Source organism: Ambystoma mexicanum, chromosome 2q (assembly GCF_040938575.1).
Source record: "Ambystoma mexicanum isolate Mex_15411 chromosome 2q, UKY_AmexF1_1, whole genome shotgun sequence".
Classification (NCBI taxonomy): domain Eukaryota; kingdom Metazoa; phylum Chordata; class Amphibia; order Caudata; family Ambystomatidae; genus Ambystoma; species Ambystoma mexicanum.
In genome coordinates this window covers 689,970,173-691,123,605 of record NC_090924.1, presented here as the reverse complement: position 1 = coordinate 691,123,605, position 1,153,433 = coordinate 689,970,173, and the positions used below count along the sequence as shown (strand labels likewise).

The following is a 1,153,433-nucleotide window of genomic DNA, read 5'->3' as shown; positions in this document are numbered from 1 at the left end:
GGACAACATTTCATACCTATATTATGACGCCCTTCTTAAATTTGGAACCATTTATGACATACTGCACCATATACGAGCACCACATCCCAACGCCGACTTTTTGAAATATGCCTGTCTGGGGGTCATAGTTGCACTGTTGTTGAATGATGCTGTTGTTGGGACGACATGATCAGGGGATCATTTGCTTTGCATATGTATCCATCCTTTGAGCATCCTAGTTAATTTGATGCTTTGTTTTACGACTGGGTGTTATTTTAAACCCGTGTGTGCCCACAATACCTTTCTAAGCTGAGCATGTTATGAACGAATAAATACATTGTTGCAACAAAAAAAGAATGTCTCAGCTCCTCACTCTCATGCAAATAATGACAATGCAGTTAAGAACCAAGCTCACCAAATTCCACAACAAGCAGTATGTTGGCCAGGTGGTAATTTACACTTACGCACCCTTACCGCCTCCCACTTTGCCATGCATATGACAGCATAGATGAAATGACAAATTACATCAATTACGTCATCATCATCAATGGCATTAACACTGGCATCATCGATTACATCACTGACCACAAAACATATGAGAACCCAAATGCCATAGTTTTAACTCTAACTGCTACACAAAAGCTCATGCTAGACAAGGAAGACTCCACAAAAGGTGGTATAGACTCAATCCATGTAAAATGGGTGCCACATTCATGAATGGTAATTGTGTCCAAAATATCAATGAAAAAAATGTTACACATTAAATAGAGGTCAGACAGATCACTAAGGATCCTGAAGCAGGATAATGTCCATTGTTCCCATAATCCCTGAGGATTAACACCACAGTGTTTAAGGGGAGTTGCAGGCTGCAAATCTCCTCAATTCTAGACGCAATCTCCTTCCAATATATTTGTGTTTTAGCACAGAACACCAAACATGCCTCAGGGTTCCTAACTCTCTGCAACCCCTCCAACATACTGGAGAGCTTGATTAATGGAATCTTGAGATACGAAGGAGCGAGTGATGCCACCTGAGTAATATTTGTATGAAAATCCTTTAATCAGACTGCACCAAGAAGATGTCTGTCCCCTAACCCAGATATGAGATCAATCCCCGGGCCCAGGTCCTTCTCCGAAATCAAGCATATTTGGAGGTATATCACCTGGATCATCTTTTTCCTGAGGCTGATATAACCCAGAGACCAGTGTCTGAGTCATAATATCCACAAGAGAGAGTTCAATAAGGGAGGGTTGCCTACAGCCGCCTTCAGTGTAGTTTGGTTCTAAATCCAATGCTACAGTTGTATGTAGCAAACTTACTCAAGCTCCCCCAAAGCCAATTTCGTTTTCTCCTCTTCAAAGAAGACTGGGGATTTCAAAATATAGAGGTTTTATGAAGCGTTCAAACTCCCACGAACCCAAGCCTCAGAGCTATTCCCTTTTCAGCCTGGTGGGAAAACTGGATTTGTGATAACTGGGGAACACAGATCCTGCCCTGGAGCTTGCTGCCATATACCATCAAGAAAGAGAACTACAGATGGAAAATAATAGGCAACCTGCCCAAAGCCGACTCTGCCTATTCAAGAAGGGAAGTCCTGAGAGGAATTCTCATGACCTTTTGCTCCACAGCTACCCAGCTTGCATGATCTCAAACCGGCAGCTGCTTTAATATGTGAGAGAGCTGTGATCCTAACAGTTATTTCTTGAGGACTGGAACTCCCAGGCTCCGCAAGGTGGTAGAACGGAGGAGACTGTTCTTAGGGACCTGGGTTTTCCTGCCTGCCCAGATGAAGGAAAACACCTCTCCTTGGAGAGAATAAATAGGTCGGTTTGGGCCATTGCTGGGAAGGCTGGAGAATACATACAGCAGCCTTGGAAGTAAATTCATTTTTATGATTGCGACTCTCCCCAGCCATGATAGCTCACTATTCGTCCATTTGCGAAGGTCAGTTTTGAGTTCATGAAATAATGCCAGGATATTAGAATGAAAATGCTCAGTAATTAATGGAAACACCTTCAAAATTCTGCCAGAGCCGTCATCAGGGTGGCAAGGGAATCAACAGATTGTCTAGGATAGAGCAGGATGCCATCTGCATAAAGTGCAGTTTTATGTGGCCACCGCCTAATTTCAATCCTCTGTATTTCATATTATCATGTCTGTAGTGGTTGGAGATAAAACCTGCCTGGTCGAAGCCAACCAGAGAGGGGAGAATCTCCATTAGCTTTGATGCAACAGCTTTGTGTACATTCTGGCAGCCACATTGACCAGGGGGGGGATTGTTGGCTCAGACATTGATTGAGAAACAGAGCAGATCTCAAAAAAGGAATTGAAGAGTTCCACCAGTAGATTTAATTATTGGGATTTCAATATTTTGTAGAATATCACTGGGACCCCTTCACGGTCCGAGGCTTTATTTTTCTATGGAGTGGAAATTACTCTGTCAATCTCCTCGCCAGTGATGGGGCATTAAGTCAAGACTGATGCCCCTCCTACAATCTGGGCAGGATTATGTAATCAACATATTCCCACAGAGGCTTAATGGAGAGGGGTCTCCTGACATGAGCTCCAAATGGGTCAGAATGGTGGTTTTCCTGCTTTCCCTAAAATGAAGTGCACCCTCCTTGTGTGCTAAACAAGCAATATAATTCCTGGTGAGCTTCAACTTGTAAACAAACAGCCTGTTGGCCTTTTACCCCTGTGAGTAGTAATGTTGCATGGTCATAAGTAGGTAGTGAGCAGTGGGTTCTGCCATGTGACCCTCAAGTTTTGGTCTAGCTATGAACAATTCCCACAGAGATCGAAGACAACCTTTCATTTTATGGGCTGGTTCACACGACTGAATCTCCCCGCAAGCTGAAGCCATATGCTTTCCCTTGCTTAACAAAAGCAGTAACCTGACTAAAAACCTCTCCACTTAGTACATCCTTGAGTGTGCCCCACATAATGCTCAGAGTCCTCCTGGTGGTCCGATTATCAGTAATAAAGGAAATGATCATCTCAGACACCTGCTTCCTAACCACTGGTTTCCCTTATGCAACATGGTGGCCTCAGGGTGGCTTCAATCCTACAATTTACAATAACAGGTAAATGATCAGTGAGACCCTTAAGTGCGATTGAGGCTACACACATTCAAGAAATAAAGGGGGCCAATAATAAAACCAAATCAATTCTTGAATACCCCCAGTGAGGCAATATGAACGTTTGCTGTGGGCCGACCCTGTCGGTAATGGCCCGCGGCCCAAGTTAACAGCCTGAGTGAAGCAAGGGTACCTTAACGAGAGTGGTGGTGCCGTTAATGGCAGGGTCGGCCCACTGCTGAGGTTAATATCACCATAAGCATCTGTGTAGTTTCCTACACGGGTGCTAATGTTTTTTTTTTTTTTTTTTTTAATGGCCTCCCACCCAAGTTAAGGGGCAGAGCGAAGCCTTAACGAGAGCGGCGGTGCCGTTACCGACAGGGTTGGCCCGCCGCCGATGTTAATATCAGCATTAGCATCCATGTAGTTCCCTACAAGAGTGCTAAAGGGAGTTTTTTTCTTTTTTTAAAGAAAGAAAGTAGCGTACCTTTGATGCACGGCCCCGCGCCACCCAATGCTGCTATCAGTGTAGCACATTTTCCATGTTGATCAACATGGAAAAGGGAGTTTGCTGATAGCAGCACTGCATGGCGTGGGGCTGTGCAACAATGGTACGTTTCTGTTGTTTTCCTTTAAAAAAATAAGACACTGTTAGCATCCATGTAGGAATCATAGCGGGGAAGTGACGCGTGCGCTTGGAACATGGGCTTGTACCATACAGTAAAGCTTGCATTCCGAGCCTCCTGATTGGCCAGCACCCCCACCCAGGGTGCTAATGGACGTTAGAAAAGAAAGTGTAGTCTTACTCCCTAGGGTGTCCGCATCATCAAGCCCCGACCAGGACAAGCTCCCTAGTCCCTAGTCTCGCAAAGATAATTGCCATCTTAAAATTTCTTAAAGAAGGCGAAAGGTACTTATCTATGAGTGGATCGGGAACTGTGTTCCCCACAATGATCTTATGATTTGAGGAAAATGCAGTAATCCAGAGGAGATCCAAAATGCATTCCTCAGATTTTTTAGCAGGGAAATATATATAGAGATCACAGTCAGCTGATGATCAATTAGCAATCCTTTAACCACCAAAAATCTGCTGCTGGGATTTTTAAGGATCTGTTGTTTAATGAAAATTACGTATTTGTCAATTAAAATGGCTGCACCGTGTTTCTTCTCTCCATAGCAAGTGTTAGGGACATGTATTATGTTTATGCTTCATCCCCTCTCCTAGTGAGACCCCCAGCACTTTTTTCTGGACTTCTGGACCTTTTTCTTTTAATCCTGAATGAGTGGAGCCTTTTTCCACTCATTGATTCTTTGGGCTCTGTCTTTTGGAACTTTATTCTTTGTAATCTACCTGTACTATGAAGTCTGTCTGCTTCATAGTTCTTAAAGGCATCTGTGTATTACTGCTGCAACACACAGCTCTTTATGGGCAGTGTTGCTGGGGACCAGGGACGTCATTTCACCAAAATGCCAGGGTTAGTGGAAGTGACATCACAATGCCACGCCCCCAAGAGTGACATCACAGGAAGTGATGTAATTTGAGCCTCTCCTGTGTGACATCACAGGAATTGATGTCATTTGACCACTCCCCCATGTGACATAACAGGAAGTGCCATCATAAAGCATTATCCCTGAGTAAACTAAGAAAAATATGGTTACGATATCACTTTATTGTGACATTTCATACAAGAATGGATCATCATATGTAGCAGTGTGTCAAGTCCCATGTTGCCATGGGAAGTGTATGAACCCAAATCCCCTCTTTATGTGGATCTGCCCTGTTATTTCAACAGGACTACAGAGCAAAATCACGTTCTGGGGGGACAGGGGCGGATAGGGGGTTATAGGGATAGGGGAAAGCCAAGATAAAAGGGGAGAGGGAGACTATTTCACCAAAGAACATGTATTCTTCTAGTCGATGGCATCCACAGTCACACTCGGAGTGCTGTTGTCTGGACTGCAGTTGGGAGTGGGGGGCGGACTACAGTTCAGAGTCCCTAGTCATAAGCTGCCCCGTCAGACGATGAGTGCAAGTCACATGGAGTTCTGCATTGCTGGCCAGTGACTCTGCCCTGTGGGTGCGCACATCTGTATTAGGCCGTATGACTCATCTGCAGCCCTGAGTCACTGCTCTCACTGCCTCTTTCCCGTCCCTGCTCTGAAGTGCCCAGTGGCGCCTGCAAGGAGCTAAGTCGGCCACGTGCATCTTTAGCCCAGCCAGGCCATGCAAGATAATGGTGGAACCGCAGACGTATCAGTACTTCAGCTGGTAGATCTAAACCAATCCCAAAATAAACCTAGTTTATTCCAATCACTACTTCATCCCATCCCAGTACAGAACCACTACAAACCTCTCCCGGTTTCACCAAACCTGCCTATAGAACTAGTATCAAACACTGTTTACTGCTTTATCTAGTTCCGGGGTGCAACCAGTAAGGAACAAGTTACTTACCTGTAACTGTTGTTCTCCAGCATGGGTCTGGCATGGATTCACATGCTCATGAATATTCCCCGTCGTCAGGCTGGGAATCCTCGGTAAAGAAAAAACCAGTATCAGTTTCGTTTCTGATCTGTCTTTCGTAGTAATAACCAATCACTGGTCTCTGCATCATACTGGCCACAGCCAATGACTGCCCTCTACCTAAGCACCGCCTCTGGCAGCCATCTTCAGATTTGGAAGCACGTGAAGTGGCAGTATGACCAAGTGAAGAGCCGCAGAGGGGTAGGCGGGAGGGTTCGCATGTGAATCCATGCCAGACCCATGCTGGAGAACAACAGTTACAGGTAAGTAACTTGTTCCTTCTCCAGCATGGGGTCTGGCATGGATTCACATGCTCATGAATAAAGAATACATAGCAGTACACACATGCACAACCACGGGAGGTGGCAAAGGCTCAACATTAAGCATCACATCAACTCAACATTAAGCATCTTACCTCCTCACCAGGCTCACCTCAGGCGAACAGGTTGCGCAGCACTGCTTGGCCGACCCTGGACACCTCCCTGGAATCCCGGTCGACGCAGTAGAATTTCGTGAAGGTGTGCGTCGACCTCCACGTAGCAGCCCTGCATATGTCCAGCAGGGGCACACCAGATAGGAACGCCGTGGTAGCTGCGATCGCTCTGGTGGAATGGGCTCTCGGACGGCCAGGCAGCGGTCGGTTTGCCAACCGGTGACAGCACATGATACAGCCGGAGAGCCATCTGGAGATGGAAGCCTTCGAGAGAGCCTTCCCCTGATTGACAGGTCCAAAGTTCACAAAGAGTTGTGACGTCTTCCGAAAACCCTTCGTGCGGTCCACGTAGAACTTCAGCGCTCTAGCTACATCCAGCGAGTGCAAAGTCCTCTCAGCCGGCGACGAAGGCGACGGGAAGAACACAGGTAACACCAAGGGTTCGTTGAGATGGAAGTCCGACGGTACCTTGGGCATGAAGGAGGGGTGCGTCCTGAGCACTACCCTCGTGTCGTGGAAAGTCAAGTACGGGGCCTTGCAGGAAAGGGCCTGGATCTCTCCCACTCGTCGTGCGGAGGTGATGGCCACAAGAAAAGCTGTTTTCCACGATAGAAACTTCAACGGGGCCGAGTGCAGAGGCTCGAACGGAGGTCCCATGAGCTTGGTCAGCACCACGTTGAGCTCCCACGCCGGGGCCGGAGCCTTCACCGGCGGGAACGATCTGAACAGTCCCTTCATGAACTCTTTCACCAGACGATGAGACCACAAGGACGTCCGCCCCGTGGTTCTGGTGTATCGGGAGATCGCAGCAAGATGAATCTTGATGGACGCGTGTGCCAGACCAGCTTTGGCCAGCGTCAGCAGGTACGGCAGTACTTGGGGAGCCGTAATCCGTAGAGGGTTAATCTTCTGTGCGTGGCACCAGACAGAGAACCTCTTCCATTTGTGTCCGTAGCATTTAAGAGTCGAGGACGCCCTGGCCTTTGCAAGAACCTCTCTGCAATCGGCCGGTATGTCGTATCCTCCAAACTCTAGCGCTGCAGGAGCCAGGCCTGCAAGTTCAGCGACTTCGGGTCGTGGTGGAGGATGGCGCCTCCTTCCCTGGAGAGTAGATCCGCGTCCGCCGGCAGCTTGATCGGCGGGGACGCTGACAAGTCCAGCAAGTCCGGGAACCATATCTGCCTCGGCCACGCAGGTGCGACGAGGATCATCCTGCACCGTGACCTCTTGAGCTGGTTGACGAGCCGGATTAGCAGAGGCAAGGGAGGGAACGCGTAGAGGAACAGGCCCTCCCAGGGGAACGAGAAAGCATCGCCCATGCTCCTCGTCTGGGGAAACCTGCTGGCGAACCTCCGGCACTTGGTGTTCGTCGCCGTCGCGAACAGGTCGATCTGGGGTGTGCCCCACCGTCGGAAGAGGCGATCCACCAGATCCTGCCGTAGTTCCCACTCGTGGCACGAGCGCAGCTCCCTGCTGAGTGAGTCGGCGATGGTGTTTTTTATCCCTGCCAGATGAAACGGCACCAGAAAAATCCATTGGGCGACGGCCCAATGCCACAGGTCCTGCGCCTCCTTGGACAGCGCTGGGGACCTGGTTCCGCCCTGTTTCCTGATGTAAAACATGGTGGTGGTGTTGTCGGTGAAGATCCTCACCACCTTGCCCTTGAGGGACGGAAGGAAGGACCTGAGGGCCCAAAACACTGCACGGAGCTCCAGGACGTTGATATGCAGGGACTTCTCCGTCGGGAGCCAGAGTCCCCTTGCGTGCAGATTTTCGGTGTGCGCTCCCCACCCTTCCAGGGAGGCATCCGTGGTCACAGTCTCCTGGTGGGCTGGGGTCTGGAAGTCCATGCCCGCCGTCAGATGCGCGCGGGTGCCCCACCACCGTATCGCTCGTCGGAAGCTCTCGTCGAGCTTGATCCTTTCCTCGAAGCTGCCCGTCGTCTGGATCCAGCGCGCATCCAGGAATTCTTGCAACGGGCGCATCCGGAGCCTGCACATGGGAATGAGGTAGATGCAGGAAGACATCATCCCGAGGAGGGACTTGATGCACCTCACTTTGGCCGCGTCGGCCACCAACATCCGTTGCACCTTGCCCAAGATGGTCCTGGTCCTCTCCTCCGACGGGGAGGCCAGAAGGGACACTGTGTCGAGCCTCGCTCCCAGAAACAGTGCGACTTGCACGGGCACCAGGTGGGATTTGGCGTAGTTCACGGAGAATCCCAGGTCCGTGAGGAGTTGGACGGTCCTTGCCGTGTGGACCACGGCGAGCTCCCTCGTCTTGGCGCGGATGAGCCAGTCGTCCAGGTAGGGGTAGACGTGAATCCCCTCGCGGCGCAGCTGCGCCGCCACCGGTGCGAGGCACTTGGTGAATACCCTGGGTGCCGACCGTAGTCCGAAGGGAAGGGCTTTGAACTGGTAATGACGCCCTTGGACCACGAACCTGAGGAATTTTCGGTGCCCCTTTAGGATGGGAATGTGGAAGTAGGCATCCTCCAAATCCAACGACGATAGGAAGTCTCCTTCCTCCAGCTGACCCAGGACGTGCTGGAGGGTGACCATCCGGAACTTCTGCGCCTTGATGAACTTGTTCAGACGTCGCAGGTCTAGGATGGGGCGCCATCCTCCCGTCTTCTTCTTCACGAGGAAGTATCTCGAGTAGACTCCGGAGCCCCGAAGCCTCTTTGGGACGAGTTCGATGGCGCCCTTCCTGAGCATCGCCTTTACCTCCAGGAGAAGTTGAGGGACGTGAAGTTCTTTCCTGGCCACGGGGGGGACGCGCGGGCACCTTCTTTGAAACTCGAGCGCGTGGCCCCGGGCCAGGGCGTCCAGCACCCAACGGTCGGTGGAGATGGACTCCCACACGCTGACGAAGCCCGCCAGCCGGCCTCCCACCGGGGTGCTTCGGTGGGGGCCCGACCCCACGGCCGGTTCAATCCTGCTTGGACGCGGCCTTGCCGCCTTGACCTCCTTGGCGACGACGGCGGGGTCCGCTAGACTTGCCTCGTCCTCTGTAGGCCTCTTGCGACGACGAGCGGGCCGCTTGACGGTAGGAAGCGAAACCGCCGCCGGAACCTTTGGAGGCGCCCTTGCCTCCGCTGCTCCGAAAGGGCGTCCGTCGTTGCTGCAGAACTCCAAGGGCCCGGGCCGTCTCAGTATCCGCCTTGATGGCCTGAAGGGAATCGTCCACTGTCTTCCCAAACAGGTTGTTCCCGTCGAAGGGCATGTCCAGGACTCTGGTCTGGACGTCCTGCCGGAAGTCCGTAGCTTTGAGCCATCCACGACGTCGAAGGCAAACGCCGTTGCCCAGCTGGCGGAACCCAGTGTCGGCGATGTCCGTCGCCACGGTGATGGCGTGGTCCGAGGCCACCTCACCTTCCTGCAGGATCTCCAGGGCCTCCGCCCTCTTGTCGTCCGGCAGAAAATCCAGCAGGGGAGCTATCTTGTACCAGAGCTCCCTGTCGTAGCGAGCCACGATAGCCAAGGCGTTGGCCGCTTTAATTGTCGTCGCTGCCGACGAGATGACTCTACGTCCCATAGCATCCAATTTCTTTCCCTCGCCGTCCGGCGGGGAAGTCGATGTGGAGGCCGCACCCCCCCCCGCTTTCTTCCTGGCTGCCGCGGAGACGACGGAATCCGGGGTAGGCTGCGCCCGGAGGCACAGGGGGGCCGTGTCCGGGACCCGGTACTTTTTCTCGTACCGGTCTCTTCTAGCTGGCGTCGTGGAAGGGTTCTTGAGGAGGGAAAGGCCCTCATCCCAAATGTCGTCCAACAGAGGCACTGCGAGGACCGTCTTCCTCTTGGCCTCGCGCCGCTGATAAAGGAAGCCTTCCTTTTTCTTCTCCTCAGGGCAGAGTTGGAAAAGCTCGGAAGCCCTGGAGATCATGGAGTGGAAAGATCCGATCTCGTCGGGCGGAGAAGCCCTGGCGGGAGGCGACGACGGCATATCCTCGTCGTATGCCTCGTCGTCCGTACCCGTCGCTGCCGTGTCAGTCCCCGTATCATCCCCTCGGGTGGACGGGGAGGAGGGCTGGACGGGGCGCGACGGTTGAAAAGGAGGTGGTGGATGGATCCTTCTTTTCTTGGTAGGGGGAACACCAGAAGGTCCCGGTTCTGGATCCCCCGACGGGAGAGGTTCCTCCGTCGGTAACGGTAGCCTCGTCCTCATCTCGGAGCATAAGGACTGTATGGCCAACAAAATGGCCGCCGAGTTGTCTTGCGGCGCTGGCAGAGGGGAATCCGACGGGCGAGCAGGGGCCCCGTCGGTATCCTCGACGATGTCGTCGTCGTCACCTGCGTCGGGGTCCATTCCGACGGGCTGGCCTTTTTCCACGCCTAGGCCGTGGCTTAAGACCTCGATCAGCTCCTCTTCTGAGGTTGAGGCCGAATCTACGACGACGCCCTGCCCCCCCTTATTCTTCCCCACGGAGGGTTTCACGGGGGTCCTATCGATGGGCACAAAAGAAGACTCCCTCCGAGGAGGCAGGGAGATTCTGGGCCCCGAGGTCGCCACCACTGGTGCAGCCTCCACAGGCTGAGCCAGGGCCGCCGCGACCGTTTCGATAGAGGGCTTGGTCGGATGGATCAAGGCCTTCGCCACCTTAGGTGCGCTCACTGCCTTATCCTTGAGGGAGGGGGCACTGCCACGCTCCTCCTCTGCCTTAGAGCTCGACCGGGGCCTCTCCAGGAGCTTCGCCGGGTGCTCGGCCTTCCTCTTACCCGACCCAGAGCGTTGGCTCGTGGTTGATGGTGCCGGGGAGGGTGCGCCCTGCCTGGCGCCCGTAGAGCCCGACCGTTCGGCGCTCCCGGTGCCAGCGGACTCGCGGTGCTTAGCCTTATGTTGGGCCCCCGTCGCCGGGGCGCCCTCAAAGGTCTTAGAAGACCGCTCGGATTTCTTCTTCTTCTCGCCAGACGGGCTCTTACCCTCCAGCCAGTTGGCGAGACGTTGATGGCGGTCCTTCATGGTCCGTTCCGACATGTTGCCGCAAAACGCACAGTCCTTCTCCACGTGCGTCTTGTCCTCATGAAGGCAGTAAAGGCAGAAAGAGTGTTCGTCCTCCTTAAAGACGTTCTGCAGCTGGCATCCAGGGCAGACCCTGAACAGCTTTCCGGGCGTCGAGCTTCCCTTCTCCTGGGCCATCTCCGAGACCGGGCCTGAGAAGCTTCTGGAGTCCTCCGAAGTGTAGCTCGACGAATCTTCACCCTTGAGGGGCGCAGACGAATCCGACACGGGTCCCCGTTGATCGGATGTAGGATCGGTGGAGCTTGAGGCTCTTTTGACCGAAAGAATCGAAGTTTTTTGTGAAAAAGCACGAAAAATAGCACTAACGCTCGAGAGCAATAGCACGAGGATCCCAACACATGAACGTGCGGTAAAAATCTGAAGATGGCTGCCAGAGGCGGTGCTTAGGTAGAGGGCAGTCATTGGCTGTGGTCAGTATGACACAGAGACCAGTGATTGGTTATTACTACGAAAGACAGATCAGAAACGAAACTGATACTGGTTTTTTCTTTACCGAGGATTCCCAGCCTGACGACGGGGAATATTCATGAGCATGTGAATCCATGCCAGACCCCATGCTGGAGAAATATGTCATTTAAAAAATATATAAATATTATGAACATAGCATTCAAAATTAATCAGACAGCTGTAGGTTCGTACTAGCCTATAAGGCAACAGAACAATGATCTCTATAATACTCATAAAAGATCTGAGCAGTTGCTGCTGGAGTTCTCTAAGAGGTTGGTTGGTGTGCCATTTGCCGCAGTGCTTCTGAGTGCATTGCAAGGTGGAGGCCATATTGTTTGCTTGTTTCCCGTTTCCCATCGAGCTACTCTTAATCCTGCAGGTAATACTACAGGTGCATGCTTTATGTTGCTATGTAGGCACTCACAGGATTCCCTATCAGAGTACCGATTGCAGATGAGGTGAATCAGCGGAGTTCAACAAAAAAAATGTGAAACTTGAAATCCCAGAAAACCTGTTTACAGAGATGGACAGCCCAGCTGGCTCGACTCTAGTTTTGAGTGGCATGACCTCAAAGCCAGAGAAAGAAGTCATCTTCCTGATGTTCTGTCCTCCCCTCCCCTCCACCACGCTCCCAGCTCAATGCCGCCCACTTTCTTGCCCTGCAATCGGCTGAACCCTCGCTCACCTGAGGAATGCCAGCCAGCAGCATGAACTTATTGAAGGGTAACCCCTGGCAGAGCCTCCCAAGTACCTTTTTAAACATAATAATTGTTATTCGCTGCAGTTGGTATAAACGTGGACCTCGTTTGCAACTCACAGTGCAGGGACAAATATTCTTTGTATCCTTTGTATAATACCTAAAAACATGCTGTGGATGTCTGTTTAGTGCAATGGCTGCAGGCAGGTAACCTTGTCCGAATGTTTTCTTGCTGTATGTCTTTAGTCTCGAAAGTACACTTCTAAATCTAGAGATTGTGTAAACTGATATCACTTTGCAATCTGGTGTTATTGTCCACATGACTTGTTTGGCTCAAGGAGCCAAGGAAAACCCATGGGCTCTGTTATTTCTACCCATCAATTCTCTGGCACGGTTGCATCCCCTCCTCGACATGTTTGCATGTACAGACACCTCTGGAATAGTTGTATAAACATATTATTGTCTAGAAACACTTTCCGTTTGTTAGACTTTCACTATCACAGTTCCCTGGTTCAACGTTACATTTTCTGTTCTTTTATAGTTTTCTCTTGCTCTTTTTTTCTATACTGTTTGGTTGCCATCATACCTAGAATTGTACCAATTAATTAACTAAGTACAACGCTTTGGAGCAAAGCGCTATAGAATCTTATTAAAATACAAATAGTGAAATAAATCCGAAAACTGTTTGGTGTCACTGGTTTCTGTGACGAGTCCAGGTTCTTGGTATTTTGTTTGGGCTAATGAGTTTTAATGTAACATGCGATTTATGCTTTGTCCTTTTGGTTTACATTGATAATTGGCCTGTTATACCCTTTTTGAAAGTTCTGTGTTTTCAAAATCTTGGTTTCATTTGACATATTCCTTTGCTGCTCGGTGCTGTGTTTGGGAAAGTTTGTCGCAACTTGAGAAGGCGACAGATGGTCGGTGCATGCTATGTTTTCAGCACTGCCACAAGTGTAGTAATTTAAAAAAAGAAATGTAATCCGAAGTGAAAGAGAATCTTAACAAACATGGCACTGTGCTTGCTGTGGCCACGCCCCCTCAGAGGTCGCAAGAGATTGGCAGAGGTCGCCAGCCAATCGCCAGAGGTCGCTCTTGCGACCTCTGGCGACCCCTGAATGACGTTCCTGCTGGGGACCCTATGGTCCTGCTTTAAGATTATTTGAATGTATCCTCAAGTAACTACTGTTCTTAAAGGTAGATACTAAGTATCTCTCCAAAAACTCTATAGTCTGAGAGATTGGCACACACCACCTTCAGTGGAGTGTCAAAGGGATACTTAGTATCCTCCCTTCTCTCTGCTCCCATGACTTTTTCATCATATAGACAATCACCTAGTTATGGCTGGTGTCCATAGTCCCGGTAGTGCACAATAGGGGCACCCAAGTACCAGCTTTGGGCCTTCCTTCTTTGTTCGCCATTACTAGCGTGGTTGTTCTTTGTTAGCCCTTCTTCTACCATTCCGGGAGCGGGAGGTCTGTGTTTGTGTTTTGCCTTTGTGGGAATCAGTAGGTATCCCCATCTAGGCTCCAGAGTGTCTTGGCAGGCACGAAGTGGGTGCAGCCCCCCCCCTGTCCTCTGCCAGAGTGCCTGAAGAGGTCCCGCTCCCACAGGGGGTCTGGCTGTCCTGATTGGACAGTCAAACGCCCCTTTCTGTAAAATGCTGAGAGAGATTGCAGAGGAGTAGGTGCTGGAACTGTATAAAAGGTGAGGCTTCTGGGGTGTAAAGCAAGTTGACCACAGGAAACAGAAGTAACCGAAGAAGAAGACGACCAGAGACGCCTGCAGACCCTTTGCTAGAGCGTGAAGCAACCACTGCTGTCCTGACCCTGTTTACTATGTGACAGAGGAGCTCTGAAGAAGACAACTCCTTCCCTTTGGCTGGTGGGAACAACCAGTCCCAAGACGATCTTTGAAATGAGCCATTTCCCGAGGTCCTAGGAGCTTCCAGAGCTGTGGAACCCCAATACCAAGAGACCTGCTGCCCATTTCGAGAGCATTGTTGTGGAAAGGCCGAATCCATCCAAATCTTTGCTGAATCCATTAGGACACTCCAGTGATCCGATCCAACTCACCCAGACCCCCTCACCAGAGTGTGGGACTGCAGGAAGCGAAGAGGAGTGACCCAGTGATCTGTGTCCTTTGTTGGTGCTGTTGAAAAGTCGCCAAAACCGCACAGTGAACCAAGAAGTTGCTGAAAGTCGTGCTACAGGTCCTCCCTCAAGACAGCTGCTAAGAGACACCGTCCATTGTCCTGCCTTTCGTCACCAGACCAAGGAATCCGGAGGTCGGATCCAGAGCTGCCACATCACGTAGAAGCCAACACAAACACTTTCTTCAAACTAGAGTTAGTGTGGAGAAAAAGGTATTGGTTACCTGATTACGCAAAGTCGCTTCAGAGCATTGGAGTGCACATAGAGGTGCCCAGGGCAAACCCCCTCTTACCCTTCATCCAAGCCGCTGCATATGTCCTCTTCTCGAGTCTGTTTTAAGGTCTCCTTTGGTAGTTGCTAACTTGCTGCTTCGATTAGACACTGGAAGAAATCTGGGTTGTGTATTTGGACTTAAAAGACTTGTCAGTCGAAGAAACCGTCTCTAGAACCTTGAACTAAGCTCATGTTGCACTAACCACTTATTTTCCTTCCTTTAAGTGACTTTTCTATATGTGTTTGCAGAGTAAATGCATTACCGTATAACCCGTTGAGAACTGCATGAGTGCGCAATTACTGATAATATGATAACCGTGTCTTTTCCCTTTCTAATGTTGCTACAAATGTAACAGCAAACAAACACAAAAGTGAAAGTGCCTTTTGAAGTGTATTATCTAGTATTCTTAAGTGGTCAACCATAAATGTCTGAAGAATTTAAAGTGATTCTGGTGTAAATATAATAAATATATATCTTTTATATAAATATATGGAAGTGCTTCTTTTTAGTGCCTGTCTAGCTAACATTCAGTGTACTTACCTACAGCTCACATCATTCTCTTAAGATAAGCCTGCCTGCTCTGCCACTCTACCAAGGTCCTGAGCTAGTACAGACTGATATTAAGAGTTGGGGATCTACATACCACTGGGATAGCTTACTAATGTCTTACTGCCATTACGACTTTAGGAAAACTCCCCTAACAGCCAGCAAAAAAAAACGGAAGCAGGAAATATCTATTGTGAAGGCGCCGTTCATCCTGATTACACAGGTAAAGCTATATCATGGTGATTCTGGCATCCATGGTCTGTAGTTAAGAGATAATGCTGTGATGTTATAACAGGGAGTTTAGGCCCTCCACATTCACAGAGAAAGTGTTATTAGGACATCCACAGTCAATATGAAAGAAAAGACTTCTCAGTACCAATGGTGCAGCTATCCATGGAGAACCAGCATGCCTACCCTCACAGTCTGCATTGCCTCAACGACTGTGTTTAAAATAGGAAAGTGTAACAAAAAGAAAATGAAAACCATAACCCGGCCACAAATAACCATATGCGAACCAAACTACAGACAATATAAAATTTATCGAGCGTAAACCTCCTCTGATATGGCTAATCGGCCAAACCCAACCTCAACCCCAATCTGGCCCAAAACTGCAACGCTAAGTTTGGACAGGCATCTTGAGGGAGAATCATTATTAAATGAAAACAAAGGAGACTGCAGCTAGAAACTCTGAGATACTTTGGGAGTAGCCATTATGGTGAATCGCAGTGACGCGATCCCCACAAGAGACTTACTCACTGCTGCCTCACAGCAATAGTGGCGCTGCCCTCTGTAGAGGGGCGGCGATAGCAGTGGCGCAGCACACGGCACATGGATGAACAATGGGGCACCCAACCCTTCGCATGCCTCTGCTGGAACAGCAGGAGCCGAGATGATTGCATGACCTGCTCTGAGAAATGGAACTGGGTGTCATGCGAAGAAGTATTCGTTACTTGATAAATACCCTCCTCTTCCTCCTCACCTGTACTGGGTTCTTCTGAGGAACTGTCGGTGTCGATAGCTCTCCTTTCTCTCCAAAGGTCCAGTCCCTTCCTGATGAGTTTGGGACGAGCTCCACTGGAAGCCACCCTGTCCGCTGGCAGACAGCTAGGCAGAAGGGGCTCGCAGGGAGTCCGCCCCCAATTCCAGGGAAAAGCGTGGCTGAAAAACCCTGGTGTGCTTGGATGTAGTAGCACGATGGATGTTAGGCTGGAGGCTTTCCGTTGTAGTAGGCGAGAGGACTTCACTTCCCAGTAGGCAATGCTGGAGTCGGGCTAGCGTAAGTATCCGGAGCTCTGATTGGTAGGAGAGCGGAGGAAGAATACTTGAACTGAAGGCACAAGATCCACAAAGTATAAAGCAACAGAGGAGAGGAGGAGGCACCAAGAGGAATCAAGGGAATGTTGCTAAGAGCACAAACTGAAGACGGACAGAAGGAAGCAATGTAATACATAGGAGGAAGAAGAAGCACTAGCGTACGAACCTAACAAGAAAGCAAGGTTGCAACGCATCGAGTACCGTTTGTGACGCCTATTTATATGCGTCATGGCGTCATGACGGTAACGTGCTGTGCTCGGGAGACTAGACCGCTAATGTAGGAACGGAATCAGACCTTCCATTGGCTCCATAACTTCCATGGAGCGCGAGTCATGACAGTATAACCCCTTCGCCAAGGCCTTCCTCCAGGCTTGCCTGGATGGAGTTTGTGGAAGCTGCGTAGAAGTCTGGTGGCATGTAGATTCTTAGCCGGTTCCCAGGATCTTTCCGTCCAAGGATACCCTTTCCATAGTATGAGGTATTGTAAGACTCCGTGTTTGTAGCGAGAGTCCAAGATACGAGAAACCTCATACTCTTGTGTTTCATCATCCATCTTGGGTATCTTTCTTTTGGAAGTTCTCAAGAAAGGATCTGGTTTGTACTCCTTAAGAAGTGAGGTATGAAATACTGGATGAATTCTTCGAAGAGAGTGTGGAAGGTTTAACCGAAAAGCCACAGGATTGATCTGTTGTTTTATGGAAAACGGTCCTATATATCTTGGAGTGAGTTTACTTGGGTGAACTCTTCGGGGTAGATATTTAGTAGATAACCATACCTTATCTCCTTTCTTCCATTCAGGGTTAGGTCTTCTGTTCTTGTCACCCCATCTCTTGTAAGTCTGGCGACTGGCTAACAGAGTTTCCTGGGCCGACTTATGAGTTTGTCTAAGAGTGTCCAGTAGAAGATCTATGGTTGGAACATTGGTAGGTTGAACAGTAGGACACGGAATGTGTTTGGGTTCGTATCCATAGGTACATTTGAAAGGACTCATTCCTATTGCAGTGTGTTTGGTGTTGTTATAGGAGAATTCTGCAATTGATAATAGATGAGACCAGTTATCTTGAGCCTGATTGCAGTAACATCTTAAAAACTGTTCCAGTGTAGCGTTGAGACGTTCAGTCTGTCCGTTAGTTTCTGGGTGAAAGCCGGAAGACAACGCTCTCTGAATCTGCAACTGTTTGCACAAGATAGTCCAAAATTTGGAGGTGAACTGTGTTCCTCGGTCAGACACTATTGTAGATGGTATTCCATGAAGACGGACAATCTCTTTTAAGAATACTTCCGCGGTGGTAGTGGCAGAAGGAGTGCCTCTGAGAGGAACGAAGTGAGCCTGCTTACTGAAAGAGTCGACCACAACCATGATTGCAGAATATCCTTCCGATTTGGGTAACTCAACAATAAAATCCATAGATATATGTTGCCAGGGTCCGGCAGGTGGTTTCTCCTGTTGTAAAAGCCCCAAAGGTTTAGCCGAACTGTGTTTACTCTGGGCACATATAGGGCAGGAAGAGACGTACTCCACCACGTCCTTGTTCATCTTAGGCCACCAGAAATTCCTCTTAAGTAATTCTAGAGTAGCAGCACGTCCCTTGTGTCCAGCCATGGGCAGATCATGACACCAAGAAAGGGCTTGGTTCTTGAGATCTTGGGTTGGCAGATAAAGCAAGTCATCCTTAAACAGGAATTCTCCTTTGTAGGTTAAAGAGTGGTCTCTCGGAAGGGAGATGGTCTTTTGGGCTTCCAGAACTTGTTGTAAATAATTATTAACTGTTCCTATGAATCTCTTCCCCTTGAGTAGCCATTCCTGTTCAGGGTTATTCTCTGGTTCTTCTTGGTGGCTGCGGGAGAGAGCATCAGCTAAGTGATTTTCTTTACCAGGAAGGTATGTAATTATGAAATCAAATTGGGAGAAGTAGTATGCCCAACGAGCATGACGAGAGTTTCTGCATTCCATCTGTTGGAGAATACTCAGGTTTCTGTGATCCGTTCGAACCTGAAACGGGTATTTAGCTCCTTGCAACAAATGACGCCACTCCTCACAAGCTTGTTTAATGGCTAACAGTTCCTTTTCAATCACCGAATAGTTTCTTTCACTAGAGGTGAGTGTTCTGGAATAATAGGCTATAGGATGTTCGAGTTGATCCTCCTTCTTTTGTAGTAGAGCCGCTCCTATAGCTCCTTGAGAAGCGTCAGCTTCTACCACAAAGGGTTGAGACTGATCAGGTTGTCTGAGAATAGGTGCAGAGGTGAATGCTTGTTTAAGCCGATGGAAGGCTGAATCTGCTTCTAGAGTCCAATGGAACTTCACCCCTTTCTTTAATAAAGCTGTAATAGGTAGAACTGTGTTGGAGAAGCCTGTGATGAACTTTCGATAGAAATTTGTCAGTCCCAAAAATCTCTGGATGTCCTTGACAGAGCTGGGAACAGGCCAATTGTTTATAGAAGCAGTCTTGTTAGGATCCATCTCTATGCGGTCTTCTGACAGAATGAATCCCAGATACGGAACTGTAGAGACCTCAAAAAGACATTTCTCCGGCTTGACTAATAGATGGTGGTCTCGGAGTCTCTTGAGCACTTCCCTTACTTGTGTACGATGTTGTTCTAAAGTGTGAGAGTAAACCAAAATGTCATCCAAGTAGACGACAGTGGACCTAAACAGAAGATCACTGAAAACTTTGTCCATAAATCTTTGGAACTGAGCTGGCGCATTAACTAACCCAAAGGGCATTACCTTGTACTCGAAATGTCCTAATGGAGTACGAAAGGCGGTCTTCCATTCATCTCCTTGTTTGATTCGTAATAGATGATACGCTCCTCTGAGGTCTAGTTTGGTAAACCACTTAGCTCCTTGGACTGCTTCCATGATCTCTTTTATCAAAGGCATTGGGTATCTGTCTCGAATGGTTTGGCTATTTAAACCCCTGAAGTCAATACAAGGTCTGAGTTCCTTGGTTCCCCTCTTTGGTATAAAGAATAGAGACGCTCCAGCTGAAGAAGTTGATTCTTGGATCAGACCATTCTGTAAATTGCTGGCTAGGTATTCCCTTAATGCTTCCTTTTCCGGAAGGGATAAGGGATACATTCTCCCAAATGGAACCACAGCATTGGGTATAAGGTCGATACTACAATCTTCAGCTCGATGTGGAGGAAGAGGTCTAGGTAAAGTGTCTGCAAAGATGTCAGTAAAGTCTTGATAGACAACTGGAATGGAGTTGATACTCTTCGCTGGCACTGTGTTGCCTTGATGTGAATGTTGTCCTTCTCCTTTCAAACAGGACTGCATGCACAAGTCAGACCGGAATTCTATAATGTTAGTTACCCAGTCGATACCAGGATTGTGCCTTCTTAACCAGGGTATTCCGAGTATCACGGGGAAGTGAGCAGCTTTTATCAGATCAAATATTACCGTCTCATGGTGAGTCTTCATCTTAACCAAGACTTCTGTGGTTTCTTGTCGGATAAGACCTGAAGATAAGGGGGTACCATCCACTCCCTCGACCGGTATGGGTTGAAGTTTTTCTCTCCTAGGAATGGTGTGTCTGCTGGCCCATTGGTCATCCATAAAGTTTCCAGCTGCCCCACAGTCAAGCATTGCTAGACATTCCACGACTTGGTTTGGGGCCCATTCCAGAACTATCTTTAAGACCATGAGTTGGTTTGAAGGGATACATGGTAGAGGTGAACTTGTAACACAGGGATTAGCTAGAGAAGCCCCTTCCTTGTCCCTGCTCAGGGTCGGGGTTTGTCGTTTCCCGATCTTCGGGGAGGAACTTCCGGACAATCTCTTAGAAGGTGCTTTTCAGAACCGCAATACATGCATAGGCTTTGGTCCTTTCGTCTCTTTCTTTCTGCAGCGCTAAGGGGACCCCTTGCGGCACCTATCTGCATAGGCTCTTCAGTAAGGGGAAGAGATCTGTCGGATACTGTTGGCGAGTAGGAGGAAGGTGTAGAAGGCGGATTGGGTCTAGTCTTTCTCCTTTCCGCTCGTCTCTCCGAAATACGAAATTCCATCTGGAGGGCCAGAGCTACCAGTTCTTGGAAGGAGGAGGGTCTTGCTACTCGAGAGAGTTCATCTTTTAAATCTTCATGTAATCCTCTTCGAAAGAGAGTTTGTTTTGCTGAGTCAGGCCATCCCGTCTCCAAAGCTATCCTCTGAAAGTTCGAGGCATATGTTTGTACATCAGAAAGACCTTGTTTAAGATCTAGTATGTATTCATAAGACGAGTACAGAGTCTCAGTTCTTTCGAAGCGTTCTCTGAATCGTTGTACAAAGGCATTGTAATCATTCAGCACAGGGTCAGCTTCTGTAACCAACGGGGTGGCCCAAGCTAGAGCGTTTCCCCCAAGATTTGATACCAGGAAACCAACCTTTGCTTTGTCGAATTCAAACATCTTTGGGCGAAAGGTGAAGTATACTCTACAGGCGTCGAGGAATTCCTTAATCCTCTTGGGGTTACCTTCATACTTCCCACAAGGTAGAGACATAGGTGGGAGATCTCCCCTAACTTCTTCTCTCAGAAGTATTTGTTGTCTTAGAGCGGCATTGTCAGCCTTAAGGGCAGTGTTTTCTACCTTCATGGTTTGAAGCTCGGCTGTAATTCCCTGTATGGCATTAACTAGTTCTTGGTATTGCTCTAAGCTGGCCATCTTTTGGCGTTGCAAACTGTCATGCGAAGAAGTATTCGTTACTTGATAAATACCCTCCTCTTCCTCCTCACCTGTACTGGGTTCTTCTGAGGAACTGTCGGTGTCGATAGCTCTCCTTTCTCTCCAAAGGTCCAGTCCCTTCCTGATGAGTTTGGGACGAGCTCCACTGGAAGCCACCCTGTCCGCTGGCAGACAGCTAGGCAGAAGGGGCTCGCAGGGAGTCCGCCCCCAATTCCAGGGAAAAGCGTGGCTGAAAAACCCTGGTGTGCTTGGATGTAGTAGCACGATGGATGTTAGGCTGGAGGCTTTCCGTTGTAGTAGGCGAGAGGACTTCACTTCCCAGTAGGCAATGCTGGAGTCGGGCTAGCGTAAGTATCCGGAGCTCTGATTGGTAGGAGAGCGGAGGAAGAATACTTGAACTGAAGGCACAAGATCCACAAAGTATAAAGCAACAGAGGAGAGGAGGAGGCACCAAGAGGAATCAAGGGAATGTTGCTAAGAGCACAAACTGAAGACGGACAGAAGGAAGCAATGTAATACATAGGAGGAAGAAGAAGCACTAGCGTACGAACCTAACAAGAAAGCAAGGTTGCAACGCATCGAGTACCGTTTGTGACGTCTATTTATATGCGTCATGGCGTCATGACGGTAACGTGCTGTGCTCGGGAGACTAGACCGCTAATGTAGGAACGGAATCAGACCTTCCATTGGCTCCATAACTTCCATGGAGCGCGAGTCATGACACTGGGTGAGAGACGCTGGCAGAGAGGAGCTGCATGACCTCAGAGGAAAGGCCCTAGCCTTTTACTTCGGCAGCACTGGCCTGAGTACAAGATGTTCGCAACACCATAGAACTTGTGGGAGGACCCAAGTTTGAATCCCCAAAGAGGAACCTGGGGAAATGTAAAGGGTACTTAAATTAGTAAAATAAAAACCCTGAGTCCCATGAATCGGATAAATAATATTTAAAAAGAGGGCCAGGATAAAAGAAGAATGAATAAAGAAAGCCCAACTGGCCAATCAGGAGAAAGAGCCTAACAGAAGAGATCCAGAGTGGAAACACCCTGCGAGCCAATCCTGTAAGCAGGGTGTTCCTCCAATCACCAGCCAACAGGGTGAGGAGGAGTCTGGATATGAAAGCAGAGCCAGCTCACTCTGAACTTGTCTCAGTCAGGGACAGGTGCCCTGTATTTCTCTCCAGACGCTGGTGAATGGAAGAGGAGCTGTATCCTGAAAGAGGAGATGCTGCCTGGGTGAAGGAGTCTGGAGCACGTGCTTCCTGAAGAGCCTGGAGGAAACTGATTGACTCACGGGGAGACGGGAGACAGAGAGTACCCTTGCAGCCCACCTAAGTCTAAAAGGTAGAAGAGCTGACCTGCCCGAGAAGAGGCTGAGCAAACTTACTGATCCCGGGGGAAGGAGGGTACCCCTCCAGCCCACTTAAGCTTAAAAGGTGGGAGAACTGACCTGGTTGGGAAGCCTGGGAAGAGGCTAATGCAACCCTTCCATAAGGCCCTGGTAGAAAGACCAGGACAGTAGTGAGTCCCCCTGAAGAGAAGAGGGGCAATATTCAGGTTCCCTGAAGAGGAGAGGGGAAAACCTTTTGATAAGACCCTAGCAGAGAGACCAAGACAGAAGCAAGTCCCCTGAAGAGAAGGGGGTAAAAGCCAAGTCCCCTGAAGAGAGGGGCAAAGCAAAGGGAAAGAAAAAAGGACCACCAAGTAAGAGGTGAGAATACCCCACAGGGGGAGTGTTAGGGAGAATTCTCTGTTTAGGCTGAATGTCCTAACCTAGTGAGTCCCCCAGCAGCTTTGCTGGATTTTTGGGGTTTATTTTTTTCTCCTGCCAAGAGTGAGACTCTTTTACCCTCACTCTTGGACATGCTTTGAGTGTATTTCTTTGACTCTAGATGTGTTTAATGGGCTATGGGGTCTTTTACTCCATAGGGCTTCATGTGTTTTTGTGATGTGTGTTACACAGCACCCTCAGTGCAGTAACACAGGGGTGTCATAGTAACCACCCAGTATAGACTCCATACCCTGGGACTGACTACTGTCTCCCAGGGCATGTAAAGTCACCATTGACTTTACTAGTCTTGAATTCTGAACAGAACCAGGACAAACCATCATATTGTGGACGTACTGGCCGGGGCAATTCGATTGCCCCGGGGTCTGTTAGTCGAGGGGGCACATCTCCGTCCCCCCTGATCGAGTTTTGGCTGGTGGCAGTGGATACTACTTTTTATATTCAACCGCAAATATTTCTCTATGGGATTTCCCATTGTTCGAGGCTACTATCTTTATTTATTTAATTACGATAGCCTCGAACATACCGCCGGTTTATTTAATTATTATTAATTCTCCGGTTGGTATTTTTTGCCAAAACTCGGTTCTAAAATGGCGTTTGTGTTCTCTTCTGTGACTCCAAACCAAGTCGAGCCCTTTGTTCCACTTTTTGGCAGGCTTCTCCACAGAAGCCCTCCAAAGTGGTGCCACTCTGTCTGGGGTACTTAGGAGGGGTGGAAGGGTATTTAGGCACCCTGGACTGAGTTACCTAGGCAACTCAAGTTGCACTCCGCCCTGATTGGCCCAAGTGGTGAGCCGGCCGGCTCACCACTTAGCATGTTTGAGTGACAGCTAGGCTGAGTGAATGGGGTTTTCTGCATAAAAGCAGGGCTTTGGGGACTGGAACTTCAGAAGTCGCCACAGGACCTAAGAATCCGACGAGGGAGAAGCTGAGCCGACCTGCCACGACGACACCACCGGTGGAGCCCTGCTGGACCGTCTCACCACTTTTCCCAACGACAGAGGAGATCTCCCGCCGGAGAGTCTTCTTCCTTTGACTGGTGGGGATAACCAGTTTCACCGTCTTTTCGCCTTCCCGACGCATCTCGTGGCTGCCTTGCCTGTGCCAAGCACCCTGGTAACCGGAATACCACGTTTTACCACGACCGCGATATAAAGGGTAATACCTTTAACCGGAAAACTCTGCGGCTGGTTTCGTCCCTGGCAGTGCAACGACCTTCATCTTTCCTCCAAGTCGAGATCTTCTCTTCCTCTGGACGACGCCGAGACTTGAACCCGCTGCCAGGAACAACTGCCACCACTGGAGGATCCTTCCCACTTAAGGTACCGTGTTCCGCCTGGCTTCCCTTGCCACCGACTGTACGGGGTAGATTTAGCCCCCGGCTTTCGAACCTGGGTTAGCCTGGGACACCCTGGCTAAACTTTTCTGAGCCTCTCTAAACTCTTTTCGAACTCTCTGCAAGACTTTCAAAGCCTAGTGTAACTCTGTGATCTAGGGCGCATTTGTGCTCTGCTCTCTAGGCCTAGCCTATGGACTTTAGCTCCCCAGTGACTTTTGCTCTTCTGCCTTGCTAAAAGTGTTCCTAAATCTTAGAGTGGTGTATCTTCACATATTCTGTCTTTTTCCCTCCCTTTTTCATGAACTTATTGGAGTGCCATCTATAGTTAAGCGCTCACCTCTGTCTGGAAATAAGTGGTGTTAACTAAGACTTGTCTGATAAGGAATAAGGGATGTATATATCATAATAGTAACTGTGTTTAGAGTGTTTTACAATAAGAGTGCTGGAGTGTTCCAAACAGTGTGTTTTTAAATAAATAATTATATACTTTGATACCAAAGCTCTGGTCAGTGTTTGCTTGTGCTATTGTGTCTGAGTGCCTATTGTGTATACTTTGCATACTGCCTAACTCTTCTTGAGGGAAGTCTGACTGCTCAGCCATAGCTACCAGGTAAATCTGGGTGGTACAGACTGCTACCAAGTGGGTTTACTGCTAACACCTGTAGTCCTAAATCTTTTGCAGTGATCCCAAAGGGAACTGCACAGGTTTCTGCCTAACAGGGAGGGTAAGAGAGAGATACTCAGAAGCCCAACTGGACATACTTAGACACCAAGAGAGAGCAAGAGACTGTGAGAGGGATGAATCAACTAATAGATTAAGAAAAAGAACCAAAGCACAGCACCCAGCTGATCCCTCTCTAACAGGTCCTGCATCTGGAAGGCAACTACAGGTCCCAGTTTCAGTTCTCGCATAAGCAGCCCTGTTGCTTATCTACCCGAGGAGGCCAGGGAGAAGGCCTCCCTGAATTGATGAACGTTGTTACGTTAGGGTTACTTTAGGGAAGGACTTTAAGTTAGAGATGTTACCCTCCCTAACACTTTTCCACTTAAGGGAAGGGCTTTAAGTAATTTGCCTTATTTCACCATTTGATTTAGCCATTCTGACAACTATTTTAGGAACATTTTATTTAGGAAACCTTTATATTAAGTTTAGGATTAGTTGTGATAGGCAAATTTACTTAAGGGTTTTAGTACTTTGGGCACCATTTGGACTCCATAGGTGAAGTTCACCTTACGTTTGCCTTATTCACAAAGGGATGGACTTCTAAATTATTTGTGTTGGTACACTCCCCTTTATTCCTCAAACCCTGTTTTGTCTTACACTTCCTTAATAAAGAGTTTTCTTTGAAAAGACCCAAGTCTGAGATCCCTCTGTTCGCTATGTCATCACACTGAAATAAATTGCTTCACCACCAGCCAAAACAATCAACAGCTAGGATCTTCCAGTGTTCTAACTAAATGGAAATACCCAATTTGTTTGAAAACAATTGATCAAATGGTACATTTGACTGATATGGACCAATACCATTCGATCGCTGCCGAAAATACCGAACATACAGAGAGGGGGTGTCCCCTGTTCCCCATATTCAGTATTTTTGGCATCAGGGCTTGCAGGGGTGTTCCCCGCTTCCTTAACATCGGGAGTGGGGGACCCAAAAAGAAATCAAAAAAGAAAAAGGGACCCTGCAGCGAACTGATGCTGTGGGGTACAGGAGAGGCGGCAGGGGACTGAGAAAAGGTAAGTAGGGGGGGTTGTGGGGCTACTGGCGGTTTGTGGGGGACGGCTTTTTTTTAACCAAGGTAAAAACGTATTTTCGGCGAAATTGACTAAGGTCAATTCCACCGTGAATGTTTTTACCACTGTAAAGCAACCCAAATCCAACGAAATAGCAACTTTCACAGGAGAACAGCAAATGGCGCAGCAATCCAAGTCTAAAAGGTCATGTGGCAGTGAGCCCATTTTCTTTATGTCAGGACATCCTCTTCAGGAGCTTCTTGCTCTGTCGAAGTTTGGTTGCGTTGAGCATGTTGAGGTGCACCACCTGCAAACCAAGCTGTCAGTTGCGTGATCATCCAGATGGTCATTTTGATCAGGGTGCAGGACAGAGATGACATCCTTCATGCAGGAGACTGACAATGGCGATCTTTGCAGGTGAATAGAAGAACACATGGGGAGTCCCATTGGTATTTTACACCATTGTTTTGCTGCCAAGATCTTGCCTCCAGAAGAGCTCAGAGCTCTGTGCTTGAAAGGGTGGACGGAGAAAGATACTAGACTTGGGAGATGGAATTGTCTCTGAACTGTATGGTCTGATTGCTCCTTGTGACCCTCATAATGTTCTCCATGGCTTGGAAAAAATGCTCCAGGGTAAAAACATAAAGCACAAACTCGTTTGTCTGCTGGGTGGATGGGTACATTTGATGGGTTCTGCACAGAATTAGATTGGCGTCTTCTGGGAGTTTTAAGATCTTGCAACACAAAAGGGCTCCAAGTGTGGGTCTTGAACATTGTTTGGTATGCCTCTCACCATGATGTTTTTCCACTGAGAGCGGTTCTCTGTATCTTTCTGTTTGGCCATTATGGAACTGCACAGGGATTCAAGTGTGTGAACTCAGTTAGTCAATTCAGAAAAACCATAGCCCTGTTTGCAAACAACATACTCCACTTCATTAATGTGTCGCTCAGCCTCAGCACCTGCTTATCGAGAGAGGAAACCTTCCGGTACAATTTGGAGTTGATGCTCCGGATTGCTATCTTTCAAAAGCTGTTTCAAGTCCAGTTTTATGATGAACCCATCTATAGTTGAATCGTCTAATCTTGGCACATTTATTTGTGCCACTGCCACCACCTTTCTTTCCTACATTTTTCTACGGACCAAAGTATGGCCAGGACGTCTCCAATTTTGGATCCCTTGTTTTGTTTTGCCCTTGTCCTCACAGGTGGCCAGATGGAGGTTTCTCCAAAAGGTAAGCTATAACGGGGCAGGGCCCCTAACAGAGCATCAGCAGAATAAGGAGCAGATAGAATGCTTAGGGTTCAATGGAAATCCAATACCCCAGAAGGCGTTTCTCGTAGCCAGGCCCAGCACATCGTAGTAATGAACATTTATTTGTGAGCAATGTGAGAAACCTGGTGTTTTTCTCCCAGGTTATTCCCGTGGATCCTTTGTTCAGGTGGCCAGGGGAGGGCCATCGCTCTTGGATACCAACCCTGGGGACGGATGAGGGAGGGAGGATAACCTGGGCAGGGAGTGCTTGAGGGACTATGGGAGACACTCCCTTGGGCGAGACATGGTATTCCTCCCGTTCCGATACACCCCTAGCCGACATCCCCTCAGTTGTCATGGGATATTTTCAACAGAGCCCCATCATACCCCAGTACCCTTCTATAAGGAAAAGGCGAACCATCAGGGAAAACAAAGACCATCCCTAAATTCCAGCATGAGTGTTACCCCGATTTCCTCAAAACCCACTTTTCATCAACCCTACATTCAAACCCCTTTTCCTGACAAAAATCCACAACATCTTTATCCTTTTTTTTGTAGAACACCACAATTCCCATAATCCCATTCCCCTATTGAAATACACAAGGACTGGGACAAAGAAGAGGCAGATGGGAGTCATGAGGATTGCCCATAGGAATCTATGGGCAATGGATTCCTGTGGGCAGTCTTCATATTGTCCCGATAATGAGGTCAGACAGAGTCAGGCAGGGCGGGACAACTACTCACACCTGACTCCAATCAACTTTAGCTGGGAGTATAAAAGCAGCAGCCAGAAACAGCACTTAGAGCTGGGGATGCTGGAATGTGCCGAGAAGCCAGAGGAATACCAAGTGAGCTCAGGAGACCTGGAGGAGGAGGAAAACGCCCAGACACTGGACCTTTGAACACAGGGGAGGCTGCAGTGTGCAGAGGGAACTGTACCTCCAGGAGGCAAAAACCAGGGGCAGCTGGGGTCTCCTGGCGGTGCAACACCAAAGCTCCTCCCCTGGGCCAAGCAGGCCAGGTCTCTGAGGGGCAGGCGGTAAGACCCTGACCTCAATACACATCCCACTTGATACTCCTGCAGCTCCCAAAGCCATGGAATGCCGTTTTGGGGAGCTTTGAAGTGGGAGCAAAATACACCACAATGCATTCTGGGACTGGAAGTCCAAAACTGGTTCTTTGTGAAAACGGAGAGGGGTCCGAGCCCGGAGAGGGTCCCGGTATTAAGTGTGCAATAAACGATGCATTATTAATTATCCCCATATTGTGCCAGCTGAGCAAGTAACATTCATTGCAATGTTATATTTGAGTTTAATAAATCAAAGACAATAAACTATAACAGGTTTCCAGCTTTCCATAAAGATATGAAATGGCATTCAGAATAAAGGGCATTCTAATAGGAAGTTTCTATACAAAGATTTAAATGTTGTTAGTCCAGCCTTCAGCAAATAATGTTCCAGTTCCAAACCTGGATAACTTTGTCTATTGCCTCAAAAATGACATAACACAATTTAGATCTATAGGAATTAAAATAAGAACCAGCCCGATCTTTCTAAGTCATTTTGATTCTTTATTTGAAAAACCAAATGTGACTTTAAAAAAATTGAAACTAAAGATTACGTTTGATATGCAGTGAACCTTGTGACAATTGTGATTTTAGCCCAATTGATTTGCTGTTTCAGACCCTCCAAACTGTTTTACATAGTTCAATCCGGAACAGCACCTTTTTCACAGAAGAAGAAAAATGGTAGAATTAATGGTGATTGAAAGGTGATGGGAAAGGGAAATGGATTTATTTGAATTCATATCTTTCTTTTTTACTATGTATTAAAAGAAGGAAAAACATTTTTAAAGTAGGATGGGAATGTTCATACTTCAACCTCTGTGGGCAATCTTCCCTGCAATGCGCCAAAGAGAGGTACACCTATCAAGACTCTCCAAATAACGTTAACATGTACATTTTGGATGAAGTGTACTATTTGATGAGAGAAGTGCAGGGAGAATATATGTGATTGCTGCTTTAAACCACTGTCTGCAGTTGTCCACTTTGTACGCCAAAAGCTCACCTACCTTCTCAATTACAGCATCATGTAAAGAGGTCCACTTTACTATTTCTTCTGGTTCTGGGTATGAGTTTAGTTTGTTCTGTAGGGAGTCCTAAATATAGACAAAGACACAAATACAGGTGTTAACAGGGTCAGTCGGCTACTCATTTGTCATGCAGAGTTTATTAAACTGATATATCTGTTCCGATTTGTCAACACCCGGTTGTCAAAATCTCTATGACGACTTTCTGTTCAAGAAAACCACAGGATTTCCTAGAACCGCATATCATGTGTTTTAGCACCAGCTAGTGTCTCCCATCATATCTGCCCCGCTGCCTTAGTTCTTGGTACTTTGCCTGAGTTCCATTGCAATGACTGGGGTGGTAGGAGGGAATTTTGTAATTGGGGCATCCTACAGAATTAATTAGTCCCTCAAATCCCTGCCTTAGTTCCATTTGAATGACAGGACCCGGCTCACCCAGGGATGGTAGGAGGGGATGTGTTACTGGGGGAGTCAAGAGAATGCAAGGGAACATTTATTAATGCCTACCCCGATAGTCGGCTATTGGGTGTCCTTGTGTTCGCAGATCTCCTTTACTCACAACTGTTTCTTTCACAAACCCTTTCTAGAATCCACGCCTCCTTCCAGTGCCCCCTTTAAGTCATGCATATACAGAGAGGAAGCCTGACCACATCTCCTAAAATAACCTCCTCTTCCTTTGCCTTCTCATCATGATACTCTCTACCAGAGATGTTGCAAATAGGTCCTGCACCCATTCCTCCTGTCTGTTTGATTTCCATGTCCATGGTATTACTTTTGTTTTAGGTTCTTGCTGCCCTGAATAGCCAGCTTTTCAGTGGGTATGGCAGTTCATCTAGGTGCTATCATCCACAAATCGATCACTGCAAACTCAAAGTCTAAGTGTAGACCAAGTACTTAATTCAGTACTCTTGCCACCTCCCTCCAAAAGGTGCCAGCCTTGCTAAATTCCCACACCACATGCGCAGTGTCCCTCTCCTATAGGTACATGAAACAGGCATCCGTATCTCTCATTCCCCACCTGTGCATTGTCTCTCATGTGAGTATACTCTATTTAATCATTGTTTGGCCCTATCCCTCCAGGTTAGAGATGTCAATTTTATATTCTCACAGATAACGCTCCATGCTACCTGATTGGCCGTCATTCCCAGCCATTCTATTAGCAGATTTGAATTCTCCCTCCCAGATCTGTGTTTTAAAAAGAACACTACCCTAATTGCACCATTTGTTCAGGCTGCGGTATTTACAGAATCTGGGCATTTATTTTCAAATTAAATGGATTCTAGGAGTTGAGGTCTTACTTCAATTGAAGTGATGAGACCATTGCCACAGAAATATATGTACAAAGAAAGTCCGGGTCTACATTCTTGGCGACATGGAACCATCTGACAACCCGACTGGAGTGACATCTAACAATGTGACAGGGGGACCAAAAGCCATTGCTTGATCACACTACTGTACTGCTGAAGGAATGGATTGGTTGGGCATAACATACAAGTGATGGAAGGTTCGAGGATGGATAGGATGCCAAACAATAAATGAGTTGTATGACATCACTATTGAATAATGTCCAACAAAGACCTTTAATAATTCCAGCTGATCACCTTGCATGTAAACTGTAAAAGGCCTTTTTCATTGTGAGATTGGCATCTACCGCGAGTGTATGTATGGCACACCATGAGATGTCTTTGCATGTAGATGTTTGCCAACTCACCAGTCGGTCTCCATTTGATTGTATGCTTTGACTTTTCTCCTCTAGACTCCGAAGACGATCCTCAATGGCTCTGATGTCTATCTGTTAAAGAAAAATTGATTTGCAAGTTCAAAGGTTGAACACCTACATCAAATGTATTTTATTCATGTGCAATAAATGCTTATTTTCCAACATCAAACACACTGGGTAACAACCTGATCAACCCAACACCAAAAAGAGTCCTACTAGAGATTTGATCAACTACATAAAATTATCAATTGTCGTCAGAGAATGACTGTTAATTGACAATAATTGAGTTCTCTCTGGGGGCGTGGCCAACTGCGCAATGCAGTAGACGTGTGCCTTTGGAGCTCCCGCGGCTTAACATCCTGTTATAAACGACTACTTAAGGATATCTGGTGACCCCCAAAATACGCTCTCTGGTGCGTGATGCCCCAGGGCACATCTGGGGCGAATTTCAGCCTGAAACGCGCCGGGGCTGCAGAGGTGGGAGCGGGGGAAGGAGACGCCGGTGTGGCCAGACGACGAACCAAGATGGCCGCCTTAGCGCTGGGCGCGCTTTGAATGGGGACCGGACCATCCACACACCCTGCGGTGGTTGCCAGCTTGCATCGGGGACGGAGCTCTGGAGAACTGGTGGGGGCTGGGAGTGGAGGTGAGGCCGTGGGACCCCGACTGGAGGAATCGGTGTGCCGGGCTCTGAGCCGCCCCGCCCGGATGAGGAGAGACGGGCACGGCCAGTTGGTCGCCGCAGCGGAGACCCGTACACAGCGGAGGCAGCCCCGCCGGTGAGTGCCCGGCAACGGACATGGGGAAAGACAAAACTAGATGGCCCACCATGCAAAACAGAATCGACCAGTACATGATTGCTCCATCGCAACCCCCCGATTCTCAACCGTTACCATCGGTAGAGGAGGACTCTGCATCCGGACTCTCCTTGAGAGACGTCATGGCAGCTATAGCAGACTCCCGCACATCAATGGAGCAGAAGATGGACGGAATCAGCCTGGATGTGTCCCTCCTCCGACACGACTTGCAGAAATTGTCAGCACGAACGGGTGAGGCGGAACAGCGTATTTCCAACACGGAGGACAGGTTGCACGCGGTGCAACAACAGCTTCAAGGAGTCTACGCCAAACTCAAAACTCTGGAAGCCAGAGTCGAAGAAGGGGAGGGCAGGTCCAGGCGCAACAACATTCGAATTCTAGGTATTCCCGAGAAGGCTGAAGGCCCCTGTATGGAGCTTTTCTTGGAGCAGTGGCTGATGGACCTATTCGACCAGCAATCCTTTTCCAAATTCTTTTTTATAGAGAGGACACACCGAATGCCCACTGGTAGACCAGTGCCTGGTGCGCCTCCGCGAACGGTGATAGCAAGACTATTGAACTATCGGGATTGAGACGTGCTGCTGCACCCTGCACGAACCAAAGGCCCGATCACTTTTAACGGCTCCAAGATAGCCTTCTTCCCAGACTACACGCGGGAGGTCCAGAAGGCAAGGCAATCCTTTGAAAAACTAAAAAGACAGTTGCAAGCGATGGGAGTCAAATACGGCCTGCTCTTCCCGACTCAGCTGAAAATCTATCATAAGGGCACAACGGTCCACTTCAGCGACCCAAAGGAGGCCTGGCGATGGGCAGAGCAGCATATCGAGGACCAACAGGGACAGAAATCCCAGACCACAAGCGGGCCACCCTCCGGAGCTGGACCAGCCACCCTCACCGAACCAACCAGCGGAAGCTGGGGACTGACTCTGGCTGGCTCCCCGCTGGGGGGTCTGATCCCACAAGTAGGTGTAGGACCGAATTGATACTACTGACTATGCTGGGTGGTGCCACGAAACTGTAAGTCATTTACGTCATTAATACTGTGGCTAGCAGTGGCGTACCTCCATCGCACCTAGGAAAAGGCTACGGGCCCCCCCCAACTTCTTTAGTTTTAACATGAACAAGGGTTCGCAAGGTTGACACCCTACCTTTTTTGAGTGTCAGCGATGTTGGGGCTACAGGTACTTCGTGTTGGGGTGGAGTATGGGGAGGGGGAGGGAAGGGAAAGTTATAATGAGTTTTTTGTTACCCTTGGAACAGCGCGTCATTGCAAGCTCCAAGGTCTTTTGAGGTTCATGGTAAGACGAGGCTACAGATGGTCCAGACAGTATAATATTCATTACTCCAGGCACGCACCGCAATACATCACCATTAACGGGGATACCCTCCTCGTGAAACACCCGCCCAACCCTTTATCCCGATTTTTGGATGGCATCCATACAACCCCAGTCGATCCCGACTGAACGCCCCAAGTCTTTCAAGGTGCTCACCTGGAATGTAAATGGGATGGGCTCCCCGATTAAAAGGCGCTTGATTAAGCAAATACTCAGTAGACACTCCCCCGACGTGGCCCTGCTATCCGAAACACACCTAGCGGGATCAAACTGTGCTCATTTCCAACGCACAAACTACAGGGCTGCCTTCCATGCGGGATACACAATGGGATCCAGGGATACTCTCATTCTTATACACAAACGCATCCCTTTTGCCATTCAAAGCCTCGAACAAGACCCTAGGGGCCGCTATGTGCTGATCCTGGGAACACTTTGGAATGAGAGGGTCGCTTTTGCTTCAGTGTACTCCCCACCCGGACTGGAGGAATTGACTACCCTCATAGGTAAACCTACACATCTCAGACAACGCAACCCGGACACCCCTACGAAGCTGTTTAACTTTGCGTCTGCCTTGGGTTTGGGTGATGTATGGCGAGAGTTACACCCGGACACCAAGGGGTACTCCTTCCACTCTGGAGCACATGGCTCGCTCTCCAGGATTGACTATCTCTTTGTCCCACACACAGATCTCTACAGAGCACGGGCGGCCAATTTCCTTCCCCGGGGCATCTCAGACCACTCACCCCTACTTGTGGAAATTCGCACACAGGGTCCTTCCCCCCCCCTAGAACATGGCGATTAAACAATTACTATCTGGGTTTCCCCGAGCTAGTTGACCACCTTACGGAAGCCTCCACCGAGTACTTCGAAATTAATGATAACGGAGAACAGGACCCGGTGGTGGTCTGGGAGGCCTATAAAACAGTCATACGGGGCGCTTTAATCTCCTGGGTGGTGAACAGGAGCTGAGAGAGACTCCAAGACATATCGAAAGCGGAGGGCGAACTGACCCAACGCGAGAACGAACACATCCTTGACCCATCCCCACAGACCCAGCGCTCCCTTAAACGAGCCACTGAGCGGCTCCGAAACCTCTTATTGGACAACGCTAAACAAGCCCATTGGGACTCTCGAGCCAGAATCTATGAACATGGAGACAAAGCCCGGCAGAATGCTAGCTTGGCTGGAGAAAAGGGATGAGAGACAATGCTGCGTTCGCGAGATTGTCACCTCACGGGGTGAAAGGTGCACATCGAACGCAGAGAAAGCCGAGGCCTTTGCCCAATTCTATGAAACACTTTATAGGGTTCCGACATCGCGGCTGGACCCAACCCTCCTTAATGACATACTATTCCCAACTCTCTCAGTACAGCAAAGGGCGAGTCTGGACTCTGCCCTCTCGGAGACCGAGGTGGCCGAAGCACTAGCCCAACTGCAGACCGGGAAAACACCGGACCCGAATGGGTTCCCAGTTGAAACCTGGCAGAAACTGGGGGGGGGGGGGGGCAACATTACATCTTCCCTCCATAAAATGTTCTTGACTGCCCGGGAACAGGGCACCCTCCCGCAGGACCTCTGTAAGGCCACCATGGTGGTCATCCCTAAATCTGATAAGCCCCAGGTGCAGTGTGCCTCCTATAGGCCAATCTCGCTAATCAATGGCGAGGCTAAGGTTCTCGCCAAACTCCTAGCCAACAGGTTTCAACCGGTAGCTGGTGCCCTAATACACCCGGATCAATGTGGCTTTATGCCACACAAATCGACCCAAATGAATCTGCGTCGACTTCACTTGGTGCTAGAGAGGGCTTTAACAACCCGCTTGCTGTACTAGCAATCGACTTTGAGAAGGCTTTCGATTCGGTCAGATGGGATGGCCTCTGTGAGATCATGGAACGCATGGGCTTCGGGGAGGGGTTCCTGGGATAGGTGAAGCTGCTGTACACAAATATCCAGGCGGAGGTCAAGGTGAATGGGTGGACCTCTCGCTCTTTCCGATTGGGCAGGGGTACACGGCAGGGGTGCCCCCTCTCCCCCCTTCTCTTCACTCTAGCGATAGAGCCATTGGCCATATGGCTTCGCAAGAGCACATCCTGGATGGGATTCAGGTGGCCAGAGGGACATGAAGACTGGATATCCCTATACGCAGACAACCTCCTGATATACCTGGGAGAGCCTGTCCGAACCTGCCCCATAGTGACCCGGATGCTTGTCCAATACGGGGAATTTAGCAGTCTAAAGATCAATTGGAAGAAATCCGTTTTCTTCCCCGTGAAAGGAGGGGGTCAGCCCGACCCATCTGACTGTCCATACCACATAGAACAGTTTGGCTTTTAGGATACCTTGGGATCTGGATAACAACAGATCTTACCAGTTATAGCATGCACAATCTTAAACCGATCATGGACCGATTCTCTAATGATGTACAACATTGAAAGCTTCTCCCCCTGACCCTCATGGGTAGAGCCGCCCTTTTTAAAATGTTAGCTCTCCCGCGATTCCTTTATGTCCTTCAAAACGCCCCGTTGCAGATCCTGGGGGCTGATTTTGGCCAGGTGGAAACCCTCCTTAGGGAGCTCCTATGGGGCGGAGGACAAGCACGTATAGCCCTGGCCACACTTCAGAGGTTGGTCTGGGAGGGTGGGATCGGAGTGCTCCGCCTTCAGACCTACTATTGGGCCTCCCAACTGGTGGTGCTCAATGACCTACTGCACGGAGACCAGGAACTACCCCATATCAAAGTCAATGTGGGAGCACGACACCGATCCATTGCAGCTATTGTACCAAACCCCCCCTAGATCCTCCCCACTAACAATGAAGGCGCAGATTATTACCACTTGGAGGAATGTACACAAGTTTGTGGGGTGGAGGAACAAAACATCAGCGGCGCAACCCCTATGGCGAAACGCCAATCTGAGGGAAATTGCAAAACTCAAGCCTTGGCTGTGCTGGGTGAGGGCTGGGATTCAGAAAGTGGGGAATGTCTTGAAAAATGGGAATCTTGCCCCGTTTGCGGACCTACAACGCAGATTCCAGCTCCCAGACACTGAGAGATACCATCACATGCAAATGTCCCACGCCCTAAGAGTCCACATATCGACAGAGGACAATATCCCGGAATGCTCACGTATTGAACGCAACATTTTGCCTGAATATATCCCCTCCAAATGCACATCCATTCTTTATAATGCCATCACTTCCTTCGCGACTCCTGAGCTCCCAGTCTAAAGGCCAAGTGGGAAATAGATGTAGGGGATATCGACCTTGAGGACTGGATCCGGGTACTAATGCACCCACGGGAAGCCGCCATCTCCTCGAGACTCAGACTGGTGCAACTTAAAATACTGCATAGAGTGTACTATCCTAGAACTGCACTGTTTGGGTGGAAAAAAGCAACAAACCCGAACTGTCTCAGATGTGGGGATGAGGAGGGGACCTGCTTTCACATTCTGTGGTCTTGTTGCCGCATCCAAATTTTCTGGGAGGCCTGTTGTTGGGAACTGGCCCGGATACTCTCCAAAACAATAGAAATGGACCCGAAGGTCCTAATCATGGGAGTACCGGGGGAGCACGAATTGAATCAATGGGAAGAACTGCTACTGCATACGGCGGCCGCGCTAATCAAGCGCAATATTGCACAAAAATGGGGAGCCCCGGACTCTCCGACACTGGAGCAATGGGCACTGGACATGGACACATGTGCTAGGATCTATAACGCAAGAGGCTGTCCCAACAAAGCCTCTAAAATATGGGCAGCATGGGAGGAGGGAGGGCCCTGATGTATATGGACTCGGGGGATGTTACTCTGAACACTTACAATGTGAACTGTAATCGTATTCCATGAGAATGGTGATGCAAGACATACTACTACTGTAAGGCGGGCCGTGTCGGCCCCATTGGATGTAGCTGCCTCGCCTCTCTCTTGTTCCTCCCTTTTGGTTTTGGTTGTTTTGTCTATGTTATAACCAATTGATAATAAAAAATGTTTTATCAAAAAAAATAATTTGGTTCTCTAATTCTCTTTACTTTTCAGTGTTTCACTCAGTCAAAAGGCCAGTTGAGTGTCAATGCAGTTTAGGACCCAATATGTGCTGCTCAGCTTTACAGATCAAGCATAGAGCATTATTGATGCAATTCCAATCCATTGCAGAATGGGCTTGTATTATGATGCAAGAGAGTGAAATAAGAGAAAACCCAAAGTGCAGGAAAACAAACGACTTTGCATAACAAGACCTTCTCCTATATTGAATTGATTCTGTGTTAGTGGGTTGAGGGTCTCTTTACCCAAAAGTCCCCTGTCGGAGTTACACACTTTTTGGGACTGCAACCACCTTGTTGCAAGTTCATCATCTGAAAAAGGAATAATTTCTGATTCATGTTACAAATAAATATTCTCTGGTAAAAAGAATCATCTCTCATTAGATAGATCTTGGAGTCTGAGACAAGGGGCCTCATTACACGGAAGGCGGTAAGGGTTTACCGGTCCGCACCAGCCCTGAGGATTATTTAGGCTTTTTTCCTAGCTTCAGGTACCACTACAGCAACATCTTTTACCGTAGAAAAGTGGTTGATCATTGTAGAGCAGGATGCCAGAAGCAAATGTGAGGAACCATATATACTGGACTGGGGACCTACCCACATAAAAGGTTATTTAAGCCGCATTCATCCTCAGATCTTCAGCAAAGGGACTCTTACATTTTGGCTAACTGTGTCTAGGAGATCAAATATGCAAACATGACCACTTGGCCCAGCAGTGTACGTACACATGACACACAGTTGTATTTTACAGTCTGATCATTAGATGATATTTTTACAATAAGAAAGTGTGGCCCAGTGAACACTCGACGACAAGCAGTAGTGGGTAGGCCTGTGACTCACACTAAAAACATACTGTTGTTCTGTAAAGCAAACTCTCACTCGTGTTCAAAGAAGGACAGAAAACACTGGGCCAGAAGAAATTAACCCTTCTCTTGGTGCAAATAAGTTTCTAACTGGAGAATTACAAAGAAGTGCAGTTGATGACACCTTGTCAAGGACCAAAAGGTTGCCCGATATGTTGCATGTTAGTCCTGGCCACAGAGCACAGCACAGAGTAACTCGACTACGTGCAAAGGAGTGAGGTTGCCTCCATTACATCTCAGAACATCTCTTTGGTCATCTAAGCAAACTGCTAAACTTACTGCTATTATCCAATTAACAGTCTTTTTACTTGTGGGGTTCTTTGGTGGTGTGATTCAGATATGTATTCTTCTTGCCAATTATCAGGAGTGCATTGTGCCAGGCAAGTTCCTGAACTATTTAAAGTAGAATCATCATCACCTAAATGACTTCTTCACACCAGGTGCTACAGCTAGAGAAACATTTCTTCATGCTGAACTCCCCACTTCTGGACATGCCCTGATGGGGTTTTCTAATATCCACTGTAACTACCTGTATTCGTTCGTGGCAAGAAACTCTTGATTGGTCTTCCTGTATTTGATAACAAACTAAGATGGTGTCTTCCCTTCTGTGTGTATCCCTCAGGTTCTTCTCTGGGGCTCCCTGATATTTCACCCCAATTGCTGCTGGATTCTCTGATTTGTCCACATTTTTCTTAATGGCCTCTTTGGTTATTATCAGGGATTCCCAAGACCGACCTGATATATGTAATAGCTGATTCCAGCGATGATCCGGGTTTCAGGAGAATGTTGCCAGAGGACCAAAGCCACAAAAAGCATCCGTTTTCCCCTAATGGTAAATGGCAATAGGTGTATTCAATGGGTCATGCCCAAGGGAAAACCCATATAGGGAAAAACCATTTGTCCATGGCTACCGAATGAATGAAGTCGACGTGTAATAGCCAGCAAACTGCAGATAGGAAGTTGGTCCATGGCAGTGTTTGATGTACAAGGTAGATGATCAGAGCAATGTGAGGCAGCAGCAGTTGATGTATAAACGATGGTGAACAGTCAGAGGGAGGAACGGTGAGTGGAATAATTCCGGAACTGCAGGAAGGTAATAATGCTGAGAGCTGGGTTGGGCGCGAGGGAAGCAGGCAGAGATGCAGGACGTAGAGAGCAGTATCGGAGCCAGGAGGAAAATGCAGAAACAGGAAAAAGTGTAGCAAGGGGGCAATAAGCAGAGAGCGGAAAGCCACAGCCCTGATCAGTGCTGCAGCAGGTGAGAGCGAGAGGTAGGAGAGGAACAAATCAAGGAGCGAAGCAGGAGAATAGGAAAACAAACAACGTCAATGCTTGTGGGAAAATAAGCGACCTGGAGACGTTACCGTTGATCAGCGCTAAATGCTATTTGTCGAGTGGGTAAGTCCTGCGAGGCTGAGCGATTCGCGGTCTCCATCTTTACATCAACTGGAGCGCTACCTTGACTGTATAGTGCATACACAGGCCGCCATCTTGAAGGGGCGAAAACACTGTGCGGATGCCATTTTGTCCCATGCTGCCGAAGCGACCAGAAGCTGGTACGTTTCCTAACAGTATGTCCCCTCAGAGGGGGCATTGGACTGGGTTTCCAGGGATGGAGTCTGGTATTTTCTCAGGAGACTGGAAGCGTGGACTGCAGTGGCTGGCTCCCACATGCGGTCTGACGGTCTATAACCCTTCCAGTCGAGTAAGTATTGTAAATGCCCCTGGTGGTACCTGGAGTCACATATGGCCTTAACTTCCTACTCAGGTCCTGAGGTGGTATCTACAGGTGCAGGAGGTCTACGATCCCGTCTACGAAAGCATTCTGGTAAATGCTTTTTCAACTGAGATATATGAAAACCGGATGTACCCGAGACCATGAAGTGGGTAGCTGGAGCTTGAAGGCCACCATGCCAACGACTTGAAGGATCTTGAAGGGGCCCAAAAATCATTGCAACAACTGCAAGATACAAAAAAAAGGTACAAGATGTTTTGGTAGATAGCGGGAAGAGAGCCAAACAAGATCCCTGACTGTCAACATTGGTGACTGCAAGCGTTTCCAGTCCGCCTGTCTTTTGCTAGAAGCCCTGGAATGAGTTCAGGCCTGCAAAGCGATGGTATGACCAGTCTGTATCTTGTCGATGAGCTCATCTACAGATGGGTCCTTGGTGTTTGAAGGGAAGACAGCTGACACACATGTTGAATGAAAGCCATAAAAACAGTAAAATGGGCTGACTCCAATAGCCGTATAGATCGAGTTGTTGGAAGCGAACTCTGTGTAGGGATGTAAAGCAGTCCAATTGTCATGCGAGACTGAAGCAAAACACCGTAAATATAATTCAAGAGATTGATTTAGTCTTTCGGTTTGCCGGTTTGACTGTGGGTGGTAACCTGATGTTCGTGTCCTCTGGATTCCCAGTAGTTTACACAAATACATCAAGAAATTCGAAGTATATTGAGACCCTTGATCTGACAATATGGTGGTAGGTAGACCGTGAAGACGAAAGATAATTTGAAGGAACACCCTGGCCATATTTTGCGCTGATGGAACTTGTGGCAGAGTGATAGAATCCACAGTGACCATTATTGTGGTTTGATCGTCGGAGAGAGGCAAATCGACTATGAAGTCAGTGGTTATGTGCTGCCATGCGTGGGTTGGTAACGCAGGCTGTATCAAGGTGTCTTGCTTTGTTGACAAATTACGCAGGCTGCTACGTATTCTTGAACATCCCGCAACATGTTTGGCCAAGTGTCTGCTGATGTTTTACAGCGTAACGTGAACTCTACGATGTCTGGCCATTTTGGCGTCATGACACATAAACAAGACTTCTTTTTTTTATTTTTTATTGATTTAGTTGAATACATCAACTTTTCAATATATTACATTTAACATGCTTATGAAAACAAAATTACAATCATAAAATGCAATTCATAGTTGAGTAACACAGATTTAATTCAACAGATTTTTTGATTCATTTAAATCACAATAAAAACAACTATGTCAGCAGATGACAAAAACTGTATGGTTAAAATATAAAACGAAGATACTGTTAAGTCAACAATATTGTGGAGCTTCAGGTAAGGAGTAGTTTATCCGTAGATCTTATGTAACAAGACTTCTTGTTGTAAGGGAGAGGTAGGTATGTAGAGTAAATGATCATGAAACAAAAGTCCTTGCTCCTCATATAACCCAATGTTGTTCCAAGATTTTCTGCTCTGAGAGGTCTTGAGGGCTGGTGGCCTGATGAACTTGTTGAAGAAATGTGGAAACTACAAACAAAAAAGATGCTTTGGGAAGCAGCTTCTCCCACTGAGTGATCACACCAGAGTCTGGATCTATCCTGGATACAGCATTCGCCATTTGATTGTCTATTCCAGGCAGAAAGGTGAAAAGGATATTGTAGAGCGAAAAGAAATATACCCATCGGACCTGACAACTGTTTTGGCATTTGTGTTGTTGCAAGACATTCTAATTCCAGTGGTCAGTCCTCACTGTTACTTGGTACCTGGACCTGAGCAAAAGGTGATGTCATTCAGTACAGGCTCTTTTGATTGCCAAGAGCTCTTTCTCCAGGACGGTATAATTTAATTCCGAGGTGGATAAGGTAGTGGACATGTAGGCTAGCGGGTGTTCACAACCGTCTTCAAACATCTGTTTTGAGACAGCACCAATAGGAGAATTTGAAGCATCAGTATCCAAAATAAACAGCCTGTTCTGGTCCAGCAGTCATAAGGTGGGAGCTCTCGTGAAATGTTCCTTGAATTCTCAGAAAGCCTTACTGGTGGAATAATCCCAGAAGAAACCCACCCCTTTCTTTAGAGGGGCTGTCAGAGGTAAGATTCTCAGAAAAGTTTGGGATAAACTTTCTATAAAAGTTAGACAACTCTAAAAACCTTTGTATGTCCTTAACAGACTTGGGTTCCTTCCATTGCACAAGGCCGCTACCTTAGTAGGATCCATAGAAGCTCCTGCTAATGATAAGACAAAGCCCAAATAACTTATGGATGATTGATGGCATTTCTCCAACTCGGCATACAAGTTGCTGTTTAACTTTAACAGACGAGTAAGGACTTCCAACACATGGATACGATGTTCCTGAAGACTGCTGGCGAAGACCAGAATGTCGTCCAGATAAACAACTATGGAATGCAACATGAGGCCAGTAAAAAGATGGTCCATAAACTTCTGAAAACTGCGGGGCATTAGCCAGCCTGAAAGGCATCACACAGTATTCGTAGTGGCCAAAGGGGGTGCGAAACACAATTTTCCACTTGTCGGCACTATGAATCTGGAGGAGATGGTATGCATCTCTGAGATCTAATTTCGTAAAAGTGGATGCCCCTCGTACGGCTTCTACAATATCAGGTATCATTAGAAGAGGGTATTTATCCTTCCCTGCTATCTTGTTTAACCCACGATAATCGATACATGGACGCAGTTTGGAAGTATCCTTTTCGGGGATAAAAAAAATTGAAGCCGCAGCAGGTGACTTTGACTCAGTTATTAAACCATTCCGTAGATTGATTTGTAGATAGGACCTTAATGCTTCCTTTTCTTTTCTAATTTGGATAAGGTGTACATCCTTCCAAGTGGTACATGGGTGTTGGGCAAGAGATTGATGGAACAGTCCTCGGCTCTGTGAGGAGGTAGTTCCTTGAATCCCTCGTTGGAAAAAACATGTTGATAGGTTTGATATTCTTTGGGCAGCAATTGAAGCAAGGAAATAGACATTCCCTCGTTTGTGTCAACAGGCGTGTGGATTCCAATCGCTCCTTTGTCTAGGCAATGTGAAAGGCAGAATTCGGAGCCCAGGAATAAAGTTCCAGCTGTCCAATTTACAAAAGGGTTATGTCGCCGGAGACAGGGAAGGCCTAAGATGATTGAATAATGTGCCGCCTTTATCAAATCAAACCTAATGGTTTCGGTGTGAGACGAAAGGCACATTATAACCTGAGAGGTTTTCTCCTTTATGGGCCCCGAAGACATCTACTCCTTCCACGGGACTGAGCATTAACGTGGGATCCCGAGTAACTTGATGTTCCATTGCGCAGTGATCGTCAAGGAAATGTCCTGCTGCCCCACAATCGATGAGGGCAGGAACATCATGCATCACTATATCTTGCACATGCATGTCCACCTTGAGAAACATCATAATGGTGTCCTGAGGGTTGTAGGTGTGGGAACAAAAATCTTCCCCCCTGTCCATGGTTGTCCTGACAGACTGGGTGTGGCGTGTCCAGCCTGTCTGGGTGGAGCTATCGGACACTCCCTTACCAGGTGTTTATTAGACGAGTTCTGCTGCGGTTCCGTTCTTCAAGAGTTAAAGGGCCTCTGGCTGTGCCGATTTGCATAGGCTCCTCTTCGGGAAGATGTCTAGGACTAGCAAAAAAGTTGTCAGACGTTCTTTGGACATGACCTTTCCGTTTCTCTGAATGGCACTCCTGCAAATGGAAATCTATTTGTAACACCAAAGCTATCAGCTCCTTCAAATTCAGTGTTCTTGGCACTGTGGAAACTTCATCCTTCAGTTCTTCCGAAAGACCAAGATGAAAAAGCGTCACTAGGGCGTCATATGGCCAGGCTGTCTCAGAGGCCATTTGTTTAAAGGTGGTGATGTAGGAGAAGACGTCCAGTGTTCCCTGGGTTATGTCCAGGAGATTCTCCTGTGAACTTATTGTAAGTTCCTGGTGGCTGAACATAGCCTGGAGGCTATTAACAAAGACTGGATAGGAATCCAGGATTTGGTTGTTTGTGACATCTAAGGGAGTAGCCCAGGCCAGGGCACTTCCCGCAAAATTCAAAACCATGAAGCTGACCTTGGAACAGTTTGTTGGAAAAAAAGGAAGGCTTCAACGTGAACTGCACGACACAGGATTCCCAAAAATTCCTTTCATTTCTTTGATTTTCCCTCAAATTTCCCAGAGATCAAAGGATTAGGGGCTAGTTCGTTACGGGCAGGTCCAGCTGCTACCATTTGCCGCACTGTAGCATTTTCATTCTTCAAATGTTGTACCTCCTGGATGAGAGCCTGCAATGCAGCATTGACTTGCTGTATTTGATCCATTATAATGGTTTTGGAAGTCGCTTACTATCAGGGACTTCCAAGACTGACCTGATATATGTAGCAGCTGACGCCAGTGATGATCCGGGTTTCAGGAGAATGTTACCAGAGGACCAAAGCCACTAAAAGCATCAGTTTTCCCCTAATGGTACTGGGCAATACATGTGCTCAATGGGCAATGCCCAAGAGTAAACCCATAGAGGGAAAAACCCTTTGTCCATGGCTGCTGAGTTGAGGGAAGCTGACGCGTAATAGCCAGCAAACTGCAGATAGGAAGTTGGCCCTTAGCGATGTTTGATGAACAAGGTAAGTGATCAGAGCAGCGTGAGGCAGCAGCGGTCAATGTATAAACAATGGTGAACAGGCAGGGTGAGGAACGGTGAGTGGAATAATTCCAAAGCTGCAGGAAAGTAATAATGCTGAGAGCTTTACTTTACATAATTTTGACTGCGCTCCAGGGTACCCGAAGGGTTATGGGCGCACATATAACAATAACAGGTTGAACAACAGTAACTCCAGGGGGTCTTCCTTAGCTTTCACGTGTAAACAACAGATTCTCTTAGTTATTCTTGATGTCTAGTAGAATAATAGAGTTTTTAGTTTATTTTTAAAGGTGTCCATGGACTCTGTTTCTCTTCAATCCTGAGGGATATCTTTCCATGCTATAGGGGTTGCCATGCAATAGGCTCCCTTAAGGGTTTTGCTAGTTTTGTATCACTGCGTTTTCAATAGGTGGGTATTGTTGGGTCTCAGAGTCCTCTGGCTCTGTTTCTCCACCACTCCTTCCATGAGGTAGGTTGGCATATGGCCCACTCGGAATTTGTGGACGATCAAAATCAATCTGAACTGGATTCTTGCCTTCACCGGCAGCCATTGCAAGCTGCGCCTGTCAACCGACACGTGATCTCGCCATTTCAGGCCTTTCACTAACCTAACTGCACTGTTCTGAATTACTTGCAGACTATTAATTTCTGCTTGTGTGGCCCCAATGAGTAAGCTGCAGAAATAATCGATCTTAGCACTGATTATGGCTCTTGCAATTACTTCTGCATTATTTTGTGATATTAGTGGCCGCAGATGAGCCAATGACTTTAGATAGTAGTTGGATGATGAGATCAGGTTGCTCACTTGAGGTTTCAAGGTTAAATTCTGATCCAGGATTATGCCCAGATTTTTCGACTTTCCTTTGGGTCTCAATCTGACAGTCTGTGATGTTAAAACTATTAAAATATGGTCCTAGCTTGGCCAGTTTCTTATTTGTTCCTACCACCATGAGTTCTGTTTTTTCATGGTTCAATGCTAGGCCTTTATGTGCCATCCATATCTGGATGATGTTGTATATTTTATTAATTTCAATTGTGTCGATATTGTGTAGCCCTGTAAGTGTTAAAACACATTGTGTATCATCTGCGTAATTGGAAAAGATGTTGTCCTTGAGTTCCAACGTGTCGAAAAAGAGCACCATGAAGATGTACAGGCAGGGAGATATACATGCACCCTGTGGTACACCATGGGTTAGAGCTACTGGCTTAAACTCTGCCACCCCACTAGCTACACTGCCCTGCTATCACTTCAAAATGATGGTACCCACTGAGCTGCTTGCTCTCAGAGCTGGGCTGGGCGCGAGGGCAGCAAGTAGAGATGCAGGACGTAGTGTGCAGTATCTAAGCCAGGAGGAAAAAGCAGAAACAGGAAAAAGGGTAGCAAGGAGGCAATAAGCAGAGAGCAGAGAGCCACATTCCTGATCAGCGCTGTAGCAGGTGAGAGCGAGAGGCAGGGGAGGAACAGGTCAAGGAGTGAAGCAGGAGAATAGGAACACAAACAGTGTAAATGCTTGTGGGGAAAGAAGCAACAGCAAGACCTTACTGCTGAGCAGCCCTAAATGCCGTTGGTCGGGTCGGCAAGTCCTGCGAGGCTGAGCGATTCCTGGTCTCCATCTTGAGTTCAACTGGAGCGCTGCCTTGACTTCTGTATAGTGCATACACACGCTGCCATCTTGAAGGGGCGCAAACACTGTGGGGCTGCTGTTTTCTCCAATGCTGCCAAAGCGACCAGGAGCTGGTACGTCTCCTGACAGTTATGGACTAATTCAATCCCTAGCCCTGGTTGTTCTCTGGGTAGGTACTTTTGCACTGCAGATCAGGCCAGCTCCAGTTTAGGAGTTGAGACCTGCATGGGCATGTCCGTTTTTAAAGAGGCGCAATCAACCACAGCACAAGTATCTATTTAATTATCTCATTCTCACTCCTAGAAAGCAGGAACCACATTCAGCAATGGGAATCTTCATTCTTCTTTTGGGAGGCAGAATTCATCCCCTGTACCCTTCACTCTGGTTCCAGTTCCACCGCCAAACACCCTTGCACGTTTCATGTCCTCAATCTTTTGTTCCAGTGACTCTTCAAAAACATACCTCTACTTTCTAAGCCAGGAACTTCCAGTATATTCATTAGAAGCCATAATGAAAACCCATCACTGGCTGTAAGTGGTAATCTCGCCAGACTTAACTGAAACTGAGAGTTAAATGGTCCCTGGCCCATGATTTCATTGCTTCCTTATGGTATTTCCAACTCTGATATACTTCCTTGTTGTAGCCACGGTAATCCTTTCAGTCCCTCTCCCAAGCAGCAACTGATACATGTCGTTCCAAAGTGTCAGGGTTCCGTTCAACTCTTCCTCATCACGTCTTGGTCCAGGTACACATAAAAGGAAACATCCCCATGCCTCCAGCAAATCTACCTTAATTTCTGAGAATTTGGGACTCAACCGCCAATTACAAAGCCCTCAGAAAACACGTTCATCCAGAAGTTTGCGTTCCTTCAGAGAACGCTATGGGTTGCCGTGGAAACGCTGGCTTCCACTGCATAGACGTTTGCCTCCTGGATTACGGCGGTGCGTTGTGCGTGCAGTCAGCTGTTCCTAATATAAACTAAGCCCACTCTGCACGGTGCTGCTTCTGAATTTGTTCTGAAAGCTTTGTTACGTCTTTAGTTACCTTGATTCCTGGTCTTGAACTCCTGGTCTGTATTTCAGCTACCCTTGCTTGGTCTCCTGATTCTGCTCAATGTTGCTTACCTAGTCGACCCGGAATGCTTACTGGATTGTCACGGTTCTCCCTCTTGCACTTCCTTTACCTGTTGCCGACTCGGAATGCTTACTGGACTGTAAATGCTTATCCCAGCTACGCTTCACCTGCCTGTTGCCGACTCGAAACGCCTACTGGATTGTCACAGTTCTTTCTGCTGCATGTCCTTTACCTGTTGCCGACTCCGAACGCTTACTGGACTGTAAACACTTATCCCTGCTACGCTTCTCCTGTCTGTTGCCGACTCGGAACGCTTACTGGATTGTCACGGTTCTTCCTGCTGCACGTCTCCTGCCTGTTGCTGACTCGGAACGTTTCCTGGACTGTCACGCTTATCCCTGCTACGCTTCTCCTACCTGTTGCCGACTCAGAATGTTTACTGGATTGTCACAGATTTGGAACATTTCATCAGTTCATCACATGTAGTCTGATTTTTTCCGCCTGGGACCTTCAAAGAACCTTCAAAGAACACTGGGGTCATTGGCGCAATGATGCAAGGATCAAATACTTTTGTTTAGGCGTCCTCGTGCTGGCGGGAATAGATGAACATTGTTACTTCCGGAACTAACACTCCTATTGCTGCAATATCCCTTCAGGAACACCCCAAGGTGCATAACATTCTTCTATAGGTAAGCAGACTGTACTGAATCAGTGTTTGTTCTTCCTTAATTTGTTTTCCCTCAGTAATTGCTACTTCTATTTTCTCAGGTTTACTTATCATACTGGTTCGGAATACAGTAGTCAAACCACTCATTCCTTGATTGTGAGTAACAACTTCTATTTACTGTTTAGTTTCATTGTTGCTCTGAATAATACATTAATCCTTGGTTTTTCTTTTGCAGCCAGCTGTGTGGGTACCAGGGTGTGGCAAATATTTTCTTGCAATACTCACCTCAATCTGTCCTTTTGTACACTTGAGGGATATATTGTCAGAAAGACTCAATTGCTTCACGACGTGTCAAGCCACCACTTCTGAGTTTAGCCCTTGGGCCTAACACAAAGATGTGTTCCACAGGAGCTGGCATCACAAGTGTTAACCTATCTGCACGTCATGTGTTTAAACTGTTGAACACAAGACTGCTCCAACCTCTCGTTCTATAGTGTTCTACTGGAATAGAGTGTCTGACTTGTCCCAATAGCAGTCATGAAGAGCAGGGTATGTAACTCTGCACTTACTGAATTCACTTATAACTCGGGGACTGTTGCTCTAACAGGTGCTAAAAAGGTATCCCCAGACCTGAATTTTGACAAATGTAGTACTATGGCACCTCAGTATGGCAATAGTCCTTAAAGGTCTTTGATATTGGATTCAATATTGTTAAATCAATGTGTTATATTCAAGAAGAGTCATTCATGATGAATCACTTAGTGATTTTATTACAATCGAAAAAACATTTTTATCCTGTGTGCCTAATTGTTGACACATGTTTCAACCGTGCTTCGGTCTTTCTCAAGGCTGGGCTTATTAGCCAATCAGGGTTAAAAAGCATGTGGAACACCACTAAGGCACTTTGTCCTGCTGTAACACAGGGACAGGATTTAAACAAAAGCTGCAGAAGACTAGGTATGGCAGGACACTAACTCTCATATTCGCGCACATGAGAAGTCACTCATACAAGATGATTGGATAATAAGGCCAGTGTCTGTCATCTTGGCTTACTATGCTGACAGCTGAAGGTCTTCTTCAGTGTCCTGAACTGGATCTGTAGTTCTGCCCAGCTATCTAGGGCACCAAAGCTGCTCTGCATGGCTCCTCCCCGGGCAATCTCCAGGTTCCTATTGGCTATGTGCATAAAGCTTGTGTATTCTGGCTATCTAGGCAAAGCTAACACTTCCAAGTTCTGTGCACAATGCTCCCTGTCCACATGCCTCCCACATGCAACACTGCAGCATGTGTGTCCACAGTGGTGATCTCCTTTTCCTTCACTGGCAGCATCTGTGTCTTCTGTAGTAACTTGATGTACTATCGGTGTGCCAACTGGGGTGATCAGCCTACTCCATTACAGCTCTGAGCAGTATTTAGGCTTTTCTGTAGCAGCAAGCATCACCACTACAACACTTTATGTTAGCTCAGAGAAAAGAGTCCAGGATGCCAGAGGCAGAAGTGAGGCACTTGTAATATTGTAGTTCTACGCTCCCGTATATGTGGGGGTTAAAATAATCGTAAACTGTTCTCTACTGTGAAAAGAGGGCCACCTTGTAAGAATGACTTATTGAAGTACCTATGCACTGCACCCTCTGATAGTCCTACATTTCTAGGAATTATGACTGGAAGTATGACTGGAATACTGCTGATTAAAATAATCCATGCTCCAGTAATAAAGGCGCTCAAATGCTAATATTACCAACATTTATTCAATAGACTAAGACAGCTGACAAAGTTATAACCATCAAACACATGTATCGGCCCACAGCACTGTACCGCTTCACATTTATACACCCCGAAGTACACAATACAGATACTTACCTTTCCAACTTTGCTATTCAGCGCGTCCAATTCGGTCCGGATGGTACCCGTGCTGTTCTTCAAGTTGTTGAAAGTGCTGAGCAATTCCTGAAAAGCAGTAATGGCCTGGAGGGGAAAAGAAGGCACCTTAGGGCACAGGCAATAAGATACACGTGTGGTCCCCACAAACACTGGTCCCCACAGTAATAGAACGTGGCAACAGCTATCTCAATATTGCATTTAGAGTAAATTACTTCCAGCATCAAGAGGCCCATCATGGAACTCCCCGCAAATACAGGATAAATTCCCTAAAGTCCAGGTAAATTAGGCAGACACATAAGGAGAGGCTGGACACAGGTAATTAGCCTCCTGAAACAATACATGCACACATTATTCCGTATTGCAGGCGCAAAGGTGTCACGACCACCCTCAGCATTGAGTACAGAAGCCCCTCTAGAGGAATGGAGATGGAGTGGTGGCCATGGAGCTGCATTCGTCTAGGTCCTGGATGTAAAGCTTGCTGCGAACATGAAGCACCTAGAGTTCTTTGGCCATTGGCTTCTGAATCGCGCCACAGACGTGTTCAGATGGTTGTAGGCCATCAAGAAAAACCGCACAGACCAACTGAATAAACATTTTTATGGGAGCATGTCACAAAGGCTGATCCTGTCGAAAGAAATCCATTAAAAGCAACATTTAAATACGTTTTTTTTTTAAATAAATTGTGATCTCTACTCTTCATTTTAAAAATATACAGTTGCCGGACCCTGCCCCAGCCCTACTCTCGTTTTCATATTTTCTTTCACCGTGAGGCAGGTCACTGCTACACTGGAGTGTCATGTCAATGCCCAGATTGTGACCCAACACTCCTACTATGTTAAGCACTACAGGGCCCTACTTCATACAGTTTCGTTATTATAAACTCAGCAAGTTTACGTCTGCTACTTTCTTGTTGTATTTCTTAGGTTTTGGAGACATCATTATGCTTTCAGGTAACGCACTTTTACTCTTTAATCAGAGAAGGAGTATTCTCAGAAGTGGACATTCATTTTCATATGGAGAATCCCAGGAAGAATTCAGCTGGAAGCGGTATTGACAAAGGAAACTAGACCGTGCACCCAAGATGAGCAGGAAAGGTGGCAAAGTTCAATGCCAAAGAAGTAGGTGGGTACTTAGGAGCCCCGAAAGGTGATCAGCAGATGTCTAACCAAGAAGACTTTAGGAGAAGCACACTCAAGGGCTATACATTATGAATGCACACATTTTACTTAGTGCCCACGGTCATTTAGTAAATGAACCCTACAGCATGAACTGAGATTTAAAGCGCATCAATCCCTGTTATCATGGACACAATCTTATAAAACAAAGCACATATCTGGAAGATGGACTCGCCATAGAACGAGCGTTTTATAAGATGCCTATAACTTTGGTGCTGTTTGATGAATATTCAGTAAACATCCCCAACACAAATATACGGGGGGGAAAGTTGCCTCATGTTGTGTTTTAGGAGGGGGAAAAGATGACGCAGGACCCACATCATATATTTTACCATTCGTTTTCCTTAGGCGAAAGTCTGCTCTCCCCTACAGCCTGATCCCAGGGGTGAATTTGCGTGCTCTATATTTATTACAGCCTGGTTGAGAGCGACTCTATGGTTATGCTTAAGCTGAACTCCACATAGGAAGTGAACCTTTTGAGATGCTTATAACTTTGATGAATCTTCACAATGTTTTCCAAAAAAAACAGAATGCAGCCAATATGGAATTTGTTTGTAAGGTTTTTTTGACTTCATCGAGCTGGGCAAAGTTATAGTGGAACAGACAATTTCCCATTTATTCACCACAGGCAAAACGTTTGTTCTCACTTGCATCCCAAGCTGAAGGGCCGATTTGCACCAAACTTTCACAAGGAATAGTCTGGTTCTGAAAACGGTGGCTTTGCAAATCTGTCCAGTAGTATTTTTCAAAAGCACCCAAAAGTAGCAATGGAAAAATAAGCTATATCTGGGTTTGCCATGTTCAGTCCGCTGAGCCACATATATCCACATGGGCACGCACAGGCGGCGGCTGCAGGGACATCCAGAGACATTTCTGGGAGGCACCATGGGCAGTGGCCTCTCATGGTAATAAATACATCTAGGCTATGGGATCTGGTACAGGGGTAAAGGCCAGACGCCATGCTCCACCCACAGTGGCATCCCAAGCTGCTGGACGGATTGACACTACATTATGATGAATTGGGATCTGGTTCCAACTGTGTGGTCTTGCAAATCTGGTGCAAATCTGTCCAGCAGTTTATTTTTAAAAAGTCTCCAAAAGTATCCAAAAACCAGTTAGCTATTTCTGTGTTTTCCAGTTCAGTCCCCTGTTCTCATTGCACTAGCCAGAGCTGCGCTGCCCTGGCGGCACTTACTCAGAGCATTGCTGGCCTGTTTTCCCCTCCCGTCTCCCTTGCATTTCCCCCCTCCATTTCCCCTTGCACTTTTCGTTCTTGCACTTCGATTTGAATGACACAGGCAGGGTCGGACTGGGACAAGAAATAGGCCCGGACACCAAAAATAAAGTGGCCCACCCCTCGCCTCAAAAAAGTGGCCCACTCCTCGCCTCAAAAAAAGTGGCCCTCAAAACATCATCCGTGAATCGTGTCAATTCACGACTTTACAGAAAATGCACGTATGGAGGGTTCATGTGTCTGTTACATTACAACACAACTCATAAAATAACATTACTTTGCATGCAGTTCTGTGACAGGGTCCACAGCTTCCAGGTGCAGGAGTGCCATGAACCAACCACCCCCACTGCGGTTTTGGGACCTGTTGCAAGTCAATGCTTATACAGGGCTCTGCAACCCCAGCAGGGAAGGAGGGTTAGGATGATGACGGTTGGATAGGAAGGGGGGTTAGTTCAACCGGAAGGAGGTTTAGGGAGAGGTTATGGATAGGTTGGGGATGTGAGGGTAAGGTTTTCATCACTGCGCATGCTTCTAGCTAGCTGTTACACTCATACAAACACACGTCCCTGCTTCTGACTCTACACACATATACAATATCACTATAGCACTATGCAAAGGCACAGCAACATAATAAACACGCATTAGGTAGTGCAGTACTTAGCTTAGGTTAGTTGTCACCAGAGTGCCCTTTGTTGTCTCCTGCGATTTCGTTGTGCTACATTGCTGATAAGTCCTAGGATTCATCACGGAAAAATCAAACTAGACAGGGGAAAAAGTATAAAATACAGGGACATCAAATGCCTCAATGACCGAACAGGAGTTTAGTCCCACAAGCTGCCATTCGTGGGAACAAATACTCCAAATATTAATGCAATAGACTATGTTTCAGCACTTGAAACTACTATGGTGGTGATGGTGCAGTACCAAAACATAGTAACATAACATAACATGCTTAACCTCGGTAAAAGAAGGACTTAAACGAAGCGTATAGCCTCCAGGTAACTTGCTAATGTCAATATTTAATTTGCAATGACTGAGGTATTGCTACCACCACCTGCAGACTGGTCAACTCCCTTTCCATGTGTGCAGGGAACACTAGGGCGATGAAGGGGCCACATGCCACATAGATAAATGTGCCTACAATGTTCAAACACATATCTGCGTGCGTCAGGTGTGGCCTTTCTGCAGGCCAGAGTGTAGGTCCCGCTGATCTCTGTCGGTCTCTGGGTTTTGTGGCAACACACGTTGACGCCTGTGCATCTGTGTGTTTGCACTGGGTCCTATTGCATGGGGTGTGAGAGTGCAAACGGAGCGCTGTGTGCGTTCTTGCCGCACGTGTATCTTCCGCATTATTCATGAACGAGACCAACAGTGGTGTTGAGCAAGTGAGAAGTTGTAAGCGGCTCACGGTTTGCAGGCTGCATGTTGCGAGGAAGGTGATAATGTGTGATGCAGGATCTAGGGCACTCACTTCTTTGTTTCTGCAGGTGACAGACACAGACTACAAGATGAACACATTCCAAGAACATGCCAATCTCGCACCGCGTCTTGCAACCTGCCCTAGCACCCCACAAAATCCAAAGGTACCAGGTGGGCATCTGTTCCTTGCCTTGCACACAGTACACACAACCAAACATGGGCATGCGTCTGGCCCTTCCAACAGTTAAAGGAACAAAGGTGCTTGCCAGTGTGATTCTTAGCTCATCACCAAGCATACAGGCGTGCAATTTCACCAAATCTGAGGCTTTAATTAACAGAAAGCACAAGGCTTCAAAAATCACTGTTTATTTAAGGTGGCTCAGAAGCCCTAAAAAAATTTAAACCAAGTGAACGCGAAACACCAGGGACAGTCTCTCCCCAACCTCAATTGGCATAGATCATAATCATTCCTTATTAAATCTTTGCCTGAACCCACGGGCTGAGGTACTCACTGCTCTCCCTTGCTCTGACAAAGCAGAAGTAAATGTGGCTTTGAACGCAAATCTATCGGCTTTGCCTGATTTGCAGAGATGTGTCTCCTTATCATTGGAAGACTAAGACTCCAGGAACACTGCAAATGAAACCAGGAAAGTACGGTTCCAGCCCAGGAAGCAAGGTCAACCATCGGACCGAGTTTGGACATCATTGCAGCTACTGTGGATGCAATATTCGCACTTTGTTCCACAGTAGCAATTGAACAACGCAAAATGAAAGCGGTACTGGGGCGGGTGGTGGACATTATCTTGCTGCAAAGTGAGGACATTTGTAGTGCAGAGCGAATTAATATTGATAAGGAAGACATTTTGGAGCAAAATGAAATGGAGGATTGAGGAACACCACCATAGTTTCACTATACTTGTTTCAAGGTAAACAGCATCCAGCCCCTGAAGATCAGGTACAATCAGAGGTGGAGATATTGATATTAAACGACAGAGCCAACACTACAGAAATAGAAAAACCTATCGAGCAAAAACATAAACTGAGAGTGCAAGACAGGAAAAAGTGCCGAATTCAGCGCTAGCAGCTCAATTATGTGGAAAAATCCAAAGCCCATATATGGAGGAAAAATGGAGAAGCATTGGCAATGTCAAATCAGGTAGCCATTTTGTTTGTTGAAAAAGATGATTGCTATATTCTAACACAACAAAACCGGCCTGTCCTGTATCAGTTGCCTACAACATTACAGCCTATACCACCCTGGACAGTTGGTTGCAGGGCCAAGGTACAGGCCCTAGGCCCCAAACTTTGGGGACAGGACAAGTCTGGAGACGGACCAAAAATGCAGCTGTTCCTTTGAGACCGGTGGTATTAAGTACTGAGGCAAATGAGGAAAATGTACAAATTGGGGCAATTGAAAAAAATGAATTGGAATTGTGAAAACACCACTGGCACCAGGAGAAACACATAAATGAACCCACAGGGGCATGGTACAACAATTTACTGGAAATCCTAATTGTGCCCAGAATTTAGCTCACCCCATGACGTTGACACACAGCATTCGCTTTAGTGAGAAGAAGTGAGAAGAAAACGTCTAGTGGCAGTCCATTCATAAACTGAAAGCAACTATTGCACCTGCTTTATCTTGCCCCAGAACTGTGTGGACTTGCCCGAAGTAGTAGCAACTGGGTAATTGCAACTTGTGTGCCACTGGTCGTGGTGGAATGCATTTGCATATATGCTAATATGAAAGAAAATCTGGGCTTTGAAATACAACATAAGGAGCCGATCCACATAGCTGGTCTGGCATTTGAAGTTCCGCACACTGCAAGGGGAGTTGACTGCAGCCAAGCCTGGTACACACAAAACCTATATGTACGAAGCCGGCCACCCTCTCATGCTTCTCATAATACCGAAACTAAACAAAATGAATACTGCAACAATGGTACATAGTGGGTGACAATCATCATTGTGATTGGATATATAATGTTTATTTTTCACGCCTCTCACAGCCTCTGCCTCTATAAATCAAAACGATGGCAACTGCGCATTACTCCCCTTGCCATGATGTTAACTTTGCAACTCGTTTTAGGATAAATGAAGCGCAGCCAGGCGCAGTGCAGCCTCTGTGTCTTTTATATCAGCTCATTTTAAAACACAAGTCACAACAGTACAGCTGGCAATAGACTGACACCCAGTAGGTAATCACCAGGAGTGCTGCTTAGCCTGCAAGTCTAACCACCAGTCCACCACCACCACTACCAGTAGCCCCCGCATGAGGGGGGTCCTAAATTCCCAATACCCCATAGTACATTTTGGCCATTTCCAATCCTCCTTACCTGATTGTGCAGCACAGATCGAATTGTGACGTTGGCAGCCTGTGCACTGGCCTAGCCCTCTGGCACTGACAGCCTGCCCCTGGGCACTGGCGGCCGGCCTGCTTCATCCTCCAACTCGCCTCCTACCCGGCTGCTGTCCTCGTGTGGTCTCAGTCAGTGGGTGTTTGGGAAGGGCACTACTAGTGGGCACTAGACATGGGCTGGCTGGCGGCCTCGGCTCCGACGAGTTGTGTTGGGTGGTGGTCCACCAGTGCGGCTGCAGACGTGCTCAGGCTCAGTCAGGACTCAGGAGGATCTCTCATTCTCTGGACTAAACGGTCGTCAATGTGCCTACTATGCTGTGGCGGCCGAAATCATTGCCCGCCCAGGGTCAGAGAGGCCCAGCAAATATCCTCAGGAATCATCAAGTCACGTCGTGTGACGATTTCTTTGGACGACCTGGCGGCACAGAGTCTATGTCGGGCGGGTGGCGGATATGGCCCTGCACTGCAGCCGAATTTTCATTGGCCCCGACCCCCCCGCCTTGTTCCACAGCGGCCGCCACCAGCCCCAGGCACAACTTGCTGTTTCAACTTTGCAAGAAGTGCAACAAATTTGTTGTTACTTCCTGCGAAAATGAAGTGAAGCAATTTGTGTGTGACTTGAAATGTTAATATAGTATGTATCCCTGCCTCAGGCCTGGCTGCCTGCCATTATGCTGTGCCGAAGTGCCGGGAGGCGGGGCGGGCCCAAGCCCCAGGCCCAGCCAGCTCCCAGCCCAGCCCCAGGGTCAGGAGGACTCGGAGACCGTGGTGTTATTTCTTTTAGTTTGCAAATTGCAAATTGCAATGAATGAATTTACAACAACTCAGCCGGCCCCCACGGCCGCCGCCTGATCAAGCAGCCGAGCACACTGCATGGCGCGGCACCGCGCTGGCGGCCACTGGCAGTGGGTGGCCACCGAACTTGATGATGCATCTGCATGCATCATAAATTATGATGCATGCATGATGCAATCATCAAAGCAAGGCAACACAACATCTCACTCAGATCTGTAGTGTTACCTTCCTTTGATGTATTATTCACGCTGCTGCCTCTGTAGTGTGCCACACCGCCTTTTGTTGCCCAGCACAGCCGCCCCTGATGAGTCTTGACACAGGACCGCCCGCAGCAGCGCCGCGGGGCCGCACGCGGCCGCACACATAGACATAGTCTCATGTCAGACTCGGAGACAGACTGACTTAGTACTAGTACAATTGTGCTAATACAAAAAAAATTATTTAAAAAAAAAACGGCCCTGGGGTAGCTGCTGAAAAACCGGCCCCAGGGGTCCCAAAATTCGTTCGGCCACGGGCCGAACGACCGAAAGGGCCAGTCCGAGCCTGGACACAGGGCCATTTGTCGTGTCCTCCCTCTGTCATCCTTCCATTGTTTTGTCGCACCTAGAAACACTTGTGTACAGATGCGTTATAAATGACTTATCATATCAATCAAACGCACTTTGATAGCTCGACAAATCAAAAGTAGGCAGAGACAGATACAATTTTGAGCATGCAACTGTCAAACCAGAATTTTCCAAACAATTATATCTCGCAGCTCAGGTCTTTCGATCTTCACTGCGGGTTTGTCTTGCCATTGAGGTAAGATCTGAAACTCGATCGGTAATCCTTGGGCCAGGCAGCACGAGCCACCAGCTCTCTATAAGTGTCCTCTTGCTCATTACACCAAGTAAGGTCAACATTAGGAGTATGTTGCGCCCACCATGTCATGACATGGTGGGCGCAACATACTCCTAATGTTGACCTTACTTGGTGTAATGAGGTCAACGCTTTTCTATCAGCAGTGCAATACAGAAGGGGAAAGACTGCATGCAAATCTCCACAGTTCCAAAGAGGAAACAGTTTTCAGCTGAATATGGCATGGACGTATGGCACTGAAAAGCAACAAGGAAAAAATTAAGGCAGGATCAAAGCAGGGCAAGAAGGAAGGAACAGGAGACAGAGCGAAGAATCAAAGGCAACAGGAATGAGAAGGAAACACTAGTGCCAAGGCAACTCACAGAGCAGTTGCGACGTGGCGATCTGCTGGCGACATCCCAGGATTTCCGGAATAGAGGACGTCACTCTATGAGCGGAACCAAATCAGGACCACGTGCAAATCAGGCTTGGTCCCACCCCAAAAGGGGTAGTACAGCCCAAACTGCTAGGTCTTATCCTTTACGCACGAGACCACAAGCATCCCCAGACATGTTTCGGCCTTGTGGGGCGTCATCAGTGAGGAGTTGCTTGGATCTCTAGGCTCAGCAGGCTCGGGACCTACGTCTGGGCATACCCATCCCACTTGGGGGGACTAAAGCAAAACCAAAAGTTGATGGCTGGATGGTTTTGACCAAATCATAACCCTGGGCAACCCTCCAGACCATAGTTTGCGTGCCAAGCCATTGCAGAAGTAGAAAGACCATACGCAAATCAGGCTTGGTCCTACCGCATGGTAAAATACTGGTAAGTCCATTGCTGTCGACAATTTCCCTCACTGCTAAGTTTGGGAATCGAAAGAAACACCTACAGCACTTATTGGAGGATTTTCCTCCCACTTCCCTACAAAAAATGAAGGATTCACTGCTGTCGGAATTACCCCGAGCAGTAAATCCTCCAAATCCCCAAATGGAGTCAAAGATTGGAGATCAGCACTGCCATCTCCACCATTCGTAACCAGACAGAAACAGTAAACAAGTTTGACAGTATTTCTGTAGGAGAATTCCACCAGACCTGTAATGAGACCCCAAGTTCCCTCTCCCCTTCCCCCTACAGCAGCCTAAAAAGGAAAACAATTCCTTTCAGCGAAAATGTTGTGTCCCCCAGTTATGACGTCATAGCAACTGATTATGACTTGATAATCCTCGGCTATGATATCACAGCAGTAGGATCCAGCGTTTGGAAATGGAAATAGCTGCTAATGGTTTCTGAATGAAGTCAGGCACAATAGGTCCCTTCGGCTTCCCTGCTGGCTGTATAGGCATAGGTGCTCCTTTTTAGAGTACCGGCTCCGCTGTAGCAACCTACACAAGCAACTGTTTTGGCAACTCTGCGTGCAGCGACTACATTTCCCGTGACATGGGCGAGAAGGGCGACAGGCCACAACATGTTTCACTAGATGATGTCGCTCATGAGTCATCGATTCCCTCATTAACGCCCGGAGCTGAGCATTGGCCGCCGCCCTTTCCATCGCATACCTAAATGCTATCTCAGCGCAGCAGCGACCCTCCTGAATGAAACGTCACTCACCCAATTTCTTTAAATGATGACAATAATGAGCACTGTGTAATTCCCCAGACAGTGCAGAATCTGTTAATTCCCGTCCTTGAATACATGTATTCATGTACAAACCTTGCAAAGGTGTGCTACTACAAAAGCCGTGCACTGCCGTGTTGTTGCTTATGCTTTGCAAAAATATATTGTTGCATGCGCCCCGCATGGGTGTTTCATGACATGAGTGCACGTGTATATTTTTTCAGCCCATGAAATAGTGAATTATTGCATGGGACGTCCACATGAGTCGTTGACTTTGCAGCAGTGTGAGGGCCCTGCACTATTATTTTATTATTCTACATATGGTTTTCAAAGCGCACATGCTGTCTAACTACTGCTTCTAGGTGTTTTTGTTGTTGCAGGGTTACTGTTGCCGAGTTGGATATAAAGCCGTTGGTTTTGTTGAGAGGTTGTCATGGGTTAGTAACATGACTAGGTCAGATAGTCGGAAGCCTGGCCTCTTAGTCCAGCTCTACTGAGTAGCTATTCATATAATTATCGCAAGAGTCAGAGGCAGAGCCTGCAGGGACCTCTGCACTTTAGTTAACAATTCAATTGGTGAAGTTCCTCTGTCTTGTGTTAAATGGAATAGATATGCTTAGATTACAGAGCTTTCTAAGAAACTTTGTTTATCCGGCACCTTTTATGAGATAAGCACTTAGAGGTCATTATTGGCCTCCTTTCTAGAAATCACAATGATTACAATGCAGCCAATCATTACAGGTGCTGATGGCATTCCAAAGAAGAAGCAGAAGTGACAACAAGAGAAACCTTGTCTTTGCATTCAAGAAAAAGCAATGGCAGCTGGGGAGCAGGTGTAAGTGGATCTAGGTCACCTGGCCCAGGCCCCGCCCACCTGGTTGCCGCTCCTTTTCACCACTTAGTAAGCCCCGCCCACCCAGTGCCTTCCTGCTTGCCACTCCTTTTCACCACTTAGCAAGCCCCGCCCACCTGGTGCCTTCCTGCTTGCCGCTCCTTTTGACCACTTAGCAAGCCCCGCCCACCTGGTGCCTTCCTGCTTGCCGCTCTTTTCCCTACTTATGGAGCCCTCCAGCCTCTTTTCCTTTGCAGCTGGGGAGCAGCTGTAAGTGGATCTAGGTCACCTGGCCTAAGCCCCGCCCACCTGGTGCCTTCCTGGTTGCCGTTCCTTTTCACCACTTAGCAAGCCCCGCCCACCTTGTGCCTTCCTGCTTGCCACTCCTTTTCATCACTTAGCAAGCCCCGCCCACCTCGTGCCTTCCTGCTTGCAGCTCCTTTTCACCACTTAGCAAGCCCCGCCCACCTGGTGCCTTCCTGCTTGCTGCTCTTTTGCCTACTTAAGGAGCCCTCCAGCCTCTTTTCCATTGCATCTGGGGAGCAGGTGTAAGTGGATCTAGGTCACCTGGCCTAAGCCCCGCCCACCTGGTGCCTTCCTGCTTGCTGCTCCTTTTTATCACTTAGCAAGCCCTGCCCACCTGGTGTCTTCCTGCTTGCCGCTCTTTTCCCTACTTAAGGAGCCCTCCAGCCTCTTTTACTTTGCAGCTGGGGAGCAGCTGTAAGTGGATCTAGGTCACCTGGCCTAAGCCCCGCCCACCTGGTGCCTTCCTGGTTGCCACTCCTTTTCACCACTTAGCAAGCCCCGCCCACCTGGTGCCTTCCTGCTTGCCACTCCTTTTCACCACTTAGCAAGCCCCGCCCACCTAGTGCCTTCCTGCTTGCCGCTCCTTTTCACCACTTAGCAAGCCCCGCCCACCTGGTGCCTTCCTGCTTGCCACTCTTTTCCCTACTTAAGGAGCCCTCCAGCCTCTTTTCCTTTGCAGCTGGGGAGCAGCTGTAAGTGGATTTAGGTCACCTGGTCTAAGCCCCGCCCACCTGGTGCCTTCCTGCTTGCCGCTCCTTTTCACCACTTAGCAAGCCCCGCCCACCTGGTGCCTTCCTGCTTGCCTCTCCTTTTCACCACTTAGCAAGCACTGGCCACCTGGTTCCTTCCTGCTTGCCGCTCCTTTTCACCACTTAGCAAGCCCCACCCACCTGGTGCCTTCCTGCTTGCCGCTCTTTTCCCTACTTAAGGAGCCCTCCAGCCTCTTTTCCTTTGCATCTGTGGAGCAGGTGTAAGTGGATCTAGGTCACCTGGCCTAAGCCCCGCCCACCTGGTGCCTTCCTGGTTGCCGCTCCTTTTCGCCACTTAGCAAGCCCCGCCCACCTGGTGCCTTACTGCTTGCCACTCCTTTTCACCACTTAGCAAGCCCCGCCCACCTGGTGCCTTCCTGCTTGCCACTCCCTTTCACCACTTAGCAAGCCCCGCCCACCTGGTGCCTTCCTGCTTGCCGCTCTTTTCCCTACTTAAGGAGCCCTCCTGCCTCTTCCTTTGCAGCTGGGGAGCAGCAGTAAGTGGATCTAGGTCACCTGGCCTAAGCCCCGCCTACCTTCTTAGCCCTGCCTCTTCCTTCCTGCTCTTAATTCTTAGATGAAGGAGGTCTCTCGCCCGGGCGTCCAAAGTGAAGGGCAGTCAAAGAAAAGGGCTACTGCTGTTTGGACCTGTTCGGACCAGGAGGATCCAGGGTCCAACCCTCTGCTAAGACAGCAGGTAAGCTTGCACCAACATGTGTTTAGACCCTCTGTCCCAACAGGCCATCCGCGCCCTCTCTGGTCCCCCCGTGTTGTTCCCTGTGCACCCCGCCCTTCCTGCACACAGGAGTCTGTCCTGATACATTCTGGTTTCACCATCACCGTCTTGTGGCCAATGCTGGATTTTACTTTTATGGACTTCATTGATTCACGGTGCGTCACCCTTTCTCAACTTTCATGCTGGACTTCCTTTGCATCTTGTACTCATGGTGGCCCTGAATCATGTTGTTCTATCTTCATCTTGTATCCTGGCTTGCAACATTATGTGTTACTACTGACTTCTGCAATTGTATTCGCTCTCCTCTCTTGCTTCTCCACTATTTTTTATTGCTTACTCTCTGTTCTCTCCTCCCCTCCGCTCTCCCTTTTCCCATCTCCTCCCCTCCTCCCCTTACTTTCTTCTATGCACTTACTCTATGATAGCAACCTCGTCTGTCGCTCCCCTATCCCCTAACTTTTGCCTCCAGCACTATCTGAAACGTTGTCAGGCCTAGTACGATAGTCACTTGTTTTGTTCCTCCCCTCTCTTTCTGCACCCCTCTCCCTCACCTTTTGTTTTCCTCCGGCTCTACCAGAAATGTCGTCAGGCCTAGTACGGTAGTCGTTTGTCTATTTCCATTTCCTTCCCACTCTCCCCCTCCCTTCCTTATCTATGTCTTAGCACTTGCACTATCTGAAATGTCGTCAGGCCGAGTACGATAGTTAATTTCACATCCTTACTGTTCATGGCCTGTAAGAATGTCGTTGTATTTTCCCTTGTTCCCTTCCTTGCCTTGAAGCGCTTTGAAATACATTGTGTATATGCGCTATATAAATAAACTATCATATCATATCATATCATATCACAGCTAGATTTAGACACTCCTTCTCTGGGAGGATCTTTTCTGACTACACCTTCAGTGGGACAGGCAACATCCAGTTTATTGCACCAAAGTGACCAATCACTTCTGTTTAGCGAAACCATTCACTTTTAATACACCTAATAATAATAAAGCAGTTCCACTTGAACTAAGTTCATGATTAAAATCCATGCCTTATAAAGACAACTTTGTTGTTTAAATATTACCAAACTAAACCTTTATCTTAGACAGAAAGTCTAGAAATATCTCCTGGCAAGACCTCTGAAATCTGCTGGTTCCAAAACCTAGTGATTGCAACGTTGAAGAGCAAGAAACTGGGAGGCAGAAGGAAGGATGCTGCACGATTCCTCCTCTGGAGCAGCTTGCCAGATTCATCTAAGAAATGGAGGACCACTTCCATAGAAGACTGAAGACCTCCCTCTCCAGGAAATACTTTGGACTTGATTGGGGACATTCTCATAATTACGTAGCATGTACAAAACCTTCAGTCAAAGTTCTTTTGCTACATTTAGCATTTTTTCAAATGTCTTGACCCCCCCTCCCATTGCTTTTTGCACATGCAGTGAACCAGCTCTTCTCCCTCCTTCTCTGCCTTTGCAAATAACCAATCTAAATGTTTCCCAGAGACTGTGAAAGATTGGATTTCCCTTCTCTCTCCCTTTACTCTGCCAGTGCTATGATAAGTGCCTTGTAAAAGGGCAATATAATAATATATGTGTGCATTTATTTTATTTAGCATAATTTAACGTACATTCTACGACTTTTTATAAATGTATATATACATCTGTTGAAGTATGTGTATAAAACAATAATGATCCATACGTGCCACAATATAGCATAAATCACCCGACATACATTCATTTAAAAAAAGTCTAGAAGCAGCAACAAAGGTAAATTATAATACATTATAGTCTTTTCATAAGAGTCTCAATATTGTACCTTAGACTTGTCATATGACATATTAAGTTCCGATCATTTCCCTTCAAATATTTGCTCTACAATTTGTTACTATCTGTTATCACTCATATTTCGTAAATAAAACCACATTTTCTTTTCTAAAATCCTGTATCGCTGTTACCACAATGTGCTAATTGCCTTTGGTGAACAACCACTTGGGATACTGAATTTATGGATCTCGGGTTCTCCTAAAGCTACAACTTGCAGACAGGGCATTTTCCAATGATAATGACCCCCTGCTCCTGTCTGTAAGGCTGCATTAGTCAATGTTTACCTCTGTCCTGATTGAAGAGGTGTGCAGTTTACACAGACTTTGAATATAGAAAGAGATATATGCAAATGGAAACAAATATGCGGGCCCATTTTAATGCTAATTACTTGGGCGCCAATCTTGGTGAAGGAATTACAACTATTATTTGGAAAGACTGCATTCCTTATTATTACTCCATTGAATTCCGAGTTTCGATATTGAAACTTCTCTTCCAGCTGCTTTTGTGTGGAAGAAAGTTTTCTCCAAGCAAAGGTTTTCTCCAAACAAAAGCATTACTGCATGTGATACTATCACTTGTCTCCAATTAAGTTCTGTGAGCTCTAAAATGCAGAATAGCATAAGGGTCCGCATGATTCTAAGCATGCAAATCATTCTCATTACTGCATCCTTATCACAATGTTGATGGTGCTGCTTTGATTGCAGCTGCAAAGTGAAGTGTCTCCGGTTTTTAACTTTGCAGTTTTTACTTTGTTACAAGACTGGGCTTTGTCTGAGTCAGTGCCTGATCTTCTACAAATTAATAGCATTTAAGACAGCACCTGCACGGACATAGCAGGGCAAACATCCATCAAAATTAGGTACAACAGTGTATCAGGACAAGAACTAGAAGAAGTCCCTCTTCTCCATGACAACGAAAGGGGGCGTTTATATCACAAGGCCGTAGCAGTCCGGCAGTGAACATTCCCATTGTGTTCTCATGCCAAAGTGGCTTGACGTTGTGATCGAATCCTATCTGGGTGCCGGTAGTGGTTTACCCATATTAACACATTAAAATGTTAGGTCACACAGACCAATGAGCAGTCAGAACAGTAACTTCCTCTTTCTGTTTTCCCTTATTCATATCTTGCACAGATACTTGAACATTGACATTTAAAAACTAAAACCATCAAGAAAGTAAGACACTTGCCTTTGCTTCTCAACAAAATCACATACATGTACAACACAAGAATCATACAATGTTTTTTTATGCATTTACAGAAAATAGTTCAAATTAGAGGCTGGTAATATTTTAGGTTTTAATCAAGAAACTTCCTCCAATGCACAAGATAGCAAACAAGCTCCTGCTAAATTAATGTGGTACCAGGTGAATCAAGCATTCTCTAATGTAATTTAACACTATCTCATTACCTTTTGATTCTGTTCTATTTCAATTATTTTTGCATATGCGATTTGTGTGTGTATATTTTTTGCAGGCCAATAAGTATGTTCAAGCACTTACCTAGTCGTAAATAGAAAAATCAAGAATCAATGAAAGTGAGACCGGTAATTTACTGGTTATATTCAATTACACATTTATAACATTAATGAATATATCAAGTGCATCTTCAGCATTACTGACGAAGCCCCTCATGTAATCCATTTAATAGGGGGTGAGAACTTTCAAACTGAAGGAAGACAAGAAATCAATTAACAGCATGACAAATCATTAATCCCAGTTACCACTGTGACTCCCCTGAAGAAAGTTACAAGTGTGTGGGAACTGAAACATGTCGGGCTGTTTTGGTTGCCCAGAGATATCCAGTGGGACACCATTTTAGTGTTGTGGCAACTTGTGATGTATTAATAGGTTGTTGGTGTTGTGGAATTTGTAAAAGGACAAAGACATGTTATTGTCGCTTGTGTATTGTATCTTGTGTCATTTTTAAGTTATGTCTTTAATCACATCATATTTATGTTATCAACTACGTGTATACATGTCATCTTGGGATGGAAGATGTTATTGAATCATCCCAGTTTCTTTTATTTTTACATATCGCATGCAAACTGTCCCCCAATACTTTTATGGAATACATTTTGGCAAATATTTTAACAAATTAAACAGGGAAATTGAGTCACCAGAAGATGCACTACATGAAAGGGTTTCTTTGTTTTGTTAAATATCCATCCACTGCAAGTCTCAGATTCGGGGAACATTTCCAGTAAAACAACTGAAATGCCCTGAGTCGGGCAGCTTCTCTGATCCCTCTCTCTCTGCAGCACAGATCTCATTTCACCAGAAACCCTTAGTTCAGACAGGGCAATTGTAAGGGATTTTAGGGCACTGGCATAGCTAGATTTCCCCCCACAAAACAACGAAATGAAGGGATCCAAGAATGTTTGCATCCCCTCCCACTACTTTATGACAGTCACATCTAATAGCTTGATAGGCTGCTGCGGCTACAGTCAAAATTAGCATGGGCACTCCCTTGAAGTCAGCTGACCTCCTCCTCACTGCTGCATTCATATTTATTCTATTATAAAAATGAGAGCCAGGCAACCCAGATAAGGCAAGGTGTAGCCCAACAATTTAAGTAATTTGTCCATATATTTCTAGTGAAAAAACATTAGTTAAGAGAGAGTTAAGGTGATTAGATGTATCACAACAAAACCCTTGACATTCAGCTGGTATAGGAAGTGATGACCATCTTAGCTTGATGCCGCCCCACCCCCCGTTGATATCCTCATGATGTCATTTTAAATGCCATGGTGAATCCCTTTGGTGATATCATGTATGTGCGCATGGGCTTTGCAATGGGGGATGGACGGGGGCATCGAGTTAAGATGGTCAGCACTTCCTACATCAGCTGAATTTCAAGGTTTTTTTTGCCATAAATCTGAACAGCTTAGCTAAAGTTTTTTCACTGAATATATATACATATATGATGGACTTTTTTTGCTAAAATATTTTCAGACTATCCATTTTTTCTGTGCAATTAATTGAAAATAAATACAAAAACATCTGTTTAGGAAGACACTCAATGTGTATATATTATAGAGCTATGATCATCACCCTACAGGTAAGATCAAACCAATGTGCACTGCTTTTCCCCAAAATTCGATTGCTAATAACTATTGACTTGCTGCACGGATCTGCCTGAAATTTTCCATATACATTTTCTGGTGCAGGCCCTCTCCAAACAGGAAATGTGATGCATAAGGGGAGCCACTAGCTAAAAAAAAACGTTATATATCTCGCATGGTGCATTGCAGCCCATGAGGCTTTTCAGAAATAAAAAGCATATTTTTTCATCATTACAGGTCATTCTCAAGGTAATTTCATGACAAAGTCATGGTCATTTCACAGTAATTTTAAGTGACAACAAAGAGCTTATGTTCGTGAAATCCGTCACTTGGCGGTGGGAAGCCGTTTCATGTTGACATACACGTTGGCGGCTCATTGCTGACAAATGTTCGTTATTTTTACAGCAAAAGTACAGGTCAAAAGGTAGCGGTCACGTTTGTATGCCGCCTTTTGCCCTGCACGTTTGCAGTCTGCTGTGCAAAATGAGTAAAAGCTGCCTGGCAGAGGCGTGGCTAGGGGGGGTGGGGTTGCGGCTGAGTGGGCTACAGCCCCGGGTCTTTTGGTTGTAGCCCCGGATAGAAGCTCAGGTGCCACAACCAAAAGGCTAGCTAGCCCCGAGTCCCGCCAGTCCCGACATTAGCTTAGTCCCTGATCTTTTCCAGACCTAGCAACACCCCTGTTGCCTGGCATGCTCGCACTGCAGGCAGCATTTACTTTTAATTGTGAGCCCCACTTGCCATGCTCGCATACAATAAAATTCTGTCTGACATGCTCGCACGTCGGGCACCATGTAATTTTCATTGTGAACACTGCTTACCATGCTCGCATGTTGGGCTTAGTTTAATTGTAATTGTACAAGCTGCCTGCCGTGCAGCCATGGCAGGCAGCTTGTACATTGGATCCCTATGGAGTCTGCTTGCTTTATGCTGGTGCATAAATCTGGCAGACCCCATGAAGATCTCCAGCAGTTGCACCGGCATGAAAAACCATGCAGGTGCAAATGCTGGAGCATTTGTATAGCAGAGAGAAAGAAAGGCGGAATAAACGCAAGTTGTGTTCCGCCCCTCCTCTCCGCCACACAAATTAATGGAAATGGGGCACACCGTGAATTGAAAGTGTAAGGGGGTAATTCATGGATTATTTGCACCGAAAAAAACGGGATTTGTGTGCCATGCTGCCCGCAAATCCCTGTTTAACAAATGGGGATTTGCGGGCAGAATGGCGCACAAATCCCGTTTTTTTGGCGCAAATAATCCATGAATTATCCTATAAAAGTCCTAGGCAAGACTTTTATGCTTTCAACTCATGGAACGCTCCTGACGAAAAAATGAGCCCCAAAAGGTGTCGGGGTCCCAAAAACCTGTCATCAAAAGGTATGCTAAAAACCAAGTGGATCATTTTATGAAAAAATGTAAATGCACACAGAGGGCCATGAACGTTAGTTCACATGTGCTGCTGGGCTGACTGCTTTCCAGTTTAAACATGTACAAGATAGAGTTTTAAAGTGACCAGGAAAACCAGGGAAAATCACCTTTACTCCTAATTTTTATTTCCGTTATGTAAAAAAAAGGAAAATGCTGCCTGAAATTATGCTTTGCAGATGGCATTTACAATGTATTCCTATGGACTCTGCGTGCTTTTATCAGGTGCTAAAACAGGCCGGTTCCATAGGAATTCATTGGTCTATCACAGTAGTATCCAATATTTTTTTAAGATGAGTTCCCCTGGAGTCAAAACGTTTCCTGACCCCCAAATACAATAACTGCTTATATTTTCTAGTAAAAGCAATCACTTTTTAAAGAACCTTGCTTCCTTCTGGACATCTTTAGGGCAACCAGAAGGGGACCAGCCCCCCAGTTTGAAGACTACTGGTGCCTGCATGAAAATCCAATGTCACCCTAAATTAACATAAGATGAAACCTAAGCACCATCGATTTTTGTGCGCATTCTATCACAAATAACCTTTTGTTTTGGGGACAAATCAGGCTGAAATTTTCAAAAGCAATTGTCTGGTATGGGCCATCCCCAAACTGGACATTTTTTAGCAAATTCGTCACGCGATTCAAAAGTAATTAATTGTAGAAAAATAAACTCTTTGCCGCCTAAGCCTATTCACTTTCCCTTCGAGAAAAGGGTGCTTGTATTGAACGTGTGCACAGCAAAAACCGCTTGACAAATTTGCGCCAAATAATGAAAAAGTTGGACAAAAAGCTTTGCAGATATTCCTGTTTTTGGTTTGGTGTAAATCCGACCGGTATTTTTTTTAAAATTGACAGCAAAGGGGTACTGCAGTCCAAAACAAATGTCTATTCCTCCCCTAGTACATTGCAGCACTGAGGATTTTCAGAAATAAAATTGCGATTTGTTTGGGCTCGATATGAGCGATTCCTGCAATAATGCAGCAGAAAAACACAAAATAAAATGCTGACAATCATATTTGGAGAAGGGCAAAGGGGGGCTTCACATCAGGGAAGTTGTGAGGAGGGAAAGAGGGTCATCGGGAGTGTGGCACTTTGGAGAAGGCGGAAAGCGGTTTGGAATCGGATCATTTCCGTGTTATCACAGGAATGTCACAGAAAATCGCAAGACACGAATGGAAAAAAAGAACACCACTTGAACAAGAGTGGGACATAGGCTAATATAGGAGGAGGACTGCACATGTAGAGTGGAAATGGGGAAAGCAAAAGACCTTTTTAATTTTCAAGATTTTGCGGATTAGCGCGGTAATGGGAAAATGCTACCTTTCCACAGGAACCATTCTCGCAGTCACACTGATCATAGTTAAGTTTCCATGTGAAATGTTTTTGTGGAAACATTGCGTAATCAAAAACGGGGATTCAAGTTGCTTGTGGGGGCACTGGTCATCTGGGCCATGGGGTTTAAATGTAATGGCTAGGAAAGGGAAGCTTGGGGTGGATCACGTACTATGACCCAAAGTGTTGCCGAGTGGTGGGCGACACTGCTAAAGGCAAGACTGTGATACCAACCTGAGAAAAAGAAGGTCAATAATACAGCGGTTAAACATTGTTAGAGATGATGAGAAATAGCATCCTGTAAATAAAATAAAGGTGCTGAAACTTCATTAACTTTGTTTGATGTTTGTTCTGCTCATAACACTCTGCCACAGTGGCCAGGTGGCACCTCAGACAAGGGCAAGAAGACGGAGAAGGCCCTACCTTCTGTAATGGAATCCTGGCTGGACCCCAAACTGCTTTCCCCGTCTTCCCAAGCTGCATGGTACTTGTGCACAGCACACACATGGTCTACACATTTCTATTGGCTTACTTGTGTTGTCCTCATCCATGTTGTTGAACCAAAATGATTGTGTGTGGGTAATCCAATATGGAAATTATAAGGCTACCGTGCTGTCACTAATTAAGTTACCCCATCATCGCCTTTGCTTGTTAAAGGGAAGCCTGTATCCTTGTTAGTTGCTGTATTGCTTTATGTAGGCGTTGTCCAGGATTTGTATATTATGTATATTAGGACGTGTACATTAGTGATGGTTTTTAAAGTTGTAACACCTCTTTGCATGGCCACTAATACTGTTGAACCCCTTCACACATGTGTAGGGCATTCAAACTCTTAAAAGGTGTGTTATAGATGGCCTCCCTCTCTATTTCATTCACACCTGTAATGTTATGTGGATTCATGGCACACTGAGAACCTACTGTAATAATAAAGTACGTTGTTAGTCAGGCTTCCGGGCGCGGTTCATATGATGACGTCTTGAGTGGGCTCTGCAAGGGGGCAGCGCCGGGCAGAAGTAACACACCACATTTTTATTAACATATCATATCATCAGCAAACCAACAAATGTGACTTTTTCATAATACATATTAACCACAAGAACGCAAAGCATCATATTCTAAAACTGACAGGTGGTCCAGGCGGGCCACGACTCTCTGCCCCCAAGGGCGGTGTATGGTGGTGAGGCCCTGTCGCCTCCCTACCACACCCCTCTCCTGGTGGGGGGGGGGCATACCAGGAGGCAGACCACATGCCACCGACCCCAACTGCCTCCTGATCCCACCCTCCAGTCCTTCCCCGCCATGACCCCCTGCTGACTGTTCAAACATTATGAAGGGGGGCACCCTGAGCCCTCCTCTAAACACTATTCCAGCTCTGGAGACCCCCGGAAGGAGATCTCAGTATCCACCTGATTACCCCCCCCCCCACCCAAACACGTTAATTCATAGTGGATGGTTGGAAAAGGTAATACTGGGCAGCAGTCGACTGGAACGTCACAGTCAGCGGGACCACAGCGGCACGAACTTCCCAGGTAAGGCAGAGAACAATGTCCCTTCTCGCTCTGGCCTCCCTTTATGCTGGGCCTTCATGCCCTCCCGCCGCCAGGCCAAAGCCCATGAAGCTGAGCCTCCCCCCACAGCCCGCAATGACACCAGTTCTTGCCAGCACCCTCCGGTGCCAAATGCCACTTCTGACCCTTTGCCGCACCCCCGGCCTGCCCAACCCGGCATCCCGGCAATAGTCGGGTCTTTTACATACGGAAGGCTTGGGTCTTCTATGTTTTCCTGAAGACAAGCATGTTGATCTCCGGCTGATGGAGAGAGTCCACTTCCAGACAGATGTGGTTAGGGGGTACAATATATACACCAGTGGAGGGCTCGGAGAAGCAAGGTAGTTGAAGTACAGTAGCAACTTGGTTTTGGGTCACTGGTCCTTTTGCCAGAAGAGGATGTCAATTCTGTCCTTAGTGTAGTTTGTGGGGTTACCATATATATAATTGTTTATGGTACCTATGTAATACATTTCCATATTCAGTTATATGTAAGCAAATTAACAATTGGTTTGCCACATTAGCGCACGGCTGATGTGTGGAGCCTATCAGGGAACACAGAGTGAGGCTTTAGCTACTGATCCCTCCCTGCTGCGTAACTGGCACAGCACAGCTGTATACCCCACATTTTCTCCTCTGATGCCCTCCTTTAGCTCTGATCTTTCCCTACCTCCACCCATCTACATTGCCTACACCCCCTGTTAGGCAGAATTATATGCAGTATGACAATTAGGACTACAAGTGGCAGCACAAATTCGCCTTTGGTACAAGCCTGTACTACGCAGTAAAGTGGTAGCAATGGCTGAGCAGCCAGACTTATCTCAAGAGCAAGTTAGCAGTATCAGATAGTTACACAAAGAACAGCAGTAACTATAATTCAAAAAAACACTTACTCAAGGTTTCCAAGTAAAAGAATATACATTTATTTACTTTTTAGTTGTATAACATTTCACTAAAGTAAAGCAGTAACAAAATCACACACTTAATACACCACACCACTCCCAATAGTTTCCAGACAAGTTAAGCTCACAAAATGAAGTGGGAGCAAAATGGCACTCTGTTAATTTAAAAGGGAGGGAAAGACAAAGTTAGGCAGAAATTGAGCAGCACCAACAAGTAAGTAAGCAGGGCAATATAGAAAGAGGAACTCCAGTGATAGGATCAAATCAAATAGAATTAGGGCCAAAGTCAATAGGATAAAGGTCTTTCGCTCAAGATCACGCGGTTCAGGGGAGTTCACGATTAAGTCTTTGCCAAGAAGTTGGTCGGCATAAAAGTTAGTTCAAAGAGTAGAGAAGGATAAGCCCTCGGATTGGAGAAAGATTTCACTCACTTTCACCGCGTCTGAATGAAACGAACAACCTGATTTTGAACAGTATCTTAAATGGAAAAGAGGCTGTAGCTGAGGCAGACATTCCTGGTAGTTCCTGCCGGCTCACCGTTCCTGAAGTGACTGTGGGACTGACACAAAGTAGGAAGACTGGAGGGTCCTGCCCTACACAGGGAAGAAACCAGCCGCAGAGCAAAGCAACAAATAAAAGGTGTGCTCCTTAAAACCCAAGCAGGGTCTGACCTTCCTGGCTATCTGGCCCACTGTAGCTCCGCACAGTGAATTCGACCAAAGGAGGGAGTCCTGGCTTGCAGTGTGGGTGAACTGGTTGGTCCCACCAGCTCAGGGGAAGAAGATTCCGGGAGGATCATCTCTTGTCGTTGGAGTTGAAGATTCGGACCTGCAGCAGGGCTTCACCGGGCAGTTCAGTCCGTGTAGGGGTCCTCTTCCATGAGCTCCTCATCGGTTATTTCATTCCAGTGGCAGCTCCGCTCTTCCAGACCCAGAGACCTGCTTTTTATGCAGTTTTCCCCATTCACACAGCCTGGCTGTCAATCACACAGCAGGGTGGCTGTCCTGGCCGGACAGTCACCTAGCCAATCAAAAAGGAGTGTGACTTGGGTTACCAAGGGAACCCATGGCTGGGGTCCTAAACCCCCCTCCCCTCACATCCTGCCTACCCAGACTTTCAGGTGCCTAAAGGAGGGCTTCTGTGCAGAAGCCCGCAAAAAGACAGTGAACAAAGAAACCAAACCTGGTTTGGTGCTTAGAGACGAACATCAGAAAGACTTTACCAAAAAGAAATGGAGACTAAACCCAACCGGAACAATGTTAAAATCAATATGGTCAAGAGGGTTTAAGTTCGAGGCTACCAAGATAGCCTAAAACAATACCATGGTTATTTAAGATAACCGCGGTAGGAAGAATAGGGTAGTTACCACTGCCACCAGCCAAGTCTTAATGGAAAGGCAGCAAAACAGGGCTCCAAGAGAGACAGACAAAAAGGGTTAAGAATTAACCCTTTCCAATACTCCATGTAAGATGGGGTGTACTGGGTCTGTGGTTTAAAGAGACTAAGTAAAGTTAATGGTAACTTTACATGTTTCGGGGAGACAGTAGTCAGTCCCAGAAACTGGAGTCAGTGGGAAGTCTGAAAGACAACCCTGTGTCACTGCACATAAGAAATGCACACATAAGTGTGCTGTGTAACACACAAAAGAAATTGAGGTGTATGGAGTAGGTGAGGCTCCATAGCCCAAGATCACACAAAAAGGTAAAACACACACAGCAAAAAAAGGCTCACACTCTTACTAAGTGAAAAAAAAAATCCTAGAAATCCAGCAAAGCTGCTGAGGGACTCAGTAGGTAAGGGAAATTAGCCATTTTGGAGAATTCTCCCTAACACTCCCCTTTTTCTTCATACCGGACTGGCTCCGCGTCTCTGACACCCTATGTTAGCTGTCATGGAAAGAGAATCGGGGCTGTAGTAATGAGACGGGAGGCCAAGGTAAGTAACGGTGAGTGAAGATCCTTTCATTATAGAGTCAGTGCAGCACTGCCAAATATGCCACTGAATGTCGACTCTCGTGTAATTGACGCAAACACACACACACATTCCAATTCCAACACATTCCAATTCCATTCAGTCCACAAGCATACACAGTGCATTTGACAAGCATGCACCCCATTACGCCCATGCCCCTTTGCACTCACACGCCCACAATAGTTTAGGGGTTTGGGTTGATTTGGTCAAAAACATTTTGTTTTTTTGTCAGGTTCATTTTGCTGCATATATATGCAGGGGCAGACCCCCGCAGCCCTGCCCCTTAAACTCCTACCTGAATTATTCCCCTTAACCCACCCCTGACATATATATGCAGCAAAATGCATTGCAAAAAACACAACAGATTCTCCTGCGTGGAAATGTAATGCACAGTAATCCACCACTACCAGTTTAGGTCAAAACACCACCATTCTACTATATAGAAAAACTAAAACAAGAGTAATTAATACATGAATAATGCATGACATAGTCCTTATACTAAAACAACAGTAAAGGATACATTAATAATGCCTGCTGGCAGCCTCTGAATACCAGTTTCATTTGTCATGGCTGACAAACCCTCCGATGTTGAAGGAGGCATGGCTGACTCACTGTCAAATTTTGAAGAAGACTATTTCGGCCCTCCTTGCACACTTTATCCTAGGACGTCCTCTGGTTGGTGGCAAGTTACAGAAGCACACCCAGAGAGCGAGCCTTCCGGATCACCCAACCCTCAGTCTGCAGCATCTCTTAAATCGGAGTCACATTGAAAAGCAGTCACCCTGCTCACACGCTCAACATTCCAATACTGATCATCCTGTACTTTCATGCAATTGGTCCCTACATCAATTACCTCTGAACGGTGGCTACATTTTGACATCCCCTTGACAATATACCCCAACAAACTTATCTTAACCATGTTGCCTACCTTACAGTGGGGTTGCTATATAATCAAGCATTGGCAAAGCCAATAGTTTTGGAGTTTACTGCTGTTCTTTGCATTTTGCATCCATAGGCACCAGGGTGCAAAGAAGAGAGTGCAACGTTTCAAAGGAGGATGTGATGAGGGACGTGGGTGTATCTTATTTTATTGCGAACCATGCAATTTAAAATAATAGTCTATCCCCATAGATGATATGGGTTAATATTTCTTACTGTAGTTATTTAATTAATTGTTAGAACAAGAGTATCTCTCTCTACCGTGCCTCGATCCCACACATTTCTACAAAATGTTACCAGGTCAACCATTTGCAGACATGTGGTGCTATTTAAACACAAGCCTCTTTCTGGTATCCGTGCTATTTTGCATACAACGTAGTCGTATCATTCAGTATTTGTTTGAACTTACTGTCTTGTTTGAATGGATTTGTACTTAACCTGTGTTGGTTTACTTTATGTGTTTTAAATGTTGTTTATTGATTGATTTTAACATAGTTGTTGTTTTGTCACCAGGCATTCAGCTTATTGACATGATAGAGTTGAGATGGTTTTCTTCTATTGGCCTGCTGAACTTTATACGTGAGGCTAGACACAACCTCTGGGTTGACATATGGCCCATGCCAACTGGCCGGTAACTTATTCTGAGTGGTTGAGAGTTGGACCATGTTTCTGTCCTCTACTTGAAAGGTGATTACCTTGGTGTCTCCGTTGGTTGCTTTTTCTTAGTGGGCCTAAGCTCCCCAAGGTTTGTACCCTTTCCATGCATTATCTGGTTTCTGTACTATAGGGTGATCGCTGGTCTGTCGACTCCCGGGACCTTCCTCCTCTTCTCTCGTGATGTCCAACACATCTTTTGGGTTCCCAACATACACCAGTTCAAAAGCAGAGAACCCATGTATGATTTGGGTGTCGTTCTGACAGCAAACAGAGCCCATGGAATTAAGTCATCCCAATTCTTACCATCCTCAGTGACCAACCATCTCAAGATGCACTTCAGTGTCTGGCTAAACCTCTCCACCAGCCCATCAGTCTGAGGGTGGTACACCAATGTTCTCAGGATCTTAAACATGAAACTGCTCATTGGGCACATTGCGCAGAATTTTTTGAATTGGGCATACACGCCGGGCCAGGAGAATCAGCTGAGAATGTTTTTCTTTGTCTTCTCTAGGCCCAGATGCCCAGTGGTCAGGCTGGAGTGGGCAAACGCCATCATCGCCTTTCGGAATTGCTTCGGCACCAAGCCTTCATAATAATTGGAACCTTCCCCCTTTGGATGTACGTTTGCTCGGTATGAAGCCCCTTCCTGTCGATGAAATGGGGGAGTCTTCAATGGTAGTCTCTGAGCTTTGGAGACTAAGTTCCGAAAGATGATCCATTCCCTGAGCTTCAGCAACTTCACTGATGCAGAGACTGGACCTCCTAGAGGATGGGAATCTTTTGTCAGTGCCTCAGTTATTTGCCCAAACCCAGCTTTGGCTCACTCAGTGTCGTCAATAGCCTACACTTCTTCAATCTCTGGGATTAAGATCTTCTTGCACACCAGCATACTTTATGGGCTGGCCAGGTTTTTGACACTGATGAGATTTCCAAAATTAAAGAGGACTACCTTCAGCTCCCCTCAGTCGTCCCCATCGATGACTCCAGCACCCTCATCAATGGAGTGTTTATGGGCCAGTCCTGATTTGGGATCCCCAGATAGAGGGCTATGAAAAAATCAGTTTCTTGTTGTTTTAACTCCAAGAAAAGGTCATCATTTTCTTTTGTTACATGTTCATTAGTTGCCCCACTTGTGTATCGATCTCTAGTAAATCTGTATCTTTTCAAATCAAACTTCGGTGTCTGCCTCATATGGCATCCACTTGGCCTCATGACACATGTCAACCTAATATTTTGTTTCTCAACAACCCTTTTATTCTCTCTCCCGTCAGTTGCATTGTTGTATCCAGAGTGTGGCTTTATAGTATCACTTATATGCCAAAACCAAATATGCACAGAAAAGTCAGTAATGACCCTATGTGCATTCTGTTAACATGCACACAGTCCTGCTCCCTTTTTAGCACCCCTGCATCTTTATGGGCAACAGGTGAACGAGTAACACTTGGGCATTCCTCCACTTATGGGAAAATGGGTGTCAGGTGCAAAAGAAAAAAGTTTTTCCTCCAACTTATGTTTGGAGACAGAGTTAGGGGCCTTCATTGCAGGTTTTGCCTCATCCGTAAGAAATTAATGCATACTGCAATCACTGTGTTGGCACATGTGGTAATCTGTTGAGCACTGTTGGTTACGCAATTACTGCAACAAAAGCATAAACAGAATAGTACAGATGGGGAAAAACGTTAAAGGGTAGAGTTACTATGGGCCTCATTACGAGGTGGGCGGTAAGGGGCTAACAGCGCCAGTAATGGTGCCGGCGCCGTTAACCCCTTACCGCCCTATTACGAGGTCTCTGCGCAGGACCCGCAAAGGTCGCCTGGTAAAACCTGGCGTCCTTAGCGCGTCCCGCAAGGAGACCTGGAAGCTAACAACGTTGTTAGCTCCCTCCCCATTCCCATTGAGCCCTATGGGGGCTCGATTGGGAATGGGGATGTACCGGGTTCCTCGAATGAGGAATTACCGGGTCCTCCAAGGTTGGAATGGCACGGTAAGTCCTCATTTGAGGAACCCGGACCCGGTATGCGGTAAGGAGGTAACAATGCCGCAAATTGCGACATGGTTACCTCCAACCTCGTAATGAGGCCCTATGTGTGGTAATCAAAGTTATGTCATGTGTGCAGTACCAGAAATGGGCTTGTGGACATTTTAAATACTGGAAATAGCATCTATAGTAAATCTTCCAAGATGACAGCTATCCGACAACAATAGCAGACCCAAGTGGATACCAGTCAACGCGAGGTGATGTATACTTGTGCAGGAACTCACTCATTGTGCTTGTTGAGCAAGTTGCCAAAGAGGCTTCAGGCCTTCTCATAGCTACAACTGCCTCCCAGAGGATTTCAACCCTATGCACTGCATCTCTGACAAGGTCACTGCCATTTCGACCTAACCCAAGACATTTGATGAGGTAAGGAATTGGTAGAACAACTGAAAGCTGAAGGTCTTGAGTATCCTGGCTAAACATGGATGGAGACACCGACCATGGAATCTGGAAGTGTGGCTCCCCTAGTGTTGCGCCCCTTCCAGATGAAGGCAGCCTGCATCATGGACTATGGAAGCCTGCGAGGATTTGGCAGCCAGAGGGCTTGTGCTGGTCCCTCCACAGCAGGTGGTGACTCACTAAATAAAAAACGTATTAATAGTGCAAGTTGTTGCGCTGTGCTTGCACGTGTCTACAATATGTACACGGGACACTGAGTTCATGCGTCTTTCTTCTTTATTGATCATTCCCTGTCTAACGGTTCTTCCCTTGTCCCATCCCTTCCCCTCCCCCAGCTCCCTTCTTCCCATCGTGGCTCCTCCCTCTTAAAGGGGCCACGTCATTTCTTCCACAACACCCCGCTCCTTGTTTATCACAGGAATTTGTGGCCTACATCGGTTCGATGAGTTGGGGGGGTCTGCGTATAGTATGGTTCGTGAGCCTCCCTGTCCAGTACTATCAGCGGGGAATCTTCAGTCCATTCCGTCCCGGGGTCTTCTTCTTCTTCCATCACGTGTGTGTCATTGTCGGGGTCCTCTTGAAACAGCTTGTGGAAGAATGAGGTGTTTCTAGTTATCTCTCGGTCTTCTCCCAGGGCCGTGATCATTGGTCCTTTGACATCGGGGACTACGAGCGGCTCGGCCCGTATCTTGAGTCTGTCTTTCTTTGCTGTTTCCTCCTGACGAGCACAACCTAGCCCACTGGGAGTTGGTGTTCCTCCACCTTTCTCTTCTGATCTGTCCACTCCTTGGCCTTTCTTCTTTTCTCAGCCTCTCGTTCCCTGATCTCTATGCCTTCTGCTGGGGTATAGTCTTCAAGTTGCGGCAGTCGAGTCCTCGGTTTGTATTTTATCATGAGTTCTGTGGGTGTCCATCTGGTTGTCTCATGCCGCGTGTTCCGATAGCTCCTCAACATTTGAGAGATGGCTTGGGGCATAGACATCAAGTCTGCGGCTGCTTTCTGGCGTGTCCTTTTTTTGGTGGCCATAAATCGCTCCACCATGCCATAGGCCTGTGGCCACAGTGGCGTGATCCTTTGATGGTGAAATCCCAGGTGTAATGCAAACTTCCGGAATTCCTGACCCTGGAACAGTAGGCCCTTGTCTGTTTTTACTGTATTGGGGACTCCCCATTCACTAAAAAGTTCATCTATTACTGCTACTACGTGGTGGAATGCTGTGGACTGGAAATGCTTTACCAATGGAAAGTGAGGTTATTCGTCTATGGTTACTAACAGATGACCTCCTTCTTCTAGGGGCCCGTAGAAGTCCATCACCACCCTTTGCCAGGGTCCTTCTGGTAGCGGTACTGTTTGAAGCGGGAACAGGGGTCTGTTCGCCGCTGTCACTTGGTAATGTGGACAGTGCTTTAGCGTGTCCTCTACTATTATGTCCATGTACGGGAACAACACCTGGTTCTGCAGTATTTTATTTGTGTTGGCGACTCCCATGTGGCCTTCGTGTGTAATAATGACAAGGGCTTTGCTGAGGCTCTTGGGGGGCACTAGTTGGTTTCCTCACAGTAGTGTCCCTTAGTCTGTCGTGGCGAGTTCTCTTTGTACCTTTGCCATTCTCTGCAAGTCTCTTTTGTCCACCTCCCCGCTCGCAAAGTGTTCCATTGTCAGGTGCCGCCACCTGTTTGTGTTTGTGAGCAGCATAGCTGCCTGGATGGTGGGGTCAGTCCTACTCCTCTCGAAGAAGAGATCCTTCGTGATGGCGGAGGCAGGGCATTGAGGGATAGGTAAGCAATGTAGGCTTCTGCTTCATTTTCCATGACATTTTCTGGTGCACTTATGAGGTGCCTTGACAAGTAGTCCGCTGGGTTGGCCTAGCCTCCGGGCTTGTGAGCAATGGTGTAATCGTATTCTTGTAATCGAATCCACCACTGTTCTATGCCTGGTGGCATGTTGGTCTTGGGGTTCCGGAAGAGGGAGAGGAGCACCTGATGGTTCGTGATGAGGACGAATGTCCGTCCATTGACGAAGTGGTGGAACTTCTCGCACACCCAAATCGCGGCTAGGCTCTCGCGTTCAGCCTGGGAGTACAGTTGTTCGATGGCAGAGAGCACTCTGCTGGCGTAGGCCACTACTCGCACATCGGTCCTGTTGTTTGGGTCTGTTTGGACGAGTATGGCGCCTAGCCCGACAAGACTGGCATCAACAGTGATCTCGGTGTCCCAGTCCGGGTTGACGTATGTCAGTTAGCGGTTGTTGGTCAACTCTCGCTTGATGTTGCAGAATGCCTTTTGACAGTGTTCGTCCCATTCGAAGGGGAGGTTCTTCTTGAGGAGCTGCCTGAGTGGGTTGGTGAGTGTTGCATAGTGTGGCAGGTAGCGGGTGCGGTATCCTGCCATTCCTAGAAAGGACGGCAGTTCTGTCACATCATTTGGAGCCTCCAGATTCACAGTGGCGCGGATCTTGTCAGGGTCTACTCTGATCGCTTGAGCTGAGAATATGTGTCTGAAGAAACACAGGCTGCATTTGTTTATGGTGCATTTTGGTCCATTGAGGGTAAGGCTGGCTTTGTGTAGGATGGATCACACTTGCCTGAGGCATCATTGTGCTGGTCCTGGGTGATGCCGAAAACTAAAATGTTGGCACTATAATTGAAAACATTTGTGACAGGTGCAAGCAATAAGCATATTGTTTCCTGAAATATCTCAGCTGCCAAAGATATCCCAAAGTTGAGTTGCTTGTAGCGGAACAATCCTTTGTGTGTTGTGAAGGTGGTTATGGGTCTTGAGGTGGGGTTGATGACTAGCTGGTGGTAGCCTTGGTTTAGGTCCAGTTTAGAGAACTGGGTGGCCTGATTGAGTCTTACCAGCATATCCTCAATATTGGGTCTGGGGTGTCTCTCCCTCTGGAAGGCCTTGTTGGGGATCTGCATGTCTACGCGCATCCGGCAGATTTGGGCACCAACACCAAGGGAGACACCCATGGGGTGGGTCTGTCGACTCTCTCTATGATGTCATTTTTCAAGGAGGAGTTGTAGTTTGTGAGTCACTCAGGCCTGTAAGTGGAACCCTACTCTCTGAGCGTGTTGTGGTACCAGCCTGACTGTGGGGTCAATGTGGAGTTGGATGACTGTGTCTTTTAGCATGCCTACGTCCTTGAACAGTTCATGGAACATCACTTTCAGTTCATCTGTGTATAACTCTTGTTGGGATAATGTCTGCAGGGCCTGGGCACGTGGCGGGAGGCCCTGTATTGTCTTGGAGTGGTGGTATTGGATGTTAATAAGTTGTAAGGCATGGCTGTTCTGTAGCTGAGGAGGCATCTCCCCGTCACAGGGCTATGTATGACTTGAATAATTGTGGGAACACATCGTCCTCTATGCACCAGGTCACAGCAGAACTGGCCTTTGGATTGTAGCGGGGTCGTCGCTCCACACTGGAAGATGCAAGCCTGGGATGGCTGTAGCGGGTGGGTGCTTGCCATGGTCTTGTATGTGTTTTCATTCATGACGTTCACGGTGGCTCCCATATCAATGAGGAACGGTGTGTGACGTCCTCCCATCTGCACTATCACTTTCGGGGCGGTACTGTCGTCGGAAGTATCGTATATTAGCCGGACATATTCTCTGCTGTACCTGTCATACTCATAGTATGGCTCTGTGATTGACGCTTCTTCTGCTGGAGGGTTTTCATATCGGTCATCTGTGGGATATTGTCGCCCGAGTATTTGGTCTTCCACCTGATTTGATTGGGTGTGGAAGAGGTATTCTGGCGTCTCGAGGTGTCTGCTGGGTGTGTCGACCTGTAGATTTTCCAAAGCCCTTATGAACCCTGGAGGTGTTGCGTATGTCGCTGTGCTTCTGTTGAGGTTAGTTCTCCCACTATCCCTCTCTGGGTACGGACATGGGTTGGGTATCCTTGGTGAGTCATATCTCCTGTTGGGGTTTGGCTGTGGAGGTAATCTGTATGCCGGCAGCAGTGGTGTCTTTTCCCGGCACATTATCTGGAAATGGTTCTCCTGGCCGCACCTTATGCACATTTGCCCGATGGTTGGGCACTGACCCTTGTGGGGAAATTCAAAGCCGCACCTGTAGCATTGTTGTTCTGGCGGGGCTTGATGGTTGGTGTTCCACGTGTCTCGGTGGGTTGTTGTACCTGGATATCCGGTCTGCCCTTGCGGGGTGTTCCCTATGGCAGCCACTGTGTCTGTTTTCTTGGGATTTTCTATGTTGGCTGCTTGCACATCGACTCTCTAATACACCCTTGTGAGGTCTGCTATCTCCTTTACTGGGAGTGGCTTTTTGAATGGGTGTTTTCTGAACTGTGACGATATGCGTGCTTCTATTACTCGCAGCCTAATGGTTTTGTCATCATTAAAATTTGCGAAATCGCAGTATGTTATCTTCCTCTGTAGTCGTAGTATGAATTGTCCAATCGTCTCGTGGGGCGCTTCCGCGCACTGGTTGAAAGTATATCTTTCATAGTCTCTTTGAGTTGGTATGTTAACTTTTCCTGGGGAGGGATAGTTTTTATGATCCCTTTCATTTCCTTCCCCACAAGATTCGTGAAAATGCTTTGTTAGGCGCATCTTGGTTCCCTACTGCTCTCATTAACTATTCAAATTCCTCCTGCCATCTCTGGCCCTGATCTTCTTGTGGCTCTAGTGTGAACGGGTTGGGGCAACTTAGAAACGTCACTGGGTTTGTGTGGTTGACCCCTGCAGTGACCTATTCCCCTGCATCTCCTGAGGCACCTTTCAACATTTCTTTGGTTGGGTGGGTTCTGTTGGTGGGCGTGGCCAACCTCCACGAGGCCTTATCCTTGTATGCTTATTTTCACATGTGTTGCTTGTGGAGGGTATGTCTCCACTGGTGTTGCAGGTTGCTGCCTTCCTTTGGGTTGCTTTTCCTTTCCTTGGCTTGTGAGGCAGGCCTCCTCATGCCTCTGTGCGTGTATCCCCTAATGTGTGCAATTGGGCATGGGTTGCAGTCCTTTCCCAAGGGTTGTCAACCATGTGGTTTGCTCGAGGTAGCACCTCCCTGCTGCTTCAGGGCTCTTATTTAAAGTCCTGGCGTTCTAGTGGGTTTAATAATAGTGCCGCATGGTATCCACCATGGGGGTTTCTCATGTTAGCACCTTCGTGCTGCTCCAGGCCTTTTAATTAAAGTCCTTGCGTACGACTGGGTTTATGATGAAGGGCGTGAGTTAGCACCTTTGTGCTGCTTCAGGCCTTTTAATTAAAGTCCTTGTGTTCTAGTGGGTTTATGATGAAGGCCATGTGGCATGCGTGCTATGCAGCCTGCTGTTGGCAGGCGTGTTCCTTCTGTTCCCTCCCTGCACCTGTTTAACGGGTAGCTGCGGTCTTGCGCGTCTGCTATCTCCCGCTGGCTGGTCCTCCTTACCAGCGATGCGTCTGGTAGCTTTGCGCCTGTCCTCTCGCCTCGCTCTGGTTGTCATGTGACTCCTCTTCTTTACTCGGCCACGCCCTCCGTCGCGTGGTTGCCTCCAACCTTCCTCACAGCTGAATGTCTCATCCGGCATTCGCATACAGCCACCTCCCTGATGAGCAAATCTTCCTTTGCCTCATGTTGGCTGCCTCCGTCAGCCGCATCGCTTCGTGCTGGCTGCCTCCTTCAGCCTCTTTTCCTCGTCGCATGGTCCTCCTCACAACTGCTTTTGTGCCACACCGGCTTTGGCAAGGTGGGTCGTGGCGCCTCGTCGTCAGTTGTTGCGCTGTGCTTGCACATGTCTACAATAAGTACACGGGACACCGATTTCATGCATCTTTCCTCTTTATTAATCATTCCCTGTCTAACGGTTCTTCCCTTGTCCCCTCCTCTCCCTTTCCCTCCCCCAAGCTCCCTTATTCCCCTCGTGGATCCTCCTTCTTAAAGGGGCCACGTCCATTTCGTCTACAACACAAGTGTAACCAAAAAGTGCATTGTACTGAACTGAGCACAAGATGACCTGAAATGTAGAGCGCACTGTACCATCCCCACCAACATGTGCAATAATAGCAAAGCATTGTGACAAGGTCAAGCACATGACCCTTACAAGAGATCATGGGGACCCTCTCAACCCGAGGCAGGAGGCCTGCCAGATACCTTGCTGTAATTAATTGGTTCACACTCTGAGCGATCACCTTTCCTTGGGTGCATTTTGCCGCTCCGCAGAAAATAAAGACGGAGCCGCAATGCTCTGAACAACGTCTTTATTCTTCCAACAACTAGAATTTACTGCCCTGCCCCTTCCCCATCACATCCTGCCCCGCCTCCCTATCCCGCTCCATGCCCCGGAAGCCGAATGTCAATGTGACCCCCCCCCCACACCAAATTAAACAGTTGCCCCTTGGTGCCTTAACATGAACTGGAGTGTGGACTGATCAACCCATTTCTTAAATGAGTCTGCAAGATCTATTCCTCGCTCTCTGAGGTATGGAGTATAGGGTCACTGGTGAGCCCCTTTCCTCTGATCGTCCTCTATCTTCGGCACTTGACGCAGCAGAATCCTCCTGATGTACCTGGTAAGAGTCATCGGACAAGTAGTCGTCCATTCGCTCTTCTCGTCGCCTGGTTAATGGAAGTCTTTTGTAGTGCCAGAAGTTTTGCGTAGTGTGTCCGTGATCTCTTTGCGCAGTGATCATTGAGCCCTTTTTGCCCGTGATGATTAGGGGTTCATCCTTGAATGCTGTGGTGCTCTTGTGTGTCTGTGAACCTTCGTCAAACATCAGCATATTTCTTCATTCGCTGTTTGGCCATTTTGTCTCGTGTTCTCAACTTGGCGTCATCAGGCTGATCCCTTTCTTGAGGTCCCATCTGAGGTAAATGTGAATGCACATTTCGGCCAAACATCACTTCAGCGGGCTCTTGCCGGTGGAGCTGTGTGGGGTGTAGTCTCTTAACAATTGATGTAGAACTTGTTCACAAGGTTGACCGGTGAGCCCGTTTTAAATTGGCCATGAATCGTTCGATCATGCCATTGGCCTGCTGCCACAGTGGCGTGAGCTTTTGGTGATGGAAACCCATGTACTCACTGAAGCGAGCAAAGTCCTGACCAGTGAATGGCAGATCGTTGTTTGTTTTTAGTTTTCGGGGAATGCCATATGCCGTGAATATGAGGTTCAATACGGGTATGACATGACGAGCTGTTGAGGATACTGGCTGGGCTTCCGAGTATCGGGAGTACTCATCCATGATGTCTAAGACATATTTCCCTCCTTCGATAGGCTCAAAGAAGTTAGCTGACACTGCTTCCCACACCCCTTCAGGTAGTTCAGACATGTGCAGTCGCTCGGGATGCCGATTGGGCGAGATGAGGCAGCATTTGGGACATTCCCCCAAAATCTCTTCCACTAGGGAGTCCAGGAGCAGAAACCACATCTTTTGTCTGAGCATTCTTTTTGTGTAAACGATCCCCCTGTGCCCCTCGTGGGCTAGCTCCACTACTTTTCTTTTCAGCGATGTCAAGAGCACCATCTTGTACCCTTTTACTAGGATGTTGTCCTCTGATAGGGCTAGTTCCTCTATTACTTGTAATAGTCTCTCCACCTTCTTCCTAATGTCCTCGGGCTCGAGGTGACCCCTGTCTTTGGCTCTTCTCCACTGTCCAGATCAGAGTCCCTCGCACACTATCTGGCACGCAATGTCTGCCTCGACTTCCTGTGCCAGGTGGACAGGATTTATACCTTGTGGGATTGCTTGCTGAATGAGATAGCGAAGGGAGCGATCCACCACTGAAGGTTCTGGAGTGCTCCCATTCCTTGGATGACGGGATAGGAAGTCAGCCGGGTTCTCCTCTTTGCCCGGTCCGTGCACGGTTTCAAACGAATAGTCCTGCAACCTGAGACCCCACCTGGCAATGTGGGGTGGCATTTTCTATCTTTCTGTCTATGTTAGTTTTTATACAGCGCCGTTCGCCCAAAGGCCTCAGAGCACTCACAAGACAGAAACAGACATACGACCCAGGTGTTAACCATGGCGCGATTAGCGCCATGGTTGATGCCGGAATCCACCATGGTGAATGGCGGAATTACCGCCCCCATCACAAGGTTGGCGGGGCGGTAATTCCCCATTCACCATTGGCCCTTCCCCATTCCCATTTTTGCCCCATAGGGCTCAATGGGAATGGGGAAGGCGGTAATTACGGTAACGCAAATTGCGGTACCGTAATTGCCTCCAAGGTCCCTTTGCGGGCCAGTTCCTTAACGGCTGGTAACACCAGCCGTTAAGGTAGGGACCCGCAAAGGGACCTCGTAATTAGGCGGTAAGGGGTTAACGGCGCCGCCACCTTTTACGGCGCCGTTAACCCCTTACCGCCTGGGTCGTAATGAGGCCTGATTCAAAGAGAAGACGTAGAAATGGCAGGAGTCTAATCTACGTAAATCCGTCAGGAATGAAGGGAGATTTACTCTGTGCCTTCGTCGAACAACCAAGTCTTAAGTTGCTTCTTGAAAGTGTTAACATATTCACACTTTTTTAAGGCTATGGGAAGAAAATTCCAAATCTTGGGAGCCCAAAAGTTGAAATTAGTGCAGCCAATTCTTTCAGAACTTGGCATGGTTGAAATAGGTCAAGATTATCATTAGACCGCAGGTTTCTCTTAATAGGAGCTTTCTTTATATTATCAGATAGGTAATTAGGCGCGGTACCAGTTAAACATTTATAGACCATAACTGCGCCTTTGTATTTTATTCTTTGTCCATCTGGGAGCCAATGAAGGTTCCTCCTAGCAGTTGAAATCCTGGATCATCGGCTAAGCCCATTAATGGCCCTCACTGCTCCATTCTGCCTGGTTTGCATTTTAGTTATATTGGATTTTGTGGTACCCATTAGTAAGCTATTACAATAATCCAATTTGGAATTTATTATAGCCCCAGCAATCACTGCAAGGTTGGGTTTGGATAGATAAGGAAGATTTTGCCATATCATGTTGGTATAAAAAGCACATGAAGATTTTAAATATGAAGCATGCCTCTTGAAACAGAGGTGAGAATCCACAAAAACACCTAAAGTTTTTACATGTTCTGAGACTGAGATGTTGGTATTGTTGATTTTAAAGCTTTTGATTTTGGCTTGGGGATTGCCGAATATGAACAATAAGGCTTGGTGGTCTGTTTTAAATTTGAAGGGCTTGCTGTAAAGAAAAAGATGAAAGTGTTTGCACGCCCACACAACTGTTAAACGTTCCTTCTCAGCTTGAGAATATGCCTGTTCCGTGGCGGAGAGGCTCCGACTAGCATAGGCAACGATGTGGGTGCAACTGGGGTCCTCAGGCTCTATTTGGGCTAGAATTTCCCCCAGCCCGACTGGGCTTGCGTCAATGTTAGGCAGAATCCTATGCAATTCCATTAGGGAGCACTACAAATGATTAGGACTACAGGTATATGCAATAAATTCCCTTTGGTATCAGTCCATACCACACAGATTTAGTTGGTAGCTGTGGCTGAGCAGTCAGACTTATCTCAAGAGGGAGATGAGTAGTATTCAGGGTTTACACAATAGGACTACAATACTATGGACAAGGAAACACTAACCAAAGCTTTGTATCAAAAAGAATATATATTTATTTTACACACTTTTAACTCAACTCACAAATCACTATCATTAAACAAGTTAAAACAGTCAAGAAAAATATACACAACTCCCTATTTAAATTGTATACTAGTTTGAGCAAGAGTGAAAACTGAGCAAAACGGCACAGTGTAAACCGAGCAGAAATGGCACTCTAACAATTTCTTCAGAGGGAGGGAAAGATCAAGTTATACAGGGTTAGACTCCTTAACACACCAACAACACTTCCCAATAGGATTGTGAACAAGTTAGGCAAGGTAGTACTTTAGCATAAACAATACTTAGGTGAAAACCGAGCAAAATGGCACTTCAACAATATATAAGGGGGGAAGGAAGGGTGATTATGAGAGTTTAGGTGCACCAACACTTTTCTTGATGTAAAGCAATCTAGAGAAGGCAGTTGTAACAGAATTAGCCAGATTCAATAGGCTTGTGCCAGAGTCAGTGGTACAAGGCAAAGTGCCCAGGATCAAACGGTTCTAGTAGCTGCAGTCAAGTCTTTGTTTAACGGGTGAAAAGGACTGTGCAGAAGGTAAAAAGACAATGTTAGACGATAGGGGCGGCCAGCCCAGAAGGTAAGTAAAGGATTTAAAACACCTTTAGCAGTACCCAACGAAACGGGAGGCCTGGAGGGAAAATGTACCTTAAAAGTGGATGAGGCTCCTGCGGTGGCAGTAGGTCCTGGCAGTTCCTGCAGTTTGGGAGATCCAGCAGAGGAAGAGAGGCTCTCCTCATGGAGGAAGGTTTGAGTCACTGCACTGCCCAGGGAAGAAGCCTGCCGCAGTGATGCCAAAACGGAATAAAAGGTACGCTCCTTTAAATCGCGGTCGTGGTGGACGGGTGCCTAGCTATCCGTTCTCCTAGTGCTTGGCACTGGCGATTCGACCAAGGCAAGTCCTGGAAGGCGATTGGTGAACTGGTTGGCCCCACCAGCTCAGGGGAAGAAGGCTCTTGCAGGGAAGATCTTATTTCGTCGTTGGAGAAAAAGTGGTGAGGGTCTGCAGCAGGGCTTCACCGGTGGTTCAGTTGTTGCAGATGTCTTCAGCTTCTCTCCTCTTTGGATTTCTCGGTTCCAGTGGCGATGTCTTGTCCTCCAGTGCTCAGATCCTGCTTTTATGCAGAAAAAGCCCCATTCATACAGCCTAGCTGTCACTCACACAGCGGGGTGGTTATCCTGGCGGGATAACCCCCCAGCCTATCAGGGCATAGTGCGACTTGGGTTGCTTAGGCAACCCTGTCCAGGGTGCCTACTCCCCCTCCCACACATCCTGTCTACCCCAGACTCACTGGCGCCTGAAGGAGGGCTTCTGTCCAGAAGCCCGCCAAAAGGACAAACAAAGGGGCCCCGACCTGGGCTTGGATTACAGAGCAAGACACGAGAAAGAAATATTATTAAAGATCTAGCAAAAAAAACACACCGGAGTAAAGTTAATAAAAAGATAAACCGCGGTCGAATATGAATGGTAGTAACCACTGCCACCAGCCAGAAATTTTGGAGAGAGGGACTGGACAGTACCCTCTCGAAAATGAACACCAGGGAAAAACTATTAACCCTTTTCAGTACTTCAATAGTAAGATGGTTTGTACTGGTTTTGTTCATAACTATTAACTAGTAAAGTCAATGGTACCTTTACATTCCCTGGGAGACAGTAGTCAGTCCCAGGGTATGGAGTCTATGTTTGGGGGTGACTATGACACCCCTGTGTTACTGCACAGAGGGTGCTGTGCAACACACATGTAAAAAGATGATACCTATGAGGGTGAGAAAAAACCCCATAGACCATAAGCACAAAAATAGCCTAAACACACATCAGTAATATGCCTAATAGTGGGAAAAAGAGTCTCACTCTTAGCAGGAGAAAAAAAATAAACCCTTCAAACCCAGCAAAGCTGCTGGGGGACTCTATAGGTAAGCGAAATTAGCCTTTTAAGAGAATTCTCCCTAACAGTCCATAGTGAGTCCTGATTTGCGGTTGGCATCAAAATATGACATGTTCTCTGCGCTAGCCACTCGCGTATTGTAGTGAAGGCGCGTTGACAGTCTTCAGACCAGTTAAACGCAACATCCTGCTTGGTTAGGGCTCTCAAGGGTTCACTGACCGTGGCAAAATCCTTGATGTACCTCATATAATAACTGGCAAGGCCTAGAAATGACCGTACCTCAGAGACGTTTGTTGGTGGTGGTGTCTCATTTAGCGCCGTGACTTTTTCCACATCCAGTTTCATGCCCTTCTCCAAAAAAGATGTGAACGAAGAATTTCAATGTGCCTTTTTGAAATTCACATTTTTTTGGAGATGAGTGTGAGATTGGCTGCCTCCAAGGCCATGCACACTGTGGCCTGAGTCTCGTCGTGTTTACTTACATTGTCCCCAAATACCAAAATGTCATCGCTGTAGTTTATACAGTTGGGTATGTGCTTGATAACATTATGAATCTCTACCTGAAAGATCTCTGCGGTGGAGGATACGCCGAAGCTTAATCTTTTATACCTATAGAATCCCAAGTGAGTGACAAAGGTTGTGATGTTCCGGCTCTCTGGGCTTAGTTATAGTTGTGATAGCCCTTTTGTAAGTCCAGTTTTGAAAATACCTTTGCACCGTTGAGCAGGTGTTTCATATCGGTGATGCTTGGTGCCATGTGTCTCTTCTGATGGTTTGGTTGGGCCTTCGCATGTCTACGCACAGTCTAATCGCATCCGACCCTTTCTTGGGGACAGGGACGATGGGGGACACCCACGTGGTGGGTCCAGTGGCGGGCTCAATTATATCTTGTTCCAGTAACTTGTGTAATTTTTCTTCCACCTTCTGTTGAATATTCACTGGTATTCCTCTATAGTGCTGCGCTACTGGTGGCACGTCTTCATCTACGTATAACTTGATCTGTTTGTTGCACAGCTTTCCTATTCCTTTGAATAGAGAAGGATGTAGTTCTTTTATCATGTTCACCGGGTCAACGTACCTGTGTACCATCAGCTTGCACAGCAAGTGCATTAAGCCCATGTCGATAGCTGTTTGGAAGTTAATTATGCATCCACTTTCACTTTCTGTGGCCAATCCGTGTATAGGTATACTCTTCTCTTGTAGCTTATACCGACATGTGCCTTCGAACTGTCCTGGACACTTCAGGGGAGACGTCGCTCCATATGGGTAGATATCCACTGTGGCTGGCTTGAACTTCGGAGGATGCTGCAGGTCTTTGTAGGCCTGCTCACTTTTCACATTCACAGAGGCACCAGGAATTCTGTTGCACGTTTGTTCAGCTCCATCAGCAGTGTGGGGCTGTGTTCTGTCACGATGGGGTTGCCTAACGCATATACGCAGCCCTTCTTCCTCTGTTCACCCTCTGATGAGCTAACCTCCATATCGCATGGCGATTGTTCCACGAGGTATCTCACATGTCGCCTTGATCTCTGCTTTGGATGAGAGCGGGTGACGTACCTCCTTCTCTCTCTCCTCTCTTTCCGAGATTTGTCATCACCCGATTCATGCTCTCTGGGTTTGGGTTCTCTTGGTGTGTGCTGTGATGATGGTGTCACTAGCAGTGTCTGTGAAGTTGTGAGTGGCGGTCTTGGCCTGTATCGAGTCATGGGCTCTCTTCGTCTATCACGCCCTTTCTCTCTGGCCAAGCGGCGCACCACCTTGAAGTGTTCTTCCTCGCCGCAAGTAGAGCACCTGTGTCTATGGCTGGACAGGTTCCATCGTGTGGATACTCGTACCCACACTTATAACAGAAGGGCTCCTCCTGCCTTCTGTCGTACTGCAGGGGATTAATGGCCTCCGCCTGTGCACTTGTGTTGAAACTTTTGTCTTGCGACTCAACTGCTAGTTCAGCCCTGGCCAGTATCAAGATCTCGTCAAGGGTCCGGGATTTTGAGTAGTAGTTTCCGTCTGAACTTTTGAGACTCGCAACCTGCAATAATTTGAGAATGTAGGGCCTCTGTGTTTGAATAATTGGCAAAGTCACAGTGCTTCATTCTGATGCACAGACACGTAACTTATGCATCCATGGTTTCACCCTTGGCCTGTGTTGTGCTGTGAAAAAGATGCGTTCATAGTCCACTTTAGAACATGGGATGAAGTATGCTGACAATGCGCCTTTCAGATCTTGGATAGAGTCTAGGGAAGTAGCCAGCATTCCGTCTATAATATCCCTTGTTGCAGGCCCCACCGCTAGTTTAAGTAAGCATTTTTGTCGTTCTTTATCCACTGGTCCCGTGGCCCCTTTGTATAGATCAAAGATCCATGTGGCCCATATTGCTTGTATCAGATACATCAAACGCGTCCTGGCAGCTGCACTGCCAGAGATTCAGGGATCCTGTAGGAGGCAGCAGCCTGTTGGGGGTTCTGACCTTGCCCCTGTGTATCCTGGTTGATCACCTGGGGGCAATCCTTATTAGACATGTTTCCTTTCTGCTATAACCTTGCCCAAGCCCTTTAAATGACCCTTGTTTGCCCAGTCCAACTCACGGCCGCCTGCTGAGGCAAGAGCAACGTGGAAATATTCTAGTGTGGCCTGAGTGCTGCCTGGGAAAATATTCTAGTGTGGCCTGAGTGCTGCCTGGAAAATCTGTTGTGTGTGGAAGGCCTTGAGGCAAGAGCACCTTCTCCTACACACCTCCAGTCGTTCCCCCACTTACCGCCTCACATGATTGTTTTACTGATGCAGCCCGGGCTTTGAATTTCAGCCTCCTGCCGTCAGATGCATGGGTGGGGCATCACTCACTGCCGCGGCCCGGGCGGCTTCACTGCCGTCGGTCCTTCACACCCTGCGGTGCTTAGTAGTCGCGAGTATTTGTCCGCACCTCGTTTGTCATGTTGACGTATCCTGGACAACGGGGGCGGGAGGGACCCGGGCGGGAAGAGAGGGGAAGTGACGCGGGAGGGGCGGGGCTAGTTAGTTGATGTCGGAGCACGAATAAAGAAAGAAGCTTGCAGCACCGCTCTGTGTCGGCCTGTTATTGCCGCGACTTGCGCTCGCTCCCTTACCCCGGCCTGGGGATACCACAATGGCGACGAGGATGGGATTCTGAGAGGCAGAGTCCCCGGAAAGCGAGAGAGACGAGCGCCGTGCATCTGCACACAACAGCGACGAGAACGCTTGCCGACCGACGCCCACAGCAGCCCAGAAGCGCGGGGTGTCGCCGCAGCACCGGGGCGTCACGGAACCCGGCAGACAGGACGGGCAGAGAACGAGCCCGTCTAAGCTCCTCTCCGCTCAAGATTGAGCCACGGAGGGAAGATCCGGGCCGCGACGGTGAGCACGGAGAAGCAGGCGAGCGCACGTGCGCGCAGTGATACGCGGCTGGATACGTGGTGGGCCCAAACACAAGTGGCCAAGTCCTTAGCCACGATCAAGCCCTGACCCATGCCAAGAGAGGGAGAAGGCCCTCGCGCAGTCACAACCCAGGGCCTAGGACCAGGCCAGGCCCACGCCAGAGCGCTTCAACAGGCGTGGTGCTCCTCGATGGTGCTCGTGCCTTCTAAGGCGGCCATCACACCACGACAGCGGAATCCCGCATAGGGAAGCCACGCTCCCAGCACCATGTCTGATCAGGATGCAAACCAAGGTGCGGGAGCTGCAGGAAATGGGCCCCCAGCACCCCTAGATCAGATGCATGATCACGTGCCCTACCAACTGCCGGACACACTGGCTGCCCAGATGCCTGGACGGACACGAGCAACATGGGCCCCAGGTGGACCAAATGGATTCGGGACTTTGACCTGTACATGGGGGCCACGGGGCCAGTGGCGGATGCAAGGCAAGTGTGTCTACTAAAGCTAGCGGTCGGCTCCGCCACCCGAGACATCATAGACGAAATGCCCCAAGACTCCATAGACTCCATACAGAAACTAAAAGATGCCCTGGCAGCACACTTCGCGCCTCACACCAACGTTGATTACGAAAGGCACCTGTTCCACACCACAAAGCAGGCAAAGGGGGAGACCATGGACGCGTATGTAATGCGACTCCGCACAAAGCTCAAACACTGTGACTTTGCAAATTATTCGAACACTGAAGCCCTCAGGTCGCAAATAATATCAGGTTGCGAGTCCCAAACATTCCGCAGGAAATTGCTCCAGAAGTCCCGCATGCTAGAAGAAATACTGGCACTGGCCAGGGTCGAAAGAGCCATTGACTGTCAGGTGGAAAGTTTCGGGAGCACACCGGTGGGCGAAAATTTGAACAAATTACACCTAGAGAAAAGGACAGAAGAACTATTCTGCTACAAGTGTGGATTCGAATATCCCCATGAAGGGACATGCCCGGACCGTAGGACAACGCTGCACCTCGTGCGGTGAAGAAGGCCATTTCAAACCAGTATGCAAATTGTTCAGGGATCGAGGGAGAGAGAGGCCCCGAGACAGCACCACCCGCTCGAGGAATCGATATGGGGGAACACCGAGCACGCACTCAACCCCAAGTAACACCTCCAACCCTCCAAGTCAACACGGAAGTGACCAGAGAGACAAGCGGGGTCATTACGACCCAGGCGGTAATTACGCAAACTTTACCACCATGGTGTAAACTACGTTTACACCATGGTGGATGGCGGATTTACCGCCCCATTCCAAGGTGAGTGGGGCGGTAAATCCCCATTTCCCATTTTCCCTTCCCCATTCCCATTTTTGCCCCATAGGGCATAATGGGAGTGGGGAAGGCGCTAATTACGCCACCTTAAATTACGGTGGCGTAATTAGCATCATGGCGGGTTAGCGCCATGGATTTTAACGGCTGCTAAAAGCAGCCGTTAAAATCGGAATCAGGCGTTAAGGGTTAACGACGGCGTTAACCCTTAACACCTGAGTTGTAATGAGGCCCAAGGACTCCGGCGACGACCGCCAAAAGCGGAGAGAAAGGAGACGATTCGTGACAAGGGTCAAACCCGAAAGAAGATCAAGACGCCACGTCCGCTATCTGGTCGAACAATCCCCCACAGAATCAGACCCCAGTTCCTCCGGGAGTGATCACAAAAAGAAGGCGTACGTTTACGCTTTAGGAAATCCCACAGCCACCGCTCATAGCCCCACCCTCATCATCAAGCTGCAGGAAAGACCAACGGAATTCCTCATCGATACTGGCACCACCGTCAACGTGGTGAGTGAACAAGTGTATGCCGAACTAACCCCGACCCAAAGCTCCAGCCAGCCACCGTTGATATCTACGCATATGGTGCGAAAACTCCCCTCAAGTGCGTAGGAAGATTCAGTGGGCTATGCCGATACAAGGGGCAAGAGATGAAGGTCCCAATCCACGTCCTGGCCACCGAAACGGACAGCGGATGTGTCCTGAGTTTCAAGGTCGCCGCAGACATGGGCCTGATACACATCTTATATAACATCATGGTTCACAAGTACATCGACCCGATTGTCATGATCAACAACTTGTATCCAAAAATATTCAGAGGGATTGGGAAACTCAAGAACCAACAAGTGAAATTGCATATAGACGACTCCATATGCCCAGTCAGCCATACCGAGGGATCCCTGTCAACATCCAACAAAAGGTGGAGGATGAGTTAAAGAAATTGCTGGAACAGGACATCATTGAAAAGGCCTCGGGAGCAACCACTTGGGTTTCCCCCATCGTCCCCGTCCCGAAGAAGGGATCTGATACCATCAGGCTATGCGTCGACATGAGACGTCCCAACCAAGCAATCCGCAGGGAAAGATACCCTGCGCCACGTATAACAGACATGATACATCTGCTAAAGGGAGCCAAGGTTTTCTCAAAACTAGACCTCCAGAAGGGATACCATCAGCTGGTCTTACACCCCGAAAGTCGCAACATAACCACATTTGTCACCCACGTTGGGTTGTTCAGATATAAAAGACTGGGTTTTGGGGTGTCGTCAGCCGCAGAGATCTTTCAAGCCGAGGTCCATAACATCATAAAGCACATTCCCAACTGCCTCAACTACTCGGATGACATTCTGGTGTTTGGGACTGACGTAAAGAGCCATGACGAAACCCTCATGAGGGTGTGTAAAGCTCTACACGATGCAAACCTCACACTCAACAAGGACAAGTGTGAGTTCCGGAAGAGCACGCTAAAATTCTTTGGCCACGTGTTCTCAGAGGTGGGGATGACCCCAGATCCGGACAAAGTCTCAGCCCTGAATGACACAGCAGCGCCACTCAATGTGTCAGAACTTCGCTCGTTTCTAGGTCTAGCCAGCTACTGCAGCAGGTACATCAAGGACTTCGCCTTGGTCAGTGAACCTTTGCGGAAACTAACGCACCAGAACGAGAAACTCGAGTGGACCGGTGCATGTCAAGAAGCTTTCGAAACCATCAGGGAGAGGGTTGCGAAAGCGGAAAATATGGCCTACTACGACTCCAACCGGAGAACAGAACTAACAGTGGACGCCAGCCCAGTGGGATTAGGGGCCATCCTGGCTCAATTTGATCCCAAAGACCCACAACAGAGACACGTGGTAGCCTTTGCCAGCCGCAGCTTATCCGCCACTGAACAAGCCTACTCCCAGGCTGAAAAGGAAGGACTAGCGGTGGTGTGGGCATGCGAACACTTCCACTTATTCCTGTATGGAAAGCCGTTTCAGGTTGTCACCGATCACCAGGCGCTACTGTTTCTCTATGGAAATCCCCAAGCTAAGATGCCCCCTAGGATCGCCCGGTGGGGGTTACGTCTGCAAGACTACACTTTCAACATCATTCACAGACCAGGGAAGGGTGAAAACCCTGCTGACTTCCTGTCCAGGAGACCGAGGGACGAGAGCAGACCAGAACCGTCGGTGGCAGACCGCTACCTCAAATACCTGGTTCACAAAACCACGCCGGAAGGGGTTAACACAGAGGAACTGGCAAGTGAAACTGAAAACGACCCGGCATGCCGCATCATATGTGAAGGTCTCACATCTGGACAATGGAGGAGGGCTAAGGAGAGAGGAAAAGCGGCAGGAGGCCAAACATGGGAAGACGTGGAACGACTTCTCCTCGTGAAAGAAGAGCTAGCCGTATCAGAAGACCATCTCCTACTCAAGGACTGCAAGCTAGTGATCCCAGCAACCATGCGGGAGAAAGTCATCAACCTGGCACACGAGACCCACCGAGGCATTGTCTCCACACAGCGCATGATGCGCCAAAAGGTGTGGTTTCCACAAATGGATGCCCGAGTGGAGCCCGCCCTGAGAACATGCCCCACCTGTTGCATCATCACACCAAACCGACATCCGGAGCCACTACAAATGTCTGAACTTCCGCAGAACATATGGGAAGCGGTGGCCGCCGATTTCTTTGGACCCATCGAGGGGGGAAGATATGTCCTTGCAGTAATGGGCGAGTACTCCCGATATCCAGAAGTACAGATGATCTCGTCCACGGCCGTGCATCACGTCGTCCCAGCACTGGACCACATTTTCTCTGCCTATGGAGTTCCCAAAGTACTCAAGACCGATAATGGGGCCCCGTTCTGTGGACATCAGTTTGCCCGGTTTGCGGAATACTTGGGGTTCAGACATCGGAAGGTGACACCGCTGTGGCCGCAAGCCAACGGGATGATCGAACGGTTCATGGCCAATCTCAAGCGGGCCTTGCAGATTGCTCGCCTCACGGAACAACCATACGAACAGGTACTCAACCAACTACTGCGGGACTACCGGGGAACGCCCCATAGCACAACAGGGAACACCCCTGCCGAACTCATGTTAGGGCGCAACCCCCAAACCCGAATTCCCCAAGCAGAGGCAAGTGCACCACGCCCGGCGATGGATGCAGAAGTCCGAGAGCGGGATGAAGCCGCAAAGAATAAAATGAAAGAATACACCGACGCCCGCAGAAAAGCCCAGACATCCCAAATAACCATAGGAGATGTGGTGGCCGTCTGACAACCTTCGACCCATAAGCATACGCCTGCCTTCTTGGAAGAGCCCCTTCTCGTTACCCAGAGGAAGGGGTCGATGATCACTGCACAAGGCTCCACAGGAGCGATAACCTGGAACTCGTTCCACTTCAAGGAACTCCCACCGCCCGGAACAAGACGCCTGAGCGGCAGGGTACAGGCCCCACCAGAGGAAGAATACAGTGATCAACACGGAGAGGATCCGTGGGACGCCGACGAATCGGATCAAGATCCAGAAGCCGAGACGGCCGTGAGCAGACCGTCGCCAAGGGCTGAGATGACACGACCACAGCGAGTCCGGACCAGACCTCGCCGGTGGATCGAGGAGATGGACTAGAGACTTGCCAGATCATCGCCTGTTGCAAAGAGTGTGGTAACAGTTTAAAAAGGGGGGAGATGTCATGTTGACGTATCCTGGACAACTGGGGTGGGAGGGACCCGGGCGGGAAGAGAGGGGAAGTGACGCGGGAGGGGCGGGGCTAGTTAGTTGATGTCGGAGCACGAATAAAGAAAGACGTTTGCAGCACCGCTCTGTGTCGGCCTGTTATTGCCGCGACTTGCGCTCGCTCCCTTACCCCGGCCTGGGGATACCACATCGTTGCCACTGTAATTACTTGGTTTCCACTCTGAGGGATCACCTTTCCTTGGTGCGCCGCAGAACATAAATACAGAGCCGCAGTGCTCTGAACAACGTCTTTATTCTTCCAACATCTAGAACTTACTGCCCTGCTCCCACCCCACATCCTGTCATTACCCCCCCACCCACGCCTCCCCATCCCACTCCCATGCCCCAGAAACCGAATGTCAACATGACACTTGCTTGAGCCAGTCCTGCCCAAGAGGCGGAGTGTGGGAGTTGGGGGGGCCCCGAGTCTCTGTCCCTTTTCAATGCACTTGACTAAATGTAGGAATTGCCATTTCGTCTTGCCCCAGACCCATATTCCCGTTTTGTGCTGCACTAGTTCACCTACCAGAAGTCCTTGCAATAGAGACCCAACTATACAACTCATCAGTAGGAGAGATGACAGCGAGCGGGGAAGGAGAGGAGTGCTGTGCAAGTCAAACCAGCAATCCCTACGCTCCATTCAGCACAGGCACAAACTTTGAAAATGACTATAATTGTAGCGAGCCGCCATTACAGAGTGCCCCAGAACCAGTGGACAAAAAGGGGGCGGGCTTAAAGCCCATTTTATGTTCTCTCAATCCTGTAATCCGGCTCATAGGAAAAGCAAAGGCAGCCATTTGCCTGTGGATTTCAGCTGACATAGAGGACTAATCAAGGTGGAAGGGAGTGGATGAGAGTGGCAGAATGCATACAGCGGTGTTGGTTGTCCGAGTGAGGTTATGGAAGGAGAAGGCGGAATAAGAGACCAGGCAGAGGAAGGATGATGCAGTGGAGCGTGGAGGCAATTTAGAAAGTACAGTGTAAAGTGAGGTATTGGTTGATTAGAGAAAGTGGCACTTGGGTGTGTGCGCGTAAGGCAAGTGAGTAAAACTAAGGGAGAGTGTACGGGGTGTAAATAAGAGTGGGTGGGAAAGGTGACTGCGAGTGAAAGAGGGTTGGATGTGGACTGTAGTAGGAGGACAGGGTGGAGTAGTGGAGAGGGGAGTGGGCAGTAGTGGAGAGGAGAGTGGAGTAGCAGTGGAGAGGAGAATGGAGTATTTGTGGGGTGAGAGGTGTAGAGAGAGTGCTAGAAAGTGGATTGGAGTGTAAATGTGAGAAGAGAGAGAACCTCAGAGGGAGAGGAGAGGGAGAGACAATGGTAGGAAGAATAGGGAGTAGAGTAGGAGCAAAGGAAGAGAGACAGAGAGAAGATCAGGATGAAGCGTGCCAGGGCTTGAGAGGGAATGCAAAGTGGAACCTGTGTAATTGGAAGGCACCTATCCCATTTTTTAAGAGCATTGTTATTCTAGTGGGACCCCTGGATAGGACAGAGTCCGCTAGATAGGGGAGAACGCTAGATAGAGGGAGTCCGCTAGATAGAGGGAGTCCGCTAGATAGGGGGAGTCCGCTAGATGGGGGAGCCCACTAGATAGGGGGAGTCCGCTAGATAGGGTGAGCCTGCTAGATAGGGGAAGTCCGCTATATAGGGGGACTCCGCTACACAGGTGGAGTCCGCTATATAGGTGGAGTCCGCTAGATAGGGGGAGTCCGCTAGGTAGAGAGAGTCTGCTAGATAGGGGGAGTCTGCTAGATAGGGGAGTCCACTAGATAGGGGGAGTCCGATAGGTAGAGCAAGCCCGCTATATAGGGGTACTCCGCTAGATAGGGGGCGTCAGCTATCTAGAGGGAGTCTGTTAGATGTCTTATAGGCATGTACGCTCCTGGGACCATGCTTTGGGGCCATGAGTTTTGCACATTAGGAGTACAAACAGGGATCGCCCATGAGACTTGAAAAGAGAAGTCCAGGAACAGAAAACGCTTCAGTGTCTTCCATTTCACAGACTGCAATCAGCCCCCCCCCCACCCACACACGCACCCAGATCATTCAATGTTGATGCTCATGTAGTATTTAGCATGTGGACAGTGACCCCCCTCTACCTGGCTCAGTATCTGACTTGGAGTGTCATGGGGTTATAGACCCAAAATCAAAGGCAGATGTCTTTCACGCAGCCAGGGTTCGGGTTTCACCTGCCTTTAAGCAAAGGGATATGTTCATTCCAATTGGAGCTTAATTATTGCCATTACTTGAGCATGTCGAAACATGTTTTCATTGTTAATTCTGTAAATAACTTTAGTATACTGTACATTGTATGTTTACTCTTGAAAGAAATTGCCAAATAAATCTACTAACCTGTTCACTCCTCTAACAAAATAAATTAAGGTATAAAGCTCCACGGGCAGAGGGTTGAGGATTGGTTGCCGTAAGAAAACATTTCTTCCAACCAGATTTTTCAAGACAATGACAACGAAGAATTTCTATCAGGACTTTCCTGCAGTCAAAGGGGCAGATTCTGCATCACATTTTTAGGTCTGGCTAGAAACAGATTTCTCTCGAACAGACCTAAAGCATACACATCTCACATAGACTCTGCTGTCAACCAGCAGATTGAAAAAACATAAAGTCCCTCTGATTGGTCCAGCATCGTTGCCTTATGGATGGAGGTTACTACAATTATGTGTTTCCTTAAACCCAAATAGCGCTGCTGGTGAGGGCGAGCAATGCCAGCAGAGAGGTATTTCATTGCACTGCTCTACTCCATTCTGTTTCTAGACAGGGCCTCGAGTGGGGACGCCGGAAAGGCTGATAAGATCAGGTAAGATCAGGTATGGGGTTCACCGGAGGCGTAGGATGGGTCTAAGGGCGCTTTGTGTCCCATGTGCAGGCAAGGATGATCGACGGTTCCCTCGCATGCATAGCCCCAACTCACCTGCGTGATATGTAAGGAAACAGAGATGGCCATGTCCACACTGCACAGGAACACAAGCAAAGGGCGGGCAGGGATGCGCTCTACACACCTCGAATGTGGATCCAAACTCACTTGCGGGATCTGCAAGGCAACAAATATGTGTCCCCCCCGCACACGAATGCAGTGTACCAACCAATACATGAGTAACCAACTTCGGTTGGGTGACATTGTATGTAAATATGTTCAATGAAAAGTGCTTTGGCGAAAACACTATATAAATAACATATAATTATCCTAAAAAATAACATCAGAAATGTTTTGGACTTGCTGGGTCAAATCAATGAGCTGTAGCTGGATTCCCAAGGCACAGCGAGCAAGATACCCAAATCTGGGCATGGCTGGGACTGCTTGCTAGCTGGAACCTGCTTAGGGTCGATTGTGTTCTCATGCATATGTAAATCCCCTGGCAGTCTGGGTCAGAACCATCACTGTGGCCCAAGGTCAAGACTGATTTGCCTTTGGTGGGTTCCCTTGTAAAGATCCCTTTTTGGTATAACTCCCGACTTCCACATTTGGCCGCGTAATACAGTACCAGGCAAATCAGTGTCTATCACTACAACTTGGCACGTTCAAAATTGGAGAGGTCCATAGAAACAGACTATATATTGGCAGGAGGTTCCATCAAAAATCTAAACAGGACATAAAACAATATGGGCACTAATTTGTGTTGGGAAAGTCCTGGCTCGCTGCCAACCACACATGCATGTGTGGTCTAGTGCGTACGTTTTTGGCTTCTGTAGTTGGCCATATTGTGTGTTCTTGATCATATGATTATCTTCTAGGTTTGCCACTTAACCAATGTCTACTATCCTGGGCAATTTACTCTATGTAGGAAGAATTTAGCAAAGAAGCTTACTTAAGATAAAATGAAACAAGGGCATTTCACTGGGCATTGCCATACGGTACATATCCCTCATCAGCAAACACATGTCACACTTGTAACAAATGCACTACCTCTCTTTCAAAACACAAAATCAAAATAGTACTCACAGAATATTTTTGTATTTATTTATTGGGTTTTGGATTAAAAATAAACCTTTCACACATACATACATGACATACATTTTAGCAAACATTTACAATAAACACAACACAATTCTTCCCAACTAAATAATTCATAGTCAACCTATCCACAAAATTCACATTTCTTGTCAAATCTAACAGATAAATAAATAAAATAGGTAGCTTAAAATGAATAACTACAGTCATTAAAATAGAGTAATGTAGATATATCACTTTACATTTAAAATCTGATTTACAGAAGCTAAAAGTGCAATAATCAAAGAGATTTACTGAGCAAATAATGTTATGCTGGCACACAAAAGGTGTTTAGTATATTAAAATACAGATCCATTGGTTTTGTTTTGAACGGCGCGTGTAACTGATGTACTGGTAGAGTCCACCTCTTTATCTATGTGGTCAGAATGTCTCACAGTGCGCTTTTACTTTCTGATTTTGTAACAATTGTGCAGATTCAGCACCGGAACCAACCAATGGCAGACATCTTGAGAATCACAATGTTTCAAAGGCAGTGCAGGTGACAGTGTCTGAGGCTATAGCATCATCATCATCACCAGAATCAACCTTATACGAACGCAACTGAACTATGATGAAGTCATTTACATACAGAACTGTGCAATCGAGCAGTTTATTTGATATTTGGAGCTGAGAAATTGACAGTTTGTAAGGTTCACAAAAGTGTGGGAGCCCCTCTACCGAGAAGGAACGTGATTCAAATAACCTGTTCAATGGGATGTTTCCGACCCAGGAGAGTCTACAGCCACGTTTTAGCCACCGTACCCTTCGTAGAGGTGAAATATTATTCTGTAGCCACCCACAAGGGCAGTCCATCTGGCGCTGGCATAGTTGATCCCATGCTAGTCTCCATTTTCTTTTTAAAACACCCGTTTTACCTTGTTTTCAACATTCATTTTCAACACCCCTTATTCCTAAAATCAGGGAGTCAGTAAACAATTACATACTCTTATGCTTGATAATGTCTTAACTTCCAAGAGGCAACCAGACATCTCCATACACTGCCTTATTGTACTCACACACAGAAGTCCTTGGTCCACACAAGCAACTAGTGAATAAAATGTGAAAGCACGAAATGCATCGTTAGCACACAGTTAATATGTCAACAAATTAGACCATCACAGACTAGTCAGCACTGGTAAGCATGTGTCATGAATCGGCGATATCGACCCTTCTGGTCTGCCTGGTCCCTCAGTCAATAACTACTACTCTGTTCACCTTCAACATGGCCGACGCCATGTTTTCGGTGCGGTCTAGTCTTCTGTGTGGATCACATGCTCCCTTGAAAACAGGACACACCCCCGCGCCTCCGCGCGTCTCAATGCTTTGCTTGCCTGTGCCTCGCCCGGCAAGTTGTGTTCTAGTACCTAGCCCCCTTTTCTACGCGAATCCTGGTAACCTGCCATCCTTCCTTCCTGGTCCCCATTTCCTATTCCTTTAGCGTCCTCTATTCGGAACCTAGTTACCCTGTCTTCCTTATCCTGGTTCCGTCCCGGACCCTTCCTGGACCATTGAACGTCTCCCGAGCCCGTCACCGCCGGGACCGGGAGTCACGGACCTGCACGCTCACTGAAGCCCAGCAGACTGGATTCAGAGGACTCTAGAGCTTACCTTTATAAGGCATGCTCCTCCAGGAAAAAGAAACCCGCAAACTCCAAGAAGAAATCCACAAGTAGCAAACAGGTGAGTCACAAATCCGAGGACTCGGATTCTGACAGTTTGAGATGCCAACAGACTACAACTGTTTTCGCCATGGAGGCAGCTGTTCAAGACCTAATGAGAGGTATGCAGGAACTCACTACTGAAGTGCAGAACCTTAAGGCTGAAAATGCTGCCTTAAAACAGCTTGTTGTATCCAGGGACTCAGCATATCAGGAAAGTGCATCGGTGGGAGGCATTGTGGACAAGTATAATGGGAATCCAAAGACCCTGCGTTCCTTCCTGGTCTCTTGCTTGGTTCATTTCACCTTTACCCCATACTACTTCTCTACCCCCAGAGCCAAGGTGGGGTTCATGTTCTCTCATCTATCCGGCAACGCACTGGCCTGGGCTACTCCTTAGTCTCCGCTGGGCATTTGGTACTTGACAATTATGATAAATTCATTTCTGCCCTCAAGGCCATGTTCGACCGCCCCGAACAGGTGTATTCCCCCCAGGAAAAATTGTTAGAATTCCGGCAGGGAAATCAGGATATGTTGACATTTGTTACCTGTTTCAAACAATTGGCTAAGGATGCTAACTGGACCCCATAAGCCTGTTTTACCTTGTTCAGACTCAGATTAAGCAAAGAAGTCAAGGATGAATTAGCCAGAGTAGCCCGTCTGGCCTCCTATCAGGCCCTCTTAGATCTGTCCTTGCAGATAGATCTTAGGATACAAGAGAGCAAGGCAGAGAAAAAGAAGATATGGAACCTGCCACCCAAACCTCTGCCTGAATATAACAGTCCCGGGGAACAAGAAACCTCAATCCAAGGTCAATCTGAGCCTGAACCCATGCAGCTTGGGTCCTTGAGAGGCCCCATCTCTACCCAGGAAAGAACAAGAAGGATCAATAGCGGTCTTTGCATGTACTGTGCATTGGATAAACATTTAGTGCGTAATTGCCCGATATCCTTTTCACAACGCCCGGGAAACGCCAGCTCCCGATCCTGAATGGAGCCCAGTTTCGGGAAAAGGAATCCTGCTCCGACATTTCACCTTCACAAGACTTTCCTTTAAGCATTACCTTAGTGCTACTCCAAGTGAACCTTTCAATACACGCCAAAGAAATACACTCTATTCTACCCCTGGTGGATTGCGGTGACATGGGTCTTTTTTTGGAAGACGAATGGGCACAGAGAGATCATATTCCCCGAGAAGCCAAGGAAGTCTTCCAGGCAGTGGAAGGAATCGACGGAAAACCCTTATCCATCAGTCCCATAACGCAACAAACTTCTGAGCTTAAGCTCTCCATCCACAATCACCAAAAAATATTGCGTTTTGACATAATCAGAGCAGCTCACTATGCCATAGTGCTTGGCATGCCATGGTTGCGGAAAAATAATCCGTATATCAATTGGGCAGCTGGATCCTTGTTCTTGGGTTCTGAGTTCTGTCTCACTCATTGTCTATCTGGGGAAGCCAAACAGTCCGCCAAAGTGAAGCTTCCTCAACCACAACACCTCACGTCTCTGCCATCACCTAGGGACCCGAGGTGTACCGTCAATTTTCAGATGTATTTTCTTCTGCCATTGTTCAATCACTCCCTCCTCATTGTCCTGAATATTGTGCAATTGACAGAAAAGAGAATGCAGTTATTCCATTTGGAAGGATGTTTATTCTGTCAGAACCTGAGAAAGTTGCCTTGCACGAGTATCTAGACACCAACCTCTCCAACTGAACCATTCGTCCATCCAAGTCCCCAACCAGACCATCTCTATTTTTTGACCTAAAAAGAATACTAAGGAACTCCGTCGATGCCTGGACTACCAGGGTTTGAATAAATGTACCATGAAAGACAGATACCCCTTGCCACTCATTTCGGACATCCTGGAGGCCCAACGTGGAGCCGTGATCTTCACTAAGCTGGATTTAAGAGGGCCTTACCATCTGATTTGCATTAAGGAGGGCGACGAATGGAAGACGGCTTTCGGACCCCCTTTGGTCACTATATCTGGTGATGCCATTCGGCTTAGCAAATGCTCCTGCCGTATTCCACCGCTTCATGGACCAGGTTTTTTCTGACATGTTGTTTCTTTTCGTCATCGTCTACTTAGATGATATCTTGATTTATTCACATGACCCGGCCTTGCATCAGAAACACTTCTCTATGGTCCTAAAACGATTACGCGAACACCATCTGTTGGCCAAACCCGAGAAGTGTATTTTCCACGTATCCACAGTCAAATACTTAGGGTTTATATTAAGTCCTCAAGTGGTAGCCATGAATCCCTCTAAAGTGGAAGCAATCCTTTCTTGGCTGACCCCAACCACATTGAAACAGGTGCAGTCATTCTTAGGGCTTGCTAATTTCTACAGGAAATTCATCCCTTCATTCTCAGCTATTGTTCAACCCATTGTCCATCTGCTAAAGAAAGATACTCTCTTCCAATGGACTGCCAGCCAAGAAACTGCCTTTCAGAAACTGAAACATCTGTTTATTAGTGAACCCATCCTGGCCCAACCGGACACTACCAAACCTTTCCTGGTAGAAACTGATGCTTCCGAACATGCTATAGGGGCAGTCCTTAAGCAAGCAACCAAAGACGGACTGGAACACCCAATTGCTTATTTGTTGCGAACATTACAACCTAGCGAAACTCATTACTCAGTCCTGGAGAAAGAAATACTCGCCATCAGACAAGCCTTCACAGATTGGCATCACCTCCTTTTGGCGCAAGATATCCGGTCGTTGTCAGGACCGATCATCAGAATCTCCAGGTTTCATAGGCCATGCAATGCCGAAACAGTCACCAAGCAAGATGGGCCTTCTTTTTTGCCCGATATCAATTCAGCATTCAACCCGTTCCTGGTCCATCCAATGTAATAGCAGATGCTCTCTCCCGAAGATCGGATTACATGAAAGAGGATGTACCACTCCTTCCAAAGATGTTTCCCGACAAGGTGTTCATAGCACAGACTAACTCGCTCTTAGAAATGATACGTGAAGAGACTGCAACATCGGACATTTGGAAGGAGTATGTTACAGACAATCACTGGACTCTCTCTGTTAAGGATGGATACCTCTTTAAGGACAAGTGCTTGGTTGTTCCTATCCAGAAGGTTCAATCCAAGATTATGAGTCTCTGTCATGACACGTTTCATTTCGGGCACAGTGGCATCACGGCCACTTATCAGACAATCAGTAGAAACTTCTGGTGGCCTCAGATGTGCTCTGAAATATGCGCCTATATACAAGCCTGTTCAGTCTGCAACCAGCAAGATCGACAACAGGAAGCCAGTAGGTTTGCTTCATCAACCTGAATTACCATCTCGACCCAGGGAAATCATTGCCACAGATTTTATTGTGGACCTTCCTCCTTCCAGAGGATTTACCACCATAATGGTCACAAAAGACCTCTTTTCCCATATGGCTCATTTTACCCCTCTAACCAAACTACCTTCAGCGCCCGAGATGGCTGGGATCTTTGTCACTCACATATTCCGGTTGCATGGACTGCCCTCCAAAGTCATCTCTGATCGCGGACCACAATATATTTTCAGGTTCTGGAAGCATCTTTGTCGACAACTGGGTATTCAACGTGCATTGACATCAGGTTACCATCCACAAACAAATGGAATTACTGAAAGAGTAAAGCAAACCCTGGAACAGTATATAAGTTGTTTTGCATCTAAGGTATTACCCACACTCTTACCACCACCCATGTTGACTCCTTCAATAGACGCTTGGATTGCTCAACTAATCTCCATTCACAAACAAGTTAAGGAACACCTAGAAAAGGCCAGGATGGACATAATGGAAAGGTTATGGTCCACAAGAAAGGTCATGGGAACCAAGTGACAATATTCATGCACCTCGATTGGTGAAAAGGTTCCACCAGAATTTCCCAGACAAACCGGGACCAGTGAGGAGAACAGCCCTAGGAGGGGTCTTGTGGGGGAGGGCTGTCACGATGCCTGCCCCCAGACATCCGGAACAGTTCCATCTGTCCAGGGAACAGACACCCAACAAGACACAGGAATTCCCAAAACCCTGCTATATGGGTTCAGTCTAGGCGCCATAGGCGCCAGGCTCATATTGCCAACTTTACACTATGCAGGTCATCCTGCAAAGAACTCATATACAGGCCATCATGAGGCCATGAAGGGACTACTTTCCTTTAGGAACTATTTTGCTGCTTCGGTGTGGTACTGGAACTTCTTACCTGGGAACTACTTTTTTGATGCTATTTAAACCACGCCCGAAGAGCAGCACACGCTTCGCGTTATTTTGCATTTTAGCAGCGTAACGCTCACTGTGTCTGCAGTCCAGCATCCAGTCTACAGCCACACCCGTCTTGTGTCCGGAGCCGATCCTAGAGAAAAGGAAAGAAGAAGAGAAGGTTAGAACAAGGAGATTTACATTTGGTCATCATCTTTTCCTGGAGCAGCCGCACCTGTGGATAAAGGAAAAAGACATTAAATAAACCGCGTTGCATTGCCAGCTGCAGCGCCGCGCCATACTCACCTGTCTTTGGAGCATCTCCACGACCCGGCGCAGCACCCGTTGAATCGCCGCCCGAAACATCAGCATCTGAAAAGACAAGAACAAACAAAAGGTGAGCGGGGTTCCGCCAAAGACATTCTTTTACTTACCGCAAGATACTTACTCTGAATTTTACCGCTCGAGGCAGCGCTGGTCACCAGCCTACATTAGTCATTTTCGGCAAGGCGCTGCACCTGCAAACAAGATAGAGAACTATTGGTTAATTACATTTGGAACAATATTACTTGCTAGACAGTGCTTGGTACAAACTGACACTTACCTAAGCGCTACCTTCATCCATCAAAGCGAACTCACTCCTTGGATCACGCTGCAAGGGAAAAGGTATGAAAGGAGCAAGAGTGAATTAACAGACATTTAAACTCTAAAAGAACTATACATTCGGTTTACACACTACTTACCTCGGAGTCATTGTTGTCTGGAACTCTGCCAAATACCTTCGGATCAGTGAAGTAACTGAACTTCTACGCGGCCTTGCACTTCACGCAAGATGGAGAGTTCATCCTTCCAAACAATAAGGTGAGACTTTATGAAGGGGAATACTGGACGTTTTCAGGGAAAATAGTGTTAGTGTAACCTCTCTACCACGGTTGGCTAATCCCCCTTTACTGCTTTTAGGAAAATATTCTTGCGGGCCAGGCAGACAAAACTGAGTGGGCAAGTGCAGTCGATCATCACTTCGCTACAAGTCACACTGGTGGAGACTGCAGCAGTGCAGCTTCGTTCGACGCTCCTGTGGAATCCAGGTGAGCGTAACACATAAAAAGGTTTGCGGATACCAAAAGGCGTCCCGGGCCTCCTTACACTGTCGGAGATAAAGTTTGGCTCTCATCACATTATCTACCCAGACATCTGAGGCCCAACAAGTTGGCTCCTCGCTTCTACGGACCCTTTACAGTAATAGAGATTATCAATCCAGTCGCCTTTCGACTCCAATTACCCGCCACTTGAAAAAAGATCCACCCTGTTTTTCATACTTCACTGCTAAAACCCTTCCACCAGTCAACCAAGTCAAGTCATTGACCTCCTCTACTTCTTGTTGATAGCCAAATCGAGTTCGAAGTGTCCCGGATCTGCGATTCCAGATACAGAAGAGGTTGTCTCCAATATTTGGTGGAATGGAAGGGCTATCCTCCTAGCGAACGAACTTGGGAACCAGTCTCCAATATGAATGCACCACGCCTACTGCACCGTTTTCATCGGGCTCATCCATGCAAGCCGGTTGGACTGGAGTTTAGGAGGAGGCATGCTGTCATGAATCAGCGATATCGACCCTTCTGGTCTGCCTGGTCCCTCAGTCAATAACTACTACTCAGTTCACCTTCAAAATGGCCAACGCCATGTTCGGTGCGGTCTAGTCTTCTGTGTGGATCACATGCTCCCTTGAAAATAGACACGCCCCCGCACCTATGTGCGTCTCAATGCTTTGCTTGCCTGTGCCTCGCCCGGAAAGTTGTGTTCTAGTACCTAGCCCCCTTTTCTACGCGAATCCTGGTAATCTGCCATCCTTCCTTCCTGGTCCCCCTTTTCTATTCCTTTAGCATCCTCTATTCAGAACCTAGTTAGTCTGTCTTACTTATCCTGGTTCCGTCCCAGACCCTTCCTGGAACATTGAACGTCTCCTGAGCCCGGCACCGCCGCAACCGGGAGTCACTGACCTGCACGCTCACCGAAGCCCAGCAGACTAGATTCAGAGGACTCTAGAGCTTACCTTTATAAGGCACACTCGTCCAGGAAAAAGAAACCCGCGAACTTCAAGAAGAAATCCACAAGAAGCAAACAGGTGAGTCACGAATCCGAGGACTCGGATTCTGACAGCATGTAGGTTTATGTGCTGGAGGTATTCACTGTGGAGTATAAACAGGATGAGGGGCTTTGGAATGGCAATGGCTCCTTCCCAGTGAGCTGCGACTTCACAGAGAAGGGGGGCATTAGCGCTCTCCATTTAACATTAGTGTCTGCCCCAGCCCAATAATAAAAGACTTGAAAGAAAAAAACCTTGTGAATGACCTGTGGCCCGGCTATGACTTCAGCATCACATTATGTAAAAGCCCTTGATAGGTGTCACTCTGCTATACTAAAACACAACCCTTTAGTTGTGATTTCGGATTTTACACTTCAAAAAAACACAATTTTGTGTGGCTTTAAGGACGAGGATGCACACAGCCGTTTAAGTGTCGCCACTGAGGCAGTCCAGCACAGACATGCTAGGCAAATCTCATTTCAACAAGAGTACCATCAGCAACCCCAGACACATGTTTCGGCCATGTTGGGCTTCATCAGTGAGGTGAAGCTGAGCCTCTCTAGGGCAAAATGAGCTAGGGGTCCACGGCTGGATTTCCCTTAGTAACTTAAGGTAAAACCCCAAAATGTACAAGAGGTGTAGGAGACCCTCTACCAAGAAGGAACATGGTTCAAATAACCTGTTCTATGGGATGTATTCCACTCAGAGGGTCCACAATACAGCTTAAGCTCACTGTCAGAGGAGAGATATCCATTGGCATATCAGTCTGCTCCCACCCACAAGGCAGAACGGCTTCTCCCAGACAGTCTCTCAGGGGACATCATACTGCCATCTTTATTCCAGAATCTCTTAATGCAGTTCAGGATCACACAACCAATGGACAGTGAGAATTACATCACATCAGGACTTATTGAGCTGAGTGCTTAGCCCCTTTAGTCCCAGGCTGCCATGTTTATCTATTTCCTGGTCAGTAAAATAGAAAACCGCATTCTGAGCCCACAAAAGGATATTGGGGCTACACTAACACTGTGAACATGATCTCACATAAATTACAGCTTTATTTACTTTCACATTGTTAACGTACCAGGTGCAAGGAGTTGCCTCGAACTCGGGGCAATATGGCAGGAAAATAAACAAGTAAGTTGAGTGAGAGTTTCTTCAGAAAAAGCCAGGCTCTCAACTCTTTTTGGCTTTGGTAAATTTTTGTGGCACAACCCACAAATTTGCCAAAACAATAGTTACAAAAGAGAGGGAAATGGGGTTCTGAACACAGAATATCAGGTTGGCATAGCAACCAGTCATGCCACGGAATGAAATGGCGAACTCACTTTTCTGAACTCCTCTGCTGTATTACCCAATGAGGAGCTCCCTACCCAGATTTGCTGCAATCAGCAGCTTTGTAAGAAGCAAGTTGCCCGCGCTCCCATTTCCCAACTGTGTAGTAGTTTGCCTTTTTTTTAGACTATTTTGGCTATTTCATGTATAATTGGACAAATTTGGTTTACTTCGGGCAGCAGGACTCAGAATGCCCCTTCGGCTCACAAGGTATAAGAAAACAGACTTCTTTTCACACACAACTGTTTCTTGAGGCGGGCAAAGGGGGCAGCCAGCGCATTCAGGGCCGGTCTTACACCAGATTGCATCCTAGGCAGGAAGCAGCGTTAGCGCCCCCACCCTCAAAAATGACAACCAAAAACTGGTATGTTACGACTGTTGTAAATAAGGTGCTTGATAAAGGACTAGATGGAAATACCGACCATAGAGTACTGCCCCCCTAGTGACCCTGAACTACACACCCCAGGGTGCTCTTCCCCTCTCATGTCTGTGCATTACCAACCTTAGTGTTCTGCCCCCTTAGCAACCCTGCACTACACACCTTAGGGTGCCCTTCCCCTCTCATGTCCGTGCATTTCCAACCATAGCGCTCTGCCCCAAGAAACCCTGCACTACACACCTTAGGGTGCCCTTCCCCTCTCATGTCTATGCATTACCAACCTTAGCGCTCTGCCCCCTTAGCAAGTCTAGGTTGACACCTTACGGTGCTATTCCCCTCTCATTGATATTACCAACCTTAGCGCGCTGCCCCCTCACAAGCCCTGCACTACACACCCTACGGTGCTCTTCCCCTCTCATGTCTGCGTTACCAACCTTAGGGTGCTGCCCTCTTAGCATCCCTGCACTACAAACCTTAGTGTTAGGTTCCCCTCTCACAACCATGCACTAAATCCTAGGGTGCTGGCCCCGACCCACAATCTCTGCACTAGAAACTTAGGATGCCACAAACAAACAATTGTCAGTGTGCTGCAATTCCTATTTGCACCCCTGTACTACAACCCATAGGGTTTCACTCTTCCACTGTGTGCTCGAGACCCGGTCACTGCTGCTTCCCTGCCCAAGACCACTGTGGTTTCTCATAGTTATGGTGGTATCTCTATCTCCCCAAAACCCTCATGTGCGATTTACACTAAAACTAGTTAAAACAAATATTGGGCCTCATTACAACCCAGGCGTTAAGCGGTTATCGGCGCCGTCAAAGGTGTCGGCGCCGTTAAACCCTTAACGCCTGATTACGAGGTCCCTTTGCGGGTTGCACTTTAACACCTGCTTTTAGCAGGCGTTAAAAAACCAACCTGCAAAGGGACCTAGGAGCTAATTAGCGCCTTCCCCATTCCCATTGAGCCCTATGGGGCAAAAATGGGAATGGGGAAGGGCCATGGCGGCATGGGGAATTACCGCCCCGCCAACCTTCGGAATGGGGTGGTAATTCCCCATTCCGCCATTGGCGGACACCGGCATGGACCATGGTGCTAATAGCACCATGGTCCTCCGCCTGGGTCATAATGAGGCCCATTGTATTCAATAATAACGCACGCAAAATTGTTTAAAATAGAATAAAAATATTGCAGTACAATATAAGCTCCTGATCCTAATTCCAGTCCTGGTGTATGTGAGTGCAAAGTGAACACACGTTCTGCAGTATACATGCAACACATGTAGTACTTCGTCGTCCATTCCTTGCCTCCTTACAAAGGCTGGCATTGGGTGGCATATTTCACTGGCCCGATTTATCAAGATGCCAATTTGATGTTTGCTTTCACTAAGTTATTTTGATCGATGTGCCGCTATTGCGTATCAGCTACCATACAAGGCGCTATTTTTCAGAAGCTGCTGTTGATGCACAGCTCCAGGGTGCTGCCATTTTAAAGTTTCAGCCTTATGTACAAAACCCTGGGGTGTTGGTATATAATGCGCTTCCCTGCTCACGTCGCCTTGAACGAGCAGTGAAGTATGTCCCAGGAGCGCTGAGCCACCCACCATCCTCTTCAGACTCCCATTGCACTGCTCAGATCGCCTGGAGTCCCCTGCTGTCACCATGGGCGTAGGACATGGGGGGTCAAATCCCCCCCACAATTTTAAGTGGGGGGGATATAATGGCCTTTATCCCCCCCAGAATATTTAAGATGAATATGTAAGTGTTTTGAATGCACCGTGTTAAAATTTGCAGCGTGTAATTATACTTCTGCAGGCTGCAGCCGTTGGCGTGCAAAAGTACAAGCTCTGCAGACTGCAGGTTTGAAGATACATCCCTGAACATTACCAGGCCATGTGAAAGCCAGGCAAAGGGGCCCTCGCAGCCTTTAATGTCATTACTAGGATCCTCATACAGGATCCATATAAGGTGCTGAAAATTGAAAAAGTGAGCATTGCCTGTTCAGCCTAGCGCCAGGGTTTGGGTCTCAGGGCGCTACTGCATAGCACACTTTGCCTTAGTCCAGTTTTGCCTTACTCCGGTATTGTATACCCTGTGCCCATCAAATGATGGGCCCTTCCTCCTACTGTCATACAAGGCAACTCAATACGTCTGCATCACATGTCAGAAGCCACCAGATCCTCTGTGAGTTGCCCATCCAGTCCCAGTTTTCATCTGCATTCTGGGACTTGTGGTTTTGCTTTTCCCATTTTGAATAAGAGACTGCAATCCCATATTGCAAAGAGCTATACCCTCACAATGCCATGAACATCTACGAAATGTTCTGAAGTGTATAGCCCCTTGCCCCCCCGTTGATTTCCCTCCTTCCCTAAAAATGTTATCCCATCACTGACCTCAGCACTCTGTGCAGAAAAGCAATGCAAGCCAAGGGGACGTATCCTAGTGAAAGGACGCCCAGCACTTCTGTTTCCTGATTTAAAATGCTTTGGAAGACCCCAGAAGTTAATCAAATGCAAATGCCTGCATGTGTGCCAAAAGTAACCTGAAACATATTTGCAGGCTCATACTTTAAATGTGGCCTAGTGTAGGAGGAACGATTATTCACTACAACTCTAGGTGGATTGCCTACCCAGATCTCTGTATACACGTCTATGGCCCCCAGCCCCCTTTAACACCTGCACCCAACAACCTGTCATGTAAATTCCCAGAGTCGCATAAGGGAGACAATGCTGAGCACGGGGGTGCATGTGGGGGTTTGAAGCTTCCATGTTAGGGCCTGGTCAGCAGGGGGTGCATGTGGGGGGCTGAAGCTACCATGTTAGGGCCTTGTCGGCGGGGGGTGCATGTGGGGGGCTGAAGCTTCAATGTTAGGGCCTGGTCAGTGGGGGGTTCATGTGGTGGATTGAAGCTTTCATGTTAGGGCCTGGTTGGCAGGGGGTGCATGTGAGTGGCTGTAGCTTCCATGTTAGAGCCTGGTTGGTGGGGGGTGCATGTGGGGGGCTCAAGCTTCCATATTAGGGCCTGGTCAGCAGGGGGTGCATTTGGGGGGCTCAAGCTTCGTTAGGGACTGGTCAGCGGGGAGTGCATGTTTGGGGGGCTCAAGCTTCCATGTTAGGGCCTGGTCGGCTGGGGGTGCATGTAGGGGGGGCTCAAGGCTCAAGCTTCCATGTTAGGGCCTGGTCGATGGGGGGTGCATGTGGGGGGCTGAAGCTTCCATGTAAGGGCTTGGTTGGCGGGGGATGCATGTGGGTGGCTGAAGCTTCCATGTTAGAGCCTGGTTGGTGGGGGGTGCATGTGGGGGGCTCAAGCTTCCATGTTAGTGCCAGGTTAGCAGGGGGTGCATTTGGGGGGGCTCAAGCTTTGTTAGGGACTGGTCAGCGGGGAGTGCATGTGGGGGGCTCAAGCTTTCATGTTAGGGCCTGGTCGGCGGGGTTTGCATGTGGGGAGGCTCAAGTTTCCATGTTAGGGCCTGGTCGACTGACCTGCAGAAAATGACGTCATGTTATAACGCATAACTATATAATTGGGCGCGTTTTGTTGGTGGGCAGTTTGATTGTCCTACCATTCCATTATAAATGCACAGCTCTAGCTTAGTAGGAAGTAAGCCACTTTTCCTAAATGAATGGAAGCAGAGTCAGGGAAGCAGAGCAAATGCACCCTGTAGTTGGCGAACAGTGCCAGCAAACGAGAGAAGGCGCAAACTCTGAAGAGGCAGCCGTGTCTCACATATATGGCAATAGCCAGATGTCTACGTAATTAGGGGCTGCACAGTGCTTAAAAATGTATTTTAAGCACTAATGTAAATTAACTGCACACGTTTTGGGAGCTTTGTTATGAATGTAATACCGAAGCATCTTCTGACGAGTAAAGAGGAAACCACATGGCCAACATCACAGGCATCCCCCAAAAGGAGTTCCATGTTAGTGGCCCCAACCTTTAAAGCAGGAGTGCACAACTTGTTTAGCTCGGGCTGAAGGTTTGACCCTCCCACCGTGGTTAGCACGCGTTCCTGATGATAGAAATTACAGGTGACCAAGTGGCAGCCAGTGGGGGAAGGAGAGGTTGTGGATGGGTAGGGGGAAGTAGGGAAACCGGGAAGAGGGTTAGGGGAACAAAATTCGATAGGTAGAGGGATGTTAGGTGAAAAAACACACCTTGATACTCTGCATACCCACCTAGCAACCTGCCCTCACCTAATAGATACCAAACCTGCCTGAAAAAAATAGCCTACTGCCTTCCTAAATCACTACAAACATACATTCCTCTGACCCCCTTGTACCTGAACATTAGAAACAAAGCATTGGACCTGTAACACCCCCTTAATGGGAGTTGAGGTAGCAAAATGCACATGGCAACATAATGATGGCAACATAATGAAACAAAACAGCAGGGACCTTCTCCCCTCATGATTGACAAAACTCATGGAAAGGGCCCAAGGGTTCCGCGTGAGCGGCTGGGGGAAGAAGGGTACAGAGTAAGTGGGAACATGGTGCAACTTATGGCAAGGGCTTGAGGCTGGTACAAGTTAATGGCCAAGTGGGTAAAACGGGAAAAACAAGGTGGTCCCCCAGGGGCAGCATAAGGGCCTTTCAACCATTTCATTTAAAAGGGGCCTCAAACTTCCAGATTACATTGACCGTCCATTTTGCCAGTCAGCACCTACAACATGGCAATATATTCCTTTCTATATTGCATTCGTTCTGGTGCTTACAATACAATGTGCGCTTTGCTGGAGACCTTCTGAGCCGTCACTTCCCTAAGGCCCACCATGGGGACTTACTCATACACAATAGCAAAGTCCACAAGGTGCCCCCTGTCCCCCCGAGATTTTACGTGTCTCCTACGCCCCTGGCTGCCACTACACTCACCACAGCAGACAGTGATGTTGGATGACACAACTTCAGCGAGCACTGTGCTCCTCACTTAACACTTTCCAACACCGACAGGTGCATGCCCTGTAAACTCTGTGTATTCATCAAAGCAACAGCTCCAGAGAGAGGAGTCTATCAATGAAAGGTGGGAGTAGGTACTAGGGACTGTGCGCCTGTTCATGTGGAGAGGCATCTGCACAGGGAAGGGGTAATAATGGGCAGCATTTTAATTTATAAATAATACGCTTCATGCAAACAAAAGTTTTCTATTTTCAAATCAGTGCACGTGGATTGTGCAAGATCTTCAAAATTAATATAAACAAATGATTTGTAATTGCCTCTGATGGTCAAATACCTAAAGGAGATATTCAATAGAGATGTCAAACTCCGCATTTATCTCTTTCTTCCTCTCCCTCTCTGGATATCTTTGTCCTGTATGTCTATTTGTCTACGTGTCTGTCTCTCATACTTTTCTAACCATCTAAATTGCCAAACGTCTATTCCATCATCCATCCAACTAACCTCTGACCACCCATCCACCAGCACCCCAACACATCCATAATTCTACTTATCTGTCTCATTGTCTATCTTTCAATTATTCTGTAGTGGTGTAAACATTGTCAGTGAGGAATCAAAAATTGCATTGTTAGCTTTAAAGTAACTTGTAAAGCAGCAGATTTATTTTGAAGAGACAAGATAAACAGCAATCAAGAGAAACATGAACTCTATCGGATTAGGAAACTCAGTTGCAGCTTCTTAACTGCAGTAATTAATACAGGTCTGGTGTAGACTGATTTGCAAAAGAAGGCCGGATAGCTGAGAGGTAACGTGCTTGTCTTGGAAACTAGACAACGCATAACAACATAGATTTGATTCCAGGGTTTGTGCTCAGAAACCGGAAGCGCGTTATAAAAGAAATAACCAAAAATAAAAGAACCATTGTAATACTAGATATACATGACAAAATAATGGCAACATATTAAAAAAAACTGCAAATAAGGCACGGCGATGTTGGTAAAAATTAGGTAGAGAAAACAAATTGGGCCCTGCAGCTAAAACAAATATGGAGAAAGATACCCATTCAACAATAACAAGTACGTGAGCATGGTGCAAATAGTAAGTAGCCTGACCCACAAGCTCCTAGGTGCCAATTTGCGCCGTGGATAGCTTGATTAAGAAAGGGAGCACAGGCCTGTCCAATAACCGCATCGTAAAATGTCTTGCCAATTATAACGGTTAACACTGTTATGCCAATCTTGGCAGTGGCAGCCGGCACAAGGGTGGCTTATGGGATCTGGGCTCCTCCTGGCTGGACACCTGCCTACATCCTGCCTGGCTGGGCCTTGATCCCGATTCCTCTGACAATTCAGTGCCAACTGACACAGGGTCACAGCAGGGGAGACTGCCAACCCAATCAACCCCCTGTGTCACACTGCAGCACATTGCTGAAGGAGGGCCCCTGGGGACTGGCGCCACCCGGGGAAGTGAATGCAACACATGTTGCTGTTTGCTGCCTGAGGCTGCTTAGTGCTAGCATTATAAAAATGAACGTGCTGCGGTGCCTGGCTTTGCAGGTGCACCACGAGCACGAAATTGGAATGCAGAGACTCATATCATATGTATGCTTGCATGCGCTCAGTCAGACTGAGTCTTGCGCAGTAAAATGATGAATTAATAAAAATGTACACAAGTGACCACAAACAGTATGGTTATTTGTTCACTAACTTGTGCAGCCATCCATCTTGCGCGCATCTCCCGACAAGGGAATAATAATCGCTGCCTCAGTGCCCCGGTGGTCCAATGCTTTTCTTGTAAGGGCCCCTTCACCCCAGGGATCAGGCCATCCTCTGCCTTGAACCCAATGAAGGTCTGACAAACAACCGGCTCCCTCCCGCCAGCATTGCTCCGTGCAGTTTCCATGCACTCCATGATAAACTGAGGCGGTTTAGTACAGTTTATTTACACACCCAGAAGACTTGGAGTGGCTGGGCTTTCATCAAGCCAGCTCCTCTTTACTGCGGCGCGGCTCCACTTGCAGTCGAGTTGGCTGTTGAGCTGCATCATGAATTGAAACTCCTTCCTCTGAGAACGACACACGTCTGATTTCCTACTTTTTTGCAAATGTTAATTAATTCTGATTCCCTAAATGCTGAAAAGGTTATGTTCTCTACCCTCACACCTCTATAGTGCCAATATTTTCTAAGTATGCCATTTTGTTGGCAAAACCGATAATATTTTATCTGTTTTCGGAGACGCACACCACAGACCTACCCTCAGTGATTGGCCTGGACTATTTCGTGGATGTCATGCAACACATTTTATTAGTGTCAGTGCATAGAGAACTTTAAGGTGGTCCCAAAATGCCCTTTATTTTGAAAAGGGGAAGACCTTAAGCAAAACGCTGCGTAAACTGGACTGTTTGCACTAGCCTAACATGCATGTTCCAGGGATGTACTTCCAAGCCTGGTGAATATGGAATGTAGTGCAATAATTAATACACAGGTGTTCCAGGGCCAATGCCCCCCCCTTCATGAGATACTGGACGGACTCGGACTGCTGGTGCAGCGCCTCCTAGAGGCTAACACGTCAGCCGCCTGGCGCCTGCCTGACACAAAGACTGGCCCTGAGCACAGTTGCCCGTGGGGGCGCAGCGACAACAACTGATGCCTTTACCTCCTTTGGCCGACATTCAGTTGCACTCATGATGTGAGTCTGCACTCTGCCCTCACGTCTGCCAGCCTGCCACCACCACTTTCCGGGGCTTCGTGCTTGGATACATGAAAGGGGCAAAAATGGCAAGCTGTCCTCATACCGGCTACCTTTGAGGATCGTGCTGCAGCAGTCTGAACAAAGCGACCCCGAACAGATTGCCTCCCGGCTCACTGCTGTTATGTTGAGGGCGGCCACCCGTGCCTCGGGTGGCCCACACGCACTCACAGCAGGCATGCACACGCATACACCAACAGAGACACGGGAGGCGCTGTTGCTTGTTACGCGTCCCGGCGGCAACTGCCGTGGTACGCAGTTTATTTAACCTGCACATGCACAAACTAACTGGGATGTCACATCCCTTTTTTTCTTTAACGACAAACAGTATAACACTCAGGGTGCGCAGGCTCCCCTGAACTTGTAAACATGAACCCGTTGTCTCACCAAACTGGAACGGCCTGTCTTGCAATAGGCTCAGTCCCCTGAGTCCAGGACGTAGTCCTTGTGACGAACCGGTGGCTTGCGGTCCCGGCGGACGGGATACCGGGGCGTGACCGTCGGCAGGGGGCGGTCACCGTCTCCAGCGGGAGTGCTCTCGCTCGATGGCACGTCCTCTTGCGCTCTGGGGCTCCTTTCCGGACTTAATGTCTCACCCGGGGTCTGGGCTTCATCCGGCGTGTCTACTTTCTTGAAGAAGGACCGGTTGCGGGTGACGCTGCCACGCTCACATGCTGCCGTCACCATTGTCCCTTTCACATGCGTTACCTTCCAGGGGCGAGGTTCAAAAGGTAGAGACAATTTGCCTTCCGGGAGCCGGTTCCGAACCAGCACCGAATCTCCAACTTGCATTTCCGTTTCTCGCAAACCCCTCCTCTCACTTTGCTTCTTGTTGCGCAACACCCGTTCTTCTTGAACCTTCCCATCATCAATGACCCCGGGCCCTCGGCCCTCCACTTCCGGTAACATTCCCCTCGGGCACCGCCCAAACAGCGCCTCGGCGGGAGCAACCCCCGTGGACTGATGGGGCGTTGCTCGATATTCTCGCAGGAATTCCACAAGCTTCGTCAGCAGGTCTTCACCCCCACTGGCTGAAATCCTTAGTACCTTGTTGAGCATCCGCATCATTCTTTCGGCCTCTCCATTAGCTCGTGGCCATAGTGGAGACACCCGGCGGTGATGTATCCCTCTTTCTTGGAGGATTTGGGCAAACTGGCTGCCAGTGAATGGGGGTCCATTGTCTGAACACAGTATGTCCGGGAAGCCATGCGTTGCAAATATTTTGTCCAACGCTCTGGTGGTGAACTCCGTTGCAGTCGACTCCACCACCTCTACCTCAGGGTATCTCGACCACTGGTCGACGGCCACCAGGAAGTACATGCCTCGACCAGTCGAGCCAAAATCCACGTGAACAGTCCCCCATGGCTTTGTGCTGCGCTCCATCGAGCATATTGGTGGGGCCTTGTCTCCTGGGGTTGCCGCTTGGCAGGACAGGCATCTTCTCACGAAATTTTTAACCTCACCCTCCAGACCTTGGGCCTTAACGTCGCCTTGGTCTTGACGACCCCTTGATGACCAATGTGCGCCAGTTCCAACAGCCGTTTCCTTAGCGCCTGTGGTATAACAATTTGTCGCCCTCTGAGGAGTAGTCCATCATCAGAGATGGATAGCTCGTCTCTAACTCACCAGAGCGCTTGCAGGTCCCTCCGTGCCTCCTCGTGGCGCCGTGAGTTATTGCACAGCACTTCCCTCCAATCTCCGCTCTTCACCGCGGCTTTGATAATGCCAAAGACCTCATCGTTGGAGGACTCCGTCGCTATTGCCAGTCTCGAGAGAGCCATTGGCAGTGCTCCTTCCACTACTTGACAGAGCAAACAACTCCCGCCAATATGGGCAATAGCGGCTTGTGGTCTGTCACCACCACGACAGGCTTGCCCAAGATGTAAAGTCGGAAATGGCGACAGCCCCAAAGGATGGCCAGGGCCTCCCTCTCAATTTGCGAGTACCTCATTTCGGTACTGGAAAGGGCTTTACTCGCGTATGCAATTGGCCGCATGTCCCCCTTTCGTCAGGCTGTAGCAACACTGCCCCCACCCCTACAGGGCTAGCATCCACTACAATCTCGGACTCCACCGATGGATTGAAGTACGCCATCATGTCTTCATCGGACAGGGCATTTTTGAGAGCTTGAAATGCCTCTTGTTCTCGGGCTTCCCACTTCCATACAGCATCATTTCGCGTCAGTGCCCCGAGTGGTTCCGCCAGCGAAACCAAACTCTTAATGAATCGGTCGCAGTACGTCACCATACCCAGGAAACTCCTTACCTCCGTGGGGGACTGTGGTGCGGCGGCTTCCCGAATGTCTCTGATCTTTGCCGGGTCAGGCGACATGCCAGCGGCGTGAAAGATGAATCCAAAAAATCCAATTCGGTCTTTAAAGAACTCGCACTTTTGACGGTGTAGAGTGAGGCCCAGATCGTGCAGTGTCTTTAGTGTGTCCTCAAGCCTTTTCATATGTTCAGCTTCAGAGTTGGCGAACACCAAAATATCGTCACTCATGTTCAACACACCTTTTAGGCATGCCAAAGCTCCCCTGATGGTGTTTTGGAACACCTCGGCGGCCGACGAAATGCCAAAACTCAGGCGTTTCAATTGGTAGAGACCCTCGTGCGTCGTAAATGTGGTGATGAATCTCGAGTCCGAGTGGAGCTCAAGCTGGTGATAGCCCGCCCGCAGATCCAATTTAGAGAACACTTTTGCTCCCTACGATGTCATCCAGGGTTGGCGTCAAGTGTCTTTCCCTTTTGATTGCGGCATTAGGGAGGCGCATATCTACGCAGATTCTCACCGCGCCAGGCTGTTTCGGCTTGGGCGCGACCACTATTGGTGACACCCAGGGCGTAGGCCCTTCCAGCCTCTCAATGATGTCCATGTTGACAAGCAACCGCAGCTCCTCCTCCACCTTCTCTCTTAGGTGGAATGGGATCCGCCTATGCTTCAGGGCTGTTGGCCTAATTGAATCGTCAATGTGCAGATGCACAGGGGGCGCCTTCAACTTTCCGACCCCTTCGAAAATGCCCCCAAACTTGACAAGCAAAGATTCAATGTCCGTCAGATAAACCTCATATGCAAAATGAACCAGGTTCAGTGCTTCAGATGCTGCACAGCTGAGTAACGAATGGGGACTCACATCCGTGACAAAAAATCTTGCCTTAATCGTTTTTCCTCCCTTGGATACGGGAGTTATGAACACTCCCTTGATTGGCAGCAGAGTTTCCCCGCCGAACGTGAATATTTTCGCCGCTGACCTGTCCAGTGTGGGAGGACCTGGAATTTTCTGATAGTGTTCTTCCGCCAGTACACAGAGCGAGGCCCCGGTGTCAATTAGCACTTGTGTCGGTACTCCTTGTATGTCCACTACAAATTTGGGCTGTCTCTTTCTCTTGACTCCAGATGCAATGTTTGAAAAGAAGAACATTTCGTCCTCGTCTTCCTCTTCCTCCTCGGCCAACTGTAGTCTTTGCATTTCCTGCTCCAGGGCCGCAATACTCCGTTGTCTTCTTGACCCGCTCCCCCGAACTCTAGCCGGGCCTCTCGGTACAGAGACAGGAGCAGGGGCACGACACATTCTCGCATAGTGTCCCTGTCCATTGCACCGGCCACACGATCTTGATTTTACCGGACACTCCTCCGAATGAGGCAAATCATACCCACAGTCTTGACAAATCAAATTAGACCCATGTGGTGTTTGAGTCCCTTCCCTTCTCTGGCCCCACTTGTCTTTCGATCTGGCTCGCTTGCTGATGGCAAACGCATCCTCAGATGCGCCCGGTCGCACTGCTGCGTCCATCTTGGCACCTCTCGCTTCCGCCAGCTCATATGTTCTGCCACTGTCTAGTATTTGTTGTAGAGTCCACCCTGGCTCTCTCAGTATTTGTCTCCCTAGTTTCCCGGATCTACACCCTTGGATAACCTGATTACGTATCATCAACTCCTCATTGTCCCATCGACACGTGGTGGCCATCAGCCGCAGTCTAGCACAAAATCGATCCAGGGATTCCTCTTCCTTCTGTTTTTCCCCGCAGAACAGGAATCTTTCGTAATCAACATTGGAAAGTGGTATGAAGTGATTCTCCAATGCAGCCTTGACGGCATCATATGTGCCTACTTGCAGGTTAAGAGATTCATATATGCAAATGACGTCCAGACCTGCGGAATATAACAGGGTCGCCCTTTTTGTATCATCGTCAGTTATCCCTGGTGCTGTGAAATACATATCAAGTTTCTTGATCCATAGCAACCACTTTGGACCTAATTTCGACGGGGGACCTGATACATCAAATTCTTGCATTGGTAGCAACGACCCCTGCTGTGCTCTCGTCACTACTGCCACAGTTCCTCCTTCACCATCACTTTCTGCCATGTTCACAGGTCGCACAAGCACCTCTTAATGTCTCAGAGGCCGCAAACCTGACTGGGATGGATTTCACACGTACCTCAGATTGCTGCTTGCTAATCCACCACCTTGTCGTGTCTTCCAGCACTCCTCCACAGGGTGTCTGTGTTGAAAAAAAGTCGTCCTCCGGGCTCTGGGGCGACCAAAAGTTCCAAAAATTACTTGGTTGCACTTAAACAGCAGCGCACGAGCACCTTTTCAGGCCGCTACTGCTGTGTGCTTGCCTCTCGACATTACCGGAATGTTCGCGCCGGGTCCGTGCTTCCGTCCGACGTAGCGTCGCTGATTTTTTTTTTTCTCTGCTGTGTAGATGGGGCGAGCGCTACGGCAGTATCCCGCCTCGTCGCCAGTTGTTATGTTGAGGGCGGCCACCCGTGCCTCGGGTGGCCCACACGCACTCACAGCAGGCATGCACACGCATACACCAACAGAGACACGGGACGCGCTGTTGCTTTGTTACGCGTCCCCGGTGCCGTGGTACGCAGTTTATTTAACCTGCGCATGCGCGGGTCCCGAAACGAGGCTGGCGCATGCGCGCACAAACTAACTGCCAGTGAATCCTCCAGTCCTCTGGCTCCTGTATGGATCGGTGTGGAGAACGCTGTCAGCAGCACCACCACAGCAGCCAGTAACACCATCCCACACTGCAGCAACCCTCTTTGGCCGCCTTCTACCTGTCTTGCTGCATCCAGTGCAAGCTGCACTTGGTAAACAGCAGCCGTCCTGCCCGCATTAGGTAGGTAAAAGAAACATGCTCGCTATCCCTCTGTCTGTAAATACCCATGGGTTCGAGGAGAGGGGGGCAACTAGGCAAACATTTCAGAGGGGGGCTAACTCTTCAAATGTTGGGAAAGTGGCAAACCTACTTGTGTGGGGTCATCTAACTTTTTGGTTTTGGAGCTTTCTGGCATAAGCCACAAATATCGCCAAAATCATTATTACTGTAAAAGATAAAGGAGAAGGGCAGTTCGGGAGCAGTCTATGGCGCCGGCATAGCAACTTGCCGACGCTTGGTGATGAAATGACCAAAGCACCAGCTGGGTCTTGGTTTTTTTTCCATTTGCTTCTGCCATTTATGCTTTAATGAGTTCCTCCCACGTGTCTGTATGACTTTCTTTGGAACTGCAGAGTGATCTGAAAGGAGACTGAGGCAGGCCTCCATTTTCTTTACATTTTCCCAATCTGCACAAAGATGTACTTTGCTGGAGCCGAGAGACGGCAATGCTAAAGCATTTACTGTCTCTTTGCTCGCCACATATAAAGTGTTGGCGGAGGCGTGGCAGAGGGCCAGTAGAAGCAAACACTGAAGCTGCTCCGGAAAGGTCCCGTAGTCACCGGGCATCGAGTGCAAGCCAATCAGGGGGGCTGCTGTGCATACTACGTGCACCGGAGCAGCCTAGAGGAGACGAGCTGTGCATCATCCAAATTGGAGTGGCTCACACACTACACAGAGGGGCTATTTGTTTCGCCTGCACCTTAGAACGGGCTCACAGACCCAGGCACGGCAGCTAGTATGCCCAATAAAATGCATCTGGGTTTTCGGAAGAGTTGCCGGCCTAACAAGGTCCAGGCCCAGCCGGGTGCGGTTGCTAGCTTGCAGTGATGTGTCATTTGAATGCCTCTTGGTTGCGCAGTACGCTCAGCGAAGTTTAGGAGTAGGAATTACCAGCAGAGGCAATGCGGGAAAGGTGTCAGCGCAGCAGTGGTCCCGAGCGGACAGAAGAGGAGGAGTGGGAGGTGCAGGAAGGAAGAAAACAGCAAACGAAGAAGTGGGAAAAAGGACCCGAAAGGAAAGCTTGCACAGGCAGGGGAGCCGACTTATGAATTTCCAGGGGGGGGCCCAAATACAGGAAGTGACATCACTGGCAATTATAGGACCGCACATTTGCATGTAGTCGCCAACTTGGTGCAATGGCGCGGGGTGGAGGCGCGCACAGCGCAGAACAGTGGAAACATTGGCTAGCATGTACTGCATATACTAAAGTCAAGTAGGAAGGAGATTTAAGCCTTTGAGTTGCATTCCAGTAGGCCATCACTGCCCCTACTCCACTGCTCTATAATCATCCAGGTTGTAGTAGCCCTCAAAAGGCAGAGCAACACAACTAGGACGGGAGAACAAAATGCCGCCCCATCCTCTGAGTGTGTCAAACGTCAGAGCAAAGACTGTGCGTGTGCCTCCTAGCTTGGAGCACAATCTCACTAATTTGGTGCAAATCTCGCAAGTGGGAGCATGGGAATCCCCTACGTGTGTGTGGGCTGCAGACCCCGGATCACATGCTCACTTCTTCAGTGTGAAACTCTGGCCAAGGCTCTTTGGGCAAGCATTCAGGATGGGTCTCACACCTATAAACAGTGTGATATATTGAATGGGCACCTCACTCGTTCGAGCATAGTATCAACCATTGAACCATCAGGTTCCGCGTCAATATACACCATGGGGACTTCCATTTTGAGGTGTTTGGATTCTTGCTGATTCCCTGGAACATTTATGAGGGGAACAAATGTCACTAGAAATTGAAATTCAAATTGATATTTCATTTCTATTGCGCTCGTCCAGAGTTTTAGAGTGGCAAAGTGGCTGTGCCAGAGGGAGGCCCCAACCGAAGACAGAGATCTAGCCCCAGCTCATTTCTTTGAAAAACGACTGACCCTGAGGGAGTTAGAGGTAAAGGAGTGAAGAGCTCGAGAGGGGAGGTATTTGCAGAGGGATAGCTGAAGGTATTTTGGATCCAGGCCCCAGAAAGAAGGAAACACCTTTTTGATCTGCAATGCTCCCTGTTTCTCACACCCACACATGGGGGCCCGGTTTACATGCACATGTGGCAAACACTGCATGCCCTTTGAATCGCAGAGTTACCCATGTGTATGCCATTATGTGCATCGGCCCCATTCTGGATCATTCTGCATCTTGTGGGCTTGGTGTGGGCTGTCCTTCTCGTTTAACCGACAAAGCACTTTGAAACCACTCTCCGTCTGTTATCGTTTAGGGTGACCCCACGTCCAGCAGCATTTCAGGGGGTTTCCATTGACTTTCACACAGTCCCATAGTCATCTTCCTCTGGAGCCAACGGCAGTGAAATGGCATCTTCCTCAATATTGCCATATTCACATACAGTCCCGATTCTGGGCCATTAGCCCCTTTGACACATATGTACAAAGTGTCCTCCCCGCCCACATTTGAGACACTCTAGTTTGTATGCTGGTCATTTATGCTCCTCATTTGTGTGCCTTCCTACCCACAGCATCCAAGCTTTGGCCTATATTTGTTTTTTGTGTCTCTTGATACAACTTGTTAGGTTTATTCTTATCTCTTTCAGTTTAGTTGTCTGGTTAGTTGTCTGGTCTTCCTGTTTTTTTTTTTTTAGTAATGCCACTTCTTGACTCACTAGTTGAGACCTCTTCATTGCGCCCTATTAGCACCATTCGGACCTCAGTATCAGTCTTTTTATTTCTTTAAACTATTTTTATACATTTGCTTCCAATTTTGTGTGCCTGTGAAATGCAAATAGAGCCTCTTCGATTAGGATTCTTTGTCCTGCATAGCTTTTGTTGAATGTTGTTATCTGCAGCACACATCATTAGTTGATCCCGGAGCTATGTATCAGACATTAGCGCCGGGGACAGGGGTCGCAGCCAATCAGGTTCTGCGGATCGCGGGCTGAAACCTCTGATCTCAGCCTGCACACCACAGAACCCGTCGGCGGCCTCCCCGCCCTGTAGCGTCACCTTCGCCCCCTAATGTTCTTTTGTTTAACGATTTCCGAATCCCTCTCCCCTGCCGCATTTACCTAAGTGTTGCGGCGGTGAGCGTCACCGCCTCTTGCATTTCCAGGCCACCATTGTAATGGAAGAGGGTCTCCATCTGGAGCCCGCCTTCCATTACCATGGCGGCCAACTTAGCAAAGGATTTTCATTCATTGAAGGGACGCGCGTGGCTTCCCGTTCAATGCATGAACATCTTTTTTTGTAACACCCTGGGTTGCTGCTTTGGTAACCTGGGGTTCTAATGGCGTTAGCACCCCGTTCCAAGGCCTGGAACTGAGAGTAACGTCCCGGTGCCCTCGTTATAGGCCCTCGCTTTGCTCTGGCCCATAACTTGGTCTGCTGGGCCATACCCCCCCATTCCAGCCATTGGAGTGGGTCCTAACGCCATATTGCAAGTGGCTACAAGTCCTCTAAGTGCAGCAATATAATTATCCATATTTCCCTTTTCTTTGTTTCTATGCGAAAAAATGGTACATATCCAACACCACATTGGTTTTAGTTCAAAAGTGTTCTTTCTGATTCGTCACGGCTGTTTCATGTTTTTATGCCTGTGCTGGCTTTTCCATTTGACTCTTCTTGTCTTGTGGGCTCAAGGAGGATGTGGAAATGTGGATATGCTCTGTTCCAAGGTTGTGGAATAATGCAGCTTCCTTTTGGTCATCATTCCATTTTGTTCCTCCTTCCGCATGCATCTATACTTGGAATGCATCTTGCCATCATTTCCAGGTTACAGGTGGCTCCCTTGAATGCAAAAGAAATGAAGAAACAGAGGCTATATTCTACATGTTTTGGTTGTAGCCTTCTTCCTTGGTTGCGATGGTGTCACAGTCCCTATTGGAATGCAGAGGGAAGTCACTTTTCAGCTATTGACTCATAAAGGGGTGTTAATTCCGTACCCTGGTGAGAGTACATTGTTGCATCACAATTTGTCCTTCTTTCAATTTGACAACATGATGTTCATCACAATCGATGGAACACTTCTTTGCGTGTTCTGGCAAGTCTGTGCTGTGACAAGTCTCCATCGTCCATAGGCCATAATTGCACTGTGTCTCACAGCTGGCATAGAACGCTCTAGCCCCAGTGTTCTGTTCAGTGCTAGCCAAGTTCTCCTTTGAATGTCACAATCCCCTTAGGCTACAGTTTAGTCCAGACTATAATTCCCATGAGCATGTGGTTCCATGCCAGTAGTATTCACCTGCGATTGAAATAATGATATAATGGAAAGGAAAGCAGTGCTTTCACACAGTTATAAAAGGCTTATCAAATATTCTTTCAGAGTAATTTGTTGGCTCCGATTCCTTCTCCAGATGTCGTCCACCCTGCCCAATTTAGGTGGATCCTTTTTGGATTTTAGCCCTGATTAATTCCCACACATGTGGCCGGCAGGGTGCTTGTCTCTCTCCAATCTATGTAGTAAAGTACGCATTAGATGGTTTGAGTTTATCCTGTGGTTTTAATCAAAGTACCCTGCAGTTCTTGATACAACACCCAGCTCACAGGATCGGGCTTAAGAAAGGACTCCTCTTTGAAGAAATACATTCTACCTCGGGAGCTCTGGTGTCACCAAAGCTTCGGAATTCTGTAAGTCTGTGTGGCAAGATCAAGACAGTCTACCATGAATACGGCTGGGCATGGAAAGATTTGGGAAGAAGGTGCAGTTAATGTATTTTCTACTTCAATCAATTCTACACTAGACAATGGTTTTAACAGATTAAAGACTATGGAGAGGTTCAACCCAAACCATGTGTAGCAGATTTGGGTCGATTCTATTGGGGGATCTGCATAGTCCTGACGATTTAAACATATCATTGTCCACAGATTAAGAAAATTCACCTTGCAAAGACTGAAGAGTTATGCCGACCAAGGCCAATGTCAGTAGAACCTGGTGTTCTCTACATAATATAGTCAAAAGCGAAGAATCACTGCTGCCCTATACGCACTAAATTAAGACTATGGTTAGTTGCATGTCACGACTTCCACTGAAATACACTTTTGTAGGTTTTGTCAATTGGACCAAGGTTAAATAGGTCTATTATCTCTTTTTTTTCTTTAACGAAAACGAGGTCTTTCAGGTGAATTTCCATCTTTAAAGAAATCCCACGCCCTGAGAAAGGCCCTCTTTCAATTTGGTGCAGAACGTCTCAGGATGGACGTATCCGAAATGTGGGGCCAGAACAGTGTGTCCACCTGTTCTTGAAAAATGATTAGATCTTTGTTAGTCATCCCTGTGGAGGGATTCAACCCCTGAGTCACAACGAGCCCCCATTTTGTACAGTGAAATTATAATCTTCCTCTTTCAGAAGACTCTCAATAACTTTACATTCTGGACACAGCCCCATGTCTGTCGATGGTCTCCATTTCTCAACATACTCACGTTCAGTGTATGCTAGGTACAACAAGCAGTGGATTGTGTTACTCGTTACTCATTTGATAATACTTGTATTCTGTAGTAGTGTTTAAATCGCTATTGCACCGAGTACAGCGTACTAACCCCTTTTTCTGTGAGCACTGTTCTCTCACTTTGTATGTCACATTGACTGTCACACAGCATGAACTAAAAGAAAATGTTCAATGCTGCATTTTATGTTTTTCCACGTAATGTTTGACGCTTTTGTTTGTTGAGAAAATGGATCAATGCATTGTTTTCTAAAAGACATTATGATACAATAGCAGACATTGATTGAAACCTCTGACTGTTGTTGTGATCATCACAATTGAATGCGTTTAAGGAAGGGGTAGCATCGAGGAGTTACAGGAGAGCCCCTGCCATATGACTGTAATGAAACTATTCTCTGCAACCTATGCAGATACAGAGTGTGTGACGCTCCATCATTTCCTCCACACTGGTCTATAGTCACCAACTTTACTGTGTAGGGTCTGACCACTGGGGATATCATATCAGAGGCCCCTGTGGGGCAGCCAGTAAGTGGTGAGTTGCTGACTATGGAGGAAGCTGGTACTGAATGAAGGCATTTGTTGCTGGGTCCTGAGAAAGTATCCAAACTGACCATCATAATGTGCAGATACGTCAGCAGGCACACGGTCAAAACAGCCACGTCAAGCACTCTGGGAATGTGTTAGTAACTGGTACTACATGAGGACATCCGAAAGTCACTGCATCATTAGGGCGTTAACGCAGGGCCTGTAACTGGAAGTTGTGCATGAAATAAACTGGATCATCTGCATGCAGTTATGGAAAAAACACAATGAATTAACCAGGAATAACCAACTTGAAGGTGTCAAAAACACGCCTACTCGATGGAGTAATAACAATATATCAACAAACAAAGGCTAGCTTTCCTTATACCTAACCAGGGGTTACAAAATCAATTTACAAAATGAGCAAATAAAAACACATTATTTCATACAATACATCACAAGACATATGTTCAACAATACATGACAAAAACTTTGAATCAAACAAGAAGTGTCCAAACACGTAACACCATCGAACAAATGGATTTCCAATGCCCCAAACCTTCAGTAGCAATACACATATGCTATGTGTAAATGTGAAAAATTGAGTAAATACAAAGTTGTAACATCAACCCAAATGCTTGTGTATAGATTAATTATAACAACAACCCTGGTTGGGTATAAGCAAAACTAACCTTTGGTTATGGAAGAAAATCATTACCACATGTGAGAATACTGTTACAAAGGGACGCCATTCTAGAAATACAGTCCATTGGAAATTGCCCACTTATAGGTGACATCCCCTGAAAATGTCTGAAGCAAATGATGTGCGGAGTGATAGCGCTGACACAGAGAGCAATTGCTTTGGTACAGAGGGCAATGGATGCCAGAGAAAACACGAATTCTCTGGACAAGGAGCTAAGTGAGCTTGAGGAGGAGGAGGCCACTAAGGAAGCACCCAGGCTGTTTGCCCACCTCATATGGCATTTCCCACCAAGAAGCTGTCCAACCTCTGGGAGGGCATTCAGCACATTAATAGCAATCAGTTCCTCCAAACGCCTGGAGAGTGCGCTGAAGAGGAGGAATATGCCTCAAGTGGCACATCACCATAAGGAAGGCAATGCCACTGGTGGGGCTGTGTTTCACCACTGGTCCTCTTCCTCTGGGAAGACAAGGCCATCTCTGTCCTAATCATTTCAGACATGGAGGGAAATGGGAGCCAAGGGTGTGGGCCCAGAAATCTACTGAGCCAATGTTGAGCACATAGAGAAGTCATGCATGTTGGGTGTTACCAACTGTTTGGTGATTCCACCAGCATACAGAGTATGGCTCTGTCTACCCTTCAACTATTCTTCCATTTCTCTGCTTTCCTGTGATCCTATGGCTTTACCCCAACAGTCTGTGGGCCAAAGTCCACAAAGTTGTGATCTCTCCCAGTCCTAATACATTGGCTGCCTACCAGCAGTGGCGTATCCTCAAGCTTCTCAGACCCCTTCACAATCATTGGCCCTCTGGACTTGGGAAATACTGGTAACTTTCACTGGACTTCCCTGCTCACCTGCCCTCCTTCCCTCTTCTCCAACCATCCTCCGATGTCTTCCTCCTTCCCCTTAATCCTGCTCTCCACTGTCCACCTCCAATTGCCCCATTCTCCCCCTCTTTACGTCTTCCATTCTCCTGATCTTTCCCTCCTCAAATACCACCCTTTCCATTCTCTTTTCCTCATCCTCAACTCTCTTGATTTTTCCCTCCTTCAACACCTCCCTCTCCTTTCTCTCTCCTCCTTCGTCTGCCTTGTTCTCCCTGCACAACTCCTCGCTTACTCATCTCTACAAACTCCCACGCCCTTGCTTAACTCTTCACCCCTTTTATACCTCTTGCCTGCCAGTAACTGCGGCTTTAATGGGGACCGCAGACACGCCTATTATCATGATCAGCCCGGCCGTTGGAATAGGTGAGGGCTGCATATTTCACCTGCCCCCTACTTCTAGACACTAGTGCCTTCTTTTCTAATTGTCTCCCTGCAGCTCTGAAGCTGAAGGGCCGGGAGGATAGCTCAGGGCCAACGTGTTTGTCTTGGAAGCAAAACAACACAGAGCAACACAGGTTTGAACCTAGCCCCCACACTAAAGAGATTGGTCTCTGGTATTAGATGCATAATAACTGATACACTAATACATTTTGGAGTCAGGCAACAGTTTGACGCCTCTCTGGTGGATGTACTTCTCGCTTCCACTGGGTCCAAGATAGCGTTTGTTCACAATGCATTCTATCCCCCAGTCTTCTCGAAAACACATGTGAATGTGTTCTTGTGGTGCAGAGCATGACGGCTGTTCATTTACCTTCTTTCAGCTAGAAGCCAGGAGATGTGAGGGAGATCTCTGCCCAGGTTCCTTGGAATTATGGCACTTTGTCTCTTTCCACAAGTTTAGGTGGGTATATTTGAATCCATCACATGGTTGGGAATGGGGAAGAGGCCGCGGGGATCCGGCAAGTACCTCCTCTCGGGTTGGCAACACTTAGCAGGTGACCTCCCCAACCTCCGTGGAGCCACTTGCCACACGTCTCAGCCTCATCAATGGTTCTGTGCCAAAGGCAATATCAAAGCCTTGCTAGACATAGGCTTTGAACCACAGTCGTCGACTTTGTGCTCTTTACCAAGACACCAGACGCATATCCTTTGCAGATCTGTGTTCAACATCTTTGAGTCACAGTCCGCACACCTCTTGCAACCCTCCTTCCTGTAGACATTTTTTCAAAGAAGAAACGTACTATGCAATAGAAATTTGAATCGCTGAGGCGAGTCGGACCGTTTAGAAGCACGCAGTGAATGCTGGAAAAAGGAACTGAAACAACAGGCATAGTGTGTGCTATTTATATGAAAGTTGACGTCCTGTCCGAGCGCAGGGATGGAAGCCACTGAGGTACATTGACCGGACAATGAATGGTACCCTCTGCTGTCGAAATGGTTTCCAAACGGCAAGCAGGATATCAGTGATATCAAAGATGAGGAATCCATTGGAGGACACAATCCATTAGAAAATGTGAATATGTCTACAGGGTGTGGCTTGAGGGTGCTGCTATGTCTGTGCTGTGTTGGATCTGAGATAGATCCAGGGTGGGGAATAGCCTGTGGGGGAGTGGGCGGAACGTGCTAATGTATCTGGAAGGAGAGAGTGAGGAGATGTGATTGTGGGGCTGTTGAAAGAGGGTTGAGACATATCTGAGTGGGGATCAGGAGGAGGGAGGGTAATTCCCATCAGGCATGAAGGTGTCATAACATGTATTTGTCAAACATGACGACAGCAGCCAGTTACACTGCTAGGCCTTGAAAGAAATAGCTTACTAATTAGCAGCAAGGTGTGACCCTCAAGAAATGACCTCCAAATAACTGTTTCAAAGCCTCCAGGGTAACTAAAAGCACAAGCTGACTTTCTGCTTCGGACTGGTGAAGTTGCTTTCTCCGTGGCCATTACATCATTCTGGACAGCGAGTGAAGTACATGTCCTTGGAGTACATGGGGCTTACACAATATTGCACGTTAGTAAAGTTGCTTCTAGGACATGTACCAGATTTGTGTGCAATCTACCGTTCATTGATGTGTTCCAATCCCTTCTGTTTCCTTCATGCTGCAGAGATCAAAAGAGTCTTCACATCTTGGACTGGTAGTGTTAGGGAGAATTCTCATAAATGTCTGATTTCCCTTACCTAATGAGTCCCTCAGCAGCTTTGCTGGATTTCTAGGGTTTATTTTGTTTTCACCTAGTAAGAGTGTGAGCCTTTTTCCCACTCTTACATGTGTTTTTGCTGTGAGTGTTTCTACTTTTTGTGTGATCTTGGCCAATGGAGCCTCACCTACTCCATAGCCTATTTTGTCCATGTGTGTTCTACAGCACCTTCAGTGCAGTGACACAGGGTTGTCTTTGAAACTTCCCACTGACTCCATTTTCTGGGGCTGACTACTGTCCCCCAGAAAAGATAAAGTTGCCATTAACTTTATCTTAGTCACTTTTAACCACAGACCCAGTACACCCCATCTTTCATGGAGTATTGGAAAGGGTTAATTGTTATCCCTTTTTGTCTGTGTCTCTTGGAGCATTGTTTCACTCCCTTTACATCAAGACTTGGCTGGTGGCAGTGGTAACTACCCTATTTTTATATCGCAATTATCTTAAATAACCATGATATTGTTTTAGGCTATTATATTAGCCTCAAACATAACCCGCTTGACCATATATATTTTATTACGGTTCTGGCTGGGTTTATTCGACACTTCTTTTTGTAAATGTCTTTCTCGTGTTTTACTCTGCGCGCCAAACAAGGTTTGGTCCCTTTGTTAATCGCCTTTTCGCGGGTTTCTGCACAGAAGCCCTCCTTTAGGCACCTGAGAGTCTCGGTAGGCAGGATGTGAGGAAGAAAGTTTTAGGACCCCTGCCATGGGTTCCCTTGGTAACCCAAGTCATACTCCTGTTTGATTGGCTGGGTGACTGTCCTTGCCAGGACAGCCACCCTGCTGTGTGATTGACAGCCAGGCTGTATGAATGGGGGAAAACTGCATAAAAAGCAGGTCTCTGGGACTGGAAGAGCAGAGTCGCCACTGGAACAAAAGAACCAATGAGGAGCTGATGGAAGAGGACCCCTACAACGACTGAACCGCCCGGAGAAGCCCTGCTGCAGGTCAGAATCTTCATAATCCGACGACAGAGAAGATCCTCCAGGAAACTTCTGGTGGGCCCAACCAGTTCACCGAAACTTCAAGCCAGGACCCCTCCTCTGGTCGAATTTGCTGTACAGAGCTACAGTGGGCCGGATAGCCAGGAAGGTCGGACCCTGCTTCGGTTTTACGGAGCGCACCTTTTATTTGTTGCTTTGTTCTACTGCTGGTTTCTTCCCTGGGTAGTGTAAGACCCTCCAGTCTTCCTACTTCTTGTCAGTCCAACAGTCGCTTCAGGAACCGTGAGCCTGCAGGAACTACCAGGAACGTCTGCCTCACCTACAGCTTCCTCTCCGTTTTAAGGTACTGTGCAAATTCGGTTGTTCGTTCCGTTCAACCGCGGTGAAACTGTTTGAAATCTGTCTCCAACCCGAGGGCTTGTCCTTCTCTTCTCCTTGATCTAATTTTTTTGCCAACCAACCTCGTCCGGAATCCGTGGCACGAACCTCACCGCAAACTAGCCTGAACCGTGTGATCTTGAGCAAAAGACTTTTGACCTAGTGACTTTGGCCCTAAACCTTTTTACCTGATTGTATCATTGTAGTTCCTCTTGTTTAATTGCCCTGAGTACTTACCTGTTGTTGTGGTTCCATTTCTATTAACTTTGTCTTTCCCTCCCTTTTAAATTGCTGGAGTGCCCTCTTGCTCCCACTTCATTTTGTGAGCTTAACTTGTCTGGAACTTATTGGGAGTTGTGTGGTGTATTAAGAGTGTGATTTTTAAAATGCTTAGGATAGTGAAATGTTATACAACTGAAGAGTGAAATAAATATATATTATTTTACTTGAAAACCTTGAGTCAGTGTTTGCCTGAATCATAGTAATTGCTGTCCTTTGTGCAACTATTTTATACAGCTCACTTACTCTTGAGATAGGTCTGGCTGTTCAGCCACTGCTACCACTTTAACTGTGTAGAACAGGCTTGTACCAAAGGTGAATTTGTACTGTCATGTGTAGTCTTAATTGTGTGTGGTGTTCCCAAAGGATACTACATATAATTCTGCCTAACACTGGTGTACAGCGGTGAGGATCAAATATAGTAATTACACTTATAGTGCTGCTATTACCTCAGATCAACTAACCACAAGGCTAACATCACTAAAAAGCAATATTAATCATGCCTGATATGTAAAGCTACAGTCAGGAGACCCTCCTTAGCTACACTGCTGATTATCTAAGAAATCTGTGTAAAGAAAGGAAACTCTCTGCCAAAGGCAAAAAGTCTGAATTGATTGAAAAGTTGTGAAAGAATCCAAGTCTCTGGAGTGGGTCTGAAATGCCCGACTCTCTAGCAAATGTGGAAAGTATTGAGGATGATAATGTATCTGTTACTGATGAGTTGGAAGAGGTAGATGTGTCTCCTAATGTAGGTCTCTCTGCTCCCTTGCCTGCTCAGCAACCTCAACCCTTGTCCACTGGGACCCCCACAGGTCCCCCACAGGTCCTACACTCAGTCCTGAATTCATTGCTCTAGAGAAAATGAGGCTTGAGCTGGAATTTAAACGTGTAAATGCTCAAACTGAACACAAACACAAAGAACTTAAACTCAGAGAAATGGAGTTGAATCATGAACTAGAAATGAAAAGATTGTCTCTTGAAAATGCTTCTCTCCCAGAGTCTTCTAGGTCTTCCAGTCCTAAGAGACCCCGTATGCCTAAAGAAATTGTAGGTATGTATGAGGTTAAGCTTGATATTTTGGATTGGTTGGCAATGTTTGAATATAACCATGGTATTCAACGTCTTACAGGGAATCAATTGATTCCCTGGCTCTTGTCTAGGCTACCCACAGTTGCATCTGATGTTGTGATGGAGTTGGGGGAGCTGGATAGGATGGTTTATGAGTGTGTGAAGCTAGCTTTAATTGCTAGATTTGCGAAAACCCCTTCCCAGTACCTTAAGAGGTTTAAGACCCTCAATAAGCATGATGGGCTACCTGGGTATGTGAGTGTTTGAAAAACTTAGATGGTTGGAATAAGGTTTACAGAGTAAACACTTATGAATAAATGAGAAATCTTGTTATTTTGGAGTCTATTTTTGATGTCTGCTCTCCTGAGCTCAGACAGCACTTGGCTGATTCTAAGGAGATAGATCCAAAGAGGCTAGCTAAGGCTGCTGACTTGTGGGTTGCTAACAGGGCTACTCACGAGGATTCTAGGGCTACTAGGAAAAAGGATGAGGGGAAACAGCAAAGAAAGATAACAAAGAGAATTCTAATACCTCCAGTCCAAAAGAGGGCCACAAACAACAACATAAGGGTAAACCACCAGGGAAACCAAATCAGACTAGTGCACCATCTGGACCCGAACCAGATGGAGGTCAGAACAAACCCCCATTCATCAAGACATTTGGAAAATGTTATCCCAGCAAAGAAAGAAAGATATATGACGGAGTGGGAAAAGGATATGGGCTGGGAAATTGCAGTAGAGAGTTGGGAGCAAATTTGGACCAGACTACATAAAAGCTCGCAATGTGTCACGAACAAAGAAGGAGGCTATAAGCTGTGCTTCAGATACTACATCACCCCCACACAAATCAATAAAGCCAACCCGGATTTTCCCGCCTCATGCTGGCGAGGCTGCCAATCCCCCGGCTCCCTCTACCACTTAGTATGGACATGCCCAAAGGCAGAAATTTATTGGAAAGAGGTGCTGAAATACATAAAGGAAATAACCGGCCTCTCAATTCCATGGGACCCAGGCATCGTCCTTCTGGGCGAAACCGGCGATGGAACATTCCCAATCTCAGGCCATATCGCCCGCCTCTGCAACCATCTACTACTGGCCGCGAAGATCGCAATGGCTCGCCTATGGAAAGACAAAGGTGGCCCCTCAATTGCCCTATGGTGGGCCAAATGCTGGGAGATCGCAGTAGCGGAAAAAATCACTGCAATACGCTCTGACTCCTTACTTAGAACCCTTAACATATGGGACCCCTTCCTTGACTATGCGGCCAAATACCCAACCCTCACTAGAAGACCGCCTCTCAACAGATGGCTCCAATGCAGTCCCCTCTACTGATCCCTGACCGGTCCTCGAACACTCCAGAGCAGAGGGGAATAATCACCCAGATCTCCCCCGCCCAACCGCCGCATTCAGGATCCACCCAATCTCTCCTCCACCCTACAACTCGAAATAGACTATAAAAGCTCTAATTAACGCTCATATTGACCTGTACTGCGTTGTTGCATGTAATGTCCTACCTTGTAAAAATCAATAAAATGTTGTTGGAAAAAAAAAAATATAGCACAGCAATAAGACCTACCTGAAAGACTCAAGGCGGGCCGGCATCAGTCAAGTAACTCGATCGCAAACGCCCACCAAGCACAACGCGCCCCTGCCAAGAAGGCAGGACGGAGTACACACCTGCATTAAAAACAAGGTGAGGAGAGGTCCAGTGAGGCCGCGGGTATACGGGGTGGTGGGAGACCGTTTACCCCAGTTGCCCAGTCTTGAACATTGCCTACCTGTATTCCAGGCAGAACCCTCGAGCTGGTCACACCTGGGAACCGCAGAGAAGGATACCTGAGACCCAACTGCTGGGTGGCAACCCCGTGGAACCAGGTGAGCGTAACAGCAACCAAACGCCTCACCAAGTTAGCTGGAGGCCCTGGACAATGCTTCCCCAGTTACCAGCTCTCATCCAGTGTAATGATGTGACTGTCAAAATACCTGTTAGTGTTCAGAGTGAAGTGTCTGGGAGAGTCCTGTTGGGTAATGACCTGAAAACTCTTGGAGTTGTGTCAAGCACCTCCATGCCTCCCACTAAGAGGAAACAGGAGCTCACTAGGTCTGCAAGGGAGAGAACCTTGAGAGGCTCTCCAGAGGTGTTGATAGAGGAAACTATCACTCCCACTCCACAGGAGTTGCTCACTGCTATTTCTAGGAAAACAGAGGCAAAGGGGAAACCCAAGACCTACAGTAAAAAGACAGACAGCACCCCTGTGCTACCAACAAGGACATCAGTGAGATTGTTCAAAATCCCCCCTGTGATTCCTACACCTGCTGAGGCAGAGTGTGAGGTGCAACTTTGTGTGGTTGAGCCAGTATCTAAAGAGTCAGATCAGGAAGAAGACACTGGGCCTCATTACACGGTAGGCGGTGAGCCATGGCGCTATTAGCGCCATGGCTCATGCCGGTAAAATACCGGCACCGCCTTGGCCGGAAAGGTGATTTACCGCCCCATTCCAAGGTTGGAGGGGCGGTAAATCCCCTTTCCGCCATTGCCCTTCCCCATTCCCATTTCTGCCCCATAGGGCTCTATGGAAATGGGGAAGGCGCTAATTACGGCACCGCAATTTTGCGGTGCCGTAATTAGCTCCGAGGTCCCTTAGCGGGTTGGATTTTAACGCCTGCAAGAAGCAGGCGTTAAATCCTCCAACCCGCAAAGGGACCTCGTAGTACGGCGGTAAGGGTTAACGGTCACCGTTGCCATTAACGGTGACCGTTAACCCTTACCGCCGTCCGTGTAATGAGGCCCACTGTCTTAGTTGGATATCTTGACCCTGTTGACCATCCTAAACTGCAGTCTGTACTGGCAGAAGGTGGACCTAACAGGGCAGACTTCAGTAAAGGACAGAGAGAGTGTCCTACTCTTGAAGGTCTTGGACAACAGGCTGCTAACCAACTTGATGGGCAAGAAGTTGTGAAGCACAGGTTAAACTGGGAAGATGGCCTCTTCTACAGTGAACCAACTGAGTCTATCCCTGGGGACTGCAAAATAATTGTAGTGCCCCTTGCCAACAGACTCCAGTTCCTACAGTTAGCCCATGAGATACCTTTGGCTGGTCACTTGGGTTTCAAGACAACCAAGGAAAGGCTCTCTTTCTACTTCTACTGGCCTAAGATGGGTTCAGAAGTTGACAAATTCTGTAGGAGCTGTCACACTTGCCAAACCTCTGGCAAGAGTGGAGCCAAGAATGTGGGACCCCTGGTGCCTCTCCCAGTGGTGGGAGTTCCTTTTTAGAGGGTGGGCATTGACATTGTCGGTCCCCTTGACCCTCCCACGTCATCAGGGAACAGGTTTATCCTGGTTGCAGTAGACCATGCTACAAGATACCCAGAAGCCATACCTATGGGAACTGTTACAGCTCAGGCTGTGGCTAAGGCTCTACTTGGTATTTTTACCAGAGTAGGGTTTCCTAAGGAAGTGATTTCCGACAGGGGATGAAACTTTATGTCCCACTACATGCAAGCCATGTCGAAAAACGGTGGTGTCACTTACAAGTTCTCTACAGTCTACCATCCCCAAACAAATGGACTGGTAGAGAGGTTTAATCGAACTATGAAGAGCATGATAGGTGCTTTAAAAGAACCCCTTAAGAAAAAGTGGGACCTTCTACTGCCATGCCTTGTCTTTACATATACAGAAGTACCTCAGGAGGGAGTTGGTTACAGTCCCTTTGAACTTCTCTATGGCCATCCAGTCAGAGGTCCATTGGCCCTAATCAAGAAGGGGTTGGAGAGTGCTCCTACCCCAAGCCAGTCAGAGTGGCTGACTATGTGATAGGTCTCCAGAGGACAATGTCACACATGATGGCAGAAGCAAGTGATAACTTAAAAGCAGGTCAGGCTCTGGTCAAACATTGGCATGACCAGAAGGCCAGCATGGTGGAGTTTTCTCAAGACCAGCTTGATTAGTTATGGTGCCAACAAGGCAGAGGGCCTTGCAGGACAAATGGATAGGACCTTTCAAGGTTGTGGGCAAACTTGGAGAGGTGAACTATTTGGTGGACCTAGGCATACCTAAGGAGGCTCCCAGAGTCTTTCACACCAACTGTTTAAAGGCTTATGTCTCTAGACCAGAAGTAGGAGCTTTGCTTCTAGCTTCAGCTCAAGAGGAAGAGGAGAGTGAACCTCTATCTGACCTCCCCAGAGGCCAACCTTTAGATGAAAAAATTAAAGGAGTTAATCTCTCTTCTCAGCTGACTCTGAACAACAGGAGAGGTGCAAAGTTCTGTTGAATCAGGTTGCCTCCCTGTTTTCACTATCACCAGGCTTGACCCCTTGGGGTCAGTGTGATACGCTCACTGGTGACTGTTTACCTGTAAAATGCAGAGGTTACAGAATGTCAGAACATGTGAGATCCCACATCAAAGGAGAGGTCAACAAGATGCTTGATCTCGGGGTTATAGAGCCATATAAAAGTCCATGGTCTAGTCCAGTTATTCTAGTACCAAAGGCAGGATCCAAGGAGTTGAGATTCTGTGTGGACTATAGAGCTCTAAATGCAGTCACTAAGACTGATGCCCATCCTTTGCCAAGGACAGATGAACTGGTGGATAGACGTGGTTCAGCCAAGTACCTCAGTACATTTGACCTAACCTCATGCTATTGGCAAATAGCACTGACTGACCATGCCAAGGAGAAAACTGCATTCTCCACCTCAGCAGGCCTCTACCAATTTAGGGTTATGCCTTGTGGACTAAAGAATGCACCTGCTACATTTCAAAGGATGGTTAATCAAGTTCTGAATGGGATGGAGGACTTCTGCATGGCATACTAGGATGACATTGCAGTGTTCAACCCTACATGGAAAGAACATATTGATCACCTAGGCTATGTTTTGCAGGCTCTTGAGCAGGCCCATCTGACCATAAAGGCAAGCAAATGTCAAATTGGTCAGAGTAAAGTAGTCTACCTTGGTCATGAGGTAGGAGGAGGTGAAATAAGGCCATTGCCCAGCAAAGTACAAGCTGTGCACATCTGGGCCACCCCTGCTACTCAAACCCAAGTGGGAGCTTTCCTAGGTCTCACTGGGTACTACAGGAATTTCATAGAGAACTATGGGTCCATAGCTTCTCCCTAGAATGTGATCTTCTCTCAAAAATTCCCTTAAAAGGTTAAATGGAATGAGGAGTGCACTCAAGCCTTTGAAAACCTGAAGAAAGCCCTTTGTCAAGCTCCAGTCCTAAGAGCTCCTGATTATCACCAACCCTTCACTGTGCAGACAGATGCCTCCAATATAGATGTAGGTGCAGTCCTTGGTCAACTGGATGAGAAAGGTAGGGAGCACCCCATTTGCTTCATCAGTATGAAACTGAAGAAACCAGAAAGAAGGTGGGCAACCATAGAGAGTGAATGTTTATCCATTGTGTGGGCTCTGAAGAGGTTTAGACCAGACTTGTATGGATCTACCTTTGTGATTCAGACAGACCACCCACCCTTGAGATGGTTAATGCAAATGAAAGGGGGTAAACAAAAACTTCTAAGATGGTCAATCTGCCTGCAAGGGTTTGATTTCACCATTGAGCACAGAGCAGGATGTCACCACCAAAATGCTGATGTCTCTCTATGATGTTTTTAACTGACTAGAGGTAGAGATTCATCCTGGAGTGGATTAAATCATCCCATCCCTTAGTCTGGGGGGGGTGGTGGGGGGTGGAGGGGCGAGTGTTAGGGAGAACTCTCATAAATGGCTGATTTCCATTACCTAATGAGTCCCTCAGCAGCTTTTCTGGATTTCTAGGGTTTATTTTTTTTACCTGGTAAGAGTGTGAGCCTTTTTCCCACTCTTACATGTGTTTCTGCTGTGTGTGTTTCTACTTTTTGTGTGATCTTGGGCAATGGAACCTCACCTACTCCATAGCCTCATTTTTCCATGTGTGTTCCACAGCACCTTCAGTGCAGTGACACAGGATTGTCTTTGAAACTTCCCACTGGCTCCATTTTCTGGGGCTGACTACTGTCACCCAGAAAAGATAAAGTTGCCATTAACTTTGTTAGTCACTTTTAACCACAGACCCAGTACACCCCATTTTACATGGAGTATTGGAAAGGGTTAATTCTTATCCCGTTTTATCTGTGTCACTTGGAGCATTGTTTCTCTCCCTTTACATCAAGATGTGGCTGGTGGCAGTGCTCACTACCCTATTTTTATTTTTTATACGGAGGTTATTTTAAATAACCATGTTATTGTTTTAGGCTATTATATTAGCCTCAAACATAAACCCGCTTGACGAATATATATTTTATTATGGTTCGGGCTGGGTTTATTTGCCATTTCTTTTTGTAAATGTCTTTCTCGTGTTTTACTCTGCGCGCCAAACGAGGTTTGGTCCCTTTGTTCGCCGTCTTTTCGCGGGCTTCTGCACAGAAGCCCTCCTTAAGGCGCCTGAAAGTCTGGGTATGTGGACAAAAAGGGGCTGCTCGGGACAGGGGAGGACTGAAAGGGCTATAGTAACACTGTAACTGGGGGGTAGTCCTACCCTATAGACCTTGAATACTTACAAATTAATCTAAATGCAAGTCTTGGTTAAACCCTTGTGAAAACACATCTAAATAGGACATTCAGCTTTTTTCCCATTGGCAAGCTACTTGTGAAAACACATAGACATTCCAATGTAGTTATACAGCTATTTATTATTTAGCTGATACACTAATTTCAATGTTGTACACAGTTGTGCAATGAAAGAGACAACAGTATGTTCATTTCAAGGCATGATGAATGCACTCAAACATATGAAAAACAACTCATAAGGCAATCAGAGCATCATGAAAGCAAATTGAATGAACACAGAGTAATAACTGATTCAGTAAATTGGAGACCAAGATTGAGGATCTCCTGTGCCCGGCTAGAATATGACCCCATGTTTGGTCTACGTCTAGATGTTATGTTAGAAATATAAGTGCAGACATTGTTGTAGGCCCAGGGGGATGTGGGCAGAGTTGCTGCAGACGTTTCGGCTAGGAAGATGAAAGCCTTCTTCTAGGGCCATGAGAGTCAGGTCACTCTGTGTAAAGGGAAGGTAAAAAGAATGGCAGAGTAGTGTTAAAAAAGCAGCTAGGTGCTTGCAAGGGTAAGAAGTAAGTATATACACTTGAGGACAAATCCTGTTGGGTTCCAGAAACCAAAACAACTCACCTAAATCCGGGAGCACCATATAGTGCTCGTTGGTGCGGAGTGGCAGCATGGCGGGTGGTGACGTGAAGGGCCAAAAAGGGACTGCAGGCTAATCAGTAGACAGAGCCTGGTGGTGGAAGGGAGCCCCAGTGGGGGCAGGGTCCTCCGGACTGTCTTACAGTTTTAGAGCAGTAGCTGAGGGCTTGACCCATAAACAGATGAAAAGTCATGATCAATGCTAAAGAGTGCCCAAATTGCCAAATATGCAATAATAGAGGTATTATAGTCAAAGATGTGAAGGAAATCGACATTACCTTAGTGCCAAAATGTGGTTGTCAAGGAACAGAAGTAAGGACCAATGGTAGGCACTCGATGGGGGGACCTTCCGGATGAGTGAAGGAGGGTAGTGGATCGTGAGCAATCTGTTACATGAGAGAAGGGAAGCCAAGATAAACATTCTATCTAGGTATGTAGGGGAAAATTCTATACAGGTATTTGCAAGGCAGCCAAGCCTCTTTTTGGGTATGGACTGGAAAGAGGCAGCAAAGTTACCTGTAGGGTAATGGTCCTTCGGGTAGAGGCAAGCGTCCTCTGGCAGAGCTGGTGCTGTCTCTGCCAAGGAGCTGCGTCTATGCACAGAAATGGTCGAGCATCGTGCGCGCGCATGCACTCAGGGGTAGTGTCCCTGCGTGGGATGCATGCGCGCGGTTATGGTGTCGCACAAGATGTGCACGCATGTGCCCTGGGGAAGTGTCACTATCCCGGGCACATGCGTGCGTGGTTTGATCTGTGCGGACCCGCCGTCATGTCCTGTGTGCAGCAATCGGGCCACTAGTGCCAAATGGTGTGTGCTGCTGGTGTACCTGAGCGTGTTGACTAGACTGCCGGGAGTGCGAAAACCCATGATGTGGGGCAACAAGCATAGGAGTTAAAAGTGTAAGTCTCCCGAGCAGACCCTTTTTGTCCACATATTGTGATATAGTGATTGCTGTAATAGGGGCATAGAAATAAATTATTGTGTTTCTGTGTAGGTTTTCACTTGCCTTCCAAATTACCTTTGGATATTGACATCCTTCACCTTCTCTAGTTCCAGATCCATTCCCCTCACCTAACATGCTACACTCCACTCAACAGCAAGAGCAGTTCTCTCTACACCATGGAGCAGATCTTTAGTTTTTCGGAAGTAGAAATAAATGACATTATACAAGGCCCAACTATGTTCAAAATGGAAGGAGCGCAACAACATCTAGCATCCACAGCAACAGGAGAAGATCTTTTGAGTCTCAAAAAGAGATGTTTCAGAACAGAAGTTCATGGGCATTTTCTTAGAGAATACCTCAGAGTCAACATGATTCCCCTTGGACTCACAGTACGGAATGAACCGGCTCTCTTCCTAGATGACCAAGAATACCTGCAAGGGTTTAGTAAGATTGCCACCAAATGCAGCCGCGACCTAATGGCCTTGACCATCATCACCGCACAGAGGATCCATTCCAACATCCTTAAATATCTCAAAGTTGAGGAAACACAATTTTTCGATGATGATGCCTTAACTAGTGCATGGGAAAAAATGAACGGAATTGATAAATCACTGGACACGTTTATCCCTATCTTGCCGCAGACTACAAGGAAACAAAAGACAAAGAAAGGATGGCGAGACAAGGGGGTACTTCTAGAAACAGGCGTAGATGTGTCTCTTTTTCAGACACCACCAGCTCAGACTTTTCCATGGACGATCAACCTCTACCCAGATGCAGACAAACGAACTTTGGCCAATTCCCATTGTTTCAACAACCACCCATGATGCCTTTTTTAGGCCAAGGGGGTCCCAGAGGAGGGTACTGGGGCCCACCCCAACAACCCCAATACCCCTTCTACAATTACCCCCAGTGGGGACAGCCGAACAGACGGTGCAGAAACAACTGGAGGCGATAACAATAACCCCAATGTTCAATCTATCAGGGACCCCACTTACTAAAGATGAAACATCATCATTGGCCAAGGGACTTTCATTCGTTCCCACTAACAATACTGATTTGGACCTTGAACTATCCAACTTCTTCAAAACAATCAGAAGGAAGATCTACTTTCTTGACAAAGACCTTCCACCACAACCCGAAGACACAGGCCTTAGGCCCAAATCAGACTTTTTCCCAAGAGATTCTGAAACACCTGCTACAATCTTGTCCTTTGAAAAGTGCATTCGGCAAGAGATCCTTAAACTCCAGTCCACACCAGAACAGCATAGACAGAACCTAACCTCAGGAGAAAGGAAAGCTCTCAAAACCCTAGGGGACAATAAATCTCTGGTGATCAAACCAGCCGACAAAGGCAGAGGGATTGTGGTACAAAATGCCACCCAATACCACAAAATAGTGATGAGCCTGCTTAATGAAGAGGGGAATTATAAAAAACTCAAGAAAGACCCCACATTGGAGATTAAAACCCAAATCCAAGAAGTCACCAAATACGTGCTAGAACGGGATTGTGTCACTGACAAAAAGGAAGCCTTTCTGAATACTTCAGAAGGAAGAACCAGGCACTATATGCTCTCCCAAAAATACACAAGAACAGTATACTACCCCCGGCTAGACCCATAGTCTCAGGCTGCGGCTCCATTTTGGAACCCATTGGGAAATCTATTGACCATTTCCTTAAACCTCTAAGCCAGCGCATGCGCACCTATCTACGAGACACTATGGACACTATTTCCAAATTTGAAAATCAGCCATTCAACCCATTGGAAGACCTTCTTGTCACTCTTGACATCAAGAGCGTATACACCAGCACCAGGCAGTGGAATGTATAAGAAGCCACCTTACCCAGCACATGACACAAAGAAGGGTTCCCATCAACTTTATAGTTGAATTGCTTGAAATAGCACTGACCAACAACTTCTTTGTGTTCAACGACATATTTTACCTGCAAACATGCGGGACAGCAATGGGCGCGGTCTACTCACCCAGCATGGCCATTATGTTCATGGCGGAATATGAATTGGCACACGTACTTAATACTTCCAATTCGTTCCTTGACTCTGTCACCTTATGGTTCAGATACATCGATGATATCATCTTCCTTTGGAAAGGAGACAGCTTGACCCTGGACCAGTTTTTTGATTGGCTCAACACATGTAACCGGGAAATCCAATTCACCATCAGCAAAAGCCATCTGAAAATCAATTTTCTGGATCTCACAATTGCACCCAATGATAATAAACTTGAATGCACCATTTAACGCAGACAGGAACACGGTGCTTCATTACAGTAGTCACCATCCCAAAGGCTTACGGGACAACCTCCCCTATGGGCAGTTCCTCAGGATACACCGTAACTGTACCCAGCTTGAAGAATTCAAGAAGCACTCTAGCACTCTACAGCTTAAACTGGCATCCAAGGGATACCCCAAAAGACTCATCAAAAACACTCAAAGAAGAGCCTGTTTGCTTAACAAGAGGTTTTCCCTAGGTGTCAATCAACAGAACAACACAGCAGATAACATCATCACATGTGTCTCTACTTTTGGTCCGACCACTTCCAAACTTAAGTCACTCATTAGGAAGTTCTGCCGATTAGTCCAACTGAGCCTCCGAACCCAGACCCAAAATGGCACTAAAGAGACCCAAAAACCTCAAAGATCTTCTGACCAACACCAGAACTAGCAAAGACACTGCACGTTCTACTTTATGGAACATGAGGGAGATCAGCGGACATCGTCCCTGTGGACAATGCACAGCATGCAGACAAACACGCAAAATCAACTAATTCGCTATTGACGGCAAAGAGTGGCAACTACGCCACTTTTCCAATTGCAAATCAGCTAATGTCATCTATGTGATACAATTCCCCTGCAGACTACGATACGTAGGGCAAACCTCCAGACCCATTCACAAACGTATTGGGGAGCACAGATCTAGGATACGATGTAAAAACTCCACCGCTCCCCTGGTCAACCATTTCAATGAGTTCCAACATGGCCCTGACTCTTTCTCCTGGTGGATCATCGACAAAGTTCAAGACACGGTCAATACTGCCAATTCACTGAACTTCAAGGAAGCATGGTGGATGTTTAAACTCAAATCCACCACGAAAGGCCTCAACGAGGCCCAACCTGGTCAATTCGGCATCTAGCTTTCCCTGACTGGTCCAACCTTTGCCTTAGCGCAGCTTTGACTGTCCTTGGCTCGAGGACTGGGCCACACTAACCGAACGGAAGCCAGTCTTGCTCCATCTGCAAGATCTACACACCTACAGACTCTGGGTGCTGCACGTCTTCCATTTATTTCTTCCAGCTGACTCCAACTTCAGCTCTACATGCATCCAGCTGGCCATATTCCCATGGCCAACGGTTAGACTCAGCATTATTTGCTGCATCCTCATGTACCTATGACCTGCAGCACCCTGTGCCCTGGTTCTGCTAGACATTTAAAATGCGTGGCAACACCTTATGGCAACTTACAACTCATATGCATCTAGTTGTCTTTTGTATCCTTGACCCCCTAGGGTTCACTTAGTGACACCAATGATTCCTCATTCACATGGTACCTATATCTCCTAGGAACACGAATGGAGTGTCATGTACTTATCTAAACGTGTAAACGCACCTTTGTATACCTATTGCAATTTTATAAAAATGAGATTTATGTTTTTCCTGACTTAGATTATCACATTAGCCACTTTACATTGTGATAGTAGGTTGTATTCACTGTTGGGCTCTCAAAGCAGGACCTACACTCTTAACTCCCACGCTAGTTGCCCCACAGAGAGTGGATTCGCACTTATTTCCCTGCACTCTAGGGGTGACTCAGTGACATCGTCGTTTCCTCAGTCACATGGAAGCTATGTCCTCTAGGAACAGGATTTGAGTACCATGTACTTAACTAAACGTGATATGCACTTTTGTAGACCTGTTGTAATTTCACGCAAAAAACAATTATGGTTTTCCTTACTAAGATTATCACATGAGCCTGTTCACAGTGTTGTAGTAGGATGGATTCACCATGGGTATCTCTAAGCAGGACTTACACTTTTAACTCCTATGCTTGTTGCCCCACATCATGGGTTTTCACAGTTATCTCCCTGCAGTCTAGTCAACACGCTCAGGTACACCAGCAGCACACACTATCGGTACACACAGATCAAACCACGCACGCATGTGCCCAGGATAATGACACTTCCCCTGGGCACATGCGTGCGCATCTTGTGTGACACCATACCCGCGCGCATTCGTCCCACGCAGGGGCACTACACCTGAGCGCATGCGCGTGCACGATGCTCGACCATTTCTGTGCATAGACGCAGCTCCTTGGCAGAGACGGCACCAGCTCTGCCGGAGGACGCTTGCCTCTACCCGAAGCACCATTACTCTACAGGTAACTTTGCTGCCTCTTTCCAGTCCGTCCCCAAAAATAGGCTTGGCTGCCTTGCAGATACCTATATAGAATTTTCCCCTACATACCTAGATAGAATGTTTATCTTGGCTTCCTGTCTCTCATGTAACAGGGTGCTCACGCACCACTACTCTCATCCACTCATCCGGAAGGTCCCCCCATCGAGTGCCTACCATTGGTCCTTACTTCTGTTCCTTGCCAACTACATTTTGGCACCAAGGTAATGTCGATTTCCTTCACATCTTTGACTATAATACCTCTATTATTGCATAATTAGCAATTTGGGCACTCTTTAGCATTGATCATGACTTTTCATCTGTTTAGGGGTCAAGCCCTCAGCTACTGCTCTAAAACTGTGAGACAGTCCGGAGGACCCCGCCCCCACTGGGGCTCCCTTCCACCACCAGGCTCTGTCTACCGATTAGCCTGCAGTCCCTTTTTGGCCCTTCACGTCACCACCCGCCATGCTGCCACTCCGCACCAACGAGCACTATATGGTGCTCCCAGCTTTAGGTGAGTTGTTTTGGTTTCTGGAACCCAACAGGATTTGTCCTCAAGTGTATATACTTACTTCTTACCTTTGCAAGCACCTAGCTGCTTTTTTAACACTACTCTGCCATTCTTTTTACCTTCCCTTTACACAGAGTGACCTGACTCTCATGGCCCTAGAAGAAGGCTTTCATCTTCCTAGCCGAAACGTCTGCAGCAACTCTGCCCACATCCCCCTGGGCCTACAACAATGTCTGCACCTATATTTCTAACATAACATCTAGACGTAGACCAAACACAGGGTCATATTCTATCCGGGCACAGGAATCCTCAATCTTGGTCACCAATTTACTAAATCAGTTATTACCCTGTGTTGATTAAATTTGCTTTCATGATGCTCTGATTGTTTTATGAGTTGTTTTTCATATGTTTGAGTGCGTTCATCATGCCTTGAAATGAACATACTGTTGTTTCTTACATTGCACAACTGTGTACAACATTGATTGTTTTCTAAAAAAAGAAAAGAAAAAATTAGTGTATCAGCTATATAATAAAAAGCTGTATAACTACATTTGAATATCTATGTGTTTTCACAAGTAGCTTGCCAATGGGACAAAAGCTGAAAGTCCCATTTAGATGTGTTTTCACAAGGGTTTAAACAAGACTTGCATTTAAATTATTTTGCAAGTATTCAAAGTCTATAGGGTAGGACTACCCCCTAACCCCCAGTTAGAGACAGCCACCCTGCTGTGTGATGACAGCCAGGCTGTATGAATGGGGGTAAAACTGCATAAAAAGCAGGTCTCTGGGACTGGAAGAGCAGAGTCGCCAATGGAATGAAATAACAAATGAGGAGCTGATGGAAGAGAACCCCTACAATGACTGAACCGCCCGGTGAAGCCCTGCTGCAGGTCCGAATCTTCAGAATCCGACGACAGAGAAGATCCTCCAGGAAACTTCTTCCCTTGAGCTGGTGGGACCAACCAGTTCGCCCAAACATCAAGCCAGGGCCCCTCCTCTGGTTGAATTCGCTGTACAGAGCTACAGTGGGCCGGATAGCCAGGAAGGTCGGACCCTGCTTGGGTATTAAGGAGCGCACCTTTTATTTGTTGCTTTGCTCTGCTGCTGATTTCTTCCCTGGGTAGGACCCTCCAGTCTTCCTACTTCTTGTCAGTCCAACAGTCGCTTCAGGAACCGTGAGCCTGCAGGGACTACCAGGAACGTCCACCTCAGCTACAGCTTCTTCTCTGTTTTAAGGTACTGTGCAAATCCGGTTGTTCGTTCCGTTCAACCGCGGGGAAAGTGTTTGAAATCTTTCTCCAACCAGAGGGCTTATCCTTCTCTTCTCTTTCAACTAACTTTTCTGCCAACCAACCTCGTCCGGAATCCGTGGCATGAACTTTACTGCGAACTACCCTGAACCATGTGATCTTGAGCAAAAGACTTTTGACCTAGTGACTTTGGCCCTAAGCCTTTTTACCTGGTTCTATCATTGTAGTTCCTCTTGTTCAATTGCCCTGAGTACTTACCTGTTGGTGTAGTTCCATTTCTATTAACTTTGTCTTTCCCTCCCTTTTAAATTGCTGGAGTGCCATTTTGCTCCCACTTCATTTTGTCAGCTTAATTTGTCTGGAACTTATTGGGAGTTGTGTGGTGTATTAAAAGTGTGATTTTTAAACTGCTTAGAATAGTGAAATGTTATACAACTGAAGAGTGAAATAAATGTATATTCTTTTACTTGAAAACCTTGAGTCAGTGTTTGCCTGAATCATAGTAATTGCTGTCCTTTGTGTAACTATTTGGTACTGCTCAATTACTCTCGAGATAAGTTTGGCTGCTCGGCCACTGCTACCACTTTAACTGTGTAGAACAGGCTTGTACCAAAGGTGAAATTGTACTGTCACTGTAGTCTTAATTGAGTGTGGTGTTCCCAAAGGGTACTGCATATAATTCAGCCTATCAGGTAGTAGATTAAAAAATGTGATTAGTCCTTTCCTGCTTCAAAACAGCGAATAACTACGACAGTGTCCTTGCAATGAGATCTGCTGCCAGAAATATAAAAAATATGCACTGTGGCGCATGTTTCTTTATCTTTTATAATTGAGACTGTTTTCTCTCTTCTATCAGAAAGTTACCCAATATCCTGCAAATGGGTTGATATATTCACTGTTGATGAATTTAATGAAGATTTCCAGGATTGCAAGCAAATAATATTTCCTCTGACCTAATCAAATCTGATGGTCTTTATTGATAATACCATATAAAAAAAACCCTACCTGCACCCATTATTGCTAATCTACGAACAATTGAACATCAAAGCACATCCTCTACCTACGCATCAATATTACGAACCCTGCCTGCATGTCATTAGTGCTACACCCCCCAAAAGTCAATATTGCTAATCCCGGACTCAAGATGTTGCAGGGCTGGGATGGATCATCAGGGAGAGGTTGGTTTCTCCCCTGTTACTGCCTATTGGGCTCGGCTGGTGAGACTGCATGACATGGAGCAGCTGGTCCAAGGTCAGGTGGTGGTGTTTGGGGGCATCCAAAACACTGGATGGGAAGGAAGTTGTGCATTCAGAGGGCAGGGCTGTCATACTTCTGAGTCAGGATCAGGGGGCCACATGGGGGATGCCTCATGGGATCTCACTCCTCTCTGGGACCATGGCCAGACAGGAGCAGGCCCTCACTGCCAAAACCGCTTCCTTAACACCTTCCACCCCCGCTGAGGGCACTGACCCCAGATTGCCCGGGCTGCTGGTCTTTCACCCACCACCGCACTGGGCAGTGGACAACCAGGGGTGGAGGCAGTGAGGGGCATACAATCGGAGAAGGCGGCACAGACACAATGGGTGCTCTTCACTGATGCTCAGGTTTCTGGGGAGTCTGAGGGTGCTACATCTGCTCTTCCATGCATCTCTGAGCAGGCTGCTGTTCCACTGTCTTCTGCTGGGAATCTGGTTAGCGAGGGCGGACTATGCAGTGTCTGAAGTTGCCAGTGTCGTCAACGGCAGTGGTTGAGCTCTACAGCTGTGGCACTGCTGCTGGGTGTAAGGCGCCATGCTAAATGGACTGTGAGTCCCGGGGGTGAGGTGTGGGTTATGCAGTATTGGAGTTTGGTGGTATTGATGACAGCAGTGATGGAGGTCAAGAGCTGTGGCACCATTGCAGGATAGCAGTACATGTGGACATTATTCTCTGCTCAGCAAAGTGTGGGTTCTGGGCTGCACAGATCCTATTTCCTGGATGGACCACTGATCCCGACCATATTGCAGCCGACATGGATAGCAAGTTAAGAATAAGGCTTCCGGTTTCATGGTATTTATTTTTCTGCCATTTCCGTCTGTCCATATTTATTGTTGTGCCTTTTTTCTATATTTATCCACATTTATTTATTGTCATATAAAAAGATAATTCGCAACCAGTATTTTTCTGCATTTTTTCTAATTAAAAAATGCATTCATTAAAGCACACATGCAGCAATATACGGAAGAAACGCTAACAACATCGACAGATCTTCCATAACAACAAACGGCTGCTCCCGTGACAGCTGCTGCCTTCAGATATATGCTGTCAGCAATTTGAAGAACTTGTGTACAACTTTGCTGCCAATCTGCAATGTGATTGGCCTGCAATGTATTAGTATCATCATAGAGAACCAAGACAGAAAGACCTGTTTTTCTGTTTTTTTTCTCCATTTTTATAAATGAATACAGACAGAAAGCAGATTAATTTCCGTCTGTATTTATGTGTAAAAACGGAAAACTGGAAGCCTTGACTAGCTTGCCCTCCAGCTCTGGGTGTTTAGAAGCTTTCATGGGCATAGCATTATTTCTCTTTCTTTGTCCGTTGATTATCTTGGCTCTGTATGGTTTTTAATCGCCCGAGTGGGACCCTGTTACCCTGCCGCCGAATAAACACAACTCCTGCAGCACTTGCCAGCGGTGGCTCTCGTACAGCATCAATGCTGTTCCAATAGATATGACGCTGCATGGGGCGGGGATGCAGCACAGACTCACACACAGGGGCGTTGCTAGGGGGGGGCTAAGGGGGCTATAGCCCCTGATCTTTTGGTTGTAGCCCCGGATAGAATCTCAGGAGCTACAGCCAAAAGACTAGCTAGCCCCCAGTCCCAACAGTTCAGACATCAGCTTAGCCCCGGGTCTTTTCCAGACCTAGCAACTCCCCTGCTCACACACATGTTGTTTGCAGGGTGATAGCAGTCAAAGGAAGGATGGTCTCGTGGGCTTATGTCCCCCACTGTCCCTGCTTGCATCACGGGTTGACATTGGATTTGGGGTGCGCTAGCGTGAAGTTCCACTCTGATGGATAGGCTGCTATGTTTGTTTTAAAGCCCAGTTGCGTTCTCTCAACCTTTCCGCCATGGACGCTCACCTCCTTCCTCATTCCTAACATTTCTTATACGTTGTAATAGGAGTTTTGTTGGCGCTCTGGCGCTTCAATAGGCCAAATGCCCTCTCATTTGTGGAATGAGTCCTGACATGGCCTTTATTATACCGGTGTAGGCATCATCAGCCTGGAATGGGGTCATCCAGAGTCACATGCAAAATGCAGGATTGGGATTACGTGAGGGGGGTACACCGCCATGTGTTGCAATACTACGACGACGTCTGTCAGGTGTTAATTGGGGTGTGAACTTTGACTGTGAATGGCATCTCTGTGCACATGCTTTCCTGTTCACGCACCAGTGGATACCAGCGGGGCTTCATTTGTTAGAGGGAGGCTATTTCTGAGCCACCGCACTTATTGCTGAGTCCAGCTTGATTATGGTGGGGTGTTTTGGCAACTTCATGATTTTAGCTGGCAGTCAGTCATAGTAATATAACAACAACAGTGCAAGGTTCGCAATTGCTGGGAGCTATTTAGCTCCTACCTCTGCCCTGGGAGAGCCTGGTTACCTTGAAAACAACAGCTGCCAGGAACTACGTTTGGCTCCCCAGGCCAAGTGGTGCCAGACAAACATGCATATGTGACATTAACTTTGAGTGTTTTCAAATATGAATCAAGAACTAGGACACATCTAGGACACATGTAAACATAATGGATCATGTATAATAGACAAAAAGTTCAAATGTGCATCTAATGTGGAAGTTAAATTTGTGGCATGCTGTGTACCCGCCCCTGGTTACCGTGATGTAGGTGCATTTAACATTTTGAAGTGAGATGGATTTAATCACAGGAGTTGTGAGGGTTCCAAGCAACACAATTGGCCACTAAATGTATCAGACAAGCTCGACAGTGGGCTTGTGCTGCTTTTTGGTAATTCCTCTTCACGAAAAATTGTAAGCACAATACAAGTAGTGTATACTTTAATTGGGCTAATGAGTACCATTAAGTGGCTGAAGACTCTCAGAATATTAATAATTATAATGGCCATCTATATAGCACGTATTGAAACCAGTCAGGAACCGGTGAACGCTGACCCAGCCCTGCCAGTGTTTGGGCCTGTGCCCTGCCCTGTAGATTACACACATATCTGTAGAGCAAACGTGAACTCAACCTATTGAGCCATCTTAGAAAATAAAATAAAAACAAGAGTTGATGAACATCGTGTCACGCAGTAAGAAGCCAATAAGCAGGAGCCTGGCACCGTCTTTCGATAAAATATGTTACAGCACCGAGACAATGAATAGCGCGTCACTCCGGGTCCTGTAAGAAGGGGGGCCCGGGGGAACGCAAAGCATTTCCCCCGGGGGTGATTTTTGGCGCTGTACAGGCCAGCGAGCTGGCCTGCGCATAGAGCGCCCGCTGGGGTATTTAAGGGGGCAGGGAAGGTTCTGGAGCAGGTGAAGGTTAGGACTTGCGTTTGTCAGCAGTCCAGGCCGCCTGCTCCCGAGCATTCCCTGAGTTGGGCCTGCTTAGGGGTTTTTGTTTGAGGTGAGGAGAAGCGTAGCGAGAGGGTTGGGCAGGTAGTTAGCATTTGTTGTAATATAAAAAAAAAAGTTGTTTGGTCGGAGGTACCGTAAATAAGGTACCTCCTCTTACCTTTGGACGGGTCTGCGCCTTGGGTTTGCCCACTGTTGGGTAGCTTTCTGTGAGGACCGGGGGTTTAGCAGGTCCCAGGGGCTGTGTTTCCTTCCATTCGGGTGCGGCACCTTTTCTTCGTGACACAGGGGGATTTTGAGTGGGCGTGGGTGGTGAGGTCAGCTGGTGTCGGGCATTATCGGTAGTGAGAGTTTAGGGTTCGGCAGAGCGCTGCAGCCGGTGTCCCGCGGGCCTGCCCCCGCTCTCTGTAGGGTGCCGGTGGAACAGCAGGACAGGTCCTCGCTCGGTTTGAGTGCAGTGCCTTTCCGCAAGCATTAGGGGGCGGTGCTCCGTTTAAAGGGACAGTTCAGTTATAATCATTGCGGCAAACTAAGTTAGTTTCCGCTTTAAGTTTCATAAGCAGTGCATGCTTAGTATCTCCTGGGGGTAGTGCAATCGGCCCCCTTTTTTACAGCACGTGTTAAATTAAGGAAGTGCCCATATCAACAAAAAAAAATATATATATATAGGAGTTTATATTTAAACTAAGCAAGGTTTTCCAATTTAGTAAATGTTATATTTTTTAACAATATCTGGTTTCTTCGAGTGCTCCTGCAGGGAGCAGCTGGTTCTTGTTGGCAGGGAGCTATCTTCCTATTACAGTTGGTATCTTTTCCATTGGGTATGTGTTGTGGCTCGGGGGTTTAGTATTTAGGAGCAGTGCAGCAAAGCGCAATTCTTTGTAACCTGCTTATTATTGCGGGGGCAACAGGTGGGCCAGGGAGCCAAGAGGAAGGCATTGGTGGATGCCAAGGCCCTGAGGGAAGGATTGGAGATCATCAGTAGGGCATCCAAAGCCCAGCTTGAGGGAGCAGTGGGAGAGGTTATGGCAAAGGGGAGGACATTGTAGGAAGGCCACAGCAGAGAGCAGCGGCTGACGGGGCCCTCGCGGCAGTGGTGGCTTGTAGCCAGCTGCAGGAAGAGGAGAGGTTTGGGAATCCAGGGGCAGGAAGATGAGGAGGGCGATTGACAGGAGAGCGTCTGGGGGGGGGGAGAGTTCAGTTGGGAGAAGGGTTAGAAAGGGGTTTGGGGGACAATGAACAGGTGGATGAAGGGGAAGTTAGGTGTGTTCAGAAAGGTGTAGGTCGGGTGGGGCACGAAGGTGGAGGTGATGGGGTTCAGAGAGTGGCAACAGGGCAGAGGGGCAAGGGTGGGAAATACCTGCAGAAGAGTGCAGGTGGGAGGAGGAGAGAGCAGTCCCCATCAATTAGTGTTGTTAGGGAGGGGCGCGGAACGGCGCCCCAGGATAGGAGGATTTCGTGCGGCGGGCACAGAGCAGCCCCTGCAGTTGCAGAGGATGAATATGGACGTGTTTTGGAATGGCCCCTCCTTGAACGTCGCGAGAATAGTCTAGAAGGCACAGCACGGCCCCTAGCGAGGAAGACCACAGGGTGGAGGAGAGGACACCTCGCCCGAGAGAAGAGGACCAGGAAGGGGTTTCTGCGGCCCTGCCGAGAAGACGCCAAAGAAGTGGTGAGGCCGATGCCCGAGCTCACAAGAGGAGGATCTACATCGCAGCAGCAATGGTATTTCATGGGTAATGATGAAGCGATGGAAGAATATGTGGGGCAGTGGGAGGATGAAGGAGACAGGGAGGTAAGGAGGAGGGGGAGGGCGAGAAGGGGCCTTAGGTGGGTTTGTGAAAGACAGGAGAAAGGGGTTTGGGGGGCAAGAGGTCAGAGGAATAACTGGCTGGGTGAGACTGCTGACATGTTTTGTCCTCGCAGCAGGAGCCCATTAAGGAAGGAGACGAGAAGCGTCAGAGTGGAGGCCAGGCCGCAGACGGGCGATGGCAGGGCAGAAAGAGGTGAGCAGGAAGGGGACTGGGCAACTGCATGGCAGAGGGGGGACACGAGAACGGGGGCAATAAGGGAAGGGTCAGGATTGCAAGGGCTGAGGAGAGAGATTGGTGTACAGGCTATTGGAGCCTTGGTTGGAGAAAGGGAAAATTGCTCGGTGGAGGTGCAGACAGACAAGGTGATTGAGCCATTGGCGCTCGAGGTACAGGTTTCAAAAGAAAAAGAGGTAGAGGTGTAGGGCAAGGAGACAAAGCTACCATACATGGGCATCACGAAACCGTTTGGAGCACTTTTGATGACAACAACTAAGGATAAGATACAGGCAGGGGAATTTGTGGATGTGTTTAAGTTGCTTCATAGGGACGTGAGAGCAAAAGAGGGTTCTAAGGAGGAGGAGAGGGAGCTGGCCTCGCGCCCAAGGGTACCAGTGACGATCGAAAATTGGACATCATCATTTATTATCTACGCAAGTGTCTACTGTGAGAAATTTCCAGAGATGTGTGGCTCCGCTAAAATACATGGATGTGATTAGAAAGGCATTTACAAGTTTTGGGGGCTTCGCGTGGGTGCGTTATGACAAGGAGTTTAGAGCAAGGTTGGCGGAGGACAGTCAGGCGGTTTGGGGGGAAAAAGATATGGATCTCTGGTTGCAATGGATGGCGCTGACGAGCACAGAGTAAATACGGAGAGACTGACGGAGGTTAAGAGGATATTGCAGCTTCGAGCGTACAATAGTAGCTCCGGTTCGCAGGAGGGGCAGGAGACAGGGCACAGGATAGGGCAGAAATTGAGTATGCACAGCGCGGGAGGAACTTGGCCCATTTGAACTTTGGTGAACCTGGGTGAAAGGAAGAGAGGTGACTGCATGGACGTGGGTGCGGGAGCGCCCCTGGTGCAGCAGGGGGAAGTGATGAGATGGGACTGCATGGACAGGGGTGCACTAGGGCCCCTGGTGCAGGTGGGAAACATGGGATAATGGACGCAAGGAGCTGGAGGAGTAAGTTATATGGAGTGGACTGCATGGACGGGGCGCAGGATTGGCCCCTGGTGCAGTGGTGGAGAGGAGTAATGAGGAAAAGGGCCTGCATGGACAGGGGTGCACGTGGACCCCCGGTGCAGGGTGGGCAACACAGTGCCATAGTAGGAAGGTGAGGGAGGGTGGGGGTGTGGGGGTAAGGTTGAGCAGGATAGTAATAGGATAGAGGAGAAAGGGGGTCTAAGTGGGAGTAGGTGCATTGTTTGAAGGATGAGTGTTTAAGGTGCAATGTATAGGGGGACAGGTAGGAGAGGATCGGGGGTGTTTCCGTAGAGGGAATAAGGAGATGGCCAGGTGAGGATGGGTTGCCTGAGGAAGGTGTTAGTAGCAGTGGGGGAAAGGTGGAGGAGTGTGGAACTCATTGATTTAGGATGGGTAAGGCCTCTGAAGGTAGCTGGTTGGGCTTATCAGTTGATAAGGTAAAGACTTTAGGACGGTGGAGGGCTGAGAAGTACGAAGGGTATATTAGGGTTTGAGTAAAGGGGCTGTTTGAAATATGGTCATGGGTCTAGGGGAGGGCGGAATGTAGTGGGGTGGTCGTGACTGGAAAGTGACATTGTAATTTCTTTTACAGATGCTGCACGGAGGTCGGGGGAGATGCCGCAGATTTGGTTTGTGCGCCACTCTATTGTTAAGTGGGCAGGGAAGGAGGCGGAGGGATGGGTTTTTGTCAAGCTGTTGGGGTGCAGCTACAAAGTGGCTCTGGTAATGTGGTCAGATTTAGGGGGGCTTTGCTGGGATCAGCTGCTGCCTAGGTTGGCGGGCAGGGCTGAAGAAGTGCTGTGGGTCTCCAGAGGGGGCTATTATTGATGCAGGGGAGAACGACATAGTAAGAGACATGGGCATGCTCTGCTGAGAAAATGAAAAGGGATTTGATATGGGTCTGGGAAATGTGACCCAAAGCAATTGTAGTTTGAACTAAGCTGTTGCCGCGGAGAGTGGAGGGGAGCGAGAAGTGAGGGAGCAATAGAGCAGGCACGGAAGGGAATAATTAGAGAAATTTGGTGCATTGGCGGCGGTGAAGGTTTTGGCCCACAAATAAATAGTGTAGGAGATTCAAGATTTTCAGGGAGGATGGCGTTCACCTGTCAATTTACGGGAACAGTTATTACCTGTCGGAGTTGACGTTGCAGGTGCAAGAGTTAATAAGGGGTTTGAAAGAGAAGGATGTGGTAGGGGTGAGGCAGAAAGAACACCTCGGTGGAGGGTTTTTCTGTTGCCGGGGGCATGGCCCCTTTAGATGTGGGGGGAGTGAAGCACAATGGGGGAATAGCGCGGGAAAGGATGGGGGTGGTGCTGTTTGCACAAACGGGCTACCCCGGGGGAACAGGTATTGAAGATGGAGGGGCATGGCCCCGGGGAGAAAGCGGGACGTCTTGAGAAGACTGTAAGGAGACGGTAGGGACAAAGGGATAGGTAGGGGGGAACTGGAACGAATTAATTATTTATTTGTTGTGGGAAATGAAAGTGTTGAATTATTAAATTGGTTGTTAAAACATTTTGTTAATCTGCAATGCCAGGGAGCCAGGTCAGCGGTTATTTGTGAGTTTTGGCCTGTCACATTAAAGCGACCTTTTCCACTACAAGCAAGTCTGGGTGTTTTGTGCATTAAGCCAAAAGAGATTCTGGTTGTCGGTCAGTAGACGCAGCTCTTACCTTCGTCACTCCCTCCTCATTGGCCTCCACCTTCCGGCGGAGCTGCATGAGCTGCCACATCTCCTGCACGGGCTGCTTTCGGTCCTGGCTCTGCTCCAGCAGGCTGGTGGAGGTGGGCAATTCGTTGAGTCGCTGCAGCTGCGTCTCCAGGCTGGACATCCGCTCCTGCAGCCCGTGGAAGGGGGACATGGAGCCGTCTCTGGTGCCTCTGGTGGTGGCCTCGATCGGAGAGGGACTGATAAAGCCATGCTCTTCCTTGGGGATCTCCTGCCGGATTTCGCCCGCGTGGAGGTGCTCCAGTAGACCGTGCAGTAGGCAGTGCAGCGCGTTGAAGTTCACTGCACCCACCTCCGGGGAGCCTATGGCCAGGTTCACCAGCTCCTTGAAGGACACTGAGACGCTCATGGTTGCTGCCTTTGGAGTCTGGGTGGGGTGAGACTCACTTGGGATGGGGCAGGGTCAAGGCGCTGGTGCAATTTGTAGTCAAAGCAATACCAGGTCAATAAGGTGTTTTCATTCTCCGATTCTTAATGAGTGAGGGTGACAGTGCAGCTTCGAGCATTACTGTCTGGCTCCAGAAGCGGGTGCAGCCGGGCTACTTCCGGTCTGACATCAGGAGTTGCACTGGAACTGCATGGACAGGCGCTGGTGTGAACTCCTGGATGTGCAGTGAGGTCAGGAGTGCGTACTCGTTATGTTAATGTTAAAGTAGAGATGGGAGGTGTAGGTTGCAGGCTCGGTCAACCTTCAAAGGGGGGAATGGGTCGTGGTTTTCGTGTTGAACTCCTGTGGTGCTTCAGTCAACCACGAGGTGCTGGGGTGAATCCTGGAGTACTGGGCTAAAGCCAAAGCAACAAGTGTGGGCGCTGGGTGAGTTCCGAAGCTCAGGGGGTTTCCAGAGATGCTGGAAGGAGAGCAGCGGTCCCAGAGTGAGTATTGAGGTGCAGTGATTCCTGGGGTGCTGTACTGGTGTCAATCCTGGTGAACTGGCGTGAGGGAACCAGTGCCACTTGAAGTCCTGTTGTTTGTCCTGAGATAGCGGGAAAAGTCCAAACTCGCGGAATCTTGCCGGGATTTCTGAGGTCCTGGAGTGAGTCCAGTAGGAGCGGCTTGAGTCTTGGGGGGTGCCTGAGTGAGTCCCGGGATGCTGGTCTGTGCGCAGGTGTTCTGGGCAAGCCCTGCTGTTATGTTGTGAGTCCTGAGGTGCAGGGAGAGGTTAAGGACGTGTCCCGAATCTGCTAGGATGAGTTTCGGGCGCCCTGAGGGGTGTGTTCAGGACAGCTGTAGTTGATTCCTGAGGTAATAGCGCGTTTCCCCGGGAAATGTAAAGTGCTACAGACAGGCTCGTTCCCTGCCGTGAGTCTTGGCCCGACTGCCGCCGCTACCACGCCTGCACGAGTGGGAAAGTTTCTGTCCGTTGCCTGGACACCGGGAACTCCTGCACAGGCCGTCAGAGCACGGAGCACTTGTGCAATGTTTCTCCTGGTTACAGGGAGCCGGCTCTGCGCAGGACCTGCTCACAGGCTCTACGGGCCGGGCTGGACTGCTTCGACAGTGCCCGCCCTTTGGGCACCGTCAATCCCGGCCAGAGCAGGGGCCGCAGGGGTGTCGTGTTACACACAGACTGAAGATGACAGTCGGGCTTTGTCCGAGCAACAATGGGGCAGGTCACAGAAGAGCGGGGTTCCTGGGCCAGACTGCAGAGCCCTGTCATAGAAACACAAGCACAGGCGTGACAGCTGTGAAGAGCCCCCGCAGTGGCAATAGCGCACATTTAAACAACTACACACATTGATTGTGATACATCTACACGATTTCAAATTATAAACTGAAATAAAATAAAGTTGTTCACGTAAAAAATCCACACGTGCAGACGGCTATTCAAATTAACATAGCTTGAAATCTTTGTTTCGTTTATGTGGGCGATTTCAAACACAATTTACTTGGTAAGCGACTAACAAATGCATAATACATAAAATATATAAATAGGCGCATACATTACAATTGTTTCCCAAGATACTTGCCATTATATAGATATTAACCAATGAAACAAATCATATCAACGAAATGTAACATTCAGACGGGTACTTGTTCAGTGTGGCATGGTAGCAGGCGGCCAGGGCTATACCAGGGGTTATATCCGCACTTTATCTCCGAGGGATATGTTAGGCAGAAACCTGTGCAGTTCCCTCTGGGACCACTGCAAAAGATTTAAGACTACAGGTGTGTGGCAGTAAACCCAATTGGTAGCAGTCTGTACCACACAGATTCACTTGGTAGCTGTGGCTGAGCAGTCAGACGTCCCTCAAGAAGAGTTAGGCAGTATACAGAGTATTCACAATAGGTCAAGAGAACACAGTAGAACAAGTAAACGCTGACCAGGGCTTGGTGTAAAGGAGATATAATTATTTATTTAAAACCACATCTAGAAAAACACACAGGCACTAATAGTAAGCAATTCAAAAACACGGTCACTAAAAGATATACACTCCCTTAAAAGAATATTAGACAAGTCTTAAGTAAAGCCCCACTTATTTTCAGACAGCGGTGAGCGCTTAACGTAGATGGCACTCTAATAATTCGTTTTTTAAAAAGGGAGAGAAAAGCAGAGAATAAATTGAAACAGATCCCAACACTTTTACAAGAACATGACAAGAGAGGAAGGCAAAGTAAAACCGTGAATTCAGAGTCAGTAAGCCGGATCCGCTTTAAGAGGATCGAAACGAAATGTGTCCAAGGTCACACGGTTGTAGTGCACAAAAGTCTTGTAAAGGTTCAAAAAAGGAGTTGGACCAAAGAAAGGGACCAGTTAGAGGGTCAAGGCGGCCAGCCCAGTCCAGAAGGTTAAGGGGTTATTATTACCTTGTAGCAATCTTTAGAAAGGGAGGCCTGGCGCACAAGGTACTTTAAGTGGTGAGAATACTCCAGCGGGGGCAGTTGTTCCTGGCAGCTGATGCAAGTCGGTGCTTCGTCCGGGGGAAGAGAGGATCTCGTCGTGGAGGAAGACAGGAGTCCGTTGCACTGCCAGGGAAGAAACCAGCCGTAGAGTTTCTCAGGTACAAGGAGCGGTCTGTTGATGCCGGGGTGCTTGGCACGGGCAGTTTGACCACAAACCGGTCTGGGGTGCGAAGAAAGAAGGGAAAACTGGTTGTGCCCACCAGTCAGGGGAAGAAGCCTCTCCAGCCGGGAGATCTTCTCTGTCGTCGGGAAGTGGTGAGTCGGTTCCGCAGGGCTCCACCGGTGGTGTCGTCGTGGTAGGTTGGCTCAGCTTCTCCCTCGTCGGATTCTCAGGTCCTGTGGCGACTTCTGAAGTTCCAGTCCCCAAAGCCCTGCTTTTATGCAGCATACCCCCATTCACCCAGCCTAGCTGTCAATCAAACATGCTAAGTGGTGAGCCGGCCGGCTCACCACTTGGGCCAATCACACAAGAGTGCGACTTGAGTTACCAAGGTAACTCAGTCTAGGGTGCCTAAACCCCCTCCCACACCCCCTGTGGTACCCAGACAGAGTGGCACCACTTTTGGAGGCTTCTGTGGAGAAGCCCGCCAAAAAGTGGAACAAAGGGCTCGACTTGGGTTGGAGTCACAGAAGAGAACACAGACGCCATTTTAGAATCGAGTCCTGGAAAAAAATACCAACCGGCGAATTAATATTAATTAAATAAACCGGTGGTATATTCGAGGCTATGAGAATTAAATAATTAAAGTTGGTAGCCTCGAACAATGGAAAAATCCCATAGGAAAATATTTGCTGTCGAATATAAAAAGTAGTTTCCACTGCCACCAGACAAAACTCGATCAGGGAGGACAAAGACGTGCCCCCTCGACTAACAGACCCCGGGGCAATCGAATTTCCCCGACCAGTACGTCCACAATATGATGGTTTGTACTGGTTTCTGTTAATAATTTGGGACTAGTAAAGCCAATGGTGGCTTTACATGCCCTGGGAGACAGTAGTCAGTCCCAGGGTATGGAGTCTATGGAGGGGTGTCACTATGACACCCCTGTGTTACTGCACGGAGGGTGCTGTGTAACACACATAAGAAAAACACATGAGACCCTATGGAGTAAAGGACCCCATAGCCCATAAAACACATTAACTGTCAAAGGAACACCATAAATCATGTCCAAGAGTGGGAGAAAAAGAGTCTCACTCTTGGCAGGAGAAAAAAACAAACTCCAGAAATCCAGCAAAGCTGCTGGGGGACTCACTAGGTTAGGAAATTCAGCCTGAAGAGAGAATTCTCCCTAACACTCACCCCCCCAGATTAAGGGACAGGAGGATTTAATCCACTCCTGGATGAATCTCATACCTCTAGTCGATGACATACATCCTAGAGAGACCATCAGCATTTTGATGGTGACACCCTGACCTGTGCTCAATGGTGAAATCAAACCCTTGCAGGCAGATTGACCATCTCAATAGTTTTAGGTTTTCCCCTTTCATTTGCATTAACCATCTCAAGGGTTGGTGGTCAGTCTGAATGACAAAAGTAGAACCATACAAGTATGGCCTAAACTACTTCAGAGCCCACACAAAAGCAAAACACTCTCGTTCAATTGTTGCCCACCTTGTTTCAGGATCCTTCAGTTTTCTACTGATGAAGCAAATGGGGTGCTCCCTACCTTTCCCATCCAGTTGACTGAGGACTGCACCTATTCCTACATTTGAAGCATCTGTTTGCACAATGAAAGTTTGGTGATAGTCAGGAGCTCTGAGTACTGGGGCTTGGCAAAGAGCCTTTTTCAGGGTTTCAAAGGCCTGATTTCATTCCTCATTCCACCTAACCTTTTTAGGGAATTTAGTAGAGGAGATGACATTCAGTGGAGAAGCTATGGACCCATAGTTCTCAATGAAATTCCTGTAATACCCAGTGAGACCTAAGAAGGCTCTCACCTGGGTCTGAGTAGTAGGTGTTGTCCAATTTTGCACAGCTTCAATCTTACTGGGCAAAGGCCTTATTTCTCCACCTCCTACCTCATGTCCAAGGTAGGCCACTTTACTCTGTCCAATCTGGCATTTACTTGCCTTTATGGTCAGATTGGCCTTTCCAAGAGCCTGCAAAACATATCTCAGGTGGTCCACATGTTCTTCCCAGGAATTGCTGAACACTGCTATGTCATCCAAGTATGCCATGCAGAAGTCCTCCATCCCATTCAGAACCTGGTTTACAATCCTTTGAAACGTAGCAGGTGCATTTTTCAATCCAAAAGGCATAACCTTAAACTGGTATAAGCCAACTGGGGTAGAAAATGCAGTTTTCTCCTTGGCATGGTCTGTCAGGGCTATTTGCCAATAGCCTGACGTCAAGTCAAATGTGCTGAGGAACTTGGCTGCACCAAGTCTATCCACCAACTCATCTGTCCTTGGCAAAGGGTGGGTGGGCATCAGTCTTAGTGACTGCATTAAGAGCTCTGTAATCCACACAGAATCTAAGTTCTTTAGATCCTGCCTTTGGTACTAACACAACTGGGCTAGACCATGGACTAGTAGAGGGCTCTATTACCCCGAGATCAAGCATCTTGTTGACCTCACCTTTGATGTGGGTTCTTACATTTTCTGACATTCGATATCCTCTGCTTTTGACTGGCAGACAGTCACCAGTGAGTATGTCATGCTGTCCCCAAGGGGTCAAGCCTGGTGAAAGTGAGAACAGAGAGGCAAACTGATTTAACATAGATTTGCACTCTTCCTGTTGCTCAGGTGTCAGATTTGAAGAGAGATTTACTCCTTCAATCTTTTCGTCTAAAGGTAAGCCTCTGAGGAGATCAGGAAGAGCTTCACTCTCTTCTTCTTCCTCTGATGATGCTAGAAGCAAAGCTCCTACATCAGGTCTGGAGACATACGCTTTTAGTCTGTTGGTGTGGAAGACTGTTGGAGCCTCCTTGGGGTTGCCCAAGTCCACAGATAGTTGACCTCTCCAAGTTTACCCACAACTTTGAAGGGTCCCATCCATTTGTCTTGCAAGGCCCTCTGCCTTGTTGGAATCATAACGAGAACTAGCTGGTCCTGAGTAAACTCGACCATGTTAGCCTTTTGGTCATGCCAGTGCTTGACCAATGCTTGTCCAGCTTTCAAGTTATCACTTGCTTCTGCCATCATTTGTGACATTCTCCTTCGGAGACCTATCACATAGTCAGTCACTCTGACTGGCTTGGGGGAAGGAGCACTCTCAAACCCCTCCTTGATCAGGGCCAATGGACCTCTGACCGGATGACCATAAAGATGTTCAAAGGGAGAATAACCTACTCCCTCCTGAGGGACTTCTATATAAGTAAAGAGAGGCATGGCAGTAGAAGGTCCCACTTTCTTTTAAGGGGGTCCTCTAAAGCACCTATCATGCTCTTCATGGTTCTGTGAACCTTTCAACCAATCCATTTGTCTGAGGGTGGTATGCGGTTGAGAACTTGTAAGTAACTCCGCAGGTTTTCCACATGGCCTTCATGTAGTGGGACATAAATTTGACCCCCTGTCAGAGATTACTTCCTTAGGAAACCCAACCTTGGTAAAAATACCAAGGAGGGCCTTAGCCACAGCCGGAGCTGTAACAGTCCTCATAGGAATTGCCTCAGAGTATCTAGTAGCATGGTCTACTACAACAAGTATAAACCTGTTGCCTGACGAAGTTGGAGGATCAAGGGGACAAACAATGTCAATCCCTACTCTCTCAAATGGGACTACCACTACAGGGAGAGGCACTAAAGGTGCCACATTCTTGGAGCCAGCCTTACCAGAAGTCTGGCAGGTGTGGCAGCTCCTGCAGTATTTATCTACCTCAGCCCCCATTTTTGGCCAATAAAAGTAGAGTGAGAGCCTTTCCTTAGTCTTCTTGAAACTCAAGTAACCAGCCAAAGGAATCTCATGGGCTAATTGCAAGAACTGTGGTCTGTTCTCTTGGGGTACTACAAGTCGTTTGTTGTCCCCAGGTGCAGACTCGGTTGGTTCACTGTAGAAGAGGCCATCTTCCCAGTGTAACCTATATTTCCCAGGCTCTTGCCCTTCAGCCTGAGCATCTGCCTGGTGGCGAAGACCTTCCAGAGTTGGACATTCTCTCTGTCCCTTACTGAAGTCTGCCCTGTTGGGTCCACCTTCTGCCAGTAAAGACTGCAGCTCAGGATGGTCAACAGGATCCAGATCTCCAACGAGTTCCTGGCCTTCCACTAGCTCTTCTTCAGAGTCTAGTTCAACCACACAGGGTTGTACCTCCCTCTCAGCCTCAGCTGGAGGGGGAGTTACTGGTGTAACTTTGGACAACCTAGGGGAAGTCCTTGTTGGCTGCACTGGATTGCTGGCTGTGAGGTTCTTTTTAGAAGTTTTAGGTTTCCCTTTTTCTTCTAGTTTCTTAGAGACAGCAGCTGACATCTCCAGTGGAGCAGGAGTGATCTCTTTCTTCATCATCTCCTTGGGAGTACCTCTCTTGGTTCTTTCCCTTGCAGGTCTGGTGAGCTCCTGTAACCTTTTACTAGGAGGTCTGGGGGTGTGTGACACTACTCCAAGAGTTTTCAAGTCATTACCCAGCAGAACCCTTCCTGGCACCTCACTTTGTATGCTGACAGGTATCTTCACAGTCATGTCATTACACTGGATGAGAACTGGTAATTGGGGAAGCATCTGCACAGGCCCTCCAGCTAACTTGGTGAGGCGTTTGGGTGCCTTAGCAACATCCTCAGCCTGAAAAAAAGATTTGTCCACCACAGTTATGCTGGCCCCAGTGTCCCTAATGGCAGGAGTCTCCTGACCATTCACCTGGACATTGTCCTTATAATACTCTTTAGTATTATCTGGGATAGAATTATAGACATCTAAATTCTGTTGTTCCCACAGACCCAGAGACACTAAAGAAACACTGGCTGAGACTCCAATGGGTTCATCAGCCAGTAATAGAAAGTGTACACTTGCCATTTGTACTTCCTCCTCTGGAGCGAAGACTAAGGAGACAAGCTGGACCCCTGAAGGTTTACCCTTACACCTGGGATCTCCTTTCACATGGTCAGTAGAGCCACAAACAAAGCATTTACCAAATGCTTTCTGGAATGGTGGCTTGTTCTGACCTCCATCTGGTTTGGCACCAGGAGGTACACTAGCCTGATTTGGTTTCCCTGGTGGCTTACCCTTTTGGTTCTGTTTGGGGCCCTCTTTGGAATTGGAATTATTAGAATTCTCTTTGAAGTCCTTTTTTGACTGTTTTCCCTCATCCTTTTTCTGAGTAGCCCCAGAATCCTTGTGAGTGGCCCTGTTAGCAATCCACAAGTCAGCAGCCTTAGCTAACTTCCTGGAATCTAATTCCGTTGAATCAGCCAAGTGCTGTATGAGCTCAGGAGAGCAGGCATCATAAATTGACTCCAACATTACAATATTCTTCATTCCTTCATAAGTGTTAACTCTGTAACCCTTAATCCATCCCTCTAAGTTTTTCAAACTTTCACTCACCCAGGTAGCCCAAGGGGTACCATCATGCTTTTTGAGGGTCCTAAACCTCTTAAGGTACTGGGAAGGGGTCTTCCCAAATCTAGCTATCAAAGCTAGTTTCACACATTCATAATCCTTCTTATCCACCTCCCCCAACTCTAGGCTCCCCCCTGCAACAGAGGGAGCCTAGAGAACAACCAGGGAAACTCATTCCCTGTGATGTCCTGGAGCCCATGATTATACTCAAACATTTTCAGCCAATCCAACACATCCAATCTAGGTTCATACATACCCACTAATTCCTTAGGCATCCAGGGTCTTTGGGGACTGGAACTCCTAGAAGAACCAGAGGAGAGAGAAGCATTTTCCACAAACAACTTTTTCATTTCTAATTCATGATTAAGCTCTATTTCTCTGAGTCTTAACTCAGCTTGCTTCTGCTTATCCTGGGCATTCATTCTTCTGAACTCTAGCTCTTGGTTTCTTTCAGATTGAGCAATAAAACGTTTGTACTCTAATTCAAGCTTCATTATTTCAAGTTCAAAATAAGCAGGGTTACATGTAGGACCTGGTATAGGCCCAGGAGGTACAGTAGGTAAGGCAGACAGAGGCTCAGAGTGGCTAACTTCATTAGGTTCACTTTCCTCTTCTGACTCATTATCAAGACTTTGATTCAGATCAATACCATCACTGTTTTCTAAATTTGCTGGGGGGGTAGATTCCTCTGTACCACCCAGACTTTGGTTTTCTAACAATCTTTCTATAAGTTCCATTTTCTTGCCCTTCTCAGAGAGATTCTTATGTCTACACAACACTTTTAAGCAATCAGCAGTTTTAGCAGACAATGATTCTAGGGTATAACTCTCCATAGCAGACATAGTTAGAAAATCAGCTTTTTAGTGCTAAGCTCTGTGGTTAGTTGTACTAAAGTGTTCAACAAGCACTCTAAAGTGTATACCCAATACAAATCCCACCGCTGTACACCAGTGTTAGGCAGAAACCTGTGCAGTTCCCTCTGGGACCACTGCAAAAGATTTAAGACTACAGGTGTTTGGTAGTAAACCCACTTGGTAGCAGTCTGTACCACACAGATTCACTTGGTAGCTGTGGCTGAGCAGTCAGACTTCCCTCAAGAAGAGTTAGGCAGTATACAGAGTATTCACAATAGGTCAAGAGAACACAGTAGAACAAGTAAACGCTGACCAGGGCTTGGTGTAAAAGAGATATAATTATTTATTTAAAACCACATCTAGAAAACCACACAGGCACTAATAGTAAGCAATTCAAAAACACGGTCACTAAAAGATATACACTCCCTTAAAAGAATATTAGAAAAGTCTTAAGTAAAGCCCCACTTATTTTCAGACAGCGGTGAGCGCTTAACGTAGATGGCACTCTAATAATTCGTTTTTAAAAAGGGAGAGAAAAGCAGAGAATAAATTGAAACAGATCCCAACACTTTTACAAGAACATGACAAGAGAGGAAGGCAAAGTAAAACCGTGAATTCAGAGTCAGTAGGCCGGATCCGCTTTAAGAGGATCGAAACAAAATGTGTCCAAGGTCACACGGTTGTAGTGCACAAAAGTCTTGTAAAGGTTCAAAAAAGGAGTTGGACAAAAGAAAGGGACCAGTTAGAGGGTCAAGGCGCCCAGCCCAGTCCAGAAGGTTAAGGGGTGATTATTACCTTGTAGCAATCTTTAGAAAGGGAGGCCTGGCGGACACGATACCTTAAGTGGTGAGAATACTCCAGCGGGGGCAGTTGTTCCTGGCAGCGGATGCAAGTCGGTGCTTCGTCCGGGGGAAGAGAGGATCTCGTCGTGGAGGAAGACAGGTGTCCGTTGCACTGCCAGGAAATAAACCAGCCGCGGAGTTTCTCAGGTACAAGGAGCGGTCCGTTGATTCACGGTTCAGTGGTGAGTGGCTATCCGGCCGCCGGGGTGCTTGGCACGGGCAGTTCGACCACAAACCGGTCTGGGGTGCGAAGAAAGAAGGTAAAACTGGTTGTGCCCACCAGTCAGGGGAAGAAGCCTCTCCAGCCGGGAGATCTTCTCTGTCGTCGGGAAGTGATGAGTCGGTTCCGCAGGGCTCCACCGGTGGTGTCGTCGTGGTAGGTCGGCTCAGCTTCTCCCTTGTCGGATTCTCAGGTCCTGTGGCGACTTCTGAAGTTCCAGTCCCTAAAGCCCTGCTTTTAGGCAGCATACCCCCATTCACCCAGCCTAGCTGTCAATCAAACATGCTAAGTGGTGAGCCGGCCGGCTCACCACTTGGGCCAATCACACAAGAGTGCGACTTGAGTTACCAAGGTAACTCAGTCCAGGGTGCCTAAACGCCCTCCCACACCCCCTGTGGTACCCAGACAGAGTGGCACCACTTTTGGAGGCTTCTGTGGAGAAGCCCGCCAAAAAGTGGAACAAAGGGCTCGACTTGGGTTGGAGGCACAGAAGAGAACACAAACGCCATTTTAGAATAGAGTCCTGGCAAAAAATACCAACCGGCGAATTAATATTAATTAAATAAACCGGCGCTATGTTCGAGGCTATGAGAATTAAATAATTAAAGTTGGTAGCCTCGAACAATGGGAAAATCCCATAGAAAAATATTTGCGGTCGAATATAAAAAGTAGTTTCCACTGCCACCAGCCAAAACTCGATCAGGGGGGACGGAGACGTGCCCCCTCGACTAACAGACCCCGGGGCAATCGAATTGCCCTGACCAGTACGTCCACAATATGATGGTTTGTACTGGTTTATGTTAATAATTTGGGACTAGCAAAGCCAATGGTGACTTTACATGCCCTGGAAGACAGTAGTCATTCCCAGGGTATGGAGTCTATGGTGGGGTGTCACTATGACACCCCTGTGTTACTGCACGGAGGGTGCTGTGTAACACACATAAGAAAAACACATGAGACCCTATGGAGTAAAGGACCCCATAGCCCATAAAACACATTAACAGTCAAAGGAACACCATAAATCATGTCCAAGAGTGGGAGAAAAAGAGTCTCACTCTTGGCAGGAGAAAAAAACAAACTCCAGAAATCCAGCAAAGCTGCTGGGGGACTCACTAGGTTAGGAAATTCAGCCTAAAGAGAGAATTCTCCCTAACAGGATACAACCAGGATTGTGTGGCTTGGGTGTACTGTGGTGGAGGGAGGGGGGGCGGACGGACGAGGTGTCTGTCCACCTGAACTTTGGTGCCACTGACTGAAGATTGTTCCATATTATGCAGCATAGCTGCCAAATGACCTGCGACTTGCTGCACAAGTGTCAGAAAACACACAATCAGGGCAGGCTGAGGGAAAGGGTCATCAAAGTGATGATTATTTGGAAAGGCAGCCTTTCTTCAGCTTACAACAGCTTTAATGAGTTCAGCTTCTGTAAACAGTCACAAGGATTTAACTTCTTGTGACCCCCACAGCCTATGGGCTATCTGTGTGGCTGCCCAGGGCCTCGCACTCCTAGGGCCCTTCCAGCCCCACGCACCTCCAAACTGGGAATAGGACGCTGCTGTTCATGGTCCCAGCAAACCGGCATTAGGGCAGTTCTCTTCAAATGTTTTAATCCTGGGCCTCCCTGACCAAATTGTTTGTAAGTCCCAAATGACGTGAATTATTGCACAATGGCAAATGATGGCCCAATGGCAGTGCAGGGGCACACACTTACTAAATGTTGGCATTGTTCTGCACTATACCAGGGCTCCCTGCACCCCACTGCCACTCGCACAGTCTCAGGGCTCCCTCCACCTTGCTCCCCCCGCACAGGCCTAGGGCTCCCTCCACGCTGCTCCCTCGCACAGTCCCATGGCCAACTTCACTCCCTGAACAGTATCAGGACTACCTCCACCCGCTCCCCCTGCACAGTGATAGGGGTCCCTCCATCCCGCTCCAACCCGCACAGTCGCAAGAATCCTGCACCCCACTCCCCTGCACAGTACCAGGGTTCCCCTGCTTCTAGCACATTCACAGGGCTTCCCCACCTGACTCCCAGCACAGTCCGAGGGTTTCCCACACCCCAGTCCCTGGTAACCCCCCCACAGGGCTCCCCACCCCACTCTCAACACAGTACTTGGGCTCCCACCACCCCTTCCCCTGCACAGTCCCAGGGCTCCCACTCCTGCATAGGAGCAAGCTCCCGTCCCTCCTTACCTGGCGCCACATTTGGTCCCTACACCTTGCCCGCTCTGCATTCCTCTGCTGCAGATGGAAACAAACACACCGGGATGCACATTCTCTGGAACAGGACAGAGAGTGTGCTTCCAAGGTGTTTACTTCCTGGGTCCCAATAAAATGAGGGGGGACCCCGGGACGGGCCCATACACTTGTACATACAGCCCTGACCCAACCCGGAACCTAGAAACTGTAAAACAATTATAATAAGGTCTGGTTGTATATGAGGAATGGCAGTGTGGAAAAACCCTGAGAGGTAATAATTTATTCCGCTCATAGGGCTTAGAAAAGTGTAATTGAACCTCTTTAGTTATTTACATGGCACTAATGGCTATTTTTGTATTGTTTTTTTTTGCAGTGTAAGTTTTGGAAGCGCTTGAAAGACAGAAGAGTAGCCACTGCACTTTGGTATACACATTTTGGTACCAGGAAAAGCATTCCACAATTCAAGAGTTGATTCTCCTGAGGAATGTTCACCAATCACAGGATTTATGAACAGAAACATGATGAGCTAAGGCCACTGATATTACGCAGTGCCATTCTGAACAATTGTATTCAAGTGTGATTTGTCATGTGGTCACACTAAGAATTGTCTCTTTAGTTGTGTTTTGTCTTTGTATAGGTAACTTTTGGCAACTGACAGTCCCATTCTGTATAGTCATAGGCACATCAGCACTTTATAGGCTGCTATATCTTTGCACTTTATTTGTGTTACATATGTTTGATTAAAAATGGATGTGATGTATTATGTTTTTAGAGTGTATTTACTATTTTTGATGAAAAGTTTCATATTTATTATTTTGTTATTGTGTCGTTTTAGATTAGTTAGATCGGGCTGCTCATTTCTCCACACTGCCATTCTCCATATACGACCTGACCATATTATAATTGTTTTACTACTTCCTGGGTCAGTCGTACCCACTGATCCTAAGCCTGGCCCTCGTCACACTTTTATTTTCAGGGTGTGGGGCTGCGTGTTAAAGGAAGCGTCACATGAGCGCTGCGTACCTGATCTTCCTGGTGATTGACGTGAAGAAGTAGCCAGTCTGTCACCAAACGCTGAAGCGATGTTCTAGCAAAGGGGGCACCAACCCAACATCCTCCTGGTTAATTTAAACAGGTAGGGGCTCCCAACGCCACAGGACTGCACTTCCCTGATTGGCGTGGCGTCAGGACAGTGCAAGCACTGGCAGGGATGGCCACACAATGTCAGTAGGCTTGATCCAATAGAATTACAAGGATTCACAAAGGTGCAGAGCGCTGGTCTCAGGAGGCGGGCAGAGAAATTAAAAGAGGCAGCGAACCCCTGGTAACAGAAAAACAGGGCAAATTAGAGCCCAATATATCTAATGGACACAAGGAGGCTGAGTACCTGGGAAGGAGGTCAGAGAGCAAAAATTGGGATCCCAGACAGGAAGCAGCAAACCAAGGAGAACCCAAAACTCGGAACTGCACCCCATGGACCAACCAGGAGGCCAGGCAGAGAACCCAGGACAGGCAACCCAACCAGTTGACCAGACTGTCAACAAGAAGGCAGCACCACAGAGGGTAAAAGGCAGGAAATGGCTCAACAGAAGGACCAAGGAACAGAGAGGAGTTCTGAGCGGGAACGTGGTCATGGAACAGACCGTGTTGAGATTCAATGCGCCGTTGAAGGCGGGGCCCTGAAAAGGGTCCAGGACCCAAATGAGGCTTGTCCCACAAGCCCGCGATTTGTCACAGGGCCAGGCGGACAGCACATGCCCAGAAGTTCAGACACGGACGTCCGTGCATGTGCGGCAAGCAATCAGGCTGCACCCAGGATGCTGTTGACTGGAACTGAACGCACTCACAAAACGCACCATCAAGAATAAGTCCTCCATGTCGGGGTCCGCTGGACCCAGTAACCCCACCTCCCTACCCAGGTGAGTGGCTTGACACTGTGCCCCCTGGGAATTGGGCCACCAGTTTGAAGACCAATTAATTAGGGCCATATAAATCCCTTAACACGCCATTTAAAAGAGAGGCTCTTTATCAGCTGTGAATGGCAGCAACACCTCTAATTTAGCATTAACGTTCGGGTGTTAAGAGCTCATGGGAACTTTTGCACTTGAATCTCCCACACCCCCCCCCTGCTGCCACCTGGAAATCTGCATCTTCTGTCAAGATACTTAAATGGAGTCACGAAATAGCCCCTGTGCCCATCCATTTTTAAACGAATTAATGATGTTATGGACAAAAAGGGTTTTATTTTCCTTTTTGGAACTTCACATGTTCTTTATATTGAGCATAATTACAAGCTGCAGGTTGTTTTTAAGAACGGAATTATAAGTGTTACATGACTTGGCTAATCGCTTGCATAATTCTATTCCAAAAGGGGAATTTGAAGTTACAGTCAGACTCTTTTTTGCATAATGAATTTCTACAATCCTTTATACATTTCATGATTATTCAGTTTATAATATACACTTTTCAAAAAAAGCCATACCGACAGTTTAATAGACTGTACATGTTGCTCCATGTATAATATTAGTGACTAATCATATGCACTTCACAGACTTCTCCTGTACTGTAACGCTCAGGGATGTTCTGTATAGACCTACGGGGATGGCAAAACATATGCTAACTCTATCTCAATACCAGAGGTTTTTTATTATGCGTGACGTTTTTACTACTGTCAGCGGAGCATAATATAAGCTTTCCCAAATGTAAACAAACTTTTCTTACTCCAAAAAGAAATATAAAATATATAAAACCATATCCCAATCCAACATGGCGGCCTAGGTCATGCCATCATAACACCCACTGAAATTACATGAGAACGTATGTAACAGTCCTGCAGCTTAACTTCATCCTCTCCTTTGCTGTTCACGCCATCAAACTAAGTACCGTTCATTGTATGCACTAAACTAGTGTGATGTGGATTGTTACTAATATTTGTTCGCTCTTTCGTTCCCCCTCACTCTGACGGGAAAGCAAAATGAATACACGGCACTGCCTGCTTGTGCGTTGCTGGCGAGTGCATTTACTTTTACACAGTTCAATATCTGTTCGCTTTTTCGTTCCCCCTTACTCTGACAGGAGAGGAAAATTAATACACGGCACTGCCCGCTTGTGGATTGCTGGCGAGTGCGTTTACTTTTACACAGTTCAACATTTGTTTGCTCTTTCTTTCCCCCGCACTCTGACAGGAAAGGAAAAAGAATACATGGCACTACCTGCTTGCTCGCTGCTGGCGAATGCGTTTACTTTTACACAGTTCAATATTTGTTCGCTCCTCTCTCTCACTGTCCACCTCCTACCTCTGCGGCAAAGCAACACCTCCAGTCACTCGGGAACGGCACCCGGCTCTAGCAGAGCAGCATCAGCAGAATGGCGCCTCCTCTCGAACTTGATCCCTCGCCTCCAGTCAAGCCCAAACTCTCAACCCAGGATTGGGGAGAGAAAGACAGGCTAGACGGGACAAGGGCAGCTGGATAGACGTTCCCTCCAGCAGGAGAGAGCCGGACTGCTCTCGCTGGATCTTCCAGGAACTCTCTCTCTTTGCGCCTCACGGGATACAATATATATGCTTCCGACCTGCCCACAAGCTGCTGCATCGCAGGGGCCTCCTGACAGGAATCATTCCAAAACGTCCTCAGCCTACTACACCCTCCCCCTGTTGGTGGAGCATACCAAGTTCCCTGGGAGCTTCTCTTGGGCTCTTCGCTACAGGAAGAGAGAGCAGCCCAAATACTACAGAAAACATGAAACCTGGGCTCTCTATATGAAAAACACATGAAAATTATGGTTTACATATGCAACACCTTGATTTGTGCTATGATCAATCTTTAAGTGGAACTTTTCCTGCTCCATCACGCTAATAGAGAAGCAGCCTTTTTGGTCTCATGTACCTTCCCAGTGGCTTCCCTACCCCTAAAGTCTGAACACACAGAAAGTACTGTAAAAGTTACATTTGAGCAATTTGTAATTCCCAGGAATGAGGTTCCCTTTGTCCTCCCAATCATCTCCCCCCTCACTGTCCTTGACACGAGGCGTATCTATGCCCTGATTCAATCATCATCTGCACTTCTGTACCATTTATCATCACTCCAGCCATCGGGCTGTCACAGTCATCCTCCTAGGTTTGCCATATCACATGAACCTGTAAAACACCTGCATTTGCATAGTTCTCATCATCTGAAGACTGAACTACACTAGAGCACTCACTCACCACTATCACCCATTTGAGAGGAGGAAGCCAACTCAAATGTCCACAATAAATTGCAACGTGCCCCCATTGTTGCACTTTTTGCATGTCACTTTCCTCCCCGGGAACATGCCTGCTCTAGCTACATGTGTCTTACTACCCCACCTAAACCACAGTTTTTCAGATGCCGCTTGAGAGGGCACGTTGCATCTTGGCATTCTGTTAGGCAGAAACCTGTGCAGTTCCCTCTGGGACCAATGCAAAAGATTTAAGACTACAGGTGTTTGGCAGTAAACCAAGTTGGTAGCAGTCTGTACCACACAGATTCACTTGGTAGCTGTGGCTGAGCAGTCAGACTTCCCTCAAGAAGAGTTAGGCAGTATACAGAGTATTCACAATAGGTCAAGAGAACACAGTAGAACAAGTAAACGCTGACCAGGGCTTGGTGTAAAAGAGATATCATTATTTATTTAAAACCACATCTAGAAAAACACACATGCACTAATAGTAAGCAATTCAAAAACACGGTCACTAAAAGATATACACTCCCTTAAAAGAATATTAGACAAGTCTTAAGTAAAGCCCCACTTATTTTCAGACAGCGGTGAGCGCTTAACGTAGATGGCACTCTAATAATTCGTTTTAAAAAGGGAGAGAAAAGCAGAGAATAAATCGAAAAAGATCCCAACACTTTTACAAGAACATAAAAAGAGAGAAAGGCAAAGTAAAGCCGTGAATTCAGAGTCAGTAGGCCGGGTCCGCTTTAAGAGGATCGAAACGAAATGTGTCCAAGGTCACACGGTTGCAGTGCACCAAAGTCTTGTAAAGGTTCAAAAAGGAGTTGACCAAAGAAAGGGACCAGTTAGAGGGTCAAGGCGGCCAGCCCAGTGCAGAAGGTTAAGGGGTTATTATTACCTTGTAGCAATCTTTAGAAAGGGAGGCCTGGCGGACACGGTACCTTAAAGTGGTGAGAATACTCCAGCGGGGGCAGTTGTTCCTGGCAGCGGATGCAAGTCGGTGCTTCGTCCGGGGGAATAGAGGATCTCGTCATGGAGGAAGACAGGAGTCAGTTGCACTGCCAGGGAACAAACCAGCCACAGAGTTTCTCAGGTACATGGAGCGGTCCTTTGATTCGCAGTTCAGTGGTGAGTGGCTATCCGGCCGCTGGGGTGCTTGGCACGGGCAGTTCGACCACAAACCGATCTGGGGTGCGAAGAAAAGAAGGTAAACTGGTTGTGCCCACCAGTCAGGGGAAGAAGCCTCTCCAGCTGGGAGATCTTCTCTGTCGTCGGGAAGTGGTGAGTCGGTTCCGCAGGGCTCCACCGGTGGTGTCGTTGTGGTAGGTCAGCTCAGCTTCTCCCTCGTCGGATTCTCAGGTCCTGTGGTGACTTCTGACGTTCCAGTCCCCAAAGCCCTGCTTTTATGCAGCATACCCCCATTCACTCAGCCTAGCTGTCAATCAAATATGCTAAGTGGTGAGCCGGCCGGCTCACCACTTGGGCCAATCACACAAGAGTGTGACTTGAGTTACCAAGGTAACTCAGTCCAGGGTGCCTAAACCCCCTCCCACACCCCCTGTGGTACCCAGACAGAGTGTCATGCGCCGCCAGCATTGGGGGATTTGGTCGCGGTGGAGACTGCGCCGCCATTAGCAGCCCATCGCATCTCGCCGCGTACTGGGAGAGCGGTCTAGTTGTTTCCGCGACGTCAGCCGCGGAGCGCCTTATCTTCCCGTCTCACCCGGAAGCCTGCGCTTTGCAACCCTCTCTCGTCAGGCTTCGGGTGAGACGCTACGGTTTTCCTCCGTGTTTTTCTTCGCCTTCTCTCTCTCCCTGCTATTTTTGCAAACTCTGCCTTTGTCTATACTTCCTCAGCCGGCACTCCTGCTCCTGTAGTTTCGTTTTGTCCCCAGTTGGCTATCCTACCAGTCTGCTTGTTTTGACTCCGTTCCATCCTGCCTTCCTATTGTTTTCCCTTCCTTCACTCCGACGCTCAGTTCCCTTCTACTTCGGTTTATCTCAACCGCTCAACCTGCTTTTCCGGCTTCTACTCTACGACGGTACCCGCTCACACCAGCTTGGATTGGGGGTTTTTTATGACATTGGGCTTTTTCCCCCACTTTGTCTGCTCCGGCAGGGAAGTCCCCACTAGAACTCTTTGTACCAGGTCAGGGTGGCTTCTTTCCGGGGTAGGCCCTATCCTCCGACAAAAAAAACAGCTTGGTGGAAGAAAAGGTTGGAACAGCCAGAGGAGACCAGCTCTACAGGTGAGGAGGTGGTTGGAGGGCTGGAGTTAGGAGAGGAAGAGGACGATTTGGAGCTTGGCGGTGACAGTTTGCAACGCCTGAAAGACAACATGGCTACCCCTGAACAGCTTCAAGAGCTGATCCAAGCAGTGCAGGGAATGAACGTAGAACTGCAGAATGTTAAAGCTGAAAATGCCGCTCTGAGACAAATGGTTACGGCTCGTGAATCTAGGGAGACGGACCTCCCCCCCATGCCCCTGTCCTCTGGAAAATATGATGGATCGCCAAAACGCCTCAAGGAATTCCTTGAATCCTGTGCCATATATTTTGCCTTCCGCCCACATTCTTTTGCTAGCGCCCACACCAAGGTGGGGTTTATGATCTCGAACCTCACCGGTAATGCCTTGGCCTGGGCCTCCCCTTTGGTGACGAACAATAATCCGGTACTCCAGGACTACGGTGCCTTTGTCACCTTGTTGAAACAAACCTTCGAACAGGCCGAAATAACCCATATTGCCGCGGAAGAACTGCTAGACGTTCAACAAGGCAATAGTGATCTCAGAACCTACATCTCTTCTTTCAAACGCCTTGCTACGGAGGCTGGGTGGCCCGAACACACGCAATTTACAATCTTTCGTCGCGGCTTAAAAGAAGAATTGAAAGATGAATTGGCTCGCATTGCACTTCCTACTTCTTTGTCTGATTTGATGTCTATGGCGCTTCAGATCGAATTCCGTTTCAGTGAACGCCGGGCCGAAAGACGAAAATTCCGCCTCCCGGCCAACTCACCCTCCTTTGGAACCCCTCCTCCTCCATTGCCCTCAGGGTCAGGCAAAGAGGAACCCATGCAGATTGGAGCCACGAGAGCCCCATTAACTCCTGAAGAGAAACGACAGACCTCGGAACTGATGGGGGTCGGTTTCCGAGGTAAATCTCCTTGCCCCTATGTTACCTTAGCAGTCACTCCTCAAGATGATACCTTGGACTCTCGATTGATGGTGGTCCCTCTTCTTATACAAACTGCAACCAAAAGACTAACTACTCTCGCCCTCATAGATTGTGGCGCAGCGGGGGTGTTTATGGATACGGTTTGGGCTAATCGACAAGGACTCCGGTTAGTTCAACGCGAGGATTCCCAGAAGGTGGAAGGCGTAGATGGGACCCCACTTTCCTCTGGTCCTATTACTCACACAACAGAACTTCTCACAGTGGTTATCCAACATCATACTGAATGTTTGAAATTTGACCTCATTCGAGCAGCCCACTTCCCGGTCATACTGGGCATCCCATGGCTGAGAAGGCACAACCCCTCCATAGATTGGTACAGGAATACCATTACCTTCGAGTCTGGATTTTGTAAGGAGTCTTGCATACCTATTCGGTCACAGGAAATGGTAAATATTCCCTCTTCCGAATCTACCGCCGCTTGCGACATTTGCTGCATTCCATCAGAATTAGAGGAGTTCCACGAAGTCTTTGTTAACAGAACCATATTGGAGCTACCTCCGCACCGACCAGAGGACTGTGCCATAGAGCTTGCCCAAGATGCATTAGTCCCTTTTGGTCGGATGTTTCCGTTGTCTTTTACAGAGAAGGAAGCTCTACGACAGTACTTGGACGCCCACCTGGCTAATGGATTGATCCGACCTTCAAGATCTCCTGCTGGGGCCCCGTTGTTTTTCATCCCCAAGCGCGATTCTGCTGAATTGAGACCTTGCATTGACTATCGCGGCCTCAACAAGGTCACAATAAGAGACAGATATCCCATGCCTCTCATAGCTGACATCCTGGAGGCAGTGCAAGGTGCTACCATTTTTTCCAAGTTAGATCTCCGTAGCGCATACCATCTTCTCCGTATACGCGCGGGAGATGAATGGAAGACGGCATTCCGTACTCCTTTTGGGCTCTACGAGTATCGGGTTATGCCCTTTGGCTTGGTGAATGCCCCAGCAGTTTTTCAGCGCTTTATGGATCGTTTGTTTTCAGACGTCCTTTACATCTTTGCGGTTGTTTATTTAGATGATATTCTGATATTCTCCCGATCCCAACCAGAACATAACCGGCATCTTCAAAGCATATTAGAACGTCTTCGGACCAACTGCCTCATTGTGAATCCTGAGAAGTGTGTATTCAAAACCAACGCCATTTCCTATTTGGGATTCATTCTGTCTAAGGAAGGTATCTCTATGGATCCCCGTAAAGTGTCTGCCATACAGCAATGGCCCACTCCCACCTCTCTGAAGGAAGTACAACGGTTCCTTGGAATGACAAACTTTTATAGGAAGTTCATCAGTCATTTTTCCCTTATTGTATTGCCTATAACAGCTTTATTAAAGAAGGAAGCAGGTCCTTTTTTTTGGACTGATCAGGCCAACAATGCTTTTGAGCAGTTAAAGAATTTGTTTTGCTCTGCTCCAGTGCTTCGCCAACCAGACCAGACAAAACCATTTATAGTAGAGGGTGATGCCTCCGCCGAGGCTTTGGGGGCCGTATTACTGCAGGAACATCAGGGAATGGAACACCCAGTGGCCTACCTCTCAAAGACCTTGTCTGTCAGTCAGAAGAATTATTCAGTAATCGAGAAAGAACTGTTAGCACTCAAGACAGCTTGTGAGGAGTGGAGACACTTATTACAGGGTAGCTCATCACCCTTTATTCTACGTACAGATCATAAGAATTTGAAAGTCCTCCGGGGAATGGACTGTATCAATTCCCGACAAGCACGATGGGCTCACTTCTTTAGTCAATATGACTTTGTCATAACATACATCCCGGGCTCCCAAAATGGGCTGGCCGACGCTCTTTGTCATGATCTCTGCTTCCAAAAGGTCAGGGTTTTCCCAACTCCCTTGGAAGCAGATCCATAACCCAGGTTCCGAGTGCCAACCAGTCCCAATTGGGACCTTTTGGACCCAGTCCTGGTGCCAGTGGCACCAGGCTCATAAATATGCCCAGTCCCAGCACTGGAAGCGCCGGGCTCATAATGCTTGAGTGGACTTACCTGCAGCAGACCATGCTGCTTACTTGCCTGCCAGTTGAGCCTCTGATCCTCTTCTGTTTGGAACTACTTTTCCTGTTGGGTGGGGCAGGAGCCACTCCCTAGATTCAGAACACTGGAACTCTTCTGGAAAGCAGGAACTCTTTTCTTACCTAGGCGTGGCTGTGGAAGGAGAAACCTAAGCACTACAGGAGGCTATTTAAACCACACCCGATGGATGAATCTTGCTTTGCATTATTCTGCATCCTCTGCAGCAGAACGCTCATCGTGTCTTCTGCATCTGATCCTGGGCCTAAGGAAAAAGGCTTACCATCCTGAATCCAGTCTTCAGCAACACCTATAAAGACAAGAAAGAACAGGTTAGCATTACGGTCTTCAGTGACAGCTCTTCACTTACCTGGTCCATCGGCTGTCACCAACTCCTCGCGCTGCATTCCGGCATCTGAAAGACAAAGGCTTACCTACTCTTTGTGCGCTCCGGAGGTCTTCACACTGCATTCCGGCATCTGAAAGACAAAAGCTTACCAACTCTTCGCACGCTCCGGAGGCCTTCGGCGCTGCATCCCGCATCTGAAAGACAAAACAAGGTGCGTTTAAAGACATTGGGGAACTTTAATACTCACGTGCCATTACTCCTTTCCACATCTAACCCGGTGGGTATTCCGGCACCCTGCAGCCGCTCCGAACTTGTACCTGCAAAATAAAAAGACAGTTAGAGCGCGTCGTGAAGCAGGCAACAAGCGCTTACTTACGTGCTTCCAGGCGCTTCTATTCATCACACGGGCTCCATCTTCAACTCACTTCAGCCCGTCATCCGCCATCGCCGGAACCCTGCAAAACAAGAAACATCATTACTAAAGACTTTAAAGACATTAGAATTACTCGAAACTTACCGTTCGTGCAGTAAACGACGGACAGCAGTCCTCTGAAGTCAAGAGGCCTGCTCCCCTTATCCAGTGAAGAAACTGGTTACAGCACCCTGCCCCGAGGCAGATGGAGAGCACGGCGTTCACTTACCTAAGGTGAGAGCGTTAACCTTGGGGTTCTACAGGAGAAGAGAAAGGGAAGAAGAGAGAGACATTCAATAACCCAGTTCCTTAATCCCATATTTTCTATCTGCAGACATCTTACCCTTCAAGTCAGACATACAGTGCACAGAGGTCCAGCCCAAAGAGCCAGCCGTGTGTTACACATCACCTTTGCAGATACGGTATACGCCCAGTCAAGACCGGCGCCTCTACGGGAATCAGGTGAGCGTTACAGAATGCAAAGCCTACCACAAAACTCCCGTCCAGGCGCTATGGAAACCTCGGATACCGACCAGCTAGCCCAGTTACTTGGGGAACTAAGGGCAGAAGTGCATGCAGCCCGTCAGGAAACGAACGCTCTAAGAAGGGAACTGATTATTTCCAAGGAGCGAACAGATGATCTCGCTAGACAATTGCTACAGTCACAAGCCGGACAGACCCCGTTACCCGCATCGGGGGGAAATCTTCCTTCTACATCCTCTATGAATCCAGTGCAGATCAACCTACCTGGGAATGTACCTCTGGCTCCGCCCGAACTATTTTCTGGTGACCCAAAGAGGTTTGCAGTATTTATCAATCAGTGCAGGTTGCATTTCTTATGCCGGCCAGCAGCCTTTCCAACTGATCAAGCTAAAGTAGCTTTCGTGCTTTCGTACCTTAGTGGCAATGCGGCAGACTGGTCGATCCCTCTAGTAAATCAAGATGATCCGGTCCTCCATGATTTTCAAGCTTTTCAGCTCAGTATGGAAAAACTGTTCGCAAGACATTCACAGGGGCAGGCCTTGGACAATGAGCTTCTTTCGTTGCGACAAGGTAATCAAGACCTTTTGGCTTATATTGCGTCTTTCAACAGACTGATAGTGGAAACTCAATGGCCTGAGGACAAAAGGATTACGCTGTTTTATAGAGGTCTACGTGGAGAGCTCAAAGATGTGTTAGCCCAAGTAGTGAATCCCCCACAAGATTGTTCGGACTATATAGACTTAGTCGTTCAAATAGATCACAGACTGCAGAACAGGAAGGCCGATCGTTCCAAGTTTGATGCTCGAGTATTTTCCAAACCGCCAACTCCTTCCAAAGGAGTAGACTCCGGGGAACCCATGCAAATAGGGGGTCTGAAAGGTCCTCTAACACAAAAGGAGCGGGAAAGGAGAAAACAGTTGCAATTATGCCTCTATTGCGGAAACTCAGGGCACTTTCTTCGAGACTGTCCGGTGAAACCTGCCAAGAAGGCAGTAGGAGCTGCAGTTACCAAAGTTACAAACTCTGAGCAGGGAAACGACCTCGCCCGACAAGAATAGAGGTCCTCTTGCCGAGCGTGAAAACCAGTTCCGTGACCTCGCATTTCGTGATACCTATGGTCCTCATTAGCCCTGATAATCCGGATCGATTACATGCAATTGAAGCTTACGTCGACAGCGGTGCCATCGGCAATTATGTGGATCATGAAATGGTTTTGAGGATGAATCTAACTCTTTGTCCCAAGGCTGTAAAGGACGTCATTACTACGGTGGATGGTACGGAGATAGCCTCCGGGCCAGTAACGCATACCACTCAAGAGGTGACGCTAGTAAGTCAAGATGGACACCATGAGAAGATCGTGTTCGATGTGATCAAGGCCCCTCAGTTTCAGATTATTCTAGGAATACCTTGGTTAGAGAAACACAATCCTCTGATCGATTGGCGAGCAAGAACGGTCCAGTTTCCAGAATGTGTCTCTACTTGTCACCCTCCACCTGGTGTTGCACTGGCAGCAATTTCTTCAGAGACTCCCCAGTTACCTCCCGAATACCTAGAATACCAAGATGTTTTCCGGAAGGATCAGGCTAACTCTCTACCTCCTCATAGGTCTTATGACTGCCAGATAGACCTGATACCTGGATCTACTCCTCCTTGTAGTAGAATTTATGCCCTCACCGAGCCTGAGAACCGTCACCTTCGACAATACCTGGATCAATACCTGGCAAATGGGTTTATTCGTCCTTCCAAGTCCCCTGCTTCTTCAGCTTTGTTCTTCGTTCCAAAAAAGGAAGGAGACCTTAGAACTTGTATAGATTATCGCTCCCTGAACCAGATCACCGTTAAGAATAGATATCCGTTACCTTTGATCCCTGAACTCCTGGACCAAGTCAGAAAAGCATGCATATATACAAAGCTGGATCTTAGAGGAGCTTACCACTTGGTACGAGTAAAAGAGGGCGATGAATGGAAGACGGCCTTCCGCACCAAGTATGGGCTATTTGAATATCAGGTCATGCCCTTCGGACTTTGCAATGCCCCGGCCGCCTTTCAATATTTTATGAACGATGTCCTCAGAGAGCTCATAGATGTGTGTGTTGTTGTTTACATTGACGACATCCTCGTTTATTCTTCATCGGAATCTGAACATCGGAAACACGTGAAAATGGTCCTCGAAAGATTGCGTCAACACAAACTTTTCGCTAAGTTGGAAAAATGTGTTTTCAACGTGACTGAAGTTGAATTCTTGGGATTCATATTATCACCTGGCGGAGTGCGTATGGATTCAAAGAAGGTCGATGCAGTTCTCAAATGGCCATCACCATCCTCCGTAAAAGGTGTGCAAAGCATGTTAGGCTTTGCTAACTTTTACCGCAGGTTTATCCCCGAATTCTCTCGAATAGTCCAGCCCATCACTGCCTTGTTAAAGAAAAACAAACGTTTTGAATGGTCTACCGAGGCGGAACAAGCTTTCCAGGATTTGAAGACTAAATTTATCTCTGCACCAATCTTAAAACACCCTCGCCCCGAACTCCCCTACATCGTGGAAACTGATGCTTCAAGCCTTGCCCTGGGGGCAGTTCTATGACAAAAGGACCCGGTAACCAATCAGTTGCATCCCGTGGCATTTTGGTCCCGCAAATTCTCGCCTCCTGAAATCAATTACACGATTACTGACAAGGAACTTCTGGCTATCAAGTCTGCGTTTAAGGCTTGGCGGCATTATCTGCTGGGGGCCCGACGCACCGTTACTGTGATTACGGATCACCGAAACCTGCAATATTTGAAAACCGCAAAAGCCCAATCCTCTAGACATCTCCGTTGGGCATTATTCTTTGCCGAGTTTGACTTCATAATTACCTATCGACCTGGTACAAAGAATGGTAAAGCTGATGCCCTTTCTCGGATGGGAGTGGAAGAACACTTGATCAACCCTAAACCTGTACCAATCATTCCCGAACAAAGAATTCTGGGTGTAATCGCCACAGAATCCATAGAGGAAGTTAAGGATAAAGCCAGGCAACTTGTAACTCCAGCAGACATACAGAATTGGCATCTGCAGGGAAAGGACTTTGCAGTAAAGGACAACTTATTGTATTTCCAAGAACGATTATACCTACCCAGCACAGATTTACAGAAAAAAGTAATCTCTTGTTATCACGATTCTTTAATGGAAGGACATCCCGGTATGGCCAAGACCTCAGAAAAGATCAAGCGCTACTTCTGGTGGCCGTCTTGGAAAAAAGATATCAGAGACTTTATAATGTCCTGTGGAGTATGCGCCCAAAACAAGAGTCAAAAGGAAAGACCAGCAGGCCTCTTACGCCCTATTGACATCCCACCTGGCCCTTGGCATATGCTTTCTATGGACTTCATCACCAATCTACCTTCATGCTCCGGATACAATACGATTCTAGTAATCGTGGACTTATTCTCCAAGATGGCGCATTTCATTCCGCTCAAAGGCTTGCCAACAGCAGCAACTCTGGCCCGAGAATTTCTCGAAAACATCGTCCGACTGCACGGTTTTCCTTCGGTTCTAATTTCGGATCGAGGTAGTCAATTTATTTCTCATTTTTGGCGAAGTTGCTGTCGGTCGGCTCAAATTGATGTGAGACTATCGACCAGTCACCACCCTCAGACCGACGGACAAACCGAGAGGACCAATCAAACTCTGGAACAGTATTTACGCTGCATGCTGCAACAAACTGAAAAAACTTGGAAAGACATCCTTTGGATAGCCGAGTATGCCTACAATAACTCTGTCCATTCGGGAACTGGGAAAACCCCGTTTTTTCTTTTGTACGGCAGTCACCCTCGAACCTCGGAGTTGGATCCCCTCCAAGATCTTGAAACACCAGCAGTAGACTACCTGCATTCTACAATCACCCAAGCCTTTAAGGAAGCTGTTTCTCACCTTCAAAGGGCTAAAGAACAATACAAGAAAGGAGCAGATCAACATCGGAAGGAAGCCCCTCAATATCAAGTAGGGGATCAAGTCTGGTTATCCACCAAATATCTACCTCTAAAAGGGCCACGCACATTCAACCCAAGATACCTTGGTCCCTATTCCATCACTACCATAGTAAACCCAGTAGCGGTCAAGTTGGACTTGCCCCCGCACATGAAGATACATCCGGTCTTCCATGTCTCTCTATTAAAACCCGTGCAACCTCAAACCCGACTAACTAAATCTCCAAAACCTATCTTAGTTGATGGAGAACTCGAGTTTGAAGTCAAAAGCATTCTGGACTCCAGGATCTCCAAATCTAAACTATTTTACCTAATTGACTGGAAAGGCTACGGCCCCCAAGAGAGATCCTGGGAACCTGCTGAATACGTCCACGCTCCTCGCCTAATCAAAAGATTTCACCGAACATTTCCTGACAAGCCGAAACCCCCGGAGAAGCCCGGTTTGGGAGGGGCCTTGAGGGGGGGTACTGTCATGATCTCTGCTTCCAAAAGGTCAGGGTTTTCCCAACTCCCTTGGAAGCAGATCCATAACCCAGGTTCCGAGTGCCAACCAGTCCCAATTGGGACCTTTTGGACCCAGTCCTGGCGCCAGTGGCACCAGGCTCATAAATATGCCCAGTCCCAGCGCTGGAAGCGCCGGGCTCATAATGCTTGGGTGGACTTACCTGCAGCAGACCATGCTGCTTACTTGCCTGCCAGTTGAGCCTCTGATCCTCTTCTGTTTGGAACTACTTTTCCTGTTGGGTGGGGCAGGAGCCACTCCCTAGATTCAGAACACTGGAACTCTTCTGGAAAGCAGGAACTCTTTTCTTACCTAGGCGTGGCTGTGGAAGGAGACACCTAAGCACTACAGGAGGCTATTTAAACCACACCCGATGGATGAATCTTGCTTTGCATTATTCTGCATCCTCTGCAGCAGAACGCTCATCGTGTCTTCTGCATCTGATCCTGGGCCTAAGGAAAAAGGCTTACCATCCTGAATCCAGTCTTCAGCAACACCTATAAAGACAAGAAAGAACAGGTTAGCATTACGGTCTTCAGTGACAGCTCTTCACTTACCTGGTCCATCGGCTGTCACCAACTCCTCGCGCTGCATTCCGGCATCTGAAAGACAAAGGCTTACCTACTCTTTGTGCGCTCCGGAGGTCTTCACACTGCATTCCGGCATCTGAAAGACAAAAGCTTACCAACTCTTCGCACGCTCCGGAGGCCTTCGGCGCTGCATCCCGCATCTGAAAGACAAAACAAGGTGCGTTTAAAGACATTGGGGAACTTTAATACTCACGTGCCATTACTCCTTTCCACATCTAACCCGGTGGGTATTCCGGCACCCTGCAGCCGCTCCGAACTTGTACCTGCAAAATAAAAAGACAGTTAGAGCGCGTCGTGAAGCAGGCAACAAGCGCTTACTTACGTGCTTCCAGGCGCTTCTATTCATCACACGGGCTCCATCTTCAACTCACTTCAGCCCGTCATCCGCCATCGCCGGAACCCTGCAAAACAAGAAACATCATTACTAAAGACTTTAAAGACATTAGAATTACTCGAAACTTACCGTTCGTGCAGTAAACGACGGACAGCAGTCCTCTGAAGTCAAGAGGCCTGCTCCCCTTATCCAGTGAAGAAACTGGTTACAGCACCCTGCCCCGAGGCAGATGGAGAGCACGGCGTTCACTTACCTAAGGTGAGAGCGTTAACCTTGGGGTTCTACAGGAGAAGAGAAAGGGAAGAAGAGAGAGACATTCAATAACGAAGGGTTTAGATAGAAGCGCACACCTATAGTAAGTAAGATTAGTAAAGAGATTCGAGGATTATGTTGTATAAACTTTTAGGTGCGGGGGGGAAAACTGAGGTCATGGCACAAGACCCCGACAATAAACAGTAAACAGAAAGAGGATTCAACTTGGGAACCCTCCCGTCCCCTGCACACTTTCAAATGTTTGGATTAATCCAATACAGTTGTTTAAACTGCGTTATATGCATTGTACATACATTTGTTTCTAACACATATGGTCAGACACAGGAGTGTGAGATAAAAAAATATATATCTTTATAGTCAGGCTGTATTATTTTCAGTAAGAATTATAGTTCAGACAAAGATTATTTACAGTGCATAGAAACAGTATCAATAGATAAAGCTCAAATTGAAGAAAAATGGAGTCCAAATTGATTAGCGACGCGTTTCGAGGAAGTTCTCCTCTTCTTCATAAGGCCACACTTGGACTCTTAATGTAAAAGGAAAGCATAAATTCAGTAAAGAAAATTTAGTAAGCACAATGCATAGACTGTTCATGTCATATTAAATGTATACAGTTAAAAAACAAATGGCATTAATTGTATTTAGAACATTAATCTGTCCCTAAAAAATAGGGAATTGAAACAATGTAACATGTTCTAATATGCATTGTAATTCATGCAACATTATAAGATTAACTAGGTTGCCCCTGCTCGAGAGAGGGGCTGAAGGTCTACTGCATCTTTTCCTGCAAAATTAACTGTATAACGTCCATCATACTGTAATTTAGTAGAGTACTACCTCTAATGGGATCTATCACGTGGATGGTGAAACATAAGCTAAAGAAAATTAAATATGTAGGTAAAACAATACGCAGATAGTTCTTAGGCTATATCAATCTAATATGGAAGAAATACAAAAATCGTTACCTCTGTGAGTAGAAAGTGCCGGAAACAGAGAACCGGACGGAGCGGTAAAAATAGATAGACAGTCTTCGTACATCAGTTAGTTCCTTAAAACATGGCTAATTCCCAAAAAGATACCAGAAATCTAAAGAAAACAAAGCCTGATCAATGCCAAGCTCAATGTTCAAACGTAACAGTCATAGGTGTGAGATAAAAAAAATTGAGTAACATACCTAACCAAAATATGGAGGGCGGAAAATAATCAATACAGCGGCCCACATAAGGATGTAGAACTTAAGTATCCCTCCGTCACTACAGAGGTGCCTCAGTATGTGGGAATTCTGTCATACGAGTAGCCAAACTGAACAGGAATGAAGTCCTGATTAGTATAATATACCTAGCAATCTGATATGAAGTAATGGAAACATAATATGGTGTTTAATCAAGGCAAAAAATGTAAAGAATTACCGTGGTAAGAATGTGCAAATGGCACAATTCTCAAAGCTGATGTGCAACTGATGTCAAGATTGTGTGGCCGGTCAACAGCTGAAGAATCCGGCAGTAATAGGTCAGTTAGAGTATCAACTAAAGAAAGTGTAAGGAAAACAGAAAAAAAAGAATCATGAGACTAAGGAACTATTTCCCTGGTCCCTAGATAGATAAATGCACATGCATTCACGCTTACCTGGAGCATAGGGGGGCAATCCTGAACAGAGTCTGTTCAGCCGAGTGGCTTGTTGTTCACAAACCATGGAGACTACATGTGACCATGGAGATAAATAGAGGACTGAAGTAATAGGTGAAGAAAAAGGACTAAGAAGTAAATGGGCCTCAAGGTCGGCCATCTTGGAACGAGGTTATAGATAAATGCAAAGACGCTGAACCTTATACATCAACGGGGGCTTTTTTAGGCATAAGAGAAAGACCCGGAGAGGGAAGAAAGCCACAAACAAAAAAGAGAAACAAATAAAGGACAATAATCTACATCGCACAATAGGTTTCTGTACTGTATGAATTTTTTCCTTTTAATTTATTTAGTTACGCACCTTTACGCTTCCCGATTTAAGTTACTTCTTGTCATTGAATGCCTAGAGATCTACACCTTCATTACAATATAACCTCGTTCCAAGATGGCCGACCTTGAGGCCCATTTACTTCTTAGTCCTTTTTCTTCACCTATTACTTCAGTCCTCTATTTATCTCCATGGTCACATGTAGTCTCCATGGTTTGTGAACAACAAGCCACTCGGCTGAACAGACTCTGTTCAGGATTGCCCCCCTATGCTCCAGGTAAGCGTGAATGCATGTGCATTTATCTATCTAGGGACCAGGGAAATAGTTCCTTAGTCTCATGATTCTTTTTTTTCTGTTTTCCTTACACTTTCTTTAGTTGATACTCTAACTGACCTATTACTGCCGGATTCTTCAGCTGTTGACCGGCCACACAATCTTGACATCAGTTGCACATCAGCTTTGAGAATTGTGCCATTTGCACATTCTTACCACGGTAATTCTTTACATTTTTTGCCTTGATTAAACACCATATTATGTTTCCATTACTTCATATCAGATTGCTAGGTATATTATACTAATCAGGACTTCATTCCTGTTCAGTTTGGCTACTCGTATGACAGAATTCCCACATACTGAGGCACCTCTGTAGTGACGGAGGGATACTTAAGTTCTACATCCTTATGTGGGCCGCTGTATTGATTATTTTCCGCCCTCCATATTTTGGTTAGGTATGTTACTCAATTTTTTTTATCTCACACCTATGACTGTTACGTTTGAACATTGAGCTTGGCATTGATCAGGCTTTGTTTTCTTTAGATTTCTGGTATCTTTTTGGGAATTAGCCATGTTTTAAGGAACTAACTGATGTACGAAGACTGTCTATCTATTTTTACCGCTCCGTCCGGTTCTCTGTTTCCGGCACTTTCTACTCACAGAGGTAACGATTTTTGTATTTCTTCCATATTAGATTGATATAGCCTAAGAACTATCTGCGTATTGTTTTACCTACATATTTAATTTTCTTTAGCTTATGTTTCACCATCCACGTGATAGATCCCATTAGAGGTAGTACTCTACTAAATTACAGTATGATGGACGTTATACAGTTAATTTTGCAGGAAAAGATGCAGTAGACCTTCAGCCCCTCTCTCGAGCAGGGGCAACCTAGTTAATCTTATAATGTTGCATGAATTACAATGCATATTAGAACATGTTACATTGTTTCAATTCCCTATTTTTTAGGGACAGATTAATGTTCTAAATACAATTAATGCCATTTGTTTTTTAACTGTATACATTTAATATGACATGAACAGTCTATGCATTGTGCTTACTAAATTTTCTTTACTGAATTTATGCTTTCCTTTTACATTAAGAGTCCAAGTGTGGCCTTATGAAGAAGAGGAGAACTTCCTCGAAACGCGTCGCTAATCAATTTGGACTCCATTTTTCTTCAATTTGAGCTTTATCTATTGATACTGTTTCTATGCACTGTAAATAATCTTTGTCTGAACTATAATTCTTACTGAAAATAATACAGCCTGACTATAAAGATATATATTTTTTTATCTCACACTCCTGTGTCTGACCATATGTGTTAGAAACAAATGTATGTACAATGCATATAACGCAGTTTAAACAACTGTATTGGATTAATCCAAACATTTGAAAGTGTGCAGGGGACGGGAGGGTTCCCAAGTTGAATCCTCTTTCTGTTTACAGAGACATTCAATAACCCAGTTCCTTAATCCCATATTTTCTATCTGCAGACATCTTACCCTTCAAGTCAGACATACAGTGCACAGAGGTCCAGCCCAAAGAGCCAGCCGTGTGTTACACATCACCTTTGCAGATACGGTATACGCCCAGTCAAGACCGGCGCCTCTACGGGAATCAGGTGAGCGTTACACTCTTTCCCGGAGGAATTCCTCTGAGTCGAGTACCTCTCACCCAGCTGAGGCTCTCATTCCCTCTAACAAGATAGTGGGTGTAATAACAACCTTCTTGCAAGAATTGAGATCTGCAACTACGGAGGAAATGGAAGGTCTGTTGCCTCTGAATAAGAGGAAGGAGTTGAGAAGGACGGAGGGGCTCCTCTGGTACAAACAGAGGTTGGTTGTCCCCACACAAGCCTTGCGAGCGAAGGTGCTAGGTTGGTGTCACGATCATGAGACAGCCGGTCACCGAGGACAGAAGGGTACTTTGGAGCTAGTATCCCGTTCGTTCTATTGGCCCTCGATGTCTAAGGAAGTCAGGAGGTATTGTAAGGCCTGCCCAGTCTGCGCCCAAAGCAAGGGTTCAGTAAACAAACCGTTGGGGTTACTAGAACAACCAGAAACCCCATCGCGGCCTTGGTCCCTTATCTCAATGGATTTCATAGTCGAATTGCCGGTGTCCCAGGGTTGTACATGCCTCATGGTTACGGTAGACTCTTATACTAAGTTAGCTCATTTCTCCCCTTTGGTTGGTATACCTGCAGCTCCGAAACTAGCCGAGGTCTTTCTTAGGGACATATTTAGACTACATGGGCTCCCGGATAAGAAAATATCTGACAGAGGGAGTCAGTTCACTTCTCGTTTTTGGACTGCCTTGTGTCATCGCTTGAAGATCAACCGAGCTCTGTCTTCGGGGTTTCATCCCCAGACAAATGGCCAAACGGAACGGCTTAACGACACTTTGGAACAATATCTGAGGTGTTACATCAATTACCATCAAGACAACTGGGTTTCCCTTTTGCCCACCGCAGAATACGCCTATAACAATTCTGTACATTCGGCTACCAACCTAAGCCCTTTTTTCTGCACTTACGGGCTTCATCCCCGGGGAATACTGCCCCTACTCAGTACCCCGACCAACATACCCTCAATCGAGTCCACATTGGCGGACATCTCCACGGCCCATAAGAGCGCCCTGATCAGTTTGTCCTCAGCCAGGGATAGGTATAAATCTCAAGCCGACCGTCATCGTCAGCCCTGTCCCCTGTGGAAGGAAGGGGATTGGGTTTGGCTCTCCACTAAATACCTGCCTCGTTGGGTACATCCTACAAAGTTATCCCCCCGTTATGTGGGGCCGTTTAAGATTATTAAACGGATAAATCCAGTGACCTTTGAACTTAGGCTTCCCGAGGATATGCGTCGCATTCATCCAGTCTTCCATTCTTCTCTTTTACGCTCTGTGGACTCCAATAACCCCAGTAACAGAAATGTACATCTCCCTTCGGATCCCAACCCCGTTCCTGAAGAATACGAAGTGTCTCATATTAGGGATTCCAGATTCAGAAGGGGAAGATTGGAATATCTAGTGGCTTGGAAGGGATATCCCCGTTCTGAAGATTCCTGGGAACCAGAGTCCTATGTTCATGCCCCCCTCCATACCCAGAGGTTCCATCGCTTCCACCCAGGCGAGCCTGGGTGGTCCAGACATAGAAGGGGGCATACTGTCATGCGCCGCCAGCATTGGGGGATTTGGTCGCGGTGGAGACTGCGCCGCCATTAGCAGCCCATCGCGTCTCGCCGCGTACTGGGAGAGCGGTCTAGTTGTTTCCGCGACGTCAGCCGCAGAGCGCCTTATCTTCCCGTCTCACCCGGAAGCCTGCGCGTTGCAACCCTCTCGCGTCAGGCTTCGGGTGAGACGCTACGGTTTTCCTCCGTGTTTTTCTTCGCCTTCTCTCTCTCCCTGCTATTTTTGCAAACTCTGCCTTTGTCTATACTTCCTCAGCCGGCACTCCTGCTCCTGTAGTTTCGTTTTGTCCCCAGTTGGCTATCCTACCAGTCTGCTTGTTTTGACTCCGTTCCATCCTGCCTTCCTATTGTTTTCCCTTCCTTCACTCCGACGCTCAGTTCCCTTCTACTTCGGTTTATCTCAACCGCTCAACCTGCTTTTCCGGCTTCTACTCTACGACGGTACCCGCTCACACCAGCTTGGATTGGGGGTTTTTTATGACATTGGGCTTTTTCCCCCACTTTGTCTGCTCCAGCAGGGAAGTCCCCACTAGACCTCTTTGTACCAGGTCAGGGTGGCTTCTTTCCGGGGTAGGCCCTATCCTCCGACAAAAAAAACAGCTTGGTGGAAGAAAAGGTTGGAACAGCCAGAGGAGACCAGCTCTACAGGTGAGGAGGTGGTTGGAGGGCTGGAGTTAGGAGAGGAAGAGGACGATTTGGAGCTTGGCGGTGACACAGAGTGGCACCACTTTTGGAGGCTTCTGTGGAGAAGCCTGCCAAAAAGTGGAACAAAGGGCTCGACTTGGGTTGGAGTCACAGAAGAGAACACAAACACCATTTTTGAATCGAGTCTTGGCAAAAAATACCAACCGGAGATTTAATATTAATTAAATAAGCCGGCGGTATGTTCGAGGCTATGAAAATTAAATAATTAAGGTTGGGAGCCTCGAACAATGAGAAAATCCCATAGGGAAATATTTGCGGTTGAATATAAAAAGTAGTTTCCTCTGCCACCAGACAAAACTCGATCAGGGGCGACGGAGAGGTGCCCCCTCGACTAACAGACCCCGGGGCAATCGAATTGCCCCGACTAGTACGTCCACAATATGATGGTTTGTACGGGTTTCTGTTAATAATTTGGGACTAGTAAAGCCAATGGTGACTTTACATGCCCTGGGAGACAGTAGTCAGTCCCAGGGTATGGAGTCTATGGTGGGGTGTCACTATGACACCCCTGTGTTACTGCACAGAGGGTGCTGTGCAACACACATTGTAAAAACACGAGAGCCTATGGAGTAAAGGACCCCATAGCCCATAAAACACATTACCAGTCAAAGGAATACCATAAATCATGTCCAAGGGTGGGAGAAAAAAAAGAGTCTGACTCTTGGCAGGAGAAAAAACCAAACTCCAGAAATCCAGCAAAGCTGCTGGGGGACTCACTAGGTTAGGAAATTCAGCCTAAAGAGAGAATTCTCCCTAACACATTCCCCTGAGGGTCCGTATGGAGTCACTCGTGGGCATTTTGGCACAGTCCTCAACCTTTAGAAATTGCATGAAAGGGTAACATGTCTTAAGTCAATGATGTAGTCATCTACGGATTCACTTGCCTGAATTACAAAGTAGTATTTTTCAATGCTAGTGTTGGCTTTAATGTTTAAAATGAGGGCTTATTTTCATGAGTGCCGCCTCTAACTCATTAAGTGCTGCTTTTGCTTCTGTTCCTATTTCATCATCTGTGAGGTCGGGTAAAGTACGGCCCTTTTTCTGTCTGCTCAATATGCAGTGCCCCAGAATATCCTGATTTAACGCAAGAACCCTTTTTTCCATTGAGCCCATTTAACTTTGGTTGGACCTAGGGAGGGCATAAACACCACAGTCTTCATTGCGTCAATTTGCGAGGGGGGTGAGGGGAGTCTGTTATAACATCAGTACTTACTATGCAAGACAAGGCAACCTTTTTACAGCTCGCTCTTCACCAAAACCGATCTTAGCCCTTTTGCTTAGTGTGGTGAATTGCCTCAGAGTCCCTGTGAACCCCTTTTGGGTTATGCTCTCTTGTAGTAGCGGGTAGGGACCACTCATCCGATCATGGTCTTGCATCAAACCTGTTTGGTGAGTTCTTTTATTGACACTGCCAGTTCAGTGATTGCTAGGTGCTATTTGCAAAAGCGCTTGTTGCTCCAGGATTGCAAACACGGCTCTGTGATAAGAGCCCATGCAGACGATTACAACCTATACCCCACAGCCTCCCTTTACTTGCACAATTTAGTGTTGCCGTAGACTGAGCCTGGAGGTTAAGTTGATGAGTGTCAGCTCATACGCGCTATCTTCATGAGTGCAGCTTACGGCGAGAACAATTCAATTCTCCCCGATTCAGCGATCGATGGTGTTGCTGACAAGGGCCATGGGTGTAATTTTAAGGGGGGACAGGGGTGTTTGTCCCCCCCCAACTTTCATGGCACACCATTTTGTCCCCATTCATTTGGCTGGGGCACCTTTTCTTCAGATGTCATGTCCCCCCCAATATTTTCAGCAAAGTTATTCCACTGACGAGGGCTCGCCCACACTCAACACACGCTGGTCCTTCAGAATGGGAACTCATTGCTAACGTTTGTAGGTCAAGGACACGATTGTGGGTAAACTTTCATCTGAGTTTATTAAGATAAGGTACATTAAATCAAAGAGCCCATCCCAGGCAGCATATGTTCTGCTCCATCCAGCCCCTTGATCAGCGGCCACTCCTAGGTCCTCTAGCACACACCATTGCTAGTGACATCATTCACGTAGATGAAACACTTGTTACCTGTGGTGCAAGTACCCTCCCATTTTAACAGACCTCACTATAAGGGAAACCCAACACATAACAAACTTAGTGTTATGGTAACACGCTAGATTTTGTTTAAAGGTAAACTCACAAAACAAACACTCAAAGAAGAAAGTGCACCTTAATGTGTGATATGAATTGGGGGGAAAAAGTGGTCAAGTGCGAAATGACAGACTGGGCTCAAACTCCAGCATTGCCACTTAGCCATAAGGGTGTGATCTTGGACAAGTCCTTTAATCTCAGTGCCCAACCTGCCAAAATTGAAAGTCCCTTAGTATTTCAAAATTGTAATTGTCAATCCCCGAGGGAATATGGTCAAAGGGTATACTCTTCAAAAAATCCAAAATCACAATGCATGTGGCTTTCATGGAGCTTCATACATAATATTATTGACCATCCACATATAGCACACCAACAAGTCATTTGTTTCATAGCTCACTCAAGGCAACAGCATTTGAAAACCATGACCTTCTTATAATTGTAGTCAATGTTCGGGTACATACACCTTCCTGGTAACGTCTGATCCATGTTGTCTATCAGGGCTGTACTATGTGTACCTTCTTTGATGCTTCCAGCCTGTCTCCTCTATTCATGCTTGAGCACCTATTCATTCTGCGAGGGCAGCTGCTAATCTGAGTTCTTTATCTATGTTGAGCAGGTGTACCTTTTTCATATGGCTGCTGGTCTTTGTTTTAAATGTATACTGCAGTCTGTATACTTTCCTAAACCATCGAACCCAAAACCTCAGAACAAGCTTGGAAATCAACAACCAGACAAATATCCAGAAACAAGAAGAATCCATCACTGCTCCAATCACCCAACATCACAATATTCATCAACAAATACATCCCTCTTACCAACTTTCACTGGAGCCAAGAGGACGATCCTAAGAAAACCGCCTTGGTCTCTTCGACTGCAAATGCAAGGCACGCTAAATAGCCAAACAGCCCGACTACAGCAAGGAAGAGGCCTGAAAAAGTCCTAATGGACAAAATAAATCGACCTTTAACCCTTGTACCAACATTTTGCAGGAAATAACGATAACATGGAAACAAAATCCTTGTCTGCACATCTGAATGTTCACTTAAGCATCTAGTAAGGGGACCCATACACGAGCCGGACACACACTGAGCAGAGTTTACTGCAACACACATGTTTCCACTGTGGCATCTCTATTACTTGTACCATGGGGTGGCCACCTCACTGTCCTTTCCACCACATGTATCCCCGCTCCATCACGAGAAAAAAAAAGAATCCTGTGGAAGGACATTATGCTAGAGATGCTTCTCACAAAACTAAAAACTTCCAAACCCCAACCCTCCTCCCCGAACAAGAGAGACACATCAGAGGAACAACTTCAAAGAAACCCCTTATGTGGCATATACCTACATAGTACCCTTATTCTGGACCGCTCATGTTGCCCATATAAAGAGAGAAAGGGGGCCAGGGGACTCAAGTGAGTTCCCATGCTTTTTAGGTGTGGCTATTGGGTAGCGTTTAAGCGCCACCTAGAAGCGGAAACTATAGCACTAGAGCTCAGCTATGAGGAAGATGTCATGTGAGGAGGGACACACAGCTGATGGATGTTGTTTGGTCATTTATTCATCCTTTGACTGCCCCTGGCCATTCTAATTTCTACGACTATTCCCACCAACTACCTGGCCCTCCCCACCCAAAACATCCTCCTGGCATCTCTTTGTGCTAGCTCCATCAAGCAGGAAAATAAAAGTTTTACCTGCCAGTGTTATTTCTAAGCTGTCCGCTGAGAGGCAATGTCATAATTGCAGCTGTAAATGAGTTACTGGTGTAATAGAAAGGGCTTAATCAAGTGTGCCGCCTTCTACTTGATTTATGTCTGTTGTTTGCAATGAAGTCCTGTTAAAAACAAGCCATGACAAAGCCACCAGGGTTGGCTTGTTTATAGATATTAGGTATTTACCTGGCACTGCTATTATATGACCAGGTAATCACACCATTTCCAGCTGTTGCCATTTTATAGCCACACAGTACCATAATGGTAGTGCCTGGAAAACGCCTACCAGATGCTTAAACAAAAGCCAAATCTATTACCAGTCTTCACAAAGGAGTACCGCTAGAGAGAATATAATTCATGTTTTAACTGCCTATCGCTACAGAGTTTGCAAGGCAGGCCGGCACCTGGGCCGCTGATTAGATGCAGTTTCTGCTCGCCTTGAAGGACGTTGTGAGGGAGGAAAACAATGTATTTCTGTATCGTCTGACATTCCTGTCTGTGTTGGCCTTTCAACATTCAGGCCGTGGCCTCGCACCGTGCATGAGCTCGAAGTATAGAATACATTTAGCAAAGCGGTTTTACAGAAAAAGAAAAAGCAAATGGCGGATATTTCACAAAATGGACGACCTCTGGTTACATTGATGATTCCGTGCTGGCGATGTATGTCATATGATGCGATTGGTTTCTGGCCAACATAATCATATCATACATACCATAGGGTCGTTTCTGGACAAACATGACAATGCTTGTTTTGACAGTTGCTAGAGCAGCCTGACAAGAGTGGGTAAATGGACATTCTTATGTCCCTTCAAATCTTTGGTTTTGGAGGGCGGGGGAACATTCTGGCTGTAATCGAGGCCCCAAGAACCCTTAAAATTACCCTGACTGAGAGACTGTGGTTCAATCTGGTCTCGTCTGATGACATGCAGTGCTGCACTGCATAAAGAGGGATCAGGGTGGCCCTCATTAGGGCATTTCACTCTTTCTTAAATGTTGCACAGCTCTGTAGCTGGCTAGGAATGATAATTTGCCATGCACTTCCTAGTGCAGCCTTTACTGCTCTTAATTTCAAAGAGATCAGACGCTGACTCCGACGAAATCCACAGTCCTGCCATGGCAATAGCACTTTACTTTACAATCGCAATACAAGCAACAACACTGTGCAATGAGGGGAAATGAAGCTACGCATTACTGCACCCTTCACTGTTGGATAGACCCCCCCTCTCTGATTTAAATCAGATTCGGAAGTGTGTGTTTGGACATCCCCAGTTTACTTGTCACACAGCTCAGTCTTTGCTTCTGGCTGCCTTTTTTGCTGCAGGTCCTGTGAACCTTGTCACCCTCTCCACATCTAGGTCAATAAATTATACACGCCAAGTCATTTCTTGGTGTTGAGTTAAACTGTATGTTCTTCTACACATGACATTAGCACACCAAACTGACTTGGACAACTACTGCACATTAGTTGCGTTTAGCTACCAAGGGACTGGATAAGTGTTCTTGTATGTTGCTCACTGAGTGCTAAATAGCCTCTTGACGCTAGGTGGTTTTGGTGACGGGAACTGCATGGGGGAGTGGCCTGAAGTGTGAGCATCTAACAGCTATGTCTTTGAGAGTATCTTGTTTTGTTGACAAATACTTTACATAGATTAGCAAGCGTTACATAGCCTGAAATAGGAGGGCGAGGATCCAAGAGGTTGGGCAGGCATTAGGAACTGTCCATAGCTCAAACGTGCCCCACTGAGTCAGATGAAAGGTTGTATTTCATGCCCAGTTGCTTGGTCTCTAATGAGACTGGTAACAGAGGCCCATGTTGTGCTAATTATGGAAGTGTTTTGTAGCAAATTTAAACGGAAAAGGGCACACACTCCCCTGGCTTCTGGAGATGGTTGTCTCAGGTTTAAACTACCCCAACCAAGGCAAAGTGGTGTCTATCAAAAAGCAGTTCTACATTTTTAAGGCACCCCCTGTGCCTGGCTACCTCACCTGCTGTGTTTAGAATCAGCACTTGAGCACAGAGCGCGTGCAAATTGAAAGCACGTGGTGTTGGAGTGGGGAGCTGGGAGCAAAAACCGCAAGCACCATTCGATTTAGTGCCTGACTTTTGTGACTGTGCCCCTCTTCAATCTCAGGTCTGCACTTCACTTTCGCGTCATTCATACAGTTTGGCTTGTATTTAACAGCATGAAATCGAGAAGCCAATTATTGGCAAATGTTCAGGTGCCAGACCTACTACGAGAAAATCAAATGAATTGTTGGTTGGGGGCCGGAGGAGCTTTTGGTAAAAACAGTAATGGTTAGTGACTTTGAACAGGAGATTGAGATTGGTACTGGAAAACTGGCTTCCATCGCTGCAGCTAATGTGATTTGTTTTTTTTTTTTTGTATTTACCAAAACAATTTGGTTTTACAAAGACTCCTTCTGACTTTGCGCTCTATTTCGTCGTCATTTCAGGTTTAGTTTTCATTTTCCTGGACTCTTTCTGTTTCTGTTAGCGCTATTTGGGCTAAGGCAGTTTGTAAGATTTTTGCTGTAGCGATTGCCCATGAGGTTTTTTTTCCACTTATCAGGCGTGGCCACCATGTCTCCTCCTCGCGGACGGAAAAGCACTCTAAGACAGTTGACAGGTAGGTTTGTCTGATTTTTTGTAACGCCAGACACACCGTCAGTAAGTGACAAACTGATTCGACTGCCTCTGCCTCTTTGTACAACCTGCAGGTGTTTGTGTTTGCAATGCTTCTGATGTGTAGGATTTCATTTGTTGGTAGTACAGAGCGGTTGATTTTAGGTACCCAGAAAAAACTGAAGAAACTTGACACAAAATATGACAACTTTCTGATTGGTCAACATATAATTCCTGTATCTAAGTCTGTAAAGACCTTGGGAGTTAACTTTGACCCGCAGCTATCCTTCACACGTCAGGCCAATTACCTCAAATCCTCGTGTCATTATTATATTCAGCTTCTATGGCAGATTCATCCCTATCTGTCTAAAGAGAACCTTGCTGTGATTGCAGCCGTCATTGTAAACTGCAAGCTGGATTATTGTAACAGTCTAATGATCGGTACCTCCCAGGCCAACATTAAAACTTTGCAGATTATACAAAATAATGCAGCACGCGCTGTAATGGGCCTTAAGCGCAACATGCACGTCTCTGACGCCAGGCGCAGCCTTCATTGGCTTCCAGTGAAACAGCGCTTACACCACAAAGGCCTTACTACTGTGTTTAAATGCCTTCATGGTCAAGCTCCATCTTACCTCGCTACTAGGATCAAAAAGAAACCTGTCACCCGTTCCTTGCGCTCAAGTAGCAACACCGTCTTGGTTCAGCCCCCATCTATCCTGAAAAGATTTGGGGGTATTAGCTTTGACTCTTGGGCCCCGGCTCTCTGGAATGTACTCCCTAAATACCTTACTAATAGTGAGTCTCTGCCTATCTTCAAAAAGCAATTGAAGACCTTCCTGTTTGACAAAGGATAGGTCTCTTCTGTCTCTTTAGCATAGCTCTCTCGGTATTGAAATCAGTCTTCCGATATCTTTTCCTCATCCTGCTGGTCTTTGTGAGGTTTGGGTTCACCAAGTCTCCATGTCTCTTTGTTTTCCCTGTCTGACATTGTTTTTTGTTGTCTGTCTCCTTCTTCCTTTTGTGTGCGCCCTGAGGCCTATGGGTTAGTGGCACAATACAAGAATATAGATAGATAGATAGATAGATAGATAGATAGATAGATAGATAGATAGATAGATAGATAGATAGATAGATAGATAGATAAAAAATTTAGACTTGCTCTTAGGAAGATCTGTCTCAGTGGTCTGCTGGGAATTTCTTTGTATATTTCCGCTAAGTCGTTTAGTTTCCTTGGGAGTGCCAGTAGGTGGTTTAGGAGTTTGTTATCTTCTGCCTTCTCTAGAATACCTATCCAGTCCAATTCCTCTAGTTTTTTTTTTATTCTTAGGGTATTTTGGAGTAAATCCTCCTGTGTACAAGCAATTGACTTCAGTTGTTCACTTTTTTTGGCTGCCCATGATGGTATCATTTTGTATCCTACTGCCTTGATTTCTGTGCATATCAAGTTGTACAGGGGCGATGACTCTGGTAGCAAAATGTTCCTGTAGAGTGAGATGCTGCTGTTTTCCACTGTTGCTTTTAGGGAGATGAGCCACAGCTAATCTCCCGATAGCTGGTAATGAGGTTGATTTTGGAAACGACAGCACAGATCTCCAGAAGAAACCTTCAATCTCTTTCCAGATTGTCCCCGGTATCATTGGCATTGCCTCGGCACCATAGGTGAAATACGGGACAGCTTTCGCTTTGTAGTACTTGAGTACGGTTATTGGGAAAAAACGTCCAAATTTGTTGTCCAGCATGCGGGCCTATGTTGTCATTGTGCGAGCTTTGGTCCAGATGAATCTTTGCATGCTCATTTCTAATCGAGTGTTGTCCAGCATGACACCCAAGTATTTGAATTCGGAGACTGTTTCAATCATCGTGTTTTCTAATTGCCAAGATGTAGAAAAAGCTAGTTTCTTTTTTTTCTCCATGGTCATTATCTTTGTTTTTGTTTTGTTGATTTGCAACCTGTTGTTTTCAATATAATATGATAGATTTGCTAGTTGGCGTTTGAGACCGATCGGTGTCTGGTCCAGCAGAGTGATGTCGTCCGCGTAGAGAATTCTGGGGACTTCGGATCTCCCGATTTTTGGTGGAAATGCTTTCACTGCTTCAGTTGAGTCTTTGTAGTCTTCTATGAAAGCTGTGAACAAAGCCACAGCCAGGGGACAGCCCTGCTTTACCCCTATTTTTATCTCGATTTCGTCCGATAGAGTGCTGTTTCTGTTCAACTTCACCCGCATTGAGGTTCCTTAATAAAGGGCTCTAATGGGCTCCAAGATCTTTTTTGGACAGTTTCCTGCTGATAGTTTGGCCCATAGCAGCGGTCTATCTACCTTATCAAAAACCTGGGTGAGGTCTATGAACGTTAGGTATGTCTTTGTAGTACCCCTCATGAGCTTTACTTTTTAGAATGCTCAGGTTCGCGATGTTGACGGTAGTCCCTGAGTTTTTCTGAAAGTCGGCTTGGAAGGGGTCATCGAGGGGGGTTGTCATGATCTCTGCTTCCAAAAGATCAGGACTTGCCCGACTCCCTTGGAAGCAGACCCATAACCCCGGTTCCGAGTGCCAGCCAGTCCCAATTGGGACCTTTTGGACCCTGTCCTGGCGCCAGTGGCACCAGGCTCATAAAGATGCCCAGTCCCAGCGCTGGAAGCGCCGGGCTCATAATGCTTGGGTGGACTTACCTGCAGCAGACCATGCTGCTTACTTACCTGCCAGTTGAACCCCTGAACCTCTTCTGTTTGGGACTACTTTTCCTGTTGGGTGGGGCAGGAGCCACTCCCTACGTTCAGAACACTGGAACTCTTCTGGAAAGCAGGAACTCTTTTCTTACCTAGGCGTGGCTGTGGAAGGAGACACCTAAGCACTACAGGAGGCTATTTAAACCACACCCGATGGATGAATCTTGCTTTGCGTTATTCTGCATTCTCTGCAGCAGAACGCTCATCGTGTCTTCTGCTTCTGATCCTGGGCCTAAGGGAACAAAGGCTTACCATCCTGGAATCCAGTCTTCAGCAGCACCTGTAAAGACAAAGAAAGAACAGGTTAGCACTACGGTCTTCAGTGGCAGCGCATCTCTTACCTGGTCCATCGGCTGTCACCAACGCCTCGCGCTGCATTCCGGCATCTGAAAGACAAAGGCTTACCTACTCTTCGCATGCTCCGGAGGTCTTCGCACTGCATTCCGGCATCTGAAAGACAAAAGCTTACCAGCTCTTTGCACGCTCCGGAGGCCTTCGGCGCTGCATCCCGCATCTGAAAGACAAAAGAAGGTGCGTTTAAAGACATTGGGCAACTTTATTACTCACGTGCCATTACTCCTTCCCACGCCGAATCCAGTGGGTATTCCAGCACCCTTCAGCTTCTCTAAAGCTCCGAACTTGTACCTGCAAGATAAAAGGGACAGTTAGTGCGCATCGTGAAGCAGGCTACAAGCGCTTACTTACGTGCTTCCAGGCGCTTCTATTCCTCACGCGGGTTCGATCCTCAACTCTCATCAGCCCGCCATCCGCCATCGCCGGAACCCTGCAAAACAAGAGATATCATTACAAAAGACTTTTAAGACATTTGAAGTGCCCAGAACTTACCGTTCGTGCAGTTAACGACGGACAGCAGTCCTCTGAGGTCAAGAGGCCTGCACCCTTATCCAGTGAAGAAACTGGTTACGGCACCCTGCCCCGAGGCAGATGGAGAGCTCGGCGTTCACTTACCTAAGGTGAGGGTGTTAACCTTTGGGGTTCTATAGGAGAAGAGACAGGGAAGAGGAGAGAGGCACCCAATAACCCCAGTTCATTAATCCCATATTTTCTATCTGCAGACATCTTACTCTTCGAGTCAGACATACAGTGCACAGAGGTCCAGCCCAAAGAGCCAACCGTGTGTTACACATCACCTTTGAAGATACGGCATTCACCCAGTCAAGACCGGCGCCTCTGCGGGAATCAGGTGAGCGTTACAGAACGCAAAGCCTATCGCAAAACTCCCACCCAGGCGCTATGGAAACCTCGGATACCGACCAGCTAGCCCAGTTACTTGGGGAACTAAGAGCAGAAGTGCATGTAGCCCGTCAGGAAACAAATGCTCTAAGAAGGGAACTGATTATTTCCAAGGAGCGAACAGACGATCTCGCTAGACAATTGCTACAGTCACAAGCCGGACAAACTCCATTACCCGCATCAGGGGCAAATCTTCCTTCAACATCCTCTACGAACCCAGTTCAGATCAACCTACCTGGGAATGTACCTCTGGCTCCGCCCGAACGATTTTCTGGTGACCCAAAGAGGTTTGCAGTATTTATTAATCAGTGCCGGTTGCACTTCTTATGCCGGCCAGCAGCCTTTCCAACTGATCAAGCTAAGGTAGCTTTCGTGCTTTCGTACCTTAGTGGCAATGCGGCAGACTGGTCGATCCCTCTAGTTAATCAAGATGATCCGGTTCTCCATGATTTTCAAGCTTTTCAGCTCAGTATGGAAAAACTGTTTGCAAGACATTCACAGGGGCAGGCCTTGGACAATGAGCTCCTTTCAATGCGACAGGGTAATCAAGACCTTTTGGCTTATATTGCGTCTTTCAACAGACTGATAGTGGAAACTCGATGGCCTGAGGACAAAAGGATTACGCTGTTTTATAGAGGTCTACGTGGAGAGCTCAAAGATGTGTTAGCCCAAGTAGTGAATCCCCCGCAAGACTGTTCGGACTATATTGACTTAGTCGTTCAAATTGACCACAGACTGCAGAACAGGAAGGCCGATCGTTCCAAGTTTGATGCTCGAGTATTTTCCAAACCACCAACTCCTACCAAAGGAGTAGACTCCGGGGAACCCATGCAAATAGGGGGCCTGAAAGGACCACTAACACAGAAGGAGCGGGAAAGGAGAAAACAGCTGCAATTATGCCTCTATTGCAGAAACTCGGGGCACTTTCTTCGGGACTGTCCGGTGAAACCAGCCAAGAAGGCAGTAGGAGCTGCAGTTACCAGGGTCACAAACTCTGAGCAGGGAAACGACCTCGCCCCACAATAGAGGTCCTCTTGCCGAGCGTTAAAACCAGTTCCGTGACCTCGCATTTCGTGATACCTATGGTCCTCATTAGCCCTGAACATCCGGATCGATTACATGCGATTGAAGCTTACGTCGACAGTGGTGCCATCGGCAATTATGTGGATCATGAAATGGTTTTGAGGATGAATCTGACTCTTTGTCCAAAGGCTGTAAAGGACGTCATTACTACGGTGGGTGGTACGGAGATAGCCTCCGGACCAGTAACGCATACCACCCAAAAAGTGACGCTAGTAAGTCAAGATAGACACCATGAGAAGATCGTGTTCGATGTGATCAAGGCCCCTCAGTTCCAGATTATTCTAGGAATTCCTTGGTTAGAGAAGCACAAACCTCAGATCGATTGGCGAGCAAGAACGGTTCAGTTTCCAGAATGTGTCTCTACTTGTCATCCTCGACCTGGTGTTGCACTGGCAGCAATTTCCTCGGAGGCTCCCCAGTTACCTCCTGAATACCTAGAATTCCAAGATGTTTTCCGGAAGGATCAGGCTAACTCTCTACCTCCTCATAGGTCTTATGACTGCCAGATAGACCTTATACCTGGATCTACTCCTCCTTGTAGTAGAATTTATGCCCTCACCGAGCCTGAGAATCTTCACCTCCGACAATACCTGGATCAATACCTAGCGAATGGGTTTATTCGTCCTTCCAAGTCCCCTGCTTCCTCAGCTTTGTTCTTCGTTCCAAAAAAAGAAGGGGACCTTAGAACTTGTATAGATTATCGCGCCCTGAACCAGATCACCGTTAAGAATAGATATCCGTTACCTTTGATCCCTGAACTCCTGGACCAAGTCAGAAAAGCATGCATATATACAAAGCTGGATCTTAGAGGAGCCTACCACTTGGTACGAGTAAAAGAGGGCGATGAATGGAAGACGGCCTTCCGCACCAAGTATGGGCTATTTGAATATCAGGTCATGCCCTTCGGACTTTGCAATGCCCCGGCCGCCTTTCAATATTTTATGAACGATGTCCTCAGAGAGCTCATAGATGTGTGTGTTGTTGTTTACAGTGACGACGTCCTCGTTTATTCTTCATCGGAAACTGAACATCGGAAACAGGTGAAAATGGTCCTCGAGAGATTGCGTCAACACAAACTTCTCGCTAAATTGGAAAAATGTGTTTTCAACGTGACTGAAGTTGAATTCTTGGGATTCATATTATCACCTAGCGGAGTGCGTATGGATTCAAAGAAGGTCGATGCAATTCTCAAATGGCCATCGCCATCCTCCGTAAAAGGTGTTCAAAGCATGTTAGGCTTCGCTAACTTTTACCGCAGGTTTATCCCCGAATTCTCTCGAATAGTCCAGCCCATCACCGCCTTGTTAAAGAAAAACAAACGTTTTGAATGGTCTACCGAGGCGGAACAAGCTTTCCAGAATTTGAAGACTAGATTTATCTCTGCACCGATCTTAAAACATCCTCGCCCAGAACTTCCCTACATCGTTGAAACTGATGCTTCGAGCCTTGCCATGGGGGCAGTTCTATCACAAAAGGACCCAGTAACCAATCAGTTGCATCCCGTGGCATTTTGGTCCCGCAAATTCTCGCCTCCTGAAATCAATTACACTATTACTGATAAGGAACTTCTAGTTATCAAGTCCGCCTTTAAGGCTTGGCGGCATTATCTTCTGGGGGCCCGACACACCGTTACTGTGATTACAGATCACCGAAACCTGCAATATTTGAAAACCGCAAAAGCTCAATCCTCTAGGCAACTCCGTTGGGCACTATTCTTTGCCGAGTTTGACTTCATAATTACCTATCGACCTGGTACAAAAAACGGTAAAGCTGATGCCCTTTCTCGGATGGGAGTGGAAGAACATTTGATCAATCCTAAACCTGTACCTATCATTCCCGAACAAAGAATTCTAGGTGTAATCGCCACACAATCCATAGAGGAAGTTAAGGATAAAGCCAGGCTACTGGTAACTCCAGCAGACATACAGAATTGGCATCTGCAGGGAAAGGACTTTACGGTGAAGGACAACCTATTATATTTCCAAGAACGGTTATACCTGCCCAGCACAGATTTACAGAAAAAGGTAATCTCTTGTTATCACGATTCTTTAATGGAAGGACATCCCGGTATGACCAAGACCTCGGAAAAGATCAAGCGCTACTTCTGGTGGCCGTCTTGGAAAAGAGATATCAGAGACTTTATAATGTCCTGTGGAGTATGCGCCCAAAACAAGAGTCAAAAGGAAAAACCAGCCGGCCTCTTACGCCCTATTGACATCCCGCCTCGCCCTTGGCATACGCTTTCTATGGACTTCATCACCGATCTACCTCCATGCTCCGGATACAATACGATCCTAGTAATCGTGGACCTATTCTCCAAGATGGCGCATTTCATTCCACTCAAAGGCTTACCAACAGCAGCAACTCTGGCCCGAGAACTTCTCGAAAACATCGTCCGACTGCACGGTTTTCCTTCAGTTCTAATTTCGGATCGAGGTAGTCAATTTATTTCTCATTTTTGGCGAAGTTGCTGTCGGTCGGCTCAAATTGATGTGAGACTTTCGACCAGCCACCACCCTCAAACCGACGGACAAACCGAGAGGACCAATCAAACTCTGGAACAGTATTTGCGCTGCATGCTACAACAAACTGAAAAAACTTGGAAAGATATCCTTTGGATAGCCGAATATGCCTACAATAACTCTGTCCACTCGGGAACTGGGAAGACCCCGTTTTTTCTTTTATACGGTAGTCACCCTCGAACCTCGGAGTTGGATCCACTCCAAGATCTTGGAACAGCAGCAGTAGACCACCTGCATTCTACAATCACCCAAGCCTTTAAGGAAGCCGTTTCTCACCTTCAAAGGGATAAAGAACAATACAAGAAAGGAGCAGACCAACATCGGAAGGAAGCCCCCCAATATCAAGTAGGAGATCAAGTCTGGTTATCCACCAAATATCTACCTCTAAAAGGACCACGCACATTCAACCCAAGATACCTTGGTCCCTATTCCATCACTACCATAGTAAATCCAGTAGCGGTCAAGTTGGACTTGCCCCCTCACATGAAGATACATCCGGTCTTCCACGTCTCTCTATTAAAACCCGTGCAACCTCAAACCCAACTAACTACATCTCCAAAACCTATTCTAGTTGATGGAGAACTCGAGTTTGAAGTCAAAAGCATCCTGGATTCCAAGATCTCCAAATCTAAACTATTTTACCTGATTGACTGGAAAGGCTACGGTCCCCAAGAAAGATCCTGGGAACCTGCAGAATATGTCCACGCGCCTCGTCTAATCAAAAGATTTCATCGAACATTTCCTAACAAGCCCAAACCCCCGGAGAAGCCCGGTTTGGGAGGGGCCTTGAGGGGGGGTGCTGTCATGATCTCTGCTTCCAAAAGATCAGGACTTGCCCGACTCCCTTGGAAGCAGACCCATAACCCCGGTTCCGAGTGCCAGCCAGTCCCAATTGGGACCTTTTGGACCCTGTCCTGGCGCCAGTGGCACCAGGCTCATAAAGATGCCCAGTCCCAGCGCTGGAAGCGCCGGGCTCATAATGCTTGGGTGGACTTAGCTGCAGCAGACCATGCTGCTTACTTACCTGCCAGTTGAACCCCTGATCCTCTTCTGTTTGGGACTACTTTTCCTGTTGGGTGGGGCAGGAGCCACTCCCTACGTTCAGAACACTGGAACTCTTCTGGAAAGCAGGAACTCTTTTCTTACCTAGGCGTGGCTGTGGAAGGAGACACCTAAGCACTACAGGAGGCTATTTAAACCACACCCGATGGATGAATCTTGCTTTGCGTTATTCTGCATTCTCTGCAGCAGAACGCTCATCGTGTCTTCTGCTTCTGATCCTGGGCCTAAGGGAACAAAGGCTTACCATCCTGGAATCCAGTCTTCAGCAGCACCTGTAAAGACAAAGAAAGAACAGGTTAGCACTACGGTCTTCAGTGGCAGCGCATCTCTTACCTGGTCCATCGGCTGTCACCAATGCCTCGCGCTGCATTCCGGCATCTGAAAGACAAAGGCTTACCTACTCTTCGCATGCTCCGGAGGTCTTCGCACTGCATTCCGGCATCTGAAAGACAAAAGCTTACCAGCTCTTTGCACGCTCCGGAGGCCTTCGGCGCTGCATCCCGCATCTGAAAGACAAAAGAAGGTGCGTTTAAAGACATTGGGCAACTTTATTACTCACGTGCCATTACTCCTTCCCACGCCAAATCCAGTGGGTATTCCAGCACCCTTCAGCTTCTCTAAAGCTCCGAACTTGTACCTGCAAGATAAAAGGGACAGTTAGTGCGCATCGTGAAGCAGGCTACAAGCGCTTACTTACGTGCTTCCAGGCGCTTCTATTCCTCACGCGGGTTCGATCCTCAACTCTCATCAGCCCGCCATCCGCCATCGCCGGAACCCTGCAAAACAAGAGATATCATTACAAAAGACTTTTAAGACATTTGAAGTGCCCAGAACTTACCGTTCGTGCAGTTAATGACGGACAGCAGTCCTCTGAGGTCAAGAGGCCTGCACCCTTATCCAGTGAAGAAACTGGTTACGGCACCCTGCCCCGAGGCAGATGGAGAGCTCGGCGTTCACTTACCTAAGGTGAGGGTGTTAACCTTTGGGGTTCTACAGGAGAAGAGAAAGGGAAGAGGAGAGAGGCACCCAATAACCCCAGTTCATTAATCCCATATTTTCTATCTGCAGACATCTTACTCTTCGAGTCAGACATACAGTGCACAGAGGTCCACCCCAAAGAGCCAACCGTGTGTTACACATCGCCTTTGAAGATACGGCATTCACCCAGTAAAGACCGGCGCCTCTGCGGGAATCAGGTGAGCGTTACAGGGGTGGACTTGGCCCATGCTTGGAATTCCCAGAGTAGAAGCATACCAAACACTTTTCCAATGCAATCGAGGAGTGCGATTGGATGATAGTTGAGCGGGTCTGCTCTGTCACCCTTTTTGAAAATTGGCACCACCACAGATGAGGTCCATGATCTTGGGCGTGCTCTTGCAGTGGCGCATTTTTCGAAAACCTTGCTGTGAAACAGAGCCCACTCTTCAGGAAAGTTTTTGAGGTCAATGTTGGTCACTCCATCCGGCCCCGGGGCCCGTGTAGCTTTTAGTTTGCGGATGATTGATTGAATGTCCTCTTCGTTCGAGAGGTCAGTCCATAGTGCTTTACTCTCGATGACATTGTCCGGCACAGCCTCGACTGAACCGATGAAGAGGGTCTTAAAATTGGCTATCCAGCTCGCTTCGCTCACACAGTTCGACTGCGATGGTTCTGTGTGCGCTCCCGATGTTTTAATTAAAGTCCAGAAATCTCCAGTGTTTTTACTCCCTGGTTTTTTTTAACATTGCTTCGGAATCTCTTTGATAAAGGGAGATCCGGTGATTTCTCAGCCATGCTTTGTAGGACTTTGCTTCCTTGCTGTGTTCCATTTGAGCCGATGGTGAATTAGTTTTTTTTGCTTTTCTTCTTAGGCGTCTTAGAAAGGCTCTTTTTGCGACCAGCTGCATGTCATATTGATGCATGCTTGTGTCGCTCTCTGGTGTTTTTTTTCTTGTTCCTGTCTTGTATGGGCTCAGTAGCGGTTGATGATCTGGTTTTATTGGGGTGTTTGCTATGTTGCCCGCCCATTGCCTTTGGTAGTTGAGATGTGGTTATGTGATTATGTCAGCCAGAGGCGCCGACTACGTGGGTGCTGCAGGGCCAAGGCACCCGCCGGGAGACTGAATTCACAGTTCAGCCCCCTCCGGCACAGGGAGAAGACGCAGTATGGATGGCCCTTTGTGTTGGGCTCCATACTGTGTCTCTCTATCTCCGGGCCATGGCACACTGGGAGTGTCACCTAAGCCCTCTCCACCAGGCCCCCTATTGAGTGGGATGGCTTAGGGACAGGCCATTGGAATTTCTTGCACCTTCTGGGTCGCGCATGCATGGTGCAGCAGCAGGCAGTTCTGCCTCCAGTAGGCCCACGCAGATACAATGCCAGCCGGCCTGATAACTCGAGGAGGAAATACGTTTATATTTCTCTTGTCACTTTGGCCCACTCCTTCCTCCCCTACTTTCCTTTTCCCCGACTTTCCTTATCCCTCTACTATCTCCCCCCATGGACCGCCGCTCTCTATTGTTTGCCTTCCCACTGCCCCATTTTTTGATTTTCCCTGGTCCCTCGACGCCCCCGGGCCCGGCCTATTCACACTTAACTCACCCTGCCACCCCCCACCTGCTCCCTCAACATCGCCACTATCACCCCAGGGGGGTATCAAACATTGCAAGTGTAGGGAAGGGCGAGCCATGAACAAAGTCCTGCTACTCCCCCCCTCCCACCCAAGTGCAGTGTGCGTGATTCTATATGTCTCATTCTTGCCCCCTATCAACTTTTTTGGTAACATTAGTGACAGATTGCATTTTAACACATGCACATAACAAAAAAATAAAAAAAACTGCAGGACCATTACAGATGCAGGAAACACATCTATCACAGCTCTGTCCAGGCTCTGTGTGGCAAAATACATGCAAACCTCCTAATTTGCATATGCTTTACACTGCATACATCACCATAGAAATATGAGCAAGAAGAGTATGGCTTTAGTTTTATTCTCCCCATCCTGCATGCAAAGTCACAATAGCATCATGCAGATTAATGTGAGCATAACAAATCCCCCTTAAGTTTTAAATCCATAGTAATTATTTTGTAAATCATGCAGCATTATACACCCTTCTCACTTCTGATCACCCCCATTCACATTTCTTAAGAGAAAAAAGTACCTGCTATTAGTCCGTCCCCCCTTCACTCCCATCATTGTCTAATGGCTCTCTTTGTAGTGCTTTGATGAAACACGGTGTCCCAGCAGAGGGACACCTTCCCCGTTCTGCACCATCATTGACAATGAAGTTGATGAACGGGAAATGTGTCCTGCTGCCAGGACAATGAGAGTGCTGAGCAGGAACACTGTGCTGCTCGGCGCACTCATTGTCCTGCCGTGTGGCCGGCCAGAGGGGCTGAGCGGGAGTGGTATCCCGCTGCCAAATGCCCTGGTCTGGCTATTGAAAGAACGACTGGGGGGGGCAAGCTGCCCCACAACGACCTGCCTACATTTGGAAATCAAAAACCCTGACATGTATGTGGTCTGCTGTGGGTGCACTCCCCGCGGCACAATGCCCTTGCCTCCTCGCCATGAAGCTCTCTGGTAAACCTAACCATCATGCATATGGACAGCCTGTAATGGATCTATCTCTCTGTAATGGGATGACTTGCAGCAGTGACACGATAAGGCTAGTCTGTAAAATCTGGCAACAAATCCTGACTAAAACGGAACTGCATGCCCATACTCTATAACCATAAGTCTAGGAGTTAAATCGGAAAGTTCTGCTAAGGAATACCGACAGATGCACAGGGAAGGGGCGATGTGAGGGTTGGCTGAATTGTGGGGTGGAGCGGGTCTCCTTCATGATGGCGTACGGAGGACATTCCTAGAATTGGGGAACCAACATGACCTGTTTGTGGGACAATTCCCGATGTATGTAGGAATTATATGTAAAGCCATAGGACACTGGCAATTGCTGCCAGAGTGATTAACATTGGGCACTTTTCTGATGACACTGCCCAAAACAGCAGACAGAGCTAGGCCCATTCCCAGAATCTACCTTACACTGCGAGATCTCATGCACAACAGAGAGATAGAGGCTAAGGAAGGATAAGGACTGGGAGATAGATTTGGGCACACTGCTGACAGATACACGAGAGAGTACACTTTACAGTTACCTTAATGATATATTGTGTGACACACGGTTCAAATTGATACAGGATAACATACTGCACAGAAAAGAATGGGACTCCCAAAAATGTACCAGGCTGCCCCAGACCTAATTATTAGATGCAAGAATTAGGGTGCAGGCATACTACACATGTTATAGAATTTTTTGTCCTACATTTATGGCAGGGTGTGCTGATAAATGTATGTGATGTGGGAGCTACTGGAATTAAACAAAGCCCAATAGTATGACCTGTTGGAACTGTACACACTAAACTACACCACTCCCCCACAGACCTGCCTACATTTGGAAATCAAAAACCTGGGCATTTATGTGGCCCACTGTGCGTGCACAACTCGCTTCACCTTGTAAGTACTATAAACTATTCCCTCGCCTGCTCGCCACACCTTAGATTAAATTATAAAAGGGGGTAGCGATATATATATATCACAAAAAACAAAGTCAGACAACGCACCGAGCTCTGGAAACAACATTCAATTTATTCAAAAAAGCACACCGGAGGGGAGGCCCCCTACTGCCGGCACATTTCGCCGTACTGTGGCTTTGGCTAAATATATATATATATATATATATATATATATATATATATATATATATACACATACACATACTGACTTATGTCAAATGAACATTTTATATTAGGAATCTGAACATACTCAATTGCGACTTACTGTCAAAATCACTAATGCATTTTGACCTGCAAAAGATGAACCCCATTATATTTTTCAAAAGTATAGATGGGGAAGCGAGGCAAGATTGGGGGGCAGGGGCATATGCCAAACTCTGGTTTGAGGTTGGAGCCATTACCTGGTTTAAACACGGGCCGAACTGTGCTTGCTTGTGAAATAACCCATTTAAAAAAAAAAATGTAAACATACCTGTCCACCTGATACTACTAGACAGGGACTGGGATTGATCTTGGAGGCACTTACTGCAGAGTTTACAAATGACGTGAAAGTGTTTTTGACCTGACTGCTGGTCAGCTACATTTGCTGGGGAGGAGTGGGGGATGGGGGGGGTTGTGACCGAGAACAAAACGAGGCCCTGGAAAAGGAAATCATCATTTTCAAGCTTTCAAGTTGGCCCTATATCAACAAACCCAACCCTTTTGATATGGGATAATTTGGAAATAAAATAGGTTATCATACAAAAGAGGCCCAGGGTGCATAGGCCTACCGGGAAATCTCCTACAGGCCAGTCCACCCCTGAGTCTGCTGCCGTGGATTTCGGGGTCTTTTTCCTTCATAAGATTAGTGTGGTAAACGCATGGCAGTTGGCCACGTATTCTGGTGATGTGCTAAAGAGTGATTTACTGAAACCGTCGGGAAGAAACAGATAGCATCTAATGTTTATCATACACACAACACAAGCAAGGGTAATAAGAATAATACATATATTCACATAGAAGGTGGACCCAAAGCAAGGGTAATAAGAATAATACATATATTCACATAGAAGGTGGACCCAAAGCAAGGGTAATAAGAATAATACATATATTCACATAGAAGGTGGACCCAAAACAATATTGTTTTCCAATAGCACGTCTGCCCAGTTCTCAGGGGTAGTAGTTTATCTTGCACTAGAGCGCAGTGACCCAACTTTTTCCATAGCCTAGTGCAAAACCTGCCATAGCTTCAGGTACCCATTCAGACCTCCGTTGGGGTGAAGGTTATGTTCTGGTATGCAGGGTCTGATGCAGATCATGACAAAGCAACGTTGCCCTTTTCATCAAGAGATGCCTTTACTTGTTCCGGAATTCAAGGGAAAACAAGAGGTTTTTTTGGTGGTGGTGGTACTTCTTGCAGCTGAACCTTCTGTTTAGTGACCATGTTGTTGTCTCGTTCTCCCAGCCTAGTGGTGTTGCTCCACCTTTTGAGGACTACTACAACCTGGATGATTATAGAGGGGTGGAGTAGGGGCAGGGATAGCTTATTGCAATGCAACTGGAAGGCTTGCATCTCCTTCTTACTTGACTTTAGCATATGCAGAACAAGCTAGCCAATGTTTCCACTGTTCTGCGCCCCTCCCTTTCACCAAGTTGGCGATTAAATACAAATGTGGTGATATCATTGCCAGCGATGTCATTTCCTTCTATCTGGGCACCCCAGGGAAATTCATAAGTTGGCACCCCTGATGTTAGCTGCTAGTACCCGCGAACACACTCCGATTGAGGAAATTGTCTACTTGAGGACCGACGTACATACTATCGCAGGTGCCCTGGGAGAACCGTCAGCTCCCAGGATTACCAAACAGACCTCAGTCGGAGGAAATACATTTCGCGGGTACCCAGGCCGATGCAATTTCCATCCAACTATACTCGGCATCGAACTCTCGGCCTCATATGGGTGAACAGATGGCCTCTATAACTACGGATTCCCTTAAGCAATGCCAATTAGCCATTGACCCAGCCCTCTCACCAATGATAACTGTGAGAAATTACGAATTATACGATGGTGACCAGCACCCCAGTTAACCAATTAAAGAATGGAAATACAGTTTGTGATGAAAGCTATTGTGGGGTTTTTTGCTTGCACCAACTCAGTTAACTCACTCTGTGAAGGATTGGAATTACCAGCAATGTGTGAGGTTGCAATAGGCACTAACTCCATGTCTAATATGACCACCATAATCATGTACATCATAAACACCTCCCGACCCATGCCGGGTAGAGACAAAGCTACCCGGCCTGTCGGAGAAAACTTGTTTAAATAGGGGGGCCCGGCCGGCAGAGGCAGAGCATCAGATGGGCCTGTGGCAAACAATGTGGGGGCTTGGGTTTGCAAAACCAAACCAAACTAAGAAATAATTCTCTCACCATCGGCCCGCCAATCACAAGAGGGTATTGACATTACAGGCTCCATGGCTGTAGCCAGTATGGACTGTGCCAATAAAACAATGGTATTGGAAAAACGACCAGAAGTCAAGAACAGGAAAATTAAGAAAATGACGGAATACCCCCGGAAGCTGGGCCCTTTGACGAGTACAGAATTAAGGCATCAGGCTACTTTACAGATTGATGGGCTACATTTGACCCCAGTTCTATTTTTATTAGTGACCAAAGCCTATTAGATCTGGCTCCCGAGGTCGACTTCGCCCAAAGCCTAAAGGAGGGGAGATATTGCAGTAACTGGAATAGCAGCACTTGGTGGTGAGGAGGACCAGTACGCTTTCCTAACGGAAGACATTAATAGTAGTACGGAGCCTAATCCTGGAACACTGCAACAACATATTCATCATACACTGCAGGAATTGGACAACTAAATTAGGCTGTCCGTACCAGAGATCTCAGCCCTAAACATGGTGCCGAGTTCCCTCTCTTCTCCCTATAATATTCGTTTGGAACTCAACGTTCACACACTACAGCTCAGTGATGTCAAAGTCAACTTAGAAATGATACACTAGGCTGTCGTAGACCTGCCAGTAACTGTGGGCCAACTAGGGACAGCTATGAGTCCTCCTCCTCTTCCCGTGGAACGAGAACAGAGTATCCTTATGACCCCATCAGTCCAAGAATCACCAAAAAAATCCCTTGTGCAAATCTGTGAGGAAAAGAGGGAAGAAGGGTAAAAGAGGGAAGAAAATTAATTCAAGAACATTCCTTAGAAGGATTCACTTTATGGAGTAGACTGGTAGTGTTGCCCTGGAATTGGATACTCAAGCCACCCTCCCGGAGGGATATGATGCCCAGGAGACTCAGAGAAACATCATTATAATTATATACATACCTACAAGAGTGGACAAAGTGCAGGGCCACCCAACAGGAGGAAGCAGGGGGCCTACTGGATGCAGTGTCCAGTGAAACTTCACCTGCTACGCACAAGGCTCAATCAGATGGAGTCAAGTCTTTGCGCCCACATAAGATCTATCCTTTCTTTCAATCATTGCTTCACCTGACAATGAACCAGGAGATTTAGGCAGTAAGTGTTGAAAGCACCAGCAGTGTGGCTCAAGCTAAGGAAACTGGTAAGGCATTAACAGTCTGAGTTGGCCAAATTCAATGAGGACATTTCCAATTCCAAGACTAACAGAGACATCGGCCTGCAGTGTACTGTGAAAGACGGGAGGGTCTTTTCAAAATAGTTGCTACGGAACCTGTAAATATGGAAGAAATTTTGAAAAAGAACAGAAATGTCAACATTCTACCGTGACAGCCGCTAATGGAAGGAACGTTTGAAGGCAGGCGATGATATGGCTCTTTGGCAAAAAAAGTGGATTCCCTCACTTCGAGACCGGTGAAGTCAATAGAGAGACTAACGATCAACCCTGAGTCTGGCAAGCTAGTAATGAACCATGGCACAGTAGGCTTGCTCACGCAAGCATTGGAGCCTGTGATTCCTGTTGTGACTACTGGAAATCTGCAGAGAAGAGATATCGCCTCTCAATGTAACATCACCAATTGTGCTATTGGGAAGGACGACCTGCAAAGTGCTAATGGAGAATCAAAAGCTACGAGGAACAGGCTGTTATTGAACAAGTTGAGTTTGCATAAAGACCTTCAGCCCAAGATTCCAATAGTGACTATTGAAGAGGACCAAAATAGGGACATGGGCTCTCAATGTGATATTAGAAACAAAGGCATTGGCAAGGATGGTTCGAGCAGCTCTCAGGTGCCCAAGAGCTGCTTCCTGGATAAGGCTATAAATGTGCAACGAAGAGCCAAGGGGCTCTCAGATGAGGAACATGCCAATATCCCCTCTTCCATTCATCAAGGTGAAATGTCTAAAGTACATGTACACACTAGGAAGGAAAGGGGATACGATTACTCTTCACAAGACAGGAAGCAAAAACATAGCCAGTGAATAGCCTATGAAAGAAGCAGTGATTTTCCTGTCTTACCTTCATCCCCCAACAAAATTACTTGAGAGTCAAATTAAACGAGCATTGAATACATTGCTCCATCTACTAGATTCTGCTTGGAAAGGTTTGAAATTGATCGCAACGAGGTATAACTGAATAGATCAAACATTACAGGACTTTTTCATGAAATACCTACGCTGCAACTTCTAGACTCGAGATATCGAGAGGGTTTACTTTTCGGTTGATGAAAGAACAGATCTTGTCCAACTAGACTTTAAGTCAAACATCGCAGTGCAGATGATTCTCATTGAAATAGACTCACTGCGGGCCATGGGGATACGATCTTAGAAGCGACTGCTCCAGAGAGGTTATGGTGGTGGACAAAAAGGAGGTGAGCAGCGCAGGTCCATTCCAGTTGGAGTCAAGCCCTCCGGTGAAAATAACTTGTCTGGCCAATGACCAGGGCGGGAGAAGGGTGGAATTTATCCACCCAACAATGTCCAGAACTAAGCGTGATCAGCAAGACTGGTTATGGCTTCCAGGGTCGCTGGCAGGATCTTTTAAGAAGCTATGAGAAGGCGGGACAGGGCTTTGGTCCCTCCCAGAAAGCTGAGCAACTTGGAGATCCTGAGTTGGAACTCTTGTGGTTCCCACAGTTTGTTGGGTAACACATATAGGCAAAACGTTTTTCCATTTTATAATATTTTTTTACAGGAGGTTGGCTGTATGTCCCTTTAGTGGTCAATGTCTTCACAGTATTCCAACAAATGGCAACAGACATCTCAGTAGGAGGCCCTTCTGGGGGCCTAGTAATAATGGTGCAAAATTCTATTTGATTGGAGTCAGAGGTTATTGGTGTTACGCTCACCTGGTTCCCACAGGGGCGTCGATTGGACATGGACAGCTGCGTTCTCCACCAATGTGATGCGTAGTGAAGAGATGACAGTCTGGACTGGCCCGCCTAATCTTGTCTGCTGGACTCGTAGAAGTATTCTCCTGCAAGTGGAGGAAGGGATTTAGCCACCCGTGGACTTTAGTGATGGCCCCCCAACAGTTCTCGTTCTCCCCACTAATCACTTCCGATATTCCCTTTTGGTAACCTCACCTTATGTTTATAAATGATGAGCTCTCCATCCTGCATGGCATGCAGGGGCGCGTAGATACCAGTTACTTCACTGGGTTGAAGGTACTGGAGGAGTTCCGGAGGAATATTGACTCCAGTGTCTATAAAGTTCAAAGATTTCAATATGTCCGATGTTCACTCTTGTTCCATTCCCTCGTTAGATTGCAGCTGGGTCCAAAAGAATTTTGCCTGGAGGCAGCTGATGGCGTTCAGGTAAGAGTCTGTATAACCAAACACTGTCCGGTAAAAGTTGCATGAGTTTAACTTGCTGTTTTCTCTCCCTTGATAGGTGCGGCATAGGAAGATGCAGCAAATTAAAGAATAATACCTCCGGTGGTAAAGCAGGTAAGCCTATGGTGGCAAAGAGATTGTCCTTGTTGGTTTTCTCGGCTCACCGTGTTGTTCCTTTTGTTTTCCCCCCAGGTGCTGGGTTTCGACAAAGAAAATGAAGGAGGCAGCGCCGAGTCGAAAGATGCGGTGGACTGGTGAGTATAACGCGGCGCTGCTGCTGGTGACGCATGCTGAAATAATGTCCTTTCCAGGCTCGGAGATGTGCTGGGTCCGGAATCAGGTAAGGAATCAAATAATGTCTGTGATCTAACCTCTTCTCCTTTCTTTGCCTTTTGTCTAGGAGCTCCGGATTCGAGGTGGGCGTGGCAGAAGACTAGATGCTGACTTGCAGACATGGTGAGCGTCACGCTGCTGGATGCAGAATAATGCAAAGCATGGGCTGCTGTTCGGGCGTGGTTTAAATAGCCTGCAAAGTAGTCCCAGGTAAGAAGTTCCCCAGACCCACACCCGAGTGAAAAATAGTCCCTGTAATAAAATAGTCCCATCCAGGCCTCACGTTGGCTTGGACTCATTTGCAGCATGGTCTGCATAAGGTAAGTAAAGTCTATGAGCCTTGCGCCTATGGCGCCAGGACTGAATCCAAACAGCCCCCAGCCGGGGCTGTGGGGTTTTAATGAGTATCTGGATGCCTACTCCCGGGGCTGATGGACTCTATCTGGGGATGCCCGGGGGTAGGCATCATGACAATTGGTGGCACAATTTATGGCCTTCTAGCAATAAGGGTAACACTTAAGGGACGTTTGCAGCCACAGTATGTATTGTTTGTTAATATCTATAACAGTCCATGTTGCACTGAAATGAATAGCCTCTTGGACAAATGCAGAGATGCTTGTGAATCGTTTTTATGTGAAAGAGGGGGGGCACATTATGTTGGCTGGCGATTTAAATGCTGATTGTCTTACTGTTTGTGCAATGTCCACGAAAGGTCTGACTTAAATTCTACAGCACTGGCTACCGGTAAAAAATTGGCTGATTTCTCACAAACGTGGAACTTGAGGTTTGTGAACGGGACTATAAGGGGAGATGTTCCCCCTAGTCCAACTTGGAGATCGGGAGTGAAGTCTGCCCTCCTGGACTATGTCCCATTCTCACTGGTTTTGTTTGATCTTTGTGAGGGAATGAGGGTTATCAATACTGATCTGAGTGATCACTCACAGTTAAAAATCAGTATGAAATATGATGTGCCAGTCATAGGGAGGCCCTGGTTTAGCAAATTGACAGCTAATCCAAATGGTTATAGAATCTCAAGACACATAGGAAATATTACTAAATATAACAGCCAAATACAACACTTTATAAAAAATTCCTCATTGGAGCAAAACGTAGCTTGTATTACCCCACCCTCATTCCATGGCTTTCTTGATGATTTCAAACAGATACCTAAAGGTAACAAGAAAGATGCACATTCTAAATCTCACTCTTTCGATATAATAATTCAAAACAAAAAGAAGTAGTTGACAAGAGATATACGGGTATTACGAAGGTGAGGCTATAACAGGGAGCAATACCAGTCTTAATTTAGACAAATGAGACAAAGATTCAAAATTTTGATCAAGTGTTACAAATTTACTTTACGATATAATGAGGGCTCCAGGATGCTTGAGATTCTTACTAAGAAGGATTCCAGACATTTTTGGGACTTAATGAACATTTTGAATAAAAGCCAAAACTCACCGCAAAGTAATCCGATTGCTGTGGGTGATTGGGGGAGACATTCAGAATGTATATAGAGAATCGGACCGAGACATTCCTTGTGCCAAGGATGAAGCTGGGTGGGATCTGAATATGTGACTGGAATTTATTGACAGCCTTGTAGAGGAGCAGGTGGATACCTTCTCCCTGGTCTCGCCCCCCTTAGCACCGTCCTATTGGAATGACAGACAAAGAGCCACAATTGGGAAACCATGCATGAATCCTTGCAATATTCCTGTACCATGTTGAGTATATGAGAGACGAAATGCACTCAGGCAACCATTTAGAGTGTACTCACAAGCTGACATAATGGAGGAAAGTTACCAAGAAGGATGCTCATTGCCGAGCTGTCAAATGAGGCCATGAACAGAATGGATGTAAGTTAAAACAAATCTGACAACAGCAAAAGAATGTCATAAAGAAGATGTAAGAACCTATGCTGAAACAATATGAAAATACTTAAAGATGACGATGTAACGGAAGAACTAAGAGAAAAATGTATTCACTGATCCAGTAACCATGAACACGAAGAAGAATGAAGTGACTCACTGATCAATAACTGTAAATACGCAGAAACGCAAGTTAGAAAGAACATATAAAAGCTTGCTTATGAGAGGTATACAACATTTAGGACGACCATTAGTAGAAGATGGACAATGCCTTATGTCAATCAACCCAATTACCTCAAAATACGAGTCCAGGATCTCAAAGTAAAAAGATGATGAAGTATTTTTTTTTTCCCTTGGAAAATAGAGGAGTACATTGGCCATGACCAAGGATGCTATTTCGAGAGATGAAAGCAAAGTACGAAGGGAGTCCAATGAGCAGACCATATGCGAAGGACATATTTCCCAAGATTAGAAGGAACAAGAACATTTACGATGGCAAGTATTGGACAATTAAAAGTGCACAAAGTTTATATGGGATAGAGCGAGCAAGTCTCTAGAGGCCAAGAGTAGAAACTGCACCCAGTATAATTGAATCAAATAGTGTTGAATACACTGTGGAAATTGACATATTTGTGGTATTGTAACACGTGACGAAGAGCTTTCAAACAAGGGCTATTCATTAGGCTTGAAGCTAAGATAATGTTGTGCCTACATTCCCTTGAATGTTCAGACACAGTGCAGACTGGCAAGGTAAATCTTCAAACAGAGGACATTGGCATGAGGCCTACTGATGAGAGAGGGTAGACTGACTGGGAAAATAAGGGGAGAGAAAAACAAGGACAAAAAAAGAGTTGATGTATCCCCAAGCACCTGGGTTTTGTTTCTATGTACGTACTGCTAGCGAAACGAACGCCCAAGGTTGGATTTTTGTTGCCAACCAATCAGAAAAGCCTCCCATGCACCTTTCCATACAATCTTGCAAGTATTATTCCGCTATCATTCTTTGCTGTAATCAGTGTGCTATGTGTGTAGAAGTAGCTCAGGGCGTGTCCTACAGACAAGGGGTCACCAATGGGAGATTCATATTCATGTATTCTATATGTAGACATGTTCCCCTAATCCAATCCCACCCCTCAATAGGTTTTTGTAATATGCCATGTAGGATGACGTCATAGATGTTGCATCTAGCATTATATTAACTACATATAATCAAGAAGACATTGTGATCCTGCATGAATCAATTTGATGAATGATGATCCACCCTGCATTCCTTCATTGAGATAAAAAGCAGTGTTTAACCATCTTCGTTGAGTCTGTCCGGTTATTTGTTATAAGACATTTTATTGGCAATTCCATCTAGCACAAAGACACTTCAAGGTGTTAGAGCACATTTTGTAGCAGTGCAGATGGTTCAGGTCTAATCGACCTAGAGCCCAGACCCGGATTCTCAGACCATCAACAGCTCCTGCCATGAGCCAGACGATTGCTGAGCGTGGCACGCAATGAATAAACATACAGTCGACAGGTCCCCCTTTGATGAAATTCCTGTCCGGTCCCCGCAGGTGCCCCGCGGGCGAAAGGCAAACTGGTCGAATGATGGAGAGTCGATGCCGAGGTACTCAAGCTGAGCCACAGATGTAAGTAGACCATTGTAGCTAGTAAAAACATTGAGGAGAGGGATTGTAATTGTGTTATGTTGCGTATATATAAGAGACACAAAGAGTAAGTGGATTTTGGGGATTATAAAAGGAAGAGAGATAAGAATACCTCAAATTCACAGGGTCAAGAGAGACGGAAAGGGCACACGCTATAGTTGTATATCGGAGCATTAAGGATTCCTAAAGGCAGAGCCAATTAGAAGAGCGTGTGTCCAACTCCCAGAGGGAGTCATAAAAAGAGAGAAGTTACATTTACTGAGACAGTAAAAGAAGTCCACCTGAAGGGGAATGTACATATTTCTGAGGCTGGTGGATCTGCTTAGATCACATGCTATGCATAGGTCGACATCTAGTGGTAGTAGCAGAGTATTGCATTATTTGTTTTCGAAACTCTAAAAAGGGACATCAACTGGGCAGGCCAGTAATACTACCCTAGTGTGACGTCCACTGTATCCATGGTCCTTCATGCATCAAGGTCCCTCCGATGGTTTTCTTCCACCATCATAGTCGGACACAAGTTTCAGAGTTACTTCTTTCTGGCTAACGCCTTTGATTATACAAGTTTAAATTTAGACTTTTCTTTCTTTTCAACAGCCATATCTTGTACAGAAGATCTACAGCGACAGCTTTCCAGGACCAATTGATTGTCGACAACTACTTCACTGTATCAACAAACTGACTGTGGCTGACCTAGGCCTCGACGGGCCTCAGACCTTCACAGTAGGGAGTGTGGGGGGAGGTTCATAACTTTCTTCTCTTTAGAGAATGCCTGTTTCCCTATTCTTCCTTTTCCACCGCCGGGCTGCCATCTTTCTGTATTATGTAAAATACACCATTTAAATGTTGTCCTTCCTGTAATAGGAAGTTTCCCTGGAAGGACTCACAGAAGGTATGTGATCTCTGTCTCCCCAGGGACCACCCCGAAAAACATTGCAAGTATTGCAAACTATTTCCGCCCAAATCATTAAAGGACCATAAGACGAAGAGCCTGGCCCATCACACCATGCAGGCCAAACCAGCTATGGACGTGGAGTGAACGTCCAGCGATGTCAGCAATCGGCTTCCTAAGTGACATTGAGGGCGAATGGGACCATACAGTTTCCCACGTGTGAGCCCCCGACTCAATCATGCAGGCCGGCGGTCTTGCTACAGAGACGACACCCACTGGCTCAAGCACCCACACTGCACACCACACAAAGCACACCCCCATGGCCGACAGTCGACCGCTTCATTGACCATTGATGCACATGCTGTGTCGAAAGGAAGGTCCTCAAAGTCCTCACTGTGCACTCATTCAGCTCACGCTAACTGCATGACATCGAAGTCTGTTCCCGACACATCGAATAAACATTCGGTTGCCTGAGAATGTGCAACAAAAGATGCTTCCACTGCCTTTTCTGCTAGCTCCAAAATGAGAAAGCGTATTAACAAACATGTCCCAGACACATTCCTAAAGTCCAAGGTGTCAAAAAATTCAAAATCTTCGATGCCCCTATCCTCTGAATCCTCTACTTCGAAATCTAAGGACCCCTCTCTCTCCAGGGACACCCTTTCAGGGGTAATGCAACATAAACAACCCTCTACATCAGAGAGTACCTCTACCCCTGCTCCCTCAGGGTTTCCTAACTCCACCCAATGGACCCCAGAAAAGTTTGACAAAATAATGCGAAGAATGTCATGCTGTGTAGACTTCTTTGACCACCATCCTGTTCAACTTTCCAACCTTCAAGGACCCTCAAAAGGGGAGGCAGCTAAAGGCCAACCTGCTGCCAAAACAACACGCTTAGACATCATCCAGCCCAGCACCTTGCAGGACACTTCCCAGGAGGTTTACTATATTCACACTTCAGGCTCTCAAGATCCTGGTTCACAAACGGATCAAGGGGACCAGTATGACCCAGACCAGTATTATAATGACGACGATGACGTCTACATCATACAATCTCCAGACCATCATGATCAACCCGTGGTTGACTCCTCTGTGGATAATCAGCTACAGTACAATGAGCTCCTCCCTAAAGCTGCTGAACATTTCAAAATTGATACACAAGAGGCACAAGTGGATAAAGACTTTGTAGAAGACAGCCTTGGGGATAAAAAGATGCATGCACTGGGCAGGAACGTTGCTTCCTCTGCTGCATACCATAAGAATCGCAAATAACACCACTCTCTTGGCTAGTTACAACTGCCTCAAGTGGGATGAAATGCTACACAAATTGAAACTGTCCCAGAGCCATTTAAATCACAGCTCTGGAACACAGTGACTGAGGGTAAGCAGATGGCCAACTGCAGCCTGAAAAATAACCTGGATGCGGCAGATAATGCAGGCTGTATAACAGCGGAGGACACTCTTATTAAACGCGATGCCTGGTTAAGACAATCCAGTTTTAAACTGGAAACCCAAGCCACCGTACTCAATATGCCAATTGAACCAAATGCCTAATTTGGAAAAGCGGTCGAGGGTGCACTTAAAGGTGCTAAAGAAGGGTACAACACCCTTAAGTCCCTTGAACATATAACTAACAAGCCCTTTGTTCAAAGAGACACATTCAACACACGCCAATTTCGAGGACAAAATTCACAACGCTCCTCTATCTATAGTCAGGGTGGATTAAAGTCATCTTGGGGTTCCTTGTAGGGGCAGTCATCCCCTCAGCATTTTCAAAGAGGGCCACAGAAGGTCGAGGAGTAGAGGCAGAGCCTCCTCAACCAGAGGCTCCAATCCACCAAAACAATGACAACCCTCCCTGGGTCCCCTCCCATGCCTCTTCAGTAGGAGGTCGCTGTCAGGATCCATGCCCCTGCCACCCTCAGGGATAACAGCCTCCCAGTGGGAGTACAGCCCTTCACAGTGGCCCCACGGGCCTTTAAACTCCATAAGAATACATGGAGTCAGTGCGCCAGGCTCATTATCAGGAATAGGACAGTACCAGTTTTGGACCTTAATCCAACATGGAGGTCTGTTACACAGCTCAGTTCCTAGAACTGATCTATGCAGACTAGTGTTTTGGGTGCGGTTGGGCCTTCAGGTGTGGCTGGCTATATAAGCCCCGCCCAAACTGGAATACACACTTCGTGTTATTCTGCACTCCTGCAGCATAACGCTCACCGTGTCCAGCTCCTGCTCATCTGCTTCTTCCCGCGGCCCGATCCTGAAGCCATCGACCCGAACTCCATCACCAACCTGGAAGAACAAGAACAGCATTAGCAAGCAAGTACACTAACCTGTGAGTAGCAGGTTGTGAATTCATCCTGCGCTTCGTTTGCCTCGCCCATCTCCGGATTTCACCGCAAACTGTAAAGGTAAAGAAACAAGGACAGCATTAATAACAACTCTTACCTGGGCAAGCAGCGGATCCTAACATCGCTCTGCGCTTCGTTTACCTCGCCCATCTCCGGATTTCACAGCAACCTGAAAGGGGTGAAGAAACAAGGACCGCAGTAATGAAGCACTTACCTGGGCAAGCAGCACTTCGATCGCTCATCACTTCGGAGCATCACCGCAACCTGCACAAAGAAGGGAAGAGAACACAGGTTAGCAACGAACTATAAATAAACAGCACCGCGCTCCGCCCATCAACAATTTACCCGTAGTCTTCACCATCCAGCGCTGCAGCTCTGAAATCGCAACCATCCCTGTGAAAACAAAAGAGACATTATTAGAGAAAAGGCGTAGTGGAGCAAAGTAACGCAGAGAAGACAGAGAACACGAGGGGAGAAGAAAGAGACAGAATAAAGACTGAAAGACACTATAACTCACCTAAACGCAGCAAGCAGAGTCGGAGTCACAGCCGGTCTGGACCCGACATAAGGGCACACGGACAAGTGAAGGAAAACACAAGGGACCCACAGGGTTGTTTGTATTGGGGATCCAAAAAACCAAATGCGTAGTCTTGTTGTACTCGTGGGTCAGGTCATTTATGGCTATAAAATGAGCTGACCCACGAGTACAACAAGACTACCTGGAGTCAGCGCATTTGGTTTTTTCGATCCCCAATACAAACAACCCTGTGGATCCCTTGTGTTTTTAACAAAAATATTGAGAGAGAAAAATTGAGAAATTTAACAAAGAATTTTCCACCATTCTTCTTGTTCTTTATTGTAACATTTTGCACCCGCTTAATAGAGAAAATTAATAAAAATTCTGTTTCTGTTCATCTAACAAGCGGCAAACACTTGATCCAGCAGGATTCAACAAGTGTTTTTTAGCACGGCACAGTGCATTCACATATCACATTTAAAAGAACGCCATCTTAAAATGGATATTTAAATGCATACAGCTCTGCTATTCTCTATCAAAGTAAACCCTGCCTTTGATACCAAGATCTCACTCTTCCAGAGGGTCAGGAGCTACTTTGGTATTTATTGCAAATGTACCTCTAGACGCCATTTGCAAAGCAGCTACTGGAGTTCCATACATACCTTTACTCAGCATTACCGCATTGACACACATTCTAAAGCAGATTCACACGTGGGACAAGAAGTGCTAAAACATCTATTTGCCACTGTACCTTGTCACAGCCCACTTCCTTCTCCAGATACCACTTGCTAGTCTATGATTAGCATGTGATCTAAGCAGATCCACAAGCCTCAGAAGGGATACATTACTCGCGTTAATCGTATTTCTGATGCTTCCATCTGCTTAGATTCACATGCTACTTTATTACATCTGTACTCACGCTACACTTCATGCTACCTCATGTCGGAAACCAAACAATCTGAGGGACTGTGACTTATGAAGGACCATGGGTACAGTGTACATCACACTTGGGATAGTATTACTGACACGCACAGTCAACATCACTTTTTGAGTTTCGAAAACAAATAATGTAATACTCTGTGACTACCACTTTATGTCGGCCTATGCACAGAATGGGAATCTAAGCAGATACAAGCATCAGAAATACAATTACAGTGAGTAATGTATCCCATATATTGAAAGTGCACATATCTAAAAGGTATAATATGTTTGTATAAAGGATAACATGTTTAAAACGAACGACACACAAAATAATGAAAAAAAATTATAGAATGAATAAATAAATAACAATTTATTTCCTTACATTTTTTGGACAAAAGATTGACGTCAATCTAATAGCTAGAAACTGACAAAACCAAAATATAAATAAAGAAGACAGCTTAAAGACAGCTTAAAGATACTAAAAAACAAAGAACGAAATAAAAAGAATGAACGGAAAGTGTAAACGAAGGAGCAAGAAGAACAGTGTCAATACACTTTAAAAAAAAAAAAATCAATAATGATAGGGAAAATATTCTGATTTTCTGCATTACGAGCGGCGATTGATGGTGCCTGCTCAAATATATTAAAACAATATATTTAATAAACTTGGAAGGAAGGGGAAAATATTGGGTAAGTATTGGCAGTCTGAATTTACTTGTCATCAAGGAAAAAACACCTTTATGGAGAACATTACCAAGATATACAGCCAAAATTAGACAGTACCATTCCGAATGGATTGAAGGGCACGACCAGTAAAACATTCATGTCCTGGCCTCCAGGAGGTTCGTTGTCAAATACGGTATTACGTACACTGCCGACAAATTTCCCTTATGCCATACATAAGGGAAAGAAGCTAGAGAAAGGATTTGCAGAACTAGAATTTTGGAAAATGTACCAGAATGAGAAAGAAGAGCCAGTCTATAGGGCGTGGCTGCTTCGTCAGCTTAAAGGGTAAGATGTAACGCCATCAGCTCCTCTTTTCCTACTGAGAAACAAGACGTAGAGGATCAAGAGAAGGGATTTTACCCTCTAAAGGAAATGAAAGCAGCAGCAGTGTATGTTAATCCACCATACAAACCCCCTGCCCATACTAGTGAAGAAGAGAGTAAAAGTAGAGATCGTAAATATATACATACATCAGATGAAAGTAAACAGCGTGATGAGAAAAAGGATTGACAGAATAAACATATAAAGGCAGAGGAAGAGTCAGAGAAACAAAAAGGAATAAAGGATATCGCTTAAGGTATACAAATAGTACAGGAAGCATGGATGGGATGGCAAATATTGCTCAAACAGGATGATAAAGGTATTGATGGAGTTTGAGAAAGAAAATAAAGTTAAGAGCGAGATAAGAAAGTGAGAGAGGAGGAAGAAGAGAGGCTATACAAACAAGAAACTGACAATGAATGTAAGTGAAGGGAAGAACGAAGAAAGCATGAGGCAAAAAGGGAAAAGGAGAGGCTAGAAGAAGAGAAATGAGAAGAAGTAGAAGCTCAAAGATTTGAAAGCACGAAGGTTACAATGAAGGCAAGAGGAATTAAGGGAAATAAGGAGAAGAGAGGAAGAAATTAACAGAACTAGGGGATTTAAAGATGATGAGAATATTTAGGCCGCAGAAGCATGATACCATAGAAACGCAAGAACGAACTGAAGAAGAGAGAGGGTCACAACCATCCTGTGGAGGGTTGCAAGGATTATTAGACATACCAACATGAAGAGAAGAAGAGACAGAGACCATAGGAACAAGAATGGGGAAATAATATGGACAAACAAGGGATAAGGGAGGATATAAAAGTCAAGAAGGTGAACAAGAAACCTCCTTTAGAGAAATAGGATAAAAATAACATCTTTAACTAGGTTAGATTTTGATGATGTGAAAGTGGACAATACGAGTTGGGGCATAATAATGTCAGACGAGGAAAGGAAATGATAAGATGCGAAAAGAGGGCGCATACGTATTTTCAAAGAAATCAAGTATAGAAAAATGAGTAAAATGGTTAGATCTAGAGGACCCTCTAACACCAGAACCAATACCATATACTGAACAACCACAAGTACGATCGCACAATACAGGAGATGCGTCCCCGCCCTACATAAGCAGATTGAGGGCATTGCCAGGGAGAAAACAAGCAGGCAATGACAGTGCTACCTGGAGAACAAGGAGTGTGGGTAGGAATGACCAAGGACAAGGGTTTTCAGAGTTCCCAATATTAGAGAAAGGAGCGGATCGACCACAGTATATACCATGACCATAGATGAATAAGGAACATTTTAAATGCACACTGCCAAGCTTGACTCCCGGTGCGGGAAAATGGATTAAGCAATTAGAGAAAAGAATGTCAGGAATGACTTTAGCTATGGGTGACATAAAAGGCCTATTATCATCTATCTGGGAGAGAGCCGATGACATTTGGAAAAGAGCAGAGTATCCAAAAGTAACTGTGCACGATGGAGTGTCATGTATTAATTGTAGAGCAGACATGATGATGAAGACCCCATTGCTTTTATTCAGGATAGATGGAGTGTGGAGACGAGCGGACCATGGGATAAAACAGTAGCGTTATTTTACCACATATTATGTCAAGGACTGCCAGAGCCAGTACACAGGCAGTTAAAGAAACAGGTGGAAATGGAAGCAAAACCATGGGCAGAGATACAGTTGGCAATCGTGCATTATTGCAGAATGCTAAAAAAAAAAGACAAGAAGAAAGCCGAGAGTAGAAAGCAAGAAGAGGCAAAGTTGGTGCAGAAGAAATTATCAAAGTTAGGCATAGAGGGAGCAGTGTTGACAAGTAATGAGGAAAGCATGGTGCACGTGATGCAGTTCCCGCAGCAAAATAATATAGCCAATGCCCAAGATCAGAATGGGTATAATTATATACCCAGGGGCAGAGGGAATGTGCCTCAAGGAGGAGGACGAGGAGGATTTCAAAACCCTCAAGTAAGGGGTTGATCTAATGGCAGACAGCGCTTAACATGATGGAATTGTAAAGATAAAACATATGGATAGAGCATGTAGATGTAGAGGAGGCAAAAACAGATTGGCAATCTCCAAGAGGGGGACAGTATATGCTCCACAATACAATATAGACTCACAATTATATTATGCGCAAGATCACACACAAAATTAGGCATATGCGCCACAGCCACTGCAGTTTCAGCAAGTGCCAGTACAGACACAATCGCCACAACCCCAGCAATTTCAACAAGCACCAAAGTAGACACATTCATTACAGGGACAGCAACAGTAAACATCTTTGCAAATGCAACAGGCACCCACTCAACAAATACAATACATCCAAATGCAACAGACAGGTACATCACAATGGCAAATGGACACGGGAGCTACACGGGTAGTAAAAACCAAATTGGTGAGTGTGACTGTGGTGAGAGGGAATCCTTTCACAGGCACAGGGATTAATTTATACCCACAATAGGATAGCCCACAGGACGACCTGATGTGTTCAGTACTATCTGTAACATCAGGCCCCCAAGAGGAACCAAGGATCAATGTGACAATAGGAGGAAAGGCATTCTCATTTCTTGTAGATACCAGAGCGACTCGTTCATGTGTCCACGAGGGAAAATATCCAATGTCAGGCATTGCCATGAATGATCAGGGATTTTCTCGACAACGAATTTAGTGCCATTTACAGACAAGTTACCCATTTCTATAGGAGAACACAACATGTCTATGTCATTACTATACTCTAAACAGACACCAGTGAACATACTAGGACATGATTTGATGACAAAGCTTAACATGACGATATATTTTACTGACGAAGGCATAGTGTGTTCAACCCCAGGGGTACATTATATGAATGGGAGGGAATTTATATTAGCCTTTACATGAAAGAAAGCTTTAAGGGGAATCCTTCTAAACAAAGAAGTGTTTTATATGTAGTAGCCATTTTATTATTATGGTTACCTAAATTGGCAGGTAAAATAATAAGAATGCCAGATACATTTTTGTTCTGGCCAGAAATGTCTATGGATAATGAGGAAGGGCAAGTTATTACTCTGGAACTAGAAGCAGCAGTGGTAAGAGAAGAAAGGGTGATGCTTCATGGGACAGGCGATGAGGGAAGGGGATGGAGAAGAGTGATAGCCCTATATAAATTGACAGACTTGACAGATCAAGAACTGTTTAGGGATGACTATTCAGATGATGAGTTAATATTCTTTATAAGTCTTACTTATTGGATTAAAGTTGAGAACATAGAGGTACCACAGAGAATAACATTGGTAAAAACGAAACTGCTATTTTTTCAGGCAGATGTGGCAAGTATTTTAGGGACTACAAGTCCATAGGACGTGGGCCTATTGAAAGGAGTGGGAGAGCGAAAATCAAGTTTAACCCAGGAGCTATTTTGCCACGTGCAAAACAGTACCTGATGTCCAGAGAAGCAGACGAGGGGATATTCAAAACTATATCGGCCTTAATGAAACAAGATATTCTAGTACCATCAGATTCTCCAGGAAATAAGGCTGTGTACCCTGTTACAAAATCAAAGTGGGGGTCATGGAGATTCATACAAGATCTTCACCCCCTAAAAAATACAGTTGAAGCAGTGTTTCCTTTAGTTCTAAACCCTGCAACAATATTGTGCAATATCCCGTCAACAGCCAGGTATTTTTCTGTTGTCGATTTGAAAAATGCATTTATACTCAATTCCCCTACATGAAGACTCACAGGATTTGAATTCCTTTTCATATAGAACGATTCATCTGAAACATGGTTGTTTGCCTCAGGGGTACTGTGAGTCCCCTTGAATTTTTAATAGAGTCCTTCAGATGGACTTGGGAAATGTCCAGCTTGAAAGTGCCATAATTCAATATGTGGATGACATTTTACTGTGCAGTGAGACAGAAGACAAATGTAGAGAAGACTCTGTCAAACTTATGACAATACTTGCAGAAAAAGGGTACAAAGTAGACAAAGAAAAATGACAGTATTGTCAAGAAGAAGTGATATACATAGGACAGTTAATCTCTCATGAAGGACGAAAAGTGACACCTGAGAGAGCAGAAGCCATTAAGAGAACCGTACAGCCAAAAACATTGAGACAAATGCAGCAATGTTTAGGTCTACACAATTATTGTAGTGCCTGGGTCTTTGACGACAGTACATATATTCAACCACTTTTAAAAGCGCTTAGAGGCACATGTGGCTAAAACTAAATTAGTGCGGGCAGAAGACATGACTGAAGGATTTGATGAATTAAAAAATGTGAATAGTACAACTCCTGTATTAGGGATTCCAAATTACAGTGAAGAATGTAACTTATTCTCCCATTCAAATGGAGAAGTCATGACAGCAGTGCTTACACAGAAAACAGCATTAGGACATGCTCATAAACCATTAGCTTATTACAGTGGGATTTTATATCCAGTTATGAAAGGACACTATCCCTGTGAGCAATCTTTGGAGCTGCTGCATTTGCCATAGAAAAGGCTTCAAGTATAACTATAGGGTGTTCCTGTAACTATTTGTAGAGCATGCATTATTTGCAACTTTAGAAAAACCCAAAAGTACATTGACTACTCAAAGAGCATCGGGGAACAAAGTAATTATCTCAAACCCTGCAATCAAAATTATTAGGTATAGCACAGTGAATCCAGCAATGTTCATAGCTGAACTGGGGGGAGAAGATGACGATGTGAATGACTGTTTCATACACTGAATGTTATGATGATATTCCCCATATTAGAGAGAATGCTCTAGGAATAGGGAAAGTGGTTTTCATTGATGGGTCATCTAGAATCGATCAACAAACTTGGGTCAGACATTTGGGATCAGCAGTAGTAAAACTGACCAGAGGAGGTACACTTGAAATATTGATAAGTAGAGATTGCCGTCAACCTATTGAGCACAGTCTGCACAATTAGCCACGCGTATTGATACAGTACGAGGTTTTGAGGATGAGGAAGTGGCAGTGTACTCTGACTCCACCTACATGACGTCAACTGTACACAAAGGCTTGTCACATTGAAAGAGGAGGGGCTTCCTCCATGCAGACGGCACTCCAATGCAACATTTGGGACTATTAGACATGCTCATTGAAGCCTTAAGCTTTCCAGAACCCATAGCCATTGTGAAATGCGCAGTGCATTCAAAAAGAACAGATTTAATCTCTTGCAGGAACAAAGCCAGAGACTTAGAGGCCAAATGTGCCCCATATTATTCAACCATAGATGAAAATCAGATAAAGATACAACGGAAAGCGTCAGGGCAATGCATGTTGGTTAAATAAGGATTTAATATGATGTCCATTGTACAGTTAATTGAGATACAAGGACAAGCATCGCAAGAAGAAAAGGATCTATTGAGAAAGGGGTGGGGGGTGTTCATTATCCTCCACTGAGCCAATTTGGAGGCAGGACAGTACAGGAAAGCCAGTTATACCTCTAGCATTGATGAGAGTAGCATTGGAGCAGCTCCATTAACCAGCGCATGTGACTTGAGAGAGTCTAGCTGCTACTAAAGCAGAAGACTGGTTTGTACTGAACTTCAGTGAGCATGTGGCAGAGTTCATTGTAAACTGTATTGTGTGCCGGAATATAACAGCAGGACACACCCTGCAAATGGTGAGAGGAGTAATCCCTAGACCTAATGGCCCCTTGCAACATCTGCATATAGATTATGTGGCTATTTTGCAAACATGTAATGGTTATTGATACATGTTAGTTGTAGTATGTCCCTTTTCTAGATGGATCGAAGCCGGTCCAATGCTGCATGTGCTGCAAAGTTTTTAGTCTGCAAACAATTCTCAAGATGGGGGGGGGGTGCAAAGCTTTGCAATCCAATTGTCTCATCCTCAGGCATCAAGCATAAGTTTGCTTCGGTCTATCACCATCAATCCAAAAGAGATATGTGAGAAATTAAATGGCCTTCTGAAGGAGAGAATAGCAAAGCTTAAAATGACATTGAATAAGGGATGCCTGCATTGTATGCATTATGCAATCAACTTGGTTTAGATCACGATTTAACGCCCCATGAGTTGGCGACGGGACGCCAAATGAGAACTACTTTCACACCCCAACAAGGGCAAATACAGATACCCACAGTGTAGCAAAGGCATTAGGATACGAGATGCATGATTATTTGAAAACAATGATTCAAAGTATTTCTTTTATTTCTCAACAGATCAAAAATCAACAGGAGGGGTCAAAAGTAAACAAAGAGGAAAATGTGCCTATGAGTTTGGAAGACTCCTTAAAACCTCCAATATTGTACCCAAGCGTTAGGGCGAATTCTCATAAATGGCTAATTTCCTTTACCTGAGTCCCTCAGCAGCTTTGCTGGATTTCTAGGATTTTTTTTTCACCTGGTAAGAGTGTGAGCCTTTTTCCCACTCTTACATGTGTTTTGCTGTGTGTGTTTTCACTGTTTGTGTGTTCTTGGGCTCTGGAGCCTCCCCTATTCCATGAGCACCACTTTTGTGTGTGTTACACAGCACCTTCAGTGCAGTGACACAGGGTTGTCTTTTAGACTTCCCAACGACTCCATTTTTCTGGGGCTGACTACTGTCCCCAGAAAAGGGTAAAGTTGCCATTAACTTTACTTTAGTCACTATAAACCACAGACCCAGTACACCCCATCGTACTTGGTGTATTGGAAAGGGTTAACTCATCCCTTTTTGTCTGTGTCTCTTGGAGCCTTGTTTCGCTCCCTTTACATTAAGACTTGGCTGGTGGCAGTGGTATCTACTCTAACTTTTCTACCGCGATTATCTTATATAAACGTGGTATTGTTTAAGGCTATTATATTAGTCTCGAACATAAACCCGCTTGATCAAATACATTTTATTTTGACTCCAGATGGGTTTATTCGCCATTTCTTTTTGTTTCTCATGTTTTTCTCTGCGCGTCAAACCGGGGATGATTCCTTTGTTTGCTGTCTTTTCGAGGGCTTCTGCACAGAAGCCCTCCTTAAGGCGCCTGAAAGTCTAGGTAGGCAGGATGTGAGAGAGGGATTTTCGGACCCCTGCCATGGGTTCCCTTGGTAACCCAAGTCACACTCTTGTCTGATTGGCTAAGGGGACTGGCCTTGCCAGGCCAGCCACCCTGATGTGTGATTGACAGCCAGGCTGTATGAATGAGGGAAAACTGCATAAAAAGCAGGTCTCTGGTACTGGAAAGGCAGAGTCGCCACTGGAACAAAAGAACCAACAAGGAGCTGGAAGAAGAGGACCCCTACAGCGACTGAACCATCCTGTGAAGCCCTTCTGCAGGCCCAGGGCCATCACGAGGGGAGTGCAGGGGGGGCAAACTTCCCCAGGCCTTGCACTTGCGGGGGGCCTTGCGGCCCCCTCTCCTAAGTGCAAGGCAGCATAGTCTCCTGTGTCCTTTATTCACACGGGGGACTGTGCTGTCTGCTCTCAATGATTTTGCTGTTTGTTGCGTGGACATGCTGAATGACAAGAGAGGACTCCTCTCCTGTCAGTTAATGAGTTCACGTTGCTCAGCGTGACCACGCTGACTAATGGGAGAGGAGTTCTCTCTTATCAGTCAGTGTGTTCACGTTGCTCAGTGTGACCACACTGACTGATGGGATAGGAGTTCTCTCTTGGCAGACAATGCGTTCACGTTGCTCAGCATGACCACGCTGACTGACAGGCGAGGGCTCCTCTCCTGTCAGTCAGTGTGTTCATGTTGTCAGCGTGATCACGCTGACTGATGGGAGAGGAGTTCTCTCTTGTCAGTCAGTGTGTTCACGTTGCTCAGCGTGACCACGCTGACTGATGGGAGAGGAGTTCTCTCTTGTCAGTCAGTGTGTTCACATTGCTCAGCATGACCACGCTGACTGACAGGAGAGGACTCCTCTCCTGTCAGTCAGTGTGTTCATGTTGTCAGAGTGATCACGCTGACTGATTGGAGAGGAGTTCTCTCTTGTCAGTCAGTGTGTTCACGTTGCTCAGCGTGACCACGCTGACTGATAGGAGAGGACACCTCTCCTGTCAGCCAGTGTGTTCATGTTGTCAGCGTGATCAAGCTGACTGATGGGAGAGGAGTTCTCTCTTGTCAGGCAGCATGTCTACGTGTCGGCTGCGTGGATGCTTTTTAAGGGTGTGGACCAGGTGCTAGTAAGAAAATGTGTTTGTACCTGGAATACCCCTTGGCAATGGACCGTATGAAGTTGAGGAAGTAAGCCCTACCACCGCGAATCTCAAAGGCCGACGGGCATGGATCCATCTGCACGATATCAAGCTCTATAAAGTGAAGCATTGACCTCTCCTGCACCTACCCCAAGTGAAGCGAGAGAAGAGTGGCAATGAATGACAACGCAATCTATTGCAAAGAACACAGATAAAGAACGTGAACATTTTTTACGTTAGGGTAGTCTTATGAACTGATTAATTAAACAGTAATCATGGAACACTTTCCCTAGATTAAGCCCAAAGAGACAATGTGAGAAGAGTTTGAGTTTTGAAAGAAAAAAGAAGAAACTTTTTTTTTTATCTTCATCTATGATACCTATCATTACATTGGTAAATAAATTCATAGTTATTCTTTCATCTTACATTTCTGAAACATCCAGCTTTTACCCAAAGGGGAACAGTTGGATTGTTTGGGAAGTGATAATTCAAGCAGTACTCCAATTTCTGATATAGAATTGATTAAAAAAGGAGTTAATACATCTGCATATTTATACAATAAAGACGCTTCAATAGTTTAGAGATTCATTGTCTTCTAGGAAATTGACAGGCTTTCATGTGATATTAACAGTGATATCAATCAGTACTATGATTTGTGTTTCCCTCCTTATAATGGCTTTCTTAAATGTTATAAATGATGATAGCATAATGAATAATACAGAAACATCTACTGTTGTCTCTGCCACAACTATAATGGCCAGATTTCATTATATAACAATGCACCTGATTCGACATAAAAAGAGAGAGCGGGGAAGATCGTGAAGCTCTAAACACATATTTAGATGAGGTAGTACATTTAAAAAATAACCTATGGTACCAACACATGAAAGAAGTGGGAAGAAGACCGTCGGATGAAAGCTGTTATGTATGACTCCTACTACATGTCTCATGCACTTATCACTATCAGAAATGCTGTCGGGCACGTATGATGGATTCATTGCCCTGTTCGTCTTACCCTTCCCTCCCCCACCCCCTCTACTTTTTAATGTATAGCTCTTGGATTATTGAAATGACCGTCAGGTACGTACAATAATTATGAGTTATGTTGTAATCAGTCTGTATTCCTTTTTATTATATGTTATACCTGCAAATACCTAGCACTTGCCCATTCTGAATGTCCCAATTCCTTTAAGAATGTCAATTCTTTTTGCTTATCAGCACTTTGAAACGCATGTTAAGTGTATAGGCGCTATATAAATGAGCAATAAATACATAAATGAATAAATAAATAAATAAATGTGTTTATTGATACCCTATGCCTTGGGACATCCAAAATATTCATAGCTACATAAGTATCAATTAAAAAGGCACACTGTTTGACACACCTTGCACTTTGCTTAAGCAGAGGGCCATTCCAGGGGAAAACAGCATCAATAGTATGGGTGAATAAGAATAGAAATCAGAGAGAAGACAACTATGTACGGGATACAAAAGCAAGAGAAAACAATAGAATGATCAAATATGAATGAACCCGGATTTAATTGAGTAGATATCAAGAGGAAGGAGAACAACATTTTGAACTGCAAAGGCAAGAGTGAAGAAGAATTATGAATATGTTGGGAGAGAGGACAACTGCAAATAAAGGGGACAGTGCTTATTCCCAAAGGATGGGCTGAAGGATTGGTTGTGTGCAAAACACTGGCATTAACCAGACAATGGGAAGCAGTCATGATGAATGCAGAAAAGGAATGTAAAGACCAGTGGCCTAAAATTGTAAAATTACTGACTTGGGTCGATGATGACGGGAGACCACTACAGATATTGCCCCTAAAGAATGCAGCCTTCTGCTTCAGAAATAATGGCTAAATAAAAGTTGGAGAAAACATACAGTGTGGACAGATTTTCGATGTACCAGGCATGAAAGATGGAACCGCAGTCCTGATGGATCATTATTGGACCTGTTCAACAAGAGCATATATAAAGTTACCACCAGACTGTGGAGGACTTTGTTCATTAGTACTAGTAAGCATACCAGCCTTGGTAGTACCTTGGTACTACCACAGAGCGACCTACAAATAGTAGACTTCCCGAAGATGAATGCACATCTGAGGAAGAGAAGAAACCAACAAAAAAGAGAGAATTACTTCTCAGCAAAATCAATAGAGGCATATCATAAGATCCCAGATGAACACAAATTGTTCAGCCAGATGGCCGTGATATTTACATTCATATTCTTGCCAGGACTCCAGGCTAGAGTAAACACCAAGTTACTCCAGATCACTAGATGGGAATTGCTGCAGTCCATCAATACAACAACAAAGGGATTCAACTCGATCAGAAAAACATTAAGGGCAATAAGGCCTATGGCACTTCAGAACAGGTATGTCCTGGACTTGATTACAGCAATGGAAGGAGGCGTGTGTACCAAGGTCAGACCTTCTTGCTGTGCTTACCACCTGCCCATGATGAAGAAAATGGAACCTTAACTGAAGTGATAACTACATTGACTAACCTACACATGAAAATGGTGGAGGAAGTAGGTGAAATTGAAAATGATAATTGGTTCACAGCTCTGTTCTCATGGATTTCAACTTGGTTAGCAAATGCTTTCAAGATTCATGGAGAAATACTAGTGTTCGTATTGCTAGAATTCTGTCTCATAAGGATTATCGTGGCACAATGCAAAAAGACAGCCAAGAAAGCTATTGGAATGAAGATAATAATTGACATTGATGCTGGAACAATTGAGCAAACTGAAGCCAGTAAGCAAGAGTACATAAAGAAAAGTACTCTTGCACCTCCAGGATCTTAGTATCTTTATCTCAAGCATCAGAAGAAGTATGTGGGACGATGGATATTCTGTTCACCAACAGGGGATTGCCATTACATGACCTGTAGTGTGGACAAACACATAAAGAATGTCGGTCACTGGAGGGAGGTGACAAAACTATGGCTCCTGAAGAAAAGGAAATATGACGAAATGATAGAAGACAAAGCAGAAATTGCAGAAGAGGAGGTGAAGAGTTTGGTTGAGAACTCGACCAGAGGGGGGAATGTAGACGAGCTAGTGGACACTTTCCCCCTGGTCTCTGCCCCCTTAGCACCGTCCTATTGGAATGACTGACGAAGAGCCACAATTGGGAACCCATGCATGAATCCTTGCAATATTCCTGTACCACATCGAGTATATGAGAGAGGATATGCATTCAGGCAACCATTTAGAGTGTACCCACAAGCTGACATAATGGAGGAAAGTAACAGATAAGGTTGTTCATTGCCGAGCTGGTGAAATGCAGCCATGAACAGAATGGAGGTATTGTTTGTTTGTTTGTTTATTATTTATAATGCGCAAGCGTACCCGAGGGTATCAGGGCGCAGCCTTTACAAGGATTTGCGAAGCTTGGTTACAGAAGTCATAGGGTATACAAAGAGACAGTAAGGTACACCGATATTATATACATATCAACAATGAGGTACATGGATATTATATACATATAAACAAGTGGGCACACGTGGTTACATTGTGTGCGGGTAGCATGAAAAGGGGACAGCCTGGCACTGGAGTATCTTTGACGGCCTACGTTTTCAGCCATGAAACTACCTTGGATCGGAAGTTCTGGTAGGGCAAGTCCACTCTGAGATTGGGTGGTAAGGAGTTCCACAGTTTGGCTGCTTTCACTGGGAAGCTGTTGCCCCCTATGGTGGCACGTTTAAAGTTAGGGACAGAGAGGCAGTCTTTGTAGGCAGTTCTGGTGGGTCTCAGGGAGGACTGTCTATGGAATCTATTGATCAGGTAAGTAGGGGCAGCGTTATTGAGGGATTTGTGAGTGAGCAATGCAGTTTTTAAGAGAATTTTGTCGTCAATGGAGAGCCAGTTGTTCTGTTGACTAAGTCCTGAGATGTGCTCTCTTCTGGAGATGCCCAAGGCCCCTCTGAGAGCATTATTCTGAAGAGTTTGTAGTTTGCTAGTGGTGGCCTTGGAGGATCCCAGATAGAGGGCGTTACAATAGTCCAGGCGGGACAGTATAAGGGCTCTAGCGAGGGTAAGGCAACTAGTGTCAGACAGAAATGGTTTAGCTGTGCAGATTAATTTACACCTATAAGCCGTGGAGGAAGCCAGGGAGCTCACCTGTCTTCTGAAGGAGAAATTAGAGTCCAGGTAAAAGCCCAAAGTTTTGACCTCTTGTCCAACCTTGATGTTGTTACCATCAATCATGAACGAGTTGTAGGCAGGGCCAAGTTTCTTTAAACTGGACGTAGTGCCTAGGATGATAAGTTCCGTTTTATCATCATTCAGGCATAGTCCATGTATGGCCATCCATGCCTGGATGATGATGTACAACCTATTTAGCAAGGCCAAATCCTTTCCATAATCTCCATAAAGCAGATGGAGGATCTGGGTATCATCTGCATAGTTAGTGTAGGTGATACCGAGATGATCCAAATCATCGAAAAGGGGCTTGGTAAATATGTTGTACAATGTGGGGCAGACACAGGAGCCCTGTGGGACACCACTAGTGATGGGTATGGGGTCTGCCGCTGCAGTAGGTGAGAAGACCCTCATGGTTCTACCGTTGAGAAAAGAGGTAATCCAGGTGATGGCCTCAGCAGAGAAATGAGCTGATGTGTGGAGATGTGTGCTTAGGACAGAGTGATCGACCAGCTGCAGACAGATCGAGGAGGAGGAGTAGGGCAACTTGGCCGTTGTCTCTGAGTGTATCGATCTGAGCTTTCAAGTCAATGAGAGCAGTTCCAGTCCCATGTTGAGAGCGGAACCCTGATTGCTGGAACCTAGTAGATGGTGTTCTTCCAGGTACTACTGAATTTGTACATAGGCGACCTTGTCCAGGATTTTTAGTAGAAAGGGAACGGTCGTTATGGGTCTGTAGTTTGTGGGCGTGGCTGGGTCAAGTGTGGGTTTTTTTAATAGTGGAAGTACCCAGGATTGTTTCAGATTGGTGGGGATGGAGCCAGAGGTGAAGGAGGCATTAATCAGTTTTGTGATGAAGGGGGAGAGGTCACCGGCGGCATCCTTAATGAGCAGGTCTCCCTGACAGTTCGAGGGTTTCAGAGACAGGATGATTTTTTCTACTTCAAGAATCGTGACTTTAGAGAAGTTGAAGCGAGTGAGATCTGTAAGCATGGGTTTATCTGGTGTTTTTGAGGGGAGAGTGTCATTGAGGGATACTTTTTTACGGGCGATTTTACTTTTGAGGGTCGCAATTTTGTTTGCTAGGGCACTTTGGATTTCTGAGCACCAGTTTCTGTCTTTGGTACAGGTGTCAGGAGGTACTATGGGGGTTTCTACTTCTTTAAGGATGGAGAATAATTCCTTCATGTTTGATTTCGCATGGGATATGCGAGAGTCATTGGAGGTTCGTTTAGCCAGGTAGATTTCTTTTTTGTGAAGTGTAGCGAGTTTGGAGAGTTTGAGTTTATTTGCGGCTGAGGGGGATTTTTTCCAAGTGGCCTCACAGTTCCTTTTTTGCTGCCTTAAATTTTTGAGGAATGGTGTGTACCATTTGTTTAGGTGCGTATTCGGTTTGCTTGGTCTCAGTTTAAGGGGGCAATTAGGTCCAGTGAGGTGGCCATGATCTTATTATATTCTTCAACTAGGGTCTCTGGGTCCATGTTGTCTGGGAGTGTGTTGAGTGTCGGGAGTAGGTTCGGGATGAGTCTTTCAGCTGTCATATTCTTCTTGTTTCTTGTGAGGGTGGGCGGGGCCCTGATAATGGGTGGGGGTGGGGGTCTGTCAGTAGAGAGCAGGAATGAGACCAGGTGGTGGTCAGTCCAGGCTAGTGGTGAGATATGTGTAATGTTCGCTAGACAGTTGCAATCGGCCACCCAATCGAGTGTTCTACCTTTGGAGTGTGTAGGTGACATACTTCTTTGCGCGAAACCTAGTTCCGAGAGAGTGTTGACTATAGTGGTGGCGGAATGGTCTTCAGGATCATTGTAACCCATATTAAAGTCGCCCAGGGTGAGAACTTGGGTAGAGCTTGTAAGGTTGCTGGAGAGGATCGTGTTAATATCTTCATCAAACAATGGGGCCTGGCGGGCGGTAGATCAAATGGATGTTGAGAGTTTGGGTGTTGGTAAGTGGGACTTTAACAGAGAGTGTTTTGCATGATAGGACATTGGTAGGTGTTGCTAGTCTCATGGTGAGACTACATCTGTGAATGATGGCAACACCTCCTCCTCTGGATTTGGGACGGTCTTGTCTCAGGATAGAGTAATTATATGGGACTGCCAACATAAGCATGGGACCTGCTGCTGGGTGTAGCCAGGTCTCAGTAATGGCAAGGAGGTCAAGGTCTTCTTTGAGGATCAAGTCGGCGATTTCTGTAGCGTGAGCTACTAATGATCTGGCGTTGATCAAGGCTCCCTTTATTTTGGGGCTGGTTGTATTTTTAACGGTAGTAGTGTGGCACATGTCCTGTGTTGAAACAGGGGTAGCCTGGGTAAGGGAGCTGAGTGAAGGTCTAGGGTTGGAGTTTTGGGGCAGGTTGGATTTTTTAGTAGAAGATCTAGGTAGAGTTTTGGAGTTATGTGAGGTAGGCAGTGAGCGGGCGAGGGGCTCATAGATTTTGGCTAATCTGGCTCTTAGTCCTAGGTTCCTGTTGATAGTAGAACGTGGGAGACTGGTAAGTTGTAGTGGTTGATGGCCATTTATATCTGGGTATGAGGTCTTGGTATTAGGCATAGTTGAATATAGCATGTTAGGCAACTGAGGTAGCTGAGGAGCCATGCTAAGCCGTAATACAGTGTTGAAAAGGATCAAGATGCAGGTAAGCAAATTGGTAATTAATGGACACATGCTCGGTGGTAGTGGCAAAAGTATTGGGTGACCAGCGAGTTGGCTTGGTTAACACCGGTTAGACCGATGTACGTTGGTATGACACCTCGGTTGGAATAACACAATAGGCTAAGATACATTAAGGTAACACCTGAGTAGAGCTGAACGACTTAGCTACGAGGCATTGAGAAGCACCTATAATGTTGCTAACTGGTAACACCTAGATTTGAGATAGAACAGTATGGCTAGAGGCAAAGACTAACACCTAGATTTGACATCAAACAGTGTAAAGCAATATGGCTAGAGGCAAAGAGTAACACCTAGATTTGACATCAAACAGTGTAAAGCAATATGGCTAGAGGCAATTAGTAACACCTAGATTTGACATCAGACAATGTAAAGCAGTAAGGCTAGAGGCGATGAGTGACACCTAGATTTGACATCAAACAGTGTAAAGCAATATGTCTAGAGGCAATGAGTGACACCTAGATTAGGCATCAGACAGTGTAAAGCAATATGGCTAGAGGCAATGCGTAACACCTAGATTTGACATCAGACAATGTGGCAGAGATGCGCAGGTAACACCTAGATTTAAGATAATGGGGCAGCACCTAGAATCAGATGATGCACAATCTACAAAGCAATGGGGCAGCGCCTAGATTCAGGATAGTACATTTAACTAAAAAGCAATGGGGCGGCGCCTAGAATCAGATGATACACAAGCTACAAAGCAATGGGGCAGCGCCTAGAATCAGATGATACACAAGCTACAAAGCAATGGGGCAGCGCCTAGATTCAGAATAGTACATTTAGCTACAATGCAATGTGGCATTTACATTTACATGTACATTTACATTTCAGGCATGGCAAAGCATAGCTAAAGCATGTGACAGATAAGCAGTGTAAAAGTTCATTATGAGGAGTAAGCGTCAGTGCTGGTGTGCTGCAGACCGTGTCTGAGCTGTAGCTGGTGGCAAAGTTTAGTGGTAAAGTAGGAGCATAGAGTACAATGGTGGTTAGATGAAGGTTCAGAGCCCCGGCTGCAGGGAGGGCTGTATGGAAGATAAGAGCAGGGCGCTTACCCTTCTTGGTGAAAGCACGTCATGTGGTGGGCAGGGGTTGTGGCCCTGGGCTCGACGGTGTAGACAGGCTTGAGACAGGCAGAGATGCCTTTGTTGTGTGCCTTCTTGTTAGGGTGGAGGAGCCTCGTGGGTGTAAATGGAGTAAAGGTGCACTCCAGGTAGTAATAAGGGCGATTCCTGGTCAAAAAGGGGCCAATGAGGTATTACACTGCAGCGCGGATATTATTAATTAATTCCGCCGAGGGCTGCCGAAAAAGCACATTCGCGCTGCCCCTTTTATAATTACAGCTAAAGGGGGCTTAAGGCCTACCTTGAAACATGCAGGGCATCTTTGGCTGAGTACTGCTCCAGCAGTAGATGGAGGGAGCTCCTGCTCCTCCAGGCTCGAGGGTCCAGATGAAATCCAGGCTTGAGACAGGCAGAGATGCCTTTGTTGTGTGCCTTGGTGGTGGGCCGGCTCCAAGCCTGCCGGCTTGTGGTTGGCTTGGAAGTAGGGGCGAGAGGCCAATCAGATGGCTCGTGGTGCTGTGGGGCCGGATAGGCTGATGTGGATGTAGCGGTCGGCCATCTTGGAGGGTGGAGGAGTCTCGTGGGTGCAAATGGAGTAAAGGTGCACTCCAGGTATTAAAGAGGGTGATTCCTGGTCAAAAAGGGGCCAGTGAGGTATTACAATGCAGCGCAGATATTATTAATTAATTCCGCCGAGGGCTGCCGAAAAAGCGCATTCACGCCGCCGCTTTTATAATTACAGCTAAAGGGAGCTTAAGGCCTACCTTGAAACACGCAGGGCATCTTTGGCTGAGTACTGCTCCAGCAGTAGATGGAGGGAGCTCCTGCTCCTCCAGGCTCGAGGGTCCAGATGAAAAAAAATAATATATAATATATTAAAACAAAGTCTGACAACAGCAAAGGGATGTCATAAAGAAGATGTAAGAACCTATGTTGAAACAATATGAAAATACTTAAAGATGACGATGTAACTGAAGAACTAAGAGAAACATACATTCAATGATACAGTAATCATGGGTGCTGTGCTGCAGCTGAGAAGTCAGCCTGCTAGTAACCTGCACAAAAGGTAATGAAAAGTAACCACTGCCACCAACCCTTTAAGTTAGTCAGTTATAACAAAGAGTAACATGAGGAGTCGGAGAAAGAGATACAATGTAACCCCACAGAACCGCACATAGGGTGGTGTGTGCTGGACCCACAAAAGAAAAAAGGTAAGTAAGATAAAAGCTATCTTACTATTCTTGGGAACTGTAGTTCTCACAAGGAAATGTATTTAAACATAAAGAGAAGTCCAAGGGACTTTTCAGTGACACAACACATAGGGCACTCGCTGTCACAAAGCAAAAAGCAGATGCTTGTATTAAACATGTTCAGGAGTTTAAAATCAAAATAATCCAGAGTCCAGCAAAAGTGATGGGGGTCTCTCAGGTTAAAGGGAATTACCACAGAAATGGACAATTCACCCTAAAACTGGCCAGCTGTATTCATTCAGGCAAACGACATCTTGAGAGAAGCTACACCGCACACCCTACTTCTTCTGGTGATCCCCAGACTCTCCATGATCTTCTTCAGAGTACTTGTTTTCAACTCAGATGCAAGATACTAACAGGGTAATTCATAGAATTTCGCAGAAAAGTGTCGCAAGCGGCTGGCGCAGAGTGTCCGCGTGCGATTTCTGCGCCAGGCGCGTGCGCCAAAACCGATTTCCGCGCACAGCGTATTCATGGATTTTAGGCTCCCAAACCAGCCATGGCGCAGAGTATCGCAGCGACCCTGCAGCAGCGCCAGTAACGCCCCCAAGAAAGCCCTTGCGCAAGGAAAAGCCATCAAAATCGCTAAATCATCGCAAAGGGCTATGCTAACCGTGGACCAGTTTACAGGGCTGCCAAACAAAGAACGCAAAGCGGGTAACGTTCATATCAGGGGTACGCGGGAAGGTTTACATGCGATTAGCCAGGGTACGTGTATGACAGGGGTACGCGTGAAGTTTTACACGCGATTAGCCAGGGTACGTGTATTACAGGGGTACGCAGGAATTATCACACGCAATTTGTCTGAGTACGTGTATGACAGGGGTACGCGTGAAGTTTTACACACGATTAGCCAGGGTACGTGTATTACAGGGGTACGCGGGAATTGTCACACGCGATTTGGCTGGGTACGTGTATTACATGGATGCGCGAGAATAATCACACGCGATTTGGCTGGGTACGTGTATTACAGGGGTGCGCGGGAATTATCACACGCGATTTGGCTGGGTACGTGTATTACAGGGGTGCGCGGGAAGTTACACACGCGATTAGGCTGGGTGGGTCCTCACAAGTGTTCCCTGTACACCCTCCACGGCCCCTGCAGGCAGCCCACAAAACAGGGGACTACCCTGCACACCTGCTCATGTCTCCCACCCCCCACCCCCCCCAGCACTGTGGGGCAGCCTCCACCAGGCCCCCACTCATGTCCCCTATCACCCCCACCCCCCAGCCACCATGGGCAGCCCACACCAGGCTCCCACCCATGTCTACCACCACCCCCACCCCCCAGCCACCATGGGCAGCCCCCACCAGGCTCCCACCCATGTTTACCACCACCCCCACCCCCCAGCCACCATGGGCAGCCCCCACCAGGCCCCCACTCATGTCTCCCACCACCCCACCCCCAGCCACCATGGGCAGCCTCCACCAGGCCCCCACTCATGTCTCCCACCCACCCCCCCCCCAGCCACCATGGGCAGCCCCCACCAGGCTCCCACCCATGTCTACCACCACCCCCACCCCCCCAGCAGTGCAGGGGCAGCCTCCACCAGGCCCCCACTCATGTCTCCCACCCCCCAGCAGTGTGGGGCACCCTCCACCAGGCCCACACCCATGTATCCCACCACCCCCACCCCCCAGCCACCATGGGCAGTCTCCACCAGGCCCCCACTCATGTCTCTCACCCACCCCCACCCCCCAGCAGTGCAGGGGCAGCCTCCACCAGGCCCCCACTCATGTCTCCCACCCCCCACCCCCCCAGCAGTGTGGGGCACCCTCCATCAGGCCCCCACCCATGTGAACCCACCACCCCCAGCCACCATGGGCAGCCTCCGCCAGGCCCCCACTCATGTCTCCCACCCACCCCCCCCAGCAGTGTGGGGCACCCTCCACCAGGCTCCCACCCATGTCTACCACCACCCCCACCCCCCAGCCACCATGGGCAGCCTCCACCAGGCCCCCACTCATGTCTCCCACCCACCCCCACCCCCCAGCAGTGCAGGGGCCGCCTCCACCAGGCCCCCACTCATGTCGACCACCCCCCCCCCAGCAGTGTGGGGCACCCTCCACCAGGCCCCCACCCATGTCTCCCACCACCCCCACCCCCCAGCCACCATGGGCAGCCTCCGCCAGGCCCCCACTCATGTCTCCCACCCACCCCCCCAGCAGTGTGGGGCACCCTCCACCAGGCTCCCACCCATGTCTCCCACCCACCCCCCAGCCATCATGGGCAGCCCCCACCAGGCTCCCACCCATGTCTACCACCACCCCCACCCCCCAGCAGTGCAGGGGCAGCCTCCACCAGGCCCCCACGCATGTCTCCCACCACCCCCACCCCCCCAGCAGTGTGGGTCACCCTCCACCAGGCCCCCACCCATGTCTCCCACCACCCCCACCCCCCAGCCACCATGGGCAGCCTCCACCAGGCCCCCACTCATGTCTCCCAACCACCCCCACCCCCCAGCAGTGCAGGGGCAGCCTCCACCAGGCCCCCACTCATGTCTCCCACCCCCCACCCCTCCCAGCAGTGTGGGGCACCCTCCACCAGGCCCCCACCCATGTCTCCCACCACCCCCATCCCCCAGCCACCATGGGCAGCCTCCGCCAGGCCCCCACTCATGTCTACCACCCACCCCCCCCTGCAGTGTGGGGCACCCTCCACCAGGCATCCACCCATGTCTCCCACCACCCCCACCCCCCAGCCACCATGGGCAGCCTCCACCAGGCCCCCACTCATGTCTCCCACCCACCCCCACCCCCCAGCAGTGCAGGGGCAGCCTCCACCAGGCCCCCACTTATGTCTCCCACCCCCCAACCCCTCCAGCAGTGTGGGGCACCCTCCACCAGGCCCCCACCCATGTCTCCCACCACCCCCACCCCCCAGCCACCATGGGCAGCCCCCACCAGGCTCCCACCAATGTCTACCACCACCCCCACCCCCCAGCACTGTGGGGCAGCCTCCACCAGGCCCCCACTCATGCCAACCAACACCCCCACCCCCCAGCCACCATGGTCAGCCCCCACCAGGCTCCCACCCATGTCTACCACCACCCCACCCCCAGCAGTGCAGGGGCAGCCTCCACCAGGCCCCCACTCATGTCCCCTATCACCCCCACCCCCCAGCAGTGCAGGGGCAGCCTCCACCAGGCCCCCACTCATGTCTCCCACCCCCCACCCCTCCCAGCAGTGTGGGGCACCCTCCACCAGGCCCCCACCCATGTCTCCCACCACCCCCATCCCCCAGCCACCATGGGCAGCCTCCGCCAGGCCCCCACTCATGTCTACCACCCACCCCCCCAGCAGTGTGGGGCACCCTCCACCAGGCATCCACCCATGTCTCCCACCACCCCCACCCCCCAGCCACCATGGGCAGCCTCCACCAGGCCCCCACTCATGTCTCCCACCCACCCCCACACCCCAGCAGTGCAGGGGCAGCCTCCACCAGGCCCCCACTTATGTCTCCCACCCCCCACCCCCTCCAGCAGTGTGGGGCACCCTCCACCAGGCCCCCACCCATGTCTCCCACCACCCCCACCCCCCAGCCACCATGGGCAGCCCCCACCAGGCTCCCACCAATGTCTACCACCACCCCCACCCCCAAGCACTGTGGGGCAGCCTCCACCAGGCCCCCACTCATGCCTCCCACCACCCCCACCCCCCAGCCACCATGGTCAGCCCCCACCAGGCTCCCACCCATGTCTACCACCACCCCACCCCCAGCAGTGCAGGGGCAGCCTCCACCAGGCCCCCACTCATGTCCCCTATCACCCCCACCCCCCAGCACTGTGGGGCAGCCTCCACCAGGCCCCCACTCATGTCTCCCACCACCCCCACCCCCCCAGCCACCATGGGCAGCCCCCACCAGGCTCCCACCCATGTCTACCACCACCCCCACCCCGCAGCCACCATGGGCAGCCACCACCAGGCCCCCACTCATGTCTCCCACCGCCCCCACCCCCCCAGCCACCATGGGCAGCCCCCACCAGGCCCCCACTCATGTCTCCCACCCACCCCCACCCCCCAGCCACCATGGGCAGCCCCCACCAGGCTCCCACCCATGTCTACCACCACCCCCACCCCCCAGCAGTGCAGGGGCAGCCTCCACCAGGCCCCCACTCATGTCCCCCTGCCCACAGGCCCTGACAATCCTCAAGCATGGGCCTCATGGCCAGCCACCACGGCCCAAAGACACAACCAAGTATTACATGCGCCCATGATACTACTCCAATGGAAACAATGTAAATCAACACATGTGTCTCACACACACACAATGGTTGCAAGTGAACCTGAAAACCCATATCATGACATGCATGAAAACAATGAGATGAAACCACACATTGAAGAATGAAAAAATCCAAATAATGTATTAAAAACAACAGTAATGGCAATCAAAATTAAACAAAATACACAAGTAAAAAAATAACAAAATTAAGCTGGCTGTCCCTTTTCAAATTAAAATCAATAAATGATAATCCAAAAAAATGTCTTCCAAAGTTCCAGTCCATAAAAAGGAAATGAAGGGAAAAAAGAAATAGAAAACCATTGCTCCATGGGAAAAATATTCATAGTAAAAAAAATATCCAAATCCAAAGTCCAACTATGTACAAAGTATTCAGGGTCCATCATCCCAACAGAAGAAATGAAACCTACCAAAAAACCTATCTAAAATGGAACTATATACAAAAGGTGGAGCAGTGTCCGTCGACTCCAAATAAAAATAAACTATAAAGGAAACCTATCACTAAATAACTATATATAATGGCGGCGGGCCAGTCCAGCGGCTCACTTAGTGGTGTTCCGGGCCAGGGCATCATCGAACTCCTCGTCTATGTCACGGAGGCGGTCCTGTTCCATGGCCCCGAGGGTCCGCAGGGACGCCGACATGTTCACCTCCAACTCCCTGCGGATTGCCTCGAGGCACTCGGCCCGCCTCAGGGCCCTCCGCATAGATTTCTCCGCCCTGACCATCATGAGCCGCGCCTCTTCCGCCCGCCGCCGCTCCGCATCTATGGCGTGGCACAACCGCTGCCACACGGAAGACACTTCCCGTCCAGGGTCCTCCTGCCCTCCGGCCGATGCCTGCCCCTCCGATGTTGAAGGCCCCGAGCTATAGTGGCTCCCACCTACAGCCTCCTGCTGCTGCAGCTGCTACTGTCCATGTGCCCTGTCGATGGTGCCTGCACATCGTCCTCCAGCTGGGGTGCAGTCGTTGATGTGGCCACCCCTGCTGGACGTCCGACTCCCGACTGTGGCAGGGATCTGTTGTCCACCAGCCTGGCCGCACGGTCGGAGGCAGCTCCACAGGGCACCCAGGTGACACATGGGTGGGAAGATGGCATGGAGGACGACTGGGGCATAGGGGGTTCCGTGGAGGAGGGGGTCGGAACAAGGTCCAGGAAACGGAGGAATCCAGCCCTGGTGAGCTGTCCCAGTGGGTCAACGAGCCATGCGAGAAGACGTGCAGACTCATCATGAAAAGACTGCAGGTCAGCTTGCATGGCCCGTTGACGCAACGCCACCCCACCCTGGACAGGCTATACCTGGTGCAGGATAGCCACATCCGCAGGGAGAGGAAGGCCAGGTGTTGTAAGCCAATCCCCTCCCTGAGAACATGTCTGGAGGTAGGCATCCCCGCTAGTGCAAGATGATGCAGTGACAGGAGCAGGGACAGGATTGCACACAGGCACCTCCGCGGCGGCCTGTGCTGCCTCCTGTCCCTGATCCTGCACTGCACCACTAGCACCAGTGGAATCCCCACCTCCAGACCCCGCCTCTGTCGCTTGCACGGCCTCCTCCTCCTCCAAACCCCCCACCAACCTGGATGACTCCGTGCCATCTTCCTCCATTGGGCCCTGTGGGGTCCCAGCTGCCCCTTCTGCTGCCGAGGAGTCCAACTCCAACCTCCGCCTCTTGGACCTCCCCTCGGCAGCTGCGGCCTGGGACACGGCACCGGACTCCTCACTCCCCGACGAGATCAGAACCTGGGAGGGGATCCGGGCCTTGCGTCTCCGGCTGGTGGTGCGACCCCTGCCGCTGTGCTCCACAGCACCTTCTCCGCCCTCTTCATCAGTTGACCCTGCAGACAGGGAGAAAGAAAACACAGGCATCAGGGCACTGTACAATGGACTCATAGACACATGACAGTCATACATGAGTGGCATTGGTAAACCTCAGACATGGCATCACAATCCCCAACACACATGTCATTTCAACTTGCACACATGAGCCATACCACAGCCATATTGCACAGCCAGCACCATCCATTCACATACAACAGCATGAGCAGCCAAAGGTCATCCACACATCGCATGCAACATAGGGAGTACACTACACATGCACACACACCACCAAACTTGCACGCATGTGTACACCTCCGCCAACTGTCGCAGTGTTCCGATTGACATCCATGTCACACCTGACAATCATTCCTCCACATCCTGTGCCATGCAAGCCCACACACACAAGCACCATCCATGTGTCACACGAGACCCCTCGCATGTGTCACCCTCACTGCCCTGTACACCCCCCCCTACTTGCCCACATAAAAATACATGTTCAACCTGCACACTCCTGGCACACCACACGCACAGCTTACAATCAGTATGCATGTACACTTACCGCTCGACTCCAGACGGGTCTGCCTCTCAAGGACTTGGACGTGGAGCGCTGGGGATATGCGTTCCAGGACCCTCATCTGATCTTCCGACAAGTGGCCCCGGCGCCCCTTAGCATCCGCTGCCTTCAGGAGGCACCGGGCCTTGTTGAGGGTCCTGGACCTGAAGTCCTCCCAGCGCTTCCTGACACGTTCGTAGTCGCGGACTGCCACCTCCTCCACGTTGATGGCAGTCACGATGTCCATCCAGATCCGAGTCCGTCCTTCCTTGTCGGCGCGCAACCTTCCGAAGAGGGCATCATACTGTCACAGGACATGCTCCACCAGGAAACCAACTTCGGTGGCAGTGAAGCTGGTGCCCCTCTGCCTCCTTGGCCGGGGGTTGCCACTGGTGCCAGATGCTGCAGTGCCCGACATGGCAACCCCAGAGGCAGGAGTGGGTGGGCAACTGGGTCCTGAGGCTGGGCTGTGGGGCGATGGAAAAGCAGCAGGGGTGGTCACAGCAACAGCACCCCTGGCTGATGTGCAGGCAGCAAATGTCAGGGCACGTGGGCAGCAGGCAGTCAGGCAGCAGCAGATGGCAGGTGGGAGCGTGCTCAGGGCTCTGGGGGGCAGTAATTCGGCCTTCTGGGCAGGAGCGTGGTCTTCCGTGTGTGAACGCGTGGCCAGCTTGATACGGAGTGATTTTGCACGTGAAAATCCAGCACGTCTGCGTGTAATTCGAGGAAAGGCCCTTAGCGCGTAAGCGCGTCAGCACACGTCTGTACATTCATTGGCCCAAAGGCCACCAGCGTATGCGCGTCTATGAAGTCATGTGCACGTTGAATATGGCACACGTTTGAAATGTTGCGTGTTAAAAAAATGAAAGACACGTCCGAGTGTCAAAGCGTGTAATTGGTGGAAATGGCCCTAGCGCGTATACGCGGAATTGACAAAGCGTGTAATTGGTGGAAATGGCCCTAGCGCGTACACGCGGAAGTGACGCTGGACGTGTGGGCCTGCATAAAAGGTACGTGTAGAACACCATTTCCTTGTATGTGCTTTTCGTGGAGAGTGAGTGGGTGAAATCTGTACTTCTTGTCATTTCACACGCGATTTACTTCACGGCGTTTCAAGTTCATACTCCCTGTTACCTCTGACAGCTTTTTCTCTTTTTTCTCTTTTTCTGGTTTTCCTCGGCCTGTTCCCTCAAACAGCGTTCCCTTCTACTGTTGTCCTGTCTCCTCAGACAGCGTACAATTCTTCTTTTGGCGGGGGTGTTGCCAACGCGCATACGCGCTTCTTTTTCATGCTCTTTTTCCTGGCAGACGGTGAGTCACGCACGTATCTAACATATGTGCTTGCCCCGTGTGTAGCCTACCCCTTCAGAGGTCATTCTAGGTCATTCTAGGCTGCGTGTGACACGCATACGTTCATTCTTGTGTTACTGGGTGCCACAGCATAGTGCAGGTTTTTTTTTCCGCACACGTGGTCTAGGAGGGGTTGCGTGCACGTTATCTCCCTTTTTTAGGCTTCCTGTGCGTTGCGTGACCCGTCATCTCTCCCCAGGGGTCACATTCAGCCTTGCTAGAGCACTAGGGTACGATTACCATCTGGTACCCAACCCCTTTCACCCCCAATTGCCCAGGACAATAGTTTACAGCCACTCCCATACGCACATTAACATCAGTGACATGGTTGGGAGGCGAGGAATCCGTAAGGGTGGCAAAGGTGGACGAGCCACAAGTGATGGCCGTGGTGGATCCGGTAGGGGACGTGGTCGTTACTTGCAGGGTGACCCTGTCCCCCCATGTGTGGAGGACCAGTCAAGGGCACCCATAATCCCCCCCCGCCCCTCCCTGGTTGAGGCTGATGTGGCTGACACCATCCATGCTCAGCCCTTGTTGGACCAGCCCATTGTGGCACCAGACCTGGCTGACTCCATGGCTGACTTCCAGGTCAGCAGGCCTGTGACACGTGCGCTGGTGCACGTTGATGTCATCAGGCCACGTGGATCAGGGGCAGCAAGGTCATCTGCTCTCCCAAGTAGGCAGGGTGGAGAGGCTGCAGGGGCAGCTGCGGCTCCATCCACCCCAGCTCTCACACACCCAGCCAGGACAGTGTCGGTCCTAGTCCATCCTGCTGACATTCCCCCTGACACCATTACACTTGAGCCAATGCCTGCACCAACTCCCATGCTGAGTGTGCAATCCCACACTCCTGATACAGAGTCCACCAGGGCTCCTGCCCCTACTGTCCAAAGCGGCGTAGGACACCACCACCTTCCAAGCGGAAGAGGAAGAGTGCTTGTCCGGCACAGGCTGATGCCCCAGACACGGATACACAGTCCGGCCCGTCGAGGAAGCCCAGCTTCACGGATGCCGAACTGAATGCACTTGTCGAGTATGTGTCCGCACATGATAACGAAATGGTCATTGTTGCAGGATCCAAGACCACACCTGCACAACGCCAGGCACACTGGCAGACCGTTGTGGACATTGTAAGTGCCCTTGGAATCGTGAGGCGCACAGCCAATGATTGCTATAAGCTCTGGAATGACCTAAAGCGCAGGGCAAAGAATAAGCTGGCCTCAAGTTATGCCGCAACTCTAGTGACTGGAGGTGGGTCTCCAGTAGAAGACATGGAACTCACTCCACATGAGTCAGTTGCTGGGACCTACGTCACGGAGGAACAGATCCAAGGCGTGGGAGATCTGCCTGATTATGAGACATTGTCCGGTGAGTGCACATGCATGTGTGTGTCATCCATGTGCATGGTGTGTGTGTGAGGGCTTCTGTTTGTGTGCCAGGTGAGGGTGTGTGCGCCCGAGTCGTTTGGGTCACCCATGTGCTTCATGCAATACATTCTGCGCAGCAGCATTTGGCCATAGCAGTATCCCTTCTGCCAACAGTAGACATCTAGCCCAATAGCACGCCAGTTGCCCTTGAAGTGTCACCTTGCCACAACATTGTTGCTTATTTTTCTCTGTTCATTCAGGCAGATTGTTTGCATTCCACCACTTTTACTAGGCATTTCTCAGTCCTCTAGTCACATGTCTGACATGGCTATGGTAAAGTGGAGTGACTTTGTTACCTGGATATCATTTGTTTAGACATGTCCCTGTGCAATCGGACCATTTTGGACTGGCAGCTCCAGGTGAAAAATCAGGCCTGTTTGAATTAGAAAAGCTATTACATGAGGGAACTGGACTGAATGAATAAGTGCTGCCCTCCTCTCCATCTTCACTCAATAGCAATGGTACATGCCATCTGTGTGATGGCATGTGTATTTCACCTGGCAATCACAGGCCAATGTGTGATGCCACTGCTAGGCAGCATGCAGAAAATGTGTTCATCTTCCATCTTGGTGTCATCAGTGTGTGCCATTTGCCTACCCTTCATACGCAGTGAGGGTGCATGCATGGGAGGGTTTTAGTCATGTGGGACATGTGTCAATCAAGTACTGGTTCTGTTGCTTCTCAGCCCTCATTGTGTGCCATGGTGCTAATGCCTGTTTCCATTTGTTTGCTTTTATGTCTTTGCAGTCGAAGACGCACCTGATATTGCTGGGGTTGTGGAGATGGTGCAGACCCAGGAGGGGTCTGAGGGCCGACCGACCACCAGTGAGGGACGTGGTGTGGTGGTGGGTGAGAACCCACAACTGCTGCAGGTCGTGCTCTCAAGGGGTGTCTCTGGCTGCACCTCCCCCGAGCTGTACTCAGGTGTTGATTCGGATGATGAGACCTACGTGCCGTCGCAGGTGAGTGTTCCTGGGAGGGATTCTGTTCTGTCCGACCCACCTGCACCAGGGTCAGAACCCTCAATGGGGATGTCAGTGTTGGCAGCTACGCCTTTGGTGTTTACGGATGCAGGGTCACACTCCGCGACATCTGATCCTGTTCCTGGGCCAGCAGATCCGAGGGGGAATGCAGTCCTGCAGCCTCAGGCAGTGCCGGCACAGCAAGGCGCAGTTCGCCTTGCCCCAGACAGGTGTGGTGCCCGCCGACGTGGTGGCTGTACGCCACCTGGCAATACCGCATGGGAGCAATCCATTTACGGTATGGCAACCCAACAGGCAGCATCATCAGAGATGATGGCTCAGGCCATGGATAGGGTGGCCACTTCCATTGTCCTGATCATTGTCCCAAGGCTGATGGAGCGACTACAGCAGGCAACCGACTCCATCTGCCAGTCACACAGGGAGGACATGTTGGCGTCCAACTGGGACAGGCGGGCGGCACTGGCGACTCTGCAGGAAGCCATCTCCATAGAGTCCCAGGGCCACAGGGAAGCCCTGAGGCTGGAACTCCTTCACCTCAGGACGACTCTTGTTGAGCTTGAGGCTTCAACAAACTGAAGGACAGAACAGCAGCTGGAGCGTCTCTCCCATACGCTCTCAGCTGAGATGCAGGCAACTAGGGCGGAGGTCCGTGCATCCGGTGAGTTGTTGCATGGGGACCTCCGCACACTCATCCTCCAGAATGAGACCTACCACACCCGCATGCTTGCAGCCATGGAGGAACAGACTAGGACCTTGCGTGGGCTGCCTCCCATAGTGCCACCACCTCCGGATGCAGCTGCACAGGGTGAGAATAGCGACAGCAGTGATACTCCCACAATAGGGTAGCCGTGTGGGCCATGAGCCCATGGAGGTGTTTCTTTTCCGCAAGATCCACACAGGTGGGTTTGGTGTGCACCCTGTCCTCGGACCTCCTGGGTGGCCTCCCCAACCCTCCCGCCCCATTAATGGCCATTTTTGATTTTTTTTTTTTTTTTTTTGGGACAGTGTGTTGCCTTGTGTGGCTCCCGTGGGCATACGCTGCATTGTGGCTGGGCACATGCAGGCTTGTCATGTATTTGGTTAAGATGCTTGGGTTTTTGTCACACACACCCCTCCTGCTTCCCGTTTCCATGGGCTTGCAAAGGGTGTGCCCAAGTGACATTGACGTACATGGTGTCATTGGACTCCCACTACATGTGTGGGTAGTCTAGTCAATACTGTGTATACATTCCTAGTGCATATTGCTGTTGTGTTGTACACTGCATGTTGCATTGATGTGTAACTCATCATCCATGTCTACCTCCTAATTTGCAGGTAATTTCCTCATGTCTACAGAAGGCCCTCTACTTTGGAGATGTAGTCCATGTTGGCAGCAGTGCACCTACAACTCTACATGGCGGCAGCACTGTACAGTTGGAAGTGGTGGGAGTGCAGGCATTTCCAGGTGGTGAGACTACTAATTCCTTACATTCGTAATGTCATGTTAATGGTAGTTTTGAGGGTCAGTAGTTGATAAGTGTTATTGCTAAATACCTGCTCAAGTGTGTTGTTGGTCCTGCATTACTGTGAGCATTTCAGGTGTTGCGAGTTTCAATTAGGGACACTGTACTTTGTGACACTTGTGTCATGTTGTGGGGATTACTTTGTTTACCCGCACATAGCATGACATGGCATGGTGTGTCGTGTGGCGGTGCTGGGGATGGGTTGGGTGACATGGCACTGTCCTCATGTTGCATTTTGCAAGTGGGTATTCATTTTAGCTGCATGAATGTGTTTTATCACGAAACTGCATTGGTGGTGTCTGTGTAGGTAGGGATGCACACATTGTAACACTTCCAGGTGAACAATCTCAGGCTGATATGGTTTTGGCAGTTGATTCTCCAGACATTCAGGATCAGTGTCAGGTTGAGTCATCATTGATTGTCAGATGGTATGTGCCAGGGCAGTGTGCACTCCACAAGGGTGTGATTTCTATGTGAAGTAATTAGCCACTAGCTGTGTACGGGCTGCCTCCCCCGTGCCCTTTCCCCTCCCATGCGCAGCGGGCGTGCATGTGGTTGGGGATGTGGGGGCACCACCATGTCCACGGCCAGGCCCCGGCGTGTTGCAACGTTGTGCAGGACACATCCTGCCACTATGATCCTGCACACTACTGGGGGAGCGTATAACAGCTGCCCGCCAGAACCGTCAAGGGAGCGAAAGCATGACTTAAGCACTCCGAATGTGCGCTCCACTATGCCCCGGGTTGCAATGTGGGCTGTGTTATATCTTACCTCGGGTGGCATGGTGGGGTTCCGAATTGGCGTCATCATGTGGGGGCTGAGAGGGTAGGCACTGTCCCCTGTGGAGGTGGTGATGGGTATCATTGGTGGGGTTGTGACTTTGCTCAGTATCTGACATGCATGCATGTGCAGTGGCATTCATACTCACCAAGCAGCCATGTATCGCCATGCCGCCCAGCTTCTAGGTCCCGGCTTAGGATGGACATTCGGTAAATGAAGCTGTCGTGGGTGGACCCGGGATAGTTGGCATATACTGAGGTGATGATTCCCTTGGCATTACATACTACCTGCATGTTGATGGAATGCCAGTGCTTGCGGTTCCTATAGATGTGCTCAGATGCCCTGGGGGGACGTAGAGCCACCTGGGTGCAGTCGATGGCACCTAGCACTTTGGGGAATCGTGTCACACCGTAAAAATCCAGGGCGGCAGCATGCCTTTCTGCAGGTGTTCTGGGCAGGTATATGTGCCTGCGGACTGATGGGCGTGCAGTGATGATGTTCAAGACCTGGTGTAGGCAGCGTGACTGCGTGGCCTGTGACAACCCACCCACTATGGCACTTGTCCGCTGAAATGATCCAGTGGCTAAGAAGTGCAGTACATTGAGGACCTTCTCCAGGGGGCTGAGTGCTTGGGAGCACAGGGTGGGTGATGTGAGGTCATCCTCCCACTCACTCACCAGGTCCAGTATTATGTGTGGTGGAAACCTGTACCTCCCATTCACCTGGTCATCAGGCATCCCGAAAAGGCTGGTTCTGGGTGTGAAAATTCTGGCCCTGACTATCCTCCTCCTCCTCCTTTGGTAGCCCACGGCCACTGCTGCTAGGAACGGTATATTCATCCTGGCGTCTGAGCTTGTTAGTTTTTTGCGCGCAAATTTATGCGTCGCGGGTCGACGTATGCCTGCTTCCTACTGCCGTACGTGTTTCTTTGCGCTTGTTGTAGGCGAGCGTGTGAAACTTCCCGTGCACCCCTGAAATCCAGTACCCAGGCCAATAGCGTGTGGAAATTCCCGCGCACCCCGGAATACACGTGCGCTGATGTACTCGCGTGTGTAAGTGCCTGCGCATCCCTGAAATACACGTACATAGGCCAATCGCGTGTACACGCACTTTTGTCCAATTACACGCGATGACACTCTGACGTGCAGTCTTTCCACGTGTGCTCCGTCATCACTTGCTATGAGGGAAACACCCGTGCTGGTCACGTCACAGACGCGCTTACGCGCTAAGGGCCTTTGGTCCAATAGAATCGCGTATGCGTGCTGACGCGCTTACGCGCTAAGGGCCTTTCCTCGAATTTCACGCTGACGTGAAGGATTTTCACGTGCCAAATCACTCCGTATCAAGCTGGCCACGCGAAAACACACGGAAGACCACGCTCCTGCCCAGAAGGCCGAATTACTGCCCCCAGTGCCCTGAGCAGCCTCCCACGTGCCATCTGCTGCTGCCTGCCCGCCTGCCTGCTGCCACCGTGCCCTGCCATTTGGTGCCTGCACATCAGCCATCTGCAGGGGTCCAGTTGCTGTGTCCACCCCTGCTGGAACAGAAGACTCCCGACTGGGATAACATCGCTCCACAGCCCAGCCCCAGGACCCAGTTGCCCACCCACTCCTGCCTCTGGGTTTGCCATGTCGGGCACTTCGACATCTGGCACCAGTGGCAACCCCAGGCCAGAGGGGCAGAGGGGCACCAGCTTCACTGCCACCGAAGTTGGTGTCCTGGTGGAGCATGTCCTGGGGCAGTATGATGCCCTCTTTGGATCGTCCCGCGCCAGCAAGGAAGGACGGGAGAGGATCTGGGCCGACTGTGTGGTTGCCATCAACGCGGAGGGGGTGGCAACCCGCGACGTCCAGAAGATCAAGAAGCGCTGGGAGGACTTGAGGTCCAGGACCCTCGTGAAGGCCCGGCGCCTCGTGGAGGGGGGCCGGGGCCGCATGAGTTCCATCCAGATGAGGGTCCTGGAACGCGTACGCCCTGCGCTCCACGCCCAGATCCTTGAGAGGGAGACCCGTCTGGAGTTGAGCGGTAAGTGGCCAAGCATTGCTGTGTGAGACAGGGCATGTTGCGGTGTGCTGGTTGTCTGATACTTGCCTGTATGTGTGACATAGGCCATGTACGCATGTATGTGTGCAGGGACATCATGGTAATGCATGTGCGACCAGTGATGTGTGAACCACATGGTCGTTGCATGTGTTTAAATGCGACATGGGGAGCCCTATGCAGATTTTACACATGAGGTGGGGGTGCAGGGGGCCATGAGTGGGGGCCTGGTGGAGGGTGCCCCTGGATGCTGGGGGGTGGGGGTGCAGGGGGACATGATTCGGGGCCTGGTGGAGGGTGCCCCTGGATGCTGGGGGGTGGGGGTGATAGGGGACATGAGTGGGGGCCTGGTGGAGGGTGCCCCTGGATGCTGGAGGGTGGGGTGCAGGGGGACATGTGTGGGGGCCTGGTGGAGGGTGCCCTGCACTGCTGGGGGGTGGGGGTGGTGGGAGACATGAGTGGGGGCCTGGTGGAGGGTGCCCCTGGATGCTGGGGGGTGGGGGTGCAGGGGGACATGAGTTGGACATGAGTGGGTGCCTGGTGGAGGGTGCCCTGCACTGCTGGGGGGTGGGCGTGATGGGAGACATGAGTGGGGGCCTGGTGGAGGGTGCCCTGCAATGCTGGGGGGTGGGGGTGATGGGAAACATGAGTGGGGGCCTGGTGGAGGGTGCCCCTGGATGCTGGGGGGTGGGGGTGATGGGAGACATGAGTTGGACATCAGTGGGGGCCTGGTGGAGGGTGCCCTGCACTGCTGGGGGGTGGGGGTGCAGGGGCCATGAGTGGGGGCCTGGTGGAGGGTGCCCCTGGATGCTGGGGGGTGGGGGTGCAGGGGGGCATGAGTGGGGGCCTGGTGGAGGGTGCCCCTGACTGGTGGGGGGTGTGGGTGCAGGGAGATATGAGTATGGGCCTGGTGGAGGGTGCCCCTAGATGCTGGGGTGTGGGGGTGATGGGAGACATGAGTTGGACATGAGTGGGGGCCTGGTGGAGGGTACCCCTGGATGCTGGGGGTTGGGGGTGCAGGGGGACATGAGTGGGGGCCTGGTGGAGGGTGCCCCTGACTGGTGGGGGTGGGGGTGATGGGAGACATGAGTTGGACATGAGTGGGGGCCTGGTGGAGGGTGCCCTGCACTGCTGGGGGTGGGGGTGATGGGAGACATGAGTGGGGGCCTGGTGGAGGGCGCCCCTGACTGGTGGGGGTGGGGGTGCAGGGAGACATGAGTAGGGGCCTGGTGGAGGGTGCCCCTAGATGCTGGGGTGTGGGGGTGATGGGAGACATGAGTTGGACATGAGTGGGGGCCTGGTGGAGGGTGCCCTGCACTGCTGGGGGTGGGGGTGATGGGAGACATGAGTGGGGGCCTGGTGGAGGGCGCCCCTGGATGCTGGGGGGTGGGGGTGCATGGGGACATGTGTGGGGGCCTGGTGGAGGGTTCCCTGCACTGCTGGGGGGTGGGGGTGGTGGGAGACATGAGTGGGGGCCTGGTGGAGGGTGCCCCCGGATGCTGGGGGGTGGGGGTGCAGTGGGACATGAGTGGGGGCCTGGTGGAGGGTTCCCCTGACTGGTGGGGGGTGGGGGTGCAGGGAGACATGAGTAGGGGCCTGGTGGAGGGTGCCCCTAGATGCTGGGGGGTGGGGGTGATGGGAGACATGAGTTGTACATGAGTGGGGGCCTGGTGGAGGGTGCCCTGCACTGCTGGGGGGTGATGGGAGACATGAGTGGGGGCCTGGTGGAGGGTACCCCTGGATGCTAGGGGGTGGGGGTGCAGGGGGACATGTGTGGGGGCCTGGTGGAGGGTTCCCTGCACTGCTGGGGGGTGGGCGTGGTGGGAGACATGAGTGGGGGCCTGGTGGAGGGTGCCCCTGGATGCTGGTGGGTGGGGGTGCAGGGGGCCATGAGTGGGGGCCTGGTGGAGGGTGCCCTGCACTGCTGGGGGGTGGGGGTGATGGGAGACATTAGTGGGGGCCTGCTGGAGAGTGCCCCTGGATGGTGGGGGTGATGGGAGACATGAGTTGGACATGAGTGGGGGCCTGGTGGAGGCTGCCCCTGCACTGCTGGGGGGTGGGGGTGATAGGGGACATGAGTGGGGGCCTGGTGGAGGCTGCCCCCGGTGGCTTTGGGGTGGGGGTGGTGGGAGACATGAGTGGGGGCCTGTTGGAGGCTGCCCCTGCACTGCTGGGGGTGGGAGTGATAGGGGACATGAGTGGGGGCCTGGTGGTGCTGCCCCTGCACTGCTAGGGGGTGGGGGTGGTGGTAGACATGAGTGGGGGCCTGGTGGAGGCTGCCCCACAGTGCTGGGGGGTGGGGGTGCTGGGTGACATGAGCAGGTGTGCAGGGTAGTCCCCTGTGGTGTCGGCTGCCTGCAGGGGCTGTGGAGGGTGTACAGGGAATACCTGGGAGCACACAGCCAAATCGCGTGTAGAATTTCCCGCGTACCCCTGAAATACACGTACCCAGCCAAATCGCGTGTGGAAATTCCCGCGCACGTACCCGGCCAAATCGCGTGTGGGACTTCCCGCGCACCCCTGAAATCCACGTACCCTGCCAAATCGCGTGTGAAACTTCCCGCGCACCCCTGAGATCCACGTACCCAGCCAAATCGCGTGTGGAACTTCCCGCGCACCCCTGAAATCCACGTACCCTGCCAAATCGCGTGTGAGACTTCCCGCGCACCCCTGAGATCCACATACCCAGCCAAATCGCGTGTGGAAATTCCCGTGCACGTACCCGGCCAAATCGCGTGTGGAACTTCCCGCGGACCCCTGAAATCCACGTACCCTGCCAAATCGCGTGTGAAACTTCCCGCGCACCCCTGAAATCCACATACCCTGCCAAATCGCGTGTGAGACTTCCCGCGCACCCCTGAGATCCACGTACCCAGCCAAATCGCGTGTGGAAATTCCCGCGCACGTACCCGGCCAAATCGCGTGTGGAACTTCCCGCGCACCCCTGAAATCCACGTACCCTGCCAAATCGCGTGTGAAACTTCCCGCACACCCCGGAATACATGCACATGTTATTTTTCAGTCAGCGGGTGTCCGTGTTTGTGGGTACCCCTTTGCACGTCATTTGTCCTGGAGGGCCGCAGTATAGGACATTCATCATAGCTGTATATAGGTGCTATTTGTTGGCGCATCTTTTGGCGCACATTTATTACAGGCGCAGAGACGCTACCGCCTGCTTTCTTGTGGCGGTCGTGTTTGTGCCTGTGCGCTGGTTTGACCGTGCGCTTTTTTGCCCTATTCGATTCCATGAATACGTGTTGTAGGCGAGCGTGTGGGCGTTCCGCGCACTTGCACCCTGTACTTCCCCCGTGACGCCCACATTTTGGCAAGTTGTTCCCCATTCCGAGTGTTATGCCCCGTGTTCCGCCTACTTTTGTTGTGTGCGCCGCGCTATGTGCGATTTTCGCTGTGGCCTGTGCGATTTTCGCTGTGACCTGGCGCACGTCGTTAGATGGCCTGTGCGCCAACGTGCGCCGCGCGCTTTTTTGGCGCACATCCGATGGTTTTCTCGCGCACGGCCTTCCATGAATCGATGTGCGCTGCTTTTTGTGCGATTTTCGCACTTGCACTGCGATTTTCGCTATTCCACTGCGAATCACACGTTTTTGGCCACTTGCGCCGCGCTAATTATTCCATGAATCGGCCTGTAAGTATTCTCTTGTATTTTAGGATTGCTGGGTATATTAAAGGGACAGACCTTGTAACAGAGTACATTTTCTCTACCTATAGGGGGTATGAGGATTTGGTATTTGAGAAGGGATTGAATGTATCAAGGCGGGGGAATACTGCGTTCCCACAGAAAAGTCATCCACAATCCCATTGGGGGCTTCCCATCCCATGTGATCCTCAGTTTCTCTAAATGTAACTTTCCCTCTATATTTGTGGACCCTCAAAACTTTTTGTTTTTGTTATAGTATCCTGACCAGACTTTTTGCCAGTGGGGCATAGCCTTCAGCTGCACTCCACTGGGCTTTCACTCATTGTTACGGGGAAACTGATGCGTCCTTCAGGCTGTCAGTACTGAGAAACTTTGTTTCTTGTAGTCTTTCGATTTGTTTTCTACTTTTGGTAACATTTTATCATTGCACAAAATACATTACTGTACCACGCAATGGGGTCCTTGTGTTTTCTGGCCATAGTCATCCACTAAGGATTTTTTGGTGATTGTAAAGTGTGCCTAGGAACAGGCTGGTGGCAGCAGAAGTTTCTTCTTGTATTTTTACAACTTTTTAACGAGCCATACCGTACTTGGCTCATGACTGTCGCTGTCGCTAGTGTCCGTCATGGCCGTGCCACAATGTCTTTTGTCTGTTCTTCTTGCCATTTTGTCCTTTGGCCTTCCCCCTTAGTCTTCCTGACCTGGGACTACCTCATTTGGACATGCAGTTGCCTGTGAAGGCCGCTTCTTTTGCGGGCACCTGCAGGTCATGTGTGTGGGTACCCAGGAAGTGGGTTGGGACTGTCTGCTCCCAATCCACACTACTGGTGCCAGGATGGCTAGAGTGCACAAGGACATGAGAACCTCATTGGTCCCTGATTCGATCACTGCTGACGTGCCTGAGTGAGGCAGATCTTCTCATTGGCTGGCCAGGTGCAAGCACTCGACAGACTTGTGGATATGAGGATGGGTCCTCAATTCAGATCTGCATATCAGAAACAGGTCTGAATCGATGTGTGGATGGAGCCAAGTATCCAGAAGAGCCAAGCAGAGCAAAGGAAGATCCGGAGACCCCTAGAAGATGGTTGGCACCCAAAACACGTTGGTGTCCCGGTGGAGCCCAGCTTTGTGCTTGATCTCAAAAGACCTGCGAAGGTGCTTCAAACCCTTGGAGTAGTGGGACTAATCACTCTCAATGCCTCCTGGTTGCCCTGCAAAAGAGCTTCTTCAGAAGTGTTCCTGGGCCATCCAGTGGGCTGTCCAGTTCGAATATTGGCACCTTTGCAGGTGCGTCCCTGCATCGAGTTTTGACTTGAGACTTTGGGTACTCCTAGTTTGCACAACAGAGCACCCTTCACCTGTAATTCGTCGTCCCAGCTGGGGTCACAAGATCAAAGGATGCGTCAGATCCCAAAAGTTGGGAGTCACTGTGCAACATTGACAGTCGCTGAAGGCCGTTTCCTGCATTCCTTGCGGCCTGAGACCAGCTGAATCAGTGTTTTCTTTCTGCATCATCCACATCAAAAGTTACAGCTCCTGTACCATATCAGCCCTGCATCTGCACCCGCAGCGCCTGTGTACTTTGAAGCTGAACTGAGGGTGGGAAATCGAACCTCTGATGACCCCTTCCAGACTTGCCACATTTTTAACCAAAAATGAGCTAAGGGTGGTGAGTACTGTTGTCACTTACTGGTGACCACTTATTCATCCATACGCTTTTATGCATAGAAGATCCCTTGGAGTTTTTTTGGGCCTGGGTGGCCTCCACTTCATAAAGCCCTCCAAAAGGTGTGAACAGCTTTGTTCATCGCAGCAGATCCTCTCCTGACTTTTGATACCTGTGTTCACCCTTCAGAAAACTGTCCCTAACTGCCTAGAAAGGTAATTTGTGACTTCTATGCAAGGCCCCATTCATCGTAGGGCTGGACTGCTAAAGTATGGATTGGTACTTCTGGCGTTAGTCTGTGCTCAAAAGATGATTCCCCTTTTTCTCTTACAGGTATTGGTGGAGTTATTAACTTTATCGAATTGACTCTAGTGACATTGTACATAGTGTGTTGCTTGTGTGGTATTTTGCTATTATATTTTTCTATTGCTTTTCATTATTCATTTGTGTTGATTCTTGGGCCCTAAATAAATGGTATATTTTGTTATACTTTTGTCTAATGGTAATTCTTGGTGTTCCACTGTGTGCTTGTTAGGGAGAATTCTCACTTATGGCTAATTTACCTTACCTATAGAGTCCCCCAGCAGCTTTGCTGGATTTGAAGATTTTTTTTTTTTTTACCTGCTAAGAGTGAGACTCTTTTTCCCACTCTTAGGCATCTTTGCTATGTGTGTTTTAGGCTATTTTTGTGTTTAAAGCCTATGGGATCTTTTCTCTCACCCATAGGAACCATCTTGCACATGTGTTACACAGCACCCTCCGTGCAGTGACACAGGGGTGTCGTAGCGACCCCCAAACATAGACTCCATATCCTGGGACTGACTTTACTAGTCAATCTCTATGAACTAAACCAGTACACCCCATCTTAATATGGAAGTACTGGAAGGGGTTAATAGTGTTTCCCCTATGTTCATTTTCGAGAGGGTACCTTAAAGTCAGCCTCTACAAAGTTTCTGGCTGGTGGCAGTGGCTAATACTTTTACTGACAGCCTCTAACATACTGTCGGATTATTTTATTATTAACTTTACTCCGGTAGGTTTTATTTGCCAGAACTTTGATATAATTTCTTTCTCGTGTCTTACTCTAAACTTCTAACCCAGTTTGGGGATCCTTTGTTCGCTATTTTGGCGGGCTTCTGCCAAGAAGCCCTCCTTTCGGCGCCTCTGAGTCTGGGGTGGGTCTGTTGTCTGGGATGGGGAGTAGAACTCCTGGACAGAGTTGCCTCTAACCTGATAGGCTGGAGGGTCTCCCGCCAAGAAGACCACTCCACTGTGTGAGTGACAGCTAGGCTGTATGAATGGGTCTCTTTCTGCATAAAAGCAGGGTCCTGAGGACTGGAAGAGCAAGACGTCGCCACTGGAACTACGGAACCGAAGGGGAGAGATGCCACAGACATCTTCAGCATCTACACCACCGGTGAAGCGCTTCCGGATCGTCTCACCACTTTTCTTCCACACGACGAGAGGAGATCTTCAGCGAAAGAGCCTCCTTCCCTTGAGCTGGTGGGGTCAACCAGTTCACCTATCGCTTTCTCGGACCTGCCTTGGTCGAATCGACAGTGCCCAGCACTTGGAGACCGGATAGCCAGGCAGCTATCGACCCGGACCGCGATTAAAAAGAGCGTACCTTTTAAACTTCGTTTGGCAGCACCGTGGCTGGTTTCATCCCTGGGTAGTGCAGCGACTCGAACCTTCCTCTACGACGAGAGCCTCTCTTCCTCTGTTGTATCCCTCGACCTGCAGGAACTATCAGAAACAACCACCACCGCAGGAGCCACTTCTTCACATTTAAGGTACATTGTTCCGCCAGGCTGCCCTTTTTCCGTGGTAGCCCTAAAGGTGTTTTAAATCCTTTAACTACTTGTGGGGTCGGCCGCCCTCTCTCTCTTAACATTGTCTTTCACCTCGCATCTACCTCTTCAATATTATTCTACTAAAGACTTGACTGCAGCTACAAGAACATTTTTGCTCCTAAGCTCTTGGTCCTGTACCACTGACTCTGGCTCAGGCCTATTGACTCTGGCTGATTTGTGAGATCTGCTCTCACTAGATTGGTTTTCAATGAGAAATGTGTTGATGCACCTAAATCTTCTAAACCCCTGTTCCTTCCTACTTTTTTAACTTGTGGAGTGCCATTTTGCTCAGTTTTCATTCACTTATCTTTTGGCTAAAGTGTTACTGTGCATTAATTGTTCACAAAACTTCAGGGAAGTGTTGCTAGGGGGTGTCTGAAGATATTTTGGTTTGAATTGTGCTTTCCCTCCCTTTCGTTGAATTGCTAGAGTGCCATTTGTAGTTGGTTTTCACTGTGCCGTTTTGGCTCAGTTCTCACTCTACCGCAAACTTGTCTACAATTGAATAGGGAATTGTATTTACTTTTCCTTAACTGAATTTTTAACTTACTTTACCAATTGTGATTATGTGTTGACTTAGAAGTGTATAAAATACATATATATTCTCTTTTCAATACAAAGCTTTAGTCAGTGTTTCCTTGCTCCATAGTACTGTACTACCTATTGGGTAAACCCTGAATACTGCTCATCTCCCTCTTGAGATAAGTCTGACTGCTGAGCCACAGCTACCAACTAAATCTTTGTGGTACGGACTGATACCAAAGGGAATTTATTGCTCTCACCTGTAGTCCTAATCTGGTGTAGTGCTCCCTAAGGGAACTGCACTGGATTCTGCCTAGCAGTGCTCATTAAAGACCTCTAATCACCCTCACTCACCCTGAGACCTAGCCTCCTGACCTAGCCTTGACTGCTCTTCAAGTGACCTTGAATTGGTCTGCCTATCTTTCCAGAAGTTTCCCTTGTTTCACCAACCAGGGTGGCCTCCTAAACCTCGGTTCACCACAGCAGAGTTTAGAAATCCATTCTAACATTCTCCCTCTGTGCACCACCCCCAGGGGGACTATTGTACTGTGGACGCACTGCCCTGACCCCATGTGAAAGTTCTTCCCCTAGGGGAGAAGGGACGACATCCTCAGATTCATCACAATATGGTAATGCCCTCACAATACAATCAAGGGTCCCAGAATAGGAAATAACATTTAACAATGCCTATGAAACAGAAATTATGTTTTTGTTGTAACTTCCCCAACACAGGCTTTGGCTTGTCCCCCTCCACCACCACCAGGATTTCAGTGGTTCCTATGCCTCTGCATACAATGGCAGGTGTATCCAATGTGAAAGACTCAGTGGTACAATCCTATTAAAATATTCTTGCACCAAAGGAGAGTGCTCTAAGGTAAGCAGCTAGCGACCAAGGAAAATGGTGAATGTTGGTATTGAGGGTTTATACCAGCTGTTAGCAAACAGAATAGTGGTATCCTGGAAGCTAATCAAGATCCAGGGCTTCTGGGATATAATCGTAAGTGAAGTTATGGATCCTTTTGACTCACAGGGATACATCTGACCCACTAGCTGCTGCCGTTCTCTGCATCCCTTTGCCCCACTGTCCTGCCCCCGCCACTACCGCTGGTAGCCTTGCTCACTGACCATCTGAACCTGTGTTGGCATGTCCTGCACTCCCACCCTCTCTGGGCACCTACTACTGACTACTGACTACAAGTGTGTTGTTTGCATTATTATTATTAAGGCATTCTATCCATGGGAGAAGGCTGTAACACGTTTTATTAACCCACACCTGAGTGTAAGGGATATCACCAATTACAATCCTCTCGCCCAGGGCTGTGTTGCCATTACAAAATTGCTACTTCACAAAAACAGGTTAAAAAATTGGTGAAGGTGCTCAAAACCCTGCAGTGAGCATTATCCTGGTAGAGTGTTGGCTAAGGGAGACATGTGGGATAGAAACATCATGCTTTTAAACAGTGGCTAAGGCCCTCTGTAGAGCCATTGCTCACAAAGGCCACACCAACATTCTAATACCATAATTAGGATTCATAGACCTAGCCAAAGGGCCGTACTGGGAGTTATGGGTCCTGAGGATTAAGTTAAAGAACCAAGTGCAGCACAGGCATTTAAAAAGGTTTATGGGCCCATGACTCCTGGTATGGCCACAGGGCATAGTCTATAAAGATATGAGTATTTTTGAGATTCAAAAAAAGAAGGGTGAAAATCTGCCTGGGGTCATTGCAGGGAGTTGGCTGTGAGCCCATAGTAGATATGCGTCAATGAAGCAAGGGAGAACCAGGCCTTGGAATACTCTGCTGGGCCATGTATTTCCAGTGTAGAGGGGGTGCTAGACATGCTAGACCTGGCCCCCCTCACCCTCAAATGCAGATAACTTATCAGGCTGATCAATAGTTCTAGTATTGCAAAAATCAGAATTGTAGCGATTTTTAGGCCAAAAAAGAACATTTTAGGGTGACATATTTTGTAGGGTCAGAATGCCTTACGCAGTGGAGGGTATCTCAGGTAATACATATATATGATTAATATCAAAATAATACAAAACTAGTCTGAAAACTGAACAAAAACTGAGTTATGACCCCCATCTCCCCATTGGTAGCGCCCAGAACATTCACACTAGAGTAAAAGTCAATTAAAATTCAAAACGGATGTCAAAAAACAAGATGGTGGGAGGACAAATCCATAGTCAAAGATAATTAAATAATTATTTAACAACAGTTCATGGATAGTCCACTGCAGCTGGGGCATATATGTAGAACTCATTGGCAGCAATTCCGACATTGATGGGTCGAGGGAGGCCAGTTTACGGCCTGGGAAAGTACCAATTAGATAGAACAGCTGCTACACTAGCAACAAATGTGTTGAGTTCATGGGCAGTTCACTGCAGCTGATGTTTATATTTAGAATTTCTTGACAGGAAAGCATGGTATGGCATGCCAAAAAGACTCTGGTGATCTGAAAAACTGCTCCTTTCAAAGACATCAAAGGATTTATAATAAAGGTCAGTAGGATCTCACCCAAATTTAATTAGCCTATATGCCAGTCAAGTGAGGCATGCCAAGTTATGTCCTGTGGAGCTGGTGAGTGGCAGTTAAGCCAGCAAATTGCAGGCAAATAAGGGTTTGTCTTTCATTGAAAAAGCCAATCAAAATGTATTGTGCATTAAAATGAAATGTTGCACCAGCTGTAAAAACGTATATAAACCCGGTAATTTTGGGAGCTCATTGATTTTGTTTTCCTGCTATCCTGTGATGCATTAAATATGACTTTTGAAACCAGCCCAGGTACCTGTTCTGCCTCCTTGCCTTGTGTCCTGTCTCTGCTGCCCGATCCACAGGTGTAATGCCCTGGGAGGGCACTGGGCCCTCCTCTTCACTTGGCGACTGCACGAATGGACCCTGAAGATTTTCTTTCAGGGACAACAGACAGACATGAGGGGATGTGCCCTGGTAAGAGTGGAAGGGTAACCAGGGGATGTCTCCTATGGCTGTTAGCATATGATGATAGCATGGCGTTGTGGCACCTGTGGATTTGGGTATGTACTATGGGAAACTAGGGTAAAGAGGGAGAGAATAAAAGATATGTATTATTAAGGGGTCTTTAAAAAATTAATCTAAGAGTAATCGGGTGTCTTTAAAAAAGTCATCCAGAAGTAATCTAGAAATCATTTAGAAATAATCTAGAAATGATTTAGAAGTAATCTAGAAATAATTTAGAGGTGATCTAGAAGTAATTTAAAAGTAATGCAAAAGTAATTTAAAGGTAATCAATGGTTTAAAATGTAACGTGGTAGTTTAGAAGAGTAACGGGCGGTTGGGTGTTTTGTTAATGACTAAGAGCATCAAGTACAGATATATGGACGAGGAGCAATCCATAAAATACGCCCAAAATCCCACATCAAGAACTTCTAGAAGGATTCTTTTCAAAATCCAAGTGGATATATAGGCTACAAACAGATAGAACTGTTAAAGGAAACAATTCACACTCCCTATCAGGAGTCATTTTAGGGGCGAGAGTAGCCACGAGGAATGTTGGCAGAAATAGAAGTGAAGCCAGCTTGTGTGTCCATGTTTCTGTCTGTTTATCTGTTAGGTGTTATGTGTGCAATTAAAATATGTTGAGGAGCAAAAATGAGATGTAAATAATTGAAACAGGTCAAGAAATTGCATTATTTATTTAGGCAAGTTGATTTGCACCAATCCAAAAATAGACAGGAATTGTAAAAAAAGATAGGTAGGAGTAAGTCATTAATAAGGGCATTTATATGTGTTATTTTTCAAATGCTATGAAGAAAGAAACAGGCAAAACATGAGTTTTGTGGGAAATAAAAGTGTAAAGTGTGGTCAGTTTTAACCCTGTCAGCAGACAGGCACTGGGAGCCACAGGGTAATTATTTTTGTGTTTACATACTTGCCATCTTAAAGAAGCCAAACACCTTTGAACGATAGAAATTCTATTTCCCTTCATACAACGAAGGAGAGATAAAATATGACAGAAATGAAAAATCAAGATGAAACACAAATCTGCCATCACATTCCTTTCTTGCTCAGAAAAGCGGAGCTAATAAGACACAGTACATGTCTTAAAAGTAAAATTTTGCACAAATAGAGATATTTTCTTAAAGTGATGTGCATAGCTTGGCAAAAGGCCAGCGCAGGCGCACGCAGATAATAATGCGTGAAGCTGCTCTGAAAGCAATTATGATGCCCCCGTTTAAGGACTGAGAGATCAGTTGGCAAGTTCCAAAGGGTAATTTATGATCGCAGAAAAAAGCAGGGTTGTTGCACTTTTAAGTTAATATTGAGATAACTTGCGCAGGGGAAACAGCAATGTATGGTTATAAAAAAAACAGAATATTGACAGAAACGCTGGCTTCAAAGTGAAATGTTCTGCAATTTAACCCCTGGGTGGTTAAGTCAGGGTGTGTATTTTGAAGAGTTTTTGCTTTAGGCTGAAGAGCTACATGGTTGAAACCTTGTTTTGAAATATATTGTTTTTGTATTGAAGGCTATCCCTGGCTATTGAATATGTGTGAGCTGGGGGGTGAGGAAGGTGTTCATTTAATGTGGTAATGATGGATGCTTTATCATTGAGTACAACAATAACAAGCACCCCTAAGTTGTTGATTTTATATGTGACAAATAGCTGTCCCTTATTGAGAAGGGAATGAGACATTTTCGAAAGAACATAGATTATGGAACATGCACGGGTCAATTTTGCAAATAAGAAAGAGAGAGGAAAAAATATTCTTTGTTAAAATGGTCTTCAGTGCGCTATGGGAGAAAAAAGGACAGATTGCTAAATAGAAGCACACGAGGAGTGCTCTGGGTGGCCCCATTAGCAAGAATGTATGTAGTAAGGGACAGAAAAGCAGCAAGGGATAGGTATTGCAATGCAATAGAGAAGAATGGGGTGCTACGCATGGAAGTTTAAGATTTTCACCAAAAATGTGGAGCAAATTGGCGAGGTGCTAAGCAGGGGAACAATTTTTCTTCACCGTACATTATGTCTGTAAAGTATGGAGACATTTGGAGAAAAAAATTTGAAAAAATTGTGTTGAGGATCACAAGTTGGGAAAGCTGTTGCCGAGATTTAAAATGTAATTATGAGTGGACATTTCAGTAAAAAGCAAGTCAATGTATGAGCGGATGATATTGGACTAAGCATAAGTGAATATTTATGGGGAAAAGCAAAATAAATGAAATAAAAACACCTTTTTGAAAAAAGTAGGAATGCATGTAAAAATGCAAAAAAAATAAGTCATTATTAAGGGTTATTTAAATGGAAATGTAATTATGAAAAAATTGCAAACTGGCTGAGGCACTCACATGAAAGCATGAGAGAAGCTCAGTACAATTATTGGAGAAAGAAATAGAGACTGTTAAGGCTAGAATCTCTGTTACGATATGCTTGCAAAAAGAGAGTGACATAAAGGTATGCATCCACATGTATGCACATGAGAAGGCATGCATACACATGCATGCACATGAGAAGGCATGCCTACACCTGGATGCACATGAGAAGGCATGCATACACATGCATGCATATGAGAAGGCATTCATACACATGCATGCTCAGGTGAAGGCATGCATACACATGCATGCACATGAGAAGGCATTCATACACATGCATGCACATGTGATTTTATGGAAGTATAGGTGATTGATGAACTTTAGACTATGGGGCTCATTACGAGTCCGGCGGTAGCCGTGCCGGTGAAAACGGCAGGCTGCCGCTGGACTCGTAGGGATTTACCGGCTCTAGACTTGACGGACTTACCGGCACATTACAGCCCTAGTGGTCCGGTAATTCTGGAGCCAGCATTCCGTTACTCCCCATTCCAAGTGGGAGTGGAAAGCAAGATCATAGGACTCCACGGGAATGTGGGTAGTGGAAACACTGGCACCATGCAGTAATGGTGCTGGCGTTTCCACGTCCATGTGCGGCCGGTGGCATTACGCCCGCCAGGTCAGACCTGGCGGTGTAATACCACATGGCTTCATAACTCGGATTTAGCCAGTCTGGAAAATGGTGCCGGTGCGGTTTTACCGGCACCGTTAAATCCAGACCGGCTAACTCGTAATGAGGGCCAATGTATTTAAAAACACACACGCACCAGATGCTTTTATTTTCACATGAGGAAAATTAGTTAGGGATGTCAGGTTTTGTTTACAAACAATATAAAAGAAGTTAGATTTTGAAGACTATAAACAAAAAGAAAATAAGGATTTGCTTGTTTATATTCAGGAGCACTAAACCCTTGAAGAGTGCAAGCAGGGATGGGAGCATTGGCAGCATTTCACCACAGTTTATGTCAGACACTGAAGTAGGCGCTTGGGAAAGCAAGTGGGAGTGGAAAGCAAGGTCATGGACAACGATACAGTTGACTATTGCACATTTTTTGCAGGCTGCTGCCAGAGAGGATTAACAAGAAAAACTTGAGAAAGCCAAGTTAGTTCAAAAGGAAAGTGTAAAGAATTTACTGACGAATGAAGAAAGGGCTGGGTGTGTAGCAGCAAGCAGGGGGTGCATCACAGATGAATAATCAGTGCCAAGTAAATCAAACAAGGAACGAGTTTGTGCCAAAAGGCAAGGGAATGTGAAGTAGAGAAAGGGGTGGTTTGTAGAATAACCAAAGTGGATTCCAGAATATGCAGAATTGTAAATGTGCAAAGAGGATTTAATCAAAGGGAACTAGTCAGAAAAGCTCCTCCTCTACATTAAATATATGGGTTAACACAGCACATCGAGCGCACATATAAAAGCCAAGGAGATGTGCAAGATGGACAATTTTCAAGAGAGGGGACAGCCTGATAAGTTATCTGGATTCAATTTGAGGGGGGGGAGTGTCTATGCGTTCTAACACACATTGCAACAGAACCCTCATCATCCCCGATCTTCGGAAAGGCCCTTCTGCATTAATGCACTGGGTGTACGCCAAACAGGCATACTTGCACCTCCCACCATCATGGAGGGGCTATTGTACGCTTGCAACACTGCACTCTACACTGCTGGTAATACCTGAAGAGCACATAAAGGGGGGAGTGGTGCCTCTGGGATGGCAAGGGGCACCTCAGCCAACAGAAGCACAACCCTTCCATCTTTCGCATATTCCCTGAAGATGAGCAACAAGATCATTTAATCGTCGAAAGCATGCCTCTAACTACCTGTCTCAAGAATCCTCTGACCTTCTTGCACAGATCCCGATGAAAACAAACTTTTCAATTCAGAAGCGATATTTTTCGCATCACTTGTGCCCAGCGTTCAAACAAGAACAAATGTCAAATGGTTGCAGATCGTGCGGTGGGAGCTGATCCAGCTGGCGAACGACACGGAGGAGGTCTTCAACGTCATCAAACTGGAACTAAGAGCAATTCGACAGCTTTAAAAAACGTTGTATTTATGTTTGCGGTAGCTTTTGAAGCTATCGCAAACATAAATACATTATTGTGTTTGAAAATGCTGTGGTTTTTCTTTCCAAGTTTCTCAGGCTCCTCCGGCTCGGAGGAGCCTGAGAAACTTGGAAAGAAAAACCGCAGCGTTTTCAAACACAACCGCGCTGTGTTTCTGCTGCCGTGGCTTTCACTTTGGGTCTCCGGTGCTCCTTCACCCAATTCCTAGCCGTTTTGTTTTTGGGACATTCCTTTGTTGTGGGGACCCACGGGGCAGGCTTACAATGGCAGTTGTGCAAACATGTTAGATAAAGATCACCCTGGGCCCAGCACTGCACCCTCTAGTGTTTTGGGCTGGTTTTACAAGCTACTAGTCCTAAATAGACCTATTTATTGGGGGTGGACCTTGATATTTGCAGTGTTTGAGGCCAACCTGATTGGTTGGCTCCCAAAACATTTCTTTGGAGTGTCCCTGTGTGTGACTGGAAGGCTGGCTTGAGCCAGCCCATGAGTATGGATTTATTTAGGGAAGACCCTGACATTACCACAGTTCAACTGTGTTTTTGCTAGAGTTGTGCAGAAGTCTGCAGGTTTACATACCTACTGGAAAATGTTTTGCCAATAAGCTGCTGCAGCAATTTTGCTCTGAATGGTATCGATTCAGTATTAATTTGGTTAAAAGTTACGTTAAGAAAAAGCTACTGACGAACTTTCGCCACTACTGGGCTGAAAAACTGAAACATGTCGAGCATGAGAAAGGGGAGGACAATGTATTAATTTAAAGTTCCCCACCTATCACCCATGGGAACCTTTGTACTAAGGGTGTTTAGACTAGGGAATAGGTGACTTGTATATGTCTTTTGAAACTAAGCCTGCTTGCCCTCGAATGCCAAGAACCCCAGCTGACCTCTAACATCCGAGATCCCGATTCTCCAACCAGCTGATCAACAAACAGGCCGATGCCTGTATCCAAGAGGGTAACCCCGCCTGCATGCTTGGAGCGGCGTCATCTCACCTAGCAACGCTACTGGTCTACGATTGCGATTTAACTCCCAGCAACCCACCGGCAGGCGGACGCCAGCCGCATCCGGCAAGGCCTGCTTTGTTAAGGCCATGTTCAGCGCCTGTTATGCGCACTGGTGCACAGCACCAATCGCTACGCCCTGCTAAGAAAGGTACGATTCCCCTACCTACTTCCTACGCTTGCTCTATACATGATCCCATTTATCTGCACTCCCACTCAACTGAGATCTGAAAGTATCTAATAACTACATAATCACCCATAGAATACAGCGGAATCGCCACTACTAACTGATCGTTACGCCCATAAGTGGCCGTACATATTGATGGACTAACTACTTCTCCGTACAGACTGTTCCACAGGCGTCGCCAACGTTACTGAGTCTAACCTACTGAAATATAAACTCATGCCACTGACAACCCATCCCGCCATTTGTAGCTCTCGGCCTCCCCTGTTATCAGTATACATGGTTCCTGAATACCCGCACTGAAGAGCTGAACTGCGCTGCACGCATCTCATTATAGGCCTTCAGTTCGCAACAACTATGATGATATATGGAACGGCTGTATCACGGCATATTTGGGCTCATATAGATTAACTACCGCATTGTGAAGACATGCTCTTATGCGGGGGCCATGTATCCTATAGGTTCTATCCTGTAATATCTGTAATATCTGGTTTAGACTCGCCTAGCAGATACTCACTAATGCTAAAGTCAAATTAGCCTATTTTGCCAAATGCCTATTGCTGTTGCCTGCATTGTTAGCTATTTTGCCAAATGCCTATTGCTGTTGCCTGCATTGTTAGTATAACCTAGTACCCTAACTATTTTAGCCTGCATTATTTGACTCAGACTTGCCAAGTAGACACTTACCACTGTCTAAATTGAATCAGCCTATTCCGCCTAACAGCAATTGTGGATGCTTGCACTGCTGATCTACTTATTACCTTAACTGCTTTCGCCGGTACTATTGACCTATGCCTGCCTAGTTCTCTCTCTTGCCTCGACAAGGCCGCACTCGCCCACGTTGCCTAATACCAACGGCCCTAGCAACTACTAATATCCTTCCACAACATGCTCACCACAGTTCACTACCTTTGCATTATTAGGACCTCCTTCACCCTCAACTTACTACTATTGTGCATTACCAGGCTCTCTCCATTAGACGCACAAGCGGATATAAGTTCTACTAAAATGTCATTAGATGAACTACCCATAGCTGGACAATTCTGCCCATTCTTAAGCAACCCATGCACCTTAAGTTCCAGAAATTCCAGACTTGATCCAGACTCTCCAAACTCTTCGAACCACCTATCAGATCTCTACCCATGATAAACAAGAAAACTAATCTCCATACAGACCAGAATGGCCCCATTGCTAACCAGATTACCATCAAGTCATACCCTTACGCCACTACTAAGTTCCACACTGATATTAATGCCAAACAAAGAAATTTAGCAGGCACCAATAGCCCTGCTACAGCTACAACCTCCGCCCACTCACTCAAAGGATCCCTAATAAACGCTAGGTCACTGGTTGCCCATGCTACAGACATCTCAGACTTAATACAGTCAGACAACTTGGACTTTCTTGCCATCACTGAGACCTGGTTGCATGAAGCAGCATGACCCATACTTGCGCTAGCTGTCCCAGATGGCTACACTATCCTCAGACAGGATAGAGATAAAGCATGTGGGGGAGGCATTGCTATCATTGCCAAATCCAGCCTATCCATGAGACGAGCTACAGCCCAATCCATCCAATCTTGCGAGGTCCTTATAGTCAAACTTCCATTGATCAATTCCCAGACCTTGACCATTCACCTCATCTACAGGCCCCTTGGCCCTACTAGAACATTTGAGGAGGACATCTACAACATACTCTCCAACAACTTCAAAACGTCCTCCCAACTTCTACTTCAAGGTGACTTTAACATGGGCTTCAATGACCCTCTAGACCAGCGGTAATCAAACTGTGGGGCCGACCCCCCAGGGGTCCGTGGGTGCCTCCCTGGGGGGCCATGAGAGCTCAGCATGAAATATTTAAAAAAAAACAAAAACTTTTTTAAAATGTCATTTTAGATTGGAAGAAATGGGTAGAGGTGGCTCACATGGTCCGGCTGAAGCCTGAAACTGTCTCAGGCAACAATTAAAAAGTGGCCCGCAGTTGTAAATGGATATTCATTCCTTTAGACACAGACTGGGCCTCATTAAAACTATGGTGGTACGGTAACAACAGTGCCAGTAAGCTACCGGCACCGTTGCTACCGTACCGCCATAGTAAGAGTTGTGCTCGCGGGTGCCTGACAGCCTGCCAGGTCTGACCTGGCAGGCCATCCGGCTCTCGCGAGCACAGCTCGTCAGATGCGGTGCATCCGAGCTCCCCATTCCCATTGAGCCCTATGGGGCTCAAGTGTGAATGGGGATCTACCGGTACTGGCACCCGCGAAAGGGCAATTATCAGGTCCGCCTAACTCAGCATGACCAGGTAATTGCCCATTCGCAGATGCCGGACCCGGATGCACCTCCGGTGGCAGCCGTGACGGTTTTACTGGCACAGCTACCGCCAGGGTTATAATGAGGTCCACTGTTTCAATAGTACCCAAGGGGGTGCTTTCTGTTAAAATGTAAGTAAATTGTGATATATTCAGCAACAATGGTCAAAATTACTAACTGCATAGTTAAGTAACTCATCAAACTGGTCCACATTGGCCAAAATGGTGGCCCATTTTGACTGGCCCACACTAGCATTTTACATTTTTGGTACAGGCATTGCCCTATAGGCCAGTCCGAGCCTGGCGGCTCATTCATAATGGCGAGGGGGCACCCACCCAGTGGCCCCTCACCCATTATGGAGGGGCTAAGGAGCCAGTCCAGTGAAACAGTGAGCACTCCCTCAGCTGCTTTTCCCAGCTGATGGAGAGCTCCTGGGCTGGCTGAACTGTCAAAGGGAAACATTGTTTCCCTTTGACAGTTCAGTTTAGTTCCCCAGCTGCACATGCTCACTGAGCCATGCAAGTGCTGGGGCATTTTGCTTCGCCAGCATTGCATAGCTCATTGTGAATGCTGGCTGGGGCACTGCATGCCTGCATGTCCGAGGGGGAGCTCCTGAGCCTCCTCGCACATACTGTTACTCTCACCTGGCTCCCACAGGGGCGTCGATCTGAACTGGACAGCTGCGGTCTCCACCAATGTGACGCGTAGTGCCGAGATGACGGACTGGACTGGCCCACCTAGCTTCGTTTGCTTGGCCTGCAGGAATATTGTTCTGCAAATGGAGAAAGGGAATTAACCACCCGTGGAGTTGAGCGTTAACCCCCCCCCCATACTCCCGCTGTTCTCCCGACTGATCACCTTTGATGTTCCCTCTTAAATTCTCACCTGATGGTTTGGAAAGATGAGCTCTCCATCCTGAATTGAGCGCAGGGGCGTGTAGATAACCAGTTGCTTCACTGGCTCGAAGGAATTGGTGAGTTCCAGAACAATAATGACTCTGAGATTCCTGGCAAGACGCCGTAAGTATGCAGTTCGTAAGAGTTCAAATGTCTGACTTTCACTCTTGTCCAATTCCTTGCAGGTTGCAGCTTGACCCTAGCAAAGAGTTCCTCGTGGCAACCGGTAATGTTCAGGTAAGGATTTGTATTATCCAACACAGTTCGATAAAATAATGTCAATATGTAACCTGTAGCTTTCTCCGTTATTCAGGCGCTGAGAGAAAGTATGAAGTCTCGGGGAATAATGCCTCCGGCGGTGAAATCAGGTAAGTCTATTGTGGAGAGGAGGTTTCCCCTTGTTTGTCCCTTTGTTTCACCTTAGGGGCTGGGGTTCGGCGAAGATGCAGTGGAAGCTGCGCCGATCCGTGAAGAGGATTAGTACCCCCGGTGGTAAAATCAGTCTATGGGGGGTAACTAATATTGCCTCTGTGTATTCCCTTGGCTTACCTTGCTGTTCTTGTCTTCCCCTTAGGTGCCGAAGTGCGGCGGGAACATGCAGGAGGATGCGGTGGTATGTGAACATGCTGCGAAGGCCGGTGAGTTCAGCGCGGCGCTGCAGCAGGCGAGGCGACGCGCATAAAATAACTTCTTTCTTCCATCTCGAAGGTGCGATGGATCGGGAATTCAGTTAAGGATCAAAGGTATTGCTCTTGTTCTAACCTTTTGTCCTTCTTTCTCCCTTTTTCTAGGAGCTCCAGACTCGAGGCAGGCGTGGCAGAAGACCGAATGCAGACTTGCAGGCATGGTGAGCGTTACGCTGCTGGATGCAGAATAAAGCGAAGCGTGTGCTGCTCTTCGGGCGTGGTTTAAATAGCCTCTAAAATAGTCCCAGGTAAGTATTCCTCCCAGCCCCGCCTGAGTAAAAAAATAGTCCCTAGGTAAAGTAGTACCTTCCAAGCCTCTTTTGGCTTGGAACTCTAGCAGCATGGTCTGCATCAGGTAAGTTTGCAGCATGGTCTGCATCAGGTAAGTTTTAATCTATGAGCCTGGTGCCTACGGCGCCAGGACTGACTCTCCATATGAGCCTGGCGCCATAGACGCCAGGACTGCACCCAAATAGCCCCTAGCAGGGGTTGTTGGGCTTGCTTGGGATATCTTGATGCCTGCTTCCGGGGTTGCTGGACTTGGTCTGGGCCCCCGGGGGTAGGCATCATGACACATACGGACAGAGCAGCCTGGAGCAGGGCGTTTCAGCACCCACACGCAGGCCAATGCAGAAGGTACGTTTATGTTCATTGTTTTTATTTAAACATGTGTATGGATGCGTGTATGCTTATGTTATGAAGTGAGTGTATGGTGATGGATGCTGATGTGAATGATAGAGTGATTGCTGTATGAATGTGCAGCGCCTTGCATACACATATAATCATGTTGATTGTGTTAGGCCCAGTGGGGTCCAGGGGACAGGGATGGTATCTTTTCACTGGACATCTATCATAGATGTCCAGTAAAAAATGTCATGCCTGCCCTCTGGGCCCCCCAGCACCAATTGCAAACTGTTTGGCTATTTACCCATTATTTTGTTAAACGTATGCTCTACAATGCAACATTTGAACCCATTATTTTTTTTTAAAAACACAGGGGGAACCCCCCCCCCCGAACCCCTCTTTATTGGTTCAGGCTTCCTCACTATGCTCGGTCGATATGGCATTTTTGGGGGAAATAGTTATGCCCCTCCACTCAAAAAAATCACCAGCTGCCACTGGCCCTCAGACTGTGTTGGGAACGGGATGGGGGGAACCCAGGGACTATGGTCAGAGCACAATGGGCAGGAACCATGGGATAGTGGTGGGAGCAGAGTGCGGAGAGCCCAGGGTGTGTGATGGGGTGGGGAGAGACCAGGGACTGGGTAGGAGTGGGATGAGGGAGCTCAGCGACTGTGATGGGAGCAGGCGACGGTGCGCAATATATACTGTCCATTTGGCATTTCTGGGGGGTCCTGACCTGCCAAAACTTTGCCGAGAGGGGCCCCGGCCAAAAAAAAAATGTGAAGACCACTGCTCTAGACAATCATGCCATGGCCACTGCCAATTAGTAAACCTACTCATAACAAAGGGAGAACTCTCGAATGGGTGGCCGACTACAACTGTACCGCCAACATCACTTCTATCTCACCTCAACTCTAGACTGACCACTTCCTCCTATCATTCACCCTCTTAACCTCCAGACTCCTTCCCCTAGCTACCACTGTTGCCCCACCTTGCCTAACAAGGAACAAAAAGAACATTACAGTGGACAACATGATCCCTGCCATCCTCCCTACCCTCAACTCGCTTACAGACAATCTAGATCCAGAAACTCTGGTTAACAAATACAATAAAATCACACTAACCTCACTTGACACCCTCGCTCCACTCAAACCTAGACCTAGCAAGCCCAAAACCCACTTCAACAAGTGCTTTACCCCGCAGCTAAAGGATCTACGACAAGTAAAGAGGAGATGCGAAACCTCCTGGAGATTACTCCCTCCAGAAGCTAACAAAACCAAACTATCTGAAGTCTCATCCCAATATAAAAAGGAAATCTGCCTAGCCAAACGCAATTCCTATAATAAACGCATCTCTAATGCCAAGTCCAGTATGAAGGAACTATTTACTATCCTTAAGGAATTAGAGACTCCCATCCCCACACCTGACACCTGCATCAAGGATAAAACATGGTGCTCTGACATACAACAGACACTCTCTAATAAAGTATCCAACCTCCAAAACAAAATAGCCTTAAAAAAGATTCAATAAACCCTCCTTCTCACTTGCTTAAAGCCATTCCGGACCAATCCTCCAAAGAACCACCACCTGACCTCCCCGTCCATTTCAGCTTTACCAAAACATCCATATTGGAGGTAGAAAAAGTGATTTTCTCTCTCAAGCCTTCCAATTGCCAGCGAGACCTGTGCCCAGCCCAGTTGATAGAGGATGTGGCTAGAGACCTTGCCCCATTCATTTCCAAACTCATCAATGCCTCCTTTGCATCCGGCATTATCCCTACTAATCTCAAACAATCATGGGTGCTCCCACTGCTAAAAAAGCAAACCCTTGACCCACTTACACCTACTAATTACCGTCCCATCACAACAGGGCCTTTTCTCTTGAAATTTATTGATAAGATTGCCTATCTCCAAATCCAAAAACACCTGGAATACTACAAACTCTTTGGAGCACAACAATCTGGATTCCGGCCATTACACGGAACTGAGACCGCCCTCATCAACCTCAAGTCCCAAGTCGACGAGCTGAGAGACAAAGGGAAAACGGCCCTCCTTCTACTGCTCAACCTCTCAGCTACATTCAACCTTGTGGACCACAAGGTCCTATGCAGCCACCTAGATTCAGCTGCCCACTTCTCCAAAGACGCTATAACCTGGATTGAGTCATTCATGAGTGATAAGACTATGAGGGTCTCCTCCCCTTCAGCAGCGGAAGACCCTATCCCGATCACTTTCGGGGTAACCCAGGGGTCTTGCGTCTCCCCCACATTGTACAATATATTCATCAAGCCCCTTTTCAATGATCTGGACCATCTTGGTATCACCTACTCTAATTATGCAGATGATACTCAGATTCTCCTCCACTTTCAGGGGATTACGCTAAGGATTTGGCCTTGGTGAATAGTGTGTACCTGATCATTCAGGCATGGATGGGTACCCATGGTCTATGACTGAATGATGACAAAACAGAGCTCATCATCTTGGGTACCCACGCCAATCTCAAGAAACTAGACCAGGACTAATTGTCCTTTTTAATTGATGGCAACCTTATTAAGGTGGCCAAGGAGATCAAAACACTTGGCTTCTACCTCGATTCCACCCTCTCCTTCACCACACAAGTGAATGCCATGGCCTCCGCTACTGCCTACACTTGTAAGCTTATTCGAACAGGCAAACCCTTTCTCTCCCCAACGACAACTGCATCATCTTGCCCAGAGCCCTCATACTTTCGAGACTCGACTATTGCAATGCCCTTTACATCGGTGCCAACAAGTCGATTATCCAGAAGATACAAATCACCCAAAACAACGCCTTAAGAGCGGCTCTCTGTGTGGCGAGAAGATCATACATACCTATGATCAGGCGCCAAAATAACTGGCTCTCAACTTTTAATAAAATCCAGCTAAAAACTGCATCTCTTACCCACAAAGCACTCAAAAATGCTGCCCTAGCTAGCTCATGGATAGATTCCACAGGAGAACAGCCACCATACCTATGAGAATCTCTAACTCCAACTGCCTCACTATCCCCAGATTTAAGCTCTCAAAAGTTGGTGGTTGTAGCTTCCCCGTCAAAGCTGCCCAATTATGGAACTCTCTACCACACTCCATCAGAGAAGATCAACCCTACCTGAATTTCAGAAGTTAATGTTAATAACTACATAAACTGGCTCAAGTCTTCTGATCTTTAAGGCCCCTTCATGTGTGTTCTCCTTTTTCGCAACTCTGCTCTAACCCTAATGTATTTATTTGACTTTTTCTGCCTGCAACTTGTCCAATTTGTACAATGTATTTATCTGACTGTTCTCTGCCGTGTAACCTTTCTATTATGTAACCTGTTACTTAAGCTTTGCATATCCTGTAACTGCTGTGCCCTGATACCCCCGGGTCTGGTGCGCATTAGAAATGAATAAACAAAGTGCCTTTTTTTAGAAGGTCTATTCAATAAACATGATAAGAAATGTTATGTGTAAATTGATTTGAATTGTATTGTGTTTATTGATTCTGAATAAAATTGTGTATTTTTATTATTTTCTAATGTGGAATTGGTCATTGCCCAAGAAGTCAATGAAAATGGTATTGTAAATTGTGTATGGTCCCTTTAGATTAGAAAAAACAGGTGTAAATCCCACCTGTATTTGATTTCATTTTGCTGCAATTTTGGGACCATATTGTTTGGCCATATTGGCTGGGCTTGTTGCCTACAACCTAGGTTCTGGTTTTGATTTTTGGATGGTGGTGGTCTTTCCTGGTCTATCCTCATCCTCCCCCAGGTCCTCCTTGTTAGCTGGACTAGGGCTTCCATGCTAGGACCGACTCTAAGCTGTTTTAGTGCAGTTTTTCCATTTTGCCACCATGGTTGTGGTCTTGGTGAAGGAAGGTGACTTTGCCCAGAGGGCCTTTGGGATAACAGTACCCCACATTTCCTTTTTTTCTGGGCCATCCTGGGTCATCTGCACCATTGTTTCCTTTCTGGGACCATTTTATGCTGTTGGCTGCCTCTCTTTGCCCTTTGAGCTGCAGGAACATGCTTAAGTGGGCTCTTTCAAACTCCTGGATCCATGTTCGTTGTTGCTTTCACTTCTGACTGGCATGTCAGTGATGTTCTTTAGGGTTGTCTGGGCTGCCAAAGGTCCGAGGTTCAAATCCCTGCATGATCAGGTTCTGTAAACCTCCCTACAAAAGAAGATGCTGTACTTATTGGAGTTTTTCTCCATTCCAGAGCTATGTTTTCGGGAACCACTACAGTGAGTAAGATATTCCTCTATGACAAGTGTTCCAGAATGTCCTGTGCTGTATATATCCTGAATTTATTATTTTATCTTTCCTGCTATTAATTTGCAGTGAACATTGCACCTATTATGCATTAGAGACATAAAAATTAAATACTCCCGAGTGACCCCAGAGTGCTGTTAGATTAATTGATTCCAACAAACAGCCCCCAAAGTTAAATGAACAAAATACAAATTATGATCAATAATTTCCTATGGATTCGATATCCTTGGGGACATTGTAGATCCCCAGACTGCAATAGGTTTAATGTATTGCTCTGCTAAATATGTAAACACTGGTAAAGTACAATTGTCTAATTGTTATAAATCTTGCATAATTCTGCAAAGTCCAGCTATTGCATCCGACCTACACATTTTTCACACTGAAGTGGAAGTTATAACTCCACTGCACATGCTCCTTCAGGGCCTATGATAAAAAAAAGAATATAAAAAAGAGAAAACAGAATATTTTGGGAAATTCTATGTAGACATAAAATTAGTATTTGCGTATGGAATATTGCAAAATGCAATACCTTATAAATTGTAGAAGAATTGATGACTAATCTGAAAATCTTCACATGTTTCGTTGTAAGGTCCTGTTTGATTCTAGTGGTTCTGATTTTTGTGAGTTGACTATTGTCTGGAAGACAAAATGAATACCATGCAACACAATGAATTAATATATTGATTGTATGTATGTAATTATAACATTTGCCCCTTATATGCAAATTGAAATAATGAAATCTGAAATTCATTCAATTTTTCGATGATAATTTCACATTTTCCATATATATTGGTCTTTATAAAATGTGGCATTTCCCCTTTTTCTTGTATTCTCTTTTGACTCTTGATTTAAATGTTACCGTATTTACTAATTCCTCTATGTAGATGAAAGAGAAACAGTAATTTCATTCTATTGTATTGCATTAATTTCCATCTCTGATAACCACTATCACCCTACCTTATCTGCACTTTATAAGATTAGGCCCTAGGAGCCAGTGCTCCAAATAAGATTTGGAAGTGGAGTATTTTACTCCTTTTGCTGCTACAGCTGTACTTTTGCTTTGAAAACGAACGTGCGTTCGCATTGATAATTCTCCACCTGCACAGCACTGCGAGTCAGGAGACTCTTGCTGTTCTACGTCCGTTCCCTGGAGGGGGCGGAAACTGCTGCCGGTCACGTGGTCATCACGTGACTCTGAAACACCTCAAAGGCCAGACACAGTCTGCCGAGCTGTGTGCTTTTGCTGCTACAGCTGTACTTTTACTTTGAAAACGAACGTGCGTTCGCATTGATAATTCTCCACCTGCACAGCACTGCGAGTCAGGAGACTCTTGCTGTTCTACGTCCGTTCCCTGGAGGGGGCGGAGACTGCTGCCGGTCACGTGGTCATCACGTGACTCTGAAACACCTCAAAGGCCAGACACAGTCACCCTCGCGGCGTTAAGCCCGGTAGGAGACAAGGCCACTGGCTGTGCTGTTGTGCGGCTGTTTGGCGCGTCAACCACTGAGTCGCACTATTGAGTGTGGAGTAAAGGGTAAGACCGCCCGCATAATCAAGTTTCCTCCCTCTGCACAGTTTATGGGAGACTGTGGGAGATTACATTCTCCTTTGATCCCTTACGCAGAAGTAATAATTTTTCATACAGATTACTAACTTGTCTTGCATACAATTGAGTGCTGAGTGATTTGGTCTCGCCAAAGATACTAGCCCTTCTGACTACTTATTTTTATCTTCTCTCCTGTAATTTTACTGAGCCAAATGCCGCCTAAAACACGCGGGGCAAAAGCGCCCTATAATTTACGGAAGGGCAGGACAAATCATCCCTGCATGCCCAATAACAATCTAAGAGGTGGGGACAGTTTGAAATCGCCAGCCAACGCCGGAGGCACCATTCCGGAGTTATTTAAAAAGATCTTACCTACATGCACTGACGAACAAACTGAGGAGACACTTCCGGCTACACATAACGCAAGCCGACCACTAGATGTTACATCCCTAGACGACATTGACAACAATTCGCTATTGGACTTATGCCTATCTATACAGAAATCTATGGCTCCTCCACCTAATTCAGGAGAGCCGGGGATTAATGAGATGGGGACTAGTAAGAAAGTCGCAAGTATAACAGTGGAAGCCCAAGTGTTACAACCTGCTAATTCTACTCAGAGAACTTTATGCTCTGGTCGACTGTCTGAATCACCAAACTTACTGATTGACTTAGAAGAGTCAGGGCAAACTAAGGACGATCAACTTAGTGAGCTTTCACAGCTAAACTCTGCAGCCATTGCAGAGATGCAGGCGTCCTTAACCTCTCTCCAATTTGCCCTAAAAATTCTCCTCAAATTATGCGGAAGAATACATGTGAATACAATCCTACAGCTGAATCTTCCCGCTCCGGACCTAGAGTATGAAGTATGCCCTGAAGAGGTGAAGGAGCCTCAGATTCCACCTAGTCCAATTAACGTTGAGGAGAACGAACATCTGACAAATGAGGGAAACACTCATCTGACTAAGAAACAGCGTAGAATGGCGAAAAGAGCTGCCCTAAGAAATGTTCCGGTAGAGGTGGCCTCTCCACTCCCAAACACAGCAATCCCACAACAGAAATCCAAAAAGGCAAGAAAAAGGGCACTAAAAAGAAAGAAAAACCGAAATAAAGGTCCGGGCACACTCACTAGCTGGATATTGGTGGAAAAATCTAAAGAAATTTCAGCTGTGAGTAATGCTAGCCAAGACTCTATCCTTACAGAAAACCATTCTATTGATAATCAGTTTTCCACCCCTCAAAGGAACAGCCCGAATAGAACACTTGAAAGCATGGATGCTGAAAGTGATACACCGGTTCCAGCAAGGAAAGAGAATAGAGAAGAAAACAAGATTTGCATTGTGAAGAATCTGAACCAGCAATGCCATGGTAAATGGCTCTCACGTACAGGCATGCTTGAGAAACTTCATCTAATACCTCAATTAAGAGTTATTAGATCTGAGGATTTCTCATTTGTAGAGCCTCTATGTACCACTAACCCTAATGTGACAGCACTACATTGTACGGTCCTGGCCTCGGCTCAGCTGATTCGTAAACATAGAGTCAATTTAGCGCAAGTAGGCTTGGGGGTAGATGTGAATCCTGATGATGTAGACCCTCTGATTAAAGAAGCTCCCAAGCCTACTAATACTGACAATAATACTAAACTACCTCCTCTTACTGGGAACCGAGTGCAAATGAGCGACATTCAGAACACTCTGAAATGGCTTGCAGAGGCCTTGCCCTCGGTTATAAATAAACCCTGAACTTGCTCATTGCTATCCTGGAACACCAGGGGCTTCAAACATATTACTGTAACTAATGGCTCGCTACCTTTTATTATGAACTACTCCTTTTTCCTATTACAGGAAACCTGGCTAACTGCACCAATTATCATAGATGGGTATAAGTTGTACCATACTTTTGCTAAAAAAGGCCAAATGGGAAGACCTTTTGGGGGACTGATGATAGGTGTAAGTAAAACTATAATATCTAATGAAATCAATACTGATCTTGAGGATAACATTAATGCGGTGGAGGTGGTTATACCGATCAAAAATAATCAGATGAAACTCTTGCTGGTCAATGTTTATAATCCACACGATGCGTCAAAGAGTGATCTAATACAAGATAGACTACATGATTTGCTTACTGAGTGGACGAGCGAATGCCAAAATAACCTCTTGATCATTGCTGGGGATTTTAATTGTTCTATTAAAGGGGATGGTGGTACAACTAACTATAAGCACTTACATCCGTATCCCCTTATGTCTCAGGATTGTAATGATGAAGAAGGGGAGAAGTGGTTATGTTTTATGAAGAGCTGGGACTTGGAATGTCTAAACGGTCGAACTATGAGTGACCGTCCGGGACATTATACTTGGAAAGCAGGTGCCGCTCGTCGCACTCTAGATTATTGTTTTACTAGCCCGGAGGTGGCATCCCTGGTTAATGACATGGAAATAATAGACAACGATTGGAGTGATCACAGCGGCCTGAGTTTAAGCCTGAAATGTGATTCTCTATTTCCTTTAACAATAGCGACAGGAAGCCTGTTGGTTAATCATGCTGGTTCACGATTAGTATGGTCTGAGAAAAACATATCCAAAGCATGTCATGATTGCGGTGAATGGGACGCTGATTATCACACCATGTTTGTTAATCTATCAATAGAACATCTTGAAGGTTGGATTTATAATTTTACGGGTAAATATGCTACAAAAAAATCTTTACTTGTTATCAGAGAGCAGGGCTCGAGCAAGGGCTATGATAAGACAATTCGAGATGCTAAACGTACTCTGAGAAGGGAGATACGTAGAATCAGAGCCCATTCCCATTTAATTATGGATACACATACTAAGATCAGAGAGATAAAAAATAGGTATAGGGCATGGTTAAAATACTGGAACAGATCGAAGAAATTGGCAAACTGGCAAAAAACCGTGAAGACTATTTGCTCGAGAAATTCCCGAAATATCTGGGCACTTCTAGGAGAAGCTAGAGGGAGCAAGGTAACCCCCCAAATAAACCCGATTGATGCTGAGGAATGGGTTAATTTCCTGGAAACGCGTAATGGCATTCCAGCAGTTAACCCCGAAATTTTTTCAACCATCTCTCAAGTTCCTAAGCCGTTCCCTATCCACCTAGAAGACCTGATAGGTAAGATTGCTAAACTTAAATCCTCCAGAGCCCCAGGGCCTAACGGTCTCTCCAATCTACTTATGAAGAGTAACCCAGTTTTCTGGGCTAACTTTCTGAAAATCCTCTTTGAAAAAGTTTTAAAAGCAGGAATAATACCTGAGACCTGGCAGAGAGCAATCTTAGTGCCAATTTTCAAAAAAGGCAATAGATCTGATCCGGGCAATTACCGCTTGCTATCTATGCTAGACTGTTCTGGCAAATTATTTGCCTCCTTATTGTTACAGAAATTACAATCTTGGTCTGAAACGGAAGGGATTCTGGATCGCTTTCAAAGCGGATTCAGACCTGGATATTCTACTACTCACAATCTTTTCATCATGAATAGTCTTAGAGATAAAGCCCTACTTCCTAATAATCCGCCTCTGTATGCCTTATATATAGACTTTAAGGCAGCATTCGACACGGTTAATAGAGAGAAGCTATGGAGGAAGCTTAAGAGACTGGCATGCCCTGAAGACTTGCTCTATTATTTGCAACTTCTACATTATAACACCACAGTTCAGTTGAGGCTTGATGGAAGTGGATCCTCAACTAGGGTGATAAAGCAAACAAGAGGGGTGAAACAAGGCTGCGTCACTGCACCCATGTTATATAATCTGTTCGTTTCCGATATTCCAGAGTATATTAGAGAGGTGAGTAACTGCCCTCCCAAGGTTGGCTCTCAACACTGCTTAATCCTGGCGTATGCGGATGATGTGGTTATTTTTGACCACACATTTAGCGGCATTCTACGCTCGGCAGAGCGACTTTGGAAGTATGCGGAGGAGAACAAACTCACAATTAATCACATGAAAACAGAGTTGATCCTCTATAGCCATGGCAAAGTGAGCCGCCCTAGAATGGTTGTAAGAGGACATGAAATTCAATATACCCATAGTTACAAGTACTTGGGAGTGGAATTCGACTCTAAGGGAAATTCCCAATCATGTGTACAATCCCGCAAAATAAAAGCAGCGCAACTTACCTCTATGATACATCAGTTCTCCCGTAAGAAGAGTGGATATTCCATGTGGGCAGCTCGCCAACTTTACGTCCAATGCCTGATACCCATGGTAATCTATGGACTGGAAGCCCTGGTTGGCCTCAATTTAGATTGGCTACAGACATTGGAAGGCCGCTTTTGGCGAAAGCTGCTGGGACTGCCACCGGGAATACCAATGGCGATACTAAGATTGGAGCTGGGTTTACCCTCTTTAAAAGCTCTGGTCTTGAAGAAAAGAGACGAGATCTATATTAAGCTGCATACTAATCCGACTAATCCCCTTCTGATAACCGTGAAAGAAGACATTGTTAAGAATAAGCAGGCTCGTTTTGTTAGAGAAATGAATGCTCTATTTGAGACGATTGAATGGACCCCTAACTGGGAGGACAATTATATAAACCTAAAGTCCCAAATGGCTGAACGACTCAAAATTTGGGACTGGCAAGATAATTTTAGACATCTTGCGAGCCTCCACAGCTACGGGTTCATAACTCATGTTTTATACACCTTCAGAAGGGCACAAGGATATCTCAACCTTTGCCCCTCGGATAATCTAAGACGCTTTTTGTTACTCCTACGCATCAACCATTTACCTGTTCTAGCGGTGTTGGGCCCTGAAAGGGCCATCTCTAAAACAGAGCGTTTTTGCAGGATATGCAAGAATAAAGATTCATCAGAAACTGCAAGACATGCTCTTACACTATGTCCCAGTTTGGGTTCAACCTACATAAAACATTATAGCAGATATGTACATAATCTTGACCATATTAAGTCCAAAGATTTTTGGCTGACATGCATTAACACCTTGAATCCTAGCCTACATTTGGCCTTATATAGAGTTTGGTATACAGTTAAGGGAATACTTGAAATCTGAAGACTAGCCAATTTCTCTCAGCATCAATAAACAGTAAACGCGTGATTATATGAAATAATATGAAATTGCATGAAAGTTATCTCTAGGATAAGGCCTATGAAATTTGTAACAAAATTGAATATGATTTTAAGTGTTTTCCACTTTTAAATATTGAACAGTTGTTTAAATTATAAGAAGAAAATATTATTCTGTTGATTTATGTGTAAAGTTTTTTTTGTTTAAAAACTGTATCACATTAAAATAAAATAAAATAAATTTTACTCCCTATATTTTTAAAGTTGCGAGTAAAATGATTTTTGGGGGGTAAAAATGTAAATCCAATTGTCAATGGAGTATTTTATAAATGAATAAAAATAGGTTTTAACAGGAAAACAGATTTATTTTGTTGCAATAATTATTTCTTTGCACCTAGTTATTCATGCACATAAAATATATGTTTACTTCTTCTCATCAGGTAGATTAGGTGTGGCGTCCCTCAGAGCTCCAGCCTCTCGCAGTGGCTCTTCAAAATGTACCTTGCCCTTCTTGCCCACCTGATCTCCTTTAAGCTTCCCTCCTCTTCCTCCTCTCCTTCCTCTCTCATTTCAACTTTCTGCCACTGCTATTTAGGCATGGGGTGCTGCTAACGATCCCTGCCTTAACACCAGTAAGACTGAGATCCTTCTCATTGGGACTCCTGCCCCCTCCCTCCAACTCTCTGGCCGCCCTCCTTGGGCCCCCTCTCTTCACCCTCATGTGAAGCTAAAAACGTGGGTGTCATCTTCGACTCCTCTCTCTCCTTCTCACCTGATATTGCTGAACTTGCCAAGAAAGCCCACTATCAGCTTCACCTCCTCAGAGGCATTCTCCCTTCCCTCACATTCCCCCAGAACTCAATGTTTCCAGAGCTCTGGTTCTCTCCAGGATGGATTACTGCAACAGCCTCTTCCTTAATCTGCATCTCTCCAGCCTTCACATCTCTCCACTGGCTCTGGTGACTGCAAGGATCAAATTCAAAACTATTTGCATCATCCACAAGGCTGTCTGAGGCCTAGGACCTCCCTCCATCCAGCTTTATCTCCAAAATACCTCCCAGTCACAATTATTTGGTCTTCTGGCCCCAACTCTCTGCAGGCCAAACATTTCTGCAAGCAGACAGTGGGAGGTAGATCTCTCTCCTCGGCTGGCGCCTCCCTTTGGAACACTGCCGAGTCTTGCCAGGTGCTCCCTGAGTCTAAACCTCAGTTATCATATGGTACGTCCTATGTAAAGTTTCTGGCATACGCATATGATTGCATATACCACACAGGTGGTTTTGTAGTTGATGAAATCTTTTATAGTTATTTCTTCACCTTGCTTGATAGAGAATCTGTTACAGGTTTCATGTGCAAATTTGCACATGCTGCATGCACCACAGCGGTGGGAACATGATGGAGGCCACAGCTAGTTGGTGCTTGTGCCAGTAACACTGCTTTCACTACTCAGAAATGAGGGGCAGAGCAAGTTCCTAATTGTCGGTGCTCTGGTATACACAAATTATTTGGGCTTAGGATTGATGTGATGGGATAAATCCTTATCCATGCATAGAAGAGATCAATGCAGCTATACAATTCTGTACAGTGTGTGGGCATCCTTTGTGTACTGTGTAATGATATCCATGCTCGTTTTCTTGTTAGGCAAATCTAGAGTTCGTGGTTGCAGTAACTTGGCTCTTTTCTTTGTTGGATCTTGTCAAGGGATTTTTTGACAAGAGTAGGTGAATATTCCCTTTCCTGAAATCTTGTGGACATCAGTACACATTCTACTTCAAAGTATTTGTCCTCACTGCAGTTTTTACGGGCCCGATGGAACTCGTCCGCCAGAATGTTGTTCACAGTAGCTTTACAGTGGCAACAGGAAGCATGGAGAGTTGAATTAACTTCAGTGTCTTTTCGAAATGGTCGTGTGTGAATTCGGTTTTCTTCCATATAAATATGTAAGTCTAGGAAGTCTATTGCTTTATCATTGCAGTACCTGTTGAATGTTGCCGGTGTACCATTCCAAATGAGTAGAATGTCGTCAATATTACCTCTCCAAAGTATTACATGTGGTGTGAAGGCATATGCCAGAAACTTTACATAGGAAGTACCATACGACAACTGAGATTTAGAATCAGGGAGCACCTTGCAAGTCTCGGCAGCCAGAATCCCAGATTGCCCCTAGGACAGCACTGGCAGACCTGCCACCAACTGTCTCACAAGGGAGAAATCAAATTCATAGGCTTAACGAGAGCCACAAGCAATAAACGTGGGGGCAACCGTAACCTCCTCCTATGACAGATGAAATCCGAGTGCATTTGCAAATGCAGAGGCACCAAAGATGGCCTCAACGTCGAACATGAAATTAACGTATTCCTACAAACCATGTGTTCTAAATGATGGTCTTCATCTTCACGTTCATCACCTCCATCAGCTAATAGCATTAACTTTGTCGTATTGATAGCACAAGAAATATCAGATGTTATTCACCTGTTAATAATGCTTGTGCACCTGCAGCTACCAATTTCTGCGTTCATTACTGTTAGGCAGAATCCTGTGCAGTTCCCTTAGGGAGCACTACACAAGATTAGGACTACAGGTGAGAGCAATAAATCCCCTTTGGTATCAGTCTGTACCACAAAGATTTAGTTGGTAGCTGTGGCTGAGCAGTCAGACTTATCTCAAGAGGAAGATGAGCAGTATTCAGGGTTTACACAATAGGCCTACAGCACTGTGGCACAAGGACACACTGACCAAAGCTTTGTATTAAAAAGTAGATATATATTTATTTGTATACACTTCTAGATAAACACAGCTATCACGGTTCTTAAAGCAAGTTAAATAAGTCAAAGGAATAATATACACACTCCCAATTAAATTGTAGACCAAGTGAACCAAAGTGAAAACTGAGCAAAACGGCACAGTGAAGACCACACACAAGGGATACTCTCAATTTCTCACGAGGGAGGGAAAGCACAAGTTATATAGAAATAGTTTCTTACACACCCTAGCAACACTTCCCATACGTTTGTGAACCAGATTAAGCAAGACAGTGCATCAGTATAGGAAATACTTAAATGAAAACTGGGCAAAATGGCATTTCACAAGGTTTAGAAAGGGGAAGGAAAGGGTAGTTATAAGAGTTAGGTGCATCAACGCAGTTCTATTTGAGAATCAATCTAAGGAAGGCAGGTCTAACAAATGTAGCCAGAGTCAGTAGGCCTGCGCCAGAGTCAGTGGTACAGGGCAAGGATCCAGGAGCCAAATGTTCTTGTAGCTGCAGTCAAGTCTTTGGTTAACGATTTTGAAAAGGTGGATGCAGAAGTTGAAAGACAATGTTAAGAGAGAGGGGCGGCCAACCCAACAGGTAGGTAAAGGATTTAAAACACCTTTAGTGCGACTGCGAAGAAAGGGCGGCCTGGCGGAACAATGTACCTTTAAAATGAAGAAGTGGCTCCTGCGGTAGCGGTTGTTCCTGGTAGTTCCTACAGTTCGGGTGATCCGGCAGAGGAAGAGAGCTCTCGTCGTGGAAGAAGGTTCGAGTTACTGCACTACCCAGGGATGAAACCAGCCGCGGTGCTGCCCGACGAATAAAAGGTACGCTCCTTTAAATCTCGGTCCGGGTGGACTGGTGCCTGGCTATCCGGCCTCCGAGTACAGGGTATGGGAGATTCGACCAAGGCAGGTCTGGGAAGGTGATTGGCAAACTGGTTGGCCCCACCAGCACAAGAAAAGAAGGCTCTTGCAGGTGAAGATCTTCTCTCGTCGTGTGGAGAAAAGTGGTGAGACGCTGCAGCAGGGTTTCACCGGTGGTTCAGTCATTGCAGATGTCTTTGGCTTCTCTCCTCTTCGGCTCCTTAGTTCCAGTGGCGACGTCTTGCTCTTCCAGTCCTCAGGACCCTGCTTTTATGCAAAAAGATCCCCATTCATACGGCCTAGCTGTCACTCACACAGTGGAGTGGTCATCTTGGCGGGAGACCCTCCAGCCTATCAGGATAGAGTGCGACATGGGTTGCTAAGGCACCCTTGTCCAGGGGTCCTACTCCCCCTCCCACACAATGGACCCACCCCAGACTCAGTGGTGCCGAAAGGAGGGCTTCTTGGCAGAAACCCATCAAATGAACGAACAAAGGATCCCCGACCTGGGTTAGGAGTTTAGAGGAAGGCACGAGAAAGAAGTTATATTAAAGTTCTGGCAAATAAAACCTACCGGAGTAAAGTTAATATTAAAATACACTGGCAGTATGTTAAAGGCTATCGGGAAAAGTGGTAGCCTCGAACAATGGGAAAATCCCATAGGTAAATATTTGCGGTCGAATATTTACAGTAGTAACCACTGCCACCAGCAAGAAACTTTGGAGAGAGGAACTGTACGGTACCCTCTCGAAAATGAACATAAGTGAAAAACTATTAACCCTTTCCAGTACCTCCATAGTAAGATGGTTTGTATTTGTTTAGCATCAATTTCTACAGGGGTGGTGCCCCACACAACAGGTATTGACCCCTCCTACTCAGTGGGGATATAATATTATTCAATCTCAAACAAAGGAAGGGTGTTAATCCATAACCAACATTCACATCTCTACCTACAAACAAAGTCTGTACCTAGACATCACCACATAAACCAAACAATATCAGGTGTATGTCCTCAGACTGTTTCACATAACATATTTTATTGTTCAATACTCAAAGCAACAAAATCCTGACACAAAAATCTAAAACACATAAAAAGCATATGCACATGTTACAATACAATATACAAAACGCATAAAAAAATCGGTGTTAAAAAACCAGGAAACAATAATTAGAACCGGAAAAGGCACAGAGCCAAATTAATTGTTATTGCTCAACACTGTACCCCTCATAGCCCGACTTATATAGGTTTCTGTCCTGAATGTTATGTAATAACTGGACATTCCTCAGGGGCAATCATGTATCTTGTGCTTTGACGTGGCGTTGTTTTTCCACTCAAGATTCTAATTCTTAATTTCAATAATGGTACTCCAAAATCTGTAGGTACAACAAACATACATAAAACATATCAATATGTGGGCATCACAGGTTGAGAACATTTCACCTAGCCCTAACCCTCAATACCAAAAGGGTAAAAAAAGTAGGAAAATATTTCTGTATCTCTACCTGTAACACGTATCCCAAGGGTATAATTCTCTTAGGCCGTAGAAGGATAATACTCCTTAGTTCCGTACACAATGGTCATCACATCCAACAAGGTCCCCACGGTCAAACTGTACCAAATAAATGGGGCAAATGCCACCAAGCAGAATGTTAAAAAAGGTGCTGATATAACTAGCCACGAGTCTACATGTACCACCCTAAATCACAACACACACAAATCAATGTGTCACCTCACCTTTGCAGTCAAACTCCAGTCTCAGAGGATAGGTCCTGGAACAGCTCCAATGTATTCCAATAGTATCAAAAGGTTTCCAACGTATCCAAATTACGTGACCAGTAACACAGACAAAGGTAGTCTAATAGTCTTCACCAATGGCCAGGTCCTGTAAACCAGAAATGAGTGTCAACCGCTTAAGCTAAGCTAGAAGTACAACCTCCATATCCTTTAATAACTAAACAACCTGTTTCCCGTGCGAGACGAACTGTACTTGCTTACCTTGTATTCGCTCGGTACGAATGTGGCCAAACAATCTTCACTATGAACGCAAAACCGAAGCAACCTCGCTCCCAAACAACGCTCGGTATAAACACTGCCCAGTCACATGATACCAAAGCGTGATCACTAGCCAGCGTGAGTTGCTAAGCAACCACGTTACAACAATCGCTCGCGGTCATGTGATCCCTTCACGACCTAGCATAGCTAGGGAACCCCGTTGCTTACATTAATACCAGGAAACGTCATCCATCCCGCTGGGTACTGCGAGCAGCTGATCGAGTGAGAAAAAGGGTACATCCTGTATGAGCGCAGCTCGTCTGCCACAACACCATGTGTTGCTCAATCACCATCTCTACTAGTACGGGTAAAATTGAGCACGCTGCACATAAACAAGACCAAGACACATCATTAGGCCCCATCCTTGGAGAAACAGGTGTGTTTAACACAGAACGAATGTGTGTGTATAAGAAAACTACACAGTAGCCCGTAATGTCATATTCAACGATGTCTTTGTGTTATGGCATGGCTCTGTAGAGGAGGCAAAGAATTTCCTGACATGGTTGAACACACAAAATAGATATCTAAAATTCACGGCTACCTTTAGAGTGATTGAAGTCAATTATTTGGACCTCACAAATTTTCATAACAATTCGGAATTGTGTGTTAAATCCTATGTGAAGGAAACAGATAAAAATGCTCTGCTTCATTATAAAAGTCACCATGCTAAACATGTTCTTGAATATTTTACCTTTTGGTCAATTTTTGCGGATTAAATGCAATAGTAGTACCAAAGAAAATTATGAAGAAGGTGCCAATGTTCTGATTGAGAAATTGAACAATAGAGGCTACCCCCCTTGAGAGTGGTGAAACAAGCAGCCAGGTGAGCCTTTAATAATGACTGAGGCTCTTTGTTTGAGAAAAAGAACAAAGACACAGATAATCCACCTTTGGTACTGGTTAACACCTTTAGCAATTTATCCTACAAAGGTAAGGGGATTATCTGTAAGAATTGGAAAAAAATGTATGGGCTCTGCCCCACCAGTGGTAGAAAAGCACCAACATTAGCAATGTGGTAATGAAAAATGATGTGCAACGAATGGTAGCCTGTCCACGGACACAGAGTACTCTTTGGGACCTTCCTCAAGTTGTGGACCACCACCCGTGTGGTAACTGTGTAATGTGTCCCTTAACTAATAAAGTGTCTGTAGTGAACTTAGGTCTCAAACATGACTGGGTTCTAAAAGAACATACGAATTGCAATACGACCAATGTAATTTATATGATCAAATGTCCGTGTGCTCTTATATACATCGGCAAGACCAACAGGAAATGCAAGACGCGTATGATTGAACACAGGAGTTGCCTTAGGAATAATATCGAAACAGCACCTCTGGTGGCTCATTTTAGAAACATGGGTCATTCGGAAAATGATTTTGAGTGGTGCATTTTGAAAAAGATTACAGGCAAATGCCAAGAACTGATCAACAGAAAATTGGTTAATTTAGAACAAAAACTGATCTTTATGACTAAAAGCCATTTTACAGGACTCAATGAGAGTACTGCGTGGCATAATGTGAGATCATTTTTACCTGTTTAGATCTTATTCAGCGTCTATTGCGTTCCTGTTGGTAACACCCTATATACATTGTCAATGCCTATGTGAAGTCCGGTGAATATGACATTACAGGCTACTGTGTAGTTTTCTTATACACACACATTCGTTCTGTGTTAAACACACCTGTTTCTCCAAGGATGGGGCCTAATGATGTGTCTTGGTCTTGTATATGTGCAGCATGCTCAATTCTACCCGTACTAGTGGAGATGGTGATTGAGCCACACATGGTGTTGTGGCAGACGAGCTGCGCTCGTACAGGATTTACCCTTTTTCTCACTCGATCAGCTGCTCACAGTACCCAGCGGGATGGATGACGTTTCCTGGTATTAATGTAAGCAACGCGGTTCCCTAGCAATGCTAGGTCATGAAGGGATCACGTGGCCGCATGCGATTGTTGTAACGTGGTTGCTTAGCAACTCACGCTGGCTAGTGATCACGCTTTGGTATCATGTGACTGGTCACTGTTTATACCGAGCGTTGTTTGGTAGCGAGGTTGCTTCGGCTTTCCGTTCATAGTGAAGATTGTTTGGCCACATTCGTACCGAGCTAATACAAGGTAAGCACGTACAGTTCGTCTCGCACAGGAAACAGGTTGTTTAGTTATTAAAGGATATGGAGGTTGTACTTCTAGCTTAGCTTAAGTGGTTGACACTTGTTTCTGGTTCACAGGATCTGGCCATTGGTGAAGACTATTAGACTACCTTTGTCTGTGTTACTGGTCACGTAATTTGGATACGTTGGAAACCTTTTGATACTATTGGAATACATTGGAGCTGTTCCAGGACCTATCCTCTGAGACTGGAGTTTGACTGCAAAGGTGAGGTGACACATTGATTTTGTGTGTGTTGTGATTTAGGGTGGTACATTTAGACTCATGGCTAGTTATATCAGCACCTTTTTTAACATTCTGCTTGGGGGCATTTGCCCCATTTTTTTGGTACAGTTTGACCGTGGGGACCTTGTTGGATGTGATGACCATTGTGTACGGAACTAAGGAGTATTATCCTTATAAGGCCTAAGCGAATTATACCTTTGGGATACGTGTTACAGGTAGAGATACAGAAATATTTTCCTACTTTTTTTACCCTTTTGGTATTGAGGGTTAGGGCTAGGTGAAGTGTTCTCAACCTGTGATGCCCATATATTGATATGTTTTATGTATGTTTGTTGTACCTACAGATTTTGGAGTACCATTATTGAAATTAAGAATTAGAATCTTGAGTGGAAAAACAACACCACGTCAAAGCACAAGATACATGATTGCCCCTGAGGAATGTCCAGTTATTACATAACATTCAGGACAGAAACATAAGTCGGGCTATGATGGGTACAGTGTTGAGCAATAACAATTCATTTGGCTCATGCCTTTTCCGGTTCTAATTATTGTTTCCTGGTTTTTTAACACTCATTTTTTATGTGTTTTGTATATTGCATTGTAACATGTGCATATGCTTTTTATGTGTTTTAGATTTTTGTGTCAGGATTTTGTTGCTTTGAGTATTGAACAATAAAATATGTTATGTGAAACAGTCTGAGGACATACACCTGATATTGTTTGGTTTATGTGGTGATGTCTAGGTACAGACTTTGTTTGTAGGTAGAGATGTGAATGTTGGTTATGGATTAACACCTTTCCTTTGTTTGAGATTGAATTGTATTGGTTTAGTTCATAAAAATTGACTAGTAAAGTCAATTGGGACTTTACATGCCCTGGGAGACAGTAGCTGTTGGGGGACTCTATAGGTAAGGGAAATTAGCCATAAAATGAGAATTCTCCCTAACAATTACTAATAACTTAATCTAATTAGAATTGAAAATGTGCCTAATGATTATTCTTATTGACATTACACTTTTGTGGAAATAGAAACCAATACATGGAGCTAATCGAATAATGCACTTGGTCAGCAAATTTATGCTACCAAACCACAATATGCAACTGTAACAAGCAATGTATTGCGACTCACCATACGGTGATGGAAATTGTATTGCAATTCTGCTTTATGATCATGCACATTGACACTATCCCAATTGGCCATAGACTGAATAATGTCTTTGGACAGTAGGCTTATCCAACCTAACCAGCATGTGCAATCGTAATAAGCAATGTATTCCGACTCACTTTACTGAAATGTGTTTCTTTGATAAAATGTCTTGGTTGTAATAGATACAGCCGCAATTCAATGCATCTATAAGTCCATCCAATACAACACCAACCCCAGGCAGTAGAGGGGGAGCACCATGATTCCTCAAGTCAATGTTCTAATGAACATTGAGATTAATCTCCTTTATCTCTCTCCAGCACGAAACGCTCACCTATTCCAAATAGACCCAACCAGGACCTATTCTCACAATCTTTCCCAACCATATCTCGCAAGTCCACATCACACATGAAGTCATCACTCACCCATTGCAGACCAATTTCCATTCCCAATGCCACCCTCTTCATTTCCCAATGCAAAGCAGACACCTAACCACTCATTGTAACTTTTCACTAATATGCTTGCCACTTGACACCAAGCATTGCGGCTGAGATCTATGAGCGATTCAACTATTTAATGGAACCACGGTCTAAGGGCCCATGGCTTATGCAGGCTCGAGTGGAGTCAATGTTTACATTGATGTCAATATTGACATCAGCACATCATTACGCGTTGCGCACAATAGCGTGTGACGTCACGCGCTTCACTATGTGTGACACCACCACTAGCACAATAACATGGCACGAGGACGGCCTTGCGCTCGAGAATTATCGGAACACAAGGGCTTTTTCCTTACATGACAACGCCTTTCATTAGGTAAGCCCCACTTTCCTTCTCTGTGTATTGCCTTGCTAAACCCCGCTGGATGACAGGATGTCTCATACTGTCTACCCACTTAGTTGCAGTCCAACCTGAACACATAGACCAAAGACAATGTGTAGCGCTCTGCTATTGTTTTAAAAATGTAAAAAATATAAAAATGTAAAATCTGATGTAGAATTGTATTGATAATATCAATACTTAACTACTAAATGTAGGACTATATAACGGTCGATTGTATCCTGCATTTCGCAAACATTGTGTAGCGCTTTGCTATAATTTTATTCCTCTAAACACCAACCTGCCTTTGCAGGAATATATAACCGAGAACTTCCATTGTGATGAGACACCACACAACTTTCCTGTACCTTGTATCCCCAGGGGTAAGCTTAGTCCAACCTAACATCTACTCCACACTTGAAGCACTGTATCAAGCCCATTAATTAGGTCACGTTTTTCACCTCACAGCTTCCATTTAAGGAGAACTATTTTTCAGCCTCTTACCAATCCACTCTGAACGTACTCCGCAACCCATATGGTAAGTGCCCAGCATGGTCTTTAACACGTACCAACACGAAACACATGTTCCAAATTTGTCACAGGTTACTTACACCCTACCCTTCTATTATGTGATTTACAGGGCAATTCTATTCACCCCAAGTGGTAAGTCCTTTCCCTGCTTTTTAGACACCAGACCACTTAATAAATAACGCTACAATTCAGTGTTAAAGAACCAATCACGCCTATACTAACTGCAACTATCCTATACCTGATATCATTGGTATTATCACCCGGGCAATAGAACATCTCACATGCATTCGGAACACCACATTGATGTGGGAAATTTGGATGCTTTCTCCAATCCACCTTTCATATCACTGTGAATGATTGCCGTTCACACAAGGCACAAGCACAAATGTGCCGAAACACATCCTAGACTTTCAGAATAGGTTAACTTACGATTTTCAAATCCATTTGCAATTCATGATTTTCCCTACTTCTCTGTTTGACTTCCTCTCTCTCCCCATCCATAACCTTGATAATGGGATGTATCGTTTATATTTTTCTTGATTGCATGAATGTCATTGTTAAACATACCTATTTGCAATTGAATATTGTAGAACCATCAGCCTTGACAGTAGCTAGTATCATCATCTAGCATTAGGTTTGTGAACATATGTGATTTTCCAAACACGTGTGTTTGTATTGTATGTGTTTGTACTTTGATACGTGTGAAAAGGTTCTCAGTAAACTGTAACACACAAATTGAAAAAAGAAGTTACACTAGGGTGGGACATTTGACAGTAGGATTTGGCAACTCTTCTGTTGGCCACTCCTTTGATAAGTTTGGTGTTTTAGCTTAGGGCTATCCAGGAGGCTGTGGACTTGTTAAAATAAGGATGTGGAACTTTCTGTTGATCACAGATTTGGATGCTGTTGTGTATGCTAGGGTGTACCTGAAGGGACATGGACTCTTAAGGGTAGGTAGGATGTGGGTACTCGTTTTCGAGGTGTTGGGGCACCGGGAGAAAGCCACCCCTTACCCAGTTTTCATTACTAACATCCTTATTTATAGAAACGTCTCTAGTTCCTTCTGGCTTTTGGTCCAACCTCTTCCAAGACAGACAGAATACTGACCAAAGCCATCCATTTGGACAGTTATCTGGCGTCACATGTGTTGTTGTTCGCCATCACCACAAAGACATATAGCCACATGGGGGCTTCTCCACTGAGAGATGTAGGGTCAATTAGGGGCCTTCGTTCTCGGGTGGGCAGTTGTAACATGTAGTCCTGCCATCATTACGGAGATACAAAGTGCAATTTTAGACAGATAGTACTCTAGGGGCTCTGTATTGGGTTATGAGGAGTGCATTGTGGAACATGTATTCCTGTAGGGAAGTGTGCACTGAGTGAGTCATGTAGTCCTATCGGGTCCTCAGCACCCAGGGAGGCAGAATCCATTCTGATGTATGCAGTCCTATCACAGGTCTGTACCCAGTCCTCAGCGCTGGAAATGGAAAAAATGTACTGGGTAACCCTCTCCTCCTTGGTGGGGGCAGGGCCGTGTAGAGGAAGGGGCCGGCTGAGGGGCATGGCCCAAGGCCAGGTCACAAAACATAGTACCTCTTCACAGACCCCAAACCTGATCATTTGCATAAAAGCAAAGAGCATTATGGGAATATAACAATGCCCACAATTTCAAATTTGAAACAAATTCCGATAGTGATTCAGCAAGAAACTATCTTGAGCGAGTTTGGAAGTTGGACTCTGCTCTGTTGATTAGTCACAATCCTCACCCTAACAAAATTATGTTTGCAAATTGCAAGATATTTATACTCATTTGGACAGCTGCTAGCAGCATGTGAGACTTTGGCTGTTTCTGCATTCAGTCTCACACTCAGTCTTTTGGACCACAAGCTGTGAGAGTTTGGGGACGCAGCAGAGCATTGACAAGACAAGCTTTACAGGCGCTGAGCTCCGTCTTGTCCCGGCCCATTTCCTAACACGTACCCAGCGAAGGAGCTTGCACTCTGCATGTGCTTCAAGGTCCTGGGAATATGATGCCAACATATGGCATGTGATATAGGAGTACCTGGACATGCAAGGTTGCTCCTTGCACGGGGCATATGTGCTGTAACTGAGCTGCTAGTTGTACCTGCCCACACTGCTCGGCCATAAGACATATTCCTGTAAGAACGCCTGGATGCCACCGGTCTGTGTGAGCGTTTTAAAAAACGCTAATAATAAATGCATGGCTAAATGAATATTTTCGGACAGGAACAACTCCGTGTGCTCATGTTGCACCTGTCATATGATGGCAGTACCGAGACATCTGAGAGTGGAACTTAAATTTGATGACAATTTCTGCCCATACCAGGCTGATCCCTGGCATGTCATTGCAGTAGCTGGAAGTGGCATTTAATAACGAGAAGCCTATTGGCTTTTAAATTGTTTTTCGGCCGGCCTGATCTGGACAAAGGGACATGTTTGAGTTAAGTTTGTGAAGACACAAGAACTTACCTCTTACCACTGAGTATGGAAGCTATTCAACGTGGATTGAGAGGTGGGGAGGGGGGGCTCCACAGTCTTCATGCGACCCGTCACGCGTTCACCCTGGGGAAGCTTGAGAAAAAAGCTAGAGCAGGCTGCACACCCTTCTCGACAATACTTACTCAAAGACCAACAATGTCCGATGGCAAATACGGGGGTTCACCGCCAGGCCTCATAGAGAACTGATAACTCGGGTGAACAAAGTCTCTGGCCCTGGTTCACCTGGCACTCTGCTGCTTTAAAGCACGAGATGGGAGAAAGGAGTGCTGTGCATCGAGGAAAACAAAACAAAAATATCCATGGTTAGAATTTGAAAAACATTCTACGCATCTGTTCCGGGATTGGTTAGGCATCCTACCAATCAGGAGGGAGTTCTGGAATCATCCTGCAACAGAGTACTGGGTTGTGTTAGCCAGTAAATTAGATCATTGTGTTAAATGCTTATAGACACAGACTGAATCAGGCCAGATTGTAAAAGATATTTGTATCGAGCACACTGGTACAACATTACGAAATATTTCCAACTCACATCCGGCCAGATTAAAAGAATCAACATTTTCCTTACACAGTGTCCAAAATTGAAATATTAAAAAGGAATATTCACAGAGCTCAGAAGTTGTATGCATGTAGCAGTGTGGTTAGTAAGATTTCCATATTGGCATCATATTAATCCAACTAAAAATGACCAAGGTAAGTCAAGAGAGCTCAACATTCGATTGACCCAGGGCCGGTCTTTGCCAAGGCTGTGCCCTGGGTGAAACAATATTGGGCTGCCCTGTCCCGCAAAAAAAAGTCTTAACACACTTATATATATAACACTCGCTGTACTTCATGAGACCTGCAAGACAACTTCATTTGAAGAGTGAAAATAAGAAAAATGTATTAACAAAACTGCAACAAAACTGCAAAGGTGCTCGCAAAGAGCAAAGCGGTTAAATATAATGGTTCCAACTACCAGTTTGAGGAATTACGGCCCAATTTGGTTCCTGCCACTCTGTCCCACGTATTTCCTGTGGAACTACGCGTGGCAGTAACACAGTATTAGTCCCCCTGTTTGGAGTCCATAGGACGCCATGGGGATTTTGGTACATGTACTACAAGCGGTAATTGCGCTGTGGTAAATAAGCAGATGTTTGGCCTTACTGTAAAAGATTCACCTCCAATATCTTGCTGGAGGATTTACTTCTAGCGTCTTGCTGGATGTAGATCCTCCGCTTCAAGCCAAAAGTATAATTCGGCTGTTCAATAAAAGTGGCAGTCTTATCAAACACACCAGCGACCTTGTAATGAGGCCCAATGTCTTGTAAAAAGGATCTTGGAGGTGCATGGGAAGAGCACTTATGGTCCAATGTGTGCTCCGCGTTTAATGAACAAAGTGTGAATGTAACGCATTGCACAAAATTACTTTGTGACAGGCATTAAAATTATTCCTTTTTATTTTCTGTCGTTTGAACAGGTTACCTGGCTGTTAAATACACTACATGTGAGCAACTGGATTCAGTAGAAGTCAACTGAGCTATCCCCCTCTTGCTGTGATTCTCCACAGCCCTCATGCGTTTCACCTGATTGCAGAGTGCTCTGGGATGGCCTTCAGTTGACGATTTCTCAATCGTTTCTACTGGACCAGCTTGCTAACAGATGACTGTATATCTGCTTCATTTCTATCAGGATAGGTCCATGAGTGATTATATTTCATGAAGTGAATTCCATTAAAACCCATGTGTTACACATGAAACCAGTAGAAACCATAAGCTTTATTATGAGTAAACAGCAGTAAAGTGGTAGTAATTCTGTTATGGTCACAATACCGCACCACTATTCTATGATTTTCGGCGGTAAAGTGGGAGATGCACCTCCAGCAATACACTGGAGTTGCATCCAGACTTTTCAGCCAAAAATCATCAGAATTACTGTAGTGGAATTACCGCTGGTGGTAATCCTGAAAAAATGTCCATGAAGTCCAATGGACTGCAAAAATGTGGAATGACATTGCCCTGGTAAATCCACGAGACTGAGTGGCGTACCAATGTTCGAGTTTGGTGATAATTCCACAGATTTACTGTTGAATTACCCCCCAGACTCGCTGAAAGTCACTATCATGAACTACTCACAACTGAACTGGCATATTACCACTTGGGATACCCATTTCCACAGCCAGCTTTTGCCGTCTCATGATTTTCACTTGAAGATAGGTTGTCTTCGTGGCTATTCCACGTGGCTACAAGTGGTTTCTACTGGATCCAGTTGCTGACATATGTGATTTTGCACATTTCCTTAACTGCTATGAATAAACTTGCAGTACACTCCCTTCCATCTCCATTCATCTGCAAACAGTGCCACCAAAGCTCCTCTCTTTCACTTGATAACCGCCACCCTCTTTGCCTTGCACTTCTGCTCCTCACTCTCTCGCCACCCAACTTCTCCACTCACTCTCCTCAGACCGCCTTAGCAATGCGTAGACGATGCAAATCCTATTAGCTTTCCCAATTCTTGTTTGTCTTTATGCCCTTCTTACGGTGGTCACTGGTTTATGCACGTTCACTTTTGAGTGGACTGGGGTACAAAGAGAAGGTGATATGTCCAGAAACACATTGTTGGTAATGTATGGAATCTGGCCTCCCATGTTCAAATTATGCAATGGCACCTACAGCAATTTGACACATATATGTATTGTGAAAAGGTCATATCAAGAAAACTTGCCAGGCCGTTCCAAAATATTTATTGTGCTTTGGGTAGAAACATGTCAGCAGCTTAATCTAGTAGAGGCCAAGTGAGATAGCCCACCCTTGCTGTTATTATCCACTACTATTGCATGCCTTTTATCGGGAGCCAGTAGCTGTTACAAAGATCTGTTGATTATTTGCAAATGGTTTCTAATGGATCTAGTTGTTCACATATGAGTGCCTGTAAATTTCTATCAAGAAATGTACAGGATTTATATTATGTCATCGGGTGAATTCCATTATTAAAATCCATATGTTACATCTGGAGCCAGTAGAAACCATGTCTTAGATGTGAAATGGAATTTTCACCACCATGAGCTACTCACAGCTGCAATAGTACCACTTGGCATATCCCCTGTCACAACCAGCATCTGCTGTCTCAGGTTTTTCACTTGAAAGCATTGTGTTCATGTGGAGTTTCCACTTGACTATTTCCAAGCGGTTTATACTGGATCCAGTTGCTTACATATGCAGTTTTGAACATCTCCTGCACTGCTTTGAAGAAACATATAGGGATTTCTGTCCATACCCGTGCACTGCACCTTCCTCCACCTCCCTGTCTGTAAATCAGCAGATAGTGCTACACAAGTTCTCTTTCACTCACTAATCGACGCCCTCTTTCCCTTGATCATCTGCACCTCTTTTCCTCACATCTTTGCAATGCCTACACCAAAGCAACAACGATTGACTTTGTTAATGCTGTTTATGTTTTTATGGAGGACATCTTAAGTTGGCCAATGGTTTATGCACATTCAATGTTGACACTTAAGTGGACTGAGGTGCAAAGAGAAGGACATGTGCCCAAGAACACACAACTTTGGTTTAACATTATACAATTGAGCCTACAACAATTTGACACAAATATGAATTGTGAACATAAAGTCATATCAAGAACACTTGCCAGGCCTTCTTTGAAATGTAGCACAACTTTGATTGTTAAACCTGGGGAAAGCAACATATCTGCCATCTATGGGTAACATTCAGAGACCCATCCACGGGGAGTCTCCACACACATCAAACGTCACGTGACCCCTTAATCAAAGAACCTTGCTCATAAGGGATCCTGACAAAACACAATAAGTGATCATTGAGACTTGTCAGGCAAATGGATTATGTCTCACTGCTAGCAAAGAAACGAGGGCCACATATCTGCAAAAGGCAATGGGGTACAATTGTTGGATTAAAGCATTAGAAATGAAATGATACATACTTCCAGATTCCAATAGAGATGAACTGCTACATTTGACTATACAAGGGTGCCACTCTTGCAAAAATCCTGCTCCCAGCTTCTTTGACTGGACACAGCAATACGTGGCAGTGGAGCCCATCTTACAGGAGTTTAAACTCAAAAAAAGAATGGAGGGGAGGAATAAATTAGCAGCTTGGGGCATCCCCCTTTGTAATGTCGCCAAACAAAAGGCAGTCAATTAGGAAAAAGAAAACAAAATCAACACATGAGGGAGTATTTAGAGCTTTCGGTGCCCTAGGCAAGTGCCCAGCTGGCCCATGTCTAAGGATGGGCCTGGCCATGAGCTCGGAAAGGAGCGAACTGCAGTCCTTCTTCTGTCTCAGCCAGGTCTTGCATCTGAGTCCAAGGCACCAAATTGTTGAAGCAAATAAATTCTGCAGTGGAATGTAGCTATTGCAACAGGAACCACGTCAGTTTATTTTCATTGCAATGCAACAAACAATCTGACAAGAGTATACACATCTTTCTATCGAAACACCTGAGCAAGTAAAGCAGGCCCGTTTAAAAAATATATATATATTTTAATGTGGTCAGCTGATAAGGAACCTTTCACAAAGAAAAGAAAAAAAATCCAACAAAAGCCGATAAAATATACAATACACAATTCGTGAATATATACAAGGTCATCATAAAAAAGAACAGTGGCCATTAATCCAAGTTATGGCAAACCTTTTGAAATTATGGAGATTCATGATGTAAAAATGATTCCACTATTATCCAGATTCGCTATAATGCAATCTGCAAGTGAACTAATCCAGAATGTAAACAATAAAATCAGAATTTCTTGTTCTTGACCACATTGTAATCCCCAACATACACTGCCAAGTTACACAGATATACACTTCCAAGTTCTTTGCATTTTGTTATAACATGCCTCAGGGTTTCTAAAATGTGAGGTAATTTACAAATCCTGCAATGTCTATTTTTAACCAACAATCCCCGTCTTGGCCCAATAATTGACAATGCAGGTAGCTTGTTAGTGCAGAGTCTTAGCACTAGATTACACACTGCAGGATCCCGAGATTATATAAAATATATTTGGGGAATTAAGAACCAATAAAACATCCATGCCACCATTCGATAGGATGTTCATTTCTCTAAATGCGTGAAGCTCTGGTTCCAATCCCACAAAAGAATCATCTTATTGAAGGAGTATTTAAGCGTAGAATTATCGAGTTTAACCTCAATATTACAAATGGTAAGGGATCAGTTGATGGTTTCAAAAAGCCTTTGGTTGAGCAAGGCAAAGTGTTCCTCATAACACCCCACCAAGATATCTAATCGAGGACATCTGAGACAATTGACAGACTATAAGTACAACCCGCCTCTACTTCTCAGAGCCAGGGCTCTCAGAGATGTTAAACCCAATGCCAATCTTAAAATGTACATGGGCACTGCCTGCAGAAGATTTAACATACATTTCCAGAAACAGCCTTCAAGGACATTAAAACAGTCACAATCAGGTACCGCTAAGGCCTCCAATCCATAAAGAATTGCTGTGCAGAAGCACTGGATGTAAAGTTTCCTGAGACCAGCCAGACTATAACCTGTTTTAAGACTTTTTTGCGCAGCGGACTGTGCCGTCCGCTGCGCAAAACTGTGCATCAAGCCAGTCGGCTGTTCAGCCCTCCTAGAATTCATAGAGAGCGATTCGACATAGCCACCTTATATCTCTAATTTCAGTCCCAAATAAGTATAACTCGAGGCATATTCCATAACATTGCGGTCCAGAAACAAAGGTAACCTACATTTGGGGCCGAGGAGAGTAGAACATGGCTTTGAATTTGTCATAATTGATCTCAAGGTGGTTCTCCTGAACATATGAACCCAGAGCTTTTAGTGATCTTAACATACCTGTATATGTATGAACAAAAATGACCAAATTATCTGCGTACACGATTGTGGTCACATGGATCAGACCCAATTTAGGGTGGCAATGAGCAACGGCACTCAATCATAGCGGAATATAGGCCATGTACAGATTGAACAATAGAGGGGCAACAAGCAACCTTGTTTGACCCCCCTGATGGTAGTTATACAATCAGTACAATGGCCAACGCCATCCAATCGGACCTGCACCCTTGTGCATGCATGTAATAGTACCAAGATCCGGAGCAGATAAACTGGGCGACACATCCCCTTAAGCTTGCGCCAAAGTTGAGCCCGATTTACTTTGTGAAAGGCTGCACGAAAATCTATGTAAGTAACAGAGGCCCGTGCCACCTCTGACATTAGCTTTTCTTATGAGGCTATCAACCATGTGCAAATTATGGGAGGGGAACATCCTGGGCAAAAACGCGCTTGGAATTCGTCAAGAAGGTGAGAACCATCAAACCCACTTTTGAAGTTCACAGAGGATGAAAGATGTAAAGAGTCCCCGTCACATCCAACATGGATAAAAGGCGATAGTTTGAGGGGAGGATATGCAAGCCCTTCTTATAGACCGGGATCAACATCGCACTCCGCTTCTGCTATCCCTTCCGCCAGGACTCAGGGATAGTACATGACTGGCAAACTCTCCTAAACACTATCTCCAAAATTGAAGCCCAAATATCAGGATCTTGCTTGAGAACGATGTTTACCAGCCTCTTAGGGCCCGGGGCCTTAGATCTTTTTAACTTCCTGATAGCAGCCAAGATGCAATATAGATTGCTGCCCAATCCACTCTGCGTCCTCGTAATAAGAGGAGGGAATATGTTCAGACCAGCACTCTGCATAGAATTGGACTCATTAACTGCGAGTCCTTCTGCCCACTTGCTTCTCTGAGAGCCTGCCAGATAGTCCTAGTTGACCAACTCTTCAGTATCTTATACATGTGTTGCCACTGCGCCTTTTTTTCTGAGTGGCTCCATCATTTGACCCAATTTTTATAGCAGGACTTTATCGTGGCAATGATTTTAACCATCAAGATCTTATTTGATTCCTTACATGCTGCCTTCAAATCTCTCTACGTTTCTATATTTTGGAATCCCTAAATCCCTAATGTTTTTATCAAAGGACCTGCCCTTGAAATTCGCCCGGGGTGCGACATAATAGCTTGCAACTGAGCCAAATCTAGTAGACAGCTAGCAAAGCCAATTTTGTAACCCGTCCATGGTTAACTGGCTGAACTCGGACGTAAATATGATATGGCTATTCAACCAGAAATGAGAAAACGTAGCCAGATTTGCCTCCAACCATGACACACAGTTTCCTGCGAGATTTATGTCCAGATCTCCAATTTCTGTGAAAGGAGAAAGAATTAAACAGACGCTGGAATGATCAGTCCATCGCAAAGAGCTCACAGATTCTGTACTTTATTTAAAAGGCATTTGGATATGAATCAATAATCTAAAGTGGCAAAAGCTTTTCCATTAGACCATGTAGCCTCTCCAGGAATATCCCTGGAGGTTCTGCCATTTAGCATCGAAAGCTCCTAGTCCTTGGCAAAGGCCAGCCAATGACAACCCTGAGTATTAGAGTTTTTATAGAGTGTTTTAGGTCTCGCTGCAACATGGGAATGGGCTACAACAGTACTTCTGTCCACACATCTCGCATTAAATTCACCTCCCACCATGATCAGGTTGCTACCATTGACCTCATACCATTTAATTAATAGAAGCTCTTTCAAGGAGTCAGAATTACTCAAACAATGTCGATGGCCACGCATGTTCCAGGACATCAATCTAAAAGATCATTCCTCAGCAGTCGGTCTCACAGACAGAAAACTCAACAACCGCTCCCACCCTCGAGTGCTGTTGTTTCCTTCTGCCGAAAGGGGCCTTTGTGATGTTTTCTTAGTCAAATGTGAGCTTAAAGCTCTCCTGGTACAATTACAACAGAGTATAGGGGCACGCTCACCATCTAATTCAAACCCCAACATCTTTATGACAGATCGCGTTAGTGTGACAGTATCAGTCAAATAGCAGGGAATACGGTATCCAGTCTTTCCAACCAATTCCTTTCCATCAAATTATTATCCATCGAATTTCATTCATTGAAATGCTTTTCCATCATAAAGCATTGTCATTGAATTAAATTCGATGGATTTAGATGCATTTCCAACACAAACATACTCTTAAAGTAGATGCGTGGCTGTGTTGGAAATTGGGTTGTTGGGTTGAGATTTAGGGTTACATTTAGAAAATGGGGTGGTTGGGGAACCGTGGGGCTTGAGGGGGCTCCCCCCAAATAACAAAACATACCACAAGTTACAGGGAGCTGCCCAGTGTTAAAATTACAGTTTTCAGCACTGGACAGCTCCCTGTAAAGTTAAAACAGTATGCATGTTTCATCAAATTTCCATGCAAAAAAAAAGTAAAGTGTTTATATAAAGAAACCCAGTTCGATAAATGGGGTTCGATACTTAAACACTGTTGGATGCATTTCGATGCATGTAACGTTCAATGGTATATTTTCGAGGGAAAAACCATAAACCGGGAATACATGAGACGTTGTATTCCCCATATACTATCATACTATTCACCAGTATCTCTGTTGAAATACCCGGTCACTCCTCTTGAGATCTCAAAACCATCTCTTTCTTTGTTGTCAAAAACATATGTAATTTATTTTTTCAATCAAAGAAAAAGATTTTTTACATCAATTAATTGAAGAGTTCCTTCTCCTCACTGCTTAATTGTAACAGATTTCAAAATAGACAATAGAGTAATTTAACCAATTCATCAGTCCCCATGTTTACAGTGATCCATGTACTCTTTCCTGTTACAAACACATCACAGAAATGTTATTTTTCACATTTCTTATTATTATTCTCTCCATAATTATACATTCAATTAAACATGTACCACTTCAGTAACAACTCAATGCCAATGTGTTAGCTGAACCACACCTGCATAACTTCAACATTGATTTCAAAGATGTGGTATGCACATCAACGCCACTAGGCACTTTGGGGCTTCTAACCCCTTCTTCAGGTGAAGCTGCTACTGTTTAGGCGTCAACTGTCAAAACAAGCAAAAAGATGCCCATCAATCGCAAACAATCCTATTCTGTTCTACTCTTCACATTAAAAAATAAAAAAAAACCTGTTTGTGTTCTTGATTCAAATGTCTCCTTTGAATATTTGATTCTCATCACACCAGAATGTATGAGAGATAAAGAATTATCTCTTGCAGTACATTCCTTGTGCTAACATAATGAAAAAAGTAACTATGAAATGGCAAGTATGCAAAGTAAATAGTAAGCAACTACCTACTTGTTCCAGACGGTGTGATTAGATCACTGAGTGAGTCCTCCAAGTTCCGGATGTTCATTAGAGCTTAGCCCCCACGGTCTGTAATTGAATAATAAACACATCTAAATACGTGTGTTTTCTCAAAATGTAAAATCCTCCATAACCTATTCCCAAAGGAGGACCTTTCCTCTCCTAGACCTCCTCTAAGTCTAACCTCAAGCTGGTTTTCTCATACGCGAGATGGGAACAGAAAAATTGTATTCCCTACCCATAGGTTGTAATACCCCGGTGTTACCGGGAAGTCATGTGCCGGTCATTTTGTTCGAGTCTGGCGGCAAGGCGCCGGTATCACCGGCAGGCTTACCACCAGACTCGAAATGAGGCCCGTTAGCTCCTATCTAGAAGCTCATGAACACGGAAATCATGTACGGGTGTGTCGGAGCAGAGAAGACTGCCAAATCAGAAGGAGAAACGCTGCATGAGAAATAGAAGTGCCATGCAATCTCCATTACGAGACCTGAAGGGAAGCAGGGCTGTGACCACGTAGCCACGAAGGAAGCTGGAAGGGGATCTGCACATTTCAGTGTGGAATGCAGGTAACATGCCTCAGAAGCGCGAACCTGACAGGAGATGCTGGACAAAACCAGTGAGTCTGCCCAAAGCCAGTGGGGACCCGTGGCATTACGGCGCCCGCAGCAACAGGAATTTGAATGTGAAACCATTGTCAGAGTCAAACAAAGATTGTTTGAATGCAGAAAAGGCTAAGAACAACCCCCAATAAGCTATGGGTGCAGAAAATGCAAGCGTGGGGCAATTCTTGAACAAACTCTACCACAAACAGATATACCAAGCCAGGAGCAATACATACAATATTGGTGATAGACAGAAACTGTGAAATATATGAGGAGCCCTGGCAATGCAAAACACCAGGCAATTGAAACACGTAAGAAGGGAAAACCACAAGTGAAGTCCTAGCAGGAGAGTACACCAGGCAGTTGGAATAAAGAGTGTCCAGGCAGGGGAGTATACCAGGCAATATGCAAATCTTCCAGAAAAGTGAAAGAAATGCAGTATTTTCTAAGCCAAGAAGAAATTGATATTAAAGAAGGACAGTGGACCTCATTACAAGTTTGCAATGCTGCCAAACTCGTGAAAATACTGACACCCGGCAATGGGCAATTACCAGGGTATTCCGGCCCCTGCCAGACCCAGTAATTACCCATCGCTGGGTGCCGGTACCCATTACTCCCTATTCCCATTTGAGCCCAAGAGGGCTCAATGGGAATGTGGAGGTCGGATGCACCGGCACCATTCATGGTCAGACCTGGCGGATGGAAAGGAACCCGTGAGCACAACTCGTAGTTTGCCGGTCCGGCAAACTTCTAATGAGGCCCACTTTTTTAAACCAAGAAGAAATTGATCTTAGAGTGTTTTCTAATCCAAGGTGAAAGTTGTGTTAAAGAAAGTCTGTTACCGAACTTGTTGCCTAAAGAGGAATCTTGTGAATCAAGACGAGACACAGAGGAACTGTTGATAAAATAAATAATTGTCATCCTACTTAAGAATCCAGGGGGAAAGGTCCCCCTCTCGATCCAAAGTTTCCACTTTGGAGAATATTTTAGTTGGAGCTATTATGACTTGTAGCTGTGAACACTTTTTTTGCCAATACCAAGTTGAAGACATTTCCTTGCACATTTTATTGTTTTGCTTAGTGTGAGGGTCAATATAGGACGTTTCGGACACAGGGATGGCTTTTCAGTTATTGACAACTTGACACAGGCAGATCCTTAGTTTTGGTTTTAGGTAGGGAAATTCCTCTTTAGAATATGGTCAGAGATTATTTTTCCAACTCATTATTGTTAAATAAATATCTTCAAAGGAAAATATAACAACTTTGTGTCCAGCTTTCATTTCTGATCCCTCACATAACAAAGGAGTCTGAAGAAAGTAGGACAGTTGTACAACTTAGTCTCTAAAGAGTCATATTTCAGACGAATAAACCACTTTGTACCCGCTCCTCTCTCTCCGTCTCTGCATTGCCAGCACACTGTGCATGCAGCCACACAGTCCATGCCGTGCATAACAGGTTAGTGTGCAGGTTAAAAGGGCTGTGGTAAATGTGTTAGTACCTTGTGCATAGAACCATTAATACCCTCTACCCTAACTGTCCAGTTTCTTAAATGCACTGTGTTAGAAAGCAACTTTTCTTTTTCCCCCCTTCTTCCTTTTTTCAGCAGCTTGAATGTCTGCGCAATCCACTGGCATTAGTAGAGACCAGGCCCCTCTGGCATGTGCTAATAGCGTTGATTTGGCAAGGGCTTTCAGAGCCATAATTCCAGGTTTTGCTCATGATTATTACTGTTTAATTAAAAGTAGTGAAGTAAACATGGGTTATGAGTGTAATAATCAAAATACAAAGTAATGTAACTAATACCTTGTAGCTTCTTTGCATTTCATGATCTGTGATTCAAGCTCACAGAGAGGATTGAGGTACATAGCTCTCTTTTCATGAGGATATATAGCCTACAACATCCAAGACAGTTTCATTACATTCATTAATATGTTGTGCCTCTTTATAAATACTAACATACACACATGTATCATAAACCCCAATCGTTCCGATAGCCCTTTACTGTCATAATGAACTTCCATTGCATATTTGCCTGAACAAATGTTGTTTGCCCCATAGCATGTGTGCAACAATGCAATGTCAAAAGTGGAACAATAACCAGGATTGATATTTTATCATATCAAAATATTGACTTCCTCAATTTAAAAATAAAATAAAGATATATTTGCACATATAAACCGGCAATCATTGGGATACAGAGACTGCATTTACCAATCCAAAGTGAGGTATATAATAAAGATTGCCCACGCTGACAGCTCAGGAAGTCTTCATTCTATTAAAGACAAGGAGGCGAGCATTATGCTTTACTTTCTTTTATTGCTGCCATATCAGCACTTCAAAACATGAACATTTATGTTTTTTTTTTCCATACTTTCGAGAAAAATCAAAATCAGAGAAGTTTAAATTTCCAAATTAAAATTACAGTCTAACTCACAGAAACTACGAGCCCCATGGTCCTCTGGCGTCTGGTAGTCCTGAACTCTTCTCCTTCACCTATCAGTGGCTGGACTAGGGTATCAGAACCTATCATGCCAGGTCCATTCCTCTTTCTTTGCCATCAATTTCATTGCTCTGAACATGAACTGTCCTTTGCCAACAAACAATCCTTTTGATCGGAACTCAGAACTGCATCTTCAAAGTTGAGAACGTTTCGGTCCAACTGGAAAACTTGCAACTCTATCTTCCCGTCACCTTCCATGGAATGTATTCAGGCTGTCTTCTGGTCGTCTCCTGCGAGAAATGGAGAAGAAATCATGAGGGTGGGAATGTGCCAAAGCTTAACACGAAATACATCACATGTAAGGTCAAAATTTTGCCATTCTGGGTGGGATATAATGTTCGCCTCCTTGTGGTTAATAGAATGAAGACTTCCTAAGCTGTCAGCGTGGGCAATCTTTATTCTATGACAAGACAGGAGGCTTTCATTATGCTTATTCAAAGCTTGCTACCGCCCTATTTGTTATATGTGATACAGGCTTGAAATAGAACGTCTTTAAGGTCGACTCAGAGGACCAATCTGCTGACTTCATTATGTCCTGCAGTGAGACTCCTGCAGTGAAGGCTCTAGAAGCCATCGCACCCCTAGCTGAATGCACGCCAAAAACAGACAAGTCTATCACTGCCCACTGTTACTTATCTCACTCATCTAGCAATCGTCGCTGCTGTCACAGCATGATAGGGCTTCCAACGTGCTATAAGCAATTGGGTCACACCTCGCGATCTAAACTGCGCTGTTGCCTGCTCATAATGCGTAAATGCATTGCGCTACGCATAATTTATTATTTTCTGTAAAATAAGGGTATGAGATAACTCGTGAAGTTGTCTTTGTTCTTTTAGCAATGGTAAAAGCCACTCACTCCAGGTAGAAGATATTTCTATCTATTTCTAGTGCCTTGACGTCAGACACTCTTCGGCATGCTGTAAGGAATAATAACATTGCTAGTTTGCCTGATAACTGCGAACGGAAAAGAACCTCATTCCCCGGCCACCTAAGGAAAAGGCGAAAAACGTCCCCGACATCCCACAACACCACGTACTTGGGTTTCCGGTGGCCTTTTAAGCTTCATTCCTCTAAGAAGCCGCAGGACCGTAGGGTGTTCTCCTACAGAATTCCCATCTACTTTGTCTTGTCCTGCTGAAATTGCAGATCTGTATACACCCACCGTTCTAAAGGCACAGCCTTCCTGGAATCTAAACGCTAGGAAATTAAGGACCTGTACTACAGGGGCTGAAATTGGATCCAAATTATGTTTGAACACCATTGAGCCCAACCGTTCCATGCAACGCTATAGCCCCTAATGGCGGAAGGCGCCCAGGAATCTCTGATACAGTCTGCAGTGAGTTGCAAAATTCCTGGCAACTCCCATCTTCTCCTGAAACCCTGCAGGCTATCAACTGTAGCGTGCCTGAGGTTATCAGCGGGTGTGTCTGACCGGATGGTCTGAGCAGAAGGTCCTGCTATTGCGGAACTATCCTCTGAAAATCCAAAGAAAGTTCCATCGATACTGGAAACCAGGCTTGGGACCAGGCTAGAACCATCATGATTTCCGCTTGTTCTCTGCAGAACTTCGCCAGTGCTCTCGTGATCATGATGAATGGCGGGAAGGCATAATGAAGCGCTCGGTTCCACGACTGCAGAAAGGCATCTGTGCCAGCTGCACCCAGGTCTATCCTCCAACTGAAGTACCTCTTTGTCTGGGCATTCAGTCTGGACGCAAATAGATCTATGTCTAGGGGACCCCATCATTCCTGTAATCTTTTGAACACTTGTGGATGTAGTTTCCAATCGCTGGAGTCTACAAGATAGTGTGAGTTCCAGTCTGCCACATCGTTCAGATTCCCTGGAAAGTACTCTGCCGTCAGTTCAATCCTGTTCCGGAGGCAATAATGCAGGAAATCTTTCACCAAATCTGCTAGAATCTTGGACTTTGTTCCGCCTAGTTTGTTTATATATCGTATGGCTGAGATGTTGTCCATCTTGAGCAGCACACAACTTTTTATCCTGTCTTTCGTGAAAGCACGCACTGCGAAAGAACCTGCTAGAAGTTCGAGACAGTTTATGTGCAGACGCAATTCCTCTTCTGACCACTTCCCTCCTGTCTATATGTGCTTGCACCTGGCTCCCCAACCTGATCTGCTTGCATCCGACTATATGGGCAGGTTTGGAACGTCTCCGAAGATTGCTCGGCCGTTCCAGGCTTCCATATTCTGCAACCACAAGTGTAGTTCTGTGAGGCCTTTGTGATCCAGGGTCACCAGCTGATGGTAACCTACACCTCCCTGCAGGTGTTTGATCTTGAGCCGTTGGAGTGCTCGATAGTGGAGCGGTCCAAGAAATATCGCTTGAATGGAGCCTGCTAGAAGATCCACTACTCTGGTGAGATTCCAAAGCGAAATATCTCTCTTGACTATCCCTGCTCTGAGCTCTTTCTTTATTGCTCTCACTTTGTGACCCGGGACATCGAGGGTCGCTTTCCCAGTATCTATTGTGAAACCTAGGAATCCTATCCTCTGAACTGGTAGCAGCTGAGACTTGTCTAAATTTACTAGGAAACCGAGCGAGGACAGGAGTTTGAAAATTCACTGCACGTTCTTGGTGAGTGTTGCTTTGTCTGGCCCTAGCACAAGGATGTTGTCTAAGTATATAATAATCTATATTCCTCTCTCCCTTATGGCCACTGCCACAGGCTTCATCAGTTTGGTGAAAGCCCAGGGTGCGGATGCTAGGCCGAACGGAAGACGAGTGAAGCGCCATATCTCCTTGTTCCACCAGAAGCGCAGATACTTCCGAAATGCTGTTGCTAACGGAATTCTAAGGTAAGCATCCTTGAGATCCAGTCGTGCTAGCCAATCTCCCGTACGCAGGAGGCCTCAGAGCAGATGGATTCCTTCCATCTTGAAATGAATGTACACAAGCCACTCGTTCAAGCTCTTCAAGTTTATGACTGGTCTTATCTTTTCCCCCCTGTGAACCAGGAACATGTTGCTGAGGTAACACGGTCCTCCCTTGCAATCGCGCTCTATTGCGTTATTGTCCACTAGTTTCTGCAGTTCGCTCTGCAAGAGTGCCGCTTCTCCCTGCACCATGTGTATGGGGTGAGGTTCTGCTCTTTGAATGGGGTCTCCTATAAACTCTAATTGTAGTCCTACCACTGCTTGGAGCACCCATGCATCGCGCGACAAGGCTTGCCACTCGTTTAAAACTTGGAGAGTCCTCCCACCTACTTGCATGCATGCTGTACTCACCGCCTGAGGCACTGGGATGCCGGTAGGAACCTCTCCCACTGCGTCCCCTGGGGAATCTCGCTCTGGTCGGGAAGAAGGTGTCCTGCTGCTTCCCCTCTGAGTATTGGGAGCGCGACCCCTGGGGTCTGCGCTGGAAGTTGTAGCGACCGGAAGAGCGACCCCTGTGGCGTCCGGTCCCGGCAAAAACTCATCCAGGAAACATTTTTCTTATCGAGCTTTGGGCTTTCTCCAATGCGGAGTACGTTCCAATGAACTAGGACATCTCCTTTGCGAATGCGTCCGCAAATAACAGCCCTTTGGCACCTTCTCCTGACTCGTAGGAGGCCAGGTCGCTCAAGTTACTGTCTATCTTCAATAAGACACCTCTCTTCCTCTCCGAAAAGAGGAGACACACTGCTCGTTGAGCCCAGTTACCCAGTGTAAGGGCATCCATCAGTGTTCCTGTGTCTTTCGTTTTTTCCGCCAAGTCCATGATTTTGGCCAATGGCCCTGCTATATCAAGACATTTGTCCCGACATCCACTCCAGGCGCGGTTGACACCTTTTCTGATGTCCTGCGCTGCCTTTGCCACGAAGGTGACCATTTTGGGGTCGAGGTCCGGTGTCTCTGGCAGTTTTCCTGGAAACTCTGGCCTTAGGCATTCTGATCTCATCCGAGACAGTACCTCTCTATCTAGAGGCTTCCTAATATGTTGTGCCATGTACAACGCCACTCTGGGTGATGGCACCCACTCTGAAGACTTTGGGTGCCGATTGGCCTCAGGATCAAACATGTCTGTGGTGTTGTCCACATCTTGGGGGTCGACGCTCTCCTCGGTGTGCTTACAGGCATCTTCTTCTTCTCCCCTTCATCATCGGGTGAGTAGCCCTCATCGTGGTCCTCTGAATTATTCACCCCTGGCACAGGGGGTCTGTCCTGACACTCTACCTTTTTTGCAAGGAAGGCTCTTTTCAGCCTTGTGATAGGGTCGTCGTGTCTTGGGGAACAATGTTTTCCCTTTCCACAGTGCTCGGGGGGGTCAAAGAGTCTTAACTCTTCCGAGCTGCTTTACACCCCTTTCTCTCAACCCCCTTTTGGGGGTGTCCAGCTGACGTCCCCTCCTCAGGACTATCTGCCTGTCTTTTCCTGGCTGCCAGCTGCGCTTGCTGCTTAGCCATTATTGCCTCCACCATCTCTAGCCTTTGAGCTAGAGGCTGAACCCCTTGTGAGACCGCCTGTGTCAGGGAGTCTCCAAGCACTTTTTAGAAATGTAAGGATAACTCTGTATCCTGCTGAGCAGGGTACTCCTCTCACTCATCTTCCCTCTACTCTGGTGTAGTTGATGGTGATCCTCTGAGGCTTTTGTAATGAGCCATAATCCTTGTGTTGGCAGCGCCAACTTGTGGGAAGTCAGCTGAGACCGTGTACTTTTTTGTCAGTAACGCTCTGAAACAGTTAGCCGGAGCGTACATGTGAAACCAATCAGTCTCTTTCCTCGTTTAGTTTTTATTTATAAAATGTTATACGTCATAATCTGGAGACTTTAACTGGTCTCCGCTCGGCGTTCGCATCAAAAAAGCAGTGCACGAGTGTTGGAGAACTCCCAGGGGATGACGGGAAGCTGTGTTCGCCGGTGCATCTGACGCAGTCTGAAGCAGGAGCGGGGACTGGCCGCCAGAAGGGGGTGCGTTCGCTCGCGGCTCCGGCCCCAGCTCCTTACACAATATCCAAACCGAGCCCTAAATAAACGGAACTCCACCTCGGCGACCGCTGCGTTTAACTTTGCATTTTGGCAGGAAAGCTCGCAACAACTTCTGACACACGGTATCGTTTCTAGGCAATTCCTCAATTGTATGCTAGTGAAACATTGCCTTAATAATAGCTAACGCCCTAGCATTATACATTAAGCATACATCAAATACTATGTCAGGAGTCGGTGTCAACTACCACTCGACACGGCACCACTACCTACACAGGCATCAGGTACCCCACAGTGTTTTCCTCTCTGATTGTTTTACTCATGGGTCTGGAGCTCATACACTAGCTGACCTCCTTTCCCTACTTTGACACAGGGGACATTAGCATTACCTTGAACAGATTCTCCTCTCTCCACTCCCATAGAAAGCCCTGTTCTTAGATTTCCCTTTGGAACTCCAAATCCCGCTGGTATCCATGTGACAACCCATGCTGTCTGACACGAAGCCCCTGTGTGACCGCATCTGAGTACTTGGGATTTGCAGCACCGGCAGGTAAGAAACTTGACCGGTGCTGGAAGAATAGACTCACAATAATAGTACCCAGTAATTATTGGCACTTGGACTATAACTCCACTCACTAGATATCTCTGTAGCCCCCCAGGGTCCCAGACTAGGAGCACTGATAAAGGCGGACTTGTTAAACGCCACTCCCGCCGAAACGTGAAGAGCACAGGGAACACTCGAATAATTTGCTTCCCTGTCTACAGAGTTTGTTCAACTATCCTCTGCCACATTGGCAAAGATATCTTTTACCTCATGACCCTGGAACATTCATTGTTTATTTGAAACTACATTCAACTCCCAAGGGCAACTTTGAAATCCCTTCAGCTCAATAGTGCAGTGGACTCATCCAATCCATAGTCTGCACCTGAGCTAAAAATATCCAGAATAGTGATTTATTTAACAAGCACTTTTTTTTCCCTTAAATTCATGTCTTACCATTTTGTCAATGAAGCACAATTGACACTTGCACACCACTACATATACCAAGCATTGGGGGCCATTACGACCCAGGCGTTAACCATGGCGCTATTAGCGCCATGGTTGAGGCCGGTATTTCAACAATTGTGCCATGGTGAATGGCAGAATTACCGCCCCATTCCAAGGTTGGCGGAGCGGTAATTCCCCATTCACCATTGGCCCTTCCCCATTCCCATTTTTGCCCCCATAGGGCTCAATGGGAATGGGGAAGGCGGTAATTATGGTACTGCAAATTGCGGTACCGTAATTACCTCGAAAGTCCCTTCGCGGGTTCCTTCCTTAACGGCTGGTAAAACCAGATGCGGTCAGACAGGGGCTTCGTGTCAGACAGCATGGGTTGTCACATGGATACCAGCGGGATTTGGAGTTCCAAAGGGAAATCTAAGAACAGGGCTTTCTATGGGAGTGGAGAGAGGAGAATCTGTTCAAGGTAATGCTAATGTCCCCTGTGTCAAAGTAGGGAAAGGAGGTCAGCTATTGTATGAGGACCCGCAAAGGGACCTCGTAATTAGGCGGTAAGGGGTTAACGATGCTGCCACCTTTTACGACGCTGTTAACCCCTTACCGCCTGGGTCGCAATGAGGCCCATTGTTTTGTTGTTCTTTTCAAGAAATGATTGTAATTTGTTACAATTGTTAGTTTAGACCCCACTCATGTCACAACTGTTTGTATAAACATTATATATGATTTTTTGCTGAATATAATACATACATGTTTACCAGCACTCAGTATATTGATACAGTGGGTGAGTATTATTATGTTCTGATTTATTCTCAGGATCTCTAATTTAGGAGACCTACTTTCAAACCCTGCGGACAGACTTAATCTTTAGGATCTGTCCACCAAAACATATTTTTTTATTATTGTCAGCAAGGGTACACACATTTGTTCACACGTTCAATGTAGGGTACTTATCTTTGTCCAGGAAGCAAAAAGAAAGAGGAATGGACCTGGTGTGATAGGTTATTATACCCTAGTCCAGCCACTGATAGGTGGAGGAGGAGAGGTCAGGACTACCAGACCCCAGAGGACCACAGGGCTCGTAGTTCCTGGGATTTAGACTGTGATTTTAGTTTGGAACTTTAAACCGCTCCGATTTTGATTTTTCTCGAATGTATGGAAAAAACCCATACATGTTCAGTTTTAAAGTTCATGTTTTGAAGTGCTGATATGGCAGCAATAAAAGAAAGTAAAGCATAATGCGAGCCTCCTGTCTTGTCATAGAATGGTGAATTACTTACTCACCCTACTCCATCATCTGCTCTCTAAAAATAAATGGATTGAGTAGGCCTTGCAGAAAACACAGGGGTTTACCCGTGTAACTGTATCTCAGCTGATGGCTATAAGGAGATCAATACATATAAGCATACCTAAAACGGTGGTCCTATTTTCAAAACTATTTCTAGTGATTGTAAGGGTCTTGCAGTTAAAGACAAGATAATGAGAAAACATGGATGTTTTGATAAAATATATTAATATGTTAATGCACATCATACTTTGAAGAATCAACCTAGGGCAAAATGTAACATAAATCATACATTTGAGTAAATAATTCATGGAGAAAATGCAGGTCACGATTTTCAAATGCACGCTAAAATTATCCCAGAGATTGCAAAGAGTGAGCATTTGAAAAGGACAATATATGAATGTGGTAGCTGTATAAGGACAGAATATTTGTATTTACTCCGGCGCAGTGATGTCACATGCATCACTATTAGAGGGTTCTATTACATCCATGATAACAGAGGGTAACCTATAGAAGAACCTACAGGAGCACAACAACAAAGAGGTAGGACGCCTACAGTAGAAGCGGGATAACATGAAGGAGGAGGGGAGAGGACAAACTAAGATGGAGAAGGTGAAGAGCTTGCAAATGTGAACAGGTATTTTTGGAGAGAAAAACAGTAAAAGTTAGGTGAGTGGGTAGGCGGAGGTCCTTGGCGGCACGAGTTTAGCAACATCTAAGTCAGACAATGGCAGTCCATCCATTGTCGGGGAGAAGTAGGAAGGGGAACAATCTTAAGTCAAGACCAGAGAAGAGGTCAGTCGGCAGAAAACAGCCTTAGAGACAGACGTCAAGAGTGAGCATCGTATGGAAAGTAGGAAAATGATTTATCAACAGGATCAAGCCCGAGACAGACATGCACCCCAGGCCTAAAAGGTGCTGACCTACCCCACCTCTGGTAGGTGTTGTAAACCTTTTTATGGTAGAACTTGGAACTATAACAGCAGGAGTGATTTTTGGATCACAGATACAACCCATGTATACGAGGAGAAAACCACTGAGGACAACTATATTGCCCCACCATCAAGGCTGTTGTGCCTAAAGAGACATTACGGAGAGGCATGAACAGACTTTCCAAAAACATATCAGAAGTAATTATACTTTTCTTTTGTTTACCTTTCTGACCCCTATTTTTATGTTGCCAAATAAAATTATTTGCGCTTCAACCATGAGCTGCTTTCTTTGTGAAATCCATTTTGTTTCATGAGAACAATTAACAAAGGTTTTGAGTTGGCATATTAAATGTCTAACCTTCCTCATGACCGGTGGACTACCTTCCCAAATTGTGTTCATGGCAAAGCTGTCAATTGGGCATTCTTTATGGGCCGATCTGGTGTTGTGTTTTGTAACTTGGGAGAACAAGTAAGTGTCAATCACCTGCACAATAATGTGCTTCATAATGACACTTTTCCATACAAACATTTTCTTTGAAATTCATAGACTGTATATTAATAATCTATTCACTTGTCACGTATTTGCCATTTCAGCCATTTAATTGTACTGTGCATTGATAGCCTAATTATAGAAGACACATTTAATGCATCTGAATCTATGAAAGTTCCTCTGTTGTAAAAAAGTCAACCCACATACAAAATATAACCTGCTAAATAAGGTTTCGGCCAAAAAGACTGAGTTGAAAAGACCTACCCAATCAAAAGTCCTAAAGAAGGTACTACCAAATGTTCGACCTTCTAAAAGGTCAAACATTTGGTTGGGTAGGTCTTTTCAATTTGGTCTAGGGCTGCTATACTGTGAGTGGGGAGCTGTGGGGGTGTCCCCTGTGACCCCTGCTCACTATACTGTGAGCGGGGGTTGCAGGTGTGTCTCCCGCAGCTGTGCCACAGTCTCCCCCCAAAAAAAGAAAAAGGTTGCAGGGGTGTCCCCAGCAAACCCCCAAAGTGAGCAGGTGTTGCAGGGGGAAACCGCAGCAGCTGACCCGACAAAATAAAAAAAGGAAAGGACCCTGCAGCTCCAGTTCCCGATCACGGAAGTGAAAGGGAACAGGCGTCGCAGGGACAGAGCGAGACGGAATGCAAGGTAAGTAGGGGGGTGGGGATGGGTGTTTTTTGGGGGTGTGGATAGGGGTGTGGGTGGGGGTGTGAGTAGGGGTTTGGTTAAGTCAGTAATGTTCAGGGGAGAAAAGACCGAAGATTATTTTGAAAAATAATCTTCGTCATTTCTCCCTCGAACATTTCCGTTTCGGTAATTCAACCCCAAATCCTAAATAAACCTTTGTTCTTTTGAAGTAACGTATTAAAGAAAACAAGTTTTACATAACAGTAAGGACTTTTATTAAATGAGTCAAAAGTAAAACATTTAACACCGAATGGAATGACTTAAGATGTTCAGGACACAGCTTTGTTGCTCTGGTGCTCTAAAGGCTTAGTGTTATTTATTAGACAACTGTAAATATAAAATGCTTTTGTGATGTTCGAAAATACCCGACTACCCAGCTGCATGCCAGGTTTGAGGTATTGAAGGTCTGTGTCCCAAATTTTGTATGCCCCAATTCTTTAAATCAATATTTATTTTTTATTTTATTTATTGATTTGGCTGGAATAATACAACCTTTCAATTTAACATTACAAATGAAAATGTTTGCAATTCTTACAATTCTTAGAATTTATAATTGACAATGATTAAGAATGGATAAAAGGGTTCTAATCAGTTTCAAACAATTAATTCCTTGCTTTGACTAAAACATATTGCGTATCAAGGACACGTTAAAACAGGTCAATGGGGGACAGACAGATTATGAACTTTAGACAGTCATCAGGTTAGTTGCAATGCTGTAAGTAGATTTATTGTTGCAATTCTAACAGACATTTGACTGGGAGAAAAAATATATTGCCAAAGCTACTCTGTAGTGAGAATTTATACTGTTTAAAACACCTTTGTAAACAAAAAACTAGTTTTTCATTGAGCTTTGGACATCATGTAATTAAATGTTTTAAAGACTCAATCTGTGATTGATCATTACAGAAACAAATATTTTCTTTTTTTTTCAATTATTTTTCTTTTTTGCTAAAACTTCTCCCGTTGCCCACAAATTAAATCTGAGTCTTAGAAAAGCATTTCTCAGATGAGGTGACGGACATCTGATTACGCAAGTCTCTACACATCAGTATTTTTGATGACCAAAAGGATTATTCCTAAAGTCAGCGTACATTGAACATGCTTTGTGTATTAATTCAATCAAATTGATACAGTTTTTGTCTGGCTCGTGTTGGGTTGTGTATCAGAAGAGTAATAGGAATGTCTGCAGCTGTTAGTAGGTTTGTAATTGTTATCTTCCAATTTTTAATAAACTTGTTATATGATGTCATTATATACACAGTCAAATAACATGTCTGATTTGGGAGCCATCAAGCATTTTCCGTATAACATACACAATTCCCATACATATAGGATGTGAAGGGACAATAGCCCTAGCTCAAATCTAATCATGGCTGCTGGAACCGATTGAGGAATGGACAAAATACGTCTCCAAAATTTGGCTTCCATTTTATGCCAGAACATTTCTGGAATAATAACTTTTGATTCAGCACCATACAACACCTGAGCTGTTACCTTCTGATTGTAAAAGGTCAGGTCTGGCGTGAATGAGAACTTACCATACTTGGCATGAATTACTCTTGCTTGGTTAATAGCAGTTCGAATTTTTGTTTCAATTTCTGCCAAGTATGGATCGTCCTGCGGTTGGTTATTTACATTGATACCCAAGTAATACTCATTAACTAATCCAAGCTTGATATTACGCAAGGACCAAGTATAGGATTTACCATGATTACGTGGCTTGCTGCAGTGCATTACTTTTGTTTTTTCCAGATGTATTAGTAATTAATTTTCTTCTGCATAATTATTTAAAGCATTTAATAGGATTTGTAGTCTGCATGCTGTTTTAGATATTAAGATTAAATCATCTGTATATAGCAGCCACGGAATTGCATGGGATTCTAGTTTGGGGGCATCAGACATGATGTTTGTGAATCGTTTTTTTAAAATCAGAAATGAAAAAGTTAAAATGAACTGATGCAAGGGCGTACCCCTGTTTTACACCTCTGTGAGTGGAGATGGGAGCAGTAAGGGGGCCATCTAGAGTTAAACGAACCTGAATTGAGGTGTCCGTGTGCAGTTCTTCAATTAATGCACAAATGGTTGATGGACATTTGGCTTTGTGGAGTTTGTTCATCAAGAGTTGTCTGGAGATTGAATCGAAATCTGAACGGAAATCAAGAAAAGCCATATAGATTTGTTGTTTCTGGGACTTGCATTGGGCCTTTATGGCATTAATGGTCATTAGGTTAATAGACGTGACCAGACCCACTATACAGCCTGTCTGAAAGGGGTCACGGCACTGAAATTTCATAGTCCAATTCTAGAAGTCTCGTAGAATAAGGCAAGTAAATAATTTACCAGAGGCACCAAGGAGAGTGATCGGTCTGTAATTGGCAGAGACTTGGCAGTAACCTTTCTTGAAAATCGGTACAATGATTGATTTACGCCAAGACATCGGTATCACTTTAGTTTGAACATATTATAAAGGATGTTTGCCCAGGCATTTGGATGCTCTTTAAACATTGCATTATGTAGCCCATCAGGGCCAGGAGCTCTCGAATGACTGGATTTTTGGAAGTAATATGTCATCTTTAGTTACCTCAAGTTGATAGTTTATAGGTAAAGCTCTACTATTAACAGGAGCAGTTAGACTGGGCAAGGCATAAACAGCTGTAAAGTGATCAATCCATTGCTGTTCTGAGACTCTGTTGATCAGAATGGGTGCTTGTGTGATATGATTCACCCGGTTCAGCAGATCCCTAATTTGAGGTCAGTTTTTGGAAGCGATTGCAAGAAGCAATTTGCTCTTCATCTTTTTGATACATTAGGAGCTCTGCGAGCCCGTGTCCAGTTTTTGTGCCTCGTTTCTAATTGGTTGAGAACTAAGATCCTTTTCTTAGGAGCAAGCAAATTCGCAAAGCTTTTCTCTCACCGAAACCTAGTTTTTCTATTCTGCACTTCTTCTGGATCATAAATATGTTTCTTTTTGTAAATTCTTTTGCCTGAAATCGAAAGCTGTTGAGTAAACAGTGACAACACTGCAACATAATGCTCACCTGAATCGGTCAAACTGCCTTGAGCGGCTCGTTGATTGTTTATGATGCAGTCATTTATGTGTTTTCGAGATCGCTCCGTCCATCGAAAGTGGTTTCTGCCCCCTATTATTGTTAGTTGACCTCCATACTTTGTGACAGAGGTCTTAGTCACTCGAGAAGTCCATGACCAACTCAAGGACAGAAATTCATGATCACTATGTTTTTGTGATTTGATTTCAAAGTTTGTTGCTTGGGCAAAAAGATCCTTATCTTACATGTAATCAATAATTGCCTCTTGGGGGCCCCTTCTCCATGTACTTTGCGGAGGAATATCTCCCGGCAGTGCTCCATTAGTCATCATTAGGTGTCTTTCTTTCATGAGTGAGAACCATCTTTTCTGCAAAGCCTTCTCATGTGTGGTGCATTTAGAAAAGCAGTGGAGGTTCAAAATCCACTACTTGTTCGAGGTCTTGAAAGAACGTATTAGAATCAATTCCTGAGTGATTCCAGTAGATGTTGACTAGTGCAATGTCTGCGACAGCTGACTTGATTTTTGCTAGTTGGCTGTATTGATTTGGAACAGCCCATGTCTGCACCAAAAATCCTGAGTCTGTTTTGGTTTCTATGAGCAGACCAGCTGTAGGTCTTCCTTTGGAAGTGTCTTTGGCTGAAAGCAGGATGACATCATGGCCGTCCCAAGTGGGAGGTTCAGTATACCATGTTTCTTGCAGGGCTACTATGTCATACTCATTCAGCTGACTGTTCATGGCATCCATTAAATGCATGAAACTACAGGTATTCCAGCTAGCAAGATGCATGACATTGGTGGACTGGGGCTTGTATTGTTGTGCTTGCAAATGCGTCCATTTATTTTGTTGATTGATGATCAAAATCTGTGTTTATGTATTGGAAAATGTGCCGAGAATCAGAACAGCATGTAACTTTGAGGGACGATGGTGGATTGGAAACCGCTGATAGTTTTTCCATATGCCTCTGGGTAGAGGAATGTTCTTCTAATGAATCCTGCATGATTATAAACCCTAAGGCATATAGATCTATTCTGGCTTTCAAATTGCATATAAAACAACTCCTGACAGAATCCACCATTTAGCCTGCAAAAGGTCTTTTTTGTCAAGAAATTCTATCTGCTGTATATCTGTTGATGTTATGATCTCAAAGCTCGGTTGTCATTAAAGATGTTGAGGATACTAGATCTATTAAGATCATAGATCTTGTATGGAGCAGTTCGACACTTTATTATTAGATGATGGTAATAAGATTTTCGGAGTGTGTGTCAAACAGTCAACTGAGAACTTTTTTTTATTCTTTATAACTAATTTAGTTAATCTTGACATTAAGCTTTGCCCTGCTTGAGGACTCATGTACTTTTGCGATGTTAGGTCTGTACTAACAACAGTTGGAAGAGTGTGATCTATGGGGGTCTCACGTGAGCGTCCATTTAATAGGTTCATACTATTGCCAGTTACTTGTTACATCATTTTGATGCAAAAAAGAGAACCATGGATTTCTGAATTTTAGCTCTTCTTTGCTCTAATGTAAGAGGCTTGCAGCCGGGTAAACTAGTATCTAACTTCTGCATTTGCAAACCTGGATTTATGGGAACTACTCTCATTATTTGGTGCTCTGTGATGGCTAATACTAGGTCATCTAGAGGTTCATATGGTAAATTTGAAGCTTTATTAGTGCGTTGGCTCACTTTCTTGTTTTTAGTAATTTTTGCATATTTCTTTAGTACCGCTGTCCTGGCTAACTCACTTTGTTTGTTAGGGGGACCGAGAGAGCATACAAAATGTTTGGAGCTGGAGCTAGTTATCGAGCACTCTGATTTCATATTTATTGTTTTTTTCACATTTGATGGCTATTTTACGGTCTGCTTTCGATTCAAATTGGAGTTAAAGATGTTAAAATATTTTTTTGTTTTGTTAGATTCTGCTACTGGTACATCCTTGACAGTTAGTTCAAGAGCTATAGTTGAATCTACTTGAATTGCTTCTTCGCTATTGGTTTTGCTTGAATACATTATTTGTTGAAACGCTGCTAACGCGCTCTATATTGATTTAATTGGGTCAGCAATATTGATAATTGGCACGTTATTCGAGGCAACTAAGTGCATGGCGGTTTCATTTACCGCTGGCTCTTTCGGAGGCATGTTTGAAGTGATCTTTGTCAATGAATCTGAACAGGGAAACTCCTTACGTTGGAGACGTTGTGTTATAAGTAACGTTTGCTGATTAATTTTTGCGTCTAATGTTTCAAACAATTTTTTAAGCGAGCTAAGTGCTGTGTTCATAGTGCTTAACCTGATATCTAATAAGGGTGGGTATACTGCTTGATTTGAAATTGTTGGAAGGGTGAGCTTTTTCCATTTTGGGCAGAGTTGGATGAGTAAAAGATATTGATAAAGCTGATGAATTGTGTGCACAATGAGCAAACATAATAGGCGATTGTGAAAGATTGGGACTATCACTCGGTAATGATGAAGCTGGAGGACCATGTTCTTTGTGATTCTCAATAATTAATGATGGATTCATAATGGCTGTGTTCAAGTGATTTACTAATTGTTCTTGCATTGCATTTGGTAATGTTAATGTGTCAACCTGAAGATAAAGTTCTGCATTTGCCATAAGATTAAATGGCGGTATGATTGTGTCTTTTATCTAGTGCAGACTATCGTTCGCTTGAAGGGTATGAAGGGACTGAACTTGTAGCGAGATTTGAGTCATCACCACATCAATGGTTGGGGGCAATGCCTTTTCTAAAATAGAAGGGAGGTATGCAATGGGAATTCTACCCGAGGGTGAAATCGATGGCAGTATGTTAAAAATCTGCTGCCATTATTGAATCAGATGGAGAATTCTGGCTTCTGCAATTGGAATCTGAATTTAGCGAATGTGATGGGAGGGCCGCTGGAATTATTTCGATAATGCTGGCTTCTGGCAGAGACAATGAAGTGTTTTTCTCCACTTCTGAGGGATAAAAAAGGTGATTGTAACTTGTATGTATTTTTTTGTGTGCAGTGACTTCTATTGTGCACAATGCTTTCGCTAGCGTTGCTGCTCCGGGTGTTCTATTTGGTGTGCGTTTTAGTTGTAGCATTACTTTGTTTATTTGTTTGGGTGGCAGCATGGCTGATTTGAGAGTATAAACGACTCTTGGACATGGTTTTGCATTATACTTTTGGTGCCAGCTGTGTATTCAAAAGCAATAATAGTTTCAGTTAGATAAGCACAAGCTCCGCTCTGCAACTGGCGGCTACCACGGCATATGCTTTTGGTCTCTGCTGGGTGCAGATCAAAGGTTGCACCTTCTTAAAGGTCACAAAAGATCATTAGCTATTAACACAGGGGGTTAGTACTAGCAGACACATCTCGATTTCTGAGCCTTAACACTGCCACCGGTTAAAACCACATCAACACTTGTTAATTGTTTATAAACAAGTAGTAAAAGCAAAAGAAAATAGCATTCATTATCAAAAAAGCAATCGTTTTGAGACCTGGTTGCATGATTTTAGCGATTGTGAAGCAACGTGCATCAAAAAGAAGAAAGAAGCAAAGCAATAATTATAAAATATAGATTGCAGTGACCTTTCAAATTCAATGAAGGTAAAAAGGCTAGAGGCAGGTCACTGTACCTGCTAACTGCACTCACCAAGCACTCTATCAAATGCACGCACGCAAATGCGCACGGCCAGTGCTATATATAGTGAGGTCACAGGAGGTGGGGCTGGCAGCCGATAACCGTACAAATAGAAGAAATACTCCAGAGTGGAACTCCTCTAAGCTACTTGGCAATGGGTAAGAATCCACAAATAAAATCCTTTTTAAAATCCAAATTGTAATTCACAATGCCAAGTATTTGTCCATACACTGCAAGGTGAAAATAAGAGCATGAATAATGATGTTCATCAGTCACTAGATGCAATTAGGAAGGCACGAGTTCCAACATACCAGGAAATTCACTGAGCCTCTCCTGCTGCCAACTGCACTCACCAAGCACTCGATCAAATGCACGCGGCCAGTGCTTTATATAGTGAGGTCACAGGAGTTGGGGCTGGCAGCTGATAACAGTACAAATAGAAGAAATACTCCACAGTGAAACTCCTCTAAGCTACTTGGCAATGGGTAAGAATCCACAAATAAAATCCTTTTTAAAATCCAAATTGTAGTTCACAATGCCAAGTATTTGTACATACACAGGAAATTCACAGAGCCTCTCCTGCTGCCAACTGCACCCACCAAGCACTTGATCAATATTTGCCCCGTGACATCATTCCATGCATCATTGATACTTGTAAATTGTGATGAAATTATTTCGGTCCATGCCTAGTTTCTTGTCAATACCAATAACAATATAAAAAAACAACGTACTTTGAAATGGGGATGTGTCTGTCCCAGAGTCTGCATTTGGTAGTACCCTTTTATCGAGTTATACTGACTTTATGGGTGTCCCTTTAGATCATTCAGACTCTGGTTTACTGCTTGTGACCTGCGTTTCCCTTTGTTGTTCACTTTGATTTTCGCTGAGAACTGTTGTCACTTGAGTTGGATGAGTAAGTGTCACTATAAATTGGGTTCCAGTTTACCTTGTGGTGGTGCAATGAAGTATGAGGCTTGCATTACATGCTTTGGAATGTGTCAATTTTCCCCCTTGATTTTTAAATGTTTGGGTATCTGCTCTGTTAATTTTTAAAATTTCTGTAAGTGATCCAAATTCACTTTCTCCATTTTCTTTCCATTTTCATCTTGAAGATCAACTGACTTTCCTGAGCACTATAAATGGAACAAGGAGACTGGGGTCTTACTTGCCCCCTTTCCTTTGTTCCGAACATACATTTTGCCTCAAAACCTTAGCCCCAATCATAATCGGTGACAAGAATTTCTGATTGGTGGTTTCAGTTTTTTGCCTTAAATTTTTCGGCCCTTTTCTTTATGTTGTCCCGGACCAGATCAAATACTTTCTCATGGATTGGAGGCACTTCAAAATAGCTTCATCAGCTATTAAGTTTTCCACATCTACTTGGGTTACCTGTAATTGTAATATGAACAGGCATTATTATGTTTGATAGCACAAGTGTATATTTTAAAACCAATTTATGCATTTGAAAACATTATCGGAAAAAAGAATTAGAAAGACAAATTAATAACAAATATTATTCTTTTCCATTACAGTATTTTTAAAGTGTTTTTTTCAAAGTTTGTAGACATAGAAAAGAGCTGGAATATTGAATACACAGTCACGAGCAAACCAATGGAACGCCATTTCGGATTGTAGAATTTCCTATTTTGAATCATTAAAACACTAAAGGTTTAAGCCCATTTTCCAAAAAATCTACAATGCTGTAAGAAGTGGAATGACAGAAAGGTGAAGCAAGAAACCAAATGGGCCAACTACAAACCCACCCTCTAAAAACAATTTTCCACTCAGAGAAGGTCAGGTGTGCTTGGTCTGTGGCTCCGTGGACGAACGAGTCCACTATAGGAGTCTGTATTTGACCTTACTGTCACAAGTCCGAATCACACTAGGTCAACTCAGTCCTTCGTCATTCTGAGTTTGATAACATGAACATGAGTACCATTGAAATGGCTAACAATCAACATCAGATTTATAACATTAGTTATATATCTATAGCACCAAGATACCCTTGTGGGGTTGAACAAGTGATCCACAAATAAACATGTTATGCAAGTCCCAAGTCTTCACAGAATCTGGACACATCTTCAGACTGTTCAGAAGCCACACCCAAAGGCAGGTAAGGAACAAAAACAACCACAGTACGAGGCTACAAGCAATATATCTAATTCCAACCCATCTCCAAGACTCTCCATAAAAGAAAATGCAGCTTGAACATCTGTGAAAACATCAATGTTTCCTTTGTAAGCAACTTTCAACCTTGCCAGATATGGCACTATTGCACCCACCATCTCCTTAGCAAATTCCTTCCATCACCCATCATCTTCATTATTTTGCCCGTGGACCCCTGGCAAGGATCCTGAAACACCTGTATCCTCTTTTCACCATGATAGATTTCCTCCTTTTTAGCCACCAATTTGAGTCATGTCTCCCTCATCATTGGATCTTCAAGAATCAACATTATTATACATTCAGAGTCCTGGTTATCCCTTGCATCCATCTTCGCCCATCTCTAACATTTGTCAATAACCAATGGATAAGAAACCAAGTCACGAAGGACGTTGTTGCATAGAAGAACCTTTAGGAAAACACTGAGCTTCCCTATCCTGTCCTGAGGCAAGAACACAAGCAGACTTATGTCTGCTTCTCATGCCCAGGTTTCCTCCAAAACAAAATGATGATTGGCCTCCACATGAATTGTGGCACTGCAGTACAGAACATTTTGAGGTAGACTCTCAAAAGTCATTCATATCCAAATAGATTTCTCCGACCTTTGCATCATCTCCCCAACCTTCACTAGAGACCCTTCTGCTTGCGTCACCCACTCGGCAAGATCATTAAGGCCTATTCCAATCGTGGAGACCCGAGACTCCCACCGGTCCACTTTTTTGTGCAACTTGTTCATGGATAACAGAGTAGGGCTCTCCTCCTGGGGACACTTCACATGCTTGATGGGGCAGGCCGGTCACTGTCTGGGAGATCTCGGACCTCTTGAGATTGTCTGTGCATTAAGAAGTCAGATCTGAAACTAGTCGGCCCTTTTTGCAGTTTCTACAATGGATGGATATAAATAACCTATCATATCATGGCACAGACCCTCCATTGGGATTTCCCCTGGGACTCAAATGATGCCACTCCCCTGTAGTACAGCACATGACTGTCATCTCTTAGATCAGTAGGGGTGAGTGGGGAAGGGTCAGGTACCCTCAACCACCTACAGAATAGCTGGCCGTCCTCTACCAAGTTCAGGCTGCATCATTCATCACCTGCTAGACCGTATTGATTTATCCCAAAATAACTTCTTGTGGAAAGTTTAAGATTTCCATATTTGATGGTATCTGTAGTGATCCTCACTAGAATGCGTGAATAACACAAAGCATCTGGAGAATGATGCATTTCAGCAATGTTATAACATTTTAGTAAAAAGAAATATGTGTTCTTGAGATACATATAATCAGGCACTTCCAATGGGTATCTTGCCTCATGTCAAACATTAAGTATGAACTGTACTTTGTGGTCATCTGTTTTTTTGTTCTTAGTCCAAAAAGTACAGCCTCTAAGTATATATCCCAGGTTTCTGGTTTCTTCTTTACCAATTTACTCAGTGCTCTGGAAACATAACACATTGTGTTACTTTTTTGGAAGCTTTAATTAAAGGAAATCAAATCACAGGTTAAGCTACAAGACATACCAAATCCCTTGTTTAAGTCAAATATGTAGGACTGAAAATTAATTACATTCTTTAAATAACTGGTACTACAAATGAGCACTCTTATTTGTTTGAATCATTGCAGGATTTGGTCATCAAGAATTGGGTAATGTGTACAACCATGTATTTCAAATAGTTTAATTGTAAAGGTTTTTCCAACGAAACAATCTTTACCCGTGATTGCAGCCTGTGACAAACTTCTTGTATGCCCAGAAGCCAGATGTATTGTCTCAAAGATATTGATGGTCATTATGTAGGGTTAAAATCATGTAGGAGGCAGTACTTTGCAAGCCCTTATGAGGAATAACGCTAACACCAGCAAGCTACAAGACCATGCACTAAAATGAGCAATGCAAAGGTTAATAACTTTGAGATAACCAGGATCAATAAAAGTTGCTGACCATATACTGAGTAAATGGAGGATGAATTATGTGACTCCCACTTTGTATTTATTTTAGACATGGTGTTTCAACAAGATACATTTACATAGTTCATACAGTAGTCAGGGAATTACAGTAGAATATGTGTAATGGACAGTGAACCAAATGATGTAAGGGGGAAGGTAGAATTTGAGGCAGTGCGTACTGTGAGAAATCTCAGGGTGTCACCCTAGCTAGTCCCCGTGGATCTGTCATCCAGATGGCCAGGACACAGACATGGCTATTGATCCAGTTCCTGGGGGTGGAACAGTGAGAGGAGAGAAGTGATCTTGCCCTTTCCGAGCAAGGCCTGTGAAACCTCTGCAGAAGGAATTATAAGTCTGCGAACAATAGCCAGCATGTGTTGCATCAGATGTCTACGGTACCAGAGATCCTCCTCTGCTGATAACCAGGCCGGGGAGAGACACAGGTCTCTATGCTACCAACCTTGGCTCGAAGGAGAAGAAAGCCAAGCGGTTTCATCAGAGCCCGTGAGTCGAGGGAAGAGGCGATAAGAAACCGAACTGTGTTGAACGACACATAGCCAAAGGCTAAACTGGAACTTTTAAAGAGCTTAAGTATACTAGTTAGAAAGAGGGGGCAAACCAGCAGCAGAGGTATCCGACACCACGTGGGTGTTCGGGTAGGAAACACTGGGTGATTACGCGATGGTAGAAACTACCATAACCAGAAGCCCTTGGGAAGAGGCAAAATGAGGTCAAAGTGGTCATACAGGGGCCTGTAAAAATCCTCTGTACTGTCGAAAGACTTTGACCAACAGATGATTGCGAAGCTAAGGTAAATGAGTCCCATTTGGTGAAATGAGCATATGAACAGTATGTTATCAAAGTTGGTAAGAGTGAACCCGGCAGAGGGAAGACGACAAAAGGGGTGAAGCCCGAAGAACTATTTAAAAAGACATTAAGATTTGTGAAAGTAAGAAAAGCCACAGTGAACCCAAAGGAGGGAGGCAAATGTCTGAAAGGGGTCTGAGCCCAAAAGAGGGAGATCTGGGATAGAAAGTGGTCACCCAAAGTGCATTGAAAATGAATTGTTTATTCGATCGGTTGACCCACTGGTGAAGCCATCACTCAAGGTATACGTGAAGCAGAACTTTGTATTTGTTTGTTTGTTGGATACATCTGGCCTCGAAGGCAAGAGACGTTTTATTGAAAAGAGACTTGGCCATCAAAGAACCTGTCAGCTGATATGGAACGGTCAGCTCATACTGGGAAAGCTCAAGAGTGTACTGTGCTCAGGAGATCCACCGTGTACCGTACTCAAAATGTGGAGAAGGGAGACCCCCTGGAAATCACATCCTAACTTAATATTTGTGAACACTTCTTTCTTTATTGATACCCTACTCCACAATCTTTCTGTGATTAGCTGTAAGGATTTGACAATAGTTTTTTTTATTAGTACAGGCCTTTTTATTTGACACAATGCCAACAGGACTGCCTTATTTTTCATTTGATGGTCGATGCTTGCTCCCATCTTAGATTTAGGTTGGTTGTTTTTCCACCCTGCATTCATTGTTCAATAAACACCCTTGAACTGTGATCACTTATGTCTACTTTACTGTTGCCACCATGAGTACCTTACAGTACAGACAGGGGACCAGGTGGAGGTATATACAGAGACATGACTTTAAATTGTTCAAATGTTGTGCCAATATTCGTGATACATTACAAGAACTGTAATTGTTCAAAAGAGAACCAAATATCATAGTCCACATAGTACTTTAACTTACAATTGAATAGTTCCGTTCATTCTTTCAACAAGTCCATTTGCCTATGGGCCTCATCACGAGTTGGGCGGTAGCCCTTAAATGCAGTGGTAACAGGGTTACCCCCACATTTAACGGTTATCGCAATCATGAGTATGGCGTGTTTACCCCAGCTCAGAGCTGGGATAAACATAGCCTCTCCAGAACACCATGTCACCCTAAAGACCACTGTCTAGATACTAAAATAACTTACAGCAGTCCATCTATGTATACCTGCAACCTGCCCATTAGCGTGTCTGATCACTAAATGCTATTCTTCTCATGCTTTGAACCTCCTCCCTCTTAGAAGATGCAAGCCTCTGCAAAGATCTGCCTCTTCTAATCTAGCTAAAACATGTCATCCCCTTCTTCTGAACAAAATCCTACCAATCATACCCAGTGACAAAAAGCTGCTTAGTGATGGTTTTTTTGATCAATGCCTGCTTGGACTATGGCAATGGCCTTCATGCTGGAACGTCTAACCGCCTAACACAAAAAATAAACAAAGTGCAAAATGCTGCCATCTGTCTAATTTTGCCATTATACAAACACCATAATTTATCCCAGCTTCGTAAAACCCTTAATTTGGCTATAAAACACACCATTGAACAGTGCCAAAATATTTGCAATGGAACATTTCCTGCTACATCCCCATACACCCGCTGATATTTCAGGTCTCCAACCATCTTGTCATCCATCCTTTGAACTGCAAATACAGGGACGACAGATTTCTGTCAGAGGATCTCGACTAAACAACTCTTCTGTCATTCTTGAGATAGTATACAACTCTATTTCTATTCAGATCCAAATGTAAAACTCACCTTTGCATTACCCTTCCTTCTTCTTCTATTGTTCTCTATCTGCCTCCTTTAACCTTACATGGCATCCATCTATCTTGGAATTCAACCAGTTAGAGGCAATTTGGTTTGTAGTTTACGCTTAACAAATTAATAAACAAAAGTATGGAAGAGAGGAGACAGGACATAGGAGTAACGCCCATCCTAACACTGTAACTCTTCCCCACCCACTCAGACGGTTTGGGACAGCTGACAACACTTTAAAGGATATGGATAAGGGCAAAGGTTCATGCTTTACAGTAGCACCTCAGCCACTTATAGCTTACATTTTGAATGAAGTTGAAAGTGTTGCCAGTTATACTTTATTCAGTGATATCTTTTTAGATGTTTGTGTACGTTTATTTAAATGGACTGTCTACTATCCAGCACACTTACTCAGATAACTAGTGAAATTAAAAGAAGTTACTCACTGTAGACCACATTGTAACCTTTTCCACCGTCCCATTACCTCAGGCCGCGTCACCATAGGAAATAACCCACAAGTATGGAAGAAACTGGATGTGATGTAGAAGTACAAAAGATTTAAGCTTGATAAATTATCTGGATGGAGAGTCAAAAAAAATAATCACATACATTTAACAGTGACCTCAATAATAAACTTTTTCCATGATCTGTCAATATGCGCATTGGGCCACCGAAACAGTAAACCAGTTTTATAATACGCTGAGCGACCTCTGCTGCAGTCTTGAGCTTAAAGGATGTGTCTCTACCCATTTGGTTAAGTAATCAGTTTTTGTACATATATACTGATTTCCGTTTTTTTGTTGTAGCTGGTGGCCAATGAGGTCCATATCGGAAAGCTCCCATGATTCATTCACCTGTAGAAAACAAGGATCGAAATGTTGAATGAATGTATGGGAGGCCAAACGTTGAAGAAGCAAGACAATGCAAGTCTGGAGGTAGGGGGCAAAGATATTCCAAAACAAAAAGGTTTGGTGAGCCTTAACAAGTAGAAACATCTGTATCTGGCACTTGAAACAAGACGATGAAGAGGAAGGTTCAAGAGGAAAATGAAGTTGTTTTTACAAATTACCAGTGTTGATTTGTATTGGAGAGGTGATTTAATATAGATTTTTTCATTTGACACTCTGTGCATTGCGATACCTAAAACAGCGATACCACTCAAGCCTACTTCTGCAGGAGCCTGTCCCGATACATTCTGGTTTCACCATCACCGTCTTGTGGCCAATGCTGGATTTTACTTTTATGGACTTCATTCATCCACGGTGCGTCACCCTTTCTCAACTCTCATGCTGAACTTCTTTTGCATCTTGTACTCATGGTGGCCCTGAATCATGCTGTTCCCATCTTCATCTTGTATCCTGGCTTGCAACATTATGTGTGACTTCTGCAATTGTATTCACTCTCCCCTGTTGCTTCTCCACTCTTTTGACTGCTAACTCTCTGTTCTCTCCTCCTTTCCCTTCTCAGTTTTCCTATCTCCTCCCCTTACTTTCTTCTATGCACTTACTCTGTCAGAATTGTCCCTGGACCTAGTATGAGAGCAACCTTGTCTGTTTCCTCCTCCCTCCCCTTACTGTTTTTTTCCTCCCCAACCCCCCTCTAGCACTATCTGAAATGTCGTCAGGCCTAATATGATAGTCGCTTGTTTTGTTCCTCCCCTACCTTTCTGCATCCCTCTCCCTCACCTCTTGGTTTTTTTCCGGCTCTACCAGAAATGTCGTCAGGCCTAGTACAGTAGTCGCCTGTCTGTTTCCATTTCCTTCCCACTCTCCCCCTCCCTTCCTTATCTATGTTTTAGCTCTTGCATTATCTGAAATGTCGTCAGGCCGAGTACGATAGTTAATTTCACATCCTTACTGTTCATGGCCTGTAAGAATGTAATTGTTTTTTCCCTTGTTCCCTCCCTTGTCTTGAAGCACTTTGAAACACATTGTGTATAGGCGCTATATGAATAAACTATCATATCATATCATACCATTGATTTTAAATGTCAGTTATACACAAATTTTACCCGTACACTTTAAAATTCTTTCCTCTGAATCCAAGTATTTCAAGAAAAATAAAAAAATGAATATAATTTTCCATTCACACATCAAACCTTCAAATACTTTAAGAAATGAAACTAACCTGCAGTGTGAGACATCACCCAAAGAGTATCTCTGGATTGCAGGCAATAATGGTAGAGATTTCAAAGATCCTGATCACAGCTATTCATACTGATCAGCTAGATCCCTCTGTCTCCTTCCTGACTTAGCAACCCTGCACTGGTCTGATCTCACTTCTCACCTCTTATTTCTAGCAAGGTGCACCATGCACGCATGCCTTTCATCTCTTTGTGTCCATCCCCCATGTGCACGCCTGCTGCTCTGAACCGAGGGGCATATAAAAAAGAAAAATTACTTCTATTCCCGTTTGACTCCCGCCCTGTCATACATCAGCCTTATGTTAACTTTTTGAATCAGGGTTCGAAATCCAGTGGAGCTGGGAGCTATTTAGCTCCTGCTTGCAGCCTAGAAGAGCCTGGTTAACTAGACATCAACAACTAGTAGGAGCTACGTTTGGCTCCCCAAGCCAAATTATGCCAAACAAACATTCCTATTAGACATTAACTCTGTTTATTTCGGACAATATAAATAAGCATTAGCACACATCTGTACAACATTTAAAGCATAAGGCGTCATAAATAATGGAAAAATAGTTAAGTTGACCTTTAACGTAGAAGTTAGATTTGTGGAACGCTATGTACTAGCCCCTTATTCCTCAGTGCTAGCTCCTGCTCAATGGTTAATGCCGGATACCCAGGAGCTGCATTTAGCTCCTCCTTATCCAATCTTAATTTTGATCCTGGTGAATGAATATCAGTTATTATGTTGTGTTTATGAAAACGTAACCCAGTATACAAACTTATCTACAGGAACCCAACCTGGGGGTGCTTAATTTAAATTTCTTTTTTATTAAGTATGAATCACAGGAAACAGCTTGAAATCACTGAACACAGACAGTAAGGCAACAGTCAAAATTATCCAGCGTACAGAACGCTAATGGACACAGGTAAAAATACTTAATTGGTACATAGCATTAAGAAAGCAGAGTGGGCATTAGAAGACGTGGTGAGGATTTAATGAGGACAAAAGGAACCAGTGAGGACAAGAAGACACGTCAATCAGAAGTTTGATGAGATTGAATGAGGTTTGCCAAACACTTTCTGAAACAGGACCAGCAGCCTTTCAATTGGGAAGTCGGATTCCCAATATCTCAGAGATTGCCTTCCTGCTCCTTGCACCAAGTAATACTTCGTAGTGTCACAGATGGCCTCAAAAACACAACTCTCAAGGACAGTTAAAGGGTTTTTATTCAAATGTTCAAATAGGAACTTGTCAGTGGCCGTCCCTCTATCTTTTTTCTCCCTCCCTTGCCAAGGCTTCCCTAAATCCCAAAGCAGTCACCAGAGATTGGTAACCCCTACTATTGGTAACACCTACTATTTAGGATATGACTGGCTGCTAGTGAGTGCCCAAAGGCAATCGCCTTATCTATCTGGCTCACTCTGGGAATTTCTCGGTGGATCCTAACCAGGATTCTCACAAAAACAAAGATCTCATGAAGTAGTGACTTTCAACAATCTAGGTCTCACTTAGTAATTTCTTCTCATGCCATTGTACTCCTCGTCCTTCCTTTCCCTAACTTCTGCTCTCCTCCTCTATCGTCCTCCAGCTCTTTCTCCCTCTCTGTACCTCTGATGTACTTCCCACAGAAACAACACGTCAAGAGGTAGTGCCTTTTTTAACTACCTACAGCGCAGTAAGTCTTTTCGTGTTACACCCTTGTACTCCTCGTCTTTGTGTTCTCTCCGTTCCTTTTCCTTTCTCCTACTCTCCTCTTCTCCCTTGCTCCCACTATCCTCTGTCTCTCCGATGTTCTTCAATCTACTACTAATCTTCCATGTTCTCTACTACTGTCCCCTCTCCACTCTACTACTCTACACCCTCCTTCTCTCACAGTCACCCTTTTTCAACTCTTGCATTTATTAGATTCACTTACTCTCACATATACCCCCACTGTAATATGTAATCTCAATCACTCTCTTCACTTCCCATGCACACACTCTCACACCCAAGTACCACATCGGTCACCAAGCAATACCTTGCCTTGCACATGCCATGTATAATCCTCCATGCTCCACCGAGCCCTACTTCCTCTGTATTCTCCTCCCTTAACCTCACTCAAACAACCCTCCCTCAGTGCCCTTTTTCATGTGCCTCCTTTAGGCTCTTCTTCTTCCCTCACAATGGTCCTGGTGCCCGCATGGTTCCCCAGGTCTATTGCTAGCTTGTATTTTCACAGAGGTCGTGACATACAGGTACTAGGCTTGAAAATGCCTCTGAATTCTCACCCCCTCCTCAAACGTGAGTCTTCCAGAATTTGGCAATGGCAGCACGCAACAAATACAGTCCCTTTCAAAGTTCTATGTGCATGGTTTACAAATGCCGGTCCACTGGAGCTCTGCAGTGGCAATGCATTGCGAAATGCCATCAATTCCAAAGTTCATCTGAGCAGGCTTTGGAGCTTCCTGGTTGTCGGTATGTAGCACGTGCCACTCTGTGGCTATGCTGTTCATTTCTGGCTCTCTTGCTGTTGGGTAGCTCGTTCTGTGAGAGGTCAGAAATAAGGTCAGAAATGAGAGCCGGACACAAGGTTGTCATGTTTTTGTCAGATATTTATTAAAGGAAAAAGGGTTGGGAAAATGCCTCTCTGGCCCTATGCTAAAGAGGAGTTTCCCTGCCTATAAACCAAAACTAAGGAGCTGTCTGTGTCAGGGTGGCAATAACTGAAAAGCCGTCCCTGTGTCCAAAAAATCCTATCCTGACCCTCACATTACAAAACAAAACAATAAATATGTGTAAGGAAAATATCTTTAACTTTAAACTGGCAAAAGTGTTCACAACTGAAGTAAGAATAATTCCATGAAAAATGTTCTCCAAGGTGGAAGCCCTTGGTTCCCGAGGGTGGATCCCTTCTGCCTGGATTCTCAAGTAGAGCGAACCACGTTTCTTTTACTAGCAGTTCCTTTGTTTCCTACTTTGCTCCTCAAGGTTCACGTGTAAACAATAACGTCTGTGACTGTCTTTCTTTAATGCAACTTTCTTCTCGATTCAAGCAACGAACACCAAATTTTCCCTGTGTAAGGAAGTCATGCTATCAACAGCAGACACAATAGATGCAAGTTTCAGAAACCTGTATTTTGTATTTGATAAGGTTAGGAGAATTCCTAACTGACCCAAACTCTAAAATGGGAATAGTCTTGACCATTAAACGAATAATCAAACAAGTCCAAGTCAGTCTAGTCAAAATAATAAGGCCTATACTAAAGAAAACTATCCTTGCCCTCCTTCTCAAATGACAGATGTGTGAAAGGGATATAAAAATGAAAAATAGTGCCTCAAGAGCAATGTCAGAAAGGCTTAGGTAACAACTCCCTTCCCCACGTTCAGAGTCTTGGGGTCTCGAGAGTTTCTTTAAAGGATAGGTGGTTGGCACAATTCTATCAATCTGGCACACTTTGGCTTACTGGTACAATTTAACAGTTCAGGCTTGGGCTTCAAGCTTTTGACAGTTCAACAGGTTCTTTAGGCTTCATCCTCCTTGCCACAAATGAACAGTTCAACTCTTAACTTGTGCTTTACAACAGTTCAACACAGGCTTCCCTCTGCCGGGCTCCAGCCTGTCTCTTTTCACACAAAATTACTGAACCAAATCAATACTCAATGTAAAACATCCTTTTTCTTGAAAATCAAATCTAAAATACAACATAAAAGCAAAAGAAAAAAAAACAGACAAAAAAAACCTTCCAATTATATGATTCAACAATTTCTTAAACCCCCTCATGATTGACATGTTCTTGTTTCTCACTCAGTGAGAGCTTAATTCACATGGAGCACAATTCTTTTGTAATGCGTGGCCAACAAAGGTCAAGCTCTATGTCTTCTACATGCAAGGGGACAGTTATGTTCTTTATGGATTCCATGTGTTCTTTCAGGACACCTTATTCGTATTCTTTCCCCAAGAATACCAACTAATGAAGTGAATTTTCCTATTCAGTCAATAGCAGATTCATTTCTTCCAGGAAGAATGTCAGTGCTAATATCAGCTTTTTTTCTTCTCCTTACAACATTTTCTTACACCAAACATCTCCACTTCTAGTTGGATAAGCTTCTATCTCTTTGCCCAGACACTTTGTTCGTAGGGATCTTAGTTTTGGGAGGAAGATCACCAAGTGTTTCAGTGTCTCCTCATCCTTATTACAGAATCGGCAAGTTAAATCTTTGGGTTCCCCTTTCTTTTTTCCTCATATTCTGAACCTCTTTTGTTACAAACAGGTTCAGCCTGAACTTGAGAAAGATTTTGCTACGAATTTTACAGGGAAATATCATCAAGTATTTTGAAATCTCATTGCGTGCTTTAGTTTCGGTTGCATTTGTCTGCATACATACGTGTTGCGCCCTTTTCTTAAACTGTTTTAATCCAAACGAGTGCCCAAACATTATTCTTTACAGCCTCCTTGGCCCTATCTATGTAGTTTGGGCACTTTAAAAGTCACCTATGATAGAGAGCAAAGACACAAGATGATTGTTTGAGGTAAAGGGCAAACAACTAGACACTTGTGGAGAGGCAGAAGATCAGGAAATGAGGAGTAGGCATGGGCTGTGCCTCAATTGTGTGCAAGAGATCTGAATACCAAAATCTAAGCTATCAGAATCAGGCGGCAGGATGTAGAATACATTAATTGGCATGACAACTTTAAGATAACGGGAGCAGAAAGAAAGTGGGGGATTATCAATGTAACCAGAGCCTGCGCTGAAGCCAAAGCCATGATGACATTAATGATCTCCTTAAAAAAAAGATATGCACTGAGGGTCCCATCAAAGTAATCATGTTATTTATGCATCAGAGATTACCCATGCGAAGTGACGGGTAGGCAGAGTATCAGGGATAGGCACCAAAGTCCACGCATCGATGGAGCAGCCAAAAGGTTAGGTGCTATGTGAGGAGCATGGTTTTGGGTGCCATTTATTGACTAAACAGTATCCAGGAGATACCTGCTGGAAAATGAGGGGGATGGAAAATGACACCAATGGACAAGGAGATGGTTCAACATGGGCATAGTCAAGCCACTATCTGTATACCCAACATGTTTATACTGGGAACCTCTGGGAATGGGGAAATCCTGTGCAAATGATTTGCATGAAGTAGTTATAGCTATCTCCTGAAACAAACCGACCTGGAGGTGGTTGGTATACGAAAAAGTTGTGTAGGCTTGGTGCATGACACAGAGTTGCTGAGTGTGGTGAAACCACATGTTGAGAACTGCGAGTATCTGCTCTCCAACATTAGTCTGCAGTACAGAAATGCAGTGATGAACTTGTGTGGGGAGCCATGTGAAACGCTAAGTGGGCACCAAATGACAATACAGACTTCTGGTAAATCTGATGCCTCGTCGCCTGTAGCACTTTGAAATACGTTGTGGGGTGCAGCACATCTGAATTCCTTGCAGCGCTGGACATTTAGTGTCTTTTTATGTGTCTTTCATATGCCACAAAAGACCAACCAGGATACGCCTCATTTTGGGGAAGTGAGAGCAGGCAGAAAAACAAGTGTCTAACATGCTGCTGTTATGAGTACAGGTTTACAATGTAACAGCAGTATACAGCAGCTACTCGCAGTGGCAGTGTTGGAAGTCTTGGAAGCCTTAACTCACACACCAACTTTAGGCACAGGTGGTCTATTTGGATGGACCACACAGGAATACAGCTATGCCTGCGTAAAAATGAATATTTTACTTACTTGCTTATTAGGTGCTGGAAGGCGAAAGAGAAACAAATGACGCTTTAGCTGCACCTCGTCAGAGTGAAGCAAAACCATATCCAATAGAGTACACAAAGGTCAGGAGTGATCCGGCCAAAGCCCTCTGCGAAACAGACCAAATGGGTCCATGGTACTGAACAATCACCATCTTAACCTGTTTACAGGCCACTGAAGAAAAGTGTGTAAGAAATAAAAAGATTTTAAAAACTAGCAGTTTAGGCACAAGGCGACCAATGCCACCAGGTGTTCAATCCCCACTGATGTGAAAAAGGGATAGGCAGTCGGAGCCAGAAAGCTTGTGAGGGGGAAGTCCAACGCAAAAGGTGCATGTTGGTTGAGTTGACATTGGGTCTATATCTTTGCCTTTACTTCCTTTTCTACAGCAGTCTTTCCTTCGCTACATTTCCATTGCCACCATGACATCACTCTCGCCTGCAGCAGGTTGTAATGTTACGTTACGTTATTGGGCATTTGTATAGCACTTTTTTTACCATTGGTATGATCTCAAAGTGCTGTGGGATGAATGCCCTCGGGGACCGTAGGCTAGGTCAGTGGAGAGAGTATGGTAGTTAGTAGTGCATGGGTACACTCTGTATGTGTGCAGCCGGGCCGAATTTTCGAAATGAGTAGCTACATTCTAATGCTAGGACTGGTGTTGATGTTGTGTGGGGTCAGTAGTATGCGTGCAGCAAGGCAGATTGACTTGAGGGTAGCTGCATTCTGGCAGAGGTCGTGCTTGTATACAAGATTGTGTGCAGCTAAGCCAATTTTCGTGGGGGATAGCTGCGTTCTAAAGAATGTTGAGGTGCTCATGGTGGTGTATAATTATGTGTGCAGTTAGGCTGAATTATTAACCGGTATAACAGCAGTCTATTGTTTGTTGGTGCATAGGAAAGAGTCAGCATATTGGTATGTATAAGTATCTGTGCAAATGGAAGTGCTCTGCTCCCGATTACCCACCAGTGTCTGCCGAGGCAACCATTTCTCCCTATTTGAGACTTTTGGCGCTTTAGTTCTTCCGGAAGCATTCGCAGTCTGGTGTTGGGTTGGTTCCATTTACCAAGCTTGGATGTATCTTTCCCGGCCTTGCAGTATCACCAGTGTAGAATTTCCGATTTCAAACCTTTACTGGCCCAAGTGAATGATGGTCGATGGTCATTCCTGTGTCTCACTGAGTCTGCATTCCTTATCCGCTAACGCTTTCTCGATGTGCAATTACACCCAGTTCTGTTCTATCAGAGTTACTGGCACGTCTGAGATACAAGGACTGGTACTCAGTAAACCTGAGGGTCCGGCATCAAACCAGACCGTGTTGTTGGTGTTTTGCCTGTCTCACCATGTTAAGTGCAGTGTGAGTTTTCTAGGTCTAGTATATGGTTTAAGTAATGATAACAGTGCATTGTTGTCACTTGCAGGAGTTTGTTTTGCTAGAGGCCTCACCGGATTTAAGAGTGCAGTGCCCTTGACAGAGAAATAGAGTCAGTCCATTTCTGATGATAAGTGCTATGGGCCCATTTCCGAGTCCCCAGTATTTGTTTACAGTGAGTGGTTGGGTATTCCTGTGCTAGATTATGGTTTGAGTTGTGAGTTACAACGCTCATCATTGTCTCTTGTGACAGCTGGACATGCTAGTGAACTCACCTGATGAGCATTGTGCATACCTGGTAGAGGCCAAGAGTAGGCCCGATCATAGCTACAGAACATAAGTGCTGCTATGCCCTGGGTATTGGAGTTCTGGGCATAAGTTTGCAGACCAGTAAGGTAAGCATCAACTGATTAGAGGGTATAGTGCATATCCGGTGGGAGTCAAGATAAACCCCAATCAAAGTGTTGGAACATAAGTGCTACTAGGCCCCGGGTTATGGAGTTCTGACCATTGATTACAGATACGTTTAGGGTAGACACAGTGGACGCGTCGGTGCATGAGTGCAATTTGGCGTTCATTGTGGGCTTGTTTGGGGACAGCAGGTTCATAGCGTTAAACTTAATTGGTACTGGTTCCATGTCTCGGCAATTTATTGGCCCTGGGCGGTTGGTTAAGAGGACTGATTTCGTGCAGGGGGTGAAGGCCAGAATGGTCCTTTGCACAATGTTAGGGGAAAAGCCAGGTTTTGAGTGCTTTATGGAATGCCATGTAGTCTTGGATGTGCTGAATGAGGGAAAGCACTAAGTTCCACAATGTTGGTGCCAGGGTTGAGTAGGTGGCGCCTCCAATCCAGGCTAAATAGGAGGCGGGGACCACTAGGAGGGCAGTGCTTGACCTTAGAGTGCGGGATGGGTGTTAAAGCGAAATCATTTCCTGTAGGTATTTTGGGTCGACTTTGTGCACCACTCAGTGAGTAATGCACAGGATTCTGGTGGTCCTTTGTCCAATCAGGAGCCATTGTAGTGTCTGGGGTGCAGGTGAGTTGTTATCCCTTCATCCGAGTGCAAGAAGCGGTCTGGCAGACGAGTTTTGGACTCTTTGGAGTTTGTTTAGTTGGTAGGCCGGTGCATCCAGGTGAAGTGAGTTTGCATAGTCAAGTCTGGACATTACATTGGAAATAATTGCTGCCAGTCTATTGGGGTAAGGGAAGATGTGTTTCAGAAGCCTAAGGTGGAAGTGGCAGGATTTGGAGACATTGTTAACGTGGCGTGACAGAGTTAGGCCAGACTCCATTATGCAGCCAGGGGTTTTGACATTGGTGGAGGTTGGGGGATGAGAGGGCCGAGGAAGGGTGGCCAGGGAGACGGTTGCAGGAATAGATCTGTTTTGCCGCACACCATGAGCTCCGTTTTCCCTGAATCCAGAAGGAGATGGTTACTCGTCATCCAGTGGTCAATGTCTGTAAGACAAGCAGCTCGGTCAGGGTGAGGATCGAAGGTAGATTTGGGAATGTTTAGGATGATTTGTGTGTCATCTGCGTAGTTATAGTAGGTGAGGTTGTGAGAGCGGATGAGCCCGGGTAGTGGGGTCATGTAATGGTGAGAATGGATGAGAGGCAGGTGTCTTGGGGTACTCCAGCGCTCCCTGTGCGTGAGGTGGAGTGGAAAGGGGGGAGATAGGGGGATGTGCTGTCTGTTCGTGAAGAAGGAGGTGATCCAGTTGAGTGCTGCATTTTGGATTTCTAAGGAGGATCGAGTGGCTAACAGTGTCAAACGCTGCTGCAAGGTGAAGATGAACAAGCGCTGCACATCCTTCTGAGTCTGTAGCGACTTTGAGGTCGTCCCAGATAGAGATCACAGTGGTTTCTGTTCCGTGGCGAGGACAGAAACCTGATTGTGCAGGGTCTAAGAGGTTGTTTTCCACAAAACAGGTAAGCTAGGAGTAAGCAGTGTGAGCGATGAGTTTTGCCAAGAATCGGGTGTTGTAAATGGAGCTGTAGTTGGTCGGTTGGAGAGGGTCGATGGATGGTTTCTTTAGGAGGGGCTTCACAAATGCGATTTTGAAGGGTTCTGGGAATTTGCCAGAGGTGAAGGAATTATCGACGATGGACCTCGCCAATTCTCCTGCACATGCGGAGGTGAAGATCTCATTGCGGAGAGAGGCGGGACAAGAGTCAAGGGGGGAGCAGGAAGGTCAGCTGCCAGATAGTAGCTTAATGAACTCCTTGCTCGAAATGGGGTTGAAAGAGAAGAACAGAAGAGTCTCAGAGGGTAGGTTCTTGAGGAGCAGTTGTTGGTTAGCAGGTGAGGTTGGAGAGTTTAGCATTGACAGAGGACGTCCTGTCTGGTTGGTTTGTGGAAGTGTTCAGAGAGGGAGCTGCAGAGTGATTGAGAGGAGGAGGTCAAGCAGAGGTGCAAGAAGGGTTCAGGAATTATGTAATGATCCTGTGGAGCTCTATGCTGCTGCAAAGGTAGCTCAGGAATCTTTTATTGTAATAGGTTTTTTTGACCTTTCGGATCTCGGATTTATAGTTTTGGTGATGGTGGACTTACACTGATTTGATTTGAGTGGTTCTGGAGATTCGCCATTTGCACTCGAGGGAGCCGTTTTGAGTTTTTAAACGCCTGTAGGTAGGGGGTGAACCATTTGGGGGTCGTCCTTTGTGGAAGTGGGCGGAGCTGGAGGGGGTGAGAGGAAGGAGTGAGTCATTCAGCCAGGAGTCAAAGAGCTTGATGGGTTGGGATCTATCTGTGGCCGGGAGTGAGGGGAGCGCATGTAGCAGGGCTTCTGCCAGGTCAGGTATTATCTTGACCCTGTTCCAGCAAGTGAACTAAGACTGAGGAATGAGGAATGGAGAAGGCCTTGGTAGGTGGGGGGGATGCAGAGAGAGAAGGGTATGGCTGAGTGTTCAGTCCAGATGAACGATCTAGGGTTGGATGTGGAGAGGAGGTTGGATGAGCTGAAAATGTCATCCAGGGTGTGGCCAGCAGTGGTGGGTTAGTTCTGTGTGGATCAGGGGTTGCTGGGCATGTCAAACCAGATATTGAAATGCCCCAGTAGGGCGAGTGCTGGGTGGCTGACTAATGTGGCTGCTAGCGAGTCGCACAGTGTGTTGTCAAAGTGTCTGTCATATTGGGGGGGGCCTGTAGATGAGTAGGAAATTGTGGGAGAGAGTGGGCGGGAGAGAGAGTTTGACTAGTAGGGGTTACCTGTGCTAGGCTATGTTTCGGTGAAGGACATGTGTGGTTTTTGGAGGATGGCTACTCTGCCTCCTCTAGAGGGTCTGTGTGAATGATGAGCGAATAGTCAGTTGGGAATGCTTTGTTTGCGATCAGTTTGAAATCATCCGACAACCAAGTTTCAGTGATGAATATGAGATCAGGTTTTTTGGAGGTTAGGAGGTCATAGATGCTGTGTCTGTTTTTGGCCACAGAGCGGGCATTGCTAAGAAGGCAGGTGATTATGTGGGAAGTGGAAGGGGCCATACTTCCCCGGGTATCTGGGGCTGGCAGGACTGGGGTGGTCAGTGTGGGAGGTATTGGTCACTGTGAAGGGCGTTCGATTGGTAGGACTCAGTCAGTCGGTGTGACTGGAGGTATGGTGTTGGTCAGAGTGGCATTCTGTTGGAGCGGAGTGGGGTGTGGATCCGAGAACTGGAAGAGGATTAGGCAGTCGCAGGCCTTTGAGAGAGGACTGGCGTGGGGTGGGAGTTTGGGTTGGAAGTGACTGGCTCAGAGGTTGGGGTGAGGTAGAAAGAGGGGGAGGGGTATACACAGGTGGCGGGTGAGGTGCTGATTGGGTTTGGTGTTCAGAGGGTGGGTGAGGTGGTGATGTTGTGGGTGGTTGGAGATAGTGGGGGAAGAGCTGTGTTCAAAGAGGGAGGTGACAGAGCGGGTGGGAAAGGGTAGTAGGTAGACTGAGGTAGGGCTGGTGAGGCATGTAGAGCTGATGGCAAGGAGCGAAGCCTGCCTTTGTGTTTTCTGTGTTTGAGTGCGAGACGGGGGGAAGCAGGGAAGTAGTTTCAGGCGATGGTTCACGAAAGGGCAAGACGTGCCATACTGAGGGAGGGGAAAGAAGTTGCAAGTGGTGTTCTTGTGATCTGGTCGGGGGGTGGAGGGGTCAAGGGGTCATGTTTGTCGAGGGAGGTGTGGACAGGGCAGGGAAAAATTGATGCTCAGCCAGTCGTGTTGGTGGGGGCAGGGGTGGTGAGGAGTGGGAGTGGGCATTGGCTGTCACAGTGCTGCTGGAATTCTTTAGGTGGGGGATTGGAGAGGGTGTGGGACAGGTTGGAGTTGAACAGGAAAGAGGGTATGAAGTCGGTGGTTAAAAGTTAAAGGTATTTATATAGCGCACCGTCACCAACAGAGTTGGTCCCCAGGTGCTCTGGCGGATCTGCAAAACAGGAAGGTGGGTAGGGTTCTGGTTAGTCGAGAGGAAAGGGAATAGAAAAGTGAGAGCGGTGGTGTGCTGTTGCCTGCTTCAGTTCAGAATACACCATGCGCTGAGCTTTGGTGTAAGAATTGGACCGGGGGCGAGACCTAGTGTGCTGTTGATGCTGATTATGTGTTGTTGGTTTGTTGTTGATGCAGCGAGGTAAAGTGTGTGCGGTTTGCTGGCCGAGAGTGTGTGAATTTCCGGGTGAGTTAGGTATGGAGACATTTGAAAGCAGGGTTAGTGGGGTGAAAATCCTGGTAGTGGTACATCTGGTTTGATTTAACTATCCTTTCTTGACCGTCTGACTGTTATGGGTGTTGGCGCTGCACACTCCCTGCTGTGTTCTGATGAACTTTGTATAATATGGTTGGGTGTGTCTATTCTCCTCATTGGGTATGGGAGCAGGGGTTGATGGCCCCTATTCCTAGCTATTTATGTGAAATAGCTCTGTTGGAGCTTGGTTGTGGTACACGGCACGGATGCTATTGATGGGTCATCAAAGTGCTTCCGTCTTGGTCTGCCTATGTATTCAGTTTTTAGTCTCCTCCTCTCATGGCTATCTCTCATTATGTGGTTTGGTAGGTCGTGGAGAGTCTTCCTTATATTCTGTTTGTTGTTGATTGCTTGGTGGGAACCGGGATCAGTATCTTCATTCATCCTTGTTTTAGCTGCGTGTGTGTGTTCCTGTGGGTGGTCTTCTGGTTACGCAGTAAAGAACCAGGATTTGAGCAACTTCCTGAATAGTAGGTGGTTTCTTGTGTTCCATATGTTCTTTGTTAAGTCGTTCCAAATTTTCGGTGCCTGGTGAGAGAAAGAGGATCCTCCGAGTTTTCTTTTGTTGTAGGGTTTCGGTTCCAAGCGGATGTCGTTGCTTGATCTGAGCGTTCTTGTTGGTTGGTGTAGGTGTAATTTGTCTCTCAGGAATTCTGCGCATTGGTTGTGTATTGCTCTGTGCATGATGCACATTGATTTGAATTTTATTCGATGGTTTATTGGTAGCCAATGCAGTGTTTTTAGCGCAGGTGTGATGTGTTCTCTTCGGGGTCGTTTGAGAAGCAGTCTGGCTGATGCATTTTGTATGAGTTGTAGTTTTTTTTATTAGTCGTTCAGTGATACCCAGGTATAGGCTATTGGTGTAATCTACTCTGTACATGGCGAGAGCGATGATGGTAAGTGCTTTGTTGGCAAATGACATGAACGGTAGGATCCTTTTTGCCACTTGCGGAAGAAAGAAGCATTTCTTGAGTAGAGCGTTTACTTGTGGCTCTATAGTGAGATTGCAAAAAACCTTGGGGTCCTGATGGACAACAATCGATGATGGCGCTGGGGTTGTACCGAGTTTTCTTGGCCAAGGGATGTAGGTGTTGTCTCCTCTGTTTTTTGTGACGATCATTATCTCCGTTTTGCCTGGATTAATTTTGAGGTGGTTCGAGTTCATCCAGTTGAATACATCACGAAGGCAGTTCTCTAGTGTTGTGTTTTCTTCTTGGGTGTCTTGTATTTTGAAGAATATTTGTGTGTCGTCAGTGTATTTGTAGCAAGTGAGGCTGATGGTTTTGATTAATAGAGATAGGTAAATGTTGAATAATAGCGCGGATAAGGATGATCCTTGTGCTACTCCGCATGTGGAGTCTCTCGAGTTGGACTTGAAAAGGTTTCATGCATATGGTTTCCGTTCTATTTGTTAGGAAGGATTTGATCCATAGTAGGGTGGTGTCTGTTATTCCCGGTCCTTCTAATCTCGTTATGAGGATGTCATAATGCTGCAGATAGGTCTAGCAATATCAAGGCAGTACTGATGTCCGAGTGTGTGTTTGCTTTTAGGTTGTCCCATATTGAGGGGAGAGTTGATTCTGTTCCTCTCATTGGGCTGAAGCCAACTTGTGCCAGATCTAGTAGGCCGTGCTCTTCTATGAATTCCAGGGTTGTTTTGTATATGTGCGTTTCGAGCAGTTTGACTATGTACGGGATGTTGGAGATGGATCTGTAGTTGGAGGGATCTGCTATGTTTCCAGCTGTATCTTTGATTAGCGGCCTGATGTACGCAGATTTGAAGGAGTGTGGCACTTTATCTGTTGAGATTGAAAGGTTGAGGACTTTCCTGTCGTATTCCATGGGAGTTCCTTGCATGAGAATTGATTTGTATATGTCTGGGGGGAGGGTGTCCTAAGGAGAGCCTGATTTGTTGCTTTGATTTACCAGTTTAATGAAAGTCTGCACTGATATTTCAGGGAAAGTGCATGGGGTCTTTTGGAATTACGGGGTATTTCCCTCATATGGGAGTTTGACGATGTGTGATGCAAGGAGGTCCATGGAGTACTGGCTATGGAGTAGAGGGATGGGAGGGGGTGGGGGGGGGTTCGGATGTGAACGGTAGGTTACTGTAAAATGGCGCACAGAATGTGCTGGTGGCAGGCGGTTGTGTTTTTGGCGCGCCAGTTGGCTCTCCTCTAGTCTGAGAGATGGAAGCTGTGAGGTATGTGGCTGTCAGTGGGTGCAAGTATATTGGTCTGGTAGGAGGGAGGGGGTGGATGATGGAGAGGGTGTGGGCAGAAGTGGTTGAGGGGGGCAGGTTTGGGGTGATTCTTGGCACGCCAGAAGATTCCTATGGTCTGAGAGTTGGAAGCTTTGCGGTGTGTGGAGGTGGGTGGGTGTAAGTCTTCCGGTAGGGTCGGCAGGATGGGGGGGATGGAGAGGGTGTGGGCATAGGTGGTTGGTTAGGGGGCAGGTTTGGGGTGATTCTTAGCACGCCAGAGAGCTCCTCCAGTCTGAGAGTTGGAGGGTGTGTGGTCAGGGGAGGTGGCAGGGGCTCAGTCTAGGGTTGGGGTTGTGGTGGAGGGGTTGGAGATGAAACAGTATTGCAGCATGTCTGCAGAGTTCCCAAATGAGAATGTAAGGGTAAAGTAGGCAGAGCGGCTGGGGAGCCTATTGGACTGCCATAGAGCTCCTCTTGATTGCAAGATGGAGGGTGTGGCGTGGTGTGTGGCCGTGTGCAGTGGTGTGACTCTGGGCAAGTGTGGTTTTGATGGCTAAAAATTGTGTGTGGGGGGTGGATGTATAGGTTGTCAGTGTTCCCAGGTCGAGTGTGTTTTAGCCGAAATGCTTAGAATGGGGACACATTAGTAATGGGACAGAATCCTATATTCTAAACACAAATGTATTTGAAAACACCTAGAATTGAAGCACAGCGATAGTGGGAGAGGTGCCTACGGTGGAAACACAGTGCTTACGGGACAGATAGCTACATTTGAAGCACACAGTATTTGAAGGAACCCCTAGAAATGTGGAAACGCTTAGAGTGTAGGCAACAGTGGTAATGTGACAGAAGCCTAGATTTGGAACGCACAAGTATTTGAAACATCTAGGTTTGGTGCGCATAGGTATTAGAACGCCTAGATTTTGAACACACAAGTTTCGGAACAGCACCTAGGTTTTGAAACACACAAGTCTTTAAATACACCTAGATTTGGTACGCACAAGTATTTGAAAACACCTACATTTGGAGTGCACATGTTTTTGAAATACACCTAGATTTGGACTGCACCAGTATTAGAACACAGAGGTTTTTAACACACAGGTATTTGAAACCACTTAGATTTGGAATGCACAAGTATTGGACACCACCTAGATTTGGAACACAAGTATTAGAACAGTACCCAGATTTGGAGCGCACAAGTATTTGATGCTACATTTAAAAAGACTGTCCCACCTTGCCTCTCTCCAGCTTGCTCCCTGGTCCTCCCCCAATCCTCTCTCCCATCTGCTGATTTTAATGCAGTGTTTCCACCCACTTCACCCCCACTCTGTACTCAGCTCCAGTTGCACTGCCCAGTACTACATCTTACCTTTCCCCAGATTTATTCGCCCCAGCCAAACTTCTTTCCTGCGGCACTCTTCTTCCAGGCTTGCTTCCTGTCCACCTTCTAGTGACTTCTCTTGCCCGCTGTGATGAATCTGATGGGGTCATCACTTCTTTCACAGCAGTGACCTCCCCCCATGTGGCCAGGGGATGGCAGCCGCTACCGGATCCTGAGGGTGGCTATATGGGGGGAGGACCACATGGGGGAGACAGCCTCCGGGAGAGTGCCAGAACCCTATTGGATGAGACATGGTATTCTTCCTTTTATTCTGAGTCACCCCATCCATGACTGATGCCTCAATAGCATATTGCTACACCTCCCCTCATTCACCAAGGAAGGGTATGGAAGAAAATCTGACAAGGGCTGTGTGTGAACCATCAAGACTTGACTTACCCTCCAGAACTCATGAAAATGTCTTTGCAGACTTTGACCAAAAGTTATCAAGAGCTAACTCACCTTTAAACACTTCTAAAGACTCTTAAACAAATTCCACCTATGTGGACTTTCACCCGCATAACCGCAAGAAAACTGAGACGAGTAAAAGGAGCTGAGTAATACAGTTCAAAAAAGACCAAGAGTACAGGCTGCACTCTAGTTGTTGGGAGCCCAGTCCTGTAGCTGGGAGATTTAAACCGCAGCCACAGTTGACAAGGACGTGCTGCTGGAAGGAGAAAGCTACTTCTCTCGTGACGCACTGAGAGACTGTGGAGCTGCAGAGGCCATTGTGGAGTCATCTGGCTCAGGATGACAGAAGTGGGAAGTGGGCTGTGAGAGGAGACACATTGCGAGAATTCCAGAAGCCATCACAGGGCTCCTGAGCATTTGCACGGTCAGAGCGGCAGAATTTTCTTTGATGAAGCAGAACGGAAAACCAAAGAGCCCAGCAGGAGTCACGGGAAGTGTATCGGCCAAGGAACAAAAGCGGCGAAACGGAGAGAAAAGCAAAATGACGCCAGCAAGAGCTGTTGAGTTCCCTAAAGGGAAGCAGGGACACCTGGGTGTACGGGCAGATATGCCTAAAACGAATGAATGTAAAACATGAGAATGAAAGACTTGAAAGAGAAGGAAATACTGAACCCATTACAAAAAAGGAAAGCAAACAAGAAGTAAGAGACATTAAGTTTGGCAAGTGTATGCAATACACATTGAAGAAAAGCCCTGACAGGATAGTGTACCAGATCGGTGCTTGGTTAGATAAAGTAGACTCAAGAGAATATTACATTTAAAAGTGTGCGCAGAGCACACAGGAAGAAAAGACCTAACAGGGGAGTAAACACGGCAATTGCAAGAGTGTAAAGAAAGCCCTGGAAGATAGTATACCAGGTAATTGGAAGAGTGTAAAGAAAGCCCTGGCAAGACAGTACCTCAAGCAATTTCAAGGGAGTTAAAGAAAGCCCTGGAGGGAGAGTATACCGGGCAAGAACAAGCATGCCTACAAAGGAAATTCCTGGTAGATCAACACACAACAGACAAAGACAAAGTGAACAGTGTATAAAGAATACATCAGCAAAAAAGGGGTCATGAAAAGGATATTTCAGAACAACCCAAAAACTGTGTAAACTAAGGCAAGAGAATATTACCTTTGAAAGTGTGTACAGAGCAAATGAAAAGAAAGCCATGGCAGTGGAGAAAACCAGGCAAGTGCATACGGGAAAGTCCTGGTAGGGGAATACAACAAGTGAAGATAAGTTGAACAGTATACAAGAAATATATCAACAAAAAGGGGTTCTCAGAATGATATATCAGGACCAGCCAAAGGTTGCGTGAAACAAAGGAAACAAGAAGTGAAAACCTGGCAGGAGCGTACACCAGGGATTCTAATAAGATAAGCATGAAGAGCCAAGTTGTTTTTGTGGAACAGTTGCATTGTGAATTAAGAGCAATTCAAGGAACTGATTTTGATAAGCATACAACAGAAGGAAGGGAAATCCAGGGAAAGGGAACTAACCTCTGGAAGAAGGAAATCTGTCCCTCTGGAACTTTTGTGTTGGGAGTTACACATTCTTCTTTTGAACATTTATAAAACACTTAAAGCCAAAGACATTACCCCATTCAGCTTATATTTATTTTGTTAGAGTGTGAGGGCCAGAATAGAATTTTGAACACATGACGGTTTTTCTTTGGGCATCTTAACTCTGACAGACTCTTAGTTTTGTTTTTAGGTAGGGAAACACCTCTAGTGCAGGGACAGAAAGGCATTTCCCCACCCCCTTTTTCTTTGAATAAAAGTCTTTAACCAAAACTGTGAAACCCTTGTCTCCAAGTCTCATTCCTGGCTCCTCACACCGCCCTCTCTGTTGTATTCGCTGCACGGCCAGCTTTGTGCGCAGTACAGCGCCAGTAAGGTGTGCTATGCATGCAATACTATGCATGCAATTGAAATACCACAGTCAGCCAATAACTGGACTCATAAAATGGTATGCAAGAAAAGTCATATATTAAAGGCATGCATGAAGCTAAGCAAAACGTATTATGATGCTTGAAATTAAATAAATGCTAATTGTTGTATTACGACTGCTTCTAGAAACTTATTATGCAGAATACCCAACCTATAGTTACCCAGTTCCTAACGTCCATGTTTGGCCAGTGGTCATGCTGGGCAATTGCATCACAAGTCTTATTAATGCCACAGAGGGCACCTATCCCACTGCCATGGAAATGTTTAAATATTGCTTGTGCCTTTTCAGCACTAGACACCACTTTTTCTGAAGTTGCTGTGCCGTCCCTTTTAACAGTAACATGTAACATGACACAAATCTCCACCTGTAGAGAGGAATAATGGCAACATAGATGAGGATGAGACAGTATTGTGTACGTGCAGGATATATAATGTATATAAAATGCCATGTAGGTGGCTGCTTCACCATTTACAATCACAGAATTGATTTAAAGAATAATCTTTCTTTTTGTGATGTTTGTTCATCTATTGCTTTTATTCAGTATACATTTGAAAAATAATTGATCATTACTAAAGCGCACACACAAATCTACATATTTTAAAAATGATTGTGCATTGGTAGATGCATATATTTAAATGTGAACAAGGATGTTTTAGGACATGTCATGAATGGTTCCATGAAAGCTACTGAGCAATATGGTTGCGATTTACATGTCTGAGAGTTGGATTGTGAAATATTTAATGATTGATGTGTCAGAAATTAGAGTGGCAAAAGACAATGTTGTTAAGTACTGCAGTTGATTGAACTGGTGATTGCTCCTTGTTTTGAGCCTCAGTTTCATTGTCATTCAAATAAATATGAAAGAGCAGGTTTAAAATAGAAATATGGAAAAAAGATTTTACCTGATCATTCAGAATTTGAGGCTCTTCTTCGAATTGTGAGCTTTCCTGACTTTGTGGCACCTAATGGATAGGTCTTACTTGACTTGTAATCAATGATTTATTTTTTTGGGGCGGGGGGATCCATTATCTAAAAGAAAACATTGAAATTATGGTGCAGGTGGAATATGGGAAACATGAGCATATGCAACCAATAATGCATCCACCATGCAGGGTACAAAAACGTACTTAAATACAGGATTGAAAGCACGGAGCAGTCATGAATGCCCCCCACCATCGACTCCACCCCATTCCACGCCACCTGTGATTAATCCTATGGATCCCTCGGCCAGGGAAAGGCAGATGCTTCCTGATCGTGACCTTGGGGGTGGTGCTCTGCGGGAGGATCACCTGGGAGTTAAAGGGGCTCAGGGAGGTGAGAGGAGCCAATGGGGTGAGACACAGTATTTATCTTCCTCAGGCAGGTCCTGAGAGAGTCTTTGTGGTTGATTCTTCCTGTTGCAGAGGTCGCTTGCCTAGGAAAATGTAATTGTTCAGAGTGTGGGCAGCGGGAAGCAGCAGTAGGGAGGATGTGCTCCCTCTTTGGAGGTCCCAGCTGGCTGGGTTGCACCTGGCCCTCTCAGAAGCAGAGGAGGCTCCATTCCTCAGTGGCATGAGCGGAGGAGGACCAGAGGAGGCTGTCTACCTGACCACAAGGAGTCACTAGTACCGAAGACCTGTGAACACTGAACAAAGCGTAATTGAGCAACTTACCCGGCGAGTTCCCAGCTTGCACTCCGGAGCGCTCCAACACTCTCCGCGTGTTCATGGCAAACCGCTTCACTTGTGAGTGAGTGAAAGCAGCCGTAACAGTAATTTTGAATACCGAACTATACAAAACCAACAAAAGTGGCGACTGTTAAAACAAAGTGACTGTATAAAATAAGCACATGAACAGTCCAAAAGCCTATATACAATACCAATATAACAAACCATACTCAATGCAAGCGGGTAATACTGAGAGGCTTAATGATTGTGAGACTTACTGCTTATGTGCAATGACACATAGATCGTCAGGTGATAGAAACCTACATTGCAAAAGCCAAGACAGAGGAAAAGTGAGACTATCTGTTGATCATTATTTGGCTGTTGGTACAGAGAGGAAAGAAAAGTGGCAAACAGGCTGCCCTTCTGGAGAAGGTTATCCAGAGGGAGAGGAGCATAGTTGTCAAGAAGTCTTAACAAGCACTCATGTGGTGTCTTGCTTCTCTGCAACTCGTTTAAAGTTTGATGCTGAAGAAGCCGAATGAAGATGTTGTTATTCTAAGTCTGAAGTTACCACTGAAGCACTTTTCCGTTTTGCTGTTGAAGAAGTAGACGGACAGGCGAGTATACCCGTAGGGTAGAAGTTGTTGCCTACAAGAGCCTGGCAAAGGAATGAGCCAGGTAGTAGTTGGTGCACGTGCTGAACTGTGGTTCTAACAGAAACAACTCATGTTGATTAGTGACATTTGAAGAAGAATTGTAAGAGCTGGTTAAAGAAAAAATACAATTCTTTCTGAAACCAATATTGCAGTAAACCATTCTAACAAAGACATTTGTTGTTGCTACAAAGGTGAAACTTGTTCTTACTCCAGGAGGAGGTGGAATAGTTTATTTCTTTTTGAAACCAACCGCTTTGACAATTATCCTGGCAAAGACATTTGTTACTTGTTGCTTACTTGGAGAAGCCAAATGTGAAACAGTTCTTATCGTATGCATTGTTAAATTGCCATTTATTTCCTTTTGGCTTTATATGTTGTACAAGTGTGAGGGTCAGATATCCTTGTGTTAGAGTGTTTCCAGTTTATTTTAGGCAGGGAAATCCTCGTCAGGGTAGGGGTAGTGAGGCGTTTGTCCAACCTGTTCATTTAATAAAATGGCTAAAGTTGAAAACTCTTTACAAAGTTGTCCGCCTCACATTTCTGACTTGTCACACTACCCAGGGTCCTGTCAATCTTCCCCACTGGGCCCTATGCCTTAAATATAACACAGATCTTCAAGTGAAACAATTTGTAGCCCCCAAAGAGGATATGTAGAATTCCCATGCTAATTGGAATGTCGGAATGTAGCGATTCCCCCTCTGGCAATCTGTTACAAGATCTCAGAACCATGTGCAGTACTGCTCAGAAACAAGCAAACTTTGACCAAATATACCCCGCCACAAGTTTCCACTTTCATTGCCCCAGTTACAAAAATGGGGACATAATCCCCCTCTGATTGCCTCTCACTGCTACCTCTTAATCATGCCAAGCCTGCACGTACCCCAAAATTGAAAAAAGTGGCTATGGTTAGATTCTACAAAGTCTTAGGAATGCTGCCCCCCATGGTCCCCTGTCTGTGCACTCTGTCGGTAAGTTAGTGTGTTCCATTAAAAAATAAATTGCATTTAATTAAAGTAAATAAGCAGTCTCACTCCGCAGCGACAATCCCTACACATAGCTGTTGCCCAGGTGACTGCGGATTAGGCTGTTTTGAGTGCAGAAATGGGTGCCCACTTTCCGATTTCAGTACGGGGTGAGATTTTGTTCATTTTGCATATACTAACTCCTTAACACCAATCCCGTAAATGTATCAAGATTTGCACCAAAAAGTTAAGACTTTAAAGTAGTTAGTTAAAACATGGAATTATGTTATAAGGTGGCTAAAGGTGCATAGCATAGAAAACTGTAAATTCTCCTGCATAAATTGAACAAAAGTATCTCTGTGCCAGGGGTGGATTTAACAGTCGAACAAGGGACAAGGGACAAATGCCCACAGGCGTCGCTTGTTCTGCCTCTCTCACATCCAAGCCAAACAGCTAGGTGTACACATGGGCTTCCTGTGAGACCCTATTTTTTTAACATGTCTCATCATTAGGCTGTAAGGAATCGACCATTTGCATGGTGGGCGTGCGCTCACCTGGGCATTTTTGAAATGTTTAAATGGAATGATGGTAGACCAACCTCCGAAATAAATGAGGGGCTAATCAACACACATTTTCCTATGCTCACACCACGACAAAAGCAAAGCCCATTGTACTCTTGCATGGACTCAGCCTACAGGCACAGTCTGCCGCCGTCATAATTAGTTGGAATGTGATCCCAGTGCTCTTTATGTCAACATAGAGTTCAGCCATTTTAGTTCTGGGGCACACCTTGTTCTTGTTCTCATCCCTTTACCTTTCCTGTTCCAAAGCACTCTCGTTATGACCTCACGCATACCGAAGATTTTTGGCAGAGACCCCAGGATTGGTTCACTAAGGTAGGCTTAGCCTAGACCAATCACTGCGGCCCACCTGGATTTAAAAGAGGGTTGCGCTCCTCTTTTGGAAGATCATCTGAAGACTTCACAAGAAGTAAGAAAGAGGAACTCAACCTTGGACCCTTGCTGAAGCTACAGTCTGCCTTACATCTTTTGCCAGTGAAGGAAGACCAGGATATCCCTCCCCTAAACTTCTCCCACAGAACAGAGGGAGAAAAGAACTTAGGACCCTCCAGCCTCTCCAGAACCGGTATCAAGTGAGCACACAGTGTGCCCTGCTAGGCTCTGCAGCAAGCTACCTGGTTTAGGGAGTGCCAGAAGGTCGGTCTCTGAACAAACAACCAAGGACAAGACAGCTGCCTGCAACACACTCCACAGCTGTGGGCCATCTGCCTTAAAGGACGACACGACCCATTCAGGAAACTGGGAGGAGTGCCTCGACGAGCATCTAGTGCAGTCCGCCTTAAAGGACATGTTCGAGCCAGTCGAGTTCCTCGATCCACAACAGACTACAACGCTGACCGTTGTCAAGTTGCAGTCGCTTAAAGATATACGAGACATTTCGACCAGTGCTTCAGAACCACCGAACAGCCCTGAGTCGATGATTCCTGATCCCGAGTTAAAGTGTAGGCCAGCCTGCAGCTGTTCGGCCAGCTCGGCTCGCTGAACTGTCTTGCCCCCTGATGCCCACAGCTGACTCCCATCTCGAACTCTGTCACAGAAGCCTGCAAATCACTCTGAAGTCAACTCGACCCTGTTGCGCACCAACAACACCAACAGCAAAAGGTACACTGTGGTTCTGTCCCCGAGCACCTTCCCAGATAGTGCATAGAGATATTTTAAATCACATTTTCCCCTTTTGCTGAAGCCAAGAAACCCTTATCACATATTGTGGTTATTAACCATACCAACCACCCACCTGTCAGTATCCAGCGTGCATCCCTTTTCCTTCTTAGAACTGTCTGTCTTATGCATTCCTTTAAGTGTGAGTTGTATTTTGTAGGTTTGATAGATTCTCTGATGTGTAATAATAATGTAGACATCTATATACAACCTTGACTGGGCACTCCTTTTATCATTGGGCAATAATTGTATTTTTGCTGTGTTGCAACTAACCAACAATCAACGACCTTTAGAGGAGATAAGCCTGCCGTTCCGCTGACATTACCAAAATTGAAGAAAGAGCTTTATAATTTTAATTGTATGCTTGTTTAATCCAATCTGTTCAGATCCATTCTGGTGTATTAGAGGTGTGCGGCTGATTGATGGTTTTATAAACCGATATTCACCACTGGTACCCCATAATTTGATTAGTCACTCAGACCATTTACACCGGAAAGTGATTAGTGATGGAAACAGGTAACTGGCAGCGGCCATTGCTGTGGCACTTTTTACTTTGACTTATACAAGGCTTTACTAAGCAATTTAAGCGTGATAGTTGGATTGTTAGAAATGATGGGGCAAAGAACACGCTGCAAGCTTGCATTTCACTTTGTGTCTGCGGAAGAATTTTTTTGTAGCTTCTTATTAATTTTCAATCTGCTGGAGCCAGCCATATATGCTGACTGAATGTGTTGAGTGTGCACTCTACTTCTGGGTGAGTTCTGGTTCTACTCGGGAAGTGACTGAGTTCCGTTTCTCTTCGCCCAAGGAAAGACATGGTTAACCGGCTATAGACTGAAAAGGTTTTAAAATACCCAAAGAATCTGTGGTGCTCAATATGCCATGTAAAGCTACTAACTAAGTCATACAACTTAAGGAAGAATAAACTACCCTGCAAGGTAGGACACCCCCTAGAATCAATATTGAAGAACTCGGAGGGCGGAAAATAACTTCCACTCCCACCAGCGAGGTGAATGGCAATCAGCCGGTACTAACCAAGGTGATCAGAGGGTTGTATACGAATTGTTCGAACTACAATTGTTCGAATCACAATTGACCGAATTGTGAAGGTCAATTGTTACATGTTACATATATGCGGGGGAAACCCCCCACAATCCCTATATATATATATATATATATGGTCAATTGTGCAAAGGTCAGCTTTCAGTCAAATAGGTCATTCGAGCAATTGTGTTCGAACAATTTGGGTAATACCGGTCAGAGGGAAAATCATCTCTTTTTTCCAGCCTGAAGCTGGTAATTCAGCTGCAGAGATCTCAAGGGGTGGGCAGGAAGCAGCTAGGACCACCACTGTTGAAACATCAGAAGTTCAGAACAGCTGTAATGGCTCCTTTACAGATAACAACTTGCTATTCAAGCTTTTGTATTCTATGCAAAATAATGCAGCAGCCATTGCTACTAATGCTGCTTCAGTTGCGATTACGATCGTACCGACCTCTGAAGTTGTGATACCGTCAGTAACCTGTCAGAACACCATCCAACGCTTATCTACCACCGTGGAGCTATACGCAGATTCAGAGAATGCGGAAAGCTTGAGTGTGGATAGCGAAGAGTCCTCAGGCGCTGCCTCGAACATGGCAATGCTTCAATTTGCAGTTAAAATTCGACTTCGACTTTGCAGTAGAATTCATGAGGAGGTGAACCTGTATGGTGGGTCAGTGATGCAACTTGAGACTTATAGGTGTCAAAATCAGATACAATTTAGATGTTAAATTTGACATTGCTCTCAAATCCTGTTGTGATAAATGTGAAGGTGCTCCTGAAGCCAATTCTGTAAGGGGTAGAGGTTTGTTTGTTTTATTGATTTATAAAGGATGCCACACACTAGGGTATCTGGGCGCATTACAAGGCAGCTTGGATGCAAAAAATTAATACATAACAGTAAAGGTCATGGCAAGGAAGACTGGATACATACAATACAGAGATGAGACTAGATACATACAATAAAAACATGAGAACGAAGAAGGTGTAGTCAAGTCAGGTTGAGGGCAATTACAATGACAAAAGAGCATATGTGTAGGTGTAGTAAGCAGTGTTCCTGATTGAAATGAAAAATGTTCGAGGGTGGGAGCGGCTTATGGGATTACTGCCTGCAAGAGCAAATCCGGGAGAGTGAATTTGTAAAGTGATGTCATGGAATACACAGGGCCATAGACACTTTGAGTAAAAATGGCTCAGTAGGCGAAATAATATCTTTGTCCTGCAGGAGACTTGGCTGTAGGTACCTCTGTATATTGATGGCTTTCGAGTCTTCCAGATATTTGCCAAGAACGGCCCCCTGGAGGGTTAATAGCTGGGTGATATATACTCTTCCGGATGGGATAAAACACCAGTAAGACAGTTTTCAGATTTGAACAGATTTTTATTTGAAGCTCTAATAAAAATCCAATTTGTTAAACAGTTTTCTTTAATCAGATGGCGAGGTAGAGGACATTTTGAGTCTCTTCAAGTAATAGTTTGGCTTAATACTTGACTCTCTGTCGAAATCCCTTTTTTCTTTTCTCAAGAATTACCTCTTCACCCAACAGGTTCACTCTGTTTATTCTAGAGGCTCTGTTTTCACAGTCTTGAAACAGCCCGGCCTCTCCTTACTTATTTCATAAGTCTTTAAGGCTTGATACTCTCAACACTGTAGGATAAGAAAGTTCAAAAGAGAAGGATGCTCCCATTTTGCACTTTTCAACGCTTTCCAAACTCATTCTCTCTGGTGTGTTGTTTTATCTGTAAGCACTGGTTCCCTCTCCTGGATAAACGTAGACAGTCTCTCTCCCCAACGACAGGCTAGCGTGGCTCACACCCTTCGCTACGTTCCCCACTCACTTGCGCTACATTGCTGCAGATCAGATGGAAGTTCGGTGTCAGCTAGGCGACTCCTTCAGATCGATCCTCCTCTCCTTCTAACCCAGCGTCCTTCGGTGGGCTGTTTCTTCAGCCCCGCCTTCTCAGCCAATCATTTTTCGGCTTGCCTCCAACAGCTGTTCCATGGCACGTAACGACGTGTATTACAGCCTTCCCTCTTCGGCCCTCTTCTATGAGTTCCCGACGGAGAACTCCTCCCACACGTCGGTGGGGGTCAGAAGAGCGGCTGCTCGCTTTCTTCTCCCAATACAGTAGAAGCTAACTTTTCGCCCGTTCGTACCACATCTGATATGTTATGTATTTTTCTTCAATCTACCGGCTCCCCGCTCACAGCTGGGCTGCTTCTCCTTCCCTCAAGCACAACAGGTGCAAAAGCGTACGGGCACAACTGGCGCCAAGGATCATTCAGGCACAACAGGTGCAACAACTTCGTAGCAAGTCTTTTATCATAGTATTCTTTCAATAGGCCCACTCGTACGTTGGTCCATCTTCCGCCGCCAGCTCCTGAAACAACAACAACATATCCCCAACCGTCAGTATTAGAGAAATCGACCTCTCTTTTCCACCTCTCATTCCATTGGCTTAACCTCGCTGTCACTCAAGTGCCCACCCCCTCTATGACATCAGCCTAATGCTCTAGGATTGCTGTAATGCTGGGTCAGCCCGGAATTCCCTAGTGTCAGATCTCTCTCCTGTCTCTTCACTTCATCACAGACCTCTCCTTCTGGGCTCTTACGTTCGGGAAGAGCTGGAATTCTGGATAAAAAATCTGCTGTGCCATCTTCCGTCCAGGGCGATGAATAGTTTTAAATGAGTATGGCTGTAGGGACAAGAACCACCTTAAAATTCTAGGATTTGTATCCTTATTCCTGGAGAGCCAGACTGGGGGAGCATGATCTGTAACTAAAGTAAAAGGTCTTCCTAGCAAATAGTACCTTAAAGCTTCTACTGCCCATTTCACCGCCAGACACTCCTTCTCAATAGTAGCATAACCCAACTCATGAGGCAATAGCTTACGACTTATAAACAAAATGGGTCTTTCCTTTGCGACCTTATTCTGGAATAGTACAGCTCCTAGTCCAAACCCTGTGGCATCGGTATGTAAAAAAAAGGCATCTCAAAATCAGGACATTGTAACATTGCCTCGCTCGAGAGAGCATGTTGAAGCCCATTAAATGCTCTCTCCATCCCTTCAGTTCTCCAATTTATTTGGTGGATATTAGATTTCTTCAGTAGATCAGTCAAGGGAGCTGCAATCGTTGAGAAATGCAGAATGAAACGTCTGTAGTAACCCACAAAACCTAGAAAAGCTCTCACTTGTCTAGGATTGGCAGGAAACTGTAACCGTTGTATTGCTTCTAGTTTCTCCTGCTGTGGTTTAATTAGACCCTGTCCGACCACATAACCAAGATATTTAGTATGAAAATTCGCTATATGGGACTTCTTCAGATTAATGTGTAGTCCTGCTTTCTGTAGAGTACTCAGAACGGCCTCCAGATGACTATGATGACCTTTGCCAATTCGGACTGTACACAATGATGTCATCTAAATATGCCCCTACATAACCTTCATGTCGTTTGATTAGAAAATTCATCAAACGTTGGAATGTTGCAGGAGCTCCATGAAGGCCAAATGGTAATACCATAAACTGGTATAGGCCGGCAGGTGTGGCAAAGGCCGTTTTCTCTTTATCTGCCGGATTTAGTGGGATTTGCCAATATCCTTTGGTTAAATATATCGTCGTTAAAAACTTGGCCTTTCCTAACCTCTCTAATAGTTCCTCTATTCGCGGCATGGGGTATGCATCAAATTTTGATATTTCATTCAACCTCCTAAAGTCCATACAAAACCTTGACGTTCCATCCGGCTTGGGTACAAGCACCAGAGGAGAACACCATTCACTATATGACGGTTCAATCACCCCCAATTTAAGCATCTCCTGAACTTCTTGATTTACAGCCTGTACCCTAGCTTCTGGAATTCTGTATGGCCGAAGTCGCAACTTCTCTCCTGGAACTGTTTGTATATGATGACAGGTTAACTTTGTCCTCCCGGGTATGGATGAAAAGATCTCTCCATAATTTCCTATTAAGGCCGAAAGCTCAATCTTCTGACTTACACTCAATTCCGAATTGATATTCAATGCTTCTTTTCCAACCTTCTCTCTGGTGGGAGGGGAACAATCTTCCGTCGTTCCCTCCACATTTATCATGGCAATCATCGGTGCAGGGTCTATCCACTTCTTTAGCATGTTGATATGGTATGTCTGTAACAGAAACTTCCTTTCGGGCTGGCGTACCCTATACGTCACTGGGCCAAGGACTTCCTCGATGGTATAAGGCCCTCTCCATGAAGCGAGCATCTTGTTTTCCGAAGTAGGTAGAAGAACAAGAACCTGGTCACCCACTTGAAAGCTTCTCATACATGTTTTCTGGTTGCAATAATATTCTTGGTTAACCTGAGCTTGTTGGAGATGACTTTGTGCCACTGCTTGAAGCTTCTCAAATTTTTCCTTCAACTGCATGGCATACTCTGTAAGAGTGATTTCCGGGTGGGGTTGCTCTTCCCAACATTCTCTCAGGATATCTAAAAGCGTTCCGACTGGTCTGCCAAACAAAAGCTCGAACGGGGCAAACCCGGTGGAAGATTGTGGGGTATTTCTCAAGGTCATCAGGATCCACGGAATTAGTCTATCCCAATTACGCTCTCCAGGCACCATGGTTTTCCTTAGTATTTGTTTTATGGTCTGGTTGCACCTTTCTACCAGCCCATCGGTTTGTGGGTGATATACTGCTGTCTTAATCTGCTTTATGTGTAGAGTCTCACATACCTGTTTTTATACCATGGACATAAAATTGGTACCCCTGTCCGTTATAATTTCTTTGGGGATACCGACCCTTGCAATAAAGGGAACTAAAACGTCACATATTTGTTATGCATTAGTAGTGCGTAGGGGAAAAGCCTCAGGATATTGGGTAGCATAGTCCACGATCACCAGTAAATACTTATGACCCCTGCTTGTAGGGTCTAGTGGACCGACTATATCCATCCCGATCCTATGAAAAGGCTCCAATATCAGCGGCATAGTCTGCAGCGGTACTTTCTTGATATTAACCTTGTTTTTCTTTTGACATTCAGGACACTGTTGACAGAAACATGCTATTTGGCCGTACACTCCTGGCCAAAAGAACCTATCAAGGATCTTCTGAGTAGTCTTCTCTACTCCTAGATGACCCTCCCCTATCTGTAGATGTTCAACTTCCAGCACCGATCTAGTATACTTGCTGGGTACTAGGAGTTGTTGAATTAGTTCTTCGTCTTGCCCGATGACTACACGATAATACAGCCCCTGATTTTTAATGAGGTATGGGCCCTTCCCTCCTTGGTTTTTCCCCACAGACGTTCTAGCATTTCTTAATAACGGGTCCAGTTCTTGGGCTCTGCGGAAACTGTCACCTTCTTCTTCAATTTTCCAGTCTACAACAGCGGGACACATTTCTGGCTATCCATTCATGTTTCTCCTTCCTTTTCTTTAAGCGGCTCTTCCTACTTCTAGTGGAGCTCGGTTCGGGATTTTGGTCGTAGACGGGCGCCTCTTCTAACCACTGCTGTTCAAGCTTCTTTATGATGCATGATAAGCCAGGAACATTAGATCCTACGAGGAGGGGCTCCGGGAGCACCGGCATCACAGCTGCGCGTATCCCCATCTCTTCCCCTGCAATCTTTAACTGGATTTTTTTGATTGGGTAAGTCTTAACATCACCATGCACACAGCGAATAGGCATGGTATCATTCGTTTCGGGCACACCACCTACCAGTTCGGGGTTGACGGAGGTCTGCTAGCTGCTGGAATCAATCAGAGCCCTGGTTGGACGACCTTCTACTTCAGCGTCACACACATAAGGGTAAATTGGCTTTGCTTCGACGACCACCTCAACTTGATTGTTTTCCTTGGTTATCTCAAGTAACCCCACATCCATTGGCTCGGTCTTGCCCCTCTTTGGACACAAGCGAGCCAGATATCCCCATTCCGCACACTCAAAAATTGTGGATCTCGGGTGCTAAGACTAGGGGGTCTGGAGACAGATGTTGATGGGAAGCCTTCGCTGGGAGGATGTAGCTTTTGACCCTCCCACTCTGGTTTCCGGATTATTGAGTTTGGCCATCTTGAGCTACTAGGGGGTGTAGGGCCACTCACCGACGAACCGGATATCCCCTTCTGGTTTACTGGATAACTTAACAGCTTCCCCTGGCCGGCCTTTTGATAAGCGGAGGCGATATTCACTGCCTCGACCAGGGTGGGTCGATAATGTTGCCGGACCCATCGCTGTATTGGAAGGGGAAGTGCCTCGAGGAATTGCTCCAACACGATTCTCTCTGACATCTCATGGACTGTAGAAGTTGTCGTCTGCAACCATTTGTATCCTATTTCCTTCACCCGATAATATAGTTGTCTCCTCAGGTAGTAGCCGGATCTCTCGGAACTTGATTCTGTAGGCCTCCACGTCATGCCCAAGCCTTTCCAGGACAGCACGCTTCATATCTCCATACGGGGGGTCTCCAACTGGATTAGCTGCCTGGTATGCGCTCTGCATCTCCCCTGTCATTAGAGGGGCAATGAAATGGCACCATATTTCTGCAGGCCATTGGGCATTCCGAGCCACTCTCTCGAAGTTTACGAAAAAGTGTGCTGGATCTTCTCCTGGCGTGAACTTCTGTAGCACTGAAGTTGGTACCTGAGGATGGCTTTTCATGCTGGCAGTTTCCAACAATTGGGCCTGATGTAGTTGCATGGCCGGTTGGAACACTTGTCGGTCCGCCTGAACCTGTTGTGCCTGTAATTGGAGTGCCTGTTGGAGTAACTGTTGGCCTCCTCCATGGTGTTCTAAGTTTATCCCACCGCTGCCACCAAATGATATATACTCTTCCGGGCGGGATAAAACACCAGTAAGACAGTTTTCAGATTTGAACAGATTTTTATTTGAAGCTCTAATAAAAATCCAATTTGTTAAACAGTTTTCTTTAATCAGATGGCGAGGTAGAGGACATCTGGAGTCTCTTTAAGTAATAGTTTGGCTTAATACTTGACTCTCTGTCGAAATCCCTTTTTTCTTTTCTCCAGAATTACCTCTTCACCCAACAGTTTCACTCTGTTTATTCTAGAGGCTCTGTTTTCACAGTCTTGGAACAGTCCGGCCTCTTTTTACTTATTTCATAAGTCTTTAAGGCTTGATACTCTCAACACTGTATGATAAAGTTCAAAAGAGAAGGATGCTCCCCATTTGGCACTTTTCAACACCTTCCAAACTCATTCTCTCTGGCGTGTTGTTTTATCTGTAAGCACTGGTTTCCTCTCCTGGATAAACGTAGACAGTCTCTCTCCCCAACGACAGGCTAGCGTGGCTCACACCCTTCGCGACGTTTCCCACTCACTTGCGCTACATTGCTGCAGATCAGCTGGAAGTTCGGTGTCAGCTGGGCGACTCCTTTGGATCGATCCTCCTCTCCTTCTAACCCAGCGTCCTTCGGTGGGCTGTTTCTGCAGCCCCGCCTTCTCAGCCAATCACTTTTCGGCTTGCCTCCAACAGCTGTTCCATGACGCGTAACGACGCGTATTACAGCCTTCCCTCTTCGGCCCTCTTCTATGAGTTCCCGACAGAGAACTCCTCCCACACGTCGGTGGGGGTCAGAAGGAAGAGCGGCTGCTCGCTTTCTTCTCCCGACACAGTACAAGCTAACTTTTCCCCCGTTCGTACCTCATCTGATACGTTATGGATTTTTCTTCAATCTACCGGCTCCCCGCTCACAGCCGGGCTGCTTCTCCTTCCCTCAAGCACAACAGGTGCAAATGCGTACGGGCACAACAGGCGCCAAGAATCATTCAGGCACAACAGGTGCAACGACTTCGTAGCAAGTCTTTTATCATAGTATTCTTTCAATAGGCCCACTCGTACGTTGGTCCATCTTCCGCCGTCAGCTCCTGACACAACAACAACATATCCCCAACCGTCAGTATTAGATAAACTGACCTTTCTTTTCCACCTCTCATTCCATTGGCTTAACCTCGCTGTCACTGAAGTGCCCACCCCCTCTATGACATCAGCCTAATGCTCTAGGATTGCTGTGATGAGCCCGGAGTTCCCTAGTGTCAGATCTCTCTCCTGTCTCTTCACTTCATCACACTGGGGTAAAATATAATCGCAAATCTACACATTTTTATTTTATTTATTTACATTTATAAAGTGTGCAAACAGCCCGGGGGCATTGAGGGGCTCTTACAAGGAGATGACTTAGTTACGCGAGGCATAGATCATACATTTTACGTGATGCATAATCACACATTTTACAAATCAGGATGAGAGGCATTTTGACAGTCATAGAGCAGTTACAACCATATAGCTTTGGCATAGTAAAACATAGGTGAAAAGCTGTATTTTAATGGCTTTGCGGAAAGCTAGGTGGGATGTTTATGCTCTGAGGTGTGCAGGGAGAGAGTTACATTGCAAGGCAGCAATGAATGGGAAGCTTGAGCCACCTGCTCTGGATCTTTTGACTTTTAGTACTGTGATGAGGTTGGCGTAAGGTGTCGCGATTGGTCTGGCAGCGGCAGGTTTGTGTATTCTTTGTGTGAGGTATAGGGGGGCTGTGTGATTGAAGCATTTGTGGGTAAGAGCCAGGGTTTTAAAGAGGATATGCTCTTTAATGGGGAGCCAGTGGGCTTCTCTCCTGACAGCAGAGATATGATCCCTTCTGGGGGTACCTGTGGCTGAACGGAGCACATTATTTTGAATAGTCTGGAGCTTTTCCATGAGATGTCCCTACAAAAAGGGCATTGTAGTATTCGAGTCGGGATCCGGTTTTAGCTCTTGCTATGGTAAGGCAATTGCCCTTGGGTAGGAAAGGTTTGGCTGCATTAAACAGTTTGGTGCGGTATGCTGCGGCCGAGGCAATGGTGTTGACCGGTATACACCTAGAGCTTAATGGTGTGGATAATGTACTGGCTGTTGAGGTGTCTGAAAACTTGATTAAACGTTTATCAATTATAAATGTTTATGATCCCTGGGTGCAATGCAAACAGATTCAATTTTCAAGTGCATAAACTCGATAATGGCGACTTGGTGCTGTGGAATTAAAGATGATAGGATTCTGGTGGGTGGGGACATAAATGCCAAATGCAGGGACAGCAATTTATGTGTGCCATGCAGAAACGGGGCTAGAAAAAGCATACCTCCTCATAAAGGCTCTAATAACCAATGCAGATATTGGCTGGAATATCAGAGAGTGGGAGCTGATCATGCTAAATGGACGCACAGCAGGAGATTGCCCTGGGAACCATACTTGGAGTAATGGAAAGGCCAAGGCAACTCTAGACTACTTTTATGGCAGTAACGACCTGATCCAGCACGTTAAAAGTCTAGGCATTTTCCCCAATGAGTGGAGCAATCATGCTATTTTGTCTCTCAAGCTACAATTTACTCCCTAGGGCTTGGATGAACGTAAAATAGGGGATCTAGAAGTAAATAAGGCAGGCAGTCGAGTAAACTGGTCTGTGGCAAATCTGAGAAAGATTACTGTTTTCATCTTGCATGCTAAATATAATGAACTACCTAAACTGTGTGAAATAGGTACATTAAAATGAAAATTGGCTTAGAAATTTGACTACCAATTTTGGGATCTGCTCAGGTTATTATATTGTATCAAATCCCAAAGCATAGGGTAAAGTGTTTGATAACAAGATACGGGATGCAAAATGCCTAACGCACAGAGAAATTAGGAACGCCAGAAAATGACAAAAACTGAAAGGATTAGAAGAGTTCAAAATAAATATCAAAACTGGGTACAGTGGTGGAAACGTTCATGTTATAATGCCTAGTGGCAGCAGATGTTTACAATCTTAAAACGAGGTAACATGCGGTCCATGTAGCAAGTTCTGGGTGCAGCTAAGGAACAGAAAGATAGTTTAGTCAACAACCCTATCAATGAAGACTGCTGGAAGAACTACATTGTTAAAAACATGAACAAAGGCACTGATCCTTGCGTACTGGACATAGAACAAGAACGTATACAGGTGGCTGTTAATAAGCTAACAAAGATGTAGGGCACCAGGTCTTACTGGCCCGGCTAGCGTAGGCCTTAAAAACGACCCGGGCGTATGAGCCAAGTTATTGGAAATAACTATTCTGGATTCTTGGTGAAGAGCCTTGTTGATTCCCATTTACAAGAAATGATCCAAAATATCATCAGCAAATTAGAGACTACCCTCAATGTTAGATGTGACAGGGAAATTATTTTCTTCTTTCGTGTTAAGAAAAACTGCAGTCTTGGGTGGCGATGAACCACATTCTCGCTATATTTCAAACAAGCTTCAGATCTTGCTCGCTCACTGCCCATAACTTAATAACGATCGACAGGTCAATTGTGAAAGCTAAGTCCCAAGGCAGACCTGTCCTAGATGTCACCTTTGTTGACTTCTGGGCTGCCTGTGACATGGTTAATAGAAGAATACTATGGTGCAAACTTAAGAGGGGCTGCCTGGTTGACTTACTGCAGATCATGGAACGACTGCATTTTGACACCAAGGTTCAAGTAAGGGTGAGCAGTGAGGGGCATTTTATAGAACGGGTTATAACAAATAGTGGGGTCAAACAAGGATGTCTATTGGCCCCACTATTAATTTATACCTGGCGGAACTCCATGCTATACTCTATTCCGTAGCTAACTGTCCTGCCAGAATTGGAAACGCACACATAGTAGGTCTGTCGTACGCAGACGATCTTGCAGTCTTTGGTAACACATATGGGTTTGTCAAGGACTACTAGAGAACTGTTTTTGTATGCAGATGAAAACGGCCATGTGATCAAATGCGATAAAACAAAGATTATACAGTTATCTAATAGGCCAACAAAGAAGCCGGTATTGTCAACAGCACACAGTATTATCGATTATGTGGATAGCTACACATACCTAGGCTTTGATATCGGAAAGTCTCTGGACTATACTGAAATGGTACTGGTAAAATGCAGGAAACCGGCACAGCTTTGTGCGTTGTTCAATAATTTAGCAAAATAAACTGCTGGCTATTGCCTTAAAGGATTGCTGGTACTTTACAAGTTTTTGTTCCCCAATCCTTTACGGTCTGGAAGCTTTGACACTGAGTTACCAGAGCTGGTTAAATATTCTGGAAGGACAATTCTGGAGAAAAATATCAGTCCCCCTGGATTTTTTCAGACTTGAACTAGGTCTGATATTCCTCCAGGCACTGGCCTTATAAAGGAGAGGTGAATTGTATTTAAAGGCACCACACTCTCCCAGGTGCCTTTTATTGACAAACAGATAGGGGAAGATTTCGGTACTGAGGCCATTAATAAGTCTATTAATTGTGAGAAAATGGTTGTTTGAGCAAATTGGGTGGATGCTAGACGTTGACAGTGGCCATGATAACTATCGGCTTAAAGTTCTTTTCCAAAGAAAGTAGACATAAGGGAATCAAATCAGAATTATTCCTATCTATCTATATTGAATACTTACCAGGCCGTTTCCCAGGTGGTTCCTAAATACAAGAGCATGCAGCCATAACTGCTACAATGCCCTGGCCCAGCTGTTACGAAATTGATTTGACGCATTAATCAACTCCCTATCTCGTCTGTAACTGGACTCAGGATGAAGCTTAATTGAACAAGAGATACTGCTGCATTTGTAAATTAAAACACATACTTTAAACAGCTAAATGAATTCTTACTGAATGCAGCGTTCAGGGTAGCCTACATATGTGCAATATGGGTTCTTTTGTCAATGACTAGGATACGATACAGTGCCCAGAGTTTTGGAAATATTGCCTAAATTCTGGGCTCACTACTTTGTATATTGCACTGTATCATGTATGGCTACAGGTTTTTATACTGTTAAATTCTAATACTGTGTAGGTTCTCAGATATACATATGACATTTTGTAAATGTATTTTATTCTAAGTGTTTTTTATCAAATACTAGGCATTTTAAAAATAGTTGATTCATATATACAGGCCTCCAGATAAGGTGCGTAATAGGCCTTTTTACTCATGAAAATCTTGTAAGTACGACAGCTTTATTATTTTCCTGTGTACATTTGCACACACGTTTAGAGCAGAGGGCAGTGCAAAGGTCAGATTACTTGACAGAAACCAGAACCCTTCTTTTGATTTTTATCTACATGGTTGTAATTGCATGCCTTGGGTAAAAGCCTCTGAAACAGAATGTAACACTCGGAAGCCTTTAAAAAAAACAGCACACTGATAAAAGGAATGGTTTATTTCCATTCCGCTGTGTTGCTGCTTATGGAGCATATTTATTTTCCTAGCATGTTAGGAATGTAAAATTAATAAGATGGAAAACTAAGTTGCAATTGAGAATTCATATTTTGTAACAAATGATGCTTTTTTCCAGCAAAGGCAACCCAGTATTGCATATGTTTCAGTGTTCCTGTGCTGTGAGCATAATCATGCCAAAGCAGATAATTTCTACTTTCATAATTTAATTTACACTCCAATTATAAAAAACAGTGTGTAAAATGATGATTATGCATGATCTAGTTTACATCCATTCAACTTTGCAGTCAATGGGGTACATTACTATAAATGGTCATTGGCAGCAGAGTCTTTGCTCAAGGGTGAGTGATTGTCATTCCAACAATCACAGGTGTTCTAGCCTCTAGAATCTTCAAGACTACCAAAGCCTGACTCTCCAGGAATTGCAAGTGCAGTTCAAAAAAATACAAATGAAAGTTATATTTTGTAATTGAAATAGAAACCCAGCAAAACCTGTCCCTGTGATAATATAGATATGTAGCACTTTATACATGGTTCGTCCAATATCTAGGCACTGTGATTATTATACCTCAGTTGATAATAGGTTAACTGACATCTGAAGGATGTTAGCCAATAAGATAGCTCAGCTGGTTGAGCACTCGTTGCTGTGATATGTGCATGATCTGTAGGTTGCAGGTTTGAATCCCGGCAAGGCCAACTCAGCCTTTCATCCTTTCAAGGTCGATAAAAGGAGTACCAATTTCAGTTTGGTGATAATTGTGATAACATTTTTCTATGTACAGCACTTGCAGAAAACGCTATATAAATGGCAATTGACCATGAGATTAGATATAGAATGTACCCCTACCTCTCTGCACTGTTGTAGCATAGTATTGACATACCATTAGGTAGTAATAGCGTCAGGAAATGAGGACTTTCATTAAACATCAAAAGACAATTCTGCTATCGAACCTCAAAACACATAATACAATTAATGCTTGATTTACTATGTAATTGGCTAGGTTTTTGTGTTTTCAACATTTAAATATATACAGGAGAGATCAAATGGCCAGACCTTAGAGAAAAAAATGAAAGGTGTATTCTGTCACAATACAGAAAGATGCTGCATAGTAATGACGTCCATACAGTTTATGCACACGTCGGCTGGATGTCACATACATTTTACTCTCTTGCAAAGGAGAAATGTCATTATTACTCTTTTAAAATCACATTTACTCTCAAAGTTTAAAAATAGGGAGTACAATACTTCCACCTCAAAATCTTATCTGGAGCACTATATACATATAATTTTTTAATGTTTTTATTTTGGTATTAATTCTAAGATCTTACTTGACTGCATAATGTTTTATTGATTGATTTGAATGTTAAAGGTTCTATTGAACTAGATACATTAAAGATAAAATAAATACAACATAAAACAATGACGTAAAAGTAGACGTGGGAACCAAGAAGGCATTTAACTCCGATATATGAACAAAATTGAACTTTTAGAGGCCCCTTCTTCGTTAGCATTTGTGCTCTAAATTGCTGGTTGGTAAGGCGATCACGAAAGGGTGACGTGGGTGTCCAGTCAACTGGTCGAAAAAAAACTGGTCGACTGCAATTTGGTCGACGCAATTTGGTTGAAAACCAAATGGTCGAATTTTTTTTTTATTTATATATTTATTTTTCGGGTTTTCGTTTAGTAAAAAAAAGGGGTTTTTAGAGAAAAAAAAAGGGGGTGGGGGGGACCCCCCCCCCCCAAAAAAAGGGTTAAAATAAAAAAAAAAATTTCGACCATTTGGTTTTCGACCAAATTGGTTCGACCATTTGTCTGGTCGACCAATTTTTTTCGACCAAATGTCTGGCAACCGGTGACGTGCCATCGTCAGACCCATCGGTTCTGCTGAAGATCACAGAAGCCTGTGGGGCAGTCCGAGGAGACCTTTAGATCTCCCAAATAATCGCTGCCATTATCATTGAGCTGACAGCTCACGCAGTAACAAGGCTTTGAAGGCGGGGGTGAGCCACATTTCTTGTGACAGGCGGACCGGAGGCTGCCAGGGTAGCAGAGATTAAGCAGCTCAGGGGGTGGGGCGGAAGCAGGAAGGGGCCCACCCAGGATACTGCCACGGAGTACACCTTGAAAATAGATGAGCATTACAATGTTGATTCCGAACGTAGCCTCTGAAATGCTTTGGAGACACACCCTCCACCCACCGTCTCCAGCTTTGTGTTGACAGAGCCTTTAAAGTGGGGGCAATTTATAAGTCATGGCTCATTTAACAAGCCATTGTTTTTACACCACAATGATGAGAACTAAACATGGGGCATTTTGAATCTGAAGGCCAGCACAAAGCATCAGTTGGCTGACCAAATGTATGCATTCTTTCAAGAGAATGAATGTGCCACACAAACATTTGTAAACCATGTTCTTTATTTTCATGTCTTTGACACACCACTTTTTTTTTGTATAATACTTTTGAGTTACATATGGCGCATACCTGAGCATGTTAACTGACATAAGTGGTCGAGTGACTGCTTTGGGACATGGATTTAATGCATTTGCTCAGCATTTTCTTAACATGCCCAACCACTGCCTGGATGTTCCTCTATATGACTTGGCACTTCGATTAGAAAGCAGTGTTTATTGTGTCACTATGCAGACTGTAGTCTGTGGCAAATCAATGCAGTGATGTGTGCAGATATGAGTTGTGCGCTGCTCAAGTCACCACCCAGTTTGTTAAGGCGTACATATAATTCCAGACTGTACACCTTGGAATTATAACCTATCAGAAAATAATTCATATGGTTAGTCCAGTGTTAACCCTTGTGAAATTTAAGTGAGGAGGTTCGAACAGAATGCCTGCAACATAGGGCCAGTGGGCCCTCAGACTGTGGCAGGCGGGACACACCACAGTGCGCACGTAAGGGCAGTTTGAAACTGCATTCAGGCAAGGCCTTTGTTAAGAGCAGGTGCCTGAAAAACCATTCACTTGGGCAGCTACAGCTGTATTTTCACATTCGATGTATTCTGTAAAGTACTTGAATTACAATGCAATGAAACCAGCTTCATTTGTTAAGCAACAATGTATTGATATTGAGGAGGGTTTTGCTGCATGACACATAGGTGTTCTTTGGGAGTAACGTGTGCCAGTCAGGGGTGGTGCATACTTGTGTTTCACCCTGGGCACCAAGCTGGCTAACAAATACCCTAGTGGGGGTAGGTGCATGATCTTTCTAATGATCAATGCCCTGCTTTCGAATGACCAACACATGCAAATGCAGTACAACGTACATAGTTACAGTCATCAGGCTTCTGTTATGGGGGTGTTGTATGATATTCTACATCGCCATGGAAGAAGGATGGAGCTGGTTTTCGGAAGTCTTCAATAGAGCGATACGGTCAGGCCAACATTAACCTCTGACAACATCGGAAAACTAGAGAAGGTGCGATTCTTGCAGTAAGAATTTTATAACTCTGAGGGGGCGTGGCTAGCCGGAGATGCTGCAGGATGCAACTCCATTGAGCTCCTGGTTGCTGGTCCCGTCCTGGTGATCTAAATCCCCCTTCTGGAGACGTGCAAATTCTGGAAATACAGGGCTCGGTTCCGCAAGTGCTGGAGACATTGCGGAACAAAACGGTTGAGAATTTAACACCGGAGAAGGAGTAAACGGCGAGCTGAAGCCCTGCAGAGAAGCTGGGGAGACAAGATGGCGGGCGCGACCTCACACGCATGGGAGGCGCGCGACCACTGAGGACCGGGACAGATGCGGAGAAGAAATGGGTGCCAAGAGTTGGTGGTGCCTCCGGTGAGGAGCTGCGGGGGAGCATGAGTTGGGTGGAAGGTGTGTAACCCGCCCGCAGTGGATTCACCAGGCCCGATAGGACGCGGGACCTGCAGACACTGGAGTGCAAGCCTCAGCACTTCAGGAAGAACCCGGGGGAGCAACGGCAAACAGACTCATGGCGGGACACCACGAGAAAGCAGTTTGGAGAGGCAGCTGGAGTGCCACTCACCCTCCGATGAGTTGGAGGAACTTCTAGAGATGCGGCGGGGGAAAAGAAAAACCCATCATCATGATGCTCAGCAGGGGCCCACCCCCAGGCATAGGCACCAGCTATGGTGGTTCATTGAAACGTGAGAAGGGGAGGAACGCTGCTGCGACAGAGCCCTCACAGACTTAAAAGTCCACAGTAATAGGCCACATTGAAGCCTGGGGGAAACAGAATACCTTCTTCTGAGCTACGGACGGAGCGCGGGAGAGGGAGAGGAGCTTAAGAAAAGCTCAGGAGGCATGGAATCAAGGTGAGGTATGTAGGAAGGAAGGGGAGTGTGGCAGGGATGACCCCCTGACACCACCTGAGGAGGAAAAGGGGAAGGCCCCTAACTACTTACTGGAGCATGCGGCAAGAACACGAGGAGTTTAAAATCTTACCCAGACCCCCAGGCGTGAAAGGCAGTGATCTGTGGAGACACTCTCCCTCAGCCATAAGAAAACAAAAGGCGAAGAGGGAATGCCAACCCCTCCTCCACCCCGGTCCAGGAGGTTGAGAAGACAGGCGCAACACACAGGGGAAAGGACATGGAGGTGCCAGAGGAGAGGAGCCCGTGGTAAGGGCACGAATCATATGGGCATTTCCTATTGTCATCCCACTGAAGGGAGCCCGCAAGAACATTAAGCCTACACATGTGCCCAACAGAAGCAGAGGACACTAGGTGGATCTGGGAGTACCCTTTTTGCACTGCTAGGCCCACTGGGTGCCAAGGGAGAAAGTGAAGGCCACAACACACAGCCTGTCAACATGGGCAATAAAAACCAAGTGAAACTCAAGGGCCCACAATCGGGGGACATCAAAACACTTATGATGGGCACCGAATCTCCAAAACGGGCGCAATAGCAAACAAGCGTACAAATTCATACTCCTCCAGCACCCCTCCAAATGGAGGATGACCCCCCGCTCTGTAGATCAGATCTGCAAGATATGCTGAAGGAATTGAAAAAAGACATCCGGGTGAGTACAGTGGACTTGACAAAGGCTATCTCAGACATTAATAAAAATGTCATGGCAGTAGAAAGGAGAGCTGGCGACAGGTACATGTGAGCAAAGGCATGACCAAGAGATCCTGGTGCAATGGGTGGAGGCGGTGGAAAAACAGATGCAACATATCCTAGACAAACAGGAGGATACAGAAAACAGATTGGAGGAGCAATAATATAAGGATCAGGGGATCCCGAAAGCAATCGGGGACCGCGGCCTAGAGAAGAATGTGCGGGGCCTGTTCCAATCCATCTTGGGGGCAGAGAATGCGACAGGGAGTTAGTACTAGATCGCACCCATCGGGTGTATTCGTCATGGCAATTAAGTAGGAACCTGACACCGGATGTTCTGACAAGGGTACATTTGTACCAAGTGAAAGAAGTCATGAGGGAGGCACGTAAGCAGGAGCTGATGCAGTTTAGAAACACATCATTGACTCTGTTTCAGACGACGCTGATCAAACGGAAAAGGCTGAGAGTGGTTACAGACTGGCTTTGCTTCAATAAAGTCTGATACCGATGGAGTTTCCCCATGTGCTTTAAGATTCAAATGGCGAGGACGACAATTCATGATTTTCAAAGAAGAAGAAATGGCTTCTCTCATGGAGCAGGGAGAGAAGGGACTGCAGCAGGAACCAAACGGAGATCAGGAGGATGGCGGTGGGGTTCCACCATCAGGAAGAAAGGAAAGAGGGACAACTACGTGGCCCCAGCTGAACGGGAACGGGAAAAGCAAACAGAAGATAGTTGTGGGGCGGGAACCAACATGAATACGGTTGGGCATACAACTTGGCAGAGAGTTGGTAACAGGTTGTCACAGGGCAACGTGGGTTTGTAAAGTTGGGGTTTAATAATTTTGATAGAGGGGTAGAAGAAGAAGGGTGGGGGAGGCAGGTACCGAGGGATCAGACAAGCCCTCATCATCCTGGTTGGGGATATGACCCAGTGTGGTGATGAAGACATGGTTTTGCGGTTGTTGGGGGGGCGGGGTGAGGGATCTTCTCATAAGTAAGGGAAGGGAAGGGGGGTATAGGTGGTATACAGTGAACAGACTGGTAATCGAGGGATTGGGGTGAAGGAGGGATTCTCAAAAAGGTACCAAAAAGAGATAGGATGACAGCGGATATACATATGGTGTGCCAGAACATACAAGGAATTTACTCCTCAATCAAACAGAGCTCGATTCTGCGACGCCTGGTGGAGCTCCAAGCCTCAGTGGCTTGGTTACAAGAAACCCACCTACTGGAGAAAGATGAGATACGTCTCAAACACAAATTCTTTTCTAGTCAATTCTTTGCCTCCAGTGGTGATAAGAAAAGGGGCATGGCAATTTTAATAGCGAAACATGCAGCATTTGTCAAGCGGTTTGTTCATAAAGATCCAGAGGGGAGATACCTGGTGGTGGGGGGGTTAATAAGAAGCCAATTGGTGACTGAGCATCTACGGCCTGAATGAGCATCAGGACCAGTTCCTAAATTGGGTGTGCAGGAAAATCTCAGGTTAATGTGTTGGGAAGGTTGTAGTGGGAGATTTGAATTGCGTGATGGACCCACACATGGATAAAACTCTCCCACCAACACAGGCTGATGTCAGGAATAGATTGGCACTGGCACAATTACTTAGGGAATTACACTTGATAGAAACGTAGTGTTTTTTTCAACCCCAATCCAGGGAATACACACACTATTCAGTGGTTCACAGGGGGTTCTCTCGAATTGCCATTATTTTAGTCTTGGACACGCTTATACCCCAGGTAACGGAAAAAGAAATTGGGGGCAGTTCCTTTCAGACCATGCTCCGGTGGTGTTACATCTGGAACCTCTGAGGGGCGCACCAGAACGGCGGAAAGCATGGTGGCTAAACCCCTTTATTTTGAAAGATCCTGTGGTGAGGGCGAATATGGAGGACACGTTGAGCATTATTTTAAGGAGAATGTTACTGAGGGGGTGAACTGGGGAGTGGTGTGGGACGCAAGCAAGATGGTTATGAGGGGGAAATTTATAGCTCAAACGGCAGCATATATGAGAGGGAATGAAAGGGTAAGAGTGGCTCTGGAGAAGGAGGTCAAAGAGGCAGAGATTCTACATAAAGAAATGGGATTGAGGAGGGCATGGAGAGCTCTGATGAAGGTTAGGGCTAAACTGAAAGCACAATTGGCAGAAAATCGGCACAATTATTGATCCGCACCAAGCAATCATACTATACTAAAGGGGCTAAAGGCCAATAGATTCCTAGCAGCGAAACTTAGGCAACGACAGGCTGAAAAATACATCTCACAATTGAAGAATGGGGAGGGTCAACTAATATGGGGAGAGGAAGAAAAGCGATAGATTATGTATAAGTACTACTCAAAAACCTTAGCGGGTGAGAGACTGACATGCCAAAATTGACGGAGGAAGACATTGGAGGCATTGTTCACAGAGGAGGAGACAGAGAGGGCAATAAATATGCTGGCTGGGAATAAAGCTCAGGGCCCAGATGCGTCTGCTAATTAATACTATAAAGTATTACAACTGATTTTAATAGGCCCATTGACGAAACTCTTTAATCTCATAAGGGAAACTGGGAAGGTATTAGGGGATATGACCTTCTATGACTATCCTACTATTAAAACCTGACAGGTAAACTACCCAATGTTATAGTTATCGCCCAATTTCACTACTTAATGGCGATGCTAAAATATATTTGAAAATGATCGCTCTTAGACTGATGAGGCATCTGCCTAAAATCATTCACCCGGATCAAGCAGGATTTATAATGAGCAGGCACACTCAAAACAATACTCGCAGGGCAGTGAATGTGATAGAATGGGAGAAAAGGACTGGGCAGACATTTTTTGGTGGTGGCACTGGACTCCTCACGCGCATTTGATAGCATGGATAGGAACTATCTTAGCTTACCCTGACCCATTTGGGGTGTGGGGAAGTTTTTACACTTTTGATCTTGGCGAACTTTCAGACACATTTCATGAAACTCTATATGAACGGGAAGAAATCGGAGTCCATAGCTATACGCAGAGGCACAAGACCGGGGTGCCTGCTCTCCCAGCTAGTTTTTGCCATGGCCATGGAGCCGCTGGCACACGCAATACGAGCGGACCCAGGAATAAAGGGAGTGGTAGGGGAAGGGACATAGCATAAAGTGGCACTATATGCCGATGATATACTATTGTTTGTGAGGGACACGGGGGACACATTGCCGAAGGTGCTGGAACTTATGGGAAGATTTGTGGAGGCTTTGGCTTTACGGGTTAACTTTCGGAAATCAAGGACACTTAACATCTCAGAAGAGCAGGGGGTCCCGGGGTGGCGGCCAGCGGAGTCCATTAGTGTGGGAAAAGGAGCACCTCGAATGCCTGGGGGTAAAATGGACCCCCACGCAAAAAGGGAACTTTGATGCCAATATCCCGGGTCTTATGAGAAGCCTTAGGGAGGATTTTAAAAGATGGGATCTGCAGGAACTATCCTGGTTTTCAAGAATAACGGCGGTCAAGATGACGCTCCTCCCCAGATTCTTATATGTGGTGAGTGCGCTGCTGCTGTGCATTCCCCCCAAACTAATAACAAGGCTCCAGACTGAGATATCACAATTCATCAGGGGGGGCAAGAGACCACGGGTGGCCAGAAAGATTCTGTTCAGAACCCCGGGAATGGGGAGGCTGGGGGTCCCGGAGATAGCCCATTACCTCTCTGCAGCCCAGCGGACGCCCATGCTACATTGGTCCTCGCGGGAGATGGAGAGAGGGGGATGTGAGCTGGAACAACAGGTTACAAGCATTCCAATGGGGTATCTGGGCTTCTTAAAGGCTAAGGCAAGAGAATCAGGAGGAGGCCTGCTTGCGTCCGCCAAGAACACACTCCGGTACTGGGACAAAGCACTGGGTGCAAGCAAGGGGCCCCTTACCCCACTGAGTGACCGCACCAAATTCTCCCCGGGCTTAACTCCCGGATACTGGGCAAATTGGAAGGGAGGGACCAACTTAACACTAAGGGAATTTTTCAAGACGGGGGTCCCCATGCAGTTTGAGGCGTGTAAAACGAGATTTGCCCTTCCCGAAAGTGAAAGATTCCATTACACGCAAATCAGGCATTGGATTACCTCTAAAGAATGCCGAGAGGCGGCTAGTAGAGAACCGGTGGGTCTGGAACTTACAATGAAGGAGGGTGCTCCAAGGAAGGGCATTTCAAGATTATGCCATTTATTGGCTAGGGCTGTAACGGAACATAAATTATCGTTCATGAGAAGTTGGGAACAAGACCTGGGCATGTCTATATCAGAGGAGGAATGGGGGCAAATTTGGGGGAGGGCCCAGAAAAGCTTGAGGTGCTCTCCAATTAAAGAATCAGCATACAAGATATATATGAGATGGTACATGACTCCACAAGGCAAACCCGAACCACCCTGGAGAGCGTTGGAGGGGATGTGGGCAAGTGGGAGACATGGGACACATGTGGTGGACGTGTCCTAAAGTCCAAAGGTTTTGGAAAGAAATCTTGGGTCACATTAAAGAAATCCAGGGCATACAGTTACCAATGTGCCCAAAGGTGGTCCTCTTGGGGGCAAGAGCGGAAGGTCTATATGGGGCAACGGGAGCAAGAGCGATGTTGACCAGTCATATGTTAACGGCAGCGCGAATCACGCTGACACATAATTGGAAATCGGAACAAGGTCCAATACTGGCAATGTGGTGGGTCCGAATGTGGAACCTTATGGCAATGGAAAAAGAGTGTGCGTTAGCAATTAATAAATATCAGAACTATGTGATGGTATGGCTTCCGTTTCACAAATTCATGGCGGAAAGAGACAATCATTTCCATAAGCCAGCCATTCTCAAGAACGTTTCGGTGCTGTGACCCCATAGGGAACAGACTTTGGGCGCTGGATGGGACACATAGAACTCTTAATCATTAAGTTTAACCTTGAACTATATTGTTGGTCATTGTCGAGAGTAAAATTGGGCCCCGAATATACCACCATGGTTAAGTTGTGGGAGTTGGGGGGGGGGGAAGATACATTATCAACTAATTAATGCTTGTTGTGCTCTATTACATGTCTTAACTGATTGATGCTGAAAAATAATAAAATAAAGCTTGTTAAAAAATAGAATTTACTATCTCCAGACATGCTGCACCTGTTGACTTTCTTAAGCGCTTTATGATGCTTCTTGGATTTTCCCAATGCATATGGTATTCCATGTCCTCGCGATTTTAGGCAGCAATGAACTACATCACAATTTTCCCCTGTTAACTGCACCCACTCCATTTGTATTCATTGTTCCGCTAACATGGGGCCGAAAAGTAGGGGGCACATTCACTGTAGAACGTATTATACACAAACGCACATGTTATGCCAGGGTACATTATGTTGCAAAGGAAAGTAGCTTGCAACTCCTGCCTTGAACGTTTTCATTTCCCTAAAAAGGATGTGATTTCTTTAACACTTGGCAATGTCATGCGTACATATTTTGGGCTTGTTGAACTATTTAATGAGATATGGTGCGAGCATATGCACTGGGGTAAATGGGAGCTGAAACGATGCTCCGTAGGGTCCGTTGTATAACGTTTAATCCAAATTCAACATTAACTAACTGGTTGTTGTAATGTGTTAGAATAAAGCGACAGTTCCGATTCCTCCTTTGGATGAATTACATCTTGTGGACTGTATTAATATTATAAAAGGTGCGAGCAGGAAAGGTTATTTTTAAAAGTGAACAGAAATGTTAAAGTGCGTGTCGCACTGCTTTATGTTCACTCCTTGAAGATTAGAAAGTGCTGCCATGGCCCATGGGGGTGCAGAATATCATACAACACAGGTGCATCCACAGTCATTACGAAGCTAACGATTACCTTTATTACACAAAGCATTGCTTGCACATGCGTTTAATCATTTATGTTTCTTGTATCATCCCAAAATGGAGAAGTGCCTTTGAGGGAAGAAGCGCAGGGATTGTTATAGGGGCCGGCTATTGGCATCTAGCAAACCCCCATGGGGCTATGGGACACTAGCACCCTGGAGGCCCAGTGCCTCCGAAGATTGCTGGTGACACACGGTCTTAAGTGGGAGCATGGCGGGCCATACCCTGGCCATGCAGCCCCTTGCCACCTTACTGACATGAGGGCACGACGTGATCCAGGCCTGCAGGCGTGTGCTCACACTGTGTGGGCCTGCAGACCTAAATGAGACACGGACTCAGTCCTTCCCTTATAGAGTCTGCAGCCGGCCTGAGGCATGTGCCTGCAGTTGCTCCTTTTATTAGCTTGGGCCATGACAGAGTCATGGCCCATTTTAAAAGGGCAACACACTTGGGAGGGTCACACACCACACGCCTCCTTTTTCATAACAAACAAAACACATGTTTTGGACCCCCCACCCCCCAGTTACAGAACAATACTTAGGCCCCACAGAAATTAAAGCATAGACAAATTATGGAATGACCCAATGACACATTGACAATGATACATTGACTAACTGTTCCACTACCATTAGCACCTGCGCCAACCTCACGCTGGAAAGACCCAAGTCCAGCCCACCTAATACTACACCCAAACACAAAACTTACAACACAGCCACCATCCCCACCCCCACTAAGACTACTGCTGCACCCATAAAAGGCACCATTATTGACGCACGCTCTATAATAGCCCATGCTACAGATATAGCAGACCTCATTCTGGCAGAGGATCTAGACTTCTTAGCCATAACCGAGTCCTGGCTCCACGCAGCCGCAGGACCAGCCCTCTCGTTAGCCATCCCCGATGACTATATCATCCTCTGAGCGGATAGAACAGAATCTAGAGGTGGTGGCCTGGCCGTAATTGCCAAAACACATCTCAACATTAGACTTGACTCCTCTACCCACCTCCCATCTTGTGAATCACTCACTGCTAAGCTGCCCACTACTAACTCCCAAGCTATATCCATTCACTTACTCTACAGACCTCCCGGACCCTTAGGATCCTTCAAGGAAGACCGTAGCACCATCCTCACCAATAACCTAAAAAACACCTCCCAGAGCCTCCTCCTAGGGGACTTCAACCTAGGCTTTAAAGACCCCAAAGACCACCAGGCTACCCTCATCAACAATACTCTTTCTGAATTAGGCTTTACCCAAAGAGTATCTGGCCCCACCCATAACAAAGGGAGAACCCTCGACTGGGTAGTAGACTACAACTGCGCGGCCTCCATCACCGATAACTCCCCTCAACCATGGTCCGACCACCATCTCCTCTCCTTTGCTCTTGAAGCCTCGAGCCCCATCACCAACAAAGTGCTAGCCTCAGCCATCCCCACGAGAAGTAAAAAGAATATCACAGTGGAAAAACTGATCCCTCTCATACTCCCTACACTTAAGCAACTCCCTGCTTCTTCCAACCCCTACAACCTTGTAGAAGGCTATAACAAAACCATGCACACAGCCTTAGACGCCATTGTACCATTAAAACTAAGAAAATGTAAACCGAAAAAGCATCTCAACCATTGGTTCTCTAATCACCTTAAAACTCTTAAAATTAGAAAAACGCAAAAAGGAACAAGCCTGGAGACAATCTCCCACAGACCACAACAAAATATTGCTCAATAAAATAACGTCCAACTACAAAAAAGAAATCATAGCTGCCAAACAAGAGTCTTACAACCAGAGAATTGCACAATCCAACTCCAGCACCAAAGAGCTGTTTACGATCATTAAAGAACTGAAAACACCTGTGCTAACTCCAGACACTTGTGTGAAGGACAAACAATGGTGTACCAGAGTCCAAAATGCCCTAAACAATAAATTCACAGGCCTTCAAACTAAAATTAAAAATAAGTAAGACTCCATAGCCAAACCAACCCCATTAACACGACCCCACGCCCCAACACCCTCTGCCAAACCCAACTCGCTTTAGCTTCTCCAAAGTCTCCACTCTTGAAGTGGAAAAAATCATTCTAAGCCTAAAACCATCTAACTGTCAGGGCGAACTTTGCCCACCACAAACTATTAAAGATGCGGCAAGAGACCTCTCGCCATTCATCACAAGACTCATCAACGCCTCCTTCTCCTCAGCTATCGTCCCCAGCAACCTCAAAGAGTCCTGGGTCCTCCCCCTTCTCAAAAGGCCCTCTCTTGACCCCTCCATTCCCACCAACTACAAGCCTATTACCACTGTCCCCTTCCTGCTCAAGATATTAGACAAGACAGCCTACCAACATATCCAAAAATACCTTGAAATAAACCATCTCCTCGGTATCCGGCAATCAGGCTTCAGACCCCAACACGGGACGGAAACAGCCCTCATCGACCTGAAGGCTCAAATTGACACTCTTAGAGACAATGGGAAAACTGCTTTATTGCTGCTCCTTGACCTCTCCGCGGCATTTGATCTAGTTGATCACAAAGTCTTATGCAATCACCTGGATTCAGCTACCCACTTTTCCCAAGAAGCCATCGGCTGGATCGAGTCATTCCTCAGCAACAGATCCATGCGTGTCTTCACCACCACAGCTGCCGCCGACCCCATCCCCATCACATGCGGAGTCCCCCAGGGTTCATGTGTCTTCCCCACACTGTACAACGTGTTCACAAAGCCCCTGTTTGATGATCTAGATCAGGGGTCTCCAACCTTTACGTTAGCTAGAGCTACTTGTAGTGTAGGTCAACAGTGGAGAGCTACTAGCGGGCGATAACGGGGTGGGGATGTTTATAAACATCTGAATTTTTACCAATATTGTTTTGGCCCAATTATTTCCTCTCTATAAATAGAGAGAATAACATATGCCTTCACGATTATATTAAGAACTTCAAAAACCTCTTTGTTGCATTATTATTTATTAGTAGCTGTCTCAAAAAGACAGATATTTGTTGGACTACCACACAAATATCCTGTAATTTGTGTGCCCTTCCTTTGCGTTTTATGCAGGCTTTCTACATACTAGGCACACTACTGTTTTCCAAATGTGCATTTCACACTTCCATAAACCAAATAAAAAGTTCTTTCCAAATAGAAAAATGCGGCTTGCGTTCACTAGTTTTCGTTGAAATTTTTTTTGTCAGACACCCACATACTCTGTTATTTGTGTGCCCCTCGGTGTCTTAGCACAGGTTATATTTATAAAGATGTTATATGCTTGTCAAACTGGTTAATCACAAATAAATGCTTCTGTTGCGCTGACTGCAGTTTTTAGGAAATTAAACTGTGGGTTCATTGGTGCCAACTTTTGATTTTCACTACAGGGGCAGAAATATCCCCACCTCCGCCCTGAATATAAGCAAGCAACCAGCACAACCCATACCCTTGCCAAACACATTTTATAGCACTTTTCTATGCTTTCAGTGCTATGCGGACGACACTCTGCTCATTTTCGGCTTCCCTCAGCCACCTCTTCTCCCTCCCTCATCTCCGACTGCCTGTCCGCCACCCAGAAGTATTATGCCGCCAATGATCTCTGCCTTAATGCCAGTAAGACATAAATGCTCCTCATTGATACACCGGTACCCACCTTTCCTGTCACTCCCTGGCCGGCCTCCCTTGGCCCTCCTCCTGCTCCCACCTGTGAGGCTAAAAACCTCAGGGTCATCTTCGATTCCACACTCTCCTTCTCTCCTCACATCTCTGACATCTCTAAGAAGTCACACTACCAGCTGCACCTCCTCAGAGGCATTCTTCCTTTCCTCTCCTTCCCCCAGAAGCTCACTGTCTCCAGAGCTCTGGTTCTCTCTAGGCTGGACTATTGCAACAGCCTCTTTCTAAATCTGCCTGCTTCTACTCTCCGCCCTCTGCAACTCATCCAGAGCAGGACTGCAAGACTTGTCCTTGGCCTCAAGCCCAGGATCGTATCTCTCCAGGAAATCTCTGCACTGGCTCCCAGTGGCTGCGAGGATTAAGTTCAAAACCCTCTGTATTGTCCACAAGGCCTTCTAGGGCATGGGGCCTCAATACCTTCAGCTCTCTCTTCCAAAATATCTTCCTTCTCGAGCTCTTCGCTCATCCGCCTCCAACTCCCTAAGGGTCAGTCGGTTCTCCAAGCAACGAGTTGGTGGTAAATCTCTTTCCTCGGCTGGGGCCCTCTCTGGACAGCCTCCCTGTCTCCCTGAAACTTGAGGAGAATCATCTCTGGTTCCGGAAGCACCTCAAAACCTTTCTCTTTGCTTCTGCCTTTTCTCCTCCTCTCCCCTGCTGACTTCCTGGCCGATACTGAAACTGCACTGGTCACCTGCACTGGTCACCTGCACTGGTCACCTGACAACCCCCCCTGCTCTCAAGCCCCGGCCCCCACTCCAGTCTCACACCTGCACTGCCTTCCTGGCAACCCGCCGCACTTAGGGACTGTTCTTTACCCCTACAGTTCCAACACTAGCACTTGACACCTGATATCTGCACTTCCCTTGCACTTGCCACCAGCTGGCGGGAATGCTACTTATTATTTATTATCCCATGTACTGCACTGTCCCCTTCCTCTCGCCCCCGCACTTTCCTCCTTCCCCCTTCCCATGCACTTGCACAATCTGATTGACACCTGGCCTAGTAGGATCATTGTCTATCTTCTCTCTATGCCCCCTCCCTTGCCTCGTCGCACCTTGAAACACTTATGATATGATACAGCATTTAGTTTTGAATATATAACATCTCAGCATCGGTCTGTCAACCTGCTGAGCTACCCTGGTAGGCTTCTACTGTACAGCGTGTCTATGGATCGCATAATGTACTAAAAGTGGGTTTTGGAAAGAAGCCACATGAAAGAAATTGCACCATTTTTTAATTATTATTTTGAACATTTCCAGGCGAGCGGCAGTGCTACTGGGATATTTTCTTTGCTGGTCACAATGATCCTGATCCTGCCCCAGCCCCTCTGACATCTCTGGCAAACAAGAGAAGCTTGCTTAAGCATGACAATGTCGGGGGCGCACAAGGCCAACTCTGGTACTACAGGCGGCTTGCAGAAGCAGAACATGATATTGACATCTGTCAGGGAATTTACAAGCAGTCTCCATGTGGCACAGCAGCCAAGCTCCCTGCCCGCAAATGGGACGACCAGGGTTTGCATCCTGATTAAGGAAAATATCCGCAAAACACTGTATTGAATAATTTAACTTTAAAAAAGTGTTTCTTTTTCAGTATTTTCAGCGCGGGCGACTGAAGAGGCTCAGGCGAGCTACTAGTCGCCCGCGATCGACCGTTTGGCGACCTCTGATCTAGATGGTCTGGGTATCACCTACACTAATTATGCCGATGATACCCAGATCCTCATCCTTTTTGACGGGAGATTACAACCATGATTTGGCCTTGGTGAACAAGGTGTACCTCATCATCCAGGCATGGATGGCATCTCACAGTCTATGCCTGAATGATGACAAGACTGAACTCATCATTCTTGGTTCCACCGCAAACCTAACCAAATTGGACCACAACTACACCAGCTTCCTTATAGACAGGAACCGGAAAGTAGCTAAGGAAGTGAAAACCCTAGGAATATACATTGACTCCTCCCTCTCCTTCGATAAACAGGTTAGCTTTATGGCATCCTCCACGGCCTACAAATGTAAGCTTATAAGAGCAGTCAAACCCTTCTTATCCACCCAGAGGTGTATTACACTAGCCAGAGCCCTTGTATTATCAAAACTGGACTATTGAAATGCCCTCTACGTAGGAGCTAGCAAACAGGTTACTAACAAAATACAGACGCTACAAAACAATGCTATCAGAGCAGCGCTCAGCATCCCCAAGAGAGAACACATCTCCAACATTAGGAGAGCCCATAACTGGCTCAACACTACAGATAAAATCCTGCTCAAAGTAGCCTCACTAACACACAAATGCCTCAACAACGCTGCCCCCCACTACTTAGTCGATATAATAAGTAAACACACCTCCAACAGACCCATTAGAACCTCCAACGCCTATCTACTCACAGTTCCCTGGTTCAAACGCACCAAAATGGGTGGCAACAGCTTCCAGGTGAAAGCAGCCCAACATTGGAACTCCCTACCACCCTCTCTAAGGACACCCCAAACCTACACACACTTTAGACGCAACTACATACATTGGATAAAGAACAATGACCGCTAATACCATCCAACTCACCTCACCGCTATCTACTATGTAAATATGTATACTTGTAAATCCGTAAACTTTTGCCTTTATCGTGACTGCTTCAACCATCTATTATCCCATTGTAATTACTGTAATGTATTGTAACGTGTAACCAAGCTGTGAATAACATTGTTGCTCCTTCGCCCTCATACCATCTGGTCTGGTGCGCAATACAAATCAATAAACTAAACACATACAGAGGGGCCCCAGTAATTGCATACATATAACACATCCCACTGCCTCTACATGTAGTCAGCGAGTGACAGGGTTGTGGAACTGCTGGTGGCATATTGGCAGTTCTACCCCCATCTTACAAGACCCTTTATTAACCTGGGGTAAGTGGGACTTCAACCACTGAATGATGCCATTGTTAGCTGCTGGCATTATATAGAGCATGCCTACAAAACGCGGGAGCACCGCTTTGCATGCATTTTCACTTGGGCCATTTTACGCGTATATACCTTCCATGCAGGCTCACAGCATCAAAACACATGTTTAAGGAGTCCTCTTTGAGCACTTGCAGGACTGCAGGAGACCAGTTCACATCCGTGTCCGTTTGGGATAGTCACTACCACAGCCCAAAGTCCGTCGATGGCACAGTTCCAAAAAGCTGGCAAAGCCGCACCTGGGGTCACATCGGCTCGGTCCCCTGATGTTGGGTCAGGCAGCGAGATGTGGGTCGCAGGGCATCTAGGCTGCGCCACATGATGTTGACAGGGCATGGGGTGCCACCATGTTACTCACTCCTTGTTGGCCACGCACCCTCAGGCAGGAGTGTCTCTTTACTGTTGCAGCACAGGAGGACGCACAAGCACTCATACAGAGCTGGACCCCTCTCTTGTTTGTTACACTGTATCTTGGTGGCAGAGATCAGGCAGCAAGGCCTCGGTTGACTGGACACAGGTGACAGGGTGTCTGGGTCACTTCTTATAATGCTCCAGGTAGGGGCCACTACTCCTTCCCTTTTCCCCCCGACCAGTGTGGCAGGATGTCTGGGCCACTTCTTCTCCTCCGTCAGGAAGGAGTCACTGCTGTTGATGGGACAGCAATCCTGGCCAGTCCTCTCTTCCTTCTTTTCTGGCAGGATAAAGGGGCTGTAGGTGCCCCAGTTCATGGGCTGGCACAAACCTGCACCCGAGGCCAAATCAAGCTTGCCCATGGATGGTAGGGTAGGCAGGGTAACACTAGTGGCAGGGTGCTGGAGCCACTACATTCAACAGCTGATCGGCAGGTAACGGCTTTTGGCACCATGACTCAACCTATACTAAGCCTACTATTCCAACTCCTACGGTTATTGGCACAGGAACGTTGTTTCTTCTTTGCTGGGGCCAAGCACAGTCCATAACGGCAACAACAAAAACAGTCCACAGGAGGACAAGCTTGAGAAACTGTGTTGGGCCCCTTTTGCTGATATGGCGGGGCCTTGCCGAGTGCAGAGATCATCAGATGAGGCCAAAACGTGCTGGGCAGAAAACATCTTTGTCCCGTGAAGGCAGGAAGTGGCAAACTGACAAGTGTCTAATTGTGCTGTCTGCTGCTCTGCAGCCACTCTCTGTCTTGCAAAGAGCTGGCTGTCTCTCCAGGGTCCTCGGGAGCAGGGCCCTTTCACTTTCAAGTGCATGAATTGCATGAAATTTTTCCTTTTTCAGTCCACGTTGTTCATGCTGTACATTAGCGGGTAGCTGAAATTGCAACCCTGTTAATGTTACCAGAGTGCAGAGACTGGCGCGGGTCAGAAGACCTTAGCTGTCGTTGCGTGTTGTGCAGGGACAGGAGCATTAGCAGTTGTTGCCTGGTGTGCTGAGGTAGGATCCTCCTTCCTAGTGTACGATGGCATTTGACACTGGGGCTTCATCTTCAGAGTATGCACGTGTAAATCTGCTGTCACATGCACCACATAGCCCTCATCTTTTCTGTTGCCCGCTCCAGTCAGAGGGCTGGATTGCCATGGCAGTATCCTCATACCGTGCACACTCCGGCCAGCACCTTCTCTTATTTTCCCCATTCAAATACACTGGCGTTGGGCCCAGGATCTTTTAGGCATAAGGGCCTTTATGTGTTTGTGCTCCGACATGGAGCGATTGCCCATGCTCTTACTATCGAGACCCCGATCCTTGCGCACATGTACTTCACTTCTCCAGATGTAACCGCCTGTGGGGCCCGGGATCTTCCTTTCTTTGCCCTGACCGGAACACTGCATTTGTATTTTCCTATTGCGCTGTTTCTATAGGTGCTTCATGTCGTTCATCTGCTCCGATGTCAGGAGTGCAGACACGCAGCCAGAGACCCAGGATCGCACTGAGAGTCCTGAGCATATGATGTGGTGTCCCCTTTTCCAACTCTGAAAAGTGGAACACTCCGGTCATGGAGCCTTGTACACCCCCTATGAGCCCGGAAACGCTGCAGGGCTATTAATATCGCCTTGCACCAATATGAAGCTCTTAATTACTTTCACCACCAGGCAGCCCAGGATTACTGCCTCGGTCCTGTGCTTTGGGCACATAGGCTTAGCATTTACTGCACTGTCATGGAGCGTATCTTCTTTTCCCTGCAGGGCAGTCCGAGGATGCTTGGGGGTCCGGCAGCACAGCAAAGCTGTCCTACCACTGCTGTTGTCCTGGGGTCGGCCACTAACCACTTCCAAAGCCAGGCGAGGCATTTCACCCTTCTGGTGGCAGCGATGTTTGCCGCGTTCTCTCGTGTGGCCTGGCGCATCATGGGGAGGGGAAGGCGCTTTCCACCCCAGCGGCAAAACTAGGAGGGCCAATCACCCTCCAGCACTGCAACACCAAAGCCCATGTGAGGTTACCTTCACCGACAGGGGCCCAGGAGCTTCTAGGGAGCAGCGGGTGCTCTATATTCTTCACACCTCATTGTCTGGTGGTCAGGGATTCTTCCCAGGTTCTGGCGGTATGGCAGCCTGCTGGCTTTTACTGTAGCCCATGGCCATGGTCAGTGGGGCTGGGCCGCACCTCCCTTCCTTCACCTTTCCGGTAGGGGATTTATTTGTTGATTGCGGCAGCGCCGCCCACGCTGCAGCATTGTGCTCACTTCTTGGGGCACAATTAGTCCTCCTCTCATCAGCAGGGGGAAGCCCATCGGATAACGATGGACGCCACAGGGGCTGCAGCCCAGCCTTTTTCCTGGCTGCACGAGCACCCTCTTGGCTGAGGGCCGAGGTGAAAACACAGACAGGGTGCTGGGCCTTCACTTCTCCCTTCCCAGTTGGTGCAGTGCCACCCGCGCCACGCTCCCCCTTACCATCGCAGGAAGAGCTGCTACCGCCCCACAGCACTCGTGGCCCAGGATCATCCAAAGCGGACCGCCGAGGACACTGCTAAACAGCAGGGTCTCTCTGTCTCCCTCACCTCCATAGGAGAGCTGACTTCCAATAAATTTTCTCAGGGTGGGGGCATCAGCCGCTCCGCTCCTGCCTTCCTACAATTAAGTTTCACCTCAAACAAGGCACAGCAGGCAATTAGGCAGCCAAACATCTTTGCAGGGTCACATTCTTTGTCACCATTGTTATAGGGGCCGGCTATTGGCCTCCAACCGGCCCCCAGAGGGCTACGGGACACCAGCACCCTGGAGGCCCAGTGCCTCAGAGGGTTGCCGAGGGACACCCCATCTTAAGTGGGGGCAGGGTGGCCCATACCCTGACCATGTAGACCCTTGCCACCATGCTGGCACGAGGGCCCCAAGGCATCCTGGCCTGCAGGCCCGTGCTCACCTGGTGTGCGTCTGCAGGCTTAAATGAGACATGGACTCAGGCCTGAGCCACGTGCCTGCAGTTGTGCCTTTTATTAGCTTGGGCCATGACACAGTTGTTAGGCAGATTCACCTGCAGTAACCTTGTGGAACACTACAGGCAATTAGGACAAGTGTAAGCAGAATTTCACCTTTGGTACAAGCCTGTACTACACAGTAAAGTGGTAGCGATGGCTGAGCAGCCAGATTTATCTCAAGAGTTTAAGTGAGCAGTAGAACAAGTTACACAAAGGAGCAACCAATACAGAGATTCAAGTAAATACTTACTCAAGGTTTCTTGGTAAAAGAATATACATTTATTTACTCAGTCAGTTAGAAAACATTACACTAGCATAAGCAGCTCAATATCACACACTAATAAACCACAAAAATCCAACCGGTAAGTAAATGAACACGTTTAGCTCCAAAATGAAGTGGGAGCAAAATGGCACTTCAGATATTTAATAAAGGAGGGAAAAGACAAGGTTATAAGAATAGACAGCCCGAATACATTCATAGACAGGGCAAAGGGTTTCAGTTAAATACAACCAGCAATTCTTCTCAATAGGCCTGGCCCAAAGTCAATGGTTCAGTCTTTTGTATAGGATAGCACAGTTCTGGTAAGTAACGGTTAAGTCTTTGCCACGGAGATTAGAAGATTTTGGCTAGGCGAAAAGTTTGACAAATGTTTAGGGAAGGACAAGCCTTTGTAGTCGAGGAAAGTTTCACGCACTTTCTGGACCGTGTTTGCACAGTACCTTGTCAATGAAGAAAGCTGTAGCTGAGGCAGTTGTTCCTGGCAGTTCGAGCAGATCTCGCTGTTCCTGAGCTTCAGTCGTGGGGACAAGAAGGAGGACGTCAGGAGGTTCCTGCACTGCCCAGGGAAGAGGCCAAAAGCTGTAGCAAGATGTTGGTTTAAGGTGTGAGTGCGTTAAAGTCCACAAGCTGGTTTCCTTCCCTCTGGCTATGCGGTTTTCAACAGCACTCTGATGAAAATTTGACCAGATGGGGACAGTGTCCAGATGGCTTGCGAGTTGGTTGTTCCCACCAAACTCAAGGGAAAAAGTTAACCTTGAAGGGCTTCTCTGTCGTCGGAGTTTCAGGCAATTTGGACCTGCAGCAGGAGTTGCAGCAGTCCTCTTCCTTCCTCTTCTCTTCGGTTCTTTCGTTCCAGTGGTCGACTCTACTTTCCAAGTCCCAGAGACCTGCTTTTAAACAGTTTGCCCCCATTCATTCCAGCTCGGCTGTCACTCACACAGCAGGGTGTCTGTCCTTGCCGGACAGCCAGCCGGCCAATCACGCCAGAGTGCATTCAGGTCTCCTAGGAGACTAAGCACAGGGAGTTTCGGGCACCTCCCTCACATCCTGTCCACCCCAGACACTCATGTGCCAGAGGAGGGCTTCAGCACTGAAGCCTGCCAAAGGCCAAAGAAAAAAAGGGACCAAACCTTGTTTGGCGCGCAGAGACAATCACAAGAAGGACCTTTCCTAAAAGAAATGGCGAAAAAAGATGACCAGAGTGTGTTTTTACAGATAGGTCTTGGGCGCCATATTGAAAAACATGGCTGACCCAATTTTTAGCTACAATTGTTAGCGGTCGGGAAAAATCACGGTAGTTGATCTAAACTGCTGCCATCAGCTATTTAAAGGGATGGTCTAGTAAAAAATTTTATTTAAAAAATAGATGGGCCACATAAAAAAAAATACTAGCATCCTCTGTTTTAAAACTTCCTATGTAAAATTTTGAGCTATTCAAGCTCAAAATTCGAAAAAGCAAGCACAGGGGCGCAGCCATTTTGTGAAATGGAGGCCCTCCTGTGCTGGCTTTTGTGGCACTAATGAAGGAAAAGCCAGCCAGCTGTAGTAAACAAAGTCTACCTCTGGGTGGCTTTCCTTCCTTAGTGCCGGGACTCGGAGGACGCGGACCGGAGACCAGAGCAGGAAAGCTGCAGCTGAATCTCGGTAAGTGCTATTTATTTTTTTTACAAAAAATAAGCACTAGCTGCGTTTTTTTTTCTAAGTTTTCCGGGCTGGAGGAGCCCGGAAAACTTAGAAATAAAACCGCAGCTTTAAAAACGTATTTATGTTTGCGGTCGCTTTTGAAGCGACTGCAAACATAAGTACAATGTTATTGTGTCGGAAAACGCTGCGGTTTTTCTTTCCAAGTTTCTCAGGCTCCTCCGGCTCGGAGGAGCCTGAGAAACTTGGAAAGAAAAACCGCAGCGTTTTCCAACACAACCACGTGTGTTTCTGCCTGCTGTGGCTATCACTTTGGGTCTCCGGTGCTCGGAGCACCGGAGACCCAAAGTGAAAGCCACAGCAGGCAGAAACACACGCGGTTATGTTTACATGCCGCGTAGTGTTTCTACCTGCAGCTGATTTCCCATTTGGGGCTCTCGGGCTCCCCGTGGGGAGCCCGAGAGCCCCAAATGGGAAATGCTAAATGCTGCGTTGTCTGCCTAAATCTGCTTTCCCATTTGGGGCTCTCGGGCTCCCCGGGAGCCCGAGAGCCCCAAATGGAAAAGCAGATTCAGGCAGACACAACGCGGTTGTTTTCCGCAATGCCGCATTGTGTCTGCCTGAATCTGCTTTACCATTTGGGGCTCTCGGGCTCCCCGTGGGGAGCTCGAGAGCCCCAAATGGTAAAGCAGATTCAGGCAGACACAACGCGGTTGTGTTGGAAAACGCTGCGGTTTTTCTTTCCAAGTTTCTCAGGCTCCTCTGAGGAGCCTGAGAAACTTGGAAAGAAAAACCGCAGTGTTTTCCAACACAATAACGTTGTATTTATGTTTGCGGTCGCTTCAAAAGCGACTGCAAACATAAATACAACGTTTTTAAAGCTGCGGTTTTATTTCTAAGTTTTCCGGGCTCCTCCAGCCCGGAAAACTTAGAAAAAAAAACGCAGCTAGTGCTTATTTTTTGTAAAAAAAAATAAATAGCACTTACCGAGATTCAGCTGCAGCTTTCCTGCTCTGGTCTCCGGTCCGTGTCCTCCGAGTCCCGGCACTAATGAAGGGAAAGCCACCCAGCGGTAGACTTTTTTTACTACAGCTGGCTGGCTTTTCCTTCATTAGTGCCGCAAAAGCCAGCACAGGAGGGCCTCCATTTCACAAAATGGCTGCGCCCCTGTGCTTGCTTTTTCGAATTTTGAGCTTGAATAGCTCAAAATTTTACATAGGCAGTTTTAAAACGGAGGATGCTAGTATTTTTTTTTATGTGGCCTATCTATTTTTTAAATAACATTTTTTACTAGACCATCCCTTTAAAGTTGGAAAGGGTAACATTTTACTGTTACATTAGTGTTTTGACTCGGGCACCTAAGCAACCCCTCCAGCACTCACTCTATAGGAAGATAGTGTGTGCTGGATCAGTAAATTTAAAGAGACTAGTAAAGTCAATTTAACTTTACAGGCTCTGGGAGACAGTAGTCAGCCTCAGAGAAGGTGTTTAAATCTTGGGAAGTCTGAAAGACAACCCTGTGCCACTGCAATGAAGGTGCTGTGTGACACACAGAAAAAGATGATGCCTATGGAGTGGTTTTTAAACTCCATAACCAAAGAACACAAAAGTAAAACACACATCAAAATATATGAAAGAGTGGGAAAAAAGGCTCACACTCTTTCCAGGTAAAAAAAATAAAATCCTATAAATCCAGCAGAGTTGCTGGGCGTCTCAAAAGTTACGGGAAATTAGCACATATTGAGAATTCTCCCTAACAGCAGTCATAGCCAATCTTAAAAGGGCAATACACGGGAGGGTCACACATAACACTGCCCCTCTTAAAAGGGCACACACTTGGGAGGGTCACACACCACAGGCATGAAGGCAGGGTGCATCGAGAACCAAAAGGTAAGTCTGGGGGTAGGGGCGTGAAAATGCTTTGAGAGGAGTGGGAGGGAGTCAAGGCAGGGCTTTGAGGGAGGTTATGGGGTGTCACCACACAAAGAGCTGGATGGTGGAGGTAAGGAGTTGAGAAAGACCTAGGGTCCCTTGTGCAAACAGCAGCTCTTGTCAAGTCCAGGGGAGGGGTGGAGCTACCGACAGGGGAAGAACATGAAACAGTGCGTGAGCAGCGAATGGTAAGTATACAAATGAGGAGCAGAATATCATACGAGAGCAGATCAACCTTGCAGATCACGCATCTTACCTAGGAGCAGGAAACTACGGTGGTGGCTGTACACTTCGAAAAACTGCAAAAGAAGAAAAGACTGTAAGTTATGGGTGCGGGAGCTAGCTACAAAAGAAGAAAATAGGAGGACAACTGCATAAGTTATGCACAAGGCGCTCTAGGACAGGGATACGCAGGGGCGGAGCTAAGAAGTTCACTGGCCAATCCCAGGAACAGAGCTGTATGAGGGCGGGCTATCACTAGGGATCTGTGGGTGGTCGGGGTTACCAAGTAAGCATGTTGCCGAAGATTTCCGACCACCGCCTCCTTCATTGGGATGCAGAATATGGTACAACACCCGCCTTCTGTGAAGACCAACGACAATGACCCCATGTCCTACCAATGAGATCAGGACTAGAGTATATCATGGCTACATTCAAAGCAGAATGCGGCTAATGGCCAACGCGCATGCTAGAAGTTGTAGTCCTCGGGAAGCATGAATATATACTCGCGAGTGCGGCCAGTGAGATTCCAGCGACTACTGCGCCCGGGGTGCATCCGTGTATACATTAAGCGGCTGTGTTGTGATCCTTCGCGGCACCCTGGGAGTTGAAGGAACTTCGCCTCCGTTGGCTTGGCAATGCACCGAGATGGGCGGGGCTTGGACTCGGTTTCCCGGAGGGCACTGCGGCGGGTTCTGAAGAGGGTCTTCAGTATCAGTTCCGCTGTCTCTGCAGTGATTTTCGTCCGCAGACCCCACATATATGCGGGTAAGCAACTTGCGTGAGCGCTCGCTATTTGGTGAGCAAGTGATGTAGTGAAATGTTCGGAACTGGGACTGCGCCTACGCTGTTCGTGCCTGATTTCCATTTCATATTGGTTTCCCGGAGAGCTCTAATGTTTATCAGAGGAAGAGCACGTGCCCTGACACCGCCTTCCCATTGGTTGAGGGAGTGTGATGTGAACAACCAGCTGAATCTTTTTTTATAGCGGCTGTCATGGCATTGTGGGCTCTGCTTGGGATCGTGTCCGTGACGTCCTCGATTCTGTTCTAAACCTTGTTTATTATGGCACTGACTCTTTAGGGTTTTTCATTGTGACGTTATTGACTGCCTGCCTTCTCCATAAGGCGTCCGCGAGGGGCTCACCTTACTCATGGCTGGGGGGATCTGTCAGTTACTGCTCAGGGACGGTGTGGGGGTTCTGTCAGTTACTGCTCAGGGACGGTGTTATGTAACATTTAGTATCCCAAACTGGAAAGGTACCTCCTGGTTTTAAGGGATACCAAATATTGCATAACCACGGCAAGGATTAAGTTTCCATAATAAACCGAGCGTTATGTTTCCAAAGTATAAATTGGATGAAATATTTCTTTTGCTGGATTTTTGGCATTGTATACTAAAACACACCATGGCAAACACGCACGAGGGTGCCGCCTACCTGTCAACTTTGTCAAATGAAAAGACGGGTGAAACTAATGTTTTCCTTTTGCGGGTGTGAAGGGAATTGCGGGTGAGGGAAATGACTCATTCTTGGGACCACCCACCAAAAGCAGCTGAGTTCAGAGGTGTGGTATCCAGTAGACAGCACCTCATGCAGAGTATATTGTAGTGGGTGTTTGAGAGGCCCTACAGTTACACCCATGTAAATCCTCCACTCTCATTGCCCAATCAACTACACAATAAGGCAGTTTCGAGCCAACACTAGTATGCGCCCCTCCTGCGTCACCTACGCCCGGGCACATGTGACTCCCAAATTGCACCCCTGTACAGTGCTTTAAGTGGGCCTGGGCCTCCCAAATGTGGAGTTAAGCCGGGGCCCTGCCGGTGTAACGTCACTTTTTGCTATCTGTCAGAAAATCCTATCGGTAGGAAAAAGTGACGGGGTAGGAAAAACTGACAGCCTAGCCTGTCATTTTTTGCTACCCATCAGAAAATCCTACCGACAGCAGGCATTGGGCAACCCACCCAGGGGTAGGAAAAAGTGACGGGGTAGGAAAATCTGACAGCCCCACCTGTCATTTTTTCGGTATCCCTACATATTATCCCCACCAAAAATATTGCCGTATATATGGTTGTTGTCTTGCCATAGGCAATATTTTGGGGGGAGTAATTTGTGGGAGCGGGGGATGCGGGGGTGTCCCCCATACATTTAAAAATAATGCTGGGGTTGCGGGGGATGTCCCCCGCAGGGTCCATGGCTCAATATCGCCGCAAAAATACGGTGATATTTTTGTATCACAATATTTTTGCGTGGATATTAACACATGGAACCATTTTTTCCTACCCGCCAGAAAATCCTACCGAGAGCAGGCATTTGCCCGTGTACCGGGAAAGTGGGGTAAGTGGAGTAAGAGGTTATGGAAACAAATCCTCTTTTTTCAGTTTGATGACAAACCCAAGTGGATTGAAACTTTTTGGGTCACCGTACTGCCTCAAAGTGCATTTTTAAGGATGGCAGCTTGCGCAATCTCTATATGCCCCACCATTGCTTTACTATTTTGATCATTAGTATTGCAAACACACAATACAAGGACATGATTGTTGACGGCTATAAGCTCAAACATTATTCAACTTAGGGAGTTGCCAACAGGATGAGCTTTGTCTGCACCTTTTCTGGCAACATGTCACAACAGTACTTTACATATTGAAATGTCCATATCATTGGAAATGTTATGTTATGTTATGTTGAAGATACTTATATAGCGCACCGTCGCCAAAGGAATTGGTCCCCAGGCGCTCTGGTGGATCTGTAAACAGGATGAGGGTGGGTAGGGTTAGTCGAGGAGGAGGGGAGTAGAAGAGTGGGAGAAGTGGTGTACTGTTGGGAGCTTCAGCTCGGTATACACCGAGTGCTGGGCTTTGGTGCAAGTATCGGATCGGGCGAGGCCTCGTGTGTTGTAGGTTCGCTCTGTGTTGTTGATGTGGTGTGGTAAAGTGCGTGGGGATTGCTGGGATACAAATGGTTTTGTGAGTGGTTTGAGTATGCAGAAAATTGAGGGTTAGGTTAGTGTGGTCTGTATCCTGGTCCAGGTACTTCTGGTTCCGTTTGGAAAAATGCCACGACCTCCGCACACATAGGGTACATTTCTGCATGCAGGTGTACACTCACTTTTTTATAGCTTGCATGTAGCCGTCCAAGAGGTTGCAGTAATGGGGTACACTAATATGGATGAGAAGAGAATTCAGGGAAGGACATAGAGAGAGGGGTACAGGGAAGGAAAGCCGACCGCGGCTTCATTGATTTGTTGGTCGCGGCTTCATTGATTTGTTGGTGGCTCTGCAGCTGTGCTCCTGCTGAAGCCATGTTCCTGTGAGGGCACTGCCTCGCTGATGGCATGCTCCGCCCTCTTCTGCCGAGGTCAGCGCAAGGCAAAGCCTGTGGTCTGTGCAGCTCTCTGCACCCATGCACGGGGACCTCAGGTTTAGTTCTTCTCAGGCCTGCATGTCTCTGGGGTACAAGGTATGCACAGGCACAACTTTAGCCACCAGGGGCATCACGCATCAATTATGTATGGGTCGCAGTCTGCGTGCAAGCAGCGGAGAGGAGGCAGGGAGTGAGACAACAGCCATTGGAACTCTTCAACAACACACTCCAGGCCATCATTAACCAGCATTCACTCTTAAGAACATCCAGCCCCTCCACTCCATCTACACACAAACACGTCAATCCCATCCTCGATGGCCTCTCAAATTCACACACTGTACCACCACTCGCTGGCGTATTTTTAATGACACGAAAAACTCACTTTGAAACCCTTCCTTCTCGACACTGATAAACCCAGACCCTAACAACTATTATTCGAGGCACAAACGACAATATACAGAGGCAACGCATTTGCCTCCTAAAGACCCCGACACCATTGTACTCACCAGCGTTACATCAAGCACATAACCCCCTCTCACACAGAGACCTTCAATCTATCTAAGAAATGACCCACCCAGCAATCTCCTCTGCAAGCGTCCTAACATCTGACTCTAAAAACACAAACTATCCATCTCCTTCCGTACACAGCAACACCTCCAACGATACGGACCCGTCTATCCACCACCAAAACAATTCACTGCAGTTTCTTTCGCACGCACACAGCATACCCACTATTTTCTGTAAACTGTTTGCCAACATAAACACCTTATACACCAGACTGCCTCATTGTAACAAGCTCACAATCCGTCTGCATGCAAACCCCACCGCTGGTCTCACAAAAAAGCCGAACTCGGCCAAGTCACCTGATGTTTCCAGCAACTGAGCGCTAGTTACCCTCACTAATATAATTGTCACATGTCGAACACATCACAATTCCATACACCCGCCCTCCCCACATCTCTCCTCGTTAAGTTTAGCCACTTCGTGATCACCAGCTGCACAAATGCCATTTAATTTCCCCCAAAAGTCCCGTTCTCTCGTCCTTCACTATATGAACCCCCTCCAATACGAGATGCTACAATCGCCCTGGTCACACATACCCTGACCACCTAGTCCTTCCAAGTCACACCATAGCTATCTACACACCTTCATAACCCTCCAACATTTCCCTTGATTACTTGTGAACGGATTCACCCATTACCCACCTACTTGGTGCTGGCAGCACAGCGCCTCTAAGACAACCCCCATTTCTAGGAAGTTTCTCCTCTTCAAACCATTACTCCATCCAACCCTCTCGCTAGCAATCACAACCTACTACCATACATACAACCCAAGCTCTCCTCTTCCTTTCACCACCTCCTGCTGGTACTAACCTTCTTGAAATGCTTCCACCTGGCCCCTTGTTGTACAACGCCTCCCCCGCCAAGACTGTCACTAACGAAAGGAACATATAAGCCACCTCTGTTCGTCTATCCACCTATACCCTCGGTACATACTTCTACTTTCCATCTATTCCCTTCTTCCCTTCATTCACCCTTCGACTTACTCCTGCCAGCCAAGGTACGTAAGGCCTCACCCATTCCCTCTTCTCCCCCCTGCTGCCCTCTACTCTGTTGCGCCTCTCTCGTATTCTTAAGCCCACTATTCTAGCCTCCTCACTCCCTACCCCCTCCCTTGTCCCCGGTACGCACCGGCCTTCTTCTCTCTGGTCTTCAGAATGAGACAGTCGCCAGTGCAGATATCGTACTTTAAAAACAGGGAAAATAGAAGTAGCGTTTAATGAATGTAGTCATGGTCCTTTTTCGAATTTGTAACGTTTATGGTAAACATCGCATATCTACTTAAAATGATACATAAAAGAATAAACTGTCAAGCACCAGCACACACAGGGTCAGCGACGAGGTGGGCCCGATGCCACCAAGGTCAGGGCCAGCACCTGGCAGCCCTGTGAGGCCTTCGCCGAAGAGCCAGACGCTCTGCAGGTAGCCGGATTTACAGCCCCCACGCAGGTTTTTGTTATGAGCGGGGCGGGGGCTATCCAGAGGGCGCATTTAATGCAAAAGTTAGTGAGCAGACCAGACTTTTTGGAACACTTCCTTTAACTTTAATATTTCCAATATATCTTCTATCGCACGCGACGCAGAAGAGCACCACCTGACTGCTTTCACAGGCTTGCTTTCACAGGGGGAGCAGGAGCTGTGCTTTATTTGGCTTTCAAAAATGCATATACATAGCACATCTGATCGCTGCTTATTGAGGGGGCGAGCGGATGAGACTCTGCTATTTCGGCGCTCCTGCCTCCAATGCTTCACTACACACAAACATCACAGAGGCAATATGCCCTGGTCTTTCTACAACCATGGAAGTGACTTTTGAATAAGTTGCCATAAGTAAGCAAAACAGGAAACAAAAGCAAATGTAAGTTATTTAAGAACAAACTTACCTGGAAAGGCAACGGCAGTACTACTCAGGGATTCTACACCTTTCACTGTCCGAAATCAGCAAACAAAGAGGGCTACTAGTTCCCAAACCTGTGCATATAAACATTTCCCTGCCTCCCACTATCCAGCCTTGCCTCTGGACAGCCCCTCACACCATGCCCCAGTATTCGGCCAATGTCCTTCTGCCATCCTCTTCACCCCAGCATGCCCTCCCTTTTATCACACTCTCCCATTTGCCAGCCGCCCCTTCCCCTTGGAGCTGCCTGCATCCCTTCCCCCCCCCAAGCTGGTGAATCTCCATGGCTGGTGGGGGGCTCACCACTAGGTGTGGGGGCAACCAAGAGGCCAATGTGGACAGGTCTGCATACAGACTGGTGCAGCAGAGGTCCACTGCACACTTTACATACGCTACAAGCATCTGCATTTTGGAGCTCGTGGTATTTATTATATGTCAAATTTGGAGCGGAGTTGGTGAGGAGAGTTGAGTCTGCTGGAGTCTCTCTCCACTGTCTACTACAGCGTGTGGGAGGGCTTAAAAACCCTGCACCAAAGCGGAGCGGTGAGCGGAGTTGGTGAGGAGAGTTGAGTCTGCTGGAGTCTCTCTCCACTGTCTACTACAGCGTGTGGGAGGGCTTAAAAACCCTGCACCAAAGCGGAGCGGTGAGCGGAGTTGGTGAGGAGAGTTGAGTCTGCTGGAGTCTCTCTCCACTGTCTACTACAGCGTGTGGGAGGGCTTAAAAACCCTGCACCAGAGCGGAGCGGTGAGCGGAGTTGGTGAGGAGAGTTGAGTCTGCTGGAGTCTCTCTCCACTGTCTACTACAGCGTGTGGGAGGGCTTAAAAACCCTGCACCAGAGCGGAGCGGTGAGCGGAGTTGGTGAGGAGAGTTGAGTCTGCTGGAGTCCGCGGGAGCCCGCGAGGGCAGAGGCATAGGTAAACGTAATATGGAGGCCCAGAAATATGAGAGACCATCGTTACAGCAAGGACGAAAAAATAGTAAAAACGAAAAACCGGACGAGGTGGGAGTGGTTTCGGACACTGACAACACTGACAACAATAAACGGCGTCTAAGGAGTGTGAAATCGCCAGCCACTCGGCTGAAATTAAAGACGCTTCTCAACGAAGAAACCACCCACGAAGGGAAAAAAGAGCTATATACGCCGAGGTCTCGTCTCAACAGTCCGAATAACGAGCTCAGAGAGGTGGGCACGACGTCTACTTTGTGCGTCCATGAACCAAAGGAGAAGGACGCACAAGTAACAACAGAACCAGTAACAACAGAACCACAAGGCCCAGAAATAAATCTAAGTGGCGAAAGGAAACAAGACCTACCGGGATCTGAGGTGGCCAGCGCCCTGCACACCGCACCGAAGGCGAGTGGGTTTCCGGAAACGGCAGTCAGAGGGCAGCTGCTGACGGACCCTCAGCAGGAGCGCTGTGACGCCGAGGACCGGAGGGAACGAAGGGAGAAGAAATCATCGGAAAAGACAACAAACCGCGGAGCAGGACATCCAGCCCTGCCTGCCTCACCTGACTCGGGGTGGGCTAGGAGGAGGAGCCCCACGCGGATGGAGAACACGGCGAGGAGTGGTCTAGAGAAGCGCCGTGAGAAAGTTAGAGGCCAAATAGACAGCCCAAATGAAAACACCAAAGGGACACAGTTAGCGGAACTGGCAAAGAGCCAGGCTAACAAGCTGACCGCCACGCAAGAAAGGGAAAGAGTGGAGGTGGACAGTTTACCACAAGAATACGAAGAAGGAAGAAGGCTAGACTGGCCAAAAGAGAAGGTTCCCAAAACAGTCGTACAAGCAAATGTACACAGGGAACCAGAGTTTGCTGATACTGAAGAGGAACTAGGCATAAGTGAGAACGAAATAGAAGAAGAGATAAAACAAAGGGAAGAAAATCGGACGAAAGTGGCAAGTAGCAAATTCATCAGCAACGAGGGGAAAACAAGTAGCACGGAGGAAAGTTGGAACGAAAGTGAAACGGGGACGTCAGACTCAGATTCTGAAATAGAACAAGAAAAAAAAGCGTTAGAAGTAAAACAGAAAAAAAGGATACCTACCAATAAACCAACAACGCAAAGAAAAAATCAAGAAAAGATAAACGAAATGAAAACAACAAAGAATAATAAAGAAAGAGGCTGTGAACAGCTAGGAATTACGAAAACGGCATTAGAAAATCTAAAAAAAAAAACGCAAAAAACAAAAAAAAAAATGAGGGAACGCAAAAAGGACCACTGCCAGTATCCTTGTCAGGAACATTGAAAGCATTTTTCTTTAACCAGCAGAAACGAAAATTAGAATCGGAAAACGATCTATCGGACGCAGAACTGCTGGAAGCGGTTGAGATAAATTCAGGAGGAGATAGTCAACAGACCCCCGGGGTCTCACCGGGACCAGAAGGATCGCCAGCTATAGGCCTGCAGCAGCTCTTGCAAGAAAAAAGGAACGCGGCGAAAGCATCCGGCGACAAATAGAAGAAAGAGAGGAAAGACGGAAGCAAAGCGCTTTAAAAGAACATCAGGAGGAGCAGCCTGAAGGAGGGGGAAATACCTCAAGACCTGAAGATGACAACCAACGACAGGCCCTGGCCCGGGAGAGGGTGTCCCAACCTAAAGACCAACGACAAAACGTGGATGGCCCAGATGGGGCAAAAGCACACCCGAATTCAGACCAGTTACTTCGTACCCCGGAGAAAGTAAGAGAACTGCATGGAGAGACCCAACAAAGAGAAACACAGAAAGAAAAACCTAAGTGCATAAGGTTGGAGGAAAAAGCACACAGACCCAGGTTAAGCGATAGCCTATTCACAGAAATAATGGCTATGCCAGGGAAAATAGCCAGCACTCCAAAATCGCCGAAAAATAGAAGAATAAGTGAATTAGGCACGCCGACACAAAAGGAGTCCCCAAGCAAAAAATCAGATCTACTAACAATCATGTCTGCAATAACGATAGCATTGGCGCCATACTGCAAACTATACGAAACAATAAAAGAAGGAATACAAGACAACACATCAATTCTGGCTTCAATGTCCACAAAAATCACGCATATAGAAGGATACATCACAGCTGTAGAAGAAAGAACTGACACCTACAAGAAGGGGTGGGAAAAAGAGCTGGAGGACTTAAAGAAACAAATTGAGTGTCTAAAAAGAGGGACAGAGGAGGAGAACAAGAAAACCAAAAAATCAGAGCGGGAAAGTCAAAATGCAGCATTAACAGAGAGACATAAAGGAGACAATGAGATAAAGGTAGTGATGGAGAAAAGACCTAAACATACCCAATTAAATCAGGACTCCATAATCATCCCCAGAATAAAGTCCCAGTGATATTGAAACTAAAGAAAACTGACAGGACTGACAAAGACCTGACGACAGAGAAGGCGGAGCAGCAGGAAGCAGAAAAACTAAAAGGAAAAAAAAAGGAAGAGGAAATCAGAGAGGAAAGTTTTGAAAAAAGCCAGAAAGAAAGGAAAAGAGACAAAACGAGAAGTCCACCCCGGTCGGTCGAAGATTTTATGAGCGACACAAACCTGATGAATTTGTCCCAGCATTGGGAGACCGCCTCCGACAACTCAGTGATGGAGGTGAACACAGATCAGCAAATACAAAAGCGAAAAGAACCGGAGAAAGAAATAGAAATGAGAAAAAATATGAAACCCCAAACACCAAAAAGAAGCAGAGAGGCAAGTGAGATCCAAAAGGGAAGAGTAACAGAAATACAAAAAAAGAACAGAGAAGAAGAACGAAAGCCCTCGAAAGATCAAAGAATAAGTGAGTGGTCATCAAAGCACGGAAAACAGGAGATAAAAAGCCCAGAGAAAAACAGAAGAACTGGTACGTCGAAAGCGGAAAGACAGGAACGTATATTCAAACTTGAGCAATTAGATATAAAAAGTGGATACATGATCCTAAATAGGAAGACGATCTTGAAATTAATGAGCAAAATGAACGCGCTGAAAATGATAAAAACAGAAGATATCACGTTAGTAGAGCCTTACCATAGAGGAAAGATCGCCAAGGCATACATTCACGTGAAAGAACCAATCCGGCAAGAAACGGAAGCAAACGCAGCTACTGAAATGCTCCAAAATGGGTTTGGGCTGACAGAAATTAAAAGAGAAATACAAAAAGAAAAGAAAGACACTAAGTACGATGAAAAAGAAAGAAGATCATACCAGTTCACTTCACGGACAGAAGAGCGGTATCGATCTAATAGACTAGGAAAACAGAGAGAAGAAAGAGGTATCGATTGGCAAGTGAAGTATGGACGAACGGAAGAGAGAAAAGAGTACCGAAGATCCCATAAGGACGAAAAACAAAACACGCAATCAAGGAAGGAGCACCAGGACACGGGAGCAGAATATCAGAACCTACACAGGAGAGTGGAACCAAGGCGCGTTCAGAGCTATTTTAGCCCAGAGAGAACTGGCCGCCACAGTAGAAACGAGAGAGCAAAGAAATCACCTCCGAGACAAACAAAAGATACGTCAACGAACACGGGCCCGCTAGCATGGCTAAAAGCAGCCTTAATGGGTAAAACAGAAAATTAGCAATTAACACGGTCACCAGCACCTACGTGGGATGAACAAAGAAGTGGTGACCAAAAAGAAACCAAGAAATATTTCATCCTGGGGTCATGGAACACAAGAGGATACACGCATTTAACCAGACCGGGCGACGTGGACTTAGGCGCACTAGACATCATATGCCTACAAGAAACTTGGCTACAAGAAAAACCCGGCCTAGACGGCTATGTAGTGGAAATAGCACCTGCAAGCAAGGGATTGTTAGGCCGACCATCCTCAGGCCTGCTGACAGCAACGAAAATGGGAGTAGGCCTGGCAACACCGAAAAAATTACACGAATCATATGAGATGTTAGTAATACTGACTTCATGGACCAACAAAGGAAAATCAATTAGCAAGAGGATTGGCAACCAAATCATCATAATAAACACGTATTGGAACCCCCAAAAGATGACAAACAAAACGTACTGCGCAAAAATGGCAGAGGTGATAGACGAAATCAAAATAGAGCACACGAATGCGGACATCATCATATGTGGTGACTTAAACGCCGATTGCAGAGAGGGGAACAAAGAAATAAAGTTGGGAAAGTGTCAAGACTCAACCCGCGAGAGGGGTGTTGCATGGGAGACCCTGATTAAACCAAGAAATCTTCATAACATCGCAGCTCTATTTCCGAAACAAAAGAACATTCCAACTTGGGAGAGTTTGAATGCAAAAGCTACCCTAGATTACATCTTTGTGTCAACAGAATTTATACCCAGAATTGAAGAATACAAAGTTCAAAGAACCACATACAGTGATCACAATCTGCTAATATGCAAATGGACAGGATCACAAACTGAAAATCACGTGTATAAATACAATCTCGAAATAAACAACCAACAATCTAGAGCCTGTCTAACAGAAGAAGAGGTAAAAACGATAACAGCAAGTTATAGACTCTCTGAGGAGGCTCAAGAAAAAGCCCCACAAACTCGACCGAACTACATACCGTTGCTAATACCATACAAAAAACCAGCGAGGAGTCAACAGAAGAAACCATCAAACACATTACACACATATGACAAACTGGTGGTGGAAAGAAGAAAAGTGGTGAGGAGGTTAAGGAAAATTGCAACAAAAAGTCAACAGCAGGAAGACTGGGAAAACTGGCAGATGGAGGCTAAGAAATATAACCATTGGCTAAAGCAACATAGACTATGGATGTACCAACAAGATGCGGAAAAAATGTTGAAAAGTCTTGGTTCAAAGAAAACAAGCGATTTCTGGAGAATAATCAAAGAAACAAATAGATCGAAGCCTCCAGAACTGATAAACCAAGTCCCTGAGTCAAACTGGAAATCATACCTAATGGCACAATTTGAGCGACCAAAAACGCAAACAACCAAAGGATTACTAGACACGACAGCCACTTGGGTGAACGTGGCTAACATCACAGACATTGAAAAAATCATCAAAAACTTAAAAACATCAAGGGCCCCCGGACCGGACGGGTTGTCTAATATCGACCTAAAGCAATCTGCGAAGGCATGGGCAGTGCTAATCAGCAAGATTTTCTCACATTGCGCCCGGACTAAAATGGTGCCGGAAACTTGGCTAAATGCCATAATTGTGCCAGTGTATAAAAAAGGCGACAGAGAAGACCCAGAAAGCTACAGGCCCATAGCACTGTTAGACATTGTGGGCAAAATTTACGCAACCCAGTTGTTAATCCACTTTGGGACATGGGCAAAGACTGCACCCTGCTTCGATATCTTTCAGACAGGATTCCAGAAGAAGGGAGGCACGGCAATAAACATACTGATCCTTCAGATCTTGAAAGCGAAAGTAAAAGAAGGTGCCCCAAAAATCTACCTGGCATTCGTAGACTTATCAAAAGCCTTTGATAAAATTGATCGTGAAAAATTATGGCTGAAACTGAGCAAGTGGGAATGCCCAACATCGGTCCTGGCACCAATAAAAGCGCTTCATGAAAACACAAAAATCAGAGTAAAACTGAATAAGCAAGGCACCTTGTCGGAAGAGATCGAAATCCAGAGAGGTGTAAAGCAGGGCTGCCCACTAGCTCCAGCCCTGTTTATCGCTTTCTTGGGGGACTACCAGATCGAAGAAAAAAAAATAAGAGCTTTCCCACCAAAAATAGGAAAGGAAATCATACCACGATTATGGTACGCAGACGACGCCATCATTATTGACCAAACACCAATTGGGCTACAACGAAAACTAAACAACCTGGCAAATTATATGTCAACAAACCATCTGGAAATTAACACAACAAAAACTAAAGTGATGGTCTTCGAAAAAACCGCAAACAAAAATACAAAGCAGACAACCTGGCACTTGGAAAACGCCAAACTGGAAGTAGTTGACAAAATCAAATACCTAGGGGTAACCTTAGACGGATCAGCAGGTGACAACGCAATACAAGATCAGTTATGGGACAAAGTCAAAAGACTTACGGCACAAATGAGACTGGTGGACAAAAAATTTGGGAAATTTTCAATTATGCCGGCAATAAAATTTTACAAGGCAAAGGTTGTGCCGTCTATCATCTATGGTATGGAAGCCGCGCTCAACTTACCGAACCCAATATGGCAAAAATTGGAAGGACAGGTGTGGAAGGCAGTACTAGGCCTACCGAAATCAACCTCCATGCCCGCAATTAGAAGGGAGTTGGGCCTGGTCTCGTTAGCTACATCAGTCAAGCAAAGCAAGCTGAGACTTTATAGAAAAATCATAATGGCCGATTCATTGCCAATATGCGCGGTCATAGCAGAAGAATTGAAAACGGGCACTTGTAAAGCGCTCAACAATTGGGCAACAACAATACAAGAAACACTAAACGAAATATCATGCACAGAAGAGGATCTAAAAAAAAACCCAGACCGAGTAAAGATAAAAATCAAACTCATGGATTGGATCCACACTGTAGACACAGCGAGAGCAAATAAGCTACTCACCCACCTTCCACCGACGTTCAACAGGGTGAAAGAGCCACTGAACTACTGCAAAAAGTTCCCGAACAAAAAGATGAGGAGCACATTCTTGAATGCAAGACTAAACCTGCTGATGACAAATCAAATCCTAGCCATTAGATCATCAAAAATGGATAAAAGTTGCCGCCTATGCAAAAATAAAGAAGTGGAAACATTGCGACATCTAGTCCTAAGATGCCCAAAAACCAGCATAATTAGAGACGGATATATACAATCATGTCTGCAAGGGGCGACGACGCTAGATGAAGAGGCGGTCTGGAACAGGCTAATATCAGGAGAAACAACGAGATGGACCATAGCGGCAGTAAAATTGATAGACCTTGCCTTCGAAAAGATTTCCAACACACAGGCCCATATGAAAATAGCAGAGATGGCCGAAACAGTGAAATCGCCCACTGCAAGCCAAATCTAAGAAATAATCAAAAAACAGCGAAATTCCGGATAGAGAAGGCGGAAAGTAAACATTAACTCAGAAGCGTCAACATCAGAAAAATGACTGTCAAAAGCGCCTCGGCGCATCTGTAGAAGAAGAAGGGTTCTTGTAAAAATCGTTAATTCATTTCCGATTAAAAACAAGTAAATAAATAAAAAAAAATAAAAATTTAATATGGAACTCCAGTTCCAGGGTGCAACACGCAGTGGGCTAAAATTATAGCATCGTCCTACCATTTCATACACCATGATGAGAAACTACGATTTGGTCACAGAACAAGTGTGTTGATAATTCAGGGTATCTGCCAAAAAAGAAAGAGGGGACACCATTGTGTTACCTGACTGGCATACTTTTGTGTTTGTGTTCAGTGGTTTGTGAAAAATGGCGGTAATTCTGCTTCCGCCCAAAAAAGTGGCAGCAATGGAATTAATACTTTTTGCCGTGCCACTGAACCTGTAATGAGGCCCTTAAAAGCAGCACACTTTAGCTCAGTTGGGTGTGTGTTGTGCTCGGTCGAGCTAGGGGATGCGTGTGTGAGCTAGGGGATGCTTGTCTGAGCTAGGGGATGCTTGTGTGAGCTAGGGTTTGCTCAGTTGAAACAGTGGGCGGGCATCAAGAAGATGCAATTTAGGGTGGTGTTGATGTCTTGAGAGGACCCTGTACTGGGATGTAATTGTGTGCTTGGCTATACAGTTCGGGTGAGATTATGTGGGTGGGTGGGCTGCTGGTGTGAGCTAGGCTGGGTGGGTGCTGTGCTGTGCTGGGGTGAGTTACGGTGGGGTACTTGGATGAGCCACGGTGGTGTTTATTTGCTCTAGAGTCCTAGGGTGGGTTGGTGATGTGCTGTGATAAGCTATGTAAGCTTGTTCAGATGCAGGGTGGCTAGGTTAAGTGGCTGGGTGCTGGTATGAGTTTAGGTCCAGTGGGATGATGAGGTGAATTAGGGTAGGTGGGTGGGGTTGGTGGGAATAGCTCTGGTGGGTGTGGGGCTAGGGTGAACTAGGATGGATGGCTTGCTGGGGTGAATTAGGATCGGCGTGCTAGTCTGTGTCATGCTAGGCTGGGGCGTTTTGCTGGTGTGAGCTACGGTCGGTGGATGTTGTACCTGATGAGCTAGGTGGGTGGGTGCTGTGTTGTGGTGAGCTAGAGTGAGTGGCTAGGGGCTGAGATGAGTTAAAATGTGTGCAGTGTTGGGGGAGCCTATGGTGGATAGGATGCTTGGATGATGGGATGCTTTGGTGAGCTTGAGTTGACAGATGGGGTGCTATAGTGATCTTGTGCTGGCGTGATCTAGGGTGCAGGGGGTGTTGCTAAGAGGTAGAGGAGGGTGGTTGTACTGCACAGGTGAGCTAGGGTGGGTAGATTGTATGCTAGTAAGAGTTAGGGTGAGTGGAATGTTTTTTTTGTGGTGAGCTATGTTGTGAGCTAGGGTGGGTTGGTGGTGAGCTGGAGAGAGGAAAGGCCGGGAGTGTACTGATGCAAGCTAGCATTGGTGTGTGGATTGGTTTGCTGAGGCAGCTTATGGTGCCCTGGGTGAGCTACAATAAGTATTGTGCCAGGGCAAGTTAGGCCGGGAGGTTTATGTACAGGAGGGAGCTAGGGTGGATATGTATCGTGCAGGGATTAGTTGGGGTAGAAGGGTGGCGTGCTGCAGAGAGCTAGGGTGGATCGGTGTTATGCTGGGTAGCTAGGGCGGGGTGACGTTGGGTAAGCTTGTGTAGGATGCGGCAAAGTGGTTTGTTGCAGTTTGGTGGGGTGTGTGAGAGAGGTTGTGTGACTGGGGAGAATGGGGCGCTGGGCTGAGCTCATGTTTTCTGGGGTGCATTGGCAGTGGTTGGATAGGCGGGCTGCTGGGATGAGCTATGTTGAATGAGTTGGGCTTCTTTTTATTGCATTTGCATTGGGGGTGAATGCTTGGCTGTGCCAGGGTTCCTGGGTGTGGTAGGTTGTGGTTTGGTTTGGTTTATTCATTTGTATTGCACACCAGACCCGAGGGTATGAGGGTGCAGGAGCAACAAGGTTATTCACAGCTTGGTTACACATTACAATGCATGTGCTGGGGTGAGGTAGGTTTGCTGGGGCGAGCTAGGGTTTGTTAAGGTGCGCAAGGGTGGTTGGGGTGCTGGGGTGAGCCGCATGTGTTGCTGGGAGTGATCATGGTGTCATAAAGTATGGGGTGGGCTAGGGTATGTGAGTGAGCTTGGGTGGGTTCTTAGGGTGTGTGTGTTGGTGTGATGCTGCAACAAGCAGGGGGCATTCTAGGTGAGGAAGAGTGGGTAGAGGGTTAGGTGTGATCCTGGGGTAACAAGTGTGGGTGAGCTATTGAGATGCTTGGGTGGATGGACTCCTGGAGTGAGCTCTGGGTGGGTTGCTGGGGCACGCTGGGTTGGGTGGGTGGTGTTACTTTGAGATGACCTAGCATGTGTGAGTGGGGTGTTGGGGTGAGCTATGGTGTTCTGGGGCTAGTTATGAAAAATTGGTTGTTGTGCCTGGATGATCTAGGGTAGGTGGGTATTGTGCTAGGGTAAGCTAGGGTCCTCAAGTGTATGTGCTATTGTTAGCCTAGGTGGGAGGGGTCATGGGGTCAGTGAGGTGGTGGGGTGATATTATGTTGGATGAGGCGAGCTAATGTGATGAGGTTGCGTGAGCAGGTGACATGGTTGGTCGGGTGCTGGAGATGGGGTGATGTGAGTAGTGGGAGGCTGGTTTGGTTGAGGAGAGGTGGTGGTTGGGTGGAATTAGGTGTATTAGTGGGGTAATTGTGGCCAGTCTGAGATTTCTGGGTGAGCGTTTAGGGTGAGGTTAGGTCGTTGGGACAGGCAGGGTGGATGAAGTGAAGTGGGGGGTGGGGTTGGGTGTGGTGAGCTTTAGTCTGGGATGTGCTAGGGTACATGGATGGAGGAAGGGCAAAGCTGAGGCAGGTAAGTTGTTGACCAGAACTATGGTTCCCGAGAGCGTTCAACCTACCAGCGCTTTGAGATCATACCCTTGATATATAGAGCGCTATATAAATACCAAGTAACATAACATAACATAGGACTGGGGTGTGCTCGGATGGTTGGGATTCACTATTGGGGTGATCTAGAGTGAGTGGGTTTCAGTGCTAAGGTAAACTAGACACCGCCCTCCTTCATGCCACGTTCTTCATTCTGCCCAGCGCAACTAACGTTCTTCCGTTCTCAGCCTTCTTGACTTGTCGACACTGTTGATCACTCCACTCTCCTGTCTTCCCTTGCCTCACTTGCTCTCTCGTGCTGTCCTTCGTTGGTTCACCTCTTACCTTTCGTATCAATCTTTTTGGTACCCTGGCCTGGCTCTACACCTGACTCTCGTCCTCTCCAATTTGGTGTCCTGCAAGGTTCTGCGCTTGTCCCTCTTGTTGTCTCTCCTTATACACTCCCGCTCTCCCATCTCATATCTTCCTTTAATCTTTGCCTCATTTCTGTGCAGATGACACCCAACATTTTCTCCTCTCTTTCTAACTTTTCTGACTCCATTGAGGCCAATGTCTCTGCTTGCTTCTCAGCTATTAAAACTCTGAATCCACACCCACTTTCTTCACCTTAAAGCCAGTCAAAATCCGAGCTTCTATTTATTCCCCTCCTCCACTCTACCTCCCTCTCCCTACCCTTCTGGTATTTCCTTCCCACCTGCTTCAATCCGCTTTATTCTACAGTGAGAAATCTTGGTGTAATCTTTGAGTAATCTTTGAGTCTTCACTCTTTCACTACTCATATCTCTACTACTGCTTTTATTATTAATATAAATGTATCTATTGAGGTGGACCTAGCTTTGAGAAGCAACAGAGCACTTTACAAAAGTATATACAACAATACAAATACATAATGGAGCTCTTTAGAGAGGTATACAATGCATAACAGAGCTCTTTAGAGAGGTATACAACAGTACAGATTCATAACAGAGTTCTTTAGCGAGGTATAGCACAGATGCATAACCGAGCTCTTCGGAGAGGTATACAGCAGTACATATATATAATGGAGCTCTTTAGAGAGGTATACAAAAGTATAGATGCATAACGGAGTGCTTTTCAGAGCTAACAACAGAACAGATATACATCGGGGTGTAGGATACATGGGAGCACAGAGGAGGGGTACAGCCGTACCGGGTGGTGTTGAGGAGAGGGGCGGGCACCAACTAGTGAGTCAGGTGGTGCAAGGGGTGATGTGATGGCCTAGGTTTGAGTATGAGCGACTCCTTGAAGAGGTGGGTCTTGAGTTCCTTTCTGAATTGTAGGAGCGTGGGGGTGAGTCTGATGCTAACGAGGAGGAGGTTCCATAGTCTTGGGGCATAGACAGAGAATACTTTTTTCTGGCCCTTTCCTTTCTGCAGCAGTGGATTTCAAGTCTGCACATGTTCTGGCAACTGTTGGAGCCATGTCTGCTTGTGCGGCCGCTATCACCTTTATAACAGTTGTCGTGCCCGTCCCTTCTGGTCTCCTCCTGTCTCGTCGTCCCTTCCGCTCAGGTTGTCGTGCCCATCCCTTCTGGTCTCCTGTCTCGCCATCCCTTCCGCTCAGTCTTCAACTCCTCTATTCGTCTCATGTTTTCTCTTCCTGCTCGTGATTCCATTAGCAGTCACCGATGCTCCAATTTCCTTCTTCATTTGACAACCGACTTCTCTTTCACTTTCTCTGCACGGTCTTCAAGGCCTTAATGGTCCTGCTACTTCCTATCTTGCCCTCTTAACTCACTCTACCTTCCTGCACGTTCTCTTCGCTCTGAACCTCTTCTCCGTATCTCTGTCCGCAAATCCCCTGGGCTCCATCCCGGTTTTGCTCATTTTTGTTACTTGTTCCCATACTTTGGAACTCTCCCTCTCCCAATCTGCTATGCCCCCTCTTTTTCATCGCTCCTGTGCTGCACTGAAAAATCATTTGCTTTCACTATCATAATTCGTGATTTCCGTTTATTTTACTTGTCATATTATTATTTACTATGACATTTTATATTAAATTTTAAAATGTAACTATCCCAAACGGCATAAAGCTAGAATCTAACTACCTATCCTTTAGGAAGAAACTGAAGACACTGTTGTTCAAATAAAGGACCTGCATAAATACTAAAGACCATGTAAAGTTAATCTACTTAGGGCCAGTAATTCTGCTCTGCTGTCCCATCACTTTCCTGTTGTCCTTGTCTTTATATAATGCACCCTGGTGCCTGCGGGCTTCGGCGCTATAGTAATAAATAAATACAATTTTAAAAAAATTACTTTTTACCATCTTGTATCATAGTTCAGTAATTTGGCGAAAGTGCTATAAATAAATAAAATACAAATATACAAACTGACTGGCAGCCGTGCACATAAGGCAGGAATATTCCAATCAAATGCTCTGCGTTGTATTGCTCCATTAGCACCAGAACCTCTTTACAGCTTACCCACCCTATATTAATTAAGATGATGCCAAAACCCCTGTCCACTCAGAGTCAGCCAGTAGATGGGCAATTGTCAGCCTTGCATGTGCCATCCTTAGAAATGTGGGCTTGCAATGTGTCCCCACTGGGTGGCACTTCAAGAGGTGGCACAGGGCAGCCCTTTTTAGGAAGACAGCTCAGGTTCTAGGCGGATTCTCGTAGGCAAAGTGGCATTCCTCAATAGGAGGCACTAGTGCATACTCTAGAAAGGGGACAGCAAGAGAGCCTTCTCCGATAAAGATGACCATAAGCAGAAGACTATCCCTGTCTATGGAATCCAGGTGCCTGTGGTCCAGGACTGAACAAACCCGCATTCACTTCTGATAAGGCAGGTGTGAGCATGTCCACGCTGATCCAGAACATTCAACAGTTTCTAGTCAATAGTGAAGTCTCATTTATTGTGCGAGGCATTACAGCATCCAATGCATCTATCCAATTTCTTCACATTTCACAGAAGTTAGTCTCAGAATTGTCCTCACGGATTAGTACCCCACAATAATGAACTTTGTATCTGTTATTTGGACTGTCAGATGCCTGTAGAATGAAGAGGTCCACACAGGTGGAGGGGTGAACCCATCCTCAATGATAGGTAGAGGCTATTCTTATCTATAAATCTTCCCAGTGAAATGCCTTCCATCTCACGGAAGTACCAGGATAAAGTCATGTTTAGAACATCTTCAAATCATCTTGGCTGTAAAAGGTGGGATTTTCATCTCCATACTTCTCCCTAACATGCTCCGTAATTTGGCATTTGGGGAGGTTCTCCGTCTGTGCACTGCCCTTAAGAGTCTGCAGTGAAGTGTAAACATCCACAGCAATCACCATACAATTGTATTTTGAGGCTCCTTTGACATCAGAATGCTGGCCTACCTTTATCTTTGCACTGCACCACGCAGTGATGGGTGCATATTTTTGGGGTGTTGGCAGAATGACAGAGATGCAAACAGCTTCAAGCAACTCAAGTTTCATCCTGAAGACCTGAGTCTTACCCGTTCATATACAGTCCAATTCTGGACACTGCCAGTCCCTCCATTTTTTTCTGTAGTCTCCCACATAGTAATTTTCATTTATTTTACTAAAATGATATTTGTCCAAAATCATCCTACCTCGCAATTTACCTGGACGTGGCATGGCACAGCTGAACTGCCAACACACTTCTGTGCCATTCCAAAACCCATGCCCTGTGTACATGGTGGCAGGGGAGCCGACTTATGAATTTCCCGGGGGGGGGGGGCAAATACAGGAAGTAACATCACTGGCAGCTATAGGACCACAAATTTGCATGTAGTCGCCAACTTGGTGCAACGGCGCGCAGGGGGGGTGGAGTCGCGCGCAGAACAGTGGAAACATTGGCTAGCATGTACTGCACATACTAAAGTCAAGTAAGAAGGAGATTTAAGCCTTCAAGTTGCATTCCAGTAGGCCATCACTGCCCCTACTCCACCCCTCTATAACAAAAAGCAGAGCAACACAACTGTAGGATGGGAGAACAAAATGCCGTCCCATCCTGTGAGTGTGTCAAACGTCAGAGCAAAGACTGTGCGGGTGCCTCCTACCTTGGAGCACAATCTCACTAATTTGGTGCAAATCTCGCAAGTGTGAGCATGGGAATCCCCTGCGTGTGTGTGAGCTGCAGACCCCGGATCGCATGCTCACTACTTCAGTGTGAAACTCTGGCCAAGGCTCTTTGGGCAAGCATTCAGGATGGGTCTCACACCTATAAACGGTGTGATATATTGAGTGGGCACCTCACTCCTTGGAGCATAGTATCAACCGTTGCTGGTAATCTCACAACTGAATGTACAGTTTCACTCTTGGTCATCTCAGTGACCCCATTTATATTAATGGAGTCCGTCTCCCATCTGGGAAGACAATTATATTTCTGTTAAAACACTCTGCATTGTCACTACAGTTTTTTCGATCTATAGATCCATAACATATTCATTCAGTGTGTGCAGGTGTGATAACTTGTGTCTGAGAGAGCTCATTCTTTCATTCAGAAGAGATAAAGGGGTAACAACCCCCTGTATGTGGGATCAGGCTCATTTTGTCCCATGGCCCCTCCAGAAGGAGTGAGCAGATTTTAAGACTCTGCTGATTCTGCTATCCGACAGGCTCAAGCCTTCTATCCCTTGCCCCATCACGGCTCCCAACATCATGAGCGGCAGCTTATGGACAGCAGGCAGCTCCAGACATGCCTGTTGCCAATTGAATGTAGACAGATCTACTATTTAGACACTGAGAGAGAGCCATGAATCCACATTGGTGGTGAAGAAGCACTCAACATACAGAACACAATGGTATAGTGTTGCAGTCCTGCTGAGAAATGACAATTCTGAGCATGTGAGCAGTAGGCTGGATCAGTGCTGCCCCATAAAAGGTTTAGAAGCCTCTGTGAAAAATGGCAGTACTGGCCCAACGGTGAGAAGTGTAGTATTTTCACATTAACTATGCTTAAGAACTTTGGGTTATTGAATAGTGCTGCTACATTCTGAGTAATTACATCCCTTTCAAATATATGAGCTCTTGTATAACCATGACAGTGTTGAGTTATTCTGATGACGACAGACTTGCTCAATAGTTCTGGTTCTGTATCATTAAATGTACTTCAGATCTTTAGAGTATCGGAAGGATAGCTCAGGGGCAACGTGCTCGCCTTGGAAGCAAGACGGCACAGAGCAACACAGGTTCGATCCCTCGGTCCGCGCAATAAAGGTTCACTCCCTCAGTCCGCACAACACAGGTTCGCTCCCTCGGTCTGCGCAACACAGGCTCGCTCCCTCAGTCCGCACTTAGAAACCTCTGGGTAGTACACGCATTATAAATAACCAATTAAAATAAAAAGAAATACATCTTTTGAGAAGTGCTTGGGCCTTGTCAATAAGAGTGTTATTAGTAACATCGCTGTATTATCGCTGATATTCAACAATTACAGAAGCCCTGTTACAGCAGTACTATTCTATCAAGAGTATAGCCAGCTAACTTGTCCCATTTCAAATATGGCAGCTCTACTAGAAAGTGCTGGCTCATACTCCTCGGCTCCCCGCCCATAGCATTCACCCTCACCACGTGCACTCAGAGACATGAAAACAGTCTCATTTTCCCTCTTCTTGCCCCTGCTTCCTGCCCCCTCCCTCGCTTTGCATCTGTACCTTCATTTCTAAAAAGCCTTCTGGGTTGGGTGTACCTCTACATCTGTGCACCCCTCTTGCCATGAGGGGTGCACAGATGTACAAATGCACCCAACCCAAAAGGATTTTTAGAAATTGAGGGACAGACTTGTTTTGCATCTGTGCCTCCATTTCTAAAAATCCTTCTGGGTTGGGTGTACCTCATCATCTGTGTACCCGATCAGGGGTGCCTTTACTACGAAAATCATCAAAGACATGGCTTCCTTTAATGAAAGACCTATCATTTTTTCTCTCAGCAATCCAACCAGCAAAGCTGAGTGCACTGCAGAAGAGTGCTACACTCTGACCGAGGGTCGTGGCATATTTGTGAGTGGAAGTCCCTTTGACCCAGTTACACTCCCAAGCGGAATTACTTTGCATCCTGGACAGGGTAACAATGCTTATGTGTTTCCTGGAGTGGCCCTTGGTGTTGTTGCATGTAGAATGAGGCATATACGCGAGAAAGTATTCCTTATTACTGTTGAGCTCATAGCACAGCAGGTTTCTGATCAGCATCTGCATGAGGGCTGCTTGTAAACCATCAGTGACGTCTCCCTCAAGCTGGCTGTCAAGATTGTGGAACACGCCTACAGCACCAATGCAGCATCTGTCCAGCCTGAGCCCCAAGACAAGGAGGCATTCATCCGTGCCAAGATTTATAACAGTGATTATTACACATTTGTACTGGAATCCTATGTATGGCCCGAGAGCGCAATGGCAATACAGACAGGGAATATGCTTTAAAGGAAGAGTGAACAATCACACACGTGTGGCAATATCTAGCATAAGATAATATCGACTGTTCAAAAATACAAGTCTTCTAATGAATTTTATTTTACCAGGATATCGCTTTTGAATTAAAGCCACATTGTCACAAGATAACAGTAACACTGAGACATGAGATGCTGGAATTAAAATGAACCGAATTAAAAAAAAAATAGTCATGACTCAGCCGGATTTATCATGAATATGTACGTGTATGTGAAATAAAGTGCATTATTAACGTGATAATGATGCACTTACTTCACATACACGTACATATATATTTGTTATGGATACTTTAATAAGCACTAACTGTGCAAAACATATGAGAATCCTGGGACTTTATGAAACACAGTTTCCTCTGTGTTTATCTTCTGGAGTCCGTCGGGTTCGCACTGTTTGCAGTCATTTACGAGTAGCTCTTAACAGGGCTTCGCCGTGTTCTGTTACTTCAGTGAGCCTGGCTCACATCAAGTTACAGAAACGGCACCCCTGGAACCCCACAAACACAGGCACACCACATTCGTGCTGTCAAAAAATCCTATCCTTTGAGTACTGACTGAGCATGCGCACGCATGCTCAGTCAGCAAGATAGGATTTTCTGACAGATAGGAAAAAGTGACGTTACAACCGGCCCCCGGTCTCACCATCACATTGGCGGGATGCATTATCCTGTCGCAGAGATGCGCCCACCATTAGGTCAGGCAAGCTGACAGAAGCGTCTGCCAGCCACAACAACGTAGCTGGCTGGCACTTCTGTCTGTCACTGTAACTTACTCTGGTGACTTCTCACGCAAAGGTTCACCAGAGGAAGTTACCATGCCTTTGTTTCCCCAGGTCACTGAGGCGTCTTTAACCCTCGGCGAACCTGGGGTCTCTTCGACATATTTCGAGGTTTATAAAAGACGGCTTGAAAAGTGCACAATTCAAGCCATCTTTTATAAAGCTTTGCCGAAGGACAAAGACGCCTCAGGCTTTGTCTGTTGGAAATCTTTATAAATGATGGCTTGAATTGTGCCCTTTTAAAGCCATCTTTTATAAACGTAGAAATGTTTAACAAAGATGGCTTGGGAAGTACACAAACCATAGGGTACGTGCACAAATATATACATGCTATATATTTGTGTGCCTACCTTACTATGGTTTGTGTAGTATGCAAGCCATCTTTTATAAACATAAAACATACTACAAACCATAGTAAGGTACCCATACAAATATATAAAATGTTTGTGTACGTTTTTAAGGCCACGTCCACCCCACAAGCCATGCCCCAAAATGAGAGCCCCCCTCGATTTCTTACTCCACTTAAAGCCCTGCCCCTGTACCATGCAACACCCGCTTCTCAATATGAATACATCACTTCTTTACAAATTAAACTGGTATTATAGCATTGTAATTCCAGTACTTTACAGATGAAAGCACGCAAAGTAGACATCAGTGAATCAATCTCGACTCATTTCTCTAGGCTATTTCCTTCCGTTCCCAGTGCTGTTTTTCCCTGTCCACGCTTTAGGTTTTGTTCTTGATGCTTTTGAGTTCCCCTGCCATGTCTCAAAGCGGGTGATGGCTTGCGGTCTTCACCATGAAGAATAAAACCTCCTTATTTCATCAAGGATTGATGGTGACAAAGCAATTTTGCCAGAATTGCCAGTATCTAAACTCGATCCAAAAAATTCATATTTCATGTCACTGCCTGTTGATGGTTGGGACACCCAAATTTGATTATATCCTCATAATAGGCAGTAGTCTTCCTTGAGGTTGGCCATGCAAGTATTTTTCCACTACATGTTATTAGACCAAGCATTTTCTTCAGCTCTAGCTACAATTATGCAACTTCTCCTTCAGTGTCTAATGCCGTCCTTGCTCTCCCTTAGCAAGGAATGGAAGGCTCATCTTTTTAAACCTGCTTTTCCTGCACTTAGTGCTCTTTAAAATGGTTAGTCATGACCATGTCATGTCAAACAGGATGAGTTGTTGATTTTGATTATATTCCAAGATAATTTTTCTGAAAGCTATTTCTGTTCACAATTGTATTTCTTTTGTTTAGGTTTTTATTTTCATCCTTTTGTGGTTGCACACCCTATATTATTCTGTACATTTGTTGATTGTTGTCATTATTTTGTATACAGTGCCCAGTGACGTTTAGTGGATGAAGCGTTTTGGGAAATATTTTAAAATAAAGGGTACTTTATGCTGATCCAAGACATCTGGTTTGGGGCTAGGGGGGTATGTTCTTAGTACAATAGGATGACAAACTAGTTTGGCAACATTTGAACGTCTAGACAAACACTGTTTTCCTTTAACACTTTGAGCTAGTTTGTGTGGTTGCCATTTACTTGAGCTATGTAGTTGTAGCTGTTGAAGGCACGCCCCTAAACATTCACACCAGAAAAAATGCAACACAATAGGGAAAAAGGCCCAACAAACCCTTGCAAGGATAACTGTTTTTATTTCTACAAAAATTGGTGCGTCAGCAAAGAACTCTGCTGCCGAGAACGTTCTGACGAGAGGGGGTGAAAGCAGAAGCTTAAAGGGTGCATAGTGTCATACATATACAGTAAAAATCTGCGTGGATGGTTGGGGCGACCTTATACATGGGTGGCCTGTTCCATAGGGGATACCAGGCTGCTATTGGCCCCAGCCCAGTACGTCAGTTTTCTATCACAGGCGGTCTGCTTGGCTCATTACCTCCTGCGAACCAAGGCCAATGAAGCAATTAGTTGTATTTGCAAAATATTGCTACTCTATCATTAGACAGTACACCTGGAATGCTCAGAGGACTGGCACAGGGGCGTCTCGAGGTCACACCAATCCACACACACATTTCACCTATCCCGATCGTGTCCCCTGACTTCCAAGGCTTAAACCCTCTCTTTTGGACTATAATGTATCCCTCCCTGTACTTTGCATTACAAATCATGCCTTGTGAAATAAAGGTGGGGAAGCCATACTCTTAGATCTTTTATGGTTGATTTGTTTATAATCAGTGGTCTGGGGTCAACTGGTATCTAGGAATTCAGGGGTCTTGGGCAGAGGCAGGGGCTACAACTCGTGGTTAGCTGAGCTGGGTGGGGGTCGGAGGCCTGCTTCGGCCAGTCTGTGAAAACACCTACACCAAGGCGCCCATTGCTGTCTCGTGGCCCTGCGGGTCACATTCTTTCTTAGAACGAACATATTAGCAACAATTTTAGAATAAAGGGGATAGGGGGATCTCTGTGAAAGATAGCAGCAGCGTGGGTCTCTCTCATCGGCGCTTGGGCCTATTCTGATTTCCCCTTCCAGCTTGCAGCCTGTGTTTAGCACACTGAACACCACTTGGCCATGCAGGCCCGATTGTTTGACCATGGTTTATAAAAATTGCGTCTGTTTATATTCGCATCCTATGTCTAAATCACACATGTTATGATTGTGTGGGGACCTTTTGAGTCGCCGCCCTCCCCCTTGGCTATTAGAAATCTCTTAAGGGGGCTCGCCTCACCCTAAAGCGCCTATGGGGGTGGGATAGGTCCGTTCACTTCCCAACACTGTACTTTCCTTCCACCCCTCCCTCAATCAACCTAGGAGGTCCCTAGCCTTCTCACAGAAATACGCAGGTAACAACTATCTTTTTGTGTTAGGGATTCAAACCAATGTTTTTATCCCCGTATTTTAATTGCAGGAAACTGGATTATATTGATCACATTTGCCACTCTTGTGAAGAAACTGTTTTAGGAAGGAAATAAAGACTTTGTTTGTCTAGAACGTACTCTTCCCCACCTCGTGGGCTACCTCCTCCCACATCTGTTTTGAGCCACCTTGCTCTCGTGCTATGTCACTTGTGCCATGAAGTGTGCTGTGTGCATGAAAATAAATGAGCACTGGTGTGTTCTTGGGGCTGCTAGCTACAAAATAAAAACAAGCACCTTGTTGACTTAAGAAGATACGAGTATTTGAACCAAACGGTGGGTTTGTTAACTGACTGAAGAAATCCATGGTTCCCCAGCAGGCATCGGCACCCTTGGAGGGAGAACAGTCCTAAAGGTGGTGAGGGGGATAGTGGTATGGATCACGTACAAAGGGAAGAGGGAATGCTTTATTTAAAGGGTGGTGTGCTGGATTGGAACTTATCTACTGTGGGGGAGGGGAGGGTCTACTTCTTGAAGGGGGTGCGGAAGAAGTAAGCAATAACGCTCTATATGTGGAAAGAACAAAGCCTCTCCTTTCCGGCTTTTCAAACAGCACACTAACTTCTACATTAACCAAAAACGGGTATTCTTCTTATTAGTCTTGCTTTTCAGTGTAGAAAAGAACATTTGATGGGAGGATTCATCAACACAGGATTGAAGACGTTACTTTTGTGCCACATTGAAAGGTGTGTGAAGTTCGGACAAGTAGGCAGGCGTTCATCGAAACGAAATAGCAGCCAATGATAACCAAGAGAGAGAGAAGCGCAGGGCCTAGAAAGGGCAGTGATAATCAACACGAGGTTTTACCCAGGCTTGTAAACTCTTTTGAGAGCTTTCATTTTTTTAAAAGCATGAATCAAGCACTGATTTGTAGCACTGCATCTGTGATTATTACAAAGAGCCACATGCCAGCCAAAGCTAAAAAGAAAAAAATAGAAAAAGCTGAAGGAGGCCACCCTATCATTTTCGCAGCCATAGGGCATGATATGACTAATCATGAGTCCGGAGCCTGTGTGCGGTGAGATTGCAGTTTACATGCCATTTCCTTCACTTTTCAGGTAGACCGTGAAAGAATGTACGTTTTTTTTTTTTTTGCCACCGCAGCTGAAGAACACCTACTCCCAAATCCCTCTCTCAGTGGATTGCTCTGGGACTCCCCCACCATGCGATGCACAGAATCTTTCAGTGAAAATGGCCTAATAGCCCCAACTTTAATTGCTCTGTCAAAGCAAAGAGTGATCAATAAACAAGTATTCAGCTGGGCTGCTCTCTCTGCACTGTCAACCCAACACAGGAGCTGAACAACAGGATAGTGTACCGTTGTGCAGAAATAGTGAACAGAGGCTGTCATAAGTCTTCATAAGCACAATCAAAACAGTACAGTTCCCTGTGCAGCTAAGACCAGCCCCTCCAATCAGAATGTAGCGCACAAAACTGCTAATGATGGGCCATTAGTCACTGAATGGTTTTGTGCCTGTGTTCTGATGGGAGTGGAGGTGCAGTGGGTTGTGGGTAGTTGATGTGCACAAAAGCCTCTCTGCAGGAGTGCTTGTGACATCACACATTCCCTTTCATAGGCGGCCCCTCCATTTTTGTCTGTGCCCCCCTTACATTTGTCTTTGCCCCCCACAAATCTGATTCCTGGCGACGCCACTGGTTTGTGTGGCATATTCCCACGGCAGGGGCAAGGGAAGACAAAACTCCAGGATAAGTATTGTGTGTATTTCTTATTCTCTCTCTCTGTGAGCCTGCGGTCACGGCTGCTCACATCTCAGCCACCCATCAACTGTTTATTTCTTACATGTTCTATGTTCCATAGAACTTTTCTATTAACTAAACCAACACATAACACATTCCTCTGCCTACAGGATGAATATCCTTTAACCCTTTAAGTGCCATGGGTATTTCCCCCCAGTGCCAGGGCCTTTTTTGGTGATTTCGGTATGTGGCCATTCAATGCCTTGTAACATTTTTGTTACATGAGATATCTCGGCCAAATTTGGCTCTTTTTTCCCCCACATGTAGGCGGTCGTAACACCACACAGGAATCCTATGTTGCTGAAGGGGGGGTGAGAGAAAATAATCAAAAAGTGCGAACATTTTGGGTTTTTTAAATGCCAATAAAATGATGTACAAAGAAGCCTGTGGTTTTTTTCCTTGTAAGAGCTAGGAACAAATGGTTTGCTGTGCTGAATTCCCCCAATTTCCTGGCTTTCAAGAACAGGTTGAGTGGAAACAAAAAAAAAATATTTTGATGTGGTTATCCACTGTTTTGTGAGAAGTAGGCGATTTTGGCCATTTTGCCAATTGGACATGCATGGACGGAATGGAAGAAAAGGGTAGGCAAGCCGAATTGGAGGACAGAAAGGCATATATTTCTGAAAAGTAGACAAAATTCCAAGTTTAGGAAGGGGTGATTTGTGTAGGTCAGGCAACAACTAGGTAGGGGAAAATGCCATAGATTGGAGGGAAAAGCAGGAAAATGACCGAAGAAAAAGGTATGTGTTGGACATGGTTGGCTTGGTACGGCAATGGCTTCTATGAATTTTGAGAAAAGCAATGCTCCGCTACGTTCCCCCGACTCTTGCAGTTAGGAAAGCAGACATTTTTTGTAGTGTTTTACAAAAAACAAGCAATACCACAAGCCAAACACTGAGCCATGGTACACTGGAGTTTTCTGCTCACAGCCTGAACAGACGCACTTAACATGTGTAAATCTGGAAAACCAATGTGGTGAGGAACGGCAAGCATATATTCTTTGAAAGAGCACAGGCAGACCTTTTCAAGAGTAGGTGACTTGTGCAGGTTACAAAAGTGTATGGTGCCTAAAGCAGCGACTAAATGTAGGTCACATATGGGAAATGAAAGGGTTGTGTGATAAGGGCACCAGCAAATGGGTCAAAACGTTATGAAAACCACACAAACGCAACAAATCTTATACCTTCCTGCGTTTCCCCCAGGTGTCCCGATGAAAACGGTACCTCACATGTGTGGGTGCACCTACCTGGGCGCCAAGGGGAAAGCCTAAAACGCAAGCAACCCCAAGTCTATTTTCACACCTGAATTTCACACTCTCACATCGTACAGATATGGGCCTCGGGTGTCCAAGCCACCAAGGAAAACAGAGAACCCCAAAATATTTATGAAAAGAGGACACCCGTGGGAATCTGCAGAGGTATGATTTGCGCAAATCGGCCCAGAATGTATTACCCAGAAGCCCTGGCAGTCTGAAATGTGCTGAAAAACCCCACATTTTTCACTTTGTCGGGGGTTCTGGGTAAAACATTCTGGTCCGCTTCGCGCAAGTTGGACCTCTGTGGATTCCTACTGGTGCCCTCTTTTCAGAAATGCATGGGGTTCCCAGTTTTCCTTGGTGGCTTGGACACCTTATGCCCAAATCTGTACGTTATCTCCCCAAACCCTTTTGTTGTTATCAGTGGGTTAGCCTTTTCTCATTGCGGCTAGATTGTTGAACCCACACAGGTACCGTTTTCGTTGGGACACCTGTGGGAACGCGGGAAGGTATGACATCTGTTGTTGGTAGCGTGTTTCGGTGGTTGATCAGAGTGAAATGTCTGGAAATTGTGTTTTTTTTTTTACACCCAAATTTGGAATTTGCCAGGGGTTCTGGGCAGTAGATTCTGGGGCAATTTACGCAAGTCAGACCTCTGTGGATTCCCAAGGGTGTCCTCTTTTGGGAAATGCATGGGGTTCCCTCTTTTCCTTGCTGGCTTTGACACCCTAGGCCCAAATCTGTAGGTTGCCCCCATGAACAAAATGCAAGGGGGGGCATCTCATGCAGCCCTCCCTGGGGTCAGATGCCCCTTCCTAGGAGCAGATATCTGCCCCCAGGGAGGGCTACAAGGGGTGCCCCCATCTCCCCGTTGGGGTGAGGGGGAGAGGGCCACCCCCTTTTTCTGTAAAATATATCCCCGGTGGCCCCCCCACTCCCACCCGAAATTCCCCCCCTTTTTCTTTGTTTTTTTTTGTTTTCATTTTTTTTTTTATTTTGCCCCCTTCCCTGGGGGCAGATGATCAGCCATCTGCCCCAGGGGGGCCCTAACCTGCACGCCCCATCCTTTGGGGGGCCTGCACACTTATTCCTGGTGGCCCTCCACCGACCCCCAATTGGATGGGCGGGCCACCTCGTGTACTAAATCTGCCCCCAGGGAGGGCTACAAGGGGTGCCCCCCTTTCCACTTGGTGTGGGAGGTGGAGGGCCACCACCATTTCAGGGAGGCAAACAAATCCCAGTCCCCCATCTATTTCATAATTATCTTTTTTTTTTTTGCCCCCTTCCCTGGGGGCAGATGATCGGCCATCTGCCCCCGGGGTTGTGCACATATGTACCCCCATGCTTTGGGGGACAGGGGGGGAGAGGGCTGCTTACTGTAAGCAGCCTCCCCTCCCCCCCACGTCACAAACTTATCCCTGGTGATCCGTGGGTTGCTGGTCACGCATCGAGCGCTCTGTGCCGATCCGTGACCAGCAATGCCTCATATACATGTTGTCGTTGGAAAGGGGAGTATCTCCTCTTTCCAACAACACCACATTTGCCAAATTCCCTGGTGGCTAGTGGGCCCCAGGGCCCCAAACCCCCTCCCACCTCCCTCCTTTCCTTCGATTTTTATATATATATATATATATATATTATTTTTTTTTTCTATTTCACCCCCGGGGGCAGATGATCACTGCCCCCAGGGGTCTCCAGCGCTGTGCCCCCATGCTTTGGGGCCACGGGGGGGAGGGGTCCGCTTACCTAGTAAGCAACCCCCCTACCCCCGCGTCACAAACTGATCTCTATTGATCCTGTGACATTGCTACCCACGGATCGCGCGCCCTGTGTCCGATCTGTGAGCAGAAATGCCACACAAAGGGTATTGTTGGAAAGGGTAGAAATCTCCCCTTTCCAACGATACCTGCCTCGATCACTGGCTTGAAATACAGCTGGAGATCGAGGCGAGGGCACTCACCTTCTCTCTTCACTGCAGCAGCCGAAAATGGCTGCTGCAGTGAATTTACTTTCAGGTTCACACCGACGTGCTTTACGCACGCTGACGTGAAACTGAAGGTAATCCAGCCATCTGGCAGTGAGGGAGGACCTCCCCCTCACATAGCCCGGGGGTTGGATTACAGTTTTGAGCGATCCCTGCTTTGCAGGGATCGCTCAAAACAAGGTGCCAAAAAGGATGAGCTATCTCGTCCTTGGCACTGCACATGCACTTTCAAGGACGAGATAGCTCGTCCTTGGCACTTAAGGGGTTAAAGGAATAATATGAACTAGCTATTAAAAAAGAAATATATAATAAAAAATTTGAAATAAACAACACATTTTTTTAACCAATTAAATGTACATCTATCAAGTGATCCTAAAATGACAAATCCAACCAAATTCTCAACCCATAACATAATCAATCAGTTGACCAAGTAGGCAGTTTCTCTTAACCAAACATTATCCTCCATTCTCTCTCCTCGGCTGGTACCTCCCTACCTCTCTCAAACTTGAGCAAGACGACCCAAGTTTCCGGAAGCAACTGAAGACCTTCCTTTTCGCTTCTGCTTTCTCTTTCTCCCCTACTGATATACTTTTCTGCTGTGCTAACTGGTTACCTGGCCACCCTCTGAACCTAATGGACAGCGGGCTCCTTGACGACCAATAGCCCCATGCACTGCCTCAGGGCCTACCGCGCACTTGGGGACTGTATCTGCATCCCTACAGTCCCTTGCCTCCTTGTACTTACTTGGAGCCGGCCTCCCCGGCAGCTCTTAAAGCTTTGCTTACAGCATTCCTCCTCTCCCTCCCCCTGGCACTTGCACAATCTGAATGACACAAGGTCTAGTAAGATATTTGTTTTGTCTTCCCTTCCTTGTCTTGTGCCTAGAAACACTTGTGTACAAGTGAATAATCATATAATTCACCTCTTCCACCCTTCCTCTAATCACAGATTCACATTGAACATTCTGAACCATCTCTTCTCCATTATTAACAATGAGCTCATCTTCATCTACATCATTAAGCGTCACATCATCCCAAATTTCGTTCTTTTACTCTGTTATAGCTTTCCACCAAGCCATTTGTCTGTGGATGGTAATTTGTTGAAAACTTCCATTATACATACCTTTCGGCATACTCCATGTATCCATGCTTGAATTATACACCGTTATCACTTATCCTATCATGGAACAAAATCCTTTGGAAAATCTAATCCAACTCATCACTAGTTCACACATTCCTCGCAAACGTAACTTCTATCCATTTTGAGAAATAATCAACCATCACTATAACAAACCCTTAAACTCAAAACATGGTATGGTCCCACAATGTCAATTCCAACTTGTTTCCAGGACACTACTGGAGGAGAAATGGGAAGCATCTCTTGTTTTTGTATTTTGCAACTCTTATCCGAATTTTGATAAGGCCATCACCAGACTTTCTATTTTCACATCCATCCCTGGCCACCAACATTTCTCTCTGACCTTATGCTTGGGCATGGTTACACCAGGATGACGTTGATGTCCCTTTGTTATGAACTTCTCTCTTAGAGTATCAGGAGTTATCAAATTCTCCCCCATACCATTAATTCATTCTCTATAGCTATTTCTTCTATGACTCCCAAAAATGATAATGATTCATGCCTTGAACCCTACTTTTTGGGATACCCTGTAGTAGATTTCTTCATGTGCTGCGAAATAGTGTAATTTTTTAAACTATTCGTACCATCGTTCTCTAGAGAGCACATTTAAAAACTGTGGCTACCATTTCTTCTTCTTTATCCTATTTTAGTCAAACCTTCCTTGATACAATTGGCAAACATTACAAAAAAGTAGCGCTCTGTTGTTTGCTCCTGGCACATGTTTAACTTCATAATCCTGTAATTGTATGCTCAGTCTTGCTAACCTCGGTTTGGCCTTGTACATCCCCTTCACAGTCAGAAATTCCACCAACGGTTGATGGTCTGTGTAAATCACAAACCTACTACCCCACAAGTACTTTTGGAAGTAATTTACTCATTGAACACATGCTAATAATTCACTCTCCATCACCGAATACCTAGATTCATGTTCGGAAATTGCTCTGGATACATGCCATATCATCATCATCATTTTTTTTCCACACATTCTTTAGCCTGAGAAATCACTGCCCCAAAACTGTTTCCAATAGCATACACGGTAATATTGGCATCTTTTCCCACTTCAAATGCTCCAAAGCCCGTTGCATTACAAATTCCCTACTTTATCAATTTCATAGCTTCCATACTTCAATCCAAACAAATGTGTAATTTTTTAAATCAATTTCTGAATAGGCTCTGTGATACTGGCAACATGTCTTATAAACTTATTGTAATATTCAGCCAGTCCCAAAAAGGATCTGACGTCCTGCTTATTTGATGTTGTGGGGTGTGAGACAGGCATGGTATCAAGAGAGATGACACAGATGTGCAGTTCTAAACAAAACTTTATTAATGATCAGGATGGTGTAATGCCTAACCTGCCCTATAGCCTTGGTTGGGATTTCCTTACCCAAAGAAACCACAGGATTATATTGAGGGCCATTGCCATGACAATATTTCTTAAGTCAAGGCCAATACTCTTTGCTCTGAGGAAAAAAGTAAAAGGTGAATTGGACAGGGAAGATATTTTGAAAGGATTGATTCTGCAGAATGGGTGAGTGCCATGGTAGTAGCCACAAACTAGTGCGGAGAGATTCAGATTTGGGAGACATCAACAAAAACATTTGAGTTGACACATTTCCGTTGCAATCGTTTTCAGAAATGTTAAATTGTGTTCAAGGAGCTGATTTATTTACTACTTTGGACCTATCAAATACTTGACAGAAGATTGCAGAGATCATACGGCCTTCAGAATGCCTTTGGGAATGTATTGTTACTGCAGAATGCATTTTGGCTTGGCATCAGCAGCAGCCGTATTCCAGAGGGTCATGAAATCTATTTTAAAGGGATTATATGTGACTATGGTTTATCAAGATGATATTTACATTTTTGGAAAAGGAAAGCAGGAGCATGATTATAGGTTAAATGTTGGAGAGATTGAGATAAAGGGGACAGAGCGGAGGTGAATAAGTGTACATTTGGAGAAAGAGAGGTTGAGTATTTGGGTCATTTGGTGAGTGTATCCGGGTATAGATACAAGGAAGATGCCACAGTGGCGATAAGAAATGCCCCATGTGAGAAACCTGAAGGCACTCTCACAACTACTCCCCAGGGATTTTAGGGCCATCGTTTTGGGATCCTGATCTTGGGTGTGGTCTAGTGAGGGAGGTTCACCTGGGCGGGGGGTCTTTGGTGATAGGGGAGAGGGTGACATAGGGCGAGACACTGTATTTCCCCCCCTTTCCCGACAATGATTTGCCCTACCCTCCCTCAGCCTTTGTAGGATATTGCTGTCCATTTCCTAATTTACCCCTGAAACTAAAGTACAGAGAAGAGGAAGATGCCTCAAAGAGTAATGCAGACTACCTGGAAACACCACTATGGTACTGGGATGAAGAAGAGGCATCCTGAAGACTACAGAGCTGAAGGTCAGGCATATCCCAGTAATTGTCCCTAATTGGAATTAGGGGAACCAGGCAAGTGAAGCACATCTGAAACCCTTTGGTGGGACGTAAGTGTATAAATGTGTGGCAGCAGCAGGGAGAAAGCAGTAGGGAAGCCGAGACAAATGTTAGGAACCGGAAGAGAGCGAAACACGAGAATGCTGGAAATGTGCAGAGGAGGGCACTCTGCGAAATGTGGCAAGGGACCCGTGTCCCCAGGGAGCCGGTGAGGTCGGAGGAAGCAACCTGTGTGAAGTGGTGGTCCTTCCCATTTGGTTCTGCAGTGTTTGTTCCCCTGGGTGACGGAGCCGGCCCAGGAGTGTCAGAGGGGCAGGTGATGAGACCCTGACCTCCTTCCGTGAGAAGCCATGAGAGCGGAGGAGCCGCAGCATCCAGTAGCGGGACCACTGTGTTTCTGTGTATGAAGAAACCCGGTACACGAGTGAAAGAAGGGAATAGATTGTGATAGAGCGGACGTGTGCGCCGGTACATTTGTGAGCACTTTGGAACTGAAGTAAGAATAGGCACAATCGAATGCTACGTTAACAATGCAGTACTTTGAAACTGTGTATCAGAGTGATCGCGTATATAAGACGTTCATTTTTTTGAGCAACTAAGAAAGACTGATATGTTAATAACACTTTGAAGCTGGGTATCAAAGTGGTCAGGTGCAGGAGATTTGCACCATTTCAAAAATCTCTGGAAATCCGAAGAATGAAAAGTATCTAAAACACGTAGTATTTAAAAGCTGTCGGGCGTGCTAAAAGAAGTGGGAGCATTGAAGTGGAAGCGAAAAGAGATCCTAAAATATGCAAATCCGGGTGACGGAAGAGACAGATTGAATATAAACTTGGCAAGTGAAAAGAGTGAAGCACTACCAAGGAGGAAGCTTGGACAAGGCCTCAAACCAAAAATATAAAGCCAAGGGCCCATGATGGTGTGACCTGTAATGGGTGGCCCGTGCAGTCTGACAACTGTGCCCAAACCTGAGAGCCCCAACCAAGTATATGGAGTTGCTGAAGAAAACAAGAGTTTGTTGAACTCTTGCTGAACCAGTGTTTGAAGCTCGGGGAAGGGAAACTTGAGCTCCTTTGAAACATTGTTTTGTGAACCAGTGCTTGAAACTTGGGGAAGACAAACCCAAGTCCTGGAGGAACATTTGAAGCCTGAACTTGGGGAAGGGAGCTAGAGACTGCTCCAGACCTTCTGTTGAACACTATTGAGTTAGAATAACCCTACGCTACATTTTTTGTATTAGATGTAAGGGCAAGCATAGGTTTTGACATAGATGGACTTTTGATTTCAATTTACGGACATAGACTTTCCTTAGGAATCTCCTTTCAACAGCCTCATCCACTACTCTTCCACCTCTGATCCTACTTGTTTTGTTACAGTCAAAACTGGTTCTGCTCTACAAGGGTCAAGTTTTATTTTTAGATCTGCTTGGTCCTTCCATCCCCACACGTTTATGCCCTTTCTTGCAATGTAGGTCCAGGGGTTGAAATTAGGATTTGTTGACCAGGAGCAAATGCAGCTCCTAGGTATCGGCGTCACCCATTAGGGAGGAGCTACGCCAGGGGAACTTTTGTCTAAGATGCAAACTCTAACTTTGTGTCCATTTATATAGTATCCAAAAAGCTTGAATTGTTTCTTAAGTGTGCCCTTTAATCTCTTTTATACACATACCCAAACCTACACAGTTAATATTACGTAGTTATGCTTGTATGGAACCACTCTCCTGGGGAGTCTGAAGTAGCTCCTGGTAGCTCTTGGTTTCAAGGTAACCAAGCTCTCCTTGGCTATAGCCTGGAACTAAATAGCTCCCAGTCACTGGCAATTTCGTACCCTGGATGTCTTAATGTGTGCCATCTATTTCTGAATTCGACATTTGAACTAAACCAGGCCATAATATATTTGTTTTAACCTTCAAAGCCTCCCTGGCTGTATATGGCCGATTCGTGCAATCTTGACGTGAGACCACTACTTCTTAGTTCCTCACGTGTCTGCTTTATGATTGTGAGGGAGAACAGCTATCAAAATCTTGTTTCTTTTTTAAACAAATTGTTATTGTTTTTCTTTAACATGGTATTTACAGACTTGCTTAACAATGTACAACTTAGCAACAGAAATTACCATCTGTTTGTACCCCCCAACACCTCCCTCCTTCCACAGCCTACCTTGCATCCATTAACATACACACTTTGCAACTGAGTTACTCTATATCCTCTTTTCTCTATACCTTATTCTCTACTTGCGTACCCTCTTGACTTGTATCCTCATAACCAGCGGCAGTTATATCCATTACTATCTGTCTCCAGCGGCAGTTATATCCTTTACTATCTGTCTCCAAGCCTCCAGTCCCATGTTACTCTGTTCCGAGTCCCGACTGGCTGCTTCTTGCCGGGCCGCCGACTCTGTATTCATCCATTTCTGGAGATCTGCCCACCACACTTCTATTGCAGGCCCCCTAGGTGCTTTCAACCCCAACCCTATCCTGCGTTTTGCCAGTATATATGCCAGATCTTTCAATTTACTCACAAGTCTAGCTTTCTTGGGTCTTGCAAGGCCGCCCAGCAGACATGCCTTGGGGGATTGTATGTCTAAGGTGATTTCTGCCTGTGCTAACACTCGTGCTATCTCATCGCAGAAGTGCCTAATCTTTGCACAGGCCCGAGCATATGCACCAGATCTGCATTAATTAATCCACATTTCGGGCAGGATTGTACTGCTGAATGGCAGAACTTCCCTATCCTTCCAGGGTTCAGGTAAGCTATCAAAACCATCTTTACTATCCAGTTCTCTATAATTAGTTCACAACTGCGGCATCTCAATTTAATTTCTCCTGAATCCACCAGATTTTGTATTGTCATCCCCCTTTCAGATTCACTGGTCTTGCACCACCAACACCCTTTGCTTTTTCTACACATAACGGTTAAGTGCCCTTTCATATTGCATGAGGCACATGTCTGGTTAATTGCTGGCAATATCTTGAGCTTGCGTAATGTTCAATTTGCTGCATCTAATACATTTATTTTCTTCTTTTTCATTTTTATAATTTCCTCTTTCAATCTGTCTTCGGTGGCCTTTTTCTGACTCTCCGCTTGTCTATATTTTCTCTTCCCTCTCTTCTCGGTCCTTGAAGGTTTTATTTGATCCGGAGCCTCTCTTTACCACATGTACCCTCCCATGAGCACCTTCTTCTATATCCTTACCATTGTCACTTCTCTCTAGGAGCACTTCTTATTTTTTATTTTGTTGGAGCATAGCTGAGTGTGTTCAGTTTTCTTTGTGGTTGTGATTGTTTCCTGTAATGTTGGATCTCCACACCTGCACAATCTTTCTTGTACTGCTTGATCCTTTGTGTGAATTATAATTGCATCTCAGATTAGCTCTTCTGTAGTTATTCCTGCTCCTAATCTGCAAGTCAAGGCTACATTTTTTAAAACTGATAGATATGCCTCTGGTCTTTGAACCCTTGAGTAAAAGTTGAACCTAGTAATGGCCTTATTTGTTATGGGAGCATAATATATTCTTAATGCTCACTTATGCTCATCCATATCGACAGCCTCTGCATCTGTGTGTAGGGCAGTTCTCTGTATTGCGCTATCCCTCTGGGCCAAAAGCCTGGAGAAGTAAGGATTTCCTTTTCTCTGCAGTAAGGTTTTCCTGTTCCACTGCTTCAAATATGTTTTCTAGTATTACTTCCATTCTGTCCATTGAATTGAAGGTTGTCCTGGATTGGATAACAAAAACGTTCTGGGGGGGTGAACTGGTTTTGTTTGCATTTGTTAATCACTGTTTTGTGAACCAGTCTTTATAGTTTTTGTAAAATGTTCCCTTGTTCTTCTTATTACGTTAGCCTCTTACACCGTAGTGTGTCTCTTTAGCTTTGTGTAATTACTTTGCTCCCTTCAGTAGGGCATGTTCTGCTTAGTACATTGAGCTTCCCTGATTGCCTAGGTAACAGTTGTCCAATACCTTTTTTCCTTGTCTGAATGTTCTTTCTTCAAATATCACTGCACTAAACTATTTCTTTGCATGGTGCTGGTGCCCGCTCCGGCCTCCCATCTCGCACCACACTTTAGCTTCCAAATGCACTGTGTTCTTCACTTACCCCCTCTGGGACAACGTCTCACCTATGTTTTTCTCTGATACTTCGCCTCCTCGCCAGTTGCTTATGTTCCTTACTTCATTTTCCCACCAGGCCTAAATGTGAGACTTGTTCATCGACCTCCTTGTGGGTTTGCACCGCAGGCTCACTTTTCACCATAATTGTTGCATGTCCCCCTCGACGGGGGAAAAGAAGGACAAAACTCCTGGGAAAGTTACGTTTATTTCTTAATCTCCCTCTCTCTCTCTCTCTCTCTCTCTCTCTGAGCCTGCTGTCATGGCTGCTCAAATCTGCGCCATTCACCAGCTGTTTATTTCTTAGATGTTTTATGTTCCAGAGCTGGAACATAGAACCTTTCTGTTAACTTAACCAAAACATAACAGTTTGATAATTAAATTGACACTTGCATAGCACAGGTGGCAATTTTAAATTACCCTGTTCAATGAAAAAATAGCTCACCCTGCATTTTTCTCTTGCCCTCAGTGCTTTCTCGACCTTCTTTTCTCTGACTGCTAGCTTAAAGGGGCTAATAGAGAGAATGTGCAGCGTAATCATCTCCACTCTTAAACATGCCAAAGGCCTGTGTGGGAGAGCTAGCCAAATAAAGGGATTCCTTTTTCAAATAAATCCAAACCAGAGTTAATCTGGATGATTTTAATGATCCAACTATATTTTGTTTGACAACGACCAGTGTTTGTTAACTTTAAAAAAGATTTCAAAGGACGGTTTTGCAATTATTTCCTGAAAATGTAAGTTGTTACATAATGCATAATTACAGCATTGCTTCTGTAAAACACTGCATTTTCTCCATGCTTTCAGTAAAGATTAGGTTGGTGTACTTCTCATTTTATCAACTATATTTTAATTTGGTAGGGGAATGTAAGGGTTCAGAAATGAGAGGTGGAAACAAAGGTATAGTTTTCTCAGTTTCAGGCATGTCTATTAAACCGAAATGGGTTGGATAAACACCTCTCTGTCCTTACCTTATGGAGAGTTTCCCTACCTAGGAAACTAAAACTAAAGATCAGTCTGTGTTGAGGCCTTAAGTATGAAACTGCCCTTCTGACCAAAACATTCTAATCCGGCCCTCACACTAGAAATGAACAACTAAGAGTATAAGGAAATGTCTCATGACTTAGAGTTCGCAGAGTAAATGTTCATTAAAAAAAGGAAATGAGTAAATCTAACAGAAAAATCTTTTCCAAAGAGAAACCCTTCGAACCAGAGGGTGGTTCCCTTCCCATGGTTTTTTAGGCGGAATGACAAAAGTGTTTCTTTCAAATAACAGTTTCTTGATGTTAGGTAGGATGGCAAAGGGTCTCTTTCAAACAACAGTTTCTTTGGCTCTTTAACTTAGGTTCAGAAAGTTCTTGTGAAAACAATACATACCAATACATTCAACTCTTTCTTGGTTCCTTTGTACTGCATTCACAAAAGGGTTTTATAAAATTCAGCGTCTCCTTGGTTTCTTCATACAGAAGTTAGATGAGTTCTTATTCAGATGAGACATTCCACACAAGAGTTTATTTAACTTCTTCTGTACTTTGGCGGATTACCTGATGTGCTTCTTCATCGGGAATCCTCTTGTGAGCTTTTCAGATTTCCTGGTGTAATCCCCTGCCAGTTATGTTGTCCCAAGAAGTATTTATCAACTTCACAACTTCAAACGCTCTGTGCCTATACTTAAAGAGACCTCCTTCATGTGCTTTCTAGATTGCCTGGTTTACTTCTGTGCCAGGTATTTTGCAACATGGGTGCATTTCCTTTTTGCATCTTGAATGGACCTCATGGTATATTCCCCGGCCAGCAATCCTTTGGTGGGCTCTTCAGATCCCCTGGTGTACTCTCCTGCTAGGTATCTTCCCACAATGTCTTACATCCTTCTGTGCATTTGGTGGATTGCTTGGTAGACTCCCCTGCCAGGAATCCTTCTCTGGGGTCTTGCAGATCCCCCGGTATACTTCTCTGCCGGGTATCTTCCACCCCACCCAAATGTCAATTGCCTGGTGTACTTCTTTCACCAGAACCTTTTCCATGTCACTGTCTTTTCAGTATGCCACAGTTGTATTACTTCACTGTTTCTATTTTCTTGCTTAAGTTAATACTTGTTCCAACTTTCCCCACATTTACATTTCTTACATGGGTGACCTGTCAGTTTTGTCATTGCACTTTATCTGGTCGGTATTCAAATGTTCTTAATTCATTTACTTGTGTACATGCCTGTCGGTCTGCCTCGGGGGACCCAATGCCTCTGGGCAGACACACTGCTACTTTGCAGCATTCCCAATCTGTGGCGTGTCTCTGCAAGGAAGCATCCTTTCCTCCTGTGCACTGCAGACCTTCCTCCAGCGTTCCTTTCAGCTCCACGCTCTCCCGCCGGCTTCTCACCGTGACCTGGACTGGAGAATGCTACTTTTCGGCATGGCTGCATCTGCGAGAGCTCCTCTGCTGCTCCCGGTACTCAGACGGTCCTCCAAAGATGCCTATTGCATCTGTCCTTCCTTCTCACCACGCCGTTATGTGATTCGATGCAGCAGCTCGCAAACGCGAGATGTGCCTGTTCTCTTGACTTCTTCCTGCATGGTCCTCCCCCGTTCTTTGTTTACTTGGAGTGCAAATGGCATTCTTAGATGTCCCGCGCACTTGTGATTTAATCAAACTAGTCTGCATATTGAACTTTTTGGTTTCTTTCAATCTGCATCAGCTCCTCCCTCCTCTTCCTCATCTTAGTACTTGAGGCTTTATGGTAGTTGAAGTCAGTTTAGGTGATTTCTAAAATAATGTTGTTTAGGAGTTGTACTTAGAAAAATACCAGAAACAGGAGACGTTATGCATGTTGGAGGTAGCAATGGGATTTTGACTATAATGGCAGTATGCCATAAGAGGTTTAGGTGTCATAGGGTTTTCATGAGAAAGGGGGAATACTGTATCCTTTCCAGTGAAGTCACCACATCCCTCCCACCCCCAGCAGTTGTCTCTTCCCATATGGTCCTCCCTTACATTGCCACCCCAAGGGGCAGTATCAGCTAACGGCTGCCGTCCCCTGGCCACATGGGAGAAGGCCACAGCCGGGGAACTGCCACATGGTAGGAGGCCACAGCCAGGGAATTAGTCCATCACAGGAAGGAGCATCATGTTGACAAGTGAACACTTTTTAAAATGTACAAGATCATAGGGCCAAATGCTTTTGATGGAAAACCTAATTCTGTGACCTGCTGGAAGGTGTGGTGTCTGCAAACTACAATATTCCACGTAGTTTGATCAGACTTCTGCCTGCTACATCATCCACTGTGATTAGTAGCTTTCCTTCCACATATACACAAAGCGCAGACTTGCGTTAATACCATACACTGTAGTTAGCCTCCCGAGCTCGCTTTGCTTTATGATTATGCTTGCATTACATATGAGCACGTGCGGGAGAGAGCTAGCGAATCCGGAGGCCAGGAAAGCAAGCGGAATCTGCAAGTAGCTGCCCGCAATCGTGGCGCCCTGCTGTGCTTCTACCCAGCCTTAACCATGTCCTAGGAGATGGTGCGCTAGGCCGAGTCTCCACTGGAGTGCCACACCTCGACCCCTATGCCCCTCACCTGCGCACCTCCTGCCCCACCTGTAGGTCCTAGAAATTTAACATGTGTCCTTTTGGTTTTGGTGACTTGTGGCACTTGGGCCACAAAATTTCAGAAACCATTGTTACAGAAGAGGGAGAGCGAGGGAATGGGGGTGGTTCTGAACTGAGAATATCTGGTTGTCATAGTGTTAGGAAAGATTTCTTTTTTTAGCAACTTTCCCTCCATTTCTATGGACCCCAAACTTTTTGCATTTTTTTTTTTTAACTCTCAGTGAAGTGAAGCCTTTAGCTTCACTCCACAGCACTTTTGCTCATTGTTATTGTATTGTATTTGTCATTTATATAGCACCCTTTCCCCATTTGTATGGTGTCAATGCGCTTTGTGGTTAGAACGTCGCTCGGTGACCGCAGTCCATGTGTAGGATGTTCTAAGAGTTTAAATTAAAGATGCCTGTGTGTATTTTTTCCGGGCTAGGACTTGGGTGGGCTGGCTACGCTCCAGTAAGTAGCCCAGAGAACAGGCACGTGGGTGGGTGCAGTTGGTGATTTAGGAAAGAGTTCTGGTGCTGGAGATTCAATGTGCCCAGCTAAACCAAATTGTTTTGCGTGGGTCGTAGCTTTATACTAGTGGCAGCAGTGTTGAGGTACGTCGGGGGTTTCAGTGTGGACAGATGTGTGCTGCTAGACCGGAATAGCATAGCCATAGCTGCTTTCTATTGTGCATGTATGATATGATATGAAATGATATGATTGGTTATTTATAACGCGCTTAATACCCAGAGGTTTCTAAGCGCGGACCCGGGGATCGAACCTGTGCTGCTCTGTGTTGTCTTGCTTCCAAGGCGAGCATGTTGCCGCTGAGCTATCCTCCCGAGACTATGGGTGGCCGTGCCTATGGCCTGTGTTCATAGATGTGGTGTAAGTTATACATACTGTAGGCTTGGCTGGGGTTCGACTGCAGTGTTATTTTTCTTGGTCCAGTGTAATTGGCTGGTCTTGCTATTCGTGGTCTCACTGGAATGAACGTCTGAGCAGAGGGAGAGAGCCTGGAGGGCTGATGGGGCGGTGGGTGACGGTGTGGGATTACCTGGCCTTGGCCAACTGGTCAGAGTATTAGGAGCAGGTTTTGGGGCACTTGGATACAGGGGGGAGGTGGGGTGTGCCTAAAAGGGGTTACCAAATTAGACAGTAAAGTACAGTAGCACCTGGATGTGGGACAACTGGATAGAGGTCCAAACGGACGTACAGCAGCGGATTTCAAATGCTGTTGCACCCAGACTTGGGACACCTGGATAGAGGGAGAGATGCCTAAATCGACATACAACATTAGACCATAAAATAAAGTAGCACCTAGATTTGAGACACCTGGATAGCAGGAGAAACACCTAAATGGGGATATAACAGTCAACATTAAAATATAGTAGGGCCTGAGTTTGGGACACCTGGATAGAGGGAGAGAGGCCCACATTGGCATACAACAGTGGACAGTAAAATGCAGTAGCACCTATATTTGGGACAACTGGATAATGGGGGAGATGCCTAAATGGGGATACAACCGTAGACAGTAAAATACAGTAGTGCATTGTTTTGGGAAAACTGTATAGCGCCGAAACGGGCATACAACAGTAAACCGTGAAATACAGTAGCACCTAGATTTGGAACACCTTGACAGCAGGAGAAATTGGGAAACTGACAAGTCCTTAAGGCGGTGGGTATTGGGAAACTGTTTCCCTTTTTTTGTTTTTCTAATTTTTGGGCAATTTTCTGTCATTGCACAATACATTTTACAATGCAGTGCAATGGGGTTTTTTTTGTATGACCCTAGACTACACTCAAAGGGATTTTTTGTTTACTTTTGGATGTGCCTAAAGACAAGCTGGTGGCAGCAGTTGCATTTTGACTATTTTTGCAATACTTTTTGTTCGCCCTACTGCCTTTACTACGTTTGACTACTAACTGTGACTAGCATGTCCGTGTCGCAACGTTTTTGCTTTTTCTTTTGGCCAACTTGTCCTGTGGTCTTCTTCCTGCCCTGCCAGGTCAGGAAAATCATTTTATGGTCATGCATTGCCTAGGAAAGCCTAGGTTTGCCTGGCATTTCGTTTCCTAGCTGTGCAGTGATTTCACCTTGGCTGTTTTGTGCTATTTTTGGAGACAACTGGGCTAATTTTGATGACAGATCTCTTTTTTTTGGTCCTACTGTGGCTGCCTTTCTACAAACACACACCCGCTGTCTCCACGCCCTCCCACTTTTACTCCCCAGCCCACTCTAATTATGTGAGCTGGTTGGGTTTTGTTTGGGCTATTTTGGGCTACTTTTTACAAGTCCTCCGGGGACTGATTTTTTTTTTTTTCTTCATGTTTTTTGTCCCCAACCAACTTCCATCACCCACCCCCACTCTCTCTAACCTCAACCTCTCTTCCACCATCTCTACCCTGACTTTCTCTAACCCCACCAACCAACCCTACCGCCACTCTCCCTACCCTATCTCTACACCCCCACTGTCTCTACCCTGAGCCCCCCTATCCCACACTCTCTCTAGCCCCATCTAACTCCACCCACCATACCCCCACCTCTTTGCCCAACCCACCCTCTGCCCATACCCCCATGCTACCCCCACCCTTTCTGCCCCTAACCCCACTCTCTACCCCTACCCACCCTACCCTCACTCTCTACCCCACCCAGCATGCCCCACTCTCTGTACCCCCATGACTCCTCTCTCCACCCCCCTACCACCACACTCCCTACCCACACTCCACTTTCTCTACTGATAGCCCACTCTCTCCACCTACCCTACCCTCTCTGCCTACTCTACCCTCTCTGCCTACCCACCCACCCACCCTACCCTCACCCTCTTCCCCACCACCAAACTCCCACTCTCCCTACCCCACCCACATAACCTACTTCCCTTAAGCCACCTCTGCCCACCCACCCTATCCCACTCTCTCTACCCCCACACCCAGTCTCTCTACCCGCATCCACGCACCCTACCCCCACTCTCTACCGACACCTCACTCGCCCTGTCTATTTAAATCAGTTGTAAATATATTCTCTAGAAAGAAATTGTGATTTCAAATGTAGACTTTACATACAGATACTAGTAAACAAACCTGGGAATGGTAATAAAAAAAAATCTCTGGCAGGACTGGATAGATACGCAAGAAAAAAGAAATCGTTATAAATTGTCACAAAATCTAACATATGAAGGAGAGCTATTAACAAACTCCTGACATATCTATCCAGGTTTCCCTGTCCTTACTATCGGGATCAATTCTTGCATTTGAATCTACAATTAACCAGGGAAGTACTCAGTAGTCGCAACCAGATTGTATATTTTGCCAAGAGTTAGGACTGATTGAATCAACCAAACATTTAGTGGTGTTATGTAGGGTGGCAAATAACCCTGCAAACTCGTTATTTTGGTGCTTTTGTTTGGAATATTGAAACCTTGTTGGCTGAAGACTGGTGGAACATGTTTCTAATTGGACAACATCTTTGTATGATATTTGCAGTTATGAAATTCTTAGAGGGGGTTTTAACTTAACTTTGCAATAGATATATGAATGCAATTTTTTTTAAAAAGTTGTATTCTGGTCTGGTGTATTTTGCAAGTGGTAAAGATTGGAAATATGTAAGATTTCACGAACCACAAACCCTCTATGGATGCATCGATCAAATACCAGTCTCCAAGAAACTTTCCCCATGCATGGCAAGGGTTGTTTTCAAATTACAAGAACACACATTTGAAGTGAAACACTTGGCTGCATGGGGAGTGGAATTAAAAAAGAAATCTACTTGTGCAAGGGACAAGATGTTAGACACATTGTTCTGTTGAAAAATCTACTTGGAATCACTCTCTTGCCTAATTTGAGTAGATCACATTAGACAACATGCTTTTTCAGGGGTAAAAATTAAAGTTGCAAGCTCTAAAAAGTTACGTGCCACATCACTTCTACACATAAAGCAAAGAATGTCTTACTTGCCAAGAGTCAATTATTACTAGTCAATGGCTAGTGGCAAGTGCATTAAACCCTGTTCTATTGTAAATTTGACAACTGTCAAATATACCAGACATGTACCTGAAATTAAGACAACACAGCATGTTCAGCTGTAACTAAAACGTAGTATATTGAAGTGTTTGGCTTTATACTTAGCAATAAAAAAGTAGGACCCACCGGGGCAACATAAATGTATGTATGACTTGGTCAGCATACAAAAATTGAGTACTTTATGCTGAGGCAAACAGGAAAGAATTATTTTATTTTTTACGAATACCATCAACACAAAAATATCAAGTTTCCAGCCCACGCTTTCTAGCCCATCCATGCAGTCATCTGCAGCTGGACGATATTGGGCGATTTCATTCTGACTTCACTTTGGTGGGTGCGGGTGGAGTGAAGAAGGGATGCAATGAGCTTTACAATCAAGTTGGTAGATTTGGTCTGTAGTGCTAAACCTAAGAACATGGTACTCTGGTCTTGCAACTGAAAAGAGTTATAGTATGGCATCTGCACAAAGATGAAAAGGGTTTTATAATATTACCACTATTCTGTCACAGCATTTTAGCAGGACCACTACTTCAGATTACCTGAGGTTTTGCGTGAACGCTCTTTTTTATGCACTAAAATATAATTGCATAATGTCATGTCCGGAATAATCTACCCACTGCCAACAAGCTGTGATAATTCTAGACCCCTTCTTTATGGCTTTGTCACTATAAACCTGCGTTCATCCTACGTCATTCACCTGCTGAGCTAGAGCCACTTCTCCCAGTATTAAACACGCCACCCCTGAAAGCTGTTTTGCATTGACCAGATCGTTGCACTCATTCTCAGTACAAAAACAGGCCTTTTTATACTGTGGCTGTCCAAGATCTGATTTCAGTCCAATGTATGAGCAACTGCAGGTGGAACAGAATTTCACCGTTTGCAAGATGCTGAACTTTGACAATCTACTGCCACAAGTTGTAATAAATGACACAAGAATATTCAAGTTTATGCTTTGTATGTAAGGGGTCGGGATAGTTTTGGTTTGTTATAGTGTTCCCCCCGACACTTCACAAGGCCACTTATTTCCTGGATTAGTCCCCAAAGGACAGTTTTACTTTCTTTTGCCTCTTCCTAGTCATTTTGTCTGTCTCCTAGGCCAGTGTTTCTACTCTTCCATTCTCTGGCACTTTTGGGCACTTTCTTGTTCTCTATTTAGGGCCTCTGCCTTAACTTTCATTTGTCAGGTCCTCTGCCCTTTCCTGCTCTGCCTTCTCCTTGGTCAGAGCCTTTAGTCTTCAACTTCCTGTCTTTCCCTCATCATAGGCCTCCACCTTTACTTCCTGTGCCCTTTTCCTGACTGGGGCTGTGGCCAGGTCTCTATTCACCTGCCTTTTGGTCTCCTACTCTCCTCTCTCTACACTCCTATTCCACCCACCTTCACTACTACTCCCTGCATCTTTCTCCTCTGTCCCTCCAATGTCTTTCACACCTTCTACTACTTCCTCCACTCTTTGATGTTACTACTCCATCCTTCTTTCTACAGCTCCCTCCTCGACACTCCTTTGCACTGGTACCTCAACTCCAACCCAACACCTTTCAACTCCAACCCAACACCTTTTCAGCCGCCCTCTTTCCACTCTTACTTCACACTCACTCTTTACACTAATCACACTTGCTAGTCTTACACGCACCCCTTTGCACTCGCTAACCAATACCTCACCTGCTTTAGAATTTTCCTCCAAGCTCTTGCCCACTGTCCTTCTACCTGCTGGTCTCTTGGTCGGCAACCCCCTCCTCCCCCCACATCCTTTGACTTCACCCAAACAACCCAAAACTTCCTGATTGCTAGGGGTTTTATGTATCCCCTTCCCATCTTCTGGTTGGTTGTCTGCCTCTGACCAGTCTGGCCCATCTTTCCCACTCGGGGAAATGTCACACATAGAGAAACCTTTCTTGGTGCGAGGCTGCCGTGATGTAGCAATGGCAGCCTGCCTTGCTCGGTATACAGTCTTTATAACGAGAATGTTACATATAATTAATATATAACGAAAATTATATAACGAAAAACATAACGGAAATGTATGTGGGGGTGGGGTAAAGGGTTACATCTTGTGGGGAAACGGTTGGGGTGCATTTTTAGGGGTGGGAATCTAGGGTTTGGGGAGGACCCCCCAAAAGATAAAGGGGGAAAATGTGTTATGTTTCTGTTATTATATAATTTTCATTATATGTGCATTCGTTATAAAATGATTTGTTTTAAAGACATGTAAACCGCCTTGCTCAAGGTCCAATTTGTGTTCCGGGCACCTGGCGTGGCTTCCCCCAAGGTAAGTACAGTTCTTTTTGCTGGTTGAAATCCCTAGGGGTCAGGGTGTCCACAGCACTTTTGTTGCTGCTGGCAATGTGGAGTGGGCGTGGTGTATCCGGCGGCCGCTTAGGTTCTATGCTGCATCCTCTGTTGGATCTCTCTCTTTGTTGGTTCGTCGTTTGATCACAGACCGCATGGGGCACCAGTGAATTGTGCTGCTTCTACTGGTCTTTTCCTCCATCTTCAGCTGTGACATCTGGGCTGAAACGAAGAGAAAACCTGGCGCGCATTTGCAGAAAGAGGCGTGGGATGACGCCAACGGGTACTACCCAAATAAAGATTGGAACTCTGGGAGGGGACTGGAAATTGGACCCTCTTAACTGCCACCATCCTTCTGTAGGGTAGGACTGTCTTTGACTTAAACTCAGGTAGGTCTCCACCCCAGGCTACAAGGAGTTCCTATCCCCTCATGAAGTGTTGAGGATTGGTTTAAGTGTCTTTTGGTGTGGCTGAGCAAACGGTCATTGATGCATCTTGCAGAGGCCACAGAACAGCACTTGGGTATGGTTAATGGTTTCCAGAGGCGTCGCTAGAGGGGGTGTAGGGGGATATAGCCCCAGGTCTTTTGGTCGTAGCCCCGGATAGAATCTCAGGGGCTACAACCAAAAGGCTACGTAGCCCCGAGTCCCGACAGTCCCAACATTAGCGTAGCCCTGGATCTTTTCCAGACCTAGCAACACCCCTGATGGTTTCATTAGTGAGGGTGGCCCACGCTTAGTCAACCTAGGATTTTTCATGGCCGTTCCACTAAGTATAGAACCAACTGTTGTTGGTAGGTGACCTGGTAATCGGAGCTTACGTTGCAATTCCCTAGAGCCCCTAAGACCAAATTCGTAAACCCGGCTGACCAGGGTCGCATGGGAACGTCAGCCACAAAGAAGACTGCTCAGAAGCAATTGCTGGTGGCCGGGTATGGAGAGGGTGGATGATTAAGTAGTCAGACGATGCCAGCCATGTGGACTGACCAATAAAACATTAGCACCATGATTACACCCATGCAACCCTTGCAGGTACCAAGAACATGGAACAAGATGGCCATGATCATTGGCCACGTGTGGAAATTAACCACACATAAGCAATAGGCAGTTGTGGCCATTGACTACGTCAGCAAACAGCCTGGGGCCTGTTTCCTTGATATTTCCACCACTACTAAATTCGTATGCGTGCTCCAAGTAGTATTCAGGAAATCACACTTACCATGACATCTAGTTTTGTTCTAGAGAAATGCACACATTTTTTTTAGTTTTTTTAATTGTGATTCTGGTTTACAACAAACCTTACACAAACACAATTTGTATACTACAATTTAAAACGAGTAAATAATTAAATTGAAAGAGAAAGGAAATGCATATATTTCTTCACACATAGAATGCACACATTCCTTCATAGCTGTGGCGGTACACATCGCATAGTGCCCCTGTATCAGCCCAATGGCACGAGCCTGGTAGAAAGGCTCTAGCGTGTTGTTACCACATCTATACAGGACGGTCTTCCCTGGGCGAAAGGCTTGCAGGAGATGATGTGGGCAGACTGCACCGTGGCATACTCGCAGACGCCAGTGTCTCCTTTTCAAGTGATGCAGGGCTGCATGGCAGGCACCAAGCTATGTACCTGGTGCTTTTTATTTACATGTCTTTATTCGCCTTTCACTTATAACAGTGCACTTACAGCACAATGCAAATGTAATTGCGCATGAGTATAGTATGTAAATCTGAGACATATGGCAACTTCAATATCTGGCACTCCCACACATGGTATACACACTTTTCCCGCCTAGGAGACATATCTTAGAACATATATGCCAATTAAACTCTTTTCCACACCAGTTGTTACCTACACCCCGCCGCTCACACGTTGCCACGCACCACCCTGTCTTTTTAAATCGGTTGTAAATATATTCTTTAGAAAGAAATTGGAATTTCAAGTGCAGACTTTATAGATACTTATAAACAAACCAAGACAAACGGAAAAACTCTAAAACAGCTCTGCAGTGCCTATGGCACTTGCGCCGCCCTGTCTTCCAAAGGAATGGCCTGAAAGATTTGCATGGGGAATTCACCTCCTGAGTTCTTAAAGATGCCGATTTGTACCTGTGTGGTTTTCGTTGGAGAACCCGTAGCGTGTGTGGACAGTGGAGAAGTTCTGGCAGTTTATATGGGGAAGCTAATTTCTTCTGTGCACCAACCACAAACCTTCAGTGGATGCCAGTCTCCAAGAAACGTTCCCCGTGCATGCCAAGGCTTGTTCTCAGTTACAAGAACACACATTTGAATTTAAACACTTGGCTGCAGAGCAGTGTAATTTAAATAATAAATCTACTTGTGCAAGGGATAAGATGTTGGACAAAATCTACCTGGAATCACTCTGTTGCCTAATTTGATTAACTGTTAAGCAGTTAAACTAATGCCTTCGGGGAGGCACATTCAACAGGTCCCACATTTCATGCCGAGCATTGAATTGATCCCCCTCTACCCCAGGTGTCCGAGTATGATCCAATACGTCTATCCCCACCTTGACCCACTTGTGAACCCCCGCAACCAAGACCCAAAAACAGAGCCCATTGGACTCTTCCATGGCATCATGGCGTGCTTTGCTAAAATTAACCCCAAGGACAATGCTTTGGTGATGTACTTGGTGGTCGAATTATTACTCCGGGAAAAAATAAGTGGCAGTAACCTTGCTTCTGGTGGGTGGCTACATGACCGTGAAACCCTGTGGTCTGAGAACTGGAGGGTATTCCAAGTCTTCAGCAGTACTGCCACCCAGGGGTGGTGTTAGATCTGTAAAAGGTCCTAGGTTACGCTAATTTTAGGACTGGGGGCTAGATAGCCTTTTTGGTTGTAACCCCTGAGCTTCTATCCGGGGCTGCAACCAAAAGACCCAGGGCTATAGCCCCCTAAGCCCCGCCTAGCAACGCCTCTGCTGCCACCAATGAGGATGGGAGCAGACAGAGTCTGACGATGTTGGTGAAAGTGTGTAGTACTGGAGGTGCTAGTGCTCCCCAATTCCACAGCTTTGGGGGGTCAGCATTAAATTCCACAGTCCGCTGACTTAGTGTTGCTCTATGGGCAGCTGGGTAAGTACTTCCAGGACGGAAGTACAAAAGCCTGTTATATTTTGCTAGCCTCTGCACTTCCCTTGCCCTGTTGAAAGAAGGGAGGGGTGGCAGGATTCATATTTGGAATTGTACATTGAAGTTTTTATATAATACCTTTTGGAATGTATGCCAGATCCACCTTCTAGAGTGTGAATACTTGGCAGATAGTGGAGATTTAGCTGGATGCAAGCTGCTTCCCGAAGGTCCTCTTTTGTGTGTGTAACAAAGTAGGTTTTCCTTCATCTCGCCCCTTGCCTCTTCTGGCAATTATAGGAAGATGGCCTCTTCCAAGTAATTAAATTAAAGGGATATTATACAAGTTGCAGATGTTGCCTGGGCGTTGGCATCCAGGGAAGTTGAAGGATGGTGGGAAGCCTACACAGTTTTCAGTGGGGCGAACAGAGTGCTACTAACTTTCATTGTTGCATCGATTATCTTGCAGGTCAGTGGCTGGGCAGAATATTTTTCCTTGGCTATTCCAGGAGTAGAGGTCGTTTAATTTTCCCTTTCCAGATGCCCTAGTATTGAACCCAACAAAATCAAAGCGGGTGGGTCACGCTCTGAGCCATTGGAGGTAAGACGACATGGAGCACCACATGTTCGGTCCCCGGGCCCGTGCTTAGAAACCTCCTGGGTATTAAGCGTGTTATAAATAATCTATCATATCATATATCTCCCAAAGTAGGCTAGAAAAAAGCCCAAAGTAAAGTGCAGGAAGCTCCAGTACAATGATGAAACCCAGTGTACATTGTAAGGAACTCATGGTGGCAAAAGTAGACAGACGCAAGTGATCACAGTTTAAGGGTGTTTATTAAACTGCATAGGTAGGTTGGAAAAATGCCTAATCTAAGATGGGAGTAAGCTACAACCATCAAATAATAATAAGGCAGTCCTAGAGGTGTCTTGTAAAATAAAAGGGCCTATACCAAGAAAAATCTATTGTCAATCCTTACAATTAATGTCAAAAAGAGTGTGGGATAGTGTTCACAAGAAAGAAAGAAGCGTTCCCAAATGATAAGTCAGGATGTGGTAGCCGGGGGTCTCCCTTCCCCACGTTTTCAGCACGGGACAAGGCAGGACTCCATAGCATAGAACACGCTCAAGCTTTCCTTAGCACAAGACTACAGTTCCGCTCTCAAGTATCAGGATCTTTGGTGGTTGTCTCTTTTCTACAAAAAGTCTCTTGCCTCCGAGGACCTTCTACAAAAGGTCTCTTACCTCCGAGGACCTTCTACAAAAAGTCTCTTACCTCCGAGGACCTGACATGTTAAAATAATAAACCAAAAGGTTCCTTTCCTTATGTATGTCATGGGTATCAGGCAGGTAGTTGGGGCAAGCTGGGTAGAGGCTCTGCATGCCTGGCATAGGCCCACAAAGAACTAGTGTTTGGCAACAAGAAGTGGTAACCAGGAAGTTGCTACAAACAGGAAGTGCATGATAACTCATGAGCTCTCTATTGTTTGGGTGTGGCTGGCTATATAAGCCACACCCAAGATTCTTCCAGTGCTTCGTGTTGCTGACTGTGAGCTGTATCAGCAACACACTTGCAGTGCTCTGGATCATCCTGCTTCTGCTTACCTGCTCAGGATCATCCTGCTTCTGCTTACCTGCTCAGGATCATCCTGCTTCTGCTTACCTGCTCCGGATCATCCTATTTCTTCTTACCCGCTCCGGATGATTAAGCTTAAGCTTCAGTTTACCTGGTTCTTACTCCACACCACAGCTATCTCCAGTCCAGAGGGGACTTCTACACCGGCACCTGTAAGAGCAAAGAAGAACAGCGTTAACACGCGCACATCAGTAACGCTGCGCATACTCACCGAATCTTCCTGCGGCGCTGGAATCCAGGTTAGTTGCACGAGCGCACAAACCCCCGTAAGAAAGAAGAGACATTATTCATTGCGCTCGCTCCAATAACGCGGACACTTATTTCACTGCGCTCTCTCTCTCTACGCGGTGCATACTTGCCAAAAGCCTCCGTGCAAACTAACCAAACCACCAAGTCTCCAGTAGCGCTCAACCCAGACTCGAGGCGCTAATACCGCATAATTTCTCCTGCAAGGGAAAGGGAGAGACATTACCAGGCGGTACTTGAATTGAAGGCGCTGCACATACCTACCAGCAGCTAGCTTCTACATGCAGCACTACTCACCCACAAAAACACCGGCAAACAAAGACATTACAGACAATTTTGGACACTCAGCATTCTCCGCGCAATGTTCACTTGTGGGAAGGACTTTCTGGTCAGTGAAGAAACTGGTGCCTTGAACACTCGGCCTTGCTGTGAAGGCATAAAACAGCGTGTGGCAACTCAACTCAGCCTACAGATCACATGAGTGAATTGCGCCCCTGCGAATGCAGGATGGAGTGCACACCCTACTAAAGATCAAGGTAATTCCTTAGGGGACATCACAGCACACAGTAAAGAGAAGGGAAGGGCCCAGGGGAATCGGGTGAATTCAGGTCTGAGTGTACATCTTGTATTTGACAAGTATTCCTCCGAGTGAAACGGGGGAAGTGAAGACTCGGGGTCAAGGGAGGCTCGTCCATCGCTCCTGCAGAGACACAGGTGAGTGTGACAGTATGTTGGATGATGACTTTTCACCCCTGGAACCTGTCTTCCAGGCTCAGACCCTTCTCGAATGTTGGCTTCCCTCTGTCGGGTTCACTATGGCCTTTTCTTGTACAATTTCACCTGTTGCATTCACAAGTCTTAATGCCCTTTTAAACAATCCACTGTGGACATCCCTCTGTCAGGTTCACTCTTTGTCAACACAATGTTCATTGGGGCATCATGCTTTGCCCCGTTCAGCAGGCATCCCTCCGCCGGGTTGTTTGCCAGCCTCACAGTTCCTTCTACTTGCTTCTGCTTTCTCACTACGCGGGATTCGCTTCCTTTCGTTTTCCAATGGTTAGCCGGTCAAATACTTTCAACTGTACAGGGGATTTTTCTAGACCCCTGTATGATCACTTTGATCATTTCCTGCCGGCTCTCCTAAGGCCCTCCGGTATCGGTAATTTCAACGAAAAAAGGAGAATCAACCAAAGTCTCTTGAGTAAGCACCCACGTGGTGCCAAAACCCTCTGCAGCAGGTCTTCCTGAAAAATGTTAACAGTTCTTTGAACTTCCCTTAATTTGTCATTTGCCACTTTTATTCAACACGGTTCGGCTTCTTATCGGTTCTCCCCTCGACTTATCGGCTGTGATGAACCGCTTGGCTTTTCCTGTCTCTGGAATCAAAGATGGTACCACGGTAGCAAGCGTCTCTCCCTGTCCTGCTTATCAGTGTAGGAGGGCTTTGTGTAGCGTTGATATTTGCTGCAACACACGCTGGCTATTGTTCGCAGTCTTTTGATCCCTTCCACTGAGGCTTTGTGGGTCTGGGTCGGAAAGTGCAAAGTTGCTTCTCTCCTTGTCACCCCTTCGGTTCTCGGCACCTTTCTACTCCTCTTGAACTGCTGTACTTGGATAGCTCTCTCGTCGTGCTTGTATTGTGATCTCGTGCTCCGTGTGATTCTGGTCAATTGCCTGACTGTGCCTGACCCTTGTGTTGGGACATGTCGGGTAAACGGCTCTGGTGTTAGTCCGTTGTCTTTCGTGGTGTGTGAAAGTGTTCATGCCGGAAAAGGGGGACTGTCTGAGTATCCTACATGATAGGATGGGGAAAAGGTGTTAAAGAAGGGGGGATGCCGCGTCTCACCTGTCGATGTCCTACTTCCACTCCCCAAGGACCCCTATCCAGGTGATCTTCCCGCACTGGTCCACCCCCAAGAACTAGATCCAATAGCTGTGTCCTGCCCACCTGGATGACAGATCCCTGGGGACTAGTCAGGGGGATTCTCACAATATGCTACCAACATATCGTGGCTATCGGGTTGTTAGCCAAAAGACCCTACTAATTAAGGCTGTCTGGTTTTCGAACTGAGGTTCAACTTGTTGCTCTGCCCTTTGATGACTGGTAACTCGAATCCCTGAAGGTATTCCTGATGCCTATAGTCGCTATGCCTCGGTCCCCAACTCTGGCCTGTCCGTTTAACAGAGTATCTGAAACATCAATACTAGAGACTGGAAGGAGCCTGAACAGGCATCCATCCCAAAGGGGAGGCTGAAGATTTACCCCTTTCAGGGATATAGCCAGGAGTTCCCTGATGGTCTCAAGGTTGATTCAATTATTTCGTTCTTTGCCGGGCATACCTCCTCAGCCACCGAGGTCACTGCGCCTTTTGACCCTGTAAATAATCGGGTTGGCACTGCACTAAAGAGGGCTCAGCACATTTAGCACTCTGGCAGGGGATTACTTTGGGTATGCCACTCAGTCTCTGCGTAAGGGTTTTCATGCACTGATTCTCACCCAGGAAAAAGAGCAGGACTGCGAAGACTGGATTTACATTATGGAAAAGGGGATGATGCTGGCCTCAGACATGAGCGTTGTGCCCATGGGTGCTGTCTCCATAAAGTCTGCTGTAAGGCAATGTTGGCTTAGATGGTGGAATGGAAAAACCTTGCAGAAGGCCATCTTGATGCAGCTTCCCTTCCTGGGCCAGAAGATCATTCGCTCCAAGATTAATGAATTGGTCAAGCAACCCAGGGAAGAAAACGCTCTGTCTCACCCCAAACCTAGCTGTGTCCAGCCTAAGGCACCATATGGGTACCATCAAGAGCTACCTTTCAGGCCCCGAGAGGCCAGGTTTTGTGGTAGAGAAAGCTCCAACCTAACCCCATGACTGCTGCTGGTGCTTCCTGTCTCTGGAGGTTCATGGGAGGCTACCTTTCAACTCCAGTTGAGCACCGCCTCTGGCTGTTCAACTTTCTCTGGGAAGAAGACATCAGAGCTGCCTGGGTCCTGGACACTGTTTGCAGGGGTTATTCCATCGTGTTCTGCTCCTATCTCTCAGTTTAAGGCGTGATCTTGACCCCTTGGCTCAGGGACCCTCTGAAGAAAGATGCCCCTTTGTGCGCAGATGGTATAATGGAACTGTGCAAGGGTCAGTGAAACGGTGAGTTGGTTTCCTGTGCGAGGTGCGGAGTGCTTCTGAGGAACCCTCCTCTCATTTGCATGCAGGCCACTTTGGATCTAATATTAGCCATGAAACATGAACAAGAAAATAACCCTTCCCGTTTGTCAGGGGTTTTCCAATCTGGCCCTTTCCACAGTGGGGGCAAGTGGTCATGGACAGAGCCGTCCCAAAGGATGGGCAGTCTGTGCGGTGGCACAGGTCCCTGCAGTCAAGAAGCTGTCGGAGAGGCCCTGCAAGGCACCAGTGTCTGCCTCTACTGCAGTGTCGCCTCCCAATCTCCTGTGGCTCTCTAGAGACACTGAAACACAATGATTTAACCTTTTCACACATTACATGCTATACATCTAAAATACATTTTTTAAACCCAAAGGCCATTTTTTTAGCATGTGGCTGAATTGCATTCTGGTATTTGTAGTCTCCCAGTCAAGATGGGGGAATAATGCCACCATTGTACCATTTTTGCTTAACGTATTTCTGTAATTATTTATATATTTGAGTGGGTACCTTACTATGTATGGTATGTGCACTTTTAAGTTAACTTTATAAAGCAGAGTTTTGTTGAACGCCAGACTGGGAATGATGAGAGGTCAAGCGAGTCCTGAATATCTGCCCAGGATGTGGCAAGAGAGGTTGCAATCCTGGAGACTGGTGCAGTTATGTTTCCCTGATTGTGGCTATGTGCTGCTTTTCAGGGCACAATTAATGGATACATGTGGGTGGAGAGCTTAACTTTTTTCAGAGGGCGGACGCAACTGTTTTTTTAGGTGCAAGCTTGTTCAAGCATTTGGCTGCCAGGATTTCCCCCATGTTGTCATGTTTCCAGTGCAGACACTTACCCACAAGATGCTTAAAATGATTATCAAAGCACATGCGCGTATTGGGATTTTGTTTTCTAGGGACTATTTCACTACATAGTGCTGGGTGAAAAAGGTGAGAACCATTTATAATTGGCCAGCGTATTTAATGAAAAATGTCCTCTATGGTTATTTTTCTGTTGTTGATTACTATTTTTGAAAGGCCATTGCTCTTTTGTCTGGAGCACTTGTTTCTAAGGGGAAAGGTCAAGTGAACTAAATTTGAATCTTTCACTTTAAGACATGTTCACTTACTGTGCGTATATTCTTGGGTGCCAGCTTTTGATTTTTGCAATGGGGGAAGTTCCCACACCGAGTGAAGCGCGGGAGCCATACTCCTCCCCATATCAAATCACCACATTTAACAGCAAAATTATGTATTTGCTTTTACCTTTGTAAAAAGCGCATAAAGCCCTTGGGCATCTAGGCGCTGTTGCTGCAGGAATAAGAAAAAGACCTACGATTTACAGGAGGTTCTAAACGTACAACATCTCAGCATCAGTCTCCCAACCTGTTCATTTGCTTTTGCACCTTTCTGCTAAAGGATGCCCTGCTAGTCTACACCCGGAAAAACGGTTTTGGCCTGCTCAACCCCTCCAATCAAGACTCACGCGGTACATTAAAGAGGCTACCTTCTCGTTTTGAAGTGAGCTGCACTTGATAAACCTAGATATTGCTATTTTTTTTAACAGTCGAAATAATCCCTTCTGAAATAAAAGTATATTGCTAATTTGAACAATATGCCCAAACACACAATAAAAATAAAACTATTGTGAAACTTCTGCTAAAATATAAGTTGGTATCAGTTACCAAGCACAATGACCATATTCGTGCAATGCCTTCCACAGATAGAAATACCGTTTGCAAAAGGTCTTTTGAAACTATCAATGACCTCTAGTGAGTGCTGCAGCAACTTTTATCACACTGTGCCTTATCTGCCCCAATTAGAAGCCTGTACAAGTTATTCTGCTGTCGGCTACTTCAAAAAAATGCCTCACTCCTGCTATTGCCACATAGGTAAATGTGAATATTGACAAAATTCATATACTGGACGTCAGTGTATTTGTTTACTACCTTACACATAGCAACATCATTTAACTTCCCTTTGCCTAAGCCTCATTCTGTGATACCACTAATGTCACTTTATGCAAATTAGGGGACGTCCCTGGTCGTGGAGGTTATATTTTGACAAATCCGAGTGCTGGATTCTCTTCCAGTGTACCCGCTCCACGCCGTCGCATTGTTTGTGAGATGTTTTGGTTATCAAGGTGGAACCAGTTTTAGCTGCGAGGGGCCAGCGGGAAGCTGCCGCTTCATTCTGAGAACCGGGTGTCTTCTGTTAGGGTACAGACAAAACGTAAACTCGTCAGGTTGCAAATGAGACTCGGAGGCGTCGGGTACACAGAAGAGCGTCGTGCGACGGACCTGTGCACTGCTTGTGTGTAACTTGGTGGCGGTCTTCATAGCCACTGCGGCGCTCTGTGTTGATTATCCGTGAATTAAAGCTGCATGACAGGTGAGTGTGTGCGAAAAACAGACTGTCTTGTTTTTTCTTTCTTAATCGTATGATGTACATTATTTTAGATTTGTACATTAACCAACAAAAGGCGCGGCAGAAGGTTGTGATGGCAAATCACTTGCGTCTGGTTCCCATTGTTGAAGGCACAAGATCCTGTAACTGGGTGCTGGAAGGTGTAGATGGTGGGCCTATTTAACCTTTCATCCTTAAGCTTGGGCATCCTTTATATGGTGTAATCGTAACACCTGGCAATTGGAGTGCTTTGAAGCGGGATGGACACGACATGAAGCACTATATAAGAATACAAATTATTATTACAGGTAATGTTTGGATTACTTACTGGTAATTTTGATTACCACCTCTTCCCTCCAACCCTAGAGGGGGTACAAAATGGCTGCCATACCTCAGGCACTCCAGTTTTCATACCCAAGGAGACTGGTGATCCAGTAGTACCTAGGGGAGGGAGAGGGGATGAACTAGCTGTAATGAAAATTATTGCTATGTAAGCCAAATATGACCCTCCCCCACACACCACCATTCTTTCTCGTGCCATTCCTAACATTTCCTTGAAGGGTGGGGACGGCACTGGCGAGATGGTGTCCTTCAGCCAACGATTCGTGGATGAAGCAGAAGAGCTGGACTCCATGTACTTAGTTTTCTCAAATGCTTGTGAGGTCCCGGTATTAAGCACAACACATTGATACCAGGTCACCCGGACTTCCTCCATGATCATAGTCTAGAAATACTGAAACGCACTGCGTGGGGCACGCTTACACAGCCATGTATCGCACGTCGTCTTCCCTGTGTTGCACGGGAGCACCGTCCTGTCGTGCCAGCTGGCAGGTCCCGCCCAGGCTGGCCCTGCACAGACCTTCTAGAGCAGTGGTCTTCAAACTTTTTTGGCCAGGGCCCCCCTGAGCAAAATTTGGGCAGGTCGGGACCCCCCAGAAATGCCAAATGGACAGTATATATTGCGCGCCGTCACCTGCTCCCATCAAAGTCGCTGGGCTCCCTCATCCCACTCCTACCCAGTCGCTGGTCTCTCCCCACCCCATCACACACCCAGGGCTCTCCCCACTCTGCTCCCATCACTATCCCATGGTTCCCGCCCTTTGTGCTCCCACCATAGTCCCTCGGTTCCCCCATCCCGTTCCCAACACAGTCTGAGGGCCAGTGGCGGCTGGTGAATCTTTTTTAAGTGGAGGGGCATTAAGGGGAGGTTCGGGGGGGTTTCCCCCTGTGAATTTTTTTTTAAATAATAGGTTAAAATGTTGCATTGTAGAGCATACTTTTAACAAAAAATGGGTAAATAGCCAAACAGTTTGCAATTGTTGCTGGGAGTCCAGGGGGCAGGCATTGATATTTTATTTCTATCGCGCTCGTACACAAGTGTTTCAGAGCGTGACAAGGCAAGGGAGGGGAACAGAGGAGAATAAAACAGCGATCTTACTAGGCCCAGTGACATTGAGAACGCGCAAGTGTGAGGGGAAAAGTGCATGGAAGGGGGGAGAAGTGGAAAGTGCGAAGCAGAGGAGAAACAGATAAATAACAATAAATAAATAATAAAGGCAACAAACAGTGGTAGTGCAGCCAGCAATTTGCAAGTGCTACGTTTAAGGCAGCAGACAGGGTAGGTCTGATAAGTGCAGGAAGAAAGATGGTTCTCCTCAAGTTTTAGAGTGGCAGGGCGCTGTTCCAGAGGGAGGCCCCAGCCGAAGACGGAGATCTACCCCCAGCTCGTTTCTTTGATAAACGACTGACCCTGAGGGAGTTGGAGGTAGAGGAGTGAAGAGCTCGAGAGGGGAGGTATTTGCGGAGGAATAGCTGAAGGTATTTTGGACCCAGGCCCCAGAAAGCCTTGTGGACAAGGCAGAGGGTTTTGAATGATAGATGTCCGGTAAAAAGATACCATCCCTGTCCCCTGGGCCCCACTGGTCCTAACACAATGAACATGATTATGTGTATATGCAAGGCGCTGCACATTCATACAGCAATCACTCTATCATTCACATGAGCATCCATCACCATACACTCACTCATAACGCATCCATACACATGTTTAAATAAAAACAATGAACATAAACGTACCTTCTGCATTGGCCTGTGTGTGGGTGCTGAAACGGCCTGCTCCAGCTGCTCTGTCCGTATGTGCGAGGAGGCGCAGGAGCTCCCCCTCGGACATACAGACATGCAGTGCCCCAGCCAGCATTTCCAATGAGCTATGCAATGCTGGTGAAGCAAAACGCCCCAGCACTTGCATGGCTCAGTGAGCATGTGCGGCTGGGGAACTAAACTGAACTGTCAAAGGGAAACAGTGTTTCCCTTTGACAGTTCAGCCAGCCCAGGAGCACTCCATTAGCTGGATAAAGCAGCTGAGGGAGTGCTCACTGTTTCACTGGGCTGGCTCCTTAGCTCCTTCATAATGGGTGAGGGGCCACTGGGTGGGCGCCTCTTGCCATTATGGATGAGCCGCCAGGCTCGGACAGGCCTATAGGGCAATGCCTGTACCAAAAATGTAAAATGCTAGTTTGGGCCAATCAAAATGGGCCACCATTTTGGCCAATGTGGACCATTTTGATGAGTTACTTAACTATGCAGTTAGTAATGTTGACCATTGTTGCTGAATATATCACAATTTACTTACATTTTAACACAAAGCACCCCTTTGGGTACTATTGTAACAGTGGGCTTCATAACTACTCTGGCGGTAGCTGTGCCGGTAAAACCGGCACGGCTGCCACTGGAGTTGCATCCGGGTCTGGCACCCGCGAATGGGCAATTACTAGGTCATGCCGAGTTAGGCGGACATGATAATTGCCCTTTAGAAGGTGCCGGTAGATCCCCATTCCCATTTGAGCCCCATATGGCTCAAATGGGAATGGGGAGCTCGGATGCACCGGCACCGTTAATAACGGTGCCGGTGCATCCGACGAGCTGAGGTCAGACCTGGCGGGGGCTGTCAAGCACCCACGAGCACAACTCTTACTATGGCGGAACGGTAGCAACGGTGCCGGTAGCTTACCAGCACCGTTGTTACTGGTCCGCCATAGTAGTAATGAGGCCCAGTCTGTGACTAAAGGAATGAATATCCATTTACAACTGTGGGCCACTTTTTCATTGTTGCCTGAGACAGTTTCATGCTTCAGCCCGCCCATGTGGGCCACCCCTGCCCATTTCTTCCAATCTAAAAAAAAAAAAAAAAAAATCTTTTTTCATGCTGAGCTCTCAGGGCCCCCCTGGGATGCACCCGCGGACCCCTAGGGGGTCGCGACCCACAGTTTGAATACCACTGTTCTAGAGTGTCCATGTGGGAGCCTGGTCCTGCGGCCCAGCTCGATGTCGACCCCAGCTGCTCAGCAAGCCAGTGCCGGCCCTAGGATTTGCCGCAAAAGGTGTGGGGCCACCTTATTTGAATCGCAGAAAATGATATCACAAAATGAGTTTTTTACTATCTGTGGGAATCAAATAAACTGCCGATTGGTGTATGCATTGTAATTGTTAATATAACTTAAAGAAGCAACACATATTTACTGGGAACTTATTGAAGCAGTCAGAGTAAGGAATTCCACAGGTCTTCAAATAGTGCTCTAGTCCCCAAAAAAACGGGAGTGGCGCTCATTAACATACACACATGAACTGAATGTATCTAAAAATGAAATACGCACATTTAATTCAACCGGCCTTCCCCAATAGAAGAAAATGTACAATAGAAAGGAGCATTGTCGTTCGAAAATTGAATCATAAATAACCAGAGATGTTCCCTTGACCCTGCTGGCAAAGTATAAAAGGCGCAACTCTTTTAAACCCAAACCTCTATATTGAAATATTCCATTAAAAGCAAAGTACCAATGCAAGACGTGTGCTTTGAAGCCACTTTCATGTGGTCTTGTGGGTAAGTGCGTGGCCAGAGAACTTGAGTCAAATCCTGGTGGACGAACACTTGAGCAAACAAGCTTTTTTTTGTTGCATTCTGGCCTCAAAAACACCCATGGGGGGGATGGTGTCCACACTGAAAGTGGGGATGGGGGGTGCTGTCAACCCACATGTTCCCTCAACTTGTACCCTGAAAATTAGCAAAGGACCCGGGAGAACAACCTCTTCATTGGCTTCATTGATGAACCTGGTAAATCATCACAACCAGTTTGCCCTCTGATACTTTCCCCTCCTCAGCCTAGTGTTTGGCTTTCAACAATGTGCTTAGTTTTTTAAAGAGGACTTGGAAAAGGACACACACCACATGTTGTCGCTGCGCCATATTAGGCCCTCGCTCTCTGTAACTATGAGCAAGGCCTCTTAACTGTAACTAAGACATTTTCATGAAACGGCGCCTTGATACATGTGGGCTGTAGTACGCTTTACAAATCCAAATAAATAAATAAATCATCATTAAAGTACTCCAGAAACATAGGAATCCTTATAGAAATGTTAAACAGAAAGAGTACAACTGTTGCGTTATTTTCTCCATCTTGAAGACAACATATACCAGAATGCAATTCAGCAAAATGATTAAAATGCCTTTTAGGCTTTCTTTCAAGACTAAAAAAGATAATGTGAAAAGGTAACCTCAGTGTTTTACATGGTTTGACAATGCCACGCTTCATATGTTGCGAGGGAAATGTGACATTCTACAAAAAAAGAAACGTATTTGGCACACCAAAAAGCGTACACCTGAAAACTAGCTAGAGATAGTTTACACGTTTTTTGTTAACATATTTTAATTGTCTTCAAAGAAGATAGATTTGGGCAGCACATTTTTGTGTGTCTTCTTTCAAAATAAAATACCCCTTTTGAACGCCTTGTCCAAAACAATGGTGGTTAAATCGAACGTAACTTATAAAAAGCTTCCACTTTAAATGCTTTGCTGAAACAAAGAGCGTGATCAATCCTAACTGTGGGGCCTGATGGGCTGCTGGGGAGGTGGACGGAGTATTTGTGGATGGAGTATTTGACTCTAGAAGAGAGTCTCAGGGGTGTGGGAGCTGAAAGCATGGCCTCACTAAGACGGGAGCCCTGTGCCTGCAGGAGCCGCGTATACCTGGAAGGTATATGCGCAGCCCCCGTTTAAAGCAATTCACATTATGTCATATACTCTCTGCAGTTGGTGGGTGTAGGCCTCCATGAACGCAGGGCCCAGGGCGACAGCACACACTGCCCATGCGTTGGGCCGGCCCTGCACCAAGGGGTGCTGCGGACGTCATGCGCTCTGCCGCGCCCAAGCCCAGCCAAGGCATTCGGAGCATGAGCCAGTTCCCACACTGACTCTAAATAGTAGCAAGGCGAGGAAGTCGAGCCCAGCTCGCTCCCTTCTTTCTGAGTGTGAAACGGCTGCGGGGGGTACGGCAGTGGAACAAACTGGTGTGTGGTCTGCCTGCGTTTTTCTGCCTTCCGTTGGTGGGTTGTGGGGTGATATAAAAAAGCCAACCGTTTGGGCTTTTGTGTAAGCATTACAAAGGCCCTTTCCGGGCACTGCCCTAGTGGTATTTACTAGCTATTGATGGTAGCAGGTGTAAAATGGTGCGAGTACCTGGGCATCTGATAGCAGTACCTGGGCATACCTAATACTTAAACACAAGTCCAAACTGATGGCTTTGCCAGTGTTTGTTTTTAACGGGACTTCAGTGAAGGAGACGCGTGTGGAGGTGCAGGAACTGGGTAGCAATGGCCATAGGCAGTGAATGGGTGTGCAAATAACCGAAGACCTACACGCTGCGTGTGCCACCTCATACGCCGTTGCTCCCTATCTGTACTCTAATGCAATCGTTTCTGCAATAGCGCAAACTAAAAAGGACACATTTCAGCAGTGCTCACCAGGGGTGGACTGGCCTACAGGGAACTCTCCTGGTAGGCCCCTGCACTCTGGGCCTCTTCTGTGTGGTAACCTAATAAAATGTGCTTCCCAGACCACACCTGGTGCTCGCTCAACCCACTAATCTATTTGCCTGCCCCACCCACAGTGTTGCTAGGCCCAATACGATCTTCAGTCCAGTTCTGGGTTGGCAAAATATGTAAAGGGCAGGAACAGGCATAGCTGGCACTATTCATTCAACGGGCGAACGCAAGCAGGGCCCCACAGGGAACGTTGGCTCAGCAGGAGAGCATCCACTGTTCTCTAGGTGGACGCATTGCGGATGTCGTGGCAGTCTGAGCCCCTCGGCAGTGGGCCCTTCACGTGGCTTTTGGCCGCTTTGCTAGGTGCAGCACCCAGAGGGACCCAGTCCACTTAACACACGGGTGCCATGCAGCACTGGAATACATGTGTCTGGCACAATCGGAGCTAGATGTATCTTCCCGGGAGTGGCAGTTAACTGCCGAGGTTATGACTGTTTGGCTTTATTTATTTATTTATTGGACATTTGTATGGCGCATATACACGGGCGTTTCCAGGCGCCACAAGACACATTTGGGGGCAGGGGGGCATAGGAAAGAATACAAACACCCCCCCACAATATCGATTATATTAGCCGTGTGACAATCTTACAGTGCAAGATAAAGAGGACCTAAGTGCGAGGAGAGGGAGAAGGGCAGGAGGGGGAGCCCCAAAAAGAAAAGGGGGGGCAGGGTGAGCAAGTGCTGGACAGGCGAAGGCGGCAAGCGCCAGGGGAAGGAAAGGGGGAGGGGAGGATAAGAACGATGGACAGGTTGGGCTAGTTCTGGGGCGTGGGGGGACGAGGCAAGTGCTGGCAAGGGATGCTGGGAGGACTGCTAGTGGGGTGGTCTGGCCCCTTTAAGAAAGCTTTAATAAGGGAAAGATTAACTTCATGTACAAATGTTGTAAAAGATGCAAAAATAGTTCACCTACCAGTGGTCTTTATCTCTGGGGCTTGCCCCCTATGGCATCTTGAAGGATGTGTGGGGGGGGGGGAGCACAAATGTGTAAAAAGGGATTGTGGGGCTGCTTTTAATAGAAAATATAAGCACTTAATATAAGCAGTTGAACCTTGTGGGGAGGGGCTGGACTGGAAACAATATTTTTATTCCAGAGAGGACAGAGTATAAAAAGTTAGAATACCACCGAGTTGACACTTTGCCTACTCCAATCAGGGTGGGTCACATGACCAGAGGGCATCACGCTAAACATCCAGCCAATAAGGCACTTGACGATGATGCTAGTTCAGCACACCTGCAAACAGCCATGGTTATTTTGCCTCCACCAGATATAGTGTATATTGCCCCGTTCACTTCATGAGTGAAGTGCAAAGCAGTGCCTTCTTGGGACAGCCAGTCCCTCCAAATGGCGCATCAGCCCATTGTGGCAGTGAAAAAGCTGCACCTTGGTCTCCTCGGAAAGTTCATGCTCACCTGCACATACCATGTTTGGATACTCCCAGGTGGGGTTGTATTGTACACTGTGCACATATCCCGAGGGGTCTTGGTATCGCATACAGGTACGTGGAGCATTTACTGACATGCAGAGGCCTTTGGGGTTCCACAAACATCTACACAATGAGATCATTGCTTCAGCGTTTCTCCCTTAGTCCGGAAATAAGCTCTGTAAGGGCTGACTAACATCTCTGACCGAGTCGAGTTCCTATATCACGCTGCTGCTCATCTACCCACGACAGGTGCCTGGAAACCGAGCGCTATTTCTGAGCCTGCCCACAATTTTGAAAAAGTCGGCCATACGCTCCTTCTGTCCTGTTTGTCATCAGTGTGTAAGGCCTTGTTGGTGCAAATCATTTGTGTCTACAAGAACCACCTCGGTGTAGTTGGGCAAGTTTCCATCCACGTCCTACGTCTTTAATGCCAGGGTTCCACAAAGATCATGGCTTTACCCCACACTCGTTAAAATGATTGACTCTCCTGTTGATAACACTGAATAGGAAGCCATGGTTTAGATTTCCTATACAGTACACAGCACAACTATAGTGGACGGTAGAAGAATCGCAGGGTAAGTCCAGCTGTTGGTAACTTACCTTAATGATATCCAAATGTGGACATGTGCGTGCTGGCTATGGACAATCAGGCTAAAACAGGCCATTGCACATAAATCCCCCTATTTTCGGAAACATGTTTACAACAGAGCACAATATGAAGTAGTGGTTCTTGGCAGAACACTGACCCTAGTCCCTGTGCTAACCAGGTGATAAAGAACTGCTTCTTTGTTCCCTGGACGCCAAGAAGGACACTCCCCCTGCCCCCCCACCCCTTTGACATCCACGGATCAACACGGTATCCCTGTGTGGGCAGTTCCTTGAAATCTTTGCCTTTACAATTTACGAAAGTGCATCATTATAATCACTGGCAAAGCCAACATTTTTGGCTCTTCTGTAAGCAGGCATAACTACCCTCCCTCCCCGCCCCTTCTTATTGTTTCAACAATTAACTCTGGATACATTTATACTAAATCTTAACATGGGCAGCCAGAATAAGTATACATTGCAGGCCCAATCATGACAGCCCAAGTAATCCTATCAGAACTAACATGCCAGCCAGAATCTCATGGCTACCAGCCAGGATCTCTGGCATGTCTTCCAGAACAGCCGGGAACATCTCGATGGCCACAGTAGCTAAGGTGCTGCGCAGGCTTCCATGTGGTGGCTAGTTTACTTGTGGGCAGCTGGGTGCTGCAAAAACAGAAGAGACAATGCCAGGCTTTGGGCAACTTGATCCTTTTGGATTCTTGGCCTTTGTAGCATGCTATATTCTACAGCCTGTCATAGGGCCAAGCGGGCACACTGGCCGGCTCTGAAATACTTGAGGGCAGCCAGTTATGGAGCTAATCCCACAGAGTAGATCAGACACAAGCAACCCCTGCATACAGTCTGAATTAGTCAAGGCAGTTTGGCCATTTGCGGGGAAGCTAGCATGCTGTGTACCCAGGCTTAGGGCCAGGGTTTGAAGCTAGGATAAAGCCGGTGGGCTGAATAGGGCATCCTGCACAACCTAAGCCTGAGCGCTTCCATGTAGGATCCCAATATGGAATTTTTCTTCGTTATTTTGTTGATTTTGTTTTTTAGTTAATTCATTTGTTTGATTTTTACATTTTTTTCAAAAAAATCTTATGAAATGCAGCTCTGGGCCAAGGGCAGCATGCGCTGCACAGAAAGGTAGGTTATAAAAACAATTGTAAATGCTGATGAATCAGTATACCATTTTTAAAAACCCCACCAGATTCCGATACAAAAAACGATGCGAGTAAGATTAGGAATTGGCAAACTGAAACAGAAGCATCGTGAGGGCCTTCTGAAACTCAAAGTAGGGAGTAAACGAATGCCGCAAGAGCAGCCCATGAGCAAGCTTGGGCGGAAAAGAGGGACTGCTTCAAGGAAGGAGTAACTAACCACAGAATATTGGTGCTCGGAGTCGGCCTTGATCCACTGGAGATGCTGAACTAATGGAACAAGAAACCTTTCATGAAATAACATCTTTACTCATTTGAGTTTTCTTTGAAAAATAAGCAGTAAAAAGACTGACCCGAGCAGTAATGTGCTGGGAGAGGGAGACGGGGCTGGTAAACTGCATTGATGATTTGGGTCTGTTAATGGGTAGACTTGGTCTCAATCGTATGCATTCTACATGCAACAAGAAGGGAGTATCGCAGTAGCAGATGCATTCCGCCCCCGTTTTTGGTGCAGCAGATAAGTTGGTTTTCAGCCCTAAATTGAGGAGCGTAGGAAGGGACAGGCGGGCAGGACTTCATTTTCATTAGTCAATGTGGGGACCAAGTTGGCCAAGGAGTGGTATTCCAGAATTAAACAATTAACATCAGTGGAAACTGAAGGAAAACCATCCTTTTGAGTATTCGATGATGTTTCAGGCATCTTGCACCCGCAGGCTTTGAGTAGTAAGATTGTCATACATTGAATGTGAATGTGGGATGGGCGTGATGGTCCTAAGAATGTCCGCTGTGGGAGATGGGATAACATGTAAGATCCAGTGGTTGCTTCCTTCAGTCTCCTGCCTTTACCTGTCATTACTAAAAAGACTCCTTTGATAAACCTGCGGATCCCTGCCTCGCTCCTGCCTGGGCCCCTTGGATGACCTGCAGCCTAGCAAGTTGCATAACTTGTGGCTGGGAAGACGATCCTCGTGCGTTTCAGACTTGCTCAATTCCAAGCTTGACTCTTTATCACGTGGACTGATCACATTTTCCTCTTCAGGTGTATTTGGAAAGGTGACTGTTTTGGTTCACTTACTGCAATGCACATCATTGGGTGCATATTTCCTGGATGTTTGCGGCACTATGTTTAACCTTCAGGTTGGACCTTTGTACTTGGTGCCCTCTTTACACTTATTTAACTTAGTAAGCTCACTTGCTTCCATTAGCAAGCTAGTACAGTATTAGCAGAAGTTTAAACTTCACTTTCTTTCCTAGGGTTATTTTCTGTCTATGCCATGGTTTCCACTGATGAATCCTTTATGCATTTTCCGTGAGATGTACTTGCCCTTGTTTGCACAATGCTTATTTCTCTGTGCTATTTTATACTTGGTGTGGGCAGCATATTGGTCCGTCGAATCTTAGGGAATTGTTTATTTCTGGTTTACATCAGTTTATTGCCTTAGAAACATTACCATTATCCATTGCCCCGATGTTTGGCTTTGTCGCTCCATGGTTTCTGTGTGCTCGGTTCCAATCTATCCTGTGCTGCTTTTCGTTACTGTACATTTCCTCTTTGCGTTTTGAGTCCATGTTGTATTTTCACATAGCGTGTGTTTATGCTCGCTTCAAGTATTGGCTTACCTTTTGTGGTTGCCATTTTTGTTTGCATTTTATTAAGCAATGTATATGTGCATTTTTATCGCTTTTCCTGCTTGCAATGTTTTGTATCAGGGCTTGCAAAAGCCCTGGGAAATATGTTGTCCCCCGCCACCAGGGGGCGAGAACATTTCTGTTAGGTCGAGTATGTAAACTAAGGAATTCGCCCTGCAGACCTAGTGGAATCATTTTTAGGATCAGGGTTTTCTAAACGTTTTTGTGCTCTTATTTAGGAATGCAGACGGGTGATTTTTATCCACTTGATAACTGTTATGTTTTTTTTCCCTACTGATTCCACCATGAAATTATTGGTCCCATGCCTGTTTGTCTTTCATGTGACTGCTCCCTTGCGCTACACATTTGAACTGTCTGCGCACTTGGCCCGTGTCCGTCCCTTTCCTGTCCTGTGTTTCGGAGGTAGATCTTGTAGTCTTGTTGCATGCAGTACGTTTTGCTGCGTTTCCTGGTATAGTTGATTTCTGGCACCGCCTTCTTTTCGGAAGTGTATCCCTCGGTTGCTGTGCCAGTATGTGCAATGTATGTTTGTTCCTTGCTGGTATTGATGGGTTTGTATATGTCCTTCCATAAATCTGGACCATACGAATGAACTGTCATCGCAGTCAATTGCACTATTCTATGGTTTCATATGATTAGATCCAATCTTGGTCAGACCTATGCAATCAACCAATTTGTGTTCTAATGTTTCCAATGCATTTTCTCCCCACAGTTGACACATGCGGTTGGATCTATCAATACCAATTTTTGCACCTCTACACTCCAGCACTTCACAAATGTTAAATTTGAGTAGTAAATATTGTCTAATGAAACCACTGTTTGGGTATGCTGAGATGTAATTCGGTTTGGAGGCCCCGAACATTCTATGTTGTACGTATGGGCCACTTTTTACATTCGTTGATAATCAAATCCAATTATTATCCGTGCTAATGGTATGAAGTTTCTGTTTAAGCCAACATTTACGCGACCTACATTAAGAGCCACTATTTGTCTGCCTATTCCCTTCAAAACATTTGTTGTGTATGCTCAATATCTTTCTCGGGCTACCTATGCTTTCGCATCAATCTAGTTTGGCGAAAGCCTGACAATAGCTAACCATAATTGTTGCGTTCTCCAGATGTAAACATCTTTCATAACATACCGCCACTCTGAATGTGAAGGCTGCGAAACTACACTTCAAATCAAATTCCAATTGTATGTACTCAACTGATAGTGTGTTTGGCATTCTAAACAATTTCCGCAGCATTTTTCCTTCATATTTCCGTATTTCACCACACAGATTATGACCCCATACTTCAGGACTGACGCAATCTTGGTGTTCTATAAAAGTAAAATCGTCTCTATTGAAGAGCCTCCATTTCTAGCAATAAATGCACTGATGGTATTTACCATCTTTGTACATTTCTTTTTTGTTTCCTCCCACTGTGTGTGCCATTTAAGCTCATCATCAACAACCACTCCTACATATTTATAGTACCTTAACCGTTCCATGACATCACCATCAACCTTCCACACCAATTTATTACTTGCTTTCTTTTTGCTTGTGAACACCATGATCTTACTTTATGAGATGTTAACATGTAGGCCATTGTTTTTAGCATATGTCCAAAAAGCATCTAACATGTTTTGTAGGCCCTTGGGGGTGTGCTCAAGGAGGAGTAGATAATCTGCATAGCCTAACCAGCCAATTCTCTGTTTCCTCACTTTGACGGGATAGTGGTCTATATTAACAAAGGCATTAACCAGATCAACTAGGTACAAGTTAAAGAGTGTAGCTGTCACTATATATCCTTGTTTAACCCCTCTACCTGTACAGATGTTCTCAGAGAGGGTACCTTGGCCATCTAGTCGTACTTTTATACTTGTGTCTTTGTTTATACTTGTGTCTTTGTATAATAGCATTACCATCTTTAATAAGCCTTGGGGGGGATATTCCATCCTGCTAGCTTCCTCCACAACCTATTCCGCATAACTGCATTGAATACAGCGCTGAAATCGATGTAAGCGCTATAGACAGCGGCATTACTTCTAGTCCACGCATACTCAACCGTAGAAACCAGGATCAGCAAATGATGTGTATTGCTTGAGTTGTCCCTAAATCGAGTCTGATTATGAGGGAGAATACTATTGTCCTTAAATCACTGGTGCAGTTCTATCAATAGTACCTTTTGTGAATAGCTTCCCAGCTATATTTAACATAGCCAACAGCCTATAATTAGAGGGTTCCAACCATGAGCCCTTCTTAGGCACCGGGAGAATGTGGCTCACCCTCCAGGATTCTGGTAGGGTACCACAGTCACCAATATGCACAAAGAGAATACACAACGCTCGGGCCCACATTGTTGGTGAAATCTTTTAACAGACTATTACAGGTGCCGTCTGGGCCAGCTGCCTGGGAATTGTGGAGCCTCTCTACAATCTTAGTTATTTTGCTCACTGATACTTTGCATACCCATTTCCCTGGTGGCAAGGCTAGCTCCTCATCTATCGGTGTGCGTGCACCCAATGTTGACTCTGTCGGTGCACCAATCTTTCTCTAAGACATTATAGATAGGCAGATCTCTCTTGACTGTCCCCCTTAGCACTGTCCATATTAGAGTGTGGTTTCCAGTATTGGCAAAGTCTGCTATCTGCCGCCATTCTTCCATCTCGCATTGCCTATGGTGGTTTCTCAGCCACCTGCGATACTCAAGCTTTAACCCGCCTGATCTCTGCTGTGCTTTCCACTGGCGTATACAGGCCCTTCACCCAGCAGAGAACTGCAGCAATATGTATGTGCAGTTGTTTTTTCCCAGCTATTATTGGACTATCATAATGTTGTCCCTTTTTGTGGTCCTTATTCCGTCTCTTTTGTATGCTCTTATAGTTTCTTTTCTGTTTTTAGCATGCTTGACACACGTCGTGAGTTTCAGAAAGTCTGCAATTATATCTGATCCTCTGTTCCGACATTTACCATCATACTGATCTATAAATACAGTTAATGGCTCAGCTAAAACCTCCTGTGCCTTGTGTAGATCAGCCACATTCCACGGGATGCGGTTCTGGCCCTTATTAATATATATATATCCACATTCTGCACACATTTTTTACACACCATTTTTCAATGTGGATTTTGTTAATACACATAGTGGCATGTGGTCACTTTCATCTCGTGTGGCGACTGCCCTATCTTCCACCAGCGCTAGTGCTGCTACATTTGCATACACATAGTCGATAGTTGATGCACTGCTTTGACTCACTCGTGTAAATGCTTTATGGGCGTCTGCTGGGAAAAGTCTATTTAACCTATTAAAGCCATAGGAATATATAGCAGGTTAGCCCATGCTTTGCCTTGTCGATTTAGATTTAAGGGTTTAATCGGTGCTGATTCGCCCATGTTAGCTCGATCTATATTATTAGCCTCTGTTTGTATTGAAATCACCAATTATCCATACTGGTTTAAGGCAGTTAATCTTATCAATAATCTTCTTTACTGTAGCAACATTGTTTTTTGTTGCTATAATGTTGGGTGGATCATATACATTCACCAAGAACATCTCAGTCCAACTAGTAGCAGTTTTTACCATCTGTATCATTGTAGATGACCCTATAACTTAACTCAGAACCAATGGGGAACGGGTCGTAACCAATAGCCCCCCGTTTGGGACGACCAATAGGTCCCTTAGTAGCTGGGACCTGTAAGGTACTCCTACCGTCAATGTGACATGTCGCGATCATCCATGTTTCTTGTAACACTATAATACTGAAGAGATCCGTAGATTTTAAAAGACCATCCTCAGCCGTGAGATGGGAGAACCTTCTAGTGTTACAAGAGAATATGATTGTGCTGTTATTGAGAGATCGGTGAGAAATGCGTTTTAAAGACGGCAGGCAGCCATTGCCAATCGCCCTCGCCTGTGTTGCACTCGCCATCTCTGGCAACTTCCACACTCTGTTGTCTGTTACTATTCTGATAGTTTACTCTGAAATCAGTTTCTAGCCTCACATTATTATTCACTACTGCCTCTCTGGTTTCTTTACTGCTTCTCTTGGGGTCACTTCTTGCTACCACATCCTCTCGTTCCTGAGTTCGCAATCTAATCTTAGAGAGTTACAAGTTTGTGTCACATTTTCTATTACCATAATCAATATTCCTATCTTTTTGTGCTCTCATCTTTACAATCTTACAAGTATACCCCATGCGATGTATCTCTTTTTTGTATTGCATGACATATTCTAGAATTGTATCAGTAGCAAACCAAACATTAGATATGGGAATTTTTAGATGTTCCAGTTGGTCAACAATCTTAATCTCATTAGAGGTAATCACCCGCAAGACAACTACAGTGTGTAAGATGCATAGAATAACCTCTCTATTAAGGGGAGGTAAATGTTCAACATTAGACACTGGTGTAATTTGGAGTGCACTATATTTCTCACTCAGATCAACATAAGCATTTCGATCTCATGTTGTCTGTTGTATTTGGGGCTGTTTAATCCAGCACTCGGGAAGTTTAGATTGACCAAATATGCACGTTTCAGTGGCAGTGCTCATTGCTATTTTCCCATTTATCTCTTTATTTACTTATGGCATGGTCGTCTTGTCATTTGTCCTGGCTGCTTCCTCATCTTCACTAGCAGATAGGCATTCTATATCATTCAATGCCTCTTCATTCATTTCAGAATGTATATTATTTTGATTTTTCTCAGCTTCTTCGCACGTTCCCTTTTCCCTTTCTTATTTCCATGTATATGCGGTCGATCAACAATTTCACAGTCTGCCTCACTATCACTTTCTATATGTGCTTTTTTGCTCGTTTTGGGTCAACTACCATACATAAAGGCTAGCGACGAAAAATCTTTTTCAGTTTACCACGTGTTTCTGTGCTCGGTACAACTCCATCATTCTCTATCAAATATGCATGTGAGGTCTGTCTCTCTACTGGTTTGGAGCTTAGTGGCGTTTGGTTAGATGTTTGTGCTTTCTTCTCTAAATGTTTTCCTATTCAGGTTAATAGATTTGTGTAATAATATGGATTGCACATCTAATTTATTTTCTAACTTGTCACATTTTTCTACCAAAGTAGTCAGTAGATTTCCAACTATTCTGAACATCACGCTTGATGTAATGACGTCATTGCTGTTGTCACTAGTGAGATTGTCCTGCGTGAAATTTAAATCCTTCTCTGCTTCCTCGAACCTGCTACACTTGCTTTTTAATGGCACGTTATCTTGTTTCTCGCTATATTGTTGTGTCTGAGGTTGTGGGTCGGCCCAAACAGCCATATCACCCAGTTAAGCTGCAAACGGTACTGTTAGGTCGATACTGTCATGACAAGGTGTGGATACAGAATGGAGTAATGATTCAACTGGTTTATTTGTTATTGCAACTACCGATTCCAGTACTCTAGCCGGTATATTATTATTCGGGGAAGGCTCCGGTCTGTTCGCAAGGGTGTTCCTAACCACAGTCGCAGCATCAATCATATCTCCACTCTTAGTAACTTTAACATGTACACCATCCATAACGCTCACATCTCTTTCTTTGCTACTATTGTACTCGTGTGGACGGGGCTCAAGTCCATCTCCATTATTGACCATGTTTACATTTGTTACAGGCCTTATAACATGTTCAATGAACTTGGTCCCCAGGCAGCACAGAGATCTTTTTAAATCTGCCTCAATATCTTTGGCTGCATTTTCCTCGTCAATGGCAGTGAGTGCATTTACTTAGATGTCAATGTTCTGGTTTTCATTGTGGTCGAGGGTTTAACTATAATTTTTAGGGTGCAGATTTTGAGGCACACTGCTAAATCTTAGATTCTTGGCTCTGTATGGACTGTGTTACCATGTCAGGTACTAACATTCCAGTTGATGCCAGAGAAGAGGATACCCATCATTCATGACGCTATCAGCCACTATGTCGCAGCTGTTAGCAGCCATTGTAGCGATGTTCTTTTTACATGCTGTCACCTCAGTATACAGTCTGTTAAGGTTTGTATACCAACAGACGCTCAACCGTACTATGTGCCGCTTTTCAACATCGTATTTCAAACGTGCACAGTTTAGAAGACACTGCGCATAGAACAGGCATCACAAAAGAGGGGATTAATCCCCTAACGGTTACCAGACATTTGATCGAAAAAAATTGGTCCACTGGACAAATGGTCGAACCAATTTGGTCGAAAACCAAATGGTCGAATTATTTTATTTTTTATTTTTACCCTTTTTTTTAAAATGTATTTATTTTTCTAAAAAACCCTTTTTTTCCCTAAACTGCAACCTAAAAAATATATATATAAATAAAAAAAAAAATTCGACCATTTGGTTTTCGACGAAATTACGTCGACCAAATGTCCTGTCGACGAATTTTTTTCGATGAAATGTCCGGACACCCGCAATAACCACTATGCGGAACACAAGCAAACTAACAGCTGCACCAATTAGTAATAGTGCGACTCTCAATTGCTCACGATTGCGGTCGCTACTCAATAGTTTTTATATCTCCCAGGACCCTGATCTATCAACAGGGGAGGGGGTTGGATGTAAAACATATGATGGGGTCTTTGGGAGGGAAGTAAGATGCTGGAGCCAGCGTTTCTGGGGGAGAAATGTGAAAAGAGCGCTGGGCAGGGGAAATTATTTGTAATGGAGAGAAGGGAGGGGGACTCAAAATGTGTGAGGTGTGTTTAGGTGTGGGCAGGGGTTAACCGCTGAGGGGGAGGAAGTCAAAACGTAGTGGTGTCTGTGGGCTGCTTCCGGATGAGTGGTTGGGTTGGAAGGAGTGTGAGTGAAAATGGTTTTACTGCATGCAAGTGTGGGAGGAAGGGAGTCCACCCTGCCTAGAGTACGATGAGCAGCCAGAGAGCGAAAGAAAAGCCACATGCCATCCAATACATGGTGTGCCCCCATACTTTGTCTAGATAGTTATTGCACCCCACATGAGGCCAGATAGTTGATGACAAGTCTCATCCAGACCCGTGTACTGAGGCTGCCCTTGCCCACCCACCACCTTTTACAATGTACTGCTATCTAAGGAAACCTCACAACATTAAAGTGACATTGGTACACTGCTTTCACTGTTTTTGCATTTAGAATTAATATAAACCAGTGGAAGCCATTATTTGCGCAGTATTTAAAAGGAAAAAAATGTTTATCGAAAGATCTGGAAAAATGTAATTCTGAAATCTCTGTTTATCGCATGTGTCTGGGGGATCCAAATGGTGCTTTATGGAAATACCGTAAGCTTCCAGATCCTGTTGCCAAATTGTGAACCTATGCTCTGGTGTGTTGTCACATTTCCAAGTGTTTCTGTAGTGTCTGATTTCTTCCAGTAAGTAAAAACCAAGACAGTCTGGAGTAAGGTAAGTACCTTTATTTCCAGTGTACAGGATAACTCCAAGTATAGGACGATATATCGCTGGCATCCAGCACCCCCAGCCAGCTAGTGGGGTCCCCAGAATATTTTTTATAGGGGTGGCCTGATGAGGCCACAGGAAATCTTGGGATGGCACACAAACACGTAACTGCGCATAGGAGGGGGCGTGGCAATGATGTTTGTGAGCAGTGGGGGCAGGCCATCGGGGAACATAGTTCCACTACTTTTTTTGGTAGACTTCAACCACTGACTGCTAGCATCTGTACTCTATTACGCATCTAAGATAGTTGCAAAAAAGGCCCAAACTGTTGTTGACAAATGTGGTCCACTTTTTATTTTTTTTTTCAGGTTCCCTGGCCTTTTTTTTTTTTATCACAGTTTCACCATGCGTCAAATACTTAGAATTGGAAATCTGTTAGAAAAGAGTAACAGATATGATACTTTCTACCCCATCAGGTCTCTCAAGTACGGGTCCTTATATTTAAAAACAGAACTGCTAAGAAGAGGCTGGCCATCGAGAACTACCCACTTAGACTGGTGACTCTGGGTGAGTGGCTATCGGCCCCTAAGAAGTCTTTCCCTAATAGTGTATTGCAACACTTTGCGATGGGTCCCCTTTTGAAAGTATGGTGGAACAAAAAAGAGATGGAAGGTCTTACAACCTGGCCCTCCCCGTTGAGCTGTATCTGGGCTCCAACCATCAGAGACAGAATTCATGAACAGAACTGTTATCAGGAATGGTATGAGATGGAACTAGAAAGAGTGGGGCAAATCCTAAAGCGAGATGGATGCATGTCAATCCAGGACCTGGAGGCAGGATTGCACATGAGATTCCTTGACGTGTTCAAATACCTTCAACTGAAAGGTGTGCTCACAAACCCAGAGTGGATAGATGAGCTTCAGAGAGACCTCACCAATTTTGAACGGATACTTAGCAACACCCACTCAAGTAAAGGCCTCACCTCCCGTCTATACGGATCCCTGATAGTGGAACGGGAACACAATCTGGAGAATCTAAAAAGAGATTTGAAAAAGATCTAGGCCCGCCATTATCAGACCAACTGTGGTCAAAGATGTCTGAAACTGTGCAAAAAATATCTATCTCAGCGCAATATAAACTGCATGGTCTGAAGCTATTGCACAGGTGGCAGTATGACCCCCTCAGACTCACCAAGATGTTCAGTCATGCTAGCCCCTTGTGCTGGAGGGAGTGTGGAAGCCCCGCCGATTACTGGCATATGTGGTGGGTGTGTCCACAAATCCCAAACGTATTGGAGTGAAGTACTGGCCTGGATAAGGAACATAGAAGGGATTACCAGGGACAGGGACCCAAGGCTGGTGTTATTTGGACTTGAGGAACAAGAAGGCCGCTGGGTAAAGTCCTGCATATGACTCACTTCCTCCTGCTGGCCGCCATGGTCTGTATCACCGTAGGCTGGAAAGACAAGAACCTTCCGACAAAGAAAACATGGGCCAGAAAAGCCAGAGAACTCTACGTAATGGAAAACATTACGGGGGGCATCCACAATATATCTGTCTCCTAGCAGGGAAATGGAATGGGCTCCCTTCCTCGAAGCCTACAAAGGAATGAATGAATAACCCAAGCCCCAAGAACACCCATTGAACAACTTGCCCGCGACCCAAGGACCAAAACTCGCAGCCTGTCTCGTCTCCATTGCGGGGGGAAATATGGGGGGGGGGGGGTGGGAGTTAAAATCAAGTTAAATGTTACCCAAACTGATACTTTTGCGGAGATTCATGTTTGAGCGCTGTTCAAGAGAGGTGCAGTTACATTCGCTTTGAAAACAATCAATAAAAGTAATTTTGAAAAAAAAAACAGAACTGCTACAGCCTAGCTGCAAACATTATGGAAAATGACCTAGTCGTTTACACGGGAGCCACATTTCACATGCACATTCAAGAGGCACCTCGCCTGACAGCCAGGGCAGTTTCTAGCAAACTTGGTGTTCAGGGTGAAACATCAGAATGGGCCCTCCTCATCCCCGACTGACTGGCACACATCACTTTGTGGGATGTTTCAACACACTGGTCCAAGCCCTGCAACATTACTGTGCATTGCTGGCAGCAGAAACATCAGAATGTCCACTGGAAAGCATGCTGCTTGCTCAAAATCACCCAAAACTGTGCTGTAAAAATCTGAAAAATAGGCTGCCATCCACTTTTGTCCATCTCGGTGAGCACAGAAGATCACTGCCAACAGCCACCATTGGGCTACCCACAAAGTAGCCTGAAATCACTTGAAAAAGCAATGCTGATTGCCAAAAGAAACACACAGCTGTTTGGAAATCCGTTTTCTTGATTGTCAAAATGTGCTAAAATCATGACTCACAAACCACCTAAAAGATCCAACCTCCTTGTTGGGTGTTCCACATTATTCTACTGCAAGAATCCACATACAATGTCAGCCAGAATCATAGATTATTAGAACAAAATCCACTTTTAAAGATATTTGATGGAAAGAAAGCTGTCAAAAATGGGTGTAGTACCGTTACTCGCCTCTGTCAGGTGCTGGCGATCTCAAATTCTGACAGGAGAACTGGTGTTTCAGAAGTCAAATATGCCAAAGAAGAGAATTCCACCAAAATGCCATATAAGAGTGCCACACATTGATTTCATGTTGAAAAGGACTGGAATTAAAGAACATGTTTGCTTATTTTAAATTTATCAATGTATTTTTTCACAAGGAACTATGTTACAATTGAGCAGAAGGTAACCTGATTCAGTTAAAACTTCCAAGAGGCTTTCTTCCCCTGAGAAACTCGCACCTTGTTCGTTCCCACCAAAAGGAGAGCATTTTGCATTGGCATGTTAATCAGAGGGGAGGGGATTTCCTCTGCTGCCCTGAGCAAGAAACAATGGGTTCCTTGAACTGAATAGAAAATGCTAATTCAGGTGTAAATGACTACAACTGCTCTGGCAGGAAGGCAAGCCATGTCAAAGTTGCTGCGATTTCGCATTTGGCCCAATTTTACTTCATGTAAAAATAGCTATTTCTTGCCTTCAACTTCTGAATTCCGTTTTTCCATCTGCTAATCATTATACAATCATTGCTAGTGTTGACCTGAACCAATCCAAAGCCACTCTCACTAGTTCTGAATTCAATTTAGCGAATTAAAATCATTTTAGCATGTTCCCCATTCTATTCAACCACATTTAAAAGCAATTGACCTGTTTTAAAATCATACCTGGTCTCTCTAAGCTTGCTGGGGGAATCGGGATTGAAACTGCAATTGTTGATTGTTATTCCTGATACCTGTGTGCCCGCATTCCATCTCTTCATATTGCATAGTAGGGGGGAGTGAGTAATAACAAGTGGAAAGAGTGATCATATTGTCTTTTGATTGAAAGTGTATCAAGTTTTATTTCTGTTGCATTCTTTCCTATCTTGCATTTCCTTGAACACATATTAAGTATTGTCTGCTACATTATGTTTCCTATTTCTACTCCTAATTGATTAAAGAGATTGTTGATATTGTAATATTACCCATTGCTGATCATTGTTCATATTCATAAGTGTGATATTCAGATATTATTCATATTCATAAAAGTGTAATCTATCTATTGTTCAATTCTTCAAATAAATCTTTTTAATTTGCAAAACAAACCTATTTCTTGGTTCAGTGAGACCGGGGGAATTCAAAGAGAGGGGCGTTATATAAGGGTACATCATCCAGAATTAAAAGAACTTTGACATAAAAATATATAAATAAGGGTTTCCATTGGGCATCCCATACTAGGCATTGACTTAGTTGGAGTGCTGGATTGAAATCACTTACAGATCCCAAAATACACCTCTGCTGTGCGACAAAACCCCTCCTCAATATGAATAAATAATGCTATATAAATGAAGCTGGTTTCATTACATTGTAATTCAAGTACTTTACAGAAGAATTCTAATGTGAAAACACAGCTGTTGCTGTCCAAGTAAATGGTTTTTCTGTCACCTGCTCTTAGGGAAGGCGTTGCCTGAATGCAGTTTCAAACTGTCTGTACCGGAACACTGCGGTGTCAACAGCCTATCAGGGTTTGAGGGCCCACTGACCTGGGCCTGTGTTGCAGGTGTTGTGTTCGTACCACCTCACTTGTATTTCGCAAGGGATAATACTAGACTAACCATATGAATTATTTTCTGATAGAAGTTGATAACTCCAGGATGGACAGTCTGGTACACTCTTATTGTGCTCTTTCAAAATACCTCTCTGAGAGTGGGAAAGGGGACACAGCACCAATGGGGATTCCTGTATACTTTGCATTGAATCACAGAGCATTTCAGGACCATAACAGTGATCAGAGATCTCTACATTTGATAAACAAGTCTGTGATAAAAGGATTGTATGTGTAAATCTCTAAATGCATAACTGATGGATGGCTTGGTGCTCACATCATGGCTCACAATACTCACCCTAACAAAATGTTTGTACCTTGAACCATACATGATCATTTGGTCAGCTTACGTTTGTGTATGGGAGTATAAAATGGCTGCAACATTAGCCACTCAAATGGGGTACACCGTACAAGGGCTCTTTTGCTTCTTGTTTAAGTGTGGGCACAGTATGGCATGCTCATCAGAGTCACATACACAACGGTCCAGTGTGCTCGTTTGGACATTAGGCACATCAGACAAAAACAGGTATATGTACTGTTACATAAGGGAGCACCACATAGACACCATTAACCAAAAGGGTTAGGGTGGTGACTTGTGCAGCGCACAAATAATTGCTGCACACATCACTGCATTGTTTTGCCATGGACTACTGTCTGCATGGTGACACACAATGAACCCCACTTTCCTAATCAAGGTGCCAAGTGACATTGAGTTGCCATCTGGTCTGTTGTGCGCCCGGGCCAAGAAACGGGGCTGCTGACAGCCATACATTGAAAGATTCCCAACTGACTAAAGTTACGATTCTATTGTGGGAAAAGAAGGCTCTGGCAGTCTGGCTCAGTTGTACATATATCATCCAATAAAGCAACACCAGGTCATGGTGCCACACACAGACACACTCTGCTTACCTTAGCTCTGTGAAGTGTGGTGGAAATAAATCTCTCAGCGCCACAGGGCAGCCCAGGTCTCCATCTCCTTTTGCATTGCCACCAATCCAAAAATATTAGCAGCGTGTTTTTGCCCCCAAACTGGCACTGCGGGCAGTTGCTAATAGCTTTACTGCCATGGACCTGCATGGCTTCTGGGGTCATAATAGCCTGTGTAGCTCTGAGCAATAATGCTTAGTTATCAACAACTTGTGAAACAAAGCCTGGTCCTACCATCATTAAAGAAACACAATTTAGATCCATCCTGAGGGCCGATAAAACTTTACGCTCATATCAATGTTTGATTTCACAGCTGCAGTTATTGAATCAGATGTAATCTTTCTGTTATAAAATGACCTAGAATAATTGTCTGTTTTCTGATGTTTAGTCTGGCTGTTGCCCCTTTAGAAGAACTGAAGCTGACATCATGGATGTGTATGGGAAATGAGTATGCCTTAGGGGTAGAGGTCATCCACAAAGTAATTAGCATTTGACATAGTGGCATACATACAGTAGTCTCCTTGACTGGGCGATGGGGATTATTGAGGCGGCAATGCCCTGGATGCACTCCTTTATCATGAATAGAGATCAGGGTGCCAGCTAAGTAGTTCTCTTTCTGCTTCCATTGGTGACCGCACCTAAATCAGTATAGTTGGTTAGACATGGAGGGGTACTTTTTGATATGCTCCTGCCATTGCAACCACAGGTACAGAGATTGGTGAAATCCTCCCACTGTCTGTACACCATGTCTGATGTTAAGTAGGCAGCATCAAAAAGGCGGTCCCTTTATCTTGTGTTTTATACTGCTCTGCTATGTTCCTAAACATCTCCAAGGAGGCGAGCTTCCAGCTGTCCATAATAGGGCTGTTTGCATTATGCTTGACCTCGAGAAATACGGCAATGCGTCTATGCATCGAAAAGCACATGGCTAGTTACAATACCTGTGAGTTACCAGATGCAGCTTCCGGTTGCCAGCCTGGTCTTGGTGTGAAACAACACAGTATGTGCTGCGCAGACGGCACGACAACCTACATGCAGCCAGAACTTTGGAAACCCAGAAATAAATGTAGCCTGGGAAGCGCAAGCCAACTGCCAAAGGAGAAATGCGTGCCTCCAGGCTCGGGCTGTATTTATTTCCAGGTCCGTCCAGTCTGGGTGGCGGGCTGCGGCAAACTGTGGCAAAGAAGCAAAAGCAAAAAGAAAAATACTTTTTTTGTTCACACTGAACTACTGGGAATGCTATTTCCCATGCACATTTCAGAGCCGAAGAAATGTTTTTTTTTTCCCTTCAAATTTTGCAGGGTGGCCAATGGGGGGGGGCAGCATCTTTATAAGGGTGGCCGTGCCCCTCCCACCCACCCTTGTCCACCCACTGGGGGCGCCACTGCAGCTAGCTCCTTCCAACTGCCAGTAAGTGGAAACACTGGAGAACGTTCCACCCATGCAATGCATTCCACTAGCTGCACCATACATTCTAACCGCATGCACGCTGACTACCAGACTACTACACCTTCCTTCCGGCTTAAGTTGCCAAATACCCAGGTTGAGACATGTAATAGCTCATCAGGCCTAAGGTACATCCCTCCAATCGGCATCGCAATACTAGTTTTGAGCCTCTGCTCGAGGAATAGCCTGCTCCTGCAAAATTACACAAGGTACAGGCCGACTGTATGTGTTTAGAGTTCCCGCTTTATGGAACGTTCTGTCAACTGACCCACAGGTCACATTAGCTCACTAGAAATCCTGCAACCTATTGAAAACGGATTCAGTCAAACCAGTACTTTACATGGGAAAAAATAACTGCAGTCACTCGCCAATCCAGGCCTCAAGTGGCAGTTACAATGATATTTGGAAGGGGCCCATTCATAACCTCAGAAGTCGCAAACATTGTTACCAAATTGAGGAAGGAAAAAAAAACATGTTCCCTTCTCCAGGAGCTGTTCATGTATATATTTTTGTTCAGGGCATGAGGAGATGAGCACGCGCAGCAGCTTGAATGGTTGTGCACTGAAGAGAAGGGCTGCCGTGCAGGAGGTCCGGCCATATTTCTCTGTGTGAGTCGCCCATTGAAAGGGCACCCCATTAAGGTCTAATCTCGAATATGCACTTGGAAAGGGGCCAAGAGGGTGCCGTCTGTAGCCTGCTACGGCCAGGCTTTCATTTCAGCCCTTCCTGTCTTCCGCAGTGTTGTGGTGGTATCCGCTGCCTCAGCTCCTCGGGGAGATGTCTGCGGAGTGATTCAGTGTTCTGTGGTATGTGGCTTATCATTGGTTTGATCGCTCCTCGCCCACATCCTCGGTTATGGCCACAGAGAAGGTGAGATTATTCTCGCAGTGTAACCGAGCTCTTAAGTTTTCTCCCCGCCTCGTGTGATTTCCCCGTCGTGACTGCATGGCGCATCATTTCTCTGGAATATCTTTTGAGAGGAATTACCACAACAGTCAGAAAACCTCCCGACGCCATCTTGACGTAGACTCTTGTGTTTTGACCAACAACACGCTTAGTGAACTCGAGTACGTTTTACTGCTGATGTTTTTCCATATGTGTTGTCAAAATCTCAGAGTCCTGGTGTTGTGTATTATAAACGTCGACTTACCCAACCAGTAGGCCAGTGCTGAGGTGTCATATAGCCAACTGTGGCCAGTCAGCGTATCATCATAAACCTTTTGGTGTTAAAGAAGACAAGAGTTTATCGTGGGCTCCATGTCTCCTCAAAAGCGCAGGGGCCGGAGAGTATTCTTTTTATCAAATCCTTCATTGCGTTGGTCTTTTATGTAACTAGAAGAACACATGCTGTTGTCAGATTTCCTAGCAATGTATGAAAAGCGTTCTTTTAAAGTGCATAGGATTAATACTTTGTAGCAACATATAGGGGACGATGTTCTGACACTAGCTTGCACTTGACTGTTTTTAAAATAAACTTGGTCTAGTACAGTTTAAGCGCAATTTCGCCTGAGACTTTTCTCCACTCTAGTGGTCTGATCCTTGCGAGCCAGAACAACCTTGACACAACGCATTGGTCTCTTGCGTACTTCAGAATTTGTGATATTTTGGCCTCCCTTCGTGTATTGTTGTAACTTATCCAACCATAGACTATCAGAAAATGCATTAATCAGATAATGGGGCTTATGCAAGATTGCACTATACCTGCTATCCTTCTTCACAGTCTCTTGTACAAAGCTCTTACTAGTTTAGAGTAAGTCTGTGCTTCTCTCCAAAATCCTACCAATCTTCTAGGTGTAACATTGTCATCTCGTAAAGATCCCAACCTCTGTTTACAGAAGAGCCTTTGTTTCAACTGCTTGTTTCACATTAACCACTGGCAAAGCTGCATTGGGTTCTACCTCTCTTTAAAGACCTGCGCCCTACGTGGCCACTGCGAGCCCATCTAAGTACTCCTGGGAATCATAGATCCCAACGACAGAAACAGTTGGCTCAGCTATAAAAGAAGACTCAAATGCCATACAGCCCTTACTTGCTAATTGGGCCTACTTCTAGTATTGAGGAACAACAAAGTTGGACAATTTTGCAATTTGGGGCGCAGGGATAAAGATTTTGGTAGATCTTCGAACCTTTTAGCATCAGTTTGCCACATTGTATGTGTTGAAGGAGTGAAACCCCATATGTTTTACATATGCTATGCTCAAATCGGGTTCATAGCAGGATGAATGCACTCGTTGCACCCCTTTTCGACATGACAATATAGTTCCCAATCGATGTAGGGCAATTCAGGAAACTGATAACCAGAATGTACTCCTTTTAGCACCTTGGGTGGGGGAGGCAATCGGGTTTCTTGGATCGAGGGCTGAATCCCACAATCCAAGTCTGCGTTCCCCCGTCCCTCCATTTTACCCCACCCCTCCGGTCCCTGTTTTCTTCCCTCCCTGCACTCCTACCCCACTTACCTGATTTCTATTAGTTGGCTGCTGCGTCACCGCCGCTCCAGCCTCCTGGGCAGCCGTGGAAATGGAAGAGGGGTTCCGTATGGAGTCCTGCCTTCCAGCTCCATGGCAGCCATTTTAGGAGAGTATTTTGTTTCAATGAACGGGACACTGCCAGAAAAAAAGTACATTGCTGTCGGCACCCCAGGTTCAAAACCGGGTGCTAATAGAAATAACACTTCAGGCAGATCTGGTGGTAACGGCGTTGGGGCCCATCGTTAAGGCCCTCTTGCAATAACTTGAGCCTTGGGCCGTTACCACCCGATCTGCATTTCTGGATCAGGTGCTATTGCTATATTTGAAAATTGGAATGTTGGCATTTTCATTGTAAACCATGCAGTGTCCAGAGGGCAATATTGTGGCAATAAGACCCGAGGCAGCGGGCCAATACCGCCCCAGGTAATAGCCCGGGGGCCCTAGTTACAGGCTCCCAGGGCATTACCGTGGGCGGTATTTGCCCGCCGCTGAGGGTCTGATAGCCATTAGTACCCCATTCCGTTAGACCGGGGTACTAATGGAATTTTTTTCTGTTCTGAAACGCTGCCACGTTTTTAAACAGAAAAAAAAGTCAAATAATATATTCCGCAGGGAAAGGGAAAACGTAGCCCGTTTTTCCTTTCCATGGCGGGCATCGGGAGCAGACACGCTGGGAACAGAATTGTTCCCAGCGTGTTCACGCTCGAGGAAAAAGAAGGTAAGTGGGGTTGGGAGGGCGGGGAGGGTATAGTTTGCAGGGGAGGAGGGTGGAGGGGAAATAAAATTACCTGAGTCCCCGGCAGGGGATGAAGGCAGCCTTCAGTCTTGGGGAGGCTCTGAGCGGGGATTGCCCCGTTTCGAGCCTCCTCATTGGCTAAGGGGCTGCCACGCCCCCTACTGGGAACAAACGCAGGCGGCGTATGACCGTGAGAATCAGAGAGTACCTGGCACACGAGGGACTCTCGTACGTCCACGGAAATACCGTGTGGTATGGCTCAGAAAAGAGCCAATCCACGTGTAGTATTTTCCGTTGACAGCGCATGCCATGTACTAATGGCTGCTATAGTTTGTTGCAACTTTCTAATTTTTCTCCATTTCTTTCCTTGTTTTGGACAGAATGTTATAGATTCATTGAGTAAAATGTTATAAAAACAATCTCCCCCCACCCCCTTCTTGGGCCATTACCTGCTAAGTGTCCCTAGGCAGTCGTTGAGGCCCTCGCTTTGCTCGGGATTATTTGGGCTGATGACCTTTACTATATGGTAATAGCCTTGGAATACCTTTATTTACTGGCAGTAGCCCTCAGAGTGCCACATTGTTTAATTGCAGGAGGCATTATACCTCTCTTTAATTATGAGCCGTAATAAGTAGGCCAGGATATGGCTTGGAAGATCTTGGAAGGGCAGTGTCTGAGAGTGTGACTGCAAATGAGCAAAGTGTCATTGAGTCGCAAACTGATGCATAATGTACTTCCCTTTATGACTCAAGAAGCTCTCTGTTGCTTCCTGAAACTGGGCCCACGCTCAATAACTATCCTAATAATAATAAATATTGAACCCCGATGAGATGTCTTTTTATGCCCATGGAGCCCGTCGGATCTAGCGTTGCCCACCATCACATGTGCATTTCGTGGGCTTGTCTGCGGGTGTGCCAGCTTGGTACAATTTATTTAGAATAAAGTGGTGTGTGTGTGTGTGTGATCTATACTGTACTCGGTGCCTTAAGTGGCACAGGAAAATGAGCCGGGGCTCATCAAGGGGACGTAGCCTAATGGCAGGAGGTCACATGCTGGCTCGTTAGGTCATGCCCCCTTGACAAGCCTAGCTTAATTGGCTAGAGGCACCCCCGCCAGGCAGCCCTTTGTAGAGTTCAGCGGGGAGAGGGTGCTGATTTTTGCATTTATTACCTAAAGACATCCCTGGCGGCAGACAGCACCACACGTTTTCAGCCTTAATGGTGCCGCTGCCCCTCGCCAGGCATTTCTTTAGCTAAGAGATGCGGCGATCACCCCCAGGCTTTAGAAGAAAAAGGCCTTGGCTTCCAGCACCCTAACCTTTCTATTATGGTGGCACTGGCCCTCGGGCAGCTCCTGATTAAGGGGATGCCTCGCAGGTGCTGGCACCACCCTTATGGAGAAAAGGTATTTTTTTCTGAAGCCTGAAGTTCTCACGCATGAGCGACAGCTTCAAGCTTCAGAAAAAAAACATGTCCTCTAGCGGCCGGGGCTGCCAAGGGGCATTAGTGACCCCCGGCAGAACCCTAGCCTCAGCCCACTTAAAGCCCTGACTGTATTACAGTGTAGTCTTGCTCAAGCCCTCTTGGTAATCTTGTTGTTCAAAGTGTTGTGTGGCATTTGCAGGGATAACGGTAGTGGTTACGGATCTCTAGGATTGCTTTGAGGTGGACAAGAGCGACTGCAGCATGATTGAGTTTACTGAAAGAGAGCAGAGGGATTAGGTGTACCAGCTATTAAATCTCTTGCAGCAACCACACAAGGTCTGGGGTAAAGGTTCTACCTTTAAAATATCCAGTATTAACAGATTGGCCAATATAGGATTGGCATATTTATGTCACCAACAATAACCTTACCATAGAAAGAATATTCTGGAGCAAAATATAACCTACAAAATTGTTGTTAATAACAGCAAAAAACACTTTTCACACATTCAAGAATAGGGTCCGTTTTTAGTATTTGGAGTACAGGCCCAGTATATTCCTGTGTATGTGCTGGATGGCACCCTTTTCCAAAATATGGCTTAGGACGTTACTGGCATTGCAATATTACTGCTACTGACTGTATTGTGGCAAGAATATTATTAGATGCATTTTCCCAGGAATAGTTTCACGGGATATCAGAAGAGTACATGTGTCAAGTGGCTAAAATGACCGATGCAGAAGGGGCTGATATGCATGGAGAGGCGGGTGGAGCCATTGTTTGCTCTTGCTGTATGCTAGGATACAGATGCAGATTGGTCATGTTACTGCTGTAAATGTTTGGTTCAATACCGAGTGGCCGCTGGAATGTAGGTGTCCGCCAGTCACCGACCCACTGCTTCTTTGGGACCCTCTGGGACCCATAGAATATTAATTGCATTATGGAATGTGCGTCATTGACTCTTTACAGAATGCCAAAGTATTTTTTCAAAATTGCAGTGTTTCATTTTCTAAATCTAAAAATCTACTTATCAAGTGTAAAGGCAGGTGTCCCTGAGACCCTGCTGTACATTGTTGCCCATGAACAATGGCCATCACCTTCATAAACAATGTCTTGTGCAGCATGGTGGATGACTTTACTCTACCTCTGCCAGACCCTGCACCTTCACCAGATTCTGCCCATTCACCAAACTGTGTCCACGCTGGTTAAATAACGAATCCCACCTCCATTATGTCCCCCATTTTGGCACCATAACATAAGGACGTGTTTAAGGTTGCAGGGATTGCAAAGTTATTGCTTCCTCTCTATTAAGTTAAACTTGTCATCTTCCATGTTATGTTAACAGTGTTTTCTATTCTGTGCTGCCAAGATTTTGAGAGAGCAGTGTGTTCTACAGTGAGTGCTCTAGAGGTAATTGTTACGGCTAATTGTCTACTTTCGGTTAGGTCCGAAAACCATCTTGTAAAGGAAGCAGTAAGCACCTAAGCTGTCTGCCAACTGGACTCAAGTGACATAAGGTTGGAATGAGGATTTTTAGTTTCAATGCTAATATCTGCTTTCTCTCACGAATTGCCTGCTGTCACTCAATGAGAAGCACCAGTAGTATGAGACCCTTTTTGTCTCATGTTAAATTATGACGGGTGTACACGCCCCCTGTTTCCGGTCTTAGTCCCGCCCTCTTTTGATGTGCTTTAACTTAATATAAAGATACAAAAATCATATTTAAAAAATGTTTATCGATTTTCTATCAAATGTATATTTTATAGGAAGTGTTTTCTAATTTATATTAGTTTTGATATAAGTGAATATGCATTTTATATAAAATCTATATAAAGGTGGAAGCAGCGCTCCGTGATGTTGCTGAGTCGAGCACCGAGAGGGAAGTGTGCTCTGAAGACGGGGACTGTGAATCTGGATCTACGTGATCCGACCACGGCTGATTTTCCCGCGGCCGGAAAGTTTGCATGAGAAATGTGCGAACCACAAAAGGTTTGCACATTTCTCATGTGAACACACGTTAAAAACCCCTACATAATCACACCCACACACACAACACACCCACAACACACCGAGCACCCCACCCCCACCCCCAACATAAACAAACCCTACGTACCTTTTCCTTCACGCTGTGTCCCTGCGGTGCCAGTTCCCTTTCACTTCTGTCATCGGGAACAGGCGCTGCAGGGTTTTTAATTTGATTTTTTTTTTTTGTTTTTTTTTTTCGGGAGCTGCAGGGGATTCCCCTGCAACCCTGCTCACTATACTATAAAGTATAGTGAGCAGGGTGTTAAGGGGGACACCCGTGCAGCCCCCGCAGTCTTTTTAAAAAAATATATTTATTTATTTTATATATACTTACCTACATTGCCACCACCAAAGGTTCGAACTTTTGGTGTTCAAACCTTTTGTGGTAGCATTTTTCAGGTTTTTTTGTACATGTGAATCTTTAGATTCAGTAAAAACGTACAAACCCGTGAATCTAAGGTTTTGCAGAGTGACACGTTGCTGACGTTGGCGGGCCTTCGCCCCAGGTTGATGGGAAGCAGATATACATTTTATATCAAATTGATAGCAATTTTATTGAACCCAAATATTTTTTATATACATTTTAGATATTGTAAGAATCCCAAAAATGTTAGAAATGTTGATCTAAAGGTATGGCCTTAAGGCTATGATGGCTTAGGGAGAGGGGCTTACAACCCGGATATATAGCTGTTGTGGTAGGCCTGGCAAACGGGGGTGCTCTTACAGCTTTCCTGTGGCTATTCAGGAAATGATGATTATGAACAGCTACAGTTATGACGAGGGGAAAATACCTCCTGAAAGTACAGGGGGCTCCAAGGATAGTTATACCTCCTATTTGTCTATTGGAGGCGTGATGAGCTGGAAGATGTGCAGGACTTGATGGCAGAACGCGAGGCCGGGGATCTCTGTGAGAACATGTCTACACTCTGTTGGCAGCGATCTGTCACTCAGTGTTACGGTTATGGGGCGGTCTGTTGGAGATTATATTCAAAACATTCAGGAGCATGTGCCTGTAAAAGTTACTAATCTGGAAATGGTGACTTGGAATGGCAATAATGTGGTTCTGGAGCAGCCATTGGGTGTGGTACCGGGGGACCATATGCAACCGATGTGGGTTCTGAAGACCATGGATATGAATCTATGGTTCTACAGGCGGCCATGATGCCAGGGACTGACTTTGCCCCACTGGAGTAGTGGGAAAAACAGGGTCGAAGCGTTCCAGCTATCGGACAGCCTGTTACCGGTGGGTATATTTTAAAGTGAGCGTTTGTATTTTGTAGGACATAAGAACTAGCTATAGTTCAAACCATGCGTCTCTGTTTTGTTTACAGCCTCTAAAGTGGACAGCGTTGAGAAGAACCAAGCTGTAGCAGAAACGATCAATATTTATTATGTTTGCTGCTCAAAGCAAATTGAAAACCTGGGGGACCGCGATAATAGCTTGTTTTTTGCTAATGGAGACTGGTAGCATTAAGGATGATACGTCACATCGGCTGTGACCTGGATTGATATTATGGCCATACGGGGTTTTACGCCATTGTGGTGAAAACATATTTAAAACGACACTTTCACAGATGGTGCTCAGGACATAAAATTGATGATCACCGACCGGATGCTCACGAGGGTTTGGAAATATCTTATACGGATAATTTGCTGTGTAAAATGTCAAATGTTGTGCTCTAAACGCCTTGTGGAAATAATGCTAGTGATAGAGTTGATAACACATCTAAGGGTTGGCATAGGGACTGAACGATGCATATCTAAAACATTGTGGGCTCTACAATTGGTGAATAACCCCCTTCTGAAAATGAAGCTTTTTAAACAGGGGTGTCCAATTTGCGTTCTAAGTATCTTTGAGGAAAAAGTTTGCAAGTGGGGGGATAAATTATATCAAAGACAGAATGGTAGAGCATAAACCGACCTACGAGGATTGAGACTGTAGATGGTTTCTATATGTATTGGCGCTTATTTGCAAGAAATAAAAAATCAACACCTATTGGAAAGCTATCAGTTTAATGTGAACCCTGCCGTTGGATGTGTACAATGATTATTGATGGATTTACTTAAAGAGCATCTGAGTAGTACAGGTGGACGGCTGCTGTGCTATCCGGAAACACTAACCGAGATACACAGAAGGGAATGTAACAAATCTTTATGTATCACAAACATGTGTCAACACCAGCCACCCGCTAATGAACAACTACTGGCAAAAGCACCACAAAGGTTTTTTTGGCGATGTAAGGTCGCTGGCGGGCCCCTCATTGCGATTGAAGGCAGCCAACCTGCAACAGTTTTTGCTGCGTTAAAGGACAGTGGCTGTTTGACAGGGAATTTTATTAATTTTTATCAACCGTTTCTCTATTATGTATGTTTGTGAAGTAATTGCTGATACATCGGAATTTGTAGCCGATAGGATCGCTGTGCAGAATCTGATAACCCATACTATTGTGAATCAAATTTGAATGAAAATCACTGTTTTAAATGTTAATAAAAATGTGTTGTTTATAATGCATAATTGTGTCTTTATGTTCAATGGTTATGGGGGCGAACATGCCCGGGCATTAAGTTTTTGGAAATATATTAAGACAAAGGGAAGTTGACAGGAAGTATGTTAGGAACTTGTAGCTTCATCTGTGAAAATAAAAAAGCCAGCATCTGGAAAAACCACAGAGTTCTAAACGATGTCTTTAACTTACAACGTGCAATTAAAAACATATAAACAGTTTCTCTAAAAATTGTTGACCCTGTCAAAATCAAGCATTACACTTCTGAATAAAATAATATTTTTTAAAAATCAACCAGCTGTGTGTGTTATACATAATAAACAGGACCATGTAATGAGAAACAGACCGTTTACAGCAAACCGTTTTAAGCGAGTGTGAGTGGTTGTGAACGCAGCAATAAATGTTTGTGTTGTCCGAAGTTGTTGGATCTTCCGTGGCATAGCGACAGCACAGACAAGCCATTTCATCGTCTATGAACACAAAGCTCCTCACGCTGTAAGAATTATCAAATAGATCGGCGTGGAGCACATCTGGGTCTGTGCAGGGTCGGATTGGGACAAGAAATAGGCCTGGTCACCCAAAAAAAGTGGCCCACCCCTTGCCTCATGACCCTTTACCTCTGACATCACCGGAAGTGATGTCATTTGACCCCACCCCGAAGTGACATCCCAGGAAGCGATGAAACACAAACTTTCACCCCTTGACAAAACTGGAAGTGGCATCAAATAGCATTGTTCCTAAGTACACTACATTACTGTGAATCCAAGCAGACGTCCAAGGCCAAATTGTAATGTTATTGTATAGCACTTACGCTAAGCTCTTTGTTATAGAACACATATGTATACAATATCACCCAACCTGTGTTGGTACTCCTTTATTGACCTAAGAAGGATGAAAAGTTTTTGGAAACAACAAAAACCAAATCGAAGAAAAAAAAAAAACATTTTTTTTTCTTCCATACTGGCTCAGGCATGGCCAGAAACCGGCCCCCACTCCTCAGGGAGGATTTCGGACCGGCCACGGGCCGAAAGGCAGAGGGGCCAATCCGACCCTGGGTCTGTGCCGTTGGTTGTGCTGGGCAAATTAACTCTTGGCCCAAACGTATCTCGCAACTAATTAAGGCTTAGTTTTGCCAACAACCGCCGAGCGGAGTTGTCCTCGATGTGGTCCATACGCAAGCATATGCCCTGATGTTAAAAATAATCATCTATGTAGACCTGTTCAGCAGCATTGTCCATACAAACCGACCGCAAAGCCAGAGACTTTCTGCTGTAGGACCATGCGGACATGATCACAGAAGAGATTGATTGTTTTAAAATGCCATATTTCGTGTGTGCGCCCCAGGCGATATCCCTGTTTCACAGCATTATGTAGCTCGATCCTACATCAAGTCCCTGTCAACCTTCGCACTTCATCCATGTGCCTGCACCCTGTCTGTTTTAGCTCGAGGCAAGTCCGGCAGAGTGGAAACATTAGTTTACTGTCGCATCTATAGGGTAACACAGATATGTAAAGACCTCGGGCGGGTAGACCTTCCACCTGATTAGACCAAAATTCTGGTCTATATTGCCACAATTCCTGCAGATCATCTTGGGGTGTCCCACAGAATAGGGTTTGTCATTAATCATAGGGCCATAGGCTGGTACAATCTAGCTAGTGTGTTTGCTCATCCTCTGTGATGCAATGATGCAACTTTAAAGCATTTGTGCGGCCGCCGTATAACGCATCTCAGGAGTTTACGTTGTCGGGTAGATCCCTCTCCTTAAGAAAACAGCACACATCAAGATTGTTCTGCATCATTGCATGCCACTCGTGTTCCCAGATACTGATGACGCGAACATCACAGCTGGTTAGGAAAGTCTGTTTCTACAGGGTAGGTCTATACAGTAGTGCCCATCAAAGTATTGAAACCCCTGGCGGGGTAACAATCGGAAGAACGTGATAAAAGCAGCCATTGAATTAGCCATCCAACTAATATTTCCTGAAGCGTTTCTCACCGCTGCCGGTTAGGGCGTGTTATATAGAGATGTTTTCGGTCTCTGAGGTGTCTAAGAGACATTGAATTGATAGTGTGGAATAGCATTTCTGTCGCCCATAAAATAAATCCTGGGGGTGCACTGCAATTGTTTCAGGTTTTAGATCTAGCTGTCTGTAGATCTGCTTGTAGCAACTAGCCAACGTAGTGCTTTGAAAAGGATCGATGTATGACATGTATAGCCCACCCTTTATAGGTGTTTCATGACGGATCCCGTCCCTGAACAAATTACAATCCTATCTTAAAATGTTGACATCATTTGGATAGTAGGCTCTTAACTCCTGCCGAAAGTTAAACATGCTGTGTTACTTAGCCATGTACCACGCCATGAACTGATCTTTTTCACTAGGCATCATGTATTGACCGCCGTACTGGTCCGGGGGTGGAATCGAACCTATGTAGTTCTGGCTAGCCACTGTGTTGAAAAGATGGGGAAAGCTACCCAAAACTAAAACCTCTTGGGAGTTTGCTGAGTTTCATGGGTAAAAAGCATATCTGTATATGTACCACAAAGACAGCCATAAGTTTAGCACACTGGGTGATAAGTTTTACTTCAATGTTTCCCGAACCAATTTTCCCAACACAAAGTATCCATCATAGGATTTGGCATTATGTGCTAGAAAGGTATAACCCGTAAATTTGCTTGTTATTAAAGTGCTGACAAAGGCTGTCACACACGAGTCACCTGTAAATTCCCAACAGCTGTCACTGTTTAGATGTCTGGCATAGATATAGTTTGGTTGGTGGGTTACATTCTCTTGGCAGGCCTCAATGTCATACACTATGTACTCCTTGGTTTTGTTTTGCAGTCTACCGGCCATCATGTAACACATTTGTTAGCCGTGTTGTGTTAACAATGGAAACTCTGCACACCCTACAGATTAGTCTGTTACAGTTATGACTTTCGAGGAGCAATATTTTGCAGGCAGGGCAGTCAACACGCAGCTACGGCTTTCTGAATTTGCGTGTCTACACAGGTCTGATTCCTCGCGAATGCTGAAACCGGGGACATTTTGCAGGTTCTTCCTTAAGCATTTGACATTCCTGTCTTAAACACATGCTACAGTGATACTGGCAACTTTTTGTTTGTTGGAAATGTGGTGGCAGTGCTGACAGATTTTTAGCCCCCATAAAACCTTAGACATGGTTGTTGTGGTGTAAAACATACAAAGTATTTTTTGCTGATTTAGCTGTTAACAGAAAATACTGCCACACCCTATTTTTAAAGTAGAGTATCTTGATGGGTCTAACAAAATACTTTTAAAAAAGATTTAGCTGTCCAAACCCTATCGGATTGTCTGTCGGGAGCCCCAGCTTTTTGTGTACTTGCAGAGCTTTTGCGTGTATATCTGCATCTGTCATGCTCCCCGGTTCGATTAAACCTATGAACTAGACGCCAAGCAGAGCTTTAAGGGGCCGTGATCAAAATTTAACAACCATCTTTCATAATGTGGCTATGCACACTTTTGCTTAAAGGTTTATAAGCACCGCCAGAACAAGGTCTGACAACTAGCTACACTATTCTTAGTGGCACAAAACACCGGATCTCGGTCTTGCTCTTTAGAATTATCCACAAATTCTCCAGAAATTGCAAAACGCAGTAACTATCACGAGGGGTTCACCTTGTAAACAAGGTTCAATTAAACTCTCAACCTCCATTCTTATTTGAACAAAATCATTGGGCCCGACAGTTTCCAAAATCTGGCGAACCAATGTTTCCACAGCTGCAGCTGGTCCAAGTTCATGAATCTGAACTCCACATAATGCTCCATGGTTGAGAATGTTTTATAACTTCTTTGATAGGTCTGCACACTCTCCAAATAAATCGGTGCCTGCGGTGTCTGGGGGGGGGTGTTGGTGTCGGCAGTGTGCTAGGTCGATTGTGTCTGGATATAACCAAACGGGCCTTTTTAAAGATTTAAAATATCCGACGCCTCTGAGCTCGGGACCGGACCCATTTTAAGTTTTGAGTGGATTCTTTGGGGCTACGCTGGAACGAATATCCGACCCCACGCAGAACAATCACTTTGTGACAATGGTTATGCTTTTAATTTCACCAGCACCCATGTTTACTAATAATGCTGGTTTGAGGGCTGTTGTTAGTTACTAGTCATAACTTTGTGCTCGTCTGATATGTTTGGCATTTGGGATATTCCCTGAGCGGGTATTGACGTAGGAGGAGCTGAGTTAGGACCCACCATCACTGTACTAGGAATAGGGGGTAGCTGGGGGTTATCAGTTACGGTATGATTTTCAGAATTTGTGGGTTCCTCAGGGGGCTAGTGTGTTGTTGTCAACCTGTGGAGATGTTTCTAGTGCAGTGGCAGGCTGCACCCCTGTGGATGTTTCATAAAATGCATTACAAGACAAACCTGTGACTGGTGTGTTGGGCTCAACAACTTCCCTGTTGGCTAGCGGGGTATTGGGCAACAGCACTATGGCTGTCCCACAAGTTCCTGCTGATAAGGCGATATTATCACCCCTCAAATGTTTTATTAGCATAAAAGCGGCCCCCTTCCATATCTTCAAAAGCGCCTCGAACAATAGATTGTACAATCTTCTTCTTTTTGCAGTATGGTTTTAAACTTTTGACACAGGCTTGCATTTTCTTGTAACTTAAAGTGCTTCCTTTTTTTCTTTTTCTTTTGAATAACCTATTGTTAGGCAGACTCCTATGCAGTTCTCTTAAGGAGCACTACAGAATATTAGGACTACAGTTATATGCAATAAATCCCCTTTGGTATACCACACAGATTTAGTTGGTAACTGTGGCTGAGCAGTCAGACATATCTCAAGAGGGAGATGAGCAGTATTCAGGGTTTACACAATAGGATTACAATACTATGTAACAAGGAAACACTGACCAAAGCTTTGTATCAAAAAGAATATATATATATTTATTTTACACACTCTTAAGTTCCACACACAATTCACTATCATAAAAGCAAGTTAAAACAGTCAAGAACAGTATACACAACTCCCTATTTAAATTGTAGAAAAGTTTGAGCAAGAGTGAAAACTGAGCAAAACGGCACAGTGTGAATCAAGCAGAAATGGCACTAACGATTTCTTCAGAGGGAGGGAAAGGACAAGTCGTACAGGTTTAGACTCCTAAACACACCAGCAACACTTCCCAATTGGATTGTGAACCAGTTAGGCAAGGCAGTACTTTAGCATAAGCAATACTTAGGTGAAAACCGAGCAAAATGGCACTTCAGCAATATTTAAAAAGGGAAGGAAAGGTGGTTATAAGAGTTTAGGTGCACCAACACATTTCTTGATGAAAAGCAATCTAGAGAAGGCAGTTGTAACAGATTTAGCCAGAGTCAATAGGCCTGTGCCAGAGTCAGTGGTACAAGGCAAGTGCCCAGGATCAAACGGTTCTAGTAGCTGAAGTTTTTGTTTAACGATTTGAAAAGGCGGTTGCAGAATGTAAAAAGACAATGTTAGACGATAGGGGTGGCCAACCCAGAAGGTAAGTAAAGGATTTAAAACACCTTTAGCAGTACCCAACGAAACGGGAGGCCTGGCAGAACAAAGTACCTTAAAAGATGAAGAGGCTCCTGCGGTGGCGGTAGTTCCTGTAGTTCAGGAGATCCAGCAGAGGAAGAGAGGCTCTCGTCATGGAGGAAGGTTCGAGTTACTGCACTGCCCAGGGATGAAGCCAGCCGCGGTGATGCCAAAACGGAATAAAATCTACGCTCCTTTAAATCGCGGTTGTGGTGGACGGGTGCCTGGCTATCCGGTCTCCGAATGCTGGGCACTGGTGATTCGACCAAGGCAGGTCCTGGAAGGCGATTGGCGAACTGGTTGGCCCCACCAGCTCAAGGGAAGAAGACTCTTGCAGGTGAAGATTTTCTCGAGTCGTTGGAGAAAAGTGGTGAGGATCTGCAGCAGTGGTTCAGTCGTTGCAGATGTCTTCAGCTTCTCTCCTCTTTGGGTTTCTTAGTTCCAGTGGCGATGTCTTGTCCTCCAGTCCTCAGAGCCCTGCTTTTTTGCAGAAGAACCCCCATTCAGACAGCCTAGCTGTCACTCACACAGCAGGGTGGTTATCCTGGCGGGATAACCACCCAGCCTATCAGGGCAGAGTGTGACTTAGGTTGACTAGGTAACCCTGTCCAGGGTGCCTATTCCCCCTCCCACACATCCTGTCTACCCCAGACTCGGTGGCGCAGAGAGGAGGGCTTCTGTGCAGAAGCCCGCCAAAAGGACGAACAAAGGATCCCCGACCTGGGTTAGGATTACAGAGAAAGACACGAGAAAGACATATTATTAAAGTTCTGGCCAAAACAAACCACTGGTTTATAATAAAATAAACCCTTGGTATGTTAGAGGCTGTCAGTAAAAGTGGTAGCCTCGAACAATGGGAAAATCCCATAGGAAAATATTCACGGTCGAATATTTACGGTAGTAACACTGCATCCAGCCAGAAACGTTGTAGAGAGGGACTGGACAGTACCCTCTCGAAAATGAACACCAGGGAAAAACTATTAACTCTTCCCAGTACTTCCATAATAAGATGGGTTGTAGTGGTTTTGTTCATAACTGTTGTTCATAACTGTTGACTAGTAAAGTCAATGGGGACTTTACATGCTAAAAAAAAAAAAAGAACTGAATCTGCAACTGGGCCACTTACTGTTCTCGGTCCTTGGCCCAGCCATTCTCCCCTGCGCTGCCTCCAGGGCAACCCCTGCACTGCAGGACTGTGTCTGTATCCCTACAGCCCCCCTTCCCAGCACTTGTCTGCACTTACCTCGCACTTGCCACCAGCTGGCCCTTGTTGTTTATCCTGTATGCTAAAACCCTGTACTGCACTTTCCCCTCTCCCTCTCCCCCTTGCACTTTTCCCTTCCCCTCTACCCTTGCGTGATCTGAATGACACCTGGCCTAGTAGGATCGTTGTCTGTCTCCCCTTGCCACCCCCCGCCTCGTTTCTCCTTGAAACACTTGTGTATAGGCACGTTACAAATGCCATATCATATCATGCCCTGTGAGACAGTAGTCAGTCCCAGGGTATGGAGTCTGTTTGGGGGTCCCTAGGACACCCCTGTGTTACTGTACTGAGGGTGCTGTGTAGCACACATGTAAAAAGATGATACCTATGAGGGTGAGAAAAATCCCATAGAGCACAAACATACAAATAGCCTAAAACACACATCAGCAACATGTCTAAGAGTGGGAAAAAGAGTCTCACTCTTAGCAGGAGAAAAATATAAACCCTTCAAATCCAGCAAAGCTGCTGGGGTACTCTATATGTAAGGGAAATTAGCCTTAGAAGAGAATTCTCCCTAACACCTATACACGCCTACATGTAACCGTAGTAATGTTATCTGGCTTGACAGCATTCAACATGTTTGCCTTCAAGACTACCAGCAGCTACACTCTCAGAAATGGTTAATGGTGCAATGCCATCATAATCGCTAATCACAACCATGCTGCTCGTGACCCCTCCCCAGCTGTGCAAAGTTGCTTGCAGTGAACACCTGCTTTTTGCTCAGGTGTAACACCCCAGCCTCCTCCCTTGGGACAATTTTTCCTTGAGCCGCAGCCGGGACTTCCAACCCCGTGGCTGTTTTACGACATCAGGCTTGTTCACTTTTTTTAAAGCAGGATTTCACCCCAAAACCAGCAGGGTGGGTGGGTGCTTGAAGCCTCTGATAATACAGGAACCCTGACCCTCTCCCTAGCCAAAGATGTTTTGGGGGTTTAAGGATCTGGTAATATCCACCGATCGTGCCGGGGGTGGAGGGGCAACTCCATGGACAGGGTTTGAAACCAGTCTGCCCCCTATGCTGCTCCAGGGTTGTCAACGTGTTAAATGTGGTACCCCCATTGTCTGGCCCTTGGTTGCTGGTTGACCAAATAGGGGCGTCTTGTCCCGACAGAACCCCTGTTAGGCTTACATTTTCCAGGCCATTTCCAAAATATTGGCTGTCACAGCCAATGCGGGTGCAGCACAGAAATCAGAATAGCCCACTTGGGTCACGGATAATCTTCTCCCACTCGTTGGGGCCCCCAATCCAGCCACCCTAATTGCAGCATGTGAAGAAAAACCTTGCTGCATTGACCCCGCCAATCCGGCGGGCCTTGCAAGAGGTGGCAACCCATCACTCCCTGTTGCTGATTCAGTGAGTAGATGCGCCCCATCCTCGGATCCCCAGAACACCTGGGGCATGATGCATCAACCGGAGAAAGCTCCATGAATCCAATGGGTGATGCTTGTTGGTTGTCACAGGTCCTTTTTTCTGAAGCTACCGGCTGTGCCATCCAGTTGTTGGAAGATATGGCGGTTCTAACTAGAAATAACATTGAATCGGATTAGAACATTGTTTTACACAAAACAGTCTTCCATCAATACATGGCACAACCCCAAACCTCTCAAGCCTGGTGTAACACCTTATGTCACCTTAAAAAATATATGTCATGCCGGCAGTTTGTACAAAATAACTTGCGCAACATGTGTGAGCTCTGGCAGATACAATACAAAAGTAACAACCATATTTTAAATTGCTAGCACACAGTTAGCAAGGCGCTGCTTTAAAAGATGTAAAGATGTGGGTCAATACTCTGTGCTTCCCTTGAAGAAAGAATACAGACACATTTTGTTTTGTGCTGCTCTGCACGCAAAATAAAATAAAATCTAGCGCCTTTCTGGAAGTACCAAATGAATCCGCCATAATCTAAAACATGCACTGGCACAGAAGCCAACTTTTACACATCCCCAAACATATCAAGTAAGATGTAGTACCCTGGCACTTGCCACCCTTAAAAATGTCATTGACTCTAGTACTTTGTCCCAGTAAATGGCAGCTTTAACCATTGCGCAACATGTATGATATTTGGCGAAAACTCAAATAGTAGCGTCAAATTGCACACTAAGAATATTTCATCAACTTTATCGGCGCTGTGAAGCTAAAACGATGCATTGTGCGCATGCAAATACGCAGTATCACAAAAAGACAAGTGCCCCAAAAGTGCAGTCAGGGTTTATTTAATGTTTAATGTAATGTTTGGAACGGCTATAAGGGCGGGGTCCAAGCTTTAATATTGAAGTGTCTGATTGATTGTATGAGTGTCTGATTGGTTTTGTGAGTGTGATTGGTTGTAGGAGTGTCTGATTGATTGTGTAGCGGCGCTATAAACACTAAACACATACAAAACCCTTTACACATTTTCAATTTCTTCCAAAGCATTGTAGTCAAAATTTCAAAAACAACACACACGGAAATAGAATCCGGCCCTACCAACATCTATGCGCTATCCTAGCCGACCTGCATAATGACAGAGCATTCTAAGTAAACTATACATTTTCAAACATGTCATTAAAATCACACACCTGTTTAGTTAAAAATGCACAGCATGTCTCAGAAAAGGCCTGCTCATGGCACGAGTCAGAAAGGTTAGAAAAATACAAAAGAAATACATGAAATTATTAAAATGCCCCCTAAACTCACCTTTTTGCTGCTGTTGAAATAAAACTCTGAATAAACAGCGGGTCCAGCTTCCAATTAAAAGCCTTTGCAGGGGTCTCCCAGTGTCTGTAGGCCCACAATCAAATACAGCCGAGAAGCACGGTACCCTGCAGAGTTGCAATCAGGTGCCCCAGATTAATTAGCCAGTGTCCACAGGGGTGCATCAATCGAGGGCTCTGAAACTGTTGTAGACAGTACCACATGCTGGTTCAGAAGGGTCCTTTTAAAGGGGTGAAAGCACATACCTTTTCCTGTCCACGTTTTTTAACAAATCTAATTGTAGCTGTTTCTGGTGTCCAGGATGTTTCCTGGGGGCCAGTGCCAATTTTCTTTATCAACAGAAGGACAGCCTTCTATTTCCTGCAAACTCATCAAGAGTAGCGAGTGCCACCGTAGCTTGCAAATAGTTAACTTCCTGTATCCTTATACCAACATCTAAAACTAAGTGGAGCTTGCAGCTGCTTCCTGTGCCGACCTTCAGTCATGAGTTTAAAAATAGCTTTGCTAACTACCATTTGTTTTAGTTGGTAAACATTGTTCATGTGTATTTGCATGAGTGGTTTGTTTATACAGCTTGCACAGATGACCTGTATTCCGGCGAGCTAAATATAAAGCCAATCTGTGCTTTCTGCTGATGTGGCTAGAATGCCGTGGGGTGTGTCGGCACATTTCTAGGTTTCTCCATGCCTTGTCGTAGATATAAAACCCCTGCAGTGTTGATTCACAGCTCTTTGGTGGGTCGCAGAGGACCACATGTATGCCACGCAAGAGATGCTGAAAACGCCTTAGAAACAATAGTTTGACTTTTGTGCAGGCTTTGGGAAGAACACTTTACTTATAAAGTAAACTGCTTTTCATTATTTACACTCTGTATCAAAGCCAGTTGATATAAGATGTGTATACATTTTTAGATCAACATTTTTATTATCAAAGTTTTCATGGAAGTTTATATAAAAAAAGAAATGAATATTCTAGATCAAAAAAGTAATTTTTATATACATTTCTATATAAAAAAATGCCTTTTCATAATGTTTATATTAATATCTCTATCAAAAATGATTTAATATTTTATATACATTTTTGTATCAAAAAGATTAAAATTGTTTGATATTTTCCACCTCCTATAAACCTAATCTAAAAAGTATTGGGGTTCAATAAAATAGTTATAAAAAACTTTGGGGGCTTATCAGTTTGATATTAAATGTATATCTGCTTCCTATCAACCCGCGGCAGAACCCCTCTGTGACGTCAGCAATACGTCACTCTGTAAAACCCCACGTTCACAGTCCCTGTCTTCAGAGCTCACTTTGCTCTCGTGCATGACTGAGCAACATCGTCGATCGCGGGTCACATCTTTATATAGATTTGATATAAAACCTATATTGACTTATATCAAAACTATTTTAAATTGGAAAACACTTACTATAAAATATGCATTTGGTATAAAATTGATATCAATCTTTTTTATATCATTTTTATATCAAATGTATATTAAACTTGCATCAAAGCACATCGCAAGGGGGCGGGTCTAAAACTGGAAGCAGGGGGCGTGTTCACCTGTCAAAATTTAACATGAGACAAAAGGGGGCTCATTCTACTACTCACCTAGACTGCTCTTTTAATATTAATATTAATTATTTAGTACAGGGGGGTGGTCCTGACCTCATACATTTAAGCTACAGTAGTTTGCTGTAGTGAAAAATTCTAACACATCTCCATATTATGTTTAATCCATCTTCATAAGTATGCATCATAGTTAATGTTAAAGGACATTTGTACCGCGCACTATCACCACTGTAGTGGTCCCTTGGCGCTCTGGCGGCTCTGAAAAGGGAGAGGGGGGTTGAGTTAGTGGGAGGAAGCAGGAAAAATGCAAGAGAGCAGTGATGTGCTGTTGGCGGCCTTAGCCCGGTGGGTCCGTTGGCTGGGCCTGGGGTGTTTGTGGCCGGTAGTCGTCATGTACTGTTGTGCAAGGCTATGTCTGTTTTTGTTTTGTTGTTGCAATGTAGTGAAGTTTATGCGGTTTGTTGTGCTGTAGGTTTTGGTTGCGTTTGGTTTGGAGTTTGAGAGGTGTATGCAGAAAGGGAAGTTGTTAGTAGGGTTGGTTAGTTTGCATCTCTATCCTGAATTGAAGCGCTCGGCTTACATAGTCTCCCCTGTTGTGGCTCTGTCCTGATCAAGGTCTGACTGGCCTACAGGTTCCTTACTCCTCTGGCCCCCACCTCTAACATGCTCTCTCATGGCTCCCCTTATCCTCCATTTAGACTCTAGTGGCCAGTGCATCTGCTAATGACAACCTCTCAGGTAGAGGGGGGATTGTCAATGTCTCGATAATTCCACACCAAACGTGGTACCTGGCGGTAATTAAATTACGGGGCGGGCGAAAGAGTTGGTGGGATTGTCTGGGCTAGTTGACTCAGTCTCCGTGTGTGCCGCCTGTGTCCCTGTCTATCCGATGTCACCCGTCCAGCTGCCGTGGGTTTTACTCTCCCCGGTCAGGGATGTCCGTGTCTTTTCGGTTTAGATATCCTTTTTACCTGTTTTGTTTTTCAGGTTTAGTCTGTGGTGTTGTAGAGCCAGGTTTTTAGTGGTTTCCTGAATTTTAGGTGATCTTCAGTGTTTCTTATTTCCTTTGGGATGATGATCCAGGTTTTTGCGGCTAAGTGGTAGAAGGAGGTGCCTCCAAGTTTTTTCTTGAGGTATGGTTTGAGTTCCAGGCGGATTTCGTTGCTCGATCGGAGGGGTCTCGCTGGTGACTGTTTGTAGACTGTTATTTTCTTTTGTAGGAATTCTGCTCCTTGTCCACTGATTGCCCTGTGCGGTATGCGCATTGTTTTGAAGGTGATGCGATGTTTAACTGGGAGCCAGTGTAGGGTTTTTAGGGCTGGAGTGATGCAATCTCTTCTGGATAGTTTGAGGAGTAGTCTTGCTGCTGCATTTTGGATCCGTTGTATTTTCTTCAGGAGGTATTCAGGTATTTCGAGGCTGTTTGCATAGTTTATTTTAGACATGATTAGGGCGACGATAGTGAGTGTTTTGTGCGCAAAGGAAAGGTAGAATTCTTCTTGCCGTCCGTAGGAGGAAAAAGCATTTCTTCACTGTTGCATTTATTTGTGGCTCCAGGGTTAGTTTGTTGTCCATTAGGACTCTCAGATTTTTTACTACCTTCGATGGTGTTGGTGCGTTTCCCATTTCCGTAGGCCATGGGATGGTGGTTTCGTTCTCTTGGTCTTTGGATACAATCATGATTTCTGTCTTTCCTGGGTTGATTTTCAGGTTGTTGGCATCCATCCATTCGAAGACTTCTTTTAGACAGTCGGTAAGGGTTGAATGGTCGGCATCAGTGTCTTTGATTCTGTATATGATCTGAGTGTCATCTGCGTAGTTGTAACATGTAATGTTGTGTTTTTTGAAGATTCTGATGACCGGAGTCTGGTAGATGTTGAAATATAGTGGAGATAGTGAGGATCCTTGCGGTACTCCACAGTCGTTAACTCGTGGAGTGGATTTGAAAGGTTTTATCCATACGGTTTCTGTTCTGTCTGTGTTATGTCTATGTTTTCTAGTCTTTTGGTCAGGGTGTCGTGGCTAACTGTGTCAAAGGCTGCGGAGAGGTCGAGCAGAATAAGGGCTGAAGTAGTGTTTGAGTCTGCGTTAGTTTTGAGGTCGTCCCAGATGGATAGTAGTGCTGTTTCCGTTCCTCTCGCTGGTCTGAAACCGACCACCTGCTGGACCAAACGCCACACAGTGCAGTTTGGTCCAGCAGGTGGTGTTTTTCTACGTGCTCTTGGGTTAGTTTATATATGTAGGTTTCTAGAGGTTTCGCTGGGTAGGGGATGTTAGAGATCGGCCTGTAGTTGGAAAGGTCATCTACGTCACCACTTGTGTTTTTTAAGAGTGGCTTGATGTATGCTGATTTGAAGATATTCGGTACAGTCCCTGTTGATAGTGATAGATTTGGAAGGTTTCTTTAGTGTTCTGCTGGCGATCCTTGCGCGAGGATTGATTTGTAGATGTCTGCGGGACATGGGTCCATGGGTGATCCCGCTTTCTTGCTTCGTTTAACCAGCATTGCGAATGCTTCTGCTGATATTTCAGGAAAGCTTTGGAGTTTGTGTTGTGGTTCCGAGTTGGGTTCGCTGGGTTGTATGTTGTGGTTGGTTGGTCGCTTTTGTATGGTTTGGCGGATGTCTTTGATTTTTATTTTTTTTTTAAGTGATCTGCCAGGTCGTTGCTTAGTTTTTCTGAGTGGGTTGGGGTGTTATCACAGCCTGGTGGGTTTCTTATTTCTTTAATGATGCTAAACATTTCTTTTTGTGTGTTGGTGGCATTGTTGATTCTGTCATCGTAATGTCTTTTCTTTGCCTTTTGAATTTCATTCTTGTATGCACAGATTTGTTTCTGGTACAGTGTTTTTTTCCCTCGGTTGTATTCTTTCCTCCATTCCAATTCCATCTTTCTGTTTTCCTTTTTCATGTCGTTTAATAGTGGGGTGAACCATTTTGCCATTTTTTTTTTTTTGATGGGGTGAACGATTTTTCCGGGGCGATCTTGTCTATCGTATCTGTGATCCATTTGTGCAGTATTTCTGCTTTGCCGTCTAGGTCAGCTAGTCCCAGTTCTGTAGTTGAGGGTTTCATTAATTCCAGTTGTTTGAATAGGTTGCTTTCTTTGACGCGTTTCCAGTTTCTTTTGGTGGTGGTTGTGAGTTTCAGATGTTGTATGTAGGCTTGGGTAGGCAGAGTGATCACGAATGGGATGATGAGATGGTCGCTCCACAGTATTTGTATCGGAGGTGCCGTGGTGATGAGTATTTCTTTGGCAAAAATTGCATCCAGGGTGTGACCGGCCGAGTGCGTTGCTCCTTTGACTAGTTGTTGTAGTTTCATAGTGCTGAGTTGTTCAATTAGTGAGTTTTGGGAGTTGGCGTGGCTGTCTTCAAACCAGATGTTGAAGTCCCCCAGGATGATTAGGTGTTCGTGGTTGATGGCTAAATTGGTGATGGCTTCTATGAAGTTATCGACGAATGTTGCATCATATGTTGGTGGTCTGTATACCAGGATGAATGTGATGTTGGTTTTTGGGCTCGCTGTTAGGTGAATTACCATGGTTTCGCAGTTGAGGATGTTGAGTGGTTTGTCAGTTTTTATTTTCAGGTGTTCTTTGAATGCTATAGCGATGCCTCCTCCTTTTTTGTTTTTTCTGTTTATTTGTAGGCATTTGAAGTCTGTCGGAAGGCAGCTTTGGAGTGTGATTTTGTAGTTGTCGTCCAGCCATGTTTCTGTGATGAACAGGATGTCAATGCCGTTGTTGTCGAGTAGGTCGAAGATCTCTGAGTGTTTTGACATGGATCTTGCGTTTATTAGATTGCAGTGAAGTTTGGAGGTGTTGTTTGGTTTGGGTTTTGTCGAGGTCGTCTTCTGCTCAGTGTTGAGGTTTCCTTCTTGGTCGGTCACTTGTTGGGCTGCGGGGTTTGGGGTCTCAGCGTCTTCGAAGAGTTCTTCTAGGTTTTGTCTTGGGTTTTTTGTGTTTTCATCGGGTTCGTCTTCCGGGGGGTTGTGGTTGTTGATTGGAAGTTCCTCTTGCTTTGGTGATGTAGGGGGTTATTGGGTCTGTCGTCTGTATGTTGTTTGTTTTGGTCATCCTTCATCTACTTGCTTGTGTTAGGTTGATTGATATTGCTGCTTCTAATGCTGGGTTGGATTGGCGTGGTGGCCAGTTGTCTGCGAGGTATGGAGTTAGGTAGAGGGATTTTTCTCTTCTCTCAGAGTTCCTTTGGTTTGTGTTCCTGCCTGTGGGGGTCCAGTCTACGGTTGTTCTAGGTTGCTGTTCTGGCGTGTTTGTTCTTTCCTCTCTTCGTCTTTTTCTCGGAATTGGTCGTTTGCGCGGCATTGTAGGGTTGAGAGTTGTTTAGTCTTTTCCTTCTCTGGATACGCTGGGGTGTTCTCTGGCTCAGTGTTGTTTCCTGTCGGTGGGGGTGGGGGAGTTAGGGTGTTAACGGTCTACTGGTATGGGATTTAGTTGGGTTGGGTAGTGGGGGTGGTGGGTTTCAGGGATTGGTAGAGTATTGGACTAAGCGCAGTTAGATTATTTGAGAGATCTGTATATTGGGTGAGAATCCTATCAGTGCAATCTAAACATCACACAGTGCCGTTCGGAGACAAGGCCCCTGCTAAATTTGAGAGACCTGCACAGTGGGAGAGACGTCCACCAGCGCAGTCTAAACGCCACACAGTGCAGTTTGGAGACAGAGCCCCTGTTAAGCTTGAGAGACCCGCGCAGTGGGAGAGAGGCCTGTCAGTGCAATCTAAACATCCTACACAGCAATTTGGGGAGAGAGCCCCTGCTAAATTTGAGAGACCTGTATAGTGGGAGAGAGGCCTATCAGTGCAACCTAAACATCATACAATGCAATTAGGAGACAGAACCCCTGCTAATTTTGAGGAACCTGTATAGTGGGAGAGAGGCCTATCCGTGCAGCCTAGACATCATACAATGCAATTAGGAGACAGAACCCCTGCTAAATTTGAGGAACCTGTATATTGGGAGAGAGGCCTATCAGTGCAATCTAAACATCATACAATGCAGTTTGGGGACGGAGTCCCTGCTAAATTTGAGGGACCTGTATAGTGGGAGAGAGGCCTATCGGTGCAATCTAAACATCATACAGTGCAATCATTTTTTACTTTTGGGTTTGGTAAGTGGCTCTAGTCCTGACCCAGGCCACTCCTACCTTACTGGTCCTTGCAGACACCGGCTGACACTTCTTGGATCTGCTTCTGTTGGAGCCGCCCTTGGCCTTAGGGCCCTTAGCCGCAGGGGGCTGCCGGGCAGAGGGAGTAGAGGACCCGGGAGGAGGGAGGGAGGGAGAGAAGGAGCTGGGGAAATGGAGCAGCGCGGGTCGCAAGCCTCCGACGGATGAGCTGGGCTAGCAGACCAGGCCCAGAGGGGTCACTGGCCTGGGGGCACTCACCTGCAACGCTCTGGGTCTCAAAGATGTAATGGAGGCTCACCTGTGGGGCGCCAGGCGTTGCTGCGCTCCTCTGCAGATGGGCCGCTGATACGCTAGCAGTGGGGCTAGGTTCCCCTCACACGGCCCTAAGGACCAATGGGAGCGGGGATGGGCAGGTCGGGAGGCGGGAAGCCGGGAAAGCAGGAACTGGGCGCGGGGTGGGAGCAGGCTGCTGGGGGCTCACAGAGGGCCTTGCGGATGTAATGGAGGCTCACCTGTGGGGGTCCAGGCGTTGCTCCTCGGGTGAAGCATCACCAAGGCAAGCCGAAGGATTTTGGCCTTTCCTTTCCTTTCTTCGACGAAGTTGACAACAATGTCTTTCTTGCAGAGTCTTTAGAAGAGTCCTTAGAAGAGTGACTTCGTGGAACGTCCTTTTCCACAGGTCGTGACTTCTTAGCCGGAGGTTCCGACGAAGTTGGGCGTCGAGGGGCTCCTGATGTTTTCGCAGAGGCCACGCTGCGCACAGAGCCCGCTTCTGACTGAGGGTACGCTCCCGCACCGTCATTTAACCAGGATACCAGCCGGCGATTTCGATCCTTCAGGGTTTTCTGGGAAAAACCTTTACATATTTCACACTGGTCTGCCGAGTGGTGAGGGTGGAGGCAATAAATACAGTCTAAATGGCCGTCCCCCTCGTAAACCTTCTTCAATCCGCATGTGGCACACGGGCGAAATAGAGGTTTTCCCGACATTCCGAAAAAATTAATAAACTCACAGGAGTACGACAATTCGAAAAATCTAGCAGTAGAGACTACGCGAGGAGATCCCACTATCTTTGGAGACGGTTGAAATCTGACGGGACCCGCGGGGGCGGGGCCTTTTGTACCATTACGTCCAACGGGGCTTGCGTGGACGGCCCCGGAGAGGACGTAGATGTGGATAGGACACACAAGTGTCGGAAGTTTTTCCTATAGGAAACGACTATATATGTGTACCGAGGGTTCCCAGTCTGATGACGGGGAATATTCTAAGCATGTGAATCCATGAAAGATCCAATGCTGGAGAATATTTGGTAACACTGCACACAGGCAATATAACACAGTACTAGTATAGGAGTGTGGAGGTAACACCCTATACTAATCCTACAAACGTGCTGTTTTGGAAACGTAGGCACATTGTTAAAAGTCACTTTTTGAATTCTGCACTGTAAGGACTACAACAGGCTTAATTTAGTGACCTCCTGTCACCAGTGGACATGTAATGCTATGCAAAGATGCACTATACATTGTTAACATATATGTCCAGTATTGTTTACAAAACTCACCGAGCTGGTGATCAGGTTAATTGTTGATTGATTATTCTTTCTATGTGTAATTTTTTCAGCCATCAATATTGAATTATCTATGCTGAAATATGCGACCTAAGTAAATAAAGGTCTCAACAACGTTTTTTTTCAGTTTTTCCAGAATTTGGATTTATACTTTGCTCCTATGATGCATACTTATGAAGATGGATTAAACATAATATGGAGATGTGTTATACATTTAAGCTACAGTAGTTTGCTGTAGTGAAAAATTCTGAGGTCAGGACTATAACCCCCTGTACTAAATATCATTCCAGCCTTTACGTCCTGCCCGACCACAGGCTATCCCTAAGGTTACAAAACTTTAATATTAATGCAACATAACTTCTACATCCGATCTTGTCAAATGTAAAGTTTACATATGAAATATATGCAAGTGGTACAGGCACATCTTATTAAAATGTTGAATAAAAAGAACTTTACCCCCTTTTCATGGTTACAGCTTTGGTGTTCGCAGGGGACAAAATGGAAATGAAGGCCATTTGCCATTAAAATATGGAAAAAATCACAAGTGAAGTTTGTAAACTATGCCTGGACATAAACATCTCAGTAGAGTAAAGACAGTTGGAGAAGGTTCTTGGAATCTTTGGCTGTGCATTCTCATGGTGGAGTAATGGATAAGGGCGACCCTGAACATTCATGTGTGGGAAGCATCAGCATTCCTCGCAGCTGCCCAATGCAGGTACCTTTTTATAACAAATTAAGTGGTAAATACTGTTCACATCATTACTGTTTGTGCAATTGGTCAAAATACCCAACACTCCAAGAGTAAAATTGAGAAATTGTTGGGAGGTCCAGCACAATATTACCTTTGTGTTTGTTTGTTTTATTTATTTATATAGCGCTACAGACCCAGAGGTAGAAGGGTGCTTAAGGAAACTGTTACATAGTGTGATAAATACATTTTCATTATACAGTGTGATTATATACATTTTCGTTATACAGCAATTTACACAATTTACAGGCATAGTTAAGGAAGCGGCAAAGTTCACAGAGGTTAGATGAGGTATGCGCTACTCTTTGTTCAGTAGCCAAACAATAACATGTTTCCTGAAGTTCTGAAAGGACTCAGTAGTTTTTATGTTGAGTGGTAGGGTGTTCCAGAGTTGGGAGGCAGGCACTGTGAAGCTAGCACCTCTGGCTCTTTTTAAGGTAAATCTAGGCACTGTCCGGCATAAGGTATTGGATGATCTGGTAGTTCTGTTGGCGGGTTTCATGGTAAATTTATTTGTGAGATATGGTGGAGCCAGGTGGTTTAAGGCCTTGTATGTGAGACAGATGGTTTTCAAGTCCATTTTTTTGGTTGTTGTATGGAGAGCCATTTGCACAATTTCCTAGTAGTGGAGATGTGCTCTCGCCTGGGGATGTTGAGTGCTGCACGTAGTGCATTATTTTGGAGAACCTGTAGTTTGTTAATTATAGATTGGTTGGCACCAAGGTACAGACTATTGCAGTAGTCCAGTCTTGACTGTATGAGGGCTCTGGCGAGTGTGAGGCAGCTGCTAGATGAAAGGAAGTGTCTGCTGGCCCTGATCAGCTTGCCCATGTATGCAGAGGCTGAGGCGGTCATGTTAGTTTGTTTGGAGAGGTTGGTGTTGGCATCAAGATAAAAACCCAGTGTTTTCACACTTTTAGCAATGGGGATGGTGTGACCATCGATGATGATGTTATTGTATTTAGGGCTAAGTTTTGATAGGTTATTGGGGGAGTCGACAAGGAGAATCTCTGTCTTCTCATCGTTCAGGCATAGGCCGTGTAGGGCCATCCTTGCCTGAATGATAGAGAAGATTTCATTAATCCGGGTGACGTCCGCATTGTAGTTGCCTCAGATGGTGAGGAGTATCTGGGTGTCGTCTGCATAGTTGGTGTAGGTGACACCCAGACGGTCCAGTTTATCGAATAGAGGCTTTGTAAATATGTTCTACAAAGTAGGGGAGACACAAGAGCCTTGTGGGACTCTGCATGTGATGGGGATGGGGTCTGCAGCAGCTATTGTAGAGAAAACCCTCATGGTTCTATTCACCAAAAAGGATTGTATCCATGTGATGGAGAAGGAGAAGTGAGCTGCGGTGGATAGGCGTCTGCAGAGGATTTTGTGATCGACCAGGTCGAAGGCCGATGAGAGGTCTAATAGGAGCAGGATGGCGGCATTGGCTTTGTCTTTGATTTCATCAATCTGGCTTTTGAGGTCAACATGGGCAGTTTCTGTTGCATGTTGAGGTCTGAAGCCAGATTGACGTATTCCTAGCAGTTGGTTGGATTCCAGATACTCCTGAATTTGGAGGTAAGCGACTCTGTCCAGGATTTTTAACAGGAATGGGACAGTGGTAATGGGTCTATAATTGGTGGGTATGGCTGGGTCTAGTGATTGTTTTTTTAAGAGTGGGGGAACCCAGGATTGTTTTAGGTTGCTGGGGCAAAGGGGGAAAGATCTCTAACTGCGTCTTTTATGATTGGGGCTGGGCAGCTGTCCCCTTTGCAATTAGATGGTTTTAAGGAGGTGATGATTTTTTGATCTTCAAGAGTAGTTACCTTCTTGAATGTGAAACCAACCTTGGCATCGATGGGCATTGGTGAGCTAGGGCTGGTAGCCTTGTTGACATTTGTCCTCAATTTTATTTTGGAGTCCTGTGATTTTGTTGTTAAGGGCGCTCTGGATGCTGGTGCACCAAGGTTTGTCTTTCATGCAGGTGTCTATAGGTGGATTGGGATTTTCTAGTTCCTTTAGAATTTTAAATAGTTCTTTAGTGCAGGACCCTGCCTGATCTATCCTAACGTTCTAGGCATCCTTTTTAGTGCGAATTATCTCCCTTTTATATAATGAAGATAAATTTGTAAGATTAGATTTATTTTCCATTGATGGGTTGGTTTTCCATAGGAGTTCTGCCTTAGCTTTCCTTTTTCTGAGTAGTTTAAGTTCTGGGGTGTACCATGAGTTCAGGTGAGCTCTTGGTTTACCTTTGCGCAGTTTCAGTGGAGCAACGGTATCGATGGCATTGGCCATGGAGTTGGTGAAGGTGTCAATCAGTAGGTTTAGATCAACATTGGACGGTAGTGCGTTGAGGGTGGCTAGGTGGGTGGGTGTTTAGGCTATAGGTCTTGCCAGCTTGCGTTCAAGGTAATTTTTAAATGTTTTTTTATTTCGTACAGTTGGTTGGACTGTAAAATACACAGGAACATTTTGCAATTTGTGGTTTTAGATATAGATTTCTTGCTCTCGTTTGAAGTACTGTTTCACAGTAAAAGTCCTGTAAAGATGACTTATAAACATCGCAGTTATGCATTGTTTGCCAATTTTTGCAGTTGATTCTCCTGGTAGTACCGAGCATGCAGCAGAATGTCATCAAAGGCACATGATAAACCCAGCAGGGATGCCATTTGCCTGCTTAGCATTGACCAGCTTCTGTAAAGATGGCTGAATGGATATCTTTACGGGACACCTTTGGCACACAGTTTTTGTTCTCACCCTTCTATTGCTGGGTGTATCCTTTCACAGGTTTCTTGATGCACTTGTGCATTCAGATTTAGACTTCGCCATTTTGACTTCTCTATGATCTATTTCGTGCTTGCATCTTGTGGGCGGCCGCAGACCTCTGAAATTTGCGGGCGAAGGAAGGCAATTGGTGCTCTCTCCTGAACCTAATTTTAATGCCACCTGGGGGAACTCTGTCCTCGACTTAATCATAGGCGTGTGCTTATTATTGTAAAATGATGCATCATTTTTAACTATTCTGAAGGGGAAACTCTAATTTTTTCAACAGTTAAAAATATGTGTGTCGCGTGTTTCAATATTAAAGTGATTGCTTAATACAGTGTATGTGTGTATTGATGTGAAGTGGCACCAATAAAACCAGTGAAGTTGTGACTGTTTTACATATTCAATATTTTGCCACAATAAGAATGACCAAAGAGCTTTAAATCTGTCATTATGTCTGTGAGAGTTGTATGACTGAATCACTAAATACCTAAAGCACGCTAGGGGTTTGGTACACATTTCCTTTTTTTTTTCTTTTTTTTTTTGTTTTTAAGCAAAAGTTACCCTAACAAAGCTTTTGTAAATATCAAGCATTTATACAGGTTTGGCCCTCAAAGACTTTAACGGTCAGAGAGGAATGACTGCTAACAACTTAAAATTACACTGTGTTGTGGATCAGCCAGACTTGGAGAAACAAAACTGGCTTTATGTTTAAAAAGTGAAAACCAGTAAATTGAAAAAAAACGGTTTAAAATGCCGCTCCTCTGGCAACCTGCTGCCTTATGCCTATGCCTGGGCTTAGTCGGCCTTGTTGGAAATGGATCTATGTCTTCAAGTAAGAAACCTGCTCTCATGAGGGTATAGAACCCTACAAGTATGCTCTAAAATCTTCCTGGCTGGAAAGTGCACAAGAAATGACTTACCTTTTCCATGGAGACCCACAATGCATCCTGCAGACACCAAGATTTCAAACACCTCTGGACACTGTTTTCCATCATGTTTTTTTAACACTCTTTATTGACATTTTGTAATAACAATCGGAGAACTTCCAACTCACCCCCCAACCCCCCTGATATCCGTCTCCCCATACACATTTAGAAAACTTGAATTCGACAATTCAACAAATGTACAATCCCGCCCACCCCCCTCCACCCCATCTCCCACATCCAGGTATCCCATCTGATTCCTCCCCTCTCCATCGGTCACAGCACGCAGATCTGTTTTTGAGCTGGCTCAACTGATGAGATGGTTTCCGAGCCGCTGCATGCATTCTCGGGCTCCTATTGACACGCCACGATTTTTGATCTGGTGTTCAGACGATGACTCCAATCATCGCCTGCCTGCTCGCCAGACTTTTTCGAGCTGATTGCCAATGAAGAACCGCATCACATTGTTCGACCTCTTTGACTCGACCTATGCCAGACGCTTAATCGACCTATTGCCTGCCTGGTTACGTCACCCGATTCAAGCCGATTGCCACTACAGGACTGCACCACGTTGCTGGACCTTCTTGTGCAGACTTGAATGTCTCAACACCCACGATCCATTGGTAACAACTGACTTTAAATATCTACACGCAGACCATAAGAACATGCAGTATCCACAGATAGCTAGCCAGCTTTTACACAACTAGGCCGTGGGGAAAGCCCCAGTATACATCCTGTACATCTGTATTAAATTCAATAGTAGTACAATAGGTCAGTCAAATACATATATAATTTTTATTGAGATACCATTATAAAAAACACATTGATAAAATATATAAAAAAGAAGGTAAACAAATACGTCAACATGGTTATCCAATCACAAATCCAGCCCAATTGCTATTTCCGACATTTACTTTCATCGTCATATGTTGGATATTTTTCTTCACGAACATCTTAAGTGGGGTTAGTAACAAGGGTGAGCGGCTAGTGCCAAATAGCTCTATGGGCATTCGCCCTCATGTTTTCGTGTCTGCACAAGTTCGATTTTCTAGTTTCAAACAGAGCACCAATACGACCCAATCTTTTTTCTGGGCTCTTTCGAAGCCGTCTTCCGGACACTCAAGATGCTTTCGCCGTACACTTATAACACGCTTCTTCACACGTTTCTTCATTTACACGGGATCGTGTATGTAAAAAGTTCTAAAAGATGAGTCATATATTAAAAAACTGACTATTATAGACTGTGCTATACTTGAATAACCCTGGATGGTTGGGGCGACAAGGGGAAAGGTGGTAAAATAACTGTATCAAGGTGTGTATTTATCATTCCTTTTTTATTTTTAGTTTTGACTCATTTAGGTGGTACTCTAGTGTTGGCTAACCACATATATTTGCCAAAATTAATGTAGTGTTTGCCTTCACTGCCTTGTTTCATTCATTAGCAGCCTTCTCAGGCACTTATGTTTCGTATTGGCCTACGGTTTTTTTAAGGTTATGGTAGTGAAAAGCACTTTTGTAAGCTTCATTGAAAAGCACTGCCGACAATCCTCTGCAATAGTTAACCAGCACCAGCCATAGTTAACCATTGCCAACAAGTGTCAACCACAGTAGACGATTGCTGGCCATAAGCGACGATCATTGAACATTGGCTGGAAACAGTTGTTGTTTATCGCCAACTAGGGGTGTCACGGTATTAGTTTTATGACGGTACAATAACCTTCTTGCTAAATGACGGTATATCATGGTTATCGCGGTGTAGCAGGTGGAGTTAGCTAATCTTAACAAATACTTTCTAAAAGGTCATAAATTGACAGATTTATCATCGCAAACAAAACTAGGCACCCAGGGCCAGAATTGGGCTTTTCAACATACTTTCCACTGAAATGTCCTGCTTCCACCAAACACAAACACACGTGTGGAGAGGGGGGGGCCGGCTGCAACTGACAAAGCAAACTGAATAGCTTTTCTTAAGTGGTCATTTAGGCTTTTTGCTCCCCCACTGGCTACTGGTGAAGATGAACATGTTGCCATCTTGATAACCTGCATGCCACAGATCAATGGAACACACACACACACACACACACACCACACACCACACCACACACACACCGGTATACCGTTACATCCCTATCGCCAACCGCATCCAACTTAAGTCCTTTCTTGCCATAGTTGCTCATTGGCATTGGTCCACTATGGTCCGCAATTATTATGCACAATTTCCCACCATTGCTAATTATAGTTTACCATACCGACTATTGCCAATCATCGTCGACCATTGCTGACAATTGTCAACCATAATTCACCATGGTGAACAATAGTTTACCACCAGCAACCATAGTCCACCAGCAACCATAGTTGACTATTGTCAAACAGTCACCCATAACAATCATCACTGATCATAGGTAACCATCGTCAACCAAGCCTAGCATTTGGGATGAGACCTGCTCAACCAAAGCGATTCCCCTTTAGCGAAGCAAGACTGTTAGCTTTGGCAATTCTTGTTCCCATTCTTTATTCTGAGTCAGAATAATTCTATCTAAATTATGATTAATGATATACATGCCCAAACGTATGTGTGGATGTCTTTGTGAGTAGTTAGATAAACCTTGTAATTCATTCAGAAAAGGCTGGGGAATGGCTCTGATATTCAAGGTCTTGCGATTCGATATCAAGAAAGCGAATTAATAGCAAGCCCCTGGGTTTTCGTCTGAGGTTCTTGGGTTTTAATCCCAACAGGGCTGACTCAGCCCCTTTGTTTATTTTTATTTTATATATTTATATAGCGCCAACTGCCCACGGGCATCGGGCACTTACAAAAGGACTTGTAAAAGCTCAAGATGGAGCCAGAAGAGGCGACGGGACGGCAGACAGATTTATACCAGTTAGCTGATTCAGAGTGGCATAGACGAGGGATTACTTGAAGAGCTCTGTTTTGAGTTTTTTGCGAAAGACCAGAAGGTTGGACTCCAATCTAAGGTGCTTAGATAATTTGTTCCAGTTGGAGGCTGCTCGGTTCGGGAAAGCTCTACCCAAGCCGAGTTCTTTCTTGAATTTCAAGGGTGTTATGAATCCATTTGCCTCTGATCTTAATGCCCTATGGTAAATTAAGATGGTAAAACGTGAGTTTGGACTTCATGTAGGCAGGTGCATTGCCATATAAGCACTTGTGAGTAAGGCACATAGACTTGAATTGAATACGTACCTCTATTCTCATCCAGTGAAGGTCTCGTCTAGCTTCACTTATATGTTCACTTCTTGATTTCTTTTTGACCATTCTGATCACGTTGTTCTGGACCAGTTGGAATTTTTTGACCCTTGTGTTCCCAGGGTTGGTAGACCGACGACCAATAGGGTGGATAATAGCAACTATTACTCTAGTGCTGAGAAGCTGGGGGAATTCAACATGAAGCGCTATATAAAAATGTGATATATTTTTATTTCTTTTTTTTACTTTTGGCATAAGAAATTGACTGTAGGTGGCGCACGCATGTGAATAAAAGTAATGCGTAAAATAACGTATCTAGATTTTTAGCGCAGTTTTTTTTTTTTTGTGTGCATTTGTTTTGCACAGCGAGGCACTTGATTTCTGAACCCATCACCCCATCCTTTACATCAAACGGATCCGACAGCCCTTCCGCCCTGATGCGATCTGAAAAACCAGTCCAATAAATGTGAATGCTATCAGCAGTAGACGGATGCGGCAGACGGCATGGACTGTTCGCTTTGGCAAATACCACAGTGACTGATTGAATTTAAGTGCCCACTGCGTGCTGTTTTTGGGCTCATTTAAAATGTGCTCCATAGTGTTTTCTTGTGCATTACCAATATCATTTTACTGTGCTATGTTTGAATGTCCTAGGGCTGTCTTATCGACACTGGCGTTGGAAGAGATAGGAAACGGAAGATGTCCTGGCACAGACATTGTCATAACTAAAAAAGTAAATGGGTGGAAGGTTTTGAATACATCTGATCCACTGGCATTCCTCTGGCCAACCTTCCACATCAACGCTGTTTAGCCCATTTGCGCCATTGCAAAAGGGGCCCAGCCATATGCAAGTCAGGTACTGCCACCAATTGGAGCAATGTTTGTCTCTTGGATTGGAGACAAAGTCAGGCCTAGCACTATTGTCAGGCTCCAAAACCTGCCCATGCCCGACATCACACTGGCGACGAGGAGCAGCAAAAGAGCCCCACACGCTCTCAACGCGAGCCACGTCCTGCCAGCGAGGGGAGAGAGAGGCCTACCAACATCCCGCAGAGCCGCGTATCAACGCGCGCGGAAGCAGAGCCTCAGTCTCACACCCCCAATGTTCCAACACGTGGACGATTAACATACCAGGAAGCGGAGCCTTAGTTCCACACCCCCAACGTTCTAAAAATGTCACGCTGAACAAAATAAGGAATGGAAACTCATTCTTACATCCCAACCTTCCATATGAAGCACAGACACGCTGGCAGAGTCAAGCCACGGCAAATAACAAGGATTTTCAAGCACCACAGGCCAGGAGGACGATGCTGCGGATAGCAAATGACATTGCAAGCACCCAAAACATCAGCCCAGGACATTGGTGAGTGAAATCATAAAGACAGAAACCAGCCTGGGGCCAAGCAGAGCCCCTCTCACCCAAGGGAGGGCACAGCTCCACTACCACACGCAGCCGCTCCCACTACATACCTCCCATCTCTCACGGGAAGAAACACCCCAGTGTCAACCATGTCCAGCGCCGAGACAAGCCCCTCGAGAACTAGCGCGAGCCCGTCAGCAGGGAGGAGTGCCAACCCAGATCACCCCGACCCAGCGTTAACCACCTTCATGCCGCCTTTTAACCCCTTCACCATGGGAGCAGCCATTTGCTGGGAGATCTGGCTGCAGCAGTTTGAAATGCACCTTGACGCAAGGGAGATCACAATAGCGAAGAAGTAACGCACATTCCTCCTGCTCAACATCGGAGCAGCAGTGCTATGCCTATTCAACTCCATCCCAGACCGCGGAGACGCAAACAACTATGACGCTGCAAAGAACGCACTCACCAACATGTTCAGGCCCGACCTCAATCCCGGCTATGAACGCTTCCATTTCTGCATGGCCAGACAGCATGAAAATGAGACAGTGGACAAATTCCACGCACGCTTACACGAAATGGCAGTCGGGTGTGAATTTCCCAACGAAGAGTTCGCCATCAGTCTCCAAATCATAAACGGAATTTCATACGAAAAACTGAGCGCCACCCTATCAGAGGAATGTACGCCTATCCCAAATCCTGGAAATGGCGCGCCTTTGTGAACAAACAGAAGACCAGGTAGCAGTAATCGAAGCAGCAATCCAAAGACTCCCGCTCGACAATCCGAAGCCAATGGAAGACGTTGCAGCCATATCGAAGCACCAGAACACCTGAGAACAAAGCGAGCAAAGAGGAAACCCCTCCAAACCCCAAACGCCGCAAGGGACAGATAATGCATGCAAATGGTGTGGCGTCCCATGGCACAGGGAGAGTCTTGCCCCGCATGGGGATCAACATATCGAAAATGCAACCACCTTAACCACTACGCAGCAGTCTGCCTAAATCCACCAAACAGAAGTGACCGAGAGCAAACACCGCGGCAGACACAAGAACGCCGAAAGAAATTTGCCCCCCGAGAATCACCTCGCCAACCAAGCAAGAAGGGAAGGGCGAGACCAGTAGATCACACCCAGAGGTCACCGGACACAAGCGAAAGCGAGGACAGTGAGGACAGCGCATCCCCCGACAGAAGGGACAGAGACAAACGGAGGAAAACCAGCAAGCGGGTGCACCGCGTACACCTCATCTCGGTCGTAGAACCTCAACGGTCCAGACAACGAAATAGGCCATCATGCACGGTCATGTCTGACAGAGAACCACTGCGCGTGGTCATAGACACTGGCGCTACCGTCGATTTAATGCCAGTAACAGCGTTCAACAAACTCCACCCAAGGCACAAACTCCAAGAAAGGAAAGTTAGACTACATGCATATGGCTGCAAGAAACCCCTGCCGGTGCACAGGTCATTCAAATCCGATTTCTCCCACAGCAACACCATGTGCCGAGCACGAGTCTACGTCATCGACGCTGGCTGCGAAACACTACTAAGCTGTAGAACCGCACAGAAGCTAAAACTAATTCATTTTGCCTTCAGCATTCAACGCAAGGAGATCGACGACCTGCTAGAACAACATCACAAGGTATTCCAAGGCATCGGGTGCCTGAGGGGCAGATCCATCAAACTCCACATCGACCCCACCATCGAACCAAAAGCCGTACACCATCGCCGAGTACCATTCCACATGAGAGAAGCTGTGGAAAAGGAACTCGACAAACTGGAAAAAGCTGGCATAATGGAGAAGACCTCAGGGCCAACCCGTGAGTATCCCCCATGGTAGTCGGAAAAAACCAAACAACCCAACGCAGTACGAATCTGCATCGACATGAAACTCCCCAACGCAGCCATCGGGAGGGAACGCCACATTACCCCAACCATAGACAAATTCATCATCGACCTAACAGGGGGAACAATATTCAGCAAGCTTGACCTTAGGTCTGGCTACCATCCACTCAAACTAGCCAAGGAGTCGAGATACATCACCACGATCTCCTCCCACCTCGGACTGAGACGATACAAACAGCTAAACTTCGGAATATCGTCAGCCGCCGAAGTATTCCAGCACGAAATTCGGAAGGTCCTCACTGGCCTAGAAGGGACAAAGAACATTAGCGATGACATCATCGTATATGCATCCAATGAAAATGAACACCTCAAGCGCCTCGCGGCGGTCCTACGCAGGCTAGAGGAAGCCGGACTGACCCTAAACGCCGAAAAGTGTGAATTTGGAAAGGGAGAACTATGCTTCTTTGGATACATCTTCAACGCAAGAGGAGTGTCGCCAGATCCTGCTAAAGTCAATGACATCAAAAGCACCAAGGCCCCGCAATCAGCCACAGAAATAAGGAGCTTCATGGGAAGGGCAACGGACTGTGCGAGATTCATTCCAGACCTCGCCACCATTGCAAGTCCCCTCCGTGACCTAACAAAAAAGGACCAAAAGTGGGAATGGTCGCCTACCCACCAACAAGCTTTCCAGCGAATCAAAGACACTCTATCTTCATCCACAACAATGGCATTTTTCGACAAAGAGAGACGCACAGAACTCCTAGTCGACGCCAGCCCGGTCGGTCTAGGAGATGTACTTCCCCAAACTGACAACGACAGAAACATCCACCCAATTGCTGTTGCCAGTCATGCGCTAACCAAAACAGAACAAAATTATGCGCACGTAGAGAAGGAGGCCCTCGCAATCCTGTGGGGGTGCAGGCACTTCAAAGTATACATGCTGGGCAAACAAGCAAAAGTGTTCTCTGACCACAAACCACTTATCCCAATCTTGAGAGGATCAGCGCCCCATCCCCCAGCACGCATTGAAAAGTGGATGCTACAACTCCAGCCCTACAACATAGAGGTGGAATACTGACCGGGGACAGATAACCCAGCCGACTACCTGTCTCGCCACCCGCGGCCTGCCTCAGATCAGGAAGAACGCCACGCGACAGAGACAGATGAACATGCATGTCATGTGGTGGCCTGCGCCCGACCGCGGGCACTGACCCTGCAAGAAATAGCCGACGAGACCGGGGCTGACACCATCTTAACCCACACCACTGCCGCTATCCAATCAGGGAATTGGAAGAACTTCCTTACCTCCATGGCTCAGCGCACAGCATCCGCCCAAGTGAAACTTCAAACACTCTTCGGAATTCGCCACAAACTTACAGTAGCCCCTGAAGGGGTAATACTCAAAGGCCAACGTATCGTGTTGCCCGCGTTGCTAGAAGAAAGGGCTCTCAAACTAGCCCACAGCGGGCATCAAGGCATCGTGAAAACAGCATACCTAAAATCCAGGATGTGAATGCCCAACATGCAACAGCGAGTGATGGAGCTCGTGGGGTGCTGCGCAGCCTGCTAAGCCACCCGGAGAGCCGAGAACCCATCAACAGTGCCAGAGAAGCAGCAAGTGGTGGGAAGCCGTCATCATGGACTACTGCACCATTGTGGGAGAAGGCTACCTACTTGTCCTGGTCGACGAATTCAGCAGATATCCTGAAGTCGAACACGTGGCATCCACCAATGCCGAGACCATGACTCTTGCACTGGAGAAAATATTTGCGATACACGGAATCCCATCAAAAATCAAGAGCGACAACGGGCCACCCTTCACCAGCCAAGAACTACACCAATTCTTCCAGAATCTCAACATACGACACAAGCGGATCACCCCAGGGTGGCCACAGGCAAACGGCGATGCCGAACGATTCATGGGGTCGCTCAACAAAGTCATCGCATTGCAAAGGAACGAGGAAATTCCTGGCTGAAAGCAGAGTATCATTTCCTGAGGACCCACAGGCAGACCCCGCATTCCTCAACAGGAATCAGCCCGGCGGCACTCATGTTAGGGGTACCAATACAGGCGCAGCTCCCCGTACACCCTAGGTGGGTAGCGCCTGAGCCAGACCTCCCAACCATAAATGCCAAAAGGCGAAACAAAACCAACAGGAGAGTATCACTCGAAGGGACAGCCACTGGGAGCTAGCACCCGGAGACACAGTCATCGTCAAGAACCGAGCCACCCCCAAGAAGATGTCCATCAACTTCGAATTTCAGCCATGGACAACCAGTGCCGCGAATCACAGCATGATCACTGCCAACAGGGGGAGTCAGACAATGACAAGAAACCTCTCTCACTTCAGAAAAGTACTGCCCGAGCTATGGGAAGAAAGCCCGAGAGCCACAAGGGAAGGCACTGGATCGCCCTGTAGACCGCAAGGCCAAATGACACCCAGACCCTATGAAGCACCACGAGAACCAAGGACACCCAACCGACAAGAAGATGAAGTCCGACCTGAGAGCCCTCTGGCAGATGATCCGGAGAGAAGCCACACCCGATACCACCTGAGGGAAAGGACAAAACCTTCGTCCCACCTCCAAGGATACATGGTAGATGGGATCTACCAGCAGGTGAGCCTGCCCAGATGGAATCCGAGAGACTAGAATAGACTATACCTGTTGTGACGTATTGTTAAGTGTTGTGAAAAACATTCCCAGTTGGGGAGGAATGCGGTGTCAAGTGCCAGAGAATGGCGACATCACAGAAGGGATTCGTGCGTCTCAGCCTGCATTCAATGTGAGCGGATTTCATGCTGAAGGAGTGGATTCTCCGCTCCATGCCACCCACCACTGCTTGCAATAAATCGAATGACAATGCCTTTGAGAAGACTGAAATGTATAGTGCTAGTCTCCACCATTTAGTTGTGCTCGGGGCCTTTAACTGCCCTGACTGGAGGTGACGCGTAGAAGCTTGTTTTAATGTGGAAACGGACAGAAAAGTTTGCTTGCAAGTCGTCAGTGAGCATTGTAGTGTGACTGATGTGGGCAGTGTTAGGCAAGGTGCACGGTTAGGGAGCGGAGCCAGGTGGATGTAGAACATTTTTTCAGGCTTAAACGCTCCACTAACGATATTAGCAATACCATGTCGCTGTATTACACAACTGTGCCACACCAATGTGACCTCACTGCTGTTTAGCACTGCAGTGGTCTCTCCTTTATGTAATACAGCAGCTGCATGGTCACAGTGTGGGTACAGCAGTAATAGCACTATTATCTTTAGCATACCCGTGCTATACGTTCTGCATTTGGTTCAGCAGGGTTCTGAGACTTGTTTGGCTGTTGCAGCAGCGGAATCTCTATTTCCCACAATTTCTCTTACACATTATTTAGTGTCGGTTTGGGTTTGCTACGGATATTCTGTCGCTCCGTCCCCTCTTTGGTAACTGACTTTTGGTAGAGCAGTGCTGCATCTCCTATTATTCCTACGTCCCATCCCCTTTCTTTCCTCCATACCTTTAGGATATCGGCCCCACTGGGATGGAACTCGAGCATTCTGGGACTCGAGGACGCTTGTCCACAGGCCCATATCCTCAGTGCGCTCCTGGATCTCCTGTACTTTCTCCATGGTATTATTTCTCTTGCACATTGCCCCGTGTGCTTCTGTGTTTGGTACTGCAGTGGTATTTCTGCTGTACAGTACTCAATCTCACCTTGTTTTTGGTATGGTGTTGCTGTTGTTTTTGATATGAAAGCATCATCACTCCTGGTTGTTCCCCAGTGTTTGTTTGGTGCAGCAGTTTTGTGTCTCCTGCAAATCTCTTGTTGTTTCTCTGACACATTTCTTTGTCTCCATTGGTGGAGGATCTTGGTTTTTCGACAGCGCATGCCTGTTTGGCGGGGCCCTGTTCCGAGAAGTTCTGGACCCATTCCACTGAGGGTCACCCGAATAATGATCTTATGGGTGACTTTTTAAGCCTACACCTGCGCCTGACAAAGCACACCTCACACCTCCTTTGGTCAGGATCATAGCATTGGCGGAACTAAGGTGGGGGACAGGTGAGGCAGCAGCCCCCCCCTTGGGCCTTGGCTCCCCTCTGCTGCCCAGTGCGCCCTCAGCCTCCCACTGACACCCGATTATCCGGCCCCCCTATCGCCCCCACCAAGAGCTGCCTCTGCTACTGGCTCGCAGCATTGCTCACTGCAGTTTGTTCTCGAGTAGTCAGTGGGGGCAGGAATGCATCGAGTGCGTGACAGGGGCCGTGGAACAGAGCTGGGGGCAGGTGCATGTAATCTAACCCTTCTCGGTGAATGTAGACGCCGCCACCTGCGTCCACGTGGCTTGGAGAGAGCTAGGATCTCTTTCGACAGCTCAGCCTGTTTCTATCAAGATGTTTTGCTGTGCCTGTCAACAGGTTTTGTTGACACCTCCTGGACCGGTTTATTAAGAGCTCGTTTCCAGGCCTTTTGCCAGCTGAATCCAACAAGCCCATTGCAGATGGAGCAGGTAAAGGCTTGTGCTGATGTCATTAAGTACAACAAAGGCGCTCAGGTGCGTCCAAGAGCACTGTGTTTTTGTTGTTGTTGCATTATGCAAATTACTCCCTATGTCTGCACTTCTCTCATGTCTTTTTATAAATCTGACCATTTCTTTCATACAGTTAATCGTCTATCGCTCCCTCTTTCAGCCACTCGTCTACAGGAGTGAAAATGTTTTTTTTTTAAAGTAGTGGACCCATGTTTCCCCCTACTCCACCCGCTTCTTCTCCGCCACCCTTCTAATCCACCTTCCTCCAGTCCCCCTGCCCATCACCAACCCATACTTGCCCCCCCCAATTCAAAGCCCGTACCTGCGTCCTTTCCTCCACTCCACCCCACCCCACCCCACCCACTGTGTTTTATAACAGTCGGATTAAGATTGACGAAAACACAATGAAATAAAAAATGCATTTAAATGACAACCATTCGATTTTAATTGTCCTAAACATAACTAATCTTTAAGCAGCCTCCTCTTCCATCAGCCACCATTCTCATCTGTAGACTATAGCCACAAACACACAGCCGCGCCCATTACCAGTAAAGACATTGTGTCTGCAGTAATAATGCTTAATTGCAGAAGACAAACAGATCACTGCCAAGAGGAGCTTTATGGCAACTCGACAACGGGTGTTCTGTCCCACGCAGTCTATACAAATAAACAAAAGTAGTCCAGCACCTGCGAGGTAGCGCACTATAATGTGACCAAGGAGGTAACCAGGTTCGAAGCTCCAGTAGGGGAGAAGAAAAAATATGAAAGGTGCCCATTCCTGCCATCCTGGAACGGTGCTCCAGGTCCCATAAAGTAAGGGAAGGATTGCGGATTTTCATGAAAAGTAAGGCAACCTTGCTCCCTTTAGTTCCCATGCACCTTGACCCCTGGTTGTCTGGATCATTTGCAAAAGTAGCTTTTAATTATAATCAAGTGAAAGAAAAATGTATGATCTAGCGTGCTTCCTTTCTTCTGCCTACGCTTGAATAGCAGAAGTGATCAATATAGGAAGAGTGATGCCCCTGATCGTTCGTTCTCTCTGCCTTTCATTGGATTACCTTATTAAGAGTGATTATGAGCACTTGCGACTTTAACAACAGTGTTTTAAAAAAATGACAGCTCAGCTCTAGTAGTGTACCTTTCAGCGTTCAGAAGACACAAATTAGAAGAGGCATACAGGACAACCACCTTTTCCCGGCCTTCTGCATCACTCAGCAACCTTCAGAACGGTTGGCCACTCCTCTATCCTCCATATGCCTTCCAACCTCAGCATCCAGAAATCTACACTTACCTGGACGAGCTGTGTAAGGAAGGCATGGTATCAACAGTAAGACAGACACAAGTGACCACAGTCAAGGGTGTTTATTGAAATTCAAAAAGGGTTTGAAAAACGCATATCTAATGCTAAATCTAAAGATGGGCGCAAGCTACGACCATCAAATAATAAGGCAGTCCTAGTGGTGTCCTGTCCAAAATAAAAGGGCCTATACTATAACACCTATTTCCAATCCTTACCTCAAATTACAAATAGTGTGGGAAACAATGTTCTGTAAAAGAAAAGTGTTCAAGAAATGATATGTCAGGATATTCAGGCTATTGGCCTCCCTGCCACAACTTTTCAGCACGGGACCAGGTGGCGCAGTAATTTTCGAGGTTGGCACAGTCTCTGGCTTCTCAAGCATGAGGGTGCAGTTCAAGCATTAGCATCAGGGCCTTCCATTCCCAAGTCTCTTTGCATTTCAAAGTCTCTTCTTTCGGAGGGCCTGATGCGACATGAAACAATGTTATTTTCCTCTGGGATTTCACATATACTCAATTGCTCATGTGATGCACTATTCACCTCAGATCCCCATCAGCTGGGTTCAGATCCCCTTTAACACAATGCTTGTAGGATTTTCATGTATCACATTTCTCGGGTGATTCAAGGTTCACCCCTGATCCCCCCCCACCCCCTCAGCCAGGCTCAGATCAGTTCTAACACAATGTACCATCAGTCTCCCTCCGCTGGGCTTGGACCAATATAATTCACTTGAACACAAACTTGCTTTATCCCAAAAATCTTCCCGTTGATCTCCCCCATTCGTGCTCGGACCAACTTTATCTATTTTGTCATCTACTTGCTTGGCAGTATAAACATCGAAGACTTTACATTGTGCACAGGATTCTGCTTGACCCATCGCAGGACCACTTGGATGCACAGTTCTCTGCCCCTCTTTCACCTTTTTCAATTCTCAGTTGGATACCTTACAGAGACCTTGGAATGAGCACCCACGAGGTGCCGGACCACTCTGTCAAAGGTATTGCATCTTGATTTCAAAGTTCAATCACTCATCCGTTGTTAAATTTTACTTGTGTTGGTTATCACATGCGTTTCATTCACTGTTTGCTTCAGTGCTCACCCTACAATGTTGCTGCTTGCAACCTTGGCTTCAACACAAACTGGTTTCTTATCAGTCTCCCCAACTCACCGGCTATGTTAATTTCACTGGCACTGCTTTGTTTTAGGAACCAGCAACAGTACCATGGCAGCAGGCGATTCTCCCTGCCTTGATTATCGATGCATGAGGGCTCCGGGTACCTCAGATGCAGAATACAGGATTCTTCAGCCTGGTTTCCTGGTCTTAAGCTTTCTATTCTCAAGGTTTCGTGAAAGTAACCGTTCCTCATTGAAAAGGTCAAGGGCACTTCCCTCCTTGCCATCCCCTTGTGTTTTGCCGTCTTTCTCCTCGTGTTCAACTGCCATCTTGGAACTGCTGCTTCCTCGTGTGCTTTGCCTCACTCAGAGTGTGCTATCGTGCTTGCTTTTATCCATGTGGGGAAGTGTAATGTAAGTCAGGTGTGTATGTGATGGTCAGTAATTGCCTGACCCTGCCTGACCATTGTATTGGGACACGTCAGGTATACGGCTCTGGTGTTAGTCCGTTTTCTCTCATAGCAAGCTGGCAGTGAGAAAGTTTGTGTTGTGAAGGGTGGGGGTTGAGTTCCTAATACTCCTATGCCCCGTACCTTTTCACCCATAGTTTTGGGGCATGCCATTCATCGGGATGGGACCAGAGCACTTTTAAAGCATAAAAAAATGAACTTTTTTGTACTCCTTTCATTTTTACGTGAAGCCACAGCATGTGACTGCAGCCCCGCCTTCCTGAGCTCTGCCCCGCACATCTTCCAGTCCTTTTCTCTGCGCAGTTTGTGTTGGACGAGCTTGCATCTCAGGCAATATTTTACTTTTTGTTCCCCTGTCCTTCATTTACCTGCTTGGGTTCCACAGTCTTCTTTCTTCCGTCTATGCCGGAGGGTCTGGGATTCGTGTCCTCTTCTTCGTGCAAACGTCATTTCGCGAGGGCAGATACCCACTCTCTCTGCCTGGAGTGCTTGGGCCCGGACGATGGGACTTGTGCTTCTACTGTGACTCCCTCTCCATCCGGGCACTCCAACGTCGACTTGTCAGGTGGGAGGAGGTGTTTCAGCAGATTATTCCTCCACATTTACAGCAGTTTATTGAAGAAAAAAAGAAGCGGACGGTAAGTTTGTTCCTTTTTAGGGCACCCTGGCCAGGGGACTCCATCCCAGGGTCTTCTGGTTCTGGGAGGGGCCCAAGTGGCTCTGGTACCAGGGATCGCCCGAGGTGTCCCGAAAGGGATCTAACCGGCACTCCAGAGTTTCCTCTGAGGTTCCCTGTAATGGGGCTGCCATGATGGATCTTCATCCGAGGTTCCCCTTTTGGGGGCTGTTGTCACTGGGGTAATTCCTGAGGTTTCCAAATCTTGCACTAAGTGTACCGAGTCTCGTCTCGAGGTTCCCGTTAAGGTGACTAAATGTACTGGGGTTAACCCCGAGGATCCTCGTCTTGGGGCTATATCTAAGACCGGCAAGATTGAGGGGCCCCCTCCGAGGGCTCCATCTACAGGGGTGACCCTAAACCTTCCCACACTCAGGCCTGTGGTCGAACCAATTCTGCTGAGGGGGCAAAGAAGCTGGTTAAACACCTTAAGTCTTTGAGTACCGGGGAGAAGGAATGGGACACGAAGAGCCGCTGCATGCTTACCGTAGGAGAACCAAGGCATGCTACAGAGAACCGTTGAGTCCACAAGAGGCAACCTGGGACACACAGGCACTTCAGCAACCCTCCCGAAGGCAAAAAGAATAAAGCATATACGACAGAATAAGAATGTGAGACTCGATATTTCCAAAAGAGAACTAATGGAATGAATGCAAGATATTGTCAAGATTGACAAGTGAAGCACATGAAAAAGCCCTGGCAGGAGAGTATACCAGGCAGATTTAACTTTGCAAGTGTCAAGTAAAGTATACCAGAAAGCCCTGGCAGGAGAGTATACCAGGTAAAGTCAATATTGCAAGTGTGTAAAGTAGAACACACGAGAAAGTCCTGATATGAGGATACATCAGGTATAGCCAAATACTGTGTTGAAATTACCTTAAAGAAGAGAAGAAACCTGAGAAGGACTACATCAGGTATCCTAGGAAATGAATACTAGCAGCCACGTTGTTTAACATACAAACCATTTTTGGTGAACAGAGAAGTCTAAGGAAGGCTTCTATCCTTGGGTGCTTGTAAGAGGAAAACCTGGGGAATGGAACAATCCCCAGGAACTGAAGTTTGTCAATTGGGAACCTTTGTGTTGGAATTGCATATTCCTTTTGAGTTTGAACATTTGGGCACTTTCAACCCAAAGGCAACACCTTAGAGTTACTTTTAGAATGTGAGGGCCAGAATAGGATTTTGGACACAAGGCATTTTGCTTTGGACATCTTGACATTGAGCAAGGCATTTTCCAACCCCTTTTTATTTGAAATAAAAGTCGATAGCCAAACCTATGACCTTTTTGTAGAACTCAAAACGTGCACTTGCTACTAGCAATTGGCTAGTTATAATTGACTTTTGACGAGTAAGAAATGGTGTGCTGTGCATATTTGGAGAACTGAGGAGGTGAGTGACTTTGTATGTCTGGCTAGTAGCTTTCAATTTTAAATGTCTGACTTTTTTGTAAGGTGTTTCTTGTTAAAGCACCGTCTCTTTCACAAATGAATAGACTTACAAGTAGTTTCCACAAAGACCTGGGTTTGGGAGAACATCTTGTGTTCATATCTGAAAAATAGTATTTTGGCGCTTTAACCCCCAATATTGAGTACTTCATATGGGCAATTGTGAAGTTGAACATCATGGTTTCTATTTGGAGGATTTGGGTTTCTTTCACAATGGATGGATTTAGTTAAAGTGAAATTGTACTTTCTCCCAGAGCTCTTAAATGTATACAGAGTCTTGTGCCATTTAACTGCTATGCAATTTGTTTATTATTGATATTTATAGAGCGTTTTCAACAAGTGTTGTACAAGGATCTTAAAACCGGTACATAAATGATGTGCGAGAATATAAGCACAATATTGATGGTGGAACAATAAATCAAATGTCAGAAAGGAGGAGAAAATAAAGGCTTTCAGCCCAGTGATGAAAATATACAGTTGGGGATGAATGAATGTCTAATGGTAGGGCATTCCAGTGTTTCATTGCTAGACGGGGAAAGGATCAAAAACGAGAGGGAGAACGCACAGGTTTGGGCACTGAGCAGGTAAAGCTACTGAGTGAGGGGGATATAGAAAGAGACCAGAGGAGAAAGTTAGCGAGGGGCAAGACAATGGATGCATTTGAGTAAAATACAAAGCGTGGCCAGCTCCTCCATAATGGTTGCCCACCCCCATTATGGAGGATCCCAGCCAGAGCCCACTGAAAAACCCAATCGCTCCCTCAAGCTACACGTTATAGCTGAGGCGGTGTTCCTGGGTTGGCTTGTTGGGGGGGGGGGGAGGTGTATACAAGATATACCCTTGGGTGCAGTAACACAGCTACGCATGGGCAATGAGCCATGCAATGGTGGGGTGTTTTGCTTTTCCAGCCTTTCATGGCTCCCTGACCATGCTGGCTGGGGTGCTGCACCTTGAACAGGCCTAGAGGGCGCTCCTGTGCCTCTCTGTGCATTAGTAGAGCCTGGGGCAGCCCGTCCATGGCGCTCACCCTTGCTCTCCAGCACCAGGAAGCAGAGAGATTTGTTTGACACCTCTCCCTGGCCCTGCCTGGAGGGTTTGCAGGGAGTGCCTGGCCCTTCTGGGCAGAGCAGCTGAGCGGGACCCTGAAGACGAGCCTATACCCAGGTGAGCATTTTATTTTATTCAAACAATTTTTTGTAAGTGTGTTTTTCTGTATGCGTGCTTGCAGTTTAGTGATTGTGTATATGCGTGAGTGAGGATGTAATGTTTTTGAATGTGCGCGTGAATGAATGTAGGTGATTGACAAATGTGTGAGTGAATGAATACTGTTGATTAATGTGAGTGTATGAATGGGAAATGTGTGAGTGAATGAGCGAAAGGAATGCTGATGATTGCTCGAGTGTATGAATGGGGAATATAAGCGAGAAAAGTTTATTTTTTTTAAATCTGAATGAATGTTTGAATGTGTGCATGGAAGGGGCGGTATGCGTACGTGGTTGCTTGTGTGATCCCTGACTCTCACATTTACATACTGCACTAAAGGGTAGCATGTATATGTGTGAGTGACCATGTAATGCTTTTGAATGTCAGGGGAATGAATGCAGATGATTGCTGAATGTGCAAGTGAATGAGTGAATGGATGCTGCTGATTGTGTGAGTTTATGAATGGGGAATGCGCAAGTTAATGGATGGATTACACTTACTGGTAGTCATCATTAGTCCTAGTCCTATTTTTCCCTGTCACAGTACTTGGGCAAGGTCACCCACCTCAAATAAGTACTGGGACACGGAAGTAGTGAATGCTGTTGATTCCATGATTGTATGAAATGGCAATGTGCAAGTGAATGCTGGTGAATATGAGTGAATGAATGCTGCTGATTGTGTGAGTGATTGAATAGGGAATGTATGCAAGTGAATTTTCTTTTTAAAAAATCAGAATGTTGGAATGCGTGCATGCAAGGGCAATATGGGTGCATGGGTGCTTGTGTAATGAATCGGTATGAATGCAGAGGCGGCTCATCCATAATGGGCGAGGGGGTGCAGATCTATCAATGCCCTTCATCATTATGGAGCAGCATGTTCTTATGCTGAACGGCTGTTTACTGCTGTTTTAACACTGTGCTGCTCCCCGCACTGTCTGAAGGCTTGTAAGCACGTAGTTTTCACAATTGACATTTTCTGATTGATTCAACAAATTCTTCAATTCTCTAATTGGCAATTTTTATTTCATGTTATGTGCTATCCATTGCTTCCATTTGACCTTTTTTCATGTTGAAACAATTACCCTTGAATGCACAAATAGCCTAGACAAAGACCCAGAGGGCCAAAACACGTGTTGGCTGTTTTTTCATCAATGTTTCTGGGGGATCCTTACCTGTAATATTTTCTACTAGCTAATAAATCTATCTCAACAAAACGCAGTGAGACAGTATTTGTTTTAGCTCTCCCATTATGGAAGAGCCTCAGCTTAAACTGTCAATGGGAAATCTGGTTTCCCTTTGACAGTTTGTGTTTCCCAGCGCGCATGTCGAATAGACCATGGCCCATTGGGGGTTGTAGGTTGGGGAACTGCACGTCTCAATGTGCAAGGGGGAGGTCTTGCGCCTCCCAGCACATTCCTATTGTCTGGGGCCATGCTTAAGGGTGCTCTGGCTCCTTTGCATCTGGTTCCTGTTCATGGTTTTGCAGCTGGAGGGCTTTCAGGGAGGCCCTGGCAATGTGGAGCAGCTGAACGGGGGCAGAAGGTAAGATGAGTTTAAAGTTTAATGTGTGTATGTTTGCATGCGAGTGTATAATGTGTGTGTGTGTGTGTGTGTGTGTGTGTGTGTGTGTGTGTGTGTTTTACTGTAAGGATATGTGAGTAGGTTGGCATTTTGGGGCAGCCATTGTAGCCATTTCTTAGTGTACATCTATGATAAAGCATACAGAAGTGTTATTACGTGTATAGACTTGCTTACATTGCTGGAGCCAATTTTGAGAGGTTTTCTTCTTATTGTGGCATGGCATTTTTAATGGCAAAACCAACAGGAGTATGTTCTGTGGTTGTACTGGCATATATTGGCCGAGCCAGCTAGGATATGTTTTCTTATAGTATAATTACTGTGCATTCTGTGCAAGGTAAACATGAGTATGTTCTTATATAGGCACACAAACAAATATTGGTGCAGCCAGCATGGAAATTATACTGGCATATATTGTGAAAGGCATCATGAACATGTGTTTAGAAATGCTCCTGTGCACTGTTCGTGACTTGCATCTATTAGATATGTTTCAGGAGTTCTTCTACAAGGCAGATTTCAAACTGTCTGGATTTTCATCTAATTTTCCAAATAAAGTGTGATATCTAATACACCATTTTAACCCATTATTCAAAAAATGCTCTCGAACAAAGAAAGGAGAAGAAAGAGGAACAGGAAGAGAGAGGGAGAATAGAACGCAAATGGAGGAGTGAAATACAGACTGAAAGGGTTAAGATGGGATGAGGAAGTCCAAATAGATGTGCAGAAAACAACAAGGAGGTCATAAGGTCATAATCTCCATCACTCCCTTCCTGGGCAAGCTCCTGGAGAAACTGGCCATCTCCCAGCTCCACCTCCATGCTGAATCTGTTGGTAGTCTTCATGACCATCAATCTGGCTTCAGAGCTGCCAGAAGCACGGAAGCTGCTCTCCTGAACATCCGTGAGGACCTGCTCTCGAACCTCGACTCCAACACTCCGTGTGTTCTCATTCTGCTCGATCTCTCTTCTGCCTTTGACACTGTCAACCATGCCATCCTGCTCAACCGTCTCCGTGATAACCTGGGTATCACTGGTCAGGCTCTGGCGTGGCTGACCTCTTTCCTTTCCAATCGACCCTCCCAGGTCCAACTGGGGTCCTTCCTCTCTGACATCTTCTTCTCTACCTGTGGTGTCCCCCAGGGATCTAATCTCTCTCCCTGTCTGTTCAACCAGTATCTGGCACTCCTTGCCCACCGCATCGCCACTCTCTGCCCCAACTTTCAGTGCTATGCGGACGATACCCAGCTCATTTTTAGGCTACCCTCGGCCTCTTCCTCTCCTTCCCTCATCTCAATGGTGTGCCGCCAATGACCTCTGCCTTAATGCCAGTAAGACTGAGATTCTACTCATCGGCACGCCCACTTCCTCCTTCCCTGCGGCGCTCTGGCCAGCCTCTCTTGGCCCGCTTCCTGCTCCTACTTGCAAGGCAAAAAACCTCTGGGTCATCTTCGACTCCACACTCTCCTTCTCTCCTCATATAACTGACGTCTCTAAGAAGTCTCACTACCAGCTGCACCTCCTCAGAGGTATTCTTCCCTTCCTCTCCTTCCCCCAGAAGCTCACGGTCTCCAGAGCCCTGGTTCTCTTGAAGCTGGACTACTGTAACAGCCTCTATCTTAATCTGCCTGCCTCTACTCTCCGCCCTCTGCAACTCATCCAGAACAGGACTGCGAGACTTGTCCTTGGCCTCAAGCCCAGGGACCGTATCTCTCCAGGACTGAAATCTCTACACTGGCTCCCTGTGGCTGCGAGGATTAAGTTCAAAACCCTCTGCATTGTCCACAAGGCCTTCTGGGGCCTTGGGCCTAAATACCTTCAACTCTCTCTTCCTAAATATCTTCCTTCCCGAGCCCTTCGCTCATCTGTCTCCAACTCCCTCAGGGTCAGCCGCTTCTCGAAGCAACGAGCTGGGGGTAGATCTCTCTCTGCGGCAGGGGCCTCCCTCTGGAACAGCCTTCCTGCCTCCCTGAAACTTGAGGAGAACCATCATCGGTTCCAGAAGCACCTCAAAACCTTCCTCTTTGCTTCTGCTTTCTCTCTCCCTCTCCCCTGCTAATTCTTCATTGAAACTGCACTGAACCTGCACCTGGGCCACTCTAACCGACCTCGGTCCTTGGCCCAGCCACTCTCCACTTGCACTGCCTCCCTGGCAACCCCTGCACTGTGGGACTGTCTCTGCATCCCTTACAGCCCCCCCCCCCCCAGCACTTGTCTGCACTTACCTTGCACTTGCCACCAGCTGGCCCTATTTATTATTTATTTTTTATTCTACTTACCCTGTTCAGCACTTCCCCCTCTCCCCTTCCCCTTGCACTTTTTCCCTTCCCCCTACCCCTGCACTTGCGCGATCTGAATGACACCTGGCCTAGTAGGATCGTTGTCGGTCTTTCCACCTGTTCCTCCCTCCCTGCCTCGTCACGCCTTGAAACGCTTGTGTATAGGCGCGTTACAAATGCCATATCATATCATATCATAAGAGGTTTAGTGGCCTGAAATGACAGAAAAGGATGTTGAATATAAAAAATGTGGAAGTGACCGATGCGGACAGTAGAGGAAATATGGTGAGAAAAAGGTAGAGCAGGATTATAGGAGACCCAAAGATTGCATGCATTCGATGAGAAAGTGAGAAGTGTAGTGGGAAAAAAGAGACCAGCAGGCAGAGACTTAGTGGAGGGAAAAGAGGTAGGGAAAAACTGAATTTCAGTTTCAAGAAGTTCAGGTGTAGAAAGTGGGAAGACATCCATGATTGGAAGATAAACTGTGTGAGACAGTAGAAGGAAGATGGAAAGAGGGGAAAATGAAAGGGGGAAAAAAGAAAGCGAAATCTGAGAGTAGAAATGAGGAAAGATTAAAGGAATCACTAAGTGTAGGGGGAAAAGTGGTGCCAGCCCATGAGACAGAGTATGTATGGTTAGAGGGATAAGATTGAAACCAATAAAAGTAGTCGCAGAAACCTAGTGAGGTAAGGGGGGGAAGTAAAGGAGGGTGGTCGACTGTTAGGAGAGAATTCACGTTGTGGAGAAACACTGTTTTATCTCGCATTAGTAGGACAAAATTCAGATTGATCAGATGGGAGCAGTGATTGAAAATTGAGAAAAGTTGACACACCAGAGTAGACAAATCTCTTGAGGGTTGGGAAGAAGATAAATGGGGTGAACGTCAGAAGTGGATGATGGGTCTAGTGAACTTGGTGAGCTGAATTTATATCACTGTTACATCTGTTCAATCCCGAAAGTTGGAGGGGATGCAATCCAATTCGACTGGTCAGCAACTTCGTGAGCAGCTCATCATGAACGAGCAACATTAGGTGTTATGCTCTTTATTTGCTGATTACTTGCTGGCTTTGTAGCCGATGTTAACCACCTGCTGCTATATAATCTCCTCCAACTACCAGCAACAATATTCCTGGAACGTTTTTTCTTTTATATTTTCTTTTTTTTTTTTTTTTTTTTGAGGGTTCAAAGTAAGCTAAGCAAGAAACTAATGGGAAACTAATCTTTTGATATTTTGATAATCGATCTCTCCGTAAACTTTGTTTTCTTTTTTCATTTGTTGCATTTTATTCAGGACTCTCCTACACAGTGTTGCATTGCATTCACTGATCACTTGTTTGGTATTAGTAATCTACTAGGACCCATGGTTCCAACGCCATGTGAAGCTGAAGCTTTTCCTCATCGGCATGGTTACCGTTGTGGGCATTTGCTCTGGATTCACGTTTTTACTAATCCTGCCCACATTTTGCAAACTGCCTAAGAGTTACTCTGTTGTCACACATCTGCTAATCGGCAGGTGGGCCAGTGAATTTCGGGCAACAAAGCAGTTGGTGGAGGGGGGAGCGAGGGAGAGGATGGGTGTTGGACTATGGCTCCCTCTTAAGCCAGTCGGGCATGTCCTGAGTTTGCAAAGTTCTGAACTTGTAAGGCTGTTCTCTGGCACAACTGAGACTTTGCTGTTCGCCCCTCCAGTTGATGATATATGGATGTGGATTTGAAGAAGGCAGTATTGGCCAAGCCTATTGTTTTGGGAGAGATGGGGGCAATCCAGATCAAAGTGATTGGTTTTGTAATTTATCTGACCAGGAGCTTTGTACACGACTGTAACAATTATTGTGACATTGGAAAGAGAAAGGCAGTATTGCCTCCTTTGCGGGAGGGGTGTTGAGTAGGTTACAAACTGGCTCTATAGACATTTGTGTATAAAAAAGTAGTAGGTGACGTAGTATCTCCCAGTGAGAATGCCCTGAGAGAGGGTAGTGCTATTTTCCATCATTCCTCAATAGCTCTGTCTGACCTCCCACCCCTAGTGCAAGTGAGCATTTGTTTTGCAGTGGCTGCAAGACAAGAGACCCAGTAATACCCCCAAACACGCAAGGTCCTGTTGAATTAATTGACCAGGACTTACTTCCTAAAGATGATATAGCGGCACTGAGTGCTATTCTCCTTGCTACAAATAGTGATGAGTGTTTTATTCCTCTCCCACCAGTATGGCAAGCAACATATAGACTCCCCTTGATAAGGGAAATAGTGATTTCAAACATGATGCAAAGACCAAAGCTTTTAAGGGGGAAAAAACTTGCAGGATTCTGTAAACAAACACTGATTAAGGATTTCGGCCCATTAGAGTCCTTGCAAAACTGCTTAACTGCTTTGCAAATTCATGCTACTGCTGCGCCCTGTTACGTTAGGGTATTCTGGCGCATTACAAATAATAAACAAACAAACAAATCTGGCCCTTTTAGAGAGTTCCATCATTAGAAAATAATACGTATAAAAGTCATGCCCTAACTTGGTCTAAAGTATCTGACATATCTGATTAAATGAGCTACTGGTGCATTTGCAGACAAAATACAAACCACTGGCAAACTTCGTTTTGATCTTAAGTATTGGTTGTCGCTGTCCTGCTGCTCCAGATATTGTGGCTGCCCAATACTAATTTGAAAATAGATTTTGGAAAGTAGAGCAACACTTTTCGCGCCAAATCTTTTTGTCCATGTGTTGGTAGTTGGATGGGATGAATACAATCCTTGAGTCACTTGTTTTTCGTGAAAAGGCATTTATTAAAGTGTGCTGGCATTAAAAAGTGTTTTTGAAAAAATATTTTGTTATGAGTAGTCCTAAATTTGAATGCTGGTTCACCATTTTTAATGCTGGTTCACCAGGAAGAGTTTTAAAGACAGTTTTTCAAGTTTTGAATAGAATAGTAGTTGTACTTAATTGCAGATTTCAATTTTGGCTCCAGAGAATTAGTTCCTTTAATAGGGATAAAGTTGTAATCATTGGCGAGGAGACCCATATACAGGTTTGTCTTCCATTGGCGAAGAATGCTCCTTCTTACTTTGACGTAGGGGCCTTTAAACAAGGAGCTGTGCAATGTGCAGCTACCTATGTTGTGTCCTCGCCGTGAACGCTAGGTGTATTGTTGATGCTGTGTCAGTCAATGGAAGACATAGCCGTACATGGTTCTCCTCGCCAATGATTACAACTTTATTCCTATCAAAGGAACTAATTCTATAGAGTCTAGGGGACAGCAGTGGAGGGGAGGTTCCTTTTTGTTACTACCCCTCTTTTGGTAGGACGCGAGGAGCCGCCAGTCAAAGGGGTCAACGTAAAAGTGCCCGTGGTGGTCGGGGAAATAGAGGTGCCAAAGCCGCTCAGGCAGCCGCCACTTTGCCTTCAGGCGCTGCCGCAGACACTCCAAAACAACTATGAGGCCATGTTGCATTGTTCGCCAATTTGTTAAGGATTTCAATCAGGCGACACACCTTGGTCTCGGCCTAGTATGCGGCGCACGACTGAAATGCTTATCTTTTTATATTGATTCAATATTGAGATGGTACACAACTCCTATCGCACCCCCTTTTCAAATACCCTGGGTCACAATGGACCATGAACCAGGTTGGTTGGTAAAATACAATATTTATTTATTTTAAAATTCAAAAGAAATCAGACACTTTTAATATGGGTCAGCAATCGCCAATGGGGTGATAATTACAGTGAGAATGTGAGCAATGCACTGGGTTTACCTGCTAGTGGAGCATGGGCACAGCACAGCGGAATAGGAGCACTTTTTGATTTAGGAAAGATAGCACCCAAGTTAGAATTTCCCCCTGCAATGTTCCCTCAACCCACATATAATCATATCTGAGTGGATAACACACACAGCAGGTAATCAGGAATAAGAGGCAAGAAACAGACTCCAAACCTGAACTTCCCTCCCCAAATAAAAGAGAAAAACGGATTTTAAACCCCTTTCAATGTTATAAAATGACACTCAGAAATGGACAAATAAATAATGAATGTGTGTTAAAAACCTTGAAGCAAATATAATTCCTCACTAAAGCAACAATGCAAAGACATTAATAATCACAAAGAATGGATTACCAAAAGCATACAGTTCGAAAATGAGTGGCAAGTTTAAAACAAGTTGCAGCAAAATGACATGTGTGAAAGTTGCACTTTTTCCATTCACGCCTAAGATTAACCAAACAGTTTTTAATAAAAACAGGAGAAATACACTGATTTGGAGTGCAGAGATTTGGTTGGGGAATAGCTATGTATCACAGGTACAATATGGAAAGGAAAGTAAGTCTCTAGCTGGTAAATTGAAAGAGATATGGAAGGTAGAGTGAGGTTCGTTTTTAGGAAAATAGAGCAGTGAAAAGTGGAATCGGCTTTAAAATTGAAAGGCAAATCTCACTTAAACTAGATTTAATGGCTAAGAAAAGAGGAACGCCACCCATGAATATCAAATGTTACGCTGCAGTTGTAACCCTTCAAGCAGTGTACCCCTTTTCTTAAAGGAAAGTGAATTATTTAAACACAGTATCGCTGATGACTTGGTATCTATGCAAGACAGAAATGAAGAGAAACGGCACTAACACTAGAAATCAAGGACAAAGTTGCAAGAATGATTCTGACAGTTTTAACAAATTATCAGGAAAACTATAGGATGACTTGGAGAGTGGGATAAGGACCAAGGCAAAACAAGATATACTATGGGTTCAGATGGGGTAGCAATACATAAAGTACACTTTTAGTGTGGGATTTTGGACCGTCAAGGGATCTGGTTACTACACGGCAGGGCGCCTGGCAAACAGCTGGGCAGTTCTGGTCACCGGATGGCACTTCTGGAATGGCAATCCCGGTCACTGGATACTAAAGGTCAAGTTGATGGCAGGATGCATGCAGTTAGTGGTATCGGGATGCTTCCCAAAAACACCAAAGCTTTCCCCTTTGGTTATTTGGGAATTTTAGTGGGATTTCAGATTTGCGGCCTTGCTGGAGCAGGATCAGCAATGCTTGGGTTTTGCAGTGGGCCCTGGAGTAGGGTCAGCAATGTTTTGGCCTTTCACTTGGGATCAGGAATCTGGAAGAATGGGACAGGACGCTGGCGCAGGAAAATTAGGAAGAGTTTGTGTCTGGAGTCTTGTCAGGGACTCTTATTTATAATGCGTAGTGACATCATCAAAGTATATGACTGGGGCAGGCTTAACTAAACACGCCTCTAAAAACGGAATTGGACAAAGGGTGATAGTCTCCACTTCGCTCTCAGCTGGTTGGATTTCAGGAAAATGATGTCTGATTTATGAGGTGAGTTTTACAATGTCCAAAAACCTCCCATAGTTACTTTAACTAAACTTCGATTTTGCCACAAGCATACATTTAAACAATTGCAATCTATTAGCAAATTATATACACAGGTTACATATTTTGTGCAGCACATTGCAGTCCAATCCTCCAGTCCATGAGACCTTGTTTCGCCCTTCTACCAGTTTTTCACACTTTTCAAGGGGATTTATATTACTCAGAAATGTATAACTTTATACATGGGTGTGGATTATCATAAGGGATGGATGTACAAAAATTTGCCTTCGCAACCTGGATGCTTTTCTCGTGATCTGCCATATTTTGCCATTTCTGTCCCCAAGGTGTCAATGAATTCAACCAAGTCTTAAAACAAAGCCCAAAAAGACACTGCAAACATTTTACATTTTTACAAATTCTTGCTGCAGCGATAAAAAGCCTTCCTTTAAAGTTTATTTATAAAATACTCTTTGGAAGCAAATGGCAGTCCATGTTAATGGATCATTTTTTTTCCTTCCTTCAACTGTTAACAACTGTCATTTCCTTCAAAGCCAGGTGGGGGGTTCTCAGCTTAATTGAAGGTTTTATTGCCCCCTTCACTTGACAGGTTAGTGTCCCAGGACTTCTATTGTCCCAGCCTGGAGCACAGACGAATGTCTGACGAGCGTGTGAACTTTCTTTGTCGTGGCCCATTCAAGGTTTTTCAAGCTGGCAATTATCACTTTCGTGTCCTGGAAGTTTATGGTGTGTCTCCCTTCTTAGGGGGAAGTTTCAGGGCTGGCAACTGGAATAACTGTTTTTTTGGGAGCTTGCAAATTCTGACCATGTGTTTTTAAATCTTTATTTTCTTATTTTGGGTCCTGACTTAAAACAAACCTGTGGAATAAAAATAACCCCTGTGTGTATTATCACCAACCACAAACCCCTTCACATTGCTAGGTAATGGCAGGCTTTCCTTCAACAGTTTACTTTTTAAATGGGCATTTTTCTCCTTTTAGTTTTGCAAAAGCCCCTTTTACACATGTGTTGAACTGCTAGCATTTCTTTTCAAATTCAATTTTGCCATCTTACTTCCCCAATATTGCTTTGCAGCCATAGTTAGTTTCTTGTACACAACAGTCTGTACAATGCAAAAGTCTCCTGGAATGGACATGTGCACAGAGCTATGATTTATTTTGCAGGGTTCATTCCTTTGACTCTTTATAGCACAGAATAAAGCGTTTCCCATGCACAGCAGAAAGTGAAGTTTCTTGTTGATTTCTCTCAGAGTTGGTTTGAAAGGTCCTGCCATTCAGTGATTATGCCTGGTTTTGGTGAGGCACAATGAAATATCCTGGGCATGGCAGGGCTTTTTTAATCACCATAGTTTAAGACAGAACAGATAGAATTAATGGTGAAAATTCTGAAGGGGAATTTTGGGATTTCAGCATAGCAGTGCTGCCTTTTCACTTTATTCCCTTTATATGTTTCAGAACACACTGGCACACTCCTTCAGTGTGTCCCCTTGTTCCATCCTGCCTGAAGGGTGCTTGACAGGATGGTGCAGCCATCTTTGTTTTGCTGAAAAAACACAGTTTTGAGGTTCTGGTTTGCACAGGAGCCAGCGCAGCCATTTGCTGTTTCTTGCGCACATGCAGCTTGGTGATGTGGTGAAAACCTGTTGAGTGGGTCAATATATTCCACAGATTGGGGGCAGACTGTCTCATCATCTCGAAGAATGGTGAGCTGCTACTTCTGATGCGTGGGTTCTGGATACAAAAGCCCACGGCTACTGCCTTCCTTTCCTTAAGCGGCCTCACAACAATCCACCAGGGACTGTCTCTTTGAAGCTTACGGATCCGCTCCTTGTGCAGGAAATCTTGACCCTGTTGGAGAAAGGCGCTATAGAACTGGTGCCTGTACGGGAGAGGAACAAGGGATGGTATTCCCCCATATTTTTTGAGCCCAAAGAAAGACTGGGGATTGAGACACATCTTGGACTTGCGTTGGTTGAACAAACTCCTCAGGAAGGATTAAGTTCAAGATGGTCACTCTTTCTCAGGTCCTCCAGGCCCTTCCACTTCAGTATTGGTTGGTGTCCCTGGGCCTACAGGATGCTTACTTTCATGTGCCGATTCATCCAAAGCACAGAAAGTACCTGAGGTTTGCGGCTGGCAGCTCGCACTTTCAGTTTCGGGTCCTGCCATTCGGATTGACCTCCGCTCGAGTGTCTTCACCAAGCTAATGGTGGTAGTGGCAGCATATCTCGGACGAGGGGGGATTTACGTCTAGCCCTACCTGGACGATGGGCTGATCCGTGCATGTTCTCCCGAGCAAGCGATGGATCATCTCAGTCTCACCTGCCACTCTCTCCACAAGCTGGGCTTCTCCCTCAATTTTAAGAAGTTGCATCTGACACCTTCCCAACAGCTCCAGTACACCGAGGCTGTGTTTGACATGTCCTTGGGGAAGTGCTCACCTCCCAAGGTGAGGGATCACCACATTGTGCAGATGGTGGACAAATTTCAACATGCCCAGCGTCTTCCGGCTTTCGAATTCGAATCCTTAAGGTTGCTCGGCCTCATGGCATCCTGCATTTTTCTGGTGCCAGAGGCCAGGCTGACAATGAGATCCCTGCAATGGGTCCTCATGATGCAGTGGTCACAATTCTCAGGCAAAATGTCGGATCCAGTTCAGATTCCATTCTCGGTCTCACAGGATCTTCTGTGGTGGGCCAGCGATGGGAATCTGAAGGGGGAGCCGTTTTGGCAACCGTGGCTGGAGGTGACAGTAGTGATGGACGCTTCCATCACAGGATGGGGAGCTAATGCCGATGATCTGACTGCCAGCGGTCGTTGGCCTCCATCGGAGTCCAAACTCCACATCAACCTGTTAGAGCTGAGGGCCATCAGTCTGGCCCTGAAAGCTTTTCTGCCGTCTGTACGGGGCAGAAGTGTCCTGATCATGCCGGACAACACAGTGGCCATTGATTACCTCAACAAAAAAGTGGGGTAGGGTCACTCCTGTTGTGCAGAGAGGCGATGCAGCTCTGGTTCTGGGCAATCCAGCAAGGAATATCACTCTCAGCAGTACAACTGGCCGGAGAGGAGAATGTGGCTGCGGACGCTCGGAGCAGGCAGAGCACTGTCTCTTGCGAGTGGGAGTTGGCTCAGGAAGTCCTTCTGGAGATCTTCGCCCTTTGGGGAACCCCACAAGTGGATCTCTTTGCGACCAGTGCCAACCGGAAGTGCGAGAGATTCTGCTCAAGGGAATTTCCTCAGAGAGGAGCCTTAGACGCATTTGTCGTGGATTAGTAATTCCCACTTCTGTACGCGTTTCCTCTGGTCCCCGTCATTCCTCATGTGTTAAGGAGGTTGCAGAGGTTCAGATCCCACATTATCCTCATTGCTCCAGGAGAGTGTGGTACCCGGGCCTTCTAGAAATGTCCATCTGCCCTCCACGCCGCCTTCCCTACTGAGAGGATCTTCTCTCGGCTAAGGGGGGTTGGGTTCTCCATCCAGAGGTCAAGACTCTCAACCTTCACGCTTGGTATCTGAAAGTTTGAGATATAAGGATTGGGGCCTCCCGGATGACGTGAAAGGTGTTGCTTTCGGCCAGGCGGCCGGCAACCAAATCACTGTACCAATGGTGTAAGATTTGCAACTGGTGCAGAGGACACGATGTAGATCCTTTTCAATGTTCCATTCCCATGGTTCTGTCTTTCTTGCTTTCTTTGGCCCACAGGGGCCTTCAAGTGGGTACCATTAAAGGTTACCTGGCGGCGCTGTCTATCTTAAAGGGCTCGTCTGAAGAATGTTTTATTTTAAGATTCCTTTGATTTCCCAATTTCTAAAAGGGCTCAATAATGTGTTCCCGCTGTCCCCGTTTCAGGTGCCGGTATGAGATCTGAATATGGTCTTGAAATTCCTGATGGGTGCTCCATTTGAACCTTTGCACTCTTGTCCTTTGAGACTGTTGTCTTTCAAGATGGTTTTCTTGGTTGCGGTTACATCCGCTCGCAGAGTGAGTGAATTGCAGGCACCTTCATCTAAGCCACCCTTTACTGTGTTCCACAAGGATAGGGTTGTACTGAGGGTACTTCCTTCCTTTGCGCCTAAGGTAGTGTCTGAGTTTCATTTAAGCCAGAAAGTGGTACTTCCTGCTTTCTATCCTCCTCCTCATCTTGGTAAGGAAGAGGAGCGGCTCCATAGGTTGGACCCTAGGAGAGCTCTGAGCTTTTACATTTCTAGGATGTCCAGGGTCAGAGTGGACGATCAACTCTTTGTGGGGTATGCTGGACACTGATTGGGCTAGGCCGTTACCAAACAGACCTTGTCCAGGTGGATTATCCTCACCATTACTGAATGTTACTGATTGGCGGGCAACGGACCCTCCTGAAGAGTTCCGAGCTCACTCCACTAGAGGCGTGGCTACTTCCACAGCCCTGCAGCTGGGAGTTCTTATTAGGAATATTTGTGACGCAGCAACATGTATTTGTATTTATTTGCATTTATTTTATTTGTATTGCGCTCCTGGCCCTGGGGCATCCGGGCGCATGTCTTACAGATATAAATAGCATTACATTGGCAATCTTTGTTCGTAGGTTACATCATAATGAGAAAACAAATGCACAGTATTGAGCTGAAGCACAGGTTGACAAAGAATACAGAAGAATATTCATCAGGTGCACAGAATAGTACATGCAGGTACATTACATAGGTAAGAGCAAATGAATGTAACAGTGCTGGTTACATTGGAGGAACAAGGTAAATTACACATTACAGGGAAAGGTAATAGTAGGGGCAGGGTGGACTGGAGAGCCCTCCAGATCACTGAGTCAAAAAGTAGCTAAGCTTATGAGTGATGCCCATCATGGTCCAACACCTGAAGCCAACGTTTGGGTTTGCTCTTAAATAGTTGGAAGGAGGGTTCGGATCTGAGAGAGGAGGGTAGAGTGTTCCGTAGCTTGGCCACTAAGACAGGGAAACTAGATCCTCCAGCTTTTTGGAGCTTAAATCTAGGAATGGATAGGGTGTATGCTTGAGCAGAGCTAAGGGGTCTTGTGGATGTATGGGCAGAGAGCCGGTTTCTAGCCATACCTTTGTCAAACATTACTCCCTGGATAGGCTCCAAGGTCAAGATATGGCCTTTGGTAAAGCGGTTCTGTATTCTGCCATCTGATTGGGTATTCTAAATTCTTCTCCCTCCTCCATTTTCTGGTACTGCTTTGGGATTCTGTCAAAGATGTGGAATACGTTGGAGGACACAATCCATTAGAAGAACAAGTTATTTACCAACTGGTAACGTTCTTTCGACTGGATGTTCCTCCAACGTATTCCACATCGCCTTCCGAGCCTGCCCCTCTGGAGAATTTCTTATGCTATTGCAGCTTGCGTTCCCTCAAGACTACGTGCAGTCAAGCAGACATTGTGTACGAGCATGTAACATGTTATTGAGGAAAAAACATAAATTGAGGCTACGGGCGCCGTGCGTCCTATTTACAACATCCGGTGACGTCGCCCTCAACGGAGGCCTTTGAGGGACATTGACCCGACGCCATCTCAGCAGGACGCCCTCTGCCGAAAAATTTCCAAAGTGGCACAGCTGTGGACATTACATGTCAAAGATGTGGAATACGTTGGAGGAACATCCAGTCAAAAGAATGTTACCAGTTGGTAAGTAACTTGTTCTTCTTATATAGCGCTAAACACCCATGGGTCTCAGAGAGCTGCAATAACAGATGACATTATTATCCCACAGAGTGGTGCTCAATTTATCGATCCTGGAAGGATGAAAGAATGAGTTGACCTTACTGGGATTTGAACCTGCCGCAGCAGGCTGCGCACAGATATCAAGAGTGAGCGTTCAACTTGCTGTGCTATCTGACCGGCAGGCTGGTGATGTTGCACTAGAAGAGGGTACCTCCTCAGATGAGGGTCCCAAGCAATCCATGATCCTGGCTGCGCCTGGCTCCTGCCGAATTGCAGCCTGGCAGACAGCTCTGATGTTTGTTGAAGACTACTCCTTCCACAAGGCGTATCCGGCTCTATCATCCGGCTGAGCATGAGGCCTCCGAGAGAGGGCATCAGCATCTATGTTAGTGAGCCCAGGAACCATCAGTGTCAGGTAGCATTCAGCTTCACCGACTTCAACACATATGTAAGGGGGTTGTTGTGCATCCTCACCATGAAGGTGGCACTGTAGAGCATACATGCCAACCCTGCCGATTTAGGGGGGGAAACTCCCGATTCTTCTGTGAAAAATGTTGCAATATGTCACATTATCCTGCCTAAAATAATTTTAGCCCCATTTTATTTCTATGGGAAAGTTTGTCTCCAATTTCCTGGACGGAATCTTCCTCCCAGGTGCCTCAGAATGTTGCCATGTGTGGTAGATGTAATCCTGGAACTTGTCTGTAACGGGCCACTTCAATGCCAAAAACTCGCAACTTGTGGACTGGGTAGTCCGTCTCCTCTGCGTGCAGGCCTCGGCTGGGGAAAGCGACCAACCTCATCTCACCATTGGTCTCCTGGTAGAGAACAGTTCCCAATCCTTCTAGACTCTCCTCCACATGCAGGATGTAAGGTGCTGTGGGGAGGGCCCGCTTGAGCTCTTTGAAGGCCTGCTGGCATTGGCCAGTCCATTGCTCACCAAAGGGCTCCCGTGGATGATATATAGATGATCCGCAGAGTTGACAGTATTCCTCCAGCTCATCTGGATAGGTGGGTATCCATTGTCCACAAGTGTTTGGGTGATGTTGGCATATCACGCACCTCTAGCAGTTACAGAATCCCACGAAACTAACATCTTGAGGGCCTGAGGTCTTGGCCAGGTGAGGAGGGAATCAATCTTTGCCGGATCCCCAGCGATGACATCCACGGAGACGGTGTCCAATTTACTTGACGCTCGTCTGGCAAAATTGGCACTTAGTCCACACTGACCATTAGCCCTTGCTCCGCAGTCGTTCCGACACCTTCATGAGCCACTTGTTGTGTTCTTCAAGGGTCCTCTGTTAGGCAGAATCCTGGGCAGTGCCCTTAGGGACCGCTACACAAGATTAAGACTACAGGTGGTAGTACAATTTCACCTTTGGTACAAGCCTGTACTGCACAGTTAGAGTGGTAGCAGTAGCGGAGCAGCCAGACTTATCTCAAGCGCAAATGAGCAGTAGTAGAGATTACACAAAGGACTACAATTACTGTGACAGAAGCAAACACTGACTCAAGGTTTTTGCTTAAAAAGTAAAAGTACATTTATTCTTATACCATCTGTCCACAAAACACTTCACTTCTATTAAATTAAAACCACACGTAAAATACACTACACACAACCAATTCACTTTGTACAGAACAATTCAAGGTAAGTACCTTTGGTTTTGACAGACCGGTGTTGTAAAACAAAGACGTTATCGGGGGTTGTTACGCGATCACTTTTTGACAGTAATGACAGTTCGGTCTTACGAAAGAGACGCGTACCCGCGAGAAGAAATGTTACCGTAGTCGAACACACTTAGCACATGAATTAACACAAGAGAGTTGGGGTCAAAAATCATAGGCAATACTTTTGTCAAGGCAGATAGAATCAAGAGAGACTTTCTAACACGTAGATAAAAGGCAATAGGCCAGCGCCAGTGTCAATGGGACAGGGGACCTGTTGTCGAGGATCACAAGGTTAGAACAGTTCACGATTCGAGAGTACTTAGATATTGACAAAAGGGAAGCAAAAGTTATAAGAGGGAAGGAAGATAAGGACACGGCAGAAAATCATTAACACAGGCTATATCAACACATAGCCTCAATACCCATGGGTCTCCCTATCACGATCCCCTTGATCATCGCTCCTTGCTCCCCACAGGGCCACAGGGAAGCCACTAGCTTCCCATAATAAACACATACAACTCAAACACCGTAGTGTCCCCCACTGATCCGCGACGCATGCGCGGTCTTTAATTCTGACGCGCATGCGCTGGGATCAGCCCAGAGACACTACGCAATCGCGCATGCGGGATCAGCGACCATACGTGACTCAACGTTAACGCGGACCATTCTTAATGGCGGCTCCCTGCGCGGTACGGTAGAGCAGCACAGCACCGCCCAGGACGCCGGACAGAGCACACAGGTAAGCCCCACCGCCCCCCCGTATTGATAGCATGCGGCCGCATTCCACAGGAACTGGCAGCTAATAACAGCTCTCTACTTCGCTATCCTTTAAACCCGGCGGAGAAACACACACGAGCCCTGCAAAATTGCTGTGGTGTGATTTAAATGCCGCATTAGCAACAGCAGACACTGTAACGGCTGGGAACACACAAGAGCTCTTCAAGAAAAGCTCTTGATGTATTTTCCACACCGCCAATGGGACTTGGCCCCAGCAAGCAACACCAGACTGGGGCACCCTTTATACACGCTACAATCACGTTAAGGGAGAGCCACTTGGGCACACCGACTTAGTGCCCAGCCATGCCTCTAAATGGAACTCCTCAACCCATTCCTCAACTTTTCTTTTCACCTCTCCCTCCAGGGCCCAACAGGAGCCAAGACTGCCTTAAGGACAGTCCATAATACAACAGAACCCCACTGAGGGCACACAGCAATTAGTACATGGTAAGAGGCATTCCACCTCATCCCTATTACCAAATACTTGAACCGAAAAGTTTGCTGACTTTTCTCTCTTCTTCCTCCCCGTTTTTCTTTCAAATTGAAAACAAATTTCCTCAATTTCAACACATCAATGTGTTTTGATGTTATGTACTTAACCTGACACTATTTTTCCACATCACTTAAACACCACAAATGAATGTACTACTACTTGTCACCTAATAGTCACGAACCAAATATCACTTGGCACTCTTGAACATTGCTCAGCCTTGAGAAAGACCCTATGGGTCGAAACACGTGTCGGCTGACCAATCTTGCACAGCAAGTCTCAAACAGTGTTTCTTAAAACACAAATGTTTCTTTTGAATGAACTACTCAAGAAAACACCAATAAAAAACGAAATTTTTTCGTACTAACCATAGTGTTACAAATAATTATTTCGGATAATCCAAACAAGATAGCCGGGAGTAAAAAGACCTTTTTTTCTACCTACCAAACTGGGGCTTAGGCTAAACCCCAAAACCACTCCTGTGATCTTGCTAAAACTCACAATCACAATGCAAATGGAACTCAGCACAGGCAGGTTCCATTCCTAGAGCCTAAACTTACCTCGACTATATAAAGTTAATGGCAACTTTACATGTTTCTGGGGGACAGTAGTCGGCCCCAGAAAAATTGAGTCAGTGGGAAGTCTCAAAGACAACCCTGTGTCACTGCACTGAAGGTGCTGTGTAACACACACAAAAAGTGGGGCTCATGGAGTGGTGTGCTACAGAGCCCAAGATCACACAAACAGTAGAAATATGCATGGCAAAACGCATGTAAGAGTGGGAAAAAGGCTCACACTTTTACCAGGTGGAAAAAATAAACCCCAGAAATCCAGCAAAGCTGCTGAGGGACTCACTAGGTGAGGGAAATTAGCCATAAATGAGAACTATCCCTAACATCCTCCCAAACACAATGTCATCCAGGTACACAAGTGACTCATGGAGGTTCATGTCGCCAACAGTCTTTTCCAGGAGTCCCTGGAAAGTCGCATGCACACTGGAGACACCCTAAGGCATCCTGACTCGTAGAATCCTATGGTATAGATGAAAGCCGTCTTCTCGCGATCCGCTGGATGCATCAGGATCTGGTAATAGCCACTCTGCAAGTCCAAGGTCGAAAACCATTCAGGCAGTCCAATGCCTCGTCCACCCGGGGCGTAGTGCATTGGTCCAGAATTGTGCAGATGTTTAGTCAACAGCAGTAGATGCACATACGGACATCCACGTCATTCTTCTGTGCAACGACGATGGGAGAAGTGTAGGCGCTCCTGGATAATCTCTGCCTGCAGAAGATTATTAAAAGAGCTCACTGTGTTACTGCAATACTGCGCCAACCTATTGTGTGTGTGTGTATATAAATAGCTGTCAAGTTTAATTATAAAGTATTTTATACTGACTCAACTGGCAGCACCCAATGTGGGGTGACTATAACACATGAGAACAGCTTATCAAAGTGCTTAAAAAACTGCTATCTGGGTGCGCTCAGTGTAAGGCATTAACATAGATGTTCACCAAGAAAATCTGTTTCATACCTTTTTAATGTCATTGTGAATAACAGAAACATAATACATGAGGACTACTCGTCCTTATATTGTCTTGTGCCTACATTCACCTGTTGGCATACCAGTCTGGGGTGTACTAGCGCTAGTGAAATTTGACCAACCCCACCCATGCCTTCTGCACAGGGTTGGAGCAGGGTCCGGCCCTGTGCTATCAGTACAGATGATTTCAGTAGATTGACAATTTGGCGAATTTTCTTTTTTTTTTCTTCAAAATAGGAAGTTATGACACAAAACATACACTAGGCTATAGCAGACTCCCACATGTATGTCGGCTACAGACCGGGCATTGCTGGGTGGTACCACTAGTTATATACTAGTGTACATCCTTTCCCAATGAATGCCATAAAGAAAAGCTTGTAATTGGGGGAAAATGTGATGTCGTCTCTAGGACGTGAAGAAATCTAAACCTGTGTTATTCTTAATCGCGGGTGCAACTTCTCCAATTGGTTATGTACTGAATTTCACTATTTCCAAATCTGAGTAACCGCAGGGAATCCTCTTATCTACTCCCCTTGAATACTCCTCTCAGGTGGCCAGGGAAGGGCCATCCCTTTTGGATCCCGACCCTGGGGTTGGATATGCGAGGGAGGGTCACCTGGGTGGAGGGTCCTTGAGGAGTTGAGGAAAGGTGCCTTTAGGTGAGGCATGGTATTCCCATTTCCTGTTTCAAAACACATTATACCCTCCCCGACCTTCATAGGTGTTTACCAACTTCCCCACTGTCATATACTCCCACTGTATCCGAATCGGGTCCCTTTGAAACAGGGATGATCAAGAGGCGACTAGGAGCAATGCACTCTTCATCTGTGTACACCACTCTAGTACTGGGACGAGAAAAAGGACTGTAGAACATCTCTCTAAAAGTCAGAAATGTCCTATTGACAGAGTTAATTGTAGTCCGGCAAAGGACTTGCACCTGCAGCCACTTGAGAGGCTACCAGTGCATATAAAATGGAGAGACCCACATGGAGGCGGAGAACCGCCTGGGAATCCAGGACTAGGCTGGAGAGGGCCCGGTGAAAAGGACACTGACGGCTGCAGGAGAACGGGAAGGACGCCGAGTCGGGAGTCATCTGCTAGAGAGTCAAGATCCCTGCAGAGCCCCGAGCAGTGTGTGCCCCGCTGGAGCTGGGGAACACAGAAATCTCCACTACGCTGCAGGAGGCAGAAAGACTGTTAAGAAGAGGTGAGTGTGGTTCCCTGGTGCCCACTGTTGTGTGAGAGGGGAGCAAGCAAAGGCAGAAGAGGAATGCGCAAGCACAATGACGAGCTGCCAAACCGGTGAGTAAAAGGGAGAGAACACTTGTACCAGGCCGCTCCACGTGCTTAACATCGGCCAAGGAAGTTGCTGAACAAGTAAATGCATATAATAAATGGGTCTGGAGACCAGATGGACATTATTGAATACCGAACTAAAGAAAAGCTATGCACAATACATGAAAATACAGCACGAATGGAGAGAAAGTGATGTGTATTTACGAGCGGAATGAAAATAAGGAAAACGCATTTATGAGCAATATGAAAGTTCAAAGCCAAGTGAAAACCAGCAATGAGAATTGGTGAAGCACGTGAGAGGCAAATGATAAGCACTATCGGATAGTGTGAAAGCAAGGTGGTGACAAGGAATAAAACACCACGAAGTGAATTGTATGATGGGCACGTATTGGCAGACTCAAGAGGCTGCCAAGGAGAAACAGGAGTACAGATGGACTAATGTCACAGATGCAGAGAGGAAACCTAAGGTGGCAGAGTAGTCCAATGAGAATCGCTGAACATAATAAAGTGCCAAGGGTTATCGGTTGCGTGACCTGTGATGGGTGGACCGTGTGATCTGTCAACTGCGCCAGGCCGAGGAACTCCAACTTGAAGTAAGCCAGGGAAAATAAAAAAGTTGAAGTTGCGTTTAACAAGGGTTAAAGTGACTAAGGAGAAGAAGAAGCCAAGTGAATGCTTGGATAGCCTGAAAGGTTACAGAGTGGATGTTGACTTCATATTGCAAAATTTGCAAAGTTTAAGTAGCTGTGAACTGTGAATTTAGAGAAGGGAAACCCAAGGCTGTTTGGAATCGTGTTGAACTTGGGGAGGGGATCCTCAAGGTCTTTTTGTGGAACTGTTGTGAACTTGGGGACGAGAAAGCTGAAAGCCAGCTGGAAGCTGGAAGAAGCTCAGAGCTTTATTTATACACTGTTTCTTTGGTTGCTGACATCCCTACACATTGCTTAGATTTAGATGTGAGGGCAAGCATAGGTTTTGGACACAGACAGATGTTTGAGTTGAACTTTGACACAGACTATCCTTAGTTTCTGTTGGTAGGGAAATCCCACCTTGGTATAGGGCAAGTTAGGCCTTACTCCATCCTGACATTTGAGAAATAAAAGCTTTATTTTAGAAAAGTGAATCTGTTGTCTGGATCTTACTTCATGATGCCTTCACAAATCATTCCTATAAAGAGAAGGACAATACTCTATTGATGGGTTTGTCACAATGTGCGAACATTGGCCGTCATTGTTACTATGGCGTGATGACGTCCACCTATGTACTTTTAAGGGCTTCTCTGTTATTACGTTGGTTGGTCCAGAATGAATGTTCCTAGAAACCCTGGGAGATATTTTTCCAGTACTGTATTCTGTTACTTTTGTTATGACTATTCATGGTTTTGATACCCATCGTCCTTGAATATTTTTATTTCCACATACCTTGATGCTGCTTGCCCGTGGTCCTAGAAACAGTCTTTCACTGATAGTTTCATGATATAAACTACTATCATTCAGCATTTGAAGTGAACATGTTTTTGAAGAACTGAACTCTTGGGTGACCCATACCTTTTTTGTTGTTAAATAAAGTAGTTATGTGTAGTTGTACCTAGTGGGTGTGTCTCACCATAGGAATACGATCAGGCACAAATATTTTGTTCTCCTTACAAATATTTACAAATATTTACAGCGAAACATTCCACTATTGATATAAATAATACATCCGAGCAGTCACCTGATTATAAGGGTTCCATATTTACCCCTGTACAAAGCTACATGGCGAGCCCTATCACATTCTGCAAACATCCAATAATTGCAAAAGAAGTTCTGCTTTCACCACTTGAATCTTTCCACATAATTTGCGACAAGGTGTTGGTGTGTTCATGCGCCTGGTAGTGCACTTTCATCTAGTATAAAAGTTACACTTTGCTTGGTCCAAACATTTGACATCCTTTGGCTCAATTCACTAATTCCTGAAACAATTGCTTGAACAATAATGACGTTTTCATTACAATTTGTCGACTTCGATCATTCCTTCATGTATAAACATTTTCCAATGGATTGCAGCAATAATTCTGCTTTCACCCGTTAAATCTTTCTACATCATTTGTAATAAGGTGAAGATTATTTAGATGCTGGTGTACATACTCCAAGTATCCCGCGTCCAGGTGTTACAACCTCTTCCTGAAGGGAGTGTCATCAGACGCCCCGATCTGGTGTCCTACTCCATGGGCTTTGCTTATGTCCCAAGGCCTTGTGGAGAATGTCTTGACACGCAGGGTGAGCTGCTCCCTAAAATGGTAATTGTTCCTCTTCCAAGATTGGAGAGTCTCCAAGTGTTCGGATCCAGCACCATCTTGGATGAGCCAGTGGCAACACTCACTGGGTTTACAGAAGCGGTCAGGTGGAACTCTAGGATGATGGTGCATCCTGGTAAGCGCATTGGTACTTTAGTTCACATTAATGACTGGTACCTTGATGGCTTCAGATCTGAGCCTTCTGTTGTCACCAGGTTGCGCTGTACCAGTAAACCCCCTGGGAGCTCGGTACGTTCGGTTGCTTCCATAACCAGACGTATTGGTTGTTGCTCCCAGCTGAGTCGCACGCTGTCAGGAACCATCACTGATGGTCACCTGTGAGCCGCTATCCAGGAGCGCTTGTGCCTGTCGTCCAGCGCTCACAGTTTTCACAGTGGCTGCTGGTCCTATGATCCTGTCTGGTATTGCCCATGATTGATTTGTTATTTTATTATGCACCTATACACAAGTGTTTCAAGGTGCACCAAGGCTAAGGGAGGGGGAACAAAGGGAGGATAAGACAACGATATTACTAGGTCTTGTGTCATTGATATCGTGCAAGTGTGCTGGGGGGAGGATACAGGGAGAAGTGCGCCCAGAGCAGCAGGGCCCTAGTTAAGTGCATGGAATATTGGGACTACAGGAGGCAATCCCAGCCTGGTAGTGTAAGGTTAGCCAGGCGGCAGTGCAAGTTGGGTCAGGCGGCATTGCAGGGGGGTGGAGGGGCTGGTGCACTGTAAGACTCGGAGGACACCAAGCAGCCAGTCAGCAGACGGAGCAAGGGAAGGTTAGCAGGGGAGAGGGAGCGAGAAAGAGGCGAAAAGGGAGGTCTTGAGAAGTTTCCGGAACTTAAGGATATCCGGCTCAAGGCAGAGAGAGGCTGGGAGGCCATTCCAGAGGGAGGCACCTGCAGAAGAGAGATCTCTACCTCCCATTCTCTGCTTGGAAAAGTGACTTACCCGCAGAGAGTTAGAAGTAGACGAGCAAAGGGATCTAGAACGAAGGTACTTGGGAAGAGAGAGTTGAAGGTAGTGAGGGCCACGGCCCCACAAAGCCTTGTGGACGATGCAGAGGGTCTTAAACTTGATCCTTGAAGCCACCGGGAGCCAGTGGAGGGATTTCAGGGCCAGAGAGATGCAGTCCCTGGGCTTGGGGCGAAGGATAAGTCTTGTGGTCCTGTTCTGGATGAGTTGAAGAGGGCAAAGCGTAGGGGTATGCAGATTGAGAAAGAGACAGTTGCAGTAGTCTAGACAGTGAGCTTCTGGGGGAAGGTGAGAAAAGGGAGAATACTTCTGAGGAGGAACAGCTGGAAATGGGCCATCTTGGCAAGGTCTGTGATGTGTGGAGAGAAGGAGAGAGTGGAGTCAAAGAGGACCCCAAGGTTTTTTGCCTCTCAAGAGGGTGACGGCAGGGGGCCCAAGGAGGGCGGCCAGAGATGGAGGAAAAGTGGGAGCAGGGGTCCCAATGAGAAGAATTTCAGTCTTACTGGTGTTAAGGCAGAGATCGTTTGAGGCGCACCACGCCTGAATAGCGGATGGACAGTCGGGGATGAGTGTGTAGGAGGAGGAGGCCGACGGTAGCCTGAAAGAGAGCTGCATGTAATCCACAGAATGCTGAAAGTTAGAGGAAAAAGGTAGGAATCAGGAGGGCCAAAGGAGGCAGATAGACATTGAAGAGCCAGGGGGAGAGGATGGAGCGCTGGGGAACACCACATGTGGAGTGAGAGGTGGTAGAGTAAAAGGACCAAAGCTAAACCTGGGAAGGTCGGTCCAAGAGGAAGGAGGTCAGCCACGCCAGAGCCTGATCTATGAAGACATGGGCCTCGCGGAGACGAGTAATCAGGATGTTGTGGTTGACCGTGTCAAATGCAAAGGAAAGGTCGAGGAGAATGAGGACAGAGGGGGAGCTAGAGTCCAGATTAGAGAGCAGATCCTCACGGGTGTTCAGGAGAGCAATTTCCGTGCCTCTGGCTGCTCTGAAGCCAGACTGATGGTCATGGAGACCACCAACAGATTCAGTGTGGCGGGTTAGCTGAGAGATAACCAACATCTCCAGGAGTTTGCCCAGGAAAGGAGTGATGGAGGTCGGGCGATAGTTTGCACGAATGGAGGGGTTGGCAGAAGGCTTTTTTGTAGGGGGTAAACAAGGGAGTGCTTGAGAAGAGAGGGGAAAGATCCAGTGGCAAATTGGGGATTTCAGAAATTGGCTAAGGCTGGAGCGAGAGAACCAATGTTGTCCTTAATGGTTTTGGAGGAACAGGGGGGGGTCACCTGTTTGTATGAGACTTTTATAGACCGGACTTGTCTGGAAATCTTAATGTGTTACAGGACAGAGGGAGGAGCGGGGAGGGGTGGCCAAGGAGGGCCTGCAAGAGGTGGAGGGAGAGAGAGGAGAAGAGGAGGAGAGTGCAGACAGGATGTCCTGGGTTTTAGTGGTGAGATGAGAAGCCAGAGCCATGCAGAGGGCCTGGTTAGGTGTAGAAGAGGTAGATGCTGCTGTAGTATTGGCCAGCTCCTTGCAGATTTTGAAAAGTTTGGCCATGTTGAAGGCTGCAGAGTTGCGTTTCTTGAGACAGTTTTTGGGTATAGTAGAGCTCTAGACAACTCTGCTTCTGTCAACCCCTTGCCCGTGTCTGATTCTCATGCTCCATTCCCTTTGGTCAGCCCCTGCTGATCTGGCTTCTAGTAAACCCTGATGTAGCCTTGACACCTCATGTCCTCCTTCTGACACATCATATAGGAGCTCCAGCACTTTGTCCTCCTTTGTGAGGTTTGGGGAGTCTGGCCATTTTGTTTGTACTTCGTGCGTAGTGTGGAGTATGTCAGGAACTGTCCCTGATGCATCCAAACTACTCCACTATCTTCCGAAATCCACGAACTCTACCCTGGGCCAGCAACTCTCCCACTGTTACTAACCCTTTGCTTTCCCAGTATTTTTTGAGCTATGCCAGGTCTTTGACTGTGTTCCCGTAGATGGCCACTATCGATATCTGGTGTGAAAAGGGTTCCCCCAGTGAGAACCGTCTTGGTTCTAGTCCAGATATTCTTACCTAGTCTTAAATTGCTGTTAGGATCAGGAATCCTACTGTTGTCTAACCAGAGTGCCTCTTTTAGTAAGAATGGGGCTATTGTTTGTGCAGACAGGGTGTGTTCTCTAGTTTCATGATCTGCCAGCCGTCCCGCTACATGTTGTAGTTGTCCCGCCAAATAATAAAGTTTGAAATTTGGTAGTCTTAGTCCCCCCTTCTTCATATTCTCTCTGTAGGGTGCCCAGGGTGATTCTCTTTCTACCTCCTCCCATAGATGAACCCTCCTATTACCGTGTTTAATTCCTTGAAGGGTCGAGGTATGAGGTAATCGACATTCACAAAGTGGTATACAAGTTGGGGGAGAGACATTATTTTAAGGAGTGTGACTCTTCCTGTCAGTGAGAGAGGCAGTTTTGCCCAGAATTTAATCGAGGCTTCCAGCCCCGTTCGGGGTCTTGCGGTATTCTGCTGTTGGGTCACCGCTACGTCATGGTGGATGTCTATAACTCGGTACCTAAAGGTTTTAGGTTTCCACTGCAGACTCAGATAAGGGAGCCGTGACTCATCCACTCCTACCCAACCGCCCATGGGGAATATACAGGACTTTTCTTTACTAGCGGATATGCCGGACAAGTCGGCAAAGTTTGTTAACACTTCCAGGTATGCCTCTAGCGTGTCTTCCGGATTCTGCACATATAGTAGCATGTCATCTGCATATAATGATACAACACGGTGTACCCCATTTACCTGCATCCCTTGCAATTCTTTTCGCAAGAAAACCGGAAGGGTCTGTGAAGCTACGATGTATAGCATGGGAGACAGTGGTCACCCCTGCTTTGTGCCGCTCTGTATAAGTAACGGTTCCGCGATATGGTTACCCGTCTTCACCCTGACCACAGGTGAGTGTAGCAGATCTGGATCTGTCATATAAACCGTTCGCCGAACCCAAAACTTCTCAGGGAGGCAAACCGCCATTCCCATCGGATGGAGTCAAAGGCCTTGATAGTGTCTAGGGCTATCACTGCCTCGCCCTCTGACCAGTCTCGTGTGCCTTCAATGATTGCATGCAACCTTCGCAGGTTATCTGTTGCGTTCTTCCCGGGACATACCCTGTCTAGTCCTGGAGTATCAGTGTTCCTATCACTCCTTTAAGTCTCTCTGCCAGGACCGCCGTAAGGATCTTGGTGTCCTGATTAATTAATGATATTGGGCAATACGATTTGCAGTGTTTTCCATATTTCCTGGGCTTAAGTATTGGGACCATGATGGATTCTTCCATACTCTGAAGCAGTTTCCCTGTCTCTTACGCCTTCTCATACGTACATCAGTCTACAGCGAACTACGGACTACGTGCTGTTTTCCTCCCTAGCTGAGTGTGTCTTCACTGCCTACACTGTGACACAGGCTCCGCCTGCATCATTGTGCCTAAAGACTTGCCCACACGTGAAGCGGATCGCGAAGTGGGGCTCTAAGTGTTACAGCCTTCAGACTGAAGGCTGCGGGCTACAAGGCGGTAAGTTTGCTCTGCCATTCCTTCATCTTTGGCAAGCTTGGGCACGAGAAAGGCATAACGCGATAATAGCGTGTGGCAAACGGCTCCAGTGGCTCCTCCTTCCCTTATATCGACTTCATATGTCTGTAACTGTTTGTACTGTTTGCACCTGTTAAAAACTGGAGTACAGTACAAGTGGCGGTGCAACCCAATTGGCAAGCAGCTATTTGTCTTTTCTCGACTGCACACTTCCTTTTTTTTTCTTTCATATTGCAGAGCGTTATTCATGGTAATTGTTGGGGGCGGGTCAGAGCCCCCACGCGATGCCGCTAACCCCCGACACATGAAGGAACCACCAGACACCAGTCCTTCGTGTTCGGGCTTCCCGGTCGCTCTGATGCGGCCGGGAACGCCCCCTTTATTTATACTTAGCGCGGCGGCGTGAAACGTCACGCCGCCGCGTAGGCCCGTCATCGGGCAGCGCCACACTCCTCCTTTTCCGGGAGGAACACGAACATGGATTAACAGTAACTTTATTAACCAGGAAAACCACACATCTAACATAAACACTACTGCACACCCAAAACAAAAACCCCTTTAATGTCATCCACCCAGATCTTATCACCCCAGTTCGCGAATCAATCGTCCCACAACATATTCGCTGAGGTAGGCAGGTTTCCCTCGCCCAGCCCTCTGGGGGTACCTCCGGCCTACCTCCGGCACGTGATGTCCTTCTGCCGCGTCTCCCCGGACTGGGGATTCGGGTCCTTCGCCCCATAGACCTCCGTCAGCAGGCATGTCTGGTGGATCAGGTTCGGGCGGGGTCTCAGTTCGTGAATCACCCAGTTTCTTGAAGAAACTCACGTTTCGGGTGACAGCCGACCGTCCATCCGAGGCCGTCACCATGGATCCTTTCACTGCCACTACATCCAAAGGCTCCGGTTCATAGGAGAGCGATAGCTTCCCGTAAGGGTGTCGATTCCGGATCAGGACCTCATCTCCCGGTTCAAGTCTTTGAGATCGGAGACCCCTGCGCAGGTTCTCCTGTTCAGTTCGGACTCGTCTTTCCGCCTCCACCCGCGGACTATCGATGACCCCTGGTTCTTTCTCCCCCACTTCCGGCAGCAGTCCCCTGGGGCACCTCTTGAATAATGCCTCGGCGGGTGCCACTCCCGTGGCGGCATGTGGGGTGGTGCGGTACACCCGCAGAAACTGATAGAGGGCGTGTTGTAGGGATTGCCCCTGCCCCTGAGCAATTCGGAACGTTTTATTCAGGGTCCTCATCAGTCTCTCGGCGTCCCCGTTTGCACGGGGCCACAGGGGGGAGATCTTCCTGTGTTGTATTCCGCAGCTCTCCATCAACTCGGAGAACCGCTCACTTTGGAAGGGCGATCCATTATCAGAGCATAGAGTGTGGGGGAAACCATGGGCCGCAAATATCTTCTCCATGGCCACCACCACATGCTCAAAAGCCACCGACTCGACGAACTCAACCTCCGGGTATCTCGAGTGTTCATCTACTATCACCAGGAAGTGAGTGCCCACTGATGTTGAACCAAAGTCAGCGTGGACGATCTCCCAGGGCCTCGTGCCACGGGGCATTGCCTCAATTGCAGGTTCTCGTTGCAGCGGAGAGGCCGCCTGACACCATACACAGGCCGCCACGAAATCGTCCACCCTTTTTTCCAACTCCGGAAACCAGACTTTCGAGCGGAGCCGCGCCTTGGTCTTAGCGGCGCCCTGATGTCCATGATGGGCGAGACGGATCACGTCGCTCACCTTCGACCGTCGGATGACGATCCGGTCACCCCGGAGTAACAGCCCTGAGTCGGAGAACGACAACTCCTCCTTCACCTTCCACAACTGCTCCAGCGCTGTTCTGGCTTCCTGGGTGCACCCGGACACGGCTCCGAGGACAGACTTCCAGGACCCACTGTGCATTGTGTCCTTCAAGATCCGAAAACACTCGTCCTCAGCCGCAGCAGCCTCCAACTCCTCTAGGGACATCGCATTTGGCGTTGCCGCCTCCACCACCATTCGTACATAACTGTCCGCCTCTTCTCCGCAAGTGTCATGTCCATCTCCCCCACCTACTCCCGGATGACGAGACAGGTAGTCCGCGGCATTGTTGGCCCCCGGCCGATATACCAGGGTGACTGAATACTCGAGGAGGGCGAGCATCCACCTCTCAATTCTAGCTGGTGGCTTTGACGATGATCCCACTAGAATCGGAAGCAGCGGTTTGTGATCAGTCACCACCGTTACTGGACGTCCCAAGACATAGAGCCGGAAATGCTTGCAGCCCCACAGCACTGCCAGGGCCTCCCGCTCGATCTGGGAGTACCTCTGTTCCGTTTCGGTGAGCGCTTTGCTTGCATATGCCACAGGTCGAATAGCCCCGCTGCGGTCCACTTGAGTCAACACTGCCCCCAGCCCGAAAGGACTCGCATCCACCACAATCTCCGATTCCAAGGCGGGGTCGAAAAACGCCATAGTATCTCCCGCTGTGAGGGCACCCTTAATGTCCTCAAAGGCGGCCTGTTCGAGAGGGCCCCAATGCCATGGTGTCTCCTTCTTGGTCAGCGCCCGGAGTGGTTCGGATCTTGAGGCTAAGTTCGGGATGAACCGCCCGCAATACATTACCATCCCCAGGAAGCTCCTCACGTCCGTCACAGACTCGGGGGCCTTTGCCGCTTTGATGTCCTGCACCTTCTTCGGGTCTGGCGACACCCCCCCCTCCTTGAATATGAAGCCAAAAAATTCAATCGAGGGGCACATGAACTCACACTTCTCCCTGTGCAGGGTGAGGCCCAACGATTGAAGTCGTCTTAGAGTGTCCTCGAGCCTCTTCATGTGATCCACTTCGGTTTTGGCAAACACCAGAATATCATCGCTGATGTTGAGGACGCCCTCTAGATCTGCTAGGGCGCCCCTGATGATGTTTTGGAACACTTCAGCGGCAGACGACACTCCAAAACTCAGCCGCTTGTACCGATATAGTCCCCGGTGGGTGGTAAACGTTGTTATGTACCGGGACTCTGGATGAAGGACGACCTGGTGATATCCGGCTCGGAGGTCCAGCTTCGAGAACACTTGAGCCCCTTGAACATCAGCAATGATATCATCGATCGTTGGAGTAAGATGGCGTTCCCTTTTGATCGCTTTGTTGGGGAGCCTCATGTCCACGCAAATGCGTACCGAGTCGGGTTGCTTGGGCTTTCTGGCCACCACGATCGGGGACACCCAGGGGGTCGGGCCCTCAACCTTTTCGATGATGTCCAAGCTCACCAAATTGTCCAGCTCCTTATTGACCTGCTCCCTTAAATGAAAAGGTACTCGTCGGTGTTTCAATGCGATGGGCTGTACTGACTCATCGATGTGTAATCGAACTGGTTCCCCGATCATCTTTCCGATCCCACTGAAGAGTGCAGCATATTTGTCGGGGAGATCGTTAATGTCCTCCAGGTGGACGGAGTATGCAAAGCTGACGATACCTAAGGCCTCCGCAGCTGCGCAACTGAGCAGGGTATTGTTGCTCACCGGGGTCACATAAAATCGGGCCCTGATTTGCGAGCCATCATGTTCCACGTCTGCCACGAAGGCACCGTCGAGCGGTAGCGGTTCCTGACCCCCAAACGCAAATATGCGGGCCTTCGGTGCGACCAGACCCGGGAGGGGTTTGAGGGAGTCATAGTGCCCTCTGGCCATCACATTGACAGAGGCGCCGGTGTCAACGAGCACTGGGACTGGGGAGTGATTGATCTCGACCATACATCTCGGCTGTCTCCGGCTTCTTCCTTTAAGCACTCCCACGCTTGAGACGAAAAAGATGTTTTCCTCGTCTTCCTCCTCGGCTCCTTCCGGATGGGACTCAACTTCCCCTTGTTCCACCTGGGCAATACTGGTCTGTTGGCTCTGGCGCGGAGCCCATGTCCGTGCCTGAACTCTCGGCACCATCACCGGCGTGGCTGCCCGACACACTCTCGAGAAATGATCGGCCAGTCCACACCTCCCACAGGTTTTTCCAGCCGCTGGGCATTCTGCCACATGAGGGAGGTCGTATCCGCATTTCTGGCACGACTCCCCGGCTCTCCCAGCCCTGTCTCGGGGTCCTCCACCCGGGCGTCTCACTCCTCGGCCACCCCGCCACACGACACACACCTCCTCCGACCTCACCGACCGAGACCCAGCTTCCATCTTGTTGGCTCGCGCCTCTGCTACCTCGTGGCACCTGCCCAGCTCCAAAATACGGGGCAGCGTGAGGCCCGGCTCTCTCAGGACTTGCCTCCTGAGCTTGCCGGAGGAGCATGCCTGGATTAGCATGTTGCGAATCATGTCGTCTGCATCCCCCCATGCACAACCGAGGGAGAGGCGGCGTAAGCGACCATAAAAAGTGTCCAGCGTCTCCTCCTCCTTCTGCTTCGCCGAGAGCATGACGAACCTCTCATAGTCCACGTTCGCCAGGGGAAGGAAGTGTGCTAGGAGGGCCGCCTTGGCCGCATCATAAGAGTTGTTGACAGGAGCAAGCGATTCAAATATCTCCTGGACTGTCGGCCCTGCCGAATACAGCATGGTAGCAATTCTGCTGTCATCATCTGTCACCTGAGCAGCCCTGAAATACATGTCGAGGCGACTCACCCATCTTCTCCATCGGGGCCCCATGCTCGAGGGTGGGCCTGACGCATCGAATTCCGGAATCGGCTGCAGGGCGGCATGGGCCGCGGGTGCTCTTGCTTGGGCCATAATGGGAAAACCCGGTTGTCCAGGTGGCGGTCCTTCAAGGCCTTGGATCACGGGAGGTAGGGCGGCCTGTTGTTGAGCCGCTGCCTGGCCACGATCGCGGGGGAGGGACGCTGCTGCACCACCACTGTCCGAATCCTCAGAGTCGCCCATGGGCTTGAGCGCACAGGCACCCCCACCTACTGTCCTGAGGGCCGCAACTCAGACACCCACCGACACAGTGCACCTCACCCCTCCTTCCCGGGTACACAGCAGTCCCAACACGGGGAGGAATCCGGATAAAGCACCAGTGGATGTCCAAAAACACAGTTATCCAGAGCAGCCAGGCTTGATGATGAAGGGGACAAAGAATACCGTGGATCCACGTTGCCACTTTCCAAATGGACTTAGAAGTTCCAAAAATTGAGCCAAAGATGGTGGATTGGCCCTGTCACATCAGTCCTCTCCTGGCTTTCACACGACGTAAAAGACCCAAAAACAGGTTAAAATCCACAAATTAGACATGGGCGTGCAGGGTAGGCCTCCTGGTACTAAAGTGTCCAAAAATTAGGCCAGTTGTAACCCCACGCTCCAAACCGGAGCCTCGTGAAGTTTCACGGCCTCTGAACAAAATGGCCGCCGGCCGCGTGTGCGTCCCGCGACCCGGCATGAGATGAAACGAAAATCCGATCCGCTTTGTTTAGAAAAATGTATCTGCCAGATATTTCACCACCGGGCCCGGGTCTCCCTCACCGCTTCGTCGCCACTGTTGGGGGCGGGTCAGAGCCCCCACGCGATGCCGCAAACCCCCGACACATGAAGGAACCACCAGACACCAGTCCTTCGTGTTCGGGCTTCCCGGTCGCTCTGATGCGGCCGGGAACGCCCCCTTTATTTATACTTAGCGCGGCGGCGTGAAACGTCACGCCGCCGCGTAGGCCCGTCATCGGGCAGCGCCACAGTAATAAACAAGCCTAGGCAACACGTTCTGTAGATTGTGTGGGCTTCTGATTTGCCGCATTGGAGCCTGCGATCTGGCTAAGCCTGACATTCTAACCTGCTGATGCAAACAATTAAAACATTTCTATTAAGAGCCTTCCCCAGAGACTGTTGAAACTGGGTTCCTTTTGATCTGGGAAGTTTCTTTTTTGTGCGCAACGAAGCTCCTGTAGGAGCGAGTGCTGCCTCCCGACTAGAGACTGTTGGGATTTAGATCACTTTGATCTGGATTAGTGGTTTCCAGTGTGCAGTAAGCAGTCCCGCCTGTTTGAACATGGTGGCTTCCACCGGCCCACGCACGAGACATTGAGCAAAGACTTTTGCTGCAATTGACTCCCCCGCCACTCCCGCCCCCGCCCTCCTTGAACCACTATTGTCACAATACAAACGGATGCGAGTAAAGGGTGTCTCGACTCTAGAGTAACACCCGATTCTACAGGTTAGTGCACTGCCGCAGCTTAAAAGCGAACCGCGGCGCGAGCAGATACTGATCCTAGTGGAGGAGGATGGAGGGTTAACAGAAAACATTGAAAAAGCCCAGTCAGACAAAAGCCAGTCCAGCCACCCCTCCGACACGCAACAGGCCGATTTCAACGAGCCCACAGCCGCCAAGGTGGCTGAAAAGAATATTAACGATGAGAGAGCGCAACATCAATACAAGCGGGAAGAAATTATCAGGGAGAAAGCCGCGGATTGGATTTATACCCAACGGAGTAAGGAAGACGGTTCAGGCGATAGGCAAGCTTCGGTTGACACCACAAAGAGCGACCTTCAGATGGCGAGCCTGAAACAGGAGCTGGCACAACATATTGACAATGAGGAGAGGAAGATCTCCAATAAAGAGACATGATGCCATTTTATGGAGCGCAATACAACGCCAGTAATGAGCCAAAAAAAACAGAGCCATTCAAGAAAAAACGCTTATGGCAACACAAATTTGACCAAAAGAATAAAACATTTGTCTCTGCATTACCACCGATCATATATAATAGGCGCATGGCGCGCCCATCGCTGGACATTAGAGATAGAAGCTTTAATGAGGAATCATGAAAAACGTAAGGAGGTTTTTGGCATGCCACTACCAACGAAAATAAATCTGCTGGAATCCGCTATGACTTCCACACCCATACATCCTATATCTAATCCCACGACACGAACAACGCCATGTAGGCAGCCGACAGCTTGGAACTCGGACTGATAAAAGAAGAAATAGACATTGTGGATGCGTGGAATGGCAGCAGCTTAATGGAAAGAGATTGACAAAATACTACGAGAACGAAGTGTCAAAACGCCCAGCCGTGTGAAGTGCATCAGGAAGTCATCCACACCACAATGATCGAATTAAAAAATATGCTGATGGCAGCGTCGCGTCATGCACTTGTGACATTTCTCAAACTCTGTGAAACTATTGGAGATTCGATTAAAGATGAAAGATAAAACATTATTGGCTCTAAATTCACACCAAACAAATATATCTAGAATCATTTGCTACTAAAATTCAGACCAGACTAGACACGGAAGCCGAAATATCAAACCAATGGCAATGCAGACTGTTTGACATTGCCAGGAATGATCGGCCAGACAAGGCGCTTATGACCACAGCATTGTTGGAGATGCTCTTAAACAAACAATCCAGAAATAGAGACACATACCTAAAGCAAAGCCCTCCCCCACAACAGCTCAACAAACAGGAAAAAGAGAGCCAAATTGCCATACCTCATTCAATGAAACCACAAACAGATCTAGAGGATAAACTTATAACTGAGAAAATAGGTTCGACACTAGAAAAACAAAGAGAATTAGTACAGAAACAACAAGATAACGTACCACGATCACAGCAAGCTCCATGGAAAAGTGATCCGAAGCCAAGAGTTCCGGAAACTGCACAGAAAAAATTTGAAATTGAGCGCATATCCTATAGCACAAGGACCTGCATATTTTCCTATTTTTGACCGGTTTAAGACCAACCAGAATAACATCCACCCGAAGAGCGAGAGTAATCAAGCAAAAAGAGGGCCCACATCCTCAAAGAAAACGAAAACAATGAAAAGAGGCTCGAGAGCCTTTCTGAGAAATTTAACAATACCTGCTACGAAGGGGATAACATCGACAACAACGGGGAAAAAACTGTGATACAGAAAAAAGAACAATTGTTAACAAAGGAACAAGATGCAGCTTCCAAAGATCGTAGGAAAACCTTAACTACCGAGGTAAAAGCTCAACATGAAATTTTGATGAACCTTTCAGTTTATATAGAAGTGGATATACAATCTTCCAGCAAAGAAACATTTAAAGAAGAAGAAGCCTCATTACGTATCTTAGATAAATGTGAAGGTCAAACTTTTCATAATGAAGCAGTTGATCTATCCTGTGAGATTATCTCAGATAAAGACTTGGATATCTCACAGGGAGAATCCAGCAGTCAATCGGAGGTAACCCAAGAAGACCAGTCGGGTATGGACACGAACCAATAATATGCCTGACCCATGCTGGAGAACAATAGTTACAGGTAAGTAACTTAAATCTACTTTGATGTACCTGACACATGGACATGGGATGGCAAGGTAAGGGAGGGTTAGGTCAGTGGTATTGATGGGAAGCATACCGCGCTCTCCCTGGATAGTTGTCCTTAGACCCATAGGGTGAGGTTGATCCCTCCCAATGATATCCTAGAGGTGAGTATCTCTCTCAGGGGGCCTATTGGGTAGCAGTCTCACCTCCCTAGCTTCATAGAATGGGGCTCCCCCTAAGGGTGAAGTGATGACACCCAAGCAGTCGTTGCACCCCTTTTACTTTTGAACCTTGTAAGGTGCTCTAAGACTCTCTGGATAGGGTACGCACTAAAACAGAATAAAAATAAATGTTAGTGCAGATGAGCTAAGCTTTACTACATAGTTGAAGGGATCTCCTTTTTTGATCACATTTAGGAGGCATTGGTACCCATGAATTGAAAATACAGGCATACACCAAATCAGTAGAGGTTCTGAGAAACGCCGGTTTCAAAACTTTTTTAAAAAGTGGCAAACAAGCAGACCTCCACCAGCTTACAAAATGGTTTGATGAAGAGTGCAGGATCGCTTTCCTTAATCTTTTAGCACAAATTAAAAACATACCAATTCAACAAACAAGTGTGGCCAATGTAGGGAACGCAAGGCACAAACAGGAAACTATTCATTGGTGAAGAAGAAAACTTTCAACAAGTTGATTTGGTTTAGTCTCTCTTTTTATAGCCCTAGAAAATGAATCGCACAAATTATGGAAAATTGTGATTTTACAGTATTTGAGAAACTTTACATCGATTGGGTCATTAAAAAAGCCAAAGCCCCGGGGCTCAATACGATTCCACCCGATCTGATAAACAAACGCCTTATTTGGGCAGAGATTCTAACGGTGTTCTTACAAATGATCAAGAATAGTGCGAGCATCCTGAGCTCAGGGACAAAGGTGGAGATATATTCCACTTTTTAAAAAGGCAGATGTATCTGCACCACATAGTTACAGGCCTATTTCATTTTTGGATGTACGTGCCAGAAACTGTCAAGTTGGTCCACAATAGACACTGGGAATGGCTGCAATCCAGTACTATCAAGTAATGTGCAATGGTTTTCAACACAACAAAAGCATTGCCCCCTCCCCCTTCTCCTGGCACTTTTCCCCTCCCACCTTCCCTGCACTTGTGCGATCTCAATGTCACTTGGCCTGGTAAGATCTTTGTCTCTGTCATCCCTCTGTTCCCCCTTCCTTGCCTCGTTGCGCCTTGAAACACTTGTGTATAGGCTTGTTACAAATGCCATATCATATCATAGATGAGCACTATCTGATTTCACATCTCCTGTTCTTGAAGGCCAAAGAAAATCAGGAAAGAGAAGGTTTTTTTGGGATGCATTGCTCTAAGAACAGCCTTCAGTTTCGTTTTGGGGTAAAAATCTTGCTCCATGGCACGATTCCTTATGCACAAATTGAGTGAGAGAATTTGATTTCTAATTTTTTGAGCAAGATTATCTGGTTGCAGGATATTAAGTGCATAAGCAAATTGGGAAGGGAAGAGAGCATATACCTAGTAACACAAAATTGCTTCTCTAGCAAACTTGCAATTGATCTTATGAACAGGGACATTGACCTTCCAGTACAGACGAAACCCGAGTCCTTGTTTTGGGGGAATCTCAACCCTCCTACCTAAATCTAATTTCGAGAACAGAAGACCCCATATTTTACACTAGGTTAAGATTGACCTCCTTCCATTAAAATAAAATTAAAATGGGGAAAGTAGTATGCAACTGCAAATTGGCACACATTGACGATAGAAGGCATTTTCTTTTCTTTTGCTCATGTGCTCTGCCACTTTTTGACAATCTCGCTCTCGGTTGCAGAGGTGAACTTCTTTTTATGAACCCTTGACAATTCTACGGTTCTGCAAGATAAAACGAGCACTTTTAGAGGGTGTCAAAATGGAACCTTACATTTATCTGTACAGTACAAGTCCTCATTCTATCAAATGTACTTAAGTACTTGCAATTAAGCCAATTTGAGTCTCCAAATGTATCTGTTGCATTTGGATAATAAAGATTGCTATTAGGATGAGTTCAGTGTATAGTAGTTATTCAAGTTTTTGATATGAGGGTCATGTAGGAGACGTTTTAACTAGCGTTATAAGGATAGGGAAAATGAATTTATGTTAATTATGAATCTCAATTTCATGCATTTGCAGGTGTGTTATTGTAATGCGATTTTTGTCTTGATTTAGTTTATGCATGATGCAGCTATTTTTGTTATGTTATTTGTATAGCGCATACTGCCATTGTTGTGGCTTCGAAGCGCTGCAGTGGATGAACGCCCTTTGGAAGACAATACTCTGTGCAAACATGTAAAATGGAGCAATACAATGCGTACAAACAGTAATTGGAATTCAGTGATGAGCAGAGATGACTAGGGAAAAACATTCGCAATCATGCAGCGCTTATTGCTCTTAGGCGCAGCGAAGACTGCTATGTCAGTGACTGTGTGACAGCCGGATCACATTTTTAGTGGGACTTCGCTGTATAATACAGCCTATATTCTATGGATGGCGGTGCAAGAGGGGGCATGGGTATTATAAATAGTCTATCAATCCCCGGGGCAACTGTCTACAGTTGAGGGCTCTGCTTTACTTTACATGCAGAGCACATGCACAATGACTAACATGCAGTTACATGCACAATTGCCAGATAAGACACAGATACATTCAGCTCATGTCCTCTTGTCTGTACCATCTCGTTATTGCAGTATGCAAGTGTTTTATATTGGAATCAAACGTGATGGTGGTAAATCATAGTTGCCTATAGAGATAAATACAGACCTCGTCGTCTGTGCCATCATGAGTCTCCGGGACACCCAGTTCTCTAGAGAAAAAACTGTTGCTAGCTCCACCCACCTGAGTACCCTGAAAGTCAATTTTCCTCCCTGCAGGAGTCCTGAGTGCCTGCTTCTTGGAAAGTGAGAATTCCAACAAAGTATTCTGCTCCTCTTTGGACCTAGCAATACCACTTGCAGCACCCTAATCCTAACGCTAAGCAGCTTGAACAAAGACAAAACACAATCAGCTTGCAAACTTGGCAGTCACATCCATTACCTATTGTAATGCATGTCCATCCATCAGGTGGACCCTCGGGTGTGCTCAATTGACAAATCACTGTTTCAAATGCGGCTACGTATAAATGGCAATGTAGATGAACCAAGAGTCAAATAAATGTCTGCTGGTGATAGATGTTGGGTGACAGATTGATGGGAGTGTTGGTTCTGGGAGTGGAGGGCCTGAAGCGCAGTCAAGCAGGAGAGAAGCTGGTCAGTTGGGGACAAGTGTCGGCTAGGGACCTCCGTGAATCACAGAGTATGATGTGAAGGGAAACCTGAAGTTTCTTAGATTAATTTCAATCTGAATGTTGGTGTGTGTTAATGCAGTGCATGCTGATGGATAATTTAGGGTACGGAGTCTCCTGAGCGGAGAGGAAACTGCTTATAACAATTGGCCATTACAGTGGAAGGCGTAATTGACATGGTCCCTCCTTCTTGATCCATCATAATGTGTTACACTTTATGACCGTCTTGAGCAGGATCTGTAGCGAAGTGATCAGGAGGACGATTGATACTAACTGCTGTCTCTGGAGCCCTTGGGTTATTCGCCTTCTAATTCAGTAGATCCGGTAGTGCCATGGTGGAGCAGGATCTAATTGTGGCTGTTCTGTGTCATTGTTATTTTACTGAAGAAACTTGTCCGAAGTAGAAAGAATTGATACAGCTAGCACTATTTCCTGAAATAAACGAGAAACGTCTGTAAAAATAAAGCAAGCCTTTCAGAATTTACCTCACGGTTCAGAAAAACTAAAGTTTTCTATACAAGTATAAAGAGCACAAGTTATATTACATAATTGCATGCATCATCTTTCCCTGTTTTAACCTATTTTATCTCCAAACATATAACTATAATTGCTCAAGATTGACTTTTATCCTTAATTCTACCAAGACGTCAGCAATTTGCCTGTTATGGGCCTCCCTTCTTTTTGGTGGAATAGAAATTAGTTGCGATATAAACACAAATCGATTTGGTAAACTGTTCTCTCTTTTACGTTGCCATCCTTCTCTGGAATGCTACAAAGTCCTAGTTACACTACAGAATTGTTTTCATTTTATCACCATGCTTTGCAAGCGTATGGTGTGGACTTGGTAACATGTGACTGTTTACATACAGACTACCTTTCCACATATCCTGAAGGCAGAAGGTACTACGTTTCACATAGTTTGTGAGTGCAACATAATGGTAATGGCTTTCATGCAAAAGGTGTCAATTGTAGTACAGGAGGTTGAAATCAAATAACGGCACTGGCATTTCCTTTTGTTAGTAGATGCTCATCTATTACTATCTGACTAAGGATTTTTAGAATCTTACAGCCGAAAAGTGACATTTGTTTGAAGTTTGAGGAGGTACATATGAAAATAAGCCAAGTAAAGCTCTTGAATCCATAAACTTGAGTGTTTTATGTGTAGTAGTGTTTTTATTTCAATTTCACATCTTTCACTTTCATTTGTAATTTGTGCTACCAGTGACGCCATCGATGATGACGTAAGTGATGCCATAAGTGTGGTAGGATATGTGATGCCATTTGTGATGTCATCAGTGTGCTCTAGTTTCCAGTGATGTAATCAATGATGTCATCAGTGTGCTCTAGTTTCCAGTGATGTAATCAATGTGCTCTTGTGCTGCTTAATTTGGCGTCTAAATATTTTCACTATATATTCTATAACTTGTGATAACTGACTCTTTATTATAAGTAGGAAACTATGTGTTCTGTGCATGTGCAGAAGTGAAGGGGGTGGGCGACTTTTTATGCCTGGCTAGTAGCTTGCGACTTGACATTTTTACCCCTGTAGCAGATGCATGGAGACGATATTTTTAGTATATTATATGCATTTGCATGTGTGTATGTGTATGAATCTATGCATCTGTGTGGTTTCCTAACGTGTGAAAAGGGAGCGCTGAGCTGTGTCAAATAGAATGCATTATAGGGTATGAATATCTGCATTCCATTACATGGGGAACATTTTGGCTTCCAAATGAGTGTTGTTGCAAGTTGGTGTATTCCTGTCCATGAAGTTTATCACTTGCATCGCTTTTGTTGAAGCAGCTTTTAAAATGGCCTCCCATTATCATTGTACTGAAGAAACCTTACCAAAGTAGGACGGATTGGTAGAGATGGCATTATTTCTGAATACATCTCAGAGTTCGGGTGTTAGAAGAAGTCACATTAGCCCATCCTTGCGTCCTTGTGTCCCATGTTGTCATACTCCGTGAGATCACGAGTAGATCTTGTACACTCCTTCCCTTGCAGCCACGAGGCAGGGAGGAGAAAGAAGAATGGCCCTTTGGCCTGAAGGCTGCTCACGAACTCGAGCAATCCTTCATGCCATCAATCCCACTATTCTACATGAACGGCAGGCACAGAGAAACATGCCAGTGTGTCGGAGAAAGCTTATTGCAGCTCGACCATAAAGCTCTCCAGCTGCAGTCGTGTTCTGGCAACATCGAGGGATGGACCGCCGTGTACAAACGTAGACGTTCTGGCTTTGCTATTGCATGGCTCTATTTGTAACAGAGAGCAGGCAGGTGGAGCCTCTGCTTTTCGATGCGCGTAGAGCATGAATTGAGTGTGGGCTGAGATTTATTTTATTCTTTTGATAAGTTCATCAAATAATGCACGTGTAGATGAGCCATTCAAATTTGAACTATGGTCATATAGCCCGATAATGAAATAACACCATCAGTGACTCCAATCCAGTGTGAAGGTGAAACCTTCCCTACATGTTAGTTTGTGTTATCCGATGTGTGCAGAACCTCTCTCCTGGGCCCTTTACGATACAGTTTGCAATCAGTGGAGTAACTTTGCTGAAAATGTTGGGGGGAGGTGGGGTGTGACTTGGCATGTGAAGAAAAGGTGCCCCAGCCAAATTAATGGGGACAAAATGGTATGCCATGAAAGTTGGGGGGGACAAACACCCCTACCCCCCCATAAAATTACGCTCATGTTTGCAATTACAAAAAACCCTCTCTAGCGTAAGTGGGTAAACACTAGCACACAGGAGTGGCCAGCGTCACTGGGAAGGGTCATTCCAAGCTTTGCCTTTCGGAATGCATCGCATGCAGGCAGGGGTGTTGCTAGGCCTGGAAAAGACCCGGGGCTATGCTGATGCCGGAACTATTGGGACTGGGAGCTAGCTAGCCTTTTGGTTGTAACTCCTGAGATTCTATCCAGGGCTACAACCAAAAGATCAGGAGCTATAGCCCCCTTAGCCCCACCCTAGCAACGCCTCTGCATGCAGGGCTTTCTGTTACTTCTCAGCAACGTTTATACTTCAGCCACAGCAACATTTTGTGTACAGTCCTGACTCCATAAATAACTTCAATGTGTATATCGAGAACTGCTGCAGGTGCTCTCTTACAATAGATAATTCTTAATAGTAGTATGCGATGTACAGGAAATAGCGTGAGTGACACAAGAACTCCGTCATAATAAACCTTTGATAGGGGTTGAAACTAAGATTTGATAAGCAGGAGCTAAAAGCAGCTCCTGGGTATCCTGCATTAACCATTGAGCAGGAGCTACCAACGGGAAACCAGGAGCTAGTACATGGCGATCCGTAACTTTAACTTCAACATAAGATTTAAACGCAACATTTTGCTTATTTTTTAATGCCTTTTTATTTATTTGTTATATAGATAAATCCTAATTCGTATTAATAGATTGTCCCAAATGCACAGAGTTAAATTCCCATAGGTGCGTTTGTTTAGCTTCATTTGGCTCGGGGACCCAATAGTAGCTCCTGGCAGCTGTTGGTGCCAAGCAAACAAGGCTCTTCTAGGCTACAAGCAGGAGCTAGATAGCTCCCAACTCCCCGCAATTTCGAACCCTGTTTGAAAGTGTTGAACTATCGTGTCAATACCTCCCACATTCTCCCATAAAGTGTGAGCTGGGCTTGACCGTTACATGTAGTTTGAAATCAGTTTGTACTAAGATTACGAGGGCCATACGTTGGAGAAGGGCTGTTGCTAAGTGGTCTTTCCACGTATGACCAGGAGCCGCAGGAAGAAAAGGAAAGCTTCTTCATTAATGGTTACAGTACAGTATAGGTACGCCCACAGGTTGCAGGGGACGTGCCTCCAGTACATTGGGGGAACATCCACTGGCACACCCTCTCAAACAGCCAGCTTCTCTCCAGCTGTCCTCCAAAGAACACCCAGCGGGCAGCACTCGCACCTCATTCCACTCTCTGAACTATCATGACATCACATTGATGCAAGGCAGGAAGAAAGAACATTACAATATTATCCCAAGCAATAATGGCCGCTCCCAAGGTCTATCAATCTATTAGCACATACTGCTAATGGCAATATAGGTTTTGGAGTGGTGATGGTGAGGTATATAATGCTAGTTTAATAGCTGGTAAAGTAAAGGGAATAAACGTGTTTGTAAATTAACTGTATTCTTGTTTTGTAGTATTTAAATAACAAGGTTGTCTTTCTAAATGAAGCATTTTAGTTGCACACTTGATTTAACTATGTGTAATGTAAAAGTAAACCGTTTCTTTAGATGATCATTAAATCAATTTTGCATGTTTTAGCTTTTAATATAGTTTATTCCATTGGATGTTGCTTGTCATGTCGAAAGGCTCTGTGCAAATGAAGGTTCTGGCAGAGATGGAGTGTCTTGTTGAAAACATATTGCTGGGAAATTGCATAGCTATTTCTTGATTTCAGAGAAATGCTTTCTGCTGTTTCCCAGTCTGCTTCTGTGATCATAATACTTCAAATGCAGTAAGTATCAGTAGTTTTTGACCAAATACTGAGGATTCTGATTCGATAAAATTTCCATGTGCTAATAATATAAGGGAGGAATTAAAAATTCAACTTGCATGCCACTGGCCATCCTTAAAATGTCACTCGCCACCTCAATTCTATACATACATACAGCACACCTTTTCTTACTCGCCAAGAGTCAAATATCACTAGCCAGTGGCGAGTGCAAAGCTTGCACCATGATCTAAGGTATACAAGGAGGGCCGTGGGATATTTTGCCCAGGCTGGAACGGGCTACAATGCTTTTTGCACCCGAGGTGGTTCAATCCATTCTGTTAAAAAACCAAAGCAAAATTAAAAAAACATTCCAACGTGGCTGCAAAGCCTCTGCCACGCCACCGCCGAACAACTGAGTCCTTCCTCAATACCTGCGAGCGAAAAGGGATGTTGGCTATACTACTGATTGTTGCCCTTAAGGTCCTGATCCCGATGGACTTGCAGGAATATTAAATTTGAATCCTAGACCTTATTCAACACGTATATACCTGGAGAAAGGGCAGTACCATGTGTTACGGCTCTGAAAGACCAAGCTAAAGCATAGTGAGAGCATTTTAAAAGGACCATATGAAATGATTGACCCTCAAAACGTAAGTGTGAAGAGAGGGTTTTATTGTTACTTCGTGGGCCCCACGGCTCCTTCCAGCTAACAATCTTTCCCTGTAGGACATGGAACCACATAGAATTCATGTTCCCAAAGATGCACATCAATTAAGAATGCGTTGCATCTCCCTTCTTTACCTAAAACACAAACATTGTTGCCAATAGCCTACAGAAAATCAAATACATAGACTACTACTAAGATTTACAATTAAAACTGCAACTGTTACTATGTGCAGTTAGAAAACAGTGCTTTGATACAGTTGGAACAGACAAACAGGCCATTACTATCTGCAGTTGCGTTGTTTGCGGAAGCAGCCGTTGGTGTGCATGCGCGTTATTGCAGCAGCGCGCACCCTTCGTGCAGCTTGTTGGCTGTGTATACCTGACGTTACCTCTCTCTGTGTTCCGTGCTGTTCCGGCTGTTGTGGCCGCAATCTCTTGGTTTCCCAGCCCTTGTGCCCCTCTGCACTGCCTCCCGGTGTCGTGCTGAAGGTTGATTGTCGCACAATGGATTTTGGGTGTTGTGGTGAGGTGGCACGGAAACGTGGAGATACGAAGAGCCTAGTCCTGCTGACCTAAAGGTATCCAGAGGATTAGGCATGCCTTATTTGTCATGTTTCTCCCAAACTGTTAACCTGTGGCATATTAGTGCCATATCATTCAGGTGGCACACTGCATCTGTTTTTTTTTGTCAGATTGCAGATTTGTGTTTCCTGTCTGAGTTTCTTATAGATTTTGCAGCCTGGGCATTTTGGGCACCCTGTGTATTCTTTGACATAGTCCTGTTTGCTACCGGGGTGCTTAGCCCTACCTCTTCGTGGTCTGGTTGTTGTTGTCTCCTTTGCTTGGCTGGTGCTGGGACAGGCTGGTTAGGTGATGCAGAGTTCTGAGGTGGCCTCCCTATTCCACATTCTATATGCCCACCATATCTTAGGCTGTGGAAGTGTCCATCCTAAACTGTGAATTGATTGCATCGTTGTATTGAGCATCGTGGGAATGCTTTTGGAAAGTTGACTTCCAACTCTCAATACGCCCATTACGAGAGCCCACACCTCTAAAATGACATCTATGCCTTTAGTGGAACCACTTTCCCTTAAAACCCTTCCTATACTCCCTGCCTTGGGCACATCAAAAGGGCCCTAACAAGAAGGCTCTGTATCTGGGATGTTTGATTTGGGTCTTGCTGAGCATGGTGTGACTTTTGCATCATCAATACCAAGTAGGAATCGGCTGGCTGAGGTTTTGGCACCAAGTACTCGAAGGAAGCAGAGGTTTTATTATGTGGGAACAGGTACCTCTTCCTCCTCCTCCTCCTCTGCTTATGATGATGCCCTTGACTTGTGTTTGGGCACACACACGACAAGTGTCGAAATGGAAATAGCAGGCCTTGCTTGTCAGGCAAACCATAGGTGCTTCTCAGGGTGTGTTATCACGTGTGGTCAATCAGAAAGCACCAATGGATTAATATCCTCTCTGGTTATACAATCTCTTGTGGATAAAACAGGGAAGTTTACAGTGGAATTACATTCAAAACCTCCTTTTTGGTCTGGTGCGATCTGATGATGAGCATAGTGTTCATGTGTTCATGTTGAGCAGATTACTCCTGCACACTGGCATCAAGTTAAGGAAAACGTCTCATACAAGCTCAATCCGTGCAATAACTTTGCAAACTTCTACCTATGGATGGAATCTCTGGACAAGTGTGTTTCACAGTATCATCTCAACAAGATAGACCAGTCTTGTCAAACTGTCCAAAAGGAAACCAGTCGTCTAGTGTCAAGGCATGTAGAGCTTCAAACATCAGAATCGGCAGCGGTCCTTTTAAACACGAGCGACTACCACAAGTTCACTTATAACCTTCTCAATTGATGTCTATTTAGCTTAACCACACAACGTTTAAGAAAAGAGTCGCATACAACGGGGGAGTGGATAACAAATAGGACTCAATACTCGTGGACCTATGGGCGATCTGGTCCTAATCCAAGTTCTTTTCATGCTTTTGTCACACTTTAGCATGTCGAGCAGTGATCCTTAGATCATGTACTCTCGTTTTTTACGCACACACTGTTTTTCAAGGTAAAGGGTTTAGTGTTCTTTATAATGGGTTTAAAGGGTAAAAAACAGGGGGCCCGCGGGGGACCCAAAATTATGCATTTTTTTTTCATTCGATGCTAAAAATTCGATGGAATGACCCTAAACTTGGTCTGGTTTGCAAATAGGAGTACATTTTTTTAAAATCTGCGTAGAAAGGCAGGGCATTCCAAATTTTTTTTAAAAATCTAAACAAATAAAATCCTCCCTGCGCCATAAACAAAACTATACTTATTGGTTTTGCCAGTGCATTTTCTTTTAATGCAACCATCCCGGTGGCCAAACATTCACTTTTGCTCCCTCAAAACTGGCAAATACTCCACAAATAAATAAGGGAGTAAACATACTCCCAACAGATCTCCGTGGATCTGTTTTGGCTCTTTGGTACCAAGGCACTGTACCACATGAAGAGACTCTAATAGTATTACTGCCGGAGCCAAAGAAGAACTTTAAGGTAAAAAATGCACCCTTTAATTCAGCTGACCAGATGCAATGATTACAGTTTGAGTCAAAATATGTATCTACTATGCTACAAAATGGCCCCCATTGGGAATAGTAATTACTTTTTAACTCCCAAAAAAATCTTTTTACTCTACATTTCTTTTTTATTTTGTATACAGTATGTTCTTGGCAATCCTATCTGGAGCCCTGAATTACAGCTGATTCAAAGATGTATTTGCAATTCAGCAGTTGTCCATTGGAAATACAGCCCATGCCTTTTATGCAGCGACATGCTGGCTGTACACGTATCTGCATTACCTGTTTTAGAGTTATGATGCCATCAATATTTGTTTTGCGGTAATAGTATATTTATATTTAAGTATTTATTAGTGATGGGTGTTAGAGAGAATTCTCATAAATGGCTGATTTCCCTTACTTAAGAGTCCCCCAGCAGCTTTGCTGGATTTCTAGGATTTATATTTTCACCTGGTAAGAGTGTGAGCCTTTTTCCCACTCTTACATGTGATTTTGCTGTGTGTATTTTTACTGTTTGTGTGATCTTGGGCCCTGGAGCCTCACCTACTCCATGTGCACCACGTTTTGTGTGTGTTACACAGCAACTTCAGTGCAGTGACACAAGGTTGTCTTTGAGACTTCCCACTGACTCCATTTTTCTGGGGCTGACTACTGTCCCCCAGAAAACAGGTAAAGTTGCCATTAACTTTATATAGTTACTTTAGACCACAGACCCAGTACACCCCATCTTACATGGAGTATTGGAAAGGGTTAGCTCTTATCCCTTTTTCTCTGTGCCTCCTTGGAGCCTTGTTTCGCTCCCTTAACATTAAGACTTGGCTGGTGGCAGTGGTCACTACCCTAACTTTCCTACTGCGATTATCTTATATAAACGTGGTATTGTTCCAGGCTATTTTAGTAGCCTTAAACATAAACCCGCTTGACCAAATACATTTTATTTTGGTTTCGGCTGGGTTTATTCGCCATTTCTTTTTGTTAAAGTCTTTCTCGTGTTTTTCTCTGCGCGCCAAACCAGGGATGATTCCTTTGTTTGCTGTCTTTTTGCGGGCTTCTGCACAGAAGCCCTCCTTAAGGCGTCTGATAGTCTAGAGGGGCAGGATGTGAGGGAGGGATCTTTGGACCCCTGCCATGGGTTGCCTTAGTAACCCAAGTTGCACTCTTGTCTGATTGGCTAAGGGAACTGGCCAGGCCAGCGACCCTGCTGTGTGATTGACAGCCAGGCTGTATGAATGGGGGGAAAACTGCATAAAAAGCAGGTCTCTGGGACTGGAAGAGCAGAGTTGCCACTGGAAAGAAAGAACCAACGAGGAACTGGAAGAAGAGGACCCCTACCACGACTGAACCTCCCGGTGAAGCCCTGCTGCAGGTCTGAATCTCCAAATCCAACGACAGAGAAGATCTTCGAGGAAATGTCTTCCCTTGAGCTGGTGGGACCAACCAGTTCATCCAAACAAAAAGCTAGGACCCGTCCTCTGGTCGAATTCACTTTACAGAGCTACAGTGGGCCGGATAGCCAGGAAGGTCGGACCCTGCTTGGGTTTTAAGGAGCGCACCTTTTATTAGTGGATTTGCTCTGCTGCTGGTTTCTTCCCTGGGTGGCGCAGGACCCTCCAGTCTTCCTACTTCGTGTCAGTCCGACAGTTGCTTCAGGAACCGTGAGCCTGCAGGAACCACCATTAACGTCTGCCTCAGCTATAGCTCCCTCTCCGTTTCAAGGTACTGTGCAAATCCGGTTGTCCATTTCGGTCAGCCGCGGTGAAAGTGTTTGAAATCTTTCTCCAATCCGAGGGCTTGTCCTTCTCTTCTCTTTGAACTAACTTTTCTACCAACCAACTTCGCATGGAATCTGTGCCATGAACTTTACCGCGAACTACCCTGAACTGTGTGATCTTGAGCAAAAGGCCTTTTTCCTATTGACTTTGGCCCTAAGCCTTTTCTATCTGATCTCCTCACTGTAGTCTCTCTTGTTCTATTGCCCTGATTACTTACCTGTTGGTTTTGCCTAATTTCTAATAAATTTGTCGTTCCCTCCCTTTTAAATTGCTGGAGTGCCATTTTGCTCCCACTTCATTTTGTGAGCTTAGCTTGTCTGGAATTTAAGGGAAGTGTTGTGGTGTATTTATGATTGTGATTTTTAACTTGCTCAGAATAGTGAAATGTTATACAACTGTTGAGTAAATAAATATATATTCTTTTACTTAGAACCCTTGAGTAAGTGTTTGCCCGAGCCATAGTAAATGCTGCCCTTTTTGTAACTCTTGTACTGCTCACTTACTCTTGAGATAAGTCTGGCTGCTCCGCTACTGCTACCACTATAATTGTGTAGTACAAGCTTGTACCAAAGGTGAAATGCTACTGTCACTTGTAGTCTTAATTGTGTATAGTGTTCCCAAAGGGTACTGTATATAATTCTGCCTAACAATGGGTAAGGTGCCACAAGCTCCTTCGCGTCTGCTCAGACTGGTGGGAAGAAATGGGGGTTTCGGATGGGGGATGGGGAAGCGATGAAGCCCACCACTTCCACATGCAGTAACAAAGTTAAAAAAGGTTAGGAAGCCTTTTAGAAGGAACTGTCAAAGGCCGCATTTCATTTCGACAGCGGGGCTGGGGCTAGGAAAACAAGAGAATAACAGTTGCCCACTCAGACGCTTGGAGCATGCCGCGTAGAGAAGTGATTCGGTGGTATCAGAGGTCCTAACATCGAGGACATATGAACACAGTCCACACATTCTAGCTGGGATGGAGGGGCAAAAGAAGAAAGTCTTCGTTTTTTGGACATTTCAAGTGACCTTATTGCAGTCTTGGCATATTATCCAGTGTGTAGCATATTATCCGGTGTATTCCAAAAACTTAAAATGATTGCACATGTGTACTTGACGCATATAGCACACACGAATCCCACACTGTGTACCATCTAAACTCTTGCAAACTGCATACCAGGCATAACATTAAGCATCTCTGATCCCTTTTGCTGTCAACTTCGAACATGTGGTTAGTGAACGGAGCAGAGAAGCTTTCTGTTACTGTAGCATTTCCGATGGAGCAGGATGGGCTGTTAATGCCTTTATATGTAGGTATCAAGGGCTTAGAATGGTAGGCAGTGAGTGTAGGAGTAGTTTGCTTTCAGAGCCAGCATGCGGCGTGTCTCGTGCAAAATGACCTGGCAGAGAATCCTTCTTTCACAGGGAGCTAGTAGGGCATGTTTAGAGTGGGTGTGCTGTGTGGGAACGTGCTCAGCCCTGGATTGATCTGGCCACACATTTGTGAAAAGCTGCTCTAAACTCTTTTTTTTTTTTTTTTTTTTTTGGCAAGCCATTGCAAACGCGATTGCAAAAATCCAGGTGTAATGGGCCCTGGCACTTGCATGTGAATGTGAACGCTTTTTGCTATCACGTTGACCTGTGCCTGATGGAGAATGATGCATTGTAAACGTCCTTCAAGTTCCTTATTTTCAGTACAACTCTGGAAAGGTTCCTAATAATTATGGTCCGTGTTAGGGGAGTCCTGCTTGGCAGGCTCCATATCGGTGCATCCATCTTGGAGCAGTGACCCCTTAGCTGGCGCACCTCACATATACCTGGATTTGGACAGGGTAAGACGCGATATTCCCTTGCGATTCATTTCCATTGCTTGTGCAGAATTGGAGATGTGAGTTAACCGCATATATTTGTAACCGCATCTCACAGTGGTCCAACAACTTGTCAGACCGGCAGACCAATGCTAAAGGATCCATTGGAAACACTGCCTTATGCAGTGCCATCTGATAAGAACTCTGTTCCCTAGTTATGTCCCACTATATCTCTGGTACCACTTTTGGCCAGATCCGGTCCTCGCACCTGCTGCCCAACATCACTCGGTGAACCTTGTCTCACAACTGGTGGCCCCACCAAAAAAGGAAGGCACTACATTAAATAGGAAGACGAAGGCTTTCATAAACCATTCATCTTACCGTTTCTGGTAAGGGTTTTAGGAGTTTACAATCAACCTGCACCCATGTCTACCAGGTGTTGGGGGTTGCCAGTGGTATGGAGTAAACTGTTCTTTTACTTTCCATCTGTTATGCTCTGTTCCAGATTCTGTTTCCTCAAGACCCTCCCTAACCCTCTTCACCAGGACCCTGTCTGCCCTCCTTGTCCACTGCTGTTTGATGAGGAGGAAAAGTCTGCTGCTTGCATAGGTTCCTTAACGATTGTGTTCCTCGCTTCAACCGAGGAAAGGGGGGCTTGGGTATGCCCCAATCCCTCTGATCCAAGCTAAGGCACTCCTCCCCCATGTTCTGCATCCCAGGAGACTGGAGCATCTCTCTTCACTCAGAAGAGCGCAAATCTATAATGCTGCACAAATGTGTGCTCCACATACTCTAGCAGCATCACATGCTCGGATTCAAAAAGGTCCCGCTGCGTTCTTCTTTACAGCACCAACAGCAGGAGCACATCCGACTTCTGCTCCTGGAGATCCGGTCTATCTTGCAGAAAGGGGCTGCAAGGGAGTTGCACAAAATTCATCCCCCAGGTATTGGTGAATGCCTGGTGACACTGGTCACTGGGAATCCTTAAATCAAGCAACACAAGTAATTCAAAGATGCAGGAAAAATGGAAAACACGATATATAATAATTCAGTCCCACGTTTATGTCTGTCACTAGAGACCGAATGGAATGCTGTGACGAGTTGACAGGTTTTATTTCTGAAATTCACAGACGTACGCAAGGGGATCAGTCTTCTAAACAAAGGACCCTTAGGCTAGTCATCCATCTGTTACCAGATTCCTTTTAACCATCTTCTGTAACTGGATTAATAATGAATGAAAATTTAGTGTAGGAGAGCCACTCCCTGCAGCACTACTCTGCTGGTACCACTGATCCAAACATGTGCATGGAGCTCTCGTCACTACTTTTTGTTGGGAGTATTTTCCTGTTTTAAGGAGTATAAGTGGCAGGTGCGCCGAAATCTGTAGGGCTGGTCTCCCCAATGGGGGCTACAAGATGGTGAGCTGGATCCCATCTGTTGCTGGGGGAAGTATGGAGGCATTTTTTGGGAAGTCGCCCAACACCAAATGCTGTCACAAGGGGCGTGTTGGGAGAAGCATTCTCCCTGGAACACAAGAGGCTTGTTCTCTGCATTTCATACCGGCCCCCATATTCATCCAGTCTGTTCCAGATTCCATTCTGCGATGAGCACATGATGGGTGCGATAAGTTCATGTTCCGACTATTCCTGGCTCTCTCCAGAGAACAGATTATTATACTCCAAGGGCACCCAGGCTTCGTAGCGCGGCAAGGGACTGGCTCACAACCCAAGTCCTCTCCACCTGTGTGCCTGGGACTTGAACGCTTTCCCTATGGCCAGTTAAATATGTCGCAGAGTTTTGATGTTCTTCCGGAGATGGGATCATTATCGAATGAAATGTCAGTGTGGCTGCTTCTGGAGCTGCACTGGTCCCCGACCATGCGTTCACACCAGAGGTTGTCGTTTTTTCAGCAATGGGCCAATTCCACACTATTCCATGGCTCACTTAAAGTTCACCTTTCGACCATCAGCTATTATGCCTCCATGAATGCATCTTTGTCTTTCTTCTCTAACAGCCTAATGAAACCCTTCCAGAAGGGACTTCTATGTAAATCACTCTGTGGCCCTAGGTTCTTGCCACCGTGGGAGCTCAACGCAGTCTTCACAATATTCATGAAGGCAGCCTTTGGAGCTTTGCATAAGGGTGATCTAAATCCGATTTCCAGGAAATCGGCCTTATTTCCATCACCTGCGCCCAAAACGTTTTCCAGCCTTAAGCATCTGTTATGCTTGAGCTAAAACATGGCGCTGGTGCGCAGTGTATTCTGGGAGCACTCAGAGCCATGATGGATATTTACTTCATGCTGCAGTGAAAAGCTGTACTCATTTTGCTGAGAGCTAGATTCACGATGCTGAAGAAAACATGCTTTCCAAACCTGGTATGCAGTCAAGGACATTTCTGCTGGGAAAGCTAGCTTTGTTATGTCTTGTTATGAGTTACGGGACTGTTTTCCATGGTGCTTGTTTTTAGAGGACGGTAGCACTTTGCTCCTTGAGGTTACTGTCGGTTGACCCAGCTGGCAACCAATGGCTGCTCATCAATGCGCAAGTGCGTTGCCAGAAGGTTCGAGAAATTGCCACCCCTTTTTGAGGAGTGCATATATGCGGAACCCCTTAGCGGTCCGGTGAGACCTCAGCCGGAGGGAGGACGCTTTCGTCCGGCATACCTGTGGGCTGTTGTGCTCTCGGCCTGGCTGTCATTGGGGTCTTCCAGCCGCTTCTGGCGAGATGAGGGATCCAGTTACGCCCACGGTGATGTATTTTCTTTTGAACTCTCCGTTTCTTCTGTGATTTATTTCTATGTTATCACTTGTTGCTTCCAAGCTTTGAATAAATAGCCGTATAAGTGCTCATTATTTTCTAAGAGTGTGTGTTGTTGCAAGTTATTGCGTATACCTGCAAGTATTGACTCTGAAATTGCACTGGTGATTAATGACTGTCCGTGCACCCTGGGCGAGCAATACATTTTGGCGCTGTGAGCAGGGTATTTGTGATGAATTGTTCCAAATACGAAAGAATCTGTTTGAACGTAGATGGGCTTTGTTTACCTTGCAAGCGAAAGTAATTTGGCAGTGAGTGTTGAACTGTGTTAAGCTGTATTTTTTTTTCCTCTCTCTTTGCTGGTGTGTGCATGCTTGCGTGAGTGATTGCAGTGTGGAAAGAAAAAAAAATATAGATATAAAGTGGTTTTGTACCATTTTGCAGTAATGAATAGTTTGTTCAGGAAAAAGAGTGTTCCTGCTGGTGGTGAATGTTCTCATGTTATCATTCCAGGCTGGACTAACAGCCCATATGATAAATTTGCCCAGGTGTGGGCCTGCAGGCGCGGGGCTAAGTGAAACATGGGATCAGGGATTGGGAGATGCTCATCCATCTGATGTAATGTTGTGCTTGCAACAAGTTCCAGTGGAACGGGGCAGAGAATGCGCTGCACTAGGTAGGCGAGGTTGTGTCCTCTTGCATGCCTATAGGAAAATACATCAAAGGAATTTGGAAATGAAAAATGAGGTTTTGCAATTGGAAAGAGAGCTGGCTGCAGAAAGGCAGACTGCGTTAATGCAGCAGATTCAAATGAAACTTTTTAAAGATAAGGCTGACGCATACCAGGCTGTGGCCGAGAGGGCAGCAGTCAGAGTAGCCCGGTATAAGTATAGGAAAAGACGGGGAGGGGTCAACCAAAGAAAGGTGGCAGCTGTAATCGCTACCGCTGATGTGGACTGGGACCCGGATAATTGGGATGGTGATATTTTTGACTCAACCAGTCCAGAGAGCAGTTCCGCAAATGAGTCGGACCCCAAAATGGAAATTAAGCAGAAGACAGTGGCTGCTAAGCCAGTTAGAAGACGGAAAGCCGGGCCCCACCTGCAGAATCCTGCAGGCGGGGTTGTGGATTTAACTACGCTGGAGGATTACACCCAGCAGGAGGTTGGGGAAATTATTACCTGTTTGAGGCAAAAATCAGGGGAACCTTTATTGACATGGATGGTGAGGTTGCTAGATGGGGCGCTGCAGGGTTGTTGGTAGATTCCACAGACTCACTGCATTTTCTACCCTTGTCAACTGACACCAATGTACAGGAGGTCTTAAGGGCAGGGCCGCCCCCGGATGAGAATGGTCACAATTCACAGGTGTCTTTGTTGCACCTAGCAGCCCAAGCATGTAACCATAAATACCCCATTACCACAGACTGGCCTAGTGAGGAAACAAAGTGGTATACTTTGAAAGAGGCAATTCAAAAGGTCAGAGAGCATGCTATGAAATAAGCAATTCACGTAGATGCTCCAGGACACATGGGGGCCGTGCCGCTCTCAGTTTCAACTAGAAACATGGTGATCAGAACTGCACCACCCACATACAAAAGTGTCATTATGACTTTGCTCGTAGGTATGACGGGCAAACCCACTGATGAGGTAGTGGATGCCATTCGGCAACTGGCAGATTAAGGGGAGTTGGACAAGAGTGATGACAAGCCACGGGAGAGAGAGGGGTGTAATGAGAGAAGAACTGAAGGCAGGAGGCAAGATAGTAGAGACTCCCGAGTGTCCAGAAAGGACATGTTTCTGGCTTTGTTAAAAGATGGTGTGCCACGAGAAGAAATTGATGGCATTGAAACTAGGGTAATGTATGAATTATACAAAAAAAAGAGGACTTGCAGCCAAAGAGCGCTATAAAAAGGTTAAGAAACAGGTAGTAACCAAGCCACAGGGGGACACCTCACCTTCAGTTCCTCCTGAGGAAGAACAAGAAGGGTCTATGGGGACACCTTCCCCATACCAGCCAACATATGCTGATTTGAGGAAGGTGGTGAGTGCAATGCTATAGGCAGAGTCAAGTCACACTCATTCGAAATTTGACTAGGGCTAGGGCCAAGTTCCGGCAGCGCCTGCTCGCATAAAAGTTGATAGGCGGCCCCATAAGATTTTTTGGGGGCCAGGAAATACGCAAGGGGTGCGAGCATTGAACCGGGGCGGAGGCCTCTCTGATTCATGGCAATCCAGCACGATTCAAAGGCAGACAATTTACTATTGCAGGTCTCGGGGGGGGGGGGGGAGGAGACCCCCGAAGTACAAATGAAAGTGGAGATGAAAATAGGCAATTTGAATAGGCAGAAATACCAAGTGTTGTTTGTTCCGATACCTGAGTATATAATTGGCTTTGACATTCTGGAAGGGTTGACTTTGGGACTTGGAGGTAAAACGTACCAGTTTGGGGTGAGTGCATTGACCTGCACACCCATTACCATAGGCAAATTGCAGATGCCCCCAGTGCAAGTGCCTGTGGCAACCAAGCGGGTAGCAATGAAGCAATACCGCATTCCTGGGGGGCACAAGGAAATTTCAGACACCATCAAAGAGTATGTGGAGGCGGGTGTGTTACGCCCTATCACCACCACATGGAACAATCCTCTCTGGCCTATTAAAAAGGGGGATGGGTCTTGGAGGATGACGGTGGATTACCGTGAGTTGAATAAACGCACTCGTCCCTTAGTGCCCGCGGTCCCAGGTGCCATTACCTTGATTGAGAATGTCCAAAAGTTTGAGGGGACTTGGTATGCAGTGGTAGATTTAGCCAATGCATTTTTCTCTGTGCCAATTGCTGAAGAGTGTCAAGAGCAGTTTGCATTTTATTGGAGCGGGCCTCACCTATGGGGTATATACATAGCCTGACTATCTGTCACGGCTGGTGGCAGAGCACTTAGACAAGATACTGTGTAAACCTGACATACAAATCTCTTACTACATTGATGATATTTTGATTCAGGGCAAGGATGAGCACAGTGTGCAAAACCAGTTAGATGTCATTATGGAAGGATTGAAGAAGGAAGGGTGGGAGATTAACACGAATAAAATTCAAGGCCCAGCTGAAACAGTGATATTCCTAGGGATTCAGTGGCATAATGGGCATCGAGAAATGGTGCCGAAGGCCCGACAGAAAATACTTGAGTTCACCACTCCAATGAACAAAAGCAAGCTTGGCAGTTTATAGGGCTGTTTGGGCTTTGGAGACAGCACATTCCCCATTTAGGGAAGATATTGGCCCCCCTCTACAAAGTGACACGAAAGAAATATGAGTTTCAGTGGGGGGAAGAGCAGCAGAAAGCATTTGATTTGGCGAAAGACACCGTGCAGCAGGTGCTTGATTTATGGCCGTTGAAGGAAGGTGAAGTGGAATTGAATGTGTCTGTACAAGACAATTATGCTAACTGGAGTGTGTGGCAGAAACAGGACAGGAAACGTGTGCCATTGGGGTTCTGGAGTCGTAAGTTACCCGATGCTGGTAACTCATACACTCCGTTTGAGAAGCAGTTTCTAGCATGTTATTGGGCCCTTGTTGATACCGAGCAGATGACGGTGGGCCATGATGTATTGATGAGGCCAGAAATACCAATTATGCAATGGGTACTGAGCTCTCCTAAAACACATAGAATAGGACATGCTCAAGAAGCCAGCATAATTAAATGGAAATGGTACATTCAAGACAGAGCCAAATCAGGGAAGGGTGGAGTTGCGAAATTACATGAGCAAGTAGCCAACATACCGCCCTCAGATTACGTACCACCGGAAGCGCCTGAAAAACGTGAGTCTCCTGTGAAATGGGGAGTACCGTACAGCGATTTGACCACGGAGCAGACAGAGCATGCCTGGTTCACGGATGGCTCAGCCCGATATGTGGGAACTGAGCGATAGTGGAAAGCAGTGTCGTACAATCCCAAGACTAAAAAGATTTTGACAACGTCAGGGAAAGGGAAGAGCAGTCAGTTTGCAGAGCTTTACGCAGTTTACCAGGCATTGAAACAAGAGACCCCTGGTCGATGTCATGTGTTCACGGATTCATGGTCCGTGGCGAATGGGTTGGCGGTGTGGTTGACAACCTGGCAAAAGAATGGGTGGAAGATTCATTCAAAAGAGTTGTGGGGAAAGGAACTGTGGCAAGATATTGCAGAAATGTTATCACAAAGTGAAGTCACTGTGGATCATGTGGACGCGCATTGTGCCACAGACTCATTAGAACGTTGGATTAATTCTGTTGCAGATGAACACACCAAGATTTCATCTGTGGATGCCGAGGCTCAGGAAGACGATTTGGAGGGTTTGGCCAAGTGTGCTCACCAGAAATGTGGGCACCATGGAGAAAAGGCTACTATCAGGTGGGCACAAGCTTGAGGAATCAGTATTCCTGTAGAGGTAGTGAAAACAATAATTTTGCAATGTCCAGTGTACCAACATTGCGAAGAGGAAAACTACCAGGTCAAATTTGGCAGATTGATTATATCGGTCCCCTGCCAATCAGTAAAGGTTATCAGTATGAATGCACTATTGTGGATACATACTCGGGATATATGATGGTTTTTCCGTGCAAGCGGGTCACACAACTGAACACCATTAGGTTGTTTAGATCAGATCATATTGCACTACGGAGTGCCTTTGCAGATTCAAAGTGACAATGGGTCACACTTCAAAGGCATATTAATACAGGAATATTGTCAGGAAAAGAGCATTGAGTGGCTCTACCATGTGCCTTATTACCCTGCCGCTTTAGGGCTGATTGAACGAATGAATGGGTTGTTGAAAGAACAGCTGCGCAAATCTGGAGATGGCAATTTGGCAGGGTGGCGTGATCGTGTTTGATGCGGTGCAAGTGCTAAACAATAGGCCTGTGAATGAGCATGAAACTCCTTTGATGCGGCTAATGACTCCTGCTTTACAGATTCAACCCAATTCAGTCAGAGAAATCCTATTCTACTGGGAAATTACCCCGGGTTCTTTAGCTCCCTATCGGTCGACTCAAGAGTCAGCAGGGGTAGACTTGCATTCCCATGAGGAAATCAGATTAGACCCAAGAGGGATTGTTGTAATTGAAACAGGGATTGGAGTACAAATTCCCCCAGAGCATATGGGATGGATTGCCCCTATATCTGGCCTAGCATTGAAGGGAGTTCAAGTGTTGGGGGGGTAATTGATGCCGATTACCAAGGCGAGATAAAAGTCATCCTGATGAATAGTGGGGACCAATTGTTACCGATCCACAAGGGTGATCGGGTGGCCCAATTGATTATCATTCCCGTTAGGTTGTCCATGATTAAGAAGGGGGAACCTCCTACAGTGTTAACTACCCGTGGGGATCGTGGTTTTGGCTCTTCAGACAATATGATACCGGGTGCGAAGGTGTGGGTGGAAAGGCCAGTGGCCCACCAGTGCCCGCAGATGTCATTGCATCAGGCAAAGGCCAAGTAGTTTTAGTAATGGAGCCCGGTAGAAAGAAATGGCAATATGTGCCTGCAGACAAATGTTACCTGAGAGAGTGATGTACAACACTGATATCTCTTTTCTGGGTTTGCCTTGTAGATCCTGTGTCTGGCTGGTGTAATTGTGGGACTAAATGGACTCCGTTTGGGAGAGTTAAACGGCATGCTGCTACCAACGAAAAATGTCACATCTGTGCCAGCGATCAAGGGGAAACTGATAATGATGAGTAATGATGTCCAAAAGCAGCCTTATGCCGATAAGACAGCCAGACCGAAGACATGGATTCGTGAAATGCGGCAAACACGTCAGGCGCAAATGAAAACAACATTGATGCCAGTCATGCGAGAGGCATCTTCAGGACGGCGAAAACATTCTCCCATAATCACCCAAACGGAGAATATGTGGATATACCTGACACAACAGGTGCTCAACATTACGCACTTTTGCCTTACTGACGTGCCCAATGCTGAAGCCTTATTGACTATGTGCTTAGTAGCAGTGCCGACGCCAGTTCCGGTTCTAAAGCATATTTTCGGCGTCGCGCACAATGATTCTTTGGTTCAAGATTCCGATATCAGGCAATCTTTTTCCGTCTGAGTACTGCAGGTTTTGCCAGGAAACAGATCGCAAATGGAGAAATTTGACACGTATTCTAACCTATAATATAACCCAAGGCTATGTGTGCTACCTTATGACCTGCAATGCAAAAGAAATTGGCAAATGCCAACAGCGCAATTTAACCAAACAGCAAAATCACACGGTGTTCGAGCAACAATTGTGTTCGCGAGTTCCACACATGTACCAGCGTGAATAACACTATGTCTTGTAATCATACAGTGGTAGCTGCCAGTCATCTGAATCATGTGAAACTTCCAACAGGATGGCTCTTTTCATGTGGCAACATCACATACACTTTCCAGCTAACATTTCCGGTGGTCCATGTGCCTTAACCCGATTAAGACTAATGATCCCTTTATACCCAGCGATATCTCAAGGCAAAAGGTCAACTTTTGAGTCTGTGGGTCTATCCCCCGATTGTGATTCACATGTGCATTTGCTATCAGAAGCTGAGGTTCTAGCATTAACCCTTTCATTAGTGGGAGTTTGGAGTTTAGCTGCTGGGGGTTACAAATCTTTGATCAAATTAGCATGTTTAGTAGTCAAAGGACTTAATCATACTTCTCAAGCATTAGAAGAGTTACTCCTTGATGGCAAAGTTATTAGAAAAGCAACTTTGCAAAACAGAGCTGCTGTTGATTATCTATTGCTAAAGCATAATTTAGGTTGTAACGCAGTTGAAGGTATGTGTTGTTTCAATCTAGGTGACCATTCATGATCCAGTCATATTCGAGGTTTGAGGGATCTCATTTCTCAAGTGTCCCAAGATCATACTGGGAATTGGTGGGATTGGTTATTTTCATGGATTCCTGATGTTGGGGGTACACTGCGTTATGCTTTTGCTTGTATTTGCATTATATTAGCTATCATAATAGCTTGTTGTTGTTGTATTCAGTGCATTCCCAACTTAGTTTTAATATTTCGTCAGTTTCAGAGACCAGCTCCTCTGCCACTGGGCTATGGAAGATAAATATCCAAGGGTGGAATTGTTATGCTTGAGATAAAGTGCGCAGTGTATTCTGGGAGAACTCAGAGCCATGATGGATATCTACTTCATGCCGCAGTGAAAAGCTGTACTCATTTTGCTGAGAGCTAGATTCACGATGCTGAAGAAAGCATGCTTTCCAAACCTGGCATGCAGTCAAGGACATTTCTGCTGGGAAAGCTAGCTTTGTTATGTCTTGTTATGAGTTACGGGACTGTTTTCCGTGGTGCTTGTTTTTAGAGGAGGGAAGTACTTTGCTCCTTGAGGTTACTGTCGGTTGACCCAGCTGGCAACCAACGGCTGCTCATCTATGCGCAAGTGCATTGCCAGAAGGTTCGAGAATTTGCCACCCCTTTTTGAGGAGTGCATATATGCGGAACCCCTTAGCGGTCAGGTGAGACCTCAGCCGGAGGGAGGACGCTTTCGTCCAACATACCTGTGGGCTGTTGTGCTCTCGGCCTGGATGTCATTGTGGTCTTCCAGCTGCTTCTGGCGAGATGAGTGATCCAGTTACGCCCACTGTGATGTATTTTCTTTTGAACTCTGTTTCTTCTGTGATTTATTTCTATGTTATCACTTGTTGCTTCCAAGCTTTGAATAAATAGCTGTATAAGTGCTCATTATTTTCTAAGAGTGTGTGTGGTTGCAAGTTATTGCGTCTACCTGCGTTTAAAGTATTGGCTCCGTAATTGCACTGGTGATTATTGACTGTCCGTGCACTCTGGGCGAGCAATACAGCATCACCAGACAGCAGGGCCTTTACAAAGTTCCTTAGCAATAAAGTGGTACTAATGGCTCATGTGCGGTTTCTGTGTGAGCTGCTCTGGCTTCTCTGGCATAGCCTCTGCTGTGACGGGTCTTCAGATGCAGTGTCCCCTGTGGTTCTCAGGGACACTGAGAAAATGGTCTTTTCTTTGGTGATTTCTCTGTCTTTGCTCCTATGCAAGGAGGCTTTAAGGAACCCAACTCCATCCACGGAGAGTTCTTTCCCTCCCTACATATTTACAATTCTAGGTTTACTGGATACATCTGTATCCTGGGGTATTCTCCATTTCTGCAGCATGCCTCAGGGTTCCATGCTTCTGGTAGAATTGCTTCTGTGTCAGATGCTGAGATCTCCACAATTCTAGAATTGATCCATACTGTCCCTGGGCTCCTAATCTGCATTAGTCCTCCCAACTCTTGCCTCACCCTTGCTAACCCATGCTATAATCGCCCAATCCTGTGGAGGCTCCAAACATTCAGCTTAACCTTTGGAAGTACCCCTTTCATACATAGATGAAGTGTGAATTATACTTGGCAGGACATAGGCCCTTTCTGGGTTGGGCTTAAGCTAGCTTGTCAGTTCTGAGGGAGTGCTTGCTAGTTTAGCCAATACGCTTTATCTCGGACCCAATAACTGAATTGCACGTTTAGCACATTTTGTTAGGTTAACACGGATATGTCCATACCACGAGATGCAACTGCCACCCAGTTTGTATATGGATAGTGCATTGCCACCATATCTGGCAGAACATTGAAAATACCAATGGAGTTCTAACATCAAGCTTGATTATTAGCAATGAAATCTCACTGCTGCCAAGCTCAGCTTCGGGCAAAACGGTCTTCCCGATTGCTGCCACACTTTCTCTGGCAAGTCCTGTTCTGTCAGGGTTGCCAGTAGATATCTGTATAATACTAAAGCATCTCCATAATGCCAATGGTTTCTCAAAGGAAGTTTTCATGATAACATTTTAGGCTGCATGTAACCTTGTTTCTGGTACAGAGGCAGTTCAATCCTCGGCTGCTTGTGTCTTTGGACTGCGCATAGCAGAATGTTGTATGTATCCAGTGATCTGGATGTCGGTGGTTTAATTACTCATCTCGCGGCAGAATCCAGCCCAGGGTTAACCATTGACACCACTTTTTTATCTACAGGATATATGAGCAAAGTGGGCTTAAGCACAGTTTCTTGCAGAATTCACCTTCACTCTGTTTCTTCAAAAGAGAGTACACATTGCAGGTGGCATTCTATCAAAGCTGCATCGTCTTTGCAGTAATGCTCTGAATCAACCGGAGTGCAGAACCAGTCTGAAAGAAATGAGCAAATCTGCTGTATTGCATTGCAAACTGCAATGTAGTTGCAGTGTCAACTAATGTTGGGGAACCCCCATGCGTTATAGCATATAGCATTTTCGGAAGCATGTTTACTGTTGGGCCGTTGTCAGCAACGGTATGGAAGACACTCATAGGAAAATGGGATGTAGTAGTGCATGGGATTGGATAACCAAGCCCCACTTGCACAGAAGAAGCATGCTAACATCCAAGACACAAATGGTGGGTCAGTTTGCGATTTTGATTTGATCTCCAAGCCATCCGCGTTTTCAGCAATTGGCATTGGCATTTGATTTCCAATATTACAGTAATGATTTGTTGTGCAGAGGTAGAACTATTCTCATCTTCATGGGCTAGCAGAGATCATTCAAACTCGCTATGCAGACACCCTGAAAAAATGTGAACCTCTCTTCCGCCTTTCTCTTTTCCTCGTTTGCAGCAACTGCTTCTGAAGACCTGTCTGAACTGCAATGCCTCACTTAGGAACGTGGTGTACACACTCACTTTGGCCGCCAACTTGATTTGAATTAGGAGTTATTTGTCTCTTGATGTGAAATGTAAGTGGCAGATGCACAGAACGAGCCAAACGATAGGTGATTCTAGTATCTATGACTAGCCTGGCTTCATGTGACTATTAGCACCACCATTACGTCTTTGAGACTTGCGTTATTAGATGCTATCTAACATTTTAATCAATATGAACTAACCCAATTTGCAAGTCTTGTCTTTACTGTGTGTTTAATATTGTGACACAATTTGGGTTTGTGCCTCATTTCTTTGTGCTGGCACCACATGGACACGTTTTAAGCCGTGGCATCGGCTTTCTTGCTACAGCGGTCGGTCCAAATGTACCTATCCGAATGACTGCCAGACTGCAAACCGAGATGCAATGCGCATAGGGCAATGCAGGCAGTGTTTGGGAGTCGCATGACTAAACTCACTCTTCAGCTCCTTGTTAGGGAGAATTCTCAAGAATGGTTAATTTCCCTTAGCTACTGAGTCCCTCAGCAGGTTTGCTGTATTTCTATGATTTTTTTTTTCACCTGGTAAGAGTGTGAGCCTTTTTTTCCACTCTTACATGTGTTTTGCTGTGTGTGTTTAACATTTTCTTGTGTTCATAGAATGTGGAGCCTCACCTACTCCATAGGCATCAACTTTTTATTGTGTGTTACACAGCACCTTCAGTGCAGTGACACAGGGTTGTCTTTTAGACTTCCCAAGTCAGACTCCATTTTCTGGGACTGACTACTGTCTCCCAGAACATATAAAGTTGCCATTAAATTTATTAGTCTTTTAAAATCCACAGACCCAGCACACCCTATCTTAGAGTACTGGAAAGGGTTAATACTTATCCCTTTTTGTCTGTTTCTCTTGGAGCATTGTTTCGCTCCCTTTTCATCAAGACTTGACTGGTGGCAGTGGTAACTACCCTATTTTTCCTACCGCGATTATCTTAAATATCCTTGGTATTGTTTTAGGCTATCTTGGTAGCCTTGAACTTAAACCCGCTGGACCATATACGTTTTTATACGGTTCCGGCTGGGTTTATTTACCATTTCTTTTTGAAAATGTCTTTTATCGTGTTTTACTCCACACGCCAAACCAGGTTTGGTTCCTTTGTTCACCGTCTTTTCGCGGGCATCTCCATAGAAGTCCTCCTTGGTCGTCTGAAAGTCTGGGTAGGCAGGATGTGAGGGAGGGGTTTTAGGACCCCTGTCATTGGTTCCCTTGGCAACCCAAGTCGCACTCCTGTTTGATTGGCTAGGTGACTGTCCTGGCGGGACAGCCACCCTGCTGTGTGATTGACAGCCAGGCTGTGTGAATGGGGAAACTGCATAAAAAGCAGATCTCTGGGATTGGAAAGGCAGAGTTGCCACTGGAACGAAAGCACAGACCAGGAGCTGATAGAAGAGGACAACTACAACGACTGAACCACCCGGTGAAGCCCTGCTGCAGTTCCGAATCTTCAAACTCCAACGACAGAGAAGATCTACCAGGAATCTTCTTCCCCTGAGCTGGTGGGACCAACCAGTTCACCCAAACTGCAAGCCAGGACTCCCTCCTCTGGTCGAATTTGCTGTACAGAGCTGCAGTGAACCGGATAGCCAGGAAGGTCGGACCCTGCTTGGGTTTTAAGGAGCACATCTGTTATTTGTTGCTTTGCTCTGCTCCTGGTTTCTTCCCTGGGCAGTGCAGGACCCTCCAGTCTTCCTACTTCATGTCAGTCTGACAGTCGCTTCAGGAACTGTGAGCCTGCAGGAACTGCCAGGAACGTCCGCCTCAGCTACAGCTTCTCCATTTAAAAGTACTGTGCAAATCCGGTTGTTCGTTTCGTCCAGCCGTGGTGAAGGTGTGTTTAACCTTTTGCCAATCCGAGAGCTTGTCCTTCTCTACTCTTTAAACTAACTTTTCTGCCGACCAACTTCGTCTGGCACTCTTGGCAAAGACTTAACCACGAACTACCCTGAACTGTGTGATCTTGAGCAAAAGACTTTTGTCCTGTTGACTTTGGCCCTAAACCTTTTTGATTTGATTCCATCACTATAGTTCCTCTTTCTAGATTGCCCTGCTTACTTACCTGTTGGTGCTGCTCAATTTTTACCTAACTTTGTCTTCCCCTCCCTTTTTAAATTACTGGAGTGCCATTTTGCTCATACTTCATTTTGAGTTTAACTTGTCCAGAATCTATTGGGAGTGGTGTGGTGTATTAAGAGTGTGATTTTTCAGCTGCTTTACTTTAGTGAGATGTTATAAAACGGATGTGTAAATAAATGTATATTCTTTTACTCAGAAACCTTGAGTCAGTGTTTGTTTGAATCATAGTAATTGCTGTCCTTTGTGTAACTATTGATACTGCTCACTTGCTCTTGAGATAAATCTGGCTGCTCAGCCATTGCTACTACTTTACTGTGTAGTACAGGCTTGTACCAAAGGTGAATTTGTGCTGTCACTTGTCTTAATTGTGTGTGGTGTTCCCAAAGGGTACTGCATATAATTCCGCCTAACACTCCTGAGGTAGTCCTGACTCTGGATGTCTCAGGCATCCAAAAGAGTTGGTAAACGATGAGGGTTTACTGGAATAAGTGTAGTAAAGTTACGGTGCTAGGTGAGTAATGTATCCTTATTAAAATAGATAGAATTCGAGAGAACAGTAATAATTTCACTTCATTGCACATCACTAAACCCATGTTTAGAATGAAAAACAAAACTCCTAGACAGACCTAGGGAAGTGGAAGTGTGTCATCCATGTTTAAAATGTTTTGACAGTTTATTATGGGAAGAAACCCCAGAAGAGATTAATGTGTTTAGTCCTCCAAAAAGGAACCTCAGAGAGGATGATGATGGCACTATATAAATATTTAAAGAGCAGAAATCCGCAGGCAGGGAATTACTTATTTAAGGTAACAGATACTAATACAGGTGTAAATGGTTGAAAGCTAGAAGAGAAAATTAATAATTCATGTTGTATTGCAAAAACCTTTTCAACCATTGGAGCAGTGATTCATTCCCCCCCCCCTGCTCATCTGTGCTGCTCATTGATGGGTTCTGATTGCACGGTTTCATATGCTGTTTTATTATGAATGTAAAATGGGTATGACATTCTGTTACCCTCTGGCCAGGTTGTCACTCTAGAACATTTCAAACTAAATAATCCAATTGAATAGGAATTGGACTACTGGTTAGACTGGGCTCCTTGTTATGGTATGGGATGGTATTGTCTATTTATAAAGAACCTAGACACAGGCAAGTGTTTCAAAGCGCCCAAGGAGGGTCGATTCTGCAGATTATACCAGTGCAATTGAGTGTGGAGACAAGGGAGGACAGACAGACATCTTCGGCACAGAGTTTACGGAACATATAAGTAAACTGACGATAACTGGGAGAAGGAGGTCCAAGTGCACCCGGTCGATGGCGACTGGGGTAAGTGCTGAGAGAGCCACTCTCTAGGATTAGTTCCCAATGCATTGATTGTGGGTGGGGGTGTAGGGACCTGGGGCAAGTGCGAAAGAGGACTGGTGGGGTGCCGGGGACCTGTGAGACTCTGAGGTACACCGGCGGCCAGTCAGAAAGCTGTGATGGATGAGGAGGGAGCGAGGGAAAGAGAAGAGGGCTGGGTTAGCGGATAGAGGGAGATAGAAGGAACAGGCAAAGAGGAATGTCTTGAGGGGTTTCCGGATCTTAAGAAGATCAGGCTCAAAACGGATAGCTAGTCCAGAGGGAGGCACCTGCTGAGGTTAAGGATCTCCCTCCAAATTTCTGCTTGGTAACCGGCTCACTCCCAGATGGTTGGAGGTAGATGAGCAGAGGGCTCGGGATGGACAGCATTTAGATAGCCAGTGTTTCAGGTAGGTAGGTCCCATGCCCCAGAAGGCCTTGTGAACAATACAGAGGGTCTTGAACTCGATCCTTGCAGTCACGGGTATCCACCAGCACCAGAGAGATGTTGTCCCTGGGCTTGAGGCCAAGGATAAGTCTTGCAGGTCTGTTCGGGATGAGCTGCAGAGGAAAGACGCAGGGCTGAAGAAGGGAGGTTGAGGACGAGGCTGTTGCAATAGTCTAGTCTAGCCTAGAGAGAACCAGGGCTCTGAAGCCGCTGGGGGAAGGTGAGAAAAGGAAGGGTACCTCTGAGGAGGTGTAGCTGCTAGTTAGACTTTTTAGAGATATCTGAACTGTGAGCAGAGAAGGAGAGAGTGGAGTCAAAAATGACCCTAAGGTTTCTTGCCTTGCAGGTGAGTGCAGGCGCAGGGCCGAGGGAGGCCGGCCAGAGTGAAAGTGGGAAAGCGGGAGCAGCGGTCCCAATGCAAACAATCTGTCTTACTGGTGTTGAGGCAGAGGATATTTGCAGACAATCAGATATGAGGGAGGAGGAGACGGCTGAGGGTAGCCTGAAAGATAGTTGTGCATCATCCGCGTAACACTGGAAGTTAGAGGTGAAGTGGCAATTGCATGTGCCAGGGCAGCCTTGTAGACGTTGAAGAACCAGGGGCTAGGTTAGATCCCTTGAGAACCCCACAGGTTGAGAGAGCAATAGTCGAGAGAAAGGCTCCAAGTTCCACCTGGGATGGGCAGTCTGAGAGAAAGGTGGTTAACCACGCCAGAGCCTGACCAGTGATTCCCAGGGTATCACTGAGCCGTGCGATCAGGATATTGTGGTTGACCGTGTGGAAGGCAGAGGAGAGGTCAAGGAAAATGAGGAGAGAAGGTGTCTTAGTGTCAAGATGTAATAGCAGGTTTTCACAGGTGTTCAGAAGAGCAGTTTCTGTGCCTCTGGACGCTCTAAAGCCAGACTGATAGTCATGGAAGCAACCAATAGATTCAGTGTGAAGGGTCAACTGTGAGATAGCCAACTTCTCAAGGAGTTTGCCCAGGAAAGGAGTGATGTAGATAGGGCGGTTGTTTTCCGGAATGGATGGGTCGGCAGAGGGTTTTTTGAGCAGACGGTGCACAACGGAGTGCTTAAGACCAGTTGGAAAAACTCCAGTGGAAAAGGAGAGATCGAGGTCAGCCAAGGCTGGGGTTAGGGAGTCAATATTGTCTTTGTTGGTTTTAGTGGGGTGAGGGTCCACCTGTTTGGATGAAGCCTTCATGGATCAGACTTGTCTGGAGACCTCATCAGGTGGGAGGGGTGAAAGAGAAGAGAGGGTAAGTGAAGGGGGGCGGGCAAGGGAGGCTCCGGTGTTGGTGTATGCTGTGGTGTGGTGGCGAGGCTGGAAAGGATGTCTTGTGTTTTGGTGATGAAGTGTGCAGCCAGGGCCGAGCAAAGGTCCTGGGTGGGTGCGACGGAAGAAGAGACTGCTGCAGGATTGGCCAGTTCCTTGCAGACTTTGAAAAGTTTGGCCTTGTTGTTCGGTGCTGCGTAGATGCGGGCTTCAATAAAGACTCTTTTTCTTGGAGCGGATGCAAAGTCGATATTGCCTTTGAAGGAGGCAGCAGGCCAGTTTGTCAGATTGATCACCCGACGCATTTCATTTCCGCTAAACTGCCTTACACTTACCTTTAAGGGCATCTAGGTCAGAGTCATACTAAGAGTTTCACTTTTTGGAAGGCTTCAGTCGGACCCTCATGGCAGGGACAAGAGTGTCAGGAGTGTTGGAGATAGAGAGATTGAGGTTAGCGAGGGCTGTGTCAGGGTGGGAGTCAGCCGAAGGAATGGGTGGAGGGGAGTAGGTGGGGGCAAAACCAATAGTCTCCCCCAAACCTCAAGATTTCCTTTTAAACAATTTATTGAACTGGTGTATTCTTCAGCACACAATTCATAAAAATTGGCTGAAAGAAGATGCACAAGTAATCTGTTCTGTAGGGATCACATGAACACTCTGGTAAATGCTAGGTCACCAAGAGTGCAAATGAGCATGTTGACACAAGACTATGTATCCTGTCGCATTATTTACCAGCACTGCATTGTAAAACCTATCTTCATCTGGCCCATCAAAATATACTGATATTCGTAATACGCGTTTTTAAATTTTCATTTGAAAGTCAGCATTTCCTTTGTGGACTTTTGGTCGATCAATTGTATATATGTATGTGTATGTAGGGGGATGCAGGAGGCTGTTGGGAGAGGGAGGTACGGTGTGTGGCATAGGGTGAATCCCCATAAAGAATTAAAAACGGGTTAAATTCAGGTTGACCAAAAGTGTACGTACCAATTGCAGACTTTCAAATGAAGGTGTTCAAAACACATAGAACCATCGCTATTGTCCTCTAAAGCATACGTTCATGCTGCCTGCACCCACTATATGCCATTATAGCCACTGTGAAAACAAGGTCATCCTGCCTATGTCAAAGAAATGCTACCATGCTATTGTAAAACATATCTTCTTGCTGACTATGCCTAATACATACCAATATGGCCACTGTATTAACATGTGTATGTTGTCTATGGTCATATGCCAGCATTCAATTAGGAAACACATTATCATGCCTTCTGTGCCCAGTATATGCTAGTAATACCACTCTGGAAAAAAGTATTGCTGCCTATGTGTAACATATGCCTGCACACCTCTGTAAAAACATATATTCATACTGACTGTGCCCAGTATATGTCATCACCCAGGGATCGAAGTAAGATTGCATTAGGAGGAGCTGAAAGTAGCTCCTGGGTATCCAGCATTAACCAGTGACCAGGCGCTACCAATGGCAAATGAGGGGCTAGTACATAGCGTTCCACAATTCTAACTTCCACATAAAATGCAAACCTATTATTTATTTCATTATTTATTACCTTATACTTTAAATGTCATATAGATGTGTCCTAATGTTTATTTATAGATTGTCCAAAATGCACAGAGTTAAATTTGCATAGATGTTTTTTCAATATCAGTTGGCCTGTGGAGCCCAAAGTAGCTCCTGGTAGCTGTTGAGTTATAAGGCTCTTTTATTTATGTATTTATTTATTGAACATTTGTATGGTGCCTATACAGCAAAATGTGTTTCCAGGCCATACAAGACAAAAAGGGGCCGGGCGGGAGAAAACAACAATAACAGTCCTAGTAGGCCTTGAAGTGCAGGGAGAGGGTACAGATCAGGCGGAATGGATGGAATAGGGTGAGGGGGGAGGGGGCCCTCAGAGCTGGGCAGCAAGGGTGGGGGTCAACTAGTGTGAGATGGGGTTGAACCAGACTCAGTAGGCTAGTCTGGGAAGGCTGCTCAAGGGCAAGTGCTGGAAAAAGGGGCGGGGGTGAAGACTGGTCGAAGGAGGGCCTGACCCCAGTAAGACTCGTAAGGGACGCAGGAAACCAGTCACAGCGGCAGATGGAGACTAGTAAGGGAGGGGGAGATGGAAGGAAGAGACAAGGAAGGTCTTGAGAAGCTTCCAGAACTGTAGGAGATCCGGCTCAAGTCAGAGGGGGGCAGGGAGGCCGTTCCAGAGGGAGGTTCCTGCCGAAGAAAAAGATCTACCCCCCACTTTCTGCTTGGTGAAACATCTGGTCTGCAGAGAGTTGGAGCTAGAGGACCGAAGGTCTATAGCAGGGAGGTATTTAGGGAGAGAGAGTTGGATGTAGCGAGGTGCCAGGCCCTAGAAAGCCTTGTGGATGATGCAGATGGTCTTGAATTTGATCCTTGCCACCGCTGGGAGGCAATGGAGAGATTTTAAGGATGGAGAGGTGCGGTCCCTGTGTTTGAGGCCAAGGATACGTCTTGTCCTATTCTGGATTAGTTGAAGAGGGCGAAGGGAGGAAAGGGGCAGATTAGGGAAGAGAATGTTGCAATAATCCAGCCACGAGAGAACCAGAGCTCTGGAGACATTGAGTTTCTGGGGTAAGGTGAGGAAAGGGAGAATGCCCCTGAGGAGGTGATGCTGAAAGTGATCCTTCTTGGGAAGGTCAGCCATATGAGGTGAGAAGGAGAGAGCAGAGTCAAAGATGACGCCCAGGTTTTTAGCCTCACACAAGCGTGAGGGGAGTGGGCTCAAGGAGGGCGGCCAGAGAGTAGGAGGAAAGGAGGGGGCAGAACTCTCAATGAGAAGAATCTCAGTTTTACTGACGTTGAGGCAGAGAGAGTTAGTCACACACTATGCCTGAAGAGCCTTCAGACAGTCGGAAATGAGAGAGGAAGGAGGGGAGGAAGAGGAGGAAAGCTTGAAGGAGAGCTGACGTTGAGGCAGAGAGAGTTAGTAGCACACTATGCCTGAATAGCGTTCAGACAGTCGGGAATGAGAGAGGAAAGAGGGGAGGAAGAGGAGGAAAGCTTGAAGGAGAGCTGTGTGTCGTCAGCATAAAACTTGAAATGTTGAGAGAAGGTGGAGATCAAGTGGGGCAAGGTAAATGTTGAAAAGCCACGGCGAGGGGATAGAGACCTGAAGGACACTGCAAGTAGAGAGTGAGGTAGAAGAGAGTAAAGGGCCCGTTTGCATTTGCCACAGACGATTTGAAAGGAAAGATGTCAGCCAACCCAGTGCCCGGTCTGTGATGCCCACGGTATCTCAGAGTCGATTTATGAGGATGGAATGATTGACTGTGTCAAAGGCAGAGGACAGATCAAGGAGGATGAGATCGGAAAGGAGAGTTGGAATCGAGGTTTGAGAGCAAGTATTCACGGGTGTTCAGGAGAGCAGTTTCTGTGCCTCTAGCAGTTCTGAAACCAGACTGGTGGTAGTGGAGACAGCCAACAGATTCAGTGTGATGGATTAGTTGGGAGATCACCAGCTTCTCCAAGAGTTTGCCCAAGAAGGGGGTAGTGGAGATAAGGCTGTAGTTAGCCGGGCAGGAGGGGGTGCACAAGGGAGTGTTTGAGAGGTCAAGGGAAGGAGCCAGTGGCAAAAGGGTGGTTACAGCACTCAGCCAAGGAGGGAGCAAGAGAGGCAATGTTGTCCTTGATGGGTCTAGAGGAGCAGGGAAGCACCTGTTTGGAGGAGACTTTCATAGAGTAAACTGTCTTGGTGACCTCATCTGGTGCTATGGGCGAGGAGGAGGAGAGTCGGAGAGAAGGAGAGAGGAGGGCCAAGGGAGGCCTCTGTGCAAGCAGAGGAGGGGAGGGGAGAAGAGGACAGAGAGGACCGGATGGCCTGAGTTTTGGTTGTGAAAAGGGAGGCCAATGCTGGGCAGAGAGCCTGGGAAGGAAAAGGGGAGGTGGAGACTGCAGTAGGATTGGCAAGTTCCTTACAGATTTTGAAAAGTTCAGCCATGATGTTTGTGGCCCCAGAGATGTAGGCTTGAATATGGGCCTGTTTCTTGGAGCGGATGGAGACTCTATATTGCCTTTGGAAAAGGCAACATGCCAGTTTGTCAGAGAATATGCTAGAAGCCAGTCATTTCCAATCCGTGACTATTCACTTGCGTTTCAGCAAGGCTAGGTCAGAGTCATACGAACTATTGCACTTTGGAAACAGGCTTCAGGCAGATCCTCATGGCCAGGGCAAGGGTGTCAAGGGTGTTGGAGAAAGAGAGGTGAGGGTTAGCAAGGGTTGAGTCAATGTGAGAATCCATAGCATTATACTACAAGCAGGAGCTAAATAGCTCCCAGTTCTCCTCAATGTAGAACTGTGTGTCACACTTCTGTAAGAACACGTGTTTATGCTGGATGTGCCCATTGTATGCCTGCATTGCCTTGTAAAGCATGTTGTTGTGTGGCTAGTGCCAATATTTGTCAGCATTGTCCCTCCAAAACAGTTGACTTGCATCCAGTGTCCAATTTATACTAGCACTGTCCTTTAAAACACATTGGGGGTCATGTTATACAGTGAATGGAGGTGTAAAAGCAAGGTGTATTGATTTCACGTTTCAATTTTAAGACTGTGCCCCATTTTGCTGCTCACTTAAGCCATAAGAGGGGAGCAAAGTGGATTGTGCATCACTGATTAGCTTCCCTCCTCCGTCTTGAAAGAGAACACTGTTTTATGCCTGCTTCAGATTTTCATGCAGGTGTAAAACTGATGGATTACAGTGGAATATGCCTTGCAATTGCACCTGCTTGATGGCAGACGGATTCCATTGCAATCCATTATAAAATGCTACCTGCAAAATGTAATTTGGAGACTGTTGTATTTCTCTCAAAGCTGAGAGTAAACATAGGCTATTTTGCCTCCTTGCACACCTCACTTTTCCCCCTCTGCTTTGAACATGACAACATTTGCATGCAGGGGCACAACAGCACGTAAGTGCAAACCTTGTTGCTCCCCTGCCTGCAATTAACATTTATTTGTAAAATAACCTCCATTGTCATGCAGCCAGTGCCCAATACATGTCAGCATTGCCCTGTAAAATATGTTGCTGTGCAGAGCTCCTTTAATAACAGCATTACCCTGTAAAACAGGTCCTGCAACCAGGGGCCAAAGTATTCCTTCATTGCACTGTAACACAAATCCTCACTGTGCATGCCCTTCTCTGCACTCCCTTAGACTTTGACAGCTCCTATAGTGGACCTTAGCCCTTAGCTGGGAAGACCTTTGCCAAAAGCTCTCAGAAAATCCTGAATCTGTGTGCCTTTTATCACTAGCTACCAGAGCAGGACCCACGCCTTTAAGATCCTCTCTGCTCCCAAAGTCTCACCTGAAACCGAAAGATGCCCTCTGTCACCAACCTCGCATCCAGATAAGAGACTGTTTTCTTTTCTGTTACTTACCCCCATACATAAACCAGTCTGAGCGCATAGTAGGCACTTTGCCACTATTTATTGGCAGTAAGCCACCATGATTCTCTCTGCCACCAGACCCCCAATGGGGACTTTAGCCCGCAGCATGCGACAGGTCACCGGCTCCCACAGAAAAACGAAATCCCAAGTGGTGTCTTCTTTCACAAGCCCACTCGCCGCTCACTTTGTGGTGGGCATGATTTTGTTTGTGTTGTCTAGGGTGGGGAGGATGGACATCCGGCATGGATTCTGTTTTGTAGGGACGCAGGATGTCAGGTATGGCTTTCATTTTGGCCCAGCGTTGGCTCCGAGATGCAAGCCCAGGCCCTTTTGCTCGTCTCTACCCATGAATGGCCGTGTCCAATGGCTTTGGCCACTTTTACTTGGACGGCCCAGCATGAACCGCATTAGAAGTGCTCTACGTACTATGATTGCAATTGTTTAACCAGGGGACACCCTATAGACTGGCAAGTCTCAAGCACCCTGCAGGCCTTATAATGTTTATTGCTGAAGTATGTTTTATCAAGATATTTTTTTCCATTGTTTAACTGTTCCATTTTTGCTTCAGTTTTAGGGTTGGCGAGCTGTAGAAGTTGGACGTTGGGAACTGGACCCTGTGTGCTTCTGGCTGATACCAGCTTTCATTGGGTTCTCTAAAACAGAAAAGGTAATTTCATCTAGAATGTAGTCATATAAGGACACAAATACAACACTCTTTTTAGCGGTTTGTTCCTGGGAGCAGGTAACTCCTACATGGTCCCCCTTGCTCCACACTTTTGAGTGTTCTTGATAACGGGTGTGGGACCGGAGCATTTAGGTTCCCTCAAATATGATTGCTCGCATACATGCAGCCACATCTCTCTTAGCCCCGCCATTACTTTTTTCTGCACCAGACGGTACAAATCTTGGATGCTGCGCGCTCTCTGCGCCTTTTTGTCTCCTTAGTTTTTTTATCTGAGTTTGTTATGCCTTCCTCCAGCCAGCAGTGGTGCTTCGGGATCCCTCACCTGCGCCGGGTAAAGCTGGTTTTGCTGCTTGCATGTGCTGCCAGTAGCAGCTACCTGCCGCAGATCCTTATTCACTCTGCCTTGGGTGATTGGGCCCGGAACATCAGTGGGTCTGCTGCTGGTGATATGACATTTTGTCAGTTCCCTCACCACCTTCAATGTTGGGAGATGTAAAGTACCTCCTAAACTTCTTTGTGAGTTCCTGGAGGTGAAGAAGCAGTAATAGATAAGTGAACTTCCTTCAATTAAGGCGCACTGGTCCGGGAACTCCTTCCTGTGAGTCTCTGCATCTGGGAGGGGTCTGAGTGATCATTTGCTTACTGGAGACTTTTCCGAGCTCCTCTACTCTGGGGTTTAGCCTCGACAGGTCCCCAAGGATTCCCCCAAGAGAGCTTAGGCTAAAACCAAATCCCCTGGGGGGTAATGGCAGATGTCAGTGCTAAAGGGGCTAAGTAAAATGACTCCTCCTAGGGGAGCGTGGTGGGCTAACATTTCATCAAGGTACAGGGTCCGAGTGAAATGCAAAAGGGGGCTAAGTCTGTGGGCTCCTCCAAGGATTTGCGCAGTTAAACTTTCTAACACGGCCAAGATTCCCCATAAGGTGCACAAGCATCCCTTAACAGTTACACAAGTGGCAGAAGGCAGGAAAGGTCACAATGGCTGCTGCTATGATTTGAAGCTCCTCTGGCGCAAGAGATGCCTAGGCCTTGGGGCCCTTCAACAGCTGCCCCCACTTTTTCGAGTTCAGATGTGTTTGCCCCAAGAGTGCATTGGTCGACTCTGACAAGGATGTCTCTTCCTCCGACTGTTGACTTCCCCTCTTCATCTTTGACTCTGGTGTTCTCTGACCCATGGCTGTCGGGCAGTAGAAGCCCCTCATTGCTTCTGGCTTGTCAGACCTCTTGCTCCAGACCAACCAAGCCTCCTCAACCCCACCCTGATCCTATGTCATCAGCAAGATGTTGCCACTGCAATGATCAACTACAGGTGTTTCCCCCAGCTATCTCACCACATTGCCTCCAGGGCCACCTCCTCCATCGCTGTCTGCACCAGCCCCTCCTTGGACGCCCCACTCTTGACTACAGGAACTTGTGGGACACAGGTGATGAGCAGTAAGAGGAACTTGCCCTCTTCAGCAAGGGCCTTTCACAAGCCGATCATGGGGTTGCTTGAGTTGTTAGAAATCCTCACCTGGGTAAGCCTTCCAGTTGAGACTTGACTCGACTGGTGTGCTATTAGCACACATGAGCAACCAGTCTAGTGTGAGCCTTTCCAAAAGGATGACATGGCGGAGGCTCTTCAGGTATGGCTCAAGCTTCAATCGGCCTCAGCTGAGGTATCGTGCATTGCATCTCGTCCTCAGCCTCCCTTTTCGGTAGTGGATGTGCCACTCTGCAATCCAGATCCATAACGAGTTTTTCGGCATCATTGATCCAAGGGAAGGAGGAGAAGCTTCTGGACGCCTGTTTCCAGAAGGTGTATCACCACCTCCCAGGGCCAAAAGTCTGGAATTGCTGGCCGCAGCCATTCAACGACTGTGGCAGGAGCTCTCTGACTTCGACAAGTTCATACCATCGGACACGCTTGTGGCCTTCAATGCTGGTCTTTCTGAGGTCAAGCAGGGTTGCCCAAGACGTTCTACAGTCTGCAGCGGACAACATGGATACTTCTGTCAGATGCATGATAATGGGGGGTCGATGTGAGAAGGTGTCCTAGGCATCCGAGACCTCCCGTTCAAGGGCTCTGAGCTTCATTTGTCAACTGAGCTTCTTCATTTGTCAGCGGATGAGGAGCCGCAAAAAGAATCCAGCACATAGACTGCCAAGTCCCTGGTAGGGCTGGCCAAACTGTCCCAGAGGCCTTTTACTTCTCACAAGGCCTTGGTGAGAAGGTCACACTGCTTCTGGTTTTTCGATCCAGATGTGCTGCTTGCTCCCCCTCCCTGCTGTTGGATTTTCAAGGACTTTTTGGAGAGGGAGGCCAGACAGGCTGCTTGGTCCACCTCCCAATCCAAGAAGATGCAACAGGGGGTTCTCCAAATGTCCTTCCCCCCCTTCTCCACAGATCACAAAATAAAGCAATAACAGGCTTGTTCTCTCTCATTCCACTTGGGTGTGAAGGAGGATCTCCTTCCACCAGGAGAGGTGAAAGAGAATCTCCTTGGATTGTTGAGCCCTATTGGCTGTCAGGTGGGGGTGCCGCCTCCTCTACTCCAGCTCAGGACGCACTCTTTAGCTTCCGAGGTCCGGAAGCTCTTGGACACCAGAGCAGTGGAGGATGTTCCCCTATCACAGAAGAGGACAGGATTTCTCTCCAGGCTGTTCAAGGTTCTGAAGAACATCCAGACGAGCCTGAGCACCATTCTGGACCTTTTCTTCAACACCTTGTTCCCCTTGGAACGGTTCAAGATGAGCTCACTGGAGCAGATCTAGTCTGCCCTATTTCCCATGCCCTGCACATTGGATCTGAAGGTTTCCTATTTGCATGTCCTGATTTGGGAACCACATTGGTATTTCCTACGCTTTCCTCTTGGAAGGCGTCCGTATTAGTACAGGGTGCAGCCCTTTTTGCTGAAAGTGGTGCCAAGAGCGTTCACCCAAATTATGCCTGTGGTGGCAGCCTCCCCCAGGCAGGGAGGCATCCACATATACCCATACCTCTTTGACTAGCTGTTTATGGCCCCCAGTCTATTGCAGGTCAAGGCATCCCTTTGTTTCCTTCTGGATCTTCTGTTTCTACTTGGCCTGTTGATGAACATGCTCTTGAGTAGGCTGCTGATCACGTGACCAGGCCCTGCCACTCAGTTGCTCCGCCCACCACTTATTTGATTTGTCCTCCTTGGGTCTCCTCATTACTTGCTGTTAGACAGAATCCTGTGCAGTGCCCTTAGGGACCACTACACACAAATAAGACTACAGGTGGCAATACAAGTTTTACCTTTGGTACAAGCCTGTACTACTATGTTGAAGTGGTAGCAGTAGCAGAGCAGCCAGGCTTATCACAAGAGTACATGAGGGTGTCCAGTCAATTCGTCGAAAAAAAACTGGTCGACTGCAATTTGGTCGACGCAATTTGGTCGAAAACCAAATGGTCGAATTTTTTTATTTATTTATTTATTTATTTTTCGGGTTTTCGTTTAGTTAAAAAAGGGGTTTTTAGAGAAAAAAAGGGGGTTAGGGGGGACCCCCCCCAAAAAATAAAAAAAAGGGTTAAAATAAAAAAAATTTCGACCATTTGGTTTTCGACCAAATTGGTTCGACCATTTGTCTGGTCGACCAATTTTTTTCGACCAAATGTCTGGCAACCGTATATGAGCAGTAGCAGAGATTACACAAAGGGATCACCATTACTGTGACTCAAGCAAACACTGACTCAAGGTTTCAGGTACAAAAATATAAGTACATTTATTTTTAAACCATTTGTTACAAACACAACACTTATATTAAATTCAAAACCACACGTAAAATATACTACAACTAACCAATTCACTTTGGATGGTATGACTCAAGGTAAGTACCCTGTGTTTGAATGGACCGGTGTTAGAAAACAAGACATGTTACAGTGAATATGATTGCGATCACTTTTTGACAGTTCGGTCTACTAAATAAACGCGTATCCGTGACAAGAAATGCTACCGGGGCAAAAACACACTTAGCACCTGAGATACCCAGAAGGAGTTGGAGGCAGAAATCATAGGCAATATTATAGTTAGGCAGACAGAATCGAAGAACATTTATAAACAGGAATTCAAGCGTCAAAGGGCCGGAGCCAGGGTCAAGTGACACCGGGTGCCTGTTGTCGAGGATCACACAGTCGGACAGTTCACGATTCAACGTAGGCAAGAGTACATTGATATTGTCAATGTTCCGAAACAAAAGTTATAAGAAGGACGGAAAAGTAAGGACAAGCCTTAAGGAAGAGAAAGAGGGATTCATCCAAATTTCTCAAGCAGGACACAGTACCTTTCTCAAAGGATGAAGCTGGTGCCACGGCAGTTGTTCCTGTTGGTTTCCCGCAGACCCACGGTTCCTGGAGCTTCGATGTGAAGGAGGACGTCTGGAGGGGTCTGCACCACACAGGGATGAAGCCGGCAGCAGCGACGATGAATAAAAGGTGCGCTCCTTAAAAACAGCAGAGGCTCTTCAGGGGGATATCCGGACCACTACAGCAGTGTACAGCGATTTCAACCACAAAGGGATTCCTCTGGCTGAAGAAAACTAGCTGGTTATCCCCACCAGGCTCAAGGGAAGAAGACTCCGGACTGGATCTTCTCTTAGTCGTTGAAGGGTAGATGGCTCAGGACTGCAGCAGGGCTTCACCGGTACGGGGTAGTTGCAGCAGTCGACCTCTCCTCCGCTTCTCTTCGGTTCCTTGCAGTTCCAGTGGCGACTCTGTCTTCTAGACCAAGAGACCTGCCTTTTATGCGAAAATCCCCCATTCACACAGCCTGGCTGTCAATCACGCAGCAGGGGGGTTGTCCGGCCCGGACAACGGCCTCAGCCAATCATGGGAAAGTGCAACTTGGGTTTCTTAGGATACCCTGTACAGGGGGTGACTACACCCCTCCCTCACATTCAGCCCACCTAGACACCCAGGCACCTAGAGGAGGGCTTCTGGGCAGAAGCCCGCTAAAAGGGTAGTGAACAAAGGAGGCAAACCTGGTTTGCCGCGCAAAGGAAAACACAAGAAGGACTTTAACAAAAAGAAATGGCGAATAAACCCAACCGGATCCAAAAGAAAAAGCATTTGGTCAAGCGGGTTTAAGTTCGAGGCTAATATAATAGCCTAAAACAATGCCACGTTTATATAGTATAATCGTTGTAGAAAATTAGGGTAGATACCACTGCCACCAGCCATGTCTCAATGTTAAAAGAGCGAAACAATGCTCTAGGAGGTACAGATAAAAAGGGCTAAGGAGTAACCCTTTCCAGCACTCCATGTAAGATGGTGTGTACTGGATCTGTGGTTGATTTGACTAAGTAAAGTTAATGGTAACTTTACCCTTTTCTGGGGGACAGCAGTCGCCTCAGAAATGGAGTCGGTGGGAAGTCTGAACGACAACCCTGTGTCACACAGCACCGAAGGTGCTGTGTGACACACAGAAGAAGGGGGCTACTGAAGTGGTATACTCCAGAGTCCACAATCACAAAAACAGGTAAAAACACATAGCAAAATACAAGTAAGAGTGGTTCAAAAGCTCTCGCTCTTACTAAGTGGAAAAAAATAACTCCAGAGATCCAGCAAAGCTGCTGAGGGACTCACTAGGCAAGGGAAATTAGCCATGAAATGAGAATTCTCCCTAACACTTGCGTCCTCGGCAAAGGATGTGCAAAGACAAGGCCATCACCTGTTTGTGCTTGTTCGGGCATGATAGGGCCAAGGGCCTGACCAGCTATCTTGCATTTCACCTACAAACAAATTGCTACTACTGTTAGAAAGACATCACCATGGGCCTGCTCCATGCACAGCCCACCCCCAGTCTCACTAGGGTTTGAATTGCCAAGTGCCCTGGGCAGGTCCGGCAAGCTACCCTAGCGAACCTCATCCATTTTGCCCTTGCCCCCTTCCAACACCCACGGACCACATGCACACACCCTCTCATGGTGATCAGTGCTCGCTCAGCAGTCGCTCACGCTGCAGGGATCGCTGACCTCATCTTGTACAGCAACCTTGATGCCACTGAAACATGGTTTACCCCATCCTCCCCACCTGTTTTCAACGTTCGCATGCCCCAAGACTACGGCATCCAACATGCCGACCGGCCAGGAAGGGCAGGAGACGGAGTGGCAATCATCCACAGGAGCGATTGGCCATGCTCCATCATCCCTTCTCCCAGAACGTACTCCTTTGAATCACTTGCTTGCCAGTTCCCTCCATCGCACAAGGAATCCATCACCTTCCACCTCATCTACAGACCACCTCGTAGGACTGACTCTTTCACTGCAGACATCATCAATTTATACTCCTCTTCCAAATTAGCACATTCAAATAATGTTTTTTTCAGTGATTTTAACATCTGAGTCACAGTCTGAGAACCACACTCAAAGCAAGTTTTTTCGCACTGACTGCTTCCATGGACTTTTAACAAATTGTGCTCTTTCTGCATGCACAACAAAAGCAACACCCTAGTCCTGGTCTTCACATCATCCCCTTGCATCACCTCTGCAGACACTATCCCAATTGACTGGTCTGACCACGCCGCCATCCCATTATCAGTTACCCACTCAACTACGGCTTGCAAAGGTCAGGCTAAATGCCCTCCTCACTCAACACCGCTCATTCAAAACCTTCACAATCAATGAGCTAGAAGCAAAATTTGCAGACTTCCCCACCACAGGGATTGCCTCCTGGAATTATTCAGCAACTCTGCTATTTACCTGGTGATAAACTCTGCTAGGGAGAATTCTCATTCTATGGCTAATTTCCCTCACCTAGTGAGTCCACCAGCAGCTTTGCTGGATTTCTGGAGTTTACTTTTTCCACTTGGTAAGAGTGTGAGTCTTTTTCCCACTCTTATATGTGTTTTGCCATGTGTATTTCTATTGTTTGTGTGATCGTGGGCTCTGGAGTACACCACTCCATGAGCCCCACTTTTTATGTGTGTTACACAGCACCTTAAGTGCAGTGACACAGGGTTGTCTTTGAGCCTTCCCACTGACTCCATATTTCTGGGGCTGACTACTGTCCCCCAGAAAACAGGTAAAGTTGACATTTACTTTATGTAGTCATTTAAAACTACAGACCCAGTACACCCGATCTTACATTGAGTACTGGAAACGGTTAACTCCTATCCCTTTTTGTCTCTGCCTCTCTGAGCTTTGTTTTGCTCTTTTAACATTTAGACTTGGCTGGTGGCAGTGGTATCTACCCTAACTTTTGTACCGCGATTATACACTATAAATGTGGTACTGTTCCAGGCTATTATATTAGCCTCGAACATAAATCCGCTTGACCAAATCCTTTCTTTTGGCTCCGGTCGGGTTTTTTTAGCTATTTATTTTTGTTAAAGTCCTTCTTGTGTTTTACTTTGCGCGGCAAACCAGGTTTGCCTTCTTTGTTCAGTCTTTTGGCGGGCTTCTCCCAAGAAGCCCTCCTTTTGGCTTCTGGGTGTCTAGGTGGGCTGAATGTGAGGGAGGGGTGTAGCACAGGGTCTCCTTGGAAACCCAAGTCGTACTTTGCATCCATTGGCTGGAGGGGTTGTCCGGGCTGGACAGCCCCCCTGCTGTGCGATTGACAGCCAGGCTGTGTGAATGGGGGATTTTCGCATACAAGGCAGGACTCTTGGGCTGGAAGTCAGTCGCCACTGGAACTGCAAGGAACCAAAGAGAAGCGGAGAAGATGGCTGCTGCAACTACCGAGTCCCGGTGAAGCCCTGCTGCAGTCCTGAGCTATCTACCCTTCAATGACAAGAGAAGATCCAGTCCGGAGTCTTCTTCCCTTGAGCCTGCTGCGATCAACCAGCTCATCTTCCGCAGGCAGAGGATCCTATTCTTGGTCGAAATCGCTGCACACAGCTTTAGTGGTCCGGATAGCCACCTGAAGAGCCTCTCCTATTTTAAAGGAGCGCACCTTTTATTCACTGTTGCTTTTGCTGCTGCTGGCTTCATCCCTGGGTAGTGCAGATCGCTCCAGACGTCCTCCTTCTTGTCCCCACGACTGAAGGCACAGGAAGCGTGAGTCTGCAGGAACTACCAGGAACAACTGCTATAGCACCAGCTCTTCTTCACTTTGAATAAGGTACTGTGTCCAACTTCGAGGTACTGGGGAGAACCCCTTTCTCCTCACAAAAGGCTTATCCTTATCTTCCTTCCCTCTTATAACTTTTGCCTCCTCTTTTGACAATATCTAAGTACTCCTGGCAATCTCGAATCGTGAACTGTACTAACCGTGTGATCCTCAGCAAGAGGAACCCTTTTCCACTTGACACTGGCGCAGGCCTATTGACTTTTATTCACTTGTAGGAAAGTGACCTCTGATTATATCTGCCTTGATGAAAGTATTGCCTGTGATTTTTATCCACTACTCTCTTGTGTTGATTCATGTGCTAAGTGTGTTTTAACTCCGGTAACATTTCTTCTAGCGGGTACGCCTATCTAGTAAGACCGAACTGTCATTACTGTCAAAAAGTGATCGCATCTGTACCCCCGGTAACGTTGTTGTTTCACAACATCAGTCTGTCAAATTCAAAGGTACTTACCTTGAATTGTGCTGCACAAAGTGAATTGGTTGTGTGTAGTGTATTTTATGTGTGGTTTTAAATTAATATAAGTGAAGTGTTTTGTGAACAGATGGTCGAGAAATAAATGTACTTTTACTTTTTAGCCAAAAAACCTTGAGTCAGTGTTTGTTTGAGTCACAGTAATTGTAGTCCTTTGTGTAATCTCTACTACTGCTCATTTGCTCTTGAGATAAGTCTGGCTGCTCCGCTACTGCTACCACTTTAACAGTGTAGTACAGGTTTGTACCAAAGTTGAACTTGTATTACCACTTGTAGTCTTAATTGTGTGTAGTGGTCCCTAAGGGCACTGCACAGGATTTTGCCTAACACACTCATGCTCTCCTAAAATCCAACTGGGCTAAGACCAAACCATCCGCCCCATGGTACACCCCTGAACTAGCCTCCAACAAATGCTCAATCAGAACTCTAGTGAAACAGTGGCACAAAAACCATAACCTGAGAGACCTCACCAACCTCGAATCGCTGTACACAAACCGTAGGATTCTGATTACCGAGGCCAAAGCTGCTTACTACTCCACCACTTTTGCGGTAGCCTCTAACCGATGCAAAGCAATTTTTGAAGCAGGAAAGCACTGTACCAAACCCTCACCCACCCCAAAGGTACCAACAACTCTGGAAAAATGCGACAGAATCAACACATTTTCTATTGAAAAAATAGACAAAATCAGAGAGACCATCGAATAAACCTCTCACAGCATTAGCATCCTCTGCACCCTCGTACGCACACTCCACCTCTGGACCAAATTCTCTCCTCTTTCCCCAGGATCTACTCAAAATGATTACCTCCCTCAAACCTACTTTTTACTTCAGACTATATAATTCCGGCCTAATTGACGGGACCGGCACTCAGTGCGCTCCTTAGCATCATCAATACATCCCTCGTAGAAGGATCATACCCAGACACCCTCAAGACTGGTCTCATAAGGTCTCTTTCTGAAAACAATTAACCCTAGATCCAGACGACCTGGCCAACTACAGGCCCATTACGAACCTCCCATTTATAGGCAAAATCTTGGAAATAGTAGTTGCTACACAACTACTTGACAGAATCGAACAACTCCACCTCCTACATGACTATCAGTCGGGGTTCTGCCCAAAGTTTATCATCGAGACAGCCACCATCCAGGTGGTGGATGATGCTCTCCAAATCATGGATAAGAGCGACTCATGCCTCCTCATCCTCCTTGACCTCTCGGCTGCATTCGACACCGTCGACCACTGCATCCTTCTCTCCCTCCTTGCTGACAGGATGGGATTCTCTGGCACTGTCCTGAATTGGTTTACTACTTACCTCTTGGGCAGACACCAGGCTGTCCATATGTACTTGTTGTGTACTAAGCAACTCCAGGTCTCCTGCGGAGTCCCCCATTTTCCATCCTCTCGCCAATCCTTTTTAACCTTTACATGGAGCCTCTGGGCAATCTCCTCAAATATCCCTATATAGCCATCCACCAATACACAGACAATATTCAGTTGAGGGTAAATAGCATGCAAGACATAATTTGTCTCTGTGATTACCTAGCCTCCTGGATATCGACTGCTTACCTCAAACTAAACCCATCTAAGACTGAATTTGTCCTCATTGATCCGCCCGCTAAAAGCAACCCTTCCTACAATGGCTCAATGATATGCACCACAACTCTCAGACTCTGCAAAATCCTTAGGCTTCACCATTGACAGCAATCTGCCCTTTCAGAAACATATAGCTAAGAAGGCCCAAATAGCCTGGCTGAGAATCTCTACCCTTCGAAAAAATCAAGCCCTTCATTCTGGCGCAGGACCTCCAGACTGTAGTGCAGGCTCTTGTGGTCTTGCATATCCATCAGGGAAATGCTCTCCTGACCGGACTCCCAGCTGCCCACTAGGCTTCCCTAAAAGCAGTCCACTACGCTGCAGTAAGACTTATTATGGGAGCATGGAAATTTGACCGAATACCCCCATCCTGCGCAAACTACATTGGCTTTCACGCCAAGCCAGGACACTGTTCAAGACTGCATTTATCATCTACAAAGCAGTCACGAGTAGCACACCAGCATACCTGGCAGCTAAGTGTGCTCTAGCAACTTGAAGCGTCTCATGTGCTTGATGGAATTACCAATAGCTATCTTGGCCCCAAATAACCGGACTGACTCAAAGAATATGGCAAAGTACTACTTTACTATCAGCATAAAATAAAGTAGGGCAATCTGGCAAACCACAAGCTGTAGTCCACACACTCCCAGCCAAGTTTGATTATACAAAGGTTTTATACCTCGATATGCGTCATTTATGACGTCCTCCTACGTGGCAAACTGTAAAACCCATTGAAGGGAGTGATTGGTTCAGGGAACATAAGTACCTATAGTATGCACAAGTGTTAATAACATCATTGGCTGCCCCTTACCTGTTAAGCACACCTCAAACTACCTCTAAATACCTATAATATGATTATAGCGGAAGAAATGGCAGCGGGTTGGTCTTTGCAACATTGTATAGCATGTTGCTACATAGACCATCTGATTGGTTGGCATGTTTTCCCCACTTTGGACTTTCGGCTTGTTAGCAGCACGTAAGCAAAATAGATCCCAGATGCCGAGAATAACGTCCGAATACTCCCCACTTTCCCAATTAGACCATCATCTCTCATCGGTCCAGCCCTGAGCCAATGCTCCTCCATTGTAGTTGACCTTGCAGCCTGTCCTTTAATCTGGGACATTTGAGGGAGTGTAAGTACACCATTAGCTTCCTCTGGAGCTTAATAAATATCCCTTGTTTGCGACCTCTGAATCACATGTGAGGAGGCCACAAATGTGTCCATTTCATCCTTCGATTTACTGCTATTTATTCAATTATGCTAGGTGTCATTACTCCTCTCGGCCTCTAGAGACTTGCACACTCCACCTTGCATAGGCTTTCCACACTTTTAATTGTCCAACACTTGGCTCTTGCAAATGTGTTTCCCTTTACTTAATCTAAGAAAAATATGTTTTACCTACATGGCTTATCCTTTTGACTCCTGTGGGGCCTTGTAATTATTCCTTGAAGTAGCATCCTTGATCCCAGGCCAATAGACTCCACTTTATTCCTTGAACAACGCTGTTTTGCCAGCGTCTCCTGACTCGGCGGCCCTGATCTGTCTCTGGGGTAGCTTGATTGGTTTTAATACAAGTTTGGCGTCCATTTTACCATCATGGCGGCCCTAGCCACGTTATGTTTTCTTCTGCAGCAAGCTTCTATGTCTTTTCTTCCTTGCTTTTCTGCATGTATATACTTGTTAGTCAGCAACTTACCTTTTCTTCTTTGCATTTATGATTTCCTCATATGTGATTACATGTTTCTCTTGTTACTTCAGTTAAATCTTTATTCTTAAGTATTTTCATATAGTTTCAGTATGTCTCAGTAACTTTCCTTCATGTCGTCACTCTATTCACTTATAGCTCTATGATGTCCAATTGCATGTGCCGTCGTCCTTTCAGTGCAAGGGTACATTCAGTACGGTTGTTTGAGTGCACATTGTCTCTCATAGACTCAATGAGGTATTGGGATGATAGCTGGTGTCCTACATAGGGCTCTTCTCCTGCTGTTCCAGTATGACCCACCAACACTTCTTGTTTTTCAGGTGGGGCTAGTTTCGTCCACTTGTCTCCGTCCTGGTAGTGACCTCAATCTGCTTCCATAAGGCGGGGATCCATCCCCTGCACTGTTCAATCGTGCTGCTTATGGTCGCTCAGTATATGGTGTTGGTTCTGGTGTTTTTTTCTTTAGGGTCCTCTAATTCTGACCCTTTTACCCCCTTTTCTACACTTGCCTCTTTAGAAACAGTACCTTACGCCCTCTCTCGTTTTCTTCCCTTTCTTCCCCAGCTTGTATGGCTTTCATCCCTTTCCACATCAAGATCTAGTCTACTTAAAGAAAGTGTTCTATGCTCGTCTGTTATGACGTCATCTGACCTACCTCTTGCTTCCCTCGATTAAAGATCCTTCAACATACACACTGCGTATATACACACTTAAAAGTCAGGTTAGTTTATCTTCTTTGCAAATATGATTTCTTCGTATTTGATTACATGTTTCCCTTGTTACTTCAGTTACATCTTTATTCTTAAATATTTTCATATCGTTCCTGTACGACTCCGTATCTTTCCTTCATGACATCACTCCGCCCTCGTCATATTTCACTTAAAGCTCTAGGATGTCCAACGGTGTCTGCTGATATCCCTCCACCCTTTCAGTGCGAGGGTACATTCTTGTCTGAGTGCATATCATCTCTCATACACTCGATGTGGTATTGGGATGATACCTGGTGTCCCACATAAGGCTGTTCTCCTCCTGTTCCAGTATGACAGAGTTGAGGGGGCAGGAGCTAAGATTGACATGTCCACCTGCTCCTTTACATAAGTTCCACATACCTGGTGGCAGACGCTCCTCGTGCAGAAATCGATCAACAGGCTTGAATCACAACTGGTAGGCAAAGAGAGGACCTGCAAACAATCCTTCTCTTGTCATGCACCCGCCCTCAAACTCGAATCCGGTGTCGACTTGGAATGCCCCACAATTTTCCGAATTTGCAAATCTCTCAAAACATGGCTCTTTCAGCAACACCTGGACACACTAGCTAGGTCTGCGCTTTAAACAATAAAAATAAAATAAAAAAGTGTTCCTTGATGCCTACCCAGAGGATGACCTTCATTGACTTTTATCTGAGATACTTGTCTGGCCAGGGTCTTTCCCACAGAGAAGAGGATTCGGGACATTCTTTCAACTTTTTCTCTATTTTGACCTGTTCTTTGACTACGGACTGTTGGATTCAGAGGCTAGTGGGCCTGATGACCACCTGCACCTTGCTTGTGCCTTACGCCAGGCTCAAGATGAGGGGAATCCAGCGTTCTTTGGCTTCGGTATGGTCTTGGGCGGATCACATGCAGTCAGCTGTGCTTCAGACCCCCATGTCGTTACGGCCAGACTTAGTGTAGAAACGATTGCTCCTACTTCAAGGAGGGGGTGCAGTTTTTGGGTCTTATTGCCACTTGGACCATGAAAACCCACTTGTCCCTGGTGGGGAAGGGAGCCACCCAAGATGACCTCAGGGTGCATGATTTGTGGGACACAGAACAGACTTTACACATCAATGTGCTGGAACTACAACCCATATTCACTGCCCAGAAGACCTTTCTTCTGAGTAAGAACTCTTGTGTGCAGGTCTTGACAGCTACCACCAAGTTCTGTTTGAAAAAGCAGGGTGCTACCAGGTCCCTGCAACATTTTGCACTTGTAGTGTTATTGTGGGAATGGGCCCTTCAGCAGAATATCCATGTGCACTCACTCTGTTTTCTGGTAGAGGAGAACTCTGAAGAAGTGGAAACTCCGCAGAATGGAATCTTCGGTCCACTAGTGGTAACTCCCTTCAGAGTTGTTCAGGACCTGTTTGTGAGGTGTGATTTCCCCCCCTTGGGTGATGGCCTAGCAATCTTGTTGAGGGTGGGGGAGAGACAATCTAAGCTTTTCCTCCCTCTCCAGTCATTCAAAAGATGTTAATGAAGTTAGGGAAGCCAGGACCTACTCCATCATTCTAGTGGCGCCACGGTGGCCAGCCAGGTAGACTTCTTTTGAGACTCTATATTCTATCCCAGGTGAGGGGATGGGTGTGTGGGGGCGGGGGTTGGCATCCCTCCTTTCGGTTTCTTTAGTTATCAGTCTGGTTCCTGAGAAGATGACACCTGGGCATCTGGGCTTGTCCAGAGAGAACATGGACATCACCATGGTGGCTCATCACCATTCCACAATGGCCTAGTACAAGGACAAGTGGACAAAGAGGCAGGTGAATCCCTTAATTTGTCTGGATTAGACCCTGCCTTAGCCTTCATTTCAGATCAGTGGAGTAATTTCACACCATCTCTCAGAAATAGCAGCACTCAAGAAGGTGGAGGGGGAAATGCTTCATCTCCCTGTCTAACACAGTGGTGAAATGACACTGCACAAGCAGAAATACAAGTCTGATCTCCTTGGAGTCCTCATCCCATATGGGACCTCGACATGACACCAATGTCCCGTAAGCCGTTTGAATCAATGACCATGGTGGATCCAAGGTTGGTGGCCTATAACACTGCTTTCTTGGTGCCTGTCATGTCGGCCTGTTGTTGTAGAACTTCAGGTCCTTTCAGCAGTCAAACAGTTTACTACGTTCTACGAGGTCAAAGTTGTACTCTACACGTATTCTTGCGTTTTTGCCAATGATCATATCAGATTTCCACATTAACCAAGAGGTTTGTCTGCCTGTGTTTTTCCCCAACACTCCCTCGGAGGGAAGGCTGCTCCATAATCTTGACTTTCATTGAGCATTGAAATTTTACTGGGGACAGGACAAGAAAAATCAGATGTTCTGGTAAACTCTTTATGGGGACAATTCTCGCGGGTCAACGGCTTCCGGGGCCTCTTGCCTGCTGGGTAGTCTCATGCATTGTTGAGACTTGCAAGGTCCAGTGCTTGCAGCCCCCAAAGTGGCTCCACACTGATGCTGTATGCGAGAAAGCAGCCTCTGTTGCTTTTCAGAGACTTGTGCCTATCGAGATCATTACCACAGCCACCACCTGGACCATGCTTTTTACAACACTACTATTTGGATTCTAGTTCTCGAGCATCTGCTCAATTTACACTGGCAGTCCTACATATTCTGTTTGGCTAGTTCGAGTTGGGTCTACTGCCCCTTCTCTGTGTGAATGCTGGCTAGTATGGAGGGAGAGGGACTGTACTTAGGGGTAAGGGAAAGTGACTCACTGTAGTGACTGTACACTTTCCCACCTTAACTAGTGTGAAGAAGGCATGGTATCAACAGTAAGACAGACCCAAGTGACCACAATTCAAGGGTGTTTATTGAACTTCAACAAGGGTATGATAAACGCCTATCTAACCCTAAATCTATAGATGGGAGCAAGCTACGACCATCAAATAATAGAAAACGTTGTCCTAGTCGTTTTGTGTCAAAATAAATATGGCCTATACTAAAAAAAACTATTGCCAAGCCTTATGTAACAAAAGGTGTGTGGGATATTGGCATCCATAAATGATAAGTGTTCAAGAAATAATAAGTCAGAATGACTGAGTAAATGTGTTCCCATTCCCCACATTTTCAGTCATGGGACAAGGCATCTCATTAGAGCTCGGAACACACTTTTGAACCTCTGGATACAGTTCAAATTAAGGGGGCAATTTCTCAATGTTAACACAAGTCTCTTTGTCACACAATGCTGCTTACAACGGGTCTCCCTTTGTTGGTCTCGGACCTTCTTCAATTATTCACTTGCATCAAACACTTTCGATTGTGCGAGAGAGGTTTGACTCAGACCCTCGCATGACCACTTTGACTTTATTCCTGACTTTGTAATAGTTTCTGGTATCTGTAGTTCTCATACAAAGTTCACTTTCACTTTGGTTCCTCTCAACCGAGGCTACAATATTCAACTTTCACAATTTCTCTGGCTTGCTTCAGTCGGGCGCAAGCCATTTAACATTACTTCTCTCTCTCTTCAATCGCATCAGAGTTCGAAACACATCTTACCGAGACTTTCGACTGGGCGCTTTCCCTTCGCCTGACCACTTGATTGTTTTGTGCCCTTCTTTCTCTTTGCTGCTTGGCATTGCTCAGTCTTTCAGGGTCTCCCTCCACCGGGTTCGGACCCTCTCCCAAAGTTCACAAGAGTCTCCCTCTGCCGGGCTCTGACCCCTCTCAGGGTTCACAAAGGGCCTCCCTTTGCCGTATTCAGACCCTTCTTCCTAAAGTTCACAAGGGTCTCCCTCTGCTGGGCTCTGACCCCTCTCAGGGTTCACAAAGGGCCTCCCTTTGCCGTATTCGGACCCTTCTTCCTAAAGTTTACAAGGGGTCTCCCTCTGCCGGCTCGGATCCTTCTTCCCCTTCAAAATATCTAACCACAAAAGAATGTCTTTGGACTTCCAGTCCCATAATACAGTTCTTGGAATTTTTCTCAGATTTCCTCAGCCCCCAAAACGGCATTCCTGTGGATTTAGGAGCTGGCGGAGCACTAAGGGAAATTTACCTGGGGTCAGGGCCTCGCCACCTGCCCCCCAAAGGCCTGAGCTCACCGGTTTAGCCCAAGGGAGGAGCTTTGTTGTGAGTGCTACCAGGTAACCCCAGCTGCTCCTGGTTTAGGCTCCCTGCAGGAACAGCTTCCACTCCACAACGCAGCCGCTCCTGCACAGTCAGGCTCAGTGTCTGGGTAGTTCCTTCTCCTTCAGGCCTTCCAGGTTCCTCTGAGCTCATCAGGTCTCGCGGCGTCCTGGCACCCTCAGCCCACTTCCAAGAGTGCTCTCCTTCTCTGCCTTTTATACTTCCTCGGAGTGCCAAGTGGAGTCAGGTGTGAGTCGTTAGAAAGGGGGGCCTGACCTTGCCTGGGCTAATTAGTGGGACAGTCCATTCTTAATGTAGCATAGTCTTTCTTCTGTCTCTCAGTGGTGTTTTGAGAGATCTTCATTATCTCAGCTCCCCTCTTTCTCGTCTCAGTGTTGGTAGCAAAGCCCAGTGTGGAGGGATGGTGGGAGTTGTAGTTTTTCTGATTAATTAGGGAAACACTGTGGGGATTTGTCCAAATAAACGGGTGAGTGTGGTGGTAAATAAATGCATTTGTGTGGTTTCACAGAAATGTACTGGGGCATAATTGAACTGGTTTGACAATATTCTATTTCAACTGAAGGAATGTTGGGTAGGGGCATACCTAAGAAAGGGGATAGTCGTGCGGTTGTAATACACTGGATGGTAATTGCAATTTCTTTCTCCAAGTTCTCCCACGCCTCCTTTCTTAGTTGGTACTTGTTGGAATTAGGGAGGAGTTAACGGGACATGATTTAGAATAACCTATAAAGGTGGAGGAAATGTCGAAAAGGAGGTGGGGATACTGCATCTTGCCATTGGATGTCTAACCCGCATTCCCAGAGGATCCCTCACCCAGGTGATCCTTCCGCACTTGACCACCCCAGGGGTCTGGATCCAAAGGTGATGGCCGTGCCCTGGCCATCTGAGAAAGAGATCTCCAGGGTTCAGACAGTGAGACACCTTCAGGTTTCTTACACTAGTCATCAGTCGGGTACAGCTTAAACAACAGAAAGGAACTATTGGCATTGCCGGGGTGGCGCCTGGTGGGGTGTGCCCACACATGCTCTTATACAGGGCCAATTCCATTTGAAGGCATTTTTGCTATGCACTAAATGCTCTGGTCACCACAAATATGGACGAAGGGGGACTATTGACTAGGAGCGCAGTAGTCATTAAGATGAGTAACCTTTCCTTTTTGTACACCTCTTTTTCAAGCTTTATATATAGTTTTAATTTTTCTAAACAATCAAAACAGGATGATCATTGCAACATGTCCAAATTATAATGCTTAACATAGATCAAAATAAAAATAACCATACAAATGATCCAAATACTATCTAAATCCAAATATTGGTCTGAGCATCAGGTGGCAGGTAAAAGGTAAAAGAGCTTTCCTGTAAGACCATTGTGAGCCAAATTCTCATCATCTCCCCTCCAAGCATTTGCTTTGCCGAGGAGAGAACACATTTTGAGAAGCTGGGGTTTGTGATATACATGTTCCCTGTCTTTTACATGCTCTATAAATGAGGCCCATTTCGCTAGGTATAGGTATCAGACAAGATCGCTGAAATTTGTTCCATGGATAGTTTTCCATACCTTACCTTACAATAGGCCATGTGTGAACCTTCAGGGGCTTTCCAAAACGGTGCTATTGTCAAGTGGGCTGCATTCAGTAGTTGGGTAATTAGGGATGCCCGATGCCCTGATAGTGGATATAGCCCTTCCTCATCATTACTGCTTAGGACCAGCACGATTGGTTCCAATGGTAGCTGTATATTTAATATATCTTTAATCTTTGCCAGGATTTCTTTCCAGTAGTTTTGGATTACCGGACTGTATACAGGGGTCCTCTGATCATACCATATAAAAATTATAGTAAAAAAGGAGCACACACCGCGGACAAGAAGTAACGCTGTTTATTACAGCTGGGTAAGCACAAATCAAACGGGACAGTGGACAGGCACTGGTTGATGAGAGCTGACAAGAGGGCGCACAGCGAACATTAGTTTTATTGGATGAGTTCAATAGTCCAAGCATTTGAAACTGTTAGTTAGAATGTGCATGTTTTCCATCTTTCCAGGACAGCCATTGGTTGTGTTATGTCATATCCTTTGTGCTGTGTGTATACTAGTGAAACATGATTGGAGCAACCAAATAAACAATATCCCAAGACATCCCTCTCGTGTGGCGCCACACCGATTCTCACCCCTTCCTGGAACAATTTGTAATTAGTGATATAACATTGGTGCTGACCACTGGGGCTTTATTATTCTATCATTGGTCAGCACCCTTGCGACTGCGACACGAGACAGCCTGCTTCTGGTGGGATGGGAGACAGTCACACGGTACCTTCTGAACATTGGCCTTCGCAGTGTTTGTAGTTGATAGTCTGAAGGCTGGCCACCTCCCAGGGACACAAAACGTACTGCTTGATTGGTTCCTCCAGGAACGCCACTCCACTCGGCTTCCTTTCCCATACCCACCAGCCAATCGGCATTTAGAGCCCTGTGAATGAATTGCTGGCTCAGGTCCACCTCCTCGATCCCTGAGTGCCCGCTGGATTGGCTTGCTGCCCTGTTTGACATCACCCATCACCCAGGTTGCAGTTGGCTCAGTCTGCCAGTGATGCTTTGCGTGAGCTCTGCTCCCCCGCCATCGTCGCCCGTGGAAGGCTTATGTGCTTGAAGCTGGATTTCCCGGGCATGGGGGATTTTCCCTGTTAGTTGTGTTACAATGAGGATAGGCCATCTCTATTGAGTGCTAATTATATGTGGGCCCTTTGGGCTGTTAATATACGTAGGACATCTCCACTCGCCCATTTCCCCATATGGTCTCTTCCCATGCCATGACTGATATCTTGGTATGTCCCGAGTCTTCCTCACCCCCATTTAGGGAGCCCTTGTTCCCCCCCAGCTCACTTACGCAGGTTGTAGCTCTGACCCCCACAACATGGCGCTGGTTCAGCACCTTCAATACAGGACATTGCCACTGCATGTGACTCACACTGCCCATCTCCCTAGAACCTCTCCACCAAATGTTGGACCCTCCGGAAATATCTTGTGCAGTCTATGCAGTGTTTGGTACCATCTGCACCACACCTTGTATGAGCTCTCCTTTACGTTCGTGCATCTAGAGTTTTTGTTGCGATCACCCCCATATCTGACCCCATGTTTCATTCAGAATCGAGATTCCCAGTTTCTCCTCCCACTTAGGCATGCATGGGTAAATCAGGGATACCCCCCTCCCCCAATCCAAAAGTTTATAGCATTGGAAAATTCTTTAACTATCTGTCCCTTCAGCTGCCATTTTGGCTGTCTAGAGGCTGCATCTCTCACAACCCATGTGATACCCAGTGCCTTACTTGTGCATACCTAAATCACTCTACTTCAGCTAAATGAAACTTCTCTTTGGATTAGATAAATGTAAGGGAACCATCAATACAATATACTTCTCCAGAGTTAAGGGATCCTGTGTTTCCCAAGTGGCTTTATTCAGACCTGGGATAATTTTACACATTTCCAGGTTCATAGTTGGCTGGAATAGGGGGCCTAGTCCCGGTGGTAACTTTAGCCATCTGCACCCCTTATCACAATACTGAAGTGTGCATCGGTGGTGGGCAATAGATTCCCCACGCCTTTTCAGTCTCCCTGTAGGGGACATAAACGGTAGGTGTGATAAGGGTAGGAAACACTCCTCTTGTTCTAACTCCTTCGATTTCTTGGACTCTTGTGACCCTGGCCAGTCCAGGATATGACTAGTTTGTGCCGCTAAGAGGTATCCGTCTATATATGACACTCCAACTCCCATTGAACGGTCACCCTCTGCAAAATCGTTCACGGGACTCTGGGTAGCCTCTTAGCCCAAATGTATTTAAATATTGCTGCTTGCATTTGTTTCACCTCCTTGGGTGCTATCGGTACCTCTAATGCCTGAAATACATAGAGATGTTTTGGGACCAATGCCACTTTTAGCACCACTATCTTCGCTAGCAATGATGTTTTCTGAAGATTCCATTCCTCCAATAGGTATTGAGCCTTTGCTCATAACACATGGATATTTTCTTGATACAAGACCTCATATTTACTGTGATTCCGGATCCCCAAGTATTCCACAGATGATTCCGACCACTTAAGTGGGAATACATTGCGTAATATGTCGATTTGCTCCGGTGCTTCCGAAATGTTCAGTGCTGCGAATTTAGTCATATTAATCTTGAAGGCTGAAATTTCTTCAAAGTGTGTGTCTCAGCTAGGGTTGGGATCGAAGATCTAACTTCCCCCAGAGAATACTATCAAATTATCAGCATAAACTGCCAATTTGCAAGTCGTGCCATCGATGGTGACCCCTTTAATCTTTCCGTTAATATGAATGGATTGAGCCAAGGGCTCCATTGCCAGAGCGAAGATCAGGGGTGACAGTTGGAAGCCTTGACTTGTGCTTCTTTGTAGTAGAATTGGGTCTGAACATAAGCCATTGATCCTCAGCCTGGTCATCGGATTTGAAAGCTCACCATCACCAGTCGCAAACAATTCGGGCCAAGACAAATGTTTGCATTGTGCGTACCAAGTATATCCAGTTCATGCTATCAAACACCTTGTGTGCGTCCATCGCCAGGACTGTAAATCTGCAACGCAGTCGCGAGTCTGCATTTATCACCCTTCTAATATTATTGTGGGTTCTCCGACGCACGATTAATCAACTCTGGCAACTCTGACATCAATCTGGTGGCTAAGATCTTTGCTTACATGTTAGCATCCCCATTGATTAGATACGATGCGCATTACTCTGAGTCTTTATCCAGTTTTGGTAAATAGATTGTATATGATAAACAGTTTATTGAGGTGTGGCGCACGCTGTGAACAGAACCTTTTGTGGAATAGGTTGGAGAATGCATCAGATCTAGGAGTTTCCCCCCTGGGAGCTATTTAATGGCCAGCTTTACCTCTTCAAGCGTGATAGGCTGTTTCAATCTATCCTCATCAACCGGGGACCCGAAGAAGTTGAACAGATGACAAGAAGGCCTCTTTTCTTTCACGATCCAGAGGAATTTCAGATACCAGGGATTGATAGAACTTTCCCATGATGGATAGTCTATCTTCGTCCGCCAGTACCCTTTTCCCTGGGCATCCTTCAGACACTTGATGTGGGAGCGTGCAGTAATGTTCCTAAGTTTGGCAGCAAGTATCTTGTTCCCTTTGGAGTAATAATTGTTTGATGTAAAGAAGGGCTGTGGCTACTCGATCCATTAAGTGAGTCTCTAGTTGGCTAGTTTGAGTGCTCTCATACTCTTCAGGGATTGCCTGTGTTTGTGTTCAGTTTCCCTTAGCCCCACGCTAGTGAATGCTGCTGTTTTAACTTTGAATTAATCCCTGATAGCAGCCTTTGCTGCATCCCGTTGTGTTGCCTCATTTACTTCCCCGTTACCTTTTTCTTCAAAGAATCTTTCCATAGTTTCTTTAATGTGGAGTGTGACCGCTGTGTCTTGCAGGATCAGATCGTTAAGATGCCAAGGTCTTCACAAAAAAGGGTGGGGGAGATGAGGGATCCAAATCAATTATCACGAGGCATAATCAAACAGATTTCTTTGTTCTATCTCAATCATCATTTTGGGAATTAATGTGGTGGAGATCACCAGCACATCTATTCTAGAATATCCCTGGTGTACTGCCGAATAGTGAGTATAATCCTTCTCCCCTTGGAAGAACCTAAAGGCCTCAATCCAGGAAAAGTCTAAGCATTTTGACAATTACTTGAACATTCTGTCCATCTGCCCGTGACTAAGCTAGTATCTTGTCCATGAGAGGGTCAAAGACGCAATTGAAGTCTCCGCTCATAATGATCTCCCACTCACAGAACTGACCAATTTTGGGGATTAAGTCCCTGAAAAACACATCTTGGTTATCATTCAGTGCATGAAGAGATATATAAGTGTGTAGGTGCGACCCCATAAAGTCCCCTTGATCATCAATACCCTATCCTCTTGGTCTCTCCTAACTGCAAACTTCTGTAAGGGAGTACACCTCGTGAACAGAATGGCCACACCTCTTTTCTTGGTCCCGGATGATGCAAAATATTGGACATTAAATTGCTTATTGAGAAGCCTCTTTTTATCCCCCGGGAGTACATGCGTTTCCTGGAGAAAAGCAATGGAAGCCTTTGTCATGATTCCTGCCCCTCATGTCTCCAGCCCTCTAAGATGTCAGGCTGGAGCCAGGCCACGATCACCTGCATGGCCCTCCCTCAAGGGCCTCTCCATCCCTCCAAAGACCCACTTGCAGTCAGACTTGGCGCTTGTGGCACCAGACTCACTCACTCCCATAGGATAACATTGGGGATTGGACTTGTAGTGCATTGATGGGGACAAGATGGATGCCCCCACATATTTCGGTTCCCAGAACTGCATGTGCAGTCTAGTCTTTTGAGTGTGGTTCAGCCCAGAGACACCTGGGATACTCAGAGACTATTTAAGCCACGCCCAGGCTGAGAAACCTGCTTTGTGTTTTCTGCACCTGCAGCGTGACACTCACCGTGTTAGGATCGGTCTCCAGCAGGCCTGCATCTTTCTTCTGCACTCAGCTCCTGCAAGAACAAGAACACCGTTAGGAACAGCCTTACCTTGCAGTGCTTCTGCCCATCATTCATCCCTTCTTCTGTTCTGCGGGCATCTTCGGCGGTGTCATTCCCATCCCATCCTGGCACGCTGCTTCCTAAGGAAAAGGGAAAAGAACAGAAAAAAGGCATTATTAAGCATTCAGCAAATCTTTGCTTATTTTTAAAGACTGTACGAGCTTCAAATGCTTACCTGAACCCAACCGCTCTGGGGGAACTCTGTCTCCGGAACTTCTCATCCATCTGCAAGAGGGAAAAGACATTCCAGGTTAGCGTGGAAACATCTAGAGGCGCTGCATACCACGCTCACTCACTGCATTTCTTCTTCATAACCGGCATCCACGCTGAAAACGTCGCAGCACCTAAAAGACACAGAAAAAGAACTCAGTTCAATACAAATACGAAAGGGTCGCATCGCGCTCTCACTCACCTTCAGCACTACTCATCTCAGCAGCACGTCGCCATCCCCGGATGCCGGCCATCTTCTAAGGAAGGAAAGGAACGAAGTTAGAGAACTGTTCAAAAGACTTGTTATACTTACCTGTCGGACTCTTGCCAGTGAAGTAACTAGGCAGCAACGAGCCCGCATCAATCAATGCACCCCTGCTCTGAAAGCAGGACGGAGATCACACTTTCCAAGAAAACAAGGTGAGCTGTGGATCAAAGGGAAGGGTTGGACCCCGGGGAAGAAGGGGTTCAAGCACACAGAGACAATAGGGAGTTAAACTCTACCAATCCTGTGTTTCAGGCTAGTTTTCCAGTCGAGTAGACTCCAGGGAAGGGTTTGAGGTCGTAAGAGGTCAGAACAGGCTGAGTGACATCCCCGTGGATACCAGGTGAGCGTTACAGCCTTCAATGTTTGGTGCCTCAGAAGTAGCGCTTTGCGCTTAATCGGTGAATTAAGACCCCTGACATTAAGGGTCAAAATTCTCAGGCCCTTAGGTTCATCACCCAGAGGGGCGATCATTAGAGTACTCTGTGAGTCCACTTCCCTGTCCCTCCCCCACCCCAAGGAAATGCATTAGGCACTGAAATAAAGTAGTAAACTCAAAACTATCAATGCTCCTTAAAGAACAAAATAGACTTAAAACAAAATCAGATTGGTTAACCATGTAGTGAGGTACCATCCCTGCTAGACCACCCACCTGTGACTGGTCAGCACGTGGTGCCCTCCACCGCCTATCAGGTTTGCAATTTCATGATGCCCTCCACCACCTTTCAGGTTTGTAATCTCAAACTACCCCAGGGCCATTTGCTCCCACCCCCTCCCAATGCGACAACATTATGTCTATTGCCCACTGAAGTGGGTGCAAAGCAAACCGACATAATTGTACAGCAGGGTCAACCCCTGTCACAAGAGCAGAGTATTTTCTTTTCTTTTTTACCCCCTCCCTCATGATTCTATTCAGGTGACATTTCTGGAAGGGCCTCCATCGCTGCTTGCTTCTTCGGGCCTCTTTTCCCCTCGGCTGACTTTCCTCGTGTGGACTCTCCCCTCTGTTCTTCCATGGTTCACTAGCACTTTGGTTCTTTCGCATCAACTCCTCAGCTTTGGCTTCAGTGACTTTGCCATACTGGCGATTCTCAAACTTGGAGAATTGTTTACAAGGGTGACCCCATCTATATCTGATATTGTTCCGGAGCCATGCAGTAACCACATTCAGTCAACGTCTCTTGGCCAACGTTGTGCGAGAAAGGTCCTAGAATGTCTGAATTGTGGCATTGCAGAACCTTATGGAGCCTTGTGCCCTCGCACCGTTCATGATTTCCTCATTAGTTTGGAAGAAGTGGACTCTCGTTAACTCATCCGGGAGAAGAAGTCTCTTCTATTGAAATTAGTTGTATAACCTGTATGTTCTGTCCAACCTCATGTTGTTGTCTTGCGGAGTGTTCAAGATCTTGCGAAAAAGAGCCTGAACGTACACCTCCAGTCCTGATGTTGGATCTGTATCGGTATCCCCCTTAAGCAAACGTTACGTCTTGAGTGGTTCTCTGCATCTTCCTGGCATGTAATAAGGAATTCCACTTTCTCTTCAAGGGCCTCGACCCGTTGCATTGTTACAGACTTGACATTGGCTTGCTCGCAAAGGGCAGTGTCAACTTCACCCAAATGCCTCTGTCGCTAAGATGTGCTTGTTGAGCTCCGGTATTGATTTCACCAGACCTTCTGAGCTGCTCTTAACACCCTCTTTGAGGTCCTCTTTCAGCACTTTCAAGAGGAGTCTCAGGTCTTCCTTCATGGCCAGACCCTCTAGGTGTTGAACAGTTTAGTCTGCATAAACATGTGCTTCCACTATGTGTTGTTGTTTCGGCATCGTGCGTTGAGCCTGTAGGAGATTTTTTATATCACATTGCTTTGGGTTCTTTGAGGATGTGGACATTTCTTGACATCCCGGTGCCAGGGCAAGCCAAGCCGCAAGAGCATCAGTGCCACAGCTCCCAACTATAATAATAATAATAATTTAGCATTTATATAGCGCTACGAACCCTCAGGTATCCGAGCGCTGCTTATTACCCACAGGTGCTCATTTATCGACTTCGGAAGGATTAAAGGCTGAGTTTGGCCCTGCCAGGATTCAAACCTGCGTCAGCAGGCTCTGCAAAGATGTCAAAGCAAGAGCTCTACTCGCTGTGCTATCGACCGGATACTATGGTGTGTCATGCACATCTATTGGTCCTGCGCTGTTGCCACAGTCTTCTTGTGATGAGAATCGTTGCTGCTTTCCTGCACTAACGTGTTGTCAGCCATGTGAGTCGGTGGACCTTACGCATAGGCCGTGGCTGCTAGTGCACCTCCGTGTCTGTTCTGAGGATGATTTATATCGGCTTCTCGACCGTTTTACTGTGGGTTCGCCTCTCGGGACTCTGGCTTTCACCCTCCACTCTCCAGGCTATTTCACCACCATTTACCTGGATCGGGCACTCCAGCTGGGACTCTCTGCACCAGCCCTGCTGCTCCCTTGGCTCTGTGTCACTCCAAGCATGCCTCCCTTTCTGCTCTGCGGCCATGTCTTGGTCGGTCCTTTGCTTTCCTCTGGTTGAGGCTTCAGTCCAGGGGACCCCACTCCTCCGCTCCATCCTGAGGCCACCTCCGAGCCCTAATGTTCCTCTTGCTCTTCACCCTCGTGGCGGTAGACAGACCTCTACACGGATGTGCCTGCGATGCAACGCCCATTTGCCGCCATCTTGGCCGATGACCGTGCCATCAACGTGTTCAAAATAGAGTGGCCACACCGGGTCAGAGACTGGCGCGAAGATGACCCCCTTATCCACATAGGTCCCCGCTCATGCTTCGCTCCGTTTTGGAGTCAGGCAGCACCGTTAAGTGAGGATATTTCGGTCCGGGTTTGTACGGAGCTCACAGCAAGCACGACTTCATGCTCTGCCACTTGGTCACGCCCCCAACCGTGTACACCTTTCTAAGCACACAGAGCTAATGTTACATTACTATTTTTATTTGGCACCAGTTTGCCTTAGGAGTAAAAGTAGCTCCTGTTATCTGTTTGTTTCAAACAGAGCAACTGGCTATAACCTGGAGGCAAATAGCACCAATCAATTTTAAACCTTGCACTTCATGTTGAACACAATGAGATGAGAGAAATGAACTTGTCAGATTGACGTATACAATGATGTGGTTAAGGAGATGGGTTGTGTGGTGAACCAGAATAAGGGCTGTGGCTACATTGGGATAAAGATGTTTATTTAAATAACAAAACGCTTCACTATCCCTATCTCTATGAGGGAAGTTCCCTACCTGGCAAAACTAAAGTGAAGGGTGCATGTCCAGTCCAAAATAAAGTCTTCTGTTTGAAGCCTAACCAACTAACTGGCCCTACCACTTCAGAAAACACCTAGCTAAAAGGAAAAAGGGAGGCTTGCACACTAGCCTCGGTATGGGGTTCTGACTGGCCCAACATGTAATGGACTTGCCCTCAGTCTCAACGTTCCTTTAGAACATAACGGTATAGTGTTCACAATCTCCGTGTGGAGTCCTTGGGTAAATTATAATCATCTTCTGTATGGTTTCACTCTCCCCTTGAAAACGAAAACAGTTTTTCTTATTTATTTCAAATGTCCAAATCCCTCCAGGAAAAAGCGAAAGACACTTCTCCATCTTCCACCTTTGTGGCACTGGGACTGTGGCTTTTTGTTAGGTGACTTGCTTATTAATCGCAATGTTTAACTTGGGGTGTCTGCCCAATTGTGTATTGCAGTTTTTTTCGTGTCCTCATCCACTTTACGAGCTGTACTGCAGAACATTAACCTTTCCTTTGTTCTGTTCCGCTTAGGACATATGTTTGTCCTTATTAGACTTGTGTCCGTTTTCCAGGTTTAAAATAGAGCATGCATATCTATTTCACTCCGTTCTTCATATGGCATGTTCCCGTTCGCTTCTCTCAATTTCTCTGGTTTTTGGTAGCTATCCCAGCCTTGATATACAGTGTTCATAATTCTTTCATTTTGTTTTAGCAGGATTGTAAGTCAGTCCTATTCTCTCTGTTTCTTGTACCTGTGTCAGTTTCGGTACACCTACAAACCAAGTCCTAGGCTTCACTGGCCTCCACAAGTAGGTAGCGTCTGTTCTCCCCCCCACCCCCTCACACCCCCGTCTGTACTTTTCTCGGCAGAAAAGGTACCAGCTAGTTGGAGCTCGGGACCCGGGTTCGTTTCTGGTATCTGGTGGCCAAATCACGAGTTGGGCAGAAAATGGCATTTTTACCTCCAGCTTTTTGCTGGAGATATGACTATTTTTGCCAGCGATAATAGAGCTCCCCAACCGCATTGGGTCCTATGGACCCAATAGGGATTTACCGCCCCCCAGCAACTCATGATCCAGCAAAAATTGCGTTGGATTGAGTTGCGGTAGTGCTATTAGTGTTAGGGGGTATCCCAGCGGTATTACCGTCGGGATATCACCAACTCGTGATGAGGCCCTAAGGCTACATTTTTAGATTTACCTTTTAAGAAACTATCGACAACTAGAAGTGGGGTGGCACTGGCCTAAGCATTGGGGCACTCTAGCCAGGAAAGCAATTCATATATGATTTTCGGCTGCTTTGCGTGTTTCGTCAGATTCTGATCCATCCTGGAATGTTTAGCTGCTGGATGTTGGTGCATATTTGATGCAGATTATTTAGCAGCCTTGTGAAGGTGGAAGTTTGTGGAACCTCAAGCAACCTCAGCCCTGAACAAATACCTGTCCTTCCGCTGACTAACAGTAATAGGATCTACTGAATTTAAAGCTCAGACTATATGACTATAACAAGTCTATGTTCATTTGCTGTATTTGGAATGCCATTTGTCTTGTTCACATTTATTTTTTATAGGAGGACACCTCTTTACCTCCCTTCAACTCCCCACCATCTATACACTTTCTTGTTAACCCCTGTATGGGGTGGTAAACTGAAATAGCCCAGCATGTGCTTTTTCCACCAGCAATCTAATATACTGGAATAAAGACTTGGAACTGATTATGAAGACATATTGATGAGAAAGTGGAAGAGAAGTAAAGGGTTGTGTGAGGCACTCAGCCCCAACACCATCTGTCTGCCCTGTCCAACTGTATCATTTTCCTGATTTGAAATTGAAGCTCCCTTTTGATGCATTGGCCATTCTCAATAAGATGGAATGTGGAAGATTGTGGGGGCTAGCAGTCTGGTGATGGAACCAGCTGTTCTCTTTATGTGGTTTGCGGATACCAGGTAGGCATAAAGAGAGGACGGGAGAAGATGAAAGTATAGAGGGGCATCTGCAAGCCAAAAAGAAGCATCAGGACGTGCAACATAACGATTCGCAATACATTGCCATGAGCACAAGGGACAGAAGTGTGAAAGACATCCGCATGTAGCCAAATCTCAGTCTTCTGGACATAAATAAAATGAAATTACACTCTATGCAGTTCCCTGCTCTGAAATGAAACCCACATATTAAATCTTAAAGTCATTCATAATCGCCAACCAGGTATTCTATACCTAATTACAGACCCTTGTGGTCACCATATCGGAAGGGTAGCTTGAGGGAAGCCATAAACAAAGCATTCACTTGTGCCAGTGTTTGGAGGAAAGGAAGATTCTTAAGCAGTCCCTTTGTGGCGGCTTATGAGGTTGCCGGTACGCCTCTGGCTTCTGGCAACCTCGGCTTACTGTTCCGCTGCCCGATATCCTGGTAATACCGGGATATTACGGGTAGCGGAGGAACAGTAAGTTCCCATTCCCGTGGAGTCCCATAAGACTCCACGGGAATGGGAACACTCCAGCACCGGCATCGTTAATGGTGCCGGTGCTTCAGTGAACAAAATCCTTTGGTAGGGGTTTGAACTACCGGCAGGTCAGGCCTGCCGGTAGTTCTCTGTCCCTACCAGCAGACTTGTAGTTTGCCTGTCCAGGAAAGGTGCCGGAACATTGTTACCGGCACCTTATTTCCTTACTGACAAACTTATATAGAGGGTCATAGAGTTCGTTCTTGGTCCTAAATATCGAAATGGAAACAAATATGACCTCTTAAAGCAATTATGTTTCTTGCCACATAACAGAGTATTTCTATTTTTTAAATGAATGGCAAAGATTCCCAAGCAGCACTAAAATGGTGAATACATTTCCGTTTTGCCCATTGGTTTAATTCCTCTGAAAGGCACATCCAGCATTTCTAGTTTTTTCAGGTAGGTGGCAACCAGTGTCTCCACATCGCTCCTGAGCTGCATGAAGCTACTCCACTCTGGATTAATGTGGTTTAATGCAGGAGATTACTTTGACTTTACCCTTCATGGAATTGTGAAGGTTTTGTTTATGCAAAAGCCTTTGCTGTTAATTTGCTTGTTTGCATAATAAGGGATAAAAATAGTCATGTGTCATTAATTACATGTTCTTTCATGTTGCAATCCATGCCTATATGTCCTTGGGTGCCTACTTCATAGTCCTTATCCTAGAAACGGTGGTTAAGAACTTGCTGAAACGGCTCTCGAAACCGCATGCAGGGAAGCTGTGCTAGTTCCAGACTCAGAAATGGAAGTGAATCGCTGCCAAAGCACCTGCGCCTGTTTGTAACCCTTATTTCTTCATTTGCAGACAGTCGTCAAAAGAAAGAAAATCATGTCCAGTGATCGTGATCCACCTCCACCATACCCTGGTGGGCCATCTGCACCTTTATTAGAAGACAAAAATGGACCTCCTCATGCAGGTATTTGTTTGCTTAGTTGTAACACATATGGGCCTCATTACGAGTTCCGGCGGTAGCCCTGCTTGTGCTACCGGCGTGTTGCCGTCAGACATGTAATATTTTACTGGCACCTGACTTCCTGGTGCCACCGGACATTACAAGTCTGGCGGCCCGGGAAGTCGGGCGCCGGTAAAATGGTAGTCCACATTCCCATAGAGTCCCAGGACTCTATAGGAATGGGGACTAGGAAGCGCCGGCACCATTTCTAACGGTGCCGGCGCTTCCGTCAAGAGTCCACCTGCCAAGGCCGCAGCGCCCGGCAGGGTCAGACCTGACGGGTGCAGCGGCCCCGGCAGGCAAACTAGTAGTTTCCGGTACGGAAACAAGGGTGGCGGTGAGCTTACTGGCACCCTTGTTTCCGGATCGGCAAACTTGTAATGAGGCCCCATCTTAGACCGTTTCTTCCTCCAGAGTGCTTCCTCTTGACGGAGGTTGGGCACACAGGATGTTGCAAATTTAAGGTCTCGTACTGTGAATGGGCAGCCCCATCCAGACATTTGCTCCCCGCAGTCGAAAGAGATGGAACTTGAAAACTGGGAGCCATTAGATTTGCTTTAATGATCTGGCCGTTTAGCTTTTATTTAAAGGCTACATTCTGTGCAATTTGAAGTTTGTCACTCATAAATTGAGGGATGCTAATTTAGAATGCTTTAGCATAGTTCATTTTGGGGAGTATGATGGTTTGTATGAGGGATATGTTCTGTGCAATATTGAGGTGGTATTTGCAGGATTTGCCTACGTTGTTCACCTAGGCATGAAGAGTTTTTTTCAAATTGTACTGCAGCCTTTCAGATAGATATGACTTTAGCTGATGAAGCGTATGCTTCAGAAGTCCAAATAAAAGGTCAATGAGAAGGGTGTTCCGACTAGCAGGATACAACTTCTGTTGGCATTCAGAAAAGTTCTATATTCTTATATATATTTCTTTTTTTCACAATTTTTTGCTGAAAGTTTTCAACCGAAAAAAATTCATCAAATTTACTTTAAAATATGGGTGTGGGTTCCACCCCAAGCTCTCCTTGCCTGTCATCTAGTCCCTATTCTCCACAACCCTCTACCCCTTTTATCCCCTTAACCACCCACCCCCCATATTTTTCTAGTTTTTCAGCCGAACATTTTGGGCATAGAACTCTGTGGAAAAAAAAGCCTGGCGATGTAATGACAAGTTACCATTCAGAACAAGCTTGTTGAGGTTCTTCCTGGACTTGATGGCCTTTAAGCAGTCTAGGAGAGCTCCAAGGGAGTGGCTGGAGATCAGATTGTCCCGGATGGCCACAGAGGTGGTTGACTGCTCCTTGATCTCAGGCAGGCGTTCTAATTGCATATAGCAGGCATCCATCTTTGCCTCCCTCTGATCTCCCTGTATGTTCCGGCTTCAGAGAATGATCCCTCACCTAGGCTGCTCTGTGATTTCCAGAAGGTGTATAATGACACTTTATCTGCCTAGTTGTTATTTTTACAATAGAGGCTAACCTTCCAAGTGACACTCTCAGAATGAACGAAAATACTTATGGGGGGTTTAGAGGATGTGCATGACTACCCCTCAATTTAGGATGAACATATATGGCATAAGGGAAAAATATGGCCACTTCTTTGCTCATATATTTATGTACTAGCAGTACTGAAAGGGGCAACATATTGTTTAGAGCCTTGTATAGGTTTGCCTAACTGACCCTTTCGGAAATTGGTCTATGAATGGCAGCTGTCGTTTTTGAGTATTCTGAAAGAGTTTGTTTCCGGAGCCATAAGCTGATGTCTCCGTGTTGTCAGGCTTTTGCGAGGTGTGCATCATTGTTTCTCATTGTGTTTCCTCTCAATATTTCAGGGATGCTCTCCCCTGCAATGACTCAGCCCCAGGGAACGCCTATGATGCCTCCAGAATTTGGACCACCACCTTACGAAGCAAACCCACAACCTGGCTATATTCCCCCTCATCTGCCAACAGATGGCAGCGGGCCCTACATGCCACATGGTGAGTTTTTTTTAAATTGCATTATTCATTGCCTCCAAACTCAGTGAACATATTAGTTACAATTATAGCTAAATCTCTCAGATCAATATAATTTTAGTATCGATCATGTCTCCAGTTTTAGCACCAGCAGGCTGTGTAACATCGAACATAGGCCTCCCTAACCTATGTCCCTTCTATAGGCTACATGCCGATGTTACAGATTCCCTCTTCAGGTTTGTGGTTTGACGCACAATCAGTGAATGGGGGATTCTTCCCTAAACCACCATTCATATTTCTGATAATTAGTGCGCAAAATAAAAACATTCTACTGTCACATATTTTATATTTCCAAGAAATGGGGACTAAGACAATTCTGCAGCATAAGATTGTTATGAGGTTGGGAATCCTCGGTATAGATTTAACGTAAAGTAAAAGGAAGCTTGAGTGGCTTCGAGTGGTTTGCTTCCAGCGGTAGCCCCTTTTAGGGAGCGATAGAGCCCCGTCATGATTCCTTGCCCTCTAGGAAACCCTGTAGGTAATGACCCATATTAACCATTCTCTATTTTCCTCTTCTTCCTTAACCATGTGTGAGCCTTCTGATCAAGGAAAACCCCAAAACTCCCTGTTGAACCTTGCAAGACTTATGGTTTCAAAAGAATATTCCTGGAGGATAAGCCTCAAACACCCTTATCTCATAGTCCTTCTGAAAACCTGTGCCATAAATCCAGTACCATAACCAAGGCAGCAGTAACACTATTCTATGTCTATACAGCTGCAGAGAAATTCTCAAAGAAACTGGCAGAATATCCTGTCTGAAAAATGTGTTTCCTGGACACAGTTTGTACTGGGGTTTTATATACTTTTACACAATGCAGGCTGATCAGAAAAATAATAAAATACATTTAATCAGTTACATTAACAATAAGCTTCCTAACAGAACAGCCTGCAACCTTGAGGGGTATGACTTAACGGCACCTTGCTATGCCTCAACAATTCTGCTCTGCTTATCCACATGACACCATAACTGCACGCAGCGGATCACTCCATCATATGTAACAAGCTACGATCTGTTGACAAGAGCCCACATGACCCCTATTCCGGTTCTCAGGTGAGAATACCTTGCCCTGATGTTTGGCTTATAACATGCCCCTGGACATTTCTATGTTCATTGCAGAGTCTGACCTCAAGCAACACATCCAAATGGACTGTACCGTATCATCTCGCTAATTATAGCTTCGGTGCTGCTCTGCCCATTACATCTGCAGGGTCAGTGCTCATAAGAGAAAATAAAATATTGTGGCGTTCAGCCCCCTTTCCAGGGCCTGGAACATGGGATAACGGCCAAGCAGCCCAAGTTATCGGCCTGAGCAAAGCTTCTGAAACGGAGGATGAAGGCCATTAGCACCCCGGGTTACCAAAACGGTAATCCGGGGTGCTAAAAAAAAAGGGATTTTCCTGCTGTAGGAAGGAAAATCCTTTTCCAAGATGGCCACCATGTGAAGGGAAGGCGGGGCTCTGTACGAAACCCCTCTTCTCTTTCCTTTGCCGGCAGTGAGAAGCTGAGAGGAAGGTGCGGCTGCCGAAATAAGTGAAGTATGGGTTGCATAGTAAAGAAAAACAAACGGGGCCAGAAGGTGTGGGGAAGATGGCAGCGGAGGGAGCTGGACGTTAGGTAGCCTGTAATGCGGGCTTATACTGGCGGTTTAACCCCGCGTTCATAGCGACCTGATTGACTGGCTCCCCCCTGCCAGGTGCTAATGTCTGTTTCAACATCCTCCTCTGTATGATGAGGGCGAAGGACTGTGCTATGTAGTCTTTCAATTGCATGACCGAGGGATATGCATATGCACTTAATTCGTTGCTTAAATGATGGGGACTATTCAGGGTCTGAAACCGAATCCACCAACAGCTCAGACTTGGCCTTCATGATAAGAAAAGCCTCTTAAAGAGGACATCTGCCTTAAAAGGACTTGTCAGACAAAAGAATTCCCCACCCTCGAGGAAGATGAAGAGGGCTAAGAGCATTATACTCGCCCAGGCACGAGCATGCATTCCTTTTGGCCATCCACCATCATCAAGACAGCCATTGACAGCTACACCATGTATGAGACCAGTGTTCTCTGAACATCCACCAGTGGGCTCAGTCACCAAATTGAGTGGCAATGTGCAAGATGATCAACCAATCAGCAAGAAACCTATTTACGACTGCTTTGCCCACACCCGCCTTCTCTACACAAAGCCGGCATCAACGCCCGACACCAAGAGACTGAATATGTTGTCAAAACAACAGTTAGCGGAGGACCTGTCAGTGAGTATCCTGTCAACGTCAGTATCTCCTCATTCATCAACAACGTAAGCTACTTCGGGTCAGGGACGTCAATATGGGGTCACAATTTCTGCCTCCCCCGGCTTTTTATAGAGCCGACAATTTATTTCTTGTCAAGGGATCCCTCTTGTGGGACCCCACCTTTTGTAGGGAGCCTTGTAAATTAAGATGAAAGCGCATATAAATGTAACGATATTTTGGCCCTCAGAATCTTGTCACAGAGGACTGCATCTCCTTATATTTCCTCAGGTGTGCTTAGCTCCCTTTGTAGTTTATACAATGACATTCTCTGTATTGCTTTCACCATTTTACAATTTTCATTTTGTTGTACATCTTCACCGGGCTTTCCATCAATGTAAGTTTGTCTGAGTTCATTTCAGCAAGAATCAGGCCACAGCACTCCCCAAATATGCTCAATGCTTTGTTTTAATTATTGCTTAAAGATATATTCAAATCTTCAAATGGAGAGCCCGATGGTGGAACCAATATTGCCTCGGCCAATGTTGTACTATTGGTCTAACCCTATCAAATCATGACCACTTCCATGGCATATGAAGGCAGCAGTCTTGTTAAAATGTGGTTGGTATCTAATCGGTATGTATTTGGCATTTTAAAATGTTTACGTTTATGTACTTTTTGTTTTTACACCTGCAAGCGAACCACTTTGAGTAATGTCACCAGGGTTAAAGAGGAACTGATGCCATTTGGGTCAAAGGTCAAGTGATATCACTTCCGGTAATGTCATCAGGTTTTTGATGTCACTTCCCCTGGCATTTTGTTGAATCGACTTCCCTGTTTCTGGTCTCATTGATATCCGCTGCACCGTTGACATTGGCACTGTTGACAGCAACACAGTTCTTGGAATGAACCAAACTGCCTGATGGGCTAGTTAGACCCTGGATCTGTCATCCACATGGTAGCTAAAAGCTGTTTCATTGTTCCATCTGCTCAGTGCGTTGTGCATCTTGACAGAGGGAAAGCTGGGCGTCTTGGGCAAGAAGGTTCTGATCTGACACGTGGGTGACCAGAGTGAAGGAAGCATATTCACTGATGGCCCTCTACTGGTATGATAAGGAAACGTTAAGATGGTCTACCGACTACTAGCATTTCTTCCAGATGACAGAATGCAGCTGATACAGAGCCTCCTTAAGGAGTTTGATGGGGCATCTAACCATGCTATTAACATTGAATTGAACATGCAGAGTCCTTGTCTAAGGAGATGACTAATGGGACGGTCTGCAGATGACTGAGTTGTTAAAAAGGCCCCACCTCTATTTATTTGTATTTATTGGTTATTTGTAATGCGCCTATACTGAATTGTTTCAAGGCAAGGGGTGGGGGGGGGAACAAGAGGAAGTCAATACAACAAACATTCTTACTAGACCTTGAGACATTCAGAATGTGCAAGTGCTAAAGGGTAAAGAGGGGATCAGGGACATGGAAAAAGATTAAAATAGTGACACTAAAACAAACAAAAAGCGATCCAACTAGGCCTTGCTGAATTTCAGAATATGCAAGAGCTAAGACATACATTCAGGGGCTGAGGGGAAGGAGGGTAGTGAGGGTATGGGCCGAGCATAGGCGAGGAGACTAACAAAAGCGAACAAAAAACAATCTTACTAGGCCTTATGGCAATTCAGAATGTGTAAGTGCTATGACATGAAATACAGGGGGAGCGGAGGGGGAGTATGGATTTGAGCTATAAGCTAAAGTCTTAGACATGCCTTTCTATTGGGGACACCTATTTGTAAAAAAAAAGTGGACAGAGCCTTGTCAGCTATACAATAGACAGATACCATAGAATCCATAGGTACAGCGACCAGGCTCTAAGGGCAGATCCACCGCAGCACCCAGAATAATAACCGGGCCGTAACACTCTCAAGGGGTTCCAACCGGTGTTCCGGTGGTATCCAAAAGACCCAAACTTCTTCTTCTTGACTAAATACACAAAGACACTGTCTGTCAAAGTACTTTTCTCCAAGTAAGTCTGACTCTGAATGGCCCCACCCCTCTCCACTGTTCGACACCGCTGTGAGAGGGAGGATCACCCAATTTCAGCACCAATGGGTGATCAACACATCTGACAAATGGATACTATCCAACCTGGAGAACAGCCATGCTTTAGAGTTCTTTGCCAAGCCTCCTACTACACTCCTTCCAAGCACACAAACCACAACACTGTTACCCTGTGCTTAAAAAAAAGTCAAATATCTATTAACCAAATGTGCCAACGGTTCTATATGATCTGCTCGAAAACAGTTTATCATAGTAGATTTCATCCATTTTTTTAAAATTTACACTGATCAATTTTACCGCAAATATATCAGACCCCAGTAACCCCGCCCTTATCCCTCTTCACATTAGTTATTAGCCTAAACCCCCCCACACATATATTTGGGGCAAAATCCATTAAGAAAACTTCGATGAATTCTACTTTGATGAAATCTCCTGCAGCAAAAACTCCCTATCCCACCACAAGAAGCACATTTTCCAATCACGAAAAAAACAATGTGTTCCTGATATTTCTTGGTAAGAAAGAAAACAGAAGAATGAATTCTATACTCGTTGTGAGATCTATCAACAACGTTCTCAGAATTCAAACTTTCAGTATGGTTACCCTGTAGGAAGGGGATCTCCTGGAATCCATAGGCCTGAAAGACAGACATTTTCACATCCTCATACATGCAAAGCACAAGAGATGTTCGAGCTTCAGAGTTAGAGAATGATGTTACAATCTGTTCACAGTGTTAACATTCAGCCTACAATTAGGACTCGGGATCTACGACAAAACATCTGGCTCAGTAGCAAACCACCTTTGTTGTGGGAAGAACACAATGTTTATCCGTTTCTGGCGACTCCCCAATTGGCACCACATTAGCATTGCTGGCTTAAAGATCAATTCTAGACTCGACTCTTTTGACATCCTTGACGTTCTCAATAAACTCAAATCGGTGCTCAAGCCAACAACAAAGCTAGCATTCCTTGTTGTGGAGCCCCAAGTTGAAGAGTCCATGGTGAAGCCTTAGCAGGAGAGAGTTGGTTCTCTGCAATCCACGATACATTTAATAAACTCCAAGGAGCATGTCTCTGTGATTCAATACAAATCACTGATGAGGTTCCTTTCCTCTTGCACCTTTTGATATCCCATTGCAGGCTGCACATGAGTTAGGTTCAGTAATACCACAGCACAAGTTGACCGTAAGTCTCAGGTTTGTGAGGGTTGTCACAGCCAAAGGACTAAGAGAACAATTGAAGCTACAGTGTGTGATCACTTTCTTTGTTACATACAAAAGAAAAATAGATGGATTAGAACCAATTGAGACAATGGGGTGGGTTTCGGGAATATATGCAAGTGGGGTGGCTTTTCTTTAGAGCAAGGGTCCTCAGTCATTCCCTCGCTCTCCTGAACAAGTCCTCTTCAGCGGCAAAATTCATTGTCTATGAGGTTCTTTCTTGGCACCTTGTAAACCTTTCTTGACTGGTCCGGTCTTGTGAGAATGTCTCAGTGCTCGAACTGGACTTCTGGAATACCTGCCACCACCTGACCAGGTGCCTTGGGACAGCTTGGCGAGGCACCACCTCCCTTGGTGCCTTAGGTAATTTTGATGAGGCAGCCTGTCAAACTCTTCAGCTGGTGTTGGGCCCTTGGATTAACCGTCTTTTTCCCCTTACCAGTGGTTTAGACCTGGCATGCCCGTTTTCAATTCTAGGCCTTATACTGCCACCAGACCCTTCACCACCAGGCTTAGGGTTGGGACTCTAAGGACTTTCCTACTTTCCCCTATACACTTTCATTCACTTAATTCCTCCTCTTTTACTATCTTCTCCTTGTTGCTCTCTGTCTTATTCTCTCAATCAGCTGCTTTTTCTGCTCTCTCCCTTCTTCCCCTTCTCTGGCCTTCTTGCAGTTCTGCTGCATAGATGATCTGTTGCCTCAACTCTTATTTTCCTTAATTTGTGCCACCTCCCCTTGAAACAGTTTTCCTTCCTCTGCTCCTCTCTCTATTTCTCGCCTCCTCAATTCTCCCGTTTACTTTCCTAAGCCCCTCTGCCTTTCTCCCTGTCTTCTCCTTATTATGCACTCGGTCTCTCTTGGACACCCACTTTTCTGCCTCTTGCTGGTTCTTCTCTCCCTCATCTGTTCTAATTTGTCCCCTCCTTCACCCCCACACTTGTCTCCTTCTCTTCATGCTCTCAATATTTCTCTCTAGTCTTTTTGGGATAACCACTCCTCTTTCAGCCTCTCTGTTACTCTCTCTGCCCCTCCCCTTTCTACCACCTTTTGCTCTTCTGTCCACCTCCACTCTTGTTGCTCCCACCTCCTGTGCTCTATCTTTGTACTCCGATCTTTCCTGCCTTTGCTCTTTTTCCTCCCTCCTGTGATGACATCATGTATTTTAGCTAAGGGGTGGGACTAGGAAGACTTCAGGCACCAGGATCACCACACGCTCCATGAATAAGGCCCAGAAGAGCTTCCTGGGGGAAATCCACGCTCCCCATTCTGCTCCTAGCCTGCTCTGTTTGACCCCTTTAATGGCCCGGAAGAAACCCTTGCTAATTAGGGTGGCAGTTATACCTTGGGTTCAGTGTTCCCCTTAGTTTTTGAGAGGGAATGGAATGGACTTCAGAGAGAACAAATGCAGCATTGATTGTATGAAGCACAAGCCGTGTAGCTCTAAAGGTTTGGTCTTTTTGCATCAACAGACTATGGACTTCATTCCACAAGCATTCGTGAAGCTCTGGGCCATTACGCAGAGACATTGGGCCTCATTACAGGTCGGGCGGTTTGGAATTAACCGTGGCGGTAAACCCGCCGCCACGGTTAATTCCGGACCGCCCGATTCCGACTCCTGCAGTCGGGAGGTGATGTTCCCGCCAGGTCTGACCTGGCGGGTTTAACACCGCTCGCCTGCAGGCGGACGTGGAAACACCAGCACCATCACGAGATGGTGCCAGTGTTTCCACTTTCCCATTCCCATTGAGTCCTATGGGACTCAATTGGAATGTTGATTTACCGAATTCTGCCTCTGGAATTCCCTGGACACCAGGGTCGTAATGCCCTGGTATTTCCAGGAGTCATGGAGGCGGAATGGTAATACGAGTCCGGCGGTAACCAAGCGGTTTTACTGCCTCGGTTAGCGCCGGACTCGTAATGAGGCCCACTGTTTGTACGAAGCCAGAAGTCCTTAGTTATCATTTCTGCCCCTTTTTTCGTAAACCCTGCATACACCGGAGACATTCATGCTTACCAACCTGGGAAGAAACAACTAACTAAAATGTTGGGTACCAGCGGGTACAGGCTCTAGCCTTCTGAATCCAAGATGATGTACAGGCTTAATGAACCCTCGGCTCCTGTGTTAGAACAGAATTCCATTATGGGGGGTTCTCCTGTTCCATTTTATGGTGCCATTAAACCTTTTTTCTCTTTTGTTTTTTCTGGATCTTTTACTTATTTTGGTGGGTAGGGGATATTCTAATGAAGTCCCCCTGTACCCCTATTTACCATGCTAACCTATAGTAGCCCATATGAATCCTAGGACTATGGTGCTTTTGAAGCACCCCATTTTGACCGTAGGGGGGATTACATTGCACAATGCTTGTGTTGTGGAGTAGGTTGGTGGCGGCTGTAATTTAGTTTTGGCATTACCAGTGGTGCAGCCAATTTGAACGCATTAGTTGCACAATTTACCTTAATGGTAGCTATTGGGATACTAATGCATTTTTAAGTCCTACTCCCAACCATTCTGTTTTTGGCAATCCCTTTGTTTGGGGAAACCACAAGGCTGGACTAAAATGGCTGTTGTGCAAACATTGTCTCACTCTGAGCCGGGGCCTGCATCCTCTTTGAACATGGAAACGTGATTCCTGAGTTCCTAACATTCTGACATTTAAAGCTTACAGAGCACATGAGCACCCTGCATGCAGCAAGGGCTGGCTCTAGAGTGAAAATGGGAACAATTATGTGTCTGCAGTAAGAGAAGAGACAAAAGCCTGTTTAGGGTACTCTCAAATCATACCTGCTGCAGTTCGTTGTGCCATGCCTAATTGCATGTCCATCTTGCAGCAATTTCCAGGGTTAGCTAGGAACCTAGACCAAGCATCCCTGTTCTCGTGGAATATAGTCAAGGAATTAATAAAAGTGCTCTTCTGTAGCATCTGTTGGGAAGGGAACAGCCTCGTCCCACCCCCTAGGCGCTTTAAAGTGAGGTGAGATGCATTTGAGGCACTGTGATGGGCCAGGGAGGAGGGGGGCAGTGAGAGGGATGCGGTCCTGTCTAACAGAACTCCATTTTCATATATCCAACTATAGTCTGTGGGAAACCTGAGGGTATTCTCCCAAGTAGATCCCGGGAGTCCCTTATTCAGGTGCCCAGAGAAGATTTGGCCCTCTCATATCCAAACCCTAGGGGTAGATGAGCCTGGAAGGATCACTTGGATAGGGGAACCCGGCATTGTGATCAGGGAAATATCCTAGGTAAGACGCAGTATTGTACCGGGGAAGAATAAGAAGAGGACGAAGAGATCCCTAGGCCTTTTGTAGGCTGTTCTACATCTAACTCACTTCCTTCCATTATATCTCTCTGGCTCAGATCCAACTATCTCTCTGTATAAAAAAAATCCCCTAAGCTCCCAAACCCTGTTACACCAAGAAACTATCTCTCCCAGAATCCCCGTTTTCCTGTGCCTACCTGAATGCTCCCGATCATTCTTCTGCACGCCCCCCGTCATTATTTTCAGAATTGACAAAACACTACTGTTCCCATACCCCCTCCCCCTATTCAAGTCACAAACCCCACAATTTTCACTTTTCCGAGTTAACCAACCACCCCCTTCCTTCTAACACCTTTTCCCCAGCCTACCACTTAGGAAACTCAAACATTCTAACCCCCCCTTTTTGCGACACAAACACTTTCGCACACCACGAAAGATGACAGCCTAACAACAGAGCAGTTTACTTGACATCTCCCGACACAAGGTTCAGGCAATTGACCAGAACCTCACACACCTCATGGCCCTTTCCTTTCCACACAGAGATAAAAGGTGGAGCACGAGAGCACACTACGAGCAAGGCAGACCGCACGACGAAAGAGATATCCAAGCACAGCAGTTCAAGAGGAGGAGAAAAGGCACAGAGAACCGAAGGGGTGACAAGGAGAGAAGTGACCTTGCCCTTTCAGACCCAGACCCGCAAAACCTCCGGGGAAGGAATTGTAAGACTGCAAACAATAGCCACCCACAGTGTGTTTCAGAAGATGTCAACAGTAAATGGTGTATGCCTACATTGATAAGCATGACAGAGAAAGATGCCTGCTACCGTGGTACTGTCGTTGACTCCAGATACAAGGAAAGCCAAGCGGTTCATCACAGCCGGTGAGTCAAGGGGAGAACTGATAAAGAAACCCAACTGTGTTGAATGAAAGCCGCAAAGTGGCAAATTAAGAAAAGTTCAAGGAACTGTGAGCATTAAGGGAAAACCAGCTGCAGAGGGGTACGGCACCACGCGGATGCTCACGTTAGAGACTCTGGTTGATCCTGCGTTTGTTGAAACCGATACCAGAAGGCCCTAAGAGAGCCGCAAGGAAAAGTTCAAAGTGGTCATACAGAGGTCTAGTAAAATCCTCTGTACAGTAGTTTTTGGCCGACAAATCATTGGAAAGCTACGGGGAGCGAATCCTGCATAGTGAGAAAATAGACCTGTATGATTTGCAACAGTGAATCCGACAGAGGGATGCCTGCGGAACGGGGCAAAGCATGATGCCCAATGAACATTGTGTTGACAAAGAGTGAATCCGACAGAGGGATGTCCACAGAGAATTGTTTAAAAAGACATTGAGACTTGTGAAAGCGAAAGGTGAAATTATCATTGAATACAAGCCATATTGAACCCGAAGGGGAAGGCTGATATTCGAGAGGGGTCTGAGCCCGGAAGAGGGGCACCCAGGGGTGAGAGTCATTACCCTGCCAGGGAGGCAAACGGTTAAGAAGGGTCTGAGCCCTGAAGAGAGGGGCCCAGGGATCATCACCCAACGGCAATCCGAAGGGAACGTCGGTTTATTATTTTAAACCTATCAGGTCCTCGGAAACAAGAAACTTAAACACTGAAGGTCCTGATATCACTTAACTTTTGTGGATCTTAGCCCGGAAGAGGGGATCGAAAGGATGAAAAGGCATCACCCAATGTACATGCAGAAAGGAACTTTTGGTTTATTATTTTGAACACACCAGGTACCCGGAGGCAAGAGTCTTTTTGTAGAAAAGAGACTTAACCACCGAAGGTCCTGATAGCTGAAAGCGGAACTGTCGTCTCGTACTGGGAAAGCTCGAGTGTGTGCTATGCTCAGGAGTCCCACCTTGTCTGGTGCTCAAAACGTGGGGAAGGGAGACCCCGGCTAACACATTCTGACTTATTTATGAACAATTCTTTCTTTCTTGTGAACCCCACCCCACACTCTTTTTGTATTGGTTGTAAGGATTGGCAATAGGTTTTTCTTAGTATAGGCCCTTTTTATTTTGACAAGACACCACTAGGATGGCCTTATTATTTCATGGTCATAGCTTGCTCCCATCTTACATTTAGGTTTAGATTAGGCATTTTAGACCTACTTATACAGTAGACCTACTTAATAAACACCCTTGCACTGTGATCACTTGTGTCTGTCTTTACTGTTGCCACCATGAGTTCCTTACAAGTCTAACTAATATAGCCCAAGGCGAGAGCAGCAGTGCTATTTCTGCGTAGATATTATTAATCAAAGGTAGAAGGGAAGGCTGGCACGGTAAATGTGGCATTGCATGCACTATGCTCAAATTCACGAGACCACAGAAATCCCCAGCTATGCCCAAGCTCCCACAGCTCACACCCGCAACCTCCACAAGGTCTATTCATTGTTCTAACAGTGTTGCAAAGATGTGTTTTTTTTTACCTAAGAGGGTTGTGCCCTACAAGGCCGCGATCACTGGGGGGGCACTGGCCAAAGCATGCCCGGCCCGTTCCCATGTGACCACGAGTTATAGCCCATATAACTGACTAAACCTTAAGAACCTCGAATTCCATGGACCAGGTGCTCTTTGACCACCAAGCCCAAAGTAACAAGTCCTGAAACGTTCAAAGAGGACGGCAGGGCATATCGTTGAAGCGACACTTGTGTGACTTGTATTGCAAGATGCTGGGAAGGATGAATTGTAGTTCAAAACGAGGGTGGAGGCCTTGGAGCCGGATGGCGTGGAGGGGAGTGAGTGAAAAGTGTGTGTGAAGGTTAGAGTTCCCTAGAACCTCTTTGTGTCTGTCTTAAGGCCTGCCAAGTGCACAGTATGAGTGATAAAACAAGCTGATAGTAGGAGTATAATTAATTTGTTTACTGACCTTCGATGTGAAAAGATGAACCCTGCAGCACCCACGTGATGGAAGACGGACGGACTGGGCTGGGACCAAAAGACTGGCACCCCTTTTGGGCAAAGGTGGAATATGTATAGGGTCCATCCAATCGGCCGCACATGTCTTTACTGTCTGTTGTTGCGTCATTATGATGCTGTGTATCTTTAAAGTTTCTGCTTGTACCTTTTTTCAGCAGAACATTCTTAGCAGCAGAGTCCTTCGCTGTTACTCTCATCTGCGTGTGAGATTAAAACTTGTTATTAAAACTTGTTATCCTTACAAGATCAACTTGGGCCTTTCTTCCCTAGGGGGTTGTATTCTATGGTATGAGCGTTTAGGTGCGCGTCTTCAAATCCTGCAAGTGAGAAAGGCTGGAGCTAAACATAGCGGTAAAATTGTTAGACAGTCTCTCCAAACCTATGCAATGAGCATACGTTCAGTACGTTTCTTGGAAGACTGCTTTCCTTGTCACCATTCTATTAGTGAGAGTTAAGTGGGGAAATGCATGCTTTTGCAGTTAAGGAACCTTCCCTCACGTTTTGTACAGACAAGGTTGTCTTAATGTTATGTTATGTTAAAGATTTTTTAAAACCATGCAAAATCACCACCTGTGTGGCCCTTGGCGCTCTGGTAAATCTGTAAAGCAAGAGGGCAAGGTGGGTGGTTAAGTTAGTTGGAATGAGCTGGAGAAAAGAACAAGAGAGCTGTGATTTGCTGTTGGCAACTTCAGTTTGGTTTACACCGTTCTCCGAGTATGGTGTCAATTTTCGGTCTGTAGCCGTCATGTGCTGTTGTGCGAGGCGGTGTGTGGTTTATTTCGTTGTTGCGGTGTAGTGAAGTGCATGCAATTTGTTGTGCTGTCGAGGTATGGTTATGTTTACGTCAGAGTTTGAGAGGTGTATGCAGAAGGATGAGTTTTTTAGTGGGTTGGTTAGTTGCAACACCCTATCGTACCCCCTCAGCCTTGGCTGCCTGAGGCACAAATCCCTTCCAGTGTCACACACTGTGGCATGCTACAATCCCAACTCCCACTTTCTGTGCAGAGGTGTGGGTCGTCAATAGGGCTATGCAGTGGTGGTACCCTCTCCACCCCCTGTGTTCAGACTAATTGAAGTCCACATCTCTTTACCCACTGGCACATCCGAGTGCGCAGTAACCACCGCCTCCACAGACCATTCCAGGAGGGGGCACCTGTGCCCTTGAGCTCCCTGTGCCCTGTGGTCCATCTGCTCTGTGTGGGGCACCTCTTTCTCTCCTCCTTAATTCTACCCCCCTCTATCTTTGGTCCAACCTGGCGGTCCCATCTCTCCCCTGTTTCTGGTATGACCCTCCACTGGAACGGGCACACCCGGGTCTCCCTTCCATTCAGACACATCTCTATTTCCCTGCCCTTCGCGGTGGTCAGGTTTAGTCCCCTGTTTTTTCCAGTTGTGTGTTCATTCCATGGGACGTGGGTGTCGTCCCGTTCTGAGTTGAAGGGCCAGGTTTTTAGAAGTTTTCTGAATTTTAGATGGTCCTTTATGGTTCGTATTTCTCTGGGGAGGGAGTTCTAAAGTTTAACGGCTAGGCAATAGAAAGCTGATCCACCGATTATTACTTTTATTTCATTTAATTAAATGTTTTTTCTTGTGTACGGTTTAGGTTCTAGGCAGATGTTGTCGCTGGATCTGAGTGTTCTCGTTGGCTGGTAAATGGTGATTTTCTTTTATAAGAATTCTGCTCCAAGGCGGTGGATTGCTCTGTGTTACGCACATTGTTTTGTAAGGTAATTTTTTTTTTCACTGGTAGCCAGTGAAGCATATTTAGCGCTGGAGTGATGTGGTCCCTTTGTGAGAGTTTGAGGTGAAGTCTGGCAGCTGTGTTCTGTATACGTTGCAGATCCTTCAGTAAATAGTCTGGCATTATGAGGTATAGGCTGTTGGCGTAGTCTATCCTGGAATTGATGAGAGAGGTGATGGCCAGTGTTTTGTGCGTGAAGGAGAGGAATGGTAATCTTTTTGATCGTGTGTAGGTGGAAGAAGCATTTCTTGATTTTTGCGTTTACTTGAGGTTCAAGGGTTAGCTCCTTGTCCATTAGGATTCCAAGGTTTTTTGACAATTTAGTATGGTGTGCGTGCTGTTCCCAGTTCTGTGAGCCATGGGATGTATTGGTTGCTTCCTTGGTTTTGTGATGTGATCTTGATTTTCTTCTTTCCCGGGTTGACTTTGAGGCTGTTAGTGTTCATCCATTCATAGAGTTCAGTCTATTGGCGTTGTGTTCTCCTCTTGTTCATCGTCGATTTTTGTAGATTTGGGTGTCATCTGCAAAGCTGTAGGAAGTGAAGCTGTGGCTTTTGATGAAGTTGATTAGTGATGTCATGTAGATGTTGAAGAAGAGTGTGGATAGGGAGGATCCTTGGTGTCCCACTGTATGGATTTGAATGGTTTTATCCATACTGTTTCTGTTCTTTCAGACAAGAAAGATTTAATCCAGAGCAGTGCCATGTCTGCGATCCCTATTTCGTCCAGTCTCTTCATGAGGATGTTGTGGCTGACTTTGTCGAACACTGCGGAGAGGTCGAGTAGTATCCGTGCCGAGTTTGTGTTGGAATCTACACTGGTCCGTAGGTCGTCCCAAATAGAGCGAAGTGCCATCTCTCTCCCTCTCATGGGTCTGAAGACAATTTGTGCCTGGTCCAATAGTTGGTTATTTTCTGCGTGTTCCAGTGTTTGTTCATAAACACAGGTCTCTAATAGTTTTGCCAGATAGGGAATGTTTTATATTGGTCTTTAGTCAGAGACGCCTTCCACATCGCCCGTTGTATCCTTGAGGAGTGGTTTGATGTACGCAGATTTGAATGCTCGCGGTACTCTGTTGAAGAGGTTTATGTGGTATTCCAATGGTGTGCCCTGTGTAAGGAGAAATGTATAGATGTCCGGTGGGCAGGGGTCCATTTGTGAGCCTGCTTAGTTGCTTTGTTTCACCAGCTTGAGGAATTCCGCTCTTGACATTTGGGCAAAGATTTGCAGCTTGTTCTGTGGTCCCATTGTAAGTAGGGGGTGGTGCATTGTTTGGCCGATTGGACTACTTTGTATGATCTGATGTATGTTAGTGATTTTATTTTGAAGTGGTCTGCGAGATCATTGCATAGTTTTTGTGAAGGTACTGGTGTGTTATTGCATCCAGGTAGATTTGTCATCTCATTTATGATGTTGAATCATTCTTTCTGGGTGTTGGTGGCTTTTGTGATTCGCTCGCTGTAGTGTTTCTTTTTTGGCTTTGAGGGTTTCCTTTTTGTATGCTCGGATTTGGTTTTGATACATTATTCTTTTGGTTTGGTCGTAGTTTTTCCTCCATTCTAGATCAAGTTTCTGTTTTGTTTTTTTTCATTGTATTGATGTGGGGCGTAACCCATCTTGCCATTGCTTTCATTCTTGATAGGATGAAGGGTTTTTCCGGGGAGATGCTGTGTATTGTTTTGGCAATCCATATCTGGATTTGGTCTGCTTTTTCACCTAGGTCAGCTCCGTCCAGGGTTGTGCTCTATGGTTTTGAGGATTCCAGTTGTTCCTCTAAGTTATTGCTTTTGATGGTATTCCAGTTCCTTTTCCAGAGCGGTGGGATCTTTTGAGGCTGTTTGGATGCTTTAGATGGTAGTTGGATCACAAACGGAATGATCAGGTGGTCGCTCCATAGTGTTTGTATTGGTGGTCCAGTTGAGATCAGTTTTTTGTTGGCAAAGATTACGTCAAGAGTGTGTTCTGCTGTGTGTGTTGCTCCTTTCACAATTGGGAGTAGTTTCATTGTCTCAAGCTGCTTAATTGGTGATTCTTGTGCATTTGCATTCTCTTCTTCAAACCATATGTTGAAGTCCCTGAGGATTATTAGGTGATCATGTTTGATGGCCAGGTTTGTGATGCCTTCTATAAAGGTGTCTACAAAGGTTGCGCCATGGTCAGTGGTCTATAGACGAGTATGAATGGGAGGTTTATTTTTCAGTGCATTGTCAGGAGAAGGACGAGGGATTTGCAGTTTCTGATTTTCAGCGGGTCAGCTGTTATTTTCAAGTGTTCTTTGTAGGCTACTGCAAGTCATCGTTCTCTTCTTCCTTTTCTGTTTACCAGTGTGCATTCAAAGTTTCTGCTGTGTGGTGTGACTTTGTAGTTGTCATCTAACCTGGTTTCTGTGACGAATAGGATGTCGATTCCACTGTTGTAGAGTAGATCATAGATCTCTGTAGCGTGTTTGGACATTGATCTTGCGTTGATTAGATTGCAGTGTATCTTTCTATATAGTGCTTTGTTTTGTTCTTGGTTTCATCTTAGTGGTCTTGTCGGGTGAGTTTCCTTGTTACTCTTGGGATGCGGGGTGTGTTCAGGAGGGTCTGTTGAGTCATTAAATAGATTGGCTAGGCTTTGTTTTTGGTTCATGGCTTCTTTTGGTTCCTCTTCTGTACATCGTTGCTGTAGGTCCCCTTAAGTTTTGGTTATGTATGGAGTGAAGGTGTCGTTTTCCCTCTTCTTCCAGGTGTTTCTGCTCTTCTGTGCGATCATGGTATCTTGCTAGAGTGTCTAGCATTGTTGGTGGTTGTATGTTGCTCTGGTGGGTGGTCCGTCACGAGCTATGGTGTTAGGCACAATGATTTTTGTTTTGTTTTAGAGTTTGTTCTTTTTTCTGTCCGGCTTATGGATGGTGTGTTTCTGTTTTTGTTGGTGTGGTTCCATTTGGTTCATTCTTTCTCCAGGTTTTCTCTCGCATTGTCCTGTTCTGTATCATGGCATATTCTGGTCCCTTAAAATCATATAGTTTATGGAGTTTGTGTTATCGTGTTTCGGCCGCAGGGGCCCTTGCCTACCTACACTACTTTCTGAGTTTTGTTGGGCTCGTTTTTTTTTTTGTTTGGTTATTTCTTTCCAGTTTCTTTGTGGTATTTTTGCTCTGTGGTTATTGTTGGAGCAGGGGGCACGGTTAAGGGGGGGGGGGTTTGGGTTTGATGGCTAGCAGATTGGGTTGAGGGGGAGGTCCAAAAGGGGTAGAGCTATGCGTGGTTCCCGAGCGCGTGCCTTAGGTGGCCCTACCCTTTGGGCTGTCTGTGAAGTCTACACTCTTCTGGTTATTTGTTTGCTTTCTACTTTCTGCTGGGTACTCCTAGCGACCCCCAGATTCTAAGCTCAGTGGAGGTGGTGGAGCACCTACAGTTGGAGCCCTTTCTTATACAGAGACATAGTTCTGGAGCCTTTTGACCCTGAGCACAGCTCTAATGCTAGAGCGAGGCTGTAGCTGGACCCAGCAGTGGCGGTGGAGCACTCAGAACTGGAACACAGTGCTGGATGGAAAAATGCCTAAATTCCTAGATGGAGGGGAAAATGCCTAAATTGCAGATACAACAGCAGATGCAGAACACCAACCACTTAAATCTTGGTACACAGCAGTAATGGGGAAATACTAGGGTGTTTGCCAAGCCTGGTGTTCTATGCTCTGTAGGCAAGAAGAGTGGCAGGGCCTCTGGAATACAGAGATTGCTGTACTCCCCACCCAGACCACACTTACCTTAGGTAGTCGGTGCTGGTTGACAGCTGGCTTCCCAGGCGGACACTGGCAAACACGGGAGGAGCTGCTTCTGCAGGAGCTGCCCTTTGCTACCCTGGATGGTTTAGCTAAGTGGATATCAATCGTCAATCAGGTGTGGAATGGGAGGTGGGTCGGTTGAAGGTGGAAGCAGAGAAAAACTAACCGGGCAGCGCACGGAGCGCACAGAGCTTTGCTGCTGAAATTAATGGGCAGAAAGCAGGGCACAGAAGTTGGGGCAACAAAGGGCTTGCACGCTTACCTGGACACATGAGCCAAAGTGGTGTCTGGAAGCGTTGTGCTAGGCCCTGGACCCTCACACTAGCAAGTTCACTACAAGCAGCTAATCATGTGCGGGCGGGATGGGAGGAAGGTCGGTGGGGTGGAGGTGGAAGTGGGGGAAAACTAACCAGGCAGAGCACATAGAGCTTTGCTGCTGAAATTAAAGGTAGAAAGCGGGGCACAGGTCTTTGCCTAGGGTACCGCCAGACGTTCACATGAACAAACCACTTATATTAACATATATTACCAGTATTGGTTAATGGTGTATCTTTTAGGCAGAGAAGTCACTTTACGAGCTTCATGTGAATGCAGTGGTTGCACATTAGAAAAACATTGCAGTTATTCATCGCTTTGGGTTCAGCTTTGGCAGTTCACGCCATTTTGAAATAAGGCCTGGCTAGATGGGCCACACTTTGCATTAGGCTCAATAAGGCAAGTAACACAGTTCCCTGCATACGTACCCCAGCAGGAACTGGTGATAACATTTTATTGCATGGAAAGGTGCCAGAGGTAATTCAATAATTTCACCAAGAAGCCATGTCTCCAAAAAGAGCTAAAGGAGAGAAAAGGATCACACAGACTGGAAGTTTCTTAAAAAAAACATTTTGGGGGTTTTATTTTTAATAGATTTCTTTATCAATATATTGCACATTACCAGATTCATAAAAGCAGCTTGTGCTAGTGTTCTTTCAATTACACATTCAACATATGGCGCAATACAAAAATAAATTAAAGATTACAAGTAAGAAAAAGATGTGTTAATAGCAATCAATGCCAACATAACAAAACATTAAGACCTAATATTTTCCAAATCATTCATGTTTTTGTAAACCTAGGAATTTAATATTCATCTGATTCAGACAATAGTGTTGAGATATACCATTAGTCTACCAAAGGTTATTTTGCTTCAGTAGGACTTCCTTCTTCGTGACGAGAGCAAATATTTGTGAAGTATCAGGATAGGTTTATTAGATACTCGGCCTGTATATTAACAGGGCATATTTAATGTTTATTTATGAAACTGGATATAGATCAGATTTCTCATTAATGCAACAAAGGCTAGATTTTGGCTGTGCCCGTTAACTGAGAAAGGCAGCTGCCTCGTTTGGGGCTGAACCAAAGCACAAGAGCATTTGAAATGATGTTGGCAAATATGCCGCTCCGAGATATTTTTAGGGCAGCGATTTAGGCTGTAACACATACTTGCATGAACCAGTACTGGCTCGACGTGTGCCATAAGGAAAGTGAGTGCTGGATAAGATTTACCTAATATTTAGAAGGTTGAGGCGAACTACTGTTCCAGTTTTGGAGATGAAAGTAGAGAAGTGTGAGGGGTGAGAAATCTGAGGTGGACACAACGTTGCAATCTTTTGAACATTCACCATTTTAATTGAAACAAAAGGGGGTTTGGGTAAAGGCCTAACTATCCCTATCCTAATAGGTATCCCTGTCTATGAAACTAAGACTAAAGCAAGCCAACCTTGTGTCCAAACTATATCTGACCCTCACATTAACATACGCAATCAAAAGGTTGAAGGTAAATGTCTGTGTCCAACTCAACAAAACTGTGCACAAATCCAAACGTGTAATTTCAGCAAAGCAATCCCTGTGTCCAGGGGTGGATTCCCTTCTCCTGAACTATTTCAGGACAACCGCTGAAAGTGTTTTGTTCCAACAATGTTTTGTTAAAGTCAATGGAAATTATCTTTCACAAAATACTTTCCTCAGGGGGGGGGGTAAAACAAATGTCTTTTCAATAGAACACTTTTCCATTGTTACCTTTCGGGTCCACTTTGAAAGGTGATAAAGCGTGCATTGTTCAGAAAATTATTTCATGTTTAATTATTTATTTTCTGAACCTACAAGAAAGTGCTTTTAGGAAATACTGTTTGTATTTCCTATCAGATTTCTAATTCTTGTGTGCCTTAATCTTATTGGGCACTACTTTTACCTAAGCACTTAAAGGTTTGAGGTTCAATTAGGCAGTGGGATCCAGCTCTCTTGCTTGAGGCTAACTGCCTAGAGCAGGGTCTTTCGGGAAAGGGATCTGGGCATTCAGCTGGGGATTTGGTGTGAGGCAGTGTTTGTCCAGGCTTTAGTGATATTGAGCATTGACTATAGGAGCAGTTTTGGCTTGCATCCCAAAATCTTCACCGGCATATTTGAGGGGCAATACTGAAGGTACCCAAGCCACAAGCTGCAGTGCGGTCTGGACAGAATGTACACCTTAAACTCTTGGAACATCACTGCACTGGTCTCGTTTACAAGCTATATTTACAATAAATATCTTCTTTAATACTCCATTGGAGCCACCTACTGTTAACTAGATGGCAATGTAACTTTCTGGTGGACGGGTCAGTGTTAATCAGAGGGCTAGGTCAAGGTTGCCCTTCCTACTCTAGGCTGAAGTGCTGTTGAGCTGGGGATGGTCCACATTACTGTAACTCTCCCTTGCTGAATTACTGTGGATCTGGGGAGGGTCAGTTTTGCACTAACTGTCCCATACTGTCTTGCTACGGAGGGTCAGGGTCACCATGACTGACCAGTACTGTGCTGGGGAAGTTCAATGTTTGTGCCGAGGGAATGGTCAGTGTTCGCACATAGCAGAGGGTAAAGGTTTGTGCAGTGAGAAGTCTGCTTGGTACATCCTCTGCGCCTGCACCACTGAGACTGGGAGCAGATGATGCCCAAACTCTCTGAACCCCTTCCTTAGTAAGATGTTAAGGCACCCATGACTGTCCCTTGCCCTTAACCCTGGGCTCAGTGTGGGCGACATGGGGTTCCTTCCCATTCCACCCTCAGGCTGCTGCTCCTCTAGTTTGGGGCTGTACCCAGCCCCCTTGGCCACCCAACTAGGAAACCTTAAACAGGCAGGGGACTTTGGCACAAGAGGCAGCATGCATTGGTGCAATGTGACAAGTCCCTGTCACATTCCTTGGAAAGGGTAGGGTATACCTGGGGGAACCACCTTCCCCCCATTAACCCATATGCCACCCATGGCGCATGTCTCCCTGAGTGAATGGTTGAACCCGACATGCTTGATCACTCCATCCCTTAACCTCAAAGCCTGGCAGAGCACTTCTTCAGATGCTTCAGAAAACAGTAAGTGAAAGAGAGAAAGATAAATTTGCCATTGTGGCCCCAACAGACTGCAGACCTGCTCTGCAGGTATCTATTCAGTCCAGGATACTGACATGGCTGGTTTCAATAGAGGCACTGAGCAGGGATCCACACAACAAAGAAGTCCCTCACATATCCACCAGAACGAGCGTGGAATGTTAGGAACTGCAGCGTTTACTCATCTGTGACAAAAATGATCGTAAAACCAATATGGTGGTGTGCATAGAAATAAACACAAACCATGCACAGAGACTGTCATCCAAATCATTGCAGCTTGGGAGCATGTTGTCCTCTGGCGAGTGAGCCAACAACAGCTTTCGTTCCCTGTGTATACCCTGGTAAAATAATACAAAAAGTTAGCAACCCTGTGGGTACGCCCACTAGAGTACAAGAAAAATGAAGCAGAGAGAGGTGGAGGTTAGTGCATATTGGAGAAGCAAGGAGGAAAGGTATAACCCGGGGGAAGAAGTGCAGATGAGTAGAACAGAGGAAATGGCGGTCAAGGGGAAAGGAGGTGAGAAGTACAGTGTTATCGGAAAAGAGGAGGGAAGAATATCAGTGAAAGGGAGATAGGAGAAGAGGAAGGAAGTACGGTGTGTCAGGATTGGAGGCACAAAGAATGGAAATCGGAGAGATTGGAGAATTCATAAGGCATGGCCAGTGGGAGGAAGGCGCTGGTTTAATAGTTACGTTTCTGGAGCTTGTGAATCTACTTAGATGCACATTGTATGCATAGTCATCCATCTAGTGCTTGGCTCTGAGTGTTACATCTTCTTTTTTCAAATTCGAAAACCTGGGCGCTGACAGGTTTGTTCCTGTAACACTATCCCTATCCTATGTGTACAGGGACCCATGATCCTTCACGCGTCGATGTCCTCAGATTGTTTATTCTCCACCATCGGTTGGCAGCAACTTCGAGACAAAGAGACATTTTCAATGCCATTTTAGACGTGAGGCTGGAAAAATCCAAGTCCGAAGGATGGCAATGAACGGCGAGACAACGCGACAGCTAGCGCATCAAAGCGTGCAGTAGGGAGAGCGGGGGAAATGTTGATATGTACTATTAGCACATATTTTAGGCATTTCACATTAAGGGCGCATCGAAACCTCGATTCTCTAATGGAAAACACACCATTTAAGTTTTCCCGTGGTGAAATTTGAAATTTCCCTGGAGGCATACATACAAGGTGTGTAACCATTTGTTTCCCCGAGAACATGCTGAAGACCACTGCCAGGCGTGCCAGCAGTTCAAGCCAAAAAACACATCGTAGGCAAAAACATTGGGCGAAATACGCAATGCAGACGGAGTCGGCACAGGGCAAGACTGCAACAGATTGTTCGTACTTGTGGTTTAGGAGTCTTGCGCAGGGGTCGTGACCGACCCCCAGTGGCTGCACAAAGAGCCAGGGAAAGTATTGCAGCTGATACCCAGCTCCGATGGCTTGTCGAAATGAGTTGGGGAGAAATTCCCTGGTGATTGAGAGGCTGTAAAACACAAGCACAAACACGACGCCGGTCGAGAAAAGAGCTCCAAGAGGTCCTCTACTACACTAAAAAGGAGCAACATTAGCCACACGTCGAGCACTAGGAAATACAACACCGAAAAGGGAAAACGCATACACAAGGTCAAGAAGACCTCCAAAACATTGGCATCCACCACACAAAAGCAGACCTACTCAGGGTTCGGGCCCCATTTCAGAATAAATGAAAAACAAAGTTAGTCCACATCTCAGACTCAGAGGAGGTCTGGGATGATGAGGAAGTGGGAAGGCCTGAAGCCGACATTTCAGATGCTGAGAGTCAGGCTACATCCACTCTGGCGCCGAGGGACACCACTCTGGGTAGAAGAGTGGTCCATGAAAACATTTAGAGAGACTATGGCAAAAATGGTTTCCTTCATGGAGAGTCATTAACACCCTAAAAATAGGGCTTCACCATCTACCCAGGAAGAGCCCTCAGGAAAAAAGGCAAGGATTCAGGAACAGACCTGCCCAAAGAAGGAGCCCTACTCACCTCATGAGTCCCATGCATCCCCAGTAGGGGGATGCATAAAATCATTCACCAACACATGGGTGGGCCTAACGTCAGTTCAGTGGGTACTGATTCAAGCTTCTGAAGCCCCCCCCGTCATCTACCAACGCAGGAAAGCAAAATGACAAAGGAACACCAGGAACTACTACAGAAGGCGCTCGAGGCACTACTGCAGAAGGACGCCATCAAACCGGTACCACCTCACCAGGTAAATCGGGGCATTTATTCTCTTTGTTTTGTCCTTTTTGGGGACTAGAAAGTAGAGAGACCATTACTAGTCTTACGACCCCCAAACAAATACATAAAACCACAAAGGTTCGGGAGGATCACCCTACTGGAGGTCATCCCATTAATAAAGAAAGGAATATTCATGACCACACCTGACATGAAAGATGCATGCTTTCATATTTCCATGTTTCCCAGTCACAGAAGATTCCTAAGATTCAAAGTAGGGCAAAAGGATTTCCAGTTCAAGGTACTAGCTTTTGGAATAGCATCGGTACCACATGTCGTTACCAACGTTCTTGCAGTAGTGGCAGCCCACTTACACAGGAAGAACATACCAGTCTGTCCCTATTTAGACGAGTGACCCATAACAGGCTAGACTATGCAGTCATGCCTAGAAAACATGCAGAAAGCGGTAAACCTTTTCTACACACTAGGAGCCATGATCAGCATAAAAAAATCCAGCTTAGTTCCATCACAAAACAAACAATTCCTGGGTGCCATAATAGACTGCAAGCAAGCACATGCTTACCCATCGGAGAAAAGAGTCTAGACCATCCTAGCAAAAATCGCCAAATACCACCTAGGAATAAATGTAACAATACGGAAAGTAATGCTAGGCCTGATGGACCATTCATATACATTGTCCCACATGCAAGGCTAAACATGCGTACACTAAAGCAGTGGCTCTCAAGCCAGTGGTCTCGGATGGAAGGCATTTCAAATGATCTAGTGATTATAACGAAGGGAGTAAAAAAATCCCTGCAATGGCGGACAAGAACAAAATCTGTTAAAAGGAAGACCGTTCAGACAACCAGCAATCCAGATGAGACAGAGCACAGATGCCTCACTGCTGGGGTGGGGAGCACACTGCCAACAACTAACAGCCGAAGGGGCATGGTCAGAAAAGGAAAAGGACTACCACATAAACATACTGGAACTCCTGCCATCAGAACAGCGTTGCTATCTTTTCAGACAAGGATAATCAACAACGGTGTAATAGTCAACACCGAAATCACAGCTATGTCATACATAAACCAGCAAACGGGAACACTCCTTAGCTCTGTCCAAATTAGCACAAGAGGAATTGAACTGGTGCATCAAAAGGGGCATTTACCTCCAAGAACAACATGTTCCCGGAGAGAACAACTGTGTAGCAAACAACCTAAGCAAGGTGATGCAGCAAAATCACGAGTGGGAGTTAAACGCACACACACTCAGACAAATATTCGGTCAATGTGGCCACCCCACAGTAGACCTGTTGGCAACAGCACAGAACACGAAATGCCCCACCTTCGCCTCCAGGCACCCAGAGAAAGGGTCACTAGGGAATGCACTATTGATGAACTGGTCAGGCAGATTTGCATAGACATTTCCGCTGACCCCACTGCAACGCAAGGTAGTACACAAACTTGTACATCAGCAATCATGATTTTAATCGCACAAATATGGTACCCACATATCCTGAGGATGGCCATACAGCCCCCAATAAAGATGCATTGCAAACTCAACTTGCTAAGACAACATCGAGGACAACTAGCACAACCCTGCCCAGAGACTCTGAATTTAGCACATGGGCTCCTGAAGTCATAGAGTTTGGACACTTGCAACTCCCAAGCAGATACATGGCGATTCTAAGAGAGTCAGGAAAAACCAACACAAGATATTGCTACTCCAATAAATGGAACTGTTTTGTCATTTGGTTTAAAACAAAGCAAACTGACCCACTCAACTACACACCATCAGATACAGTAATAGATACCAATTACATTTGCTAGATTCAGGGTTGGTGGACAACTTCATCAAGGTACACCTCACAGCACTAGCAGGATATTTGACCTCACAGCGAAATACATCCTGGTGGAAAGTACCAGTGGTTAAAACATTCATGGAGAGGGTTAAACCTAAACACCCACTGGTGGCTTACCTGGCACCCCGGTGGGAGCTAAATACAGTACTTCAGACTCATGGGAACACCTTTCAAACCCATGCACAAGACTTCAATGAGAGATCTAACTTATAAAGTGGCCTTGCTAATATCAGTAACATCTATTATAAAAGTAAATGAGCTCCAAGCACTATCGGTTACAGAACCATTCGTAACCATACACAAATTCAAAGTAGTTTTAAGAACACATCCACGGTTCTCACCAAAATATATATCTTAATAAATTCCACGTAAACCAATCCATTGAACTTGCTTGTTTTTTCCCCAACCCACAGAGTAGGGGAGAAAAAACATTGCACACCCTAGATGTGCTTAGGACAGTAATGTTCTATCTGGACCAAAATAAATAAATAAGGAAGACAAGACAGTTATTTTTCTCTTTTGCAACAGGCCGAGAAGAGGGGCGGGGGGATCCCGTTTCCAAGGCCAGCATTTCCAGATGGATCGTAAAATGCATCCAGCTTTGCTGGCACATAAAACACTACCATTCCACCAAGAGCTCACTCTGCATGCAGCACAGGAGCAACCTTCGCCTTCATTGCTAAGGTGTAAAGCTGCTACATGGAGCTCAACACATATACACAATACTATTGTGAGAGACACGCTAGAGTGGATTCAAAAGTGGGACAAGCAATTCTAAAACATTTATTTTCTGCTTTTCCTACTTCTCACCTTCAGCATTCTTTAGGTACTGCTTGCGAATGTATGCATAGCATGTAAATCTTAGCAGACTTACAAGCTCCAGAAGACAAATCTCACCCAGAAATCGTCTTTCTGTATCTTTGTCTGCTTAGTCACATGCGCCCTCCCAACCTCCCTATCATGCCCAGCTGTTAAAATTAGAAAAAGATGTAAAACTCAGAGCCAACCACTAGATGGAGGACTATGCATAGCATGTGACTCTAAGCAGATACAAGCTACAGAAGATGGCTGCCTAGTTTGCAAAAACTACACCGGAAGCGGTACAACACTTGCTGGGTAGCAGGCATTTGGGAGATTATTAGTGCTCTCTGCACTGAAAATGGTGATTGGTAACATTTCTTTGTGATGTCTATTCTTGGTGTGATTTTGTTACTGTTTTTTCAAGTGGAGTTGGTATTTCTCATTTGTTCTTGCTCCCGCTAGCATGTCTTTGTGTTCATTGTGCTGTCTCACTTGCACTATGAATAGTTAATGCCTGCGGGTTGATTGTCTTGCCTGGCGCATAGTATCCCTATTCCAGTCCTCTCTGATCGCCTGTATGCAAGCTTTTTGTTAACCGCTCTTCTCTGTCCTAGTGAGCTTCCGCGTTCGTACTCCCCTGACTGTTGGACAAGGTGTCCTTCCACCCCTTTGTCCCTGGCATGTTATTAGGTCCAGTGGTTTGGTGTTCCTGGCATTTGGGTGTGCTTGCGTTCCTTCCTAGTTGTGCACCACTATGTGTTTCTCACTTCCGGTCTTTCCCTCAGGCTAGAGCATTATTTTTTCCTGTCGCCTCTTGTGCTAGGCTATATTTATCTCTGCAGCTATGTTTTTAATTTTATTTGACCACTTTGCACTTCAGCGGCATGCTCCAATCTGGGAATCCATAGAAGCTGCTGGAGCGACACAGAATGGGCAGGGAGCTTGTGTGTGGATTACCTCCGGGCTCAAAGGATAGCAGGAAAGGTGATCTCCCAGTTCTTATTTGTTTCAGGTGTCCAGCAAGTAATGGGTGCCAGACTCTTTAGTGGATGCAGGGCCTTCTTCCTGGCACATTGATTCTAACGCTAATAACCGTAGTCGGGCATGCTGAGCACCCAGCAGGCGGCTGTGGGTGGATTCCTCCTGTTCACGTGATCTTGAAGCCTGGCACAGAGTGGCAGAATGGAGGAGGAAAAAGCGCATCAGAGGGCAGAGGAGAGGAAAAAGAACAGAAGAGAAAGAAGGTTGAAGACTAAAATAGCAGAATGAGAGAGAGAGAATAAAAAGATGCAGAAGTGGAAGAGTGTAATAAGGAGGAGCACGGAAGGAGGAAAAACAGAATGGGTCGGCAGCCAGGAGAGGAGAGAGTATGGACAGTGTATTAACGAGAGACCGAGCAAGGCAAAAAGGCATGTAGGAGGAGCATACTGGACTATGGTGAAACATTTATTTAATTTTATTTTATTTATTTGCATTTGTAAAGCGCTCACACAGCCCGGGGAGAATCGAGGCGCTGTTACCGGAATATGTCTTAGTTGCGTATTTATAATGCGCTTAATACCCAGAGGATTCTAAGAGCGGACCCGGGGATTGCACCTGTTTCTTCGTGTCGTCTTCTTTCCAAGGCGAGCACATTGCCGCTGAGCTATCCTCCCGGGACAAACATAGAGGAGGAAACACAAGGAGGTGAAGGTCAGATAATGGGAAAAGAGAAGGGAATAAGGAAGAAATGGCGACCAAAGGGAGACATCAGTAGGGACCCAACCTCGTGGAGAGTAATGGAGGAGTGGAACCCAAAGAAGTCGGCCGCCGACTAGCAAGCGATTCAGCATGATGCCTCCATTGCCAAGCGCTGGAATTATCATGCGCCTATAAACACTTGTGTATATGTGTTATAAATGCCATATGATATCAAGCGTGATCCTGCAAAGGATCTCTCCGCTGGACACCTCTCCCACGTCTAGATGACCCAACGCACAAGCAGTGGTGTTCTTTCATCTGACATCCAGTGGGACATAGAAAGAACATCAACGAAGCCAAGAAAACGACTTCAACAGCCAATAAAGAAGTGTGGGGGTACCTAAAACACCACAGTATGAGAGTGAATTGTGCTTTTTCCTCCAGAGGGGAGGACTGGGGGCCACGGTCCTATAGATAAGCTTGTTTGTTTTCTTCACTTAAACCTAATGCCTTCATTTTCTGTTTTTATAATAAAAACCTTTAAACTTCGAGCCATCTTTGATTCCTCAGCCCGTGACACTGCCCATCACAAAGTTATACTGTGCCAAAAAGAGACTTGGTGGTTATGGCAATGCAACAAGAAGGCAAATGACTGCAAAGGTGTAATATTGTTCCTTTTGCAGGGGCCTCTGCACCCGATGAAATGCTGGTTAAGCCGTGTTAATGAGCCAGGCTCTCTAGACCTAGCGAGCGCCACGATGCCCAGACCAGTAGCTATGGTATCAAGATGCAAATGCCTGCAGTGAGAAAGCCCAGTGAGGGCGGCTGCACCCTCAATCAGCTGAAAAGCCTGTGCGTTCAGAAACTATGCTTTAAAAGCCTGTTGAGTTCTGCATGAGGGAGGAGAACAAAAGCTGACGTGTGACAGTTCTAGGAACATATATAATTAAGTCCAGAATAAGTCAGCAGTTTCATTTGCTTAGAGGGAGAAGGCGCCGGTACTTATAAAAAGAATCATTAGTCAGAGAGGCCTACTTGTCAATATACAGTAGCTTTGAGAGCCAGCAGATGCACACACGTAGTGCGCCTAGAAGCCTGGCCATTTGTTTAAAGGAACCAAATAACAAATATTTGCAGGTGAATATTAAGTGAACGCAAGTGTGTAGTGCAGTCGTTTTCACCCAGACTTGTTTTCTGCTCTTCTTAGGTCACCTCGTTGCACTGTTATGTTTTCCAGAACTGCCTTTCCCCTTGGGGTGGCCTTTGTGGGGATCAGGACTATCATTATAGAAGCCTATGCAACCAAAGCAGCACACTACAAAACACCAATTAATACATGTAACTAAATTAGCAGGTACTTGAAGCATAGTCACTGTACTAGGCAAGACGTCTAACGGGCAAAGCCGAGGGAGAAGAGTGCGAACTCACAAGCGTTGGCAAGGCAAGAGAGAAAAATGGCAAAACTGCATTTACCCTGGCAATTGACTCACAGAACGAATCTAAACGGGTACAAAACTGATTGCAAGTTATATTGTGCAATAAGAACACAAGCAGCATCACTCGAGAAGACCAAGAGGACGACTGCCTGGAACATGTGATTTTCTTTACAGAATGGCAAGCTTGCTGAAATAGGATTTCATAGCATAGAAACAAGCATGCAAGTGCAGATTTCAGGCTATGTATTTATTTGAGGTGCAGGCATAAAGCAAAAGGAGCATGCCGAGCTGAGCTGTACTATGCAAAGAATTCTATGCAGAGAGGTGTGGCCTAGGTTGCAGCAAGTGAAAAACACCAAGCTGACATATTTAGTAGAGAATGGACAATAAAGGCATTGCGACAGAAAATTCCAATATAGTCACCGCCAGTATTTGGTGATTTCATACAATGATACAGAGATGCCGTTTAGTGGATGGGCTGTTGTCTTTGCTGCAAGAGTGGAGAGTGCTAACATGATCATTTCCACTGGACCACATTTTACGGCTAGATCCATTTTATGCTCCTGGGGAAATCATTTCACGTCCTGTATCTGTCCCAAGTTGGGAGCACTTACATTTTTGCTCTTATCCAGGATTCAGCAATACATGAATAAGCTTTGGTAAAGCTTCTCTCTGGCCGTCCTTCATTGGTCCTCCCCTGCTCCCTCCTCAGAAGCCAGGAATCTCTGAGTCATCTTCGACTCCTCTCTCTCCTTCTCCCCTCATACTCAATACGTTATCAAGTCCCACTTTCAGCCCTTCCTTCTGAAAGGAATTCTACCTTTCCTCACCTTTCCCCAGAGACTGTTACCCTGGCTCTGGTTCTCTCCAGGCTTGACTATTGCAACAGCCTCCTCCTTAATCTACCTTCGTCCACTCAGCGATCCTTCCAGTTTATCCAGAATAGAGCAGCAAAACGTAGCCTTGGCCTCAATCCCATGGACCGCATCTCTCCTGCCCTACAAAGTCTCCACTGGATCCAGATCGTAGCGCAGATTAAATTCAAATCCCTCTGCATTATCCACAAGGTTGTCTGGGGCCAAGCACCACTCTATCTGCAACTCTTTCTGACCGAATAACCCCCTCTAGACACCTGCGTTCCTCTTGCACCAACTCCTTGCAAGTTAAGCGGTTTGCTAAAAAGAGAGCCAGGTGGTTGTTCGCTTTCCTCAGCGGGCTCCCTTCTTTGGAATAGCCTCCCTCTTCGTCTTGAGCAGGACCTTCTTAAGTTTGAGAAAAGCCTCAAGACCTTCCTATTCTCCTCTTCCTTCACTCCCTCTCTCCCTTGCTAATTGCACAGTAGTTTGACTGAAGTGCAAGACCCTTATGCATCCTCGGGGCCCTGTCCTACCACTTCTTACCTCAGCTGCTGTCCATCCTCTGCACTTGCTTCGACTCACCCTCCCCTTGGAGGCTGCACTTACCCTTTCTTCATAGCACTTCACCTGCTGCTCACCATGAGCACCACAGCACCTATCCCATACCACCCTCCCCTCTGCACTTGCACGGTCTGAACACTCACAAGGCATAGTGGGTTTGTCTTCCCCTCCCCATTATCTTCTTTGGTTTATTTAATGTATTAATTATTTATTATTGAAGTAATTACATTTTCTATCATCCCCTGTCCCCTCCCTGTTGCCCCGTGGGCCCTTTGAAACAGTATTTGCTTCCTGTATAAGCGCCTAACAAGTGAACAATAAATAAATAAAGAGCTCTGGCTTTTTTTTGACAAGTGTGAGAGGATATCCGATTGGGTGAATAGGGTTGTATTGGTGGTTAATATGGTTGAATAGGTGGGTGAATGAAAATGGTTGTAGATGTGCTAAATGGTCGTATGAGTTGTTAAATTAGTTGGATGAATGGCTAAATTTGTTTGGTTTTATGGGTGGTGGATCGATGGATGATTGGGTTAATATAGTTGCATTTGTGGATGGATGAGTGGGGGAACATGCCTATATCAGTGAATGGATATGTGGGTGAAGATGTGTGTGTTGCAAATGTAGGTTTATAGAAAACCCAGTCATCTTAAAACATGCAAAATCGTTTTCAGCATTCAACATATTCTCTTCAGACTTCTAGGCATTATTAACATTGAGCACAATAATACTGTTTGGGTCCCTCCATCTTTTATTCGGCCATTGGGACATGGCATGCACACTTTCAGTAGATTGTACACTTCAGTGGTTACCTATTAACGTATTTGTATTTGCAAGCGGGTCCGTGTGTCTGGTGTGGTATTAACTTGAATGTAGGGATGAATTATTTGTGTTTGTTTTTAAATGGCGTCTGTCTGTCAAGGCTCACTGTATTCTGACCTTCATGCCTTTGGCAGGGTTTGTGTGGTGTTGCCCTTAGTTGTGACATACAAACATTTGAATGTGTTTGTTCTTATGATGTGCTCTAGAGATGTCTGCGAGAAGGTGTTAGTATTGTTGTCATGGAGACCATTTTTGCACCTTCAGGATTACTGGCTCTGCTACGCACACGGAGGCCTGCTTTGTGTTTATTTTGTGTATACCTAAGTTATATTTGTATTTATAGTAGCCCGCACTTCTTTCTTGACCTTCTCTATGTCTTGCTTGGGAGTTTCTGAAGTAGTCAGGATCACATGTTGGCCTACATAATCTCCTAGTGGGTTCCCCTCTCCCCTTTGTTCCCTTAGGTCGTCTGGTTGGGTTTGGGTTTGGGTGTCGGAGGACTGGGTAGAAGGCTAGACCCCAGGGGACTATCAATCTTCCCCTCCGGATGACAAAAAGTAGCCTTGTCTTTCATCCTCCAAGATCTTGCTCAATCATTTTAGGTCTCTCCACCACTGTATGATGTTTCTTAAGGCAGAGTGATCACTGCAACTCATTCCTAACACCGCTCTTCTACCCCCCACTTGTTTCCTCCTCCTCTCCACTCGCTCTTGTTTATTTGATGTTTTCTCTACATCCCCTCCTCTCCTCTCTTCCTCCACAGCTCAGAGCTCTCCCGGTATACTCTCCTCTGTGTTCTTCCTGTCTCCTCCTCTCCTGTGTTCCCTTCCTTTCTCTCCTTCAGCTCCTCTCCTCTGCTCCATTCTTCCTCCTCTTTTGTGTTCCCCTTTTCTCCTTCACCTCCTCTGCTACATGCTCTTTCCCTCTTCTGTACTCTGTTCTCTCCCTTTCTCCTCTTCACCTCCTCGCTGATTTGCCATTCTCTCTTGCTACTTCTTTCCCCTTCTCCTCTCCACGTTCTTGTTGTTCTACCATGCTCTACCCTACACTTTGCATCTTGCTAACAGTCCCACACTCTGGGCTTCATTATGGTTTGGGTGGTGTGGCTCAAAACGGCGTAATCGCTACCGCCGCATTACCACGCAGCCCAACTATGATTGGAGGTAATTGCACCACCTTACTGCCAAGAAACGGCCATTTCGGTGGAATTACCGCTGGTAGTAATTCTGCCGAAATCCCCATGGAGTCCTTTGGATTCCATAAATAGGAATTGGCACTGCCAAGACCCCCGACCTCCACTCTCATTTCTTTCCTGGCACCGCCGCCTCTGTCATAGAAATGGAATAGAGCTCCACCTGGATCTGAATGACACCTGGCCTAGTAGGATCGTTGTCTGTTTTCCCCTCTGTCCCCCCTCCCTTGCCTTATCGCGCCTTGAAACACTTGTGTATAGGCACATATAAATGCCATATATCATATGACTACCGACAGAGAGCTGTTAACACCTCAGGACTGGGCTCTGGGGCGCTCATAGCAATAATATGCGCACTGGTGGGCTGGATCGCCTGGTAATGGCACCGGGCTCAGCTGATCCCACCCACCACCACGGGTATCATTGTTTAACTAGGTAAGTGGTCAAACAGCATTCATTCTAGAGGGTGTATTTCTAATACTCCTCAAATGACAGAGTAAATCAAATGTTCTCATGTTAATCATTTGACTTCCCACTGTTAGTTTCTCAACATAGAAAAAAAAGCCATTCATAATGTGAATTGGCTTTTCCTATGTCTGAGACTGCCAAATATCCTTTTTCTCAAAAAGAATTATATCCTGCTTTAAATTATTCTGTATAAAACTTATAGTTGGAGCTAAAACGATCTATTTTAGAAAACGCACTCTGAAGAGATATATTTCCATTGCTTCTGTCTTTCATTCTTTTGAAATTGATTGAGGCACATGCAAAGGCTGTGCAATGTACCCATTTCGAAGGGATTGTGTCCTCCGACGTATTCCTCATCTTAGATATATCCTTCCAGCTCTGCTGGCCTCGGAAAATTTTTTCAGTAGAGGGCGCTGCGCGTCGACGTCCCTCGAGTCGATGTCCCTCGACAGCCGCCGTATTGACGCTCGACGTCATCCTGCCCATAAAGGCCGCGCGCAGCGTCCGTTGCTTAGTTCCGTTTTTCCGCGCTACTCGGTGCCTCGGAATACCGTTGCTCAGTTATTAGTTTAATAAATACTATTTACCTCGAGTTATTCGATACCGTACTCGATGGCTTCCTCGTCGGAACCGACAACTCCTCGATCCGGCTTCAAAAAATGTCGAGATTGTGGAAAAAAGATGTCGTTGACCGATCCTCACAGAAATTGTCTGTGGTGCTTGGGAGTCGAACACCATTGTTCGGAGTGCGAGGACTGTATGTCCATGACAGCTAAGGCCCTGAAGGAGCGTAGGGGGAAGCTGGAGAAAGGTAAGACTTTTAAAGCTTCTTCTTCGTCGACGAAGTCGAGACATTCGTCTCCTCGTCACCATTCACGCTCCAGGTCTCGGAGTGGGTCTCTTCACTCCTCGAGATCGAAACACTCGAAGAGGAGACGTCGAAGATCTCCTTCTCCGTCTTCCTCTTCCTCTGTTTCGCCAAAAAGAATCCCTTGCCCCACGAAACATAGTTCCCGGGCTGAATGGGAGGAATTCAGAAAAAATATGATGAGCGTCTTCGAGAACGCGGCCTTGACCCCCTCGAAGACTGCCGAGAGCGATGCTCTGGTCGAAAGACCCGAAGGTCAAAAACGCCGCGAGTCGCAGTACCCGGCGAAAGAAACCTCTCGAGTGGTCTCGAACCCTCGAGTAGGACTATGACCTCCAAACCTTCCTCGAAGGTTCCGTCGACGCCGTCGACGACGGTTCCGTCGATGTCTTCGACGCCGTTGTCGAGGAGACCTTCGACACACGGGTCTGTCGACTCGACGCCGGCCTCGACACCGGCGTCGACGCCGAGAAAAGTCACGATGTCCACACATCCAGTGACGATCCCCAGGCCCTCGACGTCGATGGCGTCGATAGTGTCGAGTAGAATTCCAATTCTGTCGAGGTCCTCGAGGCCTCCACCTCTGTTCTCGACGCCACGCTCGAAGCCTTCGACGTCGGCGTCGACGACATCGACACTCTCGAGGCCAATTATGACAACGTCGGCACCCTCTGCCTTGGAAATGGGATTTACTCCCTTTATGAGTTCAGAACAATTGAGAACTATATCCTCAATTTTAGAAGAGGGTGATTTGTCTGAACAAGACACATTTGAGTTACAGGGACCTGTAACCCCGGTTAGAGAGGAATTTTCCTCTGAAGAGCGCAGATTAAAGGATCTTCATGATTCTTTAAATGAGGCAAGTGGGTTAGACACTTCCCCTGAGGTGGATTTTGCTAAACCAGACCCGGGGGAGCATGCTGAAAATCCCTACAGAGCCTTAATGGCCAGGATTACGGAGTTCATGGGGTGGTCTACACCTTCACAATCCTTTCAGCAAGATGACCTCACGGATATTCTTGATAAAGGCCCACAAGAAGATCCAGTGGTGCCCTTTCATAAAGCTCTTCAGAGAAAGATCATGACAAACTGGGAAACCCCAGATGTAATACCAGCAGTAAATAAAAAACTGTCTGCAAAATACAGGGTATCTTCCACAGACCCAGAGTTCTTGTCTAAACATCCATCCCCAGAAAGTCTGGTGGTACAAGCAGCATCCTCTACCGATGTCAAGACGGCTTATCCTACAGTCCCACAGGATAGGGACGATAAAAAGTATGATGCTATGGCAAAGAAAGTCTTTTCAGCATGTAGCATGGCGTTAAAGTCTGTTAATGCTACTTGCACCCTTGCTAGGTTCAGCCATACACTTTGGGAGTGTGCTTCTACAGCGGCTGACTGCATCCCGGAGGGAGAAGAAAGGGATGCGTTCCTGAATATTATACAGGACGGTAAAGACGCTATGTGCGAATCCCTCCAGACGGGCATTGATTCGGCTGACAGTATCAGCAGAGCAATGGCGGCAAGTACATCAACCAGGCGGTTCGCTTGGTTGAGAAAGTCGGGTTTTGCCCCAGATGTGCAAGCCAGGCTCTTGAACATGCCATTTGATGGCTCTTCTTTGTTCGGGAAAAAGGCGGATGACAGTTTAGAGAAACTGCAAACTTCAAAGGCAGCAGCAAAATCCCTAGGAGCTGCAATCCGTCAGACTCCTTTTCGTCCCACGGGAACCTCTGCGAGGGGCAAGTCCTTTCGCTTCTACTCCTCTTTCGGAAGAGGTAGAGGACGACCGACTCAAAGGGGTCAAAGAAGAACTACCCGAGGTGGACGGGGTAGATACTCTAAAGCCGCAGCAACAGCAGGTGCCTCTTTACCATCGGCATCTGCATCAGCCGCCCCAAAACCACTCTGAGGACTCCCCTCACAGGACACCTGTAGGAGGCAGGTTGACTCAACATCTGACGGTATGGCAGGCTATCACGTCAGATGCTTGGGCATTGGAAACAGTCGGCCAAGGTTACTGCCTACCTTTCCTACGTACACCTCAGAGTCATCCACCGGGGATCAGCTCTCAGAAAGTTCCAGATCCGCTCCTCTTGCAGGAAATTTCAGACCTGCTAGAGAAAGGTGCCATAGAACCGGTACCTGTAGCGGAGAGGAACAAGGGCTGGTATTCCCCTTACTTTCTCATTCCGAAGAAAGACGGAGGACTGAGACCCATCTTGGACTTGCGAGAATTGAACAAATTCCTCAGAAAAGACAAATTCAAGATGGTCACTCTTTCTCAGATCCTCCAGGCCCTTCAGTTCCAGGACTGGTTGGTATCTCTGGACCTTCAGGACGCTTATTTCCATGTGCCTATCCATCTCAAACACAGGAAATACCTGAGGTTCGCAATTGGCAACTCTCACTATCAATTTCGAGTACTGCCATTTGGGCTGACCTCCGCCCCGAGGGTTTTCACCAAGTTAATGTCGGTAGTGGCTGCAAGTCTAAGGAGGGAAGGGATTCACGTCTACCCCTACCTGGACGATTGGCTGATCAGGGCTGTTTCTCCGGAGCAAGCTCAGATCCAGCTAAATCACGTGTGCTACTCCCTTCACAAACTGGGCTTCTCCCTCAATTTAAAGAAGTCTCAAATGATACCATCGCAGAGACTCCAGTTCATAGGAGCGATCCTGGACACTTCCCTGGGAAAAGCCTCGCCACCAGAGGTGAGGGCTCAAGATATTCTACAGATGGTTACCAAGTTCCAACATGCCCAACATCTCCCAGCCTTCGACTTTTTGAGGTTGCTGGGCCTCATGGCATCCTGCATTTTCCTTGTGCCAGAGGCTCGCCTGAGAATGAGATCCCTCCAGTGGGCACTGAGGACTCAGTGGTCACAATTCTCAGGGAGAATGACAGATCTTCTTCAGGTTCCCGGCAGGGTGGCTCGAGACCTTCAGTGGTGGGCCTGTCAGGAGAACATTCTGAAAGGAGAACAGTTTTTGGCAACCCTGGCCGGAGATAACAGTAGTCACGGATGCCTCACTCACGGGGTGGGGAGCCCACGCCAACGACTTGACCATCAGCGGTCGTTGGTCTCCATCGGAGTCCAGACTACACATCAACCTGTTAGAGCTGAGAGCCATCAGACTTGCGTTGAAGGCTTTCCTGCCGGTTGTACAGGGGAAAAACGTCCTGATAATGACGGACAACACGGTGGCCATGCACTACCTCAACAAAAGAGGAGGCGTAGGATCACTACCCCTGTGCAGAGAGGCGATGCAGCTCTGGTTTTGGGCAATCCAAGAAGGAATCTCTCTATCAGCAGTTCACCTAGCCGGAGAGAAGAACTTGACAGCGGACGCTCTGAGCAGGCAGAACACAGTCTCCCACGAGTGGGAACTAGCTCAGGAAGTCCTTCAAGAGATCTTCCCCCTTTGGGGAACCCCTCAGGTAGACCTGTTCGCCACCAGCCTAAACAGGAAATGCGACCTGTTCTGCTCAAGGGAATTTCCTCCGAGAGGAGCTCTGGGAGACGCATTCATAGTGGACTGGGAGTTTCCGCTTCTGTACGCGTTCCCACCGGTCCCTGTCATTCCTCAAATGATCAGGAGGTTGAGAAGATTCCGGCGAACCATGATCTTAATTGCCCCGGATTGGGCCAGGAGAACGTGGTACCCGGACCTTCTAGACTTGTCCATCTGCCCTCCAATTCGACTTCCGCTCAGAGAGAATCTTCTCTCTCAGAAGGGAGGTCAGGTTCTCCATCCGGACATCAAAACCCTCAACCTACACGCTTGGCTTCTGAACGGCTGAGGTACAAGGATTGGGACCTCCCTGATGATGTTATGGAGGTGTTGCTTTCGGCAAGGAGGCCAGCAACTAAGTCTTTATACCGCTGCCGTTGGAACAGATTTTGCAGCTGGTGTAGAGAACAGAATATCGACCCATTTTCATGTGGTACTCCAATGGTTTTGTCCTTCTTACTATATTTGGCAAATTCAGGCCTTCAAGTTGGTACCATTAAGGGCTATCTCGCAGCGCTATCTATTTTTAAGCGGACTGCGGAGGAGCCATCCTATTTCAAATTACCCTTGGTAATACAGTTTCTAAAGGGGTTAACCAATGTTTATCCCCCAAGACCATTCCAAGTTCCCCTATGGGATTTAAACTTAGTACTAACTTTCCTGATGGGTACACCTTTCGAACCTCTCCATTCTTGTTCGTTAAGATTCCTTACCCTTAAGACTGTTTTATTAACAGCACTCACATCTGCTAGAAAAGTGAGCGAATTACAAGCTCTTTCTTGTAAACCCCCTCATACAATCTTTCACAAAGACAAGGTTGTCCTACAAGTGAAGCCTAATTTCCTCCCAAAGGTAGTTTCTGAGTTCCATATCTCTCAGAAGATTACCCTGCCATCTTTCTATCCTCCTCCTCACCCGGGGAAAGAGGAAGAGAGGTTACACAGACTAGACCCTAGGAGGGCTTTAAATTTTTACATTAGTAGACTATCCAGGATAAGACAGGCAGACCAGCTATTTGTAGGTTACGCAGGTCACAAGCTGGGGTTACCTATAACTAAACAGACCATTTCCAGATGGATCATTCTAGCCATTCTGGAATGTTATAAACTGGCAGGGAAAGAGCCCCCTCAAAACCTTAGGGCTCATTCGACCAGAGGTATTGCAGCTTCATCGGCCCTCAAAAGAGGCGTGCCGGTTAAAGACATCTGTGCGGCCGCCACATGGTCGTCTGTCCATACCTTTTCACGTTTTTACAATCTGGATTCCTCCTCTAGTCAAGAGACTAGGTTTGGAAGGGCTGTACTACATTCTATTCATCAATAGAAGACAGCGTGAAGTCTGTATTCCCTCCTCCGAATATAGAATACTGCTATGGGAGCCTATCTAAGATGAGGAATACGTCGGAGGACACAATCCCTTCGAAGAACAAGTTACTTCTTACCTTGTAACGTTCTTTCGACGGGATGTTCCTCTGACGTATTCCTCATCGACCCTCCCATCCATCCCTGCAGTTCTACTTCCCTTGTTGTTGCAGCTTACGCTCCTTCAGGGTGATTAGTCTAGTCCAAACAGTAATACTGTGGGCTTCAAAACGGAACTGAGCAACGGACGCTGCGCGCGGCCTTTATGGGCAGGATGACGTCGAGCGTCAATACGGCGGCTGTCGAGGGACATCGACTCGAGGGACGTCGACGCGCAGCGCCCTCTACTGAAAAATATTTCCGAGGCCAGCAGAGCTGGAAGGATATATCTAAGATGAGGAATACGTCGGAGGAACATCCCGTCGAAAGAACGTTACAAGGTAAGAAGTAACTTGTTCTTCTCTTTGGACCCTCTTGCGATCTGTTTTTTTTCTTAGACTTTTACTTTTGCTATGTTCTGTTACAAACAATAACATATAAAGATATAGAACATGCAAACCAACCGTGTTCGTACGTTGATTTTGCAATGCTTGTGTGACAATGAATGGATTTATCAGTAATTTTCATCCTTCTATCTCACTGGGGGATAAATGTCCTGAAAGCCTTTACTTTTGGAGATTGTCCAAGGTATGATATGCACGATCACCGATTGAGACATATGGTTCTCCAGCATGGGGTCTGGCATGGATTCACATGCTCATGAATATTCCCCGTCGTCAGGCTGGGAATCCTTGGTAAAGAAAAAATCAGTATCAGTTTCGTTTCTGATCTGTCTTTCTTAGTAGTAACCAATCACTGGTCTCTGGGTCATACTGCCCCCAGCCAATGACTGCCCTCTCCCTAAGCCCCGCCCCTGGCAGCCATCCTCAGATTTTTACCGCACGTTCAAGTGTTGGGAGTCCTCGTGCTATAGCTCTCGAGCTTTACTGGGGTTTGCGTTTTTTTTCAAAGAGTTTTATCTAATTTTTTCGGTCAATCGATCCTCAAGCTCCACCGTTTCTACTTCCGATCAACAGGGACCCGTTTTGGAATTTTCTACGCCCTTCAAGGGTGAAGTTTTCATCCAGTTACGCTTCTTGGAGGATTCCAGAAGTTTCTGAGGCCTACCCCGCGGACATGGCCCAGGAGAAAGGAAACTCGACACCCGGATCCAAGCTATTTAGGAACTGTCCTGCATGTGGATTACAGAATGTGTTCAAGGAGGACAAGCACTCGAGGTGCCTCTACTGTCTTCACAAGGACAAAACGCACGTGGAGAAGGACTGTGCGTTTTGCATGAACATGTCGGATCGAACTATGAGGGATCGTCGGACCCGTGTCGCCAATTGGCTGGAAGGCAAGAGCCCAGCAGGTGAGAAGAAGAAGTCCGAGCGGTCTTCTAAGTCCTGTGCGTTAGGGAGAATTCTCCTTCTACGGCTAATTTCCCTCACCTAGTGAGTCCCCCAGCAGCTTTGCTGGATTTCTGGAGTTTATTTTTTCCACCTTGTAACAGTGTACCTCCTTTTTCACTCTTACATGTGTTTTGGCCTATGCGTTTTTGCTCATTGTGTGATCTTGGGCACTGGAGCACACCACTCCAGATGCCCCTGTTCTTGCATGGGTTACACAGCACCCTCAGTGTAGTAACCCATGGTTGTCTTTTAGACTGCCCACTGACTCCATGTCGCTGGGGCTGACTACTGTCCCCCAGAGAAAGGTAAAGTTGCCATTTACTTTATACATAGTCACTTTTACCACAGACCCAGTACACCCCATCTTACATGGAGTACTGGAAAGGGCTAATCTGTAACCCTTTTCTGTCTGTACCTCCCTGAGCATTGTTTCGCTCTTTTAAAATTTAGACTTGGCTGGTGGCAGTGGTATCTACCCTAACTTTTCTACCGCGATTATATTAGATAAACGTGGTAATACTTTTGGCTATTTTAACAGCCTTAAGCATAAACCCACTTGACCAAATCGTCTTTCTTTTGGCTCCGGTTGGGTTTATTCGCCATTTCTTTATTGTGTTTTACTTTGCGTGGCAAACTAGGTTCGCCTTCTTTGTTCACCGTCTTTTGGCGGGCTTCTGCAGAGAAGCCCTCCTCTTGGCGCCTGGGTGTCTAGGTAGACTGAATGTGGGGAAGGGGTGTAGTCACCCCCTGCACAGGGTATCCTAGGAAACTCAAGTCGCTCTTTGCCATGATTGGCTGAGGTGGTTGTCCCGGCTGGGCAACCCCTCTGCTGCGTGATTGACAGCCAGGCTGTGTGAATGGGGGTTTTGCACATAAAAGGCAGGTCTCTTGGGCTAGAAGTCAGAGTCGCCTCTGGAACTACAAGGACCCGAAGAGAAGCGGAGAGAACGACGGCTGCTGCAACTACCCCGTCCTGGTGAAACCCTGCTGCAGTCCTGAGCTATCTACCCTTCGACGACTAAGAGAAGATCCAGTCCGGAGTCTTCTTCCCTTGAGCCTGGTGGGGATAACCAGCTCATCTTCTTCAGACAGAGGTCTCCGTCGTGGTCGAAATCGCTGCAAACTGCTGTAGTGGTCCGGATAGCCGCCTGCCGAGCCTCACCTGTTGTAAAGGAGCACACCTTTTATTCGTTGTCGCTGCTGCCGACGTCCTCCTTCACAACGAAGCTCCAGGAATCGTGGGTCTGCGGGAAACCAACAGGAACAACTGCCAGGGCACCAGATGCACCATTGGAATAAGGTACTGTGTTCTGCTCGAGGAAACTGGGTGAACCCCTTTTCTTCATCCTCAAGGCTCGTCCTTGTCTTCCCTCCTTCTTATAACTTTTGCTTCCGAACATTGACAATATCAAAGTACTTTTGGGCTACGCTGAATCGTGAACTGTCTAACGGTGTGATCTTCGGCAACAGGTCTCCAGTGTCACTTAACCCTGGCTCCGGCCCTTTGACTTTTGAACTCCTGTTTCTGAGTGTTTCTTGATGCTGCCTGCCTAACCTAAATATTGCCTGTGATTTTTGCCTCCAACTCCCTCTGGGTATCTAAGGTGCTAAATGTTTTTTTGCCCTGGTAGCATTTCATGTCACGGGGAAAGCTTTTATTTAGTAGACCGAACTGTCAAAAAGTGATCGCAACGGTATCCGCGGTATCGTGTTTTGTTCATAACACTGGTTCATTCAAACACAGGGTACTTACCTTGAGACATACTGTACAAAGTGAGTTGGTTAGTTGTAGTATATTTAACGTGTGGTTTTGTTTAAAGGTTAATAGAAGTGTTGTGTTTATAACTGATGGTTTAAAAATAAATGTACTTATATTTTTTACCTGAAACCTTGAGTCAGTGTTTGCTTGAGTCACAGTAATTGTGGTCCCTTTGTGTAATCTCTGCTACTGCTCATATACGCTTGAGATAAGCCTGGCTGCTCTGCTACTGCTACCACTATAACTTAGTAGTACGGGCTTGTACCAAAGGTAAAACTTGTATTACCACCTGTGGTCTTAATCATGTGTAGTGGTCCCTAAGAGCACTGCACAGGATTCTGCCTAACCCTGTGAGGGCGCCCTGGCAACGGTGGCCCAACAGAAGGCAAAGCACCGCAAGTCTGCGGGCACTGGGAGCGCCGAACGGTCGGGCTCCTCGGCTGCCAGGCAGGGCGCACCTTCACGGGCTCCATCAACCATGAGCCAACGTTCTGGCTCGGGGAAGAGAAAATCCGAGAACCCGGCTAAGCTTCTGGAGAGGCCCCGGTCGATCTCGAAGGAACGGGCCGAAGGGGAGCGGGGCGGTGACCCTCCCCCTAAGGTGAAGGCCTCAAGCACGCCCAAGGTGGTTAAGGCTTTGATTCAACCGGCCAAGGCCTCTATTGAGGGAGTCGCTGCAGCCCTGGCAAAGCCTGTGGAGGCTACCCCAGTGGAGGCAACCTCGGGGCCCAGAGTTTCCATGCCTCCGCGGAGGGAATCCTCTTTTAAGCCCATCGAGAAGACCCCCGTGAAGACCCTGGTGGAAAAAGAGGGGGGGCGGTGGCCGTTACAGACACGGACACAGCCTCCGAGGAGGAGCGGGTCGAAGTCGAAGAGGGACTCGACAAGAATTTGGAAGAGGCCCGGTCCCCTGGATTCGGTCGTCTCAGCAGCGGCCAAGAAGAAAGCTTCAACTTCCCCGCTGGACGGCGAGGGAAAGAAGCTAGATGCCATGGGACGACGAGTCATCTCGTCTGCGGCGACGACTTAAGGCAGCCAACGCCCTAGCGATTGTGGCCCGCTATGAAAGGGAGTTGTGGTACAAGATGTTCCCCCTGTTGGACTTCCTCCCGGACGACAAAGGGCAGAGGTCCTGGCTATCCTACAGGAGGGTGAGGTGGCGTTGGACCACGCCATAACGGTGGCCACGGACATTGCCGACACCGGTTTCCACCAGTTGGGCAACAGCGTTTGCCTTCGACGGCGGGGGTGGCTCAAGGCAACGGATTTCCGCCAAGACATGCAAGCCAAAGTTTTGGACATGCCCTTCGACAGGAACAATCTGTTTGGAAAGACGGTGGATGAGTCACTGCAGGCCATCAAGACCGACACGGAGGCGGCTCCTCGACATACCTTCAGGTGGCCCGCTCCTCGTCGCAAGAAGCTTACAGGGGACGAGGCAAGTCAGGTGGATCTCTCCATCGTCGCCAGGGAGGCCAAGGCGGCAAGGGTGCTGCCAAGCAAGACTGAACCGGCCGTTGCGTCGGGCCCCCACCGAAGCACCCCAGTGGGAGGCCGGCTGATGAAGTTAGTCAGCGTTTGGGTGCTGGATGCCCTGGCCCACGGGCACACTCTGGAATTTCTAAAGTGCCCCTGAATTCCTCCTGTGGCCAGGAAGGAAAACCACGTCCCTCAACTGCTGTTAGAGGTAAGGGCGATGCTCAAGAAAGGAGCCATCGAGCTCGTCCCAAAGAGGCTCTGGGGCTCCGGAGTATACTCAAGATACTTCCTCGTCAGAAAGAAGACAGGAGGATGGCATCCCATTCTGGACCTGCGTCAACTAAACAAATACATCAAGGCACAGAAGTTCCGCATGTACTGGGCCAGCTGGAGGAAGGCGACTTCCTATCGTCGTTGGATTTGAAGGATGCATACTTTCACATCCCCATCCTAAAAAGGGCACCGAAAGTTTCTCAGGTTCATGGTCCAAGGACGGCACTACCAGTTCAAGGCACTCCCATTTGGATTGAAGTCGGCGCCCAGGGTATTCACCAAGTGCCTAGCGCCAGTGGTGGCGCGGCTACATCTGCAGGGGATACACGTCTACCCCTACCTGGACGATTGGCTCATCCGAGTGGGAACAAGGGAACTCGCCGTCGAACACACGGCGAAGACCGTCCGGCTGCTCACGGACCTGGGATTCTCCATCAACTTCCCCAAATCCCAACTGGTTCCGTCGCAGGTCGCACTGTTTCTGGGAGCCAGGCTCGATACAGTAGCGCGATTGGCCTCGCCTTCGGAGGAAAGGACGAAGGCCATCCTGGGCAAGGTGCAGCGTCTGCTGGCCACGGACGTGGCCAGGGTGAGGTCCATCAAGTCCCTTCTCGGGATGATGTCCTCATGCATCTACCTGGTGCGCCTGTGCAGGCTTCGGATGCAACCTCTACAGGAGTTCCTCGACGCCCATTGAATGCAAGCGACGGGCAGCTTCGAGGACAAGATCTCGCTGAACGAGGTATTCCGCCAAGCAATTCGGTGGTGGGGCACCCGCACTCATCTCACGGCGGGCTTGGACTTTCAGACCCCAGCACACCAGGTGACGGTGACGACGGATGCCTCCCTTTAGGGGTGGGGAGCATACACCGGTGATCTTCACGCGAGAGGCCTTTGGCTCCCGGAGGAGAGAACACTCCACATCAACATACTGGAGCTCCGAGCAGTGTTCTGGGCCCTCAGGTCGTTCCTCCGGTCCCTCAAGGGCAAGGTGGTGAGGATCTTCACTGACAACACCACCACGATGTTCTACATCCGGAAGCAGGGAGGAACAAGATCCCCAGCCCTATCCAAAGAAGCCCAGGATCTGTGGCACTGGGCTGTTGCCCAGGGGATGTTTCTGGTACCCTTTCATCTGGCAAGGATAAAAACCATCGCCGACTCGCTCAGCAGGGAGCTGCGCTCGTGCCACGAGTGGGAACTGCGTCAGGATCAAGTGGATTGACTCTTTCAACAATGGTCTCCCCATCCGAGGAGCATGGCCGTTGCTTTCTCGTTCCCCTGGGACGGCCTGTTTCTGTATGCGTTCTCTCCGTTGCCGTTGCTACTGCGACTCGTCAACCAGCTCAAAAGGTCCCGGTGCAGGATGATCCACATCGCACCGGCGTGGCCGAGGCAGATCTGGTTCCCGGACCTTCTGGACTTGTCAGCGTCCCCACCAGTCAAACTGTCGACGGACGTAGATCTTCTCTCCAGAGAAGGAGGCGCCATCCTTCATCACGACCCGGAGTCGCTGAACTTGCTCGCCTGGCTCCTGCAGCACTAGAGTTTGGAGGGTACGATATCCCGGCGGACTGCAAAGAGGTTCTTGCAAAGGCCAGGGCGTCCTCAACTCTCAAGTGCTACGGACATAAGTGGAAGAGGTTCTCTGTCTGGTGCCGTGCACAGAAGATTAACCCTCTACAGATTACGGCCCCTCAAGTGCTAACATACTTACTGTCACTGGCCAAAGCTGGACTAGATCATGCTTCCATCAAGATACATCTGGCAGCGATTTCCCGATACACCAGAACTACAGGACGGTCATCCCTGTGGTCTCATCGCCTGGTGAAGGAGTTTATGAAAGGACTGTTCGATCCTTCCCGCCGGTGAAGGCTCCAGCCCCGGCGTGGGAGCTCAACGTGGTGCTGACCAGGCTCATGGGGCTGTCATTAGAGCCTTTGCATTCGGCTCCGTTGAAGTTCCTGTCGTGGAAGACAGCATTCCTTGTGGCCATCACCTCCGCACGACGCGTGGGAGAGATTCAGGCCCTATCCTGCAAGCCTCCATACTTGACTTTTCACGAGACGAGGGTGGTGCTAAGGACGCACCCCTTCTTCATGCCCAAGGTGCCGTCGGACTTCCATCTCAACGAGCCCTTGGTGTTGCCAGTTTTCTTCCCGTCGCCTTCGTCGCCGGCCGAGAGTACTTTGCACTCGCTGGATGTAGCTAGAGCGCTGAAGTTTTACGTGGACCGAACGAAGAGTTTTTGGAAGACATCACAGCTGTTTGTGAACTTTGGACCTGTGAACCAAGGGAAGGCCCTCTCGAAGGCTTCCATTTCCAGATGGCTCTCCAGCTGCATCATACACTGTCACCGGTTGGCAAACCGACCATTGCCCGGCCGTCCGAGAGCCCATTCGACCAGAGCGATCGCTGCTATCACGGCGTTCTTGTCTGGTGTGCCCCTGCTGGACATCTGCAGGGCTGCTACGTGGAGGTCGACGCACACCTTCACGAGATTCTACTGCGTCGACCGGGATTCCAGGGAGGAGTCCAGAGTCGGCCAAGCAGTGCTGCGCAACCTGTTCGCCTGAAGGTGGGCCTGGTGAGGAGGTAAGAGTTGCTTAATGTTGAGTCTATATAATGCTTAATGTTGAGCCTTTGCCACCTCCTGTGGTTGTGCATGTGTGTACTGCTATGTATTCTTATATTCATGAGCATGTGAATCCATGCCAGACCCCATGCTGGAGAAGAAACAAGTTACTTACCTGTAACTGTTGTTCTCCAGCATGGGTCTGGCATGGATTCACATGCGAACCCTCCCTCCTACCCCTCTGCGGCTCTTCACTTGGTCATACTGCCACTTAACGTGCTACCAAATCTGAGGTTGGCTGCCAGGGGTGGGGCTTAGGGAGAGGGTAGTCATTGGCTGGGGGCAGTATGACCCAGAGACCAGTGATTGGTTACTACTAAGAAAGACAGATCAGAAACGAAACTGATACTGATTTTTTTCTTTACCAAGGATTCCCAGCCTGACAACGGGGAATATTCATGAGCATGTGAATCCATGCCAGACCCATACTGGAGAACAACAGTTACAGGTAAGTAACTTGTTCCTTATGCTTGATCACTTCTGAAGCTTGTTCAGAGGAGAATTGCCTAGCATTTCGGTGCTGGACTGCCCAAGTGAGTGGGACCAGACCCATGTGCAAATATTTCTCCTCTGTGAAAGGTACAGTGAGCTTAAACGTGGTCGTAGACCCTCCCCAGAGAACAGGCTATTTGGCTGCGTTTGTTCTCAGTAGAGGAGCTCCCAGACGTTTTTGTGCACTTTAGAAACAGCATAGTGGAAAATGAGTGAATAAGCTATGATTGAATACATACTGGGGATTTTCTGGACAGTATGAGGTAAAGGCGGACCAAGTTTGGACATAATCAGTGGAGCAACAATGCTGTAATTTCCTCTAGGGCTATTGTTTCCCAGATCTTTGTCCTCTACGGAATTATAAAGGGGCCTCTCTGTTTCCAGTTTTGGGCTATTTGGCTGCTGTCAGCCGCGTGTGATCAGTTTGGATGCATTCCCTGACATTGGGTAGCTCCCTTCCACGACATGTCCAAATAACACCAGGGGGTCCATGCGTCATGTAATTCCTGTGATGTCTTTTATTTTCCATCTATGTTTATTTGTTTTATAAGGCACAACAAAGGCTATTGTTGGCATCAAGGCGCTAAATGATACTTTTTCAAGAAGCCCTTAAAGCAAAACTACCGAAGCCTAAGCTCTCTCTAGTCGGCAATATGGAACACATCAGGTTTTAAGGACTAATAAAACACCATAGCTCAGATATTCCTGCACAAATAATACTAAACAACCCCTTGTTATAATTCAGTGGGTACTGTGACAAAGTCCCCTGCCTGGTTCTGGGGACCACCAAGCTGGTGACTTGGGGACCCAGTACCACCACAAACCAGTGGATGTTGGGGGGTATGGGTTGGATCCTCTGGTCACTGTACCTTTGTCACATACAGGAATCACAGTGGCTCAGCACAGGTCAGTCTTGAGTGCCATACCTCCTCCCTAATTAACAGCCCATCGGAGCATGCTAGCCCTGAAAGCTCTTGTCCTGCCACAACCATTCTGTGCAATATGTGTGCAGCCTCTCCTGTATTGTGAGCCTTAAGTTCCCCCTGAATAGACGCAATGGTTTAACGGGGAAATGTACTGCTCTCCTTTTTAATAGAAGGAATTTCTCTTCACTCAACAATGATATCAGGTTTCCTGTTACAGGGTCACCTGGTACATCATAAGAGACCTTTCACAAGGTTTTCAGGCCCTGTACTGAACTCTCTGCCCCCACGAATACCATGTTGCCTGTATGCGATTTCTCTAATGCTGAAGATTCAGTGTGGCAAATAAAGTTAATGAAGCATTGTTCTCCAGCCACAGTTTCTCACTCTGAGAATAGGATTTTTCAATGTTCCTGCAAGTTCTATATTAAATTGAACATGGCATTCAGAAAGCTTACCCTGGGCTTTTCCAGCTTCTTATTTACACATTGGAAACACCAGGGTGGGCCATTGAAGGAAAACTACCATTCAAGGTAAAGGTGTGGGTCAGCCATTGGCCCGAAGCAGTCCAGGTGTCCTCAGGGAGAGCAACCAATTCCAGCCATGCCCCAATTACAAGTCGCAGGTTCAAACCCTCACTGAAACGCCCACCCAGGGGGAGGAGTGGGACACAGCATTGAAGAACCCAGCCCCAGTTGCTCGATGTGGGTTACAAGACCAAGAGTCTCATGTTTGTAATTGGCTGGAAACGTGACAGCGTTGGAAGAAGCAGAGGCTGGGTGGATGGAGGTGAGTACAGTGGTGATGGCAGTGAAAAACAGGAAGAGGTGGTGCGAGAAAAGAGTTGAGGCTTAGGGCGAGAGTGGACAATTGGAGGTGGTGCAAGATGTGGGGAAGGAGGAGGTGGAAATGTCAGAAAAGGCAGGAGCCGGTCATGAGAATTAAGAGAGCGACACAGGAGGTGGTAGTGTTAGTTAAGAGTAGGTGGTGGGGATCAATGTGCAGGATGAAGTGGTGAAACCTAAGGAATAGGTGGAAGCAGTAACATCACTGGTTGGAGGTGGCACAGAGGAGGTAATGTTAGATGGAGAGAGTGACCTAGAGGGGATGAAGGAAGGAAACCCAGAGGTGGCGGCAGTAGTGAACGTGGTGTGGAGATGAGATGGACGAGTTTGAACTATAACCTCAGAGGAAGAAGGGAATACCCTCGCAAAGCTGGCGCCCAGGCAAGAATGTGGTTTAGAGGTGACGGCATGCAAATGGGGAGCCCAAACAATACTTAAGGGAAGTATACTTACAGGTAGAAGCTGAGATAATAATATCTAGTGGCCAGGGAAAAACCACAGTGGAGAGAAAACCACAATACTTAAGGGAAGTATACTTACAGATAGATGCTGAGATAATAATATCTAGTGGCCAGGGAAAAACCACAGTGAAGTGAAAACCACACCTAGACAACCAGAACAGGCCGTTTTCGGTGGACCTGGTTGACTCTAGGCAGGACCAAAAAGGGAGAGGATGATCAAGTGGGATTCAGGGAGATTATTGTGAAACCAGAAAGGTGGGACAAGAGATACGAGGGGGAAGACCAAGCCCAGCCAGTCTCCATGGACATCACTCTAGCGCGCCCTGCTGGCTGCAATCACTGATTCATATATTCACAAGACTTAAAAACAGGGGGAGTAGTGGGGTACAGCTCTCTGGAAAGCTTACATCTAGGTCGATAAAAGAAGAATAGTTCCAGTCACTCTAAAGTCTGCAATGCCCGAAGAGGGGTGATGCAAGGAAGATGCATTGGACAAGAGGATGGACCCTGAGAAGAATGCAACCTGATACAATTCACAGAGAACTACCCTTAAGATTTTATTTTTTTGGGGGGGGGAGATCCCATTTTCCTTTCAGTTGCCCAATTCTTAAAACATATACCCTAATAAAATTAGCAAACTACAACATATGTTCTTGCCGTCCTTCTTGGTCCCATGCAGGACCCTGTGAAGATACACATTTCAATCTTGCCCCTTTCACTAGTTTGGGAGAGATGAACAATCTTGTGTCAAAAGAGTGGTCGGCTCTGCTGACAAAATCTTTCCTACAGTGCTGCATCTCCATTTTCTGTCCTAGCCTATGGAACTTCTTGCATCCCCCTCATAATAGCCATCAAATTCGTCATGCATTTTATCACAGCAATCAAAAACGTGCTCTGTTAACCTTCTCCTGCCCTCGACCACCACAACTGTTCTATGTTAATGTTAGGTAGTACGCATCACGTGCATCTTTCATATTGAGTTCATTGTGCACATCTGCATCATTGATACTTCCTGACTTGCTTGCATGCGTTCATACCCGATTCTGAACTCAACAATATTGGAAATGCTCATATCTGTACCTAGACAGTACCTGTTGGCATAATTGCTCCCGTCTATGTGTACTCTGCATTCTAGGCCACAGTGTAATTTTAATTCTTGATGGCCACGTCTGTTCTGTTACCAGCGCTCATGCCTTTTGGGTAGTGCATTTTAGCCTTCATTGGGAACTCTGACTCTCGAAGACTTAGCTGTTATAATTGCTCCTGTCTGTTTGTATACTGCATGCCTTATTGTCATCCTGAATTTAGATGGTCACTGCTGTTGCTGCCATTAGCATTATTGCCTCCTGTTCAGTGCACCCTAGCCCACACTGGGTCTTTTAAACCTAGAAGGACCCTGCTGCTATGTATCTCGCTTGACAATTCATTGCCCTCTGAAAGCTGTATTTTGCCTATTTGCACTTCCACTTGCCTCAGGTATGCTCTACCTGCTTCTATGCAGTTATTGCCCACGCTGCCACTTAACTAGATCACACTAAGGGATTTGTGACATTTCCCTGATGGCATGCTTCTATAATCCTGCCTATGACATACCCCTGTATTGTATTCCAGCCTATGATTGCGACTCCTGTTATCATAATATGATTGCCTGTTTGACTGTGTCTGACACGCTGCGTCACCTGCTCTAGCTGCCTCACCCATATCTAAGCCTCTATAATACTGAAACCTTCTCCTGTAAACCAGCCTATGCTCATCGCCCAAGCACATTAGCGCACTATTGGCCTGTACCCTTACTAGGCCTCACCACTCAAAATAATTGCATTGCCCTTTGCCACAGAGTTATCCCAACAACGTGGACATGCTGCCCCTGCCCCCGGCAGGCATTCTCTTATCCATCCTAGTTTTAGCTAAGGCCCATTGCGTAACGCCCATCCGACCCACTTGCAACATCTCTTGCGCATACTCTACCATAATGCATCACAGCACATCACCACTACCCAACATCTGCACAGACACACTTTCTTCTAACCCTTACCTTAACGATCCCACACTGTGGCTCAAACACTTCGCAACCAAGCCTACTCCTAACCAACCATGCACACTGCCACTCAGGAATGCTAGACTCAGATCCAGACTGCCTTGTATTCCCTGTGCCCAACGCCATCATACCAACACCCCCTGTGCCTCCACTCAGACCTCGCCTAAACCTCTCACGACCGCACCTAAAGAACTCAAAGGAGCTCTTATCAATGCCAGATCCCTTACTGCTCACGCCCTCGATATCTCTGACCTCATCACTACCCAGAACCTCTATTTCATTGCTATCACAGAAACATGGCTACATGATGCTTCTGGCCCGCTCCTATCCCTTGCTATTCCTGACGGATATTCTATCCTCAGAAATGACCGCTTATCCAACCTATCCAAAGGTGGTGGCGTCGCCTTCATACATAGGGACAATATCAACATGAGACCGATCCCTAACACTCACTGTAGTTCAGCTGAATCTCTATCAGTGAAACTCTCACTCTCACCCACCAATACCGCATCACTTCACCTTATCTACAGACCACCCGGTCCCCTCTCCTCCTTTGCAGAAGACATTACGACCATCCTGTCCAACAACACTAAGCCAAACTCACAAGTGTTGCTGCTAGGGGACCTGAATCTGGGACTGTCTGACCCAAAGGATCTTATGGCCACAGAAATTGCAAGCATTGTGTCTAACCTAGGCTTTCAACAACGCAACCTCGAACCCACACACAACAAAGGCAGAACGCTTGACTGGATCGTAGACCTGAATTGTAATACTACAATAAGCTCTAACTCAGCCTGTGCCTGGTCCGACCACCATGTCATTACTTTCCAGCTACCAGCCACCTCTCCCATCTCTAAACCTACCATAGCCCCTTCTATTCCCACTAGGAATAAAAAGGACATCACTAGGGACAAGCTACTCCCGCTTATCCTACCCATTTTAAACCACTGTGCCACAGCCTACAATGACCCTACGGTCTTAGTGGACTTGTTTAACCAAACTCTGCTTAAAGCTATTGACACCATAGCCCCACTTAAACTCAGAAAAGCTAAACAACGAGCTCACCTGAACTCGTGGTTCACTCCACACCTCAGAGCTCTGCGCAAAGAAAAACGTAAGGCGGAATCACTCTGGAAAAGTCTCCCTTGTGCCTCTAACAAAGATGACCTCTTCATCACATCCTTTAATTACAAGGAAGCGATTATACAGGCAAAAAAAGAAACTTACAACCTGCGTATCTCGCAAGTTCAATCCAATACGAAGGAGCTATTCAAAATTCTCAAAGAATTAGAATCCCCTTCACCCATACCAGATACCTGCAACAAAGATAGCAACTGGTGCAATAGTATCCAAAATGCTCTCCTCTCTAAAATAACCACCTTACAAGCTAAAAATCAATGCCAAACAAAACTCTCTCCTCTCCAAACCACTTGCACCTCAAACGTCCACCACTTTCTCCCAGCCTCCATTTAGCTTTCATCCTCTTACTGTCCCGGAGGTTGAAAAAATAATCAGTAATCTCAAACCTTCCAACTGCCAAGTGGACTCCTGCCTGGCACCTATCATCAAGGAATCCGCACACGACCTTGCTCCCTTCATTACCACATTTATCAACTCTACATTTCAATCTGGAACTGTTCCCAACAATCTGAAGGACGCATGGGTCATCCCACTGCTGAAGAAACCCACACTTGATCCATCCATACCGACCAACTTCAGACCGATCACCACGGTCCCCTTCCTCCTAAAAATCTTAGATAGAGCGGCCTACCTCCAGATACATATGTATCTGGAGACTAACAACTTACTTGGCACAAGACAATCTGGTTTCAGACCCAGGCATGGGACAGAAACAGCTCTATTAGATCTGAAAACTCAAATAGAGGACTTAAAAGATAATGGCAAACTAGCCTTGCTACTACTTTTGGACCACTCTGCAGCATTCGATCTGGTCAATCACCAGATCCTATGCCAACACTTGAAATCAGCTGCCCATTTTTCAGAAAATGCCACTAACTGGATCAGATCCTTCCTGGACAATAGACTAATGAGAGTATTCTTACCCACTGCATCTGCGACCCCATCGCCGGTCCCATGCGGAGTCCCTCAAGGGTCGTGCATATCTCCCACGCTCTACAATGTTTTCACCAAACCATTGTTCGATGTGCTTGACTATCTGGGTGTTACCTATACCAACTATGCGGACGACACCCAGATACTCATCCCCATCACTGGTGACTACATTGCAGATGCCAAAGCTCTGAACGACGTATACCAAGTTGTACAAGCTTGAAAGGCTCACCACGAGCTCTGTCTTAATGACGACAAGACAGAGCTCCTCATCCTTGGCACCCAACAAAAACTTAGCAAACTGGACCCATCTTTCAGCACCTTCAACATTGATGGTAACTCCATCCAAGTGGCTACAGAGACCAAAACCTTAGGTATCTACCTTGATTCCACACTATCCCTAAATCAACAAAGGAATGCAGTTGCCGCAGCCTCGGCTTACACTTGTAAGTTGATTACAGCCTGCCGCCCATTCCTCTCTACCCAGAACTGCATCACTCTTGCCAGAACGTTGGTGATGTCAAAACTCGACTATTGTAACGCACTTTATCAAGGCACCAACCAACGTAACCTTAACATTGTTTTGGGAGATCTGCAATTTGTTATCAGAGCAGCCCGCAATATTCCTAGGGCAGCGCACATATCCGACACTAGGAAGAGCTTACATTGGCTCTCGCTAGCCCAAAGAATCTCGCTCAAATCACTGACGCTCACCCACAAATGTGTCAACCATCAGGCCCCTATCTACTTAACTTCCCGCTTTTCTCGGTACATTCCTGCACGGACTCTAAGATCTGCCCAAGCACAATCACTCACTATTCCTAAATACAACTTACAGACTGCCAGAGGCGTTAGCTTCCCAGTCCTCTCCTCCAAACTTTGAAACTCCGTGCCACTGTCCATCAGAACTATCCCGTCCGCTACGCTCTTCAAACACAAAGCCAAGCTCTGGCTATCCTCTACTTCCCACCCACTACCAGCCTAGCCACCTGTTCCACTACCCTTGAACTACTGGCGTTGTATGCATAAATCGTTAACTCTGCCTGCACCTGCTTTTATGCTCTTATGCCTATTGTGTACCTAGTGACCTAAATTATGCTCCTGTCAATTTAATCTGTGCCTGTAACTGTATCAATGCCAGTATTGTACCCTGTGCCTCTAAGATATGCACCTGGTTGCCCTCGGGCCTAGCGCGCTCTACAAATAAATAAAATACAAATACTCCATCTTCTTGATGACTACACCTGTAATTTACTCTTCATCACCCTTTCTATTACACCTTTGCTTATGCCAATCCCCTCCTGGATCTTAATTATATCTCCTATCTCATATTTGGAAAAATGTCAGCCTGTTGAGAGGGACGGACATAGAGTGTCGAACACTTATTGTTTATTGAAAGTACATTGGTAAAAGCTGTGCACCAGCTAGATCGTTTACGCCCCGCCCAAAAGTCACTTTATTAACCAAATCCTCCTATGTAATATGGAACCTGGTGGGGACCACGTTCCATATTGCAACATATGCCCTTTACACACTTTTACTAATTTCTAGACCTAGACAGGCAAACATGACATAGATAGTATCTTCAATGAAATGCGTGCAATATATAACAAAATATAAATATATAACTGGTGCAACATATTAGATGATTTTTTCATTTTCGTTTAAGCCTACTACTAATTACTATCTTAACATTGTACTCTATTACTCCTAGTTTATACATTTCTTAACATTGGGCTATACTATTACTGATCAAAGATATAAACATTTCCCATGAATCATGCACCACGTCCCCACACTCATATTACACATCCAACACCAACATCTATTCCATTTCATAATCTTCCCACCTCTGGGATGTTTTCTGGCCTGCATACTGCACCGATTGCCACTGACGTCAGAACTTCCACTTGGGCTCTCTTCTCTGTCCATCTATAGTGTACCAAAGACTCTTCTCACCATCATCTCTTCCATTGCCTCCACACACCCTCTAATGTCTTCTCTGCCTGAAATCACCTTGCACATCTCTATCATCTTTCTCCTTCCTCTCCAATATACCCATCCTTCGCTAGTTCCACCTTCGACTATCATCCAACCCCACGTAAAGTGTTCAACTCCGCACTACCTTCTTTGGGTCGAAATATACCAAATCTCCTTTACGTACTGTCCGTCTGAAGATGGACATAGACGCTTTGCAGACATGATTTACGAGTTTTATTAAAATTAAGGATAAGGACCAATTTTCCCTGTCTCTATGGGTGGTCCCTGCCTATTTCTAACTAAGGTGATCATCTGCCAGTCATGAATGGCCAAAGAAATAGTCCACTGTCCCAAAACTACCCTAATCTGACCCTATAACTATGAAAACTAACCGATATTTGGAGAATTTCTCCCTTCTCCTTGAGGGTACTCTACTACCAGTCTATAAGCTTATTTACCAGTTTAAAATATTCAGAGAGTCTCTTGTGATTTCTTGGATCAGTCTCTGCAACTCTTTAATTGTATTCTGGGTTTTCCCCTTCCCCTTGGGATTCCCTTTTGGGGTTCTTTTACAAACTTTAAGCTCCTGGTTGTTATTTCCAGCATATCCTGCAACAATGCTATTCAGATGGTCTTTCCTTCCAGGTAAAGTATTGCTCGGCTTACTTGGTTTTAATTCTTTATTTGTTTCAATTGTGTTATTCCTCTGAAGTCTGGTTCCGAACACTCGGCCCTTTTGATATTCTCTTCCGCTTGTGAAAACTATCTAAGGACTCTCCCTGTATCTCAGGGTATTGTTATCTCTTGTTCTATTCTCTAAATGTTATTGTGTTCCCTTGTATCCCAGTCATTTAAGTTCATCTGCTTCAAGGATATATTTGTCTCATGACTTCTACTGAGATGAGGTCGCACTGTATAATGATTCTTGTTCGGCCTCCTGTGATCCGCGTTCTCCCGGTACCTTCTATAAAGAGGGGGAAGGTCCTTGGAAGTCTTGTCCTTCTGCGACCTTCTCTCAGGTGTCGGGGCATGGTTGCGTTGCCTGTGGAATATTTCCTGGTAGGTTTATTTGCACAGTGTTACTCGATAACACAGGAGCTGGGTTTCCCCCGGAACCAGGTAGGGGTGCTTGTCCAGCTTGAGTTTGCAGCAGTTGTCTAGCGAGATCATCTGTGCGCTCCTTCGATACAATTAGTTCTCTTCTGAGGGCATTAGTCTCTTGGTGAGCGGAGTGCACTTCCACCCTAAATTCCCCCAATAGTTGTGCCAGTTGGTCGGTTTCTGAGGTTTCCATAACGCCCGGGTGGGGATTTGTAGATGGGCTTCGCGTTCTGTTACGCTCACCTGGCTCCCACAGGGGCGTCGGTCGGACCTGGACTGCTGCGGCCTCCACCCACGTGATGCGTAGTGCAGCGATGACTGACTGGATCTGCCCTCCTAATCTTGTCTGCTTTGCCCGTAGAAATATTCTCCTACAAGTGGAGAGATTGATTTAGCCACTTCTGGATTCAAGCGATAGCACCCCCACTGTCCTCCCCACTAATCACCTCTGAAGCCCCCTTTCAGCAATCTCACCTTATATTCTTGAAGGATGAGCCCTCCATCCTGCGAAGCACGCAGGGGCGCGTAGATGACCAGTTACTTCACTGGCCTGAAGATCTTGGAAGAGTTGTAGACGAATCCTGACTCCAAAAGGTCCTGGCGAAGAGCCGTAAGTATATAGTTCGTAAGAGTTTAAAATGTCTGGAATTCACTCCTGTCCAATTCCTCTTTTATCTTACAGCTTTGACCCAATAAGAAGATGGACAGCTGAAAGCGCTCCGGTAAAAGTCTGTGTTACCCAAAACTGTCCGGTAAATATTGCCAAGGGTTAAAATTGCGGCTTTCTCCTTATCTTACAGGTGCGGCATTAGAAGATGTGGCGTGCTGATGAATTATACCTCCGGCAGTAAAATCAGGTAAGCGTATGGCGGCTAAAGAGATTGTCTCTGTCTGTTCTCTCTGCTCACCTTGTTGTTTCTTGTCCCCCTTAGGTGCCGGGATTCGGCGATGTAAAGATGGAGACAGAGCCGGATCGAAGGGATGCTGCGTGGAACGGTGAGTATGGTGCGGCGCTGCTGTTGGTGATGCGACGCGTTTAAAACAAAGTCTTTCCTCTGGTTTGAAGATGCGATGAGTCCGGAATCAGGTAAGAAATCAGGTAATACTCTTGTTCTAACCTTTGCTTCTTTCCTTCTTTCTAGGTGCTCCAGGTTCGAGGCGGGCGTGGCAGAAGGCTGGATGCTGCTGCTGGCACGGTGAGCGTTACGCTGCTGGATGCAGAATAATGCAAAGCGTGTGCAGCTCTTCGGGCGTGGTTTAAATAGCCTCCAAAGTAGTCCCAGGTAGGTATTCCTCCCGACCACACCCGAGTAACAAAATAGTCCCTAAGGTAAAGTAGTCCCTTCCAGGCCTCACACGGGCTTAGATCTTCTTGCAGCATGGTCTGCATCAGTAAGTGTGCACCTATGAGCCTGGCACCTATGGCGCCAGGACTGATGTCCCATATGAGCCTGGCACCATAGGCGCCAGGACTGAAACCAGACAGCCCCTAGCAGGGGTTGCTGGGTTTTCTCAAGGTGACATGATGCCTGCTATCGGGGCTGATGGACGTGGTCTGGATGGCCGGGGGTATGCATCATGATAAGAATCTGATGCTTGAACGGTGGATCTAAAGATATCCGGAGGGAGGAAGGGCTTTACATTTCGCAGGAGGGAGAACTGATACCAAGCTGTGTGAGTTTTCTTAGCTATGTGTCTTGAAGGAGAGGTGTTTGTCGATGTGGAACCCGAGGGACTTGGCGCAGGAGGGGAGCTCAGGTGTGACTCGCTCGGAGTTCATGGTTGATATCCAGATATGTATGTCTGGTTGTTCAGTGTTGTTGATGAGGAGCAGGAATTCGGTCTTGGAGGGGTTGAGCTTCAATTATGCACTGGACATCCAAGAATGGATTAGCGAGATGCAGGTTTTGAGCCTATGGATGTCCTTGATGGAGTCGATCTTGAGGTATAGCTGTGTGTCATTGGTGTATTGGTGGATGTGGCTCTTGTGTGTGGCTAGGAGGTCTCCGGGCAGCTCCATGTATAGATTGAACATCACTGGGGAAAGGATGGAACGCTGCAGGACTCTACAGGTGACGGGTAGTATTGGCAATCTAGGGGAGTCCATCTGAACAAACTGCTTGCGGTTGGCGAGGTAGGACTTTAACCAGGATTGGGCCTAGACCCTTCTCCAGTTACATTTAACTTGCACTTCTCCTTCTTTACTGTCAAACCTGCCTCTCACCATGTCTCGAGAGCCTGCTCTAACATTTCCTGAAAACAACGTATCCCCTTGATTTTCTTAAACTCATTCTCCATAATCCTCTGGGAAACATCACCAAATCGAACAGCATGTGCCTTTACTGGTATTCACCCATCGGTGTAATGAATGACGTAACATGTCTCAATTCGGGATTCAAATGCACCTTGTGATATGCGGACGACAAATCGGTCGTCGAAAACCACTACACCCTACCGATGGTAGCCAACATGTTGTTAATGTTGGGAAGTGGATACCGACCCACCCATATCGCCTTATTAAAATCGCACAAATCCACGCTTAGTCTTATCTTGCCCTCTGGCTTTTGAGCCACGACAATCGGAGACAGACACTCACTCGCCTCATTGGTTTCTATGATACCCTCTTCTATACAATCTTTTCAACTCCTGCTCCATTTCAGCTCTCATGCTAAGAGGAACCTGTCTCGCTTTGTGTACCACCGTAACAGTCCTCCACCTCAGTTTGATCTTGTGACAGTAACTGTTCAGCATACATATGTCATCTCTAAAGACTTCTGGAAATCTATCCACTACCTGCCCTCCATGATCACTCCCCGAGACCACGAGCTAAACTTGCTTTCTCCTGCCAGGTTTAAGTTCCTTTTTTAAATGTTCCTGGTGCCTCCACCCTAACAAATTGTTCCCCTTCCTGGCAACATACACCTTCCCCTTGATACTTCGATCCCCCCACTCCTATATCGCACCATTCATACCCTAGAATATGGATTGGCACCCCACCATATGCAGATGGATCAATGACCTTCTTCTTTAAATCCTCGACAGTTTTGATTCATACACACTTTGGACACCAATGTGTATGGTGATCCCTAATCTACCAGCATTTGAACCCTATTCTCGTCCACCTTAACGCTTGTCTTGGGTGGCCTGTATGGTCCTTGCTACCCCTCTTCTCCTTCCACCTCCGTTGAGTTGACTGCCTGGATTTGCACAAGTACTCGTGAAAAATCTCTTCCCTCCTCTGAGTTTACCACACTCGCACACAGTTTTGCTGATCTGTTTTCCCTTCTCCCTAGCTCGACATGTCTGCGCAAAATGTCCCTTCTTGCTGCACTTCACTATACTTGTATCCCCTTCACCGCCAGACATTCTGGATCTGGTGCCATATGCCCCATCAATCCAAATCTAAAACAAGCAATTCTAAACCACCACCCCCGCCCATGCACTCCCACGTGTATGTGGAGGCTCATTCCCATTTGCTGTATTGCCTTAACATCCCTGCTCCTTTCCTTACCTGCTTTCTTCATTTACACATACTGAGCACATGTCTTACTCAAGTCTATGCTCCTGGCTATCTCCAATGACTCCGTCAAGGTCTGGTTCTTTGCCTGCCACAGTTTCTTAGTATAGAGTCTTTTAATTTAAAAAATCAGTGAAAGATGTTTCATCAATAATTGAAAACATTTTTCAGCGAAAAAATCTTTAATTGAAACATTTTTCCTTATCTAAAATATCTGTATATATATGTATGTGTGGGTGGGGTAAAGGGTTACATTTGGAAAACAGGAGTTTGGGGGGGGACCCCCCAATTAAAAAATATTTAAATTTGATGTACACATTTTCGATGAAAAGTGTCATTAATATACATTCAATGAAAAATATTTCCATGAAACATTTTTCAATGAAAAGACATGTAACCAGTTTCTCTTGTACATCGCATCTAAAGTGCGCAGAACTAACTGATCTTGGATGTACTCATCATCTATACCCAAAAAATGTCATGACACTATCAATGTTCTCAGACCTGCTATGTATACATCCACACTCTGTCTGCATCTTTTTGCGTGAAAAAAATATACCTTTCCAATACAGTATTTGTCCGATGCCCATATTGTTCTTCCATCTTCTGTATAGCTTAATTATACTTATCTCCACTCGCTGGCCCATTCCCAACATCACCCTCTGGTGGTGGTAATGGATCTGGTACATGTTTTATGATCCTTACGGCCTGCTTACCCAGGCAATTGATCAGCGTTGCCTGGTTCCGTTCATCAGTGAACCTAACCCACCAAGGGCCAACAAATAAAATCTAAACTAATCCTTCCACTCCGGTGTGGGCTCCCCAGGAGTCTCCAAGAACTTTTCTGGCAGCGTTATTCCCGGACTCAGGTGGACCAGGCACAGTAATCCTGCTGAACACACTAGCTTCAGCTTCTGCTCTTATTTCCCCGTAGTAAGATCTACTTGGTAACTTCTACCAGAATTGGATGCGTGCGTCTGGTCATCCACACAACACTGAAATCTGCCTGGGGATCTCTGCCTGAACTGGCTGTGTGCTCCTGATTATACCTGTCTCTAGGTAACGCTTGCTCCTGGCTTAGCAGCCCTCTGCCTTACGCACAGTCCAGGGCCCTGCTCCACCCAATGGTAGGGCGTACCTGCTTCCTAGCCACTTCACGCCAGGTGGCTCCAACGAAAGTGCTTCACCGGAGGACATGGCCTGCACGTAGGACACAACCTGACTCAAGGCCCCACACTTCACACAGCCATAAAGAAAACTCTGCACACAGCCCCAACAGACGCTCTTTTCCTGTTCTGGCTTTGTGTACCTCAACGAAGGCTCTGATACTGCTCCGGCTCTGCTCCAGCACCGGACATGGCCTGACTCCTCCAGCACCGCACCGGAGGACACGTCCCGACACGGCTCTTTTCCCTGCAACTTCACACAGCTCACATAACGACTACTCCACTCCTCCGTACAGCAACCATTAGGGAGGCTCTGCTACGGCTGTCTCTGGTCAGGGCTCCCTCTCAATTGGTCCCACCTGGCCCCACTTGTCGCCATTGTTTAGAGGGAGGGAACGTGCACAACAGAGTGGTGATTACCTATTGCTTATTGTACGTACATTGATACAAGCAGCGCATAGGTTAGATCCTCTACTTCCAGCCCAACGGTCACTTGATTAACCAAATCCTCCGTCATAATATGGAACCTTGTGGCGACCACGTTCCATATTACAAAACATCCTTAGTGCTTGGTTACCAGCACGAAGAGGCAATTTAGTCTGCGATGTGTGGAATATAAATAAACACAAACATTACATTTTTGCAGTGTATATTATTCAGAAATTGAGCATTTGGCATATTTTGCAACAAAGCGATGCTTGGATAACTGTTTAGCAAATGTCATATTTCAAAATGCGTGGTTAGCAGCTTAATTGCATACAATTTAAAATCATCATTTTAATTATTGGGTATTTAGGGTCATTCCCTTTTTTTTTTTAAACTTATGTTTATTGATTTTACATAAATAACACAAAAGAGATAAACATTGCAACTTACAACATCCCTTCCCCCCTCCCCTTGGATCGGATGAAGTCATATTGTCCCGGGTTCCCATTATGCGTTGAAAATATCTGAAACTTTAATGTTGTGGGGGCACCACTGTTCCATAAAGTCTGACTGGAGATATTGTAGGGTCCCTTCCCACTCTTTTACAAACTTGTCTCCAGTTCCTTGGATTTTGTGGGTGATTTTCTCCATTGTTATATGGGACCATACTTTCTGTAGCCAAGTAAATGTCATTGGGGTATTCTTATTTTTCCAATTTTGTGCTATGGTGGTCCATGCTGCTATCAGTAGTCCCGTAAAGCTTCTCCATTGTGATGTACGATATTGTCTTGCTGTGTCATCTCTGATTCCGCAGAGCCACACCTCCTCCCCCATCAACCCCACATCTGGGAAAATTTTGCCCATTTCGTTTTTCACTTCTTCCCAGAATGGTTGTATACCCCTACAGTCCCACCATATGTGTCTCCACGTTCCCACTTCATCGCATCCTCTCCAGCATAGGTTAGGTGTGTTTGGGTACATCGAGTGAAGCTTCTCTGGGGTATAATGCCACTGTGTCATGATCTTGACCCACATCTCCCTGGTTTGTGCCGATCTGGTCATTCTGGGGATCTGTTTCCATAGGTCTGCCCATTGACTGTCCGATGGTTCATTCCCCAGTGTTCTGCCCCATTTTATTCTGTATGCCCATTTAATGTTTTCCCCCTGTGAGTTTATGTATTTGTACAGAGTTGATACCCATTTTTTCCCCCTGTGTTGGAAATGATATGTGTCTCGAACCCTGTAAGATCCCTGGTTGCTGCCTCTGTGATCATCGGGGAGTTCAGCCAATGTTTTAGCTGTTCGTATCTATATCTATCCCTTCTGGGTATATTCTTGCCTGCAAAGCAGGATTCAAGGGATATGATTTCTTTATCTGCAAACATCTCCCCTATTTTAGTGATACCCACCTTCTCCCAGCTATCATATGCCCCCTGTTCCATCCCTGGTGGAAATAGTGGATTTCTGCATATGGGTGTAAAGGGTCCTATCGCTTTGGACATTGCCTTTTCTTGTATGGGAATCCCATGCTTCCAGCGTGGTTTTCATAATTTCACTTATTCCTAAATTCACATGTCTGTGCTGCCTCTGTTTCCAGAGGAGTTCTACCAGTGGGGTCCTCGCGACTGCTCTGTCTTGTTTGACCCATATCTGCTGTGGGTTCTCCCACATCCACTCCCTCAGGACTTTCAGCTGTGCTGCCTGATAGAATTTTTTAAAATGGGGGAGCGCCAACCCTCCTTCTCTGGTTGGGGCTGTAAGGACCATCCTGGCTGTTCTAGGCGTTTTCCCCTTCCATACAAAGGACAATACCAGTTTTGTTAATGATTTAAAGAACGAGTCTGGGACACCCACAGGGAGAGCCTGAAAATAATACAGTACCCTTGGGAGGACGGTCATCTTGACGGCTTGTATTCTACCCCACCAGGAAATCTGTAGTGGGTTCCATCTACCTAGCTCCTTTCGGATGTTTGAGAAGCGGTGGGTAGTTTTCCCCATAGAATTGCTCTATTTTTTGAGGTACAATTATCCCCAGATATTTTATACCTTTCAGTACAATCTTAAGGTCCAGTAGTTTTGCTTCCCTTTGTATATTTGCTCTGTCCCCTGCCAGGATTAGTATCTCTGATTTTTTCCTATTTCTTTTTAGGCCAGAAATGGCGCCATCATTTTCTAGTTCTCTCACTGCAGCTGATAACGTGGATTCTGGGTCCTCTAGGGTTATTAACATGTCATCCGCATATGCGATCACTTTGTGTTGTTGACCTGCCATTTCTATCCCTTTTATGTGTACTGATTCCCGTATTTTAATTAGGAGGGGTTCTAAAAACAGAGCGTACAGCAGAGGTGAAAGGGGGCATCCCTGTTTCGTTCCTCTCGATATCCTCACCGTGTTCGTAACCTCGCCATTAATGACTATTCTACTGGATGGGGAATTGTAGTTCGCTCTAATGCTCGCAATATACTGTTCCCCAAACCCCATGCGCTCCAGTATTTTGAACAGTATTGACCACTCCACCCTATCAAAAGCCTTTTCGGCGTCCACCGACAGCAATATCGCTGGGGTGTGATTTATACATATTTTTCCACTAAATGGGCTAGCCTCCTTGTGTTGTCATGAGTTTGTCTGCCGGGGATAAAGCCTGATTGATCTTCACTTATCAGTTTAGGGAGAAGCGGGGATAGCCTCGTTGCTAGGATCTTCGTATAGATTTTTGCATCTAGATTAATTAGGGAGATTGGCCTATATGATGCTGGGTTTTTAGGATCTTTACCTTGTTTGTGAAATAGCAGAACCTTCGCGTCATTCATAGTGGAGGTCAGATTACCGCTGTCCTTAAAGGAGTTTAGGAGCCTCGTTAGGATCGGGGTCAATATGTCTGCATATTTTTTATAGAATGAGGCCGTAAACCCATCTGGGCCTGGGGCTTTGTTACTTGGGAGTCCTTTTATGGATTTACTGACTTCCTCCTCACTGATAGGTGTCTCTAGTGACTGCTTGTCCTCTTCTGATATTTTCGGGAAGTTTATGGCTTCTAAGTATGAATCTTGGGCGTTTGTGTCAGGGAATTCAGTGGAGTAGAGTTTGGTAGTAATGCCTCAATGATTCCCTCATGTCTTGTGTGCATGTTTGGGGGTCTCCGTTGGTGTCATATATGGCTTTAATCGTTGTTTCCTTCTGTTTTTCCCTCAGTTGTCTTGCCAGGAGTCGGTCTGCTTTGTTTGGTCTAATATAATATCTTTGCTTCAGATAGAGTAGGTTCTTCTCTGCGCCCTTCGTGCGGAGCATCTCTAGTTGGCCCTGTGTATGTTTCAGTGATTTTTTTAAAGACTTTGTGGGGTGTGTCTGAAGTTTCTCTTGGATATCTTCGATTGTTTTTTCCAGCTCTTTTTCCCACCAAAACCTTTGTTTATCTCTTGTGATTTTCAACGCAATTATTTTCCCCCTCAACACTGCTTTAAACGCATCCCAGACTGCTTGCAGCGCTACCTCCCCCGTGTCATTTTGTATAAAGTATTCCTCTATCATTTCCCTTATGGACTCCCCTGTAATTGGGTCCTGGATCAGCTCCTGCGGTAGTTTCCACCTCCATAGCCCATTCTTCCTCCCTGGGAGAGTCACATCTAGCCATAGCGGGGCATGGTCCGAGAGGGCTATTGTGCCCTTATCCAGCCCCTGGATATTTCCCAGTAGTCCCACTGAGACCCAGAAATAGTCAATTCTTGACATGGTGTTGTGGACATGTGAGAAGTAGGTGTACCCCCTCTGTTCACCCTTCAGTTCCCTCCAAACATCATTCAGGGCCATTTGATCCATTTGCTGCCTCAGACGTTTTGATGGTTCCCCATGGCCATGTGCGTTCCCCGTACTCCTATCTATATGTGGATTCCATGCCATATTGAAATCTCCCCCCATGATCACTTCCCCTTTAGCATAGTTTTCCAGTTTCGATAGAGCATCCCTAAAAAAGCCGTCCTGTCCTTGATTGGGCGCATATATTGAGGCGAGTGTAATGTGAAGTCCTTCAATTACCACATTGACGAAGGCAAACCTCCCTTCTTTATCTATGCTTGTATCTAGTAGTTTAGTGTCCATTCCTTCTTTTACTGCAATCAGTACCCCAGCTTTTTTCTCCGTTGTCGTTGCCTGAGCCCATATTTTGTAGCCTTTTATCCGCATTTTCTGCTTATCCCCCGTTCTGATATGGGTTTCCTGGAGAAGTAGTATGTCCGCTTTCTCCCTTTTAAACTGCTTTTCCAGTTTAGCCCTTTTTGTGGGGTGATTCATGCCCCTTATATTGTATGTCACAATGCGTAACATCCCCATTGTGTTATATTTGTTTGTCGTCGCCTCGGGTCCCCTTCTATTCTTGTTTCATTTCTTTGATTCCTCCGATCCCTTCCCCGCCCTTGAACTTCCCCGCCCCCCCAACATTGAACTTTAAACCAACCAAACTGTCCCCCGAGTTGGGCGAGGGTTCCTATTGACGCTAGAGCGTTGCGCCCATCGCTCCCTGCCCTCCTTACCCTCGGGGGGTATGTTATGGGGAGTCCTAAACCCCAATGAACCATTGGTCTTCGCCGAGTTCCAAGCCGTCGGTTCTTCCCCCGACCGCCATCTGTGTGTTGTCCGTTCCGTTCCGTTCTCCTCCCTCATCCCGACAGTGATTCCATAATTGCTGTTCCTTGTCCGTTCCCCTTGATTGCATGTTCCTGGGTTCTTCATGTGACTTTTCTCCGGGACTCCCTCCCTGTATTAGTCTTCTTTTGCGTGATTGTTTCCCAGCCCATTGGTCTTCTCATTCGATCCCTCCTGTTCGAGGACTCCCCCCGTTCCCCCTCATCTTCCTGTAGACTCAATGTGCTCATACCTTCCACCACCGCGGTTACTCTTCTCTGTTTCCCTTCCCACGTAAATAGCAGCCCAAATGGAAAGGTCCATTTATAGCGGATTTGCTTTTCTATCAGAACTTTCACCAGTGGGGCCATTGCTCTCCTTTTTTGGAGGGTTATCAGAGCGAGGTCTTGGATGTTTTGTCCGTTCATTTTAATGTGTTCCACTTCTCTGGCTCTCCTGAGGATCTGTTCTTTCTGTGGGTAGGAGGAGAGAGCCGCTAGGACATCGCGTGGTCTTTTCCCTGGGGCCCCCGATCTTTTTGGTCCTACTCTGTGGATTCTATCGATTCCGATTTCATCAGTGTCTCGGGACCCCAAAATGTCTCTAAACACCTCCTTTACCGCCTCTTTCAGATCTTTGTCTAGCACTGTTTCCGCCATGTTCTTGATGCAGATGTTGGAGCGTCTAGAGCGGTTCTCCAAGTCCTCACATTGTAGTTCTAGGTTGTGCGTAAGTGACACCAAGTGTTCTTGCGTTTCGCTTGCTTGTCTCGTGTCTTCTTCTAGTCCCTGCACCGTTTTTTCCACTATGTCCGTTCTTTCTTCTAGGTTGTTAATATCGGTTCTAATGTCTTGTACCACTTGTTTCATTTCGTTTTTCATAGTTGTAAATTGTTCTTGAACTGTGGACATGAATTTTTCTTGCAAGTCCATGAACCAGGTTTGCATATCTTCCCTGGTCAGTGGTTGTAGCTGTTGGGATGGTGACTCTGGCTCCCCCATGGATTCTCCCTGGGTTCTCCCCCTCGGTTGCGATGATCCCTCCGTTGACCACATTTGCAGAATATCTGCGCCTTGCTTCGCAAATTGGGATGTCTGTTGGATGGGGTTCCCCTTTCCTTTTGCTCTCGACATGGTGGAGTGATCCTTTAGAATGTCTATGGGGCTGCTGTGCCTTCTTGAAGCCCTCCGATGGCCCTTCTCCCGATCCTGTCCTCTAAAATGTCTCTGTGGGCGGGGGGGTTCTCGATTTAAGCAGACAAGTTGTCTGCGTTTCCTCTCCTTCCCCCGTCGCATCTCGATGTCTATCTGTTTGTGGCAGGGACTGTTTCCCCTTACTTGGTGCCCCCCCGCTCCTCGCCCCTGGTTAGTGGGGGAAGAGGATTCTCCGGCCCGCGTGGGGGGGGGGGTCCTGCGCAGTGGATTCCTTCAGGCCTGGGGGGGATCCCCGATCCAAATGATGCCGGAGCCCTCTCGCGTTGCGGGGATTATTCGTTATATAACTGTCTTGTTATATTAATCTCCCCAGCCTTCTTCCCGCGTTTTTTTTTTCTTTTCTTCCCTGGGTCCCCCCCCCCCCCCGGGGTGTAGATATGCGGGCGGGTGGTTTTCTTTCACCCCCCCTTGTTGGCCCACCTTTCTTCGTCCGCGCTATGCTTCAGGGCGGCCCCCGCTTCTCCACACCAGCGGTCCGCCCTGATCGCGCTGCTTTCTCCCTGCATTGCAGCTCTTCTCCGGCGCCGCAGCTGTCGCTGTGCCTCCCTCCTCCTCTGCGTTCTTCGTTTGACGGTTCCTTCCCTTGGGGTTCCGCCTTGCCCTCGATCCGGCCCCCACGCCAGCCGTCGCCTCCCGGTCTCCCCGTGCTGAATTGCGGGGTCCTCTATGGCGCTGGAGCGTCTCCTTCGGCTCCGATGGGGGAGGGGCCGGTCTGCTTTCTCCCCGGATTTCGTCCGCGATCAGCCGCGGCACCGGTTCCTCGCGGGGGGGGGGCACTATGTGGGTGGGGCCTCTAGCAGTCGGGGGGGGGTGAGTGACGGTCTGTCACGGCTTCGGTCGTGCTGTTTTTTGGCGGCCCGGGCGGAGCGCGGATTAGCTGCGACTCCTCACCCCGGCGGCCATCTTGGAATCTATCAGGGTCATTCCCTTTTGATGGGGTAATAGAGAGGGATTATCGGGGCAGGGGAAGACCCTCTACTTGATGAGCATTGGAGTTAGTATATGAAGGGTCTCACAGAGCTTATGCAGCCTCTTTTCCTGAGACCACTGCAGGGTCCTGCAGCCACCCCATAAGCTGGGGGGCAGAGATGGCAAACGTACATAGTCTACACATATACCTACCTCTGCTGGGGTCTGTACTAATAATGACTGAGACTTTGTTTTGGCAATAAAAAGGCTGTGGATTTTTGTTGCACCATAAAGAAGTAAATCTGGAAACCTATTTGTACGTTTTATTTGTAAGATTTACTCATGAATAAAAAAGTCTCATCTCTGTTGCCAGGGGGTGATAGTTGTTTGTTCTTATGTTTTTCCGCCCCCAAAAGCGTCATTAGACTGACGCTCTCCTGTGGCAGAAGGCAGTTTCCTCTTGGCCCATGCCGCCGCACCTGGATGGGTTCCTGACCATTCATTTTCCCCTCCAAAAGTTCTTAGCTTATCTATCCCCCTTTGCAGCTAATGCGATGAGGATCCCTAAATGGAGGAAAAAAACGTCCATTACCTTTTATTGATAGGTCGACCCTGTCCTTGTGGAGGAGTTCCGGGTCTGCCAACAATCGTGCTGCGTCTGATGAAGTGGGGGCCCCTGCTGATGAGAAACTTTCTACCCCTTTTTCCAGTTTCTACTTCTTAATTCTAAAAAGTCGTAGGGGCACCCAATAACCAGTGTAGTGTTTCGCTGTTTCCATTGCTATGGCTTTATTGGTGAGTTCCGTCCAAGCTCTTCGGGGTGGCAGAACTGATTTCTTGGCAGGGAGTGAGCTTATCCTGCCATCCTGTGCTGAGGTGCGTATTTCTGTTGACACATTCTTTGTACCCCCGGCCGTCTGTGCTGATTAAATAGCTGTTCTCTGCCAGGACCGCCAAGCTTTCGATGAGTTTTGCTTTTAATTTTGATATCAATACACTGCCTTTGGCCAAGTGCCCCCGCAGCAACTTTTCCCACTGTGTGACCGTAGCTTAGAGGCAACCTTGTGGGGAAGATTTCCCGCAGTGTGCATGCTTCTGTTCTACCAGTATTATAACCAATGCCTTTGGCCAAAGGTCAACACAGCAAATTTTACAACTGTGGAACCCATCGCTTCAAGATGGAAAATTGTGGGGAAATAATCTGCTTGTCGTGCGCCTGTGGCAAAGACGTTGGGATGCCAATCGTGGCCCTCCTATCTTTCCTTCCTCTGCTTCCATTTTCTTATTTTATTACTTATTGTACATCAGCTCCCTTACTAACTTCCCCTCTTGCAGTGTAGAGGTCTTTGGGTTGTCCCAGCCCTTTCCTACCCTGCTGTTCTTTTAAAGGCCGCTTAGGCTCCTCTTCTCCATACTTGGGGACCTAGTATACCATGTGTAGCGCCAAACGATTTGAAAACTAGCTAAGATTAGGCAAAACCGGGGCTACAGCATGGATTATCAATGGGCCCTGCTTGTGCATGCCGGTGTTGATAGCGCCATTCGGGACTGTGTGTCTGTGTTTTCATGAGTGGGTACTGCCAACTCACGCCCTGCTACGGGATCTCCGGCCTCCTTCTGTTGGACCCCGCTCATACGCACGCACTCAGGCCTACAAATGACACGGAGCCAAATTTGCGGTGAACCAACTTTATTCACCTCCAAACTCCAACTGCCGTCTCCTCCCTCCAGCCCCTCCCTTTCCGTCTTTCCTCCCGCTCTTTCTCCTTGGCTGCCCTTAAAGGGGCAGTGTATTTTTATTCATGTGTAACACCTCCCCCGTACTTATCATGACAGTCCAGTTACATCTGTTCGATGAGCCTCACCGGTTTCTTTATCGTCCTCGGGGGTCTCCCTGGTGATTCTCGGCTCTCGCCGCTTCACTCTATTGGGGGTTCCGTTTCCTCTTCCTCATTGAGGCTCTCGTCGGGTATCTCTGGTGTTTCAGGTTCTTCCAGATATAGCTTCTTGAAGAATGAGGAGTTACGGGTAATGTCCCCTAGTTCTCCAGTTGCCGTGACCATGGGCCCTTTGATAGCTGTGATTATTCTTGGCTCTGGATGGTAACGAGTATCCGTTTTCTTGCGCTGTGTTTGTCGGACCAGTACTGTTTGTACAACTTCCAGCTGTTGTTCCTTTGCTCTCCTTCTTGTGTCAGCCCATTGCTTGGCTTTCCGTCGTTGCTCAGCGTCGCGTTCCCTGATGGCTAGGTCTTCTTCCGGTGTGTAGTCCTCCCATCGTGGGATACGCGTCCTGGGTTGGTATCTCACCATGAGTTCAGCGGGTGGCTTTGCAGTTGCGTCATGTTGAGTGTTCCGGTAGCTTCGGAGCATGCTGCAGATGGCTTTCGGATGGGGTGTCTGTTCCGCTACTGCCTTTTGTCGGGTCAATTTGATCGTGGCCATAAACCGTTCGACCATCCCATTGGCTTGGGGCCAGAGTGGTGTGATTTTTTGATGGGAGAAGCCTAGGTGCTTTGCAAAGTTTGCAAATTCCCGTCCCTGGAAAGGGGACCCGTTGTCAGTCTTCACGACATTGGGGATGCCCCATTCGCTGAAAAGTTCATCCACTATGGGTGCATTGTCAGTGAAGGATGTCGAGGGTGTTTGCTTAACAAACGGGAATCTTGAGTACTCATCTATTGTTACTAATAGATACCCTCCCTCTTCTACGGGTCCATAAAAGTCCATTGCGACCTTTTGCCAGGGTCTCGTTGGGAGCGTGGTGAGTTGGAGGGGGTTTGGGTTTGGTCCTTGGGCTGCCAGTTGGCAGGGTCTGCAGTGTCTGAGCATGTCCTCCACTATCATGTCCATATATGGGAACCAGACATAGTTCCTGAGGAACCTTTTTGTGTTGTCTATTCCCCTGTGTCCTTCGTGTGCCAGCGTTGCTAGTGTCTTTCTTAGGTCTCTTGGTGCTACTAACCTCTTTCCTCGTAGTAGCAGCCCTTGGTCAGTTGCTATAAGTTCATCTTTTACTTTGGCTAGCCGGTCCAATTCTTTCTGGTCTACACCTCCTTCTTCAGTTCTGCTTGAGTGGCGTTCTCTCCATTTGTTGGAGCGAGTGAGTGTGATAGCGGCCCTGATCGTTGGGTCGGCTTTGCTCCTTTCCTCGAACGTCGTGGTCGAGATGGTGGGCGGCATGGCATTTGACGATAGATACAAGACATATTCAGTGGCCTCATGTGCCAAGGTGTCATCTTTGTCCTGTAGAGGGTGTCTGGATAAATAGTCCGCTGGGTTTGCATCTCCTCCTGGTTTATGGATAATGGTGTAATCGTATTCCTGTAGTCTTATCCCCCATCGCTCTATGCGGGGTGGCATCTTCGTCCTGGGGTTCCCAAAGATAGATAGGAGGGCTTGGTGGTCTGTCACTAGGGTAAATTTACGGCCAATGATGAAGTGGTGGTACTTTTCACACGCCCATGCCGCGGCCAGGCTTTCTCTCTCTGCTTGAGAGTAGGCTTTTTCCGTGTGTGACAGGGCTCGGCTGGCGTAGGCAACTATTGCATGGTGGCCTTTGTCTGCAGAGTCAGTTTGTGCTAGGATGGCTCCCAGTCCCACCGGGCTCGCATCAACTGTGATGGTGGTGTGCCAGTCTGGATGAAAATATGCCAGTTGTTTGTTGTTGGTAAGTCCCTCTTTTATCGCTATGAATGCCTCCTGGCAGGGTGTGTCCCATATGAACGGTTGGTTCTTCTTCAGGAGGTTGCGGAGCGGGTCAGTTGTTGTGGCGTAGTTCGGAAGGTATCGCGCACAATATCCCGCCATTCCCAATAGCGAGCGTAACTCTGCTGTGTTCGTCGGCGCTCGAAGATTAGTGATGGCCTTTATTTTGTCCGGGTCTGCAGATATTCCGTTGTTTGAGAATGTGTGGCCGAAAAATTTGAGACTTGTTCTGTTAATGACGCACTTGCACTCATTCAGTGTTAGCCCTGCATCTTGTAGGATGGAGCAGATGTTTCTGAGAGCCCTATCGTGCTGTTCTTGATCTTTCCCAAATATCAGGATGTCATCACTGTAGTTTAGTGCATTCGTCTCCCATGCTATGAGACGCCTGATGGTCTCTTGGAATATTTCCGCGGCAGATGAGATGCCGAAATTTAATCTTTTATAGCGGAACAGGCCGTCATGCGTCGCAAATGTGGTTATGGACCGTGATTCTGGATCCAGGACGAGTTGATGGTAGCCCTGGTTGAGGTCAAGTTTTGAGAAAAATCTCGCCTGGTTTAACCTGATTAGCATGTCCTCCAATCCTGGTCCTGGATGCCTTTCTCTCTGGATGGCGGTATTTGGGATGCGCATGTCTACGCATATGCGAAGGCGACCATTGTCCTTGGGGACAATTACTATTGGTGACACCCAGGGTGTTGGCCCTTCCGTTTTCTCTATGATGTCATTCCGGAGGAGAAGTTGTATTTCCTTTGATACTTGTTCCTGGAGGTGGAAACCCACTTTCCGTGGGTGTTGTGGAACTGGCCTGACATTTTTGTCTATGTGTAGTTTGATGCATGGCCCTTTTAACATTCCTACTCCTTCGAATAGTTTGGGGAAAGTGTTCTTGAGTTCCCTTTTTGCCAACGGTCTCTCTATCATTGCCCTGACAGATTCGCATGGTAGTGGTAGTCCTTCAATGACCTCCGACTGGTCATAATGTAGGTCAATCAGGGCAAGTGCGTTAGCTGTCCTGTAACTGAGAAGGCAGCGGCCAATAGCTGGGCTTCTTATCACATGTATCGTGGCGGTTGCTGTGATGTCTCTGTGCCGTAGATCGCATTGGAATTTCCCTTTTGATGTCATGGGTTGGGCTGCTCCCCATTGGAAGATGTGTGTCTTAGACTCTTGGATGGGGTATGCCGAAGCTATTTCACGATAAATGTCTTCATTCATGACGTTTACCGTCGCTCCTGTGTCAACGATAAATCTGTTTTGGGCTCTTCCCATTTGAATTGTTACTCTGGGAGCCGCAGTGTCCTCCTCCTCCACACTGAGAAGGCATACATACTCTCGGTCGTAGCCGTCTTGCAGGTATTGAGACTGTTCATTTCCACCTGGTGGATAATGTGGTGGGGCGTAGGGGTATGGCTCTCTGTCGCGCTCCCGGATGTCTGGTGCTTCCGCTTTGCGGTTGTCTTCGCGTTCTAGTTCCTGCATGAAGTCATCCTGATAGGCATCATATAGTTCGTGGTCTTTCCTGTCCGGTTCAATCTGAAGTCCCTCCAGAGCTCTCACTGTGTTTGGGCGTTGATATGATGGCACGAGAGGTAAGTTCCTATCCACTTGGTGATGCTGTTCTTTATGTGCGTCCATTATGCGAGGGGCAGGTCGTGGGCGTGTTGATCCCCCTTCCGGTAGTAGTTCCTTGCACATCACTTGGAAGTGGTTCTCCATTCCGCATCTCATGCACCGTTGCCCGATGGCGGGGCACGGTCCTCTGTGTGGATATTCGAATCCACAGCGATAGCATTGGCGGTCACCCTGTGCTCGTTGTCGGGTACCTCTGGTTGGTCCTTGGTTGGGGGTTTAGCTGGCGGGCATAGGGATGTATTGCGGCTATAGTTTCTCCCTTTTTTGGGTTCTCAATGGCTGCTGCCTGAATGTCCACTCTTTCGTAGACCCTGGCTAGGTCTAGCACTTCTTTTAGGGATAAGGGTTTCTTGAGGAGGTGCTTCCGGAACATCGAGGATACACACCCTTCTATAATGCGTAATCTAATGGCTTCTTCGTCATTAAAGTTAGCAAAGTCACATTTGGATATTTTCCTTTGGAGACGTATTACCAACTCCCCTATTGATTCGTGAGGTAGCTGGCCACATTGGTTGAAAGTGTATCTTTCATAGTCCCGGTTAGGTGAGATGACCAGCTTTTCGTTAATGGCTTGCAGGAGTCTTGCATATGTGGTGCGATCTTGTGGAGGGATTGTGCGTATAATGTTTTTGATCTCTCTCCCTGCGACATTTGCAAATATGCTCAGTATGCTGGGAGGTTCTTGCGTGCCAATGGCACCTACGAAGTCGTCAAATTCCTCCATCCATTCTTCCCATCTTTGCCCCCTGGTCATGGTGTGGGTTTAACGTGAACGGGGCAGGTCTCCTCATTAGGCTTGCATGAGAGGAGGGAGCTCCCGGTGGTGGTGGTGCATTAGGGTCTGCCGCGTCTGCAGATGACATGGTGGTCCTACGTCCACTGAGGTGGTGTGCGTGTGTTGTCACCTGGTTGTGGGCTTTCTTGGTGTGCAGCGTGGAGTGCTGCGTCTCAGATGCTCGGGGTGCCCTAGTAGGCTTTTGCACAATGGCTCTCTTGTTCTGCTGCGGTGTAGGTTCGCGTGTTGGGGCACACTGTTCACCTTCTGTTTCTTGTGCGCAGAACGGCACTCTGGCAAATGTCACCTTTAGGTGTGTTTACTGATGTGTCACGTGGGTGGGAGACTCGGGGTTCCCCTTTTGCTACCCCTTTCCGACACCTTACTTGAAGGGTGGATGCCGCGAGCCTGCGGGTCTCCTCTTACGTGACGTGTGGGCCTGCTGTATTCCCTCGTGGTCTTCCTGCTTCTCGTGGGCCTCTTCCGGCTCGCGGGCTCTTCTCGTCGTTGGCGTCCGCGGTCCTCTTCTTGCCGAGGGGGCGCGGGACCTCCACTGCTGGGCGCTGCGGTCCTGGGCTCACGGGCCCTACGATCTCCCGGTCGGCTGGTCTGCTGTCGGCGGGCTTCCGCCGCCGGGCACTTCGGTCTCGGGCGCACGGGCCCCTCGATCACCTGGTCGGCTGGTCAGCTGCTGGTAGGCCTCCGCCGCTGGGCTCTACGCTGCTCTCCAGTCTTGGGCGTATGGGCCCCTCAATCTTCCGGTTGGCTGGTCTGTAGCTGGTAGTCCTCCGCTGCCGGGCTCCTCACCGCCGGGCTCTCCAGTCTTGGGCGCACGGGCCCCACGATCTTCTGGTCGGCTGGTCTGCTGCTGGCAGACCACCACTGCTGAGCTCCACACTGCTGGGCTCTCCGGTCCTGATACACTGCAGGGCACACGGGCCCACCGGGTCTGCTGGGCTCACGAGCCCTCCTTGACTGCTGGGCACACGGGCCCACCTAGCAGGGCACACGGGCCTCTGCTGATCCGCCGGGCACACAGGCCCTCCCTGAACGCTGCTGGGCGCGCAGGCCCTCCTCACACTGCTGGGCTCACAGGCCCTCCAAACTGCTGCCGGCACGCAAAGGGTCGCATCGGCTTCGTCGCCAGTGTTGGACCCCGCTCATACGCACGCACTCAGGCCTACAAATGACACAGAGCCAAATTCGCGGTGAACCAACTTTATTCACCTCCAAACTCCAACTGCCGTCTCCTCCCTCCAGCCCCTCCCTTTCCGTCTTTCCTCCCGCTCTTTCTCCTTGGCTGCCCTTAAAGGGGCAGTGTCTTTTTATTCATGTGTAACACCTTCAGGGGCAAATTTTGTTGCCCCTGATGACCGTGCTCTTGTAATTTAACTTGCAGTCCCACCTCCCCCTCGCGGTCCCTGAGTGGAAAGGTTGCCTCACTCTCTTTGCTGACAGGCCGGTGAGAAATATGGGTGAGAAATATGAACTTTGCGCTTCAATTTAACTTTCACCTGCCCTTGGTCTGTCAATTGCTCTGTTGTGCTCCTCGGCGCATAACCTTTTACCTCCTTCGGCCTATGTTGGGTGTATAGACTGGGCTTCTGTAATTAGCGTGTGAAATTCAACGTAAGGACCGCATTTAATCAGGACAGGTGACCCAGAGCCCTTCATTCAAAGTTGTGGGGCAGTGGGCTGTCTGTGTCTCAAACTAAACGAATGTCCTGCCCATCAGCGCTGTGCTCTGGCTCCTTTGTTTGTTTAGCGCCTTATACCTTAGCAGACCACAAAATTAACTCTTGCTTGCGTCCTTGTTAAATTTGCTTATCAATAGAATAGTCGTGATGCCTTACTATGGCAGGATTTGAAAGATTTTCGTGGTCTGGATTACATTTAATTTTCCAGGTTGTAATCGTGGTAATGCATCGCACAAGCTGACATTGTTATTTATATAATTGTTCTTTTATAACGCTGTTACTACCAGCGAGTGATTTATAAGCGCGGGATTGGGATTTGAACCTATGTTGTGCCGCGTTGCCTTGCTTCCAAGAAGAAAACGCTTTGCCCTTACACTATCCTTCCTCCATTATTCCCACTTATCGTCTGCCGTAATTCTCCATGAACTGTAATTACTCTCCCCATTCAGGCTTTGGTAAAAAAGCTGGCTTGTGTGTGTCCCATCACGTGCAACTGGTAAAACTAATTTCCGTGGTAGGCGTTTAAACATGGCTCCCTCCGTTTTTCGGAAAATGAAAGAGGTTACCATCATATTCATATATGCATTGCTGATTTAGCTGCTGGGCATAAGCTGTTCACAAATTAAAACGACGAGCTTGATGAATATCTATGACCATGTGTAGGAATGTCTTGCTAGCAAGCTTAAGCACCTGTCTGGGCTTGATGCGGGCAGGCCCTCCCTTCGGGAGTGAGGGGTGGGGTTTCTAGAAGCGGAAAAACGGGGTATAGCATGATTTCTTCCTGAAATTAGAGTGGAAAATTGCTAACTTTCGCTCCTGCAGCAGAGTCACATCTGGGCGCTGCTGCCATCACGCCAGTGTCACTATGCACTGGGCTATTTCTTTATTCTGTTTCGCATGCGCCCAAAATGTACGCTGTGATGGGTTCAATTTCCTGCCTAAAGTTCACCCGCCGTGCCGAGACCAGTGAGCGAACTGGACTGAATTGGACAGACGCATAACGGGCCTGGCGTAGTGCCACTTAAACATCTTTAGAACTATGACCCATGACAACATGGCCTGATTCATGCAACGTTTTCCTATGGGATTGCGCCATTATAAAACACCTTCATGCATATGCCCCCATATCTGCATCGACTGTGCCCTTTTACAGGCGCTATTTTTGAAATCCCTGGGTGTTCATGTTAACAGGACCCCTCGACCCCCTAATTCTTACCAACCTTTGAAGTGCGACCAATTACTTGATCTGCGACCAGACAATAGGCCTCATTACGACTTTGGAGGTAGCCATGGTGCTATTGGCGCCATGGCTGCCTCCAAAATCGGGTCCGGGTTCCCTGAATGGGGGATTACAGGGCCATTCCGAGTTTGGAGGGCCCGGTAATTCCTTCTACTGGGAGCCCGGGCCCGGACCTTCCCCATTCCCATTTGAGCCCCTATGGGCTCAAATGGGAATGGGTGCGGGAGCTAACAACGGGCTGATTGCAACCGGCCCGTTGTTAGCTCCCTGGTCCCCTCGCGGGACCTGCTATGGACATCTGGTAAGACCAGACGTCCACATCGGGTCCCGCTAGGGGACCTCGTAATATTGCAGAATGGTGTTAACGGGTCCGCCTCCTTTAGCGGAACCCGTTAACCCATTCTGCAATACTTATAATGAGGCCCAATGTGTTTTCATGCTCTGAGACCATTGCACAGCCCGTGAAGTGCTTTTGCTGGTAATGGAAATTAAGTTACGCCTTCCTCAGGATGAGAAAGCAGTCTTCTGATCATTTCTCCTCCGCCGAAAAGGAGGTGGTGCTGATATTTTGGGCCTGATGTCCCGCTACATGCGGTAACAGGGCCCGAGTGGAGCAAAGGCTGCCACAAACGCAGATTCAACAAGCGTGTTTGCGCTCAACCCAGATTTATCGATTTGAGAAGGAACGGTTTCCAGTGTGCTGGAGACATGTTGGCACTCAGTCCGGAATGTAATTTTTGTAGGGTTACCTTTAGTCTGTGGACTATTTACGCCATCCTCTGGCTTTTCCGCTTATCCATGTGCTATTCATAATGCTGAAACTTTATTCTTCTTCTCAGTGTTGTTCTTCCATGTGGCAACCTGCGTTGTGATGGCCTCCTCTACATTAGTACATCTTGCTTCCCGCTGGTTGGCTCGCTGATTTCTTCCAAGCTGATATCATCTTCCTCTGTATGCTCCCTGTCTAGTTTCTTCCTAAGCCACGTCCAGCCATAATTTGCAGACCACTCCCAATAATTGTTCTTCTGATTTGTTTTTACGTTTGGAGAGAACTTGGGCATTGCGCAAAGCTTGCCAGGTTAATTGCTTTGATCTTCATAGTTGTTTTCTCTTCAACTGGTGCAGGCTCCTGTTACATCTCTCTTGGGTCGAGCGTTGCCGTTCTTAAGTTGCTATGATAAAACCCGCTCCTTTGCTACTTTTGCCCGGGCATTTGTAAATGAGCTTGGCTCACTCTGTGTGTGTGGTTCCTTCTCCAGCCAATGTCAATCACACTGGAGCTTACCCGGGACGTCAGAGCCGCCCAAGGACACTGCGGGTGCCACGAACACAGGCCTGTGGATGATCTGAAGGCAATGCAGCTTGTGGATTCCCCGGCGCACTGCTGCGGTCATATGGCCCCATGCTGGAACCAGCCCTGACTGGGCCCTGTTTGCCGCTCTTGGGAAACCGGTGCTCCCGTCGGCTCCCAGTGTAAGCCTACCTTGTGCGTGGTATGAAGCACAATGGTGGAGTGATACGCGGCCGGCGCAATGCTCACAGTGAATAAAAAGTCTTCTGCATTTGCAGAATGACTTTGCTGCGCTCCGTTCGGAATGCTGTTTAAACTGGAGAACAGCTCCAGCTGGCCCTCCTTATATTTGGAAAATACAGCCTGAGGCCATGCATATGGCTGTAGGCTCGGGTGCCTACACCGGCCAGCTGGCACCACCAGCCATAGGTATTATCATCTGTTGCCTCTTTCTTCTTTTGTTTATCCCTTCCTTCCTTCTTTCCTTCCACCCTGTTGTTGGCCGTATCAGCCAAGTTTTATTGTTGTTGCCCCTCCCCTGCTGCACTTGGTTGTGAAACCTCCTTTCCTGTCCCAGAGGGTGTTTGCTAAAATGCCTGAGTGCCTGCCTGGGGGTACTAGAGAAAATAGGGGGGAAGGGAGTGGAAAGGAGCTGACTCCCTTCCCCTTGTTGCCTTGGACTGCCGAGTATGCACAGTGTTTGCCCCTCTGTCCCATCTTAAGTGCCCGTGCCCTTCAGCTGCATTGGGTTCTCCATTCTGCGGCACTGGTCATTAGGGAAACCTTGCCTTGGCAACCCACCATGAAATCTATTATATGGAAGGAGAGATAAGTTCCCTAAATAGAACACCAGGGGTCAGTTTAAGGAAGGATTTGCACGAAACGGGAGACGTCATGGGAGTGTGCCGCTCACCTAATTTTCTGTACATGGATTCACCCGTAGAGCAGGCACAGGCTCTGCTGTGAACTCCAAAGCTTGGAATACCACCAGGAGAGTGTGGATGGTGGTTCTCCAGGCTGCTCAAGCACTTGGGAGAACAAGCTGAGCACTCGTGAGTAGAACGGGGGTATCGTTAGCGGTGAAACCACTACACGGACCACTCGGCCTGACTCCAAGATGGCAGCTGGTGTATTTAAGCCATTAGGCCATGGAAAACCTGGAGCCAGATCAGGAAAGATAACCGGCAATTAAGGAACATGCAACACCCACATTTAGTGAAGAGAAGAGGGGAAAACACATGGGGAGGAGGTGGACCCACTGATTAGCAATTGATGCATTAGCACATCACTAGGGTGGAAAGGGCTCAGCCAGTTCCTGGCATTGGGTAGGAAAGGGCTCAGACAATCCCTAGCATCATTCAGACCACTAAATTCAGTGAACAAAAATCGAAGGATGCCAGTGATGTGGGAGTTTCTAAGGCATTTCTGGTAGTTGGTGTGTTAGAGAGAATAGTAAGAGAGCAAATGAGGTGGTTAAGCCAGCTAGCCCAGTAAATAAGACAGATTAGAGTATACAACACCCTCAAATCTTGTGAATTAGAATAGGGATATGGGCCAGAAGAATGGGTACTCCTACCGTAGGCCATTGCATTAAATACATGAATAAGAATAAATGCACTAGGTTTATTTACTCCTCCATCCTGACACTTAATTTACGCCAAGCATATACCTTAGACACAGTAGGAGTTTTCCGTCACTCTGACCCTGGTCCGCAGTCTCCAGGTGAAGCAAACCCAGGGGAAAGAAATAAGGAAACTAACCCTAGATGGCTTGTCTGAGACACTGAAAGAGAAGTTACCAGTTAGATTTAGTGGGCTGTCAAATGGGACATCCTCTGTATTGTGCACCCCCTTTTCTCACCCTCCACTTTGTCTTCTATTATAAATAAAGCTATTTTCTCTACACTCATTTATTGTGTTGAGAGTTGTGTGCCTCCTCCCTCGTGACAATATATACACCTCGTGCACCCCTTCATCTTGTCATTTGCGCTGAGGACAAGCTTAAAAGCAGGGAAAGGTATTGTTTCAGTTATTTGTTGATCACTGTCTATAAAATATTTTTGGGTGTTTTAACAAAAGCCCCGCCCTCCCCCGCAAACCGCACCTGGCAAATAGATGCTAATAAACGAAGACCCCCTGTGAAGGCCAAATATTATGTCATGAAAATATATCAAATGTGGCTACTAAAGCAAATTAAGTTTACAAACCAGGTTGAAAAGTGGCCTTAATCATGAGCCTTCCATTTGAGAATGTGTTTGGCACTGCTGAATCTGCTTGTAAATTGTTTTTTTCCGCTGGTTCTGCTTGTAAGACAGTCCGGTAAATGGCCCATGTTGGAAACTGAAAGGGTATTTGCAGAAATGGTGGACCAGTTCCTAGCTATTAATGAAAGAGATCTGAGCCTGCTTTCTTGTGCTGAATTGATTATTTTTGATTAGCATGACCTGACCATTACAGCTTGATCTAATCCCAAGTGAAAGCCTACATAAACTTACTTTGGTTTGATAAGAAATGCACAATTCTTAAATATGCTTTGCGTTGTAAAGAGAATACTAAGCTGTATAATGAGAATATAATTGAATAGGATATAAAGATGTAATCAAATTCAAGAAAAAATAAGCAAATAACAAAAAAAGGGAAGATCAGTATACTGCAGTTCGAAATAAGTTTTATGTGAAATGAGGGATTTCACCTAACAATTAGAGACCAATAAACAGCCCCGCTTGTTTCTCCTCTCCATGATGTCCAAATTGCTGCTGTCTCATCTACAGATGAAACCAAGGAAATGCCAAGTAGAACCATTTTTCCTGTTGGAAGTATGAGAGGTTCTGTTAAACCGAAACTACATTGGGTCCCCCTTACAGACATAGATTTTTATTGCAGAGTGTTATAACTTGGGCTCCTTTGGGTGTGGAAGTCTGAATGCTGTACACCACGCTGCTGAATTAGTCCTCTGGCCTGGAGATATGCTTTTCCATTAAAAAGCAAAGGTGATATTGAGGATCCTCCATACCATCACCCATTCTCACTGCTGCATCCATTGTTTAAGTTATTAGGGAAATTGTTACTAAAGCAAATCCATGAGTGGGTTCAAAACAAAAAAATTCCCACTTGCCCAAGCTGAGATCAGGGATAATTTGTGTACAATAGACCATTGTTTGTGATTGCAAACAGGATAGGGGTTGATAACAGATTGAGCTAACTTCCTTTTATCAGTTAGTTTGTCAATATTATTTTCAAGAAACAAAGGAATTATGTATACTATTTAGAAGGTGGGCTGCAAAGGCCTTGGTAAATATGTGATTTGAGCCTCACGCTACCAGATGGGCCCATGCCGTCTCCGCCCAATACCTTCCTACAACAATGGGACCAATTCGAGATATTTGATTAATGACCAATCTGACACTCATTGATTAATAATAATTATCTATATATTCCTCCACAGCCAACACGTGTTTGGGCCACCTCAAGACCTTCCCCAGGGCTTTAAGCTTTCCTAGTGACCTCCTTCACTCCACAGAAATTTTTACTGGTAATTATTCGTAGGAGACTAAGCACAGGGAGTTTCGGGCACCTCCCTCACATCCTGTCCACCCTAGACACCCTGGCGCCAGAGGGCTTCAGCACTGAAGCCTGCCAAAGGCCAACAAACAAAGGGACCAAACACAAGAAGGATCTTCCCTAAAAGAAATGACGGGAAAAAGTCGACCAGAGTCTGCTTTTACCGATAGGTCTTGGGCGCCATATTGAAAAACATGGCTGACCCGCCATTTAGGCGGATATAAAGAGGAGTTGATGTATAGCCATCGCTGAAACCCACGAGGGGCTGTTGGCTAACACAGGCCCCTATTTATACAGGAACTGTAACAACACTGAAATTAGATTGATATTCCATCTGAAATTCTTTTAATGAAGAACATACGGTAGGATGTGGTTAGATCTGGTCCCTGATCTATTGTAAATGTGAACTTAAAATGAAGTTGTTTTATATGTTTTTTTTTTAGGAAATGTATATTCAGAGAATTTAATGTATTGTCTTTCGTGGTAACTTCTTATGCAATGTTTGTTAATTATTGATGGTTTTCTCATTATAATTTTGTTCCCATTTAGGTAACATTTTAATGTGTAAAGTTTCATTGTAAACTAAGTCACAATAAATTATATATAGCTACTGTTGTTCGCGGTCGGGAAAAATCATGGTAGTTTGATCTAAACCACTGCCACCAGCCATTTAAAGTAGGAAAGGGTAACATTTGACTGTTACATGAGTGTTTTGACTCAGGGGATGCTAGGCAACCCCTCCAGCACTCTATACGAAGATAGTGTGTGCTGGGTCAGTAAATGTAACGAGACTAGTAAAGTCAATTTAACTTTAAATGCTCTGGGAGACAGTAGTCAGTCCCAGAGAAGGTATTTAAACCTTGGGAAGTCTGAAAGACCTCCCTGTGCCACTGCACTGAAGGTGCTGCGTGACACACAGAAAAAGGTTATGCCTATGGAGTTGTTTTAAAACACCATAACAAAAGAACACAAAAGTAAAACGCACATCAAGATGCATGGAAGAGTGGGGAAAAAAGGCACACTTCCCAGGTAAAAAAATCAAATCCTAGAAATCCAGCAAAGTTGCTGGGGGTCTCAAAAGGTAAGGGAAATTAGCACATTCTTGAGAATTCTCCCTAAGAACGGGAGCGGACCAACTCCACCAGCGCCCGTGGTGGAGTCCGTGTGGCCCGTAATCCCACGCATTTTCCCCTTGTTTTTATTAAGATTTAATAGACTTAACTAACTTTTGATTTTATTTTTAAAGGACACTGTCCACGGGTGCCCCGCCCGTCCCCAGCGCATGTCAGCGCGTTGCGGGCTTCAGTAGTTGGCCTTCTTGCGATGGTTCGTTCCCCACATCGAACCCGCATGTCCTCTGCCTCCGGTGCCTTGGTGAAGACCAGGGATGGGAAGGCTTTTCAGTGTGCGGCGGACCCTGAAGAATTGGCTGGCGCAGTGGAGGAAGCAAAGGCGACTGCTTCTCAGGGAAGTCCGCCAGTGGGAGGGGCCAATCATGCTCTGTTACCGGCAAGAAGGGTACTGAGGCTAAGGTAGCCATCGGCTTAATGGCTGAGGGATCTAAAGATCCTCCCAGTCCCGTAGCAAGGGAGCCAAGTGGCTTAAACACCGGGACATGTCCTGAGGGGCACAGCTCTGTTAACAGACGTAGGCCTGAAGGTGCGCCTAAATGCAGCACAGGCAGCACTACCAGCATTGTGGTCGAGGGTCAACAGCCTACCGGGCCTGTGCCTGAGGTGCAAGGAGGGGCCGAGCCTACACGTCCAAGCAAACGGGCCGAACCCGGGCCTAGTACAACCAAAAAAGCATGTGGATCAGGGGCGGACAAAATGGTGGCTCACGAGGACAGAATGGTGGCCAGGCCAGAAGCGCGCCAGTACAGTGAATCCCAAAGGTAGGAAACCACTGCCATGGTAGAATGGCCTCCGGTAACTACGTCAGAGGTCACATGGTGCACCACCTATCCGACCACAGCGGGGCAATTGCGCTACGCAGAGGCCTCATACACACATGACGGGCACAGCAGAGTTTGAGACAGCAAGTTTAACCGACTCTGCCTACTCAGGTGCCGGTGCAGGAATGTGCTCAACCAGCCTGCGAGGAGCACTTTTTCAATAAGTTCCTGACGCAAATGCCGTCCACACAGGTGTGAAGCATTCTTAAGGTCATCATCCAGGACATGATCTTTCCCATGTTTGCGCCGCAGCCAGCACCAGTGCAGCCACAGGCTCCAAGTGTAAGCGCACCACTCCCTCATCCTATTCCGCCTCCGGCCACGCCTGTTGGCGCAGCATTGACGCTGCCAGTGGACCCTGCAGACCCCAGGGAGCAACAGGGCATCGACGAAGAAGAGCAAGACATGCCTTCCTCAGCAAGAGCATTTCACAGCAGACTTGCCGGCCTGGCTGAGTACCTGGGCATCCCCCTACCCCAAAAGGAGCAGATGGAAGCAGGGGTTTTAGCAGAGGTTTTCTCCATCCGTGCACACTCTAGATCTGGTATACCACTACAAAAAGACATGGAGACCTTGGCTAGAAAGGGATGGACCAAGCCGCACTCCACACAACCAGTCAACAAAAAACTTGATGCTAAGTATAGGCAAGTCGAGGACGACTCGCTACTCTTGTCCATTCACCCTCAACCTCTGTCATCTGTCATTGCGGCGGTGTCCATGTATGCCAAACGCCAAGCATCCTCTGCCAGCACATCCACATCGGCGCTTTTAGGCAAGGAAGAGAAGGTCCTAGAGGCCTACAGCAAAAAGGTGTGCTCTAATGCGGGACCTCACCTCAGGCAAGCCAATGTCAACGTCATATTGGCCGCAGCAAATCAAAGGCTGTGGCAGGAAATCGCTGACTTCCTACTGGCCCACAAGCAAGCCTCATTCAAGGCCGGCTTGGCTGAGGCCAAGATAATGGCACAAGACCTGATGGAAGCCACAGTCGCACGCATCGATACAGCAGGTAGAGCCATATGTGTAGCAACGGACATGAGACAGGCAGCCTGGCTTAAAGCAACCAGATTCCATTCTGATGTCCAGGAAAGAATCCTTGATCTCCCATTTGAAGGGGGTGACTTGTTCCACTCCACTACATAGGAGGAGGTGGACAAAAAGAAGAGAAGCTCCCAGACAGCCAAGTCACTGGTGATTCTTACCAAACCAGCAGCCAAAAGCTTTGGGCAGGCTCGATCAGATAGAGGTCGAACGTTCGGTGGCTTTCGCGGTTTCCAGGACCGCAGAACCAGGCAGCCAAACCGATCTCCCAGTCAGCATCAGAGGAAACAGAAATCATCCCATAAAGGGTTCTTCCAGTCTCCCTCCCAAGCCCCAGTCTCGGAGGCAAAGAAACAATGATGGGTTGCTTCAGATCCACAGCACCCCAGTGGGGGGACAGGTTAGCCCTACACAGTCAGTCTTGGCGGACACTGTTTGCAGATCCATGAGTGGGCTCGGTAATCTCTCAGGGCTTCCATCTTCCCATTCTCCCCCTCGCCCCCTGTTGTCCACCCCCTCCAGATCGGAACACCATCCCTCCTAGCAGAGATACGTTCGCCTATTGCAAGCGAAGCAGTGGAGGAGGTCCCACTTCCGCAGCAAGGGTTGGGATTTTACTCTCGAATCTTTGCTATTCAAAAGAAGAACTGGGCAGGCCTGCGAGTGGTCCTAGATCTATCCTTCTTAAACATGTATCTGCCCTTGTCGAAGTTAAAAATGGTTACGCCATCTTTGGTTGCAGAGTGGCTGTGTGGGGGAGACTGAACGTTCTCCCTGGATCTGAAGGATGCATACTTGCATGTCCCGATCTGGCAGCCTCATCGATCGTTCCTCAGGTATCGGGTCATGGGACTGCATTTTCAATTCAAGGTGCTGCCCTTTGGCCTCAACTCAGCACCATGGGTATTCACGAGGCTCATGAATGCGGTGGCTGCGCTGCTCAGGTCAGAGGGCCACCGTGTATATCTGTACCTCAACAACTGGCTAGTCAGAGCTGAGTCGCCAGAGCAGGTCAGGAGCACAACTTACAAGCTCATGAGCACGTTAAACGACCTGGGGTTCTCAATCAACCTCCACAAGTCACAACTTCAGCCTACACAAACCCAAGTATTCTTAGGCCTTCTATGGAACACACAGAGGCAGATGATATTTCCCAGAAGGGAAAAGGTAGTGGCAAACAAGGCGGCGGCAGGTTACTTCCTCAGCAGAGCAGTAACTACATCCTGGTGGTATCAGCAGCTGTAAAGGATAATAGCTGCATATCCCCTTGTGGTTCCTCAGACCAGACTTGAAATGAGGAGGCTGCAGCTGCATTTATCGGCCTCATGGAGCTAAGAGGCAGGTGCTCAGACGGCAGTGGTGGTTACCATACCGGCTCACCTGCACCAGGATCTTTCGATGGTGGAAACAGGACACCAACCTCATGGCTGGCAGTCCTTTCAGACAGCCCAAGCCGGGAAATAAGATAACAGATTCCTCCCTCCAAGGGCGGCGAGCCCCTCTGAGCAGCCACTCAGTGCATGGCCTGTGGTCACAGGAAGAACAGCAGAATCATATCAACTGGTTGGAAACAATGGCCACCTGGCTCGCACTCAAGGCGTTCCTTCCAATGGTCAAATGCAGTTTGGTCTGCATTCAGACAGACAACTCCACTTGCATGTACTACCTCAGCAAACAGGGGGTACCAGGTCTCCCCCTCTGTGCAGGCTTGCCGTCCGCATATGCCAGTGGGCCATCGCACAAAGCATATGGATCTCAGCAGTCCATCTCCCAGGGGAATCGTCGCTAGAGGCGGACAGACTCAGCAGGTTGGGTTCAGACAATTATGAGTGGCAGTTGAACAAGAAGGTCCTTCTGGGCATTTTCAAAAGGTCGGGGCCTGCTCACAACAGAGCACAACAACCGTCCATGTCAACAGTTTGTGTCCTGGGAGGCCGGGGCCAAGGCTATATGGGGGATGCATTGCAGATCCAGTGGGACAGAATGTGGGTTTATGCATTCTCTCCTACCCCCCTGCTTCACAGGGTTATTTGCAAAATCAGAGAAGCTGGTCAACTGTGACTGATCCTAAGAGTGCTGCGGTGTCCGGCCAAGCTGTGGTTCTGGGACCTTCTGCTGATGTCAGACCAGCCTCTGATTCCCCTCCCCATAGTGACAAACCCTCTCCTGGTGCAGCGGGGGGGGGGGGGAACGGTGGTTCACCCCTCCCTGGAGAGGTTAGCCCCAGAAGCATGGTCCCTGAGCAGATAAATCTCCAACACCTCAATCTGTCTCAGGACGAGCTAGAAATCATACAAGGCGCCAGAAGCCAATACAAGAGCAAATGGACCACATTCTGCTTCTGAGCCAACAAGGCAGGAGGGGATCAACAAGGCAGGAGGGGATCCTCTAGCATGCACTCTAGATCAGGTGTTATCATTCTCAGCGCATCTAGCTAGGTCAGGGGTCCTGGTAGACATATGCCGGACTTACCTGGCAGCCATATGCATCTACAGGAACTCTGACAGGAGTTCTTTCTCTACTTCCAACCCAGTGGTTAAGACATCTGCTGGGGTTAACAAGGCTGTACATGCCTGTCAGGCGCCCGCACCCAGTCTGGGACATTAACATAGTTTTCGGCGCCCTTGTGCATAAACCTTTCGAGTCCATGGTGGCTATAGACATCAGATTAGTCGGAATCAAGACAGCGCTCCTGGTGGGCCATACCTCGGCACACAGAATTTGCAAAATTCAGGATCTAGTGACACAGGGACGTACACTATATTCTATCGAGACAAGGTGGTGCTCCGCACTCATCCTTCCTTTCTCCCAACGGTAGTCTCATCATTCCACCTCAACGAGGACATCATACTGCCCACTTTCTTCCCTAATTCCACAAAAGAGGCGAAGAAAGTGCTTCACTGTCTTGACGTCAGGAGAGCATTGAAATTCTACCTGGATAGGATCAAGTATTTCCACAAGTTGGACACCCTGTTTGTCACCTTTGGCGGATCAAAACCACGCTAGGCTTCAGTAGCCAAATGGATGTCTCAGCCATTCACAAAGCATATAAGGTGCAGCGAAAAGAGATTCCAAGGAACATTCACGCTGTCGGGGCCAAAGCAACAGTGGTCGCTTTCCAAAGACATGTACCATGGCAAGCTATTAGTAGGGCGGCTACATGGGCCACCCCATCAGCCTTTTGCAAACATTACTGCCTGGATGCCAGCACGAGGGCTGACGCAGCCTTTGGCCAGGCGGTGCTGCAAAATCTGTTTGCCTAAGCTAGCCTACATTACTCCTCACCAGGGCTTCAATCAGTGGTAATCTCCCATACAGGATGGAGGAATGGGGATGGGCGTAGGAGTAATTACAAGTAACTCAACGGAGTGACTAACATACTTCTAGTCAATAGTCCCCTTCCCTCCATACTTCCCACCATTCTTCCCCCTAAAAAATAGCAGCGTCCATAGGCTGTGTAATACAGCCAACACGTCAAAGGGGACTGAGGTGTGGCGCCAGTGAGCGGGGTCAAGGGAGTGCATGCTCCAGGGGCTGCGCCCCCATGCGCAACTCAATTTAAAGGGAAAGACAATTTTTTGGGGTGAAAAAGATCCTTTTCCCGTCCCTATTGAGGGACGCCCATACTAGATGGAGGAAAGGGGACTATGGACTATGAGTACAGTGGTCACTGCGGTGAGTAACTTGCCATTTTTAAGGTACGAACTTTATGAAACTATTTTAGAATAGCACCAAAGCAATTCAGGGAAGCACAACCCATGGTTACACGTTAAGAAGACCAGGTGAGTACGACCTATACACTTTTTAAAGAAGCCTCCAACTACTTGGGTTCGTGTGCTGAGCCTGGAGGAGCAGGAGCTCCCTCCTTCTACTGCTGGAGCAGTAGGCAGCCCTGCACTGATGCCCTGGAGCCCTGCCTAACTCCAGGTATGCTACAAGCCACCAGATGATTCTCGCAACTCGGAGCGCGAGCGTGCCGTTTTTCTGCAATTCGAGGCGGATTATTGATTAATATATCCGCGCCGCTCCTGATTGCCCAGGGGACCACATCCACGTAGGTCTTGCCCCATTACTGCACTTGGAGTGCATCTAGCCACCATTGGGAGACACGAGGTCTGCCCCACTTCAAGATGGCCGACCGTCACTGCCACAACACTCCACTCGGCCCCACAGCCCTACAAGCATCGTGATTGGCTCCTCTCCCCTACTTGGGAGCCAACCACAAGCCGGCAGGCTTGGAGCCGGCCCACCACGAAGGCACCCACAAAGGCACTGTGCCTGTCTTCAGCCTGTCTACACCGTCGAGCCTAGAGCCAGGACCCCTTGCCGTCCACCTACAGGGTAAGCATACTGCCCCCCTCCTCCACAATCCACTCCCAACCTTCGAGCTAGAGCCCTGATCTAGCACCTCCCAACATTGCTACGTCCAAGGTCCCACATGCACCGTTGTGCTCTTGAACTGCAACAAAAAATATTCCAATGCACAATCCATAGTCACCCAGAGACCACTGTGATACTGTGCAGTGCCTTATGGTCGCCTAGAGACCACTGTGATACTGTATAGTGCCTTATTGTCGCCCAGAGACCACTGTAGTGCCATATGGTCGCCTAGAGACTACTGTGATATTGCGTAGTGCCCTATGGTCGCCCAGAGACCACTGTGACATTGTGTAGTGCCTTATGGTCGCCCAGAGACCATTGTATTACTGTGTAGTGCCTTATGGTCACCCAGAGACTACTGTGATATTGCGTAGTGCCTTATGGTCACCCAGAGACCACTGTGATACTGTATAGTGCCTTATGGTCACCCAGAGACCACTGTGACATTGTGTAGTGCCTTATGGTCGCCCAAAGACCATTGTATTACTGTGTAGTGCCATATGGTCGCCTAGAGACTACTGTGATATTGCGTAGTGCCCTATGGTCGCCCAGAGACCACTGTGACATTGTGTAGTGCCTTATGGTCGCCCAGAGACCATTGTATTACTGTGTAGTGCCTTATGGTCACCCAGAGACTACTGTGATACTGTATAGTGCCTTATGGTCACCCAGAGACCACTGTGACATTGTGTAGTGCCTTATGGTCGCCCAGAGACCATTGTATTGTAAACCACTTACCCACCAAACTAAGTACTAGTTACGCACAATGTCCAGCCTACTAAGCTTCTACTGCATCATGGCTATTGCTACACTTCCTGCTACTAGCAAGCTGGGCAGCTACACAGAGACCCCACTATATTCACATGCACCTCTATCACATATATCACCAGATATTATTACTAACACTCATGCATACACTGACTCTAAACACCAAGCTCTGTCAGAACCTCTAGCTTACACTTCCAAGCCTAGCTCCACCCACGATAGAAATAGCAAACTACGCGCTAGACTTAACAAACTCCATGAGACACCCAGACGACTCCTCCTTCCCACAAAATCTGTAATGAAACATCAAATTGGCAATACAGGCTACGCTTCCAACCACACCCGAGCTTCAACGCTCACCCAAATATCTATGCCCAAGACAAAATCCAGCGCTAAAAACACTCCTAATCCTACACATACCAAAGAGGAAACTAAGGATCATTCCTATAAAGGAGCACTTCTCAATGCCAGGTCACTAGTTGCACATGCCCTTGAGATAGCTGATCTAATCACTGAGAATAACCTGGACTTCATTGCTATAACTGAAACTTGGCTACACCAGGCAGCAGGCCCTTCACTCATGTTAGCCATACCTGACGGCTACACTATATGTAGACAAGACCGAGAGGGCACCCGCGGAGGCGGAATTGCCATTATCTCTAAATCAAGCCTCTCACTAAGACTAGCCCCTGCACTAACGCTACAATCCTGTGAAGCCCTCACTGCCAAACTCCTTATAAATAATAATCAATCTCTAACCATTCACCTAATCTATAGACCTCCAGGCCCGCTTGGGACCTTCGAAGAGGATCTACACAAGTTACTAACCCTCAATGCTAAAACCACCTCTCAATTGCTGGTATTAGGGGATTTTAACTTAGGATTTAATGACAAAACAGATGTGCATGCCGCGACCATCGCCCAAGCTATTAACTCCCTCGGCTTCTCCCAAAAAGTTAACAACCCTACCCATACGAAAGGTAGAATATTAGACTGGGTCGCTGACTCTAACTGTACTACAGTCATCTCCTCTATCTCGGCTTTATCATGGTCTGACCACTCATTAGTGTCCTTTGACCTCCTAACCTCCCAACCATCCTCTACAGTCGTCCCCATGGCACTCTCATGCCCCACAAGAAACAAAAAGAATATGACAATAGATAATGTCATACCCGCTATTCTTCCAACCTTAAACGCCTTGCCTGACAATTTAGACCCCGGCACTTTAGTTCACGAGTATAACAAAATTATGACTGATACTTTGGACAAAATTGCCCCACTTAAAATGCGCACAAGTAAACCCAAAGCCCATCTAAATAAATGGTTCACGCCAGAACTCAAGGCTTTACGCCTCATCAAGAGAAAATATGAATCCAACTGGAAATTATGTGCAACTGCTGAGAACAAGGCTAACCTAATATCTATCTCCCGTCAATACAAAAACGCAGTCTGTCTGGCTAAGAAAAACTCATACAACGATCGTATCGCTAACTCCAAATCAAGTATGAAGGAACTCTTCTCCATCCTAAAGGAACTTGAGTCACCTATTGCCATACCAGACACTTGCACTAAAGATCAGACCTGGTGTTCTGACATCCAATATGCTCTAACTAATAAAATTACTACCCTCCAAAACAAAATTCAACTGAAAAAAGACTCGCTTAAACTCCCTACACTGTCACCACCTAAGGCGATCCACATGCCTCAACATACCAAATTTTCCTTCACTAAAACTTCCACACTTGAGATTGAAAAAATCATCCTCACCCTCAAACCATCCAACTGCAAAGGTGACATCTGCCCAGCACAGCTAATAAAAGACGCTGCCAGAGACCTATCACCATTTATCTCCAAACTTGTCAATGCATCCTTCTCCACAGGCATCATCCCAGCTAACCTAAAACAATCCTGGGTGCTCCCGTTGCTTAAAAAGCAAACTTTAGATCCTCTCATCCCCACCAATTACCGCCCAATCACCACAGTTCCGTTTCTGCTAAAGATCCTGGACAAAGTGGCCTATATACAGATTCAAAACTACCTTGAACAGCACAAACTACTAGGATCTAGACAATCTGGCTTCCGCCCACTACACGGAACGGAAACAGCCCTGATTGACTTAAAGGCCCAAATAGACGAACTGAGAGATCAGGGTAAGACAGCCCTCCTCCTCCTACTAGATCTCTCAGCTGCGTTTGATCTTGTGGACCACAAAGTCCTCTGCAAACACCTGGACGTTGCCGCTCACTTCTCCACCCAAGCTATCAGTTGGATAGAATCCTTTCTGAGTGAGAGAACTATGAGAGTCTTTTCCCCTTCGGCAGCAGCTGACCCTATACCCATTACTTGTGGAGTCCCTCAGGGATCCTGCGTCTCTCCGACCCTTTACAATATATTCACCAAACCTCTGTTCGATGATCTGGACAATCTCGGTATCACCTACACTAACTATGCAGATGATACACAGATTCTCTTCCCACTTTCTGGGGATCACAGCGAGGATGAGGAGTTGGTGAATAGAGTGTATCTCATCATTCAGGCATGGATGGCCACTCACGGTCTTTGCCTGAATGATGATAAGACAGAGTTGATCATTCTGGGCACACAAGCCAATATTAACAAATTGGGCCCGGATTACTCAGCCTTCAGCATAGACGGAAATGCCATTAAAGTCTCGAGGGAAGTAAAAACACTTGGTTTTTATCTCGACTCTACCCTGTCCTTCACTAAACAGGTAAACTCCCTAGCCGCCACTACTGCTTACACCTGTAAATTGATCAGAGCAGGCAAGCCCTTCCTGTCTAATACCAGCTGCCTAATCCTGGCTAGAGCCTTAATTCTTTCCCGACTCGACTACTGTAATGCCCTATACAGTAGCGCCAATAAAGCTGCTACCCTAAGACTTCAAACTCTACAAAATAATGCTCTCAGAGCTGCATTAGGAATAAAAAAGAGGGAGCATATCTCCTCGACTAGGCGGCAACATAAATGGCTCTCTACTGAGAATAAAATCCAGCTAAAAATGATCTCATTAACCCATAAGGCCTTAAATAATGCTGCTCCCAGCTACTTGATGGACAAAATAAAAAGAAAAACTTCTAATAGACCCATGAGACTCGCCAACTCCAATTGTTTGGCAGTACCTAGATTCAGACTTGCCAAAATTGGTGGCGTCTGCTTCCCTGTGAAAGCTGCTAACCTGTGGAACGCCCTGCCACCTAACCTAAGAGCTGACCAACCCTTCCCCCATTTCAGAAGGAACCTTATCAAACACATTATCGCCAACAACGACTTAACACCCGAACACTCACAAGTGTAGTCCTACCTAATGCACCCTGACGTGACATCAACCATTATGGTTATTACTGCTAATCCTGTATATTGTTAACTGTACATTCATGTAAATACGGCAACTCTTTATCTGTACATTCTTGTAATTTGTGAAATATGGTGTAATATTGTAAATTCATTTATATAACATTGTAACATTGTAAGCTTCGCATATACTTGTTGCTGCGCCCGGTAACCTAAGGGTCTGGTGCGCAATATAAATAAAATAAACAAACAAACAAACTTAAAGGTAGGTATAAACCCTTAGACCGTTTTAGAATCTGTATAAAGCAGACCAGGGAAAGCAAACCCCAATATTACACTTTTAAAAAAGACACAATTTATTTCAAGGCAGGTAAACTCTATTGGTAAGCTTTTACACTCATTCAGTTAAGCAATGATAAAACAGTACCAACACTTATTACTTTTTAGAAGGGGGGAAAACACCATTCCAACTTATACGCTTTTTAGAGGGGCAGAATGCGACTCAAAGTAAGCATAAACATAATGCCACTTTGTAACTTCTTCTTTCACAGAGATAGTTACCACACTAATTTCTTTAGCAAGTAAATACGTTTACACTTGTTATACTTTCAAGGCAGAATCCTTGTCATCTAGTCATTCCCAAGCCTTTTGCATTAGTTCTCTCAGAGGCAGAAGAGGGATCCTAGTGGTCTACCTTCCAGCTCTAGGCAGGTTGAGCTAGGGTTCAGTTACATTAAAGTCAAAGTTCCATAGGACATCTTCTTAAACAAGTTAGTATTCACTTTCAAAGTTGGTTAGGCTCCATATATGTGTTCCAGCATTAGGCCTGGCCAAGTGGTATGGGCAAACTCCCAATCACACTAATCACCCACTCAGCCTCAGAGGATGCACACCAGACTTAAGGTAAGTAATACCCAAGCCCACACAATACCTTAGGAGAAAAGAAGAGCTTTGGAGTGGATGCAGCAGCACAGGACCCTGTCCCTGAATTCTTGGTCTTGAGACGAAAGAACTGGACACTGGAGGGGAACTTGCATCAGCATTCACCAGAAGAGGCTTCCAGCAAAGGTTCCTTTGCAACCGGGGCCCTTTACTCGACTCGCCTCGTTTCTGTCATGCGCGCTAGTTCCTGGTCTTCCTAAGTGATTCTAGGAGATAAGGACCCACATAGAAATATGGATTAATACTCACATCTGAACCATCTGCGCCAATTGACAAGTGCAGGGACCATGGCTAACCCTACCGTAAGAGACAGCACATAGAAGGGTTGCTGTTTGTTCGTCCTGAAGAAGGTTGCTGCATGAAGAGACCTGAATAGGGGTCAAGAAACAACCAAAACATGTGTAGACATTCTAAATCTGTGGGATTCAAATCTACACAGATGGGTGGATTCAGCAACAGATCTGAACCCAGGAAGGAATCATTATAGTGAAACAGTTATGTCTAACCAAAGAGGGTTCGAGAGAGACAAGATAGAGAGTATGAACAGAATGGAGAATGAGAATGAATGAGTTGTAGTATATTTGAAAGGTGAGCTTTGGTGCCGTATAACCAACCTGGAACTAATACAGGCTTTTTGTAAAGAATCTATAATGTATTTTGTATTTTGTATGTTTTTAAAAAAATGTGTGTGACACAATTAAACTGAATGGGATGGTAGTTGGCTGTGCAGGAAAGGTCTGCATAGGTTTTTTTTTTAAGGAGGGGCACACAAGGGAGTGCTTTAGGGAAGATGGAAAAGAACCAGTAGCAAAGGAATGGTTGCAGAGATCAGTCATAGCAGGGGCGAGAGAGGCAAGATTTTCCTTGATGGTTCTGGACGAGCAAGGAGCAACCTGTATGGAATAGACCTTCATGGAGTTGACAACTCTGGTGACTGCTTCAGGGGAGACTTGAGTGAAGTAGGCAAGGAGGCAGAAGGAGGTTGAAAGGTAGGGCGGGGGCAGAGGGGAGAGAGTTGGGAAGTCTGTTACAAAACTGTTCAGTATATCCTGGGTTTTCGTAGCAACATGAGGCGAGTGCATTGCAGAGGATGCTGCTGATGGGTTGGCAAGTTCCCTGCAGATTATGAAGAGTTCAGCCATGTTGTTGGACGCATTGAACACTCATGCCTGAATGTGGACTCTTTTTGTGGCACGGATGGAGAGTCTGTAGTGTCTCTGGATCAGACGGCAGACGAGTTTGTCAGAGGGTGCGCATGAAGTGTGCCACTTCCGTTCAGCAGCCCTGCAATTATGTTTTTGGTCTGCAAGATCAGAGTCATGCCAGGTGTTGGGCTTAGAGGCAGGTTTCAGGCGGACCCTCATGACTGGGGAAAGGATATCAATGGTGTTGGTGATGGACAGATAGAGGTTGCTGATGTCAGAGTCAGCGGACACGCTGACGTGTTGGGTGGGCAAGGGGGAATGAAGGTGGAAGAGAAGGCGGCAGCAAACACACGTTTCATCGGACAGATGTTCGTGAACGAGGTTGGCAGAGCTTCATGAGGAGTTGCCACAGGCCAACGAGACCCAAGTGGGAGGTGGGGAAAGAGTGGTCAAACCAGGAGAGAGGGGTGACCAGGGGAGAAGAGAGAGCGAGGTTGGAGTGGATGATGGCATCTAGCGTTTGTGTCCAGCAGAATGGATAGGGCCAGAGGGAAGAATGGAGAGGGATGGGGAGGAGCAGAGGTCAGTGAAGAGGGTGGTTACTATGATGACATCACTGCTTCATTGTCTACTCTAAATTGTATTGACTGTATGTATGATTCCACGTAGATCAGTTTGGAGTGTATCATGGCCAACAATGTGGCCTGGTCCTTGAAGAACTCGTTCATTTTTGCATACGGTTTTATGTATGGAATTAATTGAGTTATTACTGCGGCCATGATGTTGACTTGTGTGTTTGGAGTCTTAAAGCTTGAAGAGTGCAACGGTCAATGAAGTCTTCTAGGAGAAAATAAGTCATCTTCCAATGACAAGTCAGAGTTGAAGGATATTCCCTGCTTATTTTCCGGGGTAGAGATGGCTCTGCAGTAAAGATCGTACGCCCTTGATTTTTCAGCATCCCCTCCTTGTCGCCATTTAAGGCGCTCACTACCTTGTCCAATGTCTTTACAGGTTTTAGGGTGGAGAGATCGGCCTTTCTGTGGACCCCCGCCTCAGCAAGAGCATTGTGCTTTTGAAGAGCTTCTTTAAGCTGATCTATATTGTGAGCCCTGGCCTTCTCGTCCAGCTCTTTTTTTAATGGACGCAATGTCCTTCATCATTCTGGCTGCCAGCACCGAGGGTGAGCCCCTCTCTCCCATTCCCTTGCTTAGCATAAGAATTTGGCTCAGGTGGAGCTCGGGGGAATGGTTCCTCCTTCAATGTAGAGTGGCAACCCGTTTGGAGAGGGAGTTCGGTGTTCTAGGATATCACCCCATTGGAGAATACTTGTGGTTTTGTTGGCCAGTTTGCAAGCGAGGCCTCGGGAGACTCGCATTTGTAATCGGCATGCTTGTTGCCTCGCGTCTGGGCGGGCGACTCCTAATTAAGCGCTGAAGTTCATCTCCAAAATGTCAGCGTCTTTGATGTCATTAATGTCGGCCCCTGTTGGAGATGCAACTTTTGCAGATGTCTTTGGCACTCTGGAGATCCTTCGAAAAAGGTTTGTTGGAGTGATTTTGCACAAGGGAGAAGTAGTGTCCCTCAGTTGTGAGATTTTTTTTGCCTTCATGGCCCTGGTCAAGCCGGCGCACTCCAGGCCCGCTGATAGATCGCCAGTCCATGATTTTATATCTTTAAATCCAGTGCTCTTCAGTCTGCGGCTCCAATTCCACTGGAGATCTACAGAGTTTTGGCGTGAGTTGTTCTGTTTTGTTTAATATTTTTCCTTCATTCACAGCGGGCAGGTTTGGCATCGCGTTCTCTGTATTGGTGGTTTGGATTACCGCTGCATTGTTCTCACGGCTCTAAGGCCTACCCACGAGCCGCCAAGCACGGAGGAGCGAATGAGTGAAAGAGTGATGGGCCTTGTTTAGTCGTCTCGTTAATTAGAATTCGGGGCCAAGCAACAAAAATATCCGCAGGGCACTTACCGATCACTGCAGATGTTCCAGTGTTCACACAGACGGCAAGGGCCGTGCTCCCGGGAACACAGGAAACACTCCTCGCACTCCACGTCTGGAGGATGGATTTTAGCAATTAAGCTCCTCCTTCCGGGAATCCGCAGCGAGGACAGACAGTTCAATGAGAGCCTCAACACGGGAAACACTCCTCACACTCTGCGATTGATTTGGATTGGCATGAATTAAGTTAACTTGAGTAAAAACCGCTGTGATTTAAGTTTTGTGGATTTGAAGGTGACCGATTAAATGAACCGTGAATTCATGTGAAAACCACTGAAAGATATAGTTCTTGAGTCACCTATTTCAAATAAACGCATAATGCACATTTGCTAAAGATCGCTATGACCAGACAGGAGCATTTAGGATTTCTTCAAAGGGTGTCAGAAGTGAGTCCTGGGTTCCTTTATTTTTTTTTTAACCAGTGATCTATAAGATGATTTGAAATGATTAATTTCAGGCTATGTGTCATCCCACTCAACCGACCCATCTATTTGTAGATGTTTAATACCCCCTTTTCCCTGACCCTTTGTAATTTAGGGAGGTTTTGGGGACGCATCCCCTGAGTTTTATGAGCCATGCACTGTGCAACTAGTCTTCTTACTGTTTTTTCTATGTGTTGCTGTACAGGTTATTACCCTCCTCCCGGACATGCGCCTATGGGATATTACCCGCAAGCCTCCTCGCATTTGATGTCTCCAGGGGCACAAACTACGACCGTATTGGTACCGCCTGGGGCTGCCACCACAGTGACCGTGCTTCAAGGGGAGATCTTCCAGTCCGCACCGGTGCAGACTGTGTGTCCTCACTGTCAGCAAGCCATCACCACCAAGTTATCTCATGAGATTGGCCTGATGAACTTCCTGCTCTGCTTCTTCTGCTGCTTTGTAGGGTAAGTTGGGCTCTGTCCTGCCTGCTCTGTGCCACATTATATGATGAGTGCCCCAACCCTTCTGCTGTGGGTGGAGAGTGTAGGTGGCAAAGTTGGGCCACAACAGCACTACGGTCAAAGGGCTAATGAACAGGAGCACTTAAAAAAGTAACAAAGTGTAACACCTAAATCAGGACTGGTTTTGTTTCAATTTTTGTACTAGAGACTCCTACAGTCTACCTGAGTACAAGTGCACTGTGTATCACGTCCTTGAATGCTGAGGGACTACAAAATCCTAAAGAAATGAAACTCGGGAGTTGCCATTTTCCAGACTCCGACTCTGTGCCCCACCACTTCGCCATCTGATAGATGCAGGGTGTATCGCAACGTTGTATGCCCGACCAATACACCTAGCTGGCACTGCCCTCTCTGCTCCAGGGAAATCATGCACGCACCCAACACATCTGCACAGCCTCCCTCAAGATTTGCGAAGTCAGGGGCGGCATTTATTTTGATTCGATCGACGAATATTTGAGTCCTTCCTAGTCTGATGCCATATAGAGGAACCCCCAAAGCTTATCTTTTCTTTTTCCCAGACTTCAAAGACAGTCAGGTGACCTTCATTGCATTGTCAGTGTATGTGTTGTGCTTTCTTTTAATAACTTCGTGTCCTAACCAGCACGTAGTCTTTTTGTTGATGCCATTTTTCGAATTCGAAAAAATATGTAATACTCCGAGCCAATCACTAGATGGCGCCCTAGGCATAGCAATGCGATTCTAAGCCGATGCAAGTCTCAACCCCAAAGTTGCAGACAGCTGCGAACAAATGTTTTTTAAACCCTGGGTAATTGCGTCTCTTTGAATACAAAAGGTTAATTGGGAGGCGGTACATGAAACGAAGAAATCCAATAAATTCAGGATAGTTGATTAAGCATGGACATCTGAGGAGAGTACACTTGACTACACATGATGGAATTACTTTCCTTAATAGTAGGGCTTTCCTGGAGAAGTTGTATTGCAAAGCTAGGTAGGTAGGATTCTCTGCTGGAGGACTCTAGACAATCCTGAAGACCTCCTCTGAGTTTTTTCTAAATTTGCCAGAAGTCTGCTGTGAAAAGCATGCAAATGCTCTGACCATTCTTTTCCCACACACTCGAGATAGGCATGTCTGGATATCAGGGGCTTACAGATGTTGCCATAGGCAAAGACTGTGAACGACCGGGCTGGGGTATGGTATAAAGAAATCTATAGGCGGGCCGCTTCTTAGCTGCTCCAACGCTGCAGAGGGTCACCTGGGTTCCTAAATGAGCTACAGGTTGTTGTTCATCCTGGTAGAAGTTTCTATCCTGTTCTGGTAAAAGTAATGGATAGCCTGCTTAGGCGAGCTGGTGGCGATGGCTTTGTGGCTTTAAATCTTTATAAGAATGAAGGACATCTCCAAAATATAATGAATGGTACAATTGGATTGCCTCTAATAATGTTCTTTGACCGCTTAATAAGTCATGCCCATTCATCTTTATCACAGGGGTGGTAATTGGACCTCCATTCCCTCGGTTATATGCGATTTTACCGACCACAATAACAGAGTGGTACATTTAATCACGGACAAAACACATATTTATTTTCTTTTTAATTTAGGCCCCTTTAAGCCCCCCCTTTTTTTACACCCTTTTAAAGCCAACCTCATCCCGACCCCTTTTAACCCCTTACCACACTACCCTTTATATATTTAATATTTTCAGTGTTTTTGTGTTTTTGTCCGCTCTGTTATGTACCACTGTTTTGTTTGCAATAAAATGACTGCATACCCATTCCCGCTCCTGGTAGTGAACTGCGATGCAGACCCCAGTGATGGAGAATGAGCGCCATTTCTTGGTAGTTGAATATGCTATTAATGGAATCGGTCTTGCTGGTGTTAATTGATTGACAGTTAAAAATACTAAGAGCAGAAAGCGGATTGTCGTTTATAATTAGGGGTTCTGACCGGGAATAGAAGCCCCCGGATCCTTGCATAGCCTTGGCAGTGTTCCCTTCCGAAAATCAGCTGGATGAAAAAAGCATTAAGGCCTGTGCTAAACTGAGTAGTCTTTATCCAATTTCAGCCATACCATTGGTGCAGAGGTAACTGCACAGGTTTTTCTTTTTCTCGTATCCATTTTCACCATCATGTGGAGAATGGAAATGGTAGTGTACAGTAGTGGTTCATTCAATTGATGTCCATTTTTGGAATGCACAAAAAGAGTTCATTCTGAACTTTTTTCATTCTATAGAAAAGGTGGTTACAGAGTAGGCAAGAGAAATGCCCACTTCTTCACCCCCTTCCAATGTCCCCATTAAAACAGTATTGGTATTTACTATTGGTGGTAACCACTAGAGACTCCCATATCTGCAATGAAGCTGGTGCTGAAACAGGCATTATTTTGCAAATACTGCCCGGTTTAGCTTTCCCTCGAAAATTTTAATGAGGCCAAACATTTAACTTGTTTCCCTGAACCAACTCTAGATTCTAGAGTTTTAAAAACATGCAACTTGGGAGGTAAATAGAAAGGGATAACCTGGCAATAAAACCTGCCCAAACAACCAGGCTTGGATACAGTTGCAGAAAACCACAGTGCTTCTTGAATTCGTAACAGAAAAACCCATTTATTTTGACTTCTTTTTTTGTCCTTTTTGTTACTTAAAAAACACCACTACATTAACAACTTCTACAAAACATTGTCTTTCAGAACATACATTTTTTATGCAGAGACTGGACAAAGTGGGAGCAAAGTCTGTGAGGTTATCTGGCGTCTAGCAGGACCAGCACCCAAGGACCTTCATGAAACATTACATAAAAATGGGAGCACCTGACATTACATCCTTATGAAACGCTTCTACTCCAGGCCATCTCCTCTTGAAGGTGAAAAGAGCCACAATCATCCTGATCTGAGCTAGATGCTATCCCAACTTTACCAGCAAATTATCTACCAATTGGAAACTATTTCTACAAAGCCAGAATCATTGAAAAAGTGGTTAACACCTGTTCAGATTGATTTTCAGACCCAGCCCAGTCGGAGGTTTCTGAGAGGCCAACCTAGTCGGTGAATAAGGTTATTAACACCTAGTCTAGCGAAACTCGGTCTAGGTAACGTGCATCACAGTTGGTGCAAGAATCGCTCAAACTCTGAGATGGTTCAAGGGTTTGCACTGTAGGTTTGGGGGCTCCTAGGACCATCCCCCTCTCTTGTCTTATACTGAACCTCCTCCCTATCCTAGGTGTCCTTAAACCCCAGGTTAGTACTACTGAAAGTTGACCCCTCCTGCCTAAAGAGCTGGGTTATACTAGAGATGGTAGTCTAAGCGCTGATTGTCTAAACTCTGTCAGGGACTACCTAACTGTCCCTACTCTATCCAGTTGTCCATGATCTACTGTGATGTGATATGGTGGTTCACAACCACACTCTACGATTCAAGCTTCTTATAACCCGCCCACTCTCACCTCTTGGATACTCTTTTCTCTTGTATCCCATCTCACTCCTACCACCACCCTTATCTCCCTTCAATGCTCTCACTCCTTCTAGGTATTCCCTCCATTTTGTTATGTTACTGCCTCTTCCACTCCTCCAAACCACTACTCTCTCCTACTCTGTGCTGCTACTCTTCCACACTGATTCTCCCTCCTCTTCCACGCCGCTACTCCCGCCTCTTCCACGCTGCTACTCCCGCCTCTTCCACGCTGCTACTCCCGCCTCTTCCACGCTGCTACTCCCGCCTTTTCCACGCTGCTACTCCGACCTCTTCCGCGATGCTACTCCCTCCTCCACACCACTATCCTTCACTCCTCTACAACACTATGCCTTCCTCTTTTACAGCACTAACTCTCCCTCACAGCACTACTCCTCCCTCCTCCACAAGACTCCTCCCTCCTCCGCATGACTTCTCCCTCCTCCACACCACTACTCCCTCCTCCACACTACTAAACCTACTCCCTCCATTCCTTCCTCAAAACACTACCCAAACACGCTCCTTTCATTCCATAGCACCCCTTACACTACCTAGTCTACACTTCGACACACAAATGCACACATTCAAACAGCAGAATCACTCTCCCTCCTAAGCCAATGTTCCACACCTTCTACACCAATTATCTCCACAGGCCATTCCTCCATCCTTTCTCCTGCTGGTCTCTTAGTCATCTTCCATCTCCACCTTCGAAACCCACACTTCCTGCTCCCTGTCCCCTGATAAAAGCCCCCTCGCTCTGCTGGCATTGGATGACTGTCCCTTGCCAAAATGGCCCTGACTTCCCTACCCGGTGAGCGTTACTGTGTATTGGAAAGTCAGAAGTAGGGGGATAGGCCACGCCCACTTTCTCCCTGCGGGTCTGCTGTGTAATGGCCCTGTAGGGCCAGTGCTTATGTTGTGTTCTGGCATCCATTCCCGTGGGTTCTTGGGGTAAGTCTGCTGGGGAAAAGTGGTCCCATCTTCCCTTTGTATGCCTTGTCTAGAGGACATGTGGTGTGTCATGCAAGTTCCTTTTCCTTAATCTCTGCAGTGTTAACGCATATGGTGCTGGCGGCCCAGGAAGGCAAGTGCTTGTATGTTGCGCCCCACTCTGTGAGTCTCCCTCAGTAAGTCTATGCAGAAAGGGTGCGGTCTTCTCTCCTCTCTGTCACTGGTGGTCTAGGAGGCTGCTGAGTGGTCTTTGCTCGGCGGCTCGGCTAGGCCATATGTACTGCTGCATATGAACGCAGCTTCTCGCATGCTCTCGCTTGTCGCACCAGTGTCTTGGAGGGCTTCTGGTTTTCTTTCATCCAGTGGGGCTCTCTCTATGTGGGTGATTCTCGCTGTGCTCAGTGGGGTTCCCTAGTATCCCTTTTGCTTGTGGCTGGACGTCTGATACTGGTGTTTTGAAATCGACAGAAGCACTCTAGAGTGTCTGATATCTGAGGCAAGGCTGGAGTGCACAGTGGTCTGCATAGAAATATCTCAACAAAAGGGGGGGGCAGGAATTGGGGCCCTCTGCTGCCAATATCCATCTCAAGGATTTCAGGGTCTCTGGAACCATCGGCTCTCCTGCAACCCCCCATGGAGAGGGGTTCAAATCCTCTATTTAAGAGTCCAGTGTTCTGGCCATGTCTCACGCGAGCTGAGAAGAAAGGCTGACTTCAGGAGCTATGTGGGTGGCATGTCCACACACACAGTCCACACAGACGTACAAAAAAATACTAATTTATGTCTGTATGTCTACTAATCGAATTAACAGCTCACATTTACTTTGCTAAATTTTTTGAACTAACTTTTATTCTCTAGCATTGGATCTTTCATAGATTCAGATGCTTGAATATTTCCCGTCGTCAGACTGGGAATCCTTGGTGATAAAAATAATTATAATTATTTTTCAAATATACATACATTGCTACATATAAATGCATGTACATAGTCCATTATGGCCTATGAACCATTGCATTGTGTAGTCCCTCCACCTCACCTTGGTCCTTTATGACCCCAACCAATGAGGTGGCAGGGCTTAAGCTCCGCCCCAGTGAGCCATCTTCAGATTTTTCACCGCAGTCTAACTGACACAGGGAATCCTAAAGCTCTCTGAGCTTTCTTGCTTTTTCTTCTATTCTACAGTAGTTTATTTTTTAAATATACTCTTACCACATTCCCCTTGCTAAGGGCTATCTCCACTGATTTCTGGGCTTCAAAAAACTTTAATTTGAACCAGAATTCGTCGAGTGAATCTTCTCCTAAAATGGCTGAACTTCAGACTACCAAGTAGCCTTCCCTGTTCAGGGATTGCACGAGGTGCATGAGGAAGGTGGTTTACATGAAGGATCCCCATGATCACTGCATTTACTGCCTATATCCGCATGACATCCAGAAATGTCACATTTGCAAGTCTTTTTCGACTAAGACCCTACAAGACAGACATAGAAGACTTCTTCTGCATATGGAAGCCTGGGGACTTTCTTCTGATGAGGAATCTGCTAAAACAGCCCCTGTTCACTCCAGCAAATCATCTGAGAGGCAAACCTCTAAAAGAATGGCCTCTTCAGAAGGAGTTCCTCACCCACTCCCAGGAGCAAGAGGAAGCTAGAAATGATACCTTTCCTACCTCCCCATGTAACCCCAAGCCTTTCGCCACCGACCATTTTGTTCACGTGGGCAACCTACAGATTTGGGCCTAGGGTGTCGAAGCAAGCAAGGAAAACAGGGCGTCCGTTCCTAGGAGCAGATATCTGGTCACAGTGAGAGCTGCATGACATGGCACCCACTCCATTGTGGCTGGCGGGGGGGGGGGTCAATGCCTACCATTAGAACATTCTCAGACCCTTTGGGTTGCCCCACAGCCCCCCCTAAAAAGCGTTCCACCATTTTTTCCTTTGGTAACCCTTTGGTAACCCAACTCCCCTTGGCGCAGAGAGGCACAATGATGTGCCAATCTGGCCCGGGGGTGCCCAAACCTTACTGCCCCACCCACTGGGGGGCCTGTCCCACCATTTTTGGAGGCCATCTCCCCCCTCACCCCAAATGGGTGGCAGGGGCACCTCATGCAGGCCTCCCTGGGCCTCCTACAAACGGCTGCGTGAGGTACATCCCCCCCCTCCATTTGGGGTGGGGGCGAGAGAGCCCCCAAAAATGGTGGGACAGGCCCCCCAGTGGGTGGGGCAGTAAGGCTTGGGCACCCTGGCACCAGATTGGCACACCAATGTGCCCCTCTGCACCAAGGCAGGTATAGTAAACAAAGAAAATGGCAGGCTTCACTTTATCGCGGGCAGAGGGCCCCCTACACCGCCGTGGAATCTTCTAATGTGATGGGGGGGTGCACCTGTCCACCCCCACCCCATCTCATGTAGCCCTCCCCAGGGGCAGATAAGTTGGGGGGCTGTCCTGCACTCCTCCCTGGGCTCAGGCGTCCCTTCCTAGGAGCAGATATCTGGTCCCAGGGAGGGCTTCATGACATGGCACCCACTCCATTGCGGGTGGGGGAGACGGGGTCACTACCTTGTCCCATTAGAAAATTCCCCGTCCCTTTGGGGTGCCCCACAGCCCCCTCTAAAATGCGTTCCAGCAGTTTCCATTTTTTTCTTTGTTTACGAAACTTGCCTTGGCGCAGAGGGGCACATTGGTGTGCCAATCTGGCCCCGGGGTGCCCAAACCTTACTTCCCCACCGACTGGGGGGCCTGTCCCACAATATTTGGGGGCCCTCTCCCCCCACACCCCAAATGGGTGGTGGGGGCACCTCATGCAGGCCTTCCTGGGCCTCCTACAAATGGCTGCGTGAGGTACACCGCCCCTCCATTTAGCCTTGGCGCTTTACACACACCGACGTGAAACTGAAGGTAATCCAGCCCCCTAGCAGTGAGGGGGGACCTCCCCCTCACATAGCCTGGGGGTTGGATTACAGTTTTGTGCGATCCCTGCTTTGCAGGGATCGCACAAAACAGAGTGCCTGAAAGGACAAGCTCTCTCATCCTTGGCAACAGGGAGGGAATCCCAAGGACGAGATAGCTCGTCCATGGCACTAATGAGGTTAAAGGACTTTTGCGTACTTATCCTCCTATGTCCACGCCGGTTCCAACCTGGAGCTTGAACACTGTGCTAACAGCCCTCATGGAGCCGCCTTACAAGCCCATCCACAGGTGCAACGTAAAAGTCTTGTCATGGAAAACGGCTTTCTTAATAGCCATTACTTCTGCCAGGAGGATCAGGGAGTTACAAGCCTTATCTTCTGAACCTCCCTTCACCTTGTTCCATAAGGACCGTGTCATTTTAAGACCACACCCTAAGTTCCTTCCGAAGGTAGTATCGGAAATGACGCTCACAGAACGCATTGTCCTGACAACTTTCTTCCAGAATCATTCTTCGGAAGCAGAAAGAACATTGCATTCTCTGGACATATCAAGAGTATTAAAATTTTATTTGCAAAGAACTTACGAGTTCCATTCTTCAAATAGACTGTTCATCGCTTTCTCTGGCCACACAAAGATCCAAACATATTTCCAAACAAGGTCTGGCGCGCTGGGTTTTTTCTTGCATCACCCAAAGCCATTTAACGAAAGGCAACCCCTCTTTCCAAACCACCCTCAGCGCACTCCACCAGAGGGAGAGCGGCGTCAACAGTGGTGGCCTTGAAGGACATATGCAGAGCCGCCACATGGAGCACTCTGCACACGTTCGCTAAACTCTAATGCCTGGCTGAAGATACCAACAAAGAAACAGCAGTTGGACAGGCAGTGCTCCACCACCTCTTTGCATAAGGTAGGACCAGCCTCCCTCTCCCACCTTTCCTTGTGTATGTAACCGTTGTGTTGCTGCATGGTAAAGGTTTAATCAGAGATATGTTTACTGTGTTTATGCATATATGTATATGATGGTGGCATGTTTTTAACTGCTTGGCATTCTATTCAAGCATCTGAATCTATGAAGGATCCAATGCTGGAGAAGTCTTAGTTACTTAACTTTAACTGTATTTCTCCAGCATTGGTATCTTTCATAGATTTACATGCGCCCACCGCCTCCCCTAAGAGGCTGCTCCTACGCTTAGCTTCCATCATACTGTAATTCCTACGGTTCAAAATCTGAAGATGGCTGACTGGGGCAGAGCTTAAGCCTTGCCACTTCATTGGTTGGGGTCATAAAGGACCACAGTTGGTAATCGCAATACGAGATTACTTGTACTTCACACTAAAAGACTGTAAAAGCAGTTCAGTCATGCATTTAATTAAACTGTCACAATGAAAGTGAAAAGGGCAATGTATTTTAACATAAACCAAATGCCCTGCCTTAAAAGTATAAGGCAGACTCCTAACCTTGGCAGTCCTTCCCTATCCGGTATGTTGGACTAGTGCCTCAAAAGAGTCAACATTTCTGGTAAGTACCTGAGAGTTGGGTGGGAAGCCAACAGGTTGGTAGAAAGACATAGTTTAAAGTCACCTTTTAATTTAAAATGTAAGTACGAATTTCAAGGGTACACTCTCGATCCCAGCACACTAGGGTTGACCCTCGGGAGGGCGGGGGGCATCTTTGGCTAGAGTTCCACCGATCACAGCTAGGTAAGAGAGTGTTAGGCAATGGTCTTTGAACACATACAATCCCTATGGCTGTGAAGAAGGACACGAAAACAGTTAAGTGCCGTTAGGTAAGATTTTCATAGCAATGATAAATCTTCCTGACCTGTGTCAACCTCCTTCTACTGGTGGATTATTTTTCCTTATACCTCTGTGAGTGGGAACCTTGTTCCACACTCACAGAATATTTTACTCTATTTAGGGGTGTCATTTTGAAGACTCCATCGTGTCTTTTAAAAGTTATCCACTTTCACAACTTTTTGGCAATAAGTGCCTATTGTTGCCCTAGGGGCTCCCCTTTTAACTTTCTCTGGCTAACCTTGTGAGAACTGCAGTTCCCAAGGGTAGAAAGGATATTTGGATCCCGTTTACATTTTATTAGGCAAGACCAGCAGCCCCCACCTAATGTGGAGTGCTGGGGAGATACAGAGTATACCCTTTCTCTTCTCATTTTAAATGTAACATTTATGTTACAAGGACAAACTTACCTTTAATGGTAGTGAACCTTTGTATTAATTCGGTGAACCTTTTACCGCAGGCTGTTTTCACAGCCACGCATAGGCACCCATCGGTGCTCATTTTACTAAAATGGCCCCTGTCTTCTTTTCTTGCCATTTCAGTGTTCCTTCTCCTTTCTTGTTCCTTCCCCTGACCTCCAGGGCAGGAAATTCCTTTGTGATTTTTATCTTCGGCGGGAGTCCTGTGTAGCCCCGCCCAGGCTCCAGAGTGTCTGTGAAGGCAGGAAGCGAGGGAGGAGTCTGAGACTCTGCAGCCCTTTGCCTTCCATGCTGACTGCAAGAATCCAGTTCAAACTGAAAGACTGGCTGTCCTGAAAGGATTGCCAACCCCCCAAGTTTGAATGTTGCAATGCTGTTTGAGCCTGGAAGCTGAAGATGTAGTCAATCACTGGAACCAAAACCGAAGAGGAAGATGAAGAATTTGCAGCTGAAATGATTTCCAGCGACCGCAGAGCCTGCTGTGTAACCACAGCATGCTGTTACCCTTCCTTCCAATTTACTGGGGACTCCGAAAACGACGTCCCACCTAGAGCCCAGTGAGACCCACTAGACTCAAGAGGGCCTGCATTTTGAGCCATCCCACGCCATGCTGCGACCTTGTGGGACTGCAATACCCATACCATGAGACCTCGAGCCATTGTGCAGTGCATGGTCTTCCGAATTCTGAATCTTGCTGAAACTTTGTGGCCATCCTGCTGGACCTCCAGATATGTGAACCGAGTCCAAAAAGCCCCATCCCGGAGTGCTGGACCTTGCATATGACGAGAATACGATCAACGATATTCTGACTTCGTCTGTGCTCCTGAAAAAGGTGCCAAATCCAATGAGCCGCTTCCAGCCTTCCCCGTGATCCTTGCTGCAAAAGTCCTTCCAGTGTCCTGTCTTCTTGATGAAGGAATTAAACGACCAGGTTTTTGGCTGCTGATCCTGAAGTCGTCCTGCTGCAAAATCTTCTTTGCTGAGGTACTGTGCTGGCTTGGGTATTTACTTACCTTGCATCTCTTGTGATTCCTCTGTAAGTTTGGGGTGTTTTCTGTGATTGGGAGTCCTCTCGTCCAGTGCACCCATGCCCCTGCTGGGATCCTCCTAGGGTGTCTTCTCTGAAGCCTCTGGACCCTCAGCTAACTCTAAAAGTAAAGTATTTACTTGTTCTAACAGTCTTCTTTAGGAACTCTGACTTTTGCTACTTAAGAACCTATGTTGACCTGCCTGTTGGACATTAGACCCAAGTGACCCCCCCCTGCCACTGAGAACACTCATGCTCCAAGAATAAGGGAAAGACTTCTGAAGATTGATCCTTTTGCCTAGAAAAGAGAATACATGTTTATTAGTATGCGTAACATCTTCCTTTCCTTAGAAACTGTTTTGCCATTCTAATAGAAACTAGATGTAGGGTTATTCTACTCACCTGTAAATTGGCTGTGCCTCTTTCCCAAAAGTAATGCTGTTGGCTTCCCTATTTCTTTTCAGAGAATAGGTGTATAGGTTTCCCAACTGGGTCTTGCTTCCCATGACTTGCTGTTAGCCTGTCCAGAATAAGTCTGCATTAGGTTTCACCCACTTGGAATAACCTTGAGTCATTCTTAAAGTGTAACACTGGGTTTTGCTTTCCCTGGTCTGTTTTAGAAAGACACAGTCTGAGGTTTATACCTGCCTTTAATTTGCTGTTAGCTCCTTTAAAAGGTGTTTAGGTTTTACTTACCTTGAGTAGAACGGTGTTATCCTAAAATAAAAAAGTTATTGCTTCCCTTGGTCTGTGAACTCAAAAGCAACTGTAATGGAATATTACATAAAATGGGTTTACTTACCTTGGGTATAACTGTTATCCCTAAAGAAGTTATTGGTTTTTACTGTTCCTAGAATAAATGTGTCACTATTCTGCAAAGTATATTGCCCAGTTGAACATTACTACGTGATTTCTTGCTGAGCGTCATGGTACAACTGATAGGCTCTACTACCCCGATATTACTGAAAGTAATCTAAAAGTAACTATTGGTTTTGACTTCCCTAGAAATACTGTTAAGTGTTCCAAATTAGAATATATGGTTTGGTCTGTGTACCTTCAAGCATAGTGTTGTGTTTTTCTATAATGTGTTGATATGATCTGTGATAGTACTCATTTCCCCCAAGATTTATCTGGGCCTGCTTGTATTTAAATAACCCCAGTTTCAGTGGGTGAAGATGGTGTCTGGATAGGATCCGCCCATGCAGCAGTTCCGATCTCTGATTCTGGGATGGCTCTGAAAAACCTGCAAGTGGATAGCTCAGACAGCTCAGGACAGAAGCCACAGCAGGTTCAACGACATCACAAGACAGCCAAGACACAACAGCAACAGAGTAGCAGCAAAGAAACCCTGGACCTGGATTAGGTGGAAATTGTGGCGGCGGTAAAGATTTAGCTTCAGGTAGACCCTCTTCATCCAAGAGAGTAGCAGCAGCAGAAGAGATGATTTTTGTCTACCAGTCGACAACCTGCAGAGTCCTAAGCTCAGCTTGGGATGGTGACTGGTGCATCAGACAAGCTTTGTTATCAGATGGACATCCCTCAGGATGCTCCCAGGAACCTTCCAATGTCCTTCAACACCAGGCTTCAGTTGCAGGGGGAAGAACTGGCTGGTCCCAACAGTCTAAGGGTTGAAGCACCGATGATTGTCTTCTGTTGTCACAGCAAAAGCAGCAGGGCTTCACTGGGAATTGGTTTTGGCAATGCTGTTCGTCCTTGGAAGCTTTCTTTTAAGACTTCAGCGTAGGCGCCTCTTCTTCAGAGCTTTGGCACCATTGGTTGATCTGAGAAATGGTAACAGAGTTCCTCTTCTTACCTCAAATGTTGGCAGGGGTCTGCCCCTGCCCACCAATAACTAGGATCTGCACCATTCAAACAGGTAAAGGCTGTTGAATCCTGTGCTGCCTGAAACCCCACATCGGCCCAGTAACATACACTTCCTGGCAAGGGGGTGTGTTATGCTCTTACACCTCTGCTAATGTGTGTTATGTGGCTTAGAGCATCAACATCAGAGGGCTCCCGCTTGGGCTGTTGACCGAGCAAGCTGAGAGAGCTAGAGGCTCTAATGTACCTATCACAAATAGACTTTCCTGTTCTCCTCGATGACCTAACAACCATCATTTCAAGTGTGTATTGGGTCCACACAGTCCCACGCCCAGCACAGACCAGTTCCTCCACACAAAGGCCTGGAAAGTGCATAACCTTATGATATTTCCTGAGCAGGCGGGCAGGAAGACTGCCAAAAAGCAAGATGGCCAAAAGACAAGACTTATACCACATGAAACAGTCTTTTGGAGTATATGGTACTCAAAATGTAATTAATATGTAAAGAAAATAATAGTGCACTGGAAAAATGTAATATTTGGCTCACTGCCACCAGGCTGACGTAGGCACTTCCAAAAGGTGAAAAGGATGTTCCAGAAAACAAAGGAAAAAGGGATACAAAGTACCCCTGTAGCACATCACAGTAAGGTGATGTGTGCTACAGAAAACACCACACAAATCATGAAAGGGTAGACAGTCCCCTTTCACTGGTAGTGTTATGAGCAGACCAGTTCCCTGAAAATAGATGAGATGAGCAAGTGGAGCTAAAAAGTCTTCACTTGCCTCCAAAGTTAGGTTAGGGTTCAAAACATAGCAAATAACTGTGGGTTTTATTGATGTTAATGGAAGGACAGTTGCAAAAGAAAAATCCTTGCTAAAAATGCCCAAATCTTAATAGTAGACAAACAAAGCAAAGCTCTTCAATGGCTGCAATCTGGCTTCAGACTGACTAGATAAACCGAAACTGCTCTGGCTGCTATCTGTGAACACATCCTGCAAACTCTAAAAAACCGGCAGCCTTGATTCTATTCGACTTGTCAGCTACATATGACAAGGTGGACCATGACATTTGCCTGCATCACCTCTAATGCCCCTTTGCCATATGGGGCCAGGCACGTAAATGGTTTGAATAAATCCTCAAAGACTGCGCCTACTAGGTTAAAGTAGACATTTCCATTCCCAAACCTATTCAACATCCTGTGGTCTCCAGCAGAGATCTGCCTTTTTATCCCCTTGTGCTCTGCAATGAATATACAGAACAGACATCCCTCTGCATTCCTTTAATTGCCCCAGCCAATGTTATGCAGATGATAGTAACTTCCTCATTCTGCTTAACAGCAATTTAAGTGTCATAACTGTGACGATTCCCAAAATATCGTCACTTCTCCCCGAGGGTGAACCGCTTCCCATGAGGCCAGGGAGGTGAGTCTGCTACCCGACAGTCACCCTGGGGGAGGTACTCAGCGGGAGGATCTCATGGGGAGAGACTTCCCCCCTGGGGATCTGGAAGGACCTCTTGGGAAGATGCAGTATAACACCCCTCGCCCTCTACTCACTTCCTTTACCTCCCCTCAGTCTGTGAGGCCCACCTTCTCATCCACCATTTCCAGACCTCCACCCAACTCTTGTATACCCCGTTGTCCCATGCCACACACCTCCATATTGCACCCTTCCATGTATGTCTGTGAAGTTGATGAGACCGCAGTTACTGAGACAAGGAAGAGTAGGGATGACTTCAGTTAGAAGTACTGAGAGGAGGAGGAGGTGCAGAGCCATAACGAGTCCCCATTGGAACGTGAAGGAGCAGTCTAGATGTGATCTCCCATTCCGACTAAAGACTGAGGAAGGACTTATCTTGCTCTCGGACGCTCCCAGGAGGAACCGCAAGCTGGGAGGATGTCCAGCGGGAAGAGAAGGATAGGTTGCTGTTCAAGACGTGAGAAGAGCAACCGAGGGCATCCCTACCTGGTCTGCCGCAAGGAGGCCGACTGGAGAGCTGGGGAACCAGGAGTCCCGACGCAGGAAGCCATCAGAGAGGGTGGTCGTGCAGAGACGTGCAGCCCCCCCTGAACGAAACGCTGCTGAAGTGCCGGAAGTACTGAGGAAGCCATAGGAGAGTAGGAGAAGCACACAAATACATCAGACGTGCCAGAGGCTGCATGAGGCACGACGGAGGCCCAGAAGTTGCATGGGCTCTCTGGGTCAGTGAATGGGGGCAAGAGAAACCTTTAACCAATGGTCTTTGACCCATATATAACACAGAAGAAACACCTTAAATAATAAAACCTGGCAGAGTACATCAAGTCTATCGGGAGTGAAATACAAAGAGAGCAGGATCTGGGACCCACACCTTAAGAAGGAGCGCGACAGTAGCCTTTGTGGCAGTACCTGGCAGGGTAGTGAACGAGGTATGCCCAAAACAAATCACTAAAAACTGTGATATGGGTCTGGGACCCACTTCGACCAGGGTATATGAAAAAGTCCAGGAGAAGGGAGACATTCCCCCTGGTACTGTGAGCTGTGTTGAGAAGCCTGTGAAATTCGAGGGGAAGGGAGACATTGCTGGCATGAACTGTGAAACTTAAGCAAAGAAGTGTGAGATCAAAGCCAAGAAAGGCCAGGGGAAGGGAGTCCCCCTGGCATTGTGAAATCATAAAACGTGGTGGAAAGAGAGTCCAGTGGAAAGGAGTAATTCCCCTAGCTTTGTTTGGGTAAAACCACTGAGAGCCCAACACCTGAGAAGGGAGGCATTCTCCAGGAACCCAATAGTGAAGAAGTAACTGTGCAATAAGGAATGTTGGTGTTTGAATTGAGCACTTTACTCCTCTTTGGCTTTTCAAAGTGAAACTTTGTTTTGCGCCTTGGAAAGGGATTGAGACTTAGGGAAGGGAGTCTTTCCTTCAGGTAGAGATCGCACTGAACAACCGGAATTGTGGTCCGCTGTCCAGAAGAAGGGAGCCATTTTTCTGCACCAAGAAGATACACTACCTCTTTAGTTTGAAGTGTGAGGGACAGAAGTAGGTTTTTGACACAGGATGGTGGAATATTGATTTTACATTATTTTGAAAATTCCCTTAGCATTTTTAGTTGAGGTAGGAAAACACCAGCTGTGCAGCCCTGCATGGTTCCACTCCTCCAAAACGTTCTTACGTCAGGGGTTTGCCTCTGCGTAGGATTCCCTCTTCCTCTCTGTTCAGGAATAGTAACTCCTTTTTTCATAGCTCTGTCTGTCCACGGGGTGTGACATCTTCATGGATTCATGTATGTGTTTACAACATATCTTAGAGCATGAAGAATGGAAAACCAAATTGGGTATGTGTAAAAGATGCATTAATATCTTTTAGATTTGGAAGGGTCTCAAGGAGGAACTGAATTTATTCTTAAGATACCTGAATGAACGACACCCCAGAATGCAATTCATTTTGGAGATAGGCACCCCCAGTGTACACTTCCTAGATGTCTTGATCACTCCTAGTGATAATAGACTCATTACATCCATCGCAAACCCACAGACGCCAATATTACCCTTCATTATGCTAGTTTACCATCCATCACATCTCAAGAAGTACTTACCACTGAGCCAGTACACAAGAATGAGAAGCATCAGCTCTGAAGATCCTGCATACTGAGACTGTGACTGACAGATTTAGAGAAAGAAGTTATCCTGATACCATGCTAGAGAAAGCAAAAAGTAGAAGCAATGCCCAGACTAGACAAAATCTATTGACACCCAAATCTCGTCCGAGTGAGCCACCTTTTGTGCATCTGATGAAATTCTCTAAACAAGCGGACAGATCAATCGGATTATAAAAAAAGAATTGGAAAATTACAAGGCTAGACCCCCAATTTACGAGACTATTTACAAAAACGGTAATGATAGCCTGTACCAGAGGCAGAAACTCTAGAGATGCCCCAGTCAAGGCCGAAAGATTAGATCCACTTAAACCTTCTTCTCAAAACCCAAACATGGTATGTTCCCTTGCCTGAACTATTGTAATAATATTCAAAAAGATGATCACTTGAGACATCCTTGTTACGGACAGAAATTTTACTTAAAGAATTTTGCAACCTGTGACTCTAAATTCCTGATGAACTAATTGGCCCCTGTGGCAAATTCTATGTAGGCCAGACCATTCGAAGAAAAAACAAAAGTAAAGAATAACAGAACATAAATCAAATATCAGAACTAACAACCAAAATTCACCAGTTGCGAGACACTTTGTCAAAAACAGGCCTAGTATTGCCCGACTGAGATATGTAGTGCTGGAACTTAATAAGGAGGTGACCCAAATACACCTCTTGCCAGGAGAGAACTGTTTTGGATCCTCAGGTTGGATGCCATGACCCCTACTGGATTAAATAATAATTTTCATTAATGCCATTCCTCTAATTCCTTCAAATTTTCTGGACACACATTACTGTAAATATATGTATATAAGTGGATGAGACAAACCAAAACGGTGAGCCGTTATTATTTCAAATGTATTTAGACTGGAACAGTGTATGGGATTTTAAGATTCTCCAGCATGGGGTCTTGCATGGATTGACATGCTCATGAATATTGCCCCGTCGTCAGGCTGGGATGCCTCTGAAAAATAAAAGTTTCACTTTCACTTTAAAATAGTATTTCTCCAATCACTGTTTTATGGGTCATACTGCCCCCATCCAATCACAGTCCTCTCCCTAAGCCCCGCCTCTGGCAGCCATCTTCAGATTTTTACTGCACGCTTCAGTGTTGGGAGTCCTCAAGTTGCTCTTGCAGGCTATACTGTACTTTTTTCTGAGTTTTTCACAGAAAAGTTTTATTTTTGTTTCATCAGAGCCTCTGTGCTCCCATCTCCATCGGCCGGCAACAGGGATCCGTTGTCAGTGAACTTGCGCGCCCCTCAAGGGTGGTTGTTCCTCGAAGTTTCTGGTAGGCCGTCTTGGGCCTACTTCGCACCCTCCGACCATGATAGAGGAGAAAAAGGAGGGAAAGACCCTCTTCAGGCCCTGCACCCAATGCGGACTACAGAAATGTCTTTGTGGAGACAAACATCTAAAATGTCTATACTGCCTGCACCCGGACCACAATGAGGATGGGTGAGAGATATGCCTGCGCTTCTCGAAGACCGGTATAGAAGGCTGGCAGCATGGCTCAAGTCGAGCAAGACCTCTGACCCATGCTCCAAGAAGGGTCATCCATGCCTCACCCAGGACCGGCTGGTCCGAAGAGCGGTCTGTCTCTGGGAAAAGGTGAAGGCCAAGAACCGCAAGTCCGATTCCACCGGGTTCACCGCTGATGGTTGGATAGGCTGCGATCGCCATCCGCCTCCATAGCCAGTCTGTCATAAAGCTCCTCCTCAAAGAGGAAGTAGTCTACCCTGGCCAAGTTATGGGGAAAATTAGAAAAGCCAAGGCCGGAGGAAGAGAAAAAGGCTGTGCAGCCCAAGCAGGCTCAACCGGTGCAGCCAAAGTACTTGTCGACCACTTCGACATCTTCTGTGACGACCGCAGCAGCGCTAAGAGGCTGGCCAGACAACGGTGACTCTTACGGCGCAGATAGTATCGCTGCCTCCGAGGCGCGACACGGCTGCCGAGGCAGCAGCGAAGGGTGCAAGCACCCCTGGAGGGTGGGTGGAGGCACCAGTTGAGAACCCGGTTAAAAGCCCTCAGGGAGGAAAAAGGAGGCGCGAGGAGGAACCAAAACAACCCCTCCAAGGTTTGCGTTCAACCAATGGACATCTCATCCATGGACGACAACGACCAGAGTCCGTTCATACAGTCCACGAGAAAGACAGCGGCGTAGGGCCTAGCACTCCATCATTCCCTCCACAGCCGAGGGATATATACATGGGCATCCTGTCGACTCTCCACACCCTAGTGATGGAGATCCAGCAGAAGTTGCCCCCAGCTCAGGCACCTGTGGTGCTGCAGGCCCCTGACCAGCCTCTGCGTAAGAAGAGAAAGCATCATCCAACGCCTGCTCATCCGCCTCCTCCACCACATCGTGACCCGACTCCACCAGCGGACCCGGATACACACACACGTATACTGGTACGGAGCCGGCCACATAAACTGGCGAATATGAGGATTTTGTCCCAGCAGACAATAAATCACTGCACCTGGACGCCCCTCCTAGGGTGTCTCCACCAGACGAGGTGGGATCATTCCACTTGATTTCCAGGGCCTCCGAGCTTTTCCAGCTGATGCCTGAGGAAACCAAGAAGGAGGTCTTCTTATATCAGTGAAGAGAATTCAAGAGGAAGACAATCATGATGGTACCCTTTTTTTGGACGACATTTGGGAGGAAAGGCTAGCCCTCATTGCTCCAACCAAACAAGACATGTTGGAGAAGAAATACAGGGTGGCGGACTCCATGCCCAAGTGCTTGAGGTCACAACTGGCGCCAGACTCTGTAGTGTCGGCTGCCGCAAAGAAACGTATCGCTAAACCGGCTTCATCATCATCAGTCCGCCCGGACAACAAGGTGAAGAAGATGGACGCTATGGGGAAGAGCGTCCTATACAAAGCAGCATCCATGATCAAGGTGGCTAATTCTCTGGCTATCTTGGCCCAATACGACCGGGAGCTTTGGTACAAGCGGGCCCAGATCTTGGAATTCCTCCCCAACAAAAAGAAAATGGAGTCTCTTGCTCTCTTTAAGGAAGGGGGGTTGGCATCGGACCATGCCATTATGGTGGCAGTGAACATCACTGATGCAGGCATCCGACAGACGGCGAAACGGAGTCTGGCTTCGTAGGCAGGGATGGTTGAAGGGCACAAACCTTTGCCAGAAAGTTCATGCGAAGATGCTGGACATGCCCTTCTATGGCGAAACTCTGTTTGTGAAGGCAGTCGACAAATCCCTTCAAGCCATAACGACGGATACAGAGACGTTCCCTTGGCACTGTAAAGCAGCATCGCTTGTCGTCTTTTTCACTCCTCCAGGGAAAAATCGAGCAAATCATCAAGGGATTCTCCACATCATACAGGCAACCTCCCTGATCCTCCACGCAGGAAGCCTACATGGGTCGCTCCCAGTCCTACGGTAGCAGAGGTCAGCGTTGCCATCATTGGCAGCGCAGGGCACCGGCATCCAAGAAAGCCTGAACCGGCCAAGAAGTCGGCCCCCCACTTGTTCACCCTGGTGGGAGGTCGGCTGACGTGGTTCTTCAGCGAGTGGAAGAACATCACCAGTGACAGATGGGTGCTGGACGGTCTCGCCCAGGGACACACCTTGGAGTTTCAACGCAGGTCCCCCCGTATTCCACCGGTTTCCCGTCAGGAGCAGCACATCCTTCAGCTCCTGGAAGAAGTGCGAGCCATGTTACGGAAAGGGGCGATAGAACTAGTTCCCCAACAGCTGCAGGGCTCCGGAGTCTATTCCAATTTCTTTCTTGTCAGAAAGAAGAAAGGGGGTTGGAGACCCGTCCTGGACCTGTGCTGTCTGAACAAGTACCTGAAGTCTCAAAAATTCAGGATGGTCACGTTGCAGCACTTGCTCAGCCAACTGGAGGAAGGGGATTCCTTGACGTCGATGGACCTAGAGGCTGCATACTTCCTGTTATGAAGCAGCTTCTGTAGACTTCTTAGGTTTATTTAGTAAGTTCTTTATTATAAATTACATAAGCTGTTAATTAGGAAAGACCACCGGGTCCCATCACCCAGGCTCAACTGACCAGGCTGGAACCCTGGGGCATGATTCATTGCCAAACATTCCGCAGGCTCACTTAGCAGTCCAGATAGGACAGATCAGCATTCCTGCAGGCATGCACTGGCAATAAGCACATCATAACACTTCCATGTCCCGATCCACAGGAAACTTCGAAGGTTCCTACGGTTCGTAGTGCAAGGTCAACACTACCAGTTCAAGGCCCTACCAGTTTGCTTGAAATCGTCCCCTAGAGTGTTCACAAAATATCTGGCCCGTGGCGGCCCATCTGCAGGGCATACACGTATATCTGTACCTGCACAATTGGCTGATACACGCCTGACCCCGTGAACTGGCCAACAAGTACACAAAAGAGACAGTCCAGCTACTGACGGAGCTGGGGTTCTACATAAACTATCCGAAGTCCTGCTTAACGCCATTTGAGAATGCGCCGTTCCTCTGTGCCAGACTCGGCACAGTGTCCTGCCTGGCGTCACCCTCAGAGGAGAGGCTAGCAGCCTTTCAAGGGAAGGTGCAGTGACTCATCAGCAAGGACGGCCACGGTGTGGGCCATTACGTTGTTGCAGGGCATGATGTCTTCCTGCATCTATCTCGTCCGTGTCTGCAGGTTGCAGATGCAACCCCTATAGAAATTCTTGGGTGCACGTTGAATACAAGTGTCCAGGATTTTGAGGACAAGATCCCCCCTCAACAAGGGTTTCCGGCGGGCGATAGAGTGATGGGGGGGTTCTCTCAAACATTGGCAAGGGGACGGGATTTCAAACCCCGCCACACCAGGAGACAGTCACCACAGACGCCTCTCTGGAAGGTTGGGGGGCTCACACCGGATGTTGACACGCCAGAGGTCTGTGGCTTCTGAAGGGGAAGGATCTGCACATCAACATCCGGGAGCTACGGGCAGCGTTCTGGGCCCTCAAGTCTTTGATACCGTCTCTGAAGGGCAAGGTGGTGAGGATCTTACGGACAACACAACCACCATGGCTTCAGTTGCAGGGGATATCAGGAAGCCAGGGGGCAGTGGATCAACACTCACAGTATCAGTACAGGATGACACTCATCGCCCGGGCATGGCCGAGGCAGATTTGGTATCTGGACCTACTCAGCCTGTCGGTGTCGCCTGTAGTCAAGTTACCGGTACTCCCGGATCTGCTCACCAGAGAGGGAGGTGCAGTTCTTTATCACGGACCAGGATCCCTGAACCTGAAGGCATGGCTCCTGCAGCCTTAGAGTTTGGGGGTTATGGGCTGCCAGCAGACTGCAAGGAGGTCCTAGCCGCCCCCAGGGCGTCATCAACACTAAAGTGCTGCTGCCATAAGTCAAAGCTTTTTTCTATGTGGTGGCGGTCGCAGAAGATAACCCCTCTGAGGGTAACGGCCCCACAGATTCTTCCATACTTGCTTTCCTTGGCAAAAGCTTTCCTGACTCACACGTCCATCAAGGTACACCTGGCGGCCATCTCACTCTACACCAGATCACCAGGAAGATCCTTGCTGTGGTCCCACAGACTGGTCAAGGAGTTTCTCAAGGGGCTTTTTTGAACTTTCCTGCTGGTGAGGGTGCCTTCCCCAGCATGGGCACTCAAAGTAGTCCTGACAATACTTATGGGGGCACCGTTCGAACCTATGCATCAAGCCCCACTCAAGTTTCTCTCGTGAAAGATGGCATTCCTCGTGGCCATCACCTCAGCCAGACGAGTGGGTGAGATCCAGACTCTTTCCTGCAAGCAGCTGTATCTGATTTTCCACGAATAGAGGGTGGTGCTGCGTACGCAACCCTCTTTCATGCCGAAGGTTCAGTCGGAATTCCACCTCAACAAACCTTTGGCGTTACCCGTTTTCTTCCCGAAACCTTTGTCGCCGGCGTAGAGGACATTGCATTTGCTGGATATTTCTCTTGCCTTGAAGTTCTACGTGGCACGCACAAAGAGTTTTAGAAAGCATGCTTTATTTTTTGTGAACTTTTGACCTGTCAATAATGTGAAGGCCTTGTCTAAGGCTTCCATCTCAAGATGGTTCTCCAGCTGCATCATGCACTGTCATCGAATGGCTAACCGGCCTCTGCCGGGCCGCCCGAAAATTCACTCCACCACAGTGATCGCTGCGATGACGGTATTCCTTTCTGGTGTACCCCTGCTCGACATCTGCAGGGCTGCGACGTGGAGGTCCACGCATAGCTTTACGAGGTCCTACTGCATTGACAGGGATTCCAGGGAGGAGTCCAGAGTTGGCCAGACAGTGCTATGCAACCTGTTTGCTTGAGGTCTGTTCCAGGGGTAAGTGTTGATTACTTCTGTTGAGCCTTGCCACTTCCCGTGGTTGTGTAATGTGTACTGCTGTGTACTCGTTATTCATGAGCATGTGAATCCATGTCAGACCCCATTCTGGAGAGGTTTAAGTTACTTACTTGTAACAATTGTTCTCCGCATGGGGTCTGGCATGGATTCACATGCAAATCCTCCCTCTGGCCCCTCTGCAGCTCTTCTTAGTCTTACTGCGACTTTGTGCTTACCAAATCTGAAGTTGGCTGCTATAGGTGGGGATTAGGGAGAGGACTGTCATTGGATGGGGTCAGTATGACCCAGAGGACAGTGATTGGTTTAGAGGAGAAATACAGTTTTAAAGTGAAAGTGAAACTTTTTTTCTTTTACCAAGGTATTCCAGTCTAACGGCAGGGAATATTCATAAGCATATGAATCCATGGCAGACCCATGCTGGAGTACAATAGTTACAGGTAAGTAACTTAAACCATATGCCACAAATGTTTTCATAAATAGCCCATCTTATAGTATTCAAATGATGTTTCCATCAGTTAAACACGTCTGTCTATTTATGCACTGTGAAGGTAACCCAATGTATCAACATATCACTATGCTGCGATGCATCACACTACCTATTTTGTCGATTATGCTAATGTTGTGTCAGTAAGTAGGTCATGACCATGCTACCGGTATGGAATTCTTAAGCTGATGTAAAAACGGAGTTGCGCACAATAATCTATGTATATCTTTTGAGAATGTCAATGGTGAATTTTGACCGCAGTTATTCAGTTTTGACAATTGTATATATGTACATTTCAATGATCATACATTTTGCAGACACTGAATTATAACTATCTATATGAAAGTCACAGATAGTTGAATATGTGTTCCCAAAGATTATACCAAGATGTATAAAATATCAAACATGCATTTATTTGCGTTGCATGTTTGACAATATCCGACAAATGTCACTTATACACTGTACTCTTTGCATCTATAGACATACTAGCGAATTGCCCTGTCTCAAGAACCGATGCCGTTTGTATTCAGCATGATTAATTTTGTTCATTATTCATTAGGAATTCATTTTTTGTCAACATTTAGTTTATTTCCAAACTTGTAAGTAAGCAGTGAACCATAACATCACTAATAGTAACGTCCTTACAGGCACGGCCATGGCCACCTGTTAGAAAGTCTTCTTTTTGTTGAAATTTGACGTCGGCACGCATGCAAGGACGTGCTGAATATCATTCATTAGCAGCCATTTTAAGACCATTGCGTTTTTGCACTGATCTCGAGCGACCACAGTACACGCTGAGCAGCAGTAAGTTATTTTATTAAATTTAGAAGGCTGAATTATGGCTTATATGCAGATAAGCGCCAAACAATTTTTTTAAATATTATTCTCATTTATATTGGAGTGATTGAACCCTCCTACCCCCTCCTTTTTTAGAAACATTGATCCTATGCATCTTCATTTAGATTAAACTTGTATTTTATGAGCATACCATAAACATTCTGATCTTTTTCCTGACCTGGAATTATACATTCGAAGGGATTGGTTCCTCCGACGTATTCCACATCTATGACAGGTAATCAGCAAAGCTATGCTGCTTCGGAAAATGTTCGGCTCCTGCGTCGATGACATCGATACGCCCCTTCGAGGACCTCCTCCGATGGCTGACGTCACCCGATGTTGTTTGTAGGACATACGACGCCGTAGCCTCAGTTCCGTTTTTTCCACGAACGTGTTCGCTTCGAAGATCTCGGCACGGCTTGGTTCTTCTGATTCTATCGGTTCTTCGAACTTGGTTTATGAAGTTATCATATCTTCTTCTTCTTCTACCCTGCGGTCGGGATTCAAGAAGTGTCGGGACTGCGGTTTCAAGATGTAACATTCGGATCTGCTCGATGTCTGCCTCTGGTGCCTTGGCGAGGACCACGCCACCGATGACTGTGACGAATGCCAGTCTTTGACGTCAAAGACCTTGCTGGAGCGAAAGAAGAAGCTGTCGGTTGGTATGGTTTCCAAGCCCTGTAAGTCGAAATCGGCTGGGCTTTCGACCGACGATTCGAGGGGCGACTCTCCGCAACGTCGGCGTAAATCCAGGGGGTCTCGGTCCCGGAGTGGTTCCCGCCATTCCTCTGCCTCTTCGAGGCACTCGGAGAAGGGCGGTCACTGGTTGCCTTCCTCGTCCGAGGACTCTGCCAGATGGCGGGTTGCTTGCCCCAACAAGCATTCTTCTCCTGCGGAATGGGATGCATTTCGTATGGAGATGGTGGCGATTTTCCAATCGCAGGGCTCCGTTCCATCTGCGCCTTCGAAAGAAGCAGGCAGGCAACGTGCTAGGGCCACCGCTTGCATGCCTTCGGGCTCGGGCAGTCGGCGCGATCATCAGAGCCTTCCAGGTCCCGGTCGGACAAGGTGGATCGCTCTAGCCATGCGCGCTCCAGGTCCCGGTCCTCGACGCCCTCGAGACTGGCAGAACCTGTGAGGTCTTCTAAGAAGACGTCAATGCCATCGGCGCCATGTCTGTCGAGGGACTCTCTCGAGGCTCCGCCTCCGAGGAAGTCGTCGGCGCCGAGGCCGTCGAAGGACATGCTCGGGGCAACGCCCTCAAGGCCTGTGTCAGAGCCATCAGCTCGTCATCGACGCCGATTCCATCGAAGCCCTCAACGCCTTTTGTGGAGGCTTTACCGGAGGTACCCTGTGCATCGGTGGAAACTCCGAGGAAGGCCCTGAAAAAGTCAGTGAGGCCTGTATTTGAGCCTTTTTCTGTGCCCTCATCCAGGGATTTGTTCCAGCCTCTGGATTATATTTCTGAGGTGGATGAAGGGTCTGAGGAAAGTTTGGTTCCTGGTGAGGTTCCTGACAAACTCTTGTCTGGTCATAGCCAGTTGGAAGACCTGCGTCAGTTTTTGCACAACGCCAGTGGTCTTGATACCTCCCCGGAGGTCGAGTTTGGCAGGCCTGAGCCTGGTACGCATGCTGAATCTTCGTACAGGCGACTCATGTCGAGGGTGACAGAGTACTTGGGGTGGTCTGCGCCACCAGTGGATTTTCTGCAGGATGACCTGACAGATATCCTTGACCAAGGTCCACCCACTGACCCAGTGCTGCCATTTCATATGGCTTTACAGAGAAGGGTGGCAGCGGCTTGGACTGCTCCGGAGAGTCTCCCGACAGTGAGGAAGTTGTTGCCGAAAAAATACCGTCCAGCCAGTAGCGACCCCTGCTACTTGACGACACACCCCACTCTGGAGAGTTTGGTGGTGCAGGCGGCTACGGCCCTGGCAAAGCAGGTTTCGTACCCTACCATCCCTCCTGATGGGGACGACAAACGTTTTGATGGCTGGGCGAACAAAGTGTTTTCTTCAGGGGGTATGGCTTTACAGGCAGCCAACTCCATGTGTGCCTTAGCACGTTTCACTCACACTGTGTGGATTTGTGTGTTTTTGGCGGCTGAACATATTCCCGAAGGGGAGGAACGGATGGTTTTCTTGCCCTCGTTCAGGATGGCAAGGATGCCATGTGTGAATCCGTTCAGTCGGGTCTGGACATGGCAGACTATGTCAGCCGGTCCATGGCGGCAAGCACCGTGATGCGCAGCTTTGCATGGTTGCAGAAGTCGGGGTTTGCTCCTGACATACAAGCCCAGCTTCTTAACATGCCCTTTGATGGTGTCCATCTTTTTGGCAGCAAGTCTGACAAGAGCCTTGAGAGGTTGCAGACCTCAAAGGCTGCAGCAAAGTCATTGAGCGCTGCAGTTCGCCAACCTCTGCCTTTTCGTCCTAGGGGACAGCAATGGAGGTGAGGTTCCTTTCGATACTACTCGTCTTTTGATAGATCAAGGGGAGCGGCCAGTCAAAGGGGCCAACGTAGGAGTACCAGAGGTGGAAAACAGGGTACTTGAGGTGCCAAGGCCGCTCGAGCAGTTGCTTTTTTGCCTTGAGCATTGCCGCAGCCGCTTCAGCTCATTCATGAGGCCATGGTTCGCTGGTTGGGGGAAGGCTGGCTCAGCATCTTGTAGACTGGCATGCCATTACTTCAGATGTGTGGGTTCTGGAGATCATAGCCCACGGCTACTGTCTTCCTTTCTGGCAGAGGCCTCACGACAATCCACCAGGGAATCTCTCTTTGAAGAGTCCGGATCCGCTCCTTGCGCAGGAAATCGAATCCCTGCTGGAGAAAGGCGCCATAGAACTGGTGCCTGTAACAGAGAGGAACAAGGGATGGTATTCCCCATATTTTTTGATCCCGAAAAAAGACGGGGGATTGAAACCCATCATGGACTTGCGTGGTTCGAACAAGCTCCTCAGGAAGGACAAGTTCATGATGGTTACTCTCTCTCAAGTCCTCCAGGCCCTTCAACTTCAGGACTGGTTGGTGTCTCTCGACCGCAAGGACGCTTACGTTCATGTGCCGATTCATCCCAAGCACAAGAAGTACCTTTCAGTTTCGGGTCCTGCCATTCGGATTGACCTCCGCCTGAGGGTCTTCACCAAGCTCATGGTGGTGGTGGCAGCGTATCTCAGGAAAGGGGGGGATTCACGTCTACCCCTACCTGGATGATTGGTTGATCAGAGCGCGCTCTCCCGAGCAAGTCCTGGATCATCTGTCAGTCACCTGCCACTCCCTTCACCGACTGGGCTTCTCCCTCAACTTAAAGAAGTCCCACTTGACACCTATCCAGCGGCTCCAGTACATTGGAGCAGTGCTCGACACATCCCTGGGGTTGTGTTTTCCTCCCCAGGTGAGGGCTCATCACATTCTGCATATAGTGAACAAGTTTTAACATGCCCAGAGTCTCCCAGCGTTCGAGTTCTTGAGGTTGCTCGGCCTCATGGCATCCTGCATTCTCCTGGTGCCAGAGGCCAAGCTGCGGATGAGATCTCTGCAGTGGGCTCTCAAGATACAGTGGTCACAGTCCTCCGACAGGATGTCGGATCCCGTTCAGGCGCCGCCCTCGGTCGCCTAGGATCTTCTGTGGTGGGCCGTCAAAGGCAATCTGATGAAGGGGGCTCCATTTTGGCTACCTTGCCCGGAGATGACGATCGTGACGGATGATCATGTCAACGAGTTTACAGTCAACGGTCGTTGGTCGTCCAGACTCCATATCAATCTGTTGGAGCTGAGGGCCGTCCGGCTAGCCCTGAAGGCTTTTCTGCTGTCTGTGCGGGGGAGGAATGTCCTGATTCTGACGGACAATACAGCGGCCATGCACTACCGCAACAAAAAGGGGGAGGGGCAGGGTCTCTCCCTCTGTGCAGAGAGGCGTTGCAGCTCTGGTTCTGGGCCATCCAGCAGGAAATTATGATCTCAGCAGTTCATCTGGCCGTAGATGAAAATGTGGCGGCGGACGCTCTGAGCAGACAGAGCACGGTCTCTCAGGAGTGGGAGCTGGCTCAGGAGATTCTCCTGGAGATCTTCACCCTTTGGGGGGCCCCACAAGTGGATCTCTTCACCTCCAGTGTCAACCGGAAGTGCGAAAGATTCTGCTGGCCGGAATTTCCTCCAAGAGGAGCCTTAGGGGACGTGTTTGTAGTGGAGTGGTCCTTCCCACTGCTGTGCGCATTTCCTCCAGTCCCTGTCATTTCGCAAGTGCTGCGGAGGTTACGGAGGTCCGGTTCCCGAATGATCCTCATTGCTCCGGCATGGGCCAGGAGAACGTGGTACCCGGACCTTCTCGACATGTCCATCTGCCCTCCACGCCGTCTTCCCTACTGAGACGATCTGCTCTCACGGGAGGGGGGGTCAGCTTCTCCATCCAGAGGTCAAGTCCCTCAACCTTCATTCTTGGCTTCTGAAAGGTTGAGGTATAAGGATTGGAACCTCCCTGAAGATGTGATGGAGGTGTTTCTTTCGGCCAGAAGGCCGGCAACAAAGTCCCTGTACCGTTGCCGTTGGAGAAAGTTCTGCGACTGGTGCAGGGTTAAGAATGTGGATCCTTTTTCATGTGCCATTCCTGTGGTTCTGTCTTTTTTGCTTTAGTTAGCCCACAAGGGCCTGCAAGTGGGTACCATTAAGGGCTACCTGGCGCCGCTGTCCATATTTAAGCACTCGTCTGAAGAGTGTTCTTATTTTAAAATTCCTTTGATTTCTCAGTTTCTGAAAGGGCTCACTGATGTGTTCCCACCATCACCTTTCCAGGTGCCCGGTTGGGATTTGAACCTGGTTCTAAAATTCCTAATGGGAGCTCCGTTCGAGCCTTTACATTCTTGTCCTTTGAGACTGTTGACTTTGCAAACTGTATTTTTAGTTGTGGTCACTTCCGCTCGCAGAGTGAGTGAGTTGCAGGCACTTTCCGTTAAGCCACCCTTCACAGTGTTCCACAAGGGCAGGCTTGTCCTTAGGGTTCGTCCTTCTTTTCTTCCGAAAGTTGTGCCGGAATTTCATTTAAGCCAGAAGGTCTTTCCTCCTCCGCATCCTGGTAAGGAAGAGGAGTGGCTCCATAGGTTGGATCCAAGGAGAGCTTTAAGTTTCTACATCTCATGCATGTCCCGGGTCAGAGTGGATGATCAACTCTTTGTAGGATACGCTGGAAGGCGTTTGGGATAAGCTGTTACTAAACAGACTTTGCCTAGATGGATTATCTTGATGATTTCTAAATGTTACCGCTTGGCGGGTAAGGACCCTCCGGTAGGCTTACGGGCCCATTCTACTAGAGGTGTGGCCACCTCTACTGCCCTGCAGAGGGGTGCTCCCATTCGTAACATTTGTGAAACGGCCACATGGGCCTCTGTCCATACTTTTGTTATACACTACTTCCTAGATTCTATCCATGGGCAGGATTTGGCCTTTGGCAAGGCGGCCCTCTATTCTGCAATTTTAATTGGGCATTCTAAAATTCAAAATTCTTTTCCCACCTCCTAACGTTGGTACTGCTTTGGGAGTCTGCCATAGATGTGGAATACGTCGGAGGAACCAATCCCTTCAAAGAACAAGTTACTTTCTTACCTTGTAACGTTCTTTCGATGGGATGTTCCGACGATGTATTCCACATCGCTCCCGCCCTATCTGCTCCTCTACAGAATTTCTTATGTGATTGCAGCTTTCGTTTCCGCAAGGCTTTCTGTAGTCATTCTGGCAGAGGATTGGTGCCACACGTTCTGGGAAAAAACTACAACCGAGGCTACGGGCGTCGTGCGTCCCACATATTTTTTATTTTTTTATTTTTTTTATTTTATTGTTGTTTTGGCAAGGAAAAATAAATGTTTCCAACCTTTCAACATTTCATTTGAATCTTTGTTACAAACAAAACAAGTTTAAATTAGAAATTGAGTTAAAACCACTGTAAGCAGTCAGATTTTTCAGAAAAAAACACAATACATATAATTCATTTTTTTTTCCTTTCCCCATTTCTAGCACAAATTTTTCCCAACATGTTCAAATCTTCATGATTTTCAAAAAATTAATAATCGCATACTGTATCGCTTTCTTATTCGTGTGAAACAGTGTAGACCATAATTGGTCATAGGTTACGTTGACATGCCCTTCAAAGAAGGGTTTGAACAGTTTCGCTCTTAATTCTGTCCAATGGTCACAATCAACCAGTAAATGGCGCACAGTCTCCAACGTATGATGACAGAACCTACATTTGTTTTCTTCCTTTGATAGAATTTTGCGCTTATGAAGGTCAGCTGTAGAGCACAGTCCTAGTCTAAAGCGCATGAAAGCCTGGCGATACTGAGGGCTTGGGGAGGTCAGTAAGTACCGAGCAGTTTGACCAAATCTTTTTGGCTCGAATGGGTTCTCCTGAAATTTTTTATATTGTGCACACTGGGCAATAGTGAGAATCCAATCATATCGCCACATGTTTTCTTTAGCCTTACAGGGATTATCAATTAGCAATTGGATGGATATGTTAGCATCATCAAGCAATTTCAACACTCTTTGCCTCCAGACTCTTATAAATACATCATGGGTTTCCTGTGCAGCGTAGTCGGCCATAATTCGAGTTAGGCCATTTTCTAAATTACCCATTACAAGTTTACGATACAAGGAGCACCAGAGCCACTTATATCTGGCATGAAGTGATATTAATCCCAATTCATACCGAATTAGAGGTAGAGGTTCCGAGTTGGATAGATGCAACATTTTCCTCCAAAATGCTCCTTCCATCTTAGCCCAATAGGTATATGGTCGCCAATATTTGGTTTCTGTCCCGTATAATAGTATAGGTGATGTTTTCTGTTTATAATAAGTTATGATTGGAAATATCGAAAATTTACAAAATTTTGCCCTGATGATTCTTGCTTGAGAAATTGCATTATGAAGTTTTGCTCTCTTAGCTTCCTCAAAAGGTAAGTCAGTCGGATGGTTAGTTATTAAAACACCTAGATAGGTATACTTTGAGACAATGCTTAAGGAGCTGTTCTGTAGTATCCATGTATAGGTTCTACATCTTTGTCTAGGGTTCCCGAATTGAATAATTTGTGTTTTTGAAGTGTTGATGGCTATGCAGTTGGAATGAGCATAGCCCTCAAGAGCTTTCAACATACTTTTGAGTCCCTGGGGGGTCTTAGACATGAGAACCATATCATCTGCATAAAGCAGATAGTTTATAGGCGTTCCCTTAAGTCGAGGGGCATCAGTTCTTATACCATTAAATACAATACCTATATCCGAGATGAAAAAGTTAAAAACTGCCGAGGCCAAGATACAGCCCTGTTTTAGACCCCGGCCTGTTTGGATGTGACCGGATAGAAGTCCATCCCTGCGAAGTCGAACCTAAATGGTTGTGTTGGAATGAAGCTGAATTATCCATCGCAGGATGGGCCACGGACAGCCCTTTGCCAGAAGTTTTTTGAACAATAGTTCACGAAGAACACCATCAAATGCCGTGCGGAAATCTATAAAAGCAACAAAGATGGGCTGCTTCCTTTGCTTACGCGCGTCTATCAAAGAATTCAACGTGATTAGGTTTATGGAAGTACCAAGGCCGGCTACAAAGCCTGTTTGGAACTCATCCTTAAAGGAGTTTACTGTTAACCAAGAGTTGAATGCTACTAACACGATGCGCGCAAAGATTTTACCAGGGCAGTCTAAAAGGGCGATCGGTCGGTATGATCTAGGATCGCCCCTCGAGCCTTTCTTATAGACAGGAACTATTATAGATTTTCGCCACGAATCAGGGATTTTACCAGTCTGAAATACATGTTGGAAGATGTGGTTCAATATTGCCGCCCATCTTGTTGGATTTTGTTTCATCATTAAATTACTGATGCCATCTGGTCCGGCTGCGCGAGATCTGCTAAGTTTGGAAATACAATGTATGATGTCATCTGTATCAAAATGCAGTGCTGTGAGGGAACTTTTTTACCATCACGTTGCATCTCTTCCAAGGTAGGGCAAGATGTAAAGTTGTTTCGAGTTTGAGCAGTCCAAGGCAGATTTATACCATCAGTCAGTTTGGAGTGAGTGGGGGCCTGAACATTTATAACAGAAGATGTTGTAATTTGCGGAAAATGAAAAGCTACTATTCTAGCAATCTCTTGTCGTATTTCTTCAGGAGAAAGATTAGACTGAGTGACATCATCACTCCGGACTTTTTGAGTCTCTGTTATGATGTTTTGAAGAGTTGTATCTGACAATAGCGCCACTAGGTTAGTCAGGGGTTCGTGTTCTTGGGTGCATGTCATCGTATGATTCTGTACAACTACAGCCGAGGTTGGTTGAGTTACAACCATGGTCGATGGTTGTACTGTAGTAGATGGAATCAAGTTAACAAAAGACTGGCTCAGTTGTGGAGCAGCTAGAGCCAGTGGTTGTTTTGCTACAGACGCAATTGATGTGACCATAGGCTGATTCGATTGAGTTACTGTAAGAGTCGATGACTGAGCCATTGTGGGAGCAGTTAACTTGACACACACTTTCTTTGATGGAGGAGGCTTCGAGATTTTACGTTTATTTAACATGCCTGTTTTTTTCCTTTTTTCCTGCAATTTAGGACCTGTCTTGCCCATCAGGGAAAATGGGTTAGTCACCTTGCTGAAGAGGAGCTGGACAGTAGATGGATCTTTATCAAACTGAGACTCATCTACTAGGAGCTCCTGGGGTGGCCCCCCCATCTCATTGGCATTTCTTGAAGTTCGAAGTAAAGCTGGATTTTTTGAACTTCCCTTGGCGCCCACTTCCTGAGATATATCCAAACAGATCACTACTGAAGGTATCTCGTTTATAGTAACAGGTTCCAAATTTGGAGTTGGTTTTGGGCTAGCCACAACATTATTTAAGATAACAGATGACCCTTCTGTTCTTGGAATTTCCAGCAGCTCTTGTTCACATTGTGTCGATTTTTGACAAACATTGGGTCGTTTTGTTTGCGAGGCAGTGCTACATGCTGCTGATGATTTTGGTCTCAATGAATTCAAATTTAAATCTCTTCCTCTCGTCTGTGCTAGACCCAAACTATTTGATTCTTTATCAAGCAATTGTTGTAGTATTTGGGTCTGCACGTTCATCTTACTCTCCAAGACTTCATAAAGCCTTGCTATTGTTAGCAGGGCGGTGTTCATGGCACTCAGTGTGTTATTGAGAGCTGGGGCTTCTGGAAAGGATGGGCGACCAGATCTCAACCCGTTGATGAAGAAATTATTATTATCTGAGGGCTGTACGTCAAATCTTGAGCCTCTTGGAGTCGGAGCAATGAAGGATACAGAGTTGTTAGATGAATCACCTTGAGATTTGTCAAACATGGCTGGAGACTTAAATAGTTCATTAATCGGGGTTCTCAATTCACCCACTACGGATTCCGCATGACTTGCCGTCACGTTAGGCGAAGACATTCTCTTTTGAGAAATAACTGTTTTGTCCTGTTCCAACTGGCTTAAGTCACCTGTGTTGGAACATATATACAAAACCTCACTCGGATCAGTACAGGTGGTGTTTGAGGAACCTATAAAACTAATCATGTCTTCCTCTATTTCACCTGTTGCAATCATTGCCTCATGGGCAGCTCGCAATTTTTGTTGGGCGAGGACCGTGCAAAGTGGTATAGGTTGTGTCAAAGATACAGTGGATTCAGTTAGAGTTGTTTGTTGGTGGCTAGATGGCTCATTGTTACTGCATGCAGCGAGAAGAGTCAGGTCTGAGGTCTCTTTACCCAGCACTACTGATGACACATCGGGAGTTTCTGTCAGCAGCACTTCTTGGGTACTAGTAGCGATAAACATTGAGTGTTGCAATTCCTGATTTGTTAAGGAAATTGTTCCCGAGTACATTTGGGCTGCCACTGTGATTTGACCTATTGTCGATTGTGCTTGTATAGAATCGGTTCGTGGGGGACAATTGTCTGGTTCACTGAGTGGATTCTGAGCAATGCCATATGGCACAGAGTTTGGCGGCACTATTGAAAATTGATCTCTCAAGTCACAAATTGATGGATCAATCATGCAAAATTGCCGTATGTCAGAGGTTAAAGAGATAGATCGTGCTTTCTTTCTCTGTAATCCTCCTACTTTAGTTTTCGGGGACTGTGATATCAGTCTTGTTTTTTCCAGATTAGCTGGATGATTAACCGGCATACCTGACTTCAGGGTGTAAATGCCTGAGGCCATTAGTATGTAATTTCTTTTTATTTTTAATTCTTCTCTTCTTCCTCTCAAATTCCCTTTAAATTCCAGCCTATAACTTTCCCCCTCTTCTTTTTCTCTTCAGAATAAAATGACTGTGATGACTTATTAAATAAATAACTATTAAAACATGCTGAAAGTGAGAAACACAGAAAAAAGGGGGAAAAAAAATAATAAATAAATAACTTTAACTAAATCAGAAAATCACAATAGGAAAGAAAGAAGGGATAAAACTGAATACAGTGGAGAATAGCACAATAGTGTTGCACCTATAAAATTAAACCACAGTTTAGCAAAAAAAAAAAAAAAGTGCAGCTTAAGAAGCAACGTTTTAGGTTTTACTGCATCATGTGCATATGCATATTACCCAGGGATTGAACGATATTCAAGGTAAATTGGATCACAGGAAGCACCGCACCGCACCGCACCCGAGCGCGCACAGCATACAGTACTTTTCGTGCTTCACAATGCGCGCCAACAACCACAAATTTCTTTCGGCACACCCTCCAACCCCGGCCATCCACGGACAGCCACAGACAGCAGCCCTTAGCACCAAAGCCCTTTCACCAAAGCGCGCGCGCAAAAGCGCGTGTCCATGCAGTATATTGGTTTATGGGTAAAGAAGGAGGAGTTGGGGACTTAGAAATTTTCCTGGGATTTCTTCCGTGGTTCCAGCTGGGGAAAAACACACGAGATGCAGAGTGAAATGGAACAGCGTCTCCAGCAGCCACAGACAGCAGCCCTTAGCACCAAAGCGCGCGTCCCACATATAACATCGGGTGACGTCAGCCATCGGAGGATGTCCTCGAAGGGGCGTATCGACGTCATCAAAGCAGGGCGCAGAAGCCGAATATTTTCCGAAGCAGCACAGCTGTGGTGATTACCTGTCATAGATGTGGAATACATCGTCGGAACATCCCATCGAAAGAACGTTACCAGGTAAGAAAGTAACTTGTTCTTCTTTGTAGATAAGGTGATCTAAGGGAGATAATCGTGGCATACCCTTTACAGATTTAGCACCTACTCACTTCAATGGTGCACAAAGATTGATGAAAATAAAGAGATGCAATTGTAGATGAGTGATTTTCTTACTGATTTATAATGGTAATCAGTAGTTGATAAACAACCTTTACGTTTTTGAAACATTTTCTAAAATGGAAGAGATGATAGTGATCCTATATGTGAACATCAAGTAGAGGAAAATCTTTTGGTCTACACTGAGCAGACTCGCATTGCTTGCCATCTACTGAGGTTCATGTACAGCTACATATATGATTCATTTAAATTAATGCAGATCACTATATCCATACTTAGTGTAGTGTTTGGTTTACTTTGTAGATGAAATAAAAAGTTGAAGATAGAATCAAATCTCTGAAACCTTGAAAACTCTGAATTTTATTTCCTGATGAAGAGACTTGATTTCCTGAAATGTGTTGAGCTCTTTTAGTACACTTATATTGTTTTTTTTAACAATTTGAGAATAAATAAATGATTTTTGTTACCTAAAATGTACTGGACTGGCATATGATAATGTCCATTGTATATAAGTCGTCAATATCTTACTATAACACAGAGTGAACATTTAATACTGTTAAAAAACATTTGACTGACCTTGTTGTCAGTATATGAGGTGTACAGGGGACCTGTGTCCATAAATTGACAACACTTTATCTTTCATGATTGTACAAAGCGAAATTTTGTGCCAGAGCTTCATTTTTCTCCCCTGCACCCAAGATATCCACCATCTCCAAATTAACGTCTTATTAAGGTGTGCGCTCCTAATAAATCTCTATACACAGTGCTGTCTCCTGTCAGCAGTTACCCTATGTCAGTATTCACCATTACCATCAGCCAACAAAGCTGATATAAGATAAGTATGTCTTTGATGTGAGGTCCCCAAGTTGGAAGCAGTCTTTTCAGTTCCATATAGGCTGATGGGTATTCATGACTGGGAGTTCCTTAGGAGGAATAGGAGTCCTTGCCCCCTCGAGAGGAGTCACTCCCCGTGAGGTCCAGCTTCCCCAACCCCCTAAACAGGGTTTTGCAAAGTGGGCTCACCTCCCTAGCCTCAAAGGGGGTTGCTTCCCCTTGGGAACAAGGGACGAATGACTGTGATTTTTTCATAGCACCCACTCAAACACTGACGGAACCTAAATGCCTGTAGTCCAAAAGTTATGGAGGGTTTCGTGTGGTAATTTGTAGATGGTCAGAGAGCGCGAGGCAGAGTGAAGAGTAGGTATAAGAGCGTGTATGAGAAGGACGAAAACAAGAAAGAAGAGTAGGAGAATAGAAATGCGAAGAAGGCAAGGGGAAGGGAGCCCTCAGATGGCAGGAGGATGGCTAGAAAAAAAGAACCATTGAGAGGAAGGAGAAGGGCACAATCGGGGGAAAGGGAGGCGTTGGAGAAGGGAGGGATCAGAAGGAGGAATAAGGGAACTGCCAGCTGAAGAAGAGGGGGGGGGGGGGAAATTAATACATTTTATTAGGAGGAGGTGGGAAGGAGAAAAGCGGTCGACAGTGCGGTCCAGAGAAACCACCCAGCATTGACCAGGTCAACAGGCCCCAGAGACAGAAGGGTTAGTTAGAAGTTGGAAGGCAGAGCCTGTGGGGCCTGAGTTGGAGCCAGTAAGAATGCTAGGGTTGAGACAATTGAAAGCCTTACTGACCTGGCCAATGATTGGTTGAGCACAAAACCTAACACACCAGTAAGAGCACCTAAAAGGGAGGCTAGTTTGCAACCATAATACCCATTGGTGGGGCTGGCAAGCTCACCAAAGGGACTAATGAAAACTTTCCAGCCCAAGAGTAAGAAAAAGGGCAAAAAGCCTTCTTTTTTGTTAAAGGGGGGCCTGGTACTGAAAGGCAAAGTACACTGAGAAGCAAGAGAAAGGGAGAAACCAGGCAACCCTTCCCTTAGGCGGAGAGAAAGGGGGAGGACCTATTCAAAAAAGAACTAGTAAATTATTTGAACTAGTTATACAGAATTACACTCGGGATTAAACATCTAAAACAAAATTTTATAGAAGAAAAATGTTAAAGGAATGGTTTGGTGAGAAATATTATCCCTATGGTTCGGCCATGTGGTTTTAACCATAATTGGATCGATCGTACAAACATTTCCTATGCACCTCACCCAAGTTTTCGTCTGTTGAACATCAGCAAAATCAGGCAGCAGGGCGCGGCCATCTTGTGATAATCTTATTACTTGCCGCATCGCCCTGAGTGACCTGCTTTTGCGGCACTAAATCATATCCCCCGCCCCTGAGCCTGACATCACCAAATCATTTATATTCCCCGCCTCTCTCAGTGACGTTGCTGGGCAGCGTGGCCAAACGCGCCCAGTCGTCACCTACTCGACTAGACACGGAACCCGGAAAACAACACACATCATCTCACAGCGCGGCGTGTCACAATTAGGAATATGAAACTGTACTTTAAGAGGAGACAACAAGACTGTACAATTGGTAAAGTACATTTATTTCACATTAAATGTTTTGATAACAATCAGCGTGTGACCTAATCAATTAAAATAGAACTTTTTTTTCTTTGCTCTCATTTAATAAATCTGCAAATGTGTATCGTGAGTCACGCGCTGTTTCTTTTGGGACACAGGGTGTTTGTTTTGGGTAATCGAAGCACTTTGGTCGCACAGTGAATTGCACGGCTGGTGCTTCAATTTGGCACTAGAGCACCGTAAAGGTTGTTATGTTGCTCCTAGCCGCCGGTACAGCGTACGGACAGATTGGACTTTGTCTGTCGTCCCAAAATACGGTCAAGTAGATCCAGCAATTGACATGTAGCTGCAGCTGGCGGTTGAAGAAGCCATCGGTCGGGGTCTGGAATAGATGACAATCGCAGAACGGCACGATGTACCTGTTTGCAAAAGATAAAAATCAAAAAGTGTCTCAGTAGCCTATCTTTATTACATTTATTAATTTCCTTTATTAGCGCAGAGGTGACATAATGTGAACCGAGAGAATACAACGTGGAAAATCAAAGTACTCTGCTATTTGCTTCCGCGGATAGTGCAAATGAGAATGTTGAGCACTAACCGTAATGCGTAAACTGGGGCACGAATTCGAGGTGCAAAAACAATGTAATGATTTATTAGCGTAGAGCCAGGGAGAAACGAGTGGTGGTCTACATGCGTCCCGATGCTGGCCTGCCCCTGTTGCCAGAGGCGTGGCCAGGATTGTCTAACAAGTGGGGCCTGAAGCTAATGTGGTTGGGCCCACCACAGTGACATTAACTTCTGTAAATTCCTACACAGTGCTGCTGAGTGAACGTCTAGAAATTTTGTTTGGGCCTTGCCCCTCAGGCCCTACACTGTCTACCCCTCTGCCTGTTGCCTGGTAGATAGAAGTACTAGCACTTCATTGCAATATGCCAAACAGGACGAACAATTACAATGTCAGCCATCATTAACGGTCAGCTATTCGTATTTCGATTAGTTCTGGTATGAAATCGTCTAAAGAGAAGCTTACATTATATTTGAAATTTCCATTCTCTAGGCGTAATGCAGACCGTGATGCAGAATCCTCCGTTCGTGTCAACGTTTTCTCAGAAACTGAACTTATATGTAACTAGGTGTAGTTTCGGAATGGCCAACCTTATCGTATCATACGTTATTACACCCCCCCCTCAATTCAATCCCTTTCGGAATGGTCCCTGCCTCTCAAGGTAAATAAACAATAGACCCTTATACTGTGCGAGGGACGCGTGGGGCCTCACAGTTCCCAAGCCGAAATTCAAAGCTGGTGACCTTCACTCAAAATGAACGTACATACTTGCTTTGCGACATCCCGTGTCAACGCATCCATGAGAAAATGAATTTTGAAACACTGCTCAGGAAATGGTGGTCCGCTCGTTGTTCGTAGCGCTGCTCAGCTGTAGGTGAAATTTGCCAATAGGGCCACCTGCTTATCTCATGGCCTCCTACCCCATGGCATGTTTTCACAGTCAGTACTTCTTGCATGCCTAGAATGTTTTGTGGCCTAGGTCTAATCCCTTTTGTAGGTCCAGCAGTTATTCAGCTTTTGGCAGAACTTTATTGCAAGTCAACTGCCAAAACCCAAATATTCTTACACACTATCTCAACTAAACTGTGAAATGTGAAAGCAAATCGTAATAATTTTAATATATTTTTAAGAAAAGGACTTGGAGGATAGATTTCAAAAGACAAAATGCATACTTTATTTATACAGATTATAGAAACATTTTTTACAAAAATAAAAACAGACGGTCTTCATTTCAACCGGAATTTGAACGATTTTACAAGCTCTTCTTTGGGTGGACATGGGATGCTGGCAATGTTTTGTGGCAATGTATGTGTGCTCTGAACAGATTTGTGCGCGATTCCATGACTATGCATCTCGACGACATTAACAATGAGATCTTTCACAAAATCGAATTCCATTTCATCATATACTGGCTTGACCACCCATTTTTTGCTTCTTTTTGTAAAGACCATATTGTAGCGAAGCACCCATACATTTCCAGCTGTTCTAGATTGTTCATGGCCCACATTCTCGTTATGCGCTAATACAGCTAGTAAAGTCCTACATTTCATCCCCTGGATGCCAAAATGCAATCTCTTTGGCCTGTACTTTAGGCACATATTGTGGAACACCTCCAAATCTCCTGTTTGACAGAATTCTGTGAGTCCCTTCAGATCTCTTGATAGAGTTTTATCAAACACAATCTTCTCAAGGGCTTTGTGTGGAGCTGAAGATGGTATCAACCACTTCTTCTTCCGTGTCTGCTCTGGGGACAAAGGGCCATGTTCACATTGATGGAACTGTTGGTTTTCTGTCCAGTGGTGAACGTTGGAACAGTGGTGCATCAGTGAGCGGTCGGTCAATAGTGTTGATACTTCAGTTTCTGTCATTTCAACATCTGTTACTTGACGATGGATAGGAGAAAACATCAATGTGGGATGTTTTTTGGGGGGCATTTTTTTTGGCGGGTGTCGATTGTGTCAAGTGCTCATTGAGTAATGTAAAACTATCTTCTAATAATTCAATTGCACCTTCCTCTGGCGGATCGGGTGCATTGTAGCAATTGTCCAAGAACACTTTGCTGGAATCGGCCGTCTTATTAAATTCATTTTCTGGCCATTGGACATAGGCATCTCGAGTGTGAACACGACGCGCCTCAATGAATAGTTCCTCCATGGTGAAAACAGTTTGGCAAGCAGCATCTGTCATTTGTATCGCTGTCTGTGTCTGCATAGTCCGTACTCAATTGGGCAACTACAGGACAGATAGGAGAAGGGATGTTCAGGGTAAATCGAACATACAGTGTTGTACAAATGACATTAAAAAAAGCATATAATGAAGGCCTTGGCACAAAACTGTTGCTAACAATAGAAAGTGTTTATAACTAACCTTATGTTTATTTGTTTTCTTTGAAACCTTCTTTACTCTAACATCAGCAAACTGGCGGATCGACTCTGATACACGTTCCTCCGGTTCAATATACGGATCTTGTATACATCCCTACAAAAATAGTATCCATTTAAAATAAGTCATTGGCATTACACATGTAATTAGACCGACTTTCTTTTATTCAATGGTACTGTCAGTGCGCATACCTCTGGCTCCGGAGCAACTGTATAGTCTGGTTCCGGAACACCCACAATGGATAATGTAATTGTAGAGGACGCTGCAGCATCTTCCTGAAACACAGTACTTGCATTAGTGAGGTCGAAAAGATTGGAAACGGGACAAAGACAACAAAGGTACATATCAACAGTAAAGTGGAAAAAAAACATTGTGAAATGCAATGATACGTTGCGAAAATATGATCGGATTATCTCGTCCTATTGAGCTATGATGACCCATACACCTGACACCGGATCTAGTACGAGGGGTGTTCGTATTGTAGTGGAGGCTTCAGCATCTCCCTGAAACACAGTACTTCCATTAGTGATGTCGAAAAGATTGGAAACGGGACAAAGACGACAAAGGTACATATCAACAGTAAAGTGGCAAAGAAACATTGTGCAATGCAATTATACGTTGCAAAAATATGATCACATTATCTAGAATTCTGTACATAAAACCAGTATGGAACAGAATAGCTAGGTAAGATTACATGATACGCGCTCAAAGTCGTTGATGACTCCATGTAAGACGTGGATGTTGAATCTTGTTCCTTCATATTCAGTGGATAGTCATGGAGTGGTAAAGGGAAAGTATTATTCGATTTCGAAATTCCAACATTACAAAATGGCATGTAGGGAGACTGAATAAGAGATAATGACACTTATTGAAACACATAATATAGCATAGTTATCCATCCCCATAAATCATTTTTCTAAGTGGGTTCTGCAAAACAAGGACTGATGTTTAGCAAAAAAGTCATTATTTCAACAGCTATTCAATCACATAAATATTGAAAGTACTATAAGTGGCATTTATACCGAAAATACAGGCGTAAAGCTAAATCCGGAAGCGTGACTCACCTGTGGTAGCATTTTCACAAGTAAAGTCGGAATAGCGTTTGGGAGCAATTTCCGAGTTGTTCTCGGTTGATTCCTCTTTGTGAACAAGGATGTGTCGTACATATCCGTAGAGAAGTGCAGGCTGCAGATGCAGTATCGATGAACCCTCTTGTCCTCCAAGACTTGGTTGACTCTACTTTCAAGGTCTTCCAGTGGATATCTGCAACGTCTGACCCATTCTCTTATTCGATCAACAGTCTTAGGAAATACATGCATTGTAATGCCTTCGGATTTGTCATGGGTCTTCGAAGGGCAACCGAAAATAGAACATGCAGGCATTGTTGTAAATTCTGCAAAATAAAGGTCAACATTATTAGAAAATTATTTTGCATAAGCATGTGCGAAAGAATGAATTGGACCATACATTGTTCGATGCACGCTTTCTTTTGGGCACCACAGCAAAACCAGTGCAGCGTGTGCGGCTGTATTCTAGGACAAATTTCACAAACGATTCATTGATGTGTTGAAAATCACAACATGTTACTCGTCCCTTGAATGTTCTATCATACACGAATATGAAACATGCTTACACTATAGGCACAGTCTGCGAAGGATGCAATACGATGCCAATTGACAATGATAAAAATGCATACACCAATAACCTAACAAGAGAAACTCAAGTCAATAGCAATGATACAAATTAACATAGCACTACGGAGTTAGATACTTCGGCATAGATATAAATTTACAAATGAAGGAGATATGATTATGATACATGTCCTTACCTTGACCAACAAACAGTTGGATTCAGCAAGCGGAGTAATTAGTGGCAGGTGAACAGGGAGATGTTCACAGGTAGCACACTGACGAGTTCACTCAAAACGGTCACAGAGTAGCACGTTCACGAGTTGACTTGCAGTGCTCAAGATGTTCTCATGGTAAATATCCAGTGGTTTATAAAGAATAACAAAAAGGGGTGTGTTTGTGAATGAATGAGGTGTATATGTCGTGGCATTATGTACATTTCAGGGGCGCGGTCTACTTCGGGGGAGGCCTGCCTGGAGACACAGGGTCTGAGGAGGCCATGTGAGCAATGGCGCCTGGGCGTGGGATACCTATTGAAGTGTACATGGTGTTTGGCACCTTGGCCGTTTGCGCCCTGACCGCTCCCCATGGCAGCGCACATCCAATGGTGCGAACTGCCTTTGATAGTGGGGGGTTGGATGGATGGGCCAGGAGGCGTGCAGACAAGGCACCGGAACACTGCTGAATGGAAACACACTTGATTCACTTAAAAACTGAAACAACCATTGATAAAAAATATGTTGTGTTTTATTTGGTTTCTTATTTTGATGGCACAAAATACTACACATTGTAAAGGTCTGGTTGCAGTTCGGCGAGGGGAAATCCCCTGTACTGACCACTGTCGCTGGGGAAAGTTTGTCTAATGGCGCCAATGACACAGGCGGGTATTACTCGTCGAACGCGGTGTACGAACGATAGGCCACCAGCCGGTACCACTTATGAAAGAGAAAGATACAATCTGTTTTTAAATGACCAAGATAAGTGTATTAAACCTTGGTTGTCAATGACAATTCTTGTATGCAATGGCATTTTTACCCTGACAAATGCTAACTAGACACTGCACAATATTGAACGACTTTTATGCGACTATTACTAGAGAATTGCAAGACTAAACGGATATGACAATGATATCTTGAAGTTATGAGAATATAGGGGACAACTGTGAAATAATAGTGGCCTAACTGACATCACAACCAGACTACACTTACTCGTTACTTGGATTACGAGGGCGAACTGTTGCGTGAAGTTCGTGCATAAGCACCATCAACACGGACAGTGTGAGACAGACTGCCGTAAAGTCTGGCAGCTCGGCAACGCATTGCGGCTGTGGATCGCCTTGCGATATGTAGGACAAGCATTCAGAGTTTTCTCGGCAGCAGCAGTTCTCCACCTCTGTAGGAATTAGCGTGCACCGATTGCAGGTACACCAGGTGGAAACGCCGTCCATGCGACTAGGCCCAGGCTCTTCATCTGTTGAAAAGTCTGCCCAACTGTTGTCCAAATCCCCATCGTCTACAGAGCTTGCTCTTTCCATTAATTCCTCCTCGGAATACTCAGGCTCGTACAGGTAGGGCATTATTGTTGCCATTGTGTGGTAAAGAACGAAAATAATTTATAGCGGTGGTACTGGTATCTGTTCACACGGGCTACAAGCAACGAAGGTAGCTGACCAGAGCACAGAAACGAGTCACAGAATACTCAAAGAAATACAGCGAGAGGAATGGAAAAGAAAATCTGCTGTTGTGTGTTGTGAAACGCTCTGTTTATACTTGTCGAGGAAAGAGGCTTCCTGCCGTTTCCATGGTGACACGTCATTAGCTGAGGAGCAGAGAATGTTGACACGAGATGTGCTTTGGCATTGTGAAATGGACGGTACGCGTCTAGTGATGTCAGGGTCAGGGGTGGGGGATCTGATTTAGTGCCGCAAATGCAGGTCACGCAGGGCGATGCGGCAAGTGATTATCACAAAATGGCCGCGCCCTACTGCCCGATTTTGCTTGTGTTCAACAGACGAAAACTCGGGTAAGGTGCATAGGAAATGTTTGTACGATCGATCGAATTATGATTAAAAGCACATGGCCGACCCATAAGGACAATAATATTTTTTGACCGAACCATTCTTTTAAAAACATTGATCAAAAAAACAACAAAACAAGGGCAGTGCAATTGTTGCCCAATTGGACATGAGTCTTAACAATGGCAAAACGATTTTCACTTAAAAAGAATTGGTTTATGTGCATTAATCAATATGCAACACATTTTCACTGTCGACACAGATTTGGTGTTTCTGGCTTGAAGGACCGATTGTGATGTTTATCAGTCAAATACTTGTAGTGTACACACTAATGTCACCTTGCTCAGAACGTAATTTTCAAAGGCTTCAAGCTTTCTTAAGGACAACAAAACGGTATAGCTAGGGATGCGAATGTTAATCTAAAAATAATGAAAAGGATTGAATTAAAAAGTGTGATAAAGTTCATTCTTTATGATTGAATGCGGACAGAGAATAGGTCTAAACCTCACCTTTCACTAGTGACGTCTAGGGAGACAGGAACTGACTTATGTTCAGGTGATTTCAAAAACTGGTGCACATTGGCTACCTATAGTAATGAAGACAAACTATTAGTCACGGGGCCAGGGGGACTCTATTAGTGAATATTATACAGAAAGAATCAAGTTTAGTTACCTGGCAGAAATTGTCTTGAAAATACACACAAAACTGTGTGTAGAATTTTGGGTCCGTGATGGAATGCCGGAGAAAACCATGCACCGATGAGCCAGAGGGTCTGGCTTGGGTGGAGACTATGGTCGCCTGTTCGCTCGCATTAGATGCGTGTCTTAAGGGTCCTAATAATTTCAAGAGAAAAGAAGGCATGTAACTATGCTGCAGGGTCAACTGCTAGAGAATGCAAAATTGCGCAAAAATGACTGTATCAAACTGAGGGTTTTGAGCAAAGTGCAGATTTAGCATGTTGTAGAGCGAAACCGCGTTATTGTTCCAAAAAATATACCAGTCTCGGAGGGCTCAATTTGAAAGTCTGTGTTAAGCCGTGGGAGCTGCTGATTTGTGTGAAATACGCTGCAAACCAAAATGCATGTATCACTATTTTATGAAAGGCAGGCTGTATGTTGTTCTCAGATTAGAGAAAACGCCAAAGTGAATGGTCATTATTGTGCCGCGGCACCCCTTCATCTACGAGAAGACTTCACAGCTCAAATTATATGTCACCCATATATATAGACATGTGGGCTCTGACAAAAAATATGTGCCGTGTCAAAGGGGTCTAGATTGAATAGAAGAACAAGTTACTTCTTACCTTGTAACGTTCTTTCGACGGGATGTTCCTCCGACGTATTCCTTATCTTAGATATCTCCTTCCAGCTTTGCTGGCCTCGGAAAATTTTTCTCTAGAGGGCGCTGCGCGTCGACGTCCGCCGAGTCGATGTCCCTCGACAGCCGCCGTGTCGACGTCATCCTGCCTATAAAGGCCACGCGCAGCGTCCGTTGCTCAGTTCCGTTTTGTAGCCCACAGTTTTTCTGTCTGGACTAGACTAATCACCCTGAAGGAGCGTAAGCTGCAACAACAAGGGAAGTAGTACTGCGGAGATGGATGGGAGGGTCGATAAGGAATACGTCGGAGGAACATCCCATCGAAAGAACGTTACAAGGTAAGAAGTAACTTGTTCTTCGAAGGGATTGTGCCCTCCGACGTATTCCTTATCTTAGATAGGCTCCCATAGCAGTATTCTGTTATTGGAGGTGGGAGTACTAACTTCATGCTCCCTTTTATTGATGAATAGAGTGCAATACTGCCCTTCCAAACCTAGTCTCTTGACTGGAGGAGGAATCCAAGTTGTAAAATCGTGTAAAGGTATGGGCGGACCACCATGTGGCAGCCGCACATCTTTCACCGGCACTCCTCTTTTGAGGGCCGATGAAGCTGCAATACCTCCGGTCGAATGAGCCCTAAGATTTTGAGGGGACTCTTTTCCTGCCAGTTTATAACATTCCAAAATGGCTAGAATGATCCATCTGGAAATGGTCTGCTTAGTTATCGGTAACCCCAGCTTGTGACCTGCGTAGCCTACAAACAACTGGTCTGCCTGTCTTATCCTAGCCAGTCTACTGATGTAAAAACTTAAAGCCCTTCTAGGGTCTAGCCTGTGTAAGCTCTCTTCCTCTTTTCCCAGATGAGGAGGAGGATAGAAAGATGGCAGGGTAATCTTCTGAGTGATATGGAATTCAGAAACCACCTTTGGGAGGAAATTAGGCTTCACTTGCAGGACAACTTTGTCTTTGTGAAAGATTGTATGAGGGGGTTTACAAGAAAGAGCTTGTAAATCGCTCACCCTTCTAGCAGATGTAAGTGCTATTAATAAAACAGTTTTAAGGGTAAGAAATCTTAACGAACAAGAATGGAGTGGTTAGAAAGGTGTGCCCATCAGGAAAGTTAGGACTAAGTTTAAAACCCATAGGGGGACCTGGAATGGTCTTGGGGGATAAACGTTAGTTAACCCCTTTAGAAACTGTATTACCAAGGGTAACTTGAAATAGGATGGTTCTTCCGCAGTGCGCTTAAAGATGGATAGCGCTGCGAGATAGCCCTTAATGGTGCCAACTTGAAGGCCTGAATTCGCCAAATAGAGTAGGAAGGACAAAACCATTGGCGTACCACATGAAAAGGGGTCGATATTCTTTTCTCTGCACCAGCTGCAAAATCTGTTCCAACGGCAGCGGTATAAAGACTTTGTTGCTGGCCTCCTTGCCGAAAGCAACACCTCCATAACATCATCAGGGAGGTCCCAATCCTTGTACCTCAGCCTTTCAGAAGCCAACCGTGAAGGTTGAGGGTTTTGATGTCTGGATGGAGAACCTGACCTCCCTTCTGTGAGAGTAGATTCTCTCTGAGTGGAAGTCGAATTGGAGGGCAGATGGACAAGTCTAGAAGGTCCGGGTACCACGTTCTTCTGCCCAAATCCGGGGCAATTAGGATCATGGTTTTCCGGAATCTTCTCAACCTCCTGATCATTTGAGGAATGACAGGGACCGGTGGGAATGCATACAGAAGCGGAAACTCCCAGTCCACTATGAACGCGTCTCTCAGAGCTCCTCTCGGGGGAAATTCCCTTGAACAGAACAGATCGCCCTTCCTGTTGACACTGGTGGCGAACAGATCCACCTGAGGAGTTCCCCAAAGGGCGAACATCTCTTGAAGGACTTCCTGGGCTAGTTCCCACTCGTGGGAGACTGTGCTCTGCCTGCTCAGAGCGTCCGCTGTCAAGTTCTTCTCTCCGGCTAGGTGAACCGCCGATAGAGAGATTCCTTCTTGGATTGCCCAAAACCAGAGCTGCATCGCCTCTCTGCACAGGGATAGTGATCCTACGTGTCCTCTTTTGTTGAGGTAATGCATGGCCACTGTGTTGTCCGTCATTATCAGGACATTTTTCCCTTGTACAGCTGGCAGGAACGCCTTCAGCGCAAGTCTTATGGCCCTCAGCTCCAACAGGTTGATATGTAGTCTGGACTCCGATGGAGACCAACGACCGCTGATGGTCAAGTCGTTGGCGTGGGCTCCCCACCCAGTGAGTGAGGCATCCGTGACTACTGTTATCTACGGCCAGGGTTGCCAAAACTGTTCTCCTTTCAGAATGTTCTCCTGACAGGCCCACCACTGAAGGTCTCGAGCCACCCTGTCGGGAACCTGAAGAAGATCTGTCATTCTTCCTGAGAATTGTGACCACTGAGTCCTCAGTGCCCACTGGAGGGATCTCATTCTCAGGCGAGCCTCTGGCACAAGGAAAATGCAGGATGCCATGAGGCCTAGCAACCTCAAAAAGTCGAAGGCTGGGAGACGTTGGGCATCTTGGAACTTGGTAACCATCTGTAGAATATCTTGAGCCCTCACCTCTGGTGGAGAGGCTTTTCCCAGGGAAGTGTCCAGGATCGCTCCGATGAACTGGAGTCTCTGCGATGGTATCATTTGTGACTTCTTTAAATTGAGGGAGAAGCCCAGTCTGTGAACGGAGTGGCAACCGTGATTTAGCTGAACCTGAGCTTGTTCCGAAGATACAGCCCTGATCAACCAATCGTCCAGGTAGGGGTAGAGGTGAATCCCTTCCCTCCTTAGACTTGCCGCCACTACCGACATTAACTTGGTGAAGACCCTCGGGGCGGAGGTCAGCCCAAATGGCAGCACTCGAAATTGATAATGAGAGTTGCCAATTGCGAAACTCAGGTATTTCCTGTGCTTGAGATGGATAGGCACATGGAAATAAGCGTCCTGAAGGTCCAGAGATACCAGCACACTGAAAGGCGCAGGAAAACCCCACACCCTGGACTAGGGTATTAGTGTAACGCAATCTACTGAAAAATTGTCCAGAGGTTGTTTTGTTTTTAAAGGTATCAAAAATGTATTTATTAAGATACATTATTTTCAAAAATGAATTAATCATTAATTAATACACACACATTAAATTACATTAACATTGCAAAGGAGCACAAAACACCAGGTGATAAAAACCTAACACAACCATCATTCGCCAACAGTCAATCCATCATTTACAACTCAAAACAATCAACCTCATTCACTCACAGTAAAAACTTTTATTTGACTAAACTTTTTAGTACAATCCATATGTGGTAGCGCATGAATTAGCCCCACATGGTCTTGGATAATTCATCTTGTCCACATCAAATGTGTGTCAGCACAACCATTGACAAAAAATGTGCTCTATTCCTCGGAGTGGGTACATTTAACAAAAAATGATGATAAGTCCCATCCCCGGATCTTCTTCTCTACCGGTTTCGACGTTTTTGAAAAAATATGAATGGAATAACGTCTTCATCAGGAGGACCACTTGATACAGTATTACCACTAAAAAACACAAAAAAATACCACATTTATATATACAAAAAACTGTTATCTATACTTGCTGTCTTGAGCTACCAACATGCAATTGTTTATACCATAAATGGAAAGAAAACTATTGGGGGCACCGTGTTACGAATCCCAAGGTGTCCCTATTGTTACAGAGTGTCTAAAAAGGAGGGTTTGTGGGACCCTAGACCAAAACAGACCACTGTATCTCAAGTGGGATCATGCCGCCACCATATAAGAAACCAGACACCACCAAGGGCCCAACACTGAAATCGTGGGACCAAACTGACCTGACTCCCAATGTCATGTGCTCAAACTCGTCAGGCCCATTAAATCTGACTCCAGGGGATATCACAAAGTTTCAAGGAGAGCTGAAATGACATATTAAACAGCAAGATTTGAAAAAAACATGAATTCTATGCTACCTAAGAGCATCAAGGTGTCAGTGCTTCGCCACTCACCTCAAGAAACAAGTCGCGCTACTATTGCTGACGTTGGTGTTGCCTCAGTACACGTGACTTTAGATGCATTTTAAATCTAAACAAGAGAAAGTTGCAAGGCAAAAAGGAGAAAGGTCAAGAAGGCTCATTTACAAGTCCTAGAGTCATGCTGTTGTCAAACGTGTGTGTTTTACAGCTGCAGCCTACTGAAGGCGGCCGTACGTGCTGCCAAGAATAAATTATCGTAAATGGCGAATACAAACAATGCAACGAAAAGCAAGTGCTGTTAACCAGACACAAGGACCTAATGTGTAACCCTGTTTATGTCAGCCAAACGGAAAACACTTACTGCAGTTTGCCATGCCCGCCTTATTGTCTGCAATGATCAGCCGAACATGGAGCCGAAGGAGTTTTCCTAGGCGTTGCATGAAAGTTCATCTGGCATTTAAATATTGAAAGCGTGACGTGGAAGAGGCTTCCCCGGCAGTCATGTGACTGCCGGGGAAGCCCGTCACGTGATTCAGAGGCATCCAAAACTTAAAGGGGCCGTAAGGTGTGATTTACGTTGGTCCTGGGCTAGGCGTCTAAAGTCAACATGTATTGAACTCCCAAGGTTCCAGCGTGTTAAGTCCTTTATCTAATGTTTTTAGATTAAAAATCCACAGTTGTTCTTTGTATGACAATTTGTTCTTAGTCTGAATGAGCCCACTAGTGGCAATTTTCTCAACACAAAACCACCTTAGGTCTTCTACATTATGGCCAGTCTCCACAAAGTGAAGTACCATAGGGGCATTAAGGTTGCGAGTTCGAATTTTGTAACGGTGTTCGTTAATACGAACATGTACCTCTCTTGATGTTTTTCCTATGTAAAATTTATTACACAGGCATTGAATCGCATATATCACGTTTTTACTTTTACAAGTGGTAAATGTCCTTAAGTTCCATGTTTTACCTTCTCCTACAAATGTGGTCATTTTCCTTGAGTATTTGCAAGCTGTACATGAGGTGCAAGGATAATGTCCCACTATTGGATTCAAATTAATGTCCCTAATAAGGTGACATTTAGGTGGAAGTCGATTGGCCCGAGTTAATTTTTGTCTCAAATTTTTCCCTTTCCTGAAGGCAAAAAGTGGTTTTGGCAGTTTCATGCCCGTTGAATTAAGAATTCTCCAATTTTTCAGGATAATACCTTTGATTGCCTGACTATGCTGGCAGAAAGTGGAAACACATACCAATTGTTGTTGGTCAGGGGTCCTAGTTTTGTGACTTAAAAGTGCTTCACGATTTGTATATCGTACCCGCTTTGGGGATTGTTTAACACATTTCTTGGGATATCCTCTTTGAATGAGCCTAGTTTCCATGATCTCTGCATGTTTATTGGAATTAGCCAAATTTGAACAGTTATGTCGGAGCCTTAGGAACATACCAAGAGGAAGATTCTGCAATAGACTTTTGGAATGCTGACTGGAAAATTGCAATGTGGTATTTCTTTCTGTCGGTTTCCTAAATAACTCCAATTGTATATGGCCTGATTCATTGTAAATAGAGAGATCTAAGAACGAGATTCTCGTGGTGGAAAATTCAAAAGTAAAATGTAAGTCATCCTCCATTTGGTTAAGCCAATCCACAAATTGTAGCAGTGTATCCTCATCGCCTTCCCAGATTAGTAAGATATGATCGATATATCTTCGATATAGCTTAATCTGTTGGAAGAATGGATTACTGTCATGTAGTACTTTCTTTTCTTCGAATAAGGCCATAAAAATGATGGCCAAATTAGGGGCAAATGTACAGCCCATTGCAGTTCCCTTACTCTGCAGAAAAAAGGTTTCTTTAAATTTAAAGAAGTTATTTGCCAAGACCAAGTCAGCAGCCTGACACAGAAATTGAGTAGGCACATTGTGTGGTAAGGGACGCCTATCCAACATAATGCGTAGGATGTTAACCGCTTTATCTTGTGAGATGTTGGTATAAAGCGCTTCTATGTCAAGGGTGACAAGAATCTGTTTGGTGGAATCAAAAGTCAACCCCTCCAACAAATTGATGACATCCCTGGAGTCAAAATGTTAACCAACCACCCGGCCGTCCCATTGTATCAGGGTGCGGCTCGATCCTAGAGCCCCTGTCAAAATATATTGATGTTTTCATTAAGCCTTTGGCAATAACAACACCAACATTCCTATTGGACTCCAGGGATGTTGGAGGGGTTGACTTTTGATTCCACCAAACAGATTCTTGTCACCCTTGACATAGAAGCGCTTTATACCAACATCTCACAAGATAAAGCGGTTAACAGCCTACGCATTATGTTGGATAGGCGTCCCTTACCACAATGTGCCTACTCAATTACTGTGTCAGGCTGCTGACTTGGTCTTGGCAAATAGCTTCTTTAAATTTAAAGAAACCTTTTTTCTGCAGAGTAAGGGAACTGCAATGGGCTGTACATTTGCCCCTAATTTGGCCATCATTTTTATGGCCTTATTCGAAGAAAAGAAAGTACCACATGACAGTAATCCATTCTTCCAACAGATTAGGCTATATCGAAGATATATCGATGATATTTTACTAATCTGGGAAGGCGATGAGGATACACTGCTACAATTTGTGGATTGGCTTAACCAAATGGAGGATGACTTACATTTTACTTTTGAATTTTCTACCACGAGAATCTCGTTCTTAGATCTCTCTATTTACAATGAATCAGGCCATATACAATTGGAGTTATTTAGGAAACCGACGGAAAGAAATACCACATTGCAATTTTCCAGTCAACATCCCAAAAGTCTATTGCAGAATCTTCCACATGGTATGTTCCTAAGGCTCCGACGTAACTGTTCAAATTTGGCTAATTTCAATAAACATGCAGAGATCATGGAAACTAGGCTCATTCAAAGAGGATATCCCAAGAAATTGGTTAAACAATCCAGAAAGCGGGTACGATATACAAATCGCGAAGCACTTTTAAGTCCCAAAACTAGGACCCCTGACCAACAACAATTGGTATGTGTTTCCACTTTCTGCCAGCATAGTCAGGCAATCAAAGGTATTATCCTGAAAAATTGGAGAATTCTTAATTCAACGGGCATGAAACTGCCAAAACCACTTTTTGCCTTCAGGAAAGGAAAAAATTTGAGACAAAAATTAACTCGGGCCAATCGACTTCCACCTAAATGTCACCTTATTAGGGACATTAATTTGAATCCAATAGTGGGACATTATCCTTGCACCTCGTGTACAGCTTTCAAATACTCAAGGAAAATGACCACATTTGTAGGAGAAGGTAAAACATGGAACTTAAGGACATTTACCACTTGTAAAAGTAAAAACGTGATATGTGCGATTCAATGCCCGTGTAATAAATTTTACATAGGAAAAACATCAAGAGAGGTACATGTTCGTATTAACGAACACCGTTCCAAAATTCGAACTCGCAACCTTAATGCCCCTATGGTACTTCACTTTGTGGAGACTGGCCATAATGTAGAAGACCTAAGGTGGTTTTGTGTTGAGAAAATTGCCACTAGTGGGCTCATTCAGACTAAGAACAAATTGTCATACAAAGAACAACTGTGGATTTTTAATCTAAAAACATTAGATAAAGGACTTAACACGCTGGAACCTTGGGAGTTCAATACATGTTGACTTTAGACACCTAGCCCAGGACCAACGTAAATCACACCTTACGGCCCCTTTAAGTTTTGGATGCCTCTGAATCACGTGACGGGCTTCCCTGACAGTCACATGACTGCTGGGGAAGCCTCTTCCACGTCACGCTTTCAATATTTAAATGCCAGATGAACTTTCATGCAACGCCTAGGAAAACTCTTGAAGAGCCTTCGGCTCCGTGTTCGGCTGATCATTGCAGACAATAAGGCGGGCATGGCAAACTGCAGTAAGTGTTTTCCGTTTGGCTGACATAAACAGGGTTACACATTAGATCCTTGTAGTCTGGTTAACAGCACTTGCTTTTCGTTGCATTGTTTGTATTCGCCATTTACGATAATTTATTCTTGGCAGCACGTACGGCCGCCTTCAGTAGGCTGCAGCTGTAAAACACACACGTTTGACAACAGCATGACTCTAGGACTTGTAAATGAGCCTTCTTGACCTTTCTCCTTTTTGCCTTGCAACTTTCTCTTGTTTAGATTTAAAATGTATCTAAAGTCACGTGTACTGAGGCAACACCAACGTCAGCAATAGTAGCGCGACTTGTTTCTTGAGGTGAGTGGCGAAGCACTGACACCTTGATGCTCTTAGGTAGCATAGAATTCATTTTTTTTTTCAAATCTTGCTGTTTAATATGTCATTTCAGCTCTCCTTGAAACTTTGTGATATCCCCTGGAGTCAGATTTAATGGGCCTGACGAGTTTGAGCACATGACATTGGGAGTCAGGTCAGTTTGGTCCCACGATTTCAGTGTTGGGCCCTTGGTGGTGTCTGGTTTCTCATATGGTGGCGGCATGATCCCACTTGAGATACAGTGGTCTGTTTTGGTCTAGGGTCCCACAAACCCTCCTTTTTAGACACTCTGTAACAATAGGGACACCTTGGGATTCGTCACAACACGGTGCCCCCAATAGTTTTCTTTCCATTTATGGTATAAACAATTGCGTGTTGGTAGCTCAAGAGAGCAAGTATAGATAGCAGTTTTTTGTATATATAAATGTGGTATTTTTTTGTGTTTTTTAGTGGTAATACTGTATCAAGTGGTCCTCCTGATGAAGATGTTATTCCATTCATATTTTTTCAAAAACGTCGAAACCGGTAGAGAAGAAGATCCGGGGATGGGACTTATCATTTTTTGTTAAATGTACCCACTCCGTGGAATAGAGCACATTTTTTGTCAATGGTTGTGCTGACACACATTTGATGTGGACAAGATGAATTATCCAAGACCATGTGGGGCTAATTCATGTGCTACCACATATGGATTGTACTAAAAAGTTTAGTCAAATAAAAGTTTTTACTGTGAGTGAATGAGGTTGATTGTTTTGAGTTGTAAATGATGGATTGACTGTTGGCGAATGATGGTTGTGTTAGGTTTTTATCACCTGGTGTTTTATGCTCCTTTGCAATGTTAATGTAATTTAATGTGTGTGTATTAATTAATGATTAATTCATTTTTGAAAATAATGTATCTTAATAAATAAATTTTTGATACCTTTAAAATAAAACAACCTCTGGACAATTTTTCAGTAGATTGCGGTCCAGAGATACCAGCCAGTCCTGGAACTGAAGGATCTGAGAAAGAGTTAACATCTTGAATTTGTCTTTCCTGAGGAATTTGTTCAATTCTCGCAAGTCCAAGATGGGTCTCAGTCCTCCGTCTTTCTTTGGAATGAGAAAGTAAGGGGAGTACCAGCCCTTGTTCCTCTACGCTACAGGTACCGGTTCTATGGCACCTTTCTCTAGCAGGTCTAAAATTTCCTGCAGGAGGAGCGGATCTGGAGCTTTCTGAGAGCTGATCCCTGGTGGATGACTCTGAGGTATGCGTAGGAGAGGCAGACAGTAACCTTGGGCAACTGTTTCCAATGCCCAAGCATCTGACGTGATAGCCTGCCATTCCGCCAGATGTTGAGTTAACCTGCCTCCTACAGATGTCTTGTGAGGGAAGTCCTCAGAGTGGTTTTGGAGCGGCTGATGCCGATGCCGATGGTAAAGAGGCACCTGCTGTTACTGCGGCTTTTGAATATCTACCCCGTCCACCTCGGGTAGTTCTTCTTTGTCCTCTTTGAGCCGGTCGTCCACTACCTCTTCCGAATGCGGAGTAGAAGCGAAAGGACTTGCCCCTTGCAGAGGTTCCTGTGGGACGAAAAGGTGTCTGACGGATTGCAGCGCCTAGGGATTTTGCTGCTGCCTTTGATGTTTGCAGTTTTTCTAAACTGTCATCCGCCTTTTTCCCAAACAAAGAAGAGCCATCGAATGGCATGTTCAAGAGCCTGGCTTGCACATCTGGGGCAAAACCAGACTTTCTCAACCAAGCGAATATCCTGGTTGTTGTACTTGCCGCCATTGCTCTGCTGATACTGTCAGCCGAATCAATGCCCATCTGGAGGGATTCGCACATGGCGTCTTTACCGTCCTGTATGATATTTAGGAACGCCTCCCTTTCTTCTCCCTCCGGGATGCAGTCAGCCGCTGTAGAAGCACACTCCCAAAGTGTATCGCTGAATCTAGCAAGGGTGCAAGTAGCATTAACAGATTTTAACGCCATGCTACATGGCGAAAAAACTTTCTTTGCCATAGCATCATATTTCTTATCGTCCCTGTCCTGTGGGACGGTAGGGTAAGCAGTCTTGACATCAGTAGAAGATGCTGCCTGTACCACCAGACTTTCTGGGGATGGGTGTTTTGACATAAACTCCGGGTCTGCAGAAGATACCCTGTATTTAGTAGACAGTTTTTTATTTACTGCCGGGACGACATCTGGGGTTTCCCAGTTCGTCATGATTTTCCTCTGAAGAGCTTTATGAAAGGGCACTACAGGATCCTCCTGTGGACCTTTTATCAAGAATATCCGTGAGGTCATCTTGTTGGAAAGCCTGTGAAGTTGTTGACCACCCCATACATTCTATGATCCTGGCCTTTAAGGCTCTATAGGGGGTTTCAGCATGCTCCCCTGGGTCTGGCCTAGCAAACTCCACCTCAGGGGAAGTGTCTAACACACTTGCCTCATGTAAGGATTCATGGAGATCCTTTAACCTGCGTTCTTCTGAGGATAACTCCTCTTGAACTGTGGTTGCAGGTCCCTGCAACTCAAATGTGTCTTCCTGTTCAGATAGTTCTCCCCCTTCCATAATTGAGGACATAGTTCTCAATTGTTCGGAACTCACAAAGGGTGTAAACCCATCTCCAAGGCAGATGGTGCCAAACTTGTTGTAATTGGCCTCGAAAATGTCGATGTCGTCGACGTCGAAGGCTTCGGGCGTGGCGTCGAAAACAAAGGCGGAGGCCTCGAGGACCTCGATAGAATTGGGATTCTGCTCGAGGAAGTCGACAATCTCGACGCCATCATCATCGAGGACCTGCGGATAGCCACTGAGTGCGTCGCAACCGTGACTTTCCTTGGCGTCGACGCCGGTGTCGAAGGTGGCGTCGAGTCGACAGACCCGTGTGTCGAAGGTTCCTTCGACAACGGCGTCGAAGACACCGACCTCGGCGTCGACGGAACCTTCGTCGACGGCGTCGACTGAACCTTCGAAGAAGGTTTCGAGGTCATAGCTTTACTCGAGGGTTCGTGACGCGCTCGAGAAGCTTCCTTCGTCGGGTACTGCGACTCGCTGCGTTTTTGACCTTCGGGTCTTTCGACCAGAGCATCGCTCTCGGCAGTCTACGAAGGGGTCGAGGCCGCTTTCTCGAAGACGCTCATCATATTTTTGCGGAATTCCTCCCATTCAGCCCGGGAACTATGTTTCGTGGGGCAAGGGATTCTCTTAGGAGAAACAGAGGAAGAGGAGGACGAAGAAGGGGATCTTCGACATCTCCTCTTCGAGTGCTTCGATCTCGAGGAGTGATGGGACCCACTCCGAGACCTGGAGCGCGAATGGTGACGAGGAGACGAATCTCTCGACTTTGTCGAGGAAGAAGAAGCTTTTGAAGTCTTACCTTTCTCCAGCTTCCCCCTACGCTCCTTCAGGGCCTTAGCTGTCATGGACATACAGTCCTCGCACTCTGAACAATGGTGTTCAGCTCCCAAACACCACAGACAAACTCTGTGAGGGTCAGTCAGCGACATCTTTTTTCCCACAGTCTCGGCATTTTTTGAAGCCGGACCGAGGGGTCGTCGGTTCCGACGAGGAAGCCATCGAGTATGGATCGAATATGTCGAGGTAAATAGGATAAATTCTCTACGAAACTGAGCAACGATATTCCGAGGCACTGAGTACGTGTGTAAAAACGGAACTGAGCAACGGACGCTGTGCGTGGCCTTTATAGGCAGGATGACGTTGACGTTGATACGGCGGCTGTCGAGGGACATCGACTCGGCGGACGTCGACGCAAAGCGCCCTCTAGAGAAAAATTTTCCGAGGCCAGCAAAGCTGGAAGGAGATATCTAAGATAAGGAATACGTCGGAGGACACAATCCCTTCGAATTGACATTATTGAGTAACGCGGCTCACCTTAGAAAATGGAGCTGTCTTCCAGAGATGGAAAAATAGTGGCACATAGGTCCTCCCACCTCTCCCCGCCTAAGGGAGGGGTAGCCTGGTTTCTCCTTTTCTCTAACTTTCCAGCCCAGCAAAGAGAAGTATGCCTTCGGTGCCATATCCCTCTTTGTGATGGCTTCTAATAACAACAGCCTGTAAAACTACCATGGACTAGCGTGGAAAAAAAATCAGTGGTCACCTGACTGCCGGAAGAACCATCATCCTCTGCGACAAGGGAACTTCCAGAAATGAAGACCCACAAAGGACCTGTGAGTGATCGGTTTAGGGACACCTTACTTACACATGATTTTTTAACTTTATAACCAGGGTGACAACCCTACTGTTAACTTTCCCTGCACTATCCGTTCTCATATTCTCGTTGTGTATATTCTACCTTGGTTTTTACCTTTGCTCCTTTGCCTGTAACTGGCCCTTACGGCACAATAAAAACATATTTTGCTACCCCGAATCTGCCTCACAAATCCTCTGTTGACCCCCTTAGTCAAGACAGTATCCATTGCTGATATTTGTGAACTGGCATCATGGAGATCAATTCAAATGTTCTTTAGAATATTACTGTCTAGAGTGAGTACTCGGGTGGGGTAGGCTTCCTTGCAGAACCTCTTTGGATACTCCTTTCTTCGTGGGTTCCTATCCCTTTTGTCCTTCATGATATGTATATAGGATTGGTTTGGTCTGTCATGCCACTCCCATGCACAGGTTGGAGATTTTAATTGGAGATTCCATCATGATATGATATGGCATTTATAACGCGCCTATACACAAGTGGAGGAGGGCAGGTTGCTCTTACATGTCATGGTAGTTATGGGGCACTGCGAGGTGAGTGTTCTCTCTTGCTGTAAAAACAAGCATTGGCAAAGCCAACAGTTTGGGCTTTGCACCTGCTGCCATCAGCATCCAGTTAATACCACTTGGGCAGTGCCTGGTTTTTCAATAGTTTTTTGGTATGCAGTAGACGGGAAGCAAGTAGAGGTCTGCAATTAAGTCTTCAATGTAAATTCCTTATTTAAGTTCATTGACATAAGTAAATATTAAGTACATAGCAGTGACCATACATGTATTTCACACTAAAGATATTTGTTTTTCCACTTACTCATTGCAACTTCTTGTAATGTCCCTTCTCTTTTTGCCACTAAGTAGAACTGGCAGAGGTAGGGAACACTGGGGTAGGGCCGAGCCCAGACAAAGCCTTTGGGTCTGGCTCTAGAAGCCCAACGCGGGCTGAGCCAGAGTAGATTGGTGGCTGGACCAGAAGTGGAGGCCAAGGGGGATGCGGCACGCAGGGTCGGGGGGGGGTTTAGAGGGGCAGCGTCAGTCATTTTCTTATGGGTAGAGGGGCTGGGGAAAGGGAACAAGGGGATGTTTGTGCTGGGGAGACAGACAGCGATGCTGTTTTGGTGATGACAGGGGGAGAAGGAAAAAAGAAGATGGTGGCACTTGGGGTAGGGTGTGGACAGCAGCAGTATTTTTTTCAAATAGTGAGAAGAAGACTGGGGAGTATGGGTAAGGGGAATAAACTCTGTAGACATAAGGCAGGTGCTTCACTTACCTTTAAATTACTCTGCCAGCCTCTACCCCGTCGTCCCAGGAAGTGCTCTGGCCCATTCCAGCCAATAAAGTGGCTGGGGTGGGACTGGAAGTCTGGCAGCCCAGACAGGAAGTCGGGTGCCCGGCACCTGAACGTGCTACCAGAGCGCCTGGGGCATTTTAACGATTTTCTGTGTTACGGGGCAGCAGGTGAAGGTCTTGATCAGCCCCTGCTTTGGGCAGGCACTGACCCAAGAGAAGGGTCAGGCAAGAGCCCCAGTTTAGGCCCGGGCTGGCCAAGCCCCACCGGGTCGTCCTGCACTATCAGTAACTATCAAAGATTGATGCTGCTCCTTGCAGTGCCCTTTCTTGTGAAGTCACTTCTGTTGGTGTACATTCATAGGCACATTAGGAGGTTTACATGTTGCCTGGATAGATGTCTAACGGTTTATAGTGAAAGTTTCGAATACATTGCTTCGAAATGCAATAGTTTAGAAACAAAATGATCGAGAAAAAAATTTTGAATGCACGTTTTTGGGGAGGGTCCCTGCCCAAACTCCCGTTTTTGGGGGAAAAACCAGTCATTTTTCCTATATGAAACCCAAAAAAAAAAATACATTTAAAAAAAGGCATTCAAATTTCTTTTTTTTCAATCCTTTTGTTTTGAAACTATTGCATTTCGAAACAATGTATTCGAAACTTTGACTGGACACCATGTCTAACAGTTTGGGTCCTGCATGGATAATGACCCTACAGTTTTGTCATTTGTTTGTGCTGACTAAATGCCACGAATGTTACTAAAAACCTTGGTGAGGAGGGGCATGGACGTGAATGACACTGTATGGAACCGTGTGCACTGCGCTACTACGTCTAAAGTGACCAGCAAAACCATTTTGTAAAGTTGGCCAGCCTAGACGGAAAATGTTGGATGGGGAGTGTTGGGTAAGAATTGATGTAGTAACACTGTGTGAGACTAGACAACACTTATCTGCTTGGTATTAGGTAACCCACCTTTTGGTATAGGTCTGTACTACACAAGTTGGTAGTGTGACTGAGCAGCCAGGCTTATCTGAAGAGGGGTAAATGTGAGCTGTAGCAGTGAAATTCACAAATACAGGTAGCCAAGTAACCCTTCCACTCAAGGTTTCAGTTATAAATAGTTATTTATTTAACATCATTTTTAAATAAGCATTCTTTAAAAAGGGCAAGATATGCAAAAATCAAATATACTTTAAAATACTTTTCCAGAATCAGCGCAAGTTGGTGGATACTCTTTGGATATGCTTTTTACACACTTCCTACACCCGGGGGTGACTTAATTCAAAAGGATAGTAATAACATTTATATATCACTAGTTATACTTTCCAGATTATGAGGTTGCATAAAGGAAAGGTTAGAGGAAGGGAAAAGTTAAACAGATTCTCAAGGCATGTGAGTATACTTAAATCTTCCAATGAAGTCTAGACAAGACTTTCCCAGCAATACAGAAATATCAGTCATTGGACTAGAAGAGTCTGCAGGGAGCCAGGACAGCCAAAGTCAATTGGAGCACAGTTTATGGAGCTGAGGTACTTCTTAGATAATAAACGTATTGCACAAAGTTGGAGATGTTTGTAGAAATCACGTGTAGGGTCACAAGCTGTTAAGCATGTGAAAAGCAGAGTTGGAATCAACCCTAAGGTAAGCCAATGCAAGTCTCAACTGAGAAAAGCACAGCTCAAAAAGACAGTGAGGTAAGTACCCCTGGTTTGAAGAAGTGTGGTCCAGCTGGATTCTGTCCTGTTGCAGCGATGCAGACCCTGGGTTCCTGAGCCTCAGTGATGGGGACAAGAGGAAGGACGTCTGGAGGGATCCTGCGGCAGCAATTTGGAGGTCATCGGCAGCTACGGGCTCTTTTCAGGTCAGCTGCACTGTTTCAGCGCTCGGTAAACAGCACCACTGCGGATCTCGGATACTGGTTGGGCTTCCTTCACTCCTTGGGTCCTGCACTCTGGTGAGGGGACTCGAGCGCTGATTGTCCTGTTTCTGGAGGGTCCTTGGGAGTCTCCTGGAGCTTCTTGCTAGATTTTAGATGTGGCACTCGACTACGGATTTCTCGAGCCCTGGCACTCGGTTCTTGCGACAGCGAAGATGTACAGCCAATCGGGGAAGATGGTCCAGTGGAGTTTGTCTCGGGGTTAGTTGGTCCCACTAACCCAAGAGAAGAAGTCGTCCCTTCCGGAGCTTCTCTTGTCGATTATGAAAAAGGAGTTTCAGCACAGCAACAGGGCTTCACCGGGCAATTCAAAGGTCCAGGAGGATGCAGCAAGCTTCGTTCACGGTTTCTTTGACTGGTCTCTCTCCTAGTGGTCGACTCTGACTCTAGTCCCAAAATCTCATCTTTTAAGCAGGTTTCTTCCTTTCATGCACAGCCTATGCTGTCAAGCACACAACAGGGTGGCTGTCCTAGAAGGACAGCCAGCCAGCCAATCAGGACTGGTTGCATTCAGGCATTCCTAGAGACGAAGGACAGGGGCGTTTCGGGAACCTCCCTCACATCCTGCCTTTCCAGACACACTGGAGCCAAAGGCTAGCTTCAGGGCTGAAGCCCGCCAAAGGCAAAATTAACAAAGGGCCCAACTCTGCCTTGATACACCGAATAAAACCCAAGAAAGACCTCACAAACAGAAAATGGCGAAAAAAGAAGACCGGGGCCATTTTATCAAAATGGTCACTCATGAGTGCCATACTGCAGCTGAGGAAGCTGCAAAAACACAATGGTAGGAAAATTAAACCACTTCCACCAGCCATTTAGAGTAGTGAGGGTAACAAACAATGTTAAATGAGAATGTAGGATAAGGGACTACTAGTAACCCCCCAGCACTCCACATAAAATGGTGTGTGCTGGACCCACAAAGAGGTAAGTAAAGTCAATTTCACTTTACTATTCTTGGGAACAATAGTTCACACAAAAAAAGATGTTTAAACCTTATGAGAAATCTTAAGGATTTCTCTGTGACACTGCATTGAAGGTGCTGCATTTCACCATACAAAAGGTAGATGCCTATGGAGTTTGTCAGACTCCAAAAACAGAGGAAACATATCATCCAAATCCAGTCAAAATAAATGAGTGGGAAAATTGTCTCACTCACTAATGGGTTAAAATTAAAAAGTTCTAAAGTCCAGCAAAAGAGCTGGGGGTCTCAGGTTTTGAAGGGAATTAGCACAGAAATGAGAATCCTCCCTAAGAGGGAGGGGCGTGTGTGCGCGCCTGTGTGAGTGAGAACAATTATCACCGGACGTTTCAAAGAGAAGCTACGTCCCAAAGTTAGCGACCGGGCGAAAGGAGGATCGCTTCAAAAGTAAATATGACAACCAAGAAATCCACAAAGTACTGTTTAGAAGTAGGAACAACTTTTAAATTTTTAAATTTTCTGTTTTGATCCATCATCAAACAAACATATCTGCGCTTCTCGCATACCTGAGGGAGCTTGAAACTTCCAAAAATGTGTATTTTTTCAAGGTAAACTCCTTTCCTGGATACAGGCACAGGCTGCAAAGCTTGGCTGGTTTACAGGAGGAACGAAGCCCATCTGAGTAAAGAATGTTTCAGACCAGCTGCAACAGCCGAGCCCGAGGAGTATCCTGAGGAAGGCACACACCTCACTGCTCACATCCCCTCTTCTTGGGTGCAGTGAGAGCATAAAGTACCCGCTGTGTGTGCTCTTCCCCTGCTCATCTGGAGTTAAACTGCTTGCCTCTGCAAAAAATCTCCCCAAATGACTGGTTCTTACATAATTCAAACCTGTGCAAGCGGGCAAAATATGCTGCTGTTTTCAATCGTCTTCTCTCTCTCTCATGCAAAATCTACAGTCCAGAATCCATTCTCACGGAGAACCCAATGTGAGAAGATGCCTGGCTTCTCAGTGTACTTTACCTCTCACCGAACCTCGCAGCTCAAAGCCTACGAAATATGCATTGATTTTAGTCTGTGCGAAGGGTGTAAAAACAACCCTAGTGCTGGAGAAATGTTTATCTAAAAACAGATTAAAAACCAATACACAACGTACCCAACATACAGATCCAGTGACATTCCTTGTTGAAATGCAGGTTCTTAAAGAGGTAGTTCACTCAAAAATGTTATGCTTTAAAAATATTGGCCATAATAAAAAAGATATATTGGCATTGTTTTTAAAAAAAAAGTTCCTATGGGAAATAATGTTTAAAATAACCATTCAACTGTTGATTTTTCAAGCATTTAGAGGCAGCTAGTTTCAAAACTGGAGTAGTTTTGTGTGTGAAAATGTATGCTGTGCTCTTGCAGCAACAATTAAGCAAAAGCCCCCTACTAGGAACTTTTGCTTATTGCAGCTGGGGAGCAGAGCATTTTCCATCATGCGGGCAGAAGGTGGCCTGTTTAAAGTCACACATGTGAGCTGCTAGTGGAAGCCTTCCAATTATCTATGGGCCCGATTTACAAAAGCGTTTTACAATGGCGCAATCCCTTTGGAAAACGCTCTTTAAATCGAGCACTATGATTCTATTTTCTGCACTCAAACACCAATGTGCAGGAACCAAAATAACTGGGAGATGGGAGATTTTGATCTTGCTTTGTACCCTAGTGCTAGACCAGATTAACTCTGAATACAACCTGCGGCTACTTTTGACTTCCAAGACAAGTGAAGCGATACAAATGTACATATTTGATCATACACACAACAGTTATGGCCATATGAATTGGCTAGAAATATGCTCGATAATCCTATTTATAGTGAAAATCCTAACCAGCCTATAAACGAGACTCTTGGAGGAGGGAAGTGATAAGTTAGATTTGATACACACACACGGCAGGCTTCCTGTTCTCCAATTGCAGCACAGACTCCCTTAGTCCCAAGCCTATATTCCAGAGCTACATTTAGCTCCTGCTTATCAACTCTCTATTTTGATCTCTGCACTGCCATACTGCTGCCAATTCCAGTGAATGAAAACTTACACACAAGGTCCATGTTAAAAATGTACGTGCATTTCCTATTCCTTTAACAACCAGGCATTGCTGGACATTCATTTTTAGGTTTGGCCATTTGAAATAAGTGACAATGGAATTCAGCATTTCAGTAGAATACAGATAACTAAATTAAACTTGTGTTTATTAAAAATAAAACAAACAGTGCAAATGGTTTGCATAAATTAAAGACATTTTGATCTTCAGGGATTCCTTACTACTTTGTGCCCTAAAAAATACAACTGTAGGAACAAGTAATATATTTCGTTTTATAGCTAGGGATGTTATGTCTATGAGAACTAAAGGACAACATTTTAACATGTAATCTCTGGCAATTTCAGAAAGGACGCCAAAATGCCAGTCTTTTTCCCTCTTATGCAATAGAATAAAGGAGTGATGACGAATGCATAAGTGTTTGCAACAAGCACCCGTTTCGTGTATAACTGCTAACAAAAAACGGGAAAGCCCAAAAAGGACTGTTGTGCTGGAATTCCGGTGACCGCACTACTGCCATTTCCTGCTACATGATTTAAAACAAATATCCCCATGCGCCAGGTTCTGGCACAATAGCAGACCTGTAAAGCTGTGTAGGCACTCAACTACATTTACCATGTTTACAGCTAAGGCTCATTTGTTGCGTTTCCTTTACTAGATGGACTTGTTAACATTTACAAATTGGCGCATTTTGAAATAGGTATCGGGAATAATCTCTCAGTCTTTATTTTTACATTCGTGTAAAGACAGGGAAACCTCGAGCATGGTCATAATATAATGTTGGGCATTGCTTTTGCCAAATGGCGATTACTGAAGTATTAGAGCATGGGTGCACAACATACGGCCCGCGGGCCAGTTGCGGCCCGCCATGCCATTTTGTCCGGCCTGCGAGGCACAAAGACTTTCCTAATGGAGTACGGCACGCTAGCAACATCGGCCGCCCTCCATTAGGAAAGTCTTTGTTGTCTTCCGGGCCGGACAAAACACTGGCCGTCATTGGCTCAGCACACACGCACCACGCAGCTCCTACGAGCCACGTAGTGCGTGTGTGCTGCACCAATGGAGGGCCAGCACTACGGCTGGTGTGGCCAGTAAGGCTTGATGCCGGAAGGCATTTCAGCCTTGCTTGCCACGCCAGCCCTAGTACCGCTCCACTTACCTCGCCAGCGTTCCAGCTAGCCTGCCTTCCAGCACGTCCGGTAAGTGGTCTGTTTGTTTGTGTTTGTGTGTCGGGTCTGTTATGCTGTATGTTTGTGCTGTATTTGTATTTATTGATTTATTAAGCGCCTTACGCCAAAGCGCTGTTCAATTGAAAAACATAATACATAGACAAACAATATAACAGTTGAAGCAAATACATTATGAATCATTCAACAAAAACAGTGAAAAGAGCAATTAACTGAGGGTGATAGGCAGGGAAGGGTAGAGCGAGAGGATGGGAGTGGAGTGGTGAAGAATGGTAGGAGGAGGGAAAGGGGAGGGGGGAGGTAGGAGAGGGAGGAGATAGTTAGGAGAAAGAATAAGGAGGGGGGAATCAGGAGGGGGAGTAGCTTCAGGGGGGAGAATGGAGGAGGAGAGGTTTAAGGGAAGTGCGGAATGAGGTGAGGGTAGGGGTAGAGCGGATAGCAAGAGGGAGGGAGTTCCAGTGTAGAGGCGCTAGGAGTTGGAAGGAGCGGAAACGGGAGGAGGCACAAGGGGAGGGAGGTACAGTGAGAAGGAAATGGTCAGCGGACCGAAGGGGATGGGAGGGAGAGTAGGAGAGAAGGGAGGAGAGATAAGGGGGAGCGAGGCCATGGAGAGGTTTGAAGACAAGGCATTGAAATTGAAATGTAAGCTGGGAGTGCAAGAATGTTTGCTTTTGTATGTTTGTGTTGTGTATGTTGAGATGCGGGGTGGGGGGTGTCGGGTGTACATGAATGTTTGTTTTTGAATGTTTGTGTTGTGTATGTTGCGATGCGGGGCTGGGGGGGTGTCGGGTCTGTATGGGTATTTGTATGTCTGTGCAGTGCATGTTGAGATGGGGGTGGGGGTGTATCGGGTCTGTATGGGTGTTTGTATTTGTATGTCTGTGCAGTGTATGTTGAGATGCGGGGCTGGGGGGTGTATCAGGTTTGTTTGTATTTGTATGTCCGTGCAGTGTATGTTGAGATGGGGGGTCGGGGGGGTTGTCTGTATGGGTGCATAGTGTATTGGTGTATGCTTGTAAGTTTGTGTGCTGAGTTAGGGGGTTGGGGGTTTGTGTCGGAATGGGTGCATAGTGTATTGGTGTGTGTTTGTGTGCTGAGCTGGGGGATGGGGGGTTCGGGTCGGTATGGGTGCATAGTGTATTGGTGTATGCTTGTGAGTTGGTGTGCTGAGTTGGGGGATGGGGGTTCGGGTTTGTATATGGGGTAGGGGCCGTGGGGCATAGTGTTTGGTTGGGGGACATGGGGCATAGTGTTTGGTTGGTGAGTGGGGGCCATGAGGGATAGTGTTTGTTTGAGGGGTGGGGGCCATGAGGCATAGTGTTTGGTTGAGGAGTGGGGGCCATGGGGGATAGTGTTTGGATGAGGGGTGGGTGCCATGGGGCATAGTGTTTGGTTGGGAGGTGGGGGCCATGGGGCATAGTGTTTGGTTGGTGAGTGGGGGCCATGGGGGATAGTGTTTGGATGAGGGGTGGGTGCCATGGGGCATAGTGTTTGGTTGGGGGTGGGAGCCATGGGGCATAGTGTTTGCTTGAGGGGTGGGGGCCATTGGGTATAGTGTTTGCTTGAGGGTTGGGGGGCATGGGGCATAGTGTTTGGTTGGGGGTGGGAGCCATGGGGCATAGTGTTTGCTTGAGTGGTGGGGGCCATGGGGCATAGTGTTTGCTTGAGGGGTGGGAGCCATGGGGCATAGTGTCGGACCCCAAGCGAGAACCCTATAATAAAGCTAAAACAGACACAGTTAGGAGATGTACATCCTTTGCTTTTTGTGTAAACCTGACTCGACGAAAGCCATACTCTTCTTGGGCAACCCAAACAGCAAAGTATAGCAGTCCAAAATAACGGAATGTCCAATCAAGGGTCAATAAAATATATATAATTAAACAGACGATATGCAATAACTAGAAATAAATGATAACAATGGAAAATGTGTAGTACAAAATGTAAGTTTGAAATACAAATAAAAATCATTACACCTCAAAAACCAATTTTTTTTCCATGCATTTAATAAATGTTGGGGGTTGAAAAAGCCTCCTGTCATGCCACACCCCGCTGCGCCTACCGCCACACCCACATTTACGTTTCGGCCCACTATAGCCATCATGTAAGGTACTTTCGGCCGTCTGTCAAAATCAGTTGTGCACCCCTGTATTAGAGCAATGCCAACGTTAGCTCATTCGGGAGAGGGAAGTGTTTTGTGTAAAAAAATAAAATTTAAAAAAACTAGTTTTGAAGAGGAATTCTTATGTATAAGAAATACGTTTCTATTTTTATTTTCGACTTGCATAGTAAAATAAATTCTACAACAAATCAAATCAATGTGCGATCAAGAAATCTTTCATTGGCCATGACCCATGCTGCCTTGGCAGACTTACAAAGTATGGTGCGAGCGTAACAATAAAATAGAAGACCTAAACCAGACCAGCATGTTTGCACAATGTGCATGTATGATATGATATGATATGGCATTTGTAACGCGCCTATACACAAGTGTTTCAAGGCGCGACGAGGCAGGGGGGGGGGAACAAGGGGAAGACAGACAACGATCCTACTAGGCCAGGTATCATTCAGACCGCGCAAGTGCAGGGGTAGGGGAAGGGAAAAAGTGCAAGGGGAAGGGGAGGGGGAAGTGCAGTACAAGTAAGTAGAATAAAAATAAATAAATAAATAGGGCCAGCTGGTGGCAAGTGCAAGGTAGGTGCAGGCAAGTGCTGGGAAGGGGGGGCTGTAGGGATACAGAGACAGTCCCGCAGTGCAGGGGATGCGATGCCAGGGAGGCAGTGCAAGTGGAGAGTGGCTGGGCCCAGGACCGAGGTCGGTGAGAGTGGCCCAGTTGCAGATTCAGTGCAATTTCAGTGTAGAATTTAGCAGGGGAGAGGGTCAGAGAAGGCAGAGGCAAAGAGGAAGGTTTTGAGGTGCTTCCGGAACCGGAGATGGTTCTCCTCAAGTTTCAGGGAGGCAGGAAAGCTGTTCCAGAGGGAGGCCCCTGCCGCGGAGAGAGATCTACCCCCAGCTTGTTGCTTTGAGAAGCGGCTGACCCTGAGGGAGTTGGAGATGGAAGAGCGAAGGGCTCGGGAAGGAAGATATTTAGGGAGAGAGAGTTGAAGGTATTTTGGCCCCAGGCCCCAGAAGGCCTTGTGGATAATGCAGAGGGTTTTGAACTTAATCCTCGCAGCCACTGGGAGCCAGTGTAGAGATTTCAGTCCTGGAGAGATACGGTCCCTGGGCTTGAGGCCAAGGACAAGTCTCGCAGTTCTGTTCTGGATGAGTTGCAGAGGGCGGAGAGTGGAAGCAGGCAGATTAAGATAGAGGCTGTTACAGTAGTCCAGCTTCGAGAGAACCAGGGCTCGGGAGACAGTGAGCTTCTGGGGGAAGGAGAGGAAGGGAAGAATACCTCTCAGGAGGTACAGCTAGTAGTGTGACTTCTTAGAGACGTCAGATATGTGAGGAGAGAAGGAGAGTGTAGAGTCGAAGATGACCCCGAGGTTTTTAGCCTTGCAGGTAGGAGCAGGAAGAGGGCCAAGAGAGGCCCGCCATAGAGCTTCAGGGAAGGAGGGAGTGGGTGTGCCAAGGGGGTAGAATCTCAGTCTTACTGGTATTAAGGCAGAGGTCATTGGCGGCACACCATACCTGGATAGCAGACAGACAGTCGGAGATGAGGGAAGGAGAGGAGGAGGCCGAGGGTAGCCTGAAAATGAGCTGGGTATCGTCCGCATAGCACGGAAAGTTGGGGCAGAGGGCGGCGATGCAGTGAGCAAGGAGTGACAGGTACTGGTTGAAAAGCCAGGGAGAGAGATTAGATCCCTGGGGAACACCACAGGTGGAGAAGAAGACGTCGGAGAGGAAGGACCCAAGTTGGACCTGGGAGGGTCGATTGGAAAGGAAAGAAGTATGTGTGTGCGTAATAGCTATCTCTGAATAATCTGAATATCTCTGAATAACACAGGCCGATGACACTGGTAAGTGGCCTTTAAAGGGCACACAAACAACACATCTAACACCCAAACATATTTCACGAAAAAAAGCCACTGCAGAGTTCCTTCTTTGAAACAGTGGTGATCATACTTTAGTTTTGTGGGAGGGGTGTCAACAATGGCGTCTAAATATGTAAAATTGAAATGAATTCATGGTATTAATGGATTTACTTCTTCGCTTGACCAGTTATTTCCGAGGGATTTTGCTGCAACCTCCGATACGTACATGATCACCGATACGTACATTAATATTTAGAAATCCCTCCCTCAAAACTATAAAAACACAAAGGGTAGGCTGTTTATCTTTTTTTGAAACGTGAATTTTGCGTTTACAGAAAGGAAAAAAACATGCTGCTCTCTCCCTGCCCTCCCAATCTGTCCCCACACACATTACAAACAGATATAAGAATGTTACTCAACCTTTCGTCCTCCCATGCTTCGTGCTCAGAGCTGGGGCTGCGCTTGTCTTGTGCGGGGTTGAGTGTGGGGGGGGCTGGAGAACAGGCTCACAAAGGCCATGGCCGCAGCGGCTGCCAAGCAAACTTCAGGGATACAAATTAAACAGAATGTTCTTTTTCTGGTAACGTTCTACCAGGGCTGGGGACTGTCGCATTGTTTGCTGTTTGTTTTTTCCTTTCAGAACAGACTGGTGGTAACCGTTCCCACCATGCAGTTTCTCCCGGGGTTTTACTGTTACACTGACTGCGACTGCCTATGCAGCTCCCAGCCTTTGCCTTTTATTTACCAACTGGGCAGTAGCGGGAGGCACAACCACGCCAAACGCCCAGCCACCCATAGTAACCGACCAGAAGCAACAACAATAAAACTACCACCAGCGGGGCGGCCGCCTAAGGAAGAAGGTCCGGGACGGAAAATGAACGGATGCCGAGTGAAGAAGCGGTGCAGACTGCGTCACTACAGATCCGATGACCTCAACGGGTTACACAATTGAGTAAGTAAAACAAAAGGAAAAGCATGACAAGAGTGGTCACCAGCCTGGATTCTCATAATTCCTTGATTGAAGAAGAAACGTCAACGGAGGCAACAGCGTTTTTCTCTCGCTACTCTAAAGCAATCTTATATTCTTTGTCTAGTACTGTAGCCAAACTGTGCTTGGAAAAAAACCAAATGCATTTTCTTCTTTAGGTTCTCACTGCAAAAAAGAAAAAAAAAAGCTCATGCAAATTCCTTTTACTATTTTAAAGATACATATTATCTTTCCCATTCAAAGATGGCAGCTAGTTTTGCCTTGTTTCCATAGAGCTTCCTTAGAGGCAGTCATCCAAAATGGCTGCCTCCATGGAAGAGCTCACCAAAAAATCGGAGAGTTCCAAAATGGTCAGGAATGGGTGGGATTAGCCATAGGGATACATTGGCTAGGGGCAGGGAATGGGAAGGATTACTAGGGTGTATCCCTCTTCAAATATCTCCATTGAAAAAGCACTAGAGACCCACATTCAAATCTCATATTTGAAGCTCTTATGCTAATGACAATAGTTTTGGCTTTAAAGGTAGTGCTTTCAGAGCCACCTAATAGCCCAAACTAAAAATGATCTGATGGCTAACTGTCACTGTAGTGCATCATGGAGCTCCTGCAGAAGTGCATTATAAAAGGGCCATTTGTTTTCTAAGCACATGTTGCCCATTTATTTGCTTTTTTCTTCCATTCACCTGTCTTTGTAAGTCCAAAACTGGCACAAAAGTCTGTGTACTACACTTTGTTTGCTGCTAAAAAAAATGTCTGCTAATTCAGTTTAGCTTATTTTTTATTGGCTATATTTCAAAGTAAAATATTTTGAATTAAGTGTGTTCGCGTAACCTGCCCATGCACAGAGAAATTCGATATCTGGGATTATATTGCAGAAACCCATGTTGGAGTAGAATAAGGCCTCAAAATGTGCATTCGTCATTAGCCATTGGCAAGTGGTGAATACATTTTGGCGAATAAGAAATGCTGTGCTGCTTGTATGTAGTGAATGCAGTGAATGCAGGGGGCAAGTGACTTTTGAAGTGTGCCTAGTAACTTGCCACTTAAAAATGTTACCACTGGTAGGATTGCAGGTAAGTAACTTTCCAAAAGTGTCTCCCTTTAATAAAGCATTAAAATGTTGTTCTGATTCCTTTGGTAAATTACGTACTCTGTACCTTATACAAATAGTATATGTACTTTACAAGTTACACCTTGTTCCGAATTTATTATATTAATTTAATTGATAGACACAGTATTGCTCTGGCGTGTTTTTTTTCCTGCAAGACTGACACTTTTCTCTGTTTCCAAAGGTGTGATCTGGGGTGCTGCCTAATTCCCTGCATGTTTGATGAGTTCAAGGATGTGACACACACCTGTCCCAACTGCAAGGCATACATCTACACCTACAAGCGCATGTGCTAACAGCCCATCCACTCTGATCATCTCCTGCAATTATGTCCACCCTGCTCAGCGCTCTCATGCCGTCTTGCTCGGGCGGCAGTGTCCAGTCTGGCTGTCCAGCTGTGGTCGCACCCTGCCGCTATGTACGTTGAAGAAGCTGTGAATGCCTTATTTCCAAACTACACTACTGGAGGAAAGGTGATGCAGTGGATGTAGAACCAGATTCCCATGGCATCTTTTAGAGCGAGTTGTTTCTTTTTTCTGTCACTCCGAACAGATTTTAGTGGACTAAAAATCTGAAGACTACAAATGAGAACCATTGTTTCTTTTCAAGCAGTTCTCTTGGGAGAATTGCCTCTTGCATTGCACTGGATGTTTGATATTTACATAGTTATCAAGTTTTGCTGAGGCTGTGACCTGCTAAGAAGAAGCACTCGCCCACTCAAACCAGATCCTCGCTTTGAAATGCTAAACTGGAAAGGACTCTACCTGACAAGGTTAAGAGATACAGTGCAAAGTCCTGAAGTGCAGCTTGCTGCTGCACGTGACTGTAAGGCCACCTGCGCACATCAGCATGAGGAATGTCCAAACTCGTCTCTTCTTTGCCAAGGGAGAAGAGGTGGTGTTTCTTGTGGCAAAGTTCAAGCATCAGGCTGCATGAAGAATGTGCCCTCTTCACCAATCCGTCCTTTTTTTCGGTGTGACCGGCCTGAATCTATCCTCACTCGCTCTAGATGATATGCCCTCTATGCTACCTGCATGTGATATGCTTGAGCGTCCCTCATCTATGAGATCCCTTTAAGCTTAAGCTAATGTGGTTTACTAGATCTTTTTTTAATTTTTTTTATTTAGGTGTTTGGCTTATTAAAAACCTTTCACCATAGACACATCACACAATTCAATAAACCTTTCCAATTTGAGCATTTAACATCTTAAAAATCTCAATTCTTAAAAGTGAACAATACAAAAAATTAAATCGCTATCATGATTTAGAAAAGGCAAGAATCAACCCCAAAAGATATGCTAATGTTTAATTATCAAAACATTACATTCATTTCTCCTCCCATTTTCCAATCTAAACCTACACATTCAATACAGTCATATTTATCTTAAAACGTCTTCAAGAAACCTTATTATAGCTAAAATCAGAGCGGTTCTTTCACCAGCTAGCAAATGGCCCACCATTTATCTGGAGTTAAACTACTTGCCTCTCCCAAAAATCTCCCCAAATAACGGGTTCTCACTTCAGTCAAACCTGTGCAAGCAAGCAAAATATGCTGTACATTTTCAATCGTCTTCTCTCTCATGCAAAATATACAGCCCAGATCCTTTTCAATGCTCAGCACTCTAGCCGCCAAAAACTCCTTTGTCATTTGCAAGTTCAGACGGAAACTGAGAAATTGTCTTTGAAAATAGCTACTCGGAAATGTTATCAAGTACTTAGGTAAAACATTATACACTCTAATATCATTATTAAAATGGTAATATAATTAATATTTTTCTAACTTTTCCAGAGTTTGAGTCCAATCGCTCCTCCATAACTTTGCTCTGATCATCAACGGATTAGTTACTAAAGTTTCCTCACTGTTATCCAATTTCACCAAAATAGATCAGTAAACCATTTTCCATTCATTAAGGTCCTACTTGTTATTTTTTGCCTGTGACTCTTTCAAGATCTTAAAATCTAAGGGCGGTTCCATCGCTATACGTTTGCAATATAAGGATAAAGATGTCCACGCAGCCTGAAAGTGCAACAACAGCAGCCCAGGTTAGTACCTGGATTGGGACCCCCTTGGGTAACAAAAGTAGTTTCTTCCAGTATTTGCAATCTAATATCGGCCATACCTTGTGGGAGAGAGCGAATGATACCTCTGCACCATATGTCAAGATTGGCACTACTTATAGAAGTCAAGAGTCATGACCAACGAAAAGTGACCACATCCCCTGTGCAAAATACAACCCTGGTTACCTAAATCCGTAACCTTTGCTCTTAATAGCTTCTCTCTTGGGGCGTCTATTAAAGAGGGGTTCATACACACACCCTCTCTAAGACTTTGGGCCTTATTACAAGTTAGCCAGTCCGCATTTAACGGTGCCGGTAAAACCGTACTGGCACCGTTTTCCAGACCGGCTAACTACCAGTTCTGCGGCCGCGTGGCGCGTTACACCCGCCAGGTCTGACCTGGTGGGCGTAATGCCACCCAGCCGCAGACGGATGCGGAAACGCCGGCACCATTACCGCATGGTGCCGGTGTTTCTGCTGTCCCCATTCCCATGAAGTCCTATGGGACTGCACGGGAATGGGGAGTAACGAAATGCCGGTGCCGGAATTATCAGACCACTGGGGCTGTAATGCCCCGGTAATTCCGGCAAGTCCGGCGCCGGTAATTCCCTGTGGGTCCGGCGGCAGCCTTCCGGTTTTACCGGCATGGCTACCACCAGACTCTTAATGAGGCCCTTTGTCTTTTAGGTACCATCTATCTTTCTTCCTCTGTCCACTGTGAGGCGGGCATAAGATTCGCACCCTCGACTTGACCACATTAACTTGCAGGCTATTTTGTTCAACATACTCTTGCAGCCGATTAAGCTGGTACTTCAAACCAATTGGGTGTCTGGTCCTTTAAAACCAAATCTGCATACAATAGCCAGCCCAATAAAAATCTGTCCATTCTAGGAGGAAACGATTGAGCCTTTTACAGTGTTTTCCAGATCGGAAATAAATACATTAAAAGGGGCAGATGCCAGAGGGCAACCTTGCTTTAAACCCTTTATGGTTTGTATCTCTCCAGGTAGACACCCAGACAGATTTAGTTTAACTCTCAAAGTGGTCCCTGAATATAAAGTTAGAACGGGCTACATGATTTCCTCAGACATTCCCAATTCTCCATTTGGAACCATAGAAGGTTTCCATCTATACTATGGGAATGCCTGGGCTAAATCTATGAAAGCTAAATATAGTCTTGTGTTCCGTTTGAATGCTCTCGTTTTCAGGATGTTAAGCAAGAAGAAGTTTAAGGATGTTCCCACACCTTTTACAAATCCAGACTGGGGGATGGGAAATTGCTGGGCGGTCTCCACCCACTTCAACAGGTTACGCAAAATCAATGTGGCGAGTATCTTGCCAGTCACATCCAAAAGGGCAATAGGATGATAATTCCCAGCATCAACCCAATTTAAAAATCGGTACAATGATGGACGATCTCCAGGATTGAGTGACTTCTCTCATTTTGGTCACTGGACTAAACAATAGTAACAAAATGCTTGCCCACATCTCCAGATCTTTTGTGAGCATAACTTTTGTCAAGCCGTCTTGCCCGGCACCCTTGTATTACTTGCTTTTTTAATAGAGCTACAATTTCATCTTTTTCATAGGGGATTCCATTCACTATGTAAGGATACTCCCTTCCCCGTTTCACCATGGGTGGTATACATTTTTTCAAAGTGGACTTCCCAGGAATCTTCTGCAACAGCATTTACCTGCAAGGTCAATTGAGGGAAATCGTACCTATTTATTATCTGCAAAATCTCCCCTGTACACTTCTTACATATTAGCTTTAAAATGATTTACGAATCTCGTTGTGCCAAATTTTCTCCATGTGCCGTCAACCAGCCCTTATTTTGCTGTTTCCTTTTTTTAGGTACTAATCCCTAACTAATTCTGGGAGATTTGTTATTCTTATAATATCAGCATTTAACGATTTTCCTTTCTCCGCTAGCTCAACGTCGAACACATGTTTATGTTGGAATAGCTGCTTTCCTACCTTCGGTCCGTGTTCTAGAAAAACTAACAAAATGGGGGGAAAGTTGAGAACACTTTGTATATTTTGCCTATCCCAAGTACAGATACGATTGTTGTATCTATTTATCAGTAGGCCTATCTTTTTGGGTTTCATTCTCAATCTATTTATACCTGTAGAGTTTTCTAGTTTATCCTCGTTTACCCCACCCGCAATCTCCCTGATGGCCTCCCACTTCATTTTTAATATTTGATGGTCACTATTCAGAGATGGAAATACTTGCAATCTCCAGACCAACAGGAAAATCCTGCTAGAAACACATATATAATCCAAGGTCTCATATTGGTTCCCCCTAGACCATGTTGGTCTGCTCGGCATATCACCCCAGACTTGACCATTCACTAATTATAGTTTGCACAGGTTCATTTCTCTAAGCCACAACAACCCTCTCAATACTGAAGGTTTAGGAGAGTGAGGCGTTTCCTCCCACATCTTGAAATTTGTATCCATACAAGTAATCACAACAGATGAAAATTGCAGGACCATTCATATTCATCAAAAAGAGACAGAACACCATCAATAAAATCTTCGTTGCTCTTTGCAGCCGGGTTCCACTACAAGATAAGAGATACCCAAAAACACTCCTAAAACTCCCCTTGGGTCCCAACACAATATAACCATCTGGATGTAAGGGTTAGGGTTGCAAACCTCTGATTTTTAATCCTTGCCCAATTTTCAAAAGTAGAAGCAAACCAGACAATGGTCTGCCTTCGTCACCTCTTATAGGCAGATTTAGGTGAGCAGAATAGCTGTCTAGGAATGAGGTGGTATGCCGCCATGTTTCCTGTAATAACAGGATCTTAAAATCCTCAAAATGAAATTTCCATTTCCTAAACAGGTGCGCAAACCCCCTTGTGTTCCAGGATCCTATTATTATGGATTTATTTTTGGCCCTTCATTATGGTTAGTCTCCTTTATTTAGTATCAATGCCTCTGCCATTCAGGCCCATGAACGCTCATGTGCGGAGTGAACCACCACCTTTGGCTACATTCATACTCTCCTGTCTGTGTCCCCCTCGACTCCAAATGTCACTCTAATAGGACAGCTTTTACAAACCCGAGGGTCAATTTTCCCACGTTCTTTTACCAACTCATCCTCAAGACTCTCATATCTTTCCTTCCCTCTTTCACACTCAATTTACTAGATCTTATACCATTTATCAGACCTTTCCTCCTAACTGATCTGTGACATAACAAGGAGTCTGTTAATTTCCCAACGTTTTAACGTATACTTTGAGCTCTATTTGCTAGTGCTTACGTGTTTGTGGGAAGCTCGAGTATTCTGTATTTATTAGCCCCATGCCAGTTCATGTGTTGCATGCCTTTGCATTTCAGCCATTAATCTTCCTTACAGTTTTCGTGTGATGCTCCCAAACTCCTATCATCAGCCATACACTGCAAAGGCGTGTGTGGTATGTCATGGCATGTTAATTCCATCAGCCTTTTTTTGGGACCTCATTTGTGTGTTCTTTGTCCGCAAGAGCTTGCCTGAAATGTTAAAGCATGTGCGAGTTACACATCAGATTTTTTTCTTTTTGTTCATCTGCCTGTTCTTGTGATCTCACAAGGTATGCCTAAGCTGTCATTCATAGTCCTTCCTTTGCAAGCTCCAATGTTGCAAGACTTCAGCCCATCCATGAATCCTTCCGCCCAAGCTTAGCCTGCATGGCTGTAATTCCCTGCCTTTGGCTATGCCTGTGAGTGCAAGTGAAATACCCCTAAACTGACAGTAGTTTTAACTACATATGACAATGAAGCTCATGTCATTCATCAACGCTTCCCTCCATGATTGTGTGTCTCAGGCCCGAGTCCGTCCATAAACCTTTGTCTCCGATGTTCCATATTGTTGGAACATTGTTGGTTTTGAGCTCATGTATAAAAAACCTAGTTAATATGTCCCTCATTGCCTGGGAAAGTACATTTGACAAGGGTAGGTTAATTTCATTATTTTTATCAGACTTTCCCTGAGAGCTCAAATGGGATATTCCTAAGCTAATTGTACTGTTCCAATGTCCCCCCATAAACTCAAGTGATGCACCAACGGTAAATTCCTGCATCAACATGTGACACTTGTAGCTCCATATGCAATTTCTGCGGCATGACAAACATTTGTTAATTTCCACCATTAGCCTTTGCTAGGCCTCCTGTGATGCGACTCATCTTGCCCGTCCGCCTTTATCTGTAATCTTGTGTTTTATGCATCAAAGGAACGGGCATATATTCGCCTTTCAGGGAAAGCTTGTGTGCGACATACCAGAGTGGATCTCCTCCATCCTCCTTTCCCTGTGAGCACTCAAAGACCAGCGTTAGTTAATCTATGAACTCTGACACCAATGATTCGTGGCCTGCTTATGAATAACCAGAAGCCCTATCTAAAAGCTAATGTAAGACACATTAAGCACTGGTACATCCATTCCTTCTTCCTCCAGAATACTGGGATTATTTTGGCTGTAGAACATGATGCTGCTATAACAATCCGTTCTGCACCTGTTAGCTTCCTACAGCACATTTTAGCCCTCTTCTTTTGCTGACTGGACAAATATTCTTTACATGGATCATGGTTTCTTTCACATTTATATACATTTTGTATGGTCCCCCAATCAGTGCTGCAGACCCCCGGATTCAGGACTCAGCAATACTGCTTGTTCGTCTCTGATCTCAGACCATGACTCCTTGTGTCTTAGAACTGTTCATGGGGCTCAGCTCCTTACATATCCTCACCCTGTCTTCCTTTTGGTCTTTCAACAACAGGCTTTTTGGAGGTCTTACATTCCCAGTTTTGCTGCCATACGCAGCCTCCTTCAGATTATGGCTTGGAAGCAGACGAGACAACCAAACATCCTTTGAAGGCACCTTTCTTTTTGCTTGTTCCTGACATTTGATTTGTTTTCATCTTGGCCAGTCTTTCAGACAATTGGGGCAAGAGCTTTTTAAGAACTGACCCAGTCAGTCCCAGACTGTCCCCTAATAATGGCATAGTGCAAAAGTGTTCTCTGCCCCTAACAAGTGTTTGCCCTGATGTGTCTCCAAGGCCTTAAGCTACTAGGAGCTCCCCCATGTATAATCTAGGACCAACTCCCCATAGCAAGTTCTGAGGCTCTCAATGGTCTTGATGGGGTATTACCCAAATTGACCTTTTACAATTGTCCTTTTGGCCTAATTGACCTAATAATAGTGGTCCTAATTGACCTTTATCTTTATTTTTCTTTTATGTATGTATATGTGTGGGGTGGGTTTGGGGTAATAAATATTATAATGGGGTTGGGTAGGGAGTTGCAGGGAGTTTAGGATTGAGTGGGGGGTTTGCAGGGGGTTTCCCCCGGCATATATGTCCTAATTGACCTTCATTTCACAATCAATTGTGAAAAGGTCAATTCTCCCGCTATCAATTGTGAAAAAGGTAAATTTGTATGCATCCCTTGATGGTATGCGGGCTCGACCTCCAGTGCACAAGAGGCCTGATACTTGAATGCTTTCCAAGGTTTTCAGAGGGTCTAATGGTGAGAAAACCTTGAACGCTAGATAAATGAAAGTAAGCTGAAAATGGTACCAGACACCCATGTTATCACTGCCTTTTCTATAAATCAGTCTTCTCATGACTACAATTCTCATTCGGCTATTGACATGCAGTCCTCAGTGGACATAACTTTGCAATGATTTGTGGCACTGGATGAGCTTTTCCACTTTTTTGGAGGCGGTTACACAATCATGTTACCCGACAGCTTGTGGAGCCTGCCTGCATACTTCTGTTAGGGATATTTGCATTGCCCTCAAGGGCCATGCAAACATCTCTGGTTCCTCAGGCAGACGAGTACTGATGATTCTTTATCCCAGATCAAACCTCATGGCAGCCTCTCTGGTTTTCACTCTCAAGATGCCTAGCTCTTTTGGATCCTGAGATTTGAGATGCCTGAGTGGCAGGTTCAGCACAGTCTCACATGTGAGAGGAACAGTTGTGTATACCTTTTATGATGTTTTGAACTTCAGCAATGATGAGGTACCTCCTTTGAACTGATTATCACAGTGCTGCCCTAAACCCTGATCCAGAACCGATTATTCTTGGCCAGGACGATAAAAGGGAGGATTATTTTTGAGATGTTGGCCTCAAGTCTCATTTTGCCCTTGTAAGCATCTAAAAGCTCTTGGATACATGTGCTACCAGATGTGACGAAAAGCGCTTGACATTGAGCACAATGCCATTGTCATCTGCTCTTGAGATTCGGATGAATGGGCCATCACTACATGCATCTACTAGATTCTCCTGTTGTGCTCAACCCGTTTGTGTTTGAGTGTCCAGAGCAGAGGCCTTCTCCTAGCTATCTTGCTCTGCAGTAGGGGGTCAAATGTATTGACCCATACAACTGTAGATGCCACCTTGGGAGGATCAGACCATAAAATATGGATGCCTTTTAACAGATTCGATGTAGGCATGCAAATTATCTCCTAGTCAGAAGGGTTTAATTTATAAGCCAGCCTCATTGAGGTCAGGCAGACCAACCTTCTCCTTCTCAGCACGGTTTGCCAATGGTGCCTCCTCTATCCATGGTGAATCTGCGATTATTGCAGACTGCTGAGCCCATGCACTCTGGATAATCGGCAGAGGCTGAACAAAGGCGCATACAATTTGTTTCTCCTACTTTTCCCCACATTCAGTGAGTCCAGTAGCCCAGAATGACTATGATGGTTTTAGCAAGCAGGGGGGCACTGCTGAGATCACTGATGTTCTGCATTCTATTTTAGAAGCAACACCATTGTGGAAAAGATATGTTTGCATACAGTCAAAACTTCATCTGCACTCATTTTACAACTTGGATGCACAGGCATCCTATTTGCATCAGAGGAGCCTTTCATCTTGATTGGAGAGAGATCTTCATTTACGCCTTCCCTCCTCTTCTCCACTGGTCAACTCGTCATTGGGTTTTGTATCTGTTGGGCATTCCAGCATTTTCCTCATGCTCAGTTCATAAGGAGGTTTTTTATGGACCACCTTTATTCGTATAAAATGCGCTGACTGGCTAACATAGGTCAGCAAGATAAGCACTCCCCTTCAGTTGGTAACGGGTTCTAATCCAGGGATAAAAATATAGAGTGCAGTTTAGTTGTGTAATAAGATTACCCGTTATTCCAGCACTCAAATGTGTGAGGAATGTACATTGACATGCTATGGAAGGATCATTAGTACTTTTCTAGGGTTACTGTGAGGCGATTTAAGAGCATGTTATTCATGTGTTGCTGTTTGGTTTCTTATCTTGTCAGTTCTGTTATCGAGTTACATTAGTACAGATTTCTTTTAGCATTCAGAAGGAATATTTTTCTTTCCAAAACTGGGAAGCTTAGATTGGAGACCTTGCAGTCTTTTTTGGTTGCAGTTACCTCTCTATGGAGGATTTGTGAATTGCAGGCTCTTTCTTCTGAGAACTTGACACTGTTTTGATAAGGACAGTGTTGGCCTTCGAATCTACACTTCTATTTCTTGATCAAGATCGTATCTGATTTTCACATCAATCAAAATATCTTTCTTCTTGAATTTCGAATCAATCCTCTGATGCTGTGAAAATGCTGTATATTCATCTCTTAAGTTTTGCTTGTACAGCACCAAAGCCATTTCATCTTGTGACAAGCTTTGTGATACATAATGAGGATCTACCGCTTTGCATACGAGTGTCCAAAACGTCTATTGCTGTCTGGTGTCTTGCATCTTCTAATATTATGGCAGTGCTCACATGCATTCTGACAGGACTAACTTGACTTGGTGTCCTTGCAAAACTAGCAAAGCTAGCCAGCCCCATGTACATTTCAACTGTTAGGCCACTGCTCTTGTATTTTGTAAGACCTCCTGCTATCATATTGGTTCCCGAGAAGACACTCCATTTTGACAAGGCCTTCTGAAAAATATCTTTGATTACAAATTGTATGTCAATACGCTTCAATACCCCTCTCTGGTTTTAAAATCTTGCCATGGCACTTAGGTAAGGGGCTGAATGTAAGAATAAGGATGTTATTCACTGGAGAACATGCACTGGTAGTAGTCTCTTTCTCAAGACTAGCCTGCTCACCTACAACCTCTATGCTATATTGCCTTGTTGCAGACCGAGATAAGAAAAATGCAAATGTGAAGCGCTCAGGGACCAGGTGGTAGAGCCTGTGGCCTCTGACGGGCATGCAATTAATGTTCTTGTTCTTTGCCTTGGAACCAAGACATCTCTTTAGTGTTGAAGAACGAATAGCTACACGCACCATAATCAATGCAGCGAGTAACATGTACTGTTTATCCCACCCATTGGTCCTCCCCATTGAACTTTAGAATGGGACACAACTGATTGTCTCATCCATCAGCTCTTAATTGGGATGATGTGTCGAGTACTGGAATACATCTCATCCACCAGTCCTTTATTCCAAGCTCACATGTGATGCAACAGACTTCTTAATGGCTTCCTTTTAAGCTTGAGTGTGACATTGCGGCTCAGTTTGACCAGCAACCCCACCCGTGCCTGCTTTCTTGTGCCAATCTCGAGACCAATCTTCCCTGTGATCTCATGTGCGACACACCTAACCTACCTCCTAATGCAGCTGCTCGTCCAAGAACGTCCGGTGGGGTACCCCCCCCTCCCCGATCCTCTTATCCATGAACCTTTCATTACTGAGACTGATAGCACACTATTCTGAAACCAGCAATGTGTTGTGTTTTGTATTTGATATCCTTTTTAAGTAGTCTTTTTCACTCATAAATAATAATAATAATAATAAAGGCCGCAGTTAGCTATTTTCATCTGAATGGTTATATAGAAATGGAACTTGGAGGGGAAAAATGCACACTAATCTGTGTTGCGTCCTCTCCGCTGCAGCTGTCGCTTAAGCAGCATAGCATATTGCAAAACACAGGAGGAGGTTTGTCATTTTGAAAGTGTGGACTCTGTTAGGTTATCAAATGCATTGATAATTTGGTATTTATTTTAGGTCTAACCTGAACTATGACTGCAGGAAATGTGAAATGTGCAACCTAAATTTTCCTACCTTTTAGCATTGAGTTCTTGTTTGGGGACTGCATGTGTTGATAGGCTCATGTGACACTCGCCGCATGCAGAAAAATCAAAAATGCAATCATTATTTAGCCTATCTGCTCCAGAATCTGGATCCTGCCTGTATGACTGAGGAAGCCATATACACTGTGTATAAAATGAATGCAGGTGTAATAGCCCCACTTTCTGTGTACCTTCTAAATATCTCATCCTTGAGGCGTTCTTAAATGTCATTATGCATCGTTTGTCCTTTTTTCAACCAACCATTTGAATCGGAGCATGTTGAATATCCAAATAACCTGGCCTAGGAATGTTTCTCTGTCACTAATCGTCATTAGTGATGTACGCTTGTGCGTCTCTTGCACAGAAACCTACATGCATAGTCAGGAGAATATTCATGTCCATGGTCATAATGGCTGTGCATGCAACAAGGGTTTACAAAGTAGAATTGTGCTGAGAAGGAAACAATAGCATGGAGTTTGTTAACTTGAGATTCGTTTTGCCAGACTCTAACAAAGGTAAGGAAGGAGATTCATCACACTTTGGGCAAACACAGCACGAAGTGGCAGAAAAGGTTGAATCATCCAGAGAGCAAGGATCCCATGTTGCTTCAGTCAGGCTACACTAGTAGTGGAGAGGCAAATTTGTACTTGGATGATACTGCACTAGAGAAAGTCCCTGCCTTGAAGACACCTCTTTGTGTTTGTCACAGCACACTATGCTGCTGGAAGTTTAAGCGTTCTTTCCCCACATTATCATACGGCCACAGTGTTCGGGAAATTGCACCCTCAGCCATGTTGTTTCACACTATACAGCTATTTGGGGAGAGACCAACAACTTGCATCATTGCACTGCACCAGTGGACACACATGGTATTTGTCATGGTTTGAAAAGAAATCCTTTACTGTTGTGATACACAAAAGTCACTATAAAGGAATTAGCGTTCTTACCATGGAGGCTGTATGCTGTTATCAGTGTAGTACTTGTACACCAATCACACCTCTGCCACTAACAATTTTCACTTACAGTTAAATATTATTGCTGTCCAGCTAATCCGAGTACACTATACCTAACGCGGACAAACGCTGCATTTCTTCCTTCAGCCATCGTTCTGTTTATTTGTATTCTTTTGTTATGGAAACCAAAACCTTGAGTATCTGCAAACCTGGTAGTAGGTCACTCGTCATTGTCTGGTCTTGTTGCCTGCCCTTGCATGAGGAATCTAGCTTATCAAAGAGCATGGTGCAAAAGATATTGAAATCCATCTTCCCAAAAAACACCAGAAAACAGAACATCTGGGCAAATTGAGCATCTAGACCATTGGTCTCCATATCCGTGTGCTCAATAGCACAATTTCCCCATAGAGCAACCATTATAAGCTTCCATCTTTTTTCCCGAGCCCTGTGAAGCTTACTGGCATTCAGTCACAGCGGTTGGCCAATTTTACTAAATTTGTTCCCTGGTTGAGATTTTGCAAGGTTCTGCTTCCTTACCTTTAAATGTGCCATAAGACAATGAGAAGTGTCTCTGGCACTTAAGAAGCAGAGGCTAATAACATTGACTATACACCATTGATTGAAACCTCAAGTGAATCAACTTATCGCGTGAGTTACGCTGTCTCATTCTCGCTCATTGGTGAGAATGTGCATGTGCTCTTGTGATTGTTCTGTGAGTGGATTTGATTGATTATGAGTGGAGGGAGGCGCTGGTCGATAACTGGACATCCAGGTATAGGCACATGGAGGAAAACAGACTAATCCTTTCTTATATGGAGGAAGAGGTTGTGAGATATGTTCTTCTGGTGCTGCCACGACATGCCTCCTAGCCGTGGCTGCTTCACTGTTGCGTGTCTTTGTTCATTGTGCGTTTTGTGGAGTGCAAAATATGGGGAATAGCTACTACTCCTCTACCTCTGCAGTTTTTCTCCCTTTTGGCTTCCTCTCAATTCATTAAATTGTTTGTAAACCGGATTTTATGAAGGAAATGCAAGACAGAGTCCAGCTCGTCTGGCCCTGGTGTTTGTCAAACTTGTATGTATTTTTTTATTTATATGCATTATTCTGTAACTTATCCCTGATAGGCATCCGAAGAGAGCATGGCGCCCTGCAACTGTGAAATGTTTACTAGTCTGTCTGTTAATAAGTTAATGATCATCTAATAAAACGCAACAGCCAAAGCTCTGTTCGTCATTTTCTTGAGTATGATGGAAAAATAGCAGGCATGTAACAGCATAAAAATGAACACTCTGTTTTAATGGCCTTCCTCATTGGCTGGGTCAGATGGACCCACTGGGGCTGGTTTGCAAGCAACCTAGCTTTGCCTTTGGTCTTACAAAACCCTGCCCCACTCTCATCATGCCACTTGCCTGCTCCACTCGCATCATGCCACTTGCCTCAAGACTATTTCTGTTTGTGTCATTGAAGAAAACGTTTTGGTGACATATGATGGCAGATCATGCAAGGTTATGCCTTTACATATGGAACTTATACCAGGCATATGATGATGATGTTGGGATATTTGAGACTGCTCTTGCCACGTGATGCCAGCACTGGGATATGTGGGGCTATACCTTACATTTTGTAGCTATGTTAGGCAAATGATGGTACTAATGGGGCACTTGCATGTGGCACACGAGGACAGCGCCTGAACATGTCAGAGCTACACCTTAGGTATAGGGTTCATATGCCCAAGTACTTACACAATTGTGAGGATTTTTCCAGTTAGTTCCGCCGTTTAAAGTGCAGAGGTGCTGAAGCCCTCCCACTCAATCAGAAAAACCTCACATGGTACTGTCTGGCAAATGATGGTGTGAAAACCTGTGCATATGATGGCAGTAACTGTACACGGCTTATCATATACCTACAGAACAGGGGTCTGCAGCCTTTGGCTCTCGAGATGTTTTGAACTACAACTCCCACTACACCTAGCCAGCAGATTCAGTGGTGATGAATCATGGAAGTTGTAATCCAAAACATCTGGAGAGTCACAGTTTGCAGGCCCCAGGTATAGAAAAAAAGAAATCTATTGGCTTTGGCAATGTATTTTCGATGTAGCCTCTAAAATGATTTAGGGCACAAATGTACTAGATGGAGATTTACTCAAAACGTGTTATTACATGTAAGCCTGTATTACTGCTTAGGGGAACAGTATCAGAAGCACTGATTATCAGAGTAATTTCTACATACTGTGAGGCTAGAGGATGGTACTGGGATGACCCTAGGGAACAGGGACCACCACTCGCTCTATGATATAAGACTCAGAGGAGGTATGTGTACCCTGTATCTAGTTATGTAGGCACAAACTGATCCCTGAATATGTAAACGGGCATAATACAACCTGTAGTATGGGCTACGCACTCATACCTGTACCGGAGGCCTTTATAATGATCAGGGACTGAGCCTAAGGCGAGCAGGTAATGCCTGCTTATCCCTGTGTGCATATAGTGCGTCCACCAGGAGTGACTGGGGTGCACTGTAAGACTCCCCACCAGTAAAGAAAGTTTAACCCTCCAACTACAGGTATAAAGTCATACCATTAATGTCAGGAAATGTCAATAAACGGTTCCTCGCACGAGTATATCAAAACGCCCCTCGTAATTGTATATAGCATAAAAGAATACATGACAACCGTAACTATGGGGTAATAGCTCTGTAATAAATGGGCACAACGTTTGGCACAGAGTCCACCAGTCTGTTCCACCTTTGTATTATTCAACTACCGAACATTAAAGTGGTTGCAAACCAGTGTAAACCTAGATATTGTCTTACGATACAGTCCCCAAACAGTCTCTTATTACAAATTCTTCTACTCTGCATCAGGGACTTTTAATTCTTCCCTTCATGCTGCACTAATATAGACGCAGCTGGGACTGCACCATGCCCTTCTAAAGTAGCTACTAGACTTTGGTTTGAATAGAAAATTGGTTGACAGATTTCTGGATTAACCCTGGTCTGCTTCTAATTAATGGTAGCTGCAGTTGGCCAAACAAAAAATGAAAAAACACAAGAATAAAATAGCGCAAACGTTAAAAAAAATGACAACTACCTGTGGACACATTTAAAAAAAAAAACATTAGGAAATTCAAAAACAAGCTTATGAGTCTGGACTCACAGTGGCAGTTTCTAAACGCTGTATTGACTTGCTGGTGCAGGCGAATAAGAACCTGAGAGATGGACAGGCCAATGGGATTGTGACCACCCCCAACCTGTTTAGTCAGGGTAAATGGTTCTTTCTTTTCATCGCAGCCTGGCAAAGCTGGACTTGCAGAGGCTGATGAAATCTTAATCAGCTGCTGGGTTGGTATAGTTTTTCTATTCCCATCTCTGAATGTGTTGCTAGGGTGAACTTTTCACTCTATTAAGGAGGAAGGAATAGCCAATCTGGTAACGGGACAGGGCAGCGTCTATGTACCTTAGAATGTCCTCCTGTGTGTTGGTACTCATTTGGTACATGAACCAGGCAGACTGGCTGTGGTGACAATCTTCTTTCTTGTTGTGGCTCTTTTTTTCCTTAATTGTGAATATACAGACTATGTCTGACATGGTCGCGGTAGGGGAGCCGGAACTGCCGGCTTACCCACCCCCACTCCACCTGACAAGCAGTCTAGGCCTACGTTGTTACAATAACTCCAGTGCAAAGGACTTGTTGGACTGGGTCAGAGACCATGGCTATGTGGCCGCCCATAACCACAGGAGCCGGGGAAGGGCACGACGTCCATTCATCGACGTGCATTTTCTTATGGGTTTGTTGCCGATTTTCCACCTTCCCATCCCCCGGAAAAAAAACATTCAAATGAAAAAAAAATAGGGAGCTATCGGGAAGGGTATATAAGTGGCGTGCGGGATTCCAGGAATAGTGTTAGATCAATAGGTGGGATTGGGAGGGAACACCCCAAAAAGAAAATATAAACAATTCAATGGCTCTTTGTTCGAGAACAAATTCGGCAGAAAACCCATAGAAAAAATACATGTCGATAATGGCAATAGAACCAGTGTAAGATGTGGTAGTGTCAATCAGTTTTATTTTCTTTGAAAATGGCAACAAGTATTCTGAGGCTAGAGTTACCTTTATTTGCTGCTGAATGCTCCCTAGGGCCTTAGCCGAATGGCGAACTGGCAAGAAATGCTATTAAATGATTGCATACTTTTCAGCTGCCCGAGTACCGGCGTGGCAGTCCTTTCCGGATGCTATGCAAACTTTGCAAATTTACTCGTTGCAATGGCAGCAAGAGACACTATACACACACAGCTCTCTCCCGCTCAGCCACCCTTTTTTTTTCTTTTTCTCGATGATCCACTGAGCCAGTTTCTATTTTCTTTACTCATTTATGAGAGCGGGCCTCTGGCCTGTATAGGAACACACAGTTCCTGATTAATAAAATGTGCAGGAGCAGATAAAGAAGCAGCATGATAGTTGCCAAGGGACATCACATGGGAGGATGTCTCTCCATATACGAGGCAGAAAGTGCACTTTTTCCGTTCTTTTCAGAGATATCCCCTCAACAGCATAGGCAGCAACACTGTTCCTGATCAACCTTTCCTTTCATAGAAAACGGAGGCTTTAAGCTGAGCCAATCAATGTATTTTATTTTCTTTCAATTTCAAAGCCAGCACAGGCGTTTGATAGCTCTGTTTGCTGTCTCACAAGGGTAAAATGGTTCACGCAGCAGGAAGAGAAAGTGACTACACTAGTTGATTACCAGCCTTTGTTAAAGGCATATACGCATATAAGAACAGGTACGAAGACCTCTAGTGCCACCAAAAAACACTCATATAACAGAGATTTAGTGGCCAGAAGACGAGAGTTTAGAAGAGCCATGAGGATTGCAAGCAAACCCCAACCAACTGTTGACGGCCTTGTGACACAAAGAAAACTAAAGTCTGAGTATAAAGCCTGGGTGCGTTCACATCGACACAACCTCTACCAGCTAGATGCAGAAAACATCACCAAAGCACTAATAACGAACAATGCAAGAGATTTCTGGTCCTTACTAAAAACAGCTGAACACTCAGTGGAAAATACAATAACTAGCAACATCTCACAATCCACTTGGGAAGCACACTTTGCAGAAGTGTTTAAATCTGTTATAACAACATGTGTACAGGAGAACCAGCTTCACCCAGTAAAGTGGATCAACTTAGCAGACAAAGAAGAAATCTTAGAAATCATCAAAAAGATTAAAAACTCACGAGCGCCTGGCCCAGACGGGATCACCAACTTCGAGTTTAAAGCTCATCCTATCGAATGGGCTAATTTTATCAGCGAAATCTTTTAACGCTGTGTAGTGTCCAGTTCGGTGCCTCAATCATGGACCAAAGTGACCATAATTCCCATCTATAAAAAAGGAGACATAAAGGACCCTGCAAACTTTCCTCCTATAGCTTTGCTCGACTGCATTGGCAAAGTCTTCGGATCACTTCTGCTAAAGAAATTTCAATCCTGGGTGGCATCAGCCAAATGCAATGATCAGCTACAATCGGGCTTTAAAAAAAACGCTGGAACAGCGGGTAACATTTTAGCGTTCAGCATTTTAAAAAGTAGAGCATTGCAACTCAACCAATGGCTATTTGTCGTATTTGTTGACTTTACGCAAGCGTTTGGCCGCATTGAAAGATCCCACCTCTGGAAGAAATTAAGAGGGTGGAATTGTCCTGAAGACATACTAGCACCTATCCAAGCTTTGCATCATAGCACCTCAAAGAGAGTTCGTCTAAGCCGCGATGGTGAGCTGTCCAACAAAATTCCAACTACCCGAGGAGTCAAGCAGGGATGCCCTTTAGCATCAGCCTTGTTTCTAGCCTACATAGGCGACTTACAAATGCACACATCTACTACGCACGCTTTTCCTCCAAAAATCGGAAATACGATAACAGAACGACTTTTTTACGCGGATGATCTCACCCTATTCGACCAAACACCAATAGGCCTCCAACGTCAACTCAATAGTCTACAAGAGTACGCAAGAAAAAACTTCCTGGAAATTAACAAGAGCAAAACAAAGGTACTGATAATACAGAGCAAGAAAAAGAAAACTCAAAAACTTAAATGGTTCCTTGCAGGCTCAAAAATTGAGACGGTGCAGTCCTTCAAATACCTGGGAGTACATCTTGACAGTACAAAAGGCGATCTATACATGCAAGCCACGTTGTTCACTAAGATCAAGAAACTAGCTGCACAAGCCAAAACAATCGATCGCAAGTTTGGAAAATTCTCCTTACAACCAACCATTCATTTTTACAAAATGAAGGTGGTGCCTGCGATGACATACAGCGCCGAGGCCATGCCGACCATCCCTAAAAACATCTGGCCCAAATTGGAAGCGTCCTTTTGGAAAGCAATGCTGAATCTGCCGAGTTCAACTTCAGGTGTAGCGATAAGACGTGAGTTGGGCCTACAGTATATGCTATGCACGGTCAACTGCAAAGCTTTACTGCTCTACAGAAAATGTAGAATGGTAGACGGCAATGAGCTGTACAACATGATAAAACGTGAGATGGACACAGGCAACTCTGAATTGCTCACAACATGGCAAAAAGAAAACATCCAGCTCCTGGACACCATTGCTGCCAATGAAGATGATCTCATCTTCAATCCTTGCAGAGTGGTGCGCAAACTGAAGGAAGCAGATTGGGCGAAGACGACCGAAACAGCCGCCACTTTAAGACTCACCTCCCATCTGCCAGGTAACACAAGGAAATTAAATGAGTTACAAAGCTTCTTAAAGAGATTTCCGAACAAACGGGCACGAAATCTAATCTTAAGAGCGCGGTTAAATCTCTTGCCAACTAATGAAATCCTGCATATAAGAGGTCTATCTGCATCAGCAAATTGTCGTTTTTGCCATAACACGATGCCTCCAATGCAAGAAACCATTCGTCATCTCCTGATGAGCTGCCCGGCGACATGCACTATAAGAAAAAGTTACTTTGCGCTCGAATTACATGATGACTTACTGATGGAAGAGCAGACCTGGTGGTGCAGGCTTATTGGGGGTGACAGAACGAGCTGGCAAATAATCACAGCAAAAATATTAGAGTTCATTGTGAATGATCTATTCAAACTCAATAAAGACGCAACAAGCTGACTATGGCTGAAGCAAAAAGACAAGCCCAGATGATACAAATGAATATTCAGATGTTAAGATAAGGACATTAAATGCAATGTGACAGATATATTGTAAAAATCTTATTTTGATTAAACAATTAAAAAAAAAAGTGACTCCTTTTTGAATTGTATACTTTTCTTCTCTCTTTATCATGGGGAGACTGCAAGGATAGTTGAAAAATAAACATTCACACGGCTGACATTTACAGTAAAAAAAAGCTCAGTGGAAGTACCATGGAAACCTGGATCTCGCCGCTGGTGCAAGTCTGCTCTCTTTCGGAGCCCAGACGGATGGCAGAAGGGGCCTCTTTCACCACAGGGACCAGCCGAGGGCAGCGCAGAGACCTAGGGCAGGCCTTGAAGGCCGCGGACAGGGTGACTTGGATCAGCAGTCCCTCTATTTATCTCAAGTCTCCTTTTTTCCCCACTGAAAAACACGGGCTTTCCCCTCTCAAGGAAGCCAGTGAGCTGCACCATCTAACCCTGACCCCTGAGGAGGGACGGCTGAAAGTTACAAAGTGTACCTCAGATGTGCACGTTTTGTCCCTCAGATGTGCACGTTTTCTCCCTTCTGGGACATACCAACGTCAGCCATTAGGTTGTTGACTAATTGGGTAAGTGCATGTGAGAATCTAAAATGGTGACTGCACGTTGTGTTATTAAAAGTGAAGAAATCCAGGCTGTAGCGTTATTAAAAGTGAAGAAATCCAGGCTGCAGCCTGGATTTATTCACTTGTATTCCGTGGTGGAAATGGAAAAAATGTGGTGGGGGATCCCACAACACAAGGGCCATGGTGGGGGAGGGGTTTGAGGGGGTGGTGCCCGAGGGGGCGTGGTCTATAGGGGGCGGGGCTCATAGTGGGCATCTAGCAATGCTGCAATACGTTAAAAAAAAAGAAAAGAAACGCCCGCGACGGCAGCATTGCCTTTTTACCAAGGAATCAGTTGTACATGTAGCGAGCATTGTGCATTACACACCAGTGCCAAAGCCGAGGTAAAAGGCAATGCTGCCTTTTAAAAAAAAAAAAAAAAAAAAAAAAAGAAATATTCTAGTGCGGTTCATGGTCTTGGGCGGCTGACTCTGGCCGGATCCCGAGATCCGGCTCCATATCTGGTGCCAGATCTCGGATCCGCCGAGAGCTGGCCCAATGACCAGCACTGCTTCTATTACTTTATATAGGGTGTCCTGTAGTGTTACAGCCTCCAGGCTGATGCTGCAGGTTAAGTTTAAATTCAAATAGATGTATTAAGTACAAGGAGACCTATAGACTAAGTGAGGAGAGCGCAGTGTCCTTTGAACAAACACTGTACTGTGCTTTATACTTAATGATAAGTAATACAGTAATAACAGAATCACAATTAGAATCACTGCATTTAGGAAACACTTTACATTGTAATCCCATTATACATACAAACCAGTATATTAAGGCATATGGCAGGCCACTTAAGCAACCTAGGCTCTCCAGGTAAGCTTCTGGAGAGGCCCCGGTCAGTCTCGAAGGATTCAGCAGAGCGGGAGCGAGGCGGTGACCCTCCCCCCAAGGTGAAGGCCTCAAGCGCGCCCAAGGTGGTGAAGGCCTTGATTCACCCGGCTAAAGCCTCTATCGAGGGAGTCGTGGCGGCCCTGGCGAAGCCTGGGGAGGCTACACCAGTGGAGGCGACCTAGGGGCCCAGAGCCTCCCTGCCACCGCAGAGGGAATCCTCTTTCCAGCCCATCGACAAGACCCCCGTGAAGACCCCGGTGGAAAGAGGGGGGGACGGTGGCCATTACGGACACGGATTCAGCCTCGGAGGAGGAGCTGGTGGAACCCGTGAAGCGCCTCAATGATAGGTTCGAGAAGGTATGATCCCACAGGAGAGATCTCGGAGAGGTGGTCGAAGAAAGCGACGGTGGAGCTGACGAGCCCCCAGTGGAGGGGCGGCCATCCCTCCCATCGCAGCCATTGCCCGAGCCTCGGGACAACTCGGTGGCCATTTTAATGGCAATCCAAACCTTATGCACGGAAATAAGGACGAGATTACCACGAACCCTGGCGGACAATCCAGAACCGGGCCCGTCGGGAAGCCCTCCGAGCAAGCGGAGGAGAGTTCATCCCCCCCGCCCTTCATGCCCTCACGACCCGTGGAGCCTTCATCCACCTCTCCGGATTCCCAGGGATGACACGGCGACGGATACGACTATGGTGACGACGGGACGGACCTTCCATCACCACCCCCTTGGGCTTCCCCACCCGACGAAATTGGCTCCTTTCACGCCATGATCGCCAGGGCATCTGAGCTCTTCCCGCTCTGTCCCGAGGAACAGAAGAAGGAAGGTTTCCTCTATCAACGGCGAGAGGCCAAGAGGAAGACGGTCCTCGCGGTACCGTTACTCGACGATATTTGAGACGAGGGACTTGCGTTCCTGAAGAACCCGTCCACGACGCCTGCCAAGAGGGACCGGTGCGAGAAGAAGTACCGGGTCCCCGACGCGGCCCCCTTGTGCCTCAGGGCCCAGCCGACACCGGATTCAGTCGTCTCAGCGGCGGCCAAGAAGAAGGCGGCGGGGGCGACATCTTCAACCTCTACTTCCCCCACCTGATGGCGAGGGAAAGAAATTGGACGCCATGGGGTGACCGGTCATCTCGGCGGCAACGACAATTAAGGCGGCCAACGCCTTAGCGATTGTGGCCCGTTACGACAGGGAGCTATGGTACAAGCTAGATCCCCTACTGGACTTCCTACCAGACGACGGGAGGGCGGAGGCCCTGGAGATTCTGCAGGAAGCTGAGGTGGCATCGGACTACGCCATAACGGTGGCAACGGTCATTGCCGACACCGGGTTTCGCCAGTTAGGCAACAGTGTTTTCCTTCGACGACGAGGCTGGCTCAAGGCGACAGACTTCCGTCAGGACGTGCAGACCAGGGTGTTGGACATGCCGTTCGACGGCAAAACCTGTTTGGGAAAACGGTGGATGAGTCGCTGCAGGCCATCATGGCCGACACAGAGACGGCCCGAGCCTTGGGAGTCCTTCAGTAACGATGGCCCTTTCAGAGGGCCGGAGGCAGACAGGGGGCCTCCAAGGGATCAGGCAGTGGCTCCTCGATGTACCGCCAGGCGGCCCGCTCCTCGTCCAAGGAGGCCTACAGAGATCGCAGCAAGCAAGGAGGATCTCGTCGTCACCAAGGAGGCCAAGGCACCAAGGCCGCCTCCAAGCAAGATTGAACCGGCCGTAGCGTCGGGCCCCCACTGAAGCACCCCGGTGGGAGGCCCGCTGGCAAAGTTCATCAGCATGTGGGAGTCCATCTCCACCGACCGTTGGGTGCTGGATGCCCTCGCCCATGGGCACACTCTCGAATTCCAGAAGAAGTGTCCTCGCATTCCTCCCATGGCCAGGAAGGAAAATCACATCCCCCAACTGCTGTTCGAGGTAAAGGCGATGCTCAAGAAAGGTGCCATCGTGCTCATCACCAAGAGGCTCCGGAGCTCCGGAGTATACTCAAGGTACTTCCTCATCAGAAATAAGACAGGAGGTTGGCGCCCCATCCTGGACCTACGTCGGTTGAACAAATACATCAAGGCACAGAAGTTCAGGATGTTCACCCTCCAGCATGTGCTGGGACAGCTGGAGGAGAGCGACTTCCTGTCGTCGTTGGATTTGGAGGATGCTTACTTCCCCATCATAAAAGGACACCGAAAGTTCCTCAGATTCGTAGTTCAAGGACGCCATTACTAATTCAGAGCTCTGCCGTTCGGATTGAAGTCGGCACCCAGAGTGTTCCCCAAGTGCCTAGCACCAGTGGTGGCACGGCTGCGCCTGTAGGGGATCCACGTCTACCCCTACCTGGACAACTGGCTCATCCGTACAAGGACAAGAGAACTCACCGTCGAGCATACGGCGGAGGCCGTCCGCTTACTCACGGAGCTGGGATTCTCCATCAACTACCCGAAATCCCATTTTGGTTCCGTCGCAGGTGGCACTGTTTCTGGGAGTGAAGCTCGATACAGTGGAGCGATTGGCGTCTCCGGAGGAAAGGACGAAGGCCATCTTAGGCAAGGTGCAGCGCCTGCTAGCCACGGACGTGGCCATGGTGAGATCCATCAAGTCCCTCCTCGGAATTATGTCCTCTTGGATCTACCTAGTGTGCCTTTGCAGACTACGGATGCATCCTCTACAGGAGTTACTCGACGCCCGCTGGCAGCTTCGAAGACAAAATCCCGCTCATTGAGGTTTTCCGTCGATTCAGTGGTGGGGCACCCGTGCGCACCTCACGGCGGGCACAGACTTTCAGACCACGGCACATCAGGAGACGTGACGACGGACGCCTCCCTTGAGGGATGGGGCACGCACACTGGAGATCTCCACACAAGAGGCCTTTGGCTCCCGGAGGAGAGGTCTCTCCACATCAACATCTTGGAGCTCCGAGCCGTGTTCTGGGAACTCAAGTCGTTCTTCACGTCCGTCAAGGGCAAGGTCGTGAGGACCTTCACCGACAACACCACCACAATGTTTTACATCCGGAAGCAGGGAGGCACCAGATCCCCAGCCCTATCCAAGGAGGCCCAGGATCTGTGGCACTGGGCCGTCGCCCAGGGGATGTTTCTGGTTCCCTTCCATCTGGCAGGAATAAAGAACACCATTGCCGACTCACTCAGCAGGGAGCTACGCTCGTGCCACGAGTGGGAACTACACCAGGATCAAGTGGATCGGCACTTCCGACGATGGGGCAAACCCCAGATCGACCTGTTTGTGACGGTGACGAACTCCAAGTGCCAGAGGTTCGCCAGCAGGTTTCCCCAGCCGAGGAGCATGGGCGATGCTTTCTCGTTCCCCTGGGAAGGCCTGTTCCTGTATGCGTTTCCTCTGTTGCCGCTGCTGCTTCGACTCATCAGCCAGCTCAAGAGGTCCCGGTGCATTATGATCCTCGTCGCACCAGAGTGGCCGAGACAGATCTGGTTCCCGGACCTTCTGGACCTCTCAGCGTCCCCACCTGTCAAGCTGTCGACGGACGCAGATCTTCTCTCCAGAGAAGGAGGCGCCATTCTTCTTCACGACCCAGAGTCACTGAACTTGCAGGCCTGGCTCCTGCAGCGCTAGAGTTTGGAGGGTACGATATCCCGGCTGACTGCAGAGAGGTTCTTGCAAAGGCCAGGGCATCCTCAACTCTAAAGTGCTATGGACATAAGTGGAAGAGGTTCTCTGTCTGGTGCCGCGCACAGAAGATCAACCCTCTACGGATTACGGCACCTCAAGTGCTACCATACCTACTGTCGCTGGCCAAGGCTGGACTAGCTCACGCTTCCATCAATATACATCTGGCAGCGATTTCCCGATACACGAGGACTACAGGACGGCCGTCCTTGTGGGCTCAATGACTGGTGAAGGAATTTATGAAGGGACTGTTCCGATCGTTCTCGCCAGTGAAGGCTCCAGCCCCGGCGTGGGAGCTCAACGTGGTGCTGACCAGGCTCATGGGGTCGCCATTCGAGCCTTTACATTCGGCTCCGTTTAACCTGTCGTGGAAGACAGCGTTCCTTGTGGCCATCACATCCGCACGACGCGTGGGAGAGATAAAGGCCCTGTCCTGCAAGCCCCCAAACTTGACTTTACACGATACGAGGGTGGTGCTGAGGACGTACCCCTCCTTCATGCCCAAGGTGCCGTCGGACTTCCATCTTAATGAGCCCTTGGAGATATATCGCTGGACATAGCTAGAGCGCTTAAGTTCTACGTCGACTGAACAAAGAGTTTTCAGAGACATCACAGCTGTTTGTGAACTTTGGACCTGTGAACCAAGGGAAGGCTCTCTCGAAGGCTTCCATTTCCAGATGGCTCTGCGGCTGCATCATGCACTGTCATTGGTTGGCTAACCGACCGTTGCCCGGCCTTCCGAGAGCCCATTCTACCAGAGCGATCGCTGCTAGTACGGCGTTCTTGTCTGGTGTGCCCCTGCTAGACATCTGCAGGGCTGCTACGTGGAGGTCGACGCACACCTTCACGAGATTCTACTGCGTCAACCGGGATTCCAGGTAGGAGCCCAGAGTCGGCCAAGCAGTGCTGCGCAACCTGTTCGTCTGAAGGTGGGCCTGGTGAGGAGGCAAGAGTTGCTTAATGTTGAGTTTATGTAATGCTTAATGTTCAGCCTTTTGCCACCTCCCGTGGTTGTGCATGTGTGCACTGCTATGTATTCTTATATTCATGAGCATGTGAATCCATGCCAGACCCCATGCTGGAGAAGGAACAAGTTACTTACCTGTAACTGTTGTTCTCCAGCATGGGTCTGGCATGGATTCACATGCGAACCCTCCCTCCTTCCCCTCTGCGGCTCTTTACTTGGTCATACTGCCACTTTACGTGCTACCAAATCTGAGGATGGCTGCCAGGGGAGGGGCTTAGGGAGAGGGCAGTCATTGGATGGGGGCAGCATGACCCAGAGATCAGTGATTGGTTACTACTAAGAAAGACAGATCAGAAACAAAACTGATACTCATTTTTTCTTTACCGAGGATTCCCAGCCTGACGACGGGGAATATTCATGAGCATGTGAAACCATGCCAGACCCATGCTGGAGAACGAGTTACAGGTAAGTAACTTGTTCCTTATACAGTATGTCATTTTCTCCATAAACAGGATCTCCGAGACCTTTCTTAAACACATTTACACATGTAGGAGGTCAAGGCTTTTCCCACAACCTAGGTATACACCCCTTGTCTGCCACTAAATGTTTGGAGACCGTTTTGGAATTCGAAAAATTATAAAAATGGGGATTCTCTGGAGGACAGTACCCTATCAGTAATTAGGATGGGACTGATAACCCCAGAATTACAATAATGTTTGACCTAATATCCAGCCAATAATCATGTAAGGCTGGACACTCCCAATAACTGTGAAGAACATATCCACCCCACCAAAGTTACTCCAACACAAAGGGGTTGGGGGGCGGTGAGCAGGGCATTGCTTTTGGGTCAGTGCTGGTGTTCTGTGCCACCTAAACATCTGTATGTATTGAGCATCCAGTACCTGCGTAGAGCTCGGGATTTCTGTACTTTCCTCCAGAATGTCATCCCATGTAGAGGCATTTAGCCTTGCAAGCCAAATCTTTCTGCCAAGAAGGCATATATTTATCTCCTCCTGGTGGCCTAGATGCCATAATAAATGTATAGACGCTTGATAGAAGCCCTACCAGGTGCATATAGTTTTCAAACATAGCTAGGTTTCTGATCCGTCCCTAGTGTCTCTGTAATCACAAAATTAGATTTACACTCTGGTAAGCTCATGATAAAGCCCTTCTTGAACAGATGGTCAAATTTGAGGCACCTACCCCTCTTCTTCCGTCGCATCAACCTGTGTTTGTCCAGACCGTGTGTACAAGAATGGTTATTTATAATAAACTGTGATTGGGGAGGGAAATGTGATGTCCCTGGTGATCGAAACCTCGCCTGAGATCATCTTTGTCATTCTAGTGACAGGATTAATGTTTTTTGGCCCGGTTTTTTTCAGTTAGCAATGGTTCAGACCGCAGAGTAGTCACTGTCAGGGACTGTTCTGCTGATATCCAGGAGTTTTCAGAATGGAGCTGCATCCTTTCACTTTGAACACATAACCAAACTTCTTTATAATAACCCACAATATCCCATACCCACCCCCTCTTTCTGTCTATATAGAATTTGTTTATGGATATTCAGTATTCTACCCAACCAAGCAAAGTTAAGAAATATCTTCAGGCAATCTTGTAAGTCAGCTCTAACTGGACAGGAAGAGTCTGGAAAAGATATTACAACATGGTAGAATGTTAATTTTTAGCATTGCTATTCTAATGGCCAAGTGGTGATTACCTGTTTTCATTAATGAAGGTCCTGCGTGCTCCATGAAACATAGGAAATTAGCCTTGTATAGCCCCGAGAACCTTTAAGTCAAATATATACCCGTATATTTCTGTAATTTCATCGCCACCTGAGTGGCCACTTCCCTTCCAGTGTCTCCCTCTCTGCCTCCAATAACACTTGATTAAGCAGTCCAGACATGGCCAAATTCACTTTGAATCGAGAGATCTCTGAAAAGGCATTTATCTTGTTTACTCCCGAAGGAATAGAAATCTCGGGATTTTTCAACTCTAGCACAACTTGGCAAACGGACACAAGTTGGGAACATCTGTGCCACAGGTTACCCCATAGATTTCACGGTTATGCCTGATGTGTAGAGTGAAGGATTCATTATTAATGCAAAAGGAAGGGGTGAGAGCGGGCATTGTTAACAATCCTGCGGATCCTTCGCTGAAACCCTGCCTAAAGTCTCCTCCCAGGTGGCCAATGGGGAGGGCAGATGCTTCCTGATCCCAACCTTGGGGGTGGTGTAGGGTTGGGAGGAGATTCAGTGGGATTAGACGCAGTATTTCTCCTCTGAAGGGGATATTCTTACCACTATGCCAGAAGAGATTAGGGCTTATTGTCATTTTAATGTCTCTCAACCTCTGTTTAAATCTAAACTGGTAACACCTAAGATTGTAACATCTAAACCTATTGTATTAAAAGAAAGAATCAATTCGGCCCCTAAAAATAAATATCTTCCTCAATACCAAATATGCACTACGGGGAATAGTGAAAGTGTTGCCTTCTCAGCAACATATTCTTCAAATAAAGTTAAAACTTATAACCCATCGTTTTGTTTAGAACATCTTTTTATTGGCATTTTTAAACCTAACCAGCACCAGCGTGCCAACAACATTATCCCCTTTCCCCCACCCCCCGGTACAGCCCAGCATTTTATATAGTGTTACTAAATTATAATCCTGGGCTTTGTGTGGGCATTGTATTACCCGGTTTACAACTTGTCCTTTTCTTTACCGGTCACAGATTGAATGCCTAAGAGTCCATTCATAAACACTACAATAAATTGTTCCATCTGCCTCCCACAGTTTAATTGGGTTGCGGATGGTTCTGCATCCACGTCGTCAGAGCGCTTGATCAGATATTGTATATAAGTCCTGCATGTGTCTGTTGCCATAGTGGTTACGTGTTGGGGTACCCCAACCTTTTTCCTTGTCGTTACAATATAAGATATCCAACCTCCACTGGGCCACTCTGGGGCTCTGCTACCCTCCCAACAGCATTGCCACCCATCGCTGGGCCAATATCAAGAGCAGTCCGGCCAGTTTTCGTGTATGTTTGGGGATCAGTTTGGTGTAGCCCAGCACTGCTGTCACCGGGTTCGGCTCCATGTCCTGTCCTGTAATGCGACTGATTGTTTCGAATACCAGCTCCCAAAAATGCCTTATGATGGGGCATCCCCAGGCCATGCGGAGAAAGTCGGCCACTGCACTGTCACATCTAGTGCATCTACCCAGGGTTTCCGGGAAGTAGCCTTTAAGTTGAATGGTGTATAATAAAATTGGTGCAAATATTTGAAATGGATGAATTTAAATCTCGCATTGATAGTCCCCTTCCTTGTGACCACACAGCAGTACCTCCACACCTCCTCTGAGATCCCCTGTCCCAGGGTCTGCTCCCATTTCCTCTGTGGGGAGACCTTCATCTCCTCTTCAAGGTTAAGGCTCATGGCATACAGCCCCGACGTCATTATTGCTGAAACCTCCCTGAAACAGTTTTTCAGGTGTGCAGGCAGTTTGTGGTTGCCTGGGGAATGTTGAGAACAACTGAAGCATGGACACTCTGTAATATAGAAATATATCTAGTTCCCCTTTATCCTTTAGTGTATCCAGTTTTATAAATGTCCCATTTGGGAAAAGTTCTCAGAAGTGTGTCACTCCCAATCTTTTCACTAATGCAATGAAACCTGCCTCACTGGTGAGAGGGAGGTTATAGGTGATAGGACTGAAAACAAAGAGCCGACAAACAAAAGGATCGAAAGTCAAAGTTTCGACATCTGGTAGAAAACATGTAAAAAGTCATTTGGTCGGAAAAAAAAGTATTGAAGGTTAAACAACATAGTACTTGAAAACTCGATCGATAAAGGATTAAAACAATAGGTAGGAACGACGAGTAAAGAACCTTGTGTAGACAGCATATGCACAGGTGACAGTTGAAAACAGTCAGTGCGTGAGAGAAAGTGAATAAAGAAACACCAGCTGATATGAAAATCGTATTATGTGACTGGAATCATCAGGTAAGCAAAACGCATGAAACTAATGAAATAATAATAAAAGACACACATTAGAGTCGGGAAACAATAATTAATGATAAATTTCGCTATTTCAGATACATGATGAATGCGAAAAGTGAATATGTACAATCTCAAATGGGAGGAAATCAATTGGTGTGCGAGGCTACACATATAATCGATAAATAACATGTAAAGAATCCACATATTGGAAGTGTACCGAATATCATAAATTAAAATGTACAGGAAGAGCGATCACAGAAGGTGAAAATATACGATGTACAGGAGAACACAACCATATGCCTGATACTACAGCGATCATAATTAAAAAGTCGATAAATGAAATTAAAAAAAATACGAAAACAAATCAAAATGAAGCAAGTAGCTCAATAGTGAACAGAACATATGGAAAAATTCCAATGCATGTAGCGGCTCAGATGCCGATCACAAAACTACTAAAAAGAAGCATTAATAGACAAAACCAGCAGAAAGAAAACCTGCCGATGGCACCACATAACTATCTTGACATAAATGTACCTGATATTTTACAAAAAACTGAAAATGGGGACCAGTTTCTATTTGCGACACTGGAGATTAAAGATGAAAAAATATAAATTTTTACTACTGATACTAATTTGTCACATCTAGGAAATTCGACGATATGGCATGGAGATGCAATGTTTAAATCGTGTCCGTAACCCTTTCTTCAATTTTATAGCATACATGGTACAATAAGTGGAACAGTAATACCGTTAGTGTATGTGTTAATGCCAGGCAAAACCGAGGAACTATACAGATGCGTATTTGCGAAAATCAAAGAAGCAATACCAAATAAAACACTGAATACAATAGTGATGGACTTTGTACAGGGTCAACTGAAAGGTTTTCAAACAATGTACCCAAACACTCATATACAAGGATGTTTTTTTCATTTCGGACAAGCAATATGGCGAAAAATTCAAAAGCTAGGCCTACGAACAAAATACATTGAAAACAGTGATTTTCAGCACCAGATAAAACAAATATTTGCTTTGGCATTTGTACAGGAAGACAGTGATTACATATTATGAAACATTGATTGCCACAGCATACCTCACAATAAATGAGGATGAATTAGCTGATTTGTTGGATTATTTAGAAAACACATGGATAGGGCAACTTACAAGAAAAGGTACAAGAGGAGATCCAAATATCCAATTTCAGTATGGAACTGTTACCGAGCGTTAAAGTAAAACTTGCCAAGAACAAACAATATTCAGGAGGGTTGGCACAGTAAAATAAACAAAGAATTCAATGTAAATAACCCAAATTTGAAGCATTTCCTAAAACAACTTAAAATGGAGCAAACAACACAGGAAATAAAAATCGCAAAAACTATTTCGCTTGAAAATACTCAACAGAAAAAAAAAATTTGAAGAGAGAATAACAAGTGTAGTAAACAATTTTGAGTCAATGGAATCAATGAACTATTTAGAAGCAATATCTTATAACTTGAAATGTTAAAATGAATAAGTAAAAACTGACCCAAATCACCGAATCTGCAATCCAAAAAAAGTACCAAAATCCAAGAAATCCATAAGGAACCGATCCGAGACATCAGAAATCCATACTCCGAATCCAAAATCCATCCAAGAGTAGAAATAAAAACCATTCCAGGAAAAAAAAAACATCAAAAAAAGGAAATCCATGCAGAAACATCCGAGTGATCAGGAATCGTTAATCCAAATGAAACATCCATCCAGGCGTAGAAAAAATCAATTCCACGATAAGACAACAGTCCAAAAAGCCACATCCGCAGAAAAAAAACCCGCTCCAACATGAAAAAAAAACAGATCCATAAAAAAATTGAGAGCGCGTACGCATAGGAATGCGACCGAACAAAAAGAACTTGCAAAATGGCGACCACGCTTGATTGCGTAAACGTGGGACGTCATACTTTGGACGCTGGACTAGAAACAGAAAGAAACTTGAAAACTGAATAACTAATCCAATAGCGCCATCTACAGTTTGAAAAGTATAGTTTGAAAAGTTAAAAAAGTTGTAATGTTTAATATATATATTTATAAAAATTGCAAATATTATTAGTTTATATTCATCTGTTATTTTTACCGTTTATAATCATATATACATACAAATATAGTAAATACATTAGAAAACATTAAAAATAAATAAATATTACATTATTAAAATAAAAGCATTATTACAAAAACCAATGAGTGTCTGTGTTATTAAATTATTATTATTATTAGATATAGTGTTTGAAAAATGATTCTCACAAAGAACTATTCGAAACTAAGGTTATTAGTACAAATGTATCCTCAACTATTGTATTCGATCCTTTTGTTTTCGAATGAATGACTGGACACCAATAGGGATCCTGGGTATATGTATTACTGGGAGTCTAGGGGAGTATAGGACCTCAACCATGGCCTTGCGTTCTATGCGGGTCCAGGACTTGCACGTGAGATCTACCATATTGTGTGCCCGGTGTACCCTGCCTGGAGCCATGAGAATGACTGATCGCAAAAGGGCCAGTGCCGCAACTGCGCTCTCCACCTCCACATGTCTTCTGTCACTCTGCTTGTCAATCAAATAGAGGAGAAACCCTGCCTGTGCCACATTATAATATGTTTCAAATTCTGACAGTGTATAGGCGCCGCTAGTTTGTCCCAGGAAACCCTAGCCTGCTTGCCTGCCCATATAAACTGCAGCACTGCCGACTTTAGCTCCCGAAAATAATCCCCGACACAAGAGTAAAATATATAGAAATCTAGGGAAGAGTGTCATTTTAATCACTGATATCCTGCTGTACAGATTAAGAGGGAGATTCACCCACCTAGTCATTGCTGCCTTTGCCTGTTCCAAGACTCTGAGATAGTTTCCATGGTACACACCTTTTGTGTCCCTTGCTATATTGATCCCTAGATAGCGGGTTTGGACAATATGCCACTGGAACCTCCACCCGTCTTGATATTGCTCCAACCTGTCCATCAACGGGAAGAGGACTGATTTTGCGGCATTCACTTTTAAACCTGAGAGGTCACCAAATCGCTGGACATCTCGCTTCACCGGGTTCAAGTTGTTTCTGGGATCTTTGATCAAAAGCACCATATTGTCTGCATACAGTGATATCACCACTCTATTATTATACAATTGGACCCCTCAGTGAAGGTGCATTTCTCTTATTTTCTCCGCCAGTGGTTCTATTGCCAAACAGCAGTGGCGAGAGGCAGCACCCCTGTCAAGTTCCCCTTCCCAGCGCTATTGTAGGCAACAATTGCCAATTCACCCATATCTTGGCCACCAGGTGTGTGTATAGCAGTGTCACTATGGATATGAACTGCTACCCCAGCCTCATATGGCGTAAAACAGTGAACGGAAACAGCCACTCCACCGAGTCGAACGCCTTAGTGGTGTCTATCAAAGCAGCCACTATTAAATCATCTTGCTGTACCGCCGTGATCAGCCCAAACATCCTCCTTAACCCATAGGAGGTGGAATGCCCAGGTATAAAACCTGACTGGTCTGCTCTCACCATTGTTTGCATCAGGGACGCCAGCCGGGACAACAGGATTTTGACTAAAACATTGTGTCAAGATTGATAAGTGATCTCAGGCGGTAAAAGGAGAAATCATTGTGGGGTTTATCCGCCCTTGAGTAACACTACCACTATCGCCTCCATTAAGGATTCGGGCAGTTGCCCCTCTTCCAGGCAGTGCTGATATGTCGGCAGCAAGTAGGGAGTGAGTTTATCAGCATAATGTTTATAAAATTCTTCCCTAAACCCATCAGGTCCCGGAGATTTCCCGGACGGAAGTGATTTAATAGCACCCAGCACCTCCTCCAGCGTCACCTGACGGCCCAGCCATTCCCTCTGTTCATTCGTACACCAATGTAGAGCAATCTGATCCAGGTGTCTATCTCCGGTTGGGACGCTCGGGTCTGGGATGAGCATAATCTGTCATAGGACCCAAGGAATTCCTGGATTATCTTCTTATCCTCGAATCTGTCCATCCCCTGTTTGTCTGCTATCGATATGATTCTACCCCTGAGATTATCCATTTTGGTTACCCTCGCCAAAGTCCTGCCCGGTGCCTGCCCCTCTCCATATTGCCGTATTGCTGTGTTCGCCCATATGTATTTGGCCTCCCTTTGTGCTAGCTCATGAAACTCCTGCAGTTGTTGCAGAATTTCCACCTTTTCGAAGTATGATGTTGTGGGTGTGGCCGATTGTAATGGTTGCATGTTTCTTTCCTTTGCAGCCAATTCCCTTCTGATTTGCCTTAGTGCCTGACTCCTTGGATATGCACTCCCCTCTAATCACACATTTGAAGCACTCCCATAGCATCCCTGCCGACCCCATCAAAGCAGCATTGATTTAAAAAAAGGTGTCTATTGCCTCTGGCAGGCTGTCGCGGAACACCCTGTCCGTGAGGCCCTCCCCTTTAAATCTCCAGGGGAGTCTCTCTTTTTCCCGACCTGACAGTTCAATTGTCAGTAGTAGAGGGGAATGGTCTGACAGTGTGCGGGCAATGATTACCACCCCCGTGACCAGTTATAGCAGAGGTTGTGATATTAAGAAGAAGTCTAACCGCGACGCGGTTTATGGGGTGCAGAGTGGTGCATGTATTGCTGTGCGCTTTGGTTCCTGATCCTCTACACATCCTCAATCTCCCACGTTAAGCCCATGCCCTGTAGCTTACTAGTTCCCCTGCCCCCTGGGCGGTGAGTGTTCCCTGTCCGATCACGTGTGGGTTCATAACCGCGTTGAAATCCCCAGCCCAAACTATCTCCCCAGGTGGGAGCCTCCCCAGCTGTAGCTCAATCAAGTCCAGCGTTTCTATTGAGTCCTGATTCTGGCCATAGTAGTTAACTAGGGTGTATTGTCTCCCATGTATAATTCCCTGCACCACAAGATCCCTCCCTTCCCGATCCCTAACGACATTGGTCTGGCGGAACCCGACAGAGTAATGAATGAGAGTGCTTACCCCTCTTGCGTATGAGGAATAAGATGCAAACTATCTATGGCAGGCCCAACGTCTCCCAAATTTAGACTCCACCTCTGATGTTAAATGGGTCTCCTGTAAAAGGTTGATTCCCACCTGGTGGTGCTGCATATACAGTAGGATTTTCCGGCTTTTGGATGGGCAATTCAACCCCCTGACTTTCCAAGTGATAAATGTAAGCGTTGCCATTAGTTACGGTTGAAACACATATATCTTCCAGGGTTGGTTCTTCAAGTGATCTGTCCCCACAATGGCTATATTGCATGACCACCAAGCACCTCATGTGCGATATAAGAATCGTACCAGACATCCTCCCGCCCCCACCGACCACCCCAATTCATCAGTATTCCTTAAACCCCCCCCCCCCCTGGTCCCCCACCGACAACCCCAATTCGTCAGTATTGTGGATTTCCCTCCTCCCCCTGGCTGATCACCCCAACTCGTCAGCTGCATCCCTACCCCTGCACAAAACTTGAGCTTCCGCATGAGGGATAGCCTGGAGTTCAGCCATCCACTGCACCTCCATTATCTTGTGGTTGTGTCTCGACTGCTTCGGAGCATGTCCTCGTATGTCTCAAGTGTCATGCAGTACTGAAGGGTATACATCACCAGGCATGTTTTCACCCATTGTTCCCTCGTTGCAGGGGATTCCTTGTCTGTAGTTCCAGAAAAGCGATGTCCTCTTCCGGGGTTTGAAAAATGATTGCTCGCCCCTCGTGTTCTATCCGCAGCTTGGCCGCGAACAGCATTGCATAATGGATGCCCCTTTCTCTTAGTTGTTTCTTGACTTCTGTGTACGTCCTCCTGGAGGCTTGTACCTTGTCCGAAGAATCAGGGAAAAGTCTGATTGTGTCCCCTTTGTAAGTTACTGTTCGAGGGGATTGGGTCCCCCGACATATTCCATATCTATGACAGGTAATGTCCACAGCTGTGCTGCTTTGGAAAATTTTCGGCATCTGCGTCCTGCGTTGATGTCGATGTGCCGTCCCCGAGGACCTCCTCCGACGGCCGACGTCACTCGATGTGATAAGTAGGACGCACAACGCCCGTAGCTTCAGTTCTGTTTTTCCTGCGAATGTGTTCGCTTCGTGAATCTCAGTACGCCTCGACTTTTTGGAGTTTGTTGTATTCTTCTCGGTTCTTTGATCCTGTTAGGTTTTTGTGAAAAAATGCCTGTTCGCGACGATGTCTACCTCGTCTTCCACCCCGCGTCCGGGCTTCAAGAAATGCGGGGACTGTGGGTCCAAGATGTCGGTCACAGACTCGCACGACGCCTGCCTCTGGTGCCTCGGGGAGGCCCACGATACGGACGACTGTGTCGCCTGCCAGTCGCTCACGGCCAAGGCCTTGCGGGAGCGCAAGAAGAAGTTGTCGGTAGATCGGGTGTCTAAGCCCCAGAAGTTGAGGTCTACGGGGCTTTCGACGGTTGACTCGAGAGGCGACTCTCCGCGTCATCGTCGGAAGTCCAGTGGGTCTCCTTCCAGGAGTCGGTCTCGCCGCTCCTCTTCCTCTTCGAGGCATTCCCGGAAGCACCGGCATCGGTCGCCTTCCCTGTCCTCTTCCGAGGACGCCGCCCGTCGGCGGGTCGCTTATCACACCATGCAAGCGACACCGGAGAAATGGGCTTCCTTCGGGAAGAAAATGTTGGCGGTTCTCGAATCGCAGGGCACCGGTCCGTCCGCGCCTCTGAGTGGGGTCGGTCGGCATCGGTCGAGAGACACTGCTCCTACGCCTTCGGGCTCGGGTGGTCGGCGCGGTTCCCTGGAGAGGTCCTGCTCGGACAAGGGTAGCTGTCCTCGCCATGCCCATTCCATGTCCCGGTCCTCGATGTGCTCGAGACCGCGTGATCCTGTGCCGTCTTCGAGGAAGACGTCGACGCCTGTGGCACCGAGGTCGTCAACTATCTCTCGAGAGACTCCGCCTCCGAGGGGGTCGTCGACGCTGTCGGCGCCTAGGTCGTCGAGAGACATGCTCGGAGCTCTGGCTTCGAGGCCTGTGTCGACGCCGTCGATGCTGGCGGCACTGCAGCTGACGTCGACGCTGATTCACTCGACGCCGACTCGTTCGGCGCCCTCAACGCCTTTCGAGGCGGTGGTGTCGGAGGGGCCCCGTGGCACGGGGGTAGCCCCTAGAAAAGCTCTGGCTAAGGTCAGGCATAGCTTTGGTCCCCAGGGGTCTTCCTCTCACCTCCTGGAGTACATTTCAGAGGGTTATGAATGTGATGCTGGAAATGCATCGGAGGGGCAGGGCCTCTGTATCCTTGTCCTTTACTGCTTTTTATTGTGTGTTCTGTCGTGTTTTCCGCGCAGGAGTTCATGTGGGACTCCTGGCGGTGCAGCTCTCTTTCTTTTGGTTTGGTGAACGGACCCGTGGGATACCCTTATGGCACCCATGGGTGGGGGTACAACCCTGTGCCCCTAGTGTATGTTTTTGGGCACCTGTGGGTGGCCTACAGAGCAGGGTATGGGCTGGTGGCAGCTCCATGCTGAATTTGACAGGTGCGCTGAGTATCCTCCATTTTGGGATACCTCGGCCCTACCATTGGGATCAGTTGATCCCTGATGGAAAACAAGATGGCCCCGGTGGCCCCTTGCTTTCTATTACCCATTACCTTGTTTTCCCAAAGTCCTGGGAAGCCCTGACTCTGTCCCTTCCCCCTGACTGGCTGTTGGATGGAAGTGCCATGTATGGTGTTGTTGTGAAGACCCAGTCAGACTAGCTGGAGCCTTCCCGGTGATGTATGTTGTGGGTACCTCCTGTGGGTGGGACCTGGGTGAATAGAATGTGTGACGAATATGCATTCTGTGTTGTGGGTGTGTAGTATCTGGTGGTTGACACAATGACTGAGACAACCCTGCCCGAAACCGGTATGAATGCAGCTTGGAGTGTTGAATGGCTCGGTACTTGTCCCAATACACATAACTTGTTGTGAGTGTCTGGAGAGAGGTGAATGGCCTGAATACCTCGTGTGCCTGATTGGCTGCCTGCCTGCATGAATGCCCGTAGTCGTGATTGGATGCTTGAGTGTGACGCAGCGGAATGAATGGGAGATCAAGAGTATATCTGGGGACCTCTCACTGCTAGGAATCGTGTTCAGAAGCTGAAGTCCACTACAACGAGTAACTGGATTAACTGACGCTTGACCTTGAAGCCCTGCTGGACGAGAAGAATTGCTGTTGCTCTCCTTCACAATCTGAAAGCTGTTGTGCCTCCAAGGACTGACCCAGAGAGGACCTGGTAAGGCGCCCTCTTCCCGAGCTACGAGGGACCATCGTGCACAGCTGATCTTTGCCAACGCCCCCTGGTAGACAGACCTAGGACAGGCTGCCGACCCGATACGGGGACTGCTGCAGAACTCCAAGGAGAAGCACTCGGACTGTTGTCCGCTACTGTCGACGACCACCGTCGCCGACCAGAGCCGCCGTGCTCCCGTGTGCCTAAAACTTCGATTGTTCATCGGAAGCTCTCGTCTGCATCGTCACCCGCTTGTCTGCCGCTGGAGAAGGCCCGACCATCGACGCGCCAGGGTTGTCCTTCAAGTTTGTCCTTCCTTTCTTCCGAAGGTGGTTTCGGAATTTCATTTGAGCCAGAAGGTTTTTCTTCCGGCGTTCTATCCTCCTCCACATCCTGGTAAGGAAGAGGAGAGGCTCCATAGGCTTGATCCTAGGAGAGCATTGAGCTTTTTATTTCGCGCATGTCCCGGGTCAGAGTGGACGATCCACTTTTCATTGGTTACGCTGGAAAGCGTTTGGGACAAGCTGTGACAAAACAGACTTTGTCTCATTGGATTATTTTAGCTATCTCCGAGTGTTACCGCTTGGCGGGTAAGGACCCTCCGGCTGGCTTGCGGGCCCATTCTACCAGGGGAGTGGCTGCGTCTACTACCCTGCAGAGGGGTGTTCCTATTCGTCACATCTGTGATGCAGCCACCTGGGCTTCAGTACATAGTTTTGTATGTCACTACTCCCTCGATTCCATCCGAGGGCAGGATCTGGTCTTTGGAAAGGCAGTCCTTTATTCCGCAATTTGATTGGGCATGCTAAATTTGTGTTCTAAATTCTTTTCCCACCTCCTTGCTTGGTACTGCTTTGTGAGTTTGTCATAGATATGGAATACGTCGGAGGACCCAATCCCCTCGAAGAACAAGTTACTCTCTTACCTGGTAACGTTCTTTCGATGGGATGGTCCGACGACGTATTCCATATCACTCCCTCCCTACCTTTCCCGCTGAGAATTTCTTATGCGATTGCAGCTTGCGTTCCGCAAGGCCTTGTGTGTCTGACTAGCAGAAAACTGGTGTCACACGTTCTGGGGGAAAAAACTACAACTGAGGCTACGGGCGTCGTGCGTCCTACTTATCACATCGGGTGACGTTGGCCGTCGGAGGAGGTCCTCGGGGACGGCACATCGACGTCATCGACGCAGGACGCAGACGCCGAAAAATTTCCAAAGCAGCACAGCTGTTGTCATGATCTCTGCTTCCAAAAGGTCAGGGTTTTCCCAACTCCCTTGGAAGCAGATCCATAACCCAGGTTCCGAGTGCCAACCAGTCCCAATTAAGACCTTTTGGACCCAGTCCTGGCGCCAGTGGCACCAGGCTCATAAATATGCCCAGTCCCAGCGCTGGAAGCGCCGGGCTCATAATGCTTGGGTGGACTTACCTGCAGCAGACCATGCTGCTTACTTGCCTGCCAGTTGAGCCTCTGATCCTCTTCTGTTTGGAACTACTTTTCCTGTTGGGTGGGGCAGGAGCCACTCCCTAGGTTCAGAACACTGGAACTCTTCTGTAAAGCAGGAACTCTTTTCTTACCTAGGCGTGGCTGTGGAAGGAGACACCTAAGCACTACAGGAGGCTATTTAAACCACACCCGATGGATGAATCTTGCTTTGCGTTATTCTGCATCCTCTGCAGCAGAACCCTCATCGTGTCTTCTGCATCTGATCCTGGGCCTAAGGAAAAAGGCTTACCATCCTGAATCCAGTCTTCAGCAACACCTATAAAGACAAGAAAGAACAGGTTAGCATTACGGTCTTCAGTGACAGCGCTTCACTTACCTGGTCCATCGGCTGTCACCAACGCCTCGCGCTGCATTCCGGCATCTGAAAGACAAAGGCTTACCTACTCTTCGTGCGCTCCGGAGGTCTTCGCACTGCATTCCGGCATCTGAAAGACAAAAGCTTACCAACTCTTTGCACGCTCCGGAGGCCTTCGGCGCTGCATCCCGCATCTGAAAGACAAAACAAGGTGCGTTTAAAGACATTGGGGAACTTTAATACTCACGTGCCATTACTCCTTTCCACATCTAACCCAGTGGGTATTCCGGCACCCTGCAGCCGCTCCGAACTTGTACCTGCAAAATAAAAAGACAGTTAGAGCGCCTCGTGAAGCAGGCAACAAGCGCTTACTTACGTGCTTCCAGGCGCTTCTATTCATCACACGGGCTCCATCTTCAACTCACTTCAGCCCATCATCCGCCATCGCCGGAACCCTGCAAAACAAGAGACATCATTACTAAAGACTTTTAAAGACATTAGAATTACTCGAAACTTACCGTTCGTGCAGTAAACGACGGACAGCAGTCCTCTGAAGTCAAGAGGCCTGCTCCCCTTATCCAGTGAAGAAACTGGTTACAGCACCCTGCCCCGAGGCAGATGGAGAGCACGGCGTTCACTTACCTAAGGTGAGAGCGTTAACCTGTGGGGTTCTACAGGAGAAGAGAAAGGGAAGAAGAGAGAGACATTCAATAACCCAGTTCATTAATCCCATATTTTCTATCTGCAGACATCTTACCCGTTACACATCACCTTTGAAGATACGGTATACGCCCAGTCAAGACCGGCGCCTCTACGGGAATCAGGTGAGCGTTACAGCTGTGGACATTACCTGTCATAGATATGGAATACGTTGGACCATCCCATCAAAAGAACGTTACCAGGTAAGAGAGTAACTTGTTCTTCCTTTTTCTCTGGCTTTGCAGAGGGCAGTGGCTCTGTCCCGATAATTTAACATGCGAGTGACGATTGAGCGAGGTGGTGTCCCGGGGATTGTAAGCCCTTTCCACTATGTACACTGCCGAGAACTCCTCTGGCCCTGAGCGCCTCCCGCAGTATCTCTTCACCAGGGGCTCCATGTACCTCTGCTCCACCGACTCAGGAACCCCAATTATTCTTAGGCTATTCCTTAGGCTTTTCCATCTAGACTTGGTCGTCCTGTTGGTCGACTAGCTCCTTCAGTGCCCGTTTCACAAGAGTCAAGTCTCTGGCCACCGATGTGGATTCATCCTCTGCGCTGGATTCTCTCCCCTTTACCTCATCCAGCGTCTCCCCATGTTTATGAAGACAGACCTGCATGTGATCGACCTTACAAGTGAAGGTATCCATTTTCCCATCTAGAGACTGTAGGTTGGTTTGCAGTTGATTAAATCTCCTTAATGTCTTGAAATGCTCCAAAGAGATCTTGGCGAGCTGGTTGGGATCTTCCCTCTGGTGATTCTTCCGTCAGTCTTATCGTTTCTCGTCTGAAAGGGTGTGTCGAAATGTAATTTGGACTGTTGTTTGCCTCCTTTACCGGACTTCGACATCTTAGCGGCTCCTGAGACCTGTGTGATGAGGGCGGTATCTGCTATGTCCGGTGATCACTGCCCGTTCGTCCCCGACCCAGTTATCAACAGCAGCCAGAAGATTCGGCCAACTTCTTCAGAGGGATACTGTCCTCCTGCTCCCCTCTTCTCAGTTGTCTCATCTTTAAATACACAGATTATCCCTCCGAGGAAGTCCCACGACCCCAACAGATGGATGTGCCACCGTGTGATTCTCCTTAAGACTAGCTGTTGCAAAGCACGCTCCCTGTTTACGTTGATTGTTCTCCGAGTTGCCTCACTTGCGGGACCTCCCGGACCGGTCCCGTGGTCTGTTGTCTGATTTTATTTATGTGAAGAGGGGTCAGGGGCTCCCTATGAACAATAGGGTTCTGCTGTAATTGCCTAATGCTGTCCCCTTGCCCCCTCTTATCTGGCAGATTGTTCCACTCCAACATTCTCGGTCCAGTCCCAGCCCAGGACAGGACCAGGAGCGCCCCCCCCCCCCCTGCTTGTGTTCTCTGATATTGGCCGTCTCTGATCCCAGGGCCAGGAGCTCTAGTCCGCAATGGTCATTTAAGCCCGCCGGAGTGTGTTCCTCAGCACGCCGTAGCGATAAATATTCATTCAGGGCCTAATGATCCCCAGCTTTCCGCGCTCAGGGATAGCTCCTCCTCCCCTGCTCTCAATCTGTCGTAACCCAAGGCTCCAGCTTTCGATCGCCACTCTCCAGGCACCACCAGCCTCTAAACTTTACCCTGGGGAGGGTGCGTGTGTTCTACTGCACGGCACCGCGTCTGAGGTGTTAACTCAGTCAAACCAACCTCTGGATATTCACTGGATCTTGCAAGGTGTTTAGGAGCTCACAGGCACACAGCCATCTTGGCTGGGCTCGCTAGCACCCCCTTTAAAAAAAACAACCTACAACCCCTCTCTTACAATTATTAAGGCAGTCAAATTTACCATTAAAAATATACCAGAAGTAGAATAGCCTTACTTCACTAAAATGAACTACATGTCCCATAATCCCATATGGACTGAGACAAAGAGGGCTGAAGAGGCATGTAGAAGTGGAGGGCAGGTAATTAGGCCTAACAGCCTTTGAAAAGGTCAGGCAATTAATGACCATGCCTGCACCTGAAAACAATTGCCCCACCTGAAAGGCATCAAAGGCTGCAGCAGGAGAGGGAGGCAGAAAGGAGCTGGAGAAGGAGCAGGTAGGCTGGCAGTAGTAGTAGAAGCAGACGAGCACGAGGCTTGCAGTTTACTAGGAAGTGTCATCCCTTAAAGGACCCTGGTATATGGAGAAAGCCAATTTCACCTGCAAGTTCTGAGAGGGTCCTGTGTTCACAAACCCTACCTTGCCATGGCTGCACGGAAAGAGAAGTGCTGAAAGTGAATATTTTCTCAGGTGCGCCTAGTGGCTATAATTGCAGAGCCGTAACCGTGCTGAAACCCAAGGCCCTTAGCAAGAAGCAAGCCAAGGGACAGAGGAGTACAGAAGACTCCCAGTTGGCATGGCCGGACCCGAGACACCCATACGGCAGTAGGGTGTGGGTCCCAAGTGTACCCAGAGCTGTAATAGTAGAAGTCGTCGGGAAATTGAAGCAGCCCGCAGCCACAGTTTTCCTGGAGCCTGTGAGTGAAGCTTGGCATTCAGGTTCACGCTGGAAACATTGCTGGTAACTGTTACCAGCTCTAAACTGACTTGCATGCAGATAGAAGCAAGTATAAACTGTTTGTCGTTTGAAGAGTCTCGCAGACAATGGATATGTATCACGCGAACTTATAGTAAAAGTCGGAGTGCTCGCGTGTAAAGAGAAGCCTATCATTTTCCCATTGTCAAGCTATTAATGTTGCCAGAGTGGTCGCGTGTCTCTAATAAAAAAGGGAAAACTTTGTAAATGACTCTGAAAACCTAACTCTGACTTTTCACAATTTTTACAAGACTGTACAACATTAAAGAGAGGTTGCGTGTGGCCAATTATAATTCCCGACCGGAGTTAAGAAGTGTCTCCGGGTTCATAGGTGGGAATACAAACAATTTCAGTTATTTAAGTTATTAAAGATCTACCTTAAAGAGTGTTTGCGTGTACCTAAATCTGTTTCTCCTTTAAAAACTGAACTTTGTAAAATTAAGAGCAAATATTCTTTAAACACACAGGTTGTCATATTACCAAGGAGAACAAGCAGACAAGCCCTATTTATAGTGAATCAAGCTTTGTTTAAATCCATCCACCTGAGTTTTGAAGTTGTTAAAAGTTTATTGTCCTCTAATACAAGTGTGACATTGTTAACTGAAGTGGAAGTGTGGCAATACTACCTCAAGGTAGATACTGAAATTAATGTGTGAATGAAGCTGGGGAAGGGAGCTGGGTGCTTGTACGAGGATTGCCCGCATAATCTGTAATACTGAGACTGTTGAAGTTGAGGGAAAGTCAGTCTGGAAGCAGATGCAAATTATACTAGTGCCCGTAAGTCAGATGGAAGAGGCAAAGAGGCTGCCCTATTCTTGGAGAATATAAAAGAAGAGTGCCTTGCCTGCCTGCAGAGGTCGCAGAGTCTTGTCTTTAATGCCTGACAATCTTTAAGCACAAAGTTGAAGTAGAAATACCAGAACTGTGGCTGTGTATAATACTGTCAGTGGATGTTACATTGAAGTTGCATGACGTTATAGCATACTGTGGAACAATGGAGTCTGTGCCCACGGTAACAGTAGTAGAATGGTGGTTGTCAAGAGGAAAGCAACCTCCCCGGAAGAAGCATCCTGACAATCATACGAAATGTACTGCAGAGGTTATGAACACTTGTACAGTTGTCGAAGGAGAAGTAGTTGCTAACCTATTCTTTGAACTGTGGCAAAATATTCTTGGATAGAATATGTCCAATATTACCATTGGTGCTATTTTCCTGGCATGAATTGGAAGGGGATCTTTTCAACTGAAAGCTGAAGAACGGTTACCAGTGGTTTTTTTGTTCAGTGATCTTTTGTTTCTTTTGGAATTTACAAGAACTGGTTCAAGATTTTCTTTTCCCTTTTAGACACTTGGGGAGATTGACTGTGATGGGACTTACCCAGGACAGGTGAAGGTCATGCAAAATACTGGTTATTTGTTGTTCACTCTTTTATTTTGTTTATAATGTATTTTCAATGTTTTGTTGTTTAGTGTGAGGGCCAGTTTGCTTAGGTTAGGAGTTATTCCCTTAGACTTTAGACTGTATAGGGAATGCCCTGTTAGAGTAGGTTTAGTGAGGATTTATTTGAAACCTTTTTCTTTAATACGATACTTAATTTTGATAAAACCACAAGTAGTTGTCTGCCTCGCATTACTGACCCCTGACAGCATCCATTTCATTCACCCGTTGAACGCTAATGAGTCTGAGAATTCTCTGATAATCCTGACCTGGGCTCTTGGGAAGACAGTTTGCTTTGATCATTCTGAATATATTTTCTTCAAAACCATACTTCTAAAGCGCTATTGTTATAGAGCCCCAGTCAACATGGTCAAGTGCTTTTGCATCCAATGCCATAAGCACCAACTTATTATCATTCCTTCTTACTTTATTAATAATATGCAGCACTTACTGGTCTGATCCCGCCAGTGGTGCCAGTAATGGCTTGATACGATTGACCAGGACTTTAATATAGACTTTTGCATCTTGATTTATTAAGGGAATTGGCCTGTAATAAGAATGTAGCTACCCATGATACGCTTAGTGATAATCGCAATATGGGCCTCTTTCATAGAGAGAGTTATCTGACCTGGTTCTTGATTAAATAGCGCCAATAAATGCAGGAACAGATGGGGTATGTAATTCTTATAATATGAGGCAGTTAGGCCTTAGTGGTACAGGCTTTTATTCAATGTATGGGATTTTAAATCAAATATTTATTTACTTGTAGTTGGGCTATAAAGGGCAGCATTTAACTCTTCAGAAAAGTAAGGAACCACTCTGTCCTCAAGTTATCGATTTAGGGCTTTCAAGTCTTATCCATCATGTAAAAAGTGGAATAAAACTTCATCCATCTTCTCTTTTTCTTTACACACCAGAGTACAATGTTCCTTGCTAATCAGCAGAAGGAATGTTTTGTTATTCTTAATCTGAAGCTTTCTAGTTTAGGCCCCTGTTCAAATATCCTCTGACCAGAGCATTACATTGGGCCCTGATGGGTTTTATCTTTTTCATGAGTGCTAAAAAGGGTTCGTTTTGATCCATGTAGCTTCCAACATCTACACCATGGAATCGCAGCGTCTTTGCACAACAAAGCTTCGCAATGCGAGACTCTATGGATGGATTTCAAAAACAAATACCTTGCATCAACTTCAAAATCCCAATTCGACGAACATCCAGCGAATTAATGCAAGTTGGAGGGATCAATAGATGACCTAGGAAGAAAGCCCAGATCTCTCAACTGAGAAACCACCACATCAGTAGAACAATGATCACTTTTTCCCACAACATATACAATATTCATAAGATGTCTGCTCAACCAACGGGAGGCAGGGGGGTAGGTGAGGGTAACGTTTCTTTTGTTAACTGTTACATTCAGAGAATGAAGACACGTTTAAAAATGTTTGAAAGTATAATGATGCTATAAGCTCTGCTCTTGTTATGTAACCAGGAGGTAATACTTACGTACTATATAATGTGAATTCTTTTGTTCAAAATCAATAAAACCAAATAAAAAAAATAAAAAAACGGTTCGTTTTGGGATTCGTTTCCAGAGAGGACAACTGCCCCTTGTAATCCGAGCCTGCCTGCAACCTCACCCTTCTTGTCTCCACTGACAATTTCAAACATTACCTTTTACAAGGTATCCCAGTTACTGGAAAGTGGAATATGTTCTGGTATGTTGTCCTTAAAGAAGTTGCTTATAGTTTCTGCAATCTCGTTTGCAATCACTGGGATCCCTCAAAACATAGTTCTCCAGATGCCATGTACCTCGCCCTCCCTTCCAATCCCCAAATTCAGGTCAGCCATCACTGAGTCATAATCTGACCGAGTTACAGCCCCAATCAGACCTTCCAGAACATTCTTGGCTAATCTTGTGGATAGAAAACATATATCGGTACAAACGTAGGAATGATGCACATGAGAATAGAAGACAAATCAAGCTGCTCAGGATGTAAGTACCTCCATCCATCAGCCCCATGGAATTGAAATTGGATTTCAGCTTTACAGACATAGCTCCCATGGGGTTGTGTGTCCCATTATTAGATATAGTTAGGTTGCCAACTAGAATAATTTCTCCATTTGAATATGATTCAATAACTAAGCCTTCTTGGCATTGGTTCAGACCATCTATAAGCATAACTGGCAGCAACTCTCACCCCAGACTCCCTACCACTAGTTGAGTACCTTCTTATGAAAAATTTCCTTCTGCAGATCAAAACAGCCATTCTAAAGATTATTGCTACCTCCCCCACACCTCCTCCAGGCCTGTTATTGTCTGCATAGGCAAGGGATCTGTGAGGATAATCCCTTGGCACCAACCTATGCATGTCTCAGTTGTATAATTTTGGGGCGAGCGATTTTCAAGTCCCGCAATAAGCACATTTCCTTAGGTGGGTTGTTGATCCCCCATCACTAATATATATATATAAACTATTTGTCCATTTAGCACTTAAATTCATCAGAATATATGGCACGTGGAATTTTGATAATTTGTTCTCACATTTCTTTCTCAATAGGTTAAACATTCCCACCACTAGCCTTGACAGAACATGACCACTTACCCTTAACCATAAGATCTGACCATGTAGGTCTTATCAAGAAGGGGGGGACTGGGGGTTGCCCCTCCGGATTATACACTGTACCTCTTAGCGGCCCAACTACAATATACTACATGATGGATTGACTCTCTGACAGGGGAATTTAGGCAGTGGTTTAGGGCACTCCCAAAATACATGGAAGATTTGGAGTAGAGGGGGAACACGTGTATTGTCTGAGTGGCATGGAAAAAGGCACTGACAATGTTTCAGATTCGGGAAGTATATTACCCAGAGTTGTCATTTGGCATTGATGGAATAATCCAAGCTATCTTTAAGGATATGGGAATGCCAGCTTTGACATAGGCACAGTGTTGTAAATTAGGAGATGTATTTGATGATGGCTCCTTACTTTCGCAAAACGGGCAGGCAGGTATGATATGCCGAAAGATCTATTTCTGAATTATGCACTGGTAGTTAAAAGATTGGCCGAATTATGGAAAAGAATCTCAGAGGAACCGGAACCCACCTTGCTGTTATGCAGGATCCTCTCAATGTGTCCAAATAAGGGGGTGGCATCACGCATTTCTCCAGAATTGGATCTTTCGTATATTCACATGCTATGAATATTCCCCCTCGACATAGAGCAGTTAAACGTAAACTGAAAACGTGCAGTCACTTTTGTGCTCTATCATAGTCATTTTGGGTCATACTGCTGACAGCCAATAGGAACACCTCCTTTAACTCCTCCCCTGTCGGCCATCTTCAGATTTTGTACCGCATGTTAGTGTAGGGAGTTCTCAAAAATCATTTCTTCAACATTTCTACAAATAAATGTCATTTAACATTTTTTCCACCAAAAATATATATGTATTTATGTCTACTAGAGGACCGTCGTTGGTGGCGACAGTGCTACCTCCGCGGACCGTTCCCACCTCCGGTAATCTCCAATCAAGCTTTGTCTGCGCAGTTGGGGCTAACTCATGGCGGAACCCACGAGGAAGAGCCTGTTCAAGGCCTGTGCCCGCTGTGGACTGAAGAATGTCTAAGTGGATGATCACCACAATGACTGGCTCTACTACTTTCATCTTCACCATGTCATCCAGGACTGTGAAATCTGCTAGTCATTCTTCAACAAGATTCTGAGCGACAGTCACTGTTGTCTTGTTGTGTGGCTCAAGGACGCTGATGGGGCTTCTAACTCCGCTTGGGTATGGAGTCATGCCTCATTACAGCAGGGCAGGACGGCCCAGCGAACTTCCTCTAATAAGAGGTCTAGGTTGCATGAAGTCCAGGCCGCCAGCAAGAAGAGGCATAAAGACACCTCAGGCCACAAGCCCAGATCCTCGCACATGGACCGGTCTTCACCAAAGGTCAGTGCTCTAAGGGTATCAGCAGAGGAGGAGAGCTAAGACCTTGCCATTCCCCAGGCAGGTGACGTCTTCTAAGTCACGTCAAAATCTGATCACCATTCTTCGCCTTAAAGGTCGACCACAGGCTCATCGTCGACAACCGAGCCTCCTCACTCCAGGGCTTCTACCCCAAGGCCATCGACGCCGTCCAACGGCAACCCGTCAACGAAGCTGTCGACTGCCACGACTACCTCACCACGACCATCAACAAAGCCGTCAAATGCCACAACTACCTCGTCATTGACCACGACTACCACGTCATCGGCCACGACTATGAGGATCTCGTCGACATCTGCGTCCATGGCTGTGATGAGCAAAAGTGGTTCCTTCCATACCAGTTACCACTGCCACTGGAGTCTCCGACACCCACACCAGCACAGTGCCTGCATTAATGGCCCGTCCACGGGCATCATTCCCTAACCTTGGGGTGGCCTTGCTGCCGGGTGGTGTGGGTGGTATTTTTGTGTCAGAACCAAGTCTATCCCAATCAAATGTGGAGGAAGCATAGGAGGCGGCCATCATGTCACTGCTGTCATTGCCAGCATGCAGGACACTGCCTCCCAGAAGTTCACTGCGGGGTGAGGCACGCTTGATCAGGCTACCACCTTTACCCCCTCTGCATTCTGCTCAAGCCATCAATATAACGGCGCCATCGCTGCCTCCACAAAGAGACTTGTCACTGGACATTTTATCTACTATAACTACTCTGGTGGCAACCTTGCAACAACCGCTGCCTGCACCAGCCCCGGTAACTAAACCGATCAGGCGACCTTGCACAGATGTCCCTGCCTTGCAGGGAAATGGATAAGCACCAGTCAGTACCTCAAAGACTGTCAGATACTGGGACGGATATGGATCCAGATGACTGTGTATCCACACACACAAGCCACACTTATGAATTTGATGATTTCATCACAGCTGATGGGGAACCAGATGATGTTCCACTAAGGCCCTCACCCCCTGATGAAGTAGGGTCCTTCCACGCACTCATGTCCAGAACGGCCACAATGTTCGGTCTCGCGCCGGAGGAGCAGCGAAAGGAGCGTGTGCTGTACCAGAGCAGCGCAGGAAATCGGTCATATGTCAGCTGCTGTTGGAAGACATCTGGGAGGATGGCCTAATCACCTTGCTGCATTCCACAACTGCCGTGCTAAAAAAGACTGGTTCAACAAAGAGTACAGATCCCAGAGAGCACTGCCACCTGCTTCCGCACCCAACCCACACCAGAAAAAGGTTGGCTAACCCATCGTCATCCTGCTGTCTCCCCCCAAACAAGGAAGGCATAGATAACTATCACCGCAGCCATGACTATCAGGGCCGCCAATGCAATGGCCATACTCTCACATTACAATCGCGAGCGGTGGCACAAGTTGGGTCCCTTGCTGTAGTTCCTGCCAGATGACGAGAAGCAAGAGGCCTTGGATAGCTTCCTTGAAGGCGAGCTGGCATCAGACCATGCCATTACGGTCTCTATGGACATCGCCAACACTGGTTTTTGCCTGCTTGGGAATGGTGCAGTCCGACGTAGGCAGAGTTGGCTGAAGGCCACAGATTTACGACCCGATGTCCAGTCCTAGGTCATGGATATGCCCTTTGATGGATCTGCCCTTTTTGGGAAGAAGGTGGATGAGGCCTTACAGTCCATAAAATGGGACACGGAAAGCGCTCGCTCCTTGGGCACGCTACAGCAAAGGCATCAGTCCTTTCGTTAAGGAAAAGGGTGCCATGGCAGGACTTCGCGGGATAACTGCACCACGTACCAGTCTTCCTCCTTCTACAAGACCCTGTACTCAACAGGGGACCAGTACAGGAAAAGGTCCCAGTCCTACAGGGGTTCGCTGCAACGCCATGGCTCCTCACAATCTAGGAGCAGTCCAGCAAACAAACATGACCAACCCAAGGCGAAGTCCTCCCAGTTCACCCCAGTGGGAGGGCGGCTGTCAAGGTTCTTCAAAGAATGGACATACATCACCACTGATGAATGGGTGCTATCCTGCAGCATGGCCACTCGCAGGAGTTTGTGGACTATCCACCGGACATTCCTCCCGCACACAAACCGGAGAGGTTGCGACTCCTCGTGCTTCAGGAAGTGCATCCCTATTTGCATCTCCCACTGGCGCTACCTACGCTTCGTGGAGGCAGGAGTACATTATCAGTTCAAGGCCCTTTCATTCTGCCTGCTCCGCGGGTGTTCACCAAATGCCTTGCAGCAGTGCTGGCTCACCTGTGGCGGTTTGGCGTTCACATCTACCTGTATCTAGACGATTGGTTAGTAAGAGCCCCCTCTTAGCCGCTGGCTGAAACCAACACCTCAACCACCATCCATTGTCTACAGCAACTGGGTTTCTCCATCAACCTCCCAAAATCATGCCTGGTTCCATCTCAACAGGCACTCTGTCTCGGAGCAAGGCTCAACATCCAAATCTGCACTGCTAGACTCTCAGACGAAAGGGTGCCAACTCTTTTACACAGATTGTGCTTTCTCAACGCTGCCCAGGTAACGCCAGTCTGCGACTACACATCCCTGCTGGGGCTGTCATCATGCATCACGCTGGTCACCAGCTGCTGGCAACACATGAGACCGGTTCAGGAATTCCTGGATACCCGCTGAATCCAAGAATTAGGGTCCTGGGACGACTGCATTGCTCTAACGCAGGTTTTCAAATGGAGCCTTCACTGGTGGTCAGTGAGCAAACATCTGATGCAGGGTGCCCCCTTCAGATTGCCAGACCATCAGGCCACCATCATGACAGATACTTCACTCTAGGGCTGGGGCACCCACTGTTAAGACCAACACACCGGGGGCCTTTGGCCGGAGAAGGAAAAGAGCCAGCATATCAATCTGCTGGAGCTACGAGCAATGTTTTGGGCCCTGAAGTCTTTTCTTCCCCTCCTGAGGGGAAAGGAAGTATGGATTTACACAGACAACACAATGTCAATGTTTTATGTCTGCAAGCAAGGAGGAACAAGGTCCCCACAGCTTTCCAGGGAAGCCCAAGCCCTGTGGCATTGGGCTCTACAGCAGGGCATGTTTCGAGGGGATTGGGTCCTCCGACATATTCCATATCTATGACAGTAATCACCACAGCTGTGCTGCTTCGGAAAATCTTTCTGCGTCCTGTGTCGATGATGTCGATACGCCGCCCTCGAGGACCTCCTCCGATGGCCGACGTCACTGGATGTTATAAGTAGGACGCACGACGCCCGTAGCCTCATTTCCGTTTTTTCTGCAAATGTATTTGCTTCGGAGATCTAAGCGCCTCGACTCTTTGGAGTTTCTGTTCTTTCTCGGTTCTTCGAACCTGTTCCTTTGTGAAGTTATCCTTCGTGATGTCTACCTCGTCTTCCACCCCGCGTCCGGGCTTTGAGAAGTGCGGGGACTGTGGGTCCAAGATGTCGGTGACTCGGGGAGGCACATGACACGGATGATTGTGTCGACTGCCAGTCGCTTACGTCCAAAGCCTTGCGGGAGCGCAAGAAGAAACTGTCGGTAGGTAAGTTGTCCAAGCCACGGAAGTCGAGGTCTGCGGGGCTTTCGACAGACGATTTGAGGGGCGACTCTCCGCATCGTCGTCGGAAGTCCAGTGGGTCTCGGTCCTGGAGTAGGTCCCGCCACTCCTTTGCCTCTTCAAGCCACTCCCGAAGCGCCGTCATCGGTCACCTTCCCCGTCCCCATCCGAGGACTCCGCCCGTCGGCAGGTTGCTTATCCCACCAAGCATGCGACGCCGGAGGAATGGGCTTCCTTCGGTAAGAAAATGTTAGCGATTCTCGAATCGCAGGGCACTGGTCCGTCCGTGCCTCAGAGTGGGGTCGGTCATGATCAGTCGAGAGACACCGCGCGCATGCCTTCGGGCTCGGGTGGTCGGCATGATTGGCGGGAAAGGTCCCATTCGGACAAGGGGAATTGTTCTCGTCATGCCCGTTCCAGGTCCCGGTCCTCGAAGCGCTCGAGACCGTGTGCACCTGTGGTGTCTTCGAGGAAGACGTCGACGCCTGTGGCGCCGAGGTTGTTGACAGACACTTTCGAGGCTCTGCCTCCGAAGAAGTCGTCAACGCCATTGGGGCCCAGGCTGTCGAGGGACACGCTCGGGGCTCTGCCCTCGAGGCCTGTGTCGACGCCGTTGATGCTGTCGGCGCCGCCTTCGGCGTCAATGCCGATTAACTCAACGCCTTTCAAGGCTGTTTCGACGGGGGTACCCCGGGGCATGGTGGAACCCCCTAGAAAGGCTGTGACTAAGGTCAAGCATGGTTTTGTTCCTGATTCTGTGCCATTTTACCGCCATCTTGGGTTAATTTCAGAGGTGAATGAGGGCTCTGATGATGGCATGGTTCCTGATATAGTGCCAGATGAGATTCTCTCAGGCCATAGCCAAATTGAGGACCGGCGTCAATGCCGATTAACTCAATGCCTTTCAAGGCTGTTTCGACGGGGGTACCCCGGGGCATGGTGAAACCCCCTAGAAAGGCTGTGGCTAAGGTCAAGCATGGTTTTGTTCCTGATTCTGTGCCATTTTACCGCCATCTTGGGTTAATTTCAGAGGTGAATGAGGGCTCTGATGATGGCATGGTTCCTGATATAGTGCCAGATGAGATTCTCTCAGGCCATAGCCAAATTGAGGACCAGCGTCAGTCCCTGCACAATGCTAGTGGTCTGGACACCTCTCTGGAGGTGGAGTTTTGTAGGCCAGAGCCTGGCACTCATGCCGACTCCTCGTACCGGCGCCTTATGTCTAGGGTCACCGAGTACTTGGGGTGGTCTGCTCCCCCTGGGGATTTTCTTCAGGATGACCTTATGGATATCCTCGACCAAGGTCCACCAACTGACCCGGTACTGCCGTTCCATATGGCTCTACAGAGGAGGGTGGCGGTGGCTTGGACTGCTGCGGAGAGTCTCCTGGCATTGGGCAAGTCTTTGCTGTGAAAATACTGCCCAGCCAGTAGTGACCCCTGCTTCTTGAACAAGCACCCCACTCCGGAGAGTTTGGTGGTGCAGGCGGCTACGGCCCCAGCAAAGCAGGCGTTGTATGCTACCATCCCTCCTGATAGGGACGACAAGCGTTTTAATGGTTGGGCGAAGAAAGTGTTTTCTTCAGGGGGTATGGCGCTTCAGGTGGCCAACTCCATATGTGCCTTGTCACGTTTCACACACACTCTGTGGCACTGTGTTTCCTTAGCGGCTGAACATATTTCCGAAGGGGATGAATGGGATGGATTTCTTGCTATGGTTCAGGATGGCAAGGATGCCATGTGTGAGACCGTTCAGTAGGGTTTGGACATGGCAGATTGCATCAGCTGGTCCATGGCGGCGAGCACCGTAATACGCAGGTTTGCGTGGTTGCGGAAGTCGGGGTTTGCTTCTGATGTGCAGGCCCGGCTCCTCAACATGCCCTTTGACGGTAAACATCTTTTTGGCAGCAAGGCTGATGAGCCTTGAGAGGTTGCAGACCTCCAAAGCTGCAGCGAAGTCGTTGGGCGCTGCGACAACCTCCGCCTTTTCATCCTAGGGGACAGCAATGGAGGGGAGGTTCCTTTTGTTATTACTCATCCTTTGGTAAAGCGAGAGGAGCTGCCAGTCAAAGGGGCCACCGTAGGAGTGCCAGAGGTGGAAAACAAGGTACTCGAGGTGCCAAGGCCCCTCGGGCAGTTGCCTCTTTGCCCTCAGGCAATGCCGCAGCCACTTCAGCTCAGTCATGAGGCCATGTCCCATGATTGGCCGGTTGGGGAAAGGCTGTCGCAGCATCTTGTAGAGTGGCCTGCCATTACTTCAGATGTGTGGGTTCTGGAGATCATAGCCCACGGCTACTGTCTTCCTTTCCGGCAGAGGCCTCACGACAATCCACCGGGGAATCTCTCTTTGAAGAGTCTGGATCCGCTCCTTGTGCAGGAAATTCAATCCCTGCTTGAGAAAGGCGCCATAGAACTGGTGCCTGTAGCGGAGAGGAACAGGGATGGTATTACCCTTATTTTTTGATTTCCAAGAAAGACGGGGGATTGAGACCCATCATGGACTTGCGCGGTTTGAACAAACTCCTCAGGAAGGACAAGGACAAGTACAAGATGGTTACTCTCTCTCAAGTCCTCCAGGCCCTTCAACTTCAGGACTGGTTGGTGTCTCTTGACCTCAAGGACGCTTATTTTCATGTGCCGATCCATCCAAAGCGCAAGAAGTACCTGAGGTTCGTGGTTGGTGACTCGCACTTTCAGTTTCGGGTCCTGCCGTTCGGATTGACCTCCGCCCCGAGGGTCTTCACCAAGCTCATGGTAGTGGTGGCAGCGCATCTCAGGAAAGGGGGGATTCACATCTACCCCTACCTGGACGATTGGTTGATCAGGGCGCGCTCTCCCGAGCAAGTCCTGGATCATATGTCAGTCACCTGCCACTCCCTCCACAAGCTGGGCTTCTCCCTCAACTTAAAGAAGTCCCATTTGACACCAACTCAGAGGCTCCAGTACATCGGAGCAGTGCTCGACACGTCCCTGGGCAGTGTTTTCCTCCCCAGGTGAGGGCTCATCACATTCAGCAGATGGTGCACAAATTTCAACTTGCCCAGAGTCTCCCTACATTCGAGTTCTTGAGATTGCTCAGCCTCATGGCATCCTGCATTCTTCTGGTGCCAGAGGCCAGGTTGCGGATGAGATCTTTGCAATGGGCACTCAAGCTCCAGTGGTCTCAATCCTCCGGCAGGATGTCGGACCCGATTCAGGAGCCGTCCTCGGTCACCCAGGATCTTCTGTGGTGGGCCGTTGCAGGCAATTTGATGAAGGGGGCTCACTTTTGGCTACCCTGGCTGGAGGTGACGATCTTGACGGACGCATCCCTCACAGGATGGGGAGCTCATGCCAACAAGCTGACAGTCAGCGGTTGTTGGTCTCCGTCGGAGTCCAGGCTCCATATCAATCTGTTGGAGCTGAGGGCTGTCAGGCTTGCCCTAAAGGCTTTTCTGCCGACTGTGTGAGGAAAGAATGTCCTGATCCTGACGGACAACACAGTGGCCATGCACTACCTCAACAGAAAGGGGGGGGGCAGGGTCACTTCCTCTGTGCAGGGAGGCGATGCAGCTCTGGTTCTGGGCAATCCAGCAGGAAGTTTCGATCTCGGCAGTTCATCTGGCTGGAGACGAAAACAAGACGGCGGACGCTCTGAGCAGGCAGAGCGTGATCTCTCATGAGTGGGAGTTGGCTCAGATTATTCTCCCGGAGATCTTCGCCCCTTGGGTCGACCCATCAAGTGGATCTGTCACCTCCAGTGTCAACCGGAAGTGCAAAAGGTTCTGCTTGTGGGAATTTCCTCCAAAAGGAGCCTTAGGAGACGCGTTCATGGTGGAGTGGTCTTTCCCACTGCTGTACGCGTTTCCTCCAGTCCCCGTCATCCCGCAAGTGCTGCGGAGGTTACGAATGTTCGGTTCCCGGATGATCCTCATTGCTCTGGCGTGGGCCCGGAGGACGTAGTACCCGGACCTTCTCGACTTGTCCACCTGCCCTCCACGTCGTCTTCCCTTACGAGACGATCTGCTCTCACGGGAGGGGGGTCAGGTTCTCCATCCAGAGGTCAAATCCCTCAACCTTCACGCTTGGTTTCTGAAAGGCTGAGGTATAAGGATTGGGACCTCCCTGAAGACGTGATGGAGGTGTTGCCTTCGGCCAGAAGGCCCGCAACTAAGTCCCTGTACCGTTGCCGTTGGCGAACTGGTGCAGGGTTAAGAATGTGGATCCTTTTGCATGTGACATTCCTGTGGTTCTGTCTTTTTTGCTTTCTTTAGCCCACAGGGGCTTGCAAGTGGGTACGGTTGAAGGTTACCTGGCGGCGCTGTCCATATTTAAGCGCTCGTCTGAAGAGTGTTCTTATTTTAAAATTTCCAGTGCCCGGTTGGGATTTGAACCTTGTCCTCAAGTTTCAGATGGGTGCTCCATTTGAGCCTTTGCATTCTTGCCCTTTGAGACTGTTAACTCTTAAAACTGTATTTTTGGTTGCGGTCACTTCCGCTCGCAGTGTGAGTGAGTTACAGGCACTTTCAGTTAAGCCACCCTTCACTGTATTTCATAAGGACAGGGTTGTCCTTAGAGTTCGTCCTTCCTTTCTTCCGAAGGTGGTGTCGGAATTTCATTTAACCCAGAAGGTTGTTCTTCCGGCATTTCATCCTCCTCCACATCCTGGTAAGGAAGAGGAGAGTCTCCATAGGCTGGATCCTAGGAGAGCTTTAAGTTCTTATATTTCACGCATGTCCCGGGTCAGAGTGGACGATCAACTCTTCATTGGTTACGCTGGTAAGCGTTTAGGACAAGCTGTGACTAAGCAGACTTTGTCTCGCTGGATTATTCTGGCTATTTCTGAATGTTACCGCTTGGCGGGTAAGGACTCACCGGTCGGCTTGCAGGCCCCTTCTACCAGGGGTATGGCTGCCTCTACTGCCCTACAGAGGGGTGTTCCTATTCGTAACATCTGTGACGCAGTCACCTGGGCTTCGGTCCATACTTTTGAACGTCACTACTCCCTCGATTCCATCCGTGGGCAGGATCTGGCCTTTGGCAAGGCGGTCCTTTGCTCCGCAATTTGATTGGGCATTCTAAATTTCTTTTGCTAAATTCTTTTCCCACCTCCTTGCATTGGTACTGCTTTGGGAGTCTGTCATAGATAAGGAATACGTCGGAGGACCCAATACCCTCGAAGAACAAGTTGCTCTCTTACCTGGTAACGTTCTTTCGATGGGATGGTCCGATGACGTATTCCATATCGCTCCCTCCCTGCCTCCCCCACTACAGAATTTCTTATGCGATTGCAACTTACGTTTCCGCAAGGCTCTGTATGGTCAGACTGGCAGAAGATTGGTGCCACACGTTCTGGGGAAAAAACTACAACTGAGGCTACGGGCGTCGTGCACCCTACTTATAACATCCAGTGACGTTGGCCATTGGAGGAGGTCCTTGAGGGTGGCATATTGATGTCATCGACGCGGGACGCAGACGCCGAAAGATTTTCCGAAGCAGCACAGCTGTGGTGATTACTGTCATAGATATGGAATACGTCGTCGGACCATCCCATCAAAAGAACGTTACCAGGTAAGAGAGTAACTTGTTCTTCTCATTCCACTTCATCTACTGAGGATTGAAAACTCTCTGGCGGACTCCCTCAGCAGTGAATTACGCTCTTGCCACGAGTGGAAACTGCGCAATGACCAGCTTTACTTGTTTCAAACATGGGGCATCCCGGAAATCGACCTCTTTGCCACCCATGACAAGAGTCGGTGCAAGACCTTTGCCAGCCACCTCCGTCATCCGGAGAGCTTGGGGGGCGCCTTTGCATTTCCATGTGAAGGGACATTTCTTTATGCATTTCCATCGATACAGTCTGAAGGTGTGTAGGACTCGAGGAATTGGCGACAAGGGCGTTTTGGTACTCAGTCCTCCTGGCCCTCTCGTCAACACCGATCAAGCTGCACCCATACCATTCGCTCCCGTCCAGGAATCGGGGAGCGGTTCTACACCACCACCGGGCCTCTCTCAATCTGATGGCCTGGCTCCTGTGTTCTTAGAGTTTGAAGCTCTGTCCCTTCCGCAAGATTGTCAGGCGATCCTGGCCAGGGCTAGAGCTTCGTCCACCTTGAAATGCTACAAGTGCAAGTGGAAATGTTTTCAAGTATGGTGCAAAACCCAACGACTGCGACCTCAGACCACCTGACCAGATCTGTTGCTATATCTGTTGTCCCTGGAGTAGTCTGGTTTAACTCATTCTTCAATTAAGGTGCATGTAGCTGCGATCTCCAGGTACAACTGCACTGCAGGTGTGCCATCCCTTTGGTCTCACCAGCTGGTGAAGGAGTTTTTGTGTGGGCTGTTCTGGTCTTTCCCACTTGTCCGTCGCCCAACTCCAACATGGGAGCTCAATGTGCTACTCACAAGAATCATGAATCCACCATTTGAGCCCATGCAGCAAGCATCTATTCAACATCTTTCCGGAAAAGTGCATTCTTGGTGGCCATAACTTCGTCCAGGCGAGTGGTGGAAATCCAGGCATTTTCCGTAAAACCGCCCTATTTGACGTTGACAAGGACAAGGATGTTCTAAGTACCAACCCGACATTTGTGCCGAAGGTGCCATCTGCTTTCCATCTAAATCAGCAGGTGGTTCTGCCTGTGTTTTTTGGCACACCGTTGCCAGCGGAGCGAACACTGCACATGCTGGATGTGGTGCGTGCCCTCAAGTACTATGTGGTGCATGCTAAGTAATTCCGTATAATGGATCAACTGTTTGTTTCATTTGGACCTTCTGGGCCTGGAAAGGATCTCTCAAAGTCACCCATTGCAAGATGGATTGCTGACTGCAACTCATTTTGCCATCAGCAAACCAGCAGACCTCTTCCCAGCTTCCCCAAGCTCACTCTACCAGCGCAGCAGCTGCAACCACTGCTTACCTCTCCAGAATTCTGCTGCCTGACATCTGCCGTGCAGCCACCTGGAGGTCGGTGCATACGTTCACCAGGTTCTACTGTGTCAACAGACTTTCCGCTGAAAAATCTATGGCGGGCCAATCGGTTCTGCAGAACCTTTTTGTGTGTGGTGGGTAAGTCTCCAGTGGTAAGCTTGCCTCTGCCCATGGGTATTGTTGTAATACTGCTTTTTAATCCATTCACAGCATGTGAATCTATGAAAGATCCAACGATGGAGAAGGAATAGGTTACGTGTAACTCTGGTTCTCCAGCATTGGTATCTTTCATAGATTCACATGCGACCCTCCCACCTACCCAGCATGGCTTATCTTTTGGATTCAGGAGCTTGGCAGGTTATCCCCCGGGCCCCAGATATTGCCCTTGCCCTTTTTGCTCAATGCACTTTGCAGAGGAAAAAAAAACAACCCTGATTTTGCCAGATACAGGAAGTAAGGCAGCACTGTCTCAGTTGGTTAGGGGACTGGAGCGTGACTTTCACTGTGGCACCACAGTAAGAAATGCTTCCACTTAAAAGCTGCTGGGAGGCCTTCCTGATCCTTTCAAGATGTCGAGGAAGTCCATTGGATGGTTCAAGTATCCATATTGCATGAGCCTAGGAGCAATGTTGGCAGACTGTGATAAGATGTTGCCCTTCAGTGTGTAGAGAAGGTCTGGTCTGCGCCGCAGCCTCTTGTAAGGCTGAATGAAATGAGGCAGAAGGTCTGGATGCCTTCATCTTTGTGGCCACGTTGGAGCAATCCGGATCGTTGCCATTGGCATGGGCAAGTACCCAGGTAGATCTTCTGCCCAGGTTGAGAGATGTCCCCATCCCCTCTTAACAGGGTCAAGTGCCTGATCATGTCACATTGCATGTTTGTATTGTAAATGGATTCGGAAATATTCCAGTTTATCAATGTTAATGAAGGTACCAAAGAAGGAAAACTAGGATTAGAAGTAACTTTTCCTTCTATAATACCTGACTGTGGGGGTGACTATATTGTGATATTATGGGAATTTCTTACTGTACTATTGGTAGTGACTTACATACACTTTGCAACATGAGTCATTAAGTATTCCAGTTAATTGGGCCATATCTATACTTCTTGATGGGGTTCATTACTGAACAAGCTTTACAAGCTTTGTTGGGTAACTATTTGTTTTTGTCCAAAGAGGTCACTCATGTTATGCCCTATGTTTGCCTTATTACTATGCTGCATCATGGAAGCCATTAATACCTGTTCTCTTTGGTGGAACTATCATGACAGCTACCAGAATCAACAGATCAGCTCGGACAAATATAAGGTCTATTAACACTTTTATTAGGAATATAGTGTACAGGAATGGGACAAAATAATGTTTCAAAGGTTGGATGAAAGTAACACAAATTCTTTCAAATCAGGATGGACCAGCGTAACGTTCAAAATTGTTTATGAAAGCAACAGAAACTCTCAGTATGGGACAAAGTATTATTCGAAGAGTTTCTGAAAGCAATAACCTTTTTCTGTAACCATTTATCATTAGCAGTGGTCTGAATTTGAGGGGCCAAAACAGAGGCAAAGAAAGAATTTGTTGTTCTGATGAATAAACGATGAACTTCAGGGATCTCAGCATCAGAAGTGAAATAGTTGCTCTGCTTAGGACGATACAGCAGAGTAATTGAATTGACTTTCTTGGAGAATGAATGCAGAGCATGAACTTTAGCAATGAACACACTCCTGATCACATGCCAACACTCCACAAAGCCAGAACACATCCATGAGGAGGGGTGTCCCTGACAGCAAGTCCAGAACATCCCTTGTTTCATTGCAATGCGAGCAGTTGCCTAAGAACACAGTTCCATTTCCCCCGCATAACCCAGAGTCACACATATATCGGTAAGGCATGGCTCACATCTTGGAGGCAGAGGGTGGCAGATGGTTGCCATGGTTCCGGCATGTTGGAAATATGCTGGCGTGAATGGAATTGGTTCAGCTCTGGCAGAATCCCCAGGGAATCACCTAGGGTGACATACGTAAAGTAAAAGACATCTCCTGAAGAATGATTGAGGCTGAGCTAATCAATGACTGCATGAGTGTTACATAAGGTATTATTTGTCTGTCCCATAAACTATCCACATGGTTTGAAAATACCTTGACCATGTCAGGCCCCCATTTGCATTGATAATCCCACCGTCCTGGATTTGTTGGATAGTTTGTGTAAAGGATCTCTCGTTCCATAAAGCTCTTGGAAATGGTGTTGCCAGGAACTGGGCGTTATCTCTGTCACCACACCCCTCTCATGCCCTATTAAGTTCCCACTCGCTATCCTCTAGAACGTGCGGGGATCTCCAGATTGGGAGTGGTCCTGCATTTTATCCCATTCTGCTGTACGTAAACCTCTTTTTTTACTTTAACCAAGTCTTTGTAATATGCCCTACAAGCTCTCAGTTCTGTTTTATCCAGGCCTTGGCATCTTTTTAGGCAATTCAATTTATCGGACTTTGCCAATCTACAGTCCTCATTGAACAATGAATGGTATTTAATTGCAGGTTTTTTTTTATTGTTTTGCTTGGTTTTGTGATGTAGGGTTGAATAGTTTGGGCAATTTTATTATTATACTGAATAGGTATCCGGGTCCCCGGGTACCATCAGTAAAATATGTTGTAGTTGGGGCAAGATGTCATCATAAATATGGGGTTTCACGTCAAGATCTGTCCATTTTATACGCTGTTTGGATTGGCCCTGGATATAAATAACCTGGCTCAGGGTACTAGAATGATCATTCTCGTGGCCTCCCATATTAGATAGTTTCAGGGAAAACAGTTTATGGTCACTCCCATATATGCTCAAGACTTCAAAGTCTTTTGTTTTGCCCCATAATTTCATTGATAAAAAGATGTAATCAATGTGGGAGGTACCATCAGGGCCATCAAATGTTGGTTTTGGTGGCTGATCTTTTTTAAAGTGGCCATTGCATGCCCTGAGCTCCAAGCCTAAGAGCATGGTGGCATGGCTAAGAGCCATTGGATGAGCTCAAACCCATCGGTGGGGGATCAAAAGGAAGGTATATCCCATGCCTCGTCCAGGTCATCCCAAGCCCCCTCAAGCTCTAGGAGGGGATCTATTTGCAGGATTAAGTCACCTACTAATATTATCTGGTGATCCAGTTTGTCCCGGCACAATCTCGACACCGCTAATTCAAAAGCTTTAGCAGAGTCCTTATTGGTGACTCGACTGTACACATTACAGATGGATATTGGTGGAAAACCCAGGGAGTGCAGTACCAAGTACTGTACATCAGGAGACCCAGATTCTATGTTGATCTTGAGAGGATAGCTCAGTGGCAACATGCTCACCTTGGAAGCAAGACAACACGCAGCAACACGGGTTCGATCCCTGGTTCTACTCTTAGGAACCTCTGGGTATTAAGCATGTTATAAATAACCTATCGTATCATTATTTGGTAACCAAGGGCTTTGCTAATCCAGAGGGCAAAACCACCTGAGGACTTGCCTGTAGCTCCCTTTATAGCTTGCACCCAGAAGACCTCATAACCCTGGTATGTAGTCAGCTCCAAATCCCAGGTATCCTGAAAGCAGATAATATCATGTCCCTGGACAAAATTACACCAATCGGTGTCTACCAGAGGTTTCCTGCGCTCAGATATGTTCTAGGAGTTCAAGTTAATTTCTCTCTCGCTGGGCTGATTCGTGATTTGTGCGGGGACTGCTTTGTGTCAACCTATCGCCTCAAGATCCATACTGGCTCCACTATAGATGGTGTTTGGCCTCCTTGCATTCATAGTGTTTATTAGGGGTGGGGGGCGGCTAATGGACGAATGACAATCAGGAAGAGATACATTAATACAATACATAAAAGGAATTTTTATTCCATTAATACAAACAATATTCTTAACCCCAACCATGTTCCAAATTGTAACATTTATCCAAACCTGTCAGCTGTACTTGCCCATCCAACCTACATTGTGCTAAATGTAAAAGACATGTTTATTCAATGTACAGTATTTAATTGGGAAAATGCAACTGATGCTGACCCACTGCATGAGGAATAGATGAACAGATAAATCAAGTATGATTTGTTTTTTGTTTAGATGCACCTTGGATGTGGGGTTACCACATGTTATCCTCACCATGATTATTTACACTTGTGCAATTACTAATATAATGAGGAAATGCAATACTACGCAATGAAAGAGAAAGAAAACACCTGGCTGTAAAGATAGGTACATAAAATATTAACAACAATGATACAATAAAAAGACAAACGCACAAAAAAACATAAAGATTATGGTTGCTCATAGAGATGAAATGTCCGTCTTCCTGGAATTACTTGCAGTAGCTTCTGTTGGTCATGACATTCCTGGGATATCTGCGGTTGTACCTGTTTAGAGAGAAACTTGACAGCTTTCGTTAGCTCCCTCAAGTCGCCAGCCATCTCATCCGCCAGTACTCTAGTACTGCTCTCTGAATCATAAAAGTGACACCTAGTAGCCACGGGATCGGCCAAGTGTCTACCAGTTATTATTTCATGAGGGGTGAGATGGTGGTTGGCTCCTTTTATTTCTAGGAGAAAAAAGCGCTATAGGCAAACAATACAACCCGGTTTTACCTTTTATCACACAAAGCTTACTCAATTTAGCTTTCAATAGACCATTTTCTCAACAACACCATTTGCCTCAGGGTGATGAACAGTAACCAACTTATGTTTGATATTGAGCAAATCACATACATGCCTCATTACATCATTTACAAAGTATGTACCATTATCAGATTTGATTTGCTCACAAATCCCAAACCGAGGAAAAACATCTCTTACCAAGAACTTAACTGTTGATTTTACATCTGGATACACTCAAGGACACGCTTCAATCGACCGAGAAAAAGGGCATACTACCACCAAAAGATACCGAAATCTTTGACATCGGTCAATCATGTCAACAAAATGTGCAAAAGGGCCTTGAGGTTTAGGTATGGGTAGCTCTTTTGGTTTTCAAAGTTCGGCCCGTTGAATATTGCTTGCATACAACACATTCCTTCAAATATGCCAGAACCATTTCTGTCAAATGTGGGACAAACCAATTCTCGTTGATCTGGTAAACCATGTTTTCTTTAGATTCATATGGGGGTAGGTGTAACTATGTAATGGCAGTGTACAACAAGGCTTGGGGCATTACAACCTTACCTGTTACTTTATGGCTCCAAATAGCATAATGTAATTCCAAGGCATAGGCCCTCCATTTCCACATCTCCTTCTCATGCTGCGGAGACTGCTGTTGCAGCTCCACTAACTGAGCTCGGCAGACCTGGAAATATGGGGTATACTCTAATTTTGTAACATTAAAACTGTGTTCTAAAGGTTCTGCAATTAGTGCTGTCATGGAAGCTGCTTTCTTGGCTGCATACTTCACTACCGCTAAGCGGCTAGGTATCGTTAGTGCATTGATTTGGCATGCATCACAGGTGACCCATCTGGTTTCTTATATCGCCTTCGCGACTCTAGGTCAATTCATGAGTGAATTGTGGAAGCAACATATGCTGAGTCTGTAAATACTGTAAGTGTTTCCTGAGGGGTTTCACTGAACAGAAAGATGAGATGGTAAATTAATGTGTTGTATTACAAAATACTGTTCTTGCCTGAACTCAATCACACCTGCTCCTGTGTGTCTGGCACCATTATCTTGATCAATGAAAGAAGAACCATCTGCAAACAATACCCATCCTCCCTTTAATGGATCTTCAGAGATATTGGGGTATTCTTCCACAGTGGGCACAAATGTGCCACAGTCACGAACCTCATCTTGTGGTTCTACTGACATAGCTATAAAGGTTGCAGGATTCACGGTATGGCATCTTAGTATGACAACATTGGTGATGGATAAAATACCCTCATATCCCGAAGCTCTCTGTGTGGTCCCTGTAGAGTTAGCTTTCTCAAAAATAGCATAGACTGCATGCTCGACAAATAAGGTGACAGGTTGTCCTAACACTATAGGAGATGACTTCGCTAAGGTAAAGGAAGCTGCTGCTAATGACTGTTGACATGGAAAGGAACCTTGTAACACCTGATCTGGGGTTGCACTGTAATATCTCAAAGGTTTGTGACCCATGGGTATTTTCAGAGTTAGGTCTGTTGTCATAACATGCCCATCTGAATGTGAAAATAAATAAAACATGTTGGTATAGTCTGGTAGAGCTTGTACTGGTCTCGTCATGATTGGATCTACGTTATAAAAGTCGGCAATTGAATTCCCCCCCAAAAGAAATCTTTTGGACATTGTTTTCATATTTCAATGTGGGGGGCGGCAACCCCTCCCATATCCCCTTACCTTAATGTATGCCGTAACCGAACCCCCAGCTATTTTTATGCAAACATTTGCAAAATTCCCACAAAGAAATTTAATCAAATGTGTTGTTTTGTTGTTTTAGGCCTCAGTGTTTTGCAATTTATTTTTTAGGCAAAATACCATTGTGCTCACCTGTTTTAGACCACAGAAAGCCTTCTGTGCATCTTCCGTCCACGTCGATGTCCATGCCAAGGTTGGCCGAGAGCTGGTGGCTATTAAAACTGTGAGCAATAGTTTTATTAATGTAGCATAATCAAAAACCCATAATCTACAGTAGCTGCAGTTCCTTCAGTGTCTTAGATATCTGGGTATTTTGTACACATTCAATCCTATCTTCAGTAAGAGCACGTCCCTTTGCAGAAATGTACTGACCCAAATAAATCACTTCCTGATTACACAATTGTAATTTGCTTTGTTTACTATGGGCCCATTTTCTGCTAGAGTTTACAATACTGTACGAGTATCTTTGGTGCAGACTTCCTCATCCTTGCTACAGATTAGTAAATCATTTACATATTGAATCATTGTGTTAGTGATAGGCAAATTTGCCAATAGTCATCTGACCTAACACTTTCACTGCCTCAACAATATCCGACAATATGATAGTTATTTGGGTCAAAATCTGGTCTGAGCATGGAACTGCTACTTTCTCAGTATCTGGGAACCCTGTACGTGTTGCTAGGAAGTATATTCCTGGATCTCACATACCACCCCTTCTTCTGTACATGATAAAGTTAAGTTGACTGGGGACTGCGGGGTATATAATAGTGAGCCTTGACTGTTTTTTTCCCCAATGTAATATTGACAGGCTGTGTAAAGGAAACCAGTGGATAGCCCCAGATAACCCCTGCATGTCCATGGACTGTGAGGAAAGGATAAACTCCCCCTCCTTTACACAGGAGCAGGTAGCCCCAGTGTCTGCCAAAAATGAACATTTCTGACCCTCCACCATTAACAGAATAGATGCTTCCTTCTGTAAACCAGTGGTTAAAGCCACTACTGAACATTCAAGGTTCCCCTATGGGCTGTCCGATGAGTATGGGCGTCCTGTCCCCTGCAGATCAGGGTCTTGTATCCTATTTCACCATTGGAATTGTACCGGTGGACTCCTAGGTCCCTGTAGGCCCTGCGGCCCCTGTTGCCTGGGGGGCTGAGGGCCATAATAAATAAATCCTCCTTGTAGCATTTGTGCTGCACGTGTTGGACATTCTCTGGAAAAATGTCCTACCTTTCCACAATACCAACATTCAGAGTTTTTTTTCCAACCCCCCTACCCATCTGATTCAGCTGGTACCCGGGGTGAGAATTGTCCTGGGGACTCCTGCTATACCCTCTCCCTCCCTGATTCCAGGGACCTCTCTGCTGTGGATTGAATTGGGGAACCACCAGAGGCTGGACCTGAGGTGCCAAAGGGCTAAAGATTACTGCATCTTCTAAAATTACTTTTTCCAATTCTATCTGAAGCAGTTTTGCCTCTCCTTTCAACTTCTGATCCTGTCTATCCTTGTCCTTTGATTGCATCAGCCTAAAAAATGCAAAATGTGTGCTTGTATTTCCGGCCAGGGCGTCATCTCCATCCCTATAATTATCTCCAATTCCTTCTGTATGTTCTGTAACAATCCCTTTTCAATGGTGTGAAAAGATAGCACAGGGGATCCCCCTGTCCGATCCCAGGGTTGTGCTAGTTCTGGCCCACATAGTTCCTGCATGCACGCTATAAAGTCTACAGGATCCTCACCTGGTTTAATACTGCTGTTAAGTAGTGCTCCTACATCCTGTTTATCTGGGTACATAGACCGTAGTGCTGCCCATACTTGCCCAAGAAAAGGATTACAAGGAGCCCCGCCATACTGATCATTTGTGACACTGACCGCAGGAATTCCGGCTTGTGTCCTAAAGAATTAGTCTTCTCCCCCATTAACAAACAGTGCTAGAGAAATTCCACTGTTGTTTTTTCGAACTGTAATATCCATCACTCATCACCTTCGAACATGGGTGGTAAGGATGTCCACAGACTTTCTCTCTCCATATGTGGCCACGGGACATATTTGCTCTGATTCCCTGCTACTTGCATTAGAGGTATTTGAAGCATTCGCCCCTCTTTTTTCGCTCAAATGTTTCCCACACTATTAAACATTGTTTCCTATACTGATAATCCCAATCCGGGTATCCTGTCCCTTCCCTAATGCACAGCCTAATTGCATCCATATGCCTTTTCTCAAAGGAGCGCCCCACCCCCGGCCATGCACTCATTTGAGGGGTCAATTCCTTGGTCCATCCTGCCAACATTCCACAAAAGGGTTCTGTATAATATCCTGAATATTTCTCCTGTACTTGCTCCTTGGGAGCTAATTATTTTTTTCCTGTGACCTCCTGATTTTGGGCTCGACTCCTATCTTCTTTTCCCCTATAGCAAGCTTTAAGGACATGCTTTGTTCCTTTTTCTGTAACTATGTCCCCAGCATCACATTTATTCCTTTCTTCAACTGTATTTTTTAACATAAAGCACAGTGAAAGTTTTCCATTTTGCCTCTTCAACTTCACTTTTCTGCCTTGTGTTTTGGGCGGGAGAGGTGTGTCCTACTGTATTGATGTCTGCCCCCCCCCTGACTTCTCCTTCTTTCCCTTCCTCCTCACTGTCTTCCTCCTCTTCTTCAATCTCCACTTTCATCCCCTGACTTTGTGCGATCTTCTTCAAAGTACTTACGAAAACTGCCCATGTTTTCCCACTGCTTCCCATTGATATAAGGGCAGATGCATGTACCCATTTAAGATCCTCCGGTTTATTGGGGCCTGCTGAGGGCCTGCACAGTCTCCCTCCCTTTCTTCTTCCACCCCACAACTTTGTCCTTTGTTCATATCCAATTGTATGGGCAAACCCCGGGCCCGCAACCCTTCTCCTGCTTGTTGCAACCTTTCCTTATCCCCTGCCTTTTCTCTCTCATACCTTTGATGCGATCTCTCTGCCCGCCGTCTTTCCTTATCAAGTCAATTTAATATCTTTGTATGCTTTTGATAACTACTGTCTGAGGCATGACAATTGCTGTCTGATTTTATCACATCAGAATCCTCTGTTCCCTCTAAAGTGATTGATAACTGAAGGAGGGAGGGGTGTTTATTAGCCTGCGATGTATGTTCCCTTTGCTTGAGCCTGAATCCTCCTTTTGAAAGCATAGGATGTTGAATCTGTGGCATCTATAGCCTACTGCGGCCACATTGAGCTTTGATTGGGATTGAGATGTAGGCGGCTTTCCTACTGGTAACATGGAGTCAGGTTTAGTCTTTTCTTCATATGGGAGTGGTGCTGTGGGTGTGAGGGCAGTATTATCTTCCCCTGCCTTTCTTCTTCTTTGTGCTCCTCACTGTTTTCCCCACATCATTTCCATAGTTTTAGCACAACTTATCTTTTCTCCTGCTTCTTCCCAGACATGGTAGCCTGTATTGTCATATACATGTGATTTTGATATATTTTAGAAAATGAGCCTTCTTTTTTTTTCCTCTTTATTTGCATTTGGTTCCATTACATAAAAACACTTTCATGTAAAAACCTTTACAAAATCTTAAAATCATACAATTCAATCAAATCCTATTAAGCTCTAATTCATTCTCAATATAATTACAAAAGCTTACTAGTTCATAAATTAATGGTTTGTGTGATCCTTGCATCATTCTACACCATAATATTTCGAGGCAATCATCAAATTCAGCATTTACAAATTTCATAAATTTTAGTGTCCTTATTTTTTTAAAATGCGGGCAATACAATATTAGATGTTTCAAAGTTTCATAAGGTTCATTACATTCGTTGAAACGACAACCCACATAGCCGTTTGATTCAATCACTTTCCAATACTTAATTCTCTCTCTTGTATGATAGAGATTGAATCTAAAACGAATGTATGCCTTTCGAGTGCGTTCGCAAGGAAATAGCATAATATGTTCGTATCGAGGAGTACGATGTTTCAAGTATGTTCCATATTCCTTGTACAAGCTATAACTCTTAATTAGGTCAATAGTTACGCACCAATCCATTTCAAAAAGCTTTTTTTTAGCAAAACACGGGCGATGTTGTACATCTTCAATAGTGATGTTAACATTATCCAAAATTTGTTGCATTTTTAATTGATAAACGGAAAGGGATTTAGGTAATTGGGCACCCAACATTTTATTCATATCTATATACAATGAATTAGGAGGTGGATAATGGATCTCAACAAAGTTAGACAATTGTCTCCATTTCCATCGAGTTGAAAGAGAAACCAATCCTAATTCATGTCTAATGATAGCGTTGGGAACCGACATCGGTATAAACATTGCAGATTTCAAAATGGTGCCCTGTAGGCTGTCCAGCATAATTGTCATATCACATAAGCAGACGTCTAGAGTACAGAGTATGACACTTTCAAGTTTTAGTGTCATAAATTCTATTATCAGGGTTAAAGAAAATTTACAGTATTTTGTAAAAATCTTTTTCATTTGGGATAGTTAGGGGCGTGCCTTGTTTTTAATGATTGCAGACCATGAGTTAACAGAATTTAGGGCTGATAAATTATACCCCAAATAGATGGCACTTTCGACACGACAAATTCGTGTTTCCGATATTTTCCATGTAAAATTGCCTCTTTTGGATTTTACTCCAAATCTCATAATGGCTGTTTTGGCAGGGTTGGGAGATAGATTATGTGCATTTGCAAATGACTCGAATAATGAAAGTTTGGATTGTAACCCTGCCGGAGTCGGGTCAAATAAAATAATATCGTCTGCAAAGGCAATCCATTTTAGTTGCATGGTCCCAACCTTAACGGAAAATAAATTCCCATTTTCCCAATTCTTACCTAGGTCAGACAGATAAAGATTGAAGAGGGTAGCAGCTAAATTGCAACCCTGTTTCAGTCCAACTTCGGTGCAGATCGGGGCAGTGGTTCCACCTTCCGGAGAGATTCTAATTCTGTATGATGTATCCTTATGTAACTTGATAAGCCAGTACATCAATACAGTTGGAATCCCTATTTTAATCAATTTGTACCACAGCAGATTACGGACAACAGTATCGAAGGCTGCACTCATATCTATCATTGCAATATAGACCGGGTTTGCATTTTTTTCTTTAGCTCCAGTAATGACATGTGATATGATGAAGGCGTTGAGAGTAGTGCTCATATTCTTCCTGAATCTGGTTTGATACTTCGAATATAAGCAATTTGACCCGATTACTCTCTCAAGCTCATGTAATAGAAGAATCGAGAAGATCTTTGCCTCAGTATCAATCAATGATATTGGTCGATAATTCTCGGGGCAAGATGGATCACCTTTTTTAAAAATGGGTACTATATTTGCTGTTCGCCATGAGGGTGGCACATCCCCAGACTTAATAATATTCTCAAATTTGTTTTTAATAATGTACGCCCAAAGCCCAGGGTTCGCCTTATATAAACATGGAGGAAGGCCGTCTGGGCCTGCAGCTTTTGAATAAAACAGCCTTGAAATTGCCCATATAATATCATTGCCATTCCACTTAAGCTTCGGGATGTTGGAATAATCCAGAAAAACATCCGGAATACCTCGAAAATCGCAAGGCAATTGGTATTTGTCCTTGATAAATCTTTGCCATATCTGCTCAGGGATACAATTGGGAGAGATCAATGTAGTACATTTATTGTCAGATTTCAAGGTGCGCCAAATTACGCGCGTGTCATGAGACACCATGGCGCGAATTAATTCACAGTTTACCTCATTATGTTGTATGATGCGAGCAAATCTTATATTTTGCTTGTATACGGATATAATTTTATTCCGCCTTGCCTTGTAAATCTCGGTAGCCGGATTGCTTCTCTTCAAAACTCTCAACTCCCTGTTTTTATCCCTTTTTAATAATTTACATTTATGATCATATGGATGGATGTTTTTCCCATTGTTTTGTGTTTTCAAAAACCGTTGTAGTGCATTGTGAACTATTTCAGAATAGTGCATACAAGAAATATTTTCCAATTCGCACTCCAAGTGTTTAAACCTCTCGATTTCTGAAAACATTTGCTTTACAACAAAGTTACACAACCCTTGATTCCATCTGATAGAATGATAAGGTCGATTAATTTCAACCGCAGCCAATGCTATATTTGGGGTGAGTATTTGACATTCCATTTGAATAGCTGTGAAAAGTTGAGCATGATCATCCCTCTCAATTTGACCTATTACTAATGGTGCCATTTGCATTGTGAGATTATGAGAGACATATATATAGTCTATCATGGAGTTCATCGTGCCTCGTGCCCATGTCTTTCCAGATTTCGTATCATTGCTGACCATCAAATCCATGTCCCACTCCGTGAAAAGCTCTCTAAATTTAGCTCCTCTATTACAAGAAGAAGAGGAGAAATTACATACTTGGATTTCATTTGATTCCCGGCAGTCACAATTAAAATCGCCTCCTATTAGGATTTCCCAGGAGTGGCACCTGTCAGATGTATACAACAAACATGCATCCAATTCGTCTAACATCTCATCAATTGTTAGCGTAGCAGGGTTCCGATATAATGAGATTATCAGTAACGAGGAATGCATGCTTGAGGGTATTTTAAAATGAATCCCCAATATACTAGCAGATTCCCATACCAATTCTGCTTCAACCGGAGAGATATTTTGACTGCGACCACTAAACCTCCAGATGGACGCCCTTGCAAGGATTTCTTTGGGGGCGAAGAATAGGTCAAGTAACCAGGAATCTGAACTGGTTCAATTTTCATTGTTTCTTGAGCAATTATAATTGCTGGTTGCTCTTCAAATGTTAGTGAAGAGTACCAATTCATTAGATTTATATATCCACAGGAATTCCAAGATATAATTTTCATCCATATCTTATTGGGTGGCTATGTGGCAGAATGAGATATTTTTGGACATAAAATCGTCGAAAGCATGGGTTCCAGCCAGGGTAACTCTTTCACAGTGGCTATTGATTTCAATATTTCTAACATTTTATTTTCCAAGTCTTCCTCAGATTGCGTATTAAGACTGCCTACTACCATATCCTTTAAAGCATCCTTGCCTTGTACTTCTAAGAATTCTTTAGCGTCTACCTCGTAGTCAAAGATAGACAGCACCAAGCCCTCATTTCTTAGTTCCTCACGACTAAAACCAATAAATTTAATTATTGCTTCTGAGCTAAGATAGCTAATTGCCCTGTGATCGTTAACCCTTGCCAAGGAAACCCTACTAATGTCTTCAGAATTAATGTTTCTCAATTGTGGTATTCTTGAGAATACAGAGAAGATAAAGGCGCGATTGATACAATTCCCTCCCAGCTCCCTTGCATCACCCACAAATCCGATAATATGCTGTCTTTCAGATTCCGTATTCTGAGGTCCAATAATGTTTGTAGGTGTTACTGAATCTTTTGAGACAATTGCCTTCGGGAGAACACTAATGTTCCCATGCGACAACTGAATTGGCAATGATCTGCTAGTAGTAGAAGCAGTTTGGTTGAATTCAAATAAGGAGTGCTCCTCATTATAATGATGATCCATGTTTGGTTGCTTCTCAGACAGAGCAGGAAGCAAAATTGAGTGGGCACCACAGGGGTATCGAGTCTAGCTGGCGTTATCAGAAGTCTCTAGTATGATGAGTCTTCGTTAGTTAAGTCCTCTGTGTAGGAGCTGGCTGAAAAAGGCCTGGAGACACCCAAACCCAAAATTACAGCAAAAAACAAAGATTAGGTAACAACCTAATCATACAGCCGCTCTCTGGAATCCCATGTTGGGTTCTGTATTAGTTGTAATTTCGCTATGTATAGTTCCTTTGATCCAATTTTTGGAAAAAATACAAAAGTCAAATATATAGTGATTTTTCAATGTTGGTTTATCTATCCAGTAGAAGATTATTATATAGAAAAAAGTGACAAGTAGCCACCAATAATGTTCTTCGTGAGGAAGAGATTGCCATAAATCACTCTATCCGTAGACTTATATAGTGCCAATGCATTTCGGAATACAACAAATTCCTTCATCAGGGCAAGTCTAAAACAATAAACACATAGCATTCAAATATAATTGTTCCAACCATCCCAAGGTAAATATCCATATAGAATAATTCCCATATTTAGAACAACGTAAGTATACAAATATCGATATGAACAGTCATCATCCAAATATTTGAAAAAATATGAAGGTAAACACATACCCGACAATGTAATGAGCCGGATCAGAAGGCAGGTCAAAAAGATATAAAACAAGAAACAAATCAGTACAAAGGTAAGTAAAGATCTCCTATAACAAAATGGAGGGAATTGGGTCCATTACCTGATGTAGGTGAGTAATGGCGAAATCTATGTTTCAGAAACCAGGCTGCTCCACCGTGTACGGCGAGCAGGTGCTGTGAATGGTAAAGTAAATATATATGAAGTACCTATCCAAAGTGTAGCTAATCACTAATAGAAATAAATAAGCGTGGATTGTAACTCACCGTATGTAGAGAACGAAGCAGAGAAGTTCTCTCTACGTCTGCTCAAAGCAGACTGTCTTCGTTGCATCGGCGCGTTGCCGAGCAACCTAGTTTTATAAGACACGTGATTGAAAGCAGAATGTCTTCTTTGCATCGGTGCGTAGCCGAGCAACTCAGTTGTGTAAGACACGTGATCACGGCTCCATGAACACGAGCCTCGACCCGTGTCCAAGAACTGGTCAATAAACTTAAATATGACCAAAATACCTAATTTGTGGACCTCCTGGGGCAGTAATAATAAAAGTTATCGCCTAAGAATCAAAAAAAGGAAATAAGTAGTTTGTCATCCATAGACATAGAAAAAATACTAGGATTGACTGAACCCATAAAAACCTCAAATGAGGCTATACTATTCTGAACGTACCTAAGTAGGATGAAAGAAGCCTAGGGAGCAACCCTAGCAATGTACCTTATGTTAATAGTATGTGCCTAAATGCCGCTAGTGGTGTCGTCCAGAGAGACGGCACCTCGGGTCCTGGGAGAACCCCAGGATGCGCAGCATGCAGGACATCTTTCTAAAAAACATAGGAAACATCTCTTGTTCATATACATTCGAATGACCCTCAACATTCAGGTCATATGTGTACTGGTGTCAATCTAAACCAAACGATGATTGATACAATATAAGAAAAACAAATAGAGAACACAATTAAAGAAAACAGTGAAAGTTAATCTCCTCATTTAACCCATTGGGTGCCAGACTGCCAAGTTTGTCAATCCAATATGTCTCTCTGCGACTCAAACGTTGGCATAAATCTTCATGAGGGCTATTTTTGGTTAAAGCTTCCAAAATCACAAATTTTATTTGTGACACGTTATGTCCATTGGCCATCCAATGTCGTGCCACGGCTGAATTCATGTTTGCATTACGAATACAAGATCGATGTTCACCCCACCTCAACTTGGCTGTTCGGGTTAACTGTCCCACATAAAATTTCCCACATGGGCATTTAATGCCGTAGATGATATTACTGCTGTCACATGTGGCAAAAGTCTTAAGTATAATCTTCTGTCCCGTCCTTGGATGGTTAAAGGAGTTTCCTTTCATAACAAAATTACAGTTGACACACTGTAAACAAGGAAATGTCCCAGTTCGCTGTGTCATAGTTTTCCTGGCTGTAGGTTTCGTCTGCACCAGTTCATCCCTTAGGTTCCTACTGCGTTGGTATGCAAAAATAGGTTTTTCACTAAAAATATCTTGAACTCGAATGTCATTCTTGAAAATCTCCCAATGTTTCATAATAGTTTTCTTGATTTTGTTGCTTTGCGTAGAGAACTTGGATACAAATACTGGTGACTTCAATTCTCTCTTACTCTTGGGATTCTGTTCTAATAATAGAGTCTCTCGTGATATGGCATCAACTCTGTCAGATGCCAGATCGAGTTTACCCTGTTTATATCCCCGAGCCAGAAATGTTTCTTTCATTTCCATCTGTTGCATTTTGTAGTCTTCAGGATCACTCACTATTTTCTTGACCCTAAGTAACTGACTGTATGGTAGATTCCTCAGTAGGCTCGGCTGATGGAAGCTGAGTCGGTGCAGGTGATTATTCCGATCAGTCACTTTCCGAAACAATGAAGTGCTGTAGCTAGTGAGTTGCTTTCTGACCTGTACGTCAAGGAATGTTATGATTTCATACGAGATCTCTCTAGTAAACTGTACCCTCTGGACGATGCTGTTAAGATACACAAAAAATGTTTCAAAAGACTCTCTAGTTCCTTTCCAAATTCCAAAGATATCGTCTATGTATCTCCTCCAGATTCGGATGTCCTTGTTCCATTCCTGTTTATTCAATACATGGTCTGTTTCAAATTTATGCATGAAACTGTTGGCGTATGAGGGTGCCATGGTGGCTCCCATTGAAGTCCCTGCAGTTTGTAGAAAGAATTGGGTGCCATATTGAAAATAGGAGTTCTCAGCAATAAATTGTAACAACGCCAGTATGAATTCCTTCTGAGCACGTATCTCAGGTGCTTTCAGTAACAGCCATTCTACAGCCTCTATCCCCAGAGAATGGGGTATAGAGGTGTATAAACTTTTCACGTCTATAGTAAACATCAGATCTTCAGGCAAAGGTGTCAATGAGCTAAGCTTTTGTAGGAAGTGGGTGGTATCCCTTGTGTAGGTGTTGGTCCCTTGTATTAATGGCTGTAGGAAGAAATCTATGTAGATCCCTAGAGGTTGGTTGATACTATCTATCCCTGCAACAATTGGTCTACCTGGTGGTTTGATGGCATCTTTATGGATCTTTGGTAGCGTATAGAAATTAGGTATTCTAGGATGTTCTTTCAAGAGAAATTTTTGTGTATGCTCGTTAATCCAATCCAATTCAAATGCTTTTTCTAGAAGACTCTTCAAATTCTGTTGGATGGAAAGGGTGGGATCATGGTCCAAACTGGCATATGTAGTCTGGTCTTGGAGCTGTCTTCTACATTCAGCATCATAGTCACATGTATTCTGAATAACCAAGGCTCCTCCCTTATCTGCAGGACGAATGGTGATACTCTTATCACTAAACAGGTCTCTAATCAATCTCATCTCGTGTGGTTTTAAGTTCCTATATGGAGGATTCCTATAGCTGATTCGTTCAAAGTCCCGAGTGACTAATCTCTGGAATATTTCTATGGATGGTACTGTAATCGGTGGAACAAACCCACTTTTGACTCTAAATTCTTGAAAGTCTGGAATCTTGGTCGGACTCTCTTGCGTCTCCAATTCGTTAAAGAAAACTTTAAGTTTAAGTTTACGAACAAACTTGTATAGTTCTATCTTCGTATCAAACAAGGTGGTACCGTAAGTCGGTACGAAACTGAGACCTTTCTGTAGAGTCTCTTCCTCTACCTTGTTGAGTCGCCTCCCCGAAATATTAACGACTAACTTTTCTTCTGCTGTAATCTCGTTAGGGGTTTGTTTCTTGTGTTTCCTCCTCCCCCTGCGGGTTCTTTTCGACGGGCGCCTAAAAAAGATACAGCAGACGGAGCTCGTGCCAAAGGGTTTGTTGTCTGTGCAAGGTTCTCTGTGGTTTGTTCTGCTGGAATATCAGACTCTCTCCGAGCTTCAGAGTCGGAACTGGAGGTATTGTCGGATATGTATTAGAAAGGTTTCCTTGGTGCTACTTGGCCATATTTGTCCATCCAAGTGTATACCTTGTCATTGATATAATCATAGGTATCCCTCTTGAATTTTTTTATCTTCTTTTGCTCCAATTCAGACTTGTAGTTCTCAAGTTTAGTGTTAATCTCTAGTAATATGGTGTCATATTCTTCTCTTCCAAGTGTATCAACTAGTTCTTTCTCTATCTCCTGAATTTCTGTACTCAGGGTTGTTATATTCTTTGATAACTCTTGGATAGCTAGCAAGATGAGGTCCAGTGAACATTTATTCAGTATAGATTCCCACCTTCGAACAAACTCTCTGCTCTCTTTGCACAAGGTCGGTCGGAGCTGTATACGAAGCCCCCTTGGGATGCGTTGGTTTTTGAAGTATCGCCCGAGGGTAATTGCGTGTAATTTCCTATTTATTTCCTTTCGTATAAGATACTCTAATTGTTTAATTCGTTTGGCCGGATCCTTTGGTGTAGTACCATGAGCACCAATAGACGTTTCGCTAATGAGTTCAAGAATGGCAGATGCTTCCTCAGTTGAGAAACCTAAAGTTTCTGCACATATGTTGGATAAACCTTCAATATCCTCAAATGACATGTTCAGTGTGTTGGGTAATCTTTCTTGAAATTGTGTGCCACCACTGCTGTGTGTCTCACCAATGAAGGGAAGAAAAGAAGCAGGAAGCAAAATTGAGTGGGCACCACAGGGGTATCGTGTCTAGCTGGCGTTATCAGAAGTCTCTAGTATGATGAGTCTTCGTTAGTTAAGTCCTCTGTGTAGGAGCTGGCTGAAAAAGGCCTGGAGACACCCAAACCCAAAATTACAGCAAAAAACAAAGATTAGGTAACAACCTAATCATACAGCCGCTCTCTGGAATCCCATGTTGGGTTCTGTATTAGTTGTAATTTCGCTATGTATAGTTCCTTTGATCCAATTTTTGGAAAAAATACAAAAGTCAAATATATAGTGATTTTTCAATGTTGGTTTATCTATCCAGTAGAAGATTATTATATAGAAAAAAGTGACAAGTAGCCACCAATAATGTTCTTCGTGAGGAAGAGATTGCCATAAATCACTCTATCCGTAGACTTATATAGTGCCAATGCATTTCGGAATACAACAAATTCCTTCATCAGGGCAAGTCTAAAACAATAAACACATAGCATTCAAATATAATTGTTCCAACCATCCCAAGGTAAATATCCATATAGAATAATTCCCATATTTAGAACAATGTAAGTATACAAATATCAATATGAACAGTCATCATCCAAATAGTTGAAAAAATATGAAGGTAAACACATACCCGACAATGTAATGAGCCGGATCAGAAGGCAGGTCAAAAAGATATAAAACAAGAAACAAATCAGTACAAAGGTAAGTAAAGATCTCCTATAACAAAATGGAGGGAATTGGGTCCATTACCTGATGTAGGTGAGTAATGGCGAAATCTATGTTTCAGAAACCAGGCTGCTCCACCGTGTACGGCGAGCAGGTGCTGTGAATGGTAAAGTAAATATATATGAAGTACCTATCCAAAGTGTAGCTAATCACTAATAGAAATAAATAAGCGTGGATTGTAACTCACCATATGTAGAGAACGAAGCAGAGAAGTTCTCTCTACGTCTGCTCAAAGCAGACTGTCTTCGTTGCATCGGCGCGTTGCCGAGCAACCTAGTTTTATAAGACACGTGATTGAAAGCAGAATGTCTTCTTTGCATCGGTGCCATACAGTCAGTTACTTAGGGTCAAGAAAATAGTGAGTGATCCTGAAGACTACAAAATGCAACAGATGGAAATGAAAGAAAAATTTCTGGCTCGGGGATATAAACAAGGTGAACTCGATCTGGCATCTGACAGAGTTGATGCCATATCACGAAAGACTCTATTATTAGAACAGAATCCCAAGAGTAAGAGAGAATTGAAGTCACCAGTATTTGTATCCAAGTTCTCTACGCAAAGCAACAAAATCAAGAAAACTATTATGAAACATTGGGAGATTTTCAAGAATGACATTCGAGTTCAAGATATTTTTAGTGAAAAACCTATTTTTGCATACCAACGCAGTAGGAACCTAAGGGATGAACTGGTGCAGACGAAACCTACAGCCAGGGAACCTATGACACAGCGAACTAGGACATTTCCTTGTTTACAGTGTGTCAACTGTAATTTTGTTATGAAAGGAAACTCCATTAACCATCCAAGGACGGGACAGAAGATTATACTTAAGACTTTTGCCACATGTGACAGCAATAATATCATCTACGGCATTAAATGCCCATGTGGGAAATTTTATGTGGGACAGTCAACCCGAACAGCCAAGTTGAGGTGGGGTGAACATCGATCTTGTATTCGTAATGCAAACATGAATTCAGCCGTGGCACGACATTGGATGGCCAATGGACATAACGTGTCACAAATAAAATTTGTGATTTTGGAAGCTTTAACCAAAAATAGCCCTCATGAAGATTTATGCCAACGTTTGAGTCGCAGAGAGACATATTGGATTGACAAACTTGGTAGACTGGCACCCAATGGGTTAAATGAGGAGATTAACTTTCACTGTTTTCTTTAATTGTGTTCTCTATTTGTTTTTCTTATATTGTATCAATCATCGTTTGGTTTAGATTGACACCAGTACACATATGACCTGAATGTTGAGGGTCATTCGAATGTATATGAACAAGAGATGTTTCCTATGTTTTTTTAGAAAGATGTCCTGCATGCTGCGCATCCTGGGGTTCTCCCAGGACCCGAGGTGCCGTCTCTCTGGATGACACCACTAGCGGCATTTAGGCACATACTATTAACATAAGGTACATTGCTAGGGTTGCTCCCTAGGCTTCTTTCATCCTACTTAGGTACGTTCAGAATAGTATAGCCTCATTTGAGGTGTTTATGGGTTCAGTCAATCCTAGTATTTTTTCTATGTCTATGGATGACAAACTACTTATTTCCTTTTTTTGATTCTTAGGCGATAACTTTTATTATTACTGCCACAGGAGGTCCACAAATTAGGTATTTTGGTCATATTTAAGTTTATTGACCAGTTCTTGGACACGGGTCGCGGCTCGTGTTCATGGAGCCGTGATCACGTGTCTTACACAACTGAGTTGCTCGGCTACGCACCGATGCAAAGAAGACATTCTGCTTTCAATCACGTGTCTTATAAAACTAGGTTGCTCGGCAACACGCCGATGCAACGAAGACAGTCTGCTTTGAGCAGACATAGAGAGAACTTCTCTGCTTCGTTCTCTACATACGTTGAGTTACAATCCACGCTTATTTATTTCTATTAGTGATTAGCTACACTTTGGATAGGTACTTCATATATATTTACTTTACCATTCACAGCACCTGCTCGCCGTACATGGTGGAGCAGCCTGGTTTCTGAAACATAGATTTCGCCATTACTCACCTACATCAGGTAATGGACCCAATTCCCTCCATTTTGTTATAGGAGATCTTTACTTACCTTTGTACTGATTTGTTTCTTGTTTTATATCTTTTTGACCTGCCTTCTGATCCGGCTCATTACATTGTCGGGTATGTGTTTACCTTCATATTTTTTCAACTCTTTGGATGATGACTGTTCATATTGATATTTGTATACTTACGTTGTTCTAAATATGGGAATTATTCTATATGGATATTTACCTTGGGATGGTTGGAACAATTATATTTGAATGCTATGTGTTTATTGTTTTAGACTTGCCCTGATGAAGGAATTTGTTGTATTCCGAAATGCATTGGCACTATATAAGTCTACGGATAGAGTGATTTATGGCAATCTCTTCCTCACGAAGAACATTATTGGTGGCTACTTGTCACTTTTTTCTATATAATAATCTTCTACTGGATAGATAAACCAACATTGAAAAATCACTATATATTTGACTTTTGTATTTTTTCCAAAAATTGGATCAAAGGAACTATACATAGCGAAATTACAACTAATACAGAACCCAACATGGGATTCCAGAGAGCGGCTGTATGATTAGGTTGTTACCTAATCTTTGTTTTTTGCTTCTCAGACAGAGACCTGCTTAATGCGGGACCATGGATCTGTTTGTAACTGGGGGAATGAGGAATACTCATATGATTCATCTTATTCACCTTATTAGTTTCACAATTAGCAAAATGGCTGTATGAGGGTACTATATCCACTGTGGTCACCTTCCCCTTTCCATTTCTCATGATAAGATTATTATTATTTGTTTTTTGGTGGTTCATCAACAGGCATTAAAGATTCTTCACTCATCACTTTAGTAGTAGTACCTTTACTATTTCCTACTTCAGGCTGTTTTTCTTTACTCAGAGAACCTTGATTACATGTGTTAATCCTATTTTTCTGAGCATTAGCACATATCTCACTGTATGATCTCCTTATAGGTGTTTTCGGAGAAGCATTGTCACATGTGTCAGAGAATTCCTTTTGAGTTTTAGACGTGCAGCATCTACCTACAGTAGGAAAGTATTTAGTGAGAATAGGCTTGGTAAAGGTTTCTATTTTTGCGTCCATATTGGCAATCTCATTTCCTTTTTCCTGTAGTGAATGCTCCTTTGTAATAATAGTACCTGTTTTTCGAAACACTACTGATTTATTAATTATGGTTTGGTTTACTTTTGTCCGTGTTGAATTGCTAGGTTTTATCATGCCCATATTGCCATGTACAGCTTCCTTACTTAGCAAAACATTATCACCACCCCAACTTTCTATAACCGGTATAACCCCGGTTTCAGTTGAGAGAGCATCTTGACTTTCTTTAGACAGTTGTTCGAGGTCAATATGCTCATTGTCTGCAATATCAGGAGTAGGAATTAATTCTATGCCGTTTAATTTTAATTCCTTCTTGGATAATGCAGCCTCTCTTCTTCTTTTGGCGAGTCTTTTAATGGCTCTTAAATGCAACCTTTTTGCTCGACGAGACATGAAGGAAGATGTTGATTCATTAGATTGCATTTCTTTGTCTACCTTTTTTTGTTTTTCAATTTCTTCTAACAGTGTTGATGGACTATCAGGTCTGTCAAAAGATTGCACTGCCGCAGTTGGACTGATCGGCATTTATGGAAGGTGTGCCTTATTTAGCACGTGTGAAATGATTGTATCATTTAATGCTGTTATCGATGTTTTGATTTCCCTCAGGTCATTCTCGCAATTGCACTTCATGGGCTCAGATATAACACCTGCTGATTGTGCAATCAAGTCCCTCTCATGAGGATCAGGTTGTATACTTTGTATACCCTTCTCATGTGTTATCTTCAAGGACTTATTTGTTTGCTGGGCAGAATTTTCATGTTGCATGTGTCTCAAGGTGTCCATGGCAATTATAAAACCCTCAATTTTATCCATCTTAGAGCATAAGTGATGAGTAATTGCCTTTATTTCTTTCAATTTCCAGTGAGTAAGTTCATGGCCTTTATCAAGAAGGTCCAATATTTTAGTTATCACAGGAAGGGGACAAGGGGATTGTTGGTCTATGTTTCCCCTTTCAATCATTCTGTCTACAAAATCTTTGCTGGGCATCCTAGTATGACCTTTGCTCTGCTCAGGGGAATGCAATAAAGAGTATGGGATCCCCTTAGAAACTCCTTCACCTGGTAATTCATTGGAAACTTCATGAGTAACCTCACTACCATCAGTTTCTATAGTGTCCGTATTTAGTGATTTATGAGCAAATGGGGTCATCATGCTAATCGAATGATTAACCTGATCATTTAATTCTGCCATTTTCCGCATCGTTATCGTAAATGAATCCTCATTGTCGATACAAGGAAGTGAGGGAGAAATACAAGAAGATGAACTAATCCTACTACGCTCCTTTACGTCCTCCGTCACGAACGAATGGATTCCTATAGGAGATGCGGTATAAACCTGAGCCATGTGAGAGATGCATATAGGAGTGTTATTACATATCATATTATTTTCTTTTGGTGTCTCTACCACAGTGTTAGTGTCCCATGGCTCAGGTTTAAAAACATTCCCTTTTGCCCCAGTAGAATTATATGCAGTGAGGGTTTTCAATATGGCATCAGGACACCATCCACTTCTTAGACCATTGGCCATTATTATATAAAAAAGGTCAAAAAACCCTAATAGAATATATTTTAAATGGCAATATTCTCAACCTATTCAGGGATGTTGATTCGAATAAATAGGTAATGAGACAACTAGATAAGAACACATTAGTGGTAAAATCCAAACAAACAGTGATTTAAAAGGGGCTATCACGATGCTCGTTCATCACATGAAGAGGACTCCACAGGATTCGATCGAGGAGTCAATTAAAAGATACAGTCTAGACTTCTATTAAAATCAGCACTTTATACACAAAAAAAATCATAAACAATTGTATAGTTCCGGAGGGATCAAAGTGAAGGCTCACCGCAGTCTCCCATCCAAATGCGCCACAAAACAGCCTTAGGACTTTACTCCTCCGGGCTTAACGCCGCGAGGGTGACTACCTCGGCCTTTTCTGCGTGTTGAGGGTCACGTGATGGATCACGTGCTCGGGCAAAGCCCCGCCTCCTCCAGGAAGCGCCCAGGGAGTCACACACAGGCCAGCAAGAGCGCTGTTCTTTCCTGCGCTCGCAGTGCTGGATTGTAGAAAACAAAGCGTTCCTTTGCAGCGCGTGAACACAAGGTTGTAGCAAATAATCTCACCGCTCGGGCGGCTACCTCAGCCTTTTCTGCGTGTTGAGGGTCACGTGATGGATCATGTGCTCGGGCGAAGCCCCACCTCCTCCAGGAAGCGCCCAGGGAGTCACACACAGGCCAGCAAGAGCGCTGTTCTTTCCTGCGCTCTCAGTGCTGGATTGTAGAAAACAAAGCGTTCCTTTGCAGCGCGTGAACACAAGGTTGTAGCAAATAATCTCCAATGAGCCTTCTTTTGGCCATGCAATAGTGTAATTCTTAGAACTTTCTGCCCACTGCTTGCAATATTTCTGTACAGGTTTCTTTATACAAAGGATGCTTATTACACATTACTTCAAGTGGTGTTTACATGGTCATAATGTGAGCATTTAATTCTGCTTACGGTAAAGGTGATCACCACCCCTATAGGTGTCTCCTTACCAAAACACTGAATTTGCTCTTACAAATATAGCCTCATGTCAGAACCGTGGGCCATATTTATTTAACACAATTGATTAACCACCTTATACACAACTATTTATTTCATCACTGTTAGGGAGAATTATCATCTATGGCTAATTTCCCTCACATAGTGAGTCCCCCAGCAGCTTTGATGGACTTCTGGAGTTTATTTTTTTCCACTTGGTAAGAGTGAGAGCTTTCCCCCCACTCTTACATGTGTTTTGCTATGTGTTTTCACCTGTTTTTGTGATTGTGGGCTCTGAAGTACACCACTTCAGTAGCCCCCTTCTTTGTGTGTGTCACACAGCACCTTCTGTGCAGTGGCACAGGGTTGTCGTTCAGACTCCCACCGACTCCATTTCTGAGGCGACTACTGCCCCCCAGAAAAGGGTAAAGTTACCATTAACTTTACATAGTCAATCTACAACAGGTCCAGTACACCCCATCTTCCTTGGAGTACTGGAAAGGGTTAATTCGTATCCATTTTTATCTGTACCTCCTAGAGCACTGTTTCGCTCTTTTAACATTTAGACATGGCTGGTGGCAGTGGAATCTACCCTAACTTTCTACCGTGGTTATCTTATACAACCGTGGTAATATTGTAGGCTATTGTGTTAGCCTAGAAACTTAAACCCGCTTGACCAAATCCTTTTTCTTTTGGCTTCGGTGCGGTTTATTCACCATTTCTTTTTGTTAAACTCCTTCTTGTGTTTTGCTTTGCGCGGCAAACCAGGTTTGCCTTCTTTGTTCGCTGTCTTTTGGCGGGCTTCTACCTGGAAGCCCTCCTCAAGGCGCCTGGGTGTCTAGGTGGGCTGAATGTGAGGGAGGGGAGTAGTAACCCCTGCACAGGGTATCCAGGAAACCCATATCGCACTTTGTCACGATTGGTCAAGGTGGTTGTCCGGGCTGGACAACCCCCCTGCTGAGTGATTGACAGCCAGGCTGTGTGAATGGAGGTTTTGCGCATAAAAGGCAGGTCTCTTGGGCTAGAAGTCAGAGAATCTCAGGTTTGACAGTAAACAAAGATTCACCCACTGACTTCACCTCCTCCTCCGTCTCCTCACCTGTGGATTCGTCACAGGATGAATCTTCCGAGGGGATTTGTCTTCTTTCTCGCCAAGAGTCGTTAGGCTTTTCTTTGTTGAGTTTAGGGTGAGCTCCTCTGGAAGCCACACTGCCTAATGACAAGAAGTCGGCAGTAGGGGCTCCCAGGGAGACCACCCCACTTCAGGGAAAAAGCACAGGCTGAAAAAACCCTGATGTTGGTCTGCTGATCCAAGATGGTGTAATTCGGAATGAGGAAACTCCAAGTCCCAGAATGCACTGGGAGTAGTAGGGTGATGCACAGGAAGGTACAGCAAGGAAAATATGGAAGGACCATGAGGGTCGGAAACTCAAGAACCATGGACTGGGAGTGGGAAGAAATGCAGATAACAGGACAAGCGGCAACCAAAGCGGCTGGAGAAACAGAGAGAAGCGTCACAGAAGGAGAAGGGGAGTAAACAGGCCCTGAAGGTGACGCTTAGGAGGGGCAGCGAAGGAAAAACACAGCGGAGGAAGGCACAGGCGAAAACACTCGAGCAGCGCTTAGACCCAACTGGAATAGCAGGGTTGCAACGCGCCGAGTGAAAGTATCGACGCCTATTTAAACATGTCATCGCGCACATCGCGAAGTCAGCCGCAACACTGGACCGTTACGCCGACATCGCGATGATCGCGAGTAGCTCATCTCCTCCTCCAATGCTCCCACAGTCTCCATGGAGTCCGGATCGTGACAGAGAATCGCCACTGGAACTACAAGAAACCGACGAGAAGCGGAGAGAACAACGGCTGCTGCAACTATCCCGTCCCGGTGAAGCCCTGCTGCAGTCCTGAGCTATCTACCTTCAACGACTCAGAAAAGATCCAGTCCAGAGTTTTCTTCCCTTGAGCTTGGTGGGGATAACCAGCTCATCTTCCACAGCTAGAGGATCCTCTTCCTTGGTCGAAATCGCTGCACATAGCTGTAGTGGTCCGGATAGCCACCTGAAGAGCCTCTCCTGTTTTTAAGGAGCGCACCTTTTATTCCGTGTCGCTACTGCCGGCCTCATCCCTGTGTGGTGTAGACCCCATTCAGACGTCCCCCTTCACAACGAAGCTCCAGGAATCGTGGGTCTGCGGGAAACCACTAGGAACAACTGCCAGGGCACCAGCTCCACCGTTGGAACAAGGTACTGTGTTCTGCTTGAGGAAACTGGGTGAATCCCTTTTCTTCATTTCCAAGGCTTGCCCTTGTCTTCTCTCCTTCTTATAACTTTTGGCTATGTTGAATCTCGAACTATCTGACAACAGGTCCCGGTGTCTCTCAACCCTGGCTCCGGCCCTTTGACTTTTGAACGCCTGTCTTTGAGTGTTTCTTGATTCTGCCTGCCTAACCAAAATATTGCCTGTGATTTTTGCCTCCAACTCCCTCTGGGTATCTCAAGTGCTAAGTGTGTCTTTACACCGGTAGCATTTCATGTCACGGATACGCGTTTAGTTAGTAGGCCGAACTGTCAAAAAGTGATCGCAATTGTATTCGTGGTAACGTGTTTTGTTTGTAACACCGGTGCATTCAACACAGGGTACTTACTGACCTTGAGACTTACTGTACAAAGTGAATTGGTTAGTTGTAGTATATTTAACATGTGGTTTTTATTTAAGTTTAAAAGAAGTGTTGTGTTTATAACAAATGGTTTAAAAATAAATGTACTTATATTTTTTACCTGAAACCTTGAGTCAGTGTTTGCTTGAGTCACAGTAATTGTGGTCCCTTTGTGTAATCTCTGCTCATATACTCTTGAGATAAGCCTGGCTGCTCCGCTACTGCTACCGCTCTTACATAGTAGTACAGGCTTGTGCCAAAGGTAAAAACTTGTATTGCCACCTGTAGTCCTAATCGTGTGTAGTGGTCCCTAAGGGCACTGCAGGGGATTCTGCCTAACAATCATTTGTTTTGAAACACAATGGATCCCTTTCCTTATCATCAATGGCTCTTAACTATGCAATGGGTCCCTGTCTTCTACCCGAGTGTACAGTATTTGAATCTGCAATTCATAATAACACTGCCAGCGGGGATTCCTTCCCCCAGTGCTGGTCCTGTTCCCCATATTTCATATTTAACCAGAAATGTCCATTCTGTCAAATGCTTACTAGCATACAATTATTCATCATTCACCCTCATGGGGGAATGGCTTACTTAATGCTATACCTAGGCATACAGTATTATGCACATGTAATTATTTTAGAATGCTGCCAGTGAAACTCCTGACCCAGACCCGTGCCTGCTCCCATTCTCCTATTTATAAACCCAACACTCCCTTTCTGCGCAGTTTACATTATTAAAAATGAAATCCAAGTCCTTGCATCCCCAGTCCCTCTAGCCTTCCCTGTGGACTCACAATGCGAAGTTCACAGATTCTTTAGACAAACACGGTATCTTTTAACCTTTTTTTAGTTGTGCTTTTTACGCTCAAAGGGAAGGCAGCAGCCAAGTCTCACTTGGGTAGAGAAGATACACCGGACCCAGAAGGTCCCTGGACCTCCTGGCTGCTGGCTCGTCAAATGAACTAGAATAACAAACAGCATAAGAAACAGCATAAGAAAAAACGAAACTGCATCAGTAAAGGAGGTTTTGTTTTGTTACGGCCTGGAGACGTTGCTCAGTCCGGCAAGACTGCAAAGCAAGTTCTCAGAGTGAAACAAAAAGGTTGTGGGAGTAGGGCCCTAATCAGGAGAGCGCACACCTTGAAGTCTTTATATGTGATGACATCAAGTATTGGTTAAGCTGCTGTCGTGTGGATGGTAGGGTGATCTGCCACTATCACCTAGACTGAAACAAATTGTGAGGGGTAACCATCTGCACAGGCTGCGCTTGCTACCTGTTATATGCTCACTAGATGTGGTAAGTTAGAGCAGGGTGGATGGGGAGTATTCACGAAAAGGCACAACTGGTTTATGGTTCAATTAGTTTATGGTTCAATAAGCCCAACTCTTTTTCATTCAAATGAATAATAGTACATACTGATTTAGAGTTTCAAAAGAAAAGTGGTACATTCTTGGTGCACATATGCACACATTTCATGTGTTTATAGAAAAGGGATATTTAAACAGGATGATATAAACCCTTATGTAAAATGGTGTGATACTGGAAAAGCATTTTGCCAGTGAGCAGTAATCTGACACTCGAAAAAAATATATAAAGTGGACTGAGTGCCACGCATAACAAGTTTGTAAGGTACTTGGTACTTGAAACAGATAAGTACCAGGCAGTGTCCAAAATGAAGTCCATACAAACAATGCCAAGAAATACAGAAAATGCCAAACAATGCCAAGAAATGCAGAAAATGCCAACACGTGTTTCAACCTATAGGGTCGTCATCAGGGCATATAGATACATGTAGGACGTTGGACTATAATGCTGATGCTAAACCTGAACTGTATTCATTCCAAAAACCTGCCAGGGTAGGGGGAAGCGTGTCAAAGCAAGGAGCAATTGGAAATGGGAGAGAAAAGAAAGATAAAAGCATGGCATTAGATTACTACGTACACACCGTGACTCTACTGGTAAGTATGTAGGCTATGAAAATAGAGCATACCTTATTATAATTGTTCTCATATGGGTCATAGTCAAACTATAGAAAAAATTAAGCAACGGATAATTCCCAAAACATGTTGCTGATCAGTTCAGTATGCTGTGAAATATAAAGCAAACAGAGCATATTTAGTCTATTGGAAAGTGCTTGCTTAAGCATTCATAATGTAATTTACGGTTTTCGGTATCATGAAAAATAGATGAAAGGCAATTATTACCTTTACTCGGGGCAAGTCGTGGTGAATTGCTTGGCCGAGGTACCGCAGCTGTAGCAATAGTGCAGTGTAAAAGCACGTGTTTAGTGTGCTTGTTCCGGGTATCCAGCCGTAATCTGTAAGATGAATATATCACCGTGTTTGCGTGAAATAGAATCAAGTGCGAGCAGTGTAATTTGCCAAATGCGATAGCAAGTGCTTACCGGCTTGGGGATTTGGCGTGCTCATTGGCGGGTAGTTTCTCAAGCACTGAAAGCATCAGCAGTTGTGAAGGCGGGTAGTTTCTCAAGCACTGAAAGCATCAGCAGTTGTGAAGGGTTACTATAGTAACCTCCACAGGGTCAGTCAGGTGACGCAGTCACCTCACCTTGTTGCTAGGACACATGAACCAAGTCGGAAGGAAAGGAAAAGCTGGTCCATACGTGAAATGCTAATTTAAGTTATGAATGGATCGTCTGGTGGGACAGAGAAAATAGCATGTGTTCCTGCTAGGGGAAACCCGTGGTTGGTTCGTAAGCAGGTATTAATTATAATACGGCATATTTAGAAAAGGATGCATATTCTAAGTCGACTTCAATTTGGTTTAACAGAAAGGTGCAAGTTGCACTTACTGTTGCACCCAATAAACATTCAGTACTGAAGAATTATTGTAAACCAAAATTAACATAAGCGAAATAAGCGTTAGTGCCAAATTTGTGACATTAAGAAAGGCTATTGCCTGCAGGCATCGATAGTTGTGGGGGTTTCCCAAGGGTGTTGGATAGTCAGTTGCCAGCTGGAAAAAGATTGTATTTTTAGGGTCTGGAAATATTGGTTCGACAGGTGAATGTTAGCTGTTGCAGGTGAAAGGTCATCCGATAAGTCTGTAATAGCATGTGCCTTGGGCTGGGGAGCCAGTAAGTAAGTTATTTGAAGAGGTGCCATAACAAGTATGTCTTGGAGTATTAATTCAGTTGGGGAAAGTAATTCATGTACTGTTGGTGTACAAAATAAGGACATGTCATAGTTTACAAAGTGGAAAGGTTGTGATCAAGTGTGATCCTGTTAGGAAGGACGTTTGCATTCTCAAGAACCTCAAGGTCAGAAAACAAAAGTGGAAAACCTCTGGATCCTGAAAGTTCACGACATTGAGAAAAATATGCATGTAAGGCAAGTAATACCAGTGATCTAAAGGAATCCACAAAGTTAGGTCACTGTACCACCAGACCGACTAATAATTTATATGAACACATTAAGTTCGGGATCTTGGTTCAAGCCAAGCGATAAGCAGCGTAATTTGCAGATCATTCTTGCTTCCTGCTGCCGTAGGGTCAATTCTCTGTTGCCACCTCTCTGATGTTGTTTGATATGTTGTAATCCAATAAATTTGATGTCTTTAGTATTGTCCAATTGATGATGTTTCTGCCAGTGGGAGGCCAAGGGAAGTCTCATGTCCTGACTGCTAAGGTTGTTAAGATGTTCCCGAATCCTGAAGCGCACTTCTCTAATCGTGCTGCCAATATACACTTTCTTACAAACACATAGAATACCATAAACAACATATTTGGTTCGGCAATTGATGAAGTCAACTATTTTGGTTTGGAGGCCATTGTGACAACTGAAAGTTTTGGTTGGTGCTAAGGCGTGATGACAAAAGTTGCAAGAACCACATTTATAAAAGCCTACTGGTTTAGACTTTATAGAGAGCCAGCTATCCTATCCAAGAGGATCAGGTTTGAGGAAAGAGGGACTCAGGATATTTCGCAAAGTGGTAGCTTTGGTGAAAATGATATTAGGTCGATCCGTGATATATGGTGTCAAATCAGAGTCTAAGTGCAAAATGTGCCAATGTTTTTGTAGTATATATTGAATGAATTTATGATCACTGGAAAATTTGGTAATAAAGTTGACATGTGTCGGATATTGCTCTTGAGTTGATTTTATCTTCTCTGTCAATAACTGCGATCTGGGTACTTGCTTTACTGCATCAGTTGTTTTCCTGATTAGTTGGATTGGATACCCTCTTTCCCGAAATCTGTGTCCTATAGACTTACATTCTGTTAAGAACGTTTCATCTTGACTGCAGTTTCTCTTGGCTCTAGGCATTTCACCTCTAGGAATATTGTAAATGACACTGTGTCTATGGCTACTGCTGGCATGTAATATGGAGTTCACTGCTGTAGCTTTCCTGAACGTGCAGGTTTCAATGGTATCAGAGACAATTTTGATTTTCAAATCTAGAAAAGTAATTTCAAGCGGGTCAATGTGGCCTGTGAACTTAATGTCAAAGGTGTTATCATTAAGGTAAAGCATGAATGCTTCAAAAGCTTCTCTACTGCCTTCCCAAATGGCCAGGACATCATCAATGTACCTTTTCCAACTGATGATATTATGCTTGTAGGGGTTATTCTGAAAGATATAACTTTACTCAAAGAAGGCCATGAATAAATTGGCCAAAGAGGGCGCATATTTAGCCCCCATTGCAATCCCCCTACTTTGTGAATAATAGTTACCATTGAAAAGAAACTGGTTATGTGTGAGAGTAAATTCTAGGAAGCTTTTAATCATCTGGACATGTGTGTAGTGAGAAGCAGAAGAAGTTCTGAAGGTAAAATCAATCGTGTCCAAGGCCAGTTTATGTTGGATCGAAGTGTATAAGGATGCCACATCCAAAGTCACTAAATAATATGAGGGTTTCCATGTAATCCCTTGTAATATTTGCAACGTGTGCGTTGTATCCTTGAGGTATGCTCGAATCTCAGGTACCAAGTGTTTAATACTGCTGTCTATATAATCAGCAAGTGATTCTGTAACACCTCCCTGTCCACTCATAATTGGTCTGACTTGTGGGAGAGTCAGGAATGGTTTGTGAACCTTCGGTAAGAAGTAAATCGTTGGCATAAGTGGTTTAGCAGTCAACAGAAACATTTTTTCCTCATCTGATAACAATCCTTGGTTATACCAAAATTGGAGTAGGTTTTGTAGTTCTTTTAGAGTTCGGGTGGTAGGGTTAGAAGTAAGTCTCATAGCATCCTGGCGTTGCAAGATGTTCCATTGCCATTTTGATATAATCTGATTTGTTGAGGATGACAATATTGCCACCCTTATCTGCTTCCTTAATAATGATGGTGCTGTCTTCACAGATATCTTGTAGTGCTTGTCGTTCCAATTTGGTTAAGTTCTGTTTTCTGCTGCTGCAATTTTGTTGAAGACCATCAATGTGTTTATGGATTTCTTTGGTAATTGTCTTGTAAAATGTATCAATAACATTATCTCCCGTGATAGGTGGCACACATTTTGATCTGTTTTTGTGTTCCTTGATGTCCATATTTCGTTGATGGATACCAAGTTCTGCCTGGATATCGCTCACACTTTTAGATTCTTCTCCCATAAGGTTATGAAGTAGATGGATATTTTCAATTTCTTGTATGCTTTTGGAACTGGTGGGGGGGAGTTGTGCCAATGGTCTGTATGTTTCAACCTTGTTATGAAAGAATTTTTTCAGTTTAAGTTTTCTTGAAAATTTGTACAGGTCAATTTGAAGTTCAGTCATATCGGATGTGGCAACTGGAGCAAAAGAAAGTCCATGGTTTAAGACAGAAAGTTGTTGAGGTGAGAGGTGTTTGTCAGACAGATTGACAACTAGGCTTTTAGTATAGACTTCGGTATCGATTTCCTGAAACTGGATCTGGTGAGTCTTTTGTTTGTATCTCTCCCTTCCTCTCCTCCTTGCTCCTCTTCCTCTTCCTCCTCTGAGGTTGTTGGAGTAGGGAGATTTTTGCGTCCTAAAGGGACATTTTTCTGAAAGCGAACTTGTTTATTTTGTAGATTGTATGTCGATTGGTTGCCTTTCTTATACCTTTTGATTTCCGCAAGGAAGCCTCGTCGGTAATGGCGAGACCCAGCGGCGTTAGCCTGTTCTCCCTCTTGGTTAGGATTAGTAGTGGTGTCGGTTTCTGAATCTGTATCAGATGTGACAGGAGACGCTGTTGGTGTGGCTATTTGTGATAGATCCCCATCATATTTAGGTTGATAGGTGTAAACTCTATCGTTCAGGTAATCTTTTTCATCTCTATAAAATTTTCTAAATTTACGCAACTTGATCTCGTTCAGGTATTCAACCAGGATCTCATTCATTTTACCATCCTCCCCATTCCCATTGAGCCCTCGGAGGGCTCAAATGGGAATGGGGAATAATGATTAACGGGGCCCAGAAAAGGGCAATTACCGGGTCCACCAAGGTCGGCATGACCTGGTTATTGCCCTTTTCTGGGCACCAGTAAAAAATCATTACCGGCGGCAGCTGTGCCCTTAATAAGGGCACGGCTACCGCCTGCCTCGTAATGAGGCCCAATGTGTACAGAAAATTCTCTCTTCCGCGCTTTGTGCGACGTCCCTAAATAACAGTTTCCCACAGCCCTTGGGTGCCCTTTGTTGTGACAGCTTCTTGCTTCTGCCAGGTGCACTAACAATATCCAACCAGCTTGCTTGGTCACTGTGTCTTTTACAAATGATTATCTGCAAGCCCCAAATACAGCTTTTCACGTAGCATAACCCAATTTGGTTTGCACACTCTATTTTCTTTGAAAATCCTGAACATTGCCTTTTTCCCTTCAGTCTCATAACAAGTCTGGCGATATAAGTAGTGCTAATACTGCCAGAAAGAATGACTCTTACCACTGGTGGGAACAGCAGCATCTTTGCCTAATTATGAGATTACTGTTATTCCCCATTCGAAAGCCACATTGAACTTCATTGGGGAAAGGGGGTATTACCACTGATGGTAACAACACCAGCACCATTGCTGCCTTTTTTCTTTTATAAAGTGATATGTCCTTGCATATGCAGGCAGTGTTCCCACTTATAGGTTTACAAACCCATAATCATCAGGCAGATCAGTAAAACAGACCAGGCAGTAACAGTGCAACCTGTTTTTACCACTACTGCTGAACTTGTGATGAGGCCCTGTGTGATTTATTGATAATGGCATGTGAACTTTCAGAGTTGAAGCAATTAAACTTGAAAGATGTTGTGGACGGACTCGTTGAATTGATCCACTTTGCCAAGTCCATCAGGCATCATTGGTAGCACAGCTCTTCGTCAGGAGCGTAATGTAACAAACATGTGTAAAAGCCCTCCGTAAGACTTTTACGCATATTTGTAATGTCACGCCACATTTACAATCATTTGTATGGCAGAGAGGAACGCAACTTGTGTTTCCGCCTCCTTTCTTCCTCTCTGCCATACAAATGGATTTTAATGCCGGTGGAAATATTAGAGCTCACTATGTGGTCCGCCTGCTTTATGCACCAGCAAAAGCAAGCAGACCCTCTAGGGATCCATTGCACACGCTGGCTGCCATGCTTGCAGGCATGCCAACGCTGATCACGGCACCCCCCATATAGGAGCAGATACAATGTGGATGACTAGTAAGTCAATACAAAAATTAGAGAATACAGCAACCTGTGCACATATAACTTTAGATGACCTGCTAAGGGACCTCGGAATGTGGCGATAGGGGGTTAACGGCACCGGCATCCTTACCGGTGCCGTTAACCCCCTACCGCCATACTCGGAATGACCCATGTCTTCAATCTCTTAACTAGTGGTATCGTATATACACCATCCTCCGAGATTTACTGATTTTTTAGCGCCTTGATAAAGACTGCCCCAGCTCAAAACACGTTTCGGCTATAACAGCAAAGTGAATAATACATTATCAGAAATGACTTACAGTATTAGAATCATTGGGGGTCATTATGAGTCGGGCGGTAAGGAGAGCGGTGCCGGTAATCCCTTACCGCCCGATTCTGAGGTCCCTTGGAAGGAACCCTAAGGAACGTGTGGTCTGACCACACGTCCCTTACGGGTCCCGCTAAGGGACCAGGGCGCTAATAACGGGCTTGCCATTTGCGAGCCCGTTATTAGCGCCCTCCCCATTCCCATCGAGCCCTATAGGGGCTCAAATGGGAATGGGGAATGGCATGTTCAATGGGGATTTACCAGTCCTGCCAGGGTCGGACTACACCGGTAAGTGCCCATTGAACGAGACCAGACACGGCACTGTATGGGAGGCGGCCATGGTGCTATTAGCACCATGGCTACCACCCATCTCGTAATGAGGCCAATTGTCTTAAAGTAGTGAGACGGGATGATCATACCATAGGAGGAGAAGGGATTTTGCACATGCAAACACGGGTATACAATTCCAAGATTACCACAGAATTACCTGTGGTGGTGTAAATATACATTTTTGGAGTCCATAGAACTGAACAGGGATTTCTATCGGATTTACCACTAGCAGTATTTCTGTGTGGTAAATCTGTCAAGTTTGGGGGGTAAAGTGAAGGATCTACCTCCAGCAAAATGCTAGAGGTAGATCCTCTACCTCCAAACCCATAGTACAGCAGTGCGGTAAAGGGCCATAAAGTGACGGAAACGGATGAGGTCATACTGTCACCAAAATCAAACATTCTCACGTATGCTCAAAAGCACAATATATTTCCTGTAAAAATCACTTGCTGAATTCGGAGTGTTGCGTCATTCCGACTTTGGAGGAAGCCATGGTGCTGTTAGCACCATGGCTTCGTCCAAACCCGGGTCCGGTGTCTCTGAATGGGGACTTACCGGGTCATTCCAACCTTGGAGGACCCGGTAAGTCCCCATTCAGAAAACCATTCCCCATTCCCATTTGAGCCCCCATAGGGCTCAATGGGAATGGGGAAGGCGCTAATAATGGCCCCGCAAATTACGGGCCCGTTATTTGCTCCCTGGTCCCCTAACGGGACCCGCTAAGGACATCTGGTCTGACCAGACGTTATCAGCGGGTCCCGATAGGGAACCTCGGAATAGGACGGTAAGGGGTTACCGGCACCGACATCCTTACTGGTGCTGGTAACCCCTTAACGCCCACCTCGGAATGACCCCCTTTCTCTTTTAATATATCCACCCACCCATGAATCTTATAAAACAGACTTGAATTTATGCAACCGTTTAGCAAAATATTCTCCGGTAATCATGCATTATTAAAGAAGTAAACTGCTTTGATTTGTTTGGTGGTCGGTGCTGGATGGTGAGCGGCATACATTACATAAAGTGTTTTATATGAGAGCATGCCAGATCAACAAAAAAAATGGTAGAATGCAGGACACATGATGAGAGCAGGCTTGCTGCCACCCTGGATGCACCCTTCATGATGGCAGGTTGGGAATTAAAATGATTGGGGCCTTTATTCCCAGTGGGTTTCTCAATGGGCTGATTGTTTGGTTGTTTGAGTCACGAGGAGAAATGAGGACAGCAACAGTGCATTAGTACACTGATGCCCTTAGGCGGGAACACTTAATGACTTATTGGATTGCACAAGTATTGTAACCGTGTTGCCATAGCAAATTATGTTTAACATTTTATATGCAGTTATTTCAGGTCTCGTTTTCTCAACCTTAAGCACTTCCAGGAGATAGGATGGCCACACCACCCATTGGCCTTCTTCCCAATGTCCAGCGGACAGAAGCCCCTTGTGGGTAATGTTTGTGAGATAACTGAAACGGGAATAATGTGGCAATAAGCCCTGAGACGGCAGGCCAATAACACCCCAGGTAATGCCCCCGGGGCCGTAGTTAACAAAGCCCTGGGGGCATCACCGTGGGCGGTATTGGCCCGCGTCGAATAGCTTATTGCCATTAGTACCACGGCCCGTTAGACTGGGGTACTAATAGCATTTTTTTCTGTTCTGAAATGCTGCGTTTCGGAACAGAAAAAAAAAAGTCAAATAAAATGGCCGCCGGGAAAAGAAGAAAAAAGAAGGTAAGTGGGGTTGGGAGGGCGGTGAGGGGATAGTTTGCAGGGGAGAGGGGTGGAGGAAAATAAAACTTATCCGAGTCCCCGTCGGGGGACGAAGGCAGCCTCCAGCCATGGGGAGGCTCGGAGTGGGGATTGCCCTGTTTCGAGCCTCCTCATTGGCTAAGGGGCTGCCACGCCCCCACCGGGTTGGTTCGGTTGTCCACGGCTTTGACAAACCTGGCTCTCCAAGGTCTTTCCACATAGCATTATTTCCTGAGAACTGAGTGGCCTGGGAGTCTTGTGGAATTTCCTTATTTTTCCATAATAAAGGATCCTGGGCTGAGCTAGAACCAAGCTCCCGGTTTCCCTGTTCCAGTTCTTCTGCTCCGCTCAAAATCAGGTGGGGGGGAAGGGGAGAAGATGTCCTTACGCCCTGCCTTGGGGACCCCCCTTACAGATTTTTCTGAGTTAGGTTTAGTTGGAGGGGTTTACATGGGGTTCGAGAGTAGTTTTCCTTTCCATCCTGTGCTAGTTCACCCTTTTCCATGGAGGAATTTTGAGTGGGGAGTAACGAGGTTTCCTGCCCATCAATCACATCAGTGGAAATCTGCAGGGGCATCTGGCAGCTTTCTAGCCTGTTTCTCACTTCCCCCCGTGAATCTGTCAATGTATTTAATGCAATTACGGGTACAGATGGAATCTCCTTTGATGTTTCCTCTCGGCAGATTTCTAAGCAATTTAGGTCTGAACTCTGCACGCTCGCATTTGTCGTCAGCTCCTACTCATTTGTCTTGTATGCTATTTTTCTACTTGGTTCATAAGGACTAGAGTGTCGTCGGGCATCACCAGCTCTTGGTTTTCCAGCAACTCTATATTGTTGTCCCGCCGTTGTTTGGATAATTCGCTCTCAGGAGTCATTTCACATGGGGGTTTAGGTTGGATTAAGTCAACAGTGTGAGAGCGTTCTTGGCCAGCAAAGAATAGGCGAGACTGCTTAAACGGCTTTTTCCCTAGGTGGGGAGCTCATGGGATCGGTAGAGAGTTTATTGGTTTTTTTTTTTGTTTTATTTGTAAAGCGCACCAGACCCGGAGGTATCAGGGCGCAAGGACAAGAAGATTTTATGCTTTCATAGTTACATATTACAGTACATGAAAAATTGTTAACTTACATAATGAAGAAGTACAGGTTTTACAGTACATGGATTTTGTTGATTTACATATTGCAAAAGTACAGTGTAGACAATAGCAGAGTTTACAGAGTATCAGTATAATACAAGGAGATATCAGTGGAGAGATAATACAGCGTGGTCACCCTAGGTCATAGTGGCTAGTAGTGACAGACAGTTGAGTAGAAACCTCCTATGTCTGATCTAGCTTAGTGATCATTAGTTTTCAACCAATTGATAAGGTTCAGTCTGAAGTGTGGGTAGGTTTGGTTCTCCCTTAGGAACGGTGGGAGAGAGTTCCATAGTTGAGCAGCCTTGACAGGGAAGCTATTCCCGCCAATAGTGACTTGTTTGAAATAAGGGACTGTTAGGCAGTTAACATAGGCCGCTCTGGTGGGTTGGAGTGATAGTCTTTTGTTAAACCTCCCTGATAGGTAGCGGGGTGCTGCATTGTTAAGGGACTTAAATGTTAATGAAGCGGTTTTGAGTCTAATTTTGTCAACGGTGGAGCGCCAGCTAGAATGTCTCCTCACTGTTGATATATGGGCCCTCATTACGACCCAGGCGTTGGACCATGGTGCTAATGGCACCATGGTCCATGCCGGTAACTTGCCGACTCCGCCATGGCGGAATGGGGAATTACCGCCCTATTCCAAGGTTGGCGGGGCGGTAATTCCCCATGCCGCCATGGCCCTTCCCCATTCCCATTTTTGCCCCATAGGGCTCAATGGGAATGGGGAAGGCGCTAAGTACGGTGCCGCAAATTGCGTCACCGTACTTAGCACCAAGGTCCCTTTGCAGGTTGGTTTTTTAACGCCTGCTAAAAGCAGGCGTTGAAGTGCCACCCGCAAAGGGACCTCGTAATCAGGCGTTAAAGGTTTAACGGCGCCGCCACCTTTTAATGCACCGTTAACCCCTTAACGCCTGGGTTGTAATGAGGGCCTGGGTCTCTTTTGGTCATTCCTAGCACTGCTCTCAAGGCGTTATTTTGGAGTATTTGAATTTTCTTAGTAACTTGTTTATTAGCTCCAATGTAGAGGGCATAACAGTAGTCCAGCTTGGATAACACAAGTGCTCTTGCCAGTGTGGTGCATCTACTTGTGGAAAGGAAAGGTTTGGCAGATCTAACAGTTTACAGGTGTAAGCCGTAGATGATGCCATGGCATCACTTGTTTTGTCAGCATGAGGCAGGAGTCAAGGTAGAAACCTAGTGTTTTTAAATCCTTCATCACCTTAATTGTGTTGCCGTCTATGTCAAAGGAAGTATATTTGTGTCCCAATTTGTTGATGTTAGGTGTGGTCCCCAGGATGATGAGTTCCGTTTTGTCATCATTCAGGCATAGACCATGAAGTGCCATCCATGCCTGGATGATGAGATATATCCTGTTTACCAAGGCCAGATCCTGATTGTGATCCCCTGTAAGTGGGATGAGAATCTGAGTGTCATCTGCATAGTTAGTGTAGGTGACACCAAGACAGTCCAGATCATCAAAAAGGGGCTTGGTAAATATGTTATACAAAGTGGGAGAGACACATGAACCCTGGGGAACACCACATAGGATGTAGATGGGATCAGCTGCTTATGTAGTAGAGAAGACTCTCATGGTTCTTTCACTTAAGAAAGACTGGATCCAAGCTATGGTTTGTTGTGAGAAGTTTAGATGCTGTCTCACCTGTTGTCTCATCCGGGTGCTTGTCATTTCTCCCATTTGCTCCCCAGCTGCAGGATTTTCTTCTGCCATCCGAGTCTTCGTCGTAGTGCAGCTCCTCTAGATGATGCAGACTCCAGCGAACTCCAGGGAACACCAGTGAACACCACTTCACCTCTGCTGACGGGGGGGGGGGGTGCTTTTAAAGCAGTAGTTACACCGTCAGTCAACGGCCCAGCAGCTCCGCCTCTGGATTAAAGGGCCAATATCTCGCCAGCAGCAACGGTCGTAGTATCCTCAGACCAGCACCAGTGAACACCACTTACGCACCACTGACGTGGGGCAAGGTGCTTTTAAAGCAGTAGTTACACCGTCAGTGGATTAAAGGGCCAATATCTCACCAGCAGCAACGGTCGTAGTATCCTCAGACCCGCATCAGTGAACCAGTGAACACCACTTGCGCACCACTTCCACACCGCTGACTCGGGGGAACGTGCTTTTAAAGCAGTAGTTACACCATCAGCCACGCGGCCCAACAGCTCTGCCTATGGATTAAAGTGCCAATATCTCACCAGCAGCAACGGTCGTAGTATCCTCAGACCGGCACCAGTGAATACCACTTCCGCCATTATAATCTCATTCGTTTCCTAGAACATTTGATCATTAACCCATCCATGTTGGATGGCTGCCTCAAGAAAGGGCAATATCTCAATAAAGAGCAAAGGCATAGTTGAATTAAGGTCTATGCCTTCCCATTTCAGCCTCCTCCTTTGGTTGGAGCTAATCAGTGCATGACTGCCAGGGGGCAGATTCATTTTATCTTTGAATAAAATCAATATTAGCACAAAAGAGATTGGATTATTGTCACTTTCACATCTTTAATGAACCTTCAGCTCCTGGTTTATTTCCAGTGTGGTAAATCTAGTCACACGTAATCGATGTGGCTCCTAATGTTTCCCTTCTCAAATGTAGGAGTTGGGCGAATATCACCTGCCACATGACCATTGGCGTCTCTAACTCACATTCTAACTAAAATGTGGGCTGTTTCCAGGGCATATTTAAACTGACGTCTAGATTTTGCCAATTACAAAATGGGAATGTCCCAAATCAGATATTCTTCATCTGAAAATATGACTAATTAATTAAGAGGCTCGAACTGCAAGTTAAAGTCTCCTACAATCCGCACCATTCCACTGCTATTTAAAAATGGCCATTCATGCATGAGAGTTTCAGGATGAAACAACGTCTGAAGAGCGCTCTTGCCATAAGGGCGATTGTACATATTCACTAGAAAGATACAATGATCACTGGGCAGTTGTGGAGTAAGGCACAATAGATCCAGAGAGTTTGATGTCAGCACACTAGCCTGTGCATTACATGTAGTTTTAACCCATATGCTTAACTCCCCCTCTGTCACCCTTCAACCCCCTGTATTTTGTGGCATGGGATGTCAAAGTTCAGACAAGTGTGGGAGGAGGTGTCGAGGCATGTCTCCTACAGATTGGTTGCGCTCGTTTTTGGTTACTTGGCTCAGAGGCTTGCCTCTGACTTCAGTCTGTAAACCTGTGGGAGGGAGGATTATATAGTCAATTGCAAAGATGTTTTTGGCAGTTTCTTTCTCATGAACAATGATTTTAATGTAATCATATTCGGCATACCCAGGGTTTTGAAGATCTGTCACCTCTCTAATGCCTTCTGTAATGATTAAGCAGCATTCTTTTTTACTCCTAATCCAATGGATGCACTTTTTATGGAAATCTCTCCCTTCGGTTCGCCTACTTGCTATTTTTGGCACATTGATCACACTTACAGGGTAATTCATAGAATTTCGCAGAAAAGTGTCGCAAGCGGCTGGCGCAGAGTGTCCGCGTGCGATTGTCTGCGCCAGGCACGTGTGCTAAAACCGATTTCCGCGCACAGCGTATTCATGGATTTTAGGCTCCCAAACCAGCCGTGGCGCAGAGTATCGCAGCGACCCTGCAGCAGCGCCAGTAACGCCCCCAAGAACGCCCTCGCGCAAGGAAAAGCCATCAAAATCGCTAAATCATCGCAAAGGGCTGCGCTAACCCTGGACCAGTTTACAGGGCTGCCAAACAAGGAACGCAAAGCGGGTAACGTGCATATCAGGGGTACGCGTGAAGTTATACACGCGATTAGCCAGGCTGCCAGGGTACGTGTATTTCAGGGGTGCGCGGGAAGTTCAACACGCGATAGTCCAGGGAACGTGTATTACAGGGGTACGCGGGAAGTTCAACACGCGATTGTCCAGGGAACGTGTATTACAGGGGTACGCGGTAAGTTCAACACGCGATTGTCCAGGGAACGTCTATTACAGGGGTACGCGGGAAGTCTTACATGCGATTAGCCAGGGCACGTGTAATACAGGGGTACGCATGAAGTTATACACGCGATTAGCCAGGGTACGTGTATTACAGGGGTACGTGGGAATTATCACACGCGATTTGGCTGGGTACGTGTATTACAGGGGTACGCGGTAAGTTCAACACGCGATTGTCCAGGGAACGTCTATTACAGGGGTAAGCGGGAAGTCTTACATGCGATTAGCCAGGGCATGTGTAATACAGGGGTACGTGGGAATTATCACACGCGATTTGGCTTGGTACGTGTATTACAGGGGTGCGTGGTAATGATCAGACGCGATTTGGCTTGGTACGGGTATTACACGGGTTCCTTGGGAAGTTCTACACGCGATTGGCCAGGGTACGTGTATTACAGGGGTACGTGGGAATTATCACACGCGATTTGGCTGGGTACGTGTATTACAGGGGTACACGGGAAGTTCTACACTGGATTCGGCTGGGTACGTCTATTACAGGGGTGCGCGGGAATTCTCACATGCGATTTGGCCAGGTACGTGTATAACAGGGGTGTGCGGGAATTATCACACGCAATTAGGCTGGGTGGGTCCTCACAGGTGTTCCCTGTACACCCTCCACGGCCCCAGCAGGCAGCCCACAAAACAGGGGACTACCCTGCACACCTGCTCATGTCCCCCTGCACCCCCAGCCCCCAGCACTGCAGGGTCACCCTCCACCAGGCCCCCACTCATGTCTCCCACCACCCCCACCCCCCAGCAGTGCAGGGGCACCCTCCACCAGGCCCCCACTCATGTCTACCACCACCCCCACCCCCCAGCAGTGCAGGGGCACCCTCCACCAGGCCCCCACTCATGTCTCCCACCACCCCCACCCCCCAGCAGTGCAGGGGCACCCTCCACCAGGCCCCCACTCATGTCTCCCACCACCCCCACCCCCCAGCAGTGCAGGGTCACCCTCCACCAGGCCCCCACTCATGTCCCCCTGCACCCCCACCCCCCAGCAGTGCAGGGTCACCCTCCACCAGGCCCCCACTCATGTCTCCCACCACCCCCACCCCCTAGCAGTGCAGGGGCACCCTCCACCAGGCCCCCACTCATGTCTCCCACCACCCCCACCCCCCAGCAGTGCAGGGGCACCCTCCACCAGGCCCCCACTCATGTCTCCCACCACCCCCACCCCCCAGCAGTGCAGGGTCACCCTCCACCAGGCCCCCACTCATGTCTCCCACCACCCCCACCCCCCAGCAGTGCAGGGTCACCCTCCACCAGGCCCCCACTCATGTCTCCCACCACCCCCACCCCCCAGCAGTGCAGGGTCACCCTCCACCAGGCCCCCACTCATGTCTCCCACCACCCCCACCCCCCTGCCACCATGGGCAGCCCCCACCAGGCCCCCACTCATGTCTCCCACCACCCCCACCCCCCAGCAGTGCAGGTTCAACCACCACCAGGCCCCCACTCATGTCCCCCTGCACCCCCACCCCCCAGCAGTGCAGGGGCACCCTCCACCAGGCCCCCACTCATGTCCCCCTGCACCCCCACCCCCCAGCAGTGCAGGGTCACCCTCCACCAGGCCCCCACTCATGTCTCCCACCACCCCCACCCCCCAGCAGTGCAGGGTCACCCTCCACCAGGCCCCCACTCATGTCCCCCTGCACCCCCACCCCCCAGCAGTGCAGGGGCACCCTCCACCAGGCCCCCACTCATGTCCCCCTGCACCCCCACCCCCCAGCAGTGCAGGGTCACCCTCCACCAGGCCCCCACTCATGTCTCCCACCACCCCCACCCCCCAGCAGTGCAGGGTCACCCTCCACCAGGCCCCCACTCATGTCTCCCACCACCCCCACCCCCCTGCCACCATGGGCAGCCCCCACCAGGCCCCCACTCATGTCTCCCACCACCCCCACCCCCCAGCAGTGCAGGGGCACCCTCCACCAGGCCCCCACTCACGTCTCCCACCACCCCCACCCCCCTGCCACCATGGGCAGCCCCCACCAGGCCCCCACTCATGTCTCCCACCACCCCCACCCCCCAGCAGTGCAGGTTCAACCACCACCAGGCCCCCACTCATGTCCCCCTGCACCCCCACCCCCCAGCAGTGCAGGGGCACCCTCCACCAGGCCCCCACTCATGTCCCCTTGCACCCCCACCCCCTAGCAGTGCAGGGTCACCCTCCACCAGGCCCCCACTCATGTCTCCCACCACCCCCACCCCCCAGCAGTGCAGGGTCACCCTCCACCAGGCCCCCACTCATGTCCCCCTGCACCCCCACCCCCCAGCAGTGCAGGGGCACCCTCCACCAGGCCCCCACTCATGTCTCCCACCACCCCCACCCCCCAGCAGTGCAGGGTCACCCTCCACCAGGCCCCCACTCATGTCTCCCACCACCCCCACCCCCCAGCAGTGCAGGGTCACCCTCCACCAGGCCCCCACTCATGTCTCCCACCACCCCCACCCCCCTGCCACCATGGGCAGCCCCCACCAGGCCCCCACTCATGTCTCCCACCACCCCCACCCCCCAGCAATGCAGGGTCACCCTCCACCAGGCCCCCACTCATGTCTCCCACCACCCCCACCCCCCTGCCACCATGGGCAGCCCCCACCAGGCCCCCACTCATGTCTCCCACCACCCCCACCCCCCAGCAGTGCAGGTTCAACCACCACCAGGCCCCCACTCATGTCCCCCTGCACCCCCACCCCCCAGCAGTGCAGGGGCACCCTCCACCAGGCCCCCACTCATGTCCCCCTGCACCCCCACCCCCCAGCAGTGCAGGGTCACCCTCCACCAGGCCCCCACTCATGTCTCCCACCACCCCCACCCCCCAGCAGTGCAGGGTCACCCTCCACCAGGCCCCCACTCATGTCCCCCTGCACCCCCACCCCCCAGCAGTGCAGGGGCACCCTCCACCAGGCCCCCACTCATGTCCCCCTGCACCCCCACCCCCCAGCAGTGCAGGGTCACCCTCCACCAGGCCCCCACTCATGTCTCCCACCACCCCCACCCCCCAGCAGTGCAGGGTCACCCTCCACCAGGCCCCCACTCATGTCCCCCTGCACCCCCACCCCCCAGCAGTGCAGGGTCACCCTCCACCAGGCCCCCACTCATGTCTCCCACCACCCCCACCCCCTAGCAGTGCAGGGGCACCCTCCACCAGGCCCCCACTCATGTCTCCCACCACCCCCACCCCCCAGCAGTGCAGGGGCACCCTCCACCAGGCCCCCACTCATGTCTCCCACCACCCCCACCCCCCAGCAGTGCAGGGTCACCCTCCACCAGGCCCCCACTCATGTCTCCCACCACCCCCACCCCCCAGCAGTGCAGGGTCACCCTCCACCAGGCCCCCACTCATGTCTCCCACCACCCCCACCCCCCAGCAGTGCAGGGTCACCCTCCACCAGGCCCCCACTCATGTCTCCCACCACCCCCACCCCCCTGCCACCATGGGCAGCCCCCACCAGGCCCCCACTCATGTCTCCCACCACCCCCACCCCCCAGCAGTGCAGGTTCAACCACCACCAGGCCCCCACTCATGTCCCCCTGCACCCCCACCCCCCAGCAGTGCAGGGGCACCCTCCACCAGGCCCCCACTCATGTCCCCCTGCACCCCCACCCCCCAGCAGTGCAGGGTCACCCTCCACCAGGCCCCCACTCATGTCTCCCACCACCCCCACCCCCCAGCAGTGCAGGGTCACCCTCCACCAGGCCCCCACTCATGTCCCCCTGCACCCCCACCCCCCAGCAGTGCAGGGGCACCCTCCACCAGGCCCCCACTCATGTCCCCCTGCACCCCCACCCCCCAGCAGTGCAGGGTCACCCTCCACCAGGCCCCCACTCATGTCTCCCACCACCCCCACCCCCCAGCAGTGCAGGGTCACCCTCCACCAGGCCCCCACTCATGTCTCCCACCACCCCCACCCCCCTGCCACCATGGGCAGCCCCCACCAGGCCCCCACTCATGTCTCCCACCACCCCCACCCCCCAGCAGTGCAGGGGCACCCTCCACCAGGCCCCCACTCACGTCTCCCACCACCCCCACCCCCCTGCCACCATGGGCAGCCCCCACCAGGCCCCCACTCATGTCTCCCACCACCCCCACCCCCCAGCAGTGCAGGTTCAACCACCACCAGGCCCCCACTCATGTCCCCCTGCACCCCCACCCCCCAGCAGTGCAGGGGCACCCTCCACCAGGCCCCCACTCATGTCCCCTTGCACCCCCACCCCCTAGCAGTGCAGGGTCACCCTCCACCAGGCCCCCACTCATGTCTCCCACCACCCCCACCCCCCAGCAGTGCAGGGTCACCCTCCACCAGGCCCCCACTCATGTCCCCCTGCACCCCCACCCCCCAGCAGTGCAGGGGCACCCTCCACCAGGCCCCCACTCATGTCTCCCACCACCCCCACCCCCCAGCAGTGCAGGGTCACCCTCCACCAGGCCCCCACTCATGTCTCCCACCACCCCCACCCCCCAGCAGTGCAGGGTCACCCTCCACCAGGCCCCCACTCATGTCTCCCACCACCCCCACCCCCCTGCCACCATGGGCAGCCCCCACCAGGCCCCCACTCATGTCTCCCACCACCCCCACCCCCCAGCAATGCAGGGTCACCCTCCACCAGGCCCCCACTCATGTCTCCCACCACCCCCACCCCCCTGCCACCATGGGCAGCCCCCACCAGGCCCCCACTCATGTCTCCCACCACCCCCACCCCCCAGCAGTGCAGGTTCAACCACCACCAGGCCCCCACTCATGTCCCCCTGCACCCCCACCCCCCAGCAGTGCAGGGGCACCCTCCACCAGGCCCCCACTCATGTCCCCCTGCACCCCCACCCCCCAGCAGTGCAGGGTCACCCTCCACCAGGCCCCCACTCATGTCTCCCACCACCCCCACCCCCCAGCAGTGCAGGGTCACCCTCCACCAGGCCCCCACTCATGTCCCCCTGCACCCCCACCCCCCAGCAGTGCAGGGGCACCCTCCACCAGGCCCCCACTCATGTCCCCCTGCACCCCCACCCCCCAGCAGTGCAGGGTCACCCTCCACCAGGCCCCCACTCATGTCCCCCTGCACCCCCACCCCCCAGCAGTGCAGGGGCACCCTCCACCAGGCCCCCACTCATGTCCCCCTGCACCCCCACCCCCCAGCAGTGCAGGGTCACCCTCCACCAGGCCCCCACTCATGTCTCCCACCACCCCCACCCCCCAGCAGTGCAGGGTCACCCTCCACCAGGCCCCCACTCATGTCTCCCACCACCCCCACCCCCCTGCCACCATGGGCAGCCCCCACCAGGCCCCCACTCATGTCTCCCACCACCCCCACCCCCCAGCAGTGCAGGGGCACCCTCCACCAGGCCCCCACTCATGTCTCCCACCACCCCCACCCCCCAGCAGTGCAGGGGCACCCTCCACCAGGCCCCCACTCATGTCTCCCACCACCCCCACCCCCCAGCAGTGCAGGGTCACCCTCCACCAGGCCCCCACTCATGTCTCCCACCACCCCCACCCCCCAGCAGTGCAGGGTCACCCTCCACCAGGCCCCCACTCATGTCTCCCACCACCCCCACCCCCCTGCCACCATGGGCAGCCCCCACCAGGCCCCCACTCATGTCTCCCACCACCCCCACCCCCCAGCAGTGCAGGGGCACCCTCCACCAGGCCCCCACTCATGTCTCCCACCACCCCCACCCCCCAGCAGTGCAGGGTCACCCTCCACCAGGCCCCCACTCATGTCTCCCACCACCCCCACCCCCCTGCCACCATGGGCAGCCTCCACTAGGCCCCCACTCATGTCTCCCACCACCCCCACCCCCCAGCAGTGCAGGGTCACCCTCCACCAGGCCCCCACTCATGTCTCCCACCACCCCCACCCCCCTGCCACCATGTGCAGCCCCCACCAGGTCCTCACAATCCCCAATCATGTGCGTAATGGTCAGCCTCCACAGCCAAAAAGCCCTAACAAGTAACCCATTCACCCACATGGAAATGAAAACACATGTTACACCCCCAATGTTCATGAAGCAAATGAACCCATGTGCGTCACACACAGATTTCCAAATTGAATGGGAAAACACACAACATCACATGCATGAAACCAATGAGATGAAACCACACAGTGAACAATGGAAAAAAAAATGTATTGGACAAAAATACGAATGGTAAAGAAAGAAAAATAACTACAATGTAAATGTGAAAAAATAAGCTGCATGTCCGCATAAAAACACAAAAGTAGAAAATCAAATCCATAAAATTTTGTCCAAAGTAAAATGTAAAAACTCTCCATGCAACAAATAACTATGTACAAAAATAACAAGGGTCCATCATCACAACTGAACTAAGGAAACCTCCTAAAAAACCTACCTAAATATCAACTATATACAAAAAGTGGAGCAGTGTCCGTCGACTCCAAATCATAAGAAAAAACAAAGGAAACCTAAAACTAAAGAACTATATACAAAGGCGGCGGGCAAGTCCAGCGGCTCACTCCGTGGTGTTCCGGGCCAGGGCATCATCGAACTCCTGTTCGATGTCCCGGAGGCGGTCCAGTTCCATGGCCCCGAGGGTCCGCAGGGACGACGCCGTGTCCTCTTCCAACCCCCTGCGGATTGCCTCGAGGCACTCGGCCCGCCTCAGGGCCCTCCGCATGGAGTTCTCCGCCCTGACCATTGTGAGCCGCGCCTCTTCCGCCCGCCGCCGCTCCGCACCTATGGCGTGGCCCAACCGCTGCCACACGGAAGACACTCTCTGTCCTGGGTCCTCCTGCCCTCCGGCCGATGCCTGCCCCTCCGATGTCGAAGGCCCCGAGCCTTCATGGCTCCCACCATGTTGCTGCTGCTGCTGCTCTGCCTCTGCCCGTGCACTGCCTCCTGCTGCCTGCACATCCTCCGCCGGCTGAGGTGCAGTTGTTGATGTGGCCACCCCTGCTGGACGTCCGACTCCCGACTGTGGCAGGGATGCCTCCTCCACCAGCCTGGCCGCACTGTCAGAGGCAGCTCCACAGGGCACCCAGGTGACTGATGGGTGGGAAGATGGCACAGAGGACGACTGGCGCGTAGGGGGTCCAGTTGAGGAGGGGGTCGGAACAAGCCCCATCAGACGGAGGAATCCGGTCTGGGTGACCTGTCCCAGCAGGCTGACGTGGTCAACGAGCCATTCGAGATGACGTGCAGTCTCTCCATGAAAAGACTGCAGGTCACCTCGCATGGCCCGTTGACGCAACGCCACACCAGCCAGGACAGGCTCAACCCGGACCTGGATAGCCACGTCCGCAGGCAGAGGAAGGCCAGTTGACGTCAGCTCATCCCCTGCCTGGAAACGGGTCTGGACGTAGGCATCCCTGCTGGTGCAAGATGATGCAGGGACAGGATCGGGGACAGGATTGCACACAGGCACCTCCGCGGCGGCCTGTGCTGCCTCCTGTCCCTGGACTGCACCACTAGCACCAGTGGGATCCCCACCTCCAGACCCCGTCTCTGGTGCTTGCACGGCCTCCTCCTCCACCAGACCCCCCACCAACCTGGATGACTCCGTGCCATCTTCCCCTGTTGGGCCCTGTGGGGTCCCAGCTGCCCCTTCTGCTGCCGAGGAGTCCAACTCCAACCTCCGCCTCTTGGACCTCCCCCCGGCAGCTGCGGCCTGGGACGCGGCACCGGACTCCTCACTCCCCGACGAGATGACAACACGGGAGGGGAGCCGGGCCTTGCGTCTCCCGCTGGCGGTCGGATCCCCGCCGCTGTGCTCCACAGCACCTTCTCCGCCCTCTTCATCAGTTGACGCTGCAGACAGGGAGAAACAAAACACAGGCATCAGGGCACTGTACAATGGACACATACACACATGACAGTTGCACATGAGTGGCATTGGCAAACCTCAGACATGTCATCACAATCCCCAACACACATGTCATTGCAACTCGCACACATGAGCCATACCACAGCCATATCGCAACTGCCACCACCATCCATACACATACAACAGCATGAGCAGCCAAAGGTGAGCCAGACATCACATGCAACACAGGAAGTGCACCACACATGTACACACACCACCACACTTGCATGCATGTGTACACCTCTGCCAAGTGTCGCACTGTTCAGACGGGCATCCATGTCACATCTGCCAATCAGGCTTACACATACCGCAGTCACATGCATCCATGTTGCATCACTGTTGCACCCTTGTCAAATACACACACATGCACATGTACACAGTGCTCATACATGCAGCCCAATACAACATACATGCGTGACATCACGGACATGTCTACTTACATACACATACATACAAACATGTGTGCACGCACAACTGCATTTGCCATGCAAGCCTACACACACAAGCACCATCCATGTCTCACACATTACAGCCCTCGCATGTGTCAGCCCCACGGCCATGTACACCCCCACTCGACCCCATACAAACAGATGTGCAACCGGCACAATACCGAATAATCACCACACGCACTGCTCACAATCAGGATGCATGTACACTCACCGCTCGACTCCAGACGGGTCTGCTTCTCCAGGACCTGGACGTGGAGCGCTGGGGATATGCGTTCCAGGACCCCCATCTGTTCTTCCGACAAGTGGCCCCGGCGCCCCTTGGCATCCGCTGCCTTCAAGAGGCGCCGGGCCTTGTTCAGGGTCCTGGACCTGAAGTCCTCCCAGCGCTTCCTGACATGTTGTAAGTCCCGGACTGCCACCCCCTCCGCGTTGATGGCAGTCACGATGTCAGTCCAGATCCGAGTCCGTCCTTCCTTGTCGGCGCGGGAACTTCCGAAGAGGGCATCATACTGCCCCAGGACTTGCTCCACCAGGACACCAACTTTGGTGGCACTGAAGCTGGTACCCCTCTGCCTCTCTGGCCGGGGGTTGTCAGTGGTCACAGATGGTGTTTGCCCCGACATGACAACCCCAGAGGCAGGAGTGGGTGGGCAACTGGGTCCTGGGGCTGGGCTGTGGAGCGATGGAATTCCAGTCGGGAGTCTTCGGTACCAGCAGGGGTGGTCACAGCAACAGCACCCCTGGCTGATGTGCAGGCAGCAAATGGCAGTGCACGTGGGCAGCAGGCAGTCAGGCAGCAGCAGATGGTAGGTGGGAGCGTGCTCGGGGCTCTGGGGGGCAGTAGTTCGGCCTTCTGGGCAGGAGCGTGGTCTTCTGTGTGCTTACGCGTGGCCAGCTTGGTACGGAGTGATTTGGCACGTGAAAATCCTGCACGTCAGCTTGAAAATCGAGGAAAGGCCCTTAGCGCGTAAGCGCGTCAGCACGCATACGCGATTCTATTGGACCAAAGGCCCTCAGCGCGTAAGCGCGTCTGTGACGTGACCCGCACGGGTGTTTCCCACACAGCACGTGATGACAGAGCACACGTGGAAAGACTGCACGTCAGAGTCTCATCGCGTGTGATTGGTGGAAATGGCCCTAGCTCGTACACGCCGCGTAAGTGACGCTGGACGTGTGTGCCTGTATAAAAGGTACGCGTAGAACACCACTTCCTTGTACGTGCTTTTCGTGGAGAGCGAGTGGGTGAATTCTGTACTTCTTGTCGTTTCACACGCGATTTACTTCACGGCGTTTCAAGTTCGTATTCCCTGTTACCTCTGACAGCTTTTTCTCTTCTTTCGCTTTTACTGGTTTACCTGGGCCTGTTCCCTCAAACAGTGTTCCCTTCTACTGTTGTCCTGTCTCCTCAGACAGCGTACAAATCTTCTTTTGGCGGGGGTGTTGCCAACCAAACGTGCTCCTTTTACACGCTCGTTTACCAGGCAGACGGTGAGTCACGCACGTATCTAACATCTGTGCTTGCCCCGTGTGTAGCCTACCCCTTCAGAGGTCATTCTAGGCTGCGTGTGACACGCATACGTTCATTCTTGTGTTTCTGGGTGCCACAGCGTAGTGCAGGTTTTTCTTTCTGCACACGTGGTCTAGGAGGGGTTGCGTGCACGTCATCTCCCTTTTTTGGGCCTCCTGTGCGTTGCGTGACCCGTCATCTTTCCCCAGGGGTTACATTCAGCCTTGCTAGAGCACTAGGGTACAATTACCATCTGGTACCCAACCCCTTTGACCCCCAATTGCCCAGGACAATAGTCTACATCCACTCCCATACGCACATTAACATCAGTGCCATGGCTGGGAGGCGAGGATTCCGTAAGGGTGGCAAAGGTGGAAGAGCCACAAGTGGTGGCCGTGGTGGATCCGGTAGGGGACGTGGTCGTAACTTGCAGGGTGAGCCTGTCCCCCCATGTGTGGAGGACCAGTCACGGGCACCCATAATCCCCCCCCCTCCCCCCCTCCCATTGAGGCTGATGTGGCTGACACCATCCATGCTCAGCCCTTGTTGGACCAGCCCATTGTGGCACCAGACCTGGCTGACTCCATGGCTGACTTCCAGGTCAGCAGGGCTACGACACGTGCGCTGGTGCACGTTGATGCCATCATGCCACGTGGATCTGGGGCAGCAAGGTCATCTGCTGCACCAAGGAGGCAGGGCGGAGAGGCTGCAGGGGCAGCTGCGGCTCCATCCACCCCAGCCCTCACACACCCAGCCAGGACAGTGTCGGTCCTAGTCCATGCTGCTGACATTCCCCCTGACACCATCACACTAGAGCCAATGCCTGCACCAACTCCCATGCTGAGTGTGCAATCCCACACTCCTGATACAGAGTCCACCAGGGCTCCTGCCCCTAGTGTCCAGAGAGGCGCAGGACACTCAGGATCACCACCACCTTCCAAGCGGAAGAGGAAGAGTGCTCGTCCGGCACAGGCTGATGCCCCAGACACGGCTACACAGTCCGGCCCGTCCAGGAAGCCCAGCTTCACGGATGACGAACTGAATGCACTTGTCGAGTATGTGTCCGGACATGACAACGAGATGGTCATTGTTGCAGGATCCAAGACCACACCTGCACAACGCCAGGCACACTGGCAGACCGTTGTGGACATCGTAAGTGCCCTTGGAATCGTGAGGCGCACAGCCAATGATTGCTATAAGCGCTGGAATGACCTAAAGCGCAGGGCAAAGAGTAAGCTGGCCTCAAGTCATGCCGCAACTCTAGTGACTGGAGGTGGGTCTCCAGTAGTAGACATGGAACTCACTCCACATGAGTCAGTCGCTGGGACCTACGTCACGGAGGAACAGATCCAAGGCGTGGGAGATCTGGCTGATTACGAGGCATTGTCCGGTGAGTGCACATGCATGTGTGTGTCATACATGTGCATGGTGTGTGTGTGAGGGCTTCTGTTTGTGTGCCAGGTGAGAGTGTGTGCGCCTGAGTCGTATGGGTCAGCCATGTGCTTCATGCAATACTTCCTGCGCAGCTGCATTTGGCCATAGCAGTATCCCTTCTGCCAACAGTAGACATCTAGCCCAACTGCACGCCAGTTGCCCTTGAAGTGTCACCTTGCCACAACATATTTGCTTATTTTTCACTGTTCATTCAGTCAGTTTGTTTGCATTCCACCACTTTCACTAGGCATGTCGCTGTCCACTAGTCACATGTCTGACATGGGTATGGTAAAGTGGAGTGACTTTGTTACCTGGATATCATTTGTACACACATGTCCCTGTGCAATTGGACCATTTCAGACTGGCAGCTCCAGGTGAAAAATCTGACCTGTTAGGATTAGAAAAGCAATTACATGCGGGAACTGGACTGAATGAATAGGTGCTGCCCTCCTCTCCATCTTCACTCAATAGCAATGGTACATGCCATCTGTGTGATGGCATGTGTGTTTCACCTGGCAATCACAGGCCAATGTGTGATACCACTGCCAGGCAGCATGCAGAAAATGTGTTCATCTTCCATCTTGGTGTCATCAGTGTGTGCCATTTGCCTGCACTTCATACGCAGTGAGAGTGCATGCATGGGAGGGTTTTAGTCATGTGGGACATGTGTCAATCAAGTACTGGTTCTCTTGCTTCTCAGCCCTCATTGTGTGCCATGGTGCTAATGCCTGTTTCCATTTCTTTGTTTTCATGTCTTTGCAGGGGAAGACGCACCTGATACTGCTGGGGTTGTGGAGATGGTGCAGACCCAGGAGGGGTCCGAGGGCCGACCAACCACCAGTGAGGGACGTGGTGTGGTGGTGGGGGAGAACCCACAAGTGCTGCAGGTTGTGCTCTCAAGGGGTGTCTCTGGCTGCACCTCCCCCGAGCTGTACTCAGTTGTTGATTCGGATGAGACCTACGTGCCGTCGCAGGTGAGTGTTCCAGGGAGGGATTCTGTTCTGTCTCACCCACCTGCACCAGGGTCAGAACCCTCCATGGGGATGTCAGTGTTGGCAGCTACGCCTTCGGTGGTTACGGATGCAGGGTCACACTCTGCAACATCTGATCCTGTTCCTGGGCCAGCAGATCAGAGGGGGAATGCAGTCCTGCAGCCTCAGGCAGTGCCGGCACAGCAAGGCGCAGTTCGCCTTGCCCCAGACAGGTGTGGTGCCCGCCGACGTGGTGGCCACCCGGCAATACCGCATGGGAGCAATCCATTTACGGTATGGCAACCCAACAGGCTGCATCATCCGAGATGATGGCTCAGGCCATGGATAGGGTGGCCACTTCCATTGTCCCCCCAGAAAGGCTGATGGAGCGACTAGAGCAGGCAACCGACTCCATCTGCCAGTCACACAAGGAGGACATGTTGGGGTCCAACAGGGACAGGCGGGCGGCACTGGCGACTCTGCAGGAGGCCATCTCCATTGAGTCCCAGGGCCACAGGAAAGCCCTGAGGCAGGAGCTCCTTCACCTCAGGACGACTCTTGTTGAGCTTGAGGCTTCAACACACCAAAGGACAGAACAGCAGCTGGAGCGTCTCACCCGTACGCTCTCAGCTGAGATGCAGGCAACGAGGGCGGAGGTCCGGGCATCCCGTGAGTTGTTGCATGGGGACCTCCGCACACTCATCCTCCAGAACCAGACCTACCACACCCGCATGCTTGCAGCCATGGAGGAGCAGACTAGGGCCTTGCGTGGGCTGCCTCCCATAGTGCAACCACCTCCGGATGCAGCTGCACAGGGTGATAATAGCGACAGCAGTGATACTCCCACAATAGGGTAGCCGTGTGGGCCATGAGCCCATGGAGGTGTTTTATCTTCCCAGGATCCATGCAGGTGGGTTCTGGTGTGCATCCTGTCCTCGGACCTCCTGGGTGGCCTCCCCAACACCCCCGGGCCCATCAATGGCAATTTTTGATTGTTTCTTATTTTTATTTTTATTTTGATTTCTTTTATTCCCAATTTTTTTGGGACGATCTGTTGGCTTCCGTGGTTCCTGTGGGCATACGCTGCATTGTGGCTGGGCACATGCAGGCTTGTAATGTATTTGGTTCAGATGCTTGGGTTTGAGTCACACACACCCCTCCTGCTTCCCGTTTCCATGGGCTTGCAAAGGGTGTGCCCAAGTGACAGTGAATTACACAGTGACGTTGGACTCCCATGAGCTGTGTGGGCAGTCTGTAGTCAATACTGTGTATACATTCCTAGTGCATATTGCTGTTGTGTTGTACACTGCATGTTGCATTGATGTGTAACTCTTCTTCTGTGTCTACCTCCCAATTTGCAGGTCCCTTCCTCATGTCCACACAAGGACCTCTAGTCTGGAGATGGGGTCCATGTTGGCAGCAGTGCACCTACAACTCTACATGGCGCCAACACTGCACAGTTGGTAGTGGTGGGAGACATGAGTGGGGGCCTGGTGGAGGGTGCCTCTGGTGGCTGGGGGGTGGGGGTGGTGGGTGACATGAGTGGGGGCCTGGTGGAGGCTGCCCCTGCACTGCTGGGGTGTGGGGGTGGTGGGAGACATGAGTAGGGGCCTGGTGGAGGGTGCCCCTGGTGGCTGGGGTGTGGGGGTGGTGGGAGACATGAGTGGGGGCCTGGTGGAGGGTGCCCCTGGTGGCTGGGGTGTGGGGGTGGTGGGAGACATGAGTGGGGGCCTGGTGGAGGGTGCCCCTGGTGGCTGGGGGGTGGGGGTGGTGGGTGACATGAGTGGGGGCCTGGTGGAGGGTGCCCCTGCACTGCTGGGGGGTGGGGGGGTGGGAGACATGAGTAGGGGCCTGGTGGAGGGTGCCCCTGGTGGCTGGGGGGTGGGGGTGGTGGGTGACATGAGTGGGGGCCTGGTGGAGGGTGCCCCTGCACTGCTGGGGGGTGGGGGGGTGGGAGACATGAGTTGGACATGAGTGGGGGCCTGGTGGAGGGTGCCCCTGGTGGCTGGGGTGTGGGGGTGGTGGGAGACATGAGTGGGGGCCTGGTGGAGGGTGCCCCTGCACTGCTGGGGGGTGGGGGTGGTGGGAGACATGAGTAGGGGCCTGGTGGAGGGTGTCCATGGTGGCTGGGGTGTGGGGGTGGTGGGAGACATGAGTGGGGGCCTGGTGGAGGGTGCCCCTGGTGGCTGGGGGTGGGGGTGGTGGGTGACATGAGTGGGGGCCTGGTGGAGGCTGCCCCTACACTGCTGGGGTGTGGGGGTGGTGGGAGACATGAGTGGGGGCCTGGTGGAGGGTGCCCCTGGTGGCTGGGGGGTGGGGGTGGTGGGTGACATGAGTGGGGGCCTGGTGGAGGCTGCCCCTGCACTGCCGGGGTGTGGGGGTGGTGGGAGACATGAGTAGGGGCCTGGTGGAGGGTGCCCCTGGTGGCTGGGGTGTGGGGGTGGTGGGAGACATGAGTGGGGGCCTGGTGGAGGGTGCCCCTGGTGGCTGGGGGGTGGGGGTGGTGGGTGACATGAGTGGGGGCCTGGTGGAGGCTGCCCCTGCACTGCTGGGGTGTGGGGGTGGTGGGAGACATGAGTAGGGGCCTGGTGGAGGGTGCCCCTGGTGGCTGGGGGGTGGGGGTGGTGGGTGACATGAGTGGGGGCCTGGTGGAGGCTGCCCCTGCACTGCTGGGGTGTGGGGGTGGTGGGAGACATGAGTAGGGGCCTGGTGGCTGGGGTGTGGGGGTGGTGGGAGACATGAGTGGGGGCCTGGTGGAGGGTGCCCCTGGTGGCTGGGGGGTGGGGGTGGTGGGAGACATGAGTGGGGGCCTGGTGGAGGGTGCCCCTGGTGGCTGGGGGGTGGGGGTGGTGGGTGACATTAATGGGGGCCTGGTGGAGGCTGCCCCTGCACTGCTGGGGTGTGGGGGTGGTGGGAGACATGAGTAGGCTGGGGTGTGGGTGACATTAATGGGGGCCTGGTGGAGGCTGCCCCTGCACTGCTGGGGTGTGGGGGTGGTGGGAGACATGAGTAGGGGCCTGGTGGAGGGTGCCCCTGGTGGCTGGGGTGTGGGGGTGGTGGGAGACATGAGTGGGGGCCTGGTGGAGGGTGCCCCTGGTGGCTGGGGTGTGGGGGTGGTGGGAGACATGAGTTGGACATGGGTGGGGGCCTGCTGGCAGGTGCCCCACAGTGCTGGGGGGTGGGGGTGCAAGGGGACATGAGTTGGTGTTCATTTGTTCAAGGAGACATGTGCCTTTGCTGGGGGGCATGCCCATGTTGGGTGGGCTGCCTGCGGGACATGACCAGGGATGCAGGGTAGTCCCCTGTGGTGTGGGCTGCCTGCAGGGGCCGTGGAGGGTGTACAGGGTACACCTGGGAGGACCCACACTGTCAAATCACATGTGGAACTTCCCGCGCACCCCTGAAATACACGCGCCCAGGCTATTCGCATGTGGAACTTCCCGCGCACCCCTGTAATACACGCGCCCAGGCTATTCGCGTGTGGAACTTCCCGCGCACCCCTGAAATACACGCACCCAGGCTATTCGCGTGTGGAACTCCCCGCGCACCCCTCAAATACACGCGCCCCCAGGCTATTCGCGTGTGGAACTTCCCGCGCACCCCTGAAATACACGCGCCCAGGCTATTCGCGTGTTGAACTTCCCGCGCACCCCTGAAATACACGCGCCCAGGCTATTCGCGTGTGGAACTTCCCGCGCACCCCTGAAATACACGCGCACAGGCTATTCGCGTGTGGAACTTCCCGCGCACCCCTCAAATACACGCGCCCAGGCTATTCGCGTGTGGAACTTCCCGCGCACCCCTGGAATACACGTAGCCCGCTCCCCCAGGCCCGATCGCGTGAGTGACTTCACACGAACCCCTGTAAGACACGTAGCCCGCTCCCCCAGACCCGATCGCGTGTGAAACTTCACGCGAACCCCTGAAATACACGTAGCACGCTCCCCCAGGCCCGATCGCGTGAGAAACTTCACGCGAACCCCTGAAATACACGTAGCCCGCTCCCCCAGGCCCGATCGCGTGAATAACGTCACGCGAACCCCTGTGATGCACGTACCCTGCTGAAATCGCGTGTTAGACTTCCCGCGCACCCCGGTATACACGCACATGTATTTTTTGTCAGCGGGTGTCCGTGTTTGTGGGTACCCCTTTGCACGTCATTTTTCCTGGAGGGCCACAGTATGGGACATTCATCATGGCAGTATATAGGTGCTATTTGTTGGCGCACCTTTTGGCGCACATTTCTTACAGCCGCAGAGACGCTACCGCCTGCTTTCTTGTGGCGGTCGTGTTTGTGCCTGTGCGCTGGTTTGAGCGTGCGCTTTTTTCCCCTATTCTATTCCATGAATACGTGTTGTAGGCGAGCGTGTGGGCGTTCCGCGCACTTGTGCCCTGTACTTCCCCCGTGACGCCCACCTTTTGGCAAGTTGTTCCCCATTCCGAGTGTTACGCCCGGGTTCCGCCTACTTTTGTTGCGTGCGCCGCGCTATGTGCGAATTTCGCTGTGGCCTGTGCGATTTTCGCTGTGACCTGGCGCACGCTGTTAGATGGCCTGTGCGCCAACGTGCGCCGCGCACTTTTTTATCGCACATCCGCTGGTTTTCTCGCGCACGGCCTTCCATGAATCGACGTGCGCTGCTTTTCGTGCGATTTTCGCAATTGCACTGCGATTTTCGCTATTCCACTGCGATTCGCACGTTTTTTCCCACTTGCGCCGCGCTAATTATTCCATGAATCGGCCTATTAGTGTATCCTCATTTTGAAGAATACTAGCAATGCATTGCCGTCAGTGCGTGGTGCACTCTGGGATGATGAGAGAACAAAAGGTTTGCACATATGTATGATTCAAGACGTCGAAATGTGATGTTATCGCGCCATAGCGTGATGACGTCACATCGACGGCGTGAACACAAAAAATACATGGATATAAACAAAAATGAAGCTAATTTAAACTCAAAACAACCTAAATAGGGCAAGACGTAAGCAAAGGCCCTTGAAAGGTATTGAGTGCGAAAGAAAATAGAAGTATTGCTAGACAAAGACTGCCTAAAGGGCAATAGGCTGCAGAATATGCTCAAATGGACAAAAAGAATGAGAAACCATAAATTAACTAAAATAAAAGCCCATTACAGGGGAAAAACAATTAATGAAAGATACTCTCACACATCACTTTGGAGAAAAGACAAACTCCAAGAATAAGAATACCATGTCTGGGGAACACAATCCCGTAGAGCTAAGGGACGTCCGGGCTGCCACAGTGAACTAAGGCAGAGGTAAGCAGGGCTCAATATGTGTGTGCGTCTTGTGTATTCACCTGCATTCTACATGAAGTAGCATGATGGCAGATCTTTCCACACCACATCAAGTATCCACCAAAGTGGATCACCCAGTATGTGCTGCAATTCCAAGCAGTGGTTAACTAGTGGAACTGTCATACTTGTGCATCTGGGACGAGAACGATTTTCGGAGATGCAGGTGTGTACTGCTCTCATCGTCTGTCCTATATATCTGAGGCGACAGGGGCACTCAATGCAATAGATGGCACATTTAGTCTAACAGTCCGTCATCTCTCTTGTCCGGTGTCCCCCAATGTGAATGAATGAATGAATGTGTGTAGTCAGTTTGCATACTGAGCAAGTGCCATAGGGGGAAATGGCCGGTAAGGGGTCTAAGATTCCAAGTTGGGTGCAGTTGCCTATCTCTTTAATGGGCAGAGTCGCAATCATCAAAATGGTCATGGTGCCCAAGTTGTCGTATGTTTACCAACATGTACACATGGTTCCACTGATAGAGTATTTTAAGAGGGTCATAATCGTGGTACTAAAAATAACATGGGTAGACAAGGTGCCGCATATCCCCATGGCTACATTATCCCTTTCATACAACAGAGGAGGGGTGGTGATCCCAGAAATGCAATTCTACTACTGGGAGGTGCAAACGGTAGAGGTCGTCAGCGCTGTTTCCACAGCTCCGTTATCGCTGTACAACACTCCAGGGGTCCCAATCACCCGGGGGAGGCAATTGCATACTCAATTTGGCATCCTGGGAATCACAAAATTGGGGGATGTATTTGTGAAGGCTGCATTTGTTAGTCTTGAACAGCTTACTGACAAAGGGCCGGACAGTGGTTTAACTATATTCTTATAGTATAGGATACAATTAGCACTGCGAGAGCCCTTGAGCGGCTTTCTGGCTGAGCCAAAGGTGTCCCCGATTACACACGCTCTTGGTCTGGAGATATCAGCATAAATCTTGTCTCTAACTTATACTGAAAAAGGCACAATATATCAGGGAGCAGCAGAAGAATTGCTGGGGTACAGGGCTATAGCCCCAGGTCTTTTGGTTGTAGCTCTGGATAGAAGCTCAGGGGCTACATCCAAAAGGCTAGCTAGCCCCGAGAGCTGAGAGTACCGACATTAGCGTAACCCTATATCTTTTCCAGACCTAGCAACTGCCCTTGGGGCGCACACCTCGCTTGCAGTATGGGCGGGCGCTCAGGGGAGGCACTGGAGACACTGTTTACGGGCACAGAGTGGGATTGGGCATGTCAACAAACGCAGAGAATTTCCACAAAACGGGGCCATAACTTGATGCATTTCAAATACCTACACCAGGCATATTACACCACACATAACATGCATGCACACAATGCAGATGTCCCAGGTAAATGTAAGAGATGTGCAAGAGACCAGGCAGATTTTATGCATTTAGCGGGGAGCTCTGGTACAGTGTGGGACCTTTGGGGAGGGGCTGGGAATAAATTGTCCAGAATAATGGGATTGGAGTTGCAGAAAGATCCCAAACTGTGGCTCATGTGCTAGACGGAATGTGGCTATGTGCTGGGGAGGTCAAGGGCACCAAAGGTAGAGTCCTGGCTGAAAGGCCAAAAGACATGTGGTCCCCTCTAAGTGAAGCGGGCAGTAATGATGCAGTATTTCAATAGGCAGGCTACTAAAGGACATTGGGGTCGAAGGTATCCCGGATTATATATGGTAGTATACCTATATCGATAGTCGGAATTATTTTAGTGCCTGTATGAATTGCACATGGTAAGATATGTAATGCCTCTACCTCATCATGTTTTTTCACTAACCTCAGATCCATAACGATTGTAACTTCCTTTTGGTTACTGTTGATCTTAATTGTTATATTTGATGAAATATAAATAAAGGTTTTAAAAAAAGAAATTGGGCAACTTGGATAGTGGGCACGGCAAAAGGCTGTGCCCCACTGGCCATGGCCAAAGGTCATGGCCAGTGGTCCACTAGAAATGGCCAAAGGGCAGTGGAACCTGAGGTTGCTAGGCAGTTATAGGTTTACATGTTTTGGCAGAATTATCACTGGCGGTGTTACGAAGTGGTAATTTGGCTGATTCTTGGAGGAAAAGTGAAAGGTTTTCCTCCAGCATGAGACCGTACTTCCAGTTCTACCCCTTGGCTGATCACAGCCAGAAAATAGTTGCACCAGGGAGTGAACATTCCGTCCATGTAATCACTATGGTGTGAGGCAGAGGTGCAAAGCAGGTAAGTACACTCGAGCCCTTACTCCAATTATCTAAGGTGACATCCCTAAGTCAGCCAGAATTTCTGGGAACACTCACTTCACTCATTGGTTCCACTGATGGGGCTCCAGGGATTGCAGTTGCAACAGCTGAAGATGGTGTTGGGTTTTGGTCTGGCTATGCCATGGTACTGACCTCTGGGTCATGTACTGCTCAGACAGACACCTCAGGAAAGCAGCGACACACACTCCCACTGTGCTAATGGACCAGCAGCACTCAGCAAACAAAGAAGTGCAGTGAAGAAACCACAGTCATGGGTCAGCAGGTCCGACTTGTGGTACCAGCAAGAAACAGGCTTCAGTCAGGTGCCTCTTTGCAGTGGAGATGAGCAGCAGCAATGTTCCTGTGCCACAAGATAAGGATGTACACAGTCCCTTGCTCCAGCTCAGGGAGGCAACCGTAGCAGCGGAGAAGCCTTGTTGGTGCAGGGGCTGCCCACAGTATGGTCCCGGGACATTGCCAGTGGCCACTGATGGTAGGCGTCTGGAGCAGCTTGTAGGACCAGTTGTTTCTACCGGCCCAGGGGAGCACATCACCATTGAGGGTCTTACATGGTCGCAGGAGAGGCAGTGGTTGCCATGGGTAGTGATGGTTCACCACTTCAGCAGCAATCTTGGGGTCTTCATCAGCAGGCATCCCATCTTTGTACGCTTGGATTCTGTAGGCAACCTCCAGAACAGTTGCAGGGCTCTTTCTCTTATCCAAACTCCAGGTTGGGGGTTAACCCAGCCAACCAAGGGTAACGATCTGCACCACTTAAACAGGGAAGGGCTGTCCAATCATGGACGCACAGACACACCGCATATCTGCCCAGCAACAGACACTTCTTGGCAGGAGTGTGCATTGGGAGCAGTCCGTCCCAAACCTAGTCCTGACCAGTTCAGCCACACAAACGCACGCGCTCAGAAATTCCAGCCAGATCCCGGGATGTACATGCCCTTCTATGGAGTTTCCTGACCTGAGAGTGCAGGAAGACAAACAAAGAACAAGGTGGTCCAAGGATAGGACTTGGACCACATGGAATTGCCATTTTGAGTATATGATACACGAAATTGCATTATGCAGTAAAATCGCACGGAAAAAAGATAGAATCATGGTTCACTGTCACCCAAGGCACATCAAAAAGGCTTAATGCATGTTGCCAAACAAAAGATTAACATAGATACAATGTACCCCTGCAGCCGTTCACGGTAGGGTGATCTTCACTACATAAATACGAAACAGAAAGCTTGCCTGCCTGAAATAGTCTCCCTGCACTGTTAGCCTTAGGGGCTCACGAGTGCCCCCAAAATGCATGAGTGGAGCAGGCAAGTAATGCTAAAAAGGATTTACCTACATCAAAAGTCAGGAAAGTCTTCAGGATAAGGGCACAGCTGCTGGGGCTTCTACTAAAATCCATAGTGGAAAAAGAAACTCGTGATTAACACTCCCTCACATGAAAGAGTCCCCTGGCACATTAAACGTGCATTTAAAGCAACTGTACATAGAGCACCATCACCTTGGTTTATTGCCAGTGGAAAGGGTTAGTTAACCAGTATCCTGCTATTACTGTTGCCACCATTAAATATATGCTCATCTCTCAAATATATATTGACTTCATGATGGCAGCAGCCTGATATTTCTGGCAGTACCCACCTCGAAGATTTGCCAAGGCGGCCATGGAATATGAAGCGAACAATTTTGATATTGTATTTTCAGCAAAGGCGTTCTGACGGGATAGCCAATGGCGCAGTGGCAGCTGTACTTATGTAGCGCGATATTTCATATGGGGACTGTTTCTCCTGTGTCACAAGAGAAACAGTCATTCAAACTGAGTTGTGGCCAGTGCTCCTACAGGGCACATTTTAGGATGGGCACACGCATGAATGTGAACAAGTGCAGCCAAAAGTCTTGAAGTACGGAGATATTTAATGTGCTTTCCATCAGAACTATCTTTAAAAAAGAAGAGGTTTTTAGCCAATGCATGCGACAAAATAATATGTAAAACTGACTAAGGCCCACATTTTTAAAAATTTCTTAGGGGTAGATGGAACTCGCAGAAAGCTTACTTGACAGGACTGCGCTCGCTAGGCCCTCTTATTTGGCAATTCACTGAATGCTGCCATGTCAATGAGGTTAAATCACACAAGTGGCCTACATTAAGTACCATAAAATAAAGAATACAACTGTGGTGGTCTTTCTGCAGCAAGCAGCCTGCCACAGGTAACAAGAAACCAATGAGTCCTAGAGCAGCTTTTTCATCTTCCAACCAATGAATTAATAACGTGCCCTTGGTATACCAAAGTTAGTTACCAAATTTGAGAACCGTTTGCTTGGCTACTTCGCCAGGAAACCCGAACAACAAGTTCCTTGTTGCCATTCTTTAAGGACGCAATGTAAGCATTACAGCATACGTCAAGAGAGCAAGCATCACGTTTCAAAGTAAACAAGTGATGCAGCTCACCCTTTAGGCGGCTACAATAGCACAAACTATTTTGAACAGGAAATCAATTATACAAGTTAATTTTGATCCACTTCCTTGGGCTATTTTAAGTAATAATTCTGAATGAGCTGCTGTTACAATGTTACAATCTAATGTTTAAGGAGTTGTACCAAAATAAGTCGGTGAACAATATACAAACATCACTCACCTGCAGGGAGGGCACAACAGTGATTGAGAAAGCAAAGCACATGTCCTTGAGAAACATAAAATCTCCTGACTTAAATGGTTTATTATACTTGAGATTAATAAAATGATTATGGGGAAGTAATCCAGTCTGTGTATGAAAATTATGCATGTTTGGCATAACCACTAACTGTAACCACCACCACCAACTGTTGTCACGTACATGAAAAAAAGGCGGAGTAGCTCTACTTAACGAAGCACTCCATCCTAAACATGTTGGAATGTGTGTGCATTCATTTCCATGTTAAGTAGTTTATTGTAAAAGGATATACACAGAATGTTGTGGGGTGCATGCTCACCAAAATACAGTGGAGAAAAGTGTGGAGGCATTTTTTTTCACATCCCAGCTTTACAACAGCTGGTGAAATATGTGACTACCTTGGCATCTGAAGGAAATCTGGGGGAATTGATCTACTACTTGGGCACTTTCCTGGCAATAGTGGAAGTGGCTAGGGATTTGGTACTGTGAGCCGTCAGAAATGTGAGGCAGACAACTTTGTGAGGGTTTTTCAAAAGACGCCATTTTATTAACTCAAAAGGTTGAATGAACGCCTCACTATCTCTACTCTGAGGAGGAATTCCCTGCCTAAAATAAACTAAAAAAAACACTAACAAAAGCTTTCTGTCCCTCACACTTGTACATACACCAACTCAACAAGGTAATATATGGCAGTTCAAAAGCAACACATACAACAATTAAGTTCACAATATGATAACTGTCTCTCTTTATAATCTGGGTGAATTTCCTTTCCCCAGATTCAACCAGGATTCTGTTCAACAGTTCCAAAAGAATAAGGAAATCCTGCCTTGAAGCAAAGTTCCAATGCAGTTCTTTAGATTTCCACTTATCAAAAATAAATTCCAGTACTTCAAGATTTTTCAACAAGGTTTCTTTCTCTTCTACTTGTGATGTTAAGAAAAAGAACCTTCTTTGCATAAACCAAGACGATTTCCTTAGCTCAGTAGAATTAATATAAATTGTCTGTGTCAGGATGTTTTTGCAACCACCTATTTGTTTAGAAACGATTATACACTTCTACAGAAGTATATACAACACTTGCTTCAGCATTGAAAGTTGTGTCAGGATGATTCGCCAATATTTCACCAAAATATATCAATGGTTCTGCTGCTGCTTCTTTATGATTTAATAACACCACTTCAAAGCACTTCATCAACTTTCATCTGGTCTACTTCCATCTGAGGCCTACTACTTCAATTACACTTAGTTTACTCCCATTCCAGGCCTGCTACTGCGTCTTTGTGACTTGTCAACACAGCTTCACTGTACTTCATTAACTTTCACCTGGTTTACTCGCATGCCAGGCCTACTATTTCTCAATTCTCTGTTCTGATATACTCTTCTGCCAGAACAGAACCACAATGTTACCACAACCTCTGACCTGGTATATTCCCCTGCCATGCACCAAGAACGAGAAATCATCTGTGTATAGACACTTGAGGCAAAACACCACTCTATATCCCAAATAGAATGTGTGATTCTAGACCGATATCCAGACCGCCATGAGGTGGCAACATGCAGGACTACCCCACTTAGTGTGAATCTTTTCATAGCCCAGAGTCCTGTCCCTGTATTGAGCCTTCCCTCCAGTTACCTTTGTTTAGATATAGCTTCCAGCTACAAAAGGGACCTTTTACTTTGTTGTTACAACTTTATTTACTCCCACTCAGGACCTACTTAGTATTCACCTTTATTTGTCCAACCCTTTACTGACCCCACACTGTGGCTGCCCCTTCTTCTTCTTCTATTCCATCACCAGCATGGAACAGACTAAGTTTCTCGGAGGAACAAATCCATGAGATAATCCAAGGCCCAACGCTGTTTAATATGGCAGGCGCACAACAACACTTATCCTCCACAGCAACAGGAGACGATCTCCTGAATCTCAAGAAAAAATGTTTTAGGACAGAGGTACATGGCAATTTTCTAATGGAATACCTTAGAGCCAAACTGGTCCATCTTGGCCTTGTCGTCCACAATGAACCAGCCTTATTTCTTGATGACAAGGACTACATGCAAGGATTTAGCAGAATAGCTACTAAATGTAGCAGAGATCTTATGGTGCTTACCACTACCACCGCCCAAAGGATACATCAGCAAATCTCCATAAAGCTAAAAGCAGAAGAAAGCACATTTCTAAATGACAAGACGCTAGAGAATGCACGCGAGAAATTGAAAGAAATAGACAAAACTTTGTACACTTTCATGGCAAGTACATTGGAAAAAAAGAATACAAAATTAGCGAAAGTCATAAAAAATGTCAAACTTGAACAAGTTTACCCATATTTGTCTGTGGAGTACAAAGAAAACAAGGAAAAGGGAAGAGTAATGAACCAGATGGGACCAACTAGAAATAAAGATAAGACTGTGGCCCTCATTACAACTCAGGCGGTAAGGGGTTTACGGCGCCGTAAACAGCGCCGACCCTTACCGCCTGAGTACGAGGTCCCTTAGCGCCATGGCGGATTTAACACCTGCTTTTAGCAGGTGTTAAAATCCATGGCGCTAAGGGACCATGTTGTTAATTACGCCACCGTAATTTACGGTGGCGTAATTAACGCCTTCCCCACTCCCATTATGCCCTATGGGGCAAAAATGGGAATGGGGAAGGGTAAATGGGGATTGGGGACTTACCGCCCCACCGACCTCGGAATGGGGCGGTAAATCCGCCTACCACCATGGCGTAAACGTAGTTTACGCCATGGTGGTAAAGTCACGGCCCAGGCGGTAACTTACCGCCTGGGTGACTTTTTGGGACACCTCTAGCTCTGACTCCTCAGGATACGATCAAGCAGCAAACAGAGGGTGACCAACTAATCGTAGACAATTCCAACCACCACCCATGATGCCTTTTCTACGGCAAGGGGGTCCCAGAGGAGGCTACTGGGGCCCACCGCAGTTTCAACCAATGCCCTATTACGACGCCCCGCAATGGAGGGTACCGAACCGGAACAGGAGATGCAGGAGATACTAGAGGAAATACCGATCTTTAATCTGTCCGGTGTGACCCTCTCCCAAGATGAGATGTCCCTTCTGGCCAAAGGACTTTCGTTTGTCCCTACCAATCATACTCACAGGTTTAGACTAGATCAAGAACTAATGAACTTCTATAGAACCATCAGGAGAAAGATCTACTTCAGTGACAAGACCAATCTCAGCCAACAAGAGGACTCTGGACTCAGGGTCAAGTCCTACTTTAATCCCAGAGATAATGAAATGCCTCCATCTATGTTCGCGTTTGAGAAATGTATTAAACAAGAAATGAAAAAAGTTCAAGACACCTCTACACCCAAGAGACACAACCTCTTGTCGGGCAAACACAAAGCCCTCAAAACATTGGCAGACAACACATCTCTTGTCATCAAACCAGCTGACAAAGGGGGAGGGATCGTAGTCCAGAGCAAAGACCATTACAAGAAAATGGTCATGGCACTTCTGAATGATGAAGGTAACTATAAAAAACTGAGGAAGGACCCCACAGGAGAGATCAAAAAGAGAATACAGGAGATAACCCAATATGCTGCTGGCAACAACTGGATCTCTGACAAAGAAGAAGTCTTCCTAAACTCGTCAGAAGGAAGAACACCTGCATTCTACGCCCTTCCAAAAGACAGTACACCCCCCAACCTCCAGGTAGACCTATTGTTTTGGGATGTGGGTCAGTCCTAGAACCAATTGGTAAGTCTATCGATTACTTCTTCAAAGCTCTGAGCCAGAAAACCCCCACCTACTTAAGGGACACCATGGCAACTATAGTAAAGTTTGAACATCAGCCATTCAGTCCATCAGAAGATTTATTGGTCACCATGGACATCAACAGTCTGTATACTAACATCCCACAAGATTCTGCAGTCGAATGTATTAGGAATCACCTCACCCACCAAATGACTCAAAAGAGAGTGCCAACTAACTTCATAGTAGAGCTCCTGGAACTGGCCCTCACTAACAACTTTTTTGAATTCAATGACATTTTCTACCTACAAACGTGCGGAACTGCCATGGGCACAGCTTTCGCCCAGAGTATGGCCATTATCTTTATGGCAGAATATGAACATAATTACGTACTAAATATCATCAATCCATTTCTTGACAACATCACTTTGACATCATCTTTATTTGGAAAGGAGAGAACAACACCCTCATAGACTTCTTCAACTAGATAAACAACCACACAGAAGCCATCAAATTCAACATGAGCAATAGCAACATGGAAATAAACTTTCTGGAGCTCAGGATCAAACCAAAAAACAACACATTGGAGTGCACTATGTTTAAAAAAGAGACGGACCGCAACATCGCCCTACACTATAAAAGCCACCACCCTAAAAACCTGCGGTACAATTTACTGTATGGGCAATTCTTAAGAGTCTACAGGAACTGCATAGACATTGGAGAATTCAAAGCCCCTCGTCTACACTGTACAACAAACTGGCTATAAGAGACTATCCAAAGAAACTGTTAAAAAACACAAGGAAGAGGGCTTGATTCACCCCCAGCGAAACATGATTGTCACCCAAAATCCAGGACACTTCCGAAGAAGAGATCATCACCTGTGTCATAACATTTGGTCCCAATACCACCCAACTTAAAGGCATGAGAAAGAAATTCTGGCCTCTAGTACAACTAAATCTACCCAATGAGCCAACACCCAGAATGGCTTTGAAAAGGTCCAAGAACCTCAAGGACATACCTACGCATGCAAAAATGAGCAAAAGTAGTACAAGATCCTCCATGTGGAATCTCAGAGAAATCTGAGGGCATCACCCATGTGGTAACTGCACAGCATGCAAATTCACAAATAAAAATTGACTCGTTCACAATAGGGAGCGAGGAATGGGATTTGCGCCACTTCTCCAACTGAAAATCACTAAACATCATCTACATCATCCAATGCCCATGCGGCCTCCGCTATGTAGGCCAAATCTCAAGACCTAACCATAAAAGAATTGGTGAGCACAGATCAAAAATTCGGTGTAAAAACCACATAGCACCCCTAATTTTACATTACCTCGAATTTCAACATGAACCAGACAACCTGCTGTGGTGGGGACGGACAAAGTAGTCAACACCAGCAATACCGCTAATGCATTGAACTACAAAGAATCCTGGTGGATGTTTAAACTCAAATCTATTACCACAGAACTCAATGAGGCATACCCACTGGGTCCACCCAATAGAACATAGGACCCAGCACCCCACACCACCACTTGGGGACATTCCTATGCCATGACACTTCGTCTCCATGCTCCCCTACTATCCGGGGGGCCTGAGCCCCTGGGCCGCTTCACCTGTGTTACTCCTACATCTGTACTGGTGGCCCACAGACTGATGTCCTTTTCCTTGACCTCAGGTACTCTTGGCCTGGTACATTTCGACCCAGCTCCATGCTGTGTTTATGGCTGAGGGACCGTCTGCCACACTGCAGTCCATACCCCAGGGTCCCACATTCCATCTTTATGCCCACTTTGCAACCGGGGACCGCGGGGTCTGCACATCGGGCCCCCATTTTTGGCTGATTAACGCATCTTTTCCTTTCCTAACGCTGCTCCCATTGCTAGCCCCATCCCTATGGCAACGGCTTGATACATTGCTGTACACATGCGTGCCAGCAAGACATTTCTCTCTTGCATGCATGCGCATCTTCACCCGGCCGCATAGCTCCATTTTCGCCAGTCGGCACATGGTACAGACCACTTTGCTGTACCTGTGACGAATATTTCCTGAGGTACGATACAGACCCGTTCTAAATGCGGGACCATTCTCTGACACGATACACAACTAACGGCCCCACTTTAATGTCCGGAACCTCAATTATTTGTCTTGCAGCACCTTGCTGCTCGATGCTTGTGGACTCCACGCACAGCCCATCGCCCTGTTAATACACACCCAAGGGCTCATTGAAAAGCAGCTTGCATGATCCACAGAGGCCACCATGGCCTTAAGGTAATTTCCTCGCCTTTGGCCATACTGTTGACTTCCCTGTGTTCTACCTAATACATAGGGACTCACAAGATCCTTAGTGACATAGACATTTTGTCTCTTCCATTTCCCAGAGGCATTCCTTTAGCGTGAACATATCAGGATCGGGAGTCACCCACCACAGTGTTTTTCTGCCCCTTTTGAACTCAACTCTAATTTGAGCCATTGTTAAAGGTCAGTTTAGAACCGACACTGTGAATACTGCACACATTCTTTATTATCATTTCTGTGTTTAGACCTGTGTGGCATTTAGCCACATACTGTACTGATAAGTACATTTTAACAAACCTTTTAACCTACCTCCCCCTTCACTTTCTGCAGAGGAGACCACACCTTGGCTCCAGAAGAAGGCTATCAATCTCTCAAAGATGAAATGTCTGTGGACTTCAGCACCATCTGGTGCCCCATTGCTTCACTTTTTATTACTTTTGACTATGATTAATTTTCTTGATGTTGACCTACCATAAGGTCACCCTTTAGCCTGGCTTTGGTAGACCTACCCAAGATCTCTTACCCAGATAAGCAACAATATTCCTGCCTTTCTGGGATGTGGAAATAGTACAAGACTGTATTGTATATATAGGATACCAATATGTTTCAAGATATATGCCATCTTTTGTGTATCCTCCTCTGCACCTGCTAAAGGTTGCATTGCTGTGCACTAATTGACTCTTGTACATGAAGTAATGTTTCACCTGTGCACTCTTTTGAAAAAACTCTATTTATAAAAAGCAACAGCAATATAAAAAGCTGTATTGTACTACCAATATTGAGTGTTTGTTTGTATACTGTACGGTATCTCATGTTATGACACAAAGTAGTGTTTTGCCATGTATGATTTCTTGACACAGCTGAATGAATTTGCATTTGACTAATTGCAATTACTAACTACCACAGGCAGGACTACCCCCTTAGTGTGAATCTTGGCAACATGCAGGACATCATGACATGTTCTGGGTCCACAAATTGGACTCACTAGAACCACGTGGAATGAACAAAGAATTTTCCCTAGCATCCTTCCTCTAAAGGAATGCCATACCAACTGCTAGTTGTAGTGAGTATTTGTCCAGTGTATAAGTACCAAAGATGTTTAGAGATGACCAATTGTATTGGAGGAAATTGTGGATACTGTGAACTTACAGTAAACAGTGTTTCACAATTGAAATGATGAGACATTGATATGGACTTGTGAGTTGCAGACCTATGCTTTTTGTCAATTATATAATGTGATATATCTGGCATAGTACTCTAAAGTGGTACTAGGTTTGAAAAATATGCATATTGATGTCGTCTGAAGAGCGTAAATCTGATAGATCATTATACTGGAAAGAGATTGTTCTTTTGAAAATCTATACACTGTATGTACAACATGTCATCAATAAGAATGTGGCTAAACCGATAGTTATTCGGAATCATAGCAGCTATAGATGTTATTGACCAAAACATAATGTACATGATGTATAGTAGAAATCACTTACAATGATTAGAAAATCTGTTTAGAAGCAATGTAGATGTTTATGTAATTAACTAATGCAGCGAAACATGTTCGTTCTTTCTACACACTAGACAATTGGATAACATTAATTGCATCAACATTACCACTAGAGTGGCAAATGTTGAAGGAAGCTAGTAATCTCAAGCTGATCCATATGATCAATACATTGCTCAGATAAGTAAATTTTGTGGCATAAACTCCAAATCCCAGAACACAAAGCAACTTGAACGTGCAAACGTAACACGTTCTCACGTTGTCTAGAAAAGACAGCAGTTGCCTAGCAACGCCTTACAACACAGAGAAGCCATGGCAAGCTCCCTTCGGTCCACATTAGAATACAATTACAAATAAAAGTTAAGAATGCAAGTGTATGGGAAGGCACCTGCATGCACAACATTGTGAATTGCTAGATTAATCGAATGAGAACGCAAGTAAAACGGCTAATCAAGGCGCGTTCGTCTCTCCTCTGTGACACGTGACGTGCAGCAAAAAGAATGGGTTATTCACATTGTATCTATAAAGGAAGACAGATCATCCTCACCACATTGCGTTGGTGAGTATGCACAACAGCTACTAAATAAAATATGCAATCCACTATACCTTCATTATCAGTTTAAACAACAGGGTATGTTGATAATCCTACATATCATCACACATTCTTCTCTTTACAGGGACTTGCGTCTTTCAACTAACAAAGTGTGGTTCTCAGTCCATTTTGCACAGAACCTAGGAATACTTTCACCACACCATTTTGGTGAGTATTCACCATGAATACCAAATGGAGGGACTCTGACTATGACTCAAGCACCATGAGACCCTAATATTGAGTATCCAGTTATAGGAGGTTGCACTTATGTAACAAGACTGAAGAAGCCAGGTCAGCTACTCAGTGCTGATGATTTCCTGGAAAAGGGACGCCTCTTAAAGCCACCTGATGGAGTCCAAGGACACCCACAAGGTAATAGGTCTATTTGAAGAGAATAAGCATGGATCCTCAACGTCATCAACATACAATTAATATACTATTAATATATTATATACAGGCAACTCGCCAGAACGTGATATAAGCACCAAAGAATCTCATCACTGATCTTGAAGGCAAGTAACTCTAGGTGAAGTATGAAGACACATAATCTTTCCGATAGTAGCCAGTAGGTTTTAATAACCATATGAAGAAGGACCAGACTAACATCCACATGTTTGAAATGTATTATTTTTTAGAAATATGTTTGCAATATGAAAATTGAAGAACAAAGTGATAACTTGCTCCTGATGAAGAGAACTTATTCTTGAAACGCGTCAAGCTCTACTATTTGTAAACATTCTTTTGAAAAGTGTTTTTTTGCTAAAATTGGATATGCTGAAGAAGAATCTGTAGACAACTGTTTCTTTACTTTATTGTTACTATGCCGAATCTAGGAAACCAACAAAGATAGTCAGCTGAATATTTTGAGTAAATTGTTGTTGAAAGACAAAACAAGATTCTGGATATTATTCTTGTGCATTAAATTGTTGTGGAAACACTTGGACATTATCACAATGTACTAAAAAGCTGACTGAAAATATGTTTCAGTAAATACAGGTGTGCATGGGACGGGAGTGTCCATGAGGTATGGACACTTTGTTGGTTTATAATTTATGCATTTACTTTGGATATCATAGTCAGATCTGTCCCGTGCATCCTTAACATATCTTAAATTGCTTTTAGGTAGGCTTTAGTCCCATAAACCTTAATTGTGATTTTCAATTTTGTAACTAGGGGTGCTTATCCGCTTCTTAATCTTTTATATTCCCCTGCCAGGCCAGAAACCTACGAACAACAAGTGGTTCTGTGTTAAGATCAGCTAACAACAACTTAGCAATGTCTCTTGCTCCACAAAGACATGTTTTTAGAATTTCTTCAGGGAAGACACGATTCACATTGGTGCTCTTTATTACACTTTTGTGATTTCCAAAATCTCTGCATGTTATGCTCCACTGCTTCTGAATATCCTTTGCCACAGTAGCCGTCTTGCCAATCATATTTCCCCACTTCTTCTTCAACCAAATACTGACAATAATATGGTCTCACTCTGACTCTTCTTTGGCAATGTGGGTTTACACCAACCACCTTCTCTTATGCACTTCTTTAAACATGCCAATAAGCTTTACAAATGTTTGGACTCTCATTTACCCCCTCTTGACGTTGGCAATGTTTGGAAGTTTTAATGTTGCTTTTTTTAACTTTCTTTTGGCTTTGGCAATGGTAGTTTGTATTGGGTTCTGGAATTATTGCCCCGTCTTGTTGTTGGCTTTCAAATAGACGCACATGCTTATAATCATAGTCAGTTTGTTTTACAAAATAATGCTTTCTCTGCGTTATGTCAGTTTGGTATTCAAAATTGCCTTCCTTCATGTTTTTCTGTCTACTCGTTCGGTTTCTGGTATTAAAGTTCCTACTATGAGCAAGAGAGCGGTTACGGAACGCTCCGGTGTCACAATTGCTTAATGAACTCACTAGGGTCAGGCGTGCACATCTGTTTCCCTCGCTGCTTCCAGGTACTCTGCTTCAGCTACCTTTCGCAGTCCAGCAATCGGCTACTTCCAATCTGACCCGACCCGCACCACTCGCACATGGAGCTTCCTCTGCTCCAAAGTCTCTTCTGTGGTCGCCTACCACCGAAGACAGCCTTGTTGTGGGGAAAGCTTTTCAAACATTTGCTTCCTGCAGCACAGCCTCTGAAATTCAGGTCCAAGGGGGCAATCTTCCCTCCCCGACGCTGCACAACCTCTACAATTAAGGCATCTGGAGGTGAAGACCCTCTCTCGACAGTCGACAGTGATTCCGGCGTCTTCTTTCTCCTCCAGTCTGCTTTTGATGAAACATGGAATGTTCACAACTTCTCCACCTATGACATTACGGCTCTGCTCCTTCTGCTTACTGATGGCCTGCACCTGAGGGGGCCTTTTAAGACTCCCAGTCTCCCGTGGATGTGGGTCATTTCCATTAACAAGCAGTTTTGTCCCTCTTCAGCCCTCTTCTTCATCCCAGTCCTTTAAGGATTATGGGACTTGCAAAAATCAGTGTTCTTCATTAGAATTTTAATCTCATGCTCATATCTGTTCTTAGTTATATTCCCTACAGAAATAGCATAAGTTTTAAACAGAAGATTTGACTTTACAGAGAAAAAAAGATCTTGAGCTTAAATTGATATTATTTAAAGACTCATCTTCACTGTTCCGTTCAGAGTTAGGGGCGCTTCCAGCTGTATTAATCTCTATGGTTTTAAGAGGGGTTTCATTCTTCTTAATGCATAAGTGATGCTTTCATCAACATTAAGGTATTCAACTTGCGGAGAGAAATAATGTAGGATCCTCAGGCTCACATGGTAGGTTTCAGTATAGTTCCTTTATTACAGCATCAGTCAGTTACATCAAGATCTTACAGAGAGAACAACTGGCTCCCATCAAACAGACAGGTGCTCTCCAACTGTCTGTCTATAACCTTGTCTGCACACATTCTCTCTCACACACATACCATTCTCTCATTCACAGCCAACATTCTTACATCACCAGGCTTCCACAACCATCCCAAGCACTATACAACAGGGGGCTTAATTTACCTCTGCTTCGCTTCAATATCATTTTCGAAATGGGCCGGTGTCCCTGCTTCTCTTAGGTGGACTCACCGGTTCTGTCTGCAATGAATTACTTCTTCTGCCGCAGACCTGCAGAGATTCCTCAGTGTATCGACGTCTCTGTCTCATGACTTCTAGGCTTCCCATGGCTTTTGCTCGCCTGCTCTGTGTTCCTGTGTGTATAAGCAGCACAGCAGCTGCTTTCAGTCTTGCCCATACAGGCATTCGTATGGCGTACCATTCGCTGTAGCTTGCCTCCCTCGGTTTCAGCTGCGAGCCAGTCAGGTGCTTTAGACCTTGCATCCAGCCAGCGGTCACTCTGCCATCACCGAGAGGGGCAGGCTTCCCCAGCCAGCTTCCCTCTGTTATCGGGTTCAGTGGTTTAAATGTTGCTCCGTCCGTCATGTGCTTACAACAACTAGCGTGTGTATTGCATTCCTGTTCTTCATTAATCCTCGAAATTCGGCTTGGCTTCTTCGTTGCAGTACATTGCTAGTATACTTCCCTCATAGAATTTTGAGGATTAGATATACCAACACAAAGTTGGGGATTGAGGGTAACAATATGGCTTTAAGGCATGGGGGACTAAGGAAACATCCCTTGAGAAAAAGGGAGGGTATTTGATATACACCACTGATGTCATGAGGTCTCCCTGAGAGCCCACCCCCAGATGGTCATGTAACAGCCCCCAAGGTCAGCATCAGGCAACTGCCGTTGCCTGGCCACATAGTGGAACACCATCCTAGGGAAATAATTGATGCCACCCTTAGATTCATCGCACAGGTTATGGGTAGCAATACAAAACAAATAACTGTAAAGGTTTAATCATAATGGGGTCATCTCGATTTTGGTGGACTGAAGGAGAAGGGGTACACAAGGTAGGTACAAGACTGCATTTCATTTGTTTCATAGAGGACAGTCTTGAGTACAGCCTTCAGTACTTGGCGCATTAATTATGGTCGACTGATATGTGATATGTCATTCATAACACGCCTATACAAAAGTATTTCGAGGCGTGACAAGGAAGGGAAGACAGAGGGAGGACAGACAAATGATCTTACTAGGCCATGTGTCGTTCAGATTGTGCAAGTGCTACAACGCAAAGTGCAGGGGAAGGGAGGTGGAGAAGTGCCAGGAAGATGAAGGAGAAAAGTGCAGACAGGGCAGCCTCGGCCCCGCTGACTTCATGTCCAACCTACGTAAGGTGACACTAACCATGGCTACCTTTCTACCTCTACTCAATTCCATAGCTCTCGTTAGGTTCCTACCCACTCTCCAGCCAGGTAGTGACCCAGAATATGCTAAACAAGAAACTTTAGCTAGCAGCCACTACTTCCTCACTCCCACACAATGGATCCAGCAGTTTGCCACCTGCCCTTTACCGATCCAACCATGCTCAGTCAGTATTAGAAACTTAAGACTAAGCTCTCGCCTAAAGACCACTTGGTTGTCTAACACCCGCAACAACAAAATGTACCCTAACATTAAGACTACTAGAAACAACCTGGAACCCAAAATCATTACCAGCCCCATCTGGTCAACCGGTCCTCAACCTCTCAAATTTAATCTCACCGACATCGGATGAATCTCCGCATATCAAAGGAGCCCTCAAGTGCCAGAACTCTGTTAGCTCATGCACTTGAAATAGCAGATCTCATTGCATCTAACCACCTTGATTTCCTAGCTATCACAGAAACGTGGCTACATCCTGCAGCCAGCCCTATGCTCTACAAAGCTATACCTGAAAAGTACAACATTTTCAGAACAGATAGGGAGGCCAGCAGAGGTGGGTGAGTAGTGATCATTTCTAAAAATCAACTAGGCCTTAGAGAAATCCCCAACAAAGCGTTCTCTTCTGGAGAACTTATCTCAGTCAAACTTCCACTATCAGCGGCTCGCACCACAGCCATACAACTGCTGTACAGCCCCCCGGCCCACTCTCCACATTTGAGGAAGACATTACACATCTTCTCACATGGAACACCAAACCAAGCTCTCAAATGATGATGCTGGGAGTTCTAACCATAGGATTTAAGGACACAAATGATGATAACGCATCAGCCCTGGCCAACGCTCTCTTGGAATTAGGCTTATCACACTGCATCTCCAGCCCGACACACAAAGGTTGAACCCTGGACTGGATAGCAGACTTCAACTGCAATACCAAGATCCTCTCCAATTCTCCTTGTACCTGGACTGACCACCATGTCATTTCCTTTACCATATAGGACTGTTGGCGACCAAACCCTAGCATTCTTCTAGCACCTCCCACGCCTACTAGAAACACTTGCAACATTACACTGGAAAATCTTCTCCCACTACTCCATCCTATTTTGAACCAACCCAAAACCAATATTGTGGTCCCTTTCGCCCTTGTAGGACTGTATAATCATACCATGCTCCAGGCAATTGACAAAATCGCCCCATTACAAATGCGTAATGCCAAACTGCCAGCTCACCTCAATAAGTGAAACTAGAAAATTCCACACGCATCCATTACTGCGCCACAAGAAATATTGTTTGATACCAGTTTAGTTTGATTTTTTTATATGAAGCATTGTTTTGTATGCTTTTTTATTTTTGGTTGTAGCCCATGTTGATGACACGTGTTTCGGCACTCATTTGCCTTTCTAAATCTGGGCAATAACTTTCTATACAGAAATCATAATATCCACATTCATCAAGAAAAACCAATTTACATGATTATTTAAAAGAAAAATAAAAAAAAATAAAATTAATAATTTTCAATGACATTATCTTGAAACATACCATAATGCAAAGCAAAAATACCACATACCATAGTATTGTCCAGTTGCAGGGTTGATACATATGTAATGGTTTAGTATTCCGAAGGAGATGGAAGGAGAGAGAATCAGGGGATTTGGGGGGGGGGGGTAATAAAATGAAAGGTTTGTAGGCATTTTTCTCCAATTAGTTTACGAGATTCTTTTGGTTCTGCATAGCTCTTTCAAATCTGGTGTGACAATTGAGGTGTATACAAACTTGGAGAGCTTTTTCTAACCACACTCTTAGACCTTCGCGACTATTATCCTTAAATAACAGCTTAAACGTGTCGCAATAATGTGTGTAGAAAATGAAGACCCAGAGTTCCCCCACTTCTTTTATTGAAAGTGAACCTAGAAAATTCCACACGCATCCATTACTGCGCCACAAGAAATATTGTTTGAGACCAGTTTAGTTTGATTTTTTTATATAAAGCATTGTTTCGTATGCTTTTTTATTTTTGGTTGTAGCCCATGTTGATGACACGCGTTTCGGCACTCATTTGCCTTTCTCAAATCTGGGCAATAACTTTCAATAACTTTCTATACAGAAATAATAATATCCAAATTCTTCAAGAAAAACCAATTTACATGATTATTTAAAAGAAAAAGAAAAAAAACAAAAATTTATAATTTTCAATGACATTATTTTGAAACATATCATAATGCAAAGCAAAAATACCACATACCATAGTATTGTCCAGTTGCAGGGTTGATACATACGTAATGGTTTAGTATTCCGAAGGAGATGGAAGGAGAGAGAAACAGGGGGGTGTGGGGGTGGGGGAGGGTAATAAAATGAAAGGGAAAAAGAAATAATAAATAGCACGAGAGGAGAGAAAAACAACAAAATATAACAGTGGAGTTAGTGCTATTTGTCTTCTAAGGTTCCATTCGTCTATTAGGTGCAAGTGTTAGTTAAAATGGAGCTTACCAATCTTTGGTGTTCATGATCTCACTAATAACCTGTGTAGAGCATAAGGAGTCCCGTCAGACTCATGGACGATGTACGTCCTAGTTGGATAAAGAAAGATAGTATTGGGAATAGATTAGTTCCCTCATCTTGGCGCTCACAACATTGCTTTTTTCCTATAGATAGAAATTTGAAACTAGGCGATAGATGCATTTGCTTTGTTTTACGATTCTATATAAAATAGAATGCAACATTGAATTAAATCTAGTCTTTTCGTTTCATTCTACTATATATTCTACATGCCTAATTCATCTTGAAAGAAAAATAGGGGCCTGCTATGGCCGCCTCCTTCTTTCACACATAAACCCTTGTGCTTCCTAACAGCGGTTCATTTCATAATTAACTTGTCATTCAAGAAACAATGTGGCCCGTTCTGACCGTCTCGTCTTTTTTTGCGGATCCAATCTGGATAGGAAATGGCAATGGGTGGTCTCATGCTCTATTAGGGCTTACCTGCAAAGTCACAGTACCGGCATCAAGCGTCGTGTCCTACTAGGCGTCCGCCTCATTCGAAATGGGGAGTATGTATTCTGTTGCTAAGGCAATCCTGTTTGTCCTACTTCGCTTTCCATATTCTTCCTGCCGTCCGCCATACTTTGGCATACTTTGACTTTACAGATCTATATCATGTTGTTTTCAAAGTTCCATTCTCATTCTCTAATGCATTTATACGGACACATTCTTTCCTATTTTGGTTTGAACATGTATTTAGAAAACAGGTGCTCTTGTTTTTGCACGTGTGGAAATAAAACATATTTTGGTTTTTATATAGCGATGTCACGTATGTCTAATTCTCACAAAGCATCATGGGAACTGTAGTTCCTACAGTATTCAAGAAATATTTGAGGCAATCTATTAGCTATGTATGTATTGTTTTTGGATATTGCGGCTTGAACATGTGTTTGAAAAACAGGTACTCCTGTTCTCACTTATGTGGAAATAAAACATGTCTTTTGTTTTAATATATAGCGATATCATGTGTGTCTGATTCTCGCAAAGCCTTATGGGAGCTGTGGTTCCTATTGTGTTCAAGAGATATTTAAGTCAATCAATTGGCTATATATGTGTTGGATTTACATTTGGTTGCCAAATATAAGTTGAAAGTTACCATGATTGAATTAAATCTAGTCTTTTCGTTTCATTCTACTATATATTCTACATGCCTAATTCATCTTGAAAGAAAAATAGGGGCCTGCTATGGCCGCCTCCTTCTTTCACACATAAACCCTTGTGCTTCCTAACAGCGGTTCATTTCATAATTAACTTGTCATTCAAGAAACAATGCGGCCCGTTCTGACCGTCTCGTCTTTTTTTGCGGATCCAATCCAGATAGGAAATGGCAATGCGTGGTCAGGATCTTGGAAATGCAATAGATGGATGGTACAGGCATAGCCTCATAACTGATGAGGAGAAAAAATATCTCTTCATTCCAAAACCGATTCTACCAACTATTTATTTTCTCCCGAAAATACACAAACCATTTTCAACAATTCCAGAAGGCAGACCAATACTGAGCGGAATAGGCTGGGCCACGGAACACATTTCGGAATATATTGACAACTTATTAAGACCGAATGTTACAAAGGTACAAGCTTACTTGAAGGATTCAACCTCAGCAATAAACATTATTGAGACTATTCCATGGCATCCGACTTATTTACTGGCAACCTGGGATGTGAAGGCGCTTTACACGTCTATAAGCCACGACCTTGCATTAGATGCAATTGACCATACCTTTAAAAATGAATCAGCATCCTATCTGCCATTTGTCTGCATGCTCAAAGAAATGCTTATGTTACTCTAGACAACAGCATCTTTATGTTCGACAATAGTTTTTACAAACAAAAACGTGTTGTAGCTATGGGAGTAAAATACGCACCGGCCCTAGCGAACCTAGTAATGGGCATGTTTGAAGATCTTAGGATTTACACAACCGAGACATACAGCCAACATGTTGTAAAATGGACTAGGTACATTGACGATGTTTTTCTAATATGGCAAGGAACACCACAACAATTAGAGCTTTTTCGACAGGAAATAAATACCAATGATTTGGGTATTGAGTTTACAGGAGAACATAGTAATACTGAAATTAACTTTTTAGACTTAACAATCTATGTATCAGGCAACAGTCTGCAGACTCGAACATTTCGCAAGAGCACAGAGGTAAATTCTACATTACATGCCACCAGCTGTCATTATGCACCTGTTATTCGTAACATTCCCAAGGGCGAATATATTAGAGCCAGAAGGAACTGCTGTGAACAAACAGACTTTGAGAAGGAATGTGAAATCCTGTCTACTAGATTCAAAGCTAGGGGCTATCCGAGAACAAGCATCAAAACCGCTTACAAAAAAGCCCATCAAATGACAAGACTTCAAACACTCACACAACGTAACAAACCAGTTCAAGGCAAGGAGGTACAATTTATTACCACCTTCTGTACTAATAACCAGTTGATGAAAAAAATCCTCAGAAGACACTGGGGCCTGCTTAAATTGGACCCACTTATTGGACCACAAATACAAGATTACCCTTCAATAGTGTATCGACGGGGGAGAACATTAAAACTGAGCCTTAGCCCATCACTATTACCTGACGAAAAGGAGGAAACAAAAGAGAACTGGTTACAACCCAAATTGGGGTTCAGAAAATGTGGAGCATGCACCATGTGTAGGCATGCGGTTTCCATGACTGACCATTTTGAGAACAAAGATGGCATCAAAATGAAAATACGTGAGCACATTAACTGCCGTACAAAGTACGTGATCTATGCGATTATATGCACTTGCAGCAAAATCTATATAGGAAGCACGATCCGAGAAATACGCACGAGAATTCGTGAGCATTTGGCAGTGATTGGAAGTCAAGACAAAAATCTACCATTGGCGGAACACTGGCAGAGACATCATCAGATGTATTGCAAACAAGACATTAAATTCATTGGTCTAAGAAAGGTGTCCTTGGGATGCCGAGGTGGAAATCAAGAACTCAGATTGAGACAAGAAGAAGCGAAATTAATCAAGTATTTAGATGTATTGAAACAGGTTTAAACACAGGCAATGAGATGTCCAGTTTTTTGTAAGAAAAAAGTGTGTGCACCAAAATGGACCTATGCCGCAATATGACTATATATGATATTTTGACATGCATTTGATATATTTTATGTATCCTCACAACTAATGTAACTATTGAACCATATGTCATTATTGTGTCTATATATAGGTAATTATTTTATGTATCTACTCCTCGCATGAAATCTGATAATTGTTTATAGATTTCCATGATATCAGGAATGTTCAGAAGAAAAATGGTAACTTTCAACTTATATTTGGCAACCAAATGTAAATCCAACACATATATAGCCAATTGATTGACTTAAATATCTCTTGAACACAATAGGAACCACAGCTCCCATAAGGCTTTGCGAGAATCAGACACACATGATATCGCTATATATTAAAACAAAAGACATGTTTTATTTCCACATAAGTGAGAACAGGAGTACCTGTTTTTCAAACACATGTTCAAGCCGCAATATCCAAAAACAATACATACATAGCTAATAGATTGCCTCAAATATTTCTTGAATACTGTAGGAACTACAGTTCCCATGATGCTTTGTGAGAATTAGACATACGTGACATCGCTATATAAAAACCAAAATATGTTTTATTTCCACACGTGCAAAAACAAGAGCACCTGTTTTCTAAATACATGTTCAAACCAAAATAGGAAAGAATGTGTCCGTATAAATGCATTAGAGAATGAGAATGGAACTTTGAAAACAACATGATATAGATCTGTAAAGTCAAAGTATGCCAAAGTATGGCGGACGGCAGGAAGAATATGGAAAGCGAAGTAGGACAAACAGGATTGCCTTAGCAACAGAATACATACTCCCCATTTCGAATGAGGCGGACGCCTAGTAGGACACGACGCTTGATGCCGGTACTGTGACTTTGCAGGTAAGCCCTAATAGAGCATGAGACCACCCATTGCCATTTCCTATCCAGATTGGATCCGCAAAAAAAGACGAGACGGTCAGAACGGGCCACATTGTTTCTTGAATGACAAGTTAATTATGAAATGAACCGCTGTTAGGAAGCACAAGGGTTTATGTGTGAAAGAAGGAGGCGGCCATAGCAGGCCCCTATTTTTCTTTCAAGATGCATTAGGCATGTAGAATATATAGTAAAATGAAACAAAAAGACTAGATTTAATTCAATGTTGCATTCTATTTTATATAGAATCGTAAAACAAAGCAAATGCATCTATCGCCTAGTTTCAAATTTCTATCTATAGGAAAAAAGCAATGCTGTGAGCGCCAAGATGAGGGAACTAATCTATTCCCAATACTATCTTTCTTTATCCGACTAGGACGTACATCGTCCATGAGTCTGACGGGACTCCTTATGCTCTACACACGTTATTGGTGAGATCATGAACACCAAAGATTGGTAAGCTCCATTTTAACTAACACTTGCACCTAATAGACGAATGGAACCTTAGAAGACAAATAGCACTAACTCCACTGTTATATTTTGTTGTTTTTCTCTCCTCTCGTGCTATTTATTTCTTTTTCCCTTTCATTTTATTACCCTCCCCCACCCCCCCCCTGTTTCTCTCTCCTTCCATCTCCTTCGGAATACTAAACCATTACGTATGTATCAACCCTGCAACTGGACAATACTATGGTATGTGGTATTTTTGCTTTGCATTATATGTTTCAAAATAATGTCATTGAAAATTATAAATTTTTGTTTTTTCTTTTTCTTTTAAATAATCATGTAAATTGGTTTTTCTTGAAGAATTTGGATATTATTATTTCTGTATAGAAAGTTATTGAAAGTTATTGCCCAGATTTGAGAAAGGCAAATGAGTGCCGAAACGCGTGTCATCAACATGGGCTACAACCAAAAATAAAAAAGCATACGAAACAATGCTTTATATAAAAAAATCAAACTAAACTGGTCTCAAACAATATTTCTTGTGGCGCAGTAATGGATGTGTGTGGAATTTTCTAGTTTCACTTTCAATAAACGAAGTGGGGGAACTCTGGGTCTTCATTTTCTACACACATTATTGCGACACGTTTAAGCTGTTATTTAAGGATAATAGTCGCGAAGGTCTAAGAGTGTGGTTAGAAAAAGCTCTCCAAGTTTGTATACACCTCAATAAGTGGTTCACACCAGATTTGAAAGAGCTATGCAGAACCAAAAGAATCTTGTAAACTAATTGGAGAAAAATGCCTACAGACCTGAATATGGTCCTATTCACAATGGCATCAAACAAATATGAAGCTGCTATTCTAAATACCAGCAGTAACACCTTTCCTCAGGGAGCTAGAGTCCCCAGCACAACCGAGCAATTCCTATCCCAAAGACACATCTTGGTGCTCCAATATTCAAAAAGCTTTATTAGACAAAATATCTCTTTTACAAACCAAGATAGAAACCAAAAAACATAGCCTCACTTCAGGCTCTAACTTCCCTCAGCCTCAAGACCCATTGACTAAACCATGCTGCCCACTCGATTTCTCACCTGTCACAATAAGGCATTTTGAAGGGAGAATATCCAGTCTAAAGCCTTCAAGATGCCAAGACAACACCTGCCCTGCAGTAGTTATATAAGAAGGGGCTAAGGAATTAGCTCCCTTCATCACCTCAGTGATCAACACCTCATTCGAAACTTGAACAGTCCCAACAACCTCAAAGATTCGTGGGTCATGCCTCTCCTCAAAAAGCCTAACTTGGATCCAAGTATCCCAACCAATTTTAGGCCCATAACCACAGTACCTTTTCTCTTAAAAATCCTGGATAGAGCAGCGTACCTTCAAATCTAAAACCACCTAGAAGTTAATAACATTTTAGGCTTGAGACAATCAGGGTTTAGACCAAGACATGGTACTGAAACAGCCCTCATCGATTTAAAAATTCAGATAGATGAATTAAAAGATAAAGGAAACCTGGCCCTCCTCCTCCTGTTAGACCTATCAGCGGCCTTTGATTTAGTAGACCATAAAATCCTCACTAGACACCTGACATCAGCAGCCGCCTTCTCTTCGAAGGCCGCCGCTTGGATCCAGTCCTTCCTAGCAGAAAGGACCATGAGGGTTTTGCACCAAGAGCCGCTGCTGACCCCGCCCCAATCTCTTGCGGAGTTCCACAAGGCTCATCTGTTTCCCCAACGCTTTACAACATTTTCACGAAGCTACTATTCGACCACTTGGATGATTTGTGTGTCACCTACACTAACTATGAGGATGACACGCAAATCCTCATCACACTGTCAGGTTCATACGATAAAGACGTGAAACTGTTGAATGAAATCTACCAAAAAATTCAGTCCTGGATGGCTACACACGGTCTCTGCCTGAACGATGATAAGACTGAGCTACTGCTCAGTGGCTCAAGAGCATGTCTAAACAATTTGGACAGCCAATTAACTGCCTCCAACACTGATGACAATAACATCAAAGTTTCTAACGAAGGTAAAACTTTAGGCATATACTTGGATTCCACCCTTTCCCTCACTAGACAATTAAATGCCACAGCATACACAGCCAAGCTGATAAATGCCTGCAAGCCTGTCTTGTCCCCCAGCAACTGCATCACCCTAGCCAGGGCACTTATTCTATCTAAACTGGACTACTGTAAAGCTCTGTATATAGGCACTAACAAACGTAACTCGAAGAAACTTCAAGTGCTCCAAAATAATGCACTTAGAATGGCACTCAACATCCCGTGAGCCCATCACATATCCACAGCCAGATGGAACGCTCACTGGCTCCCCGTACAAGACTTCAAAATTCTTGCGATTACGCACAAATGTCTTTCGAACTTGCCCCCTAAATATCTTGTGACAAATTCACCAGAAGCCATTCCACCAGATCTCAATTAGCGCGGCGCAAGTGGGCAAAAACGTGCGAATCGCAGTGGAATAGCGAAAATCGCAGTGCAATTGCGAAAATCGCACAAAAAGCAGCGCACGTCGATTCATGGAAGGCCGTGCGCGAGAAAACCAGCGGATGTGCGATAAAAAAGTGCGCGGCGCACGTTGGCGCACAGGCCATCTAACAGCGTGCGCCAGGTCACAGCGAAAATCGCACAGGGCACAGCGAAATTCGCACATAGCGCGGCGCACGCAACAAAAGTAGGCGGAACACGGGCGTAACACTCGGAATGGGGAACAACTTGTCAAAACGTGGGCGTCACGGGGGAAGTACAGGGCACAAGTGCGCGGAACGCCCACACGCTCGCCTACAACACGTATTCATGGAATAGAATAGGGCAAAAAAGCGCACGCTCAAACCAGCGCACAGGCACAAACACGACCGCCACAAGAAAGCAGGCGGTAGCGTCTCTGCGGCTGTAAGAAATGTGCGCCAAAAGGTGCGCCAACAAATAGCACCTATATACTGCCATGATGAATGTCCCATACTGTGGCCCTCCAGGAAAAATGACGTGCAAAGGGGTACCCACAAACACGGACACCCGCTGACAAAAAATACGTGTGCGTGTATACCGGGGTGCGCGGGAAGTCTAACACGCGATTTCAGCAGGGTACGTGCATCACAGGGGTTCGCGTGAAGTTATTCACGCGATCGGGCCTGGGGGAGCGGGCTACGTGTATTTCAGGGGTTCGCGTGAAGTTTCACACGCGATCGGGTCTGGGGGAGCGGGCTACGTGTATTACAGGGGTTCGCGTGAAGTTCCTCACGCGATCGGGCCTGGGGGAGCGTGCTACGTGTATTTCAGGGGTTCGCGTGAAGTTTCACACGCGATCGGGCCTGGGGGAGCGGGCTACGTGTATTACAGGGGTTCGCGTGAAGTTCCTCACGCGATCGGGCCTGGGGTAGCGGGCTACGTGTATTACAGGGGTTCGCGTGAAGTTCCTCACGCGATCGGGCCTGGGGGAGCGGGCTACGTGTCGCGGGAAGTTCCACGCGCGAATAGCCTGGGCGCGTGTATTTCAGGGGTGCGCGGGAAGTTCCACACGCGAATAGCCTGGGCGCGTGTATTTCAGGGGTGCGCGGGAAGTTCCACACGCGAATAGGCTGGGCGCGTGTATTTCAGGGGTGCGCGGGAAGTTCCACACGCGAATAGCCTGGGCGCGTGTATTTCAGGGGTGCGCGGGAAGTTCCACACGCGAATAGCCTGGGCGCGTGTATTTCAGGGGTGCGCGGGAAGTTCCACACGCGAATAGCCTGGGCGCGTGTATTTCAGGGGTGCGCGGGAAGTTCCACACGCGAATAGCCTGGGGGCGCGTGTATTTCAGGGGTGCGCGGGAAGTTCCACACGCGAATAGCCTGGGGGCGCGTATTTCAGGGGTGCGCGGGAAGTTCCACACGCGAATAGCCTGGGCGCGTGTATTTTAGGGGTGCGCGGGAAGTTCCACACGCGAATAGCCTGGGCGCGTGTATTTCAGGGGTGCGCGGGAAGTTCCACACGCGAATAGCCTGGGGGCGCGTGTATTTCAGGGGTGCGCGGGAAGTTCCACACGCGAATAGGCTGGGCGCGTGTATTTCAGGGGTGCGCGGGAAGTTCCACACGCGAATAGCCTGGGCGCGTGTATTTCAGGGGTGCGCGGGAAGTTGCACACGCGAATAGCCTGGGCGCGTGTATTTCAGGGGTGCGCGGGAAGTCCCACACGCGAATAGCCTGGGCGCGTGTATTTCAGGGGTGCGCGGGAAGTTCCACATGTGATTTGACAGTGTGGGTCCTCCCAGGTGTACCCTGTACACCCTCCACGGCCCCTGCAGGCAGCCCACACCACAGGGGACTACCATGCATCCCTGGTCATGTCCCGCAGGCAGCCCACCCACCATGGGCATGCCCCCCAGCAAAGGCACATGTCTCCTTGAACTAATGAACACCAACTCATGTCCCCTTGCACCCCCACCCCCCAGCACTGTGGGGCACCTGCCAGCAGGCCCCCACCCATGTCCAACTCATGTCCCCCACCACCCCCACCCCCCAGCACTGTGGGGCACCTGCCAGCAGGCCCCCACCCATGTCCAACTCATGTCTCCCACCACCCCCACCCCCCAGCCACCAGGGTCACCCTCCACCAGGCCCCCACTCATGTCTCCCACCACCCCCAGCCACCAGGGGCACCCTCCACCAGGCCCCCACTCATGTCTCCCATCACCCCCACACCCCAGCAGTGCAGGGTCACCCTCCACCAGGCCCCCACTCATGTCTCCCACCACCCCCACCCCCCAGCCACCAGGGGCACCCACCACCAGGCCCCCACTCATGTCTCCCACCACCCCCACCCCCCAGCAGTGCAGGGTCACCCTCCACCAGGCCCCCACTCATGTCTCCCACCACCCCCACACCCCAGCAGTGCAGGGTCACCCTCCACCAGGCCCCCACTCATGTCTCCCACCACCCCCACCCCCCAGCCACCAGGGGCACCCTCCACCAGGCCCCCACTCATGTCACCCACCACCCCCACCCCCCAGCCACCAGGGGCAGCCTCCACCAGGCCCCCACTCATGTCACCCACCACCCCCACCCCCCAGCCACCAGGGGCACCCTCCACCAGGCCCCCACTCATGTCTCCCATCACCCCCACACCCCAGCAGTGCAGGGTCACCCTCCACCAGGCCCCCACTCATGTCTCCCACCACCTCCACCCCCCAGCCACCAGGGGCACCCTCCACCAGGCCCCCACTCATGTCTCCCACCACCCCCACACCCCAGCAGTGCAGGGTCACCCTCCACCAGGCCGCCACTCATGTCTCCCACCACCCCCACACCCCAGCAGTGCAGGGTCACCCTCCACCAGGCCCCCACTCATGTCTCCCACCACCCCCACCCCCCAGCCACCAGGGGCACCCTCCACCAGGCCCCCACTCATGTCACCCACCACCCCCACCCCCCAGCCACCAGGGGCACCCTCCACCAGGCCCCCACTCATGTCTCCCATCACCCCCACACCCCAGCAGTGCAGGGTCACCCTCCACCAGGCCCCCACTCATGTCTCCCACCACCCCCACCCCCCAGCCACCAGGGGCACCCTCCACCAGGCCCCCACTCATGTCTCCCACCACCCCCACACCCCAGCAGTGCAGGGTCACCCTCCACCAGGCCCCCACTCATGTCTCCCACCACCCCCACACCCCAGCAGTGCAGGGTCACCCTCCACCAGGCCCCCACTCATGTCTCCCACCACCCCCACCCCCCAGCCACCAGGGTCACCCTCCACCAGGCCCCCACTCATGTCTCCCACCACCCCCACACCCCAGCAGTGCAGGGGCAGCCTCCACCAGGCCCCCACTCATGTCTCCCACCACCCCCACACCCCAGCAGTGCAGGGTCACCCTCCACCAGGCCCCCACTCATGTCTCCCACCACCCCCACACCCCAGCAGTGCAGGGGCAGCCTCCACCAGGCCCCCACTCATGTCTCCCACCACCCCCACACCCCAGCAGTGCAGGGTCACCCTCCACCAGGCCCCCACTCATGTCTCCCACCACCCCCACACCCCAGCAGTGCAGGGTCACCCTCCACCAGGCCCCCACTCATGTCTCCCACCACCCCCACCCCCCAGCCACCAGGGGCACCCTCCACCAGGCCCCCACTCATGTCACCCACCACCCCCACCCCCCAGCCACCAGGGGCACCCTCCACCAGGCCCCCACTCATGTCATCCACCACCCCCACACCCCAGCAGTGCAGGGTCACCCTCCACCAGGCCCCCACTCATGTCTCCCACCACCCCCACCCCTCAGCCACCAGGGTCACCCTCCACCAGGCCCCCACTCATGTCTCCCACCACCCCCACACCCCAGCAGTGCAGGGGCAGCCTCCACCAGGCCCCCACTCATGTCTCCCACCACCCCCACACCCCAGCCACCAGGGACACCCTCCACCAGGCCCCCACTCATGTCACCCACCACCCCCACACCCCAGCAGTGCAGGGTCACCCTCCACCAGGCCCCCACTCATGTCTCCCACCACCCCCACCCCCCAGCCACCAGGGTCACCCTCCACCAGGCCCCCACTCATGTCCCCCTGCACCCCCACCCCCCGGCAGTGCAGGGGCAGCCTCCACCAGGCCCCCACTCATGTCTCCCACCACCCCCACCCCCCAGCCACCAGGGTCACCCTCCACCAGGCCCCCACTCATATCTCCCACCACCCCCACACCCCAGCCACCAGGGGCAGCCTCCACCAGGCCCCCACTCATGTCTCCCACCACCCCCACCCCCCTGCCACCATGTGCAGCCCCCACCAGGTCCTCACAATCCCCAATCATGTGCGTAATGGTCAGCCTCCACAGCCAAAAAGCCCTACCAAGTAACCCATTCACCCACATGGAAATGGAAATCACATGTTACACCCCCAATGTACATGAAGCAAATGAACCCATGTCCGTCACACACATATTTTCCAATTGAATGGGAAAACACACAACATGACATGCATGAAACCAATGAGATGAAACCACACAGTGAACAATGGAAAAAAAAATGTATTGAAAAAAATACGAATGCCAAAGAAAGAAAACTAACTACAATGTAAATGTGAAAAAATAAGCTGCATGTCCGCATAAAAACACAAAACTAGAAAATCAAATCAAAAAAATGTTGTCCAAAGTGAAATGTAAAAACTCTCCATGCAACAAAGAACTATGTACAAAAATAACAAGGGTCCATCATCACAACTGAACTAAGGAAACCTCCTAAAAAACCTACCTAAATATCAACTATATACAAAAAGTGGAGCAGTGTCCGTCGACTCCAAATCATAATAAGAACGAAAGGAAACCTAAAACTAAAGAACTATATACAAAGGCGGCGGGCAAGTCCAGCGGCTCACTCTGTGGTGTCCCGGGCCAGGGCATCATCGAACTCCTGTTCGATGTCCCGTAGGCGGTCCAGTTCCATGGCCCCGAGGGTCCGCAGGGACGACGCTGTGTCCTCCTCCAACCCCCTGCGGATTGCCTCGAGGCACTCGGCCCGCCTCAGGGCTCTCCGCATGGAGTTCTCCGCCCTGACCATTGTGAGCCGCGCCTCTTCCGCCCGCCGCCGCTCCGCACCTATGGCGTGGCCCAACCGCTGCCACACGGAAGACACTCTCTGTCCTGGGTCCCCCTGCCCTCCGGCCGATGCCTGCCCCTCCGATGTTGAAAGCCCCGAGCCTTCATGTCTCCCACCATCTTGCTGCTGCTGCTGCTCTTCCTCTGCCCGTGCACTGCCTCCTGCTGCCTGCACATCCTCCGCCGGCTGGGGTGCACCTGTTGATGTGGCCACCCCTGCTGGACCTCCGACTCCCGACTGTGGCAGGGATGCCTCCTCCACCAGCCTGGCCGCACTGTCAGAGGCAGCTCCACAGGGCACCCAGGTGACTGATGGGTGGGAAGATGGCACAGAGGACGACTGGCGCGTAGGGGGTCCAGTTGAGGAGGGGGTCGGAGCAAGCCCCATCAGACAGCGGAATCCGGCCTGGGTGACCTGTCCCAGCAGGCTGACGTGGTCAACGAGCCATTCGAGATGACGTGCAGTCTCTCCATGAAAAGACTGCAGGTCACCTCGCATGGCCCGTTGACGCAACGCCACACCAGCCAGGACAGGCTCAACTGGGGCAGCTGGGACCCCACAGGGCCCAACAGGGGAAGATGGCACAGAGTCATCCAGGTTGGTGGGGGGTTTGGTGGAGGAGGGGGCCGCGCAAGCACCAGAGACAGGGTCTGGAGGTGGGGATCCCACTGGTGCTAGTGGTGCAGTCCTGGACCAGGGACAGGAGGCAGCACAGGAGGCAGCACAGGCGGCCGCGGAGGTGCCTGTGTGCAATCCTGTCCCCGATCCTGTCCCTGCATCATCTTGCACCAGCAGGGATGCCTACGTCCAGACCCGTTTCCAGGCAGGGGATGAGCTGACGTCAACTGGCCTTCCTCTGCCTGCGGACGTGGCTATCCAGGTCCGGGTTGAGCCTGTCCTGGCTGGTGTGGCGTTGCGTCAACGGGCCATGCGAGGTGACCTGCAGTCTTTTCATGGAGAGACTGCACGTCATCTCGAATGGCTCGTTGACCACGTCAGCCTGCTGGGACAGGTCACCCAGACCGGATTCCTCCGTCTGATGGGGCTTGTTCCGACCCCCTCCTCAACTGGACCCCCTACGCGCCAGTCGTCCTCTGTGCCATCTTCCCACCCATCAGTCACCTGGGTGCCCTGTGGAGCTGCCTCTGACAGTGCGGCCAGGCTGGTGGAGGAGGCATCCCTGCCACAGTCGGGAGTCGGACGTCCAGCAGGGGTGGCCACATCAACAACTGCACCCCAGCCGGCGGAGGATGAGCAGGCAGCAGGAGGCAGTGCACGGGCAGAGGCAGAGCAGCAGCAGCAACATGGTGGGAGCCATGAAGGCTCGGGGCCTTCGACATCGGAGGGGCAGGCATCGGCCGGAGGGCAGGAGGACCCAGGACAGAGAGTGTCTTCCGTGTGGCAGCGGTTGGGCCACGCCATAGGTGCGGAGCGGCGGCGGGCGGAAGAGGCGCGGCTCACAATGGTCAGGGCGGAGAACTCCATGCGGAGGGCCCTGAGGCGGGCCGAGTGCCTCGAGGCAATCCACAGGGGGTTGGAGGAGGACACGGCGTCGTCCCTGCGGACCCTCGGGGCCATGGAACTGGACCGCCTCCGGGACATCGAACAGGAGTTCGATGATGCCCTGGCCCGGAACACCACAGAGTGAGCCGCTGGACTTGCCCGCCGCCTTTGTATATAGTTCTTTAGTTTTAGGTTTCCTTTGTTTTTTCTTATGATTTGGAGTCGACGGACACTGCTCCACTTTTTGTATATAGTTGATATTTAGGTAGGTTTTTTAGGAGGTTTCCTTAGTTCAGTTGTGATGATGGACCCTTGTTATTTTTGTACATAGTTCTTTGTTGCACGGAGAGTTTTGACATTTCACTTTGGACAACATTTTTTGGATTAGATTTTCTAGTTTTGTGTTTTTATGCGGACATGCAGCTTCTTTTTTCACATTTACATTGTAGTTAGTTTTCTTTCTTTAGCATTCGTATTTTTTTCAAATACATTTTTTTTTCCATTGTTCACTGTGTGGTTTCATCTCATTGGTTTCATGCATGTCATGTTGTGTGTTTTCCCATTCAATTGGAAAATATGTGTGTGACGGACATGGGTTCATTTGCTTCATGAACATTGGGGGTGTAACATGTGATTTCCATTTCCATGTGGGTGAATGGGTTACTTGGTAGGGCTTTTTGGCTGTGGAGGCTGACCATTACGCACATGATTGGGGATTGTGAGGACCTGGTGGGGGCTGCACATGGTGGCAGGGGGGTGGGGGTGGTGGGAGACATGAGTGGGGGCCTGGTGGAGGGTGCCCCTGCACTGCTGGGGGGTGGGGGTGGTGGGAGACATGAGTGGGGGCCTGGTGGAGGCTGCCCCTGCACTGCTGGGGGGTGGGGGTGGTGGGAGACATGAGTGGGGGCCTGGTGGAGGGTGACCCTGGTGGCTGGGGGGTGGGGGTGGTGGGAGACATGAGTGGGGGCCTGGTGGAGGGTGACCCTGGTGGCTGGGGGGTGGGGGTGGTGGGTGACATGAGTGGGGGCCTGGTGGAGGCTGCCCCTGCACTGCTGGGGGGTGGGGGTGGTGGGAGACATGAGTGGGGGCCTGGTGGAGGCTGCCCCTGCACTGCTGGGGTGTGGGGGTGGTGGGAGACATGAGTGGGGGCCTGGTGGAGGCTGCCCCTGCACTGCTGGGGTGTGGGGGTGGTGGGAGACATGAGTGGGGGCCTGGTGGAGGCTGCCCCTGCACTGCTGGGGGGTGGGGGTGGTGGGAGACATGAGTGGGGGCCTGGTGGAGGGTGCCCCTGCACTGCTGGGGGGTGGGGGTGGTGGGAGACATGAGTGGGGGCCTGGTGGAGGGTGACCCTGGTGGCTGGGGGGTGGGGGTGGTAGGAGACATGAGTGGGGGCCTGGTGGAGGGTGACCCTGGTGGCTGGGGGGTGGGGGTGGTGGGAGACATGAGTGGGGGCCTGGTGGAGGGTGACCCTGCACTGCTGGGGGGTGGGGGTGGTGGGAGACATGATTGGGGGCCTGGTGGGGGCTGCCCATGGTGGCTGGGGGGTGGGGGTGGTGGGTGACATGAGTGGGGGCCTGGTGGAGGCTGCCCCTGCACTGCTGGGGGGTGGGGGTGGTGGGAGACATGAGTGGGGGCCTGGTGGAGGGTGCCCCTGGTGGCTGGGGGGTGGGGGTGGTGGGAGACATGAGTGGGGGCCTGGTGGAGGGTGACCCTGGTGGCTGGGGGGTGGGGGTGGTGGGAGACATGAGTGGGGGCCTGGTGGAGGGTGACCCTGCACTGCTGGGGGGTGGGGGTGGTGGGAGACATGAGTGGGGACCTGGTGGGGGCTGCCCATGGTGGCAGGGGGGTGGGGGTGGTGGGAGACATGAGTGGGGGCCTGGTGGAGGCTGCCCCTGCACTGCTGGGGTGTGGGGGTGGTGGGAGACATGAGTGGGGGCCTGGTGGAGGGTGACCCTGGTGGCTGGGGGGTGGGGGTGGTGGGTGACATGAGTGGGGGCCTGGTGGAGGCTGCCCCTGCACTGCTGGGGGGTGGGGGTGGTGGGAGACATGAGTGGGGGCCTGGTGGAGGCTGCCCCTGCACTGCTGGGGTGTGGGGGTGGTGGGAGACATGAGTGGGGGCCTGGTGGAGGGTGACCCTGGTGGCTGGGGGGTGGGGGTGGTGGGTGACATGAGTGGGGGCCTGGTGGAGGCTGCCCCTGCACTGCTGGGGGGTGGGGGTGGTGGGAGACATGAGTGGGGGCCTGGTGGAGGGTGCCCCTGGTGGCGGGGGGGTGGGGGTGATAGGGGACATGAGTGGGGGCCTGGTGGAGGCTGCCCCTGCACTGCTGGGGGGTGGGGGTGGTGGGAGACATGGATGGGGGCCTGGTGGAGGGTGCCCCTGGTGGCGGGGGGGTGGGGGTGATAGGGGACATGAGTGGGGGCCTGGTGGAGGCTGCCCCTGCACTGCTGGGGGGTGGGGGTGCAGGGGGACATGAGCAGGTGTGCAGGGTAGTCCCCTGTTTTGTGGGCTGCCTGCAGGGGCCGTGGAGGGTGTACAGGGAACACCTGTGAGGACCCACCCAGCCTAATTGCGTGTGATAATTCCCGCACACCCCTGTAATACACGTACCTGGCCAAATCACATGTGAGAATTCCCGCGCACCCCTGTAATACACGTACCCAGCCGAATCGCGTGTAGAACTTCCCGTGTACCCCTGTAATACACGTACCCAGCCAAATCGCGTGTGATAATTCCCACATACCCCTGTAATACACGTACCCTGGCCAATCGCGTGTAGAACTTCCCACGCACCCCTGTAATACACGTACCAAGCCAAATCGCGTGTGATAATTCCCACGCACCCCTGTAATACACGTACCTGGCCAAATCGCATGTGAGAATTCCCGCGCACCCCTGTAATACACGTACCCAGCCGAATCGCGCGTAGAACTTCCCGTGTACCCCTGTAATACACCTACCCAGCCAAATCGCGTGTGATAATTCCCGCGCACCCCTGGAATACACGTACCCAGCCAAATTGCGTTGATAATTCCCGCGCACACGTACCCAGCCAAATCGCGTGTGATAATTCCCGCGCACCCCTGTAATACACGTACCCAGCCAAATCGCGTGTGATAATTCCTGCGTACCCCTGTGATACACGTGCCCTGGCTAATCGCGTGTAAAACTTCACGCGTACCCCTGATATGCACGTTACCCGCTTTGCGTTCCTTGTTTGGCAGCCCTGTGGACTGGTCCAGGGTTAGCGCTGCCCTTTGCGATGATTTAGCGATTTTGATGGCTTTTCCTTGCGCGAGGGCGTTCTTGGGGGCGTTACTGGCGCTGCTGCAGGGTCGCTGCGATACTCTGCGCCACGGCTGGTTTGGGAGCCTGAAATCCATGAATACGCTGTGCGCGGAAATCGGTTTTAGCGCACGTGCCTGGCGCAGACAATTGCACGCGGACACTCTGCGCCAGCCGCTTGCGACACTTTTCTGCGAAATTCTATGAATTACCCTGACATTGTCTTGTCATCCCTAGATACAAACTGCACAAATCTTGGTGGGTGGGGGCAAATCAGCTTCCCAGTTCTGGCAGCCAATCTTTGGAACTCACTACCCCTAGTACCAAGAGTGGAACCCTCATTGGTACGTAGCCTTGATCTTTAACACAACGGTTTGGCCAGCTGTAATCTCTTTGTACGATTTCTAAGCTAAAGTGCCAAGATACCTTTGGGTTTGGCATGCTCTATAAATAAATAAACAATGCTCTGAGTAAGTGCAAGGAGGTAGGGGACTGTACAGTTACAACCCCTAAGTGTGTGGCAGGCCCGGAGGCAGTACAGGAGAGACTGATCGAGGAGGAGCCTGGCACCCAGTGACACTCTGAGGGTAGCCAGGTAACCAGTTGGCGCAGAAAACAAGTAGGTCAGCAGGGGAGGGAGAGAGAGAGAGAGAGAAAGTGGGAGAGAAAATGAAGGTCTTGAGTGCTTCCAGAACTTCAGGTGATCTGGCTCAAGTTTGTGAGGAGCAGGAAGGCAATTGCAGAGGGAGGCACTTGCAGAGGAGAGATCTACCCCCCAACTGTCTGCCTGGAGAAGCATTAGTACCTCAGAGAGTTGGAGGTAGCTGAGCAAAGAGCTCTGGAAGGAAGGTATTTTGGAAGAGAGTCGGATGTAATGCAGGCCCCGGCCCTAGAAAGCCCCATGGATGATGCAGAGGGTCTTAAACTTTCTCCGTCCATCCACCGGGAGCCAGTGTAGAGATTTCAGGGCTGAGAGATACAGTCCCTGGGCTTGAGGCTGAGGATACATCTCCCAGTCCTGCTCTGGATTAGTTGAAGAGAGCAGAGAGTAGAAGAAGGCAGATTGGGAAAGAGCTGTTAGAGTAGTCCAGCCTAGAGAGTACCAGGGTTCTGGAGACAGTGGGCCTCATTAAGACTCCAGCGGTAGCCGTGCTGGTAAAAACGGCAGGCTGCTGCCGGAGTCATGGTTTTTTTCCAGCGCCTGTCAATGGGGAATCACCGGGGCATTACAGCCCGGCAGTTCTTCCGGCCAGGCGCCGGAAAAAGAAACTCCCCATTCCCATTCGAGTCCCTTTGGACTCAAGGGGAATGGGGAGGACGGTAGCACCAACATCTCTTGTAATGGTGGTGGTGCTACCGTCAAAGTCTGCAGGCGGGTGCCGTTCTGCCCACCAAGTCAAACCTGGCAGGCGGGAGGACATCCCAGCCGCAAACCTGTACTCTGCCAGTCCGGTAACAACGGGGCCGGTAGCTCAACGGCACCATTGTTACCGTGACCGGCTGGGTTATAATGAGGCCCAGTGAGCTGGGGGAAAGGGAAGAATACATCTGAAGATGTGCAGCTGGTAGTGGGCATTCTTGGCAAGGTCCATGATGTGCGCTGAGAAGGAAAGAGTGGAGTCGAAGATGACACCAAGGTTTTTTGCCTCACAGAAAGGCGAAGTAAGAGGGCCCAAAGAGGGTGGCTAGAGTAGGAGAGGGAAAGTGGAATCAGGGGTCCCAATGAGAAGGATCTCAGTCTTACTGGCATTAAGGCAGAGATCGTTGGAGGCGCACCACACCTGAATCGCGAATAGACAGTCAGGAATGAGCGAGAGAGGAGAGGAGGCTGAGGGGAGCCTAAAATAGAGCTGAGTGTCACCCCGATTTAACACAGAAAGTTAGAGCAGAAGGTAGAGATCAAGTCGTGCCAAAAGGGCCAGGTAGACATTGAAGAGCCATGGCAAAAGGATAGAAAATTTCCATGTGAAAATGTGCCCACACCTTGCAAAAGGTGAGCGTTAGCATCAGCACTCTGCAGGAGGTTAACATCGCCATCAGTGGGGCGCCCTCCCCCAATTAACCGACAATTACATCAGAAGTGTGCCTGAAGTGTGCTGCTTGGCTGCTGTATATTATAAGTGTTGAACTATTCACCCCATTGTGACTTGCTACTGGTTAATAACTGCTTTATCATTGCTAGCCACACCCACTCTCCCAGAGTTCCATAAAAGAACCAGCCCGCCACTTCAGTGCACGCACATCAGAAGCGTGCTGCTTGGCTGCTGGATATTATGTGTTGACCTATTCACCCCATTGTGGTATGCAGCACTGAACTCTTACACCTCACTTCCAGCTTCTGGTGACTTTGTTCTGTGTCAAGTATTTAGATTAGGAATACTATGCTCTTCATTTTTAGACTTGTTACTGATGAAAAGCTGCTTTATTGTTGCTGGCCACGCCCACTCTTCCAGTGTTCCATAAAAGAACCAGGCTGCGTGAATCAGCGCACACACATCAGAAGTGCGCTGGAAGCGTGCTGCTTGGCTGCTGGATATTATACGTGTTGAACTATTCACTCCATTGTGGTCTGCAGCACTGAACTCTTACCCCTCACTTCCAGCTTCTGGTGACTGTTCTGTTTCAAGTATTAAGATTAGCAATACTATGATCTTTATTTTTATTTTTAGATTTGTTACTGGTGAAAAACTGCTTTATTAATGCAGGTCATGCCTACTCTCCCAGAAATCCATAAAAGAACCAGGCTGCGTGAATCAGCGCACACACATCAGAAGTGCGCTGTAAGTGTGCTGCTTAGCTGAGCTGCTGGCAGTAACAGTCCCAGCCATTTCACTCCCGTTGCCTCTTAGAGTGTTAGCGGTAGCACTCAAGCAGCTCCTTTTGGCTGGGTGAGTTTGCTTCTTCTATTCATACTTGATCAGCAAGCTAACAGTCTTCACGAAACGAAAACTTTACTATCGCACATTAATAAACAAGTTTGTTACTATCGCACATTAATAAACAAGTTTGTTACAAGCCCTAGGAATTCTATACATTGAAGACAGCTATGCCGCCGCAAAAAGAAATTACGAAGTTAGCTATCCAACCTGCTTGCATCCCTGCGAGATCCTCTCACATACTGAGCGGCATCCATAAAATAAACACATGTACCCCACTCCCTCTAAAAACACACATTGTAGACATCCGCAACTTCTACCATTGTGGACCGAAGCCAATACGGGCTTCCACTGTAGCTGTCATGCCATGGCCCCATGTGCGGCGGCGACAGCGTCTGGGCACCCCTTATGTCACCTAAAAAGTTCCCTGGCATCTTGGCCAATGCCGCAGGTTCGGCGGTCCTGTTCGGACTACAATTCCCAGCATTCTGTGTCATTAATGTTCTTGGGCACTATGGTCACGTGAGGAGCACATAACGTGTTTCCGCGTCCGCATGCTAGTAGACAATTAGTAGTCAACTTAACCGCGGCTTGAGTGCTCCTTAACTGTGCATCTGGTGCCAGTTTCGAAGTGTTTTGAACTCCGTTACTCCTGTCCTGATTCCTGTTTCTGGTCCCTTGCCTGTTATCACGGACTATTCTCTTGGATTACCCCTTGGTTTTTGGTGCCCGGCTTCTTCGGATTGATTCCCCGGTTCCCCGACGCTGCATTGTTTACTTGGATTGTCTTGCTGCCTCACGTTTTGTTACGTTGATATTTGGATTCCAGTTACCCGGTATATAAAACTGCTAGGGCTTGTCAAGCAGTTTCTGACTCCCGTCTCAGCTAAGACCTTTACCCTTCCACTTACCTGTATTACTCTTCCTTCAGCCTTTTCCACTTTCACATACTACCTAACCTTGCTTTCTCTTTTACCTCTTGCAAAATCCCATTTCTTATTTTCATTGATTTTATTCCTTGCCATACCTTTGGGACGCTTTGCTGAACTTTCAAGGACCTTCTTCCTGGACATCCGATGACCACTCTGGACGCTCTCCTGATTTCACCTCTGGTCACTCATCCTTCACTTATCTTTGGGACGCTATGCAGAATATCGAAGGAATGCTTTGCAAGCCCTTTTAGATTGTGCCCTCGTGCTGTCCGGGTCAGGTGCTTCAACACTGACTATTTGGGATTTTGAACTCACTCTGTGGATTTGGCTACACCTTTTCTCACCTTGCTGAATTCTGTGGTGCCAAGTAGGTTTCGGGTCTTTTTCCTTCACGGAGCAGGAGTGGGAAGAAGAGGGTGGTGGTTGCCAAGGTTGGTATCCTTGACTACTGTACTGAACTGTTGTTATTGTTCTTTCCTCTAGCTCTGTTGCTGCTGCTCCTGCCTTTTCACTCAAGCCCCTGCTCTGTCAGGTGTACTATATTCCTGCAGACTGCGCTCTTGTGGGGAAAGTCTGGTTGCACTTAGCTCCAGACTAAGAGTGAATTGTGTAATATACATAACTGTCTAGGTTTTGACAGATTAAGGAGCCCTTTTTATTACACGCCTGTGGGCCATGGATCTGGGACCAGATCCAGTGCAGGCGCTCATTCAAGCCTTATCAGCCTTGTGCACTGACATGGCTTCCGCCCATAAGACTTTACATCAATGTATGGACGTGTTAGAGAGCTTTATACAACCGTTACCTCCTGATGAGGAGTTTGGTGAGGCTGCAGCAGTCGCAAACCCTCCAGTACCCCAAGCTCAACCTCCCGCTCCGACCCCCGTTGTGTTGCCTGGGCCTTTCCCTTTGGCTCCACCAGAACGCTTCACACGTGACCCAAAGGCATTATCAAACTTTTGTGAACCAATGCCGTCTGCACTTTCTTTGTCGTCCATTGGTATTTGCAGATGCCACGACTAAGGCTGCTTTTGTTCTGTCCCATTTGGGCGGGACGGCAGCCGCCTGGGCCAACCCTCTGTTAGAGGCAGATCACCCGGTGTTGTACAATTTTGATGCCCTAATCCCAGGGTCGGATTGGCCCCTCGGCCTTTCGGCCCGTGGCCGGGCTGAAATCGTCCCTGGGGACTGGGGGCCGGTTTCTGGCCATGCCTGGGCCGGTTTTGAAAAACAACAAAAACTTTTTTGTTACATTTTTTTTTTAATTCAAAAAGCCTTTCATCCTTCTTAGGTCGATAAATGAGTACCAACACAGGTTGGGTGATATTGTATGCATGTTTGTTCTATAAAAAAAAGCTTAAGCGTAAGTGCTATACAATAACATATTATCATTGGGCCTTGGACGTCTGCTTGGATTCACAGTAATTTAGTGTACTTAGGAACAATGCTATTTCATGCCACTTCCAGATTTGTCAAGGGGTGAAAGGTCATGTTTCATCGCTTCCCGGGATGTCACTTTGGGGTGGGGGTCAAATGACATCCCTTCCGGTGATGTCATCAGATGTCAAGGGTCGTGAGGGTGGGCCACTTTTTTGAGGAGAGGGGAGGGCCACGTTTTTTTTGGGTGACCGGGCCTATTTCTTGTCCCAGTCCGACCCTGCCTAATCCAACCGATGAACGCTGTCTTTGACATGCGACATAAGGCGCAGGCCACTGATCTCGAGTTTCTTGCCATCACTCAGGGTAAAGCAGACCTCTTAACTTATCGCGCCCGCTTTAACCAGTTAGCGGCTGAGACCACGTGGCCAGAACAGAAAAAAGCGCCCATCTTCTACAAACAGACTTTCTGACGAACTCAAGGATGCTTTGTCAGTGGTACCAGCAGTACCGTCCGTTTTTTCGGAATTGGTGGACCTAGCCTTACAGGTCGATGCCAGGCACCAGCAGAGACTAGGCGAATGCCGGTTCTGGATTTCCGCATCTTGGCCAAGTTGGAGGCTGGTACTTCTAGTTCGTCAGGGGAAGTGGAACCCATGCAAATAGGGTCTACCAGGGGTCCGTTACCCAAGGCAGAACGGGAGGGACGCATGATCAACAATCTCTGTTTCTATTGTGGCCAAGCAGGTCATTACATTCGCGTATGCCCCAAAAGACCAGCTAAAATGGCGGGAAACGCCAAGATTCATCCTTAACTCAAGCCTGCAGGATGAGTCAACTAATAGAGGGCTCAGGAGAAAATCATTTTGCCTCTCATATGTTCCTTTCTATGTGTTTTTCTGCCCCAGGTTTTGTGCCTTTTTCCAGCCCCGTCATGATCGATTCTGGTGCTAGCGGAAATTATATGGATGTACAGTTGGCTAGTCACCATGGGTTGCCTACTTCTACCAAAGAGATACCTGAGGAAGTACATGCCGTAGATGGTTCCTGTCTGATTTCAGGACAAGTAACAGAACAGACCGGACCTCTTCGGGTGTCAACTCCAGAGGGCCATTTCGAGTACATTACGCTTGATCTCATTTTGGCTCCTCAGTTCAGGATTATGTTTGGCCTATCTTGGTTACAGACCCATAATCCTGTTATTGATTGGATCCAGCAAACAGTGTGCTTCTCCTCTGTGTTTTGCAGTCGCAATTTCTTGGTTCTCAGGATGTCTCGGAATTGTCGCCTTGCTTGGCAATGGTTGCTAACTTTTCCTCGGTTAGTGCCATCCTACAAAACCCCACTTCAGAATTACCTTCAGTATACAGAGAATATGTCGATGTTTTTGACAAAGGACTTTCTGAAAAACTTCCTCCACATCGTAGTTATGACTGCCCCATTGATTTGGTCCCTGGGGCAGTCATTCCACATGGTCGGGTTTACTCCTTAACGCAAAAAGAGGAGGATCATCTACGAGAGTATGTAGACAAAGCTCTATGCCTGGGGCATATGCGGCCATCTCGCTCCCCTGCAGCATCCCCAATTTTCTTTGTACCCAAGAAAGAGGGGGGCTACGCTCCTGTTTGGACTACAGGGCTCTTAATAAAATTACTGTTAAGAACCAGTATCCACTGCCTCTGATATCTGAACTACCTGACAAGTTGACCTCGTCCACCATTTTCACCAAGCTAGAGTTAAGAGGGGCGTACAATCTGGTGAGGATGAGAAGTGGGGGCGAGTGGAAGACTGCCTTTAAGACCAAGTTTGGTCTATACGAATACTGTGTAATGCCCTTTGGGCTTTGTAACGCCCCAGCCACTTTCCAACATTTCGTCAATGATATATTCAGAGATATGTTAGATTGTTATGTTGTAATATATCTTGATTATATTTTGATTTTTTCCAATACTTTGCACCAACACGTCCAGCATGTCTGTTCTGTTCTACAACATCTTTGGGAAGACTCCTTATATGCAAAGCTGGAGAAATGTGTTTTTCATGCATCCTCAGTCGAATTTTTGGGATTCCAAATATCTGCGAAAGGGGTGCATTTGTGTGCTTCCAAAGTCCAGGCAGTGCTAGACTGGCCTGTTCCGACTTCTGTGAAAACTCTGCAGTCCTTTCTGGGCTTTGCAAACTTTTATTGCAGGTTCATAGTCTTGTTTTCTGAGATTGTGGCCCACCTTATGCGCCTTATCAGCCCTAATATTCCATTTCTTTGGGATTCTGATGCGCAATTGGCTTTCCAGGCCTTGAAGGAGGCTTTTACTACGACTCCTGTTTTGCAGAACCCCAACCCGTCTCTCCCCTTTATCGTGGGGGCTGATGCCTCTGCCATTGCAGTAGGGGCTATCCTTTCACAAATCTGTCCCTCTACACAGCAGATGCACCCAGTTGCATTCTACTCCCGAAAATTGCCATCTGCTGAACGCAATTATACGATAATGGACAGAGAATTCTTGGCCATTCGAGCTGTGTTTAAAGAGTGGAGACATCACCTTTTGGGGGCAAGACACCCGTTAACGATGTATACTGACCATAGAAATTTACAAACCCTGTCCCATGCAAAATGTACCAATGCCCGACAAATAGGTTGGCACCTCTTCTTCACAATGTTCGACTTCACTGTAACTTACCGTACTGCCCTCTACATGGATGCTTTATCCCGGATTGCTACCGATTGTGACACTCAAAAACCGGTAGCACGGATTTTACCCTCTGGCTCGGTGGTCTTTGTATGTTTGGCTTCTCCGTCCCTTTTGGACCTGGTCTGGCAGTGGGCCAAAGATCATGTTTCCTCTCTTGAGGGGTTGGGTGCTACACTTGTTTCAGGTCTTCCTTATGTTCATTGTCTGTTATTTCTTCCGGATAATAGAACCAGGAGAACGGCTCTCGATTGGTGGCATGATTCCAAGTTGGTGGCCACATCCAGGTCGGACTAAAACATATGAACTATTGCATCGGTGGTGTTGGTGGCCTGGAATGAAGAAGGAGACCAATCTGTATGTCTCCATGTGTGCCATCTGTACCCAGTGCAAGCGCCAACCAGGGAAACCTGTAGGTCTCCTGATGAAAATGTCCTTACCTCCGCACCCGTGGTACATGGTTACTCTTCATTTTGTAGTGGACCTCCCGGTGGTCCAGGGTAGGTCGGCCATACTTGTGGTAGCTGACAAATTTAACAAAATAGCCCGATTTATACCGTGTTCGGGTGTCCCGCCCCGCCCCCCTATTGGCCCCCCTGTTCTTTGACAATGTTCTTTGTTTTTTTGGGCTTCCCAGTGATGATATCCGACTGAGGGTCACAGTTTACATCGCACTTTTGATGCGCTCTAACCAATGCATTGGGCATCGATGCTCGTCTTTCCTCTGATTATCACCTGCAAACGGATGGACAAACCGAGCGTACTAACGCCACGATGGAACAGTACCTCGACTGCCTATGCCTACAACATCAGTCGAAATGGTTGTCTGTTTTGGGGGCTGCCGAGTTTGCATATAACAATTCTCGACATTCGTCGGTAGGTTGTTCCCTGTTCTATGCTCTCTACAGCCTACACCCAAGAATCCTTCCATCTATTCTCCCTTCTTTAGACCAGGTTCCTGCTGCTAAGAATGCGAGAGATTCACTAATTGCCATTTGTAACTCTGTTCTTTGCCATCTTCAGGCTGCTCACCTACGAACAAAGGAACAGGCAGACAAACATTGCTCGCCAGCTCTTTTCTACACTCAGGGGGATCGAGTGTGGTTGTCTACTAAAAACCGCGCCATTAGGGGTAAACGGAAGCTTTTGCCCTGCTATGTGGGTCCTTATGAAGTCTTGCAATGCCTTAATCCTTCTGTTGTACGCTTGCGTATCCCTCCTCATTGGCGTTTACACCCAGTCTTTCATGTCTCCCTGCTCCGTCCTTTTGTGCCTGGTACCTGGCTCCCTACTGCCCTAGCTCCACTCTCGGTGCAGGGGGAGGACGAATATGAGGTGCACGCTATCCTGGACACACGAGTACATCATGGGATACGCTCCTATTTGATTGATTGGAAGGGATACGGCCCTGAGGACAGAACATGGGAACCGGCCTCCAATCTGCACGCTCTTACGTACCTTCTGGCGTGAGCGCTTGCTTGCTGCTGGGTGGCGATACACTTTGCGGGGGGTACTGTCATGCCCCGGCCCCATGTGCGGCGGCGACAGTGTCTGGGCACCCCTTATGTCACCTGCAAAGTGCCCTGGTGTCTTGGCCAACGCCGTAGGTTCGTCGATCCTGTTCAGACTACAATTCCCAGCATTCTGTGTCAGTAATGTTTTTGTGCACTATGGTCATGTGGGGAGCACGTAATGTGTTTCCGCGTCTGCACGCTAGCAGACTATTAGTAGTCAACTTAACCGTGGCTCGGGTGCTCCTTAACTGTGTATCTGGTGCCCGTTTCTAAGTATTTTGAACTCCGTTACTTCCGTCCTGATTCCTGTTTCTGATCCCTTGTCTGTTATCACCGACTATTCTCTTGGATTACCCCTTGGTTTTTGGTGCCCGGCTCCTTCGGATTCATTCCCCGGTTCCCCGATGCTGCATTGTTTTCTTGGATTGTCTTGCTGCCTCGCGTTTTGTTACGTTGATATCTGGATTCCAGTTACCCAGTGTTTAAAACTGCTAGTGCTTGTCAAGCATTTTCCGACGCCCGTCTCAGCTACGACCTTTACCCTTCCCCTTACCTGTGTTCCTCTTCCTTCAGTTTTTTCCACTTTCACATACTAACTAGCCTTGCTTTCTCTTTCACCTCTTGCAAAATCCCATTTCTTATTTTCATTTATTTTATTCCTTGCCATACCTTTGGGACGCTTTGCTGAACTTTCAAGGACCTTCTTCCTGGACATCCGATGACCACTCTGGACGCTCTCCTGATTTCACCTCTGGTCACTCTTCCTTCACTTACCTTTGGGACGCTGTGCAGAATATCAAAGGACTGCTTTGAAAACCCTTTTCGATTGCGCCTTCATGCCGCCCTGGTCAGGTGCTTCAACACTGACTATTTGGGATTTTGAACTCACTCTGTGGATTTGGCTACACCTTTTCTCACCTTGCTGAATTCTGTGGTGCCAAGTAGGTTTCGGGTCTTTTTCCTTCATGGAGCAGGTAAGAGTGGGAAGAAGAGGGTGGTGGTTGCCAAGGTTGGTATCCTTGACTATAGTACTGAACTGTTGTTATTGTTCTTTCCTCTAGCTCTGTTTCTGCTGCTCCTGCCTTTTCACTCAAGCCCCTGGTCTGTCAGGTGTACTATATTCCTGCAGACTGCGCTCTTGTGGGGAAAGTCTGGTTGCACTTAGCTCCAGACTAAGAGTGAATTGTGTAATATACATAACTGTCTAGGTTTTGACAGTAGCAGAGCCGGACGGGTCATCAACTGCCTTAATTAGTCCATTGGCTTGTAGGGAAGTGCCAACTGATGAGCTCATCCAGCTGACTGCCTTACTCGTTAGCAGTGGCTGTGTATAATCACATGCCACGTGAACCCCCGAATGCAAATACAACCCCTTTAGCGATCACAAAACCCAAAAAGTATATTGGCGAACGTCCAACTTGGGATTTAACTATAAGTAATGACGCTGTAGGAGTGCAAGTCGCCCTGCCTGAACGGCGGAAAGCAAGCTCTCTGTGCAACCTAATACCCGTTGATGGCCCGGACTGCTCTGAGAGACAGACGCCCTCTGACATTGGCAATGTGGTCAGGGAGCAACGCCGGAAAAGTAGACTTGGCGACAAACTTTTTACCGGTTTCTCCACCACCTTCTTGCCATTGCAATCTCTCTCAGTCTCACAGTCCGTGCATAACTCAATTTTGTCATTCACTAAACCTACCACGAGGAAAGCATTGAAATCTGCACCTATAATAACGCCATCCTCGCGGCAGCCGAATACAAATGTAGCCACAGAAATCACCCTATCGGCGATGAATATAGCCCTGATGGCCCTAGCCAAATTGTTTGAAGCACTGGATAATAAAAGTGGCTCTGCAAACAGCGCTACTTACTGAACTTTGCCAGTGGCCCGTACAGAGTTCAAGTGACTTCACTGGAGCAGGCAACACCTCGGCCAACCACCCACTGCCGTCATGGCTTCAACTGGGAATAAGAGTGTAGTTACTGGCCCCAGTCAGTCCGAGAACCCTTTGAACATAATGGCCGACTCGGCCCTTAAACACAACAATGCTCATGAGCCCGCCCACTAGCAGTGCCATTCCACCTGAAATTGAATCCACACAAACAATTGGCAATTCAGCTACATATACATTAGCCATCAATAAAAGCCCAGATAAACAGGACTTTATTATCTTCAATCGAAATGGGAGAGCTAACGCCAAACTTCGGCCATCTTTGAAGAAATCTAAAAACATGAAATCCAAAGCGCCACGGCCCTAACCTAGCATGAGCCAATTTGTACGAGCAATAACTATACCCAAGAAAAATAGCGGAATTAGCTTCAACAACAATTGCCAGGAAATATGCCAAAATCAGTCGGGCAAATAAAAACAAAAGCTCCACAAGCACAACTATAGATCTGCAATACCAACCTTTGGATGATTTGATAGTAGCTGCAGACGCTCATCAATCTTCTGATCCACAAAATTCTGATTTACAATTTGCAACATGGGAAACAACACCCTTGCAGCGCATTCTAGGGTCTGTTGGCCAAATACCATCATGTCCCCAACCACACACCTTTACTGGTCTAGAACAGCAGCAAATTGAAATTGAGAAGTCGGTTGCCATCTACATGGCTTCCACTCATAAAAGAGGGGAGAATCTACCTGCTCACTTGAGTTTTCAAAGTGTAAATTATTCTGTGCTGCAGCATGAAGACCAAACATCTCAAGAATTAGCTCTTCCTTGGCGGTATGACAACCGAAGCAAAGACATGTCTCACCAAGGCCCTAAAAAGAAACCCCCGGTATGACTCAATAGAAACTTGAAGGTGTTGCAAGAATCTAGTGCTGCCTCTAAAATAGCTGTGGACCATTTTCACTACCTAATTTTACATTGTAGACCGGACACCCCATCCCCAATATGACTTGAATAGATCAAGTTCAGCGAAATTCAAAGCCTAGAGGACATTACCTCCGCTGATATCAATCAGGTGGAATTTCTTAGTGAATCCAACCTGACAGTAGTAAGGCTACGCTCAGGGGTAGTTCTTGATGCGCTCTGGCAAGCAGAGACGAACTTTTAGTGCTGGGCTTTTTGCTTAACCAAGAATCTTTTAGAAATTCTTCTGTTCCAGTCATACTTCCTAACACTCCAATGCTCACTTCCCAATTGACACACCCTTTGTGCATCACATGTTCCATTCCAGAGCAAGGCGATCATGCAGGGGGGAAACGCTACGAATCAGCACTCGGTAAGACAAGTGGCTCAGGCATAACAACAACAGGAACTCAAAAGGCATCTGTTTCCATGGCCAGTTGGAATACCCAAGGCTACCTAGATCTTCTGAAACCAGACTTCTAGGACTTAGAGTCATTCGATGTAGTTCTCCCACAGGCGACATGGTTGTCAGATTACAGTTTGGCCACACCACATTCTATTAACAGTGTCTGCAATAAAACCCCTTAAGCGTAGACCCATAACCGGGCTATTAGTTGCTGTTAAGGTTTCAGCCAACATGACTCTACTTCTCTGAGCTGCCCCTAATCACTACATCCAGCTGGTAAAACTTGAATGGGTAGATAAGAACATTGCAATCATTAATATATATAGAAGCAAGAGAGTTATTCACCCAACCGTCTTTTTTGATGACCTTATTCAAGTTCTTGACATAGTGGAATCTGACCCTTCCATCAGCCATACCATCTTGGTGGGAGACCTTAATCTTCATCTTTTTGCTGACTGCACCAGCTGAATATATTCTGAAGCAACAATGGCAAGCCATCATGGATGACAGACAGCTCCTGCTGACCAACAGGGCCCTCCCAGGGGACATACCCTGCAAAGCACATGGTACAGAGGCCAACGGCAGGCAATTATAGATTACATTTATGTTGATCATAATCTATTTTCTGCTGCCAATGCGTTCATCATTCAAGCGCAACTGCGAAGTGACCATGACATCTTAGCATTATCATGGTCCTGGCAATTTCAATTCAATTCCACTTGCATCAGTAAATATCAGTATCCGTTTACAGTTTCGGGAGGGAGGCAGAAATCGCCTTTAATGGACCGATGACATGTTAACACAACTGCATGACTGTATTAGATCTTCCATGCAGAATTTATACACAACTGCTTTACAGTTATTTAGAGAGCATAAGTCCATGACCAATTAACCGATCTTTAAACATCTCCATGGCCTACAGAAACGGAAGTCAGCTTTTCGGAGGGCCAAACAGGACATCTGGAACCTCCCATCTTCCGACAGATCTCTTGCCCTTAAAACAATAAAATCCCAGTATAAAAGCAAGAAAAGCTCTAATGTCGCAACAAGATGGCAAACTGATGCTTCGTCATATTGAGACTAAAAACTCAGCCCAAATATGGCAGTTGATCAGTCATGCCCATGGGTTGGCACAGTCCTCCATTCAAATAAACGCTGTGTCTGAACAGCAATGGATAAACCATTTTTCTGCTTTATATGCACTACCGAAAGAAACTCCTGCCGATGCAAACTCCTTTAACAAAAGAACTACACATAATAGTCACAGAGGTAAACATTATTTATTACATTCATAAATTGAGCAACTCGAGGGCGTGTGGCCATGATGGCTTACACAACTTCATGTTGATGCAACATCCAGTATCACGGGCAAAGATTTAGTATACCATCTTTAAACAGATACTAAGCACCAGAGTGCTTCCACCATCAATGCTACACTCAATCCTTAACCCTATTTCCAAAAAGGGCGATAGGGAGTCTCCCACCAACTATAGAGCCATTGCCCTTTTGGACGTGCCAGGGAAAATATTTGCCTGATTGACTCTGCAAAATTTTAACATCTGGCTGGACAAACATGATCCTAGAGATCCATTCCAGACAGGCTTTATTCCTGGTCTAGGTACTGCAATAAACCTCCCATCGATTAATGTCATCGAAGGACAGTCCCAGCTCATGCACCATCAAGTGTACATGGCGTTTATTGATTTTTGATCAGCATTTGACTCAATCTCCAAAGGACTTCTAATGCATAAACTCTGTGAGGCAAAATGGCCAGAGTCTACCACTGCTCTAATAGGATTACTGCATTCTAATACAACAATGCAAGTCCGTCTTACTATGACTGGTAATATGTCTGCAATTATTCCAACACCTAGAGGGTTGAAACAGGGCTGCATATTAGCTTCAGCCCTGTTCAACTTCTTTATTGCAGATGTAAGAAACAAATTTGCAGGAGTTTTAGCTGATGCCCCAAAGCGTGGCCATAAAGCCATACCTTGGCTCTTATATGCAGATGATATGGTTTTAATGTCAAAAACACTGAGAGGGCTACAGAATCTCTTGAATGCTCTCCAAGAATGTATGCAACTAAATGACCTGTCAATCAGTCTTGACAAAACTCAGATCCTAATGTCTGGAAAGCACAAGAAGGATACAATCACAAGGCGATGGACATTTAACAATTCAGACATTCAAATTGTGCATGAGTATCGTTATTTAGGGATCAACTTCAACAATCATACTCAAGATTTTACATACATTAATTATCTAAACAACAAATTAATAACAACCATATCTCAAGCACTGATTATTGGAGTGAAATATGGAAAATGTTCTTATACATCTGTCATCTCCTTCTACAGACAGAAGGTAATACCAATATTACTCTATGCGGCCGAGAACATGTTCTGTAATTCAGAGTCATTTTGGCTGAGGATTGAAGGTCGGTTCTGGAAACTAGTTCTGTCTTTACCGTCAAGTCACCCAATAGCCGTAATAAGGCATGAGCTAGGCCTAACATCTCTTTATGGAACCCTAATCTGGAAGCAATGTTCCTTGTACAGGAAATGCCTCATAACAAGTAAACCAGACACCTTACTAAATGTTTTATCCAGCTATGTACAAAATTCAAATTATAAATTCATGTCGGCTTGGAAAACGAAAGTTACTAACAATATGGATGGGGCTACAAAAGCCAAACGTAAAATCTGGCTCACAGATTTGATACATACCAGAGAAAGTTGTGAAATGTACAAGGATTCCATTAAAAATCTGTACATTCATAAAAGATACCAAAATCCTCAATCCTATCTTGTAAAATGTCCTGCTCCATTATATATACATGCGTTCTTGCGATTTAGATTAAATCTATGGCCTACCAAAGAACTAGCAGCCAGGCGCAAGATGATACCTCAAGCAGCCGACGTTTGCCGGTTTTGTCAGTCGAAGAGGCAGTCTGACTCAGTAAAGCATCTCTTAACAGAATGTTCTATGTTATCCAATGCACAAGATAAATTCCTGAAAAAGCACTATGGTGGTTATAACATCATGGACTCAGAAACCCTTCGGCGCTTTCTGTTTGGCCCGACAAAAAACTCCATTAGGGTAGCCATTGTACAATTTCTGCTTCATCTAAATATTGTCTCGATTAAGTGAATGCATTCTTTTTGGGTAGTAGAAGAAAATTGCAATAGCTTATCTGCACTCAATCCTCAAGGTAGAGAAAATGTTAAATGTAAAATAAGTGATTGAGATTTGATTGCTTTTTCCTATGCAACCATACTATAATACAATGGAGCTGTTCATCAATTGCTCAGCAAATGTCCATGTATCATGGTGCTAGCATCATGGATGTGCAACAATCTGAGTCACAAAGTAAATTATATATGAAAATTGTTTAATTATTACATTTTATAAAACGTTGACAGGTGTTTTTTTTAATATTTGTTTTCTTTATTAGTTCAAAGAATTTTATTTGCCCGGATGGCTCCATTTAAATGTCTTGTAAAACAGCATTGTATAAGCACCGTCTATAGCAGAAAGGGGATTGTTTACCTTTTATGATGATTCATCATTTTTCCTGTTCTTTTACCTTGTGTATTTTATTTGATTGTAAATCGTTTAAATTGTATATTGAAAGGTTGTATTTTATTCTGCAACCAGATCAATAAAAAAAGAAAAAATAAGCAAGTGGTTAGAGAGTTCCCGTGACCCAACAGCAACCTAAGTCGGATTTCAAACTGATAGAAATGTAAAAAAAGACACACCACACTTTTGCAGTGCCTTTGCAGGTATGTTTTTGCTTTATTCGTCAATAGGTAAGGAAAACATAAATCCACATGCAGGGAGGGTGGCAGAGGAGTGGGATATATTGCTTGAGTGTTGAAAACAGAAAGGTTCCATTATGGAATTGATTAGTGTAAGCTGCTGGCTTGTATGGAGCATATGGGGTTCTTCCTTGGACCCCTGAGGCAAGGAATGTGAATGTGAAGTCTTTAGCTACCATGAATCATTGAAAATGGTTTATCCTGGACCAAGTCCTTCAAACAAACGACAAACAGCATGATACCAATATGATGTTTCTTTAAAATATATAACATTTGGCAAGAAAAAGTGCATGTGTTTTAAATAAAACTTCCCAGTTTCTTTTTTATGGACCTGTCCCCCAAGGCAGTTTCTGAGCATTGGCCAACCCTTCAGCATACGCAGGACAAAGTACATAAAATCCATTAGAAAGATGCATAAGCATGAAAGGTATGCATCATTTCTTAAATGTTCAGCTAATGGGAGGGATCTGACGCTATTTCCTGTCTTCTATGGTGGTATATATGCTGCATTTAGCCTCCCGTAGTACCTCACGTGCAAGGTACGAGAATGCTACAGTAAAAATAAAACAGATGAGTCGAACAAAATGCGCCAATACCAAATCATTTCATACATACCAAATCAGAGAAAGCCCTGGCAGGAGAGTGTACCAGGCAAAGTCAAGTTGGACAGTGTGTAAAGTAAATCACATGAGGGAGTCCTGATAAGGATACATCAAGTATCTCCAAAGACTGTGTTTAAATTAAAGAGGAGAAGAAACGTGTCAGGAGTATACATAAGGTATCCTACCAAAATTAAGACTAACAGCTCAGTGGTTTTGCATACAAGTTGTTTTGCTGACCAAAGGAAGCCCAAGGAAAAGTCATATGCTTAAAGGTTTGAAGTACAGTGAAGAGAAATCCAGGGCAAGGGAGCTGTGAACTTTATCCATTTGGAACTTTTGTGTTGGAGTTATGCCTTTCTGTTTTGAACGTTTGTGCACTTTTCAAGGGCAAAAACATTCCCCTATCGACCTTACAGTTACGTTTTAGCGTGTGAGTACCAGTATAGCCTTTCGGACACAGGACATTTTTGCTTTGGACATCTTGACATCGGACAGACCTTTAGTTTTGTTGTAAGTATGGAAATCCCTCTTAGTAGGGTCAGCGAGGCATTTTCCAACCACCTTTCTATTTTAAATAAAAGTCTATAGCCACAAATATAAACTGTCTGTGTCTGTGTCTCATTCCTGGTTCCTCACACCAGACTTTTTAGTTTCTGAGCATTGGCCAACCCTTCAGCATACGCAGGACAAAGTAAATAAAATCCATTAGAAAGATGCATAAGCATGAAAGGTATGCATCATTTCTTAAATGTTCAGCTAATGGGAGGGATCTGACGCTATTTCCTGTCTTCTATGGTGGTATATATGCTGCATTTAGCCTCCCGTAGTACCTCACCTGCAAGGTACGAGAATGCTACAGTAAAAATAAAACAGATGAGTCGAACAAAATGCGCCAATACCAAATCATTTCATTGATTTCTCTATGCTTTAAAGATTCTTAATATTCCCTGCTTCGTCAGAGGAGAGTAGTGCAAATATGTAATTTTGCTGAAAAGGAAGCAAGCATAAAGACATTAAGGCTGCCATGTGCTAAAATCAAATCTAGAAGGGCCGAATTTGGGACGGGGGTTTCATTTCCCCTCTGGTCTAAGCACACTACAATGCTGGACAGTCATTGCAACAGAGCGAGCAGAACCATAGGAAGACGGAAGGCTGTTTGTCTTCTAATAGAATTTTAACAGACGTTTTTTGGGGAATTTGTTTACCACAGAAGGCAGAGGGAGACCCCCCACTCACCTCACTTACCTACCCATCCCCACCACCTACCTTTTGATGGTAACCAAAACTTCAGGAAAATGACTAGAGCAGTTGGGGGGGTCAACCAAAACACATAAACCCCAGGTGTAAATAATGCATAACCCACCAAAACCTTACCTGTATCATTACAGAAACCAGATCCATTAACATACACAATCAACTCAGGGTTATGCAAAGGCACATCTTTCAGGGCAGCTCTAGGAGTCCTGAGGTTCACAAACAGCACCAGACAATCATGGGGCACCCCCTCTGATGGAACTGGAAGGAGGAAGGCAGGGTTTCAGACAGGACATCTACTGATGCTCATATTTGCTGCCAAAATAACTGATTCCTATATCTTATTAATTGGGAATTTTAGATGTGTTGGGTCTTGCCCTATAGAAGCAGTGCTAAAACATCATGAGGTAACATAACTTTATGTCCCTGAACCAAAGCATCAGCTTTTTCAACTAACAATGCAGTAGCCGCCACAGCTCATAAACAAGAAGGTTACCCAGCAGCTTCCTGGTCTAGTGCTGCTCTATAAGATGTACATCGCTGGTGTTCATCACCATGCATTTTAGTTAACAAACCTTGAGTTAATCCTTCTCATTCACCACAAAAAGTTGTAAACGACTTCTGATAATCGGGCAGACCCAATGCTGGAGCTTTTAACAGTTCTTGCTTAATTTTAACAAAATACTCTGCAGCTTAAAGTGACCAAGGTAGGGGACTGTATTAAGGGTTAAATTTTGAAGGGGCATAATAATTGAAGCAATCGCAAGACCCACCTGTGGCAGTAACAGGTCAGTCCAAAGAATCCTCTCATTTGCTTTCATTTTCGGTGTCTGTGTACTTGTAAAATCACATGAATACGATCTTTGGAAAGGTGTCTCTCCCCAACGGAGATATTTTGGCCAAGATAATGACACAATTAAAGCTTTTCTTTAGTGGCTTTGTGCCCTTTCGAAGAAAGGCCGGCCACAGTTCGAGAGAATATCGCATTCAGGCTTAAGGGAGAGTCCAATTAAGGTTCATCTACATTTTGAACCAAAACAGACCCCTTTTTGAACACCAGAGACTAGTCAACTTTTCTTTTAAAAATCTGGGAGAAGAGAGTGAGTTTCCACATACCCCTGGGGCAGCCTCATAAAATGAAATTGGAGATTTCTATACGTAGAGGGGATTATACATGGAGGAGTAGGGAATACAGTTATAGAAAAGAAAGCAGAACACAGATCTACCAGAGACAAAAAGTGTAGTTGTGGCAGGAATGCACGCCAGAATAGTGGTAGGGTTAGGAACCATAGGAAATGTAGGCAGAATTAAGTCATTGATAGCACATACATCTTGCACAAAACAATAAATGTCCTAACCAGTGTGATGAATCTGATGGTGTCATTGCTCCTTTCCCATGGGTAGCCTCGCCCCATGTGGCCAGGGGACAGCAGCTGCTACCTGATCCTGATGCTGGGGGGTTGCTGTTTTAGGGAGGATCAAATGAGGGGAGGCAACCCTCAGGGGAGAGAAACAACATCATCAGAAGAGACGTGGTTTCCCGGTTTTCCTTTTAGGGATATCCCCTGCATTCCCCATGCCTTAATGACATTTTGTCTTAACTCCCTTCACCCACCCATGAAAGCTACTAAGAATACCTTCCCATACTCTGCATATAAGTCATCAAGAACTGACTTCCACTTCTCTGAATTTAATAATATGGTGCCAGGGAAGCTGATTGGAGTAATGAAGATTGATAGAGGCCAGAAGCGCAAGCTGCGCACTAGTGGTTGCAAGCTCATACTTGATGCCAGGACATTTAAACCACCGAACCAGGTGACAGGAGAAAGACAGTGGCTGGGAGAATCTCATCCTCTCAGTACCAACCCAGTGACCATTCTGCTGTTGAGAAGCCTGTGAAGCCAACTGGCACACGGAGAAGGCCGAGGAGAGCAGATTGCAGGAGCGGGTCAGCTGTGAGAACACCACTAAAGAAAGAGAAGGGAAGAATTGCTGGCATACGAAGGTACCGAAATGCAGCCTCCATGCCGCGTGAGCATGGAGAAACCCAGAGCAGGCAAGCAGGAGCCACGAGGGACGTAGAAGCCAGAGGCAAACAGAGGTGGTAAACCCAAGAAGAAGTAACGAGATGCCAAAGAGCCATTGCATGCTTACCACGGGAGGACCAATGCACGCCACACAGAGCCTGTGAGTCCACCCAAGGAAAGCTGGGAAACCAGGACACTTTGGCAACACTACTGAAGGCAAATAGGAATACATGAAGCATATGAGAAATAATGGGACACTCAATATTTCCTAAAGAAACATAACGAAATGAATACAAAATATTGTCAATTTTGCAAGTGTGTCCAGTGAAACATATGAGAAAGTCCAGTCATGAGAGCATACCAGACAGATTCAAGTTGCAAGTAAGTTAAGTGAAGTGCATGAGGAAGCCCCGGCAGGAGAGCATAGCGGGCAAATTCAAGGTGCAAGTGTGCTAAGTGAAGCACAAGGGAAAGTCCTGGCAGGAGAATATTCCAGGCAGATTCAAGGCACAAGTGTGTTATGAGAAGTACATGAGAAATTCCTGGCAGGAACATATACCAGGCAGATTCAAGTTACAAGTGTGCTAAGTGAAACACCAGAGAAAGCCCTGGCAGGAGAGTGTACCAGGCAAAGTCAAGTTGGACAGTGTGTAAAGTAAATCACATGAGGGAGTCCTGATAAGGATACATCAAGTATATCCAAAGACTGTGTTTAAATTAAAGAGGAGAAGAAACGTGTCAGGAGAATACACAAGGTATCCTACCAAAATTAAGACTAACAGCTCAGTGGTTTTGCATACAAGTTGTTTTGCTGACCAAAGGAAGCCCAAGGAAAAGTCATATGCTTAAAGGTTTGAAGTACAGTGAAGAGAAATCCAGGGCAAGGGAGCTGTGAACTTTATCCATTTGGAACTTTTGTGTTGGAGTTAGGCCTTTCTGTTTTGAACGTTTGTGCACTTTTCAAGGGAAAAAACATTCCCCTATCGACCTTACAGTTACGTTTTAGCGTGTGAGTACCAGTATAGCCTTTCGGACACAGGAAATTTTTGCTTTGGACATCTTGACATCGGACAGACCTTTAGTTTTGTAGTAAGTATGGAAATACCTCTTAGTAGGGTCAGCGAGGCATTTTCCAACCACCTTTCTATTTTAAATAAAAGTCTATAGCCACAAATATAAACTGTCTGTGTCTGTGTCTCATTCCTGGTTCCTCACACCAGACTTTTTAGTTTCTGAGCATTGGCCAACCCTTCAGCATACGCAGGACAAAGTAAATAAAATCCATTAGAAAGATGCATAAGCATGAAAGGTATGCATCATTTCTTAAATGTTCAGCTAATGGGAGGGATCTGACGCTATTTCCTGTCTTCTATGGTGGTATATATGCTGCATTTAGCCTCCCGTAGTACCTCACCTGCAAGGTACGAGAATGCTACAGTAAAAATAAAACAGATGAGTCGAACAAAATGCGCCAATACCAAATCATTTCATTGATTTCTCTATGCTTTAAAGATTCTTAATATTCCCTGCTTCGTCAGAGGAGAGTAGTGCAAATATGTAATTTTGCTGATAAGGAAGCAAGCATAAAGACATCAAGGCTGCCATGTGCTAAAATCAAATCTAGAAGGGCCGAATTTGGGACGGGGGTTTCATTTCCCCTCTGGTCTAAGCACACTACAATGCTGGACAGTCATTGCAACAGGGCGAGCAGAACCATAGGAAGACGGAAGGCTGTTTGTCTTCTAATAGAATTTTAACAGACGTTTTTTGGGGAATTTGTTTACCACAGAAGGCAGAGGGAGACCCCCCACTCACCTCACTTACCTACCCATCCCCACCACCTACCTTTTGATGGTAACCAAAACTTCAGGAAAAAGACTAGAGCAGTTGGGGGGGTCAACCAAAACACATAAACCCCAGGTGTAAATAATGCATAACCCACCAAAACCTTACCCGTATCATTAAAGAAACCAGATCCATTAACATACACAATCAACTCAGGGTTATGCAAAGGCACATCTTTCAGGGCAGCTCTAGGAGTCCTGAGGTTCCCAAACAGCACCAGACAATCATGGGGCACCCCCTCTGATGGAACTGGAAGGAGGGAGGCAGGGTTTCAGACAGGACATCTACTGATGCTCATATTTGCTGCCAAAATAACTGATTCCTATATCTTATTAATTGGGGATTTTAGATGTGTTGGGTCTTGCCCTATAGAAGCAGTGCTAAAACATCATGAGGTAACATAACTTTGTGTCCCTGAACCAAAGCATCAGCTTTTTCAACTAACAATGCAGTAGCCGCCACAGCTCATAAACAAGAAGGTTACCCAGCAGCTTCCTGGTCTAGTGCTGCTCTATAAGATGTACATCGTTGGTGTTCATCACCATGCATTTTAGTTAACAAACCTTGAGTTAATCCTTCTCATTCACCACAAAAAGTTGTAAACGACTTCTGATAATCGGGCAGACCCAGTGCTGGAGCTTTTAACAGTTCTTGCTTAATTTTAACAAAATACTCTGCAGCTTAAAGTGACCAAGGTAGGGGACTGTATTAAGGGTTAAATTTTGAAGGGGCATAATAATTGAAGCAATCGCAAGACCCACCTGTGGCAGTAACAGGTCAGTCCAAAGAATCCTCTCATTTGCTTTCAAGTTCGGTGTCTGTGTACTTGTAAAATCACATGAATACGATCTTTGGAAAGGTGTCTCTCCCCAACGGAGATATTTTGGCCAAGATAATGACACAATTAAAGCTTTTCTTTAGTGGCTTTGTGCCCTTTCGAAGAAAGGCCGGCCACAGTTCGAGAGAATATCGCATTCAGGCTTAAGGGAGAGTCCAATTAAGGTTCATCTACATTTTGAACCAAAACAGACGACTTTTTGAACACCAGAGACTAGTCAACTTTTCTTTTAAAAATCTGGGAGAAGAGAGTGAGTTTCCACATACCCCTGGGGCAGCCTCATAAAATGAAATTGGAGATTTCTATAAGTAGAGGGGATTATACATGGAGGAGTAGGGAACACAGTTATAGAAAAGAAAGCAGAACACAGATCTACCAGAGACAAAAAGTGTAGTTGTGGCAGGAATGCACGCCAGAATAGTGGTAGGGTTAGGAACCATAGGAAATGTAGGCAGAATTAAGTCATTGATAGCACATACATCTTGCACAAAACAATAAATGTCCTAACCAGTGTGATGAATCTGATGGTGTCATTGCTCCTTTCCCATGGGTAGCCTCGCCCCATGTGGCCAGGGGACAGCAGCTGCTACCTGATCCTGATGCTGGGGGGTTGCTGTTTTAGGGAGGATCAAATGAGGGGAGGCAACCCTCAGGGGAGAGAAACAACATCATCAGAAGAGACGTGGTTTCCCGGTTTTCCTTTTAGGGATATCCCCTACATTCCCCATGCCTTAATGACATTTTGTCTTAACTCCCTTCACCCACCCATGAAAGCTACTAAGAATACCTTCCCATACTCTGCATATAAGTCATCAAGAACTGACTTCCACTTCTCTGAATTTAATAATATGGTGCCAGGGAAGCTGATTGGAGTAATGAAGATTGATAGAGGCCAGAAGCGCAAGCTGCGCACTAGTGGTTGCAAGCTCATACTTGATGCCAGGACATTTAAACCACCGAACCAGGTGACAGGAGAAAGACAGTGGCTGGGAGAATCTCATCCTCTCAGTACCAACCCAGTGACCATTCTGCTGTTGAGAAGCCTGTGAAGCCAACTGGCACACGGAGAAGGCCGAGGAGAGCAGATTGCAGGAGCGGGTCAGCTGTGAGAACACCACTAAAGAAAGAGAAGGGAAGAATTGCTGGCATACGAAGGTACCGAAATGCAGCCTCCATGCCGCGTGAGCATGGAGAAACCCAGAGTAGGCAAGCAGGAGCCACGAGGGACGTAGAAGCCAGAGGCAAACAGAGGTGGTAAACCCAAGAAGAAGTAACGAGATGCCAAAGAGCCATTGCATGCTTACCACGGGAGGACCAATGCACGCCACACAGAGCCTGTGAGTCCACCCAAGGAAAGCTGGGAAACCAGGACACTTTGGCAACACTACTGAAGGCAAATAGGAATACATGAAGCATATGAGAAATAATGGGACACTCAATATTTCCTAAAGAAACATAACGGAATGAATACAAAATATTGTCAATTTTGCAAGTGTGTCCAGTGAAACATATGAGAAAGTCCAGTCATGAGAGCATACCAGACAGATTCAAGTTGCAAGTAAGTTAAGTGAAGTGCATGAGGAAGCCCCGGCAGGAGAGCATAGCGGGCAAATTCAAGGTGCAAGTGTGCTAAGTGAAGCACAAGGGAAAGTCCTGGCAGGAGAATATTCCAGGCAGATTCAAGGCACAAGTGTGTTATGAGAAGTACATGAGAAATTCCTGGCAGGAACATATACCAGGCAGATTCAAGTTACAAGTGTGCTAAGTGAAACACCAGAGAAAGCCCTGGCAGGAGAGTGTACCAGGCAAAGTCAAGTTAGAAAGTGTGTAAAGTAAATCACATGAGGGAGTCCTGATAAGGATACATCAAGTATATCCAAAGACTGTGTTTAAATTAAAGAGGAGAAGAAACGTGTCAGGAGAATACACAAGGTATCCTACCAAAATTAAGACTAACAGCTCAGTGGTTTTGCATACAAGTTGTTTTGCTGACCAAAGGAAGCCCAAGGAAAAGTCATATGCTTAAAGGTTTGAAGTACAGTGAAGAGAAATCCAGGGCAAGGGAGCTGTGAACTTTATCCATTTGGAACTTTTGTGTTGGAGTTAGGCCTTTCTGTTTTGAACGTTTGTGCACTTTTCAAGGGCAAAAACATTCCCCTATCGACCTTACAGTTACGTTTTAGCGTGTGAGTACCAGTATAGCCTTTCGAACACAGGACATTTTTGCTTTGGACATCTTGACATCGGACAGACCTTTAGTTTTGTTGTATGTATGGAAATACCTCTTAGTAGGGTCAGCGAGGCATTTTCCAACCACCTTTCTATTTTAAATAAAAGTCTATAGCCACAAATATAAACTGTCTGTGTCTGTGTCTCATTCCTGGTTACTCACACCAGACTTTTTAAAAGGTAAACTCTGAAAATTACAAGGGCTATGAGTAGGCACAGCAATTCCTTGCTTAAGTAATGATTCAATGACAGGACTTGTGCCTCCTTCACCTTTTTTGGAAACAGGATACAGATGGATGCACAGCAAAGATTTGTCTGGAGTCCACGGAATGCATATAAGTTTCACGTCATTCGCATGTGTGCACCATAATTGCAGCAGAACCCAGTCTAACATTCCCTGCTGCAAGAAGGGAGTGTCATTCCATGCCTTCTTTTTCGAATTGAGAGATTTTTGTAACACAGCCTAAACGTCCAATCCTCTATGCACTGCTAAATCCAATACCATTAGTGGAGTGTTAAATAGTGCAACCCATTTCATACAGCAAATATAATCACAAATATTCACTGGCATAGAAGGGCTCAATAGGAAAACATGGCTGTCAGAGATAGGACCCAGAGTGATAGACATACAGTGATTACAATGCCGGTTTATAGGTTTACCCCCAACTTCTATGTCATTTATCACTTCGTCTGAACAAGGGGCATTTGGATCCCAGAGGCTTGCAAAGTGGAATGCAATGCTACAGTATTTACAAGGCACAACATATCTCTGCTAATGATGGCATAATTAACATAAGGTACAGAAGGATCTAGTGTTATCAGCGGTGCAAAGACCTTGCATGCTTTCTGTCTTTCCTATTGCGTCTTCAATATATTAGGGAGTGGTGATGGTGGAAAGGATAGTGAGAAGGGAGACTTGCGTTTGTTGTGTGGACTGTTGAGTCGGACAACTTGTGCACTCATACCTCCAATGCCAATACTATGTGCAATAATAGCATTGGCCACTATACATATTCATAATACATATTCATAATCTGTCTAAACTGTAATCCTCCTTTCCACACATTGGCTGGGTCACCTCTCACTCCGGTCCATTATCTTCCTATGAAGTTAGCCCTAGCGAGAAGCCCTGCCCTTCCCTGAGTGTGTTGGAGCTGCTGAATGTGTAGCACCATTCATTTTGCTTCAGTATTTTCTTTCAGTATTTCTGCTTTCTCATAAAAATGCTGCACAGCTAACAATACTTACATTTAGTTATTTCCTTCCCCAACTATCAGAACCCCTTTGATCCCATCACCAAAACAAATGGCGAAACCACAAATTTCTTTTCGGGAATTGCATAGGGAATTCTTACAATGAAGCATCTTTGCTTCAGTAGAGTAAAGGTCTCTGGCGGCAAGCGGGATTATAAAAGTCAATAACAGATTGTAAATCTTCTTGAAATTTAACACGGTATTCAAGAAGCTCGGGAAATCTTTGCACAATACTAAATAAGTCAGTGGAGCTCAATGGTGCATGCATGGTAAATAATGCATTGCCTCCCTCAGGTAGCTGCCATAGAGGGAATGCTCCAGTCCCATTGTGATTGGACAGATTTAGAAATCCCTCAAAAGTCGCAGAGGCATTAGATGGAGATGGGAAATGGACAAGATTGGATTTCGTGCAAATCATCAGTAGCTGAAAGCAATGGCGATGTATAGCCTCCTAGTGATTGTATGGACTTTGACGGACTATATACCGCTGGGTCACTGAAGGTTGAGTCTAGGCACTGAATTTAGCTCTGTTTGCCCAGTGGTAGTGACAGAGCTGAAGCAGCCACTTGAATCTGTTATTGGATACCTGATCAGGCACAGGATTCAATATTGCAGGGTTTTAAGAGTCTAGGGTGTCATCTGGAGTTCCTTTTGGTGAGGGCAGCCCTTGAAGAACCAGAAAAAGTCTGGTGTAAACCCATTTTGTATTTAGGGACATCCAAAGTGCTCAGCTTCTCAATCTTTGAACTGTTCTTGGAGCTTCTCTTGAGCATTTTTCAGTGCTTAAATTGTTGATTTGCAATACCATGTATTGTCTTCCGAGTACCAAGTGAAAAAGCAGCCCTTCTGCCAATGGTGCAACTTCAACCCCGATGTTTCTAGGGTACCTCAAAGGTTAATAATCAGATCCAGATGAAATGTACCTTCTTCAGGGGATTGTTTTGTGGGATATGTGGAGAAGCCTGCGGGTCCTGCTCGAAGACCCAGTCTAAAGTCTCCTCCCAGGTGGCCAGGAGAGGGCACATGGTTCCTGATACCAATCCTGGAGGGCGGTGTACCGCGGCAGGAACACCTGGGTGGAGACAAGGCCCAGGGTAGTGGGGTGATTATGCAGGGTGAGACACAATATTCTTTCTTAAATAGAAATACTCTTACTACAGGCTTAGAGAAGGAATTGGCTTATTGCCATTTTGATGTGTCTCAGCCTCCTGCTAAGGATGGAAATGTACATTCTAAAGAAGTGACTCAATCTAGTGTTGAACCCAAAGAACAAATCATTTTATCGCGAAATCCTCCTATCCTCCACAATGTCTACGTATGCCAAAAGGAATGATGAATATGAGTCTTCCTGTTCCATCTGCCTCTAAAAAAGGTTAAAAAGGTTAAACCTTATAACTCCTCTTTCAATAATATCAAGGAAAGAAAACCCATTCTTCAACCTTTTAAAGAAGAAAAATGTATCTTTCTAAGGTGGACTGCATGTCCCAGCAGCCCTCAGGGATTGTGACAAAGAAGAGGACTGAGGCGGCATGCAGCAGCCAAGGACAGGCAGGCAGGCCTAATAGCTTTTGGTAAGGTCAAGCAATTAGACCTAATGGCCTGTACTTGAAGCCAATTAACCCACCTCATGGGCATAAAAAACTGAAGCAGGAAGGAGCAGCAGAAAGAAGTTGGTGCAGGAGCTGTAAAGTCAGCAGTAGCAGAAGCCGAAGAAGCAGAGCATGAGGCTGGCAGTTCACTAGGAAGTGGGACCACAGAAGGGATGCCGGAGCAGACGAAGAGCAGATTTCACCTGCAGGCTCTGAGTTGGTGCTGTCCTCAAAAACCTGTTTAGCTGTGGCAGCATTGGAAGAGGCTGGAAGAAACAGGCAGTCTTTCTAGATGCACCTAATTGCTGTGAATGCAGAGTTGAAGTTGTGCATCCACCCATGACCCGTGTGCAGAAGCAAGCCAAGGGAAGCTGGAGAGTGGAAGACTCTCCTTTAATGAGGCGATTGGAGACACTCGTGCAGCAGAGCGGTGTGGGTCCCAAGAGTGCCTGTAGCAGTAGCAGTGGAAGAAACCAAGCCGTGAAGCAGAAGCAGCCCACAGTTGTTGTGATTGTGGAGTTGGTAAATGGAAGCTCCGTACTCCAAATCATCAAGTATACCTTGCAGGTAACTGTAACTAGCTTATTTTATACTTTCACACACATAAAAGCAGGTAGACGTTGTTTGCAGAAGTGGGACGTCATTCTAACAAGGGAATTGTATTATGCGCATATATCAATAAAGGTGAAGTACCCACGTGTAGAGAAAGCATCTCTTTTCCCCATTGTTAGATGAAACCTGTTGCAGAGCGGTTGCGTGTCTCTTGTTAAAGGGGAGAACGTTGCTGGTAAACCTAACAAAACCGAATGTGACTTTCCCGCAATATTACAAGTATATTTAACATCAGAAGAGGTTACGCATGAAACAGTGTTTCGCAAATTTGCTTGCAATCTTAACGGTGACCGAAAGATGGGAATGCTTATCCTTAGTGTAACTTCAACATCAGAACGAGATTGTGTATGCCTAATTCTGTTTCCATTAAGAAATGTGCTACTTGTAAACATTTTTGTAGAAGATGTAGAAGGTGCTGAAGTTGAATTAAGAATAAGTATCACCCAAGCCAGTAGACCAAAGCCTGTTAAAGTGAAACAGCTCATTTAAGAGCTAAACACCACTACTTTAAGGTTGCTGAAGCTGCTGTAAACCCTAAGTAAACCCTAAGTCCTCTGATACAAGGGTGAGTAGGTTGTCCAAGGCTGAAAGAGTGGCATTCCAGCCTAGGAGCAACTACTGGAGGCAAACAACATATGGGGCTGGAGAATGGAGTTACTTGTTAAAAGAAATGTAATAAAATCTGCAGAGCTGAAACTGTTTAAGTCGAGAAGAAACAGCCTGGAAGCTAGAGACAGATTTTCTGGTAGCTGCAAGACAAAAGGAAAGGCAAAGAGGCTGACCTTTCTTGCCATACAAGAGAGAAGAGTGTCCTGCCCACCTGTAGTTGTCGAAGAGGCTTGTGAAGGTTGCCTAAAATTCTAAGTTGTAGTAGCAGCAGTACCACCGTGGTTGTCAATATCTTTGTCAGAACTGTATCAGTTGAATGTAGTAGAAGCAGAAGTCAAATGTGGTGCAAGGGAGCCTGCTCTCACAGTATCATTGGCAGAAGGGAGTTGCAAGAGAGAGAGCAAACCCTAAGAAGCAGCATCCGGACAACTATAAATAAAGACGCTGCAGAAGTTGCAAGAAGAAGAGTTGTTGTTAAGCAGAAGTGGTACTTTTGTCTTCAACTTTACCCATTAATTCCTGGAAGCAGGCTATACAGGAATACAATTGGGGCTCTTGTTTTCTTTGTGAAATGTGGAAAGGGAATTTTTTCATCAGGCAAAGAAGGAACTGTTACCAGTGGACTTTTGTTTGTGTGAACATTTGTTTCTTTTGAACTTTTCAAGACTTGATTTAAGGCTTTTATTTCCTTGGAAGAAATTGACTTTGGGACATTCCTGGGGTGCAAGATCTGCTCAGGATGATAGAAGTCATCCAAGACACTGGTTGTTTAGTAACCTTGTATTTATGTTATTTCTAGGTTGCTTTGAATGTTTCTGTTTAGTATGAGGGTTAGTTGTGTATATGCTAGGAGGTTTTACCTTAGATCCTAGAATAGGTAGGGGATCCCCTGGTAGAGTAGGTTTAGTTAGGGTTTATTTTCTAAGTTTCTTTAAAATAAAATGTCAAACCTTGAGAAAACTAAACACAGTTGTGAGTCTCACATTACTGACCCCCTCACTATGTGTAAAATAGTGCCATTTATTAAATTATTTATAAGTCATGGGAGAGTTATAGGTAAACATGAAAAGCACTGGAATTCCCTTTGAGTGAAGTTTCAATTACATTGATCTACCTGAACCCATTTGCACAGGGCAAGACAAAGAAGGGCTTCTTGTGGAAGTCTCTGACGCTCTTTTGCAATGTCCTGTGCAATGGTGCCAATACACAGCCGGACCTGACAACTCATGTGACAGCTAGGATAAAAATCAGCACTCAGCACACCTGTACCAAGATACTGTTCCTGCCCTGTACAGTCAGTTTCTCAGATTCTAACTAACCTTGCCCAACGCTGTAGGATCGAGACACAATGTGTTTGCCCTGTTACCTCCCAAATCAAGAACAGTCCAGACAAAGGATAGGGGGATCGAGGTTCGAGTTACATATGCAGTCAGAGGAGCTAAAAGCCTAATCAGTTTCATTTTCCAGGAGAGAATTTGCTGAAATGAAAGTCTTCAACAAAGACATACTTGTAAAAAAGCAACATATCTGGCTGCACAAATGAATCTGGTAAGTGGATCAGTCAGCAGATAAACAAAAATGCATTTACACCAGAAAAATGGTAGGATTAGGAACTGCAGTAAAAGTAGCCGACCTACGCATCCTGCATCCTCCGAGCACCCCCTTCGGTCCTCTGACCTCAGTGAGCGTTCCCCGGGGGTGCCCTGGCTCCCCTGCTGGGGCCGTGGATTGTAGAGCTGGGGCCCAGCGCGGCCTGGGGGCGGGCTTGAACCTCCTCTGGTGGCACGCGACGAGCGGAATGCTTGTGGAGTGCTGACCCCGTGGCCCAGTGTCCAAATTCTCCACACCCGAGATCCCACGGGAGGCGGTATCTGCCACTGTAATGAGGAGCATGTCACAGCCCCGCCCCCTGGGTGAAAACTACACCAGAGCCAATGCTTGTTACAGCGATGGGAACTGAACCCATCATTACGCTCCGTTCTTCTGAGCAGGGCTCCCGAGCCTAACATGCTCTCTTTTAGCTGTGGCAGCCCTCCTGTGGGGGCCGCAGTGGATCCTGGAACCCACCAAGGCATGGAGGCAAGGACACAACCTCCACATGACTATGCAGGTGCATGTGAGGTAGGGGATTGCCCCTGTAAACCCCTCCTGGTGCCCTGCAGCTCAGAGCCACCACTTTGGGGACCATATCCATTGCTCTTCTTCTTTGATCCTAACACCCCGATGAGCTACTACATCCTGGAGCACCCCTGCCCACTGTTTATTTTGCCTATATGCTCGGTTGTGTACTGGGGTAGCCCTGTGGTGGGGCCCGCACAGCCTAACATAACGCTGGAGGGTTTCCCTCACTGATCTCTGCTGGACTACCTCCGCTGTTCAACCCCCGGGCTTTCTAACGTTTCGGCACTTGGGAAAGACCTGGAGCTTTTCAGTCCCTCTTCCCCACTTAGCCTGCAACACCTGAATGACTAGCCCACGCTTTTTAATTATAACTGCCACACTTAATGAATGGCCGCTGCAAAGTTCCTGAGCCAGGCGCAGTAGCCTGTGTGGATCGCTACTTCAGGTCCTGAACGAGGGGGACCCATCAGGTATTGGGGCCCGAATTAACAGCAAGACATTATCCACCTTCGTCACCCCTGGAGGCTAGCAGACACTGCAACTTCCTCTACCCCAGACAAAGACCCAACAGGGATGGGGTGCTAGCACCCACCTTCACACAGTTTGAGACCTGTCCTGGTGAGCCTGCCTTGGGTCACTCAGGAGAGTTATCGAGCCCCTTCCTCAAAATCGCTTTCATTCCCCCTCATCTACTAATCTCTAAACGAGCATCCTGCATCATTTCCTAGGTCCTGGCAGAGATGTCTAAACACCTCAAATCCTCAAAGAATGCGGACATTGCCACCAAGCTGCTTCCGTCTGACAAGCAGAAAAAGAAGGCGAAGTCCTCGCCACAATCTTCCTTGGATAGCGCGAGTCAACTGGCTACTAAGAGAGACATCCAGGCTTTTATGCGGGACATTAAAGCTGAATTTCGGCCTTGCATGATGGAGCTCAATACTAAAGTGGAGCAAACAAAGTAGAGGGCCCTTTAGGTGGAACAAAGAGTAGCAGAAGTGGAAGACCTGACCCAAGAACATGCGGTCAGGCTTCTGCAAATACAGCGCACGATGCAAGCCCTACTCGACACAAATTAGATCCTAGAACACAAGCAGGAGGATTTGGAGAACAGAGCTCAGCGGAATAACCTACGAATTGGGGAGTCCCCTCTTCGGTCCCCAACCAGAAGCTGGCAGAAGATGTGGGTGACCTCTTTCAATCTCTTTTGCCCCATTTGGATAAGTCCAATTTATATTGGACCGGACCCACAGACTCCGACCCCGGCGAGGGGGAAGAGATTCATAGATGACATTTTTGGTATATGGTGTGCTACGCGTGTAGAACTGGACCTATTTTTTGAGTACATCAACTCAGTGCACCCTCGAATCAAGTTCACCATGGGTAACCCGTACCTTCACTTCTTGGATGTTAATCTGAGCATTAGTAACAACTTAATTGCAACCTCCATATACCACAAACCAACGGATGCAAATAACCTGCTACACTACTCTAGCTTCCACCCCAGAGCTATGCTTCAAAGCTTACCGTATAGCCAAATCTTAAGACTCAAGAGGATTATTTCCGATCCAGAAATCCTAACACAGGAATGCAATAACCTTCTGAATTAATTTCAGAATAGAGGCTATCCTCAAGATGTTTTGGAAGTCGCTAAAAACAGAGCGTCAGAGATCACACGCACCGATTTGCTAAAAACAAAACCCAGTGGAAAGGATACACCGTTGTTATTCATATAGAAATTCTCAAGACAGAGATTTCAGATCTCAAGGAGCATTAAGAAACATTGGAACATTATTCATAATCACCAGACTCTGCTAGAACTATTTCCGACCCCACCGATGATGTGTTACAAAAGGAGCAGAAACATCAGAGACAAATTAGTAAGGGCAGAGAAAATACCCAAGGACAAGCAACTTTTTCTAACTACTAAAAAATTGGGTACTTTCCCCTGTTTGGGATGCACACACTGCAACAACGTCATCAAAGGTGATGTGGTAACTCACCCGAGAACTGGACAAAAAATTAAACTTAGAGACTACTCCACCTGTTTGTCAACAGGTGTAATATACTTGCTGAAATGTCCCTGCGGAAAGGTGTATATCGGCCAGACAAAAAGACCCATAAAATTAAGATTAACAGAACATAAATCGAACATACGATGTAAGAACCAATACTCACCAGTAGCCCGACACTTCAATTCTGAGAAACATTCTATTGCCCAAATCAAATTTCAGATACTTGAAGTTGTCAAACACCCAACAAGGGGCGGTGACTTTCAATCCCTTCTACTACAGAAAGAGGCCTATTGGATCGACAGAATGGGCTCCCTACAACCTTCGGGCCTCAATGAAGACTTTACCCTTAATTGTTTCTTGTGAACAGGGAATATTTGACCCTCAGCACTAGCATCATGATTTTTGTAATGACCAAACCATGTTGAGTTTATCGCTTTTGGAAATTTCAACTACTAATAAGTAATATTCGATTGAATCTTTTAATGATCTGTATGATTTTCTTGATATCCCTTTGATATATGCTCCACCGAAGGTTGAACTGAATGTATATATGCATATATACAATGAATTCTTGTGCTATATGTTGTATGATAACTCATGAACTAAAACTATGTTTATTTTATGTTTATCTTCAAGCCATATATTATGCAAATGAGCCTTGTAAATGACTAAAATACCCTTTTCATTTGGGTTCTGGAGAATGGAGTTCGTTTCATTCTGACGTTTCTGAATTTCAGTGCAACTTCTTCACCTATCTATATCCTTATTGGATAGTCTCTTTTAATTGACTCTGTAGATTTTTCTACATCGTTGCCCGAATTTCACTTAGGTTACATCTGTGTGAACCTTTCTTTTATATCCCTTCTAGTCTTCTTTTATTTTGTTTCACACTACATTTCTCCTTTTACCTCTACACAATTCCACTTCTTTACACATTGTAGTCAACCATTGTTGGTTCACCCAATGGTCACATAGTCCATTCTAAGATGGCCGACCTTTGAGGTGACTTTACCAGTCCCTCTTCTATCTTCATACCCGTAAACTAGATCCTTTAGAACTCGCGCCGTTTCCATAGCTGCAAGGACGCGTTGACCGGCAGCAGCAGTCGTTCTGAACTGTCTCCCCCCGTGCAGGTAAGCGCGTACAGCTGTTTATACTCTTTCCAACTGAGATATCTATCTGAACTATTCACTCACCCTCGAGCCGGGCTAACTCCCCGCCTCACTTTTCACAGATTTCCACTCGTATACTTGGACTTGCAGTTTACAAGTGCATCGAGCCATTTAGCCCGAGCATCTTCTCATTCAGATAAACATTTTTTCGAGCCGCACGGCCAAGAAACCGCATCACCAGCTGGTGTGCCTGGCAGTCTGCGCATTGTAACTTCAAAGCTAAAACTTAAAGGTATTTCACTTACCAGCGTTTATCCTAGTTTCTGACAGTACTGAATAAGCACATGCCTTTTAATTATTTTTCCGATGTCTGTCATTATATTTTCTAGAGTATTCTACCGACCTATGTCAATCGTTGAACAGAAGTTACATAGTGTTACACGTGAAAGACCCTGAGTCTATTTGACATTCACGTCGTTTGAATATTTGGTGTTTTCCGCATTTGTTACCTTTTTCCTGCACACTTCACAGGTACAATATTTTAACAAGTGCCTATTATTGAATTTTCTCCTAAAATACAGTTTTCTTTAGACTTACATGTTCTCTTATTTTTCGTCTATGTTCTCTTTGACTACAGTGGCTTAACTTACCCGTGGAGGGTCTACATATTGTCTGATTCACTACCTATGATCAAAATCTGTACCCGGTGTTCCTGAATACATTTCTCACCGGTAATTCATTTTTACTCAAGATTTACCTCTCTATATTGTGTCTCATATGGTCTTCTACCAAACTTTATTCTTCTTAAACTCCTTGAGTGACTACCTTTCCCGCACTGATCTAAAATCGTCGTTCTGAACCTTCCCCCTCCCCTCACCCTGAATTGAAACAGGAATGAATGTACCTTAGGGGTACAGGGTTGATTACATCTACTCTAACAATAATGTTTGTTCTGCCAAACAGATGACATTGAAATGCATAGCATGAGTAACATGAACTGTCTTAAGGTAAAAAAAACCTGAACAAATGTTTTTCCTTCTTTTTCCCTTTTGTATTAAGAATTCAATTTTGGCCATATGAAGAAGAGGAAAGTATCCTCGAAACGCGTCGCCACATGAATTGGATTCCACTGTCTCCTTAAATTTGTTGTGACCCACTCTTGCACTGTTTTGCTTCTTGAATTTGTAAATGTTTCTTCTTTTGAAATAATATGTATTTGATACCCAAGACATAAATCTTACTATAAAAACATACAACTGGATTTCCTGGTTTATATGTTCTTTGATTAATATTAAATTACAGTAGTGGAGTTAGTCCAAACACCTGAAAGTGTGCATGTTGAATCCTCATCCCATTGGACTCTGACTCTCCCCACTGATGTCATCACCCAGGTCCACTTTTACACGACCAAGGGAACTATCATGGTGATAGGGCATTCTCAGGACAACCTGACCCTTCAAGGGTCCTCTCTTCAAATCTACCAAGATCTAGCTATGGCAACTATCCAGAAGCAGAGAGCCCTGAGGCTCTTGACATTATTCCTCTGGGACCAACATGTTAGATACTGCTGGCTGTTCCCCACTGCTCTCCAGTTCTCTTATAAGGGGGTCCACCGAAAAATTATCCACCTGGAAGATGCTGACTCGATCTCGCGTCCCATCTCACCTGAAAAGAAGAATGGAACCTCCCTTGACTCGCCAATGAGTGGCTCTAAAGGACTCCCCCCCCCCGAAACCGAAGCATTCGCCCTGGACGAAGGTCGAGAAGGGGGATGAATGGGCGATGACCGACCGGGAAGCCACTGAGCCATAACTTGAATAACGACTAATGCCCGGCTCACCACCTTTTATACAACAAGCCTTCATTTGGCGAACCCTGGAATAACGACATGCACGGACACGGAATCGCTCATCTCAGCAGGCTTCGCATGGCCGTCACCTAGAAGCCCTTGAGTACATCACAAACTGTGTTAGCCCTGTTGGCTAAGGGAAAAGCTGACTGGAATAATTCAGCTTCCCACAAGGTTGATGTTACTGCTTCACGTTTGAAGCTCAAGTTAAATCCCCGGTTGCACCATGACAACAGGATGATTGATAGAAGTCCTTGATGGCGACTGAGGCCTCTGTAGCCGTGGCCCCACAACTGGCCCCATGAACACCCCAGCCACACCAGAAGTTAAACTTAATCTCTCTGAATACCAAAGGTCTGAACTCCCCCTGTAAACGGAAGTCCACACTGAAGCGGCTTCAAGATATGGAAGGCTCGGTGGTCTTTTTGCAAGAAACTCACCTGCTGCCGTAGGATTTTATACGCCTTTGTGACAGAAATTTCCCGTTCCAATACCTGGCGTCTAATGGAATGAAAAAAGAGGGTACAGACATCCCCTTCACCAGGGCTACCCGATCTGAAATATTAGGAACCCTGCATTGCCCGGAGGGACGTTACATGTTGATCAAGGGCCTTGTATATGGACAGCTGTCGTCTCTGCTAGCGGTATATGCTCCTAATGAGGGACAAGAGGCATTTTATGAGGCATTGGGCAAGACCCTCATCCCTTTTGTGGAAGGCCACATCATCATAGGAGGGGACTTCAATGGGGTCCCAGACCCGTCTGGGATAGATCACACCCTCCGGCCCCCAAAGACTTTAAACTCGTCATACGCTTACTCCAATTGCTTCGTACTCTGGGAGTGGTGGATTCATGGAGAGTGCTTCACCCTGGCGAAAAAGATTTCTCCTTCTTCTCACATGCACATCGAACCTTCTCCCGCATTGATCTCATACTGACTTCCCCTCAAATCCTATCCTTTGTCGACAAAGTGAGCATAGGATCAAAGGTGCTTTCTGACCATGCCCCAATCACGTTGACCCTCCGTGCTCATGATCCTGATCCACCCCCTTGATGCCGATGGAACCTATACGACCCTGTCTTGAATGACATGCCGCTGAGAGACTCCATAGCCTCGGTGATCAAAAACTTTTTCCGGGAAAACCCAACGGAAAATACTTCCCGGGCTATAACATGGGACGCCATGAAGGCAGTGGTGCGGGAAGAACTAATTGCACACGGGCAGCGTTTCATTAACGTAAACAAAAGATCCGCAGGAATCTTGAGGAAGAAGTTCAAATAGCTGAGGCCCACCATAAACAGAAAGGCTGTTCCCCAAAAACCCAACGAGCCCTGCAACTGGCCAGGAGGAAGTTAGAGGCCCATCCTGCTGAGGAGACGGCACACTTACTGGCGAAATCCAAGCAAGGTTATTATGCCAGGAACAATAAAGCAAACAAACTCCTGGTGGAGAAACTAGCAAAAGCATGGAGAAGAAACACGATACTGGGCCTCCGCGATTCCCTGGGCAAGACCCAATACGAGAAACAAGACAAGCTACGAATGGCAGCAACCCAACTCACAGACACAATGTCAGCAACGCCCCAGGACACAGCGGAACAACGGCGATACTTGCAGGCTGCCGCCCTCCCACATCTTGAAGAGCCGGATAGGGAGAAACTGGATGCCCTGATCACAGGTAAGGAGGTGGAGGTGGCCATTAAGTCCCTGAAACTAAGAGCACCACGCCCAGATGCTTTCACCGCAAGATTTTATAAAATATTCTGCCCCAAACTGGTGGCCCCGCTAACAGCCCTCTTTAACTCATTTGGTGTCTCGGGATCCATCACCCCAACTATGCAAGAATCCATAACGGTGGTCTTGCTCAAACCCGGCAAAGATCCTAAAGAAAATAGCTGATATAGGACCATCTCCCTATTGAACATTGATGCAAACATTTATTCAATAATCCCAGCAAATCGATTGGCAAGTGTCCTGCCCAATCTGATAGATATGATATGATAGGTTATTTATAATGCGCTTAATACCCATAGGTTTCTAAGCGCGGACCCGGCAATCGAACCTGTGTTGCTTCGTGTCCTCTTTTTCCAAGGCAAGCATGTTGCTGCTGACCTATCCTCCCTGACCTGTAACACTCACCTGGTATCCACAGGGACGTCACTCGGGCTGTTCTGACCTCTTACGACCTCAAACCCTTCCCTGGAGTCTACTTGACTGGAGACTGGGCCTTGTTTTCTTGGAAAGTGTGCTCTCCATCCTGCTTTCAGTGCACGGGCACGTTGATTGATGCGGGCTCGTTGCTCCCTAGTTACTTCACTGGCAAGAGTCCGACAGGTAAGTATAATGAGTCTTTCGAACAGTTCTCTAACTTCGTTCCTTTCCTTCCATAGGTGATGGCCGGCGTCCGGGAATGGCAACGTGCTGCTCAGATGAGTAGCGCTGAAGGTGAGTGAGAGTGCGATGCGCTATGCAACCCTTTCGTATTTGTATTGAACTGAGTTCTTTTTCTGTGTCTTTTAGGTGCCGCGACGTTTTCAGCGTGGATGCCGGTTATGAAGAAAAAATGCGGCGAGTAAGCGCGGTATGCTGCGCCTCTAGCTGTTTCCACGCTAACCTGGAGTGTCTTTTCCCTCTTGCAGATGGATGAGAAGTTCCGGAGACAGAGTTCCCCCAGAGCGGCTGGGATTCAGGTAAGCGTTTGAAGCTCGCACAGTCTTTAAAAAATAAGCGACGATTTGCTGAATGCTTACTAATGCCTCTTTTCTGTTCTTTTCCCTTTTCCTTAGGAAGCGGCGTGCCGGGATGGGAATGACACCGCCGAAGATGCCCGCAGAACAGAAGGAGGGATGAATGATGGGCAGAAGCACCGCAAGGTAAGGCTGTTCCTAACGGTGTTCTTGTTCTTGCAGGAGCTTAGCGCAGAAGAAAGATGCAGGCCTACGGGAGACCGATCCGAACACAGTGAGTGTCACGCTGCAGGTGCAGAAAGCACAAAGCATGTTTCTCAGCCTGGGCGTGGCTTAAATAATCTCTGGGTATCCCAGGTGTCTCTGGACTGAACCACACCCAAAAGACTAGACTGCACATGCAGTTCTGGGAACCGTAATGTGTGGGGGCATCCATCTTGTCCCCATCAATGCACTACAAGTCCAATCCCCAATGTTATCCTATGGGAGTGAGTGAGTCTGGTGCCACAAGCGCCAAGTCTGACTCCAATTGGGTCTTTGGAGGGCTGGAGAGGCCCTTGAGGGCCATGTAGGTGATTGTGGCCTGGCTCCAGCCTGACATCTTGGAGGGCTGGGGACATGAGGGGCAGGAATCATGACAGACCAATGGGCTTCGTAACGCATAGGTCTACTGGGGATAATATCCGGAGGGCTCTAAATCTAGTGGACATTGCCTCCCAGAATTCTCATAAACTGGTATTGCTGGCCTTGGACACCACCAAGGCCTTCAATAAGGTGGACTGGTTCTTCTTAAAGCTCACCTTGGAGGCCTTTCGTTTTGACCCAGTTTTTCGCAAATTGGTCTTAGCAAATTATCAAGCCCCCAAAACCCTCCTAAAGGTCAACCACAACCTATTGGATCCGATTTCCCTAACCTGTGGAACCAGGCAGTGATGCACCCTGTTCCCTCTTCTCTTTGCCTTGGTGATGAGCTCCTGACTGGGGCATTAAGGGCCTTCCCGTTGGCACTGCCCAGCATAAGATTTCCCTGTATGTGGATGACGTGCTGCACTCAGACATTGTTCCCTCTCTAACCGCAGCCTTTAAAGAGCGCCGTAGATTCGCGAGTTTGGCGGGCTTCGCTTTTAATTTTGGGAAATCGGTGGCTCTGGGGATAGGCCTGGATCCAGGGGAGCAAACGACCTTAGAGTCTTTATGCACGATCCAATGAAGTGGGAAATACATTCCCTACCTGGGTGTCCAGATCCCATCCTGGCCCAGTGAGGTGCATTTATCGAACTTCCCCCCACTGTTCAAAGAATTAGAATCAGATCTTGAACATTGGATGTTGCAGGAGATCTCGCTTCTCGGGCGGATCACTGCTTGCAAGATGAACCTCCTCCCACGGTTTCTTTATGCCTGCTCCTCCCGTCCCACTTCAATCCCACTACCCCCTCTCCTACGTATGCAAAGGAAAAGGCTTGCCCTTATTTGGAAGGGTAGGAAAGCAAGGATCTCCCAGAAGACCATGACAGGCAGCTCTAGACTTGGGGGCTTTGGGGTTCCTGACCTACGCAAATACCAAGTGGCGGCACAACTATCATATGTTCAGGCATGGGCTATAACAGCTGGGTGTCCAAAATGGGTAGAGCTGGAGCAATCCCGCCTCACGCTCCCCCTTCGATTTGCGGCTTGGGTCCCCCCTCTTCAATCTTCCACAATCTAGCCTTCTCTCCAGGCTTTCACCCATTGAACTTCAAAAACTGGACTTAAGGGGGGGGTTGGAAACCCTGGGACAGCTATTTGAGGGGAGCTAGCCTCACTCTTTTGAACAATGTAAAGCAGCCTTTCAATTGATCGAGGCAGACAGGTTCTTCTACATGCAGCTCTGACACTGGTGCTCTCATCCCCAGACTCGACAGGCGGTCATGCGGGCCCCTGCCCCCCTTGAACTCACCCTACTGGATCTGCCGCAGTGGGGGGAAATCTCCACACTCTACACTCTGTTGCAAGAGGACACACTTACCACGAGAGCACTGTATACGGCACATTGGGAGGCAGATCTGGGCCACCCCTTGGAGGACCAAACATGGGGGGACATATGGTCTAGGACTCACTCCTCTTCCTTTTGTATCACTAATCGGGAATGTGCCCACAAACTGCTTCTGCGATGGTACTACCCCCTGTCTCACCTCCATTGCTTTAATCGAGCCTTTGACCCCCAGTGCTGGCGTAATTGTGGACAGAGAGGCTCATACTTTCACATGTGGTGGTCATGCCCTACCGTGCAATCCTTCTGGACCCAATGAATCTCTGTTATTGAACACCTTACCCACGTGGTGCTCCTGAGGGTACCAGAAACCATTCTGCTTGGGGCCCCAGCACCAGGTGTCTATCCAATATCAGGGAAGACCGCTAAACTACTCATGCAGCTTTTACTGACAACGAAAATCACAATTGCACGCACCTGGAAGACAACTGAGGGTCCATCATTGGTCCCCTGGTGGATCAAGCTTTGGGATATACTGGTCACCGAGAAAGTCACAGTGGCCAAGGCAGGCCTTTTACATCGCTTTGCGGATACTTGGGCCCCACTTCTAGACTAAGATCAGGACTTCACGGCAATGACTCATAAACCCCGGTCCGCGTAATGGGTCCTGGGAGCAAACACGGTGCCAACAACAGACTAATCCGCCCGACTGGGCCTGAGGGGGACTTGAACGGGATGCAGGAGCGGGTTGGTGGGTGGATGCAGAGTGGAGCTTATTTATTGGGGAGTTCGGCCGCGCTCGCACCACCATGCTGAATTGGACTGTAAAATCATCCTGTGTCTGACATATGCTTGTAATGTTTACTTTGCAACCGGTTTAAAATAAACATGTTAAAAAAAGGGGGGGGGGATGTTTTCATGGTTGGGCTGCTATGGTGGCTGGAGGCTACCACAATTGGGTCTGGTATGTACAACAAGTGGGTAATAATGGTAAAGCGCTTAAAAGGTGGAGGAATCCATCATGAGGCGCTATAAAACTATTATTATTTGTGATTGGGTCAAGTCGGTGGGCACAGCTATTCGCTCTAGGGTTCTCAGGAGCTATGGGCTTTGAGTCTGTTGTTGATGGGGATTGTGTCCAAAGGGTATGGGGTTTGGGTCTGTGGTGCATTGGTGACTGGGTCGCGCGATTTATGATGATGACATTGGGGGCTATGTTAATTTTGTATGGGGGTATGGGATTGGGTTTGGAGGTTTGGGGCTATGGTTATTGGGCCTCAGGGGATGCTCTCATTGGGTCTGAGGGCCAAGGTTACCGTCTGGATGGGCAGGTGATGAGGGATCTGGATAGGGCTATCGTAATTGTGTGTGGTTGGGTGTTCAAAGAGGGCCCTATACTATGTCTGGATGAGTCTACAATGATGGGTCTTGATCGGACAAATGGTGAAAAGGTCTGCATTGCCCTATGTAGTGACATATAGATGAGGTTATGGCGATTGTCTGGATGGGCCTACAAAGAAGGTTCTGGATGGGTACCCGTAAGCTTTCGTCCGGACAGTGACAAGGTCGCTAGTGTCTGGATGAGCGAATAAAAAGTGGTGGTATTGATGGGGTCTTGAATAGGAATTAGGTTTTTCTGGAGCTATGGTGATTGGCTCTGGCGAGGGTTGTGGGGATTGGCTCTGGCAGGGGCTTTGGGGATTGCATCTTGCGGGGACTGTGGGGATTTGGCTCTGTGGGAACTATTGGCTCACTCGTTTTGCTTCGCTCAGGCCGATAACTTGGACTGCGGGCCGTTAACTCCCGTTCTAACCCTTGGAACGGGGGCTTATCACCACAATACAGCATTCTCCGATACTTTCTTGTCGATCTCAGACCTGTTGTCCCATTTTGATGCTGTGTGACATCACAAAATAAAGATACATCATAAAAGCTTGAGATGAAACAAGATTGGTAGCAGGGTAGACTACATACACAATATATAGGGGATGAGTACACTGATTGGGTGAAACATATCTGGTGGCTCTTCCTGCGACCACCTCCTAAATGTTGCAACTTCAAATATTTCAGGTTAGTATACTATAATTGGGTGGTGCAACAAAATGTGAGCTTAGTGTGGAAGGTAAATAGGGGTTGGTGAAAAGGGGTCTTTTCAGCCTTGGAGCTTTGAACAGTTTAAGGAAGACATGGTATCACAAGTTTGACACCGACACAAGAGATACAATTTCAAATCCTTTATTTGATTTGTGGGGTTTGGGAAAACTCCTATTTTGCCCTATAGCTATGATGGGAGTAGTCTCTACCATCAAATAATAAAGAAAACAGTCCTAGTCCGTCTCTCTCAAATCACAATGGCCTACACTAATATAACCTAATGCCTGCCCTATTTCTTATACAAAAAGTGTGTAAAGGGGAATATGTATGCAAAGAAAAGTCAGTGTTATAACGAAGAATCAAGACGGCTGAATCAGCTCTCCTTCCCATGTTGACAGCACGGAATAAGGCAGATCCCCATAGGCAGGTTGACACACTCCGGCTCAGGTTATCAAGAAGCAGTTCCAAATGTGGGTTGAGGCGCGCTTGGCCTTCCACATTAAAGTCACTGGTATTCTAGTTCACCAAAGTTCTTTCACAGTTCAATAAAAAGTTCACTGTCGGGCTTGGACCTCTCAAAGCAAAAAGTACCGGATTTAACGTAGATTTCCTTCAGCTGAGCTTGGAACTCGCAATCACAGCTCTTGCAGAGGTTACTTTCCCCAGGCTTTATTCACATTTGTTCCCTTCCCCTAAATTATTTCACATTCCAGGTCACCCTCATTCGTGCTCGGACCTTTCACTGATGTCGAAGACTTTCGATTTGTGCAAGGCTTTTACAATGGACCTGCGTAGGACCACTTCACTTCCACTCGCCTTTTGTGTTATTTGCCCCATTTTCTCTTGGTCTTGGTAGTTTTGTACCATAAGCAAAAAGTTCAAAGAAATCTTTCTCTTCAAGCATTCACCTTTTCACTTCCTCTTTTACCTGGGTTAATCTTGACCATTATGCATTTCAGAGTTCATTCACTCTTCAATTCATAAGTCAAAGTTAATACCACAGGCTTGGCCTCACCTCCCCACCTCTTGTCGTTCAACTGGAAGGGTCACTGGCGTCCTTGAAACACAGTGCATTCTTCTTGTCTGGGGTTTGGTTCTCTCCCGGTTTTTCAGAGGACACAAACTCCTGCAGATAACTTCAGGTTTTCCCCAACCCTTTGCTCTGATCCCTCTATCGTTCATTCTGCTCCAGTGGGTTTGCCTTTTCCCCAGAGGTTCTGCTCCTTCTAGCATTCGACCTTGCTCCAATTCACATGGGTTGCCCTCTGTTGGGCACAGACCCCTCCTTTAGCTTCTCACACAGGTCTCCCTCAGTTGGGCTCGGACCCTCTCGCTTTGCACAAAAGTTCAATTAAAAAAATGTCTCTGGACTTCAGGTTCCACAATGCAGCTTTTTTATTTTGCTCCCACTTAGCCAGCTCCCCAAAATGGCAATCTGCAGGTTCTGTGAGTTTGTGGGGTTTCCAATGGGGCTTTTCTGGGGTCTAGGTTGTCCCACTCGTCTCTCAGAGGCCTGGGTTTTAATGTTACACCTAGGGATGAGCGTTGGCTTGGGTCCTGTCAGATAACTCCAGCTGCCCCTTGACTGGTTGCCTGGAAGTACAGCTCTCTTGCCACACTACAGCCTCTCCTGTACTCACAGGCCCAGTGACTTGGCAGCCTGTCCTCCTCAGGGTTCCTTCCAAGGGTCTCTGCAGCTTCCTATTGGCTCCTCTGGACAGCACAAACCTCTCAGCCTTCCCAGCACACTCAAAGCATGCATGTGTGCTCTGCCTTTTATACCGACTCTGAGGATTAACAGGTTTCAGGTGGGAATGATTGTTGAGGGAGTCCTGAACTTGCCTGGCCTCATTATCGGGACAAAATGGCGACTGACCATAGTCATAGCTCCCTTTTTCCTCTTCTTAGTATTGTTCAAAAATGGGGGAAGGGGAAACATGTAAGGCCTCTGCACATATTTCCTAAAGGCAGAGTGGGAGTGATGGTGACTGAGCGCCTCACCCTGCTGGGTCTTATTAGTGGGACAGGGCCGGTGCATATCATTATAAGTAATCTTCCTGGTCTAGGTCTTTGGATTTTTATAGTGGATGAAGGGATTGTGGGAGTTGTAGTTTTCATAAGGGATCATGGAAAAAACATGTGGGTTTTTGTCAGGTTAAAGGGGGCAGAAGTATTGTTGTGGGTGAATGGGTTGTGGGTGATAATACCCCATGATGACTGAGGAGATGTCGGGTAGGGAAGTATTGGAACGGGAAGAAACTATGTCTCGCCCAAGGGCGTTCCTCCCACAGTCTCCAAGGGTACCTTTCCCAGGTGATTCTCCCTCGCTTGTCCGCACGCAGGGTTGAGATCCAAGAGCGATGGCCCTCCCCTGGCCACCTGAGTCAGGGATCCCTGTGAATAGCATGGGAGAAACACCTCAGGTGTCTCACAACAGTTAGAAGCCCAAGTGCAACTATTCAAAATGATGAGAATGGCCTTGAAGGTTGTGCAAGTTCTGAACATGTTACCATCTCTGATCCTCTACGCCTTGAGACAGAACATTAAGCTTTGAATCCGGTATTACTTTTTTATCATCCTGCCTTCGGTTAGATGGGAACAACTGCCTCAGTCCTGGCTCGAATAAATAGGCTTTGTCCCCCAGGTTCAGATCACCTGTGCAGGGACCACAAACTTGATAGTTCCTGCTTGCACTTATGAGGATTTTCAGCTTTTACACACACAGATGTCCTAGTCCTATCTCATCTGCTAATATGAATATTTTCCCACTCAGCGTACTTGACAAGAATATGCACGGTGGCTGCACTGGAAGCCTGGTCTGCGTGTCTCGTGAAATCAGCACGTCTGCCTATCTCTGTATTCTCATGTCCTTTCAGCACCTTCCATTCACTTCAATGTAATAGTGGCTTCATCTTGATTTACATAGCCGCCCATGTTAGTTGCGTTTAGCATCAGCAAGCAGGTCATATGTATTCTTTTGAAACTTGCGGTTAGTACATAGCAAAAGTGTGTCCGACCTCTATCTAAGTGGGTCATAAGCATATTCTTCATGTCTGCAAGCAATTTAATCAAAGTGTTTGCGTAACTTGATGCAGGAATGCATGTGTTTCATGTCAAATGCATCAGGTCATAGTCTCAGACATCATCAGCTTCTGAATGGTCTCAAGTCAGTTGACCTCATCCTTGACTGCAGGCTTCAGTGATGTCATCAGGATATGGACTAAATGGCTGTCTGAGTGAATAACATTTCTCACACCTGCAATATATCGCTGATGGAGATGAGGGATCCAGGAATAAAGTACACCTTTCATTTCTCTGGCGCTGAGATCTATTTATTTTAATTTATTTACATTTATAAAGCACACAAACGGCCCTTGGGCATCGTAGTGCTGTTATTGTAGGCTTACTTAGTTGCGAGTGGAGTACACAATGACAATGAAGACAAATATTTACACAGAGAGCATAGCAAGTTACATGGTGGGGTTAGCCAGGTGTTCCTTGGTTACAGTGGACTAGATCTTGGTGGCTCATGCAGTGGGGAAGATTTCAATGCAATGGGGGAAAACGGTGACAAGACATTAGAATTACAGTGACAGTAGAATGTTGAAGGGCATGATGGGTCTGTGGTTACAGGGGAACCCGATCAGCTGCACAGGCAGTACTTAGAGATAAGATAACTACGCTCCTAGGGAGTGCTGGAAGTCTAGCACACATGTATTAGTTGAAGAGTCTGGTCTTGAGAGCTTCACGGAAGACGGTGTATGAGGCTTCCTTTCTGAGTGATGTGGGCAAGGCATTCCAGTTTTTTGGTGCTAGATGTTGGAAGCTGGAGCCTTCCGCTTTAGCTTTTTTGAACGTGGGGACGTAGATCTGGTTGGAGTGGTGTGCTTGAATGGGTCTGGAGGAGGTGACCGGAAATCATTTTTCGGATAAGTGGGGGACGGCGGGGGGCAGTGCGGGAAAGGCACTTGTGTGTGATGGCCATCGTTTTAAATAAATTGTGCTCTTTGACTGGCAGTCAGTGCACATCTCTTCTCGCCTGTGAGAGATGTTCCCTTTTAGGGCTGCTGAGTGACTAGTAACCTATTGATGTTTTTAGAAGTTCCCAGGAAAAGGGCATTACAGTAGTCAAGTTTGGCCCCAATGGTAGCCCTGGCTATTGCAAGGGAGTTTTTGGTTGACAAGGAGGGTTTGACCGCATTGATGATTTTGGTGGTGAGTGCTGCAGACGATGCAATGTCACTGACTTGGCGTGTCATGGACAGGGAGGAGACAATGAAGACCTGTAGTGTTTTGACTGCTGATGACACAGTGATAGGTGTATTATCAATGTTGAAGGTCCTGTATTGAGGGTCAAGTTTGTTCAGCGTGTCATTGGTGCCTACCAGGAGGATCCCAGTTTTATCTCTGTTAAGACATAGGCCATTCACTGCAATCCATGTCTGTATGGCTGCGTATATGTTGGCTAGAGCAGCTGCGTCCTATACATAAGAGCCTGTGAGAGGGAGTAGGACTTGTGTGTCGCCAGCATAGTTAGTATACGATATGCCACAGTTCTTAGTCTTTAAAGAAAGGTAGGGTAAATATATTGTATAGAGTCGGTGCAGTACACGATCCTTGCGGGACACCACAGTGTATGGTGGTGGGTGCTGCACATGCATGGTCCGGGAAGGCTCCCATAAGTCTCCCTTTCAGGAAGGAGGAGATCCAGGATGTGGCTTCGGGAGAGAAGTGGGCAGAATTTTTGAGTTATTTACATAAACTATCATGGTCAACGAGATCAAACACAGCCAACAGATCTAGTAGGAGGAGAAGTGCCGGCTTGCCTTTGTCCATTATGTCACTGAGTTGGATCTTGAGATCAAGTAGGGTAGACTCTGTCCCATGGCCTGGACGGAACCCCGATTACCTCTTGACCAGGGTGCTATTGGCTTCCGAAAACTTCTGGATTTAAGTATAGGCAACTTTGTCCAGAATTTTCAGAAGGAATGGAACCGTGGTGCTAGGTCTGTAGTTGTTGGGTGTCTCCGGGTCTAGGGAAGGTTTTTTAAGAAGTGGGCAAACCCACCCCTCTTTAAGGCATGCTGGGACGGTGTTGGAATTGAAAGAGGCATTAATGAAAGTTTTCAGGAAAGGGGCTAAGGTGTCTGCACACTCTTTGAGAAGATTGGCTGCAGGGCCAACTTAAGCACTTTTGGGGCCTGGGGCATCGACGCCTTTTGGGCCCCCCTCCACTGGACCAAAGTAATTAACGGATATAGAATATTGTTGTTGCCCCCACCCCACGTCCGTCTTGATCAAAACCCATAGGTTGATATGCTGTTTGCAGAGATCAACATAAGCATGGCAAACCTCCTTTTAGCCTCCTTACCCTCTTCATTCTTTCTGTAGTCATAATGATGAACAGGTAGCATTTCAAGGGCAACATTAGCAGTCTACAACAAAGGTAGAAGCCTTCGGGTCATTTTTGACTCCACACTCTCCTTCTTATCTCGCATTTCGTACATCTCTAAAAAAAAAGTCTAACTATCAGCTACACCTCCTCGGAGGTACTCTAACTTTTCTCACTTTCCCCCAGCGGCTCACTGTCTCCAGAGCCCTGGTTCTCTTTTTTAACAGCCTCTTCCTCAACTTCCCTTCTTCTGCCCTACACCCTCTGCAACTCATCCAGAACAGAACCACAAGACTTATCCTTGGCCTAAAGCCCAGACACTGCATCTCTCCGATGCCAAACTCCCTTCACTGGCTCCCCTTGGCTGCAAGGATCAAGTTCAAGACCCTCTGCATTGTCCATAAGGTAAGCCGGGTCTCCAAGCAGAGATTTGGAGGAAGATCCTTATCCTCAGCAGGTGCATCCCTCTGGAATAGTCTCCCTGCCGCCCTCCACCTTGAGCCTGATCTTCTTAAATTCTGGAAACTCCTCAAGACCTTCCTATTCTCCTCTTCCTTCTCCCTCTCTCTACCTTGCTAACCTAGTCCTCTGCTCTTTCCCTCTCTCCCTCCTCTTTCTTACAGTTTGCTAACTGGCCACCTGGTGTACCTCAGAGTTCCACAGCTCTCTGGCACCCTCGCCAGTCCTCTTTCGTACTTGCTTCAGGGCACTACACCCCACCCACACTCACTACACTTGAGAAACAACCCAAGAGAGTGGCTCTCTCTGCACTTAGAACAGTCTTCACTGACTGGATGTACTTGGACCCACCCCCTTGTGACCGTCTATGCACTTGAACGATTCAAATGCAACGTGCCTGTAGATAGTCTATCTGTTCTCCCTTGTCTTCACCCCTAATTAGCACTGGTAAAACTGCAGAATCGCTGTCAGGCCTATTTGCTTTGTCTCAACTGTTAAATGTATTTTACGCACATACTTTGCCTGTGCAGACTATTATCGTCTCAAAATCTTAAGGGCTCTGAGTGACTGTTGTTTTTTCCCCATGTCACCAACCTCCTTGAGCTCTTTGAAACACATGCCTGTGTATAGGCGATTTATAAATAAACAATACCATACCAGGTACTTGTGTTCTAGCATAGGTACAGGAAACATTTAATCAAAAACAGCCACAAGGAAGGTACATCGGACATAGTATAACTGCAGGACACAGATCGTATGAAAAAAGATGCACATAATCCAGAATAGACAAATGACTCAGATTACCTGCCTTATATAATGCAAAAGTGCTCACATATGGATACAGGTGACAAATGGGAAGCAAGGAGAAAGCTACACATACCATAGCATAGAGAGTGGATGACGATTTGAAGACACCAGAAAGGTGTATCCAAACAGACTGAGATTAGAAGAGGGACATGGTTATCAAGTAGGGTTGCATTTGGGAGAAAATAAAAAGTGGCTCTGGTGTGCAATATATCAATGCACACTATTATTATATAGGAAGCAACACTGTATATAGCCAGTGAACCCATGAGTGAATCTTTTTTAAAGCTCATACCCACAGAACGAAATCACTCTGAAGGATTGAACATTTTAAAAGGTTTAGGGACTGGCAATTTTGACAGGTGAGGCAATACAAATGAGATGCCCAGGATCACAGATTTGTTAAGTGGTGATGCTGGGATTCATAACCTCTCTGCAATGTCTGCACTTTACCACTTTTTTTTCTAGTTCTTACCCTGAACTAAAATAATCACATTTTACATAACTGACTTGGAAAATATGCAAATCATATGACCCAACACAAACCTTTTCATTAAAGACAGCACAGTACTTTCAGTGATAAAAGATTTGTCCAGGATCACTTTTTCGTGAACAAGAATAAAAAAATGCACACTTTGGTTTCTCAAGCCGGAATTTGGATAGATAATCACATGTGTGGACTAACACTTTGTCATTGAAGGTGTCTGCCTAGGTTTGATAACACCCCATCTGAACAAACACATTTCTAGACCTTCACCATACTGATTCTATGTTAGGTTCTATAGAAACCTGGTGTGCTAAAAATCAAAGTACATATACTTGCAGGCCTATCATCGTCATACATTGGAAAGGCTGAGTCAGCCTTGTTGGAATTTGGTACTGTAATCTTGCATATGAATGCAAATCTCGGCAATGAGTGCTTAGCACACTGAGCTATCCTCTGAACCATTGTTACACTCAAATGTATCAATATCCATCTCAACTTTGGCTATAGCACATGATCACTATAATCCCTACAGAAAGATGAGAATGCTACAGGTGTTGTGCCGCATAAACTATGTATACAACAGTGAAAGTAGAAAGCATTACAGGATGAAAAGATCAGAGCAGAATGTACTTGTCAGCAACAGCAGGTAATATTAGGGCCTCAGCAGCATGCCATAAAATATCCTGACGTTTGATGTTTAATTTTTGTGACTAATGGAAACTGACTGCATTTTTTTAAATTTGTTTATTTATTTATAACACAGCACATCGGAGAACATGTACATCCACATTTGTTTGCAACCCCATAAAGTGAATCTAAAGTGACATTACCCTTATCTCACCCCCGTTATCCCAAGGTGGGTCTCCTCTCATAGTCTCATTGGGTCGGGCCAGGCTCTGAGTTTTCGCTGGTTGAGTGGAGGGCTCGCATGATTAGGCACGGCTTGTGGGTCAGGGCCGGATAGCTCTGGTCATAGTCTAACAGCGGTGTCCAGATGTTCTTAAAGCGGTGGAGAAGGCCCGCTTTGGCCACAGTGACCTTTTCGGCTATCTAGGTGTCCCTGATTTCGATCCACCAGAGGGTCATCAAGGGGCCCTCTGCCGATTTCCAGGTGCGTGCTACCGTGATTTTGGCCGCCAGCATGAGTTGAGTTATCAGCACAGCCCTCCCTCCTGTCCTTGGGTAGGAGTCTGGGATCGAAATCCCTAGGAGAACCTGCTCGGGGGTCAGTGGTATTGTCGTCTGAGTGATATCTTTTATTGTGGCAAGGCATTGAGCCCAGAACACCCTTACCTTGGGGCATGTCCACCACATATGGAAATAGGACCCTGGAAGGCCGCAGCAGTGCCAGCATTGTGGGTCCAAGGCCTGCTGAAAGTGGTGAAGGCGGAGGGGGTCGGGGGGAATACCAGCGCAACAATAGTTTGCGGGCGCATTCCTGGTTAGTGATGCAAGGGGAGGCCGTGCGTGTCCATGACCAAACATCCGTCCAGGTCTGGTCCTCTATGCTGTGACCTAGGTCTGCATCCCACTGGATCATGTAAGAGGGCTTTGCGCAGAAAGGGTCCTCCTGTAATAGTTTGTAGAGGGCTGAAATCTTCCCCGGGGCTGGCAGGTCGTTTACTGTAAGTTCCAGTGGGGCAGGGGTTCTGGTCGCTGCCGCTCGAGTCTGGGGGTGAGAGCACCAGTGCCTCAATTGAGCATAGGTGAACCTGTCTGTTTCTGCTAGTTGGAAGGTTTGTTCGCCTTGTTCGAAGGTGCGGGGGGCGTCCCCCTCAAAAAGCTGTCCCAGTGACACGAAACCGCCCGCCACCCAGTATCCAAAGTTCCTTGGGCAGGAGCCCGGGGAGAAGGCTGGGTTAAGGAAGATAGGGGAGAAGGAGCTCAGGTCTCCCGGGATGTTCTTGTGCCTGCGGGCCCAATCCCAGGCCTTCATTGATTGTTTTGTGGAGGACATCATGTCTGGCCAAGCTCGGCATAAGGCGGAGGGGATAAACGGTAGAAAGCGGAGGGGAAGCGAGAGGCGGGATTGTTCGATCTCCACCCACTTCGGGCGCCCCAGGGCAATTCCCCATGCCTGGAAGTGGGCCAGCTGTGCCGAGATTTGGTATTTACGGAGGTCTGGTACACCCAGTCCACCCAATTTCGTGCTGCCCATCATAGTTCTTCGGGAGATACGTGCTTTTTTGCCCTTCCAGATGAAGTAAATAATTTTCCGTTGAAGCCTCTGCAGGGAACAGAGCGGTATGGAGACAGGAAGAGCGGAGCGGGCATAGAGGGACCGTGGGAGAAGATTCATCTTGCATGCCGTGATGCGGCCTAAGTGAGAGATTTCTTGTGACTGCCAACGGTTAAGGTCCCTTTCCATTTCTTCGAAGATGGGGGGAAAGTTCGTTTGGTATACTTTTGCTGGGTGGGCGGGGATCTGAACTCCCAAATATGGAATAGACTTGACACTCCACTGGAACAGGCTTTGTTGCTCTAGGGTTTCTCTCTCGCCTGTGTTCAGTCCCACTCTTAGGGCCACCGATTTCCCAAAGTTGATAGCAAATCCTGCCACTTCCCCAAAGCCTTGGATCTCGGTTAAGGCTGTCTTCATGGAGGCCGCGATGTCAGTGATGGTCAGTAGCACGTCATCTGCGTAAAGCGCAATTTTATGTTGAGCGGGGCCTCTAATCCGGGGGTTCTGGCAAATCTGCTGGGCCAAGGGCTCCATGGTCAGAGCAAAAAGCAGGGGGGATAGAGGGCAGCCCTGTCTTGTTCCGCATGTGAGTGGGATCGGGTCTGATAAGAGGCCGTTAACTCTCAGCCGGGTCTTGGGCGCTTGATAGTTTGCTAGGACCTGCAAAGGTCGGGCCAAAGCTAAAGGCCTCAAGGGTAAGTCCAGTCCACTTTGTCGAAAGCCTTGGTTGCATCCAAGGCCAGCAGGGCGAGTTGTTGCGTTTCCTGGTTGGCAATCTCTATCAGGTCTAGGGCCCTTCGGATGTTGTCTTTTGTCGATCTGTGGGTTATGAATCCAGTCTGGTCCAGATCTATGATGTTAGGGAGGACAGGCGCTAAGTGGTTGGCCAGGACCTTGGAGTGTATGTTAGCGTCCAGGTTTAATAGTGAGATGGATCTGTATGAACTGTGCCCTTGGGATCTTTTCCGGGTTTGAGAATAAGGACTGTGCTGAATTCGTGCATGGTTGGGGTGACGGTCCCAGAGGTGGCGAATGAGTTAAAAAGTCGAGTTAACGGTGCTACCAGTTGGGGTCGAAATAGTTTGTAAAACCAGGTGGAAAGCCCTTCTGGGCCCGGGGCTCTGGGTTGTCGGCTTTTTATAGCTCCCTCGACTTCCTCGCCCGTATGGGGGTTTCAAGTTCCTCCCTACCTGCGGGCGTCAGGAGTGGGAGAGCGGCCTCAAGGATGTAGGCCTGCTGTTCGCTTGGATTCCTTGGGATCGCCGTCATTATTTCCGATTGGTGGGCGACTGCTAGGCATAGCTTCTCGCCTTCCGCGAATTGGGTCACTCCCTGTGGGTAGCGCAGGCCTAGGATGGTGTTTCTTTTCTTTACTTTGGCCAGTTTGTTTACCAGCATCTTATTCGCTTTGTTGTTATTGACATAGTACCATTGTTTTGTCCTGGTCAACAAATGTGCCGTGGCGTCAGCATAATGTGCTTCCAGTCTCTTTCTTGCCACCTGTAGGGCCCTATAAGTTTTCGGGCACCAGCCCTTCCGTTTATGGGTAGCTTCAGCATCTTGGACCACGCGGGCCGCCTGTTTTGGTTTATAGAAGGCCGCGCCTTGGGTGATCAATTCCCCTCGGAGCACCGCTTTCATGGCGTCCCAGGTGTTGGCTGGTGAGGTGTCTTCGTCGTGGTTTTCCATGAAGAAGTTTCTAATTGTTCTGGCAATGGAGTCTCTTACTGCCATATCACCCAGGATGGGGTCGTAAAGGTTCCATTGACGGCGAGGGGGGGTCCGGATTATGGGCTCGCAAGGTTAATGAGACTGGAGCGTGGTCTGAGAATAGACATCGTCCTTAAAGGCCAGGAGCTGGGGGGAGGCCAACAGCAAATCAATCCTGGAGAAGGTGCGGTGTACATATGAGTAGAAGGAGTAGTCCTTCTTTTCCGGGTATAACACTCTCCAGGTATCGATGATATTTAGCATCCGAAATCGATGGAGCAGTTCAGTTGCTAGCTTTAAGTCTCTGGGGGATTGGGGGGGTATGATCTGTCTTTAAGGGGGTCCGGGGCTCCATTAAAGTCTCCCCCAAAGATGACTTGCCCCTCAATGAACGGGAGGAGGGACTCCTCTAGATCTTGATAGAACCCTTCCTAATGGTTGTTCGGGGCATAAGCTGAGATGAGGGTGTAGAGTTGGCCAAATATTATGCATTTAATTGCGATGAAGCGACCCTCCTGGCGTCTTAGCAGATCCAGAATCCACGGGTTCAGGTCCTTCGCAAAGAGAATGGCAGTGCCACCCTTCTTGGTGCCATTGGAGGCCAGATATTGTAGGGGGAAAGATCTGCTGCATAGATGGTAGAAGTCATTCGGCACCAAGTGGGTCTCTTGCAGGAAAGCTATGGAGGATCCCTCATCCTGCAGCAGTTGTAGGCTAGACTTCCTCTTCGGGGAGGAATTTAGGCCTCTGAAATTTAAGGTGGTAAACTTCAGTTTCCAGTGTGTGGTCGGGTCTTCCGTGTTGTCTTGCTGTGCGAGGTGGGGGGCAGGGTCAGCCATGGTCATAGGGGGTATACTGCATGGGGTCCTCCTTAGGCTGAGGGTTTTCAAGTGGCCTCCAACGGGAGGTGTAAACTGCCAATTTAGGCCTCCAACGGGGGCCAACATTGTAGCGAGGGGGACCGATTTTAATCCCTCGGTGGGGCCCCTGGCCACCCAGGCTGTCAACAGCCAACTTGGTTGAAATTCTCTCCAAGGGTAACATGGTGACTGCAGCAATCTTAAGGAAGCTTAAGTGGTTCCAATGCTATGTAGTCTTCAGGAATATCCTTAATCGTCATTTAGGTTTGCAGCTTCTCTGCACTCTGGTCCAGGGGGCGCATCTCGGTTTGGGGGAGGAAGTGCCCAGGGTGGGACTCATCCGGTCAGGGGTGATGAACCCGCGCCTCCAGGGGAGCCCGGGTGCAGGATTGACGCGGCATCGTTGAGGGGACTGATGGTTCGTGGGGTGCCAATGTGCGAGAACTGTAGTGCTGTGGGGAATAGCCACCGGTAGCGGATCTGCTAGTCTCGCAAGAAGAGCGTGAGTGGACGAAGCATTCTGCGGTTCTGCAAAGCTAGAGGGGAGAGGTCCGAGAAAATCTGGAGTGGGGTGCCCTGGAAAGATAGCTCATTGCGTGAGCGGGCAATCGCTGAAATGGCCTCCTTGATGGTATAAAAGTGGACTCTCGTGATTACGTCCGGGGGGGAGTGCGAGTCGGTTTCTCGGCGGGGGCACAGTCTATGGGTGCGATCAAGTAAGAGCTGAGCCTCGTCCAGATTCGGCAGCGATGACTGGAAGAAGGTGCCCACGTACTTGGGGAGCTCCTTGTCAGGGACTGATGAAGGCACCCGTCAGAAGCGCAAGTTATTGCGTCGGGATCGATTTTCCATATCTTTGAATTCAAGGATTTCGGTTCTGTCCATTAAGGTCCGGATGGTGCGTTGCACTTCCGCTAGTGAGTTAGAGTGATCTACGGCTAGTTCCTCAGCTTCCCCCATCCTGTGTTCGACGTTACTGACCCATTGCTCTGTTTGTTCTAGTTTTGCGTGAGTTCCACCATACAGGATATAAATTCCGATTTGATGTTGGACATGAAGGCCTGGAGGTCTTCTTTGGTTGCAAGGGTTCTTTTATCCTCTGTCGCCTTCTGTGGTGTAAGTTGAGGGGGATCTGCTTTCTTTTCTTTCTCCGAAGCCAGCAGTATGGTGAAGATGTCAGCAGATTTAGAGGGTTTCGGAGCTTTGGCCATGGTTCCGAGGCGGGGGGGGGCGACTCTGGTGGGTTTGCCCAGGATCAGCGCGTAGGTCAGTGGGTAGGGCGCCAGTTGAGTCACTGGCCATCTCAAGATCTCTGCCAAGAACCACAGGAACTTGGGATGACGGCAGCAGGGGAAGTAGAGTGGGCCGGGACGTCACAGGAATGAGTGGGCGAGGTATGCTGCTTCGCCTCAGTGGGGTAATGGTATTTCCTTGATAGGAGGGGTGCGCGGAGCTTCCGGGTGTGGGGTGGCTATAAGCTCTCAACTCCCCCTTTGCTGCAGGAGCCCGGAGTGAAGATGGTGGAGTCAGGCCCTTCCCAGCTGATTAGGGTGGAAGGTCGGTAGGGGCTCCCCAGGAAGCCAAGGGAGGCGTCAGTGCAGCTTTAGGGAGGCCTCAGAGGGGGCTCCGGAGTCCAAGAGAGGGCTGTTGAAGCTTAGGCAGGCATGGGGCCGTACTTGTGAGCCCCGGGGGGGCGGTCCACCCCACCAAGATGAGGGCCTCCGAAGGGAAGCAGGTGGCGGTTAGGGCCGCAGCAGGCAGCAGAAGCTTCCCTGTGTTGGGCTGAGAGAAGGCTGGTCGATTTCCAGAGGGCCACTGTGCGGGCCAGGTGAGGGCTCCGTGGAGCCGATGGGGCTTCAGCTGCTGTAAATGAAGCAATCCACGTTCAGTGGATGCGTTCCGGAGCTCACGAGAGTGCCCTCCTCTCGGGTGCCGGAATCATCCCCAGATGGTGGCTGGGAGTCCTCCTCCAGGAGGGTGCCCAGTGATCGTGGGTTCACTGCCCCCGCACCCTGCGGGGGAGGCACAGGCATTCCGCTGGGTCCGCGCCAGTGCTTAGGCAGAGGTAGGAAGCGCACAGGCTCCGATTCCGATGGGGGCGGGAGAAGGCCACTGGGGACTCCCTCGACCCGAGGCTCAAGCAGAGAGGGGCCGGAGCGCCCCGGAACTCGTGGCTGTCGAGTCGTGGGGATGGATCCGGGGGAGGCGAAGGCTGGCCAGGGTGCTGGTATGGAGGCACCACTCCAGGGAGCCTCACTGCCCATGGATCCAGAGCGGGCCGGGTCTTTAGATAGCTCCCAGCCGAGCGCCGGGTGCAGTTGAGGAGCAGGAGCAATTAGGCACAGTCAGCGCGCTTAGGAGAGGATCCGCCCTGCGAGGCAAAACCAAAGCTGTTGAAAAGCTGCTGGTAGGCTGCGGGAACGCAGGCCGCGGTGTTGCGGTTGCTATTTTAAATCGAGTTGTGGACCATTGCAGGAGCCTTCCCTCGCCCCGTTTTCAACGATCCCAAGAGCGTTACACTCTCAGATTGCTGCAGTTGGTGCTTCATATCATCCGCAATCTGAATTCATCAAGTGTGGACGGTGGACATAGCAGGAACTAGCTAAATGTACGTGTTGCTGCGGCCCATGCGGAGGCCATCAAAGGAGCTGCCTCATCACTGGCACTCCAGGCCACGCCCCCAAACTGACTTCTTTTAATCAGACTTCACTTTCTGGCCCACCCTCCAAGGTGGGGGCCCAGGGCAAGTGCCCCTTTTGCCCTCCCATAAAAATTGCTCTGGGCAAACATTGCCTTTGCATTTGGACGGTTTGATTTTCCGAATAATGTCCAATACCTCTGTCTCAGTTACTTCCCTGAATGAGAACAGGGTTTTCTCTTCGGTATCTGTGCTGATCGTATAGGCCGGAGGCATGTAGTCTTTGGAAAGGGCCTTGTGGTGGACGTTGATCTTCTTCTGTAGGAGATACATTTTATTAATCATGGCTCTTTGGACACTAGTGCACCAGGATTCGTCTTTCACGACCTCCTGCGTGTTTGTGACCGGCATGTCCAATTCTTTATAGATGGCAAACAACTCTTTTGATTCCGATGTAGCGTTAGAGATCCTATCATTATAGACCACGGATTTAGCTAGAACAATGGCTTTTTTGTATTGTGCCACCACTGTTTTATAGGCAGTTAGCGTGGATTCATGTGGGGTCCCTTGCCATTTGTTCATCGCTTTGCGCTTGAGGGCACGTAGTTCTTTGAGCTCAGTGGAGAACCAATAATTAGCATGTTTCTTTTTTTAGCTTTCTTGTTTTCTATCGGGGCAATTGCGTCAACTGCAGTTTTGAGCGTGGCGTTGTAGAGCTCAGCCAGCACAGAGGGGTCTGAAGCGAATGGGGGCTTGAGAGCTGGAATCTCTAAGCAAGGATGGAGCCTGTCTTTGCTTAGTTTTCGTGAGCTTCTGGCTGGAGCAGGTGGGACAGGCATGAATGCTTTAGGCGTATTACTGCTGGTAGGGATGGAGAAATGGATAAGGTGGTGGTTGGTCCACGGGGACGGCGTATTGGAGCTGATGTCCACATTGCAGTTGTGGTCTACTACCCAGTCTAAGATGCACCCTTTGCAGTGGGTGGGATTGGCGACTTTTTGCTGGAAGCCAAGGTCCTGAAGAGCTTTGGCTAGGACCTTGGCGTGTTTATCTTTATGATCATTGAAGCACAGATCGAAGTCCCCCAAGAGAATGGATTTGGTGGTGTTTTTCAGATTTTCCCCAAGGAGATGGATCAAATTATCGTGAAAGTCAGCTAGAGGGCGTGGCGGGTGGTATGGTATATGGATAGCAATGGTGGTGTTGGGTGAGATCGTAATCTTGTCTGCAAGGGGGTCCACATTCTCTCCGAGAAAAAAAGTGGTTTGTCTTACTGCTAGAGTACGGTTTGTCTTACTGCTAGAGTATCTTTAACTATGAGGGACACTCCCCCGAACATTTTGGCAGCTGGTCTGTCTTGTCTGAAGATGGTGTAGCCTGGTGGGAAGGCTAGTGAGATGGAAGGTCCCAAGGCTTCAAGAAGCCATGTTTCGGTAATGGCTATAGCATCCAGTTCCAAGTTGGTGATCAGGCCATGAATTTCCATAGCATGTGGTGGGAGAGATCTTGCATTTATCAAAGCACATTGTAGGGGGCAGAGCACTGGCATTGTCTTTATATTGCTTGGATGGCTGGGTGATCATTGAGACTTTAGTAGGACTGGATGCAGCATGAGAGATAATTTGCTTCTGAGGCATGGCGGGAGCGCTGACCTAAGAGTTTGCTTCCGGTGCCAGTCGATCTGGGGCGCTTGACGAAATGGAGAGGTTTGGTGCGGCTGCTAAGCCGATTGAGCCTGATAAGTGAGCGCTCATTGTAGAGCGTGGTGGGGCGTAGGTGTTATGTTATGTTACTTTGCATTTATATAGCACCTTATGTACCATTGGTATGGTCTGAAGGTGCTGGTAGGTTGAATGTCCTCGGCAACCGAAGTTCAAGTCAGTAGAGAGAGTAGAGAGAGTAAAGATGCTTGTGAGCACCGGATATGTGTGAAAGAAGAGAGTAAGCATGGTGATGTGATAAGATGGTTTACATGCTCTTTCAAATATTACATGCATTCCAAACCATTCATGTATGTCGCGCAGTTCCATGTGCTCCAATCAGTTCCACCCACGCACTCCTACCCATTCCACGCAATCCGAAACATTCCACGCACTCCGAACCATCCCACGCACTCCAGCCCGTTTCGTGCACGCCTCTCTGTTCCATGCACTCGGGTCTGTTCATGTACTCCGATCATTTCTGTGAATTCTAAGTTGTTTTATGCACCCCATCCACATTTTTCATCTGTACTTCCACATATTTCACCCGTACCTTTCACATGTTACATCAGTACCTTCCCCTTACTTCATCCGTTCAATCCACATACGTCTCCATTCCATTCACCTACATCCCCATTCCATCCACATATGTCCCCATTTGATCCACATACTTCCTCATTCCATTCACCTACTTCCCCATCCATCCACATATGTCCCCATTTGATCCACATACGTCCTCATTCCATCCACATACATAATTCGTTCTATCCACTTACTTCATCCTTTCCGTCTGTTCTACGCACTCAGCGGCTCTGCGCACCCATCCACTCTGCGCACCCATTGCTCTGTGCACCCATCCACTCCATGCACTCATCTGCAATCGTTCTTTCCACACACTAATCTGCTATATGCACTCATCAGTTCTACAAAGTCATTCGCTCATACGCACTCATCCGCTCTATACACTCATCCGCTCAGCACATTCATCTGCTCCTGTGTTCTACACACTGCACTCCTCCGCACTTCTGCACTTCTCTGCTGTACGTCCGCTCTACACATTCATCCGGCCTACACTCATCCGCTCTGCACATTCATCTGCTATATGCACGCCTGCGTTCTAGACACTCCTCCGCACTAACACACTCATCCGCTCTACACACTCATCCGCTCAGTATACTTGTCCGTTCTATACATTCATCCGTTCTACACACTCATCCGATCTACACACTCATCTGTCTGCTCAGCCTGCTCATCAGTTCCATGCGCTTCATCCATTCTAACGATTTCTTCCGCTCCATTCACTCCGTTCATTCATCATGCATTATCGATTCAGGCCATGTCACTTGTCATACGCACTGGATCCGTTCTGTGCTCTCTATCTATTTCATGCACTACTCTCATCTCATGTACTTGAATCTTCTACTCTGTGCTTTCCATTTATGCCATGCACTCATACAGTCGGAGTCATCTGTCTGTGTACTCATCAGTCTCTTGTATTCATCTTTCCATCCTCTTCTCTGTATTCATTTCGCCCGTTTTGTTCATTTTGTCCATTGCACTCATTACATCCATTTAATTAATTTAAACTTCATTACTGTTTTCGTACAATTTATTCTTTTTATCCACTTCACTGTTTTCGTCTATTTTACTCGTTCTATTCTGTTTGTCCTTTTAGTTTACATTAGGGATTATTAGTTGTCAATTTCTCATATGGATCTTGATGTTGTATTGTTATTTGTCTTATTGTTATTCAGGATCTAGTAGTTTGTTGGATTGGTGTCATTGAGCTGCTGTTATTCTGTTTGGGTTAGTTTGCGTATGGGTTGGTTTTAGGGGAAGAGCCAAGTTTTCAGTAGTTTGCGGAAAGACATTAGATCTTCAGTTAGGCGAATGTGGGGGGGAGTGCGTTCCACAGCATAGGGGCCAGGGCTGAGAATGATGATCCGCCTAACCTGACTGAGTTTGTTTTAGGTATGACTAGGAGGCCGGCTGAGCTTGATCTTAGAGGACGTGGAGGGCGATAGGGTTTTAGCTCATCTTGAAGATATTGAGGTCCGGTTTTATGCAATGCTCGATGAGAAATGCATAAGGATTTGAAAGTCACTCTTCGGGCCACTGGAAGACAGTGCAGAGTCTTAAGGGCTGGAGAGATGTGGTCTCTCGGGCCGAGCGCAAGTACCAGTTTGGCTGCGGCGTTTTAGGCCCTTTGAAGTTTATTCAGTTGGTAAGCGTGGACTCCGAGGTAGAGGGGGTTTGCGTAGTCCAGTCTTGATATAACAATTGATTGGACCGCGGAGAGTCTGTTGGGAAAGATGCGCCTATGAGTTTTAAGGTGGTAGTGGACTTTGAGACGTGGTTGACTTGGCGCAAGAGTGTTAGGTCAGAGTCAAGGGTGCATCCAAGGTTTTTTACTGAGTTAGAGGGAGTCAGTGAGTTGCCCATGGCGGATGGCCAGGGTAGTGGGTGTGGAAGAAGTTCGGAGTTGCCACATACCATGATTTCAGTTTTGGAGGGGTTTAACAAGAGGTGGCTTTGGGTCATCCAGAGCTCTATGTCAAGGAGGCAGGAGGCAAGGTCAGGTCGGCAGTTGGGTTTTGAGTTCAGGAGTTTTAGAATTAGTTGAGTGTCATCAGCGTAGTTGTAACACAGGATGTTGTGTGAACGAATTATTGGTGGGAGGGTGGTGCCACCCTGCTTGTTGATGTAAAACATCGCCACAGAGCTGTCTCTGCAAATACAGACTACCCTGTTGGTGATAAGGCTGTTAGAAAGCTTTGAGCGCCAAGAACGCAGCCAGGAGTTCCAGATAATTGATATAGAATGGCCTGTCCTTAGGCGCCCATAGGTCGAATACTTAGAGTTGACAGCGTCGCTCCCCACCCCAGAAGGGAGGAGTCTGTGGTAACCGTCACTTGTGAGCAGGGCTCCTTGAAGGAGGCCCCCTCACTGAAAGGTTGGTCGAAGACCACCATTGTAGATCCGCCGTTATGCTGGATGGAACTGGGATTATCTTGGAATCCGGGTCCGATGCCTGAGACCAGCAGCTCCAAAGAGCTAGCCAAGTGCGACTCATCTTCAGGACGTGCAAGGTAGAGCAAGAGGCCATGAGACCCAGAAGTCTTTGGAACCACCAGGCTGTCATGCGCGAGGACTGGAGGAAGAACTGAGTGGTGATAGGTCTGCAGTCCACCGTTAGGAACACCTTGGTGCTGACTGTATTCCAACAGAAACCCAGGAAAATCTTGCCGAGAGAGGCATCGACGATTTCCGCCAATTCACCCAAAGCCGAAGATTGAACAGGAGCTGAAGGAGAGACTGAAGATTGGTTAAGGCCGCCTGTGGGCATGGACTGCGCAGGAGCCAACCGTACAATTATGGATATAAATGAACCCCCTGAGGAAAGCCGCGATGACCAACATCTTCATAAAGACACGCAGCGCTGAGCTGAGACCAAATGGGAGCATACAAAACTGGAAGTGTTTCTCTCCCAGGGAGAACCACAGATATTTCTGATGCAGGCGCCAAATCAGAATGTATGTACGCATCCTGGGGGTCTACTACGCTGAGCCAATTGCTCTTCCGAAGAGAAGACTTTATTTGATAAGGCGTGATCATCTTGAATTTCTCTTGGGTGGTGCGTGGGGGGTAGTAGCCCTCCCCCTGCTCCCGGAGGAGAAACGGCTCCACCGCTATGAAGTCTAGAACTTTCTGTGTCATGTGGTTTAGTGAAGAAAGATGGCAGGAAGTGGGTTGGGAGTATGTCCTCAGATTTAGGTGGTTCCTTGGCAGCCATGCTAATTTAGAGGGAGGAGGGAGGGCAGTAATTCTGGCAGGTGGCTACTATGCTAGAACATTATATTAGGACACAGCGCAATACAGGTAAGTAGCTACTATGCTAGTACCTGATATTAGGACACAGCACAATACAGGGAAGCAGCTACTATGCTAGTACATGATAACAGGACACAGAGCAATACAGGTGAGCAGCTACTATGCTAGTACATGATAATAGGACACAGCGCAATACAGGTGAGCTGCTACTATGCTAGTGCATGATAATTGGACACTGTGCTCAACAGTAGACAATTAAGACATTTTAGGTATTGACATCATATTATGAGGAGCAGGCAGTAAACGTGTTGCTACATGGGGTCTATAGTAGTGAACAATTACAGTGAGGCTGGTAGTAAATGTTTACAGGAAAGTGAGTGGCAAAGTTGATCATGGCGTACTTGCGCTTAAGGGGCAGTACTGCACTACTGTGCTGTGGCGATCGGCCGCTATGCAGGGCATGCTAGTCAGCGGCAGAGCGAATGGATCAATAAGTAGGCAGGGTACCAGGTGGGCATGCAAAAAGGTGCCCAGTGTGCTGCAGTAAGCTACAGCATGGGATAGGGAGGATAGTAGAGGTAGGCTGCGTCACCAGATAAGGGCACTGTGCTAAGGGTGGGGTGTGTGGCAGAAATGAGCACTGTGCAAGAGATCAGGGCAATATGTAATACATATAGTGGTCGATGTAGGTGCTGTATGCTGGAGGTTGAGGGGTTGAAGAGCGTGATAGCAGTGGTATATACTCATAACACTCTTACCAGAAGATGTTTCAGGAGCACTCAAGGGTCAGCAGTGTTCATGCGTTGATTGCCAAGAGTTGTGGATACAACAAGAAATGGGCAGAGAGTACAGGGCAGCCCTCCAGTCCTCCAAGCTCCGACAGGCTCGGGACAGGGCCTTATGCTGGGGGCCTTTGGTGTCGGGCCGGCTTCCGCCTACCAGTGTATGCTATTGGTAGAAATAGCTGCGTCAGGACTGGTTGCTTAGCAACCCAATACACAAAAATGGAGCGACACAGAGGTGGCCATGTTAGAGTCAGCTGTGTTTGTAAAATGCCGGCACTACGCATGGCGCTCTTTGTTTGAGGCTGCAACTTCACTTTTTCAAGTGGCACAACGAACCACAAAGGGGGTAATGTTACCCTGGGTAGAAGAGATCAGATGGTCCCACATAGAGCCATCGGAGAAGACACACGGTCGGGCATTGCACGCAGCCTGGAGGTCTGGATTCCAAATGACTGCAGCAGTGGTGCTGTTGTGAGGGGGCACCTGCCCTGAAGAAGAGATGAGTGGGATGGGTGCAATGAGGGCCACATTGAGGTCTCCCTCTTCAATCCCCCCATGGACGATAGATCGGCTACACTACACTTCTTTGACCGTTCTCCCTGTTCATGTGCAGCTTTGAAATTCATATTTTCCCACGCCTCCCAAGTGACCTTGATACTTTCTCTTGTTGGCTGTTACAGGGAAATGCAGATTTTAAATCAAAACCTCGGGATAAAACTCATTGCAATAGGGACTGTTGGACCGGGTCCCTTCAAATTGATGGTCCAAACATGTAAATGATGTGGACTGCATGTTGAATGTTGAACAATGGTGCAAAATGTTGATGACCTTTTTTCAGCATCACCTTCATTGAAAGCTCAATCTATTGATGGCTCTCGCTCTACAGGGACACAAGGTCTACAAGGAGAAGCTGGAACTTTGCTTGACCTGTGTTCATTACGTAGGCCATACTATTTTGGCAGGTCAAAGACATTTGTCTCAAGATCGCATTAAGGCGATCCATCGGGTGACCTGACCCCAGAATAAGAAACAAATGAGGGGATTTCTCAGGATTCTCAGTTACAGCTGGCATTGGAACCTAGGATATGCTTCAATTGTTTTAAAACCCTCCAAAGTGTTACCCCTTGTGCAGTCCATGAGCCTCTGCCCTGGTCTACAGAAGCAATAGAACCCTTTATTAAAATGAAACAAAAACTGTCAAAAGGGCCAGCACTGGGTTTGCCCGATTATCAAAAGCCATTTTTGCTGTTCTGTGATGAGTTAAGACATAAATGCATGGGGATAAACATTGTCCAATCTCATATTATGGCTCGGCATTAGATACTGTGGCTGCTGGGTTACCTTGATGTTTATGAGAGGTTTTATCCAATGCATTACTGTTTGAAAAGCCTGAGGTGTTGTTACAGGGACATCTCGAGACTGTAGCTGTGCCACAGGCAGTGCTTGCTTTACTCTAGAAAGGTAAAGTGCACCCCATTTCAAATCCTGACTAACTAGGTTTGAGGAGCTCCTCATATCAGCAGCCAATGTAACTCTAAGCAGGTCTTCCGTTCTAAATCCTGCATCTATGCTTCCAATCCCTACAGATGGTGAACCCCATGATTGTCTTGCACTGATTGAAAACCTCTCATCACTCAGAGCCGATCTAGAGTATATACCATTAGAAAATCCACACGATTATTTTTTGTTAATGAATCTTATTTGCACAATAATGAAAGGGGCAGAGTTTTTGCTGGATATTCTGCCTGTACTCCTTGTGATGGTTAAATGCTTACCAATTGCCTATTGAAACATCGTCCAAAGATAAGTCAGCTATTATCTATTCCGACTCGAGATACGCACACATGGTGGTTAATAACTTAGGAGTCGTTTGGCAGCAGCGAGGTTGTTTATCCTCTGCTGGCATCCCTATTCATAAGAGTCAATATGTGTCTGCTTTAATGCAAGCTGTATTGCTTCCTTCTGCCCTTGGCTATTGTTAAGTGCAGAGGGCATGACCCCCCCACCAGTCTTAATGCAGCAAGCAATTCTTTAGCAGCTCAAAATGTGGCCTTAAATGGGCTCTTGGCTCCTAACGATGTCCTTATCTGTGGGACAGTTTCCAGTCTGGCTGTGCTACAATACCAGGCAGAAGAGTCTCTGGAGCTCTCTAGATGGTTGCCTACTAGTGCGCAAGGTGATTTTGCCATATTTGGCCAGACTGGCACATTATGTTGCATATTCATATAAAGGGGCTGTGATGGAAATAGTGAACAGAGATTGGTTTGCCCTTCACTTGCCCAACTGTAGCCAAGACGTACTGTAATAATTGTTCTCTGTGTTTGGCTCAACGTGGGACGATCAGTTAAAATAAAGCCATCTGACGATCCCGTACAAGAAGGTCCCTTCTTGAATGTGCCAATCAATTTTATACAGCTCCCCGAGTGAGTGAGTTACAAGTATTGTTTTATTGTTGACATTTTCTCTGCCTGGGTAGAACCCTTGCCTGATTCAAAGGCAGGCGCATCTACAGTAGCTAAAATGTGTCTGCTCGAGTGTATTCCTCGATTTGGGCTATCATTGATCACGTACAGTGACAGAGGAACTCATTTCACAGGTCAGATTTCTCAAGAAATGTGTAAGTCCCAAAACTACTCTCAGAGGTTTCACTGTGCTTATCACTTGCAATCTAGTAGTACCGTGGATCACTGCAATGAAGAGGAATTGTTATTTATGTAGCGCTTTGGCCAAAGCGATGTACATGGAGCCTATTTACATATGCATCACCCAACTGAAGTTGGTACTCTTGCCAACCTAGAAAGGATAAGTTGGCCGGGTTTTGAACCTGCGACATGCAGGTCACACACAGATCGCAGCAGCAAGCTCTCAACCCACGGGGTCTCTTACCAGCAATCTTAAGATCCAATTTTCAAGTGTGTTAGGAAACTGCACTTAAATGGCCAGGGGCCCCGTCACTGGTATTGCTACATATGCGTAATAATCCCCAACGAAAGAAAACGTAGCCTGTCTCCTCATGCAATTCTTACTGGGCGCATAATTCACATTAGCATTTTGCCTTCATTGTCCATTAGTCATCTGAACTTTTACCTTGAAGATAAGACCTCAAAGTATTGTGAGGCTCTCATAATCAATTTGTTTTTATCACTCGCAGATAAAAGCAGCATTAGCTGAACAAACAACTGGTCCCGGTCAACCACTACAACATGGCACTTTTGAAGTTGGTGCTATAACCTTTTTTGCATGGTCCTTATCTGATCCAGTAAACCACTCAGACTGCCGTAAAATGCCAAGGTGTTCAGTCTTGGGTTCATGCATCCTTTTGAGGAGCATCGCCACCCAACATGACCACAGGAGCAGTTTCTCCAGGAGACGATCTACCTGGAACAGCTGGCACTAGGAACAGAGACCAGAGCCCGCCACACTTCTGTCGATGCCCAATCCTGCAATTGATTCTGGAACAAAGGCAGCTGCCAAATCCACCACTTCCTCGTTATTTGTATGCCCAGGTTCTGAACCGGAACCCCTTCTACAGGAATTGTTCGAAATAGCGGACATCCTCCAGGAATTACAGTTCAGTCAGCTCCAGCAGGCGATGGATTCCTCACCAGAATAGAAGTGGATTCCAGTCTCCCAGAAGGCTTGCAGCTTATTATTGCTCTGCTGGAACCAGTCCACTGTCCAGGGGAAGTACAATCTACGCCCACAAAAGGGCTATGTTAGGAGTGCAAAACGCCAACAAGAAAAGACACGATTTGGTTTAACAAGACTTGTGTGTTCCTTTCTTGAAATGCTGCAACCTCCTTCTCCCATTGACGACTGGCAAGGTTGTTGGGTACAATGCAGTGATATACCCTGTCCAGAGAGTTGTCTTTCTTGTTACACTGGAGCTGCTGTTAGAAGCGGTTTGTTTTTCCTGCTGCGGATGTACAAGCATTTTTGATTTCAACTACCTTCAGCGCTCCAGATCTTTTATAACAGACTCTTTCACTGAATTAACAAGTGCTCAGTGTGGTTGTATCTTTCCAAATTCAGAGCAGACATATGGAGAAGGCGAACGTTTGAACTTTGCCCCAATTCAAATAGAATGAACAAAAACAAATCTGTCAAAGACCATCTCTTAGACCGGCTTCTCTGAAAATGTGCTGTATGGACTTGGACTTACTAGTTCCTATGTTTCTGATACACAATGACCATGTGTGTGACAATGCTCGTTCTCTTTTACTGCTACCATAGTTTCTCTTATCATGACCTGCCATGATTCAGAGGTTACTGAGGCACATCTCTGAGTTCATAGTAAAAATACTTACCTTCATGCAACTTGGCAGTACACCTGCATAAGAAATGATAGATTGTTGGATTTGTGCACATTTGCCACATGATTTCGCATCAGGATTTCCAGTTGCATCCTTTCAATTCTGGAAATGTCTTCAGTGATATTAGGTTGGTTTCCCTATCCCAAACCCAGTATTGGTCATCATTCCCGCAGTTTACTAGCCCCCCAAATGCTCCCTCCCTTGATCAGCTATCATGGAAACCTGCTTCAATTCACCCTTCTGCTTCAGCTACATGTCTCCTTTGTTATACCAATAGGCCCTATATAGTACACGTAGATATTATCTTTCGACCAGTACCAGTGGGATAATCAACAATGTTACTTTCTCTTTTGACATAGCTTTCACTTTCATTGATTTCAGGCATACTACATTCCCGGAACACATTTAATTTGTGGTGTAAATGCAAATTCCTGGCTGCCTATGAATTGGCAGCAGGAGTTGCTATATGGTTTATTCTGCCAGCTATAAATCATTACACAAAGTTTCCCTCAGCTCCCCAACTTACGAGATGTTCTGGATGGGATAACTTTTCATGGGATACTACCTGGGTTGGGTGTGAAATTAATCTGAGCTGGGTTATCTAAACTATCTCAGTTGCTGGAAAAGGTAGCCAATGATAGCACAATATCTTTCTCTGACCACGCGTGACCAAGTTGCCATTCGTACTATGGTACTGCAAAAAACGATCAGGATTGGATACCATTTTGACTTGTAAAAAGGTGGCTTGCGTGCAATCACAGGATCAAAATGTTGTACTTTTATTCCAAGTTACGACAATAAGATCACAGACATCACCCACATATGCAAAACAATAGCTACACTTCATGACGATAATGCTTCTGGATGGTCCCTGTGGTCCTGGCTGACAAGTTAGTTTGGCTCCCTTAGTGCATCAATTCTACACGTTAGATTGTATCCTTGTATTAGGGATATATTGCTTAATTCTCCTGGTAAAATGTTCAAGTGTGTACACAAGCACACTTTTGGAAAGGAGAGAGGGTCTTCACACCCCCCCCTAGGCAATAATGAATTTAATGAATGAAAAACAGACACTAGAGAACACATTCAGGGTGTAAGGAGTAGGGGGGTGCACACAGAGGATGGTGCACAATCACTTTAGTGCATGCATTAGAGGCCTTACAGTAGATGCGGGTGTAAACGCCATTTTAGCTGATAGCAGCCATTTTGGAACTGAGGCCCAAGCGCGGCAAACAGCAGTATATGTTTTAGTATTAGATCCCTTGCATGAGCGCTGACATCACCTCAAACCCGTCCAGGTCTCACACAGTCCATGAAATACTCAATTGTTCTAGAAGTTACAGGCACTCCCGCCCTGTGAAGAATGTGCCCTGCAAGCTCATGAGAAGGGAGCTGCACGCCTCTTTGCAGTACCATCCCATGGAACAGATAGCAAAGCCATCCAGCCCCCAACGATCCCCACACAGGAAATACAGCTTTGCAATGCTTTCATCCTAAGACCCCCGCATGTCACATGACCATTGAAACCCAGACCACTGACCATTAAACTTTGACACCATTCAATCACTAAAGACAACAAGGTGAGGATATCGTGCCTTCACATATGGGTCACATGATTTGTGCGGCGTAACATCATATAAAACGAGGATGGAAGACCTTGGGGTTGTTGATCTGTCTGGGAAATGAGTGGAACATGTGAAAAAGGGTGACTTCAGCCCTCTCCCTCCTCCCCCTCCCGAGCTCATCTCTGTATCTGCCAGGTGCACAATTACAACAATAAAATAACATTGTTTTTGTTAGTAACTAATTAATTGTTAGGCCAACGCTACCGCAGATGACAAGCCCAGCAGCGCCCATGTGGAAGGAGATGGCCAGATGAAGATGCCATAGATGACCAGATGAAGATGGACCAATGGCCTGGCATCCCATATGGAGCAGGCCCTATATGTATAGAGTTCGTCCAATTAGGACTGGAGAATTGTACTGTATGTAATTGCGTCATCAGTGCTGTTTGCGCTTATATGCTGCACATGCTTACAGAGCTCAGAACGTTCAGGGGCAGCAGATTTCTTTGTTGATGCATTTCTATTTTGTATAAATAAATGCTCGTTATCCGTGCAAGCGGTGTATTGGGACTTTTTCCCTAGCGGGTTGTATTTTTTGCTGTGTGAGCGTACAGGGGTGTGCCTTCACATGCCAGGGGACTTTGAGGGTACCAGAGATGCTGGTCCTCATGAAGACTTCTGAGGTGCTACTGAACAGTTTAATTATATATTGTATACATGCAGTTGAAATAGTGGAATGAGACGGTAGAGATCTCATGGGAGGGATAGTGGTAGAAAAAAAGTGTTATGACAATTATTTGTAGACCAACATGTAGAGAGTAATGTACAAGAATATATAAACTGTGTCCTTGACTAATGTAGTGGAGCAAGAGAGCATTTAGAAGCAAACCAATATATTGCTGTTGTGAATAGCATAGGCCCATCCACAGTAATAGTATTCTGGCATATGTAGACATGACGTCATGTATTGTGCAAACGTGCTAGCTTTACAAGATAATTTGTTTGAACCTTAGATAAGGGAGTTTGCAACCAGGCTACTTGAATGTAGTCGAAAATAGATAAGGCTGACCGGCTCCAACTATAGTATCATGCAGCTATGTGTCTGGGGGAGTTCTCCTCAGCAAGACGTTGGCGAACTGACAGATTTGAGCTGTTCTTTGAAGGATGTGGAAACAGTTACTCCTTAGAATGTTTTGTTAGGCACGCCCCTCTCATAGAATCGAATGGTGAAAAAATGTAAAATAACTGATGTGTTTAGGTGAAAGGGGGTTTTGCTTTTGGATTTGTTCATGGTGTCCTCTCCGGTCAATGTTCACTCTGCTGTGTTGCCGATTACCAATAAAGAAGTTTACCAACACAAAGGGTGTGCGCTTTCACCATTATCAGACAACAGGATAACAGTGGGCGGGAGATGAAAAGGAAGGCTACAGACTGAATAGAGAAACTGATGTGGGTCAACAGACGTCAGATTCTGCTACTAGATAACCGTATGTTAGGCTTTGGCCAGCCAGTGGTATTCGTTACGCAAGGGAAGATATGATTAGGATGTCATACGCCAATCACCATGGGTGGGGTGGTGAAGGGGGAGCTGTGGCTGGTGATGGCGGGCAGGAGATTGACGATTAAATGTATCCATTTATTAAAAAACAAAACATAGAATATTTTCTTTTTTTTGGTCATGACTGGCACCTGTGTGAGAAATACTAAAGGCATGGAGTGTGGAAGGAAGTTGGCATTCTGGGATATATAATTAAGTACTTCCAATGTTCACCTGCACACCAATCCCACCCATCCACCGGAATCCTAGGTGAGTACTACACCTAGGGCTTCTACTTTCCGGTTCTACGTTATTTCGCCGAACGAAATTTCATTGTGGGACTTTTCATCGCCGACCCTTTCATCGCCAACATTTTTATTTTTATTTATTTTTTATTACTGGGGGGCTGCGCCCCCCCCAAACCCCTCCTTACTTAAATAATCATACCCCAACCTGCACAAACACCCCCCCCTAAAAAAATGTTTTAAAAAAAAAAAGTTGGCGATGAAAGGGTCGGCGATGAAAAGTCCCACGATGAAGTTTCGTTTGGCGAAATGCGTGTATACCCTACTTTCCAAGGCATACTCTGGACTTACCTGAAAGAGAGCATTCAGCCGTGGTGCCCTTATCTGCCCCGTCCTATTCCCTGTAGTCCAGGAGAGCAGGTTGAAAAACCCTAGCAACGGCATGGAAAAACTGCGCTGTGACCTACTGAGAAGCATAAGGTACCCCTCTTGTTCACATGACAGAGGTAGAAGAGAGAAGCTTTTGGCAAGGGCAAGCAACCATGCAATGGGTCAGAGCGGGCAGCATGTATTCTTGCCAGGCATAGAGGTCAGTGCTCAATCTCCACCAGCAAATGAACTACTGGAGAAGGGCAGAGCCTGAACACAGGAAGAACAAATGTGATGGAGTCCTGCTCTGGGAGGTGGTGGAGAAAGAAAGGGACGCAGGAGAAGGAATAAAGATGACATGAAAGGTAGATAAGGGAAACGAGGCTCCAGCCCAAGGAGAGCCGGCAGAGTCTCGAATTAGTGTGCCAGGAGTCACAATGTGTCAAAAATTCAAAAGCATGGAGAACCGTTAGGGGGTGCAGAGATAGCGGCTGCCTAATGTGGTAGCTCAGAGTACCCTTTGGGGAACTTATCCATTAAGTCATCCATCTCACAAGGTACCTGTGCAATAGGGGGAAACTGTACCATAGCTGAGAGGTCAGATGCTTGAAAGGGGGCGGGGGCATGGACAAGTGAAACCCATAACAAAGGGTGCAGGGGACCCCCGAGACAGGGACGCAAAGCAAGGGACCCACCAATGCCGGCACTTTAGCACCGGTGCTCAACGTGCACTTCTGGAGGGAAGTGGTGCAGAGGGCTGAACCAGGCCCATACTGACTGTTGTGACCAGCCAGAACCCGAACCAGAGGCCCTCCCCGCATCGGATCCCAGAGGGAGGAGAGCAGGTAAAGTGAGCTCCCCCTACCCCTCAGAGCCGTTAGATGACCAGACACTGCTCGGCAGGGGACAGGGTGAAGAAACCCTGTGGTTGCAGAGCCGGAGGTTCAAAGAGCAGTGACCCAGAGCTCTGGGCGTGGACAGTGAGCAGGAGAGATGGCGCGCCCACGCAGGAGGACATGGAGTGATATCTAAACCCAAGTGCCCCTGGTGTCTGGGCCACTGCAGAGCCTGAAGTGCCTAGTTAATGAGAGGGTGGTGGGACTGGCCTGCCGCACACGTCTGAAAGGTGAGAGCTCGTTAACAAGTGGGTGAATAAAGGCACAAGTCCCCCTCCCCTCACACACCAGGAGTGAAGGTCAAGAACCAAGGTGACGAGTAAAAGGGCAAGAATCGCCAAGTAGGTACACTGTGCTGTGGCTGGGGGGGTTGGGAGGATAACAGCGCTATCAGAGACTAGACGCAACAAGCAGCTGAGATAATCCGGATCACACAGCATGAGAGGGACAGCTGCCGGCATGGTCAAAAGGTAAGTCTGAAAAGCAGCACATAAAATAGAAAAATATACAATGTGCCTTACGGGCTACAAACATTCGCCAGATCAACCGGGAAGATGTCGGCATACAGGAGACCGGGTAACAGACACCAGTGAGGAGGACCCATCCATCGCACACATTTGCAAGCAGAGAGTGAATAGAGATCCAGTATGGAGAAGATCGGCCAGGTGAGAGTGGACATCTCCCTGCTGTGGGCGGACTGGAGGACAGTGTCAGGGGGAAGCAAAGGAGAGACTAAGTCAAATTGGAAGACCATATAAAAATGCCCACCTCACAAGTCATAAACACTACAAGGTTCGGCACGCTCGCTCGAGGAGAGGGCAGATCTTGATGGGCAAACATCAGCATTGTGGGTATCCCAAAAAGGATAGGGGGCCACACCATAGATCTGTTATTGGAACAATGGATAAGGGAAGTAATATGTTTGAAAAGTCTAACCAACATCTTCTCAATAGAAATGACGCATAGAGTCCCGGCAGGCCACCGCTGCCGCGGTGGTGGGGGCACCATGTCCATTGATGGACAAGCTCCAACTACAGGGACAGAGATGTGATACAAGCCACGAGAGCTAGGGGTCCAATATGATACAGCAACGCAAACGTCATGAGCTTCCTCGACTATACCCTCCAGGTGCAGTGGGCGAGAAGGTGATTTGAAGATGTATTGAGACATCTATCTACTCATCTACATCAAATACATGTTGGGAAGTGTTTGGGACTGAAAGAGGCATGAACCTGGTGGGGAGAGGTTGGGGAACAAAACACCTACCTGGGATGGGATGCAAAGGACACCATCAACTGGGGGCAGGCGGGGGCATGGAGGCACCAGAAGCAGTGTCCAAAAATACTGCAGGATTACGGTGGGCACTGATAGCACAATCAACAAAATATATCTAGGACCCCAGAAGAAACAGCATGGGGTGAGACCTCCTTCCTGACATTGGTGGGAGCATCTCAGATGGGACCAATGGTTGAACAGGAGACTTGCATAATAAAAGGACTGGTGAAGGGCCCGGATGGAAAATGGGGGATGTGGAGGCTTGGTGAAGGAGACCTCTGGACGTCTGTAGATGGCTAAATACAGACATAAGCTACCTTGGTGAGGGGGTGGAGGATTCTGTGAGAATAGACTGCAACAGGTGGGTGTAGGTAAGAGAGGAAAAGCTATGAAACACTTGTTTATAGGCAGGCTATAAATAAAATATATCATATGCACACGCTAGGGGGATGCACAGGTGGGGGACAATGGGGCGTGGCAGAAGGTAGGTGTTAGGAAGAGACAGATACTTCATTGTTTTGGGGGCGGGGAAGTATGGGGAGAGCATGGGGGAAGGTTGAGGAGTTCAACTGTTGAGTTGGGTTCTTTTCTTCTGTACAGGCGCGTCACAAAAGATCATGGCAAGAAGGAGAGGTTTGTAGAAAGGGAACGTAACAAGATAGAGGAACGACTAGCTTACCAGTATGGGTAGCAACTCCACTCTTAAGTGTATCTCACGCAATGTCAACGGATTGAATGACAAGATTAAGAGAAGTGATGTATTGCAATACCTGGAAATGCATAAATCAGACGTGAGATTACTGCGAAGACCTGCTGGGGGGATTCCTGTGGTCTGTTGCAGGGAAGCCAGTACAAGTGTGTACATAATGCAGGATTCCAGAGGAGTGGTATCTTGGTCAAAAATCAATAAAAAAAAGAAATAATAGATACCACAAACACCCACACTGCAGATAGTAAAATCTATCCGGGATACAAGATACAAGAGTGGTGTGATTCTTGTGGGGGGGGGGTGGCGGGGGGAGGGGGGGAGGAGGTCAAACTTGTATCTGAACTTCATCAATGTATACTCCTCCCTTCCCCCACACTACTGTTAAGCACACTTCAGGAGGTTAGGAATATGCTCCTGGGGCACCGCAGGAACCAGTGTTTGTAGCCGGGGACTTTCACAAAGTGATACAGTGGATACTTGACAGATTAAAAAGACGGGGTTTGGGGGGGGTGCCACCTGCAGGAGGGGGGCACAAGGCTGAGTGATTTCATAAGGGTGCTGGGACTATCAGATGCACATCCATTGAGATTGAAGTACTCTTTCAACACGGTGGTGGGAAAGTTGTGACTGTACAGAGAGGAAAACATTCAATTTCCAAATGAACGCGACCTCTGTGGAATCGAAACAGAATTTCTGGGAAACAATCAAAATTATGCTGAGAGGGAAAGCTATGGCAGTTATCACCACAGGGGTGAGAGGGAGAGATGGTAAAATGGCATGAGGAAAACGAGGCCAAGTTGCAGTGGTTAGAGGGAAGTGCAGTCAGAGGCGGTGCCAAGGGAACTTAACACAAAAGGAGGGTCAGAATCGGGGCACTGGAGAATCACGGTAGGGTGGTGGCATAAGGGAGCATGCATTTTATGAGTGGGGTAACAAAACCAGGGAAACTATTAGCTTGGCTAGAGAAGAAACGAGTCAACGGCTCCGTGTGATTGTCAGGGGGAGACTTGGGAGGAAACCCAGGAGCCACGAAATATGGGGGACTTTTTTGCAGAATACTATAAGCAACTATGTTATGTTATGTTATGTTATGGGTACTTGTATAGCGCACCGTCACCAACGGAATTGGTCCCCAGGCTCTCTGGCGGACCTGTAAACAGGAAGGGTGGGGGTAGGGTTAGTCGGGAGGAGGGGAGAAGGAGAGTGGGAGATGTGGTGTGCTGTTGGCAGCTTCAGCTCGGTTGACACAGAGTGCTGGGCTTTGGTGCTAGTATCAGATCGGATGAAGGCCTCGAGTGCTGTGGGTGAAGTTTATGTGTTGTTGATGCAGTGTGGGAAAGTGCGTGCGGATTGCTGGGAGAGAGATGGTTGTGTGGTTTTGTGTGGGTTTAAGTAAGCAGAAGATTGAGGGTTGGGTTAGTGGGGTCTGTATCCAGGTTCAGGTACTTACGATTCCGTTAGAGTTGTGTACCTGTGGGTTCGGATGTTCCTGTGGGTTCGGATGTTGCTGGTTCCTGGTGGCCGACTCGATTTGGTGGTGTTGCGCTGGTCCACCTGTATCTTATTGAGTATAGTATGGATTGGTGGGTGCGTCTGAACCTAATCTTCAGGTGTGGGACTGGGTGGGTGATATCTATTCTTAGGTGATCTAGTGTGATCCTGGTCAGTTAAGGCTTTGAGTGGTTCAGGGTTGTGGTCATGTTGAAGTGTTGTCCTAGTGGATCCGTCTTGGTGAGCGTGTGTATTCAGACGTTCGTATCCTTCTGTCGTGACTGATTCTTTGATTTCCGTGGGGTGAACATCCTTCAGACTGTTGTTTAGTTGTAGTTTGTGTGGTGGGGCATTGTGCTTCCTGCTTTGTATTGGTGGGCCGTGTGTAGTGATGAAACATTCTGTTTCTCACCCATTGCCTTGGGCCCGTGATGCAGTGCTTCCTTTCCCTCTCTATGATTTGTTCTAAGGGCTGATGGGGAAGGTCATAGTTAGGTCCATGTCCTCTTGATGATTTGTTCTAGTTTTTCTGTCTTAGTTTGCCATGTTTACTGTCTTTGGTCATGTTGCGAATGTCTCCCGTTTGGTCCTTTAGTATGCCGTGGGATATTTACCTCAGCTTTTCCCATTGATTGATTGGTGCATATCGCGGTCGCTCTACGTTCGTTGGTGTTTTTTGGTATGTCGGTGCCCCTGTGGCAAGTCTTTCTAGTTATCACATGAAGAGCCAGGTTTTGAGTAATTTCCTGAATAATAGGTGTTTTCTAGTGTTACGTATGTACTTTGGAAGGTCGTTCCAGGTTTTCGGGGCTTGGTGAGAGAAGGAGGATCCTCCAAGTTTTCTTTTGTTGTAGGGCTTCGGTTCCAGGCGGATATCCATGCTTGATCTGAGCGTTCTTGTTGGTCGATGTATGCGCAGTTCGTCTCTTGGGAACTCAGCGCCTTCGTTGTGTACTGCTCTCTGCGTAATGCACATTGTTATGAATTTTATTCGTTGTTTTATTGGCAGTCAGTGTAGTGTTTTCAGTGCTGGTGCGGTGTGTTCTCTTCGGGGTAGTTTTAGAAGTAGTCTGGCTGCCGCGTTTTGAAAGCGTTGTAGTTTTTTTAGGAGTCGTTCAGGCATGACTAGGTATAGGCTATTGACGTAGTCTACTTTGGACATGACGAGGGCGATGATGGTGGTTGTTTTGTTAGCGAACGATAGGAACGGTAAGATTCTCTTTGCCGCTCGCAGGAGGAAGAAGCATTTCTTGAGGAGAGCGTTTACTTGTGGCTCTAGCGTGCGATTATTGTCCATCAGAACCACCAGGTTTTTTACAATCGCAGAGGGTGCTGGGGTAGTCCCAAGATCCCTTGGCCAAGGGATGAATTGAATTAGTTTTCTCCTCCATTTTTTTTTGACAATCATTATTTCAGTTTTGCCTGGGTTGATTTTGAGGGAATTGGAGTTCATCCAGAAGAATACATCTTGGAGGCAGTTTTCTAGCGTTGAGTTTCTTTCCGGGTTGTCTTGTATTTTGAAGATTATTTGTGTATCGTCAGCGTAGTTGTACCAGGTGAGGCCGTGGCTTTTGATGATTCTGATAAGTAGATACAGGTAGATGTTGAATAGTAGCGGGGAGAAGGATGATCCTTGTGGTACTCCACAGGTGGAATCTCTTGGGCTGGATTTGAAGGGTTTCATCCATAGAGTTTCCATTCTGTTTGTTAGCAAAGATTTAATCCATAGTAGGGTGGTGTCTGTTATTCCACGTGCTTCTAATCTCGTTATGAGGGTGTCATGGGCGACTGTGTCAAATGCTGCGGATGAGTCTAGGAGTATCAAGGCAGTTCTGTTGTCTGAGTCTGCGTTGGTTTTTAGATCGTCCCATATTGAGAGTAGAGCTGATTCCATTCCTCTCAGTGGTCTGAAGCTAACTTGTGCCTGGTCTAGTAGGCCGTGCTCTTCTATAAACTCTTGGGTCATTTTGTATATGTATGTTTCGAGCAGCTTGGCTGTATACGGGATGTTGGAGATAGGTCTGTAGTTGGAGAGGTCCTCTATGTTTCACGCTGTATCTTTGAGTAGTGGCCTGATGTATGCAGTTTTGAAGGCTTGTGGCACTTTCCCAGTTGCGATGGAATGGTTGAGAACATTCCTGTGATATTCCATGGGTGTTCCTTGTTTAAGAATTGATTTGTATATGTCTGGTGGGCATGGGTCATCGGGGGACCCTGAGTTGTTGCTTTCATTCACCAGTTTGACGAATGTCTCCACTGATATTTCTGGAAAGCTTTGTAGTTTGTTTGGGTGCTCCTCCCGGGTGTAGGTTGGGGTTGGGGTCAGATCAGACGGTCTGCTTTGAATGGTTTGTTGGATGCTAGTGATTTTGTTTTTGAAGTGGTCCGCAAGGTCGTTGCAGAGTTTCGTGGACAGAGTTGGTGTGTTGTTACATCCTGGAGAGTTTTTGATTTTGTTTATGATTTTGAAGAGCTCTTTTAGGGTGTTTGGTGCTTCGAAGATTCGGTTGTCGTAGTGTTTCCTCTTTGCTTTTTGTAAGCCCGGTTGTGTTGTAGGAATTTCAGTTTGTTCACTGCATCGTTTTGTTTTCTCCAATCAAGTTCTAGTCTTTGTTTTTTTCTTTTCATGGTGCACAGTAGTGGGGTGAAGCGTTTTGCCATAGACCGTTTATTAGAAGAAGCAAAGGGTTTTTCTTTGGCAATGTTGTCTATAGTAGTTATAATCCAGGAATGTAGCAGGGTTACCTTTTTGTCCAGGTCATCTTCTTCATGAATGTTTGGCGTGATTTGTTTAGCTCCAGAAGTTCATGCAGGTTGGAGTTTTTGATGGTTCTCCAATTTCTTCTCATGGTTTTCGTTGTTTTGTCCGGTTGATTGTTTGTTGGCCTGGTCATTTTGATTACAAAGGGGATGATGAGGTGGTCACTCCAGGGTATTTGAATTGGCGGTGCCGTGGTGAGGAGTCGTTTGTTGACGAAGATTGCATCAAGTGTATGCCCTGCCGAGTGGGTTGCTCCTTTGACTAGTTGTTGTAGGTTCATTGCTGCTAGTTGGATGGTTAGCGATTTTTGTATGGTTGTGCTTTCTCCTTCAAACCAGATGTTGAAATCTCCTAGGACTATCAGGTGATTGTGTTTGATGGCTAGGACGGTGATTGCTTCTGTGAAGGAGTCTACAAAGGTTGCATCGTAGGTTGGTGGTCTATATATTAGTACGAATTTCAAGTTTGTTTTGGATGTTACTGCTAGACGTATGATTAGGGATTCGCATTTATCGATGATTAGTGGGTCTTCCAGTTTGATATCCAGGTGTTCTTTGTGAATGATTGCCAGCTCTCCCCTTCTTTTGGTTTTTCTGTTTGATTGGATGCATTTGAAGTATTCAGGTAAGCAGTTGTTGAGTGTGATCTTGTAATTGTCGTCTAGACAGGTTTCTGTTACAAATAGGATGTCGATCCCTCCGTCGCAGAGCAGATCGTATATCTTAGTGGCATGTTTCGACATTGATCTTGCATTGATGAGGTTGCTGTGGATCTTATTGGTGTGGTTTTGCTTGTTGGTTGTACCTTGTTTTGGGTTGTGGTTGTTTGGTTGCGGTGCATTATTGTTGGCGTTCATTGGGGGTGGATGAGGATCAGCGAAGGTTGTATCTTCAATGTAGGAGGGCATATGAGGATCAGCGTAGGCTGCATCTTCATTGAGGCGGTCTGCTAGATTGAAAACTTGGCTGTTCAGTGGTGTTGCTTCTACGTTTGTGCTGATTTGGTGAGGGTCCATGAAGGCTTCTTCTTCATTGAATTGGTCAGTTAGGTTCATGTTTGGGTTGTTGGTTATAAGATCTTCTTCGTCATTATGTCTGATATGGTGCAGGTGTTGGGGGTGTCCTTCTGTTCTTATGATGTATGGGGTGATGGGGTCGGACTGTGGCCACCTTCTGCTTGGGTGTTCCCGTCTTTTTTCTGGTTGTCTCTGGATTTTCTTTGTCTGTCTTGATGACTCTGTGTCGTTGGGGTATCCTGGTTCTGGGGTTGTTGCAAGGCATGGTGTGAGATATAGGGAGTTTTCCCTTTGGAGTTTTGTTCTGGTCGTTTTGGTTTTGGGCGTTGTATTTCTTCTATATGAGGTTGTTGCTCCGGTGGTAGGTTGGATTTGTGTGCCTGTTTCCAGTGCGGCCTTGACTTGTGCCCTTTCTCTGCGTCCTTTTCTGGTCCGGGGCATTTTGATACTCAGTGCGGAGGTGCTGGTTGAGTGGGTGGTTGCTGTGTCTTGTGATGGGAGTGCTGGTGTTTCTTCTTGTATTGGTAGGCTTGGGAGCTTTTGTGCAATCTGTTCTTCCGGTGGGTCAGTTTGTGTGTCCTCCGAGCGTTGTCTGGTAGGGGTTTTAGTGCTGGGCGTACTGTTGTCAGGAGTGTAGGTCAAAGTTCAGTGCTGTCTGTGTAGGTCTCTCTGAAAGGATAAGGGCGGCTGGAACTATTCTATCACGGTCTAGTCCTCTCTGGGAGTATGTTAAGGTGGTTAAGCTAAGTTTGTGCTTGAGGCTAGTTCTGACTATGTTCTGGAGTCTTGTATGGTAGGCGGGACCCTAAAGAGTATTGTAATCCTTATGATTCAAATTTAGGAGCGGAGTCCCCGCTAAATTTGGGAGACCTGTATAGTGGGAGAGAGGCCTATCGCTGTAATCTGAATGGCACAAGATGCAATTTGGCGATAGAACCCCTGCTATATTTGGGAGACCTGTATAGTGGGAGAGAGGCCTATCAACGTAAACTGAATATCACACAATGCGGTTTGGGACCAGAGCCCCTGCTAAAATTGGGAGACCTGTGTAGTGGGAGAGAGGCCTATCAATGCAATCTCAATGTCATACAATACAATTTTGGAATAGAACCCCTGATAGTTTTGGGAGACCTGTATAGTGGGAGAGAGGCCTATCGATGCAATCTGAATATCATACAATACAATTTATCAAAGCGATCTGACTGTCATACAATGCAATTTTGGAATAGAACCCCTAATAGTTTTGGGAGACCTGTACAGGGGGAGGGTGGTCCCTCGATGCAATCCAAACATCATGTAATACAACTTGGGGACAGAACCCCTGTTGGACTTGGGGGACCTGTATACTGGGAGAGAGTCCTAATTATGCAATCTGAATGTTACACAATGCAGTTTTGGGGACAGAACCCCTGCTAAATTCGGGAGACCTGTACAGTGGGAGAGAAGCCCATCAATGCACTATGCTCTACTTGTCTGGACAAAACAGGCCCAGATACAGGAATTCCTGGAGAAACTCTAGTCAGGCTCTCCAACACAAAGACACTCTGGAGGGGGAAACGCCAGATGGAGGAACTAGAGATGGCATGGATACAGTTGTGGAGAGGGAACACGGTAGGCCCAAAACGCTCCCACTGAATTATGGTTAAAACTGGAAGTATTGGGATCTATGAGAGAGATGTTGCAGGAAAGCAGGGGAAAAGGTACCTCTTCCCAGATTTGAGAGATGCAAATATTGTGGTCTTGCCAAAGAAAGTGAAGCCCAGGGAGCAGTGTGGATCATATAGAATAATTGGGCTCATCAACAGTCTTGTAAAGCAATGGCAAACAGGTTGAAAAAGAGAACACATGAAGTTATAAAGACGACCAACGTGTGTTCATCCCTGGCAGGTCCATCAGGATGACCATAAGGAGAAAATCTGGTACTGGGTATGACTAAAGGCAAACAGCAATCACTCAACATCCTGGCCTGGAAAATGGTTGATTGTCGAATGGGTGTTTGTGTTCAGTGTGCTGATGAGAACGGGATTTATGCAGGAATATGTAGGCTGGGTGAAACTCTGTACCATACCCCTAATGGCACGTGTAAAGATCAACAACACCCTCTAAGGATAGTTTTACGTGGCAATGGGGCTAGACAGGGGTGCCCGTTGTTGCCCATGTTCGAAATAGCACTACAGCCCCTAGTGGAATGGTTTGAAACAGAAAAAGACTTAATAGATTTATGTGGCCAAGTTGCAAGAAAGAAAATCATTTCACTATATGTGTACGTGGAGAACGTACTGCTGTACCCCAGACCAACCCAGCTGTCTCCATACCGTAGGCCATGGAGGAATATGGGCAATATGTGTGCCCCGAAATTCAATTGGGACAAGTCTATACATTATCTGGTCAAGTGAAGTGCGGGGGTGATGGGGTAATAATGGGCGGTGAAGGGGAGCCATTACTGAGGATGTCTGTAAAGGGAGGGGGGTTAAGTATCTAGGAGTATTTGTCCAAAAAGAGAAGCACCTTTTCGATGAACTCAACCCCATCCCGGAAATCAGACGCTTTGAGAGGGATATCAAACAATGGAACTCTCTCCCACCACTGTCTCTAATACGTAGGGTTACACTGTATAAAATGGTGACACTTCCCCCGCCTGTTATACAGTACAATACAGTACAATACTTGCAACAAGCTTACCAGGATTAATAGAACCATAAGGGAGTTGTGCAGGGAGACGACGAAGATTGAGACTGGAGATACTTTACAATTCCGAATGGGAGAGGGGGGCGTGGGTGGGATTGGGACAGTCATCTCACATGGCACTACTGGGCCACATGTGTACAAGATGGGCAAGACTCACCAATTTACAAATGGATGGGAGAGCTACTGCATGGGACATGCAACAACTACCAATCTCTTCTACAACAAAAGAAGTGGGGAGGGGCGAAGACGTGGAAAATAGGCCAATTAAATAGGTATGATATGATATGATGATATGATATATGGCATTTATAACACGCCTATACACAAGTGTTTCAAGGCGCGACGAGCCAGGAAGTCAGCAAGGGAGAGGAGGAGAAAAAGCAGAAGCAAGGAGAAAGGTTTTGAGGTGCTTCCAGAATCAAAGAGGATTCTCCTAAAGTTTGGAGGCAGGGAGGCTGATCCAGAGGGAGGTCCCAGCCGAAGAAAGAGATCTACGACCAACTCATTGCTTGGGGAAGCGACTGACCCTGAGGGAGTTGGAGGCCGATGAGTGAAGAGCTCGAGAAGGAACGTATTTAGGAATAGAGATTTGAAGGTATTGAGGCCCCAGGCCCCAGAAGGCCTTGTGGACGATGCAGAGGGTTTTGAACTTAATCCTCGCAGGCACTGGGAGCCAGTGGAGAGATTTCAGTCCTGGAGAGATACGATCCCTGGCCTTGAGGCCAAGGACAAGTCTTGCAGTCCTGTTTTGGATAAGTTGCAGAGGGTGGAGAGTAGAAGCAGGCAGATTTAGAAAGAGGCTGTTGCAATAGTCCAGCCTAGAGAGAACCAGAGCTCTGGAGACAGTGAGCTTCTGGGGGAAGGAGAGGAAAGGAGGTGCAGCTGGTAGTGTGACTTCTTAGAGACGTCAGAGATGTGAGGAGAGAAGGAGAATGTGGAGTCAAAGATGACCCCAAGGTTTTTAGCCTTGCAGGTGGGAGCAGGAAAAGGGCCAAGCGAGGCCGGCCAGAGAGCTACAGGAAAGGAGGGAGCGGGTGTGCCGATGAGGAGAATCTCAATCTTACTGGCATTGAGGCACATACTCATAGATCCAGGCCTTAGATTCCCATTGTGATTGTTTGGCGTTATCTAGCATGATGCTACAAAGGTATTCCCTGGCTTGTAAGAGGGACCAGTGAGTTTCAGGGACAGGATCGAGAATGTATTTGGCCTCCCAATCCTCCATTTCCCTTTCAGCCTCTGATATTTTTTGTAGGTGTTCTTTCTTTTCGTTACACGTCCAGGAGATTATTTCTCCTCTAAGCACTGCATTGTAAGCCTCCCATACTGTCACAGGGCTATTGACTGTTGTAGCGTTTGTTTCAAAATATTCATTGGTTTTCCCCGTGAGATGATCGATAAAGTCGGGGAAGCCAAGATGGGAGCTATTTAGTGGCCATGTCCTAGGGGGAGTTGTCCCATGCACACGCATCTCCATCATTAGTGGTGAGTGATCCGAGATGCCTTGGGGAAGTAGTTCTGCAGTGATTACCCTGTATGTTTCGGTGCCTTGGAGGAAGAGGTAATCTAGCCTGGAAAGGGAGCCATGGGATCCCGATTGGAACGAGTAGTCCCTGACCCCAGGGTGGATTTCTCTCCATAAATCTCCAAAGCCCAACGCTGACGCAAATGTCGCCAGCTTTGTAGGGACATCTGGGTTGCGGCTTTGAGTGAGATCTGAGTATTGCACAGAACATGAAGAAATCTCCACCCAGAATCCACATATCTGGATGGTGTTTTGCTATGAGAGCAGTCAATTCATCTATGAGTTCCTCTCCGAGCCCCTGTGGGGAGTATATTGTAGTAATGGTCAGTGTATCTCCCCAGAGTGTACCAAGTAGTATCACATAGCGGCCCCTGAGGTCTTGTTCCACTGTTACTGGCACAAATGGAATGCGTCTGTGTAATAAGATCAGAGTGCCCCTGGACTCCATGGTGTATCTTGTGTGAAATACGGAGCAGTAATTTGTTCTTCAAAAGAGGGTGCAGGTTGAACCTGCTAGGTGCGTTTCAGTGATCAGGGCCATGTCCGGCGAGGGTCTGTTCAGAAACTGAGTGATAAGGCGTCTCTTGATCCTGGAGCCCATTCCATTCACGTTCCAGGTAAATAATTTAAGAGACCTAGGGCATTCAGTGGGTGGTAGTTGGGGTTGTGTGAGTTCCATTTGTAGTATATGGTACAGGGTTCACAGATTTCACGTGGAGTGAGTGCGAGGACTGTGCCCAATAAGTGGTCACGTCGGATGTGTAGTGCCAGTAAGCGGTAGTTCTAGCTAGTGTGTAATAAATGATTAGATTGATCTGCCATGTGGACATGTTGTAGTTTCGGAAAAACATTAAACATTTCACAACTTCCCCTACCCTCTCCCTATATTCCATACCAACTTGAAGTATCTGTCGGCCAAACATTAATTACACTCGCAAGCTAGAGTGTCAGCGTAACTTACTAACTTTAACTATCCCACCCTTAGCTTAATCAACAACTTACTACCCTTGCTGGAAGCATAGGGTCCTGGGTGGTGGCCTTGAAGGCCACCAACGTTGTCGAGATGGTTGTTTTTTTTGGGGGGGCTGAGGTATAAACAAGTTCATGGATCTCAGGAGGGTATGCTTTCTTCCTCCGTCCCATTATCCGTCAGGATTCCTTGTCCATTATATCCGGAACGGTAGTTTCGGGAGTCGATATCTTGGTCCAGATCCTTCTGTGCTGTGGTATGGGATAATGCGAAGGACTGTCTTCCAATTATCTCCAAGATTACCCTCCCGTTCCTAGTGTGGTCTATCACATGCAGCTTATTGGTTTCAGGAGTCTGCTTCCCCTTCCGGATCAGGTTGCTCTTGTGGTATAGGTTGTCTTGGGGGTCGGCCCCAACGTGGCCTGTTTAGAGATCTGCCTCCGGGATCCGGACCATGTGCTGCCCAGTCCTCTTTGATATGGTTCTCTGCCCATTTCCAGGCTTCCTACGGATCAGTGAAGTGCTCCGTATTACTGTTATATTGTATCCTCATCTGGACCGGAAAGAGCAGACCGTATTTTACATTCATGGAGTGGAGCTTCCTCTTTAGGTGTTCAAACGATTGTCTGGCCTTTTGGACCTCACGGGTATAGTCCATGAAGAATGCAATTCTGGCGCCATTATACGGGACTGATCCTTTTGTCTGGGCCATTTGCAATACCCCATCCCTGTCTCGATAGTTCAAGAGTTTAGCAATGACTGTTCTTGGGGATGCTCCCGGGATTGGCCTGCCCGCTGGTATTCGGTGGGCCCTACATATTGTGATAAGGTTGGAGGAGGATTTAGGAGCGAAAAGATCTGCCAAACACTGCTCCAGGAAGAGTTCCATACTGGGTCCCTCTGTGTTCTCCGGAAGGCCTAGGATATGAATGTTATTATGGCATGATCTGCCCTTGCCCTCGTCCACCCGTGCTTCCAATGACTTCAGATGGACCAGTGCTTGCGATAGCTGTTGGCGTACCCCACCAAGGTCATCCTCCACCCCAGATACACAGTGTTCCACTTTTCCTGTTCGAGAGGATAACTTCTGGAGGTCGTGACAGAGGAAAGACACCTCGGCCAAGATGCCGCCCATTTATTTCTCCATCGAAGAGCAAGAGTTTGCACTGGCGGCAATGACGTCTTTCAATGTTAAGGGTTCAATTGAAGGGGCAGAGGACACCTGTAAGTCTGCCTCTGGCGCTGTAGTGGTAGTGGCTGTTGCAAACTGGTCCATGGTGCTCTGTGTGGAAGCTTTCTTGGCCTAGTCTTTGCCCATATTACCGTCTGCTGTTGTGCAGGATACAATGGAGCAGTGTATTGGTTGCCCTATGCCCTCAACAGGGTTACTGGCAGAGCCAGGTATTGTAGGGATGTTTTCTTCGATGATACTGGCTTAGGCCGGCAATTCCATATTTAAAGTGAGGCCTGTCAGGCACCTATATTTTTTCCCCCCGTCGCCCAGGAGGGCCAGATAGGAAACAGCGGACTGTCTTAGTTGGTGTGTGCCGTGTGTCTCAGGTTCTCACCTGGGGGGTGAGGAATCAGTGGATCACAGCTGCTGAGCCGGAGCATCCACCACCACGCCGATACAGATATTGGGGGTGCACAGGAGGTAGGAGGTGTTCCCCTCACTTGATGGTGCGGTCTGGTGCGTAGTATACTAGGCAGTGGCTCTGGAGGGGGCGGGGGCAGGACCCGGAGGAGAGGTTTCAGGTGTAGGTCCTGCCACCAGTACACATGTGAGCTTAGGTCGGCTCCTATGTGCCATTTTCAACAATGCAGAGGGTGCAGATATCGCAGTGTCGCTGAGATGTTGGTATCCCTCAGATCAAACATGTTTTGCTCAGCGAGTCCGGCCCTTCACCATCTTCGGGGGTTTAGGTGTTGCCGGGTGCCGATGTGGGCCCATGTTGCGGAGTGATTATGTCCCTCCTACACACAAGATTGGCGGTGGGTTAGGCACTGCCTCGATTGTTCAATGGGCCCTTTCCCAGCCGAGCCATCAATTGTAAATAGGCGGTTATCACGGAAGAATGGTCCGGACCGCACCGACAAATCACAAGTATCCAGGCGTGTTGGGGCGTTTCTGGGTCGTCTCCCAGAGTCCATTCAGTGGGTGGGCTTGTTATTTTCCAACTGAATACTAGTTTCATGGCAGTTCCCCCTGCTTCCCGTCGCTCTTTGACCGTGGGGGGTGATCATGAGGGTGATTTACAGTTGTCGATCTCGCCCACTTTATGCAGGACGTGTTTCACGGACAAGTCTGTGCCAGGAGATTGTGTGAAACGCTTCAGTGTGTGGAACGTTCGTCTAGCAGATTGTGCCTGTCTCCTCTTGTGACGGGGAGGGGTCCTCTGTCTCCCTCGGGTGCAGCGGTGATGGATCACCACAGTCCGCTGCCGTCCCTCCAGTCGCATTCAACCTTTGTGTGCTAGTCCTTTGGGGTTGGGCAAGTTGCCAGTCTGCGCGGCCACCGCCTATCTCCTGCGACCCCCTCCATTGCCGCACACTCAGTGGCACAGCAATCAGCTTGGGTAACACAAGCATGGTTGCGACTTGGTGCATTGATCCTCCCCCAATCTCGTAATTACGGGCCTCGCCTGTTTCCACCGCTCTTTGGGATTCTACAGGGAGTTATTTTGTTCTACCCCCGTGAACGCGGGGTTGCCACCGACAGCACCTACCGGTTCGTTCCTTCCTCCCGCGGCTGTGTGGTAGCTGACACCTCAGCACGCCGATCCACCAGCGATGGTCCGCTCAAAGCAGCCGCCCTTTATTCAGCGTTGGTGTGAGGCAGTCGTGGGTTTTACGCTCTGCCGTGTGTTCCGAACGGTCCCGCCTCCTTTTGGTCTCTGCAGCCATCTTTCTATCGATTTTTCACACCAGACGAGTGCAGGAGTCTCCATCGCGTAGCTCCAACAGGAGCGCGATTTCGGGGCTGTAAATTCCCACAAAGCTACCACATGTATTCTCCCAGTTGCTGATGCGATTTCCAGTGAATTCGCCCTGCCAAACACAATGATTTATTCAGGATGTCAGCGGCCAGAAGAGCTCTCGGGGCTCACATCCTTGGTGCTCGCATATTGGCCATGTCGCCCAAATGTTACTTTTTAATCAGTGCAAACAGAAGCCGGAACTATATGTTGATGAATTCATCACACGCCTGCGCATGAAAACACCCACTGCCAATTTCACCTATTTTCCATGGATGAGACCATAAGACTACGGGTGATCGAGGGTTGCACGTCACCTGCTTTCCGGAAGCAACTACTCAAAAAGACCTTGACCACAGACTAAGTGAGTGAGCTGGCTAGGGAGAGGGTGGATGCCCAGGATGCCTCCATTAGGTCCCAAACATGACCGCCATAAAACCATTGCAGCGGTAAAACCACAAACACAAAGGCTGGACAAGAGAGGGACACAAATTGGAAGACCAATCGGCCAGTTGCCTCCCAGGCCACTCCAACAATGCTACTGCTGCAGCATGAACTTTCCGCACTCCGTTTCTGCCCGGCACTGTCACAGAAGTGTGCAAATTGCGGGAGAGAAGGGAGATGTTTCCGACACCTAGGTCGAACCTATAACCGCCTAACACTGGCCACAGGCTACCCGCCGAGGTATAACCTACCAAACTACCAGGGACAGAGAAGGTATGTGAGGGCAATGGAAGAGATGCCAACCCAGGAACCCACCCAGGAATACGACCCGCAAGACCAATACACCGAATATGGGGATGAATACGACAAACCCCCATACCAGCCGTACAGGGACCACCAGTATCAATACCAATATGACATCCCTGAATATGACAAGAAACCACATGATGAATAGGTGAACCTCATCCACGATGATCGAGAACCGAGAGAAGCACCCAGGATCCCTGTCAACATAGGAAACAAACTATACTGCTCCCTGGTTGATTCAGGTGCGCAAGAAACACCTCAGGAATACTCGAGTGGAGCACAGCACAGCCATTGCACTCCATAGGGCAGTTCCAAAGAGGACTGTCGCACAACGGGAATACCATTGACACCACCATCCATGTCATGCACAGTCCTAAAAAAGGCTGCTGCCTACTCAGCTACCACACAGCGAGTTGCCTCAGGCTTATTGACATCCAGTTTCAGGAAGGCGAGATAATCTAGTCAACCACAATGCCTGTTACCAACAGGGAATTCATATGTCCTCTCAACAGAAGCATGAAAGGAGACTGCATATTCTCAAAAATCTGTGATGGTGCTAAGGGCTCGGGAAGAGCAAAGGAACGCTTGTCAAACTGCACACTGACGAAAAAGTCTGCCCAGTCCCCAGTACATGCAGAGAGTGTGCTTCCACCTTCAGCACATGGTTTTGCAAGAACTGAACCAACTTCTCCAAAAAGTAAACATTGAACCTGCCACTGTGCCAAACCCATGGGTGTCACCCCTAGTTATCGTCCCCAAGGTTGAGGGCTGCATCAGACTCTGCATCGACATGAGGATGGCAACCACCGCCATCCAGAGAGAACTACACCCAGGGACGTGTATCGAGGACATGATTGTCCAACTGAACAGAGCAACCACTTTCTCCACCAGCTCGAGCTACACCCGGAGTCCAGAAGTACTACCACATTTGCCACGCACAAGGGTCTTTTCCGGTAGCGCTGTTTGAATTTTGGCTTCTTCGAGGCAAGTGATCCGCCTGGTGAAACTGGCACTAAACTACAGCGACGACATCATGGTTTTTGGTACGTCACAAGAACATGATGCAGCTTTTCTTGAAACCTGCACCGCCCTTCAAACCGCAGGTTTGACCCTGAACCTGGAAAAATGCAGGCCCAGCAAGAAAAAAAAAAAAACGGGTTCTTTGGACACATCTTTTCCGACAAAGGGATGATTCCAGACCCAGACAAAGTGAACACCATTTGCAACCTCCAGGCGCTGACACAAGTGGCGGACGTGAGGTCTTTCCTCGGCATGGGCAGATATTGTGAGAGATGCATCCCACACTATGCAACGCTCACTGAGCACCTGCAGGGGCTACTACAGAAAGACACTAACTTCGACTGGTCTGAAGAGTGCCAAACGGTATTTGGGGGCATCAAACCATCGCTTGCAGAAGCTCAACAGCTTGCTTCCTTTGACCCGTCATGGCACACTGAAATAATAGTCTACGCTAGCCCGGTGGAACTGGGTGCCATCCTTGCTCAAACCAGCGGAGAAGATACACACCCCAGACAAATAGTTGCATGTGCGAGCAGAGCCCAGTCCCAAATTGGAATCAGTCTATTCCCAGGCAAAAAGGAAAGTCTCACGGCAGTCTGGCCGTGCGAGCACTTTCATAACTTCATCATTGGCAAGAGATTCACCCAGGTGACCGACTATCAAGCCTTGCACTCCCTATTCAGAAAACCTCTTACAAAGATGTCGCCCAGGATTGAGAGATGGGGCATCAGCTGACAAGAGTAAGATTATGAATTCATTCATAGACTGGGGCGTGACCAGAACCCGCAGATTACATATCACGCCACCCAGCAGAAGCATCAACAACCAGGAAAGGAGTCAGAGAGTACATCGGCTAAATCACAGAAAATGCGTTGCCATCGCTTCTGCAGCGGACTCGTCCATGGCATTGGCCATCACTCTCACCAGCGACAACAAATGGAGAGACTACTGACGCACCATAAAAACATGGGAGTGAGCCAAGAGGAAATGGAGAGGCTAGCAAAGGTGCCCAACGAACTAGGCCATACTACCGAGAGGGTTCAAGCTTGTCATTCCAGCCACACTCAGAGCAGAAGTCATCAAAACAGCACATTGATATTGATATTTTATTTCTATCGCGCTCATACAGAAGTGTTTCAGAGCGTGACAAGGCAAGGGAAGGGGAACAGGGGAGAACAAAAACAACGATCTTACTAGGCCCAGTGACATTGAGAACGTGCAAGTGCAGGGTAGAGGGAGAAGAGGGAGAATTGCATGGAAGGGGGAACAAAAGGAGAGTGCGGAGCGATAAGGAAAAACAACAATAATAAAATAATAAATAAAAAGGCAACAAACAATGGGAGTGCATCCAGCAAGTGGCAAGTGCTGGGTTTATGGCAGCAGGCCATGTATGTCTGAAAGTGCAGGAAGAGAAGGGGAGGGCTGTATGGTTACAGATACAAACCCCAGTGCAGGGGGTGGCCCGGAGGCAGTGCGTGAGGTTGGCAAGATGAGCAGGTACCTGGGCCCGGAGGACAGAGGGTGGCCAGGTGCATGGTGCCGAGGGAGAGTAGAATCAACAGGGGATAGGGGAGGAGAAGGCAGAAGCAAAGAGGAAGGTTTTGAGGTGCTTCCGGAACCAGAGATGTTTCTCCTCAAGTTTTAGAGTGGCAGGGAGGCTGTTCCAGAGGGAGGCCCCAGCACATGAGGGACACAGGCAAGCCGGTAACACCAAGAAGGAGCTCCGGTGCAACGTGTGGTTCCCATTCATGGACTCATTGGTGGACAATTGGAGGAAGAGCTGCCTCCCATGGGAGTGCACCGCAACAGGCAACACACATACTCGACCGACCATGGGATTGGGTTGCCGTCGACTTCTACAGACCCCTCGAGTCCGGGGGAGTACTTGATAATCTTTATCGACGAATACTCCAGGTTCCCGATTGTGACAACAACATAGCCCCCCAAGTGGCAGCCACTTTTGATGAGGTACTATGTGAGCGGGGCATACCTCAGACAATCAAGCCAGACAGCGGGCCCCCATTCAATGGACACGACTTCTGCACATTTGCGAAACATATGGGATTTACCCACCAAAAGATCATGGCAAGATAGCCCCAGGCAAACGGAATGGCCGAATGCTTCATGGCGTCAATCAAAAAGACGATACAAAGAGCATACATAGAGGCATCCAACACGCACCAGGCCCTATGCAGAATCCTCAGGGACTATCGCAATGCACCTCACGAAGCGACCAACAAGGCACCAGCAGAGGTAATGATGCGGTACAAGGTCCACACTAGACTCGTGAGAAACGTAGATGATCAAGGGGAGCTCAATGCAGAAACCATAGCGAGACACACCCAAGGTAAAGAAAGGGAAAAACATGACAGCTGTCAGAAGGATAGTGGTACTCAAAGAGCTTGTGATAGGACATGAAGTATTGGTGAAGCAGACGCCAACCAGGAAGACAAATCCAAGATATTCAAACCAAACCCCTTCAGGGTAGTAGCCGTCAAAGGATCCATGGTGACAGCTCAGAACGCTTTACAGGAAATCACAAGAAACAATTCATATTTCAAGCACCTCCTCAAGAACGAGGAAACAACACACCCCGAGTGGACAGGGAGCCGGAGACAAAGAAACCCCACAATGACTTTTGGACGCCCCTAGAGGAGGCAAGGGATATGCGCCCAGCTATGCCTCGTGACCCACAGTGCGCAGGACCAAGGGAAGGATGGACTTGCCCGAACGCACCACATGAAAACCTATGCACCTGGTGGAGGAATGCTGAGACGACCTCAGAACAATTGTCCGGGGGTGATGTTACAAGACTTTGTGTCTTTAAGACACAGAGCAGGCACCAGGCAGGAAGCGGGAGGAAAGGGAGGAGTTGGGTTTTCCGGGCACCTGGCAGTTCCTATGTAGATGTGAGCAGGAGAGGAATAAAGTGAAGGTCCTGCCTACGTCCCGGTGTCGCATCCTTCTGTGAATAAGCATTGCAGAATCAGGGAGTGGGTCATCTCAGAATGCTAATCATGTACACCAAGCACTCCACAGAATCTAGCACAATCTCTTCACCTCTAGTTTCCTGGCCATTTTATCACCAAACTTCCACCTGGGCCAAATTCCGCACCCCATCCTACCTCTTATCGCTGGAATCCTGACACCTCAAAATGTACTAAATTCAAATGCAGAGTTAGGCCATGCTGGCAGAGGAGTGAGACGGATGTCAAGGCATTATGGAGACCCAGGGTTTCTGAGAATGCATGCAGACTGAACTACACGCTCCTACAAGCAACAAAAGTCTCAAAAAGGGAGATGTGTCAGGAGAATTTGTTCCAGTTAACAAAATTGGCAATAGATTGAACAACAAATGGGCAGTGGTGATGGTGGAAGCTGGGTCACCATTTTAAACATAGAACATATTTTCCTAGAAAATAAAAGTAGGCTTGGTGTTTCACCACATTTTGACATCTCGCTCTCTCCTTCCCTTCTTTTTTTTATTTTAATAATTTTTTATTGTATGAATATTAATTCTGATACAGGTATCAACAAGTTACAGACTTTGAATGCAACAAGAACAATTAATAATAACATATTGAATGATTGAGGTCAATTGTAAAAGTATATCAATATAAATAATTCATTAGTTAAATTCACTTACATTTTTGTATGAACTAAAGTTGGTATTAACAGCATAACTGTAACCAGTTGTGTTGGAATAGAAGAAACTCTAGTCTGTAAAGAGTGATTTATATGTGGTGAATATATAGATAAGGGGGGAGACGTACAGGGAGACAGACACTAGACATATAAGGATTAGGAGGGTAGAGGTTGGGGGGGGAGAATGGGTATATTAGAAAATGTTATCAAAATAATTTAATTATTTCAAATATTGTTTAGTTATGGCATTTCATTTTGAGTATAGACATATGGATAGTGATGAAGACATAAAAGTGTAAGTTCATGTACCATGAGCAGTTGCATTGAAACAGTTGAGATACTTGGTGAAATAAAGCCATTTAGCATTATATTTTGGAATTGTGTTAAGATTATTGGCCATGCACATTTCCAGTTTATGAGTATAACAAATAGTATTCCACCAAACTCTTGCAGAAAGCAAACTAGAGTCTTTCCAGTTAGCAGTAATGCATTTTAAAGCTATACAGATGAATAGATCATAAAGTCTAGCAGGATCAAATGGAATATCAGTTGTGATAGCTATACTTCCTAAAAATATGTTAACAATGGAGAAAGGCACATCGACATAGAATATACATTTAAGAAATTTCCAAATTTCCTGCCAGAATTTAACAATATATGGACATTCGAAAAACATATGCATATACGTAGCGGGAGATATACCACATGACAAACATTTTGCATCATACTTTGGATTAGACTTAGCCAGTTTGGCGGGAGTAATAAATGCTCTGTGAATGAAGAAATAATAGTGTTGTGAAATATTTGCTGACACAGATATTTGTTTAATTTTGGAAAACAGGCAGAGCCAAATATCATCCTCAAATATGTAGCCTAAGTCAAGTTCCCATTTCTGGCGGATAGTCCAAATCTTAAAAGTTGAGGTGAGCAAATTGTATATTTTAGAGGCACTAACTTCACTGACCATGGTAAGGTGCATTAGTCTAAGGGCATCTGGAGTGAGAATTTCATTGGAAAATTGGTCGAGTGCATCAAGACAGGAATTAATTAAGTTATTATAAAATTGAAAATCATTCTTAGGTACCTTAAATGTGGTAGAGAGAGTTGCTGGAAGGAGAGGATGTACGGGTCATCTATAATATGTTGAATGAATCTGATACCTTTTTGAATCCATGTTTTGCGATTAAGGATCTTATTATTAATTACAATGTTCTTATTATGCCATAATATTGGGGAAAGATGCTTATTGGGGGTCATAGTGTGTGGAAAAAGAAAGGTTTGTAGAGCAGAAACTGATGCTTTAATAGGATCCAAAATCTTTTTAGTATTTAAATATGTATATATAATCTGTGATATTATGTGATAGAACTACTTGTTTTTCTAATGTACACCAAGTCGTGATATCAGCTGATATGGGATCCATGAACCATTGACGAGATTGTTTTATAAGAAATGCAGAGTGATATGACTTAAAGTCAGGGAATCTGACTCCTCCCATATCATATGGAGCTTTTAGTTTCGTCAGAGCAATTCTTTTACTTTTTCCTTTTCCCCACAGGAAGTTAAGTAATATGGAGTAAATGGATTTGAAATAGGAAAGGGATAAAGGGATGGAGAGAAGCTGCAAATAGTATAGAATTATGGGAGTAAGCATCATCTTGATAGTATCTAAGTGCCCCCACCAGGAGAGGTAAAGTGGAGACCATTTGGATGTCAGATCCTTAAGGGTACTTAGTAATGTTTCAGTATTGAGTTTGATAGTATTTGGGATAGTTGGGGCAAAACGAAGACCTAAATATTTAACAGAGCTGCTGCACCATTTAAGGCCAAAAGTGTCAATTTCGTGTTTAAGACAGTATGAATTTAAGGGCATAATTTCTGATTTCTGTGTATTTAGTTTATATCCTGAGACCAGACCGAATTACGATAGTGCACTCAAGAGGTTAGGAATGTGGAGTTTGGGGTTTTTAATTAGAATAAGTATATCATCTGCATATGCTGCAATTTTATTTATTGAGGCACCGACTTGAATTCCTGGGATGTTTTTATTAGATCTTATTAATTCTAGTAGCGGTTCAAGAGAGAGGATGTATAGTAATGGTGAGAAGGGGCAGCCTTGACGCGTTCCTCTAAGTAAGGGAAAAGAGGCGGAAGTCTGACCATTTAGGTAGATAGCGGATTTGGGGGCAGAGTAAAGAAGTTTAACAAGTGAAATAAATTTTTCACCACAACCATGCCAACATAGAGTTTGAAATATAAAATTCCAATCAACGCGATCAAAAGCTTTTTCCGCATCTAGTGCAATGGCTGCATAGCCCTGAGTATCCTTTTTGTCATTGGCTGCTAGGTTAATGGCGTTAAGTAAGAGTCTGGCGTTAGAGGATATGTTACGTCCCTTTACATAACCTGTTTGGTCTGATTTGACTAGATTCGGAAGTGAGGATTCAATCCTGTTAGCAAGTATTTTGGCAAGAATTTTGCTTTCGATATTGATAAGGGAAATGGGTCGATAGTTGCTTAGAAGAGTAGGGTCCTTGTCAGGTTTTGGGAAAACAATAAGTAAAGCTTCAGAAAAGGATCCGGAGGAGCATTTCTGTGAAATAAAATATGAAAAAAGTTTTTTAAGTTTAGGTGTTAATACTTGGGAAAATATATTATAGAATTCGGTGGATAGTCCATCAGGGCCGGGTGCTTTACCTTTTCCAAGGCTATGGATGGCTTTGATAATCTCGATGGAGGTGATATCATTTTCAAGATGAGAAACATCAATTTCAGGATAAGAGGTTCGACTAATCTTGTTCAAAAAGGAATCAATGTTTTCTCTGGAAATAGCACATTCTGGAGTATAGAGATCAGTATAAAATTTTCTAAAGCATTCTAGTATTTCATCAGATCGATGATGCATTGTTCCATGTTTATCCTGAATGTGAGAGATTTGAACTTTTTCTTTTTTGGTTTTTAAATAAGAAGCCAGCATTTTACCTGCTTTATTAGAAGTTTGATAGATCTTTGTTTTGTATTTAAGAATGGAACCTGTCGCTAACTCTGTGATTTCTTTATTGATTTCAAAGCGAATTTTGATTACTTGTAGTAAGTTTGCTGGATTAGTGTCTGTATAGTAGTGTTGTTCTGCAAGAGTAAATTTAGCATATAGATCATCCAGATGTTTTTTCCTGTTTTTTTTATTCTTGCGTTAAAGGGCCATTATATGACCTCTAAGGGCCGCTTTGAAAGCATCCCAGTTATTGACAGTGGAGGTATCTTGGTCTTGGTTATCATTGAAATATTGTTGAATGAAGGTGTTGATGGATTGAATAGAGTTTGAATCATTTAAAAGAAAATTATTAAGTTTCCATCTGGAAGCACCTTTGTTCATATCTGTTAGGGAAAAGGAAGTGATGACCGGAGCGTGATCAGAAATTATAATATTGGATATTTTGGAGTCTATAATGGATCCAGATAGGGTCTTAGTAGCAAAAATATAGTCAAGATGTGATAATGTGTTATGAGGAGGGGAATGAAAAGTGTAATCCAAATGTGAAGGATGACAAATTCTCCAGGAGTCAATAAGTCCTGTTTCTCCTAGGCAGTTTATAAAGGATTTATGAGTTTTGTTGGGTTTAAACATGCAGCTAGATTTTCGATCTAAAAATGGGTCAAGAACCTGATTGACATCACCACACATTATCAAATTGGTGAAGTTATTTTTCAGAATCATTTGTTTGATATTGTTCCAAAAGGAGGGATCAGGTAAAGTAGGTCCATATATGTTGAGAATTGATACTTGTGTTGTGTCAATAAGCAGTTTAACCCAAACCCATCTTCCATTTGCATCTGCATCTTGGTCAAGAACTTTATAGGGTTGTTTTTTTTACTAATTAGTATAGCTATGCCATTTTTCTTGGATATAGCTGGACTAGAAATCACCTCCTTCACCCACTGAGATTTAAGTTTCATTGTTTCTTTGAAGGATAAGTGTGTTTCTTCTAGGCACGCTACTGTCGGTTTAAATTTGTTCAAGTGAGACAATACTTTACATCTTTTCATAGGATTTTTACAGCCCTTGATGTTCCATGTTATGCATTTAAAGATCATTTAGTTAGAGAAAATTTGATATTCATATAGCTATAGAACAGTAATAACCAAATAACATTAGTCATTTGGTTGAAAATATGTATATCCAAATATTTGAATAGAAGGAAGAAACATTGGGGATCAGGAAGGGGAAAAGGGGGTTCAATCAAAACTTGGCGGGGAGTATGCCTTATTGAAAGAGTGATTTTAGAGATCAAACAGGACGCAGCTTCCTCTCACGAACACGCCACCTGCTAGGAGACTGGAGAAAAAAAAAACAGTAAGAAAGCAAACTCAAAGCGACTGATTATTATATGAACATATATTTAAGGATAAGTTTACAAAAAAAAATGTATATATATACTTTGAATGTGTTAATATAAAGGGAAAAAAGAAGGGCTGGAATAGGGCTGGAATAATTATAAAGTCAGCGCTTATCTTAAACCTCACTAAGGATACTGGGGGAAAAAAATTAAAAAAAAGTGAAAGGGCCAGCAGGCCACAATTTAAGTCATACAAGATATAATACATAACACGTCACTCAGTTTCCCTCCAGCAAAAAGTCTTCTCTCCTCTTAAATTTTGTACTACAACCATTCTTTGTTGCTCCAGCATTCCAACACAGTACAGTCAGACTGGGTTACAATCAACCAACCGCGGTAACCCTACAGCTATACAGGATCAAACCTCTCTTTATGGATTACAGTCCTAAACAACATATCTATGGGAATCTCCAGTAGTATATGCCTTATTATTCAGGGTTTTTCCATTATTTGGTCTCACTTGGTCTGAGTAAAGCCTGAACAATAATATAGAAGTAATAATTATATACTACAAATCATCATAAAGAACTGCTACAAGGAGTTGTATGCCAGAACAGATCATATTTGTTAACATTTGCTTAAACATGGCAACCAGCAAAGCCAACCATAAAATGGCGCCTCTGTCAAAGATGCTACCACCTCCTCATCTACTCTGAAAAGACCCAAAAGTGACTCACCACCTCCAACAGGGATCTCAGACCCTGCCATTGAAGCCATTCTTGCCGAAATTAAGGCACTTAAACCCTTCATTGAAAACACAAATGCTAAGCTACAGCAACTTGATGAAAGGTGGATGGGTGTTAACAACAGAGTAGAGGAGGCTGAGAAAAGAATCGGCATGCTTGAAGATATATCTCCTAAAGTTGCGCAAATGGAGAAATCCATTAAAGAACTTCAAAAGCATAATGAAGATTTAGAAAATCGCAGCAGGCGCAATAACCTACGCATCTCTGGCCTTCCTGAAGGAGTTCAGGGTACTGACCCCATTGTCTTCCTACGAAAACTCTTACCGGCCATACTACATTTGCCTTTGGAAACAATTTTTAATATACAACGTGCCCATAGGATTGGTCAACCCTCAGCCTCTTCCTCATCACGTCAGACACCAAGAACTCTAATATTATACCTCTTGGAATACTCTCAAATACAAATTATTATTTCCACAGTTAAAGAATGCAAATCTCTAATTTGGCATGGCAGTAAGATTTTTATCTCACAGGATGTGGCAAGAAGCACAGCACAAAGAAGAAAAGTCTTTTTGGCATTCTTTCCTGCTCTTAAACAACTCAATGTCCGGTTTGGCTTGTTCCACCCATGCTCCTTTAAAGCTACTCATGAAGGACGCTCTGCAGTCTTTGATGATCCCGCAGACTTAAGGCTCTTCATAAAATCCATTAAGAATGAAAATATGGACACCTCCGCTCCAGCGGTGGCCTCAACATCACCTACTATTTGAAACCGAATCTTAAACACTTGACTCCTATACGTATATGTATCTATTTACCTAATGCTATGACATTACATTGATATTTACTATGTGGGGTGGGCGCTCTTTTGGGGTCCTCTTCCACTAGTGGTCGCTTCTTCTTCTAGTCAGCGACCCAGAAGGCATTTCCTATCCCTTATTTATACCCCCACCCAATTCCTCTCCTTCCCTTCGGAGTAGCATTTTAGCCCCTAACCCAGTACCAGGAATTTCATTCACCATGGACTTCAGGGCGTGGTTCTTTAATGTGCAAAGAGTTTTTCCTCAGTTGGCGAGTCATCGTTCATGATGCAACATGCCAGCAAACAGCTCATATCTCCAATTTAGAGAAATACTGCAAACAAATTAACAAAAATACACTTGCATGAAGGTTTTACCAGGTAAAATACTGCAAGCAGTTTAGGAAGCAGAATAACATTCTCCATCTAAGCAACTTATCTGCAATAGTAGGTTGTGATGCTGGAAATGCCCTTGTCCTGTACTCCCTTATCATGTGTGTTCTGTGTTTTATGCACAGGAGTCCATGCGGGACTCCTAGCAGTGCAGCTCTTCCTCTTAGGTTTGGTGAACAGACCCTTGGGATACCCTTATGGCACCCATGGGTGGGTGGTACAACACTGTACTCCTAGTTTATGTTTTTGGGCACCTGTGTATGCCCCACAGAGCAGGGTACGGGCTGGTGGCAGCTCCATGCTGAATTTGACAGGTGCTCTGAGTATCGTCCATTTTGAGATACCCAGGCCCTGCCATTGGAATCAGTTGATTCCTGATAGAAGACAATGCTGCACAATAGAGGCTGCACCGGACATAGGGCTGTGCCCGTAAGGGCTGTGGTCGCGTTTGGGAGCGTTAGGGACGCGTGGAGGACGCAGGGCGCAGACCTCTGCCCGTTTCCGACCAGGATGAGGCCCTCATTCTCAGTGGTGGAGCCAGCCACTCCAAAATTGAGGGTGTTAAAGGCAGAAAGCAGCCCTCTCACCCCCAGGACAAAGAGTGGGAAATGCTTGTTGCATCAAGAGTCTTTCAAATCTTTCACTTTTGAGAGCAGAGTGTTTACATTTAGGAATCATGAACAAGCAGCAATAAGAATGCATACAGTAGCACGGGCCAGAAGACTGCCCAGCGCATATCAGTACACCCCAATGACAAAGTCAAAGATTTAACTGACCTGCTTAGCTATTAGTGGCTGACACCTCACTATGATTATCATCTCTCCGTGAGGCAAAACATCCTCTGAATTGGGTTGAAAGATAGATATAATATGCCAAAGGAAGGCAACATGGAAATTCAGTTTCCTGCTCTCAGAGGAAGGAGGGTCGACAGCCCAATGGGTTAATGCACCTACTGCACCCTCCTATGTGTAGCCTGCAGGCGACACATTCAGTTGCTGGTGAGGTGCTGATACAGGTTTGCTCGCTATGCAGGGGCTGGTGGTCACCCCGCAGCACCTCGAGAAAGTGTCCTGTTTTGAGTCCCAGGGCAATTATTGTATCAACCATGACCCGTAGAAAACACCTTTTCCCCTCGTTTCTTTCCAGTCAATTGGGGCCAGAGAGACAAACTTTTGTATGGGCGTTACCTAGGCCAGAGTGCAGAAAACAAAGGCACAACTGCTAGTAGGGATGCAGGTATTGAAGGGGCATTAGCTGTTGGCTGACCGCTCAGGGCAATGCATACTCATTTTCAATTAAAAAATATATTTTTTTTAATTTAAAGAAACATGCCCAGGAGACTGAGGACATTGGATTAGAACTCAGGTCTCCAGCATGCCAAGACCAAGTACTTACCACTTGAGCCACTGGTGGCTGTGCTCCTGAGGGTAGCTTTTGGGCGTATATATCTTTCTTCTGCATGCCCCCCCCTTCCCCCCAGCATACCCATTTCAATTGTGAAACATGTTCACTGGAGCCAAGGAGGATAGAACATCTGGCCCCCTGCTCCACCAAACACCAGCTAACTGCAGTGGCCTAGAGGTTAAGTGCTTGCGTTACAGCGCTGGGGGCATGGGTTCGAGTACTGCTTTCGGCACAGAAACGGAGTAGTTGGGGGGGACCTACAGTCCTTCTAAAAGGTTCAGTGGTTATGTAATGAGTTAGGGAGGGTGGAAGAAAGCAGAGAGGCAGGACTGTGGAGGTGGGGGAGAGGAAGTGCAGAGTAAATAAAGGGAAGGTAGGGCTGGAAGAAGGGGTTTCTGTGGAGAAGAGGAAGGGGCTGGGGGGGTAGGAGGAGAGAAGCATGGGGATGCAGGATAAAGTGGGCCCCGGGGTAGTGTGAGGGGGGTAATAGGGCCCTGAATAGTGGAGGGGGGGGGGAGTGTGTAAAAAGGAGGGTCCTAATGTGGTGAAAGGGGCCATTGAGGAGGGGGAAAAAAGGGTGGGAGGATGGAATGGACCCCACAATGGGCTGACATTTTTTTCCTCATCCGGCACAACCCTTTAGCCTAACCTGCTTCCTCCTTTGTACCCTGCACTTCCTGGCCTCCTCTATGCTTTCTTCCTCCCTTCCTTTACCAAGGAACCTACGCCATGCCCTTCTAGGGCGACCCCGCCTCCTCTCCACAGGGACCCCTGCATCCACCCTCCCTCTCCCTTTTGCCTGCCCTACCTCCTCCTTTAGCCTGCACTCCCTCAGTCCCACTTCTCTGCTATGTTCCACAGCAACTGTACAAGGAGATTACCCCACTATCCCGTTCAAGTGCCGAAAGCAGGACTCCAACCCAGGCCCCCAGCCGAAAGCAGGAGTCGAACCCAGGCCCCCAGCGCTGTAACGCAAGCACTTAACCTCTAGGCGACTGCAGTTAGCTGGTATTTGGTGGAGCTGGGGGGCCAGATGTTCTATCCCCATTTTCTTCAGTGAACATGTTTCACAATGCAAATGGATATGCTCACAGGGGCATGCAGAAGAAAGATATATTTGCCCAAAAGCAACTTTCAGAAGCACAGCCGCCAGTGGCTCAAGTGGTAAGTGCTTGGTCTTGGAATGCTGGAGACCTGAGTTCGAATCCAATGTCTGGAATCTGCAGGGTGTTTTTTTTATTTTGTTTTAAAAGGGCATGTTTTTATTTTTTTAAAACCTTTATTTATTTATTTTTAAATGGCTATGAATTGCCCTGTGCAATCAGCCAACAGCTAATGCCCCTTCAATACCTGCATTCATACTAACAATTGTGCCTTTGTTTTCTGCACTCTGGCCTTGGTAACGGCCATAGAAAAGCTTGTTTCTCTGGCCCCAACTGACTGGAAAAAACGAGGGGAAAAGTGTAACCTCAGCAGCGCTGTGTGGGTATTTACAGATAATTTTCTCAGTGCAGTGGGCCCAACTACATTAGCATCAGGCCCCATTTGCTAGACAATCCTGGCTACACCTCTGGTGCTTCCTGACTCAACAACCCAATCACCCCTTCAGCCCTTCTTGCTCTGCTCGTCTCACAGCACCTCCCATAAGTGAGGAATGCATCTTTTGTTGGTAGATTTCCTTCATGAGGCTTAGCTAGGCCTGCATTCCTTTTCAAAGGGCCATAGAAGAGAGCAAAAAAGGAGAAGGCATAATAGAGCGGGAAGTAGGTGGAAGACGAGGGGTTAGGAGGGTTGGCAGTAAAGGAAACAGGGCCTGGCCTGGCAGAGAGTAAGACGTTAGGGAACACAATGAGCGAAGGAGGAAGAAAGATGCCTCAGGCATGTAGCTCTCTGACTCTTCCCCACCGAGCCTGCAGAAAGAGCCTTCCTATTCCTAGCTCTCTCCCGAATGGATACATTTGCATGGAAAGCCCAGAACTCATTTCAGTTAGCCAGAGGGTAAACAGAGGCCAGTGAGAGGGGCACACCCCTTCATTTCACTAGGCTTCTGGGGCTTCTGGGAGGAAAAAAGGCATCAGTATTCCAGCAAGATCATTGTCGCCAAGGCCACCAACACTAGGGGATTACAGAGCATGCTGTGACACTCTCCAGGGCCTGGTTGGCCAGGCTTATGTTGAAGAGCACATATCCTAACCCTAAGCTACCTGGGTGGCTGCACAATAGAGGCTGCACCGGACATAGGGCTGTGCCCGTAAGGGCTGTGGTCGCGTTTGGGAGCGTTCGCAGGGCGCAGACCTCTGCCCGTTTCCGACCAGGATGAGGCCCTCATTCTCAGTGGTGGAGCCAGCCACTCCAAAATTGAGGGTGTTAAAGGCAGAAAGCAGCCCTCTCACCCCCAGGACAAAGAGTGGGAAATGCTTGTTGCATCAAGAGTCTTTCAAATCTTTCACTTTTGAGAGCAGAGTGTTTACATTTAGGAATCATGAACAAGCAGCAATAAGAATGCATACAGTAGCACGGGCCAGAAGACTGCCCAGCGCATATCAGTACACCCCAATGACAAAGTCAAAGATTTAACTGACCTGCTTAGCTATTAGTGGCTGACACCTCACTATGATTATCATCTCTCCGTGAGGCAAAACATCCTCTGAATTGGGTTGAAAGATAGATATAATATGCCAAAGGAAGGCAACATGGAAATTCAGTTTCCTGCTCTCAGAGGAAGGAGGGTCGACAGCCCAATGGGTTAATGCACCTACTGCAGCCTCCTATGTGTAGCCTGCAGGCGACACATTCAGTTGCTGGTGAGGTGCTGATACAGGTTTGCTCGCTATGCAGGGGCTGGTGGTCACCCCGCAGCACCTCGAGAAAGTGTCCTGTTTGAGTCCCAGGGCAATTATTGTATCAACCATGACCCGTAGAAAACACCTTTTCCCCTCGTTTTTTTCCAGTCAATTGGGGCCAGAGAGACAAACTTTTGTATGGGCGTTACCTAGGCCAGAGTGCAGAAAACAAAGGCACAACTGCTAGTAGGGATGCAGGTATTGAAGGGGCATTAGCTGTTGGCTGACCGCTCAGGGCAATGCATACCCATTTTCAATTAAAAAATATATTTTTTTTAATTTAAAGAAACATGCCCAGGAGACTGAGGACATTGGATTAGAACTCGGGTCTCCAGCATGCCAAGACCAAGTACTTACCACTTGAGCCACTGGTGGCTGTGCTCCTGAGGGTAGCTTTTGGGCGTATATATCTTTCTTCTGCATGCCCCCCCTTCCCCCCAGCATACCCATTTCAATTGTGAAACATGTTCACTGGAGCCAAGGAGGATAGAACATCTGGCCCCCTGCTCCACCAAACACCAGCTAACTGCAGTGGCCTAGAGGTTAAGTGCTTGCGTTACAGCGCTGGGGGCATGGGTTCGAGTACTGCTTTCGGCCCAGAAACGGAGTAGTTGGGGGGGACCTACAGTCCTTCTAAAAGGTTCAGTGGTTATGTAATGAGTTATGGAGGGTGGAAGAAAGCAGAGAGGCAGGACTGTGGAGGTGGGGGAGAGGAAGTGCAGAGTAAATAAAGGGAAGGTAGGGCTGGATGAAGGGGTCTCTGTGGAGAAGAGGAAGGGGCTGGGGGGGTGGGAGGAGAGAAGCAAGGGGGTGCAGGATAAAGTGGGCCCCGGGGTAGTGTGAGGGGGGGTAATAGGGCCCTGAATAGTGGAGGGGGGGGGAGTGTGTAAAAAGGAGGGTCTTAATGTGGTGAAAGGGGCCATTGAGGAGGGGGAAAAAAGGGTGCGAGGAGGATGGAATGGACCCCACAATGGGCTGACATTTTTTTCCTCATCCGGCACAACCCTTTAGCCTAACCTCCTTTGTACCCTGCACTTCCTGGCCTCCTCTCTGCTTTCTTCCTCCCTTCCTTCACCAAGGAACCTACGCCATGCCCTTCTAGGGCGACCCCGCCTCCTCTCCACAGGGACCCCTGCATCCACCCTCCCTCTCCCTTTTGCCTGCCCTACCTCCTCCTTTAGCCTGCACTCCCTCAGTCCCACTTCTCTGCTATGTTCCACAGCAACTGTACAAGAAGATTACCCCACTATCCCGTTTAGGTGCCGAAAGCAGGACTCGAACCCAGGCCCCCCCCAGCGCTGTAACGCAAGCACTTAACCTCTAGGCCACTGCAGTTAGCTGGTATTTGGTGGAGCTGGGGGGCCAGATGTTCTATCCCCATTTTCTTCAGTGAACATGTTTCACAATGCAAATGGATATGCTCACAGGGGCATGCAGAAGAAAGATATATTCGCCCAAAAGCAACTTTCAGAAGCACAGCCGTTCGAATCCAATGTCTGGAATCTGCAGGGTGTTTTTTTTATTTTGTTTTAAAAGGGCATGTTTTTATTTTTTTAAAACCTTTATTTATTTATTTTTAAATGGCTATGAATTGCCCTGTGCAATCAGCCAACAGCTAATGCCCCTTCAATACCTGCATTCATACTAACAATTGTGCCTTTGTTTTCTGCACTCTGGCCTTGGTAACGGCCATAGAAAAGCTTGTTTCTCTGGCCCCAACTGACTGGAAAAAACGAGGGGAAAAGTGTAACCTCAGCAGCGCTGTGTGGGTATTTACAGATAATTTTCTCAGTGCAGTGGGCCCAACTACATTAGCATCAGGCCCCATTTGCTAGACAATCCTGGCTACACCTCTGGTGCTTCCTGACTCAACAACCCAATCACCCCTTCAGCCCTTCTTGCTCTGCTCGTCTCACAGCACCTCCCATAAGTGAGGAATGCATCTTTTGTTGGTAGATTTCCTTCATGAGGCTTAGCTAGGCCTGCATTCCTTTTCAAAGGGCCATAGAAGAGAGCAAAAAAGGAGAAGGCATAATAGAGCGGGAAGTAGGTGGAAGACGAGGGGTTAGGAGGGTTGGCAGTAAAGGAAACAGGGCCTGGCCTGGCAGAGAGTAAGACGTTAGGGAACACAATGAGCGAAGGAGGAAGAAAGATGCCTCAGGCATGTAGCTCTCTGACTCTTCCCCACCGAGCCTGCAGAAAGAGCCTTCCTATTCCTAGCTCTCTCCCGAATGGATACATTTGCATGGAAAGCCCAGAACTCATTTCAGTTAGCCAGAGGGTAAACAGAGGCCAGTGAGAGGGGCACACCCCTTCATTTCACTAGGCTTCTGGGGCTTCTGGGAGGAAAAAAGGCATCAGTATTCCAGCAAGATCATTGTCACCAAGGCCACCAACACTAGGGGATTACAGAGCATGCTGTGACACTCTCCAGGGCCTGGTTGGCCAGGCTTATGTTGAAGAGCACATATCCTAACCCTAAGCTACCTGGGTGGCTGCACAATAGAGGCTGCACCGGACATAGGGCTGTGCCCGTAAGGGCTGTGGTCGCGTTTGGGAGCGTTCGCAGGGCGCAGACCTCTGCCCGTTTCCGACCAGGATGAGGCCCTCATTCTCAGTGGTGGAGCCAGCCACTCCAAAATTGAGGGTGTTAAAGGCAGAAAGCAGCCCTCTCACCCCCAGGACAAAGAGTGGGAAATGCTTGTTGCATCAAGAGTCTTTCAAATCTTTCACTTTTGAGAGCAGAGTGTTTACATTTAGGAATCATGAACAAGCAGCAATAAGAATGCATACAGTAGCACGGGCCAGAAGACTGCCCAGCGCATATCAGTACACCCCAATGACAAAGTCAAAGATTTAACTGACCTGCTTAGCTATTAGTGGCTGACACCTCACTATGATTATCATCTCTCCGTGAGGCAAAACATCCTCTGAATTGGGTTGAAAGATAGATATAATATGCCAAAGGAAGGCAACATGGAAATTCAGTTTCCTGCTCTCAGAGGAAGGAGGGTCGACAGCCCAATGGGTTAATGCACCTACTGCAGCCTCCTATGTGTAGCCTGCAGGCGACACATTCAGTTGCTGGTGAGGTGCTGATACAGGTTTGCTCGCTATGCAGGGGCTGGTGGTCACCCCGCAGCACCTCGAGAAAGTGTCCTGTTTGAGTCCCAGGGCAATTATTGTATCAACCATGACCCGTAGAAAACACCTTTTCCCCTCGTTTTTTTCCAGTCAATTGGGGCCAGAGAGACAAACTTTTGTATGGGCGTTACCTAGGCCAGAGTGCAGAAAACAAAGGCACAACTGCTAGTAGGGATGCAGGTATTGAAGGGGCATTAGCTGTTGGCTGACCGCTCAGGGCAATGCATACCCATTTTCAATTAAAAAATATATTTTTTTTAATTTAAAGAAACATGCCCAGGAGACTGAGGACATTGGATTAGAACTCGGGTCTCCAGCATGCCAAGACCAAGTACTTACCACTTGAGCCACTGGTGGCTGTGCTCCTGAGGGTAGCTTTTGGGCGTATATATCTTTCTTCTGCATGCCCCCCCTTCCCCCCAGCATACCCATTTCAATTGTGAAACATGTTCACTGGAGCCAAGGAGGATAGAACATCTGGCCCCCTGCTCCACCAAACACCAGCTAACTGCAGTGGCCTAGAGGTTAAGTGCTTGCGTTACAGCGCTGGGGGCATGGGTTCGAGTACTGCTTTCGGCCCAGAAACGGAGTAGTTGGGGGGGACCTACAGTCCTTCTAAAAGGTTCAGTGGTTATGTAATGAGTTATGGAGGGTGGAAGAAAGCAGAGAGGCAGGACTGTGGAGGTGGGGGAGAGGAAGTGCAGAGTAAATAAAGGGAAGGTAGGGCTGGATGAAGGGGTCTCTGTGGAGAAGAGGAAGGGGCTGGGGGGGTAGGAGGAGAGAAGCAAGGGGGTGCAGGATAAAGTGGGCCCCGGGGTAGTGTGAGGGGGGGTAATAGGGCCCTGAATAGTGGAGGGGGGGGGAGTGTGTAAAAAGGAGGGTCTTAATGTGGTGAAAGGGGCCATTGAGGAGGGGGAAAAAAGGGTGCGAGGAGGATGGAATGGACCCCACAATGGGCTGACATTTTTTTCCTCATCCGGCACAACCCTTTAGCCTAACCTCCTTTGTACCCTGCACTTCCTGGCCTCCTCTATGCTTTCTTCCTCCCTTCCTTCACCAAGGAACCTACGCCATGCCCTTCTAGGGCGACCCCGCCTCCTCTCCACAGGGACCCCTGCATCCACCCTCCCTCTCCCTTTTGCCTGCCCTACCTCCTCCTTTAGCCTGCACTCCCTCAGTCCCACTTCTCTGCTATGTTCCACAGCAACTGTACAAGAAGATTACCCCACTATCCCGTTTAGGTGCCGAAAGCAGGACTCGAACCCAGGCCCCCCCCAGCGCTGTAACGCAAGCACTTAACCTCTAGGCCACTGCAGTTAGCTGGTATTTGGTGGAGCTGGGGGGCCAGATGTTCTATCCCCATTTTCTTCAGTGAACATGTTTCACAATGCAAATGGATATGCTCACAGGGGCATGCAGAAGAAAGATATATTCGCCCAAAAGCAACTTTCAGAAGCACAGCCGTTCGAATCCAATGTCTGGAATCTGCAGGGTGTTTTTTTTATTTTGTTTTAAAAGGGCATGTTTTTATTTTTTTAAAACCTTTATTTATTTATTTTTAAATGGCTATGAATTGCCCTGTGCAATCAGCCAACAGCTAATGCCCCTTCAATACCTGCATTCATACTAACAATTGTGCCTTTGTTTTCTGCACTCTGGCCTTGGTAACGGCCATAGAAAAGCTTGTTTCTCTGGCCCCAACTGACTGGAAAAAACGAGGGGAAAAGTGTAACCTCAGCAGCGCTGTGTGGGTATTTACAGATAATTTTCTCAGTGCAGTGGGCCCAACTACATTAGCATCAGGCCCCATTTGCTAGACAATCCTGGCTACACCTCTGGTGCTTCCTGACTCAACAACCCAATCACCCCTTCAGCCCTTCTTGCTCTGCTCGTCTCACAGCACCTCCCATAAGTGAGGAATGCATCTTTTGTTGGTAGATTTCCTTCATGAGGCTTAGCTAGGCCTGCATTCCTTTTCAAAGGGCCATAGAAGAGAGCAAAAAAGGAGAAGGCATAATAGAGCGGGAAGTAGGTGGAAGACGAGGGGTTAGGAGGGTTGGCAGTAAAGGAAACAGGGCCTGGCCTGGCAGAGAGTAAGACGTTAGGGAACACAATGAGCGAAGGAGGAAGAAAGATGCCTCAGGCATGTAGCTCTCTGACTCTTCCCCACCGAGCCTGCAGAAAGAGCCTTCCTATTCCTAGCTCTCTCCCGAATGGATACATTTGCATGGAAAGCCCAGAACTCATTTCAGTTAGCCAGAGGGTAAACAGAGGCCAGTGAGAGGGGCACACCCCTTCATTTCACTAGGCTTCTGGGGCTTCTGGGAGGAAAAAAGGCATCAGTATTCCAGCAAGATCATTGTCACCAAGGCCACCAACACTAGGGGATTACAGAGCATGCTGTGAGACTCTCCAGGGCCTGGTTGGCCAGGCTTATGTTGAAGAGCACATATCCTAACCCTAAGCTACCTGGGTGGCTGCACAATAGAGGCTGCACCGGACATAGGGCTGTGCCCGTAAGGGCTGTGGTCGCGTTTGGGAGCGTTCGCAGGGCGCAGACCTCTGCCCGTTTCCGACCAGGATGAGGCCCTCATTCTCAGTGGTGGAGCCAGCCACTCCAAAATTGAGGGTGTTAAAGGCAGAAAGCAGCCCTCTCACCCCCAGGACAAAGAGTGGGAAATGCTTGTTGCATCAAGAGTCTTTCAAATCTTTCACTTTTGAGAGCAGAGTGTTTACATTTAGGAATCATGAACAAGCAGCAATAAGAATGCATACAGTAGCACGGGCCAGAAGACTGCCCAGCGCATATCAGTACACCCCAATGACAAAGTCAAAGATTTAACTGACCTGCTTAGCTATTAGTGGCTGACACCTCACTATGATTATCATCTCTCCGTGAGGCAAAACATCCTCTGAATTGGGTTGAAAGATAGATATAATATGCCAAAGGAAGGCAACATGGAAATTCAGTTTCCTGCTCTCAGAGGAAGGAGGGTCGACAGCCCAATGGGTTAATGCACCTACTGCACCCTCCTATGTGTAGCCTGCAGGCGACACATTCAGTTGCTGGTGAGGTGCTGATACAGGTTTGCTCGCTATGCAGGGGCTGGTGGTCACCCCGCAGCACCTCGAGAAAGTGTCCTGTTTGAGTCCCAGGGCAATTATTGTATCAACCATGACCCGTAGAAAACACCTTTTCCCCTCGTTTTTTTCCAGTCAATTGGGGCCAGAGAGACAAACTTTTGTATGGGCGTTACCTAGGCCAGAGTGCAGAAAACAAAGGCACAACTGCTAGTAGGGATGCAGGTATTGAAGGGGCATTAGCTGTTGGCTGACCGCTCAGGGCAATGCATACCCATTTTCAATTAAAAAATATATTTTTTTTAATTTAAAGAAACATGCCCAGGAGACTGAGGACATTGGATTAGAACTCGGGTCTCCAGCATGCCAAGACCAAGTACTTACCACTTGAGCCACTGGTGGCTGTGCTCCTGAGGGTAGCTTTTGGGCGTATATATCTTTCTTCTGCATGCCCCCCCTTCCCCCCAGCATACCCATTTCAATTGTGAAACATGTTCACTGGAGCCAAGGAGGATAGAACATCTGGCCCCCTGCTCCACCAAACACCAGCTAACTGCAGTGGCCTAGAGGTTAAGTGCTTGCGTTACAGCGCTGGGGGCATGGGTTCGAGTACTGCTTTCGGCACAGAAACGGAGTAGTTGGGGGGGACCTACAGTCCTTCTAAAAGGTTCAGTGGTTATGTAATGAGTTAGGGAGGGTGGAAGAAAGCAGAGAGGCAGGACTGTGGAGGTGGGGGAGAGGAAGTGCAGAGTAAATAAAGGGAAGGTAGGGCTGGATGAAGGGGTCTCTGTGGAGAAGAGGAAGGGGCTGGGGGGGTAGGAGGAGAGAAGCATGGGGATGCAGGATAAAGTGGGCCCCGGGGTAGTGTGAGGGGGGGTAATAGGGCCCTGAATAGTGGAGGGGGGGAGTGTGTAAAAAGGAGGGTCCTAATGTGGTGAAAGGGGCCATTGAGGAGGGGGAAAAAAGGGTGCGAGGAGGATGGAATGGACCCCACAATGGGCTGACATTTTTTTCCTCATCCGGCACAACCCTTTAGCCTAACCTCCTTTGTACCCTGCACTTCCTGGCCTCCTCTATGCTTTCTTCCTCCCTTCCTTCACCAAGGAACCTACGCCATGCCCTTCTAGGGCGACCCCGCCTCCTCTCCACAGGGACCCCTGCATCCACCCTCCCTCTCCCTTTTGCCTGCCCTACCTCCTCCTTTAGCCTGCACTCCCTCAGTCCCACTTCTCTGCTATGTTCCACAGCAACTGTACAAGGAGATTACCCCACTATCCCGTTTAAGTGCCGAAAGCAGGACTCGAACCCAGGCCCCCCCAGCGCTGTAACGCAAGCACTTAACCTCTAGGCTACTGCAGTTAGCTGGTATTTGGTGGAGCTGGGGGGCCAGATGTTCTATCCCCATTTTCTTCAGTGAACATGTTTCACAATGCAAATGGATATGCTCACAGGGGCATGCAGAAGAAAGATATATTCGCCCAAAAGCAACTTTCAGAAGCACAGCCGTTCGAATCCAATGTCTGGAATCTGCAGGGTGTTTTTTTTATTTTGTTTTAAAAGGGCATGTTTTTATTTTTTTAAAACCTTTATTTATTTATTTTTAAATGGCTATGAATTGCCCTGTGCAATCAGCCAACAGCTAATGCCCCTTCAATACCTGCATTCATACTAACAATTGTGCCTTTGTTTTCTGCACTCTGGCCTTGGTAACGGCCATAGAAAAGCTTGTTTCTCTGGCCCCAACTGACTGGAAAAAACGAGGGGAAAAGTGTAACCTCAGCAGCGCTGTGTGGGTATTTACAGATAATTTTCTCAGTGCAGTGGGCCCAACTACATTAGCATCAGGCCCCATTTGCTAGACAATCCTGGCTACACCTCTGGTGCTTCCTGACTCAACAACCCAATCACCCCTTCAGCCCTTCTTGCTCTGCTCGTCTCACAGCACCTCCCATAAGTGAGGAATGCATCTTTTGTTGGTAGATTTCCTTCATGAGGCTTAGCTAGGCCTGCATTCCTTTTCAAAGGGCCATAGAAGAGAGCAAAAAAGGAGAAGGCATAATAGAGCGGGAAGTAGGTGGAAGACGAGGGGTTAGGAGGGTTGGCAGTAAAGGAAACAGGGCCTGGCCTGGCAGAGAGTAAGACGTTAGGGAACACAATGAGCGAAGGAGGAAGAAAGATGCCTCAGGCATGTAGCTCTCTGACTCTTCCCCACCGAGCCTGCAGAAAGAGCCTTCCTATTCCTAGCTCTCTCCCGAATGGATACATTTGCATGGAAAGCCCAGAACTCATTTCAGTTAGCCAGAGGGTAAACAGAGGCCAGTGAGAGGGGCACACCCCTTCATTTCACTAGGCTTCTGGGGTTTCTGGGAGGAAAAAAGGCATCAGTATTCCAGCAAGATCATCGTCACCAAGGCCACCAACACTAGGGGATTACAGAGCATGCTGTGACACTCTCCAGGGCCTGGTTGGCCAGGCTTATGTTGAAGAGCACATATCCTAACCCTAAGCTACCTGGGTGGCTGCACAATAGAGGCTGCACCGGACATAGGGCTGTGCCCGTAAGGGCTGTGGTCGCGTTTGGGAGCGTTCGCAGGGCGCAGACCTCTGCCCGTTTCCGACCAGGATGAGGCCCTCATTCTCAGTGGTGGAGCCAGCCACTCCAAAATTGAGGGTGTTAAAGGCAGAAAGCAGCCCCCTCACCCCCAGGACAAAGAGTGGGAAATGCTTGTTGCATCAAGAGTCTTTCAAATCTTTCACTTTTGAGAGCAGAGTGTTTACATTTAGGAATCATGAACAAGCAGCAATAAGAATGCATACAGTAGCACGGGCCAGAAGACTGCCCAGCGCATATCAGTACACCCCAATGACAAAGTCAAAGATTTAACTGACCTGCTTAGCTATTAGTGGCTGACACCTCACTATGATTATCATCTCTCCGTGAGGCAAAACATCCTCTGAATTGGGTTGAAAGATAGATATAATATGCCAAAGGAAGGCAACATGGAAATTCAGTTTCCTGCTCTCAGAGGAAGGAGGGTCGACAGCCCAATGTGTTAATGCACCTACTGCACCCTCCTATGTGTAGCCTGCAGGCGACACATTCAGTTGCTGGTGAGGTGCTGATACAGGTTTGCTCGCTATGCAGGGGCTGGTGGTCACCCCGCAGCACCTCGAGAAAGTGTCCTGTTTGAGTCCCAGGGCAATTATTGTATCAACCATGACCCGTAGAAAACACCTTTTCCCCTCGTTTTTTTCCAGTCAATTGGGGCCAGAGAGACAAACCTTTGTATGGGCGTTACCTAGGCCAGAGTGCAGAAAACAAAGGCACAACTTCTAGTAGGGATGCAGGTATTGAAGGGGCATTAGCTGTTGGCTGACCGCTCAGGGCAATGCATACCCATTTTCAATTAAAAAATATATTTTTTTAAATTTAAAGAAACATGCCCAGGAGACTGAGGACATTGGATTAGAACTCAGGTCTCCAGCATGCCAAGACCAAGTACTTACCACTTGAGCCACTGGTGGCTGTGCTCCTGAGGGTAGCTTTTGGGCGTATATATCTTTCTTCTGCATGCCCCCCCTTCCCCCCAGCATACCCATTTCAATTGTGAAACATGTTCACTGGAGCCAAGGAGGATAGAACATCTGGCCCCCTGCTCCACCAAGCACCAGCTAACTGCAGTGGCCTAGAGGTTAAGTGCTTGCGTTACAGCGCTGGGGGCATGGGTTCGAGTACTGCTTTCGGCACAGAAACGGAGTAGTTTGGGGGGGACCTACAGTCCTTCTAAAAGGTTCAGTGGTTATGTAATGAGTTAGGGAGGGTGGAAGAAAGCAGAGAGGCAGGACTGTGGAGGTGGGGGAGAGGAAGTGCAGAGTAAATAAAGGGAAGGTAGGGCTGGATGAAGGGGTCTCTGTGGAGAAGAGGAAGGGGCTGGGGGGGTAGGAGGAGAGAAGCATGGGGATGCAGGATAAAGTGGGCCCCGGGGTAGTGTGAGGGGGGTAATAGGGCCCTGAATAGTGGAGGGGGGGAGTGTGTAAAAAGGAGGGTCCTAATGTGGTGAAAGGGGCCATTGAGGAGGGGGAAAAAAGGGTGCGAGGAGGATGGAATGGACCCCACAATGGGCTGACATTTTTTTCCTCATCCGGCACAACCCTTTAGCCTAACCTGCTTCCTCCTTTGTACCCTGCACTTCCTGGCCTCCTCTATGCTTTCTTCCTCCCTTCCTTTACCAAGGAACCTACGCCATGCCCTTCTAGGGCGACCCCGCCTCCTCTCCACAGGGACCCCTGCATCCACCCTCCCTCTCCCTTTTGCCTGCCCTACCTCCTCCTTTAGCCTGCACTCCCTCAGTCCCACTTCTCTGCTATGTTCCACAGCAACTGTACAAGGAGATTACCCCACTATCCCGTTCAAGTGCCGAAAGCAGGACTCGAACCCAGGCCCCCAGCCGAAAGCAGGAGTCGAACCCAGGCCCCCAGCGCTGTAACGCAAGCACTTAACCTCTAGGCGACTGCAGTTAGCTGGTATTTGGTGGAGCTGGGGGGCCAGATGTTCTATCCCCATTTTCTTCAGTGAACATGTTTCACAATGCAAATGGATATGCTCACAGGGGCATGCAGAAGAAAGATATATTTGCCCAAAAGCAACTTTCAGAAGCACAGCCGCCAGTGGCTCAAGTGGTAAGTGCTTGGTCTTGGAATGCTGGAGACCTGAGTTCGAATCCAATGTCTGGAATCTGCAGGGTGTTTTTTTTATTTTGTTTTAAAAGGGCATGTTTTTATTTTTTTAAAACCTTTATTTATTTATTTTTAAATGGCTATGAATTGCCCTGTGCAATCAGCCAACAGCTAATGCCCCTTCAATACCTGCATTCATACTAACAATTGTGCCTTTGTTTTCTGCACTCTGGCCTTGGTAACGGCCATAGAAAAGCTTGTTTCTCTGGCCCCAACTGACTGGAAAAAACGAGGGGAAAAGTGTAACCTCAGCAGCGCTGTGTGGGTATTTACAGATAATTTTCTCAGTGCAGTGGGCCCAACTACATTAGCATCAGGCCCCATTTGCTAGACAATCCTGGCTACACCTCTGGTGCTTCCTGACTCAACAACCCAATCACCCCTTCAGCCCTTCTTGCTCTGCTCGTCTCACAGCACCTCCCATAAGTGAGGAATGCATCTTTTGTTGGTAGATTTCCTTCATGAGGCTTAGCTAGGCCTGCATTCCTTTTCAAAGGGCCATAGAAGAGAGCAAAAAAGGAGAAGGCATAATAGAGCGGGAAGTAGGTGGAAGACGAGGGGTTAGGAGGGTTGGCAGTAAAGGAAACAGGGCCTGGCCTGGCAGAGAGTAAGACGTTAGGGAACACAATGAGCGAAGGAGGAAGAAAGATGCCTCAGGCATGTAGCTCTCTGACTCTTCCCCACCGAGCCTGCAGAAAGAGCCTTCCTATTCCTAGCTCTCTCCCGAATGGATACATTTGCATGGAAAGCCCAGAACTCATTTCAGTTAGCCAGAGGGTAAACAGAGGCCAGTGAGAGGGGCACACCCCTTCATTTCACTAGGCTTCTGGGGCTTCTGGGAGGAAAAAAGGCATCAGTATTCCAGCAAGATCATTGTCACCAAGGCCACCAACACTAGGGGATTACAGAGCATGCTGTGACACTCTCCAGGGCCTGGTTGGCCAGGCTTATGTTGAAGAGCACATATCCTAACCCTAAGCTACCTGGGTGGCTGCACAATAGAGGCTGCACCGGACATAGGGCTGTGCCCGTAAGGGCTGTGGTCGCGTTTGGGAGCGTTCGCAGGGCGCAGACCTCTGCCCGTTTCCGACCAGGATGAGGCCCTCATTCTCAGTGGTGGAGCCAGCCACTCCAAAATTGAGGGTGTTAAAGGCAGAAAGCAGCCCTCTCACCCCCAGGACAAAGAGTGGGAAATGCTTGTTGCATCAAGAGTCTTTCAAATCTTTCACTTTTGAGAGCAGAGTGTTTACATTTAGGAATCATGAACAAGCAGCAATAAGAATGCATACAGTAGCACGGGCCAGAAGACTGCCCAGCGCATATCAGTACACCCCAATGACAAAGTCAAAGATTTAACTGACCTGCTTAGCTATTAGTGGCTGACACCTCACTATGATTATCATCTCTCCGTGAGGCAAAACATCCTCTGAATTGGGTTGAAAGATAGATATAATATGCCAAAGGAAGGCAACATGGAAATTCAGTTTCCTGCTCTCAGAGGAAGGAGGGTCGACAGCCCAATGGGTTAATGCACCTACTGCAGCCTCCTATGTGTAGCCTGCAGGCGACACATTCAGTTGCTGGTGAGGTGCTGATACAGGTTTGCTCGCTATGCAGGGGCTGGTGGTCACCCCGCAGCACCTCGAGAAAGTGTCCTGTTTGAGTCCCAGGGCAATTATTGTATCAACCATGACCCGTAGAAAACACCTTTTCCCCTCGTTTTTTTCCAGTCAATTGGGGCCAGAGAGACAAACTTTTGTATGGGCGTTACCTAGGCCAGAGTGCAGAAAACAAAGGCACAACTGCTAGTAGGGATGCAGGTATTGAAGGGGCATTAGCTGTTGGCTGACCGCTCAGGGCAATGCATACCCATTTTCAATTAAAAAATATATTTTTTTTAATTTAAAGAAACATGCCCAGGAGACTGAGGACATTGGATTAGAACTCGGGTCTCCAGCATGCCAAGACCAAGTACTTACCACTTGAGCCACTGGTGGCTGTGCTCCTGAGGGTAGCTTTTGGGCGTATATATCTTTCTTCTGCATGCCCCCCCTTCCCCCCAGCATACCCATTTCAATTGTGAAACATGTTCACTGGAGCCAAGGAGGATAGAACATCTGGCCCCCTGCTCCACCAAACACCAGCTAACTGCAGTGGCCTAGAGGTTAAGTGCTTGCGTTACAGCGCTGGGGGCATGGGTTCGAGTACTGCTTTCGGCCCAGAAACGGAGTAGTTGGGGGGGACCTACAGTCCTTCTAAAAGGTTCAGTGGTTATGTAATGAGTTATGGAGGGTGGAAGAAAGCAGAGAGGCAGGACTGTGGAGGTGGGGGAGAGGAAGTGCAGAGTAAATAAAGGGAAGGTAGGGCTGGATGAAGGGGTCTCTGTGGAGAAGAGGAAGGGGCTGGGGGGGTAGGAGGAGAGAAGCAAGGGGGTGCAGGATAAAGTGGGCCCCGGGGTAGTGTGAGGGGGGGTAATAGGGCCCTGAATAGTGGAGGGGGGGGAGTGTGTAAAAAGGAGGGTCTTAATGTGGTGAAAGGGGCCATTGAGGAGGGGGAAAAAAGGGTGCGAGGAGGATGGAATGGACCCCACAATGGGCTGACATTTTTTTCCTCATCCGGCACAACCCTTTAGCCTAACCTCCTTTGTACCCTGCACTTCCTGGCCTCCTCTATGCTTTCTTCCTCCCTTCCTTCACCAAGGAACCTACGCCATGCCCTTCTAGGGCGACCCCGCCTCCTCTCCACAGGGACCCCTGCATCCACCCTCCCTCTCCCTTTTGCCTGCCCTACCTCCTCCTTTAGCCTGCACTCCCTCAGTCCCACTTCTCTGCTATGTTCCACAGCAACTGTACAAGAAGATTACCCCACTATCCCGTTTAAGTGCCGAAAGCAGGACTCGAACCCAGGCCCCCCCAGCGCTGTAACGCAAGCACTTAACCTCTAGGCCACTGCAGTTAGCTGGTATTTGGTGGAGCTGGGGGGCCAGATGTTCTATCCCCATTTTCTTCAGTGAACATGTTTCACAATGCAAATGGATATGCTCACAGGGGCATGCAGAAGAAAGATATATTCGCCCAAAAGCAACTTTCAGAAGCACAGCCGTTCGAATCCAATGTCTGGAATCTGCAGGGTGTTTTTTTTATTTTGTTTTAAAAGGGCATGTTTTTATTTTTTTAAAACCTTTATTTATTTATTTTTAAATGGCTATGAATTGCCCTGTGCAATCAGCCAACAGCTAATGCCCCTTCAATACCTGCATTCATACTAACAATTGTGCCTTTGTTTTCTGCACTCTGGCCTTGGTAACGGCCATAGAAAAGCTTGTTTCTCTGGCCCCAACTGACTGGAAAAAACGAGGGGAAAAGTGTAACCTCAGCAGCGCTGTGTGGGTATTTACAGATAATTTTCTCAGTGCAGTGGGCCCAACTACATTAGCATCAGGCCCCATTTGCTAGACAATCCTGGCTACACCTCTGGTGCTTCCTGACTCAACAACCCAATCACCCCTTCAGCCCTTCTTGCTCTGCTCGTCTCACAGCACCTCCCATAAGTGAGGAATGCATCTTTTGTTGGTAGATTTCCTTCATGAGGCTTAGCTAGGCCTGCATTCCTTTTCAAAGGGCCATAGAAGAGAGCAAAAAAGGAGAAGGCATAATAGAGCGGGAAGTAGGTGGAAGACGAGGGGTTAGGAGGGTTGGCAGTAAAGGAAACAGGGCCTGGCCTGGCAGAGAGTAAGACGTTAGGGAACACAATGAGCGAAGGAGGAAGAAAGATGCCTCAGGCATGTAGCTCTCTGACTCTTCCCCACCGAGCCTGCAGAAAGAGCCTTCCTATTCCTAGCTCTCTCCCGAATGGATACATTTGCATGGAAAGCCCAGAACTCATTTCAGTTAGCCAGAGGGTAAACAGAGGCCAGTGAGAGGGGCACACCCCTTCATTTCACTAGGCTTCTGGGGCTTCTGGGAGGAAAAAAGGCATCAGTATTCCAGCAAGATCATTGTCACCAAGGCCACCAACACTAGGGGATTACAGAGCATGCTGTGAGACTCTCCAGGGCCTGGTTGGCCAGGCTTATGTTGAAGAGCACATATCCTAACCCTAAGCTACCTGGGTGGCTGCACAATAGAGGCTGCACCGGACATAGGGCTGTGCCCGTAAGGGCTGTGGTCGCGTTTGGGAGCGTTCGCAGGGCGCAGACCTCTGCCCGTTTCCGACCAGGATGAGGCCCTCATTCTCAGTGGTGGAGCCAGCCACTCCAAAATTGAGGGTGTTAAAGGCAGAAAGCAGCCCTCTCACCCCCAGGACAAAGAGTGGGAAATGCTTGTTGCATCAAGAGTCTTTCAAATCTTTCACTTTTGAGAGCAGAGTGTTTACATTTAGGAATCATGAACAAGCAGCAATAAGAATGCATACAGTAGCACGGGCCAGAAGACTGCCCAGCGCATATCAGTACACCCCAATGACAAAGTCAAAGATTTAACTGACCTGCTTAGCTATTAGTGGCTGACACCTCACTATGATTATCATCTCTCCGTGAGGCAAAACATCCTCTGAATTGGGTTGAAAGATAGATATAATATGCCAAAGGAAGGCAACATGGAAATTCAGTTTCCTGCTCTCAGAGGAAGGAGGGTCGACAGCCCAATGGGTTAATGCACCTACTGCACCCTCCTATGTGTAGCCTGCAGGCGACACATTCAGTTGCTGGTGAGGTGCTGATACAGGTTTGCTCGCTATGCAGGGGCTGGTGGTCACCCCGCAGCACCTCGAGAAAGTGTCCTGTTTGAGTCCCAGGGCAATTATTGTATCAACCATGACCCGTAGAAAACACCTTTTCCCCTCGTTTTTTTCCAGTCAATTGGGGCCAGAGAGACAAACTTTTGTATGGGCGTTACCTAGGCCAGAGTGCAGAAAACAAAGGCACAACTGCTAGTAGGGATGCAGGTATTGAAGGGGCATTAGCTGTTGGCTGACCGCTCAGGGCAATGCATACCCATTTTCAATTAAAAAATATATTTTTTTTAATTTAAAGAAACATGCCCAGGAGACTGAGGACATTGGATTAGAACTCGGGTCTCCAGCATGCCAAGACCAAGTACTTACCACTTGAGCCACTGGTGGCTGTGCTCCTGAGGGTAGCTTTTGGGCGTATATATCTTTCTTCTGCATGCCCCCCCTTCCCCCCAGCATACCCATTTCAATTGTGAAACATGTTCACTGGAGCCAAGGAGGATAGAACATCTGGCCCCCTGCTCCACCAAACACCAGCTAACTGCAGTGGCCTAGAGGTTAAGTGCTTGCGTTACAGCGCTGGGGGCATGGGTTCGAGTACTGCTTTCGGCACAGAAACGGAGTAGTTGGGGGGGACCTACAGTCCTTCTAAAAGGTTCAGTGGTTATGTAATGAGTTAGGGAGGGTGGAAGAAAGCAGAGAGGCAGGACTGTGGAGGTGGGGGAGAGGAAGTGCAGAGTAAATAAAGGGAAGGTAGGGCTGGATGAAGGGGTCTCTGTGGAGAAGAGGAAGGGGCTGGGGGGGTAGGAGGAGAGAAGCATGGGGATGCAGGATAAAGTGGGCCCCGGGGTAGTGTGAGGGGGGGTAATAGGGCCCTGAATAGTGGAGGGGGGGAGTGTGTAAAAAGGAGGGTCCTAATGTGGTGAAAGGGGCCATTGAGGAGGGGGAAAAAAGGGTGCGAGGAGGATGGAATGGACCCCACAATGGGCTGACATTTTTTTCCTCATCCGGCACAACCCTTTAGCCTAACCTCCTTTGTACCCTGCACTTCCTGGCCTCCTCTATGCTTTCTTCCTCCCTTCCTTCACCAAGGAACCTACGCCATGCCCTTCTAGGGCGACCCCGCCTCCTCTCCACAGGGACCCCTGCATCCACCCTCCCTCTCCCTTTTGCCTGCCCTACCTCCTCCTTTAGCCTGCACTCCCTCAGTCCCACTTCTCTGCTATGTTCCACAGCAACTGTACAAGGAGATTACCCCACTATCCCGTTTAAGTGCCGAAAGCAGGACTCGAACCCAGGCCCCCCCAGCGCTGTAACGCAAGCACTTAACCTCTAGGCCACTGCAGTTAGCTGGTATTTGGTGGAGCTGGGGGGCCTGATGTTCTATCCCCATTTTCTTCAGTGAACATGTTTCACAATGCAAATGGATATGCTCACAGGGGCATGCAGAAGAAAGATATATTCGCCCAAAAGCAACTTTCAGAAGCACAGCCGTTCGAATCCAATGTCTGGAATCTGCAGGGTGTTTTTTTTATTTTGTTTTAAAAGGGCATGTTTTTATTTTTTTAAAACCTTTATTTATTTATTTTTAAATGGCTATGAATTGCCCTGTGCAATCAGCCAACAGCTAATGCCCCTTCAATACCTGCATTCATACTAACAATTGTGCCTTTGTTTTCTGCACTCTGGCCTTGGTAACGGCCATAGAAAAGCTTGTTTCTCTGGCCCCAACTGACTGGAAAAAACGAGGGGAAAAGTGTAACCTCAGCAGCGCTGTGTGGGTATTTACAGATAATTTTCTCAGTGCAGTGGGCCCAACTACATTAGCATCAGGCCCCATTTGCTAGACAATCCTGGCTACACCTCTGGTGCTTCCTGACTCAACAACCCAATCACCCCTTCAGCCCTTCTTGCTCTGCTCGTCTCACAGCACCTCCCATAAGTGAGGAATGCATCTTTTGTTGGTAGATTTCCTTCATGAGGCTTAGCTAGGCCTGCATTCCTTTTCAAAGGGCCATAGAAGAGAGCAAAAAAGGAGAAGGCATAATAGAGCGGGAAGTAGGTGGAAGACGAGGGGTTAGGAGGGTTGGCAGTAAAGGAAACAGGGCCTGGCCTGGCAGAGAGTAAGACGTTAGGGAACACAATGAGCGAAGGAGGAAGAAAGATGCCTCAGGCATGTAGCTCTCTGACTCTTCCCCACCGAGCCTGCAGAAAGAGCCTTCCTCTTCCTAGCTCTCTCCCGAATGGATACATTTGCATGGAAAGCCCAGAACTCATTTCAGTTAGCCAGAGGGTAAACAGAGGCCAGTGAGAGGGGCACACCCCTTCATTTCACTAGGCTTCTGGGGCTTCTGGGAGGAAAAAAGGCATCAGTATTCCAGCAAGATCATCGTCACCAAGGCCACCAACACTAGGGGATTACAGAGCATGCTGTGACACTCTCCAGGGCCTGGTTGGCCAGGCTTATGTTGAAGAGCACATATCCTAACCCTAAGCTACCTGGGTGGCTGCACAATAGAGGCTGCACCGGACATAGGGCTGTGCCCGTAAGGGCTGTGGTCGCGTTTGGGAGCGTTCGCAGGGAGCAGACCTCTGCCCGTTTCCGACCAGGATGAGGCCCTCATTCTCAGTGGTGGAGCCAGCCACTCCAAAATTGAGGGTGTTAAAGGCAGAAAGCAGCCCTCTCACCCCCAGGACAAAGAGTGGGAAATGCTTGTTGCATCAAGAGTCTTTCAAATCTTTCACTTTTGAGAGCAGAGTGTTTACATTTAGGAATCATGAACAAGCAGCAATAAGAATGCATACAGTAGCACGGGCCAGAAGACTGCCCAGCGCATATCAGTACACCCCAATGACAAAGTCAAAGATTTAACTGACCTGCTTAGCTATTAGTGGCTGACACCTCACTATGATTATCATCTCTCCGTGAGGCAAAACATCCTCTGAATTGGGTTGAAAGATAGATATAATATGCCAAAGGAAGGCAACATGGAAATTCAGTTTCCTGCTCTCAGAGGAAGGAGGGTCGACAGCCCAATGGGTTAATGCACCTACTGCACCCTCCTATGTGTAGCCTGCAGGCGACACATTCAGTTGCTGGTGAGGTGCTGATACAGGTTTGCTCGCTATGCAGGGGCTGGTGGTCACCCCGCAGCACCTCGAGAAAGTGTCCTGTTTGAGTCCCAGGGCAATTATTGTATCAACCATGACCCGTAGAAAACACCTTTTCCCCTCGTTTTTTTCTAGTCAATTGGGGCCAGAGAGACAAACTTTTGTATGGGCGTTACCTAGGCCAGAGTGCAGAAAACAAAGGCACAACTGCTAGTAGGGATGCAGGTATTGAAGGGGCATTAGCTGTTGGCTGACCGCTCAGGGCAATGCATACCCATTTTCAATTAAAAAATATATTTTTTTTAATTTAAAGAAACATGCCCAGGAGACTGAGGACATTGGATTAGAACTCGGGTCTCCAGCATGCCAAGACCAAGTACTTACCACTTGAGCCACTGGTGGCTGTGCTCCTGAGGGTAGCTTTTGGGCGTATATATCTTTCTTCTGCATGCCCCCCCTTCCCCCCAGCATACCCATTTCAATTGTGAAACATGTTCACTGGAGCCAAGGAGGATAGAACATCTGGCCCCCTGCTCCACCAAACACCAGCTAACTGCAGTGGCCTAGAGGTTAAGTGCTTGCGTTACAGTGCTGGGGGCATGGGTTCGAGTACTGCTTTCAGCACAGAAACGGAGTAGTTGGGGGGGACCTACAGTCCTTCTAAAAGGTTCAGTGGTTATGTAATGAGTTAGGGAGGGTGGAAGAAAGCAGAGAGGCAGGACTGTGGAGGTGGGGGAGAGGAAGTGCAGAGTAAATAAAGGGAAGGTAGGGCTGGATGAAGGGGTCTCTGTGGAGAAGAGGAAGGGGCTGGGGGGGGTAGGAGGAGAGAAGCATGGGGATGCAGGATAAAGTGGGCCCCGGGGTAGTGTGAGGGGGGGGTAATAGGGCCCTGAATAGTGGAGGGGGGGAGTGTGTAAAAAGGAGGGTCCTAATGTGGTGAAAGGGGCCATTGAGGAGGGGGAAAAAAGGGTGCGAGGAGGATGGAATGGACCCCACAATGGGCTGACATTTTTTTCCTCATCCGGCACAACCCTTTAGCCTAACCTCCTTTGTACCCTGCACTTCCTGGCCTCCTCTATGCTTTCTTCCTCCCTTCCTTCACCAAGGAACCTACGCCATGCCCTTCTAGGGCGACCCCGCCTCCTCTCCACAGGGACCCCTGCATCCACCCTCCCTCTCCCTTTTGCCTGCCCTACCTCCTCCTTTAGCCTGCACTCCCTCAGTCCCACTTCTCTGCTATGTTCCACAGCAACTGTACAAGGAGATTACCCCACTATCCCGTTTAAGTGCCGAAAGCAGGACTCGAACCCAGGCCCCCCCAGCGCTGTAACGCAAGCACTTAACCTCTAGGCCACTGCAGTTAGCTGGTATTTGGTGGAGCTGGGGGGCCAGATGTTCTATCCCCATTTTCTTCAGTGAACATGTTTCACAATGCAAATGGATATGCTCACAGGGGCATGCAGAAGAAAGATATATTCGCCCAAAAGCAACTTTCAGAAGCACAGCCGTTCGAATCCAATGTCTGGAATCTGCAGGGTGTTTTTTTTATTTTGTTTTAAAAGGGCATGTTTTTATTTTTTTAAAACCTTTATTTATTTATTTTTAAATGGCTATGAATTGCCCTGTGCAATCAGCCAACAGCTAATGCCCCTTCAATACCTGCATTCATACTAACAATTGTGCCTTTGTTTTCTGCACTCTGGCCTTGGTAACGGCCATAGAAAAGCTTGTTTCTCTGGCCCCAACTGACTGGAAAAAACGAGGGGAAAAGTGTAACCTCAGCAGCGCTGTGTGGGTATTTACAGATAATTTTCTCAGTGCAGTGGGCCCAACTACATTAGCATCAGGCCCCATTTGCTAGACAATCCTGGCTACACCTCTGGTGCTTCCTGACTCAACAACCCAATCACCCCTTCAGCCCTTCTTGCTCTGCTCGTCTCACAGCACCTCCCATAAGTGAGGAATGCATCTTTTGTTGGTAGATTTCCTTCATGAGGCTTAGCTAGGCCTGCATTCCTTTTCAAAGGGCCATAGAAGAGAGCAAAAAAGGAGAAGGCATAATAGAGCGGGAAGTAGGTGGAAGACGAGGGGTTAGGAGGGTTGGCAGTAAAGGAAACAGGGCCTGGCCTGGCAGAGAGTAAGACGTTAGGGAACACAATGAGCGAAGGAGGAAGAAAGATGCCTCAGGCATGTAGCTCTCTGACTCTTCCCCACCGAGCCTGCAGAAAGAGCCTTCCTATTCCTAGCTCTCTCCCGAATGGATACATTTGCATGGAAAGCCCAGAACTCATTTCAGTTAGCCAGAGGGTAAACAGAGGCCAGTGAGAGGGGCACACCCCTTCATTTCACTAGGCTTCTGGGGCTTCTGGGAGGAAAAAAGGCATCAGTATTCCAGCAAGATCATTGTCACCAAGGCCACCAACACTAGGGGATTACAGAGCATGCTGTGACACTCTCCAGGGCCTGGTTGGCCAGGCTTATGTTGAAGAGCACATATCCTAACCCTAAGCTACCTGGGTGGCTGCACAATAGAGGCTGCACCGGACATAGGGCTGTGCCCGTAAGGGCTGTGGTCGCGTTTGGGAGCGTTCGCAGGGCGCAGACCTCTGCCCGTTTCCGACCAGGATGAGGCCCTCATTCTCAGTGGTGGAGCCAGCCACTCCAAAATTGAGGGTGTTAAAGGCAGAAAGCAGCCCTCTCACCCCCAGGACAAAGAGTGGGAAATGCTTGTTGCATCAAGAGTCTTTCAAATCTTTCACTTTTGAGAGCAGAGTGTTTACATTTAGGAATCATGAACAAGCAGCAATAAGAATGCATACAGTAGCACGGGCCAGAAGACTGCCCAGCGCATATCAGTACACCCCAATGACAAAGTCAAAGATTTAACTGACCTGCTTAGCTATTAGTGGCTGACACCTCACTATGATTATCATCTCTCCGTGAGGCAAAACATCCTCTGAATTGGGTTGAAAGATAGATATAATATGCCAAAGGAAGGCAACATGGAAATTCAGTTTCCTGCTCTCAGAGGAAGGAGGGTCGACAGCCCAATGGGTTAATGCACCTACTGCACCCTCCTATGTGTAGCCTGCAGGCGACACATTCAGTTGCTGGTGAGGTGCTGATACAGGTTTGCTCGCTATGCAGGGGCTGGTGGTCACCCCGCAGCACCTCGAGAAAGTGTCCTGTTTGAGTCCCAGGGCAATTATTGTATCAACCATGACCCGTAGAAAACACCTTTTCCCCTCGTTTTTTTCCAGTCAATTGGGGCCAGAGAGACAAACTTTTGTATGGGCGTTACCTAGGCCAGAGTGCAGAAAACAAAGGCACAACTGCTAGTAGGGATGCAGGTATTGAAGGGGCATTAGCTGTTGGCTGACCGCTCAGGGCAATGCATACCCATTTTCAATTAAAAAATATATTTTTTTTAATTTAAAGAAACATGCCCAGGAGACTGAGGACATTGGATTAGAACTCGGGTCTCCAGCATGCCAAGACCAAGTACTTACCACTTGAGCCACTGGTGGCTGTGCTCCTGAGGGTAGCTTTTGGGCGTATATATCTTTCTTCTGCATGCCCCCCCTTCCCCCCAGCATACCCATTTCAATTGTGAAACATGTTCACTGGAGCCAAGGAGGATAGAACATCTGGCCCCCTGCTCCACCAAACACCAGCTAACTGCAGTGGCCTAGAGGTTAAGTGCTTGCGTTACAGCGCTGGGGGCATGGGTTCGAGTACTGCTTTCGGCACAGAAACGGAGTAGTTGGGGGGGACCTACAGTCCTTCTAAAAGGTTCAGTGGTTATGTAATGAGTTAGGGAGGGTGGAAGAAAGCAGAGAGGCAGGACTGTGGAGGTGGGGGAGAGGAAGTGCAGAGTAAATAAAGGGAAGGTAGGGCTGGATGAAGGGGTCTCTGTGGAGAAGAGGAAGGGGCTGGGGGGGTAGGAGGAGAGAAGCATGGGGATGCAGGATAAAGTGGGCCCCGGGGTAGTGTGAGGGGGAGTAATAGGGCCCTGAATAGTGGAGGGGGGGGGGAGTGTGTAAAAAGGAGTAGCCTAATGTGGTGAAAGGGGCCATTGAGGAGGGGGAAAAAAGGGTGCGAGGAGGATGGAATGGACCCCACAATGGGCTGACATTTTTTTCCTCATCCGGCACAACCCTTTAGCCTAACCTCCTTTGTACCCTGCACTTCCTGGCCTCCTCTATGCTTTCTTCCTCCCTTCCTTCACCAAGGAACCTACGCCATGCCCTTCTAGGGCGACCCCGCCTCCTCTCCACAGGGACCCCTGCATCCACCCTCCCTCTCCCTTTTGCCTGCCCTACCTCCTCCTTTAGCCTGTACTCCCTCAGTCCCACTTCTCTGCTATGTTCCACAGCAACTGTACAAGGAGATTACCCCAGTATCCCGTTTAAGTGCCGAAAGCAGGACTCGAACCCATCGCTTTAACGCAAGCACTTAACCTCTAGGCCACTGCAGTTAGCTGGTATTTGGTGGAGCTGGGGGGCCAGATGTTCTATCCCCATTTTCTTCAGTGAACATGTTTCACAATGCAAATGGATATGCTCACAGGGGCATGCAGAAGAAAGATATATTCGCCCAAAAGCAACTTTCAGAAGCACAGCCGTTCGAATCCAATGTCTGGAATCTGCAGGGTGTTTTTTTTATTTTGTTTTAAAAGGGCATGTTTTTATTTTTTTAAAACCTTTATTTATTTATTTTTAAATGGCTATGAATTGCCCTGTGCAATCAGCCAACAGCTAATGCCCCTTCAATACCTGCATTCATACTAACAATTGTGCCTTTGTTTTCTGCACTCTGGCCTTGGTAACGGCCATAGAAAAGCTTGTTTCTCTGGCCCCAACTGACTGGAAAAAACGAGGGGAAAAGTGTAACCTCAGCAGCGCTGTGTGGGTATTTACAGATAATTTTCTCAGTGCAGTGGGCCCAACTACATTAGCATCAGGCCCCATTTGCTAGACAATCCTGGCTACACCTCTGGTGCTTCCTGACTCAACAACCCAATCACCCCTTCAGCCCTTCTTGCTCTGCTCGTCTCACAGCACCTCCCATAAGTGAGGAATGCATCTTTTGTTGGTAGATTTCCTTCATGAGGCTTAGCTAGGCCTGCATTCCTTTTCAAAGGGCCATAGAAGAGAGCAAAAAAGGAGAAGGCATAATAGAGCGGGAAGTAGGTGGAAGACGAGGGGTTAGGAGGGTTGGCAGTAAAGGAAACAGGGCCTGGCCTGGCAGAGAGTAAGACGTTAGGGAACACAATGAGCGAAGGAGGAAGAAAGATGCCTCAGGCATGTAGCTCTCTGACTCTTCCCCACCGAGCCTGCAGAAAGAGCCTTCCTATTCCTAGCTCTCTCCCGAATGGATACATTTGCATGGAAAGCCCAGAACTCATTTCAGTTAGCCAGAGGGTAAACAGAGGCCAGTGAGAGGGGCACACCCCTTCATTTCACTAGGCTTCTGGGGCTTCTGGGAGGAAAAAAGGCATCAGTATTCCAGCAAGATCATTGTCACCAAGGCCACCAACACTAGGGGATTACAGAGCATGCTGTGACACTCTCCAGGGCCTGGTTGGCCAGGCTTATGTTGAAGAGCACATATCCTAACCCTAAGCTACCTGGGTGGCTGCACAATAGAGGCTGCACCGGACATAGGGCTGTGCCCGTAAGGGCTGTGGTCGCGTTTGGGAGCGTTCGCAGGGCGCAGACCTCTGCCCGTTTCCGACCAGGATGAGGCCCTCATTCTCAGTGGTGGAGCCAGCCACTCCAAAATTGAGGGTGTTAAAGGCAGAAAGCAGCCCTCTCACCCCCAGGACAAAGAGTGGGAAATGCTTGTTGCATCAAGAGTCTTTCAAATCTTTCACTTTTGAGAGCAGAGTGTTTACATTTAGGAATCATGAACAAGCAGCAATAAGAATGCATACAGTAGCACGGGCCAGAAGACTGCCCAGCGCATATCAGTACACCCCAATGACAAAGTCAAAGATTTAACTGACCTGCTTAGCTATTAGTGGCTGACACCTCACTATGATTATCATCTCTCCGTGAGGCAAAACATCCTCTGAATTGGGTTGAAAGATAGATATAATATGCCAAAGGAAGGCAACATGGAAATTCAGTTTCCTGCTCTCAGAGGAAGGAGGGTCGACAGCCCAATGGGTTAATGCACCTACTGCACCCTCCTATGTGTAGCCTGCAGGCGACACATTCAGTTGCTGGTGAGGTGCTGATACAGGTTTGCTCGCTATGCAGGGGCTGGTGGTCACCCCGCAGCACCTCGAGAAAGTGTCCTGTTTGAGTCCCAGGGCAATTATTGTATCAACCATGACCCGTAGAAAACACCTTTTCCCCTCGTTTTTTTCCAGTCAATTGGGGCCAGAGAGACAAACTTTTGTATGGGCGTTACCTAGGCCAGAGTGCAGAAAACAAAGGCACAACTGCTAGTAGGGATGCAGGTATTGAAGGGGCATTAGCTGTTGGCTGACCGCTCAGGGCAATGCATACCCATTTTCAATTAAAAAATATATTTTTTTTAATTTAAAGAAACATGCCCAGGAGACTGAGGACATTGGATTAGAACTCGGGTCTCCAGCATGCCAAGACCAAGTACTTACCACTTGAGCCACTGGTGGCTGTGCTCCTGAGGGTAGCTTTTGGGCGTATATATCTTTCTTCTGCATGCCCCCCCTTCCCCCCAGCATACCCATTTCAATTGTGAAACATGTTCACTGGAGCCAAGGAGGATAGAACATCTGGCCCCCTGCTCCACCAAACACCAGCTAACTGCAGTGGCCTAGAGGTTAAGTGCTTGCGTTACAGCGCTGGGGGCATGGGTTCGAGTACTGCTTTCGGCACAGAAACGGAGTAGTTGGGGGGGACCTACAGTCCTTCTAAAAGGTTCAGTGGTTATGTAATGAGTTAGGGAGGGTGGAAGAAAGCAGAGAGGCAGGACTGTGGAGGTGGGGGAGAGGAAGTGCAGAGTAAATAAAGGGAAGGTAGGGCTGGATGAAGGGGTCTCTGTGGAGAAGAGGAAGGGGCTGGGGGGGTAGGAGGAGAGAAGCATGGGGATGCAGGATAAAGTGGGCCCCGGGGTAGTGTGAGGGGGAGTAATAGGGCCCTGAATAGTGGAGGGGGGGGAGTGTGTAAAAAGGAGTAGCCTAATGTGGTGAAAGGGGCCATTGAGGAGGGGGAAAAAAGGGTGCGAGGAGGATGGAATGGACCCCACAATGGGCTGACATTTTTTTCCTCATCCGGCACAACCCTTTAGCCTAACCTCCTTTGTACCCTGCACTTCCTGGCCTCCTCTATGCTTTCTTCCTCCCTTCCTTCACCAAGGAACCTACGCCATGCCCTTCTAGGGCGACCCCGCCTCCTCTCCACAGGGACCCCTGCATCCACCCTCCCTCTCCCTTTTGCCTGCCCTACCTCCTCCTTTAGCCTGTACTCCCTCAGTCCCACTTCTCTGCTATGTTCCACAGCAACTGTACAAGGAGATTACCCCAGTATCCCGTTTAAGTGCCGAAAGCAGGACTCGAACCCAGGCCCCCCCATCGCTTTAACGCAAGCACTTAACCTCTAGGCCACTGCAGTTAGCTGGTATTTGGTGGAGCTGGGGGGCCAGATGTTCTATCCCCATTTTCTTCAGTGAACATGTTTCACAATGCAAATGGATATGCTCACAGGGGCATGCAGAAGAAAGATATATTCGCCCAAAAGCAACTTTCAGAAGCACAGCCGTTCGAATCCAATGTCTGGAATCTGCAGGGTGTTTTTTTTATTTTGTTTTAAAAGGGCATGTTTTTATTTTTTTAAAACCTTTATTTATTTATTTTTAAATGGCTATGAATTGCCCTGTGCAATCAGCCAACAGCTAATGCCCCTTCAATACCTGCATTCATACTAACAATTGTGCCTTTGTTTTCTGCACTCTGGCCTTGGTAACGGCCATAGAAAAGCTTGTTTCTCTGGCCCCAACTGACTGGAAAAAACGAGGGGAAAAGTGTAACCTCAGCAGCGCTGTGTGGGTATTTACAGATAATTTTCTCAGTGCAGTGGGCCCAACTACATTAGCATCAGGCCCCATTTGCTAGACAATCCTGGCTACACCTCTGGTGCTTCCTGACTCAACAACCCAATCACCCCTTCAGCCCTTCTTGCTCTGCTCGTCTCACAGCACCTCCCATAAGTGAGGAATGCATCTTTTGTTGGTAGATTTCCTTCATGAGGCTTAGCTAGGCCTGCATTCCTTTTCAAAGGGCCATAGAAGAGAGCAAAAAAGGAGAAGGCATAATAGAGCGGGAAGTAGGTGGAAGACGAGGGGTTAGGAGGGTTGGCAGTAAAGGAAACAGGGCCTGGCCTGGCAGAGAGTAAGACGTTAGGGAACACAATGAGCGAAGGAGGAAGAAAGATGCCTCAGGCATGTAGCTCTCTGACTCTTCCCCACCGAGCCTGCAGAAAGAGCCTTCCTATTCCTAGCTCTCTCCCGAATGGATACATTTGCATGGAAAGCCCAGAACTCATTTCAGTTAGCCAGAGGGTAAACAGAGGCCAGTGAGAGGGGCACACCCCTTCATTTCACTAGGCTTCTGGGGCTTCTGGGAGGAAAAAAGGCATCAGTATTCCAGCAAGATCATTGTCACCAAGGCCACCAACACTAGGGGATTACAGAGCATGCTGTGACACTCTCCAGGGCCTGGTTGGCCAGGCTTATGTTGAAGAGCACATATCCTAACCCTAAGCTACCTGGGTGGCTGCACAATAGAGGCTGCACCGGACATAGGGCTGTGCCCGTAAGGGCTGTGGTCGCGTTTGGGAGCGTTCGCAGGGCGCAGACCTCTGCCCGTTTCCGACCAGGATGAGGCCCTCATTCTCAGTGGTGGAGCCAGCCACTCCAAAATTGAGGGTGTTAAAGGCAGAAAGCAGCCCTCTCACCCCCAGGACAAAGAGTGGGAAATGCTTGTTGCATCAAGAGTCTTTCAAATCTTTCACTTTTGAGAGCAGAGTGTTTACATTTAGGAATCATGAACAAGCAGCAATAAGAATGCATACAGTAGCACGGGCCAGAAGACTGCCCAGCGCATATCAGTACACCCCAATGACAAAGTCAAAGATTTAACTGACCTGCTTAGCTATTAGTGGCTGACACCTCACTATGATTATCATCTCTCCGTGAGGCAAAACATCCTCTGAATTGGGTTGAAAGATAGATATAATATGCCAAAGGAAGGCAACATGGAAATTCAGTTTCCTGCTCTCAGAGGAAGGAGGGTCGACAGCCCAATGGGTTAATGCACCTACTGCACCCTCCTATGTGTAGCCTGCAGGCGACACATTCAGTTGCTGGTGAGGTGCTGATACAGGTTTGCTCGCTATGCAGGGGCTGGTGGTCACCCCGCAGCACCTCGAGAAAGTGTCCTGTTTGAGTCCCAGGGCAATTATTGTATCAACCATGACCCGTAGAAAACACCTTTTCCCCTCGTTTTTTTCCAGTCAATTGGGGCCAGAGAGACAAACTTTTGTATGGGCGTTACCTAGGCCAGAGTGCAGAAAACAAAGGCACAACTGCTAGTAGGGATGCAGGTATTGAAGGGGCATTAGCTGTTGGCTGACCGCTCAGGGCAATGCATACCCATTTTCAATTAAAAAATATATTTTTTTAAATTTAAAGAAACATGCCCAGGAGACTGAGGACATTGGATTAGAACTCAGGTCTCCAGCATGCCAAGACCAAGTACTTACCACTTGAGCCACTGGTGGCTGTGCTCCTGAGGGTAGCTTTTGGGCGTATATATCTTTCTTCTGCATGCCCCCCCTTCCCCCCAGCATACCCATTTCAATTGTGAAACATGTTCACTGGAGCCAAGGAGGATAGAACATCTGGCCCCCTGCTCCACCAAACACCAGCTAATTTGCATGGCCTAGAGGTTAAGTGCTTGCATTACAGCGCTGGGGGCATGGGTTCGAGTACTGCTTTCGGCACAGAAACGGAGTAGTTGGGGGGGACCTACAGTCCTTCTAAAAGGTTCAGTGGTTATGTAATGAGTTAGGGAGGGTGGAAGAAAACAGAGAGGCAGGACTGTGGAGGTGGGGGAGAGGAAGTGCAGAGTAAATAAAGGGAAGGTAGGGCTGGATGAAGGGGTCTCTGTGGAGAAGAGGAAGGGGCTGGGGGGGTAGGAGGAGAGAAGCATGGGGATGCAGGATAAAGTGGGCCCCGGGGTAGTGTGAGGGGGGTAATAGGGCCCTGAATAGTGGAGTGGGGGGGGGGGAGTGTGTAAAAAGGAGGGTCCTAATGTGGTGAAAGGGGCCATTGAGGAGGGGGAAAAAAGGGTGCGAGGAGGATGGAATGGACCCCACAATGGGCTGACATTTTTTTCCTCATCCGGCACAACCCTTTAGCCTAACCTCCTTTGTACCCTGCACTTCCTGGCCTCCTCTATGCTTTCTTCCTCCCTTCCTTCACCAAGGAACCTACGCCATGCCCTTCTAGGGCGACCCCGCCTCCTCTCCACAGGGACCCCTGCATCCACCCTCCCTCTCCCTTTTGCCTGCCCTACCTCCTCCTTTAGCCTGTACTCCCTCAGTCCCACTTCTCTGCTATGTTCCACAGCAACTGTACAAGGAGATTACCCCAGTATCCCGTTTAAGTGCCGAAAGCAGGACTCGAACCCAGGCCCCCCCATCGCTTTAACGCAAGCACTTAACCTCTAGGCCACTGCAGTTAGCTGGTATTTGGTGGAGCTGGGGGGCCAGATGTTCTATCCCCATTTTCTTCAGTGAACATGTTTCACAATGCAAATGGATATGCTCACAGGGGCATGCAGAAGAAAGATATATTCGCCCAAAAGCAACTTTCAGAAGCACAGCCGTTCGAATCCAATGTCTGGAATCTGCAGGGTGTTTTTTTTATTTTGTTTTAAAAGGGCATGTTTTTATTTTTTTAAAACCTTTATTTATTTATTTTTAAATGGCTATGAATTGCCCTGTGCAATCAGCCAACAGCTAATGCCCCTTCAATACCTGCATTCATACTAACAATTGTGCCTTTGTTTTCTGCACTCTGGCCTTGGTAACGGCCATAGAAAAGCTTGTTTCTCTGGCCCCAACTGACTGGAAAAAACGAGGGGAAAAGTGTAACCTCAGCAGCGCTGTGTGGGTATTTACAGATAATTTTCTCAGTGCAGTGGGCCCAACTACATTAGCATCAGGCCCCATTTGCTAGACAATCCTGGCTACACCTCTGGTGCTTCCTGACTCAACAACCCAATCACCCCTTCAGCCCTTCTTGCTCTGCTCGTCTCACAGCACCTCCCATAAGTGAGGAATGCATCTTTTGTTGGTAGATTTCCTTCATGAGGCTTAGCTAGGCCTGCATTCCTTTTCAAAGGGCCATAGAAGAGAGCAAAAAAGGAGAAGGCATAATAGAGCGGGAAGTAGGTGGAAGACGAGGGGTTAGGAGGGTTGGCAGTAAAGGAAACAGGGCCTGGCCTGGCAGAGAGTAAGACGTTAGGGAACACAATGAGCGAAGGAGGAAGAAAGATGCCTCAGGCATGTAGCTCTCTGACTCTTCCCCACCGAGCCTGCAGAAAGAGCCTTCCTATTCCTAGCTCTCTCCCGAATGGATACATTTGCATGGAAAGCCCAGAACTCATTTCAGTTAGCCAGAGGGTAAACAGAGGCCAGTGAGAGGGGCACACCCCTTCATTTCACTAGGCTTCTGGGGCTTCTGGGAGGAAAAAAGGCATCAGTATTCCAGCAAGATCATTGTCACCAAGGCCACCAACACTAGGGGATTACAGAGCATGCTGTGACACTCTCCAGGGCCTGGTTGGCCAGGCTTATGTTGAAGAGCACATATCCTAACCCTAAGCTACCTGGGTGGCTGCACAATAGAGGCTGCACCGGACATAGGGCTGTGCCCGTAAGGGCTGTGGTCGCGTTTGGGAGCGTTCGCAGGGCGCAGACCTCTGCCCGTTTCCGACCAGGATGAGGCCCTCATTCTCAGTGGTGGAGCCAGCCACTCCAAAATTGAGGGTGTTAAAGGCAGAAAGCAGCCCTCTCACCCCCAGGACAAAGAGTGGGAAATGCTTGTTGCATCAAGAGTCTTTCAAATCTTTCACTTTTGAGAGCAGAGTGTTTACATTTAGGAATCATGAACAAGCAGCAATAAGAATGCATACAGTAGCACGGGCCAGAAGACTGCCCAGCGCATATCAGTACACCCCAATGACAAAGTCAAAGATTTAACTGACCTGCTTAGCTATTAGTGGCTGACACCTCACTATGATTATCATCTCTCCGTGAGGCAAAACATCCTCTGAATTGGGTTGAAAGATAGATATAATATGCCAAAGGAAGGCAACATGGAAATTCAGTTTCCTGCTCTCAGAGGAAGGAGGGTCGACAGCCCAATGGGTTAATGCACCTACTGCACCCTCCTATGTGTAGCCTGCAGGCGACACATTCAGTTGCTGGTGAGGTGCTGATACAGGTTTGCTCGCTATGCAGGGGCTGGTGGTCACCCCGCAGCACCTCGAGAAAGTGTCCTGTTTGAGTCCCAGGGCAATTATTGTATCAACCATGACCCGTAGAAAACACCTTTTCCCCTCGTTTTTTTCCAGTCAATTGGGGCCAGAGAGACAAACTTTTGTATGGGCGTTACCTAGGCCAGAGTGCAGAAAACAAAGGCACAACTGCTAGTAGGGATGCAGGTATTGAAGGGGCATTAGCTGTTGGCTGACCGCTCAGGGCAATGCATACCCATTTTCAATTAAAAAATATATTTTTTTTAATTTAAAGAAACATGCCCAGGAGACTGAGGACATTGGATTAGAACTCGGGTCTCCAGCATGCCAAGACCAAGTACTTACCACTTGAGCCACTGGTGGCTGTGCTCCTGAGGGTAGCTTTTGGGCGTATATATCTTTCTTCTGCATGCCCCCCCTTCCCCCCAGCATACCCATTTCAATTGTGAAACATGTTCACTGGAGCCAAGGAGGATAGAACATCTGGCCCCCTGCTCCACCAAACACCAGCTAACTGCAGTGGCCTAGAGGTTAAGTGCTTGCGTTACAGCGCTGGGGGCATGGGTTCGAGTACTGCTTTCGGCACAGAAACGGAGTAGTTGGGGGGGACCTACAGTCCTTCTAAAAGGTTCAGTGGTTATGTAATGAGTTAGGGAGGGTGGAAGAAAGCAGAGAGGCAGGACTGTGGAGGTGGGGGAGAGGAAGTGCAGAGTAAATAAAGGGAAGGTAGGGCTGGATGAAGGGGTCTCTGTGGAGAAGAGGAAGGGGCTGGGGGGGTAGGAGGAGAGAAGCATGGGGATGCAGGATAAAGTGGGCCCCGGGGTAGTGTGAGGGGGAGTAATAGGGCCCTGAATAGTGGAGGGGGGGGGAGTGTGTAAAAAGGAGTAGCCTAATGTGGTGAAAGGGGCCATTGAGGAGGGGGAAAAAAGGGTGCGAGGAGGATGGAATGGACCCCACAATGGGCTGACATTTTTTTCCTCATCCGGCACAACCCTTTAGCCTAACCTCCTTTGTACCCTGCACTTCCTGGCCTCCTCTATGCTTTCTTCCTCCCTTCCTTCACCAAGGAACCTACGCCATGCCCTTCTAGGGCGACCCCGCCTCCTCTCCACAGGGACCCCTGCATCCACCCTCCCTCTCCCTTTTGCCTGCCCTACCTCCTCCTTTAGCCTGTACTCCCTCAGTCCCACTTCTCTGCTATGTTCCACAGCAACTGTACAAGGAGATTACCCCAGTATCCCGTTTAAGTGCCGAAAGCAGGACTCGAACCCAGGCCCCCCCATCGCTTTAACGCAAGCACTTAACCTCTAGGCCACTGCAGTTAGCTGGTATTTGGTGGAGCTGGGGGGCCAGATGTTCTATCCCCATTTTCTTCAGTGAACATGTTTCACAATGCAAATGGATATGCTCACAGGGGCATGCAGAAGAAAGATATATTCGCCCAAAAGCAACTTTCAGAAGCACAGCCGTTCGAATCCAATGTCTGGAATCTGCAGGGTGTTTTTTTTATTTTGTTTTAAAAGGGCATGTTTTTATTTTTTTAAAACCTTTATTTATTTATTTTTAAATGGCTATGAATTGCCCTGTGCAATCAGCCAACAGCTAATGCCCCTTCAATACCTGCATTCATACTAACAATTGTGCCTTTGTTTTCTGCACTCTGGCCTTGGTAACGGCCATAGAAAAGCTTGTTTCTCTGGCCCCAACTGACTGGAAAAAACGAGGGGAAAAGTGTAACCTCAGCAGCGCTGTGTGGGTATTTACAGATAATTTTCTCAGTGCAGTGGGCCCAACTACATTAGCATCAGGCCCCATTTGCTAGACAATCCTGGCTACACCTCTGGTGCTTCCTGACTCAACAACCCAATCACCCCTTCAGCCCTTCTTGCTCTGCTCGTCTCACAGCACCTCCCATAAGTGAGGAATGCATCTTTTGTTGGTAGATTTCCTTCATGAGGCTTAGCTAGGCCTGCATTCCTTTTCAAAGGGCCATAGAAGAGAGCAAAAAAGGAGAAGGCATAATAGAGCGGGAAGTAGGTGGAAGACGAGGGGTTAGGAGGGTTGGCAGTAAAGGAAACAGGGCCTGGCCTGGCAGAGAGTAAGACGTTAGGGAACACAATGAGCGAAGGAGGAAGAAAGATGCCTCAGGCATGTAGCTCTCTGACTCTTCCCCACCGAGCCTGCAGAAAGAGCCTTCCTATTCCTAGCTCTCTCCCGAATGGATACATTTGCATGGAAAGCCCAGAACTCATTTCAGTTAGCCAGAGGGTAAACAGAGGCCAGTGAGAGGGGCACACCCCTTCATTTCACTAGGCTTCTGGGGCTTCTGGGAGGAAAAAAGGCATCAGTATTCCAGCAAGATCATTGTCACCAAGGCCACCAACACTAGGGGATTACAGAGCATGCTGTGACACTCTCCAGGGCCTGGTTGGCCAGGCTTATGTTGAAGAGCACATATCCTAACCCTAAGCTACCTGGGTGGCTGCACAATAGAGGCTGCACCGGACATAGGGCTGTGCCCGTAAGGGCTGTGGTCGCGTTTGGGAGCGTTCGCAGGGCGCAGACCTCTGCCCGTTTCCGACCAGGATGAGGCCCTCATTCTCAGTGGTGGAGCCAGCCACTCCAAAATTGAGGGTGTTAAAGGCAGAAAGCAGCCCTCTCACCCCCAGGACAAAGAGTGGGAAATGCTTGTTGCATCAAGAGTCTTTCAAATCTTTCACTTTTGAGAGCAGAGTGTTTACATTTAGGAATCATGAACAAGCAGCAATAAGAATGCATACAGTAGCACGGGCCAGAAGACTGCCCAGCGCATATCAGTACACCCCAATGACAAAGTCAAAGATTTAACTGACCTGCTTAGCTATTAGTGGCTGACACCTCACTATGATTATCATCTCTCCGTGAGGCAAAACATCCTCTGAATTGGGTTGAAAGATAGATATAATATGCCAAAGGAAGGCAACATGGAAATTCAGTTTCCTGCTCTCAGAGGAAGGAGGGTCGACAGCCCAATGGGTTAATGCACCTACTGCACCCTCCTATGTGTAGCCTGCAGGCGACACATTCAGTTGCTGGTGAGGTGCTGATACAGGTTTGCTCGCTATGCAGGGGCTGGTGGTCACCCCGCAGCACCTCGAGAAAGTGTCCTGTTTGAGTCCCAGGGCAATTATTGTATCAACCATGACCCGTAGAAAACACCTTTTCCCCTCGTTTTTTTCCAGTCAATTGGGGCCAGAGAGACAAACTTTTGTATGGGCGTTACCTAGGCCAGAGTGCAGAAAACAAAGGCACAACTGCTAGTAGGGATGCAGGTATTGAAGGGGCATTAGCTGTTGGCTGACCGCTCAGGGCAATGCATACCCATTTTCAATTAAAAAAAATATTTTTTTTAATTTAAAGAAACATGCCCAGGAGACTGAGGACATTGGATTAGAACTCGGGTCTCCAGCATGCCAAGACCAAGTACTTACCACTTGAGCCACTGGTGGCTGTGCTCCTGAGGGTAGCTTTTGGGCGTATATATCTTTCTTCTGCATGCCCCCCCTTCCCCCCAGCATACCCATTTCAATTGTGAAACATGTTCACTGGAGCCAAGGAGGATAGAACATCTGGCCCCCTGCTCCACCAAACACCAGCTAACTGCAGTGGCCTAGAGGTTAAGTGCTTGCGTTACAGCGCTGGGGGCATGGGTTCGAGTACTGCTTTCGGCACAGAAACGGAGTAGTTGGGGGGGACCTACAGTCCTTCTAAAAGGTTCAGTGGTTATGTAATGAGTTAGGGAGGGTGGAAGAAAGCAGAGAGGCAGGACTGTGGAGGTGGGGGAGAGGAAGTGCAGAGTAAATAAAGGGAAGGTAGGGCTGGATGAAGGGGTCTCTGTGGAGAAGAGGAAGGGGCTGGGGGGGTAGGAGGAGAGAAGCATGGGGATGCAGGATAAAGTGGGCCCCGGGGTAGTGTGAGGGGGGGTAATAGGGCCCTGAATAGTGGAGGGGGGGGAGTGTGTAAAAAGGAGTAGCCTAATGTGGTGAAAGGGGCCATTGAGGAGGGGGAAAAAAGGGTGCGAGGAGGATGGAATGGACCCCACAATGGGCTGACATTTTTTTCCTCATCCGGCACAACCCTTTAGCCTAACCTCCTTTGTACCCTGCACTTCCTGGCCTCCTCTATGCATTCTTCCTCCCTTCCTTCACCAAGGAACCTACGCCATGCCCTTCTAGGGCGACCCCGCCTCCTCTCCACAGGGACCCCTGCATCCACCCTCCCTCTCCCTTTTGCCTGCCCTACCTCCTCCTTTAGCCTGCACTCACTCAGTCCCACTTCTCTGCTATGTTCCACAGCAACTGTACAAGGAGATTACCCCACTATCCCGTTTAAGTGCCGAAAGCAGGACTCGAACCCAGGCCCCCCCAGCGCTGTAACGCAAGCACTTAACCTCTAGGCCACTGCAGTTAGCTGGTATTTGGTGGAGCTGGGGGGCCAGATGTTCTATCCCCATTTTCTTCAGTGAACATGTTTCACAATGCAAATGGATATGCTCACAGGGGCATGCAGAAGAAAGATATATTCGCCCAAAAGCAACTTTCAGAAGCACAGCCGTTCGAATCCAATGTCTGGAATCTGCAGGGTGTTTTTTTTATTTTGTTTTAAAAGGGCATGTTTTTATTTTTTTAAAACCTTTATTTATTTATTTTTAAATGGCTATGAATTGCCCTGTGCAATCAGCCAACAGCTAATGCCCCTTCAATACCTGCATTCATACTAACAATTGTGCCTTTGTTTTCTGCACTCTGGCCTTGGTAACGCCATAGAAAAGCTTGTTTCTCTGGCCCCAACTGACTGGAAAAAACGAGGGGAAAAGTGTAACCTCAGCAGCGCTGTGTGGGTATTTACAGATAATTTTCTCAGTGCAGTGGGCCCAACTACATTAGCATCAGGCCCCATTTGCTAGACAATCCTGGCTACACCTCTGGTGCTTCCTGACTCAACAACCCAATCACCCCTTCAGCCCTTCTTGCTCTGCTCGTCTCACAGCACCTCCCATAAGTGAGGAATGCATCTTTTGTTGGTAGATTTCCTTCATGAGGCTTAGCTAGGCCTGCATTCCTTTTCAAAGGGCCATAGAAGAGAGCAAAAAAGGAGAAGGCATAATAGAGCGGGAAGTAGGTGGAAGACGAGGGGTTAGGAGGGTTGGCAGTAAAGGAAACAGGGCCTGGCCTGGCAGAGAGTAAGACGTTAGGGAACACAATGAGCGAAGGAGGAAGAAAGATGCCTCAGGCATGTAGCTCTCTGACTCTTCCCCACCGAGCCTGCAGAAAGAGCCTTCCTATTCCTAGCTCTCTCCCGAATGGATACATTTGCATGGAAAGCCCAGAACTCATTTCAGTTAGCCAGAGGGTAAACAGAGGCCAGTGAGAGGGGCACACCCCTTCATTTCACTAGGCTTCTGGGGCTTCTGGGAGGAAAAAAGGCATCAGTGTTCCAGCAAGATCATCGTCACCAAGGCCACCAACACTAGGGGATTACAGAGCATGCTGTGACACTCTCCAGGGCCTGGTTGGCCAGGCTTATGTTGAAGAGCACATATCCTAACCCTAAGCTACCTGGGTGGCTGCACAATAGAGGCTGCACCGGACATAGGGCTGTGCCCGTAAGGGCTGTGGTCGCGTTTGGGAGCGTTCGCAGGGCGCAGACCTCTGCCCGTTTCCGACCAGGATGAGGCCCTCATTCTCAGTGGTGGAGCCAGCCACTCCAAAATTGAGGGTGTTAAAGGCAGAAAGCAGCCCTCTCACCCCCAGGACAAAGAGTGGGAAATGCTTGTTGCATCAAGAGTCTTTCAAATCTTTCACTTTTGAGAGCAGAGTGTTTACATTTAGGAATCATGAACAAGCAGCAATAAGAATGCATACAGTAGCACGGGCCAGAAGACTGCCCAGCGCATATCAGTACACCCCAATGACAAAGTCAAAGATTTAACTGACCTGCTTAGCTATTAGTGGCTGACACCTCACTATGATTATCATCTCTCCGTGAGGCAAAACATCCTCTGAATTGGGTTGAAAGATAGATATAATATGCCAAAGGAAGGCAACATGGAAATTCAGTTTCCTGCTCTCAGAGGAAGGAGGGTCGACAGCCCAATGTGTTAATGCACCTACTGCACCCTCCTATGTGTAGCCTGCAGGCGACACATTCAGTTGCTGGTGAGGTGCTGATACAGGTTTGCTCGCTATGCAGGGGCTGGTGGTCACCCCGCAGCACCTCGAGAAAGTGTCCTGTTTGAGTCCCAGGGCAATTATTGTATCAACCATGACCCGTAGAAAACACCTTTTCCCCTCGTTTTTTTCCAGTCAATTGGGGCCAGAGAGACAAACTTTTGTATGGGCGTTACCTAGGCCAGAGTGCAGAAAACAAAGGCACAACTGCTAGTAGGGATGCAGGTATTGAAGGGGCATTAGCTGTTGGCTGACCGCTCAGGGCAATGCATACCCATTTTCAATTAAAAAATATATTTTTTTAAATTTAAAGAAACATGCCCAGGAGACTGAGGACATTGGATTAGAACTCAGGTCTCCAGCATGCCAAGACCAAGTACTTACCACTTGAGCCACTGGTGGCTGTGCTCCTGAGGGTAGCTTTTGGGCGTATATATCTTTCTTCTGCATGCCCCCCCTTCCCCCCAGCATACCCATTTCAATTGTGAAACATGTTCACTGGAGCCAAGGAGGATAGAACATCTGGCCCCCTGCTCCACCAAACACCAGCTAACTGCAGTGGCCTAGAGGTTAAGTGCTTGCATTACAGCGCTGGGGGCATGGGTTCGAGTACTGCTTTCGGCACAGAAACGGAGTAGTTGGGGGGGACCTACAGTCCTTCTAAAAGGTTCAGTGGTTATGTAATGAGTTAGGGAGGGTGGAAGAAAGCAGAGAGGCAGGACTGTGGAGGTGGGGGAGAGGAAGTGCAGAGTAAATAAAGGGAAGGTAGGGCTGGATGAAGGGGTCTCTGTGGAGAAGAGGAAGGGGCTGGGGGGGTAGGAGGAGAGAAGCATGGGGATGCAGGATAAAGTGGGCCCCGGGGTAGTGTGAGGGGGGGTAATAGGGCCCTGAATAGTGGAGGGGGGGAGTGTGTAAAAAGGAGGGTCCTAATGTGGTGAAAGGGGCCATTGAGGAGGGGGAAAAAAGGGTGCGAGGAGGATGGAATGGACCCCACAATGGGCTGACATTTTTTTCCTCATCCGGCACAACCCTTTAGCCTAACCTCCTTTGTACCCTGCACTTCCTGGCCTCCTCTATGCTTTCTTCCTCCCTTCACCAAGGAACCTACGCCATGCCCTTCTAGGGCGACCCCGCCTCCTCTCCACAGGGACCCCTGCATCCACCCTCCCTCTCCCTTTTGCCTGCCCTACCTCCTCCTTTAGCCTGCACTCCCTCAGTCCCACTTCTCTGCTATGTTCCACAGCAACTGTACAAGGAGATTACCCCACTATCCCGTTTAAGTGCCGAAAGCAGGACTCGAACCCAGGCCCCCCCAGCGCTGTAACGCAAGCACTTAACCTCTAGGCCACTGCAGTTAGCTGGTATTTGGTGGAGCTGGGGGGCCAGATGTTCTATCCCCATTTTCTTCAGTGAACATGTTTCACAATGCAAATGGATATGCTCACAGGGGCATGCAGAAGAAAGATATATTCGCCCAAAAGCAACTTTCAGAAGCACAGCCGTTCGAATCCAATGTCTGGAATCTGCAGGGTGTTTTTTTTATTTTGTTTTAAAAGGGCATGTTTTTATTTTTTTAAAACCTTTATTTATTTATTTTTAAATGGCTATGAATTGCCCTGTGCAATCAGCCAACAGCTAATGCCCCTTCAATACCTGCATTCATACTAACAATTGTGCCTTTGTTTTCTGCACTCTGGCCTTGGTAACGGCCATAGAAAAGCTTGTTTCTCTGGCCCCAACTGACTGGAAAAAACGAGGGGAAAAGTGTAACCTCAGCAGCGCTGTGTGGGTATTTACAGATAATTTTCTCAGTGCAGTGGGCCCAACTACATTAGCATCAGGCCCCATTTGCTAGACAATCCTGGCTACACCTCTGGTGCTTCCTGACTCAACAACCCAATCACCCCTTCAGCCCTTCTTGCTCTGCTCGTCTCACAGCACCTCCCATAAGTGAGGAATGCATCTTTTGTTGGTAGATTTCCTTCATGAGGCTTAGCTAGGCCTGCATTCCTTTTCAAAGGGCCATAGAAGAGAGCAAAAAAGGAGAAGGCATAATAGAGCGGGAAGTAGGTGGAAGACGAGGGGTTAGGAGGGTTGGCAGTAAAGGAAACAGGGCCTGGCCTGGCAGAGAGTAAGACGTTAGGGAACACAATGAGCGAAGGAGGAAGAAAGATGCCTCAGGCATGTAGCTCTCTGACTCTTCCCCACCGAGCCTGCAGAAAGAGCCTTCCTATTCCTAGCTCTCTCCCGAATGGATACATTTGCATGGAAAGCCCAGAACTCATTTCAGTTAGCCAGAGGGTAAACAGAGGCCAGTGAGAGGGGCACACCCCTTCATTTCACTAGGCTTCTGGGGCTTCTGGGAGGAAAAAAGGCATCAGTATTCCAGCAAGATCATTGTCACCAAGGCCACCAACACTAGGGGATTACAGAGCATGCTGTGACACTCTCCAGGGCCTGGTTGGCCAGGCTTATGTTGAAGAGCACATATCCTAACCCTAAGCTACCTGGGTGGCTGCACAATAGAGGCTGCACCGGACATAGGGCTGTGCCCGTAAGGGCTGTGGTCGCGTTTGGGAGCGTTCGCAGGGCGCAGACCTCTGCCCGTTTCCGACCAGGATGAGGCCCTCATTCTCAGTGGTGGAGCCAGCCACTCCAAAATTGAGGGTGTTAAAGGCAGAAAGCAGCCCTCTCACCCCCAGGACAAAGAGTGGGAAATGCTTGTTGCATCAAGAGTCTTTCAAATCTTTCACTTTTGAGAGCAGAGTGTTTACATTTAGGAATCATGAACAAGCAGCAATAAGAATGCATACAGTAGCACGGGCCAGAAGACTGCCCAGCGCATATCAGTACACCCCAATGACAAAGTCAAAGATTTAACTGACCTGCTTAGCTATTAGTGGCTGACACCTCACTATGATTATCATCTCTCCGTGAGGCAAAACATCCTCTGAATTGGGTTGAAAGATAGATATAATATGCCAAAGGAAGGCAACATGGAAATTCAGTTTCCTGCTCTCAGAGGAAGGAGGGTCGACAGCCCAATGTGTTAATGCACCTACTGCATCCTCCTATGTGTAGCCTGCAGGCAACACATTCAGTTGCTGGTGAGGTGCTGATACAGGTTTGCTCGCTATGCAGGGGCTGGTGGTCACCCCGCAGCACCTCGAGAAAGTGTCCTGTTTGATTCCCAGGGCAATTATTGTATCAACCATGACCCGTAGAAAACACCTTTTCCCCTCGTTTTTTTCCAGTCAATTGGGGCCAGAGAGACAAACTTTTGTATGGGCGTTACCTAGGCCAGAGTGCAGAAAACAAAGGCACAACTGCTAGTAGGGATGCAGGTATTGAAGGGGCATTAGCTGTTGGCTGACCGCTCAGGGCAATGCATACCCATTTTCAATTAAAAAATATATTTTTTTAAATTTAAAGAAACATGCCCAGGAGACTGAAGACATTGGATTAGAACTCAGGTCTCCAGCATGCCAAGACCAAGTACTTACCACTTGAGCCACTGGTGGCTGTGCTCCTGAGGGTAGCTTTTGGGCGTATATATCTTTCTTCTGCATGCCCCCCCTTCCCCCCAGCATACCCATTTCAATTGTGAAACATGTTCACTGGAGCCAAGGAGGATAGAACATCTGGCCCCCTGCTCCACCAAACACCAGCTAACTGCAGTGGCCTAGAGGTTAAGTGCTTGCATTACAGCGCTGGGGGCATGGGTTCGAGTACTGCTTTCGGCACAGAAACGGAGTAGTTGGGGGGGACCTACAGTCCTTCTAAAAGGTTCAGTGGTTATGTAATGAGTTAGGGAGGGTGGAAGAAAGCAGAGAGGCAGGACTGTGGAGGTGGGGGAGAGGAAGTGCAGAGTAAATAAAGGGAAGGTAGGGCTGGATGAAGGGGTCTCTGTGGAGAAGAGGAAGGGGCTGGGGGGGTAGGAGGAGAGAAGCATGGGGATGCAGGATAAAGTGGGCCCCGGGGTAGTGTGAGGGGGGTAATAGGGCCCTGAATAGTGGAGGGGGGGGGAGTGTGTAAAAAGGAGGGTCCTAATGTGGTGAAAGGGGCCATTGAGGAGGGGGAAAAAAGGGTGCGAGGAGGATGGAATGGACCCCACAATGGGCTGACATTTTTTTCCTCATCCGGCACAACCCTTTAGCCTAACCTGCTTTGTACCCTGCACTTCCTGGCCTCCTCTATGCTTTCTTCCTCCCTTCCTTCACCAAGGAACCTACGCCATGCCCTTCTAGGGCGACCCCGCCTCCTCTCCACAGGGACCCCTGCATCCACCCTCCCTCTCCCTTTTGCCTGCCCTACCTCCTCCTTTAGCCTGCACTCCCTCAGTCCCACTTCTCTGCTATGTTCCACAGCAACTGTACAAGGAGATTACCCCACTATCCCGTTTAAGTGCCGAAAGCAGGACTCGAACCCAGGCCCCACCAGCGCTGTAACGCAAGCACTTAACCTCTAGGCCACTAGCTGGGGGGCCAGATGTTCTATCCCCATTTTCTTCAGTGAACATGTTTCACAATGCAAATGGATATGCTCACAGGGGCATGCAGAAGAAAGATATATTCGCCCAAAAGCAACTTTCAGAAGCACAGCCGTTCGAATCCAATGTCTGGAATCTGCAGGGTGTTTTTTTTATTTTGTTTTAAAAGGGCATGTTTTTATTTTTTTAAAACCTTTATTTATTTATTTTTAAATGGCTATGAATTGCCCTGTGCAATCAGCCAACAGCTAATGCCCCTTCAATACCTGCATTCATACTAACAATTGTGCCTTTGTTTTCTGCACTCTGGCCTTGGTAACGGCCATAGAAAAGCTTGTTTCTCTGGCCCCAACTGACTGGAAAAAACGAGGGGAAAAGTGTAACCTCAGCAGCGCTGTGTGGGTATTTACAGATAATTTTCTCAGTGCAGTGGGCCCAACTACATTAGCATCAGGCCCCATTTGCTAGACAATCCTGGCTACACCTCTGGTGCTTCCTGACTCAACAACCCAATCACCCCTTCAGCCCTTCTTGCTCTGCTCGTCTCACAGCACCTCCCATAAGTGAGGAATGCATCTTTTGTTGGTAGATTTCCTTCATGAGGCTTAGCTAGGCCTGCATTCCTTTTCAAAGGGCCATAGAAGAGAGCAAAAAAGGAGAAGGCATAATAGAGCGGGAAGTAGGTGGAAGACGAGGGGTTAGGAGGGTTGGCAGTAAAGGAAACAGGGCCTGGCCTGGCAGAGAGTAAGACGTTAGGGAACACAATGAGCGAAGGAGGAAGAAAGATGCCTCAGGCATGTAGCTCTCTGACTCTTCCCCACCGAGCCTGCAGAAAGAGCCTTCCTATTCCTAGCTCTCTCCCGAATGGATACATTTGCATGGAAAGCCCAGAACTCATTTCAGTTAGCCAGAGGGTAAACAGAGGCCAGTGAGAGGGGCACACCCCTTCATTTCACTAGGCTTCTGGGGCTTCTGGGAGGAAAAAAGGCATCAGTATTCCAGCAAGATCATCGTCACCAAGGCCACCAACACTAGGGGATTACAGAGCATGCTGTGACACTCTCCAGGGCCTGGTTGGCCAGGCTTATGTTGAAGAGCACATATCCTAACCCTAAGCTACCTGGGTGGCTGCACAATAGAGGCTGCACCGGACATAGGGCTGTGCCCGTAAGGGCTGTGGTCGCGTTTGGGAGCATTCGCAGGGCGCAGACCTCTGCCCGTTTCCGACCAGGATGAGGCCCTCATTCTCAGTGGTGGAGCCAGCCACTCCAAAATTGAGGGTGTTAAAGGCAGAAAGCAGCCCTCTCACCCCCAGGACAAAGAGTGGGAAATGCTTGTTGCATCAAGAGTCTTTCAAATCTTTCACTTTTGAGAGCAGAGTGTTTACATTTAGGAATCATGAACAAGCAGCAATAAGAATGCATACAGTAGCACGGGCCAGAAGACTGCCCAGCGCATATCAGTACACCCCAATGACAAAGTCAAAGATTTAACTGACCTGCTTAGCTATTAGTGGCTGACACCTCACTATGATTATCATCTCTCCGTGAGGCAAAACATCCTCTGAATTGGGTTGAAAGATAGATATAATATGCCAAAGGAAGGCAACATGGAAATTCAGTTTCCTGCTCTCAGAGGAAGGAGGGTCGACAGCCCAATGTGTTAATGCACCTACTGCACCCTCCTATGTGTAGCCTGCAGGCGACACATTCAGTTGCTGGTGAGGTGCTGATACAGGTTTGCTCGCTATGCAGGGGCTGGTGGTCACCCCGCAGCACCTCGAGAAAGTGTCCTGTTTGAGTCCCAGGGCAATTATTGTATCAACCATGACCCGTAGAAAACACCTTTTCCCCTCGTTTTTTTCCAGTCAATTGGGGCCAGAGAGACAAACTTTTGTATGGGCGTTACCTAGGCCAGAGTGCAGAAAACAAAGGCACAACTGCTAGTAGGGATGCAGGTATTGAAGGGGCATTAGCTGTTGGCTGACCGCTCAGGGCAATGCATACCCATTTTCAATTAAAAAATATATTTTTTTAAATTTAAAGAAACATGCCCAGGAGACTGAGGACATTGGATTAGAACTCAGGTCTCCAGCATGCCAAGACCAAGTACTTACCACTTGAGCCACTGGTGGCTGTGCTCCTGAGGGTAGCTTTTGGGCGTATATATCTTTCTTCTGCATGCCCCCCCTTCCCCCCAGCATACCCATTTCAATTGTGAAACATGTTCACTGGAGCCAAGGAGGATAGAACATCTGGCCCCCTGCTCCACCAAACACCAGCTAACTGCAGTGGCCTAGAGGTTAAGTGCTTGCATTACAGCGCTGGGGGCATGGGTTCGAGTACTGCTTTCGGCACAGAAACGGAGTAGTTGGGGGGGACCTACAGTCCTTCTAAAAGGTTCAGTGGTTATGTAATGAGTTAGGGAGGGTGGAAGAAAGCAGAGAGGCAGGACTGTGGAGGTGGGGGAGAGGAAGTGCAGAGTAAATAAAGGGAAGGTAGGGCTGGATGAAGGGGTCTCTGTGGAGAAGAGGAAGGGGCTGGGGGGGTAGGAGGAGAGAAGCATGGGGATGCAGGATAAAGTGGGCCCCGGGGTAGTGTGAGGGGGGGTAATAGGGCCCTGAATAGTGGAGGGGGGGAGTGTGTAAAAAGGAGGGTCCTAATGTGGTGAAAGGGGCCATTGAGGAGGGGGAAAAAAGGGTGCGAGGAGGATGGAATGGACCCCACAATGGGCTGACATTTTTTTCCTCATCCGGCACAACCCTTTAGCCTAACCTCCTTTGTACCCTGCACTTCCTGGCCTCCTCTATGCTTTCTTCCTCCCTTCCTTCACCAAGGAACCTACGCCATGCCCTTCTAGGGCGACCCCGCCTCCTCTCCACAGGGACCCCTGCATCCACCCTCCCTCTCCCTTTTGCCTGCCCTACCTCCTCCTTTAGCCTGCACTCCCTCAGTCCCACTTCTCTGCTATGTTCCACAGCAACTGTACAAGGAGATTACCCCACTATCCCGTTTAAGTGCCGAAAGCAGGACTCGAACCCAGGCCCCCCAGCGCTGTAACGCAAGCACTTAACCTCTAGGCCACTGCAGTTAGCTGGTATTTGGTGGAGCTGGGGGGCCAGATGTTCTATCCCCATTTTCTTCAGTGAACATGTTTCACAATGCAAATGGATATGCTCACAGGGGCATGCAGAAGAAAGATATATTCGCCCAAAAGCAACTTTCAGAAGCACAGCCGTTCGAATCCAATGTCTGGAATCTGCAGGGTGTTTTTTTTATTTTGTTTTAAAAGGGCATGTTTTTATTTTTTTAAAACCTTTATTTATTTATTTTTAAATGGCTATGAATTGCCCTGTGCAATCAGCCAACAGCTAATGCCCCTTCAATACCTGCATTCATACTAACAATTGTGCCTTTGTTTTCTGCACTCTGGCCTTGGTAACGGCCATAGAAAAGCTTGTTTCTCTGGCCCCAACTGACTGGAAAAAACGAGGGGAAAAGTGTAACCTCAGCAGCGCTGTGTGGGTATTTACAGATAATTTTCTCAGTGCAGTGGGCCCAACTACATTAGCATCAGGCCCCATTTGCTAGACAATCCTGGCTACACCTCTGGTGCTTCCTGACTCAACAACCCAATCACCCCTTCAGCCCTTCTTGCTCTGCTCGTCTCACAGCACCTCCCATAAGTGAGGAATGCATCTTTTGTTGGTAGATTTCCTTCATGAGGCTTAGCTAGGCCTGCATTCCTTTTCAAAGGGCCATAGAAGAGAGCAAAAAAGGAGAAGGCATATTAGAGCGGGAAGTAGGTGGAAGACGAGGGGTTAGGAGGGTTGGCAGTAAAGGAAACAGGGCCTGGCCTGGCAGAGAGTAAGACGTTAGGGAACACAATGAGCGAAGGAGGAAGAAAGATGCCTCAGGCATGTAGCTCTCTGACTCTTCCCCACCGAGCCTGCAGAAAGAGCCTTCCTATTCCTAGCTCTCTCCCGAATGGATACATTTGCATGGAAAGCCCAGAACTCATTTCAGTTAGCCAGAGGGTAAACAGAGGCCAGTGAGAGAGGCACACCCCTTCATTTCACTAGGCTTCTGGGGCTTCTGGGAGGAAAAAAGGCATCAGTATTCCAGCAAGATCATCGTCACCAAGGCCACCAACACTAGGGGATTACAGAGCATGCTGTGACACTCTCCAGGGCCTGGTTGGCCAGGCTTATGTTGAAGAGCACATATCCTAACCCTAAGCTACCTGGGTGGCTGCACAATAGAGGCTGCACCGGACATAGGGCTGTGCCCGTAAGGGCTGTGGTCGCGTTTGGGAGCATTCGCAGGGCGCAGACCTCTGCCCGTTTCCGACCAGGATGAGGCCCTCATTCTCAGTGGTGGAGCCAGCCACTCCAAAATTGAGGGTGTTAAAGGCAGAAAGCAGCCCTCTCACCCCCAGGACAAAGAGTGGGAAATGCTTGTTGCATCAAGAGTCTTTCAAATCTTTCACTTTTGAGAGCAGAGTGTTTACATTTAGGAATCATGAACAAGCAGCAATAAGAATGCATACAGTAGCACGGGCCAGAAGACTGCCCAGCGCATATCAGTACACCCCAATGACAAAGTCAAAGATTTAACTGACCTGCTTAGCTATTAGTGGCTGACACCTCACTATGATTATCATCTCTCCGTGAGGCAAAACATCCTCTGAATTGGGTTGAAAGATAGATATAATATGCCAAAGGAAGGCAACATGGAAATTCAGTTTCCTGCTCTCAGAGGAAGGAGGGTCGACAGCCCAATGGGTTAATGCACCTACTGCACCCTCCTATGTGTAGCCTGCAGGCGACACATTCAGTTGCTGGTGAGGTGCTGATACAGGTTTGCTCGCTATGCAGGGGCTGGTGGTCACCCCGCAGCACCTCGAGAAAGTGTCCTGTTTGAGTCCCAGGGCAATTATTGTATCAACCATGACCCGTAGAAAACACCTTTTCCCCTCGTTTTTTTCCAGTCAATTGGGGCCAGAGAGACAAACTTTTGTATGGGCGTTACCTAGGCCAGAGTGCAGAAAACAAAGGCACAACTGCTAGTAGGGATGCAGGTATTGAAGGGGCATTAGCTGTTGGCTGACCGCTCAGGGCAATGCATACCCATTTTCAATTAAAAAATATATTTTTTTAAATTTAAAGAAACATGCCCAGGAGACTGAGGACATTGGATTAGAACTCAGGTCTCCAGCATGCCAAGACCAAGTACTTACCACTTGAGCCACTGGTGGCTGTGCTCCTGGGGGTAGCTTTTGGGCGTATATATCTTTCTTCTGCATGCCCCCCCTTCCCCCCAGCATACCCATTTCAATTGTGAAACATGTTCACTGGAGTCAAGGAGGATAGAACATCTGGCCCCCTGCTCCACCAAACACCAGCTAACTGCAGTGGCCTAGAGGTTAAGTGCTTGCATTACAGCGCTGGGGGCATGGGTTCGAGTACTGCTTTCGGCACAGAAACGGAGTAGTTGGGGGGGGACCTACAGTCCTTCTAAAAGGTTCAGTGGTTATGTAATGAGTTAGGGAGGGTGGAAGAAAGCAGAGAGGCAGGACTGTGGAGGTGGGGGAGAGGAAGTGCAGAGTAAATAAAGGGAAGGTAGGGCTGGATGAAGGGGTCTCTGTGGAGAAGAGGAAGGGGCTGGGGGGGTAGGAGGAGAGAAGCATGGGGATGCAGGATAAAGTGGGCCCCGGGGTAGTGTGAGGGGGGTAATAGGGCCCTGAATAGTGGAGGGGGGGGGGAGTGTGTAAAAAGGAGGGTCCTAATGTGGTGAAAGGGGCCATTGAGGAGGGGGAAAAAAGGGTGCGAGGAGGATGGAATGGACCCCACAATGGGCTGACATTTTTTTCCTCATCCGGCACAACCCTTTAGCCTAACCTCCTTTGTACCCTGCACTTCCTGGCCTCCTCTATGCTTTCTTCCTCCCTTCCTTCACCAAGGAACCTACGCCATGCCCTTCTAGGGCGACCCCGCCTCCTCTCCACAGGGACCCCTGCATCCACCCTCCCTCTCCCTTTTGCCTGCCCTACCTCCTCCTTTAGCCTGCACTCCCTCAGTCCCACTTCTCTGCTATGTTCCACAGCAACTGTACAAGGAGATTACCCCACTATCCCGTTTAAGTGCCGAAAGCAGGACTCGAACCCAGGCCCCCCAGCGCTGTAACGCAAGCACTTAACCTCTAGGCCACTGCAGTTAGCTGGTATTTGGTGGAGCTGGGGGGCCAGATGTTCTATCCCCATTTTCTTCAGTGAACATGTTTCACAATGCAAATGGATATGCTCACAGGGGCATGCAGAAGAAAGATATATTCGCCCAAAAGCAACTTTCAGAAGCACAGCCGTTCGAATCCAATGTCTGGAATCTGCAGGGTGTTTTTTTTATTTTGTTTTAAAAGGGCATGTTTTTATTTTTTTAAAACCTTTATTTATTTATTTTTAAATGGCTATGAATTGCCCTGTGCAATCAGCCAACAGCTAATGCCCCTTCAATACCTGCATTCATACTAACAATTGTGCCTTTGTTTTCTGCACTCTGGCCTTGGTAACGGCCATAGAAAAGCTTGTTTCTCTGGCCCCAACTGACTGGAAAAAACGAGGGGAAAAGTGTAACCTCAGCAGCGCTGTGTGGGTATTTACAGATAATTTTCTCAGTGCAGTGGGCCCAACTACATTAGCATCAGGCCCCATTTGCTAGACAATCCTGGCTACACCTCTGGTGCTTCCTGACTCAACAACCCAATCACCCCTTCAGCCCTTCTTGCTCTGCTCGTCTCACAGCACCTCCCATAAGTGAGGAATGCATCTTTTGTTGGTAGATTTCCTTCATGAGGCTTAGCTAGGCCTGCATTCCTTTTCAAAGGGCCATAGAAGAGAGCAAAAAAGGAGAAAGCATAATAGAGCGGGAAGTAGGTGGAAGACGAGGGGTTAGGAGGGTTGGCAGTAAAGGAAACAGGGCCTGGCCTGGCAGAGAGTAAGACGTTAGGGAACACAATGAGCGAAGGAGGAAGAAAGATGCCTCAGGCATGTAGCTCTCTGACTCTTCCCCACCGAGCCTGCAGAAAGAGCCTTCCTCTTCCTAGCTCTCTCCCGAATGGATACATTTGCATGGAAAGCCCAGAACTCATTTCAGTTAGCCAGAGGGTAAACAGAGGCCAGTGAGAGGGGCACACCCCTTCATTTCACTAGGCTTCTGGGGCTTCTGGGAGGAAAAAAGGCATCAGTATTCCAGCAAGATCATCGTCACCAAGGCCACCAACACTAGGGGATTACAGAGCATGCTGTGACACTCTCCAGGGCCTGGTTGGCCAGGCTTATGTTGAAGAGCACATATCCTAACCCTAAGCTACCTGGGTGGCTGCACAATAGAGGCTGCACCGGACATAGGGCTGTGCCCGTAAGGGCTGTGGTCGCGTTTGGGAGCGTTCGCAGGGCGCAGACCTCTGCCCGTTTCCGACCAGGATGAGGCCCTCATTCTCAGTGGTGGAGCCAGCCACTCCAAAATTGAGGGTGTTAAAGGCAGAAAGCAGCCCTCTCACCCCCAGGACAAAGAGTGGGAAATGCTTGTTGCATCAAGAGTCTTTCAAATCTTTCACTTTTGAGAGCAGAGTGTTTACATTTAGGAATCATGAACAAGCAGCAATAAGAATGCATACAGTAGCACGGGCCAGAAGACTGCCCAGCGCATATCAGTACACCCCAATGACAAAGTCAAAGATTTAACTGACCTGCTTAGCTATTAGTGGCTGACACCTCACTATGATTATCATCTCTCCGTGAGGCAAAACATCCTCTGAATTGGGTTGAAAGATAGATATAATATGCCAAAGGAAGGCAACATGGAAATTCAGTTTCCTGCTCTCAGAGGAAGGAGGGTCGACAGCCCAATGGGTTAATGCACCTACTGCACCCTCCTATGTGTAGCCTGCAGGCGACACATTCAGTTGCTGGTGAGGTGCTGATACAGGTTTGCTCGCTATGCAGGGGCTGGTGGTCACCCCGCAGCACCTCGAGAAAGTGTCCTGTTTGAGTCCCAGGGCAATTATTGTATCAACCATGACCCGTAGAAAACACCTTTTCCCCTCGTTTTTTTCCAGTCAATTGGGGCCAGAGAGACAAACTTTTGTATGGGCGTTACCTAGGCCAGAGTGCAGAAAACAAAGGCACAACTGCTAGTAGGGATGCAGGTATTGAAGGGGCATTAGCTGTTGGCTGACCGCTCAGGGCAATGCATACCCATTTTCAATTAAAAAATATATTTTTTTTAATTTAAAGAAACATGCCCAGGAGACTGAGGACATTGGATTAGAACTCGGGTCTCCAGCATGCCAAGACCAAGTACTTACCACTTGAGCCACTGGTGGCTGTGCTCCTGAGGGTAGCTTTTGGGCGTATATATCTTTCTTCTGCATGCCCCCCCTTCCCCCCAGCATACCCATTTCAATTGTGAAACATGTTCACTGGAGCCAAGGAGGATAGAACATCTGGCCCCCTGCTCCACCAAACACCAGCTAACTGCAGTGGCCTAGAGGTTAAGTGCTTGCGTTACAGCGCTGGGGGCATGGGTTCGAGTACTGCTTTCGGCACAGAAACGGAGTAGTTGGGGGGGACCTACAGTCCTTCTAAAAGGTTCAGTGGTTATGTAATGAGTTAGGGAGGGTGGAAGAAAGCAGAGAGGCAGGACTGTGGAGGTGGGGGAGAGGAAGTGCAGAGTAAATAAAGGGAAGGTAGGGCTGGATGAAGGGGTCTCTGTGGAGAAGAGGAAGGGGCTGGGGGGGTAGGAGGAGAGAAGCATGGGGATGCAGGATAAAGTGGGCCCCGGGGTAGTGTGAGGGGGGGTAATAGGGCCCTGAATAGTGGAGGGGGGGGAGTGTGTAAAAAGGAGTAGCCTAATGTGGTGAAAGGGGCCATTGAGGAGGGGGAAAAAAGGGTGCGAGGAGGATGGAATGGACCCCACAATGGGCTGACATTTTTTTCCTCATCCGGCACAACCCTTTAGCCTAACCTCCTTTGTACCCTGCACTTCCTGGCCTCCTCTATGCTTTCTTCCTCCCTTCCTTCACCAAGGAACCTACGCCATGCCCTTCTAGGGCGACCCCGCCTCCTCTCCACAGGGACCCCTGCATCCACCCTCCCTCTCCCTTTTGCCTGCCCTACCTCCTCCTTTAGCCTGCACTCCCTCAGTCCCACTTCTCTGCTATGTTCCACAGCAACTGTACAAGGAGATTACCCCACTATCCCGTTTAAGTTCCGAAAGCAGGACTCGAACCCAGGCCCCCCCAGCGCTGTAACGCAAGCACTTAACCTCTAGGCCACTGCAGTTAGCTGGTATTTGGTGGAGCTGGGGGGCCAGATGTTCTATCCCCATTTTCTTCAGTGAACATGTTTCACAATGCAAATGGATATGCTCACAGGGGCATGCAGAAGAAAGATATATTCGCCCAAAAGCAACTTTCAGAAGCACAGCCGTTCGAATCCAATGTCTGGAATCTGCAGGGTGTTTTTTTTATTTTGTTTTAAAAGGGCATGTTTTTATTTTTTTAAAACCTTTATTTATTTATTTTTAAATGGCTATGAATTGCCCTGTGCAATCAGCCAACAGCTAATGCCCCTTCAATACCTGCATTCATACTAACAATTGTGCCTTTGTTTTCTGCACTCTGGCCTTGGTAACGGCCATAGAAAAGCTTGTTTCTCTGGCCCCAACTGACTGGAAAAAACGAGGGGAAAAGTGTAACCTCAGCAGCGCTGTGTGGGTATTTACAGATAATTTTCTCAGTGCAGTGGGCCCAACTACATTAGCATCAGGCCCCATTTGCTAGACAATCCTGGCTACACCTCTGGTGCTTCCTGACTCAACAACCCAATCACCCCTTCAGCCCTTCTTGCTCTGCTCGTCTCACAGCACCTCCCATAAGTGAGGAATGCATCTTTTGTTGGTAGATTTCCTTCATGAGGCTTAGCTAGGCCTGCATTCCTTTTCAAAGGGCCATAGAAGAGAGCAAAAAAGGAGAAGGCATAATAGAGCGGGAAGTAGGTGGAAGACGAGGGGTTAGGAGGGTTGGCAGTAAAGGAAACAGGGCCTGGCCTGGCAGAGAGTAAGACGTTAGGGAACACAATGAGCGAAGGAGGAAGAAAGATGCCTCAGGCATGTAGCTCTCTGACTCTTCCCCACCGAGCCTGCAGAAAGAGCCTTCCTATTCCTAGCTCTCTCCCGAATGGATACATTTGCATGGAAAGCCCAGAACTCATTTCAGTTAGCCAGAGGGTAAACAGAGGCCAGTGAGAGGGGCACACCCCTTCATTTCACTAGGCTTCTGGGGCTTCTGGGAGGAAAAAAGGCATCAGTGTTCCAGCAAGATCATCGTCACCAAGGCCACCAACACTAGGGGATTACAGAGCATGCTGTGACACTCTCCAGGGCCTGGTTGGCCAGGCTTATGTTGAAGAGCACATATCCTAACCCTAAGCTACCTGGGTGGCTGCACAATAGAGGCTGCACCGGACATAGGGCTGTGCCCGTAAGGGCTGTGGTCGCGTTTGGGAGCGTTCGCAGGGCGCAGACCTCTGCCCGTTTCCGACCAGGATGAGGCCCTCATTCTCAGTGGTGGAGCCAGCCACTCCAAAATTGAGGGTGTTAAAGGCAGAAAGCAGCCCTCTCACCCCCAGGACAAAGAGTGGGAAATGCTTGTTGCATCAAGAGTCTTTCAAATCTTTCACTTTTGAGAGCAGAGTGTTTACATTTAGGAATCATGAACAAGCAGCAATAAGAATGCATACAGTAGCACGGGCCAGAAGACTGCCCAGCGCATATCAGTACACCCCAATGACAAAGTCAAAGATTTAACTGACCTGCTTAGCTATTAGTGGCTGACACCTCACTATGATTATCATCTCTCCGTGAGGCAAAACATCCTCTGAATTGGGTTGAAAGATAGATATAATATGCCAAAGGAAGGCAACATGGAAATTCAGTTTCCTGCTCTCAGAGGAAGGAGGGTCGACAGCCCAATGTGTTAATGCACCTACTGCACCCTCCTATGTGTAGCCTGCAGGCGACACATTCAGTTGCTGGTGAGGTGCTGATACAGGTTTGCTCGCTATGCAGGGGCTGGTGGTCACCCCGCAGCACCTCGAGAAAGTGTCCTGTTTGAGTCCCAGGGCAATTATTGTATCAACCATGACCCGTAGAAAACACCTTTTCCCCTCGTTTTTTTCCAGTCAATTGGGGCCAGAGAGACAAACTTTTGTATGGGCGTTACCTAGGCCAGAGTGCAGAAAACAAAGGCACAACTGCTAGTAGGGATGCAGGTATTGAAGGGGCATTAGCTGTTGGCTGACCGCTCAGGGCAATGCATACCCATTTTCAATTAAAAAATATATTTTTTTAAATTTAAAGAAACATGCCCAGGAGACTGAGGACATTGGATTAGAATTCAGGTCTCCAGCATGCCAAGACCAAGTACTTACCACTTGAGCCACTGGTGGCTGTGCTCCTGAGGGTAGCTTTTGGGCGTATATATCTTTCTTCTGCATGCCCCCCCTTCCCCCCAGCATACCCATTTCAATTGTGAAACATGTTCACTGGAGCCAAGGAGGATAGAACATCTGGCCCCCTGCTCCACCAAACACCAGCTAACTGCAGTGGCCTAGAGGTTAAGTGCTTGCATTACAGCGCTGGGGGCATGGGTTCGAGTACTGCTTTCGGCACAGAAATGGAGTAGTTGGGGGGGACCTACAGTCCTTCTAAAAGGTTCAGTGGTTATGTAATGAGTTAGGGAGGGTGGAAGAAAGCAGAGAGGCAGGACTGTGGAGGTGGGGGAGAGGAAGTGCAGAGTAAATAAAGGGAAGGTAGGGCTGGATGAAGGGGTCTCTGTGGAGAAGAGGAAGGGGCTGGGGGGGTAGGAGGAGAGAAGCATGGGGATGCAGGATAAACTGGGCCCCGGGGTAGTGTGAGGGGGGTAATAGGGCCCTGAATAGTGGAGGGGGGGGTGAGTGTGTAAAAAGGAGGGTCCTAATGTGGTGAAAGGGGCCATTGAGGAGGGGGAAAAAGGGTGCGAGGAGGATGGAATGGACCCCACAATGGGCTGACATTTTTTTCCTCATCCGGCACAACCCTTTAGCCTAACCTCCTTTGTACCCTGCACTTCCTGGCCTCCTCTATGCTTTCTTCCTCCCTTCCTTCCTTCACCAAGGAACCTACGCCATGCCCTTCTAGGGCGACCCCGCCTCCTCTCCACAGGGACCCCTGCATCCACCCTCCCTCTCCCTTTTGCCTGCCCTACCTCCTCCTTTAGCCTGCACTCCCTCAGTCCCACTTCTCTGCTATGTTCCACAGCAACTGTACAAGGAGATTACCCCACTATCCCGTTTAAGTGCCGAAAGCAGGACTCGAACCCAGGCCCCCCCAGCGCTGTAACGCAAGCACTTAACCGCTAGGCCACTGCAGTTAGCTGGTATTTGGTGGAGCTGGGGGGCCAGATGTTCTATCCCCATTTTCTTCAGTGAACATGTTTCACAATGCAAATGGATATGCTCACAGGGGCATGCAGAAGAAAGATATATTCGCCCAAAAGCAACTTTCAGAAGCACAGCCGTTCGAATCCAATGTCTGGAATCTGCAGGGTGTTTTTTTTATTTTGTTTTAAAAGGGCATGTTTTTATTTTTTTAAAACCTTTATTTATTTATTTTTAAATGGCTATGAATTGCCCTGTGCAATCAGCCAACAGCTAATGCCCCTTCAATACCTGCATTCATACTAACAATTGTGCCTTTGTTTTCTGCACTCTGGCCTTGGTAACGGTCATAGAAAAGCTTGTTTCTCTGGCCCCAACTGACTGGAAAAAACGAGGGGAAAAGTGTAACCTCAGCAGCGCTGTGTGGGTATTTACAGATAATTTTCTCAGTGCAGTGGGCCCAACTACATTAGCATCAGGCCCCATTTGCTAGACAATCCTGGCTACACCTCTGGTGCTTCCTGACTCAACAACCCAATCACCCCTTCAGCCCTTCTTGCTCTGCTCGTCTCACAGCACCTCCCATAAGTGAGGAATGCATCTTTTGTTGGTAGATTTCCTTCATGAGGCTTAGCTAGGCCTGCATTCCTTTTCAAAGGGCCATAGAAGAGAGCAAAAAAGGAGAAGGCATAATAGAGCGGGAAGTAGGTGGAAGACGAGGGGTTAGGAGGGTTAGCAGTAAAGGAAACAGGGCCTGGCCTGGCAGAGAGTAAGACGTTAGGGAACACAATGAGCGAAGGAGGAAGAAAGATGCCTCAGGCATGTAGCTCTCTGACTCTTCCCCACCGAGCCTGCAGAAAGAGCCTTCCTATTCCTAGCTCTCTCCCGAATGGATACATTTGCATGGAAAGCCCAGAACTCATTTCAGTTAGCCAGAGGGTAAACAGAGGCCAGTGAGAGGGGCACACCCCTTCATTTCACTAGGCTTCTGGGAGGAAAAAAGGCATCAGTATTCCAGCAAGATCATCGTCACCAAGGCCACCAACACTAGGGGATTACAGAGCATGCTGTGACACTCTCCAGGGCCTGGTTGGCCAGGCTTATGTTGAAGAGCACATATCCTAACCGGTTTATAGTAATAAAACCGAAAACAAAAATCCCGAATACAATAATCTCGAATCCAAAATCTCGAAAAAAAAAAAGTCGAATTTTTTTTTAATGACGTTTTTTGTTCGAAATGGGGGGGTTCCCCCCCCAACCCCCCTTTTTTCTATTTTTTTTTATTTTAACCCATTTTTTTTACTTACCTGACCCCAAAAAAGCATATAATTAAATAAATAAAAAATTCGACTTTTTTTTTTTCGGGATTTAGGATTCGAGATTATTGTATTTCGAGATTTTTTTTTCGGTCTTTTGACCGACCACCATCCTAACCCTAAGCTACCTGGGTGGCTGCACAATAGAGGCTGCACCGGACATAGGGCTGTGCCCGTAAGGGCTGTGGTCGCGTTTGGGAGCGTTCGCAGGGCGCAGACCTCTGCCCGTTTCCGACCAGGATGAGGCCCTCATTCTCAGTGGTGGAGCCAGCCACTCCAAAATTGAGGGTGTTAAAGGCAGAAAGCAGCCCTCTCACCCCCAGGACAAAGAGTGGGAAATGCTTGTTGCATCAAGAGTCTTTCAAATCTTTCACTTTTGAGAGCAGAGTGTTTACATTTAGGAATCATGAACAAGCAGCAATAAGAATGCATACAGTAGCACGGGCCAGAAGACTGCCCAGCGCATATCAGTACACCCCAATGACAAAGTCAAAGATTTAACTGACCTGCTTAGCTATTAGTGGCTGACACCTCACTATGATTATCATCTCTCCGTGAGGCAAAACATCCTCTGAATTGGGTTGAAAGATAGATATAATATGCCAAAGGAAGGCAACATGGAAATTCAGTTTCCTGCTCTCAGAGGAAGGAGGGTCGACAGCCCAATGTGTTAATGCACCTACTGCACCCTCCTATGTGTAGCCTGCAGGCGACACATTCAGTTGCTGGTGAGGTGCTGATACAGGTTTGCTCGCTATGCAGGGGCTGGTGGTCACCCCGCAGCACCTCGAGAAAGTGTCCTGTTTGAGTCCCAGGGCAATTATTGTATCAACCATGACCCGTAGAAAACACCTTTTCCCCTCGTTTTTTTCCAGTCAATTGGGGCCAGAGAGACAAACTTTTGTATGGGCGTTACCTAGGCCAGAGTGCAGAAAACAAAGGCACAACTGCTAGTAGGGATGCAGGTATTGAAGGGGCATTAGCTGTTGGCTGACCGCTCAGGGCAATGCATACCCATTTTCAATTAAAAAATATATTTTTTTAAATTTAAAGAAACATGCCCAGGAGACTGAGGACATTGGATTAGAACTCAGGTCTCCAGCATGCCAAGACCAAGTACTTACCACTTGAGCCACTGGTGGCTGCGCTCCTGAGGGTAGCTTTTGGGCGTATATATCTTTCTTCTGCATGCCCCCCCTTCCCCCCAGCATACCCATTTCAATTGTGAAACATGTTCACTGGAGCCAAGGAGGATAGAACATCTGGCCCCCTGCTCCACCAAACACCAGCTAACTGCAGTGGCCTAGAGGTTAAGTGCTTGCATTACAGCGCTGGGGGCATGGGTTCGAGTACTGCTTTCGGCACAGAAACGGAGTAGTTGGGGGGGGACCTACAGTCCTTCTAAAAGGTTCAGTGGTTATGTAATGAGTTAGGGAGGGTGGAAGAAAGCAGAGAGGCAGGACTGTGGAGGTGGGGGAGAGGAAGTGCAGAGTAAATAAAGGGAAGGTAGGGCTGGATGAAGGGGTCTCTGTGGAGAAGAGGAAGGGGCTGGGGGGGTAGGAGGAGAGAAGCATGGGGATGCAGGATAAAGTGGGCCCGGGGTAGTGTGAGGGGGGTAATAGGGCCCTGAATAGTGGAGGGGGGGGGGGAGTGTGTAAAAAGGAGGGTCCTAATGTGGTGAAAGGGGCCATTGAGGAGGGGGAAAAAAGGGTGCGAGGAGGATGGAATGGACCCCACAATGGGCTGACATTTTTTTCCTCATCCGGCACAACCCTTTAGCCTAACCTCCTTTGTACCCTGCACTTCCTGGCCTCCTCTATGCTTTCTTCCTCCCTTCACCAAGGAACCTACGCCATGCCCTTCTAGGGCGACCCCGCCTCCTCTCCACAGGGACCCCTGCATCCACCCTCCCTCTCCCTTTTGCCTGCCCTACCTCCTCCTTTAGCCTGCACTCCCTCAGTCCCACTTCTCTGCTATGTTCCACAGCAACTGTACAAGGAGATTACCCCACTATCCCGTTTAAGTGCCGAAAGCAGGACTCGAACCCAGGCCCCCCCAGCGCTGTAACGCAAGCACTTAACCTCTAGGCCACTGCAGTTAGCTGGTATTTGGTGGAGCTGGGGGGCCAGATGTTCTATCCCCATTTTCTTCAGTGAACATGTTTCACAATGCAAATGGATATGCTCACAGGGGCATGCAGAAGAAAGATATATTCGCCCAAAAGCAACTTTCAGAAGCACAGCCGTTCGAATCCAATGTCTGGAATCTGCAGGGTGTTTTTTTTATTTTGTTTTAAAAGGGCATGTTTTTATTTTTTTAAAACCTTTATTTATTTATTTTTAAATGGCTATGAATTGCCCTGTGCAATCAGCCAACAGCTAATGCCCCTTCAATACCTGCATTCATACTAACAATTGAGCCTTTGTTTTCTGCACTCTGGCCTTGGTAACGGCCATAGAAAATCTTGTTTCTCTGGCCCCAACTGACTGGAAAAAACGAGGGGAAAAGTGTAACCTCAGCAGCGCTGTGTGGGTATTTACAGATAATTTTCTCAGTGCAGTGGGCCCAACTACATTAGCATCAGGCCCCATTTGCTAGACAATCCTGGCTACACCTCTGGTGCTTCCTGACTCAACAACCCAATCACCCCTTCAGCCCTTCTTGCTCTGCTCGTCTCACAGCACCTCCCATAAGTGAGGAATGCATCTTTTGTTGGTAGATTTCCTTCATGAGGCTTAGCTAGGCCTGCATTCCTTTTCAAAGGGCCATAGAAGAGAGCAAAAAAGGAGAAGGCATAATAGAGCGGGAAGTAGGTGGAAGACGAGGGGTTAGGAGGGTTGGCAGTAAAGGAAACAGGGCCTGGCCTGGCAGAGAGTAAGACGTTAGGGAACACAATGAGCGAAGGAGGAAGAAAGATGCCTCAGGCATGTAGCTCTCTGACTCTTCCCCACCGAGCCTGCAGAAAGAGCCTTCCTATTCCTAGCTCTCTCCCGAATGGATACATTTGCATGGAAAGCCCAGAACTCATTTCAGTTAGCCAGAGGGTAAACCGAGGCCAGTGAGAGGAGCACACCCCTTCATTTCACTAGGCTTCTGGGGCTTCTGGGAGGAAAAAAGGCATCAGTATTCCAGCAAGATCATCGTCACCAAGGCCACCAACACTAGGGGATTACAGAGCATGCTGTGACACTCTCCAGGGCCTGGTTGGCCAGGCTTATGTTGAAGAGCACATATCCTAACCCTAAGCTACCTGGGTGGCTGCACAATAGAGGCTGCACCGGACATAGGGCTGTGCCCGTAAGGGCTGTGGTCGCGTTTGGGAGCGTTCGCAGGGCGCAGACCTCTGCCCGTTTCCGACCAGGATGAGGCCCTCATTCTCAGTGGTGGAGCCAGCCACTCCAAAATTGAGGGTGTTAAAGGCAGAAAGCAGCCCTCTCACCCCCAGGACAAAGAGTGGGAAATGCTTGTTGCATCAAGAGTCTTTCAAATCTTTCACTTTTGAGAGCAGAGTGTTTACATTTAGGAATCATGAACAAGCAGCAATAAGAATGCATACAGTAGCACGGGCCAGAAGACTGCCCAGCGCATATCAGTACACCCCAATGACAAAGTCAAATATTTAACTGACCTGCTTAGCTATTAGTGGCTGACACCTCACTATGATTATCATCTCTCCGTGAGGCAAAACATCCTCTGAATTGGGTTGAAAGATAGATATAATATGCCAAAGGAAGGCAACATGGAAATTCAGTTTCCTGCTCTCAGAGGAAGGAGGGTCGACAGCCCAATGTGTTAATGCACCTACTGCATCCTCCTATGTGTAGCCTGCAGGCAACACATTCAGTTGCTGGTGAGGTGCTGATACAGGTTTGCTCGCTATGCAGGGGCTGGTGGTCACCCCGCAGCACCTCGAGAAAGTGTCCTGTTTGAGTCCCAGGGCAATTATTGTATCAACCATGACCCGTAGAAAACACCTTTTCCCCTCGTTTTTTTCCAGTCAATTGGGGCCAGAGAGACAAACTTTTGTATGGGCGTTACCTAGGCCAGAGTGCAGAAAACAAAGGCACAACTGCTAGTAGGGATGCAGGTATTGAAGGGGCATTAGCTGTTGGCTGACCGCTCAGGGCAATGCATACCCATTTTCAATTAAAAAATATATTTTTTTAAATTTAAAGAAACATGCCCAGGAGACTGAAGACATTGGATTAGAACTCAGGTCTCCAGCATGCCAAGACCAAGTACTTACCACTTGAGCCACTGGTGGCTGTGCTCCTGAGGGTAGCTTTTGGGCGTATATATCTTTCTTCTGCATGCCCCACCTTCCCCCCAGCATACCCATTTCAATTGTGAAACATGTTCACTGGAGCCAAGGAGGATAGAACATCTGGCCCCCTGCTCCACCAAACACCAGCTAACTGCAGTGGCCTAGAGGTTAAGTGCTTGCATTACAGCGCTGGGGGCATGGGTTCGAGTACTGCTTTCGGCACAGAAACGGAGTAGTTGGGGGGGACCTACAGTCCTTCTAAAAGGTTCAGTGGTTATGTAATGAGTTAGGGAGGGTGGAAGAAAGCAGAGAGGCAGGACTGTGGAGGTGGGGGAGAGGAAGTGCAGAGTAAATAAAGGGAAGGTAGGGCTGGATGAAGGGGTCTCTGTGGAGAAGAGGAAGGGGCTGGGGGGGTAGGAGGAGAGAAGCATGGGGATGCAGGATAAAGTGGGCCCCGGGGTAGTGTGAGGGGGGTAATAGGGCCCTGAATAGTGGAGGGGGGGGTGGGAGTGTGTAAAAAGGAGGGTCCTAATGTGGTGAAAGGGGCCATTGAGGAGGGGGAAAAAAGGGTGCGAGGAGGATGGAATGGACCCCACAATGGGCTGACATTTTTTTCCTCATCCGGCACAACCCTTTAGCCTAACCTCCTTTGTACCCTGCACTTCCTGGCCTCCTCTATGCTTTCTTCCTCCCTTCCTTCACCAAGGAACCTACGCCATGCCCTTCTAGGGCGACCCCGCCTCCTCTCCACAGGGACCCCTGCATCCACCCTCCCTCTCCCTTTTGCCTGCCCTACCTCCTCCTTTAGCCTGCACTCCCTCAGTCCCACTTCTCTGCTATGTTCCACAGCAACTGTACAAGGAGATTACCCCACTATCCCGTTTAAGTGCCGAAAGCAGGACTCGAACCCAGGCCCCACCAGCGCTGTAACGCAAGCACTTAACCTCTAGGCCACTAGCTGGGGGGCCAGATGTTCTATCCCCATTTTCTTCAGTGAACATGTTTCACAATGCAAATGGATATGCTCACAGGGGCATGCAGAAGAAAGATATATTCGCCCAAAAGCAACTTTCAGAAGCACAGCCGTTCGAATCCAATGTCTGGAATCTGCAGGGTGTTTTTTTTATTTTGTTTTAAAAGGGCATGTTTTTATTTTTTTAAAACCTTTATTTATTTATTTTTAAATGGCTATGAATTGCCCTGTGCAATCAGCCAACAGCTAATGCCCCTTCAATACCTGCATTCATACTAACAATTGTGCCTTTGTTTTCTGCACTCTGGCCTTGGTAACGGCCATAGAAAAGCTTGTTTCTCTGGCCCCAACTGACTGGAAAAAACGAGGGGAAAAGTGTAACCTCAGCAGCGCTGTGTGGGTATTTACAGATAATTTTCTCAGTGCAGTGGGCCCAACTACATTAGCATCAGGCCCCATTTGCTAGACAATCCTGGCTACACCTCTGGTGCTTCCTGACTCAACAACCCAATCACCCCTTCAGCCCTTCTTGCTCTGCTCGTCTCACAGCACCTCCCATAAGTGAGGAATGCATCTTTTGTTGGTAGATTTCCTTCATGAGGCTTAGCTAGGCCTGCATTCCTTTTCAAAGGGCCATAGAAGAGAGCAAAAAAGGAGAAGGCATAATAGAGCGGGAAGTAGGTGGAAGACGAGGGGTTAGGAGGGTTGGCAGTAAAGGAAACAGGGCCTGGCCTGGCAGAGAGTAAGACGTTAGGGAACACAATGAGCGAAGGAGGAAGAAAGAGGCCTCAGGCATGTAGCTCTCTGACTCTTCCCCACCGAGCCTGCAGAAAGAGCCTTCCTATTCCTAGCTCTCTCCCGAATGGATACATTTGCATGGAAAGCCCAGAACTCATTTCAGTTAGCCAGAGGGTAAACAGAGGCCAGTGAGAGGGGCACACCCCTTCATTTCACTAGGCTTCTGGGGCTTCTGGGAGGAAAAAAGGCATCAGTATTCCAGCAAGATCATCGTCACCAAGGCCACCAACACTAGGGGATTACAGAGCATGCTGTGACACTCTCCAGGGCCTGGTTGGCCAGGCTTATGTTGAAGAGCACATATCCTAACCCTAAGCTACCTGGGTGGCTGCACAATAGAGGCTGCACCGGACATAGGGCTGTGCCCGTAAGGGCTGTGGTCGCGTTTGGGAGCATTCGCAGGGCGCAGACCTCTGCCCGTTTCCGACCAGGATGAGGCCCTCATTCTCAGTGGTGGAGCCAGCCACTCCAAAATTGAGGGTGTTAAAGGCAGAAAGCAGCCCTCTCACCCCCAGGACAAAGAGTGGGAAATGCTTGTTGCATCAAGAGTCTTTCAAATCTTTCACTTTTGAGAGCAGAGTGTTTACATTTAGGAATCATGAACAAGCAGCAATAAGAATGCATACAGTAGCACGGGCCAGAAGACTGCCCAGCGCATATCAGTACACCCCAATGACAAAGTCAAAGATTTAACTGACCTGCTTAGCTATTAGTGGCTGACACCTCACTATGATTATCATCTCTCCGTGAGGCAAAACATCCTCTGAATTGGGTTGAAAGATAGATATAATATGCCAAAGGAAGGCAACATGGAAATTCAGTTTCCTGCTCTCAGAGGAAGGAGGGTCGACAGCCCAATGTGTTAATGCACCTACTGCACCCTCCTATGTGTAGCCTGCAGGCGACACATTCAGTTGCTGGTGAGGTGCTGATACAGGTTTGCTCGCTATGCAGGGGCTGGTGGTCACCCCGCAGCACCTCGAGAAAGTGTCCTGTTTGAGTCCCAGGGCAATTATTGTATCAACCATGACCCGTAGAAAACACCTTTTCCCCTCGTTTTTTTCCAGTCAATTGGGGCCAGAGAGACAAACTTTTGTATGGGCGTTACCTAGGCCAGAGTGCAGAAAACAAAGGCACAACTGCTAGTAGGGATGCAGGTATTGAAGGGGCATTAGCTGTTGGCTGACCGCTCAGGGCAATGCATACCCATTTTCAATTAAAAAATATATTTTTTTAAATTTAAAGAAACATGCCCAGGAGACTGAGGACATTGGATTAGAACTCAGGTCTCCAGCATGCCAAGACCAAGTACTTACCACTTGAGCCACTGGTGGCTGTGCTCCTGAGGGTAGCTTTTGGGCGTATATATCTTTCTTCTGCATGCCCCCCCTTCCCCCCAGCATACCCATTTCAATTGTGAAACATGTTCACTGGAGCCAAGGAGGATAGAACATCTGGCCCCCTGCTCCACCAAACACCAGCTAACTGCAGTGGCCTAGAGGTTAAGTGCTTGCATTACAGCGCTGGGGGCATGGGTTCGAGTACTGCTTTCGGCACAGAAACGGAGTAGTTGGGGGGGACCTACAGTCCTTCTAAAAGGTTCAGTGGTTATGTAATGAGTTAGGGAGGGTGGAAGAAAGCAGAGAGGCAGGACTGTGGAGGTGGGGGAGAGGAAGTGCAGAGTAAATAAAGGGAAGGTAGGGCTGGATGAAGGGGTCTCTGTGGAGAAGAGGAAGGGGCTGGGGGGGTAGGAGGAGAGAAGCATGGGGATGCAGGATAAAGTGGGCCCCTGGGTAGTGTGAGGGGGGTAATAGGGCCCTGAATAGTGGAGGGGGGGGAGTGTGTAAAAAGGAGGGTCCTAATGTGGTGAAAGGGGCCATTGAGGAGGGGGAAAAAAGGGTGCGAGGAGGATGGAATGGACCCCACAATGGGCTGACATTTTTTTCCTCATCCGGCACAACCCTTTAGCCTAACCTCCTTTGTACCCTGCACTTCCTGGCCTCCTCTATGCTTTCTTCCTCCCTTCCTTCACCAAGGAACCTACGCCATGCCCTTCTAGGGCGACCCCGCCTCCTCTCCACAGGGACCCCTGCATCCACCCTCCCTCTCCCTTTTGCCTGCCCTACCTCCTCCTTTAGCCTGCACTCCCTCAGTCCCACTTCTCTGCTATGTTCCACAGCAACTGTACAAGGAGATTACCCCACTATCCCGTTTAAGTGCCGAAAGCAGGACTCGAACCCAGGCCCCCCAGCGCTGTAACGCAAGCACTTAACCTCTAGGCCACTGCAGTTAGCTGGTATTTGGTGGAGCTGGGGGGCCAGATGTTCTATCCCCATTTTCTTCAGTGAACATGTTTCACAATGCAAATGGATATGCTCACAGGGGCATGCAGAAGAAAGATATATTCGCCCAAAAGCAACTTTCAGAAGCACAGCCGTTCGAATCCAATGTCTGGAATCTGCAGGGTGTTTTTTTTATTTTGTATTAAAAGGGCATGTTTTTATTTTTTTAAAACCTTTATTTATTTATTTTTAAATGGCTATGAATTGCCCTGTGCAATCAGCCAACAGCTAATGCCCCTTCAATACCTGCATTCATACTAACAATTGTGCCTTTGTTTTCTGCACTCTGGCCTTGGTAACGGCCATAGAAAAGCTTGTTTCTCTGGCCCCAACTGACTGGAAAAAACGAGGGGAAAAGTGTAACCTCAGCAGCGCTGTGTGGGTATTTACAGATAATTTTCTCAGTGCAGTGGGCCCAACTACATTAGCATCAGGCCCCATTTGCTAGACAATCCTGGCTACACCTCTGGTGCTTCCTGACTCAACAACCCAATCACCCCTTCAGCCCTTCTTGCTCTGCTCGTCTCACAGCACCTCCCATAAGTGAGGAATGCATCTTTTGTTGGTAGATTTCCTTCATGAGGCTTAGCTAGGCCTGCATTCCTTTTCAAAGGGCCATAGAAGAGAGCAAAAAAGGAGAACGCATAATAGAGCGGGAAGTAGGTGGAAGACGAGGGGTTAGGAGGGTTGGCAGTAAAGGAAACAGGGCCTGGCCTGGCAGAGAGTAAGACGTTAGGGAACACAATGAGCGAAGGAGGAAGAAAGATGCCTCAGGCATGTAGCTCTCTGACTCTTCCCCACCGAGCCTGCAGAAAGAGCCTTCCTCTTCCTAGCTCTCTCCCGAATGGATACATTTGCATGGAAAGCCCAGAACTCATTTCAGTTAGCCAGAGGGTAAACAGAGGCCAGTGAGAGGGGCACACCCCTTCATTTCACTAGGCTTCTGGGGCTTCTGGGAGGAAAAAAGGCATCAGTATTCCAGCAAGATCATCGTCACCAAGGCCACCAACACTAGGGGATTACAGAGCATGCTGTGACACTCTCCAGGGCCTGGTTGGCCAGGCTTATGTTGAAGAGCACATATCCTAACCCTAAGCTACCTGGGTGGCTGCACAATAGAGGCTGCACCGGACATAGGGCTGTGCCCGTAAGGGCTGTGGTCGCGTTTGGGAGCATTCGCAGGGCGCAGACCTCTGCCCGTTTCCGACCAGGATGAGGCCCTCATTCTCAGTGGTGGAGCCAGCCACTCCAAAATTGAGGGTGTTAAAGGCAGAAAGCAGCCCTCTCACCCCCAGGACAAAGAGTGGGAAATGCTTGTTGCATCAAGAGTCTTTCAAATCTTTCACTTTTGAGAGCAGAGTGTTTACATTTAGGAATCATGAACAAGCAGCAATAAGAATGCATACAGTAGCACGGGCCAGAAGACTGCCCAGCGCATATCAGTACACCCCAATGACAAAGTCAAAGATTTAACTGACCTGCTTAGCTATTAGTGGCTGACACCTCACTATGATTATCATCTCTCCGTGAGGCAAAACATCCTCTGAATTGGGTTGAAAGATAGATATAATATGCCAAAGGAAGGCAACATGGAAATTCAGTTTCCTGCTCTCAGAGGAAGGAGGGTCGACAGCCCAATGTGTTAATGCACCTACTGCACCCTCCTATGTGTAGCCTGCAGGCGACACATTCAGTTGCTGGTGAGGTGCTGATACAGGTTTGCTCGCTATGCAGGGGCTGGTGGTCACCCCGCAGCACCTCGAGAAAGTGTCCTGTTTGAGTCCCAGGGCAATTATTGTATCAACCATGACCCGTAGAAAACACCTTTTCCCCTCGTTTTTTTCCAGTCAATTGGGGCCAGAGAGACAAACTTTTGTATGGGCGTTACCTAGGCCAGAGTGCAGAAAACAAAGGCACAACTGCTAGTAGGGATGCAGGTATTGAAGGGGCATTAGCTGTTGGCTGACCGCTCAGGGCAATGCATACCCATTTTCAATTAAAAAATATATTTTTTTAAATTTAAAGAAACATGCCCAGGAGACTGAGGACATTGGATTAGAACTCAGGTCTCCAGCATGCCAAGACCAAGTACTTACCACTTGAGCCACTGGTGGCTGCGCTCCTGAGGGTAGCTTTTGGGCGTATATATCTTTCTTCTGCATGCCCCCCCTTCCCCCCAGCATACCCATTTCAATTGTGAAACATGTTCACTGGAGCCAAGGAGGATAGAACATCTGGCCCCCTGCTCCACCAAACACCAGCTAACTGCAGTGGCCTAGAGGTTAAGTGCTTGCATTACAGCGCTGGGGGCATGGGTTCGAGTACTGCTTTCGGCACAGAAACGGAGTAGTTGGGGGGGGACCTACAGTCCTTCTAAAAGGTTCAGTGGTTATGTAATGAGTTAGGGAGGGTGGAAGAAAGCAGAGAGGCAGGACTGTGGAGGTGGGGGAGAGGAAGTGCAGAGTAAATAAAGGGAAGGTAGGGCTGGATGAAGGGGTCTCTGTGGAGAAGAGGAAGGGGCTGGGGGTGTAGGAGGAGAGAAGCATGGGGATGCAGGATAAAGTGGGCCCGGGGTAGTGTGAGGGGGGTAATAGGGCCCTGAATAGTGGAGGGGGGGGGAGTGTGTAAAAAGGAGGGTCCTAATGTGGTGAAAGGGGCCATTGAGGAGGGGGAAAAAAGGGTGCGAGGAGGATGGAATGGACCCCACAATGGGCTGACATTTTTTTCCTCATCCGGCACAACCCTTTAGCCTAACCTCCTTTGTACCCTGCACTTCCTGGCCTCCTCTATGCTTTCTTCCTCCCTTCCTTCACCAAGGAACCTACGCCATGCCCTTCTAGGGCGACCCCGCCTCCTCTCCACAGGGACCCCTGCATCCACCCTCCCTCTCCCTTTTGCCTGCCCTACCTCCTCCTTTAGCCTGCACTCCCTCAGTCCCACTTCTCTGCTATGTTCCACAGCAACTGTACAAGGAGATTACCCCACTATCCCGTTTAAGTGCCGAAAGCAGGACTCGAACCCAGGCCCCCCCAGCGCTGTAACGCAAGCACTTAACCTCTAGGCCACTGCAGTTAGCTGGTATTTGGTGGAGCTGGGGGGCCAGATGTTCTATCCCCATTTTCTTCAGTGAACATGTTTCACAATGCAAATGGATATGCTCACAGGGGCATGCAGAAGAAAGATATATTCGCCCAAAAGCAACTTTCAGAAGCACAGCCGTTCGAATCCAATGTCTGGAATCTGCAGGGTGTTTTTTTTATTTTGTTTTAAAAGGGCATGTTTTTATTTTTTTAAAACCTTTATTTATTTATTTTTAAATGGCTATGAATTGCCCTGTGCAATCAGCCAACAGCTAATGCCCCTTCAATACCTGCATTCATACTAACAATTGAGCCTTTGTTTTCTGCACTCTGGCCTTGGTAACGGCCATAGAAAATCTTGTTTCTCTGGCCCCAACTGACTGGAAAAAACGAGGGGAAAAGTGTAACCTCAGCAGCGCTGTGTGGGTATTTACAGATAATTTTCTCAGTGCAGTGGGCCCAACTACATTAGCATCAGGCCCCATTTGCTAGACAATCCTGGCTACACCTCTGGTGCTTCCTGACTCAACAACCCAATCACCCCTTCAGCCCTTCTTGCTCTGCTCGTCTCACAGCACCTCCCATAAGTGAGGAATGCATCTTTTGTTGGTAGATTTCCTTCATGAGGCTTAGCTAGGCCTGCATTCCTTTTCAAAGGGCCATAGAAGAGAGCAAAAAAGGAGAAGGCATAATAGAGCGGGAAGTAGGTGGAAGACGAGGGGTTAGGAGGGTTGGCAGTAAAGGAAACAGGGCCTGGCCTGGCAGAGAGTAAGACGTTAGGGAACACAATGAGCGAAGGAGGAAGAAAGATGCCTCAGGCATGTAGCTCTCTGACTCTTCCCCACCGAGCCTGCAGAAAGAGCCTTCCTATTCCTAGCTCTCTCCCGAATGGATACATTTGCATGGAAAGCCCAGAACTCATTTCAGTTAGCCAGAGGGTAAACAGAGGCCAGTGAGAGGGGCACACCCCTTCATTTCACTAGGCTTCTGGGGCTTCTGGGAGGAAAAAAGGCATCAGTATTCCAGCAAGATCATCGTCACCAAGGCCACCAACACTAGGGGATTACAGAGCATGCTGTGACACTCTCCAGGGCCTGGTTGGCCAGGCTTATGTTGAAGAGCACATATCCTAACCCTAAGCTACCTGGGTGGCTGCACAATAGAGGCTGCACCGGACATAGGGCTGTGCCCGTAAGGGCTGTGGTCGCGTTTGGGAGCATTCGCAGGGCGCAGACCTCTGCCCGTTTCCGACCAGGATGAGGCCCTCATTCTCAGTGGTGGAGCCAGCCACTCCAAAATTGAGGGTGTTAAAGGCAGAAAGCAGCCCTCTCACCCCCAGGACAAAGAGTGGGAAATGCTTGTTGCATCAAGAGTCTTTCAAATCTTTCACTTTTGAGAGCAGAGTGTTTACATTTAGGAATCATGAACAAGCAGCAATAAGAATGCATACAGTAGCACGGGCCAGAAGACTGCCCAGCGCATATCAGTACACCCCAATGACAAAGTCAAAGATTTAACTGACCTGCTTAGCTATTAGTGGCTGACACCTCACTATGATTATCATCTCTCCGTGAGGCAAAACATCCTCTGAATTGGGTTGAAAGATAGATATAATATGCCAAAGGAAGGCAACATGGAAATTCAGTTTCCTGCTCTCAGAGGAAGGAGGGTCGACAGCCCAATGTGTTAATGCACCTACTGCACCCTCCTATGTGTAGCCTGCAGGCGACACATTCAGTTGCTGGTGAGGTGCTGATACAGGTTTGCTCGCTATGCAGGGGCTGGTGGTCACCCCGCAGCACCTCGAGAAAGTGTCCTGTTTGAGTCCCAGGGCAATTATTGTATCAACCATGACCCGTAGAAAACACCTTTTCCCCTCGTTTTTTTCCAGTCAATTGGGGCCAGAGAGACAAACTTTTGTATGGGCGTTACCTAGGCCAGAGTGCAGAAAACAAAGGCACAACTGCTAGTAGGGATGCAGGTATTGAAGGGGCATTAGCTGTTGGCTGACCGCTCAGGGCAATGCATACCCATTTTCAATTAAAAAATATATTTTTTTAAATTTAAAGAAACATGCCCAGGAGACTGAGGACATTGGATTAGAACTCAGGTCTCCAGCATGCCAAGACCAAGTACTTACCACTTGAGCCACTGGTGGCTGTGCTCCTGAGGGTAGCTTTTGGGCGTATATATCTTTCTTCTGCATGCCCCCCCTTCCCCCCAGCATACCCATTTCAATTGTGAAACATGTTCACTGGAGCCAAGGAGGATAGAACATCTGGCCCCCTGCTCCACCAAACACCAGCTAACTGCAGTGGCCTAGAGGTTAAGTGCTTGCATTACAGCGCTGGGGGCATGGGTTCGAGTACTGCTTTCGGCACAGAAACGGAGTAGTTGGGGGGGACCTACAGTCCTTCTAAAAGGTTCAGTGGTTATGTAATGAGTTAGGGAGGGTGGAAGAAAGCAGAGAGGCAGGACTGTGGAGGTGGGGGAGAGGAAGTGCAGAGTAAATAAAGGGAAGGTAGGGCTGGATGAAGGGGTCTCTGTGGAGAAGAGGAAGGGGCTGGGGGGGTAGGAGGAGAGAAGCATGGGGATGCAGGATAAAGTGGGCCCCGGGGTAGTGTGAGGGGGGGTAATAGGGCCCTGAATAGTGGAGGGGGGGAGTGTGTAAAAAGGAGGGTCCTAATGTGGTGAAAGGGGCCATTGAGGAGGGGGAAAAAAGGGTGCGAGGAGGATGGAATGGACCCCACAATGGGCTGACATTTTTTTCCTCATCCGGCACAACCCTTTAGCCTAACCTCCTTTGTACCCTGCACTTCCTGGCCTCCTCTATGCTTTCTTCCTCCCTTCCTTCACCAAGGAACCTACGCCATGCCCTTCTAGGGCGACCCCGCCTCCTCTCCACAGGGACCCCTGCATCCACCCTCCCTCTCCCTTTTGCCTGCCCTACCTCCTCCTTTAGCCTGCACTCCCTCAGTCCCACTTCTCTGCTATGTTCCACAGCAACTGTACAAGGAGATTACCCCACTATCCCGTTTAAGTGCCGAAAGCAGGACTCGAACCCAGGCCCCCCAGCGCTGTAACGCAAGCACTTAACCTCTAGGCCACTGCAGTTAGCTGGTATTTGGTGGAGCTGGGGGGCCAGATGTTCTATCCCCATTTTCTTCAGTGAACATGTTTCACAATGCAAATGGATATGCTCACAGGGGCATGCAGAAGAAAGATATATTCGCCCAAAAGCAACTTTCAGAAGCACAGCCGTTCGAATCCAATGTCTGGAATCTGCAGGGTGTTTTTTTTATTTTGTTTTAAAAGGGCATGTTTTTATTTTTTTAAAACCTTTATTTATTTATTTTTAAATGGCTATGAATTGCCCTGTGCAATCAGCCAACAGCTAATGCCCCTTCAATACCTGCATTCATACTAACAATTGTGCCTTTGTTTTCTGCACTCTGGCCTTGGTAACGGCCATAGAAAAGCTTGTTTCTCTGGCCCCAACTGACTGGAAAAAACGAGGGGAAAAGTGTAACCTCAGCAGCGCTGTGTGGGTATTTACAGATAATTTTCTCAGTGCAGTGGGCCCAACTACATTAGCATCAGGCCCCATTTGCTAGACAATCCTGGCTACACCTCTGGTGCTTCCTGACTCAACAACCCAATCACCCCTTCAGCCCTTCTTGCTCTGCTCGTCTCACAGCACCTCCCATAAGTGAGGAATGCATCTTTTGTTGGTAGATTTCCTTCATGAGGCTTAGCTAGGCCTGCATTCCTTTTCAAAGGGCCATAGAAGAGAGCAAAAAAGGAGAAGGCATAATAGAGCGGGAAGTAGGTGGAAGACGAGGGGTTAGGAGGGTTGGCAGTAAAGGAAACAGGGCCTGGCCTGGCAGAGAGTAAGACGTTAGGGAACACAATGAGCGAAGGAGGAAGAAAGATGCCTCAGGCATGTAGCTCTCTGACTCTTCCCCACCGAGCCTGCAGAAAGAGCCTTCCTATTCCTAGCTCTCTCCCGAATGGATACATTTGCATGGAAAGCCCAGAACTCATTTCAGTTAGCCAGAGGGTAAACAGAGGCCAGTGAGAGAGGCACACCCCTTCATTTCACTAGGCTTCTGGGGCTTCTGGGAGGAAAAAAGGCATCAGTATTCCAGCAAGATCATCGTCACCAAGGCCACCAACACTAGGGGATTACAGAGCATGCTGTGACACTCTCCAGGGCCTGGTTGGCCAGGCTTATGTTGAAGAGCACATATCCTAACCCTAAGCTACCTGGGTGGCTGCACAATAGAGGCTGCACCGGACATAGGGCTGTGCCCGTAAGGGCTGTGGTCGCGTTTGGGAGCATTCGCAGGGCGCAGACCTCTGCCCGTTTCCGACCAGGATGAGGCCCTCATTCTCAGTGGTGGAGCCAGCCACTCCAAAATTGAGGGTGTTAAAGGCAGAAAGCAGCCCTCTCACCCCCAGGACAAAGAGTGGGAAATGCTTGTTGCATCAAGAGTCTTTCAAATCTTTCACTTTTGAGAGCAGAGTGTTTACATTTAGGAATCATGAACAAGCAGCAATAAGAATGCATACAGTAGCACGGGCCAGAAGACTGCCCAGCGCATATCAGTACACCCCAATGACAAAGTCAAAGATTTAACTGACCTGCTTAGCTATTAGTGGCTGACACCTCACTATGATTATCATCTCTCCGTGAGGCAAAACATCCTCTGAATTGGGTTGAAAGATAGATATAATATGCCAAAGGAAGGCAACATGGAAATTCAGTTTCCTGCTCTCAGAGGAAGGAGGGTCGACAGCCCAATGTGTTAATGCACCTACTGCACCCTCCTATGTGTAGCCTGCAGGCGACACATTCAGTTGCTGGTGAGGTGCTGATACAGGTTTGCTCGCTATGCAGGGGCTGGTGGTCACCCCGCAGCACCTCGAGAAAGTGTCCTGTTTGAGTCCCAGGGCAATTATTGTATCAACCATGACCCGTAGAAAACACCTTTTCCCCTCGTTTTTTTCCAGTCAATTGGGGCCAGAGAGACAAACTTTTGTATGGGCGTTACCTAGGCCAGAGTGCAGAAAACAAAGGCACAACTGCTAGTAGGGATGCAGGTATTGAAGGGGCATTAGCTGTTGGCTGACCGCTCAGGGCAATGCATACCCATTTTCAATTAAAAAATATATTTTTTTAAATTTAAAGAAACATGCCCAGGAGACTGAGGACATTGGATTAGAACTCAGGTCTCCAGCATGCCAAGACCAAGTACTTACCACTTGAGCCACTGGTGGCTGTGCTCCTGAGGGTAGCTTTTGGGCGTATATATCTTTCTTCTGCATGCCCCCCCTTCGCCCCAGCATACCCATTTCAATTGTGAAACATGTTCACTGGAGTCAAGGAGGATAGAACATCTGGCCCCCTGCTCCACCAAACACCAGCTAACTGCAGTGGCCTAGAGGTTAAGTGCTTGCATTACAGCGCTGGGGGCATGGGTTCGAGTACTGCTTTCGGCACAGAAACGGAGTAGTTGGGGGGGACCTACAGTCCTTCTAAAAGGTTCAGTGGTTATGTAATGAGTTAGGGAGGGTGGAAGAAAGCAGAGAGGCAGGACTGTGGAGGTGGGGGAGAGGAAGTGCAGAGTAAATAAAGGGAAGGTAGGGCTGGATGAAGGGGTCTCTGTGGAGAAGAGGAAGGGGCTGGGGGGGTAGGAGGAGAGAAGCATGGGGATGCAGGATAAAGTGGGCCCCTGGGTAGTGTGAGGGGGGTAATAGGGCCCTGAATAGTGGAGGGGGGGGAGTGTGTAAAAAGGAGGGTCCTAATGTGGTGAAAGGGGCCATTGAGGAGGGGGAAAAAAGGGTGCGAGGAGGATGGAATGGACCCCACAATGGGCTGACATTTTTTTCCTCATCCGGCACAACCCTTTAGCCTAACCTCCTTTGTACCCTGCACTTCCTGGCCTCCTCTATGCTTTCTTCCTCCCTTCCTTCACCAAGGAACCTACGCCATGCCCTTCTAGGGCGACCCTGCCTCCTCTCCACAGGGACCCCTGCATCCACCCTCCCTCTCCCTTTTGCCTGCCCTACCTCCTCCTTTAGCCTGCACTCCCTCAGTCCCACTTCTCTGCTATGTTCCACAGCAACTGTACAAGGAGATTACCCCACTATCCCGTTTAAGTGCCGAAAGCAGGACTCGAACCCAGGCCCCCCAGCGCTGTAACGCAAGCACTTAACCTCTAGGCCACTGCAGTTAGCTGGTATTTGGTGGAGCTGGGGGGCCAGATGTTCTATCCCCATTTTCTTCAGTGAACATGTTTCACAATGCAAATGGATATGCTCACAGGGGCATGCAGAAGAAAGATATATTCGCCCAAAAGCAACTTTCAGAAGCACAGCCGTTCGAATCCAATGTCTGGAATCTGCAGGGTGTTTTTTTTATTTTGTTTTAAAAGGGCATGTTTTTATTTTTTTAAAACCTTTATTTATTTATTTTTAAATGGCTATGAATTGCCCTGTGCAATCAGCCAACAGCTAATGCCCCTTCAATACCTGCATTCATACTAACAATTGTGCCTTTGTTTTCTGCACTCTGGCCTTGGTAACGGCCATAGAAAAGCTTGTTTCTCTGGCCCCAACTGACTGGAAAAAACGAGGGGAAAAGTGTAACCTCAGCAGCGCTGTGTGGGTATTTACAGATAATTTTCTCAGTGCAGTGGGCCCAACTACATTAGCATCAGGCCCCATTTGCTAGACAATCCTGGCTACACCTCTGGTGCTTCCTGACTCAACAACCCAATCACCCCTTCAGCCCTTCTTGCTCTGCTCGTCTCACAGCACCTCCCATAAGTGAGGAATGCATCTTTTGTTGGTAGATTTCCTTCATGAGGCTTAGCTAGGCCTGCATTCCTTTTCAAAGGGCCATAGAAGAGAGCAAAAAAGGAGAAGGCATAATAGAGCGGGAAGTAGGTGGAAGACGAGGGGTTAGGAGGGTTGGCAGTAAAGGAAACAGGGCCTGGCCTGGCAGAGAGTAAGACGTTAGGGAACACAATGAGCGAAGGAGGAAGAAAGATGCCTCAGGCATGTAGCTCTCTGACTCTTCCCCACCGAGCCTGCAGAAAGAGCCTTCCTCTTCCTAGCTCTCTCCCGAATGGATACATTTGCATGGAAAGCCCAGAACTCATTTCAGTTAGCCAGAGGGTAAACAGAGGCCAGTGAGAGGGGCACACCCCTTCATTTCACTAGGCTTCTGGGGCTTCTGGGAGGAAAAAAGGCATCAGTATTCCAGCAAGATCATCGTCACCAAGGCCACCAACACTAGGGGATTACAGAGCATGCTGTGACACTCTCCAGGGCCTGGTTGGCCAGGCTTATGTTGAAGAGCACATATCCTAACCCTAAGCTACCTGGGTGGCTGCACAATAGAGGCTGCACCGGACATAGGGCTGTGCCCGTAAGGGCTGTGGTCGCGTTTGGGAGCATTCGCAGGGCGCAGACCTCTGCCCGTTTCCGACCAGGATGAGGCCCTCATTCTCAGTGGTGGAGCCAGCCACTCCAAAATTGAGGGTGTTAAAGGCAGAAAGCAGCCCTCTCACCCCCAGGACAAAGAGTGGGAAATGCTTGTTGCATCAAGAGTCTTTCAAATCTTTCACTTTTGAGAGCAGAGTGTTTACATTTAGGAATCATGAACAAGCAGCAATAAGAATGCATACAGTAGCACGGGCCAGAAGACTGCCCAGCGCATATCAGTACACCCCAATGACAAAGTCAAAGATTTAACTGACCTGCTTAGCTATTAGTGGCTGACACCTCACTATGATTATCATCTCTCCGTGAGGCAAAACATCCTCTGAATTGGGTTGAAAGATAGATATAATATGCCAAAGGAAGGCAACATGGAAATTCAGTTTCCTGCTCTCAGAGGAAGGAGGGTCGACAGCCCAATGTGTTAATGCACCTACTGCACCCTCCTATGTGTAGCCTGCAGGCGACACATTCAGTTGCTGGTGAGGTGCTGATACAGGTTTGCTCGCTATGCAGGGGCTGGTGGTCACCCCGCAGCACCTCGAGAAAGTGTCCTGTTTGAGTCCCAGGGCAATTATTGTATCAACCATGACCCGTAGAAAACACCTTTTCCCCTCGTTTTTTTCCAGTCAATTGGGGCCAGAGAGACAAACTTTTGTATGGGCGTTACCTAGGCCAGAGTGCAGAAAACAAAGGCACAACTGCTAGTAGGGATGCAGGTATTGAAGGGGCATTAGCTGTTGGCTGACCGCTCAGGGCAATGCATACCCATTTTCAATTAAAAAATATATTTTTTTAAATTTAAAGAAACATGCCCAGGAGACTGAGGACATTGGATTAGAACTCAGGTCTCCAGCATGCCAAGACCAAGTACTTACCACTTGAGCCACTGGTGGCTGTGCTCCTGAGGGTAGCTTTTGGGCGTATATATCTTTCTTCTGCATGCCCCCCCTTCCCCCCAGCATACCCATTTCAATTGTGAAACATGTTCACTGGAGCCAAGGAGGATAGAACATCTGGCCCCCTGCTCCACCAAACACCAGCTAACTGCAGTGGCCTAGAGGTTAAGTGCTTGCATTACAGCGCTGGGGGCATGGGTTCGAGTACTGCTTTCGGCACAGAAACGGAGTAAATGGGGGGGACCTACAGTCCTTCTAAAAGGTTCAGTGGTTATGTAATGAGTTAGGGAGGGTGGAAGAAAGCAGAGAGGCAGGACTGTGGAGGTGGGGGAGAGGAAGTGCAGAGTAAATAAAGGGAAGGTAGGGCTGGATGAAGGGGTCTCTGTGGAGAAGAGGAAGGGGCTGGGGGGGGGTAGGAGGAGAGAAGCATGGGGATGCAGGATAAAGTGGGCCCCGGGGTAGTGTGAGGGGGGTAATAGGGCCCTGAATAGTGGAGGGGGGGGAGTGTGTAAAAAGGAGGGTCCTAATGTGGTGAAAGGGGCCATTGAGGAGGGGGAAAAAAGGGTGCGAGGAGGATGGAATGGACCCCACAATGGGCTGACATTTTTTTTCCTCATCCGGCACAACCCTTTAGCCTAACCTCCTTTGTACCCTGCACTTCCTGGCCTCCTCTATGCTTTCTTCCTCCCTTCCTTCACCAAGGAACCTACGCCATGCCCTTCTAGGGCGACCCCGCCTCCTCTCCACAGGGACCCCTGCATCCACCCTCCCTCTCCCTTTTGCCTGCCCTACCTCCTCCTTTAGCCTGCACTCCCTCAGTCCCACTTCTCTGCTATGTTCCACAGCAACTGTACAAGGAGATTACCCCACTATCCCGTTTAAGTGCCGAAAGCAGGACTCGAACCCAGGCCCCCCAGCGCTGTAACGCAAGCACTTAACCTCTAGGCCACTGCAGTTAGCTGGTATTTGGTGGAGCTGGGGGGCCAGATGTTCTATCCCCATTTTCTTCAGTGAACATGTTTCACAATGCAAATGGATATGCTCACAGGGGCATGCAGAAGAAAGATATATTCGCCCAAAAGCAACTTTCAGAAGCACAGCCGTTCGAATCCAATGTCTGGAATCTGCAGGGTGTTTTTTTTATTTTGTTTTAAAAGGGCATGTTTTTATTTTTTTAAAACCTTTATTTATTTATTTTTAAATGGCTATGAATTGCCCTGTGCAATCAGCCAACAGCTAATGCCCCTTCAATACCTGCATTCATACTAACAATTGTGCCTTTGTTTTCTGCACTCTGGCCTTGGTAACGGCCATAGAAAAGCTTGTTTCTCTGGCCCCAACTGACTGGAAAAAATGAGGGGAAAAGTGTAACCTCAGCAGCGCTGTGTGGGTATTTAGTGATAATTTTCTCAGTGCAGTGGGCCCAACTACATTAGCATCAGGCCCCATTTGCTAGACAATCCTGGCTACACCTCTGGTGCTTCCTGACTCAACAACCCAATCACCCCTTCAGCCCTTCATGCTCTGCTCGTCTCACAGCACCTCCCATAAGTGAGGAATGCATCTTTTGTTGGTAGATTTCCTTCATGAGGCTTAGCTAGGCCTGCATTCCTTTTCAAAGGGCCATAGAAGAGAGCAAAAAAGGAGAAGGCATAATAGAGCGGGAAGTAGGTGGAAGACGAGGGGTTAGGAGGGTTGGCAGTAAAGGAAACAGGGCCTGGCCTGGCAGAGAGTAAGACGTTAGGGAACACAATGAGCGAAGGAGGAAGAAAGATGCCTCAGGCATGTAGCTCTCTGACTCTTCCCCACCGAGCCTGCAGAAAGAGCCTTCCTCTTCCTAGCTCTCTCCCGAATGGATACATTTGCATGGAAAGCCCAGAACTCATTTCAGTTAGCCAGAGGGTAAACAGAGGCCAGTGAGAGGGGCACACCCCTTCATTTCACTAGGCTTCTGGGGCTTCTGGGAGGAAAAAAGGCATCAGTATTCCAGCAAGATCATCGTCACCAAGGCCACCAACACTAGGGGATTACAGAGCATGCTGTGACACTCTCCAGGGCCTGGTTGGCCAGGCTTATGTTGAAGAGCACATATCCTAACCCTAAGCTACCTGGGTGGCTGCACAATAGAGGCTGCACCGGACATAGGGCTGTGCCCGTAAGGGCTGTGGTCGCGTTTGGGAGCGTTAGGGACGCGTGGAGGACGCAGGGCGCAGACCTCTGCCCGTTTCCGACCAGGATGAGGCCCTCATTCTCAGTGGTGGAGCCAGCCACTCCAAAATTGAGGGTGTTAAAGGCAGAAAGCAGCCCTCTCACCCCCAGGACAAAGAGTGGGAAATGCTTGTTGCATCAAGAGTCTTTCAAATCTTTCACTTTTGAGAGCAGAGTGTTTACATTTTGGAATCATGAACAAGCAGCAATAAGAATGCATACAGTAGCACGGGCCAGAAGACTGCCCAGCGCATATCAGTACACCCCAATGACAAAGTCAAATATTTAACTGACCTGCTTAGCTATTAGTGGCTGACACCTCACTATGATTATCATCTCTCCGTGAGGCAAAACATCCTCTGAATTGGGTTGAAAGATAGATATAATATGCCAAAGGAAGGCAACATGGAAATTCAGTTTCCTGCTCTCAGAGGAAGGAGGGTCGACAGCCCAATGTGTTAATGCACCTACTGCACCCTCCTATGTGTAGCCTGCAGGCGACACATTCAGTTGCTGGTGAGGTGCTGATACAGGTTTGCTCGCTATGCAGGGGCTGGTGGTCACCCTGCAGCACCTCGAGAAAGTGTCCTGTTTGAGTCCCAGGGCAATTATTGTATCAACCATGACCCGTAGAAAACACCTTTTCCCCTCGTTTTTTTCCAGTCAATTGGGGCCAGAGAGACAAACTTTTGTATGGGCGTTACCTAGGCCAGAGTGCAGAAAACAAAGGCACAACTGCTAGTAGGGATGCAGGTATTGAAGGGGCATTAGCTGTTGGCTGACCGCTCAGGGCAATGCATACCCATTTTCAATTAAAAAATATATTTTTTTAAATTTAAAGAAACATGCCCAGGAGACTGAGGACATTGGATTAGAACTCAGGTCTCCAGCATGCCAAGACCAAGTACTTACCACTTGAGCCACTGGTGGCTGTGCTCCTGAGGGTAGCTTTTGGGCGTATATATCTTTCTTCTGCATGCCCCCCCTTCCCCCCAGCATACCCATTTCAATTGTGAAACATGTTCACTGGAGTCAAGGAGGATAGAACATCTGGCCCCCTGCTCCACCAAACACCAGCTAACTGCAGTGGCCTAGAGGTTAAGTGCTTGCATTACAGCGCTGGGGGCATGGGTTCGAGTACTGCTTTCGGCACAGAAACGGAGTAGTTGGGGGGGACCTACAGTCCTTCTAAAAGGTTCAGTGGTTATGTAATGAGTTAGGGAGGGTGGAAGAAAGCAGAGAGGCAGGACTGTGGAGGTGGGGGAGAGGAAGTGCAGAGTAAATAAAGGGAAGGTAGGGCTGGATGAAGGGGTCTCTGTGGAGAAGAGGAAGGGGCTGGGGGGGTAGGAGGAGAGAAGCATGGGGATGCAGGATAAAGTGGGCCCCTGGGTAGTGTGAGGGGGGGTAATAGGGCCCTGAATAGTGGAGGGGGGGGAGTGTGTAAAAAGGAGGGTCCTAATGTGGTGAAAGGGGCCATTGAGGAGGGGGAAAAAAGGGTGCGAGGAGGATGGAATGGACCCCACAATGGGCTGACATTTTTTTCCTCATCCGGCACAACCCTTTAGCCTAACCTCCTTTGTACCCTGCACTTCCTGGCCTCCTCTATGCTTTCTTCCTCCCTTCCTTCACCAAGGAACCTACGCCATGCCCTTCTAGGGCGACCCCGCCTCCTCTCCACAGGGACCCCTGCATCCACCCTCCCTCTCCCTTTTGCCTGCCCTACCTCCTCCTTTAGCCTGCACTCCCTCAGTCCCACTTCTCTGCTATGTTCCACAGCAACTGTACAAGGAGATTACCCCACTATCCCGTTTAAGTGCCGAAAGCAGGACTCGAACCCAGGCCCCCCAGCGCTGTAACGCAAGCACTTAACCTCTAGGCCACTGCAGTTAGCTGGTATTTGGTGGAGCTGGGGGGCCAGATGTTCTATCCCCATTTTCTTCAGTGAACATGTTTCACAATGCAAATGGATATGCTCACAGGGGCATGCAGAAGAAAGATATATTCGCCCAAAAGCAACTTTCAGAAGCACAGCCGTTCGAATCCAATGTCTGGAATCTGCAGGGTGTTTTTTTTATTTTGTTTTAAAAGGGCATGTTTTTATTTTTTTAAAACCTTTATTTATTTATTTTTAAATGGCTATGAATTGCCCTGTGCAATCAGCCAACAGCTAATGCCCCTTCAATACCTGCATTCATACTAACAATTGTGCCTTTGTTTTCTGCACTCTGGCCTTGGTAACGGCCATAGAAAAGCTTGTTTCTCTGGCCCCAACTGACTGGAAAAAACGAGGGGAAAAGTGTAACCTCAGCAGCGCTGTGTGGGTATTTACAGATAATTTTCTCAGTGCAGTGGGCCCAACTACATTAGCATCAGGCCCCATTTGCTAGACAATCCTGGCTACACCTCTGGTGCTTCCTGACTCAACAACCCAATCACCCCTTCAGCCCTTCTTGCTCTGCTCGTCTCACAGCACCTCCCATAAGTGAGGAATGCATCTTTTGTTGGTAGATTTCCTTCATGAGGCTTAGCTAGGCCTGCATTCCTTTTCAAAGGGCCATAGAAGAGAGCAAAAAAGGAGAAGGCATAAT

At 46.8% G+C, this 1,153,433-nt stretch overlaps 2 protein-coding genes and 2 long non-coding RNA genes across 8 annotated transcripts in view; 2 read left to right on the top strand and 2 right to left on the bottom strand.

Moving 5' to 3' along the window:
* The window catches only part of C2QH16orf96 (chromosome 2q C16orf96 homolog), a 576,891-nt gene extending 415,256 nt beyond the window's left edge, over positions 1-161,635 (bottom strand). The window contains exons 1-4 of the mRNA XM_069647906.1: positions 160,068-161,635; positions 49,712-49,816; positions 31,042-31,122; positions 29,313-29,399 (exon numbers count right to left, since the gene is read on the bottom strand). Of these exons, the coding sequence (XP_069504007.1) occupies positions 29,313-29,399; positions 31,042-31,122; positions 49,712-49,816; positions 160,068-160,472 (678 nt within the window). The 5' untranslated portion in view covers positions 160,473-161,635. The remainder of the gene's footprint in view (positions 1-29,312; positions 29,400-31,041; positions 31,123-49,711; positions 49,817-160,067) is intronic.
* Positions 148,961-151,234, top strand: LOC138569015 (uncharacterized). The gene is made up of 3 exons (XR_011303057.1): positions 148,961-149,260; positions 149,365-149,553; positions 149,685-151,234. It is a non-coding gene; the product is annotated as an uncharacterized lncRNA (long non-coding RNA).
* A 157,292-nt stretch (positions 161,636-318,927) lies between the features above and the next one.
* LOC138569698 (uncharacterized) lies at positions 318,928-405,537 on the bottom strand. 3 transcript variants are annotated; one of them, XR_011303303.1, is made up of 5 exons: positions 405,422-405,537; positions 404,953-404,995; positions 363,395-363,510; positions 362,645-362,771; positions 318,928-319,345 (listed from the first exon to the last, which is right to left on the bottom strand). It is a non-coding gene; the product is annotated as an uncharacterized lncRNA (long non-coding RNA). The 3 variants fall into 3 exon arrangements; XR_011303301.1 differs by lacking the exon at positions 405,422-405,537 and adding an exon at positions 405,202-405,329; XR_011303302.1 differs by lacking the exons at positions 318,928-319,345; positions 405,422-405,537 and adding exons at positions 338,681-342,674; positions 405,202-405,329.
* Positions 405,538-405,588: 51 nt separating this feature from the next.
* On the top strand, positions 405,589-826,612 carry CDIP1 (cell death inducing p53 target 1). Of its 3 annotated transcripts, none has more exons than XM_069647904.1 (7): positions 405,589-405,683; positions 516,783-517,022; positions 611,705-611,803; positions 642,138-642,249; positions 644,114-644,260; positions 741,947-742,208; positions 813,530-826,612. In XM_069647904.1, the coding sequence occupies exons 4-7, from the start codon at positions 642,162-642,164 to the stop codon at positions 813,639-813,641; spliced, it is 609 nt and encodes a 202-aa protein (XP_069504005.1). In that variant the 5' UTR covers positions 405,589-405,683; positions 516,783-517,022; positions 611,705-611,803; positions 642,138-642,161; the 3' UTR covers positions 813,642-826,612. The 3 variants fall into 3 exon arrangements, with proteins under 3 accessions (XP_069504005.1, XP_069504004.1, XP_069504006.1); XM_069647905.1 differs by lacking the exon at positions 516,783-517,022 and adding an exon at positions 578,079-578,097 and having other exon boundaries at positions 405,604-405,683; XM_069647903.1 differs by lacking the exon at positions 516,783-517,022 and having other exon boundaries at positions 405,596-405,683.
* The last annotated feature ends 326,821 nt before the right edge of the window (positions 826,613-1,153,433 follow it).

Excerpts from the sequence above, each read along its gene's own strand:
- CDIP1 (XM_069647904.1), top strand. The coding sequence starts at position 642,162 with ATGTCCAGTGATCGTGATCCACCTCCACCATACCCTGGTGGGCCATCT. Across the intron at positions 642,250-644,113 it reads AAATGGACCTCCTCATGCAG|GGATGCTCTCCCCTGCAATG; the intron begins GTATTTGTTTGC and ends TCAATATTTCAG. Across the intron at positions 644,261-741,946 it reads CGGGCCCTACATGCCACATG|GTTATTACCCTCCTCCCGGA; the intron begins GTGAGTTTTTTT and ends GTTGCTGTACAG.